The 1,153,433-nt window shown below is 42.6% G+C and overlaps 1 protein-coding gene and 1 non-coding gene across 2 annotated transcripts; both read left to right on the top strand.

The window, feature by feature from the left end:
* Positions 1 to 141,977: 141,977 nt before the first annotated feature.
* Positions 141,978 to 714,996, top strand: CHSY3 (chondroitin sulfate synthase 3). Its single transcript, XM_040345013.1, has 3 exons — positions 141,978 to 142,688; positions 267,816 to 268,099; positions 712,735 to 714,996. The coding sequence occupies exons 1-3, from the start codon at positions 142,097 to 142,099 to the stop codon at positions 714,295 to 714,297; spliced, it is 2,439 nt and encodes an 812-aa protein (XP_040200947.1). The 5' UTR covers positions 141,978 to 142,096; the 3' UTR covers positions 714,298 to 714,996.
* A 139,937-nt stretch (positions 714,997 to 854,933) lies between these two features.
* On the top strand, positions 854,934 to 855,014 carry LOC120925397. Its single transcript, XR_005746672.1, has one exon. It is a non-coding gene; the product is annotated as a small nucleolar RNA MBII-202 (small nucleolar RNA).
* The last annotated feature ends 298,419 nt before the right edge of the window (positions 855,015 to 1,153,433 follow it).

Here is a 1,153,433-nt window from a genome sequence, read left to right on the forward strand (position 1 = left end):
TGGTCAAACAATGCCCCTATGCACCAGACTTCTAGTTCCAGGTCGCATAGCATCCAGCAAATGCCTAGTCATTTCTCAGGGGTTGTCTCACAAAGGTGGGAGTGCTCTTGTGATGAAAACACATCTCTTTCAGCCTGGTAAGCTCTGGTAATAGCTCTCAACTGTAATGCACTAGACCAGAGCCCTTCAAACATTCTAAACAAAGGGCCAGTTTGGACTGTGGTCAATGAGAGTTGAAAATGGCCAGCATCAAAGTGAGTAAACAATGCCCCCTCATCGGTGTCAGTGGAGGGAATAGTGCCTCATTGTTGGTGTCAGTGGGAAGAATGGCGCCCCATCATTGGTATCAGTGGGAGGAAAAGTGTCCCATCATTGGTATCAGGGGAAAGAATAGTGCCCCATAATTGGTATCAGGGGAAAGAATAGTACCTCATCATTGGTAACAGCGGAATGAATAGTGCCCTGCCATTGATGTCAATGGGAGGAATAGTGCCCCATTGTTGGTGTCAGTGGGAGGAACAGTGCCCCAAGAGCCAGATAAAGGCAAGCAAAGGGCCACATCCGGCCACGGCCACAGTTTAAAGACGACTGCACTAGACTCAGGGAATTTGGCATATGTAGTTTTTCACAGGAATTGTCAGTTCTCATACTACAGAGGTGATGTATTAATTTATAATGCCTTTAATGTAATTCTTAGGCCCCATACTCACGACCAAACATGTCTGCTGAAACTGGTCCGCGGGCCAGTTTCAGCAGACATGTTTGGTCGTGTGTGGGCGCGAGCGGGCCGAATTCCAGCAAACATTTGCCCGCCGGGCCTTTTCCCAGCGGACAAATATTCCTGGACTTGTTTTAAAACAGTCCGCTGGAATCCTGCCCGCTCGGACATGTACGGTCGTCAGTACAGACCTACCGTACATGCCCGACGGACCGCTTTCACCGTACATGTTTGTCCGTGTGTACCCGGCCTTTGAGCACAGACACCACTCCTCTGTCCTGTAGTTCCAGTGCTAGCGTAGCATTGTGCTGAGATGCAGTGCCAGGTTGCAAAAAAGAAGTAGCACTTGCATTTGTATTTAAGTATAACAGAGGGAAATTAAGCCATCCTTGATGACTTTGGGTTTCTGGAAACATTGCTCGCTGGGCCTTCTGTTTCATTTTACTTGTGTAAACTAGTTAGCTACTATCAGTGAACTGTTGCTATGGATCAGGTGCAGAGTTTAAGACAGAGTATCAAGTAGTTGGAAGCTCAGGTTGCAATTTTTCTTTTACACCTAAGTGTGCAGGACAATGTCACAGCCAGAAGCAAGGAAAAGCCTTCTGAATGACACACTGAAGCCAAGGTGTTAAATAGATTGTATACCCACCAGTGAGAGCAGAACACTACACAAGCACTTAGTACAGCCCTAAGCAGAGGAAGGAAAGGAAATGTTATTTAAGAGAAGTCTCCTGAGGCAAAAACAGTATAATATGATTAAACTTAAAGTAACCTTAGGAAAATAATAGAATTAAATAGTGCAACTTTTCCCATGCAGACATCTGTATATTGATATGGAAGGACCTTTGTATGACTTTACTTGGAAATAAAATGAATGGGATAAGTAAAATGCTTTTCTTTTAAAAAGCACATGCATTTAATGAAAACATCAATATAAAGACAACCCATTACAACCCATAAATCAATTTGCTGTGGCACAAGGATCTTAGAACGGTAAGCCACCAGTGTAAAGTGAGGCAATTAAAATAAACATTTTTAATTGGGTTTAAAGCAGAATATGATAACCTTTAACCTTTATTATACCAGACCTTTAAAGTGATTGTAAAATCTTTTTTTTTCTCTAAAAATAACAAACTTGTTATACTTACTTGCCCTGTTGCAGTGGATTTGCACAGAGCAGCCAGGATCCTCCTCTTCTCGGGTCCCTCTTTTGCGCTCCTTGTCCCCTCCCTCCTGTTGAGTGCCCCCAAAGCAAGAAGCTAGCTATGGGGGCACCCAAGCCGAGCTGCAGCTTCATGTGTCCATTCAGACACAAAGTTGTGGTTTGGCCCCACCCACTATCTACCCTGATTGGCTAACTGACTTTTTATGACAGCAGTGGGAGCCAACGGCGCAGCTGCTGTGTCTCAGCCAATCAGGAGGGAGTGTTCTGGATGGTGGAGACACTCGCGGACATCGCTGGACAGAGATTGGGTTTAAGAAAGTATTAGCGGGGTGGAGGGGGGCTGCTGCACACAGAATGCTTTTTTGACTTAATGCATAGAATGCATTGAGATAAAAGCACCTTATGACTTTACAACACCTTTTAACATTACCGCTTAAGGACTGTTGCATGAACATTTACGCCAACAGAATGGCACGAACAGGCAAATGGGCGTACTGGTAGGTCCCCTTTAATTTGCCGCCATGTGGTGGCACGCTCACGACACTGCCGCAAGCTCATGACCGTGCCTGCGGGACCCGCAGACTCGACGTCCGCTGGTGTCCCGCGATCGTGTCATGGAGCTCAAGAACGGGGAGATGTCAGTGTAAACACAACATCTCCCCGTTCTTCCTAGTGACATGTCACTGATCGAATGCTCCCTCTCATCGGGAGCAGCGTTCAGTGACGTGTCACTCGTAACCAAGCCCACTAACAGTTAGAATCACTCCCTATGACACACTTAACCCCTTCAGCACCCCCTACAGGTTAACCTCTTATCTGCCAGTGTCCTTTTTACAGTAATTAGTGCATTTGTATAACACTAATCGCTGTAAAAATTACAATGGTCCCAAAATGGTGTCAAAAGTGTCTGATGTGTGCGTCATAATGTCGCAGTCACAATAAAAATCACTGATTGCCGCCATTACTAGTAAAAAAAAAATAATAATAAAAATGCCATAAAACTATCCCCTATTTTGTAGACGCTCTAACTTTTGCGCAAACCAATCAATAAACGCTTTCTGCAATTTTTTTTTTTACCTAAAATATGTAGAAGAATACGTATCGGCCTAAACTGAGGAAAAAAATTTTTTGTATATATTTGGGGGATATTTATTATAGCAAAAAGAAACAAATATTGTTTTTTTTCCAAATTTCGCTAGATTTTTGTTTATAGGGCAAAAAATAAAAACCGCAGAGGTGATCAAGTAATGCAAGGCTTTCTCCCTGGTGTGGAGTGTCGTGCTCGCCCCCTCACTTGGACAACAGGAGAGTCGAGACGCTCTCTACGTTGCAGATAGAGAAAGGAGCTGTGTGTTAGTGGGCATCCTGACACTCCTGTTGTCCAAGGGAGGGGGCGAGCACGACACTCCACACCAGGGAGAAAGCCTCACATTACTGTGTGGAGTTAAGCCTCGTAAACACGCCCCCTCACTTGGACAACAGGAGAGTCAGGACGCTCTCTACGTTGCAGATAGAGAAAGGAGCTGTGTGTTAGTGGGCATCCTGACACTCCTGTTGTCCAAGGGAGGGGGCGAGCACGACACTCCACACCAGGGAGAAAGCCTCACATTACTGTGTGGAGTTAAGCCTCGTACACACGACCGGGTTTCTCAGCAAAAACCAGCAAGACAACTGCTTCTTGCCGAGATTCCTGTTCGTGTGTATGAGGCATTCAGGTTTCTTGTCTGGAAATCTGGCCAGAATCTCGACGAGAAAAAAAGAGAACCTGCTCTCTTTTTTCTCGTTGAGATTCTTGTCGGCCTGTTTCCCGACGGGAAACCCGAGAGTGTGTATACTTACCCAGGGCCGTTTGAAGGAATTTGGGGGCCCCAAGCAAAATGGACATGGAGGCCCCCAAACCCCAGAACCCCCCCCCCGCACGCAAAGCCTACAGGTACCACAGCATAGCGATACAGTTTACGTTCACCCACACGTTATATAAATAAAAAATGTTTACAGTGCAAATACTGCTGTTGCATATAATGTGCCGCAGCAAACGCGTGTAGCTGAATTGCGAGTGTTCTGCATGGAATGCAGGGGTCAGATATGTCCTGGGGAGAGGGCTAGTGCTAGAGAGGGGAGAGATAGATATGTGCTGGGGGCAGAGGCGGTCGGTGCTCAAATTTGTTTGGGGGGGGGGGCGCAAACTGATTCTAAAAAAAAAGAAACATCAAATGCAGTCAGTGTGCCCCATCAAATGCAGCCACCGTGCCCCATAAAATGCAGCCACCGTGCCCCATAAAATGCAGCCACCGTGCCCTATAAAATGCAGCCACCGTGCCCCATAAAATGCAGCCACCGTGCCCCATCATATGCAGTCACCGTGCCCCATCATATGCAGTCACCGTGCCCCATCATATGCAGTCACCGTGCCCCATCATATGCAGTCACAGTGCCCCATCAAATGCAGCCACCGTGCCCCATCAAATGCAGCCACCGTGCCCCATCAAATGCAGCCACCGTGCCCCATCAAATGCAGCCACCGTGCCCCATCAAATGCAGCCACCGTGCCCCATCAAATGCAGCCACCGTGCCCCATCATATGCAGCCACCGTGCCCCATCATATGCAGCCACCGTGCCCCATCAAATGCAGCCACCGTGCCCCATCATATGCACCCACCGTGCCCCATCATATGCACCCACCGTGCCCCATCATATGCACCCACCGTGCCCCATCAAATGCAGCCACCGTGCCCCATCAAATGCAGCCACCTTGCCCCATCAAATGCAGCCACCGTGCCCCATCAAATGCAGCCACCGTGTCCATCATATGCAGCCACCGTGCCCCATCATATGCAGCCACCGTGCCCCATCATATGCAGCCACCGTGCCCCATCATATGCAGCCACTGTGCCCCATCATATGCAGCCACCGTGCCCATCAAATGCAGCCACCGTGCCCAATCATATGCAGCCACCGTGCCCCATCATATGCAGCCACCGTGCCCCATCATATGCAGCCATCGTGCCCCATCATATGCAGCCACCGTGCCCCATCATATGCAGCCACCGTGCCCCATCATATGCAGCCACCGTGCCCATCAAATGCAGCCACCGTGCCCCATCATATGCAGCCACCGTGCCCCATCATATGCAGCCACTGTGCCCCACCATATGCAGCCACTGTGCCCCATAATATGCAGCCACTGTGCCCCATAATATGCAGCCACTGTGTGCATCATATACAACCTCTGTACCCACATGTGCTTGGGGTGTCAGATATGTTCTGGGGGGGGGAGCCTTGTGAGAGAAAAGATACAGTACAAGGGGGATGGGTAGGATATGTGCTGGAGGGGTGTTTTGGGAAGGAAGAGAGGGGTTGACAAATTTAAAATCTAATCCACACTTCTAGCATTGCCTCCCCCCTCCCAGCACATGTCCTCCTAACCTAACCCCTCGATCACTCAAATGACATCTACCTTGTCCTCCTTTCCAGACAGACAGTCTCCCCCCTCCCTCCTCCATCTACAGTACAGAGCATAATAAAAACTTAGTGCAGACCTGATCAGAGCGTCCCATCTCCCCCTCCTCCTCCTCCTTCTCCTTGTGTGTGTGTTTACAGAACAGATGAGGGGAGGAGCATTGATACACTGACTGCTCTGCTCAACTAACCAGAGGGGGAGACTGGTCTCTGCCGAAAAAATAAAATAAAAAAAGAAATGTTAAAGTAACAGACATCGCTGCGGCCGTAAATCGCTGGGATTAAATATCCGGCCTGCAACACACAGCCCAGTCCGCCCCTGCTTCTCTCCCCTCAAACGAAAGCCCCCATTCCCGCAGTGGAACAAACAGGCACCTGCTTGGGGGCCCCTGGCCAGCTCGGGGCCCTAAGCAGTTGCCTGCTTTGCCTGTCTTGTTCCGACGGGCCTGTACTTACCTGTCGCCATGGAAGCCTGCGCATGCTCGAAATGGCTTCGATGCATGAGCGGTAGCTTCCGCGGCATAGGTAGGGTGAAGCAAGATGGCGGCGACGGCATCGAATGTGACGAGCGCATGCTCGTCGTACGCGATGATGTCACCGCGTTCTTTTCTTTCAAGAGAACCGCGGTTCTTTTGAAATGAAAGTCTGTACACTACGGCGGCAAGAGTTCTTGCCAAGAATCTCATCAGGGAAAACAACAGGTTTTTCCTGATGAGATTCTTGGTCGTGCGTACGAGGCTTTACAGACAGAAGAACAGGAAGTGAGGATTTCTCAGAAGAAATAAGGGCATTTAAAAGCAAAACCGAAGGATGAGGTAAGTGAAGGAGGACTGCACTAAGGTAAAGGAAGCTATTTAGGAAAAATGTTTTACCTTTACAACTCCTTTAAGCTCCGTACACACGATCAGAATATCGTACAAAAAAAACGCTTTCGAAGTGATCGTATGATAATCTGATCTTTACTACACAGCTTTCGTCCATAATTTTTGGAAGGGACAAACACAAAAATGTTTCTCATACGATACCAAATAATACGATTTTTGTTTAAAGGGGTTGTAAAGGTTTGTTTTTTATTTTCTAAATAGGTTCCTTTAAGCTAGTGCATTGTTGGTTCATTTACCTTTTCCTTTGATTTCCCTTCTAAATGTTTTTTTTCTTTGTCTTCTTTGTCTGAATTTCTCACTTCCTGTTCCTCTTCAGTAAGCTGTTCTGGCTGACTAACCACCGCTCGGATGATGGTAGCAAGTTTACAGAGGAGAAACAGGAAGTGAGAAATTCAGACAAAGAAAAAACATTTTTTAGAAGGGAAATCGAAGGAAAAGGACCAATGCACTAGCTTAACCACTTGCTTACTGCGCACATATACCCCCTTCCTGCCCAGATGAAATTTCAGGTTTCAGCACTGTCACGCTTTGAATGACAATTGCGCGGTCGTGCAACGTGGCACCCAAACAAAATTGACGTCCTTTTTTTCCCCACAAATAGAGCTTTCTTTTGGTGGCATTTGATCACCTCTGCGTTTTTTTTTTTTTGCGCTATAAACAAAATAGTGCGAAAATTTGCTATAATAAATATCCAATAAAAAAAATAAAAATATTTTTTTTTCTCAGTTTAGTCCGATACATATTCTTCTACATATTTTTGGTAAAAATAAAAATCGCAATAAGCGTATAGTGATTGGTTTGCGCAAACGTTATAGCTTCTACAAAATAGGGGATAGAATTATGACATTTTTTTTTTTATTATTTTTTTTTTTACTAGTAATGGTGGCGATCTGCGATTTTTGTCAGGACTGCGATATTGCGGCGGACACATCGGACACTTTTGACACATTTTTGGGACCATTCACATTTATACAGCGAACGATGATATAAATATGCACTGATTACTGTATAAATGTAACTGGCAGGGAAGGAGTTAACACTAGGGGGCGAGGAAGGGGTTAATGTATTCCACAATTAGTGATTCTTACTGTGGGGGGAGGGGGCTGACTGGGGGAGGTGACCAATGGTTGTCCCTATGTACAAGGGACACACCATCGGTCTCCTCTCCCTGACAGGACGTGGAGCTCTGTGTTTACACACAGAGCTCCACGTCCCTGTCTCCGTGACCGCCGATCGCGGGTGCCTGGTGGACATCGGGGCCGCGAGGCACACGCATCGGCAACTGACTGACGCGGCGGGCGCGCACCACCGGCGCCCCCCAGTGGCCTGGAGGCCGTATAAAGACGGCCTCCCGGCAATTGAGAGCCGCATTGCGGCCCGTAAAAACCCGCCGTGTGGTCGGGAAGTTGTTTAAAGGAACCTATTTAGAAAATAAAAAACAAACCTTTACAGCCCCTTTAATCAGTACAGTTTTTGTCCAAAAATACAATGAAAATACATTATATCACTTCAAATTTGTATTCTGTCGTATGAGAATGTTCGTATTTTAGTAAACTATTCATTTTCGATATGGAGACTAGCATGCAAAAAAAAACGGACAATCATTCGGGAGAGAGGGAACTTATAAAGGAAAACACTTCAACCCCATTGGTTGCCTAATTCACATTCAAATTTCTTTTTTAACTACCCAGGATAAAAGCAGTGAGGCTCTTCTGGTAATAGTTGTTCTCTATAACTTATCAGTGACCAGGATGTGAGGCGGGCGCAAGACACCACAGGACCTCAAAAGATAAACAGAGAAAGCCAGCAGAAAGATTCTATATCTTTTATTGCTTTAATTAAATTAAAGTTGTTAATCATGAATATAATACAGGGAGAAAAAGTTGGGGTTGGTGATAAGTCCCAGGAGGACATTTGGCTAGCCCCGTGTCCCCAGCATATTCTGAACAAGCAGTAAGAGAATTTTAAAGGACAACTTCACCCTTGTTTTAAAAATCAACACTGTAATAAGCCTAGCATACTTATTATTATTATAATTCTAAAGGATTTATATAGCACCAACAGTTTACACAGCACTTTACAACATAAGGGCAGACAGTACTATTACAATACAGTTTCGAACAGTAGGAATCAGTGGGCCCTGCTCATTAGAGCTAACAATCTAAAGCCCTGTACACACGGCCGGGATTCCCGGTGGTATAAAGTCTGCCGGGAATCCCGACGGGAAAACCGAGAACCTGCTCGGTAAGTTTCCCTGTGTACACACTGCTGGGTTTCCCGTCGGGAAAACTGCAGGGAGAGCTTTGGCCGGAAATCCCGGCTGTGTGTATGCTCCATCACAGTGTTTCTCCATAGGAAAACTGCCGGGTTTAAAGCCGCCGGGAATCCCGGCAGGAAAATAGAGAGCAGGTTCTCTATTTTCCCGCTGGGATTCCCGGCAGTTTTCCTGTCGGGAAAACTGCGAGGAAGCATACACACGTCCGGTTTTCCCAGCCAAAAGCTCTCCCCGCAGTTTTCCCGGGAGGAAAACCGGTCGTGTGTATGGGGCTTCAGAGAAATCATCAGTATACAGTTTATGTAATACCACTAAACTAATATTTTGCCATGGTCTGCAAAGCTTAATTCTGTTGCTAAAATCAACCAAAATGGTGTCCCCTTATACATCATCACTAACTGTCCATCCAGGCTACTGTGTAGGAGCGAGAACGCAGGACGAACTATCATGTGCTCTACACATCCAAGCATTCAGTGCAGTGCAGTACATATTGGCCTCAATTGATGAAGAAATGTAATATTTTTTTTAATGTTTTTGTTGTGTATGTTTTATAGCAGTTGTCAGTCTTTTTTGTTTATAACGCAAAAAATTAAAACCGCAGAGGTAATCAAATACCCTCAAAAGGAAGCTCTATTTGTGGGAAAGCGTTGCACGACCGCACAATTGTCAATTAAAATAACGCAGTGCCGTATCTCAAAAATACCTGGTCAGGGGTAAACCTTCCGAGGCTGAAGTGTTTCATTTAAATGAGAGCCACTCAGAGCCTGAGCCAGTCAATCCAGGTGGTGGGGGCCAGAGTCACCAGTCGCCAGATCTCTTCTCACGGTGCACTGAGAATTAAGTGATCAGCAGTGTTTGATCACTCAGTTCTCAGCCTTAGAGCTGATGGGGGGCAGATGCAGCATCAGACTCGGACCGATGTTGCTTCCACCTAGATAAGTATGATTTAGAAGAAAAAAAACATACTTCTATTTTAAATGTTTGTTCAGGCCAGGTTGTAAGACATAAGCTGTGAGCTATAGGTGAAGTAGGGCCAAAGTAGGGCCAAAAGTGCTTTGGCCCTACTTCTCTTTTTAAAAATATCCCATATACAAGTGTAACTTACATATATTTTGCAGGGGTGTTATATTTGATGAAGTTAAAGCTAAACAGGTTAGTCTATGCAGTATGGACATTCTGTATATTTGGTTTTTAAGCAAGCAAACTTTAAAACTGCTTTAGATGCATTTAAAAAAAAAAAATAAGCAGTATTTTCTAGCTGCAAAGAACAACAGCCTCCTCTCTGATATCGCTTGACTTTGTACACTTTCTGGCATTTCAGCATTCAAAAGTGTGCACACACACACACACAAATGGAATCAGTTGGGAATGCATGTTTAAAATCAAGCATTTTTTTTTTTTGAAGAGCACATTTTTACACTTTTGCCTTTTAGGGACTTGAAGCCTAGTCTTCCATCAAACTTTTTAGGAAACATACAAACTCTGATTTCTCAATACAATATGTGTATTATTGCAAATAGCCAGGCTGTCTGCTTTTGAAACGATAATGTTAAATTTCAGTATCAAGACCAACTTTATGTTCTTCCTGTGGATGCTTTTAGGAGGCCTTAAACTCAAATACTCTGAAAAATATTGCTTTGCTGCCATCCAGTGGCAACATATGATTTGGCATGCATTTTAAACTTTTGAAAATTACACTACTGCCATATTAACAATGGCCCAGATTCAGAGAGCAATTGCATCTGCGTAACCATAGTTACGCAGCGCAATTGCTTACCTGCTCAGGCGTAACGACTTCTCCTGATTCAGAGAGCTCGTTACGCCGACTGCAGCCTAAGATATGCGTGGCATAAGGCTCTTATGCCCTCTTACGCAGGCCGCTAGGTGGCGTTCCCATTGTGGTCAGCGTATAGTATGCAAATTGCATACTAACTCCGATTCACAACGTTACGCGAGCCCTGCGTACGCAGTTTACATCGTTTGCGTACGTCGGTTTTTGCGTAAGGCTGCCCCTTCTAATAGCAGGGGCAGCCAATGCTAAAGTATACCTGTCGTTCCCGCGTTGCGAAATTTGAAATTTACGTTGTTTGCGTAAGTGAATCGTGAATGGCGCTGCGACGTCATTTACCGCAATGCACGTCGGGAAAGTTTCCCGACGGAGCATGCGCCCTACGCTACGGGATCATTTAAATTGCGCGCGCTTACGCCGGGCATTTTGCCCACGCAATTTACGGAGCTACTGCTCCGTGAATCGCGGGTAGCGCAGAAAATTTGCGGGGGCGCAGGGCAAAAACGGTGCCCTGCGCCTACGTAAAAAAAGCGCAAGGCTACCTGAATCTGGGCCAATATGTGTCAGAACCGTGCAAGTGAATTTGCAATTTTCAAGGCAATATGCACCAGAAATTAGTGAATGGGGGTAACAAAAAAAAAACTCTGACTTCCCATCATCTAATTTTGTGCAAGCAAAAATAGTGATTTTTTTTTTTTTTTTTTTGCATGTGATTGAGTATATTTTGCAGAATGAAACTTCACCACATTCACTAAGCTATTGAGCAAATTCCCTTGCCAGCGAACAGCCTATTTGCTTTTAGTAAATGAACCCTATAGTATAGTATGTAGAGCATGACTTGAATAAATTAAAGCAATGTATAATAGATTACCAGCTGCAAAAGAGAAGTGAATCCTTAAGGCCCCGTACACACGGTTGGACAAAACCGATGAGAATGGTCCGACGGACCGTTTTCATCGGTTCACCGCTGAAGTGGCCTGATGGTCTGATGTGTGTACACACCATCAGTTCAAAATCCGATCGGGTCAAAACGTGGGGACGTAAAACACACGACGTGCTGAAAAAAACAAAGTTCAATGCTTCCAAGCATGCGTCGACTTGATTCTGAGCATGCGCGGGTTTTGAACCGATGCTTTTCTGTACTAACTATCGGTTTGGTCCGATGGGGCAGCGGTCCATCGATTCGGTTTTGAAGCATGTTTTAAAATTTTGGACCGAAGGAAAACAGACCGATAGCCTATACACACGGTCGGTTTGGTCCGATGAAAATGAACTTCGGTTCATTCTCATCGGACCAAACCGACCGTGTGTACGGGGCCTAAGCTTAGCATTAAATACCACTCAACACAGGGCAACTTTAAAGTGGAAGTCCACCTAAAAAAAAATATATATATATATATATATATATATAAAAGTCAGCAGCTACAAATACTGAAGCTGCTGACTTTTAATATGACACTTACCTGTCCAGAGTGCCCACGATGTCGGCATCCTCGGTGAGGGAATCACTGTGCATGCACGAGTCGCACTGCGCATCCTCACTGGTCCCTGCTGTCTTCTGGGACCTGTGTGTTTCCCAAAATACAGTGGGGGAGGACAGTGTAGGCGCAGGAAGTGGCGTAGGTCACTGCGCTCACCGCAGTGATCTATGCCAGAAAGTGGGAGCAAATACCTGTATTACATAAGTGTCTGCTCCCTCCTCCCCCCTGAAAGGTGCCAAATGTGACACCAGAGGGGGGGATTCCAAAAAGTGGAAGTTCCATTTTTGGGTGGAACTCCACTTTAACTACTAAGCTAAATCTATGCTATAGAGCATAAACGAGAAGTTTGAGAAAAACAAAAACAAAACATACTATACATACTCACCTCTTTGGCAGCAGCATTGCTGTGATGCTGCAGCTGTCCCCCTCGGGCTCTAGGACCGAGCACTGAGTGATCACATGACAGCTAATCATTGGTCTGCATTGAGCAGAGAGAGGTGACTGTCAGGCAATGCTCTCTGCCCTGCCCCTCCAGCACTCACTGGAGCTCCAAACTGAGAGGGGTTAAGAGCGGCTGAATCAGGCTCTCAACATTGCACTGAGAAGTTGAGTCAGCTGCCAGTCAGGATCCCAACATTGTTCTTGGGATCCTTCAGAGCCTGCTTTGATAGAAAATAGGGCATTTCATGAACAGAGGTAAACTAGGCAGCCTTTACACAACTAGGGGATGACTGGCAACTTTTGGCCCGGGGGGAGTACAACCCAGAGGAGCATGGTGGAGTGACTCGGCCACCCTCCCAATCTCTATCTTCCTTGCATCATCCCGAGTCTACGACTACATAGGCTGCTGGGAGGAAGTGATAGTGGAGGTGTCATTTCTGCCCTTGTCACTTACTCCCTGCCAGCACTACTGTGGAACCAGCCAGCCGGCCCCACTGGAAAAAAAAACTCTGCTCCTCCCACCACAGCCAGATCCTAGTGTATTCTTGTCCTCCATACTGCAGTCATGAGAACAGGTGAGTGGATGGTCTCATGGCTGCTGCGTGCATCATTTCAGTATCACTGACTGTAATTGCGCACTGTCCACGTAAAATTACATATACATGGTACTGCATGAATTGTGCAATACCCATAGTTGCCATCATTTTATTATTATTATTTTTATACAGGATTTATATAGCGCCAACAGTTTACACAGCGCTTTACAACATCAGGGAAGACAGTATAGTTACAATACAATTCAATACAGGAAGGATCATCAGAGGGCCCTGCTCATTAGAGCTTACAGTCTAGAAGGGAGGGTCAAGTGGAACAAAGGGTAGTAGCTGTGGGGGGATGATCAGATGGACACAATTAAAATACAGTTGTTAGGTGTGGGTAGGATAGGCTTCTCTGAAGAGGAGGGTTTTCAGGGATCCTCTAAAAGCTAATAGAGAAGGAGATAGATGGACAGATTGGGGTAAGGAGTTCCATAGGCTTAGAGAGGCTCTAGAAAAGTCCGGGAGACAAGCATGGGAGGAGGTGATGAGAGAGCTAGAGAGTAGGAGGTCTTGAGAAGAACGAAGAGAACGATTAGGTTGGTATTTAGAGACTAGGTTAGTGATGTAGCTGAGGGCAGAGTTGTGAATGGCTTTGTAGGTAGTTGTTAGTATTTTGAATTTAATTTGTTGGGCAAGCGGAAGCCAGTGGAAGGATTGACAGAGAGGAGCAGCAGAGACAGAGCGGTTGGTAAGGTGGATGAGTCTGGCAGCAGCATTCATGATGGACTGAAGGGGGGTTAGAGTATGCAGAGGTAAGCCAATGAGGAGGGAGTTGCAGTAATCGATGCGAGAGAGGGAGTAAATTAAGAGCTTTGTTGTGTTTTGGAGATGTTGAGGAGGTTGAGGCGGCAAGATTTGGACAGTGATTGGAAGTGAGGCTTGAAGGAGAGTTCAGAGTCCAGGACTACTCCTAGGACCTTGGCATGTGAGGATGGGCTTATGGTTGTGCCATCAATTTTGACAGGGGAAGAGGCACGTGGGGGAGGAAAAATTATAGGTTTCGTTTTGGATAGATTAAGTTTGAGGAAGTGGTGTGACATCCAAACTGATATATCTGATAGTAAATTACGCGAGGAGAATGAAGGGGCGAGTTGAGGGGCAGAGAAATAGATTTGAGTGTCGTCAGTGTACAGATGGTATTGGAAGCCGTGGGAGGCTATAAGCTGACCCAGGGAGGAGGTGTAGATTGAAAATAGGAAGGGTCGAAGAACAGAACCTTGGGGGACCCCAACAGAGAAAGAAAGAGGAGAGGAGGAAGTAGAATTGTAAGTAACACTAAAGGTGCAGTTGGATAAGTAGGTAGAGAACCAGCGAAGAGTACAGTCACTGAGACCAAAGGTGTGGAGTTTTTTGAGGAGGAGTGGGTGGTCAACCATATCAAAGGCAGCAGAGAGGTCCAGGAGTAGGAGTACAGAATAGTGTCCCTTAGGTTTGGCCGTTAGTATATCGTTTGTTAGTTTTAGGAGAGCAGTTTCTGTGGAATGTTGAGGACGAAATCCAGACTGAAGTGGATCAAGATATTATCGGCAAGGTGGATGCTCAGTCGGTTGTAGACTAGACGTTCAAGGAGTTTGGATAAAAAGGGGAGCAAAGAGATGGAGCGTAGTTTGTCAAGATTGGATTGCTCTAATGAGGGCTTTTTAAGTATGGGGCTGACAAGTGCATGTTTTAAAGAGTTAGGTAAGATGCCAGAAGAGAGGGAGAGAATGAAGATGTGGGTTAGAGAGTGTAGAATAGAGCCAGAGGGTGAACGTAGCATTTGCAAGGGAACAGGATCCAGAGGGCAGGTGGTAAGATGGACATTAGCAAGTAATTTAGCAACCTCGTCTATAGTGGTTGGGTTGAAAGAGGGAAGTAGTGATTGTACCTGTGGGCATGAGGTGTATAGCATGGAGGGTATCTGAACAGTAGAGATCTCCTCGCAAAGAGATCTTCTGTTTGAAGTTATTGGCAATCTCCTGGGCAGCGAGTAAGTTAGTGGGTGGAGGCAGTGTGGGACGAAGTAGAGAGTTGAAGGTAGAGAAGAGTTGACGGGGACAGGATGATACGTTTTTAATGAGGGTGATGAAATAGGTCTGCTTGGCAGTGAGGAGGCTGGAATTGTATTTTTGGAGGGCAGATTTATACTGGTCAAAATCTTTCTGGGACTTTATCTTACGCCACAGGAGCTGGAGAGCATGGCTGTTTTTTTTCAGACTTCTAGTATCATCTGTTTGCCAGGGTTGAAGGAGACGGGGCCTTATTCTGCGTGTAGTGAAGGGGACCAGTCTGTCCAGTGATGCTAGAAGTGAAATGTTGTAGACAGAAGTGGCTAGGTGCAGGGCTGTCTTTATGAGAGGGCACACCTGGGCACTGTCCAGGGGCCCTAGCTGCATGGGGGGCCCCTGCGCTTTCCCTAAAGCAGCTGGTCCTTGAGTCCAGGTTGCCGCAAAATAGGGGACCCCATGATGGCATTGAGAGTGATTGATACACAGGGGAGGCAGTCTACCTCCTATCTACTTGATGTGTGTTTACCTGAACTGTGATCATTGTAGGGGCCCCAGAGCATTACTTTGCCCAGGGGCCCATGATGCCATTAGGACGACCCAGGTTAGGTGGGTTCAGGACAGGGGTGCGATTTTGTCATAGAGGTGGTCAGTCGCAGAGTATAGAAGAGAAGGGTTGATATGGCGAAGGTTTCTACGAGTAACCATTAGGCGTTTGGGGGGAGAGGCGGCGGAGGAGAGGGAGAGAGTGAAGTTAATAAGGTAGTAATCAGAGAGAGGGTAAGGATAGATGGAGAGGTTGCATGGAGTGCATAGGTGGGAAAAGACAAGGTCAAGGGTATTGCCTTCGGAGTGAGTAGGAGCATGTATCCACTGCTTCAGGTCAAATGAGGAGGATAGACTGAGAAGTTTGGAAGTAGAGTGTTAGCATTAGTAGGGATGTTAAAGTCCCCAAGAATGATTGTGGGTATTTCAGAAGAGAGAAAGTAGGGTAGCCAGGCAGAGAAGTCATCAAGAAAGGATGATACTGGACCAGTGGGCTGATAGATCACGGCTATTCTTAGATAAACTGGGGAGAAGAGACGAATGCAGTGTGCCTCAAATGAGGAGAGTGCCAAAGAGGGAGGTGGGTGAAGTACTTGAAAGGTGCTATGTGGGGCTAAAATAATTCCAACACCCCCTCCTTTGCATCCACTGGGTCTGGGGGAGTGAGTCCAAAGAAGACCACCGTGGGATAGAGCAGCAGAAGACACAGTGTCGGATTCGTGAAGCCAGGTTTCGGTAACGGCGAGAAGATTAAATGAGTTAGCGATAAAGAGATCATGGAGGGAGGTGAGTTTGTTACAGACAGAGCGAGCGTTCCAAAGGGCGCACGAGAACGGGAGTCTGGTCTTGGGAAGAAGAGGAATGGGAACTAGATTGTGTGCATTGCGGCTGCAGCCAGAGGGTGTAGGGTAATGGGTGTGTTGAGCACAGTTCGATGAAGGAGGCCCAGGGTTTGGCGATACATCACCAGAGGATAGGAGAAGCAAAAGGGTGAGGGAGGTAATGTGGGAATGTGATTTATATGAAGGGACATTCCCCAGTGCTTTGGAGTATTGGGTGTGTAAATTTAGAGTTAGCGAGAGTTGGTGATGAGTGCAGTAATAAGGAGAGGACAGAAGTGAGGGTGATATATACAAGGTGTGGGGTGGAGAAGAGGGATGAAGGAAAGACAGTTTAAGGATTGAAGACGCAGCTGTCAGAAGGAGTAATAGACAGTGCATTTTAGAAGAGGAAGGAAGAGCAGAAAGTGTGAACAAGGTTACCTGTGTTGAAAGTTTCAAGTTTTTTTGTGTTCCTTTGTTTTGTGCATTCGCTGAAGTGCAGAGTCAGAAGTGCTTCCACTTATAGAAATACCCCCACTTTGAGAAAGAACCCCATCTGCAGACATTCCATTCGCTTCTCCAGCAGTTCTGTTCTGGGACACCCGCTCCATGACTGTGTATGGGTAAGGCTCCCTCCCAGCTCTCCCGGGCTCCTCTGCCGATCCCAGCTAGCCCAAACTGGCAAATCCTGCACCTGCAGGCCACATCGATTTGACACATACCCCACAGTTTCTCCTCTTGCCTTGCACCCAGCTCCCTTGTCATGCCTCCAGATATCCACTGTGGCTCACTCACCGACCTTCTCCTGCCCATGATAGAAAACTTAACCGGACATGTGTTCTATTTGTTTCTCCAGCAGTCATGTTCTGGGACACCACCTCCATGACTGTGTATGGGTAAGGCTCCCTCCCAGCTCTCCCGGGCTCCTCTGCCGAGGCGTGCACTCCCCACAAATGAGGGCGGTCCTCCTGCTTGCGATCTAGCACTCCATTCTCTACCTTTCCCAGGCGAAAAACTCCCTTCCAGTGGGCTAAACCTGAGCTTATATGGGAGGCCTGGCTCCTGTCAATACCAAGTGGGGATTGGTCAGGGCTCCTCACATGAGCTCCCTGCCATTCCAGACCCCAGCCCTTCCCTTCTTCCAGAACATTCTCCCTGGAAGGTAGTGACACCCACTGCTACACGAATCACTCCCTGCCCTCCAGATCAAAACAAACAGGCCTAGCATGCAGTACAGGCCTGCCTAAATGTACCTACCTGACAGCTATCACAAACATCCTACCTTTAGCACCTACCTAAAGGTAAAGGGTGCTACATAAATATATTATTATATCTTTTCATGTGACAACACTGAAGAAATTACACTTTGCTAAAATGTAAATTAGTGAGTGTACAGCTTGTATAACAGTGTAAATGTGCTGTCCCCTCAAAATAACTCAACCCACAGCCATTAATGTCTAAACCACTGGCAACAAAAGTGAGTACACCCTAAAGTGAAAATGTTCAAATTGGGCCCAATTAGCCATTTTTCCTCCCTGGTGTCATGTGACTCGTTAGTGTTTCAAGGTCGCAGGTGTGTTAAATTTGGTGTTATCACTCTCACTCTCTCATTTTGGTCACTGGAAGTTCAACATGGCACCTCGTGACAAAGAACTTCCTGAAGATCTGAAAAAAAATGTTGCTCTACATAAAGATGGCCTAGGCTATAAGAAGATTGATAAGACCCTGAAACTGAGCTGCAGCACAGTGGTCAAGACCATACAGCGGTTTAACAGGACAGGTTCCACTCAGAACACGCCTCGCCATGGTCGACCAAAGAATTTGAGTGCACGTGCTCAGTATCATATCCAGAGGTTGTCTTTGGGTTACTCTGGTTGAGTATAAACACCTCACTCTGTACCGGTATAGTCCTCCCCGCCCACTCATTGTCTGTCGGCTTTCAGGGTCTCTGGGTATTCCCTGAACCCGTCAATTTAATCTTCGATATTAGGACGATGGTACACCCCTAACCCCCTTGTATTCTTTCTCAACTTGAGAGGTTAAAATCTTATCTCAAACCTGTTCCAGAGTAATCCTTGTACCGGGGCCCAATCATACCATAAGATCAATGTTCCTGAGACCTTTTTGCCAAATAAGTGGACCTAGGGCATTCACTTATATTGCTACAGCTGTTATTATTAGGCAAGATCTTCTATATTAATAGTTTATTATTGTTGTCCATAACTTATGGGTGTATATATGTATATATTTAACAATTGGTGACAAAAGTACCATATTTATCGGCATATAACACGCACCTATTCCCCCTGAAAACAGAGTGAAAATATTGTGTGCGTGTTATACACCAATATTTTCTATTGGACTGCCTCGGAGGGGAAGGGGGGGGGATAGCGCCGCCAGATTACACAGAGCGAGGATCTCCTGCTTACTCGGCGGCCGCTGTTATAAGAAGTTCTGTCTCCTAGAGCGGCTCCTATGATAGATGGCACACTGGCCCAATGACGGGACATGTGTCATCTATCATAAGAGATGGCCTAGGAGGGGGGACTTTGTATAACAGCGGCAGCCTCGTAAGCGAAATGTTTCCACTCTGAAATCTGGCGGCTCTAATCTTCATGCACTTGTAAGGCTGCACTGATGGATACTGATTAGGCTGCATTGATGGGCAATGGTGTGGCTGCAGATGGGCACTGATCAAGTTGCATTGATGGACAATGGTGAGGCTGCAGATGGGCACTGATCAGGCTGCTTTAATGGACAATGATGAGGCTAAATTAATGGACACTGGTGAGGCTGCAGATGGGCACTGATCAGGCTGCATTGATGGGCAATAGTGAGGTTGCATTGATTGGCACGGTTCAGACTGCATTGATGGACAATGGTGAGGCTGCATTGATGGGCAATGGTGAGGCTGCATTGATGGGCACTGGTGATGCATTGTTGGGCACTGGTGAGGCTGCATTGATGAGCACTGACTTTTATTTTGCTTCAAAGTTCTTTATTTAAAATTCTATTTTTTTCCTGAAAATAAAGGTGCATGTTATATGCCTGTGCATGTTATACGCTGATAAATAAGGTATATCTGTTCTCTTGTTGTGTGTGTGTGTATTAGTCACCTTGCTGTATGTTAGTAGGCATACTTGTTTATTGTAATAGAGCATGCAGTTCACGTTAGTCTAGTTAACCCTGTCTCTTCTGGTCTGGGATTCTACAGCTAGTATTTTTAGATGTGGGCTTAATAACCAGCATTGGCTAGAGTCAGTTAAGGCATCCAAAAGAGAAGAGAATAAAAAAGGCGCACCAGCCTAGTGTGTTACCGTTGACAATTTAATAAAATAAAAATAGAATAAAAAAATACTCACAAGGAGAGCAACATAGTAAGCTTATCGACAACGCTGTGATGGATACCCCTCAAACCACACTCCAAATGGTGGGGATGAAGGTGTGTCACTGTGTTTTTCAGTTAAGGCATCTGATGTCCACTTCTGGTAGTTAGAGGTCTAGTTACATGACAGATTAGACACTACTAGGGACCAGCTAACTCTGGGTTGCAGTGCCATGCCACAGTTTCTGCTGTTCAAAAGTTGCGTTCCAGGCTGGTTTGACAAGGTCTGAAGGGTCTCCCCATCACCACAAATCTTGTCTTTAGCTCTCCGACACCAAGATAAACACTGCATTATGATCATCCTTAGCAGTCCCTACAACTACACTTTCCTGTATCTCTATTAATAACTATACACAGGGGCGGACTGACCATTGAGTCACTCGGGCACTGCCCGAGGGACCCATGCCACTAGGGGGCCCCATCAGGGTTGCCAGGCTCAGTAAAACCAGGGACAGTATGTAAAAATCTGTGTTTTTTTTAGATCTGTCCCTGATAGGTCCGAAACTGACATGCTTTTAATGTGAATACCCCAAGATTTTAGCTGCCCTGCCTCTGCACTGCCTCCTGGCGTGGTGGCCATCTGTAAGCCAGAGGGGCCCCATAATCTTCTATTGCCCGGGGGCCCCATGAGTTGTCAGTCCGCCCCTGACTATACAGTACATATCCAGGTATATACAATTCCCCCAAGACTGTTGTTGGGCTCTTTGCTGATATTACCTGTTTTTAAGCTTGTATTATTTGCATACTGGTGTGCATCTAAATACTTAAAATGGTTAATGTTATATGCTGGTTGCAGTCGTTCCTCTGCTCCCAATTACTTTGATTAGATTACTGGGTTATTTCCCAAGAAGGGAATCCCGTCTGTTCACAAAAGCCCTGTCCTGGATGTAGGCACTGCCAACGTTATTTTTTAAAACTACTCCGCCACTTAGCAAAGATTCTGGTTCTTTTAATTACCTACAGTACATGGTTTGCACAATATTCTGTTTGGAGAGGGGCAATTTTTCATAAACCCCCACCCCCAGAAAAGGGCTACAAATGTTTGTAAATAGCCAACAGCTTCTGCCAACCTAGGTGGCAATATCAAAGGCCTTTAGTAAAAGCTGCTCTTATTGTGTGTGGACCTGATCCTTCTACTATGCTACCTAGCTCAATTCGTGCTGCTGTCTGTGTCAGCCAAGGATCATTTCATCAAATAATTAAGGGATGAGCAGAAAATTCAATGCCTGTCATTCTTGGAGAAGGAACTGTCTTTCTATGATAAGTCAAATAATATATATTGACTAATATATAATCATGTTTGTATGTAAGTAGTTCTGGGTTGTTTTACAACCTATACTTTTGGTGCTGCATTCCATATTTTTTTTTAAACTCACGGAATTTGCTTAGAATACTGAGTGCTGAAAGTCTCTCATATAATTTGCAGGTGTCTAGAAAGGGGGTTAGATTTTCAGTTAATGTTTACTGGTAGAGCGATCGATGCTTAGCAGGAAATCTGTCATTGGTTTGATGGGAGGAGGATGGGATTTGAGCTGTCACTCTGACAAGCATAACCCTGACACAACCTTACTTTTTCTCAGTGTCACATTAGAAGTATCGTTGCTTTTGTTAGTATACCCTGCAATAATCTATTCCACCTAGATGGGTCAAATCACTGCAACTTGTCTCCCAATATTTCACCATGTGCATTTGTTTCTTGACCACAGGAATTTACATCCTAAAGCTGCATACATTTATTATGATGAGGATTTATTTCAGTGGTGGCTGGTGCTCCATTCCATTCCACGATCGTCAGCACCCTAGCCCTGTACTCACCCCATCTAGGTCGCGGGCAGCGATTCCTCCTTGGCGGCTTGACCCAGCCTCTCCTTCTCCTCGGCTTCACGGCGGCTTCCCCTGCATCTTCTCCTCCTCTCTGGACCCGCTCCCTGATTGGCCAGGAGGAGAATCAGGAAGACAATAGCAAATATTAATTTTCTATTGTCACACAACTGGGTGGGCTCAGGGTCCCGAGCCCACCCTTTTTGTAAGGCAATTAGGGCCTCTAATGCTTCTAAAAAAACAAACAAAAAAAAACATTGGAGTGAGTCCCGTGCCCTGCATGTAGTTTAGGAGCCAGACCTGCGCCCTGTATGGGCGGGCCGCCACTGGTTTATTTATAGCTCTGACCTTCATTGCACTATACTATAGGAGTGGTAAATTCTGTTCTTCATATAGGCGCCTTATCTCTATTGGAGACACTGACTAAGATCTTAACTGACTGAATGGATATGGTATGGTTTCTTTAGGTAGAGCCTCTCAGTCAGTGGCGGCCCGTCCATAGGGGGCGCCCGGGCGCCGCCCAGCCCCCCCTGTAGTCATAAAAAAAACACAAAAGTGGCCTTTTAAGACTTTAAAAATGTTGTTCTGCAGCGCCGCCCCCTCTGGCTCTCGCAAATAACATACATTCATTGCATTGCATGAATGTATGTTATTGTGGCCAGCTGCCACTGGTCTATTCAGATAGCCGGACCTTGGGCGATACCTGAATAACAGCAGCTGGTTGGCTGTGTGGAAGTGCCTATCAGAGCCAGCGGCTCTGATAGGATTTCCAAGTACAGCCCTCGCTCTCGGATGTCTTATCCTCGGAACGTACGGGGGGTGCGTTCCTTGGATAAGACTGGCGGCCGTCTCAGCCAATCAGGTTCACCGATTCTGGTTGGCTGAAGCGCCATCGAGGGCGGGAAAGGACATCGAGGGACGTGGAAACAGAAAGGTAAGTGCATTTTACAGGGCACAGCGGCGACAATGGGCACAGAGGCATCAATGGGTACAGTGGTGATAAAGGGCACAGTGGCATCAATTAAAGGGCACAGTGACATGCACAGTGGCAACAATGGGCACAGTGGCGACAATTAAAGGGCACAGTGGTGACAATTGGCACAGTGGCGACAATTGAGGGGCACAGTGGCTGCGTTTGATGGCATGGCACAGTGGTGACAATTGATGGCACAGTGGCTGTGTTTGATGGGATGGCACAGTGGCTGCGTTTGATGACATGGCACAGTGGCTGCATTTGATGGCATGGCACAGTGACTGTGTTTGATGGCATGGCACATTGGTGCGAATTGATGGCATAGTGACTGCATTTGATGGCATGGCACAGTGGTGATAATTGATGGCACAGTGGCTGCGTTTGATGGCATGGCACAGTGGTGACAATTGATGGCACAGTGGCTGCGTTTGATGGCATGGCACAGTGGTGACAATTGATGGCACAGTGGCTGCGTTTGATAGCATGGCACAGTGGTGACAATTGATGGCAGAGTGGCTGCGTTTGATGGCATGGCACAGTGGTGACAATTGATGCCACAGTGGCTGCATTTGTTGGCATGGAACAGTGGCTGCGTTTGATGGCATGGCACAGTGGTGACAATTGATGGCACAGTGGCTTTATTTGATGGCATGGCACAGTGGTGACAATTGATGACACAGTGGCTGCGTTTGATGGCATGGCACAATGGTGACAATTGATGCCACAGTGGCTGTGTTTGATGGCATGGCACAGTGGTGACAATTGATGGCACAGTGGCTGCATTTGATGAGTACATAAATGCTGGTAAACATAAGGACAAAGAATATGGATATTTTTCAAGCAGACTGCAACATGTGTGACCACCTTTAAAGGTGTTCAACAGAGATTCTACAATTTCATAGTAGCACGTGTGACCAGCTTTATACTGTATTTCGGCCATTGTGGAAAACACAGGAATTTAAACAATTACATGGAAATTGCAAATGCTGGGAAGTATGGAAACGCTCTGTTAATCTGTGCCTGTTCTCCCTAATCACCAGACTCTGCTAATCCATCTAATTATTCTTTCTGCCTGGTAGAAAATGTTAATCATAAGGGCATTGTTAATGATGTCCAAGAAAACTGAAAGTGTTCAAATAAAATAAATGTTGTTTTTTGTTCTGAATTTAGGTCTGCTTTAAAGAACAACCTACAATGAGATCATGTAACCTTCTACTGCCAATCTCTCCTTCTGAATAAACTAATTGTCTGGCTGTCATACTAATCTATTGATTTTAAAACTTTCTAAAACACTGACCTGTAACACGTTTGCATATCAAGAGTTCTACCTTTACTCTGAGTTTATAATCTATATGCTTATTCAAGCTAAACGAAAGGTGCTCTCTAGAGAGGGTCCTGTTTATTCACAAACTGAAGCATAGTAAACAGAGTTTATTATGCTTCACTTATTAAAGTACACAGGAAGGGGCCAGTAAATATGGCATATTTATCACCCCCTTCTCTCCATCCTGAAAAGATCTCCATGTGTGCCTGCAGCAGAAGTCAGGAGGAAGCAGAGGGGGAGTCGGCAGAGCTGTGGGGGGCACACAGGTGGGCCAAGGCAGCAAGGGGAATCAGATGTGGGCAGGGATGGATAGGGAGGGGGAATGAGGGTGTCATTGCGGGAACTGATCGCCCAGGAGCAGATCAAGGGAGAGCAGCAGGGCAATTGCCTCGAGTTGCGGGTGAGCGGAAGCCAGTCAGCGTGTGAGTGAGGAGACGGCTCGGCGGGCCGGTAAGTGAACGGGCGGGTGGCTCGGTCATGGTTTGTGAGCGGGGGTGGGTCAGTCAGAAGGTGAGCGGGCGGCTGGCCAATCAGCGGGCAGGGGGAGCAGAGAGATGCTATCTCACCGCCCGATGCCCGCCCTGCATCCCTGCAGTTCCGCCCTCACTGTGCAGGCAGCCGTGGGCAGCAGAGAGATTATATCATCTCTCGGCTGCCTGACTTCACTCTGGGACACAGGACGTGACAATCCCCACTTTAGCAGGAAAGTGACAATTGTAGCAGGCACGTGACAATATGCAACGTGTGGCAGATGGCGTGGCAAGTGACAATCCTTAACGTGTGGCAAGTAACAATTCGCAACGTGTGGCAGGTGACGTGGCAAGTGACAATCTGCAACCTGTGGCAGCTGACTTGGCAAGTGACTATCTGCAACTTGAGGCAGGTGACGTGACAATCCACAACTTGTGGCAGGTGATGTGGCAAGTGACAATCTGGATCTGGTGACAGGCGACGTGGCAAGTGACAATCCGCAACTTCTGGCAGGTGATGTGGCAAGTGACAATCTGCAACTTCTGGCAGCTGACGTGGCAAGTGACAATCCGCATCTGGTGGCAGGCAACGGTGGCAAGTTACACACTCAGGGCTCCCACTGATTCGGCATTATGGTGGGTTGAACTATTTCATTTTATAACAATGTAATAATATAAATAATGTGCTTCAATCATCCTAACACCATAACAACCATGGTGCCGGGATGATTAAAGCGCCAATACCAGCCATTTTCCCAAAAAATATTTTCTGGCAGTGCCCCTCCTGAGTGCCCCTCCTGAGAATAGACTCTGGATCCGCCCCTGCGATCGCCTGTGTGGCTCTTTCTGCAGCAGCTGAAAGCCATCGGAAGGGAGAGGGGGAGACTCTGGCTTTCACTCAGGAGAGCGGTTCCTGTAATCACATCCCCACCACACCAATCACCCTCTCTGACCACATCCGATACCCCCTGTTGCCTGGGTCCCCCTGTTGGTCCAGGCCCTGTACAGGAGAACCAGTGGTATCTCTTTATCGGTGGCCCTGCATTTCCCACTTTATTTGGTGCGTATTTGCAATTGGTTAGAGTAAAGAGAGAGAGAGAGAGAGAGACCCTGTCTTAAAGGGACAGAGAACCGATCTCTAGTACTGCTACTGCCACTTGCTTCAGGTCTACTTGAGCTGCCACCTGTTTTAGCTACCTGTCAGTCCACCACTCCCAGCAGATGCCCGCCAGAAAGATCAACTCAGTCTGTGCTGTGACCCACTGTTCTCGAGAATATACCAATGTACAACTGCAGTAGACTTACCTAGTTATATCACTCCGCCATTCCAAGGTGTCTTAAGGACTTTGTTCAGCTGTGACCCGAGTAGTGCCTGTATGGAGAGATTGCTTTGCTAGTCCCCGAGAGTTACTGAACCTGTTGCTAAATATTACTGAGCTTGTTACTGAGTGCTACTGAACCTGTTACTGCAAGAGATACTACACCTGGGTAAGACAATGTTGCTTGTGCTCACTTCTGTGCTTTGCAAGTGAAAGTGTTATTTATGAAACTGCCTTCAACTAAACACAATACTGTGAAACTGCCTTAAACTCCCAGTGTGCTGCTTCCCTTTGTTGGGTAATATACAACTGGCCACTATTAAAAGTCTGCATCAAAAAGCTTTGTGCATTACTGTTAATGTAGGGTGGTCCTGGCAGCCATATGGCTTTAGCGCTGTATCTAAGGGTACAGATCAGCACATAATTCAAAAAAGAAAGTCAGGAAGAAGAATACAACAATGTAAATAACTATAGGATGGTGGGTAATAGTCATTCAATCCCTTATACAAAAATAATTACAAACTGATTGCATAATCTATTATACAAACAAATGTAGCGCCTGTGTACTTTCAGTCCAGGTGCTATTCTAAATTTAGAGGGGGATGAGAGAGTTAGTTGACTCTCATCCAAGTGATTTGTCCAGATTGGGCTTCTGTTCAGCTGGGCTGTGCTGTTAGTTCATTCTGTGTTCCGGGTGTGCTTTACCACCCCGGGGCGGCAGGTGGCGGCAGTGGAGTTCAGGCTGGACTGCCTCCTGCCAGCAGCCAAACAGGAGGGTTTCTCCCTCGCGGGGCATGCTGGGGGAGGGTACTTCTGGAGCAGACGCCATTAGGCGGAGGTTCTTGTTCCGGGTGTGGCGCCCACCTTCAGGGTGACCACACATCACGGGCCCTGGGGATATGGCCTACGGGGTGTTCTTGGTCTCGGGACCATGTTGGCCCGGGACAACTGAAGCTATGGCAACGAAAAGTAAAGTATCGTTGGAAGCAGGATTGTTTCCGTTGCTGTTAGGCCTGAATCTGCAATTCTCCTCCTCACCCATCTTTACCTATCTACCTCAAGTTTACTGTTTGCCATGTTGGGCAGTGAATAAAAGCACAAAAAAGACACCTGCTGTTTGGACATTCCATCATTGCTGCTCTCATCATCATCTACCCCTAGACGCTCATAGAGGTAACACGCCATCCCAATCTATAACCAGCGGCTCCTGCGGGGGTAGCGCTACACAAACATATACAAACTGATTGTATAATCTAGTGTATGTAGCAGGAAATATAAGGAGATCTGTCCAAAGAGAGATACCCCCTATTAGACAGCTATGAAATACAAGAACAGGTTTTCCAATTAGAAAATTTCTCCTTACTTCCTGTTTTTTAATTGCAGGTCTAAAATATTGCTTTTATCGCTTTCCATAATGAAGACAATGGTCAGCAGGGCTAATAGTGGGGGTGACTTTCCCCACCAGAACCAGACATCGGTAAAAAAAACTGGCAGGGGTTCTGACTCTTCCACCCTTTATCCAAATCTAAAAAATAATGGTTTGGCTTTACATACGCTTTAAGGTCCCCTTATAGCTTTAGTGCAAGGAAGGTTGGATTCTCATCAGGAGAAGAAAGCCCCTCTTCTACTCAGTTCCTGCCAGGTATTTGATATTTAGATATCAAAACTAGGTAAGTCTTAATTTTTGTCCAGTAGCAGCACCAGCCCAAACTCCCTTTCTACCCCAGCAGCTGTGTGAGAGCAGTGGTCCATTGGTTCTCTTGATCAGCGCAGACGGCTATAGCGGGCAGTTCTGATGAGTGTATTCTGATGGCAGGGAAATCTCCTCGCTGTATAAATGCAAAGGCTCATTGTGAAGGAATTCCCCCTTTAACATTGAGCGTGTGGATGGGAGAATCAAGTAATTTTCTTTCATTTAACCAGTGGGTTGAATGAAAGAAAATGACTCATGTATGGCCAGCCTTACTCCCCAACATGGATGAAAACTTGCTCAGTGATATTATGCAACCTGCGTTTATGACAGGATAAAAAAAACACATATACTTAGATGGCATTTTAGCTGCATTCAAAATGTTAATTATTCAATTATCATATGATTCCTCATGCAATGAATGTATGTATGAATTCATGTTTATACTCAGTGAACTAATGATGTGCAGGATTATGGATGCAGCAACAGGCTCATCTGCAGCTCAGAGGGGGGCCATTTATAAGGCAATAGAGACCTTCAATAAAAATAACTAATGTTGATTACTTGGGATGCAGCCTCGTTCCTCACATAAATAACAGAGTACAAAAATATACAGAAAAGGAAACACTTGGGATAACCTCTTTACAAATAGCATATCTTTCAGAAACATACTGTTTACTAGCATGTGTCAATTAGCTTACTGGGAGCCCTATACAAACTTGAACATAACAGAGGATTTTTGGGAAAAAATGGGGGGAAAATTGGGGTTAATAAAGACTGAATCAGTTTTTGAAAAAATGAATATATTGCCATATCCCGGGTCACTGACAAGCCCATAGTAAATAAATCATTGGCAAGTAGCAAGTGCCAGAAGTCAGTCGAGAGCAGAATCAGAGCCCAGTAAACAGATTGAGATTAAACAACTGTGATATACAGAGACCAAAAAATTTAAAACATTACATTTTCAACCTAAAGGGTTTTGTGAGAAAGAAAAAAAAATGTGGGAAATGAAAGTAATATAGTGTATACACTTGCGACACAAGCCATATTGTAATTGAATGTTATTAATCTGCAGCCGCTGTAATTTTCTGTAAAATAAAAAAACAATATGGCTGCCTGGAGGTGTTCCCTGCACCACCGGTATACAAAACTTCCCCAGAGATGTAATTTCCTGCTTGTGTGATTGGCTCACTGATTTTCCCAGAAGTCTTCCCTAAGATTCAGATTGTAGGCATCCCCTGCCAACATTTTTAGTTTTGGTGAGATGTTCCAAAAGGGTCAATCACTTTTAAAGGTATGCAGACCCTGCCAATATCCTCAGAAGGAGATGAAGTGCATCAGCCGAAAAAAATTATGAAAAAGCCACTGCCATTCAGAATTAGTATCCAAAATAATTAAAAGAACAAAATGCTTTTTATTCAGAAATTATGGTAATTGGTAGTAGCCTGCAACAAAGTTTGTTAGAATTACTGCAATGTACGTTGATCACCCTGGGGATTTTTTTTTTTTGCAACAAAAGTGCCATTTTAAAGAGTAACTTTAAACAACTTTTGTTGATAAAAAAAAAAAAACATTCCCCTCTGGGTGATCTGTGTATATTGCATGGATTTAAAAAAAAACTTGTTGCCTGTGTCCATGTGCATCCTAAATGAATCTATATGGGAGTGATTTTATAATTATCAATCAGCTGCTGCACTTGCAGGGCTCTAATGAGGAAAGTGGCAAGGTCAGCATTTCCTTTAGACGCGATTTTCCTTTAGGAATATCTCACCAAAAAATGACATTTTTGCTTCAGGGGATGCCAAAAATGTGACTTGTATCCTAATGCAGACTTCTGGGGAAAACAGGAAATTATATTTTTAGCAGGCGTTCCCTATACATTCTGCATACAGAACACCTCCAGGTAGCCACATTGCACTGCATTTTTACAGAAAATTAGAGTGCTGCAGATTGAAAAGGTAAGGTCGTTTTTAAAAACATTCAATTACAAGATCATTTAAGTCGCAATTGTATACGCTATATATTTTTTTTATTATTTGTTTACAAAAGTGGAGTTACCCTTTAAGTTTAGTTATGGCAGTTTTTACATCTATTTCCAGCTTTGACCAATGTAAGTGTTTATGTGACATACCTGTGGGATCCCACCACTACTACAGTCATCTCCACTAGCTTCCGGGTCCAGTGCCAAGCAGCTGCCCTGCAACCTTAACTAAGTAAGGACCAGCTACCGCAATGTGCCTCGGTCCCATGAATCGCCGTCATTGTGCGTCGACTCGTACATGGCGATTTGTGGGCACGCGTTCCCACTGGCTAGCGGGGTGGAGCCAACTCGATGTCCACCGGCCACCTGCGATCGTTTCCCAACTCGATGTCCAACTCGATGTCTGCTCTGACAGGGGAGATCACACAGATCCTGTCTTTCTGGTATTCTTCCCCAGCGACACAGTCCCCCATACAGTTAGTAAACACAACTAGGGAACACATTTTACCCCTCTATTACCCCTAGTCATAACCCCTTCCCTGCCAGTGTCATTAGTACAATTACAGTGCATATTTTTATTACTGTAATAATGTCACTGGTTCCCAAAAAAGTGTCAAAAATGTCAGTTATGTGTCTGATCTGTCTGCTGCAATGTCGCAGTCCCACTAAAAATCACTGATCACCGCCATTACTAGTAAAAAAAAAGGCATACATCTATCCCCTATTTTGTAGATGCTATAACTTTTGCACTATAACTTTTGCGCTATATCTTTTGCACTGGTTCCCAAAAAAGTGTCAAATATGAACAGTTAGATGTCCGATCTGTCTGCTGCAATGTTGCAGTCCCACTAAAAATCACTGAATGTCACCATTACTAGTAAAAAAAAGCCATAAATCTATCCCCTATTTTGTAGACACTATTAGCCGGATTCAGTATTACTTACGACGGCGTATCAGTAGATACACCATCGTAAGTCCGAATCCGCGCCGTCGTATCTTTAAGCGTATTCTCAAACTGAGATACTTTTAAATGTTGCTAAGATACGACCAGCGTAAGTCTCTTACCCCGTCGTATCTTAGCTGCATATTTAGGCTGGCCGCTAGGGGCGTGTACGTTGATTTACGCCTAGAATATGTAAATGAGCAAGATACGCCTATTCACGAACGTACTTGCGCCCGATACGCTGTTTACGTAAGGCGTTTTTCAGGCGTAAAGATAAACCACTAAAAAGATGGCGCAGCCCATGCAAGGTTTGGACGTCGGAAGTGCCGTTGAATTTTACGTCGTTTGCGTAAGCGTACGTGAATGGGGCTGGGCGTAGGTTACGTTCACGTCGAAAGCAAGGATTATTTGCGACGTGATTCAGAGCATGCGCGCGCACAAACGGCCCTCATTTACATGGGGTCACAATTCATTAACATACAACACGCCCCCTACCTGCCTATTTTGAATTAGGCGGGGTTACGCCGGGCCATTTGCGCTACGCCAACGTAACTTAGGAGGCAAGTGCTTTATGAATACAGTACTTGCCTCACTAAGTTACGTTGGCGTAGTGCAAATGGGATGCGCTACGCCGGCATAAAGATATGCCGCCGTACGTGAATATAGCTATATAACTTTTGCGCAAACCAATCAATATATGCTTATTGCGATTTCTTTACCAAAAATATGTAGAAGAATACATATTGCCCTAAACTGACAAAGAAATTCTTTTTTTTTTATGTTTTTTTGGGATATTTACAGTATTATAGCAGAAAGTTAAAAATATATATATATATATATATTTTTTTTTTTTTTTTAATTGTTGCACTTTTTTGGTTTTGTTTATAAAAACCGCAGAGTAGATCAAATCCCACCAAAAGAAAGCTTTATTTCTGGGGGGAAAAAGGACGTAAATTTTGTTTGTGTACAGCGTCGCGCGACCACGCAATTGTCAGCAAAAGCAGTGCCATATTGCAAAAAATAGCCTGGTCATTAAGGGGGCAAATCTTCCAGTCCTTAAGTGGTTAAGCACTGTAAAACTTGAATGGCATAAAGATAAATAATTGTCCTCACAAATGTTCCATAATAGTAAAGCTTATCACAGCCACCAGAGGGTCCAACAGTATGAGTCTCCAGGCTTACAGAACTTCCAAACTGTATAAAACATAATTTTACTATTAGACACAATCTAATGCATAAAATGGACAATTTTTTTTTTAATAATATAAAAACAAGTATGCACACGAAAATAGGCTCCTGTAGATAGCAATACCTTTTATAAGCCTTCTGACTGATGCATGGCGTATTCCTATTTTTAGTGTACTGGGAACCATTGTCACTTATATGTTAGCAGGACTATACAAGCTGTGTAGCGCTATACACGTCACTCATTCATTCACTATACACGCGATTCCAACCTACATGAGAATGTGAGAACATTGTAATATTACAATAACAATAAGCCTAGGATCACACTAGTGCTGCTGCATAATCATGCATTTTTCAGTGGACTTGTACATGTTTTTTACGCAAATTTTTTGTGTATTTTCATGCTTCATGTATAACAAACAAATGCAAGACAAAGGCATAATGAGCTAGTATGCACAGCATACTAGCTCATTATGTATTACTTGCCTCCAATCGAAGCCCCCGCAGCGGTCCTCGTCTTCCCCTCCAGCCGCTGACATGTTGTCTTGGAGATACTCCTGGGTATCGCGGCTCTGACGCTGTGATTGGCCGAAGCCGCGAAGAAGTCACTCCCATGCACGAAGACTGTAGCAATGGCACATAGGTGCCATTGCTTCAGTTTGCCCCAGTGCGCATGTGCCGATGACATTGGCACATGCAGGGGACAGGGGATATCTCCTAAACCGTGCAGGTTTAGGAGATATCCTCGTTAGCTACATGTAAGCCTTAATATAGGCTTACCCTTAGCCAGGGCAGGACTTAGGGTGGTGGGGGCCCCTGGGCTTGAGTGTTGAAGGGGCCCCCTGGAGCCGAGAATTGGGGGGGATCAAAGATGTTGAGCGGGGGGGATCATAGTTGTTGAGCGGGGGGGGGTGCGCATTAAAGTTGTGGAGCGGGGGGGCGAATTGAAGTTGTTGAGCGGGGGGGTTTTGCAGTTGTTGAGCGGGGGGGAGTGCCTCTCACCTGTGCCGACCGACAGCCGGGGCCACAGACTGTCATTAGCCCGGCTGTCGGCTTTCTTCCCTTCAGCAGCCACAGTCCTCCACACACCGCTCCGGTTCCTCCTGCTTCCGTGCTGCCTCCTCTTGCAGTGCGGGAAAATTAACCCTTTCGCGGGACGAAGCTGTCTGTGCGGGAAAGTCCTGCAGAATCCGTGCGTGTTGGGAGGTATGCACAGGGCCGCCATCAGGAATTTTGGGGCCCCTTACACAGCTTAAGGCATGGGCCCCCTGGAGCAGAGAACCAGGGGGGGTGCTGCCGCCTGAATTTGAGAAGCGGGGGGGCTGCCGCAAATTGAGAAGGGGGGGGGCCTTTACAAGAAAAAGAAGAAATAAAGAAATATATATATAAAAAAGGGGGGTAGCCATCCGGGGCCCTGGGGACCTCTGGGCCCTTTAATAAAAAGAAACCTCTGGTTCCTTTAATAAAAAGAAACCTCTGGTTCCTTTAATAAAAAAATATAAAAAAAATAAACATTTATAAAAAAAATACATAAAAAAAGGGAGGTTGCCATCCGGGGCCCTGGGGACCTCTGGGCCTTTTAATAAAAAATAAGAAAATATAAACAAAAATAAAAAAATAAACATTTATTAAAAAAAATAAAAAAAGGGGGGGGGGTTGCCACATGGGGCCCTGGGGACCTCTGAGCCCTTTAATAAAAAACAAATCTATAAAAAAAATGTTTTTTTTTATAATAATAAATATATATATATAATTATTATAATAATAATAATAATAATAATAATAATATATATATATATATATATATATATATATATATATATATATATATATATATATATATAAATAAAAAAACGTTTTTTTATAAAAAAAATGAATGAAAAAGGGGGGTTGCCATCCGGGGCACTGGGGGCCTCCGGACCCCTAAAAAAAAAAAAAAAAAAAAAAAAATTTTTTTTTTTTTTTTTTTAACCAGTTCCCGACCCCCGCATGTACATATACGTCCACAATATGGCACGTACAGGCACATGGGCGTACACGTACGTCCTCGCCTATTAGCGGGTGGGGGGTCCGATCGGGACCCCCCCCGCTACATGCGGAGGTCGGGTCCGCTCGGGGAGCGATCCGGGACCACGGCGCGGCTATTTGTTTATAGCCGCTCCGTCGCGATCGCTCCCCGGAGCTGAAGAACGGGGAGAGCCGTGTGTAAACACGGCTTCCCCGTCCTTCACTATGGCGGCGCATCGATCGCGTCATTCCCTTTATAGGGAAGACACGATCAATGACGTCATTCCTACAGCCACACCCCCAAACAGTTGTAAACACATACTAGGTGCACCCTAACTCCTACAGCGCCACCTGTGGTTAACTCCCAAACTGCAACTGTCATTTTCACAATAAAGAATGCAATTTAAATGCATTTTTTGCTGTGAAAATGACAATGGTCCCAAAAATGTGTCAAAATTGTCCGAAGTGTCCGCCATAATGTCGCAGTCACGAAAAAAATTGCTGATCGCCGCCATTAGTAGTAAAAAAAAAAAATTAATAAAAATGCAATAAAACTATCCCCTATTTTGTAAACACTATAAATTTTGCGCAAACCAATCGATAAACGCTTATTGCGATTTTTTTTACTAAAAATAGGTAGAAGAATACGTATCGGCCTAAACTGAGGAAAAAAAATATTTTTATATATGTTTTTGGGGGATATTTATTATAGCAAAAAGTAAAAAATATTGCTTTTTTTTCAAAATTGTCGCTCTATTTTTGTTTATAGCGCAAAAACTAAAAACCGCAGATGTGATCAAATACCATCAAAAGAAAGCTCTATTTGTGGGGAAAAAAGGACGCCAATTTTGTTTGGGAGCCACGTCGCACGACCGCGCAATTGTCTGTTAAAGCGACGCAGTCCCGAACTGTAAAAACACCTTGGGTCTTTAGGCTGCATATTGGTCCGGGGCTTAAGTGGTTAAAGGGGGCCCCCTATTGAGTGGGGCCCATGGGCTTGAGCCCAGTCAAGCCCAATGGTAAGTCCGGCCCTGCCCTTAGCATAAGGTTGTACAAAAGGGTTTACAACCACTTTAAAGCTGGATTCCACCCAGGGTTTTTTTTTTTTTTCTAGTCAGCAGCTACTAACACTGTAGATGCTGACTTTTAATAAGGACACTTACCTGTCCTAGTCGCCTGCGATGCCGGTCCCCAGGCGGCAATCACTCGGTCCTGGCACCTCAATCCTTACTAAGGGATACAGGCAGTGAAGCCTTACGGCTTCACTGCCTGTTTCCTACTGCACATGCGCGACTCACGCTGCGCTTTGTGAATGGGCGGCTGCCTCCTGGGATACACACAGTTCCCAGAAGGCAGCGCGGCTCATTCACCAGAAGACACGGCGATGTAGGATGAGCCAGAAGATACACCGCGGTGGAAGAATAGGCAGAAAAGCTACTTCCGCATAGCAACTGCCCTTTCAGGTGAGTATAAAAAAAAATTACATTTATTTTAAGATTTTTAGGGATAAAAAAAAAAAAAAAAACGGGTGGAACTCCACTTTAAGAAACAAATGGGATGTGAGAATATCATGTGACCACTAGATGGAGTAAGAACACCTAAGAAGCATAAAAAAAAACATACAGTATATTATTAACTATTGCACAAGAGTGTAAGGATAGTGCTAAAGATGAAACAATATGGTTGTAGCAATAAATAGATACTACGAGGTTATAAAAAAGAAAAAGTCTGATACAGGTGGATGTATTAAAGGTAATTATCTAAAAAATACATGATTTACAGTGTAAATAAAAGAGAGTAGACATAAAGCACCTGTGCTAGTGACAGACTTAACATCAAATTACAAAATTCTCCTATCAGAGTAGATAATAGCACAATAACCTGGAAGCCAACTACAACTGCTACCTCTTTCATCATTCCCATCATCAGGGCTTTTTTTCTGGGGGAACTTGGGGGAACTCAGTTCCACCACCTCTGGCTCAGACCCTTTGGTGCCTGCTCATCACAATCACTTGTAAACACAGAAGTCTGGTTTCTGTGTTTACAAGTGTCAGATTTGCACTCTGTGTGTAACCCCCTGAACTCTACACACTGTTTGTAATGCAATCCTGGTATTTAATGGCCCTTTAAGACCCTTCTACTGTTTGTGAAATTTGAATGGGGTCGTGGTTGAGTTCCTGCACCTATTTTTTGAGAAAAAAAGCTCTGCCCATCATCAATACTTTTTGAGCCTTGGCAGTGAACAAATACTTGAGGGAGCAGTAAGGAGTTGGTAAGTAGCGCAAATCTTTCATAATCGCAGCTGCTGTTGAACCCTGCCCTGTCCTGGTTCTGCCTATAGTTCCACGTAAAAAAAAAAAAACAATATATCATCACTTAGATGGGACATTTTATATCTCCCTGTATTTTTGCTTGTGTCACCTCTGTTTTATTAGTTTGAATTTTTTCTATGTTGGATGCATTAACCATGCTCTGAGTTGTGAGTGGAGTTCCGCAAGAGGGATACTGTCTGCAATATTCCATCATCAGAATAGCTAGATGTGAGCAAACTGTAACAGTTTAGTGTTTTACAAATGAGGCATTTATCAACATGATGTTAATCTCGTGCTACTACACTATTAAAACCGCAAATATAGCTAAGCCCATAACACAAACCATAAAAATGTTTTTACAGTGTTTATTATACTTGTCTCCATAACAAGCTAAGAATCATTACATTACTTTCTAGTTAATAAAAAGTGAAAGCCCTTTTAGAACTGCACTATCACACAGTAACCAGCAGAGGACAAAAACGCATAAGAAAGAAATTATAGCTGAGGCTTGTTGGTGTATCGGATGTTAACTGAGGTTAATGACAATTTATTATCCCGTAAAACCTTACATATAATGGAACAAGACACTTGCCAATGGAAAAGCACAACTACTTGAAAAAAAAAAAAAGAGAGAAATGCTGGTTTAAAAAAAGAACTTTAAGACTAACCTAATTTTAGGTACTTTTATAACCACTTAAGCCCCGGACCAATATGCAGCTAAATGCCCAGAGGTGTTTTTACAATTTGGCACTGCGCTGCTTTAACTGGTAATTGCACAGTCATGCTATGTTGTACCGAAACAAAATTTGCGTCCTTTTCTTCCCACAAATAGAGCTTTCTTTTGGTGGTATTTGATCACCTCTGCGGTTTTTATTTTTTGTGCTATAAACAAAAATAGAGCGACAATTTTGATTTTTTTTTCATGACTGCGACATTATGGCGGACACTTCGGACAATTTTGACACATTTTTGGGACCATTGTCATTTTCACAGCAAAAAATGCATTTAAATTGGCTTGCTTATTGTGAAAATGACAGTTGCAGTTTGGGAGTTAACCACAGGGGGTGCTGAAGGAGTTATGTTTCACCTAGTGTGTGTTTACAACTGTAGGGGTGTGTGGCTGTAGGTCTGACGTCATCGATTGTGTCTCCCTATAAAAGGGATGACACGATCGATGCAGCCGCCATAGTGAAGCACAGGGAAGCCGTGTTTACATACGGCTCTCCCCGTTCTTCAGCTCCGGGGAGCGATCGCGAGGGGGTGGCTAGAAACAAATAGCCGCCCCCTCATCCCGGATCGCTCCCACACGATTAACGACCGCCATATGTACCGGGGGTTCCCGATCGGACCCCCGACCCACGTCTAGGCAGCGACGTGCGGGCACGTCGTTCTGCCTGTCCGTGCCATTTTGCCGACGTATATGTACATGTGGCGGTCGTTAAGCGGTTAATAGGTTGTGTGACTTTTAACCACTTCATTACTAGAGGTGAGTTTACATCCGACAGTAAACTGCTACGCTCTACTATGAACTCATTTTAGGGCCTATATCTGTGCAAAATTAACCATTCTCATCCCTACCAATAACCCTTAATGAATAATTTTTTTCTATTTTTATGTTGTTTTTTTTTTATTACAATTCTAAATGCAGTTTTTTGCCCAGGTGCATCAGCCATTTTCCCTTGTGAGAATTCAGCGCCACCTACTCAGGACCCTTTAAAGAACCTAATAGCAGATGAAATGTCTTATTTAGAGGGTAACTCCACTTTTATGGGAAAAAAATTGCAAATAGAAAGATAATATAGCGTATACAATTGTGACACAAGTCATATTGAATGTTATTAAAAAATTACATTTCCTTTTCAATCTGCAGCTCTGTCATTTTCTGTATAAACACAATGCAATATGGCTACCTGGAGTTGTTCTGTACACAGAGGGGCAGATCCACGTACCTTTGCGCCGGGCGCAGCGTATCTAAGATACACTACGCCGCCGTAACTTATCTTTTTTTTTTTATCCACAAAGAATTCGTGCCGTAAGTTACGGCAGGGTAGTGTATCTCTTGCGGCGTAAGGGAGCGGAATTCAAATGGATGTGATGGGGGCGTGTTTTATGTAAATACGTTGTGACCCGACGTAAACAACGTTTTTTTTTAACTGCGCATGCGCCGTCCGTGGGGGTATCCCAGTGCGCATGCTCGAAAATAAACCAGAACCAGCCAATGCCTATGACGGTGACGTCATTATACGCAAATTCCTATTCGTGAACGACTTACGCAAACAACGTAAAAAATTCTAAATTTGTACGCGGGAATGACGGCCATACTTAACATTGAGTACGCCTCAGAACAGCAGCTTTATCTATACACCGGAAAAAGCCGAACGCAAACGACGTAAAAAAATGCGCCGAACGTACGTTCGTGGATCGCCATAACTAGCTAATTTGCATACTCGACGCGGAATTCGACGGGAACACCACCTAGCGGCCGCCGAAAAATTGCAGCTTAGATCCGACGGCGTACTAAGACTGTCGGATCTAGCCGAGATGCCTTTGTATCTTGTTTTGTAAATACCAAAACAAAGATACGACGCGCAAAATTTGAAATTACGCGGCGTATCAAGAGATACGCCGGCGTAATTTCTTTGAGGATCTGCCCCAGAATGTGTAGATATCGCCCCCCAGAAATCTAATTTTCTGCTTTTGTGATTGGCTCACTGATTTTCCCAGAAGTCTGCCATTAGCTACAAATCAGATTTATAGCATCCCCTGCAACAAAAATAAACATTTTTGGTGAGATACTCATAATAGGAAATGTCTAAAGGGATACAGACCCTGCAATTTTCCTGATTAGAGCAGCCCTGCAAGTGCAGCATCTGATTGATAGTTATGAAACCACTCCCATTAGATTCACTTACCAGTTATATGAAGGAAGGACCTTAAAAACGTTTGCTGCTCTAAGAGAGGAATACGAAGTACCCAATCATATGTTCTATAGATATCTTCAAATTAGAAATGCGTTAAATGCCCAGTTTGACAGAGCGGGACCAATGTGGGTTAGGACCCCAGTCTCTCAAAAATTGGGTGAGGGGAGAGAGACGAAGGGGTATTTCTCTGAAATGTATACACATCTATGTGAGGGGAGTATTGGGGGGCCAGAACAGCTTAAAAGTAGAGAGAAATGGGAGGAAGATCTGGGAACCATAACTGATGGACAATGGAGAAAGATATTAGAGAGAGGACATATGGCCACAGTTTCGCCTGCACAGAAGGTTTCATTTTTGAAGATGATACATAGGACGTATTACACACCAAAAATATTATTTATCTTTGGGTGGAGAGCAGATGCGAGATGTCCAAGATGCCAGGACATGGGGGACTTGATACACATGCTATGGAGGTGCCCGAAATTGGTTTAGGTATTGGCTAGGGATCATCAATGTTATAAACACGACATATAATACCAAAACAAAGATACGACGCGCAAAATTTGAAATTACGCGGCGTATCAAGAGATACGCCGGCGTCATTTCTTTGAGGATCTGCCCCAGAATGTGTAGATATCGCCCACCAGAAATCTAATTTTCTGCTTTTGTGATTGGCTCACTGATTTTCCCAGAAGTCTGCCATTAGCTACAAATCAGATTTATAGCATCCCCTGCAACAAAAATAAACATTTTTGGTGAGATACTCATAATAGGAAATGTCTAAAGGGATACAGACCCTGCAATTTTCCTGATTAGAGCAGCCCTGCAAGTGCAGCATCTGATTGATAGTTATGAAACCACTCCCATTAGATTCACTTACCAGTTATATGAAGGAAGGACCTTAAAAACGTTTGCTGCTCTAAGAGAGGAATACGAAGTACCCAATCATATGTTCTATAGATATCTTCAAATTAGAAATGCGTTAAATGCCCAGTTTGACAGAGCGGGACCAATGTGGGTTAGGACCCCAGTCTCTCAAAAATTGGGTGAGGGGAGAGAGACGAAGGGGTATTTCTCTGAAATGTATACACATCTATGTGAGGGGAGTATTGGGGGGGCCAGAACAGCTTAAAAGTAGAGAGAAATGGGAGGAAGATCTGGGAACCATAACTGATGGACAATGGAGAAAGATATTAGAGAGAGGACATATGGCCACAGTTTCGCCTGCACAGAAGGTTTCATTTTTGAAGATGATACATAGGACGTATTACACACCAAAAATATTATTTATCTTTGGGTGGAGAGCAGATGCGAGATGTCCAAGATGCCAGGACATGGGGGACTTGATACACATGCTATGGAGGTGCCCGAAATTGGTTTAGGTATTGGCTAGGGATCATCAATGTTATAAACACGACATATAAAACAAAATTGGAGATGGACCCTAGAACATGTATAGTGGGCCTATGGGAAGAAACAAGTGGAGCAGCCAGTACAATAAAAGCAGTGTTAAGGTGCCTCTTTCAGGCAAGAAAATGAATTGCTCAAAGATGGCAAGCAGAGAATCCCCCGTCGGTAAGAGAGTGGACCAATGATGTTACAGAAACAATATGGAAGGAGAAGGTAGTATATACTAAGAGAAGAAATATTAGGGAATTTGATAAAATGTGGAAACCCTGGTTGGAAAAAATGGGATATCCCATGTGAAATGAACATTCATTAACACGGATGGGGAAGGGAGGGGGGAGGGTGGAAAGAAAATAGGAGCAATAGGGGAAAGTGAAAAGGTTATGATATATGTGAAATATAGACATTTTTATATGGATTAACATGAATGTAACCTGTTTTTTTATACAAAGAAGAAAACCAATAAAGAGAATTAATAAAAAAACAAAAAAGATTCATTTACCACATGGACACAGACAAACACACATATATTTCTTCAGAATAACAAAAGGTAGGAATCTGCAACAAACTGTTAAAATCCTTGTAATGTACTGTACATACAGTAGATCACCCAGAGGAGTTACTCTTTAAGTTCCTTTTGAGGTACCACTGGACTCTGCAGCTTATCTCTGAGGTGTTATTACCATTGGTATTACTATTATTACTATTCAATGTGATTTACCCCATCAGAGTTTATTGTATTTTTTATCCTCCCCTTAGCCATTTTGGTGAACTTTATGAGTCCACTTGGTCATTCGGTAAAATAGGGGGATATAATCTTTGCTTGATGAACTGCACTATAATATTGAGTTGTTCAGACTCAGGTATAATTTATTGAGTTTTATCACCCTCACTTTTTTACACTTTCTTCTCTTTACTTCAGACTCATCCTTGATACATTCCTGGGCTGACTTGTGTTTTTCTATTCAATGATCCCATTGTGAGATGTTCTGGGCCTTTATGGGCAGTGTGGTTTCATTGTTTGGCAATGGAGGATGATGATCAATCTATTTTAATTAAATATAGGCTCTTGGTGTTGTGTACCTGCTGGATGGTATGCAACCTATTAACGTTCTATAACCTCTGCATTCTTTGTTTATCATTGTACTTTTTTTTACAAATATAAATTATATTTATATAATATATCCTTCCTCTACTTTACCACTGATGAAAGAGAATAACTATTTCTGAAACACGTTGGGATTAAGAGAACATTTATTTACACCAAGTTTCTGTTAATTTACAGAGTACTCAGTGCTTTTCCATAGTTTTTTTTACAAGCATTAAATATGTTGTTGTCTGTATATTTTAATATGATGTAATAGAGAACCAATATCCTTTTATCCTAGTATTATGTTTTTCATTTGCCTTTAAAGTCCCATCCTTTGGGGGTTTCTCTCTTTGTACATAGATTCTTTGGGAAGTGGGCAAGGACCTGGTGGTCTTTATTGGTGGATTTACAAACAAATAATTTGTTTAAACATTAAACTTATTCTCTCTGGAAAAGAGGTTCTTAAGAGGGAATATGATCATAATATACCAATGTTTCAATACTGACTCTAGCAATGGGAGAAAACTATTTAACCACTAGCCGACCGCGCACCGTCATTATACGGCGGCAGGTCGGCTCTCCTGGGCGAGAGCCCGTAGCTATACGGCGGCTCTTTGAGCCGCCACTAGGGGGCGCGTGCGCGCCGCCGGAGGCGCGCGCGCGCGCCCCTGCTCGCCCCCGACTCCCGTGCGTGTGCCCGGCGGGCGCGATCGCCGCCGGGCACACGCGATCGCTCGTTACAGAGCGGGGAACGGGAGCTGTGTGTGTAAACACACAGCTCTCGTTCCTGTCAGCGGGGGAAATGCTGATTTTCTGTTCATACAATGTATGAACAGAAGATCAGTGTTTCCCCTAGTGAGGCCACCCCCCCCCCCCCCCACAGTAAGAACACACCCAGGCATACTTAACCCCTTCCCCGCCCCCTAGTGTTAACCCCTTCACTGCCAGTGGCATTTTTATAGTAATCCAATGCATTTTTATAGCACGGATCGCTATAAAAATGCCAATGGTCCCAAAAATGTGTCAAAAGTGTCCGAAGTGTCCGCCATAATGTCACAGTACCGAAAAAAAATCGCTGATCGCCGCCATTACTAGTAAAAAAAATATATTAATTAAAATATCATAAAAATACCCCCTATTTTGTAAACGCTATAACTTTTGCGCAAACCAATCAATAAACGCTTATTGCGATTTTTTTTACGAAAAATATGTAGACGAATACGTATCGGCCTAAACTGAGGAAAAAATATGTTTTTTTATATATTTTTGGGGGATATTTATTACAGCAAAAAGTAAAAAATATTAATTTTTTTTAAATTGTCGCTCTATTTTTGTTTATAGCACAAAAAATAAAAACCGCAGAGGTGATCAAATACCACCAAAAGAAAGCTCTATTTGTGGGAAAAAAAGGACGCCAATTTTGTTTGGGAGCCACGTCGCACGACCGCGCAATTGTCAGTTAAAGCGGCGCAGTCCCGAATCGCAAAAAGTCCTCTGGTCTTTGGGCAGCAATATGGTCCGGGGGTTAAGTAGTTAACCTAAGGTCGCTAAGCAAGACACACGACCACAGAATGAAGTTGGACGAGAAGTCCTTCAATCCTAAACTGCATAAGGGGTTCTTTATTGTTAGAGTGGTAAGGGTGTAAAAATCCCATCGACAGTTGGTGGTGTAAGCAGGGAGTGTAGATAAATTTTAAAAAAAAACCTCTAAGGTCTCGTACACACGATCGGTTAACCAGAGGACAACGGTCTGAAGGACAGTTTTCATCGGTCAAAACCGATCGTGTGTGGGCCCCATAGGTTATTTAACCATAGGTTAAAAAAAAGCCAACTTGCTTTAAAATTTAACCGATGGATTGGTAACCGATATGTCAAAACCGATCGTTAGTACGCACAACCATTGGTTAAAAATCCACGCATGCTCAGAATTAAGTCGACGCATGCTTGGAAGCATTGAACTTCGTTTTTTTCAGCACGCCGTGTTTTACGTTACCGCGTTCTGACACGATAGTTTTTTTAACCGATGGTGTGTAGGCGCGACAGACCATCAGTCAGCTTCATTGGTTAACCTATGACAACTGTCCTTCAGACCGTTCTCATCGGATAGACTGATCGTGTGTACGAGGCTTTAGATATATTTCTTAGCAAATACATTGTACCGGAATATTGCAAATGGCAGCAACCAGGGGCGGACTGACCATTGAGGCACTCGGGCACTGCCCGAGGGCCCCATGCCACTAGGGGGCCCCATCAGGGTTGCCAGGCTCAGTAAAACCAGGGGCAGTATGTAAAAATCTGTGTTTTTTTACATCCGTCCCTGATATGTTCGAAACCGACATGCTTTTGATGTGAAAATCCCGAGATTTTAGCTGCCCCGCCTCTGTACTGCCTCCTGGCATGGTGGCCATCTGTAAGCCCGGGGCCCCATAATCTTCTATTGCCCGGGGGCCCCATGAGTTGTTAGTCCGCCCCTGGCAGCAACATATACATGCTTGCACACACACAAGCATAATCAGGTTGACCAGGATGGACTGGTATCTTTTTTCAACATTTCAAACTATTTAACTGTGCAATAGATACATGGAAACAAAATGTTAGGTGACTTGTTGTTAGTTCACCTATACAAATTTTTGCCAAAGTAAAAGTTTTGCCAATGTAAAAGAATGCTTACTTTTTTTACTGCTTTTCCCTCTCTGGCCGGGTACACACGGACAAACATGTATGGTGAAAGCGGTCCGTCGGACCGTTTTCACCATACATGTCTGCCAGAGGGCTTCTGTACGATGGTTGTACACACCATCGTACAGAAGTCCGCGCGTAAACAATACGCGGGGCGTGTCCGCGGTGTCGCCGCGTCGATGACGCGGTGTCGCCGCGACAATGACGCGGCGACGTGGGCGGCCCGCCTTTAAAATGCTTCCACGCATGCGTCGAAGTCATTCGACGCATGCGAGGGACGGCGGGCGCCTGGACATGTACGGTAGGTCTGTACTGACGACCGTACATGTCCGAGCGGGCTGAATTCCAGCGGGCTGTTTTAAAACAAGTCCAGGAATATTTGTCTGCTGGGAAAAGGCCCGGCGGGCAAATGTTTGCTGGAATTCGGCCCGCTCGCGCCCACACACGACCAAACATGTCTGCTGAAACTGGCCTGCGGGCCAGTTTCAGCAGACATGTTTGCTCGTGAGTATGGGGCCTAAGTCTTGCAGATGGAAATGTTGGATGCACAACCCCATGCGCTCAGGAACTAGCACTAATCTTTGTTCACTACCCACACAGGTGCAGTCCACTCTTTTTCATTCTAGCATAATGCTGAGCTGCAAAACAGCGGACTTCACATGCATGGGTAGGGAACAAAGTGCTAGTTCCTGAGTTCCTGGGGCCGACTCTCAGTACGTCCTTCCATCTGCAGGTCAGAAAAGGAAGAGCAGGGCAGCCGCTTGGTACGGGACCAAGAAGCAAGTGGAGATCACTGAATTAGCATTGCCTGCTTAGTAATTTCCAGCTTCCAGGGGCATTGGCCAGGTATAGTATATACATTGTTACATTGGTCCAATCTGGATCAACGCAATTGCATATAACATCAATGCCTGGAATTTTTCTTTAAGACTGGGTTCACACTCTTGCGAATTGGATGCGTTTTTTTTGCATCTAATTCGCATGTCAGGAGACTCTCTATGGAGCCGGTTCACACATCTACGGAGCGGCTGTGGATCAAATTGCACAGGAGTCCTGTGTGTCTTCTGGTCCATTTCAGGTCCAAATTCAGCAAAAAAATCGGACTGAAATCAGGCCTGAAATGGTTAACAGACACACCGGACCCCTGCTGTGAGCCACTCCGTGACATTTCTTAGCCTCAGACAACAAATACATCTTATTGAATCAACCTCATCATGTCAGTAAAGTGTTGGCAAGAGGTCCGGAGATCTAACCAATGTGATTGTATCCCCTTTAACCTTTCCACTTTTATTTTCCAGTGAGAAACAAGTGTTCAGTACTTGAGGTAAGGTATTTGAATTTTTAATCCTTCTAATATATACCTTACATTCTGTATTCAGGCTGTTTGAGCTGGCAGTAGCTAATTAACTGTGTTTGAAACAGCTCCTCATCTCACTGCACTACTGATTACCATATATAAAGTTCACCAATAAAATGACTCAATATGCTTAATATGCATTTTGTCGATGTATAGTACAGATTGTCTCACCACATAAAAAATAAATTACTGATTCCTAATGTCTGAAGTTAAAGTTATTAAAGAAGTTTGCTTTATCCAATTAAGTCTGATGTATTGCATGCCCTTTCAACCTTATGCAATTTCCTGCCAGATTGTGTTTTCATGTTATCTCTCACCTTTTAATAAACAACTCTCAGCTTAAAATGTTGGTGATGGATGGGTAGCTTAAAGAATTCTAAACCTTTCTACATGCGCATTGCGTTTTTCACCTGCATAAGATATGCGATGATCATGCAGTTCATGGTGTCAGTTGTTGGCCTGTACACAGCCTATAGAACAATAATGCCTTGTACACACGATCAGGCTTTTGCCCGGCCAAATCACATCGGAATTCCGACGGAATTTCATCGGAGTAAAATAGAACATGTTCTATATCTAAACTCCGATGGAATTCATCGGTATATCCGACGAAAAAACTCAGATGGGGCTACACACGATCGTAATATCCGATGGAAAAAATCTGTTTGACTTTTTCCATCGGAAATTCCGATCGTGTGTACAAGGCATTAGTCTTCACATTTCAGTGTCTGATGTTTCTGTTTGTGTAGAAACATGAGACATGCATCATGGCACTGCACAGGTTAATGCTTGACTCTGTCTATAGTCTAAGAACTGACACTTCCTGTGAGAGCTATATAGTAATTTTATGTGACACAGACAGGCACGTGGCAGGGTTATCTGTGCCCATGTATGTGGGGCTACCTATCACAGGGAGCACACTCATCAATCCCCGAGACCAGGCAGAGACTGCACTCAGTTGAAGAATCTAACATTAAGGCAGTTCCCCGACTTAGTGATGAGCTTTCACTGTCTTCAGTAATAAAGTGCAGAGTTCCTCTGAAAAGCAACTTGTCCCATGTCACAACACACTGTAAGGCCCCGTACACACGGTCGGACCGAACCGATGAGAATGAACCGAAGTTCAGTTTCATCGGACCAAACCGACCGTGTGTACAAGGCCTAACTTGTATGTTTGCATTAGGAGGAACGTGCTGAGCCTGTGCCCCACTCCACCAGTCCAGCGTACATCTGTTATCCCACTCCCGGTAACAGAATAGAAGCACCTAGCACGGACTTAATGCGTGCTCTTGTGTCACCTTACCAGGTACCACGCTTAACGTTTATAGCTTGTTCCTTTACTTGCTGTAGTAGTGTTACTTTGTACCCCATAGTGCTTTACAGACCCACGTTCTTTGGCAGACGCCAGAACCAACATGCACCCCTTTGCGTAACGTCATACCTGGCTCATAACAATCAATATATCTTCAATATATCAATATATCTTTACTGAACATGATGCAGCATACAGTTTAATATGAACAATGTCCTGTGCCTAATCCTAGGCACACCTCCATGGCCCAGGCACACCTCCATGAGGTGTGAGACTCTATTATGACATTGTCAATGGCTTGGATGTCCTCTACAATTTTCAGTTTCTTCAGCAGCTCCACGAAAAGCCTGCAACACTTAGGCCCCGTACACACGACAGAGGAACTCGACGTGCTTGGCACGTCGAGTTCCTCGTCGAGTTTTGGGATGAAGCCGCCGAGGAGCTCGGCGGGCCGGCTTCTCCCATAGAAGAACGAGGACAACGAGAAAATAGAGAACATGTTCTCTATTTTCTCGTCGAGTTCCTCGGCGGCTCCATCGAGCCAAAACTGTACAGACGACAGAGATTCTCGGCAGAATCCGGGTTTTGACCGAGTTTCTCGGCGAATTCTGCCGAGAATCTCTGTCGTGTGTACGAGGCCTGACACACTGATACCCGCACTCTTGTTCCCTGCTCCAGCAGCCTCAAGGGGGCTTGCTAGGACCAACAGCCCAGGAACCATTTAACCCCTTCCCCAGTCTGAGCTGGCTGCTGGCTAATTAAACAGTACACACTTTTCAACTTGCCTACAGGCAGAGAAGGAGATCACCATTCGGAAAGAGATATGTTTTTTTTACATTAGTACTGCCAAATTTTTTATTCAACAAAGAGGATATGGCAAGGCCTGGAACAAGAAGTCCTGGGGCAAAGTAGGTGAATGAATAAATGGACATAGGGGGATCAATCAGGCATGACACTGCTAGGGATTGAGCTCAGAAGTGTTCAGATCCTAGTCCGAACCCACCTGAGCTATACCACCACAAAGCTGTCACTGTGCACTGCCAATCATAAGTGGTCGCGACATTCCTCACCCTACAGCCACATGTATATAGGGGGACATGCACACGTGCAGCTCCTGGCCGGGACAGTGACAGCTTAGTGATGGGATAGCTCAAGTAGGTTTGTCCTAGGATCTCAACAATCTTGAGTTCATCTCTGGACACTAAAAACTGCAGTCACAACATGTCTCAGGGGATATAGCTAAACTAATACCTTTCTGCTTACACATCTTTTTGTAATGTGACCTTGCCGTTGAACATGTTTGAATGCGGTATGTTGGACACTATCCTGTTAAATAAAGAATAAAAAAAAAGCAACAAAAACATTTGGCAGTGTACAATACCTGTAAAGTTGGTCATACACTGAACACATTTCAGCTGGTTTCTAATGGCTTAAAGCATATGTAAACCTGTTCTGACTCAACTAAAAGACGATAAACTTTATCTCCAGCTGCATATAGGGCTTATAGGACCTGGTGACCTTTTGTATCCCTTGTATCAATTCAGACAGCTTAAAGCAGAGTTCCACCCAAAAGTGGAACCCTCACTTTAAGCACTCCTCCTAATTTTTTTTGGGGGGGTGGGGGCTTCGTTAGGAGTGGGACTTCCTGTCCCAATTCCTCCTTTCACCCAGGGACCGCCTAGGCGACTCCTCCTCTTGCCTTTGGTGGCCCCTCCCTGTAGGCGATCGCCTGTCCACATGTGACAGGTCCCAGGCGATCGACTGTCCACTCCAGGAGCGCAGCGCGACTCGTGCATGCGCCGTGCATGAAGCTGAAAGCTGTCACGGCCGGGTGCCCAGTGACAATGGAGGCACCGGCGGAGAGGAGTGGCACTCCGTTCAGCCGCATCGCTGGACTGTGGAATAGGAAAGTGTCTGTTTATTAAAAGTCAGCAGCTGCACTTTTTGTAGCTGCTGACTTTTAATAAACATACAAAAGCCTGGAACTCAATGAATAAACTCACTGTTGAAGAGACAGACCATGAAGCCTTTTGAATGTTCAGTTTAATGAAGGATATTCATAGGTATGTAGCACTACCCCCGAAAGAGCTGCTGGTTAGTTTTGGGCAGCATGTTACCTCTATTCCTCTGCCGTCTAGGGTACACCATGAGAGCTGAGAAGAATTGCAATGTCCACACTTTAGATGTCTTTCTCTGTGCTTTATTACCCAACGGGGTAAAATAATAAAAGTAGTAGCAGCTGAAGAGGTAGAAAGGATAGTAGGTTGTGGGTTCAGGCGTATAACTTGGTTTGGAAACACTCCTGCTTCCAGCGATAAACTTTCATCGCCACTCTGGCCATGGTGGGTATTGTGCACCTGGATAGGCCTCTCTCACTAGCCTAGCAGCCAGAGTGTCGCATGGAACTTTAGCAAAGTCTCTGCCACAGACCTTCCCAAAGATGGAGATATTCTCGGTCCAGAATCCTTCTTAACACAGGATTAAGCACCCTGATCTCTCTTGAATAAACTTTAGTCAATTCAGAACTGACAGGCGATCATCATCCAGCCTCTCAGTAATGGTGCGTCCTTCGATGAAGACTAAGGCCTCTCCTGAGATACCAGCCTCGTGCTCGGTACTCCCCCAGAGAGGTTCTTCATCGGTCTACTTCCTCCCTCAGGACGGACAGTGCAGGACCACGCTGCAACTGAAGACCGAGTCTAACTACTGGGCCTACACGGTAGATTACTGCCCCTGACCAAAGTGGTCCCGGAGCCAGGAACACTTGAACACGCACCCCCGGCCATGAGGGCCACACACGGGGGTGGTGGGACGACAGACCAGCGATCGACGACCACAAACTAATGACATCTGTCCCTTAAGTACTCTCCCCCAGCATGCACAGAGAGGCGATCAACCCCCACTGATTGGCCGCTGAGAAAGAACACCCAACACATCTTGATCTGACTGCTGCCACCCTTGGCATGGGGTGGAACTGACACCCCAGATAACAATAGTGGTCACCTGCAGTACAGCCATGGCTGGAACAGAGGCCCAAATGTAAAAATGAATCAGTCAGAGATAACTAATTCTCTGACTACCCTCTAAATTTAGAGCAGGGCCAGCAGAGAAAAACAGCTGGCCGCTACAGGTAGAAAAACATTGATGTTGTTAGCCACATGGAAAGATGATTACAGCATAGTGGAACACTGAGCAATGAACCAGAGAGAAGAAAGGGTAGGGGATATAGACAGGGATGGACTGGCCATTGGGACTACAGGGAGTTTCCCGGTGGGCCGGCTTCAGTGACAGCGGACCGCCGCCTCCCTTCGCTCCTCTGTCTCTCCCTTCCCGCAGCGCTCACCTCCTCTTCCTCTCCGCAGCGCTCACCTGGGGACGACAGAGAAGCAGGGGGAGGACCAGAGGAGCAGGGGGACGACAGAGGAGCATGGGGGTGGGGACAGACAGCTGACTCAACAGCTATGGCCTGGAAGCTTCTCACTTCTGCCTAATCTTGAAATAATGTCTACCTTCCCCACTGGTACTGCTGATAAGAGTACCACTACCAGCCGTTCTACTCTAATAAATTAGAACGGCTGGTGGCTAGTGAAGGGGGAGAGGGGGCTTGGGTGGCCGGGGGGGGGGGGGGGTGATAGTTGTCCGGCCGCCATGGGAGAGACCTGTCAAAGTGGGCCAGTCTGGATGAAGTCCAGGGCCAAATTTTTGTCCCAGTCCAGCCCTGGATATAGAGAAGTACGGTGGGAGTTAGAGTTCATCTTAGACAAGAGAACACAGCTTAAAGACACAGCAATAATAAGCCAAATAGTGCAACACAGATGAAATGATAATAAAACACATGGTTTAACACAACACAAGAACAAAAATGTATAGTGTTGCAGGATACTGGTCTTTAGATGTGGCAGCTGCATTCGTTTTTAGGCATGTGCATTTCGTTTCGTTCCGAATCGAAATTCGGACGAATTTTTCATTATTCGGACATTCGGATGCATACGAATTCCCGAATTGCAATATTAATGAATTTACCGAATCCGAACGAACGTTTTCGATTCCGAATCGAAAACCCGCGGACGAAATTCGATCGGAATTCGAATTTTTTTTTTTTCGAATTCCGATCGAATTTCGTCCGCGGGTTTTCGATTTGGAATTCAAATTTTTTTTTTTTTTTTTTTTTGGAATTCCGATCGAATTTCGTCCGCGGGTTTTCGATTTGGAATTCGAATTTTTTTTTTTTTTTTTTTTTGAATTCCGATCGAATTTCGAAATTATATTCGAAGAGAGAATTTTCGAATTCGACCGGATTTTTAGAAATTCGGTCGAAAACGAACGAGTTCCGAAAACGAATTTAACACATGTAACGAACCTAACTTAACGAAATTAATTAAATAACGAATTAAAACGAAACGAAACGAAACGAAATTTTCCCTTTTGCACATGCCTATTCGTTTTATTTGTTCACCCTTCTCCTTGCTTTTTGTTAACCTTGTATTCCTGCCATTAACACACGTATTGTAATGTGGTGACAACTGGACAGGAAGTGTGCTATTACTGCATACCCCTGTGTTAGGACTATGTAGCACATCCCTCTCTTCTCCATAATGGGGGAGTTGTAGTCCACAGAGATAGTAGGGGACAATACTACCTGATAACAGTCTATAGGTAAAAAGTACAAGAAGTGATCAGCTCCTTCTAGATTTTTGGCTGGATGAACATACAGTATTATTTTTTGTGTGTGCACTCGTAGAACAGGAATAGGTAAATGTTTTCTTTAACAGACCATGACCATGTAAGTCAGAGTTTACATACACTTTAATTAAAGATACTGCATTTATTACAAGCATTCAGAAATCTGCCCCATGTGTTTGAATCCTTCTAGTCAGACTTACAACTGTGTGCTGTGGTAAACATGTGCTGTGCCGTAAAACACGTGTAAATCTTGGTTTTGCAGCACAATTTGCTATACTGCGTATAGTACTTTTAAGTATACTGCTATAAATACAGTATTCAAGGTCTGTTTGGAAATGCTTGAACTATGTGCTGTGTCTGCTTAGCTGGATGTAGCCATTGTTTGCTACGTTTTATTTTCTAAAACTGACAAATCGCTATGCAGCTGAGTGCTTTGCCTGAGCTAAAGAAGAGCATTTACTTCTGTGACATGTCTAGCAGCAGTTGGTGAATGTCAGCCTAAAAGAAGAACAGCGGGTGTGAGCACACTGTAGATAAATATATTACCTATGTGTATCTACCCCAAATACAAAGTCCAGAGTGGGACTTGTGCTTGTTCCACCTGCAGTGATGAGCATTTCTTCAGCAGCAACCCACAGCCACTGTGGCCACTCTTTCTGAAAAGTTCCATGGGGTTAATCTCTCCAAATAAATCTTCTCATACCATCAACTACTTTATACAAGAAGATCCAAGTTATTTTCTTTATGTATACTTAACCACTGGTGCAAGCTGACCCGTTGTACCATACTGGTGCTCTCCTGCTCCCCACCCACATTCCTGCCCGGGAGAGTGGTGAATTGGGTGACATTGTCAACCACAAAAGTAGTTGCACACTATGCACTATGTTGTCAGTGCCAACCTTCAATAAGTTAGCATTAATTAAAATTTTCAAGGTCCGGATAAGCCAGGGGTAGGCAACCTGGGGCCCTCCAGTTGTTTTGGAACTACATTGAGGCATTGCAAGGCTGGCAATTACAATTACCTCCAGAAGCATGATAGGACTGGTTCTGCAACAGCTGGAAGGCCTCAGCTTGCCTATCCATGGGATAAGCCATGACTTTCTTCCACCTGTTCTTGATGATGCCATCACCACTAGGGATGAGCTTCGAGTTCGAGTCGAACTCATGTTCGACTCGAACATTGCCTGTTCGCCTGTTCGGCGAATAGCAAACAATTTGGGATTTTTGCTGCAAATCCGAAAAGCCGCAGGAACACCCTGTAAAAGTCTATGGGAGAAATCTAAAGTGCTAATTTTAAAGGCTAATATGCAAGTTATTGTCATAAAAAGTGTTTGGGGACCCGGGTACTGTGACAGGGGAAAATTATCAATGCAAAAAAAGTTTTAAAAACAGCCGTTTTTTCGGGAGCAGTGATTTTAATAATGCTGAAAGTGAAACAATAAAAGTGAAATATTCCTTTAAATTTCGTACCTAGGGGGGGGGTGTAGTATGCCTGTAAAGCAGCGCTTGTTTCCCATGCTTAGAACTGTCCCTACACAAAGTGTAATTTCTGAAGGGAAAAAAGTAATTTAAAATCACTTGCGGCTATAATGAATTGTCGGCTCCTGGCAATACAGAGAAAAGTCATTCATAAAAAATAAAAAAAAATGCGTGGGGGTCCCCCCAAATTCAATTACCAGGCCCTTTAGGTCTAGTATGGATATTAAGGGGAATCCCGCGTCAAATAAAAAAAAAATTACGTGGGGTTCCCCCCAAATATCCATACCAGACTCTTCAGGTCTGGTATGGATTTTAAGGGGAACTCCGCCCCAAATTAAAAAAAAATGGTGTGGAGTTCCCCCCAAAAATCCACACCAGACCTTTTATGCGAGCACACAAACTGGCAGGCCGCAGGAAAAGAGGGGACGAGAGAGTGCCCCCTCCCCCCCTCCTGAACCGTACCAGGCCACATGACTTTCCCAATGGTATCTGTGCTTATTTTTTACAATTTGTTACACTTTCTTTGTGAAATGGTAGAGGTACAATGTACCCCATTACCAATTTACATAGGGGGGCCAGGATGTGGGGGTCCCCTTTGTTAAAGGGGTCTTCCAGATTCCGATAAGCCCCCCGCCCACAGACCCCCACAACCACCGGGCAAGGGTTGTGGGGATGAGACCCTTGTCCCCATCAACATGGGGACATAGTGCTTTGAGGGGTCACAGACCCCCAAAGCATCCTCCCAAGGTTGAGGGCTTGTGGCCTTGTATGGTTCAGGAGGGGGGCTCTCTCTCGTCCCTCCCTCTTTTACTGTGGCCTGCCAGGTTGCATGCTCGGATAAAGGGTCTGGTGTGGATTTTTGGGGGGAACTCCACGCCATTTTTTTTTTATTTGATTTAATGCGGGGTTCCCCTTAATATCCATATAAGACCTGAAAGGCCTGGTAATTGAATTTGGGGGGACCCCCCACCCATTTTTTTTTTATGAATGACTTTTCTCTGTATTGTCGGGAGCCAACAATTCATTATAGCCGCGAGTGATTTTAAATTACTTTTTTTCCTTCAGAAATTACACTTTGTGCAGGGACAGTTCTAATCACGGTAAACAAGCGCTACTTTTACACTATTTTTGAGTGGGGACACTAGTTCTGAGGGCCTGGGGGGGGGGGGGGCAATGAATTCCCTTAATTTACATAGATGTCCTGTCACTTCGTGTTTGCCTTTGGGGCAGGAAGTGAAGGTAAATATCTGCAATGGGACAGGGATGGTAAAAAATAAACTGACAGGGGCTATAACCCTCCCTTACTCTATCCAAAATGAAAAAAAAAAAGTATTGCCTATAGTTCTACTTTAAGCACATATTTCTGATAATTTTATGGAGAGGACTAAGAAGATATTACCATGCCAATGGTGCAGCAGAAAACATATAGCACAGTGAGAAAGGTTTGTGGTCCAGGATGATAGGACACTCAAAATTAGAAGCAGCTATTGATGGACTGTTAGTGAATAGGGTGATATTGCTGGTCTTCAAGGCCATAAACCTACATTCACATCTCTGCATATGGCTGCGGGTGTGGGAATTGCAGTGATTCCCGCACCCGTAACCACCAGCAGTTAAAATGCACTGCTTTGTAAAAATGCGCAGTGCTGCCATTCATTCTGAATGACACCCCCACGTATGTAAAATCACAGCTGTATTTTTGAAAAGGTGCGTGCACCTTTTTTTTTTTTTTTTGCAGAAACGCAGGCACGGCTGCCCATTCATTTCAATGGGCTGCCGTGCCTGTGCAAATGCAGCATGCACAAATCGCAGATATGTGAACCCTGGGTAATCTGAGAATGTGGCTGTAAAGGGAATTACAACAACATTTAAGATGCCGTTATTGGCCAATTTAAAACATATTGAAGGCTTCTTCACACTACTGCATTAACCTCCCTGGCGGTATGATTATTTCAGATTTTAGGTGCTGAAAGCGGTACCATTATTTTGCAAGGAAATTTGGCGTTTTACATTGTAGGCCTGTAGTTCTTAGGAATAACTCACTTAAATCTGTCTGAACAAGAGTCTAGTAGACATCTCGGGTATGAAAAAGTTTGAAAAACAAAATCATAAATTATAATATAATAAATAATTATAAATAATTATAACAAACAATAATATAATTATAATAAAAATTATTCAATAATGTAATCAACTCAAAATCACTGAAATTTGCTCAGTTGCAGAATTGTTTCTGTCATTAATTTTATTTTTTTTATGACGAATTTCCCCACAAATCGCTATCGCTCAATTCTGCAAGTGATTATAATTTATTATCGCTGTTTTCTAGCTGGTATAAAACCACTTTTGACATAAAGGGACACTTTTGGTTGCTATGGACAATCTACAGTTTGCAGGCAGAAAGAACAGTTTTTATTATATAAAAGTACATGCAGGACACTGGGCAGACCACTAGGGACAAAGGGGGGGGTGTATTTTTTACATACAGTACTGTAATTTGTAAGATTACAGTATACTGTATGTATTGTGTTTATTTACTTTTTTGAATTTGGCGCCGTTCTCGGCCCCTGTGCGTCGTAACGTCACAGGGAACGGAGCTCGGCGGCACACAGGGACACTGTGAATCGAGCGAGGAGACACCGCTCGATCACACAGCGCGGCGGCATCACAGGATCCAGGGACAAGGTAAGTAAACCATGCCTGTTGCTGCAGCGAGGTGATCCCGAGTCTGGCTCGGGGTTACCGCTTTTGGTAATGAAATACCACCCCAAGCCAGACTCGGGAATACCGCCAGGGGGGTTAATGCATATGTGTTAACATATCATATTACCATGCATTAAGGCACACTGTTTTAAAGCAGCACCTTCCTTTTAAATAGTCTGTGAGCATGCCTTAGGGCAGTGGTCTCCAAACTGTGGCCCGAGGGCTGGATGCGGCCCTTTGCTTGTCTTTATCCGGCCCTTGGGGCACTATCCCTCCCACTGATACGAGACACTATTTTGCCATCTGACACCGACAATGGAGCACCATTTCTCCCACTGACACAACTAATAGAGCACTATTCCTCCCTATTATAGCAATGCCTATTCCTCCCCCTAATACCAGATGTTTACTAGCAATGATGCCAGGAAAATCTCCACTCCCGCTGGCCAAAGTCCGGCCCTCCAAGAGTCTGAAGGACAATAAACCAGCCCTTTGTTTAGAATGTTTGGAGACCCGACCCCTGCCTTAGGGCACAAAACACACCTGACCCTTTTTTTTTAATGTGGGATAACACAACGCATGGCTTATGTGTTGCGGTGCGCAGCATTGCAGGCAATAGTGCATTAATTTTGCACCATTGTTACTTAAGCAACAGCATTGTGGTGATGCATGTTAAAATCTATAGTTTACTGCTCCTTACCACAGTGTTTAATTGTAAATAGGCTTTTAATATGTTTTCCTATAAATAAAATATACAACCTCACTAAATTATTTTTTACATCTGTCTGGACATCAGCTTTATGCTGCCTGATATGATGACACACACAGAATTGCAATTGTTCTCAGACAAACTGAACTGGAACAGACTTCATTTGATAGAAGGATCCCAATTAGGTACAGTGACAATAAATGTCTCTAAAATGACACAGTTTAAACAATTTGCATCTAGATGATAATTTTGTTGACTTCAGCTGACAGTCATTTGATGGGATATACATCTATCTTTGCAAATTAGTTTGACAGTTATTACATGCTTTTACATAACTGATCATAGAATCACACTACCAGTCTTATTCAGCAAGGCTGCGCAAAGTGAAGTTACCTACAGCAGGCAAGTCTAACTTCTGATACTTCATATCTTTCTAGATATCTAGTTACAAGATGTCTCATATACATCTCCCCTTCCAAGGCTGGACTTGTGCTTTCCTAGGGAGAAAAGCCCTGGGAGAATCTACTAAAGCCCTATACTCACTATTATATTTTCTGCAGATTTGTGTCTTCAGATTTACCAAGACCATATAATATGAGAAAGAGATGTAGCCTCGCTAACTAAAAACCTAGAATGAACAGTGAAAGTTTCTGGTGTATCCTCTTGTGTATCCTGTGACCTTGTGATTCTGTATCCCGATTCCAGTTGCTAACCTGGCTGGTCTTGACCACTCTCTGAACTCCGTCTGCACCAACTTCAACTTGTCCCCTGACCTTCTCTTCTGTCTACGCCATTGGCTTCTGCTTTACTGATCGGTTCCAGACCTGCTTGTTTCCTGACCACGCACCTGCCTGTGCCCTGAACCCGATCCATCCTGTCTGTGTATGACCTAGCCTGCCTGACTCTGCTACTCTGACTGCTGTCACCAGTATCAGCTACCCACCTGCTTGCCTGCTGACTGGAGCCATCTGACGTCTTCTCCTGCCCTGCATGGACATCTGCCCTGCTGCTAGCAAGACCTACAGGTACTCCTGTGCCTCCTATCTAAGAGAGACCTTCTTCATCATATCAGGCTCTGCTACCAGGTATATGATAATGTCTATGCCTACTGCTGAAACGATCTCCACCTATTGCCATAGCTATGCAAGCAATTATACATGTACTTTCAACCTTCCTCTGTGCATGCCTGCTGTGGCAAGTCCAAAATATTATGATTCTGAATTGCATTTTGTTTGATTCCCCTGTGGGTGGAAAAGAGTCCCGTGATGTAGCTTAACCCAGTCTTTCTGACTATTTGCACAATAGGGATGAGCCGAACACCCCCCGGTTCGGTTCGCACCAGAACCTGCGAACACACCAAAAGTTTGTGTGAACTTCAGAACCCCATTAAAGTCTATGGGACTCGAACGTTTGAAATCTAAAGTGCTAATTTTAAAGGCTAATATGCAAGTTATTGTCCTAATAAGTGTTTGGGGACCTGGGTCCTGCCCCAGGGGACATGTATCAATTCAAAAAAAAGTTTTAAAAATGGACGTTTTTTCGGGAGCAGTGAATTTAATAATGCTTAAAGTGAAACAATAAAAGTGAAATATTCCTCCAAATTTCGTACCTAGGGGGGGTGTACAGTATGCCTGTGAAATAGCGCATGTTTCCCGTGCTTAGAATTGTCTCTGCACAAAGTGTCATTTCTGAAGGGAAAAAAAGTCATTTAAAAATCACTCTCGGCTTTAATGAATTGCCGGCTCCCGGCAATTCAGCGAGAATTCATTCATAAAAAAAAATTAAAAAGCGTGGGGGTCCCCCCAAATTCAATTACCAGGCCCTTAAGGTCTGGTATGGATATTAAGGGGAACCCCGCCGTCAATTTAAAAAAAAATGACGTGGGGTTCCCCCCAAATATCCATTCCAGACCCTTTAGGTCTGGTGTGGATTTTAAGGGGAACTCCACCCCAAATTTAAAAAAAAATGGCGTGAAGTTCGCCCAAAAATCCACACCAGACCCCTTATCCGAGCACGCAACCTGGGGACAAGGGCCTCATCCCCACAAACCTTGCTCGGTGGTTGTGGGGGTCTGCGGGCAGGGGGCTTATCGGAATCTGGAAGACCCCTTTAACAAAGGGGACCCCCAGATCCCCGCCCCCCCCCTATGTGAATTGGTAATGGGGTACATTGTACCTCTACCAATTCACTAAGGAAGTGTAAATAATAGTAAAAACACACACACCGTGGAAAAAATCCTTTATTAAAAAAAATAATAATAATCCAGCGGTGGTAATCCACTCTCGATCCCTGCTGCAACGTTGTCGGTATCCAGCAACGGTTGATCTCCTCTCTGCCCGGGTCTAGAGCGCACGCATCGCCGGCCGCCTGTCTCCACCAGAGACAGCCCGGCGAATGGCGCGGCTTGAGCTAGTGACAGCTCTTATATAGGTGAGGCGGGGCCACCCGTCACGTGACCCGCCCCCTCTGATGCACCCTCTGACTATGTCACTGGGGAAGCCCAGGCTTTCCCTTGCGTCCGAGGGGGGCGGGGTCACGTGACGGGTGGTCCTGCCTCACCTCTATAAGAGCTGTCACTCGCTCAAGCCGTGTCATTCGCCGGGCTGTCTCCAGTGGAGACAGGTGGCCAGCGATACAAGGGTTGTGGGGATAAGGCCCCCACAACCGGGCAAGGGTTTTGGGGATGAGGCCCTTGTCCCCACAACAATTTTTTTTTAATTAACGGCGGGCTTCCCCTTAATATCCATACCAGACCTGAAGGGCCTGGTAATTGAATTTGGGGGGACCCCCACGCTTTTTTTTTTATGAATGAATTCTCTCTGAATTGCCGGGAACCGACTATTCATTATAGCCTCGAGTGATTTTTAAATGACTTTTTTTTTCTTCAGAAATTACACTTTAAGCATTATTAAATTCACTGCTCCCGAAAAAACTGACGTTTTTAAAACTTTTTTTGCATTGATACTAGGGTTGTCCCGATACCACTTTTTTAGGAACGAGAACAAGTACCGATACTTTTTTTCAAGTACTCGCCGATACCGAATACCGATACTTTTTTTTAAATGTGTCCCCAAATGCAGCCATGTCCCCCCACAAATGCAGCCATGTCCCCCCACAAATGCAGCCATGTCCCGCCACATATGCAGCCATGTCCCCCCACATATGCAGCCATGTCCCCCCACATATGCAGCCATGTCCCCCCTATATGCAGCCATGTCCCCCCTATATGCAGCCATGTCCCCCATAAATCCAGCCATGTCCCCCCTATATGTAGCCATGTCCCCCCTATATCCAGCCATGTCCCCCATAAATCCAGCCATGTCCCCCCTATATGCAGCCATGTACCATGTTTTTCAAGTATTCTATTTAGGGATCGGGTGTATTTGCGGGAGTACAAGTACTCCCGCAAATACTCGGTATCGGTCCCGATACCGATACTGGTATCGGTATCGGGACAACCCTAATTGGTACATGTCCCCTGGGGCAGGACCCAGGTCCCCAAACACTTTTTATGACAATAACTTGCATATTAGCCTATAAAATTAGCACTTTAGATTTCTCCCATAGACTTCAACAGGGTGTTCCGCAGCTTTTCAAATTTGCCACGAACACCCCAAATTGTTCGCTGTTCGCCGAACAGGCGAACGTGCAATGTTCGAGTCGTACATGAGTTTGACTTTGAACTCGAAGCTCATCCCTAGTGCACAACAGTAGTTAAACTCAGGAGGTAGGTGCCACCTCTTGTGTTGCCATTCTTCTCTTGCCTTATAGTAGAAATAACTCTTCTGGAAGAGTTACGATAGATATTAGAGGATAGGACTAGGAGTATTGTGTGTGTATTGTTTAGTACAGCTATAAATGACATAAGAATGAATATGTTATATCCAGGAGCTTATAAGGATGTAGAAAACAAGTATCTAAGAGAAGCACTCATCGTAGATTCCTGACATATGCCAAGTGCTCCTCAGTGCCTGGGGATTCCATTTTGTATTGACCTGCGTGGTTCGATACAAACAGGCACTTAAAAAAAGCCGTGTTACTTCAAAATTAACACAGAGCATCATACCTTTATTCTCGCAATGCAACCTGGCACTTGTTTGTATATAGCTCCAAGTGCAGACAACGCAATGTGATTACTACACAAATTTACCTCAATAAACTTCATTACAAACCTGTAATCACATTGGGAACTGAAAGTAATACCACAAAATTAACTCTCTGGCCTCTGTGTATTATTGCTATATACAGAGGCTGATTACTAAATAAGTTTAGATTGTTCACTCAAAAAAATTGTGAAGTTTCCCCTTAATTATCCAATCATGTGCAGATGAAATACATAAACAGAAACTAGCTTTTTCACGTGATTGGATAATTTAAATGAATTTTATGTGCAAACATTCTAAAGTCCTTAGTAATCTTTCTAATCAGATAACTACTTTGGAAAATGTTTATTAGTCTAAAATAATTTCTTATGCAGTTCCTATGCACTATTCTACATTTTGTGTTTAAAAGACATAAAAAGACATAACTCCAGCGATTATTTATTTTGCATACTTACAAAGGGCCAGATTGGCCCAATTTAAGTATGGATCTGTGATACCTGATCAGACTCCGCGTAAGCTGTAAATTACTGTAGTAGACCAAGCTAATACAGTGAAGGCTGTCATCACCAAGCGGCTGCCCTTCTACATAGTAACCACAGGGGATCGCCTGCTCATGCAGCGGGCCTGCATCAACAGAATGCCTTGCATTTTTTTCAATGAATGCAAAGTGTTTAATCAAAAAATACTTGAGGGAAAATGCAAGGCATTCTCTGCATATTGGTCATGTTGTGCTATGGTTACGCAACAGAAGAACAGCCGCTCAGCACCCAGAAAATTTCAGCCATCACTGCGTGCTCAGCGCAGCACCTGGAAGATCACGGTCATCCTTATGCTACTACAGTGATTTACAGCTTCCACAGAAGCGGATCATCAGGTGTCACATATACATGCTTACATTGGCCCAAGCTGGCTAAATGGAAGTATGCTAAAAATATATCACAGCTTTAAACATTCAGATTTCAAATATTGAAACTTCACTGAAAAAAACAGCCCTAAAAACAACAGGTCCGGGGGCGTGGCTTGGACATGGCCGAGTGAGGCAGCAGACTCCCTGAGCTCCTCACACACCGACGCTACAATAGCCTGATCCGGCAGATCCGCGGCCACAAATAGGACGCCAACGGCATGTCCCAGAACAGGAGAGCCTCCTCCAGGACCAGGACAGCTTTGCAGCCCGGAATCGGCACGATCAACGCCTATTTCGGCGGCGGAACGCAGTCGAGTGCTGGGCCATCCAAGATGGCGCCCGGGAAAAGCAGGGGCGCGGAGGCTGCAACGAAGCACGCGCTGAGGCCTACTACACCGCCGCAGCACGGGTCCCCCATACAGACGCCGGCACTGGTAAGGGATCCGACCCCCCCTGTCTCCCCAATCTCCACCGCATCGCTAGGTCAGGGCTCTGACATCGCAGATCTGATGGGGGATAGGGACCTGCGACAGCACCTCCTGTCCCTTCCCACCAAGGAGGACCTGGACTGCTTTGCCACCAGGGTTGAGAGGGCCTTTAAGCAGGACATTGAACAGCTGAAGTCAGACACCACTCAGCTAGGTACAAGGCTGGAGGCCCTGGAGCAGATAGTGGAAGAGGCCTTGCCTACCATCTCCCAGCTAAGGGATAGATGTGCTGCACAGGACAACCATATTGAGAGTCTCCTATCACAATTGGATGACTATGAGAACCCGCAGCAGGAGGTCCAATATACGCATAAGGGGACTGCCTGAAGCTACTGGGGCCAGGGATATTATCCCTACACTGCAGGGCATTTTCAAGGAACTTCTAGGCCTCTCCCCTGCCGAGACTGTGGAAATTGACAGAGCACACAGGGCCCTGCGACCCCCATCGCAAGATGCGGAGAACCCGCGTGATATAATCTGTAAACTACACAGGTACATGGTCAAAGACCAGCTCATGCAGCGAATGCGTAACCGCCCTTTCTTTGACTTTGATGGAGCATGCCTGTTCTTCTACCAGGATTTGTCACGCCGCACCCTGATGCAACGCAGGGCACTGGGCCCTCTCCTTGAATCCTTACGCTCGTCCAATGCCACCTATAGATGGGGGTTCCCCTTCATTTTGCAGGCCAGCAGGGAAGGCAAGTCGGCAACCCTACGTACCAAGGATGACCTCCCGCATTTTTTGTCACAGCTACAGCTGGCCCCTGTGGATTTCCCGGACTGGAGGATCAATTCTGGCATTCCGATGGTGGCGATGCCCCAACCATGGCAGCAGGTTCGCCGCTCCCGAGGCCGCAAACGGTCCTCTTCGGCTGCAGTGATGCCGGGGTCTTCAATGGGAGATTGAGGCACCACGGAGCCGTTAGATTTCCAATCTGGGTCTCCTGGGAACTGACCCTCTGATGTAAATGGCCAGTATGGAGGGGGGCCATTGCAACTTTATTCCTTGGGATATCCCGGGCTTCTTCAGTACCTACAGCTCACATATTGTGGATTGCCTACTCACCAACCAGAAGCCTGGTGCCCTGTATTAAGACCCCCTCCAGTTTTTCAATGTTTCATTTTTTTTTTACTACCTTTTTAGCATTTTTTTCTTTTTAAGATGGCCTTTTGATACGTGTTATGTGCCCTGCTGCCCGGGGGGTTTTTTCACCCGGAGATATTTTGAGACTTTGTGGAGTCGCAATGCTCCCGGATATATATAGTTTGCTTTTTGCTGTGTGAGGGGTGGGAAGCTCCTGACTTTCCATGTCCGATCACTTCTCCCACATAGGACTACCCGCTTTGGGTGCCAGCCCAGATTTGGGCGCTTCGCCCGGCCCAGGTGGCCCTCACAAGTTGGGGGGGCTCCCTGGGCTTGGTGAACAGTTTGGGGCTTCTCCTCTTATCGCCTTTGAGGCGTTCGAGTGGCCCTGTTTTATGTTTAATGTGCTTTATGTAATGTCTTTTTTATTAATGTGTTTTCTTCTCTCCCCTAACTTCCTCCTCTTCTTCCTCTCTTCTCTTCCTTCTGGACTCTTACCTCTAGCGCTTATTCAGCGTCAGACGGAGGGATCAGCACTCGCCGACTATAACAAGATGGGGACTAGCGCCTGGACAACCCTTAACGTCAACACATGGCTACGATCAAGGTAGTGTCATATAATGTGCGTGGGCTGTGCTCTCCCAATAAGCGGAATAGGCTCTGGCTAGAGCTTAAGAGATTAGGGGCCCAGGTAATATTTCTGCAGGAGACCCACTTCACCGCCTCCTCGCTTCCTAAACTGCCCAGCCACCTTTTTAGCAATGGTATCTTAGTAACTCCCCTACACCTAAGTCCAGGGGTACGGCAATAGCTGTCCATAGGAATTGCCCGTTCCAGCCCTCTGACCACAAGGTAGACCCCCAGGGGCGCTATGTGTTTTTGAAGGGCACAATAATGGGCCAGAAATACACCTTTGCAACCTTATATGCCCCAAATTCACAACAGATCACGTTTTTGGACCGGGTCCTGGACCAGCTGAGTGACTTCCGGGAGGGCAGACTGATACTGGGAGGGGACTTCAATGTCAGCCCTGATCCTCTCTTAGATACCTCTGCGAGCAAATCTGCCCACTCCCACGCCTTCCTGAAACACTTCAAAAAGACCCTTCAGGGACACACACTGGTGGACTGCTGGAGGGCCCTTCATGCTGAGGGGAGGGACTACAGCTACTTCTCCAGTGTACATAAAGTATACACCAGAATAGATTTGCTGCTGGTGGATCAGGGTTCTTTGGACCTCCTGCTAGAAGCAACTATAGACCACATTACTATCTCCGACCATGCCCCTGTGACCCTTACGATCTCTTTAGCGCAGGCGCTGGCCAGGGCCAGGACTTGGAAGTTAAACGAGAATTTACTTGACGACGTGGGGGTGGTGGCGGGGGTTCAGGAGACTCTAACAAACTACTTTGCTGAGAATGCCAATGGTGAGGTCAGTGACGGCATCCTGTGGGAAGGTCATAAGGCAGTGGTTCGCGGTACTTTCATCGCCCTGGGAGCCAAACTTAACAGGGAGAGGCAGGCGGACTTCCAGAGGGTGCTACAGGCACTGAGGCAGGCCGAACTTAGTCATAAGCGGACACTGGCCCCATCCGAGCTCTGCCGTCTGAACGAACTTAGACAGCTCTTTGCTAGGTTGCTAGATAGGAAAATCGCGCGTAAACTGCGCTACATGGCCCACGCGTACTATGAATACGGCAATAAATGCGGACGGATGCTGGCGCGTGCGCTTCGAAAGAAGAGGCTTGCGGCTCACGTGCATAAACTACACTCCCCTAAGGGAGAACCGGCTCAGCACTCCTCAAAGATTGCCTCGATGTTTCGCGAATACTAAGAGAATTTATATAACCTGGGAGCCACCGACTCCCCTGTGGAGGTGACCCACAAAAAAAATAAAATTGAGTCGTATCTTGCCTCGATTGGGCTCCCCACCCTGCCCCCTGAGCAGGCGACTGGCCTTGAACACCCTATTTCCACGGCGGAACTTTTGGCGACTATTAAATCTCTTCCCTCTGGCAAAAGTCCGGGCCTGGACGGGTTCACGAAGGCATATTACGTAAAAATTTTTGACAAAATACAGGGCCCCTTATGCACCCTTCTTAACTCACTGGCGTCGGGTGGCCAACTTTCAAGGGAGACTTCGTTGGCACACATTACGGTGCTTCCGAAGGACGGTAAGGACCCTGCCCAACCCCAGAGCTATCGCCCGATTTCCCTCTTAAATACGGACCTAAAAAATGTTTCAAAGATTTTGGCCAACCGATTGAAACCTCTTCTTCCTGACTTGGTGCACGCAGACCAAGCTGGCTTCATACCGGGGCGGGAAGCCAGAGATAACTCAAATAGGGCGATACAGCTGATCCACTGGGCGCGCGCACGCGATCGGATGCCTCCATACTTGATACTGTCCACCGACGCTGAAAAGGCATTCGATCGCGTGGACTGGCAGTTCCTCAGCGCGGTTCTGGAGAAGGCAGGGTTGGGCCCACATATGCTAAGCTGGATCTCTACGCTTTATGTTTCCCCCACAGCACAGGTTAAGGTGAACGGTGGCCTCTCGGCTGGGTTTGCGATCCGGAATGGCACGAGACAGGGGTGTCCTCTCTCGCCCCTCTTGTTTGCATTGGTCCTGGAACCGTTGCTGCAAAGGGTCAGATCTAACCCCAACATTAGAGGGGTAAATGTAGGCTCCCTGGAACACAAGCTCTCTGCTTATGCAGATGACATACTGTTTCATGTGGTGGAGCCCCTTGTCTCGCTGCCAGTCTTGATGGATGAATTCCGGGAATACGGGGAGGTGTCGAACTTCAAGATAAACTATTCGAAATCCGAGATACTGCCTGTCACTGTCCCCCCTGCCCTGGCGTCCTCCTTGAGGGACTCATTCCCCTTCAAGTGGTCCACGTCCTCCATGAAGTACCTAGGGATCCAGCTTACTAATGGTGTGGACTCACTTTATTCCCAGAACTATGTCCCTCTTTTGAAAAAGACTTCCCAGGACTTGCTGGCCTGGGATAGGACAATGTTCACATGGGTGGGACGGACGAACATCCTGAAGATGACTGTTCTGCCCCGTATCTTATTCCTCTTACAGATGATACCTATAAGATTACCGAAACGTTTCTTCACTGAACTACGGAGTATTTTTACTAAATTTGTATGGGGGGGGTAGAAGACCTAGACTGGCAATGACGATCTTGCAAAGGTCCAAGTTGCGGGGAGGCTTGGGAATACCAAATATTCTTAGGTACTATCAGGCGATCGCACTACAGCGCATCCTGAACTGGAAGTTCCATACGTCCCTTAAGTTATGGGTCCCTCTGGAAAAGACAATGGCGGGACGGGACTTGTCCTACGCACCCTGGGTCCCGACGGACAGTAGAGAGCTCTCTGACTGGGTGTCCCCGTTGACGACTCACTCCCTGTCTATTTGGGATAAACTGAATGGCGGCCTGGCACTAGCGCCGAGGACTTCCCCTCTGGCGCCTGTTGGAGGTTACCCGTGGTTCTCCCCAGGAGAGCTGAAAGCTTCCCTCGGAACGTTGGTGAGGGATGGGGTAGTTAGCCTCGCAAGATTTATGGACAGCGGAATTTTAACACCGCTGGCCACCTTACGCGCTCGATATGGTAGCTTTCCCTTTGACTTCTGGAGATACCGTCAGCTTGAGACCTTCACAGCAAAGTGTCAGAGGGTAGCACAGATCAGAACTAGCCTGACAGAGTATGAGCGCCTCTGGGCGTCGGAAGATCCAGAGCCCCATTTAATCTCGGTTCTATACCGACTGTTAGAGGACGCTTCCCCGAATCCCCGTCCTTACTTTATTAGAGAATGGGAGAGGGACCTACAGATTGACCTTACGGACAACCAACTTTACCACTTATACCGCCTAACCCACAAGAGTCCCTTCCCTCCCCTATCCCCTTCCCCCTCCCTTTGGCCCACTATCCCTTATCCCTCCCCTCCCTCACTGTCACCCCCTACTCTGGTTATTGTTATTATTTTGTATTGGCTTTCTGTCTGATTGATAATGCAGCATTGTACAATTGTCAATACCTCTTTTCTTTGAAAAAATTCAAATAAATATTTTACACAAAAACAACAGGTCCAAGCCTATTAGAAACATAATTTATTTGTGGTTTTTACTAGTTTACCTATGTGTAGCACCCTCAAACTTAGGGTGCCCACATGTCTGTCCTGAGTCCCGGGCACCTTCATTCTGGGACAATACAAAGTCCCGGAATGAAATAGAGCACACACCCACCCCCTACTTACTAATAACTACATTCCCGGAACTGGTTGCTAGGGTCAGTGCTGCCTGGCATCTTGCAACCAGTGACAATTTACTCTCAGACAGTGAGACCAGGAGCGAGGCCTGCGCCTAGTGCAGCACTGCTGTCCCCACCCACCTCGGCACCTCCTCCTTCTCCGGCACCCAGCGGCAAGCAGCAGGGACTGGTGTGATCTTTACTCTCCAGATAGTGACACCACTCCTTTCCTTCTACGCACGTGGCTCATGCAAAGGGAGTGACAGCAGCACTGCATCTGGTGACATGCTACAGGTGGCAAGCAGCACTGCATCTAGTGGCAGGCTATGGGCGGCAAGCGGCACTGCATCTGGTGGCAAGTGGCACATTCACCTGACAAAAACCGCTGCCAAATTCCCCATCAACCCCGAGACTACATTTCCCCTCCCCCTCTTCTTCTGTGTCCCTGAATGGCAGTTTGGAAATGTGGTCACCCTACTCAATCTTAGTGTGCTAGAGTTAGTTTTTGTACAGTGTAGGATAGGGTTGTCCCGATACCACTTTTTTAGGACCGAGTACGAGTACCGATACTTTTTTTCAAGTAGTCGCCGATACCGAATACCGATACTTTTTTTTAAATGTGTCCCCAAATGCAGCGATGTCCCCCCACATATGCAGCCATTGTCTCCCCCCATGCAGCCATTGTCACCCCCCATGCAGCCATTGTCACCCCCCATGCAGCAATGTATCCCCCCATCCAGCCATTGTCACCCCCCATCCAGCAATGTATTCCCCCATGCAGCCATTGTCACCCCCCATGCAGCCATTGTCACCCCCCATCCAGCCATTGTCTCCCCCCATCCAGCGTCTCCCCCCATGCAGCCATTGTCTCCCCCCATCCACAAATTGTCACCCCCCATCCAGCCATTGTCACCCCCCATGCAGCCATTGTCACCCCCCATGCAGCCATTGTCTCCCCCCATCCAGCGTCTCCCCCCATGCAGCCATTGTCACCCCCCCATCCAGCCATTGTCACCCCCCATCCAGCAATGTATTCCCCCATGCAGCCATTGTCACCCCCCATGCAGCCATTGTCACCCCCCATCCAGCCATTGTCTCCCCCCATCCAGCCATTGTCACCCCTCATCCAGCAATGTATTCCCCCATGCAGCCATTGTCACCCCCCATGCAGCCATTGTCACCCCCCATCCAGCCATTGTCTCCCCCCATCCAGCCATTGTCTCCCCCCATCCAGCGTCTCCCCCCATGCAGCCATTGTCTCCCCCCATCCAGCCATTGTCACCCCCCATGCAGCCATTGTCACCCCCCATGCAGCCATTGTCTCCCCCCATCCAGCGTCTCCCCCCATGCAGCCATTGTCACCCCCCCATCCAGCCATTGTCACCCCCCATCCAGCCATTGTCACCCCCCATCCAGCCATGTCTCCCCCCATGCAGCCATTGTCTCCCCCCATCCAGCGTCTCCCCCCATGCAGCCATTGTCTCCCCCCATGCAGCCATTGTCTCCCCCCATCCAGCGTCTCCCCCCATGTATCCAGCGTCTCCCCCCCATGTATCCAGCGTCTCCCCCCATCCAGCGTCTCCCCCCATGTATCCAGCGTCTCCCCCCCATGTATCCAGCGTCTCCCCCCCATGTATCCAGCGTCTCCCCCCCATGTATCCAGCGTCTCCCCCCATCCAGCGTCTCCCCCCATGTATCCAGCGTCTCCCCCCCATGTATCCAGCGTCTCCCCCCCATGTATCCAGCGTCTCCCCCCCCATGTATCCATGTCCCACTTACCTGCATCCTCGCTGCCGCCGACTGTGTCATACGCCGGGAACATTACAACTTTGAATCGCTGTAATGATTGGCGCTGCGTATAGACACTCCCCCTCGCTCGGGATTCTATTTGGGTATCGGGGGTATTTGCGGGAGTACGAGTACTCCCGCAAATACTCGGAATCGGTCCGGATACCGATACTAGTATCGGTATCGGGACAACCCTAGTGTAGGACTATAGGTAAATTGTTCAGGATTGGAAATATTGGTTTGTAAATGGATAGAAAACTGGCTAAAAGACAAAATTCAGAGAGTAGTGGTTAATGATTCTTACTCTGAATGGTGTAAGGTTATCAGTGGTGTACCCCAAGGTTTAGTGCTGGGACCAGTGGCGGCCCGTTCATAGGGGGCGCCCGGGCGCCGCCCCCCCCCCCCCTCCTGTAGTCATAAAAAAAAAACGGGCCCTTTAAGGCTTTTAAAATGTCGTTCTGCAGCGCCGCGCAAATAACATACATTCATGCATTGCATGAATGTATGTTATTGTGGCCAGCTGCCGCTGGTCTATTCAGGCGCCGGCTAACTGAATAACGGCAGCTGGTTGGCTGTGCGGAAGTGCCTATCAGAGCCAGCGGCTCTGATCGGCTTTCCGAGTACAGCCCTTCGGTTTCAGGATGTCTTATCCTCGGAACGTACGGGGGCTGCGTCCCTTGGATAAGACTGACGGCCGTCTCAGCCAATCAGGTTCACGATTCTGGTTATCGGTAACCTGATTGGCTGAAGCGTCATCGAGGGCGGCAGAAGACATCGAGGGACTGTGGAAGGAGGATGACTAACCCCAGAAAGGTAAGTCCCGGGCGGGGTGGGGGGGGGGGAATCTGACTGGCAGCATTTTACAGGGCACAGTGGCGACAATTGATGTGGAAACAGTGGCGACAATTGATGTGGGCACAGTGGGGACAATTGATGTGGGCACAGTGGCTACAATTGATGTGGGCACAGTGGGGAAAATTGATGTGGGCACAGTGGCTACAATTGATGTGGGCACAGTGGGCACAATTGATGTGGGTACAGTGGCGACAATTGATGTGGGCACAGTGGTGACAATTGATGTGGGCACAGTGGCGACAATTGATGTGGGCACAGTGGTAACACTTGATGGCATGGCACAGTGGCTGCGTTTGATGGCACAGTGACTGCGTTTGGCATGGCACAGTGGTGACAATTGATGGGCACAGTGGTGACAATTAATGGGCACAGTGGTGACAATTGATGGCACAGTGGCGACAGTTGATGGCACAGTGGCGACAGTTGATGGCACAGTGGCTGCGTTTGATGGCATGGCACAGTGGCTGCGTTTAATTGCACAGTGTCTGCGTTTGGTATGGCACAGTGGCGACAATTGATGGCACAGTGGCGACAATTGATGGCATGGCACAGTGGCTGCATTTGATGGGCACAGTGGCTGCCTTTGATGGGCACATGGGCACAGTGGCTGCTTTGATGGGCACAGTGAGGCTGCAATTGTCTTTTTTTTTCATTTGTTTGCGCCCCACCAAAAATTTTGAGCACCAGCCGCCACTGGCTGGGACCCTTACTTTTTAATATTTTTATAAATTATATTGGGTCTGGGATCAAAAGTAACATTTCTGTCTTTTCAGATGACACCAAGCTATGCAGTGGAATAACGTCCTTACAGGATGTCTCCAATTTACAAGCCGACCTCAATGCTCTGTCTAATTGGGCTACTATTTGGCAGATGAGGTTAAATGTTGATAAATGTAAAGTTATGCACTTGGGGGCTAAGAATATACATGCATCATGCATACTAGGGGGAGTACAACTGGGGGGATCCATAGTGGAGAAGGATCTGGGGGTTTTGGTAGATTATAAGCTTAATAATAGCATACCAAGCTGCGGTTTCCAAAGTGAGCAAAGTCCTTTCTTGTATTAAGAGAGGTATGGACTCCAGAGACAGAGATATAATTTTGCCCCTGTACAAATCATTAGTAAGACCTCATCTGGAATATGCAGTTCAGTGTTGGGCTCCAGTTCTCAAAAAGGATATCAAGGGAACTGGAGAAAGTGCAGAGAAGGGCAACCAAACTGATAAGAGGCATGGAGGAGATCAGCTATGAGGAAAGATTAGAGGAACTGAATTTATTCTCTCTTGAGAAGAGGAGAATAAGGGGGGATATGATCAACATGTACAAATATATAAGGGGTCCATATAGTGAACTTGGTGTTGAGTTATTCATTTTACGGTCAACACAGAGGACAAGGGGGCACTCTTTACGTCTAGAGGCAAAGAGATTTCATCTCCAAATACGGAAAGGTTTTTTCACAGTAAGAGCTGTGAAAATGTGGAATAGATTCCCTGCAGAGGTGGTTCTGGCTATCTCAGTAAAGTGCTTTAAGAAAGGTCTGGATACTTTCCTAGATGTACATAATATAACTGGGTACTGACATTTATAGGTAAAGTTGATCCGGGGAAAATCCAATTGCCTCTCGGGGGATCAGAAAGGATTTTTTTTTTCTCAATGTCAGCTATATACACTGCAAGGATTTAATTTCCTGTGTGCTAAGTGGAGGGTCTGTCTGATATTGTCACATGATCACAGTCTTAGCGTTGTAAGAGATAAATTGTTAGGAGACGCAGTGAACCAATTGCAGGAACAGGAAATTACTTATTTGGGAGAGTTCTCTACAAAGAGTTGCCATGATTACAAAAAAATGTAATTTCTTCCTCAGGTTTATCTTAAAAAATCTAAAATTACTAAATGGTTTGTATAACAATCATATTATTATAACAATTATATTAGTCATATGAATGTTTTTAGCAATGGTGGAGTTACTTTTCAAAGTTAAAGGTGTTGTAAACCTTCCTGTCTTTTCACCTTAATGCATCCTACTTTACCTTACACATTAGCCGTGTGTGCAGAACTGTATTTCTTATAATGTGCCTTGAGTCTCTATCCAGATCCCCTTGGGTACAAGCCATATACTGTACATGAATGTTTGTATTTTGATTCTAACAAAGTTTTCAGATGTAAGACCTGAAAAGCAATGCTTGAATTTAAAATTGGATTGTGTTATGTGCCATTAACCTGGGTTTATTGCTGTTTTTCTATGTTTCTCTTTGATCCCTCTATACATAACATGTATAAGTAAACGGAAATTACATTTTAATGTGTGGAAAATACATTCCAAATGTACATTAACCTAACACTAACAATCAAAATCTTTTATTCAGATAATAAAGTGTAAGCAAATCCTGGACTTATTTACATTATTGCATTGTAATAACACCATGCATTCTGAATAGCACGCCAACACACTTTGCCGATGTATGTGCATGGCAGAAATAGTACATGTACTAGATGAAATAGTATATGTACTAGATACATACTGGGGGTTATTTACGAAAGGCAAATCCACTTTGCACTACAAGTGCAAACTGCACTTGAAATTGCACTGAAAGTGCACTTGGAAGTGCAGTCGCTGTAAATCTGAGGGGTAGATCTGAAATGAGTGGAAGCTCTGCTGATTTTATAATCCAATCATGTGCAAGCTAAAATGCTGTTTTTTATTTTCCTTTCATGTCCCCCTGTGATTTACAAGTGTACTTTGAGTGCAATTTCAAGTGCACTTTGCAGTTGTAGTTTGCACTTGTAGTGCAAAGTGAATTTGCCTTTCGTAAATAACCCCCAATGTATAGTGCATTGTTAACCTATTCACTTTGAATGGGATGCCATAGCGCAACATGTGTAAAAACTTGCCTTAATACACATTTGTTAACCCAACACACCAGGATGTCAAAGTCTGAATGGGCTTGTCAGGGTATGATCTGGAACAGTAGATAATAATAATGGGTGTCAGAGGAGCATTTTATTTAGAAATTCTTATTATTCTTATTATTTACAGGTAGTTCTGGTTGCTGCCATTTTGAGAATTGCTCCTAAATGATAATTTGATATTGTAGCACAATATTTTCATGAATAGTGAAAGACAGAGCATATCATTATTAAATTAGAACCAGCGCTCTGCTTTTTGACATTCTATCAGTAGCACTTAGCTTTTTCTACACCTTGGGCAACTTAGATATTTACTTAAAGCTCTTAATTTATATATCTTTCTGTGACACATATACTTGAAGCTTAAAGGGGTGTTCCAGCCTTTTTTTAAGTTTTATTAAAAGTCAGCAAATACAAAAAGTGTAGCTGCTGGCTTTTAATAAACAGACACTTACCTGCTCCACTGTTCCAGCGACGTGCCGGCCGGGGCTCCGCTCCTCGCCCCCCCTCGCCGGCCGGCGTCTTCATTCCTAGTGTGGGCACCCGGCAGTGACAGCTTTCAGCTTTACGGTCAGGCACCCACTGCGCATGCGCGAGCGGCACTGCGCATGCGCGAGCGGCGCGGCACTGTCCGATTGGACAGGCGCTCGCCTACAGGAAGGGGCTTCAATAAGGCGATTAAGCGAATCGCCTTACCAGCCCCTCGGCGGAAGGAGGAAGTGGGACAGGAAGTCCCACTTCTCCTGAAACCCCCACTAGCCCCAAAAAAAATTACATGCCAAATGTGGCATGTAAGGGGGCAAGGAGTGGGTTAAGCGGAAGTAAATTTTTTAGGTGGAACTCCGCTTTAAGCGTATGTAATAATAACTGGAATAACACCACTTGGGGAATTTTCTTCACTTTAATAATAAAAAAAGTCTTTGGGATATACCGCAAACAACTCTAACCAGAACATTTCAATTCAGTCACTGTAGCAAACAATTCACAGAGCAACAACATTCACTGTCTAGTTCTTAAATATGAATTCCAGTAGCTACAAAAAAAGTCTAGTGAACCATCTTATTAACTTTCTTTAGCACAGACTTTTTCTATATGTGAGAGTATATATTGCGATATGCCCCGGAACATCAGCCAGCTGAGTTGGTAAAAGCAAACAGTCCTTTTATTGGTATCTCCAAAACAAGCACAAAGTGAGGGAAAACAGTATTTGACCTCCTGCTGATTTTGTATGTTTGCTCACTGACAAATAAATGATCAGTCTATAATTTTAATGGTAGGTTTATTTTAACAGTGAGGCCCCATACACACCATAGAATCTATCCGCAGATAAATCCGTGCAAACGGGTTTCAGCGGATAGATTCTATGGTGTGTACACTCCGTGGGATATTTATCCGCAGATAAATCTCCCCTGGGATGGATTTCCAGCAGATGGATATTTGCTGACATGCTCAACAAATCCATCTGCTGGAATCCATTCCAACGGATGGATCCGCTCGTCTGTACAGACTTACCGGATCCATCCGTCTAAAGGGATTCCCCGCACGCGTTGTAATGACTTGACGCATGCGTGGAATTCCTTATATGACAGCGTCGCGCCCGTCGCCGCGTCATAATAGCGGCGACGGCGCGACACGTCATCGGCAGAGGATTTCAGCGCGGATTTCAATGCGATGGTGTGTACACGCCATCGCATAGAAATCCTCTGAAATCTTTGAGAGGATTTATCCGCGGATACGGTCCGCTGGACCGTATCTGCGGATAAATCCTCTCGTGTGTATGGGGCCTGAGAGACAGAACAACAAAAATATCCAGAAAAATGCATTTAAAAAAGTTATAAATTGATTTGCAAGTCATTAACCACTTCCTTACTGGGCACTTAAACCCCCTTCCTGCCCAGAGGACTTTTTGCGATTCGGCACTGCGTCGCTTTAACTGACAATTGCGCGGTCGTGCGACGTGGCTCCCAAACTAAATTGACGTCCTTTTTTCCCCGCAAATAGAGCTTTCTTTTGGTGGTATTTGATCACCTCTGCGGTTTTTATTTTTTGCGCTATAAACAAAAATAGAGCGACAATTTTGATAAAATTATAATAAATTTTTACTTGTTGCTGTAATAAATAGCTAATTTTTTTTTAAAAAAAACATTTTTTATCCTCAGTCTAGGCCGATACGTATTCTACATATTTTTAGTAAAAAAAAAAAAAAAATCGCAATAAGCGACTGGTTTGCGCAAAAGTTATAGCGCCTACAAAATAAGGGACAGAATTATTATTTTTTATTATTATTTTTTTTACTAGAAATGGCGGCGATCTGCGATTTTTATTGTGACTGCGACATTACGGCGGACACATCGGACACTTTACACATTTTTGGCACCATTCACATTTATACCATTCACATTTATACTGCAATCAGTGCTATAAATATGCACTAATTACTGTATAAATGTGACTGGCATTGAAGGGGTTAACACTAGGGGGTGAGGAAGGGGTTAAATGTGTATCCTAATTAGTGTTCTAACTGTGGGGGAAGGGGGGGTGACTGGGGGGGGGGGTGACCGATCTGTGTCTCTATGTACAAGAGACACAGATCCGTCTCCTCTCTCCCCTGACAGCACCGCTGTCTGCGAGAGCTGGGAATGAGAGATGATCTCATATGTAAACATATGAGATCATCTCTCATTGGCCGCACAGATCGCCTATGAAACGGCCACTCCGATTGGCCATTCACGGCGATCTGTGATTGGCTGTGTCCAAGGGACACGGCCAGCACAGCAGTTCCCCGCTGCGCGCTCGGGAGCGCGCGCGAGGAAAGCGGAAAGGGGCGGACGTCAATTGACGGCGCCCCAGAGATGTAGAACCACCCCGCGGCCGTCAATAGTCGTACGGCCGTCGGGAAGTGGTTAAAGGGTGAGTTCACCGTTTCAGAAAATTGACCTCATTGACTAATTTTCTATGGTATTAAGGTCTGGAAACTGGCTAGGTCACTTAATGTGCTTCTTCTTAAGCCATTCCTTTGTTGCCTTGGCTGTGTGTTGTAAGTCATTGTCATGCTGGAATACCCACCCACGACCCATTTATAATTCCCTGGCTGAGGGGAGGAGGTTCTCACCCAAGATATGACGGTACATGGCCCCGTCCATCATCCCTTTGATGCAGTGAAGTTGTCCTGTCCCCTTAGTAGAAAAACACCTCAAAATCATAATGTTTCCACCTCCATATTTGATGTTGGGGATGGTTTTCTTGGGGTCATAGGCAGCATTCCTACTCCTCCAAACACGGTGAGCTGAGTTGATGCCAAAGAGCTTGATTTTGGTCTCATTTGACCACAACACTTTCACCAAGTTCTCCTCTGAATCTGTACATGTGCTTTCTTGAGTAGGGGGACCTGTAGGATTTCAGTCCTTCATGGGGTAGTGTGTTACCAATTGTTTTCTTGGTGACTATGGTCCCAGCTGCCTTGAGATAATTGACAAGATTCTCTTGTGTAGTTTTGGTCTGATTGCTCGCCGTTCTCATGAGCTTTGAAACTCCACCAGGTAAGATTGACAGTTATTTTGTGTTTCTTCCATTTGAGAATAATCGCACCAATGGTTGTCACCCTCTCACCAAGCTGCTTGGCGATGGTCTTGTAGCCCATTCCAGCCTTGTGTAGGTCTACAATCTTGTCCCTGACATCCTTGGTGTCACACACTACGGTGAACAGGAGTGAACCACAACTGCGGTTAAGGAAAGATCTCAATGCACCTCTCTATGTTATGTGAATTTTCAGTACTGGACCCCAGGCGTCACTCCAATCAGAGAACAGGAGTTTGGGGGTTCACTACATCATCTCTCTAACATATAGGAATGCGTTGAGCTACTAAGGGTGGAGGTATTACAACATGCCTCCAACCTCTAGCGTTGAAAAATTATAATGAACGTGAATAAGTACAACTGCATTAAAGATTCCAATGCACTTCTCTATGCAAGTGATTATCAGTACCGGACCCCAGGCGTCACTCCAATCTGAGAACAGAAGTTTGGGGGTTCTCTACATCAGTGTTTCCCAACTCCAGTCCTCAAGGCACACCAACAGGTCATGTTTTCAGGATTTCCCTCAGATGAAACGGCTGTGGTAATTACTAAGGCTGTGCAAAATAATGGACAGCCTGAAAACATGACCTGGTGGTGTGCCTTGAGGACTGGAGTTGGGAAACACTGCTCTACATCATATCACTTTACATAAAGGAATGCATTGGGCCACTAAGGGAGCAGGTATAAAATATCTTCAACCCTTAGCATGAAAAAACTAGGGCGAACATGTTCAGTAATTTAGGGCGCAAGCCCATATACATTTAACAACACATGTCAAGCATGTAGCATATGAAAATACTGTATGCAACTAGCATTTGCATGAGAGAGGCATATATAGCTCAGATGGTTTGGGAGTGTGTGTAATTTTAAGATATTACAGAGCTGTCAATTAAAGGCCCACTAAGGAGGTTCAAGCAACAGGATACTATTAATTATACGAGATCCAAATACAACAGCTTGTAAAGACTATATAAGAATTGAGTTATGCTAGAGCAATAGTAGTACTTATCCGTTTGCAGGGATGAGTCTTTTCCAGTAAGCCTTTAGCAGCCTTGGGATTCTGTAGTGCAAGGTCTTGTGAAAGGAAATTATCCTAGCATGTCCCAGCAATGACAGTGTATATGGCAGCATGGATCCAGCTAAGGGATTAGCTTGATGGTGGTAGGGATCCAGGGTGGCATGGTTTCCAGCATAGGAAATGATGGTAGCAGTAGTACTGTAGCGTGGCCGGCTACGGCTGCCAATAATAGAACAGCGTGTGTATTACACGCTGTTCTGTTTATAGCTGAGAGGCACGTGTGCCAAATGAGCATTGATTACGCTCAGGCACTTCCGCGATCCAAGCTTGAACGCACGCAGCGTCGGGCGATGACGTCATCGCGCGGTCGTCGTATGCACTCCAGCGTGAAACACAATACGGCGATAAGCGCCGATTACACTTGGACAGCTCTTTGGTCTTGGCCATGGTGGAGAGATTGGAATCTGATTGATTGCTTCTGTAGACAGGTGTATTTTATACAGGTAACAAGCTGAGATTAGCAAAAAAAAAAAGAGAGCAGCGTCATCTGAGTGCAGTATATAAAGTATTTTAATGGCAACAAAAGAATATACACACTCACAGTGTAAATAAACAGAGGTCAACATGGTGGAGGCACTTTATAGGGTTCACCCACTCTGGAGGGAGGATGTGCTGCGTGTGAGGGTCTCAGTCTGGTCCCAAATGGTCACGGCTATACTGGTGGAGCCCAGTACATCCTAGTCCATTGGTGTTTGCAGAGAAGTGTCACAGACTTCCAGGTGTAAGGTGTATGTCAGATGGAGCGGGGGTGGTGTACGCGTTTCGGAGCATGCGTGCTCCTTCCTCACTCCCTTTAGGAGAGTACTTCTAATCTTAGCTTGTTACCTTTATAGAAGACACCTGGAAGCCAGAAATCTTGCTGATTTATAGGGGATCAAATACTAATTTCACTCATTAAAATGCAAATCAATTTATAACTTTTTTGAAATTATTTTTTCTGGGTATTTTTGTTGTTATTCTGTCTCTCACTGTTAAAATAAGCCTACCATTAAAATTATAGACTGATCATTTCTTTGTCAGTGGGCAAACGTACAAAATCAGCAGGAGGACAAATACTGTTTTCCCTCACTGTAAACTCAAATAGCTTTAATTAGCCAAAAGTAAAGCAAAACAGTGCACAGTTCTAGTACAAAAAAAATTAGCTTACCACAGGCTCATTGCCAATCTCCTGGTCCCGTACTGGGTTAGGGTTACTCCGCATAACAGGGTGCCAGACCAGTAGTGTATTTAGGTTTCGTGCTGCCCTAGGCCTGACTAAACTCATGCACCCCCTAATTTAAATATGACCCACGGCTTCCTGTCAAGGCCACACTCCTTGCTGTTTAAGACCTGCCCTGAAATTTTAAAGTGGGGCCACTAGTTGTGAGGGCCTGGGGGGGCAATGGATTCCCTTATTTTGCATAGATTTCCTCTCACTTCCTGTTTGGCTATGGGGCAGAAAGTAAAGAAAAATCTCTCCAACGGGACAGGGATGGTAAAAAATTAATTGATAGGGGCTATAACCTTACCTTACTAAAAAAAGTGTTGCCTATAGTTCTATTTTAAGCACACATTTCTGATAATTTTATAGAGAGGACTAAGAAGATATAATCATTCCAATGGTGCAGCAGAAAACATATAGCACAGTGAGGTATGTTTGTGGTCCAGGATGATAGGACAGTCAAAATTAGAAGCAGCACCCCCCCCCCCCCAGTTGCGGAATGCCGGCCGCCCACTTACCAGATGCAGTGCGGCCATTAGACTAATTTGCCTCTCAGCCCAGTCCACCCCATAAGACTGGTGCTACACTAACAGGGTGGCGCCAGCCAGCGGGGACTCTTTCCGTGCTGCCCCCCTGCAAAGTGCTGCCCTAGGCCTGGGCCTTGTCAGCCTAGGCCAGAATACAGCATTGTGCCAGACAGGCCACAGGGGTTCAGTGTCCCAGTTGCCAGAGGGTTCACCTTGCTCACAACCTGTGAACCACTCCACTCTGCCTCATTGACAAGGGTGCTGATCCCTTTCCACTGCCTTTAAAGACTTTGTTTGGTGTGGCTTAACCCCTTCAGGAAAAGAGACCTTGTAGTCAGGGTTTGGGGGGCCTTCCCTACCAAAACTCCCTGAACCTCTGAAATTCTGTGTCCCTAATAAGAAATTACCAATTCTGAGAGTACTGACAATCGGTCCTCTCTTTTTAGCTGGATTACCCCAGAACCCCTCACCCTGCATGTCTCCAAACCCCCTTAAAGGAATCACAACTCAAACATTGGGGAAATATACCTGCTGTTCAGGACACATTCCTGGTGTCCTGCCCTCTCCCCCTCTCTCACTACTCCCCCACTTCCTACACCCACCTCCCCCTCTCTTATATATATATATATATATATATATAAGTCTGCCAGATAATCATCATTTTGTTGCCTTATCCAGATTGCTTCATCTATGTAAGAGACTCATTTTCACATAGTTACCAAATTAAGTTTAACTGCTTTGCTAAAAAAAAAAAAAAGACAGATAATTTAAAATTGAATTAACTTAAATTACACTCAGCTGAATGAGCCTGAAGCAGGCCATACACGGTCGAATTTCGAACTAATTTTCTTTTCAAAATCAGAAAGTTCGTTTTTTTTTGTGATCCGATGATGCCACCATTGATTTTCGAAATTCGGCCAACAAAATATTCATGTTGCCGGGAATATTCGTTTCTCTCCGGGAATATTCTTTTCTCTCTGGGAATATTCTTTTCTCCCCCCGGAATATTCTTTTCTCTCCGGGAATAATATATTTTCTTGCACATGCACGTTTTTTTTCTATTACATTTCTCGTACGATTCTCCCATCATTGATCAGAAATCGTTTGTTTTTCAAAAAAATTACAACATGTCGGATTTCTCAAATTTGTTTGCCGCACGAAAATCGGCTGTTGCTGCAGCCCACTAACGGTCCGAAATTCGTACGAAAATCCTTTGATACGATTTTCGAAATTCAAACCGTGTATGGCCGCCTTGAGACTTAGCATGCTCTATTGAAAACAAAAACTAAAGTTTTATCTTTATACAATGTATTCTTTAATGTTTTACACAGAATTATTAACTGTTGATGCTGACTCCTGGGGACCACAAGGATGGTGTTTCTCCAGAATAATCTGTCTTCTGTTTGGTTCTTTATATTACACATACTAATGTATAATACAAATGATATCAAACATTTTAAAATAAATTGTAAAATACATTAGGGCTTGTTCACACTAATATAGAACCAATAGGGCCAGTTCACGCTATTGTGTTACAGTATGCACATATTATACCAGGTGTTCCCACAATGGTAGAGGACCAAGCAAGGGTGCAAGTTGCTGTAGTGCCATTCATTTCAATAGCATCCCAACACATCTACACAACACATGTGCGTTGGAACTAATCCACAATTAATGGGCTGTGATAATAGCGCACAACAATGCATAATAAAGTGTTTTGTTGCACGTGCATTACTGTGAACACTAATAGCCAGATTCAGAGACAGTTACGCCGGCGTATCAGTAGATACGCTGTTGTAAGTCTGAATCTACGCCGTCGCAAATTTAAGCGCATTCTGGAAAGATACGAGCGGCGTAAGTCTCCTACGCTGTCGTATCTAAGGGTGCAATTTTTCTGTTGAGTTCGGCGTAGAATATGTAAATGACTAGATACGCGGATGCACGAACGTACGTGCGCCCGTCGCAGTAAAGATACGCCGTTTACGTAAGGCGTTTTCCGGCGTAAAGTTATTCCAACAAATAGCTGGCCTAGCCAATGTTAAGTATGGCCGTCGTTCCCGCGTCGAAATTTGGAAATTTTACGTCGTTTGCGTAAGTCGTCCGTGAATGGGGCTGGACGTAATTTACATTCACGTCTAAACCAATACGTCCTTGCGGCGTGTACTTTGGAGCAATGCACACTGGGATATGTACACGGACGGCGCATGCGCCGTTCGTAAAAAACGTCAATCACGTTGGGTCACCAATCATTTCCATAAAACACGCCCCCCCATCCTCATTTGAATTAGGCACGCTTACGCCGGCCCCATTTACGCTACGCCGCCGTAAGTTAGGAGGCAAGTGCTTTTTGAATACAGTACTTGCCTCTCTGACTTAAGGCGGCGTATCGTAAATACGATACGCTACGCCGCCTTAAAGATGCGGCGCCCTACCTGAATCTAGCTATAAATGTGAATTTTGTTTATTTTAAGAAATGTTTGTTATTTTCCTCCCTAATTTAACTTTCATTTAGCTTGTGACCGAAGGTCAGAGGTCACCTGAAATCTCACATTTGTCTCCTGACAACTGATTGACCTTATGGACTCTTTTTGGGCTTCCTAATGCACCGTGTGTGAGGTCAAGGTGGGGTAGCTACAGTCAGATTTAAAGTGACCTCTAGTCACTTATCCTCAAGCCAAGCATCAGATTCAGAAATTGTAAGTAAGACTAAAGCTTGCCACAAATGTAAAGGTTTCTTTCCTTTAGCCCAGCCGGCTGTACAAGAAAAGCCCATGGATTCTCCCATTCATGCTAAGCAATTTCTCACTCCCGGCTATTGCATTCTGATAGCTAGAACCTGCAGCTGTCTGTGACTGCAGCTGATTGGATGAAATCACTGTTTAGACAACTTTTTTTCCATCAAGCTCCTTCAACTTCTTAATCATAATCTGTCAAGCTCTGTGGTGTCAGTAGAACCACCTACTGCTCAATATTCTAGTCATGTAGGGACCCCTTAAATAAGAAAGCAAGTGAATATATATCAATTAAAACAGTACACTAATACAAATTTACACCAAATATTCAGATACTCGTTAAAGCCACACTGTAAATGGTTGTCTTTCACGGAAGTGTTCAACGATGAATGGTAAACGAGTCAAAAAGATCTTCAGCAACTGACAAAAAATTATTGGTAGCATTTTGTCTAGAAGAAACTCAACTCCTACCAGTAGCTGTCAAATTATACGCAACATACCTTATCTCTTTTTCTCATTGCACATGGAACTGACACTAAAGCCCCGTACACACGGTCGGATTTTCAGCCAACCAACTTCAAAATCCGGCACTTTTAAAATTTCTCCGACCGTGTGTACGTTCCATCGGACCAACTTTTTTGGCTTACATCGGACAAAAAGTTGGGTCTGTGAACGGACCAACTTTCTGTTCCGAAAAGTCCGATTGTGCAAAGTGCGACCGTGTGTACAGAAAACAATCGGACTTTACAAAAAAATCTAAATGCGCATGCCCCGAAATAAAGAGCACCCGGAAGCCATCTGTCTAGTAAAACTAGCGTTCGTATTCGAAAATGCTCATTCGTCACGCGGCAAGTTTCGAAATCTCAAAAAGCAGCGCATATTCTCTTTTTCTTTATAATGTCCTAATATGTACATCTGCTCAACTGGTGATACGGACGGATTAAAAACAAATGTATTTACTTTGGATTAGTGTATTTTCTTGATATGAATCCAGCCTTTTTTTTTATATTTCTTTTAAATTCCAAACCAAAAAATATCCCCAATTCTTTATGCTGGGCAAAGTAATAACTACTCTATTTGTGTCCCTTCAATTTTAGCAAAGGGCCTGCCTACTCACAAACTGACATTTGACTTTCCACACATAATCCACGAGTTTTTAGCATCATCCTTTTATTTTAAAAAAAATGGGAAAAAGAATGACAGATCCAAATACAAAACAACAGGAAGGCAGCAATTGAAGAACTGGTTGACTTGGCAAAGCCTCTGTACCCCAGGGCATACATAAATTATGTTAGAATCTGCAAACTTGGGGACCTGAGCATGAACTTAAATATAAGGAGCCCAAGAAGATTGTGGTCTCCAAAAGATGGGGAGCAGCAGCAGCAGACATATATGTGCCCAGGCTGTGGTACTTCAACAGGCTGATATTTCTGCATACCAAACTGAACCACGACCAACACTCTCCACACTTCACACCTCATCAGCTGAGGCCTTATATTTTTTCGCACTCCCACCACAATACAAAAAACAATAATAGATTAAAACTAAAGATTGTATGCCATTATTCTAGCATTTTTTGGTAAGCCAAACCTAAAATTAGATACTCAACTACAAATAATAGAAAAAATATGTTCCAAATCATAATATTTTAAGAAAAATTAGTATCCCCTAAAATCTGGGCTCTGGGTTGGCCACTGACCCCCATGCTGCTGTGGTGGGTTGGCTTGCTGTGGTGGGTTGGCTTGCTGGGGTGGGTGGGCTTGCTGGGGTGGGTGGGCTTGCTGGGGTGGGTAGGTTGGCTGGGGTGGGTAGGTTGGCTGGTGTGGGTAGGCTGGCTGGTGTGGGTAGGTTGGCTGGTGTGGGTAGGCTGGGTGTGCTTGGAAGCTTGTCTGGGGTTGGTAGGCTGTCTGTGGTTGGTAGGCCTGTTGTACATTGGCTGGAGGTGCGTGTTCTAAATCACAGACATGTGAAATAGGGGTTAGCTCCCGTTTCCTGGCCTTGCTAAGGAGCTGGACCATGATCCCCTCACATAGCTCCCTTTGATCGGCATCAATTTCCCGTAGTTTGTTTGCTATAAAACAGCCAAACCCTTCTGCACTATCGGGTGCTGTGGTGATGACCGATGTGGCTCTACTCAGAAATTCCGCCGTGGCATCATCCAGATGTTGCCTCTTCTTGGCCCTTTTCCTAGGAGGGTTCAGTGTAGGGATTCTACATTGTGTGGACTGTCTGCTGGGCCCAGCCTCTTCTTGGCTGCCAACGTCCTGTGTCTGAAAAAGGAGCATCATTTCTTTTTTCTTGCCATCATAACAACACATTAACATCATAGTATATCTGAATGCACATATTTTCAGGAATACTATACCTGTGTCAAGCTGAGCTCCTCCTCCTCCTCATCCTGAGTTGGTTCAGCCTCAGTATCTGTGGCCTCTGCTGATGCGGATGCAAGTGTGGACAGATGTTTTCGTGGCTCAGTTTGGTCCTTTAAAAACATCAGGCTGCTGAAGTACCATAGCTTGGGCACATACACATCATCTGCTGCAGCTCCCGATCTTTTTGAACCCTCAATCTTCTTGAGCTCCCTCAGAAAAGTGCTCCTCAGGCTCCCAATTTTGGCTTTTATTTGGGTCTCGTTGGCCCTGGGGTACACAGTCTTTGCTTCTGCCACCAGTTCATCAATTGCTGCCTGCCTTTTATTTTTATTTGAGTAGTCTTTATTGGTTACCTGCCACAGACATGCGTGAGATCTATAGAGATCAATAAAAGCTGTGATGAAGGCTTTTGAATTCAGCTTCCCACCCTTTGCTTTAGGCATGTTTTTTAGGAGATATCTGCAATAAAGGATACAATACAACCAATAAGTGCTTGCTGTAACTTCCTAACCTGCTTATACAATCTCTGTTTGCTCTAAGCTAAATCATGCAGTAACCACTAGTGTCCCAATGTATTCACCTACCTTCGTTCCGCGTATACCTTCGGCTGCACGTAGAATCGTTCCGTTCGTGCATGTGTCCGTGACATCGAGCGCTCGTTCTTGATTTATATAGCCTGCGCATGCGTGAAGCTTCGCTCTACGTGCGTCATGACGCTGGGGCGGGACCACAATCCTTTTTCTTTATGCGACATTCTGGGATGTGTGAGGGAGAATGTGATGGCGGAACCCACGAAAACGAATAGGCCCCGCAGTGGAGGCGTTTATAGAAAACACAAGGCCACCCCCATGAGCAAGGGAGAGATGGTGGAGATGGTTCGCATCTTTGAGAAGTACGATTACGATTGTAAACTCGAAAATTATGATAGGCCCAACAGCCATAAAGACTGGGTTCTGGAGAAGGTCCTTGCGGTATTGGAAGGAGATTATGGTATCCAACGAACGAAAGACCAAATCCGCAAACGATGGTCAGATTTGAAGCACAGAGAGCAAGAAAATTTTGAAGCCATTCACCGCACCATTATCAAAAGAAGTAAGTACATGTAATTAGAGAATTATTTGTCTGTACATTATAGATGGATGAAATTTAATGATCTTTTTTTCTGGTGGGGCCTACAGAAGAAGTTAATGGAAGTTTACAAGCAGTTCATTACAATTGTAAAGTTTTTATTATGTCTTGGCTACTTTTGTCAAATCCTTAATATACTGTATTCTAATTTTTTCAACAGGACAAAGGCACAGAGAAAGACACCACAGGGGACAAAGGGAGGCTTCCCTTGGCCAGGCTCCAACAGGGGAGAGAACAGGGGAGACAACAGGCCACAAATCTGCCCCAAAACGTAAGTTAATAAAAATGCTTATGTGCTTTTGACAGTGACAGGGGTGTTTATAGGTAGGACAAACGCCATGGGGTCAGGACAGAACTTAAGGGGTACATTACACTTTATGTTAGATGCATGGCTCATCACTGACCATTAATGACACATTTGCAGGGTAGACATGGGTAGAGGAGAGGCCCTGGGGATCAGAGTCACACAGAGTCATGCCTGCTAGATTTCACATCATATAAACCATATTGCCATAGCAAACAAGAGTGATGGGTGTCATCTGCCTGAGTTGTTTAATGTGGCCTATATATAGACATGTATTCACACATTTTAAATGACATCATACTCCTGTTCCCTAGCATTGCGTTTATTTTAAAAATGCATAGTGTAGTGCACTGGTGTGGAGCAAACTGGTTCACCAGGGCAAGGTTGGTGTACTTTAAAAGCAGCACATGTGATTATGTTAATATAATGTAATTTTGGCGAGGATTCATAGATGATTTATTCTTTCATTTTAGAGGATTGTGAGTGTGCTCAGCACCAACCTTTGCAGGATTTGGAGGATAGTGCCGGACCCAGCAAAGAGCCACCAGTCGACAGCACATCCCCAGACACCAGATATGCTGAGGGTGAAGGAGTGCAAGAAATGCAAGATGAGCCTTCAGAGGTTGTTGTTTGCCCCAGTAAGTTTTTGGAACATGTGCCTTGCAAAATCAACACCTGTTTCTTGTTTCTAGGTCCACACCACACACGCCTACACCACAATAGCAAATTATTTAGTGTATTCAACATTTGAGCATGTAGAAGGGAGAGGTGGCAGTGGTGTTTAGGTAGATGCATGTGAAGACACATGGATATGCACCTGGCCCAAGATTTACAGAGTATTATCTGTAGTGTGTACATTCACTAGTAGTGTAGGTGTATTATGAAGATGAAAAAGGTTGTTAGGACTAATTGAGTGTCTAGGTTTAGGTAAGTATTTCATGAAAATAGACCCGATTGTTTATTTTTTTATTTTTTTTGGATTGCCTCAGTCACTTGACCATCAAACACATTTAAAATGTTTGTCTTTTTCCAAGGCCACCAACTACCAGGATGCACTATTGGTCGGATCAGTGCTGATATGCTGCAGGCAATGACAGAGCTGGAAAATCTCAAGGAGGCTGCCACTGGTGTTCAGAGACGAATCCGGGATTATTACGACCTGTTAGCAAAATTTTAGTTGTTTTCTATCGTTCATTTCTAATTACAAATGTTCCCTCGTGTTCAAGGTTTTATCATGGAAATATTTGTAATTAGCCTTGTTTGCACATGCTCAGTTTGTGAGAATTCAAAGAATTTGCACTAATTCTATTTGCACTATGCACATTTTTGACCATGTGACTTTTTTCGCCAATACAATACTTTAATTGGTTGGTCATTACCACAAAATGACAATCTTTATGTGTGATTTCAGGGTCTCAGCTGAGTGTTTATCCACTCTTCTTCTCCTGGTGCCTACAAATGTCATTTTGTATTTTTTTAAGGGCTTGACCTTAAAATCAGACAAAAATGCACATACAGAAATGCCCAATGTATCGAGGACAAAAGTGGAACAACTTGTCATTCTGACCCTGGGATTGCACCAGGAGAAGGAGAGTTGATAAAGACTGTGCTAAGGGTCAGTTCACATCAGACGCAGTTCCATTCATTTTGGTGTGCATTTTTGTATGCGACAAAGATGCAGGCACAGTGTTTGACATGCACTCCATTATGGTTCCGGTCGGCTCTAGCTCACAACATGGTAGTCCGTTTCCGGTGATAAGGATGACTACATGTTGTGAGCTACAGCCAACCACAACCCACGGAGCGCATGGAGACCACTGTGCATGCATTTTTGCCACACCCAAAAATGGAACACAGAATGAACAAAAGTGCATCTGAACAGACATTTACATTAGTAAATTTGATTTTGTTGCGTGAAGAAAGCTGAAAATGGTTACATTTCTTCTCAAAACACTTGACAATGTCTAGGGCTGAGTTTTAAAAGATGCATGTTTAGCGTTTAACCAAAAAAATACACAATTGTGTTATTCCTGAACTACCAATGTTTTTGGATTTTGTAAACTGCCAAAAAGTGACATTGGATTGTGCAGGATTGAACAATTATATTTTTTCAAAGATTTTGTGGCTTATTATTTATCTGATCACTACTACCAGTATATTTGCATATGGAAAAGGGGTGTAGCAGAACCAAAAGGCATATTAATAATACACATAGCTGTTTGTAACTTTAGAAAGGCTAATTCAACATTTGCTTGGTTCAAAATATTTAATGCTAATCACAGCAACATTTCATTAATCAGTAAAATAATATTAATAAACACACATAACAGCATCTTGAAAATGAAATTTGGGTTTTCAAAAGGAACATCAGAAAGGTTCTCAAAAAACTACAGGAGATCTTGCTGCCAAGGCACTGCCCCTATACCCACAAAATAGTCCATATATTGCTCCCGCACCAGACGGGCATTCTGGGAGGAGACAGCAGGTCTAGTTAGTTGCAGGGCTGGCATCACTGCGTCTTCAGCTGGCCGTCCACCTGAGGGGTCATCAGTATGGCCGGAACCAATGTAGTTAGCAGCATTCCTCCGTAGAAAATTATGGAGGATGCAGCAGCACAACACCACATGATTAATTTTGTATTCCGCCAAGTGAATGGCAGTCAGAAAAAGCCGAAAACGACAGGACAAAATGCCAAAGGCGTTTTCAACCACCCTTCTGGCACGAGATAGTCTATAGTTATATATCCGTTGCTCAGGGGTGAGGTTCCTCATTGGAAAGGGCTTCAAAAGATGTTCCCCAAGAGCAAACGCCTCATCTGCCACAAAAACAAAGTTGAGGCCCTCCACGTTGTCCTGCACAGGTGGCAAATGTAAGGTGCCAGACGTAAGACGCTGATAGAATTCGGTATGAGCCATGACACCTCCATCAGAATGACGACCATTCATACCGACATCAACATATAAAAACTCATAATTTGCAGAAACAATAGCAAGCAGAACTATGCTGTTAAAGCCCTTATAATTATAAAAATAAGAGCCTGAGGCCGGTGGAGGAACAATTCGGACATGTTTGCCATCAATGGCACCCCCACAGTTGGGAAAATTCCACTGATTGGCAAACTGGGCCGCAACATCCTGCCATTCCTCAGGGTTTGAAGGAAACTGTGGAGTCAAGCAAAGAAAAATTAGTTAATACTTGAGCACAAAATAGTATCAGCATTTTTAAAACATACATTATAGGGGCAAGAGAACACTAAAATATATCCAAACATTTGTTGAATAAAAATTAACAAGCAGAGCGAATAATATGCTTCCTGACTCCCTCTGGTGGCATATTAAATACATTTTGGGTAGATAATGTTGAATGCTTAAAGCTTGGCAAGTGTTAAGAACTCTCTCCTTTTCCATGGGACCAATATGGTGAACCAATGAAGGATCAGGTTGCAACCGACTTGGGTTTTTGTGATTGTCACACCAGAGGGTAGACAATAACATAATAGATACAAATAAGACAAAGTACAAATAAAATATTTTGGAGAAATCATGAAGTGTATCAAATGTGAAAACAAAGAAAACAACTTACCTGAATATAGTCCTTCTGCAGGACTTGAATAATGGCACAGCAAGTGTCCGGAATTATGTGTCCCAGAGCCTGGGGAGAGATCCCAGTGGTGAACTTGATGTCCTGGAGACTTCTTCCTGTGGCCAAATAACGCAAAGTGGCTATGAGCCGTTGCTCTGCAGGAATGGCAGGCCTCATACAGGTGTCCTTCTTGCTAATATATGGGGACAGCAAGTTTAGAAGACGCTGGAAGCAGGCATCTGACATCCGAAGATAGTTCCGAAAATCATTCGGATTATTTTCTTGCAGCTCCCTCAGCAATGACATATGGGAAAATTGGTCCAGATGAAGCAACCAATTTTTGGTCCAAACAGTCCTCCTCTTCCTGGTCCTGGTCCGGGCTTGAGCAATAGCCAGAACTCCAAGACCATAAACAGCCCGTTCTCTCGCTGGATTCCGCAACGTATCGTTATCGAGCGAACGCACGCAAAGTAACGACCAAAAAGGCACGAAAATGGAAATCGGGAAAGCACTCACACGAAACGTCAACTAACTATATAGTAGCTGATGGAACGCAACGCGTGACGTACGAAAATTGAACTTCCTCTTTGAATCGCGTGGCCGTACGTTAAAACGTCACTACGTTCGTGTTGGTTGCCGAAAAAGTCCGAGTGTGTGTATGCTATGGGTGTGATCGGACAAATCAATTAAGTCAAAAATCCAAGGGAAATTTTGATGGATGTCTGTGATGTCAGTGTCTTTATGTGGATACATGCTTTTATTTCGCCAATAAAATTTACCCCTCATTATGATAAACTCCCTTGCAGGTCAACAGGAAGGTGTGGAAAATGAAAGTGTATGAACCTGTTACCAGCACTGCTAAGCAATCTTTTAATTTAAAGCATTCCTGCAGGGACCAGTTTAATTTAAAAAAAGAGGCAGCATTTAATATGTAACATTTCTTGGGAGTGTAAATAGCAGGTTTACTTTTAAAGTACAGCTAAAGGCAAAACCTCATTTTGGGTAGAGAAAAAAGATTGAGGCTTTTTTGCCATTTGTGTTACATTGGGGAAATTTCACTTAATTTCCTGTCTCATAGCCAAAACAGGAAATGGGAGGAAATTCCTACAAAATTAGGTGATTCCTGGTTGTCACCAGAATAATGAAAACTAGTGCCCCCTTTTGAAGTTTTCAGCTCTATTCCAGTTCTGATTAAAACTCTAAATTTGGGATTTTCTTTCAGTTTTTCTCTTGTGATAATTGTAAACAGGACAAATAGGGAGGGCTAATCTCCATAACGGGGGCACAGACAGCAATAACAACCAGAAAAGTGTTCTTTTTTTTTTTTTTTATTTAGTTTCTTTTTTCAAAAAAATAAAAGGCAAGAAAGCGATACAGGAAACATAAAAAGAGTACTAGGCACAGTCCTATACATCAACATATATATGGATAATACGTTCCTTCTCTCTCTTCATCTCTATTTACTATTCATAGATTACAACCAAAGGAGATTATAATAAAGAGAGATGTAGTAAACCGAATACTCGCTATTTTTAACTAAATTTCAAACTACCCCAAGTATTTCATCTCTGTCCTAGATATCCATATATTCTCTATATAATCGACTAATTCCCTTGTTATCCCCGTCGCACTTCCTTCCTCATTTTATCCCCTCATTCCCTCCCCCCTTATCCCTACCTTTAGACCTCCATCTCCTCCTCTTCTCCTCCTCCGGCCGTGTATACCCACGAATTGGAGAAAAAGAAAGAGAAAAAAAAAACAATACTCCCCCCCCCCCCCCGGTACACGGTATAATCTCTCTTCTATTTCCCTTCTTTCTTTCGCCTGTTAATCTTTATTCTTGTTCCCCTAGTAGCTTTTTACCTTCCTCTGATTGTACAAATAGTTCCCAAGGTGCCCATATCATTTTGATTTGCTCTTTCTTATCTATTGTTCTTGGCAGGAGTTTCTCCATTATCCCTATTTTCCTTACTTTTTTCAGCCACATAGATATTGGGGGTGCCACAGGGTCTTTCCATTTTGTTGCAATGCAACTTTTTGCCGCATTTATCAGATGACATATAATTGATCCCGTATATCTTACCAGAGAAATTTCTGTATGATGTAGTAGGAAGAACGAGGGGTCATCTGGAATCTGGTATTCCGTAAATGCTTGTGTAATTCTCCGTACCGTTTCCCAAAATTGTCGTATTGTTGGGCATCCCCAGAATGTATGTAACATTGTCCCTTTCTCCCCACAGCCTCTCCAGCATCTATCTGACATTTCAGGAAAAAATACATTTAGACGCGCTGGCGTAAAATACCATCTTGTTAATATTTTATAGTTTAATTCTTGTATTTTCGTACATCTTGAAGAATTTAGTGCTACATTTATGATATTTTGGCTTTGTATTGGGGAAAAGGTTTGACCTAAATCTCTCTCCCATTTGACTAGGCTCGACATTCTCAAGTCTTCCGGCGGTGCAATCAACAGTGTATACATTTTAGAAAACCATATGGGCTAATGGTTCCTTTCCTCCACAATACTCCTCAAACTTTGTAAGTGCCCGTTTATATTTTTCTGCACCACCTAGAGTCTCCAGAAAATGTCGTACCTGTCGCGCTTGCCATATCAGTATCCCACAATGCCCTCCCCTTGCGCTATTTCTCCTATTGTCATCCATCCCCTTTCTCCCAGAAAGTGGGAGGCTTGAAATCTACCATTTTCTTTTAATTTCTTAAATATCTGAGATTCCATGCCTGGCTGGAATTCTGGATTTCCTATTATCGGATAGAGGGGGGAGTTTTTAGTTGAAAAATTCGGGTTATGACATACTTTATTTCCAATCCATAAAGTTGGACCTAGCGTTGGGTGGGTTTTAACTGTAAGGGGTAATGCGGAATAGCACCATATTGCCCTATTAAACGGTACAGAGCACATTTGTTGCTCTATAGTAATCCACAATTTATAATCCCAGAAAAGTGTTCTAACCCTTCTCCACTCTATCCAAAACACAAAAAAAGTTTAGTTTTACCTTAAGAGCAGCCGACAAATTATAGCTATGACTAAGCACTGTTTGTTAGTGTGAAACGCGTCAACTCTTCTGTCCGTTCTGCTGTGGCATGTTATTCTGATAAAAAAATTTGAATAAAAGGCAAAAACTTTTTTAAAGTGCAGTGTTCCAGAACTTCTTCCTGTTTTATTTAGACAAATTATAGCAGTGGGAAGATCGGTCAATATGATCTTCTCTTACAACAGAGGTCCCATGAACAAATGCTTGGGCTTTTGGTCATATGACCAATACATTATATCTTATAGTATTTAAATAGTATTTCAGATCATTCATTTATCCACCCTAGCAAGAATGTTACCAAAGCTTGAAGCTGGGTTCACAACTATTTACCGCATCCAATTCGCATAGCAGTGGAATGTGACCGGCTCTCTATGGAGCCGGTTCACATATCTCCGGGGTGGCTGAGGTGCGCACTGCACAGAAATGATGTGCGACTTTGGCTCCATTTCAGGGTCGAATTTAGGCACAGATTTGGCCCTGATTTCTCCCTGAAACTGAGAATGGGGTCGCAAAGCGTAACTGTGGGATCCGCAGCCGGTTTAGGTGTGAACCAAGCCTGAATTTCACATTTAAAAATAGTCCCACTTTTTTTAGTTCTTTATTTGTATTTCATACTCTGTTGACAAACCATGGACAGATAAATACATCCAAAACTATGATGACCAGAATTGTTGTGGGGAGCAAAAACGGTGTGAGTCATGTCCCCCTAACTCCCTCAGTTAATAAAATGCATCAAAGTACATATGGCCTTGGCCAGGCATCTAGGATCAAACATTTTTGCTACATGCAAAAAACCTATACAGCATCAGTGCTAGACAAGATTGATAAAGGTGGGTAAGAGTTCCCAGCAGAACACAGAACTTTTTGTTTTAGGCTGCAAGTAGAGAGGAATTTCCTTTCTATGCCAGCTGATCCACAAAGGTCTCTGTGGGCCAGTTCTTGTCTGTCTGCAAACAAATTAAAAGATTGTCAGCTTTACAGATAAATAGTGCATGACCCCATTTTGAGGCACTTAAAATTGTAAGGCCTCGTACACACGGCCGAGGAACTCGACGTGCCAAACACGTCGAGTTCCTCGGCGAGTTCAGTCCTGAAGCCGCCGAGGAGCTCGGCGGGCCGAGTTCTCCCATAGAACAACGAGAAAATAGAGAACATGTTCTCTATTTTCTCGACGAGTTCCTCGGCGGCTCCATCGGGCCGAAAGTGTACACACGACAGAGTTTCTCGGCAGAATCTGGCTCTGACTGAGTTTCTCGCTGAATTCTGCCGAGAAACTCTGTGTGTACGAGGCCTTATGCATTTTTTACCTATAAAGCTGAAAATATTCAACTCTCGAAGCGTGAAAAATGTTTTTTTACAGAATATGTATTTTTGGCCTGCTGAAATTTTTTTAGGATTCAAAAGTAGATTATCTGCCTGAAGGATACCACTGTAAATTATTGAGTTCAGGTATTTTTAATGAAGGATACGGCAACATGGATCAGTAATATTAGATTTCAAAGTTAATCAACAATCTCTCTAAAATACAAAATTTGTTATATAAGAAAAACCTAGGCAGTGGATTAATTTAGTCCGCTGATCTGCACGTTTGGTCAATACATTTCTGTGCCCACCAGGGAGTACATGATTCAACAAACCCTGAACCTAGCATGTAGGCAGACACCCTGGCACCAGCCACTTGGCCTAGGAATTATGCATGAGCTCTTTATATAGTGTAACAGACCTGTGCTAGAGAAAGGAGTCAGAATACTCAGAGTCTGCTCCAGTAATAGACACAGAGGAACCCATGGCTATACGATCTAACAAGAAGCAAACATTTCACTGTAAAGGATAGACAGGAGTTTAAACTAAGGTATGGTCTTGCCTACAGATTTACTGAAATAGCTATGCTTAAGACAGCATCCTATGTTTGTGCTACCACTGGAATGCCCTAACAGCTCAAAGTCCCCTATTGAATTCTGGGTCTTACCTGCTGTAAGGTGCTATTGGATTGCTGGAACAGGTAGTTCTATTCCTGCAGTGTGCGGTTATTAGAATGTTATGATGTGTGGTTCTTCTGTGTATGCTGGTATTGAAACAATGGGACTTCTATATATATATATATATATATATATATATATATATATATATATATATATATATATATATATATATATATATATATATATATATATATATGGGGTGTTATGAGTGGATACCTGGATTGTACACCGGGCATTCAAGTCAAACCAGGACTTTTGAGTTTAAATAATAAAGGAAAACAAATTTCAAGGAGTGGAAACTTTTTTTTATTTTTCAACATATTCCCCTGCTACATTTATACACTTATCCCAGCGCTTAACTAATGCCTGGAAAGCTTTGGCATAGAAAGATTTGTCACTATGCCTAAACCATCCTAGTACAGCCTACTTCAATTTGCCTTATAAAGATTAGTCTCTTGTGCAGTTTCACGGCAGGCTATGCGTCGATTATCCAGGACTGCTATGGGCTGGGAACCACCATGGCCGGGATCGTCAATGATGGATGTATGGCCATCTTTGAAACATTTACACCATTCAAATGTCTTACTGATGCTGAGAGCCTCATCACCGTACTGTGAAGAAACTTCATCACCACACGCTGTTCCATGCACTCGCTAACAACGTTGTCTGCCATCTTGATTAACAGTCTCTGGACTGGCCTGTGACAGATCAGTAAAAGGACACATTTGACACTTACTACTACGTGTAGTACCACCTCACTAGCATCCCTGTTTATACCTGTAGCACACTCTAGTTAGGTATGTGCTAGAGTGAGGGTTTGCTTTGGCGGAGTAAATTTAGGCAGGTCTAGCTGGTTGCTAGGCCTGTTTGTTTTCATTCTGGGCTGGGAGTGGCTCAGGGTAGCAGCTTGTGACTCACAGGCCACATCACTTCACTGTCACCTTCCTCTTCCTTCTAGAAAGTGCTAGAAAGAGAAGAGGGGAAGAGAGGTGTGGCTGCTCGGGGTATCTTAAGGAGCCTTGACCAATCCCCAACTTGGATTGGCAGGGGGCAGGCCTCCTTAAATACCTGGGGTCAGCCCAGTTGAGGAGGAGTTGTCGGGTGGAGGAGCTGGAGTGAGAGACTGTGGAGGCTCTCAGGCCTCCATAGTCTGGGGAGGGGAGTGACCCTGGTCTGGGGTTCGGGTGCATCCATGAGGAGTGACAAAACCCTGGAAGCAGAAGCATATGAGAGAGCAAGTAAAGGATAGTGGGAGAGAACACTTCTAAAGCCCTGTACACACGATCAGTCCATCCGATGAGAACGGTCGGACCGTTCTCATCGGTTAACCGATGAAGCTGACTGATGGTCTGATGTGCCTACACACCATCAGTTAAAAAAACGATCGAGTCCAACGCGGTGACGTAAAACACAACGATGTGCAGAGAAAAATTAAGTTCAATGCTTCCAAGCATGCGTCGACTTGATTCTGAGCATGCGTGGGTTTTTAACCGATGCTTTTGCGTACTAACTATCAGTTTTGACCTATCGGTTAGGCGTCCATCGGTTGAATTTTAAAGCAAGTTCTACATTTTTGGACCGAAGGATAACTGACCGATGGGGCCCACACACGGTCGGTTTGGACCGATGAAGCGGACCTTCAGTCCGTTTCCATCGGTTTTGACCGACTGTGTTTACGCTGCCTAAGAGTCTCCAGGAAACTATTTCTACACCACTAGGGCCTGAGGTCCCTGGCCACAAAAGGCATTTCATTGAGGCCTGGCTGAAGCAGTGTCAGGCTTACCATGTGGAACTAGCTAGTCTGGAGGAGTAACAGTCTGATCAAGTTTCCATTCGCACATGTTCCTGGTAAAATGGCTCATACATGCCTAACGAAGGGGTCCTACGCGACTCCGAAATGTTGCACCTTTGTTATGTGATTTTTTTTGTAATAGAACTTTTATGGATGTAATTGGACGATCCTTGGTGTGCTGGCGAATATGTTCGATTGGAGAAATAACAGTCTGCAGCAAGGGAAGTGCTGGTGGAGTAACAGTCTGTAGCAAGTGAAGTGCTGTAGGAGGAACAGCAAATGTTTGAGAGAAGAGAGGTTGAAGTGTATATACTAAAGTGTATATAGGAGTCCCAAGCAAGTTTGCACTGAAAATTCTGGGGCATCCCATAATTTCCCATTTCCCATCCAAGTTTAATCCCCTCAAATAAAAAACACAAAAACAAAGCTTATGGACTGGAGAAAAATAATTGCTTATCATCTAGAATTATACAAGCACCACATCCCCTAATTAAGAACATTAATATGAAAGTGGAAATTGTGTGCGATTTTTAAGGTGCAAATTTACAACAAGATTTTTATGGGAAAAAAAAAATATTTATTGAAAATTTAAAAAGACATAATCCAAATATGGATGTCTAATCATACAGTACAGTTGAAAAGTGCAAACTGATTATTTCACTACATGTTTCACCACGAGTAGTAGCTTCCTCAGGAGAATTTATTTATTAGGCACTGTAAACACTCAAAATAGAAAAATATATTTTAGAAAACATAACAGACATAATAACAATACAACACAATTGTATGGACATACAAAATTATTACGTTCCCTGATTGGCTGAGAACACACTGGCAAGTTATATCCAAATGCATAGGAGTAACCTGTATATTCAATAGTAGCTAATAAAATGTTTTATCTTTGAGGCCGAAGAGTCATAGGGGTGCACTGGAATGGATCAACTGGTGCAACCATAGAGGGGGATGTATTTAAATACACACAGGACCCGCATAATGGTCCACTTAGGTTAGGGAGATAAGAACCAATCAGGATACAAATCAGCTGATTTCTAACATATGAATTTCAATACCCAAAATTTCTGATATACCTCCACTTGAACACAGGTCTAAACACACACAAACACCCCCTTTTTTCTACTTCCTTGTTTCTACTTCCTTTTTTTCTACCTTCTTTTATCATCAAAAAAATTCCTTTATGTTTTTACTTCCATTTTTTCACACACATATTTTATATTTGTACATATTTTTGTATATACTGTATATGTAATTTCTCATTTCTCATTGTATTCACCACGATACTCCTATTTTTTCTGGTTTACTGTTTTTATTTTTTTTTAAATTTAATTTTAGTTTTTTAAGATAAAGGTGATAACATAATTACCCTGGTACCAAATACAACTAAATATAGGCCGTTCACCCCGGGTAGTTATGACATTACATCAATTCAGTTGCACGGCTGTATATCATTTGCCCAGGTTGATATGGTCCCAATATGCATACCATTAAAACATTCCTGGATTTGGAAACAGTGGGAGCCAATCAGCGGGGAATGACAGAACGACGGTCTGCCTATGTAAGCAAGGCAGACTGTCGTTCTGTTACAGACCAAGAGAGAGATCTGTGATTCCTAGTAATCTGAAACACAGGTCTCTCTCTCTTTGTCCAGTGTCAGCATCCCCCACACAGTCAGTAAACACACCCAGGGAACACATTTCACCTTTTGATTTCCCCTGATGTTAACCTCTTTCCTGCCAGTGTCATTTATACAGTGATCAGTGCATTTTCTTTAGCACTGATCACTGTATTGGTGTCACTGGTCCCCAAAAAGTGTCACTTAGTGTTTAATTTGTCCGCCGCAATGTTGCAGTCCCACCAAAAATGGCTGATCGCTGCCAATACTAGTAAAAAAAAAAAATACCTAAATCTATCCCATAGTTTGTAGACGTGATAAATTTTGCGCAAACCAATTAATACACTCTAATTGGGATTTTTTTACCAAAAATATGTAGCAGAATACAATTTATATAACTAATAAAGAAATTTGATTATTAAAATATTGGGGTTTTTTTCAAAGTTGTTGCTATTTTTTGGTTTATAGCACAAAAAATAAAAACTGCAGAGGTGATCAAATACCACCAAAAGAAAGCTCTATTTGTGGGAAAAAAGGAAATCCATTTTGTTTGGGTACAACATTGCACGACCGCGCAATTGTCAGTTAAAGTAACACAGTGTTGTATTGCAAAAAATGGCCTGGATATTAAGGGGCTAAATCCTCCCGGGGCTGAAGTGGTTAAGGACGCATAACCATTGCCAATTTTTATTTATTTTTAATCACAAAAAGATCTGATAAATTATAGCACCAGTCACTTTATATGCTATTTGCATTAATTACCCGTACTCCTACTTTGAGTCACCGTTCACTTAGTCTACTACACCGTGTTTATTTGAATATGGAATTTATTTAAGCTACGAGTAAGCATCACAGGATGAGAAACATGTCAGCTCTTTTTTCCTAATCCACTTCTTGGTTGACTGCATGAATTTTGGCTGTTTTTTCCATTTGAATTTTTGTTGTTTTTTCATGTTTTCAATAAAGACATCGGGCCAAATCCTCAAAAGGGATACGCAGGCGGAACTGCTGTTCAGCCTGCGTATCCCTGTGCCTATCTTTGGAACTGATCCTCAGAAGCAGTTTTCCAAAGATAGGCAGAAGATCTGACATCTGTAATGCCGCATACAGACGGTCGTTTTTTGCGATGAAAAAAAACGACGTTTTGAAAAACGTCATTTCAAATGACCGTGTGTGGGGAAAACGTCGTTTTATGTCTTGAGAAAAACGACAAAAAAAAAATTCGAACATGCTCGAATTTTTTGTGTCGTTTTTCAAAACGTCGTTTTCTGTGTCAATTAAAATGATAGTGTGTGGGCAAAACGACGTTGAAAACGACGTTTTAAACCCGCGCCTGCTCAGAAGCAATTTCTGAGACGGGAGCGCTTGTTGTGGTAAATCTACTGTCCAGAATGGCTTCAGCACATTCGTTCGTTTTAATAGTAATGAAGAAAAGACTGCGCAGCATTTGACACAATGCATTTAAATGCTACACTAAAACCCTAGTTTGTTGTGGCTCATCTTGTTACATAGTTCTGACAACCTTTTTTGTTTTTGAATTATTTTTGTTAATTTTCTTTTTTTTTTGTTTATGCACATCTCCATGTCCCTTTTTTATTTTGGGTTGTTTAATGTATTTGAGCAAATGAATACCATGTTTAATGTTTGTTATTTTGGAGTGTGTGAAGTCACCACAACAACATAATATCTTATTATGCAAATTACCCACAAGGAGGTTGTTGTCCCTTGTTAATTTTTTTTTTTTTTTTTTTTTTGGTGAAATGTGTTTGCCTCCTCACTAATGATCTCTATATATGTTTAAAAAAAACACATGTGAACTTTTTTCAGAAACAAACAAATACATTTATTCATGTATAAAATAAATAAAATAAACTTAAACACATCTGTCAAACCAAAACATATAAAAAAAAAATAAAAAAAGCCCGGAATAAAGTAAAGGAGACCCTGCTTGGATTTTGCAAGGCAAGGGTCCAGCAAGCAAATAATCCAGGCTGGCAATGCCAATGTTTTGGGATTAGGGGCACCATCTCCTCACTTCTTCCTCTTTGGTTGAGGCTTCCCTGCAGGCTTCCCTGCAGCCTTCCCTGCAGCCTTCCCTGCAGCCTTCCCTGCAGCCTTCCCTGCAGCCTTCCCTGCAGTCTGCCTCCTCGGGGGCTGGGTTTCATGAGCCAAGTTTGTGGCAGGAACCAGAGCAGGCTCAGGAAGAGGAGGAGAAGGATCAGGAGCAGGAGAAGGAGCAGGAGTAGGAGAAGGAGCAGGAGTAGGAGAAGGAGCAGGAGTAGGAGAAGGATCAGGAGCAGGAGAAGGAGCAGGAAGAGCAGAAAGCACAGGAGTGGGAATCAGCCCAAGATCTATATTTTCATGTAGGTTGCCCAGTGAGGCCATGCTTATGGCCTTGAATATGATATATTCGCAGCGCACACGCTGGGCCCGCTCTAGATTTTGTAGCTTGGCTGCGATGAGCGCTGCGAATCCCTCTTCCTCAGATGGTTGTTCTCTGATGGCCGCAGCTGCTTGACGGAGAATGGCCTGGGTCTCCTCCTCCATTTGCATCAGTCTCCTTGTTCTTTTTCCTGGAGCGCGAAAAGGAGGGATCTGGGAGATGCAATCCCGCCTGCGTGACTCCTGTATCCCACTGGGGCCTGCCACCTCCTGGCTCCGAGTGGCCTCTGCCTCACCCTGTCTCCTTGTTGGGCCTGCCACCTCCTGGCTCCGAGTGGCCTCTGCCTCACCCTGGCTCCCTGTGGGGCCTGCCTCCTCCTGGCTTTGCTCTGTGTGTGTCTAAAAAAAAAAGGATCTTATTTAATTTTTTGGCTTCATTAATCACACACATTTTACAAATCATGACATATGCGAAGTGAATGCGGAAATAGATTTAAATGAGGCCCGCCATCCCTAATTATGTTGCCCCTTACCCAGCTTCAGATATTTGCCCCCTGGAGTTGTGTGGGGGGGGGGGGGGTTGATGCTGACTGAACCTGCTAAGTAGGGTGCGTTTCTCAAAGCTAGGAATGTCTGTTTAGTTAAAAAAAAGTAGAAAAAATGTTAATGAACACAAAGTTTGTTAGATATCTGTGACCCCTTCCAGGTGTCTAGCGTTTACCCCCCTAATGGCGTAACATAAAATTACCCACAATCATTATGACCTCTGCATTTATGTATCTTGTCCCCATTCTGTTTTGGCCGTATTGGCTATTGCTATTTTACCAATGTTTTGACAACTCAGCTAAATTTTACACCACTTGTAACCTACATTTCTAATCATTATTATACTTTGCATTTCATTAATTAGTATTAAAATGCAATACCTGGCTCGATGGGTCACAATCTGTGTCCTCCATGAAGTCTAGATCTTCATCAGATGTAGCCTGCTCTTGGCTGCCGGGAAGACTGGACTGATTCCTTGGGGGAAGGGTAGACACGGATGCCCGTGTTTCGAGCTGGTCATCAATGAACTGCATCTGACCATAGTACCACAGGTTGGGTTTGTAGATGCTGTCAGCTGCAGCTCCAGATCTCATAGAGGCCAGGACTTGTGACCGTTGGGTCCTGTAGGTGCCCCTAATCGAATTAATTTTGTTTTTGACCGTGTCAGTAGTTGCGTGTGGGAGCCTTGGGCTAACAAATGCAAGCAGGGTCTCCAGTGCTTGCTTCCTGGCATCTTTGTTTTTGTTTATTTTGCTTTTTGTTTGCCAGAGCACAGGAAGTTCTTTCCAGCGTTGTATAAACTCCGTGAAAAATTCTGGCTCCTTGAAGGGGTCCATTATTTCTGTATGTAAAAATTAAATAAAAAACAAAGTGTCAGTAAAGCCACTACTACTACAACAAGCTTTTACCCCAGGGATCTGCAATTAGTGGACCTACAGCTGTTGCAAAACTACAAGTCCCATCATGCCTCTGCCTCTGGGTGTCATGCTTGTGGCTGTCAGAGTTTCACTATGCATCATGGGACTTGTAGTTCCGCACCAGCTGGAGGTCCGAGAATTGCATTTCCCTGTTTTACACCATATCATCTAGCCCACAAACTGATCCACTCTTCAGTAATAGAAATGTCAAAAATAGAGTTACGTACCGTCGTATTTCACGATCGTTTACTTCCGCCTTTTTCCACAGACTGTATACGTCGCTTTCAATGACGTCGGATCCCTTTAAACACTGCGCACGTGTGACGCAACGCACGATACCCCGCCCCTGACGTTCCGTCTCGTCCTTTACACGCCCCTTTCTCGTTCTTTTTTTGTGGGTGTGATTTATGGTGTTGGAAGACAAGCAGCAAAAAATGTCAGGCTCAAGACATGAGGTAGGCCAGGCCCAGGCAACAGGAAGATCCAGGCGGAGGTACAAGGCCAAAAACATGGCATTCCAGGAGATGGTAGAGATGGTCACCATCTTCACTAATGAAGATTATGATGGGAAGCACGGGCCTTACCTGCACCCCAATAAGGTTAAGGCGGACATTACTGATAAAGTAATCAGAAGGCTCCGGCAGAAATTTGGTGAACGCAGGTCAAAAGAACAAATAAGAAAGAGGTGGTCAGACCTGAAAAAAAGAGAGCCAGAGCAACTTCGGGCAATAAAAAGATTGATTCGAGCAAAAAGTAAGTGAATTTTATGTTCCCTAATTTTAGGTGTTTGTTCTTTGTGCCATGTGCTTTTCCATTCAGGTTGAAATGTATTTGTGTGGGCACTAAAAATTGTCGTATGTGTTGTCGTTCATTCGTTAATTTAACTAATATAAAACGACGAGATTCCCGATAATTTGCAACATGCCTATTTCACATGGACAAATTGTAGTGCAATCACTGTATCAGCCACAAATAAAAACGTATTTGTCTGATTTATGTTATAACGAACGACGACTCATACGACCATTTCCTGTGTTCCCAAATATTCCAGTTTCAAAAAATTTATTGGGTTTAATGTGACATCAATTTGTAAACATTTATGTACATGTTTACCTAATTAGATCTTAATAATTTCGATATAAAATATGCACAAAAAGGACAGTATACTCAGCAGAGGATTTATACACATAGGGATTTATTTGTTTGAAAATTGTGAGCTAAAGTTTCATCTAAAATTTTTCCATTGTGTTTTCCCTTTCTTCAATCTCGTAGGGCGAAAGGAAGCATCAAGGCAGGACGCAAGTTCACAAGCCACACCCCCGAGGGATCTTGATGAATGTGAAGCTGCCACCACATCTGGTAAAGTATCATATTCAAAAGATACCCAGGTAATGTAGATGTAGGAGAAACATATTTGTAATACATGGTTTGCTTGCACATTTCAGGAGCAACTCGTGCTGGCTCCTCAATTGACAGGGACACTGCCCAGCTCCTCATTGCCGAAATTTGGTCCTGCCGGGAAAAGAATGAAGACCTACAGATAGCAGCCCGGAAAATAATAAAAAATGCGAAAAGTGTTGAGGTCCAGTTGAAAAATTTACTGGATGTTTTGGGTAGGGTGTGAAAAAAACCAAAAAAAAAATTAAAAAATGATTTCATCTCATTCTTGAATTTAAAAAAAAAAAAAAAAAAAAAAAAAAAAGATTTTATATGTTTACTGATCAAAAAAATACAAAAAAAAGAAAAAATAAGATTTTATATGTTTACTGATCAAAAAAATACAAAAAAATGAAAAAATAAGATTTTATATGTTGATTGATCAAAAAAATACAAAAAAATGAAAAAATAAGATTTTATATGTTTACTGATCAAAAAAATACAAAAAAAAGAAAATATAAGATTTTATATGTTTACTGATCAAAAAAATACAAAAAAATGAAAATATAAGATTTTATATGTTGATTGATCAAAAAAATACAAAAAAATGAAAAAATAAGATTTTATATGTTTACTGATCAAAAAAATACAAAAAAATGAAAATATAAGATTTTATATGTTGATTGATCAAAAAAATACAAAAAAAAGAAAAAATAAGATTTTATATGTTGATTGATCAAAAAAATACAAAAAAATGAAAAAATATGATTTTATATGTTTACTGATCAAAAAAATACAAAAAAATGAAAAAATATGATTTTATATGTTTACTGATCAAAAAAATACAAAAAAATGAAAAAATATGATTTTATATGTTGATTGTTAAATAAAAAAAAAAAAAAAAAAAAAAATATGTGATTTTACTTGTTCGACCAACCAAAAAACACATGTGAGACTGAAAAATTGGTTTCACAAAATATGTAAAATAAAAATTATGCAGATCAATATATTTGTGGCTTGTTATTTTAGATCAATGATGACATTAAACCTAAAAAAAAGTGAAATTTAGGCTGGGAACATAGAACGAGGAAGGATATTTAGTCCATCCAAAACACATGCAACTATGATAACCTAGGAGACAAAGAAAATACACAAACATTCAAAACAATAAGAACAAAAAATACAATGTTTCTTGCATAAAATATTTATTATGTTCATTCACCAAAGATCAGGCATTGGAATGGCCCCCCTACCCATAAAATAGTCAACATATGCCTGGCGCACTGCACGTGCGTTTCGGGGGGCCAAGCCTGGATGGCCTGCCTCATGGGCCGCCTCTGGGACATCAACTCCCTCATCAGGCAATAATGTCAAATAATTTGAAGAATGTCTTCGTAGAAAGTTATGTAATATACAACAACATAAAATAATATTGTTCCACTTATATTCTGCCATGTTTATGGCGGTTAAAAACAAGCGAAATCGACTGACCATAATGCCAAACGCATTTTCAACCACTCTTCTGGCTCTGGCCAGCCTATAATTAAAGACCCTCCTCTCATGGGTGAGGGCACGTTGGGGAAATGGCCTCATGAGGTGGGGACCCAAGGCAAATGCCTCATCACCAATAAAAACGAAGGGCAGCCCCTCTTCATTATCCTCCGCACGTGGCAATGCAAGGTCCTCCGCCTGAAGCCGTTGGGCAAACTCGGTCTCGGCAAAGACCCCGCCGTCTGACATCCGCCCATTTTTCCCCACATCAACATAGAGAAAGTCATAATTGGCAGACACCACCGCCATCAGTACGACACTGTGGAACCCTTTGTAGTTGAAATAATGGGATCCAGAATGGGGTGGTGGCACGATGCGGACGTGCTTGCCATCAATAGCTCCTCCACAGTTTGGAAAATTCCATCGCTGAGAGAAGTCCGCTGCCACAGTCTGCCATTCCTGTGGTGTTGTGGGGAACTGTAAATAAAGCAGAAATTTTTTTTTAAGATAGTACATTACTAACAGAATATCAGCAAAGATTATTGGATCCTAAAAATAAAAAATATTAGTTCAGGTATTATTGTAAAAACAACAATATTAAGGGATCACTAAGCAGATTAATCACACCCTCTCATGGTAAGAAAAATTAACATAAAAGTGTGATGGGGGCCCCCCCCCCAAGATCAGTTTGTGACCTCCAAAAAATGATGGTTTAACATCAAATTAATACAAATAGACAGTTACAAAAATAACATTGGGGGGGGGGGGGGGGGTTGGTCGTGCACTACAATGGAGGAAAAAAATCAAGGGGGATATAGGGACTAAGCTAGGTGGGTTTGCCACTAACAAAATAACCCAAAATGGACATGTGGGCTAGATAAAAAATGCATGTAGGACCAAAAAAAAATACAATAATACATGCATGGAGACAAAGGTAACATTACCAGCATATTATTAAAAAAAGGTTAATTAGGGACTGTTTAAAAAACAAAAGAAGAAACATAGTCTATGCATTTAAAGGACAGAACTTACCTTAATATAGTCCTCCTGCAAAACCTGGATTATGGCAGAACACGTCTCCGGGATTATGACGCCCAGAGACTGGGGGGAGATGCCCGTCGAGAACTTCAAGTCCTGCAGACTTCTCCCTGTTGCAAGGTATCGCAACGTAGCAACTAGCCGCTGCTCAGCAGTTATGGCTTCCCGCATATTGGTGTCCTGCCTGGTGATATATGGCGACACCGAAGCCAAAAGCTGCTGGAATACGGGGTCAGACATCCGAAGAAAATTCCTGAAATCATCAGGGTTATTTTCTTGGATCTCCCGCAGCAGAGGCATATGAGAGAACTGGTCCCTGCAAAGAAACCAGTTCTTGGCCCACAAAGTCCTTCTCCTCCTCCTCAAGGACCGGAGCCGGGATGCAGCACACATCATAACAACATGCACAGCACGATCTCGGCGACGAGAACGTACCCGCAACATGGCTAGAAAACGGTCGTCAAATCAGATCGGACTAAAAATTCTGCCCTGAAGTACAGAAAGGCCTCTGAAGAACGACCTGCAAAACAGCAACGTGCACACAAGAACGCACTTGCAAAACAAATACGTCCTAAATACAAGCACTGTATCACAGATCCGACTACAAATACACAAACTGTACGACAGAAAACGAAATTTTAAGCACAAACACTGAAAAGCACGAATCGTCTCTCACCAAACTTTTACTAACACGCAGCAACACGATATCAGCAAAAGAGGCCGTCTTCCGCATGCAAATTACCCTTTATAGTCCCGTCGTACGTGATGGACGTCAGCGCGCATTGCTAGAGATTTTTCAAAAAACGATGGTCTGTATGCTACGTCGTTTTTGAAAATGAAGTTTCAAAAACGTCGTTTTTTTCATCACATCAAACGTCGTTTTTTTTTTCATCGCAAAAAACGACCGTCTGTACGCGGCATAAGACACTTACACTGTCAGATCTTAGGATGCAGTACCGCATCCGCCGCTGGGGGCATTTTGCATTGAAATGCCGCTTTGCGTATGCAAATGTGGACTTACGGAGATCCACAAAGCTTTTCAGCTTTGTTTTTTCTGCGTAAGTTTACGTTTGCATATGTAAAATTAGGGCTGCTTTTACAAGGTGTAAACTGTTTACACCTTGTAAAAACAGACCTTTTTTTCGATCGCTGCGATTTTTTTTAAATTTTGAATTTTATTTTTCGGCGCGTAACTTTTTTTTTACCCGACGCAACTTTATTGTCCCGTCGCAATCCACAAAGCCCGGCGTAACGTAATTTCGCGCGCTGCCCGTCGGGAAAATGACATCACGAGCATGCGCAGTACGGCCGGCGTGGGAGCGCGCCTCATTTAAATTGTCATCGCCCCCTGCAGAAGAGGACCGCCTTGCGCCGGAGGCATTTAAGTTACACGGCCGAAAATTTCTAGGTAAGTGCTTTGTGGATCGGGCACTTAGGTAGAAATTTTCCGCCAGTGTAACTTAAATGGTAAAAGTTAAGTTACGCCGCCTGGCTGAGGATTTGGCCCATCGTTTTTTGAGGAGTGCGGCGATCCAGAATTTTTCTTTCATCTCATGGTAATTGAGCACAGCCAGCACCCTCTTGGTTTGTTGGGACGGAAGCAATGGGGATTGATTGTTTTTAGAGCGGTATACTTTTCTTCACTGGAATTTATTTAAATAATGAATCTTCAGTACAGTTTTTTTATAAAAGGTTTATATACATACGTTTTTTTTTTTTTTTTAATAAGGCACGTATTATTTAAAGCAGCGCCACACCTACTTTATAAACACCCTATTAATTTTTGACCCTACTTTGGTAGCCAGTCAGAGTGGAGGCAGCAGCTACGCACGCACCAATTAAAATCAGTTTATAGCACAGAATCACCTCACACACTATCAATGTCCACCATTGACAATTGATGAAGATGCAATGCAAACCCCCCAATAGGCCCAGACATATCACACTGGGATCACCCAATGTCCGACCACAGTGCGTCCCAGTGTTCTGGATCAAGAAATCTGAGGTAGGAGAATATAATGTACGTGTGTATATATATATATATATATATATATATATATATATATATGCAAATATATACTAAACGGGAGGACTATCTACAGTACAGTATATCTGATTCAACCCCAATATTGTATATTATATGTGTAAACTAGTGTTCAGTCATACATAATCCCAAAACAGGGGGACCTGCTGCAAGTTAGAAGCATAGAGATGTATAAATGTGGGGTCAATATGGTGGGCATTGCATTAACCTTGTCCCTACCAAACCTACAAAGTATAAACAATTGGTGTACAAATACTAGAAAAATAACTTGTATCACAGGCAGGAGGAAAGGGGGCTAAACTCCTCAAGAAATTTCTCACCTATGATTGGGTGCTGCAATAGATTCCTAGAGCTGGAGTACACTGGATTTCTCCCATGGGTGGCAGGTTTGCGAATGCACAGATGCCCCTTCCTATTAAATATGGGACAGACGACAGAGCGTCCTTTGTGTCCATTGTGCACTGGAGTCCATGCATGCTCAGTGGTCGCTGCCATGGGAGTGGTCCCCTGAACCTGCCATCCGCAGTGACGTCCCATCGAAGTGGTGGGCCGACGTCACGCACATGAGGCCTGCTGGTGCATTACCACATCTGTGGTCTGAAAACAGCAGATTGGCATGGTCAGGGGCACACCGGAGAGGCCAAGGTCCTGCAAAATCATCACAATCCCCTAGTCAGCTGCCAGACTCGCGCCAACCACAAACTGCTTTGCAAGCGGCCTGGGTGCTACTTGAAACTGAAGGTACAGTATGTAAACTGCTGCACAAATTGATATCACTTTATAAATCTCTGTAATAAATAAAATTGGATTGCCATTATGGCCTGGGATAAACAGCAGCTACGAATGGCAACAAAGGTGGTGAGCCTGAACCCTATCAGCAGATGGGTAGTTTTCTCAACACAGAGTGTTGCGTGCCATCATCTTTTGCTTTGTGGACATAAGCTATTCATGTAATCATTCAGTGAGATCCAAATTTACCTCTGCGCTTGAGATTAGCCTCTGTTCTGCCAGCAGACAATAAACAGAAGTCTAACACTGGTATGAAATCATTGAAAAGTAAAATAAAACAAGTTAGAAATACCATTTGATCTCTCGAAAGACCTGAACGTTGCTTACTCTTGCTATGATTGCAAATACTGACTCATATTATGATTCTCTGTCCATGAGCTGTTTTGCTGAACGGATTATAAAGAGATTTTCAAGCATGGAAAATCTCTGAGACTGACTGAGACTGAGGCTACCAATTTTCTGTTCTTCCAAATACTCATACTCGCTCTAAAACCTAATCACAGCAACAGGCTCTGAAAACAGTTGCATCATTTGAAAAAATCTAATATTTGTGGCCAGCATAAGGTCAGGGTTTAGAAAGACACTTTTTTACACTGCAGAATTTGAAACAGAACACTGTTGATGCTACCTTCAAAGGTTCATCTGTTTAGTACATGGGTCTATAGGGAAATTATTTACCCTGCCACTCCTTGTTATTTTCCGCAAAACTTAGAATCTACAGGCATACCCCACTTTTAAGTACACAATGGGACCAGAGCATGTATGTAAAACGAAAATGTACTTAAAGTGAAACAATACCTTTTTTCACTTATAGGGTGTAGTGGGGGGTCAGGGACTGTAGTGGGGGTGTTAGGAGCTGTAGTTAAGGTCTCAGGGGCTGTAGTGGGGGTCTCAGGGGCACACTGGAACAGGGCGGGCTATGCTCTCTGAGCTTCAGCTCCTTCTACTGCGGCTGCAAAATGTCTGTACAGTGCTTGTAAGGCACTTTACATACACTCACGGGTATGTCCTTACTCGCGAGTGTATGTAAAGTGAGTGGACTTAAAGCGGGGTATGCCTGTACTTATTTTTCGCCAGAACACTCATTAGTGTGACAAGAGTGTACAGGGATTCCCCATAGACCTCCATTTTATCTGATATATTTTCAGCATTGCAAAAGGAAAGAACACGGCTTTTAACTAAAAACTGCAACTGTCTGTGCCATAAAGAAAACAAAACATTTCTGAATTAATAAAACAAGTGTAAAGGCCCGTAAACACGAATGGAAAATCGTACCAAAAAATTCCACTTTCAAAGCAATCGTACGATAATGTGATCATTAGTCCACAGCTTTCGTCTGAAAATTTTCAAAAAACAGACTGTTTCGTCAGATTAGGCAGCCTGTCAGATTTTGTAATGGAAGTGACGCTCTGATGCCGCCATCTTGCTACACCCCACACTCGTCTACAGTAAGGATAGAGGGAGAAGGGGGCAAGTGGACATCTTGTTACACCCATCTTGTTTTTTACAGTAAAATAACCCTATATCAGTCAGTCAGTATTTTTTAATCGATAAGACTGTTTTGATGTTAAATGTCAAAAGCAGTGGTGTTCCGCCATGTTAGCAAACCTGTGAGATCAGCAGGCTCGCCACTGCTTTTAAAATTCAACATCTAAACAGTCAGATGGATTTTTAAAGACTGTATTTCACTATATAAACTGAGTTTACTGTTAAAAGGAGAGTGTAACAAGATATCCGCTTGCCGCCTTCTCACTGTGGATGAGTGCAGGGTGTAGCAAAATGGCCGTGACGGAACGTCACTTCCGTTACAAAATCTGACAGGTCGCCTAATCTGATGAAACAAGGACAAACAAAAAATATTCTCGTACAAAAACAGATTGTATGATTTTCGTTTAATCACCACAGTTTTCATCCAAAAATACAATACAAATACATGACATCACTTCTGAATTTATTGTCGTACAATAATTTTCGTACTTTAGTAACCTATTTGTTTTCAATCTGGAGACTAGCATGCAAAAAAAAAAAGTCTGATAATCCCATTGTGTGTACTAGGCTTTAAACTGACCGATATCTTTAATTATACTCTGATCCCACCACCTATTCACATATGGGGGGGGGGGGGGGGTAAATGCTGGAGGGAGGGTTTAGCCTATAGATTCAAGTCACTAATGTGTTTTTAAATCTGGGAGAATGGAAATAGGTGAGCCTTCCTCTGCATGTGCGCTCTACTGGGAGCCAACCTAGGCTGAGGGAACACAGCAGCACTCAATGTTGTGTAATTCAAGTAAGTGTGGGCCACTCTGTTTGTTCTGCTATGATTAATCTATGGCATGCTGTAACCTACATGGACAGTTCCTGGTTGATTTTCAGTCCAAAACTGTGTGCAATCAATTACTAAAAACTGTGTATTTTAAAGAAGTATTGCAAGAATTACCTGCCCCCCTCACTCGCACATACCGCTCTAATCATGTGTGCTTAAAAAAAACTCATTAAAATCAATGGGCCAGATTCACAGAAGAAATACGCCGGAGTATCTACTGATACTCGGGCGTATTTTCAAATTTGTTGCGTCGTATCTTTAGTTTGAATCCTCAAACCAAGATACGACGGCTTCTGGCTTTGATCCGACAGGCGTACGGCTTCGTACGCCTTCGGATCGTAGGTGCAATACTTCGGCGCCCGCTGGGTGGAGTTTGTGTCGTTTTCCGCGTCGGGTATGCTAATTAGCTTTTTCCGGCGATCCACGAAGGTACGCGCGACCGTCGCATTCTCTTTCGTCATCGCTAGTCGGCTTTTCCCGGGGGAAAAGTTAAAGCTGCTATTCTGTGGCGTATAGATAGACGTGCCATGTTAACGTATGGCCGTGGTTCCCGCGTCGAATTTCAAATTATTATTTTTTTTGCGTAAGTCGTCCGTGAATAGGAAAGGACGTAACGCACGTCGAAGTTCTAAAAATGACGTCGGTGCGACGTCATTTCGCACAAAGCATGGCGGGAAATTTCAAAACGGAGCATGCGCAGTACATTCGGCGCGGGAACGCGCCTAATTTAAATGATCCACGCCCCCTACCCGGATCATTTGAATTAGGCGGGCTTGCGCCGGAGGGATTTACTCTACCCTGCCGCAACTTTACAGGCAAGTGCTTTGTGAATCAAGCACTTGCCCGTAAAACTTGCGGCGGTTTAACGTAAATGCGATACGTTACGCCGCCGCAAATGTACCTGAATCTGGCCCAATGTGTCTGGTGCCCTGCATGTAGATTAGGGGCCAGGCGCATAGATTAGGGGAGTGGCGCCCCTGTGCCCCTAATGGAGTGGCCATTACTGCCAGAAAGCCTGGAGAGGATAAAGCATCAAGGATGCCTACTTCTTTTACAACCACATTTACTGTCAGGGTTCCAGGTTGCCTGGCAGACCATACTTTATTGTTCAATCCTGCATCACCATTGGTTGTACCCACTACCTTGAATGACATGGTGCACAGTTGTAGAATCCAATGGGAAACCGTGATTTATTTTAAGAGCAAAAATGATTGGGAAACTTCAACTTTATTGGTAGGGATAAACAAATATTTGAGTTTTTTGGTGAAAATTAGGTGATTTCAGTCCAATTTCGCCACTTGGTCAAAATGTATCAGTGTCAACGGGGAAGGGGCAGCTACAGTAAATCTGATAGTTTTGAAGGGTGCAATTGGCTTTGAACAGCTTCTATGGGTTACATAGTGATGTAGGACCTGTTTTTGTGTCAAAAACATAAACCCTCTCTAAATAACAAACAAAATCTGCTTTGGCAAAAATTTCATGATGAAATCAATTTTGGAAAAATCACTTCACTCATCGCATAAAGATCGCTAGAAAAGTAAATGGATGAACTCATCTAGTCAGGAGATCTTCAATGAGTTGCACACATTTGTTCATCAAGCGGTTCTTGTGACTACATTTTGCCCAGGCATAGCCTTTGTAATTTGAATTATAGTGAATACTCCTATGATTATAATAAACATATGAGCCTCCATATATACAGTATGATGGGCACCCGTAGACCGAATAATGAATGGCTTTAATTTTTGTCTTAGGCCTCGTACAGACGACCAGATCTATCCGCTGTATCTCCTGTAGTCCAAGGGAGGGGGAGGGAGGGGGAGCACGACACTCCACACCAGGGAGGAAGCCTTGCATTACTGTGTGGAGTTACAGACAGAAGAACCGGAAGTGAGGATTTCTCCGAAGAAATAAGGACATTTAAAAGCAAAATGGAAGGATGAGGTAAGTGAAGGAGGACTGCACTAAGGTAAAATAAGCTATTTAGGGGGAAAAAATTGTTCCTTTACAACCCCTCTAATGAATGACAATGTTGCTTATGCATTTACTGCTTGAAATGGTGGTGTTGTAACCCTTCAATGTGCGTTCCCACTGAGAAATACACTTCACCGTCAAGTCACTGCCCTGTCATATCCATAATCAGCTCCACTAGAGACTGACATTGAGCAGGCTCTGCACCACTGCCTTGAGTGACATTGGACCCCAGAGGGTAATTCATCAGCTGGCAGTGTTTTCTGTCTAAGGACATCACTTGCTGCAAAGGGCACTTGCAAGCACCAGGATCTCCTGTACTGTATATGGCATTGAAGATGAGAATTCATTTTTCAAAGGTATAGTAAGGTGGCATTTACAAAAACAAAAAGTGATGATATCATAAATTTCAATTTTCTGAGAATAAAAAAAGGAACACCCTTTAACACATCATATGTAGGTAAATGACACACCATGCAAAACGTCATAGGTTAAACCCACTAGTTTCTTTTTTTTTTCCCAAAACAACTTTTACTTTATATTGTCTTTTTTAAAATAACAGATACAATAATATAGAGCTTGTATAGAAGGTTGAATGTAGTTTATCACTTGTGGTAGGTATTACTTTTTTCTAGAGGTCTATATATCATACTAAAAAGAAGGACAACTAAGAAGGTAATGGGATAGACAGACAGATTCCAGAAGAGTAAAGGCCCGTAAACACATCTTGATTTTCAGATGTCGATTGCGTTACGATGACCGATCGTCCACAAATATTACCGTTAGTTCGATGCTTTCGACAGCTGATTTCATCTTTTCGTCAGACAAAAGCTGGATGTGAAGACTACAACATTTTTGGCGGATGTGAAATCAACGTCTAATTTTTGTTTCATAAGTACAAAGAAAAATTGCAAGTCTACGCATGCTCAGAAGAAAAATAATACATAGAAAAATAGTCAACACGTTGCATCACTTCTGACGTTGTATTCTGTCAAACTGAAATTCTTGTATTGTTAGTAACCTCTTCACTTTCGACATGAGACTAGCAGGCCACAAAAATCGGACTGTCATCTGAAATTCAAAGCGTGTGTCATGGATATGAAATAATGTCTGACAGACTGTCTCTCCATGTGTTCATTAGAGGCCAGACTCTCTTATCTGGCTGCCTTTATCATCTCTCCTCCCTGTATGGCTCCACCCAGGCCATCCCAGGAACTCTATATTAACCACTGCTTTGCTGATCAACGTTGTTTGTTAGTATTGTGTTCCTGCTTGCCGTGTGCTACGTTATCTCTGTGTATCGATTTTTGCTTGTCTCCGACTACTCCTGTTTGCCTGTGACCCTGACCCTTGGCCTGTCCCTTGGTTATCCTCGTCTGCCTGTTGCCCCGACCTCAAATTATCCCTCACTATTTCTTGTGTCCTGAGTGGCTGCTTCCCCTCTCTCCCTACGGAGCGTGACCCAGGGGACTCCGGGGGCTGCGACCTGGATCCAGTTGCAGCGAAGTCCATCCTCACCACTTGAGGCTCTGGTGAATACCAGCTGGGTCTTAGACTCGGTGCCCTGGGGAATCTTGGCCCCAAGCTTCCTGTAGGGTCCCTGTTTGTGCCCCAGTGAACCTCTCCTTCATATCCACTCTGTGGTCCATCCGCAGCAGTCTGCTATAGGGTTCACTACCTTGTGGTGCACCCCTGACTCCAACGGGGTGCACTTGTCATCTGGCCACAGGTGACCTGACAGCGTGTTTACAAGGCTTAAGCGCTTTCCGACCAGACACTGACGTTATACTGCGGCAGGTCAGCGCGATCCTGCAAACCGTCGTAGCTGTATGTCGGTCCCCTTAAGCGGGATAGCAGGCGTGCACAATCTGCACATCGGGGGTGCTGATGCTCGTTACCGGCGGTCGCGATGACCGCCGGCCATGAGCGATTGCTGGCACGAGAGGCAGAACAGGGATGTGTGAGTGTGTGTAAACACACACATCCCTGTTCTGAGAAAAAATGCAGACCGTGAGTTCCTATAATCTGGCAATGACGATCTGTCATCTCCTATAGTGAGTCCCCCCCCCCCACAGTTAGAACACACACTAGGGAACACAGTTAACCCCTTGATTGCCCCCTAGTCTTAACCCCTTCCCTGTCAGTGACATTTACACAGTAATGAGTGCATTTTTATAGCACTGATCATTGTATAAATGCCAATGGTCCCAAAAATTTGTCAAAAGTGTCCAATATGTCCGCCATAATGTTGCAGTTCCGAAAAAAATCGCAGATTGCCAACATTATTAGTAAAAAAAATGTCATATCCCCTATTTTGTAGATGCCATAACTTTTGCGCAAACCAATCAATATATGATTTTTGTAATTTTTATTACCAAAAATATGTAGAAGAATACATATTGGCCTAAGCTAAGGAAAAAATTAGCTTTTTTTCAAAAAAATTGGGATATTTATTATAGCAAAAAGTAAAAAATATTGTTTTCAAAAAAATTGGGATATTTATTATAGCAAAAAGTAAAAAATATTGTTTTTTTTTTTCAAAATGTACACTCTTTTTTTGTTTATAGCGCAAAAAAATAAAACCGCAGAGATGAGCAAATACCACCAAAAGAAAGCTCTATTTGTGGGGAAAAAGGACGTCACCGCGCTTTTCTAGAGCATTTTTTAAAAACGACCATGTGTGGGCAACGTCGTTTTAATGATGAAGTTGGAAAAACTTTGTTTTTTCTACATGTCGAAAAACTTTGTTTTTTTTATTTCATGCCGAAAAATGATCGTGTGTATGCGGCATGAAAGTTTACCTCATATTATATGGTTTTGGTAAATCTGAAGACAAAAATCTTCAGAAAATGTAATGGTACTGTATGTATGGGGTCTAAAGCCTTGTACACACGATCGGACTTCCATGGATTTTGGTCCGAAGGTCGTTGGCCGTGAACTTGTTCTGCATACACACGACACAACATTTTCAGCCAACAGTCACCAAACCATGTGGTTTTTCAGCTCTTTACCACCACCCTTTTGGCAACTTCTGCTATTGTTGTCTGATATTTAGCATTGGTTCCGAGAATGCGTGTTTGTACTTTGGATTTTAGTTGAATGGACTTGCGTACACACGATCGGATAAACTTTTGTTGTTGTTAATTCAGTCACTTTTTTGCAATTGGAGTTGTTCTTTACCAGATTTTTATTGCCATGTCCCAATTTGTCTAAAATGTTTTGCTGCCATCAATTTCAAAATGATCTTAAAGGATAAGCTCACCTTTGTAAAAAAATAATAATAAATGCACATCTTTTTGCAGGTAGAAATTTGAATTTTTTATTATTTTTTTCCCACTAGGAGCCTGCAAAGCATTGCACCCGTGATCAGCAGATCGTGGATGCAATGGGGCTCTTGCGGACAGTCTGTGTAAGCTGCCTGCTCATATGAGTAGACAGTTACACTCTGACAGCAAGCATCAATTGAAGTGACCTCAAAGCAAGCGTGAAAGAGAACCTGGTTGATGGAGAGTGTGATGAGGCTGAAGCATTATGGGTGGAACTGCATACAGATGTGCGTAGTTCAAAATTAATCATTGGAGTTTGTTATAAACCACCCAATGTTAATGAGGAGGTGGAGACTCAGCTCCTTGCACAGATGGAAAGGGCTGCAAGGTCTGGGACGGTGATAATAATGGGGGATTTTAACTACCCAGAAATTGACTGGATTAATGGCACTTCTGGGACAGTTAAAGGACAAAAATTTAAAAACCTATTGCAGGACAATTTTATGGTGCAGTTTATTGAGGCCCCAACTAGGAATGATGCCCTGTTGGACCTGATAATCTCAAACCATGCAGAGCTTATTACTAATGTTCAGATAAAGGAACACCTGGGTAGCAGTGATCATAACATGATTTCATTTAATGTTAACTATAAGCAAGAAATACATACAGGAAATATTAAAACACTAAATTTTAAGAGAGCAAATTTTCCAAGGATGAGGGCTGCTCTCCAGGACTTGGACTGGGAGGGACTATTGGCACAGCTGAACACAGAACAGAAATGGGAATTCTTCAAAAAGACTGTGTGGAACCTCACTGCAAAGTATGTTCCCATGGGCAATAAGTTTAAAAGGCTAAAAATAAAACCTATGTGGCTCATGGTCAAAGTTAAAAAAGCTATAAACAATAAGAAAGTAGCTTTTAAAAAATATAAAAATGAAGGAACACTAGTGTTGTTTAAATGTTACAAAGAATATAACAGGATATGCAAAAAGGAAATCAAGGATGCAAAAATTCAAAACGAACGACAGATTGCAAAAGATAGTAGAACAAACCCCCAAAAATTCTTTAAATATATTAATAGTAAAAAGGTGAAGTCTGAGCATGTAGGCCCCTTACAAAATAATCTAGAGTGGGTGACTGGGGACAAAGAGAAGGCAAATTTATTAAATGTTTTCTTCAGCTCTGTGTATACAATGGAGCATGGGGGAGCTCATGTCCAAAATGGGGGTGGGAGTGACACAGCCTCAAATCCACAATGGCTCAAAAGTGATATGGTCCAGAAATATTTAGACAGAATAAAGGTGGATAAAGCACCTGGACCTGATGGCATCCATCCACGGATCCTAGGTGAGTTGAGCTCTGTCATTTCAAAGCCACTGTATCTAATATTTAGGGACTCATTAATGACAGGAATAGTACCACTGGATTGGCGCAGGGCCAATGTGGTCCCCATATTTAAAAAGGGAACAAAGGGCCATATCCACAAAAGAGATACTCCGGCGTAAGCCGTCGTATCTCTGGTTCTAACTTTGGAACTGATCCTCAGAAGCAGTTTTCCTAAGTTAGGCAGAAGATCCGACATCTGTAAGGGACTTACACTGCCGGATCTTAGGATGCAGTACCGCATCCGCCACTGGGGGCATTTCGAGTCGAAATGCCTCTTCTAGTATGCAAATTAGCACTTAGGGCGATCCTCAAAGCTTTTGTGCCTAGTTTTTTCGCCGTAAGTGTTAGTTTGCCTGGTGTAAAACTAGGGCTGCTTTTACAAAGTGTAAAGTTAGTCACACCTTGTAAAGGCCCATTCAAGCGACGGCATTTGGTATGCATTCCCGAGGGAGAACTCCACGGCAATTTGTAAATTCCAAACCGGCATGGGTTCCCCCCCAGGAGCATACCAGGCCCTTAGGTCTGTTATGGGTTGTAAGGAGACCCCCCTCCGCCGAAAAATCGACGTAGGGGGTCCCCCTACAATCCATACCAGACCCGTATCCAAAGCACGCTACCCGGCCGGTCAGGAATGGGAGTGGGGACGAGTGAGCGTCCCCCCCTCCTGAGCCGTGCCAGGCCGCATGCCCTCAACATGGGGGGGTTGGGTGCTCTGGGGCAGGGGGGCGCACTGCGGGCCCCCCCACCCCAGAGCACCCTGTCCCCATGTTGATGAGGACAGGACCTCTTCCCGACAACCCTTGCCGTTGGTTGTCGGGGTATGCGGGCGGGGGCTTATCGGAATCTGGGAGTCCCCTTTAATAAGGGGGCCCCCAGATACCGGCCCCCCACCCTAAGTGAATGGATATGGGGTACATCGTACCCCTATCCATTCACCTGTAGGCAAAAAGTAAAAGTTAATAAACACACAACACAAGGGTTTTTAAAATAATTTATTATTCTGCTCCGGATGCCCCCCCTGTCTTCGTTATTAGCTCAATTACCAGGGGGGGCTTCTTCTTCCACTCTCCGGGGGTCTTCTCCGCTCTCCGGGGGGGGGTTTCTTCTTCCGCTCTCCGGGGGGGGGCTTCTCCGGACTCCGGGGGGCTCCTTCCATCTTCTCCCCTCTTCCGCTGTTGACTCGGCGAACCCCGGTTCTTCTGCAGATGTCCGGTGCCTTCTTCTTCAGCGCTGGCTGCCTGCTATGTTTGTGTGTTAGCTCGATTTCAAACAGGCAGCCGGCGCGGTCTTCTGTGACGTCAGGGTCTTCTCTTCTGTTCTTCTCCCCTCTTCCGATGTTGACTCGTCGCCTGTTGTCGCTGTAATGATGGAAGCGCGCCTTGCATCCCATTTATATAGGCATCACCGTCCCATCATGCTCCGGTAGGTACCCACGTGGTGGGTGCACGTGGGTAGGCACCCACCACGTGGGTACCTGCCGGAGCATGATGGGACGGTGATGCCTATATAAATGGGATGCAAGGCGCGCTTCCATCATTACGCTCGCTCGTCCCCACTCCCATTCCTGACCGGCCGGGTAGCGTGCTTTGGATACGGGTCTGGTATGGATTGTAGGGGGACCCCCTACGTCGATTTTTCGGCGGAGGGGGGTCTCCTTACAACCCATAACAGACCTAAGGGCCTGGTATGCTCCTGGGGGGGGGGGAACCCATGCCGGTTTTTTCGTTGAAAATTGGCATGGAGTTCTCCCTCTCAGGAATGCATGCTGAGCGACGCTGTCATTTTTTTTTTAAATTATTTGTTTTCCCGGCGCGTCTTTTTTTCACCCGTCGCAACTTTAGTGTCCCGTCGCAATCCACAAAGCCGCCCGGCGTCAATTACGTTCGCGCGATGCACGTCGGGAAAATGACGTCACACGCATGCGCAGTACGGCCGGCGCGGGAGCGCGCCTCATTTAAATTGTAAACGCCCCCCGGAGAGGAGGAACGCCTTACGACGGCGGCACTTAACTTACACGGCTTGAAATTTTTACGTAAGTGCTTTGTGGATCAGGCACTTAGGTAAAAACTTTAAGTCAGTGTAACTTAACTGCTGAAAGTTAAGTTACGCCGCCTGGCTGAGGATTTGGCCCAAAGTCTTTACCAAGTAACTATAGACCTGTTAGTTTAACTTCTATAGTTGGGAAGATACTGGAACGTTTAATAAAAGACCACATGGATGAGTTCTTGCTGGAAAAAAACTATTTAAGCAGCAGACAACATGGATTCATGAAAGACAGAAGTTGTCAGACAAACCTGATTTCCTTTTATGAAGAGGTAAGTAAAACCCTGGACAGAGGCGTGGCTGTGGACGTGATATATTTGGATTTTGCAAAAGCGTTCGATACAGTTCCGCACACACGGCTCATGTGTAAGGTAAGGTCTACAGGATTGGATATATCAGTTTGTAAATGGATAGAAAACTGGCTGAAAGACAGAATTCAGAGAGTCGTGGTTAATGATTCTTACTCTGAATGGTCCAAGGTTATCAGTGGTGTACCCCAAGGTTCAGTGCTGGGACCCTTACTTTTCAATATATTTATAAATGATATTGGGTCTGAGATCAAAAGTAACATTTCTGTCTTTGCAGATGACACCAAGCTATGCAGTGGAATAACGTCCTTGCAGGATGTCGTCAATTTACAAGCCGACCTCAATGATCTGTCTAATTGGGCGACTAAGTGGCAGATGAGGTTTAATGTTGATAAATGTAAAGTTATGCACTTAGGGAATAAGAATATGCATGCATCATACATGCTAGGGGGAGTGCAACTGGGGGGATCTGTAGTGGAGAAGGATCTGGGGGTTTTAGTTGATCATAAGCTCAATAATGGCATGCAATGCCAAGCTGCGGTTTCCAAAGCGAGCAAAGTCCTTTCTTGTATTAAGAGAGGTATGGACTCCAGAGACAGAGATATAATTTTGCCCCTGTACAAATCATTAGTAAGACCTCATCTGGAATATGCAGTTCAGTTTTGGGCCCCAGTTCTCAAAAAGGACATCGGAGAACTGGAGAAAGTGCAGAGAAGGGCAACCAAACTGATAAGAGGCATGGAGGAGCTCAGCTATGAGGAAAGATTAGAGGAACTGAATTTATTCACTCTTGAGAAGAGGAGAATTAGGGGGGATATGATCAACATGTACAAATATATAAGAGGTCCATACAGTGAACTTGGGGTTGAGTTATTCACTTTACGGTCAACACTGAGGACAAGGGGGCACTCTTTACGTCTAGAGGAAAAGAGATTTCACCTCCAAATACGGAAAGGTTTTTTCACAGTAAGAGCTGTGAAAATGTGGAACAGACTCCCTCCAGAGGTGGTTCTGGCCAGCTCAGTAGATTGCTTTAAGAAAGGCCTGGATTCTTTCCTAAATGTACAGAATATAACTGAGTACTAAGATTTGTAGGTAAAGTTGATCCAGGGTAAATCCGATTGCCTCTCCGGGGATCAGGAAGGAATTTTTTCCCCTGCTGTAGCAAATTGGATCATGCTCTGCTGGGGTTTTTTGCCTTCCTCTGGATCAACTGTGGGTATGGAGTTGGGTGTATAGGATTTTACTGTGTTTTTTATTTTGTTTTTTTGTTTTTTGTGGTTGAACTGGATGGACTTGTGTCTTTTTTCAACCTGACTAACTATGTAACTATGTAACTATCAATGAACTACCTAGAGTGCTCAACAGCACCCTGGAAGCTCATTGAGAACAACAAGCCGACAGCCGCAAAGGATGTCTGTACTTGTAGTTTTCACATTCACAGAACTCTGTGGTGAATGAATGACCTGACCGAGTGGGCGGACCCCCGCACAGCCGTGTTTATTTTTCTATTGTGACACAGAATGCAGGGAGAAGATCCCCTGCACGCTGTCACAACGGGGGATAGGGGTGCGGGGGCTGCTGCATCTGTAACATGTTACGAAAGGTGAGCTTATTCTTTGAAATGGTAAATTTTCTCAGTTTAAACATTTGATATGTTTTCTATTTTATACTGTAGAAAAAACATGAGTTTATGAGATTTGGGAATCTTTGCATTCTGTTTTTTTTGTAAACTATACACAGCGTCCCAAGGTTTCTTGGAATTGGGGTTGTATCAGTTGTAATCTGGGATACCTCTGGAATGACCGCCAGCCAGTTTGGTGAAAGCAAAATAGTTCATTTATTTCAATCGCGTGTAGCGCTCACCCCCTAAGGAGCCGCTGATTAGTTTGGGATCGGCTTACTGAGTTACCTTCTTGACTTGGTCTAGGGGTGATTTTTGTGAGTGTGAATAAAGAGCAAGTGTCCAGACATCAATTCAGTTTTCAATGCTTTATTCCAAGGCCCAACACGGCCAACATCAACATGGCACTCGACAGAAAAAGGTTGATGAGCGTAGGGAAACTTCAGTATCAGGCCTTGGGTATGAATAGAGAGCAAGCCTGCTCTCAGCAATGATATAGCTCAATTCGTCGCCACCTCAATCAGGGTGGGTAAAGTGCCCCCGGACAGGTGGTTATCTCAGGCCTGGCAGCCGGAGCGTCACTTGCGGATCTCTGGGAGGAAACAGACCTCTGCCACAGGCCGGACAACTTGGGATTTGTGAGATCAATTTGAGCAAATCCTCCCAGTTAGTTTAATCAGTGTCACCCACTGACAGCTTGAGCATACCTGTCATATGGTGTGGTGACCGGATCCCCGATAGTTCGTCTAGGCCTCCTGGACAACCTCTAGTTCTAGGTTCCCCCGAGCCGATTCCCCCATCGCACAGCCTCCAGCTTAGGATCCTCTCAACAGAAGGTTGGGACCCAGCAAGTCGCTGGGGCCCCTCTCAATGTCAGGATGAGGCTCTGCATGGTGCACAACCTCAGCAAAGCAGGCCACGGTGGCGGGGTCCATGGATGCGCGTACCCTGAAGGTGGGTACCGCACCTGGAACAATCCGCCAAAAGAGGCTGCCCCAGATATACCCCCCTCCCAGCATGCCCAACGAGGGAAGAACTCCTCTGATTGGCTGCTGGGAGAAGGTGGGTCTGTCAGAACCCCTCTAGCGCCAACTGCTGCCCAGCGGTGATAACATACCCCTGGAGCGCAGACTGACCTACAGGACCGATTCTGAAGTGGGCAGCAGCCTGAATTTCCATAAATCACAAATGGGAGTAAACTAACCCTTCCATTCCCCACTAACTTTAGTGTAGCGCCCGCACTGAAAGTAAGGGGGACGCTACACGCGGATAAAGAAAATGAAAGCTTACTTCAGCCAAACTCAATAAACAGTCCAAAGGCAGGCAGGCCACACAGGGGGGTTAGCAGCTCGTGTTAGCTTGTCTGAGAGTACAAAAATTCCACACAGTTTGTGAGTCTCTCTTCCACTCACTTCCCTGACACTGACAGGTGCTGAATTTCCTCTGCTGCTTTTCAAGCCTCCCTCACCTGGGACTTAACCCCTTTGGGACCAAAATTCTGATACTCAGGGTTTGGAGACTCTTTCCACCAAAGTCTCTTTGAACGTCTGAAATCCTGGATCCCTAATACAAATTTAGCAGACCAGAAAGTAATGGAAGTCAGTCCTCTCAAGCAAAATTTAACCTGGGACACCTCACTCTGCATTAATGAGAACCCCTAAGTACTGCAACATTTCTGCAACTGTCCCCTTAAATAAGGTGGCCAGATTTTTAAAATGAAATCCGGGGACATATTTTTTTTTTACTAGTAATGGCAGCAATCAGCGTCTCTCTGCCCGTCGCTGCCGCCACCCGCCCCACAGCCTGTCAAGTCTTACTCTGCAGGCCCCGGGTACTACTGGGTGGGGAATGGAGGAAGATCACTCCACCAGGGAAGGCAAGGATATAAGCAGGCAGGCGGTTGGCCGGGACTTGAGCCAAGGCAGAAGAACATGTGAGCAGAGCTAAATGGGCATGTACCCGAAACTGAAGAAATATTACCTTCACTCCCACCAGCACATTATCATCATAAAGGGGCACAGATAATGGAAAAAAATACACCCCCTAAGCTAGTAGGAGTGGCAAAGCGGGGGGGGGGTGTAATTCAGAATTTTTTTTTTTATTCTGAACTGACTGTCTTTGAAATTGCCCCAGCCCCTGTTCACATCCAATCCGAGGACAAAACCGGGGACAGACTTAGTCCGGGGACAGTGTCTTCTATCCAGGGATTGTCCCCAGAAACTGGGGATGTCTGGTCACCCTACCCTTAAAGGAACCACTACTCAAATATCAGGGAAAATGTGCCTGCCATCCAGGACACATTCCAAGTGTCCTGTACATAGTGGAACGCTCTGTGCCTTTAAAACTCCAACCAAAATGCTAACCCCTTGAGAACATGCGTTTGGAGGAAACACATCAGAGCGGAGCCTGTACTGGAACCAGAAACCATCAGGGCTGTATACTGTTTGACACGCTCATGTATGTGAAAAGATTGTGTAGATGCACAGTTATTTTAGTAATTAAGCAAGCAGTCTAGCGCCACCTGTCGCCCAGGGGTGGAATCAGCACCCCTGGAGCGCAGACTGACCTACAGGACAGTTCAAGAATGACAGCAGCCCAGAATTTAGCAAATTGTGAATGGGAGCAAAATAACTCTCCCATTCCCCACTAACTTTAGCGTAGTGCTCATACTGAAAGTAAGGGAGCGCTACAGGAGGAATAGTGACCCATCAATGAAGTCAGTGGGAGGAATGTTGCCCTATCATTCGTGTCAGAGAGACAAATAGTATTCCTTCAATGGTGTCAGTGCAAGGAATAGTTCACCACTTTCTTTAAAATCTGGCGGATGACAGGTTTATTTACAGGAGGTTTGCAAATATAAATAAACAAAACAGTAAGAGCCGGTTCACACTGGGGCGACCTGGGATCCGACTTGAAGTTTCCCCAAGTCGCGTGGTTAAGAAAATGAATAGAGTGAATGGGAGCCATCTTAATACACACTACTGAAGTCGCTCCGACTTCATAAAAGGTTCCTGTACTACTTCAATCCGACTTCTAGGCAACTTGTAGGCAACTTGTACCCATTGATTTCAATGGAAGTTGCCTCAGAAGTCTGATCACTGTCTTAACTGAAGCAACAATACAGGAAGATAACATACATTTCTCAGGCAAACCCCTTCCTCCCCTCACTCCCACAGAGCTGATTGTTGTTTGATTGTCCACTGGAAAGCCTCCTGTCCTGGAGGCGACTTAAAGTTGCCTTGTACTGTCCTGGAGGCAACTTGAAGTTGCCTTGTAAGTTGCCTGATGATTCATACTCGTCGTGTTCAAGTTGCCTCCAAAAGTCGTGCTGGAAGCCGTGTTGCCCCTGTGTGAACCGACTCTAAGGCCCCAGACACACGATAGAATCCATCCGCTGAAAAATCCCAGCGAATGGGTTTCAGTGGATAGATTCTATGGTGTGTACAATCCAGCGGATCTGTTTCCGCGGATTTTTCTCCCATGCGATGGATTTCCAGCAGATAAATATTTGAAGACATGTCTTCAAATCTATCCGCTGGAATCCATCCCAACGGATTGATCCGCTGGTCTGTACAGACTCACCGGATCAATCCGTCCAAAGGGATCCCCCGCATGCGTCGTAATGATTCGACGCATGCGTGGAATTCCTTATATGACTGCGTCGCGCACGTCGCCGCGTCATCATCGCGGCGACGGCGTGACACGTCATCGCCAGAGGATTTCGGGGCGGATTTCGATTCGATGGTGAGTACACTCCATCGCATCAAAATCCGCGCATCTGCTGGACCGTATCCGCGGATAAATCCTCCCGTGTGTACGGGGCCTAAGAGCCCATTCCCACAGGGGCAACATGACTTTCAGCGCGACTTTGGAAGGCAACTTTAACATGACTTGAGAATGAATTACAACGCGACTTGGTGCGACTTCAGCGCCACTTACAACACGACTTGGAGTCGCCTCCAGGAGGGGGAACTTCACGCCAAATTTTAAATAAAAAAACGGCATGGGTTCCCCCTCCTAGAGCATACCAGGCCCTTAGGTTTAGTATGGGTTTCGAGGGGAACCCCCTACACCGAAAAAACAGCATGGGGCCCCCCCCCAAATCCATACCATACCCTTATCCGAGCACGCAGCCTGGCCGGAAAGGAAAGGTGGTGGGGAAAGGTGGTGGGGATGAGCGAGCTACTCTAAGTGTTTTTATTCTTGACTTTTTACCCCCCAGGTGAATAGGTAGGGGTACGATGTACCCCATATTCATACACATAGGGTGGGGGGTCGGGATCTGGGGGCCCCCTTATTAAAGGGGGCTCCCAGATTCCGATTACCCCCCCTGCCCAAAGACCCCGACATCCAACGGCCAGGGTTGTCGGGAAGAGGTCCTTGACCCCATCAACATGAGGACAAGGTGCAGGGTTTTCCCCAAAGCACCCACCCCCCCATGTTGAGGGGATGCCGCCTGGTACGGTTCAGGAGGGGTGCGCTCGCTCGTCCCCACCTCCTTTCCTGACCGACCGGGCTGCGTGCTCGGATAAGGGTATGGTATGGATTTGGGGGGACCCCCACGCCGTTTTTCCGGCGTAGGGGGTTCCCCTTGAAATCCATACCAGACCTAAGGGCCTGGTATGCTCTTGGAGGGGGAACCCATGCCGTTTTTTTTGTTTTTTTTATTTGGCATGGAGTTCCCCTGTGGGAGGGAGGGGTTTGCCTTAGAACAGGTTCACAATGGGGCGACTTCCTGTAAAGTTGCCTCACTGAACAGGGATCCGACTTGGAGGCGACTTCCATTGAAATCAATGGATACAAGTCGCCTACAAGTCGGATTGAAGTAGTACAGGAACCTTTTTTCAAGTCGGGGCGACTGCAGTAGTGTGAATTAAGATGGCTCCATTCACTTACATTGATTTTCTCATGCAGCGCGACTTGAGGCGACTAGGGGCGACCTGAAGTCGGATCCCAAGTCGGACCTGTGTGAATGGGCTCTAAATTAAATCCTTGCCGTCCGGCGCGAAACTAAACAAATAGTCTCCTCTCTATACAGTGTGGGGCTAGTCCCCGTCGCCCACAAAACATGCAGTAAAGCAAACCTTTCAACCCAACACACATAGCTCCTGTCACTCAGGTTCCTTCCTGAGTCTCCAGCCAGAGCTCTGTTGTGCTCTCTTCCTGGATATTTAAAGTACACCTGATTGTGGACTCCAGTGGACCCGAACATCCGGACCGAAACCCAGCCTGCCACAGAAGCTGGAAAAAAACAGGCTGGATTCCGGTTCAGTCCCTTACAATGAAACGAATGCGAGGTGAGATGTAGCGATTATCATGTATCTCACCTTGCATACCGTCACAAAAAAAAAAAATGACACACAACGGACACTTTATTAGGTACAAATGTTTAGCCAATCACATGTCAGCAACGCAATGCATTTAGGCATCTAGACGTAGTGAAGACGACTTGCTGAAGTTCAAACCGAGTATCAGAATGGAGAAGAAAAGGGAATGTAAGTGACTCTGAACGTGACATGGTTGTTGGTTCCAGATGAGCTGGTCTGAGTATTTCGAAAACTGCAGATCTACTGTGATTTTCACACACAGCCATCTCTAGGGTTTACAGAGTATGGCCCAAAAAATAGAAAATATCCAGTGAGTGGAGGTTGTGTGGATGAAAATGCCTTGCTGATGTCAGAGGAGAATGGGCAGACTGGTTCAAGATGATAGAAAAGGCAACAGTAACTCAATTAACCAAGGTATGCAGAATACCATCTCTGAACGCACAACACATCAAATCTTCAAGCAGATAGGCTACAACAGCAGAAGACCACACCAGGTCGTGCCACTGCTTTCAACTAAGAACAGGAAACTGAGGCTGCAATTCGCACAGTCTCACCAAAATTGGACAATAAAAGATTGGGAAAAAAGTTGCCTGGTCTGATGAGTCTGAATTTCAACTGGGACTTTCCGATGGTAGGGTCAGAACTTTGTGTAAACAACATGAAAGCACGGATCCATTCTGCCTCGTATTAACGGTTCAGGCTGGTGGTGTAATTGTGTATTAGAACATCGTGAGCTGCTACGCAAAGCCAACAAATAAATAAATAAATTAAAAGCTGCCAGCACTCTCCACACTTCCTATTAATGTGATTATGCAAAAGCGAATACCAAATAAGTGCAGCATTAAGTGAACATAAATAATCGATAAATGTGATATGTGACCCTCCTATTGTGGATGGTCAGTAGTGTACAGTGCTCAATACAACCTCCCGATCCTCACTAAAGTGAAAGTGCTCACAGATACCACATGGATTACCAATGATGAAGTGATATAAATAAATATGAATAATCAATGCGATAATAAAACAGTGTTCTTATAAACAATTAATAAATGACGAATAGTCTAATCTTTAGTGAATATAAACAATATAATACTGTAGTCCAAGGTATGTGAATAAAGGTGAAATGCTATAGACCAAAGCTCTTCACTTTGATCCACCTCTGTGCATGCGACAAATCACTCCTTGTGCGATCCTTCACCGGATGTGCCCTTACCTTAAGGCAGTGCTTCTCAATTATTTTCTGTCATGCCCCCCCTAGGAAGAAGAAAACATTCCGGGCCCCCCCCCCCACGCGACTGTAAATAGTATCTTTTGTCTATAAAATTGTCTTACCATGACCCAGATGGATGTGTAGGCCTTCAGGCGAACGGACATTCCGTCGGCCGTGGGTGAGAGGACGCTGTCAGTCCCTGTGCACCATGGGCAATCGAGTCGCGCGCTCCACTCAGGCTGTGCAGGACGTCTCACTGACGCTGAGCGGAGGAGCGGTGTCAGGACTCGCAGAGTGCTGGTGCGGGATTGGATGGAAGGTTGGAGGCTTGGCCCATGTGGAACAAGATGGGCGGAGTGCCGAGTTGGTAGGCTGGAGCGATAACTCAGAGGATCAGAGCATCTGTGTAGTGAGCGGTGCGGAGGTGCTGCATGGGCTGGAAACGGGGGATAATTGCTGCTACGGGTCTGTTCTCCTCTAAAGGGTCACGTGGTCCTCCGCGTCGGGCTGCTACTGGGGCTGCGCTGGGACCAACTCATGTGATCGCGCCGCGCTGCTCCCTCTCTCTGCAGTATGCAGTATTTGCCAGGTCAAACGAGCCCCCCTTTACGGAGCCTCGCGGCCCCCCAGGGGGGCGCGCCCCACTATTTGAGAAGCACTGCCTTAAGGCAACGCTGTATCCTGGCCTAGGCAAACAAGGCCCAGACCTAGGGCAGCACTTTGCATGGAAAGAGTCCCTGTTGGCTTGCGCTACACTGTGGCCCAGATTCTCGTATCTGGGCGTAAAACTGCGGTGGCGTAACGTATGTCATTTACGTTACGCCGCCGCAAGTTTTACAGGCAAGTGCTTTATTCACAAAGAACTTGCCTGTAAAGTTGCGGCGGCGTAGCGTAAATCCCCCGGCGCAAGCCCGCCTAATTCAAATGAGCCAGGTAGGGGGCGTGGATCATTTAAATTAGGCGCGTTCCTGCGCCAAACGTACTGCGCATGCGCCGTCCCTAAAATTTCCCGACGTGCATTGCGCTAAATGACGTCGCAAGGACGTCATTGGTTTCGACGTGAACGTAAATGGCGTCCAGGCCCATTCACGGACGACTTGCGCAAACAACGTACATTTTTAAATTTCGACGCGGGAACGACGGCCATACTTAACATTGGTTGCCCCTCATATAGCAGGGGCAACTTTACGCGGTGTAAACGTTGTAACTTCATTGCGTCGACCGCGCGTACGTTCGGGAATTTGCGTATTTTGCAAATTTGCATACTCATCCGGGAAAACGACGGAGGCGACACCTAGCGGCGGAAAATAAAATTGCATTTAAGATCCGACAGCGTAAGAGCCTTACGCCTGTCGGATCTAATGGTTATCTATGCGTAACTGATTCTAAGAATCAGTCGCATAGATACGACGGCCCAGATTAGGACTTACGACGGCGCACATTGCGTTGCGCCGTCGTAAGCCCTTTGAGAATCTGGGCCTGTTAGTTTAGCGCCAGTCTTATGGGGTGGATTTGGCTAAGAGGCAAATTAGTCTATTGCCCCCATAAAGCGGCCACACTGTGTGCTGCTTGTAATTGTGACTGTCCTATCATCATGGACCACAAACCTTCCTCACTGTGCTATATGTTTTCTGCTACACCATTGGCATTGTTATATCTTCTTAGTCCTCTTCATAAAATTATCTGAGATTTGTGCTAAAAAATAAGTACAGTAGGTGAACCCGATATTGTGTCAATCTCGCTCTCTTTCTCGGCGAGATTGAGCACCTACGAGCCCCATCGCGGGAGCCAGCGCTGAGCTGGCTTGCCGCGATGGAGACAGAGCCGTCATAGAAGCGACGGGAGATCCGACTTGGATTCCCGCCAATCTACACGTGTGCGGCGTTTGTTATGAATCCTGAGGGGGAAGTTCCCGCCAGGATTTTAAATAAAAATCCGGCATGGGTTCCCCCCTCAGGAGCATACCGGGCCCTTAGGTCTGTTATGGGTTGTAAGGAGAGCCCCCCTACGCCGAAAAAAAACGGCGTAGGGGGTCCCCCCTACAATCCATACCAGACCCGTATCCAAAGCACGCTACCCGGCCGGCCAGGAAGGGAGTGGGGACGAGCGAGCGCCCCCCCCCCCTCCTGAGCCGTACCAGGCTGCATGCCCTCAACATGGGGGGGTTGGGTGCTCTGGGGCAGGGGGGCGCACTGCGGCCCCCCCACCTCAGAGAACCCTGTCCCCATGTTGATGAGGACAGGGCCCCTTCCCGACAACCCTGGCCGTTGGTTGTCGGGGTATGCGGGCGGGAGGCTTATCGGAATCTGGGAGCCCCCTTTAATAAGGGGGCCCCCAGATACCGGCCCCCCACCCTAAGTGAATGGATATGGGGTACATCGTACCCCTAACCATTCACCTGTAGGAAAAATGTCAAAGTTAATGTGGGTAGGTATCACATGGGTAGGTACAGAGCATGATGGGATTGTGAGGCCTATATAGGTCCGATGCACCCGCGCACCCGTCATTGCAGAGAGGAAAGGCGACGTGTCAACATCGGGAGAAGAAGAGAAGTGAAGAACATGACGTCACAGCACGGAAGAAGAACTCACACCACGGAAGGAGAAGAAGACGTACAGCACGGAAGAAGGCACCGGACAGCGAGACGAAGAACAGGGGTGCGCCGAGTCAACAGCGGAGAGCGGCGAACATAGAAGGAGACCCCCGGAGAGTTGAGAAGACCCCCCGGATAGCGGAGAAGACCCGTCGGGATAGCGGAAGAAGAAGCCCCCCCGCCAAAGACGCCGGAGGAAACCCGCCTGGGGGTGGGGGCTTTTTTAAAAGCGACCCCCCCGGCGGTGGAAGAGAACCAGACGGCGGCCCCAAACCCACCCAAAGACGTCAAAGAAGAAGCTCCCCCTGGTAAAAGAGCTAATAAAGAAGACAGGGGGAGCCTCCGGAGCAGAAAAATAAATTATTTTAAAAACCCTTGTGTGGTGTGTTTATTAACTTTGACATTTTTCCTACAGGTGAATGGTTAGGGGTACGATGTACCCCATATCCATTCACTTAGGGTGGGGGGCCGGTATCTGGGGGCCCCCTTATTAAAGGGGGCTCCCAGATTCCGATAAGCCTCCCGCCCGCATACCCCGACAACCAACGGCCAGGGTTGTCGGGAAGGGGCCCTGTCCTCATCAACATGGGGACAGGGTGCTCTGAGGTGGGGGGGCCGCAGTGCGCCCCCCTGCCCCAGAGCACCCAACCCCCCCATGTTGAGGGCATGCAGCCTGGTACGGCTCAGGAGGGGGGGGCGCTCGCTCGTCTCCACTCCCTTCCTGGCCGGCCGGGTAGCGTGCTTTGGATACGGGTCTGGTATGGATTGTAGGGGGGACCCCCTACGCCGTTTTTTTCGGCGTAGGGGGGCTCTCCTTACAACCCATAACAGACCTAAGGGCCCGGTATGCTCCTGAGGGGGGAACCCATGCCGGATTTTTATTTAAAATCCGGCGGGGACTTCCCCCTCAGGATTCATAACAAACGCCGCACACGTGTAGAATTGGCGGGAATCCAAGTCGGATCTCCCGTCGCTTCTATGACGCGCTTGCTGGGATGTGCTGTCACTATTCCAGTGAGTGCGAGATGTCGGCGAGATCTCGACACCATGTCGCCGAGAATCAGCGCGATGCTGTCGTGCTAAAAACACAATATCACAAACACCTACTGTAGTAAAACTATAGGAACACTTTTTTTTTAATTTTGGATAGAGTAAGGGAGGGTTATAGCCCCTGTCAGTTTACTTTTTACCAGCGTACAAAAAAATGAATGGTCTATAATTGTCTTATCGCTATAAGAAGGTGCTTCTAATGACAACTCATTATTCCACATAATCTCCTTCTTCCATTCAAACATCACGATCATGGACAAGACCATAGAGCTGTGAAAGGATGTCAGGAACAAGCCTGTAGACCTGCACAAGACTGGAACTACACAGGATGAGCTTGTGAATGATCTCAAGGCATTTGGGACCACAGTCACCAAACAAACCATTGGTAACAAAATACGCTACAATGGATTAAAATTATGCAGGACCGGCAAGGTCCCCCAACTCAAGAAGGTCAAAGGAACAGGCCCGTCTAAAGTTTACCAATGGACATCTAAATGATTCATAGAAGGATTGGGAGAAAGTGATGTGGTCTGATGAGACCAAAATTAGGCTCTTTGGCATCAACTTGAGGCCCCGTACACACGACAGAGTTTCTCGGCAGAATTCACCGAGAAACTCGGTCAAAACCCGGATTCTGCCGAGAAACTCTGTCGTCTGTACAGTTTTGGCTCGATGGAGCCGCCGAGGAGCTCGACGAGAAAATAGAGAACATGTTCTCTATTTTCTCGTTGTTCTATGGGAGAAGGCGGCCCGCCGAGCTCCTCGGCGGCTTCATCCCAAAACTCGACGAGGAACTCGACGTGCCAAGCACGTCGAGTTCCTCTGTCGTGTGTACGGGGCCTGACTCGCTGTGTTTGGAGGAAGAAAAATGCTGACTATGACCCTAAGAACACCATCCCTACAGTCCAGCGCAGAGGTGGAAACATTATGCTTTGGGGCTGTTTCTCTGCTAAAGGTACAGGCGGACTTTGCCGCATTGAGGGGCCAATGGACGGGGCCATGTATTGTAAAATCTTGGATGAGAAACTTCTTCCCTCAGCCAAAACACTGAAGATGGGTCATGGATGGATCTTACAGCATGACAATGACCCAAAGCATATCGTCAAGGCAACAAAGGAGTGGTTCAAAAAGAATCACATTAGGGTCATGGAGTGGCCTAGTCAGTCTCCAAACCTTAATCTTATAGAAGAGGGAGCTAAAACTTTGAGTTGCCAAGCAACAGCCAAGACAGCTTAATGCCACGTACACACGATCGGAATTTCTGACAAGAAAAGTTCGATCTGAGCTTTTGGTCGGAAATTCCGACCGTGTGTAGGCCCCATCGGACTTTTTCTGTCGGAGTTTCCGACAGCAAAAATTTGAGAGCTGGTTTTCAAATTTTCCAACGGGAAAAGTTCTTGTCGGAAATTCCTATCGTCTGTATGCAATTCCGACGCACAAAAAAAAACATGCATGCTCGAAATCAAGTCAACGCATGCTCGGAATCATTGAACTTAATTTTTCTCAGCTCGTTGTAGTGTTGTTGTACGTCACCGTGTTCTTGACGGTTGGAATTTTGTGTGACCGTGTGTATGCAACACAAGTTTGCGCCAAAATTCCGTCTGATAAAAAAACAACGGTTTTCTTGTCGGAATTTCCGATCGTGTGTACGTGGCATTAGGATTTAGAGAAGATCTGTAAAAAAGAGTGGACCAAAATCCCTCCAAAGATGTGTACAAATCTGGTAACCAACTTCAAGAATTGTCTTACCTCTGTACTTGCCAACAAGGATTTCTCCAACACGTACTAAGTCATGTTTTACTCACTGAACTGCAACTCAATTTTTAACATTTGTATCGTGTTGTGTTACCAATGGTAACAACTGCCTTTGGATCATTCACAAGCTCCTCCCGTGTAGTTCTGGGCTGATCCCTCACTTTTCGTATGATCATCCTTACCCCTTTAAGCAAAATCTTGCATGGAGCTCCAGACCGAGGGCGATTTATGGGTATTTTGTATTTCTTCCATTTGCGAAAAATCTCTCCAACAGTTGTCTCCTTCTCACCAAGCTTCTTGCTGATGGTCTTGTAGCCCATTCCAGCCTTGTGCAGGTCTACAATCTTGTCCCTGATGTCCTTTGACAGTTCTTTGGGCTTGCCCATGATCGTGAGGTTTGAATGGAAGAAAGAGATTCTGTGGACAGGTGTCTTTTATACACATATCGAGTTGTCGTTAGGAGTAAATCCTTAAATTGACAGGACTAATCTTTGTACCACATGAGGACATACTGTAGCCAGTCTGTGGGAGCCAGAATTATTGTTGGTTGGTAGGGGTTAAAATACTTATTTTACCTACTGAATTGCATCTCAATTTATAGCATTTGTATTGTGTGTTTTCTGGATTTTTGGTTGATGTTCTATCTCTATTATCTAAAATACACCTATGACAACAATTATAGACCCTGTGGGCCAGATTCACGTATAATCGCGGCGGCGTAACGTATCCTAGATACATTACACCGCCGCAATTTTTCATCGCAAGTGCCTGATTCACCAAGCACTTGCGATGAAAACCTACGCCGGCGGCCTCCGGCGCAAGGCGGGCCAATTCAAATGGGCGTGTGCCATTTAAATCCCGCGCCGGACCTACCACGCATGCTCCGTTTCCGAACTCCCGCCGTGCTTTGCGCGAAGTGACGTCATTTTTTTGAACGGCGACGCGCGTAGCGTAATTCCGTATCCCCGGACGGCTTACGCAAACGACGTTATTTTTTAAATTTCAACGCGGGAACGACGGCCATACTTTAACATGGGCTGTGTAAAGTTAAGGCACCCAAAACGACGACTAACTTTGCGACGGGAAACTAGACTAGCGGCGACGTAGCGAACGCGAAAAACCGTCGTGGATCGCCGTAACTGCTAATTTGCATTCCCGACGCAGGTTTACGACGCGAACTCCCCCCAGCGGCGGCCGCGGTACTGCATTCTAAGATTCGAGAGTGTAAAACAATTACACCTGTCGGATCTTAGGGATATCTATGCGTAACTGATTCTATGAATCAGTCGCATAGATAGAAACAGAGATACGACGGCGTATCAGGAGATACGCCGTCGTATCTCTTTTGTGAATCTGGCCCTTTATTTCTTTGTAAGTGGGCAAACTTACAAAATCTAAAGGGGATCAAAAAAAAAATTCCCCACTGTATATACACTGCAATACTGATAGTATTGAGATGCCTGCCTTTACATGCACAGGAACTTTAATGGCATCCCAGTCTTAGTCTGTAGGGTTCAATATTGAGTTGGCTCACCATTTGCAGTTGTAACAGCTTCATTCTTCTGGGAAGGCTGTCCACAAGGTTTAGGAGTGTGTCTATGGGAATGTTTGACCATTCTTCCAGAAGCGCATTTATGAGGTCAGGCACTAATATTGGACGAGAAGACCTGGTTAGCAGTCTCCGCTCTAATTAAACCCAAAGATTGTCTTTATGTACATTGCTTTGTGCACTGGTCCAAATCATTTGGTGGAGGGGGAATTTTGGTGTGGGGTTGATTTTCAAGGGTTGGGTTTGGACCCTTAGTTCCAGTGAAGGGAACTCTTAGGCCCCGTACACACGGTCGGACCGAACCGATGAGAATGAACCGAAGTTCAGTTTCATCGGACCAAACCGCCTGTGTGTATAGGCCATCGGTCTGTTTTCCTTTGGTCCAAAATTTTAAAATATGCTTCAAAACCGAACCGATGGACCGCTGCCCGATCGAACCAAACCGATGGTTAGTACAGAAAAGAATCGGTTCAAAACCCGCGCATGTTCAGAATCAAGTCGACACATGCTTGGAAGCATTGAACTTCGTTTTTTTCAGCACGTCGTGTGTTTTAAGTCACCGCGTTCTGACCCGATTGGATTTTGAACTGATGGCGTGTACACATATCAGACCATCAGGCCACTTCTGAGGTGAACCGATGAAAACGGTCTGTCGGACCATTCTCATCGGTTCGGTCCGACCGTGTGTACGGGGCCTTAAGGTGTCAGCATACCAAGACATTTTGGACAATGTTGTTCTCCCAACTTTGTGGGAACAGTTTGGGGATGGCCCATTCCTGTTCCAACTTGACTGCGCATCAGTGCACAAAGCAAGGTCCATAAAGACATGGATTGACGAGTGTGGGATGGAGGAACTTGATTGGCCTTCACAGGGTTCTGACCTCAACCCGATAGAACACCTTTGGGATGAATTAGAGTGGAGACTTCAAGCCAGGCCTTCTTGTCCACATCAGTGCCTGACCTCAAAAATGCGTCTCTGGAAGAATGGTCAAACATTCCCAAAGACACACTCCTAAACCTTGAGACAGCCTTCCCAGAAGTGTTGAAGCTGTTATTTACTTCAAACTCATTATTGAACCCTACGGACTATGACTGGGATTCCATTAAATTTCATGTGTGTGTGTGTAAAGGCAGGTGTCCCAATACTTTTGGTAATATATTGTATATATATATATTATATATTACATATTTATATAATACATATGCGAGAAGGCTGACTGGAGGCCAGCCTGTAGTTGTGGGAGGAGTCTGAGGGGTATATCCAAGAATGGATTTCATGGGAGGATACCACAGAGGAAGCCACTGCTGTCCAAAAAAACATTGCTGCACGTTTACAGTTTGCACAAGAGCACCTGGATGTTCCACAGCAGTAATGGCAATATATTCTGTGGACAGATGAAACCAAAGTTGAGTTGTTTGGAAGAAACACAACACTATGTGTGGAGAAAAAGAGGCACATCACACCAACATCAAAACCTCATTCCCAACTGTGAAGTATGGTGGTGGGGGCATCATGGTTTGGGGCTGCTTTGCTGAGTTAGGGCCTGGACATATTGCTATCATTGAAGGAAAGATGAATTCCCAAGTTTATCAAGACATTTTGCAGGAGAACTTAAGGCCATCTGTCCACCAGCTGAAGCTCAACAGAAGATGGGTGTTGCAACAGGACAACAGCCCAAAGTATAGAAGTAAATCAACAACAGAATGGCTTAAACAGAAGAAAATACCCCTTTTGGAGTGGCCCAGTCAGAGTTCTGACCTCAACCCAATTGAGATGCTGTGGCATGACCTCAAGAAAGTGATTCACACCAGACATCCCAAGAATATTGCTGAACTGAAACAGTTCTGTAAAGAGGAATGGTCAAGAATTACTCCCAACCGTTGTGCACGTCTGATCTGCAACTACAGGAAACGTTTGGTTGAAGTTATTGCTGCCAAAGGAGGTTCAACCAGTTATTAAATCCAAGGGTTCACATACTTTTTCCACATGCACTGTGAATGTTTACATGGTGTGTTCAATAAGAACATGGTAACATTTAATTCTTTGTGTGTTATTAGTTTAACCACTTAAGGCAGCTAAAGGACCTGGCCAGTTTTTGCGATTCGGCACTGCGTCGCTTTAACTGACAATTGCGCGGTCGTACGATGTGGCTCCCAAACAAAATTGGCGGTCTTTTTTTTTACACAAATAGAGCTTTCTTTTGGTGGTATTTGATCACCTCTGCGGTTTTTATTTTTTGCGCTATAAACAAAAATAGAGCGACAATTTTGAAAAAAATGCAATATTTTTTTACTTTTTGCTATAATAAATATCCCCCAAAAATATATCTAAAAAAAAATGTCCTCAGTTTAGGCCGATACGTATTCTTCTACTTATTTTTGGTAAAAAAAAATCGCAATAAGCGTTTATCGATTGGTTTGCGCAAAATTTATAGCGTTTACAAAATAGGAGATAGTTTTATTGCATTTTTATTAATTATTTTTTTTTTACTACTAATGACGGCGATCAGTGATTTTTTTTCGTGACTGCGACATTATGGCAGACACTTCGGACAATTTTGACACATTTTTGGGACCATTGTAATTTTCACAGCAAAAAATGCATTAAAAATGCATTGTTTATTGTGAAAATGACAATTGCAGTTTGGGAGTTAACCACAAGGGTGCGCTGAAGGGGTTAAGTGTGACCTCACCTGTGTTTCTAACTGTAGGGGGGTGTGGCTGTAGGTGTGACGTCATTAATTGTGTTTCCCTATATAAGGGAACACACAATCAATGACGGCGCTACAGTGAAGAACGGGGAAGCTGTGTTTACACACAGCTCTCCCCATTCTTCAGCTCCAGGGACCGATCGCGGGACTCCAGCGACGATCGGGTGCGTGGGTCCTGCTGCCGCGGTCACGGAGCTTCGGACCGGGTCGCGTGCATGCGCCGGCGGCACGCGCGACCCCATGGCTGGGCTTAAAGGGCAACGTACAGGTACGTGGATGTGCCCAGCCGTGCCATTCTGACTACGTATATCGGCGTAAAAGGGTCCTTAAGTGGTTAAGCAGACTGTGATTGTCTATTGTTGTGACTTAGGTGAAGATCAGATCACATTTTATGACCAATTTGTGCAGAAATCCATATAATTCCAAAAGGGTTTACATACTTTTTATTGCAACTGTATATATATTAGGGTGCTTGATTGGGATACGTCATTTCTGCCGTTTTTTTTAAGCGCAGCTGGAACGCACCACATGGATTTTTAAGCTGCAAGCATTTGCTGTTTTACCTTGTTTTTATCTGTTTTTGGAATGAAATTGTGATATACTTCACTAGTAAGCCCTTTCTTTTTGATTTTTCCCATTACCATTGAACAACTCTCCTGAAATCGTTTTTTGCCTGGGAACGTGCCCAAACGATCTAGATTTATTTTTGGTGTGAGTGTCCTGGAGGTCGGATTAAACTTTGGGATCATTATTGGGATCATTATTGGGATCATGTACAACTCTTGCTGGATTAACCCATATGTGTTTTATGACTACTTGTAATAGGGGTCATGGAAGTCTGGTGAGTAGGATGTGTGACAGGTGATGGTGGTGGAAGAAATTTCCGTCAAAAATAAATACTGTTCAGCAGGGATTTGAAGATTGTGTAAACTATTTGAAGAATTTGATACATTGTCTGAGGACTCTGATACATTGTTTGAACTTATTTTGCCTTTGGACTTTTTACACACACATTATCATATTATTATCATATTATCATGTTGGTGTTTAGTTGAAATCACTTTGCACATTTGCACTTTAAAAGGGAAGGAGCGCAGTTTTAACAGATACGTTTTTATTTATCAACAAAAAAAAGAATAAAAGTGAAGCGGTACACATGACATTATTCTACATATCAAGATTCACAGAGGTGCATGTTTACAGGGGTTCAATAGTCAAGCAAAGCAAGTGAGCAAAGATTCCAAGGCACTCATTATTAAGTATTTACAATAGGGTCGATCGGGTACGGGGCTGAGAGAGGGGGACTGAGAGGGCGGCTGAGAGAGGAAGGATGTGAGACAGGAGGGGTTGAGAGAGTGGGGGCTGAGAGAGGGAGGGCTGGCTAAGAATGGAGGGAAGGCTAAGATAGGAGGGAGTGCTAAGAGAGAGGGGCTGAGTGAGATGGGGGACTGAGAGAGGGGGCTGGGAGAGGGAGGTTGTAGGGAGGGCTCAGAGAGAGAGGTTTAGGAGGGAGGGCCCAGAAAGATAGAGGTGTAGGAGGGAGGGCTCAGAGAGAAAGAGAGAGAGAGAGGTAGGAGGGAGGGCTGAGAGAGAGAAAGGTAGGAGGGAGGGCTGAGAGAGAGAGAGAGAGAGGGGGGCCGAGAGAGGTAGGAGGGAGGGCTGAGAGAGGTAGGGAGGGCTGAGAGAGAGGGGGGGTAGGAGGGAGGGCTGGGAGAGAGAGGTAGGAGGGAGGGATGAGAGAGAGAGAGGTAGGAGGGAGGGCTGAGAGAGAGAGGTAGGAGGGAGGGCTGAGAAAGAGAGAGGGGTAGGAGGGAGGGTTGAGAGAGAAATGTAAGAGGGAGGGCTGAGAGAGAGAGAGAGAGAGAGAAATGAGGGAGGGCTGAGAGAGAGAGGGGTAGGAGGGAGGGCTGAGAGAGAGAGAGGGGTAGGAGGTAGGGCTGAGAGAGAGAGAGAGAGATGAAGGAGGGCTGAGAGAGAGAAAGAGAGAGGTAAGAGGGAGGGCTGAGAGAGAGAGAGAGAGAGAGAGAGAGAGAGAGAGAGGGGTAGAAGGGAGGGCTGAGAGAGAGAGAGAGAGAGAGAGAGAGAGGTATGAGGTAGGGCTGAGAGAGAGAAAGAGGGGTAGTGAGAGAGAGAGAGGTAGGAGGGAGGGCTGAGAGAGAGGGAGAGAAAGAGAGAGAGAGGTAGGAGGGAGGGCTGAGAGAGAGGGGTAGGAGGGAGGGCTGAGAAAGAGAGAGGGGTAGGAGGGAGGGCTGAGAGAGAAAGGTAAGAGGGAGGGCTGAGAAAGAGAGAGAGAGATGAGGGAGGGCTGAGAGAGAGGTATGAGGGAGGGCAGAGAGAGAGAGGGGGGTAGGAGGGAGGGCTGAGAGAGAGAGAGAGAGAGATGAGGGAGGGCTGAGAGAGAGAGGTAGGACGGAGGGCTGAGAGAGAGGTAGAAGGAGGGTTGAGAGAGAGAGAAGTAGGAGGTAGGGCTGAGAGAGAGGGGGTAGTGAGAGAGAGAGGGGGCTGAGAGAGAGGGGGGTGTTAGGAGAGTGGGGGCTGAGAGAGGGAGGGCTAAGATGGGGGATGAGAGACATGGAGTGTTAGGAGAGTGGGGGCTGAGAGAGGGAGGGCTAAGAATGGAGAGAGGGATAAGAGAGGGGGGCTGATAGAGATGGGTGGGTTGATAAACAGGTGGGCTGAGGGGGGCTGAGGGGGGCTGAGAGAATAGGAAGGGTTGAGAGAGAAGGGAGGGGGCTTAGCGAGAGGGGGACTGAGAAAATAGGGTGGGCTGATAGAGACGGGTGGGCTGAGAGAATAGGGAGGGCTAGGAGAGAAGGAAGGGGGCTTAGAGCTCTTCTCCCGAGTCCCGGGCTTATCTGCGCTCAGCCAAGGATGCTGCTGATTGCTGCCCACTGCCCACACATTTCTGGTGCTAGACAGCCGGGTAGAGGACGAGGCGTATTGACAAGCTCCAGGCTCCCTCTCCTCCCAGTAGAGAGTAGTTAAGCCAGCGGCTGCCCTAGGCGGCTGCCTAATTTGCCTAGTGGTAGCGCCGGCCCTGCTCCCAGCCTTCATCAGTAGGAGGCCGGAGCTCGGTTTAATCAATTTAGTATTGATTTCTCTTTATATATTTATACCCACACACATACAGTATGTGTTTGCGTTTTGGGGTGTGCACCTTAATGCAATAGGATGTGCACCCCTATGAATGGGAGGAATAGTACCCCGAATAAGTGGGAGAAACAATGCCCTAAGAATGACATAAAGGCAAGCCAAGGGTCGCAGTTTGGAGACCCCTGGCTTAGACAAAAGCTGGCAGTTAACCCTTGCAGTGCTTGGTCTGGGCACCACAAGGGAGGACTTTCAGTTTCCTGGAGAAGACTTGCAGATGCCAGCCGGTGGCAAATTTAAAGCGGTTGTTCACCCTGATTTTACACATTCTGTCTATGTCAATGCTAGGCATAGACAGTAACCAAACGATTTTTTTTTTTAAGTGCTCCTTACCCCTTTTTCGGAGCTGTTTCCGACCTGTCACTCAAAATCCCCCGCGGGGAATGGGCGTGTAAGGCCATTCTCCCCGTCCTGTCAATCATTTTCAGAGACTCCTCCGGAGACGTGCTGTGCTCAAATCGCGCGAGATCTCGCCGGTCACGTGAGTACACCGGCCGTTGTTATGGCAACCGTGTAGTGTTGACGGCGACGCTCGCCATCAACACTGCACATGCGCGGGATCGAGCGGTGAATGCTGGGAGGCCAGCATTCACTGTATCCCAGAAGAAGACCCTGTCGGCTTCACAGTGCCCACAGGAAAAATGGAAACGGCCATCGCCAGAAAATCTAACATATCCTTTTCGGTATTTCAGCGCTTACGCCGGCTAAAGAAGTGGGACACCCTCGTAGTGCGGGAGTACAGGTAAGCTCTGATGATTATTGCAAAAAAAAAAAAAAACGATATCCCGCGGAACCCCCGCTTTAAAGTGGTTGTAAACCCACTATTTGGACTTTTACCTACAGGTAAGCCTATAATAAGGCTTACCTGTAGGTAAGGAGAATATCTCCTAAACCTGCACGGTTTAGGAGATATTCCCCCCGCAATGTGGGCGGCGCATGCGCAGGGGGGAATCCACGGCTGAAGGACCGGCATCCGCCGGACCCTGCCGATTTTAAATCTCCCGCGCGCACGCGTGGGAGTGACGTCATCGCCGCTCCAGCCAATCACAGCGCTGGAGCGGCGATACCCGGAAGACACGCCGGAGCAAGATGACATCCTGCTCGGCGTGGACCAGGTAAGTGGTGCACACCTCGTTCCGAGGTAAGTATTTCATAATAGGCTAGTATGCGGTGCATACTAGCCTATTATGCCTTTTGCATTGCAGGTTTGGGGGAAAAAAAAAAAAGTTTATGCGGTTTACAACCGCTTTAAGAGAGATGATAGGGGCGAGGTTGCCAACGGCCAGTAAATTTACTGACAGTTTGTAAAAATCTGTGATTTTTTTTTTTACAACTGCCAATAAATAGCAGGGACTGATAATTTCATGCTGTGTTCACTTTTTAAGTGAAAATCAAGAAAATGACTTTGTTATAGGTATTGTCAGTGTTTCCATATCATCTTTATACTGTTCGTTTTCAATAGGAGTTCAGTCATTTCTCAGGTTGCCAGTAAAAAATGTGCCCCACCAGTAAATTGTCCACGTTTTGTCAGAAAAACATTGTGGGAGGTTGGCAACCCTGGATAGGGGTATTACAGATGGATGGTACTGTATCAGCTCTCCCATACAGCTTGATGAAGGAGTGAAGCTCCTGGAGCACATGGACAGCTCCCCTCCCATGCCAGTGCTGCCTGGCAGTGCCCTGACTGGTGACAGGTCAGGGGTGGCGGAGTCACCTGTAGAGGGGTATGGAGGGGCAGTGCGGCCGGGGTATGGAGGGGCAGTGCGGGGTGTGGAGGGGCTGCGATGCTGAGAAGGTGGAGCACGAGCAGGGGGAGGAGGAGAAGCAGCTGCAGCACAGCTATGGATAGGAGGAGGAGGAGGTGCGAGCGGCAGTGACAAGCTGGCAGCCCAGACATCGCCGCACGGGCTGCTCCAGGCGATCGGTAAGTTTTGGAGCGGTGTACCGGGCGGCTGAGGAGAGGAGATCCGGGAAGGATGGCGGTGAGGTCCCGTAGACCGTGGATGAGTGTGGGAGTGGGACTGATCCTGGGATTCACAGCCGCCTCCTGGCTCATCGCCCCCAAAGTAGCGGAGATGAGCGAGAAGAAGAGAAGATCCAACGTGTGCTCGTACTACAGCCCGGCCAGGGATGGGGACCCCCGCCATGGGAAAGGATGGCTCCCCGACACCGCTCCACCCGCCCCGCTACAAGAGGAGCGCAAGAACAGCAGCAGCAACGGGCACGGGGGCAACCACAACGGCAGCGGGGACTGGGGACCACCCGAGGACTCCCCCAGAAATTTCCTCTATGTCGGAGTCATGACAGCCAAGAAGTACCTGGACACCCGGGCAGTGGCCGCCTACCGGACCTGGGCTCCCTACATCCCCGGGAAAGTGGAGTTCTTCTCCAGCCAGGGCTCCGAGGATATCCCTCTGCCAGAAGCCTTGCCCGTCATCTCTCTGCCCGGGGTGGACGACTCCTACCCTCCCCAGAAGAAGTCCTTCATGATGATCAAACACATGCATGACCACTACCTGGACAAGTATGAGTGGTTCATGAGGGCGGATGATGATGTCTACATCAAAGGCAAGTACTCCTCCTACTACTACTGTGCCACCTGTGTGCCCACCACCATCGTCCTCTGCCATGGCAGTGCCCACCACCACCCTCTACTTCTGGTACCCGGGGAGGATGGAGCAAGGCAGCCAATAGGAGGGCAGGAATAGTTACAGAGTTGGATGCTTCAAGTAGTCTGATAGATGTTAGGAAATGTACATACCTACAACCCCTCTACATCTAAGTCTATGTGCACACCTACAACCCTTCTAGACCAAGTCAATGTACATACCTACAACACCTCTACATCTAAGTCTATGTGCACACCTACAACCCTTCTAGACCAAGTCAATGTACATACCTACAACACCTCTAGATCTAAGTCTATGTGCACACCTACAACCCTTCTAGACCAAGTCAATGTACATACCTACAACACCTCTACATCTAAGTCTATGTGCACACCTACAACCCTTCTAGACCAAGTCAATGTATATACCTACAACACCTCTACATCTAAGTCTATGTGCACACCTACAACCCTTCTAGACCAAGTCAATGTACATACCTACAACACCTCTACATCTAAGTCTATGTGCACACCTACAACCCTTCTAGACCAAGTCAATGTACATACCTACAACACCTCTACATCTAAGTCTATGTGCACACCTACAACCCTTCTAGACCAAGTCAATGTACATACCTACAACACCTCTACATCTAAGTCTATGTGCACACCTACAACCCTTCTAGACCAAGTCAATGTACATACCTACAACCCCTCTACATCTAAGTCTATGTGCACACCTACAACCCTTCTAGACCAAGTCAATGTACATACCTACAACACCTCTACATCTAAGTCTATGTGCACACCTACAACCCTTCTAGAACAAGTCAATGAACATACCTACAACACCTCTACATCTAAGTCTATGTGCATACCTACAACCCTTCTAGACCAAGTCAATGTACATACCTACAAGTCAATGTGTATACATTCATCACCTCTAGATCTAAGTAAATGTACATATCTGCAACCCTTCTAGTTCAAGTCCAATGTACATACCTACAAGTCAATGTACATACCTACAACTTTTCGAGACCAAGTCAGTGTACATACCTACAACCCTTCTAGACCAAATAAATCTACATAACTACCACCTCTCTAGGCCAAGTCAATGTACATACCCACAACCCCTCTAGAACAAATCAATGTACATACCTACAACCCTTCTTGACCACATCAATGTACATACCTACAACCCTTCTATGCCAAGTCAATGAGTCATGGTACATACATACAACCCTTCTAGACCAAGTCAATGTACATGCCTACAACTTCTGTAGAGCAAGTCAATGTACATACCTACAACCCCTCTAGATTAAGTCAATGTACATACCTACAACCCCTCTAGATTATGTCAATGTACATACCTACAGCCCCTCTAGACCAAGTCAATGTACATACCTACAACCCCTCTAGGCCAAGGCAATGCACATACCTACAACCCCTCTAGACCAAGTCAATGTACATTCCCTACAACCCTTCTAGACCAAGTAAATGTACATAGCTACAACCCTTCTAGACCATGTCAATGTACATACCTATAATCCCTCTAGACCATGTAAATGTACATACCTACAACTCTTCTAGACCAAGGAAATGTACATACCTACCACCTCTATACAACTAAGCAATGCACATACGTACAACCCCTCTTAAACTAAATGTACATACCTACACACTATTGGAACCACAACCATACTATACTAAGTAAATGTACATACCTATACATATGGAAACCACAACCCGTCTATACCAATTAATGGGCATACCTACACGCTATGGGATCCACAGACTTTCCCCTATACCAAGTAAATGTATATACCTTCACAGTTTAAGAACCACAGCTTACTCTATATAGTAAATAAATGTACATACCTACATGCTATGGGAACCACAGTTATCTTTCTATACCAGCTATCAAATATCTAAAGCAATTTCTCCTTAACCCCTTCCTTGCCAGGTATATGATAAAATATGCTCAGGGTTTGTACCAATCACTCTAGTTCTCCTTTTTCTGGTATTACTTTGTGGAATATGAATACATTCTTGATCCCCATGGAAAAAACTATGAAATGTCTGTATGTCCAAAGGAAATTCCAGACATTAACCTGCAAATATGCAGCATAACTATTAATGTCATGGGCCAAGTTATATTTTTTTATATGTCAGAGAGGAGAATTTCCTGCTGCAAGCACTTAGTATGTTTGTGATTCTGAAGTCACATGGCTACAGCTGCAGGAACAACATACTTGGCTCACAGCATCACTCCGTATGACCATTAGGCATTGTGATCTGCACTGGTGGGTAGTGTTTTTTTTTTTTTTTTTTAATGTGCGGCACAGTTCTAAATGTGCCCAGGGTGTCATTACAAGCTCTTGTAGTTTTTATAAAATAGATGAATATTATATATATTTTTGTGTGAATTGATGCGGTTTGGGGGCATGTGAGTAGCACACCCACTCCAACTGAAAACAGTTCTGTGTGTGCACAACTGATCAAAAATAATAATATCAAATACAAATATAAATATAACAAATATATAACAAAATAGTATACATTAAAAATAAATATATAATACAAATATAAATAAATACAAATATTAGTAGAAAAGCTGAACATATAAAAACAACAATTGAGTGCAGCTGTGTAGTCGATATTCTATTATTACATTTATTTGTATTTGCAATCAGTGTAAGTATTTGAATATGACCTGATGTCAGCCTCTTGCAGTCCCTTTACAGCAGGGTTGGAGTGTGAAAGGAAAGAGCAGCACAAGCCGATCAGTTCATGTACAGAAAGCAAAGTTGCATAGAGATGATCAATGTGCTGCATTTCATTATTAGCACTGGGGCAAGTCCAGGACAGCCTGTTCTTAGAGATAGTGAGAGGAATGATGCTGGCCATCAGACTAAGGACATCTAGTGGTAGACAAGAAGTACTGCAGGGGAAATCTCTGGATTGAAGATGATTATTGCATCATCATGGTTTTGGTATTTTATCTTTAAATGGGCTATATTTTTTTCTTTATTTTTTATTTGGCTGAAGGTCTGTTTTAATTAGGGTTGTCCAGATACCGATACCAGTATCGGTATCGGGACCGATACCGAGTATTTGCGGGAGTACTCGTACTCGTGCAAATACCCCCGATACCTAAATAGAATACTTCCCCCCCGCCGCTGCCGCCGCCGCCGCATCGAAAGCCGTCGCATCGCACCGCACCGCCGCATGGGTTAAACGCCGTGCAGAAACATCACAGCTATTCAAATGAATGCTGTGATCTTCTCCATGCGGCGGCGGCAAAGGTATGGGGGACATGGCTGGACTCGGGACATGGCTGGACTCGGGACATGGCTGCATATGTGAGGGACATGGCTGCATATGTGAGGGACATGGCTAGAGGGACATGGCTGCATATGTGAGGGACATGGCTGCATATGTGAGGGACATGGCTAGAGGGACATGGCTGCATATGTGAGGGACATGGCTGCATATGTGAGGGACATGGCTGCATATGTGAGGGACATGGCTGGGGGGGGACATGGCTGCATATGTGGGGGACATGGCTGCATTTGGGGACACATTTAAAAAAAGTATCGGTATTCGGTATCGGCGACTACTTGAAAAAAAGTATCGGTACTTGTACTCAGTCCTAAAAAAGTGGTATCGGGACAACCCTAGTTTTAATACAAAGATAAAGGCCCGGATTCACAAAGCACTTACGCCGACGTATCTCGATATACGCCTCGTAAGTGTAACTATGCGCCGTCACATCTGTGCGCCGTGCCCACAGAACTAGATACGCCTGAAAATAGGCTTCATCCAACCAACGTAACTTTCGTACGCCGGCGTATCGTGGGCGCATATTTACGCTGGCCGCCTCATTGCAAATATGCAAATGAGGGAGATACGTCGATTCACGAACGTAGTTGTGCCCGGCGCATAATATACGCGGTTTGCGTAAGGCTTACGTCCGGCGTATAGTTATTCCCCATCTATGAGGCGCAACTCAAGCAAAGGTATGGACCAGGGAACAGCCGTCGTATTTTACGCTGTTTACGTAGTAGTACATGAATAGGGCTGGGCGTAGGTTACATTCACGTCGTAGGCAGTGATTCAACGTATCTTAGGGAGAAGTTTTGATGTGATTCTGAGCATGCGCACTGGGTTGCGTCCACGGGACGGCGCATGCGCCGTTTATTTTAAGTACTTGTCTGTCACTCGGCCCATCATTAGCATGGGTTCACGCCTCATTAGCATGGCTCACGCCCACTTCCACCTACGCTGGCTTACGCCGAAGAAACCCAGCGTATATTTGACAGCGAGTGCTTTGTAAATACTGTGCTTGGCGCTCTGCGCTACGCCGGCGTAGCCTAAAAAAGATACGCTACGCCGGCATAAATATGCGCCAATGTATGTGAATCCGGGCCAAGATCTTTATTTTAACCAAAAATCTAAACCCGTGTACGCAGGTTCTGATTTTGTGTACTCTTCTCTGTTCAACAGAAGCAGGTCTAAGGAAGTTCTGTTGAACAGTCATATTGGAAAACCAGCATTCGGTCAGTGCTTGCAGCCAATGGCTGCAAGCTCTGGTCAGTGTTTTCTGGAGGAGGGTGGAGGGGTCTCCCCTATCAAAATACAAAGACACAGTGGGAGGGATGCCCACATCAACGTCTCTCTACTGGTTGAAAGAGAAAAATTGTGTATGTATACCCAGCTTAAAGTGGTTCTAAAACCTTAAAGTGATTGTAAAGGCTTTAAAGGCATCCTTTTCTGGGGTCCCTCAGGGGCCCCGCATCAGATATCTCCCTAGAAGAAGCGCTCTCGCGGGGAGGTTACCTTGCGGGCACACTCCCGAGTCCAGAATTTGACATGAATGCCGGGTTTGGCCCCGACCCCGGCACCTGCGTCATTGGATTTTATTGACAGCAGCGGGAGACAATGGCTGCTATCAATCTTTTCAATCAAGAGCCGGGACCCCCGCGGAGAGAGGGACAGCGTGTCCCCACCGAGGGAAATACGGGACTCAGGTAAGTAAAACGGGGGGTCTGGGGGTCATAGGATGCATAACTTGAGGGTTTACAACCCCTTTAAGGTTCTTCACCTTACTGGCGAAAAACCTTTTGTGCTGCAGCTCCCCCCACCCCTCCATTTTTCTTACCTGGGCCCGATTTCGATCCAGCAATGTGCAAAACAACAACGGCTTCTGTCACTGTCTCCCTCCTCATTGGTCAGCTTCATATTTATATGCCATGGACTCCCGCTGCTGTCAATCAAATACAGGGCCAAGTCCCGCTGCCTGTGTCAATGGATGCAGCAACAGGACTCGGGAGAAAACATGTATGGGGGCCCCCATGGAAAGCTTTTCATGGGGGCACCCGCTGAAGAGAAGGGGCCTGGAGCACTGGTGGGGACCCAAGAAGAGGTTGCTCTGTACAAAACTACTGCACAGAGCAGGTAAGTATAGACATGTTTGTAATTTTAATAATACTAAAAAAAACACTAAGGTTTACAACCACTTTAAGGAGCTTAAAGTGGTTGTAAAGTTTTTTTTTTTATTGTATTGCATTCTATGTTTTAAGATAAAAAGCCTTCTGTGTGCAGCAGCTCCCTCAGCCCCTTAACACTTACCTGTGGTCCCTCTCTGTCTAGTGATGTCCATTAGTCCCTCGGCCATCCGAGATTCTCCCTCCTGATTGGCTGAGACACAGCAGCGGCGACATTGGCTGTTGCTGCTGTCAATCAAAGTCTGCTAGCTAATCAGGAGAGAGAGAGGAGGCAGGGCCGTGGCTCCATGTCTGAATGGGCAAAGGGAGCTGTGACTTGGCTCGGGTGCCCCCATAGCAAGCTGCTTGCTGTGAGGGCACTGAACAGGAGGGAGGGTCCAGGAGCACAGAAGAGGGACCTGAGAAGAGGAGGATCCGGGCGGCTTCGTACAAATCCACTGCAACAGAGGAGGTAAGTATAACATGTTTGTTATTTTTTATGTGGGAAAACGAGACTTTACAATAACTTTAAGAATCCTTACCCCAATGTCAAATGGGCAAGTCCACTGCTGGCAAGTTGTTGAAATTGTCACAATGGCCTCATCCACACAGCAGTTGTTAAATCCCCATTTTACAGGCATATGACTTTTTTGCCCCTAAAATCCACTCTATGTTATCCTATGTGTCCATGCACACACTGGCTTTTAGTAAAGTTTAGAGGCAGGGGTGTTCAGGGGCTGAAATCTGAACGCATCAAAATCACGTTCAGGAGAGAAGCGCTTGGGCAGAAAAAAGGGCCCCTTTACACTGAATGCAGTTGGATGCATTTTGAACCGCACTCCAACTGCATAGACAGCCCAAAATAAAATGTAATCCTATGGGCATAGTAGACATTAATGCAGGGCAGTATAGCGCAGTTAAAAATAGTAGAGCATGCTGCATTTTTCCGCATCGCAAATCCAGGGAATGTGCTATAAATGCGCTTCAAACACACCGCACTGTACCCCTTTAAAGGGGTTGTAAACGTTTATTTTTTTTTATTTTTATAACAAACATGTTATACTCACCTTCTCTGTGCAAGGGTTTTGCACAGAGCAGCCCCGATCCTCTTCTTCTGGGGTCCCTCAGCGGCGCTCCTGGCTCCTCCTCTTCTTGAGTTCCCCCACAGAGAGCCACATTCCATGGGACTCCCAAGTCCTGCTGCTGCGTCCTTTGACACAGACAGCAGTACTCGGCTCCACCCCCGGCTCCTGTGTTATTGGGTTTGATTGACAGCAGCGGGAGTCCATGGCTCCTGCTGCTATCAATCTATCTAACAAGGAGCCGCTGTGCTCGTTCTCGTCGCTGGAAAGATCGGGTTCAGGTAAGTAAAAGGGGGGCTCTGGAGGGGGGTTTAATGCATTCTATAAAAACCTTGAGGGTTTACATCCCCTTTAAGCCAAGAAAGCCAAGCCCAAAAACATACATAGCCAGATTCAGGTCCGTTTACCAGTAGATACGCCGTCGTAACTCTGAATCTACACCGGCGTTAATTTAAGCGTATTCTGGAAACCAGATACGCTTAAATTAGGCTAAGATACGAGCGGCGTAAGTGTCCTACGCCGTCGTATCTTAGGGTGCAATTTTCCTGCTGGCCGCTAGGTGGCACTTCCGTTGAGTTCGGCGTAGAATATGTAAATGACTAGATACGCCGATTCACGAACATACGTGCGCCGGGCGCATTTTTTTTTTACGTCGTTTACGTATGGCTTTTTCCGGGGTAAAGTTATTCCAACAAATAGCTGGCCTAGCCAATGTTAAGTATGGCCGTCGTTCCCGCGTAAAAATTTGAAAATTTTACGTTGTTTGCGTAAGTCGTCCGTGAATGGGGCTGGACGTAATTTACGTTCACGTCGAAACCAATACGTCCTTGCGGCGTACTTTGGAGCAATGCACACTTGGATATGTACACGGACGGCGCCGTTCGTAAAAAACGTCAATCACGTCGGGTCACCAAACAATAACATAAAACACGCCCCCCATCCTCATTTGAATTAGGCGCGCTTACGACGGCCCCATTTACGCTACGCCGTCATAAGTTAGGAGGCAAGTGCTTTGTGAATACAGTACTTGCCTCTCTGACTTAAGGCGGCGTAAATACGATACGCTACGCCGCCTTAAAGATACGCGGTAGATGTATATGTGGTAGAATGGCCCATCTGACTTCAGACTTTGTGAAGCAGCTTACAGAATCCACAACATATGGAACTGTGCGGTGTGAATGTCTGCAGAGCTTCTCGCCGACAGAGGCTGAGTCATAAGAAAAGAAAAGTCCTGATTCATTGTTTCCCCAGACCTCCTCGCACCTCTGTGCTAAGCTCAGCACACCGACTTGTCATCACCGACTTGTCATCATCGCAGCAAAGTTGCATGTTGCCCACGTCTGCGCTGCTTTTTCCTTTTTTTTCTTTCATTGTTCTGTCTAATCAAACTGAAGTGGCCCTTTAGTGCTTACTGTTATCACTAATGTCATTGCCAACGCTGAACAAGTGGCCAGAGAGGAGCCTGTGCCGGGGTCGCAGACTAGATCTTATTAGCAGCCTTCTGGCTCTAAACTGACAGCTCAAGTAAACAGCTTTGTGTATATAGAGAATGGAATGTCACATTGTGTTTGCTTTGAATTACAGTACAGTGTGCTGTTAGAAAAGAAGTACCTGTAGACACATCACCATCATGGGATAAGACTGGGGGGATTGGCATTATCTATGAACCTCCCTAGCCATCTATTCTAGGGAGCCAGCAATTATCGGCAAGCTTGCATTTTTTTCTGCCAACCATTCATGTTTTTTTCACAAGACCAGGGCATTGGGCGTCATGCACAGGGCTGGTGCAAGGATTTTTGACACCCTAGGCGAAACCTCATTTTGCTGCCCCCCCCCATGGCTCCACCCCGGACCCCACCTCATTTTCCCTGCCCATCTAAACTCTACCTTTTTAATGAACCGCCCATCAAATGCAGCCTCACCAGCAACCATCAAATGCAGCCTCACCAGCACCCATCAAATGCAGCCTCACCAGCGCCCACCAAATACAGCCTCACCAGCGCCCATCAAATGCAGCCTTTACCAGCGCACATCAAATGCAGCCTCACCAGCACCCATCAAATACAGCCTCACCAGCGCCCATCAAATGCAGCCTTTACCAGCGCACATCAAATGCAGCCTCACCAGCACCCATCAAATACAGCCTCACCAGCGCCCACCAAATGCAGCCTTTACCAGCGCACATCAAATACAGCCTTTACCAGCGCACATCAAATACAGCCTCACCAGCACCCATCAAATGCAGCCTCACCAGCGCCCACCAAATGCAGCCTCACCAGCGCCCATCAAATGCAGCTTCACCAGCGCCCATCAAATGCAGCCTCACCAGCGCCCATCAAATGCAGCCTCACCAGCGCCCACTAAATGCAGCCTTTACCAGCGCCCATCAAATGCAGCCTCACCAGCACACATCAAATGCAGCCTCACCAGCACCCATCAAATGCAGCCTCACCAGCGCCCACCAAATACAGCCTCACCAGCGCCCACCAAATGCAGCCTTTACCAGCGCACATCAAATGCAGCCTCACCAGCACCCATCAAATACAGCCTCACCAGCGCCCACCAAATGCAGCCTTTACCAGCGCACATCAAATGCAGCCTCACCAGCACCCATCAAATACAGCCTCACCAGCGCCCACCAAATGCAGCCTTTACCAGCGCCCATCAAATGCAGCCTTTACCAGTGCACATCAAATACAGCCTCACCAGCACCCATTAAATGCAGCCTCACCAGCGCCCACTAAATGCAGCCTCACCAGCGCCCACTAAATGCAGCCTTTACCAGCGCCCATCAAATGCAGCCTCACCAGCGCCCACCAAATGCAGCCTCACCAGCGCCCATCAAATGCAGCTTCACCAGCGCCCATCAAATGCAGCCTCACCAGCGCCCATCAAATACAGCCTCACCAGCACCCATCAAGTGTAGCCTCACCAGCACCCATCAAATGCAGCCTCACCAGCACCCATCAAGTGTAGCCTCACCAGCACCCATCAAATGCAGCCTCACCAGCGCCCATCAATGCAGCCTCACCAGCGCCATTCAAATACAGCCTCACCAGCACCCATCAAATACAGCCTAACCAGCGCTTATCAAATACAGCTTCACCAGCACCCATCAATGCAGCCTCACCAGCACCCATCAATGCAGCCTCACCAGCGCCCATCAAATGCAGCCTCACCAGCACCCATCAAATGCAGCCTCATCAGCACCCATCAAATGTAGCCTCACCAGCACCCATCAAATGCAGCCTCACCAGCACCCATCAAATGCAGCCTCACCAGCACCCATCAAATGCAGCCTCACCAGCACCCATCAAATGCAGTCTCACCAGCGCCCATCAAATGCAGCCTCACCAGCACCCATCAAATGCAGCCTCACCAGCACCCATCAAATGCAGCCTCACCAGCACCCATCAAATGCAGTCTCACCAGCACCCATCAAATGCAGCCTCACCAGCACCCATCAAATGTAGCCTCACCAGTGCCCATCAATGAATGTTTGCTTGCTTCCATTTATTCGGATGTCGGGACACAGATACAGTCCTCCGCTGCCACTTCGCCTCTGACACTATGTGTGAACGGAGCGGCGGCTGCCTGCTGATGCTGAGACTTAGTTACTTGCTGCAGAGAGAAGAGATTAGGAACCTCAGTGGCTGGGCGCCCTAGGCGGCAGGGCACCCTAGGCAGCTGCCTAGATTGCCTAGTGGTAGCACCAGCTCTGGTCATGCATCAATATATAATATAACATGTACGCTCCGGGGTCACAGCATGTATGATGGAGCAAAAAGACCATGGGCTGGATTCAGATAGGAGATACAACAGCGTATCTCCTGATACACCGTCGTATCTCTGAGTGCGGGCCGTCGTATCTATGCGCCTGATTCAGAGAATCAGTTACGCATAGATTTCCCTAAGATCCGACTGGTGTAAGTGTCTTACACCGTCGTATCTTAGGCTGCATATTCACGCTGGCCGCTAGGTGGCGCTTCCGTATAATTACGCGAGGAATATGCAAATGAGCTAGATACGCCAATTCAGAAACGTACGTCCCGCCGGCGCATTTTTTTACGTTGTTTACGTTAGGCTTTTTTCGGCGTATACTTACCCCTGCTATATGAGGCGTAGCTAATGTTAAGTATGGCCGTCGTTCCCGCGCCGAGTTTTGAAATTTTTACGTTGTTTGCGTAAGTCATTCGCGAATACGGCTGTACGTCATTTACGTTCACGTCGAATCCAATACGTCCTTGCAGCGTAATTTGGAGCAATGCACACTGGGATATTTTACGGATGGCGCATGCGCCGTTCAAAAAAAACGTGAAAAACGTGGGGTCAAGTAAAATTTCAATAAAACACGCCCCCAACATCCCCATTTGAATTAGGCGGGCTTACGCCGCCACACATACGTTACGCCGCCGTAACTAAGGGCGTAAGTTCTTTCTGAATACAGAACTTGCGCCCAAAGTTACAGCGGCGTAACGTATCGGAGCCCCAAGTGTCTGCACATCTGATTACCACCTAAACTCTATTGCCACGTACACAAGACCAGTTTTCATAACGAGAAAAATGCAATTTTTTAAATTGATCGTTAAAATTGATCGTGTGTAGGCTCCAGAACATTTTTCTCGACGGGCATTAAAAATTTAGAACCTGCTCTAATTTTTTCACGTTGTCTTTCATGTCGTCCTTTTTATCGTCATGAAAAATGATCGTGTGTAGGCTTTAAAGACGGGGGGAAAAAAAGGCATGCTCAGAAGCAGGTTATGAGAAGGAAAATTTGCATAATCAGCCCAAAGGGTGGCGCCATTCTAATGGAACTTCCCCTTTATAGTGCTGTCGTACGTGTTGTACATCACCACGCTTTGCTCGAGCATTTTTTATCACGATCGTGTGTATGCAAGGCCGGCTTGAGAGGAATCACGTTGAGAAAAACTTGACATGACATGAAAAACGGTCATGTGTACGTGGCTTCTGTCTGGATGTACTTCTTGGCTTTACATGCCAAGTTCACACAGCCTGATCTGAACTGAGCTATCTATGTACAGTGAGGAAAATAAGTATTTGAACACCCTGCTATTTTGCAAGTTCTCCCACTTGGAAATCATGGAGGGGTCTGAAATTGTCATCATAGGTGCATGTCCACTGTGAGAGACATAATCAAAAAAAAAAATTCCAGAAATCACAATTTATGATTTTTTAACTATTTATTTGTATGATACAGCTGCAAATAAGTATTTGAACACCTGTCTATCAGCTAGAATTCTGACCCTCAAAGACCTGTTAGTCTGCCTTTAAAATGTCCACCTCCACTCCATTTATTATCCTAAATTAGATGCACCTGTTTGAGGTCATTAGCTGCATAAAGACACCTGTCCACCCCATACAATCAGTAAGAATCCAACTACTAACATGGCCAAGACCGAAGAGCTGTCCAAAGACACTAGAGACAAAATTGTACACCTCCACAAGGCTGGAAAGGGCTACGGGGAAATTGCCAAGCAGCTTGGTGAAAAAAGGTCCACTGTTGGAGCAATCATTAGAAAATGGAAGAAGCTAAACATGACTGTCAATCTCCCTCGAAATGGGGCTCCATGCAAAATCTCACCTCGTGGGGTCTCAATGATCCTAAGAAAGGTGAGAAATCAGCCCAGGACTACACGGGAGGAGCTGGTCAATGACCTGAAAAGAGCTGGGACCACCGTTTCCAAGGTTACTGTTGGTAATACACTAAGACGTCATGGTTTGAAATCATGCATGGCACGGAAGGTTCCCCTGCTTAAACCAGCACATGTCAAGGCCCGTCTTAAGTTTGCCAATGACCATTTGGATGATCCAGAGGAGTCATGGGAGAAAGTCATGTGGTCAGATGAGACCAAAATAGAACTTTTTGGTCATAATTACACTAACCGTGTTTGGAGGAAGAAAAATTATGAGTACCATCCCAAGAACACCATCCCTACTGTGAAGCATGGGGGTGGTAGCATCATGCTTTGGGGGTGTTTTTCTGCACATGGGACAGGGCGACTGCACTGTATTAAGGAGAGGATGACCGGGGCCATGTAGTGCGAGATTTTGGGCAACAACCTCCTTCCCTCAGTTAGAGCTTTGAAGATGGGTCGAAGCTGGGTCTTTCAACATGACAATGACCCGAAGCACACAGCCAGGATAACCAAGGAGTGGCTCTGTAACAAGCATATCAAGGTTCTGGCGTGGCCTAGCCAGTCTCCAGACCTAAACCCAATAGAGAATCTTTGGAGGGAGCTCAAACTCCGTGTTTCTCAGCGACAGCCCAGAAACCTGACTGATCTAGAGAAGATCTGTGTGGAGGAGTGGTCCAAAATCCCTCCTCCAGTGTGTGCAAACCTGGTGAAAAACTACAGGAAACGTTTGACCTCTGTAATTGCAAACAAAGGCTACTGTACCAAATATTAACATTGATTTTCTCAGGTGTTCAAATACTTATTTGCAGCTGTATCATACAAATAAATAGTTAAAAAATCATAAATTGTGATTTCTGGATTTTTTTTTTTTTGATTATGTCTCTCACAGTGGACATGCACCTACGATAACAATTTCAGACCCCTCCATGATTTCCAAGTGGGAGAACTTGCAAAATAGCAGGGTGTTCAAATACTTATTTTCATCACTGTATATCCAATTTAATGATGGCCATACACATACCAATTCATAATAGATTTAGATCTGAAAAATTGCAAACAATCGATTCATCATCAATTATTATAGTGAAAATGCAACATACACCGTATTGCTATGCACAACTGAAAATATCAATTGAAAATACGGCCTGCCAGTCGTATGTCTAAATGGTCTATTAAAAATGATAATTTAGTCAATCAAAAATCCGAAGAAAAATACCGCTTACGGCGCGATCGTACGATGATCAGATCTTTCATATACAACTGTTGAGAGCCCATCATGACAATTCATACTTCCGACTTTTTTTTTTCTGCCGTACAAGTTTAGTAACCTATTCAATTTCTACTCGCGACTATTAAGCAAAAAAAATCTACCGATTTTCAGGCCGTGTGTACGGGCCATGAGACTCATGCGCAGATATTTAATTGCTAATTCAGAAGTGATCATTTATATTCCACCATGGCTGATCGACCTGACAGTCACATTTGATCATGTGGAGAGTCTTTGGTTTGCAATTTTTATTTAACCCACATGCGCATCGGGCCGTATTGACATGCAGTTTGACGTGCGCATCGGGCCGTATTGACATGCAATTTGACGTGCGCATCGGGCCGTATTGACATGCGATTTAACGTGCGCATCGGGCCGTATTGACATGCGATTTGACGTGCGCATTGGGCCGTATTGACATGCGATTTGACGTGCGCATCGGGCCATATTGACATGCGATTTGACGTGCGCATCGGGCCGTATTGACATGCGATTTGACGTGCGCATCGGGCCGTATTGACATGCGATTTGACGTGCGCATCGGGCCGTATTGACATGCGATTTGACGTGCGCATCGGGCCGTATTGACATGCGATTTGACGTGCGCATCGGGTCGTATTGACATGCGATTTGACGTGCGCATCGGGCCGTATTGACATGCGATTTGACGTGCGCATCGGGCCGTATTGAAATGCGATTTGACGTGCGCATCGGGCCGTATTGACATGCGATTTAACGTGCGCATCGGGCCGTATTGACGTGCGAATCGGGCTGTATTGACATGCGATTTGACGTGCGCATCGGGCCGTATTGACATGCGATTTAACGTGCGCATCGGGCCGTATTGACATGCGATTTGACGTGCGCATCGGGCCGTATTGACATGCGATTTGACGTGCGCATCGGGCCGTATTGACATGCGATTTGACGTGCGCATCGGGCCGTATTGACATGCGATTTAACGTGCGCATCGGGCCGTATTGACATGCGATTTGACGTGCGCATCGGGCCGTATTGACATGCGATTTAACGTGCGCATCGGGCCGTATTGACATGCGATTTGACGTGCGCATCGGGCCGTATTGACATGCGATTTGACGTGCGCATCGGGCCGTATTGACATGCCAAATCGCCGGCTATTGAAGGTGTTCTATCGAATATTGCCTTCCGTCGAAAAGTGTCCATGCAGTACGGAAGGGCACTCGAGCTGATTTCCTGATCAGCTGGCGTGACGTCACCATAGCGCATGCGCACATCGTAGGAGGCATTTTTCCACAGGAGATAGCATTTGACAGGCGGAATGGAAAGCTATGCAGAGAGGGAGACCGTAATTGTCAGATTGTGCCTCTACTTTTGGCGACTTTGGGGACGATTTAAATAAACATCTATGCATGAACCTGCACAGATGTCTCTGAAATAGCTCCAGTAGTCGGACTGATATGTGGGTTTGAAATCGTGTGAGTTCAGCTGTACTCGCATGATTTCAACCCCGCCTGAACCTAGCACTGCATTTTTGATGTGTTTTTCATTGAAGTCTATGGAACCAGAAATGGAACCTGCTGTGGGCAAAAATAGTCCCTGACCCTTTCCAAAAGAGACACCGGCAGTGGCGGTTCGTCCATAGAGGGCGCTGGAGCGCCGCCCCCTCTGGCTCTCACCGCCACTGAGTCTAATAACACAGATTCATGCATTGCACGAATTTATGTTATTGTTGCGCTGCCGCCCACTATTCAGCTGGCCGGATGTTGAGCGCCAGCCAGCTGAATAATGGCAGCTGGTTGGCTGTACGGTAGTGCCTTATTAGAGCCAGCGGCTCTGATAGGCTTTCCGAGTGAAGCCCTTGGGTCCCCGGAAGCTTATCCTCGGAACGCACAGTATGAGAGTTCTTTGGATAAGACTGACAGGCGTCTCAGCCAATCAGGTTGGCCGGTTCTGGCTACCGGTAACCTGATTGGCTGAAGCGTCATCGAGGGCGGGAGAAGACATCAAGGCGAGGGTCGAGGATGTGGATGGCTGACTCCAGTAAAGGTAAGTGCCGGGCGGGGGAGGGTCACAGCGGCGACGAAGGACACAGTGACATCAATGGGGACAATTGGCACAGCGGCGATGACAATAGGCACAGTGGGGACAATAGGCACAGCGGCATGAATGGGCACAGTGGTGACAATTAAAGGGCACAGTGGTGACAATTGGCACAGTGACGACAATTGATGGCATGGCACAGTGGCTGTGTTTAATGGCATGGCACAGTGGTGACAATTGATGGCACAGTGGCTGCGTTTGATGTCATGGAACAGTGGTGCGAATTGACGGCACAGTGGCTGCGTTTGATGGCATGGAACAGTGGTGACAATTCATGGCACAGTGGCTGCCTTTGATGGTATGGCATAGTGACTGCATTTGATGGCATGGAACAGTGGTGACAATTCATGGCACAGTGGCTGCGTTTGATGGCATGGCATAGTGACTGCATTTGATGGCATGGCACAGTGGTGACAATTCATGGCACCGTGGCTGCGTTTGATGGCATGGCATAGTGACTGCATTTGATGGCATGGCACAGTGGTGCGAATTGATGGCACAGTGGCTGCGTTTGATGGCATGGAACAGTGGTGACAATTGATGGCACAGTGGCTGCGTTTGATGGCATGGCAGAGTGGTGACAATTGATGGCACAGTGGAGGAACCAGTTATGTATTTATTCAACATAATTAGAATGTAGGTATTATAAATGCAGCAAATGTAAGTACCGGATTTGTCCTAATATCATATCAGCCTTTGGTAATCCCCTGCACAGAAGCACACAGAATGGAGGAGAAAAGGGGCAGCCAATAGGGGTCTGCTGTGTACACATGTAATGACAATGGACATACTGACAGGAGAAGAGAGCAGAGTGATGATCATGGCCGTATGCCACTCCTTCACTATCCAATCAGCACGTTGGGGAAGTGTTTGACTATTGCTCCTGACCACGCTGGGCTGCTGTTGTGTGCAGACAAAGCTCTCTCTGTGCTGTCTGGCACAGGGGACTCCATTGCATGCAATAACAGATCTTTTTGCTGGTAAAACAGCTCCGGTATATGTGTATTTCTTTGTGTATTTATATGCTTACTTGGACATAAACAGATATTTTAGCTGCCCTATCTATTAACACAATACAGCTGTTTTAGGTGCAATCTGTCCAGATTTTAATATTTACTAAAACCGTGCTTATTAGGTAATTGCAGGCTTTTAATGGCCGTACACTCTCGTAATTTCACAACCACCAAAAGGAGTTGCTTCAAAGTGAATTCCAGGGAGATAAAAAATGAGACAAATAACTGCAACTTTGTATTCTCTTATCCATCATTAAATGTATCCTTTGCAATGAAACTAGTGTAAGTAGCTGGATTTTGACCTGGTATCAGTCAGTTTTAGAGCCGGTTCACACTAGGGCGACACGACTTCCAGCACGACTTTCAGAGGCGACTCCGACACGACTTGAACGTGAACCACAGGGCGATCTGGGGCGATTTACAACACGACTTGAGCATGAACCACAGGGCGATCTGGGGCGATTTACAACATGACTTGAAGTCGTCTCCAGGACAGGAGACATTCCAGTGGCCAATAAAACAACAATCGGCTCTGGGAGAGGGAGAGGGAGGGAGAGGTTTGTCTGAGAAATGTATGTTATCTTCCTGGAAAGTAGCTTCAGATAAGACAGTGATCCGACTTCTGAGGCGACTTCCATTGAAATCAATGGGTACAAATCGCCTACAAGTCGGATTGAAGTAGTACAGGAACCTTTTCTGAAGTCGGATCGCCTTGAGTCGTGTGTATTAACACAGCTCCTATTCACTTCCATTGTTTTTCTCTACAGCGCGACTTGGGATGACTTGAGGCGACATGAAGTCGGATCGCAAGTCGCCCCAGTGTGAACCGGCTCTTAGTCTACTATACAGCAGGAAAGTGGGAGATGGGGGAACAGGACCGAGAGCCAATCAGGGTGAAGATGGATAGGATGACCTCATCATTCTGCTACTGCTCCTTCACTGTCCAATCAGGCTGTGGGCGAAGAAAGGGAATCACTGTATTCCTGAGGCTCCATCTACACTAGTATTTTCTGCTCCTAAAAGTTTAATAGTGTTATCCTATGTGTCCATGCACACTAGGCTATTAGCATGTTTTGTGCACAAAGCCTTAAAGAGGAAGTAAACCCTCGGATATTTTTATTTCTTTTAAAATAAGCTGTAAGAGAAAGGCATAATGAGCTAGTATACTAGCTCATTATGTGTCACTTACCTGAGATCGAAGCCCCCGAAGTCCGCCTTGGTCCCGTCCACCGCCGCCGCCATGACCCCTCGCCGCTAGTTTCTGTTTTTGCCGCTCTGGCGCTGTGATTGGCCAGAGCGGCGATGATGTCACTCTCACGCATGCCATTAATGGCATTCACAAAAACGCCACCGCTCAGTGCGCCTGCGCCGTTGTCTACGGCAGTCATGCGACGTAGATAACGGTACCCGTTTCCGTGACAATATCTCCTTAACCGTGTAGGTTAAAGTGGAGGTTCACCCGAAAACTTAATTTTTAACATTAGATTGATGCTCATTTTGTCAAGGGGAATCGGGTGTTTTTTTTACAATCGAAGCTGTACTTACCGTTTTAGAGAGCGATCTTCTCCGCCGCTTCCGGGTATGGGCTGCGGGACTGGGCATTCCTATTTGATTGACAGTCTTCCGACAGGCTTCCGACGGTCGCATCCATCGCGTCACGATTTTCCGAAAGTAGCCGAACGTCGGTGCGCAGGCGCCGTATAGAGCCGCACCGACGTTCGGCTTCTTTCGGCTACTCGTGACGCGATGTATGCGACCGTCGGAAGCCTGTCAATCAAATAGGAACGCCCAGTCCCGAAGACCATACCTGGAAGCAGCGGAGAAGATCTATCTCTAAAACGGTAAGTACTGCTTCGATTTAAAAAAAACTACCCGATTCCCCTTGACAAAATGAGCCTCAATCTAATGTTAAAATTATTTTTTCGGGTGAACTCTCCCTTTAAGGAGATATTTCTTGCACGTACAGGTAAGCCTTAGTCTAGGCTTACCTGTAGGTGCAAGTGTTAACAGTGGGTTTGCAACCAATTTAAAGAGATTGTAAAGGTAATTAAAAAAAAATAACTCTTCTTTTTGGGTCCCCCGCCGGTGCTCCTGGCCCCTCCTCTCTGTCCAGTGCCCCCATGGTAAGCCCTTGTGTATGCTGTGTCAATTGACCCAGACAGTGGGACTCAACCCGGCTCCCTTGTCTCTGCCTTTGATTGACAGCACTGGGAGCCAATGGCTCCTGGTGCCCCTGCAAAGCCAGCGAGACACGGAAGTGAGGGGAGAGAAGAGTTGCAGAAGTGCACGGCACTGGATCAAATGAGAGCTCAGGTAAGTAAAAGGGGGCGAGGGGGGATGCTGATGCCTAAACATTTTTACCTAAATGCAAAGAATGAATTAGGGTAAAAACTGTTAAGGCTAAGCGTTTTGTTTTCAGGGAGAAAGTTGCACGTTTTTACAGCGATTTTGCACAGGTCAAAGGGTCACCAATGTAAAAAGCAGAAACAAGCCTGTAATCTGCCCAAAAAAGTACTTTTTTGAGCTTCAGGCGTTTTGCTTCAGGCTATAAAATGCTCAGATGTGAACAGGGGCCATTTAAATGAATGGAATTTTGCTTGTTGGTAATTTTACGAGCTGAAAAAGCTCAGGTGTGATGGCAGCCTTATGCCGCGTACACACGACCGTTTTTCGGGATGTAAAAAATGAAATTTTTAACGGTATAGAAAAAACAAATTTTTTTTCAACCCGATCATTAAACCGCCCTTGCCTACACGGGATCGTGAAAAAAAAATGCTCTAGCAAAGCGCGGTGACATACAGCATGTACGACGGCACTATAAAGGGGAAGTTCTATTCGGATGGCGCCACCCTTGGTGCTGCTTTTCCTGATTTTGTGTTTGTAAAAGACGATTTGCGCTTTTCAGTCTGTTACAGCGTGATGAATGTGCTTACTCCATTACGAACGATAGTTTTACCAGAACGAGCGCTCAACTTCATGTTTACTTTAACTTTAAATTGTCTGTTTCGGCCAAGGTGGTCCATACACACTCTTTCCATTACTTATTAATGTGTCGGCAGTCAGTGCTGTATAAACTATATGTAGCATAAGCTGCGCTGTGTTCTGGGGGTATTTTCAAGAACTGTTATAGTTAGGGTTAGCTAAAAAGGCAAAAAAAAAAAAAAAGATGTTTTATACTTACCAGAAATTGTTGTTACTAGGCAGATCGTCCTAATCCGCCTCTTCCTCTTCCGCAGTGAGGTTCTTCTCGCCGTTGCCTCCTGGGAAATTGAGGGTCCCATTTGGTCGGGCTGATCGTGTGAAAAGGGCCTAAGACTGCTTTCACACTGATGTGCTGCAGTTTACCCACACGTGAGTGCAGCTCTGTCTATCCTGCCGGTTAGCTGAACTTTGCCATAGACTCTGCCTCTGGCAAAAGCCAGAGCTATAGAGAAACCAGCCGCTTTCTACCTTTACCACCAGCTTCACATCACAACACTGATGCTGTGGTATGGCGAGTTGGCAACCTGTAGCTGCTGACTTTTATACAAAAAAATTGTCCCGCCGGACCTCCGCTTAATATCAATAAAACTTTTTTTATACAACTTAGGCCTTGTACACACGGTCGGACCAAACCGATGTGACTGGTCCGTCGGACCGTTTTCACCTCTGAAGTGGCCGTACGGCCTGATATGTGTACACACCGTCAGTCCAAAATCTGATCGGGTCAGAACGCGGTGACGTCAAACACACGACGTGCTGAATAAAACGAAGTTCAATGCTTCCAAGCATGCGTCGACTTGATTCTGAGCATGCGTGGGTTTTGAACCGATGCTTTTCTGTACTAACCATCGGTTTGGTCCGATCGGGCAGCGGTCCATCGGTTCGGTTTTGAAGCATGTTTTAAAATTTTGGACCGAAGGAAAACAGACCGATGGGCTATACACACGGTCGGTTTGGTCCGATGAAACTGAACTTCGGTTCATTCTTATCGGTTTGGTCCGACCGTGTGTACGGGGCCTTAGCAAACTTGTGACCATGAACGCTTCTTTAATAAACATGACGATGATGCTTCCATTTCTTCAGCAAGGAGAAAAGCGTTGTGGAATGATCTCGGCTGCCCCAAGGCCATGGATTCGTGTAGCCGTGTTTATCTTTTTTCCGCTGTAGTTACATCGCTGATGCCGCACACCAGAACCTGCCAGGGATTTAACCAGATAGATGATGCCAACCCCCACTTTGTATTCACTAGGAAATCCTTCTACACATAGCTGCATATTGCTCTGATGCAGAATATTGATCTCACAATGCGAGAAGCAGTGATAGAGGAAACTTTTACTGAGAGAGATATGGAGGCTGCCATGGCTGACCCCCTTCTAAAAAATGAAAGGTACCTGGCTGACCTTGGCTTTGTATCTCCTGCATCATTTAACTGGGGCAAGCATGCAAGCAGCACTAACCGGAGAAGCACTAACACTCCCAATCTGCATTAGAGCTGCACAATTCTGGCTAAAATGGCAATCACCATTAGAGATCACGATTCTCGCGGTGTAAGATCTTCTTTCAAATTTTACCAAAAAAATGTGTTTTCGTGTTTTTTAATACCTTAAAGTGTATTTTTTTTTTAATTGCATTTTAAAAACCGCTGCGCAAATACGGTGTGACATAAAATATTGTAACAACCTCCATTTTATTCTCTAAAGTGTCTGCAAAAAAAAAAAAATATATCATGTTTAGGTGTTCCAAGTAATTTCACAGCAGAAAATAATGATTTTTAATTGTAAGCAACAAATGTCAGAAAAGGTTTGGTCTTTATATAGTTAAACGTTCCTTCCATTTACAGGCAGAGTTCTTTCCTTTGATAAAAGAACGAAAAGATACTTTGGCCCGGATTCACAAAGATCGGCGTATCTCTGTGCGGGCGTAACGTATCTCATTTACTTTACGCCGCCGCAAGTTTTTCAGGCAAGTGCTTTATTCAGAAAGCACTTGCGTGTAAAGTTGCGGCGGCGTAATGTAAATCACCCGGCGGAATTCAAATTCGGCGGGTAGGGGGCGTGTATCATTTAAATGATGCGCGTCCCCGCACCGAAGGAACTGCGCATGCGCTGTCCCTAAAATATCCCAGCGTGCATTGCTCTAAATGACGTCGCAAGGACGTCATTGGTTTTGACGTGGACGTAAATTACGTCCAGCACCATTCACGACTTACGCAAACGACGTAATTTTATAAATTTTCGTCGCGGGAATGACGGCGATACTTAACATTGACTGCGCCTCATAGACCCAGGGGCAACTTTACGCCGGGAAAAGCCTAACGTAAACGTTGTAACTTTACTGCGTCGGCCGCGCGTACATTCGGGCAAAAAAAAAATTGCAGTTAAGATCCGACGGCGTAAGAGACTTACGCCTGTCGGATCTACTGAATATCTATGCGTAACTGATTCTATGAATCAGTCGCATAGATACGACGGCGCTAGGCAGAGATACGACGGCGTATCTGGAGATGCGCCGTCGTATCTGTTTTGTGAATCTGGGCCTTTGTTTCTACTTATTTAACCCCCTTAGTGGTAAACCCGAGCGTGACTCGGGGTGGGTTTCCAATGTTAGGATCGGTATCCCCGAGTCACGCTCGGGGTGGACGTGCAGAGTGTGCAGCGGCGCGGCTTACCTGCTCGCTGAATCCACAGGCAAGTTACTTACCTTGTCCCTGGATCCAGCGATGCATCCCCGCTGTGTGAGCGAGCGGGTCCTCCTCGCTCGATTCACAGTGTCCCCGTGTGCCGCCGATCTCCGTTCCCTGCGACGTTACGACGCACGGGGGCGGAGAACGGCGCCAAATTCAAAAAAGTAAACAAACACTATACATACAGTATACTGTAATGTTATAGATTACAGTACTGTATGTAAAAAATACACACCCCCCTTGTCCCTAGTGGTCTGCCCAGTGTCCTACATGTACTTTTATATAATAAAAACTGTTCTTTCTCCCTGCAAACTGTAGATTGTCCAAAAGTGTCCCTTTATGTAAAAAATGGTTTTAGAGCAGCTAGAAAACAGCGATAATAAATTATAATCACTTGCAGAATTGAGCGATAGCGATTTGTGGGGAAATACGTCATAAAAAAATAAAAGTAATGACAGCAACAATTCTGCAACTGAGCAAATTTCAGTGATTTTGAGTTGATTACATTATTGAATAATTGTTATTATAATTATATTATTATTTGTTATAATTATTTATAATTATTTATTATATTATAATTTATAATGTTGTTTTTAAAAAAAAATCATACCCGGATGCCTACTAGACTCATGTTTGGTCAGATTTAAGTGAGTTATTCCTAAAAATTACAGGCCTACAGTATAAAACACCAAAAAATAATTGTACCGCTTTTGGTAAGTAATTCCAGACAGAATCATACCGCCAGGGAGGTTAAGGTGTTGTGATAAAACATGGCAGGCTGTCTGGATTTTTTTTTCCAGCTGTGAGAACTTTCTGCACTTGTTAGAAAGAATCGTGACATGCTGTTTTGAAGATCGGGAAGTAAAAATAATTGCGATTTTGATTCTTAACGATTAATCGTGCAGCTCTAATCTGCATACATGTTCCAGGGCGCTGACTCAGAATATCGCTTAGCCATTGAATCCCAATGACAGTCAGGTAACTAGAAGTTTCAGAAGAAGTAATTAATAATGGATGTCAGCAGTCGCATCCTCTATATTACTAACCTATGGAAGTCAAAGCAGCAGCTTCACTTTAACCTCCTCAGCCCTGGACAGTTTTACCCCCTTCATGACCAGGCCACGTTTTGCTATTCAGCTTTTGTGCTATTTTAACTGGTAATTGCGCAGTCATGCAACACTGTAAGCAAATGAAATTTATATATATTTTTTTACAAAAATAGAGCTTCATTTTGGTGGTATTTGATCACCATTGGGTTTTTTATTTTTTATTATATAGACCAAAAAAAGACAGAAAAAAAAAGTTTACTTTCTGCTATAAAACATCAAATAAAAAATGTCTTCAAAAATGTATTCTGCTACATGTCTTTGGTTAAAAAAAAAAATCCCAATAAGTTTATATTGTTTGGTTTGCTTGAAAGTTATAGTACAAACTATGGTATATGTACTGGAATTTTTTATTTTTTTATGCTACCAATGGCGGTGATCAGCGATTTATAATGGGACTGTGACAGACAATCTGACACTAACTGACGCTGGGGGGAACTAACTAATTTCCACTGACATTACAAGTAACACTTGTGACGAGATCCTTGCTCGCCCAGGTCCTGCTCTCCCGACACTCCTCTGCTACCAGTGAGTCAGCTTGCAGATTGCAGCGTCTGATGGTCCAGTCATCCAAGGTTCCGGGGTCCGAACTACAGCTATGTGCCATTCAGACCCATTAAGAACAAACACCAGGCAGGCTGTATGTAAGTTCAAGCAGGACTCTCTATTTTCAAGTACACAGCACACTTTTATACAGAATTTTGGAACATCCCACTCCCAACAACCGCTTTCCTATTGGTCAATTGTAAAGTATATCCAGTCTTCACTCAAGTCCTCCTTGACCATGCAAATGAGGACTTGAAATTGTCAACAGGGATTGGTCCAATAGCTTGGATAGAAAGACTTGTGTATTGAGACAGAAGCCCCAGGGGGTAATCAATGTACACAATAACCCGGTCTACTTAATTACTACCTCTGAGAGGTTACATTGCTTTAGACAATAGAATGCTAATTCAATACAGCTGACAGGAGGCTTCTGACCTTTAGAACAATAAACACATACATCTTCACACATACATTCTAGATTCAATTAACCTTCAATCCATAGTTTTTAGCCAGACGGAGTGTCTCCGACACCCGCTCTTAGCCTGCAGAGCACAATAAAAGGTATTTCTCTAGCTGGTTCCACTTAGCCTTTCAATAGCCGGTGTCCTTGCATTGAATGTCCCTCTCCTGTGTAACAGATGTCAAGTAGAAACACTTTAATATCTTAAGATCCATGACAACACTTATGCCCCATACAGACGATCGTTTTTTGTGATGAAAAAAAATGACGTTTTTGAAAATGTCATTTAAAATGATAGTGTGTGGGGAAAATGTCGTTTTATGTCTTCAGAAAAACGACCAAAAAAAAATTCGAACATGCTCGAATTTTTTGTGTCGTTTTTCAAAATGTCATTTTTTGTGTCAATGAAAATGATAGTGTGTGGGCAAAACGACGTTTTTAAACCCGCACATGCCCAGAAGCAAGTTTTGAGACGGGAGGTAAAACTACCATTCATAATGGAGTAAGCACATTCATCACGCTTTAACAGACAAAAAAGCACGAATCATCTTTTACTAACAAGTAACCAGCTAAAAGCAGCCTCAAGGCGAATAGAACTTCCCCTTTAGAGTGCCGTCACTTTGTTCATCATTTTTCAAAATGATGGTGTGTATGCTACATCGTTTTTGAAAATGAAGTTTCAAAAATGTCGTTTTTTTTCATCACTTCAAACGTCATTTTTTTTTCATCACAAAAAACGACCGTCTGTATGGGGCATAATACCGTCATCAGTGCTAATACTATACACTGTCACTGTACTAATGACATTGGCTGGGAATGGGGTTAACATCTAGACCACAGGTGTCAAACACAAGGCCTGCGGGCCGAATCCGGCCCTCTAGGCCATTTCATGTGGCTGCTGCAGGAGAGCTCCAGCCCTCATCTGGTCCTCCTCCAGACCCCTACTTTCTGCTTTCAAGCAATGCATCCAGCTTCTTTCCAGCATCAGCATAAGGAAAGGGGGGTGCACTGTGATGTAAGAGAGAGTTGGGGACTCAACTTCTGATGGTGGGGTGGTTCTAAGCAGGATAACACACATGGCCAGTTCTATAGCCATGCTGGGAACTCAGTGTACTCTCCTCCAATGATCAGACTTGTCCCGATATGCCTCCCCCCCCCGCCTTCACAGCCATTCACTGGGAAGCTCAGTGTACCGTTGCTGCTCCTCCCCTTAGCTATTATGCAGCTGAGAACAGAGGGAATGTGATCACTTATAAAAAAAGGGGGAAAAAGGAATTGATAATGTTATTTTAATATCTCTACATAAACGTTTTGCCTTTCATTTCTATTTTAATCTGAATGGATTGTTTTACATGGTGATTGTTTACTAACACTTTAAGTACAGTAATACCTTGTATTACGAGCATAATTTGTTCCAGAAGAATACTTGTAATTCAAGGCACTCGTATATCAAAGCAAGTTTCCCCATAAGAAATAATGGAAACTCAGATAACCCGTTCCACTGCTTGTGTATGCAGTACCCCATGTGGCCTGAGGTGCAGGGGCACCGGAAACACTCAGGTACAACTCGTGGATGCTCGGAGACACTCGTAGATGTTCAGAGACACTCGGAAACTGAGGCTGCATTCACACTATAACGCGGCGTACGCAGCGTATTTTGCCGCGATTTGTAAACTTTTTTTTTCAAAACATTTACATTGATGTCTATGCCGAACGCCGAAAGCCGCCTGAAAAAAAGGGTCCGGGACTTGTTTTCAGGCGGCAGGCGTACAGCGTTTCGGCGTGAGATGTGAACCATCTCATAGACATCAATGTAAATTCGCCCCTCCAGCGGCACGAGCGTCGGGCGTCGGGCGTAAATACGCCTAGGTGTGAATGCAGCCTTAGTGTCTCCACTCGTTATTGGTGCCCCCCACCTCTGGCCAAATGTGGTACTGCCCACCACAGCCGTACGCCTGCCGCCTGAACCATGGAAATGAAGCCTAAATGTTCAGTTTGAATAAATAAACATGGAGGTGGACAAGGTTATCTCCATCAAAATATGTAATTCTTTTCAGCCAGTGTTCTAATCCTGAGACTACTACCAGACACCAAAGCCAGAATGTGAACATCATTTGCAACAGGTAAGTTGGTAGTTGGTGTGATCTTCTCCCTGATAGGGGCCTTGACACTTTGTCAGAAACTTACTTTCTAAAGTAGGCACCAAACAAACTGTCTCCTGGGTTCAAGGTATGGTAAGGTAAGGCAGGTATGGTAACAGGAAGTCAGGTATGGTAACAGGAAGTCCCAGTCTTTGCCATCCTCTTCCAGCACTTTTTTAGCACATCTTTCAGGGTTCTCTTGGACCGTTCTATCAGACCTCCGTATACATTTAGCTGCCTTTACCTCGGGATCTGCTGATTGCTTTAACATGTGGTTATTCATGAAGGTAACATCTTCTTATGCATTTTTCATGGTATCCCCAGTCTGAATTCCTCAGGTTTATCATGTGTACTTTAACAACACAGAGCTGGGAATTGCCTCAATCCCCAGAAAACATTAGCAGATTTCTAACGCTTCTATAGGCATCCCGGGAATGTGAAAAGAGTTGAATCATTACTATCCCAAACCCGAGCCTCATTAAAGTTTATAGCAGGCAGCATTTGGCATCATAACAATTGTGAATTCAATTTCATATGTTTAAAGCTGAACACTGTCCTGTACTGAAATTGCTTCCTCTGATTTCACCGCACACTCTGAGCCTTTGACAACAGGCAACTAGTCAGAGCTCAGCTCAGGTCTTTGCTGGAGGACGTCATCCAGCATCATTTAGCTCTTTTTTCCCTAGCCTGATGGAGGTTCAACATTACATGTGGGCATTACCTAGGGAGGTCAGCAGGCAAAGGCAGCCTACCAAACGGCACTCACTCCCCCTGACCGAAATACACCCAAAAAACATTTTGATATTTGCATAGCTCCTCCCATGAGCCTGCCAACTGCTTGCATCAGCAAGGGCTCTTGAAATGAGTACTGCAACACGGTGCTGTGATGTTTTCAGAAGCTATGTATAGCACCCCGTTGGCCCCTCCCACTAGCATGATCTGACTGCTTTTGCACAGACAAGCACAGAGAGCCAGTCATGACATCACTGGGTCTAAAATAAGATATTTAATGAAAACAGAATTGTTTTACTTAAAAACGAATTAGCATGTTGGTGAGGGATAAACAGGGAAGGCAAAATATAAACGCATCAAACTTAAAGGGGTTGTAAAGGATTTTTTTTTTTCCTAAATAGCTTCCCTTACCTTAGTGCAGTCCTCCTTCACTTACCTCATCCTTCCATTTTGCTTTTAAATGTCCTTATTTCTTCTAAGAAATCCTCACTTCCTGTTCTTCTGTCTGTAACTCCACACAGTAATGCGAGGCTTTCTCCCTGGTGTGGAGCGTCGTGCTCGCCCCCTCCCTTAGACTACAGGAAAGTCAGGACGCCCACTAACACACAGCTCCTTTCTCTATCTGCAACGTAGAGAGCGTCCTGACTCTCTTGTAGTCCAAGAGAGGGGGCGAGCATGACACTACACACCAGGGAGAAAGCCTTGCATTACTGTGTAGAGTTACAGACAGAAGAACAGGATGTGAGGATTTATCAGAAGAAAGGAGATTTAAAAGCAAAATCGGACGAGGACAAGGTAAGTGAAGGAGGACTGCACTAAGGTAAAGGAAGCTATTTAGGAAAAAAAAAAATCTTTACAACCCCTTTAAGCTTTAAAGTTTAAGTCCAGGCAAAAACTATCTAACTCTAAACCTGCTCCCTGCCACATTCTAAACCTATTCTATCTAACCCTATAAAAGCAAAAATTGCTGTACTTACCTATTCTGCAGCCAGTCCGGTCCGGTTTCTAGCAGCGCAAGCTCTGTGCAGGAGAGGACCGACAACTGCTGGGAAATGCCTGGAAAGTGACTTACTATTGGGCTTCCATTGCTGGCTACCTCTCCTGCACCTATCTCCACAACAGGATCGACCGGTCCATTAGGTGCCCCTAATAGCAGGGGCACCAGACTCAGAGCTATCTATGATGTTTTTTTTTTTTCAAGCACATGATCAAAGCCTGAGGCTCTAACTGGCTTAATAAAGGTTGGCTTGGGGCGCAGAGCACTGTGCCCCGAACCCTCCCACTTGTGACACTAGCGAATTAGTATTCACTATTGTCTTTCGGATTCTTCTCCTGGCCAATCAGGACAGAAGGCAGTTTGGGTTGGCCAGGAGAAGAAGCTGTGGAGGGCTGAGTGCGGGGGAACCGTCACTGTGGAGGGGCTGAGTGCGGGCAGACCTGGGGGGAGTTTGTTTGCCACCCCCACAAAAATGTTTTGCACCAGCTGCCACTGCTCCACACTGAAGCCACAGCTGACAGCTGATTCTGAGACTGGACCGGATTAGCTGCAAAATAGGTAAGTATAGCACTTTTTGCTTTACAGGGTTAAATAGATTAGGTTTAGAATGTGGCAGAGAGCAGGTTTAGCAATAGTTGGGTTTTAGCTGAACTTCCACTTTAAAGATGTGCAAAGATACCAGAACTGCTGAATATGTATTTTGTCTCATAGGCATTGTATGCACACCAACAATACATCTATATCAGTAAGTGTGTAGGATCCGTACATAATTAAAATAGAATCCCAGATTATACAGTGTTGAATGTCATTTTGGTAAACGTACCCCACAGTATCATTCAGCGCCGGAGGTATCATTTGCAGGAGGCCTCCAGTACACAATGAGTGGAACAGATGGATTAATTCACTGATGATCACTATCTCAAGACAGCGTGATCACAGCGAGATTTTACTTAACAGACGCTTCATCTTTCACGAGGCAGAGCCAGATACTCAGTTAAATAAGGACGGTGGCTTGCTCCAGTTTCCACATTTAGTTAATACAGTGTATCTTAAGATCCAACCAGACATCCACTGCTTCCATGGAAATTGTGAAAAGTGTGCTTTCAATTACCATTATACCACAGTTCTTCTAATGAGTGACAGAGCTGCTTTGAAGGGCATTTTGTTCTATTGTTATTGCTTTTCCAATGTGATTATTATAGTTGACTAAATACACATCATTGGCAGTATTTAATTAAACCTTTTATTCATAATTTTTAAATATACACAGTAGTCTGATTTGAAATATAAACCTTGGGATGCCTACAGGGAAAATAACCTACCTGCTCATTAGTTGGGCTTTTCAACCAAACATTGCTGTACAGCAGGGGTCTCCAAACTGCGGCCCGAGGGCCAGATGTGGCCCTTTGCTAGCTTCTATCTGGCCCTTGGGGCACTATTCCTTACACTGATATGAGGCACTATTACTCCCATTGAGACCAACAATGGGGCACTCTTTCTTCCACTGATACCAATGATGGTATACTATTCCTCCTACTAATAGGGGCACTACCCCTCCTATTGACCACCAATCCTGAGGCCATATTTATTCTCACTGATGCCAACATTTTGTGCCCCTGCTGGTCACAATCCGGCCCTCCTAAAGTCTAAAGGACAATAAACTGGCCCTTTGTTTAAAAAGTTTGGAGACCCCTGCTGTACAGTATCAGCTCAGTGTGTTTTGCTGTAATCTGGTCACCCTGGATCACATCGGCCAGTGATGCCAAAATACACATTGCAGGCTACCTCTAGGTGCCGCTTTCCCAGATTGCTGCCCATTTTCCTTCTTTTTTTAGACATTCAGGTCGGGTTTACACTGATACGACACAACTGTTGTACAACTGTCATCCTACTTTGCCCTGCAACATCTGTCCTACATCGGTCCTACTTTAGTCCTACTTCCATCCGATTTGAATGTACAAGATAAGATTTTGCTCAGACTTTGAGTATAACCTGTCTTCTAACCAATCTAAACAATCCCAGTGTGAGATAATTTCCTTTCCCTGCTGCTGTAATTACCATGTCGGATGTCACAAGTCGGATGGTTAGGACAAGTATCCGACTTTGATCCGACTTCAATTATATTCAATGAGCTGAAGCAGGACTAAAGTCGTACCAAAGTAGTTCAGGAAACTTTTTCAAAGTCGGACCGACTTGTGTCAGACCAGTTAAAGGGGTTGTAAAGGTAAAAAATGTTTTCCCTAAATAGCTTCCTTTACCTTAATGCAAGGCTTTCTCCATGTTGTGGAGTGTCGTGCTCGCCCCCTCCCTTGAGGGGGGAGGGGGTGAGCAGGAGAGTCAGGACGCCCACTAACACACAGCTCGTTTCTCTATCTGCATCGTAGAGAGCGTCCTGACTCTTCCGTAGTCCAAAGAAGGGGGCGAGCACAACACTCCACACCAGGGAGAAAGCCTTACATTACTGTGTGGAGTTACAGACAGAAGAACAGGAAGTGGGAATTTCTCAGAAGAAATAAGGACATTTAAAAGCAAAAGGATGAGGTAAGTGAAGGAGGACTGCACTAAGGTAAAGGAAGCTATTTAGGGACATTTTTTTTACCTTTACAACCCCTTTAAGAAGGCTCTCATAGGGAATCATTGATTTACACACGTCATGCGACATGAGCTCCCAATGTCGGAGCATATGTCGTACCAGTGTGAACCCGGCCTCACTCTACCTAATCAATGTGTTTAAGGGTATGAGTGGTATTTATTTTTGCAGGTATCATAAATATATTACATATATATTATTACAGTATATACAGGGGTTGGAGACGATTCTGAAAACATGTATGGTAAAAGAACAAGATCATTACCCATTATGGTGTTGGACCGCCATTGCATCCAAGGCGGCCTGAATTCTCCTGGGAATTGACGAATATGCAATAAGTCTTGGATTGTGGATAATGAAAGCTCATACCACTCTTCATGTAAAAATTTGGGTTACAATCCTGTGCAATGTCCTTTTGTTTACTTTCAGTCAGTTGACATGTAAACCGTACTTATGCTTATCAAACAGTGTTTTCCCGAAAACTGTATTTTCCTTTATAACCGTTGTAATTTTGCCCCCTGTAAAACCTGTAATACTGACTGATCCTGTCTGGCTATACCCTCCCCTCTGCAAACAGACCACGATAATCATGGCTGCTGAGCCCCTGATACCATGGCCTGTTTGCATGCCTCCGCAGCTTGCTTTTCTGTGTCTGTCTCCCCCCCCCCTTTGTGTGTCACCTAGTCACAGTGCCGCCCCATCCCCCTCCTGACGCATGAATAACCAATATTTTTTTACACTATTCGTTCTGTCTCCTCATACAGTGCCCCCTGTCTCTGTGCTTCATTAAAAAAAAAAACCTCCTTCACTGTATCTCATGGCTCCCGGCGATAATGTGACTGGCTGTGTCTTCTCTCTCCTCCTCGCCTCCAACTGACGTCAGCGGAGAAACCTTGGCCCCGCCCGCTGCTTCTGCAAGATGGGCAGAGAGGAGACACAGCTGGTTACATGAGTGCCGTGTGTGAGAAATAACTTGTTAATATAAAAAAAAATTCGGGACATTATTTTTTATTTAATTTCTTAATTTTCCAAAGAATTGTGGGAATAAATTACTTCAAAAAACTCGCCATGCTTCTTGCTAAATACCTTGGACAATATCTCTTCCAAAAGGGGTGATTTGGGGGATATTTGTACTGCCTTGCCATGTTAGGGCATCAAGTATGTCAGTATTACATTGCATACAGGGACATACAAGGTAATACTGACATATAATCACACACATAGGTTGGACTTGATGTCTTGTGTCTTTTTTTAACCTCACCTACTATGTAACTATGTAAGTAAATCAGGTGTGATCACATCAGACTCTATAACTTTCATACAGACAAAATAATATGCACTGATTTGGATTATTTTTACCATAGAAAAGTAGCAGTATACATCTTTTCAAAATTTAGGAAGAAAAATTACTAATTTGAAAAATTGTATAACAAAAACATGCTTTTTTTCCCAAATTTAGGGTTTTTAACTTATAGCGCAAAAAAAAAAAAAAAAACAGTGGTGGTTAAATACCACCAAAATAAAGCTGTATTTGTCTCAAAAAAGAGATCAAAATCTCATATGGGTGCATATAGTGTTACATGACTGAAGAATTATTATGCAAACGTGAAGGCGCTGAAAGCTGAAAATTGGCCTATGCAGGAAGGGTGTGAAAGTGCCCTGTATTGAGGTGGTTAAGGCCATGCCACAGCATCTCAATCGGAATTATTAAAAAATAAATAAAAAATTAGGAACGGGGGAATTTCATTTTCACAGCACTGTATACACAGTAAATATATAGTGATGATGTTGGTTAAAAGCATAACCTATACTGACAGTAAATTATGTACAGTAGTAGTAGTAATCAAACAGTTAATGGCTCTTGATATATTTAACTATTGTAAAAAATGTGTAATACCTGAGGAAGGACTGATGTAAGCCCAAAACTGCTGATCTGGCCATGCTACTGGATTTATTGAATTCTGCAATAAAGACATTGGAGTGTTGCAACCTTTTATCTGTAGGACCGGGCTGGTTTTAGTTACGCACACCTGCTTAACACATTGTGAAGTACTGTCCACCACCTTATATATATATATATATATATATATATATATATATATATATATATATATATACATATATATATATATATATATATACAAATATATATATATATATACAAATATATATATATATATATACAAATAAATATATATATATATATATATATATATATATATATATATACAAATATATATATATATTGTAAGGGGCATTATCAACTGGTATTAGCAGGGGTAAACTGGGGAATAGAAAGGAACAACAAAAAACACGCAAAATAGGGTTCAATGCAGGAGAGCTTTATATCATCCATTCAGAAAAGTGTTGCATTCTTTTCACAGACTGCAAGGTGTTCTGTGATTGGACCACATAGCTGGTGCATGTATACATAGTGCTGGTATTGCACACTTTAAAAGTGAGGGCCATTAGTTGTTTTTAGGGGGTTTCTTATTAGGTGTTTATACTATTATATGCTATTCCTTTCTATTGTTGTTGGCACTTGGATGGAGGAGCTAATTGAAAGTGAAGTTTATCAAGTTTCAGGAGTCCTGCCAATGGATTAATTGAAAGCCTGTATTACCTTTACTTAAACATGTAGAAAATTGGTGAGTGCAGTTGATTTAAACTGTATATACCATCAGAACTGCCTTCTATTGCAGTGTCCCTCTCTGTGTGTATGTTATAAAAAGAAATGCTGCAAATACCTAATTTCCTGCCGAGATTGAGATCACATGACTGGCCAGCTTTGTCCTTTCCTCCTCTGAGAGATGTAGCAGGCGGGGCTCAGATTCCTCTGCTGATGTCATTCTGGAGGGGAGGAGGAGTGGAGGAGAGAGCTGGCTGGTCATGTGATTGCTAACTGGGCTCTTAAATGAGGTATTTACAGCATTTATATTTATAAATCATTCACAGAGGGGGACACTGCAATAGGAGGCAGTGCTGATGGTGTATACAGGTTAGTGTTATGAGAGCAGCAGGAGGGAGAGGGGCGGCGCACACACAGACAGAGAGGGGAGGGGGAGGAGGACACAGGAGCAGAGAGTAGAGCAGATAGCAGGCTACTGATTACAAAGCCATGTCAATTGACCACAGTGTCAGGGCTCAGCAGCCATTATACACCGTGGTCAGTTTACAGAGGGGCGGGGAGAAACTGGCAGGATCAGACAGGTTTTTTAGGTGTTACAGGGGGCCAAATGACACAGGACAAGCACGGTGTCATATAACATGCTTTAAAGGAGCAGGATCCATTTTTTTGGGGGGTTAACAAATGCTTTAAGGTGGAAGGTGGTAAACTCTCACACTAGAATAGAGAAGCGCATGTTGAAGATTGATCTGAAAAGAGATACGTTTTCTTCTGGACCACATCTGTTTCTTGTGGAATTCACTTTTATTAGTGTTGTTAGATGGATATTTATTTGAATAGTTGGTTGTACTGGGGCTGGTGGTGCTAATTATTTTACAGCCCTACACTATAGTTCAGATATTTAAAAATGAATAAAAATGGAATGTGGTTGGGCAGTACTACATTATTATGTACAGTGTAGGACCAATGGTGACCTCTAATCCTGCATTGTAGATGATGAAATGTGCAAAACAGGGCATCTACAAAACTGGTCAGACTTCACCAGTGGGAGAAAGACCATTGGATCCTGGATTAAGGTGGTTAATATTGTGATTTTTCTAACCCTCCTAATGAGCATTAGATACTTTAACCAGCTGGGAGGCCATCATTTTTGTGATACCTGGAGACTTTAAAAAGATTGAGAACATCCTTTGATGATAAGAAGGGAAAATAACAAGGGAAGTGCTCCCCTAGAGTAAAACCTCCTTTTATTTTGTTTTGCGTGATTCCCTTGTTTTTTTCCCCTTATTTTCCTCTGTCACAGATTGCAGCCCAAACCTTGTTGGTAGTGATGGGCTCTGGTGTGTTCAGATCAAACTCGCCAGAAAGCCATCACTGCACACCGCCAATCATGGGCAGTGAAGCATTTCCTGACAGGCAGCTGCACATACACACACTGCTTATGATTGGCAGTGTGCAGTGCCTGATTCCTGGTGGGTATGATCCGAACATGTTGGAGCCCACTCTTACTTGTTGGTAATATTTTTGGCAGAGCAGCTGTACCTAGAAAACCTCACCCATTTAATGGATGATTAGGTTGAAGAGAGCAGGATTAGAATCCTTTCCTTCTGAGGACATCCTTAAAAGTACATTAATCTAAAGTCCAGGATCCAATTCCAGGCATACACATATCAATTGCAGTTTCTGATGAAAGAATTGTTTCTATTTTTTTGAATTAAGCAATTGTCTTTTTAGAATCTTGCAATATCGATAGTTTTTTTTTTTTTTACTGGTACAATGTTTTTATTGAAATATGAAAAAGGGGAAACAGATAACAAATTCCCTTGCACGGGATATGGACATGAAACATAGAGAAGTACACATAAAAGTACATGATAAAATATATATTATAAAGGTATAGATTATAAACTGACACCGACCCACCGGTCAGGGCCGGGGGTCAGTGCTTTATGCCTGAGCCATAAGACCCAGGGGCCAGGGCAGACAAGGCGGAGCAAAGTTGTCCGCAGAAGGGGGGGGGGGGATAAAATAATGAAAGAGCAAACAAAAAAACAAAAAACAACAAAAAGCAAAAAAAAAGGGAACCAGAAAAACACACTCAGTGGAGGGAAGGGGGGAGGTGTAGAACAGAGCAGCAAGCAAGAGGCCCAGAAACAAGGAACGAGTGGGAAAGAGAAAGGAAAGGGAAAGAGAAAGGAAAGTCCCCCAGGCTGGATATGGGGTCAAATTAAATTTAGAGTCCTAAACTAGTTGGGTGTAGATTAGGGAGTGAATAGGACCACCATGGGGCCCATACCTTAAGGGATTTTGCATGGGAGTCATGGAAGACACTGGACATTTTACAATATCGATAGTTTTAACCGCCATTTTGATTGCTTTCATTTGTTTTGTGGTCAGATTGAATGTGTTGAATTTATTTTTTTGTATAACTAGAGCTAAACTGTACAAAAAGGTACCCCCCCCCCCCATGTACACACAGGGACTTTTTAAGGCAACTAAATAAACAAATTAAAGATTTATAAAGTTTTATTAAACATTGTTAAAACAATTGGTGCATACAATTGACAAAGCTGATTGGGATATAAGTGTTCTCCTGATACTGATCCCTACGCATTTCAGGACCTGTGAAGAGTCCTTTCCTCAGGGGCATTCCATAATAGGTAGCAACACTCTAAAATAAAACATATTGCTACCTATTAATATTCTTATGGAATGCCCCTGAGGAAAGGACTCTTCACAGGTCCTGAAACATGTCGGAAACGGTATCAGGAGAACACTTATATCAGCTTTTTCATACCATTTTATGTTGTTACATGGTGATGTATGCACCAATTGCTTTAACAATGTTTAATAAAACCTTATAAATCTTTCATTTGTTTATTTAGTTGCCTTAAAAGTCCCCGTGTGTACATTGGGGGGTACCTTTTTTGTATGGTTCCAATATTTGGGATGTTGGCAACAACCTAGGTTTACCTGGGTGGGAATCTCAATTTCTCTAGAGCTAAACTCAGGCACGGAAATTTCATAAAAGCTTTAAGGTGTTAATGTGATTTCAAATTTTGCTTTACATTTTGACAATCCCCAACTTTCACTAAAATTATTCTTGGGGATTCCTCCATGAAGGTCCTTGTTCGGGCACTTCTTGTTACAGGTTGACAACAGTCTCCCAATTGTGTTTCTAAGTTATTACCTTGTCACATGCGTCCCTGGTGGACACTATAGGGCAGGGCCGATCCTAGAGTCACAGACGCCTGGGTGCAGAAATATTTCTGGTGCCCCCAGAAGGGGGAGGGGCATACGTGGCATCTTTGGTTACTTGGAGGGTGGCACTCGGAAAGTATTTCTGGGAGTGCACGGGACGATTGGCAGCAGCTCCAGCCAACCCAGAAGCCTCTCATCACACCGCCTATGGGAGAAGAGCCGACACACGCAGAGGGGGGTACAGGAGACTGCTCCATGCACACTGGACAGAATTAATTAGTGGAGCCTAGTGCCGGAACGTGGAACCCAGCCCGGATTACGGGGACAGCGGGAGGTATTCGCCCTTGTCAGTTGCCAGCGGAGGGAGCATGCGGGATGGGGAACCGCAGCACCTGCTACATGCACTCTGCCTCTGGACACAGACAAGGAGGAGGGAGGGGAGCACTTTGGAGCTTCGGCGCCCCCACCTCTGCGGCGCCTGGGTGCGGAGCACCCCGTGCACCCTGCCTAGGATCGGCCCTGCTATAGGGTTGATTCACTAAAGGTAAATAGACTGTGCACTTTTCAAAGTGCAGTTGCTCTAGAGCTTAGTAAATGAGGTAAGGCTTCATTTTGCAAAGCGTACCCAATCACATGCAAGGAAAGAACAAAAAATGTTTTGCTTGCACGTGATTGGTAATGGAAGTCAGCAGTGCTTCTGCTCATTTACTAAGCTCTGGGGCAACTGCACTTGAAGAGTGCAACTGCATTTTGCAAAGTGCACAGTCTTTTTGCCTTTAGTAAATCAACCCTTATAAGTGTCTGTGCACATAATATGCAGGCATTGGGGTTATTTGTGAAAGGCAAATCCACTTTGTACTGCAAGTGCACTTGGAAGTGCAGTCGCTGTAGATCTGAGGGGGACATGCAAGGAAAATAAAAAACAGCATTTTTGCTTGCACATGATTGGATGATAAAATCAGAAGAGCCTCCCCTCATTTCAGAGCTTCCCCTCAGATCTACAGCGACTGCACTTCCAAGTGCATTTGTAGTGCAAAGTGGATTTGCCGTTCGTAAATTACCCCCCATGGTCTTTTGAAGGTTCTGTTATAATGCTTGAAGTTTTATAAGGCAGTGAAGTTTCAACATAGGGCCTGTCTGAGAGGCAAGTCTTCAGATGCCTTTTTCCTGGGTACCTCTTTATGGATTTTTTTCGTAAGCGATAAAGTCCCTTTAATGTAAGAATAAAAGAGGACTACACATTATTGTAGGGTTAATAAACTGATAAAATATTAAAAAAGACGCGAGTAAGGGAGAAAATAGAAGCTGCTGTTTAATCTTGCTAAGAGAAAAATAATGCACCTGGGAAAAAGATTGAGTAGAGATTCATCCAATGATGAAAGGATCAGACAAAAGCACTTGGAGGAAGGAGCCTTTTCAGATAAAGCAATTAAGTAATTTGGTCAGCGCGGAATTTTCTTGGCTGCAGAGTCAATTGGGCTTTTCTGTAGATGGAAACATTTTTTTGTTTGCAAGTTAAAATCTGTGGTTGCATGTCACCTTGCACACTGTGAGGAGCAAAGTTGAAGAGGGGAATATTATTCAGAATTACTATAGTGCCAGGGATTTGCTACATTGTGAATTGTGAAAATGTTATGCAGACATAATATAAGCAAACAAAACACATTTTTTAAAAGTTGTATTCCTAAATCTGCAACTTATTTACAATTACCTATTTGTGGCTTCTCCCTTTTTCTCGCATTTTTGCATCTGTGTTTTTTGTTTCACGGAGGCGGCTCTTTAATTAGGCGGTCGCGGCCTCCTAACTTACCCAATGCATTACCCCAGTTTTAAGGAACAGGGGACCTTAACTCTGCTGTGCTCAGGCAGTGTTAAGAGCCCTGACTCAGGATCGGAGCCGCCAACATCCCTAACAACCAGCGAATATCGGTGACCCCACCCCTTGTGACGTCAATGACCCAGCATGCCCTCAGTCAATGATGTCGCAAGGGGGCAGGTTCACCAGGTGACATGACCGGGTGGCCCCCGCCCCTTAGTAATTAAAGAGCAGGATCTGGAGGCCACCTTGTTAAAGGGGGCTTTTAGATTCCAATAAGCCCCCTGGCCGCAGACCCCCACAACCACCGGCCAGGGTTGTGGGGAAAAGGGCTCTTGTCCTTGAATTATTTTTCCCATCATGGGCGTAAGTGGGGCCCCATGTCAAGTTTTGCCTAAGGCCTCACAAAGCCTAGAGCCGCCTCTGTTGTTTCATAGGATAAAAGTGATAATAAAACCCTTGGCCCAGGGCTTGACAAATTTGCTTTGAATCTAGGAGCCAGCTAAAAAAGTTAGGAGCCAGTTTTTTTTTTAACAAACAAACCTTCCAAGTGGAACATGTAACATGTTCCTGAAGGTAAACTTATCCTTTAACCCTTTCACAGACAACCTTCTTTGTGTTTTTTTTTGCACATGTTTTAGAAAAAAAAAATTAAGCCTGGTGGGCCCTTTCACATGTACAGATCCCGTGAGGATCCATACCTTTAACACCCGCTTGCTCAGCGGGGATTGCTCCGTTGATCACAGTTGAGCGGGAAGATGACAGGGGGTTCCCTGCAAATTGTGCAGGGACCGCCCTGTCAGATCTCCACTCTCCTCTATGGGGCGATCGGATGAACACGGACCGCCTGTCTGTGTTCATCCGATCCGATCCGCAGACGGATGGAAAATTTTTATTTTCCTCTGTCTGCAGAATGGGAGCATAGCGGGGACCAATGAGATTGGATGTCAGTGGATGTTCATCCGCTGACATCCGCAATCCCATAAGGAGACATGTATGGATGAAAAATGGACATATGGTCCGCATGTGTGAAAGGGGCCTTAAAGCGGGAGTTCACCCAATTCCTTTTTTTTTCTATTTTCCCCTTCGATGGATGCTCGTTGTGTCTAGGGGAATCGGCTATTTGTTTTAAAATATGATCCGTACTTACCCGTTTTCGAGATGCATCTTCTTCCGTCGCTTCCGGGTATGGGTCTTCGGGAGCGGTCGCATCCATCGCGTCACTCGTAGCCGAAAGAAGCCGAACGTCGGTGCGGCTCTATACTGCGCCTGCGCACCGACGTTCGGCTTCTTTCGGAAAATCGTGACGCGATGGATGCGACCGTCGGAAGCCTCTCGGAAGACTGTCAATCAAGAAGGAACGCCCAGTCCCGCAGCCCATACCCGGAAGCGGCGGAGAAGATGCATCTCGTAAACGGGTAAGTACGGATCATATTTTAAAACAAATAGCTGATTCCCCTAGACAAAACGAGTAGGAATCTAAGGGGAAAAAGTGTAAGCTATGGGTGAATCTCCGCTTTAAGATTACATAAAACCCCCAAACATTACATTTTTTCTGAAAGCAAACATCCTAGAGAATAAAAGAGTGGTAGTTCCAATTTTTTTTGTCACATGGCATTACCGCAAAGGTCTAGAAAACACTAAGGGGGTTATTTACCAAAGGCAAATCCACTTTGCACTACAAGTGCAAATTACAAGTGCAAAGTGCATTAGAAATTGCACTGAAAGTGCACTTGGAAGTGCAGTTGCTGTGGCTCCGAGGAGGACATTCAAGGAAAATAAAAAATAGCATTTTTCACTTGCACATGATTGGATAATAAAATCAGCAGAGCTTCCCCTCATTTCAGATCTACCCCTCAGATTTACAGATACTGCCCTTCCAAGTGCACTTTCAGTGCAATTTCAAGTGCACTTTGCTCTTGTAGTTTGCAATTGTACTGCCAAGTGAATTTACCTTTTGTTAAAAAAAAAATATGAAGTTTCAGTAAACACATTAAAAGTTAATGTTAGGGGGAACAAAAATGCCCCCCCCCCCCCGTGAGTTTACATTTGTGTGTACAGTATATGTGGGGGTGGGAAGGCCTCAATTTTTTGTGGGTATATGTTTATATGTGTGTGTGTGGGGGGGATGTATATTCCCTCCACTAAGTTGTCAGATAAGCTCTTTATTGTGGAGAGACTCCCCCCTCCCCACCCATTGACTCTTGAAAGCTATCATCGGGGGCACTTCAGTAAGGTTTTAATTACGTCTTTAATAGGTAGGTTAAAATATCTCATTTGTGCGCTAATTCTTTATTATACATAAGTCTGGGAACGTTGCTACAGCAAAGCTGTATGAACGAAATTACAGAATTCCTCAACTGTTTTGGTCCCATCTGCTTCTGCCTCTGTGCCTAATGTGAATCTGTACTACTTTTTAATTGTCTCTCCCTCACCACTGAGTGTCTTTTTTCACTGAAGGTCATTGCAGCAGGCACCCCTTCTGTCAGCCTCCCACAAGATCCACTGACTCTCTTTAACATGTCCACTGGGTTTCAGGGGGTTTTGATCAGAGCTGCTCTCTAGTGTGGTTCACACAACTTCTGCAGAGCTAGTTTAATTTTCCCCATAGAAGTCAATGGAAATGAAAATAATTTGTTCCGCATTGACTTCAATGGCATGCAATACCTCATGTGGTCAGAGGTGGGGGGGTGCCAGAGAGCCTCTGAAACACTCGGAAAGGCCCAAGGACAGCTCGGCTGAACTCAGAAAACCGTGGAAAGGCTCGGGAACTGAGTATTTCTGAGCATTTTAGAATGGCTCCGCTCGGCTCCTGCCCCTTTTATACTTACCTAGGTGGATGCAGCATCGGACCAATGCTGTATCTGTCCCCCACTGCCTCTGTATTTGTCCCCCATTGCCTCTACTGAGAACTGAGCTATTGAACACCACTGATGGCTCGGTTCTCACAGATCCCCAAGAGGAGAGCTGCTAAATGTCAATCAGCAGCTCTCCTATTTGCTCCTCGCGCTGATCTGTGGAGGGGCGGGTAGTGGCCGTCTCAGGCTCTCAGCGGCTTGCTGAGAGGCTGAGACTGCCATTAAGCCCACCACCTGGTGGATCCAAACTTGATTGTCTTGATGATGTAGTGCCTGGACTGATTCCAGTGACGTCAGCAGAGAGCGGACTTCAGACCGCTCTCTGCTGAGAACGGGTCACAGAAGTGCAAAACGAATCGCATTTCTGTGACCCATAGGAGAAATACAGCTAAACAAGCTCAGGCTGGGCTTCTCCTTTGAGGAACTGATAATATACTGTAAGTCGGGGGTCGACAACCTGTCAATCACGATTATACTCATTGACCCAGGCAGGCGGCGAGTAAATCTTGAACACTTGCCTGTTTTACTCTCTGCCTCCACCTGTCTCATCTTCACTGTAGAATGGAGAGCGGGAGGCAGCACAGTACTAGACAGAGGGAAAGAGCGGGAGCTGATTCAGGTAACCAGCTAGTGATTGGTGGGCGGTTCTATTAACTAATCACCAGCTTGTTATTCTTGCTGCTACCCTTTGTCCAGTACTATGCTGCCCCCTGCTCTCCATTCTGCTGTACAATGTCTGTGAGGTAGGAGAGTGCTACCTAGACACTGTGGTGTGTTTGTGGAGGGGGTAAAAAACACTGTTGTGGGGGACAAAGAAAACTGCTATGGGGGAAGGGAACCTTGCTTTGGGGGAAGCACAAGACACCCCTTTGGTGGGGTAGGGGCAGAAGACATTACAGGGGAGGGGTGATGTGAAGGGGGGCAGAGGACTCTATTGTGTAGTAGGGGCAGAGGACACTATTGTGTGTGTGGGGCAGAATACATTACTGTGGGGGGGAGATGGAGATGTTGTGACCGGGAGCAGGGGACACCACTGTAAAGGGAGGAGAGGACACTACTTAGGAGGGGATACTACTGTCAGGGGAGTGATGTGAAGGAGGCAGGGGACACATGATACTACACTGGGGTGATGTGAAGGGGGTCAAAGGACATTATTGTGTGGGGGTAGAATAAAATACTGTGGGGAGATGATGTGAAGGGGGGCAGAGGACACCACTGTAAGGGGGGCAGAGAATACTACAGGGGGGGTTGATGTGAAGAGGGACAGAGGACACTATTGTGTGAGGGGCAGAATACATTACTGTGGGGGGAATGATGTGAAGGGGGCAGAGGATACCACTGTGAGGGGGGGCAGAGGACACTACTCACTATTGTGATGTGAAGTGGTAGAGGATACTACTGTGGGAGGAGTGATGTGAAGGAGGCAGAGGACACTACTGTGTTTTCATGCCATCTTTTTATTGGGGTGGTTCATAGATTTGTTTTGTTTTGTTTTTAAAGGGTGCTGCCCCTGCCCAGGTCCTCTTTACAATGCTAAAGTTCCGGTGCTGTGGGGGTTAAATTCCTCAGCTCTAACTTTACAGAAAATAAATGTCCTTGCAGGTTATTTATGGCAAATCCACTTTGCACTACAAGTGCAAATTACAAGCGCAAAGTGCACATGAAATTGCACTGAAAGTGCACTTGGAAGTGCAGTCGCTGTAAATCTGAGGGGTAGATCTGAAATGAGGGGAAGCTCTATTGATTTTATCATCCAATCATGTGCAAGCTAATATGCTGTTTTTTATTTTCCCTGCATGTCCCCCTCAGATCTACAGCGACTGCACTTCCAAGTGCACTTTCAGTGTAATTTCAAGTGCACTTTGCACTTGTAGTTCGCACTCGTAGTGCAAAGTGGATTTTCCTTTAGTAAATAACCCCCCCCCCCCCTGTTTTATTCTCACTGAATCCAACATGTTGATGGATGAGGGGATCCTGTCATTCATCCGCCTTTCCCCCATTTACAGAACATGCTTCATGCTGTGATAACAATGTACTGCAGTGTTAGACCTAAGAAGGTTAACACTTGCAGAGCCAGAAGTTCAATGCTGTGAAGAGCAACTGACGTCGCTGCAGGGAACATTAACCTCCCTGGCGGTATGATTCTGTCTGGAATTACGTACCAAAAGCGGTACAATTATTTTGCAAGGAAATTTGGCGTTTTATACTGTAGGCCTGTAATTTTTAGAAATAACTCACTTAAATCTGACCAAGCAAGAGTCTTGTAGGCATCCCGGGTATGATTTTTTTTTAAAACAAAATTATAAATTATAATATAATAAATAATTATAAATAATTATAACAAATAATAATATAAATATAATAAAAATTATTCAATAATGTAATCAACTCAAAATCACTGAAATTTGCTCAGTTGCAGAATTGTCGCTGTCATTATTTTTTTTTTTTATGACGAATTTCCCCACAAATCGCTATCGCACATTTCTGCAAGTGATCATAATTTATTATCGCTGTTTTCTAGCTGCTCTAAAACCATTTTTGACATAAAGGGACACTTTTGGACAATCTACAGTTTTTAGGCAGAAATTACATTTTTTATTTTTATAAAAGTACATGCAGGGCACTGGGCAGACCACTAGGGACAAGGGGGGTGTGTATTTTTTACATACATTACTGTAATCTATAAGATTACAGTATACTGTATGTAAAGTGTTTGTTTACTTTTTTGAATTTGGCGCCGTTCTCCGCTCCCGTGCGTCGTAACGTTGCAGGGAACGGAGATCGGCGGCACACGGGGACTGTGAACCGAGCGAGGAGGTCCCGCTCGCTCACACAGCGGGGTGGCATCGCTGGATCCAGGGACAAGGTGAGTAATTTGCCTGTGGATCCAGCGAAAGGTAAGCCACGCCGCTGCACGTCCACCCCGAGCGTGACTCGGGGATACCGATTTTAGCATTGAAAACCAACCCCGAGTCATGCTCGGGTTTACCGCCAGGGAGGTTAAGGAGCAATTAGCAAGGCATGGGATGCACTTCATTAGAGGCAAGTAATGTTACTGAACCTATATCACAGATTATAATTTTTTTAATTAATTAAACTTCAGCTTCAAAGTGGTATTAAACTCAGAACTAAAAATATACAGTATTGCAGCTTACTATGCATTAGATGTTTACTTTTTAAGGATTTTTTTCCTCAGTTTTCACCTGGTGATCTGGCCAGTAAAGCCCCGTACACACGATCGGAATTTCCGATGGAAAAAGTCTGAGAAAAGTTATGCCCCATCTGAGTAATTCCATTGTAAATTCAGATGAATTCCATCAGCTTAGATAGAGAACATGTTCTCGCTCCTTTGGAATTCCGGGTCTGATCTGCGACTGATCTGCGTCTCAAATCGAGGCTGCACCATACGATTTTTGTACATAAGCGGTGGTTTAGAATGCCGCCTGTATCCCATGACCATGTTCCCTTGGAGACGAAACGTAGGGAGGCGATGTTCTGACATCACCGCGTTCAGTGATCAGACGCGGAAAATACGGGCTGCATGTTTGGGGAGCCGGCCGGCTTGCTTTTTATTGAAGATGCTTTATGTCTACTGACTTGATGTAAGTGCACATCTGTTTTTACTATTGAACAAACCAAAGGATTTTATACTATGCGAGTTCCTTCTTCCTTCCCATTTACATTCCTTGCTGGCATATGGATTGAGACCTTCTATTATATGATTGTCCCGGGTTGGAGATACGTTTAAAGGATACCATCTTGCACGCTGTTTTTGATCTCCTATAATTTAGAGATCATTCCCTTTCGGTAAGAGGCAGTGTTTGATCTTGGTGGAAGTGCCTCTCTCATCACTATTTCCTTGGATTGTTTTTTTTTTGGGACCCCTTTTCACCTGGGAGATTATCCTCTATGAACATTCTTCCTATACGTATTACTAATCATTGTGGACTCTATAACGAATATGTTCTATTCATAATTGTGCACCGATTTTTGCATTTTTTCACTTATTTGACTTATTGATGTTCACAGGTTTACTTATAGCCACTATATTTACTGTTTTCACTCAGTTACACTGGCCACAGTGTATCACATTTAACTGTTGCTATAGTGATCACTGCTAGCGACATCTAAAAAATATAGATTGTTGCAGTCTGGAGTTCTACTTTTTATACATTTATACAAACTATCTACTGAAAAGATACCTCATTATTGCTGACCTATTCGTTGCTATGCATACATCTACTCCAGTTTGATAGTCGTCTGTTTTCTCATATACAATTACTGTATCTCACAAGACTGAGCCCTCACATTTTTGTAAATATTTTATTATGTCTTTTCATGTGACAACACTGAAGAAATGACACTTTGCTACAATGTAAAGTAGTGAGTATACAGCTTGTATAACAGTGTAAATTTGCTGTCCCCTCAAAATAACTCAACACACAGCCATTAATGGTGTCAATATTTTGTATGGCCACCATTATTTTTCAGCACTGCCTTAACCCTCTTGGGCATGGAGTTCACCAGAGCTTCACAGGTTGCCACTGGAGTCCTCTTCCACTCCCCCATGATGACATCACAGAGCTGGTGGATGTTAGAGACCTTGCACCCTTCCACTTTCCATTTGAGGATGCCCCACAGATGCTCAATAGCATCTAGGTCTGGAGACATGCTTGGCCAGTTCATCACCTTTACCCTCAGTTTTTTTTAGCAAGGCAGTGGTCATTTTGGAGGTGTGTTTGGGATCGTTATCATGTTGGAATACTGCCCTGTGGCCCAGTCTCCAAAGGGAGGGGATCATGCTCAGTTTCAGTATGTCACAGTACATATTAGCATTCATGGTTCCCTCAATGAACTGTAGCTCCCCAGTGCCGGCAGCACTCATGCAGCCCCAGACAATGACACTCCCACCACCATACTTGACTGTAGGCAAGACACACTTGTCTTTGTACTCCTCACCTGGTTGCCGCCACACACGCTTGACACAATTTGAACCAAATAAGTTTACTGTATCTTAGTCTCATCAGCCCACAGGACATGGTTCCAGTAATCCATGTCCTTAGTCTTCTTGTCTTCAGCAAACTGTTTGCAGGCTTTCTTGTGCATCATCTTTAAAAGAGGCTTCCTTCTGGGACGACAGCCATGCAGACTAATTTGATGCAGTGTGTGGCGTATGGTCTGAGCACTGACAGGCTGACCCCCCCACACCCCTTTGACCTCTGCAGCAATGCTGTCAGCGCTCATACATTTCCCAAAGATAACCTCTGGATATAATGCTGAGCACTTGCACTCAACTTCTTTGGTTGACCATGGCAAGGCCTGTTTTGAGTGGAACCTGTCCTGTTAAACCGTTGTATGTTCTTGGCCACCGTGCTGCAGCTTAGTTTCAGGGTCTTGGCAATCTTCTTATAGCCTAGGCCATCTTTATGTAGAGCAACAATTCCTCAGAGTTGTTTGCCATGAGGTGCCATGTTGAACTTCCAGTGACCAGTATGAGAGAGTGAGAGCGAGAGAGTGAGAGTGAGAACGATAACTCGAAATTTAACACACCTGCTCCCCATTCACACGTAAGACCTTGTAACACCAACAGACAATGGGAGGGAAAATGGCTAATTGGGCCCAATTTGGACATTTTCAGTTAGGGGTGTACTCACTTTTGTTGCCAGCAGTTTAGACATTAATGGCTGTGTGTTGAATTATTTTGAGGGGACAGCAAATTAAAACTGTTATACAAGCTGTACACTCACTACTTTACATTGTAGCAAAGTGTAATTTCTTCAGTGTTTTCCCATGAAAATATATAATAAAATATTTACAGAAATGTGAGGGTGTACTCACTTTTGTGAGATACTCTATATAGGTACAGTATAGATACATTTTCAGGACTGCCAAATGGCATACAGTATTTCATAAATGGCACCATTGAAGGTTAAGTTAAATCATTTTTTTGTAGGATTCAGTCTTGTTGCGCAGATATATTTTGGTGATAAATTGCTAAGTGGTTGTAAGAAAGTAAATTGACCTGTCTATTGCTGAGCAGGGCATGGCATGTATTCATCCAACTTTGCCAAACTCCAGTGATAACATGATTGAAATTGATCATCTGTTCCAGTTACTAACAAAAGAATCATTGTATGAAGCCAAGGGAAAAAAAACTAAATGTGGCTAATGAAGGGGAAAAGAGCATTAGAGTATTTCTATGGAACAACGATTGTAAAGACGGAGATTAATAGACCACTAAGTTTAGCACATATTAGTGATCGACTATAAATTATAGTTGTAATATAATACATGCACATGTAAAAGGTGTAGCATTTTGCTAGCTGTTAAGTGACATTAAGTATTAGGTTACAGTACTCAATTCATTTTTTATTTAATTTAATTCAAATGTATAATAAAAAAACTATTCAGACATATCAGTCTATTAAAGATCAAGGGCCAAATCCTCAAAAGAGATACGACGGAGTAACTGCTGTTACTCCGTCGTATCCCTGGTCCTTACTATGGAACTGATCCACAGAATCAGTTTTCCATAGTTAGGACGAAGATCCGACATGTGTAATTCAATTACACTGTCGCATCTTAGGATGCAGTACCGCATCCGCCACTGGGGGCATTTTGCGTCGAAATGCCGCCTCGGGTATGCAAATTAGCACTTACGGAGATCAACGAAGCTTTTCAGCTTCGTTTTTTCTCCGTAAGTTTTATTTTGCAAACGCAAAATTAGGGCTGCTTTTACAAGGTGTAAACTGTTTACACCTTGTAAAAACAGACCTTTCTTGCTAGCGACGCGATTTTTTTTTATTTTAAATTTTTGTTTTTGCCGCTGTATCTTTTTTTTTACCCAACGCAACTTTATTGTCCCGTCGCAATCCACAAAGCCCGACATAACGTAATTTCGCGCTATGCACATCGGTAAAATGACATCACGAGCATGCGCAGTACGGCCGGTGCGGGAGCGCGCCTAATTTAAATGGGAATCGTCCCCTGGAGAAGAGGAACGCCTTGCGCCGGCCGGATTTAAGTTACACCGCTCAAAATTTCTAGGTAAGTGCTTTGTGGATCGGGCACTTAGTTAGAGATTTTGCGGCGGTGTAACTTAAATGGAAAAAGTTACGTTGCGCCGGGTTTTTGAGGATTAGGCCCCAGGTGCCTTACCGCACTACAGGACCATTTCCACCTTGGACGTTATTTTTCTATGCTGCTTTTTCATAACCTCATTATCACTGCACACAGTACAGCAGATAGGAGGCTGATATGTGGGCTGATGGTAATATAGTACTACGATAGAAATAGCACTTCACTCCTTCCTATAAATAATGCTGACATCAGCACTTAAAGAGTAACCCCACTTTTGTTTAGAATAAAACCTTCCTCTCTGGGTGATCTATGGACATTGTAAGGATTTTAACAAACTTTGTTGCAGATTCCTACCTTTTTTATTCTCTGTGTGTTTCTCTGTTTCCATGTGGAAAGTGGGTCTAATGGGAGTGGTTTCATCATTATCAATCCGCTGCTGCACTTGCAGGACTCTAATGAGGAAATCTGCAGTGTCTGCATCCCTTTAGATATGATTTCCTATTGGGAGTATCTCACCAAAAATTAAGTTTTTGTTGCAGAGGATGCCTGAAATCTGACTTGTATTCTAGTGCAGACTTCTGTGAAAATCAGTGGGCCAATCACACAAGCAGTAAATTATGTTTCTGGATGGCGTCTGTACAAAGTCTGTGTACAGAACACCTCCAGGTAGTCATATTGCATTTTACAGACAATTAAAGAGTTGCAAGTTGAAAAGTAAAGGTCATTTTTCATAACATTCAATTACAATATGATTTGAGTCGCAATTGTATATGCTATATTATGACCATTGGCATTGAGGGCACTGTGCATTACAGGCCATCCTTCAGACCCCCATCCAGCACTGTGTAGCATTACATGCCTCCTCTGACCACTGACAGTGGCAGCCAGGGCACTGTGCATTACAGGCCATCCCTCAGACCTGCGACCACCATCCAGCACTCTGCAGCATTATAGGACTCTTCGGACCACCATCCAGAGCACTCTGTAGTATTACAGGCTTCCTCAGACCACTATACAGAGCACTCTGTAGTATTACAAGCTTCCTCAGACCACTATACAGAGCACACTGCAGCATTACAGGCCTCCTCAGACCACCGTCCAGAGCACTGTGCAGTATTACTGATCTCCTCAGACCACTGTCCAGAGCACTGTGCCACATTACTGGTCTCCTCAGACCACTGTCCAGAGTACTGTGCATTAAGGCCTTGTACACACGATAGGTTAACCAGAGGACAACGGTCTGATGAACCATTTTCATTGGTCAAAACCAATCGTGTGTGGGCCCCATAGGTTATTTATCCATAGGTTAAAAAAAAGCCAACTTGCTTTAAATTTAACCTATGGATTCCTAACCGATAGGTCAAAACCGATCGTTAGTAGGCACAACCATCGGTGAAAAATCCACGCATGCTCAGAATCAAGTCGACGCATGCTTGGAAGCATTGAACTTTGTTTTTTTCAGCACGTCGTTGTGTTTTACGTCACTGCGTTCTGACACGATCGTTTTTTTAACCGATGGTGTGTAGGCACGACGGACCATCAGTCAGCTTCATCGGTTAACCTAGGACAACTGTCCTTCAGACCGTTCTCATCAGATGGACTGATCGTGTGTACGAGGCTTTAATGGCCTCCTCAGACCACTGTCCAGAGCACTGTGCAGCATTACAGCCTCCTCAGACCGTCCAGAGCAGCTAAATCTGTATCCGTGAGTTTGCTCAAACTTTAATACCATAAATAATTACATATTAGTTTTTTTTTTACTCCAGGAGTATATAATGAGTTTGTAATTCTAGAGAATCATTAAATAAAGCATTATAATTTAACTAAACACATTCGATTTTGGTTGACTAAACTTATCTTATTAGACTAACATGTACTGGAGATTTTAGTCAACTAAAATACAATGACTAAAATGGGACTCAAAATAAAATGGCATTTTAGTCAAAGGCTATGACTAAAACTAAAACAATTGCAGAAGACTAAAATGGGACTAAAACTAAAAAGCCATTTTAGTACTAAGACTAAAACGAAATCGAAATTTGTTGCCAAAATGAACACTGCTTCAAATGATTTCAGCTACACAGGTCAGTAAGGGCTTGTTTTATAGTGTATTTACTGCTTGTTAAAACTGCCCAGATTTTGCCCAATAAAGTATTCTGAGCAAACAGTAACAAGCCCTCGTTCATATCTGTATCTGCAAGCCTGTTCTCTAATGTAAACAGCTACCGTGTTTCCCCGAAAATAAGACACCGTCTTATACAGTGATGAAAATAAGTATTTGAACACCCTGCTATTTTGCAAGTTCTCCCACTTGGAAATCATGGAGGGGTCTGAAATTGTTATCGTAGGTGCATGTCCACTGTGAGGCCTCGTACACACGACAGAGTTTCTCGGCAGAATTCACAGAGAAACTCGGTCAAAACCCGGATTCTGCCGAGAATCTCTGTCGTGTGTACACTTTTGGCTCGATGGAGCCGCCGAGGAGCTCGTCGAGAAAATAGAGAACATGTTCTCTATTTTCTCGTTGTTCTATGGGAGAAGGCGGCCCGCCGAGCTCCTCGGCGGCTTCATCCCAGAACTCGACGAGGAACTCGACGTGCCAAGCACGTCGAGTTCCTCGGCCGTGTGTACGGGGCCTCAGAGACATAATCAAAAAAAAAAATCCAGAAATCACAATGTATGATTTTTTTTTAATATTTATTTATATGATACAGCTGCAAATAAGTATTTGAACACCTGAGAAAATCAATGTTAATATTTGGTACAGTAGCCTTTGTTTGCAATTACTGAGGTAAAACGTTTCTTGTAGTTTTTCACCAGGTTTGCACACACTGGAGGAGGGATTTTGGACCACTCCTCCACACAGATCTTCTCTACATCAGTCAGGTTTCTGGGCTGTCGCTGAGAAACACGGAGTTTGAGCTCCCTCCAAAGATTCTCTATTGGGTTTAGGTCTGGAGACTGGCTAGGCCACGCCAGAACCTTGATATGCTCCTTACAGAGCCACTCCTTGGTTATCCTGGCTGTGTGCTTCGGGTCATTGTCATGTTGGAAGACCCAGCCTCGACCAATCTTCAAAGCTCTAACTGAGGGAAGGAGGTTGTTGCCCAAAATCTCGCAATACATGGCCCCGGTCATCCTCTCCTTAATACAGTGCAGTCGCCCTGTCCCATGTGCAGAAAAACACCCCCAAAGCATGATGCTACAACCCCCATGCTTCACAGTAGGGATGGTGTTCTTGGGATGGTACTCATCATTCTTCTTCCTCCAAACACGGTTAGTGGAATTATGACCAAAAAGTTATATTTTGGTCTCATCTGACCACATGACTTTCTCCCATGACTCCTCTGGATCATCCAAATGGTCATTGGCAAACTTAAGACGGGCCTTGACATGTGCTGGTTTAAGCAGGGGAACCTTCCGTGCCATGCATGATTTCAAACCATGATGTCTTAGTGTATTACCAACAGTAACCTTGGAAACGGTGGTCCCAGCTCTTTTCAGGTCATTGACCAGCTCCTCCCGTGTAGTCCTGGGCTAATTTCTCACCTTTCTTAGGATCATTGAGACCCCACGAGGTGAGATTTTGCATGGAGCCCCAGTCCGAGGGAGATTGACAGTCATGTTTAGCTTCTTCCATTTTCTAATGATTGCTCCAACAGTGGACCTTTTTTCACCAAGCTGCTTGGCAATTTCCCCGTAGCCCTTTCCAGCCTTGTGGAGGTGTACAATTTTGTCATCGCTACGTCTTATTTTCGGGGATTCGACACGCCATTGCTACGTCTTATTTTCGGGGGATGTCTTATATTTCGATCTTGCGTCGAAATCCCGCTACGGCTTATTTTCGGAGTACGTCTTATTTTCGGGGAAACACGGTAGCAGGTATTTCTAAGCTGTTAGGTAACTATATGTAACTATATGTAATTATATGTAGGTCTTGTTCACATACTGTACTTAAAGCATTTGTTACAGCTTCACTGCCAGTTTCCCTTAGTGGAGATGGCGGCGGCAACACCTGACAGCCGATCCGAAAATCGGCTGGGGTGCCAATATCGCGAGCTGCCTGGACAAGTAAGTGTCCATATATTAAAAGTCAGCAGCTACAGCAGCTACAGTATTTCCCCAGGCGGAACTCCTCTTTAAGTATGCCCGTGTGAATGAGATCCCAGAATCTGACTAAATCAGATTGTGCTCTTTGAGGATCTTTGACAATGAATAACTTCACATTAAAAGCAGCTAAAGGGGTCAATGGTGGCTTGCATTAAATGCTTTTTACTGTTTGTTAAGAATACGTGAATAGTTTATTGTTCATACTTTGGGCACATGTAAACTTTAAGAATATGTAAATATTTCTAGGGTTCTCCTGGAAATAAAATTACTGTCAAAAGAGCAAATCGTTTTATTTATGGTCAATTGTGGCACACTGGACCAATGGATCATGAGGAAATAGGCGAGCTACCAACAGCTCATGCATTCTAGTTTAAAGTGGATGTAAACCCATCACAATGTAGAGTATAGGATTTCTTATCATCTGTGCCCAGTCTTGCCACACAGAGTTAATCCAGCTCTGAGCAATCCTCTTTTATTGTTCAGTGAAAATTAACAGACTTCCAGATAAAACCCTCTCTAAATACAAAGTCCATTCCTCTCTCCTTGCTTTGAGTGACAGGTTATTTACATATCTAGCTTGGACATGTTTATCATATGTTATGTTATGTTTATCATAATATGAGGTGATCCACAGGTCATTGTATATTACCAGGATGTGTTATGTGGGGGAGGGGTGGATTTCTCACTTGTTATACTGTGGATCACCTCATATTATGATAAACATAACATGACATATAATAAACATGTCCAAGCTAGATATGTAAATAACCTGTCACTCAAATCAAGGAGAGAGGAAAGGACTTTTTATTTAGACAGGGTTTTATCTGGAAGTCTGTTAATTTTCACTTAACAATAAAAGAGGATTGCTCAGAGATGGATTAACTCTGTGTGGCAAGACTGGGCACAGATGATAGGAAATCTTATTCTCTACATTCTCTACATCAAAAAGAAAAAAAAAATTGGGATTTACATCCACTTTAAGTATTTGTATTGTGTATGTACCATGGTAATTGGACCTCCATCTTAGATCTATGGCCAACTTTGGGAATGCATACATTGAGTTAATCTTGAATGATACCAAGGCTAAATAAATAAAAATTATAAAAATATATTTATAATAATAAATATTCTTATTGTATATAATTATAATATAATATACAGTATATAACAAATATATTATTGTGATAATAATTGAACGATAACAAGGGTAAAGCTAGCAGAAATGTTTCAGATAGGTCATAATGCATGTAGTATGGCTGGTGGGTGATATAAAGGTCTATGTCTAATCTGTTCATTACATTAGAGTTTGATGTGTTTGTTAAAAATAACAGCAGAAAGGCGGGTTTATAAGAGCTTACTCCTTTCGTTTGTATGAAACAGTTTCTTGTAGCTGGTTCCTGGAAATATACTTAATTTGATATGTTTGAGATTTGCCAAAGCATTTGCTTTTGTTGTATGAAACACACTGTTGTAGAAAATTCTTGGCATAGTAGAAAAAAATAAGTCAGTTAAAATCTGACTCAAAGTCCAAACAGATGATAATAATTGTTGATATTTTTATTATTTTCCTTATAATAGATTTGGACTGTATATGTTTTTAAACAGAGTACAACTGAATTCCTAGATCAATATCGACCTTTTCTACCTATGCTTCCACTTGTAGAAGTCCAATACAATGGTAATATATTAATGACTGTGATGCTGTAGCTGACAAAAAACTATCAGAAATCAACATTAAAGCTCATCTCATGCAACCATTTTATTTTCAAACATTACCTAGGGGGCTATTTTTTGCTCATCTAAGCCCACAGTCCATGTCCCTTGCTGACACTGCTTCCAGAAAATGTGACTACTGGTGAGCAAGCAGCACTACAGTCTTTGCCAGAGCCAAACAGTTGCCTCTTCAAGGCGTAATGAGAATCTGCAATGTTCTTGAGCCTGAAAAGACCCCACCACTGGAGAGCCAATAGGAAGTGTCCATGTCAACCTGGAAGTAAGGTAAAAACTTGAAGAAGGGCACTCCTCTTCTACATAGAAGATGCAAGACCCATCACCTGACTACTCAAGTGGTTGGTAAAGTTAAAGGAGAAGTATGGCCAAAGCATTTGTTAGCCATACTTCTCTTTTGGGTAACAGGAATGCCCTTACTTTTGCTTTCCTGTGACCCAAAAACATATGTCACAGAGCAGCTCCATTCTCTGGAAGGATACCAACCATATTGTTGGGAACTTTCCAGCTGTCTGGTCTATTCTGGCACTCCAGGAAAGGGCAAAACTGAGAGCATTGACTAACAGTCACTCTCGGCTCTAAAAAAACTGAGCGATCAGCTGTCATGTGAGTTGTTCCCGGACTTGGAGCCAGTGAGGGACAGCTGCAGCATCAGACCGATGCTGCAGCATAGAGATGAGCATTTATTTATTTATTTTTCTATTTCTATTTTTTTCTATTTCCATACCTCTCATTTAAAGTCAAGAATTTAGCTTTATTTATTTAGACCCCCTGACCATGTTTGGCAGTAAACATTAGTCCTGTATAAGACTTTGGCATAAATCTGTCTAGATGTGACCCAACTTGACAAAATTTATGTCAGCTTTCCTATGGGCAAATCATATTTTCATTGGAGTGGAATGTCCCCCAACCATTCCTACAAGTTCTTCATATAGAAATCATCAGTGGCGGCTGGTGCTCAAAATTTTTTGGGGGGGGCGCAAACGAAAAAAAAAAAAAAAAACAATTGCAGCCTCACTGTACCTATCAATTGTCACCACTGTGCCATGCCATCAAATGCAGTCACTGTGCCATCAAAACGCAACCACTGTGCCATCAAAAGGCAGCCACTGTGCCATGCCATCAAAACGCAGCCACCGTGCCATCAAAACGCAGCCACTGTGCCATGCCATCAAAACGCAACCACTGTGCCATGCCATCAAAACGCAGCCACTGTGCCATGCCATCAAAACGCAGCCACCGTGTCATCAAAACGCAGCCACTGTGCCATGCCATCAAAACGCAGCCACCGTGCCATGCCATCAAAACACAGCCACTGTGCCATACCATCAAACGCAGCTACTGTGCCATCAATTGTCACCACTAAGCCATCAAACACAGCCCCCAATTGTCGCCACTGTGCCCCCAATTGTTGCCACTGTGCCCCCAATTGTTGCCACTGTGCCCCCAATTGTCGCCACTGTGCCCCCAATTGTTGCCACTGTGCCCCCAATTGTCGCCACTGTGCCCCCAATTGTTGCCACTATGCCCCCACTTGTAGCCACTGTGCCCCCAATTGTCGCCACTGTGCCCCCAATTGTCACCACTGTGCCCCCAATTGTAGCCACTGTGCCCCCAATTGTTGCCACTGTTCCCCCACTTGTAGCCACTGTGCACAGTACCCCCCCCGGCACTTACCTTTATGGCTTCTACGTCCCTCGATGTCCCTCGTCCCGCCCTCGATGACGCTTCAGCCAATCAGGTTACCTGATTGGCTGAGACGCCTGTCAGTCTTATCCTCGGACGGGAAACCGCCCGGCTGTCAGAATACACAGATCCACGCTGTAGCCTTATGAAATTACTTTGATCTGACTCAGCGGTTGAACAGAAGTCAAGCGTTAGATCGTCTTCTGTTTAATTGCAATGGACACACATGGATCAAAAATGTGGCCAGTTCCTGCTAAACCAGCCAAATTTCAATGCATTAATGACCAGCTTAAGACAGAAAGCATGTTACTGGCTCACTTGGTAAAATAAAGGAAAATAAAAGCCTTAAAAAGAAAACCAATAAAAGCCTTACATCTGATGCCTTGTACACAAGACCGGTTTTCCCGTCGGGAAAACTGCTGTGTTTTCCTTTGGCCGGGAAAACTAGCCGTGTGTATGCTCCTTAGCAGTTTTCCCGACAGGAATAAAAAAAATGAGAACATGTTCTCTTTTTTCTCGCCACGAATCGCTGCGTTTTTTTCCCCGCAGTTTTCCTATGGGGAAACACTGCTGTGGAGCATACACACGGCCGGTTTTCCCGACCAAAGCTCCCAGGCAGTTTTCCTGGAGGGAAAACCGGCCGTGTGTATATGGGGAAAAGTGACCGAGACAGTTCTCGGTTTCCCCCTCGGGTTTCCCGACGGTCTTTTGACCGCCGAGAAACCTGATCGTGTGTACAAGGCATAAGAACTAGTAAACTGCAATGTATTACATTTTTATTTTTGAGTTTAGTACTGCTGTAACCTTGGTCTGGCATATTTTGGACTGCTTTCTCAACAGCATCTGTAGTGTCATGCAGCATGTGGATTGGAGGGCATTCTAGATGATAAAACGCTGAGTCGCACAGCAATCACACATCAACAGCTACATCACTAACCTAGTCTCAAAATACCAACCAAATCATTCTCTTCATTCCTCCCAAGACCACCTGGTCTCAAGCTCCCTTGTAATCTCCTCCCATTCTCGCCTCCAGGACATCTCCTGAGCCTCTCCCTTCCTATGTGGCTCCTTACTCGGGTCTGTCCAACTATCTCCTACTGTGTCCACTTTGAGGTGATCCCTTAAAACCCTTTTCTTCAGAAAAGCCCATCCTGACCCCACCTAACAACTGTACTTTTATGTTCTCCATCAGCTCATGCTCCACAGTTTTTACCTTTTGTATCACTTGACCCTCCATTTTAGATTGTAAGCTCTAAGAAGCAGGGTCCTCTGATTCCTCCTGTATTGATTTGTATTGTAAATGTACTGTCTGCTCGTGTTTTAAAGTGCTGCCCAAACTGTTGCCGCTATATAAATCCTATATAAAAATAATAATATGAGCTTTTAATAGAATTATATTTAAACCAGACATGAATATGCATGTAAAGAACAAAAGAGTTATGTGGTGTATTTTGCTGCAGTGCGATAACATTTGAAAGTGACTCTGTCGCTGGAGTAAAAAAAAAAAATAGAAGCTAGCATGTAAAAAGCATTAGCTTTATATTTAAAGTTGGCGTTCCTCTCTTCCCCTCTTAAAGCGGCCTTTCCTTCCCTCAGAAACTGTCATTTAAAAAAAAAAAAATTGGTCAGGGGCCAGCTTCTTCTTATGCCGCGTACACATGATCAGAATTTCCAACAACAAAACGGTGGATTTTTTTCCAACGGAATTTTGGCTCAAACTTGTGTTGCATACACACGGTCACACAAATGTCGGAAATTCCGAACGTCAAGAACGCGGTGGCGAACAACACTATGACAGTATTTTGTGCGTCGGAATTGCATGCAGACGATCAGAATTGTTGTCAAGAACGATCGGAAAATTTGAGAACCAGCTCTCAAATTTTTGCTGTTGGAAATTCCGACATAAAATGTCCGATGGGGCCTACACATGGTCGAAATTTCCGACCAAAAGCTCACATCGAACATTTCTTGTCGGAAATTCCGATCGTGTGTACGCGGGAAGAAGCCTCATACACACGATCGGATTTTCCAACAACAAATGTGTGATGGCATTGTTTTGTCGGAAAATCTGACCGTTTGTATGCTCCCCCGGACAATTGCTAACCATAACACAACATTAGCAGAAGTTGCCCAAAGGGTGGCGCTAAAGAGCCAAAAAAACATGTCGTTTTGTGTATGTTGGCTGAAAAAATTCTGCCGTCTGTATGCAGAACAAAGTTCACGGCCAACGCCCCTCGGACAAAATTCCACAGCTTTTGTCCGATGGAAATCCAATCATATGTAAGTGGCTTTATATAATCCTTGTGATGGCCCACCGATGACGACTGCGCCATATCTTATGCGCTGTGTGTGATTTGGTACAGTTTGTTTATGTTTTTACATTGTCATCGGGTTAGCAACGTGAGCATCATTAAGCCAGCCAGCAAATTGCAGAAACCCTGACAATGTATGAGTAATACAGCTGTGCAAGGTCACCATAGAGGCTTTCCCCCAAAATCTTGTGGGATCTTGTGGTTTGGGACCAAGATCTCCTTGGGCAGCACTGGTGATGTAGCCTTTTTAGTGAGTACCTGGGACCAGTGCCTTGGAGGAAACAAGGAAGTACGATAAAATGAAACCATTATACATCTCGAAAAAACATCGGACTTTGGGTTTTTTCTTATATCAGCAGGCAGAGCTGCAAACACCAGGGGATTTTATGTTTAGGGGGTAAAAGTCTGCTTTAGCATTGTTGAAGAGCTCCAGGCTCCTCTTCCATGATCCTTTGGTTGTCCCTTGCTTTGTATTGTAATTCCTCCTGTTGGCTGCTACGAGACTACTGTGTCTAGGGTGACCACGTGTCCCGGTCTGTCCTGGGCACATTCATTCCAGGACAATACAGTGTCCCGTAATGAAAATTATACAGCCCCCCCCCCCCCAGGCCAATCTAATGCCCCCAAAAAAGGCCACCACATCACCGCTTTACTCAATGACAGTACTTGTCCTGGAGGAGCACAATCCCGCAGACTTTGCCAGCCCTTGTTTTGTTTTATTTAGGGTCACTTTAAGAATGGGTTATGGGGATAACATAAACTACAGCGTAACTACTACGTAAACTACTACTGGTCAGTACATATACGAACTGGTGTTTCTATGTTTTATTGGTATTCCAGTTCATTTCTCTGCACCTCATATGTGGTGAAATAGCTTTTTGGAATCTTTGCAGCATATTGTGGAACAGGAATAGATTTCCAAGGAAAGGACATGGTTTTCTGGCCACAGTGAGAGCATGAAATTGTGCTGACTTCAGCAGACATTACTTGTGGGATAGTGAGCTCACTCCATTCCAGCAGTCCCTGGCACCTTGTGGAGCCTCTAATAAGAAAATGATAGGCCAAATACAGAAACCAAATAACAAGCATGTGCTATTAATTCACCAGAGTACCAGATGCAGAAGGCTACAACATTGCCTGGTCCACCAATACTGTATGTTCAGTTTTATAACTTTTATTGGTTAGTCTACAAAATACTAATATTTCAATTAGAGATGGTGCGCTCCTTTCCTATGCAATCCTGGAATTCTTATATTGTGTTGTAGACACTCATCAGAAATCGGTCTCCCATCCATGCAACAAATGATGCAACTTGTGACAGATGTACAATTTACTTCAACATGGAAAAGGTCTTATTTACCTCCTTTTCCCTGTCACCAATATGGCTGTATTTTCTAATGAATCTGTCACATTCTTAGCACCAGAATGTGCTAAGAACTGCCAGAATTTGTCACACACGTCAGAAATAGCAAGAAAACTGTCAAACAGTATTTGTGAACTCGGTGCAGGACTTACTAATACAACCCTAACATCAGAAAAGTGTTGCAAAAGCTTTATTGAATTGCCCCTATATCTTTAGTGGATTTAAAGGCATTGCGAATGTTCTTGTGCATTTAGTTTAGGTATTTGTTTAATTATATTGCCTGGTTTGTTTGTTTTATCTTGCAATGATGCACTCACATATTGTGGTTGCAGTTTGTAGTGTCATGGCTGATCGATTCCCCAATGTCCATGTAAAAATTCACCTATCTTGTCCCTATTCCTTAAAGGGGTTGTAAAGGTTTGTTTTTTATTTTCTAAATAGGTTTCTTTAAGCTAGTGCATTGTTGGTTCACTTACCTTTTCCTTTGATTTCCCTTTCTGGGAAATGTTTTCTTTGTCTGAATTTCTCACTTCCTGTTTCTCCTCAGTAAGCTTCCCCCCATCATCCATGGGGGTTAGTCAGCCAGAACAGCTTACTGAGGAGGAACAGGACGTGAGAAGTTCCGACAAAGAAAACAAAAATTTAGAAGGGAAATTGAAGGAAAAGGTAAGTGAACCAACAATGCACTAGCTTAACCACTTCAGAACCGCGCTATTGACAAAAGACGTCTGCAGCACGGACCTGAAGTGCCGGGTGGACGTCTTTGGACGTCATTTAAAGTGCATTACCCGCGCCCGCCTCTGGGGGGCGCGCAGCGGGTAAACACTGTCCCGGCGCATCGCCGGGAAGCCGATGCGTGTACCTGGCAGAGGTGATCAAATACCACCAAAATAAAGCTATATTTGTGGGGGGAAAAAAGGGCGTCAATTTTGTTTGGGAGCCACGTCGCACGACCGTGCAATTGTCAGTTAAAGCGGCGCAGTGCCGGAAGCTGAAATTTCGCCTGGGCACGAAGGGGGTTTATGTGCCCAGTAAGCAAGTGGTTAAAGGAACCTATTTAGAAAATAAAAAACAAACCTTTACAACCCCTTTAAAGGGGCTGGCACTGGAGATAGCAGACAGGCACAGGCTGGTAGCAGACTGGCCGTGAGAGGCACCAGTGGAAAATAAGCAGAGACTCGCAGCAGGCAGTTCAACAGTGATGAAGACAGAAGCAGAGTCAGACGAACCAGGCCATACACAGACAGATGAATCAGGGGCAGAAGCGTAGGCAGGAACAATGTCAGGATGCAGGCCAAGTCAGAAACAGATTAGAGGAGCAACAGCCAGGGGAACAGGCAGAAGCCTGGCCAAAGGCAACCCGGGGTCAATGTAGGCAGAGTTCAGGAGTAGTCAAGACAAACTGGGTCAGCAACAGTAGTCAGATGCAGAGTAACAGGTAGCAGGTATGCACAGGAATGCTGTAGGCAAAACAGCATTGAAGCATAGCACAAGCACAGTTTAAATAGCGCATTTGACTTCAATGTGAGCAACAAATGCACGCATGTGAGCAGCAGATGTCACCGGCCACTTTAACCTTTTGACATTTATGACCTATGGCATGTACGATGCAACAGTGCCATCTAGAGATTGAATTGGGAAATGTTCGTCCATACAAAATTAAGGCAGAAAAAGGAAAGCTATGCCCATGTGGGATTGTCTACTTAAGCTTTCCGAATAAAAGGGCAACAACATAAGGTGACAGAAGGACTCTACAATGACATAACACCAAGTTATGTCATTACATCACCAGCTGACATTATCACCCGATTTCCTGCAATGCCCTGTAAACTAGAGTAGAGCGCGGAGTCCTGGTTGCCTACGGATAATTTGTATGTACAGCATTTTTGTTTAGTAAAAGCACATTAATACACTACAGACATCTCTAAGCTTGTAGGCGGGTGCAGTCTCTTTTCTCCATTGAAGAGGGCGCTTAACCACAGTGGCAGTGCAAAGGAAGAGGAAGTCAAGAGGAAAGTGGTTCCTCTGTGTTTTTTCTGGGTCAGTGGGGCAGCGATCCAGTTGGAAGCTGGCAGCTCATGTGACTCTGGTGGCCATATTGGGTCAGGCAGAGTGTATTTAAGAGCCTGGCTCCTGATTTTGGCACACATTTAGTGTGTGGGTAGTGTGGGGACAGGTCACCCATGTTGCAGGAACAGTAATAGCGACAGGGAAAGGTTCCACAATAGTAGGAAAAGCATAGGGATCCTCCACTCTTACTAAAAGCCTCCATGCTTGGGCACGGACCGGCCAGGCTGCATTCTGCCCCTCAAGACAGACAGTGTCAGTTCGGCTGATATCTGTTCTGCTACAATCCGCTGTTCATCTGTGAGCATTTGTGGTTGGGCTGCCTTCCCGCAGGCTTGTTGTGACCTGTTATACTTTGACTACAATACAAGTTCTTTCTATTGCATCTGGACTGTGTGTGAGTTACTGCCGCCACACCATGCTCCACCCTATCACAAGCTACCTTGCTTATACAGCAAAGAACCTTAATGCCGCGTACACACGGTCGTTTTTTGTCTTGAAAAAAAACATAGTTTTTCAAACTTCATTTTAAAAACCGACGTTGCCTACACACCATCGTTTTTTCAAAATGCTCTAGCAAAGCGCGGTTACGTTCAGCACGTACGGCGCCACTCTGTTCCATTCAAGCTCACGTCATAAGTTGCTTCTGAGCATGCACGGGTTTAAAAACGTTGTTTTAAACGTCGTTTTAGCCCACACACGATCATTTTTTATGACACAAAAAACAACGTTTTGAAAAACGACATAAAAAATTGAAGCATGTTCGATTCTGTCACCAGACCAGAAGCTTTGAGTATGCCATTCAATAGTGACAAATGTTCTCGAAAACTAATCTAATATCCCTCAATTGCTGTCTCCGGGTCTGGAAGTGGAGGGAATTTTCCCAACTAGAATTCTTTGGAAAATTCCTCAAAAGTGTCTCAGCTCGTTCCTACTCCATCCAATACTAAAAATAAAAGTTTTGGATATACACACACTGTAAGAATTTGAGTGTGAACATCTCACCACCAGTATTCACAGGGGATGTTGGGGGATGATCCACCCACCTGCATCCATCCAGAATTGAAATACGAGTTTTGAGTGGACTGATCCTCTAAATAGAACAGCTGCATAAGTACAAAAACCTATGCATCAGGATTGGGAACATTGGTTGAATTACAGTACACGCATACATTTGGAAGAAAACAACATTTTCTGAAAATTAAACCATGTGTATCCTATCTAATAACATAAAATCAATTTATACAAAAGTAAATCAATGCGTTCTTTCATGAAACTGGAATGCTGCAGCATTGGCAGAATGCACACAATAAATTGAACAAATAACTATTTCCATTCATGTTACTTTGGCAGTGCTGTATAGACATGGCATGCTTTCAGAATATTCTGGTATATGAATGCAGTAAATAGAGAGCTACATGTTAGATGACATTAGATTTGTCAAGCCTATGCTTCACCATATGATTTTTCAGTAATTGAGTACACGGGGTCAGCTGTATTTGCTCATTACATGAGCTTTTTTCTTAGAAAAGTACAATGATTTACTACTGTTATCCCAGTGCAAGTGTGTGGACAACTCTGAGGCCTCGTACTCACGACCAAACATGTCTGCTGAAACTGGTCCGCGGACCAGTTTCAGCGGACATGTTCGTTCGTGTGTAGGCAGTAACGTACAGAATTCCAGCAAACAATCGTCGGCCAGACCGTTTTCCAACGAACAACTGTTTCCTGGTCTTGCTTTAAAACAGTCTGCTGGAATCGTGTCCGTCAGACATGTTCGGTCGTCTGTACACAAAAGCAGCGTACAAAAACCCCGCGCATGCTCAGTCCAAATGAGGAGACGGGAGCGCTCGTTCAGGTAAAACTCGCGTTTCTTTGGGATATGGCACATTCGTCATTAGAAACCTTTTATTCTAGCAAGAGAACAATGTCTTAAAAAGGCGCACTAAACCACATTTTAAAGCCTCGTTTTATTAATTCTTCTCTTGCTAGAATAACCCCGTTCTCTTGCTGATGCAATTTCAATAGAGTTGTCCCATACTGAAATGTCACATTTCTTGCTTGTGATGTAATCCTTTAATAATGTTTTCTATGCCAGACGTGTGTTTTGGTTGGTGGTCCTCCATAATTTAGAGTAGTCATTTTTGTAAAGGAATGTGCATTTTTTTAATTTCTTTTTTTGTTTCTAGTTATGTCACCATTTAAACTTTTTTTTTTTTACATGTTTTTTTAAATTTTTTTTTTTTTTGTTGGTGTTTCATTAGAGAATATTAAACCATGTTGGCACACCAAATGTCCCCCCCCCCCCCCAAGGAGTGTGTCCTTTGTAAATTACCCATTGTATATTTATTAAAGGTTTGCTGCCTAATAATCCCCACAGTATATCAAACAATAGACATGTTTTCAAATGAAAGCAAAAGGCCTTTTATTCAGGCAAATGTCATCACAAAAAATAAAAAGAACAGCAGCACTAGAATAGATAGCAAACTATATGCAAACTTGCATTTCCAACATGGTGAAGGATAAACTTCCAAGCCTCAGGAGCCAAACACAAAAATATGAAGCAGCAGCACACAAACAAAGGAACCCAAACTGTGGTAGTACAAACAAGATGTCCTTTATGTGGAAGGAAATGGAAGGCAGAAAATCAACGTTTCCTCCTCTTTCCAGCCTTCCCTCCAGGCAGCCTTCCAGCGGATCGAACACGGGGTCTTGCAGGTGGGGTTGATGTGGCAGCAGGAGGATGGTGTTCCGCAAGCCGGGCCGGGTCACATAGCCCAGTGTCTGGGGTCAGCAGGCCCCTCTGCATCCACCAAAGGACCTGGTTCATCAGGGCCTTTGCCAGTCTTCTCTGGTCCTCCTCCCCTTCATTTAAATCATGGGCCAATGAGGCACTGAAGGCCTCTGTGGGGTTGAGGGGGGCCCTCATGATGGCGCTTGCCTCCTGGATCATGCGGAGGCTTGCCTCCTCCACAGGCCTCAACTGCCTCCTTCGGCCTGATGGCCTCACCTGGGGGGGAGAAGACTGGCTGGTGGTGGTTCTCCTGGCCGGGTGGACCTGCTGCAGGCCACTGGGCCCAGCCTCCTCCTGGCTGCCACTGACCCCGGCCTCCTCCTGGCTGCCACTGACCCCGGCCTCCTCCTGGCTGCCACTGACCCCGGCCTCCTCCTGGCTGCCACTGACCCCGGCCTCCTCCTGGCTGACAGACACCTGAGGATCTGCCACCTCCTGGCTGATCTCTTCTTCCTGTGTGGAAAAAAAAAGAATTTTTTTACAATTTCGCTAAATAAAACCACACTCATTTTCATGTTTTTCGTTCAGTATTTTCTGTTCATTATTACTTGAATACACTCTACTTCTGACCCCTGCAGTTGTCATCCCTGACACCTATTTGTCTGTACACCTTTTTGTTTGCTTTTTTCCAGCTTGGTTTTTTTTTTACAATATCTAATCATTAATCCACCAAGAATTATTTACGCCATAAATATAGAGGAAACTACTATACCTCCTCATCGAAGGGTGGCAGATCTGCATCTCTGTCAGCCAGGCCCTCTTCCTCCGACTCTGCAGGGCTGTGGTCATCTGGGGAATGTCCGCTGGAAGGTAGCATGGAGGAAAGGTTGGAAGAAAGACTGGACATCGTTTTCCTGCCTTCCATTTCGTCCCGCAAAAAAGCCATCTGTTTATAATACCACAGTTTGGGTTCCTTTGCTTGTCTTGCTGCTGCTCCCGATTTTTTGATTTTATTAGCTTTGTATGCTCTCCTGTATGTGCTTCTGAGGTTGGCAAGTTTATCCTTCACCATGTTGGCAGTGCATCCTGGCACCCAAGTTTGCATATAATTTGCTAGCTCTTCTAGTGCTGCCGCTCGTACCTCTTTATTGCAATATAACGAGTGTTTTGAATTCCACAGGATGGGCGTGTCCTGGTATTTTTGAAGTAAGGCCTCTATAGATTCCTTGCTTTGTAGGAGGTCCATTGCAATTTTTGCAAAATTATATTTCTTTTTGAGTCTAGATTACAAAAACATAAACCACAGAAAAATAAATATTCCAAAGGATCAGCGTTGACCTTGATCTAATATGTGTCTTCAAATTTATTACCTATATCTAATTCCAAACACAGTCTCTCTTGTTTAAACAATGATTGGCAGCTCGGCCGCATTGCTTGTACCAAACATTGATTTGCTAGATGCAGAGCCATTGTTCACATTGCAGTAAATATTTTAAATATATTAAATTAAACAATGCTTACAAATGACAGTTTTCATCTAGGCACTCTTTCATGTGTAAATCTCATACCCCTGACAATGGATGACATAAAAGACACTTCCTAATGACCTCTGTACAACCAACACTTGAACAATACTTTGCCTGATCTGAATACACCATTCAAAAACTTGTCAATGAGGTACAGCATTGTTCACATCTCTATTTTGTGAGGTGTCCAAAAGCATTTGGATACCAAAATAACATTGTGGTACCCCATAGACAGAATAGCTTAAAAAGGGTGCAACCAACAGCCCAAACCCCCATCCCATGTGTCTACATTTTCAAGGCCTCTGCTGATCACATTTTTAATTTCCTTACCTTCCTGTCTCTCGCTCCTCGTTTCTCACGCTCGCCTAATTACCGCGTAAGATGCGTAATCACGGCGTAAACCTTTTAAACACTCCGCGTATTTATGAAACCCCGCCCTCGTCACCTTTGCGAGGCCCCTAATCAATGAGTTTAGGAAATATGGCGTTAACTGTGTATGTTCTGGATGCGCTCGAAGATTCTCCGCGTAACGGACGTAAACACGTTGTTTGCATTCTCTACACTCCGCGTATGTATTAAACGCCGCCCTCTTCTCCGCCCATGGCGTAAGAATTCATCTTTTCCACGCCCATAATCTCTGTGGGAAAGGAAAGATGGCGATGTCACACGAGCGGGCACGATGCTCTCATGCCACAAGTGAAGGGACAGAGGCAGGGACGTCCCGATCAAGGAAAAGAAGATATAAAGCCACTAATATGCGGTTCCAGGAAATGGTGGAGTTAGTTTACATCATGCGAAAAAAGGACTATGATGGTGAATTAGGGCCATACAAGACCCCTAACCGCCGAAAGGCACATATTATGGACAAGGTGGCGAGGAGAATGCAGAGGATGTTTGGGATCACCAGGTCCAAGGAACAGCTGAGGAAACGCTGGTCAGACTTAAAATTGAGGGAGCCACATCAGATGAAGAAAATACTTAAAATTCTGCGTAAAAGTAAGTAAATATATATTGGGGTTGGGGGGGGGGGGGTGGTGATTGTCTGCAATAATGTGTTGCCATGTATATTTCACCATCTGCCTCCTTGGCCTGCTTGTAATTTTAAAGACATGTTGTTATTTATTTTTTAGAACATAAATAACTACATATTTACAAACAGTGTTCTTAGTAAACAACGTAACATCACATAGTTTATCAGAAAGGCTCGGTTATTCCAGGAACAACACACCTGGACATGGCTCACTGGCCAAAAACTTTGTTTGTAAACATTGTGTAAAAGCTAGTTCTAGAAATAATATGGTAATAAAGCAGATGTTTTCACATCTGCAATGCAGAGCACCTGTGTCTCCCCAAATCAAAAATGGGTTTTGGTAGGGTCTCCCAGAAATACAGTTTAGGGGGGACATCCATGTGTGTCACTTTGCTAAAAAGGGGCAGGATCAGAGCTTGCCATATAGAAGTAATTGCAAAATGTAGGTTTGGTGAAAGATAAAAGTAACTAAATGAAAGCATCTTCTAAGCAATGTGTGCGATTTATGCTCTCCAATATCTGTGTGCTGATGAGTCTACATTTTTTTTGGTTTATTTCAGGGGAAAGAAGTCGCCAGCATTTGGAGGAGGCAGAGAGGGCCAGACAAGGCCAAAATCTGCCATCTCAACATGTGGAGGAGGAGGAGGATGTGGAAGGAGAAGAGGATGTGGAAGGAGAGGAGGATGTGGAAGGAGAGGAGGATGTGGAAGGAGAGGAGGATGTGGAAGGAGAGGAGAATGTGGAAGGAGAAGAGGATGTGGAAGGAGAGGAGGATGTGGAAGGAGAGGAGGATGTGGAAGGAGAGGAGGAAGGAAGAAAGGAGGAAGGAAGAGAGGAGGAAGAAGTAATTTTGGACTTAGAAGTCATAGCAGATGAAGGGCAAGTGGCGGAAGAACAATTTGGCGAATTGAAAGAAGGTGGATTGATGGATGAAGGAGGAGTCCAAGATGATGGGGAAGTGGTGGAAGAAGGAGGAGTGATTGAAGATGATGGGGAGGTGGTGGAAGAAGGAGGAGTGATAGAAGATGTCGAAGAGGTGGAAAGGAGAAGCCCATCAGGTCAGTGTCACCCTAGCTTGATTCAAAAAAACATATGTAGATAGGCCTCATTGAAAAATAATATTGTAAATGCCATTTTTTTTTTTTGTTTTAGGGGAGGAGGATGGTGTGCCAATATTTTCACGTGCAAGTGCTGCTATAATTATTCAGCAGGTAATGGAGTGCAGCACTGAAATGCACAATATGCGTGAAAGGATGTTTCTCATGGAACAGAATGTAACAAATGTCCTTTTGGAATGCAGCACGGAAATGGACAATATGCGGCAAAGAATGATGGTCATCGAATCTAATTTTAAGAACATTATTGACATGATGGGCCGTGTCAAAGACTGAAACACCCCCCGCCCATCCCCCGCCCCCACAAACATTTTTACAGTTTGAATAATGAATACGCCAAAATTTGAAGATACACACACAGTGTGCCAACATGTGCTATCTGCCATCACAGAATATCTAATGTCTGTGCTTTGTGGGTCCAACCCCCTCCTCCATCCTCAAGTAGTTGAGAGGAAGGGTTTGCTCCCACAAAACACAGACATTGATCACCCATGATGTCAGATAGCACATGTGGCCATTTGTCTGTTGAACCAATGACATTTGGCGAGTTTGCACTGAATGTGTGTATCTTCCAATTTTGGCGTGTTCCAGTGTGAAAGCACACCATGACTGACTGCTGTTGTGAGTTTTTATATTTTTGGAATTGGATTTTGTTACTTTTTGACCATGTTGAACATTTTGGGATACTATAAAGTTTAGACCATAAAGAATAAACAACGCCAAAATTTTTTAAAAATATATATATAGAATTATAAATCTCTCTAATCACTGAATTTAGTGAAGTAGAGATTTGACTCCAAATTCTCACCTAAAAATTTTCTTTTAGAAAAACACACCAAAAACAAAAAAAATGGTTAAAAAATTATTGTTTTTTGTGCCTAAAAAATATGGCCAAAAAAAAATTTAAGGCGGTAAACACCCCACCAAATATAATCTATATATATATATATATATAAACAATAAATCTAACTATATTTGAGTAAAAAAAAAGTGAACTTGTTAATAAATGTATAATCTGCATAATATTTTTGGTTGAATTACCTGAAAAAAAAAAAAAAGTTTAAAAAATTTTTGAAGACTCCTAAGTACAAAAGCAGGGAGTAATGAAAAAAATATAAAATTATTTTTGGGGTCATGAACAAGCAAAAATTAAAAAAACTTGACCTCAACATTTACAAATGGAGTTGCTTCTTATTTCTAGACTCAATACCCTGTTTGTAGATGAGTGAATACTGTGCAAAATGTGGTTAGTTACTAAAAGTGGAGAAATCAATTATGCATTACAATTGAAGAAGTTAGTTAGAGAACCAGGAAGACAGAAAAAGAGAAAAAGCATTAATGACAAACAACTGTATAAAGTCCAATGGTCTAATTATTTATTATTTTTTAGAATATTCCTTTCTTTGGGGGCCGAATTAGAAAGAAATATGATCTGGCATAGCAATGGCCCCCCGACCCATGAAGTACTCAACATATTTGTCGCGTACCTCACGAGCTGATTGGGGGGCCAAGCCAGCGCGACCAGTGTCCAGCCCGGGAAGGGGATCTGAGGGTAGTCTTGCCTCAGAACCGATGTCGGGTAGGTACGTCTGGGAGTGCCTGCGTAAAAAGTTGTGCAAAATGCAGCAGGCAAATACAACGGTGTCCAATTTATATTCCGCCAGATGTATCGATGTCCTGAACAGGCGGAACCGGTTGGTGAGTATCCCAAAGGCATTCTCGACTACCCTCCGAGCCCTGGCCAACCGAAAATTAAACACACTCCTCTCTGAGGTGAGGGTCCTCTGGGGAAAAGGCCGCATGAGGTGAGGACCAAGCCCGAAAGCCTCGTCCGCTAGGAACACAAACGGAAGTCCTTCCACATTATCTTCATCTGGTGGCAATGCCAGACCACCAGCTTGGAGACGATCATAGAAATCAGTCCGTGCGAACACTCCCCCATCAGACATCCGGCCGTTCTTCCCCACGTCCACATATAGAAACTCATACTGTGCCGACACCACCGCCATCAACACAATACTATGATAACCCTTGTAATTATAATAGTAGGACCCCGAGCGGGGTGGGGGCACAATGCGGACGTGTTTCCCATCTATTGCTCCACCGCAGTTTGGAAAATCACACCGCTGGGCAAATTGGGAAGCCACAGACTGCCATTCCTGTGGTGTGGAGGGTAGCTGTGGGGACAAACAAAATTAGAGATTTAGTACTTTGTAACAAATACATCCTACAAGCATCCTTGTGACAGTTCACAGTATTAAAATTGCATTAGAAAAATGTGCATGGAGAATTTGGGAAATGAAATATATAGGGCCACTTCATTAAGAGACTCCACAGCCCTCTGATGGGGACAATAAAAGTTTGAAGGGGGGGACACAAAAACCAAAAAGTCCTGTTTGAAAAAATGGCAAGGTGGGTTTGTCCCTAGGATAGCATGCTGGACAGGTTAATATTGGGTAAGGGACAAATATGCAGGTAGGCCAAGAATAAAACATGTAAAGCTGATATCAACATGCATAGGGAGAAAAGGTAACGTTAGTTAAACACACAGCATATCTGGGAAAATAAAAATAAAGTTAGTTGGCCACATTATTAGAGCCAGGAAACTTACCTTAATATACTCCTCATGCATAACTTTGATGATGGCAGCACACGTGTCCGGTATGATGACCCCAAGCGCCTGCGGAGAGATGCCTGTCGAGAACTTGAGGTCCTGCAGGCTCCTCCCAGTCGCCAGGTACCGCAACGTGGCAATAAGCCTCTGCTCGGCCGTGATGGCTTGGCGCATCACAGTGTCCTGCCTCGTGATATAGGGGGACAGAAGATCCAGCAGACGGTTGAATACGGGGTCCGTCATGCGGAGAAAATTCCTAAAGTCATTAGGATTATTCTCCTGGAGTTCCCTAAGCAGAGGCATATGTGAGAACTGGTCACGCTGGCGCAACCAATTCTTGGTCCAGAAACGCCTCCGCCCCCTGTTTCTGGCCAAAGTACTGGACAAATGAACATATCCAGCAGCCATCCCATAAACAGCACCAACTCGCGAAAATTGACGCTGCTGCTCCATCATGGCTTCAAACCGGCCGGCTGGTCAGTCAAGAACACACTGAAACAGAAAGCACTCGCAAATCCAGCACTACCTGCGACAAACGCGTGACAAACAGATACGAGCGCACAGGATGCAACTGCTAAAGCAGAAACAACCTGCTTGCCTATAGCCGAATGACAACTACGTTACCGCAAGCACACGCACTGAACCCGTGAATACACGCTGTCAAAGCCTGGAGACCGAGAAGCGCGAATCAGCTCTAACCAAACCTTCACTAACACGAGCAAACACGTAACTAGCAAAAGAGGAACAGAGGGCGGCGCCATTAACTTTGGTCTTCCCCTTTATAGTGACGTCGTACGTAGTTTACGTGCACGCGTTCCGGTACGACGGGAATTTGGTCCGCTGGTGTGTACACGCCAGCGGAACAAAACACAAATCAGCCTTGTACGCCGGAAACTGTCGGGCAGACAGTTTCCAGCGCACAGATCCGGTCGTGAGTACAAGGCCTGACCCTTATTGATGTAATGGTGTTTCATATTACACTTCTTAAAAATTATGAAAAATGTATGAAAACTTGTTACGTCCACTATGACTGATTGCCAATGTTTTGAATAAACAAGACGCATGCATGGCACATTTCAAACCTTGGCTGTGACAGATCACCCTATTTGAAATTCATGTGTGCAGCCTGGGTAAGGTGTTGGGTCTGTGGCCAGAGGAGAGAGGTAAGGCATGTTAGGTTTTCCCAGTATGTGGCAGCAGACTCTTAAATTGTTCAATGATTGTGACCTACTATCACTATCTCACTGCAGATTTATGGAAAACTTAAAGCAGGGGTTCACCCAAAAAACAAGTATATAACATTATATTCAGTATTGCTGGGTGTGGCATCACCTTCCTTTCAGGGGAATGATGAGTACCTCAAATCTCACAAGAAGGCACACTAGTCCATTGCAAAAGCATATGTTTGCATGATCTGGGCCTCTGTGTATTCCCCGGGATCCTGCCAGAAGGAACATGATGCTATCCTAAACACCACAGGCAGAAGTCAGGGTTATAAAGTATGAAATCTTTTTTCTTTGCATTTGAACATACTATCAGCCTGCAATTTTTACAGGTGGAGCGGTCCAAGACATTATAAGAGGACCTTATATTTTTGGCAAAGTCCACTTAAAGTAATTTTTTACTTCTGTTATGATGCCCAAACATCAAAGAGGCTGCCATTTCTTTTTGTAAAGGATGATATTGCTAACATAAAAGCTGTGTGTCAGGTGATGCCTGAATGATTAATTTAGTCAGCTAAATAGTGCCTCTATCACAGTGTCTCCAATATAAGGTATATTTATAAAAATGATTTAACTGACCAAATTAATTAATTAATTCATTTGAGTTAATTTGCCAAGCAGAGCTTTAAGATCAGTGTAGGTATAGACTAAGGCTATCAAAAAAAGTTAATATTTATTAGAATAAGTCATGTACAAACACTGCTAACAGTTTTATTAATAGGTTGACAGAGATACTGGCCCAGATTCACGTAGGGCGGCGTAACTATGTTGCGGGCGTAGCATATCTTATTTACGCTACGCCGCCGCAACTTAGAGAGGCAAGTGCTGTATTCACAAAGCACTTGCGTCCTAATTTACAGCGGCGTAGCGTAAATGGGCCGGTGTAAGCGCACGTATTTCAAAGTAGGCAGGTCGTGGGCGTGTTGTATTTAAATTAAGAGTGACCCCATGTAGATGCATGGCCGAACGAACGGGGCATGCGCGCGCATGCTCAGTATCACGTCGTATTTACGCCCTAAGATACGCCGGCTCAATGCCTGTGACGTGAACGTAACCTCCGCACAGCCCCATTCACGTACGACTTACGTAAACGACGTAAAAGGATACGCTTGTTCCAACGTCCATACCTTGCATGGGCTACGCCACCAAGAGAGCAGCTTTATCTTTACGCCGGCGTATGTCTTACGTAAACGGCGTAACTAATTGCGACGGGCGTACATACGTTCGTGAATCGGCGTATCTTGCTCATTTACATATTCAACGCGGAAATCAACGGAAGCACCACCTAGCGGCCAGCGTAAATATGCACCCAAGATACAACAGTGTAGGAGACTTACACCGCTCGTATCTTGGCAGAACTTATGCGTAACTGATTCTATGAATCAGGCGCATAGATACGACGGCGCCCATTCGCACTTATGATGGCGTATCTGGAGATACGCCGTTGTAAGTCTTTGAGAATCTGGGCCACTATGTTTAGCAATGAAGTTCAACAAGTATTTTGTTAAAGTAAATTATACCTATGAGATTGTATACAATAGTACTTTTCCCTTCTTTAGATATCCTAACTGATTGGATACAATTTGTCAGATAATAATCTGTGTTTGACCAACTTGACCTATGAAATGGCTGTAGTCAGATTTCTGAGTGAAGTCTGTCTAAAGTTATGCCAATAAGGCAACTTAAAATGACCAAAACCAAATTGTGGAGGTGTTAGGAGAACTAATAAGGTAGCAAATCAACTATCATTAAAATTAGTGGTTGTTGTTTGCCTTTCCAAAATGGCATCTAGCTATGTTGGAGCTATGTGTCAGATGATGGTTGTGTGTGGTCTGATCTTTCAGATGTTGTATATCCCTGGTGTGTTCGGATAATGTTTTTTCTTTTAAGTGTACCTGACTAGTGCTTTTATATTGTGAAAACAATATAGTTATAAAAAACTTCAGAGGATGGTCCAGAAGGTGTAACCTTATTTCTATTGGTGGATCTGTTTAATTATCAAACATGTGTTTACTTATGTATACTCTCCGTTGGCCACCAGGTGGCATCCTCAGATAATAAATGACTATCCTGAGTTTATTTGGAAACTCCCTGGTGATTAACCCTGCTATAATAAATTCATACACAGCTACAATGATATCAGTTTCTCTGAAATATGTGGAACGTCTTGGAGAGTCTGTTGCAGCAGCAATTAATAGTGACATTTTAAGATCAAATGTTATATATATGTAGCGGATGGTTGCTACTAGTTACTAACATACACCATATCACCCTGCTGCCAGACCTCCATATATCACTCTGAGGCCTTGTACAGACGAGCAGACATGTCCGATGAAAACGGTCCGTGGACATGTCTGCTGGGAGGTTTTGGTCTGTTGTGTGTACACACCATCAGACCAAAATCCCTGCGGATAGAGAACGCGATGACGTAGACGACACCGACGTTCTCTGACACGGAAGGTCAATTCGACGCATGCGTGGGATTTCGGGCCAGCGGACATGTCCGATGAGTCGTACTAACCATCGGACATGTCCGACAGACAGGCTTCCAGCGGACAAGTTTCTTAGCATGCTATGAAACTTTTGTCCGCTGGAAACCTGTCCACTAGGCCGGGAAACTGTCCGGTAGGCCCTACACACGGTCTGACATGTCCGCGGAAACTGGTCCGACGGACCAGTTTCAGCGGATATGTTCGGTCGTGTGTACAAGGCCTCAGAGACATTGACCAGTCATTTTGCTTTGTTTTTTTTGTTTTGTTTATTTGGGGGATAGAACTTGGTTGGGGAAAGGGGATATGGGAAGCCCATAGAACAAATAATTTGCCATCATACTTAAGGATTAATTGAATGAATTGAGTAGTGAAGAATTGATGGACTCCAACATTTACAGTCACTTCCCCTGCATAACACCCATGCAGACTGTTGCTCCTCCTCTGCATCAACTCCTGTAGACTGTTACTCCCAGGACTTCTCTCCTGCACAAAACTTCCACTGTAACATGTTAGTCTTTCCGCCCCATCATCTTCCTATTACACCAGGGATCACTCTGAATAATTCCAGGTGCTGACTGAATTGCTGAACTTGCTGAAACTTAATGCATTTGCTGGCTTATTAGTAAGCCAGAGGCCTGCAGTACACCTTCTTGCGACCTATTAGATTAGCAGCTTGCATTAGTTGGTGGACTACTCATCCCAGCTAGCCCGACTTGCAAATCCGCAGGCTGTATCGATTTGACACAAAACCCCACAGTCTCTCCTCTGGCCTTGCACCCAGCTCCCTTGGCATGCCTCCTCCAGATATCCACTGTGGCTCACTCACTGACCTTCTCCTGCCCTGTGTCCATGGTAAAGAACCTAACTGGACATGCCTTCCAAATGCTTCTCCATCCCCTCTGTTCCGGGAAACACCTACTCCATGACTGTGTATGGGTAAGGCTCCCTCCCAGCTCCCGGGCTCCTCCGCCGAGGAACGAACCCCGGATGGGGATGGCTGGGCCTCCTGCTTGTGATCTAGCACTCCATTCTTTACTTATCCCAGCCGACAACTCCCTCCCGTGGGCTGGACCTGAGCTTATATAGGAGGCCTACCCCCTGCCAATACCAATTGCAGATTGGTCAGGGCTCCCCCCATGAGTTCCCTGTCACCCCACAGACCCCAGCCCTGCCCCTCTTCCAGAACATTCTCCCTGGAAGCAGGGGAGGTGCCCAAGGACTGAAGCACAGGTGGTCACACCCACTGCTACACTAACCACTCCCTGTCCTCCAGATTAAAAACAAGCAGGCCTAGCATGCAGCATAAATGTACCCGTCTGACAGCTATCACAAAAATTCTACTTCTAGCACCTACCTAAAGGTAGAGGGTGCTACATATAATGATTAAAATATTAGTTATACACATAGAGGAAAGAAAGACAAACTATATACATATAATGATTAATAATTTGCATACTTAAACTACTTACAGTATTTGAGCATGGCTACTTTATCATACACATATAACATAAAATGATAAGGATTTCAACACACTTTCCCCTTATGAAAGGGCCTGGATTTGAACCTGGGACCTCACCCGAGTCTGGCAATGACTCTTCTTGCTGAGCTACCTGAGATGCTGGACATCACACTATCTGATCAACTGGACAACCCTGCCTTGTTCCTTGACTTCTGCTGAACCTTGAACTCTTTGCTCCTCCCATGAACTTCCTGATTTAAGCCATGTCTCAGCATTCCTGTTTGCCAAATTAACATGCTCTCTTAGCCAGTACCTCACTCTTGTCTTCCCTGTTGCCGACCATATTTTTCTACTACTTGTTATCCACCCTTAGCTTGTTCCTTGACTACACCTTTTCCATATCCCAACCTGCAACTACTCATTACTGATCTTTTCGCTTGTTTCCAGACTTTGCTTCTGTTTGATCCTTACCTGCTATGTCCACTATTGGCCCCCGGCTTGCTCACCTCCTGGTTAGGTTAGGTGAACATGCAGCAAAATCCATCTCCACTATCAGGAGCTCTGGTGAACACCGGTTAGTACTTGGACTCCGCACCTCAGATGAGCCCACGTCCTCTGCCAGGGTGACCTGCCTGTGTTCCTATCCTGCTGGTTTCTGTGAGCTTCCCACTGCTATAGCAACTAGTCTTTGGGCCTGACCTCTTGATCATTACACCTTATAAACAGGTAAATATAAGATAGTTCTTAATACCAATTTATGAGACCTGGAAATCCTTGTAAACATTGGTCAGTTTCTGTTTGGTTCCAGGTGTTGTGGGAATGCCAGAAACCCACTGTCCAAATTAACAAGGAAACTTTGGCTTTAATTAACTCATCCCCTACTTGTTTGTAGACTAAATTGTTCCAATTGAAAAAAACAGGATGTCCCTGATGGTAAAGTCAAACTTATCAAACAAGTCAAACAAATGAACATATTGGTCTCTGCTTATTTGGAACCTGATTTAGACAGTCCAAAATTTTAAACGATAAAATGTATATATTTTTTTTTCATAAAAAGTTTTGAAACTTTTTTTTTTATTATTTAATTCTCTTTATTGATTTTTTTTTTCATCAAATATAAAAAAACAGGTTACATTCTTAATATTCCTTTTACAAAATATTGCACATTCCCCGTATGTCATAACCTGATAGTTTTCCCTCATTAATTTGTTTTATCTACCCTCCACCTCCCTCCTCCCACCCTTATTCACCCATTTAATAAACATCCTTTTACACAGAATAACCTATCCTAACCAGCCAGGGTTTCCAGATTTTATCAAATTCCTTAATGTTTCCTCTCTTAACATACACTGCTTTCTCTTTCCATACTGTTGCTGTCACTACATTTGACCACTCTCTTATTGTCGAAGGATTTACTGCTTGCCATCTATGAGCAATTAGTTTTCTTGCCTGGAAAAGGCATCTTATCACTGCTTTTATGGTGCTCGCCTCCCCATCTCTTTCCTCCCATATTCCCAATATACACGTTCTGGGGTCCATCTCCAGCCTGGTCCCATATGTCATGTTAATAGTGTCGATGATCCCTAGCCAATACCTAAATAATTTTGGGCATCTCCACAACATATGCATTAAATCCCCTGTGTCCTGACATCTGGGGCATCCAGCGTCTGCTCTCCATCCGAATCTGAATAGTTTTTTTGGGGTATAGTACGTCCTATGTATCATCTTTAAGAATGATATCTTCTGAGCGGGCGAAACTGTGGCCATATGTCCCCTCTCCAACACCTTCCTCCATTGGTCGGCCGTTATGGTTCCCAGATCTTCCTCCCATTTCTTCCTACATTTAAGCTGTTCTGATCCTTTAATGTTCTCTTCACATACATATGGGTAGATTTCAGAAATAAATCCTTTCTTTTCTATCCCCCCACCTAGTTTTTGAGAGACTCGGTTCCTGATCCAGTTTGGGCCCACTCCATCAAACTGTGCGTTTAACGCGTGCCTAATTTGAAGATACTTGTAGAACATGCAATTAGGAATTTCATATTCCTCTCTTAGGGTAGCGAACATTTTTAAAGTACTTCCCTCATATAACTGACCCAGTCTAGCTATCCCCTTTTCTACCCACTCCTTGATTTCTCCCATTGTCTCCAGTTCCCGGAGGTTCCTATTGTTCCACAATGGTGCGTTTTCTGTAACTCCCACCTGTCCTCCAGCTGTCATTGCAGCTTTCCATACTTTGACTGCCATCTTAACTGTGGGGGTTAAATTAATGAATGAGTTCGCCTCCAGCACCTCTATAATTGTTTTATGGGGAGCCCCATGAATCATTAGGTTTCCATTTATATCTCCTTCTGGTTCTACCTTTACTCCGAGATGTTGTAATTGTGCTGCCAGAAAATAGCATCGTGGATGTGGTACTGCCATTCCCCCTTCCCTCGTTGGCAGCTGCAGCGTCTGCAGCCCTATTCTGGCTTGTCCTCCTTTCCAAATTAATTCTCTAAACAGAGTGTCTATATTCCTGAACCATTTTTTGTGTATCCATATTGGCGCATTGTGTAATACATATAATAATTGAGGCATCCACATCATTTTAATCAGGTTACACCTCCCTGCAATCGACAGTGGGAGGTGCCGCCAGATACCAATTTTTTTTTTAAATTTAAGCAACAGTGGAGCCAGATTATTCTCTATGTATTTGTTGAGATCCTGTGCGATGACTATTCCTAGGTACTTCATTTTCCCCACTATCTCCAGCTGTGGAATCTCGGCCAGACTCTGGTTCCTCATTTGGTCTATCGGCATTAAAGCCGATTTCTCCCTGTTTATTACCAGTCCAGATATACTACCGAACTCATCAAAAACACTCATTACCTGCCTGATGGAGTGATCCATATCCCCAAGGAAGAGAAGGACATCGTCCGAATACCGAGCAATTCTCTGAAACTTTAATATAAGATACTGTAGAATATTGCAATTTATGTCTAATATTCCTGTTTCAATAGTTTGTTCTAAGATTGTTACTTTCCAAAAGAAAATTAAAGTTTTCTAAAAAAGAAAGTTGGAGAATTTTGCTGTAACTGAAGATGTACACACTGTGAAAAAAAAAAAAAATCAATCCTGTAATTGATTCTCTTGGCGCGATCATTCAGCAAGATGCCGATTACACCATCTGATACAGATAGTTACTGAAAGGCCTTCAGACATATATGAAAGCAAATCTGTAAAAATGTAATGATAACAGCATGGAATATTTTTTTAAATAAATATATCAAAAGGAACACATGCCTAGTAGGGTGCTGATGAAGTGCAAAGTGCAGTAATCCATAGCAACCATTCCAAAATAATTTACCCTGGTCTCAGCACAGTAAACTAAAGTCTGAATTTATTGCTATGGGCTACTGCACTTTAGACATCAGTTCTGCTCTTTGCTCTGCCATATTGAATAAGCTGAAAGATAGATAGATGTTAGCTTTCTATTAAAGATGCTTTGACATCCATCCCGTTGTATCTGCACCTACTTTCAGAATGCCATTTGATGTGTTTTTTTACTTTTAATGAAAAAGTTCTGTGATAGTTTTTTTTTTTTTTTTGCCAAATAATTATTTTTTGTAAGTCTTGAGGTAGCAATTACAGCCACATCTAATACAAAATCCTAATCCTAAAATAAGTCTTACCTGTAGGTACAGTGAAAATTTCCTAAACATGATATTTACACTGCATGGAGCCTGTGACATCATCAGCAAATGCGCTCTGAAGGCACGGCATGCGTGGGAGTGACATCATTGCGGCTCTCCCAATCAGTGGGCCGGTGTGTTGTCATATTCTGCTCCCTATCGCAGAATGCTGCCGAAGTCACGTGGCGGGCAACTGCGCATGCGCAATGCGCTCCAACGGCAAATGTGATGCGTTCCACAGGGTTTACGACACTACCCTTCAGTGAACCCATCATAATTGGTCACGTGACGTATTACCATTCACGGAGCGGGGGGGAGAGGAGAGAGACACATTCAGAGCGACAGAGAAATAGAGATATAGAGATACTGAGATACATTCTGAGCGAGAGAGAGAGATCGTGTACATATATTTTATATAAGTGAAGTAATGCACATAGGGGAGGTAATCCCCTCCCTGAGCCCCGGTTCTCTCTCAGTATCTCTATATCTGTATCCCTCTCTTGCTCTGAATGTATGTACGTATCTCTATTTCTCTCTCGCTCTGAATGTGTCTCTCTCTCTCTCTCTCTCCCCGCTCCGTGTATGGTAATACGTCACTTCCGTGACAAATTGTGATGGGTTCACTGAAGGGTAGTGTCGTAAATCCTGTGGAACGCATCGCACTTGCGGTTGGAACAAATTGCGCATGCGCAGTTGTCCACCACGTGACTTCTGCAGCATTCTACGATAGACAGCAGAATGTGACAATACACCGGAGCACTCTAACTCAGAAGGAAGACCGGGTAAAGATAAGCCCTATCAGCAGTGACAGCGCGCCGCTGGAGGGCTTCATTCTAAGGTAAGTATTTCATAAAGTGCTAGCACATTATGCCATTGTCTTGCAGGGTGTTTTTTTTAAAACTTATCTGAGAAGCAGAAATTGCACAAGTAATGCCCTGTACACATGATCGGTTCATCCAATGAAAACGGTCTGATGGATTTTTTCATCAGATATCCGATGAAGCTGACTTTCATCAGTCTTGCCTACACACTATCAGTTAAAAAAAACTATTGTTTCAGAACGCGGTGACGTAAAACACAACGACGTGCTGAGAAAAATGAAGTTCAATGCTTCCGAGCATGCGTCGACTTGATTCTGAGCATGCATGGATTTTTATATATTTCCCCACAAACGATCGCTTTTTTCTATCGGTTTTTTAACCATCAGATATTTTTAAAACAGGTTCTAAGTTTTTTCACCGATGGGAAAAAAACTGATGGGGCCCACACACGATCGATTTGTCCGATGAAATGGTCCATCAGACCGGTTTCATCAGACGAACTGATCGTGTGTATGCGGCATAAATGCTAGAAAGCTCTGGAGGAACCCTGAGGTTCCATGGAACTATGGTTGAGAACCCTGGGCCAGATCCACAAAAGAGATACTCCGACTTAACTGCTGTTCAGTCTGTGTGTAACTTTGGAAACGATCCTCAAAAGGCTTTTTCCAAAGTTAGGCAGAAGATCCGGCATGTGTAATTGAATTACACTGCCGAATCTTAGGATGCAGTACCGCATCCGCCACTGGGGGCATTTCGAGTCGAAATGCCGTTTCTAGTATGCAAATTAGCACTTAAGGCGATCCACAAAGCTTTCCAGCTTCGTTTTTGCGCCGTAAGTGTTATTTTGCAAGTGTAAAACTAGGGCTGGTTCTACAAAGTGTAAACTAGTCACACCTTGTAAAAGCCCATTCCAGCGACGGCATTTGGTATGCTTTCCCGAGGGAGAACTCCACGGCAATTTGTAAAAACAAAACCGGCATGGGTTCCCCCCCAGGAGCATACCAGGCCCTTAGGTCTGGTATGGGTTGTAAGGGGACCCCCCCTACGCCGAAAAATCGACGTAGGGGGTCCCCCTACAATCCATACCAGACCCGTATCCAAAGCACGCTACCCGGCCGGTCAGGAATGGGAGTGGGGACGAGCGAGCGCCCCCCCCCTCCTGAGCCGTGCCAGGCCGCATGCCCTCAACATGGGGGGGTTGGGTGCTCTGGGGCAGGGGGGCGCACTACGGGCCCCCCCACCTCAGAGCACCCTGTCCCCATGTTGATGAGGACAGGACCTCTTCCCGACAACCCTTGTCATTGGTTGTCGGGGTCTGCGGGCGGAGGCTTATCGGAATCTGGGAGTCCCCTCAAATAAGGGGGCCCCCAGATACCGGCCCCCCACCCTAAGTGAATGGATATGGGGTACATCGTACCCCTATCCATTCACCTGTAGGCAAAAAGTAAAAGTTAATAAACACACAACACAAGGCTTTTTAAAATATTTTATTATTCTGCTCCGGATGCCCCCCCTGTCTTCGTTATTAGCTCAATTACCAGGGGGGGCTTCTTCTTCCGCTCTCCGGGGGTCTTCCACTCTCCGGGGGTCTTCTCCGCTCTCCGGGGGTCTTCTCCGCTCTCCGGGGGGGCTTCTCCAGACTCCGGGGGGCTTCTTCCATCTTCTCCCCTCTTCCGCTGTTGACTCGGCGAACCCCGGTTCTTCTGCAGATGTACGGTGCCTTCTTCTTCAGCGCTGGCTGCCTGCTATGTTTGTGTGTTAGCTCGATTTCAAACAGGCAGCCAGCGCGGTCTTCTGTGACGTCATCTTCTCTTCTGTTCTTCTCATGGGGACAGGGTGCTCTGAGGTGGGGGGGCCCGTAGTGCGCCCCCCTGCCCCAGAGCACCCAACCCCCCCATGTTGAGGGCATGCGGCCTGGCACGGCTCAGGAGGGGGGGCGCTCGCTCGTCCCCACTCCCATTCCTGACCGGCCGGGTAGCGTGCTTTGGATACGGGTCTGGTATGGATTGTAGGGGGACCCCCTACGTCGATTTTTCGGCGTAGGGGGGGTCCCCTTACAACCCATACCAGACCTAAGGGCCTGGTATGCTCCTGGGGGGTGAACCCATGCCGGTTTTTTCTTTGAAAATTGGCATGGAGTTCTCCCTCTCAGGAATGCATGCCGAGCGACGCTGTCATTTTTTTTTTTTTCCCCGACGCAACTTTTTTAAGCCGTCGCGATCCTCAAAACTCGGCGTAACGTAACTTCGCGCATGCGCAGTACGGCCGGCGCGGGAGCGCGCCTCATTTAAATGGGACTCGCCCCATTTGAATAGGAACGCCTTGCGCCGGCGGAATTTTAGTTACACAGCCTGAAATTTCTAGATAAGTGCTTTGTGGATCAGGCACTTAGGTAGAAACTTTAAGGCAGTGTAACTTAAATCGGATTTTTTAAGTTACGCCAGGTTTTTGTGGATCTGGCCCCCTGCTTTAAATACATCAAGGAGCTGAATAAGGTTCAGGGGGGCAGTATTTTCAAAATGCAGCCAAGATCAAGAACATGGGGACATGACTTCAAACTAGAAGGAGTTAAGTTAAAATCTAAAGGAGAAGTATAGCCAAAGCTTTTCTGGCTGTACTGTACTTCTATGGCTCACAGGAGTGCAATTTGTTCTGCACTCCCATGATCTGTTTTCAGCCTTCAGCAAGCTAAAGCACTCTTTTGACTGATGTCACAGAGCTGGTACAGGCCCTGAAAAAATCCCTACCATATGACCGGGATTCACCCAGCTATCAGGACTGGCAGCTGGCTCTGCCTTTCAGAGATACGCTAAGAGTCTGAGCCAGCCGTTCCCACCCCCTCCACAGCCCAGCGCTGGAGGGGCAAAGCAGAGAATCGGTGACTGATGGTCACTGGCTCTCTGCAGTCTGAAGACCGAGAGCTGAGTGATCAGCATTCCTGATCTTAGAGCCGGCGGGGGACAGATCCAGCATCCGTCCACCTAGGTGAATATAATATATATATTTTTTTACTTATACTTCTTTTTAATCATAGAAAATATTATTTTACTGAAAGTGTAGTTAATGCTTCCAGCATAGGTAGTGAGTTAGTCCAGTAAGTTGATTCAAACATGCTTTGGACAAACAAACAAAAAAAAAGGTTAACAAAAAATGTATAAGGGAGCAGACTGCATGGACCAATCAGTGCCCAATAGAGGTGCCAATTAGTGCCCATCGGTAATGCCTACCAATGCCTCCTCATCAGTTCTGCCTATCAGAGCCATCTCTAAGTGCTCATCAGTTTCCATTAGTGCCACCTATCAGTGCCACCTTTAAGTGCCCATTAGTGTGGCTTTTCTGTGCCCATCAGTGTCGCCTATCAGTGCCCATAAGTGCCGCCTATGAGTGCCCATCAGTGCCGCCTATCAATGCTCATCAGTGCTGCATATCAGTGCCACCTATCAGTGCCCATCAGTGCTGCATTTTAGTGCCTCATCATCAGTGCCACCTCATTAGTACCACCTCATCAGTGCCGCCTTATCAGTGCCCGTCAGTGCAGCCTCCTCAGTGCCCATCAGTGAAGGAGAAAACTTACTTATTTACAAACTTTTATAACAGAAACAAAGAAACGTTTTTTTTTTTTCAACATTTTCGGTCTTTTTCTTTTTTGTTTAGCAAAAAAAAAAAAATCCCAGAGGTGATCAAATACCACCAAAATAAAGCTCTCTTTGTAGGAACAAAATGCTAAAAATTTTGTTTGGGTACAGTGCTGCACGACCGAGCAATTGTCATTTAAAATGTGACAGCGCAGAGAGATGAATTGGCCAGGACAGGAAGGGAGAAAGTGCCCAGTATTAAAGTGGCTAATATTATTATTATTATTATTATTATTATTATGCCTTGCAGTATTAGGGTAGAATTTATTTAAAAAATGTATATTGAGCGAAAGGATATTGGGCACCAGTTGCTTTTGTCTTTTTAAAGTTTTATTGCAGAACGGTTAGAGCCCTTTCACACTGGAAACGCCTATAGCGGAGCGTTAAAAGAGCAGTAAAACACCGCTATTTTACAGCGTTTTTACCGCGTTTTCAATTCATTTCAAAGGAGGGGGCGTTTTTGGAGTGTTTTATGAGCGCTATTTTTACCGCAAAAACGCGGCAAAAACGCACCAGTGTGAAAGGGCTCTTAAGGAGGGGAGGTCTAGGGATCCCAGATACAGTAGCAGATCACTTAGGCCTCGTACACACGACCGAACATGTCTGCTGAAACTGGTCCGCGGACCAGTTTTAGCAGACATGTTCGGTCGTATGTACAGGCCGACCGGACAATTTTCCGGCGGATCGGACAGGTTTCCAGCTGATGAATGTTTCTTAGCATGCTAATAAACATGTCCGCTGGAAGCCTGTTCGTCGGACATGTTCGGTCGTCTGTACGACTTACCGGACATGTCCGTTTGGCCGAAAGCCCTCGCATGCGTCAAAGTGATTCGACGCATGCGTGGAAGCATTGACCTTCCAGGGTCGCGCACGTCGCCGCGTCATCGCTGCGATGGCGGCGCGGCCACGTCACCGCGTATCCTGTCAGCGCGGATTTCGGTTTGATGGTGTGTACAACCATCAGACCGAAATCTCCGAGCGGACATGTCCGATGAAAACGGTCCGCGGACCGTTTTTCATCGGACATGTCCCCTCGTGTGTACGAGGCCTTACAGACTCTCCAGATCCAGATCAATGTCCAGCTTCACAGTGTCAGAACCTTTAAGCCGACTAGGACAATGCAAGCATGTTTCCAAAATGTCAGTGCGTCCTCCAAGTGAGTCACCAGGCCCTAGCATTCTTCCTGGCTCTCTCCAGCAAGGGGCCTTCCCTGGGTCTCCTCCTTGGCACAGCTTCCTCCAGACAAGGTAGGACAGAATTAGCACCACTTTTGCAGACATTAGTCCCTAAAACAGGCTATTGGGCCTAACAGCAGAGATCAATCCAGCAGCACCTTTTCAAGCCTTAGCCTGAAGTAAGAGAGAGAACACATGACCTGTCCCAAATATTTATATCCTCCCCCAGAATGCACCAGTGGCATAAACCTACTGGATTGGCTGAAGAAAATATACAGTGCCTTGAAAAATTATTCATGCCCCTTGAAATTTTCTAAATTTTGTCATGTTACAACCAGAAATGTATTTGATTGGGATATTATGTGATAGACCAACACAGAGTACCACATAATTGTGAAGTAAAAGGAAAATGATAAATGGTTTTCGAAATTGTTTACAAATAAATGTGTGAAAAGTGTGGTGTGCATTTGTATTCAGCTCCTCTGAGTGAATACTTTGTAGAACCACCTTTCACTGCAATTACAGCTGCAAGTGTTTTTGGGAATGTCTCTACCAGCTTTGCACATCTACAGAGTGACATTTTTGCCCATTCTTCTTTGCAAAATAGCTCAAGCTCTGTCAGATTGGATGGAGAACGTCTGTGAACAGCAATTTTCAAGTCTTGCCACATATTCTCAATTAGATTTAGGTCTGGACTTTGACTGGGCCATTCTAACACATTAATATATGCTTTAATTTAAACAATTCCAACCATTGTAGCTCTGGCTGTATGTTTAGGGTCGTTGTCCTGCTGGAAGGTGAACCTCCACCCCAGTCTCGAGTGTTTTGGAGACTCTAAAAGGGTTTCTTCTAAGATTGCCCTGTTTTGTATTTGGCTCCATCCATCTTCCATCAACTCTAACCAACTTCCCTGCCTCTGATGAAGAAAAGCACCCCCACAACATGATGCTGCCACCACCATGTTTCACGGTAGGGATGGTGTGTTCAGGGAGATGTGCAGTGTTAGATTTCCGCCACACATAGCATTCTGCTTTTAGGCCAAAAAGTACATGTTTTGACTCATCTCACCAGAGCACCTTCTTCCACATTTGCTGTGGTGTCCCCCACATGGTTTCTTGCAAACAGGACTTATTATGGCTTTCTTTCAACAATGGATTTCTTCTTGCCACTCTTCTAAAAAAAACTGATTTGTGGAGAGCACGACTGAGGCTGCGTACACACCACCTGAGAAACTCGATGGGCGAAACACATCGTTTTCCCCGTCGAGTTCCTTGTTCGGCTGTCAAAAAACTCGTCGAGCCAAATTTTCCCATTGCCCGTAGAGGAAATAGAGAACATGCTCTGCCAAAAGGTGAGTGAGCTCCCCATCCATCCCTGTCTGTGACTGATGTCTCCCCCTTCTGCCTCTGAGTGAGTACACAAAGGCAAATCAGGGTTCCCAGAGCACCCCTTATATCACAGCTCCCCTTTACACCAGAGGCCTCAGTGTTTTCCCTTGTATGCAAGTCTTCTCTGTACATCAGAGTTCTCAGTGGTCCCCCTTTAATCAGGGTTCCCAGAGCATCCCTTATGTCAGAGTCCACAGAGTTCTCCCTTACATCAGAGTCTGCAGAGTCCCCCCTTACAGTAAGGTAGGTAGTTCAAAAGTAAAAGAGAAGCTCTGTGGGCTTTGATGTAAAGAGGAACTCTTGTTATTAACTTCATATGATTAGAAATGTTATTTAATAGCAAAATATATGTACAGTTTATACAAACAAAAAAAAATGCTGTGCCCTGCTAAAGTGTTTGGGTTTGACTTGAAGAAAAGGTGGCAACCGTACCGTACTGTCCGATACAAACACTGCTTAGTAGACACTTGGTGGACTTTTCTTGGTGTATAGAAAACAAAGCTAGTCACAGCCACACAAATAAGGACAATGTTTAACATGAAAAGTGCATCAATAGTGACATTTCATTGCTGTTTAATGCTGTGGCAGGTTTATTGATGTTCCTTCATAGTCTTGATATTTGTTATCCAGCTGTCATTTTCTTTAATTACACTGCGTGCGGTTTTTGTAAATCCATAGTGTTTGTTCACGTGGTGGTCTTGTTCCTTCAGCAGTGGAGGAAAAAAAAAAAGAATCCAGAAAAAGCAGTACATTCCCTCCAGTTCTCCCATGCATAAATCATTTCCATGATCACTTAATTGCCTAAATAGGCCAGTTAATTCTGTGTATTGCTGAAGAAGGAACTCAAGTCAGATGAGAACATTTCATACCCAATTTAAACATGCAAAAGATCAAAGCTTGCTTTTATCTTGGAGTTTAATCATGACGCTCTTTCATCCAGTAACATTCATTTTATAGTCAATTTACGCTTTCTATTACTTGCCAACAGGGCTAATCCGCCCTATAGGCTAACTATGCAAGCCGCTTAGGGCCCCCCAAATTACTAGAGGCCTTGCATGGTGAGAAGTCATTTTAGGCCCCTCACCCCGCTTCTCAACTCGCTGGCTGCATGGGAGAAGAGGTAAGAAGTCACTTTAATGTAAGATGTAATTTCCGACAGCAGAACACTGACTCCGCCCCCCCCACCCCGCTTCTCAAGGACCCAGGGAGGTCAGGATCGGCACTGTTTGCCAACATGTGTAGAAAACACACATGATAAAATCAGCTGACTTCCTAAAACTTTCTAAGCTAGTCTTATGCTGGGGTTCAAATGAAACAGAGAGTTGCAATGAATTATGTTAAGACTGAAGTTTATAGAAAGAATACAATAAAAAAACGCACTAATATATTAAATCATATACCAATTATCTGAGTAGTAACTCTCCTGTTCTGCTGATTAGGTGATTTAATTAAATACACCAAACCATAAGTGATATTAAAACAGAATATACAAGTAAAATGCACAAGGACCCAAAAACAACTTATATCTCGTCAGTATTAAATAATTAATGTACAAATTATGTACAGTTAGTAAGGGAAGAGTCCAAGCTCTGGGAATGTGTAGGAAAAAAGTACAGGGGCCGTGGGGGAATATAGTAAATAAAAAAGTCACATATACATTCTCAGGGCTGCCATCATGGGGGAAACAGAAACCGTGTTCCAATACTGTAGAGAAAGCAAGGGAAGAGGCGCCTCTGAGTATAGACGTTTTAAAACAATTTACTACAGAATTAATAGTACAGACAACTCACATTTAGCGAGGTAAAAGTAGGCATAGGTTTCAAATTCCAAAAGGGAAAGGGGATCATCAGGTCAGTCAATCCGATCCTGGTCCTGCTGGGGCGCTGTGCTGCTGGAGATCATCATACACCGCTGATGGAGGAGAGAAAGCTGGCCGCGGTGGAGTAACTTCAGAACGAGGCCTGGAGCGCTGTTTGTCTAGGCAGGCGAGTAGCAGTGACGTCACTGGCATTCAACGCGTTTCGTGAGCTGGCGTGCTGCATGTGACATGGCAGCCGCGCTCCTTTGTCAAACGGATATTAAAACAAAGTTTCAGGCAATAATTTTAATGCTTAGAAACTAAACCCCCTCCAAGCCCCCCGCCCCCGTCTTTGGATATATATTTTTTTTCTATTATTTTTTTTTTAATACCTTTTTCTTGTTTTTTCTATGGGACTTCCGTTCCAAAGGGCCGAACGTCAGTTCCGTGTTTTTTTTTGGCTGCTGAATTTTCTTCTTCTTTTTTTTTCACCCAGGCTGGAACTCTTTCAAAATGTGGGTATTCTTTGTCAATACACCAAAATCCGCCACCTGGAATGTGTGATTCCTTGAAGAACCGCCATCAATACAGACAGAGTAAATACTGTATTACAAGCATAATCCGTTCCAAGAGAATGCTCGTAATGCACCCACATATCAAAGCGAGTTTCCCCATAGAAGTCAATGGAAACAAAAATAATTCATTCCGCATTGACTTCTATGGCATGCAATACCGCATGTGGCCAGAGGTTGGGTGGCGCTGGAAAACCTCGGAAAGGCTCGGGGACAGCTTGGCTAAACTTAGAAAACCTCAGAAAGACTCGAGAACAGAGTATTTCAGAGTTTTTCTGAGTATTTCCGAATGGCTCCGATCGGCTCCGGCGCCCCGCACCTCTGGTCAAATGTGGTATTGCACACCGCCGTGGCTTGAATCCTGCTTGTTTTGCGAGACAACACTCGCAAACGAGTTAGGATTTAAAAAAAAAATGCTCGTATTGGGAAACGCTCGTTAACATGCATTACTTGCAATCCGAGGATTCACAGTATATGAACACTCAAATTTAACGCAACATCAGCACATCGCTCCTCCCTATGTGTTCTGTCATATGATGATGTCGTCCTAGGAAAGACTGAAGTTTAACCTGCTAATATTTCTTCCCTGGTTCCTCCTTCCCCACTAACAAGACACTAATGACATTTTTAAACACAATCTTCCTGTTTGTATTACACACCATCTTTAGATCTAGTGACATCATTACTATGGCCCGGATTCACATACATTGGCGCATATTTATGCCGGCGTAGCGTATCTAATATACGCTACGCCGACGTAGCGCAGAGAGGCAAGCACCGAATTCACAAAGCACTTGTCTCCCAAACTGCGCTGGGTTCCCTCGGCGTAAGCCGTCGTAGGTGGAAGTGGGCGTCAGTCATGCTAATGAGGCGTGACCCCATGCAAATGATGGGCCGAGTGCCATCCAAGTACTTAAAACGAACGGCGCATGCGCGGTCCTGTGGACATATCCCAGTGCGCATTCTCAGAATCACGTCGGAACTACTCCCTAAGATACGACGGATCACTGCCTACGATGTGAACGTAACCTACGCCCAGCCCTATTCACGTACTACGTAAACAACGTAAAATACGACGGCTGTGTTCCCTGGTCCATACCTTTGCATGGGTTGTGCCTCATATATGGGGAATAACTTTACGCCGGACGTACGACTTACGCAAACCGCGTATATTATGCGCCTGGCGCAAGTACGTTTGTGAATCGGTGTATCTCCCTCATTTGCATAGAAAATCAATGGGAGCGGCAAATGCGCCCAGCGTAAATATGCGCCCACGATACAACGGCGTAGGCAAGTTACGTCGGTCGTAGGAAGCCTATTTTTAGGCGTATCTCAGATTGTGGGCACGGTGCATGGATACGACGGCGCATATTTACACTTACGCGGCATATCTCGAGATACGTCGGCGTAAGTGCTTTGTGAATCCGGGCCTATGTCTTTGTGCTTCTTTATGCCATGTAGGCATATCACAGCTGGTTGGAGGGGAAAATAGGGTGCTGTACATATATTTCTTAAAAACAGAAAACTGGTTATGCCCACATGTGATGCTGAGCCTCCATGATTGTAAGAACTGAAATCCAATAATTGAAATGGGCATGCCAGGGATAGGCTAAATGGTGCTGGACGTCCTCCAGACAGAAAATGAAGCAGTCTCTGACTTGCTGCAGCCTCTAGTGCACACAGTGGGAAGCTTACAGCATGCAGTGAAATCCAAATAAGCAATATCAGTTCATGAGAGGAATCTGTACAACTGTGCAAATCAGAAGGAAAAGCTTGGTGTACACTAGTAGATCTTTTGAAAAACAATTTGTATGAAGATTTATACCAAAATTCTGAGTACATTTGATGGTTTGATGACTGTCATTCGAAATGCTGTTTGCTTTTAACAATCAATGTTAAAGTGAATGTAATTTCCTGAAAAAAAACAAAAAAAAACCCCATATATACTGTTAGGAAAAAGTATACACAGCTTAAAGTGGTATTAAAGTGTTACTAAACCCAGGACCCTGCATTCACTATATCTGGTCTCCCAAAGTACACAGAACATGGAAATGCAATTAATTATTTTAGTAAATATAAACGGCTAAATAACTTTTCCGATCAGCAGTGTATAGCAGTCTTGTGACTTCTATGAGTGTCTGGTTAAAGCTTATAGGAAGAGTTTTCATTCTCTCTGACTGTCTTATGAGGCTTCAGGACCTCTGACCCTCTGATTGGACAGTGCTGATTGGAACTGAGCTGATCACATATACTCTCCCAAGAAAAAAAAAACTCTCTAGCAATACACACCAAACTAAGCATGTGCCTCCAAGGGCTTTGTCTTATCCTGAGTTGGATTGGGGACAGTGGAAGAAGGGGAGGATCAGAGAAGAAGATATTAAGCCTTTTTACACAAAGGAGAATTAACCCCTTAGGTTCCACAGTGGGTATAACAAGCATGCTTTCCTGCATATACAGACTGATTTTACTGTTGTGGGTCTTGTATTACTTACACAAAATAAAATATGGATCTCATTCCAATAAAAAGTCACTATTGCGAGGGGGCGTGGCGACTGGACTCCGAGATGGCCGCTTAACTTGTGAGCTTCGTAGCCCGCCGGAGATACACAGCCTCCAGCAGCGTCCACCGGCGACTTACCTGCTCAGGATCCGAGCCTTCTGATCAGTGAACCCCCGCCGGACGGATCGGAGATGGGGAGAAGCCGCAAAAAGCCGCTGCAGCCGCGGAAGCTAGACAGCTTCTTCTCCCTCACAGCGCGCGGGGTCTCGCAAGATGGCGGCGGCTCAAATGCACAGCTCCTGACTGACAGGCCCGAGTCGAGACACGCCAGCGGCAGAGTGACACGCAGCAATCCCCTCACGACTGCACCGCTCAGCGGATCATCCTCCGGATCGGCCAGCCCTACAACCAGGAGCCCTGTGAAGTCCAAACCGAGGAGGGACTCCCCTCCTAGGCCACAGCTGGAACACATCATGGAAGTAAGTGGTCCTTCGCATGCTGCTGCAGGCACTCGGGAGCAGGGGGGGTCCCATCACTGACTTCCCCACGGCTGACAGACCAGTGTCGGACACCATGTTAAAAGGCATGTTGCTGTCCCTAAGATCCTCCCTACAGTCTGATATGTATAGGGGACTGAACAAGTGCCAGAGGGAGGTGCAGGCTCTAGGTAACAGAGTCAGTCAGATTGAACACAAGATGGAGAAGTATACCTCCTCATACAATACAATGGTGGAAGCACATGCGGATCAAAGGGAGGATATAACATGGCTCAAAGACAAAATGGCGGACCTCGAGGATAGATCCAGGAGGAACAACCTCAAGCTGAGGGGTGTTCCAGAATCCGTGCCTCCAAATCAGCTTCTACAATACGCACAGTCTCTGTTTTCTACCCTGCTACCGACAGCAACAGCACAGGACTTACTTATTGACCGTATTCACAGAGTCCCTAAGCCGTCGTTCCTCTCTGATGACACCCCCAGGGATGTGCTGCTCAGAGTGCATTTCTTCCACATCAAGGATCAAATACTGCAACTGACGCGCAGGCTAGGGAGCATGCCTCAGCAATACGACAACATCAGGCTTTTGCCTGACCTGTCTCGGCACACGTTGCAACGTCGCCGGAATCTGCTATCAGTCACCAAGGCGTTGAGAAATCACAATATTATCCACAAGTGGAAATACCCTGCTACGCTCACGATCACCCATAATGGGGGCACCACTTCGGTTTCCACGCTGGAAGGCGGTCTGGAAGCACTGCGCCGATGGGGGATCATTCCTGATCAATCTACCTTGCCCTCTATCCCAATGACTCCCCAGGGCCTGCAAGAAGACTGGCAGGTAGTATCCCGTAAACGGGCCCCCAAGAAAAAGGCCGGTGGTAACGCACCAATTTGAAGTTCGCCCACACCTTATCTCCGGGGCTGAGAAGTTACAAGCTAACTCTCCTTTTCCCTCCGTTTGTTCAACAGCAGCTACGACTGCGCTAGGATCAATTGATGGATCCACTTTTTACATTTGCCAAGTGGTTTGTTTTTGTTTTGTTTTTTTCTGTTTTCCCTTTCCCGTGACATGCACAGTCTCTTCCGACCCGCCATCTTAGTGGTTGCCGCTGCAACTGGGAAAACGCTGCACGTCTCCGTTCAACATGGCCGCACACTGCTTGCTTCCTGCAGGAATCGTGAGTAACACAGCTCCACTACAGCACATACCATCACCCTACTACCGCTATGACGATTAAAATCCATACAATTAACGCTAGGGGCCTAAACCACCAAAGCGGTTCTACATGTGGAGTGAGGCTGCAAGTCAGGAGCGGACACACTGTGCGTGCAAGAAACGCACTTCCTAAAGGACAAAACCCCGTACTGTGCACATAAGGATTTCCCTACTGTTTACTTGGCCTCCAACCCAGATACCAAGAGTGGGGGGGGTTCTACTGGCTTTTAAAAACTTGCTTGCTTTCCAACTCAAGGAAGTGGTTACTGATGACAGGGGCAGGTATGTGATAGTTTCGGGCGACATCAATGCCAGGCCGTACACCATTGTCGCACTGTACGCCCCAAACTCTCACCAGCTGCGCTTCATACGGAAAGTCCTCAAGAGAGCAAATTCCATGAAACATGGCAATCTATTAGTATACGGGGACTTCAACATCACATCAGACCCATTGTTGGACACTTCTTCAGGCCTGAAGAAAGGCGTGCAAACTCTGCAACCACTGCTCCACTCTGAGGAACTATTTGATGCTTGGAGATGCCTCCATTCAAATGAACGCGATTACACCTTTTTCTCTGGCAGGCACGGGTCTTATTCCCGTATAGACATGTTCCTAACGGACAAATGGCTACTGCAAAATGTAGAAAAGACCTCCATACATGACATAACGTGGTCTGACCACGCTGCCATATCCTTGGAAACAATCGCCCTCGGTAGCCCTGACCACTAGACTGCGATCCCTCAGAGAAAGGCTTAGGGAGCTCTTGACTCAACAATACGACAGGCACCTGAGGCGCCTGAGGCTTAATCATTATTCCAACGCGGATAGGGCGGGTAAATACTTGGCGAACAGGCTAAAAGCCGCACGCACGAAATCCAGAATAGCCTACCTCAAGCACCCAACCTCCTCAACCAAAATAACCAATCCCAAGGATATTGCTAACCACTTTGCGGAGTATTACAGTTCCCTATACAACCTGCGTGACGATGCCAACACCCCTCAACCTAGTGTAGACAAGATCCAAGCATTCCTACATAAAATTAATCTTCCCTCCCTGTCCACGCAACAGCTTGAGGGCCTTAATTCTCCAATCACTGCCATAGAGATAGAGAGGATCATACACACGATCCCTGCGGGTAAAGCACCGGGCCCTGACGGATTCTCTAATGTATACTTTAAATACTTCCAAAAGATTCTGGCACCCCAAATGGCGAAAGTATTTAATGAATTTGTAACTTCAGCATCGCTTCCCCAGGAAATGTTGAGAGCCCACATAGTGACACTCCGAAAACCAGGTAAGACCCCTGATACACCAGCCAATTTTAGGCCTATATCCCTCCTCAACACAGATGTCAAGATTTACGCAAAGCTACTGGCCACAAGACTGACACTTATTATTCCACTGCTTATCAAAAGAGACCAGATGGGCTTCGTGAGGGGGAGACAAACCTCTGACGCCACTAGGCGTATTATCAATGTGATACACCATGCTGAGACGACGCGGACGCCTTCTCTGTTGTTATCTATTGACGCTGAGAAGGCGTTCGTCCGGATTCATTAGACTTATATGGAAATGGTTCTGCATAAATTTGGTTTTCGGGGTCCGATCCTGAGGGCTATATTAGCCCTATACTCGTGTCCTTCCGCTCAAGTGTACTCCTCGGGATTCCTCTCTCGGCCATTTGCAATTACGAATGGCACGAGGCAGGGGTGCCTGCTATCCCCTTCAGTTTTCAACCTGATGATGGAACCACTGGCTGAAGCCATCAGGTCAAATCCAGGGATTACGGGATTTCGGTTTGGCTCTGGCGAGCACACCATCAATCTTTTCGCTGATGATGTTATACTTCTCCTCTCTAAACCGGCAACATCCTTGAAGGAAGCTCACAGGGTTTTGACATCTTTTGGGGAGATATCTTATTACAAGATTAACTTTACCAAATCCCTGGTCCTGGACATGGGCGTTCCTACCCGAATAAAAAGTCTTTTACAAACCCACCTGCCTTACTCCTGGAGTCAGGGTAGGATCACGTACCTGGGTATAACGCTCACTAATAAAATGTCGTCACTCGCCAGAGCCAACATGGCCCCACTGATAGCCAAGCTGGATTCGCAGCTTAAGCATATGTCCAAAAAAGAGGTATCTTGGATGGGTAGAATCTCTGCTTACAAAATGTTAATTTTACCACAATTACTATATATGTTCAGGACCCTGCCGATTCATATACCTCTTCACTATCTCAAAGGCCTAATGAGGCTCAGCTGGAGATATATATGGAATGGCAAAAAAGCTAGGTGCTCGCGGAACAACTTAATATCACATAGACGAGTGGGGGGAGCGGGTCTGACTGACATCCCTGACTACCTATGGGCGGTTCGTTTAGACCAACTCAAACATTGGTTCCTGGACTCTGACTATCCCCTTTGGGTAGAGATAGAATCAGCGGTATCACCGACTAAGGATCTGAAGCTCTTATTACTGAGCGACAGGTGGGACCCGTGGGACTTGACCGTTTTACCCCCCACCGTACAGATATCGTTAAGGGCCTGGAGGTATTTCCTGGAACATAAGCAACAAGATGTCCATGACATCGACTTCAAGCTACCCCTGCAGTTACTGGAAGCCAAAATCCCAATGCTACGGGTTGCTGACTTGTCTAGCCATAACGTAGCGAGTATAACGGACTTTTATGACGACGACATGATTAAGTCGGTCGACCATGTTATGTCACGATTGCACCTGCCTGACAACGCTCTGTTTAAGTGTCTGAAAATCGCACACTTTCTCCGACCGTTGCCTCCTCCACGCATATCCCTCCCAAGTGCAGCTTGGCGTTTTTACTCCACTGTGAAACCAGACACCAAGGGCATAGCGGTTTTTTATAACATGTTCCAGGACAAGCTAAGTTCTCCAAAACCGCTGCAATGCAAAAATGGGAGGTGGACCTGAACTCAACGTTCTCGGTGGAGCAATGGTCACACGCGTTTCAGGAAATACACAAAGCCTCTCACTGCATCAAGCACTGGGAGCTGACAATCAAACTGACAAACAGGTGGCACTATACACCTCTGAGACTTGCCATATTCTTCCCGGGAGCCTCGGCTGGCTGCTGGAGAGAATGTGGACACACGGGCAACCTCTTGCACATGTTGTGGCACTGCCCAAACATAAAAAGCCTATGGAATCAGATTTTCCAACTCATTTCATCCCTAACAGGGATCATCACGAAACCGGACCCAGCCCTGGCACTTCTCCACATAAATATTGATAAATTCCCTTACACCATGAGACCGGTCGTAACTCACATACTACTAGAAACAAAATCACTGGTCTTACGACACTGGAAGTCCAACAAGACTATAAATGTTTCTGACGTGACAACTGGGACTCATAGAAACTACACATTTGAAAGACTTATTGCCATCAATTCTATGAGAAGCAAACAATTTGATGACTGTTGGTCTATATGGCCCAAACAATTCTAAGGCTCTTCGGGTTTGTTGAATTGTTACATTGATTTTGAATGTTGATGCTTCTTAAGGTTTGGTACATTGATGGTGGATATTAATGTTTAATGTTTTCTGATATCGTTATTAAGTATGCGATGGACGGCGAGTATATCACCACACATTGTGTATGTCTTTTCCCCTTCCCTTTTTCTTTGTTATCCCCTGAAAATCTTCAATAAAATGTATTGTATAAAAAAAAAAGTCACTATTGCACTTTGTCCGGTTCGCCCAAGGGGACGTGATACCTCCGCAACTATGCGCTTTATATTGAAAATAGGGAGAATGTGGGGGTACCAAAAGTCACCCCACAGAGCAGGAGTTGCACATGGAGAAAAAACAATGGTGTAATATTTAATAGAATCAATTTTATTGTGTACAAAAATAAAAAAAATACATTGGCAGGCACAATGGCCCGTCCCTCCAAACACCAATTAAAAATGGGTTAAAGAAGAGTGGACAACGTTGTCACTCACCTTCGCAGGACACCACTCACACAAGCACATACAAGCATGCCAAATATAACCTCAAGACTTCTTTGTAACCAGCCTTTTAAAGAGGAAGTAAACCCTTAATTTTTTTTTTAAAATACCCTGCAAGATAAAGTCATAATGAGCTAGTATGCTCAGCATACTAGCTCATTATGATTGACTTACCTGAGAACGGAGCCCCCAAAGTTCTCCTCCGTGCCCTCTGCCGCCGCCGCCATGTCTCCAGCGATCTTCTTCCTGTAATCGCCTCTCCGGCGCTGTGATTGGCGATGACGTCACTCCCGTGTCTAGCATGGCTATTGTTAGTGCGCCTGCGCACTGTTGTCTACGGCGCATGCGCCGTAGACAGCGGTGCCTGTCATTGGCGAATATCTCCTAAACCGTGCAGGTTTAGGAGATATTGCTAACACCTACAGGTAAGCCTTAATGTAGGACCGCGGACCGGTTTCATCGGACATGTCCGCTGGGATCATTTGGTCTGATGGTTGTACACACCATCAGACCAAATTCCCCGCGGACAGACGACGCGGCGACGATGACGCGGCGACGTGCGCGAACCCGGAAGTTCAATGCTTCCACGCATGCGTTGAATCACTTCAACGCCATGCGCAGGGTTCTCGGGCCAGCGGACATGTCCGAAACATGCTAAGAAACCTGTCCGCTAGGCCGGAAAACTGTCCGGTCAGCCCTACACACGGTCGGACATGTCCGCGGAAACTGGTCTGACGGAACAGTTTCAGCGGACATGTTCGGTCGTGTGTACGAGGCCTAAGGCTTAATGGTACAGGAATAATTAATAGTGGATTGTGAAGCCTAGCAAGAATTGTAAGCATAGTAAGAAATATCTCCAAATAGTCCCAGATGTAGGAATATATCCGGTGATGTATGTCAAAGCAGCAAACAGGGAGGCTCGTGGACTCAAACACAGGTTCTTTAAAAAAAAAAAAATATATATATATATATAGTAACATTTTTTTTTTAAACAAATTAATTTGTTAAGTCACCAGTCAATGTCCCTGATCACCGCCACACCCATTATATGATGACACTGTATTGCACTGGTGACAGTATGTAAATAAATTGCATTTCTTAATTTTCCAAAAAACTTATGACAATAAAACCTGCCATGCCTCTTACTAAATACCTTGGTCTGTCTACTTTCCAAAAAGGGGTAATTTGGAGAGTATTTGTACTGTCCTGGCATTTACGGACCTCCATGTGGTCTCAGAATCTTCAGGCTCTGTTCACACTGGATGCCGATGCGACTCCCAACAGGGGTCCTGTGTCTTATGGCTCACCGTTTCAGGTCCAATTTTATCCTGAATTTTAGCCCGAACTTCGGACCTAAAACGGACCCAAAGACGCAAAGGGCTCCTGTGCAAATTCGCAGCGGAGCAGCATTGGAGATTTGTGAACCGGCTCTATACAGAGCCATTCAAATTCTCCTGCTATTGTAAATTGAATGCAGGGATCTCGCATCCAATTCGCAATAGTGTGAACTCGGCCTCAAGGTGCGTTTTAAGGTGGTCAGAGAGGAGAGTGAGATAGGGCGCCAGTACATCAGGATTGATCAATTTTCAGATATATACCATAGTTTGTGGACTTTCCTACAGACTAAATAATATACACTGATTATTTTCACCAAAGAAATGTAACAGACTTCATTACAGATTTTTAAATGCATTTAGCAAAAGATAAAAAAAACAGCAGTGATTAAATACCACCAAAAGAAAGCTCTGTTTGTGTAAACAAAATTATGCAAATTTAGTTTGGGTACAGTGTTGCATCGTCATTAAAAGTGTGAACGCACTGAAAGCTAAAAATTGGCCTAGGCAGGAAGGGGGTAATAGCACCCAGTACTGAAGTGGTTAGGCTGAAGTTGAGCTTTCATGTTTGAATGTAAATGCATTAGGTGTTGTAAGAAATTATACTAGACATGGTAAAAAAATGAAATAGACATTATTAACCAGGAATGGAGAGTTCAATGCGAGTTGCTTGATTTTCGCATTCAGCCTAAAGCTGAATTTGGAATTAATGTATACAACACCGGCTGTATTGGAATTTAAGATGAGTGGTTTTGTCACTGAAGCCCCAGATGTAAAAATGCAGCCAGCATATATTTAATATGAATGATGTTTTATATTTGGATGGAATATGCCCCTAATGTAGTCATTTTTTTTACAATGTTAGCAATGTGACTTCTACTGTTAAAGCTGAACTTCAGGCAGATATAAAAGGCACAAATGAATGCTGATCTTAACTCATTCATAATTCCTTCAAAAAACACAAAAGATATAAATCCACTTTGTACGCACCAAATGCCTTTACAAATAAAGATATTGGCCCGGATTCACAAAGCACTTACACCGACGTAAGTGCAAATATGCGCCGTCGTATCTATGCGCCGTTGTATCTATGCGCCGTGCTCACAAACCGAGATATGCCTAAAAATAGGCTTCATCCGACCGACGTAACTTGCCTACGCCGGCGTATCGTGGGCGCATATATACGCTGGACGCAAGTCGTGCTCCCATTGATTTCCTATTCAAATATGGAAATGAGGGAGATACTGCGATTCACGAACGTACGTGCGCCCATCGCATGCAATACGCGGTTTGCGTAAGTCGTACGTCCGGCGTAAAGCTATGCCCCATAAAGCAGGTGTAACTCAGCAGCAGACATGCAAAGGTCTGCACCAGGGAACACAAGCCGACGTATTTTACGTAGTTTACGTCGGACGTGAATATGACTAGGCGTAGGTTACGTTCACGTCGTAGGCAGTGATCCGTCGTATCTTAGGGAGTAGTTCCGACGTGATTCTGAGCATGCGCAGTGGGATGCATCCACGGACGGTGCATGCGCCGTTCGTTATTCGTATCTTTATGGCGCTCGGCCCATCATTTGCATGGGGTCACGCCTCATTTGCATGGCTCACGCCCACTTCCACTTACGACGACTTACGCATAGGAAACCCAGCGCAGATTTGGCAGCACTGGCTTTGTGAATCCAGTGCTTGCCTCTCTGCGCTACGTCGGCGTAGCGTATATAAGATACGCTAGGGCGGCATAAATATGCGCCAATGTATGTAAATCCGGGCCATTGTGCTATAAAAGCAGTAGTGACCAGGGGCGGCCCGTCTATTGTGGGCGCACAGCCACCCCCCATCCATGCCACCGCCCTCCCTATCCATGTGTCCGGCCAGAGGCTCTAATAGACTTCAGAATAGGGTTGGCTCAGGGCGCAGAACAATGCGTCCGGAGCCCACCTGGGTGTGTTGCAACAGCAAATGAATATTCGCTGTTGCAACACTGATCCTCCTCCCGGCCAATCGAGAAGTGGGTCTGATACCCGTCACCCGAATGGCTAAACGGTTAGGGGATCCTATTGGACGCCTAGGAAAAGAAGGGAGGAGCCGCACAGAAGACACAGGAGCCCGCCCGGCATCCATAAAAGCCCCGCTGCTGCCGGAGCCTGCCATCCGCCGAAGCCCCCCAATGCCTGCCGGAGCCCACAGCCCTCCGAAGCTCGCAACCTGCCACTGCCCGCCAAAGCCACCACTGCTACCAGAGCCCGCAATCTGCCACTGCTTGCAACCTGACCGGCGGGGCCTACTGGGGTAAGTGCGGGGGGAGGGTGCTTTGATGCCACCAATCGACGGGGGGGGGTTATTCCCCCCCCCCAAAAAAAAAACACTGTCCGCCACTGGTAGTGACATCATCACTGTGCCTGTGCAAAGAGCAGATCTGTGGGAGAGGCCCAGCTGGTCCACCCCCTATAGGCTCACTGCAGAAAGCGACAGGAGGGGGCCAGACCAGTCACCCTGCACATGGAAAGGAAAAAAAGACAGTGACCGGTCTTTATTATAGGAAGCTCCTGTACAGAGTAATGCCGCGTACACACGATCAGACATTCCGACATCAAAACCGTGGATATTTTTCTGACGGATGTTCGCTCAAACTTGTCTTGCATACACACGGTCACACAAATGTTGTCGGAAATTCCGATCGCCAAGAATGCAGTGACGTACAACACTACGACGAGCCAAGAAAACTGAAGTTCAATTATTCCGAGCATGCATCGAATTGATTCCGAGCATGCGTAAGATTTTTGTGCGTTGAATTGCCTACACACAATCGGAGTTTCCGTCAAGAACTTGTCAGAAAATTTGAGAACTAGCTCTCAAACATTTGTTGTCGGAAATTCCGACAGCAAATGTCCGATGGAGTATACACACGGTCGGATTTTCCGACAACAAGCTGACATAGAACATTTATTGAACACCAATGCAGGGGGGTCATTAGTAGTGAAAGTTACCCCTCACCTGCACTGGCGCTCATAGCAGTGAACGTTAAGCCCCTCCAACCCCCACTTCTGCATTGGTGGTAATGGCATTGAGAATTAAGCCTCTCCACAATACCAGCCCCCTCTCCTGCCCCACTGGTGATTACCAATATGCCATCCATATGTATACTACAGTATATATGTCATTCATAAGTAGTTACCAATGCCTTTCTCAATAGGTGGAACTACACTGCATCTGAGCACCATAAAACACCCCCTAGCATTTCTGCCTAAAGATATCTTGAGTAAGAGCAGATGATTTATGTAGCATTTACTTCCTGAAATCCATCTGCCCTTAGCTCAGACATGCAATAGGCTGGGCTTAGCTGAGAAAATCCATCCTTCCCTCCTGAAGTCTTCTGGGGTGGATAACATAACATAAACAGGAAGTAACTGAAGAAATAAAAAAAAAAAAATAATACGTTTAAAAAAAGTAAATATCGGGGCGTGGCTACCGCGCGAAGCTGCATGGACGTGTAATCCGACAGCTCCGCTCCAGGCACGGGAACCGCCGACGATAGAGGCACTACCACGGCTCGCATCCACTCGGACTCTCCGCGTATCAGACCCCGGACGGCAGCGGTATGACCCGCAAACGTAAGGAGTCAAGGGAGCCGCGGAAATTGGAGGACTTTTATCCTCCGAAGGGCCGCGGCCTACACCAAGATGGCGCCGCTCCGGAGACTGTCTCCCCGGCCTCCTCGCGTGGCTCACATTCGACCGCGTCCAGCCCAGGAGACCAAGCAGGCCTGCCACGGAGGTCTCCAGCGACAATCACCCCAGCATCTACTCCTCTCTCCAGAAGCCCTGCCAAATCTAAGCCCCGCTTGGAGGGAGATGCAGGGACACTGAGACCTGGACAGGACTCCATGGAGGACACGAGGGAGCTGATTGACCCATTCACTGCCTTTCCTACCTCAGGTAAGGCGGTTTCAGATACGACTTTAAAGGACATGTTAGTTTCCCTACGTAGCTCCATGCACGCTGATATGATGCAATGCATGCGTAACTTCAAGGCTGAGATGGGAGAAATGGGAGAGCGTGTCACACATGTGGAGGAAAAAATGGGTGAATTTGCCAGCTCTCATAATACCCTGATTGATGCCCATGCTGACCACTCAGAAGAACTAGCTTGGCTTAGGGCAAAGGTGGCCGACCTCGAGGACAGATCGAGGAGGAACAATGTAAAAATTAGGGGGGTCCCTGAGTCAGTCCTCCCAGCACAACTTCATCACTACGCTCGGGACTTGATTCACCAAATCCTCCCCTCTGTCCCGGAGTCCGAACTGCAAATAGATCGCATCCACAGATTGCCCAAGCCAGCCCACCTTCCTGATAATATCCCCCGGGATGTTTTAATGCGGGTGCATTTTTATCATGTGAAGGACCAGCTTATGATGACTTTCCGCAAAACGCAGCAACTTCCTGAGCAATTTGAACGCATCCAACTTTATGCGGACTTATCTCAATTTACGATGCAAAAGCGTAGATCTCTGATCCCTGTAACCAAAGCGTTACGGAACCATAATGTCCCCTACCGCTGGGGTTTCCCAGTAAAGCTCACTATTACTCATGACGGAAAAAACTCTGTAGTGACAAGTATAGACGAGGGCCTTGCTCTACTCAGAGCTATGGACATCCTTCCGGAACAATCACAACCTAGTGCCTCGTCCCCAGAGAAAATAGGAGTTCAATCTGAATGGCAAACAGTGGTGAGGAAGAAGAGTGGCAAAAACAAATCCAGCTCATAATATGCCTATATGGTTAGTTTTTTCTGAACCTCAAGGTTCCCACCTTGACCTGGCGTACGTGTACGCACGTTATGTTTACCCCCTCAGTTGTGGGTAGAAATCCTACCCTCTGGTTCTTGCATGGACAAGTCGCATTTTTACTACATTATTTGCTTTTTTCTTTTCCTTTTTTGACTTTCTTTCTGTTCCCCGTCCTCCCTCCCTCTTCCTGGAATGGTCTGCTCTCCGTTCATGCTGCTCTCCCTGCACCGCTCCGAACTGGATCGTCCATCTTCCCCCTGCCTGTCAGTGATGCCGAAAACCTGGAGCCTCTGATGTTTATGGAATTAAGGTACTGTTATCATTCGCACCCACACTGTGACCATGGCGCTTAAAATAGTGTCCCTCAATGTCAACGGCCTTAACCATCCGGCCAAGCGGGCCTCGGTCTGGAGGGAAGCGCTTAAACTCCAGGCCGACGTTCTTTGCATACAAGAGACGCACTTTCGGGCTTCTGAGCCTCCTCGCTTTCAACACAGAAACTTTCCACATATCCTCATGGCTTCAGCCCCCACTAAACAAAAAGGGGTTCTCATTGCTTTCAGAGACACGGTGGCCCTTACGTTGTTGGAAACCCACGCTGACCCAGAGGGGAGGTATCTTATTCTGCTTTTGGAACTCAACAACAAACCCTTCACTCTGGTCAGCTTGTACGCTCCAAACTCCCACCAAATCCGGTTTCTGAAGAGACTTTATAGTAAAATAGCTGCCCTCAAAAGGGGATCCCTGGTAATATGTGGGGACCACAATTTAACAGCAGACCACACTCTGGACTCATCGTCTGGTACGAAACGAACCCCACCCCAGCTTCAACCCCTGTTTCACGCTGAAGACATTTTTGATGTTTGGAGGTGCCAGCACGCTGATGAGTGTGATTATACTTTCCATTCTGCCAGACACAACTCTTACTCCAGGATTGACCTGATTCTGGTGGATAAAATGCTCCTGCAGGCGGTGTCCTCCTCCACCATCCACGACATCTCTTGGTCTGACCATGCACCTGTGTCGATTACGGTGGTGGAGGGGCACACCCCGAGCCCTGCATATGTATGGCGGGCTAACTCCCGAGTCTTTCAGTCATCATCCCATGTGTCTATGTTATCCAAGAGTTTGTCCCAATTTTTTGCTGAGAATGCAGGGTCGGTCTCGGATCCTGCAATGTTATGGTGTGCCCATAAGGCTTTTGTTAGAGGGATCATTTTGCAGATATGTGCGAGGGAGAAAAGGCTGAGGACACAGAAGGTGGACAGGCTCCTTGGGGACATCCAACTCTTAGAAGCCCAAAATAAGCTCAAAGCTACAGATCAACTTGCACAAAAACTATCACAGAGCCGCTCTGATCTCAGACTTCTATTAATCCACCAATATGACAAACATCTGCGAGCCCTAAAACTGACCCATTACTCCTCAGGTAACCGTGCTGGTAAATTCCTGGCCCAAAGACTTAAAGCCGCTAGGGTCAAATCTAAAATTCCATACCTCCTCCACTTGTCCAACAATTCTAAAATTGTGAACCCCAAGGACATAGCGAACTCCTTTGCGGAGTATTACTCCTCCTTATATAATCTAAATAGAGACCCCAAAACGCCCCAACCCTCAGAAGATGCCATCCAGGCCTTTTTTGCTAAGATCAATCTCCCCTCCCTTTCGGAGAGTCAACTCACGTCACTGAACGCACCCATAGGGGAATCTGAGATCAGAAGCGCCATTAAATCACTCCCACTGGGTAAATCCCCAGGACCGGACGGGCTGCCGGGTGATTATTATAAGCTCCTACAGGACAATCTGACACCCACACTACAAGCTGTGTTTACTAAAGCTGTGTCCTCTGCCTCGTTCCCCCCCGAGATGCTGAAGGCTTATGTAGTTACAATTCCTAAACCAGGCAAGGATCCTACCACCCCGGCTAACTTCAGACCCATATCCTTGCTCAACACTGACGTTAAGCTGTACGCAAAGATCCTGGCCCATAGACTTCTCCCTGTCCTCCCGACCCTCATCAGCCCTGATCAATCTGGTTTTACCCCGGGGAGACAGGCGTCGGATGCGACTAGGAGGGTGCTCCGGGTGGTGCAGTGTGCTAAGTCCTGTCGGACGCCTTCTCTGCTGTTGTCCTTGGACGCGGAGAAGGCGTTCGACAGGATACATTGGGGGTACATGAGATATACTCTACAGAGGTTTGGCTTCACGGGACCCATCCTTTCGGCCATACTTGCCTTGTATTCCTCCCCTTGTGCTCAGGTGTATACATCAAACCTGCTGTCGGATGCATTTACTATCTCTAATGGCACAAGACAGGGGTGCCCCCTCTCCCCCTCAATCTTTAATCTCTTGATAGAACCCCTAGCGGAGAGGATTAGATCCCATCCGGATATCAAGGGCTTCCCTGTTCAAGGTAGATCCCACACTATTAATCTCTTTGCCGACGATATAATCATCTTCCTCACCTCTCCCTCGACCTCATTGCCGCATGCCCATAGCGCACTAGCAGCATTCAGTGACATCTCTTACTACAAGGTGAACTTCTCAAAGTCAATCATTCTTGACCTGGGCATTCCACCTCCTACAAAAGCTCATCTCCAAAAATCCTTCCCCTACACTTGGAGCAAATCCTTTATCTCCTATCTAGGAATTAAAATAATGGCGGACCCATCCAAACTTGCGGATGCCAACTACTTACCTTTGATCGACAAACTGACTAAAGACACCAATAGATTCGCTAATACGGAGCTATCTTGGACTGGACGTTTAGCCACATTTAAAATGATGATCCTACCTCAGATGCTTTACATCTTTAGAACGCTTCCCATCCCCATTCCCAGGGTGCACCTTAAAGCCCTCAATGGCATCCTCTCCAAATTTATTTGGAAATCAAAAAGACCCCGTTGTGCCAGAACCTTATTGGTCAGACATAGATCGGTGGGAGGGATGGGGCTTGTGGACATTCAAGACTATTTTCGGGCGTCGATTCTGACACAACTTAGACCATGGCTGACCTCCCCGAACGACTCTAACTCTATCTGGACCGACATTGAGATGTCCCTTAGCCCGACTAAAAATCTCAAACTCCTGCTACTACTGGACACGTGGAAACCGTTTCCGCTAAGTACTTTACCGCTCACACTTCGGGCCTCTCTTGCGGCCTGGAGGGAGCTGCGTGATGCGCCTCCCCTGCCCTCTGGACGCGTAGAGCTTTCAGTTCCCATAGAGATCCTTTCTCTGGCTATCCCGAACCTTTCGATGTTGGACTGGCGGGACAAAGGTATCTTGTACATAGAGGACCTCTACCACAATAATGTCCTTCGCCCGTTCGCCTCCCTTCAGGGCCAATTTGCATTGTCCCATAGGGATCACTATGCTTATCTTAGGATTGCCCATTTTTTGAAATCCCTAACTTCTTATCAAATGTGCTTCCATAGGGAGGCCTGGGACTTTTACACTTCTGATCCAGCGCCACCCAAGGGTATCGCAATTTTCTACAACTTTTTCCAACACAAAATGTATTTTAAGAAATCCCGGCCGTTTGAGAAGTGGGAGGAGGATTTAGGAGTGACTTTTACAGAACAACAGTGGAAGCAAGCATTCCGCTCAATCTACAAATCGTCTAGCTGTATAAACCACTGGGAATTGGCCCAAAAAATTGCCCTCAGGTGGTATCTCACTCCCTACAGGCTCTCCAAGTTTGTCCATCTTGGCTCACCACTGTGTTGGAGGAACTGTGGGGAGTCAGGTAGCCTGCTCCACATGTTCTGGACGTGCAAACACCTGAGGAGTTTCTGGAACTCTATATTTACGTACATTTCCAGGATTACTGGATTTTTGACCCACCCAAACCCTGCCCTTGCGGTACTACATATAGGCATTGAGAGGTTTCCACCAGATCTTAGAGTGGTGATCTCTCACATCCTGTTGGCGGCTAGAACTCTCATTGCGAGACACTGGAAGGCAGACAGGGCCCCAATGCATCAGAGGTTCTGGTAATCACCAGGTCGCATTACGTCTATGAGTCCCTAATAGCTAATAGGAGAGGCAGTAGGCCGAGGTTTGATGTGGTTTGGCAGGTGTGGACCACACACTTTCCAAGTGATGTATAGGTGAATTTTTCGAGTGACTGATGTGATTTGTTTCTAAATGATTGCTGTACTGGGGGCGGGCAGACCCTTCCTTCCTCCCCTCCTTCCTTTCCCTTCCCTTCCCTTACCTTTACCCCCTCCTCCCCTCCTCCCCCCTCCTTTCTTTCCCTCCTCCATCTTAGTTTACTCCCATGACTGGCTAATGTTCTACTTATGGGCCTATGTTAAAGGACTAATGATGTTCCTGTTTTTCTTCGGTCTTTGATCTGTCTGTGGACTTATGCTCATGTAGACCCTATATGGAATGTCATCGTGAAATTGGCCTGTTATGTCTCTATATCCTTTTGTATTCTTTTGTTTATTATTTCTGATCCTTGGTTGTACACCATAACCTGTTTTGAAAAACTTTTCAATAAAAACGAATTGATAAAAAAAAAAAAAAGTAAATATCGTATACTTTCTTATATATTTATGAATGCTAGTAGCATAAAGATTTCAAATAGTTAATGTTGATTGAGAAAGTGAAGTTTCACTTTAACCACTTATTCTGTAGGGTGTCTGGAAAAAAACATAATGTTTGGTTGTTCTAAGTCATTTTCTAGGAAAAAAAAAAATGTTTACTTGTGAACACCGAGTCTGAAAAATAGTAGCATGACCGCGCAATTGTCATTCAAAGTGCAACAGCGCTGAAAGATAAAAATTGTCTTGGGCAAGAAGGGACGAAAGTGCCTAGTATGGAAGTGGTTAATAATTAAAAAGATGTATTGTGATATTGTACCTTTGACAAAACAGCCCAAAAAGGGTATTTGGTGTCAGGCATGCCATTCGAAATGGTATTTTGTATGTAAATGAGACATGCTTTGTATCAATCTGTCTTATTGTAGATTTTATATATTGATATTTATATATTATTTAAAAAAAAAATATATATATATAGATAGATATTTATATAGTTATACATATAGATATACCTATATACAGTATATATATATATATATATATATATATATATATATATATACATATATATATATATATGTGTGTGTGTGTGTGTGTATATATATATATATATATATATATATATATATATATATATATATATATATATATATATATATATATATAATATATATTTGAGATCCCTGTGAAGTCCGTGTTTTTTTTCTACTTGCCTTTTTTGCTACCTTTTGAAGGCCTGTGACATGTCAGAACCAGCACTTTGGAGAACACTGCTCATACCTGTAAACAGCTGTGTCTGAGGTTCCATTATGGAAAGTCTTTCAATAAGTTGGAAAATACTTCACGTAATGCACTCTATAACGTATGAGTCACTTTTACAGAAAGTGTTCTCCGCAGTGCTATACAGACTTCACCGTTATTGTTCCTTTCTCTGAACTGCTTGAGAGACATACTAATTTTAAGTCTAGTGTTGTAGTTGAGTTTGAAGAGCTGCCTTGGAAGCCTGTGTTTGCCATATGCTATTCTCAGCCCATGCAGCAAACTTTGACTTCACCATTCTTTCTTTAGCAATATGCACTTTCATGTTCAAAGCAAAATGGGTATTTATTTTTCTCCGCTGTTCCATTTTCTCTGCACTGCTAGCAGTGATGGTTCCCCTTTGCATTTCAATGACTTATTTGCCCAAAAGCTTTAAAAGGGGTTAAGCCAAAGATATACATTTATATATTTTTCATTATCCATGGGCAAGAGCCGAATGGCTCAACTTCCCAATCAAAAGTGTGAACTAGCCTTGGGCTGCTAAACCTGCGAAATATAATTCAAAGAGAAATATGCATTAAGCAATCAGACGTGATGTGCTGAACATCACAGAAGTTATGTTGAAATTTTTCTTGTAGAGCATTGTTCAAATCATTGAGGATGATAGGATTCTCATCTTTCAAGATTGCTTGTTGTCTCTCTGACGTAAGCAGTATGTGGAGATCTTTCTATAAATCTAAAAATGTGTGGAAATCATAGTTTATTTTCTGGTACCGTTTATTCTCAGTGTTTTGCAATTAAGCCCGCCATAGAGAGGTCAAAATTCTTCCAGTTCATCAGGAACCAGATGAATTTTCTATGGGTAGGCTGCTTGTACTGAAGTCAATCTATCAATGAACACCAATGCAGGGGGGTCATTAGTAGTGAAAGTTACCCCTCACCTGCACTGGCGCTCATAGCAGTGAAAGTTAAGCCCCTCCACCCCCACTTCTGCATTGGTGGTAATGGCATTGAGAATTAAGCCTCTCCACAATACCAGCCCCCTCTCCTGCCCCACTGGTGATTACCAATATGCCATCCATATGTATACTATATATGTCATTCATAAGTAGTTACCAACGCCTCTCTCAATCTCAGCTCCCACTTCTACCCCATTGATGATCACTGACTTAGGCCGGCCATACACGGTTTGAATCTCTTGCAATTATTGCTAGCAGCTGCTTTAGCCACTAGGGATAATCACTGTCTTCTCCTAGTGGGGACAGCTTACCTTGTGGTTGCAGGAAATAAATTTGCTCCGTGGATGGCCGACTTTACCACTCTCCCTCTCCAGGCCAGGAGGCCAATGCCACCTGTGCCTTCACCCACAGTACAGTCTTCCTTTCAGTGGCAAGTTACAATAAAGACAAGTTGAGTTTCCAGCGTTGGCTCCAAGGAAGATGATTGCCTGTCAGATTTACGGTCAAAAATTCTATTCATTTCCACTCTAAATATATTCTTACTTACTGCTTACACTGTGTTAAGGTTGTGTAGGGGTCTAGCCATAAGGGTGCGCATGCACGCTTCCACCCATTTTTGCCTGACACAGTTCTGTTAGACTTTCCGGGGCACTATTGGCCCAGTATCCCCCCAGGGGACAAATGCAGGAGCACCTGTCAGGACCTGGGCTTGAACCTGGGACCTCATCTGTTCCTGGCATTGACTATTCCCACAGAGCTATTTGGGATGCTGGACAGTTCCCTGCCTGATCTGCTGGATAAACTTATCTGATCCATTAGACTACTCTGCTTGGTGTCTTGATTGCTGTTGAACCTTGAACCCCTTGCTCCTCCCATGAACTTCCTATAAAAGCCTTGTCTCAGAACTTCCTCTTTTGCTCTTTGCCAGGTTATTGTGCCTTCCCTGCTGCCATCTGTACCTACAACCACTTATGATTAACCCTTGGCTTGTTCCTGGACTACTCTACTGCCTGATCCCAATCTGAAACCACCTGTGTTTGACCCTCGGCCTGTTCTTTGACTTCTCTACTGCTTGATCCCAACCTGCAGTCACTCGTGATTGATCCTTTGGCTTGTTTTCTGACCACACTGCTGTTTCATTCTTGTCTGTTTATCCGCTATTGGACCCTGGCTCGCTCACACGCTTGTGGGGCAAACTTGAGGACCGCGACCTGGTATTAGCTTGCAGCTAAATCCATCTCCACCATCAGGAGCTCTGGTGAACACCAGCTAGTACTTAGGCACCTCAGGGGAGCCTGTGTCATCTGCCAGAAGTGACTGCCTGTATACCTGTCCTGCCACTGCTATTGCAATTGGTCTTCAAGCCCGCCACCTGATCGTGACAGCACCCTTGGGAGGCCTATGGCCTAGCTCATGGGTCTTCAAACTACGGCCCTCCAGGTGTTAAGGAACTACAATTCCCATCATGCCTAGTCATGTCTGTGAATGTCAGTGTGTTACATGGCCTCATGGGATGTGTAGTTCTACAACAGCTGGAGGGCCGTAGTTTGAGGATCCCTGGCCTAGCTTAACCAAAACCATCAGCAATCCATTCCATACTTTCCTAAGGCTGTATTCACACCTGAGCAATGTATTCTGTGGTGCACTTCGTAGCTTGTTTTTGACACGTTTGTTGTTTGAGAGCCCATTGACTTGAATAGGCTGCCTATTGCTTGACGAATGCTCTAAAGAAGCTCATTAACCTTTTTTTTGGCACTGAGCCAGGTGTGTTTGTTGACATGCATTTTTTTTCACACAAACTGCAACAAAATGCACATCTGCTACCTGCGTTTGGGGTGCCATTAATGTGGTAGTAAACTCTTGTGTGCCATTTTTACCTACAGGTAAGCTTATAATAAAGCTTACCTGTAGGTTAAATGAATATCTGCACCGGCATCGGTATACCCATGCCATTCCTTCAGAGCTCTGCGCCGTGCCTGGGGCTCCCTCGGCCCAGCCAGTCAGACCCTGGAAGGAAGCTAGGGTGAAGATGGAAGCCCTATTCTCTTCTCAGAATTTGGGGTTCATCACACCTCACTAGTGTCACACTCCTGCCTTGGCAGTTCTGTGCTGTGTTGCAGATCTATGTGATTCTATAAACTGGATGGGCATTAATACAGCTCCCACATACTGTAGATAATTCATCTGTGCATTTAGCTGTTTGCCTGTACTTCAGCTTTAAGTGCCTAAAATAAGAATTTTGAGCATGCACAGCAGACATAAGTGAAAATGCTACTTGGCTGCCTGTTATGCTGTTGCCTTGGTTTCAATACATTGGGAGCCATTAACCCAAAGGATAGCACTAAAGAATTCAGAATTTTCTCTACTTTAATTAGCTACATGCGTTTTTTTTTTTTTTTGAGGTTCTCAGAAGCATTGAAGCCAAACACAACCAGGCAACTAGCATTTTAGAAGCAGTCTAACATTGGCAGCTGCCATATTTCATTCCTGACAGGTGTGATATATCTAATGTCAGATAAGCATTTCCTGATTTCTGTGTCTGGAAACATTTCCAATTTTGCTCAGTTCTGTTTTCTCCACTCGTGTTCTTCTACCATCTTTTCCCTTATCTTTGTGGAACTTATTTGTCAATCCGCACAATGACAAGCAAGGTTGAAGACTCTCATGTATGGATTTGTCCATTTACCTTACAAGGGAAGTCGGTTGCAGCTATAGAACTGACTGGCTATTGCAGGCAAAGTGAGGGATATTTTGTTCTCTGCTCTGTAAAACAAACCAGTCCTCTTGTGTGTTTGTAAAATCAAGGTTTTAAGATGGAACAGGCATCTGTCTATGAAAAAACATTCACTGTGCAGATGTCTTAATGTAGATTTACAGGCAATTTTTTATTTTTTTTTCCATTTTGGATAGTGTAATATTTTTTTGCCATCTGTGTCCCATTGGGGAGATATCCCTTTACTTCCTGTCCCATAGCCAAACAGGAAGTAGGATGAAATCCCCACAAATTAAGGAAATCCCTTGAGAGCTCCTAGGTCACCAGAACTAGTGTCCCCCATTGGAAGAGCTCTACCCTGTTACTTTTCTAGCGACAACCCAAAATTAGTGATTTTCTTTTACTTTCAATGATAATGGTGACTGGCAGTGGTGGCTGGTGCTCAGAATTTTGGGGAGCGGAACAAACTAACTACACCCCCCCCTGTGGGAGATGGATGACTGTTATTACCCTCCCCCCAGGAGTCAAATGGCAGCAAACACCCCCCCCCACGCGTGGGAAACGGGCGGCAGTGATTTCCTGTGCATGTGCCATGTGAATGATGCCTTACCTTTTGGAGGCAGGGGGAAGGAAGAGCCAGGGCCGCTCTGGCCGATTCTCCTGGTGAGCACACACAGATATTCTCCTCTCCGCTGCACAGAAACAGGAAGTGACTCCTAAGACTCTCTGGCCATAAGGGGCTTCCTGATTGGCCGGGAGGAGAATGAGGAAGACAATAGCAAATATTTATTCGCTATTGTCACACAAGTGGGTGTGCTCGGGGCGCAGTGCCAACCTATTTTTGAAGCCTATTAGAACATCTGGCTCTAATCACATGCTTAAAAAATAAATAAATAATTTAGCGCTACACACGAAGAAGATGCTGGTTTAGATTTGGGCCTGCACTCTGCCTGTCAACCCCCTTGAATTTGGCTCGATTCCCCCCTTGGCACAAAATGGACTATAATGTAATTGTGGACTCTGAATGGTTATAGGCATCCACAATTATACCACACAACAATCAATGCAATCAAATATTGTTACCTTGGTGGTGTTAACCTGCCACACAGCTGCTACAGACAGAGTTCCACACAAGATATGGCTTAACCAGTGTCAAGATGTTTACTTGGCAAAGAAATAGGACAGTGGTTTTGCAAAGAACATCAAATACATACAGCTCTCTACAATTGTCACTGAAATGCAGCTAGTTCAGTATATCCCTGCTATCAGACCCGAACGACCAGATCTGAGTGAGAGTATGGTGGAGGAATCTCTCAATGCAATGACGTCAGCCAGAGGTCAAGTCCTGGAAAAAAAAAACAAGATCCACTCCCCCACCAAAATAAAAAAATGATACGCTCATATGCATAATTACTAAACCGCATGTTTTTTTCGATCCACTGTACCTTAGTAATCCTTTATGTTACTAGCCGCTTCCTGTATATGGATTCATCGGGTAGTGTGCGGGTATTCCATCACTTCCTCGATGCCGCAATGTCTCCTGGGAGCTTTTGTCATTGTTCCCAGGAGACATTGCGGAGGTCTGCCACGAGTTATCGCGGGATTTAGAAAGAACTTTGAGGAAGTTATTTTCTAAATCCCGCGATAACTCGAGGAAGTGACGGAATACCTGCACACTACCCGATGAATCCATATACAGGAAGCGGCCAGTAACATAAAGGATTACTAAGGTTCGCCTGCCCTTGACAGTGACTCGAGCTGAGCATCGCTGCTTAGTGAAGGATTGGCTCGGGTGGCTCGGCTGCTCTAGTCCTGCAAAGGGAACTGCGTTCCTGCTGTGAAAAAAGTGCAGGGACTCCGTTCCCATGCGTTCCCGCAGCACTTGAGCCCTGACGTCAGCACTGGGACACCTCTCCACCAGTTCTCGCATAAAACAGCAAAAAAATCACAAGCCAATACAAATAGTTATGCAAAAGAAACACATACATTCCTAACTGTATGGCTCCCACTAGTGGACAGTTTAACTGATGTGTGTCCTGTAGTAATGACTTGTAGGAAAAGAGGAAACAGGTGGCTGTTCCGTTAAGAGTCAGTTAAAGTGGGGGGTTTACCCTAAAAAAAAATTCTAACATTACATCCAGCATATGAATGACATTTACAGTATGCAGGTCTTTTTTTTTTTTTGCCGTACATACCGATATAGTGTGATTTTCTTCCAGGTTCTGATTCCCACGGGACTGAGCGTTCCTATCCCTGGGTTAGATGATTGACGTGTTGTGAAAAAGTTCCCATGTCGCACAAGGCGCGTCACCAGTTTTCCGTAAATAGCCGAGCTGCGAGTCGGCGCTATACGGCGCCTGCACCTGCCGTGTAGAGCTGACTGCGCAGGCGCCGTATAGCGCCAACTCGCAGCTCGGCTATTTATGGAAAACTGGTGATGCGCCTTGTGCGACATGGGAACTTTTTCACAACATGTCAATCATCTAACCCAGGGATAGGAACGCCCAGTCCCGCAGGAATCAGAACCCGGAAGCCCGGGAGAAAATCACAATATAACGGTATGTACGGCGAAACAAAAAAAAAGACCTGCATACTGTAAATGTCGTTAGTATGCTGAATGTAATGTTAGATTTTTTTTTTTAGGGTGAATCCCCGCTTTAATCCTCTGCTAGCTTCATTGGTGCACTTATTTATTTGTATTCCAATAACAAGGTGGAAGGAAACAAATGTTTGAGGCCCACAATGTAATAGTAAAGCTGGGCGCCAATTTCTCCAAAGCGTTGTATCACTTTTAGGAGGTGTGTCCAAACAAACCAAACACACTTTAATAATCTTAGCATGTAACAAACACCAGAGGGAGCCAACTTCTATTAAACACAAATTGTAGTCCATTAATATGCTTGCAACGGTAATACCTTGCTACACAAAAAAAAAAACATTGGAATCCATGTGTCCGGCGCGCAACATGTAGCTTAGAGGGCCGGACTTATGGGTGAGGGGCGGCACTCATGCGCCCTGCATTATGGGCTGCCACTGGTAAGTAGGACAAATAGTGAGGGTGAATCTCCTTAACGGGGCACAGACAGCAATATAAACTGACGTGTTCTAATCCCTCTACACTCTGTCCAAAAGTAAAAATAAAAAGTTTTGCCTTTAGCTGTACTTGAACCAGTTCCTGCCCGGCCTGTAGTCAAATGACTTTGTCGTTCTGGGTGGATGTCATATGATGTCCTCCCGAAACGCGCCTCATGTGGGGCCGCACTGCAGGGCTGTCTGTCACTGGCTGTGTCTGCGGACTGATAGCTCCAGACTCAACCTGGGAGGCAGAAGGTTCCACCCTCTCGCGTAAACCGCTGTGCTGCCAGGTAGCAGCCGATGCAAGGACATATAAAGGAAGTGTGTCTGTCTGCACTGACCAGGCCAACGCCTGGAGATAAAGTTGCTGCAGGAGCAGCGTGTGAACACTGTCATGTTCTGTACTGAAAAATTATGTTCTATTACACAGAGAGCTCGTATAACCCAAGGTGGGCTGCTTTATTGTCAGGAGGCTGTGTTTTGCCCATGTTTGCAACTTAAAAGTGGTTAAAGAAAAGAAAACACTTAACTTATTTCAGTGGCTGGACCAAAGTTCATGTAAAGTGATATTGTTGAACTGAACCCCCACTATACACCGTATAATATAGACATATACTGTATATACATATGTTGGTGGATGACTTTGAGATGTCTTTTTTCTTCCATCTATCAAAGGGAATAGATTTTGCCTCTTGCAGGAAACGTATGGTATGTTTTATAAAATACTGTCTGGATGGACTTATGACTTTGCACAGAAAGCTTTTAATTATGCTGATGAAATAATCCAAGACACATAAAGTATCAGTAAACTTTTTATTACAGTAATAATTCTTAAATATAGAGACACCATCTCTCTTTTTTTTTTATTTTTTTATTTCTTTCTTTTTCAAGTTTTTTCATTTATACAAAGCAAAAAGGAATCTTAGCACAAAATCACAATAAACAGTTGATCATCTTTACATAGTCTAAACATAGCCTCATATTTTATATATCAACAAAAAAGAGAAAAAAAGAACGTTGAGACCATTCATTCACCCCAATCCCATTGGCAGGTAAATGGGCCGTTAAGCCCCAGTATTGAGCCAATGCGAGGGGGGGCATGGAAGAAGAAAACAATGGTCAGCCAGAAACTACTTCCCAGTCTCTCCCTCTCACTCCCTGTCCCGATGTCCGGTCATGGGATGACGCTGCCCCCTGACCTTACATATTGCTATTATCCTACCCCATTCCCCCTCACCCCCAATACTTGTGATCCCTTGTCCAATTCTATTCCTTTCCCTGTTCCCCCCCCCCCCCCCCCCCCAAAAAAATGTCTTCAACCTTTCTAACATACTCACAGTAGGGGATTGCACTTGCTTCCACTTAAGCGGTATGCATGCCTTGGCAGCATTCACTAAGTGACACAGGATGGGATTCTCATATGTTCCCCACGGTATATCTGACAGGTGCAGAAGGAAGAAAGCTGGATCCACCGGTATTACAACCTCACTAAACTTTTGAATAATCTCAAGGACTTCCTTCCAAAATCCCTTAATTCTGGGGCAAGCCCAGAAAATATGTACCATAGTGCCCTGCTCTGCTTGGCATCTGCAGCATTCACTCTTTATGTTTGGAAAGTACCTGTGTAACCTTTATGGAGTTCTATACCATTGTGAAATTATTTTATAGTTTGTTTCGTGCATTTTGGTGCATGTTGCTGTCTTAAATATAGCTTGTATCATTTAAATTTTTTGGGTTTCCCCAAAAGTCCTCCCCAAGTAATTTTCCCATTTCTGAAAAAAAGGGCAACTTATAGTTCTCTGATGGTTTACTCAATAACAAGTACATTTTAGATATTGTGGGCTAGATTCAGCAACGATTTACGCCGGTGTATCCATAGATATGCCGCGTAAATTCAAAGCTGCGCCGGCGTGTCTTCTTTTTGTATTCAGAAAGCAAGATACACCGACATTAGCCTAAGATACGACTGGCATAAGTCTCTTACACCGCGGCCAGCGTGCATTCTCACGCTGGCCGCTAGGTGGCGCTCCTGTCGTTTTCGGCGTAGAGTATGCAAATTACCTAGTTACGCCGATTCACAAACGTACGTGCGCCCGGCGGTAGTTTTTTATGTTGTTTGCGTAAGGCTTTTTCGACATAACGTTGCTCCTGTTATTAGGTGGCGCAACCAAAGTTAAGTATGGACGTCGTTCCCACTTCGAAATTTGAATTTTTTGTGTCGTTTGCGTAAGTCGTTCGCAAATAGGGCTGGACGTAATTTACGTTCACGTCGAAACCATGCGACGTCATTTGAAGCAATGCACACTGGGATATGTACACGGATGGCGCATGCGCCGTTCGTAAAACACGTCAGGTCATCACATATTAGCATAAAACACGCCCCCCTTCCACATTTGAATTACCCGGGATTACGCCGGCCCCATTTACGCTACGCCGCCGCAACTTACGGAGAAAGTGCTTTGTGAATCCTGCACTTGTTCCTGTAAGTTGCGGCGGCGTAGCGTAAATACGATACGCTGCGCCACTGTAAGAAGGGGCTCAGCTACCTGAATCTAGCCCTGTATGCGTACTTGGCTCTTTTTCCATGCACTGTTTCTCAAATGGTGTCAACTTACGTTCTGAATAGTATGGTGCTACTTTAATATTTAAAAAATGCATTAGTTGTGCTGCTTAACAGAACTCTAGTTGAAAGTGGCCATTTTTATCCATCAAATTCTGCATTGTCGGGCAAGTACCCCGAATTCTAAAATGCGAAGTCTGGTATATTCCTCTCTCAATTAGTGTCGCAAAGGGTCCTTTCTGTATACCTGGTATAAATCTCGGATTGCCCAGTATAGGCATCAAGGGTGAATCATAAGTAGATATATGTGCCCTTATAAAAAGGTTATAACATACCCGCAGTGTAGTACCTATTATTGGATGTTTTTTATTATCGGTTGTAACTTCTCTATAACACCAAGGGGCTCTACTTAATAATTCCTTGCACTGTGCTTGCTCTAAATTTGGCCAGATTTTCATATTCCTGTGCCGACACCAATCCAATAAGCGATCTAGGTGGACTGCCTGAAAATACTTAAATATATGTGGGACAGCCAGTCCTCCATATTGTTTTGGTAAGGATAGCAATGTCCTCTTTATTCTTGGTTGTTTACCTGCCCATATAAATTTGGTAAATAACGTTTGTATATTTTGAAAAAAAATCTTGGTACTGTAATCGGGACTGCCTGGAGGAGGTACCGAATCTTTGGTAATATATTCATTTTGATTATATTGCTCCTTCCAAACCAGGAGAACATTCCCCTATTGCATCTCTCTGGTAGCCCACATATTTTATTTAACGGCGGCAAGAAGTTTAACTCATACATTTTCGAGGAGCTTACTGCGATGTTTGTCCCTAAGTATTTCAAACTTTGATCTGCCTATTTAAATTTATAGCTTAAACGTATTGATTTCGACATTTCCTTCAGGATTGATACAATCAGGGCCTCTGATTTGCTACAGTTTATTTTAAAGTACGAAAGTCTACCGTACAACTCCAATTCTTTAATCAAATTTGGTAATGACACTATCGGGTATGTCATTGAAAAAGCATATTGTCTGCATATGCTGCGATTTTATGTTGTGTTTCCCATATTTCAATTCCCTTAATGTCTTTATTACTCTGTACTCTACATAGGAAAGGTTCCAGGGTCAATGCAAATATCAAGGGTGAACGTGGACAGCCTTGTCTTGTCCCATTTGCTATCCTGAAAGGGGGGGGGACTACTCCATTTGCTTTCACTTGGGCTGTGGGTCCTCTATACATACTAGCAATCCATCTAGTCATTTTCTACCTAATTTTATATGTCGCAGGACCGAGAACATAAACCCCCACCCCACCCGGTCAAAGGTCTTTTCCGCGTCAGTCCCAAGCAAAAGTTAGCTATATGCATCAAATTCACAGCTAATAGTGTCATCCCTTGCCTCTGTTGTTGGTATAAATCCCACTTGGTCTTGATGAATCAAAAAGGGAAGTTTCTGTTGTAATCTGTAATCTAAGGGCCAATATCTTACTGAATATTTTTAGATCCGCATTCAGCAATGATATTGGCCTATAGCTAACGCATTGCTTTGGGTCTTTACCCTCTTTCGGAATCACCGCAATTGTGGCCTTCACTGGGGGGGAAGGGCCGTCCCCTCCCACCACCTATAAGAACGATCAAGCAGCGGAACTGTCGCTTTGATCATTCTTATCGTGCACAGAATCAGCGGCTGAAAATGGTGATATCTGAATGATGCCTGTAGCTGCAGGCATCATTCAGATATCACTGCACAAAGTCGAGGACGTTAAATAACGGCCTTCGGTTGTCAAGTGGTTAATTTGTATGTGTTTTATAGCAAAAAGTAAAAAAAACAAAAAAAAACGCAGAGGTGATCAAATACCACCAAAAGAAAGCTCTATTTGTGGGAAAAATAAGAACAAACATTTTATTTGGGTACAGCATCGCACATCCGCACAATTGTCAGTTAAAATAACAAAGTGCCGTATTGTAAAAAATGGCTTGGGCATGAAGGGGGGTAAACCTTCTGAAGGTGAAGCCGTTAAATAACTATTTGAAGGAGAAGGGTGGGAAATAAAAAAATAAAAATAAACATACACACTCACCTATATGACAGCAGCATCAGTCCAATGCTGTCCTCCACCAGCTCTAAGCTCAAGAACTGAGCAATCGCATGATCCAAGAACTGAGCAATCAGTGGTCCACTATGAGCCGTCACCACTCTCTGCTCTGTTACCAAAGTCTCACTGGAGCGCCAGGCTGTGAAGGGGGCAGAAGCGTCTGGCTCAGGTTCTCAGGGGCACGCTGATAGGCTGAGCCAGCTGCCAGTCTGGCATCTGGGTAGCCCCTGAGATTATTGTCGGGATACAGGAGAGCAAAAGTACGTGCACTCCTGTGAATCACAAGAGACATATGACAAACAAGCTTTGGCCATAATTCTTATTTAATAATGAACAAAAGTGGTTGTAAACCCCATTCATGAAATCTGACCTGGGCACATATATCTGTAGTGTTTATTAACATCTCTCCAAAGCCATACGTTCCATGTATTTCTGCTGCTCCATTCCTCTGTTATCAGCATCATAACATCTGAGAAGTTCTCAGATACAGAAGATAAAAGCAGCTGAACATTTTTGTGAGGGAGCTTAGAGATAGATAAGCAGAGAGCTTGTCTATTCACAGTACAGCTCTGCAAGTTTCTTTATTCCTCTGCCTATGTGGAGTGGGGGTGTGTGCCTTTCCTCCAATCAGCTCTCACACACTGTATGCCAAGACTCCATGCCCACTGCTGAAACAGGAAAAAACATTTGTAACACCTGTAACACAATGTGCACTTTCTAAAGAGTCTAAACTGTAGACAGCAGATATACATGTAAAACGTATGTAGGGAGATTTGCCTCATCCCTGTGTATCATCTGAGGCTGTTCACTTATACTGAGTATATGTGAGGGTTTACATTTACTTTAATTTCCCTAATATTTTACTGTTTAGAGAGTACTTTATTGTATGAACGTTTATATGTTTTCTGCATGTATTTATTTTCTGATGATGTATAATGTAAAGAAAAGTTTATTAATAAGTATAGAAACCAGTGTTAGGTTGTTTCATGTAGTCTCGTAGTCGTGGGAATTTAAACTTCAGTTTAATGGAAATAAAGAAGAGAAACATTCAGGCTGAAGTTGGAACACTCCTCAAATATTATACATTTACCTGCTACTAGTGCAAGAATACACATTGGCTTGAAAACTAAAGCAGTTAAGCTTCCATGTACTATAGTCTGAGCAAGTAAAGCTAAATCCAAGGCAGATGGCTAATGCCACAGTTGAAATACATATCCGAGATAACCCTGCAGGCTGCACTGCAGTTAAAGAGGAACTGCAGTCTGCTCACATAATTTGTAATAAAAACATATTTGCCATTCTGAAGCTTCCCTCCAACCACTTTGCATATTGTTTTATATATATATACTGTGATTCTGTACTTTCCAAATATGCTGCAGAAATCTCCCTCCACTGAGTCTGGCTGCTGTCTGTTCACTTCCTGGATTTACACAGACACACAGAGGCACACCTCCAGCACTGCAGCCCTCATTGGCCCTCTTATGACTCACCCCCCCCTCCTTTCCTGGCAAACTCTCACAAGAGAGAGAGAGAGAGGTGCATGATGTCATAAGCCTAGGCTAATGACCAGACAAAAAACAGGAAGTGGGTTGTATGAGGTATTTACTGACAGAAAAAAAATGTTTTACTATCCAAAGTTAAAACAAGTGGGGAAGATTTAATAGATGGAAAGTTGAAAAAATGACTGACGTTCCGCTTTAAGCAAAACAGTTTAGCCCAGCAGCATCAGTTGGGCAGTGAAGGAGTAGCAGCACACGTAGGAGGTTGTCCTTCTGCCCTTCCTACCTAAGTAAATTCTGTGCGTTGACACTCTACATCCTAGTTCAAGTGCAGCTATGCAAAACATTACTGGAGACTAATATAGAAAGAAATGTAGATACAAATTCTAAATAAAAATCAATTTTTATTGAATACTTAACTGCATTTTGGAATGGTTACTGTTGCCTTTGTGTTAGATAGAATGAATGTCATTCTCTAAAAAAGGAGACAAAATGTGGCTCACATTGAAGAAAGCAGTCACTTCACTCAATAAGAATAATTTAACAAATTAAATTCTAGCCAGCTAGATAAATATCAACTTAGACAAATGCAGGCGTATCTTTCAGAACAAATATCTCTTTGTTTTCCTATTGCTCTTTTTTGGTGTTACAGTAAATGCCCTTTCCTGTATATTTTTGCTTTGATTGTTGACTTTTCATAATCATGTTCTTATATTTTTGCAATTTTTTTTATTTTTTATTATTCAAAGCTAATTTATTTATTTTTGGAGCATAAATAGGGTAATGGTAATGTCACTTTGACATTCCTGTAAACCAAACCTTTATTATACTGTATTCCCTGAAATAGTTCTTACTGTTACACAAAGCTAGACTTAATGGGCTAAGATTTGATGTAATTATGGATCATTATGGTTACAAGTATATTTATGACCTACAGACGCCAATAGGCTACATATGTATGTTCCTTACAGGGTTATCTACTCTGTCACAGAATGGCCAGTAATTAAACACTACATGTAAAACAATACATCGTGTGGGCTAAGCAAAGTGATGAGCATGATGGTGACGTGTTTGTTTATTCATGACCCTTTGCCATTAGGTGTAGGTTGGCACATAATATTCAGCCATTTGAGAAAACAAGGTTGTTTAGTAATAAGTTTAAAAGATTGCAGTGATGTACGTTGAATTCAATTTTAGTCATCAGGCCAGAGCTGTTACAATGAGAATTGATTGTTAATTGGTTGCAATGGGCCAAGTCTCTTTTTCCTATTAGGTCTTTGGTCTCCTTTTCCTAGTGGGTCTTTTTTCCTTCATGATAAAAAGGAACTCAGGACCACAAAACAGCTGCCTGTACTGCATCAATATGAAGATAAGCAAGATGCACTCAATCCACTTTGACATAATTTATAAGGGTATATAAGGCCACCACCTCACTCGCTTCCAACAAGGATAATGATAAAGCAGACCTACTTTGCTTCTAACAAATCTTGCCTTGGAGTTTTCCAAGCTATTGACAATAATCACATGTGTGTCCTACACATCCCGCTATAGTCTTCTTGCAGCCAGAGCTTTGTCCTGTCCAAATGATCTGCTGAAGCATATAAAAGCATTTACAAGTGGTTACAAGAAACCACACATAAAGAGTGTATTCTCATAACATTGTACCACCTACAATGGTGATATACCATGGGTTCCAGTTTGGAAAACACTGGGCCAGATTCACGTAGAATCGCGGCGGCGTAACGTATCGTAGAAACGTTACACTGCCGCAATTTTTCATTGCAAGTGCCTGCACTTGCTTGCAAAATTACGCCAGCGGCCTCCGGCATAAGCCCGCCTAATTCAAAGGGGCGTGTGCCATTTAAATTAGGCACGCTCCCGCGCCGGACCTACTGCACATGCTGCGTTTCGAAATTCCCGCCGTGCTTTGCGCGAAGTGACGTAATTTTTTTGAATGGCGACGTGCATAGCGTACTTCCGTATTCCCGGACGTCTTACACAAGAAGGAAACATTTTTAAATTTCGAAGCGGGAACGACGGCCATACATTATACAGCACTTACGTGTGCTGTATAAAGTTAGGGCACCTAAAACGACGACTAACTTTGCAACGGGAAACTAGACTAGCAGCGACGTAGCGAACGCGAAAAACCATTGTGGATCGCCGTAACTCCTAATTTGCATACTCAACGCTGGTTTACGACGCAAACTCCCCCCAGCGGCGGCCGCGGTATTGCATCCTAAGATCCGACAGTGTAAAACAATTACACCTGTCGGATCTTAGGGCTAACTATGCGTAACTGATTCTATGAATCAGTCGCATAGTTAGGAAGACCGTAAAACAGAGATACGATGGCGTATCAGGAGATACGCCGTCGTATCTCTTTAGTGAATCTGGGCCACTGTTTTTGTATTAGTAGGTTGTATGTTTCACCGTGATGTGAACAAATTATAGCAGCCTTGATTTTACTGTCTCTTGAGGTAGACAGACTCAGTTTTTTTTTGTATTGCTAGCACGTTTTCACACAACAATTCATGTTTTAGAGCTGACGCAGGCAGCTTTTGGCTTTAAGCACATGGCCTTAGAGGGGCTGTACATCTTGCGTAATTTAATTCATAGGACCCACAGGGAGAATGTATATGGGTGTGCATCGGAGGGGGTTGCCCAAGGCACCCGCATTGACACTGATGTACACTCTGACAGCAATGTGTTTCCATCATCAAATAAACATAGAAGCATTTCTAGCATCAAAGAGAATTAGGCAACATTTCCACATGATAAAAAGAAAGCATAAATAAATCCTAATCTGTCAGGCACTTTATTACACAGTTCAAGTCCCTCTTTAACAGTGAAAGAGGCTTTGTTTCCAGCTCCACAAAATAATAGTTGGTACTTACAAGGCTGCTATCACATGGTCACTTTCTGCAGACCAGTATAGTCTGATTTCAACAAAAATTATAAGAGAACGTGTGAACAGTAAAGCCCTGTACATACGATCGAATATCTGAAAAAATCTAATCCGATGGATTTTTTCGTCGGCTATCCAATGAAGCTGACTTTCATAAGTCTTGCCTACACACCATCAGTCAAAAATCCGACCATGCTTTTTTTCTCCGATGGAGTTCCCAACAGACTTTCGGATTTTTCTGTCTGTTTTTTTAGCCATAGGAAAGAAAATGATGGGGCCCACACACGATCGGTTTGTCCGATGAAAACAGTCCATCGGTCTGTTTTTATCGGACAGACCGATCTTGTGTACACAGCTTAAAGCAGGCAATAGTTGGTGTGATTTTTTTAATAAAGCAATGGGCCCTGATGGTATCCATCCCAGAGTTTTAAGATAACTTTGAGGTATAGTTGTTGGACCATTAGCGGATCTTTTTAATCAATCTCTTATAATTTTTTTTATCAAGGTGTACCAGATGTCTATAGTGTTTTTATAATTTATTTTCCTTGAAATTTCTGAACATTGTCAATTTAAGTGTGTTTCCCCCTTTTTTTTTTGCCATCTGTATTGGTGCATGAACAGTACTTGGTAATTCCTAACAGTGACCTAATGTACAGTAGTTGTCATAACTGGTAACATCTGTAACCATATTTTCATTGTTGCTAAACAGGTGAAAAACTGGAGGAATTTCTGCGCTCTCTAAACAGCAGCAAGCCCCTTTATTTGGGCCAGACAGGACTGGGGAATATTGAAGAACTTGGAAAACTTGGACTTGAACCTGGAGAAAACTTCTGCATGGGAGGTCCAGGGATGATCTTTAGCCGAGAGGTGTTGCGAAGAATGGTCCCACACATTGGTGAATGTCTTCGTGAGATGTATACTACACATGAAGATGTGGAAGTGGGAAGATGTGTGCGGCGCTTTGGTGGAACACAGTGTGTCTGGTCTTATGAGGTAAGATTGTGTATATTATTATTATTGCATATTTTATTTCCTTGTTACTTTGCTTTATATAAAAAAATACCTCCAATACTTGACATCTAATTTGGTCTTTTCTTTCAGTCTATATAGTAATTCTGTTATATAATATAAACTCACAATGACATGTCACTGTTCCCTTGGTTACTTTTTTGAACCACATTGTGATATTTAATATGATGATCTCCTTTGTTAAAGATTGGATACCCATCATACCACTTCCTCTAACGATCATCAGGTTTTTTTTTTTCTCCAAATACAGTACTAAGTTAATTCCAATTATGTAGCTTCATGCAGTTTCAAATAATGACATATGGTATACACAGTATATCTTTATAGAAGAACTACAGCTTTCCATTACAACATGTGCTACAACACATAATTATAAGTGCATTTGCACTTACAGTTTTCTCTTAGTCCCCCAGTAAAATTTCAGCCTTCATTACAGTGGCAATGTCAGCTTGCACTACGGTGGGATGAAAATGTGTTGTACATGGCATTGTCACTGTTGATTCACAAGTCATAGTTTGTTAATTAGAACCTGGCCACATCTAAGCCCGCCCACTGCTTTCTGGATTTGCATCACTGCTAAACCCCCCCCCCCCCCCGTGAGCTGCAGTGTCTGGGAGGGGGAGCATGTGAGACACAAATGAATGAGGATTTGGCTCAGTCAGGAAAGGTAAAGGAAGTTTTTGGTTTTCATTTTTGTGGCTTGTGCATAACATCGTAACTGGATTCAGTACTCGCTTAGACTGCCATAAAAGCCATATGGGAGTCTTTAACTGTGTTTTAATACTGTATGTGTTGGCTGGTGGTAGAATTTTTAAACAGAGCAGCAATCAGTGGAGTATTAAATAGTTTAATTTTGATTTGCATTATACTAAAAAGCTTAGTCTCACACATAGATATGTGCAGCCTATTGCATTAGGGTGTGCACACCAAATCTAAAGCTAATATACACATGTGTGTATATATATATATATATTGATATAGTTTTATATATATATATATATATATATATATATATATATATATATATATATATATATATATATATATATATATATATAAACACACACACTCTCTTATAAATAAATGCAAAAAACATTTTAAAATGTATTAAAACATGGACGGTGTTTGTAGGGTGGTAGATGGTGTCAGTAGAGCCATGGACATGTCAGTAGAACAGAGGTTGGTGTCAGTAGTTTTTTATTTTTTATTATTTCTTATAATTTTTTAGGAGCCCCATTGGGGGGCCTTGTTGAAATATCAACGGGGGGAATCTGTGCCACAAGGGGTTATTATGGTGTGCCCAGGGACAGGGGGCATACCCCCTACACACGTCTATGGTCCCGCCCCATCTTAAATGTAGGACCACCAGTCAGCTTAGATGTGTTACAGGCCTCTCTGGGCCTCTTTTAGATCCAGCTATTGTTTGGAAAATGGCGGATCCCCTACAAGACAAAATAGCAACTTCTAATATATATATATATATATATATATATATATATATATATACAGGATTACTAGCCCCTCTTTAGTATGCATACTTAATAGGGGTAGAAGGAGTCCAATAAAGTTGTGCTGTCAAGACTTTGAAGATGCAAAGACTCTGTTATATTGAGGAACTGTGATGTTTTGAATTTATGTTTTAGATCTAAAAAACTGCTTTGAATTGAAATGTTGTTAAACCCAAATATTTTTCTATGTGTTTCTTTGAAAGTCAATTTTATACCAGTGTGCAGAAGCTTTCCAGCATGACAATTTTTATCTATTAGCAAATACCTGGTTGATCCTGCTATTTCCATGCTATATTGTTGCCATGGTAGTGGCAGCAATATAGCAGGTGATCCTCTGGCTGCAGCATTGCCACTCTAAAGTTGCAACCTACATAGTTTAGATTTTTGTTCAGCCTGCGAGTTGAGTGAAATAATCGAGGTGAATGGGCGAATCCTCCCCACTGTGTCATTGTATTGACAGTGGTGGAGTCAGCTGGAGAAAAAGAGATGCCAGGATTTAAGCCGGCCATGAACTCTGCTGATTCAGCAGGAAACGGTTGGGAATTTAAACAAGTATAGGCAGGCTGAACTTAATGTACCCAAATCAATCATGATTCATCAACTTGGGTACAAGCAGCCTGGCTGATTTTACATGCAATTATTGCTAGCAATAATCACTGTGTTCTCCTGGCAGGAATAACAGGAGAACACAGTGGTTGGAGGGATTTCCCCATCAGAGGGAATCAAGCGATTTTCTTTCCTGCAACCTGTGGCCGACTTTAGAAAACCTTGTGACTGCGGACAGTTTTATCAATAGCAGAAGGAAATATAAATTATCAGAGCCTTTGGCGACCACAGAAACATTTTCAAAGGGCATAAAGAGCAAAAAACAAATGTGTTGATTTTTTTTTAGATTACAGGTCTTAAATTAGTACCATAGGTTAAAGGTTTTATATTTCGATATTTATGAATAAACTTCTTTAAAGTTCAAATTTCATATTGTTTACTATTGTTATATAGAATGTCAATAGATGGCAACAAAGCATTTTTAGCTATTGGTATTTACACTACTGCTACCAGGGCATTCTTGGACAGGTATCCCTTTTAATCCCATTTACAAAGCAATTTGAATCATCAGAAATGAAATTTGAAATGAATCTCATTTCAGCAAAGGTTGTTTCAGCGAAGTGTTCACTGAAATACTAATTTCAACTACTTTTTTTATCCATATTTTAAGCCTTGCTTACATTTTCTGCATGTTTCTAAGGGTTAATTACAGCTCCTTAATATCACATTCATTATACTTTCAAATGTAATTAAACACTTCAATGTTTGGGAGCAACACCTTGTTAAAAAGCTGGGCTTAACATCTGAGCGTGTGTGTTTCCTCTTTGATGTGCAATTATGTAGTTACAATACACTCATCGATACTTTGCTCCGCATCATCTTCAAGTATACAAAAAAAAAAATCCATAAAAGGCGAACAGCAGACAATCTAAGAAATGAAAGTTTCTACTTGCTAAAGCACAGAACCTAAAGTGTATCTAAACTCAATAACAAAAATGTAATATATTGCAGGTTACCGGTTCTTAGATGAAGTGTCTGCATTTGTTTTCTTTCATTCCAAGCATTTTTTCCTTTGTTTTCATCTGGCAATCCTGTGAATAGCACACTTCCTATACTTGAGGGCTATGCTCACTTACTGTAATGTATATATTGAAGAAGCCCAGGTTGGACATCAAACATGTCTGCCTCTGCTCACTTCCTTTACACGAAATGCGAAGATTTGTAGTTCACAGAAGAAAGACAAAATTGTTTTTAATATCAGTTCAGCTTGCAGGAAGTGATGAACACTGTATTTCTGGTAATATTAAAGTGGAGCTCCACCCAAAAGGAGAAGCTCCGCTTATCTGCCCCCCCCCCTCCCATGCCACATTTGGCACCTTTCAGGGGTGGGGGAGCAGGTACCTGGTTTTGACAGGTATCCGCTCCCACTTCCAGGTGATCTCCTTCCACCGCCCCTGGGCCATTCACATTGCAGTATGCTGCGCATATATATGCGCAGCAGGGAACCGGATGCGAAGCCACAAGGCTTTACTGACGGTTTCCCTTACAAGCAAAGTTAATAGCACCCGAGAACCGATGGAAATATCGGCCGGTGGTGAAGATTCACTGCATTCCTGGACAGGTAATTGTCCTAATGTTAAAAGTCAGCAGCTACAGTATTTGTAGCTGCTGAATTATTTTTTTTTCTGAAGGAGACTGGAGCACCACTTTAAGTAGTATTTTCTGTATGTGATAAAAATGTTCTAAGCCCGAAAAATGACACCTAATGCAGCCACCATAACTGGTTGGCTGCATTATACTACATTTTGTTCTTGGTTTAAACTGTCCTTTAAATGCTATGGGATCTGTGTGTTTAAACTGCTTTTAACCAATTTTTCTGTTGGTCATAATGTGCACACATTGACAGTGTTGTAATTATACTTGTACAGCAAAGCTGCCACTAAATTTAGCATGAGTGGAAAGGCTGGCCAGGGCTGAAGGATGTGGCTGAGGAAACTTAACTGGAAAACAGTTGTATGTTGGAGGGATGTCATAAAATGTTCACTATAGACCTGATCTTTAACCAAATGTTAGATCATCTTTTTGAACAGAAAGATAGAGCTCTAAAAATAGCAATTTATACTAAATAAATGCATTTGAGAATGACTAACTTTCGTCCTTAAAGTGAATTTGTGGCCAGGCTATGGTCATTTAAGTAATTGTATATTCTTAAAAAGCCATATGTGAGCTTTCAGAAAACCCTCGCTAACCTATAGATGTGGGCAACATAGAAAAATACATCTAGATTTTATAAATGAATCACTAATGTCAGATTCTAATCATTCTATGGGCAGCTCAGCTCCCCTACCCCTCCTCCAGCAGTGACACAGCAGCCTTCTGCCCTTTTTATCTCTAATGTATATACAGAGCAGGTGCAATGGGAAGGTAGTTGTCCGCTTAACAAATGGGGTAAAGTTGTGGTTACTTTAATTATCCTACCATGTGCAAGCCCCCCAGCCACACGCTACCCACTGGTGCCTCTCCAGGTCCTCCATCCCACTACAGAACCCAGAACAGAAGGTCCATAATCGGCTCTATGGTATAGGCAGGGCTCAAAATTTAAAGTCCTAAGCTACTAGCCACGCCTCAAGGGTTACTCGCCACCAGTTGCCCAACCCCTACCATGCCCCACCCCTAATCCTGCCCCTAAACACGCCCTCATAAATTATCTCATTAAATGTCTTATGCAGAATTAAGTTATAAAAAAAATATTAACAATGACTTTTTCTGTGCCCAAAAATGCAGCCTGTCCATGTCCACCAATGCAGCCGGTGTCCACCAGTGCAGCCTGTGTCCCCAATGCAGCTATGTGTCCCCAGTGCAGCTATGTGTCCCCATTGCAACCTGTGTCCCCAATGCAGCCATCTGTCCCCAATGCAGCCTACCTGTGTAAGGGAATAGAGAGGAGAGCCGCTGCCTGGTTGATCGGAGCACAGGGAACATAACAGCTTTCATTTCAATAGCTGGGTGTTCCCCACCATGCGCCGTCATATACACTCCCCCTTTCCCGGGCACTTTAATATACAGATCACCCGTCAAATCCTGGTGGCAGTGGCTGCGGCAGTGGCTCTCCCCTCTCTTCCCCTACGATTGCTGGGAGAATGGCTCCCATACAACCCAGGCGGTTCTCGTCAGTGTGAGAACAAAAATTCTAGCACCAGACCTCCTGTGTAACTCTCCATGGGTAATCTGTAAAGACTTTTAGGCGTCGCCTATGCAGATTTTTAAATACCGTAGTTCCATAGTGTGGTGCCATTTTGCAAGCGTGTACAATTTTAAAGCGTGACATGTAAGGTATCTATTTACTCAGCGTAGCACTATCTTTTATATTTTGCCAAAAATCAGGTATTATTTTGTGTTTGTGTGCTTTAAAAATTCATTAAAGAGTATTCTTTTCCAAAAAATTGCATTCGAAAAGCCTCAACACAAATACCGTGGGACATAAATAATTGCAAAACCAACCATTTTATTCTCTAGGGCCTTTGTGCAAATAACGTGTAACATAAAAAAATTACAAAATCCACCATTTTATTCTCAAGTGTCGCTACTAAAAAAATATATATAATGTTCGGAGTTTTTTTCTAGCAAAAAAAGCTGATTTTTACATGTAAAACAGAAAAGGAATGCACCATATAAATGGTATACAATTGTCCTTCCTAAAAAAAATTCTATGTTTTTCTAAGAAATTGTCTTAGGGCTCCCACTGGTGTTATACTGTCTCAGCTTTGCCGCGTCGTAGAGCTCTGTAGCTGACAGAAAAGAGACTATGTACAGCTTTGACTTTGTGAGAAGATTGTTTACCGGCAGTCAGTTGCAGGTCATTGTACTTTGCATTTCATGCGGCAATATGCTGTGCTATTACAGTAACGCATCATGCAAAGTCAAGAATGTCAGGGAAGCATGGAAGAAATAGAATTCTGTCACTCCATCACAACACATTCATGGTTTATTTATTGATCGCCATACAGAAGCAATTTGAGTTAAGAAATTCAGAGGTTGCCAGCAATGTAAAATAGGATTCTAAAACTTACAATAAGTTATTTTCTAAAGACAGCAAGGGGTTAAAGCATAACTCCAGAGTTATTAGGCACCCTAACAATGCCAATTATCCACCCAGAGTGCCAGTCTCTATTCTACATCAATGTCCCCGACTTCCTCTGCAGTCCAGTGCTGATATGTTGTCATTCTGTCTGGTTTCTGTGAGCCCAGCCTGATGTTTACACCCCCGGAGGGGCACACCATCATGCATGCTGGGTTGACAGTACTTTAAGACTGAGTGGAAATTAGCACTGAGCGCTACTCTGTCCTGAAAGCATGTCAACCCCTGCCAGAAGAAGAAGTTGGGGGATGACATCACTGGACCGTCAAAAAGAAGGGGTATGCATAGGCATTTAAGAAAATATACCAGGGAGCTTTGATGGGTGGAGGTAGATGGGTGACAGGAGGGGAAAGGAAATCCTGGAGTTTTGTTTTAAATTAAAAAATTGATGCTGTCTTTCTGTTGCAGTTATAGCTGTAGATAGAAGTCTTCATAATAACGATGCCCATTACATTACATATGTCAGTGGACTTTGCAGTATTCTTAGATGTCTCTGAACAGACCACATTGCACTTATGTCAAGGGGAATACTGAGCATATCTAGTCCTGTTTTCTTCCATCATTGTCCATTGGAGGACATTAAATCCTCCCCATGTGCATAGGAGATCAGTGTCGCATATTACCTAAAGGTTCCTTACATTGTTTTGTGGAATGCATAACAAACATCAAGTGCAGTATATGCAAAAGTATGTGGGTGAATATGAAGCATACAATTTGTTCAAAGTCTAAGGCTGCGTACACACGACCGTTTTTCTTGACGAGAAAAATGCATTTTTTTTAATTGGTCATTAAAAACGATCGTGTGTAGGCTCCAGAGCATTTTTCTAGACGTGAAAATGGCAATTCAAAATTTAGAAAATGCTCAAATTTTTCTCATTGTCTTTCATGGAAAAATGGTCGTGTGTAGGCTTTAAGGATGAGAAAAAAACGCGTATGCTCAGAAGCAAGTTATGAGACGGGAGCACTCGTTCTTGTAAAACTAGCACTTGTAATGGAGATAGCACATTCGTCACGATGTAACAGACTAAAAAACACGAAGACTGAAAAGCGCGAATCGTCTCTCACCAAACTTTTACTAACACAAAATCAGCAAAAGCAGCCCAAAGGGTGGCGCTATCTGAATGGAACTTCCCCTTTATAGTGCCGTTGTACGTGTTGTACGTCACCGCGCTTTGCTCAAGCATTTTTTTTTTCACGATTGTGTATATGCAGACTTGACAAGAATCACGTCGAGAAAAACGTTGTTTTTTCCATGACATTAAAAACGGTCGTGTGTGCGCGGCAAAATACTTCTGGTTCTAACTACAGTTAGTAAAAAGGTAAAAATATAAACCAGTTGACTTGTCTTGTTATCTATAACCACCCCCTTATTGAAATATCCATTGTGTGTCCTGGGAAAAATTCAAACTATCTTTATGTTTCTTAAATGCCGTCAAAACATGTACAAAACATCTCGCACATCTGTCCACGCCCAGCCACCCAGGTGCCCAAGATTACATAGAACCCCACCACCTTTGAAAACTGCGTTCCAATTTAAGAATAGCCCTTGGGAAGTTTATGCACGGAAATGAGAGCACAACACACATCAGACCAAGGCTGGTCTTGGATAAGAGATGAGTACAGGCCAGACAGCCCTGGTCAATCTCTATCCAGAGGTAGACTTCAGTTGGGCAGCTTGGAAAAACATGCCCAATCGTTATTTTTTTACCCTCTAATAAGCTGATATCAGAACTGTTTGCTTAAACCTTTAATCATGCCATGTTTAAACTTAGATCTTTCCACTGTATATTAAACGTATGCTCAGTCAGATGAAATATATTGTATGTGTTTATAATGGGCTGTTTTATGCCGCGTACACGCGATCGGTTCAACCGATGAGAATGGTCTGATGGACCGTTTTCATCGGTCAAAACCGATTGTGTGTGGGCGCCATCGGTTAAAAAAAAGGCAACTTGTTTTAAAATTAATCAATGGATTCCTAACCGATAGAACAAAACCAAAAAAATCCACACATGCTCAGAATCAAGTCGACACATGCTTGGAAGCATTGAACTTCGCTTTTTTCAGCACGTCGTGTGTTTTACGTCACCGCGTTATGACACAATTGTTTTTTTAACCGATGGTGTGTAGGCGTGACGGACCATCAGTCAGCTTCATCGGTTAACCGATGAAAAAGGTCCATCGGTCCATTCTCATCGGATGGACTGATCGCGTGTACGCGGCATTAGAGTCTGGCCAGAGTTTGGATTGGATCTGTATTTTCTCGAACCTCTAGGTCAGGGGTGCCCAACCTTTTGAAGGCCGAGGGCCACTTAAGCGACTTAGTAACCAGTCGCGGGCCACAGTGAGCGGAGTGGGCAGATGACAGGTCTGTGTCCAGTCTGCATATGAAAAGCAGACACAGCCCAATCTACTCTATGGGCCCTCCGATCCAATCAGATAGAAGAAGCAGATCCACTTCTGTATTTTTTTTAGCAGATCGAATTGGAGGTAGGCAGGTGTAAATGGACAAAAGTCTGTTTACATCTGCCACTCCATAGAGGTAAATAGAGGGTCCAATTGGGTTGGACCGATCATGTGAAAGGGACCTAAGGCTGCTTTTACACTGATTGTCTATGATCTATTGCGGCACAGTGTACCTGTGGTTTTCCCGCCGATTAGCTGCACTTTGCTATAGACATCTATTATATCCTGCAGGTGTGGTGCACTTTCTGAAAAGCCACTTGCTTCCTCTACCACCGGCTTCATTTACAACACCGATGCTCTCGGCTGGCAAGTCGGCAACCTGAAATCTGGGCTTGCCAACCAGCCATCCCAGAGCAGGAGGTCGCGGGCCACATCAGGGGGGTCCGCGGGCCACATGTGGCCCCCGGGCCACTGGTTGGGCACCCCTGCTCTAGGTGCACCATGAAAATAATAGGCACACTGTCTAAAGAAAAATAAATGTCAGATTTTCCATGCCAGCCTGCATGTAACCAGATTATTATCTAGTTGATCATTTGCAGATGTATTTCCAGTCTTAGGTGATTACCATCTATGTACTGTATTCTTTTTAGGATTAACTATTATTTGTTAGAGTTTGTATGGCTTCTATTTCATTCCCCTAATCTAAGAAACTGGCATTTTTCAAATCATTTACATGCCAAATATGTTGATTCAGTGGTACAATAAAAAAACTTTTATTTTCAAACTGAGCCCCAGCTACCAATAAATAAGACACAATGCCATAATAAACTCATTGTATATGGGCCTACAAGGCTACATTAGTAAACTTTTAATTTACTGGCATGAGAATATGCAGAACATGAAACTGTAATTGAAATACAAATGAAGTAAGGGGTTTACTGGATGCAAATGTTAAATGTGATCTATTTACTTATCTATTTGACCTATCTATTGATCTACATAGTGTACATATCGGACAGTATTTTCTGTATTTCTCTTCTTTTTTTAACTAATGTTATGTTTTGTAACAAATGTACTGGAGTTTTTATTTGACTACTGTTCCAATCTGTTGATTTCTATTCCAAATCTTAATTTCCTGCTTCATAGTATACAAACAATCCTATAATTTGACAGTGTTCTGATGCAGCTGGTTAAACTGATTTTACAGTGTTGTTGCTGTTTTCTCTACTTTTAGCCCCTTATGAATACAGTGAATTATACTCAACTGACTGTATGTCAGTTCTAGCATTAACAAAAATAATTGACATCCTTTAATGTTAATGTACTGAAGAGGTGTAAACTCTTATGCCGCGTACACACCATCACTTTATGTGATGAAAAAAAACGACACTTTCTGTGAAGTAAAAAACGACGTTTTTGAAACTTCAATTTTCAAAGACGAAGTTGCCTACACACCATCGTTTTCTCACAATGATCTTGCAAAGTGAGGTTACGTTCCACCACGTTTTACCATTGAAGCTTGCTTCTGGGCATGCATGGATGAAAAAACGTCTTAGAAAACAACGTTTTTTGCTACACACGGTCAATTTCTGTGAAGTAAAAAGTGCACTTTTGAAAAACGACACATAAAATTGAAGCATGCTTCAATTTTTTTTGGTCGTTTTTTACAAGACATAAAACAACGTTTTCCCCCACACACAGTCAATTAAAGTGACGTTTTTAAAAACGTCATTTTTTTTCATCACATAAAGTGATGGTGTGTACGGGGCATTATACTTTTTATGCTTAAGTGGCATCACAATGCGTGTACATGAAATCTGCTCAGATTAACTTCATTATTGACAGGACACATACATTAATGAGCTGATTAATGTTATACCTATTCACCAGTGGCATACTTTGTATAAATAGATTTACAATAAAAAAAAATTTTTTATTCCTTTATATAACCAAATATCTGTCTCCATACATCATATTGGCATGTATGATATTCTTTGAGGACTAGACTGCGTTGATTAATGAGAGCATCTCTGAGCTCCGAGTGTAGCTGAGGACAAATGCACCTCTGTAATAAAAGTTAATAAACCATCAGAGATTGAGATAAACTGCTTATTGAGCTTCTTAAAAGGAGTTACATATAATGTCAGAGAGTAGCGATTAGGATGTGATTCCTAGTGTGACATTTTGCAGTTGCATTTTTGTGGGTTTGCGCAACAAAAGTTACAGAAGAGGTAATAGATCTGTAGTAAGTTTATGAGTCTCTCCATACTAGTTTTAAACCCTTGGTAGCAGGGGTGGACTGACAACTCATGGGGCCCCCGGGCAATAGAAGATTATGGGACCCCTGGGCTTACAGATGGCCACCACGCCAGGAAGCACTGCAGAGGTGGGGCAGCTAAAATCTTGGGATTTTCACATCAAATGCATGTCGGTTTCGGACATATCAGGGACAGATGTAAAAAAACAAACAGATTTTTACATACTGTCCCTGGTTTTACTGAGCATGGCAACCCTGATGGGGCCCCCTAGTGGCATGGGGCCCTCGGGCAGTGCCTGAGTGACTCAATGGTCAGTCCGCCCCTGCTTGGTAGATAAAGGCACCAAATAGAAAATGGAGTAGCTGCTTATTTAACTACCATTGTTGTTGAGCAGTCATATCACAGAGCTTCCAGTTAGGCATTAAAGCTGGATAGGTTTGGGTAAGAAGGAAAGGGGAGGGGGATACAGACAAGCAAGAAGTTAAAGTGTTTGTAAAGGAAATATATATATATTTTTTAATAACAAACATGTCATACTTACATTGCGTTGCGTTGTGTAATGGTTTTGCACAGAGAAGCCCCAATCCTCCTCTTCTTGGGGCCCCCCCATCAGCGCCATTGGCTCCTCCCCCCTTCTAAGTGCCCCCATAGCAAGCCACTTGGTATGGGGGCAATCATTCGGACTTGATCCCGAGCCAAGCTCCGTGTGTCACACACATTGCCTGGCTCAGCATTGACACACAGAGCAGCTTGGCCCTGCTCCCTGCTCTCTCCTCACAGGCTGTGATTGACAGCAGCAGGGGCCAATGCCTCCCACGGCTGCCTCTATGTCCAGTGGGAAAAGACAGAGAGGAAAGAGCTGCTGCTCTCAGACACAGCGCTGGATTGAGATCAGGTTCAGGTATTTGCTGGGGGGCTGAACACAGAAGGTTTTTTACCTTAATGCAAAGAATGCATTAAGGTAAAAAAACTTTCTGCCTTTACACTTTACCACTTTAACCACTTAAGGACCAGGCCTATATTTTAAACTTGTTGTTTACAAGTTAAAATCATTTTTTTTTTTTGCTAGAAAATTAATTAGAATCCCCAAACATTATATATATTTTTTTCAAACACCCTAATAAATAAATAAAATGGCGTTTGCTGCAATACTTTCTATCACAGCGTATTTGCGCAGCGGTCTTACACTTGCACTTTTTTAGCGAAATAATACTTTTGAATTAAAATATAAGACAGCAATAAAGTTAGTCCAATTTTTTTTATATTGTGAAAGATGATGTTACGCCATGTAAATTGATACCCAACATGTCACCTTTGAAAATTGTGCCTGCTCGTAGAATGGCTGTCATGGATATGTAGTATGTCTGGCAGCTTATCTTTCTCTCCATGTGTTCATTAGAGGCCAGACTCTCTCATCTGGCTGCCTTTATCATCTCTACTCCCTGATTGGCTCCACCCCAGGCCATCCCAGGAACTCTATATTAACCAGTTCACTGCAGGTCTGCTTTGCTGATCAACGTTGTTTGTTAGCATTGTGTTCCTGCTTGCCGTGTGCTACATTATTTCTGTGTACCGATTTTGGCTTGTCTCCGACTACTACTGTTTGCCTGTGACCCTGACCCTTGGCCTGTCCCTTGGTTATCCTCATCTGCCTGTTGCCCCGACCTCGGCTTATCCCTCACTTTCTCTGTGTTCTGAGTGGCTGCTTCCCCTCTCTCCCTACGGAGCGTGACCTAGGGGACTCCGGGGGCAGCGACCTGGATCCAATTGCAGCGAAAGCCATCCTCACCACTAGAGGCTCTGGTGAATACCAGCTGGATCTTAGATTTTGCGCCCTGGGGAATCTTGTGCTCAAGCTTCCTGTAGGGTCCTTGTTTGTGCCCCAGTGAACCTCTCCTCCATATCCTCTCTGTGGTCCATCTGCAGCAGTCTGCTATAGGGTTCGCTACCTTGTGGTGCACCCCTGACTCCAATGGGGTGCACTTGTCATCTGGCCACAGGTGACCTAACAATGGCGACAAACTTTTACCCTTAAAAATCTCCATTGGCGACGTTTAAAAAATTCTACAGGTTGCATGTTTTGAGTTACAGGGCTATACTTCATATGTGTACTTTTTCATACATATGCGGGCGCTACTCAGGTATGTGTTCGCTTCTGCACGAGAGCTCGGCGGGACTGGGCGCGTTAAAAAAAAGGTATACATGCATAGTTGTTTTTCATTCAGCCAGCAGGCTGAACAACAAAAAAAAATAACAGATTCCCCCCATCCATACAAGCAAGGTAGATGGAGGAATCCTCCCTGTTGTGCTAAAGTATTCTGACAGTGGGGACTTCTCTGCTACCATATTTATACAAGTAAAAGGCGCAAGAATCTAATACAGTATTTATACTGCTAATGTTAGTTAATGTGCTGGGTACACATATTGTTATATGCATAGTAAGGCATTAAGTCCACAATCTCCTTGATTGTAATGGGTGGATATCCACAAGGATTTTTAGTCTTTTAAATGTTATTTTTTAAATGTTATTTTTTAAATGTTATCTTTTAAATGTTATTTTTAAAGGGGGAAGGGTAAAATGAAATGGGTATGACCCACACTCAGGGCTGCCATCATAGAGAAACAGAGACTATGTTTCCAAAGCGGAAAAGACAAAAGGGGGCTTGGAGCGCAGGGAGATTTCAGGCAGAGGGGGGTGACGTCACCGGAATGCGACGCGTTTCGCAAGCGTGCGGGCCGTGGATGGAGTGAACAGCCGCACTCCTTTTTCAAGCTAAAACTTCTCTGCTATGAGAATACACTGATCAGTGCTACAGCTGATTGGCTGCAGTGGCTGAGTGAATGAAAGTTTTCCAACTTAACAGAGCACATTCTACCGAACAGCTTCTGTCGAACAGGGAGAGCTACACACAGATTAAAATTTGCCCAGTCCTAATTTCAATCCATGTGTACCAAGCCTTTAGAAAGAAGTAGTAGCGTTGCTATAAAGAGAGACAATATAGTGCATGGGTCTTCAAACTATGGCCCTCCAGTTGTTCAGGAACTACAATTCCCATCATGCCTAGTCATGTCTGTGAATGTCAGTGTGTTCCAATGCCTCATGGGATGTGTAGTTCTGCAACAGCTGGAGGGTCGTAGTTTGAGGATCCCTGATATAGTGGATCAATATTGTGTATGCACTGTCATCAATGCTGCACTCCGCCAGGGGGTGTGGCCGAGTCCTGCATTCGGCGGCTATGGACGCCAAATGCTGAACTCGGGAGTGCGCCTGCAAGGTAACCTACTTGGGAGAGCGCTTCCCAGAGGGGGTTATCTGATGCCAGGAGGAGCCGAGAGAGCTGCCGAGGGACCCCAGAAAATGGCATTCGGGGGCACTCTGTGCAAAACGAGCTGCACATTATTAAAAAAAAAATGATTTGAAATCGAACAAGCTGAAGTTAGAGGCTGATTGGTTACTTTGTACAGCTGCATCATATTCTGTGTGCTCCAGTTTTAGTAAATCTCCTCTCGTGCACATAGTTTTTATAGACATTTTACCATTTTAATAAATGAGGTTGAGCTATGGGGGATGATTTACTAAAGGCAAATACTTTACAAGGGAAATAGAAATTTGCATGAAAATGTTTCCTAGAGCTTAAAAATGTGGTGCAATTCCACTTTGCAAAGGATACCCAATCACATGCAAGGAAAAAACAAACAAAAAAACAGCCTTTTGCTTCTATATACTTGGATGACAGAAATCAGCAGAGCTTATTCACTAATCTCTGTGGAAAATTCCTTTGAAAAGTGAACATCTGTCTTTAGTAACTCAACCCCATGGATGGGACCTCCAGATCACATTCACCTAATTGAGTATTTAGCCCAGTAACATAGTGTAAGTGCTCTAGACTAGGGGCAAAATACTATAACACATTGGGGGTTATTTACGAAAGGCAAATCCACTTTGCACTGCAAGTGCACTTGGAAGTGCAGTCGTTGTAGATCTGAGGGGAAGATCTGAAATGAGGGGAAGCTCTGCTGATTTTATCATCCAATCATGTGGAAGCTAAAATGCTGTTTTTTATTTTCCTTGCATGTCCCCCTCGGATCTACAGCGACTGCACTTCCAAGTGCACTTGTAGTGCAAAGTGGATTTTCCTTTAGTAAATAACCCCCTTTCTGTCCAAAGCAATGACATTTTCTGGGTATTGTGGAATGAATGTGGAAACCAAACTAACATAAAATTATGCTTTAAATAAAAATATTCATACTTTGCAGGTATATAATTTAGCTGTATACTATACATCACCCTATACAGACAGGTCCAGTAGGGAGCGAGTTAGCGCTACAGTCTTCATGTAATCAAAGTGTCCACTGGCTTTCTGTACATTTCCACCCATTCTGTACTTTGCAGCATTGTGCGTATGTGTTTACCCTCCTCGTATCGCTCAGCTTTACATGACAAGAACACATTTCAGTGCCTGCAGGGATGTAATTACTTGCAGAACAAGGTTGTAATAGTTTCTTTGTATGCTTATTTGTCATAAAGCAAGCAAAATACACTCCTAATGCCTTGTGTTTGAAATGATAAGCAAGATACATGCACAGTTTTATGGATCTTCTTCCAACACAGAACAGGCAGATAATGAAATGTTACAATATATAAAACCAGATAAATGAACTTGCATTATAACATTTAATTGAATGCAAATGCTATTGACGCATGTTTACCTTTAAAATACTGCAGAGCCATGCAAATGATTTCGTCTTGCATTAGTTTCAACAAATATTATTCTACTTTGCATTTGTAAGATTAGCCTAGTATTGAGAAATGGTCTTCCATTTCTCTGCATGTTATGAGTGTAATTTGTTATATACAGTATGGTTCCCAAGATACAGATACACCGGGAGGCTACATGGAACGCCACTGTCTAACATATTATTCTCACTAATCACTGCTTGGGTTCACTTATATTCGGTGCTCAGTAGGAAAATACCTAAGGTAATGTACCAATGTCATTAGCAGAGAATGCTTGTAAGTGGATTGATCTGAGCTATTTCTTATTAAATAAGTAAATTTGTGTTTGTAGTTTATTCATTGGTACATCTCCTTTGATCTGAGAGCACATTGGCTGTCATGAAGAACGACTAGTTAACTAAAAGTAAAGGTGTTGCACATAACAACCAGTTCAGGTGTGCTTTAATTTTTTTAATCTGTTGTACGAGCAGAGCTTTTTATTATATATTATTTTTCAAGTTCCACGTGGGACAAACAAAAAGATTTAATTTAATGTAGACTTCCTTAGATCTTCCTTTCTTTCTCCCGCCACTTTGTTGCACTGGCAGTAGTTTAAGGTAGATCTGGTGTTATCTATGAGTCACCAGACTTGTAGCTTTCACAGGACTTTGACTCCCTGTGCTATGTCACTGATTGGCCTAGCGCTGTCACGTGGTATAAGGCATATATTCATCCATATCTGAAAGTACTTCCTTCCACTTCCGGTTACTCAATACAATGGCAAGGAATTATATACTCATCCATATCTGGAAGTAATTCCTCCAACTTCTGGAGCTGGATACAATGGCAAGGAATCATATACTCATTAATATCTGGACGTACTTCCTTCAGCTTCCCGTGCTGGATACAATGGCAAGGAATCATATACTCATCCATATCTGGAAGTACTTCCTCAAGGGTTCCGGTGCTGGATACAATGGCAAGGAATCATATACTCATCCATATCTGGAAGTACTTCCTTCAGCTTCCGGTGCTGGATACAATGGCAAGGAACCATATACTCATCCATATCTGGAAGTACTTCCTTCAGCTTCCGGTGCTGGATACAATGGCAAGAAACCATATACTCATCCATATCTGGAAGTACTTCCTTCAACTTCCGGTGCTGGATACAATGGCAAGGAAGCAAACAAAGGACTGGATATGCTGCTGTGGATGGGGGAATTAAAGTAAACCTGTTTTGTCTTGAAAAGAGTTTTAACCATTTGCCTACTAAGGTACAATTATAAATGGTGTGGTAGACAAGTGGATAAATAAAGCTCACAGCTGCCGCTTTGAATTTGGTGCTGGCTTTAAGAGCCATCAAGGGTTTGCCTATCAAAGTGATTGGGAGCCACCCAAACACTTTTATGGGGCTATCAAAGGTGCCAAGGGAAACAGCATCCTCAGTAAAAGCAGGTGGAACTTGTGGAGGAATAGTTCCATGATGTCTCCTGTGACTAAATATGATCTGTGTTTGCATAGCTGCATTGAAGGACAGAGGAGACATTGGGAGACTAATAGACCCCCAATATCTTCATTAAAAGGATCTGTCACCTACCCATGCTATCACATAGGGGGCTTGTTAGTCCCTTTGTAATAGCAATAAAGCTAAGAAAGCGCAAGCTTGTGTATGTAAGCATAAATTGCGCCACACATTTTAGGTATTGACTTGAACGTTGGAGTGAAAGCAATAATTCTAGTTTCTTAGTTCTTGGTTAACTCTAAGCTGATAACCTGTAAAGGCTTTTAAATTATTGCCTGTGGAGAATATTGTGTACCATGTGCATGTGAAATTTTAGGGCTTGATATGTTTGGTATCTATGTACTCTTAACAACCCCTTATTTTGTATTTTACAAACAAATTGGGTATAATGTGTTTGTTTACACTAAAATTCCATTTGTGTATTTGTTCCTGAAAATTTACATTTGACAAAGAACTGTAAATAGTGTGCAACATAAAAAAAATGAAACATTTTATTATCTAGGGCAGGGGTGTCAAATTGAACTTTATTGCAGGCTGTATCATCATTATGGTTGCCCGCAAATAGCCGGTTATATCTGTAAGACTATATTAATTTATCCAGGGATTATTTTTCTCAGAGAGTAACTGCAGAAATTTAACACACCGAACCACATTGAACAGTGGGTGTGGCCAAATTGCACATTGAGAGGATCTTAAAGAAGCAATGAATAACAGGAGTGCATTATGTGTGGAGTTCAGAGATGTGCTGCATACCAATGCAGAGTTCAGGGGTATGCTATGTACAGAGTGCAGGGCTGAGGAGTGTGCTACATACAGAGTGCAGGGTTTGGGGGTTTGCTATTTACAGGGCTCATCTCTCTTTCACAGGCTGTCCACATCTCACTTCCACCCCTCCTGGGCCCTGACCTCTATGTCACTCCTCCCCTATCCCCCACCTCTGCATACATCTCCCTCCACAGTACTCATCTCACCCCCCCCCCCCCCAAAAAAAAAATCTTCCCGGCTCTAGTACCTTACAGCAGTCACCTCTCTCTCTCTCTCTCTCTCTCTCTCTCTCTCCCTTTCAGGGAGATCATTGGTTAGCATATGTGCACCTAGGCACAGATGGAGATCACAATGCAGCATACCATGTCAGCTTACCACTTAATGCCTCAACCCACACTGCACCTGCTTCTCCTTTGTCCCCACAATGAGTGTAGGGCAGGCAGGGATCTGTGAGAGCCGCCAATAGTAAAGCTGCCCTTGTAAACACAGAAGGCTTCTGTGCTTAAATGTGGGGGTGGTGAGCAAAAGACTAGAACCAGAGGTGCCAGAAAGAAGTTCTGCCATGGGTGTAAGGGCCACATAAAAATGGCCTGGAGGGCCGGATTTGGCCCTGGGCCTTGTGTTTGACACATGTGATCTAGGGTTTATTCTTTCAGGAAATATACACTTTTTGGAGGGTTTACAGTAATTTCTATGAGAAATGCACATTTTACCATGTGTGGTAATAATTAAAAAATGCCCTAGTAGGCAAGTAGTTAAGGGTTCCTCCAGCAGTTATAGCAAAAGTAAGCTAAACAAGCTTTGCTAGACTACCCTTTGCCTAGACATGGACACCAGCATTTTCTGAAGGATTTGGATAGCCAGTTGGGAGGTGCTTCCACCAGCATATTCTATATTTGCTTCAGAAAATCTCCATTCTTTGTGATACATATGTCGCATGAACTTTAATGGCATACTAGTCTTAGTTCATAGGGTTCAATTTTGAGTTGGCCCACCTTTTGCAGCTATAACAGCTTCAACTCTTCTGGGAAGACTGATCATTCTTCCAGAAGCAAATTTGTGAGATCAGGCACTAATGTTGGACAAGAAGGCCTGCCTCATAGTCTCCACTCTTAATTCATCCCAAAGGTGTTCTATCAGGTTGAGGTCAGGACTCTGTGCATGCCAGTTAAGTTCCTCCACCCCAAACTCGCTTATCCATGTCTTTATAGACCTTGCTTTGTGCACTGGTGCACAGTCATGTTGGAACAGAACGGGGCCATCCCCAAACAGTTTCCACAAAGTTGGGAGCATGAAATTGCCAAAAATATATTGTTATGCTGACGCCTTAAGAGTTCCCTTCACTGGAATTAAGGGGCCAAGTCTAACCCCTAAAAAACAACCCCACTCTATAATTCCCCCTCCACCAAATTTGGAGGGGTGGCCCAATACTTTTGGCAATATGGTGTGCTTCTAGAAGAATGGTCAAACATTCCCATAAGCACACTAAAAAAACTTGTGGATAGCCTTCCCAGAAGAGTTGAAATTGTTATAGCTGCAAAGGGTGGGCCAATTCAATATTAAACCCTATGGACTAAGGCTGGATTCACACCTATACAGTTTTAGTGTTTTTTGCATTTTGAAGATTTGCACTAAATAATGTGTTCCATAGGAAACCATGTTAAATGGACTGCAGTGCAAATCTGCAAAATGAAAAAAGCACTAAAATTGCATATAGGAAAAGAAAGGAGATGTTGCGCTAGTTAATTAAATGGATCTAAACAAAAAGATTGATGTATAATAAATATTGAAGCCAGTAAACCCAAATCAATGGGAAGCTGTAAAAAGAAGAAGAACTCAGTCCCAGTGTGTCCACAATAGATATAGTTCATATGAAGGTGAACAAATGTTGAGGAGCAAATGTGACAACCACCACCACGAACCAGTAAAAATTGGAGGCTTACCACATGGCAAGCAATGAATGCTTGCGGCTGCAAACCCCAGCCAGGGCCTTTAGGCGATCCTCACGGGGGGGGGGAGATGAATGTTGAAACCCCCAAACGAATCCACGATTTTTGGAATGTGTCACAAAAGAAAACACTCAATAGTGAAGTATGTCGTAGATCAGCACACACATGAGGTATATAGTGACTTAGGAACCACCACCACCAACACCCTATAAATAGGAGGCTTACCAGAGCATGTAAATAAACCAGCGAGTGGCTAAAACCCTAGCCTGGGCCTTTAAAAATCCTGGGCTGTGATTAAAATCCTTAGGGATCCTCCGTATTCAGTAGGTACATAAAAGGAATAATAGGGCCCACATAGTGAAAAACGTTTACCACTGTACGTTTAATGAATAAAAATTTGCACATACAAGGTCATATAAGAATAAAAGCAGAGAAAAGCCGGCCGGCTCGGAACAAACGCCCGTCCACTCTGAACAACACATCCTGCATCAGCACGCTACCTTCCCGACGCGCGTTTCGTCATAAAATGACGTCATCTGGGGCACTAAAATTGCATAGGTGTGAATCCAGCCTTGAGCCTCGTACACACGACAGGGAATCTCGTCGGGGAAAAAAACGTTGTTTTTCCCCGAAGAGCTTTTCTTGCAAAGCCGAGTGTACACACACACACCATTCAAAAGAACCGCCGTTCTTTTGAATGGCAAGAACGCGGTGACGTCATCGACATGACGAGCATGCGCTTGTCACATTCGATGCAGACGCCGCCATCTTGCTTCACCATACACTACCCTTGTAAGCTACTGTGCATGCATTAAAGTCTCATCAAGCATGTGCAGGCTTACAGGAGGACAGGTAAGCTTGTAGCTGCATACACACACACACAGTTTTCTCGTCGGGGAAACAGGCCGACGACAATCCCGACGAGAAAATAGAGAGCAGGTTCTCTATTTTTCTCGTCGAGATTCCTGGCAGTTTTCTCGACGAGAAAACATACACACGATCGGTTTTCTCAGCAAAAAGCTATGCCAGCAGTTTTCTGGCCGTGCCGTGTGTACGAGGCTTAAGACTGGGCTGCCATTAAAGTTAATGTGCATGTAAAGGCAGGTGTCCCAATACTTTTGGCAATATAGTTTATGTTGGGTATTAAAACCACCACACGTAGTTCTTTTGGATTTGAAGGAGCTGTTATGATAGGGCAGAGTAAGGGCCAGTTCGGAACCAGACGCAGTTCAGTACAGTTTTGTGTGCATTTTTTTCTGCACTTAAAATGCATGCACAGTGTTTTCCATGTATTCCAATGGCTTTAGTTGGCTCTAGTTCACACCATGTAGCCAGAAACTGACCCAAAACTGACTGCATGGTGTGAACTAAAGCCAACTAGAGCCATTGGAATACATGGAAAACACTGTGGGGCAGATCCACATACATCTGCGCTGGGCGCAGCGTATCTAAGATACGATACGCCGCTGTAACTTACTTTTAGTTGGTTTGAATCCTCAACGAATCCGCGCCATAAAGTATGGTGGCGTAGCGTATCTCTCACGGCGTAAGGGCGCGGAATTCAAACTCGGCGGGTAGGGGGCGTGTTTCATTTAAATGAAGCGCGCCCCCGCGCCGAACGAACGGCGCATGCGTCGTCCGTAAAAACTCCCAGGGTGCATTGCTCCAAATGACGTCGCAAGGACGTCATTGGTTTCGACGTGAACGTAAATGGTGTCCAGCCCCATTCACGGACGACTTGCGCAAACGACGTAACATTTTCAAAATTATACGCGGGAACGACGGCCATACTTAACATTGAGTACGCCACCATATAGCAGCGCCGGAAAAAGCCGAACGGAAACGACGTAAAAGAATTTGACGGCCGGTCGTACGTTCGTGGATCGTCGGAAATAGCTCATTTGCATACTCGACGCGGATTACGACGGGAACGCCACCTAGCGGACGGCGAAAAATTGCATCTTAGAACCGACGGCGTACGAAGACGTACGCCTGTCGGATCTAGCCGAGATGCCGTCATATCTTGTTTTGAGGATTCAAAACAAAGATACGACGCGGGAATTTTGAAATTACGTAATTTATTTGTGGATCTACCCCTGTGTATGCATTTTGTGCAGAAAAAAAAACACACAAAACTGAACGGAACTGCGTCTGGTGTGAACTGGTCCTAATACTATTCCTTACTGGCTTGGTGAACGAGCTGACGTCCTGCACTAGAAAATGACATTCAACTGCATTTTGGTCATCGAGGCAGCAACACCTCACTTATCTAGCCAGCAACATAGCGACCTGTGAAAAAAAAAAAGAAAGAAAGAAAAAAAGGTAAGTATTTTCACAGCACTTTTTAGCAGTTTTGTTGATTTTTACCTCAACCCAAAGCTTGTGAAAATCTGCTCTAGAAAATAACAGTTGGAAGATAATTAATTGCTAAGGGCGGTAGCTTAGCTCTACTGTCTTTTGCTCAGTCTTTTTTTTTTTAAAGTCCAAAGTTTTATTAGTAATCTATACAATGTGCTTGTACCCATAGGCTCCTATATTAATGAGAACCACCGTGTCAGGAAACAACTTTGTTGTTCTCCCTGATACTGATGTGTTCTTCTCTTGTAATTATTGGAAATATGAGCTCAAGGTGAACTATGTGTTGGCAAATAAATTAGCTACGGGTGAAAATTCTAGCTTGCTGACAGAGATTGTAAGTCTAGGATCATAATGAGAAAATGGCTGAAGACTGGTAGAAGGTTGTGTATCTTCAGCCATGTAAAAAGTGCCATTATTTAAAGCCTCCTGTCTGGTGCCTGGAGATAAGATCATTACACCTGCCGCCTGAGCTGACTCTTTACTGATGTGTTTAGTGCAGTATGTCACAGTGTAAAGTGGATCTGCCATGACCTAGACTACCATGAGAATACATTTAAAGTTTCCTAGGAATTACTGGTTTTCTTTTACTTGCTGCAGAATTGAAACATTAGCTAATTAAAATCTATGTATTCTATAACTTATTACATCATTATTTTTCTCTTGCTGACTATATTTATTGAAATTATTTCTCAGTGTTCCAAAGACAACAAGGGTTCATAAAAAATAAATACAAAAATAATCACTTTTGCCTAAACTTGGAATATATAAATACTTGCTAAGAGAGCCATATCAAATTTAAAGCTGGAATCATTTTAATCAGCTAAATGCACAAATGAAATACTGTACATATTTCAGAGCTCTTTTCTTTTTTTGTTGCCAAAAGATTTGTATATTCGTGCATCTATTCCTGAGATTTAGGCCGCGTACACACGATCAGTCCATCCGATGAGAACGGTCTGAAGGATCGTTGTCATCGGTTAACCGATGAAGCTGACTGATGGTCTGATATGCCTACACACAGGGCTCAAGTCCTGCGGGAACGCGTGGGAACGGAGTTCCTGCACTTTTTTCACAGCGGGAAGGCAGTTCCCTTTGCAGGACGAGAGCAGCCGAGCCGCCCGAGCCAATCCTTCACTAAGCGGCGATGCCCAGCTCGTGTCACTGTCAGGGGCAGGCGAACCTTAGTAATCATGCAGGTGCTGTAGCGTGAGAATAAGAAGAGACACCTCCACCAACGGTAGTAATGGCCGCTCACCTCACAGATATGACCCTCTGTTAGATAAGGTCATAAACAGCATTCCCATAAGGGTATCTCCAAAGGAAATCCAGCAATAGTATAGGCAATACAAGGCAATGATCTCCAGAGCAAGGTCAGCAATCGAGCATCAAATCCAGGCATATAAAAGAAAAACAGCACATAGTGTTTCTCCGTGCAAGTATAACAGAAAATTTTAATAAACTATAAAAAACGCACTTACAAAGCAAGGCACTAAGTCCAGTGCCAGGAAAACAAACGTGTGTGTGTAGGCATAAATCCAATCTGTGATCGCAGGTGATGTCACGCTCTCCCTACCGAATGTTACGTCCCAGGGGCGGGACTTCTTCAGCGGTTGTAGGGGAGATAGACAATCACCCTGTTATATGTGCATATGTTGCGATGGAAACCGCGACGCCGACTGCAACTACGGTGCGGCGGCGGGAACAAATAAAAAATCCAATTACCGTAGAGGGGGGGAGTCACGTGGAGCTCTAGGGTCACGTGGTAGTACTAGTTGCCATAGAGAAACAACGCTGCATCTGCTACAGTGCGGCGAAGGGGACAAAAACAGGCAGCATAAGTACAACACGGCGAGAGTGTAAACATAGCGATATGTACACGGAGGGACCCCGGTCTGCATAACAACCACCCAAAAACAACAGGATTTAAAAAGGGGGGGATATTATAAAAAACAAATAAAGTTTAAAAACCCCCATAAGGAAAAAATCTATACATAAACCACCTTATCAGATGGTAAAAGTATAAAAATATATAAAAACACGTGAGGTCAACCGCGATCATTATAATAGACACACAATTACATAATAATACAACAATATAATATACCACACCTAATATATAAATATCAATATAAAAAAATACATATTATAAAAATATAATATCGATATATATAAAAAAATATAATATATAATAAACTACCCATAAAATCAACGATCTGAAATGAAACAATTAATATCAAAATCTACGTTGAGGCCGTCCGGAATAAGAACATGTGTCTCATGGATCCAATACGATTCTTTCTTACTTAATTGCCGGATGAAATTACCCCCCCTCCAATGACAGTTAACTTTCTCTATCCCCCAAAAACGTAGACCCTTAGGGTTTTTTTGATGGAATTCTTTAAAGTGACGTGATACATTATGCGTAGTTTTCCCTTGCTTGATATTGTTAACATGCTCAGCTAGACGGACATGTAGGGGTCTGGATGTCCTCCCTATATACTGCAGGCCACAGTCACATTGAAGCATGTATACTACACCTATAGTATCACACGTAATGAGCTGCTTGATGTCATACTCTCTATTGGTGGCAGATGCCAGACATTTTTTCCTCTTTTTCAGATTAACTTTGGAATTCTTACATGGTACACATCGTCCACAAGCATAGAATCCCCCCAAGAATTTGAACAATCTGTTGTCAGAAATGACCGGGGGGTTAAGCACACTAGGTGCTAACCGATCTCTGAGAGAGGGAGTGTGCTTAACCCCCCGGTCATTTCTGACAACAGATTGTTCAAATTCTTGACATATGCACATATAACATATGCACATGTAACAGGGTGATTGTCTATCTCCCCTACAACCGCTGAAGAAGTCCCGCCCCTGGGACGTAACGTTCGGTAGGGAGAGCGTGACATCACCCGCGATCACAGATTGGATTTATGCCTACACACACACGTTTGTTTTCCTGGCACTGGACTTAGTGCCTTGCTTTGTAAGTGCGTTTTTTATAGTTTATTAAAATTTTCTGTTATACCTGCACGGAGAAACACTATGTGCTGTTTTTCTTTTATATGCCTGGATTTGATGCTCGATTGCTGACCTTGCTCTGGAGATCATTGCCTTGTATTGCCTATACTATTGCTGGATTTCCTTTGGAGATACCCTTATGGGAATGCTGTTTATGACCTTATCTAACAGAGGGTCATATCTGTGAGGTGAGCAGCCATTACTACCGTTGGTGGAGGTGTCTCTTCTTATTCTCACGCTACAGCACCTGCATGATTCCCATTCATCACCAGTCACTTTAGAAAAGATTCAAATTGGACTTTCTATTTTTTGGACTTTAAGCGCTGCACTATCTATTTACATTTACTTTCAGGAATTTTATTAATTGAATCCCAGTGTTCAGCTGCTTGTTATCATCTTTGTGTTTTATTGCGCTGATTATATTTTCTATTTATGAACCTTAGTAATCCTTTATGTTACTGGCCGCTTCCTGTATATGGATTCATCGGGTAGTGTGCGGGTATTCCGTCACTTCCTCGATGCCGCAATGTCTCCTGGGAGCAATTTCTTTCTAAATCCTGCGATAACTCGCGGCAGACCACCGCAATGTCTCCTGGGAACAATGACAAAAGCTCCCAGGAGACATTGCGGCGTTGAGGAAGTGACGGAATACCCGCACACTACCCGATGAATCCAAATAGAGGAAGCGGCCAATAACATAAAGGATTACTAAGGTACAGTGGATCGAAAAACAAAAAAAACATGCATATGAGCGTATCTTTTTTTTTTTTTGGTGGGGGAGTGGATCTTGGGTGGGAGTTCCCACACTTTTTTTCCCAGGACTTGACCCCTGCCTACACACCATAGGTTAAATAACTGTGTAAATATCGTGTCAGAACGCGGTGACGTAAAACACAACGACGTGCTGAAAAAAATGAAGTTCAATGCTTCCAAGCATGCGTCGACTTGATTCTGAGCATGCACGGGTTTTTAACCGATGGTTTTGCATACTAACGATCGGTTTTGACCTATCGGTTAGGCGTCCATCGGTTAAATTTTAAAGCAAGTTCTCATTTTTTTGACCGAAGGTTAACTGGCCGATGGCGCCCACACGATCGGTTTGGACCGATGAAAACGGTCCTTCAGTCCGTTTTCATCAGTCCAAACCGATCGTGTGTACGCGGCCTTACACATCTCTAACCAGAGAGCACAGCCCTGTCTGGCAGTCAAGGGACCTGATCTTTCTCTGCTACAGTTTCACAGGTCTTCTGCCCAACCTGAACCTGAGACTGGACAGTGAAAGGAGAAGCAGCATACTGCTAAGCGCCATTTATTTGTGCCTTTTTATATCTGTCAGATGTGCGGTGTTAAGGTTAATAAAAATTACTTAGCCTTAGAATGCATTGATTAACTTGATAACAACTGTATGACATTTTGTTAACTGTATAGGGTTAATATTCTGAACAGTTTTTAAATAAAAACTAAAAATCCTGCTCTGCCTTCTCATTAAAGGCTGACAAATGGTAAAGAATGTGATAGATAGATAGATAGATAGATAGATAGATAGATAGATAGATAGGTAAAGCCTTGGTTTGAGATCGTTTTGCAAGATTTTTAAATACATTTTGACTTGATGTACAAGCGATGTCTTGATATACAAGTAGCATCATGTCACAACTGAGTATAAAAGAGAAGAGAGGTGCCTCTAAGTGTAGCAATATGGTTACATTTAATTAAGATACTACATTTAGCAAACTCACATGGTTGATGATTAACCACTTAAGGACCGCCTCCTGCACATATACGTCGGCAGAATGGCACGGCTGGGCACAAGCACGTGTATATATACGTCCTGTACTTGTACCCAGCCGTGGGTCGCGGGCGCGCGCCCGCGGCTCGCTCCCGCGACCCGGTCCGAAGCTCCGGGACCCGCGGACCCGATCGCCGCTCGAGTGTGGCGATCGGTCCCCGGAGCTGAAGAACGGGGAGAGCCGTGTGTAAACACGGCTTCCCCGTGCTTCACTGTGGCGGCGTATCGATCGCGTCATTCCCTTTATAGGGAAGACACGATCGATGACGTCACACCTACAGCCACACCCCCCTACAGTTGTAAACACTCACACAGTGAACCCTAACTCCTACAGCGCCCCCTGTGGTTAACTCCCAAACTGCAACTGTCATTTTCACAATAAACAATGCAATTTAAATGCATTTTTTGCTGTGAAAATGACAATGGTCCCAAAAATGTGTCAAAATTGTCCGAAGTGTCCGCCATAATGTCGCAGTCACGAAAAGAAAGAAAGCTCTATTTGTGGGGAAATAGGACGCCAATTTTGTTTGGGAGCCACGTCGCATGACCGCGCAATTGTCTGTTAAAGCGACGCAGTCCCGAACTGTAAAAACACCTTTGGTCTTTAGCCAGCATATTGGTCCGGGGCTTAAGTGGTTAAAAGAGGCACATGTAAGTATGCAGGGATCCAGGGTAAAGTGGTCCACATAGACCATCTTCTGCACCGCTGGCTCTCATCGCTGTCAGTCTGCAATCATGACCAGATAGACTACCCTGCAGTAGAGTGATCTGAAAGCAAGGCTTGAACTGCTCGTGGAGTGCAGCATGGATGACATCAATGGCGGTGCAGAGGATGGTCTATGTGGGCAGCTTTTCCCCCAGATGTCTGCATACTTAGATGTGCCTCTTTTAATCATCAACCATGTGAGTTGCTAAATGTTGTACCTTCATTAAATGTAACTGCTTCTAATCCCCCTGTGGAGGCTTCCATTTGTGGATGGACATTTTATGGTTACACAACCTATCACATGGCTATGATCTTTTTATATGAACTATAAACTAAAGGACTTATGAATAAATGGTTGTGGAATGAACCATTTGAGTTTCCATTATTTCTTATGGGAAAATTTGCTTTGATATAAAATTGCCTTGGATTCCAAGCATGTTTCTGGAACAAATTATGCTCACAATACAAGGTTTTACTGTATATATATTTGCAAAAAATGTATACCAGCTTTGTACTATAACTCTGTGGTGCAATATATAACCTAACTACTAACAGATGAAAATCTTAAATAAACTAATCATAAACTCGTAGTGCAATAATGATTCAAATAAAAAAAATAGTGTGCAATAATAATTCCAATGAGTGAAAATAATAGATAAACAATAAGCAGTGATTAATTCCCTTTATAACAGAAGACAAAAAAAGTCTTTACTCAACTTCTCAAAAACCCTGCTGTACTTACAAAGTTGAGAACATGCTGTTTTTCCTTCTGTATTAGCCCTGGTTCATACCGGTGCGGCTTTGAAATCCAGCTACTTCAGCCCGATTTCAAAGCCGCACATTGGTGCAATTTTCACTGCCGATTTCATTGCGACTTGCGACTTCATTTAACAGAAGTCTATGCAAGTCGCAATGAAATCAGTTAAAAGTAGTGCAGAAACCTTTTTCATAATCGCTGCGACATGAACGTCTTCATTGCTGTCTGCTGCAATTAACACCGGTATTCAATGCCAAAGTACCGACGTTTAACGACAGCGGGCGGTGTGGAAATGATTAAGGTAAGTAGTTTTCTTCTTTACATCCCCTATAGGCTAAACAAGCAGCATATGCTGAATAAATAGGGAGTGGTAAAAATACTGAAATGTAGCGTTACCTGTTTCCTGATCCTTAGTGGGGATGGGAGCTATCAGCGACTACCAAGCCTCATAGCTACCAGCTACACACAGTGTTGCCTAATGGAGGTCAATGTTCCCTCACCACAGGGCATCAAGCAGAGGATGCCTAACTTATTGCGAAAGCCATTTTTAAGACGGATCGAATTCCATTTGCATGAAAGTGTCCTTATTCATCGCAAGTGAGACATTCTACATACTTTTTCCACATTATTGTTTATACATAATACATCTTTGTACGTTTAAAGTTTGCCCTGACACACACCTCAAGCCTGAAAATAGTAATTTAACTATTCCAAAATGAATGCTTAGGTTCTAAAAATATCTTCAGGTAACAAAGGTAAAAAAAAGAAGTTGCATTTTCACTGAATCAATCCCCTGCTGTGCTCTTTCCTATACATTTAATCAGCTATTTATGTTTTGTACATTTCAAAATACATGTGACCCCTTTTTGAAGTAATATTTTTGTCAACTAAAAGCAGGCTCCGGTAGAAGGTTACAAATGTTGGGAGATTATTTCTCTGTGACATACTGTTGCTTTGTAATAAAATATGTTGCCAGATAACATACGGTTGCTACACTGAAATCAGAACTCCTGATCTAGGTACTCCAGGTCAGTGACTTATAAAATATTGAAGCTAATGGATCAGTATGACTGCAACAAACACTTTCAGAAGAAGACGTTGGCAATGGCAGCCCCTTGTTTTCAGCACTGGTTTCCATGAAATGGGCTTAGTATGATCTTAAAGCGGGGGTTCCGGGCATCATTTTTTTTTTTTTTTGCAAGTTAAAATGAACTACATTGAACATTCCATTAAACATATTAATAGCTCCCCAATCGATTCGAATCCATTGTAATCACTTGCCTTATATGCTCCAGCTCATGTTGTGGACGTTTCCATCATATGTGTGGGCATCTGAAGCCCAGTTCCTGTTTCTTCCTTGTTTTTGTGGAGAGGTGCATGCTTGGTGATTTTTAGGCTCAGTAATGCCCAGAGACTCCTGGGAAATGAGTGTCATCATTTTCCAGGAGGCAATAGGATCTTAGGACAGGAAGTTGAACCACCGAGGACTAATGCCGCGTACACACGATCATTTTTCGGCATGTAAAAAACTAAGTTTTTCAACATGTAGAAAAAACTCAGTTTTTTCCAACTTCATCATTAAAGCGGGGGTTCACCCAAAAAACAAGTATATAACATTACATTCAGTATACCTCAAACATGTACAGTATGCCGTTTTTTTTTTGGGGGGGGGGTGAACATACGGTATTCCGGTATGTTCCAGATACTCACTCCCACTCTCACTTCTGCTATTTTCGTAAAGTCATGACGCGCCTTATCTGCCGGTGGGAGTTTTTCTCAGGCACGTCAATCATATGGGCGAAGTCCCAAATGACATTGCGGCACTGCATAGGAACGCCCAGTACCGCAAAAAGTTCTACAGTTAGTGGGTGCTGGAATTCACATCACATTCTTCTTGCACCTCCCCAGAAAGAAGTCATAACTTACAGCTGACAACAAATTATTGTTGGGATTGTCTGGAGAGCTTATTTGGACATTACGACTTAGGCAAAGTTCAACATGTTGAAAATATTTATGAAAATATACAGTTTGCTATATTTACAGCGTTACATGTGACGCATATGCATGTTGTATTATGAGGATTTGTTATCACTATTATTGTGGAGTTTCCTAATAGGAAATGTATTTTTAAAAAGTCACATTTGGAATTGCGAGTTGGTGTTACCATCCTCAAAAAAAAAAAAAAAAAAAGTGTTCTATTCCAACCCCTCTGAACAAAGACATTGAACAGTACTACACAGATATTATATTAAATGAGCCAAACAGTGGGGGTCTGGGAACACTGATTTCCAAATTCTACATATGAAGGTGAGGGACTTCTCAGGGTCTTGATTAAAAAAATACTGACTTTAGAATAAAGTTAATTTAAAAATATTATCAAACTTTTCTGTATTTGCCTATCTATCTATCTATCTATCTATCTATCTATCTATCTATCTATCTATCTATCTATCTATCTATCACTGAGATTTTAATAAATGTAAAAAGCTTTCTAGCTACATACAACTCAGAAATACTCAGTAGTATAATGTGCAGTATGCATACTTTTTGCTAATCAAGTATTAACATCTAATGCCCTGGGTCCTTACAAAATTTCTCTTAATATGTTTGCAGTACATAGCATTTTTCTTGCCTCTAACCAAGCAGTGGGGGTCTTAGATCTTAGGCAGAGCATGGATTCACTAATAAATCATATTTAAACGATAAATCAAAACAAATATTTAAATTGTAGGTAGAGTGTTATGGCTATAATGCCTTTTGGCGTCTTACATATCATTTTGACTCCACCACTTTTGCTCCAGGCTTTGTTTCTAGTCACCTGTTACAGGGATGCTGCCATGCCTCTTAGTCCATAAATTAAAATAAAATAAAATTCTCCCTAGTTCTTCATACGAATGCACAACAAAAAGTTACCAACCATAAATGCAATGGGTTCTCAATATTGTCTCTTTGGAGACCAGACCAGTCCAAAACAGTGAATAACAGATGAAAACATGTATGCCAACTCCACTTGGTGCCGTTTCCAATCCTCTATTAATTCACCACGTGTCAAAAAGAGTGATGTGCTGGTAACTAGTCAATCAGTGTACAGGTGTACTTCCCACAGCCAAGATGTGCACTTACCAGAAGCAAGTGTCAGAAAGACAGTCTAAACACTATGGCTCCTGCCACTGATTCTCTTCCAGCTCTTTGGTCATCATAGGGTTCTAACTCCAACATATATAGGTTAAAGAAATGCCAAAAGGTCTAATATTCCACTACTCCCCTATAGTGGGTGCCTTTGGGACACCAACACAATCAGCTCTACTGCAGCACTCTGCCGCCCGTGGCCACTAGATTGGCATGCATTCCAAGCTAGGAGTAGATCAGGTGAATGACTGGATCTAACATCACGGAAGAAGCCTCAATGCATTTTGCATGCTACGCGTCCTCGGGAAGCTGTGGAGTGGAAACCCTATGATGATCAAAGAGCTGGGCTACTAAAAGGTGGAGAAGAATTAGTGACAGAAATTACAGTGCATAGACTTGCACTTGCTTCAGATTCATATGGTGACCAAAGAGCTGGGCTACTGAGAAGTGGAGGAGACCTAGTGGCAGGATCCATAGTGTTTAAACTGCCCATTTGACCCTTGCTTCTGGTAAGTGCACACCTTGGCTGTGGGAAGAGCACCTGCCCACTGATTGACTAGTTACCAACACATCACCAATAATTAAGAAAATATTGGAAACGGCACTGAGTGGAACTGGCATACATGATGTTATGCACTGTTTTGGACTTGTCTGGTCTCCAAAGAGACAATATTGAGAACCAATTGCAATTATGGTATTTCATTATTTGTAATCTGTATTTGTAGCTGCCTCTCCAGTGACAAAACATAGCGCCTACTTCACTCTTTTTTTTATTAGTGATGAGTTTAGAGGTCTTTCCATCAGAGACCCTGGGAGAAAATATCGGTTTTGGTGGACGAATGCCTTTCTGCAATACACACTTGTAAGTGGCTGAATTTCTGCTTTTGTTTACTGAAACACGCAGTTATCTGGCAGAGTCATCATCATTAAGAAAAATATGCTGAAATAAGGAACACAAAACAGATGAGTACAGGGGAAAACCGAGCTGCAGATCTGAGCCAAATAAGCATAATTTCAAAAGAATTTGCTATTTACTGTAGTACTACAGGATGGGCTATTGTACTTTTAAGGCATACACATAAAGCTATAAAAAGACATTCGGCTACTATATAAAATAATTGCATGATATGACAATCTTGCTTTACCTAATTTCCAGCAATGATTTTATCTCAGAGAATTTGGACACCCCAAATGAATACTCCCAGGGATACCATCTGTTAAATTTGCTCGAAAGAAGACAAGGGACACTAAACTGCATTGCTGAGTAAGATGCCTTCTAAAAAATGGTGCTTATTGTTGTCTAGAGAGCGTTATAAAACAGGAAGTTAATTTTTAGTGTCAGGCTGACAGTAGGAAGAGTTTGGCCTTTGCCTGTCCCATCTGTGGGTTTAATTATAGCAAACTGAGACCTCAGCATGGAAATATTGGCGATCTTGTTTAAAATGAATTATCAGTTTGGAAATAAACTTGGTTCACAAGTGAAATATTGTCTGTTTTTGCTTGGTCACTGCTGTTTCCTAAACAACTTGGAAATGGAATATCCGAAAGCCAGACATTGCAGCAAAAGAAATCTATACTGAACGATTGATGTGAACACTTGATTATCAGTTAAATGATTCATGCATAAGCTCTCCTTACACAGGGTACATCTATATTAAAGAAGGCATAGTCACAACAGCTGGAGCAAGGAAAGTGCACTATTTGGATCAAAATGGTTACTAAAGCAACGCTAAGAAATAAAAAAAGTTGACTTATCTTGTGTGATAAGATGAAAGCTGTAGTCAATTAGAAATGAAAGTGTATATATAAACCCAATTTCTAAAATCGTAAATATATTTTAAGATGTTAAAGCTGAACTCTGGGTAAGATATTAATTGCATTGCTTCATTGGTTCAGCCTAGACCAATATAGGTATGCATATCTCACCTGAAAGACCACTGTGGTAGTTAACAATCATTGTGGTAGTCATTGGTACTACAGTGGTTGCCATGATCTAGGCCCTGTGCGGAGCAACTGCCACTGCATAGTGACTACGCTCAGTGCCGCCAACATTCACAGATCACTTTGTACTTTTTTAATGGATACAAGGTCTTCTCTGAATGGACGAAGTGAAGATCATGAAGGTGTTGCCCCTTATCTTCACCTTGTTCAATAAGAGAATGCCTTGTATTCTTTAAAAAAAAAAAAAAAACTCTGGGTAAGATATTAATTGCATTGCTTCATTGGTTCAGCCTAGACCAATATAGGTATGCATATCTCACCTGAAAGACCGCTGTGGTAGTTAATAATCATTGTGGTAGTCATCGGTACTACAGTGATTGCCATGATCTAGGTCCTGTGCGGAGCAACTGCCACTGCATAGTGACTACGCTCAGTGCCGCCAACATTCACAGATCACTTTGTACTTTTTTAATGGATACAAGGTCTTATCTGAATGGACGAAGTGAAGATCATGAAGGTGTTGCCCCTTATCTTCACCTTGTTCAATAAGAGAATGCCTTGTATTCTTTGAAAAAAAACCACAAGGCATTCTGTAAATTGTTTCCGTGCTGAGCAAACAACCCCCTATGGTCAGTTTTCAGTCGGACAGCTGCCCGGCACAGGACCATTGTCATTTATAGCATCCCCTTTGGGCATCATCCATGGTGTGCATGCTAATGCAGTCCACCTAGGAATGGCCAACCATCATAAATTACTCCTGGTGGCCCTTCTCACTGTGATGTCTTCAATGGGGTTGCAGCTTTGCTGTAAGGCCTCATTCACATAGACATACCGCTGCATACACTTGTTTGAGGGCCATGTTTTCCTTCACTGGGATGTTCCATGCATCCCCATGCAGGCAGTCTCATTCATGTCAATTGGGATGTGGTGACATGGACAAAGCTGTTGCTCCCAATTAGAATTTGTTGGTTGGTGGCAAAACCCTAAATAGAAACTTTAAGTGTCCCACATACATTGCACCGACATGTTCCATTGTTTTCACCATAGGGAAACCTGTCCTTAGAAATGACATGCAGTAGAAAGATGCAGCATTATTGAAATATAACAAAGGATAAAAAAAGGCTAACACAAAATTGTATTTAAAAAAATGGCAATTGTATGATATACGATGCCCTAGCAAACTCAAAGTATAATGGTCAAGGTTTATATGTACTTTAATTTAAAAAAAAATAAGCTATTTGTTGTCAATCCGATGTAAAACCAATGATCCTAATCCTTTTTTTTTACACTATTTATTTATAAAAAAAAATGTAAGGGTTGGGCAAGAAGAGTTATGCCGTGTACACACGATCGGTTCGTCTGATGAAAATGGACTGATGGACCGTTTTCATCAGACGAACCGATCGTATGTGGGCCCCGTAGTTTTTTTTCCCATCGGTGAAAAAACGTAGAACCTGTTTTAAAATTATCTGATGCTTGGAAGCATTGAACTTCATTTTTCTCAGCACGTCGTTGTGTTTTACGTCACCGCGTTCTGACACGATCATTTTTTTAACTGGTGGTGTGTAGGCAAGACTGATGAAAGTCAGCTTCTTCGGATATCTGATGAAAAAATCCATCAGACCGTTTTCATCGGATGAACCGATCGTGTGTACAGGGCATTAGGGGTCTTCACAGCAGTACAAACAGCAGACAATATAAGATAGCTGACATAGATCTCTAATAGGTCCTTTATTTCTTGGAGTCCTTGGTGTGAATGCCAATTAATTAGGTGCAAGAACATTAGCTCATTCAATCAAGATAAACACTAAAATTTCCCTTGAGGTGCGAAAACATCAAGTTTGAAATTGAATTTGTTTTTGGAAACATTCATATAATGTGCATATGTAAAACTTAAATACAATTTGTGTTGTTAATCGTGAGTTGTCAGTTGAAAAATGTAAACTCAATATCAATAATAAGAACTATACATTTTTTGTGATTTAATCCTTAAAAACAACTTAAAAAAGGTACCATTGAAATGGCTATTTCCTTTTTACTAATTTGCAATTTGCAAGGAAAAAACAAACAAATTAGTCTTGTAACTGATTCAATTAGTTGGTCCCCTTCTCTGCAAATTTCAATTAGCACATTTCATTTGCCATGTTAGTAAACCTATGAACACCTAACTAGTGAAAATGTAATTATTGAAAAAACTAATTATTGCATTTTAAAACATTTACCAGGTTAGTTAATTAGTTAAGGCATATCTGTCATTAAAATTCTAAAATGTAAAATCATATATTCATTTACACATTGTATTTCAATTATTTCTAGCCTATGCCAATTAATCTGAACAATCCTAAAGTTTGTAAACTCACTTTATGAAGTTCCCTACACACTTACATCCTTGAATTACCGTATTTTTCGCTTCATAAGACACACCTGACCATAAGACGCACCTAGGATTTAGAGGAGGAAAACAACCCAAAAAAATATTCTGAATCAAATGGTGTACTAAAATATACTACTATAGGAGGGTGGTGGACACATAGCAATACGAGCCCCCCTATCAAATCGGCTCAGCTACACTATACCTGGGAGGTGGTCGTGGACACAGCAACCTCCACCCCTTCCCAGATCAGCTCAGGGTGGCAGGGCAGACACAAACACCCCTTCAGCCTCTTCTATCACAAGAGCTCAGGTGACTGGGCAGTGGATACCATGCCAGCCCACACCTCCCACCCCCTTATCACCAGCTCACCTCAGGCAGTGTAGGACACTGCCAATACAATGCACAACCCCCTCTGGCTGTCTCTCAGCCTCAGATACACCCGGGAAGCAACTGGGAAGAAGGACTGGGCAGCGGGCACATAGTTTGTAGCAGCAGCGATCGGTGGAAAGAGTCAGGAAGTGAGACTGGACCAGACCGCGGTGCCGGGGGTGTTCCAGCTGAAAAAGAACAGCCAGGGTTCTTGCTGCTTTCGGGATGGTGTCACATCTGGTGGGTGTCATCTGACCTGGGTGTGGAGCGTACCACTATAGCAACGCCACTGACACCCCCATGTTTTGGCACCTGGGGCAGACCGCCTCCCCCCGCTCCCCCTTGGTAGGCCCCTACAAGGATCCACCTCATTTCCTGTCCTCACTCATCCACAGAGAAGCCAAACGCCGATATTCTGACACTGCAGCGGCGATGGGGGGTTGAGCTTTGTGGTGGAGCCTGCTCAGTATTCGCTCCATAAGACGCAGGAACATTTTCCCCCATTTTTTTTTGGGGGGGGGGGGTTAAGTGCATCTTATGGTGCGAAAAATACGGTATGTGACCTGTATTCACTTTGCCCTGTGAATAGGCACTGCTGTGTCACACATGTCACAGAGCCTGTGGCTGAGAGGAGGAATTTTACGAGGCGGAGTCAGTACAGGAATAACTGTTTGCATGAAGCAATGTACCATGGGGCGTGTAGTCCTTAGCATTGGAAAGTAAACAGCAGAGGAGAAGCTGCAGATCATGCAGAAAATCCAGGAAGTTTTGGAAAGAGATGGACAGCAGACATGCAAAACTCACAACATGAGTGGAGATTTTTGTATTGTATTTGTTTGTATTGTTATACAGTATTGATGTTATAAAATTAAAGTTTTTGCTGTGACCATAGAACTCCTTTAAACAAAAGGAAAATAGCAGTTATGCACAGCAAGTAGTTGTTGCTTCACAGCATGCTTGTGTATTGGGGCCGGGCTATCGCCACACCCAATTAAATTGTATACAACCAGCCTGTCCAGTTTTTCTCAAATGTTCAGTGCTGTCAGCTCGAGCTGGTATCACTGATCATTGTATTCTGATGACGAGGAAGGCTCTCCACTGTCAGAATACCTTAACACAGTGGGAGTGATTCTTCCATCCACCTCAAATTTGTGGATAGGGGATCAGCTCACTGGTTGAATGAAAAAAAAAATGAATTCTGTATGGCCAGGCTTAATGTTTGGTAAAGATTTTTAGCAAACTATATACTAGCTTACCACCACAAATAGTCTCTGCCCTGGACCCAGGTGGGTGCTATGCTGTAAGATCAAGGCAACATGCCCTCCACCTCCTCACCACCCACTTGTAAGTCTGCATAAGCCAGTAGAGTGGATCACATCAGTGTGATTTTATCAAGAAACTCCCACACAGCTGACACTTAATGCCACTTAATGACACCCCCTCTTCCGCTAGCCACAGGCATCTAATTGGATAATGCTAGGCAGAATACAGTCCCCAGGCCAGAAACATCATATTTAAAAAAAGAGTACGAAATTGGTGTACACTTTTTTTTTTATTTATCATGGGACAGCCTCCTAAAATTGGAGAAATCAGATGTCTGGTCATCCTACCTTAGACTTCTCTTTTACATAACTCCTATACATTTGAGTGATAATTATGTCTTTGGGTCAGCCATGTTTCTAAGTCGATTTCTTTTCAACATATGTATTAAAATATTAAAAGGCGAGGAGTAATATTATATAGTTAGTATTAAAGATGCCCAAATTATAAAAATTTTCATTATATTGCAGTAAACTGCAAAGTTTTATTTGATTCAATGCATCATAATTTGAATGTAGCACTTTTAATTAAGATCATCATGCTGAAGAGAATATTGCTGATCACTGCATTAGCTCGGCACACCTGGTATCTATAAGAGTTTAATAAAACTGAAGAGCTGTGCCATATTTTATTCACACTCTTTTCTTCTTCTGTCTTGTAACTCAGTGGTTCTGGCAGTTGGTCGGCTTGCCACTTTGATTAACTTTGTCAGACCTAACAACAGTAATAATTGTGAATCTGTCCTGGTGGGATCTCACAAATTCCTGAAGATTTGTAAATGTTGTGTATTTTAAGCAGGCATGCAATTGCTGTAGTAAAATAGCAGTACTATTTAATGCGTTGTAATGGATATGGAAGTGGTTGTTTACACCGTTTACTATTAACGGATAAGTTCACTAAACTAGCTCGCTCTCTCCCCTTTCTCAGATTCATAATTAACCTTGCAATTGTGTCCAAGGCCACCAATGTCTTTTTACATTCTGCCAGGAGATTTTTTCTGTGCTGGCCACGCCAATGCAGTAGCTTCATATGGGGTTCTATGGGTACACTTACCAAGTGTCTTCTATCTTAGGAGTCATTTGGAACCCTGTATGTGCAGCGTGCTATAATGATCAATCCATGATACACCTGTACATGCCAGCACTATGGAAGTCTATATTGGGGGCAGATGAACAAAAATTGTGGAAAAATTGGTTTGTTAAAACTTTTGTGTTTCCTGGATTACTTGTTCATCTCATTGGTATATAAAATGGGACTGTGAGTGTTTTTTTATGAGTATAGGACATTTTTCTTGCCATATCACATATTGTTGTTATAGATACTGTATATTATCTTGACACATTTGTTTTCTTTTGCATTATGGATTTCATACTTTGGTAGATATAGTAAGTAAGAACACATCAAAATTATACACATTCTGAGGAATTAATTGATGTGAGCTGCCAGTGAACAACTCACTTTTCTCTCTCTGCTTGTGTAGTGATTACACTACACAAGCAGAATCTGTATAGGATTAACAACCCACCTCCTTCCTACTGCTCTGAGCTGAGCAGAGAAAGGGGATGGCCAGAGAGATGGGAGCATGCAGCTACAGCTTTCCATTCTCTGTGCTGCCTGTCACAGACACAGTAGAACAGAAAACTGATCACTCCTAATTAACAAAGGGGCTTGGGTGCCTTTCATTAATTAGGAGCAGCATCTGCTCTATTTTTATGTTTAGAAGAGTTGTGCAAGCTTGAAAGTTTATGATACAATAATACTTTTCACAGCTTTCCTTTTAAGTCAAGTAATCATGAAATGTTGCCTTTTAATATTTTGTATTCTTCCTTTTAGTTAGCAGCACCTGCCTTAGGCCCTTTTTACATGGGGTGGATTTTATTCAACTAAGCAAGGGATCTGTGAGCTGATTACTTGCTGATTGGACCTCAGTGAGCAGATGACACATCCATGTCCGCTTAGTTTCTGCAGAGCGGACATAGACAGAGCCTACTCTGCTCTGTGGGCATCTACAGATATAGTCCTCTCTCGTTTTTTTTGCTGGCCTGATCGAACCTGGAGGTAGGCAGGTGTAAATGGATACAAGTCTGTTTACAACTGCCAGTTCATATAAATGGATGGACCTTCTGATCAGGTCCAACTGCAAAACTGACAGGCAGACCTGATCAAAATGCCTGTCTGAAAGGGGCATTATTCCAGGGCCCCTGTGTATAACAGACCCTATTTTGTATGGAGTTCATTAGCTCAAGCAGAAATTACTAGCCCTGCCCACACTTATTATTATAAGCACTATCTCTGCTGGTATAATAAAAACTGTTCTTTCTGCCTGCAAACTGTAGATTGTCCATAGCAACCAAAAGTGTCCCTTTATGTCAAAAGTGATTTTAGAGCAGCTAGAAAACAGCGATAATAAATTATAATCACTTGCAGAATTAAGCGATATCGATTTGTGGGGAAATTCGTCATAAAAAAATAAAAGTAATGACAGCGACAATTCTGTAACTGAGCAAATTTCAGTGTTTTTGATTTGATTACAATTTGATTATAATTTTTATTATATTTACATTATCATTTGTTATAATTATTTATAGTTATTTATTATATTATAATTTATGATTTTGTTTTTCAAACTTTATCATACCCAAGATGTCTACTAGACTCTTGTTTGGACAGATTTAAGTGAGTTATTCCTAAGAATTACAGGCCTACAATGTAAAACGCCAAATTTTCATGCAAAATAATTGTACCGCTTTAAGCACCTAAAACCAGGAAGAATCATACCGCCAGGGAGGTTAAAATGGAGTTCCAGGTTAACCCTAACTACTCTTAAAATGACTCCCCACTCCCCACTCACACCTATGCTTACTAACCTGTGTAAGAAAATGTATATACCAGTACTTACCCTTTTTCAAGTCTGGTCATGTGTTCTGGCTCTTCTGAGTCAGCCAGTGCCAGCTGCAGGGGAGAGAAGGGAGCGCAGACAACGGATTGGGCCAATGAAGCCTATAGGTGATATCATCACTCCAGGTATAACCAATCATTGTCAGAACGCTCTCTCCTGTCCCCTTCAACTGCTGCTGGCTGACACAGGGGGGATCACGTGGGCTGAAAATAGGTAAGTAAATACATATTTTTTTACACAGATAGGTAAGCATAGATATTAAGAGGGGGGAAGGGACAGTTTTAGGAGTAGTTTGGGCTAGCCTGGAATACCACCTTAAAGGAGAAGTAACTTTTTTAGCCCTACTTCTCTTATGGATCACAGGAGTGCAGTTCGTTCTGCACTCCTGTGAAACATTTTCAGGCGACATTGGGCTACAGTTCACTGTCGACTGATGTCACTCAGCCGGTCCAGGCTCTAAAATTACCCAGATGTTACAGTTGGGATCCACCCAGATGCCTGTACCAGCAGCTAGCTCAACCTCTCAGTGAGCTGCTGGGAGACTGAGACAGCTGCTCCTGCCCCCTGCACAGCCTGGCTCTCCAGTGAGAGCTGGAGGGGCGGAGCAGAGAACTGGTGACTGACAATCACGACTATCTGCTCAGAGTGGAGGGGAAAACTGAGCGATCAACAGTGTTTGATTGTTCAGTTCTGAGTGCAGACTTGGCGAAGAGCAGATGTAGCATTGGATTGATGTTTCATCCACCTAGGTGAGTATCATTTTAATTTTTTTTTTGAAAACTCCATAATTTTTTTCTTTTAAGATGCTCAATTTCCTTAATAAATCAGCCTCAATAACTTTTGACATACTTATCCTGTAGATGGACATTTTTACTACTAGCATTAGCCTTTATACTTTGTGTATGTATGATCATCCTCTGAGACATTTATAATTTAGCTAAAACTTAGTTCAATAAAGGCTCAGGCTAAAATGTTAATATTGTACAAAGAGCAATCCTTTAGAGAAAGACCATTCTCCCCAAAATAGCTATCTGCTGTAAAGGTTATGCTGACACAGATATTTATCTTTTAAGTGGAAACTGTTTTGGGAAAAAGATAAAAAAAATGTACATGTTGATGCTTTTTTGTAAAATGTCATACAGACAAAATCGCTAGACATTTTTCCCACTGTAATTTTCGCAAAATTGTTGAATCAAGAAAGGCACGCTAAGGGCAGCACGGCACAAATGTACATCTTTCAAAATCATGGAAGAAATACCCCATTTGAAATACAAATATTTCACATAGTATATTCCTTAGCCGGAACTGAATAGATGCCTAACCAAAACATGAACTACTTTCCAGAACCACAGTTCAAGAATCTGAGCCGTGTTCCGTGTTTATACAGACCTCTTATTTCATTGTGAAATATCTGACCTTCCTCGCTTATTCACCACTCGCCAGAGAAGTACAATGAAGATGTTCATGAACACATGCCAACAGGTATTTGGCCTTCGCACAAAAATCACTAACAACATTATCTTCTACCGTTTATTGACCAAATCGAAGACTATTAAGTTATTTATTTTCAATTGACTATTGTCTTATTAATGAAGTACACTATTGTCATACTCACTGCTATTTTTATGTGCTTTGATAAGAAGAAGACTTTTGAAAGCTGTTCTTCAATAGGCATTTTTTGAGGAAATTTCCAAAGGTGAAAAGTTGAAGCGGGATGGACCAAACGGCAGTTCTTACCTATGACATTTTCTTGTAGCATTTGTTTTTCTTTATTTACTTGGATTAGGACTAATACACAGAGCAAATTTCTTTCCTGCAACCACGGGTTGCAGGAAAGAAATTCACTTGATTTCCCCAGCAACACAGACAGTTTTGATGTGGGAATCCCTCCTGCCAGCCCATTGTCTTCATTGCCGACAGAGGGGCGGGGGAAGCCATCCCCGCCAGAAGACAGTGAATATTGCTAGCGGCTATAGCAGCCACTATCGATAATTGCAGGTTAAACCCGGCATGCTGGTTGTACCCAAGTTGATCAATCAATCAACTTGGTACACTCAGCATGCCCATACACGGTTCGAATCTCAGGCTGTTATTTAAACCGTGTATGGCCTGTCTAAATTGTACAATGTAATTTCACAAACATAACATTGAGACCATTGAGACATTGAGAAACATTGAGATCCAGGAAAACCCTCTACTGAATCGAACTATTGAGGCCACATATCATATTGAGTCACCATCAATAATGTGCAGTAACCAAGAGTGGGCTCTTATATAATTAAGGCCTACAGAATACCCCGGAGCTTTCTGAAATCAGAGCAAGGGATGACATTTAGTACAATGTGCAAAGGTAAATGACAGATACCCTGTCATGCCTCCAGTTAAAAAGAACATGAAGAATTATAACACAATTTTTTTATTTTACTGCTCCTTTTTTCTTTATATTGGCTTTTTAAGCAAAAAATGCACACACACATATATATATATATATAAAAAAGAAAAAGTTCAAGATTTGCTGCACTTAAAATCGTATTATTTTTCAAATCTTCTCGTAAAGGTTACATACCAACAAAGTATACAGAGGTGCGTTCCGGGCTTACATGCTACCGCCCTTCTTCAGATCAAGTCAGAACATATCTCAGATCAAGTCATATGATATGTTCTGACTTAATCTGAAGAAGGGCGGTAGCATGTAAGTCCGAAACGCACCTTTTTATACTTCGTTGGTATGTAACCTTTACGAGCAGATTTGAAAAATAAAACAATTTTAAGTGCAGCAAATCTTGAAATTTTTCTCTTATATATATGGTCGGTGGGAAGACCTGTTTGCTGGCACTCGTTATATACCGTGTGCAGTTCTCCTCCATTTCTTTGTGTGTATATATATATATATATATATATATAAAGGTTTATAAAGAGGTCTACACATCAGATAAAAAAGAGGGACAATTTATTTTTCCAAAAGGGAGACAGTTCATACAACTGAAGGATTGTTGAAAACTATGCTTTTGTTACTGCTTCAGAATAATGCATGATAATGCATGATATGCACATGAAGATGAAAAACTGCTATAAAAGTAATAATGTGGAACCTATTATCTAAAACCAATTATTTTCCCACATTTTTCTTCATTTTAATTTCCCTATTAGAAAAGATTCAAATAAAATCATATGCATAACTTGGCAAACAATGATAGCTCTCTTTTCACAGATAAATGCTTATTTAACACCTTGACATTTCTATACACTCTGTTGTGTTAAGTGAGCATGTCTAGGTTTTTGCTGTATTTTTTTTTTTAACCTTGACTTTTACATCTGGATTGATGGTGTATTTCTATTCTTTATTCTTACTTTTCTGATTACTGCAAAGCTTGGTAACATATTATATACAGTAGGGGCCAGATTCAGAAAGAGTTATGCCGGCGTATCAGTGATACGCCGGCATAACTCACACTTTGCGCCGGCTTATCTGTTTTCTGTATGCAGAAAACAAGATAAGCCGCTTTGCAGCAAAGATCTGACAGGCGTAATTGTATTACACCGTCGGATCATAACTGCAATTTTAAAATGGCCGCTGGGGGCGTTCTCGCTGATTTACACCGAGAATATGTAAATCACGAGATACGCCAATTCACGAACGTACGCGGGCCCGACGCAGTCACTTTACGCCGTTTTCGTAAGGGTTTTCCCGGCGTAAAGATAAAGTTGCCCAAAGCAGGCGCATCCTATGTTAAGCATGGACGTCGTGACCGCGGGAAATTTGAAAATGTTTACGTCGTTTGCGTAACTCGTCCGTGAATGGGGATTTACGTCAATTACGTTCACGTCGAAAACACCGTCATAATTCGGAGCAGGCGCACTGGGATTTTTCTAAGGCCAGCGCATGCGCAGTACGTTCAGCGCGTGGACGCGCCTAATTTAAATAGGAGACGCCCCCTACCCGCCTATTTTGAATTAGGCCGCCCAATTTACGCTACGCTGCCGCAACTTAACACGCAAGTGCTTTGTGAATACAGCACTTGCGTGTTAAGTTGCGGCGGCTTAACGTAAATAAGAAAAGTTACGCCGCTGCAACTTTGCGACACAGGCACACTTTTCATGCGTATGGCTCTGTATGCCACCAGAATAAAATTTGAAGTACAGACTTTCAGCTTTAATTCAAGGGATTGAACATAAATATCAAGTACAAATTTTAGGAACTGCAACCATTTTTATACACAGTCCCCCTATTTTCAGGGGCTCAAATGTAATTGGACCAATGACTATAATCATAAATAAAATGTTAATTTTCTAATACTTTGTTGAGAATCCTTTACTGGCAATGACTGCCTGAAGTCTGCAACCCATGGACATTACCAACGACTGGGTTTCCTCCTTTCTGATGCTTTGCCAGGCAGCTGTCTTCAATTGTTCTTTGTTTGTGAGTCTTTCTGCCTTTAGTTTTGCCTTCAGAAAGTGAAATGCATGGTTAATTGGGTTGAGATCAGGCAATTGACTCGGCCATTGCAGAATATTCCACGTCTTTTCCTTCAAAAGCTCCTGGGTTGCTTTTGCAGTGTGTTTTGGATCATTGTCCATCTGTATTGTGAAGCGCCATCCAATCAACTTTACTGCATTTGGCTGAATCTGGGCTGGCAATATATCTCTAAACACTACTGAATTCAGTCGGCTGCTTCGATCTTCTGTCACATCATCAATAAAAAACAATGACCCAGGCCCACTGGAAGCCATGCATGCCCATGCCATCACACTGCCTCCACCATGTTTTACAGATGATGTGGTGTGCTTTGGATCATGATCTGTTCCAAGCCTTCTCCACACTTTTTTCTTCCAATCATTCTGGTACAAACTAATCTTCATTTCATCCATCCAAAGAATGCTTTTCCAGAACTGGTCTGGCTTTTTTAGATGTTTTTTGGCAAAGTCTAATTGGACTTTTCTATTTTTTAATCTTATAAATGGTTTGCACCTTGTGGTGAACCCTCTATATGTGCTCTTGTGAAGTCTTCTCTTAATTGTATACTTTGGCAGTGATACGCCCACCTCCTGGAGAGTGTCCTTCACTTGTCTGGATGTTGTGAATGGGCTTTTCTTTACCATAGAGAGGATCCTGGGATCATATACCACTGTTGTCTTCCATAGTTGTCCAGGCCTTTTTATGTTGCTGAGCTCACCAGTGTGTTCTTCCTTTACCAAGATGTACCAAACTGTTGATTTGTCTACGCCTAATGTTGCTGCTATCTCTCTGAGAGATTTTCTGAAGCCTTACAATGGCCTGTTTCACTTGCATGGACAGCTCCTTTGAACACATGATGTAGGTTCACAGCAATCGATTCAAAATGAAAATATCACACTTAGAATCAATTCCAGACTTTATACCTGCTTAATTGATGAATAAATAACAAAGAAATAACTAAGGAGTAGCCCGCACCTGGCCATGAAACAGCAATTCAATTGTCCAACTACTTTTGGTCCATTGAAAAAGGAGGGATGGCTATTCTTAAGAGCTGTAATACCTAAACCCCTAACCTCAAAAAAAACCTGAGAGTGTGCACTTTTAACTCATCTGCATTATATAACTATAACTTGAATATCTTTTAGTAAATACCTGAAAAAAAATGTGCCTGTGTCCAAATATATATGGACCTAACTTTATGTTGCCATGCTGTTCATTTTGCCATTTCTGGCATATAGAGTTTTTGGCCAGGCCAGGTGACTATCTCAAATCTGACATATTATCAGAAAGCACCAGCCATCCTAATGCTATAGGGAATGTTGAACTGTTGATATTCTTGTTCGATTTCTATAAGTACCTTTGAGATAAGCTGGCACAGAATTTACTGTACTTCCACCTTCTGTATTTCCTTCTGCCTTTTCTTCCTGTCTCGATACCAAAAACACAAATGCTTGGCAAAGCTTTATGTTTATATACAGAGTAGGTTGGCAATATGTCTTGTTCAGGGCAGGTGGATTGTGCCGACACATTTGACTGGCTTTCTTTGTCTGTGGGTACCTTAAAGTGATTGTAAACGATCACCTTTTAAAACAACCCAAGTTCGTTTATAATAGAAATTAAATGCAAAACACTTTTGTATAGATTTAAAAAAAGAAAAAACATTATAAATACCCTTTTTTATAAGTGATCACATTCCCTCTTTTCTCAGCTGCATACAAGCTGGGAGTGGGGAGGGGTCGGGACAAGTCTGATCATTGGAGCAGGGCAGGCTGAGTTCCCAGCATAGCTAGAGAACTAACCATGGTGTGTTCTCCTGCTTAGTGTGGCCGGTTTTTAATAGGAAAGTAGAGGAACTGGCAGGAACACAGGGAATTTCCCATGAAGGCAGCAATGCAAAGAGAACAGGATACTTTCTCATACAAGTACATGGTACAGCAAGCACATATCAGGAATATGAAATGTTGGGATAACAAACGCTTTAAATGTGAGTATTCTGATAGCTAACAGTGCACATAATAGGGTTATGTTGATAAGAGTAAGTATGTTTTCACTAAGTTAACTGTGAACAAGAGGTACATAAGACTTTTGGGGTCTCTCAGCACTATATGTCCACCCCCAGGCCAGCTATATGTCATCCATTCTATAAACACAAATGTTCAGCTTAGTTAAGCATCCTTTTTTGTACTTTTAATAAAGTAGGTAGAAGGAGCAGACATACAGTACAATAATAATGCTGCTTTTCTTTGGGATGAACAATCGCAATTTGAACAAATGTTCTACCCTATCCAAGGGTGGTCATCTGACGTCTATCTTCTTCCCCCATAGAAATTTGATTGTCATCTCATTCATACCTGTGGGCAGCTTTGTTCAAGGCCTAAATTAGGACCTGGAAATATGTCAGACCGGAACACAGAATCAGTGGAAGTATGCTTATGTGCGTAGATTAGGCTGGCCACATACAAGTAGAACTTTGTTCGAAAATGTTGCCTTTAAAAAACATTTGTTCAATTTTCTAATTGTTAGCAAGGTCATACTGACATTATTTTTTGACTGAGCAGAACATTTTCAATGACTAGAAAATTCAAAGGAGCAGAATTCAAAAGATGATGTCTCTACTATAATTAAAGAGTACCTAACAGTGGATGTGCTTTTTCGTTCAGGAAAATTCATTTGTTCCAAAATTCTTTCAAATGAAATCCGCCATTTAATTGAATGTATCAATCAGAATTTTTGTACAGATCTTTAGTTCCAAAATCTACTAGTGTATGCCTAGCTTAAGAGTAAAAATTATAATAGTAAGGAAGTGTTTGTAGAATCCAAAGAAGGCACTGCGCCTAAACTCCACTTCTCTCAGTCAACAGTGTTCCAGGTGTCGGTGAAAGGAACCTGTCTCTGCTCTGTGCACTGTCACTAAATCAAACACACAGCTGCACTCTTCATAAATCAGATTTATTCAGCCAGGACACACATGTTGACAGTCCCCACCTAAGGACCACCTTACACTAAAGCATTTCACCTCAACAGGCCTAATTGTAGAGAAGCTAATAGTAGTGAAGTGTTGGTTTGCAAGAATTCTTTGGATACAAACAATTTCAAATTGAAAGAAATCTGTCAGAAATAAAAATTCACTGAACTAAATAAAATATACTACAGCTACCATGTATTTCAAATTTGACGGATTAAGTGCTTGCTATTTTCTGGGCATTGAGTCACCTAAAACTGATTGTCCATAAGAAGTGCACAGCTGGCTTTATCTACTTGCAGTCTGTCTGGTCATACAAGGTGCAAAGCAGTATTCGCACACAAAGCCACAGCACTTTTTTTCCACCGCTATTAATCACTTATTAAATGTAATTGAAACTTAAAAAGCAGGTTCTGCCAAGGCCCTTTGATTTTCAAGGAGGGCACCTGCTCCTTTTTTCCATCGTCTTTGTTTTGTAAAAGTTGCCTCACCAGTTTGCACTGACAAACCATGAAAACATAATATGCACTAAATAGTACCAGCTTCTGACTGGCAGCAAACAACAGCAGATTAGGAGCTGGCAACATTCAGTACACATAATTTTGCAAGTACTGCTTTGCATTGCAGAATGGGAGGAAGTTTTGTCCGCCCCACTGCTTAACGAGCTTTCAGAGTGATGAGGTGGCTTTTACAAAACAGAGAAGATGACAAAAAGAGAGAAGGAGCAATAGTCTAATGGGTACTGGCACAACAGTTCTTCTAGTCTGAATTGTGGCACCAATAAGGCAACATGGAGTTGCCAACAATGGCTTTATAGTAACATGCAAATGTATAATAAAGGCATGGAATGGCATGAAGGAGCATATCTACAACACACAGTACAGTACACACATGGATAACCCATTGGAAAATTCATACTAGTTATATTTAAGAGATGTGTTTTATTAAATTCATGTTTTTCAGTGCTTATTTGAAATAAATGTTATTTTTGGGCCTTTAGCAGATAATGAAGCCTGTCATCACACATAATGTAGTTCCGTCAAGCTATGATACCTTCTATTAATCAGCCACATGGTATGGGTGTTATGTAGATTCAGAGATACTTCTATATCCTGATCAGAGGTCCCTTTAGGGACCCGGGGCAAGAAACTACAGCAGGGACCTTTCCTCCAGGGCCGAGCCTTTCTCACTTATTCCAGGGCCATTTACCCCCATCACTGGCCCTTTATTATGACCCTGCAGTGGAACCCTTTCACATGTTCTGCAGTGGGTCTCCTTCTTGCCATCTTGGGGCCCCCCACAGTGAAGGAATGTGCAACCTTTGCGACCCTAGTAGTTCCACCAATCCTGTAGTTCTTTTTAAAATAGACATGTTTTACATGTGCTAGGCCAGTGGTTGCCCCCCCCCCCCATGCAGAGTGTAGGGGGGCAGAGAGCTGGAGAATTGTGTGTATAAGGCAGCGGTGTGGTCCACGGCAAGGGGGGCAGAGAGCTGGAGCATTGTATGATTGTATGTAAAAGCAATGTAAAATTCATGTTAGTGGTCTGCGGCATTCAAAATTGTGAGTTTAGCTGCAGCTGCAATAATTTCTAAAAAAAAATCTTGCATATGCGCTAATTTCACACCTTTAGGCAAATGAGCAGATTTGAAGATTCAATTGAACGGTCATTGAAGAAATACTACAGAAATATCAGGAGCTAATATGTGAATATTTCCAAACAAGATTAACACAGCCTTCATCCAAGATTCACACCTACCTGTGTATGTTTTTGTTTAGTAGTGTCTGACAAATATTTTATATAATATAGCTTACCAGTCCTTAAATGAGCTGGCTGCATTAGTTTTCTCAGGCTTTTTCTTTTATCTGCACTAAGTTATTCTGCCAGTAACACATTTTCTGTCCTAGGGAGGCAACACTCCCTCACTGCACTGTATCTATGAAGGATCAACATTTTTAGCCAAGGTTGCACTCCTGATTTGGAATCCTAACCACTTTTCCACTCCTTTTCCCCATTACATAGGGAGACCTTCTTTTGTTGTTCACAGAAATTAACTCTGAAAACTGATAAGATTGCTTGATATATCAGTTCAGTGAATAGGAATTTGCGGGAATTATGGTAAGATAAATTGTTATTTTTCTGTACATGCCAAAAATGTACTTGAAAAAGAAAACAAATGCACCTATCACATCTAAGAACTGGGAAACTGCAATATATTAAATTGTTGGTTTTAGGTGTAGATATCATTTAAATGTGAGGTCTTATTCATCACCAAAGATCAGTAGTAAACAATGGGGGGATTTACTAAAACTGGAGCCCACAGAATATGTGATCACTCACTGTGTAGCCCTTCCTTCTGTTGTATCTCCTCCGTGAAGAGGAGACACAATAGACTTCTCTGCTAATGACGAGGAAAGGATACATTGTATATTTTCCTCAATAAGAAGTCTATACAAAAAAAGATGTCTGTATTTTTAACCCTGGTGAGTTGAGCGAAAAAAAAATTCAGCCAGCTACGGTCTGAGTCGATGTGCTAACAATCCGATGTTAGTACAGCAATCTCCCCCGCTGAGCTGTTGTTTTCTGACAGGGAGATGGCCCACCTGCCAGAACACTATGGTCAGTGCTCTCAGCCATTGGCTGAGAGCGCTGATTGGGAGCCGGTCAGCTGCTGGTTTTCCAACATGCTTGTCCAACAGAAGCCGGCCATACAGCCGGCCAACATTCGGCCTGTATGTATGTCAGCCAGCCTGACAGAAGTGCATTCAGCCCGTGTATACTAGGCATTAGTGGCAGTGGCAGTTTGTGACAGGGTACATTTTTTTGTGGCAGTATAAATACCAGTTAATAGCAGTTAGTGGTATTGTAAATGTCAGTTAGTGTCAGTGTAATTGACAGTTATAGATTGATTTACTAAAACTGGAGAGTGCACAATCTGGTGCAGCGCTGCATAGAAACCGACCAACTTCCAGGTTTATTTGTAAAAGCTTGAGTGAAGCTGAAGTTACAAGGTAATTGGTTACCATGCACCAGATTTTGCGCTCTCCGGTTTTAGTAAATCAACCCCTTTCACACTGGGGCCATGTGGGCGTTAGTGGTTAAGCTATTTACCCCTTATTATAGCGCGCTTTCCGGCCGCTAGCGGGGTGCTTTTAACCCCCGCTTGCGACCGAAGAAAGGGTTAATAGCGCCCGTGCTGCAGCTTTGTCAGCGATGCCCATTCATTTCAATGGGTAGGATGGTGTGGGAGCGGTGTATATGCCCCAAAGATGTTGTTGCAGGACTTTTTTTCCCATTCCTGCAAGCGCACTGCCCCAGTGTGAAAGCACTCTGGCTTTCACACTGGGGTGGCTTGAGAAGTGCTTTACAGGCGCTATTTTTAGTGCTATGATGCCTGAAATGCGCCCCAGTGTGAAAACCAGAGTGCTTTCACACTGGGGCAGTGCGCTTGCAGGACGGGAAAAAAAAGTTCTGCAGCAGCATCTTTGGGGCGTCTTAGTGTCAATGTAAGTGTCAGTTAGTGGCAGTGCAAGTGTCAGTTAGTTAATAGGACAAAATAAAACAAAAAAACTTACTATTGTTTCTTGGCCCTATCTACAGGTACAAAGAATAAATCACACATACATGTGGTATCCCCATGATCATCAGGAGTAGAAAAATTTATTTTGCCATTTTTTTTGGTGGTGGTACAGTTTATGGCATACAAATATACAGCTAAATTATTTAATTTTTTTACTATTTTAGACCAGTTTTTCTTTGATAACACAAAAAAAAAAAGCAGGAGATATCCATTAACATTGCCCACCAAACGAAAGCTCAATTTGTCCTGAAAAATACAAAAAGATATAATCCACCCGGATACAATATGCGATGATATGTACAGTTAGGCCTTGTACACACAGTCAGTCAAAACCGATGGAAACGGACTGAAGGTCCCATCGGTCCGTTATCCTTCGGTCGAAAAATGTAGAACTTGCTTTAAAATTCAACCGATGGACACCTAACCGATCGGTCAAAACCAACGGTTAGTATGCAAAAGCATTGGTTAAAAGCCCGCGCATGCTCAGAATCAAGTCGACGCATGCTTGGAAGCATTGAACTTCATTTTTCTCAGCACGTTGTTGTGTTTTACTTCACCGCGTTGGACTCAATCGTTTTTTTAACTGATGGTGTGTAGGCACATCAGATCATCAGTCAGCTTCATCGGTTAACCGATGAAACGGTCCTTCAGTTCGTTCTCATCGGATGGACTGATCGTGTGTACAGGGCTTTATACTAACACGTGTCAAAGTTGCAGACTTGGGCTTGGGTGATAAGGTTTGTTTTGACCCTGGTCATGAAGGGTGTTAAGTTCCCCAATTTTGTTCCGAATTATAATGTTGACAATCACATAAATGTGTATATAATGCTACATCTACTGTATAACCCTCCTATAATCTCAAACAACGGAGCATTAGAAAGCTTCTAGAAGAAAACATACAGCACAAGACTTCCTCATTTTCCAATGAGTCTAATATTGCTTGCAGATGATGTGAATTATTTATAGACTGATATTTTATTAAACACATATCGTTAAAATTAATAACACAACGCGCAGCTCATCGTTTTGCAGACATTATTACACTGAAAACCGTCTACCTTCTTGAATACTGCTGTAAGTATAGGGCAAAGAGAATAAAACATTATTTTTTTGTCGTTGCTGAGGTATATCGATGTAATGGGAGCTCTGCAATTGTCACATATTGCAATCGCAAGAGCCCCACAATGACAATCATTTCATTGTGACAAAAATGATTGTTGCAGTGTGATAGGGGCTGTAATTCCGACTTCTTCTGTGGCTGCAGATTTCCAATATGCTATTCTAAAAATACCTTCCACTGAAGACTGGGATCACATCTGGTTGTCGATGCAAAGCGTTACTTGTGCAAACCCCAAAAGCAGAACTGAAGCTGTTCAGTTTAATTTGTAATTTAATACTACAGGGAACCCAAAAGCTGTTGGTGAAGTCAAGCCAAGTGCTTTCTAATATTATGCCAAAAGGATACTGAATTTACTAACTTGGAGGATGCTGTATTTAGAAATAGGCCTTCTTCATTTATTATGGAGCAATGTGATGTGTGCATTAAGTAGCAGTTACCTAGCTTATGTTGTCAACTGCTAATGAACTATTTTGGATCAGTCACTATGGCTTACTCTACATTGGTGGTGGCCAATGTTCTTGATATAGGGGGCCTCATGTGCAGCCCCTCATACTCTTAAAGAGCAATACATAATACTCAGTGAATGAACTTAACAGAGAACTGGAATAGACAGCAGATATGTAACAGTAGATGAGCAGAGACTATAAACATGCTATATGAGTTGTTGGAGACTGAAGACATGCTTCAGGAAACACTCATTTACGAAAGGCAAATCCACTTTGCACTACAAGTGCAAACTACAAGTGCAAAGTACACTTGAAATTGCACTGAAAGTGCACTTGGAAGTGCAGTCGCTGTAAATGGGGTAGATCTGAAATGAGGGGAAGCGCTGCTGATTTTATTATTCAATCATGTGCAAGCTAAAATGCTGTTGTTTTATTTTCCTTGCATGTCCCCCTCGGATCTACAGCGACTGCACTTCCAAGTGCACTTTCATTGCAATTTTAAGTGTACTTTGCACTTGTAGTGCAAAGTGGATTTGCCTTTTGTAAATAACCCCTATAGACTGGAGACACATTATATGAGACTGTGAGAGATGACTGTTATTACAACATATTCACTATACAAGTCAATGTTTCCACATGTGTGCTCCCTGCAGACCACTTAAAAATTACTTGTGTCACATCAAGATCCAGTATATAAGATTAGAGAAAAAAAAATTATAAAAAAAAAAAAAAAGCGATGGGCAGCACAGAAAAAAAGTAAGGTAGTGGGGTTGATTTACTAAAGGCAAAGAGGCTGTTCATTTAGAAAGGGAATTTTTAAGTGGAGGTTCACCCGGAACTAACATTTTTTAGCCTTAGATTCCTGCTCATTTTGTCTAGGGGAATCGGCTAGTTGTTTTAAAATCGAAGCTGTACTTACCGTTGTAGAGAGCGATCTTCTCCGCCGCTTACGGGTATGGGCTGCGGGACTGGGCGTTCCTATTTTGATTGACAGTCTTCCGACAGGCTTCTGACGGTCGCATCCATCGCGTCACGATTTTCCGAAAGTAGCCGAACGTCGGTGCGCAGGCGCAGTATAGAGCTGCACCGACGTTCGGCTTCTTTCGGCTACTCGTGATGCGATGGATGCGACCGTCGGAAGCCTGTCGGAAAATAGGAACGCCCACTCCCGAAGACCATACCCGGAAGCGGCGGAGAAGATCGCTCTCTACAACGGTAAGTACAGTTTCGATTTTAAAACAGCTAGCCGATTCCCCTAGACAAAATGAGCATCAATCTAAGGGTAAAACATTTTTTATGGGTGAACTCCCGCTTTAAAGATTCTCTTTGCAAAGAGTACCCAATCATGTGCAAGAAAAATAATAAAAAAAAAACCTGTATTTTTGATCGCACATAGTTGGAGGATGAAAATCAGTCTTATTCACTAAGCTAAAGTAAATTTCCTTGCATGGTGAACAGCCTATTTGCCTTTAGCAAATCAACCCAAGAGTCTTATAAATAAATAAAAACAATAGAGATTGCATGATGGAGCATGCATGCTCTGAACGAGCGCACCGCCCGCTCCACCCCTGACCCGGATGTGACGTCAGCGGCTGGCTCTGTGAGCATCCGAGTGTCCAGGAAGCGCTGAAAGCCACCAGCACTGCCAGTACCAATGGCGGCCCACACCCACACCTCAGCACATCCCCCCATCGAGCGGATTAACTTTTCCACATGTATTGATACACCTGCAGCACTGTGAGTTGCTTAATTTATATTTGTAAATAAATGGTTTTATATTGCTGCATTTAGTTGGCGCTGCTCTTTTCTTCTGTTCTTCTTTGCCTTTAGCAAATCAACCCAAGAGTCTTATAAATAAATAAAATCATGTAGCTTATATAACCCAGTCTTAACAATATTTTTCCTCTACCTTTACTTACTCTGATAAGAACCTGGATAAGTAAAACAGACTGCTGTGTGCAGGGTCTATGAAGGCTGCACAATAAGTGCCAAGGGACTACCTGTACCAGGTCACAGGTTAGGCATCTTTAAATTGTGCACTTTGAAAAATATTTCTTTAATGCCCCCACTAACACATATTGCTGTAAATATTTGATCAACATAATGCTTTAAATATATTTATTTTCTTCTCATTGATAAAGACACATAACTTATGAGGCACTGTTCATAGCTGTTGTTTATGACTGTAAGCTGGCTTCAGGACAGAGAAATATGAAGGCCTTACATCACTGCAATGTTGCATAGCATGCTTGTCTTGGACTACATTTCTTGATGTGCCATGGGATACTACCTGGTTATTTTGTGTAATGGCGGTGTCCTGCCCCAACTTTTCACATCTCTCACATTTCTTACTCATTGTGGATGAGTACTATGCACAGGGGAATAGGTAAAGTGGTGTTACTTGGTTGGTGTGGTAAGGGAGAGTACATCACTTCATTTGATGTCTTCTGATGATACAGCAACATCTTCTGCAATCTGTTATGCTTGGTGCCTAAAAGACCAATTACTATACCTGACCAATGTCACATGTGGGAGGTAATGGGGACCACCTAATCATGTGCAAATACAAACTCTATATGTATGGTAACTACAAAGTCTGCAAGTTTGAGCAGAAGACAGCAACATCAATTATAATGTGGCACCTGAGGGTGCAGCTGTAGGATCAATTTATTTTGTGTGGCCTTTTGTCTAAAACTTTAAACATTGTTGCTATGTAGATAGAGTCAGTGTTTGCCTATAGATAGGTGGTCCCCATTACCTGCCACATGTGACATTGGTTTAGCCTGGTAAATGGTCATTTAGGCACCAAGCATTACTTTATGGAAAGAGTTGGGGGTATGACTTTTTATCCCATACCTTTCAAACAAAGTGCACTTATCATCTTGTCATTAATGGAACACTGTATTATTTCAGTTTTTTTTCCCATTAATGCTTAATAATACTTCATTCATATTGTAGTAGAGAAAGGGCACATTAGGGCATTTCCATTCATTGCAAGGAATTAATATATCACGGTCATACCCAGTCAATACCTGTACCTTGTGAAGTACACTTATCATCATTAGGAATTCTACAGGAAATACATTTGCATTACAAATGAATGTTGTTATGCTAGCATCTTAAAATTGAAGTCTTAGTCTAGTACAGGACACTTTTATTATGTATGTATGGTATATGTGAAGCATGGGCTATATATATATATATATATATATATATATATATATATATATATATATATATATATATATATATATATATATATAAAAAATAAATTATATATATTTGCGTTGCCTTGCATTTATTTCTCCAAAAGACTTTAATGTACTATATTATTTGGCGTCATTTACAAAACAAATATATTAATATGAATTAAGGGGTTAAAATGTGTCAATGTTGCTCTGGTACTGTGCTAAAAACTATTAAATGGTATTAGTACAGATTGTGGCAATACTTCTTAGGTAGCAAGAACAGAAAGGCCTGCAATATTACTGTATAGCCAGCAACAGGTTCACACATGAGAATGTTGAGAGAATTGTTCTTTCTCATTAGGGGGATGCACACATTTGTCTTTGATCCTCTCAAGAGGGAGCATTAGGCTAGACTAAGTGCCATGTCATGCAAGCACTGAGGGAGCAGTGAGAACCTGCTCCTCTGGTGTAGTTACCTCAATAGCAGAACCAGTAAGACGTTATTTTGTTGCTGCTCCCCCTCTGGCGAGCGCAATTCTACAGTGTTTTGATCAACAAGGGAACCTTGCTCTAGAGATAGGTGAACAACTCTGTTGCTGTTAATTGACAACAGTAAAATTATCACTAGTATGACATGGGCCAAGGGAGACTGAATTAACCTCCCTGGCGGTATGATTCTGTCTGGAATTACGTACCAAAAGCGGTACAATTATTTGCAAGGAAATTTGGTGTTTTATACTGTAGGCCTGTAATTCTTAGGAATAACTCACTTAAATCTGACCAAACAAGAATCTAATAGGCATCCCGGGTATGACATTTTTTAAAAAACAAAATTATAAATTATAATATAATTAATAATTATAAATAATTATAACAAATAATAATATAATTCTAATAAAAATTATTCAATAATGTAATCAAATCAAAATCACTGAAATTTTCTCAGTTGCAGAATTGTTGCTGTCATTATTTTTTTTTCTTTTTATGACGAATTTCCCCACAAATCGCTATCGCACAATTCTGCAAGTGATTATAATTTATTATCGCTGTTTTTTAGCTGATCTAAAACCATTTTTGACATACAGGGACACTTTTGGTTGCTATGGGCAATCTACAGTTTTCAGGCAGAAAGAACAGTTTTTATTATATAAAATGACACGTAGGGCACTGGGCAGACCACTAGGGACAAGGGGGGTGTGTTTTTTTACATACAGTACTGTAATCTATAAGATTACAGTATACTGTATGTAATGTGTTTGTTTACTTTTTTGAATTTGGCGCCGTTCTCCGCTCCCGTGCGTCGTAACGTCGCAGGGAACGGAGATCGGCGGCACAGGAGGACGCTGTGTGAATCGAGCGAGGTCCCGCTCGCTCACACAGCGCGGTGACATCGCTGGATCCAGGACAAGGTAAGCCAGCGCACGCTGCAGGCTCTGCATAGCTTACCCCGAGCGTGACTCGGGGATACCGATCGCAGCAGAAAAAACCCACCCCGAGTCACGCTCGGGGATACCGCCAGGCAGGTTCAGGAAAGACAATTACAATTCAACATTTTTACCAAGGTACTAGTGCAGCATTAGTTGGCCAGTGCAAGCAGCTATAATGCTGCACCCTCATGGGCATGTCATAAATGAGCATTGCTGTCACTGAGGACAACTTGCCAGAAATAGAATAGCCAGGGGATCACTATCCTTCTCTTGTGTGGTTGTTGTACCTCAGTGAATGAGCAAAATCAATAGGGTGATATGAATCTTACTGTTTGCTTTAAAATATCTGGTAGACTTATAAGTTCAGTGGAATGTTCGGTAGCATGACATTTTGGTTTAAGAAGATGTCATAATATATTTGAATGTGTAATTTACTTTTATTTCTGTGTGCCTCTCTGGCAGCTGGCAAACAGTAATGTGTGGAGGCTCACAAATCTTTCTCAGTGAATGTAGTAGCGTGTGGAACATAAAACTCATAAGCCCCATACACACTATCAGTTTTCCTGCAGGTTTTTCTCTTCAGGTTTACCAAAACCATGTGGTACAAGGGCCTGCCTGATTGCATACAAATTGAAACTCTTGAGGTTTGACCTCATATTAGATGGTTTTGGTAAATCTGAAGAGAAAAACCTGCAGGAAAACTGATAGTGTGTATGGGGCTATAAACTTACAGACCTAAATGTGACAGGTTCCTTCAAGGCATTTTTAGTTAATAACCTGCCTATTAACATATTTATTAAAGTAATATGCCTGTATTTTTGCCGTGACTAGTACTAATTTATGATACAAAGGGCCTTCTCTGTAGGCAAAACCAACATATTAGGTTTATGTAGATGCATAAAAGTGAAAAGTGACCATTCTTCAGCTTGTACATAATTCTGAAGAGGCCGCAGAACATAGGAACTTGCTCCCCTGGACAGGGCAGATAAGGAATATGATGATTTTTTATCAGGATGGAGGTTCATCATTTTTATCAGGACAGGGCAGATAAGGAATAGGATGATTTTTATCAGGATGGAGGTTCATCATTTTTATCAGGACAGGCCAGATAAGGAATAGGATGATTTTTATCAGGATGGAGGTTCAGCATTGTATTTACAGCAACTGAGGGGGTTAGTGTTGATTTGTCAAATAAAAATTCACTTGTTTAACCCCTCTGTCGGTATTCCCGAGTCTGACTCGGGGTGAGATTTTTGGGCTACGATCGGTAACCCCGAGTCAGACTCGGGCTCGCCTCGCTGAATCCACAGGCTTGTTTACTTACCTTGTCCCTGGATCCAGCGATGCCACCGCGATGTGTGAGCGAGTGGGACCTCGCTCGATTCACACAGTGCCTCTGTGTGCCGCCGATCTCCGTTCCCTGCGACGTTACGACGCACGGGAGCGGAGAACGGCGCCAAATTCAAAAAGGTAAACAAACACATTACATACAGTATACTGTAATCTTATAGATTACAGTACTGTATGTAAAAAATACACACCCCCCTTGTCCCTAGTGGTCTGCCCAGTGCTCTATTTGTACTTTTATATAATAAAAACTGTTCTTTCTGCCTGCAAACTGTAGATTGTCCATAGCAACCAAAAGTGTCCCTTTATGTCAAAAATGGTTTTAGAGCAGCTAGAAAACAGCGATAATAAATTATAATCACTTGCAGAATTGTGCGATAGCGATTTGTGGGGAAATTCGCCATAAAAAAATAAAAGTAATGACAGCGACAATTCTGCAACTGAGCAAATTTCAGTGATTTTGAGTTGATTACATTATTGAATAATTTTTATTATAATTATATTATTATTTGTTATAATTATTTATTATATTATAATTTTATAATTTTGCTTTTAAAAAAAATTCATACCCGGGATGCCTACTAGACTCTTGTTTGGACAGATTTAAGTGAGTTATTCTTAAGAATTGCAGGCCTATAGTATAAAACGCCAAATTTCCTTGCAAATAATGGTACCGCTTTCAGCACTTTTTTCTGAAATAATCATACCGCCAGGGAGGTTAATATTGTGTAACAGTAATCCTAGCCTGTAGCTCCATTGATTGGGATTTGTTAAGGTACCCCCCACTGCAAGCGTTAAACACTTGACTAAAGGTAGAGTAAAAAGTTGTTATACTTACCTTATTTCCACGCCCTGGAAGGTCCTCTTTACCTGTACCTCCTTTCTAGAGCATTCTGGCCTGCGGTCACATGCATACATACAATGCTGGACTAAGTATATATATATATATATATATATATATATATATATATATATATATATATATATATATATATATATATACTGTATATATATATATATATATAATGTGTGTGTGTGTATATATATATATATATTAACCATAACATACTTACCTGTTCTGTGCAATAGTTTAGCACAGAGCAGACCCAGTCCTCCACCGGCATTCCTGGCATCTCCCCCCTGCCAAGTGCCCCATAGCAAGCCGCTTACTATAGGGTTACTCATGCAGGCTCGCCCCCGAGCTGTGCTGTGTTTGTGTCTATTGAGCTGCTGCTCTCAGGCATAGCCTGGATTGAGATAGATAAGGTAAGTATTTAGGGGGAGATCCTTTTCAGAGAAAATTATGTACTTTAATGCACAGAATGCATTAAGGTAAAAAAAAAATTCTAACTTTACAACCACTTTAAAGTTTGCTGTGAAATCTGGTGAGTTGTAGTATTGCATAGTGAAACCCAGTAGACATTGTACTGGTGGTAATAATCTGTTAACACTGACAATGCTTTATACATTTTTTTGAATACTTCGGTAGATTTTCCTAACTTATAAAAAAAGAAAATAACTTCACTCATGTTCATAATGGAATTTTAAAATTAAATGTTTTGAGATAAAAATATGATTTTATAAATGTTTTCTTCAACGACAATCTGGCACATTTTGAGAACAGTCACTTATCAAACTGATAGAGGACTTTGCCTTTCATGCCATGCTTTAAAATAATTTAGCTCATATTCATAATGGAATTATGAAACAAAATGTTTTGAGATGGAAACGTGATTTTATAAATCTGTTATTTAACTACAATCTGCTACATGGTGAGAACCTTCACTTATCAAACAGATAGGGGATGTTGTCTTTCATGCCAGGGAGTGAAAATTAAACAGTGTACACAGTGTTCTTTTATTTGTAATAGTTCCATGGATATGCTGATAGTAGATGTAACATAACATTTGAAAAAGGAGTTCAGAAATTAAATATAAAAGCACAGCAGTGCCTCCTTAAAACAGATATTTTCATTGCGTTCAGCACAAATCCACATTATATTCTTCACTTAAGGCCTCATGCACACTGGACATTTTTTTTTAAAGCTGCTCTAAGTGGCATCTGGCTTTTTTTTCTTCTGCCTCTAAACACCTAGCATGTTAGCCTATGAGTCTATGCACACAAGTGTTTAGAGGAGTTAAGTGTCAGGGGTATTTTGAGGGAGAAAAATACACACTTCCAATTTGTCCAGAAGCAGCAGCGTCTTGTAAACGCATCTAAACACACAAAAATGCTAGGTGCGTTTATTCTGGCTAATGAAATTAATTAATGTCCAAGCGTTTTGTTTGACTAAACACATTTTTATGCCAAAATTGTAGCTGCCAAGAGGAAAGGCGTATAGGAGAGCTGGGCGAACGCCCTGTGCGCATGAGGCCTTAAGTTTTTTTTTTCTAAGTTTATATACCTATTACCTATTGTCCTTCTGATTATTGTCGTTGTGACTTATGACTGAATCTGAAATGATGCAGTCACTGTTTGGATGAAAAATTTTCACCCAAGTCAGTTAATTTTTAAATCGACTCTTGTCGAGTGGAGTGGTGCCAACAGGTCCACCTATGGCTTGAATTTTGACCAATTCAGCAGCAATTGTCCAAAATTCGAGTTACGTATGGCTAGCTTAAAAGAGAAGTACAGTATCTCACAAAAGTGAGTACACCCCTCACATTTTTGTAAATATTTTATTACATCTTTTTATGTGACAACACTGAAGAAATTACACTTTGCTACAATGTAAATTAGTGAGTGTACAGCTTGTATAACAGTGTACATTTGCTGTCCCTTCAAAATAACTCAACACGCAGTTATTAATGTCTAAACCAGGGGTGTCCAAACTTTTTTCAAAGAGGACCAGATTTGATGAAGTGAACATGTGTGAGGGCTGACCATTTTGCCTGACATTCTTTGAACCATTAAAATTCGAAGTGTGTTCATCCAAGCACTAATACACTGCCCAGCAAAAATTCTCTTGCCTTTGGGGTCGTGTGTGGTGAAGAGATGAGCTTGGGCGTGTGATTTGGATATACCGTATAACACGCACCTTCACTTTAAGAGGGAAATTTCAGGAAAAAAAATAACACTTTAAATAAAGAACTGTGAAGCAAAATAGGGGTCAATGCCCATGAATGCAGCCTAATCAGTGCCCATCTGCAGCCTCACCATTGCCATGAATGCAGCCTCACCATTGCCATCAGTGCAGCCTGATCCTTGCCCATCTGCGGCCTCAGAGGGACAGGGAGCGGGCGGGAAGAGTGCCAACACATTATATACAGGAGAATCTGTTTTCTCTGCAGCCTCTTTAATACAAAGTCCTGCCTCTTATGATTGACAGAACAGTCAACCAATGGCAGCGCAGGAGATGGGACTATCTATTGCACGGCACTCGTCCTTCCCCCTCCCTGTGCCCTCCAAGGCAGCCAGCATATATATCTTTTGTGGCCCCCGGGATTTGTTGGGGGCCACAAACTATATACATGTACAAATTACCAGGCAGGCCGTTCAAAACCGGAGCGCGGGCCGGACTTTGGACATGCATGGTCTAAACTGTTGGCAACAAAAGTGAGTACACCCCAAGTGAAAATGTCCAAATTGGACCCAATTAGCAATTTTCACTCCCTGGTGTCATGTGACTTGTTAGTGTTACAAGGTCTCAGGTGTGAATGGGGAGCAGGTGTGTTACATTTTGTGTTATCGCTCTCATTCTCTCATACTGGTCACTGGAAGTTCAACATGAAACCTCATGGCAAAGAACTCTCTGAGGATCTGAAAAAAAGAATTGCTGCTCTACATCAAGATGACCTAGGCTATAAGAAGATTACCAAGACCCTGAAATGAAAACATATAATAAAATATTTACAAACATGTGAGGGGTGTACTCACTTTTGTGAGATACTGTATGTAGTTCTAAAAAAATATATACTCACCTAGGTGAATGCAGAATCGGTCTAATACTGCATCTGTCCCCCCCCCCCCGCTGCTACTAAGACTCAGAACTGAGTGATCAAAGATTGCTGATTGCTCAGTTATTAGTCTTTAGTAAGCAGACTGCCCCTTCAGCACTCACTGGAGCCCTGGGCTGTGGAGGGGGTTAAAGTGGCTGGCTCAGTCTCCCAGCGTTTCCTTGAGAGGCTGAGACAGCATCTGGGTGGATCCCAACTGTAAAGTTAGAATAGTTTTAGAGCCTGAACCATCTGTGTGACATCAGCCGGTTTAAGCCCACTGTTAGCTGATACATAGGAGAAGTAGGGCCAAAAAAGCGTTGGCATACTTCTCCTTTCAAGGATAAGTTTACTTTTAAAAAAAATATACAAATGCACATTTTTTTGCAGGTAAAAAAAGGTTTATTTATTTTTGTTGCAGAAGCCTGGAAAGCATTGCACCAGCGATCAGCAGATCACTGATGCCATGCAGGTCTTCTGCAGACCTGTCACTGTATTGGCTTACCCATACATCCCGTACAGGTAAGAGAATACTCCCAGACAGGAACACTCAATGGACTACCACGGCGGTTCACAATGTCCTGGTAGTTCATTGAGAACTACAAGCTGACAGCCGCTAAGGATGTTGGGGCTTGTAGTTCATTCAATGTGATGTTTCATATTCCCATCGCACATGTTCCTGGTATAAGCTCTCAAAATCAGGGTGCTGTAGCAACAACTAGCTGGATTCTGGTTCAAGTCACAGAGTAGATATTTGCCAGCACACCAAGGATCAGCACAAAGTGGCGTCAGGGCTGTCTTAATGAGAGGGAACACTTGGGCACTGCCCAGGGGCCCCAGCTTCACGGGGGCCCCTGTTTTTCCCCAAAGCAGCTGGTCCTTGAGCCCACGCTGCCCCGAAATTGGGGGCCCCATGATGTCACTGAGAGTGATAGATAAACAGGGGAGGCAGTTGGCCTCCTACCTACTTGATGTCTGTTTACCTGCACTGAAATCATTGTAGGGGCCCCAGATCATTACGTTGCCCAGGGGCCCATGATGCCATTAAGACGGCCCTGAGTGGCGTCCAACGTCCAAACGGGTAGTTTATTGCATGATCACAACACAAGAAAGGTGCAACATTTTGTAGTCATGGCAGGACCCCTTCGTCAGGCATGTGAGCACACATGCCTGAAGAATGAAGAATGTGCGCCTACTTGTGTTGTGATCATGCAATAAACTACCTGTTTGGACGCCACTTTGTGCTGATCCTTGGTGTGCTGGCAAATATCTACTCCTTCCTCCTTTTTGTAGTTTATTCAGACACAGGAAGCTGTGTGTCTGAATGACAAAGCTGTGTGGGCGGAGCCCCGCACGGCCACGCTGTTTTTCAGTCAGTGACAGCTAGTATGGTGAACTTCTCCCAGTACTTCTGCCACAGGGAGGGGGGTCAGCACTTGGAACATGTTACGTGTTCCACCCTGAAATCGGTTTGAACATGTAACATGCTCCCAAAGGTGAACTTATTCTTTAACCTCCCTGGCGGTATGATTATTTCAGAAAAAAGGTGCTGAAAGTGGTACCATTATTTGCAAGGAAATTTGGCGTTTTATACTGTAGGCCTGTAATTCTTAGGAATAACTCACTTAAATCTGACCAAAGAAGAGTCTAGTAGGCATCCCGGGTATGAATTTTTTTTAAAAACAAAATTATAATATAATAAATAATTATAAATAATTATAACAAATAATAATATAATTCTAATAAAAATTATTCAATCATGTAATCAACTCAAAATCACTGAAATTTGCTCAGTTGCAGAATTGTCGCTGTCATTACTTTTATTTTTTTATGACGAATTTCCCCACAAATCGCTATCGCACAATTCTGCAAGTGATTATAATTTATTATCGCTGTTTTCTAGCTGCTCTAAAACCATTTTTGACATAAAGGGACACTTTTGGTTGCTATGGACAATCTACAGTTTGCAGGCAGAAAGAACAGTTTTTATTATATAAAAGAACATGTAGGGCACTGGGCAGACCACTAGGGACAAGGGGGTGTGTATTTTTTACATACAGTACTGTAATCTATAAGATTACAGTATACTGTATGTATTGTGTTTGTTTTCCTTTTTGAATTTGGCGCCGTTCTCCGCTCCCGTGCGTCGTAACGTCGCAGGGAACGGAGATCGGCGGCACACAGAGGCACTGTGTGAATCGAGCAAGCACCTGATCGCTCACACAGCGCGGTGGCATCGCTGGATCCAGGGACATGGTAAGTAAACCAAGCCTGTGGATTCTGCGAGGCGAGCCCGAGTCTGACTCGGGGTTACCGATCGTAGCCAAAAAATCTCACCCCGAGTCAGACTCGGGAATACCGCCAGGGGGGTTAAAGAAGTTCTATGGTCACAGCATAGTTCATTTTATAACATCAGCATTGTAATAGCAATACAACTGTTAGTTTTTTTGACAATACAATATAAGCTTGGTAATTCTGTTTGTCTGCTGGTCACCTCTTTCCACAACTTCCTGGATTCCCAGCATGTTTTACAGCTTCTCCTCTGCTGTTTACGTTTAATTTCTCCTCCTCTCAGTACCTCTGTAGATCAGAAGGTAGGTTCTGTGAAATATGTGGCACGGCAGTGCCAACTCGCAAGGCACAGTGAATATGGGCTGCAGGATTCAAGTAATTGTGTGGGGAAGTTTACAAACTTGAGGCTGGGTTCACTCCTATGCGAATTGGATGTGGGTTTCCCAGGATCCAATTCACATAGCAGGAGACTGTGACCTGCTCTCTTTGGAGCCGCTTCACATATCCCCCACAGAAGCTCCGGTGCGATTTGCAAAGAAGTCCTGTGCATTTTTTGGTCTGTTTCAAATCCAAATTCAGCCAAAAATTTGGGCTGAAATCAGACCCGAAACTGTGAATGGAGATGCACCAGACTCATGCTGTGAGCCGCTGCCTGTTCTAGTGTAAACCCATCACCAAGAGCATTCAGATTATTAGGCGTAGCCTGGAAATAATTGAAATACAATAAGTGGACAAGAAAAAATGTACGGGACATCAAAGTTCCTCTTTAATCCTTCCCTGTTTTATTCAGGATGAATACTATTTTGACTTTAGATATACTTCAAAATGTATATGATATGCTTAATTCTGTATATACCTATAGGTACTAATATAAAGCTACCATAGCATTACCTTCTTTTAGTCCAAACTTTTATCAGTGCTTCCCCTGAAGCCTTGTCACTGCAAATGATCCTAGATACCATTGATGATATTTAATATCTTCATAATCTACATTACAGCACACATTTTCCTGCATATATTTGAGGCTCCTGGACTTGGTAATGGCTTTTTTTATTGCAACTAAACTATTGATGTTATTAAAGAACTGAATTGCCTTACATTTAAATGACTATTTTCAAGGCTCAATATATATATATAAATATGAATGTTTGGTAATTATCTTATAACAGCTTTGAACAAGTATCTCTCGGTTTATCTCATTGTATCATCCCCACATTTCTCTTAATCTTAACGCAGTTCCAACAACAACTATAATGTAACAGCATATGTTATTGGTAATATCCGTGTAATTATAGTTTACAGTTTTTTCTTCTTCCCTAATAGGAATTAATGTTTTAATTTGTCTTGTTTATCTGTGTTGTGGACTAAGAACTGAGAGAGACGGCAGCTCTGAAATTGTTGCATTCTTTTTAATCATCACAATTCTGCAGCTTACAAATGGTCTCATAGAGTTGACAAGGTCATGGAGGATGGCCTCAATTAGCAGAGGACCACGGATAACGTTGTTATCGGTTCACTGTTATAAAGTGACGCACTGTAACTCTTTCAAACCATCCCTTTTAACCTTCCTTGTTTTATGCCAGTCCATCTACCATGACAGTTTGTAAGCGCTAATAAAATAAGACTCTGGCGAGATGTACTGTAAGTGCAGCGAGGGCCAATTTCAGTTGATTTTGTTATTGTTTCAGCGGATACAACTTGGCAATAGCAAGTCTCTTAGAGGTGACTTTGTGAGGCTGTCACTTCTGAGTTCAGACGGGGTCACCTGGGAGAGACGTGTGTGATGTGCTGTTACTTACTGATTTCACTTCGTAGCACAGTGAGGCTATTCTGTGACTTTCGATATTTTTTCCAGCTATTCTTGGCACTTATAATATAAACTGGCACCATGCCAGTCTGGATGATGTGAGTCAGGGTTAAGCCAGGGGTAACTATAAAAACAAAAAGGGAGGATTTGTAAGCTAACGTAATGTGAGCACAATTCAAAGTTGGGTCAAGTTTTCGTGATTAAGGAAGATTTGCTTTGGAGTCTGAGCCATACTAAAAACAGTTTGCAGTGTGAGGACTATTTCCAGAACCCTATGTTCTCATCTATGACATACAGATAAATGAGCTTTCCCCAAATGTGGAACACTGTTCAGTTTTATGACTTACATCTATGAAAATCTTTTCCAAGGTTGGTGCCTGAACAAAATAAGGCTTTACTTGGATGCCTCGGCTTTACAGTATTTAATTAGGAATTGTGAGGATAACAATGTGTTACCAGGTACAGGACATTGCAGGAAACAGAAGAATTATCTTATTGACAGGTGTAAATAGAATCTAGGAGACTTGTCTTTTTTGGTAGTCATGTGAAAGATCTTAAAAACTTTATACAAAAAAAACTCAAAGTTGGTAGTAGAAGTTTTAAAAGCTCAACTCTAGTTTTCTTACCTCGACTCACTTCGATGTCCTCAAGCTCCTTGGCTGACGTTATCTTCTGCAGCTGAAACATCTAATTCCCCGTACACACAATCTGAATTTCCGATGGCCTAAAATCCGATGGAATTTTTCGTCTGAATTTTGTTCAAGCTGTTTTGCATACACACTGTCAGACCAAATTCCGACCGCCCAAAACGCAGTGACGTAAAACACTCGACGAGCTGAGAAAAATTAAGTTCAATGCTTCCGAGCATGTGTCGACTTGATTCTGAGCATGCATGGATTTTTTCTCCGTCGGAGTTGCACACAGACGATTGAAATTTCCTATCGTTTTTTTTTCCATCGGAAAAAAATAAAACATGTTCTATTTCTAAACACCGACAGACTTTTTCCATTGTAAATTCCGATTGTGTGTACGCAGCGTAACAGTAAAGATATGTATTATACCACTTATTTTTTCCTATCTTTGACCTTCCCCAAAAATGGAGTAATAGTTTTAAAGGAAAGGCTTCTTGTACTGAAGATGGATGTAAGTCTGTAAAAAATGGCATGCTGATTTTTATTACCAGTACGTAATTCTGTATTCGGCCTTACCACATACAGTGCTGGATGCATTGCCATCTTATTGTTCATAGAATGTATCTGCTCCGATTATCTCATTGTGGTGTACAAATGTAAATGTTAATAGTCCTGGTGTGACATTCAGTGCACAGTTAATCATTTCCCTTAGGATATTTTCTCATTTGGAATATATAGCATTGGAGGTTTAGAGATTTGGGAAAGGTCAAATGGAGCAGATTACTCTCAGTGCAGTAACTTAAAGATTATTTTATGGTAAGCAGTGAATACAGAGCTGTGTATTTTTAAATAAAAAAAATGTGAAATGCAATCTATTTAATGTTTCGGTTGTATAAAATATAACATAAACTGTGGAAACTGAATATGTATGTAAGAGAAATGGCAGCAATTGTTACTCCATTAAAACTTAAGAGGTCACTGGTATATGCTATTTGTTAGTATAATAGCCAAAATGTTATGTTTCCCATCTCTTGGTTTGCAGTAGCTATTAAATGCCTCATTGCTTGTCAATTGCTTGTATATAAAATGTTGGACTTTTGTAGTAATGTAAGTGCACTCAGTATTATCAGATTACAGATAAGCGGGAATGTATCAGAACTGAGCATTTTGGAATGGAATATTTTGTGTCACCATTACTGACATAGCAGCCATGGTGGCCGCTAAGATCCAATGCTCAGCAAAAATATTCCTGAATTTGTAATACCTATCCTCTTCATTTTTTTTTGCCAGAGGACACAAACAATTCTGAATGTATCCCATTCAGATGAAGCTATCTATTGCAGGGTTGATGCATGTACATTACAGACTCCTGGTAATCAGGACTTTCTGGACTAGGGGGAGACCTTTAGCTTCTCTATTTCCTTTTTTAGACACATTGGTCTTCAAGATCAAATTCTGGTCCTTCAGATTAGCAGTTGAACTAGGCCTGACAAGTCTATTACAAAAGGAAATCATCCAGTACCATCTCAAAGTAAAAGCTGTATAGAATAATAGTGCAGCTACTGGCTTTTAATAATAGGACACTTACCTATCCTGGAGTCCAGCGATGTCAGCACCCACAGCTGATGTTTCCATCAGCTATCAGTTGCTGCCGACGCCATTGCGGGTAAGGGAAGCTGGCAGTGTAGCCTTTCGGCTTCACGCCGGGAACCCTACTGTGCATGTGCGAAGCCCCGCTCCTCTCTCCTATAGGTCCGGAGGCCGCGGGAGGAGGAGGGAGCCCCACGGGGACATCACGGGCTGCAGCCCGGACTCCCAGAAGTGGGAAAGAATACCTGTCAAAGACAGTTATCCTTTCCCCCCCGAAAGGTGTCAATTGTGGCACCGGAGGGGGGGGGGGAGGAAGCAGATGAGCAGAAACTCTGCTTTAAGATGGATGCATAACCTAAGATGGTGATGGAGAAGAAAGGAGAGTGAAAATATTGAATAGAGGATTGGAAGCATATATGGAGTCACAGAGAGAGCAGTAAGAAGAGAACTAATGCTGGGTATACACTAGTGGATTTTTTCTGAAATTCTCAGTACATTTGACAGCTTGCTGAATGTCGTTCGCAATTTGGTTGCTTTTGATTATGGTTTGAATGTAATTTCCTGAATGAAAACCACATATACTGTTAGAAAAACACTAGTTTGTGAAAAAATTTCCATCATACTTTGAATTTTCTCATCACTGTGGTTGAAAACGAACATCGATTTTACCCCACTAATGATTAGAAAAATGAAAGAACGTTCAAATGAAAATCTACTAGGGTGTACCCAGCTTAAAAGAAACAGGAGGGAATAGAAGAATTCAAAAATCGCTGTGGGGCGTTTAAACACAAAAAAAGAAAATAAATTGAGAGAATCTAAACTGTGGGGTGACAGGATGGCCCTTGGGTGGCTGTCAGGAGTCAGAGGCTATTACCTTAAGAACTTTTTGGCCCCAGCCCATGCACACACAGACACTCTCGACTGTATATCAGTATACGGTCAATAGCGTAAATCATAATAGCTCACTTTCACAGAATGAACAGTTGCATTTTATTTGATTTTCTAACTGCTCAGTTTTGTTTCTGTGCTTCTTCATCTGCATGAAATGCAGCCAGTACAGTGATCATCTGTGCATGACCCTGTGGGAAATCCAAAAGGAATGCTATTAGTAAATTGGTCTTGACAAATTCAAGCAAAATTTCAAGATAATTATTTGACTTTGCTTGCTGGCATTCGTTTTGTTCTCTTGACTAATAGCTTCCTTTGTCCATCATTTTCATTTCCCAGAAAATGCAGAAGCAAGCTGCTTACTGCCTTGTTAGTCTGCATTTCCAAATGGTTACTGGCTGTTTGCACAGTTTGAGTGACTGTAAAACAATTTAGAATAAAAATCTCTCATGATTATCGATTATTGAGAAATATTCTAACACATGTTGCCTGCAAGATGAATACTAATCCACATGGATCAATGCAGTCAGTGTTTATTAGGCAAGGTTGGTGTAAAACCGTTTCTTGTAATACTAGTAATAGCTGTGTACTGTAAATTGTCTATATTTTCCTTTGGCAACTGTTTGTGCTTGAACTTGCTCCAGTAATAAACAGTCACAGCTGCACACAGCCATAGAAAGAAGGATCTTACAAAGTACATAGACCCAAATGTGATCACAGGCAAGTACATTTAATTGCAGCCTGTAGAAGATTTACTTTCTAATGTTTAATTAAATGCACCATCTCTCTTTGTGAGTGAGAACATATGGAAAAGGGCTGCTGTGTCCTTCAATAGTTTATTTTACAGTTCTTAACCCCCCAATTGCAATTTGCACAGATTCTTTTAGAGATAAGGCTTGAGTTCAATAGAAACTTTGTATTTACTTTATGAGGATTTTCTAATTAAAGGAAGTCTTTGCTGAGAGAAATACGTTGGCTGCCATTATTCGCTACATCCCTAAGGACAATGCTGATATTTTAGCTATTGTGCTAATCCCCAGGCGTTATTACTTTAAGAGTTACTGCACCGACATTAGTATGCAGAATACAGCTGGCCATAGACAGTTTGAATCTCAGCCCATTCAGCAGGAACTGGCTGAGATTTGAACCGTGTATGGGCAGGCTGATTGACCAACTTGGGTACAACCAGTCTATCTAATTTTTCATGTGATTATTGCCAGCAGCTATAGCCGCTAGCAATGAGCATTGTGTGTTCTCCCATCAGGGATGGCTTCCTCCGCCCCCCCCATTTCCCACGGGGAGAACAGAAAAGCTTAGCGGGAGTGAATCTCCCATCCACAGTGACTGTGTTGATAGGGAAATCTAGCAACCCGTGGTTTCAGGAAAGAAAATCAAAGCATCTAAAACTGACTTAAGGTGCCAAATTGGCAATTCTGCCATACCGTCTACATCTTGTTCCAGGTCAGTACAGCAGCAAGACAGCCAGGGGGCTAGGATCTTCAGAAGAAAGATTTTAAAGCAAACCTGTGGACGTTTTGAAGGAACCCTATGAAAAAATTATTATTGCAATAACCATACAGTTAACGCCTGTAATGATAGTATTTTGTTTATGACTACATTTTTTATTTCCCATGCCTTTTCTTAAAGTTTTCTCCACATTAGGCTAATCTTTTCAGCAAAAGTAAGGTGTCTAGAACAGTGTTTCATAATATGCTGAGTTTGACCTGCCCAGGGTTTAATATTGATCATTTTTTCTTTGTTCATAAAGATTTTATTGGAAATTTTAATGGACAATACAGAAAGTACCAATAAAAAAAGTACCAATGGGAACAGACATGGCTCCATTTACAATACAGAACACAATTACATACAAATGACGGAACCAACAGGTGCTTCCCTGCATAACTTGCAGATAATATACCCAACATGAAAAGACATAAGTTCTTCCAAGAGATATCAATGCATAGCCATTTCTATAAATGATAGCCCAGTTGGCTATAACCATGTCAGAGTAACTGAGAATTCAGGGCCTTCAATAATACACTTAATTTGGTTTCTGATTGCTCCGGTAAGTCATGAAAGGAATGGAAATAGGAGCCGACTACCCAGTTCAGCTCTCTACCCCATAATCTTTGTACGTTAGGGCTTGGTGAAAGAGGGCAACGGAAGAAAAGAGAAGGGGGGAGTATAGAGATAATAGGGATAAGGTAGAGAAAGGGAGTGGGATAACCACCAGCTACCCTCTCCATCCACTCCCGGATGCGACATACGATATCCACAGTACACTATTCCCTCAGGTTGTACCCTCAAGAGGTGTAAATAACCATAGGACACAAGTCAAATGTTATCTTGTATCTGTTCTTGATACCGCTGAGAGGTTCGATACTCAAACCAAGCTGCTCATGTAGCCGAAAAACTGGAAATTTTATCTTGGGTGGTGTATATCAGCTTCTCCATCGCTGCTATATGGTTGATTTGTGACACCCATTCTTTTATTGAAGGGTGTGATTTAGACTTCCAATGAACTTGTAAGCATAGCCTGGCAGCATTAATCATATGCATAGCTACCGACTTACAGTATCTTTTTGGGGGTATTTTGGAGAGATGGAGGTACTGTGCTGGTTACATCTCCAATTAGAGAGAAGAGATCGCAGTCGTCGCGTCGTGCAAAGTAATTCGAGTTGCAGAGGTAGTAGTTAAAAGCACACATGATTCATTTGGCACATAATACATTACACACAAAACTGAATTTGTATCATGGAGCAGTCTCCACTATCAGCTTCACTAGCTGGAGCTAAGGTTCTTGGCCAGAAGTAGGGAGAAATTAGAAGGAGGCCAGTAACTACAGATGGACTGGTGTTAATAAATCAAAGGACTACATCCAAGAGGTGCTGGGACTTTAATGCCCATTAATTCATAGTAAAGGTAAAATCATTCAATAAGCTCATTGGCGATTGTTTTGGTTAGTCAGCCCATACACAATTATGGCTGCACTATCAGGGGTACCCTGGTAGCACCAGACCAAATATATAAAGAGGAACAAAACAACTTGATGCTACAAACAACTAAATGGTACACAAATCAATCAACATGTTTAAAACATCTCCCCCTTCATCATGGTGCTAGCAAAGGTATCAGATCGAGCATAGTGATGTCATAAAATGTCTGCAACAAACCAAACGTGCTGCAGCTGTTTTACCAACATAATTCTTAGATACTTTTGTGCTTTGTGCTGAGGGTAAGATCTCTGTGATCTATGCATGCTAAATTTCCCTGAAGTGTGCATTTTCTAAAATAAATCCTGCATGATTGTTATTGTTGTAATCTTTTGCTATGACTCATAGTGAAGAGACACAGGATAGCTCAGATATTTCAAAACAGTAGAGTAATACAGGGTATTAGCCATTAACAGTAATGTATCATAGTTAAAGGATCACTAAAGAATTTATTTTTTTTTAACTAACAAACATGTTATACTTACCTCCACTGTGCAAATCGTTTTGCACAGAGTGGCCCCGAACCTGGTCTTCTGGGGTCCCTCGGCGGCTGTCTTGGCTCCCCCCGCAAGGACTCAACACCTTAATGCGAGCAAGCTCAGCTGGTGATGAGTTCTTGCGGGTGCTGTCCCGTGATACAGCCGGTGGCCATAGCCGTTCACTGTATCACTCGGCCCTGCCCCCCCCGCCACGTCATTGGACTGCCAATGGCTGTGCTGCTTTCAATCAACCAATGAATGAGCAGGGAAGACGGCCGAGAAGCCTGCTCGTTCATGGCGCAGGACTTTCGAGGGGTCAGGTAAGTAATCGGGGGGGGGGGTGAAAAAACATTTACCTTTACAACCCCTTTAATGGCAAATTGTATACAATATATGTAAGAACAATTTAATAAGTGAATGCGTGCGCTAATCTAATCATACTTTTTTACATATTATTTCAGCAGCATTTGAACATTATTCTCTGCTTTTTCAAAGGCAGTTCAAAAAAAGTAAAAAGAAATCAGAGCACCTTGAAGGATAATCCTTGAGTCTTTTACGATCAGTAGATCAGTAGGTAAAGCCACTGATCAGCCACCTAATCTTTTGAGGACTTCATTGCAATTTCCAAATGGCGTTCTTATATTTCTTCTAGGTGGGTGTCAAGTGCTGGATTACCACTCTTCATGGGGCACTTTTCCCATGTATGGGTAATGGATTTAGAAAGCAAAGTACTAAGCGCATGTATCAACCAAAGCACAAATGTTTTTTCTTTTCTTTTTTTTTTAAGTGGTATGGCTATAGTCAGCCTATGATACTTAAAAAAATAGGCTTCATAGATTTATAATGTTTTCCCTGTGTGTTTAAATGAAAAATAACTACCGTAAATGTCTTCTGAAAGTTTAAAACAAAAGTACCAGTTTTTGTAAAAAACAAACAAATGCACTGCATTCTTTAAGCCCTATTATAGGAAGCCAAAATCCACCAGCTATAATCCAGTTGTGTTGAACTGTCTGCAAGTGGATTGCATTCATGAACCTATTCCTGATTCTATACTGCCAGAGAAGATTCGACGGAAAAGCATATTACTTAGGGCCAGTGGCGGCTGGTGCTCAAAATTGTTGGGGGGGGGTGCAAACAAATTAAATAAAAAACAATTGCAGCTTCACTGTGCCAATCAAATGCAGCTACTGTGCCCATCAATTGTCACCACTGTGCCATCAATTGTCGTCACTGTGCCATCAATTGTCGCCACTGTGCCCAGCAATTGTCGCCACTGTGCCCAGCAATTGTCGCCACTGTGCCCAGCCATTGTCGCCACTGTGCCCATCAATTGTCGCCACTGTGCCCATCAATTGTAGCCACTGTGCCCAGCAATTTTCCCCACTGTGCCCAGCAATTGTCACCACTGTGCCCATCAATTTTTGTCACTGTGCCCAGCAATTGTCACCACTGTGCCCATCAATTTTTGCCACTGTGTCCAGCAATTGTCACCACTGTGCCCATCAATTTATGCCATTGTGCCCTGTAAAATGCCCCCCCTCCTGGAACTTACCTTTCTGCGATCGGCCATCCATCCTTCCACGGTCCCTCGATGTCTTCTCGGGCCCTCAATGACGCTTCATGAATCAGGTTACCGGTAACCAGAACTGGTGAACCTGATTGGCTGAGGCGCCTGTCATTCTTATGTAAGGAACGCACCCCCCCGTGCGTCCCTTGATAAGTGTTTGGAAGCCTATTACAGCCTGAGAGCTGTAATCGGAAAGCCTATCAGAGGCGCTGGGGGCCGGCCATCTGAATAGTCGGCGGCAGCGGCGGCAATACATAGATTCATGCAATGCATGAATCTATGTATTGTATCAGTGGCGTGTGCGGGAGCCAGAGAGGGCGGCACTCCGGCGCCCTCTATGGACGCACCGCCACTGCTTAGGGCTAACAGTTAAAGCGCAATAACAATTGTTATATGCCAATATATTTTGTAGCTGTTGCTAAGCATACATACATAGTTCTGTTACCTTGTTGGTTTGCATTTAAATTTAAAATAAGAGAAAAGCTCTTATTAAAAATTGTATATACTGTAGATATTTTTATAAGAGGGGTGAGGTCTTGTGCAGCCAAATTACTCTGTAGGTTATAGGTGCTCAACCTGTGGCCCCCCCAGCTGTTGCAGAACTGCAACATGCCTCTACCCATGGGAGTCATGCTTGTAATTGTCAGCGGCTTGCAATGCCTAATGGGACTTGAAGTTCCGCAACAGCTGGAGGGCCACAGGTTGAGCACCCATGCTGTAGGTCAGGGGTCACCAAACTTTCTAAACAAAGGGCCAGTTTGCTGTCCTTCAGACTTTAGTCGGGCTGGACTGTGGGCATTGGGAGTAGAAACTGTACTGGTATCAGTGGGAGTAAACAATGCATCTTTGGTGTTCGTGGGAGGAATACTGCCCCATCATTAGCGTTAGTGAGAGGAATAGTGCCCCATCATTGGTGTCAGTGAGATAAATAGTACCCCGTTGTTGTCAGTTTGAGGAATAGCGACCCAACATTGTTGTCAATGGGAATAATAGTGCCCCATCATTGGTGTCCGTGTGAGGAATAGCGCCCCATCATTTGTGTCAGTGGAAAAAATAGTAGCCCATAAATGGTATCAGTGGAAAGAATGGTGCCCCATCAATTTAGTCAGTGGGAGGAATAGTGCTCCATCATGTGTGTCAGTGGGTGAAATAGTGCTCCATCATTGGTGTCAGTGGGTTAGATAGTGTTTCATCATTGGTGTCAATGGGAGGAATAGTGCCCCATTGTTGTTGTCAGTTGGAAGAATAGTGATCCATCATTGGTATTAGTGGGAGAAATAGTGTCACATCATTGGTGTCAGTGGATGGTATAGTGCCCCATCATTGGCCTTAATGGGAGAAATGGTGGCCTGTTGTTGATGTCAGTAGCAAGACTTATGCCCTTTTGTTGATGTCAGTGTGAGGATTAGTGTCTTGTACCAACCTTGAAGAAAAGTGCTCCAAGGGCCAGATAAAGGGGAGCAGAGGGCTGCCTGCCCCTGGACCCACAGTTTGGAGACCACTACTGTAGGTCATAGGACAGTCAGGATACATCCTCTGAAAGTCCATTTTTGTGTTTTCTTACCATGACTTTTAAACTGTGTTTTAAGAAACTTTCTTTCCACTATTTATATGGTTGAAAAATATGTTTAGAGTCTTGGCTTTCCTTTGAAGATCTTTATTAACGCAAAGCAAAGGCAACATCTTCCCCTAATGCTCATTTCTAATCCCTGTGATTAGATTATTCCATTTGCCCGACGCAATCCTAGTTCCAGAGGGCCATCAAATCTGCAAGACAAGTGGAACTTCTTCTATATTACATCCTGCTGTGCCACACTCATAAAAGAATGTATTAATCATAATATGTTTATATCATTCTAGTTGCAGAGTGAAGTGTAAGGCCATTTTTGGGTTGTGGTGTTTGGGGAAATCACCGGGCTCTTTCCTTGCTTGTTTCAGCTTTGTGATTATTTCAGCTAGGAAAGCAAATATACAGTGGGGATCTATAGACTGTAAATTCATATCTGTGCAGAGAAAAGGATTATACCACTATGAGATCAGGCTGAAAAATTGTTGTCATCGTTGTGAAGTTTTCATTAAATGCCAATATGATATGTGAGGTATAGAGCAACTGAAAAAAAGAAAAACACATCCAAGCCACTGAGCCATGCCCTCTACAGACTTTGTAAAACTCATTTTTTAGGTCAACTTTTCTAAGTGTTAAACAACTTGCAGACTTAACTACCGTACTTGACCTCTGAAAGGTTTTATCCCTTTAATGACCAGAGCTTTTTTTACTATTCAGCACTGCGTTACTTTAACTGGCGATTGTGCGGTCATGCAACACTCTACCCAAATAAAATGTTATCATTTTTTCACACTAATAGAGCTTCATTTTGGTTGTATTTGATCACCATTGGATTTTTCAGATATGTTATGTATATATATATATATATATATATATATATATATATATATATATATATACCAAAAAGACAAAATTTTTAAAAAAATAAACAAACATAGGGCCTTATCCACAAAAGGGATACGCCGGCGTATCTACTGATACGCCGTCGTATCCCTGTTTCTATCTATGGAACTGATCCACAGAATCAGTTTCTCATAGATAGGCAGAAGATCCGACATGTGTAAGGGACTTACACTATCGGATCTTAGGATGCAGTACCGCAGCCGCCGCTGGGGGCATTTCTCGTCGAAATCCAGCGTCGGGTATGCAAATTAGCACTTACGGAGATCCACAAAGCTTTTACGCTTCGTTTTTTCTCCGTAAGTATTAGTTTGCCGTCGCAAAATTAGGGCTGCTTTTACAAAGTGTAAAGTTAGTACACCATGTAAAAGTAGACCCTTCTTTCCCGCGACGCTGTAAAAATTTTTTTTACATTTTTTTTTCCCGCCGCATCTCTTTTTTTTCCAGACGCAACTTTTTTTACCCAGCGCGATTCACAAAACTCGGCGTAACGTAATTTCGCGCAATGCACGTCGGGAAAATCGCGTCGGGAGCATGCGCAGTACGTCCGGCGCAGGAGCGCGCCTAATTTAAATGGGACTCGCCCCATTAGATTAGGAACGCCTTGCGCCGGACGGATTTAAGTTACACCGCTCAAAATTTCTAGGTAAGTGCTTTGTGGATCGGGCACTTAGGTAGAGATTTTGCGGCGGTGTAACTTAAACGGGAAAAATTAAGTTACGCCGGGTTTTTGTGGATCAGGCCCATATTTTCTACTTTCTGTTTTAAAACATAACCAATACAAAAAATGAATTTCTTTATAAATTTAGGCCAAAATTTATTCTGCAACAGGTATTTGGTAAACAAAAATCCTAATAGGTGTATATTAATTGGTTTGTGTGAAAGTTACAGAATCTACAAACTATGGCATATATAATGGAATTTATGCAGCTATAGATGCTATTCTGTAATGGCAGTGATCAATGACCTATAGTGTAACTGTGATAGGGTGGTGGCCAATCTGGCACTAACAATAAATTAATTGATTTAAAAAAAATATATATATATTTTGCACATTTGATGCACATTTAATATTTTTTATTATTTATTTTATTCATGGGAGTGGTCAGGTACAGAACTCCAGTTATGGGGCTGTTGGAAGTATCAATGGACTACAAGTGTGGTGACATCACGGAACTTGTGTGCCATTGAGAGCTACAGGTCCCTTGTGCCGCGGTGAACGATGGGACTTCACAGATCCTATTCATTCACAGATCCTATGTGGACAGAGATATGCCCATCTTTAAAGGATAAATCCACCTTCTAGGGAAAAAAAAAAGATAAATACATACATTTTGCAATTTACAATTTTTATTCACTGCCAGTGGAAGGAGTATCATCTTTGTGTTCCAGTGTATCGCACAACCCTTCACAGGATTGTTATTGAGTCCCTTGGAAAGTCACGGAGACGCTCCTACATTAATCCAGGTCTTTTGAGACCCCAAGCCTTTCTGACCCACTGTTATTTAACAGATGAGTCCATCAGTTGCGGTAAGGGTACCTTATGTGTTCATTACATGAATGATTTGAATATCTCAACAGTCAACTTGTAATCTTTATATCCTGTGCCAGTTTATGGGAAGGATCACTTCATGATTGGTTCACTATTATGGACTTTCACATTGTTCATTGAAGCCTTTTGGCTTCCTTAACTGCTTGCCGACCAGCCGCCGCAGTTATACGGCAGCAAGTCGGCTCTGCTGGGCGAGATCACGTAGCTATACGTCATCTCTCCCAGCAGCCAATAGAGGCGCGCGCCCCGCTCGCCCCAGATCCCGTCGCGCATGCCCGGCGGGCGCAATCGCTGCCGGGCACCCGCGATCGCTCGTTACAGAGCGAGAACCGGGAGCTGTGTGTGTAAACACACAGCTCCTGGTCCTGTCAGGGGAGAAATGCCTGATCTTCTGTTCATACAATGTATGAACAGCGATCAGTCATTTCCCTAGTCAGTCCACCCCCCCTTCAGTTAGAACACACCCAGGGAACATACTTAACCCCTTCCTTGCCCCCTAGTGTTAACCTCTTCCCTGGCAGTGGCATTTTTATAGTAATCAATGCATTTTTATAGCACTGATCGCTATAAAAATGCCAATGGTCCCAAACATATGTCAAAAGTGTCCAAAGTGTCCGCCATAATGTCGCAGTACCGAAAAAATCGCTGATTGCCGCCATTACTAGTAAAAAAATATATTAATAAAAATGCCATAAAACTATCCCCTACGCTATAACTTTTGCGAAAACCAATCAATAGACGCTTGTTGCGTTTTTTTTTTTTTACAAAAAATATGTAGAAGAATACGTATCGGCCTAAACTGAGGAAAAAAATTGTTTTTTTATATATATTTTTGGGGATATTTATTACAGCAAAAAGTAAAAAATATTCATTTTTTTTCAAAATTGTCGCTCTATTTTTGTTTATAGCGCAAAAAATAAAGACCGCAGAGGTGATCAAATACCACCAAAAGAAATCTCTATTTGTGGGAAAAAAAGAACGCCTATTTTGTTTGGGAGCCACTTCGCACGACTGCGCAATTGTCAGTTAAAGCGACGCAGTGCCGAATCGCAAAAAGTTCTCCGGTCATTGACCAGCAATATGGTCCGGGGCTGAAGTGGTTAATATGTCTTTTTTTTTCTTTTGCGCACTGTTTTGATTACCGTCATTCACATTGTGGTATCATTTTATATATTTTTTTTAAGCGCTGCACTATATATTTTCAATTTCTGTATACTTTGTTTGAGTGCTGGCAGCTTTTCTTTATCATTTTGGGTTTTAGCCAAGTTTTTTCACATTTTCCATTTAAAATTCTGTACCTAGTGGGGTTATAGACAATACAGTGAAAGGGGAAAAAAACTATATATAGTTACACCCTACATACAAATATAACATGTTCCATAAGGCGAACTTAGCCTTTTTGGTTAAGTTGTTGTTGGGGGATTAAGGAACAGTTTTAGGATTCAAAGTGGTTCTTCAGCCTTCCATTCACAAAAGCAGGAGGGCATGTATCATCGAGGGGCAGCTGTCAGAACCAGTAGAGACAGCAGCCTCTCATTGATGTCACAGTAGAAAATGGCAGCGTGGGACCTGAGTGGTGGCAGCAAAGAAGTGGAACTCATCAGGACTACGCTGGATCCAATGGGTGGGTGAGTATCTGAATTGAGGAGAACCCAGGATCTGGTAAGCAGGGATTAAAAAAAATAAGTGCATGGGAATCGAGGAGGGTGAAGTTCCTCTTTCAAATTGTATTGTAGGACCAAACATTCTGTGCCAAAAACTATCTCTGAATGAAAACATAACATACTTATTAGTTGTTTATTTTACCTCATTTTGTATGATTTTTCTGTAAAAGTATTCCCATATTTAAACTAATTTATATAAGATTGATGCAAAGAGCTTTAATGTAATTACGTATGGGTGAAAAGTAAAAATAAGTGTGTAAAAATAGACTAAAGCAAAAGAATTACACTACCTTGAGGTACATTCCTTGGCTGACTTTCCTCCATTGAAAATATGGTTTATTTCAGGTTTAGGATAATGTAAACTCTCAGCAATTCTTTTTGTGTCAAAGTATTGTTTGTGGATTTATCTAGGCTTTTTACATTGTTCCCGAAAACTGGAAAACGTTTTCCCGGGCAGCTTCATAAACGTGTAAATGCTGAAATCAATATTTCTCAGCGGAAAAAAAAAACTTGTATTTTTTTTTTTTTTAAGGCTTCTACCTTCTTGTTCCTTTACTAACAAAATGCAGAAAGGCTTCTACCTTCTTGTTCCCTTACTAACAAAATGCAGAGAGATCACAGACCTAGAGAACCCCCCGTTGTTAAAGAGCAACTCTCCTACAGATTCTTATTACTCCAGGGCTCACAGACTAATAAACTGCTACAGATGGTACTTCAGACTTGTCCAGTCATTTGTATCAACCACTGATTTTTACAGCAAATTACATTCAGTCTGCAGGCCATTAGGCTTGAAGAATCATGGGGTGTCAGAAGAACTCAAGCTGAGTTTATTTTGAAGTAGTTGTAAACTCTGAAAAAAAAAACCCTGCATGACAAAGGCATATGGCATTGACATGTCTCCCCGAGTTATTTCTGGGTTCGCGGGCACGGGAGCCGCTGGTCACAACGCGGCAACTGAAGAAACGGCCCGAGCGGGCTGTTTCCTCAGTGCGCATGTGCCGAAGACGTCGGCACATGCGGATACAGTGAATATCTCCTAAACTGTGTAAGTTTAGGAGATATTCACAGTACCTACAGGTAAGACTTATTATAGACAAAAAAGAGAGTCTAAAGCGCTAGCCAATTGTGAGACGTGAGGTGTACAAATAATAATAAAGTGAAAGTGTAAACAAACTGCTGCTCAAATCTAAACTGTTACTAACAACAAATCAAGTGGTATGAATACAAAGGTGATAAGCGCAATAATACACTGGGTGATGAGACTCAGTAACACTGAGAGGGGGTGCAAACAAATATAAACTATCAAATCATAGAGGCAATCAATATAAACCACTACTTAAACAATATATCCTAAGTGAATAAGTAACCAAAAAATAAAAAATGAAAAATGTGAAACTGCATCTAATTCAGCTGTGAGAAAATGTCCAAATAAGTGAATGAATCAAATCCATAAACTACTGGCAATGAGGTAAATCATAAAGTGATGATATCTCGATAAACGTCTTCACAAAACACTGGGCTCACAAAGCGCTTACCTCCCTGGTGTGGGGAAAACACTTTGAATAGATCCTCGGATCGAGTGTATGGAAGCTGCTGTGTCCTCTCGGCTGTGGTCTGCAATGCTGGTCTTCAAGAAAATGGAGGCTCACCAGGGGATGCAGATCAATGTCACAAGCAAGAGAATAAAAGAAAGGGGACTCCCATCGTGAAGTAGTCAAATAAAAGGGGGAGTTTATTAGGCTAAAAATATGCTTACAAGCATTGAAACATCAAACGCCAGATACAACCCTTCCGGGTAGATGAACGGGGTTCCGTGTCACTTCCGGTTTATGTCTAGCTACGGCCTAAACTCTGGAAAAAAAAAACCCTGCCAGACAAAGGCATATGGCATCGACATGTCTTCCCGAGTTATTTCTGGGTTCGCGGGCACGGGAGCTGCTGGTCACAACGCGGCTACTGAAGAAACGGCCCGAGCGGGCCGTTTCTTCAGTGCGCATGTGCCAAAGACATCGGCACATGCGGATACAGTCAATATCTCCTAAACTGTGTAAGTTTAGGAGATATTCACAGTACCTGCAGGTAAGACTTATTATAGGCTTACCTGTAGTTAAAGCGGGGGTTCACCCTATAAACAAGAACATTTTTTTTTTTTCTTCTAGCATAAAATCAGGCATTGTAGCGCGAGCTACAGTATGCCTGTCTCAAATTTTTTATCCCCGTACTCACTGTGTAATCGTACATAGACGATTCCGACTGCCCACGGGGAATGGGCGTTCCAATCCAGACGGAAGGTGATTGACGGCCGGCTCTGGCGCGTCATGCTTCTCCGAAAATAGCCGAAATAGGCTTGGCTCTTCACGGCGCCTGCGCATAGCCTGTGCGCAGGCGCCGTGAAGAGCCGAGACCTACTCCGGCTGTCTTCGGGGAGCGTGACGTGCCAGAGCCGGCCGTCAATCATCCTCCCTCTCCATAGGCACGCCCATTCCCCGCGGGAGTCGGAATCTATAATGTACCAGTACACTGTGAGTACGGGGATAAAAAATTCGAGACAGGCATACTGTAGCTCGCGCTACAATGCCTGATTTTATGGTACAATGTTGACACTGAGGGTGAACTACCGCTTTAAAAGCAGTGTATCAGGGATCACAACCACTTTAAGCGCTAATCGTTCAATCCATGGGATTTTCTTATAATTGTAAATATGCTTTTCTTTATAGTAATGTAGAAAAATCACAATGATTTCAGAATTAGCCTCACAATGCTCCCTCTTTCCCATCTTAGACCATACTATTTATTTATTAAAATAGCTAAGCATCTCTGTGGAAAAGGGTTTTGTTCACCTTAGACAGGTTTTGACTTTCCATACATGTCTATGAGAATGCAGCACTCACTTGAAGCAATTCAAATGCAGGTTAAAAGGTGGTCAACTGCAGGTCTGATGCACTTGTTAATGAATTTTGACTCATCTTAGACGTGTCTCAGACTGATGTCAATCTGATGCCATCAACACAAGCCATAAGCCTATAGACACAGGCCCTATTTAAACTGAAAAAGTGACTTTAAAGGGGTTGTAAAGGTTCGTCTTTTATTTTCTAAATAGGTTCCTTTAAGCTAGTGCATTGTTGGTTCACTTACCTTTTCCTTCCATTTCCCTTCTAAATGTTTTTTTTCTTTGTTTGAATTTTTCACTTCCTGTTTCTCCTCAGTAATCTTTCCACCATCATCATCCGAGCGGTGGAAAGTCATTTAGAAAGTCAGGAGGAACAGGAAGTGAGAAATTCAGGCAAAGAAAACAAAGAAAAAACACATTTAGAAGGGAAATTGAAGGAAAAGGTAAGTGAACCAACAATGCACTAGCTTAAAGGAACCTATTTAGAAAATAAAAAACAAACCTTTACAACCCCTTTAATTACCAAATGTCAGTATAGCAGCAGAAATCTTTGCTATACTTATGTGGAAAATACATCTCTTCTGATGAAGTTCTGTTTACTATCAAGGGCTGCATATGTTATTAGTCTTTGGGATTTGGGTCAGTAACGCACAGTCAACACACTATTGAGAAGTACACTATATTACCAAAAGTATTGGGACACCTGCTTTTACACGAACATGAACTTTAATGGTATCCTGGTCTTAATCTGTAGGGTTCAATATTGCATTGTCCCACCCTATAACTCTTCTGGCAAGGCTGTCCACAAGGTTTAGGAGTGTGTCTATGGGAATGTTTGACAATTCCTCCAGAAGCGCATTTGTGAGGTCAGGCACTGACATGGACGAGAAGACCTGGCTTGCAGTCTCCGCTCTTCTTCATCCCAAAGCAGTTCTGTCGGGTTGAGGTTAGGAGTTTGTGCAGGACAGTCAAGTTCCTCCACCCCAAACTAGCTCATCCATGTCTTTATGGACCTTAAAACAGAACGAAAGGAAGGCGTGCACATCTAGTGCATTACCAAACACGTTTAATAAGTATTTAAAGGTTAAAAGTGGCGACCCACAATTAGCCATACAACTGCAGTGTGTTACAGGGTGCTGACACAGCAAGGATATAGGCTGACACACTTCAGTTTGAGAGGAACTTGACTGGCCTGCACAGAGTCCTGCCCTCAACCCAATAGAACAATTTTGGGATGAATTAGAGTGGAGACTGTAAAACCAGGCCATCTCATACACATCAGTGCCTGACCTCACAAATGCGCTTCTGGAATAATGATCATACATTACCATAGACACATTTCTTTCTTTCTTTTTTTTTTTTTTCTTCTTTTTTTTCCTTTTATTATCAAACCCATTTCTAAACCTTGTGGACAACCTTCTCAGAAGAGTTCAAGCTGTTATAGCTGCAAAGGGTGGGCCAACTCAATATTGAACCCTACGGACTAAGACGCCTTTAAAGTTCATGCTTGTAAAGGCAGGAGTCCCAATACTTTTGGTAATGTAGTGTAAATGGAATACAATGCTCGTCAGTGTCTAATGCTCCATCGGAGGAAAAGAGAACATGTTCTCTTTGTAAACTCCGATGGAATTCATCGGAATTTCCGATGGGGCATACACATGGTCGAAATTTCCGATGGAAAAAGTCCATCTGGCTTTTTCCATCGGAAATTCCGATCATGTGTACGGGACATAAGACTGGGAACGGTAAGGGGAAACATGGCAGAGAGCACCTGAATAGGTACCCTCTATAGACTGACATAAGGACATCAGTGCTGAAAAACTAGAACTACCAATCCAGCCCATTCCCTGACTCCATTGTAACCTAGGTGACAATGATGTAACCCTGCTCCTACAGCCTTTATGACCACTCATCCATACTGAACAAAAAACAGCAAAATGGATCTGGGGACACCAGCAATAAGAGGAAATAAGACCTAGCACGGCAGATGAGGTGAGGAGGGATGTTTTTGGAGCTTGTAGAAATGATTGAATGGGTGGTACATTTCAAGAGATGACAGCGATTAAGATGAATTTTTGTTTTACCTATTCTATGTAGGTGTGGACAATATACTTGCCAGTTAAAGTGTTAAATGCAGCATTTTATGCTAGACCAGTTGAAACTTTAATTTAGTTCTTTTGTCTTGCAGGTGCTTATCTGAAGTGAAGAAAGCCATGTCATGTTTTTACTTTTTTTGCACTCTCCTGTTTCCCTGCATGCATTACATATTTAAAGTTACCCCACAAAAAGTAGTTTGAGGGGATGTTTATATTAGCATTTTCAAGGTCTCCTTTTTAACTACTTCAGCCCCGGACCATATTGCTGATCAAAGACCAGAGCACTTTTTGCGATTCGGCACTGCGTCGCTTTAACTGACAATTGCGGGGTCGTGCGACGTTGGCTCCCAAATAAAATTGGCGTCCTTTTTTCCCACAAATAGAGATTTCTTTTGGTGGTATTTGATCACCTCTGCGGTTTTTAGTTTTTGCGCTATAAACAAAAATAGAGCGACAATTTTGAAACAAATTAATATTTTTTACTATTTGCTATAATAAATATCCCCCAAAAATATATAAAACAACTATTTTTTTCCTCAGTTTAGGCCAATATGTATTCTTCTACATATTTTTCGTAAAAAAAATCGCAAGCGTTTATTGATTGGTTGGCGCAAAAGTTATAGCATTTACAAAATAGGGGGTCGTTTATGGCATTTTTATTAATATTTCTTTTTACTAGTAATGGCGGCGATCAGCGGATTTTTTTCGGTACTGCGACATTATGGCGGAAACTTCGGACACTTTTGACACATTTTTGGGACCATTGGCATTTTTATAGCGATCAGTGCTATAAAAATGCATTGGATTACTATAAAAATGCCACTGGCAGGGAAGGGGTTAACACTAGGGGGTGGGGAAGGGGTTAAGTATGTTCCCTGGGTGTGTTCCAACTGTAGGGGGGGTGGACTCACTAGGGGAAATGACTGATCGCTGTTCATACATTGTCTGAACAGACGGTCAGGCATTTCTCCCCTGACAGGACCGGGAGCTGTGTGTTTACACACACAGCTCCCGGTCCTCGCTCTGTAACGAGCGATCGTGGTTGTCCGGCGGCGATCGCGCCGGGAACGCGTGCGGGAGTCGGGGGCGAGCGGGGGGCGCGCGTGCTTGGCTACGGCGTGCGCGCTTGCCCCTATTGGCTGCTCAGCGAGATGACGTATAGCTACGTGATCTCGCTCAGCAGAGCTGACCTGCCGCAGTATAAGCTGTTGCAAAACTAAAGTCCCATGAGGCATTGCAAGGCTGACAGTTAAAAGCATGACTCCCACAGGCAGAGGCATGATGGGATTTTTAGTTTTGCAACAGCTGTAGGGCCGCCAGTTTGAGACCCCCTGGTCTAGCCTTTTCTGATTAAAAAAAGCTGATTGTGCCCCGCTTTAAATAGATCCTGTTTATTTTCTGTCTAGATTACCTCAAAGTAATTGGAGGGATCCAACAGGGAATCCAACTAAAATAAAAACCTGACAAAGGTTCCTTACTCTATTCAAAAGTAGAAAACTGTTTTGGCTGGTGTGGTAGCAGCAGCACGTGGTGCTACAGATCTAAAGTGACATCACTTGTTCCCAGGAGTACTTGAAGTAAACCAGGGATTTCTGGAAGACCTGAAGATTCCCTTCAGAAAAAAAGTGGTTTATAACTATAGTTTCCCTTCGAATGACAGTTTAATACTTTTTTAGGCATGCATCCAGAAGCAGAATTTTGCTCAAACTGCATTTGGTACGTCCAAAAATAAATAGATTTTTGATAGCAAAGCTGAGCATATGGATCTTTGCAAAATCCAGAGCTGATGTAGAGAGAACAATGCTAAGCATCTGTTTTACATTAAAACTGAAGTGATAGAAAAGACAGGATCATTAAAACTTCATTTATTTCAAGATAAGAAGCGAGGGTTTTGTAATTAAGGATGCAGTACGATATGAGATTTGTGGCATAGATCTGTAGTTAACGGTAATGTCATTTTTAACAAGGAACACAATAATTCATTATTAGCAGTAGAGACGGGTGAACAATGAAAATCTGTTCTGCTGACAGGTTCGCTCTTGAGATGTTGTTCAGATTGTTCTTCAGATCCAAATCTGTCAAATTCATCCATCTGATTTTCTTTTTTTTCAACTTTTAGGCTTCATGTCCATGGACGTTTTTGGACGTTTTTATAGCCACTTTTCTGAGCTTTTTTTGCAGCTTAAAAACGGCTCTTCATGTTAGTCTATGGCCTCATGCCCACCATGACGTTTTTGAGCTGTAGATGGCTGAGCCGTTTTTAAGCTGCAAAAAAAAAAAACAGGACCAGTGCGTTCTGAAGCTCCAGCCTTAGAGCTGTAAAAACGCCAGACGTTCAAAAACGTGCAAAAACGCTAAAAAACTTTACCGCAGCGTTTTTGAGCTCCAGCTCAAAAAAAAAAAAAGAACCATGGACAGGCGTTTTTAAGCTGTAAAAAAGGCTAAAAAAAGTGGCTGTAAAAACGTCCATGGAAATGAAGCCTTAGGGTTCATTTCCATGGACGTTTTTACAGTTTAAAAACGCCTGTCCATGTTTTTTTTTTTTTGAGCTGGAGTTTAAAAACGCAGCGGTAGCATTTTTGAGCGTTTTCGTGCGTTTTTTAACGTCTGGCGTTTTTACAGCTCTAACACTGGAGCTTCAGAACGCACTGGTCCTGGGTTTTTTTTGCAGCTTAAAAACGGCTCAGCCATCTACAGCTCAAAAACGTCATGGTGGGCATGAGGCCATAGACTAACAAGGAGAGCCATTTTTAAGCGGCAAAAAACGCTCAGAAAAGTGGCTGTAAAAACGTCCAAAAACATCCATGGAAATGAAGCCTTATTCATAAAAAACTAGCTTGCCATATGTAAGAATGGTATCTGATACAGTACAGAGATCTGCACCTTGATCCAGACATCTAGTATACTACAGGCTCAATTCACACAGCTTCAACACAAGGAAAAAAAAGGATTATTATTTTAGTTATGAGATTGTCATTTCTTTATCATTATCAAAATCTCTTTGGATTTTGCTAAAAATAACTTTACATTTGTGTAATGAAACATCCTTATCATGGTGTATTAGCTTTGTCAATTGAGTCTCATGTGTGAAAATCTATAGAAGCTCAGCAAGGTGTGTCCATACCCTTTAATGCAGTCCAAAAAAATAAAAAATATGAATCCTAAATGTACTTTGTGTGTGTACATTTCTTTGTGTGCCATCTCTTTTATAAGTCTTGAGTGCATTTACTCTAGCTTTGGATTAATAGGCAGGTATGACACCCAAAGAAAGGTCAGCTCTGCATGCAATTTGCTTTTTGTAATTGTGTAGCCATACACAGGAACAAGCATGTAAATATAGGCTCACCTTCACTGTTTGAAATGGAATAGACCTGGTTTGGTATTGAAGGGCACTCGGGTCTTCTTCAGCTTCAGTTACCCAGGAGGAGGTGCTAAAATGTGGGACAGGGACTAGGTCAGTGGGGATAGATAAGTTCTTAAATCTCGCCCCTGTAAACAAGTAAGGGACTTTTTATGTGTACACTGCGATGCTGTTAATATATATCTGTCCCAAATCTAGACAGTGTAAATAGAACATAATCTGAAAATGTGCTTCAGCAAAAGTTCCTCCTACTAAAAACAACATATCAGAATGATCAAAAAGTAGCTGCATTAGTTTGCAGAATTTGACTTGACTTTCTGTTAAAGTGCAAAGACTGCAGCATATGTGTGCAATGTATTCAGATACAGGCGGTCCCCTACTTACAAACAGCTGACTTACTAACGACTCCTACTTACAAACGGAGGGAAACAACAGGAAGTGAGAGTAAGGCCCCATACACACGATAGAATTTATCCGCAGATATGGTTCAGCGGACCGTATCCGCGGATAAATCCTCTCTAAGATTTCAGAGGATTTCAATGCGATGGCGTGTACACACCATCGCATTGAAATCCGCGCTGAAATCCTCTGCCGATGACGTGTCGCGCCGTCGCCGCTATTATGACGCGGCGACGGGCGCGACACTGTCATATAAGGAATTCCACGCATGCGTCTATTCATTACGGCGCGTGCGGGGAATCCCTTTGGACGGATGGATCCGGTAAGTCTGTACAGACGAGCGGATCCATCCGTTGGAATGGATTCCAGCAGATAGATATTCTGTGCATGTCGACAAATATTTATCTGCTGGAAATCCATTCCAGGGGAGATTTATCTGCGGATAGATATCCGACGGAGTGTACACACCATAGGATCTATCCGCAGAAACCCATTTGATGGGATTTATCTGCGGATAGATTCTATGGTGTGTATGGGGCCTGAATCTACCCCCCAGGAAGGGAAATTCTCTCCTGTTAAGCCCCGTACACACGACCAGTTTCCTCGGCAGAATTCAGCTTCCGACCGAGTTTCTGGCTGAATTCTGCCGAGGAAACTGGTCGTGTGTACACTTTTGGCCGAGGAAGCCGACGAGGAGCTCGACGAGGAAATAGAGAACATGTTCTCTATTTCCTTGTTGTTCTATGGGAGCTCTCGGCCCGCCGAGCTCCTCGGCGGCTTCAGGGCTGAACTGACCGAGGAACTCGATGTGTTTGGCACGTCGAGTTCCTCGGCCGTGTGTACGGGGCCTAAGAGTTATCATGGGAAAAAGATGTCTCTGCCGAACCTTTAGCACCAATTCTTGTTTCCACAACAACCCAACATTTTCTAAATCCAGTTGTCATTGGGACAGGAAGTGAGGTGAAATCTTCTGAACAGGGGCACAGACATAAAACAAAACAAACATTACAGGGATGATAACCCTTCCCTATGCTATCCAAAAAGCTTTACATTTTTTTTTGTCTGGAGCTACACAAAAAATGCACCTGTTCCGAGTTACAAACATATTCGACTTAAGAACAAACCTACAGGCCCTATCTTGTTTGTAACCCGGGGACCGCCTGTATCGGGTTTAGGTTTTATTTAACTATACCCATTTAATCCTTTCCTACTGGTAGCGCAATTTGCCATTACTACTAGCTCTACTACTGGACTGGTATATTTTTTGGAAGGGGAGAGTTGTATTTTAACTTTATTCAAAATAAATGTTTGAACAAACTCCCAAATGAGTTGGTAGATTGTCCAGCAAATTGGCTGAAACTGTGTATATCTTAAATCCACCACTGACTGATCTGGATTAGATCCGTGTGCCTACTTCAAACAAGATAAAATACTTTTTAAATACAAAAGGTAGCACACAGTAAAACACATTTTACTGCACATTACTGCAACACATCAGTGCGTGTGAACATCATTGTTTAAAATTCATGTCACATGTAAATTTTGCTAATTACATAACACTGTGACAACTTTGTTGCACTAGGTTCTAGTAAATAAATAAATAAATTAGTTAAATAATTTACCAACGTGTGTGGAAATGAGAATCTCCCAAAATCCCATGCTCCAGTTTTTATAAGGAATCCCAATAATTCCTTCACTAGATGGAATTATTGTAGACGAATGTAAATAGACAGTCAAATTTTCTAAGTTGTTTATTGTAATCTTTGAGAATGAATAACTTCAAATTAAAAGCATTGGAAGAGGTCAGGGATGACTTGTTTTAAGGCTCATGCGCTGATTGATAAGAATATGCAAACCGTTTAATGCACATAGCCTGGGCACAGCTGCACTTAATGTAAATTTAAACCCATTTACCAAAATGTCATTTGAACTTTTTGTTAAAGTTTCTTAACCATTCTCATTCTTTTAAACTTTGCAGCTTAAAATTATTCCTTAAAATTATACTAAGGTCTGCCCTTCAGTGGAGAGTTTCATGTAACATTCTTCCTCTTCCACCCCAAGCAAGGTCCATAAAGACATGGATGAGCGAGTTTGGGGTGGATAAACTTGACTGGCCTGCACAAATTTGCTTATGAAAGAATGGTCAACCATTCCCATAGACACACTCTTAAACCTTGTGGACAGCCTTTCCAGATGAGTTGAAGCTGTTATAGCTTTAAAGGGTGGGCCAACTCAATATTGAAACCTACGAACTAAGACTGGGATGCCATTAAAGTTCATGTGCTTGTAAAAGCAGGCGTCCCAATATTTTTGGTAATATAGTGTATGTTACAAGACTCTCTGTGTATGGTGTCATGTTTCTCTTATTACTGTACTCCCATATTTCTCAATAAAAACTGATTTGAATAAAAATTGTACTAAGGGACCCCTTGTAATTCCTGTTACAGGATAATAAGTGTCTCTCAATAGTTCTGCATAATAATACTGTCAAACATGTTGCTAATGGCGACTACCAGCAATTGTGAAATCACGTATTTTAAAAGCCTGTTCCACCATTGTTACTAATAGGAACATTACCCTTGGCTATAAGTGGGAGCCATTGCTGGGGTGGATGCACATAAGCAGGAAATGCCTGCAAAGTGGTTGGATATACTTTATTTTGCGGTCACTACATACTGTATATACTGTGTTGGTCCTCAAGCCTCATAGAAGAGCCTGATAGGTAAGAACCATTCTTTAGCAGCCAGGAAAATATGTTCTTGGGTTTTATCACAGTACAAAAACCCATTTTTTTCCTTAATAAGTTGTATTGTCCAGCACACATTTGACAACTTTATTTTTTACCTGTTCACCTACCCTTACGACCAATCTGTCTTTTTTGTAAATCCAACATGACATTCAAAGTTAGATACTTAACATCAATAGTGTGAGCCAGTACAGGTTTAAAATATTAAGAAGCCTGTATGTACTTTAAAGTAGTACTTGACTTTTACAGAATATTTCTTGAGAGTAGTGTATATGACCTTGAAGAGATGTTCTGTTGAACTTTTCTGACACCAGTAAAATTTTTATTTCTGCTACAACATAAGATAAGCTTTTTTGGAAGCACATCTGTAAATGTGTATAACAGAACCTCAAGGTCATTTACTGTTACCTCCTACAAAAAAAAAAGACAAATTTGATTTTCGTGTGACATTTAGTCATCATGACTATAAAAAAATCAATTATGTAATTTGCATTGGCATTACTGTAAATGGCAGCATAAATGAATAAAGTTCCTAGCAATTGTTGCTGAACTTGAAGCCTGGAGACATAATGTAACGTAGGCGCAAAGAACACAATATTGTGGAGGTGGAACTGCATCTTTCAACTTTAAATTATAACATTTAAAGTGCAATGGCATCACTTTTCTAGTTTTTAGAAGTTAGGCCTCGTACACACGACCGAGGAACTCGTCCTAAATGAAACATCGTTTTCCTCGACGAGTTCCTTGTTAGGCTTGTCGAGAAACTTGACAAGCTTTCTTTGCGTACACACTATCAAGACCAAATCTCGTCGTTCTCAAACGCGGTGACGTAGAACACATACGACGGCAGGGGAAGTTCGATTCCACTGGCACAACCCTTGGGGCTGCTTTTGATAATCTCATGTTACTGCGTGTTAAGTAAAAGTTTTGGTGAGAGACGATTTGCACTTTTCAGTCTGTTACAGCGTGACAAATGTGCTATCTCCATTACAAACGCTACTTTTACCGCCTCATACTTTATTCTGAGCATGCGCGGGTTTCTAAGCATACACACAAACGTGTTTCTCATCGAAAACCAGCCCGACGAGGAACACGACAAGGAAATTGAGACTCCCGAACTTGTTCTCTTTTTTTCTCGTTGAGTTCCTCGACAGTTTTCTCAATGAAGAACATACACACCGCCGTTTTCCTCTGCAAAAAAGCTCTGCCACCAAATTTCTTGATGAATTCTGTCGAGGAAAACAGTCATGTGTACGAGGCCTCAGGGTCAAAAGTCTTCGCAGGTTATTTATTTATTGCTATTTCTCTCCTACGGGGAGGATTTTCCTTCTGTCCCTAGCCAGGACACAACAGGAACAGAGGAGAAATTTCTCCTAACTGAAAGGAATTGCCGTGTTGGAGAGTTGCCGAAAGAACAGGTGCCTCCACTGAAAGAATTAACCTCACCTCTTGATCTGATGTCAAGGTCCAATTTTTTTTATCTCCCCTCACTTTCTGTTTCAGTTTGTAAATAGTCATCGTGGCATATAGAGAGGTGATCGCTCCAGTGGGGAAACGGCAAACAAAACTTGACAAAGGGTCTAACTTTTTATCAAAAACAGAAAAAATTGCCTTAACAGTTTTACCCTCCTAGGCAGGGCTTGAGACGAGGCAGAGGCACAAGGGGAACCCACCTCAGGCACCATGCTAAGAGAGCACATCTGGGACAGGGGCCTCTCCTATCCCTACATTACCTGGCCGCCTCCTACACTGTACAGATCTGAGCTGTTAAACTGATCGCTCAGTCCTGCACATTACACAGAAAGAATGCAACAGTTGCCAAGTAAAACCAAGTTACCACACGTTTACTATTTTTTTTTTAACAAAGATATTCAGCATACTTTTTATTCTTTTCCACAATATTTTATCTGGTAAAACATCATTTAATAAAAGGCAGCTCTGCATTCTGTGTAATATTCAGTGACTGAACTCCCTAAATCCCCATCAATATTGCCTGTAGGGGCTGATATTATGAGATAGCAGGTAGTTTTAGGAGCAATGATTATTTCTTAGATTTGTTTTAGTGCACAGATGAGGGATTAAGATATATTTTTCCCAATGCTGATAAAGTAATCTTGTTGTTCACATGTAAAAAAATAAGCAAAAGGTTTAAGAAACTACAGAAATGATTACATGCATGAATGTTGTACCTACTACATCTTTTTCCAGTTTTACAGCTTGTCCTAGTAGCATATCATATTTATAAGCTATATTTTATTCATCATTATAATTAGGTTATATCTAGACCTTGCCGTTTCTGAACATTTCTTAGATTGTTTTTTAAACTTTGAGGTTGACAAACATGATTATTGTAAATATATTTTTTTGTTCTTAATGTGCTCTCATGTGACTTATGTTAAAAACAAATGTTTACATCAAAAACAGTCAAAAATATAAATGATCATAGTGCATTCTAGTTTGAGAATGACCTCTATAAGAAACTCAAACAAAGTTACATAGTTAGGCTGGTTGAAAAAAAAAAAAACAAGTCCATCTAGTTTTTTCAAAGTTGATGCAGGGAAAATCCGGTTGCCTCTCGGGGGATCAGGAAGGTATTTTTTCCCCTGCTGTAGCAAATTGGATCATGCTCTTGCCTTCCTCTGGATCAACTGTGGGTAAAGAATTGGTTATATGGGATTGTACGATATTTTTTATCTTTTTTTTTTTTTTTATGGTTGAACTAGATGGACTTGTGTCTTTTTTCAACCTGGCTAACTATGCAACTATGTAATTCAACCAATAGAAAGAAAAATATATATATGCAATCCTATATATACAATCCTATATCCACAGTTGATTCAGAGGAAGTAAAACAAAATAAAAAAATAAAGGATGAACCAATTTGCTCCAGCAGGGGAAAACAATTCCTTCCTGATCCCCCAAGAGGCAATCAGATATTCCCTGAAACAACTATATCTATAAACATTAGTATCTACTTATATTATGTGTATCTAGGAAATAATCCAGACCTTTCTTAAAACAATCTACTGAGCTGGCCAGAACCACCTCTTGAGGAAGTCTATTCCACATTTTCACAGATCTTAGGCCCCTTTCACACGTGCAGACCGTATGTCCGCTTTTTTATACATCCGTTTGCGGATGAAAAAGGGACATGCATCGATCCGCCTTCGCAATAATCCGATTCTGGAGATGGAAGAAAACCCTATTTTTCCTTCGGTTTGCGGATCGGATGAACACGGACATACGGTCCGTGTTCATCCGATCCCCCCATAGGGAAGAGTGGAGAAAAGACAGGGCGGTACCTGCACAGTGTGCGGGGACCGCCCTGTCATCTGCCGGCTCAGCGGGGATCAAAGGAGTGATCCCCGCTGAGCATAGGGAGCATACGGAGGCAGATCATTACTGATCCGCCCCGTGTGAAAAGGGCCTAACTGTGAAGAAGCCTTTCCGTATTTGGATTTTAATACTTGTCCCCCTTGTCCTCTGTGAAGACCTTGAAGTGAATAACTCAACACCAAGTTCACTATATGGAACACTTATGTATTTGTACATCATATTCCCATTTCTCTCCACTTCTCAAGAGAGAATAAACTCAGTTCCTATATTTTTTTCCTCATAGCTGAGCTCCTCCATGCCTCTTATCAGTTTGGTTGCTCTTCTTTGCACTTTTTCCAGTTGCCCAATATCCCTTTTATGACCACAGCTTTCTCTATTTCTTACTTTTATGCACAGGCAAACTTTAACAGTTAAAGCCCATGTCCAAAAAACAATTCCACTTTACCAACCCTATGCCCCATGTAATTGCTAGGTTCAATAAAAAAAATATCAAGTCAGCTGCACTCATCTCTGCTGTCAGTGTGACATCCACCTGCTCTGTAGCCAGAGCTCTTTATGCTCCCAGCAAATAAAGTGCAAAGCCCGGCTGTCATGATGATCTGATAATTACAGCCATGCCGTGTTCTCCCAGTGTAATCTTTAGGACAGAGCTATCAGTTTGACAGCTCTGTAATCATTTGCGTGCATTAATATATGTGTAAATGGAAAAAATTTATAAAAAATGTAGCCCCTTTTTATTGTTATGTAGTGGTATCAGCCAAATGATCAAATAAACAGTAATGTGCAACGTGAAGTGTAACAAGCATAAAACGTATTGTAGTACATGGCTGCCTGGGGGTAGTTCTCTTAAAGGCCACTAGGCAGCAGCAATATACAGAGAACTAGTTTCACACAGTTTAGCCGCAGTGTGGGTGCAGTTATCCCGTGGTATCGCATAGACTTTTCATGATGCAGTATGCACCAAAAATCCTGCATGCTGCATCTTTGGTGCACTTTCAGAAACCGCACTAAAAACATGCAACCTAATAGAAAGTCTATGGGAAACTGCGAGTTAAGGAAGTAAACTCTTTTGAAAAAAGAAAAAAGAAAAACCTGCAAGACAAAGGCATAATGAGTCGAACACCCCCCGTTCGGTTCGCACCAGAACCTGTGAACAGACCAAAAGTTTGTGTGAACTTTAGAACCCTGTTAAAGTCTATGGGACTTGAACATTTGAAATCTAAAGTGCTAATTTTAGAGGCTAATATGCAAGTTATTGTTTGGGGACCTGGGTCCTGCACCAGGGGACATGCATCAATGCAAAAAAAAGTTTTAGGGTGTATAGTATGCCTGTGAAGTAGCGCTTGTTTCCCATGCTGAGAAAGGTCTTTGCACAAAGTGTAATTTCTGAAGGGAAAAAAGTAATTTAAAATCACTTGCGGCTATAATGAATTGTCGGCAATTCAGAGAAAAGTCATTCATAAAATAAATAAATAAAAAAAGCATGGGGGTCCCCCCAAATTCAATTACCAGGCCCTTCAGGTCTGGTATGGATATTAAGGGGGAACCCTGCATCAAATAAAAATGATGTGGGGTTCCCCCCAAATATTAATTCCAGACCCATAGACTTTTACATTGTGTTCCGCGGCTTTTCGAATTTGCCACGAACACCTCAAATTGTTCGCTGTTCGAACAGGCGAACAGGCAATGTTCGAGTCAAACATGAGTTCGACTCGAACTCGAAGCTCATCCCTAATAATGAGCTATTATGCATCACATACTAGCTCATTATGAAATACTTACCTTAGAACAAAGCCTTCCAGTTGCGCCCGCACACCACTGAAACAGCTCACATTTTCTTCTGAGTTTCTTCCGGGTTCGTGGGCTTCGGTGCTGTGATGCGGGCATGAGCCTGGAAGGAACGGCACCTGTGGCCGTTCCTTCAGAGCACATGTGTCAGTGATGTCACTGGCTGCATATAATGTAAATATCTCCTAAACGGTACATGGATATTTACACTACCTATAGGTAAGCCTTTTTATAGGCTTACCTATAGGTAAATGTCTGCAGAGGAAGTTTACTTCCTCTTTAACCACACAAAAAACTTGGGTGCACCCACGCTGTGGCCAAACCACAGCTCAGCAGAGAGAAACTGGCCTGAGAAGAAATCACCAGTAATAAACTGCACAGTACAGTTTAGTCTAGTGCAAACACAGTTACTTGCAGTTCACTGTGGAGGGGAACACCTCTCTCACAAGGAAGCTGGCTTTAGGTGATAGCCCAGGTGGTTGACCACAGGGATATCTGGACTGGCTCCACAGATGGAAGCAGAAGAAGTCTCTGATCTGAATATCCAGGTAGTAGTAAAGGTCCAAGGGATGGGTATACAAGGAGGCCGCTGTAGATTGAGTGTTATCCTACTGCAAAGACATTATTCTAAGAGCTAACACAGTGTTCACCACAAATGATTGAGGCATAAAATAAAGCTGCATGCTCTTGTGCTCTTGTCTGGTGGCCCACACGCCAGCAACAATGAAGGATAATCCTCAGCCTAGTGACAGCTAACGCGCCCAGTTACAGCTGTTCCATTAGGCAAGGTCTTAGTACCTTAGGGTTGGAAACAGTGGCATTTATATCCTTTGGCTAAGTCCAAGACTCCTTCGTTCCTTTCTTTCCTTTTTTTTTTATCTTTTGTTTGTAAACGTTTTAAATTTGCATGAGTCTAGGGAATATTTACAGAATAAAATTAGTAGTTAACTCTAATTATTATTTTTTTGCTTGAAACCTAACATTTGTAGTTAAAATTAGAATTTACCTCATAATTTGAACTTTAAATGCACATTGGAGATTCTGAGGCCACATGGAAAAAGGTGTTATGGTCAGATGAGACGGAAATTGAATTATTTGGCCTCAACACCAAAAGATATGTCAGGCAGAAATCCAATAAAGCTCACCATCAAAATAACACCATTCCTACAGTAAAGTATGAAGGTGGTAATATGCTGTTATAGGGGTGTTTCTCTGCAGTAGGGACTGGAGCACTTGTCAGGATAAAAGAAAAAGGCATGGGACAAAATACCATCAAAATTTGGAGGAAAATCTGCTGCCCTCTGCTTGAAAGTTGTCAATGGGAAGAAGGTTTACCTTCCAACATGACAATGATCCAAAGCATACAGCAAAAATGACCACACAGTGGTTGAAGGAGAAAAAGGTGAATGTCCTTGCATACAAACCTGCTTCGTGTTCAGATAGGCCTCTGACAACTGCAGACATTTGTCATCCTATGTGCAGACATGCCTTTTCATGCATTGCTTCTGTAAAATATGTCATGTCTTGCTCTGTTACACCTTCCACACCTGCAGAGTCTATAGTTTCATTGCCTATTCTACACGTTTTCGATGCATGCTTCATCTAGTTTTGTTTTTGCCAATGACTGACAATATCTGCTGTGATATCATTGTTTCTAGAAGAAAGAGACTGCATTTCATATAAAAAAAAAATACCACACCAAAATGCATGTGCATGCATTTTTTTAGTGCGTTCCCATTGAAGTCTATACGACATCATTGATACATTAGCTTATTCTCCTTCATTTTCACTAGAAAGACATTGCTAAAGTCTACAAAACAAATGTCAACTCTTAAATACTGGGTAATACAATGATTTCAGCTCTATACTATTGGTTATCATATTCATTATAATTAGTAACACTTGCTTGACCAATTACTGATCAACCTCATATCAACCTCATACTTAGCAAAGCTTGACCAATTAATGTGTATGCAATTTTCAAATCATCTGTTTCCTTGCTGTTATAAACATCTTGGGTGATGTTCACTGATCACAATAAAGTAGTTATCAGACAATCATTTGTCTGTATATGCAGTATTTGCAGAATTGTGTTATAAATATGATGCAAAGTATATTTTGTTTGTGGCCTAATCAATAACTCAAACAAGGGCTGCTTGCGGCCTAGTTGATTGACTATAGATCAAAGGGGGAGGGGGAGTTTGTTTGGGATTTTCGAGGCACTGATATGCAACAATATAAAAAGTAGTATAAATATTTATTTAACAAATTATACAAAAAAATACAAGGCATTTGGGACAAACCCCACTAATCAGATAGATCAGAAGACCGTTGGTCTGATCGGTGGAGTCGTAGTCTCGACCGGTTTCGCAGTATACAACTGCTTCTTCAGGAGAAATGTCTACAAGTATACAAATAAAATATAATAAAGCAACAAGCAATTGTGTACAATAATTTGATAAGAAAGAAAAATACATAAAGTCAAATATTGTGCTTTGTAGGAGAGTCACAAGACTACTCACCTTGGTTTGCCAGAGTGATCATGAAAAACGCTCGGGCAAGGAAACCCCCTAGGGCGCACGTGGGGGATAATAAAGACAGGCTCTGGTGGAAGAGGTTAATAAGTTATTCCTGATGGTTAATATGTTTAAGGACGGTTGTGCAGGGATAAGCCGGGATAAAGTGAAAAAGCCGTGAAGGGGAGAAAAAGTTAGGACAGGGGGGGAGGAGGGGAAGGGGGGAAAAAAGAAGGAGGGGGAAAGAAAGAGAAAAGGGTTGATTATGGGGGAGAATAAGAAAGGACATAGGGAGAAAGGGGAAAAAAAAGAGAGAATTGATTGAAGCAGAAGGAGGGAGCAAAAGGAAAAAAGGAAAGCAAGAGAAAGGAAAAACAGAGATGAAACTGAACAAAATAAAAGAAGAAACAGGGCTAGACAAGAGTATTTGAAGAAAGGTGAGAGTGGAGGAAAGGAAAAGAGCAGGGGAGAAAAAAAGACAAAAAAGAAAAAGAATGAAGAAGGGAGAAAAGAAAGTATGGGAGGGGAAAAGGGGAGAAAAGGAAGGGGTGAAAATAAAAGGAGAGAGAAAAGAATATCTGACATAAAGAAGGGAAGGGGGGGGGGGATATTTTATTGATGGAAAATGGGGAGTGAAAGTAAGTGAAAAAATAATAAAAAAGGGTGATGGGATAGGGAAGGGAAAAGTGGTTGATGACAGTTCCAAGGTAGCCAAACGGAAGTTGGTTAGAACAACCAGTGGTATTGCTGAGTAAGTAAATGGGACACCGGGGAGTGACATTTAGTGCTGGAGTGGGATGGGTTAATGTTAGACTAGCTTACCGTCCAGGATAGGACAATCAATATGAATGATACTGGGGCGGGTGACACAAGATTATAGGCAAGCTGACAGGAGCGCCAGTGTGGTTAAACACAGGCAGAAGCCAATCTGGAGAGAGACATGATACCAAGCAAGTAGTTGGGCATAAATGTCACTGGTGATAGAGAGGCATAGGAGTATACAATGCAGATTCAGCATGAACAGTGTGTACTTACAGAGTTCTCTAAAGTGTCAGCGCGTCCCCAGGGAGAGCTCCGTGCATCTCATTCAGCTAGCTCATAGAGCAGCTTAAATGGGATATCCCAAATCACGTCATAGGTCACGTGGACGCGACGTAGACGTGACTCACCAATCAGACGGCCGCGCATTCGATGATGCGCGGCCTTGCAGTCCTGAGACCCAATGACCATAGGCCGGGTTCAGGGCTGCAAACAGCGGGCTCCGATTGGAGCCCGTGGTCTGAAAGGTCCAGCGTGCGCCAATCAATGAAGGGGGGGGAGGTGCCAGAGCGGGCCCGATCACATGGCCAAGGTCCTAGGCTAACAAGGCACAATATAGAGACGTATATAAAACGAGGGGATTGTAAATATAGTCACAGGTATATAATTATTACAGACATTTTAATAAAAATGTAAACAGGGGGATATGCCTGAAATACATCACATTGTGAAGTCATTTAAGCAGAGATAATTACAGAATTCAGAAAAATGACTGTCAGAGCAAGATAATTTTAAAGGAAATATGGCAACATCTATAACATGCATTTGTAACATTTAAATGATAAAATACCGGGACTTTCAAAGGGTCATTTGACAGTGGTGATGTAGATGGATAGAGATGCAAGGAAGAAAAACAGGAGGGGTTTTTTGTTTTTATTAGGTGTGTTCTGATTATAAGAGTAGAATAGACAATATATATATATAGGGAATATTATATCTCGATCCCTATCAGAACTACAACAATTATAGTTGAATGACTAGTCAATCCACCGACAACCCAACTAAATGAAGGACCTATATGAATTGACTTCATTCAAACCTGGATACGTCATAGCATTCAAATGTTCTATCCATAAACATTCCTTTTGGAGAATGGATTTATCCCAATCACCACCACGGGGATGTGGTGGGATGACCTCCAATATAAGGAATCGTACCACTGTCAAATCATACCTGTGATAAAGTCCTATATGACGTCCAATAGTAGTCAATTTTCCCACACCAGTGTCATACAGGTGATCGCCAATGCGTTGGCGAAATTCTCTAATTGTTTTTCCAACATAGAAGGCATTGCAATTACATACCATTAAATAGACCACACCCTTAGTACCGCAGTCAGCATGAAAAGAAGGGAGAAAAACTTCACTATTTGGTAAGATAAACCGTTTGCCCTCCAGTACCCATGGGCAACGTGGGCAATTGCCACACCGGTAAGTTCCCCTAAGCACTGGGGGGGGTGGACGTTCTTGTGTGTAGTGACTCTGAGTGAGTCGGTCTCGCAGTGAAGATGCACGGCGGTAAACCATTTCGGGGTGTACTTTCACATGTTTAGACAGAGTGCTGTCATCAGAAAGAATATGCCAGTGTCTATTGAGGATGTCGCGTAGGACATTGTGATGAGCAGAATAGGTAGTAATAAAACGTACAGAATTGTTAGTTGAGGTGGTTATATTCGTCTGTTTCGGTGTATCATATAACAGGGAATTCCTAGAACGTAGGCAAGCCCTGTTATAAGCTTTTTTTAGGTTTGTTCTGGTATAGCCACGATCCAGTAATCGCAACCTTAAAGCATCTGCCTGTTTTTGGAAATCGCTGGATAGTGTGCAATTCCTGCGTAACCTTAAATATTGGGCAAAAGGAATACTTCTAATTAGGGGTTTGGGATGGGCACTGGTAGCAAAAAGTAAAGTGTTTCCAGCCGTAGGTTTACGGTAAAGGTCCGTATGCAGAGTACCGTCACTTTGTTTGATGACAGTCAGGTCCAAGAAGGGGACCTGGGTGTCATCAAATTGGACGGTAAACTTAAGGTTAAATTCATTTATATTGAGCAGACGTACAAATTCCAACAAGGACTCAGAGGTACCGGTCCAAATAATAAATAAATAATCTATAAATCTATACCAAAGTAAAACCTGATCCAAAAAACTACGAAAAATGTCATTAGCATGTAATGAGCGTTCCCAGCCGCCAAGATATAAATTGGCATAGGATGGGGCGCAGGTACCGATATTGTCATCAAGCAGTCGGACAAGGGCGGAAATATTGTACTTATGACACATGAAATGTACCAAAACATGTGCTATTCAATATTAAACAATACCGACTGGTACAGTCGGATTTCTTCCACCTTTATATCAGGTTTTATTTTAGAACTCAAGTCCCTTTGCACAGATGCTTATTTCCTAGGACTTATTGACAAAGATACTTTAGAATACCTAATTCCCAAATTCCCCCGGCTACCAACCTTCTATTCATTGCCCAAAACGCATAAAAATGTAAAAAACCCTCCCGGTCGACCTATTGTGTCTGGCATGGGATCCCTCACAGACAATGCGAGTAAATTCGTAGATGCGTTCCTTATGCCTCACGTTACGAGCCTTCCATCTTATATCCGAGACACCTCTGATCTCTTGAAACATATCGAGGGGACCCAAGTCCCTCCTGACGCCCTGCTCGTAGCCTTGGATGTTGAGGCCTTATATTCTAGCATCCCGCACGAGCAGGGTGTCAGAACGGCTGGGTCCTTCCTTTATGAACAGGAAAACACTTCCTGGTCACTGGCTAATTTTATTTTACAGTTATTATCATTTATTCTTAGTAAAAACTATTTTACGTTCAATGATGAATTATTTTTGCAAAACCAAGGCGTAGCGATGGGCACATCCTGCGCCCCATCCTATGCCAATTTATATCTTGGCGGCTGGGAACGCTCATTACATGCTAATGACATTTTTCGTAGTTTTTTGGATCAGGTTTTACTTTGGTATAGATTTATAGATGATTTATTTATTATTTGGACCGGTACCTCTGAGTCCTTGTTGGAATTTGTACGTCTGCTCAATATAAATGAATTTAACCTTAAGTTTACCGTCCAATTTGATGACACCCAGGTCCCCTTCTTGGACCTGACTGTCATCAAACAAAGTGACGGTACTCTGCATACGGACCTTTACCGTAAACCTACGGCTGGAAACACTTTACTTTTTGCTACCAGTGCCCATCCCAAACCCCTAATTAGAAGTATTCCTTTTGCCCAATATTTAAGGTTACGCAGGAATTGCACACTATCCAGCGATTTCCAAAAACAGGCAGATGCTTTAAGGTTGCGATTACTGGATCGTGGCTATACCAGAACAAACCTAAAAAAAGCTTATAACAGGGCTTGCCTACGTTCTAGGAATTCCCTGTTATATGATACACCGAAACAGACGAATATAACCACCTCAACTAACAATTCTGTACGTTTTATTACTACCTATTCTGCTCATCACAATGTCCTACGCGACATCCTCAATAGACACTGGCATTTGGCTTTTGGCTTTTGGCTTTTAGTAGCATCCTACAGCAAAAGCCATGGTCTGCAGAGAGCTTCCAAAGCATCAGAGGCATCTCAGTGTTAAAAGGATTGCCAAGCTACACTGATTGAAGAGCGTACGGATCATCACTATACACCAGAGGAGGAGAACCGATGAGTGATTACCACCAGTGGATGTATCCAATGCTTTTAAAGTACTACTTTTTGGTGAGTACAATACCTTAGGGGGAAATCACAGACAGCTCCAATCAGCATTTGAATGAACAAACAGCTATACTGTGAAATCACTCCACACAAAGAACAGCATATTAGAGGAAGTGCAAGGACTATCATTAATTGATTCACAAAGAGTGTGGACACATGTTACATAATACCTTTATGCATACATAACTTTATAAACTTTTTCCTCAACTAACCATTGCAGTATATGAGTATTGGACTCATAAGCCATTTGATAGGCTTTTTTTAGCGCTGTTAATGTTTTATTAATATTTCTTAATAACACATCGTTTTTTAAGACACTGGCATATTCTTTCTGATGACAGCACTCTGTCTAAACATGTGAAAGTACACCCCGAAATGGTTTACCGCCGTGCATCTTCACTGCGAGACCGACTCACTCAGAGTCACTACACACAAGAACGTCCACCCCCCCCAGTGCTTAGGGGAACTTACCGGTGTGGCAATTGCCCACGTTGCCCATGGGTACTGGAGGGCAAACGGTTTATCTTACCAAATAGTGAAGTTTTTCTCCCTTCTTTTCATGCTGACTGCGGTACTAAGGGTGTGGTCTATTTAATGGTATGTAATTGCAATGCCTTCTATGTTGGAAAAACAATTAGAGAATTTCGCCAACGCATTGGCGATCACCTGTATGACACTGGTGTGGGAAAATTGACTACTATTGGACGTCATATAGGACTTTATCACAGGTATGATTTGACAGTGGTACGATTCCTTATATTGGAGGTCATCCCACCACATCCCCGTGGTGGTGATTGGGATAAATCCATTCTCCAAAAGGAATGTTTATGGATAGAACATTTGAATGCTATGACGTATCCAGGTTTGAATGAAGTCAATTCATATAGGTCCTTCATTTAGTTGGGTTGTCGGTGGATTGACTAGTCATTCAACTATAATTGTTGTAGTTCTGATAGGGATCGAGATATAATATTCCCTATATATATATATTGTCTATTCTACTCTTATAATCAGAACACACCTAATAAAAACAAAAAACCCCTCCTGTTTTTCTTCCTTGCATCTCTATCCATCTACATCACCACTGTCAAATGACCCTTTGAAAGTCCCGGTATTTTATCATTTAAATGTTACAAATGCATGTTATAGATGTTGCCATATTTCCTTTAAAATTATCTTGCTCTGACAGTCATTTTTCTGAATTCTGTAATTATCTCTGCTTAAATGACTTCACAATGTGATGTATTTCAGGCATATCCCCCTGTTTACATTTTTATTAAAATGTCTGTAATAATTATATACCTGTGACTATATTTACAATCCCCTCGTTTTATATACGTCTCTATATTGTGCCTTGTTAGCCTAGGACCTTGGCCATGTGATCGGGCCCGCTCTGGCACCTCCCCCCTCTTCATTGATTGGCGCACGCTGGACCTTTCAGACCACGGGCTCCAATCGGAGCCCGCTGTTTGCAGCCCTGAACCCGGCCTATGGTCATTGGGTCTCAGGACTGCAAGGCCGCGCATCATCGAATGCGCGGCCGTCTGATTGGTGAGTCACGTCTACGTCGCGTCCACGTGACCTATGACGTGACTTGGGATATCCCATTTAAGCTGCTCTATGAGCTAGCTGAATGAGATGCACGGAGCTCTCCCTGGGGACGCGCTGACACTTCAGAGAACTCTGTAAGTACACACTGTTCATGCTGAATCTGCATTGTATACTCCTATGCCTCTCTATCACCAGTGACATTTATGCCCAACTACTTGCTTGGTATCATGTCTCTCTCCAGATTGGCTTCTGCCTGTGTTTAACCACACTGGCGCTCCTGTCAGCTTGCCTATAATCTTGTGTCACCCGCCCCAGTATCATTCATATTGATTGTCCTATCCTGGACGGTAAGCTAGTCTAACATTAACCCATCCCACTCCAGCACTAAATGTCACTCCCCGGTGTCCCATTTACTTACTCAGCAATACCACTGGTTGTTCTAACCAACTTCCGTTTGGCTACCTTGGAACTGTCATCAACCACTTTTCCCTTCCCTATCCCATCACCCTTTTTTATTATTTTTTCACTTACTTTCACTCCCCATTTTCCATCAATAAAATATCCCCCCCCCCCTTCCCTTCTTTATGTCAGATATTCTTTTCTCTCTCCTTTTATTTTCACCCCTTCCTTTTCTCCCCTTTTCCCCTCCCATACTTTCTTTTCTCCCTTCTTCATTCTTTTTCTTTTTTGTCTTTTTTTCTCCCCTGCTCTTTTCCTTTCCTCCACTCTCACCTTTCTTCAAATACTCTTGTCTAGCCCTGTTTCTTCTTTTATTTTGTTCAGTTTCATCTCTGTTTTTCCTTTCTCTTGCTTTCCTTTTTTCCTTTTGCTCCCTCCTTCTGCTTCAATCAATTCTCTCTTTTTTTTCCCCTTTCTCCCTATGTCCTTTCTTATTCTCCCCCATAATCAACCCTTTTCTCTTTCTTTCCCCCTCCTTCTTTTTTCCCCCCTTCCCCTCCTCCCCCCCTGTCCTAACTTTTTCTCCCCTTCACGGCTTTTTCACTTTATCCCGGCTTATCCCTGCACAACCGTCCTTAAACATATTAACCATCAGGAATAACTTATTAACCTCTTCCACCAGAGCCTGTCTTTATTATCCCCCACGTGCACCCTAGGGGGTTTCCTTGCCCGAGCGTTTTTCATGATCACTCTGGCAAACCAAGGTGAGTAGTCTTGTGACTCTCCTACAAAGCACAATATTTGACTTTATGTATTTTTCTTTCTTATCAAATTATTGTACACAATTGCTTGTTGCTTTATTATATTTTATTTGTATACTTGTAGACATTTCTCCTGAAGAAGCAGTTGTATACTGCGAAACCGGTCGAGACTACGACTCCACCGATCAGACCAACGGTCTTCTGATCTATCTGATTAGTGGGGTTTGTCCCAAATGCCTTGTATTTTTTTGTATAATTTGTTAAATAAATATTTATACTACTTTTTATATTGTTGCATATCAGTGCCTCGAAAATCCCAAACAAACTCCCCCTCCCCCTTTGATCTATAGTCAATCAACTAGGCCGCAAGCAGCCCTTGTTTGAGTTATTGATTAGGTCATACCAATCACAATCAATAGGGATGCTGGCACATTTTATTGATATTGTTACCTAAATCTAAAAGAGGCAATACTCGCACTTTCTACTATATTTTGTTTGTGTTAAAGGAGAAGTCCAGGCTAAGCTTGTTTGGCTGGGCTTCTCCTATGGGTCACAGGAGTGCGATAATTTTTGCACTACTGTGACCTGTTTTCAGCACAGAGTGGTCTGAAGTCCGCTCTCTGCTGTCGTCACAGGAATCAGTCCAGGCACCACATCATCCTGAGAAAATGTCTGGATCCAGCAGGTGCCTTTACTGATGCCCATCTCAGCCCCTCAGAGAGCCGCTGAGAGAGTGAGACGGCCGCTCCCCACCCCTCCACAGATCAGCGTTCACGTGAGTGTGAAGGAGCAGAGAGGAGAGCTGCTGATTGACAGTCAGCAGCTCTCTGCTCTGGGATCTGTGAGAACCGAGCCATCAACAATGTTTGACCGCTCGGTTCTCAGTGTAGAGGTGCCAGGGGACAGATACAGCTTTGGACCGATGCTGCATCCACCCAGGTAAGTATGATGCGGGAAAAACCTCCAAACCCATACTTCTCTTTTAAGTTGTGGCATCAGAAATAATAGCAATGGCCCGGATTCAGAGAGCAATTGCGCCTGCGTAACCATAGTTACGCAGCGCAATTGCTGACTTGCTCCGGCGTTACGAATGCTCCTGATTCAGGAACATCGTAACGCCGACTGCAGCCTAAAATCTGCGTGGCATAAGGCTCTTATGCCACGCAGATTTTAGGCTGCATTCTTGCGATGACCGCTAGGGGGCGCTCCCATTGTGCTCAGTGTATAGTATGCAGATTGCATACTAACACTGATTCACAATGTTGCTCGGGCCCTGCGTACGCAAGTTACGGAGTTTACGTACATCGTCTTTAGCGTAAGGCCGCCCCTTCTAATAGTAGGGGCAGCCAATGCTAAAGTATACCCGCCGTTCCCGCGTCGTGAAATTTGAATTTCACGTCGTTTGCGTAAGTGATTCGTGAATGGCGTTGGACGCCGTTCACTTTGAAGCAAATGACGTCCTTGCAACGTCATTTGCGCAATGCACGTCGGGAAAGTTTCCCGACGGAGCATGCGCTCTACGCTCGGTGCGGGAGTGCGCCTAAATGATTCCCGCCCCCTATGGGATCATTTACATTAGGCGCCCTTACGCAGGGCAAGTTTACACAGCGCCCCCGCAATTTACGGAGCTACTGCTCCGTGAATCGCGGGTAGCGCAGTAAATTTGCGGGGGCGCAGGGCAAAAACGCTGCCCTGTGCCTCCGTAAGAAAGGGGCAAATTCTACCTGAATCCGGGCCAATGTTATTAGATGTCATTTTGTTGCATTAAAAACATTGATGGGTTTGCCAGATGGACCCTTGGACCTAACTTTCCCTGGTGGGCCCCAGATTCTGCCCCTGCTAATTAACCCAGTATCACGTTAATATGGTCACAATTTTCATGTTGCTAGCAAAAAATGTCTCCTTTGACTTCCTATTGATTTGTTCCTGACACAGAATGCTCAGTTTCACATATTTCTCTTCAATACAAGAGGAGAGAGAAAAGGTAATTGACTGAGTCATATTAGGGTACAGAAAATAGTTTGAAATTGTTTTTGTCGCAACCTGCTGAGAGCTGAAGAACATCTGAGCATTTTTACAGGGAACAAAACATTTGGCTGTGTATTTAACCCTGTTTTTTTTTTCAGGTCTGAAAAGAGCTTACATTACAATGTAATGTACAGTACTGTGTAGAACAGTTAAGGATGCAGGAAGAGGTTAATAAATGCTTTTACAGTCATTTTATTTCTCAGTACGGTGCTCAATTATTTACAGTGTCAGTGGGTTTTTATAGCTTCACTTTTTTCCTTTTCCTGCTTGTGAATTGATGTGAAAATGTCAGTTGGCAATTATTTTAAGCGCATCCTAATAATGCATTTTGGTCATTTCTGTGCCCTGGTTTTGTTTGGTGCTCACTGACCATTGCCATTCAGCATCATCTGGTGTTCAAAGCAGCTGTTCTTTTTGTAAACGATTTGGATAAAGCATAGTTAAACTGTATCTTCGGCTCAAGGGCAAATAGAGAGGGTGAATCTGCTCAGTGGGGACACAGACAGCCATACAAACCTGGCAGGGGTTCTAAAAGATTTACTCTATACAAAACTAGGAACAAATGTTTTCACTAAAGTACACTGGGAGGAAATAATAATACTATGATAAACCTTGCTAAGCTTTATTTAAGCTGTATTGTTGCTCAGACCTTACCGCTCATTTATTAAATTATTATGAAAATGTTTTTTTAACAGAATGGTTATTCGGCCAAATGATCACACAGAGAGTGACTACAAGTTAGAAACAATCATGCAAAGCCGGTTAAGGATGGCAGACATACACTGCAGAATAATAAAAGCTGCACCAATATATGAAAGCTGCACAAACATGGACTCTTCACAGCAATGTCTCTGTGGCTCAGTCATGGTTACATGTTGCTGAAAACACTCTATAACGGTGATGGTAAACCTTGGCACCCCAAATGTTTTGAAACTACATTTCCCATGGTGCTTATGCACTCTGAAGTGTAGTTGAGCATCCTGGGAAGTGTAGTTCCAAAACATCTGGGGTGCCAAGGTCCGCCATCACTGCTCTATAACAACAGTGAGTCAAGCATAAAAGCACTACTACATTTAAACAGTTCATAACACAAACAGCCCATTGCAATCATCATAATAAACTGCATTCCTCATAGTGAAATTATTATTATTATTATTATTATTATTATTATTAAACAGGATTTATATAGCGCCAACAGTTTGCGCAGCACTTTACATCAGGGAAGACAGTACAGTCAATACAGGAGGGATCAGAGCGTCCTGCTTGTTAGAGCTTACAATCTAGAAGGGAGGGTCAAGTGGAACAAAGGGTAGTTAGCTGTGGGGGATGATCAGATATACTCAAATAAAAATACAGTTAGGTGTGGGAAGGGTAGGCTTCTCTGAAGAGGAGGGTTTTCAGGGATCCTCAAAAAGCCGATAGAGAAGGAGATAGATGGATAGATTGGGGTAAGGCGTTCCATAGGCTTGGAGAGGCTCTAGAAAAGTCCTGGAGACGAGCATGGGAGCAGGTGATGAGAGAGCTAGAGAGTAGGAGGTCTTGAGAAGAACGAAGATAACGTACAGGTTGGTATTTAGAAACTAGGTCATTTATGTAGCTGGGGGCAGAGTTGTGGATGGCTTTGTATGTAATTGTTAGTATTTTGAATTTAATTTGTGGGGCGAGCGGAAGCCAGTGGAGGGATTGACAGAGGGGAGTAGCAGAGACAGAGCGGTTGGTTAGGTGGATGAGTCTGGCAGCAGCATTCATGATGGACTGAAGGGGGGATAGAGTATGCAGAGGTAAGCCAATGAGGAGGGAGTTGCAGTAATCAAGGCGAGAGATGACCAGGGAGTGAATTAAGAGTTTTGTGGTGTCATTGGTAAGAAAGGGGCGTATTTTGGAGATGTTGCGAAGGTTGAAATCTAGAGTAACTTTGGTAACACAAGTGAACAGCTGGAGGGATCCCATACCGAAGGACAAAGGACCACCCTATTGGAACTGGAATACTCTGTAGCAGTCAGAGAGGGGCTCCTCACTCTAGCTGGGTCTTTTGAGGAAGCTATGTGCTATTAGACTTTGACCTGACTGCCTGCTTGCCAGTCCTGGCAGTGGAGGGTCGCTCACCTGGCTGCAGATCACTTGCTCAGCTACCTCTGCTTCATCATATCTTCCCTGGGCATGTCAAGAACCCTGGAAGTTGTATGAAAATGATTTAAAGTGAACTGCACCTGTGTATAATAACAAAATGGGCACTCTACTACAGTTCCAGGTTGTGGCTGATATCACTACTTTACAGTATTGTAGCATCTCTCCACTGAAGTCCTGGAGAGTTCAAAAAAGCTGATAAACCAGTCTAAATCAAGAGTTTTTCGTTTGGGTTCACTTAAAATGAGTACTATGAATCACAGAACACACTTTTATTTTATAACATATGCATTTTATAGTAATAGGTCAAGCTTACTTAAAAAATCTTGCTTCATGTTGTGAGTTCTGCCTGTCTGCTGATAAATCTCTAATCACAGCTTCCTGGATTCTCTGCATGCTTTGCAGCTTCTCCTCTGCAGTTCACTTTCTAAGGACTACATATCCCATGGTACCTTGCTGCCTGCAAGCAGTGATTCCCGTACTGACGCTGCCTCCTGAAACTCCTCCTCTCAGCACCTCTGTAGTGCAGAAGGCAGGATCTGTGAAATGTGTGACACAGCAGTGCCTACACACAGGGCATAGTAAATACATGTTACAGAATTAGAATTAATTAAATATTGAAGTTTGTAAATGTATGTTGTAAAGATACAGGAAGTAAATTTGTGGGTATGTTTACAACATACGTTTACAAACTTTTTTTTTTTTTATCCAGAAAAAAGTTTATTGAAGCACAAGTAAGAAAATATACATCGAGGCTACAAAAACATTCTGATACAAATTCAAGCAAAATAAACCAAATTACTGCACCAACTACACACATGTCATTAACCAATCCTGGCCCTGCCCAGCCTCCACCCCCCACCGTGAACGGCAGCCAGATCCCGCAGATGAGGCCCAATTGCCTTACAAACAACAAGTTCAAGTACCTAGGCCTAGCAATCTACCTGTGACCAGGTCCACCGGGGCCAAGCCCGGTACATTCAGCCACGGTCCCCAAAGCCTCTCAAACTTCTGGGTGCACCCCCTTTGTTGGTATATCACTTTCTCCTTCTGGAGCATATCCCCCATTACATCGATCCATTCCTTCAGACTAGGAGGCTCCTCCGATATCCAATGAGACATTATAAGCTTACGAGCCATAAATAGAGACCGAATTACAGCCACTCTAGTGCCCTCTTCCCACTCCAATTCTTCCAGTATAAGTAGTAAACATTGTTTTGGATCTGTAGGCAATGAGACCTGAAACACCCTGTTAATGGTGTCCACTACCCCCACGTTTACAAACTTTAATATTGTTCAGCTTAAGAGGAGTAGGCTAGAAATAATTGAAATGCAATGTGGAAATTAATATGTGATTTCAAATTATGATATAAATACACTTGACGTTTGGAAGATTTACCCCCAAAACTTTTCTCCACTCCTTTTTATTTATATTAGTGATGCCTCTCTTGAAGGAAAGATCTAAAGATAGGATCCTTTGAAACAATCATTTAGATGCACTTTGTATTTGAATTATTTGTGGTTAATAATTAGACCACACTAATGTTTATTTTTGACTATCTTGTATTTATGTGATTGTACTTTTTCCTTTCTATTTGATATATCAATGAAAACGATTACAACAGAAACTTAGGGCCGGTCGTGTTGTCTCCCCACCTTGACACAGTTTCGTCCCAGATGGGGTGTCTGGAGGTGTGAGACAATACCTACCACCTGCCAACTAGCACTTGGTACTGATTCCATTGTACATTTATGTTTGCCACTGACATATGTATTGCTCTGACATATGTATTCACTCAGATGTTCTTCTTACTATGTACTACTGTACGAGAGATCATTTTTAATTATTTATTTTTTGTCTTGTTCTTCTCGAAAAACTTAAATAAAAAACATTGAACATGAAAAATAAGTTCAAACTGGACTTCTAGACAAATGTAAAGTTAAAATATGTAACCGTTTTATTTTTAAAAAGATTTGTAATTTGGTTCATTTAGTCTTCAGATACAGGAATCCCTACTAAACAGCACAGCAAATCTTGAACCATCCTACAGACCTACCCAACTTGTGACTAGACAGTAAAGGAGCAACAAAAGTCATCAGTGTTCTCTTATCTCATAAGGTGGCCATACTCGAAAAAAATTCCATTCCAAAATTTTCGTTTAAAAACCATTTTGTTGCATCTTATAATCATTAGTGGGGTCAAATTAACATCTGTTTTCAACTGCAGTGATTGGATAATTCGATGAAGCAGGATAAAAAGTATTTGTTCAAACAACAATAAAAAAAAAAAAAAACATTTTTAAAATACTTTTAAATTACATTCACCATCCTTTAACCACTTGCCTACTGGGGATGCAGCTGAGTAGTAAAGGGCCGCTGTTATTGGCCCTTTACCCCAATCTGTGATCAGCTGAGTCAGAAGGGGCGTGGGCAGAGATCACGGGAGGCTGTCCCTGGACGCCCTGCTGGCAAAGTAAGCCCGAGCTGTAGCTATCTTTCGCCTATAGCGTGGGTGGGAAGGGGTTAAATGTACTGATGAAAAAGTTTTAAATCTACTAGTGTATGGCCAGCTATAGTCTGAATGCTACTATGCAGGGGATTCAAGAAAACTAATAGCAATACATATTATATTTTCTATACCATTTCAATAGAAAAATACATTTAAATATTTTTAATAAATGTATATAATTGGATTAGAAGTAGTGTTTTAAATCTGCCTTAGAATAAGCTTTAAAGGTTATGATTAGTTCTGTGGGTGACCGGGTAAAAGTTATGATGTTTAGTATTTTTGGTTGCTGCAATCTTGCTCTTTTGGCAAGTATGAAAATACGTTCTTATCCAGAAAACCTTTAGAGCCCTGTATGTGTACTTAAATGTATAGACATTTCTTTAAATGCTTCTACTTGTTGGAATTATATCAATGTAGGTTTTCATTCTGAAGCCACCCAACTACATTTTGATAATGGTGGCATTCTTAGATTCAGAGCTCTTAGGTAGTGTAGTAATCCTTAGGAATCTGTCCGCTCTGATCACTAAGCTTTTCCTGGAACTAACTACTCTACTGTTAGCCACATATGATGACAACACCAGTTTGTAAATTATACCTGCTGCTTGTGTGATGTGAAGGAGACTGTTCTTCCACATCTAAGCTGAATTGAATGGAGCAGAGCTACAAAATTCACTTTCGTTTAACAGGTCTAATGACCTGTACACACAAGCGAAATTTCTGCCAGCAAAAGTCTGATGTGAGCTTTTCATTGGAAATTCCAACCGTGTGTATGCTCCATCAGACTTTTGCTGTCGGAATTTCCGCCAGCAAAATTTTGAAAGCAGGTTCTCAATTTTTCCGACGGAAAAAATTCCTATCTGAAAATCTGTTCGTCTGTATGGAATTCCGCCGGGAAAAAAAACATGCATTCTCGAAAACAATTTGACACTTCTTTTTCTCACCTCGTAGTGTTGTACGTCACCACGTTCTTAACGCTTGAAAGTTCAGAGAACTTTTGTGTGATCGTGTGTAGGCAAGCCAAGCTTGAGTGGAACTCCGTCGGAAAAAACATCCAACTTTTTTTTCAACTGAAATTCTGCTTGTGTGTACAGGGACATAATGAACAACGCAAAGTATGTTCTCAGAAAAAAACTGCTTCTCTTCTATTCTGCCTAATCTGGTAATAAATAAATAAATAATAATAATAATAATAATAATAATAATAATAATAATAAAAAAAGCACTATATTACCAAACGCCTGCCTTTAGACACACATGAACTTTAATGGCACCCTAGTCTTAGTCCATAGGGTTCAATATTGAGGTTTAGGAGTGTGTCTATGGGAATGTTTGACCATTCTTTCAGAAGCGCATGTTTGGTCAAGCACTGATGTGGACGAGAAGACCATGGTTACAGTCCCTGCTGTAATTCATCCCAAAGGTGTTCTATCGGGTTGAGGTCAGGACCAGTCAAGTTTCTCCACCCCAAACTCACTCATCCGTGTCGTTATGGACCTTGCTTTGTTCATTAGTCCAAATCATTTGGTGGAGGAGGGATTATGGTGTGGGGTTATTTTTCAGTGGTTGGGCTCCTTCCCCTTTGTTCCTGTGAAGGGAACTCTTAAGGTGTCAGCATACCAAGACATTTTGGACAATTTTATGCTCCCAACTTTGTGGGAACAGTTTGGGGATGGCCCCTTCCTGTTCCAACATGACTGCGCACATGTGCACAAACAAGGTATATAAAGACATGGATGGGTGACACACTCCTAAACCTTGTGAACAGCCTTCCCTAGCTGCAAAGGGTGCAAAGGGTGGGCCAACTCAATATTGAACCCTATGGAGTAAAGGCAGGCGTTCCAATACTTTTGGTAATATGGGGCCAAATCCTCAGCCAGGCGGCGTAACTTAACTTTCAGCAGTTAAGTTACACTGACTTAAAGTTTCTACCTAAGTGCCTGATCCACAAAGCACTTACCTAGAAATTTCAGGCCGTGTAACTTAAGTGCCGCCGTCGTAAGGCGGTCCTCCTCTCCAGGGGGCGTTTATAATTTAAATGAGGCGCGCTCCCGCGCCGGCCGTACTGCGCATGCGTGTGACGTCATTTTCCCGACGTGCAGCGCGCGAACTTAATTGACGCCGGGCGGCTTTGTGGATTGCGACGGGACACTAAAGTTGCGACGGGTGAAAAAAAATATACGCGCCGGGAAAACAAATAATTATAAAAAAAATGATAACGTCGCTCAGCATGCATTCCTGAGGGAGAACTCCATGCCAATTTTCAAAGAAAAAACCGGCATGGGTTCCCCCCCCAGGAGCATACCAGGCCCTTAGGTCTGGTATGGGTTGTAAGGAGACCCCCCCACGCCGAAAAATCGACGTAGGGGGTCCCCCTACAATCCATACCAGACCCGTATCCAAAGCACGCTACCCGGCCGGTCAGGAAGGGAGTGGGGACGAGCGAGCGCCCCCCCCTCCTGAGCCGTGCCAGGCCGCATGCCCTCAACATGGGGGGGTTGGGTGCTCTGGGGCAGGGGGGCGCACTGCGGGCCCCCCCACCCCAGAGCACCCTGTCCCTATGTTGATGAGGACAGAACCTCTTCCCGACAACCCTTGCCGTTGGTTGTCGGGGTCTGCGGGCGGGGGGCTTATCGGAATCTGGGAGTCCCCTTTAATAAGGGGGTCCCCAGATACCGGCCCCCCACCCTAAGTGAATGGATATGGGGTACATCGTACCCCTATCCATTCACCTGGAGGCAAAAAGTAAAAGTTAGTAAACACACAACACAAGGGTTTTTAAAATAATTTATTATTCTGCTCCGGATGCCCCCCTGTCTTCTTTATTAGCTCTATTACCAGGGGGGGCTTCTTCTTCCACTCTCCGGGGGTCTTCTCCGCTCTCCGGGGGGGTTTCTTCTTCCGCTCTCTGGGGGGGGGGCTTCTCCGCTCTCCGGGGGTCTTCTTCTATCTTCTCCCCTCTTCCGCTGTTGACTCGGCGAACCCCGGTTCTTCTGCAGATGTCCGGTGCCTTCTTCTTCAGCGCTGGCTGCCTGCTATCTTTGTGTGTTAGCTCAATTTCTAGCAGGCAGCCATCGCGGTCTTCTGTGACGTCAGGTTCTTCTCTTCTGTTCTTCTCCCCTCTTCCGATGTTGCCTCGTCGCCTCTTGTCACTGCAATGATGGAAGCGCGCCTTGCATCCCATTTATATAGGCATCACCGTCCCATCATGCTCCGGTAGGTACCCACGTGGTGGGTGCACGTGGGTAGGCACCCACCACGTGGGTACCTGCCGGAGCATGAAGGGACGGTGATGCCTATATAAATGGGATGCAAGGCGCGCTTCCATCATTGCAGTGACAAGAGGCGACGAGGCAACATCGGAAGAGGGGAGAAGAACAGAAGAGAAGAACCTGACGTCACAGAAGACCGCGATGGCTGCCTGCTAGAAATTGAGCTAACATACAAAGATAGCAGGCAGCCAGCGCTGAAGAAGAAGGCACCGGACATCTGCAGAAGAACCGGGGTTCGCCGAGTCAACAGCGGAAGAGGGGAGAAGATAGAAGAAGACCCCCGGAGAGCGGAGAAGCCCCCCCCGGAGAGCGGAAGAAGAAACCCCCCCCGGAGAGCGGAGAAGACCCCCGGAGAGTGGAAGAAGAAGCCCCCCCTGGTAATAGAGCTAATAAAGAAGACAGGGGGGGCCTCCGGAGCAGAATAATAAATTATTTTAAAAACCCTTGTGTTGTGTGTTTACTAACTTTTACTTTTTGCCTCCAGGTGAATGGATAGGGGTACAACCCATAACAGACCTAAGGGCCTGGTATGCTCCTGGGGGGGAACCCATGCCGGTTTGGATTTTACAAATTGCCGTGGAGTTCTCCCTCGGGAATGCATACCAAATGCCGTCGCTTGAATGGGCCTTTACAAGGTGTGACTAACTTTACACTTTGTAAAAGCAGCCCTAGTTTTACACTTGGCAAACTAAAACTTACGTCGAAAAAACGAAGCACAAAAGCTTTGAGGATCGCCCTAAGTGCTAATTTGCATACCAGAAGAGGCATTTCGACTCGAAATGCCCCCAGTGGCGGATGCGGTACTGCATCCTAAGATCCGGCAGTGTAAGTCCCTTACAGATGTCGGATCTTCTGCCTAACTTAGGAAAACTGCTTCTGAGGATCAGTTCCAAAGTTAGAACCAGAGATACGACGGCTTACGCCGGAGTATCTCTTTTGTGGATTTGGCCCATAGTGTATATACTCATACTTCTTTATCCCTTGATAATGTTCTTTTGAACAAAACTAGTTGGGAGGAGCTACAGCGGCTTTATCACATCCGCTGTGGTGTCTGCATGTGATTGTTATATATTCTATTCAATTTTACTCCTGCCTTCTTATAAGTAGTTTTAACCTTCTTTAAAAAATCTGGATTTTTAATTACTACCCAATGAGTTCCTACTTTTGTTGAGCCCACTGTTAAACATTCTGGTCATATGGTAACCCATCCTAGAATCTTGGCTTCTGATATCCATCCATCCCTTGGGGATAAAGTGCAGCCAGACCCCCATCTTGGGGTCAAAGTAGCTGAGCCCACTGTTGAACATCCTGGTTGTATTGTGACCCATCCTGGAATCTTGCCTCCTGATACCCACCAATCCCATGGGTATACTGGGATAAAGTGCAGCCAGACCCCCATCCTGGGGTCAGAGTAGCTGGTAAGCGGCTTGAGAGTTGGGTGTGCACTTTTGGGTTTGAAGATTTTGCTATCACACTGAAATATGGATTTTTGTTGATACATATGTATAAATTAACATTTTGCACAAGAGCGCTTCTCTTTTTCTTTTTTCTGATAGACTTTACTTGATTATTTAAAAAGGTTTTTTAACACATTCTTGTTTACAGTTTTTGATATATATGAATTTCTTAATCCATTATATTTATGCCTTTATATTGATAGCACAACACGTTTTTTATTATTACTAATATGTGTAATGTTTATGTAGACATTTTGTGAGTGCAGCTGTCACTGAGAAATGATTATTTTTTACTATTTGGTGACAATTTCTGCGCAATGTATTTTTTGTTTATATATATATATATATATATATATATATATATATATATATATATATATATATATTGTAAATAGAGAGCGAGAGTTTCATGCTTGTGTGATTGGCTCATCAATTAACATCAAATTAAAGGCACCCCCTGCGACATGAGTTTCTTTCAGTTGACATACTTTCTAAAATTCTATATTGCTTAAGGGATGCAGATGGTGTTTCTTTTCTTATTACATCACTGAGATTATCAGGGTCTAATAATAAAGTAAAAGAAATCTAGGATTCTGCACTAAAGTTGCTAACTGATAATGTAAGGAAAAGTAGAGAAAAATTAAAGGCCCCTATAAATACCTCATATTTTGACCAATTAAAGCTGAAACCTTGCAAATTTCACCTGGCTTGACAAAGCTGATAACAAATACACCAGGCTGGGTGGAATATTATTGACCGAACAGTGACCGTATGCTGTCAGATGCTGTCAATGTTCGGGTACTGCAGCCTGACTACAATAGCTGGCAGTGGGTATTCCTCCACTGCTCGTTGTTGGCATGGATGAAGGATAGTCAAGCTGTGTATGGTAGCCTTAAGATTTGGATCAATTTTTTTTAGTCATTAGCCTTGTTCCATTGCAAAACCATGCAATCAAGTATCTGTTGTACCCAGGGAAAAATGGCAATGTTGCTAGAGGTGATTAATCAGTTACAGCTTCAATTGGTACAATCGGTCTACCTCCCCTGTTTGATTTTTGCATTTGATATCGTCGACAATAAAACAGGAGGGAAGACCCAAAACTCCACACTACGCAGAAAGAGGCAGCTGAGAAAAACATTATCTGCCCACCAAACTCCACCTACAGTGTATATCTGAAATTTTATTTTTGGGTGGGCTCGCCATTTAAAAAAAACTTTAAAGAAAGACCCAGGTCTTAATCTAGGAACCACTAATGTCTAAAATTGGTCCCGGCTTCAGATCATGATGGCTAAGCTGTTTGCACCTCTTGCCTTTCAGCTTCAAGGTTTGAATCTGTGTTAAATTGTGAAATATGTTTTCCGTATGTTTTCCGTGTGTTTGACTTGGATTTCCTTCTACAGCCCAAAAAAATTACTGCCCGTTTAATTGGCTTCCTAAAAAAAATTGGCTGCAGGGTGTGTATGAGTGCTGTAGGGACGTAGAGTATGAACTCTTTCAGGGAACAGGGTCTGATATGAATGGTTCTGTGTAACGTGTTGCGTTTCACCCACTGCCACTGCTTTGAAAACTAAAGTCCTCTTTCTTTTAATCATGCATTCACTCAGTCATTTTGCCTGGTGAAATAACATTTTTAAAACAAGAACTGGTTGTGAATTATATTTATTGCAGATTTCACTCACTGCTTAGCAAAATAACCCTTTTATGAGATGATTCTAATCTGGTTTGAAAAGTCCTGGTTGAGCAGATTTATTAAACTTCAAAGTACCTCACAGTGCAACTGACGGTTTTATTGTCCTCATTTATATTTCTGCTGAATAATTAAGCGCTACTATAGTGAAATAGGCAATGATATACAGAACCTAAGCTGATCTGATCTTAAAGGCTGAAGCTGTCAAAGAGAAAAAAGGAATTTTTATTTACATGGTCTTGTTTTTTTCTGAAGCATTGGTGTTATGTAGTCCCTGTAATTTGAATAATTTAAGAAGAAAGTTGTATATTGGAAAGTATTTTTGCTGGTTATGAAGAACTGAAACTTTTTCTTACGAAGCAGAACAAAGGTTGTGAAGATGACAAATGTATAGAATCGCCTAATGTTTTAATGCACAAAATATGAATGGCTGATAAGTTGTAAGAAACATTTGTTATTGTGGATAGTTGCTCCAGGGAGTATCCAGTTACCATATGGAATCAAAAAGAGTGTTTTTTCCTGTTAAAACAAATTGTTACACACTTTATAAGGGGTTATTGCCTGCATCTGTGTCAGCTAATGGTTTACTGTATGTTTACTTTACATTTTGTTACATATTTGCTTTTATCATTATCAGTTTCAGAGCTGGTTTAAAACAAATCTGTGATGGTTTTGAACTACTATACACTGTTAGACTGATGTTTTCTATATGCTTTTTACAGTATACAAAATAGAAATTGTGACTACGCCAAAGAGTCATTTTATTTGTATATATAAATTTCACCTTGAGCTAATGAACATTGTGAACAATCAATATTTCATAACGGGACGTAAGGAAAAAATGGAAAATACGTGAAAAGGAATCTATAGCTCCACCCACTGACTAAATGCAAAAAAAACTAAATATTTAATATTTACAAGGCTAAAAAAAATCTATCTTTTTTTGTTCCTACCCATGATAAAGATAATATATACAAAAACACTATACAGTACATTAAATCGTAACTTAAATAGGTTGGAGAAAATAAACAAATAATACAATTTTAAATCAATTCTGCAATTCAATTCATATTCACCCAACTACACTTTTCTGCAGGAGGATTTTTTATGATGATTTTAATTAATTTAAATTTTTTTATGCATGTCCCGAGTGCCCCACCCTATCCCCATCTAGTATAGGCAGAGGATTCTGTTATGCATTCACTTCCATGGATGTATTCACCCTCATGTTCATGGGCTAAAAACAAATTCTGGACTTTCCAATTTGTTTACATGTTGCCGTCAGTGGTGGCTGGTGCTAAAAAAAATTGGGGGGTGGCCTGTGGCATCCCCAGCTAGCAAGCCAACCCCCCCGCCAACCAAACACCAACCCCCATCGCTCGTTTGCCGCATCACTCGCCCATCGCCCACCAGCGTACACCCCCCCGCCAGCTCCTGCACCCATCCAGGTTGCAGGCAAGAGGGCATGCGGATCCTGGAAAATGCCCTCCTCTAGCTTCTCAGTAATCTCGCCAGATAAAAAATATAAGGGCCACAAACATTACTGGAATATAAGCAGATGATATTCCAGGAGTCTGTATGGCTAGAGGATGATGTAATTTTGGCCTAGGGAAAGAGGTTGTAAATTGGAAAATATTGAATAGGTACTAAACTGCAAATAATTAAACTCACAAGGAAGGTCTATAAAGACATGGATGAGCAAATTTGGAGTGGGGAAACTTGACTGGCCTGCACAGAGTTTTGACCTCAACCCGATAGAACACCTTTAATATGAATTAGAATTAGAGCAGAGATTGTGAGCCAGGCCTTCTTGTCCAACATCAGTGCCTGACCTCACAAATGCGCTTCTGGAAGAATGGTCACAAATTCCCATAGACACACTCCTAAACTTTGTGGACAGCCTTCCCAGAAGAGTTGAAGCTGTTATAGCTGCAAAGGGTGGGCCAACTCAATAGTGAACTCTACGGACTAAGACTGTTCATGTGCGTAAAAAGGCAGGTGTCCCAATATTTTTGATAATATAGTGTATTTGGACCAGCACTATCACATTGAACCAGGGTAAGAAGCTCATACCAGGGGTCTTCCAAAATGTGGCCCGGGGTACAAATGTGGCCCTTTGCTAGCCTTAGCCGGCCCCTGGGGCACCATTCCTCCCACTGATATGAGGCACTATTCCTAACACTGACACCAACAATGGGGTACTATTTCTTCCACCGATACCAATGATGGGATACTATTACTCCTACTAATAGGGACATTACTCCCACTACTCCTACTCCTATTGACCACCAACCCTGAGGCCATATTTATTCTCACTCATGCTGAGCCTGTGACATTTTATGCCCCTGCTGGCCACAATCCGGCCCTCCTAAAGTCTGAAGTACAATAAACTGGTCCTTTGTTTGAAAAGTAACTTTCTTCCTTGCTCCATACAGCTGAACAAATAGATGGGAAATGAAAGGAAGGTGACCGTGTGCCGATGAAATGGGCAGCATTAAAGTGAATCTGTTGTTTTTCCCTGCAAGGGCAAAGCACAGGTTCATTTTATAGCAATCTGAATTTTTTAGTAGTATCTTTATTTTATTTTGTAGCATACTTACCATACACATCATATTGACTTGCAAAATTTTAAATGACCTTTAATAAAATTGAATTGGCTTTGGACTTCATCCACCACCATCCTGTGCGGGCAATCGCTGGAAGACCTTCCTAAACCTAACAACCCGAATCCTAGGCCCCCCCCTGAGTGGATCCCTGCCCGGGGCGGCTCTCTAGGACGCAGGATCGCTGTGCTAAACAGGGTTAGGCCGACGCCATCCACTGCTGACCCGCCGCCATCTTGAGGCCTGTGGTGCCTGGAGCTCTCCGGGCTCCGGTGCTGCGATCGCGGCGCTGGGAAGAGCGGCGACCACCTCAGGACCCGCCCGCAGCTGTGCCCCAAGAGGAGGCATACTCTAGGACACTTTGCTGGAGCAGCGATCGGGACCCTCCGGACGTCCGGAAATTTAGCCCGCGGCTTGGGCCTACTCACGGCGGCCATCTTCCGACTCCGGACCATTAAGGGGGAGCTGTTTCTGCCCTCAATCCCGGACCCCTCGACAGGCAGTCCCCCTCTACCACATCGGAGACACCCAGCCTGCCATCCGGAACCCGCAGTTTGGCTTCCTCCGGCCCCCTGAAGGTGTCTACAGGCTTGGGTGAGTCCTGGCGGCCATCTTGGCACTCCCCAGAGGCTTCTCCCCTCTCTCCCCCTGACCAGCACTTCCATTCCTCCCCGGGGACATTCTGTCATGTAGACTTAATACCCCGAAAGGGGGGGAAAACCGGAATGGCCGCATTTGAGTAAAGCTCCGGCAATAACGGGGTTACAGCATCCACTTACAGCCTGACCAGCGGCGATCAAAACTCACCTTCCTGACGTTGCTGCCCCACTGTCCATCCAGTGATGACGAACAAACGCAAGGGTCCCCAGCGACCCCAGAAACTAACAGAATACTTTGCGTGGGAGCAAAGGCAGGACGGTGCCGATTCTCCCGGACCATCTGCTGCCAGCACTCCACAGACGATTCAACCTAAAAGCAAGACAGCAAAACGTAACTCCCCATCGGCTAGAAAGCAGTCCCCTGTCCCTTCCTCCGCATCAGGGAGCCCAGAGAAGACACGGCCTAAGCTAGATGGCACGGTCGCTACATCAGAGGTTAGTGCAGGTTTGGACTCTGGGGACGACACCAGGGAACTCCCTGATTCCATTGACCGATTTCCCACCACGAATCAGCCTGTGCTTGACACCACACTGAAGGACATGTTGGTGTCCCTTAGGACCTCGCTACATGGTGATATGATGTCCTGTATACGCGGGCTTGGTAAGGAACTGCATAATGTGTCTGCCAGGGTGGATCACGTGGAAACAAAAATGGGGGAGTACGCTAACACTATCAATAGCTTAGTAGATGCCCACGATGCCAGGGATGAGGAGATGGAAGCAGTGAGGGCCAAGATCGCAGACATTGAGGACCGCGCAAGGAGGAACAACCTTAAAATACGGGGGATCCCCGAAACAGTTCAACAATCAGACTTGCTGGATCATGTCACTGACATAATAACCTCCATTCTGCCCGGCGTATCGGCATTAGATGTCACAATGGACAGGATCCATAGGCTGCCTAAACCTACCCATCTACCTGACAATGTGCCCCGAGATGTCATCCTTCGCCTCCACTTCTACCATATTAAGGAGCGCTTGATGAGAGCAGCCCGCAACAAGGATCTTGTTCCTGAACAACATAGAGATCTGCAGTTTTTTGCGGACTTGTCACAGTACACACTGCAGAAGAGGCGCAACTTGAATACCATCTCAAAAGCCCTCCGCAACCACAACATTGCCTACAAGTGGGGCTTCCCTACTAAACTTATCATTACCAATAAGGGAAGGGACTTCGTCGTTGACTCTCTTTCCAAAGGTTTGGATCTACTTAAATCTTGGCTCATCATCCCCGAGGAGGACGCAAGAAACTCAAACAAGGGAGACCCGTCACGGGTAGGCAACGACTGGCAAATCGTTAACCCGAAAAACGCCCGTTCCCATCGCTAAAATGCCCGCTGGATAGTGCAAATACACTATTTAATCCGCAGCTGTACCCCTGTTTAAGGAGTAAATTATTGAGCTAGACTTTTTTTTTCCCCACTCTGAGTTAGCGTTTGTACACGCTACACCCAGGTCATTATGACCTACCTTACCCCCCTGCAGTTTTTTTCGTTTGTTTTGCTTCAACTTTTTCTTCTTTTTCTTTTCTCCACCTGGAGCCACTTCTTCGTAGCTGGAGCCGCCACGTCGCTTCAAATAGTCGGAGACCTGCCACCTTTGAGACCGTGCCAATTGTTAGAGGTTCCTCTTCACCACATGCAAGCCTCGCAAACTGTAAGTGATGTACCCACCTTTTATTCTACACCGCTTTTTGCTCACAAGTACCTATGCCTGTCACATTCTTGACGATCAACACTAAAGGTTTAAATCATCCGGTGAAGAGGAAATCTATGTGGAATGAGGCTATCCACCACAAGGGAGATGTACTATGTGCACAAGAGACCCACTTTCACAAACAGAAAATGCCCTCATGTACCCACCCTAAGTTTCCACATGTTTTCACAGCGAGCTCATCGGCTAAAAAGGGTGGTGTACTTACTGCAATAAGAGACACAGTGGCATTCTCTAAACACAGCGAACTAGCCGACCCCCTAGGTCGGTACCACATTTTAGTATGTGATATTGCCTCTACTACATATACCATAGTCAATGTCTATGCGCCCAATAACCATCAGATCCGATTCCTTCACCAAGTCCTTAAGAAAGCTAAAAAGGTTCAAAAGGGCTATCTCCTTCTCTGCGGAGATTTCAATCTTCCCCCTGACCCATTAATGGACTCAACGTCTTGTACAACCCGGCATCGCCACTCGCTACAACCACTCCTACATGCTCAGGAACTTTACGATGCTTGGAGGTGTCTCAATGGATCAGAAAGGGACTTTTCTTTTTTTTCATCAAGCCACCGAATTTATACAAGACTGGATCTTTTCGTCACGGACAAATGGTTATTGCCCAAAATCACTGCATCCAAAATCAACGACATCACTTGGTCAGACCATGCCTCGGTGACGCTATCGGTTGCTGACTCGCCAGGCGTGAACTCATGCTTCGTCTGGCGGTCCAACTCGAGGCTGATCCAGGGTGGCACCACCAAGGCTCAGCTGCAGGTGGAATTGTCCAATTTCTTCTCTAGCAATGTCAATTCTGTTGCCAATCCTATGACTCTTTGGAATGCCCATAAGGCATATATGAGGGGGGTTCTTATTAAAATGGGAGCTGGGGTCAGGAGAAGGAGGAGACAGCAAATACATGACCTGGTTACCAAAATCCACACCTTAGAAACCCAAAACAAAAATGACACCTCTCAATTATTATCGGCTCAACTATCGCAACTCAGATATGATTTGCGAATAGTACTACTCGACAATTTCGACTTAGCAACTAGGCGTCTTAAGATGTCATATTATGTCAGCGGTAACAAAGCTGGGAAGCTTTTAGCTAACCGCCTTCGGGGCATCAGATACAAAACTAAAATTCCCTACATTTTACATCCTACCACAAAAGAAAAATTATATCACCCACAAGCTATTGCGGACGCATTTAGTTGTTACTATAATTCTCTTTACAATTTAAAGGAGGATCAAACCACGATTCAGCCCACCGAGTCCATGATATCCACCTTCCTGGACAAGGTCAGTCTTCCCCGTGTTACACCAGCCAAGCTGGATGAACTTAATACACCCTTCTCGGTCCCGGAGATTATTAAAGCGATTGAATCCTTACCTATAAATAAATCTCCCGGCCCTGATGGGTTCACAGGGGAATACTTTAAATCTTTTAAACTTGATCTTGCCCCTTTTCTATCTGATGTTTATAACAATGCTGCCTCCTCCTCTTCCTTCCCCAATGAGATGCTACGCGCTCTTATTGTGGCACTTCCAAAACCTGGGAAAGATCCAACTACGCCACAGAACTTCAGACCGATCTCTTTGCTAAATAACGATCTGAAGCTCTATGCCAGACTCATCGCAAATAGGTTGGTCGATATACTACCGACTCTGATCCATATGGATCAATCAGGGTTCACAAAGGGTAGGCAGACGGCAGACGCGACGAGACGTTTAATTAATATCATTCATGCAGCAAATGTGACCAAAACGCCTTCTCTGCTCCTAGCTTTGGATGCAGAGAAGGCGTTTGATAGAATTCACTGGGTCTACTTAGAGAAGGTCCTTACCAAGTTTGGATTCACGGGCGAGATCCATTCTGCGATAATGGCGCTTTACACTAACCCCTCAGCTCAGGTGTATATATCCGGCATGCTATCTTCCCCCTTTAATATTACCAATGGGACACGCCAGGGGTGCCCCCTCTCCCCACTCATTTTTAACTTGCTCATGGAGCCTCTGGCCTCATACATTCGCTCGCATCCCAAGATCAGGGGGTTCAGGAGCAAGGGCTCGACACACACTATAAGCCTTTTCGCGGATGACATCATCCTCATGCTCACAGACGTAGAATCCTCCCTAGACTCAGTCCAAGAGACGCTAAATCTATTCTCCTCGGTGTCCTATTATAAGGTCAATGACGCTAAATCCTACGTTTTGGGAATGGGTATTCCGCCTGCGCTCAAACAATCCTTAACCGAAAGATTCCCGTATGTTTGGAAAGACACTGGGATTTCTTATCTCGGTATAACTCTTACCCCCAAGACGTCTGAACTAGCTAAAGAAAACTACTACCCCCTGCTACAGTCAATTCCATCTAAATTAAACAATCTAGCGAAATTTGAACTCTCCTGGTCGGGCCGCCTTGCGGCTTTCAAGATGCAGATCCTTCCCCAACTCATTTACATCTTCAGGACTCTGCCCATCCCGGTCCCTACCTCCTTTTTCTCCTCTTTACAATCCCTGATTAATAAGTTCCTATGGGGGGGCAAGCGGGCTCGATGCGCATTTAGCAGGTTAATAAAACATAGATCAGTAGGGGGGATAGGCCACACGCACATTAAAGATTACCATTTAGCTTCTATCCTTGCCCAGCTGAAAGGATGGTTCCCCTCCCCAAATCCTAGTCTTTGGGCAATACTGGAAAGCCACCAGGTCCCCGGGGAAGATCTCTACGACTACTTACTATCCAGCGTCTTCCTGCACCACCCGTCTTCCGCGATGAGCCCAACGATCCAAGGATCTATTGCGGCTTGGAAGTCCCTGACACTACACCCATCCCCTGAACAAAGATCTTTACCTTTAATGATCCCTCTATCAGCTTTATCACTGTTCATCCCTAATATCTCACTTACCAAATGGGATCCCGGGGGTAGACTGACGGTAGCGGACCTTCACGTAGGGCCCGCCCTCAAGACCTTCAGAGCCCTTCAACTAGAACTAGACCTACCTCCGACTGACCACTACACGTACCTGCAGATTAGTCATTTCCTGAAAGGTTTCAAAGAAACGTCTATCTCGCTTCCGTGGCAGGTCCGCCAATACTATCACTCTAAGTCACCAAAAGCAAGGGGCATCTCGCTATTCTACTCCATACTACAAGATAAATGTGTATTTCAGAAGTCTCTCCCTATGAGAGCATGGGAAAGGGATTTAGATAAGGTATACTTAGAAGAACAATGGGAAACGGCTCTCAGGGTCACATACTCATCCACTAGGAGTGCCAATCTGTGGGAGCTGTATCAAAAGTTCCTACTTCGTTGGTATCTCACTCCCTACCGTATATCGAAATTTGCCCCTGGGGCTTCCCCCCTTTGCTGGAGATTATGTGGGAACACAGGCACACTGCACCATCTGCTGTGGGCATGCCCCAAAATCACTCAGTATTGGAACCAGGTGTTTAAGTTGATCATTCGAGTGTTAGGCCTGCCTCTAGACCAGGAACCGGGGATGGCATTGCTCTCCCTGGGAATGGACTTGGTACCCTACAACTCACGAATCCTACTATCCCACATACTACTAGCAGCCAGGTTAGTTTTGGTCCGGCACTGGAAGGACCCGTTGCCTCCGAGCCTGACCGAAACGATACAAACGACCCACATCCACGGTACCTACGAACAAATGTTTGACTATGGATTAGGCGGCAGATCTGGCATCAGTAAATATTGGGAACTTTGGAACAGATGGTATCATTCCTAATGTCTGTGTTTTCAATGACGGCCTCCGAATGCATTGTAAGACGGGTTAGATTACCATATTAGAATTGCTGGTCCTGCTATGGCTCCATCTTCTTCTTCTTCTTCTTCTTTCTCCTCCTCTTCTTCTTCTATTTCACCTTACTTTTCCCCCTCAACCCTTCCCCACCCTTCTTTCTTTTCTCTCTACCTCCATCTATGTCCCTAGTTTCACTTAAACTCACATTTATAGGTTGTGTCGGTCGACTGTCGACCATTGTTACCAGACATTTATTAGAGACAAATCAGGTTTTCACCCTCGCAATGAGCACTGGGCACCAGGGGTTTGAATATTTGTAGTCCAATTTTCATTATTGCTACACCATGGATCCCTATTGATGGATTTTTTATTTTTATTTTCTTACCCCATTAGTCAGCACTGAGGTTACGTTTATTTTGTTGTGCTACTCGATGCCTATCTCGCTGTGATGTGAATTGCTCAAATGTCTGAAATGTGTTATGATCTCTGTTATGACCTAAATAAAAAACTATTGAAATTAAATTGAATTGGCTTTATCGGAGTCAGTTCAGGTAGTAATATGCTTTCCATATAACATGTCATCCATGGCGGTTGCACTTCTGCATAAGACTTGCTGCACAAATACAATTGTTCCCACAAGGCATAACTACATTTCAGGTAATTCTGACCCTGCAAAGTAAAAACTGTAATTGCAGAACTACGTACTGAGGGAACCAGAACGCTGTACCGAACATCACAAACAAACAGGCTTTATAGTTTTCTAGAAATCATTTTAAGGTGTTTTTCTTAACAGGTCTCATTTATCAAAAGTGTTTTATATTGCCCAAAGCAACTAGTCTCCCCCATGTTCATTCTTTCGCTATGTGAATTTGAAAAAAAAGTAGACTTTGGCAGATTGCTAAAGGCAACAAATGCTGCTAATGTTTCAAGAGAGAAGAGGAACATATACATAAAACTTTGCTAACAGTACCTTTATGAATTGGTGTTCTGTTAAATAAAATGTATTGGGCAATGATTTCCTGTATTCCTAATGTGTAGCCTTGGTAAATAATCTCCAACATTTAACGGTCTTTGCTTTTTACTGGCTGATAAAGTACCAGACTAACACTGAGAAATTCTGCCTTTTTTCTTAAACGGATTCTTTTACTCGGATGATAGCTGTCAATCTCTGACACAATGCATTCCCTATCTCTTAGTTCTTCTATCGCACGGTTACTGTTTGTAACTATTTTGCTGCAAGCTTTTTAACTTATGATTTCAGTTATAACTTTTCAATTTAAAAGATATATTGGCTATACCTTGCTGCTGGCACATTTCTTTTTGTTGTTGACAGCTGCAGGGACTTGCTATAAAAGAAGTTAAATATAAAGGTTCTCTTTTTCAAGTTACTCTGCTTTCTTCTTCAAGTGTAGATTGTTTTTTCCCCTTTTGTTTATAGCTTTCATTAAAAAGTAGCAGCGGGATGAATTAAAAATCTATTAAGGGTAAGTTCCTAGAGGCCTTTTTACACCTTTAATCTGATTTACAAAATCAAATTTTTGCTAACAAGTTTTTAATGATGAAGACTCTTGTTGTAAGTGTCCAAAATGTAGGAAATGCAAGTTGTATCCATAAACCTAGCAATAAAACACTAAACATTTAGCTTATTTTGAGACATTTAAAAACTGAAATACAAAACAACACATAAGGAAAAAAAAACTTATGAATGATAGTTTAACCCCTTCCTGTTGAGTGTACTTATATATGTGCCCCCCCAGAAGTGGGTATTTGTGGAGCCACATATATGCACTGCTGTGTTAGCTGAGAGTGTGCTGAACTGGATGCTGAGCAGCACAGACTGAGCTTTTTCCCAGAGCTTTGGGTCCCCTACTCATGATTGGGAAGCAAGAGGTCCATTTCCCGATCACCCAAATGCTGTGATTGGCTATCACAGTGATCAGTTAGGCCCCCATCACACTGAGGATTTTTTTAGGTGGTTTAGCGCCAAAAATAGCACCTAAATACCGCCTGAAAAACTCCTGTCCAGCATTCTCAATGTGAAAGCCCGAGGGCTTTCACACTGAGGCGATGCGCTGGCGAGAGAGAAAAAAATCTCCTGCAAGCAGCATCTTTGGAGCGGTGTGTATACCATTCCTTTACCGCTCCTTCCCATTTACAACAAGGGTAAACAGCGGTAATACGGCCCGCAATCCGCTAGCGGCCGAATCCCACGGCAATTCCGACAGTATAGCGCCGCTATTTTTAGTGGTGCTATACCGCCACCGCACCTCCTGCCCCAGTGTGAAAGGGGCCTTACTGTAAGCCTGTCTTTGTGTTGTTTTATCCTCTTGAATGGAGAACAATATATTGTATATTTTTCTCCTTGCTAGAGAAGAAATGTGTAAACAAAGAAGGGTGTGTAAAAAAATAAAGCAAATATGTCTAGATCAGGGTTTGATCTAGGTCAGTCTGTGCTCCATGCTCCCAGCGCAGACTGAGCTTTTTCCCAGAGCCTCAGATCCCCTACTCATGATTGGTAAGCGGTCCAGTTCCCAATCGCCTAATCAGTGTGTTGTTTTCTCCTCTTAAATGTAAAAAAAGATATTGTATAATTTCCCCCTTGTTAGAGAAGAAATGTGTAAACAAAGAAGGATGTGTAAAAAAATCCGATAACATAAAATTAAGGCAAATATGTCTAGATCAGGGTTTGATCTAGGTCAGTGTTGTGGATAGAGCTAGAGTCAAGGTTAGGGTTAAAGTTCATGGTCAAAGTCAAAGGTTGGTTTTATAAGTAGGATTAAAAGCAAAATGCACACTGTTGTTTATGGGTCCTACTACGGGTACAAACAACAAATAACATACAGTCATGGCCGAAATTGTTGGCACCCCAGATTTTTTTTCAGAAAATCGAGTATTTCTCACAGAAAAGTACAGGCATACCCAACTTTTAAGTACACAATGGGACCAGAGCATGTATGTAAAACGAAAATGTACTTAAAGTGAAACAATACCCTTTCTCACTTCTAGGGTGTAGTGGGGGATCAGGGGGGTGTAGTTGAGGTCTCAGGGGCTGTAGTGGGGGTGTCAGGGGCACACTGGAACAAGGCAGGCTATGCTCTCTGAGCTTCAGCTCCTTCTATTGTGGCTGCAAAATGTCTGTACAGTACTTGTGAGGCCCTTTACATACACTCACGGGTATGTCCTTACTCGCGAGTGTATGTAAAGTGAGTGTACTTAAAGCGGGGTATGCCTGTATTGCAGTAACACATGTTTTGCTATACACGTGTTTATTCCCTTTGTGTGTATTGGAACAAAACGAAAAAAGGGAGGAAAAAAAGCAAATTGGACATAATGTCACACAAAACTCCAAAAATGGGCTGGTCAAAATTCTTGGCACCCTTTCAAAATTGTGGATAAATAAAATTGTTTCAAGCATGTGATGCTCCTTTAAACTCACCTGGGGCAACTAACAGGCATGGGCAATATAAAAATCACACCTGACAGCAGATAAAAAGGAGAGAAGTTCACTTAGTCTTTGCATTGTGTGTCTGTGTGTGCCACACTAAGCGTGGACAACAGAAAGGGGAGAAGAGAACTGTTTGAGGACTTGAGAACCAAAATTGTGGAAAAATATCAACAATCTCAAGGTTACAAGTCCATCTCCAGAGATCTAGATTTGCCTTTGTCCACAATGCGCAACATTATCAAGAAGTTTGCAACCCATGGCACTGTAGCTAATCTCTCTGGGCGTGGACGGAAGAGAAAAGTTGATGAAAGGTTGCAATGCAGTATAGACGGGATGGTGGATAAGCAGCCCCAAACAAGTTTCAAAGAAATTCAAGCTGTCCTGCAGGCTCAGGGAGCATCAGTGTCAGCGCAAACTATCTGTCGACATTTAAATGAAATGAAATGCTATGGCAGGAGACCCAGGAGGACCCCACTGCTGACACAGAGACATAAAAAAGCAAGACTACAGTTGGCCAAAATGTATTTGAGTAAGCCAAAATCATTCTGGGAAAACGTCTTGTGGACAGATGAGACCAAGATAGAGGTTTTTGGTAAAGCACATCATTCTACTGTTTACCGAAAACGGAATGAGGCCTAAATAGAAAATAACACAGTACCTACAGTGAAATATGGTGGAGGTTCAATGAGGTTTTGGGGTTGTTTTGCTACCTCTGGCACTGAGTGCCTTAAATGTGTGCAAGGCATCATGAAATCTGAGGATTATCAAAGGATTTTGGGTCGCACTGTAGAGCCCAGTGTCAGAAATCTGGGTTTGCGTCCTGAGATCTTGGGTCTTCCAGCAGGACAATAACCCAAACATACATCAAAAAGTACCCAGAAATGGATGGCAACAAAGAGCTGGAGAGTTCTAAAGTGGCCAGCAATGAGTCCAGATCTAAATCCCATTGAACACCTGTGGAGAGATCTTAAAATTGCTCTTGGGAAAAGGCGCCTTTCCAATAAGAGGGACCTGGAGCAGTTTGCAAAGGAAGAGTGGTCCAAAATTCCGGGTGAGAGGTGTAAGAAGCTTATTGATGGTTATAGGAAGTGACTGATTTCAGTTATTTTTTCCAAAGGGTGTGCCACCAAATATTAAGTTAAGGGTGCCAAGAATTTTGACCAGCCCATTTTTGGAGTTTTGTTTGACATTATGTCCGATTTGCTTATTTTCCTCCCTTTTTTTTGTTTTGTTCCAATACACACAAATGCCCAGATTCTCAAAGGAGATACGACGGCATATCTCCAGATACGCCGTCGTATCTCTGAGTCTAAACCCGTCGTATCTATGCGCCTGATTCTTAGAATCAGTTACGCATAGATTAGTATTAGATCCGACCGGCGTAAGTCTCTTACACCGTCGGATCTTAACTGCATATTTAAGATGGCCGCTTGGGGCGTGTACGCTGATTTATGCATAGAAATATGTAAATCAGCTAGATACGCGAATTCACGAACGTACGCCTGGCCGACACAGTACAGATACGCCGTTTACATTAGGCCTTTCCCGGCGTAAATTTACCCCTGCTATATGAGGCGTAGATGCGGCGTACCAATGTTAAGTATGGACGTCGTTCCCGCGTTGAATTTTGAACATTTTACGTTGTTTGCGTAAGTCGTTTGCGAATAGGGCTGGGCGTCATTTACGTTCACGTCGAAAGCATTGGCTTCTTGCGGGTTAATTTGGAGCATGCACACTGGGATACTTTCACGGACGGCGCATGCGCCGTTTGTTAAAAGCGTAATTTACGTGGGGTCACATAAAATAAACATAACACACGCCCACATCTACCACATTTGAATTAGACGGGCTTACGCCGGCCTATTTACACTACGCCGCCGCAACTTTCGTTTGAGAATACGGCACTTGCCTGTAAAAGTTGCGGAGGCATAGCGTAAATAGAATACATTACGCCCGCACAAAGTTACGCCATTCTACTTGAATCCGTGCCAAAGGGAATAAACATGTGTATAGCAAAACATGTGTTACTGCAATACTTTTCTGTGAGAAATATATGATTTTCTGGAATAATTTCTGGGGTGTCAACAATTTCGGCCATGACTGTACACATAATTGCCATTGCTGTGATCGTCTGGAGCAGGAGAATTTATTCTTGGTTGTTCTTTTTTTATTTTATTTTTGTATCAATTTTCTTTTGAAAATAAAATAAAATCAGAAGATATCAATTACCATTTACTACCAAATGAAAGTCAAATTTGTCCTACAAAAAATCAAGGTATAATTTACCTAGATATACTGAAGACTTGCGATGATATGTACAGTTTTACTAACACATTCCAATGTTGCAAAACTGGGTTCAGGCATTAAGATTTGTTTTACCTTTATCATGAAGGGTTTAATGAATTCTCTTTCTGAGAGACATATGGTTGCTAATCTTCTTCTAGGAATACTCCACATTATACTGGAAGATTTTTTTTACTAGTAATGGCGGCAATCAGCCTGTCAAGTCTTACTCTCCGGGCCCCAGCTACTACTGGGTGCGGAGCAGAGGAAGATCACTCCACCAGGGAAGGAAAGGAGATAAACAGGCAGGGGGCTGGCTGGGACTTGAGTCAAGGCAGAAGAACAGGCGAACGGAGCGGAATGCACCCAAAACTGAAGAAATATTCACTCCGTTCTGACCAGAATATGATCATCAGAAAAGTGCACAGATAATGGGAAAAAATACACCCCATATGCTAGTAGGTGCGGGGGGGGGGAGGGTGTAATTCAGAATTTTGTTTTTTAATTCTGCACTGACCGTCTTTGAAATTGCCCCAGACCCTGTTTAAATCCAATCCGGGGACAAAATTGAGGACAGACTTGGTCTGGGGACAGTGTTCTTAATCCAGGGACTGTTCCTGGAAACCGGGGATGTCTGATCACCCTAACCTAAATACCATGGACTCGACCCCCATCCCTTTTTAAATGATCTCTTAACATGATATTGTCCCTGAACTGCCCCCTAACTTCCTAACATTTCAAAACTCATCTCCTATTGCCTTTATATTATTCTTTACCCCTAATAATGTCCTATGAGCTATTCCCCCTCCCAGTCACCCTCATAATAAGCTTCCTGTCAATAAAGCTTATTTAAATTTAATTACAATGGCTATACATGGATCAATATGTGACCAGTTCAGCAGGGATCGGCTGAATTTCGATCCATGTAGGGGCACAGAGGTTGTACGGAAGTCTATCAACCGATCGACTTTTGTCCAACTGCCCTGTCAGACTTTCCCTGCTCGATCAGCACCTCACCACTGTCAGAATTCAATAGCTCATAGGGGATGTATGGATGGAGAAATTGAGTCAGTTTTTTTCTCTTTCAACCCACTCTTTCAGCAATAAAAAAGACTCATCTATAGGCTGCCTTACTTACTGATCTCTTGGCTTTGTTTGACTTTAATATTTTAGGTCACTAGCTAAAAACAAGCAAGCGGGTTAAAAAGTCCTCATTTGCTTGCTCATTCCAGGTCATAAGCAGGACAGATGGAAACATTGAATTTTTTGAAGGATATGTCAGCAATGACAGCCTTAGTACAAACTTTATTGGACATCTCTCAAAGGTTAAGTGTTTGTAATTATAGATAACTACGGCTTTCTTTGAGGTGTTTTTGCCTTTAGATCAGAGCTGGTTAATATTAAAGGGGAAAAGTGCCTGAGCCACAAATATCAATGGGGCCCCCTTTAGCGGTGGCTTTCTCCCTCCACCAGGCTTCAGAAGATCCAGAAACCACTACAATGGCACTCAAACACTGTTTTCTTCTTTCAACATTTCTTCAGCCATCACTCTAGCAGGAACAAGCATTGAATTATAACAATGGTGCTTTTTACAGGCAAAGCTTTGTTGTTTCTCATCACGGTGACCCCTATCTACTCTTCTACTCTTCATGTCCACATCCAGTGCCTCCCACTTCCCTCATTTTCTACCATAAGTTCCTTTCAATGTACTGCTTTTGTCTGCCTCATACAACCCACACCTCATGTAAGACTGCTCTACTACTCCTCCTTTAGCGCTCCAAATTTTTCCCCTGTCCTCCAACATCATGTCCCCTCTTCCCCTCACATTGCACTTACCCTTACCTCCAAAATCCCCCCTGTAACTTTCTTCCTCTTCACTTGCAGCATCCCCAGTATAATTTCTGTCTTCAACTTCAACTAGGATGTTGCTAAGTGAGGCCATAGTCATTACTGATCACCTCCTCCATCATAGAAGTGAGCTCCCGAAAGCTGAGCACAGAGCTACTGCATCAGGAGAGAGAAAGCGAGTGTGAGGTGGTTTATATCAGAGAAAAAGCTCACTCCTGTGCAGGGGCGGACTGACAACTCATGGGGCCCCCGGACAAAAGAAGACTATGGGGCCCCTGGGCTTACAGATGGCCACCACGCCAGGAGGCAGTGCAGAGGCGGGGCAGTTAAACTCTCGGGATTTTCACATCAGAAGCATGTTGGTTTCAGACATATCAGGGACAGATGTAAAAAAACACAGATTTTTACATACTGTCCCTGGTTTTACTGAACCTGGCAACCCCAATGGGGCCCCCTAGTGACATGGGGCCCTCGGGCAGTGCCCTGGGAGTATTCCAGTCAGGCTTTGGGAGTTATGTAAATAGCCTATACCTATAGCAAGGGAATTATTCCACTTTAGTCAGATCTGCACAGTTTGTTTTTCTCTACAAAAACCCTGACCTGTAAAGGTGAACTAACCCTTTAAATATTTTGTCTCCCGCAATTTCTAATGTCTTGCACAATTTTGTGTAGTAAACAATGTGTATGATTTAAACATAGTGATTTTGCTGTGATCATGAACTCTGTGTCTATGGTATGGAAATGGTTGCTTCCCATCAATAGACATATGTCCAAGTCTTGTATCTCATTAATATATTAACATAGACACAGTTGTACCTAAAACTTCTTTTAAAGTGATATGCCCAGCCTACTAGCAATTTCCTATCTGTGCAACCCTTTAACCTTTTATTTCATCTGCTTTTACTATGGAGCTGATTGATAGGTTACCTGTCTTGTACAATTCTTAACAATGAGTTTATAGTTTGAAGGACTCTGGGGACACTAATTCTTTTGGGACCTTTCTCTTACAATATTAATAATGATGCATTCTTTCATGGAGCAGACAAGCTGCAATGAGCATTGCTCTGGAACAGCTATCTATTCTTCTTTTTCAGCATAGTAATTATCAGGAAGCAGTAGAAATCGACTCCTGTTCCCCACCTCATTAGCAGCTACTTAGAAGGATAGAAATGCACACTTTCTATATGTATGTTTCATTATCTGATTTGACACATAGCCAGGAATTTCTGTCAATTATATCTTTCCAAAACTGTAACCCCTCAGTGCGTAGTTGTTGTCTGTGCAGAAAGGTTGCCTGGCATTTCAGGAATACAGCATAATCATGCTTATGGGAAAAAGGTGGCATATGATTTAAAAAAATATAAAATGGCTATAAAGTAAATATGTTAGGTAATTAAATTGAGGCAAAGTGAAGTTAAAAATAATGTTTTTTGATACTACCAATTATGAAAGGCGACAAAAATTAAAAAAAATAACAGCTTTTTTTTTAATTCTTGAATGAAATTTTTACTGAGTGAAAAAAAGTAGGTTGCCATTGCTGGTTTTCAACACTGGTTTTCTAGCTTCAGCACTTGAATTGAAACAAACTTGCAGATCAGAAAAATCAAAGCAAAGGTCACAACTGCAGTATTGCTGATATTACAGCTGACCTTACAAATTTACCCTGGAATTAAACACTTCCTTATAAATCAAGACATGCCAATCTTAATTTGGATTTTTTATTAAATAACCATATATCACAAACTAGAACATTACATTCCATGTAACCAAAAATCAACACCGATAATGTACATAACTGACCCAGTAAGTGTTTTTGAAAGCATGTGTGATCTCCCATTTACTTCCCTACCCCCCTCCAGCCCCAGCCGCAATTACACCACCTCAGGAACAATTATTTGCCAAGTTACCACCCGATACACCCAATAACCTCTAGCACATTACTGACGTTACTTGGTAGGGAAGGTACACCCATACCTAAGATGGTCCCAACCCAACATAACCCCACTTCCCACTGCTATGGTGCAAACAGATCCCCCAGCATAGCAAACACATTGGAAACAATTTCCACAATACCACAATTTTCCAACCCCAAAATGACTGGACACAGGAGGAGAAAATGAAAAAAAGGAAGAAGGGAAGAAAATACAACCAACCAGACAGGAAAAACTGTGGGGGGGAGGGAGAGCAGGTGAGGGTTTTCTAACACTGACCTGGCTCTAACTGATTCTTAACTGGCTCTAACTGTTTTCTTATACCTATAATTTAACCCTGTATTAACTACAGCCTATACAGCAAACTCAGCCATGTAGGCCTTCCTCTTATGCTATGTGCTCCTGCTGTGCATTCTTGTAGGCCAGTACATTGGAATGTATGGTGACCAGGCAGATAGCATTTATTTAGAAGGAAAGTCCAGTAATGGTAGAGGTTTTTTTTCAGTACAAGTTTCCTTTAAAGGTCTAGAAAAGTTAAAATAAAAGCATCTTTGTGATAAAGATTGGTTATTATCCATCAATAATTCTGTATTTAAAATAACCGTACATTCAAATGGAGCTATTTGGCATTAAACTTACATTTGTTGGGCAGTCTAGTGGGGAGCGCTGATAGACATATTAAGTTAAAGTATGCTCACTATTTACAAGCTTGTAGTAATCTTTTGTGAGATCCCAGAACATCATCTGCACATAAGAAGATATTTTGTTCACTAAAATATGGTTCAGATATTTTCTGTCCCATACACTATATCAGTGGTCTCCAAACTGTGGCCCGAGGGCCGGATGCGGTCCTTTGCTTGCCTTTATCTGGCCCTTGGGGCACTATCCCTCCCACTGATACGAGACACTATTCTGCCATCTGACACTGACAATGGAGCACCATTTCTCCCAATGACACAACTAATGTGGCATTATTCCTCCCCCTAATACCAGATGTTTACTCCCACTGATGCCAGGAAAATTTCCACTCCTGCTGGCCAAAGTCCGGCCCTCCAAGAGTCTGAAGGACAATAAACCGGCCCTTTCTTTAGAATGTTTGGAGACCCCCTGCATTATATAGTCAAATATCTGTGGATACCTGTCCATCACACCTATATAAACTTGTTGAAAGTCTTATTTAAAAACGTTGGGTATTAATATGCAGTTGACTCCACTCTGCAGCCATAATTTCCTCTCACTTCCTGTTGGGCTATGTACAGAAAGTGAAATCTCTGCAATGGGACACAGATGGGGGAAAAAAAAATCTGACTGGGGTTATAACTACTTCTGCTTTAAATATAGACATGTCTAATTTATGGTCCCCAGACCAAAAAGACAAGGGGCATGGGCAATAGGACTATTGCGGTACAGGTAATGGTACTTCTACTTTAAGTGAACCTAAATACAACCGAAACCTGTCAAATAAAAACACAGTATTCAGCACTCCAGTTCCAGGTCATGTCCCAGCAAGCGGGGAAGGTTTGGATATATTTTCTTAGGCCTCTATTTTTTTGGGGGGATGGACCTAAATTTGGTGTATGTGTTTGCTTAAAAAGGAATTGTCATAAAACCTGTTTTTTTTTTTTTTTTTTTTTAAGTTTAATCTGGTCCCTTCCGTGTAGTAAAGGAAACCTATCTATGTAGCCCCTGGAATTGTTTTAGCATGAGGGTATTATAAAACAACTATAAGATGCAGAAATTATGTATGGGAATGTTATTTTATGACTTTGATTTGCCAAGCATTCAAACAACAATATGGCAGAGGTCCTACAATTGTTCATCTGTATGACCACTCTCATTACTGCATACCGTACTGTTTAAATACAGTATTACCACCATTCATGCAGATCCCATTTAAAAATCTGCTTTATTTATTTTTTCCAATAACAATTTTATTGATCAAATAAAGTTAGTACATATATAACTCACAGTCTTTCATGAAAGGAAGGATGCAGATAAAGACAACAGAACAAGAAATCAAGGAGGCACTGCAATATTAAAACAAGGTGCTTGATACCTTTGGTTACTATAGTTCACAGTAGTAGCGTGGGTGTTGTTTCCAATAGTGCCAATGTGGCGGGATTCAAAGTTGCCCCTGTCTATGAGGACTGCCTGTGTGTTGTAGCTAGAGTGATCAAGAAGCCTAATTGCTGCACATCTTGTCAAACTGAGTCACTAGGGGACTCTCACGTCATGTGCTTTATTTTAATTACCTTGGTACCTTGTAATTAATGGTTTTGTTGCCCATTCATCCTAGAGTGCATATGGGAGATTTTTCATTTTTGTATACTTGTGCAACTCTTTTGTTGATACCCCACCACCAACACCAATTTGTATACCTATGTCACTGCCTCCTGCATCTCAATTTTCTTCATAGGATACAACTAATTGTTAAATAAACATATGAGCAAAGTGAACACAAAACTATTTTAGGACAAAGTTAGATGGGTTATAACTTATATTTTCTCTGTCCAGAGCTGTTCTCTAATTAACAACATATTCAGCCACACTTTACAAATACATTTTACTGCAAATTAAAAAATAACTGTCAATTGTGTTTATTAGAATGTGTTAAAGTCCTCCAATAAAGACTATAGAAACCTTGGCAACTTATTAAGGATTCCAGAATGCTCTTTTGATTTATTTCTCATTATCTTGGGAGAAATAATTAGTTTGCTGTTGATTGTAGCCTTACAAGATAAGGAACAGTGATTAGTGCATCTCCTACCTTTTCCATCCATTCCCATTACACAGCAAGAGTGCGTATATTTGTATATGCTTTTTGTTTGTTACAGACTTCAAGGAGAATGGTTTCTAATTTTGCGTGTTCCATCTGCTGGATCCATATTCAGGACCACTTTAAATGTTTAAATGTTCACTTTCCATTTTAGGTATGCAGATAACATTTACACTTGAAAAGGGTTTGGATGCTAGGAGAGAACATCATGCAGAATCTATTTCCTACCTGGGTAGTGGAAATGATCCTGCCTGCTGTGTTTCATTGTCCGTAATTGTGCATTCCCCATGGGTTACAACATTCATGTAGTGTGGGACAATTACCTGTGTTTACTTCTGTTGTTCTTTGTATCTAAAGTTGCAAAATGTATTGTGGATCCAACATTAACATTGTTTTAAGAAACTAATGGAAGAATAGAAATGCTTGTAGACTTAATCACTTCAATACCCACCCATAGTCATATGACGTCCACAGATGGGATCTCCTATCCTGGGTGGACGTCATATGACATCCTGGGCTTTACGGGGAGGATATCTGAATGATGCCTGCAGCTAGAGGCATCATTCAGATATCATTCTTTAGTGCTGGCGATTCTGTGCACCATAAGAACAATCATAGCGGCGGTTCCGTCGCTTGATCGTTCTTATAGGCGGCGGGAGGGGACATCGCCCCTCCCGCCGCCATCCGGTGCTGCTCCGGGCTCCCCCGTGCCATCGGGGGCCCGGAGAAGGAATCGTCCGGCGCAGGCAGGAAGCATAGAGATGACTGGTGACCAGATGGTCACCAGTCATCTCTATGACCGTCGAAGGCCCAATGTGATGACGTCACGCCCGGGTACCCAAAAGTAAACAAAGCCGCAATTGCAGCTAGTAAGCAACAGTAATCATGAGATCGGTGACATTTTTTTCACCGATCCCATGCTTTCCTGCCTGGAGGAGAGATGCGGGATCTTATTGACCCCGCATCTCTCCATAAAGAGGACCTGTCACACACATTTCCTATTACAAGGGATGTTTACATTCCTTGTAATAGGAATAAAAGTAATAATAAAAAAAAAAAAGTGTAACAAAATAAATAAATAAGTAAAAATAAAAAATATAAATTAAAACTCCCGTCCCCGGTAGCTCGCGCGCAGAAGCGAACGCACACGTAAGTCCCGCCAACATATGTAAACGCTGTTTAAACCACATATGTGAGGTATCGCCGCATGCGTTAGAGTGCCAGCAACAATTCTAGCACTAGATCTCCTCTGTAAATCTAAACCGGTAACCTGTAAAAAATGTCAAAGCATTGCCTATGGAGATTTTTAAGTACTGAAGTTTGGCGCCATTCCATGAGTGTGCGCAATTTTAATGAGTGACATGTTAGGTATCTATTTAATCAGTGTAAAATAATCTTTCATATTTTACAAAAACATTGGGATAACTTTACTCTTTTTTTATTTTTTTAATTCATAAAACAATGTTTTTCCAAAAAAAATTAGTTTGAAAAATTATTGCGCAAATACCGTTCAAGATAAAACATTGCAATGACCGTCGTTTTATTACCTAGGGTGTCTGCTAAAAAACATATATAATGTTTGAGGGTTCTGCGTAATTTTCTAGCAAAAGAATGATGATTTGTACATGTAGGAGAGAAGTGCCAGAATAGGCCCGGTATTGAGGTGTGTATAAAAGCCCGGTATTGAAGTGGTTAAAGGGTAAAATCACTTCCATGGAAAAAATGTATCAAATAAAAGAAAAAAATATATAGCATATACAATTGCTACACAAGCCGTATTGTAATTTTATGTTTTTAAAAATAACCTTTCCTTTTCAAACTACAGCGATGTAATCGTCTGTAAAATTCAATGCAATATGGAAACCTGAAGGTGTTCCGTAAGCAGTTGGTATATGTAAAGCCTCCAGAAATGTCATAATCTACTCAGGTGAAGAACTCTGCATAAAATACAGTACAAGTCAGGCCTCGTACACACGACCGTTTTCCTCGCCAGAATCCATCAAGAAACTTGGTGGCAGAGCTTTTTTGCAGAGGAAAACGGTGTATGTTTTTTGTCGAGAAAACTGTCATGGAACTCGACGAGAAAAAAAGAGAAAAAGTTCTCTTTTTTCTCATCGGGAGTCTCAATTTCCTCGTCGTGTTTCTCGTCGGGCTGGTTTACGATGAGAAACACGTTTGTGTGTATGCTTAGAAACCCATGCATGCTCAGAATAAAGTATGAGATGGGAGCGTGCCTTCGGTAAAAGTAGGGTTTATAATGGAGATAGCACATTCGTCACGCTGTAACAGACTGAAAAGCGTGAATCGTCTCTCACCAAACTTTTACTTAACACGCAGTAATATGAGATTAGCAAAAGCAGCCCCAAGGGTGGTGCCAGTGGAATCAAACTTCCCCTTTATAGTGCCGTTGTACGTCACCGCGTTTGAGAACAACGAGATTTTGTCTTGACAGTGTGTACGCAAAGAAAGCTTGTCAAGATTCTCGACAAGCCCAACAAGGAACTCATCGAGGAAAACGATGTTTCTTTTACGACGAGTTCCTCGGTCGTGTGTACGAGGCCTTAGGCTTTAGGCATCCTCTGCAACAATTTTTTTTATTTGTGTGAGATATTCCCAAAGGGTTAAACACTACTGAAAGAATGCAGACACTGCAACTTTTGTCATGAGAACCATGAGAGTGCATCTGCTGCTTGCAATTGGTCAATCTTTTTCAGAATTACTTTGCACAAGACATGATCTAAAAAAAAAAGCTATTCATTCAGGACAGAAACAATTAAATAGGAAAATAGGAATCTGTGCAACAAAATGTACTTTCCCCAGAGTAGAGTAGGGAAGTAAAGTTACTATTTAAATTAACCCCCACTCCAATACACACACACTTTTTTTTAAGTGTCCTTACACTGATGCAGCATCAGTATATCCTAGCATTTTTACTTTTGCTGTCACTTGCTCTTCTTACAGAAACAATCCCTTCATTGAATTTCAGGTCAGGAATCACACACTGCAGAGGTCGCCTGATATAGCTTGTGCTACATCTCCCTGAGAATATGGTGCATGTGCACCCATGGCAGCTTTAGAGTGATTGTAAAGTCTCCAGTTTTTTATTTACAATAATAAACATGTTATACTTACCTGCACTGTACGATGGTATCGCACAGAACGGCCCCGAACCTCCTCTTCTGGTGTCCCCCGCTGGAGCTCCGGCTCTTCCTGGTGTGCCACTATAGAAAGTAGCTTCCTATGGGAGATACCTGTGGGCTTGCTCCCGAGCTGGGCGCCCATTGACACTGAATCAATCGATCGAACGAACGCCGAATGGCCCCATATTTGCGTCTATTTGTGAACAATTTACTTTCCCGAGAGCGTGTTTACTGCTTGCTCCCAGCACAGCAACTAACATGTAATGGAAAGCTCCCGTTGCTTACTCGGGAGCTTTCCAAACATGTGACCACTGTGACAACAAATCACAGCAGTCATATGATCAGAATGTCCTCCTCCACCTCTCGGCATTTCAATACAGTTAAAGGGTCGGGAGGAGGCTAGGGGTTAAGAAACACATTTTTTAGCTTTAGAGCAAATTTTAAGTGTAACTCCAGTTTAAAAATATTTTTTTTTTAGATTTATTAAGTAAAGTCATCAATCTAATTCTCTTTTTGCCCTTATAAAACCTGTGTCATCTTTTAATTTTCACAGTTGTTTAAGTTTAGTTGTAAAGGTTTGTTTCAGTGAGGAAATCTAGAGTACCTGGAAGTGGGCGGTCTTATGATGGTTCCCACCTGCAGTTACAGTGGGTGTGTTCACTTCTTCGCTCCTACAAGTATAATGATGCAACTGTTGTGACTTGTTGGTTGGGCAGAGTCAGTCCACACTCTGGACTGTATATTTAACCACTTCAGTACCAGGCAATTACTCCCCTTCCTGCCCAAGCCAATTTTCAGCTTTCAGCACTGTCACTGTTTAAATGACAATTGTGTGGTCATGCAATGCTGTACACAAACAAAATTGTTATCATTTTGTTCGCACAAATAGAGCTTTATTTTGGTGGTAATTGATCACCACTGGGGTTTTTATTTTTTGCTAAACAAATAAAAAAAGACCAAATATTTTTTAAAAAAATATTTGTTTTTCTTTGTTTCTGCTATAACATTTTGTAAATAAGTACATTTTCTCCTTCACTGATGGTCACCGGCGAGGCTTCACTGATGGGCATTGCTAAGGCGGCACTGATGGGCACTAATGAAGAGGCACCAATGAGGTGGCACTGATAAGGTGGCACTGATGATGGACACTAATATGCAGCACTGATAGGCGGCACTGATGGGCACTGATAGGTGGCACTGATATGCGGCACTGATGGGCATTGTTAGGTGGCACTGATCGGCACTCATTATGGCACTGGAAGGCGACACTAATGGGCACTGAAAGGTGGCACTGATGGACACTGATAGATGGCACTGATGGGCATTGTGGTAAAGGAGGCACTGGCAGGCATTACTGATGGACACTGGCATAATTTTTGGGCACAGATTGGCATCCCTGGTGGCCATGGGTGGCATACCTGGTGGTCATCAGTGGTGGACATTCCTGGTGGCCCTGGGTGGGCATCCTTGGGGGGAGGGGCTGTCCTGATAATCAATCAGCACAGACCCCCCTTGTCAGCCGATCGGCTCTCCTTTACTCATGTCTGTCAGATGCGAGTGAGGAAAAGCCGATACACAACTTTTCCTGTTTACACTGTGATTGGACACAGATGATCATGTGGTAAAGATTCTCCATCAGCAGCTCTTTACTTAGATCGGAGTTGCGGTGTGTCACACCGCACCACCAATCACCAGGCTGTGCGCCCATGCGCTGGCTCGTTATCCTGAACGTCGTCATCTGACATCCAGATAGGATAATGGAACCACCGCCCAGCCGTCATTTTGCTATAAGTTGGGCAGGGTGTGGTTAAGCAATCGCCAAAAAACAAAAGTCCATTACCACCTAAAGTAAACAGACAATGACAGGCATGAACAGCAGAGGACAAAGCTACAGACTACACAAACCCATTACTACCAGCGGGGGGCTGTGCTCCTGCACACACTCTTGGCATACAGAATGATGCTTTATTGTGCCGGAGGCCGCTCCCACACAGCACGTGATAGCAATGTTCAGTGGTGTCACTAGCGTGTCACCTGGTGCTAAAAAACATGGTGTCACACCCCCCTCTATCAACTATAGTCCTCCATTAAGTACAGTCCCCCCCACTAAGTACAGACTCCGCCCCACTAAGTACAGACTCCCCTCCCACAGTAAAGCTCCCCTCTCTCAGTATGGCGCTTCATTCCTCAGTTTGAACCTCCCCACTAAGTACAGACCCCTGTCCCTCAGTACAGACCCCCCTCCATCTGTATAGAACATCCTCAGTGCAATAGCAAAAAAACAAAAGAACAAAAGCTGGACAGCCGTACTCCAAAATTTTCTTTAAAAGAGATGTGCGGCTGTCCAGCTTTTGTTCTTTTGTTTTTTTGCTATTACCGCATTGCCAGCACCCTGGTGGTTCAACAACCCCTGATCATCACGAGGCTCACCTGGAGCGGTGAGAATTCTGTCTGTGTGTCCTCAGTGCAATACCCCCTCTATCAATATAGACCCCCCTCAGTGCAGCCCCCAACTATTAGTATAGACCCACCTCAGTGCAGACCCCCCCTCTATCAGTATTGACCCACCCCCCCTCTCGGTATAGACCCCCCTCAGTGCAGCCCCCATCTATCAGTATAGACCCCCCCTCAGTGTAGCCCTCTCTGTAAGTATAGACCCCACTCAGTGCAGACCCCCTCTATCAGTAAAGAACCCCCTCAGTGCAGCCCTCCTCTATCAGTATAGACCCCCTTCCTCCTCTATCAGTATAGACCCCCTGAGGACAGACCCCCCCTCCACTTGTGCCCATATGGCACGCCCATCACCTGTCATCTTAACCACCCATCGCTCTAATCGTTTTTTAATATGCCCCCCTTCTTGGTCACTGCCCCCCTCTTCCTATCAATGATCCATCTACATAGAGAGAGGAGGGGGAGGCAACTTCTGTCTGCTCCGTGAGACAGCCGGTGTTAGCGGTGTCACCTGGGTGCAGCCTGCACCACCCACCCCACCCCCTAGCGACACCATATGCCACTGGCAATGTGGGCAGCTCTACTCGGGTGTCTGGAACCAGCAGAGGGCGGTGCTCCTGGCATACAGGCAGATGACTGATAGTCCCAGAGGCTTCTCCCACACAGCACGTCATAGCTATGTGGGTGGCACTACTCGGGAGTCTGAAACAGAACTGGTGCTGGGCTGCACAGGGATACTGTACATAAGCCGCAGAGCATGGTGTACGGTATCTAAGGAAGAACAGTACAGAGTGTCACAGAGATGGCCATGCAGACTGCAAACACTACAGGTAGTGACATTTGCTACTAGACATGTGCACACTGAAATATTTTGTTTCGGAATTTCGTTTTCGTCCAAAAAATAAATGTATTTAGTTACTCCCGAAATTTGTTTTATTTACTTTGCTTTTCGTTAGAAATTGCATTAGTCCGAAAATCTGAATGAATTAGGTCAAATCTGTCATTGAAGGCTTATGATGTCTGTCGAATGTTCAGAAGATTCGACAGAGCAGCGAAACGGTACGAATGTTCCGCCTACAAGCTATAGTAGAATTCTAATGTTGTATGACTAGTAATAATTATATTTATTAATTATTATTACTAGTCAACCAACATTCAAATTTTTCTATAGCCTATGGGCGGTGCATTTGACCGGAAATGCACAATTGCAGTGTCGTACAGTTTAGCTGCTTGTCGAATCTTCTTAGAACTTTCGACAGACACCATAAGCCTTCAATGACAGATTTAAGGTTTGTATGTTTTTCGATGCTATGTCGAATCTTTGTCATTCATGACGAATTGTCAAGTTAGTTCTAGCTATTTTATTGCTCCTCCTCTTTGGTTACAATCAGCCAATAACATTAATTTCCATCATTATTTTTATTTTACTTCCCCCACCCAATTCCAGCATCAATCTATTCTCTCTATAATGTGGAATCCTTTCTCTCTATCTATATCGAACTGTTGTCGCAACGAAAATGAAAATAAAGCATTTGTTTATGTCTGATCTTTCGGTTTTCATATTCTGCACTTTCGTTTTCGTTTGTAAAACGATAACGAAAATACCTGAAATTCGGACGAAAATGCATTCGGACGAAAACTAATGCACATGTCTATTATCTACAGAGAAGCACTGCAATGCCTTTTAATCAAGGGGAATTTTTTTGTATGTTAAACTGGAACTACCCTTTAACATTTGCTTGATTCCCTAAGTATACATTGAACAGTAATGAAGGCAGTGCTTGCCAGCTCAACATGTAATGTTACATGACCACCCCCTTCCCCAGTGGAATAACATCAAGGCCAATGCTTGCCTGTCAGGTGGCATTTCTGGACCCTGCGAAGCACCAGAGCCACCCTTCAGATGAACCTGAAGCAGAGGGCAAACTCTAAAGCAGAACAGCAAACAAGTTGCAACATGCAGAGGGAAAGTAAGCATCAAACATGCAGTATGCTACTCTATTTCAGATTTCATTAACATGCAATAAGTCAGCCTTTTATGGTTCCATCAGGGAACAATCACACATTTATGACCTCTGTACACTCCTATTAGTTAAGTGATCTCAGGAAGAGAATCAATCAGTTAGACCACATAAGCCTAGTGCCGCTGTGGCAGTGCAGTTCATGAAAATACGTGTTTGGCTTATCACAATTGTACATATTTATACAGCATTATGATTATTCTAAAGAATTTACTGTTTTCCATGTCTTTAGGAGCCTTTAACCATTCTTCTTTGGTGCAGTAGCCCATATTTAAGTAGATAAACACTTTGTATTTTTAATGAAAACCTCAGTTGTCTTTATCTTTAGAATATCTTTCACAATTATAAAATAATCTTTTTATACTAAAATTAACCTGTACTCCATTTAATACATTTAAATGTAAATGTCATGTCTCACTGCAGACACCACAGGGTACTTGTGATTTCTCATGATTAACCGAAAACACGTCTTCTGTGCCTTTGTAGATTGCTTGCCCCAACAAAAAACATGTTGATACTGACCACTAGAACAGTCTTATTAGACAGAGAAATGGCAATTGGCATGGGTTAGCTACAGATTTTTTTGTGCTAGGTTTTCCAGATGTATCTAACATAGTATCTGAAATTAGAACAGACTGTAATGCCTGTACCAAGAAATAAAAATCCTCCTTTTATTATTCAAACCTTTACTGATAAGAATGACACTTGAAAATTGCTTCATTGATACAGACTGCAAAGACTCTACACTAAGCAATGAGGTCCACTAAGTTTAATTTACAGCAGCTGGGAAAAAAAGGAAAATTACTACATTGATCAGAGCAACCAGTCATTTTCCATCTGTCATATTTTCTGAGTAGGTTGTGATAATAATGCTGCCACTTTTTGTTCTTCCTTTGTTTATTATGGATCTGTCCCACTAAGTGGATAAAACTTTAGAGTTCTGTGTTCTTTTACTTGAAATAGGCTGAACATTTTAAAGCCATGATACTTATTTTCATCTCTTAAAGTGTTACTAAACCCACAACAGTAAAATCAGTCTTTATATGCTGCATAGCATGCTTGTTATACTCACTGTAAAACTGAGGTTGATCCTCTGCATTGTGTAAAAAAGCTGTTTTATCCTGTATGCACAGATGCTCCCCCTCCTGCACTGTCTATCTGGCGAAGGCCAGCTAACACAGGCAGTGTAGCCAACCTGCACATGCTCAGTTGTGGCAGAGTAGCCGACCTGCACATGTGTCTTTTATGCTGGAGAGAACATTTACTTGTTCTCAGAGCTAGCCAGGTCACATGATATTGACATCACACATGTGGGCTTGTAAACAGGCTGTAGTTGAAATCTCCTCCTTCCTGAACTCTCAGCACTGGAGAAACTGTGCAGTCTATTATGTAACCGTGGTATACAGATCATCCAAAAAGGTATATAGTGGCAGTATTTTAATGTAAAAAGAAGATTTATATAGACATATTTTTCATGGTGACTTTATTGATGTGGAATTATAGAAATGGAATTATAGAAAAAAAAGCTAGATAAATAGATAGATAGGTAGATCGATAAATATACCGTAGATATTTCATGTGTTCGTCGAACGGCCAAACAGGCAATTGTGCGGGCCAAACTCATGCTCGGGCTGAACCGTTCACCCCCCCACATCCCTACTAATCACTAAGTGTAAAAAAAAATACTGAAGTGTTTCAATAATTACCAATACAGTCTAGTTTCATAACTTCCTTGTAGAATAAAGGTGAAGGTCGGGGCATGACATTTTCCCACCTCCACCACCTGTGGGATCGTGGCAGACCAACGATTAGTTAATTAAAGTTAGTTAAAGTCAGTTATAAAAAATAAATAAAAAAAATAAATACTTACCAGGGATTGGTAGATAAGTTGACAGTTGCCCAAAAACGATCCTATGGCACAAGTCTCAACCTATAAAAGGAATAGAGGATGCGTCATTAGAGGGCAGAAGATGACGAGGATCAGAAAGGAGCACATCCTACTCTCCCTACCTGTCATGGCCCTTTTACTATGAGGTTTGTCTCTTCCTTAGAAAGGGGATATTATAGTTGATGTTAAAGTGATAGCTCGAGCTTCAATGGCTGAGCTATATAATATATATATATATATATATATATATATATATATATATATATATATATATATATATATATATATATATATATATATATATATATATATATATATAATTATATAAGAACATGTTAAATGTTAAATATATGCTATGTGTTTTGATTATTTACAAATTTATTGAAATTTTATATACCGTACATTTTATTTAATATTTATACCTATAAATAAAGGGCCACGGACAATTTAATCAGATTTTGACTAAAGAGTCTTTATTATTATCTAATGGAGTCATTTTCTTTAAAGCGGAGTTCCAGGCTTTTTATGTTTATTAAAAATCAGCAGCTACAAAAATTGTAGCTGCTGACTTTTAATAAACAAACACTTAACTGTTTTACGGTCCAGCGATGCGGCCGCCCGGAGCATCACTCCTCTCCCCCTCCTCTCCACCCGCACCTCCATTTCCACTCTGGGCATCTGGCCGTGACAGCTTTCGGCTTCATGGTCGGGCACCCACTGCGCATGCACGAGTGGACAGCCGATCTTCTGGGACCTATCACGTGTCCCAATAGATTGCCTTGAGGGAGGGGCCGCCTAGGGGGAGAGGAGGAGTCGCCTAGGCGGCCCCTAGGAATAAGGAGGAAGTGGTGCAGGAAGTCCCACTCCTAACTAAGCCCCCACCCCCCCCCCCCCAAAAAAAAAAAAATTGACATGCCAAATGTGTTATGTAAGGGGGTAAGGAATGCTTAAAGCGGAATTTTCACTTTTAGGTGGAACTCTGCTTTAAGTAGCATTTTTAAGAAGTTCTAACTACAATCCCATGTCTTACATTATTTTACTTTAATTCATGGTTTACTTTACAATGCTAAAATCCTCCTTCAGTGTTAAGGAAATAGCATTTGTTTTTCTTGCTTTGTTAAGCATAATAAATATAATTATGCAACCAACAATGCTATACTCAGCTCTCTCAATCCACAATAGACCAATAATAGAAGGGACATGTACCTACATACATACAGCTTCGTTTTGTCTGTCATGTGTTGAATACCATCGAGGAAATCAGCGTGCCAGTCAAATTATAAGCCTTTCGGAATGCAGAACAAGAGGCTAATTTTCTGAATTTCATTAAGATGTGCTTAAAAAAGCCCAGAGCCTTGTATGACCTCATAAAGTAGTAGCTAGTTTAAGGGGCGGCTATATGCAATGAAATACCATTTGCCAATTTACAGTAGTTACAGCTTAAGTCCTACCTAAGGCAATAAACTAGTTTTAATGAATTTTGTAGCAATAACTTAGGCCTAATTTGTGTTTTTTCACTGTTCAGCTCCAGTTTTACAGGCAGGCTATGTTTTAGTAAAATTACATAGAAAATAAATTTAGATTATTTATGATATTACAAAAAAAGATAAAACAAATATATTTGTCTATTGTGACTCCATTGCCATCATCACACCTACAAGTATATGCATATATTTCCTGGAGCTATTTTGCATGTGGATATGTCATTTTTGAGCTCCAGCTCAAAAAAAAAAAAAAACATGGACAGGTGTTTTTAAGCTGTAAAAAAGGCTAAAAAAAGTGGCTGTAAAAACGTCCATGGAAATGAAGCCTAAAGCTTTATTCTCAACACTGCCTCTACAAATGTTGTCATTTGGAGTTAGTCATGAGTTGGCATATGGAAACCTCTAATGCCCTGTACACACGATCGGTTCATCTGATGAAAACGGACCGATGGACCGTTTTCATCGGACGAACCAATCGTGTGTGGGCCCCATCGTTTTTTTTTCCCATCGGTGAAAAAAAATGCAACCTGTTTTAAATTGTTCTTATGGTTAAAAAAACAATAGAAAAAAATGATCGTCTGTGGGCAAATCCATCAGTCAAAAATACATGCATGCTCATAATCAAGTTAACGCATGCTCGGAAGCATTGAACTTAATTTTTCTCAGCATGTCGTAGTGTTTTTTGTGTCACCGCGTTGGACACGATCTGATTTTTAACCGATGGTCTGAAGGCAAGACTAATGAAGACTAATGAAAGTCAGCTTCATCGGATATCCAATGAAAAAATCCATCGGTTTAAATTCCATCCGATCCAAGTGTGTTCAGGGCATTACAGAGCATAACTCTGTAGTAGAGCAAACATTGACATTTAGTAACCCATACTTACCAACCACAAGTTACCCTTTATTAAGTACATTCCAAAAAAGTGATCAGTGACTGGTTCCAGGTTAGTAGACGTGGCCCTTTAGACTAAAAATTCTTGCACAGCCTCAATAAATAAAAAGTTAAAGGTTGATTATCAATCAGAACCAATATTGAATTCAAATACTTTAATTGTGATTGGTTGCTACAGTATGTGTTACTGTATTTTTCACATCATTCTTTGCTCTTTACACATAATCCTGAAAGGCAGTTGATTTTCCAAAACAGTGCTAAAATATCTTTTCTTGTTAAAACTTTATTGAAGTGTCACTAAAGTCCACTGCAAACAATCAGGTGTCCAAAGTTAGCCATTTAGTCTGGAGTTCTTCTCTTACAGTGCATGTAGTATGGGCATCTTATTTGTAATGCTTAAAGTGGATGTAAAAAATGAAACATCATGAAATTTGAGCTGGGCACATATATCTGCAATATTTTGTTATGTATTTTCAAAGAGCTATGTCCCATAGCTCCCACCCTCACCTGTTCCTTTGTTATCAGCCTGATAACACCTGACAAATTCTCTGACACTTTAGATAAAAGCAGCTTGACATTTCTGTCAGGGGAGGTTGCTAAAATAGATTAGTAGGGAGCTGGCCCTGTTACAAAACACCTCTTAGGCCTCATACACACGATAGGTTAACCAGAGGACAACGTTCTGATGGACTGTTTTCATCGGTCAAAACCGATCGTGTGTGGGCCCCATAGGTTATTTAACCATCGGTTTAAAAAAAGCCAACTTGCTTTAAATTTAACCGATGGATTCCTAACCGATGGGGAAAAAAACGATCGTTAGTAGGCACAACAATCAGTTAAAAATCCACGCATGCTCAGAATCAAGTTGACGCATGCTTGGAAGCATTGACTTTCATTTTTTTTTAGCACGTCAATGTGTTTTACGTCACCGCGTTCTGACACGATCGTTTTTTTAACCGATGATGTGTAGGCGCGACGGACCATCAGTCAGCTTCATCGGTTAACCGACGACAACGGTCCATCAGACCGCTCTCATCGGATGGACTGATCGTGTGTATGAGGCTTTAGAGTCTCTGCCTATGTGGAGAGGGGTTGTGTGCCTTTCCTCCAATCAGAAATGTTAGCTATCTTGGATGTATGCCCAGACATTACACTCTGTGTTAAACAGAAAGAGAAAGTCTCCTAACACGATCTGAACTTTCTAAACAGTATATAAATGTGAAGACTGCAGATATACGTGTACCTATGTAGGGAGATTTGGTTTATCCCTGTGTATTATGTGAGGCTGTTCACGTCACTGGGTGTATGGAGGGTTTACATCCACTTTAAGTCCTTATTTTCTTATGTTTTATTATTACATTTCTTTTTCTTACAATTGATGTATGTTTGCTTAAGTGTCAATAATGTTGATATTTCATTTAGTGGTAAGTGTGTTAAAAATACATCTTCAGCTCTGCTGTGTAATGTCAGACAGTGCCAGATTTAAGCACATTCTGTCTTTGAATTATCCTTTCTGTTCTTGGGCTGTATAATTAATAGCCACTCAACAAAATCATAATACAGCAAATGAAATGCAGGGAAACCTTTAAGGTCTCTGCTACAGTCACAATGAAGGACAGTTAATACATGGAAACGATCTTGCTTTTTTTCCTTGCTCAGCACACTGTGCAGCATAGCAATTCTTTCCAGCAGTAATTCTACTGGAAGATTAATATAGTACACTAGGCCGCTGGAGCTCAGTGAAATGTGTTAAGCTACACTTACCTTCAGTGCCCCTCAGGACCATCTTTCAGAATCGGTTCACTGGTTCCCTGGTTAGACAGTTCGTCACTTGTTTTTTTGATGTATTCTTTTATTTGTTTCTGAGGTCAAAGTAGAGGTAAATGCAGAATTTAAAGTGAACCTGGGCCCAGACTGCACACTAAAGCGTTTACATATTCTGAACAAGTACCAAAAGCATTTTCAAATAAACCCCTGCTCCTCTCTGTAGCTGTACACATCATGGAGAAATACATTTTCAAAATTCACAACGGAAGTTGTGATGTTGTTATTTTTGAGGATGTTTGTGAAGAAATTCCTTCTAAGCAGCTACAGAGGTCACCCAGGGCTTGTTTTAAACCATATTTTCTGTTTATTAACCACTTAAGGACTATCTAACGCCTATATACATTGGCAGAATGGCACGGCTGGGCACAGGCACGTACCTGTACGTCGCCTTTAAGGGCCCAGCTGTGGGTCGCGTGCGCGCGTGACCCAGTCCGAAGCTCCGTGAGCGCGCCCGCGGGACCCCGCGGACCCGATCACCGCCGGTGTCCCACGATCGGGTCACAGGAGCTGAAGAATGGGGAGAGGTGTGTAAACACACCTTCCCCGTTCTTCTGCGTGGCAGTGTCACTGATCGTCTGTTTCCTGTTATAGGGAACGACGATCAGTGACGTCACACCTACAGCCACGCCCCCTACAGTAATAATCACTCCCTTAGGGCACACTTAACCCCTTAGCGCCTAGTGGTTAACTCCTTCACTGCCATTGTCATTTTCACAGTAATCGCTGTGAAAATGACAATGGTCCCAAAAATTTCTCAAAAGTGTCCGCCATAATGTCGCAGTCGCGAAAAAAATCGCTGTTTGCCGGCATTAATAGTAAAAAAAAAATATTAATAAAAATGCCATAAAACTATCCCCTATTTTGTAAACGCTATAACTTTTGCGCAAACCAATCAATTAATGCTTTTTGTGATTTTTTTTTACCAAAAATAAGTAGAAAAATACGTATCGGCCTAAACTGAGGGGGAAAAAAATGTTATATATTTTTGGGGATATTTATTATAGCAAAAAGTAAAAAAGATTGCATTGCAAAAAAGGACGCCAATTTTGTTTGGGAGCCACATCGCACGACTGCGCAATTGTCAGTTAAAGCGACGCAGTGCGGAATCGCAAAAAAGGGCAAGGTCCTTAACCTGCATAATGATCCGGGTCTTAACTGGTTATGTGTATGAACATGTTGTTGTAGCGATTTTACTAGTATAAGAGCCGGTTCACACAGGGGCGACCTGGGATCCGACTTGAAGTCTCCCCAAGTCGTCCCTAGTCGCGCGGTTGAGAAAATGAATGGAAGTGAATGGGAGCCGTCTCAATGTACACTACTGAAGTCGCTCCGAATTCAGAAAAGTTTCCTGTACTACTTCAATCCGACTTGTAGGCAACTTGTACCCATTGATTTCAATGGAAGTTGCCTCAGAAGTCTGATCACTGTCTTAACTGAAGCAACTTTCCAGGAAGATAACATACATTTCTCAGGCAAACCCCTCCCTCCCCCTCCGTCCCACAGAGCTGATTGTTGTTTGATTGGCCACTGGAAAGCCTCCTGTCCTGGAGGCGATTGAAGTTGCCATGTACTGTCCAGGAGGCAACTTGAAGTTGCCTTGTAAGTTGCCTGATGATTCATACTCGTGTCCAAGTTGCCTCCCAAAGTCGTGCTGGAAGTCGTGTTGCCCCAGTGTGAAATGACTCTTATGCCGCGTACACACCATCACTTTATGTGATGAAAAAAAACAACGTTTTTAAAAACGTCAATTTAAATGACCGTGCGTAGGGGAAAACTTTGTTTTAAGTCTTGTGAAAAACGACAAAAAAAATTGAAGCATGCTTCAATTTTTTGTGTCGTTTTTCAAAACGTGTTTTTTTGTTTCACAAAAATTGACTGTGTGTAGCAAAAAACAATGTTTAAAACAACATTTTTAAACCCGCGCATGCCCAGAAGCGAGTTATGAAGCAAGCTTCAATGAAAAAAAGTGGTGAATGTAACCTCGCTTTGCTAGAGCATTGTGAAAAAACGATGGTGTGTAGGCAACGTCGTTTTTGAAAATTGAAGTTTCAAAAACGTTGTTTTTTACTTCAAAGAAAATTTCGTTTTTTTCCATCACATAAAGTGATGGTGTGTACGCGGCATTAGTCTGCTCCATCTTATTCCTTTGCAAGCAGTACATTTAAAATAGTATTAAACCCAAAAGCAAACTTTTATTATATTGCAGCTTACCATTTCTTATGCCGCGTACACACCATCACTTTATGTGATGAAAAAAAACGACACTTTCTGTGAAGTAAAAAATGACGTTTTTGAAACTTCAATTTTCAAAGACGAAGTTGCCTACACACCATCGTTTTCTCACAATGATCTTGCAAAGTGAGGTTACGTTCCACCACGTTTTACCATTGAAGCTCGCTTCATAAGTAGCTTCTGGGCATGCGTGGATGAAAAAACGTCTTAGAAAACGACGTTTTTTGCTACACACGGTCAATTTCTGTGAAGTAAAAAGTGCACTTTTGAAAAACGACACATAAAATTGAAGCATGCTTCAATTTTTTTTGGTCGTTTTTTACAAGACATAAAACGACGTTTTCCCCCACACGCGGTCAATTAAAGTGACGTTTTTAAAAACGTCATTTTTTTTCATCACATAAAGTGATGGTGTGTACGCAGCATTAGGCTTCATGTTGTTCAACCTCTCCTGAACAATTTAACTTGACAGCTAGAAACTGGCATCTAAAAATGTCCGTTTATCCGCGTTTACATGCCGTGTTTAGATTACGTGTTTGTGTCTAGAAGCTAAAAACATCTGTAAACTAAAGACTGCTAAACACTGCTAAACGTGAGTTACCAAGTTTTGCGGCGTTTACACGCTGTTACAGACATTTGGCGTTTTAAATGCCTTTGAACATCTGTCTGAAACTCAACTGCCTAGAAATGACTATAAACGGCCCTGTGTACATGTACTGATAAGATAACATAGAGGAGAGTTTAGGGGCAGCTGAAAAAAAATGCACAACTGCTCCTAAACCTCCGATTACCAGCAGCAGTGTACGTGAGGCCTTAGATGTGGAGGCTTTATTTATTTTATTTTTATCTGGTAATACAGCCAGCAAGTCTGTAGTTTTTTCAAAAGAACAAGCTCTCCAGCAGAATCAGTTGCTGAGATGAGACAAACCATTTAACAATGACAGGGGTGCTTAGAATGATCACTTTTATCTATTTATGTAAAACCTTTATCCCAAAAGAATATTTTTTTTTGCTGTAAATACTTCCAAGAGCTGCCACCAAGTTGATGTATTTAATCTACTTTTGCTCTGCAAGTTACTCCTTACTCAAACACATTTTAATAAACTCCTGTTCTGTTTGCTTACAATCCTGCTAACCCCCCTCCCTGGTTGTCCCTACATTAATTATCTTCAGGTATTCAATTTAAACTGTTTGCACTTCTCAGCAAGTACACAAACCAGTTATTAGTTGTGTTAACCTCCTGAGCGGTGTTCCCGAGTCTGACTCGGGGTGAGATTTTTGGGCTAAAATCGGTAACCCCGAGTCAGACTCGGGCTTGCCTCGCTGGATGTACAGGGAGTGTTTACTTACCTTGTCCCTGGATCCAGCGATTCCACCGCGCTGTGTGAGCGAGTGGGACCTCGCTCGATTCACACAGCGTCCTCCTGTGCCGCCGATCTCCGTTCCCTGCGACGTTACGACGCACGGGGACGGAGAACGGCGCCAAATTCAAAAAAGTAAACAAACATTTTACATACAGTATACTGTAATCTTATAGATTACAGTACTGTATGTAAAAAAAACACACACCCCTTGTCCCTAGTGGTCTGCCCAGTGTCCTGCATGTCATTTTATATAATAAAAACCTTTTTTTCTCCCTGCAAACTGTAGATTGTCCATAGCAACCAAAAGTGTCCCTTTATGTCAAAAATAGTTTTAGATCAGCTAGAAAACAGCGATAATAAATTATAATCACTTGCAGAATTGTGCGATAGCGATTTGTGGGGAAATTCGTCATAAAAAAAAAATAATAATGACAACGACAATTCTGCAACTGAGCAAATTTCAGTGATTTTGATTTGATTACATTATTGAATAATTTTTATTATAATTATATTATTATTTGTTATAATTATTTATAGTTATTTATTATATTATAATTTATAATTTTGTTTTTAAAAAGATGTCATACCCGGGATGCCTATTAGAATCTTGTTTGGTCAGATTTACGTGAGTTATTTCTAAAAATTACAGGCCTACAATATAAAACGCCAAATTTCCTTGCAAATAATGGTACCGCTTTCAGCATGTTTTTTCTGAAAGAATCATACCGCCAGGGAGGTTAAGTGACTAAAAAGTGATTTATTAAAAGGCGTCAGAGAAGATTTGTCGAGAAAAGTGTCTATGCCCAATTATCATCTGTCCAGCATTTTCCCCTAAAGGTAATAAGTTCACATAAAAGATAAAAGACCACATCGAGATAAAAAAAGAACAAGCTTCAGAACAATGGAAAAATAAATCAAAAATAGCATTCTGGTACATAAGATATAATTACAGTAAGGGTCAGGGCATTTAAGTTAGAATATCTACTGCAATGGCAACTCAGCCTGCTACCAAGGGTCCCCTAACTTTCCTAAGGGGCCCCAAAAAATTGAAAAAATTAAGACTGTCTATAGGGTACTATAGGGTACTACATATGGGGGAGATCTACTAAAACTGGTGCAAAAAGAATACAGAAGCAGTCAACAAATGACCAGTGCCGGAGGTGGCAGAACTCCGGCAAGCTCAATTGGCAGCTGCTTTGGGCCCCCCAAGAATGAATGGACCCTCGGCAGCTACCCCTTTTGCCCTGCGTTAAAGACAGCCCTGCACACTACCCATTTTTGGGGAGTTTCTATACTCGTAGCCTAATTGGTGCATTTTCAGCTGTTGGAGTTAATCTCCGATCCACAACACAAATGGGTTGGAAAATAGACTGTGCACTTTGCAAAGTGCAATTGCACTCTGCAAGAGCAGTTGCTCCAGAGCTTAGTAAATGAGCAGAAGCTGACATACATCATTCAGTCATGTGCAAGCAAAAAGGTATTTTTTTTATTTTCCTTGCATGTGGAAAGCCTCACACGATATGCAGTGCAGTGCAGGTTGTTTTTTCAGCATCAAAAACACATGTATAGTAGGTTATATGGGTTTCCCTTGCAGTTCCAGTGCGTTCCAGTTCAAGTAAAAAAAAGTAGAACATGCTGCATTTTACCTGCACTGGACTGTACTGGAATGCTGTAAAATGCATCAAAAATGCACTGGAATGCACCTAAACGCACCAAAACCACACTGGAACGCACCTAAATGCATCACAAATGCACTGGAACACACATTTCCTTTTTTAAGCTTAAGGCAATTTGAGTTGCTTCTAGTTTCCTACTGGCCTGCTTTAAAAATGATTTTGCATTTTCATGACTTTTATGAAAGACAAATGTATAGAAGACCGGAGGCACTCCCACTGCACCACCAGAAGCTAATAGTCCAAAATAGCAAGATTACAACCCAATATCACTGAATTGAAATCTTTTTGAGGAATCTGAATGCAGTGCTAATATGCAAATAGCCATAAAGGGAACGTCTGGAAAGCTGTATATGTAATGTGTAAGACAACCTTTGCCATAGCAAACATGTAGGTTGTAACATCAACATTCATTTCTGATTTGAATGTGTTGTCTGCAGAATCCAGAACCATATGTAAATCAGCAATAATGACCTTCCAGTCCTGATCGGTGGCTAGGGGGTACTGCTCAAATCTTTGGTCCTTGCACTCGTATAAGCTATTACTGAGCATCTTTGTCATTTAGTTCTATCCAAAAGCTGCCAAATGTCTCTAACTTAAGCCCCGTACGTACGTACGTACGTACGTACGTACGTACGGGATTCCTGGCGGTAAAAAGTCCACCGGGAATCCCGAGGGGAAAACCGAGAACCTGCGAGGTAACTTTTTTTCCCTTCACATGACCGGGTTTCCCGACAAGAAAACTGCCATGAGAGCTTTGGTCGGGAATCCCGGCTGAGTGTATGCTCCATCGCAGTGTTTCCCATAGGAAAACTGCCAGGTTAAAAACCGCCGGGAATCCCGGCGGGAATAATAGAGAGCTGGTTCTCTCTTTTTTTTAGCAGTTTTCCTGTCGGGAAAACTGCGATGGAGCATACACGCGACCGGTTTTCCCGGCCAAAAGCTCTCATGGCAGTTTTCCCGTCATGTGTACGAGGCTTTACAGACAAGGACTGACATTTTGACATAATAATACATGGCCTTACCTACATAAATAGGAGTGACTATACTAAAGTTTACAGATAACTAGTGCCATCACTATATAGCCACACTTTTTCAGCTTTGTACATTTTTCTTTAAATGCCAGCCTTTAGCTGATGAAAAACTCCTACGGGACCAGATCCAGAGTACGCTCTGTCTTTCTTCCTGTAAAAGGAAACACACATCTAGTGATTTTGACAAGTTCTAAACAAGCAGTGAAGTTTGATAAAATACGTGTTTTATAGAAGAAGACAGTCTGATGAATATATGGATGAGTCTTCCAATCAACAAAGACAAACAAATGATTGCATACAATGTAGTACCCACAAAATGGCAATACAGATGAAGGAATATTCTAGCATTCCAGCTTGAGCTGGTGGAGAAATAAAAATTTCTACTAGCCTGCTTTCTATACTTTTCATGTATGTCATCAACATGGAGAACATGCTACTAATGAATAAAATGGCACCATTCAGCTATTTTATGTCCCGTAACCTACCACAGTGATCTAAAAGTAAATGGACCTCATGGATGGATCTTATGCAGTGATGGCATTGTTATCAAAACAATTGTAAAATTACATTTTAGTGTATCTACCCTTTGATAGATGTGTTCTTCAGTAGACCTTCCCTTTTTGAATTCTCTCAAAGCCCAGGTTCACACTGGGTACGATTTGCTTCGGTTTGAGATGCGATCTCACATGTGAAATCGCATCTCAAATTGGCGGCATTTGCCGGCAATTGTCGGCAATGACACTGTCCTAATCGGTGCGACGCCACATCTGCGGCGCTGCACCGATTTCAAAAAGTAGTTCCTGTACTACTTTTTGTGATTTTGGGCCGCGATTTTACAGTGTCACACTTGAGAAAAGAGCATGCATGTCTGTTCCCCCGACCCGCGCATGCTCTGAAACGCATGGCCCCCCTCGGCTCCCGTCCAGCTGACGTCACACGCCAGCACACAAGACTCCAGCCCAGCAGCTTTCTATCACCACGGATACAGTTGGCTCCCCCCGGCTCCGATCGGCTGCAGAAATCTGGTTCAGATGTAAACATCTCTTGATCCTGGCTCCACTGACTGTCAGCAAGGTCTATACCAGCTTCCCAGGCTTCACCATTTTTATTATGATGTAAGTGCTGGATACTATTTAATTTTATATATTAAAAACAAAATACTCAGAGGTGCTTTTCTTCTTGTTTCTTTTGTTGGCATACTTTAGGAAAACCCTCACAGTATGCCTCCCTGTAACCACAATCATTATACTAGTCTTCATGTAACCCTAATGCCGCGTACACACGATAATTTTTCGGCATGAAAAAAAACAAAGTTTTTCCAACTTCATCATTAAAGCGACGTTGCCCACACACCATCGTTTTTAAAAAATGCTCTAGCAAAGCGCGGTGACGTACAACACGTACGACGGCACTATAAAGGGGAAGTTCCATGTGGATGACGCCACCCTTGGGGCTGATTTAGCCGATTCTGTGTTAGTAAAAGACGATTCACGATTTTCTGTCTGTTACAGCGTGATGAATGTGCTTACTCCATTACGAATGGTAGTTTTACCAGAACAAGCGCTCCCGTCTCATAACTTGTTTCTGAGCATGTGCAGGTTTTTAACGTTGTTTTAGCCCACTCACGATCATTTTTTACAACACGAAAAACGACATTGTTTAAAACTTCGTTAAAAAATGCAGCATGTTAAAAAATGCAGCATGTTCGAAAAAATATTGTGTCGTTTTTCACAACCTGAAAAATGATGTGAATCCCCCACACGATCATTTTAAATGACATTTTTTAAAAACAACGTTTTTTTCATTTCCCGAAAAATGATCGTGTGTACGCGGCATAACACTTAAGCTGGCTTTACATTGATCAAAGTTCAGCCAGTTCAGCAGGGACCAGATGAATTTTGATCATTGTGTGGCTGTCCATGCTCAACAGAAATCAATCATTTGATCTACTTTGATCTGTTGATGGCATTTGTTGAAAAATTACTAGTGTATTCTGACAGCAGGGAATGCTGCAATCAGTATACAATATCACGGTGACCCTCTCTCATGTAAATCATGTACCCCTTATTAGAATACTTAACTCTCCTGAACAAGGATCCTCTGCACCGAAGGAACTCCTGACATTGTAATCTAATGATCTGATAAAAAATATATATATTAATCTACCTGAAAGATTTTCCTCATTAAGTTTTTCTTAACCCAATTTTTTTTATTATTATTATTAAATATTTTATTATACAAATTGTATTTATTCTTATCTTTGTGAAATGTTTGTTGGACAGAAAGTTTGTAAAATAAATGTTAGACGTTTTGGAGCAGTTGTATGATACATCTATGTGACTGTCAAGGACTTTCTCAAGGTCAAGATTGACGTTTACAGATGTTCACATTAGCTTTGTTGTACAGAATGTGACAGACATCAAGTGCTTAGAACGTACGGTGCTAATTCATTTTGCCTAACACAACGGCTGATCAGATCGAACTAAAATATTTCATAGCCAACAGTACAATATAAAAAAGAAAAGAAAAGGAAACTTTGAAATAAGTTGCTAAGTCATTGTTAGTAGTAGAAAAGATGGGACAAATCTGTATTGATTTGAGTATTTAACACATTATTATATGTGACACTTATTACCTAATACAGAATATAATATCACAGTATTTTCTCACAGATTCTTGCCAACCATATTTCTAGTAGACAGTATTGCATGAGTCTAATGCCCCGTACACACCATCACTTTATGTGATGAAAAAAACGACATTTTCTGTGAAGTAAAAAATGACGTTTTTGAAACTTCAATTTTCAAAGACGAAGTTGCCTACACACCATCGTTTTTCTCACAATGTTCTAGCAAAGCGAGGTTACGTTCTCACCACTTTTTCCATTGAAGCTTGCTTCATAAGTAGCTTCTGGGCATGCGCGGGTGAAAAAACGTCGTTTTAAACGACGTTTTTTACTACACACGGTCAATTTCTGTGAAGTAAAAGTTGACGTTTTGAAAAACGACACATAAAATTGAAGCATGCTTCAATTTTTTTTGGTCGTTTTTTAGAAGACATAAAACAACGTTTTCCCCCACACACGGTCAATTAAAGTGACGTTTTTAAAAACGTCATTTTTTTTCATCACATAAAGTGATGGTGTGTACGGGGCATTAGGAAGGTTTCTTGCTTTACACAGGCCACATCCGAGTTATTATCTCATCGCTTTAACTATTGACCCAAATTGGTTGATGCAGGGAAGTGGAGAGCATTAACAAAACCTGTAATTGAATATAAGATATGTATATTGTAAATGGGATATGTCATTATTTAAAAGGTTACATTGACAGCCATGGTGCGAATGGTCACATTTGTTGGGTTTATGCATGTGCATTTGTTGCTTTGCTTGTAGGCTTGTAGCTTCACATTGCCCAAAGGTTATCTTAGGTATGTACCAGTGAGGTGTATGTGTATTTAATTGGTTACTACCCTGTGGGTGTTGTTTTGAATTTTCATTGCTCTTTTCTTGAGCTCTCAGCTTTACTGTCTGCTTAGGCCTAGTGGTCATAATATACCCTCAATATGAATGCTCATTTGGACTTGACACCACAGAGTCCTGTGCACAACTAGTGGCAGTTAAGTACCAGTTGACATAGGATTTTGGGATAAGGAGCCTTAAGGTAAAAGGGTTGTTTAGGGTGGCAACAGACAGGGCATCTATAATAGTTGAGTTATATTCCAGCAATGGTATAAAGAAAAATCACTGGGGATCTGTTCTTATATTAAAGCAATGTAGTGCAGTGTAGTAATGAATGGGCAGTGAAAAGTGCTTTGGAAGCGCTGCAACATGGACATTTTTCTCCCCTTCTTTGGAGTTAAAAGCGCCTCGATAGTGGCCGAAAAGCACCACTTAAACAGCGCTAAAGTGCAGCTAAAACGAGCAGTACTTTAGTGCTAACGCGCCCGCGACCCCAGTGTGAAAGGGGTCTTAGCGCAGAGTTCATTGCATATATTATGAATAAGAAGTTCATTTCTTCTGTATTCACTGCTACATTGAACAAATGCTAATTCAGCTTTGGGATAGACTCTAGTTTTAAATTATTAGAAGTGTCTTTTTACATCAAGTATCTTATTAGATGTCATTCATTGGAGGATGTGCTGTCAGTTAAACATAATTAGTCCTTGGCTTTCATGATTTATCCCAAAAAATGAATAAAGGGAATTATTCACCGACTTTCTTTCCTTGTAATATATCCATTATAAGTTTATTTTTTTGTCATTTGAAATGCCTTTGTTCCAGTACACCCCACCCTTATTCTTCTTCAGACTCCAGAATTCCATGTGATTCAGCCAGATGCTAAGCCCTGGTTCATTATTAAACTAGAGCTGCAAGTATTTTAGAGGAAAGGATTTTAAAAGTGGAAGTGGTTACTGAAATATTTGTACTTTACAAATAAATTGTAGAGAGAGATGGACAGCGGCTTCTTGTTTTGTCTACTTGGAAAAGCATAAATCTGTCTGTGCTAGCCCAGCCTTCTATGCAGCTGTTAATTGTTAAATCTGTTGACAGATTAGTCAAATTTATGCTCTAGAGAGCAGTTAGTCTGATATTTGTCAGTTATAATTGACAAAAAAACATGTTAATTCAGCAGACCTCCAGATGTAATATATCCTTATTTAAGATGAACATACCACCATTAATTGACAAGTTTTTTTTTTTTAACAGATCTATTGCTACGTCATGCTGAATGTTTGCATGTTTATTTTTAAAGGGATAGTAAACCAACATTAAATTCAACAGACCTTTAATTTTGTTTTGGTTTATACTAACTGTCAGGTCAAGCATCACTTGTGACTGTTCACAAAGCTAAAAGGTTTGACTCTTTTCTAGAGTTGGATAGAGTGGGAAGGACTGGAATCTCTCTCAGGTTTTTATTGCTTTCTGTGATCCACACTGGAGATATTTAACCCTATATTTGTCCTAATGATAATGTCAATAGAACAAAATGTTATCTTCCAAGGGCTACGTCTGTTCTGGTGACAGTTGTCTATGAGAGTTTTCCCCTCACTTTAGAAAGATTTCCGGATATCCCATCTTGTGTCTCCAGGACAGGAGCTGAAGACAAATGTCACCCCCAATTCTGTAAAAGAGGCATATGTCAATTGAGTTCTTGGGAGGTACAGGTAATTAGTTCACAATAGTTACATTATTAGAAAAAAAATAAACTAGTTCATCTAGTTCAACCAATAAAATAAAAAAGATCATCCTCACATACACACAAATAGAAAACCTCCATATACACTATCTTTTACCCCCAGTTGATTCAGAGGAAGGCTAAAATGCGAATAACTTTTAATAACTTTATATATTATATTGAAAAAAATAAAAATAACAAACATGTTTTACTTACCTCCACTGTGCAGCTCATTTTTCACAGAGTGGCCCCTGGTCCCTCGGCGGCTGTCTCGGCTGTTCCCCACAAGAACTATTCACCTTCATGCGAGCTCTCTCGCATGGTGGTTAGTTCTTGCAGGCACACTCCCGTGATACAGCCGGCGGCTATAGCGGCTCACTGTATCACTCGGCCCCTGCTCACCACATCATTGGATGTGATTGACAGCAGCGTGAGCCAATGGCTGCACTGCTTTCAATCAACCAATGAATGAGCCGAGAACCCTGGCTGAGAAGCCAGCGCGTTCACGGCGCGGGACTTTCGAGGGGTCAGCTAAGTAAACGGGAGGGCTGGGGGCCGCTAATCCTAGGATGTTTTTTCACTTTAATGCATAGAATGCATTAAGGTGAAAAAACTTTTACCCTTACAACCCCTTGAAGTTGCGCTAAACCTTCTTTTAAAGTGAATCTATGCGATGAACAAAAATACTGTTGTGCTTTCATATAAAGTGCAGTTGTAAAATTGATCGGATATCATATTATGTCACATTCTAAATAGTCCATTAGGTTAAGATGAATTTCAAATGTGAGACTGACAGATGATGCACCCAAGAATTGTGACAAGGAAAGATGTAGCTTCCATCTCTACACACGCTGTTGCTTACCGACTACAAATGATCTCCTATTACAGGAGATCACAAATACGTTTGGCTTAATACCCAGCCTGGGCTTTTAGGTTACCAAGCAGTGCTCCCAGCATCCTCCCAGGTATAATCTCTCAAAAGTATGTATTGCCAGTTGGTCCTCTACTATGTGGATACAACATACTGGATAGTTGCAGGACAGGAGCATGTAGTGAAAGACAACCTGTGAGGGATTATACCTGGGAGGATGCTGGGACCATTGCTTGGAATCCTAAAGGCCCAGGCTGGGTATTAATCCAAACGTGTGTGTGATCTCCCATAATAGGAGATCATTTGGAGTTGGTAAGCGACAGTGTGTGTAGAGGTGGAAGCTACATCTTTCCTTGTCACAATAATTCGGTGCATCGTGTGTCAGTCTCACATTTGAAATTCATCTTAACATAATGGACTATTTAGAATGTGACATAATGTGATAACCATAACACATGTGTTCTTTTATTAAACTCTCAAGTATCTTACCAACTATAGAAATTGAACTAAGCAGTCTGTAGTTACTTGGTAAAGATCTTGGTCCCTTTTTAAATATAACCACCACAATGAGTTTTTACCAAACCAGTGATACCATTAAGGAGTCTCTAGAAATGAGAAACAATTCCTTAGATATAACAGAGCTCAGTTCTTTGAAGACTCTTGAAAGTAATAGAGAAAAAATTAACTTGCGGGGAGGCAGTGACAGGGCGGACTTTAAAGGGAAGACGGGAACAAAGGATTTAGAAAAATATAATTTTAATTACAAAAAATATACAGTAAGATACATAAAAACCATACAAAATATACATTGGATTTGAAAATATCCTCTCGTCTACGTGTTTCGCCTATTGGCTTCCTCAGGACGAGGTAGGAGAATTTTGTCAGTAGGACATTAAATATTTCATTTATCGGGGTGGTCGTCAGCCATCCAGTGCATCACAGACGCTTAAAGTCGCAGATGTACCAAAACTAATTTATACGTAGCTTAAAAGAAAAAAGCTTGTACAGCCGGGCATAGAGGGATTCCTCAGGCTGACATCAGAACCACAACTGATCCGTGGTAGAAATTAGATCTAGAAAATAGCCTTAGTATGGAAGGAGCCGGGACCAAGAGAACGGGGGGCAAAGCCACAATGGGAAATATATCCAGGTTGGGCAGCCAGAGTGTACCGTCCGTTATGAAAAAACCTTTATAGGTTAAGACCTCGCGGATAGGAGGATATCATATGTCCCAGGGCATAGCCTGTGCTCTGCTTCCAAGCATGCATCGACTTGATTCTGAGCATGCACAGGTTTTTAACGCAAGTTCCTATTTTTTTGACCTAACCGATGGGGCCCACAAATGATCGGTTTGGACCGATGAAAACGGTCAATCAGACCATTCTCATCGGATGGACTGATCGTGTGTGCGTGGCCTTAGATCTTTGTAAACTGATAAGCTGTTGGGAATTGTTAGGCAAAATTTTATGTAGAATTGGATTACATGGCTTAATACTATTAGTAATATGAGCAACCTAAACTTATAAGTGCAAAAAATATTCAGCAGAAGCAACAGTAGTTACACAGATAATGTATTAACCTTTATCTGTGAATTCCAAAAATAACGGGAACCATGCAGTTAGATTTTGATTTGTATGCAAGCATACCTCTGATAGACAGGATTCTAATCAAAACTGAAATTATGAATACGATTTTCACATCTGGATTTCACAAGTGTGTGCACCTGTTCTTCCCTATCCACTTTTTAGACATATCTGTTCCCTTTCATTTACAAAACTGAGCTTGCATCTTGGAAGTGTTTAGATATTAAAAATCAACTAGTTCAGAGGTAATTCATTAAGCTGTTAAGCAGCTGTTCTAGCTGTATTCAGCAGATACATCCCATTGACTTCAATCATCCCCTTAGACCAGAAAAGGCCTGAATGGCCAATTAGTAGTTTAATGAAAAAAGACCCATTACCGCTTGCATTATTGGCTTATTTATGAGCACGAAATACACGGCTGCTAAACATCTTTTACAGATTACCAATGGCAACAACTCCTTGTGGGCTTGAGGCCAATATCCATGAGCAGAGTTCAATTAGCTTTTATATGTGTAACTTCTCAAGGGTTTGAATTAAGATCTACTACATTTCCAGGTCACTACTTACCTAATAGGCTCTCTTTTTTGTCTTTATCTTATGTTACCATTTTTTATTGGGCCTAAAATACCTATATCTTTTATTGTATTCTCAGTTTTATAACATTTAATACAAATATGTCAAAGAAATATCATGTTTCCCATAAATGTAAATTTAGGAAGCTGAACTCTATGAAAACTTTTAAATATGTAGTTGAAATACATATACATTTAGCTTGCTAAACGATTTGTAATACTGTTTGGGTACTCTTATAATCCAGGTACCCCTGATAGGCAGCAATGTTACATATGTGATCTTTTCCCTGCTGGCTTAAAGAGGAAGTAAACCCTGATGGGTTTTACTTCCTCTTTGTTTCCCAGCAAAGGTAAAGCATAATGGGCTACTATGTATCTCTTCCTTCCAGGTGACGCGGCAGGATCTGCCAGTCACGGCACAATCTCCTTTAGAAACAGAACAATCTCCTTTAGAAACGGCACAATCATCGTTTCTAAAGGTTTTTAAAGTGTGCCTGCACCGTTGTCTACGGCTCATGTGCCGGCGCATGAGCCGTAGACATTGGCGCCTGTCTCTTTTGCAAATATCTCCAAAACCGTGGAGCTTTAGGAGATATTTTGAACATGTACAAGTAAGCATTAATCTAGGCTTACCTGTAGGTAAAAGTGGTTGTATAGGGTTTACAACCACTTTAATTACTGTTAAACAATGCAGCTTAGTCGAGGACCAGCCAGGTGGTTGGACGATGATGGGGTAAGAGCGCCTTGATACAGTCTTCTGCTGGACTGTGTTAGACTGGCAGCACTGTATAAAGCAATAGGCTTGATAGTTCCTTAGTATATATAATACATACATACATACATTCATATATAATATATACTGTGTTGTATTATATATAGTATACACATACACTAAAGCAAAATACTATATTCTCTGTATTATAAAGTACTTTATATAGTTCTCCAATATACACTGTGCTGTATGTTTTATAGTATACTCAACCAATGAAATCTGGAGCAGCTGTGCATGGCAACCAATCAGGTTCATTTTTGAAAGCTTAACTGAACAAGATGAAGATAGAATTTGATTGGTTGCCATGCACAGTTGCTCCAGATTCTGGGGGGAACGCAATAAATCTACACGTTTTAAACAGGTATGTGAATTTGGTGCATATTGCACCACTTTTTGAATGCACAAGAGACACTTTCGCAAAATCTGTCTGTGCCAGTCTTGAAATCCAGGGTCTATCTATTTCAATTTTGACATTTGCCCCAATATGTGTTACCACACTCTTCTGATATTAAACACACATTTAAAAATGCACAAGAAACTCCAATTAAAGGGGTTGTAAAGGTATCATTTTTTCCCCTAAATAGCTTCCTTTACCTTAGTGCAGTCCTCCTTCACTTACTTCATCCTTCAATTTTGCTTTTAAATGTCCTTATTTCTTCTGAGAAATACTCACTCCCTGTTCTTCTGTCTGTAACTACACACCGTAATGCGAGGCTTTCTCCCTGGTGTGGAGAAAACCTCTTGAGGGGGAAGGGGGCGAGCAGGAGATCAGGACACTTTCTACTTTGCAGATAGAGAAAGGAGCTGTGTGTTAGTGAGTGTCCTGACACTCCTGCTCGCCCCCTACCCCCTCAAGAGGCTTTCCCCACACCAGGGAGAAAGCCTCTCATTACTGTGTGTAGTTACAGACAGAAGAACAGGAAGTGAGGATTTCTCAGAAGAAATAAGGACATTTAAAAGCAAAATCGAAGGATGAGGTAAGTGAAGGAGGACTGCACTAAGGTAAAGGAAGCTATTTAGGGAAACATTTGTTTACCTTTACAACCCCTTTAAGACATATACCCACATCATAACTTATTCTGTACTTGAACAGGCACTTGTTTTCTGCTACTATGAATGAATATTATAGTAGCTACTATTGAATATACAGTCATCTTATTGTAATTGTGACATAATGTCTATTGGAGTTGAATATAAGCCGGTATTATTTAGAAATGGCACATATAGCAATGGAATGTACAGTTTTGTGAATAAAACCAAGTTTAGCTGTATTGCTTAAAGATGAAATGCAAAGATGTAAATGCAGTATAGAGCTGAGACACATATGTGAGCAGTTTACCTGGTAAATGATTTGCAATTATCTGCAGTCTTGTGATCCAAGCACCCCTGCCAGACAGCATGACCTGAGAAGGAATGCCACCCCAAAATAATTGTGTCTTCACTTGAAACAGCAGAGGCAAGTTATTGCTTTTGTGGGCTCTCTTAACCAGGGCTCAATATGCGTGCTTTTATGCACGGGTGTTGGAATCAAAGTAGATAAGATACTTCTAAAGTAGCAATGATTCATTTTGTAAACTGGGCTCTTTCAGATGTTTTTTTGCAGCCAAAAGCAGATGCAAGAGTCTGCTTTATAAAAGAAAACATGGGTGATGTTTCCTCCCACCAGCTGCTACATCTCAACAGGACATGGTGATGATGTAGTGGAAAACAGGAGAAATCACAGTGTGCAGCGGGGAACCCATCTAACCTACCCAGAAGTGTTGGATACTAGAAGCATCTGCAGCTGGAACCCACTATCTGACCCACCCAGAAGTGTTGGATACCAAAAGCCTCTGTAGCTCTACTTTGGACCATCTGAAAAGGTCTACAACATTGATTAGATGAACATTTTCATACATTGAATGATCCTGGTGGCCTAGCTCAGAAGATCAGTAAGTTGCATATTAGCAGCTTTCAAATCTTTAGAAACTGAAACAAAACGTTAACTAGGTTATATTTAGAGATCTAACCCGCCTTGCCAATGGGAATTCTGGCATTTTGGAATAGGACCAACCTTCAATAATATTTTTATTGGTGACCCTTTGGAAGAAGAAAATGAAAACTTTCGTCGTTACTAGCTAGTTCATTTGTACCTGGAATTTTCCCTATGTATTGGTTTAGTCTTAAGCTCCAGAAATCTGTGTTTCATATGAATGCAAATTAGTTTCTGGAACCAGAGCTCAGATCTGCGGTTGATTAGTGTCTTGTTCAATTATTGTCTACATATTATTTTTTCATTAAAACAAGGAAAATCATTCAGCCAGCCTTTCCAAATTTATTTATTCAACATTTGAACAAAGAGAAGCATAATAGACAGCAATGAAAATGTCACAAAGGTTGTAAGCTCCCCATCTATAGATGAAAAAAAATATGGGAGTTATACTTCACTGCAAACACTCATACCCTATAAAAAGTGTAGCATGTTACCTGTTAAAGTAGATAAATGCCACTGCCTGCAATCCACAGAATATTTAAAGATGCCATTGCTCCAATAAATAAATCTATGGTGCAGACTTTATCTACCATAATTACAACTATTTTGACAGAGTAAGAAGTATTTTTATCAAACTGCAAGTGTCATCAATAAGCACATTTCCAAATGATTTACAGTACCTTGTGTAAAGTTATGGCAATTACAGTTTTTCTCATAAGTTTACATACCCTGGCAGAATTTATGATTTCTTGGCCATTTTTCAGAGAATATGAATATTAACATAAAAACATTTCTTACACTCATGGTTAGTGTTTGGCAGAAGCCATGTATTATCAATCAACTGTGTTTACTCTTTATAAATCATAATCACAACAGAAACGCCCCAAACGACCCTGATCAAAAGTTTACATTCCCTGGTGATTTTGGTCTGATAACATGCACACAAGTTGACACAAAGGGGTTTGAATGGCTATTAAAGGTAACCATCCTCATCTGTGATCTGTTTTCTTGTAATAAGTGTGTGTGTATAAAAGGTCAATGCGTTTCTGGACTCCTGACAGACCCTTGCATCTTTCATCCATTGCTGCACTGACGTTTCTGGATTTTGAGTCATCGGGAAAGCAAAAGAAATTGTCAAAGGATCTGCGGGAAAAGGTAGTTGAATTGTATAAAACAGAAAAGGGATATAAAAAGATATCCAAGGAATTGAGAACGACAAACAGCAGTATTCAAACTCTAATCGAGAAGTGGAAAATGAGGGGTTCTGTTGAAACCAAATCATGGTCAGGTAGACCAACTAAAATGTTGTCCACAACTGCCAGAAAAATTGTTAGGGATGCAAAGAAAAACCCACAAATAACTTCAGGTGAAATACAGGACTCTCTAAAAACATGTGGTGTGGCTGTTTCAAGATGCACAATACAGAAGCACTTGAAGAAAGATGAGCTGCATGGTCGAGTTGCCAGAAGAAAGCCATTACTATGAAAATGCCACAAAGTATCCCTCTTACAATACGTCAAACATTACAGAGCAAAGCCTCAAACCTTCTGGCACAAAGTCATTTGGAGTGATGAGTCCAAAATAGAGCTTTTTGGCCATAACGATAAATGTTACATTTGAAGAGGAGTCAACAATGCCTATGATGAAAGGTACACCATTCCTACTGTGAAACACAGAGGTGGATAGCTGATGCTTTGGGGATGTGTGATCTACAAAGGCACAGGGAATTTGGTCAAAATTGATGGCAAGATGAATGCAGTATGTTATCAAAAAATATTGGAGGAACATTTGCATTCATCAGCCAGGAATCTGCGCATGGGACATACTTGAACATTCCAACATGACAATGATCCAAAGCACAAGGCAAGTCGACCCGTTATTGGCTACAAAAGAATAAAGTGAAGGTTCTGGAGTGGCCATCTCAGTCTTCTGACCTCAATATCATTGAGCCACTCTGGGGAGATCTCAAACGTGCAGTTCATTCAAGACAGCCCAAGATTTTACAGGAACTGGAGGCTTTTTGCCAAGAGGAATGGGCAGCTTTACCATCTGAGAGGATAAAGAGCCTCATCCATAAATACCACAAAAGACTTCAAGCTGTCATTGATGTTTAAGGGGGCAATACATTAAGAACTGGGGTATGTAAACTTTTGATCAGGGTCATTTGGGTAGTTTCTATTGTGATTATGATTTAAAAAGAGTAAACACAGTTGACCAATAATAAATGGCTTCAGCCAAACAGTAACCATGAGTGGATAAAAAGTTTTTGTGTTATCATTCATATTTTTTTTTAAAAAATTACCAAGACATAATACATTCTGCCAGGGTATGTAAACTTATGAGCACAACTGTAGTTTCAATATGGATCATGTGGCTGCCAAGTCTAGATTTCTAATAACAAAATCATAGACTATACTGTATATTTTATGCTGTGTTGTATTTTTTCAGTAAAAGTAAGGATAGTATAGGTCCAATGCAAACGGAAAAACGTGGTGCTTATATTTGTTACAAATTAGTGTGTGTAGAATGCCCTAAAGCCACAATATGTAATTATCTGTGTTGGTCCAATTAAAGCAAATGTAAAATCCTTACTGGATGACATTTAGCTTGCTAAAGCACCCTGTATCACAAACAATTAGCAATTTTTAATAAGTTACTTGTTTTTACCTTTTTTTCATACTCTACTGCTGATGTCCTGCAGGCACTATCTGTTTTCTAGGTGCTTTCTTGAAAACTTGTTTAATGTATATCAACACGGCCACTTGTAGTCTTTATTAGGAGAGTCTGTATAAGGAGGACGGCCTCGGAGAGACATTTTGAGACAGGAACAGATTGCTGTCACCTCCTAACAGGCAGTACCTAAACAAAGACCGTTATGGCAGGATAATAATGTATTATTTCAATCAATTTCAATTGTACATTTAAAAATATAAAAAAATAGATTTGAATGTACTTTTACATCTCAAGTCCACTTTTTAGACCATGTTTTTTGTCTTTCACACATATTTAGGGTGTAATTTGAAGCATGATCACATTAACAATCCTTCTAGACCCAAACAGTCTGTCCTTACTTGAATCATGTTTTTTTTTTTTTTACTGTAGGTGGTTGTTATTGTCTAAATCCAATTTGGCAGTGTGTAATGAGTCCCAGAGATCATTCAATAAAAAACTATTCCTATAAGTCTCATGTGCCATTGTGGCAGCCAGTGCATTGAAACTGATTGCCTTTGCAATGCTCTGCAGGCCTCAATGCATAAATGTAGCAAATGCACTTTTTTACATATCAATGTGGGTGCATTTACTAATTTGGACCATGCCTTTAACTTTCGATTCTTTTTATTTTTTTTCTAAAATGTATTTGGTTGCTGTTGTAATACAGTAGAAATATATTTGTGCCCAACATATCATCTTATACATAATTTATTTGTAAAAGTCAGTCAAGGAAAAAAGTTAAATCAATGTTCCATGTGCAGTCTGATGATACATCATGATGTTTGGACTGAAGTACGGTTGGGCCAATGCTTACATGAGTATGGTTCTTGAAATTGTAGTCAATGTTCTTGAGCTGCCAAAGCCCATCAAATCCATTGCAGCTTTATTCAGGCTTCTCTGAGTTACGGTACATGACTTAAAGCTGCTACTTTTCAGGATCAGTGCAGCACTCATTCTAATGTAGCTAAGAGGATGACATTGTGCCAGCTAAGGCGAATGGATAATTGTAATAAGGAAGCGATCAGGTTACCCTTGTATAATCTCTGCAACACATTCAGCTTATTAATATTCTACTCACTGTGAATAAAGAAATACATTATCATATATAGAAATATGGTAGAGCACAGTAATGAAAAATAATGATCCTCAAGATAAAAATTCTTTGTACTCAACAGTAATACCAGTTTATTATAATTTCATATTTAATTTCAACTGAATCTGACTCTTGTGAGTTATAAATGAAATCAATATCAGATAGAGACCTTTATTTTAATGATATTACATTTTTTGTCTACATGGTAGATTAAAAACAGATAGCAGGTGGAGTTATACACCAGTATGGACAACACAGCTGCAATTAAGAATTATTTAGCAGCTAAAATATATGTAATGTGTTTTAGAAAATTAAAAATCATTAACCTTTCATTATGTAATGCAGTTTGTGGTTGATGGGAATGACATTTTCTGGTGCTGGGATAGTTAAAAATTCATCAGAAGAAATTGTAAATATGCCCTTGTCACTATTTGGCAAGATCAAATCATTTGCAAAGAACAGCAGTAGGAGTGGTATTAGCTAATTAAACAAACGCTTTGCTTTGGAAATTCAGCTTCCATCTGCTGCTGCTTGGGAAAGCATCTTTACACTTCGTCTCAGAAAGGATGTGATAGGTAAATCACACATTTGGTTAAAATACAGATTGCACAGGTTTGACAATTAACAGTCCTCTGATTATCCTGTCAGGGGTCAACATTACGTGCAAGCTAAGTTCCAGAACATCTAACTCAATTAGCCTGTGTAATCAGCTCTAATGTTAGCGTTATGTAAATTATTTCCACTTGTAGAAAGAGTTTGCAAATCATTTTAATAAGTGTAATTAATAAAGCATATTCAAACCTCAGAGAATGTTCAGATTTCTGCAGCCTCCATATGTAAATTGGTATATTAGAACATCACTTAGTCCTGGCCATACAGATTTTGTTAAATCTTAAAGCGGATGTGCCATGGGAAAAAAATATTAAAAGCCAGCAGCTACAAATACTGCAGCTGCTGACTTTTAATATTAGGACACTTACTTGTCCTGGAGTCCAGCGCCGATCACAGCAGAGGACGAGCGATCGCTCGTCTCTCTGCTGCTCCCCCCGCCATCCACGCTGAGGGAACCAGGAAGTGAAGCGCTGCGGCTTCACTGCCCGGTTCCCTACGGCGCATGTGCGAGTCGCGCCGCGCCTGCCGATTGGCTCCCGCTGTGTGCTGGGAGCCGAGTGTTCCCAGCACACAACGGGGGGGCGACGGGATGTGACGGAATGCCCGTCTTTTGCCCGTGAATGCCGGGCCGGAAGTGGGTGCAAATACCTGTCTTTAGACAGGTATCTGCACCCCCCTCCCCCTGAAAGGTGTCAAATGTGACACCGGAGGGGGGGAGGGTTCCGATCAGCGGGACTCCACTTTAGGGTGGAGAACCGCTTTAAAGACTGTAATTGTGCATTCTATTAATTATTGCCAACTAAAATTACTTTCTTTTTTTAAGTGAAAACAATATTGTATTTTTTTTTTGGCTAATATATGACAGAAAACATTTTTTTTTTTATTTCTCATTGTCTGCTTCATTTTCCCAGACAAATATCTACTTCTCTAAAAAATCGTAAAAACTAAATTCGAATTTTTGAATTTGTTTGTTTTGTTTGTTTTGTTACAGTGCTTATTATTCTTAATAAATGTCTCTACAATACTGACCTATTATAATGGATGCTTGGTTATATGGTGGAGAATTGTGACTGTATTTTTGTAGAGTGGGGATGGTGCTGATTTTTAGGTTTTGATTGCTAGCGGTATTTAATTTTTTCCCTTATGTCCCATCAAGGTGAAAGAGAGTCGGAGTAACAGGATGCAATATCTTTCCAATGGGAACAAAGAGCAAAAACACTTTTTTAGTAGATTGGGAAATTTGAGAAATACTATGAGGTTGTGTTGCTGTCAGTACATTGCTATCATGGCTCTATTCCATTCATTTCTTATTCTAATGACAGACATACAATGCTGTGAAAAGGTGTTTGCCCCCTTTCTGATTTTTTTTTCCAGATCATCAAATACATTTTACTATTACACAAAGACAACGAGCGTGTCAGGTCACCTGTGGCCAGGTGACAAGTGCACCCCGTTGGGGTCAGGGATGCACCACAGGGTAGTGAAACCTATAGCTGACTGCTGCAATCAGAGAGGAAGCATGAGCCCAAGATTCCCCATGGCGTGGAGTTTAAAGACCCAGCTTTGTGTTTACCAAAGCCTCTAGTGGTGAGGATGGCCTTCGCTGCAGCTGGAATCAGGTCACGACCCCTGGGATCCCCTAGGTCACGCTCCGCAGTAAGAGAGGGGAAGCAGCAACCAGGACAAGCGAAAGTGATGGGTAAGCCAAGGTCAGGGATGAGCCAAAAACGGTACACAGGAAGGTAAAGGTAGCACACTGCAGACAGGAACTAAGCTAACAACAAGGTTGAACAGCAAAGCAGACCTGCAGTGCAACAGTTAATATATACTTCCTGGGATGGCCTGGGGTGGGGCCATACAGGAAGGAGAGATGATAAAAAGGCAGCCAGAAGAGGGTCAGGCCTCTAATGGACACATGAGAGAAGGTAAGCTGCCAGACATCATTGCATGTCCATGACAGAGCGTAAATACAAAATGCAGTTTTTAAATTATGGTTTCATTTGTTAAGGCAAAAAAGCTGTCCAAACCTGCTTGACTATTTGAAAATGTAATCCCCCCCTAAACCTAATAACTTTTGGTCCAAATTTGACCCACTCTTCTTTGCAGAATTGTTTTAATTCAGCCACATTGGAGGGTTTTCCAGCATGAACGACCTGTGTAAGGTCATGATGCAAAATCCCAATTGGATTTAAGTCTGGGCTTTCGCTAGGCCACTCCAAAACCTAAATTTTGCTTAGTTTGAAGCATTTGAAGGTAGACTTGCTGTTGTGTTTTGGATCATTGTCCTGCTGCATAACCCAAGTACACTTGAGCTTGAGGTCACAAACTGCTGGCCGGACATTCTCCTTTAGGATTTTCTGGTAGAGCTCAGAATTCATGGTTCCATCGATTATGGTAATTTGTCCAGGTCCTGAAACTGCAAATCAGCCCCAGACCATCACGCTATCACCACCATGTCAGACTGTTGGTATGATGTTCTTGCTATGCAATGCTATATCAGTTTTATGCCAGATGTAACGGGACACACACCTTCCAAAAAGTTAAATGTTTGTCTCATCAGTTCACAGAATATTTACCTAAAAGGACACTGATCTTACCTGAGGCAAGTGAGGCCTGTAGTTCTTCAGATGTTGTTCTGGGTTCTTTTATGACCTTCTGGATGAGTCGTCTTTGTGCTCTTAGAGTCATTTTGGTTGGCCAGCCACTCCTGGTAAGGTTCACCAACAGTTTTCTCTGTTTGTGTATAATGGCTCTCACCGTGGTTCACTGGCATTCCAAATCAGGGTGGATATAAATCAATGATTTTTTTTAAAAGAATAAAAAAAAAATCAGATTTTTTTTTAATGTAAATTAGATCTTTTTGATTTTTATCAAATTTATTTCATAAAATGCTTTTGGAGTAAAAAAATCTATCTAAAGATAGTTTTATATTTAACAACTTGCCAACCACTGCACGCTGATATACGTCGGCACAATGGCAGTGGTGGACAAATGGGCGTACAGGTACGTCCCCTTTAATTAGCCATGCGGGATTGTGTCACAGAGAGGCAGAACAGGGAGATGTAAACAAGGCATTTCCCTGTTCTGCCTATTGACAGGACAGAGATCTACTGCTCCCTGTCATCGGGAACAGTGATCGCTGTCATGTCAGTGGTAACCCATGCCCCCCCACAGTTAGAATTACTCCCTAGGGCACACTTAACCCCTTCATTGCCCCCTAGTGTTTAACCCCTTCCCTGACAGTGTAATTTACACAGTAACCAGTGCATTTTTATAGCACTGATCGCTGTATAAATGACAATGGTCACAAAATACTGTCAAAAGTGTCCGATGTGTCCACCGCAGTACCACAGTCACGATAAAAATCGCAGATCACCGCCATTACTAGTAAAACAAAAAAATACTAATAAAAATGCCATAAATATATCCCCTATATTGTAGACTCAATAACTTTTGTACAAAGCAATCAATATACTGCAATTTTTTTTTTACCAATAATATGTAGAAGAATAAATATCGACCTAAATTGAGGGAATTTTTTATTTATTTTTTTATATATATATATTTTTTGTGGATATTTATTATAGCAAAAAGTCAAAAATATTGCTTTTCTTTCAAAATTGTCGCTCTTCCTTTGTTTATAGCGCAAAAAATAAAAACCGCAGAGGTGATCAAATACCACCAAAAGAAAGCTATATTGTTTGTTTACAGCGTCGCACGACCACGCAATTGTCAGTTAAAGCGACCCAGTGCTGTATCACAAAAGGTGCTCTGGTCAGGAAGGGGGTAAATTCTTCCAGGACTGAAGCGGTTAAGATACCTTAATAATTTTGTTTATTCAGCATTAAATGGAGCTTAGTTATTTTGCATGAGGCCGTATAGTCTACAATATTTATTTTTTTGGTAAACTCATTCAGGTCAGGAAGGGGGTAAATTCTTCCAGGACTGAAGCGGTTAAGATACCTTAATAATTTTGTTTATTCAGCATTAAATGGAGCTTAGTTATGTAGCATGAGGCCGTATAGTCTACAATATTTTTTTTTTGGTAAACTCATTCAATGAATCCAAGCTCACACAATTTCATATTAACCATTAGATAAACCTTAAGGAATATTCCTTTATCCTATTGTTTTGCAAATCTATGTACACTACAAACTGTGTGATTGAATTGGTTCTGATAACGCTGTTTTACTAACCTGCCAGCTTATTATTCTAAATAGGAAACCTTAATTTTGTTTGCAAATTTGTAAGGTTCTAACTACCAGCAAGAATGATTCCTTATATTTAAAGAGCACCTGTCATTTTAGATCCATCATGGCAGCGCCTGTTAGTGGGCATCCACTTACCTGCTGCCGCCACATCCCTTACCTTGTTGTGTCCCTGCCGAATCCCCAGCCGTCCCATTAAAGTGAATGGGACTGTCGGTGAGTCAACAGCGAGCCAGAGGAGCAGGACAGAAATGACAGTTGCTCTTTAAAAATTATGATTTAAATCAAGCATTTTTTCTAGTGATTTAACTCATGATTTAAATTGACTTGATTTAAATAAAAATTTACCCTGTCCCAAAGCCTTAGAAATGGCTTTGTAATCCTTTCCAGACTGATACATGTCAATGACTTTGTTTCTCATCTGTTCTTGAATTTCTTTAGTAGGCATGATGTGTTGCTTTTTGAGATCTTTTAGCGTACTTCCTTTTGTCAGACAGCTTCTATTTAAGTGATGATTTTTTGATTCAACAGGTCTGGCAGTAATCAAGCCTGTGTGTGGCAAGTGAAATTTAACTCAGCTTTCCAAAAATAAATGGTTAATCAGTTTGTTCATGATTCAGCATTTAGGGGGTTATCTTTGTGTAATATTAAAATGTGTTTGTTGATCTGAATCATTAAAGTGTGAGAAATATGCAAAAAAAAAAATATATATATATATATATATATATCAGGCAAATACTTTTTTAACACCACTGTATAACAATTTAGGGGAAATCTTTTTAGTAGCAGCACTCTCCTTTCCACAATCGGCTACTTGGAATTACATGTAATAGGGGAGTAGGCAGGGCAAAATTTCAAATTGTAAGTCCAGCTTATTTTATACACTATATATGGATAGAGCAAGGAAGGATTATAATTCATGTGGGGTTTTACTTCTATTTGAGGCTCCATTAGAGAAATTACCCTTCACCTACTGTCAGGGTGGCAAGGTTTCTTCAGGCAGTAAGTTAAGAATATCTGCAATGGGTCACAGCATTAAGAAATTGATAAGGGATCAAGTCTTTCCCCACTCTACTAAATGAAATCTACTAAGTTACATTACATATATATTAGTTACTAAACCCACATGAGTGAAATTATTCTGTATATGCAGTAAAGCATGCTTGTTATACTCACCGTGGAACCTAAGGAGTTAATCCTTTGCATTGTGTAAAAAAGGCTGTTTGATCCTATCTTCTCTGATCCTCCCCTTTTACTGTCCCCAATCCATCTGCGGATAGTACAGAGCCCTAGCAGGCACTGTGCACATGCTCAGTGTGGTGTGTATTGCTAGATTTTTTTTTTTTTTTTTGGGAGGGTGTATGTGATCAGTGCAGGGCCAATCAGCACTGTCCAGACAGAAAGTCAGGGGTCATGCAGCTTCATAGGACAGTCAGAGGAGAAGGAAAACTCTTCCTACAAGCGTTAACCAGTGCCGGACACTAATAGACGTCACAAGACTGTTATATACTGCTGATGAGAAATGATTTACAATAATATTTGCATTTCCATGTTCTGTGTACTGTGGGAGTCCAGATATAAGGAAGGCAGGGTCCTGGGTTTAGTAACACTTTAAATGGGGTGGCTGTTATTCATTTCATTTTTTATGCTTTTTTTAAGCGGTTATATGTGCCAGATTCCAGCAGCAAGAATCAGCGGATTATTACAGCTGGCACGAACAAGGCATGTGATTAGCAGCGGTCCCTAAGCCTATTTGAACTAATGACATGCTGATAGCGGTCACTGCTGTTTGCATGTAGCCACACACAGAGCAGAAAGCTGCAGTGAAAAGAGTCAGTCACAGCTCTCCTCTCTGCTCCCTTCTCACTCATTGAAGTGCAGGGCTGTGGAGGGGGCAGGGTGTCCGCCCAGGCACCTGGCGGATCCCAACTTCCATTGTGGGGATGACGCGTTGCCTGGACTGACTTATTTGACGTCAGCAGAAAGCAGACTTAAGCCCGCTCTCTGCTGAAAACGGGTCACAGGAGTGCAAAACAAATTGCACTCCTGTGATCCATAGGATCCATATGAGAAGTACAGGCAAATAAGCTTAGGCTATACTTCTCCTTTAAAGCGGAGGTTCAACCTAAAAAACAACTATGTACCATCCAAACCAGTATACTTAGCGTCAGCTACAGTATGCCTTTTTATTTTATTTTTTTGCGCTGTAATGTACTTACTGTTTAATCCGTCACTTTCGTTTCAGACTCCCGCGGGGAGTAGGCATTCCTATGAAGAGGGGAACATGATTGACGTCTGGCTATGGCGCGTCACGCGTTCCGAAAATAGCCGGAGTAGGACTCGGCTCTTCACGGCGCTATACGGCGCCTGCGCACAGACTAGGAGCTGACTGCGCAGGCACCGTATATATTCGAGTCCTATTTCGTCTATTTTCGGAACGCGTGTCGCGCCATAGCCGGACGTCAATCATGTTCCCCTCTTCATAGGAACGCCTATTTCCCCGCCGGAGGAGCTTTAAAACTAAAGTCCAATCACAACAACTTTTATTTAAATATATTTCTCAACAGCAACAAAGCACATACATTCAATTTGTGTGCACCAAATGCCTTTACAAACCAAGACATTGTAAAAGTAGCAGTGACATCATTACTGTGCTGTACAAAGCCTGTACAAAGAGAAAAGCTGTGGGAGGGACCCAGAAAGCACCAACCACTACAAGCTTCCTGCAGAAAACAAGACCAATTACTCTGCACAAGGAGAGGGAGTGGTCTTTATCAGCAAGCTCCTGCACAGAGGCCATTTGCCATGTTGAATTACTGCACAGATGGTAGAAATACCCAAAGCACATTAAGGTTCGAGTAAGGATACACATGCCTCAGTATTTGTTTATTCCTGTGTTCTTTTTTATTGTAATATATATTTTTATTAAGTGAGAGGAATGGCAGTTTTAGACTCTTGCATGGGCACTTTTATGTAGGACTTAGACCCCTTTCACACTTAGGGTGTTTTGCAGGCGCTATAACGTTAAAATAGCGTCTGCAATCCGCACTTAAACAGCTGCTCTATTCACTCCAGTGTGAAAGCCCAAGGGCTTTCACACTGGAGCAGTGCGCTGGCGGGACGTCAGGAAAAGTCCTGCCAGCAGCTTCTGGCTTCTTGGCCGTACCGCCGGCAATGCGCCTCTGTAGTGTAGTGGTGCATTGCTGGCGCTATTAACCCTTTCTGGGCCGCTAGTGGGGGTTAAAAGTGCCCCAATAGTGGGCAAAATGTGCCGCAAATCCGACGGTAAAATGGCAGTGTTTTACTGCTATTTTATCACTAGTGTGAAAGAGGTCTAATACATTCATAACATAGAGTAATGCAATAGTAGTTCTTACAGTATGCATATCTGCTAAGGAAGAGCAGTTACTAGCACTCAGTTGAAGATTAACATGTATTCATTTGCGAAACACCATATAGGTCAAATACAGCCTTTGCTTCAGGGATGCACAGGGTCTCAAGGTAACACAGTGGCATAGTTGGTCAATGTGTTGTCTTGAGAAAGAAACCCTACTAGGCCCTGTAAAAGGTTGGCTTTATTGCACCTATGTGATGTTTCTTGAATACATGTGTTAATCTTCAATCTTCAACTGAGTGCTGGTGACTTATTTTCCTTACTATGGTTCTGAACGGCGACATCTGTTGTTGTCACTACTAGTACCATTAAACAACATCGTTTGCAGCACTGTAAGGAAGTGCATTACAGAAATGTATTACTTCTTGCTACCTTTGCTAGATTTATGTCAAGTTTTTGATATGTGACTATATTTGCATCAGTCTATGTAAGTCATGGATGTCCAACCGGCAGCCCTCCAGCTGTTGTGGTATTGCAGGTCCCATTATGCCTCTGGCTTTGGGAGCCCAGTCCCATTATGACTCTACCTTTGGGAGTCAAGTTCCATTATGCCTCTGCCTTTGGGAGTCATGCTTGCAGCTGTCAGTCTTGCAATACCTCATGGAACTTTCCTTGCAATGCCTCATGGGTCCTGTAGTTCAGTAACAGCTGTAGGGCCGCAGGTTGGACACCCATGATGTAAGTGAACAACATATATATTTTAAAGTCATTTTGCCCATAAAACCTACAAAAAAGTAGCTTCTGAATTATTTGTGATTTAAAACTAGTCGCATAACTGTCTTTTTTAATTACCAACATATTCCAAAGCAATTAAAATTGCTTGGGAAAATCACAAAATAAATATACAAGGATTAACATAATGACACTGGAGGAACAAGTGCTTAATTTGTGCAAAGGACCAGCCATGTCTAATTATGAAGCACAATTTTTTTTATATTAATCCCTCATGAACCAGTCACCCAGATAGATGCAATGAAAAACAGAAATTAAATGCAGATGGCAATAAGTCTTATTGACAAGGAAAGCCAAAACTGCAACACTAATAACTGAGCATAACAAGCACTAACAAATAGTAATAAATAGTTGTCAGGTATGGGGTTGTCAATTACAATAAGACATTCCAGAATAACTAACTGATATAACTAAAGTGTTAGGTTGGTAAGGTATGTCTTTTTGCTGATGACACAAATTTGTGCAATAAGATTGATATCCCTGGAGGTGTCTGCAACATGGAACATGGTTTGGCTTTGCTGTAAAATTGGTCAAAGCAGTGAAAACTGCAGTTCAATGTGTTGGCCAGCACAAAAAAAAGAGAAAAGGACCACTACCTAAGTGTAGCATTTATTAAAAAAAAAATTATGAAATGTGAGAAAAAGATCAAAAGGGGGCTGCTAACTGCTCAATCAAGTGAAAATACATAAATGCTAAAAAATAAATAAATGAATAAATCAATAAACAATATTGAGTGATCAAAAAATATATATAAATGTATATAAATGTGATACTATATATATGTATGATAATATGTGCAGAATAGATAAAAAACAAATTGTGTGATTGCTCAAAAACAACCATGAAAAAATATAAAAGTTCATAATTTCTGTGATTCGGCAATCCAAAATGTGTTTGCTATTTTGACTCTTCAACACCGTGATTCTGTGAGTCAAAAGTGCTTCAGTATTCCATAAAAGACAGTTCTTCACCCAAAGTGAGATATAAATTGCGCTCACCAGAAGGTGATTGTCAGGCATGGATAATATAAATACAGATTCCTTCAATTCATGGGAAAATCTCCAACCTATTCAAAATCTATTTCTTCTCCTTCTTAAAGCAGAGTATCACCCAAAAATTGAACTTCCACTTTAAGGGAAGGTGACCCCCCTGACATGACACAGAGATTGACAATGTTGCTGTCCCCATGTGCTCATTCATCCATTCATGGGGGGGGGGGGGACTCTAAGGCCTCTTTCACACGGACGCCTATCAGTTTTTTCAGCTGACCTGAACAGGCGCTCGATGCAAGTCTATGGAGCGTCGGATGTCAGCTGTGACCATGTCCCCTGACATCTGATCCGATCCGCTAAAATCAGACGTATGGCGATACGCCGCCATCCGTCCTAGCGGATCGGATCTAGTGAGATCTGATGAAAAGGGACATGCTGTCCGTTTTCGTCCGATCTCTCCATAGCAAGCAGCAGCACTCGACAAGCCTCAGTGAGCAGAGAGGGACCTGTCATCCGCCGACTCAGCAAAGATCAATGGAGAGATCTCCCGCAGAGCTGGTGGACTCCGCTGAGCGGATCCACCTCATGTAAATGAGGCCTAATACAGGAAATGTGGTATTGGCCAGATCACGTGAAAACAGAGGGAATAAATGCAAAAAAAGGCAACTAATGCAGCCACCACATCTAATGTTTGGTAAGCTTAAATATATAAAATTTGGGGGTTTAGTACTGCTTTAACTGCTTCCCACCCATGTCTTTGTGAAATGATGGATAGACAGGAACCCTATTGTTCTGGGAGGACGTCATATGATGTATTCCCGAGAATGTGCCTTGCGCAGCCGTTTTGAGCCACGATCCAGTGTGACCCGTCACCCACTGTATCCTCCGGACACAGCAGATGACTAATCAGTGTACCGGCCCACTGCTGGTTGCATGTGATACTATGGTAACACTGTATTGCCCTGGTCATGGTATGTAAAAAAAAAAGTGAAAAAAATAAATACATTTTACATACTGTTACCAGTCAGTGCCAAACCAGTTTTATGATGATGTTGCACTGCACTGGTGACACTATTTTTTACTTTTTTTTTTTTTAAATGTGAAAGAAATATATTTTTCCTTAATTTTACAAAAAATTACAACTTCAAAAAACGTGCCATGCCTTTTCTTACCTCAGACCGTCTACTTTCCAAAAACGTCGTTTGGTGGGTATTTGTGCTGTCCGGGTGTTTTTGGGTCTCAAGAAATTAGATATTGTAGGATGTCAGTTGTACATCAGGATTGATCGATTTTCTATTAAAGTATATATATATATATATATATTAATAGTTAGTTTGTGGCCTCCATAACTTTCCTACAGACTAAATAATATAAACTGATTTGGGTTATTTTCACTAAATAAATGTAGTAGACATTTTTGGGGAAATTTGTCTATGAAGAAAGATTATTTATTTATTTGCAACATTTTATAAAGAAAACCGTGTTTTCTTTCATTTTTTTTGCCCTTTTTTCAATCATTTAAAAAAAAGAAAAAACCCAGTGATAATTACATACCACCAAAAGAAAGATTTATTACTGTGAAAATAATGGTAAAAATGTTATATGAGTACAGTGTTGCTTGACTGCGCATTTGTCATTCAAAGTGCAACAGCACTGAAAATTGTCCTAGGCAGGAAGTAAAAGTGCCCGGTAGTGAAGTGGTTAAAGATGCAGCATTGCAGAAAACCTGGTGACAAGAGTGGGAGGTAGTTAAAAATGAGGTTGGGAGTTATACAGTAGGTCTTAGCAGAAAAATGGGATATAAAATATGGTATCCCAAACTGGGCAGTCAGACATAGAAGATGGTTAACCCCAATCAGTGGCAAGATGGTTTTTGTCTTTGGAGATGTACTTTCACATCTATCCAAAATAAGGATTTCACATCTGTGAAAAAGCAATCTGTTTAGTAGTCATCTTAACCCCCCCCCCCCCCCCCCCCCATTTACTCTTTTTTTGCTGTTATGCACAAAAAGCATACTCACATGCCCAAGAATCCATCTTCCTTTCTGATGTTATTAGTGCATAATTACATTTGTATATGTGAAGTGAGTATCAAAGAAGGCAACTAAGTATTTCTTACCTAGGCTAGAATCTAAGAAGTATGGAGAGGGTTCATTGAAAAAGATAAAAAAATAAAAATACCTGATTGTTAAGCCTCGTACACAAGACCGAGGAACTCGACGGGCGAAACAAATCGTTTTCCTCGTCGAGTTCCTTGTTAGGCTATCGAGGAACTCGACAAGACAATTTTCTCCATTCCTGTCAAGGAAATAGAGAACATGCTCTCTTTTTGGCTCGTCGAGTTTCTCGAAAGTTTCCTCGAGAAAAATGTACACACGACCGGTTTCCTCTGCAAAAAATATCTCCCAGCAAGTTTCTTGCTGTTTTTTGCCGAGAAACTTGATCGTGTGTACGAGGCCTGAGAGAGGAGAGGGTTAGTAGTGGAATGACAGAAAAGTGGTAGGTGAAGAGGGTTCCACTTTAAGGCCACGGCTCAGCGGGAAATCTCTCCGCTAATCTCTGTTGAGCCAGCGCATTACAAGTCCCTTTCTGCTCACTGAGCGGGGAAGGGGCTTGTCCAGTGCCGCTGTCTCCTATGGGGAGATCTGATGAAAACAGACAGCATGTCTGTTTTCATCAGATCTCACCCGATCTGATCCGCCATGGACGGATGGGGACGTATCGCCATCCGTCCGATTTTGGCGGATTGGATCAGGTCGGATGTCAGCAGACATGTCTCCGCTGACATCCGACGCTCCATAGGACTGCATGGAGCGGCTGTTCAGGTCCGCCGTCAAAACTGACAGGCAAACCTAAACGGGGCCTTAATCTTTCAATTTATAATAGCTTTAAGATAAATGCTTAGACAGCAGCATTGTCAATCTCTGTGTTACACATATATATATATAAATAGATATATATATATATATATATATATATATAAAATATATATATACATTTAAATGTTCCTTGCCCTTTTTTTTTCACAAAGATTGCCTTTTAGGTTTTTGAAACTCCTACAAGATTTATATCTTCGGTAGTCAAGAACTATTCCAAAACAATCAGACTTTTAGCCAAGAACTACTCTTTAACATTTTGCCGACCGCGCTATAGACAAAAGACATCTACAGCGCGGTCGAGTTGTTCTGGGAGGACGTCCCTGGGAATCCTCTTCTAGAAGACCCGGCGCATCACGGATTGCGGTAAATTGCCGCTGATAGCGGCCGTTTACCACGTGATCGCTCCGTCAAATGACGGAGCGATCACTTGTAAACTAACCAGCGTCATGTGATGACGCCGGTTCCTCCCTCTCCTCTCTGTACCGATCGGTACAGTGTGAGAGGAGAGGGGGGAGAGCGGGTGGCAGCAGCACTGTGGGCTGGATCTGTGACAAATGCAGTCACAGATCCAGCCATCCATCCCTGCGCAATACTCTGCAGTACCCTGCAATTCCCTGGGCAATACTCTGAAATTCCCTGGACAATACTCTGCAATATCCTGCACAATACTCTGCAATTCCCTGGGCAATACTCTGCAATACTCTGCACAATACTCTGCAATACCCCGCACAATACTCTGTAATACCCCGCACAATACTCTGCAATACCCCACACAATACACCGCACAATACTCTGCAATACCCCGCACAATACACCGCACAATACTCTGCAATACCCCGCACAATACCCCGCACAATACTCTGCAATACCCCACACAATACTCTGCAATACCCTGCACAATACCCCGCACAGTACTCTGCAATACCCCGCACAATACTCTGCAATGCCCCGCACAATACTCTGCAATACTCCAATACTCTGCAATACCCCGCACAGTACTCTGCAATGCCCCTCACAATACTCTGTAAAACACCCCGCACAATACTCTGCAATACCCCGCACAATACCCCGCACAATACTCTGCAATACCCCGCACAATACTCTGCAATGCCCCGCACAATACTCTGCAATACTCCAATACTCTGCAATACCCCGCACAGTACTCTGCAATGCCCCGCACAATACTCTGTAAAACACCCCACACAATACTCTGCAATACCCCGCACAATACCCCGCACAATACTCTGCAATACCCTGCACAATACTCTGCAATGCCCCACACAATACTCTGCAATACTCCAATACTCTGCAATACCCGCACAATACTCTGCAATGCCCCGCACAATACTCTGCCATACCCCGCACAATACCCTGCACAATACTCTGCAATACCCCGCACAATACTCTGCAATACCCCGCACAATACTCTGCAATGCCCCGCACAATACTCTGCAATACTCCAATACTCTGCAATACCCGCACAATACTCTGCAATGCCCCGCACAATACTCTGCAATACCCAGCACAATACTCTGCAATACCCGCACAATACTCTGCAATGCCCCGCACAATACTCTGCCATACCCCGCACAATACCCTGCACAATACTCTGCAATACCCCGCACAATACTCTGCAATACCCCGCACAATACTCTGCAATGCCCCGCACAATACTCTGCAATACTCCAATACTCTGCAATACCCGCACAATACTCTGCAATGCCCCGCACAATACTCTGCAATACCCAGCACAATACCCCGCACAATACTCTGCAATACCCCGCACAATACTCTGCAATACCCAGCACAATACTCTGCAATACCCCGCACAATACTCTGCAATGCCCCGCACAATACTCTGCAATACTCCAATACTCTGCAATGCCCCGCACAATACTCTGCAATGCCCCACACAATACTCTGCAATGCCCCGCACAATACTCTGCAATGCCCCACAATACTCTGCAATACCCTGCAATACTCACTGTATCTCACTGTAAAGAGGACCTGTCATGCTATATTCCTATTACAAGGAATGTTTACATTCCTTATAATAGGAATACAAGTGATCAAAAAAAATATTTTTGGGGAAAAAGTGTCAAACTAAAATATATAAAGTAAAATGAACAATAAAATATATATATATTTTTTAAAGCGCCCCTGTCCTCGTGTGCTCGCACACAGAAGTGAACGCACACGTAGTCCCGCCCACATATGAAAACAGTGTTCAAGCTACACATTTTAGGTATCGCTGTGAATGTTAGAGCGAGAGCAATCATCTTGGCCCTAGACCTCCTCCGTAACTAAAAACATGTAACTAATAAAAATAATTAAAACGTCACCTATGGGGATTTTTAGTAGCAAGGTTTGGCGCCATTCCACAAGCGTGTGCAATTTTGAAGGGTAACATATTGGGTATCTATTTACTCGGCGTAACTTCATCTTTCACATTATGCAAAAAACATTGGGCTAACTTTACTGTTTTGTGTTTTTTTAAGCACAAAACTGTTTTTTTTTTAAAAACACGTGTTAAAAAAATTGCTGCGAAAATACCGTGCGAGATAAAAAGTTGTAGTGGCCGCTATTGTATTCTCTAGGGTCTTTGCTAAAGAAGCATATATAATGTTTTGGGGTTCTATGTAATTTTTTTGCAAATAAATGATAATTTTTACATGTAGGAGAGAAATGTCAGAATTGGCCTGGGTGCTCCAGAACGCCTGATGGTGCTCCCTGCATGTTGGGCCTCTGTATGTGGCCACGCTGTGTAAAAGTATCACACATGTGGTATTGCCATACTCGGGAGGAATAGCAGAATGTGTTTTGGGGTGTAATTTGTGGTATGCATATGCTCTGTGTGAGAAATAACCTGCTAATATGACAGAAACGAGAATCATTTTTTTATTTTTACAGAATTTTCAGTCTTTTTTCTTTTATAGCGCAAAAAATAAAAAACCCAGAGGTGATCAAATACCACCAAAAGAAAGCTCTATTTGTTTGAAAAAAGGACAGAAATTTCATATGAGTACAATGTTGTATGACTGAGTAATTGTCATTCAAATTGTGAGAGCACCGAAAGCTGAAAATTGGTCTGGTTAGGAAGGGGGTTTAAGTGCCCAGTGGTCAAGTGGTTAAATAATGTAGTTCACTCTTTATAACGATATTAAAAGCAAACAATCAAATGCGAATTGCTTGCTTACATATAATATTGCAAACAAGGCGACAATTGAATATACAGTGCTCTGTGTTCAGAGGTCCATCTTTAAATATTATATAAATGCTAGCTGCAAATAAAGATTACGCATCTTTGCTGTCGGAAGATAACATTCCTAAATTTTGTTTATGTTTTTATATCTTCAGTATGTAACCCAGTCTGTCCTCATGTGTAGCTAGGCTAGATATATTGCAGCCATTATATTTTATGTACACAGCTAAGCTGCGGTAGTATTGTAGAGATCCCGTAGAACAGTAAATAACAATCTGCACCATTTTACTGTACAAATGTGATCTTCCTTTATCAGACTCCTGTCAGCCTTTGATTCAGGTACATTACTTTGTGACAAGTGGCATTAATCTGTCACTGCTTTGCCCATGTTACCCATAATGTTTTGCCCTTGTTAACTGATTTCATATACATCTTATTATCGGCATTAATGTGCCTGAAATGTAGCAAATGAGGCATTACTAATAGCATGGAAAAGTGAAGCAAAGCTAATCGGGAACAATACATGTTCAGGGAATTCTACATACATTTACTAACATCATAATGACATGCTTCAATTTAGTTGCACTTGCAAACTATGGTAAGGGGCTGAGATACAAATAGATGTTAGCTGGCTGTTACAGGGTTGCATGAAGACCAAGGATTCTGTGTTCTACCAGGGATTTCACAGTGAAAGCTTGGCATGGAGTAGTGACTTTCACACAGGTGTCCAGGTGGAGTAAAAACAGGCAGCTGACCTAGGGTTTAACTGCCCCCGGCCATTCACCTAAGGCGGGGCACAGCAGGGGTGCGTTCCCTGTAAACCATTTCAGGTCTGAATTCAGCCAAAGATTCGGACCTAAAATCAGACGCACAGGACTCTTCGGCAGTGCACTCTGCGGCTGCCCCGGAGATGTGTAAACTGGCTCCCTTGAGAGCTGGTCACACTCTCCTGTTATGCGGTGAAACCGCATCCAATTCGCAATAGTTTGAACTCAGCCTAAGTCTAAAATAATGTACTAAGCTAGAAAAGCGATCCTGGTGCAGTGGAAACTCCCGGACCCCCCACAATATGACACTGGAGCTCCATGATCAATAGGATGTTGCCACTTTATAAGCTCACATATCTGGGCCGCAATTGTCCCAAGAAATTTAACAAAACCTGGGAAACATAGGTTAAGACTAGGGATTTAATACTGTAAATTTGGGTTTGTTTCTTATTTCCTATTCCCTTTATCTTAGTACTCCTTGCTACCTGTCTCCCCTTGATGCCACTGGCGCTCTCCTTAGCCCCCCCTTTTCTTTATTCCTTTTCCTTATTCTTTTCCTCCCACAATGCCCTCTCAGTTTCCTCCTGGCGGCATGTCAAGTTGACAGGCGTGACCGCCTTTCAAAGTTAAATTGGCATTTATTGGAAACCTTTAACCCCTTTAAATTTTGTTTATCATTGTTTCCTTTTTGCATCTCCCTCTTTCTCTCTTTTGCTTACTGATCGCAAGAATCACAGCAGCAGAACTGCAAGTAGCACCATGAATTATAGCAGTCAGACTGATGTCTTTTTTTTAGTACACATTAGATAATTAAATCTATCATCTGATTTCTTTTGCATCTGTTTGCCTTCGAGATCTGCATGTATGCTAGGTGTGGCATACACAAAAAGTTAAGAGATGGCATAGTTTTGGTGACAATGTTGCATGTTTAATAAAATCTCCATCATGTACTTTGTATTCCATTGCATAGTGAAACTCTCTAAGCTCAAGAAGTTCACATGACCATAAAATCCACCTGGCACTGATTTACCAGCCTTGGAGGGAAAATAAATAAATTCTGACTGGCTAAGACTGCATTAACACTTTGTAATGGTTTAGTGAATAAGCCTGCTTGTATGAAAAGATTAACCACTTCCATACAGGGCATTTTCACCCCCTTCCTGCCCAAACCAATTTTTAGTTTTCAGCGCTGTTGCACTTTGAATGACAATTGCGCGGTCATGCAACACTGTACCCAAATTAAATCTTTCCCCCACAAATAGAGCTTTCGTTTGGTGGTATTTGATCATCTCTGCGGGTTTTTATTTTTTGCGCTATAAACCAAAGAAGAGCGACAATTTTGAAAAAAACACTTTTTGATTTAATAAATATCACAATTTAAAAAAAATATACATATATTTTGCTTAGTTTAGACCGATACGTATTCTTCTACATATTTTTGAAAAATGCAATAAGCGTATATTGACTGGTTTGCGCAAAAGTTATAGCGTCTACAAAATAGGGGATAGATTTATGGCATTTTTTTGTTTTACTAGTAATGGCGCAGATCTGCAATTTTAATTGTGACAGTGACATTGCGGCGGACATATCGGACACTTTTGACATGTTTTTGGGACCATTTACATTTATACAGCGATTAGTGCTATAAAACTGCACTGTTTACTGTGTAAATGTGACTGACAGGGAAGGGGTTAACACTAGGGGGCGCTGAAGGGGTTAATATGTTCCCTGGGAGTGATTCTTACTGTATGGGGAGGGGGACTCACAAGGGAGGAGACCAATGTGTGTTCCTCTGTACTGGAAACACACATTGGTCTCCTCACCTCTGAAGGAAGTGGATCTGTGCGTTTACACACACAGATCCACACTCCTGCCGTGATCGCCGGCAATCAAGGTTCCCCTAGTGGACATTGCGGCTGCCGGGCACACGCACCGAGTGGTGTCCTAGATGGCCGGGAAGAAAATACGTCATATGACGGAGGGAGGGAGGGTTCCTGCCGGCGTCATATTATTATGGCCCGGTAAGGAAGGGGTTAATAATATTGGCATGGTGCCTCCATTGGTCATCAAATTGCCAGTCAATATTGGCATATATGTTTGCCATAAAGAAACTTTACCTTTCTATATACACAGTGTACACAAAACCAATAATATAGATTATTGCAGCTTACTAGTCCTTCTGACTGCATTAGTTTACTTATTTCAGAATAAGAAAGTTTTCAGCAACTAAACACAAACTGTTGATCTTGCCAAAAATGAAGGGTCCTTGGTGTTTCCTTTGAGCTGAGAAGACGGCAAAAATTATTTTATCGTTATTTTTTTAAACACTTATCCCATCAACTACCATGAAATGTAGATGAACAAAGGCAGATGTGTTTGAAGTCTAGCCTGTGTAACAACCATGCTCCTCCGTAGATACAGTATAGGAGCGAGTGTAGGCATGAAGTGACAGAAGGGGTGTTATTCACAACAATACCAGGGCAAAATACAGGGGAAAACAGCCGGAAAAAGGAAAACAAATATAGCCATCATATCTAGGAGCACGTAAGCTACAATATTTAGCATTTTTGTGCTTGGGTCTAGATGTGCTTTAAGTGAAGCAGTTCTCATATCGGGAAGGTACAATTAGAAGTACTTAAAAATATGACATATGATAGTAAATATCATAGCCGGATGCTGCCACGGTGCCTGTTGCATACACAGGGTTTATTGATGACCTTTTTATGAAATATGTGAAACTGGTCACCACAATTGCTGGGGCTTGACAGTCAGTTTGAAAAGCTGGCAGTGCTTAAAATTGTGTTACCATAAAGCAATAATGACTGTGCCTGGAGTTTAGCTATGCAACAACAAACTGCAGCAATTTCATGGTAAGTTGAATTAATAGATTTGGCAGCTATAAAAAAATTATATTAACCACTTGCTTGCTGGGCACTTAAACCCCCCTCCTGCCCAGACCAATTTTCATCTTTCAGCTCTGTTGCACTTTAAATGACAATTGTGCGGTCATACAACACTGTACCCAAATTGAATTTTTATCATTTTTTTTCCACAAATAGAGCTTTCTTTTGGGGGTGTTTGATCACCTCTGTGTTTTTTATTTTTTGTTTAATTTTTTTTAAAAGGCTGATAATATATATGATGGGCACTGATGGGCGGCTTTGGTGGGCACTGATAGGCAGCACTGAACGGTGGCACTGATGGGTGGCACTGAAGGGCATTGATAGGTGGCACTGGTGGGCACTGAGAAGTGGCACTAATAGGTGGCATTGATAGGTGGCAGTGATGGGCACTGATAGGTGGCAGTAATATTCACTGATGGGTGGCAGTGATGGGCACTGTTGGGTGGCAAAATTGGGCACTGATCGGCACTGGTAGGTTACACTGATAAGCAGCATTACTAGGTGGCAATGATGAGGCACTGATTGGCACCACTGGTGGGCATTGATAGGTGGCACTTGTGGGCATTGATAGGTGACACTCGTGGGCATTGATAGGTGGCACTGGCAGGTGGAACTGGCAGGCATTATTTTAGTGCACAGATGAGGCAGAATTGCCTCTTCCTCTTCTGGACCTTGTACACAGGCCAGGGATCGGCTGGTTTTTCAGTGACTCTGTGATCACAGCGCACTCCCTGCAGGGGGCGCACGTTGCGAGTGCAAAGGGGAGGATGTCTATTGATGGCCTCCCAGATTTTAAAGTCCCTGCTGTGGCCGTCATTCGGCTATAGCGCGGGCCCCTAGTGGTTAAAGCAGAACTATACTGCATCTGAGCACCACAAAAAAACACAGTTTCATTATTTTTTAAGAAAATTCGTTCATCTATTTCTACATGCTTTATTTTTCTTAGGAATCACTTTGAAACCCCCCCTAACATTTCAGGCCATGGCCATCTCCAGAAAGAGTAGGCGATTTCTGTAGAATTTGTTTCCTGGAATCTATTACATATTTACATAGGTTGGACTTGACGGACTTGTGTCTTTTTCAACCTCACCTACTATGTATGTAACTATCTGCCCTTAGCTCAGGCATGCAGGCAGGAGGGAGAGTGTGCTTAGCTGAGAAAACCCCTCTTCCCCTTCTCCTGAACAGTCCTGGGATGTAAGACTAATTTGTCTAGGCCTGGAAACCAGGAAGTAACTGCATAAATGTAAAATAAAAGTTTACAACAATAAACAAAATATACTTTAGAAATCTATAATGCTAGCAGCATAATGATTTAAATAGTCATTGGTGATTGAGAGAGCGACGTTCCATTTTAAGATCTATAATTCATGTATATAGACAAATACATTAGAAATAGCAATCACATACTAATGTAGAAACCATTGAAGCAAGGCCATGTCTATAATTAGGTACTAGGGAAGTAAAGGCAATGATGTTTCTTTTTTCCGCCTTGTCTAACAACCCCTTTGGACATATTTGGGTCCATCCAATAACAAAATAATGGCTGATGAGAGGTTTTACAGGATGTGTGAACCCTTACCATGTAAAACAATGCATTTGGTTTAAAATAGAAATGCAAGGCAAAACATTTAAAGTATAGGTATATTAAAAAATACCGTATTTTCCGGCGTATAAGACGACTGGGCGTATAAGACGACCCCCTAATTTTCCAGCCAAAATGTTGGTTTTGGGATATACTCGCCGTATAAGACTACCCCCTTCCTACTAGTCATGCCTCGCCTCACGGTGCTACCATTACATGCCAGACTGTGTCACTACATGCCAGACTGTGCCCCATTACATGCCAGACTGTGCCCCATTACATGCCAGACTGTGCCCCATTACATGCCAGACTGTGCCCCAGTACATGCCAGACTGTGCCCCAGTACATGCCAGACTGTGCCCCAGTACATGCCAGACTGTGCCCCAGTACATGCCAGACTGTGCCCCAGTACATGCCAGACTGTGCCCCATTACATGCCAGACTGTGCCCCATTACATGCCAGACTGTGCCCCAGTACATGCCAGACTGTGCCCCATTACATGCCAGACTGTGCCCTTACCTTATCCCAAGACATGCAGAATCACGGCCGTACGATTTTTCAAAAGCCTCACCTTCTACGTCTTCTGTTCCGTGATAGGCGGAAACACTCAGCTTCCCAGGAGGCACTGTGTTCAGTGTTCGCCTATCACGGAGGCCCTCTCATCCAAAGACGAGAGGGCCTCCGTGATAGGCGGACACTAAACACAGGACGAGAGGGCCTCCGTGATAGGCGGACTCTGAACACAGTGCCTCCTGGGAAGCTGAGTGTTTCCGCCTATCACGGAACAGAAGACGTCGGAGGCGCGGCTTTTGAAAAATCGTACGGCCGCGATTCTGGGATAAGGTAAGGTTAGGTTACCGGCGTATAAGACGACCCCCGACTTTTAAGAAGATTTTAAGGGGTTAGAAAGTCGTCTTATACGCCGGAAAATACGGTAAATAAAAAAGTACAATATGCAATTAGCAATGTGATTTAAGGTAGATATTAAGGAAACACAAATGATTTATTATTTTATTTTTGATATAGTAAGTACTGTAAGTAGCTTAGGGACAGCACTCAGGAGGGCAAGAAATGAGAATGGGCAGCACACACACACACATTAAATTGACTCTCACAGTGACACCGACAGCAGTGTGTAGCAGCACGGATCACCGACATGACACGTCCCCTCCAGTCTCTCTCCATGCCAGGTGGTCCCTACTCTTTAATGTGGAAACCCAGGCTAACCAAATCTTAAACCTACTCCCACCGCTTTCCTAAATCCTATTCTAACTACCCTGTTTAAGAAGATGCTTATACTGTACTTACCGATTCCCAGGCGCTACTCAGTGGCTGACTTCAGGGGAGAGGAGAGAGCAGCAACAAGGGCTAAAATGCCTGCTGGGAGCCGATCATGTGACTGGACTGGAGTGCTCTGAGAATAGGGAAGTATAAGTATCTCCCTACCTACAGCCTAGATAGAATAGGAGTTAGAAGAATGATGATAGCAGGTTTAACAACTTCCCACCCACTCCATTGCAGCTTGATGTCCTCAGTGTGGCTCTGTTATGCTGACTGGGCATCATGTGTACGCAGCGTGGAGATCGGTAATGCTGTGTGTCACTCTGACACACCGCATCTCCGATCATGGTAAAGAGCCTATGATGTAGGCTCTTTACCACATGATCAGCTGTGACCAATCACACCTGATCACAGCGTGTAATCAGGAAGTGCCGGTAAAGGGCTTTCCTCGGTTCGCAATGACAGGGAGAGCCGAACAGTGGCTCTCCTGTTAAGGGTGGTCTGCACTCATAATCAGCATAGCCCCCATCAGAGCTCCCCACCACAGCTACCAATCAGTGCCCATCATTGCCAGTCAGTGCCCACCAGAGTGCCAATCAGTGCGCATCAAAGTGCCCATCAGTAATGCCTATCAGTGCCCTGCACAGATGCCAATCAGTGCCCATCAGTAATGACTGTCAGTACCTCAATCAGTGCTGCCCACCATTTCTATACATCAGTGCCCAGTGCTGCCTAGCAGTGCCTATCAGTGCCCATCAGTGCTGCATATCAGTGTCCCCTATCAGTGCCCATCAATTCTACAAACTAGTGCCTCCTCATCAGTGCCACCTTATCAGTGCCAACTCATCAGTGCCCATCAGCGACACCTCATCAGTGCCCATCAGTGCAGGCTTATCAGTGCCCTTCAGAGCAGCCTCATCGATGAAGGAGAAAACTACATTTTATAACAGAAACAAATAAAAACTTTTTTTTTTTTTCAGAAATTTGGGCCTTTTTTAGTTTGTTTAGCAAAAAAAGGTGATAAAATACCACCAAAAGAAAGCTCTATTTGTGGGAGAAAAATGATGCCAATTTTGTTTTTATGGACTGAGATGCTGACTGGCTGAGGGATGTCATCGTTATATAAATCCTGCTGCCTGTACAGTTAGTGGCTATGGCCCAGATTCACAAAAGAGATACGCCGTCATATCTCTGTTTTAGGGTCTTCCTAACTATGCGACTCATTCATAGAATCAGTTACGCATAGTTAGCCCTAAGATCCGACAGGTGTAATTGAATTACACTGTCGGATCTTAGGATGCAATACCTCGGCCGCCGCTGGGGGGAGTTTGCGTCGTAAACCAGCGTCGGGTATGCAAATTAGTAGTTACGACGATCCACAATGGTTTTTCACATTCGCTACGTCGCTGCTAGTCTAGTTTCCCGTCGCAAAGTTAGTCGTCGTTTTAGCTGCCCTAACTTTACACAGCCTACGTATGTGCTGTATAAAGTATGGGCGTCGTTTCCGCGTCGAAATTTAATTTTTTTTTGTTCTTGCGTAAGACGTCCGGGAATACGAAAGTACGCTACGCACATCGCCGTTCGAAAAAATTACTTCACTCCGCGCAAAGCACGGCGGGAATTTCAAAACGGAGCATGCGCAGTAGGTCCGGCGCGGGAGCGCGCCTAATTAAAATGGCACACGCCCCTTTGAATTACGCGGGCTTACGCCGGAGGCTGCCGGCGTAAGTTTTCATGCAAGTGCTTTGTGAATCAGGAACTTGTGATGAAAACTTGCGGCGGTGTAACGTATCTACGATACGTTACGCGGTCGCGATTCTACATGAATCTGGCCCTATGTTCACAAATGTCTACCATGTTTGAGTCCCCATTGCAGCCTCTAGCCTTGGGACTTGCTGCAAAGTTGCAATGTTGCAGCCTGGTTTCTGGAGGATATTGAATGTTTTCTTACTCATGCCAGTGGCATATCGAGGACATCCATCCAGCCTAAGCAAAGTCACCAGACCAGAATTCAATGACTAATTTTTAATGATGTTACTGTTTTTTTTGGAACATTTATACTTTCTGTATAATGTGATATGTCAGGAATGTATTAATGCAGACTTGTAATGTTACTGAAAGGTCCACTTAAATGGACTGTGGGTCCAATAGTAGCTCTGCATTTAAATAGGTTGCTCACTGCTTGTATTGGTGTACTCTGGCTGTAGATTTTACTGTAAAAATAACATAACATGGTTGGTTTTATTCTTGAACGGATGTATGGCATATTCACTTGTGGCTTTAAGGGGTTGTAAAGGTAATTTTTTTTCCCCCCTAAATAGCTTCCTTTACCTTAGTGCAGTCCTTCATCACTTACCTCATCCTTCCATTTTGCTTTTAAATGTCCTTATTTCTTCTGAGAAATCCTCACTTCCTGTCCTGTCGTGCTCCCCCCTCCCTTGAAATACAGGAGAGTCAGGGCTCTCTATACGTTGCAGATAAAGAAAGGAGCTGTGTGTTAGTGGGTGTCCTGACTCTCCTGTAGTCCAAGGGAAGAAGCGAGCCTGACACCCCACACCAGGGAGAAAGCCTTGCATTACTGTGTGGAGTTACAGACAGAAGAACAGGAAGTGAGGATTTCTTAGAAGAAATAAGGACATTCAAAATGGAATGATGAGGTAAGTGAAGGAGATCTGCACTAAGGTAAAGGAAGCTATTTAGGGAAACATATTTTTACCTTTACAACCCCTTTAATGTGGCATGATCTTTGTGCACAGCACTGTTATTAAAGTATGTTATTTAGTTGTATTACTGCATCCGATAAAGTTCCCTTTAGCCATAAATTATTGAAATATACATGCAAAATCTTATGCTGAGTGTGTACACTACTCTGGGAACCTGGACGTAGAAATCCTTCAGAATGACTTAGATGTAAAGAACAGAAACTGGCAGAAGATCATTCAAGCTTGTTGCGACTTCTTCATATTTGCAAGTGCTTCACGAGGATCTGTCATATGAAATTGGTAGCTCATGCCAAGACTGTCTGGAAATATCCCTCTTAATACCAGACTCTGCAGTGTGGTAATCAGAAAATGCTTGGTTCAGAATGTAACTATTTTTTTCTTAATTCCCTTAAAGTAGGTCAGTTGAAGAGTTATGACGATAGATACTGTACATAGCAGAACTATTCAGGAACTTTGGGACCTACGCTATATTTATTCAAGTTTTAAAGGAAACCTGTTCTGAGAAATGTACAGAGGCTGTCATTGTTGGTCTCTCCTCTAAATACTAATTGCTTTGCATCAATGTTGATCCAATGCTTTCACTTTCTGAGCTAACACAAGACAAGTATAGATCAGGATGCCTAGGTTCACCTCGATTTTACTTGTTTCATGCTCCTCCTTGATCAGTAAGTCAGAAGGAAAATATATGTCAGTCAGGCAACTTACATTTTAGAAACAGAACTAACAGGGAAACAGCTAAATATGATGAAATATATGCTGTATATAAGAGCAGCTTTACTTTCCAAATGATTTGTATTTCTGTCCATCCATCCCTTAGATTTCCACAGCCCCCTCAGACTGGGTTCACACTGATATGACAGGACTGTTGTACGACTGTCATACTACTTTTCCCTGCAACATCTGTCCTACATCGGTCCTACTTCCGTCCTACTTCCATCCGACTTGAATTTTGATCCGACTTTGAGATAGTCTAAGGTCCCGTACACACGACCGAGTTTCTCGGCAGAATTCAGCCAGAAACTCGATCGGAGCCGTATTCTGCCGAGAAACCCGGTCGTGTGTACACTTTTGGCTGAGGAAACCGACGAGGAACTTGTGGAGCCAAATAGAGAACATGTTCTCTATTTCCTTGTTAGTCAATGAGGAAACTTGGCTCGCCGAGATCCTCGGCGGCTTCACAAGGAACTCGACGAGCAAAACGATGTGTTTTGCCCGTCGAGTTTCTCTAACGTGTGTACGGGGCCTGACTTGTCTTTTGACCAATCAAAGCAATCCCAGTGTGAGATAAATTCCTTGTACTGCTGTTGTAATCACCATGTCAGATGTCACAAGTCGGATGGTTAGAACGAGGATCCTACTTTGATCCGACTTCAATGGATATTCAATGGGCTGAAGTAGGATCAAAGTCAGACCAAAGTAGTACAGGGAGCATTTTCAAAGTCTGACCGACTTATGTCGGACCAGTTAAGACGGCTCTCATAGGGAAAACATTGATTTTCACACGTCATGCTACATGAGCTCCCAATGTCGGAGCGTTTGTCGTACCAGCATGGCCAGGTGGGTGCCATCAATTATGGTCAGGGCTTGATCGCAATAGCATGTGCAGGTTATGGTTGAACTTCATTTAACGTATACATAATTTAACTCTGTACAAAAGCACATGGTGATATGTTGATGCAAGTTGTAATGTGTTCTTGTGCATTTTAGGTGCCAAAAACAAGAGAATTTGGTTAAATTAAAACTTTATTAACCACTTACTTATACCCCCTTCCTGCCCAGGCAAATTTTCAGCGCTGTCACAGTTTGAATGACAATTGCTTGGTCATTGTACCCATATAAAAGTTTTATATTTTTTTCACACAAATAGAGCTTTCTTTTTGTGGTATTTAGTTACAACTGGGTTTTTTAATTTTTTCTAAACAATAATAAAAAAAAAACGTATTTCACGTTGGGCCCTTATGGGCACTGAGAGGCACTGGTAGGTAGCACTGATGATGAGGCACTGATTGGCAGCACCGATAGGTGGCACTGGTGGGCGCTGTTAGATAGCACTGATTAGCAGCACATGCGGGCGCAAAGGGGACCAATATCCTTCTAATCCCTCTGACAGAAGCCGCAGCTTTTTTTCCTTCACGCTGACAGCATGTATGTCGTAAGTCGTAAGGAAATCACAAAAAAAGTCCACGGCTAAGTCCAATATACTGTACACATTTATTTTTGATCTCTTTTAATAATTGATGTGGTGCCGTTGACCACCTTCAATACAAAATGTAATGTATTTATTAATGTTTTTGTGCATTACACTACATATTATTGCAGCATGCCTAAATTTTTTCTCAACACACACTAATGCCTCGTACACACAACCATTTTTTCCGACGGGTAAACTGCTATGAGACCTTTTCGTCGGGAATCCCGGCCATGTGTATGCTCCATCGCAGTTTTTCCAACAGGAAAACTGCTGGACAAAAAAAAGTGCAGGATCTCTGTCCGAAAAATCGTTCGTCTGAATGGTTTTCTGACGGGTAAAAAACGCACATGCTCGGAAACAAATCAACGCATGCTCAGAAGCATAGAACTTAATTTTCTCGGCTCGTCGTAGTCTTTTAAGTCACCTCGTTCTTGGCAGTCAAAAGTTCACCAGACTTTTGTGTGACTGTGTGTATGCAAGGCAGGCTTGACAGGAATTCCGTCTGGAAAACCGTCTTTTTTTTTATCCAATGGAAAAACCGGTCGTGTGTACTAGGCATTACACATTAGTTTGCTGTGAAATGCATGCTATGTAACACGTTAGTGTATGTTGCCTTAGGCCGCTCATTTGGACTGCCAATAAACCAAATCCTGATGAAAAGGGCAGATTGGGTGGTCCCATTAGAGTACAGGGAATTAAGTATAATCTTGCAATGTCTGTGATCAAGAGAACCTACAATTTTGCCTAGAACAAAAGATTATAGCACACCCATACAAAAATGTAATTTGAACCCTACAAGGCTATTTAAAGCACCTGAACATATTAAGCAAATTTGGGGATTTGGTCACACCATATGGCCATACAGTGCCCACTACTGTGTCAAAGTACCCCATTATCAGTGGGCCCTACACTATTCATAAAATGAAAGATCCCACTTCTCAACCATGGGAGAAATGCAATCCTCTTTATGGGAGAACTAAAATGGCTAGTCCTATAACTCAGGTGGACACTGATTAGAAGTACTGGTAGGTGATGATCCATCCCAAGGGATCTGGTCAGGACTACTACTACTACTACTACTACCTTGCCTGTCCCAGGCAAATGCAGGTGCACTTTAACATCCTTTAAATTATGTGAGTACATTTGTGGTTTTGAGTGCTCCTGTTCATTAATCATTTTAGTTTAATGTATTTTTTTATATTTATAACATTGTAGCATGTAGAGGATAAAATCTGCTTTCCTATATTGTGTGTATTTATAGTGTTCATTTACCAAAAAGTTGTAATTCATATCGGGAGGACAAGAATTCCATTTTCCCCTGCCGTGTTAGTAAAAAATTGATTTTTAGGAACTTTGTAGACAAAAAAATTCTAGTCAAAAATATAAATTTCAAGGCAGCCCCCTGCCCCCTGCCCCCTAAATATTAATATTGAATAAAACTAGAACGATCTACCATCCCTTTTTATGATATTATACGTAATGTGTTTGCTGGCCTTCACTTTACATGAAAGCTTGATATATGAATTTATCTTTAGTTTTGACAGGGAATAGATGCCATAAATCACAAAATATTTTCCAGCAGTTAGGGTTTCTTCATGCTGGAGGATTTACAACACAACAGTGTCTCACTGTTCTACATATTTCACATTGCTACCATCTGGGATGTGACAGATTATGATAGGAAACGACCAAAAATAACTGCCATGATTTGACACACAATAATATACAGTTTAATTTACATTGCCAGTAATAGCTTAATGAACTTATTTACTGATAGACAATCAACCCATCTGCGGGAACATCAAAAGAAAACAGTATGTGGGAGTACCAGGGGAGAACACAGCGTGTACTTTGTTTGAAAATGCAATGCAAACGCTTCCAGATGGAAAAGAAACACAAGATTATGTAAATGATAAAGGTTTGTAGATATGACTGTTTAAAGGAGACACCTGTAATTTTCTGTCACTGCTTATGAACCACTATACCTAGGGTGTCCTGTCTCTTTATAACACCACCATATATGCTTCACTCATTTAATTAAGGCTGGAATTAGACAACATTTCCCAACTATTACTTCCAGCATATACTCCCTAACTGTTCTCTACCCTCATAAAATTGGCAATATGTGAATTAGTAGATATTGTGAGCCCTTTACCACTTCCAGCCTTGGGTGGACATCCTGGGGCAGAAGTGGTTATACCAAGGATCATGGCAGCAGCTGGTATCATTCTTTAGTACTGGCAATGCTCTTTCCTGTAAAGGTGATCCGAGCGGCTTTACAAAATGCCTCATTACTTTTACAGGGTGCGAAACAGAGGCCGCCTTCAGCGGCCTCCCTTCCCATTTCACCAGGGATCCCGGATGCAACAAGGATTTCACTACTTCTGGTTTTGATTTGTTGTTTACTAGCTGTTACTGGCTAGGCAAGCATCTGATCAAACCGATTCCTGTTTCTGTCCATGCAATCACAAGGGATGTTGTTCGTCAAAAAGAAAAATGTGTAAAAAAATGTATTGAAATAAAATAAACAATAAAATTGTGAAAAAAATGTCAATTGCCCCGTCCCTCTGTGTTCATGTGCAAATGCAAACACGCACATAAGTCTCACACATATGCAAACGGTGATCACACCACATGTGAGGTATTTCCTTGAACGTCAGAGTGAAAGCAATAATTCTAGTATCAGACCTGCTGTTTAACTCTAAACATTGCGGGGCAGATCCTCATAGAAATTATGCGGCGTAACTGTTGATACGCCGCGTAATTTCAAATTTTGCGCATTGTATCTTTATTTTGGTATCCACAAAACAAGATACGACGACTGTGTTAGATCCGACAGGCGTACGTCTTCGTACGCCATCGGATCTTAGATGCAATTTTTCGGCTTCCGCTAGGTGGCGTTCCCGTCGTAATCCGCGTTGAGTATGCAAATTAGCTATTTCCGACGATCCACGAACGTACGACCGGCCGTCGCATTTTTTTACGTAGTTTCCGTTCGGCTTTTTCCGGCGTATAGTTAAAGCTGCTATATGGTGGCGTACTCAATGTTAAGTATGGCCATCGTTCCCGCGTCTAATTTTGAAAATTTTACATTGTTTGCATAAGTCGTCCGTGAATGGGCCTGGACGCCATTTACGTTCACGTTGAAAACAATGACGTCCTTGCGACGTCATTTGGAGCAATGCACCCTGGGAGTTTTTACGGACGGCGCATGCGCAGTTCATTCGGTGCGGGGACACGCTTCATTTAAACTAAACACGCCCCCTACCCGCCCAATTTGAATTCCGCCGCGAGAGATACACTTCGCCGCCGTAACTTACGGCGCAAATTCGTTGAGGATTCAAACCAACTCAAATTGAGTTACAGCGGTGTAGCGTATTTGACATCTGCGCCGAGTGCAGCGTATGTATGTGGATCTGCCCCTGCATGTGGATAATTAAATGTAACCAATGTTTCTCACCATTTAATAGACGTGCCTAGATGTAAATCATAACATGTTAGGTATCTATTTACCCAACATAAAACATCTTTTATTTTTGCAAAAAAATGGGTATCGTATTATGTTTGTGTACACTGAAATTCATTAAAGTATATTTTTTCCTAAAAAAAATGCATTTGATGTGTGTAAATATCATATGACATAAAAAGTTGCAACAACCACATGCTCCCTTTCCATTCCTGTTCTCTTTCTCCCCATCTCTCTTTCTCTTTCCCCCTTCTCTTTCTCTCAGGATAGTTGAAATGACTTTTTTTTTGTTTGTTATGATGTTAATTTGGCAACACTATAGGTCTGGTTTTATCTGTGATTACGAGTTAGTGGCACACTGGAGTCAACTTTGGACTCACTAATTTCCTTGCTAGTAATCTTATAGGAGGGGGGCGGGTTGGGGGGGGCCTGGCCGGGGCACAGGATGATCCCATTAAGGGTGCCCGGGACGGGTAGGACCCCCCCTGAATGACAGACCCCTTAGTTAACTTCCCTACCTCTCTCTCCCCTACTAGCCAAGGGTTAGCTCATAATCTTTCATTACTCAGCCCACAGTTGGACTTTGAAACACCAAATGAGGCCATGTTGCTGACATTATGCTTTGTTTGTCACATGCTTATGATGTAGTAGATCCAGCCTTTTGTCATGCTGTTATTGTATTCTGTATGCATCTGAATTGGAAAATAAAAATCTATTGAGCGGAAAAAAAATTGCAACAACTACCATTTTATTCTCCAGGGCCATTTCGTTCAGAATTGTATAATGTTGGGGGTTTCTTAATAATTTTCTAGCAAAAAAAATTCAGATGTTTACATGTATATGAGAAATGTCAGACTTGGCCTGGTAGGCAAGTGGTTAAAGGAGAAGTATGATGTAATGAAAAAAACATGTGCAATGGTACTTTAAGAATGAAAAAAATAAATATTTGTTTGTTTCACCATCCCTGAGCATATTAAATATCTGCTCCAAAAACCAGTGCTGATAAGCCGATGGACTGCACATTGTTTGAATCATCAGGGGGGTGGTAATGCCAATGTCCCAGGTCAGAGCATGCATACTGATCATGTGGCACAACTGCAAATTATCAACCAGCAATGCAAGGCTAATCTCTGGTACTGATGGATGAGTCACTGAGCAAAACAGAGAAAGATTGTGCCGTGTGTAGAGGAGGAAAGAGTGAAGCTGCTACACCTATGCTGGCTCTCATGACTATGTAGGCTACCCGGGACCTGACATAAGGGAGAAGAAACAAAGAAGACCTAAGCACCAGATGGACCTTAGCACTGCCCACAGGAAAGTTCTTTATTTTAAAACTTACTGGTTGTTTTTTGACAACAGGAGTATGTTGTTTAATGTACTCCTGCCTAATCAGCTGGCACATTCTGTTTATATCAAACATATGCCCTGGCACCATATCCTGTAGCTAGTCTTGTATCACAAAACTACAGACCTGATGCTGGTTGGAAATTCGCACACCCCAACATCTGAATTAAAATACAAATTATAGCCTTACAATCATTACATATAAATGTTTTATATAAGGTGTTTTCAGTCTACAATTGTAGGGAAATGCTCTATAACACTTATTGTAAAAAAAAAAACATTTTAAAAAGAAAGAAAGAAATTGCGCATAGAGAACAAAATAAGCAGTCAACACGTCACTAGACATACAGGGCAAAAATAGAAATAAAAAACAAAAGTGTGGTGCTAAGTGAGCAAGTGAATAACATATGAACCTGGAAGGGTAAACTAGACTATGCAAAATTGAATGTGAACAAAACCAAAACATAAAACTCCAAAGTGAATAATAAACATATATGGAAGGTCCATTAGAGTTCAGAAGAAAGTAAAAGTGAAAGGTCTTTCTTGGATAATCAGTGGTTGAATCTTGAAAATACAGTCAAAATGTTCACACTTATCAGATTTGATGGACACACGTACCATATAGCACGTTGGTCAAACAGGCGCTCTTAAGGGAATGACCTCAAACAGGAACTCCCGCCACTGGAAAAACAGTAAAAAGGGTTCCACCCAAAGTTTAATGATCATGGACTCCAAAACATGCAATGAATTACATCAAATGGTATGCATGAAAAACAAACGATCCGCACATAGTGTGATACTGTTTGACATTTAATGGTAAAAAAGGAGATTCACACTTACATGAATTGTTGCCTATACTCCATTTTAACTATAACACTTATTTACTGGGCCTGCCAACTGAATATCTAGATAAAACCAGGGCTTTTTTTAGCGGGAATGAGGGGGAACTCAGTTCCGGCACCTCCAGTACTGAATGTACTGTATGTAATGGCAAGGGGTGCTGGAGTGTGCTGGAGGTTCTATTGATGCTGGCTGCTTGGGGATCTATTGTTGCTGGGGGGAGTATATTTTTGCATGGTGATCTACTGTTGCTGAGGAGGTCTATTGTTGCTGGTTTGCTGGGGGGAGAGCTCATATTGCTGGGGGGCAATTGTTGCTGGAAGGTATCTGCTGTTGAGGGAGGAGTCTCCCAGCTGGCTGCTGAGAGATCTTTCAGGGGTCCATTGTTGATGGGGAAACATCTATGGTTGCTGGGGAGGGTCTATTGCTGCTGGCTGCAGGGGATCTATTTTACTGCTTTTCCTGTTATCATTAACAAATTTCATACAAATTACTTAGCACCACAAAATTATACTTGGCTATATATTCTCGAAAAGGGGTGATACTGAGAGGTGTGCGGGGGTGCAATCAAGAAATGGTGCTTAGGGATGGGTAGGGGGCAGATACAAGCTTTGACCCAGAAAGAGGAAGTTCCTGCACCTATTCTCAGAGAAAAAAACCCTGGATAGCACCATATACCCCAAAAAATTGGGGGGGGGGAGGGGTGTTTTTTTCTCTAAGGCCTCGCACACACGATAGGTTAACCAGAGGACAACAGTCTGAAGGACCGTTTTCATCGGTCCAAACCGATCGTGTGTAGGCCCCATAGGTTATTTAACCTTAGGTTAAAAAAATGGCAACTTGCTTTAAAATTGAACCGATGGATTGCTAACCGATAGGTCAAAACCGATCGTTAGAACGCACAACCATCGGTTAAAAATCCACGCATGCTCAGAATCAAGTCGACGCATGCTTGGAAGCATTGAACTTTGTTTTTTTCAGCACGTCGTTGTGTTTTACGTCACCGCGTTCTGACACGATCGGTTTTTTAACTGATGGTGTGTACGCACAACAGACCATCAGTCAGCTTCATAGGTTAACCTAGGACAACGGTCCTTCAGACCGTTGTCCTCTGGTTAACCTATTGTGTGTACAAGGCCTAAGTCATTTAGCCAACACGTTCAATGGCTCTGTATGCAAAAGAAATCCTGGTACAGTATTCAAGTTTATGTTTACAGCATAGCAGTAAACCAACTATGTAAAATCCAGAAATACTAAAATCACACTCCGAAGGGTAAAAAGGAAAATTGTATATTCAGTATTTCTGTTTTTCCCAATGCAATTTCCAAAACTTCAGTAACTGTAAGACTGCTGTTTACTTTGACATTCTGTGTTGTTCCTTCACCTCCATAAGTTTTTACCTTCTGACCTGTATACATAGAAATCTTTAAGGACCATTCGGTTTCAGTCTCCGCTATCTCTCAGAAAAGTTTTCGGTCCAAAGTCAATATCCACTGACACTTTGTTGTTGGCTGAATGCAGCAACACCATGAGCAAGGTAGATGTAAGAAATAAGGTCAATAATGACCACAAATAATTATCTTAAACTCACTACTATAAATGCTTTAGACACAATTTTGTCCTTCAACTTTTATAAATCAGGTCCTTTGTATGGAGTCATAACCTTATTTATACTCTGCAATGTTGTGACCTATCCATGGCCATAAGTCAACAAGATTTATTTCAGTATGCCTCTCGAAGATGCTAGCTGTAGATATACTGTGAATATGGAATTATTTATCATGCATGCAACTGTGTAGCTAGTCGATCAGTTTTTTAATATACATTATAATCAGAAACCCTGCTACAAAAACTACATGGGTTAATACAAAAATTCATGATTCATAGTCATAACGCTTATATAATGAGTGTATGTTTAACAATAAAAATTAAGCTACCATGTAGGTTGTGAGATGAATATAACTACTTTACATTTTTTTTGGTTCACCTTTTTTCAGGATTATAAATTCTATCACAGTGGTTTTTTTTATCAGTCTAGATGTTTCAGTAATCCAAGCAGGATATAATTCTGTCAAGAACAATTCTGCATTGTGCATTTTTGGCCAAAGATTTCTAAAATGAGTCATTGGAGAGCAACACGATATACTGCTACACATACGTTGGAAACAAAGACATTATTTTATTTACATACATCAGTCAACATCTACAGACAAAAAGTAGTAAGGGACAAGATTACTAGTGTGTGGTTTTTGCTCATAAAAGATAATTGCACTGTGGACCAGTTTCTAAGGCAGTAGTTCAAGAGGAAGGGGCATCAAAGTTAAATATATACATTTTGTGGTGTTTTTTAATTGTTGCTGTGGGGATGGCAATACTTTTTGTAGGTGAATTCAATTAGTAGTTCTGCATATGTAGAAGACTCAACAAGTTGGAGTAAATCTCATAAAGCAAGGTGAATTCCCCTCTTAGGCAGTTTTTTGGAACAGGTTACCTCACTGCAGATTTCCCCTAGCCTCTTAGTCTTGGAACAACTCTAAAATGTGGGGTTTATCACCACTTTTCTTTAAAACATATACTGTACCGTATTTTCCAGCCTATAAGACAACCTTTTGTACTTAAAAATATCCCCCAAAAATCAGGGGTTGTCTTATACGCCGGTTATGCAGAGTCAGGTACCGTAATACGCCCCTGTATGCAGAGTCATTGTTCAAAAGCCGCGCCTCTTCCTCCGAGGCTGAGAACGAGAGGACGTCCGTGATAGGCGGAATACTGAACACAGACTCTGCTGGGAAACTGAGTGTTCCGCCTATCAAGGAACAGGATGAGGAAGAGGCACGGCTTTTGAACAATGGATGCCCGCAGTCTGACTCTGAAAACAGGGATGGGGTATGGAGATCGACACAGTGAGGTATGCAATGGGCACAGTGAGGTGAAGTATGCAATGGGCACAGTGAGGTGAGGCATGCAATGGGCACAGTAAGGTGATGCATGAAATGGGCACAGTGAGGTGAGGTATGCAACGGTGCGGCTACCACTTAGCTTCTAGACAGATTAGTCGGAAGGGGGTCGTCTTATAAGGTGAGTATATCCCAAAACCAACCTTTTAGCTGGAAAATTAGGGGGTCGTCTTATACGCCCAGTCGCCTTATACGCCAACAAACATGGTATATTTTGTGTGTTTGAAGTGTTGTTGTTCTGCATATATAGTAGGCCGCTATAGTGGTTATTAAAAGTGTATACATAGACAATTTTTTATTTATTTTTTGGGTAAAGAAGGGAAGGCTTAAAACACCTGCTGGTTACATTTCTCTCATTAAGGAAAATTTGCTTCACTTTCTGTCCTACAGACTCAATGGAAGTTGAAGAAAATCTCAAAAAGTGAGGTGAATTCCACTTTTAAGCTGGCTGTACATAAAACATTTCTTATTCAATTTACTTTAAATTTACATTTAGATTTACCTTCAACTATGTAATGCAAGGGGAGCCTGAGTGCATACAAATTGAGTTTTGACCTCATGTTATATGATTTTGGTAAATCTCAAGAAAAATTGTACAAGAACATTGTATAATGTAATGCCAGCCTTAGGCAGTTTTTCCTGGAACAGGTGTTCCCATGAAAGATTTCCCCCCACATCTTGTTCCGATGATAACTCTATCAAATGTCACCAGTACAAAAAAGAGGGATGAATCTCCCCAGTAGGGTAAGTCATAGCAATAAAAAACTCACAGAGCGTCTGATCTTCCCCACTCTATTCAAAATGTAAAAAAGATCTTCACTAGAGATGCACTTTAATGTATAGGAGAGGAAGCTGCACAAATTTGCATTATTTTAATTTCTAATTAAGGCAAAATGATTTGCAGTACAGCTGTGTGGAGGAGAACACTCCGAGCAGCCTAAGCCCAGTTGTGTTATCACTTCAGTTTTTATACATAACCTTACGTTAAGAGCAGCACAGTGATTTCTGTGGAAGATATACATAAGATGTGCTGGGCATACACAACAATATGAGCATTCAATAAAATGACTTTTCAATAAAAAATTTAAATGTTTTAAAAATCAATTACAATAAACAGGCAGACTGATCACTAAACAATCGTTTTCCAAGTATAAAACTCAACTCACATTAACCAAATCTTTGCTGTGTCAAATCATCACTTTTGAAGTAAAGATCATTTGAAACAATCAAATTGATCGTTAATTGATAATGTATCATTGTGCATGACCTACACAAAGATCTACACTGCATAGGGCTGAAAAGCAGAAAGAAAAGATAAATGTGTATTTCGCAAATACGATTTCAAGCAATAAATACACATTAGTCACATTATTTGTCTGATCCCTTGAAGCCTCGTAGACACGACCGAGGAACTCGACGGGCGAAACACATCGTTTTCCTCGTCAAGTTCCTTGTTAGGCTGTCGAGGAACTCGACAAGGCAAGTTTATCCATTCCCGTCGAGGAAAAAGAAGACATGCTCTCTTTTTGGCTCGACGCGATCCTCGACAGTTTCCTCGTCTAAAAATGTACACGCGACCGGTTTCCTCAGCAAAAAAATAATCCCAGCAAGTTTTTTTGCTGGTTTTTGCCGAGAAACTCGGTCGTATGTATGAGGCCTGAGTCTTACCATACAGGCTACAAACTTATTGTGCAATCTTCCTTAGCTGTACCAACAATTATATAGTACAAGAACCTGCCTGATTGGATACCAGTTGAATAGGTTGTAATAGTTTGGATATATATATATAAATAACAATTATCTAGAAGACTATTCATTTCAGGCATTCCATTTAAACAAAAAACATTATAACAGTTACAGTTACAGTGGTTGTACCTGTATTGACTCCTCTTCTCATTCAAGCACTTAGCTGGCTCTAGAGTAGCCTCCACTAAAGTATACCTTAAAGCAAATTCATTAATTTTTTTAGTTTTGGATAATATTTTAATTGATGTATGTATGAAGACTTTTCCTTGTGTTGACACTTTCCAGTCTCACTCCTGAGCTGCCTGCTTCCACTCCCGTTTTTAGGTTCTTCCTGTGACACCACAGGCATTGATGTCATAGTAGCACATCTCTTACAGGGGTTGTGCCTATTCAAAGGACCCTTGTCTACAAGTCCGACTCCCAAGCAATGCATTTTCCTGTTTATGAGCTTATTTTCTGTGCTGCTGTCTTCACCTTGTTTCTTCTTTGGATTGGCTTCCTGTGCACCAACCTCAGCTACCTGTCTGGATATAATTGTCAGCTATATGCCCCAATCATTGGCCTGTATTCTGGTTATCCTTCATCTCTGCCTTGTTGCAGTCTTCTCCAAGAGGTCCAAATTCCTGCTGCCTGATCTGGTCTGTTGTACATCCAGTACACCCCTGTGTTGGGGTCCACAGTCCAGTTGTCTGGTCTGATCTGCTTATTTCTCCTGTTTGTTCCATGTATTAGCCTTCTCCATTTTGCTCTGTAGTCTTAAGTCTTTTGCCACAGAATGGTTTCTATCTACTGCCACTGGAATGCCCCTGTGCTCTTCTGCTTCTGCAAGTGCAGGTTTGTCTCCACATGCTAGAGCTGAGCGAACTTAGGGGTCACAACCTGCAAATTCCATGAGAGGGTCCTAAACTTTGGGCCTTGGGGGATCCCTTGTCAACTGCTCACATGTGGGTTGAAAACATTCACCTTCATTGTCACTGGAACTGAAAGTGAGGAAATATCTAAAATCTTGAGCTACCACCAGAACAAAAGTAGAGTGTAAATCCAAATACAGTTGCCACTAGAACTGGAAAATTTGCTGGAAGATTTGCTTCACTGTGGGAGACTTCCTCACTTTCTGTTGTGTCTACAAAACAGGAAGTTAAGCAAAATCTTTTAAATCAGACAAAGATGGCAAAAAAACTATTGTTGGGTTTTTAACCATTCCCTGCTACATCCAAAATGGAAAAATGTCTTGGCTTTAGATATACGTAAAGCTGATTTCCAGTCGGCCCAGTGGGAAATTATGCTGCTGGGCATTACTATCTGACTTAAGGGTTTTTTCACTTGTTTCTAACATGAAGTAAAAAAAAAGCCTATATATTGGAAGTGATACTTCTTTGGTTTGTTTGCTCAGAGTCACAAAGTTTCTCTGACTGCCAAGAAACTTTGATGAGTTCCAGTTTTGCTTCCTAAGAACAGACACTTTTAAACACTGCCAAATGGACTGCATGCTTTGAAAGTTATTACTCCTTTTGGAGGAGAGAATCATTCATCCCTTTCTTTTAAATGGAAATGGAAAATCATGATGTGTCTAAAATTATTGTCTATTTTCTGAAAAGGAGAGTTAATATTTTAAATGTCGTATTCATCCTCCCACCACATAGATAGCACGGAAAAGCATGTTAAATGACCAAGCAAGCTATGACGAGATTATGGAAAATGTGAATGATTGAAATGAGTTTTTAATGTAAGCAATACACTTTGATTTCCAAGCTTTGGTTAATAGCGCCTAAAATAAGAAGAGAAGGTATTGTCAAATATTAGTCCTGCTTTCCTTTCTAAATAAAAATGATTTGTAGGCAAATAAAAAAAATATATCCATTACTGTTCTATATATATATATATATATATATATATATATATATATATATATATATATATATATACTGTAATTTCTAAACTAAGAGTACCCATTACAGAACTGATTTCCTAGGTGTCTCTTTGTTATGCCCATCTTCTCCTGTGCCATCCACTATTCCATACAGAGGATATTTAATATGAGATTCTGATCATGATGGAAGAGAACATCACAATAATATCCTAAATGGCTGTTAAAGTGTATCTAATCCCAAGAACAGAACTGTAATTTAGTGCAGCTTGCCTATCTTTAGTGGTGGATGCATTAGTCTTCTTTTTTAAGCCATTTTTCCTCCAGGTAATTTTAGAAGTAGCGCACTTTGTGTCCTCGGCGGTTCTCCTAATTTGGAATACAAACATCTCTCCCACTCCTACATTTTTTATCTTTGGTTTTAATAAACTATAATGATAGAAATAGTTACTCTGCAGATAAAATAAGATACAGTGGTGGAAATGTTTCTAAAACTGGAGCAGATATATATTGCCTGTATCAAGAGGGCCAATAGCAAGCTTGAGAACAAGGTAGGTCGTAGGTCCCGAGGGACACCGCCCATATCCACAGAGAGTTCCCAAAGGGGTGGTACGGGTGGAGCCTCTCGGGGGGGGGGGGGCGGCGGTCACCCTCAGGTAGAGTTCTATATGGTACTCGGTCAGGTTTCCTGTTACAGCAATACAGGCATTGGGGCTAGTCCCTTTAGGAGAGATGGAAAGCCCCTGTAATCTCATCCAGTTCTAGGGTTCCCGGACAATCTTGACCTTACCACTTGAGTTATCCTATTACTATGTTATGTTCTGAAGTTACTCATATACCTTTCTTTTATGTCGGCTTTCCTTAAGATAAAATGGAACTTGTAGCTACCTGATGTAACATACATTGTTATGCACTACTACCGTTGTGATGTTTGTCAGCTTTGTTTCCAATAAAAATATTTTAAACAATAATTCCCTGAAGTCCCTGACCTGGTCTTCTGGCGCTTGAAGATGGATGGGCATTCCTCTAAGTAATCAGAAACAATATATCACTAGTCTCTCCATTTTTAAAGGGAATTATATTGTCTACATTTTGGAAGGTTGCAAAGTTGTTGTTACTTTATATTTTTAAAGCAAGCAGAAACAAGAGACTACCAGGAATTTCAGTGGTCTTTTGAATATTCTTCTGCTGTTGGATTTACATCAAAAATTACTGTAGCAGTTCATTTATGTAATGCAACTAAAGTTAGTACTGTCATAGTTACATAGTTAGTCAGGTTGAAAAAAGACACAAGTCCATCCAGTTCAACCACAAAAAAATAAACAAACAAAATAAAAAACACAGTACAATCCCATACACCCAACTCCATACCCACAGTTGATCCAGAGGAAGGCAAAAAAAAACAGCAGAGCATGATCCAATTTGCTACAGCAGGGGAAACAATTCCTTCCTGATCCCCCGAGAGGCAATCGGATTTACCCTGGATCAACTTCACCTACAAATCTTAGTACTCAGTTATATTATGCACATCTAGGAAAGTATCCAGGCCTTTCTTAAAGCAATCTACTGAGCTGGCCAGAACCACCTCTGGAGGGAGTCTGTTCCACATTTTCACAGCTCTTATTGTGAAGAAACCCTTACGTATTTGGAGATGAAATCTCTTTTCCTCTAGACGTAAAGAGTGCCCCCTTGTCCTCAGTGTTGAAAGTGAATAACTCAACACCAAGTTCACTATATTGACCCCTTATATATTTGTACATGTAGATCCCCCTTATTCTCCTTTTCTCAAGAGTGAATAAATTCAGTTCCTCTAATATTTACTCATAGATGAGCTCCTCCATGCCTCTTATCAGTTTGGTTGCCCTTCTCTGCACTTTCTTCAGTTCTCCGATATCCTTTTTGAGAACTGATGCCCAAAACTGAACTGCATATTCCAGATGAAGTCTTACTAATGATTTGTACAGGGGAAAAATGATATCTCTCTCTCTCTGGAGTCCATACCTCTCTTAATACAAGAAAGGACTTTGCTCGCTTTGGAAACCGCAGCTTGGCATTGCATGCCATTATTGAGCTTATGATCAACTAAAACCCCCAATCTGCATGGGTAAATATAAATTTCTAATGCCGTTTGAGGAACATACCTTTAATAGATAAGGTGAACAAAGTGGAAATTACTTCAAACTTTCAAGGCAGAAGGTTTAATTTGCCAGATTATAAAACATGGTTATGCCTTAAAATCCTGCAATAAATGAAGATATCTTTCAAAGATATTAGCATAAACATACTTTTTTTATATCATTATTATTTGGTTTATTCTATGGAAAGCAGTGTATCATCCACAATAAATAATATATTACTCTATAAACATAATCAATATGTTATGTATAAACTATATAATGGTTACATTATCCAAGTACCGGTAGTTTGCAATGCTGACATCTAGTTTTAAAACTGTATGGATTAGTACCCCACTATCAATTGGAATTTCTATGAACATTATATAAAGAGACAATAATGCATAAGTAGAGTACATGCTTAAAGACTTAAAGTGATACAAAAAAAAAATGGAGCAGATAGAATCTGGAACAGCTGTGTATAGTAATCAATCAACTTCAATCTTCAGCTTGCTCAGTTAAGCTTGGAAAATGAAAGCTAGAAGCAGATTGGTTGCCACTCCTAACTGTTCCAGATTCTGCCTGCTCTAGTCTTAGTAAATTCCCGTATATGGTCTTTAAATGTTGGAGCTTACTGGTAACTTTACTATACTGGTAACTTTTTTAATTAGGGTAAAGTAGGGTATTTGTACTTTTACATATCATTAAAGAAACTGTCATTAAAATAAAAATTTACAGTAATGAGATTGGGGGGGGGGGGGTGTATAAGTGGAACTTTCCTTTTTAGGTGAAGATCTGCTTTAATAATGTTCTGAAACAGCATTGTGTTAGTTTACACTTTATCCACTTGCTAACCACCCTATAGCACTTTTACTGCTACAGGGCGGCAGCTGTGTGCAGGATCATGTATATATGCATGATTGTGCACTTCCACTTGCAGGGAGTGTGCACACGCCACCGGCATGCCACTTCTGCAGTGATTATTCACAGCAGAAGCCAATCTGCGGGTGTCTGTCACTTGATTTCCACCGGAACACCCTGATTGTTAGGCAAAGACTCAGAATAGCACTCTGCCAATGTAAACAAGGCAGAGTTCCACTCTGACAGGCAGGAAGGGATAGATTCTGTGTTTCTGCAAAGTAGGGACTCAAATCCATCTCTTCCCCTAGTAAAAGCAGCATGCATAGTAAGCACAAATGAGGATTGGATGGAACACTACATGAGCAGATAGTGAGATGGGAAAACAGAACCAATAGTCCAGTATATGCTTTAGGCAATATCTATATGCTTCTAGAGCCAGACCTGCATTAAAGGTTCTGGTCAGTGTCAGTAGCAGCAGCCAGCTGAGTGCAGCATGTGGGTACAAAAACAGGTTCAATTAATATCAGGTCAAACTCACATTTGAGTAGTGACAAGCATTTGTTCAACACAATACTTAGTGATCCTTGGTGCTCCCTTGATGTCCAGTTGGGCAGCGGTGGTTGAACAATGCCCAGCAGCTCCTAGGCTGGAGTGTATAGACATGCCTGATGAAGGAGCAAACATCCTCCGAATGCGAGTAAACAGTAAACACAAACACTGGCTAGGCACACATTTAACCCTTTGACCACCCTAGATGTTTATCCCCTCCCCAGCCAGTGTCATTAGTACAGTGAGAGTGAATCTTTTTAGTGCTGATAACAGTATTCGTGTCACTGGTTCCTGCAAAGTGTCAAAAGTGTCAGTTAGTGTCCGATTGTCTGCCACAATATTGAGATCCTGCTATAAGTCGCTAATCACTGCCATTACCAGTATATAAAAATAAAATAAAAATTCCAGTCTATATCCCATAGTTTCTAGATGCTATAACGGTTGCATAAGCAAATCAATATACAGTAGGTGTCGCCAATTTTGTGTTTCCAGCGCAATGTGATCGCACTGGAAAACAGCGATACAAGGCTGTGCTTCTCGCGCTCGCCTCCCCCACGAGATGCCGCACATCCATAGGAATCCATTGGGGGCGGCGAGCGGGAGGAGCGGGTGTCAATCTCGCCACCAGCAGAGGCGAGATTGACACAATATCGGCGGCAGATACTGTACGCTTATTGGGATTTTTGTTTTTTTTTACCAAAAACATGTAGCAGAGTACATATTGGCCTAAATTTATGAAGACATTTTATTTTATTTTTTTTATTTTATTGGATATGTTTCATAGCAGAAAGTAAAAAAAATAAATAATAAATATATATATATATATATATATATATATATTTTTTTTTCTTTTCTTTTTAAATTGTTGGTCTTTTTTTATTTATAGCGCAAAAAATAAAAAACACACTGGTGATCAAATACCACCAAAAGAAAGCTCTATTTGTGGGGGAAAAAATGACATACATTTTATTTGTCTACAGCGTTACATGACAGCTCAATTGTTAGTTACAGTAACACAGTGCCGTATTGCAAAAAAGTGGACTGGTCATAAAGGGGAGTAAATCTTCCGGAGGTCAAGTGGTTAAGAACCAATATTTGAAACTGTGTGCCTGCAGTGATGTAGGAATAAATTGGATTGGCAAATCATATTGTCAATGAAAAGATTGCAGCGTGGGGGTTATAAACTGGAGCGTAGAGCAGACAGCTGGAATCTGATTGATTTCAGTGGGTCACAGCAGTACGTCCACCAACTCTAGGTTTTATAGGTCCATTGTGTACTGTTAAATTGTAGGGAAGTGTAGAGGCTCACAGGCTCACCTTTTAAACACCGTTTGTCTCATTTTAAATAGTGTTAGAGATGAAATGATAGTAGGACATGGTATAAAATCAGCACGGGGGTGAACTGGAGCGTCTGACAGAAGGACCTCTATCTCACACACATTCTGCACATCTGCTTCACATTCAGAATCTCTCATCTTAAAGCAAATATTTGGCTATCACCATGATAAAACTAGCATCAAGAAAAAGACTGCTTATGTTAAGCTGCTGTTGTGCGGCTACCATTCTAGTCTTCACGTATTATCGCCAAGTGGATTGTAACTGCTGCTCTAGGGGATTACAGAGAAAATCTACATTTATCCATTGGACATTTCATACAAATAATTATTCCTCGGGAGTCAGATTAATGTGGTACTTTGGATCTCTGTTTTTCCCCACGTAAGGCAGTTATATTTAACATATAAACAATGCACACCTTTTAAAAATCACATCCCCTGCCTATAGCAGGGTGCAACAAGTGTGTTAATTATTAGAAATATTTTCAGATACATTATGCTGCGGAGGACATTTTTCCTTTTGCCTTTAGAAGCTCATCTCATGAGAATTGGTAAGACTGCTTGAGAAGATAATCATGTTAATTCTATTTCCTCATTGTTTAAAAAAAATGACTAGGCCAATTCAAAGAAAACTTTTTCTCTCTGAGAAAGTTTTCCAGATGGTCAGACTTCCCAGAATAACACATGACCTCACTGAGGTAATTGCCTCATACTTTACAGTGCATGGATTTGTAATGTGTAATGCTAGGCATATTAAAGCGGGGTTCCGGGCATATATATATATATATATATATATTGGCAATATAAAATTAATTAATTTTTGAATACCCCCTAAAACATATTGATAAATCCCCAATCATTACAGAAATCAGTGCAAACACTTACCTGATATCCTCTCTGCGATCTTGTGGCCGTTTCCATCATAGCTTTGGGCATGTAAAGCCCAGTTCCTGTGTCTTCCTGTTTTTTCAGTGAGAGGTGCATGCTGGCTAACCAGCATGCACCTCTCAATCTCGTGCATGCGCAGTAAAGCGGCGCTCGTAGATTTTTCAGCAGCGTAAAGTGCACAGACTCCTGGGAAATTATAACACTCATTTTCCAGGAGGCCACGTGGGTTCGGAAGGGCAGGAGACCCACCGTGGTCCAGGAACTAGGCAGATTAGCCTAGTAACCTAGTGTTTACTAGTGGCCTAGTAACAGCAATTTACAGGCAAGTTTTTTTTTTTTTTACAAAATGTTTTATTTTAGATTACAGGGAAGCTATTAAAATAATTAAATTTATTTTTAGGGTGGACCTCCGCTTTAACAGGGTACAGTTATCGTTGCATATAACAGTATCTATAACCGTATAGCAGTAGTACTTTGGCTAATAAACTCCTCCATCCCTCATTTCTTATCATTTAGTTGTTTTTTATTACTACAGACTGCTTGCCCAGGGCCATGTTCACTTTTGACTTTCTGAAAAGTTATGTATAAACAGATCTAACAATAAGGAATAATGGCAATCATAACGTATTTGCTATCCTCTATAACAGGGGTTGTAACCTAAGGCCCACGGGCCGCACCCAGCCCACCACTGCTAAATGTCTAGTCTGTCAGTGCACATGATGAAATCACATGCACCCGGCCCATGGACATTTTAAAGTGGAGTTTACCACTTGGCGATCGCCGCACACACATATACGTCGGCAAAATGGGTCGTACAGGCAAATGGGCGTACCTGTGAATTTGCCGCCTATTGGGAGCGTGCCCGCGGGTCCTGCAAACTCGATGTTCACCAGTGGCCCACGATTGCGGCGAGGAGAGGCAGAACGAGGAGATTCCTATGTAAACAAGGCATTTCTCTGTTCTGCCTAGCAATATGGGAGCAGTGATCTCTGTCATGTTGTAGTGAGCCCATCCCCCCACAGTTATAATCACTCTCTAGGACACACTTAACCCCTTGATTGCACGCTAATGTTTAACCCCTTCCCTGGCAGTGTCATTTATACAGTAATCAGTGGCTATTTGTAGCTCCGATTGCTGTATAAATGACAATAGTCCCAAAATGGTGTCAAAAGTGTCCGATGTGTCCGCCATAATGTCGCAGTTCCAATAAAAATCACAGATCGTCACCATTACTAGTAAAAAAAAAAAATATGCGGGGAGACTGTGTTATATGCAGGGGGGCTGGGTGGGGGGTTGTGTGATGTGCAGGGGGGCTGAGTAATATGTAGGGGGCTGTGTAATGTAAAGGGAAGAACCAGAGTTGCAGGCTGTGTAATGTAAAGGGGTCCAGAGGTGCAGGGGGCTGTGTAATGCATTAGGGTCCAGAGGTGCAGGGGGGTGTGTAATGTAAAGGGGGATTATTATTATGTTCATTTATTAGTAGGTGAATGCGGTCCTCCATGCATTCACTTACATTGAATCCGGCCCTTAAGTGGAAAAAGGTTGCTGACCCCTGCTCTATGACTAAACAAATAAGCAGCACGCAAAGTCAGGAATTCTATTGTATATGCTTTCTTCAGGTCAGTGATTTACACTGGGATAATTAACAAAGAGTGGTGCAAGCACCATACTTGTACTAGTCTTCTAAACACAAAAAATTAGCATATGCAGCTCCTAATTAACAAAAGGGGTGGAAACTCCTTTCTTAATTAGAGGCAATCCGTTCTCTGTCCTGCCATGTCTGTGACAGGCAGCACAGAGAACATGAGAGCTGGAGCTGCATGCTATGATCTCTCTACCATCAGCTCAGCGGAATGAGGAGAGTTGTTAACTCTGCAGGTTCTGCTTGTGTAGTGTAATCACTGCATGAGCAGAAAGAGGAATGTGAGCGGTCTGCTGATAGCTGACAGATTATATGACAAGTCACAGCTGGCAAGAATCTGTGACAGTTTTATTTAGGCTTCATTCACACTTGTGCGATTTGCAAGTTGTTCCCCATGTTTTCCAATGAAACCAATTCATATATGCACGACTTAAAGTTGCAGCAACTTCAAAGTAGTTCATGCACTACTTTGGTCCAACTTTAATGCAAAAAAGTTGGACCAATGAGGGCCATAGACGTCAATGGGTCATAACCTTCAATGTTAACCCTCAGAAGTTACATGAAAGTCCTACCTGAATGTTATATGTAACAGCTCTGGTGAACGGAGTGAACCACAACTGCGGTTAGCAAGGATTTCAATGCTCTTCTTTATGTGAGAATTCAGTATTGGGCCCCAGGCGTCACGCCACACAAACAGGAGTTTGGGGGTTCTCTACATCATCTCTCTCTCACATAGAAAGGTGTTGAGCTACTAAGGACGGACGCATTACAACATGCGACCAGAGCTTAGCGTTTAAAATTATAGTATACACTTTAAAGATTCCAATGCACCTCTATATGCAAGTGATTATCAGTACGGGACCCCAGGCGTCACTCCTAGCAACCAGGAGTTTGGGGGTTCTCTACATCATATTACTTAAACATATAGAGTTGTATTAGGCCACTAAGGGAGTTGGTATGAAATACCAGCAACCCTTAGCATAGAAAGGTTAGAGTGAACATGTTCAATAAGTTAGGGCAAAGCCCATAAGAAATTTACACTTATGTCAAGCACATAGTAAATAGGAGTTGTTAAGACAACTAATAGTTGCATATGACAGGCAATATAGCTTGTAGTAAATAGGAGTTGTTAAGACAGCTAATAGTTGCATATGACAGGCAATATAGCTCGTACTAAATAGGAGTTGTAGAGACAACTAATAGTTGCATATGAGAGGCAATATAGTTCAGGTAATTTGTGAATAGATGTCCCTTTAAGATATTCCTTAGCAAACAGTCATAGGCACAACAGTCTATTCCAAGTAGTATTTTAATAGCCACAAGCTATAATAAATATCAGCAATTGTTTTAGATGGAAAGTATGCAGCAGATGTTTCTATAGAACTACAAGTGACACAATTGCTACTTATCCGTTAGCAGGGCTTCAGTGTAGCAAGTAGGGTGTCAGCAAGGAAGGTCTTGAAGATTGTCCCCGGCAATGGCAATCTGGATTAGCTTTAATCAGGCAGGCATCCAGGGTTAATTGCTGGTACCTGTAGTTCGTTGTAGCGTTAATAGTGGCATGCCTCCAGGTCCAGGGAAGGATGGTAGCCTAGCTGGCTACGGCCGACAATAATATAACAGACTTGACTGTTCCCTGAATGCCTGTATATGCCGGTAACAGCTGCAGTGCATCAGCACTGAATTCAAGAGAACTGCCGTGAGTAGCGGCGCACTTCCGCGTTCCAAGCTGGAACGCACCACGGCGCCGGGCGATGACGTCATCGCGCGAGCGCCGTATGCGTTCTAGCACAGAACGCATTATGGCACTGAAAGCGTTTGCTATTACAGGGAACAGGCTGCGCGACGGCGCCTGTTACATTATACAATGCAACTTCTGTGCAACAGTTGTTTATTATCAATGGTCAAAGCCAAAGTCGCATCCAAGTTGCACCCATACAAAGTTGCGTCAAAGATGCACCAAAATTTCACTCCAAAATCAGCGCAACTTTGGAGTCATACAAATGTGAATGGAGCCTTATGGAAAACTAAAATTTTCCCTCTGTTAATTAGGAGCAGACTTGTGCTAGTTTCTATTTCACTCTGAAATAGAAGTTGGCATGGGTGGTGCAGATAGACCTGACACAGATACTGTATATCTGCTTAGTTACAGTATTTTTTTCTTAGACTAAAAAATATGTTATACTTACCTGCTCTGTGCAACGATACTGCATAAAGTGGTCCCTTACCTCCTCTTTGGTAGTCCCCTGCTGCCTGCTCCTTCTTTCTCCAAGTGGCCCCTCAGCAAACCGGGTGCGAAGGAGGCACCCCTGTGTGCATGCTTCCGAGTCAGGCTCTGTGTGCCACAGGCGATCAGCAGGTTTCAGACAAAATAATTGGTTGAAATGTGCTGACAAATTTGTGCTATGTCCCTTCACAGCACAGGTCAGCGGGGATGCCTGCATGCATGACGTCAAACGTACACCGTGACATACAGAACACCTTTCGGATGAATTAGAGCAGAGACTGCGAACCAGGCCTTCTCGTCCGCAAACATAGGTATAGAGGAAGAGATGTGGGGGTAGGGAAGTGATCTGAGCAGAGATCGAAATTTAAGAGAAGGGGGTTACTTATAGCAACAATAAATGATCTGAAATATATTGATACAAATAATTTTATTGTGGTATCAAAGATAGAAAATATTTGTTTATACAGTTCCAGGTAGAAAGTATTAATGTAAAAATTCCTATAGCTGAAAAAAAGGCTATTTGAATACAAATGAATGACTGACAAAAGACTCACGAAAGACAACATATAACAACAAGTAACCCCCTTCTCTTAAATTTCGATCTCCGCTCAGATCACTTCCCTACCCTCACATCTCTTCCTCTATACTTATGTTTACATGATATTATGGTTACAGCAACAAACTATCAATCGATGAGTGATCAATTATAGATTATCGATGATCTATAGATATTCTAACATTAGTGGTCCAACTTGCAATTCCCCTCCACATTTCCCCGAATTTTTCATCGTCCGCATCAGTACCTGACCTCACAAATGCGCTTCTGGTAGAATGATCAAACTTTCCCATAGACACACTCCTAATACTTGTGGACAGCCTTCCCAGAAGAGTTGAAGCTGTTATTGCTGCAAAGGGTAAGCCAACTCAATATTGAACCCTAAGACTGGAATGGAGAGAGTACAAGGAGGACACCAATGAGAAGGTATTCAATTATATACAGCACACTAAAGGTGGGAAAGTGTCAAAGATAGATTCAGAACCAATGAAGCTACAGTAGCACCACTCCTGGCTATATAGTGTAGCAAGGGGATATTACAAGAGTATTTTTTAGATGTATAATTATCTCTCATTGGCTGATGTTACACTTTAAATAAAATAAATATAAAGGGATTTTAAAGAACATTTTACATGTATAACAATACTAATTGAACCAGCTTGAAAAAACTTTGCTAGCTTACCCATCTGGAAATACACGAGGCTTATGCCAGCTGGGACTGTATGTTTATTTAAAGGTGGAGATTGTAACCTGTTCATAGGAATGGTAAGCTATACATCTGGCTTAAGCCTGAACAGAGGAAGCTTTGTTCAGCTTCTAAATATTGGCCAGCAGGGCCTGCATGCTTTGCTGCTCGGTTACACACTGTGTGGTGTTGTATATAAATCCATTGGGACCTTAAAGCTAGACTTTCTGGAGCTGGTGTTAAAAAGAAGTTAAATACATGGAATTGTATGTTATTAATACTGCATTAATTATGTTACAATAACAAAGTAATTGATAACACCTTAAAGTGAATTCATTAATATAATGAAGGTCCACAGTTCATAATGGAACAGTGTAGAAACCGTATTAATTTTTAAATTGATATCCTTGCTTCCAATTAGTAAATGTCTTTCTGCTAGACTGTTTAAAAATCACCCTGTGAATAACGTACGCCCTGTTACTGGGTGACAACACAGTTACTGCATTGTATCTATTGGTGGAGCCATGGTTGTCACACAGGCTGGTCTTCAAGCATGTCTGCTTGTGTTTCTCTCCATTCCATGGGGGAAAGGGAGGTTTGTAGTTTACAGAATAAAGATAACATTGTTTATGCTTCCAGGTAAGCTCAAAAGATGTGATAAGGACACTGCATTTCTGGCAAGATTCACAAGTATTTTCTGTACTTGCTGAAAATGTTCTTAGCCTGAAAATTTTAAATGAAACCAGTCATCTAAGAGCTGTGTCACTGGATTCAGTTATCTTTTCACTGTGCCGTGGCTCGTTGCTATTAGAGCTGTCCCAATCACACTAGATTAAGCATTCTGATGTGGCAATCTTACTTAAAGTCCAATAGCCAAAAATGTTAAATGTTTTTATATGTAGGGAAGGGTTAGAACATCGGTTTTTATTGCCCCCCCTTCGCCAACAGATGCAGACAAAAAGTAGTGACAGGAAGGTAAAATCTCCTTAACCCCTTCCCGCCTCTGCCTCCCAGCCCTTTAAGAGCTTCTGAATGCCAGAGGCAGGCATTAAGGTCATGTGAACACTGTAATTGGCTGTTACAGCTGTCGTGTGATCGGAAAGCTCCCAAGCACAAGTATGCATCTGGAGCTTTCCGGTCCCCAACAGTAACTGTGTTGGTAATGCTCAAGACGCATGCTCTCAGCACAGTAAACTGTTTACATAAGGCGTTAAACCCTACTTGCCGAGAGGCCACATATATGCGTCACATTGACAGGAAGAGGTTAATGGGATTACCGACAGAAATAAAAGCCTGACAGAAATTTTGTCTCCTCAATCTATCCAAATTTAAGAAAATATCTGGATATAGGCTTTAATCAATACCTCAGTCCTCAGCGTAAATATTCCAAACTAGCAAAGTTCCAGGGCAAGTAGGGCTCAAGCTGCCAGTAAAAAAGAAGACGTTTTTGCATTGGCAACCTATGCAGAGGAGTTGACAAATGGTCAGGTTCATGTCGGCGTAGTACTGCCAGTTGCATGTGTGGACATTGGCAATATGGCAGTGGACATCGAAGTTGAGAGGAAAGCTCAGCATGCATGTCCACACAGCATATTTGTGGCTTTCAATCGCTAAAGGTGGCCAAGAGTCACAAGTCCCTCTGCCTTACTGTAACATCCTACAAACTGAGTATAGGTTTGGAGATAGCTTTTAACTTCCTGGTTTCTAGCTTTGTCATAAAGAGAAAATGAACTCTAGAAGCTGTGCCCAAAAAATTCTGACAGAGGACAAAGGACTGGTCAGCAGTATTTCCTTTGGTAACCCTTCAACTGTCTCCATTACTAACTTACCATGCCTAGTTATGTGCTATGTCTCCATATGGAGGCAGCCATCTTGGTATTGGCTGGGTTTTTCTTCCTCATGTTTGAGGTGATTGTAGCTGTATTAGTTCACCTGTGCTAGAAACAATTGAGTACTGTTTGTGATATTTTTTTGCACTAACATACACATTTTCAGGACAAGCTTTCTGAGTATGTCCCCTTCTTCTATGTCCTAGAGCCTCCAGCAGTGAGAATAATGAACAGCACAGTAATCACATCACCAAATATCTTCTGAGACTAGCAATCAGAGGCAGCAATGTCTTAGGCTTCATTTCCATGGACGTTTTTACAGCCACTTTTCTGAGCGTTTTTTGCAGCTTAAAAATGTCTCTCCATGTTAGTCTATGGCCTCATGCCCACCATGACGTTTTTGAGCTGTAGATGGCTGAGCCGTTTTTAATCTGCAAAAAAAACCCAGGACCAGTGCGTTCTGAAGCTCCAGCGTTAGAGTTGTAAAAACGCCAGACGTTAAAAAACGTTCAAATGCGCAAAAACGCTACCGTGGCGTTTTTGAGCTCCAGCTCAAAAAAAAAAAAAAAAACATGGACAGGCGTTTTTAAGCTGTAAAAAAAGGCTAAAAAAGTGTCTGTAAAAACGTCCATGGAAATGAAGCCTTAATCTCTCATTATAGATACTTAGCTAAGAGACTGTAGGCACTGGATTACCCAAGCACCCTCTACCATAACATTTAGTGAGGAAGTGCACTACTACCTTTTAGAAGAAATACAGGCAGAGGATATATTTTCAGGGTATTGCTTAGATATTAATTCTAAATCTTTTGAGTTTCGTTTCAATTGAATGTAGAATTTGGAGACCTTTGTGCTTTTGTAAGTTCAAAAAGTGGAAAGTAATTATTTCTTGGATTTCAAAGTTAATAAACCACTAGATCTTTTATTTCTAGCCACTACATTGGCTTGCTTATCAGAAAACATGTATACACTGTTGTATGCTTGTACATTACGAAGCCGAATGTGAGTATTTTACTTTTACGGTATCTAAGGAAATGTTCTTCACAGTGAAATGTGCATCATGCAATTTGTTCTGGTCATGGGGAGGTAAAATCGCTTTTGCTGTTAGGTAGATAAGGTGAGCAGAGTGTAATAGAGATCCCTGCATTTTTTTCCACCCTTATTATTTTCTCTGAGATATTTGAATGATTGAAAATAAAATGAGAAATGAAATACAGCATTTTGGAGTTTGGTGCTAATCATGTGTGATATTTTTCTAAAAAGGAATTCAAGCACCAAACTGTCCTATAGTTGCCAATTTTTTTCACCAAGTTATCGACAACTAAGCATCGATATAGACATACTCTAAATAAAGAACTTAGAAAATGTATTGCGACTCTTGATTCATTGATTTCAATATGTTGTAAACATGTTCTGATGTACTAGTTAGCAAAACTTGGATTCATGCTAAAATTTTCAATTACAGTAAATGCAGTACATTTATCATTTAGTAATACACACCATATCACTGGTGGTATGCCAACACTTTATTTTATCCTGATAAATTGTTGCTATTTTCATTGTACACTGTTTTTTATTTAAGAGATTCTTTCCCTAGGGAAAAAAACACTGCGCTAACACGTGAATAAATATGTATTAACCTAATTAAAGAAGCCGCCAGTACCTATTACTCAAGATACCCAAAGTAAAAAATACATAAAATACAAAAAAGGTACAGCACTAAAAATATTGAGTGATAATAACCAAATAAGTGAAAAATAGTGACAAATTTTTTTTTTTTTAATAAGATGATATAAAATAAACGTTTGAAACCAATATTATATCAATGTAAAAGTCCCAAGTAGTGAAGTGGTTAATAATTTAAAAAAAGAAGGGAGGTGCACTGAAAAAATCTTCTTCCACCAAAAAGGGACACCCAGGTAGTGAGATGTAGTCTCCTTACTGAATCCACTGACCGCTATATCAGCAGTCAGTAAGGCACAGGGATGATTATAGTCTTCCCAATCAGACTTTCTCCGGCAGGTGAATGGAAAGGGCAGATCCTCAGCAACAGTCCCCAACACATGGAATAATATGGCTCATATATATTGGAAAAATTAACAAAAACACTCCATAGTAAAGTAGAGCAAAGATCGCGGATTTAATAAAGGTTGGGTTGCACTTACAGTTAAGATGAATTAAAAAGGCATGGGATAGACAGAAAGTGGCGTTTTGATCCGATCCAGTCCTGTCAGCTGGTCTCCGTGTGTGTGTGTATCTCCTCGTGAGCGTGATGACGTTCCACGCAAAATCTGGCCGTTCCTACGTACGTTTCGTCGTAAATGACATCGTCGGGGATAGGCCAAATGTTTTTTATTGCATTTTTGGAATATAGCAGATAAAACAACATGTATTGCATATACATCAACAAAGGAATGTAGTACACCAGAGGGAGCAGAGCCCCTCGCGATTGGAAACAGAAAAGCGTAATTACAAGGTTGACAGGGAATCCCTTAGGGAGGTGCACAATGCAGTTTAATACAATAGCATAAGGTTTGCAGACCCATAATAAGTCCTTTGACAGCCAGATAATAGACATCACCCTGAAACGGGGAAGAGGAAGTTCACAATGTACTTAGTTGGTGAGGCTTCTTAAGTAGGTTGAGAAGAGGCATAATGGAAAAGAAAGGAGAAAAAAGCTAAGAAAGAGAAGACCAAAAGGGATGTAGGAAAGTCAGGAAGGGAGTGGGGAGGAAAGAAATGTCCCATGAGGTCCAACCAGTGGCATAATTTTTCTTGTTCATGGCCGGTGATCGCAAAGAAAGAAGAGAGTGGTCGTTAAAATGCTTACTGTAATCCAGCCTAGGGCCTAAGACCCTGAGATACTTTGTATGGGTGTAGGTAGGTAAGTATGGAGGTCCATTGTTCATGTATCATGGTCCCCATTGAACTGTTTGAACCTCAGTGAAATTTATCAATGGCCATCTCTAAGCTTTACCCAGAATCTGCCAGGTTGCTTCCTTTGGTGTTTATTCAGATGTAGGATGGGTTTGTGCAGAAGGGCCCCCCATGGGTCTTGGACAAGGTTAATGTCTAAGACCGAATGAAGCATGTTATAGACCTGTATCCAGAAGCTTGTGGCCACAGGACACGTCTACCAAATATGTAACAAGAACCCAGGTCGGTACAGCCCTGAAAGCAGCGTAGAGAGAGGCGTTAGGAATTAATTTGGACTGCTATTTTTAAAGCATTATTAACCCCAAAAGCAAAGATTTATTATTTTGCAGCTTACCGATTCTAAGATGCGATGGTTGCATTAATTTTCTTTTTTAGGCTTTCTTTTTTATATTTCCATTTAGTGATCCAGCCAGTAAGTCTGTTGCTTTTTTTTAAAAGCTCAAGCTTTCCAGCAGAATGTATCAGTTTGCATGTATGAGACAAAAACTGTCAGGGGTGCTTAAAACTATCAGATTTATGTAAAACCTTTAGCCCAAAAGAAAATAATCTGGTGTAACTGATTTTCTTGTGTAAGCTGGAGTTTGGCTTGATTTTGTTAGTGTATTTAAAGCGGAGGTCCGGCGGTAAAAAAAATAAAAAAAAATAAGTGTCAGCCGCTACAAACACTGTAGCTGCTGACTTATAATAAGCAAACTTGCCTGTCTGGGTTACCTGCGATCTCGGCCGCCCCTGGCCGATCCGTCCCTCGGACCGGGTCCCGGCCCGCCATCCTCACTAAGGGAAATAGGCAGTGAAGCCTCGCAGTTTCCTACTGCACATGCGCAAGTCGCACGCCGCATCCTGTGTGTCCCAGAAGGCAGCGGGCCTCCATTTCCCAGGAGGCAACGTGAGGAGGAGAACGCAGAACCTCACCGCGGACAAGGAAGAGGCAGATTAGGACGATCTGCCGAGTAACAGACAATTCTGGTATTTTTATGTTTTTAATTTTTTTTAGCCTTTTTGGCAATTTTTTGTTTTTTTAGGTTGGACCTCTGCTTTAAATCTGCTAATACATTTACCGTAACAGTTTCATGAATTAGAAAATAACAAAACAGCAAAGATAGCCCAATTTTTTTGTATAATGTGAAAGATGATCTTACGCCGAGTAAATAGATACCTAACATGTCACGCTTTAAAATTGGTCACACTCATGGAATGGCGCCAAACTTCGGTACTTAAAAATCTCCATAGGCTACGCTTTCATTTTTTTTTTTACAGGTTACTATTTTTGAGTTACAGAGGAGGTCTAGTGCTAGAATTGTTGCACACGCTCTAACGCACGCGACGATACCTCACATGTGGGGTTTGAACGGCGTTTACATATGTCGGCGGGACTTACATGCAAGTTTGCTTCTGAGCATGCGCTACCGGGGACAGGGGCGTTTTCATTTTTTTTTTTTTACTTCATTTTTTTTTTTTATTACTTGTATTCCTATTACAAGGAATGTAAACATCCCTTGTAATAGGAATCACTGTCCTCTTTATGGAGAGCTTTTTTTTGTTGTTTGGTCATTACACTGGAAAAAAAATATCATCCAATTCCCACATCTACACATTCCAGGTGGATGGGGGAATCCACAGACAGTGGACCAGTGGGCGAACAACCAGGGTTGCTGTCCTGGCACTGCTATTGACATCACTGATCTCTGTCTCCATGGCAGCAGCCAATGCTGGCTACTTGGTGCAGTCTCTTGACCATCTCATGTATTATGTCTGCAGTCTCTGATCATCTCCTGTATTATGTCTGCAGTCTCTGACCATCTCCTGTATCATGTCTGCAGTCTCTGGCCGTCTCCTGTATCATGTCTGCAGTCTCTGATCATCTCCTGTAACATGTCTGCAGTCTCTGACCATCTCTTGTATTATGTCTGCAGTCTCTGACCATCTCCTGTTTTATGTCTGCAGTCTCTGATCATCTCATGTATTACATCTGCAGTCTCTGATCATTTCCTTTATTACGTCTGCAGTCTCTGATCATTTCCTTTATTACGTCTGCAGTCTCTGATCATTTCCTTTATTACGTCTGCAGTCTCTGACCATCTCCTGTATCATGTCTGCAGTCTCTGACCATCTCCTCTAGTATTTTTTTTCTGGGGGGGAGGCTGCAACTCCTAAGTTGTTGTCTGCTGTGTTTGGACTTTGCTGCATGCAGGGAGTGTTGTTGTTTTTTTTTTTTTTTGTTTTTTTTTAAGAACAGATAAAATAAAAAAATGGAGTTCTCCTGACTGCTTGAATTTTTTTTATGAAAATCGCACGCAATAATCTTGATGCATCGCGGAATCGAATTGAATCGTTCACATGATAATCGCAATCAAATCGAAATGTGAGGCCAGTGAAGATGCGCACCTCTACTAACTACATGCCTGCCAAAAGTCTAGGTTAAAAAATGAAAATAAAACCTAATGGACTGTATCGCTTTTTAGCTTTTTCCAGTGTCCCTACTTTTATGCTGTATGAACAAAGACAGCAATGTTGAAGTGTGACATTTAGTATGGTATTTTTATTTTTATACTGTAAATATTCTTAAATAGAGATTACCACATTCTATATCATAACACACCTGCACCTATTTCCAGACAGTTCAGGCCTAATGTTCCTATGTCAAGCTCTGTGTTCCATTGTAGAAAAGAACACCTTGTTCATTGACCTTCACATCTTCAATGGCAAGGTTAATAGCTGGCTGAGAATTTCTTATACAGGGGATGCAAGATTGATTTCACCTGAAGTATATAGACATTGTTTTACTGCTAGAGTAGATTTACTAACAGCATTATATTTAGAGATTCATTCATCAAAGTGAAAGCAACCAGAGAAGAGCACACTTATTTCCTGTACCCGTGTGTATTTATATTGCATTAATTCTATCGCACTAATGAATATGCTATAGAATTATATACCATCTCAAAGATTTATTATTTACACCAACTACAGATAACTTAATCCACCAGAATACATGTCTTGCAATTTTTACTAAATATATTTTGTTTTATGTATACTGTGTTACATGAGAAATGTTTAAAATGTTGACAGGGCTGAGTATACAGTATGTGCATCCCATAGGAGAACATAGGATGCACTCCATGGCCACAAGTTTATGAACAGCTCATAAATACAAGCCACAATTTGGAGCAAACACTGCAGTTTCTAGTGGACAGCGGTATCTGCTCTCCTTTGTAAATTGGCTCCCTTAGCTGGCCATACACTAACAGATTTTCAAAATGAACATTTGTACAAAAATCATTTGAACATTTGATACAAAATGTTGTTTGCTCATAACCTTCGGTTTTGGTATGGTAGACTTTCCCGAATGACAACTACATTGACTAATAGAAATGTGGTAATTCGAGAAAAAATTCCACCATTCTCCTTAGAATTTTCTTATCCGTGTAGTCGAAAATGAACACCAATTTGACCCCACTAACCATTACAAAATCAAACAAATATTCCTAATACCATATTCTATAACGATAAAAATAGCGCCTGCAAAGCACCCTGAAACAGCGGCTCCATTCACTCCAGTGTGAAAGCCAGAGGGCTTTCGCACTGGAGTGGTGCGCTGGCAGGACGGTAAAAAAAGTCCTGCTAGCCGCATCTTTGAGGCGCTGTAGAAGCGGTAAATAAACTGCTCCTAAAGCGCCCCTGCCCATTGAAATCAATGGGCAGCGCCGCCAAACCGCCCTTTTTTGGCTGCTATTAGCGGGGGTTAAAAGCACCCCGCTAGCGACCAAATAGCTCCACAAAAACGACAGCAAAGCACCGCTAAAAATTGCAGCGCTTTACCATCGATGCCCCCACCGCCCCAGTGTGAAAGGGCTGTTAGGCCTCGTACACACGACCGTTTTCCTCAACAGAATCCATCAAGAAACTTGGTGGCAGAGCTTTTTTGCCAAGGAAAACGGTCATGTGTATGTTTTTCATCGAGGAACTCGACGAGAAAAAAAGAGAACAAGTTCTCTTTTTCCTCAACGGGAGTCTCAATTTCCTTGTTGTGTTCCTCGTCAGGCGGGTTTTTGACGAGAAACACGTTCGTGTGTATGCTAAGAAACCCGCGCATGCTCAGAATAAAGTATGAGACGGGAGCGCACCTTCGGTAAAAGTAGCGTTTGTAATAGAGATAGCACATTTGTGACGCTGTAACAGACTGAAAAGTGCAAATTGTCTCTTACCAAACTTTTACTTAACACACAGTAACATGAGATTAGCAAAAGCAGCCCCCAGGGTTGTGACAGTGGAATCGAACTTCCCCTGCCGTTGTATGTGTTGTACATCACCGCGTTTGAGAACGACGAGATTTGGTCTTGACAGTGTGTACGCAAAGAAAGCTTGTCAAGTTTCTCCACAAGCCTGACAAGGAACTCGTCGAAGAAAAAGGGTTTTTCATTTACGAGTTCCTCGGTCCTCGGTCGTGTGTACGAGGCCTGAGTGTATAGTGTATAGGCAGGTTTAAAGCAGCTGTAAACCTCAGACATGAAATATGAACAAAACATATCCTTCTATAGCAGTGTTTCTCAACTTCAGTCCTCAAGGCGCCCCAACAGGTCATGTTTTCAGGATTTCTCTCAGATGAAACAGCTGTGGTAATTACTAAGGCAGTGAAACTGATCGAATAACCTGTGCAAAATAATGGAGTCTGAAAACATGACCTGTTGGGGCACCTTGAGAACTGGAGTTGAGAAACACTGTTCTATAGTATGTACATATCTTAATCCAGAGAACTACGTGTCAGTTCTCTGTGCTGGCTTGTTCCTCTGCTATCTGCATGAGTCACTTCTGGTATTGGGCAGGGGGTTCCAGCACACAACCTGTGATTGACAGCCTCAGCTCTGTTCCTGTGTACGTGTGAAGAGGTTGTGTGTCCCTTCCCTCCGATCAGCTCTCCTCACTGAGCTCTGCAGAGTGTAACTTCAGCTCCCCAAATAATTGGTAAGATGCAATTTATTATGTTTGGTCTTGGGTTTAGTACAGGTTTTATTTTTTTATTCCCCACTGCTCCTTTTCATGTTTGGATCAGAAGGAAATATTCAGTACTTCTAGGTATGACAACCCAGGGATAAAAAGCTCTGGTAATAGGGAGTCGTAGTCCCAAGTAAACTACAACTCCGAAGACTCATAGCTTACATAGAATTTCATGCAAGCCCAACAACTGAACAGTGTTAAAGAAGCATAAGGAAGGTATAAGACTATTTTTTTTCCCTTTAACCATGGGTTAAAGGAAAGAAAATTGCTTGCTTGATTCCCCCATCAACACTTATGTGTATTCCTCCCGCGGAGCTATTGTGTTCTGGTTTCCCCACCATCAGAATACAATGATTATAGCTTGTGGCTAAAGGTGCTGGCCTGTGAATGCATGAAATAAATCCGACAGGTTGGTTGTACTGTAATCGATCGATGGATCAACTTCAGAACAACCTGCCGGCCCATACATGGATTACAATTTGACTGGTTCCTGCTGAACTGAACATGAGGATCATTTCTTATGTTCCTTAAAGTGGATGTAAACCCACTCTCATCCTTTTCTAAACTATTGCCATAGTGCTGATCTATAAGGATATACATGCCTCCTGCATGTATCCTTACCTGTCAAAGGTGTCCCCTCTGTCTGTTATGAGACCCGAAAAACTGCAGATTCTGTGGGTGGATCTGTTGCCTGGAGCTCGGTGGGTGGAGTTGTGATGTCAGTAGACTCCCCGCCCACCTCTACACTCCCCTTGTCAACATGCATTTTTTTCCTATGTTTTTCCTACACTGAATTGTGCTATGATCACTAACATCCAGTCAAAATCCAGAAAAGTAACCACACGACTTCAGAAAGGGAGTGGGGGTGGGAATTAAAAAATAATGCCTGTCTGAAGCTAGTGCAGCAAGGGGGCGGAACAGACTAAGGTTTTTCTCTGGAAGTCAATTTTATTTCACTGAACAATAAAGGAGGATTGCTCAGAGCTGGATTACCTCTGTGTGGCAAGACTGTGCACAGGTGATAGGAAATCTTATACTGTACATTGTGACGTCAAAAAAATAAATAGATTTTTTTGGGTTTACATTCACTTTAATGCGTTTAAGTGAATTTAGCTTAAAGATGTATTCATTGTAAAGCGCAGTCAATAAATGTTGACATCTTGATTGATTTTTACGCATGAGCATAATCAAATATTTATTTCATGTGTATTTCAAATAAAATATCATTTTGGAACTCACCTAATTATCGCAACAACCTGCATTTAAATATTTACACATCACATCCTGGCAAAGTTTGATAACGTGATTAATTCCCTTCAACGCTCCCCAAAGCTTTGGTTAAGGACAGCACTTGTTTCCGATGGTAAATACAGAAACCATTTCTGTCTATGCCATTAAGTGTATCTGGAAATATTCCACTATTTGAGTACTTTGAAGTCCCTGGAAGCAAACCAAGGAAACAAATTTCTGTAAGGAATTAAAAATCTAATTAAGATTCTGCAACAAATACAGCAGCAGACAAGAAAGTATTTGCAACTGTGTGAGAAAAGAAACATAACATCTTAGTTCAGTGAGTGAGTGAGCGTTTTTTTGTGTTCAGGGTTTTATTTATTGATCTGATCTTGGAGGCACTGTGAAATGACTATATTTATGATCTTGACTAAAATTATGTCTTATTTCAGTGTCCTTGCTTGAGATGGCATCATATCATGGATGAATTCATACAATTTTTGTATTTGTTTGTGATTACAGTACCATAAATGAAAAATGAATAACACAGAGTGTTGAATTAGGAATAAATCCACATGGGACCACACTAGTTTTTCCAAAGCATATGTAGCATTAAAGAGGAACTAAACTCTTTAAGCGGTGCCCAAAAAAGGCATGCAGAGGACAAATGGTAAGTCACCAGTATATGGCCTTCCTGCAATATGACATCTCCCATCACTGTCTTATAATGCTTTGCTCTGTCTTGAGGGGCCATATTGGTAGAGGCATAGCTTTGCTTTATGGTGTCCCACATTTGTCTATGAGCATTACATAGCGCGAAGTACCTTTGCTCAGTACTTTCCAGTGTTGCTAACTGTCTATTAAATTATGGACAGTTTGTTATGTCTGTAAACAGGAGTAGGTGTCTATTAAAATATTCAATTCCTCATATGTGTAGGCAGAGAATTTGTAGCCAAAAGGCTTAGCATTGGTTGTCAGTGGACTGGCATTGGTGGGACTCAGCCAACATCAGTCTCCAGAACCACATCTACTGTACTGCAAGAAGGGAGGTACAGTAATACTATGAAGCCGCTACTTTGCCTCCTGTTACCCATGCTGTCAATGCCACACACAGGCTGGTTTGTAATTCCACCCTTCTTCCTTGATGCCAAATTCAAATTTGTAGCTAGCCCAGAAGAATAAAGACTAGGCACTTAGCTCTAATGAATACCTGTGGGAAGTATAGAATGGGAGCTCTGTCGCGCTCCAGGAAGCAGCTCTCAGCAACTTGTTATTATAGTAATTTACAGGAAGACAGTCTGAGCCTACTTTGTGTTGCTTGGTATTTTATTCACAGTTGCCCTGGCCTTTCCAATTGTCCAGTGCTTTTATCCTTTTCAGTTGTCCAGTCTCGGTTCCAAAAAAAAATCTGGAATCAACTATGCAGACCTCAAGGGCAGCACAGTGGTGTAGTTGTTAGCACGTTCACCTAGCAGCAATAGGGTTGTTAGTTCAAATCCCAACCACAACACCATCTGCCTGGAGTTTGCATGTTCTCCCTGTGTCTGCATGGGTTTTCCCCAGGTACACCAATTTCCTCCAACACTCCAAAGACATGCTGGTCGGTTAATAAGATCCTGTCTATATATTGGCCCTAGTATGTGTATGTGTTTGTAAGCACGTCAGTATCCTTCGGGATAAGACCGCGCTATATCAAGATACCTCTCAACTCAACTCAATAGTAAAGCCAGCTATGAAGACTCACCATAAAACTAGGTTATGAAAAGTTTGCATATTATACTAAAACACTACATAATGATTTAAAGGGGTTGTAAAGGTTATTGTTTCTATTTTCTAAATAAGTTCCTTTAAGCTAGTGCATTGTTGGTTCACTTACCTTTTTCTTCGATTTCCCTTCTAAATGTTTTTTTTCTTTGTCTGAATTTCTCACTTCCTGTTTCTCCTCAGTAAGCTTGCCCCCATCATCCGATCCGTTCTAGCTGGGAGTTAGTCAGCGTGCTCACACCCTCCCTTGGCACTACATCCCTGCGGGGAGACTCTGTGTTCACACTGTGTTTGCGCAGTCGGTAAGTGGTTAATCTGCACAAATGTTGAAATGGCCAGGATTGTGCCAATTCCACTGGTACCAATGTCCAAAAACTGGCACTTAGCACTATTTTATTTCCCTAGGATATTCAGAGTTCTCCCATACTGCTTTTCCATCATCCCCATGGCTGCCTCTTAAATCTAAGGCCTCGTACACATGACCGAGGAACTCGTCGTAAATGAAACATCCTTTTCCTCGACAAGTTCCTTGTCAGGCTTGTGGAGAAACTCGACAAGCTTTCTTTGCGTACACACTGTCAAGACCAAATCTCCTCTTTCTCAATCGCGGTGACGTACAACACATACAACGGCAGGGGAAGTTCGATTCCACTGGCACAACCCTTTGGGCTGATTTTGCTAATCTCATGTTACTGCGTGTTAAGTAAAAGTTTGGTGAGAGACGATTTGCACTTTTCAGTCTGTTACAGCGTGACAAATGTGCTATCTCCATTACAAACGCTACTTTTACTGAAGGTGCGCTCCCGTCTCATACTTTATTCTGAGCATGCGTGGGTTTCGAAGCATACAGCCCGACGAGGAACACAACGAGGAAATTGAGACTCCCGTCGAGGAAAAAGAGAACTTGTTCCTTTTTTTTCTCGTCGAGTTTCTCGACAGTTTTCTCAATGAAAAACATACACACCACCGTTCTCCTCGGCAAAAAAGCTCTGCCACCAAGTTTCTTGATGGATTCTGTCAAGGAAAACGGTCGTGTGTATGAGGCCCTAAAGTCATTGAGGACGGCTTTTGTCATTGCACAAAGATATTGGGGCAGATTTGGAGCTTTTATAAATTAGCAGTGTTTTTGTGCATTTCATATGTGATTGAAATATGCATCAAACCTCTCTTTACTTTTGACAGTGCTGCGTAGATGAACGTTCAGATGTTTATTTAGTCCGTGTTTAACTGTATTTCTTGCATGCTGCATGTCCCATTCATATCAATGCTACTTTAATATCACAGAAACTTCACAAAAATTAGGCCATGTACTTCAGATAGGTTCAAAGCCAAGACTTCCTCACTCTTTTGTTTGGACTATTCTTAGTTTTGAACCCATCAAATGCTTGGTGTTTAGCTTTGTTTTCTCCATTGCTCAGAACTTATGTTTGCCTTTCTTCACCGCTAAATATACTAAAGAACATATTTGCAAAGTGAATATTCATTTAGCTTAGTAAATAAGTTGAAACTGTGCTCACTATGAATATCCAACCATCTGTAAGGTTAAATAATAAACATATTTATTTTCTTGCAAACGATTGGAATTTCTTGACTAAAAAGGAGCAGGGCATTCACTTTGCTGAGTGAACAGTCTCTAATCTTTTAGTAAATCAACCCCTGTCTTTATGAACTCCAGAACAAAATATTTCAAGGCTCATTAAAATGCTCAAATATAAGTAGGTTATCAAATAAGTTAATTGGCTCGGGTGAGGCAGATTTTAACAAACAGGCCAACCTCGGTGGGTACCCTTAAGTAACTCAAACGCAACTTCTTTTTAACCAACAAGTACTAACTGTGTTGTCTTTTTTTCCCCAAAAGCCTCGTACCAGGTGCCAATTCCATCCATTGAATTTGGAATTTAGACTTTAATAAAACCATTGTTGATAGTGCTATGAACCTCAATGCCGCTGACAAATGCACACCCAATCCTTCCCATAATCAGCAATATTAAAATCATTCCCACAGTAATTTTTTGAGGAGGAAGAGCTTATTTAAAACATTTTATCCTACAGCAAGAATTGTGGTAGTGACTGTCCATGCTAAGTAGCAACATTCCAAGAATACCCAACACAATAAAAATATAGGGTGGTAAGGAGGTCAGTATCAGTGACAGCCAGTGTATTAGCTAAAGCAGCAAGGAAGGGCAGATGATTCCCAACTTGTTGTGAAGTACTTGCACTTTAATGTATTCCTAGCAGATATTGACATTGTCCACTGGATATTGTGCTTGCCTTTGTAGCTGATTGATTTTTCATTCTTTTCATGCACTGTTTTGTTACTGTTTTATTAAAAGCATGTCATTAAAAAGGGATTTCAGTAAGTGTCCTAAAGACTTAATACAACATTTACAAACTTGTTAAAGACTTGTATTAATCTTACAAAATGCACAGTTTGATCGAAATCTTTAGTTCGAGGACACTATAAAAAAAAAAAAGAAGCTTTTGTTTGATTGTCTCCTTTGATCCTTCAGTATTTGTAGGAATAAGGCCTAGAATATTTTTATGTTCATAGGATGTCAGTTTTCAAAGCTGGAGGTTCAGGATGTGACATGTGAACAAAGCATAGGAGATGGTGCTTGTCACATGGCTTCTAAGACTCAGTTCTGTCAAATGCCAGAGATAAACCCACAGCTGTAACTTTGATGTCCTCAATATGTTCTTTCTAAAATTACTTTACTCTCAAAAAAATATATGTTTTACCTTCAACTATAAATACACTGCCAAAGTTGCCATGGTTCTTTAGCTTTGCCAGTATTTTTATGCATGCTATATACTGTATATATATTATCAATTAGGTGCTCATAAAATGTGTTACTGTTTTATATACCGTATATACTCTAGTATAAGTCGACCCGAATATAAGCCGAGGCATCTAATTTTACCCAAAAAAACCTGGGAAAACATATTGACTCGAGTATAAGCCTAGGATGAGAAAATGCAGCAGCTACTGGGTAAACAATACCCATCTGCAGTCTCACTGTGCCCATTTGCAGTCCAATTGTGCCCATTTGCAGGCTCACTGTGCCCAATTGCAGTCTCACTCTGCCCAGTTTCAGTCTCACTCTGCCCATTTGTAGTCGTACCTTTCATTACTAGAGCAGCGTGTCTCTCCTGTGTAATGCAGTCTGTTCTGACATCCATTGAAACAAAGCCCCGCCTCCTCCTTGTCTGTCCATGATAGAGAAACACCGCTACGATGCTGGGAAACTGTATCAGTGTTCTGCCTATCACAGAAGAGGAGGCTGGGGTTCCGCCTATCACAGACGAGGAGGCGGTGGCAGTGCCTTTTACAGACGAGGAGGAGGCGGGGCGCCTATCACAGACGAGGAGGAGGTAGGGGCGCCTTTCACAAACGAGGAGGGGGTGGGGGCTTTGTTACAATGGACGGGCGAACATAATTTCGGAAAAAAAACAAATTTTCGGAAATTCAGAATTTCGAAAATAAAAAAATTAAACAAATTGAAAATTAAAAAAATCAACATTTTCAAAATTCGAGATTCGAAAATTCGAAATTGCAAAATTTGAAAATCTAAAATTCGAAAATCTAAAATTCGAAATGGGAAATTTCCGAATTCCGAATTTTTAGAATTTCCGAAAATAATTTTTTTTTGTTTTCGTTTCATTCTTTGTTTTGCTTTTTTCGGAGATTCGGGAAATTCGAAAAAAAATTTTTTTCGTTTTTTGCTTTTTCGGAAATTCTAAAATTCGGAATGTCGAAATTCAGAATTTTCTAATTTCTGAACTTTCGAATTTTGAATTGTCGAATTTCCAGTTTCCTAAAAAAGCAATAAAACGAAAAAAAAAAACGAATTTATCGAATTTCCCGAATTTTCGATCTTCCAAGAAAAGCAAAAAAAACGAATGAAACTAAAATGAAAAAAAAATTATTTTTCGGCAGTGCACATGTCTGCTAAAAAATGGTGGTTATGGTGTCAGGATGTTGATTGAAGTGCCTTATTTATATAATTACATTGTAACCTCCTTACATCAGGTGTCCCCAGGCAGCGGAGTCCCTCCTTACATCAGATGTCCCCAGGCAGGAGTCCCTTGACTCTGTCTCTTGTCGGCAGCAGGCCACGGAGTGGGGGATTGGCGACAGCTCCATTTGCAGGTCTCTTTCCCCGTGTGTTCAGTGAAGAGGGGAGGTGCCTCTAATCCATGCAGCTAACCGGCTGCCGACAAGAAAATTGTCTACTTGTACACTGAAGAGAGAAGCCAATTGGCTGCACGGATCGGAGGCCCCTTCCCTCTACACTGAACACACAGGGAAAGAGATCTTGCAGCGGCGGACATATTTTCAGAACCAGAAGCTGCTTTCGGTGCCAAAAACAGTCCCTTTTCCCGGGACAAAAGCAAAATCCTGGGATTTTGATCGGTACGGCCTCAGATTGGGACGAGGGTCCAAAAATCGGGACTGTTGGCAAGTATATAATACATGTGTACTAATGCAACACATTAGTAAGTGAACCTTTGATCAACATTTTTATAGAAATCAAGACTCTTGGAGGGGTTGCAATTTAGTAAAAAAACACTGCATTTCTAATAAAAATTATATATGTTTTTTTTCTTACCTTTCTGTTGTAATCATTCCTTTAATACAGGAGCTATACGATGTGCATAGATCTTTTTTTACACAGGTTAGTCAACATAGATGTTAGGAAGGGAAGGGAATTTTTTTTAAAACAGAGGTCCGCCTAAAAAAAAATATTAAAAGCCAGCAGCTACAAATACTGCAGCTGCTGACTTTTAATAAATGGACACTTACCTGTCCTGGGCGCCCACGATGTCGGCAGCTGAAGCCGAGCAATTGCTCGGCTCTCGGCTGCCCCCGCCACCATCCTCGTTGAAGGAATCAGGAAGTGAAGCGTTGCAGCTACACTTCCCGGTTCCCTACTGCGCATGCGCGAGTCGCACTGTGCGTCCTCACTGGTTCCTGCTGTCTTCTGGCACCAGTGTGTTTCCCAGAAGACAGTGGGGGTAAAGGGAAGGGGCGTGACTCCCGCGGGAGTCTAAACCCAGAAGTAGGTGCAAATATCTGTGTTATACAGGTATCTACACCCCCTCCCCCCTGAAATGTGCCAAATGTGACACCGAAGGGGGAGTTGTTCAATTTTTGTGTGGACCTCTACTTTAAGCGAAGTGAACATTCACTTTTATATGTGAACAAGCTATAGTCCTTTAGTAAATCAACCCCACTTTGTATCAACATTTATCTGAAGCCAGGTGCCTGTCTTGGAAGCTTCCCCTTTACTACCCAGGAACAACTTTTAAATTCATACAAAGTGTGCAGACCAGGAATGGATTTGTGCGTTCTGAGGAGAATTCATTGGTGAAAAACGCATAGTAGTTACACAACTAGTGCACAGCGCTGAGGTACTTTCCCATGCATGCATCTGATCCCTCATGAGACAGCAGAGGGGACACATAAGAAAGTGTCCCAAGATCTTTGCAACAGATTGGTACAGGGGAATGGTCTGTATCAAACATTGTACACAAATCTCAAAATCAGTTTCTAAGTCACTGAGGGAAATGTAAGAGTAAGACCCTTATTCTGGTAAATGTTCATGTTTTACCTGTCTGGTCAGGTAGCGCAAATTTTACCTATGGCGCTGACTGAAGCTCTTATTCAGCAGCCAAAGAGGGAGAAGGCAGATTAGGAGAAAATATACCCTATACAGTGTATATATATATATTTTTTTTTGCAGATGAATTCCACAATTAGTAACAGGATATACATTTTTAACAATAGATGAGATCCCTATTGGTACCATGTTCTCTATAGAAAAATGTTAAGGACAAAAAGATAATTCATTTAGTTTAAAAAATGCTTTATATGAGCAATACATGTGTCACTGTTTTAGAGCACAGCTTGAGCATTTCCATTCTGTGGAAAATGTCATGTGCCAAGGAAACATAAGATTATGCCAAGTATTTACAAGGATGTGCTGTATACAACTTATTATGGAAATACTTAAAATAAAGATTGTTGTGTTTTAGAGAACAACTAGTAATGGTTAGTAGTACTGTAAAAACTATAACTTGTGTCTGAAATTCCTCCTAACAAATAGCAGTGCACTTTCTGGCATGCCTGTGTGCCTAGACACTATGGGCCAAATTCTCAAAAGAGATACGCAGACTTAACTCCATTTTTCTAATTTTACACGGCGCGTATATTTGCGCGCGATCGTCAAAGCAAAGATTTCCGTATTTTCAGCCGTACTTAAATTAGTTACACCTGCGCATTCCCGGGCGCAAATTACGCTAGGCTCGCCGCTGTTTTTGATAGGCAAAGATGCAAATGAGGGAGTTAGGGCGATTCTCAGAATTAAGTGTGCGTGCCGTATTTTCCGCCCTGTGCGCACCTGTTAGTTTTTCTGACTAAATTTCCACATTATAAAACCAGCCCTAATTTTACACATGCTGTGGAAGGGTTTGCAGAAGGAAGTGACTAGAGGTTACAGCTCTAGTTGTGAAGGTTGTTGTTGAAAAATGCCAGGACCAGCAATGATTTTGACGGCACTTGCTGCCTTACAGGCACAAAGGAGGAGGAGGGCACAGAGGAGGAGGATGAGGGCACAGGCGCGTGTTTATCGGCCACGCCGTGATATTTGGCAAATGCCAGTTTATGAGGTCATCGGCAACTACCGATTTGATAGGGAGGCCATCCTGGAGATCACCCAACTCCTTCATGAGGATCTAATCGCCCCAACCCTACGTTCCCATGCCCTGACACCTCTTGAAAAAGTTATGGCAACCCTCCATTTTTTAGCGAGTGGCTCATTCCAGCGAGCATCTGGAGGTGTGGCTGGGATGGTGCAGTCAACCATGAGTAAATGCCTACATCAGGTGGTCCCTGCCATACTGCGGCGCATGAGCCACCAGTTTGTCATGCCCACCCAGGAGGACCAGCGTGTGCAAGCAATGACAGACTTTTACAATATTGCTGGCTTTCCTAAGATCATCGGGGCGATTGACTGCACCCATGTGGCACTCCAGCCCCCCCATGATACTGAACACCTGTTCAGAAACAGGAAAGGCTGGCATTCGATCAATGTCCAGATGATCGTAGATGCACATGGCCTCATCTGGCACGTTTGTGCCAAGTTTCCCGGCTCGTGCCATGATAGTTTCATACTAAGGCAGACCAAGATCTACAGAGACTTTGAGATGAACGTGTATGGAGACAGCTGGCTGATTGGTGAGTGACATTGGTGTCAGGTATGCCCCCCCCATGATGGAGACATCACAAGGGGCACATGCATGACTAATATCCTCCTGTCTTTTCCCTTACAGGTGACTCAGGATATGCATTGGGACCCCACCTGATGACCCCCTTTAGGAACCCCCAAACACCCGGAGAACGAAAATACAATGAGGTACACAGCCAGACCCGGGCTATAGTAGAGCGGACTTTTGGCATGCTAAAGTCACGATTCAGATGCCTGGACAAGACTGGGGGTACACTATTGTATTCCCCAGACTTTGTATGCAAAATTATTGGTGCATGTTGCATACTGCACAATTTTGCATTAAGAAGGGGCATGCATGTGGAGATATCTCCTGACCTAACCCCCCACCCAGGCAACCCCCCCCCCCAAACCCCTCTACCCGGTCTGCTGAGGGCCAGGCAATCAGGAGACAACTGTCTGAAGGCATCTTTGCCCAGTAAATGCATCCTAATACTATTTTTGTTTTTGATTTGCCAAGACCAAATCACAGAGATTATGTGACCTTTAAATCTTTATTTTGGTAAATAAATGCACATTACTTATATGCCAAAGAGAATGTTTATTTTTATTTACAAAACGCACATTAATTATCTCACAATGAGAATGCATGAATGCACGTCACTGTGGTCCCTAGCACAGACACATCACATGCACATCGAATTGGATTAGATCCAAGTACCCCCCCCCCTTTGGTACTTGGGAGCAGTAACGCCCCGCCACGGCTCCAATTATGTCACTGTGCATTCATACACCATTCAGGAACCTAGGATGACTTCTCCCTGGTCCTGGGGATCCCTACTCCACCAAAACTGAGGGTGACACCCTTATGTTTTCAGGAATGCCATCCCCCCACATTCACACATCATTCACACACATATACCAAATCATAAGTACAGTGTAAAAAAAAAAAAAAAAGTACCCCTGCAAATTAGGGATGTTGCCGAGTGCTCCTTCTGGGCTGCCCACGGGGACGGGCACGGGGACGGCCACGGGGACGGCCACGGCCGACTGGGGGATCTTCACGGGGGGGGTCTGTGCAGGGGAGGGAGTATTTTCAGGGGGGGGGACTGTGCAGGGGAGGGAGTATTTTCAGGGGGGGGGACTGTGCAGGGGAGGGAGTATTTTCAGGGCGGGGGGACTGTACAGGGGAGGAAGCAGCCTCCCCTGGTGTCTGTCCTCCTGCTGGCCTTCCCTCCAAGGCAACGGCTATCCTTGTCAGACAGGAATTTATGTCAGCCGTATTGGCCTGCACAGCCCGGGTATTGGCCTGCACAGCCTGGGTGAGGGCAGTCACCTCCTGGGCCACACCTGTTGTGGCGTTCCTCAGGTCCCACAAACAGGTGATGACCCCCACGGAGTTGGTGGCCACGTCACCCAGTGACTCCCTCATTGCACCCAGGCTGCGCTCCACCTTGCTCATAGTTTTTTGTATTGCAGACAGACTGCGGGTCTGCCGGACATTGTCCCTCAACAGACTGACCGGCAGACGCACCAACCCCCCCCCTGTTTTCAGGGGTCGGCATCCTACTTGCCCCTGAGGCTTGTGGCCTTGGAGGAGGAGTTGGAGTGAGCCATGGGTGCTGCTGCATGTTGGAGGAGGGTTGGAAGGGGCGACCCATGATGGTGGCCTGACTTCTGGGCGCCTGTGGGGTTCCCTCAGGGGATGATTCAAAGGTCATATCTTGGCCCATCATTATTTCCTGCCCAATCAGAATATTGTCATCTTCCTCCCCCTCATCCTCCTCCCACTCAACATCCAAATTAGGGGAGTTGTGGGCACTCCCCTCCCATGGCGAATCCTGCCCTTCTTGGGACTCTGCATGAGCCTGTCTTGGGGGTGGTGCAGCAGCCTGCCCTGATGGGCCTGCAACCTCCTGACCTGATGGGCCAGCAACCTCCTGACCTGATGGGCCAGCAACCTCGTGACCTGATGGGCCAGCAACCTCGTGACCTGATGGGGCTGCCACCTCCTGGGCTGATGGGGCTGCCACCTCCTGGGCTGATGGGGCTGCCACCTCCTGGGCTGATGGGGCTGCCACCTCCTGGGCTGATGGGGCTGCCACCTCCTGGGCTGATGGGGCTGCAACCTCCTGGCCATCTGGGGAGGACACAAAACAATCACAGGTTGTTGGATCCATACACTTGGCACATCTTCCCTTCCCCCACCCACACATGCTAATCACCAGATAGAAATTCCTAAAAATTACCTGTCCTCATAAGAGGATCATTGTCAAAGCCAGGCAGGCCCACCACCTGCTGTGGGTGGAAACACTGGGCCACTGCCCATTCCTCCTCACTCATCCTGACTGGGCAGGGTCCCCCTCCTCCAGTGCCCCTGGTATGGGCATGCAGCGTTGCCAGCTTGTTCCGGGACACGCTCCTCAAGTCATTTATTTTTTTTTGAACTCCAGCGATGGTCCTGGTCTCCCCCCCCCCGCCGCATTGATCCGATCGGTGATCTTTTGAAGGATCTCCTTCCTCCTGGCCGGGGTGGTGGTGTGGCTCTCAGGGCCATGGAGAAATCGCCCAAATTTAATGACGCCCTGAGCAAGTATATGCTTCTCTGCCGGTGAAAAATTTAGCTTCCTGCGCTTGGGAGCCATGACAGACAACACCCAGCAACAGGGAACTCACCCAACAAACAAACAACAATACACACACACACCAAAGAAAATACAAACAAGCCAAAATAAAAAATAGACAGACAGCTACTATTAATTCGAAAACAAACAGGCAAAAAAGGAAAACAAAAAATATAAACAAAACCCAAAAAAAACTATTAGGAAAAACAAACAGGCAAACAATCAAAACAAAAAACAAATTAGCAAAAACAAACACCAACTATACCCTCCAACTCCACAAACACTTTTCTCACAAAACAATCTTACCAACAAACACTGACAAACGTTCAAAGCAGAAGCAACTTGCTTTAGGAAGGGAACACAGGGAAATACTTTTGCAATTGAAGTGTGTTTGACTGGGGCTATTTAGACACAGGGCGATCTTCAAACTAAGTACGCTTGGCCTTTTACCTATCTCACTGATTGCGCTGACCAAAGTTCTGCACATGCGCATTGAGGTCCAGATTCGTGCGCGCATGCGCAGTACGGCCGGCACTTCATTTGCATGGGGTCACGGCTCATTACAATGAAGCACGCCCACTTCATTCCCACTTGCCATAACCACGCCTTACGCATTGAAACTTAAGTTAAGGATGGCGCAGTTTTGTGCGCAAATGCACTGAGAATACGGTAGTTACGACACCAACTTAGGGCGCCGTAACTTAAATGACATAAGTTAGATAATCCTAAATTTACACATGGTTTTGAGAATTTGGCCCTATGTTGCTTACATCCTCATAGCTGTATATTTACAGTGGAAGTGGCAGGAGATTTGCAGTGAGATTTGGTGATATCACTTCTAATGCTGCTCGCTGTTCTCCTTGCTGGAGGCTCTGAAATTAGGAAGCAAAGCCCTCTATCTACTGGGATGTCTGCTTCCATATACAGAACAATCCATGGTAAGTCAGTAATGAGGAAAAATCAGCTGCAGGGAGACCACAGACAATGTTGGTGACTGGTCCCTTGCCCTATTCTTGCACTTTATTTAGACAAGCTTCCAGAGTTTTCTTCATCCTTAACCACTTGCCGCCCGCCAATGACATATTGACGTTGGCAAAGTGGTTGTAGAATCCTGACTGGACGTCATATGACATCCTCAGAATTCTGAGCCCCCGGGGGCGCGCATCGCGCCGATCGTTGTTGCAGGGTGTCAGTCTGACACCCTGCAACACCGATCAAGGTAAAGAGTCTCTCACGGAGGCTCTTTAACATGTGATCAGCCGTGTCCAACCACGGCTGATCACGATGTAAACAGGAAGAGCCGTTGATGGCTCTTCCTCACTCGCGTCTGACAGACGCGAGTAGAGGAGAGCCGATCGGCGGCTCTCCTGACAGGGGGGGTTCGCGCTGATTGTTTATCAGCGCAGCCCCCCCTCGGATCGCCACACTGGACCACCAGGGAAGGGCAAAAAAAAAGGGGGGCAAAAAAAAAAAAAGTCTGGAAAAAAAAAGCATTAAAAAATAAAAAAGATGCCAATCAGTGCCCACAAATGGGCACTGACTGGCAACATGGGTAAATCAGTGCCGCCCCACAGTGTCCATCAGTGCCACCCCACAGTGCCCATCCATGCCCAGTGCCCACCTATCAGTGCCCATCTGTGCCACCCATAAGTATCCATCAGTGCCACCCTCAAGTGCCGCCCATGAGTGCCCATCAGTGCCACCCATGAGTGCCGCCCATTAGTGCCCATCAGTGCCGCCCATGAGTGCCCATCAGTGCCGCCCATGAGTGCCCATCAGTGCCGCCTATGTGTGCCCATCAGTGCCGCCTATGCGTGCCCATCAGTGCCGCATACCAGCGCCGCCAATCAGTGCCACCTCATCTGTACCCATCAGTACTACCTCATCGATGTCCATCAGTGCCATCTCATCGGTGCTCATCAGTGCCGCCATATCAGTGCCCGTAATTGAAAGAGAAAACTTACTTATTTACAAAAAAATTTACAGAAATTTTTTTAAAACAAAAATCTAAATTTTCAGTCTTTTTTTAGTTGCGCAAAAAATAAAATCGCAGAGGTGATCAAATACCACCAAAAGAAAGCTCTATTTGTGGGGAAAAAAAGACGCCAATTGTGTTTGGGTACAGTGTAGCATGACCGCGCAATTGCCATTCAAAGTGCGACAGTGCTGAAAGCTGAAAATTTGCTTGGGCGGGAAGGTGCGTAAGTGCCTGGTATGGAAGTGGTTAAAGGAGTTGTAAAGGAAAAACATTTTTTTGCTCAAATGACTGTTTACAGACATAATAGTTAACTGATTCCTTTTAAAAACATTTAAAAATAGATACAAATCAATCATATAATGTACCTGTAGTTTCAGTTTCGACAGCTCAGCTCCAGTGATGGTTGCCCTTGCTACGATAAAAATACATTTAAAGCACATATTTAAGCTTCATACACGGGGCCACAGAGACCCATGCACAGGGTCGTACAGTGCACATTCAGGGGTAATTCTCTGCTGGGAGTCACAGCAGCTTTCTGCAGATCAATGCACATCCAATGGATACTTGCGTAATGGGACACATGTGCTTCCCTGAATGCAGACAGTCTGCATTTAGGGCAGTGCATATGGACCTGTAAATAAATACCATTTAGATGTGCCTATATCTGGTACAGCCCCTGCACATTCTAACCTGTCATTGATTTTGCTGGCAAAAGACTGTACCCAGTGACACCGAAACAGAGAATTAATTCTAATGTATGCAGTGCAGCCCTCTTGCAGAATTATTATTATTATTATTATACAGGATTCGTATAGCGCCAACAGTTTACGCAGCGCTTTACAATGTAGAGGGAGGACAGTACAAGTACAATACAGAAGGAATAGGAGGATCCTGCTCATGAAGCTTACAATCTAAATGGAGGGGGAGGTGGTACAAAATATATCAGCTGGAGGAGATCATCTGATGGGGGTATCCCGGTACAGGTCTTGGGTGAAGGTTGGGTAGGCTTCCCTGAATAATAGGTGAGTTTTCAGGGATCGCCTAAAGGCAAACAGGGTAGGGGCTGACTGGATATACTGGGGCAGGGAGTTCCAGAGGATGGGAGAGGCTGAAGGTGAGCATGGGAGGAAGTAACAAGGAAAATAGAGACTAGAAGGTCTTGGGAGGAGTAGAGGGGACGATATCTGCTGATGAGGTTGATGATGTAGCTGGGGGCGATTTTGTGGATGGCCTTGTATGTTGTGGTTAATATTTTGAATTTTATACGGCGGTGTATGGAAAGCCAGTAAAGATATTGGCAGAGAAGGGCAGCAGTCACAGATTGGTTAGTAAGGTGTATTAGCCTAGCAGCAGCATTCATAATAGACTGAAGGGGGGATAGCCTGTGTAAAGGTAGGCAGTGTAAAGGTAGGCAGTAGTCAAGACAGGAAATAACCAAGGAAAGAATAAGTTGTTTTGTGGTGTCCTTAGTCAGGAAAGGGCAAATTCTGGAAATGTTGTGGAGGTTAAGGCAGCAAGTGGTAGAATTATGCATCCAACATGCATCATGACTTTGTTAGAACTTTATTTGTACTAGGATTCTTTTTAGGAGTTAGTGTATTCCCAGCCAGAAGCCAAGGGCCAGATTCACATAGAAATGCCCAGGCGCAGCGTATCAGAGATACGCTACGCTGCCGTATCTTACCTGGCTCTAAGTCGAATCCAGGAAGATTTTGCGCCATAAGTTACGGCGGCGTACTGTATCTCTTGGCGGTAATTCAAATCGGCGGGTAGGGGGCGTGATTGAACTGCGCATGCTCCGTTTCGAAATTTCCCACCGTGCTTTGCACGAAATGACGTCGCAACGACGTCATTTTTAGAACTTCGACGTGACTTATGTCCATCCCTATTCACGGACGACTTACGCAAAAAAAAAAATCAAATTTCGACGCGGGAACGATGGCCATACTTTAACATGGCAAGTCTATCTATACGCTGCAAAATAGCAGCTTTAACTATACACCGGAAAAAGCCGACTAGAGACGACGTAAGAGAATGCGACGACCGCGCGTACGTTCGTGGATCGTCGGAAAAAGCTCATTTGCATACCCGATGCTGAAAACTACGTGAACTCCACCCAGCGGGCGCCAAAGTATTGCATCTAAGATCCGAAGGCGTACGAAGCCGTATGCCTGTCGGATCTTACCCAAATGCCGTCGTATCTTGGTTTGAGGATTCAAACTAAAGATACAACGCGGGAAATTTGAAAGTACGCCGGCGTATCAGTAGATACACTGGCATACTTGCTCTGTGAATCTGGCCCCCCTATATACAGTAGGTGCACGCGATATTGTGTCAATCTCGCTCCCTTTCTCGGCGAGATTGAGCACCTACGAGCCCCATCGCGGGAGCCAGCGTCGAGCTGGCTTGCCGCGATAGAGACAAAGCCGTCATAGAAGCGACGGGAGATCCGACTTGGATTCCCGCCAATTCTACACGTGTGCGGCGTTTGTTATGAATCCTGAGGGGGAAGTCCCCGCCGGATTTTAAATAAAAATCCGGCATGGGTTCCCCCCTCAGGAGCATACCGGGCCCTTAGGTCTGTTATGGGTTGTAAGGAGAGCCCCCCTAAGCCGAAAAAACGGCGTAGGGGGTCCCCCTACAATCCATACCAGACCCGTATCCAAAGCACGCTACCCGGCCGGCCAGGAAAGGAGTGGGGACGAGCGAGCGCCCCCCCTCCTGAGCCGTACCAGGCTGCATGCCCTCAACATGGGGGGGTTGGGTGCTCTGGGGCAGGGGAGCGCACTGCGGGGCCCCCCCACCCCAGAGCACCCTGTCCCCATGTTGAAGAGGACAGGGCCCCTTCCCGACAACCCTGGCCGTTGGTTGTCGGGGTATGCGGGCGGGAGGCTTATCGGAATCTGGGAGCCCCCTTTAATAAGGGGGCCCCCAGATACCGGCCCCCCACCCTAAGTGAATGGATATGGGGTACATCATACCCCTACCCATTCACCTGGAGGAAAAATGTTAAAGTCAATAAACACAACACAAGAGTTTTTAAAATAATTTATTAGTCTGCTCCGGAGGCCGCCCCCTGTCTTCTTTAGCTCTGTTTACCAGGGGGGGCTTCTTCTTTGACGTCTTAGGGTGGGGGCCGCTCTTCGCCGCCGTCCGGTTCTCTTCCACCGCCGGGAGGGGTCGCTTTTATAAAAGCGCCCACTCCTCGGCGGGTTTCCTCCGACGTCTTCGGCGGGGGGTGGTGTGCTTCTTCTTCTTCCGCTATCCGGGGGGGTCTTCTTCGGCTATCCGGGGGGTCTTCTTCACTCTCCGGGGGTCTTCTGCTATGTTCGCCGCTCTCCGCTGTTGACTCGGCGCACCCCAGTTCTTCCTCCAGCTGTCCGGTGCCTTCTCCTTCAGCGCTGAACGTCTATCTTCTTCTTCCGTGCTGTGACGTATTCTTCTTCTTCCGGGCTGTGACGTCATCTTCTTCTCTTCTCCCGATGTTGACACGCCGGCTCTTCTCGCTGAAATGACGGGTGCGCGGCTTGCATCTGACTTATATAGGCCTCACAGTCCCATCATGCTCTGTACCTACCCACGTGGGTAGGTATCACATGGGTAGGTACAGAGCATGATATATAAATAAATTGAGAAAGGTTTAGAACTTATCTTGGATTTTACTGCTATCCAAAACTCTATTAGAGAGCTTTTTCCTCACTTTCTGTTTTACTGACAACCGTTTTGCCAGGCTGGAATGGACAGTATAATTCCAATACCAAACAAAACCATAAATAATTTTTTTGGAAGGTAGGAGAAGATTAGAACCCATGTAATTTTTTCTTTTTTTGTCTGTGCCCCTGCTGCGCTCTCCTTTCTGCCTAGTGAAACTGCTGTCTGCAGAATAGGAAGTGGGTGGAAATCTCTCTAATAGCGTCATGGATAGCAAAAAAAACTGTTTGTGGCCATCCCCACTCTATCCAAAATAAAATAAAAAGATATGATATACGTTTTAAGTCAGCATACTAGTACAGTTTTGCTAGAAACTAAAGTAGATGAAAGTGATGGTAGATTATAAATACCCAAATTACAATATAGGGCTCATTTGTGAAGAAAATTAACACGATTGTGTATAAATTGCTAAAGTACCTTTAAACAGTGGATTACTTGGTAGATTATTATTATTTTATTTTTTTTATAAATTTAATTTTAATGCATGTACTGGTGCTTCTCTGTTCAACTATGGCTTTTGCCTGTGCCTTGCCTTCCACTTTAAATTGTTCATATTTTCAGACGTTAGGGACAATGGCCCGGATTCTCAGTGGAGATACGACGGTCTATCTCCAGATACGCCGTCGTATCTCTGCGTTGCGCCGTCGTATCTATGCGCCTGATTCTTAGAATCAGTTACGCATAGATATCTGTTAGATCCGACAGGCGTAAGTCTCTTACGCCGTCGGATCGTAACTGCATTTTTACGCTGGCCGCTAGGTGGCGCTTCCGTCGAATTACGCGTTGAGTATGCAAATTAGCTAGACACGCGAATTCCCGAACGTACGCCCGGCCGACGCAGTAAAGTTACGCCGTTTACGTTAGGCTTTTCCCGGCGTATAGTTGCCCCTGCTATATGGTGGCATAAGTGCGGGGTAACAATGTTAAGTATGGCCGTCGTTCCCGCATCGAAATTTGAAAAAGTTACGTCGTTTGCGTAAGTCGTCCGTGAATGGGGCTGGAAGTCATTTACGTTCACGTCGAAACCAATGACGTCTTTGCGGCGTACTTTGGAGCAATGCACACTGGGAAATTCCACGGATGGCGCATGCGCCGTTCGGGAAAAACGTCAATCACGTCGGGTCACAGTACATTTACATAAAACACGCCCCCCTGATCCAAATTTCAATTAGGCGGGCTTACACCGGCCGATTTACGCTATGCCGCCGCAACTTACGGAGCAAGTGCTTTGAGAATACAGCATTTGCCCGTCTAAGTTGCGGAGGCGTAACCTAAAACTGGACGAGAATCTGGCCCAATTTGTATATTATACTCTACAGTACCCTACCTTACCTTGTTAATTTTTCTTCACATGTTAATATTACAATATTTATAAATCATAAATCAAGTCTGTTGATGAACTATGAACAGTGACCAAGTCTATACTAAGACGAAACGTTGGGAGGTTGGCGTGCTGACGTCACCGTGTACAGAGGACGTGCCTCGTTTGTTTGTTTGCCGGCCGGCTACAATTTATCCCTGCTGCTTTTATTCATTTTAACTGTAAGTGCTCTACTTTTTTTACCGATTAAACCTTGATGGTATTTCACTATGAGAGTTTGCATATTTTTCATGGTTCCTGGTTACCTGACCTCTGGATCAAAAGGACTTGCCTGACAAGCGTCTCCTTGCTGTAGATCGTTACACACTGACATGCAACATTGATCCTTTGAGGGTCGCCTAGCTTTGGTAAGGGTCAGTGTGTTTGTCTGGTGGTGGGACCCCAGCCTTACTGCACAGTGTCTGTCAACATTAGCCACTGGGAGTTAGTCTGTGTTTGCCTATCATTCGTTTTTGCACTATTTTGTCTTCTTTTTCTCTTTTTTTACTGGGCTGAGTCTACGGAAGTAGGAACTCCTGCACCGCTCCATATAGGATCTATTTGTGGCTACAGTATGGATGGCTCTTCTTGATCCTTGGGGATCTATACTTCTGGTAAGGGTCAAGCCTGAATTCTTTCACTTGGATATTGTCCCAACGTTAACCACAGAATTGGATTCACTTTTTAGTTTTTTGGACTATTTTTGGGAATTTTTTCAATCAAGTTTCTCTACTGATTCGTCTATGTACACATATTGAGACTTAATTTTTTGACCTTTTTGTCACTTCCACGAGCTGTCTTTGGCACAGCTCTCTTTTATTTTTATTTCATATGTTCACTCATTTATAATTTTTAGCGCAACTCCCATCTTCTAACAGTAGTATTTTATTACTGATTGTAATATCTTACCATTACCACTATCTCATGTGATGAAAATGTACGGGGGCTGCATTTGTGTAGAAAACCATTATTTCAACAAAGCTACTTTCAGTAAATCTTTAGCTATGTGTAAAAATAATTCAGCTAGACCTCTGTAATTCTCATGGCTGCAGTCCTGGAACTCGACCAGGCCAAATGTAGAAGTTAATGGTACTATTCTTCCTTTAATTACTCTCTGGGTTCCTGACACAAATTACTATACTTAAATACTGCTTCCTGGCCATCTTGATAATTCACTCAGGGCAGTGCTTTCCATTTATAGATTCACCATTCTTTTTGATAACAGCTCAAAATACTTGCTTTGACTCAATATATCACCAGATCTATCGTCATCGCAAATTCATTGAAGACATACGTGACAGCTGTGCTCACTGGACAAAACCTTTCAAATCTAATAATGTATTCTCTTTTCAAATCAGTTTTTTTTTTTCATGTTTCTGTATCCATGGTGGAAATCTGTGTCAGTTCTTGTCTTTTACCTTCCGTATTGACATGAAAGATAAGTTAAACTATTCCTGAGAAGAGGCTTTAACCTGCCTGGCGGTCTTCCCGAGTCTGACACGGGGTTAGATTTTCCTGCTGCGAGCGGAAACCCCGTGTCAGACTCGGGCTTGCCTCGCTAGATCCACAGGCACAAGTTACTTACCTTGTCCCTGGATCCAGCGATGCCACCCCGCTGTGTGAGCGAGTGGGTCCTCGCTCGATTCACACAGTGCCTCCGTGTGACGCCGATCTCCGTTCCCTGCGACGTTACGACGCACGGGGACGGAGAACGGCGCCAAATTCAAAAAAGTAAACAAACACCTTACATACAGTATACTGTAATCTTATAGATTACAGTACTGTATGTAAAAAAAAACACACCCCCCCTGTCCCTAGTGGTCTGTCCTGTGTCATGCATGTCATTTTATATAATAAAAACGTTTCTTTCTCCCTGCAAACTGTAGATTGTCCATAGCAACCAAAAGTGTCCCTTTATGTCAAAAATAGTTTTAGATCAGCTAAAAAACAGCGATAATAAATTATAATCACTTGCAGAATTGTGCGATAGCGATTTGTGGGGAAATTCGTCATAAAAAAAAAAAAATAATGACAGCAACAATTCTGCAACTGAGCAAATTTCAGTGATTTTGATTTGATTACATTATTGAATAATTTTTATTATAATTATATTATTATTTGTTATAATTATTTATAATTATTTATTATATTATAATTTATAATTTTGTTTTTAAAAAAATGTCATACCCGGGATGCCTATTAGAAGCTTGTTTGGTCAGATTTAAGTGAGTTATTTCTAAAAATTACAGACCTACAATATAAAACGCCAAATTTCCTTGCAAATAATGGTACCGCTTTTAGCATGTTTTTTCTGACAGAATCATACCGCCAGGGAGGTTAAAGAAATCTATTGTTTGAAATGCATTTCTTTTGGAATAATATAGAATGGATTTCTGCATGTGAAATATAAACTGGTTCCACTGCATTATTTATTGCAGAAAGTTAAACAAAGTTCTCAGTTTATAACCATACACTGCTGATAAAACTATATAATGAATGTGTCACATTTTTTTTTTTGTTTCACCTTCTATTCATAAAAGCATGTTTTTTGTTTTTCCATTTGTTCCCATTGTTTTTCCATTCCTTAATCTTTTTTTTTTCACCTTCTATTCATAAAATGTTTATTGTTTTTCCATCTCTTAATCTTTTTTTTCACCTTTTATTCATAAAATGTTTATTGTTTTTCCATTTCTTAATCTTTATATTTTTTTCATTTTTTTTTCTATTGTTCTTTCTATTTTGTATTGACGTATACTACAATTATGACACACATCAACTTCAAGGGCAAAATGGGTGCTAATGATGTGTTTTTCAAAGGTCATGTGACTCAAAAAGCACATCAAAAATGTGTCATGGGTGCGTTATTGATGTGTTTTTGCTGCAATTTCAATGGGGAGGTGCGTCTTTGGTGCCGTTTTTTTTAACTCACCAAATATTCAGTAAACAGGATTTTTAACACCACAATGGAAGCGCCATGGACCAGTGTAAAGACATGCATAGACTTTAAAGGGGTACATTTTTCTTGAGCTTTTCTTGCGCTAAAGATGCCAATAATGGCCGACAGTAAATTCAAATGCATTTAAATTTATGATAATGATATTTGTATAATAAAGATATATATAAAAACATATATATATTTTAAAAACTGTAATTTTCAGTTTTTGTTTTTGGCCAACTGCATCCTGCATTTTCGGTTTTCAGTTTCGGGACAAAAATTTGTTGCACCTCTACTTAAAATGGACCTTGCAGTAAAATGTATGTAAACTTTTTAAATCAGGGTCTCTCCCACTAAATAAATCCCTATACATTAGAAAGTAAAAATTAAAAGGGACAAATGTCATAATATATATTCATTGTACCCTTGCTTTTCTTCTGCAAAGCCTAGACCAATATGATTAGTATCTGTACATAGCAACTTTGTACATTTTCCTCTTGTAGAGTTAGGAGTCCAAAGACATTTGTGGATGATTCAACATCTAGTTCAACCAATAGTTCAAATGTTTGTCCATTTATCATTGGACTAGGGCAGTGTATGTGTGAGAGGGTCACATATAGGAAGAGATCATGGGTGGTGTTTACATGGACAGCTTGTATCCACAAGCAATCATCTGTTCCTTAACCACAGGTAATTGCTCCATGTGTGATTACATCTGAACACTGGTGGATAGCAAAGGCTGTTAACCTGTCAATGCTTTGTACAGGGTCAGTGACCACAACTGCTCTTATCTAACTGTTAGCTCAGCTAGAGGAATCTGCTGTATTCTTGCTGCAGCGTGAACAATTTTGACTTGTGAATGAGGCCTTATCCTTTTCAATTATTATGGGGTTCCAGACCATAATTTTTATTTTATTTTTGACAATTGTTATCTATGTTTTCTGCGTTTTGGTGTTTATTTACTAAGGTAAAATAGGCTTTCCAGAAGATTTACCCCCCTTCATGACTAGGCCATTTTTTTGCAATACAGCACTGCGTTATTTTAACTGACAGTTGCACGGTCATGTGACGCTGTACCCAAATAAAGTTTGTGTTTTTTTTTTTCACAAATAGTGTTTTCTTTTGGTGGTATTTAATCACCTCTGCATTTTTTATTTTTAGTGCTATAAACAAAAAAGACCAACAGTTTTGAAAACAATAAATATATTTTTATCTTTCTGCTATAAAACATATCCCCAAAAAATCTGAAAAATCGAATTACTTCATAAATTTAGGCCAATGTGTATTCTGCTACCTATTTTTGGTAAAAAATAAATAAATAAGCGTATACTGATTGGTTTGCACAAAAGTAATAGCATCTACAAACAATAGGATATTGTTATTATTTATTTTTACTAGAAATGGCAGCGATCAGTGACTTATAGCGAGACTGCGATATTGCAGTGGACATTCTGAAACTAACTAACACTTTTTGGGGACCAGTGTCACTGATACATTGATCAATGCTAAAAAATATACACTGTCACTATACTAATGACACTGACTGGGAAGGGGTTAACATTAGGGGTGATCAAAGGGTTAGCTATGTGCCTAGCCTGTTTTTTAGTACAGTTTGGAAGGTGTTTTTATTAGGGGAAGACATGGATCCTAGTCCTTGCTTTGCAAAAATGCAGAATCCATACCTTACCTCCTGTCAGAATGGCAATCTGCCTTGTTTACATATGCAGACCGCTGTTCTGCCTCTATCATCGGCAGGTCCCGGCAGACATTAAATCCGTGGTACCCGCCGCTGGGCTCCCACTGTGTGTGATCACAGTGGGAGCCAGCTGGTGGCGGCGGTCATGTGCCTGGAAGAGACTGATCACGTAAAACTGCTATAGGGCCGACTTGGAGAGTTTAACTTACTAAAGTGAATGTTTATTTTCCTAAGTATATGTTCGTTGTGCTAAATGAATGTTTACCCTTGCATCACTAGTTAGCTGGAGGAACAATAACTGCCCAGCAAATGTTTATTTGTTACCCCCTCTTGCAGTCCTCTAATTTAAATAACTAAGAATTTCTTGACATTCTTGTAGCAATTTGTTTGTTTTCAGTTTTTTTTTTATTTATTTTTTTATGATTTTTCTTTTGGCAATACAGCACAGCTCATGCCCCTCTGCACATTGCCAGTTAAATGCTCTGGTTCATACACTTTTTGTTGTATTTTAGCATCATAGGAAAACCTGAAACAGTGTCTGTTTTTGAAGAAGATAAATATGGAAATAAATTGGTGTTGCCCTCGGACAAAATCTGTTCCATACATCTTCGTCCCTTTTTAAAATATTAGACAAAATGACGTTTAATTTCCACAGAATGAAATGTGTTGAATGATGGCCCTAACAGACCTTCCATTTAATTATGGGTTTTGGTTTGTAGATTTTTTTTTTCTACAGGAGTGATAGATTTAAGCAATTCTTTATGCAGAGCCTTCTGGTACACTAGAAGATGATTGCCGTTCCAGCTGGCAAATTTTGATACTGAGAAAATCACTTCTCTAGGCCTGGAGCCAGGCAAGACAGTAGATGTCTGAATACTCCTCTCATCCTAATAGTGGGTATGATTCAACAACACTACTATCCCCTGTCAGCTGGTTACAAGACACAATATTGCAATACATTTCTGCTTATCAGTACTCCAAAAGCAGAAATAAGAAATCAAATATACCGGTAGATACCTGCTGAACAGAGATAACAACCCTTATATCTGGAATATGCACAATGTTAATATACAATGACAGCCCAGTATATGCAAATTTCCATTCTTTGATAAATGATATTATGAATTTTTGTTCCCTTCTTCCAGTTGACTTTTTGTATACCGTGTTTCCCCGAAAATAAGCCCTAGTTACAGTTCTTGTAAAATCCTGTAAAAAGATTATACCGGATTTTATCACAATGCTGACTTCTGAAGTAAATAAACAAGACATCCCCTGAAAATAAGCCCTAGTGTGTTTTTAGTAGCCAAAATTAATATAAGACTTAATTTTTGAGGAAACACAGCATTATGGTGGAAGGGTTTGGATTGCTGCAGAATTTATTGTTCTAAATATTTGGTGATTTTGATTCACAACTCCACATACATAGGATTTGCTTTACTTTAATTCAGTATGCCCCGTTGATAGTACCTATTCACAGAGCATGCTTTCTGAACTACAAGGAGTTTCCGGAGGCGGAGTCAGTACAGGAACCACTGCTTGTAGGCAGCAAGGTACCATGGGATATGTAATCCTTAGAAATGTAAAAAAAACAGCAGAGGAGAAGCTGAAAAGTATGCAGGGAATCCAGAAAGTTGTGGAAAGAGATGACCAGCAGACTGACAGAACTTACAACATTGTAGGTAGGTGCAGTTAGCTAGTCTGCCATTAGGTGACTCTGTGCCATAATAGTGTCTGGTTAAAGCAAGGATGTCATAGATGAGTCAGTGTTCAGTTATAAGTCAAGTTGGGAGGGGCCCTAACATACTTGGATCATGGAAGCCACGTAGCCCTCACCGAGGGCCTCCCTTCAGGAGAGTTGGCTGTAGACTTTCTGACCTTTATGGAGGTTGGGCTGGGGTGGATTGCAAAAGGCCTTTTAAGCTAGGCCAAGAATATCCTGAGTGAGGCTATTCCTCTGGAGGGTCCTGAGAGAGGTTTACCTATGGAGGAGGTGTGTACAGAGGTCCCAGTCCTGTGAGTACTGATGATCTCAGGTGGAAGGAGAGACTATTAGAGGGAGATGGCTGCTTAAAGTGCAGCATATTCTTTCACGTGTGACTACTGCAGACCTTACAGGAAATGCGATTGACTGTGTGTTGTCAAGTGACTCCAGAATGTATGTCGATGTGATGTGATTGTTATGCCATTTCCTGAATACCATCAGTAAAATGCAGAAACCCTAATTATGTGTGGACATCCTTGGGATAAAAAAAGTCAGTGACCGGGAGTGTTGTGTAGAGGCCTCTGGCATGGAGGGGGCAAAATATGGTGGAGGGTTTGACCTCAGCAAAACGGACAGTGTTCTAGCAAAGACATGAGTGGGGCAGGGACTTGTGCTCACAGTGTTAATTCTAGACAATCAGAAAGCCCCTCTTACAACATGAAAGTAGATTTTTCATGTTATCTTAAAGGTGTTATAAACCATCATTTTTTGTTTTTAAATAAAAAAACAAACATGCCTATACTTACCTGTTGTGTGCAATAATTTTTCACAGAGCAGCCCTGATCCTCTTTGTTTCTTCTTTTCTTTTCTTTTGGGGTGCCCCCCGCTGGTGCTCCAGGCCCCTCCTCCTCATTGTGTGCCCCCACGGAGAGCCACATTTCATGGGGGCACCCACGTGGGCTGGCTCCCGAGTCCTGTTGCTGCATCGAATAAAACAAGACTCTGCCCCTGCCCCCAGCTCCCGTGTCACTGGATTCGATTGACAGCAGCGGGAACCAATGGATTCCACTGCTATCTATACAATCAGGAGGGAGACAGTGGCTGGTGCTTGTGCACATCACTGGATCGAAACAGGCTCAGGTAAGAAAAAAGGTGGGGTGGGGGCTGCAGCACAGAAGTTTCTTCACCTTAATGGCTATGCATTAAACCTTCAGGCTTTATAACAACTTAAATTTGATTTTCAAAACATCTATTGTATGTATTGTTATTACAATGCTAATGTTATAAAATGAAAGCGTATGATGTGACCATAGAACTCCAGTTCCCATCCGTCCTATAGCAGATTGACGGCTGGGCAGGGGTTTCACTGTTCTGAGTGGACATATGACATCCTATAGAATGGCCCCTGGAGGCACGCAGCCTGCCGATCTGTGCTGTGTCACTTGGGCACACTGCATCACCGATCACGGCAAAGAGCCTATGACGCAGGCTTTTTGTGATCAGCTGTGTCCAATCACAGCTGATCACAGTATAATTTGGAAGTTCTGGTTATCTGCATTCCTCTCCTGACATTTACAGCATGTGAGGAGAGGAGACCTGATGAGCGGCCTTTCTCAGTGGGGACATCTGCACTGATAATTAGTGCAATGATTGTCAGTGCAGCCCCATCAGTGATGCCCACCAGTGATACCAATCAGTGCCCATCAGTGATGCCTGTCAGTGCTCATCAGTGCCTCTTCATTAGTGCCCTCTATCAGAGCACATTAGTGTTGCATATTAGTGCAGCCTATCAGTGCCCATCAGTGTTGCTTCATCAGCGCACATCAGTGAATGAGAAACATTTCTTATTTATAAAATGCTATAACAGAAACTAAGAAAAACTATTTATTTCAATTTTTGTTGGTCTTTTTTAGTTTGTTTAGCAAAAAATATATATAAAAAACAGTGGTGATTAATAGTGTTGCTCACGAATATTCGCATTGCGAATATTCGACTCGAATATAGCATATTCGAGAAATCGCGCTATATTTCGAATTTCGCGGTGAATATTCGCAATTCCGAATATTCGCATTTTTTCAATTTGATTTTTAAAACAGATCACATCCTATCGACGTCTAAAAGCATTGCTGGTATGATTAGAGACCCTGGGCCGAGTAGCTAAGCTGAGGCGATCCTTTTATGTTGCCAAATTGAAAAAAAAAAAATTGCGATTTTTTGCTATTGCGAATGCGAAAATGATTGCGAATTTTCGATAACTGTGGTAGGAGAACTCTGATTGTCTCTGATGCAAAAGGGGGGGGCTTTGTGTATGTGTATGTTATGAATATTTGTATGTTTGATATTATTATTTTTTGTAAGAAGGAAAAAATTGCGCATACCTTAAAAAAGGGGAGAATACAGCAGCAACTCAAAAATGTTATACAACATAAATTAATACAAGACAGAAAATGGAGTCGCTCTACAAGAATAAAAAATATGTCTAGTGACAAGACATGTGGGCAAATTATAAAATAAGCAAGCGCAAATAACTTGTGAAATACACAGTGAAACAAATATATAAAGAAATATAGTCCCAATAATAGAAAAATAATCTTTCATAAAAATGTCTTTGATATGTGAAGTGAAAAAAAGTCCAAAGCATGCAGCATTAACGTGTTCAATCTTCAAGGTGTTTGATTGACAAATGGCTGTGACAGATGGATAGAGTAAAGAATCACCACCAATGCAAAACACTTTTTATTTTCTATTGTAAAATATCAAGAATATTCTGAGCCAATCAGAGTGCTCCTTCCGCATTTCCCGAATATTCGCAATTATTTTGTATTGTAAAATATCAAGAATATTCTGAGCCAATCAGAGTGCTCCTTCCGCATTTGCCGAATATTCGCAATTATTTTGTATTGTAAAATATCAAGAATATTCTGAGCCAATCAGAGTGCTCCTTCTGCATTTGCCGAATATTCGCAATTATTTTGTATTGTAAAATATCAAGAATATTCTGAGCCAATCAGAGTGCTCCTTCCGCATTTGCCGAATATTCGCAATTATTTTGTATTGTAAAATATCACGAATATTCTGAGCCAATCAGAGTGCTCCTACAGCATTTGTCGAAATTGCGCAATAAATATCGCATTCGCATGTTGCGATATTTCGATAAAATATCACGAATATTCTGAGCCAATCAGAGTGCTCCTACCGCAGTTATCAAAAAATCGCAATTATTTTCGCATTCGCAATAGCGAAAAATCGCAATCATTTAATTTCGATAAAATATCACGAATATTCGAATTTAGCGAATATATCTCGAATATTCGAATATATATTCGAGATATATCGCGAAATCGAATATGGCATATTCTGCTCAACACTAGTGATTAAATACCACTAAAAGAAATCTCTATCTGTCTCAAAAAAATGATAAAAATGTGTTTGGGTATAGAGTTGCATGACCACACAATTGTCATTCAAAGTGCCACAGTACTGAAAGTTGAAAATGTACCTGGGTAGGAATGGGGTGAAAGTGCCCAGTATTGAAGTGGTTAAAGAATGCAGCGGTGTCATTTATACACCTCTAGACTACTGATTGGACAGTGTATGAGCACAGTATTGACTAGTCCTGCCCCTGCCTCTTGCAATCTGAATGCTGTTATACAGCAGATCATAAAAGGTTGTTACCAAGTTACGAAATTCAGGTACTTACAGTAGGTGCATCAAAAATACATTTAGGCTTCATGCACACTAGCATTTTTTTAAGCTCCTGGAAAATGGGTCTCCAAACTTTCTAAACAAAGGGCCAGTTTACTCTCCTTCAGACTTCAGGAAGGCCACACTGTGGCAAGTGGGAGTAGAAAAGGTCCCAACGTCAGTGGGGAAAAATAATTCCCCATTATCCCCTATTGTTGGTGTCATTGGGAGGAGGAAAAATGATTCCCCATTATTTGTTTCAGAGAGTAATTGCACCCCATTATTGGTGTAAGTGGGAGGAATTGTGTCTCATCATTGATATCATTGTGCCCCCTTCATTGGTGTCATTGGGAGGAAATGTGACTCTTCATTGGCATCAGCAGGGGAAATGATGCCCCATTGCTGGTATCAGTGAATGAAATAGTGTCCCGAGGGCTGGATAAAACCAAGTAAAGGGCCGCATCCGCCCCCCGGGTCGCAATTTGGAGACCACTGAATTAGAAACTGTTATTAGCATATGTTCTGCTTCTAGAAGCTAATTAATGTTATCCTATGTGTCCAAGCACACTACTTTAGGCTATAGGCATTTTTGGAGCTTCAGTGTCTAGGAGCAGAATTTTTTTTTTTTTTGTAGAGTTTCTTGGAGCGTTTTTCCAGCAGAACTCTCCTAAATGATCCTAAACGCTGGTAAACGCCCCTAAAGGCTACTAATAGCATTTTTTTATCTTTTTTTCCTTTCACTGTAAAAACGCTAATAAAACGCTAATGCTCCTAAATGCTCCTAAACACTTTTCAGCGCTCCTAAAACTCTGCTAAAACACTACTACAAAAAGCTATGACCGTACCAGCGTTTTTTATCCAGCATTTTTTCCAGCCTTTTTTAGTTTAAAAAAACGCTAGTGTGTAAGGAGCCTTAATGGTTTACTAATAAATATACAGCTGAAATAATGTGTGTATTTTGTATCTGTCTAGAGTAAGCTGTGAATATATTACAAATGAATAGGCTTTTTACATAGAAGAGTAACACACCTCCGAGATTTTTTTCTGAATCCCTCTAAAAGCCTGTTATGAGAAGAAGTGTTTAAGCAGTCGCTTTCCAATCTGAATGAAAGAGGTTAGAATTGCAACAGTCGCGTCTTATTTTTAGAAGAAGCACAAGCTTAGATAATATGGTTGAACTCAAATGTATTGAACAACTCGGTTCTGTGTTTTATCCCTGATATAATTCCCTCTACATGAAGAGCTCACAGTCTGTGTATACAGTGCAGGCTTTCAGCAAACTCAAAGCACCTTATTGTGATTTCTCTTCTGCACATCTGACGTCTCAGAGGTAGGAGCAATCCAGTGACCCAGAAAGTATTTGATGGCAGTTATTGGGCACTGAAGGGAAGCTGTCTGGCTCCACATGTTAAACTATGTCCCACTAGAGAGGAGGAAAAGGCAGGCGGTGACAGTGTGGTGAGCTGCAAAACTGGGCATCTTTGCGTTATTATTTCTGGACGTTTTAATATCACAAAATCATTCCAAACGCCTAAAGTTTAAATTACACTCGTCAACAGACACTCTTTTTTTAATTTCATAGATCATGCTTACAAAACTATAGGATTTTGGGGTCAGTGGATGCTGACGTATCACTCTGCAAAATAAGAACGGTGACATTATGAAATGAAATACAACACTATGAGGGTGTTGTAGTGTAAAGAACACTTAACCTCCTAGTGACCAGTGGAAGAGGTTTTTTTCCTGCATCTAATGAATTTTATATAGATTTTTTTTTATAGTACACAACAAAATGTGCACAAAGGTGAACTGAGCAGAGCTGATAAAACTGCTTGAAATATCAGTGCAGCAGAGGCAGAGTGCACGTTAAATTAGAAGCTTAAAGGGTAACTCCACGTTCATGGGAAAAAAGAAATAGCAAATAAAAAAAAAATATATAGCATGTACAATTGGGACAAAAGTCATATTGTAATTGAATGTTATTACAAATTACCAACACAAAATGCAATGCAATGCAATATGGGATACTTGGATGGTGTACAGAATGTCCCCCCCCCCCCCAATTTCCCGCTTGTGTGATTGGCTCACTGATTTTCCCAGAAGTCTGCACTAAGATACAAGTGTGATTTTTGGCATCCCCTGCAACACAAATGTCACTTTTGGTAGGATACTCCCAATAGGAAATCTGGTCATTAGAGCCCTACAGCTGCAGTAGATGGTTGATAATTATGAAACCACTCCCAGATAGAGAGAGGAGAGAGAAGAGAGAGAAAGAAGAGAAAGTGAGAAGAAAGAGAAAAAAGAGAGAGAAGAGATAGAGAGAGAGAAAGATGAGAAGCAACTGGGTTGTCTGTCTTCACTGTCTTCAGAGCCATTGGCTGCACTGGCTGATTGAATTATGTTCTTTCAGTAGGACTATTCAACAAAAGCAGGTCTAGCAATCAGTTTCTGTTGGTCAAATTTGGCCAGTTTCTGCTGAACCAGACAAATGTTTATCCATGTGTACCAAGCTTAAGTATGCATATTTTATACCTGATGGACCACAGTGGAAGCTAACAATCAATGTAGTAGTCTGCACTACTACATTATTACCACTATCTTCCAGGTTGTGTACTCAAGAGCTTCTCTTCTGCATCGCTATTTAAAGAACAGCTATGTTTTCAATGCACATTCAATTAATAAGCTAGACCAGGGATATGCAATTAGCAGACCTCCAGCTGTTGCAAAGTCCCATCATGTCTCTGCCTCTGGGTGTCATGCTTGTGGCTGTCAGAGTCTTGCTATGCATCATGGGACTTGTAGTTCTGCAACACCTGGAGGTCCGCTAATCGCATATCCCTGAGCTAGACCAATGAAACTATGCAAATGAGGTCATACTTGCCTTAAGAAATATGATGGGTGTAGGGCAGGTAAGATTGTGTGTCTATAGACACAAAACATAAAGCCAGCCGGTACTTTTGTTCAAATAAATTCTAATATGAAAAAAATGCTTTTGTCCTCTGGTGATATACATGGGGGAAACCTTAGTAAACTATCTGGTTACAAATATTTTTTGATAGTACACTCTTGTAAACTTGTACACTCCGATTTAGGTTATTTGCTTTAAATAAGAAGATATAGTTTTAGGAATGACTCGCTGCTGTCCCGCAGGCAGGAAATGACTAGATCAGTTATGGTCTATGTATGTTTCTCAAGTCCTTGTGGATTGTAGTTCCACAGATGCTTATCAAGATAATTGTATCTGTTAGCCCCAGCTTCCATCCTTCAGGCATTGGTATTTGTAAGCTGTAACAAGCGTGACAGTATGTTCCCACGACTCGTATGACAGGTCACCCCATTTAACCAGTCACCTGTTAGAAAGTGTAATTCTGACATCTTCAGCAATTTAACACAGTACTTAACCAGGAGACAAAACGCATTTGGAAGGAGTTCAGTGTAAATGCTCTTGGGTGATCCCGGATTTTATACAAATAATTCAGCTGTATTAAAATGTAATAAATGTTGCATATGGTGATCTTCATTATGATTACATTCTGGTGATAAAAAGAATGACTTGGTAGTGTGGTGACAAACGGGAGTTCCCTCTATGACATCATTAGCAATTTAAATACATTCTGTTTTTGTTGAAGATTATCGCAACAGATGTAACAAGCATGTATACAGCAATACATTATAGTCTTACTCCATTGTTTAATATTACGGGAATCACTGGGCCATTGGGACCTCACATCACTGTAGTTTCATGTCTATGTGTCTCTGCTGGGGTTATTCCATTAAGAGTTCTGCCAAAGCCAAATGTTTTGCTCACTAATGGAGTCTTCGCACTATCTACAGCAGTTTCCTGCTTGCTGATTGCTGTGTGGGATGGCCTTTTAGATATAATCATGTGATTACTTCCTTTGCTGTTAAAATGAGATAACTGCTAGAAACAGTGTGAAGCCACTGTACAGAATACCGAAGCGCAAAAAAAAAAACATATTTGAATGTTTTGCCAGCTTTAGATAATTATAACTAGCTGCAAAAGGGGGAAATACATTTTTGTTAGAACCTAATTGCAAAAAAAAAACCTGTTTAGTAAATATACAGTATGTAATATATGTATATTTTACAAAAGTGGAAGTACCCTTTAAGATTAAAAAAAAAGTTAATGCTAAACGGCAAATTGTTTGGTGTTTACATAGTTGGGGACCTGCCCAGTCATGACCCTAATGACCTGGTTGTATCAAATTGTGTGCCAAGTGTTCTGGACTGGAAATAAGGTGGTAGGGTTAATACTATTTCCATTTTCTCTAAAACATTTAAAAAAGAGACAAGGAAAAAATGGAGGCATGGCCATGGATTGATTATTTCATCTTTACTGAACACCCTTGTATGTATAAGATTATTACATAACATGTTTTCCTGTTTGATTTGCAGACACTTCCAGATAAGAGATACCAAGTCTTTACACCGTGTTAGACTGCACGGTAATGTGTATAGTGCTGGCGGTGTCCTCTCAAGCCTGATTTTTCTACAGACTGGATACATTTAATTTTTATTACCCTATAAGACCTTAGCTGCAGGCTAGACCTAGTTAGTATTCAAGTTAACACACTCAGAGTAATGCAGACTTCTAATCTTTATGAGTACAATTCTAGTACAGTGGCGTCAGATTGGATTCCACTTACACTGAAATCATAACATCTACTATAATCAAATATATCCTTATAGAAATTTTCTTTGATCTGAAATGCAGAAAGTAGTGTAGTAGAGTTATCATTTCATGACAGCAAATGTAAAATTACATTTTCATGCTTCCCTCTAGTACTATATGTAGACAAGAGCAATTTTATCTTTAAAGCATATGCTTTGAACATATAATACTTATAAATTATTGTGTACTATATATCTGGCCAACTGGTTTCATGACAAATAATTCTGTTCTTCAGACTGTATTTAAAGCGGAAGTTCAACCGCAAAAAAAATTTTAAGATTAGATTCATGCTCATTTTGTCTAGGGGAATCGGCTAGTTTTTTAAAAAACGAAGCAGTACTTACCGTTTTAGAGAGCGATCTTCTCCGCCGCTTCCGGGTATGGTCTTCGGGTCTGGGCGTTCCTTCTTGATTGACAGGCTTCCGACAGGCTTCCGACGGTCGCATCTATCGCGTCACGAGTAGCCGAAAGAAGCCGAACGTCGGTGCGGCTCTATACGGCGCCTGTGCACCGACGTTCGGCTACTTTCGGAAAATCGTGACGCGATAGATGTGATCGTCGGAAGCCTGTCAATCAAGAAGGTTCTTTCTTGATTGACAGGCTTCCGACAGGCCCAGACCCGAAGACCATACCCGGAAGCGGCAGAGAAGATCGCTCTAAAACGGTAAGTACTGCTTTGTTTTTAAAAAAACTACCCGATTCCCCTAGACTAAATGAGCATGAATCTAATCTTAAAAAAAAAATTTGCGGGTGAACCTCCACTTTAAAGAGTCATTTCTTGTCTTTGTGTGAACTAGACAATAAGAAAATAAGTGCTTACTTCTTAACTATATCCAGTTTAAGGCAGTTAATGTTGCTGCTTATTAAATGGATTAATGGTCCAGTATTAGAGTAAAGCCTAGTGCACACGGCCTGAATGTCGGACAACATCAGCCAGTTTAATATAAATCGGCAGACATTTGGCAAGTGTTGATGGCAGCCGGTCCAACAGAAGCTGGCAGTTTGAGTGGCTTTGGTCGAAGGTTCATGACCGAAAATGTGCTGACAACCGGCTCCCGATCAGCCAGCCATTGGCTGCGAGCGCTGACCGGAGCATTCTTGTGGGCAAAGCAAAATCTTATAGTCCCTTATAATCCCCTCCAACAGTTTACATACCTTATGATGTTAGGCTGACCGGCCTGTAGTTTCCAAGTATATATTTTGGCCCTTTTTTTTATATTGGTACCATGCTGGCTCTTCGCCAATCAGCTGGCACCATTTCAATAATTAAGCTGCTCTTAAAAGCTAGGAGTAACAGTTTGACTATAACCTGCCTAATCTCTTTGAGGACTCTAGGGTGTAAGCCATTTGGTCCTGAAAATTTTGTGTTTAAAGTCTTTGTGGACACTGGGGTTTGTTAGCCACAAGGCTACATTCTGTGTTGTGTTACTAACAATACAGTCTTAATTATTATACAACCATTTTTCCTTTGTATAAACCGAATTCATTTAGCACAGTTGTCTTCTCCTTGCCTCGTCATTTGTAAACAACTTCCCCTGATCATCCTTTATAGGCCTAGATCTTGCTTTCTTACTATTTTTTTTTTTTTTTTACTGCCTTTTTCTTATATTTTAACCTCTTCAATACCGGGAAGGAAATATTTTTAGTGTGTAGACATTGGGGTTGATTTACTAAAGGCAAATAGATTGTGCACTTTTGAAAGTGCAGTTGCACTCTGCAAGTGCAGTTGCTCCAGAGCTTAGTAAATGAGGTAAAGGTTCACTTTGCAAAGAACAACCAATCACATGCAAGGAAAATAAAAAAACAGCATTTTTGCTTGCACATGATTGGATGATGGAAGTCAGCAGAGTTCTCCCTCATTTACCAAGTTCTGGAGCGACTGCGCTTGTAGAGTGCAACTGCACGTTCAAAAGTGCACAGTCTGTTTGCCTTTAGTAAATCAACCCAATTGTGTATTTTTGTGATTAGTTGTGATTGGCCACAGCTAATCACATGGTACAAATGGGCTGTGATTGGCACTGTCTGTACCATGTGATCACTTTGACCAATTACAGCTAGCAACAAAATTGTATGCAACGAATGGCATGAACGGAAGCCATTCATTGTTTACAACTGGCATGTGATCTACTGTGATTGGTCACTGCGATCACGTTATAACGACATCGGGCAGGTAGACTGATCAGTCATCTGCTGAAGTTTTACCTTACCTCTTTTATGTTTATTGCCCATTGGAATGCACCGGCTAATGGCATTATTTGATGTGTTCTTAACCACTTCAATACTGGGCACTTTCACCCCCTTCCTGCCCAGGCCAATTTTAAGCTTTCAGAGCTGTCACAATTTGGATGACAATTGCACGGTCATGCAATGCTTTACTCAGATGAAACTGTTTTTGATTTTTTTTTTTAAAACAGATGGAGCATTCTTTTGGTGGTATTTAATTATCAATTAGTTATTTTTTTGCTAAACAAATTAAAAAAGTCCAAACATGTGTAAAAAAAATTGTTTTGTTTCTATTACAAAATGTTGTAACTATGTAATATTTCTCCTTCACTGATGTGTGCTGATGAGGCTGCGCTGATAAGAACTGATAGGCTGCACTGATGAGGTGGCACTGATGAGGAGGTACTAATATGCAGCACTGATTTGCAGCACTGATGGGCACTGATAGGGGGCACCGATGTGAACTTATAGGCGGCACTGATGCACAGCCTTTATGGGCATTGATGGGCGCTGATAGGTGGCAATGATGGGCACTGATAAGCGGTACTGATAGGCGGCACTGATGAGGAGGCACTGACAGACATAACTGATGTCCACTGAAATGCAGCACTGATGGGCACAGATTCGCATCATTGGTGGACATCATTAGTGGGCACTGGCAGGCATTGCTGGTGGGGTTGCACTGATAATCATTGAACTGATTATCAGTGCATATCCCCCTTTTGATGAAAGACACTTGTCGCAGTGGTCATCCACCCTGTCTTTAGGGCCCACTAACAGGCCAGGTTTGCAAGATAACTGAAATACATCACAGGTGATATCATTTGCTGCTCAGTGATTGCAGTATTCTAGTCTGCATCTCCCCAAGGTAATACATAAAACCTGGCCTGTTAGCGGGCCTTGAGGACAGGGTTGATGACCACTGACTTATCCGCTCTCCTCTACTCCGTGTTCTTGCACTCCCCTTTTGCCTCCTTTTTTTATGATTTACGCTGAATAGAACTACTCTGGGATCGCTGTTTCCTAAATTATCCTTTATTACCACTTCTGCAGTCAGATCTGTGTTTGTATTCTATAGAATTTTTTTTCTAGTTGGGGCATACACCAATTTACACATTAAGTTGTCCAGCAAGACATTTAGGAAATTATGAGCCATAAATGATTGGGCAGTTCTGTCTGCCCAGTAAATATCTGGATAAATGAAGTCGCCCAAGCTGTGATCTCTGTGAAAGGTAATAAATACGCATGCGCGTTACTTATCATGCACATAAAAAATACAGTATATGTGATACTAGGTGCTCTATTAGTTTTTTTGTAAAAAGAAAAATGGAAAATATGTAGCCATATCCTCAATAACATAAAAGTGCTGACCATTGGATGAACCACAGCTTTTTGTTTGAGATTCCATTCTTAGAAACTGTCAACTTAGGTAACCTCGCTTATCTCTAATATCATCCATTTCACAGGAGACAATATAATGACAACGATGCACAGATAATAATAAAAAAAAACACACAGTTCGATCATTCTTTTAATTCATCTTAAGGGGGTGTTCATGCTTTGTCAAACAAACTCGCTCAGGTTTATCTGAAGGCAAATGAAAATAATGGTAAAACAGCTCAATTATCTTTTATACCCTTAGCATGCTGCTCTCCTATTCTCTGCGGATACTGTTCATTTTGCATGGCTTCTCATGGCCTCTCTTGCATAGTCTCATGGGGGATCTCTTGTTCTTTAACCTAATAAATCGCAGTGAGAGTTTGCAGTAAGTGAGTCAGAATGCACAACGACTATTCTCCTAGGTGACATATTACAGCACTTAGACCGCTAAGTGCACTAGCTTTGTTTTAATGAAAGCACGTCAAAAGGCATTTTTTTCACATTATACTGAAATGGAATGATTTATAAAAGGTGCTGCAGAAAGAAGGCAGGGAACTGTCGGTCTTTTTTATTCTTTCAGATGCATCCGTTTATTCACCATTAACTGGCATAGTCTTGTGCGGGTGCTATGGGAGACACCAGTGGGAAACTCTAATACAAAGAAAGTTAAGGCAAAATTAATGCCAGGCCTCCCAGATAAGCAGATCCTTGTGGGAATATAATCAAAGTTTTACAAGCCTTTAAGTTGCTGGTGTTTTTCATTATTCACCTGCTTGCTGTAAGTCAACTGTAAATCTAATGTTTCCTTACTTAACAGCTGCTGTCACGTGAATTACACCCACTAGTTTCTCACACTTCCGAACAGACTATAGAAATGTTTTGTGATCACACGCACAACATGTCATAGCCCTGTTTGCTATAGACCGTAAAAATAACCATTAACATAATTGCTTTTTAAAAGGTAGATATATAGCACCCTGAATATTTTTTTTATTTTTTTTTTTAAGGGGGAACTATATAATAAATAAAATAATTCAATTGTGCGTCTGTCTATCACACATTTGTACATTAATGTCAAAAGGGGTTGTTTTTAAAGGTCATGCTGCCTAAGAGCATGCAAATCACGTAAGGGCTCCACTTGTCCTGTGGCCCACAATTTTATTGCTAGGAAAACTAAAAGCAGAATGCGCTTGAAAGCAACAGATTACCTGCTTTATATGCGGTTCTCAACCTGAATTTCACCCTCTATGGGTTTGATTTACAAAAATTTGGTGTTTGCTCAAGTGCAGTGAAAAAATGTAATTCTGGGTCAGATTTGTTATATTTAAAGTGATCTGATATTGACCTGCTTTCACTTCATGCCTCCAGTCATATAATTTGAGGTGCTTAGTGACATTATTAGATGTCTTGAAGTTCATGGAGGTTCTCTTCAGCTTATTTTACAGTTTAGTGAATCTAGCCCTGCTTTACTTAAAGTGGTTCTAGAGGATTAAGCATTTTTTTTTTACCTTGATGCATTCTCTGTTTAAGTTAAAAAAAAAAAAACTTCTGATTGCTGCTCTTCCCCAACCACCCTTATACTTACCAGAGCCCTATCTCGATCCAGCGCTGTGCATGAGAGCACCGGCTCTCTCAAAAGCTCAGAGACAGCAATGGGGGCCATTGGCTCCCATTGCTGTCAATCGCAGTCAGTGAGTAGGGAGTGGGGGGTGAGGCCGAGCTGTACTCTTTGTCTTAATGGACACACAGAGCACAGCTCAGGAGTGAGCCCACACAAGTGACTCCATATGGTGTGTACTTGGCACAGGGGAAGAGCCAGGAGCCCAGCGGGGGACCCAAAAAGTGGAACCCTACTCTATTTTTCATAAAATTGTTTATTAATGTGGTTTTCTGCCTCCTTGTAATGTGAACTCTGTAAGTTCTACTTTTCCACCTCACTTGCATTTATTTGGATTAGCTTCTGTAGGGTTTGAGATTGCGCTGGACTGACTTAGTATGTTGTGAGTCGATGATTAAGCGATGGTAGTGGGAGGATGGAAGAGTTTTCTTCCAATGCTTTCTGCCTAACTGGAATTGGGTGGTGAGCCCTTATTAGGGTCAGGCTGCTGCCTTTGGGTATGGCCTTGAGGTCATTTACACATCACATCTAATGTAAAGGGGAGGGGAGGAGGGAGCACCCAATATCCAAAGAAATGCAAAAAATAATAATAATGGTTTATATTTTGTTGTTGTTTATTGGAAGAAGCAAAAACTGATCAAGCCAATGCGTTTCAGGGGAAAGGACTCCTCCTTCCTCCAGGCTGCTGCTGTTTGTAGGTTGGTGAACAGGGAAAATCCCACACGGGTGTGTCTGAAATACCAGAATCAGAATTGATCTAGGATCTGTTTTATTAGATAGTTTTAAACTGGAGTTTAGTCTTACTTTAAATTCACTGCACTTGACTGTTTATTAGGTGAGCCACATACTGCTGATATCTCCCAGTAATAGATGGTGATAGAGAGGCAATACACTTATAAAATAAAAGAAAGTAAAAACAGAACATGTATTTTGATACCCTCCTCTTTTACATTACTACGTTATGGTAATACAGCCCATCTCATTTACATTGACCCACAGCTCCCAGATGGCAGGGGGAAGGGATCTGATGTCACTTACTGCACAACAGAGAGCAGGGAGCTGTGTGTAATCTGACACTTGAGTGTAAGAAATTGGCAAATACCCCTCTACATAGGGAAACACGTGCATCTGAGGCTGTCAATCACCTGCTGTGTGTTGAGGGGTGCAGGCTATCATCATGGATTGCCTGTGTTCGGGGGAAAACTGTCAGAAGTGACACATGCAGATTGTAGAGTAAGTCCCCTTGTGTACGTTTACACCTGCCTACTTCCGGTCTTATTCAGTTCTCTAAAAGAAAAACGGAATGGGATCCGTCCTCCTCTGTCTAGGCGAATAGGATCTAAAGATGAACTGGGTGTAAACAGACAGAGGAGTCCGTTTACTCCTGGCCACCTGTAGAGCAGAGCGGATTTAGTCTATGTCCGCTCTGCAGAAACTAAACAGACACAGATGGCTCATGTTATGCTCTGATTAGCAGGGGATCAGCAGACAGATCCCCTGCTGATCTCAACCAAGTTTGCCCCATGTAAAAAGGGGCCTAAGGCGAGAACGTGCAGGATCCACACTAGGTGCTATTGATTGAGGCAAGTAAACTATATATGAGGATATACTTTGTTCATTTTCCATTTCAGAGGTTTACAAACACTTTAAGAAAACCTGTACTAAGCGAAATATGTAGACTTGACCAATACTTCTGACATTGCCGCTTACCTGGCTGATATCTTGATACAGTGGTATTACTATTTTTGGAGCTACTGACCCAAAACAAGGTTTTCAGTGTTAACACTAGAGAACTAGACATTTCCCAAAGGATGTCAACAATGGCAGCCAACATACACCTCTCAGTAAACAATTTATATTAAAAAAAGAGCTCCAGGGAAAACACAAAATAATGGAAAAGATAAAGAAATAATTGCAATTCTTTTAGGTATGATAATATCATATGAGGATATTCACATTGTTGCGACAATGCGTTATTGCATTTTTTTTTCTCTTTATAGTTTGCCGCAGTAGAGAAGCCCATTATTTGAATTTCCCTGTTTGTTAACTGTGAATTCAGCCTTTCGTTTAGTTATACATCTTGTGTAGTAAGAAGCAGACGTAAAGTGTAGATAAGAAAGCGTTTTATTTAAATGTAATTTGATCAGAGATCAGTTACCACCCTTATTCTAATTCAGGTTATAAAATAATTCAAGTGTCTACATATATAGGGGTATCCAGTGCACAGCTTCCCCCTATATGCAGTTATCTAGTAGCTGTCAGCATAAAGAGATGAGTTAGCATAGCGTGACTGTGATGGATTGATATGAAGTGAACAGGTTGCAAATTTTGGCATCAATCACAAAATGTCTTAACACAGCTGGCACATATCATTCCATTCTCCCTGTAATGAAGGTACAATTTGAATATATAGTTGTTTTCTTACCTCGAAAACTTTGTGACATTATTTAAATAAGCGTGTCTATAATTTTTTAAATTTTCAAAATAAAAGGTTAATTTGAATAAGGAATTATCTTACTCTAACTAGTAAACTAGTGCTTTGCTATGCTCCTTGCCAGCTGCAAATACTCCATTTCCCCATCCTAAAGTGAACTTTGGGCCAAATCCACAAAGAAATTGCGGATCTTAGTTTTAGGCAGAAAAGTTACACTGGCGCAATTTTAGTATTTTAGGTAGCGATCCACAGAGCACTTACCTCTAAAATTGCGCCAGTGTAGCTGATCTCCTTGCATCTTAAGCGATCCCTAATTAAAATGGGCGATTCCCATTTAAATTAGGGCGCGCTCTCGCGCCGGACGGATTGCGCATGCGTGTGACGTCATTTTTCCCGACGTGCATCGCGCATACGTAGTTTACGTCGGGCTTTGTGGATAGCGACGGGTTCGTAAAGTTGCGACGGGAAAAAAAAAAAGTTACGCGACGGGAAAAAAAAATCAAATTTAAAAAAAAAACGCGGCGATCGAAAAAAAGGTACGGTTTTGCATGGTCTACTAAAGTTAGTCCATATAAAACCAACCTTAGTTTTGCGCAAGCAAATTCGTAACTTACGCAAATCACACAATGCCTAAAGCTTTGTGGATCTCCGTAACTACTAATTTGCATACGCAAGGAGGGATTTCGACTCGAAATGCCCCCAGCGGTGGATGCGGTACTGCATCCGAAGATTCAACAGCGTAACTAAATTACGGATGTCGGATCTTCTGCCTAACTTGGGAAATATCCTTTTGAGGATCGCTCCCAAAGTTAGGCACAGAGATACGCAGGCGGAACAGCAGTTCCGCCTGCGTATCTCTTTTGTGGATTTGGCCCTTTGTACCTAAGATTCAAGGTCCACTTTTCAAATGCACCCCCTTAAGCCCCATACACACTATCAGTTTTCCTGCAGGTTTTCTCTTCAGGTTTACCAAAACCATCTAATATGAGGTCAAACCTCAAGAGTTTCAATTTGTATGCAATCAGGCAGGCCCTTGCACTACATGGTTTTGGTAAACCCGAAGAGAAAACCTGCAGGAAAACTGATAGTGTGTATGGGGCTTTACTGAGTACCCATAAAAAAAAAAAAAAAAACACCTGTAGGGGAAAATACACTTACCTTTCCTCATACACACGATCGGACTTCCATCGGATTCAGATTTTTGTCCGAAGGGGTATACAGACGGCATACAGACGGCAGACAATTTTCAGCCAACATTCACAAAACAATGTGTTTTTTTCTGCTTTTTAGCGCCACCCTTCGGGCAACTTCTGCTAATGTTGTCTTATGGTTTACATTGTTTCAGAGCATGCGTGTTTGCACTTTGGATTTTAGTCCGACGGATTTGTGTACACACGATCGGATGATCCGACAGAACATATTTGTTGTTGGACAATTTGAGAGCATGCCTCTGATGATATCCACATAGGATGAAACATGTCAGGCTGGCCGATGCAAGCACGCTGAGAGCCGCAGAGTTTTTTATGTCATGATGTTCTTCTTTTACCTGTAAGTAGACTACAATAAATACTGTTGCCCGGATTCACAGACAGCGGCGCAAATTAATGCCGCTGTAGCGTATCTCCTGTACGCTACGCCGACGCAGCGCAGAGAGGCAAGCACTGAATTCACAAAGCCAGTGCTCCCAAAACTGTGCTGGGTTTCCTAGGCGTAAGCCAGCGTAGGTGGAAGTGGGTGTGAGCCAAGCAAATGAGGCGTGACCCCATGCAAATGATGGGCCGAGCGCCAGACAGATACGTATAACGAACGGCGCATGCGCCGTCCCGTGGATGCATCCCAGTGCGCATTGCTCAGAATCACGTCGGAACTACTCCCTAAGATACGTCGGATCACTAAAATACGCCGGCTTGTGTTCCCTGGTGCAGCCCTTTGCATGGATGCTGCTGAGTAACACCTCCTCTATGGGGCATAACTTTACGATGTACGTACAACTTACGCGCACTTGCGTCGGGCGCACGTACGTCCGTGAATCGCCGTATCTCCCTCATTTGCATATTTGAATGGAAAATCAATGGGAGCGCCAAATGCGTCCAGCGTAAATATGTGCCCACTCTACGCTGGCGTAGGCAAGTTACGTCGGTGGGATGAAGCCAGTTTTTAGGCGTATCTTAGTATGTGGGTCCGGCGCACAGATACAACGGCGCATATTTGCACTTACGCGGCGTATCTGGAGATACGTCGGCGCAAGTGCTTTGTGAATCCGGGCCTGTATGTTTTACCTTTAAGGGCTTCACTATTGTTGCTTCTTTCTTCATACTGGGTGATTTCCCGCTGATGATCTCACAATATACCTACCTGTTCTTTGTGAGTCCTGGAGGTCTTTTCTGGTGTTGATGACTCCGAAAATTCCTATGATCCATCTATCAAGTCTGGAATGTTGCATTTACCATTGACCCTCTGCATCATATGATAAAATTGCCTTTTGTCATATCTTTCTGGTAAGCAGATTGATAGCACGTTGGTGTGGTGTGCTTTCTTCTTGCACATTGAAGTTTGGTGGAGGTTTTATATGTTTCATCTCATATTGACTTTTCACATGGACTATCACATATTTATAATTTGTCTTCACTGAAGCGCTGCATTTTGGACTACTATATTTGAGTTTGCTAAATCAACAGACTGTGCTGGCTGCTTTTTTTTCTTATTTTCCTAAGTTAGCGCAGATATTGGTACACCCTTATTTTATAATTTGAGAGTATGCACAGCCAACATTTGTTGTCGGAAATCCCGACAACAATTAGTCAATGGAGCATACAGACGGTTGGATTATACGACAAAACATGTCAATCGGACAATTGTCAGAATATCCGATCGTGTGTACGAGGCCTAACAGAGTGTAGTGTTATCTCCCTTCCAGAAAGATATGGGGAATGTAAAGCGCTCCAAATCATGCTGAGAAGATGCTCACAGCAAGGGAGACAGGGTCATATTTAAAAATGTAATCTTGTATGAGATGCAAGGTCCTATTTAACTCCTTCAAAGACACATTTAGCCACTGGCAGCCAAACAAGACAGTCATGGGTCAGCCAGAGTTATTATAAGTCTGAGGACTCTTCACACCCTCACGAGACAGCCTATGGAAGCCAGGGTTCCTCTAGAGTTGCTAGGGGTTCCTTGAGCAATGAGCAACTTCTGCCTCTCAATGAGTAACCACTGACAACAATGATATATTTATCTATAAGGGGATTCTTCCCAATGACATCAAATGTGAGGAACATTCTTCCCACTGACCGCCAGACTAATATACTGTATAATGTAGGTATAATAATTATTAACAAGGGCTACCTGAGCCCAGAAAGTTATTTCAAGGGTTTCTCCATGTTAAAAATGTTGAGAAAGGCTTACCTAGGACAAGCACCTGAGCTACAATGTCACATGGAGTCCCCATACTTTGCCTTACTAAGCATACCATGTGTTTTACTGCCTCCCAGGAGCTAAGCAGAGTAATGAGGAAGTGATATAAAGATAAATAATACAATTTTGCTGGGTAAGGTGGGCATTGAAGCAAATCTGTTGCTTTGCCTTGCATAGGTAAAGCAGAGTTTTTTTGTTTTGTTTTTTAAGTAAAATGTTATTGCGTACTTTAGCAAGGCAGTAAATCTTACAGAAGAGACAAAAAAATAACATAAACATAGAGGTACATCCACTATCCCAGCAGTTGTAGAACAGGATGGATCACAGCATATTTCAAGTTCCAAACAATAAAATGAAGATGAGGCATACCCAGCACGCAATAAAAGGTGGCATTTCGAGTAATAGCATTTACCTAGTGGGGAGAATCCCCTTAATAAATCAACTCAGCAAAAAGGTATGCTCAGAGATAATGAAATGATGCTACCTTTTGAGCAAGGACTCGCCTGCAAACTTTTACGTCTTTCCTAAGACAGAGCTAAAAATAAAATAAAAAAACTAGAAAGGAAACATCAAAAGAGTAAATTGAGAGCGCTTCCATGGTCTCTCTCTATATATCGCCCCCTGACACGTGCCAAGTAGCATGGCCTATGGTATAGGCATAAAAATGGATAAGTAGAGAAAAGACTAAAGCCTCAGGCCTCGTACACACGACCAAGTTTCTCGGCAAAAACCAGCAAGAAACTTGCTGGGAGATATTTTCTTGCCGAGGAAACCAGTCGTGTGTACATTTTCGTCGAGGAAACTGTCGAGAAGCTCGACGAGCCAAAAAGAGAGCATGTTCTCTATTTCCTTGACGGGAATGGAGAAAATTGGCTTGGCGAGTTTCTTGACAGCCTAAGGCCGAGTACTCACGAGCAAACATGTCCGTTCGAAATGTCCGACGGGCTGTTTCCGGCGTACAAGGCTGTTTTTTCATTTGGCCCGCTGGCTTGTACACACCAGCGGACGATATTTCCCTGCGGACCTGAACGCGTGCACGTAATCCACGTTTGACGTCACTATAAAGGGAAAGGCCAAAGTCAATGGCGACGCCCTCTGTTCCGCTTTTGCTAGTTACGGCTTTGCTCGTGTTAGTGAAGGTTTGGTTAGAGCTGATTCGCGCTTCTCGGTCTCCAGGCTTTAGCAGGTAGTATTTTCTCGTTCAGTGCGTGTGCTTGTGGGTACGTAGTTGGCATTCGGGTACAGGCGTGCAGTTCGTTCTGCTTAGCAGATTCGTACTGTGCGTTCGTATCTGTGTGTCGTGCGTTCTTTGCAGGTACCGCTGGATTTGATTGTGCTTTCTGTTGGAGTGTGTTCTTGACTGACCAGCCGGCCGGTTTGAAGCCATGATGGAGCAGCAGCGTCAATTTTCGCGAGTTGGTGCTGTTTATGGGATGGCTGCTGGATATGTTCATTATTCCAGTACTTTGGCCAGAAACAGGGGGCGGAGGCGTTTCTGGACCAAGAATTGGTTGCGCCAGCGTGACCAGTTCTCACATATGCCTCTGCTTAGGGAAATCCAGGAGAATAATCCTAATGACTATAGGAATTTTCTCCGCATGACGGACCCCGTATTCAACAGTCTGCTGGATCTTCTGTCCCCCTATATCACGAGGCAGGACACTGTGATGCGCCAAGCCATCACGGCCGAGCAGAGGCTTATTGCCACGTTGCGGTACCTGGCGACTGGGAGGAGCCTGCAGGACCTCAAGTTCTCGACAGGCATCTCTCCGCAGGCGCTTGGGGTCATCATACCGGACACGTGTGCTGCCATCATTAAAGTTATGCACGAGGAGTATATGAAGGTAAGTTTCCTCATTTTAACCTCACAATGTGTCTTTAATAATGTGGCAAACTAACTTTTTATTTTATTTCCCAGATATGCTGTGTGTTTAACTAACGTTCCCTTTTCTCACTATGCATGTTGATATCAGCTTTTACATGTTCTTTTTATTTTGGCCTACCTGCATATTTTGATCTTACCCAATATTAACCTGTCCAGCATGCTATCTTCGGGCCAACCCCCACCATGCCACTTTTTTTTTTTTTTTTCTAAAAACAGTTTTAACACCCCCCACCCCCCCTTCAAAGTGTTTTTGTCCCCATCAGAGGGCTGTGGAGTCTCTTATTAATTAAGTGGGCCTATATATTTGTGCCCCGAAATTCTCCCTTCATAATTTGCAAATGCTATTTTAAAAATGTAAAGTTGCACAAGGATGCTTGTAGGATTATGTTTGCAATGTTTATGTGCCAAAGTACTAAATCTCTTTTTTTGTTTGTCCCCACAGCTACCCTCCACACCACAGGAATGGCAGTCTGTGGCTTCCCAATTTGCCGAGCGGTGGGATTTTCCTAACTGCGGTGGAGCAATAGATGGGAAACACGTCCGCATTGTGCCCCCACCCCACTCGGGGTCCTACTATTATAATTACAAGGGTTATCATAGTATCGTGTTGATGGCGGTGGTGTCGGCACAGTATGAGTTTCTATATGTGGACGTGGGGAAGAACGGCCGGATGTCAGATGGGGGAGTGTTCGCACGGACTGATTTCTATGATCGTCTCCAAACTGGTGGTCTGGCATTGCCACCAGATGAAGATAATGTGGAAGGACTTCCGTTTGTGTTCCTAGCGGACGAGGCTTTCGGCCTTGGACCTCACCTAATGCGGCCTTTTCCCCAGAGGACCCTCACCTTAGAGAGGAGTGTGTTCAATTTTCGGTTGTCCAGGGCTCGGAGGGTAGTCGAGAATGCCTTTGGGATCCTCAGCAACCGGTTCCGCCTGTTCCTGACATCGATACATTTGGCGGAATATAAATTGAACACCATTATATTTGCCTGCTGCATTTTGCACAATTTTCTACGCAGGCACTCCCAGACGTACCTAGCCTCCATGGGCTCTGAGGCAGGACTACCCTCAGAGAACATTCCTGGCCTGGACACTGGTCGCGCTGGCTTGGCCCCCCAATCTGCTCGTGAGGTACGCGACAAATATGTTGAGTACTTCATGGGTCGGGGGGCCATTGCTATGCCAGATCATATTTCTTTCTAATTCGGCCCCCAAAGAAAGGAATATTCTCACAACTAATAAATAATTAGACCATTGGACTTTATACAGTTGTTTGTCATTACTGCTTTTTCTCTATTTTTCTGTCTTCCAGGTTATCTCCAAAAATAGTGCACTTCTAGTGCCAGATTTACTTACTCAGATGTATTAACTAACCACATTTGCACATTATTCACTCATCTACTAACTGGGTATTCAGTCTAGAAATAAGAAGCCACTCATTTTTCTGCTTTTGATGTCTCATATTTTTTTTTTTATTTTATTCATTTTTTAACAAGAAATGTGTATTTTTAGGCAGAAAACATTTCCTGCAAATTCTTGAGACAAAATATTGGCTTTTAATTATTTATTTTTTTGTCTTTATTGACAGTGATTATCAATAATAATGATCGAAACACAATGTAAGAATAATTTCACTGAAACTATACGCAAGAATTTTTGGGCTTGTCATTTGTTTGTGTCTAATTTTTTCAACAAGATTTTAACACAACACAAAAAATTTTTAATTTTTTAACAAAATTAGTTAACTTCTTTCTTTAGGTGAGATTTATTGTTCGTTTTGTGATCTGAAACTGGAAACATTTACAAACCAAAAAAGATCAACACCAAACAAAAATTTAAAAAAAGAACAGCAGTCAGTCATATGGATGGTGTGCTTTCACACTGGAACACGCCAAAATTTCTAAATGCACACATTCAGTGCAAACTCGCCAAATGTCATTGGTTAAACAGACAAATGGCCACATGTGCTATCTGACATCATGGGTGATCAATGTCTGTGTTTTGTGGGAGCAAACCCTTCCTCTCAACTACTTGAGGATCGAGGAGGGGTTTGTACCCACAAAGCACAGACAATAGATAGTCTGTGATGGCAGATAGCACATATTGGCACACTGTGTGTGCATTTAGAAATTTTGGCGTATTATAAAGTACAAAAATTAAAAAGGGTTTTGTGGGCGGGGGATGGGCGGGGGATGGGCTTCTGTGGTTCAGTCTTTGACACGGCCCATCATGTCAATGATATTTTTGTAATTTTGGTCGATGACTAGCATCCTTTGTCGCATGTTCTCCATTTCCGTGCTACACTCTGAAATGACATTTCGCACATTCTGCTCCATGACTAGCATCCTTTCCCGCATAATGTCCATTTCCGTGCTGCACTCCATTAGTTGCTGTATAATGATAGAAGCACTTGCACGTGAAAAATGTGCTACTCCATCTTCATCCCCTAAAAATAAACAAATTGGCATTCAAAATATGTAAATAATTTCCAGCCTATCTGCATATGTTTGGCCCTATTAATATAGGGGTGACACTGACCTGATGGCCTGATAATTTCCACATCCCCAATTTCTTCATCTTCTATCACTCCTCCTTCTTCCACCACCTCCCCATCATCTTCTATCACTCCTCCTTCTTCCACCACCTCCCCATCATCTTTGACTCCTCCTTCATCCATCAATCCACCTTCTTGCAATTCGCCAAATTGTTCTTCCGCCACTTGCCCTTCATCTGATATAAATTCTAAGTCCAAAATAACTTCTTCCTCCTCTCTTCCTTCCTCCTTTCTTCCTTCCTCTTCTCCTTCCACATCCTCTTCTCCTTCCACATCCTCTTCTCCTTCCACATCCTCTTCTCCTTCCACATCCTCTTCTCCTTCCACATCCTCTTCTCCTTCCACATCCTCTTCTCCTTCCACATCCTCTTCTCCTTCCACATCCTCCTCTCTTCCTTCCCCAGCCTCCTCCTGCTCAACATGTGGAGGTGTTTGATTTTCCGGGTGTCTGGCCCTCTCTGCCTCCTCCAATTGCTGGCGTCTTCTTTCCCCTATAAGAAATAATAAAAAACAAAAGGTATACTCATCAGCACACAGATATTGGATATCATAAATCGCACACATTGCATAGACGATACATTTATGATGATTTTTGGTTGTTTATTCTTTCAGCAATCCTCCATTTTTGGCGTAGTTCTAGGCCAAGCTCTGATCCTGCCCCTTTTTTGCAAAGAAGTGACACAAATGGATGTCACCCCAAAACATTAATTCTCGTCGACCCTCCAAATAAATATACATAGATTTTTGAGACACAGGTGCTTTGCATTTCAAGATGTTAAAACATCAGCTTTATTTGCATTTTGGAGAATGAATCTTGTTTGCCTGTCACATTCACTCAATTTAATTTCTGTGATTTTGCTATTCAACAATGTTGGAAAACCAAGTTTGGGGCCAGTCAGCCATGTCCAGGTGTGTTGTTCCTGGAGTAACGTCACATTTTTGCTAAACAATGTCATATTACGCGTGTTTACTATTTCTCAAAATTTGTTTAAGGTTGTTATTTGACATAAACACAATACAGTATCTACACGTGTTCAAAAGTACAAGCAGGCCAAGGAGGCAGATGTGAAAAAATACATGTCAACACATTATTGCAGACATTTCCCCCCCCCCTTAAATAATATGGACTTACTTTTACGCAGAATTTTGAGTATCTTCTTCATGTGATGTGGCTCCCTCAATTTTAAATCGGACCAACGCTTCCGTAGTTGCTCCTTTGACCTGGTGACACCAAACATTCTCCTCATTCTCCTTGCCACCTTGTCCATTATGTGTGACTTCCTACGGTTCGGTGTTTTGTAGGGCCCACATTCACCATCATAATCCTTCCTCCTCATGATGTAAACCAACTCCACCATTTCTTCGAACGCCATATTAGTGGCTTTATATCTTTTAGGCCTGGATCGGGACGGTCCAGCCTCTGTCCCTTCACTTGCGCCATGAGAGCTCCGTGCCCGCTCGTGTGACATCGCCATCTTTCCTTCCCACAGAGATTAGGGGCGTGGAAACGAGGAAATGTCCCGTCAGGGGCGGAGATGAGGGCGGGGATTATTGCATATGCGGAGTGTCGCGAATGCCAACAACGTATTGACGTAGGTTACGCGGAGAATATTCGCGCGATTCCAGAACCTACACAGTTAACGCCATATTTACTTTTTCAATTGATTAGGGGCATGGCAAAGGTGACGAGGGCGGCGTTTCATACATACGCGGAGTGTATAAAAGGCGCTTGACGTGATTACGTAGGTTACGTGTTAATTCAGCGAGCGGAAGAAACGAGGATTGTGAGAGAGGCAGGTAAGAAATTTAAACATGGGATCAGCAGCGGGCTCTAAAATGTAGAGCAATGGGATGGGGGTTTGGTCTGTTGGTTGCACAGTTTTATTAAGCTATTATGTCTCTTGGATACCAGAATGTGATTTTCATACCCAAATGCTTTTGTAGACATCACAAAATAGAGAGATCAAAAATGCTGTGACTCATTATCAATTATGTAGGGTGTATTCAGATCAGGCCAAGTATTGTTCTGTGTTGGTTGGACAGAGGTCATTAGGAAGTTTCTTTCATGTAATCAATGCTGAGGGGCAGGATATCTACACATGCAATAGTGCCTTGATGAATGCTGTCATTTGTAATAATTGTGTATGGTTGTAGATTTATATTATTTCCTGCAATGTAACCAAAGGGGCGGCATGTATAAAAAAAATGTTAGCTAAAACCAACCAATGGGGCAGAGCTGGCCAGCATTTTCTAAACAAGAGACACTGTGTTTGTATTTCTATATAGGTACTACTTTTTAAACAACATATTCTATCAATGTAAATGCTGAGGCTTTTTTTAATAGTGTTTTTGGTTTCTTTTTTTTTTTTCAATCTAGAAAAAAAAAGAGTAAATCCTAATTTCCCAATGGATCTCCTGCAGAGCCAAGAGATTATCCAGCACTTGCTGGATAAATTTAGGGAAATGCCCATCCTGTGGGATTCAAAGCAGGACCATTACCACAATAAGGACGTACGAGCGGCAGCACTTGAACAGCTAGCAGCATACATGAGGACATGGGTGCCAGAATGCAGTGCCAACATGGTGAAGGATAAACTTGCCAACCTCAGGGGCACATATAGGAGAGCGTACAAAGCTCACCAAAAGCAGCTAAGATCTGGAGCAGCAGCAAGACCACCAAAGGAACCCAAGCTGTGGTATTACAACCAGATGTCATTTTTGCGGGATCAACTGGAAGGCAGGGCATCAATGTCAAGTCTGAATCCCAACCTTTCCTCCACGCTACCTCCCAGCGGGACTTCCCCAGATCACCACAGCCCTGCAGAGTCGGATGAAGAGGGCCTGGCTGACAGAGAGGCAGATCTGCGCCTCTACGATGATGAGGTATAGTAGTTTCATAACTATTTATGTAATAATCTTAATTATTGTTTGATTCTTGACTTGATATTGGTTAATAAAATACAAGCTGGGAAGTAAAAATCTAAAATCGTGGGCAAACAAATAGGTGTCAGGGATGACAACTGCAGGGGTCAGAGGGTGAGTCTGTTTTCAAGTTTAAATTCAAGGCAAAAAATAAGATTCAAGCATGAAAATGTGAGTGAGTATATTCCTAAATATATTACAACATGTCCCTTTTTTTTACACAGGAAGAAGAGACCAGCCAGGAGGTGGCAGATCCTCTCCTCACTGTCAGCCAGGACGAAGGGGTCAGTGGCAGCCAGGAGGAGGCCGGGCCCAGTGGCGTTCAGCAGCTCCCCAGGACAAGCACCACCAGCCAGGCTCCTCCCCTTTATATTAGGCCACCAGGCCGTAAGAAGAAATTGGGGGCAGTGGAGGAAGCCAGCCTGAAAATGATTCAGGAGTCGAGTGCCATCATGAGGGCCCCCCTCAACCCCACTGAGGCCTACAGTGCCTCCGTGGCACATGACCTCAATAAAGGCACGGAGGAGCAGAGGCAATTGGCCAAGGGCATCATCAACCAGGCCCTTTGGTGGATGCAGAGGGAGCTGCTGACCCCAGACACTGGGCTATGTGACCCGGCCCGGCTTGCTGAACATCATACTCCTGCTGCCACATCATCCCCACCTGCAAGGGCCCAGGGAAGACCCGCTGGAAGGCAGCCTGGAAGGAAGGTTGCAAGGAAGAGGAGACGTTGATGCCCTGCCTTCCATTTGATCCCCCACAAATGGCATCTTGTTTGGACTACCACAGCTTGGGTTCCTTTGGTTATGTGCTGCTGCTTCAGATTTTATTTTGTGTGCTTCCTGAGGTTGGCTAGTTTATCCTTCACCATGTTTCAAATGCAAGTTTGCATGTATGTTGCTAGCTGTTCAAGTGCTGCCATTCTGTTTTTGATCCTTTTTATAATTTGCTCAAATAAAAGCCTTTTTGTTGATTTGAAAAACGTGCCTATTGTTTGTAATACTGTGGGTATTATTTTAGGCATCAAACATTACAAACAAATAAAATGTTTAATCTAAAATATTCACTAACTCATGTGGGGGGGGGGGGGGGGTCATTTGGTGTGCCAACATGGTAGACAATTTAAACAACCTTCAAAAAAATCATGTTAAATATACAAACAAAAGCTAAATCAAAACTATTTCCTATTAAAATATTCTAAATGGTGACATAACTATAAACACCTAAAGAAAGTGGGAAAGATAACCATTAAACATTAAAAGCAAAAAATTTGAAATGTGGAGGACCACTAAAAATATGATACGTCGGGCCAATAAAAGTTTGCAAAAATCTTACTACATCACAGCTAACAAATGTCACTTTTCAGTATGGAACAACTCAGTTGAAATAACATGAGCTAAATAACTGATTAGTTATAGCAAGAGAAGAATGAATAAAACGACGGCATCAAGCATTGGTTATTGTGTGTTTTGCTTCAGTGTTCTATTGCTAGAATTAATCTTTCTATTGACGAATGTGCCATATCCCAAAGAAACGTGAGTTTTACCTGAACGAGCGCTCCCGTGGCCTCATTTAGTCTGAGCATGCGCGGGGTTTTTGTACGTTGGTTTTGTGTACTCACCACCAAACATGTACGTTCGGACAGGATTTGAGCGGACGGTTTTAAAACAAGTTTGGAAATAAATGTCTGCTGAAAAACGGCCCGGCGGGCAAATGTACGGTGAAATTCTGTACGCTCGTAACTACACACGACCAAACATGTATGCTGAAACTGGTCCGCGGGCCAGTTTCAGCAAACATGTTTGGTCGTGAGTATGGGGCCTAACAAGGAACTTGACGAGCAAAACAATGTGTTTCGCCCGTCGAGTTCCTCGGTCGTGTGTACGAGGCTTCATACACACTTTCAGTCCATCCGATGAAAACGGTCTGAAGGACAGTTGTCTTAGGTTAACCGATAAAGCTGACTGATGGTCCGTCACGCGTACACACCATAGGTTAAATAACCGATCGTTTCAGAACGCGGTGACGTAAAACACAACGACATGCTGAAAAAAACGAAGTTCAATGCTTCCAAGCATGCGTCGACTTGATTCTGAGCATGCGCGGGTTTTTAACCAATGGTTTTGCATACTAAAAATCGGTTTTGACCTATCGGTTAGCAATCCATCAGTTACATTTTAAAGCAAGTTTGCTTTTTTTTAACCAAAGGTTAAATAACCTATGGCGCCCACACACGATCGGTTTGAACCGATGAAAACGGTCCATCAGACTGTTTTCATCGGTTTAACCTTACGTGTGTACGAGCCTTAATAGAGCAGCAGAAAGAATAGAGAGAAGTGAAAAAAAATGGGGGGAAAGAAGGGGGAGGGGGAAATGGGGGGTAGTGGGAGGAAAGGAAAGGAACAATAATGATACATAATACAACAGGCCCCCGAGGTCAAGCCACCACTCCACAGCCCACTTTAGCTCCCCAGTAAGAACCCATTCAATCTAAGAAAGCGAAGAGATAAATAGGTGTTGTATTTACTAAAATATTAGAAATCGTGCCAATAAAGCAGAGTTTTATTTTGAAAGGTTTTCTACTTCCAATAGCAAGTGGCACTAGTGGTCTAGTGTGGACCTGCAGAAATTTAGAACCCTGTCAATGTTTTCATAGTTTATAAAGCAGCCTTGAAGTATAAAGCTGTTTTAGAATTGAGTGCTACATGAAAATTTTCACAAACCCCTAAAAAAGGACAAGCTTCCAAGCAGGTCCAAGGGCTAGATCGACCTATAGACAATGGTTGTGCTGAAAAGGTTATCAATTGCGGATTGTGGGCTCTTCAACAAAAGAGATTGTTCTTCTTTTTCAAATTAGAAAATCCATTTTAAGCCCACATCCAGACAATATTTTTTAAGCCCATCATGAATACACAATGGACTGTAAACTAATTTAATATTTTGAAGTAAATTAGACACATATGTTTATACCCTAAAGCAGTGGTCATCAACCCTGACCTCAGGGCCCACTAACAGGCCAGGTTTGCAAGATAACTGAAATACATCACATTTGATATCATTTGCTGCTCAGCCTGTTAGTGGGCCCTGAGAACAGGGTTGATGACCACTGCCCTAATGTATACATTAGACGTTTATACCTAAAGTAGATGTAAATCAGATATGTCAAACACAAGGCACACAGGCCAAATCTGGGCCACTAGGCCATTTCATATGGCCCTCACACCTCTCCTGCAACTGCGGCACTCCCCTCATCTACACCTCTACCATGTTTTAAGCAGTCAGCAGCATTTAGGAGGACAAAACTGCGAGAATCTGCTCTTCTCCATGCAGCTGCAGAGAGGCTCCTCTCTGCCACCCCTCCTGTCTCAGCAACGGCGGACAGAACTGAAGATCCTGTGCAGCCGCAGCAATCCCTCATCTCCATCTTTCCTTTGGCTCAGCGTTCAGTAGTCTCCGGCAGCAGACTCCAGCCCTTCTCTGGTCCTCCTTCACTTTTTGCTTCCCATCTCCACTCCCAGCTTTTCCCCACCAGTAGCACAAGGAAATGGGAGTGCACTGTGATGTAAGGGAGGGTGGGGGACCCTTGACTTTTGATGGTGAGGGGCTCTTGACAGCTAAGCTGTTAATGGGGGGGAGGGGGTGAGGCGCTCCCAAAATCTAGATACAACTGGCCCCATGAGGGCAAACATAATGCTGTTGCGACCCGCGGTTAAATTGAGTTTGACACCCCTGCTCTACATGAATGACATTTCATTTCTAAAGTCCCATGTATCCTAACATTAAATAAGACAATTTTTTTTTCTATTTTTGTGTTACTTTGTTGTATTTCACTGCTGTTGATCTACGCAAGCCTTATTTAGTCACTTCCTACCTAAATGCACTCACTCCATCGTTGACTACATGTCATAGTTCAGCTATGCTTCCTGATGGTGGGAACAGTGTTTTCACTTTTGAAATTACATTAACATGTTACAACATGTTACAACAGGGGTGCCCAACCTTTTGAAGAGCGGGGGCCACAATGAGCGGATCGGACGGATGACAAGTCATGGCTACTCTATAGGCCCTCCGATCCATCCAGATGGAAGGGGACAAATGTTTTTCGGATTGGAGGTATGCAGGCGTAAACAGGCATCTGCCGCTCTGTAGAGGTGAATTGGTCCCATTTGGTCGGGCTGATCATGTGAAAAGGTCCTAAGACTGCTTTCATACTGATGTGTTGCGGTTTACCCATACCGCAAGTGTAGCTATGTCTATCCTGTGAGTTAGCTGAACTTTGCTATAGACTCCGCCTGTGGCAAAAGCCGGCGCTGTAGAGGAAGCATCGGCTTATGGGGCTCTGCTCCGCAGCCGCTTTATTCCTCTACCACCAGCTTCATTCACAATGCTGATGCTGTGATATGGCGGGTCGGCAACCTTCGATCTTTGCTTGTCAACCCGCCATTCCAGAGCAGGAGGTCGCGGGCCACATCAGAGGGCTCCTCGGGCCACATGTGGTCCCCGGGCCACTGGTTGGCCATACCTGTGTTACAACATATATAAAACTTTATTGCTATGGGTTTTGATCTACTTTGACAAAATAAGCCTAAGCCCTAGTCTAATGTGGCATTTTAGAGATTTCTGATGGCGAAGAGTCTTAGCAATTATAAAAAAGATCCCCTTTGGGAATATTTTGTTGCCCACAAGAGATTCCGTTGGTTAATTTAATGGCCAGTTCAAGTCTATAGTGCACTGTATGTCAGATTGTATACTACTTGAAATATTATGGAATAAGCTCTTCTAGACGATGACTTCATTTATTTTATTTATTCTGTCTATCCCGAGTCATGTGCGTGGTTGCTGTGATAGATTGTACTCCACAGTCAGTGCTGCATGAGACATCTGTCATGTTCCAGGCAGCCTCCAGCAAACTGACCCTCATGTTTGTGTATGTGTTTTCATTTGAATTTCAAAAGACGTTCCTCTGCAGATTGCTTCATATTTAGTGTAGTGATTACTGAAGCACTGAACACACTTCTCTTACAATGCACCGCTGCTCATGTTTAGCAGTATGTAAAATTTGAGGAGCTGTTTTATTCTAATACTTATAACTAATGACATAAATGCAGTCAGAAGGTTTGCATTTAAATTGATATTTTGGAATATTATATAAAGGTATTAGTGTTTTATTTCTATTTGTCTCTATTACCTTTCATGGAACCGTGTAAAGTAGTTCTTACAAATAAGAGTAAGCCGTGGTTCACACTGATGCGATGCGGGAAACGCACACGATTTGTTGCATCTCCACACATCACACTGGAAAGCAATCGCATGGTGTCCATGCGATCGGCTGCTGGTGATGTTAGATTAACGACACCCCAAAACAGATTGCAAAACGCAGTGCAATTACCAGAATCCCCATGAACACCCATGAAATGCAATTCAAGTACAGGGGAAAAAAGGGCCTTGCACCATTTTGGTGCAGATGCAATGAGATTTCAGCCATGCAAAATGGCTGAAATCACACCGCACAGACATCACATTTGATGTGGTGTTCAGCACACACCAGTGTGAACCTAGGCTAAATAAGGTTATAAAAAAATCTAAACCCAAAAAATAAAAATGTAATACACTATAGTACCAATTAAATAATTAATTTATTTATCTGCAGCACTCTAATTTTATGTAAAAGCCAATGCAATATGGCAACCTGAAGGCATTCTGTACACAGCTGATGTACAGAATGCCTCCAAAAGCATACACTATATTACCAAAAGTATTGGGACACATGCCTTTACATGCACATTAAATTTAAAGGCATCCCAGTCTTCATCCTTAGGGTTCAATATTGAGTTGGCCCATCTTTGCAGCTACAGGTATAACAGCTTCAACTCTTCTGGGAAGGCTGTCCACAAGGTTTAGGAGTGTATCCATGGGAATGTTGGACCATTCTTCCAGAAGCGCATTTGTGAGGTCAGGTACTGATGTGGACGAGAAGGCATGGCTTGCGGTCTCTGCTCTAATTCATCCCAAATGTGTTCTCTCGGGGTTGAGGTCAGGACTCTGTGCGGGCCAATCAAGTTCCTCCGCCCCAAACTCGCTCATCCATGTCTTTATGGACCTTGCTTTGTGCACTGGGGTGCAGTAATGTTGGATCAGGAAGGGGCCATCCCCAAAGTGTTTTCACAAAGTTGGGGGCATGAAATTGTCCAAAATGTCTTGGTATGTTGACCCCTTAAGGCCCCGTACACACGGTCGGTTTGGTCCGATGAGAATGAACCGAAGTTCATTTTCATCGGACCAAACCGACCGTGTGTATAGGCTATCGGTCTGTTTTCCTTCGGTCTAAAATTTTAAAACATTTTTTTGGATTGACGGTGTGTACACATATCAGGCCGTACGGCCACTTCAGAGGTGAACCGATGAAAACGGTCCGACGGGCCAGTCTCATCGGTTTTGTCCGATCGTGTGTACGGGGCCTAAGAGTTACCTTCACTGGAACTAAGGGACCAAGCCCAATCCCTGAAAAACAACCCCACACCATAATTTCCCCTCCACCAAATGATTTGGTTCAGTGCACAAAGCAAGGTCTATAAAGACATGGATGAGTGAATTTGGGGTGTAGGAACTTGACTGGCCTGCACAGAGTCCCAACCTCACCCTGATAGAACACCTTTGGCATGAATTAGTGCGGAGACTGCGAGACAGGTCTTTTCGTCCACATCACGTCTGACATCACAAATGCACTTCTGGAAGAATGGTCAAACATTCCCATAGACACACTTCCCAGAAGAGTTGAAGCTGTTATAGCTGCAAAGGGTGGGCCAACTCAATATTGAACCCAAAGGACTAGGACTGGAATGCCATTAAAGTTCATGTGCGTGTAAAGGCAGGTGTCCCAATACTTTTGGTAATATAGTGTATTTTGCAGATTACCAATGCTTACATTTGGTGGCTGCATTAGTGTTAACTTTTCAGGCTAAGAATGTTTTCAGTATCGAAAATATCTATTGATCTTGCCAGTAATGCAGTGCCCTTGTTATTTCTTGGAGCTTAAAAGAAAAAAAAAAAAAACAATCATATATTTCTTGTGTAAACTACTAAGTCTATCAAGACACCATGTAATGGAAATGAACAAATCAGATATGTTTGAAGTCCATCCTGGTTGACAATCATAGCCAAAGGAGAAATGAGTGTAGTCAGGAAAGGAATTAGGAAATGTGTTATTTGCAGGATCACTAGGTGAAAATAAAAGAGGAAAGCCTGAAAAAAATAATAAAAGGAATCTAATGTGGTCACTACAATTAAGGAACTGGTAAGTTGCAGTATAATACCTGTAGTCCCTCACTATTTAGTCTTGCATGTCTGCAATGTATGACAGCATTCTGTAACATTCACTGCAATCAATAATATCTGTTGTCCTTTGGTGATGTCAGTGGTCGTACCCAAGGCTCCCTGTATCAAGAAAGTTCACCACTGATCTAACTGGTTATTAGTGTTGCTCACGAATATTCGTATTGCGAATATTCGGCTCGAATATGGCATATTCGAGTATTCGCGATATATTTCGAATTTCGCAATGAATATTCGCAATTCCGAATATTCACATTTTTTCAATTTTATTTTTAAAACAGATCACATCCTATCGACGTCTAAAAGCATTGCTGGTATGATTAGAGACCCTGGGCCGAGTAGCTAAGCTGAGGCGATCCTTTTATGTTGCCGAATATAAAAAAAAAAAATTGCGAATTTTCGCTAATGCGAATGCGAAAATGATTGCGAATTTTCGATAACTGTGGTAGGAGAACTCTGATTGTCTCTGATGCAAAAGGGGGGGGGGGGCTTTGTGTATGTTTCTGTTATGAATATTTGTATGTTTGATATTATTTTTTTTTGTAAGAAGGAAAAAATTGCGCATACCATAAAAAAAGGGGAGAATACAGCAGCAACTCAAAAATGTTATACAACATAAATTAATACAAGACAGAAAATGGAGTCGCTCTACAAGAATAAAAAATATGTCTAGTGACAAGACATGTGGGCAAATTATAAAATAAGCAAGCGCAAATAACTTGTGAAATACACAGTGAAACAAATATATAAAGAAATATAGTCCCAATAATAGAAAAATAATCTTTCATAAAAATTTCTTTGATATGTGAAGTGAAAAAAAGTCCAAAGCATGCAGCATGAACGTGTTCAATCTTCAAGGTGTTTGATTGACAAACGGCTGTGACAGATGGATAGAGTAAAGAATCACCACCAATGCAAAACACTTTTTATTTTCTATTGTAAAATATCAAGAATATTCTGAGCCAATCAGAGTGCTCCTTCCGCATTTGCCGAATATTCGCAATTATTTTGTATTGTAAAATATCAAGAATATTCTGAGCCAATCAGAGTGCTCCTTCCGCATTTGCCAAATATTCTCAATTATTTTGTATTGTAAAATATCAAGAATATTCTGAGCCAATCAGAGTGCTCCTTCCGCATTTGCCGAATATTCGCAATTATTTTGTATTGTAAAATATCACGAATATTCTGAGCCAATCAGAGTGCTCCTACCGCAGTTATCGAAAATTCGCAATTATTTTCGCATTCGCAATAGCGAAAATTCGCAATCATTTCATTTCGATAAAATATCACGAATATTCGAATTTAGCGAATATATCTAGAATATTCGACTATATATTCGAGATATATCGCGAAATCGAATATGGCGTATTCTGCTCAACACTACTGGTTATATAATGGTACATTTTTCTCCATGACAGTGCAATGCACAGATAATTACCCAAGCTTAGTAGGCAGACAGCTTGCCTTTTCATCTGCTCAGTATGACCGCATCTTCAGAGCGTTGGCCTAGCTCACATAATAGCTGCTGTTGTTTTTATCTACTGTATGTAGTATTATGCTGAGAAAAAATCATTCCCCTCTGGGTGATCTATGTACATTGCAGGGACTTTAACAAACCTTGTTGCAGATTCCTCTTTTGTTATTCTGAAGAAATACTGTGCATTATAAAAGTATTCATACTCCTTGAAATGTTCCACATTTTGTCATGTTACAACCAAAAACCTAATTGTATGTAATAGAACAACAGAAAGTGGTACATAATTGTGAAGTAGAGGGAACATGATAAATGGTTTTCAATTTTGTTTTATAAATAAATATGTGAAGTGTGGCGCACATTTGTATTCAGCCCCCTTTCCTCTGATACCCCTAACTAAAATCTTGTGGAACCAATTGCCTTCAGAAGTCACCTAATTAGTAAATAGAGTCCACCTGTGTGGACAAACAGCATCATGAAGGCCAAGGAACACACAAGACAGGTGAGGGATAAAGTTGTGGCGTCTTTTAAAATGGGGTTAGGTTATAAAAAATATCCCAAGCTTTTAACATTTCACAGAGCACTGTTCAATCCATCATTCGAAAATGGAAAGAGTATGGCACAACTGCAAACCTACCAAGACATGGCCGTCCACCTAAACTGACATGCCGAGCAAGGAGAGCATTAATCAGAGAAGCAGCCAAGAGGCCCATGGTAACTCTGGAGGAGCTACAGAGATCCACAGTTTAGTTGGGAGAATCTGTCCACAGGACAACTATTATGCCGGTACACACAACCGGGTTTTCCAATGGGAAAATTGCGAGGAGAGCTTTTGGCTGGGAATCCCGGCCGTGTGTATGCTCCCCTCACAGTTTTTCCGACGTGAAAACTGACAAACCCGCCCGCAAAAAAAAGAGAACCAGCTCTGTTTTTTCCCGTCGGGATTCCCGACTGACTTTTTCCCGCTGGAAATCCTGAGCGTGTGTACGGGCCATTAGTCTCCAGAAATCTGGCCTTCATGGAAGAGTGGCAAGAAGAAAGCCATTGTTGAAAGGAAGCCATATGAAACCCCATTTGTAGTTTGCGAGAAGCCATGTGTGGGACACAGCAAACATGTGGAAGAAGGTGCTCTGATCAGATGAGAACAACATTTAACTTTTTGGCCTAAAAGCAAAACGCAATGTGTGGCAGAAAACAGACACTGCACATCACCCTAAACACACCATCCCCATGGTGGTGGCAGCATCATGTTGTGGGGATGCTTTTCTTCAGCAGGGCCAGGGAATCTGCTCAGAGTTGATGGGAAGATGGATGGAGCCAAATACGGGGCAATCTTCGAAGAAAACCCGTTAGAGTCTGCAAAAGACTTGAGACTGGGGCGGAGGTTCACCTTCCAGCAGGACAATGACCCCAAACCTACAGTCAGAGCTACAATGGAATGGTTTAGATCAAAGCATATTCATGTTAGAATGGCCCAGTCAAAGTCCAGACCTAAATTCAATTGAGAATATGTGGCAAGCTTTGAAAATTACGGTTCACAGACGCTCTCCATCCAATCTGACAGAGCTTAAACTATTTTGCAAAGAAGAATTGGCAAAAATGTCACTCTCTATATATGCAAAGCTGATAGACATCCCCAAAAAGACTTTCAGCTGTAATTGCAGCGAAAGGTGGTTCTACACAGTATTGACACACTTTTTAGATATTTATTTGTAAAATATTTTGAAAACCGTTCATCATTTTCCTTCCACTTGCCACTTTGTGTTGGTCTATCACATAAAATCCCAATAAAATACATTTATGTTTTTGGTTGTAACATGACAACATGTGGAAAAGTTCAAGGGGGGAATGCCTTTTCAAGGCACTGTATCTGTTGGTTCATGTGCAAAGTGGATGGGAATGGGTGTGATTTTATAATTATCAATAATGCTCAAAATCTGATTTGTATCTTAGTACAGACTTCTAGGGAAATTAAGTAATTCAATAACACAAGCAGGAAATGACATATCTGTGGGGCGTTCTGTACATCATCTGAATACAGAACGCCTCCAGGTTGCCATATTGCATTGCAATTTACAGAAAATGACAGCGCTGCAGATTAAGAAGGAAGGTCATTTAAAGTAACATTGAATTACAATATGACTTGTGTAGCACTTGTATATGCAATACAATTTATTTATTTATCTTTCCCATGAAAGTGGAGTTACCCTTTAAATCTTGCACTCAGTGGTGGCACTTTTATTCTGAGCTGCCTATGGCCTATGTATTTGCCTATGCAAATTATTTTCATGCTGGGATTCTGCTAAAGATATGATAAAGTACTGCAATAGTGTAGCAATGAATGTTGCAGTCTGAATTTAGTAATGTATACTAACATGTTAGGCAGAATTAAACTGCATACAGAAGAAATAAATATTTCTGGAGGACCGAAGGAGTGGCAGGCTGATGCCAGGTTTTTGGATCTGTGTGCTGTATCATACAATATACGTCATTGTAAGGTTTCGACTTAAAGGATCACTAAAGGATTTTCTTTTTAGCTAAATAGCTTCCTGTACCTTACTGCAGTCCTGGTTTCATGTCCTCATTGCTCGTTTTTGCTTTGAAGTGGCTGTAAAACTGCTGTGATCTCCACACTTCCTGGTTGCCTGTTTCCTTATAACCATCGTACTGGGAGCTTTTCACGGTGGTCTAAGCTGTCATTACTGTGTGTCTAAAACTTAACAGAACCAATCAGATTCATTTTAAAAACAAAACACTGCCCTGGATTTGTTTGTTTTTGTTCTGTGGGTCTCTTTACTTCACATAAACATGAAACCAGTTTAAAAACTAAAGTGAAACTGTAGGCACATTATATGATTGAATTTAATCTATTTTTAATCATTTTTATAAGAAATCAGTTAACTTTTATGTCTCTATACCCTGTAAACAGTCATTTCAGCAAAAATGTTTTTTTTCCTTTAGTGACCCTTTAAAGTTCTAGTAAGGGATCTACAGTATGTTTTCAGGTTAAGAGCTTATATGGTTAACAATGTGCAAATGTAACACTTCCAGGTATTTACCACCTTTCTAATAGATCTCAATACTCTTCTTTGCGATGCCTTCATTTGCTTTTTTCCCCAAAGGGACAACTCTATATTTACTCATTATTACGCATATTTAGGCATTATTACAGGTCATTATCTACTTCCTGTCCCAGAGATTCAGTCATCTAAATCAGGGTGCCTGTGAATTCCCGCCCATTTTTTCAGATATTTGATGTAGATCAGTCTCCAATGAAGTCTCTTGCCTCATGGCTTGCTGCAAGGTTATGGTGTTGCAGTCTGATTGAATGGGGAGGGGACTGAAGAAATGCTTCCTTTGGCCTGCAGCAGATTGATAGCACTATCTCAAATACAAAAAAGGTCACTTCCCCACCTGTAACTGGTCTTCACAGCAAGAAGCACTGGAAGGGCAAACGCTTGTCAAATAAAACCAAGGAATTTTTAAGCTCAACTTACCAACCAGCCTGCGACCAATCAAATTGACCTGTCTAACAGTATGCGTTAAAAACAGGGGTTTAGTTGCACACATTTGCAAATACATGCGTAAGCTGCAGGCCCCAGCAAGTCCCACAGTGGGAGCACATCTATTCTAGGCAGTAGTGTATTTAGGTTTTGTGCTGCCATAGGCCTGACTAAACTCATGCACACCCACATTTTAAATATGACCCACCCTTCCTGTCAAGGCCACACCCCTTTATGTTTAAGATGCGCCCTGAAATTTCTGAGAAGGGACGCTAGTTCTTAGGGCCTGGGGGGGGGGGGGTGGCATTGGATTCTCTTCATTTGCATATATTTCCTCTCACTTCCTGTTTGGGTTTGGGGAAGGAAGTGAAGGGAAATCTCTGCAATGGGACAGGGATGGTAAAACATAAACTGACAGGGGTTATAACCCTCCGTTACTCTATCCAAAATGGGAAAAAAAAAGTGTTGTCTATAGTTCTACTTTAAGCACACATTTCTGATACTTTAATGGAGAGGACTAAGAAGACATAACCATGCTAATGATGCAGCAGAAAACATATAGCACAGTGAGGAAGGTTTGTGGTAAAGGATGATAGGACAGTCAAAATTAGAAGCAGCTTGCGTTACACTAACAATGTAGCGCAAGCCAGCGGGGACTCTTTCCATGCTGCCCCCCTGCAAAGTGCTGCCCTAGGCCTGGGCCTTGTTGGCCTAGGCCAGGATACAGCAGTGATTCTAGGTAGAGTAAACATTAATGGTGGTGTGTTGAGTTATTTTGAGGGGGACAGCAAATTTACACTGTTATACAAGCTGTACACTCACTACTTTACATTGTAGCAAAGTGTCATTTTTTCAGTGTTTTCACATGAAAAGATATAATAAAATATTTACAAAAATGCAAAGGGTGTACTCACTTTTGTGAGATACTGGATGTATATCCAGCACTAAAGCAATGAAAACTACATACATAATTAATATAAAATAACAAGCCAATACGCAATTTTTGTTATACTTCTCTTGATGGACAAGAAAGATACATGAGACGATCTGCATGTATCATTTATATGGCTTATCTGCTGTACTGCACCATATTTCCTTTTATTCTAAATAAAACTCTTATTGAATTAAAAAAATAAAAAGGTCAACATAGATAAACTTACATGCAATCAATATCCACAATATTTCACTATATTTTATTATTAGCCGTTTCTTTCCTGCAAATGATATGAACAAAACTTAAATTCTGTAACTCATTTGCCTGGCTGGAGTCCGTTGTTTTATTGCCATCAAGGGAACAGATGTTAGCGGCACTGAACAAATGTCCATATTTGTAAATCTGTCTCTCGACTTTAATATGTGTTTAAATTTTAATTATTTCCAATAACAATTCAATTAAAAAATATCTGAAAAATTCAGCACAGAACATGAGTGATACAGATCAGAATGATTTAAATAAATGTACTATTTCCGTATGCATAGAAGCATATGTGTTTGTTGTTACTTTACTGTTTAATGTGACAAGTGTCAACAGTAACATTCAATAATTTTCGGTGTAAAATGAGAATCTGACTTTTGATTTATACTATTAAAGCCTTTGCTGGCACTGAAGTATGCATGATTTGCTACATACATTATATTAATACATATGCTTAGATAATCCTGCGATATATTTTGAAGGAATACAAATTAATTATAAAGTTGATATATAATATTATAAAAAAAAGAAGAACATTCTGGCTCTTTAACCACTTCAATACCGGGCTTTTATACCCACCTCGATACCAGGCCTATTCTGGCACTTCTCTCCTACATGTACACATCATCATTCTTTTGCTAGAAAATTACGCACAACCCCCAAACATTGGCCCAGATTCAGAAGCACTTGCGCCCGCGCAACCATAGTTGCGCGGCGCAAGTGCTTACTTGCTCCGGTGTAACGAGTGCTCCTGATTCAGGAACCTCGTTACACCGAATGCAGCCTAGGATGTGACAAACATAAGCCTCCTTATGCCTTCACATCCCAGGCTGCATTCTTGCATTGGCCGCTAGGGGGCGTGGCCTTTGTGATCGGCGTGTAGTATGCAAATTGCATACTACCACCGATTCACAAGAGTTGCGCGGGCCCTGCGTACGCAAGGTACGGAGTTTCCGTACGGCGCCTTTAGCATAAGGTTGCTCCTGCTAAAAGCAGGCGCAGCCAATGCTAAAGTATAGCTGCGCCTCCCGCTCGCGACGTTTAAATTTTAAATTTTACGTCGTTTACGTAAGTGAACCGTGAATGGCGCTTACAAGCAAATGACGTCCTTGCGACGTCATTTGCCGCAATGCACGTCGGGAAAGTTTCCCGACGGAGCATGCGCTGTTCGCTCGGCGCGGGAGCGCGCCTAATTTAAATGATTCCCGCCCCCGGCGGGATCATTTACATTAGGCAGCCTTGCGCCCGGCTGCTTAGCATATTGCCCGCGCAATTTACGGAGCAACTGCTCCGTGAATCGCGGGCAAAGCGCAATATTTGCGTGGGCGCAGAGAAAAAAATTTGCTCTTTGCCCACGCAAATATTGCGCGATTCTACTTGAATCTGGGCCACTATATATGTTTTTTTTAGCAGACACCCTAGGGAATAAAACGACGGTCATTGTAACATTTTATCTTGCACGGTATTTGCGCAATCATTATTCAAACGCCTTTTTTTTGGAAAAAAATGGTTTCATGAATTAAAAAATAACAAAACAGTAAAGTTAGCCCAATTTTTTTGTAAAATAAGAAAGATTATGTTACACAGAGTAAATAGATACCTAACATGTCACGCTTTAAAATTGCGCACACTTATGGAATAGCGCCAAACTTCGGTACTTAAAAATCTTCATAGTCGACGCTTTGAAATTTTTTACAGGTTACCAGTTTGGATTTACAGAGGAGGTCTAGTGCGAGAATTGTTGCTGGCACTCTAACACACGCGGCGATACCTCACATATGTGGTTTGAATGGCGTTTACATATGTGGGTGGGACTTACATGTGCGTTCTCTTCTGCGCGCGAGCTACCGGGGACAGGGACGTTTTAATTTTTTTTTTTATTATAATTTTTTTATTTTACTTATTTATTATTTTTTTACACTTGTTTTTTTATTTTTTATCACTGTATTCCTAGGAAATGTGTGTGGCAGGTCCTTTTTATGGAGAGATGTGGGGCCGGCATCTCTCCTCCAGGCTGGAAAGCATGAGAATGTGAAAAAAAATTCACGATCTCATGCTTAGTATGGCTTACTAGCCACAATCGTGGCTTTGTTTACTTCCGGATACCCGGGCATGACGTCATCACATCGCACCCGGGCCTCCGACGGTCATAGAAATGACTGGTGACCATCTGGTCACCAATCATTAATATGCTTCCTAGCCTGCGCCGGACGATTCTTTCTCCGGGCCCCCGATGGCACTGGAGAGCCCGGAGAAGCACCAGATGGCGGCGGGAGAACTGCCGCTATGATCATTCTTATGGTGCACAGAATCGCCGGCACTAAAGAATGATATCTGAATGATGCCTCTAGCTGCAGGCATCATTCAGATATCACTGGACAAAGCCCAGGACGTCATATGACATCCACCCAGGATGGGAGGGCCAGTAGTGAAGTGGTTAATGTAGAAAAGACATATAATTATTTTTTCTGCAATAAATCAAATGTACCTGTCTGTCTGCAGTCCTCTGCAGAATGTACTCTGAGCTGTGCTTGCATAGCTTAGGTTACATTTTCAGCAGGATGCAAGTGGGCCGGCATACATGACTCCCTTGCCAGCCAATCAATATTACCGAAGATCTATATGTAACAAAAAATTGTGAAGAATATGCTGGAGCAGAGCTTTACTGGCATAAGGCCATTCCCAGAGACCATTGCAAGAGGAGCAGAGGTATATTTTTCTACTTTTAACTCCACTTTAAGGCCTATGCACAATGGATGTTTTTTCTGCTGCTCCTAGGTTCGTCTTGCATTTTTTATTTTTTTTATTTAAATGCCTTGCATGTTAGCCTATGTGTCCATGCACAGATAGGCATTTGGACAAGTTCTGGAGCAGAAAAAAAAATCCACAGTCAATATGTCCAGTTTGGCAAAAAAAAAAAACGCTTGATGTGCCTAAGCGCTAGACGTGTTTAGCACTTGAGCAGTAAAAGTTTGGTGAGAGACGATTCACGCTTTTCAGTCTGTTACAGCGTGACAAATGTGCTATCTCCATTACGAACGCTTCTTTTACCGAAGGTGCGCTCCCGTCTCATACTTTATTCTGAGCATACGTGGGTTTCTAAGCATACACATGAACGTGTTTCTCATCGTAAACCAGCCCGACGAGAAACACGACGAGGAAATTGAGACTCCCGACGAGGAAAAAGATAACTTTTTTTCTCGTCGAGATCCACGACAGTTTTCTCGCCGAAAAACACACACGACCATTTTCCTCTGCAAAAAAGCTCTGCCACCGAGTTTCTTGATGGATTTTGTCAAGGAAAACGGTCGTGTGTACGAGGCCTGAGGGATGAACTGATGAGGCAAGTAGAAGATTTGGTTGTTAGCTGAAGGCAGGATAGTCCTTCCTAAAGAGATGAGTTTTCAGGTGCACAGAGTAGGAGATAACCAGACAGATAGGGTAGTGAGTTTCAGAGTATGGGAGAAGCCCCGGAAAAGCCCTGGAGAAGTCCTGGAGACAAGCATGGGAGGAGGAGAAAAGAGAGCTGGAGAGCAGGTGGTTTTGGGAGGAGCAAAAAAGTCAGTTTGGGTGATATTTGTGGAGCTAAGATTGGTGATGTAACTCAGGACAGATTTGTAAGTAGCTTTGTATGTTATTGTTAGTGTTTTAAATTTTATTTTTGGGCAATGGGAAGCCAGTATAGGGATTGGCAGAGGGGGTGGTGGAGATTGAACATTTCGTAAAGTGGATGAGTCTGGCAGTGCCATTCATGATAGACAGAAGAGGAGATAGCTTGCAGAGAGGTAGGCCAATGAGGAGGGAGTTACAATAGTCAAGGTGAGAGATAACAAGGGAGGGAATAAGTTGCTTAGTGGTTTCAATGGTTATACTGCATACACACAACCGTTTTTAATGTCATGGAAAAAACGATGTTTTTCTCGACGTGATTCTTGTCAAGCCTGCCTTGCATACACACGGTCGTGGAAAAAAAATGCTCGAGCAACATGTACAACAGCACTATAAAGGGGATGTTCCATTCGAATGGCGCCACCCTTTGGGATTGATTATGCAAATTTCCCTTCTCATAATTTGCTTCTGAGCATGCGTGTTTTTTCCCCGTCGTTAAAGCCTACACACGACCATTTTTCACGACGTCAAAAACGACGACGTGAAAAACGTTGAGAAAAAATAGAGCATGTTCTAAACTTTTAATGGACATTTTTCATGTCGTGAAAAATGCTCTGGAGCCTATACACGATCGTTTTAATGACCAATTTAAAACATTGTGCGTGAAAATTAGAAAGGGGCGTATTTTGGAGATGTTACAGAGGTGAAGTCTGCAACATTTGGACAGCGATTGGATCTGGGGCTGAAAGGACAGGTCAGAGTCCAGGATTACACCTAGCACCCTAGCATGAGGGAGGGATTGATGGTTGTAATATTGATCTTGATGTAGAAGTCAGGGGAGGAGGCACGGGCCAGAGGAAAAATGATGAGCTCAGTTTTAGAAAGATTATGTTTGAGGAAGTGGTGTGACATCCATGCTGATATGTCAGTTAGTAAGTTAGTAATGTGGGAGGAGACGGAAGGAGTGAGGTGAGGAGTAGAGAGATAGATTTATATGTCATCAGCATAGAGATGGTACTTGGAACCATGGGAGTTCATTAACTGACCAAGGGAGGAGATATAAATGGAGAGGAGGAATGGTCAGAGGACAGAACCTTGAGGTACTTCTACAGAAAGAGGAAGTGGAGAGGAGGAAAAAGAGTTAAAGGTAACACTGAAGGTGCGCTGTGATAGGTAGGAGGAGAACCAAGAGAGAGCAGAGTATTAAATACCAAGGGAATGGAGTTTTTTTTTCTGATGCGGGGATGGTCAACAGTATCAAAGGCTGCAGAGAGGTCTAGTAGTATTGCTATGGAGTAGTGGCCATTGGTTTTAGCAGTTAGTATATTGTGAGTAGATAGTGAGTTTCAGTGGAGAGTAGTAAGCAAAAGCTAGACTGCAAGAGGTCAAGAATGTTGTTCTCAGTGAGGTAGGAGCTCAGACTGTTGTAGACTAGGCGTTCTAAAAGTTCTGACGCAAACGGGAGCAAAAGAATGGGTCTTAAATTGTTCAGGCTGGTGGAGTCCAGTGAGGAATTTTAAGTATGGGGGTGATTAGGGCATGTTTTAGAGGGGAGAGAAAGATGTCAGTAGAGAGGGAGAGATTGAAGTGAGGGAGCATAGGATAAAAGAAGAGGGTTAGTTAGTTAGCAAAAGGTCCAGTGTGCATGAGGTCTAAAGAGGACCTGAACTCCAAAAACTGTACAACCATAAAAAGTGAAAAATATGGCCACTAGAGGTAAGGGCAAAAGACTAGTCACCGGTATTACATGTGGGCTCCCTGTTGCTGATTGTTTCCACATTACTGACTCATTTTGCAAAATGTTTCTGTGTAGAGTCAGCTATCTCAGTAGAGCAATGTGACTGCTTCTTCATGACAGAATGCAGGAGACCTACCCCTGTTAGGGTCACCGGAGGGGGCGGGTGGATGGAGGTGCCCTTTGATTCAGACGTATAGTTTAGATAAGACTTAAGGTTATTGCCCTTGGCCCTAGGAGACCTAGGCACACCTACATACCAGGTATTGCACTTTTATATACCAAGAGGAAGACAGACAAAGGGTGCATTTCCAGGGAACTGTTTGGGCACAATTGGCACATTTTTAAATGTTCCCTATAACTTTGCAAATTTCAAATTTTTAGTTAAGATCTACTGTAAGGCCCCTTTCACATTGAGGAGTTTTTCAGGCGGTACAGCGCTAAAAATAGCGCTGCTATCGCGCCTGAAAAACTCCTTCACTGCAGACTCAATGTGAAAGCCCGAGGGCTTTCACACTGAGGCGATGCGCTGGCGGGAGACAAAAAAATCTCCTGTCAGCAGCATCTTTGGAGCGGTGAGAGGAGCGGCATGTATACCGCTCCTTCACCGCTCCTTCCCATTGAAAACAATGGGAAACCGCGGCAATACCGCCCGCAATGCGCCTCTATAGAGGCGGATTGCGGGCGGTATTAACTCTTTATCGGCCGCTAGCGGGGGTTAATACCGCACCGCTATCGGCTGATACCCGCGGCAATTCCGGCGGTATAGCGCCGCTATTTTTAGCAGCGTTATACCGCCACCGCAGCTCCCGCCCCAGTCTGAAAGGGGCCTAATAGTTTTTGGTCAGTTTTGTTGTATAGCACAATTCCAGGCAACAGTTGAAAATAATACCCATACTATCAAGTCAAGACAGCAACTATGTTTAAACTATGACATTCACTTTGCCCAATTCAGAGCTCTCTGTAATCCACTGTATAGCTTCACAGACCATCTAACGGGGTTAATAGGAGGACAGTAGGAGTATATTGCCTAGAGACTATGCTGTGCAACTTTTTCTGCATCAACAATCACATTCATACTTTTTGTCTTTCATTTTATTTTGCGATTGACTTGAGGTCAGTGGTCAATTTTCTGTCATTCATAGCAAATGTTTTAATTGCAAGGCTTCCCTTAAAAAATTAAAAAAATTAATAAAAAAGTTTTGTTTCAGAGGTTGGCATCTTGGGGTTTTCAATTATTTGAATTACTTAAAGGGTCACTAAAGGATTTTTTTTTTTTAGCTAAATAGCTTCCTTTACCTTACTGCAGTCCTGGTTTCATGTCCTCATTGTTCGTTTTTGCTCTGATGTTGCTGTAATCCTTCTCTGTTCTGGACACTTACTGGTTGTCTGTTTCCTGATGACCACAGTACTGGGAGATTCTAGTTTCATTTTCCAAACCATCACTGCTCTATGGCTCTGTCTAGCACAGAGGCAGGATAACATGCAAAAACGAAACTAGATGCAAAAACGAAACTAGAGGTACATTATATGATTGATTTTTATCTATTTTTAATCAATTTTAAAAGGAATCAGTTAACTACAGTATTATGTCTCCATACCCTGTAAACAGTCATTTCAGCAAAAACAAAAAATTCCTTTACAACTCCTGCCCCGGACTATTTGGCTGGCCAAATATCAGGCCATTTTTTGCGATTTGGCACTGCGTCGCTTTAACTGACAATTGCACGGTCATGTGACGTGGCTCACAAACAAAATTGACGTCCTTTTTTTCCGACAAATAGAGCTTTCTTTTGGTGGTATTTGATCACCTCTACAGTTTTTATTTTTTGCGCTATAAACAAAAATAGAGTGACAATTTTTATTTTTTTTATATATTTTTTACTTTTGCTATAATAAATATCCCCAAAATATATATATATATAAAAAAAATAGTTTCCCTCAGTTTAAGCCGATACGTATTCTTCTACATATTTTTGGTAAAAAAAATACACAATAAGTGTTTATTAATTGGTTTGCGCAAAAGTTATAGTGTCTACAAAATAGGGGATAGTTTTATGGCATTTTTATTAATATTTTTTGACCATTGCCAATTTTACAGCAATCAGTGCTATAGAAATGCACTGATTACTGTAAAAATGACACTGGCTGTGAAGGTGTTAACCTGTAGGGGGCGCTGAAGGGGTAAAGTGTGACCTAGGGAGTGATTCTAACTGTTAGGGGGTGTGGCTTGCCGTGACACATCACTGATCGCTGTTCCCGATGACAGGGAACAGATGATCAGTGACATCGGCAAGTGGTTAAGGTTTTCATTTGTTTTGGGGTTATATTGTTTATTGTATGTTGCCAGCAGGGCTGTTTTTAATGTTGATTGGATTGGATTAGGCTTAGATGGGACTTTCAATCATGCTCCTTTACCTCCCCAGTGGGCAGCATTCAGCATGATATACATATTAATGCAGCCTCTATTTACATATCAATGCCGTCGGTTTGCAGCTATTTACATATCAATGCAGGTTAATTACATGTAAACACAAGGTATGCAGGGGAGTCATCTGTGCACAGCAATAGGGCAGAGCTGGGCAGCATTAGCAACACAACTTCACACAGATATTGGGACACAGCACAGGACTAAAACTTCAAGGGACAAGGGAATTTAAACTGGGATAGCTATCAAGTATGAGGCAGCTGCTTTGGGCCCCTCAACAATGATGGGGCCCAGGGCAGCTACCCCTTATGCCCTGCCTTAAAGATTGCCAGGGCCTTTACTTTATTCATTCAAAAGTTTTGTTTATTGAAGACAATAGAAAACAAGAGAAATACAAAGGATGACTCAACACAGACGCAGCTGTGTGCATATCACGTCTGATACAAGTACCGATAAGCAACTCCACAGTGTGAGGCAGAAAGTGAGAAACAGGTGATAATACAAGAGAATACCTGGAGTCATTAACATTGCATAAGTAGTAGTTATACTAAAGGAATTAATCATTCATACTCATGTCAAAAACGTATCAGGACGTAGGGGTTACACTTAAGTTTAGAGAGCCAAAAGTAATGAGAGATATCAAAGGTGATATCGTAGGCGAGATGAGGTGTGAAAGAGCAAGAGAGGAAAAGGGAGGGGAAGGATAATGGGGAAGGGTAGGGGAGGGGTTGGTGGGGTGTGGCGGTGACACTACCTGTAACCGTGTCATCGACTCAATCATCAGTGTGGGGGCAAATATCATCACTGCGGGCCTACCAAGGCTCGATAAAATCTCCAATGTGGATTCATTGCATTATAGATTCAAATTCTTTCGAAAACCTAAAAGCCGACCACGGCCGCCAGGTGTCCAGAAACTTCTCGGCCGTCCCCCTATCTTGAGCCAACGTATCCTCCATCTCGCGAACCTCCGCCACTTTGCGGAGCCACTCCCTGACCGTAGGCACCCTGGTGGATAGCCAGTAAAGGGGGATGAGAGATTTAGCCGCGTTTAACAAGTGTTTAGTCAGTGAAGTCTTGTAGCGGGCAAGCGAGAAGGAGGACAGGTGTAGCAGGCAGCACGCGGCCGACAGTTCCATGGACGTCTCAGTAATCTGTTTGATAACATCGCATACCTCCTGCCAAAAGGCAGAAATCATGGGGCATGACCACCAAATGTGGAGCAGTGATCCCACTGCATCTTTACATCTCCAACATGTATCTGGTTTTGAAGGGTCCCACTTATGAAGCCTTACCGGAGTATTGTACCATCTGGTAAGCAACTTGTAACTTGTCTCCTGCAGTTTTGTGCTGATAGAGCACTTGTGTGCCAATGTGCACACTGTTTGCCACTGTGTGTCTGTAATATCTAGGTTTAGATCTTCCGACCATTCTTGCTTTTGTTTGTCTAAATTTTCTTTATTTGTGCTTTTCAGCCACGCATAGGCCACCGACGTGGCTTTAGCCACTGGTTCCTGTTTATGACATGTTGATTCTAGAGTAGTTTGTGGTCTAGACAGATTAGCCGAACTCCCAAATCCATTTAAGTAGCTTCGTAGTTGGAAATATGCCCATTGTTTCATGTTAGGGAGGTCATTGTCTAACTTGAGTGAGGGCCAAGTTTTGAGTGTATTCCCTACAAAACAGTCTCCAGCTAGTAGAGGACCATTGGTGCGAGGCAATTTAAAAGTTGGGGTGTCGACCCCTGGTGTGAATTCAGGGTTGTCAGATAAAGGGGTAAGTGGGCTAGGAAAGGTAGAGAGTTTTCCCTTTCTGGCGAGTGAGTGAAAAATCCCCAAAGTGGTTCCTGTGAGTGGGTTTTTACGAAGGTGAGGTGGGCACTTGGGCCACGACAACCACGGTGAGTACAACAGGGTCACGGGACTAAGTTCATTCTCTAGAGCTATCCAGTCTTTTGAGTGGCCATGGCAGTGCCAGTCTATGATCCTTGCTAAGTGGGAGGCTTGGTAGTACTGTTTGAAATCAGGGAAGCCAATCCCTCCCAGATCTTTAGATTGTGTCAAACTAAGTAGCTTGATTCTGGGTTTCTTCCCGGCCCACAGGAATCTCAGCAGTACTGAGTTCAGGGTAGCGAAAAAACGACGCGGGATCGCGATCGGAAGCGTGCGTGTCAAATACAAGAATCTGGGCAGTATAACCATTTTGACTATGGCCGCGCGACCGAACCAGGAAAAATGTTTCAGGTCCCATCCACTGAGAGCCTTCTCACATTCCTTAAGTAGCGGCGAAAAATTCCGCTCGAACGTGTCTTTGAGATGCTGGGTTAGCCAGACCCCTAAGTATCTGAGAGCGTTTCCTTCCCAACGGAACTGCGAGTTTGCCTTAGTCTGGGATAATAATCTGTCTGGTAGCGAAACGTTGAGAGCTTCCGATTTCGTGTAGTTTATTTTTAGGTTTGACATGTAGCCATATTGGGCGAATTCTTTCATTAGATTAGGGAGCGAGATGTGGGGGGATGACAAGAAAAAGAGGAGGTCATCGGCGTATGCTGCAACCTTGAACTCACTGTCCCCTACACGAAACCCAACCACATCTGGGTTTAGTTTGACTAGTCTGATAAAGGGTTCGAGCGTAAGGATGAAAAGCAGGGGTGACAACGGGCATCCCTGCCTTGTCCCGTTGGCAATCTCCACTTTTTCGGAGAGACTACCATTGATTTTTAGACGCGCCGAAGGTTGTTGATATAGCGACGCCACCCATGCCATCATACAGGGGCCAAATCCTATCCTGCTGCACACCGCCGTCATGAAGTCCCACGCCACCCGATCGAAGGCCTTCTCCGCATCGGTAGAAAGGAGAAGGCCCTCGATCTTCCGCACCCTCGCCGCATGAATCAGCAGCAGGGTTTTAGTGACATTGTCTTTAGCTTCACGGTTCGGCATGAACCCTGCCTGTTCAAGACCGATCAACCCGGGGAGCAGTGGGCCAAGTCTAGTGGCAAGTATTTTGGCGAATAACTTCACGTCCAGGTTGAGGAGTGAAATGGGACGATAACTCGAGCATAACGTGGGATCCTTACCCGGTTTTGGGATGACAGCCACATGGGCCGAGAGAAAATCTGGGGTTACCTTTCTGGGTGTAGACAGTGAGTTCAAGGCATTTTTAAGGGGGACCACAAGGCTTTCGGTAAAAGTCTTGTAGTAGATAGCTGAATATCCGTCCGGTCCCGGACTTTTATTGTTTTTCAGCTGTCCTATCGCTACTCCTATCTCTTCCGCTGTGATAGGTTTTTCTAGGCTTGCAACGTCATTGTCTGTGAGTGATGGGATGCCACTCCTGGCCAAGTATTCCCTTATGAGCTGAGGTCTATCGCCTATCATGTGAGGTTGTCTATGCTGGGGTGGGAGGTTATAGAGCCTCATGTAGAAGTTGTGGAAATGGCGCGCGATTTTTTCAGTCGTCACGTCCAATCCCCCATCCTCTCTTTGTATGGCAGCAATATTGTTGGCGGAGGAGCACTCGCGGAGCGCTCTCGCCAGGAATTTACCAGACTTGTCACCCGCTTCGTAATAGAGTCGTTTTTTGAAGAACAACATACGCTTGGCTGAAAAGTCCAGGATCTGTTGTAATTCGCATCTCAATTCAAGTAGCTGTTTGGCTGAATCAATGGAGAGTGACTGTTTGTGGAGAGCCTCCAGGTTGTTAATTTGAGTGGACAATTTATGCAGTAAGGCCTCTCTCTCTCTTTTACGTTTTGCCCCAATACTAATCAAAATTCCTCTAGCCGTGCATTTGTGCGCTTCCCATACTGTAAGTGGATCTGATCCCGGGGTGGCATTAAGTACGAAAAATTCTTTCAGGGATTTGGTCAATAAGGCAAGTGTAGTCTGGTCAGTCAGCAAGGATGCGTTAAGCCTCCATGTGGGTGAGCGTCCAGTGGGGTGTGTCGCATCCAGAGAGAGCGACACCGGGGCATGGTCAGAAAATGTTTGAATGCCTATGTGCGCACCCGTCAGTCTCGTGAGGTCACGTTGAGTGATGAAGAGATAGTCTAATCTGGCGTATCTCGCATGAGGGACCGAGAAATGGGTAAAATCACGTCCTCCCGGATGCGAGAAACGCCAAGTGTCAACCAGATTTAGAGACTGTAGCATCACCTTGAGTCGTTTCAGGAGTCGATAGGTGATGCACGATTTCCCATTAGAGGTGTCCTCCAGGGGATTCAGGGGCACGTTAAAGTCCCCTCCTAGGATGATACAGCCATTGGCAAACCCGGCGAGTTCCCGGACAAGTTTCTGGCAGAAGGTGCCATGCGCTCTGTTCGGGAAATAGACGTTTGCAAGGGTCATTGGTGAGCCTCTATATGTGCCCTTAACAAAGATGAACCTACCCCCTGGGTCGCTCAACTGGTTTGTGAGTTGAAAGGGTGCATTCTTGCTAATCAGTATCGTCACGCCTTTTGATTTTGACTCACTGTTGGTTGAGTGGAACACATTTGGGAAGTGGGCATCAAAGAGTCTGGGAATTTGGTTGGTTCTAAAATGGGTCTCCTGAAGGAACACAAAGTGAGGCCTACCTTTTTTTAGCTCCTTTAGTAAGGTTGAGCGACGTTCCGGTATATTCAGCCCCCTGACGTTATGCGATATCACCAGTGGACTGGTCCCCAATGAGGAGTAGGCCATATCGCACTTCTCCGGTAGCGTGATCTGTCAGCAAGGCAACCTGGTAGGATAGAACTGCAGGAGACAAGTCAGCAACAACACCCCAGAGATTATCAGTTTCACTATGCAACAGGTAGATTAGTATACTTTAGGGTTGTGGGTGGGATGGGGAGAGTGGGATGGGAGGTGGGGTGTGAGATAGGATAGGGAGTAGTGCAGAGGTAAGAGAGGAAGGTAGTAAGAAATGAAATAGCAATAGAGTCAGAGGAAGAAGGTCACCTGACAGAGGCTCTCCCCTACGGACCCGAAATCGGTTCCGCTGGGGCGAGTCCGTTTGCAGTGAATGTTGTGTCCCGCAACTCCAAAAGGACGGCAGGACACTTTGTGGGGTAATAGGGAGGCAACGACAACGGTATGTCAGTACCTCAGGCAAGTGGCTGTCTGAACCCACAGTCTCAACAAAGTAAAAAAAAAGAAAAGTAGAACCAGAGTGTAAATTTTCAGACAGACATTGCCAGGCAACGGGCGGCACACACAGCCCTGTAACATATGATCGGTCAAGATCAAACTTGCAGGTTATTCAACAAATACCCAACTTGAGTGTGGACAGATCTGCCAGAACGTTAACAAAGAGTTCTTGAGAGAAACCTCATCATAACCCCTAGAGCAGCACAATCGATATTAGAACTTGAAAACAGTCTCTTTCCCATCCACTAGCACAACAATGGTAGCTTGTCTTAAGTTAAAGAGGGAGAAATAATAAAAAACAAAACAAAGTTAAACCTTAAACGAACCCAGGCCTTAAACATTTTTGATGATTCCATGGATCAGCTAACAAAAAGGATATAGGATATCCAGGCTCCCTGATCTCCCAACCCCGCCTGTAGAGCATCGTGTTGTGCACACGGGATCCCTCTCATGTAGTCCAGTGTCGCATAGAACCCAACATGGAGGTGTGATTTCGTACCTATAAGAGAGCCACGTCCAGGGCAGGGTACTAGGCCGAGCAGCCGCATGAGCGGTAATGGTGACCTTGTCAGTTCTCAGGCAATCAGCAGGCCGCTCAAAATTGCTGTAAAGATACAGGCACACAGGGTTGTAGTCAGGGGGGGGATGTTCGCTCAGGCAGCAAAAGATTAATGGCTGGGAGTGATCGCTGTGATCGGTGGTGAGCAGTGGGGTGAGGTATAGAGGCACATCGATTGCGTGGAGTAGTCCTCTGGGGGGTTATGGTTCCGGCATATGAGGCAAAAAGCAACGTATCGAAAAAAAATAAAAAAAGGCAAAAATAATTGCAACAGGAACAGTGTAGGAACACAGGTAGCGATCAGACAAAACTCACGGTTAGTCCTCGGGTCGTCTCCCCGGAGCATCAGCAGAGCGATTCGGAGTATCATTTCTTGGGCCTCCATTGCGCGCCTGTTTGGACCGCTTCATCGGTCTCTTGTCTGGGGTGGAGAACGGCGAGTCCGGTGGGCTGCGTGTTGCTGGCGGAAGCAAGAAATCCGCGTACCAGTCGGGTAGGTTAATCTGACCAAGGTCGAGGGCCTCGCAGAACTCGGGAAGCTCGTCTGGGGTGCGTAGCGTGTACTGTCTTCCATTGTGGGAGATATTCAAGGCAAAAGGGAAGCGCCATGTGTATCTAAGATCTCTCTCCCTCAACTTCTCCAGCAGGGGGCGTAGGGCTCTCCTGTTGCGCAGTGTTATTTGTGAAAGATCTTGGAACAACATGATGGCAGCGCCATTAAAGATAATGTTGTCGTTTCTTCTGGCTTTGCGCATAATGTCCTCTTTAAGGGCATAGTTCTCCAGGCAGCAAATTATATCTCTCGGCGGTGCTGTATCAGGGCCTTTAGGCCGCAGCGCTCTGTGTGCCCTTACGAAGCCTATCTCAGCGTCTTCTTGCCTTTCTAGTAGACTATTGAAAACACTCCTCAAAGTGACAATAATTTGGTCTGGGTCTACTGATTCTGGGATGCCCCGTACACGTACATTACATCTTCGTCCTCTATTATCGAGGTCCTCGATGTGACGGTTCATGTCTATCAGGTGTTGGGCATGAATCATAGTGACCCTCTCTATTTTTTGTATCGCCCTATCTCTGCGTTTCCCTGCTGATTCTGTGGCCACCATTTTCTCATTGAGCACTATCATGCTCGTTTTTAGATCGGTAAGGGCCGCAGAGAAAGTGGCTTTAATGTCTGCAGCAATCACTGACATGTCAGCCAGGGTTAGCGGGTGGTCAGGTGAGGACTTACTGTGTACGGAGCCCTCAGTAGCAGACTGCGAGTCGTCACTGTAGTCTTCTTCATGGCGTGTCGGCGCCATCTTGGAGCTGGCGGCGATACCACGGCCTGTTGTTTTCGGCTTGAAGAGCTCTGCAATGTTTTTGGCCGATGAAGGCGCCGGATTCCGCTTCGGGCGGGATGAGGGCGTAGAATGGAGCTTTTTACCGGGCATTTGGGAGCCTGTGGTCGGGTATAGTTTGCTAACGGGCCGTGTGTGCCTGGGAGCCGTCTCAACAAGCTGCCATCCTCGTCGCGCGCCAAGCCACGCCCGGGCCTTTACTTTATATGATGCTATTTTTTTTTCCTTTGGTGCAAGGCTTCCCATTTCTTTAACCTGCTGATGAATGTAAAGCTCCTTTCACACTGTCACTTTTCGCCAGCAGATCAGCCTGATGAGCAGGGTTTTCTCCGCTGATCCCCGCTGAGCTGGTGGGTGACAAGACTTTGCTTATGCAGAATGGGCATGGACACAGCCCGCTTTCCTGTATGGGTGGTCAGATGAGACTGCCTGTCCATTTACATCCAACTGTCATCTGATCCAATCCGCCAGACGGAGGCAAAACAGATCCCCCATGTCTGTTGAAACTTCTGATGTGTTACTCTATGGTACTCTTGAAACATGGGGCCAGATTCACATAGAAGAGCGGCGGCGTAACGTATTGTAGATACGTTACACCGCCAAAATTTTTCATCGCAAGTGCCTGATTCACCAAGCACTTGCGATGAAAACCTACGCCGGCGGCCTCCAGTGCAAGGCGGGCCAATTTAAATGGGCGTGTGCCATTTAAATTAGGCGCGCTCCCGCGCCGGACCTACCGCTCATGCTCCGTTTCCGAACTCCTGCCGTGCTTTGCGCGAAGTGACGTCATTTTTTCGAACGGCGACGTGCGTAGCGTAATTCCGTATTCCTGGACGGCTTACGCAAACGACGTTATTTTTTTAATTTCGACGCGGGAACGACGGCCATACTTTATACAGCAATACGATTGCTGTGTAAAGTTAAGGCACCAAAAAAAACGACTAACTTTGCGACGGGAAACTAGACTAGCGGCGACGTAGCGAACGCGAAAAACTGTCGGGAATCGCCGTAATTCCTAATTTGCATACCCGACGCTGGTTTACGACGCGAACTCCCCCCAGCGGCGGCCGCGGTACTGTATCCTAAGATCCGACAGTGTAAAACAATTACACCTGTCGGATCTTATGGCTATCTATGCGTAACTGGTTCTATGAATCAGTCGCATAGATAGAACAACAGATACGACGGCGTATCAGGAGATACGCCGTCGTATCTGCTCTGTGAATCTGGCCCATAGTTCTGGAACATGCTAAACCAAAAACTAATTTTAACTGTTGCGTTAAACTAGACAGACTCTCAGCACAGCATGCTAGGTAGATCACAAGAGTAAGAGCATTTCTGTATATGCGTTTCAGTGTTTAGTTGCTTGGTTGGAGTTGCCCTTTATTGTATCAGTTTCAGGGACATATACATTTGAATAGGAGGATACAAACACAGACAAGCACAAATGTGGAAATGTAATGGGTTAGTAGGAACTTTTTTTGTGGTACCTACAATATCACAATAACAAAAAAGTAAACTTACTAAGATAGTTTAAAAGGAACATACTGTAATGTAAAAGACAGAAAATAAAGTAATGAAATAGAGATATGCTTGATAATACATGATCCAGCCTCATGAAAATAAATACTGGAAGCATAAAAAATTCGGAGAGCACATAACAGCAAACACAAATCCAAGGTCACTGATCTGGTTCAGCCAGTGTGACATCTGAGTTGTTACAGCTGGATTTGTGCATATCTAGGGCTTGCTATTCTGTCAGCTACTTGTCTAGAGTAGACACACTGTAAGTGCTGCTGACGTGAGTTCTGTGTTCAGTGGATGACATGTGCAGCTGTCTGGGAATCAATCCTTCAAGGGAGTCCCTTAAGCTTTGCCTCTAAATCCATGACCAATGCCATTGTGTGCAGTAATTCTGTATAATCCTAATGTTTTATGCAGTTTTGTAATCCATTCTTTTCTCAGATTATATGAACATACTTTTATTTAAAAAAAAAGAGAAACAAAAAAGAGGAAAAAAAAAAAACATGTTTAGCAGTTAAAGGAGAGTTCCAGTTTATGTAGAGTTGTTTCCCATCAACATAAAAGACAGAAAAATGCCTCTTTGCAAATTACATGTTGATAAATGAATGAAGCTGTAAGGAAATACGCTATATGGCCAAACGTTTGTGGATACCTGTAATAGTAATAAAGGTGCAGCACCTTAATATAGCAACAATAAATGAAATAACCAAGTAAATAATAAATTGAAACTTAAATTATGTGCATAAAAACATGAACGTGAAAAATCACACCCAAAAAATGCATAAATGAACTAAGAAGTCTATTTTCTCAGAAATGTCCATGTATTTTTTCCATCATCCAAAAGAGGGGACACCAAGTTCAACTGAGGGTAATACCACACTCACCAGCTCACTAACTAACTGAGCGCATCGAGGCCTTTTGGGTAATGACTGCGCTCCCAATAAGCATTTTTATAAATAAATAAATAAATATAAACTGCCAATGCAGCAAGTCACACTTTGGGAATTACAAACTCAGCTCCATCCTTCCACTTGAGGTACTCTAACTGTAGCAGTAGCAGCAATAGCCCACCACTGGGGGGAGATTTGGAAAAACCCACAATGTTACTAAATGGAAGCACTTGGGGAAGTATCCAAATATCAAGATGGGCAAGATATAGTGCAGTAATTTATTACTGATGTATCAGAATAACATAACAAATAATCCAGATGCCAAGTAGCAAAACCATATACACTAGTGCACTTACTTAAATGGCCGCCAGTTCCAAAACTGGAAGTGGCGGTGTGATGTCAGCATATAGCGCCGCCCCAATGCATTTTGTGCCAACTCTCATCTTTAAGGGACACTAGTAAACCAATGTCACAAATTACCCCCTTTAAATAGCCTGAAAGATCAAATAACAGTCACTGGAGGGCCAACAGGAAGTGACCACCGCCATTTTGTTAAAGTCCTGTGGTTGCTGCTATTTTTTCTGGTGCTGATTGTTGGGGCAAGGTCAGATGAGTCTGTGCATTTAAAACCTTTGAGATTGACATCACCTGGTCCTCCCAGCTGATGATTGAAAACAATCCATGACACTGGCAGGTCTCAGCTTTGCAAAGGGGGCAGTGCATGCTATAAATTCTGCAGGGTGCCCAAACTTTTGCAGGTGCCATTTTTTTGTTTTCTGTAATTTTGAAAGTGTAAATGATGGAAATAAAATCTAACTTTTTTTGACATATTATAAGAATGTCTAATCTGTAATTTGATGCCTTTTGGAGATTTTTCCATCTTTCCTTGGCTTCGTTATGCACATTAATACAATTTTTTACCTGGGGTGCCCAAATTTTCAATCCCCACTGTAATGTACACAATGCAGGGGTCAGTTGTTTCTAATGTACATACAGTAGTACGGGGGTCAAGTGTATTTAATGTACAGAGTGCAGGTGCATGTAATGTATATAGTGGAAGGATCAGGTGTATGTAATGTACATAGTAAAGGGGTCAAGTGTATGTAATATACACAGTGCAGGAGTGAAATGCATGTAATGTACAGAGTGCATGGGTCAGATGTATCTAATTTACATATTGCAGGTTTCAAGTGTATGTAATCTACATAGTGGATTGGGAGGGGGGGGGGGTCAAGTGTATGTAATGAACATAGTTCACAATTTAGAAGTAGGTAATGCACATAGGGTGGCCTAGCTATGAGCGATCAGCATATGCATGATGTTTACCAAGTGTGGAGATCCTTTTTATCCCTCTCTGGTGGTATGCCAGTTTCATTCTCCTATTGCCTGTCCATATCCAACTTTCAGGGAGCTCCATTCTCCCTATTAGGGATTGTGCGGGCTGACTGCAAAATAGGGGTGAGTGCTTGATTCTTCCTATATGTGCTGGTGTGCATGCTCTAAGTGAGTTGGCCCTATTAGTTCCACCCTCTTCCTCATATCTATGCTCCAGCTGCTGATGGGTTTTATTGCCAGCAAGTTAAAACTGCATGATCCTGACATGTCCTGCAACAGCACCTCATATACATCGGGTGATTGTTTCTTTATCTGACTACACTGCACATTGGGTTATTCATAGTTTTTTTTCTCTTTAGAAGATAATTCCCATTATCTGTGATTTTCACCTTAGCTAGTGTTCTGCAGTCATAAGGAAATAACTAAAATTCTAATTGGGGTTTAAAGTAGATTCTTTTATTTTCGACCTACTGTAATTGGCTGTGTTACAATGAATCCCAATGGCGATCGATATCCATCTGACAAAAACCCTGGCCGTGCAGTGGTTCGGCTGGTTGTTGCTGTTGAAATTCACACTAGCACAAGTACTTTTTTACAGGTTTGACAGGTTTATACATAGACAGTCAGTAAATATTAGTGATAAGAAACCAGCCAAGCTGAAAACAAAAGTCAGCTTAAGTGAAATGAGGCGATTACAGTAAGCATTTTCCACATTCTGACTATGAATCCATCTAAGTACAAATTAGCTGTTCACACATACTCCAGACTAATAACACGCTCTAAAGATATTATGGGGGCAATTCATTAAAACCAGAGAAAGGAAAATTAGCTCAAAATTGGAGTTGTTACACATAGCGACCAATCAGCATTCTTGTTTAATATTTTACGAAATGAAAGGTGAAACCTGATAAATTGGTACTTGTAACAGCTCCAATTTTGTGCTCATTTTCTTCTCTTCGCTTCAATCTATCAGCTCCTATGTGGCAGCATATCTGGAACTGCAGAGTGCACATATGGGCAAGTAGAGAGGTGTTATGTTTCTCACTTCCTGTTTAGAATCATTACTGTTCTTTTTTGTGTTTGTTAAATATAGATCCAGAATTATTCTATCTTGTCTCGTCTGTTCTATACCCATACAGAAGATAGTTCCCTAAAAAAAATAGTTTCACAAGGATTTATGCTTCAAGGTAAAGCTGTTCAGACAACCTGTTAAAATATAATATAAAGGAGATTGTCATTACAAAACAACTCGAGACTAATTTAAAGTGGTTGTAAAGGCACAAGGTTTTTTACCTTTATGCATTCTATAAATTAAGATAAACCTTCTGTCTGCAGCAGCCCCCCAGCCCTTACCTTACTTACCTGAGCCCCCTCTCAATCCAGCAATGTCAATGAGAGCCGTGTCTCTCCAGGGACTTGCACTTCTGATTGGCTTTTGGCAGCAGCAGAAGCCATTGGTGAGGCAGTTAGAGGGGAACGTTTTCATGCTACTTGAATTATGACCACAATCAGCCTCCATCCAGTTGGTACTGCTATCGCTGTGCAGATTGGGGAAGATTTTGAAATGAATAGCGTAGCACAATCTACATGTTTAATGCAACATTTGACACTATGGGCCGGATTCACGAACGACTTATGCCGACTTATCTTTATATATGCCGCGTAAGTCCACGGATGCTCCGTCGTATCTATGCGCCTTATTCTCAATGCAAGATACGCCTGAATTTCGGCTTGATCCGACCGACATAAGTCTCCTATGCCGTCGTATCTTGGGTGCATATTTACGCTGGCCACTAGGGGCGCTTCCGTTGATTTACGTGTCGAATATCTAAATGACCTAGATACACCGATTCACGAATGTACTTGCGCCCGTCGCAGTAAGCTACGCCGTTTACGTGAGGCGTATGTCCGGCGTATAGTTATCCCTCATAAAGCAGGGGTAAGTCATGTTAGGGTATGGACGTCGGAACAACCGTCGGATTTTACGTCGTTTGCGTAAGTCATACGTGAATGGGGCTGGGCGTAGGTTACGTTCAGGTCAAAAGCATTGAACCGACGTATCATAGGGAGTATATGCAACGTGATTGTAAGCATGCACGCGCATGCGCCGTTCGTTCAGGAGTTTATTTACATGGGGTCACGGCTAATTTAAATACAACACGCCCACTACCTTCCTAATTTGAATTAGGGGGGCTTACGCCGGCCCATTTACGCTACGCCAACGTAACTTAGGGAGCAAGTGCTCTGTGAATACTGCTCTTGCCTCTCTATGTTACGTCGGCGTAGCCAATATGAGATGCGCTACGCCCGCTCAACGATACGCCGAGCTACCTGAATCTGGCCCTATGTTGGGTAAAGGTGGCTCAATATACCCTTCCAGATCCAACTGTTGGGTGATGCCTGTCATGACCTTAGACTCAGTTGTTATTTACCTCTTACAGCAAAATCGTCACACTTTGAAATTTCTACTAAAACAACTCCCTTCCCCTGTTGGTAGCAGGTGCCACAACATACCCTTAAGCCGCTTACACACGATTGGATTTTCTGTCGGAAAACCCTGAAATTTCTACCGTCAAGAACGCGGTGATGTAGACCACTACGACGAGCCAATAAAATGAAGTTCAATGCTTCTAAGCATGCGTCAAATTGTTTCCGAGCATGCGTCGGAATTTTGCGCGTCGGAATTGCTACAGATGATCGGAATTTCCCATTGGAATTTTTTCCGTCTGAAAATGTGAGAACCAGCTCTCAAATTTTTGTTGGCAGAAATTCCGACTGGAAAAGTCAGATGGAGCCTACACGCGGTCGGAATTTCCAACCAAAAGCTCACATCGAACTTTTCTTGTCGGAAATTCCGACCGTGTGTACGGGGCATTAGCCTCTCAGACTAGCACATCAATCAGCCGAAAAGAGGTTTCACTTCAGGGTACTGTCTGAAGCTTGAGCAACCACCTACTACCTGTGTAGGTAAGGTGGATGTGCCTAGCCAAATTGCAATACCATAGTCAGAATGTCAGTATGTGTATACAATCTTTGCTAAGCTGCTGTAGTAGATGGGAAGAACTGCTTAAGGTGACTGTTGGTGAGAATTATTTAGGTTGGAGTGTTAAATCCCATCTTTTGGCAAAGCAGTTTTATTAAAGGTGGAAGAATTACAATCAGCAACTTGCCATAATTAACTCACAGAAACTTCGACCCATACTTGTGGATTGAAGCCCAAATCTGAGAACAGAGATTTTGCGTGTTCTGGTGTTTAAACAAATGTTACCTGTCCTCAACTGAAATAAATGCCAAGAGTCCTTTACAGCTCTTTAGAATGAAAAATGTTCTTTCTGCCGCAAAGTGCAGCATTCTCGTACTTCCTGCCCACTCTGGATATGGGTGCTGTGAATCTCATAGAATGTGGTGCTGGTGTCATTTTTCTGCCCCCCTTCCCTTCCTTCTCTTCCCTTGGCCATTTACAGAGTGCCATAAAGTACTGAGCCTAAATATGGGTTTTAAGTTACAAGTCTTGTTTAAAAGCTTGTTTTTAGAGTACATTATGATAAGTTGTTATTTTTCAGCTGACATATTTTATGTAACTATTTACTTTTTTTTTTAACATTGCTTTTATGTTTAAACTTATTCACTAACATTTTAAGAATTAGCATCAGTCAGAATTTAATAAAGAACTGAAATAAGTAGTCTTCATATGACTGTTTACTTCTCTAATGCATTAATAGTTAATGTGGAGATGTTGGTTAATTAGAAACTGCAAATGCTGTTTGTCATTTGTGCATATTAAAAATGTTAAAGTGTGTGCAGTGCAGTTATATAGTTTAACTTTCAAAAACCATTATTAAAGTTTGTAGTTAACTTATGTCTCCTTATAGGAAGAGTATTTTTTTTAATATACATGTAATTTATTAAAATTTTAAAGTGGTTCTTAAACTAAGACATTTTTACATTAATTCATTCCCTGCATTAAGGCAGATTGCATTAAACGGGTGATAGAGCATTTTTTTTTTCCTGATTCCTAGTTATGTACATTTAAAGTACATTTACATTTACAGTTTTAAATGGAGAGAGACAGGCTGAAAGTAAACGGCATCTGGCATACTATGTCTGCAATCCCTTTATTGCAAGTTTTTTTTTCTCCTACTTTAAATAAATTCTGCAATGACACGTGGGGCAGAGAATGTTACACACACAGGAACAAGATTTTTGCCTTTTTTTTTCAATCCAAATTTTTTTTGTTGAGTAAAAGCTTGATTTTGCAATGCAAGCATGCTTAAAACAAAGGCCAAACAGAGAAACTAAGTAACAATAGTTGCAATAGCAACAAGAGTGTGGAGCTGGGTAATATCATCAGAGTCAACTTGTGCCTTTACAATTGGCAATTAGAGGGTCACCATCAATAAAGAGCCTCAGACATTAGAGATATATTTATAAAGCAATACATATGATATCCAACAAACATTTACTATAGTTGCATCCTGATGCATGTGTTTTAAATGATAGTGAAAATTCACCACTGAATGTTTTAATGTACCCCATCTGCCCTCCCAGCTGTGTGCCTGCAGACTTTGTTACAAAAGTCAGTGCACTTCCAGCCTGATGCCTAGCATTAAACCAGACCATTGGTAGTTGGTTTTCAGCACAAAAATTTCCTTTTTCTTGGTGATGTTGTTGTTGTTACGTCACAAACACAGAGAGTAAGGGGAGTTGGTGGGAGGACGCGTGGGCAGGGGAATGGGAGCTTGAGAGAGCAAGGATTAGAGCTTTCAGATAATTTTTTTTTACTTCCTTTTTTTTTTTTAATTTTTGTTTGTTTAGCAGGGAAGACTATCTGTAATTTTTGAATTTGGATTTGGGGCCTCCCACCTTTTGCATTACCCCTTGCCTCCTCCATGGGGAAGAAACTCAATGCTTATTGCTATTTTGACAAGATCCTAAGAGATAGGCCTCGTACACATGCTGGTTTTTCTCGGCAAGAAAGCTCTGCCAGCTATTTTTTTGCTGATTCTTGCCGAGAAAAACGAGCATGTGTACGAGGCCTATCTCTTAGGATCTTGTCAAAATAGCAATAAGCATCGTGTTTCTTCCCGTTCGAGTAAACCGAGCGTGTGCACGAGGCTTTCAGGTTTCTCGTCTGGAAATCTGCCCAGAATCACGACGAGAAAAATAGAGAACATGTTCTCTATTTTTCTCGTCATGAGATTCTCAGGAATTTTCTTGTCGAGAAACCCGAGAGTGTGTATACTTACCTGTCGCCGTGGAAACCAGTGCATGCTCAAAATGACTTTGACGCATGTGCGGTAGCTTCCTAGGCATAGGTAGGGTGCAGGAGGATGGCAGCGACGGCATCGAATGTGACGAGCGCATGCTCGTCGTATGCAATGACGTCACTGCATTCTTTCCTTTCAAGAGAACCGCGGTTCTTTTGAAACAAGAGTCTGTACACTCGGGTGGCAAGAGATTCTTGCCAAGATTCTCGTCAGGGAAAACAACGTTTTTTTCCTGACGAGATTCTTGCCCGTGTGTACAGGGCTATACACCTTTTACAAAAGGTTTGTTTGAGTATTTATGTTGTGTCATGTTTGAGATCTTAGTCCATTGGAAGAATATTGTATGGGCTTTTTTTTAAAGCAATGTTTTATGTTTTGTAATTGTTTTTTCTTAAATTGAATAAAAAAGGAATTTGAACAAGACCGTTGGTAGTAGACCAGCTGTCATAGACACTTTTTGGAACTTTGGAGTACAGAGGTGCATAACAGAAATAGGAAATTAGGGCATGAATTTAGAGTGTTTGTGTTTAACATGCATACAATCTTTGGCCACAACAGGCCTCTATAAATAATTTCCTACATTTCTGGTTGTGAATACATGTTGTATTGTATCCATACTATTACTGCCTTTTTTTGTCCCCATGGCTTATGAGTTTTGCTCGGTGTATGAGCCATACATACCTTTGGTGAGCAGCAGTAGTGCAGAAACTGCAATATTTCAAAGTTCAATGCACACCGTAAAAGGATACTACAAAATACACATAGAAAATTACTGTACACTTTACCAGATTGGTTAAATGGTCATGTCGGTTGTGTGCTTGTCGGTTGTGTGCTGAAACATTCATGTAAACCCAAAGAGAATTGTGTCAATCTTCATAGCGTTTTCTCCTTCATCCTGTGCATTTCCTTTTAGTAAATCAGGGCTATGGCGATCGCTGTTTGGCATGATCTATTACTTTTTGTCAGTTAAAGCAGAAATAAACTCTGCTGCCGGTCCCCACATTTTGAAATAATGTGAAAGTATGCACAGCATACAAAAGTTACCTTACTACCAAAATGCCCATTATGGGATGCAATGTCCACAATGTTCCTTGCCACTTTATCCCTATTGTTGACAAGGTTGGGCATTTTTGGCCATCTAGATTGGCCAGCCTGGGGGGAATGGAGGAGGGGATAACTACAGCACCCTGCAAATACCAGGGTTGTACTCTCATCTGGACATGCACAGAAGAATTTCTGACATGCAGGTAACTTTTGTGCATTAAGTTTTTTTCTGTCAGCAAAGTTTTGTAAACTTGTGTTTAGCTCCACTATAGCTTCTCATGCTGTATAATTTCCTGCCACAATGAGTAAGGTGCTGCCATCTTGTCACTGTGTGGTAGTTCCTAAGAAGACATCTATATTGCAACCCATGTAAATATTTGTTTTGATAATGTTTACAGCCTATACATACTCTCATTAAGATCAAAGGGTTTCTTGATCTTACAGAGCAAAGAATCATGACTTTAGAACCATTCACAGCACTAAATGAACTACTTTCATTTCTGGAAATGTACAAATGAATTTTCAGATAAGCAATCTCGTAGGGAGTGTATAACAGATATCCCTTGCGAAACTCATCATCGAGCACTCTAGCAAACAATCTATATAACTCCTCTTGTTGTTGGAATAAATTAAAGTGCACAAAGACCCGTAACTATCCAACATGTACTCCGTACATACAGGGCATATTGATCAGAAGAGGAGAGTGAAGACAAATAAACTTCTCAAGGTAAAAGCTTACACAACAAACAGCCCTTTGTATACCTTTAATAGACATACTTTTTTTCCAGATTTGATGTTGGTGGCATTGACATCTCAGCATTCCGAATTTTATTACAGGGTTTACTAGTTATGGTTGAGAAAATAAATAACTTTGCACGTTGTGGTTTGTTTATGCACAGTAAACACAGACCTCTTGTTTTTGTTGTGTGGTCTTTCATGTTTCTTGGCTCCTGCACATAATTCGTTCAGTCAGAATCACAGGGTACCTGCTTTTAATGTGATTCCTGCTTCCATGAAAATGTTTGGTCTCAGCAGGCTGTATGTAACTTTAAAACAGTGTGATAATTACATATTTTTGACATCATGTGTATATGATGTTTGCTTTAACCCCTTCATGACAGAGGGTAAGCAGAGCATAGTTTTGCAACTTTCTAACATGTGTTAGAAAAATTGTACATATTATTGTTATTATTATACAGGATTTATATAGCGCCAACAGTTTGCGCAGCGCTTTACAACATGAGGGCAGACAGTACAGTTACAATACATCACAATGAAGTAGTGTAGTGTAGTGAATTATACCTTTTCTTTTCAGGACTAATTGTTGGAAGGAAAATAGAATGTAATGTTTGACTGTGAACTATATACTGTATGCATTATACTTATCTAGGCAGCAGATGGCGCTGTAGTATATAGTATGTATTCTATGATATGACAGAATGTACCCTCTATCTAGGTTCAGTGCACTTGTTTGTGGTTCGTTCATATTTCATGTTTCTCATGCTGTAAGACAGGGATCTGCAATTAGCGGACCTCCAGCTGTTGCAAAACTACAAGTCCCATCATGCGTCTGACTTGTCATACTTGTGACTGTCAGAGTCTTGCTATGCCTTATGGGAATTGTAGTTCTGCTGGAGGTCCGCTAATTGCATATCCCCGCTGTTAGAGATGCATTGCAATCCTCTATAAAAGCAAAGCTATTGCTGTAAACAAGAAGCCTCCAGTGCATGATTTCAATACTCAGCTAACAGGTTATGGACCCAGTCCAGCACATGATTTCAATACTCAGCTAAACATGGGTTTTCATTTGGTGGTAAATGGAAATGGATATCTTTTTTTATTATTATTATCAAAAGAAAATTGGTACAAAGGGGTTAATTGTGTTCCCTCAGTGTGTTTCTAACTGAAGGAGGATGGGACTGACCTAGAGGAAATAACAGATAGTGGTTCCTTCCTAGCTACACACACACGTCCCTGTTCTGCCTCTCATGCCCGCGACCGCTCGCAGCTGGTGATCATTCGACCGCCGGTCACGAGCATCGGCAACCTCGCAATGCAGCGGGCGCGTGCACACCTGCTATCCCATTTAAAGGGGCCGACATACAGCTACGACGGTTCGCGGGATCGTGCCGACCTGCCGCCGTATAATGACGGCGGCTGGTTGGCATGTGGTTAAGATCGCAGCCATACCAAATATGTTTATGTTATTTGTTATTTATTCCAATAGCACTGATCTGTTTACTTTTCCTGTGATTGGACACAGATGATCAGGTTGTAAAGATCCACTGATTAGCTGTTTATTTCAATCTGTAATCAGCAGTGTCCTCTGGACACAGTGAGCACAGAGCATACCCTCTGTGCCCCACAGCGAGCGCAATTACAGAAGGCCGTCATATGACAGCCTCCCAGAACTAGCCATCTGTGCTGTAGCTGTCATCCAGCTATAGCGAGGTCGGCAAATTGTTAAACAAAAGCGTTTTAATGCTATTGACACTTATTTTCACTTACAACATTCCAGTTCCAGTTACAACATTGTCACCTGAAAAGAAGACAGTCATCTAAATGGGGTCCCAGACAGCCATAAACAAGTAGAAAAAATGTTTAGGTGGAAGTTCCTGGAAAATAAGTCACTGCTTGATACCAGAACTTCGGGTGAAGTTAGAAAGAAAACTGACACTTTGAAGGAAAACTGACACTTCCCTACAAATCACTACTGTATATTGTTATGAGAAGATGACTGAGGTCAGAGGGCAGAACCACTAAACTGTGTGGGGGATCCAGGACATCAACACTTCAAGTGTCTGTTTTCCTTCAGACTTCAGCCATGGATTTCTTGCAAATGCAGTTCAGGTGGCATGGCATTGGTCAGCAAGTACTAACTTGATTTTTCCATAGTAACTTCCACCAACAAGGTGATTATTGCAGGTATGGATGTATTCAATTGAAATACCTAATAACATAATTAGTAGAATTTGTTGATATGTTAAAAGAACACTAACGGTTCCCGTTTAAAAACAAATAAAAAATAACAAACATGTTATACTTACCTCCAATGTGCAGTTAGTTTTGCACACAGTGGCTCTGATCCTGTTCTTCTGGGGTCCCTCGGCAGCTGTCTTGGCTCCTCCATGCAAAAACTAACCCCCTTCATGGGAGCTCTCTCCCATGGGGGTTAGTTCTTGTGGATGGGTGCGCTCCCTTGATACAGCCGACGGCTGAAGCTGCCGACTGTATCACTCGGCCCCGCCCCTGGCACGCTGCATCATTGGATGTGATTGACAGAAGCGCGAGCCAATGGCTGCGCTGCTATCGATCGAGCCAATCAACGGCCAGACTTAGTGGCAAAGAGAATGTCGCCGGCGAGCGCAGCAGGTGAATGGGCTCAGGTAAGTAAAACTGGGTGGCTGGGGGGGCCATCATTGCCAGTTTTTTTTTCAACTTAATGCATAGGATGCATTAAGGTGAAAAAAAAACGAACCTTTACAGCCCCTTTAATATGTTGATATTTGAGTCCATAGCCTGGGCACAGTTCTACTTTGTAATCTACTGTGGAATTAACTGTGCAAAAATAATCACTTTTTTTTTGTCAAAAGTTAGGAATTAAAAAAAATATGTTTGTTCTCTCTGTAATGGAACTCATTTGGAACACTAAGCTACTTTCTGGGACAATCCCTGTGATTACACAACTGAAAATTTGCCAGTGAAGCTCTCACATTTTAATGCAGGCAATTGATCACTATAATTTTAATGCAATCAAAATCCTTTGTAGCTCTGACCTAAAACATGGAGGTGAGAGTTAAATATAAAATCAGCCTTCCGTCATTATCCTCTACTTGCATGGACTTCCCTTAAGAAATTGGGCTTATGTTATTCATACTGCTGGTCTCTGGACTTTTCTATTGTTGACCTTTTCACTTGTTTGGACAGAACAGCTTGGAATCCCCAGAGCCCATTCACACAGGGGCAACACGACTTCCAGCGCGACTTTGGGAGGCAACTTGGTCATGACTTGAGTATGAATCACAGCGTGACTTCAGCACGACTTGAGGCGACTTACAATGCAACTTAAAAGTCGCTTCCAGGAGGGGGAACGTCATGCCAAACTTTAAATAAAAAACCAGCATGGGTTCCCCCTCCAAGAGCATATCAGGCCCTATGATCTGGTATGGATTTCAAGGGGAAGTCCCCCCAAGATCCATACCAGACCCTTATCTGAGCACGCAGCCCGGCCGGTCAGGAAAGGGGGTAAGGACGAGCGAGCGTTTTTTCGGTGTTGGGGTTTCCCCTTGAAATCCATACGAGACCTAAGGACCTGGTATGCTCCTGGATGGGAATACATGCCGTTTTTTTATTTAAAATTTAGCGTGGAGTTCCCCTGTGGGAGGGAGGGGTTTGCCTTAGAACAGGTTCACACCGGGGCGACTTCCTGTAAAGTTGCCTCACTATGAATGGGGATCCGACTTGGAGGCGACTTCCATTAAAATCAATGGGTACAAGTCGCCTACAAGTCGAATTGAAGTAGTACAGGAACCTTTTTTCAAGTCGGAGCGACTGCAGTAGTGTGCATTAAGACGGCTTCATTCACTTACATTGATTTCTTCATGCAGCGCGACTTGAGGTGACTAGGGGCTACTTGGGGTGACTTGAAGTCGGACCTGTGTGAATCGGCTCTCATAGTATCAGCAGAGTACAGCAATTGCTACAAATAAATAAATAAAACACCACTAAACAGTAAAAGCTATGTCTTCGATTTCCTCAGCTATAACATTTCTGCCATTACTTTGCCAAAGAAAATACTTTAGGTAAGTGTTTTGTAAAGAAAGCTTTGTTTCTTTCTTATACAAACATGTTTTATGCTCAAAAATGTCAAACATCGTGATTATTTTTTTCCCTTTTTTTAAAGAACTGCAAGCAGAGTGAAACACTAGTTATTTTTGTTTCTCTTGACATTACAGAGTCAGGTGTTTAGATCCTGGTTTGCAGCCGCTATTCTATTCCTGGGGGATTTGCAGAATATTGCTGTGTGTGAAACATTCGCGATTCAAATATTGAATGCACTGTAACAGAAGGACTTAAAGGATTGGATAGATTTTACATAGCTAATTTAACCCCTTCAGTTTTGGCATGGATAACCAGAAAACAATGCAGTAAACATAATCCTCCAAAGGATTTTTTAAATGTTGACATCAGAATATGTTGCATTTTATATTACAGTAATTATATAAAGTATCCTTTACAACAGTGAAACGCTTAAAGTGATTGTAAACGATCACCTTGTAAAACAACCCATTCAGCTTAAAATAGAAATGAAAGGTAAAACATTTTTGTATAGACCTAAAAATACATTGGGCCAGATCCACAAAGAACTTACGGCGGCATATCTATTGATACGCCGTGTAATTTCTATGATGCGCCGTCGTATCTTTGTTTTGTATCCACAAAACAAGATACGCCTGAATGTGGGCTAGATCCAACTGACGTACGTCTTAGTACGCCGTCGGATCTTAGGTGCATATTTACGCTGGCCGCTAGGTGGCGCTTTGGTTGATTTCCGCGTAGAGTATGCAAATTAGCTAGATACGCCGATTCTCAAACGTACGTCCATCCGGCGCATTTTTTTACGTCGTTTATGTAAGGCTTTTTTCGGCGGAACGTTACCCCTGCCTTTATGAGGTGTACGCAATGTTAGGTATGGACGTCGGGACAGCGTCAAATTTTCCGTCGTTTACGCCGTTTGCGTAAATCGTTCGCGAATAGGGCTTGACTTGATAGCATTGACTATTTGCGACGTGATTTCGCGTATGCGCACTGAGATACGTCCACGGACGGCGCATGCACCGTTCGTAAAAAGCGTCAATTACGTGGGGTCATTCCAGATTACCATACAACACGCCCACTCCAAGCCTACTTTGAATTACGCTGGCTTACGCCGGCAGATTTATGTTACGCCGGCCCGCATATGGGAGCAAGTTCTTTGTGGATATCCTAGGAGCCACTCTGATTTACGGCGGCGTAGCACATATGAAATGCGCTACGCCCGCCTAAATATAAGCCCATTTTTGTGGATCTGGCCCAATATAAATAACTTTTTTTCCCTTTTTTTATAAGTGATCACATTCACTATGTTCTCAGCTGTATAAGAGCTGGGGGAGGAAAAGCAGCAGCACACTGAGCTTCCCGGTAAATGATGGTGCACAGGGGGCATATCAGGACAAGTCTGATCATTGGAGGAGAGCACACTGAGTTCCCAGCATAGCTAGAGTGTGTTTTTCTGCCTAGTGTGGTACATTTTTAGTAGGAAAGCAGAGGGACTGGCAGGAACACTAGGGATTTAACATAAAGGAAGCTTACAAAGAGAACAGGATACTCTCATACAAGTATCAGGAATATGACATTTTGGGGTAACAAATGCTTTAAGAAAATGGATATTATTCAATCTTAACAGGCTGTCATCAAATCAGGAGAGAAACAGAGAAACTACTAGACATATATTAACTACTTGGTGACTGTGTAATAGCTGAATAACGGCTAGAACGCAGTCGTTCAGGTTTGGGTCTTATGATGTCCTCCCATGAATACTCCTGCTGCGGGGTGCGGGCAGCATGCTCTGTGATTGCTGTATCCTCCAGACACTACTAATCCAGATTGTGATAGAGCCAATCATCAGCTCTTTACCACATGATCAGCTGTGTCCAATCACAGCTGATCATGATGTAAACAGAAGGTGGTTATCGGCATTCCGTTCCTAATGCTGACAGTGTGAGGAGAGCCAATAAACAGTTTGTGTAAAAGGCACATGTACACTGATAATCAGACCCAGTGTCCTGATTATCAGTGCAGTCCCACAAGTGCCCATCAGTGTTGCCAATTAGTGCCCACCAGTGCTGCAAATCAGTGCCTCCTCATCAGTGTCACCTACCAGTACCCATCAGTGCCACTTATCAGTGCTGTCTATCAGTTCCGCCTATCAGTGCAACCTATCAGTGGCAACTATCAGTACCACCTATCAGTGCAGCCTCATTAGTGCCTCCTTATCACTGCCCACCAGTACCGTCTCATCAGTGCGGCCTATCAGTGCCCATCAATGCCCATCGGTGCCACCTCATCAGTGCCCATTAGTGCAGCCTGTCAGTGGCCATCAGTGCAGCATTTCAGTTTCAGTTTGCATCAGTGCAGCCTCGTCAACACACATCAGTGAAGAAGAAACATTACCTGTTTGCAAAATTATGAACTATGAAAAAGTATTTTTTTTCCTTTTTTGATTTTTTTACAATTTTTGTTCTTTTTTGTTTATTTAGCAAAAAAAAAAACTGTGGTGATTAAATAATACCAAAAGAAAACTGTATTTGAAAAAAATTATAACAATTTCATATAGGTACAGTGTTGCATGATCACATAATTGTCATTCAAAATGTGACAGCACTGAAAGCTGAATATTTGCCTGGGCAGGAAGTAGAGCTACACGATTCTGGCTAAAATGATAATCACGATTTTTTTGCTTAGAAGATAGATCACGATTCTCTAACGATTCTCACGGCGTAACATCTTTCACATTAAAACAAAAAAAATTGGACTAACTTTACTGTTTTTTTTTTTTTTTTTTAATTCATTGAAGTGTGACATAAAATATTGCAGCAATTGTAATTTTATTCCCTAGTAATTTTAACTTAAGAAACAAGTGTCAGAAAAAGATTTGGACTTTAAGTGGTTAAACGTCCTGCATTCATTCACAGAAGTTTGATCTAAGAAGGAAGTTAGTTACAATGTTGCATGTTAAAAACTTGGCAGACTGCCCGGATTTTTTTTTTTACACACTCAGAAGTTTATCCCTTTGATCTAAACTTGGCAGGCAGACTGCCCGGATATTTTGTTTTGAGCAGATAAAGTCTCTCCACTTGTTATATGAAAGAATCGGCAAACTCTGCATTGGAGATCGTCAGGGGGTTGAATCGAGATCACGATTGTTTAACGAATTGTGCAGCTCTAGCAGGAAGGGGGTAAAAGTGTCAAGTAGGAAAGTAGTTAATAGTGTTGCTGGAATTGACAATTATTGGGTAGTTGAATGGCTGAGATTTTTTTAATTTGTGTCAGGTATTCTAAAAGGTTGATTGAATTCAGAGGCATCACTACAAACCACAGGACCCTACAGATATAGTCTTGATTGGGCCCCCGGGTTGTTGGCCCATTGCCAGCCTATTTTTGTGATATGTAAATTGACGGGTGGTTTAATGTAGAAAAACTAGTCCTCCCTTTTTAAAGCTCAACAGGTGTGTTTTATTTATTTTTTAACCCCTTGCATACTCCATTAATCTGCCTGCCTTCAGCCCCCAAGGTTGTTTTATTGTCTAGTATGGTAGAGTTTCATCCTTAAATTGGTTGTAAACCCTGTTACATCACTTGTACCTACAGGTAAGCCTATAATAAGGCTTACCTGTAGGTACTGTAAATATCTCCTAAACCTGCACAGTTTAGGAGATATTTACCATATGCGTTTGCGCCAACGCCATCGGCGCATGTGCACTGAAGAAACGGCTCACTCGTGCTGTGACCGGCAGCTCCCACAAGCATGCGCGGCAGTGACGTCATCGCGGCGCCGGCCAATCACAGCACTGGAGCCTATGTACCCGGAAATAACTCCATGAGACATGTAGCCGGTCACAGCGGTGTGTAGGGGCGCTGCAACAGCTTCGATTTAAGGTAAGTATTTCATACTGAGCTAGTATGCGATGCATACTAACTCATTATGCCTTTGTCTTACAGGGTTTTTTTGTTTTGTTTTTTGGGTTCACAACCACTTTAATGAGATTGTATTAAATATTGTAGCAGTATTTGACTTCATATCTCACCTATAGCTGCAAAAAAAATATATATATATATTTACTTGGCAACATAAAATCTGTGTACAGTGAGAAGGTTATTGTAGGTTTTGATTAGATGGTTCTCATTTCTTAAAGTCAGCAAGGTAAATGCATAATGTATATGGATTCAGCATAATCACTGAATATTATAGTTGTACTACTCTAAAAATAGCTGGAATGAATCCTCTTTTATGAAATTGAAGTTGTGTATCATCTTGACCTTGACGAAGGCATTCCACTTTAAATTTGAAATGAGATTTTACAATAAGTATTATTGCACTTTCATACTAATTGAACTGGCTTGGATATAGACCATAGCATTAAATCACCAGCAAAACATAATGATGGTGACATTTACCAAATAGAAATGATTGCTTTAAAAAGCAAAATGGATTTCAATTCATGTCAAACAACGTCAAAGCTCATCTCCAGCCTAAACCTTTTTTGGATAGAGTGGAGAAGGGTTAGAACATCTGTCAATGTTGCTTTGCTGTCTGGGTCCTCATTTGGGAGCATTGTCCTCACTGTCTACAGTATTTGAAAAAAAGAAGCAAGAGGGAAATCTCTCTACTTCCTGGCAATTTTTTGGTACTCAGACTGAACAGGAAATAAATGGAAATCTTTCTACTTTACGGCAGTCAGACAGAATAAAAAGTAAGCAGAAATTTCTCTAGTTTTTGTTTATTTTATGGCAGCCAGACAGAACAGGAAGTGAGGTCTTTCCCTTCAAGTCAGAATAAGAAATGATGGAAAATCTCTTCACTTTCTGTCTATTCTATGGATGGCGGGAGAGGAAGTGAAGGGAAATCTATCGACTTTCTGTTTATTTGACAGAGGCAGAGTAGGCAATGAGGAGGAATCTTCCCAGTGTCATTCACCTATAAAAAAAAACACATTTTCTAATAGAGGGAGGAAGGCTTGTTATCCTATATCAGGATTTAATTGACATCTTTATATTTATTGGGCGGTCTTCTAACAGAACTTGTCCAGGTGAGGCGTGTCGGAGAGAAAAGGAAGAGAAGAGAAATCCCCTTAATGATGACATATATATCTATGTGTGTCATCTGACATTTAAAATAAAAGAAACAAAGTTGTAGGATGTTTCAATGGTTAATACATGAAGCACAAAAAATAAACATTTATCAATACCTATTTGTTAACATTTTTACACACGCACTTGTAGTTTACAGTTTTCAATGTGGCTAGCTCCTGCTGTTTCCTTGAACTTCCTGTTTTTAAAGAAACAAGTTAAAGGGGTTGTAAAGGTACCATTTTTTTTTCCTAAATAGCTTCCTTTACCTTAGTGCAGTCCTCCTTCACTTACCTCATCCTTCGATTTTGCTTTTAAATGTCCTTATTTCTTCTGAGAGATCCTCACTTCCTGTTCTTCTGTCTGTAACTCCACACAGTAATGCAAGGCTTTCTCCCTGGTGTGGAGTGTTGTGCTCTGTGCAAATCCACTGAAACAGAACAGGTACTGTATATACTCGAGTATAAGCCGACCCGAGTATAAGCCGAGGTACCTACTTTTACCACAAAAAAATGGGAAAACGTATTGACTCGAGTATAAGCCTAGAGTGAGAATGCAGCAGCTACTGTAAGTGGAAAAGAGGGTCAACAATGTCTATTTGCAGCCTCACGGTGTCCATCTGAATGCCTTCAGCCACCCTTATTGTGTCCATCTGCATGCCTCAGCTTCCCTTACTGTGTCCATCTGTATGCCTCAGCTTCCCTTACTGTGTCCATCTGCATGCCTCAGCCTCCCTTACTTTGTCCATCTGCAAGCCTCAGCCTCCCTCACTGCCCTCACTGTGTCCATCTGCATGCCTCAGCCTCCCTCACTGCCCTCACTGTGTCCATCTGCATGCCTCAGCCTCCCTCTCAAGTACCTGATCGGCGTCTGCTGTTGTGCCTGTGTTGTCCCCATCTGTGGCCTTATTATCTCCCGGCGTTGTCCCCATCTATGGCCGTATTATCTCCAGCGCGGTGATATACTTGGCGGCCATGCAGAGTACCAAAGCTCCGCCTCCTTCTCGTCCGTGACAAAACACTGACTCAGTTTCCAGCGGTGAGTCAGTGTTCAGCCTATCACGGACGAGGATGAGGCGGGGCTTTGATACACTGCACGGCTGCCAAGTAGACTGAATATATCGCATCGCTGGAGATAAGAAGGCCGCAGATGGGGAAAGCGCAGTGATGACTCAAGTACAAGCCGAGGTGGGTATTTTCAGCACAAAAAAATGTGCTGAAAATGTCGGCTTATACGCGAGTATAAAGTGTTTGTTATTTTTATAGAAAAAATAACAGAGACTTTAAAATCACTTTAACACTGGAAAAAAAAGCAGCCTTGTGTCAGTCTGTTAGCTTGAAGAAGGGAAGGGGAGGAAGAGGGAAGAACAGGGGAGTGCCTTGCCATTGTAGGCTATGGGGCAGTGTGTTTCTATCGATGCACAGTGTGATATCACTTAAATGTACCTTAAAGTGAATGTAAACCCCCAAAAAAAAAATTTTATGTCACAATGTAGAGAATACGATTTCCTATCATCTGTGCCCAGTCTTGCCACACAGAGTTAATCCAGCTTTGAGCAATCCTCTTTTATTGTTCAGTGAAAATGAACAGACTTCCAGATAAAAACCTGTCTAAATAAAAAGTCCTTTCCGTCCACTTGCTTCGAGTGACAGGGTTTTTACATATCTCGTGCACTAGCTTGGACACATGCACATTCCTGGATGTTTATCATAATATGGGGGGTGATCCACAGTTCATTGTGAGAGGTAATGTATGTCACTCGAAGCAAGGGGACGGAAAGGACTTTTTATTTAGACAGGTTTTTATCTGGAAGTCTGTTAATTTTCACTGAACAATAAAAGAGGATTGCTCAGCGCTGGATTAACTCTGTGTAGTAAGACTGGGCACAGATGATAGGAAATCTTATTCTCTACATTGTGACATAAAAAAAAAAAAATCGGGTTTACATCCACTTTAATCAATATGTTATGTGTATTTCTCATAAACGACTGTCACAGTGATTTTGTCACACATATGAAGTTTGAATAATCAAAACTGTCCCTAAAGAATGATAATTTGCTGTTACTGTAATACCTGATATCACTTACCATATATAATGCTTGTTTGTGAAATCCATAGGATCTCTAGAATATTTTTTATCAACTGAGCAAATGTAAACACTATTCTACAATATCTTTATGATTGCTGCAATAACCATGTAAACACTATACTGTATATAGGGAAAATGTCAGGTGGTTGCACATAGGAGCTTCTTTACCAAAGGAGTACAGACTGTTCACTTTGCATACCCAAGCATTCGCAAAATAGATAAAAAAGAACAAAATGGGATTTTGGCTTCCACATGATTTGATGATTGAAGTGGTTCAAAAGGAGCACCACATTTTATTTGCTACTATTCAAACTGACTATGTGTGACAAAATCACTGTGACAGTTTTCTACGAGAACTACACGTAATATATTGATTAAGGGTAAAACAAATCTTAATGCCTAAGCCCAATTTTGCAACTTTGACATTTATTAGTAAAACCGCACATATCATCCCAAATACTTACGTCCAGGTGGATTATACGTTGTTTTTTTTTATTATCAAATGAAAATTGTCCCAAAATAGTAAAAAAAAAACATATATATATTTTTTATTTAGCTGGATATTTCTTGCTACTACCATAACCTACTACCAAAGAACAACCCAAAACACATTTTCCTGCTCCTGATGATTGCAGAGATACCACATATGTGTATGTTAGTTGTTGTATGTACCCATAGTACAACCCAGAAACAATAGTGCCCATTTTGTTTTGTTTTTATCCTACCTAAAACACAATGACACTGATACTAATTAAAAAAAAAATCCTGTCCAAAAAAAATATTGATTCGGACATTTGACGATGACAATTATCGTTAAGCCTGACACTGACCTTTGACCCAAGCACTATCCCTGGCATTGACCTAGATTAAACTTTGTTTTTTTCTACACAATTTTTTCCCCCTATGCCTGCAAGAACAGAGAAAGATGCAACAGGGGTTATTTACTAAAGGCAAATCCACTTTGCACTACAAGTGCAAACTACAAGTGCACTTGAAATTGCAATGAAAGTGCACTTGGCAGTGCAGTCGCTGTAAATCTGAGGGGAAGATCTGAAATGAGGGGAAGCTCTGCTAATTTTATCATCGAAACATGTGCAAGCTAAAATGTTGTTTTTATTTCCCTTGCATGTCCCCCTCAGGGCTACAGTGACTGCACTTTCAAGTTCCAAGTGCACTTTCAGTGCATTTTCAAATGCACTTTGAGTGAGTGAGTGAGTGAAAAAATAGGATTTTTTGTACTCACCGTAAAATCCTTTTCTCTGAAGTCCATGGACGGACACAGCTCCTTAAATTTTGACAAGTGGGTTATGTTCCCTGTTTACAGGAGAGGACTAGGCAGAAACATGTTAAATAGTTAAATACATGTTACATTAACAGAGTTGAACAGCCCCGCCCAGGGGGCGGTCCCTCCAGACATAACCCTCCTCACTGCAGCTTGCAGCCTCAGTTCGTAACAAGCAGTACAAACCTAAAAAGGAGGGGTGGGAGCTGTGTCCGTCCATGGACTTCAGAGAAAAGGATTTTACGGTGAGTACAAAAAATCCTATTTTCTCTTATCGTCCATGGACGGACACAGCTCCTTAAATTTTGACAAGTGGGACGTCCCCAAGCAGTGTCAAAAAACGAGGGGTGGGAAATATATCAGTAAAAACAATTTTAACTTCACCCCAAAACAAGCAGAGCTCCTCAACGGAGGAGGTGCAACTTTAAACAGCCGCCGGCAAAAACTAGCGGCTGAAAAAAAAACATCATAAGATGCACTCACAGCAACCATGTAAATTCTGGAAAAAGCGTGAACGGACGAGCAAATCGCCGCCTCGCACACCTGTGAGACCGACGCATGATGTCGGGAAAAAAAAAAAAACCCAGGAAGCACCAATTGCCCTGGTCGAAAGTGCCATGACCGGAAAGGGGGGCCCGCCCTTAGGAGCATAGGCCTGTATGACGGCCTGCCCGATCCACCGAGAAATGGTGGTCGACGAGACCGCCAGGCCCTTTTGTGGACCATACACCGACACAAAAGAGAGTCAGAAGCTCCGAAATGGAGCCGTAGTAGGCTGGTATACCCGCAAAGCGCGTACCACGCCTAAAGTATGAAAGGCCGAAACCTCCTTCGGAAGAAGGGAAGGTCGCGGGCGCACCATCACCTAATCCTTATGGGGGATCAAGCATGGCGGCTTGCAAGACAAGACCGCCAACTCAGAAACCCCTCTAACAGAGGTAAAGGCCACTAAAGGGGCCACCTTCTGAGATAGTGTCAAGAGAAAATCTCTCTGATGTTTCCAAAAGGAAGGTTCCTGAAGAACCGAGAGCACCAGAGTCAAAACTCATGGGGGAAGAGATGGGCCAAGAGGGGAAAGTATATGACAAACCCCTTGCACACAAAAAAAGGGGACCCACCAGGGAACGGGCCGCAAAAAGGCCACTAAAAGAACACAGCCAAGGCTGAAATCTGCCCCCAAACGGTGCTTTAAGCAATTTTTAGATCCAATCCAAGCTTTAAAAACAGCAGGACCCTGGACATTGAAAGTACGCCCGTGGACGTCACTCCATCCCTTCGCACCAAGAGAGGTGCGACGGTAGATCCTCCGGAAGAAGACTACGGTGCCCTGTTGAGATGACCGAGTCAGACAGACCCTGGTCACCTAAAGTCTGGCTTCCAATAACCATGTTAAGCAAGTCAGTGACTGTACAACAGGAGGAAGTATGGGACCTTGAGACAGGAACCTCCTGCCCTGGCAATCGCCAGGGTGCCTCCGCTACCAGGCGCCCGATATCAGCGTACCAAGGACGCCGAGATTAATCTGGAGCGATTAGAATCATCGGGATCTCCTCAGCATCCACTCTGTGGAGCGGCCGAGGAAGCAACTACCATGGAGGAATGGCAAAAAATCACCGATACAGACAACACAGGGCCACCAGCGCGACTGACGCGTCTGTACAAGATCACTAGACCTGGCCACTAACTGACACCCTTGCGGCGGAGACAAGCTGCCAGGAGATCCATGCCATGTGAGGCTCACCTCCTGCAAGGGAGCCGAAACACCCCAAGCACAAAGACCAGTCGCCCTGGTCCAGCATCTGGCGACTCCAGTAGTCTGCCTGCCGGCATACCTGATGGTAGACTGAAGCCACGGCCGTGGCGTTGTCCGGCTGAAACCAGATTGGTCGACCACAAGGAGAAGCATAGCCTGATCGCCTAAAATAGTAGGACAATGAACAGTAGACAGCACCTGGTATTCCCAGGCGGTCTTCCACCAGGCACTAGCCAGGCCCGACCCTGGGTAGCTACCGAGACCAGACACATTCAAGGAGGTGTGGTCATAGGTCCACGCAAGTCCAGCGACTCAGGGCCGACTGGACCCCCCAGTTTTGTGAACCTCCAGGTTCACAACCTGTGAGCTGGCATTCGTCGTAAACACCGACCACTGGAAGGAAGGAACAACTTCCCGGACCGAAGAGTCGGGAATCTCTGTCACCAACTCAGAGAGACTCTGACTAGGTGGCGCACAGGAATCTAATGATTTCAGAGACAAGAGATTTTTACCACCTGGACAGTAGTTCCACTGGAAAACCAGGGTGTGGAACTGGGCATACAGTACCACCTTGAAGGAGGCTACCCACAGACCCTGAACCAGCAGGCGCCCGGAGAGAAGACCGATTGCGTGATGCCAATACCTTCTCCGCAGACTGAAGAGTCTGCAATTTCTCCAGGGGAAGAAGGACCTTTGCCACTGAGGAGTCTGGATCAACACTAGATACTCCAACGCTGAGTCGGAACCTAGCATGCCCATAATTTGAACCCTGGGTCGCACACATGTAGGGCAGGCTTGCTGCCACTGAGCTACACTTTCTGGCCTAAACGTTTAACATCCACCCGAATCTTCGGAGGGTCTGAATGGGAATAACCCATCCACTAGGTCGGAGACAGAAGCTGCTCTCAGAAGAAAGTCGTCAAAGTAGCCAATGAGGCAAAGCCTCGCTGTCCCAACAAAATTCAAATAAGTGCGAGCTCCTAGCTGAAAACCCATGGTGCTGACGCCAGATCAAAAGGGAGGGCCACAGGCTGACAGAGACCCTTCTCTCATCACGAAGCACAGAAAAAAACACTGTGACATGTGCAAAACGGGACATGCATGTATGCGTCCCTGATGTCCGAGGACGTCAGGACATCCCCCGGATGAAGCGCAGCTACCACCGAACAAATGGATTCCATGCGGAACTACCCGACGTTCACAAAGGTATTTAGGGCCTGAGGCCCATAGAAAACCCCAAAACTCTCGTCCTGCAGGAAAGGTAAAATTACCTTGCAGCTTAGCAAATCCCACACTGCCCAAGGCAGACCGACGTGCCGGGAGGGGAAGACACAAGGACAGAACTTTGTTCTGTGGATAGGAGGAAACCCTATCTAGTACTCCGAAGAGACCACCTCGCAGACCCACTAGTCGGAGAGCAGGGAGGTTTCACTGAATTGTGAACCTGCAAGCCGCCCCTCCCACCTAGAGACAGGGAGGGAAGGCTATATACATTGGCAGGATTTGGGTGCCGGCGTGATCGGCTTATGCACCCAGGGACAGATTAGTCCCCCAGCTGGGCCTTTGACGGCCTGGGAGGGTTGCCCCTAAATAATACACACACATAGTGTGTATGTATATTATGTAGGTGTATGCACACATGTCTTTGGAGGAAACCGGAGTACCCGGAGGAAACCCACACAGACACAGGGAGCGACAATGCAAGCTCCAGGCAGATTGGCGTCAGTGTGCAGATTGGCGTCAGTGTGCAGATTCGAACCAATGACTCTTTTGCTGCCAAGTAATGGAGTTAAGCACTACACCACCGTGTGCATAAAACCATTCTGAAACAGACGCCCTGGATAACAAGGGCGCAGCATTCAATGAAGCATCACAGACCTATATGAGGCCCTGGACCAGCTGGTCCGCTAGGCTAATAACCTCAGGAGAGAGTCGGTGCTCCTCCACTGTCTGGTGCCAAATGCTCACTCTGTGAGTTGTATACAGCACTAGGGGTCAGGACTACTCCAAGATGGCCGCCGAGCGTTCAGAACGCGGCCACAGGAAAAAGGCCAGCACAATGTAAGCTGCGCCATAGCGTGGCTACGACAAAATGGGCGCCAATGGGAGTTTTCAATGTAATTGAAAAATCTCCCAAAAAATAGCGCCAGCGACCACTGAGACCCCAGTGTAGTGGCCACAATAGGCCGCAAGCCAGACCCCAGCATGGTAAACATGGAACGGGTCAGTACTTCGGATCTTCTATCAGTCAGATCCATACAAGTAGGGGTTCCCGCCCGGCGGTGAGGGACTACAAAAGCCCTCAGTGGCTTTTCTCATTCTGCATCTCAGAAATTATCAAAGAAGGGCACAGAAGGAAAAAACCTACACAGCGGTCTGATTTGTGTGATCCAAAAAAGACCGAGCCCTCAGCGGAAACCCAGCTGCACTATGCAGCTTAGGAGAGTCCCTTGCAGCAGTAAAAAGCGCACCCATAAATGCCTTATTCTGCCTTTTTTTTTTTTTTTTTTAACTAGGTACCTAGTCCATGGCTCCATAACAGAGCATTCCCCAGGGGATAACGGGGGAAGGGGGCACTCTTTTACCGCCCGCCCGCAGTCCACCCCCACCCTGGCACAAACTGTGTCCAGGACTAACAATAAAAACTCTGTGGGAATCACAGGTGCTAACACCTGCTGCCACCACCAGCATGTGGGGAAGGACCCAGATACTGACTCCAATATTTACATATAGTGTGTATTATAATATGCACACCTGTCCATACAAATAGACAAAAGCTCCTAGAGCCCTATTCAGGGCCTCTCACCCACTTGCTGCGCTGACCAGGGGTAACCAGGGGACTCCCTCAGGAGGAGACTGCACAGCGCTGCCTGTGAGGAAAAGAACCGTGAGGTAACTTTTGCAGGGACCTGTGTTTAAACAGGAAAAGCCTCATAGGGCTGTTTTATTTAAGGATAAGACACAGATACAGCATAAAAAGCAAAACCATTACAGGTGTCACCAATCAGTCAGCGTCTGCTGAAGTATAATCATAAACATCTGTGCTCATCACAGGGCTTTTTACCTCACAGGAAAGCCCAATACAAAAAAAAAAAAAAAACACAGGCCAGATAACAGTCCCCTCAGGAAGGCCCCCTCCCCCCTGACAGCGGCAATGTTAGCAATGCAGCAAGGGAAAGGAGCAGGGAAGTAAGGGGAAGGGACCCCCGAACCCCAGGAATGCCCAGCTGTACCAACCCACCGAAGCAGGAGGGACTGTACTTACCCGTCCGAGCGAGGACTCGCTGACGCATTCCTGACAGACCTACAACCGCAATGGAGGTAGCTGTCGGCCCGGTCCACTGTGATTGAGGCAACACCACAGCTCAGTCATATGTGGACCTCGGAGCAAAGCTCACCGGCCACCTCAGGAGTCATGAGGTATGGCGTGGCAGACCAAGCCTCTTTGCAAAGGTGTGCCCACGCTTGCTGGTCGGACTGAGTAGACTACAAGGATCTATAATATCCAGCCTGTCTCTCAGCCAACAGTTGAAAGAAGATTCTTCAAGAAAAAGTAAAGTAAAATAAAATAAAATTTCTCCTCAGGGCGCTGGGCCCAAAGGGAGCCATACGTCCTTCTCCTTTGCTAGGCAGAACGAAACTGAGGCTGCAAGCTGCAGTGAGGAGGGTTATGTCTGGAGGGACCGCCCCCTGGGCGGGGCTGTTCAACTCTGTTAATGTAACATGTATTTAACTATTTAACATGTTTCTGCCTAGTCCTCTCCTGTAAACAGGGAACATAACCCACTTGTCAAAATTTAAGGAGCTGTGTCCGTCCATGGACGATAAGAGAAATGTATATAGCGCTACACATGCGAACTGAATCGCCTCTGGGCGCTTGTTTGACCACTTCTCCCTTGAGCTCAGAAGAGGTGGGTTTTGATCTTTCTCCTAAAGGCCAAGTGGTTCTCCTCCAACCGAATGGAGGTTGGTAAAGTGTTCCAAAGTCGAGGGCCTTGGACAGCAAATCTTCTTTCTCCTTTGGACTTGTATCTGGTTTTGGGGATTTGGAGTAAATTTTGGTTGGAGGATCGCAGAGCGCGATTGGGGTTGTAGTTTTTTTTTTTGTCGCATAGGTATTGGGGGGCATTACCCCAAATACGTTTATGCGTTAGACAGAGTGCTTTGAAAGTGATTTGCACTTGTAGTTTGCACTTGTAGTGCAAAGTGGATTTGCCTTTAGTAAATAACCCATAATGGATCTTTCTCGTCCATTCACAGAGACAGAAAACACGACAGTGGGCTTCACAGTGACTGATCACTGTGATAGCCAATTAATGGCTATCACAGTGATCAGGTGACCCAGAATTGGATGTTCTGAGTCCCAATCGTTAGAACGGGGCCTGGGCTCTCACTGAGACCCTGGTCACTGTACTGGAGATACACAAATATGCGGCAAAGGGGTTAAAAAAAAAGAGAGAACTATGTTACCAGAATGGATTGCTATACTAGAAATAGATCTTCATAAAATAGAAATGTGATCACATCAAGGAGGCAAAAATAGAGTAACATGTAATTTTAATTTACTTGGGGGAAACTGAAAGGTATTACCTAGTAATATAGGAAAGTGTTATTCAATTCACATGAAGTCTGCTAAATTGGCTCTGATTATTATCCTGACATCCATCTTGTACAGCAAACAGTTTAAATCCTTATAGAGAAAGGTATACTTATCTTGTGCAAGACTGTGGACATAGAATGCAAATGAGTTTGTTCCCTGGTTCATAGCACCATTCTGTTCTGTTCTCGGAGAAGGTGATTACACAGCAAGTTAAGCTTTAATCTCCTTGTGTCCAAGCTGTGGCTCTCGTACTCTAGCAGCTAGTAGTCTGTTTTTCCTTGCCTAGATTTTGACTTTGGGCCAGTGAAGGAAAATCATTCATTAGACTAACTTTTGCTAGTTGAATGGCTTTGATTATTCCTTCAAAACTTTCTTAATTTTTTCATTCTATTTTATTTTTTATATACATAATGTGGTGCCAGTACATTTTAAGGGAGCTGTAGTAAGCACAAATAAGAGAGCACTGATTTTTAAAAGGAATGTAATTCTGTTTACTTCTAAAGCCTCATACACACGACTGGTTTTCCTGCCAGGAAAACTGGCAGGAAAGCTTTTGGCCAGGAAAACCAGCCATGTGTATGCTTCCTCGCAGTTTTCCGATAGAGAACCTGATCTCTATTTTCCCGCCAAGATTCCCGGCGGTTTCAAACTCGGCAGTTTTCCTATGGGGAAACACTGCGAGGGAGCATACACATGGCCGGGATTCCTGGCCAAAGCTCTGTCTGCAGTTTTCCCGACGGGAAACCCGGGCCGCGTGTACACGGGGAAACTTACCGAGCAGGTTCTCGGTTTTCCCGTTGGGATTCTCGGCGCACTTTATACCGCCAGGAATCCCAGTCGTGTGTACAGGGCTTAACAGTCTCTCCCCAGTCTCTAAGTGTCTCCTGCAGCATGTCCTCAGTATGCAACCTCTCATGTAGCATGTCTGCAGTCTCTAACCATGTCCTGTATCATACCAACAGTCTCCATCTCTTGTATATTGGCCACGGTCTTTAACCATCTCCTGTACCATGGCCACAGTCTTTGATTATCTTCTATTAATGTCTCTAACAGTTTTCTGTACCTTAACATATACTATTATGGTCTGCACTTTGATGATGTCAAAGGCTAGAAATATAGAAGAGTGACAGCAGAAAAAATACCACGTGGTCCATCAAGTCTGCCACATATTTTCAATACTGTATGTTTGGTCCTCGCTACATGTTTCCTTGTGTGTGACTCAACATGCAGCTGAACTCTCCTATTCGGCAATGAGCCAGACTAAATTTAATCTTGAAGCTTTATTAACAAAACAGGGCAGGGCTGAAACTATTGAGAAAAAACAAATACAGATACATATAATCAGCTAGGCTGTAGATGACGATAAGTAATTCTCAACAGCGATGGTGCATTTAGGGGATGCAAGCGGATGCAAGTTTTAGTCCAACATGTGATTTGATAACCGGTTCCTTCTTTCAGTCTCTAAGATGGAGTTTGAGTTCCCAGGATGCACCTGTTTCTCTTCCTTATGCTGAAGAATGGTGGAAACAGTAAATTCACCACTGGCTCCATCTGGTGGTCAAATCTGATATTGCAGTCCAAACAACTTAACTAATATCCTGCTGGAGGCAGAACACTCTGTGTATATATGTTTTTGTTTTGCTTGTTTTTTTTCTTTTTTTTTTACAAAACTCACTATCTATGCTAGAAGTCTGTTCCAAGCATTAACTGCCCTTTCAGTAAAATAATACTTTCTAATATCAGTTTTTAACTTCCCTCCTGCTAGCTTGAAGTCATATGCCCTTGTTCTAGATCTTGTCTTCATATCGAAGATCCTGCCCTCCTGAACCTTATTCACCCCTTTGATGTGTATAAAGGTTTCAGTTGTGTCTCCCTTTTTTCCCTTCTTTTCTCCAGACTGTACACATTAACTTCCCAAAGTCTCTCCTGAAATGACTTGTTCCCCAGACAGTACTTGTAGCACCCAGTATCAAATACACTGACCACTACTTCTCTGATGCCCTCCCTCCTGTCTAGAGCCCCCACAGCAATCAACTTGCTATGGGTGCACCCGAGCCGAGTCACATCTCCCTGTGTCCATTCAGACACTGAGCTATGGTTCAGCCCTGCCCCTCTCTCTCCTGATTGGCTAACTCACTTTGACAGCAGTGGGAGACAATTGCACTGCTGCTATGTCTCAGCCAATCAGGAGGGAGAGTCCTGGATGGACGGGTCACTCATGGACATCGCAGGACAGAGATGGGCTCAGGTAAGTATTAGGTGTTGCTGGGGCGGCTGCTACACACAGAAGCCTTTTTATTCGTATGAATATAATGCATTGAGAATAAAAAAACAACTTCTGACTTTACAATCACTTTAAAAGCTTGCTGAACCTGCCTGCAGTATAATGTGTGAAGCTAGGATTACAATGACATTGAATGGACTTTCTTCTTCAGCACAGTTGCTGTGCCCTCTGGTTAGTAATAGCAGGTTGCTAGTGTATTGTGCATATCTCCTTATTTTAGATACATTTAATAGTGTTAAAATCTTTGAATGCACAGAAAAAGGTCAGAAAGGTGCCAAAATCTCTCCAAAATGTCATACATTTTTGTAAAACAAATAATTTCTAAGAACTGATTATAAACACATATTTGCTCCCATATTTTTTGCAGCATGGATAGACAAGAATGTTCATCTCTTTTTGCACAAAGTAACAGTTTAAGCGGCATATAAACAGTGAGTAAACCATGATGATAATAAAACACATTAATCAGTAAACATATTTTGCTTCATTCCATGCAGCAAATGATTCTAAGAGCTCTACAGATATAAGTGGATGACATTTTCTGAGCCAGGGTGCACACACAGACAGGGGTTTAATAATGTTTGACACTCCAGTATTTCATAGTGGTCTAATTAGCTCTCCTTTGTCAAGATCAGTATATAAAGAGGGGACTGACAACTCCTAAACTGCAAGTTTGAACTCATTCAGAAGACTTATCTCTAAATGTCATGGCAACAACTTTTAAATGATTGCACATTAGCAAATCAGGTTATTGTGCATCAGATGTGGGTACATTTCTAGAGTGCTTATCAGTCCTTCATAACTTATTGAAAATGTAGCAACAGAAGTGTACATTACTGTTGTTCTCACCTCTGGGTGGAGGGTCGTCACTTCTATTCCATGCGCCTGGCCCCTAATCTACATGCAGGGCCACCTAATCAATATGCCCTCTTGCGTTGGGTCCTTACCTCAGAAAGTGGTTGCAAACCTCACTTATGAAATATTAACAAAGCATATCACTCTACTTCCTGTGTGAAAGGAGTGTGTGCCTTCCCTTCAGTCAGCTGTTAGAGGTCTTCTCACTGAGCTCTGAAGAGTGTAACTACCCACCCCCTTTTTTCTGACAGCTTAGACAAGCTTTAGAAATTCTGGACTTTGAATTTGAGCTTCTTGTGTTTAAAACACGTTTTTGTTCATGTGCTCTTGCGCATGTATAAACATGCTTCTTACTTGGTGTATTTTGAGTACCATAATAATGCCACAATGCATGATTTTTCAGTACATGCACAAAATCCCAGAATTTCACTTGCTAGTGAAATTGTGGGCTTATACATTCTTAAAAAGCAGTAAATAAGCTTTAAAACAACATCTCACTAATATCTGTAGCTGCTGACAATATGGCGTAATTCATCCTTAAATCCTCATTCTCAACATTCTCAAATATAACAGCAGAAAGCACTTTCATTTCTGTTTTCACCCATTCCAACCCACTCTGCTATTCCTTTCCCAGTAGTGATTTGGCATCAGTCTTCTAATTTCCAATGTCAGCACAGAGCAAATGTGCATGGAATCTGACTCAAATGGTTTCACAGGTTCTCTTGTGATCTTTTAATTGTTTTAGAGTGGTTGTAAATACAGATGTCAATGGGGGTTTAATTTAACTACTTTCCGTCCACCCATAGTAGTTGCACTGTGGGCAGGTGGCAGCTGCAGTCCAGGCAACATACCTGTACGCCACAACCTTTCCTCCGGGTTTGAGGCGTGCATGTGCGTGTCCCCTACCAACCATGCTGCGATTAGAATGACTCACACACAGAGTTCTATTTACAAAAAACAGTAAAGTATTATAGTGTCAGTGTACAGTCTTATCACTGATCATTGTATTAGTGTCACTATTGATGTCAGCGTCAGTAAGTCAGTTAGCCAGTTAGTGTACCTCCAAGCAAGGGTCTGTTTGTTCTAGATTGCCTTACACCCTATCCCAGTCACTGACCACCACCATTACAGTATAGCGTCTATAGCTGCATACATTCCAGTGTATATAGTTTGTAGATGCTAAAGCTTTCACACAAACCAATTAATATAAGGTTATTGGGATTTTATTTTTTTATTTTTTGTGCCAAAGATATGTAGCAGAATATATGAATAAATTAGATGTTTTGATTTGTTATTGTATATTTTTTATAGTTTTAAACATAAAGTAGGAAATATCCGTTTATATTGCAAACAATGAAAAACCCAGTGGTCATCAAATACCACCAAAACAAAGCTCTATTTGTGTAAAAAAGGATAAAAATGTATTTGCATACAGTGTTGCATGACCAAGCGATTGCCAGTTAAAGTAATGGAGTGCTAAATAGCAAAAAACGTTACAGTTATGAAGGGGGTAAAAACCTTCCCAGAGGTCAAGTGGTTACAGATAAATTATCATTATTGTTTACAATATTTAGCACCTAATAGGATAAAGGAGCCAATGGAGCTAGTTCACACAGCTCCGTGGTTACTGTAAACTGAGCCTTAGGGCCCTTTCACATGAACGTGTACAGGCTCCACTTTGCTCAGCGGGGATCGCTCCGTCGATCACTGCTAAGCAGGCAGGTGACAGGTCTGTCTCTGCACACTGTGCAGGGACCGACCTTTCAGATCGCCGCTCTCCCCTATGGGGGATCGGATGAAGACGGATCGTACAGTCCATTTTCATCCGATCTGCCAGACGGATGGAAAATAGGGTTTCCATCCGTCAGACTTTAGCGGATCGGAGCAACTGAAAACAGTATCATTATCCAGGAAAAAAAAGGTATTTTAAAAGGAAATCTATGGTCACAGCATGCACTTTCCTGTTATATCGTCAGTATTGTAATAGTAATACAAACAATAGTTGTTATCGCCAATCAAAAATAAGCTTATGTGAAAAATCACCTTTCATGTTTTAAGGAATGCCTATCTACTGGCTATCTCTTTGATCAACGTCCTGGATTCCCTGTCTGCTTTCACTTGCCTTCTCAGCTGCTTCATGTGGTTCACTTTTTAATTTCTAAGGACTACATTTTCCATGTTACACTCCTGCCAGTGTAAATGTGGAGTGTTTCCTGTAGTGACTGTACTTCCTGAAATCCATCCTCTTCACCATGAACTGATGAAGAGAAAGGAAGCGTATGAAAAATATAATGGTAGTCCTAAAGGTTCAGTTTTCTGTAATGCCTCCATTGCACATCTAGATATAGAAAACATCCTGTGATGTCTCCATTGCACATCTAGATACATAAAACATCTGGATGTAGAAATGTAGTTTAAGAGGCAGGCTCTGGGAAGTGGGTGACACAGGAGTGCATACTCACAGGGCATAGTGAATTTGTATCACTGCATTGAAGAAAGTCAATCCTGTGGGATTCTTCAGAAAGTATGTTAACATCCAGGAGCCAATGTGCTAGCAGAATTCTGTCCTGTGAAAAAAACATTTGGTATCTAAATAACTTGATTTGATGAGTCTACTGCAGAAAATCGAAGTCAAATAATATGTTTGATCTACTATGTAATTAGTGCATAAAATAATTGGATAATTTTTACATTTATCCAGGTCCAGTCTTTATTTTCTCAATTTATTTCTTTTCAGAAACACTTTTAAATTTTTAAATGGAGGTATTGATTTATTTGTACACGCTTACCAAAATCCATATATACAAATGAATGATTTAGGTGAATAGCAAGTGCAGTCCCTTGATTATAAATAAATCCATGCAATGTACATAACAGCGATGAGATCATGTTTGCTTCTGAAGTGCTCGCTTTTATGCACATTGACCTTTCCTAAGGATGCAAAGTAAAAATAACAGAGCAAGCAAGTCTTTTATTTCGATATTGAATGTTTTTATGTGTTGTTGGACTACATTTGCATTTCATTTTATGATTTTACTGTAGAGTGATAAAACATTTCTTGAATAAAGACATAATCTTTCATTAAAACAAATGCAAAGCTATATGCAAAGTTAAAGAAGATTTCTATTCCAATGGAAATGCTGTACCAATGAATGAACTCAACTAATTAACAACGTTTGCCTTATTTCATTGGAAGATAAAAGCATCAAACATACATTCCATTGCTTGCATGATAGATTGTTCCAAGAATATATATTTTTTTTCAGTTTAGTGGGCAAAGGTTAAACCCACTGTCACATTCAACTGCTGCTCCTGTTCCGGTTTTGGCAATTTTCCCCTATTTGTTTACATTTTGAGTTATGTAGTGCTTAACAGAGTCTGTTTTGAAAGACCAACTGAACTTTAACCACTTCAGCCCCAGAAGGATTTACCCCTTTAACCACTTGCCACCCGTCCACCATCAAATGACGGCTGGGCGGTGAGGCTCTCATTCTGGGTGTACGTCATATGACAGCTTCCCAGAACGACCACTCTCCTACTATGACACGACTCCGATCTCTGTAAAGAGCCGTGGCTCTTTAACCATGTGATCGGCTGTGTCCAATCACAGTCGGTCACATGTAAACACGGAGATGCCTGTAATCCTAACTCCTCACCTCACACTGACACTGACTGACAGAGTGTGAGGAGAGGAGATCCGATCTCCTCACAGGGGGACATCTAGGTATGTAATCACTGCACTGATCATTAGTGCCCTGATTACAATTAAGTGCCACCAGAGCCAGAAATGAGTGCCCACCACTTCCAGCAATCAGTGCCATTCAGTGCCCGCAATTGCCAGCAATCAGTGCCCACAATTGCCAGCAATCAGTAGCCATTAGTGATGGCAGCCATCAGTGATCACTGCTGCCCATCAATGCCCATCACTGCTGTCCATCAATGCCACCCATCAATGCCCATTAGTGGCCTTCAGTGCCGCCTATCCGTGCCCCCTATCTGTGCCCACAAGTGCCGCCTATCAGTACCCATCAGTGCTGCCTATCAGTGCTCATTAGTGACACCTATCAGTGCCAATAAGTGCGGAATATTCGTGCCTCCTCATCAGTGCCACCTAATCAGTGCCCATAAGTGCCACCTCATCAGTTTCCATCAGTGCATCCTATCAGTGCCCATCAGTAGTGCCTTATCAGTGCCCATTAGTAAAGAAGAAAAATTACTTATTAACAAAATTTACTGACAGAAAAACTTATTTTTTTCAAAGTATTCTGTCTTTTTTTTAAAGAAAAAACAACCCAGAAGTAATTAAATACCACCAAAAGAAAGCTCTATTTGCGTGAACAAAATGATAAATATTTCACATGTTTAAAGTGTAGCATGACCGCGCAATTGTCGTTCAACGTGTAACAGCGCTGAACTCTGAAAAATGGCCTGGGTAGGAAGGGGTGTAAGTGCCATGTATTGAGGTGGTTAGTTCCCAGGCCATTTTTTGCTATCGAGCACTACATTACTTTAACTGACAATTGCGTAGTCGTTCGATGCTGTACCCAAATAAAATTGATGCCCTTTTTGTGCTATGGTGGTATTTGATCACTTCTGCAGTTTCAATTATTTACGCTCTATAAACAAAAAAATTGTGACAATTCTGAAAACAAAAAATAAATATATTTTTTACTTTTTGCTATAATACATATCCAATAAAAATGTAAAAAAAAACTAATGCATTCATCAGTTTAGGCCAATATGTATTCTGCTACGTATTTTTTGTAAATAAAAATTCCATAAGCGTATATTGATTGGTTTGCACAAAATGTATAGCATGTACAAAATAGGGGATATATTTATGGCATTTTTATTATTATTAGTATTTTTACTAGTAATGGCAGTGATCAGCCATTTTTAGCATGACTGTGACATTATAGCTGACAGATCGGACACTTTTGACACTTTTTTTTAGGACTAGTGACTTTATTACAGTGATGAGAGCTAAAAATATCCACTGATCACTGTACAAATGACAGCAGGGAAGTGGTTAACTCTAGGGGGCGATCAAGGGGCTAAGTGTGTCCTAGGGGGGTGTTTATAACTGTGGGAGGGGGGTGGAATGACTGGGAATACAGAGAGATCGCTGTTCCTGATCACTAGGAACAGACAATCTCACTGTACTCTCCTGTTAGAATGGTGCTCTGCTTTGTGTACTTTGGCAGATCCCCATTCTGCCTCTGAGGAGCGATCGTGGGTGGCCGCCGGACCTGCAAATCAGCTCCCCCACTGTGCAGCAGCCACAGTGTCACGTGCACCAAGCGACGCACAGTTTCGCGTAATAGGGCTGCCCTGCCGCAGTATATTTGCAATGGGCAGTCCTTAAGTGGCTAAACAAGCTAAATGCATTCTAGTTGTAAAGATCTGCTGCCCTCTACTGTCTGTATTTGCTATTTACCACAGTAAATTTGGGTATAGATGGAGGACTGCGATATACAGAAAGGTGAGTTTCTAGGAAGTAGACACAGAACTAAGCAACATGACCTTATATACACAGGAGTTCCTGCTGTTTTTCACCAGAAGCAAAGGCTATTGGGCAAGTATTCATATGTTCTTATAGTTTAATTACAGGTGCCAATAGCTTCTTGAGTGTCTACCTGAATCATTGTGACAAATGTATATCTGTGCTATAGTTATCTCACATGCACAGTGCCATATAGCTGGGTCTGTGCTACTACATTTTAGTAGGTAAACAGGTTTATTGCAATAGAGTTTAGCTCCTGTTATTTTAGTTAACCCTGTCCCTTCTGATCTGGGTTTTTATAGCTAAGTTGAGCTCAGGGTTCAATAACCAGCATAGGCTAGAGCCCGGTTAGGCATCTGATGGTCACTTGGTAGTTGGAGGTCTGTTTGCATGACATATTAGATGCTCTTAGGGACTAAGATGCAGAGTAGATAGGCTGACACTGGGTTCCAGTATCACAACACAGTTTCTGCTGATGAGAAGCTGTCTTCCAGGCTGGTTGGACAATAGATGGAGGATCTCCCTTTAACTACTGATATTGCCTTTAGGTCTCCGACACCATGATAGATGCTGCATTGTGATCTTTCTCAGGGGTCCCAGCAGCTGAACTTTGAGGCAACATTCATCTGAAGGTGTCTTTATTAAAGCGGAAGTTGCATTCCCAGCATGCCTGGATTGCTAACTGTGGCATTTGCTTGTACTGTCAAACAAACTGTCAAACCATTCAATGGCTGGTGTTATAACTGATCACATGTGCAGCACCATGGCAGTTGAAGGAAAACAGGGGCCAAAATGGCTGAAAATTATAGGATATATACTTATAGGTAATGTTATTTGCTGGTTGTAATAGTTCCTCTGCTCTCAAATACTTTCATTAGATTATGGGGTAATTTCCCAGTAAAGGAATCCACTCTATTCACATTCTCTATAAACAAAATTTTTTAAATGCTAAATTTAAGTTCATTTTAAGGCACAAAAATGCTAAATATTACCAATTTTTTTAGCTAAAATATAAAAGATGAGGCTGTGCCGAGTAAATAAAAACCCAACAAGTCAACCTTGAATTTGTGGGGTGCCCGCAAAATGACAACAAATGTCATTATTCTATATTTTCTATCGATGGTCCTACTCTCACAAAAAAAGGAGAAGGTAAGTAAACAAACATACACACACGTATAACTCATGATGTAAATCCACTATCAATCATGTCACCCAGTGATGCAGATGCATGTCAGTTACAAGAAATTATGCCTGCCAAACCATCTTAAGATAAAACCCACTGAACACTGTCACGTCCAGTCCTGTCAGTTCACTCTCACCAAATGACATCTACAGGTTCACTGCCGCTGAAGTAAACAAAAGGGGCAGGGTCTCCTATGTAATTTAATTGACCAAATATAGGAGAAATATGACTTTATCAGTCTGCTGCTGCTCTTTCACTGTCTAGTTAGGCCTCGTGCACACGATAGGTTAACCAGACGACAACGGTCTGAAGGACCGTTGTCCTAGGTTAACCTATGAAGCTGACTGATGGTCCGTTGTGCGTACACACCATCAGTTAAAAAACCGATCCTTTTAGAACGTGGTGACGTAAAACACAATGACGTGGTGAAAAAAAACGAAGTTCAATGCTTCCAAGCATGCGTCGACTTGATTCTGAGCATGCGTGGATTTTTAACCCATGATTGTGCGTACTAACGATCGGTTTTGACCTATCGGTTAGCAATCCATCGGTTAAATTTTAAAGCAAGTTGACATTTTTTTAACCGAAGGTTAAATAACCTATGGGGTCTACACACGATTGGTTTGGACCGATGAAAACGGTCCTTCTGACCCTTGTCCTCTGGTTAACCTATCGTGTGTACGAGGCTTTACAGGCTGGGGACAGGAAGATGTCCAAGCTATACTGCTTAACCACATTAGTAAAAATGTAGGTCGTAAAGCTGGCTGTGCCATTTGTAAAGCTCAGGACTGGATGGATAAAATCACAAATCCTTTGACAGGTTAAAATATATCCCATCTATGTATTTAGGCAGTGCCTTTAGATGTTTTCTTGAAATTTAGCTTTATATTATTAGACCATGTCATTTTGTGCAGTTCATAGTCTATAGTGAACCATCGTATATTTTCAACTTGCTGCAATGCACAAGCAATTGCAGTGTATCTATTGAGTGTTATCCTGGAAACTGTACTGAGATGTATTGAATTGTGCTCATTTAATGGTAAAAAATAAATAAAAAAAATCAGAGAGTGTGAATGTCTCTGTTTATACCAGATCAATAAGCTTTTTTAAAGGTCATTGGTGTGATTGCATCAAGCATAGCAGACAACTTGTAAAGATGTTCCAGGTCAAACCATGAAAGGAGCTCTTAAATCCCACTCAAATGGTTTCTCCGTAAAACATGTATGCAGTTAGAATAGGATCCAATAGCGATGCATGCGGGAAACAAGCACTCATGTGTTCTGTGTTATAAATGGTAATGTCTTCCATAGACATGAGTAGCTCTTTGCACCTGCATCCCAGATGTGTAAGTGGCCTGATTTGGCTCAGTGAGCTGTCCTAACTAGATACATATGAAGAAAGCAGGTGCTCTGGCAAATGCCATGTACTAGAAACAGCATTATTCAAATGTTTTATTTCTTCCAGATGTTATGGAAGAAGAATATAGGGAATTACTATTTATAGGACCAAGCAGTAAGCAGTACCTGCTTAATAGCTAATAAAATAATGTAATAATGGTGTATCCTTTGGACTGCTTAAAGCATCTGGCAGTTTTCTATAGTTGTTATAATTACATGCTCTGGATATGTTATACATGGAAACAGAAGTATGCATCGCTTTTCTGGAATACAAGACCACCAGCAGGTGCCCACGTGGCTGCATACTTAATGTCCAGGGGTAGGTAGTCAAGCTTTATGTGCCCATACTATGTATCTCTTTTTTTAAAAAGACTGGTGCATCTAGTAAAAAAGCTAGATGTGTTTTTTATCTCCATTTTCCATTGTTTGTTTTTAAGTTATTCAGACCAATTATATTTTACCAAGAAATTCCAAAGAGCTTTGCAGATCTTTCACATTAGTTCCTGCCCCTGAAGCAAATTACAGTCAAACATCCCTACAACAATTATTCATGTATAAAAATGCTAGAGACAGCCTGGGAGGGAGGGGAGGGGGGGGGGGGGTTAACAACCAGTAAGTTTTTGGTTTGTGGAAGGAAAAGGGAAAATATACTTTAAAGTGGATCACTCATGTGCCACATCCGTAAAATTCATTAGAAAAGAAAAAAAGAAACCCTCTAGGTCAGACTTAAAAGGGGAAAGGGCAAACTCGTGGTTCAGACTCCAGGATGATATGAGTTTGGGGAGAGAATTAAATCCAAGGTCTTAGCTGTGAATGGTTGCTGAAATCATGGTCCCAAATTGTCCTTTTAGCCACAATGCTGCCAGTTACGTATTTTGTATTGGACAGTTGTTCATGGAATGGATGGTGTCACGATATCCAAACCGACAGTGTAAGAACCAACTTTACCGTCAAATGTCAGGTTTTCATTCTTAGTTTTCCATGCTGCAATCTAGAGATTACTAGAGGGCTGTAAGAGAGGCAGCCATGGAGACCTTACAAAAGACACCATGCACAGGTAATGTTGGACGGGATAGAAAAAGAACCATGGTTTACTTTAGTGACTTGCTCAGACCCATGTATTTAAAGAGGAAGTAAACCCCAGCTGATTTTTTCTCTTTTTGAATTATTATGTTACACAAGGGCATCGCAATGCATATACCCTTTTTCTCCCGTTGTTGTTCTCGCTATTTCCGTGTATTGAAAGCACCATTCTTTGTCCTGTTTAGTAATTCCTTATCTGACGTCACTTCCACCCTAACTGATTCCCTGTTCGAAATCTCGCTCATGCGCCATAGCGCCGTAAACCAAGCCTCGATGTCGATTGCCATTACCGCGGCAACCAAGATACATGGCAATGAATGCACTGTTATTTCACTCCCCTTTGTGACGTCTTGTTTAGTCACACAGGGGAGTATCAGGAACAGGAGAAGGAGTATAAGAACAGAGGGGAAGTTCGGACAGAGGGGAAGTTTGCTTAGAGTCAGTTCCGGGAAACCATAAAAATGAAAACCCGGCAAATTTTAGATGCCGGTTTTGAGGGGCAAAAGTGCGCAAGCGCGGTGACGTCATCAAAATGAAAAATACGATTTTACAGCTAAATACAGCGGTGAGTACACTTTCACAGGGAGCGATCAGCTGCCTGCGTTATGGGCACATTTTTTAAATAATGTTGTCTCCGAGGGTTTACAACCACTTTAAGTGAAATCTGTACAGCTTAGGAGAGCGCCTTCAAATTTGTGTCTATTTTTTAAGTACTGAGCTGTTCGCATTTCATTTTTGCTGCTTATTTAAGGTAGTGTAAATAGTAGTGATTATGTGTAACTGATACCGTGTTTCCCCGAAAGTAAGACTGGGTCTTATATTAATTTTGTCCACAAAAAACACACTAGGGCTTACTTTCGGGGTAGGGCTTATTTATTTACGGAATGTACAAATTTTACAAAGATTCTGTGTCCCCCTGTCACCCCCCCCCCCCCAACTGTCATGTCAGGAGTCATTACGGTATTTTGAGAAAGACATCTTGGCACTGTATAAGGTGCACTACCATAGAAAATACCTTTTGCCGTAGGGTATACAGCTCCATGGTGTACCGGTTTTCACCTGCTCTTCTTTCGTCATCCGGGAGGGGAGAGTGAGAGAGAAGAGATCCCGCTGACGTCAGCGCGCTCCGTGCGCTGAGGAGGAATGGGCTGAAAACGTCAGGCAGGAGGAGAAAAGGAGAGAGAAGAGCCAAGGTCACCTGTCATTGGCTCGCTCCATGCAGTAAGAAGGGACGGGCTGAAGATTTCAGGGGGGAGGAGAGGAGGGGGAGAAAAGCTGGCCCGCTGCTTACAGTAAAGAGGGACGGGATGCAGACGAGACAAGAAGAGGACGGATCAGCAGTGGCTTTAAACATAACCGTACCATATTTTTTAACACAGTAATAAACGGAAACACTGCAGCAATGTATAGGTTTGAAAAAAATAGATTTTTAATGAACTTTGACTAGGGCTTACTTTCGGGGTAGGGCTTATATTGCAGCCCTCCCCGATAATCACGCTAGGGTTTACTTTCGGGGTAGGGCTTACTTTCGGGGAAACACGGTAGCAGGCCAATCAGCTTAAACCTTTTTGAACACATTTCAAGAAAGAAAACATGGACCTAAAATTGCAGTGGGTGCACATAGAACAGCATTGTTAGACTTTTCACTGTGGCTCCATTCACACTACTGCGTTTTTGATGCATTCTGCATGGTTTCCTATGGAAAATGTTCACATCAATGCTTTTTTGTGCCTCTGCGTTTTTGGAAAGGGTCGGGGACTTTTTTTCCTGCAAAAAGCAGCGTTTTGCATGTAATAGAATTCAATGGACCCGTATCCAAAACGCAATTACCGCGTTTTTACGGGGATTTGCGGTATGAGGTTTTTTTTTAACCTGTTTTTAGCTGGTTACTAAAGGAAATGTAAAAAAATAAATAAAAATTGCCGGCAAAAAATAAAAAAGAATATATAAAACAAAAAAACAACGCAAATCGCTGTAAAAAGCATTTAAAAAAACGCAGCAAGCACCACAAAAAGCACTGAAAAAACGCTCAAAAGCAACATGCATAGGTGTGAATCGAGCCTTACAAAATAAGACTGTTATTTTCACTCACCTGCAAACCTGTTACCTGCCTAATTATCACTACTTACTGTAATGTATATTTTAAACTTATTACCGTATACAGTGTTCTCAATGACATTAATACTAATTCAATTCCCAAAGAAATATGCAGGAATTGCAATCTTTTGGGCTGCTTTGGATATAGCTAAAATTGGAGATTTTCCTACCCTCGGGGACGGAAAATATAGATTTTATTAAAAACAGGAGGCGAGTATTATGCTATAATCTTTCTTTACTGTCATCCAGCAGCAAGAGAGTTAATGAAAAGAAAAAACGTTACACAGATAGGTATGCAAATGAACATAGGTAGACTGTCCAATCAGGTAACAGGAGTATGTTATAAAGGTGAGGTACAGGTGATATTCTTCCTCTTTCTTGATGATAAAACTAGACTGGAAATAACTTGAACTGGAAACTAATTGGAACAACTTGAACTGGAACTCATTCTTCAATATGTCATGAAGTCCACAGTAGAATAGGCGCATTAAGCTGAAAAAGAATGCATTATGTAAGAGCAAAATAAATCTTGAAGGGTAGGGTATTAGGGTGGGATAATACTCGCCTCCTGTTTTTAATAAAATCTATATTTTCCGTCCCCGAGGGTAGGAAAATCTCCAATTTTATGGCAAACAGGAGGCTCATATTATGCTAGTTCAAAGCTGTATACTCTAGAGCATTAAATAAACGTACAACCTATAGTTATAATACATTCATAGACACATGAGATTCAGGTCTAAAGTAGAAATTCTTAAAAGTGGATTCTAAAGACCAGTTTTCGGTTCGCATTAAATCTGATAGAGAACCACCTGATTGAAATACCTTAGTGGCCATTGCACCTCTGGTGGAGTGGGCGCCAAATATGGAAATGTCAATGCCTGCCAAATCCATGGTTTGTCTCACCCATCTAGCCAAGGTGGGTGAGGAAACTGGATGGAAGGGTTTGCAGTAGGAAATTAGTAATTGAGATGAGTCAGGGTCTCTAAAAGGTTGAGATTTGGTTTCATAGGTTTTTAGACATTGGACTACACAAAGGTTTGGATTGAAGGGAAAGGCCGGATAGAAGACCGAATGTAAGTTGGTCTATGTGCGTCTGAAAATGGAAAATTGAACACCCTGGGGAGAGAATTGTCTACGGGATATATCTAGGGCTTTTACATCCGCTACTCTTTTAAGGGAGATGAGACAAAGTAGTACTGTTAGTTTGAAAGGTAGAAGTTTTAAAGACAGATTCTCATTATCACCCCAGGAGTTAAGAAAATTTAAGAGGATGAGGATTCTGAAATAGGTCTAGTAGAATAGAAGGGAATACTGGGAGTAATCGTGGGTAGTCTATGCTCATCTCCAGAGCCTGAGGGAACCATGTTCAGTAAGGGGTTATCAGAACTATGTTCGATTCTAGGTAACGTGTCAGAAGGAGAGCCCTTGATATTAGAGCAAAGGGGGGGAAAGCGTAAGATGTTCCTTTCGGTCAAATTTGTAGAAGGGCATCTGTCCCCAATGCTTCTGGGTCTGGACGCCAATTGAAATATGTTGGAATCTGTCTGTTCAGGCGTGATGCAAACAGATCTATCTGGAAAGGACCCCACAGGGAGTTTTAGATGTTGAAAAATTGTCTGGTTCAACATCCAATCGCTGGAATCTGTTAAATAACAGGGAATTCCAGTCTGCAATGGAATTGGATAGGCCTGGGATGTATTCCGCCTTCAAAATAATGTTCTTGTCCAGGCAAAAATGCCAAAAATCCTTTGCAATGTTCGCCAAAGGTTTGGATTTTGTACCTCCTAAGCGATTGATGTATTGTACTGCGGATATGTTGTCCATGCGCAGTAGAATACAACAATCGGATCTGTCTCTCGCAAAACTCTTGAGAGCAAATGATCCCGCTAAGAGTTCAAGACAATTTATATGTAACAGAGCTTCGTCTGGAGACCATTTCCCTCCTGTTGTAAGAGGGCCGCAGCGAGCACCCCAACCTGAGTTGCTTGCGTCTGATTCTATTATTAAATCCGGATGTGGATGGAAAAAAGTCTTCCCATTCCACATCTGGATGTGAGTCAGCCACCAAAGTAATTCTTCTTTGGTGTCCGGAGTTAGTGTTATCTCGTCGGAATATGCCAAGCCGTCTCTTAGATGTTGGGCTTTTAGTCTCTGTAGTGCTCTGTAGTGTGGGGGTGCCCGAAATATCGCTTGAATGGAAGCTGATAATAGACCGACAATCCTCGCAATTGTCCGCAGAGATATTTGACTTTTGTTCAGGACTGAGCGAATCTCTCTTCTGATCGTCTTCAATTTCCTGTTTGGAAGACTCAGAAGGGATAGTTGGGTATTGACAAGAAAACCCATAAATTCTACCTCCTTTGAAGGGGTTAGGATGGATTTCTTGTAATTGATTATGAATCCCAGCATGTTCAGAAGGGATATCGTCCATTGAATGTGTAAATGAATAGTCTGAAGTGATTGTGCCATGATCAAAATGTCGTCTAAATATATTATTAGACGAACACCCCTGCTCCTTAGAGCTGCTACTACTGGTTTCAGTCGTTTCGTAAAGCACCAGGAGGCAGATGACAGACCGAATGGTAGACTGGTGAATTGCCATTTCTTGTTTTGCCACAGGAATTGAAGAAATGGTTGGGAATTCTCGTGCATGTGCACTGAAAGATAGGCATCATTCAGATCTATTTTTGCCAACCAGTCTCCTTGTAATAAAAGGTCTTTTAACAGGTGAATACCTTCCATTTTGAAATGGCGGTAATGGACGAAATTGTTTAGATATTTCAGATTTATTACTGGTCTGAAACCTCCATCCTTATTTTTGACCAGGAACAGGTTGCTCACAAAACCTGGAGTTTGCAAGGGAACTTGAACTATGGCCCCTTTGGAGTAAAGCTCCTTTATCTCCAGTGAGATGAGCTTTTTGTCCTCTTCTGAGAACCTTATTGGAATAGGATCCTGACTTTGAGTCGGTAAAGAGGTGAAATCTATCTGGTAACCTAACACGGTGTTCAGAGGGCCTCTGGGGAAATGACCTTCGGTAGAAGATCTGTTGGGAAATCGGCCCTTGCGTTTCCCAGCTTTGGGAAAAACTTTGGTTGGAAAACCTTTTTGAGTGATGATTGGGCCTTGTCTAAAGAAGTAAAGAGAGCTACGTATTTGTTGATCTCTTTAATAAAAGAGTCACCAAAAAGTAGACCCTTGGTGATGGAAGATGGTTGAGATGAAGCGAGATGCATTAGCTGTGGATCCAGCTTCGTCAGAATCGATCTTCTTCTTTCGCTAGAGATGGCCGCATTGGCGTTGCCAAATAGTACAATGGCTCGCTGAGCCCAACCTTTCAGGACATTTAAATCTATTGGGGTGTTAGATTAAACTGCTTCTTCTATTAAATCTAGAATCTTAGCTAAGGGGCCTAACATGTCTAATAATTTATCTTGACAGAAACGATATTATCTGTCCACCCCCTTTTTTGGGTGTTTTCCTGATTTTAGAAGGAATTTAACTAATGCGGGGTCTAATTAGGGTGTATTGGCTAATTTCTTTGGGAGGGACGGTCTCGGGCACTCTGCTCTTAACTTACTAGCCTCGTTCTTATCTAATGGTTTCTGGATCCAGAGGCTTAAACATTTCGTAACTAGGGAATGGGTAACCCATTCCCCTGAACGGGGATGTTTAATTTGACCTGGGTCGAAATACGGATCACCAGAGCCGTGTATAATAGCATCCTCGGATTCCTCCTTTTCAAGGGTATTCCTTCTTCTGCATCAGAGACATTCTCATATTCAGAGTCTCTTCCTTCTTCTGATAAAGATTCCTTATCAGAAGAATAATTGCTGGAAGAGGTACGGTAAGAGTCTGGTTTTTGCCTCTTTGAGGCCATTTTTACCCGTTGTAAGATCAACTCCTCCCGGGCAGAGGGTATAACGTGTGACCTCTTGTCACTGACAGTAGCATTTCCTTTACTAGGAGGCTTAGAAGATTCACCCTGGTTCTCCATCAGGACCATTCTTTTAGAATGGGAGGGACCGGTATGAGATATATGATGTCGTTTTTGAGACACTTTACCCGCTTTTTTCAATCCCTGAATCATGTGGGATGTAGAGTCCTCCGCTGACCAATAAATGTCAGATGGGGTAATAGGTAAAGGTTCAGGGGTAACCTGAGGTTTACTTTGAGACAGGGCCATGACTACCGATTGTGCAATGGAATCATGCATGGCCGTCTGCATAGCAGATTGGATGGATTTATCTATTATGGATTGGATTTTCTGGTTTTCCTCAGGGATATCTGAGGGGGTAACAGTAGTGGAATCTTTATTAGACATAGTGAGGTGTGAGTAAATGTGATTGACTTAAGACAAATTATTCTGAAAGAGAAAAAATAATAGAACTAATTAATATATATGCAGCAGAACTATATATATTTTTTGTATCAGCAGACAACATATATGTCAGCAAGAGGGCACATATATTATGAGCGTACACCCAAACATATACATATATATATTTATTACTAATATTCTGACTGCAGTTCAAAGTGTGTAAGTATATATGTATATATATATACATACATCCATATATATACATATATATATATAAAAGTATATATACATATATCTATATGCACATATCCATATGAACAAACATATGTTTATTTAAATTTGTTTGTGTAAATATGTTACTATTTGTTTGTGTGTGCCAAACATACACCACTGAACCTAAACCGGGTTCAGGGTTGGTATGTGGCAGGCACACACCCACACAGGAGAACGGACTTTCTGTCAGGGAACGGCGGTATAGCAGCGCTGCAGCGCAGTGAGGAGACACACTGCCTGTCGGGCCGCGAATCTGCGCGGGACCGCGCCACAGCTGAGCACCAGCTGTGAGGAAACGATATCCCGGACTGCCGGGATACCGCCGAACGGCCGCGGTGAGGAGATTCGGGCCGTCTGAGAACAAGTGAGTGTGCTGTAAGCGGGGGTATTGGAATGGTGAGGAGACCACCTGGGAAGTTAATGAATAGAAGGGGGGTGGGCAATGCTGGGACTGCCATTAAGGATAAAAAGTATGGCCCTGCAAACTGTGACAAGCGCAGGGTTGCAGGGAAAACTCTACATATATATATTTATATTCATTTTCTGCAATGAGTTATATATTGTGACAGGGTACATGATTCCATGTATGTCAGTGAGAGGTTGTAAAGATCAGCTTTCCCTGTCTTAGAAAGGGTTAAGCCTGGCCAACAGGAAAACCTCCTCTCTCTCCCTATTAATTACGCACACCTGATAGAGATTGGAGGAGGGAGAGCTCAGCCTGAGGCATGCTGAGCTGAACAGGACAGGTTGGAGACTGTCTTCTTTGGAGAAACAAGGTCTGTTGTCACAGACAAACACTTATTTGGACTATTATTTGTTTTATACTGGAGGCTGGAATAGCCCCTCCAGTACACAGTAGTCAGGGACTGTACTGTTAGCTTCCTAAGCTGAAGTAGGCCGTTTTGTTTTTGTATTATTTCTTTTGAGTGCAATAAAGCCATATTTATTGCTTAAATTCAGCGACTTTGCTGCATTACATTACCGCTATTCCGTGGGACCTTGTCACAATATCTATATATAATATATGTAGAAGCATCTGAGGAAAAAATTTCAATGTACTTATCTGGCTGGAGCAGCAAGAAAGAGGGAGAATATCACCTGTACCTCACCTTTATAACATACTCCTGTTACCTGATTGGACAGTCTACCTATGTTCATTTGCATACCTATCTGTGTAGCGTTTTTTCTTTTCATTAACTCTCTTGCTGCTGGATGACAGTAAAGAAAGATTATAGCATAATATGAGCCTCCTGTTTGCCATACAATTATGTTTAATTTCAGATGCATTGATTATGATTTCATAATGTTCCAAAAATGGAACTCCAGTAATAGACTGTAGCTGAAGGACATCTCACAGTATTCTATTGCCGTAGTGAGGAATGATTCATTATCTGTGCATTCATAATGTTCTATTCCTTAAGCTGTTCTTAGCCTTTTTAAGATACAGTATTAACATCCCATAGGAAATTTCCAGAACATTTTAAATTTTCTTTTATTCATTATGTTGAGCATTAATTGTTAAATATGTTTTTAATATACCAGAGAAAATACTTGGTCTTCTTTCCTTGCTCAATGGGCAGGCACTGCTGATATAACTCCCTAGCATACAAGTTGGTGGTACATTATCTCAGCACCCATGATGCTGGGACTGTACATTGTACTGCACCTGTGTCAATGTATGTTTTTTAGGGTCACTAAAACCTCACAAAAGCTTTACATATTAATGCAATTTCCAAGTTTGCATTCTATTTTATTTAACCACTTCCCCTCCTGCACCTGTACAAACCCTATGGACCAGTGTTAATTTTGGCAGCACATTTTGATTTAGTTTTAGTTTTAGGACTAAAATGGCAATTTAGCTTTAGTCCCATTTTAGTTTTCTGCAATTGTTTTAGTTTTAGTCATATTTAGTCGACTAAATCTCCAGTACATTTTAGTACTGAAGAAAAAACCCATGCATGCTCAGAATCAAGTCAACGCATGCTCGGAAGCATTGAATGTCATTTTTCTCGTCGTAGTGTTTTACGTCACCACGTTTTGGACCGTCGGAATTTAGTCTGACAGTGTGTATGCAAGACTGATGGAAGTTTCCATTGGAAATTCCGATCGTGTACGTGGCATAAGTCTTTTGACTAAAATGCTATTTTAGTTTTAGTCCCATTTTAGTCTCAATTGTTTTTGTTTTAGTTGTATTTTAGTCTACTAAAATAGTATTCATTTTGTCGACTAAAATGTTTTAGTCGTTTTAGTCGACTAAATTAACGCTGCTATGGACCAGAGCAATTTTGACCAATTCTGCTATGGACCTGTTTATTCGGCAAGAACTTTGTCAGTATTTAAGATAACAAGGTAATACATATATTTTTTTTAAGGACAAACTCGCCTTTCTTTTTTTCCTGATATTGTGTTGCAAAAATGTATTTTTTTTTTTTGCAATTCTTAGACAATAAAATAATAAACTGTAACACGCTTTTTTATTTTTTTAAAGCGGGGGTTCACCCCAATTTTTTTTTTTTTAACATGACATTCAGCTGTCAGCGCGTCACGAGTTGCCGAAAGAAGCCGAACGTCTGTGCGCAGGTGCCGTATAGAGCCGACTTGCAGTCCAGCTTCTTTCGGCAACTTGTGACGCGCTGTATGCGCCGGTCGAAAGGATGTCAATCAATTTGGAATGCCCAGTCCCGCACATTACATACCCGGAAGCGGCGGTGAAAATACGGTATGTACGGCACTGAAAAAAAAACACAGCGGCAGAATGAGGAAGTTTTTATTATTTTTCTGTTCATTTTTTTTGTAAATAAGTAAGTTTTCTTCTTCAATTATGGGCATTAAGATGGCGGCACTGATGGGCACCGATGAGGTGGCACTGATGGGCAACGATGAGGTGGCACTGATGGGCACTGATAGGCGGCACTGATGGGCACTGATAGGCGGCGCAGGTATGTGGCACTGATGGGCACTCATAGGCGGCACTGATGGGCACTCATAGGTGGCACTGATGGGCACTCATGGGCGGCACTGATGGGTGGCACTGATGGGGACTTATGGGTGGCACAGATGGGCACTGATAGGTGGGCACTGGGCATAGATGGGCACTAGAGGTGGCACTGATGGACACTGGGTGGCACTGATGGAGACTGGGTGACACTGAGGGGTGGCACTGATGGCATTGCTGGGCATCATTAGTCAGTGCCCATTTTGCCAGTCAGTGCCCATTTGTAGGGCACTGATTGGCATTGATTGTATTCAATTTTGTTTTCTTTATTGTTTTTTTTCTTTATCAATCTGTGCTCTATTGAGCACCGTGGGGGCACTCCCTGGTGGTCCAGTGTGGCGATCCGAGGGGGGGCTGCGCTGATAAACAATCAGCGCGAACCCCCCCTGTCAGGAGAGCCGCCGATCGGCTCTCCTCTACTCGCGTCTGTCAGACGCGAGTGAGGAAGAGCCGATCAACGGCTCTTCCTGTTTACATCGTGAACAGCCGTAATTGGACACGGCTGATCATGTGGTAAAGAGCCTCCGCCGGAAGGCTCTTTACCGAGATCGGAGATGCAGGGTGTCAGACTGACACCCTGTATCACCGATCGCCAAACTGCGCGCCCCCTAGGCATGAAATTCTGCAGGACGTCAATAGACGTCCAGTCAGGATTTCACAACCACTTCCCGGATGTCAATTGACCATTGACCGGGCGGGAAGTGGTTAACCACTTGCCGACCAGCCGCTGTCGTTATACGGTGGTAGGTCGGCTCTCCTGTAGCTGTACGATAGCGAGTGTGCCCGTGGGTCGGGCAGACTCGATGTCCACCGGCGACCCCGACATCGACTATTACAGAGGCAGAATGGGGGAACTGCCTTTGAAAAACAAGGCGATTCCCCATTCTGACAGGTGACATGACAGGGATCTACTGTTCCCAGTGATCCCAGTGACACTAATGCAGTGATCAGTAAAAATACTGTACACTGACACTGTACTAATAACACTGACTGGGAAGTAGTTAACATCTAGAGCCAATCAAGTTGTTACCTGTGTGCCTAACAATGTGTAATGTGTGCTTTTTTTACATTCTGATCTGGCGTTGTAATTCCTGCTTTTCAAGGAAAAGAAACAGCCAGATTGCTGCTCTTCCAATGCACACAGAGTTCTGTGTGTTTATAAGCACTGAACTCTGTATGTGATTGGACACAACCGATCAGATAATTTCAGACAAAATTGTTGGCCTAAATCTCCTGCCAAACTGGTGCTATGTCCAATCACAGCATGGGTCAGCAGGGGGCATGTGCATCCTAAACCTGCCGAAAGACATGCTGCGAAGTACAGGTACGTTGCCTAGCCTTCCTGTGCCACCCATCCACAGTGAATCTACTGTTGTCAGTAGTTAACTGACATCTGCAGATGGAAGCTCTTCCCTTTGCTCTGCAGATGAATGAAACAGAATGGATACAAATGTAACAAGGCTACATTGTTTTTTTCTGTTTTTGGTCTGAATAGTATTGTTGTCAGACTGCTTTTTGTGACCACAGCAGCTACACATGATGATATTTTTTGGGTGTGTGTAGCACAGCCAATGTTTTGAACTAGTTAATCTATATTTTTCATTAAAATAACACCTGCTGATCTCTCGCCTTTGTTCCAGTACCTGTTGTGAGGTGATGAATATCTTTCAGCTGCGTTACTGCTGAAAATGGACTTTAATACTCAATGTAGACTAAAAAGTTCAGTGCCTCTTTTCCTACAGTGAACTGGGGAAGAGGATCCCTGTGTCATTTTGGAGAGTTCTGATCACCAGTATAATAAAGATTCAATGGGGATCCTATAGCTTTTCATGTGTTGAGGGTGCAGATGCTTATGGGGATAAGCCTAACCCTTTGTGATGCAATAGTCCTATTTTCATATAGCCAGATTCAGAAAGAGTCAAGCCGGCGTATCAGTAGATACGCCGTCGTAACTCTGAATCTAAGCCGTCGTAAATTTAAGTGTATTCTCAAATTGAGATACACTTAAATCTAGCTAAGATACGACAGCCTGCGCCGTCGTATCTAAGCTGTCTAGTTCCGCCGGCCGCTAGGGGCGTGAACGCTGATTTACGCCTAGAATGCATAAATCAGCGAGATACGCCTATTCACGAACGTACGCTTGCCCGTCGCAGTAAAGATACGCCATTTACGTAAGGCGTTTTCAGGCGTAAAGTTATTCCACCAAAAAGCTGGCCTAGCTAATACAATCAATGCCAATCAGTCCCCTACAAATGGGCACTGTTAAGTATGGACGTCGGTCCCGCATCGAATTTTGAACATTTTACGTTGTTTGCGTAAGTCGTCCGTGAATGGGGCTGGACGTAATTTACGTTCACGTCGAAACCAATAAGTCCTTGCGGCGTACTTTGGAGCATGCGCACTGGGATATGTCCACGGACGGCGCATGCGCCGTTCGTTAAAAACGTCAATCACGGGGGGCGTGGCCTGCAGTGGAGCCGGATGGCAGCATAGAGAGAGAGCTCCGCAATCCACGAGCGAAAAACGGCACTAAACAACCCACAAAAGGACTAATTTCGGCTCTACAGCTGTGCGACCTGATCTGGGCACACTCGGGGACCATGACTAACAAACGGAAGGGATCCGTGAAACCCCAGCGCTTGATGGACATGTTTACAGTCCCGAGGGACGGAGGCAGGCAAGATGGCGCCGGCGCGGCCTCAACACCAGTACCCAACAACCAGGCCAGAAGTAGTGGGGGAGCCCGCTTGGAATACAGACCACAGATGTCCCCTCAGGGAGACCAACAATCCACTCCTTCTCCCTCCGCCAGCCCTGCAAAAGCTCGGATGAGAATGGATGGCGCTGGATGCGGCCCTGCAGTGAGTCCTATGACAGACTCTGGGGATGACACACGTGAGTTACCAGACTCCATTGCCACTTTCCCTACTAGTAATCAGCCTGTGATGGACACTGTACTTAGGGACATGTTGGTGACACTACGTAGTTCACTTCAAGCAGACATGATGAACTGTATGCATAGAGTGAGTGGGGAGCTGAGAGAGGTGGAAGACAGGGTGGAACACATCGAAACAAAGATGGGGGAGTATGCCTCCACCATCAACAGCCTAGTGGATGCTAGTGAAGTTCAGGAAGAGAGCAGTGAATGGATCAAAAATAAGTTAGCGGACATTGAAGACAGATCCAGGAGGAACAATATGAAAATAAGGGGAGTCCCTGAGTCAATACAACCACTGGATCTGCGATCGTATGCGATCGACTTATTCTCGTCTCTCCTCCCTAACCTAACCGAAGTAGACATCACAATAGATAGGATCCACAGGCTGCCAAAACCTGCCTTCCTACCTGCTGATATACCCAGAGATGTGATTCTACGTATGACCTTTTTCCATGTGAAAGAGCAGCTAATGCAGGCAATGCGCAGAAATGATAATATACCCTCCAGATTTCAAAACCTGCAATTCTACCCTGATCTATCCCAACACACCATGCAAAAAAGGCGGAATCTTGGTACCATCACCAAGGCTCTGAGGAATCACAGCATCCCCTACAAATGGGGCTTTCCCACTAAGCTTGTCATCACATACAAAGATAGATCATTTAATGTAGACACGGTGGACAAAGGAATCAAGCTACTGAAAGATTGGGAGATCCTGCCGAGTTCCAGCGAAAACGACAAACCAACCACTCAAAGAGAGACTGTCACCCCTGGTTGGAAACAGGTTACACAACGTAACGCCAGATCACATAAGTAATCTCCACTTAGTCCTTGAATAGGACCTTTAAGGTCTCTCGTGGTCACCGCGATGGGTTTTGGGCATGAACTTACCCCCTCTTGAACCTGAGCAGCATTCAGCTGCACCCGGGCATGACCTTTATGTGGTATCTTCTGTTGCCATGGAAATGGCTGGATGTCCGTTGATATCCCAACTATGTTTTTGTATTACTTTTTTGTTTCCTTCTCTTTTCTTTTATTTTCGGATACATACAGATGATAATGAACCCTCAAGCTGGAAATCTACTGGTTACTACGCTCAATCTTCGCACCATGGATCTACAGTCCGGATGGACGTCTCCAGAGTTAGTTGCCAATTCGGGGACGCAGTGAGTAGTCTTGTTCACGAACCAAAACAGTCACTGACACAGGGCCCGACAGGAGGGACCACGACCCTTCGGAGTTTGATCCTGCTACAACATACACACCTTCCCTGGTACGCAAATGCCAATTACAATTTTGTCTATTAATGCTAGGGGTCTAAACCACCCTGTCAAGAGACGGTCCATGTGGAAGGAAGCCATGCTTCACAAGAGTGACATCATCTGCGTCCAGGAAACACACTTCAGTAGAGAATCCCCACCCCAGTGCTCCCACAGAAACTTCCCCCATATATTCGCTGCTAACGCTAACACCAAAACGAAAGGGGTATTAACAGCTATACGGGACACGGTAGCATTCACGTTACACATGGAGTTGGCTGACCCTGGGGGGAGATTCCTGGTCCTGGTGTGTGATATCAACTCAGTGACATACACAATTGTTAACGTCTACGCTCCGAATGCCCGCCAAACACACTTTTTCACCAAATTAATGAGGAAACTTCAATCTATTAAGAGAGGCCTTCTAGTGATGGGTGGGGACTTCAATGCTGTACCAGACCTAGCCATGGACTCCACGACTAGAGCACATAGGTTGGGGACTTCACTCCAGGGATCTATCCACAAGGCAGAGGTGTTCGATGTATGGAGGTGTCTCCATGCTGGAGAAAGAGACTTTACCTTTTTTTCGGCTCCGCATCGCACTTATACGAGGATAGACTTGTTTTTGACTGACTACAACACTTTGACTAGGGCTGTCTCCGCATCTATCAACGACATAACATGGTCGGACCATGCTTCAATTTCTATATCTCTTAAAGATGCTTCGCCTATCAATCCTCCCCCTGTGTGGAGGGCTAATACGTTTCTATTACAACAACCTGATGTGCGACAAACTGTAGAAAAGCACCTAAAAGAATTTTTTGAGATAAATGACACACCTGCCCAGGATCAATTCACCTTGTGGTCCGCCCATAAGGCGTATATTCGGGGGATACTTATTCAATTGGGGGCCAGGGCGAGGAGGCAGCGGCATAAAAAACTTAGGGACCTCACGGAGGAAATTACAAGGGGAGAGTGTGAAAATAAAAAACATCCCTCACAGACATTGTCGGCCAGGCTCACGCAACTGAGAAGTGACCTCAGGCTCCTCCTATTAGAGGATTTTGAGAAACACTCCAAAAGGCTAAAGATGTCCTACTATGCACAGGGTAATAGGGCTGGTAAAATGCTAGCAAACAAAATTAAGGGGCGAAGAATTAAAACCAGAATCCCATACATTTTACATCCCTTACACAAGACAAAATTGTTTCATCCACAAGATGTGGCAGATGCCTTTAGCCATTACTATGGCACTCTCTATAACTTAAAAGATGACAAAGACACATATCAACCCAATACCCAAATGATAAATGACTTTCTGAGCAAAGTGTCCCTGCCACAACTTTCCCCGACACAAATTGAGTCCCTAAATTCCCCCTTCACTATTATGGAGATCCAAAAAATTATTGATTCCCTCCCTTCCAACAGGTCCCCAGGACCTGATGGATTTGTAGGGGAATACTATCAAATGTTTAAGACCATCCTGACACCCTACCTTGAAAAAGTTTTTAGCAAGGCTGCCGCCTCCTCGTCCTTCCCTTCAGAAATGTTAGAAGCACTTATCGTGACCTTGCCCAAGCCAGGGAAGGATCCAGATACACCGGCCAACTTTAGACCCATTTCATTATTGAATAGCGACATTAAATTATACGCCAAACTTATTGCAAACCGACTAGTGGATGTATTGCCTGTACTGATTCACCCCGACCAAGTCGGATTCACCAAGGGGAGACAGGCCTCAGACGCCACAAGGCGGCTGATCAATGTTGTCCACCTGGCGCAATTGCAGCGAAGGCCTTCTCTGCTCCTCGCTTTGGACGCAGAGAAGGCCTTTGATAGGGTCCACTGGGGGTATATGGAGATGGTCTTGGAGAGATTTGGGTTCACTGGACCCATCCTCTCTGCAATATTGGCTCTATACTCATCACCATCGGCCAGGGTGTTTACCTCTGGGACGCTCTCTAGACCCTTTACAATCACCAATGGTACCCGTCAGGGGTGCCCTTTATCACCCTTGATTTTCAACTTAATTTTGGAACCCCTTGCCTCACATATTAGAACGCACAGCGACATCAGTGGATTCCCCACGTCTAAAAAAAGAACATGTTGTCAGCCTCTTTGCTGACGACATCATCTTGATGCTTACAAACCCCAATACTTCCCTGGCTGCGGTACATGAAACACTTCGAATGTTTGGGAAACTTTCCTATTACAAAGTCAATGAAAATAAGTCTTTTGTCTTGGGTATGGGGATTAGCAATGGAGTAAGATGTTCACTCAGTTCACGGTTTCCATACACCTGGAGCAACAAAGGAATTAAATATTTGGGTATCACACTGACAGCTACATCAAAGGAACTATATACGTACAACTATACAACATTTCTGGCATCCTTCCCGGCTAAACTACAGGAGTTGGCTAAAAGCGAACTGCTGTGGTCGGGCCGCCTGGCGGCCTTTAAAATGATGGTCCTCCCACAAATAATATACTTGTTCAGGACGCTCCCCATCCCAGCCCCTAACTCCTTTTTTGTTAAAATCCAAGCTCTGATCAACCGTTTTTTATGGAAAGGCAAGAAAGCAAGGTGGGCATTTGGGAATTCCATAGCCTCTAGAGGGGCAGGGGGGGTAGGAAATGTAGTGGTCAGAGACTATCATACAGCTGCTATTCTAACACAACTTAAGACGTGGTTCCCCAGTTCACCAGCCAAGAGATGGAAAGAACTGGAGGAAATCCAATATACCCTTGGGAGTCTTTATGATCTTCTAATGGCATCTGTCCTTCCATCTAAGCCTCCAGACGGATTGTCTCCCACTATGTTGGCCTCTTTGAAAGCGTGGGATATGCTTATACGGATACCCCGGCTACATCATCCGGGGAAGACTATTTCTTTACCAATAACATGCCTCACAGCTGTTATCCCAGACTTAAATCTTACTCAATGGGCTAAGAGGGGAATAGCTTACATTTCCGATCTAATGATAGGCCCCGAGGGAAAGACATTTAGATCACTCCAGGTGGAGTTTGGCCTGGGAGAGGCTGACTACTTTACTTACCTGCGAATATACCATTTCCTAAAGAGTGGTCCGCCTGTCTCAGTCCAGCTCCACTGGAGGATAACACTATACCTCACCAATCAGCATACTAACATAAAAGGGATTTCCCTGTTTTATAGTGCTATAAATAATAAACTACTATTTACGAAATCCACCAATATAGAAGCATGGGAGAGGGACCTAGCTACTTCTTACTCATCGGAACAATGGCAACGTGCTCTACAAGCGACTTACACCTCCACTAGATGCATAAATCTTTGGGAACAATACCAGAAAGTGCTGCTGAGATGGTATTTGACCCCTTTTAGGATCTCAAAATTCAGCCCACAAGCATCTCCACTATGCTGGAGGGGATGTGGCCATGTGGGTACTTTAGTCCACATACTGTGGGAATGCCCAAACTTGCGCCCAATGTGGAACGCAGTTTTTGACCTGGTGTCCCAAGTAGTACAGGAGAGGGTGCCTACAACACCGGGGTTTGCTGTGCTCTCGTTGGAGATAGACACTATCCCAAAACTCAGTAGAGGGATTGTTTCCCACATACTACTGGGTACCAGATTAGCTATCACACACCACTGGAAAGACAAAAGGGTTCCCGTATTGCAGGAAATAATTACAACAGTCAATACACACATAGGATATGAACTAATGTTCGCAGCATCTCAAGGCAGGTATATAATGGCTTGCAAAAGGTGGAGTCCGTGGACTGAGTGGTACAAGATGAAATTTAGATGTTAGCAGGATTTATATCTCTAACTATTGGGAATACATAGAGCACTCATAGTAGATGCAGAATTCGGATGTGCAAATAACCACTTGATACCTGTATGTGTCCTGCTCTTTCTTGCCTTTGTTTGTTTTCGTGTCCTTTTCCTTTTATTTTTTTTTTTTTTTATCTCTCCTCTTCTCTCTCGTCCTCTCTACCCTTTCTATTACTCATTGAGATTTACTTACCCTCTACTGTACTATTTTGACAATCTCGAATATGACCTCTATTGCTTCACTCATGTGGGTCTTGTTGTTGTTATTATGTGGGGATGGGGGGGGGGGGGTGGGGGCTGGTCCCTCTTAGGAAGCACACAGCTAGATCCCATAGGGGTGTGGAGGGGGACCGGCCCTTACTCCTTCCTCTCTTTATACCCTCTGGTCTCCCGTTCTTTTCCGAGACCGCAATAGTTCGAGAGTTCTGTTGACCTAGAGTGAAGACATGTCTAGAGGTATATCCCTTCAATACAGTATACGGGAATATTGATATATAACTTTTACCTTGCAACAAAGTATCGAGATTTTCTGATGATATGTACAAAACGTTTTGCTCATTGTGTTTATCTCTGAAAAAATATAATAAAAATGTATTGAATTAAAAAAAAACGTCAATCACGTCGGGTCACGATTCATTAACATAAAACATGCCCCCCTGTTCCTCATTTGAATTAGGCGCGCTTAGGCCGGCACATTTACGCTACGCTGCCGTAACTTAGGACGCAAGTGCTTTGTGAATACAGCACTTGACTCTCTAACTTACGGCGGCGTAGCATATATGCAATACGCTACTCCTGCCTAACGTTAGGCTCTCCTACCTGAATCTAGCTAATAGTCTGTTGTGTGTGTGTGTGGGCTGTAGTTGTTGAAAGGAAGTTTGAAGCCTAGTTCAATAGTTCTACCAGTGAAACGAATCAGCATTCTGCAGAGAACATCAGGTCACGGAGGAATAATTGACTTCAAACCCAGGTTCGCAAGAGTCAGTCTGATCATTTTTTTTTAAGAAGACAGGTGTATTAGTTGTCATTTTCATCCTATTCTTCACCCGCCTTACTTTTTTTTTTACTATTTAAATGTCTACAGTTACTGCTATCCTAACAACTCTGAATCCAAGCCTGTGAATATGCTAGGTCTTTACTATAGTACCACCCTCTACAGTATGTTTGCACTGCATCCCATACATTGGCACATGAGATGGGTTTTGTACAGTAAGATGTGACAAGAGGCTGCATATAAAGGATGGATGCAAATCTGACTGCATGGGAATGAGTACAGAATAAGGGAAAACAAAGGAGACTATTCAATTTTAGCATACAGATATTTTTTTCCACAATGCCATTAGTGGTTCAGTGATTGATTTTACTTGGAACTGCTCAATAACAGAAAATGGTCTGCTATGTTCTAGAATGCCAATGGAATATTTAGGTAGAAAACAATTCAATGGCATTTTAATAATAGTACTAGAAACTTATAATGCCTCTAAAGGTTTTATCTTGCTTGTTAGCATTCATTGCTTAAGCTTGACAGGCCTCTTAATGATACCGAAGACCATATCAATGCAGTGAGTAGTGAAGGATTTTAATGACTTTTTTTTATCATGGATGATGATGTGAAATGTAAAATATTCCATACAAACAAAACAAAAACAAATTATCTTTTACCAATCTGACTGCAGTAAATTGAAAACGGAATAATTTGGAATATTTGTATTTTAGGACCCAGTACACTTGGGCACTTTTTAATCCAAGCTTATAAATGGTCTGAACAGCATTGGATTCAGCAAGCATTAAACAAACTTCAGCAAACATATCCAAAATGTATAGAAAGAGGCAAATACAGCTTTTTCAAGCCTTCTAAGCTCCCTCTGAGAGTACTGAATCCATTTTTTAATAGAACTGTTGGCTGTTAGCAGACATTAAACAGGATTTTGAAGACATTTAGCTTGGATTACAAATTGTCCATGTGTAATAGCTGTGAAAATCCATCTCTAAAAAAGAATAATTTCAGTAGCTGTGAATTTACTTACATTTATTTACTTTAAATTTTAGGGGCATTGGGTTTGCCAAATACACATTCTCGAGCATGAGCAAAGACTTTATTGTTCTATGTCTATATTTGTTGCTGATTCTAACAAATGTACAGTCAGGTCCATAAATATTGGGACATTAACACAATTCTAATCTTTTTGTCTCTATACACCACCACCACAATGGATTTGAAATAAAACGAACAAGATGTGCTTTAACTGCAGACTTTCAGCTTTAATTTGAGGGTATTTACATCCAAATTAGGTGAATGGTGTAGGAATTACAACAGTTTGTATATGTGCCTCCCACTTTTTAGGGACCAAAAGTAATGGGACAATTGGCTGCTCAGCTGTTCCATGACCAGGTGTGTGTTATTCCAATTAAAAGGAGCAGATAAAAGGTCCAGAGTTAATTTCAAGTGTGTTATTTGCATTTGGAATCTTTTTCTGTCAACTCTCAATGTGAGATCCAAAGAGCTGTCACCATCAGTGAAGCAAGCCATCATTAGGCTGAAAAAACAAAACAAACCCATTAGAGAAATAGCAAAAACATTAGGTGTGGTCAAATCAACTGTTTGGAACATCCTTAAAAAGAAAGAACACACCGGTAAACTCAGCAACACCAAAAGACCCGGAAGACCGAAGAATTCTTTCCCTGGTGAAGAAAACACCCTTCACAACAGTTGGCCAGATCAAGAACACTCTCCAGGAGGTAGGTGTATGTGTGTCAAAGTCAACAATCAAGAGAAGACTTCACCAGAGTGAATACAGAGGGTTCACCACAAGATGTAAACCATCGGTGAGCCTCAAAAACAGGAAGGCCAGATTAGAGTTTGCCAAACATCTAAAAAAGCCTTCACAGTTCTGGAACAACATCCAATGGACAGATGAGACGAAGATCAACTTGTACCATAGTGATGGGAAGAGAAGAGTATGGAGAAGGAAAGGAACTGCTCATGATTCAAAGCATACCACCTCATCAGTAAAGCATGGTGGTGGTAGTGTAACGGCGTGGGCATGTATGGCTGCCAATGGAACTGGTTCTCTTGTATTTATTGATGATGTGACTGCTGACAAAAGCAGCAGGATGAATTCTGAAGTGTTTCGGGAAATATTATTATCTGCTCATATTCAGCCAAATGCTTCACAACTCATTGGACGGGGCTTCACAGTGCAGATGGACAATGACCCGAAGCATACTGCGAAAGCAACCAAAGAGTTTTTTAAGGGAAAGAAGTGGAATGTTATGCAATGGCCAAGTCAATCACCTGACCTGAATCTGATTGAGCATGCATTTCACTTGCTGAAGACAAAGCTGAAGAGAAAATGCCCCAAGAACAAGCAGGAACTGAAGACAGTTGCAGTAGAGGCTTGGCAGAGCATCACCAGGGATGAAATCCACCGTCTGGTGATAAGAAAACCGGGGGTTAATCGAGCGCACTCCGGATGAGGTTGAAAAACACTAATACAATAAAGGGGGAATTAATGGGATGTAGGGGGAGAGAAAGGACTGCATATATTAGTCCATTAAAAAGTGTCCATATAAAAAGCAAACTATACTAGCACAGAGAAGGCTGCCAGCTTGCAGATAGAAGATGCATCTGAAACAGTAACAAAAGGGAAAAAGCCTTCTAAACATAGTGGTTAGAATCTTTATTCAAAAGAAATTCATATAAAGGTAACACTCGAGCCACGCACACATATTTCTAATCCATAAAGCCCCTAAGGACCCCACTTCCTGCGCCTCTTATAGGCCTATCGCCCTGCTTAACGCGGACTTCAAAATTCTCACCAAACTGCTGACTACGAGACTACAGCCCCTGTTGCCGTCTATAATTGAGACTGACCAGACTGGTTTTATGGCTAATAGAGCCACTGATGTCAACCTACGACGCATGTTTACCAACATACACGCACAACATCTCAATGAAGGTTCCCGTGTGGTGGCCTCCTTGGACATAGAGAAGGCCTTCGACACTGTAGAATGGCCTTTTCTGTGGGAGGTCCTCCGTAGAATGGGGTTCCCCATGATAATTATCGCATGGTTACAGACACTATATAAGCATCCTACGTCAGCTGTCAAGCTTGGGGGGGTCTGTCGCGGCCCTTCCCTCTGTCCAGGGGCACACGGCAGGGTTGCCCTCTCTCTCCGGCCCTCTTCGCCATCGCGATGGAGCTGCTGGCGGAGGCCCTACGCACCTCCCTGCACATCAGGGGCCTGCGCGTCGGCTGGCTGGAGGAGAGGGTCGCCCTGTATGCAGACGACCTCCTTCTCTTTCTAAATGATGCAGACTCTTCGCTCACGGGGGCACTACAGATCCTGAACTCCTTCGCCGCTGTCACGGGCCTCAGGGTTAACTGGTCTAAATCTCTTTTGTTCCCTATAGACCCCGCAGCCCGCACCACCGCCCCCTCCGATATACCCCTACAATGGGTTGAGAGCTTCAAATACCTTGGAGTGGTAATCTCGAGGCAGGCTTCAGATTTTTTGCCCCTAAATCTATCCCCTGTGGTTCAGGAGACACGGCTGAGACTGAAGGCATGGGAGTCTCTTCCCTTATCATTGCTCGGTCGGATAAATCTCATAAAAATGAAAATCCTGCCCAAATTTATTTACCTACTCCGCCAGTCTCCGCAGTGGATTCCTAAATCCTTTTTCACCCGGCTGCATAGCCTCTTCGCCTCCTTTATCTGGGGAACCCAGTCCCCCAGGTATGGATGGTCTACGTTAACACGCCCGTCCTCCCAGGGAGGGCTGGCGTGCCCTGACCTACATAAATACTTCCTGGCCGCCCAACTAGTTACAGCAGCCTGGTGGCTTACTCCCGATACGACAAACCCTGCCACCATGGTTGAGGCGGCGGTGGTAAAATCGTTAGAAGCGCTGAAATTTTTGCTTTTTCGCGGCCCCAAGGCCCCGTACTCATTGACCCCCTCCATGCGCACCACGCTTCGTGCTTGGGGGGCGGGACTTAGAATTGAAAGATACCCTAAAAATGCACTCTCTCCAGCTGCCCCCTTGTGGTTGAACCCCACCATTGAGCACATTTACAAATTGCCTGAACCCCACGCTTGGACCAAATTTGGTGTTAAAACAGTGGCCCAGGTGGTCTCCAACCAATCTCTGGCCCCACTCCCCAAACTGATTTCGGACTTTAACATCCCGCAGAGTTATTTTTTTAGATATTTACAACTCTCCCATGCCTTTGGTCGCCAATTCTCCAGTTCTCCCCTTCAGTTCGTTCAGTCCTCATTAGAGACCCTCCTCAGGTCGGGGTGTACAGACAAACCCACCTTGCGACTGTACTCCCACTTAATAATTACCTCCCTCCCTACTCTGGAAAACCTCAGAAACAAATGGCTACACGACATTCCTGACTTTGACAATGACGATTGGGATGACATGTGGGACTTCCCTTTCAGATCCCTGGTCTCCCTGAGAGACCAACTAATACAGTTCAAGATGGCTCACCGCGCATACTTTACCCCACACAGGTTGCACAAAATGAACCCCGCCTCCCCCCCGGGGTGCTGGCGTTGTGGTACAGTCCCAGGTGATTTTACCCACATTTTTTGGACCTGCCCAGCCATCGTTGATTACTGGAAGGAGATACTACGGGTCATTACGCAGATCACCACTATATCGCTTCAACCCTCCATAGCAGTGTGTATATTAGGTCTGATAGAACAACTGATTCCCACTGTGGCAGGTCGCACCCTGGTCGGGTTGCTTCTCTTTTATGCCCGCAAGGCCATAGCCCTTAGCTGGCGTAAACCTACTCCTCCTCCTCTCTCCCTGTGGAAGCAATTGGTCAACAACAGCCTGCCTCTTTACAAGGATTGCTATGCTAATAGGGGTTGCCCTCAAAAATATGATAAGGTTTGGTCCAAATGGCTGGCGGATTCTTCCACAGCCGCAGACCCAAGCTTAATTCTTTGTTCCCTGCTGTTGTATAGGACTCTTCGACTGTAATATCTCATGTGTCTTTGAGCTGCAGGGTTCCCCTTTTTATTATTTTATTTATATCTATATTTATTTTTATTTTTATTTTCTTCCACTCGTGAATGACGGCCCGCTGAGACCTTTGTGATGACTTGAGCTTCCCACCCTCTTTTATGTATTCAGATTGCCTCGTATCATATTTATGTATGTACCCTAGCCAATTTTTGTCATGACCAATGTTTGTTTTCTTTTTTTTTGTTGAATGTTTTAAAATTCAATAAACAGATAAAAAAAAAAAAAAAAAAGGTAACACTCACAAAAGAGCTGTAATATAGGGCTTAGCTGTAAAAGGTCTCGTCCGCTATGTGCCCGGATGTGATGGATGCTTTGTCTGCCCAGAGTGTTGTAGGGCGGAATCCCCGTTGCTTCGTTCACAGCTGCCAATAGAGGCAAGTAGCAACAGGGATTCTGCCCTACAACACTCTGGGCAGACAAAGCAGATCCATCACATCCGGGCACATAGCAGACAAAAAAGTTTTTACAGATAAGCCCTATAGTACAGCTCTTTTGTGAGTGTTACCTTTATATGAATTTCTTTTGAATAAAGATTCTATCTACTACTCTTAGAAGGCGCTGATTTTTTCCCTTTTTTTCCAACGTTTAGTGATCTCTATGCGTTCCAGACTTCAGGATGTAATTAACTGCAAAGGATTTGCAACCAAGTATTAAAAAGTGAAAGTTTGATTTATGATTGTTAATTTGTCCCATTACTTTTGCATACCTCCCAACAAGCACGGATTCTGCAGGATTATCCTGCACTGACTGCATATTCCCACAGTCCCGCAAAAGGGTTAAATTTCCCGCACTGAGAGGATCCGAGCCCCCCCCCCTGCTCAGTACTGTAGGAGGAGGCGGGCGGAGTTGAATGGGCAGTACTGTAGGAGGAGGCAGGTGGAGCTGAATGGCAGCCTATAGGAGGAGGCGGGCGGAGCTGAATGGCAGCTGTACTATAGGAGGAGGCAGGCGGAGCTGAACGGCAGCCGTACTATTGGAGGAGGCGGGCGTAGCTGAATTTACTGCGGCGGGTCGATGAGATGACTGCAGAGGGAGGAGACATTCTGTGCAAAGGTGAGAGGCATTCACTTCGCCCCCTCCGCTCAACAACTTCGATTCCCCCCGCACTCAACAACTTCGATCCCCCCCCCGCTCAACAACTTCGATCCCCACCCCCCGCTCAACAACTGTCCCGCAGTGGACTTTTTAAATGTTGGGAGGTATGCTTTTGGTCCCTTAAAAAGTGGAAGGCACATATACAAACTGTTGTAATTCCTACACCGTTCACCTGGATGTAAATATCCTCACATTTCCTCACATTTCAGACTGCAGTTAAAGCACATCTTGTTTGTTTCATTTCAAATCCATTGTGGTGGTGTATAGAGCCAAAAAGATTAGACTTGTGTCGATGTCCCAATATTTATGGACCTGACTGTATATAATATTAAAAGTCTTCACAAAATGTTATAGTTACCTGCATTTTCTGATATCACTACAATTGTAAAAGATGCTGTAAACCTCACAAATCTGATCAAATGTGTTTTTTTTTTTTGCATACTTAGGTTTTCTATATCAGGCTCCAGAAAGACAAGTGACTTATAGGCAATGGATCTAAAAATCACAGCTACCTACTTTCAGTCTTTTGTATTGTTAGTAATGGAATCGTACAGTATATCCGCCGACTGGATGTCATATTAGACAGACTCCTGAATGTTATAGGATTGTTATATATTGAGTTAAAAAATGATCACAGCTTGAAAATGCATTATTATGATACCTTAAGATAATAGAGTGGGAAGTGGGACTTGTTGCATTTGAGGGGACTGTGAGAGGAAGCCTCTCTGTTACATCAGGAAGGGGTTCTAAAGCAAACATCTATTTCTAATCAAAAACAAAGAGGATGTACTCCACTGTCAATCATGATCATTGATCTGCCCTACATGAAATGTAGGAATTTTGTCTAAGAGTTTTTTGAAAAAATATTTTTTTTTAATGACTATACTTAAATTAAAGCAAGCACTGCTTTCATGGGTTAATTTTCACAGGATGTTAATTTTTGATCTTTTTTTATCCTTTTTGGATTCTAAGCGGCCAGTGCAAAAGGACAAGGCACCTTGCAGTAACTCTCCTTCATATTTCTCATGGATTACTAAAAAGTTTGATAATGAGCCCCTAATATGCCCCTTAATGATACCATAAACTAGTGCATTAGAACATGCATATATGGGTTTACATACACCAGGCCGTTATTGAAGCTGTTGGGGGTAGAAATACTAAGAAGGGCACAGAGGTGAGAAAGAAATTATGATCTTGGGACTTAACCTGGTCATTTGTAGCAGTGTGGCTAATTCCTTCCATCGTGTTAATCCACTTAGCTATAGCAGTGGTTTCATATGTAATTGAGTGTATGAACCTAGTAAGACAGCTGAATTCAGGGAACTGGAAACATCTTAATATTTTTCATTGGATTTTGGATCATAGGTTTCTGAATCCTAAAATTTAACAAGTACATAATTGCACCATGAGCATAAGGACTAGATGGATGTTTAGCCGCTTTAAAATAGTATTATAGGTCTAAAGAGTTAATTTAGTTTAAAAAAAAGTAGATACGCTTCACAGCTTGCCCTAAAGATTCACTTTGCAACATTAAATACAACTAAATACATCTACTACATTGGTAACTCTAGGCCTAAATGTCAGATTTGTCTTACCACTGTAACTGAAGATGAATGAGCTATGAATCAATATCAAATACCTGGCAAAGATGATTCAAGCTGGTACTATAGAACAAGTTTGGGAGATCTAAGAACTCCACTGATGTTGCTGGCAGTACCAACCCTAAAAAAGGTTATTGTGGGTAAATGACGACAATATTAGATCATGCTATTCTGTCAAATTTTTAAGGATAATAATGACATCTTACTTGTAATTTGGATAGCTGTTTCAGAAACAACATCAATGTGGCTTATTTATGTATTTACTTGATACTGAACATGAATACAATTATTTATTTAGTTAATATGCTGAAGCTCTCTGCTTGACCAACAGTACAAAAGATATTATTTTCCTTACCATGAACAGCATGTGGAAACAGTGTAATGCCCTGTACACACGATCGGTCCATCCGTTGAAAACGGACTGATGGATTTTTTTCATCAGTTATCCGATGAAGCTGACTGATGATCAGTCGTGCCTACACACCATTGGTTAAAAAAACGATCGTGTCAGAACGCGCTCACGTAATGATGAATTGTGCTATCTCCATAACGAACGCTAGTTTTACCAGAACAAGCGCTCCCGTCCCCTAATTTAGTCTGAGCATGCGTGGATTTTTAATCTATGGACGTGCCTACAGACGATTGTTTTTTTCCTATCGTTAGCTAACCATCAGATAATTTTAAAACAAGTTCCTAGTTTTTTAACCAATGGATAAAAAACCGATGGGGCCCACACACGATTGGTTAGTCTGATGAAAATGGTCCATCAGACCGTTTTCATCAGACAAACCGATCGTGTGTACGCGGCATTAGGCTACTTTCACACTCAGGCGCTTTGCATGCACTATATTACCAAAAATAACGTCTGCAAAGTGCCCTGGAAGAGCCTCTTCTCTCACTCAAGTGTAAAAGCCCGAGTGGTGCGCTGGCAGGATGCTCAAAAATATCCTGCAAGCTGCATCTTTGAGGCTCTGTAGGAGCGGTGTATATACCATTCCTAAAGCGTCCCTGCCCATTGAAATAAATGGGCAGCGCCACCAAACCGCTGGCAAAGCGCAGCTGCAGCGGTTTTAACCCTTTTTCGGCCGCTAGCAGGGGTTAAAAGCAACCAGCTAGTGGCCGAATAGCACCGCAAAAACTACGGTAACGCTCTGCTAAAAATAGTGGCGCTTTACCGCCGACAGCGCAATGCCCCAGTGTGAAAGTAGCGTTAATGAAATTGTGTGGGAATAGAGTGGTCATTTACATTTTACTTTATTTATCATTATATCGTGCAGTGCTGTAGAAAAGGTAACAATTATACATTTTAAACAACGGAAACATGCAGAAAAGAAAAAAGAGACCTGTTTGAATAACTTACATAGAAGAACCCGATGCACTGGTGATAGCTTTGAGTATCACTCATAGGACATATCCAGTATTTGGCCCCCAAAAAATGTCAAACAAGTACTTCTAATATATATATATATATATATATATATATATATATATATATATATATATATATATATATATATTATGTTATATAACAACAGCAGTGCTTGAAATCAAAACATATAGTTATTTTCACATTTCAGTGCTGATATTTTTTTTTTTTTGTGTGTGTATTAATTAACAAGATGCTTCTGCAATGCTTTCATTTGGGAGTTAAGTCTTATACCTAACGGGATCGGAGATTCCAGATGAACCATGGTATTGCCTATTTCATAACACAAACACCTCAAAAAAACAATATCACATACAAATACCAAAGAAATTGCCAGATTCAGAAAAACCCACAATAAAAGAATGGTCTAAAAGGATCGAATACATGTAAACAATTCAGTACTTGAGTAGTAGGGAAGAAGACCAGGCAAAAAGATTTGGCTGCATATGGGACAGGTAGATAGAATTTAAGAAAATTAGGAAATATGCAGAGAGCTGGGCAGAGTAGGAGAAAGAGGAGGAGAGATTGAGCGGGGGTTGGGGAGGAGGATTGCACCTGGGCTAAGGAGGGAAAAGAGTAAGCGGCACAACTAGGGGAGTAGAGAGGAGAGGGTAGGGGAGGGAAACTAGGAAAATTAGAAGATTGCATGTTCATTTATGTGATTTTTTTTATTGCTTGGAAATCCTTTTTATATGGAAAATCAAATAAAGTCAAATCAAATAAAGTTTAAAAAAAAAGTCTTATACTTGAGCCCTGCCTAACTAACCCTAAAAATTGTCAGCCAGGTATGATGCAAATCAGAGAGATCTGGGTCACATCTTTATTAGCGTTAAGCACTTTAGTCATATTTAAGAGTATGAAGTCCTTACTGTGTCACTAATCACTGATCAAATAATAACTTCAACTGTATTTTATTTGCACTAGTTACAGTAGATTAGAAATTGGAATGTAATTAAAGACCTATATGTGACTTAACTTTAGACCCCTGGTTGCTTTTTAAGTGTGTTAAAAGCTCATATGCCTTAGTTAAGTAATTCATTTGAAGTGAATTCCACAGAGTAAAATAAAAGCAGGACCTACTTTTTCAAGCTCTCTGCTTCGTGGGGGTTTTGTGTCTTCTTAATAATGCAAAACCCCGAAGAGTGAATTGGCTTCCATACACTTTCATTTGTCTGAGGTCCTCAGCGTAGGAAGTTTGTTAGATCTTTGTGATAGAATATTTGTAAAATGCACAAAGGTTTGTTAAACATGCACCAAGTACATCTTTGTACAAGTATTCAGCTTGTTCTATAAAAAATGCTGCCAGTAATACAGCTAGAAAAAAATACTTCTCAGTTCTTTGAGGCTAATCTTTGAGCTAGATCTGCAGCAATATAGGAAATAATGCTTTTGAAAATTCAGGCCTTATTATGATTTCCTAACATTCTGTACAGAGGGATTTGGCAGTGAATAAAGGGTACATAAGAACACAGTGCACAGTGCTCCCACCATTTCTATGTAAAACAGTATTAAACCGAAAAACGTTTGTCTCCCATGACAGGGGTTGCTGGGTGGTAGGTTATCACCTCTGTTTTGCTCCTGTGGTGGAGGTGGCGGGCTATAGCCACTGTTTGTCTCCCCCAGGGATTGGGGGATTTGCTGGCTGGGTGATCGCTGCAGTCCGTCTCTTGTGGGGGGTCGATGTTAGTTTTTGCCCCCCAATTTTGAGCACAAGCCGCCACTGGTAAATGGTTTGTATCAACCCTCTGCCAATTTTGCTGGACAAATTAATCTGTTTAAGAAATTTAAAAAAACATAGACTTACTAGCAAGATCAGCAGGAAAAAGTAAAGGAAAAAACATTAAAAAAAACATGCCACCACTACATCTAAGAACTGGTAAGATGCAATTTTACATTTCTGTTTTCAGTTTTTTTACTGCTTTAGGTTAACCTATAACCAGGTCATGTACATCCAGATATTTACATTTATAACAAGCAGTACATTTGCATTAAAACAAGGAACAGCAAAAATTATGGTTTGAAACAAAAGGCAGGGGGAGCTAAGCTGCTGAGAAAGTTACTTAAATAAATTAAATGCTTCTGCTTTGACTTGCTATGTAAATTGCTCCACAGTCCTGTACAGTCCTGTACTGTCAAAGTTGAATGTGAATACCCTGTGCACTGTATTGCTTATTACTTAAAGGAACACTAAAGGTTCGTTTTTTATTAGATCAATTGATTGCTGTAAGCTAGAGCATTTAAATATCACTTACCTCGTTTTTCCTTTTGACCTCCAAAATACAGTAATCCAGGTTTGAAAATGCCATTTCCTGTCACTCCTCTTCTTGCTTTCCACCAGCATCTGAGCCGTTTTGCATGGTGGAAAGCAGAATGTGCTCACCCCCTCCCTATGACTACAGCCCTGCGTGAAGATGCTCTCTTATCCCTCACTGGCATGGAGGCTAAGCCTATTGGGAACTGTAGTTCCCATTAGGTCGTGATGTAGCAAGAATGAATGCGCACCGCAAACCAGGAAGTCGGTGAGAATACTGATTCAGGAGTGACGGAGGTGAATAAAACAGCTCGATTTCAACAGGTATCAAACTAGTTATAATGCAAAACATTACTTTTTACTTTATCAGCTACCGTCAGACTTTAATTTAAGAGGAAAATATTTTTGTCTTTACAACCCCTTAAAGGTTGATACCTTAGCTCAGGTGCAATCCAGCTTAAAGGGTCCTTAGGAGCCTGCCTAGTGTGAATGAGTCCAAAAGAATGTTCTGGGTTGGCCCTTGCAGGGCTTGGCACTGCTCATATTTTTACTACTACACTTCTACCCCAGCTCTAGAAACTTGTGACTTCCCTGCCATGCATTAGAAAAACAGAGAGAGCGCATTTAGGCACAAGGAGATTCTTAACTGTAATTATGTACTGTATTAGTATTTAGGCAAGTTAGCTAATATTATCATTATAGTTTTTATGATTTTTCTTTTACAACTACAACTTCCATTTCCAAAACAATATGCTTATAATTTGTTTTGAATAATTGCTAGTTTGATAGCGATCGTTCCCCCCGCACTTACCCACCTTCATCTCACAGGGTGCAGTCAGCCATTGTTGAAATTTGACGTGATAGTTGATGTAAATTCTGTGCTGGCTATATAAAAGTTGGGCAGATGAAATATACCAGTAACAAGATAAAGGGGCAGATCCACGTAGCGCGGCGCATATTCCCGCCGGGCGTAGCACTACGCCGCCGTAACTTTTTTTTCAAATCCTCAAAGAATAAGTTACGGCGGCGTAGTGTATCTTAGGCGGCGTAAGGGCGCACAATTCAAATGGATGTGATGGGGGCGTGTTTTATGTAAATACGTCGTGACCCGATGTAAACAACATTTTTTTTTAACGGCGCATGCGCCGTCCGTGGGGGTATCCCAGTGCGCATGCTCGGAACAAACCAATGCTTACGACGGTGACGTAATTCTACGCAAATCCCTTTTCGCGAATGACTTGCGCAAATGACGTAAAAAATTCAAAATTTGACGCGGGAACGACTGCCATACTTAACATTGAGTACGCCTCATAATAGCAGCTTTAACTATATGTGGAAAAAGCCGAACGCAAACGGCGTAAAAAATGCGCCGGCCGGACGTACGTTCGCGAAACGCCGTAACTAGCTAATTTGCATACTCGACGCGGAACTTGACGGAAACGCCACCTAGCAGAAAAAATGCATTTACGATCCGACGGCGTACTAAGACGTACGCCTGTCGGATCGATCCCAGATGCAGTCGTATCTTGTTTTGTAGATACAAAACAAAGATACGACGCGGGAACTTTAAAATTATGTGGCGTATCAATAGATACGCCGGCGTAATACTTTTGTGGATCTACCCCAAAGTTTTTATATTTATAGACTTTTTTTCAGTAACCATACACTTATCCTGTCTTTCATCCTAAACAAGCTCTAAAGGATGACATTGCTGCATAAGTACATTAGTGAAAGAGAATGAAAACTCAGACTTGATTTACCAGGACCATAAGCTCATTTTCCAGGCTGTCAAACTGAAGCAGGCAGGAAGCCTTACTCTGAGGCCTCGTACACACGGCCGAGGAACTCGACGTGCCAAACACATCGAGTTCCTCGGCCAGTTCAGCACTGAAGCCGCCGAGGAGCTCGGCGGGGCGAGAGCTCCCATAGAACAACGAGGAAATAGAGAACATGTTCTCTATTTCCTCGCCGAGCTCCTCGTCGGCTTCCTCGGCCGAAAGTGTACACACGGCCGGGTTTCTCGGCAGAATTCAGCCAGAAACTCGGTCGGAAGCTGAATTCTGCCGAGGAAACTGGTCGTGTGTACGGGGCCTGAGTTACCTGGACTGAGTGGTGTATGACATATGACATATGGTGTATGCAAGAACACTTAATAAACACTTAATAAAATTACTTAGAACCTCAAACATTATATATTTTTTTTTAAAGTAAAGGCCCTAGAGAATAAATTAGTGGATTTTGCAATTTATTACATCACAGGGTATTTGCGCAGCAGTTTTTCAAACACAATTTTTTTCTTAAAATGCACACGTTTTAGAATTTTATTGCAAAAACATAATACATAACACCATTTTTTGATAAATATAAAATATGATATTACGCCGAGTAAAAAGATACCAAACATGTCACGGTTTGAAATGCATGCTCGTGCAACCACGACAAATGGTGTAAATTTTACTATTCATAGGCAATGGTTTTAAAACCTTTACAAGTTACCACTCTAAATTTACACAGGAGGTCTGGTGCTAGAATTACTGTCCATGATCACGGTGATGCCTTACGTGTGTAAAAAATAGCTGTCTGCATGTGTGCTGGACCAACACGTATGTGCTCCTTTGCACACAAGCACGAAAAGATGGGGACACTTAAAACATTTTTATCATCATTTTATTATTATTTGTACACTATCAGTTTTCCAGAGTGTGGCTCGGGGTTAAATTTCAGTACCATTAGCGGTAACCCCGAGCCACACTCGAGATTGCATTGCAGAATCCTGGTGCAGTATACTTACCTTGATCCTGCGATGTCCCCTTCTGCGATGTCCCCCCCTGCGGGGGCTGTGTCCTCCGCCCAATGCCTCTGTGTGCCAGGCTCCGTTCTCTGCGAGCGTTTCGATGCACGGGGCGGCAAATTCAAAAAGTACACATAACATAACACATACAGTACACTGTAATCTTACAGATTACATTACTGTATGAAATAATTTCACATCCCTTTTTGTTTGATTGCTTTTGTTTTTTGAAAATGGCGCTGTTGACATCCGGGCAAACCAGAAGTTATAGTCAGGTCATTGCTTCTGGGTAAACATAGCTGAGCGCCAAACAAAACTGATATTGGCCTTGTTTGGCTCTCCAATCAGCTGTCGAACGTGCTGGCTGGTCGACTTGGTTGACCTGATTTTCAGCTATAAACATTTTTAATCGTTGTTAAAAGGACTTTTACAGTCTGCTGAAATCCAACTATCCTTTCTTTTTTGTTGTTGAATTGAGAGACTACTGTTCCCATGACTGGAGGGCTCAAAGCTTGTAGACTCTAATTCTCAAAACTAGTCTAACTTGAGGAGTCCCTAAAAAGTCCTACAATTCAATTAGTGCATATGCATTTCCAAGATTGGTCCCACATTTCTTTGATGAAACTGTGGAAGAGATTACTTCTGCCAAAAATGTTGGTGAGAAGGCGCACAGCTGCATGCACAGAATAAATTGCTGTACTCCAGAATAATTAGCAAAGCAGGTAGTGAACATTAAAGTCAAGTACGATAAGGACTTTACATTTCAATTAACACTATAATTTAGCCAATTATTTAAACCGTATACAGCATTTATTGAACAGTAAATTAAAATGGAATATATAAAAGTATTTATTGTAAAATGTATTCTGGATTTATTTACACCTTTACTATTTTACAATTATATCTATTGTGCAGAACTTCAGATTTAACTATTTTTCACTCTGGACATTTCAGAGATTGTCTACTATCTACAGCCTTGTTGACCCTTGGAAACTATTTGAGTATCTTTGGAGAATCACCATTGATTGTTTATGCTTTAATATCTGTCATGGAAAATATATGGATAAAATAAAAAATTATAAAAAAAAGTGGTAGCTACATATAAAGCACAAACCATACAGGATGTTATGAAGGCTTACTTGTTCTTGTTTTTAAATGGCGTTAAAAAGACTCATTAGTGAAAACAAACAAAAAACATTTTGCTAAATATTTGCAGACATTTTCACAAGTGCCAATAGATATACCTATCTAGTTATGTTTAGAAGATTGGCATATATTTTGTTATTACTTATAGAAATATAATAACCACAGTACAAACGAAGGACAACATAATACATGATAACATTAAAGAATCTAAGCTGTGTGTTATCTTATTTCCTTCATGGAAAAGGATAACATACATATGAAAATAAGCCTATAGCTGAATGAGATGTATGTGGTACACTTAAGATTTTTTGGGTTGCAGAGTAAAACTTACAATCTCGTGTACAGTTAAACTGCACATACATTGGATTTTTAGGTCTCAATTAAATGAAAAAAAAAAAAGCATTGAGGCTCTCATTCCATATAATTTGTATGGCTTATTGTAGTACAACTGTCAGAATTACCTTTCTAAAGAGCTGAATTTAAAGCTGAAGCAGTAGGGCTGCTACAAGGATACACTTTTTTTGTATGGAGCCAAAATGTGCACCTTATGTGATTTTCAAATCTCTTCAAACCACAGGCTTTCATCTCCATTTTAACAACTTAGTAAATTGGGACATTATATAAAGACCTAAGAGTATTCATGAATCAGAACTCTAGGACTTGGTAGATGACATAATATGTGGCTTGGCACTTAGAAATGACTGTCATCAGCAAGGTTGGTGTTTAAAGCCAAAAATGATGAATCATGTTGGCAAGAGACAGATAGCACAGAGGAAACGGATAACAGTTGCTTGATGCCAAGGAGACATTGACAAAAACCTGCAAATGTGCATATAATCCTTTGTAGCACAGTAAACAGAGATATAACACTTTAATGTGTGATCAGAAACTTACAGAGATCCTTAGATAAAAAGATGTGTGCCATGCAAATATCTCCGTCTTTTAAATCCCAGCCAAACCAAGTGTTGCAGCAGGGATAGCATATAATTGGATGAATACATTTAATGTGTTCTTGTGCACAAAATATACTAGTAATATACAACAGCAGCATTTTCCAGATTTAAGAAGTTGCAGACGCATAGAACCCTCTATTATTTATGTGCACTATTTAATGATGCTTTAAGCTGAACTCCGGGCAGATATACAAGAGATAAATTATTGAAGCTCTTTATTCATCATTACATCATTAACTGTTTTTAGATGTAAGCAGTGTTTATACCAGAATTAGACTTGCTATCGGCCTCTTGTAATACACTGTACAATAAAGCTCAGACTGGGGGAGGTAGTAAAAGTTTGTAACTGTGGGGAATGAGCTGATGGAAGTGATGCAAGATTAGTCGGAGGTGTGACAGGCTTTCCTGAAGAGATGTGTTTTTAGGGATCACCTGAAGGCAGCCAGAGTAGAAGATAGCGAGATTGAGGTAGAGAGTTCCAGAGGATGGGAAAGGCTCTGGAGAAGTCCTGGAGACAAGTATGGGAGGAGGAGACAAGAGAACTTGAGAGTAAGGGGTCTTGAGAGGAGCAGAGAGGGCGGTTTGAGTGATATTTAGAGATAAAATTGGTGAACTGGGTTGTTAGTAGTAGTAGTAGTTAGTATTTTGAATTTAATTTGTGGGCAATCGGAAACCAGTGTAGGGATTGGCAGAGAGGGGTGCCAGACACTGGGCAGTTGGTAAGGTAGATGAGTCTGGCAGCAGCATTCATGATAGACCGAAGAGGGGTAGCCTATGAAGTTAGGCCTACAAGGAGGGAATTGCAATAGTCAAGGCGAGAGATAACAAGGCAGTGAATGAATAGCTTAGTGGTTTAATTAATTAAAATGGGGCAAATTTTGGAGATGTTTCAGAGGTGAAGTCTACAAGCTTTTGACAACGATTGGATTTGGGGCTGAAAGGACAGGAGTGAGGGGAGGGATTGATGGTTGCATTATTGATTTTGATGGAAAAGTCATGAAGGGGGTCACGGGCATGGGGTATTATTATCAGCTCGGTTTTATAGAGATTTAGTTTAAAGAAGTGGTGCCACATCCATGCTAATATGTCAGTTAGTAAGTTAGTAATTCGAGAAGAGGGAGTGAGGTGAGGAGTAGACAGATAGATTTGGGTGTCATCGATGTAGAGATGGTATTGGAAGCCGTGGGAAGTTATCAAGTGTAAATCTTAGAAATGGATCCAAAGACATGCAAGTCAACAAATATGTCAACAAATATGTGCACCTCCACAGCTTTCCTACCAAAGCTTGGGACTGGGAAATAACTAGTGACATGTATTTTACCTCCGGTCTGCAAACTTATTCTGACTAGGTGTTGTGAGTCTTTGATAATTCTCATATAAAGTGTAAAGCAGGGAAGACTCAGGCAGTAGGCTGACTATATACAAGCCATACACTATACTTTGTAATTATACAATCTCCTTTAGATATATTATCAACTTTGTAGTGCAAAGGCTTACCCGATTTTATACAAATAGAATGAATTGTCTAGGTAGGTCCTCATATTACATAGCTTTTGTAAAGCTAAAGGATAGATTGCACAATCATATTGTAGAGTGTATGACCAGCTTTAGGATGGATAATGTAGATTGTTGTCCCAAAGTTGAGAAGTGATTATGTTTTTGTTCCACGGCAATCCAATGAATATAGTTCAATTTAGTCAGTGTTATATATTTTTTTTTTTTTCACATTTCAAAAATGTTTATTTAAGTGAAGCCAAATCTAATGCCAGCCTGAGCCATGGTAGTTATTTTGGAAAGTTGGTGGCACCTGTGGTCTATGAATAGGTATCTGTCCAGGCACTGTAGAGGCCTGCTGTGGTCCTTGCAGTCAGTGTTATATTTAACAGTTATTAACTGCTTGTTGCAGTGAAAGGGGATTGATGACAGCAAGCCTGGAGTTGTGTTTGAGCAAAGCTTCCATTTTGCTTAAACCTGACGGTTATAAACTGTCAGCAAAGTACTAATTCTATTTCTTGTCAAGCTCAAGTTTGATAATGACCGTATATTTTTTCAGTGAGAAGGGAATGGTTTCTCTGTGTGCCATTACAATGCAGGGCTTGCTTAAAGCCGCGAATGTACGTAATTAATTATCTGTCTTTTCTGCAGCTATGATATACGCTCCAGGCTCCCAATTGAACTACTTTTTGTTTATAATAACTTCTTCTTCATGTTGGTTTCATTTTTCTGTACAGCAGAGCTAAATGCAAATTAAAAAGACAGGCAAGTATGTAATTAACTTTGCAGGAATTGGAAAAGAGAGAGGAGAAATCGAGAAATCCTTAGTTGATTTGCAAATTAAGAGCTCAAAGAAAAAAATTGAAAGGATCAGTTTTTTTTCAGCAGCTAATATAATCACTTCAACATCAGTTAAAGTCTGTGCTCTCTTGAAAATATCTTATACTATAAAGTTGAACATTACTAAATCAGTACAAAGGGGAAAACGTGAAAAAAGCCTCAAAAGAGATGGAAATGCTTATCACTCTCTTAATTTGTTATAAAACAAAACAAAAAAAAAACTATAAAAGATTAACTAGTGTGTTGGAATGCCTAAAGCCTAAGTTTAGTCAAACATTTATTTGTATTTTTTGATCAGCACAAGTGACAGTACTTATTATAAATACAGTGTGTCCCTTGTGCTCATGGCTGCTGCTTTAGGTAATTCATCCATTATGTAGTGTATAGAGACAGGGCTAAAGACACTGCTTGACATTTCAAGACAGCAGAGGCAGAATCCAAGAAAGTTAGGAGCTTAATGGCCTTTTGAAAGAATTACAGACATTTTTTTAGCTCTTGTCAAACAGATATTAACAAAATGTTTCCAATGGTATATTTAAAGAAGAATTCTAGGTATGGCATTTTTACATCCAGCTTGGCAAAAATGTAGTTATACATATAATATACCTATGAGTTCCTCTAGAAACTGGGAATTACTGTAGTAGTGATTCCCACTAGCTTCTGGGTTCCATGCCAAGTGGGACACAGGAGGTTGGGACATGGGCGCCATTCAAAAAGCATTTTTTAATGAGCAAGGTAGAGCAATGAGACAGTGATGTCACGGTCTCCCCATTTATTCAGTCATAGAATGCTTTGCATTTTCATTATAAAGCTTTGTTACAGGAGGGATTCAACAACAGAAACACTGCCATGTTGATGCTAGTGGCAGACTGCAGACGTTTTTTTTTTCAGATAGTTACACAATTTTAGATTTTTGCAATGATCCCATCTTGTTTTGTCTTATGTGGGGGTATTTGGATGAGTGTATATTTGGTTCAAAAAGGGGTTGCTACTAATATTGAGTTTTTTGTCAATACAAAATAGATTTTAATTAAATAAAAAAATTACTAGGTGGCTTAGTTTTCCCCTCCCACTGATAACTCAGCTTTCCTTTTCTCTCCCGTCTCTCCATTCAGCCACGGACATCAGTGAAATACAAAGCATTTTTGGGTGTTGGTGAGCATATGACTAGCAGGCCCCTTCCTCTTATAACAATACTATAAGCCTTATGATTGGCACAGAGCTGTAACATGTAACAGAAGAAAGTGCTCATAACCCCACCCCCCTAAATGCTCTAGCGAAGGAATCGGTCACTTTAAAATATTAAAGGTGTTGCCTTTAACACTATAAGGTTTGTTCAAGAGTTAAGAATTTATTCTCATATGTCACATCCCTTTTCAACCAATCAGAATTCATTATGCACTAGTTTGTCTTCAGTAAAAGCAACTTTATTGGTCCAAACTAGCAGTTAAGGAGCAAATACAACATCTATTGCCTCCACAGCAGCATGAGGTGATTGACTCATGCAGGACATACATGGGTCGAATTCTGAACACATTTTATTTTGAAAATCAGAAATTTCATGCATTCAATGATGCTACCATTAATTTTGAGAATCGACCAACCAAGCCTTCAATTTCACCTCACTGCTACAGAAAATAATTTTAGTGGCTGGGAATCTTAATTTCTTTGTGGGAATTGTATTTTCTTTGCTGGAATTTTATTTTCGTGGGCTCATGCACATTTCTTTTTCAATTATAATTCTCACATGATGCTCCCATGATTGATTAGGTAATACTTTTTTTTTTCAACATGCCCAATCACTCAAATTTAATGGCCGCACGAAAATTGCCCATTTCTGCAGTACACTAATGGTGTGAAATTCGAACAAAAATTCTTATATAAGATTTTCAAAAGAGAATCATTTCGGAAATCAACCCGTGTATGGCCGTCCTAAGATTAAGGCCAGAGTTGGTTGAAATGCATTACCAGGGGATACATTTCTTTTCCTTGATATGCACCAATTTTCTGAAGTGGATACATTTTTAAAAGTGGATGGTGAGCTGGCTTTGTAGATATTTCAGTCTTTGTAAATGCATTTGCTACTAAGATTTTCTGGAATAGCCTGGAAATATACTATTTATTTGCAGAAAATGTCATTGTTACATATTGAATAAATATATATATTTTTAATTTGCAAAGATCTGTACTTTAAGGAAAGGCATAATTCCACCACTGAGCTGTTTAAGTCCCTGCATGGTTATAATGTAACGGGAGAGAAATAAAAACTTTAGTGTACATTAATAAGGCAAGGCATTTTGCACTGTTGTGCTCTGTGAATTAAAGTAAGAAACTATTTAGTCAAGTCATGATTTCTGGTTAATTTTCCTTTCCATTGTCCATTGTCTCTGTTTAGAAATACAAGTTCCTAAAGTGTAATAACATCCATTTTTTTAGGTAGAGAATGGGACAATTTTTTAATGTTGTTTTTCCATTGTGTAGATCACCTGTCTCTTTATGTCCTGGTCAAAACCTTGACCTCAGCCCCATGGAAATATTGTGGGGTAATCTGTGACAGGCCATTGATGCAAGACAACCCAAATAGCTTTGTACACAGGAACAGTACACCATGCCTCATAGGTTCTATGCAGCTTTGATCAACATCTACAGAAAGCTTTTGGTTGCAGTTCACTTGCTACTAGAGTCAAATTCAAGTGAATTGTAGAGTTTGTATTCCTTTTGGATTAACAGCATAGGTCTTATAACGCAAAACAATGTAAATGTTGTTTGTAATTGTATTATTATTATTATTATTATTATTATTATTATTATTATATCTTAGACAATGCCATTTTACAGCTAGGAGTGTCGTCTGTTGTTCAGTGTTACAATACTAAAGGAGGCCTTCTAAAAGCAGAAACTGTGCTCAGAAAATTGTATGTTCTATAAATACAGCTAATAGCTGAATACACAGATAAAGGGAATATATGGGAGCTATTTTACCTGCCAAAGGAATTGTATTTCTTTCTATACAGTTCTAATCTTGCTGTCCAGTCCTTTCCATAGCCTGTGACTGGACAGTGAAAAAAGTAGCAATGCACTGATAAGGTGATCTCTTGATCACTCTCCTCTCACATGTTTCAGCATGACCTTTGCTAGTACATGAATACTGTGAAAAAACTTCTTCTCTCCACCAACCTAAGTTATGCTATAAAAATGGATACAAAGCTGATACCAAATCAAATTTATGTAATTACACTGCTGCCATTTAATGTATCAAACAGTACAGTGCTTATTTTAACATCTGCCTTACGTTTCATCTTTCAGGGCTAGAATAGGTTGATCAGGCATGAATAATGTATTACAAGAGAGACCTTCACATAAGAGCACCTAGGATGCATGAAAACTTCAATTCACTGTCATATTCTCTGGGTGATTAGGTTAAAATAGCCTAAGTGGCCTAATATTATTGCATGGATGGGCAGTCTAATGGTCACCTGCTCTCAGACACTTCTGCAAAAGCTCTTTATAATTGCAGTTAAAACAGCCCTTTATATACAAAATTTCTGCAGTGTATTCATGCATATCTGTTTGGGAACCTTTTTGTCGTTTGCACTTTTGGCATCGTTTTGAACAAACAAAATAACCAAAAACAATTGGTTCCATTCAAAATTGATATTTAATATCTGCAGATAGTTTACATTTACTATAGCCTTTTATATCTCCTGAGGATTCCAGCTGTGAGATACCTCAGTCCAATCTAATGGCTTCTCCTCTACAATAAAAAAAATGGACAGTTTGTTTGTGCAAGACTGAATCTTTTGTTATGAAATTTCAAGGTGGACAGGGACTTAAGGGTTGGGGTTGTAAAAAAAAAAACAAATATACATACTTACCTTCATGCTGCAGCTTCCCTCTGCCAGCTCTAAGCCAAAAAACTAAGCAATCACATGATTGCTGATCACTTAGTTCTTGAGCTCTGAGCAGAGAGCGGTGACCTGTCAGTACAATGCACATGGACACTTTCTGAATTTAGATGGATCTATTTATTCCATTAAACAATTCATTACATGCTCTAGTGAATACATTATATATGGTCTTGCTTGCTTTTGTAATCTTTTATATATTGGACGAACAAAAAGAACCTTACTTAAAAGGATTGGGGACCACCACAGGTTGATGGAAAGTTGGTCCCTTGAACATAGTGTCCCACGCCACTTTAGCAGAAAGCATAAGAATACCACAGATCTGAAGGTATTTGCAGTTAAAACCATTCCAGCCTGTTTGCCTGAAAGCAAGAGATTCCTTAGGCTATATAGACAAGAAACCTACTGGATGTATAAACTCAACACCATAGCACCCAATGGCCTCAATGAAGACCTAGAGATACACGTGATTTTATGATGGTTATTGACTCTTAAGAATAGTCACAGCAGTACAATGTCACTACAGTGACACTGCACTGCTCTGGTGACAGTATGTATATATATATATATATATATATATATATATATATATATATATATATATATACAGTACAGACCAAAAGTTTGGACACACCTTCTCATTCAAAGAGTTTTCTTTATTTTTATGACTATGAAAATTGTAGATTCACACTGAAGGCATCAAAACTATGAATTAACACATGTGGAATTATACACAACAAAAAAGTGTGAAAATATATTTCATATTCTAGGTTCTTCAAAGCCACCTTTTGCTTTGATTACTGCTTGGCACACTCTTGGCATTCTCTTGATGAGCTTCAAGAGGTAGTCACCTGGTGCAGCACCCCATCACTCTCCTTCTTGGTCAAATAGCCTTTACACAGCCTGGAGGTGTGTTTGGGGTCATTGTCCTGTTGAAAAATAAATGATGGTCCAACTAAACGCAAACCGGATGGAATAGCATGCCGCTGCAAGATGCTCTGGTAGCCATGCTGGTTCAGTATGCCTTCAATTTTGATTAAATCCCCAACAGTGTCACCAGCAAAGCACCCACACGCCATCACACCTCCTCCTCCTCCATGCTTCACGGTGGGAACCAGGCATGTAGAGTCCATCCGTTCACCTTTTCTGCGTCGCACAAAGACACAGGGGTTGGAAACAAAGATCTCAAGTTTGGACTCATCAGACCAAAGCACAGATTTCCCCTGGTCTAATGTCCATTCCTAGTGTTCTTTAGCCCAAACAAGTCTCTTCTGCTTGTTGCCTTTCTTTAGCAGTGGTTTCCTAGCAGATATTCTACCATGAAGGCCTGATTCACACAGTCTCCTCTTAACAGTTCTAGATATGTGTCTGCTGCAAAAGGTGGCTACTTTGAAGAACCTAGAATATGAAATATATTTTCAGTTGTTTCACACTTTTTTGTTATGTATAATTCCACATGTGTTAATTCATAGTTTTGATGCCTTCAGTTTGAATCTACAATTTTCATAGTCATGAAAATAAAGAACACTCTTTGAATGAGAAGGTGTGTCCAAACTTTTGGTCTGTACTGTATATATAGTACTGTTTCGCACATGTACAGTGCGGTCTAAAGTGTAATCCATGTTTGGACCGCTCTTCAGAATGCATTTGACAGATAGTGAGGAGGCATTGTATGACTTCCCCCCGCTTCCTTTAACCCCTTAAACCTGCACAAGCAATCCTCTTCACTTGAATGGGTTGCGATAGTTGGGCTCTATGCCTGCTAAAAGTGACAGGGGTACAATTCCTGCCATGGCTGTGAAGCATAGCAGTCACAACATGTGTATACCCCTGGTCTCTGCTTCTGCAGCTAAAGGCTCAGCTGCAAGGTTTTACTACTCCCCAACTTCACTTGTGAAGAAGCCCTAAAGATGCAACCAGTCACAGTGTCCATAAACGTGATAAATAGTCAGAAAATGAGATGCATAATGCCTGATGGTGCCTCTTGGATTTTTAGCCTCTCTATGTGGCTAGGCTGTAAAATAGTCTGACACATGTGGTATCACTATACAAGAGAGGAATAGCAGAATGTGTTTTGGGGTGTCATTCTAAGTAGGCCTATGCTGTTAGAAATATCTTATTAAAGAGGAAGTAAACCTTCTCTTAAAAAAAACCTGCAAGACAAGGCATAATGAGCTAGTATGCATAGCATACTAGCTCATTATGAATTACTTACCTGAGAACGAAGCCCCCGCAGCGGTCCTCGGACACCACCTCCGTAGCCTGCCATGGTACCCGGAGCTGTCTTTCTTGGAAATATCTCCTTAACCGTGTAGGTTAAGGAGATATTTCTTGAACCTACAAGTAAGCCTTAATCTAGGCTTACCTGTAGGTCAAAGTGGTCTGTAAGGGTTTACAATGACTTTAATTGACAATGTTGTATAAAAAATACATTTACACTTTCATTTTACATTTTCCAAACACTTGTTGCAAAAAAGTATTCAAAAGACTCACGATGCCTCTTGGGGTGTTTTCAAAATGTGGTCATTTTGTGGGTGTTTCTGATGTCTTAGTGCTCCACGGCCTCCAAAAATGTCTAAGGTTGTCAGGAAACTAGAGACATAATTTATGCGCGCCTTGCATTTTTGGCCTCTCTATGTGGCTAGGCTGCGAAAAAGTCTCACACATGTGATATCACCATACTCCGATAAAGTAGCAGAATGTGTTTTGGGATGTAATTGTTAGGATGCCTATGCTGTGTGCAAGAAAAAAAAATAGTGACAAAAAATTATAGCTTCAAAAAAACTCACCATGCCTCTTATTAAATGGACTGTCTGTTTTACAAAAAGGGGTCATTTGGGGTATTTGCACTGTCCTGGAATTTTAGAGCCTCAAGAAATGAGATAGACAGTCAGTACATCAGAACTGATCAATTTTCATAGTTTGTAGACTTATGCCGCGTGCACACGACCGTTTTTCATGACGTGAAAAATTTAATTTTTTTAAATTGGTGATTAAAAACGATCGTGTGTAGGCTCCAGAGCATTTTTCTCGACGTGAAAAATGGGCATTTTAAAATTTAGAACATGCTCTAAATTCTCTCGTCGTGAAAAACGGTTGTGTGTAGGCTTTAACGACGTGAAAAAAATGTGCATGCTCAGAAGCAAGTTATGAGATGTTAAATCCGATTTGGGGGTCTTAATTAAGACGATCAGATAAGATGGTAGATAAAGATAATAAGGTGCTTTAATTAAGACATTGCAATGGAGAAAGACAACACAGATCTCGGCTACTATAAGCGAGTAAAAGTGAAAGTGTTTCTGAGCTTAAAACTGCGGGGGAAAACAATTTATACGTATGAATATTCATAAGATATGGGTATGTATCAACTGTATTCTAGGCGTGATAAAGGTGTGATCGTATAGTTTTAGTCCAATCAAAGTCCATATCTTCTTTATAGCATGGGAACAGTTAAATGGGGGGTTACATCACGTGACTGGCAGAAAAACCTTCTCCAAGAGTCTCTGGTCAGTTCAAACTGGTTTAGTAGAAAAGTCTATTTTCAACTGGTCTTATCAGTCTTCTGTCTGATTCCCAAGGACAAAATGAAGAAGCTGTGAACATCTGTGAAAAAGCAAACAAAAGTGCATTATCAATCCTTAAAGTGAACTTCTATATTATATATCTATATCTATATTATCAGACCCCTATATTTTACTCATTTCCCTCCTCTTGACCCCCATGGCGGGGTCACTACCATATCTTCTCTACCTAGTATGACACCAAAGGGTCCACAGTACTACTTCACATCTATGTGGAGTAAAGTTCTTCTTAGGGTGTATGTGGATACATATCTTTACTCATTCGTATCACCCATCTTGGTATCATACGAAATTGCTAATCTGACAATCTGATAACACTCTATGTCTTCCTTGCGGGTCATCTCCCTCAGATCTAACTGTCATTGTATTTCACATTTAGCGCACCTGAAAAAAAACAAATAAACAAGCAATCCTATAACGATAATTACTATAAGGACAAAAACATATCTGTTGAATCCATGAAAATTTACCATATCTAAACAAAGTGTCATCTGAGTTTTTCATATTTCCTATCATAATGTCACATTGTATACCTCTTTTCCTTACTAAACAAGGAGGTATTCCAAAAGGCCTCAAGTTATATTTAGCATAAAATGTATTTTCACAATAATACAACATTTGTGATATTTTTGACATACTAGTTTGGGCAGCCTTGTATTGCTTAAACTCAAAATTAAAGTAAACGAGTACTAGGTGTGTGCCTTTTTTTTTTCTTTCTTTTCTTCAACTGTCTGGCCTATGTGAACATATCTAGCAATTACTCAAATGGCTCCTTATGCCTGTTATAATGTGTAATTTGTACTGGTGATTTTCCTCTATAGCCTTGACTAAGATCAAGCAAAGGCATAACAGTAGTTTACTCATCTTTTGAAATTAGCTGTACTTTCTTGCAATGGCTGGCATGTATGCACATCACTCTACAGCTGTAGCAGTTGTCAGGAACACTTGGTAGGGTCCTTCAAACTTTGGTCTCAAAGGTACTTTCACATGTTCTTGTACTAGGACCCAATCATCTGGCTGTAAATCATGTGTTCCAATTTCTTGATCTAGAATTGAATCAAACACAACTTGTGCATTGCAGTTAGTTGCTTGTATTGGACAATTACATAACAAAACAAAATCATTATACATTACAGCAGTCTGATGTGGAAAATACAACCCTGTCTTAGGTGGGCCCCCAAATAAAATCTCATAAGGGCTCAAATTTTCTGACCTATAAGTAGGGGTAATCCTGATGTTGTAAAGAACCAGAGGCAACAGTTCTGGTCATTGTTTCCTTACTGACCTGTCTTTCCTTTCCCTGCATGAATTTGACTAACCTGTCTTTAATGATTCCTATATTTTTCTATCTTTCCTGAACTCTGAGGATTATAGAGGCATGAAAGGCCTGCTCAATTGCCAAGTTCTTGCATGTAATTTGCATGATCTGTCCAGTGAAATGTGTTCCTCTGTCATTCTCTAGGATTTCAGGGACTTCAAGCGGCATATTACTTCGGAAAGGAGTTTCCTTGCTGTTGTCTTGGCATTTGCTTTAGCCACCAGTCAGGCTTCTATTCAGCTTGAAAACATATCTACCCACAACAAAACATATTGATATTGGCCTGATTTGGGCAATTAGATTTAATCAATCTGAAGTCTTTGGAAAAGGAATAGTGACTTGGCCAAATGTCTTTGTGTTGCTCTGGTTGGTTTTCCTGGGTTATTTTTAGCACAGATAATGCATCCCTCAACAAAGTCTTGATATACATTTCTGGAGTATCGAATAAACCATCCAGCCTTGCTTATGTCTCTCTCCATTGCCTTAGGGCACACATGACTCAGTCCATGAGCTAGTGGCATAATCATCTTCTCCGTTTGAGATGGGACACATATTCCCTTTTCCTTGCACAAGTCCATCTTGATCCTTCTTTGTTCCGTCCTTTTACATGATTTAATTCCAATCGTCGGGTGCAGATTCTTGCAATTTCTTAATCAGTTCCTTTACTTTCAGTATTTGTTCTTTTCTTTTCCTTCAATCTGTTACAGGCTTCTTCTTATTCCTTTGCAAAATCATTGATTAGGGTCACGATTACTTCCATGGGTGTTTCAGCAGTCTTCCTGGCAGTATGATCAGACAACTGTTTCCTTTGTCTTCCTTCAGTATGTGCGTTGACCTTCGGGGGTGGCTACTTTCTTTGGGAGGGTGACTGGTTCAAAAAGTTCTTGAACATATTTTCAGTTTTGAATTGGTTCTCTTGCAGCAGTTGTGAGTCTTCTGTTCTTCCTTATGGGTCCATAATCATGGATTACTTTGACAGCATGCTTGCTATCAGTGTAGATGTTGGCTGTTTGATCCTTTGCAGTCTCACTGGCTCTTGTGAGTGCTACCACTTTGGCAACCTGCGCTGAAAGTGATGAAGGGAGTAGTTGGATCTCAATCACTTCCTCCAATGTTGTCACCGCATATTCCATTCTTGGGACTCCATCTTTTGTACAGGCATGTACCGTCCACAAACAGGATCAGATAGATGAGGATTTTCAAGAGTAGTGTCCTTTACTGGGGAAATTTGCTGCATTTCTTCTTCCATAAGTTTTAAGCAGATCTGGTCACCCTCCTCTTTGAGGTCTTCTTCTCTCTCTAGGAAAAAGCTGGCAAGCTTGATTGTAGTACATCTTTTCACTTCCATTTCTCCTAATTCAAGCAGTATTGCTTCATAACATCCATTTCAAAGCATGTCTTCTCTATTGTACAGCACCACTGTCACAGGTTGCAGCTGCAGTTTTCTTTTTGTGTTCTTCCCACAGCATGGCTCTTGGTGCATCCACCAGCCAAATCTATTTTATACATGGCTTGAAAGGGGTTGCAGTCAACAGGGCAGGATGAAGAGATTTCACACCATTTAAGAATGCAGGATACAGAAAACGTGACAACAATCTTCTGGAAAGCCAACCTTCAGGGAAAGACTGTTCAGACAAATTGGACACCTCTCAGTTGAACTTAATGTTAAAGTACTGGCACCAGTCCCATCTTTGCCTTCGTCACCATCTTTTTCTTCATGTTGCTGGTCTTTCAGATGAGCATAAATGCTTGCTCCTCATCCTTCCCACTAAACCTAATAATGTCATTTATCTCAGCAGGATCAGAAATGAATGCAACCATAAAATCACCATCCAAACAAAGGATTTTGTAGCTTTGATTCCTCAACTGCAATTCTGTTATTCCATCATAACGTTAGTTGAAGTGGAAAGCGTAATGTTACAAAACATTCTTTACCATCCGTCTCAGACATGCACAAATTAACTTCTGTGTGCTCAGAAAGTTCATACTGCTTTACTATTCATTCATCATCTCTCTTTTTCTTCTACTTGCGTCTGTCAGGCAATCTGCATTTTCTAGCCAATCCTGCCACAATTCTAGCATTTCCTGGTTTCTTTTTGAAAAACAGCGCCTTGACCATCATATTGGGCTACAAAAGCATTCAGCCTTTTCTCTTTTCTCACATGCAGCAATCCTCATTAATAATTCTACAACATTCTGTCCACTTTCTTCATAATGCAATTCACTTTAATGTTCCTTTAAACCATTTCCTCTTATAGATAAACTTGCCTTTCTCCACTTTCATGTTTACTAGCCTAGAATGGAGAGCTAAACATTTAAATAATTATAATCTTGGCTACCTTTTCTTTCTTTGTTTAAAATGAATCCAAGAGTTACATAACAAAAACGAACTATTTTAACTAGGATTTCACGTCGCCACATAATTAAACATTTCTTAGATATTCAGAACTATCTGCCTCCTCTACACCAGGTATTTGAAGGGAGGGGCATCTTACTCTTTTCTTCACACACTAACCCAAGCACAAAGGATGGGGGAGGAAACTGCAAAAAGCAGCAGGCTTGTCTCATCATTATCTTACAATCATCCAAAAGTAGCATTGATTTTCTGTTTCTCAAACATTTCTTAAATATTTATATAACAACAATGGCATTGCCTGGTCTAATTCTCTAACTTTGACAGGCTCATAATTAGTTAGTTTCATCACATTGCATACTTTCAAAAACACATTGTACATTTTTAATTACCTTATTCAACTCTGTCATAAAAATGAACATACACAGATACCCAATTTGATCATAACTCCTGCAGGTACTAGATCAGCTCTGTTTTGGTCCAGCCTATAATAGTCTTGGTGTCATCTTAACCACTGTCCACATCTGTCTGTCATGTCAGTCATAGGACTTACTTGTGCCACTTCTACCTTTCCCGGTTTGAAAGGTCCATGGGAGCACCGTACTCCCAATCTAGAGAACTCACTCTCGAGTCTCTACTTAAAAATGTATGGGTCGTCACCCAAAATTTCTCCTGGGCTACACACAGTAGCCATCAAATGGCACTTCTTTTACACTTGGCCACACAGGCCTTACTCGCCACACAGGCTCACTACTACAGTCCTCTGGTCAGACCTTTTCACGAGTCTCATAAAACTATTGACACCCCAAGCATATAAACAAAACATTAGCAATCCACCAACAATGATTACTATAGACTCTATTATTTCTGCAACAAGTGAAGTAGAGGAGTTATTTGGGTCAAACAGTGTAGCATTAACATTACTCTGGTTTCCATTCATTTTATCTCACCATCTCATCAAAGAAAACAAACACATCAGATGTCAGCCAATAGACTTCAGACACCAACTGGTACTTGCCGTGGTGGGCAGAAAGAGTAAGAATAAAGGTTTTCTTACCGTGGCCACTGGTTCTGCCCACCATGGGTTTCCCGTCTCTTTGGTCGGAAGTCCAACGGAACTGAATCCGAGTCACAGGCACCAGCTGTTAAATCCGATTTGGGGGGTCTTAATTAAGACGATCAGATAAGATGGTAGATAAAGATAATAAGGTGCTTTAATTAAGACATTGCAATGGAGAAAGACAACACAGATCTCGGCTACTATAAGCGAGTAAAAGTGAAAGTGTTTCTGAGCTTAAAACTGCGGGGGAAAACAATTTATACGTATGAATATTCATAAGATATGGGTATGTATCAACTGTATTCTAGGCGTGATAAAGGTGTGATCGTATAGTTTTAGTCCAATCAAAGTCAATATCTTCTTTATAGCATGGGAACAGTTAAATGGGGGGTTACATCACGTGACTGGCAGAAAAACCTTCTCCAAGAGTCTCTGGTCAGTTCAAACTGGTTTAGTAGAAAAGTCTATTTTCAACTGGTCTTATCAGTCTTCTGTCTGATTCCCAAGGACAAAATGAAGAAGCTGTGAACATCTGTGAAAAAGCAAACAAAAGTGCATTATCAATCCTTAAAGTGAACTTCTATATTATATATCTATATCTATATTATCAGACCCCTATATTTTACTCAGAGACGGGAGCACTCGTTCTGGTAAAACTAGCGTGTGTAATGGAGGTAGCACATTCGTCACGCTGTAACAGACTGAAAATCGCGAATCGTCTCTTACCAAACTTTTACTAACACGAAATCAGAAAAAGCAGCCCAAAGGGTGGCGCCATCTGAATGGAACTTCCCCTTTATAGTGCCGTTGTACGTCACCGCGCTTTGCTCGAGAATTTTTTTTCACGATCGTGTGTATGCAAGGCAGGCTTGACAAGAATCACGTCGAATAAAACGTTGTTTTTTCTAGGACATTAAAAATGGTTGTGTGTATGTGGCTTTATAGTTTGTATAACTTTCACACAGACTAAATAATATACACTGATTAGTTTCTTCATCCAAAAATTTTTGCAGAATCCATTTTGGCCTAAACGTATGACAAAAGATTTTTATAACAGAGATATTTTCATTTTTTTCCTTTATATAGGGAAGTTTAAAAAACCCAGTAGTGCTTAACTACCACCAAAAGAAACTTCTATCTGTCATAAAAATGATGTAGATTCATTTGATACAGGGTTAGCGTAATTGCCTTTCAAATTGTGACAGAGCTGGAATTAGAAAATGTATCTTATATGTCTGCAAAGAGATCTGACATTAAACCAATATCAGGCCAATATTTTCTTATACAGTGACTTGCTTATAGCCCTTTCACCCTTGAATATATTGTTTACAGGATTTTGAGTTTAATTCATTACTCAATTAAATTAAGAACACCCTGGTGTTATGCACTTTAATTATAGCTACTGTATTGCAAACAGTTAATAAATGAAACTGTTTTGCATAACATTGTGACATTTCCTGGATATCTGCCCAGCGCAAATTATTTAGTGACAGTTGCCAAAATCGTTCTCTTGCAATGAATTTTCAGAAGTACTTTACGTTTACAGGCAAACTCCATATTTTAAAGAGATTCAAAAATATTTTTACTTGACAGAATATAGTTTTACATCCCGTTAATTACCTGAATATGACAAAGGCTTTGGTGTGATTTATGTAATGTTCCCACTGAACTGAGTGCATTGTACCAATATTTTATTATTATTCTCTAATAAACAGTGCTGGTACATTTTTTATTTAATTTTTCACAATTTAATGCAAAGCTATCGATGTTTTCTGTATGTGTTCATCAGTGCTACTAAAAACTTTCAAGTAGGAGCTTGTATTTGTAGGAAGCAAAATAAACTCGTCTATAACATGGAATGTAGAACATTTATTAATATGCTACAGAATGTTATTGTTGTTTTTTATATGTACATATTTGTTGTATGTTAATACAATTTCAATAAAAAGTTTGTATAAAAAAGTAGGTAAGTCAAAACATGCATCAGAAACTTGGCAGCAGGAGTAAATCTGTAACATTTTGCTTTCACAAAAAAATGTATTTAAAAAAAAAAAAAAATATTCATCACAGCTAGAGTTCAAAACTAGGAAGATTTATTCAAAACATCAGCATACAAGCACAGAGGACATGAGAAGCCTTGACGTGTTTTGCACAATATGATTACTCATGAGGCAATACAAATGCACCTAGAGGACACATTTTATAGGTTCCAAAATCATATTGCAGGTGCTCATACACCAGACAATACTGCTTTGTTAAAAAAATATTTGATGGTTATAAAAGGCCTGAGGACAGAGAGGAGGTGGGCAGCTTCTCCCCCAGGCACAGCAGTTCATTTACTTGCAGTGCCAGTTAACCAGTAGATTGGCAACTCTGTATCGTCAATCTGCACTGGCTAAAGTTAGAGGGGTTGGGGTAATTTCCATAAAGATTTTTTTTAATGCGCTCACTAGGTACTATCACATAGGGCACTCATCAATACCCTTGTTATTGAAATGAACTTAGAAGTATAAAAAATAATTATAAAGTAACATATGAAAAAACTGTAAATACCTTGCCGACATACATGCATTTACAATGCACATACAATCCACTTGGAGAATATAATTCTATATAAGCTATATTTCTGCTTTGAACATAACACAATTGAGATTCTTGATGAATTACCAGGAGGTAATTATGACTCAGGCGCTAAATCAGTTTATTACAGTAGATACTTTATTTGAATATAAACAGTGGTCTGGCTGGCATCCTACACCTGTGATTTATCTATTTTTTACAGGTTCCTTTATTACTTTTTTAGATCACTGGTATTCTAAATGTGATCTAGGCCTTGGAAAATAAGCATTTGAATTTGCACCTTAGAAACTATTTGTAAAACTGAAATTGGTATGTACTAATAAAGTAGTATAGTTAGTTGAAGTGTAGTTTTGTAAAAAAAAAAAAAAAAAAACTGCCCAGCAAAAGTAAAAATAAAAAAACAAAGTTCCATATGAGTTTGACTAAATAAGGGTGGAACATGGGATTTATTGTTTAACCACTTGCTTACTGGGCACATATACCCCCTTCCTACCTAGGCAAAATTTCAGCTTTCAGCACTGTCATGCTTTGAATGACAATTGCGCGGTTGTGCGACGTGGCTCCCAATCAAAATTGATGTCCTTTTTTTCCCACAAATAGAGCTTTCTTTTGGTGGTATTTGATCATCTCTGCATTTTTTTTTTGCGCTATAAACAAAAATAGAGCGTCAATTTTTTAAAAAAACACAATTTTTTACTATAATAAATATCCAATTTTTAAAAAAATAAATAAAAATTTTCTCAGTTTAGGCCGATATGTATTCTTCTACATATTTTTGGTAAAAAAATCGCAATAAGCGTATAGTGATTGGTTTGCGCAAACGTTATAGCACCTACAAAATAAGGGATTGAATTATGACTTATTTTTATTTTTTTACTAGTAATGGCGGCGATCTGCAATTCTTGTCAGGACTGCAATATTACGGCAGACACATCGGACACATTTGACCCATTTTTGGGACCATTCACATTTATACAGCGAACAGTGCTATAAATATGCACTGATTACTGTATAAATCTGACTGGCAGGGAAGGGGTTAACACTAGGCGGCGAGGAAGAGGTTAAATGTGTACCCTGGGAATGATTCTTACTGTGGGTGGAGGGGACTGACTGGTGGAGGTGACCAATGGTTGTCCCTATATACAAGGGACACACCATCGGTCTCCTCTCCCTGACAGGACGTGGATCTCTATGTTTACACTCAGAGATCCACGTCCCTGTCTCTGTGACTGACGATTGCGAGTGCCTGGCGGACATCGCGGCCGACAGGCACGTGCATCGGCACCTGAGTGACGCGGCACGCCCCCCAGCGTCTGGCTAGATTAGAGTAACTTCAGTTACTCTTTAATACTATAAAAAAAGTGTTTTCATTGACCAGATATGTTCCCTTAGGCCTCGTACACACGATAGGATCGCCAGAGGAGAACAGTCTAAAGGACCGTTTTCATCAGTCCAAACTGATCGTGTGTAGGCCCCATAGGTCATGAACCTTCGGTCAAAAAAATTAGAACTTTAAAATTGAACCGATGGACGCCAAACCGATCGTTAGTATGCAAAAGCATTGGTTAAAACCCTTGCATGCTCAGAATCAAGTCGACGCATGCTTGGAAGCATTGAACTTCATTTTTTTCAGCACGTCGTTGTGTTTTACATTACCGCACTCTGACACGATCGTTTTTTTAACTGATGGTGTGTACGCACGATGGACCATCAGTCAGCTTCATAGGTTAACTTAAGACAACTGTCCTTCAGACTGTTTTCATCGGATGGACTGATTGTGTGTACGAGGCTTTAGGCTCATAGTTGTTTATTCTTTTGCTTTGTCTGAAACAGGAGAAAGGGGTTTTGTTTTTGTCAATACATGGTATTACAGACAAAAGGAAATATGGAAGAAAATCCACTTAACATAAGATTTTGAAAACAGGTGGCTCGACTGCCAGATGTTATGACCGAACTTGGTTTATACTAAACAGATTCTTAGCTTGTAAAAACAGCAGACTTTGTTCCACTTGAACATCAAATATTGAATTTTCTCAAAAGAAAACTTTAAAAAACAAGATAAATGATACTAGTGTTGTTTCCAAAGTGATTCTCGGCTTAATGTATTTCTTGAGAAAGTCTATATGTGCATATTAGTATCCAGATTCTGGAGTTCATCTAGGAGCTTCAGAAGGTGACATATGGTACTTCCCAAACAAAGTGATGAATACAGAGAAACTTTAAAGAAAAGCTAAACAATCTGTGTGCTATGAACTGCCCCAGCCTCATCAGTTGTGCCAGTCTGTGCGTGGGATAACACTTAACTGATTATAATATACTGTATATATTGTTTTGTCAATACTCTCTTTCCCACCCAAATCTGTTCTAGGGTGTACTCCCAGACAGTACCAACACTATTAGGACTTATATATGTGAACACTGAAAGCTTGGTGTGCATTGTTGTCACCCACCATGTAGCACCCCTAAGTATCAAGATCATGTCCGTTTTTGTGCTGTTATGCAACATTGGTTCATTTAAATATTGCAGCCCTTGAGTGCACTTCATGCTAAACTGTGTACAAAAGGCAGGTATTTTTGGTACAGCTGGCATTGTCCTAGGTCAAGAAAGACTAAAATATTGTGTATCATTGTGGTTGGGAAAATGTATGAAATTGACAAAAAGAATTCCAGTAAAGTTCAATACAGGTATGAGGGTGCAGATCCAAACAGTTCCTGTACTCTGAAGAGCCCAAATTGTGTGCTCCTATTACAATTTTGTGAGATTTATTGGGGCTTAAGACTGTTTATTGAGAAACATATACTTTACAAAGTGTGCAAGGGTTATTACAAAAACAAGATTTTACAAATGATTGGATGCTTATCCACTTACAGACCAGAAGATTTCCCCCCTTAATGACCATGCCTTTTTTTGCGATACAGCACTGTGTCGCTTTAACTGACAAGTGCACGTGCAACACTGTCCCCAAACAAAATTGATGTCCTTTTTTCCCACAAATAGAGATTTCTTTTGGTGGTATTTGATCATCTCTGTGTTTTAGAAAAGAGGCAAGAAAAGGGCAAAGGACTGGTCGCCTCTTTTGCCTATAGGCCTCATAGAGTAGCTTTTTTACCTCCCTGATGTCAGAGCTGCCCAAAATATTAAAAACATTTTTGGACAGCTTAAGGTTAATCCCCCAAGGGGTTCTACAGTAGTCTGTATACTTAGTGAGAAGGTTTTCCCTCACTGCCATTTCTTTACAACCAGGGCATTACTGTTACCTTAACTTCTTAATTACTTTGTAGCACATTCTTTATGTGTTTCTTTAAAAAAAATCATCTAGGAGCTGCTGAGAGGGGCCTGGTTGGTAGAGCTGATTAGAAAGTATTGTATATTTTCATGGGATGGCTATATCTAGCTATTTTATGCTTAGCCCATGTAACATTCCAGTGTAATTATAACGTTTATGCTTTACAGAGGTAGATCTGTGTTATGACATAAATCTTAGCTTCCAGGGAACTAAATGAATTTGGATGAAGTGCTGCTTTTGGACTACAAGAGCTGAATTTCCACTGGAAGTAGCCAAGCCAGATGTAATAGTTACTGGACCAGTGAGAGACATCTGAATTATGCTTAAAGCAAAGCCTCACTTGCATAATTTGTAACATTATGTAACTAATTAAGCACAGGAGGTATTAGCATCTACTGATTACTACAATATGCCATTGCTGAAGGGGTATGCAGATTGCCCCAATTATCGCCATTATTATAGGAACAATTTAGATCTAATCTCCCCAGGATTTGTGTATCACACAGCTCTTTTTCTCAGAAATCTGTATTATGCAATACCAAATAGCAGAGAAAATGGTGAAAAGCCAAAGACATATGTTATTTATTCTTTTTAGAGAGCTGTGAATCAGTCCATCTTTAGTTTGACAACACTGTGAAAATTAAGCCTATATGTTATGTCTGTATTTCAGATTTTTTGTCATTGGGCACATTTATTAAAAATGTCTACTTTCCCATATACAAAACTAATTAATGGGAGCCAAGTTAATTTTGTTTTATTGTTTATTTTTGCTATTATAATAAATATAATTTTGTAGCCAATATCAGCCCCTATTTAAACTGAGAGCATAACTTCAGCATAATGTCCATACAAAGATCGTGGTAGTATTTTCAAGCATTTATGTGCCATATTTCCTACTTGCACCTGTTAAAAATATGGTGATGGTTCTTACTCCTCTGATAGGTAGCAATAGGAAAAATCGCTGCTGAAGCTTTGCTTTTTAAATCACCTCTCCTTCCTCAGCCTGTGATTGGTCGATGAAGGAAATGCAAAACATTGTTGAGGTGATCCTTGTGTAAACCTTTTAAGGATCAGGGCAAACAGCACAAACCAACAGAACCATGATTGGTTGCGAGTGCTGGCCTTGTGAAAAGAGCAAGACTTGCTTGCTTTAATAAATACATAATCAGATTAAATGATTTTAAACAACTTTCCTGAAGTTAAAGTACACAGATTAGTCTATAATATATAAAGCACACCAGTTTCAAGAAATACAGATTGTTGAAGAGAAGACAGAAAGAAAGTCATTCTATTTTCGATTACTTCTATAATGCCAGATTGCAATTCCATTAAAACTGTAACTATGTTTTCAGGAATGCTCTGGATGTGAACGATGAAGTCATTATGGTCTGTAGGTTTGCAAACCCAGGAAATGCTTAAACTGGGTTTCTGACTGTTAGTAAAATTAGAGAAGCAAGTCAAACTGTTGGAGACTGTTAGAGGTGCCAGGATTATTTTCTTCTTTAATTTGATTGTATTGTGCAATGCCATATGCCTAAATGTATCAAACGCTGAGATTTTGCCTAGAAAATTAGCCATATGCAATGGACAATTTGTATGTGCCTGTGGTAAGTACTCAGAGTTTAGCAGTTTATTGTACAACGTAATTACTATTTTTTATGTTTCAAATTATTTGCTGTGGAATACACAGTGACTGCTCTGCAACTTTGGTTTTCCAGAAGTAAAAGGCCATAACTGTTTGTCTAATAATATCCTTACACACAATTAGAAGGACAATAGCTCATGTATTAATGTTTGGCACTGTAAAGTCTACAGCTCTAAAATTAAGAAATGGTAGTTATTAGATAGCTAATTATCATATCGTGTTCTTGAAAAACAGAATGCTTAGTCCTGAAACAACACTGCAAGAAGGGCCTTGAAATTATCCCAACCATCACTGCCATGAACCGGTAATGGAGAACTGAACGTACTGAAGTCAGATGTGAGAATAATAGCTAGAAAGCAGAATGGATCAGCAACTTCAACTCAGCTCTAAACCTTGGGACTTAGTGCTGGAACCTTGAATAAAATGCAGGTGCAAGGTGTGCCTGGATTTTTACTTCAGGGTTCAGTTAATATGTTCTGGATGATTTTCACTATTTGACAAACCCACCCTTATAACTTGGATTGCTATCTATGTTAAAATAAAGATATTATATATAATTTATTCCGCACACCAGGTAACATAATAAATAAAATAAAGCTGCAAGCAAAATAGTGATTAGTGATGACCCGAATGATGCATGTGTGCATAATGCGCTAAAAAAAACTATTCTATTCAAAATACAAGCACAGTGTATTAAGTAGCTGAAAACTCAAACATCAAGTGCAATCACATGGATATAATGAGGTTGATTTTAATAAAACTGAAGAGTGCAAAATCTGAGGCAGCTCTGCATAAAAACCAATTGGCTTGCAGATTTCAATTTTTTTGTCAAAGCTTAATTGAACAAGCTGAAGTTTGAAGCTAGCATGCACAGCTACACCAGATTTTGCACTCTCCAGTTTTAGTTAATCAACAATATACTGTTGTGAGCAGGCTTAAGATTTAAGCAACTGACTGTATCACTGTACCCATACATTTCTTCTCACTTTTATATTTTTCACCAATAATATCTATGTTGTTATGATTTTTGTCACATTGTATCCATGTGATTGCACTTGACCTTTGAGTTTTCACCCATTTCTGTACTTGTATTTGGAATATCATAGTTTTGTGGTTTTAGCGCAGCATTCACACATTCAAAATGAAGATATTCCATGCCCTTATACTGTTGGTACTAATATCACCTGATTTCTGTGTGATGTGAATCCTGAGATCATGGCTTTCAGTTTACTGAGAGCTGCAAGAGAATTTTAACTTCAAGTCATCTGGAATATAGATTGTTAAATAGTGGAATTACCTCCCTTAAATCAAATCTGTGTTTTGCCCTTGTACTTTGGTGCAAACCTCCCCAGAACCACTTACTCCTTTTCACTTCTACAACATTCTATTTAACTGCTGAGACTGAGAACAAAGCCATTATCAATTTTAGTTACAACAAAGCTATGGACTCCCCTGAGACTGCACTGATTGGCCCAGTGATGGTCCTCCGCTTTTAGAAGTACGTGGAATATCGGTTGTCTCCTGGTGCTGAATAGACCCACAAGGAGGTGAATGTGAGCAAAGTATGTACTACTAGGGATGAAGAAGTTAAAATCAAATCTGTTTTTTTTTTTTTTAACAAAGGGGGGGGGGGTCATTTGGCTTTGCTGCAAAGTATTGAAAGCATATCAAGTGTCCTAGAACAAGAAAGTATAAAGTTATCTTTGACTGATGTTGCATTTATCAAATGCCTTGTTCACAGTTATGCCACTCTAGTTATACCTGAATACTGTCCCTCTAGCCCAGGGGTCTCCAAACTATGGCACTCCAGTTGTTCAGGAACTACAATTTCCATCATTCCTAGTCATGTCTGTGAATGTCAGAGTTTTACAATGCCTCATTGAAGTTGTAGTTCAGCAACAGCTGAAGGGATGTAGTTTGGAGATCCCTGCTCTAGCCACTGCACCATTCAACTTAGATTATATGTGGCCTGAATTTTTGTTTTCTTCAAAATTTGTTTCTCACTTGTGGTCATATACAGTAGATGCATAGTTGCAAAAGAGCAAAGTGTTATGCAAATATTGTAAATCTGTAAAGAAATCTCTATAACATAGTGTAGAGACAAACTGTGAAAATGTCATTTGAAGTGTTCTTGCTTTGCTGCCTGCCTGTTTGATCTAAGCAGTGATATGGAGAGGTCATTAGATTTCATAATATTTTCAGCTGGATCTGGGTCATTTCAAATTACAGCTTTTAATAAGTGATGAAAGATGCTGCGAAGAGAAGGATTTATTTCCATGAATCTCCATGCCAAGTGCCAGACTAAATTACAGTAAAACTGAGAAAACTGAGTCATCAATAAGATCACTGTATTCGGTAAAGATTTTATCATTGGTCACTATTAACCATAGTGTTTGACGTAACTGTAATTAAAATGATGGCTGAAAAAGAAACTATATTTTTATTACTTTCACAATATACTGTAGTTTACATGCAAGACATCAAGGGAAGATTGCCATACTGCTGGGAGTGTGATTGACACAAGAACCTTGGACTAATTAGAAAGGGAATAGAATATGAGTGACTGATTATTTTGTAGTATTATGTATAAAGCTACTTCCTTTTAAATGTAACCCTGACTTTAACTTCGTCCTTCTGTGTTGTACCTACAGTATGTCATGGCATTGAATGTATGCTACAGTCAGAAGTTTGGTCAGAACGATTCTGTAGCTTTTTAGTAACTTGGAAAAGTCAGAAATCCTCTAAAACAACTACTGCCATTCAAGAAGGTCGATGTTAAAGGGCGATGTTAGTCAGCCCTCACTCTTGCGACTAAGCACACTCCACCTCCTGAAGATGGGACAGAGGGTGTATGGCACCCAGAGGCAAAAGCTACCAGTAGGCTGAGTATGTCTAGCTGGAGCGATAATAAAGAAAGTCCAGAACAGGCTGGACTTCAAACACCCAAGAGGAGAGAAGTCCAAGACAAGCAAAAGATCAAGTCCTGGAGACTGAAGACAATCCGGGTCACAGGCAAGAAGGTCATGTGCAGAGATGGTTAGCAGCAAAGTTCGGGTCACAAGCAAGAGGGTCAAACACAGGAGATGGCAGCAGAGTCCAATAAGCAGAGCCAAGTGTCAGGTCAGGAGAGATCAGGGTAGTCAAAAGGCAATCCGGGTCACAGCAGAACATCAGGCAGGCAGGAAACAGGATCTAGAATCACAGGAAGCTGAAGAAAAAACAGCAATTTGCTTGGGGATTTGTTTAGTTTTTATAGGCAGCCAAAGTGTCATGTGACACGTGCGCTATTGCCCGTGTGCGGGCGCCGCGAACGTGGATGCGCGTGAGTGCCGTCCCACCACGCATTCGCGCAAGGAACTGGCACCGCTAAACGGCTTGAAACTGTCTGTTTCCCTGACAATAGCAACACCTTCATATCAGGAGTTTTTTTTTTTTTTTTTTTTTTTTTTTTAGGGAACATGTAAGGACAGCATGTATTCAATATAGCTGAGACTCCAGTGCTGGACTAGAGGCTGCCATCCAAGCTTTGCCCAAAAAAATTGTAGTTCAAACTGTTTTTTGCATAATTGGGTAAAAAGATGTGTCTACACTGAAATTAAAACCAGTTCTGTGTGTCAGACAGTGGTAGGCTGGTAACCTCCAGTGCCAACTCCTACAACTAATGGTTCGCGTCAACAGGCATTATTTTCTTCTATTTGCCATATGTTTAGAACAGACATCAAACACAGGTCAGCAAAATCTCATTGACTTTAATTTGCCGGAATATATGATAGGTCAAAGGCTGCATTTGAGCTACTTTGCATTGCGCTGTGTTTCTTTGGATAAAGCATGTCCTGTTAAGGTGCATTTAAAAATAGTTTTCTTGTGAAATGATGCGTTTTCTTTTTATACACAATTGCATGTGTTCAGATTGAAAACAAAGCATTTGACTATAATGCCGGCCATCAATAACGTTAATAACCGTCCTATCCCTTTTATTTTGATTCTACTTTGTCTTAATGTAAGATGTATTTAGCATTAGTGCTTTGTTAGCTTCTACTGGACATATTATTTTCTCCTTACCACTTATTAAAAATGTTACCATTATGTGATTTTTAAATTCTTTGAAAGTAAAGTACATTTCTACTCAGACTGTTTATCCTTAACATTCCAGCTACTCGTTGTTTTGCCAGAATATGAAGAACTTGCCTAATTTATTAGAGGGAGAATGTCTTAGTGGGATTTAGCTTGTCATCCAGCTTTATAGCTATTATGAAATATTTTTCTGTGCAATTTTGTGGTTTTTGAATAGTGGTTTCCTTTTTTAATGCAGTTAACTATGCAAATGTGTTAGTATAAGACATTCAATATTTCTAAAGCATTTGTTTCTTGAATATTACCTAAAATGTCTGTTAGATCCCTTTTAGATATCTCTGTCTTGCCTGGTCAGTTCATAAATACTTATGACTTGACAAAGCTTTCCTAGCTAAATATTTCTTTAATTACAGTTTTGGAAATTAATTTCTAAACCGCTGGCAACAAAAGTGAGTACACCCCTAAGTGAAAATGTCCAAATTGGGCCCAACGTGTCAATATTTTGTGTAGCCACCATTATTTTCCAGCACTGCCTTAACCCTCTTGGGCATTGAGTTCATAATAGCTTCACAGTTTGCCACGGGACTCCTTTTCCACTACTCCATGATGACATCACGGAGCTGGTGGATGTTAGAGACCTTGTGCTCCTCCACCTTCCGTTTGAGGATGCCCTACAGATGCTCAAATGGGTTTAGGTCTGGAGACATGCTTAGCCAGTCCATCACCCCTCAGCTTCTTTAGCAATGCAGTGGTCATCTTGGAGGTGTGTTTGGGGTCTTTATCATGTTCAATGACAAACTTGAATGACATGAAGTTTGCCAGTACCGTATGCTGAAAAACAGCCCCACACCATGATGTTACCACCTCCAAACTTTATTGTTGGTATGGTGTTTTTGGGGTGATGTGCAGTGCCATTTGACCTCCAAACATGGTGTGTATTATGGCATCCAAAGAGTTACATTTTGGTCTCATCTAACCAGACTGTATTATCCCAGTATTTCACAGTATTTCACAGGCTTGCCTAAATGTTGTGCAGTAAACTTTAACCACTTCCATACCGGGCCTATTCTGGCACTCATCTCCTACGTGTAAAAATCATAATTATTTTTGCTGGAAAATTACTCATAAATATCTCCATAGGCGACGTTTTAATTTTTTTTATAGGTTACCCGTTTAGAGTTATAGAGGCAGTCTAGTGCTAGAATTGTTTCTCGCACTCTAATGCACGCAGCGATACCTCATAACATCACCCCTGGGCCTCCGACTGTCATAGAGATGACTGGAGACCGGAAATCCCTATGATCGTCATCCGGCAGCAGCTGATTCTTTCTCTAGGTCCCCGATGGCACGGGAGAGTCCAGAGAAGCAGCGGAACTGCCGCTATGATCTTTCTTATGGTACACAGAATCGCCGGCTAAAAACGGGGATAGCTGAATGATGCCTGTAGCTGCAGGCATCATTCAGATATTCCCACTGAAAGTCAAGGACGTCATATGACGGCCTTGGGCTGGAAGTGGTTAAACAAGCTTAAAATATGCTTTTTCTTCAGCAATGGAGCATGGTGAGCGTGCATACAGGCCATGGCGGTTGAGTGTCATACTTATTATTTTCCCCGCTAATTCCAGGTCTTTCTGAAGTTTGTTTTGGTTTCGTTGTATGTATGGATTGAATGGGCTATTACTGACATGTGGTGACAATTTCATGTCAGTAGCACCTTTAGAAATATATTTACCTAGAAAAAGGGTGACGTGTTCACTACTTATTTTACCCACTGTATATATGCTGAAAGTAGAGTGAGTCAATCCTGCTGTGTTATAAACTTCTCACTAAATCAAGAACACATCAACAGTGGCCTCTCAATTGATCCACTGATGATTAACAGCACAAGACGAGGATGAGATCTTTGTATAATGCAATTAATGCAATTAATCTTTACTTCAAAAATCCATTTTCATGTACAAACAATTAATCCAACAAGCAACTGCACAGTTTCAAGCAACACTTTGCTCTTTCTCAAGCCAAACTGGCACTGGCGATGATTTACAAAAGGAATAGAGGCTGTTTAGTTTTAAAAATAAATTGGGTGAAGCATGCGCTCATTATTATTTTCAAGGGAACACCTACACTGCCTGAATATTACAAGGTGTGACTGATTTGATTGTATTGCTGTATTTCAGTTGTGTATGGGTTGGTCTTAAAGTCCAAGGCTCCCTACCCAATATCTTTTTCTCCTCCCTAATAACATGTCATGCAGGTCTGGTATGCATTTTTTAATACTTACCTTTCCCAAAGTCTTTGGGCCAGTAACATAAGACTGCAGGCTCTCTTCCTCTTCACCTCTTTTTCAGGCTGGGCTGTCCTAAGTGAAATTAACAGCGGCACTGATGTGATAACATGATGCGTGATTATACAGTGAATGATGCCCTGCACTCAGTTAGGTCCTCAGTTTTGTGAGTTGAATGCTGCTTGACTAAGGATATCTTATGATCACAATGGATTTATATCCTGCAGCTATTCTATGCTGCTTAATATGTTTCTCCCCAATGGTACCAGTGGGGTGATATCCAAATGGGAGCGGGATGTTGGGACTTTTGTGGAGGAACAATGGGAGGAGGCTTTAGCTGCAGTTCCCCAGTGCTCTCTAAATGTGGCTCAACAGCTGTCTCAGTTATATTTGCTTTTACATGTCCACTATACACCGGTTAGACTGGTGAGAATGAGTGTACATGATGATTTCTCCTGCACTGGTTGCATAAGGGACCATGGCGATTTGATTCACCTTTTGTGGAGATGCCCAAAGCTACATGTTTACTGGAAGGCGGTGATAGAGATTATTGACCGCATTTTTAGGTTCAGCTTAAAGAGGAAGTAAACCCTTGTCCAAAAAAAACCCTGCAAGACAAAGCATAATGAGCTAGTATGCATAGCATACTAGCTCATTATGTATTACTTACCTCAGATCGAAGCCCCCGCAGCGGTCCACGTCTTCCCCTCCGGCCGCCGACATGTCGTCCCGGAGTTACTTTGGGGTATCGCGGCTCCGGCTATTGGCTGGAGCCACAGGTAACGGCACGAAGACGGAAGCAACAGCACATAGGTGCCATTGCTTCAGTTTGCCCCAGTGCGCATGTGCCGATAACTTCGGCACATGCAGACACAGGGGGATATCTCCTAAACCGTGCAGGTTTAGGAGATATCCTGTGTAGCTAAAGGTAAGCCTTAATATAGGCTTACCTGTAGCATAACGTTGTTAAAAAGGGTTTACAACCACTTTAAAGAGGATCCTAAACTATGCCTGCTGGGAATTATAGATGGTGTTCCTGTAAAAGAGGCCCCCAGACAAGCTATAACTAGAGCTCTTTTTCAGGCCAGAATTTTTGGGGCATTGGAAGTCTACAGAGCCCCCCACAGTGAAGGAGTGGCTAACTCAGATGGCTAACACTATAAGGTTGTAAAAATGTATCTACCAACACAGGGGCAGCGTTAGGAAATGTAATAAACTTTGCGCTCCCTGGCTGGATGTTCCTGTTTTAGCTCAGGTAGATCTGATTATGAAATGCCTATTATAAAAGTGGTATGGTGGCATTGACATCTGTAGTGTGATTTTTACTTATTGTATGTATTTGTTTACTTGAAAGTATATATTTTAAAGCTTGTTGTAGGATCCGGGATCTGTGTAAATGATGAGTGAATATGCAGTGGCAATGTTCCTGTTTATAAAACTTTATGGTATGAGAGTCCTTAAAGCGGGGGTTCAGCGGGAATTATTATTTTTTTTTTTTATATGCATCTGCCGCTCTTACAATACTTAATAGTGTACTCACGTGTCCTATTTAAACAGCCATCCGCATTGTCATTCTGCGGTAAAAGATAATTTATAAAAATATTTCCTGAACGCTTCCATCTTGCTTGTGGGCACTCTGAAGCCCACAAGCAAATCCTTCCGGGATACGGTGAATGCTGATGTCCCAGCATTCACCACTCTATCCCGCGCATGTGCAGTGTTGACGGCAAAGGCGAGCGGCGCCGCCAACACTACACGGTTGCCAACACAATGGCCTGCGTACTGAAAAGGTCACGCCCCGTTGTGACGTCATCCATGTGTCAAATCACGCGAGAGTGTTTCTGGTGGGCTAGAGAATCGTCTCCTAGGCAGCGTCAGGCTGTGCTCCCAGGAGACACTGGGGCAATCGCAGCCAAAGCGACACACCCACTCCCGCGGGAGCTAAACCAGGAAGTGCCTGGTTCTTAACACAGAAACAAGGTATGGAATTGATTTTAATTTTTTAAACAGTGAAGTTTCGATATAGACACTCAGCCCGTGTGTTTAACGTTGAGTTTAAAATTAGGGCGAACCTCCGCTTTAAGGAACTCAGTCAAGTGATTGCCAGACCATTGTTCTTAATTTTTACAAGACAGTCAACTGACTGGAATAGTACCAGCTGCTGATTGGAGAAAAGCCAATGCAGCACCAATATTTAAAAAAGGGCCAAGATATATTCCTGGAAACTACAGACTAGTTAACTTAACATCAAAAGTTTGCAAGCTCTTCAAGGGATAAGGGACTATATACAAGATTTTAGTAATTAAAACTGTATCATTAGCAGTAAACAGCATGGATTCGTGAAGAATTGTTCTTGCCAAACCAATCTATTAACCTATGAGGAGATGAGCTGCTATCTAGATAAACGAAGGCATGTAGGCCTGGTGTATCTGGAATTTGCAAAAGGCATTCGATACAGTTCCCCATAAACGATTACTGTACAAACTAAGGTCTGTCAGCATGGACCAAAGGGTAAGTACATGGATTTAAAACTGGCTAGGGGGGTGAGTCCAGAGGGTGGTGATAAATAGGGAGTACTCGGAATGGTCTGGTGTGGAATGTGGGGTCCCCCAGGGTTCTGTCCTTGGACCTATTTAATTTATTCATAAATGATCTGGTGGATGGGATAAACAGCTCAATCTCAGTATTTACAGGCGATACTAAGCTAAGCAGAGCAATAACTTCTATGCAGGATGTGAAAACCTTGCAAGAAGATCTAAACAATTTAATGGGGTGGGAAAATACATGGCAAATTAAGTTTAATGTTGAAAATGTAAAATAATGCATTTGGGTGCCAAAAATATGAATGCCATTTTCTCGCTATGGGGAGAACCTCTGGGGGAATCTAGGCTCAGCAATGGCATGCGATGCCAAGCTACTACAAGCAAAGCCAACAGAATATTGGCATGCATTAAAAAGGGGATTAACTCAAGGGGTAAATTGATCATTTTCCCACTCCTACAAGACTCTGGTCTGGCCGTACCTGGAATATGCTGTCCAGTTCTGGGCACCAGTCCTCAGGAGGGATGTGCTGGAACTGGAGAGGGTCCAAAGCTAATAAAGGGACTGGAGGATCTCAGCTATAAGGAAAGACTGCAAGCACTGAACCTATTCTCTCTGGAGAAGAGACGCTTGAGAAGGGATATGATTTTAATGAACAAATACCGTATTGGTGACCCCACAATAGGGATAAAACTTTTCTGCGCAAGGGAATTTAAAAAGACACGCGACTATTCACTAAAGTTAGGAGAGAGGCGTTTAACCTTAAACTGTGTAGAGGGTTATTTCCTGTAATGCCGCGTACACACGCTCAGAATTTCGGACATCAAATGTTTGATGGGAGCTTGTTGTCTGAAATTCCGTCAGTGTGTAGGCTCCATCGGACATTTGCTGTCAGAATTTCCGACAACAAAAATTCGGGAACTGGATTTCAAATTTTCCGACAACAAAATCCGTTCTCATAAATTCCGCGCGTTGTAGACAATTCTGACTCACAAAATTCCATGCATGCTCTAAATTAAGTACGAGACAGAAGCGCTCGGTCTGGTAAAACTAGCATTCGTAATGGAGATAGCACATTTGTCATGCTGCAAATTTTTTAATCTTTTAATGCAGCGCATTCTCTTCTAACAGAGCAGTAACGGACTGAAAAGCATGAGGCTGAAAAGCGCAAATTTGTTGTCAGAATGTCCGATTGTGTGTACGCAGCATAAGAGTGGTAAGGATGTGGAATTCTCTTCCACAAGCAGTGGTTTCAGCAGGATACATTGATAATTTCAAAAAACTATTAGAGCTCGAGAATGACCACAACATACAGGGATATACAATGTAATACTGACATATAATCACACACATAGGTTGGACGTGTGTCTTTTTTCAACCTCACCTACTATGTAACTATGTAATTATGTAACATGTCATGCTTTGAAATTGCGCACACTTGTGGAATGGCGACAAACTATGGTACCTAAAAATCTCAATAGGCAACGGTTTAAAAAAAAATCAACAGTTACTAGGTTACAGAGGAGATCTTTTGCTAGAATTATTGCTCTCACTCTGACGATCACAAGTGTGATTTAAACACTGTTTACATTTGCGGGCGTGACTTATGTATGCTTTGTTGTTGCTGTGTGAGCACGGGGGACAGGAGCGCTTTAATTTTTTTTTATTATTATTTATTTTATTTGTTATTTTTTATTTTTTACAATCAATTCTGATCACTTTTATTGCTGTCACAAGGAATGGCTCGGGTCTTCCGGTGAGACGGAAAGAGCGGCGGAAGGCAGTGGGAGGGAGGATGTCCCACCCGTGCTCATTTAGGATAACAGCTAAATGGCTTTTAGATGCATAAGTTGTTTTCACTAAAAAGCCAACCACTGGCTCTAAAACATGGTACCAGGGTGATGCCTGCAGCTGCAGGCATCACCCCAGTATATAACCCCTTAAACCCATGAGCGCAAATTTGCGTACGGTCGGCACAAAGGGGTTAAGCTTCAAAGAAAGAATCGGCACCTAAACTGTACATATGGGAAAATGCAATATCATTTCTTTATTTACAAGCTGCAAAAATAACCCCAGCTGTTAGAAAGAAAAAAAAAGTGTGAAATCAACAGAATTTGAATTTGTTCTTTGAACATCTGTTCGGCATTGGATTTAGATTTCATTAATTTCTCATAGACATTCAACAAAGATTTTGAGATGCAGACTTGTGTAAGCAAATCTATTTTGGTGTGCAGTATGTGCCATTATGTAAAGTAGATGGCAGTGTCATGGTTCATCTTCTATATGATTTTCAAAACTAAAACTTTGGCATTATCTCAACAGTCCATGTGTCTATCAAATGCAGTCAAGCTGTAAAACTGTCTTTGTTAACCCTTTCACTGCCAGAGCCGTTGTTGCATTTTTTTGCACACATGTTTAAAAAATTTATTTTAGGTTTGAAGATTGCATAATCCCACAAAACATTATATATTTTCTGGAAGCTGACTCCCAAAATAATAAAATAACGGTAGTCTAAATTTTTTACGTCACACAATATTACCGCAAAGGTGTAGGAAACTCAAAAATGTCAGTAAAATATACACTAAAGTTTTTTTTAGGGCACACAAATGCAATAAATTACGCAATATTTTTATCAAATAAAAAAGATGAGGTTACAACAAGTAATTAGAAACCCAACGTGTCAAACCTTAAATTTAGATGCGCTCCTGAAATGGTGACAAACCTCAGTATAGTATATATATATAAAGAGAGACAAAGAGAGGGACAGAGATAAAACAGAGTAGGTTTTTTAAACACCAAATAAACAACTTATATGGCCAAAGAGTTATTGTCAAGTTAACCACTTACGGACTGCCCACCGTCGTTATACGTTGCTACTTTGAAGAGGAATACCGTTGCTATTGTAGCAGATAGCTACCATAACCCCAGTACACTCTTCAAGAAAGAGCAGGCGGTCATCCTTCAGATAAAAGGCAGCGGGAGAGGGGCTACTCCTGCCGCTCTCCTGTGCCCTCCGCCGCTTACTGGAGCCGTCGACAGTGGTGGAGGTGACCGCGTTATACTGCTGGCTGGGTATGGAGATGAGTGAGGGGAAGATGGCTCCCACCCGTCTCCATACCACTGCAGGGCGGAAGTGACATTAAAACGTCACTTCTGCCCAATGCTCTTAAAGGGCCATTTTTTTTTTTAGAATGACATACATTTTTTTTATTGCATTTTAGTCTAAATATGAGATCTCATGTCTTTTTGACCCCAGATCTCACATTTAAGAGGACCTGTCATGCCTTTTTTCTATTACAAGGGATGTTTAAATTCCTTGTAATAGGAATAAAAATGTTTTTTTTTTTTAAAAAACAGTGTCAAAATAAAAAAATAAAGTAAAATAAATAACAAAAAATGTATTTATTTTTTAAAGTGCCCTGTCCCGACGAGCTTGCAGAAGCGAATGCAAACGTGAGCAGCACACGCATATGAACCATCAAAGCACACATGTGAGGTATCGCCGCGATCGTTAGAGTAAGAGCAATAATTCTAGACCTCCTCTGTAACTCAAAACATGCAACCCGTAAAACATTTTTTTTTGGAGATTTTTAAGAGTAAAAGTTTGTCGCCATTCCACAAGCAGGCACAACTTTGAAGCGTGACATGTTGGGTATCAATTTACTTGGCGTAACATTATCTTTCACAATATAAAAACATTGGGCTGCCTTTACTCTTGTCTTATTTTTTGGGGAAAAAAAAGTGTGCTTGTAAGACCGCGGCGCAAATACGGTCTGACAAAAAGTATTGCAACGACCGCCATTTTATTCTCTAGAGTGTTACAAAAAGTAATTTTCTATCAAAACAAAACAGTTTTTAATTTGTAAACACCATGGGCCAGATCCACATACATCTGTAACTTACTTTTGTTTGGTTTGAATCCTCAACGAATTTGCGCTGTAAGTTACGGCGGCGTAGTGTATCTGTTGCGGAGTAAGGGCGCGGAATTCAAATGGAAGTGATGGGGGCGTGTTTTATGATAATACGTCGTGACCCGATGTAAACAACGTTTTTTTGGAACTGTGCATGCGCCGTACCTGGGGGTATCCCAGTGCGCATGCTCGAAATTAAACCGAAACCAGCCAATGCTTACGACAGTGACGTCATTCTACGCAAATTCCTATTCAAGAACGACTAACACAAACGACGCAAAAATGTAATTTAACTTAACATTGAGTATGCCTCAGAACAGCAGCTTTAACTATACGCTGGAAAAAGCCGAACGCAAGCAACGGAAAAAAATGTGCCGGGCCAACGTACGTTCGTGGATCGCCGTAAATAGCTTATTTGCATACTCGACGCGGATTTCTACGGAAACGCCACCTAACGGCCGCCGAAAAATTGCATCTAAGATCCGAAGGCGTACGAAGACGTACGCCTGTCGGATCAAGCCGAGATGCCGTCGTTTCTTGTTTTGAGGATTCAAAACAAAGATACGACGCGGGAATTTTGAAATTACGCCAGCGTATCAATAGATACGCCGGCGTAATTTCTTTGTGGATCTGCCCCCAAATCTCAGAAAGGTCCTTAAGTGGTTAACAGGCACTTTGCTCAGAGTAGAATGTACACACCTAACTAAAAAGTCAAATAAGCAACTGGCTCTCCCCACATACATGATTCCACCTTAGGTTTCAATCAGAGACAGATTGGCCCAAAATAATTCTGATTTTCTTTAAAGGGTTTTTCAGGTAAATTTTATTTGTACTATATACTGTATCTTCTCCTCCTTCTGCAACCCCATTATCTGAGTCCAGGTTCACACTGTCGCTGCATGCGGCGCTCAGCAGGGGTCCGGTGTGTGTTGGTTCATTGGTACAGGTCCCATTTTAGCCCGAATTTTGGGCTAAAAATCGAACCTGAACCGCACCAAAAAAGGCACACGTTTTTCCGACACCGCACTGGACCCACTACGGCTATATGTGAACCGGCTTCATAGAGAGCCAGTCACATTCTCCTGCTATGCAAATTGAATGCGGGGGAAACCTGCATTCAATTCGCATAGGTGTGAACCCGGCCTAAAGGAGTCTCATTCTGCAGTTGTCTACATCTTCCGCAATACTGAAATGAAAAGAAACATACATTTTGCTGGAGAAGCCACAGTACTAGCATTCATTCTGCAGCCCTAAATGTAATCTGCCCCATAAAAAAAAATCAGGGGAATCAGAAGCAAAGATGGAGACACTAATATGAAAAAAAAAAAAAAAAATACTTTAGTACTAATTCAGCTTCATGTTATTTCAACTTCTACCTCAACTTGCTTTACATATGTTTTATATATTCTTTATAAGCATCTCCAATTAATTTTACAGCAATGCACAGCATCTGATTATTGATGAGGCATAAACTATTCATTTAGCCATCTGTTTGGCATGTGACCTCTAAGCCAAAGCTTGGTGGGACTAAAGTGCTGTTTTCCAGTATCTGTTCAGTGCCAAACTGATCTTGTGTTGTGTGTTATCAAGTTTGTGGTAAAAATTATTATTTTTGGAAGCAGGGCAAGCATTAGACACACATTATATGATGTGGACTTAAATGACATTCTCTTATTTAGTTAAAACTTTAATCCATGCCTTTAGGGTTGAGATTAGTTTTATTCCCTTGTTATTTATTATTAAAGGAACACTAGGATATTAGGAAACCCTGGTTTATTTAATAAGGCAGTGCTAGAAGGTAAAGGTTAAGTGCCAAGTGCAGTAACCAATAGCAATCATTAAAGGGGTTGTAAACCTCATCCTTCCATTTTGCTTTTAAATGTCCTTATTTCTTCTGAGAAATCCTCACTTCCGGTTCTTCTGTCTGTAACTCCCCACAGTAATGCAAGGCTTTCTCCCTGGTGTGGAGTGTCGTGCTCGCCCCTCCACAGCAGAGTCAGGACGCTCTCTATGTTGCAGATCGAGAAAGTGGGCATCCTGACTCTCCAAGGTAGGGAGCGAGCAAGACACTCCACACCAGGGAGAAAGCCTTGCATTACTGTGTGGAGTTACAGACAGAAGAACAGGAAGTAAGGATTTCTTTCATCAGTCTTGCCTACACACCATCAGTTAAAGAACCGATCGTGTCAGAACATGGTGACGTAAAACACAACGACGTGCTGAGAAAAATGAAGTTCAATGCTTCCGAGCATGCGTCGACTTGATTCTGAGCATGCATTGATTTTTAACCAATGGATTTCCCCACAGACGATCGTTTTTTTCTATCGGTTAGTTAACCATCAGATATTTTTAAAACAAGTTCCTAGTTTTTTAACCGATGGATAAAAAACCGATGGGGCCCACACACGATCGGTTAGTCTGATGAAAACGGTCTGATCGTGTGTATGCGGCATAAATCTTCACGAGTTACGTATGGCATTATTTTATGCTGATACAAGAGATGCCGCAAGGGAGAAGAGTAGAGAAGTGTGGAAGAGTCCTGCACTTTGCTTAATCCATCGCAATTATAATCAATAGAGTTTCTGCTTTCACAGTTGTAATCCCGATCTAGCAAGGACACCAACTGTTTGGCTAGTTTCCATGGCAATAAATATTATTATGTTCCCATTTATATGCTGTGCAAAATAAAATCACATTTTAATATTCGCTTTTCTTTTTTTACCCACATTGATTTCCAAAATGTTTTATATTGTATATCATTGATAACATTTTAGTGGTTAAAGCTTGTGTTACCTGAGTTCTGTTACAGTGCTTAATACAAGATAATTAATAGATAAAGAATTAAACATGAATTAATTCAATTGCAGAAAAATAAGCAGTTCTTCCTTCCTAGTTAACAGTGGTTGTAAACACTTACATAGTAAAGTGACTGGCCTCAGGTGATGCACAGAGATTAAACAAATCATCCTACATAAGTTGCACCCATTTTTCTGCCGCCCTCTTTTCTTTACTGCCTTCTAAAACACAGGGGGCAGGGATATGGCCTCACACGTTGCACAGCATCTGTGATATAAAGTAAACTAAGTAGAGACTCTTCATTTAGCAAAGTTAATATGTTGAAGTTGTTTTCCTTTGAATACCCATGTGGCAGACCCAACCAGGACAGGGGCTTTTGGAGAGGACTGCAGTGTAGCCTCTTGCCACCTGACGATGGATCCTGGCTTTTAAGGGGGCTCTATTCTTGGGAGGTGCCTGGGGGGCCCTTGAAGTGGTCTTGCTTTGGATTCAAGATTGTCTCTCTTTAACACACATACTCTAGGAATTTAGGCTCAGGATACAAATTTGGGTCCTTTATGCCCAAACCAACAATGACTGCTTTAGACTGTGAGACTCGCTGCTGTTATACGTCGGCTCCTTGAATTGGAATATCGTTGTTATGGCAGCAGCTAGCTGCTATAACCCTGGTATCCACTTCTTCAGTGGGCGGTCCGCTTTAAAGGAACACTAAAGGTTCATTTTTTATTAGATCAATTGATTGCTGTAAGCTAAAGCATTTAAATATCAATTACCTCGTTTTTCCTTTTGACCTCCAAAATACAGTAATCCAGGTTTGAAAATGCCATTTCCTGTCACTCCTCTTCTTGCTTTCCACCAGCATCTGAGCCGTTTTGCATGGTGGAAAGCAGAATGTGCTCACCCCCTCCCTATGACTACAGCCCTGCGTGAAGATGCTCTCTTATCCCTCACAGGCATTGAGGCTAAGCCTAATGGGAACTGTAGTTCCCATTAGGCCGTGATGCAGCAAGAAGGAATGCGCACCGCAAACCAGGAAGTCAGTGAGAATAATGATTCAGGAGTGACGGAGGTGAATAAAAGCTCGATTTTAACAGGTATCAAACTAGTTATAATGCAAAACATTACTTTTTACTTTATCAGCTACTGTCAGACTTTAATTTAAGAGGAAAATATTTTTGTCTTTACAACCCCTTTAAGATAAAAGTGGTCTCAGCGGTGGATTCGCAGTGATGAGATCACTCCCTCTGTGCTCCGGTGCCCTCTGCCGCTTACCGGAGCTGCCGGCAGTGGCGGAGGTGATCGGATTCTGTCCCCTGCTTGGCATGGAGCTGAGTGAGGGGAAGATGGCCCTCACCCGGCTCCATACCATTGCAGGCCAGAAGCGACATCGTAACGTCACTTCCATCCATCCATCCCCCCTAAAAGGACTTTTTTTTTCCAAACACCTTTTTTTTTATTGTTGCATTTTTGTGTAAATATGAGATCTGAGGTCTTTTAGACATTTAAAGGGTCATGTCATGTTTTTTTCCTATTACAGGGGATGTTTACATTACACAGTAATAGGAATAAAAGTGACAATTTTTTTTTAAAGGAACAGTGTACAAATAAAAAGTAAGCCCGCGTGCAGAAGCGAACGCATACGTGAGTAGCGCCTGCATATGAAAATGGTGTTCAAACCACACATGTGAGGTATCACCACAATCATTAGAGCCCTAGACCTCCTCTGTAACTCAAAACATGCAACCTGTAGACTTTTTTAATTGTCGCCTATGGAGATTTTTAAGGGTCAAAATTAGTCGTCATTCCAGGAGCGGACGCAATTTTGAACGTGAGATGTTTGGTATCAATTTATTTGCCATAACATAATTTTTCACAAAATAAAAAAAAATTAGAATAACTTTACTATTGTCTTATTTTTTAATTAAAAAAAGTATATGTTTTTCCAAAATAGTGCACTTATAAGATCGCTGCGCAAATACAGTGTGACAGAATGTATTGCAACGACCACTATTTTATTCTCTAAGGCAGTGATTCTCAACCTGGGGAACGGGACCCCCTTGGGGGTCAAATGACAATTTGCCAGGGGTCACCAAATCCTGGGCTGTTCCTGAAGCCCGCAGAACTCTCAGCCTTTTCACAGCCATCCAGCAGGGCAGTCCCTGGAGCCTGTGGCCACCCAGCTGGGCTGCTCCTGGAGCCCTTGCCTGCCCATTCAGTTCACAGCATGGCTGTGGGGCAGAGACTAGAGGTCAGCTGACTGGTGAGAAATGTGAAGTGGGAGGGGCTGGAAGAGACCCTATCTCCTGATTTCGGCATAGGTGTCACTGCTGCGGGACACCACAGAGCTGGAGACACAGTGAGTAACACTACCTGTGATTAGAGTTGCCATTTAATGTCCCCACTACAGTTCTCAGATCAGCAGATGATCTTGATCAAGAGCATCTAAAAGTAGAGAATACATGGAAGGGAGAGGAAAAGAGGGGGAGGAACAAAGAAAAAAGGGAGAGAAAGAATAAGAAAACAGGAAAGATGACTAGAGAGAGGGATGGGGGGGACAAGAAATTAAGATAGAGAGATACAAGTGAAAGAAAGGAGAACATGGAGAGAGTGGTACATCCTAAAATGTACCAGAAGGGTTTTTAATACTGTACAAGTGTAAGTGACTTAGGGATCCCTAAATGTCCGTGGGCTAGGGGCACAAATTACTTGTCTGCCCTTAGGTGCTAAAAAACCCACGCTACAAAATTCTACTGTAAGGGGTCCCCCCAACTTGGGAAATTTTATCAAGGGGTCACGGCACTAGAAAGGTTGAGAACCACTGCTCTAAGGTGTTAGAACCCCCAAACATTATATATTTTTTTCTAAGTAATTTTCTAGCAAAAAAAAGGATTTTAACTTGTAAACAACAAGTTTGAAAAAAAGGGCTGGTCCTTAAGTGGTTAAAATAATCAGCTCAAACCAACCTGATACTAGGGTCTCCTGTTATAGTATGTTTATTAAGGTGTTATGTGTGTGTTGTTAAATATGTCTCTCCCATTGTGTGCCTCCTAGGTGTGCATTTCCATTGTTAATTGAGTCACCTATTGTTTCTGTCTGTTTGCTCATCTTTTGGAGATGTGATTAATATCATGACCACTTTACCTTGTTGTTAAACCATTGTGGGATGTTATGTGTTTCTGCTTATGATAATGTGTAATGTACTTTGTGAATCCAGGATTGTTGGCTGGGCGCCGACCAGTTTGGGCACCTAGGCTTGTTTAAGTGACTAGTTGTTTAATTGGCTTAATATTTATGTAGCACTACCCCCTCAGGAGCCGCTGGTTGTTGTTGAGATCGGCATATTAAGTTACCTCTCAGTGTTGTCTAGGTGTGTAATTGATGAGTAGAGTAGTGAGCGAATGTCCGGTCAATCAAAGAAGGTTTTCAAATGCTTTCTTTTCGGCCCAACATAGCCAACATTAACATGAGATAGGAAGGAAAGGTTGATGAAGTGATAGAGAACTTTGCGGTATCAGGCCTGGATATGAAAGGAGCAATCATGCTCTCAACAGCACAGTAGTAGTAGTTACAGTTCGTCGCCACTCTAGCCAGAGTGGGTAAAGTGCCCCCCGGACAGCCGAAGTGTCACTTTAGATTGCTGGGAGGAATAGGCCTCTGCCACAGACCTGGCTCTAGGGCCTCTGCCACAGGCCTAGTACTTTAAGTGAACCGAACGGATTGAGCGAATCCTCCCAGTAGATTAAGTAAGGGTCACCGGGTGACAGTTGAAGTGTACCTGTCAATGTCCCAGTCACCAGACCCCCGGTTCGTTCAAGTCCTGTTGGACAACCTGCCTCCGGGTTCTCTTCAAGCCGACCCCCCATCGAACAGCACACAGCCTGGGACCTTCTCAATAGAGCTGGGGACCCAGCAAGCCACTGGGGCCCCTTTTAGCAACATGGAACCTGGTAGGCCATCGCCGGGATCCGTTGGATGCACACACCCTGAAGGTGGGTGCCACACCTGGAACCTGGAACCCGCGAAGAACCACACAAAATGGCGTCTGCCACAAATATACTCTCCCCCAGCATGCCCCGCGAGGGAAAACCCCTCTAATTGACTGCTGGGGAAAAGTGGCTCTGCCAGAAGCCCTCTAGCACCACCTTTCGCTTGGGGGTGGAATCCGCACCCCTGGAGCACAGACTGACCTACAGGACAGTTCAGGAATGACAGCAGCCCAGAATTTAGCAAATTGTGAATGGGAACAAAATAACTCTCCCATTCCCCACTAACTTTAGCGTAGTGCCCATACTGAACGTAAGGGGGCGCTACATTTATGTTTATGTTGGCTGTTCCTTAACCACTTGAGACCCGCGCTGTAGACGAAAGACGTAAAAAAAACCCCACTTTTTATATATATATATATATATATATATATATATATATAATTATTATTATTATTATTATTATTATTATTATTAAAGGGCCCAGGGGTCTCCAGGGCCCCCGGATGGCAACCCCCCTTTTTTTTTTTTTTTTTTTTACATTTTTTTATATATTTGGTTTTTTTTAAAGGGCTCAGAGGTCCCCAGGGCCCCATGTGGCAACCCCCCCTTTTTAATTTTTTTTTATAATGTTTATTTTTTTATTTTTTTACCCTGCATCTCCGATCTCGGTAAAGAGCCTCTGGCGGAGACTCTTTACCACATGATCAGCCGTGTCCAATCACGGCTGATCACGATGTAAACAGGAAGAGCCGTTGAAAAAAAACAAAAAAAAAAAGTCTTAAAAAAAAAAAAAGCTTTTTAAAAAAAAAAAAAAAAAGATGCCAATCAGTGCCCACAAATGGGCACTGACTGGCAACATGGGTAGATCAGTGCTGCCCCACAATGTCCATCAGTGCCACCCCAAGTGTCCATCAGTGCCACCCCACAGTGTCCATCAGTGCCACTCCACAATTCCCATCCATGCCCAGTGCCCACCTATCAGTGCCAATCTGTGCCACCCATAAGTATCCATCAGTGCCACCCATAAGTGCCGCCCATGAGTGCCCATCTGTGCCGCCTATGAGTGCTCAGTGCCGCCCATGAGTGCCCATCAGTGCCGCCTATGTGTGCCCATCAGTGCCGCCTATGTGTGCCCATCAGTGTCGCCTATGTGTGCCCATCAGTGCCGCCTATGTGTGCCCATCAGTGCCGCCTATGTGTGCCCATCAGTGCCGCATACCAGCGCCGCCAATCAGTGCCACCTCATCTGTGCCCGTCAGTACTACCTCATCGATGTCCATCAGTGCCATCTCATCGGTGCCCATCAGTGCCGCCATATCAGTGCCCGTAATTGAAAGAGAACACTTACTTATTTACAAAAAAATTAACAGAAAAAAATAAAAACATATTTTTTTTTCAAAATTTTCAGTCTTTTTTTAGTTGTTGCGCAAAAAAAAAATCACAAAGGTGATCAAATACCACCAAAAGAAAGCTCTATTTGTGGGGAAAAAAGGACGCCAGTTTTGTTTGGGAGCCACGTCGCACGACCGCGCAATTGCCATTCAAAGTGCGACAGTGCTGAAAGCTGAAAATTGGCTTGGGCGGGAAGGTGCGTAAGTGCCTGGTATGGAAGTGGTTAAAAAAACAAATCAGTAAAGTTAGCCCAATGTTTTTGCATAATGTGACAGATGAAGTTACGCCGAGTAAATAGATACCTAACATGTCACCCTTCAAAATTGCACACGCTCGTGGAATGGCGCCAAACTTCGCTACTTAAAAATTCTCATAGGCGACGCTTTAAATATTTTTACTGGTTATATGTTTTTAGTTACAGAGAAGGTCTAGGGCCAAAATTATTGCTCTCGCTCTAACTTTCGCAGAGATATCTCACGTGTGTGGTTTGAACACCGTTTTCATATGTGGGCAGAACTTGCGTATGCGTTCGCTTCTGCGTGTTGTAAACTCTTTAGACCTTCTCTCTCTCTTTCTCTCTCTCTCTCTCTAATGTTACATCTCCCTAGCAAACCGTATTAAGCAACTGTAAAACCCTATATAAACAAATAGTGAAAATATAGGCCTAAATATAGGCCTAATTCCACTATCTCGGCGCTATGGGCCAGAGGTAATTGTAAAAAGACAATAAAGATTAAATGTTACCATTTATCATTTAAATACAACTTGTCAGCAGCCTCTTAAAAAATAAAAAGACATCAACATTTATAGTAAATTCTAATAAGCAAATAAATAAATAAATACTTATTAATTACTAAAGCAGCGCTAGTTGTCACTAAAAACTGTGACCTCTCTTTTCTATGACCATGCATAGAAGAAAATGTTCTCAAGATGTTCAAGTAAAAGCAAGAGTCCAGTGAAAGAAGTGTTATTAAAAGAATGGTGAGCTGTCTGCTGCAGGTGACATCAAACGTGCACACTCCACCCTTCAGTCGTTTCCCATGTCAATCTCCCCTCAAGGGAATGTACTCACCAGATGGTAGAGTTCAACAGGCTCTGAATCTCTGCTCCGTTCGAATTCCTCCAACTCCAAGAACCAGCAGTTGATCAGTGTGCTATGCTCCTAGTATCCACCCAATGGGAGGGCAAAGAAAAGACTAGATATGGTGTAATACTGTTTATAGTCTTTATTCCACAAGCTGTATCAATCAGTGCATTGATATGGTTAACAGCAACTGTAAAACCCTGTCTAAAAAGCCACCAAGAGTTTTGTGAGCCGTAACAATGAACTTCTCCTCTTTGACCTCTTTTGGTCTGCTAAATATATAATTTAAAGCTTTTTGCTATATCTGTTCAAAAAGTGCAAAAATACTTATTGATCCTGGGAGAAATCCAGTGAACATGTAGCTTCCTTCCACTCAGACTGCTGATTCTTATTAGCTAGCACTGTTCCCAGTTCTTTCTGTGACCCTACTATGTCATGAAGATGATGAGGGTGGGGCCTGTAGTCTTAACAAACTTCCTGTTCTAGGGTGACAACAGTTCTCCTGTAGAGATACAGTACAGTGGGCGGGTGTTGTCTACCTAGAACATGAAGTGTGTTACTGGCAGAATCATTTAAAAATAAAGGAGAAACACCCACAAAATAAAAAACAAATGCATCCAAGGATTAATAAGATGCAATGTATCAAATGTATGTACACTTTAAAGTTTACTTGTTCCGATAAAATATATCAGCGTTTTGCTTTCTACTATACTACAGCGAGTTTATAAGCGATACAGCTGCGCGAAAAAAAGTAATTATGTAACATTTACTTTATTTATCTGCTCAATGTGCAAAGTTTGTATTAAGGATATGAAAGAATTGCCGGCCATGTGCTTGTGTACAGTATTTTGTAACAGTGGTGTTTTTTCAGGCTTACTATATTAATCTTTTGTAAACAATGCAGTGCCTCTAGTGTGGATCTTTTCCTGGTTAAGGAATAAACTGTATCAGACTTTTATAGCTAGGGGATAAAAGCAAAAATATGAAAGAGTTTTAAAGAAACTAATAATTCTGTCTTCTTAAAAATAAAGTTGAACTACTCAGTTACCAAATTACATATAAACTTTTAAAATTAAACAGAAATTAAGTTTCTGGCCTCCTTTCACTATCCCAGCGCTCAGGAATTCCCAGGATTCAAATAACTTAATTTAAAATAAATATATATATATATAAAATAGTGTTAACACTAAGATAATCATAAGAATATATATATATATATATATATATATATATATATATATATATATATATATATATATATATATATATATATATATATAAATATAAATATAAACAATTCAGCAGCCGCTTTAAAATATATATATATATGTAAAGCAAAAATAGTAAAATAACAAGTCTATTCAAGTCCTGTGGTTTACTAAAGCAGTGCTAATTATCACTCCACTAAGTTTGACCAATCTTTTCTTATAATATAGTTCATAAGAAGTGTAAAATTGAAGGAAAATCTCCAAGTGTCCCCAGAAGTGCTTCTAAACTATATGGTGCTCTTCAATCCAAACAGCTTCCACCGTGTATCACACACCCTTTCGGGTTTGTACTCACCATAAGGCTGAGTTTAGTAGGCACTGTCAAGCAGTATATTCACTCCTCTCCCATATAAGCACTGCACTCGATCTCCCAGACTGGCTCTTTGGAGCTCCTCGGATGTTCCAGGTGTATAGAAGAAAGTAAAACTCACAATAGTGTAATTCTGTTTCTCTTGTTTATTTCTACAAACTTTCACGGCATCCACAGAACCGACACAGTGCCGCTTGTTATACAATAGGTGTTAAACAGACGCGCCGTCCATAGCATCCATACAGGTATGTAAGGTATGTAAATGCTGGTCGCGTCCACCGCAAACCAACACACCGCTACTTCCTTGTGACTGGAACGCACCTGGAATGCACAGTGTCGCTCAATTACTTCCTGATACTGCGAGGTCACCCTGACGTTTCGTCCTTACGACTTTTTCTGAGGGCTTGACCTCACGGCACGGTATCAGAGATTTTATAGGAGGAGAGTAGAGCCAGAGTATTAACCCCTCTAGTAAACTATATGGATTGAAGAGCACCATATAGTTTAGAAGCACTTCTGGGGACACTTGGAGATATTCCTTCAATTTTACACTTCTTATGAACTATATTATAAGAAAAGATTGGTCACACTGAGTGGAGTGATAATTAGCGCTGCTTTAGTAAACCACAGGACTCGAATAGACTTGTTATTTTACTATTTTTGCTTTACAAACTTTTAAAATTACCTTAGCCTTTACTGTGACACAAAACCAGCTAAGTTTTTCATGGTTATTTAAAGCTGGTCTTTAATTTGTTCATATTTTGACTTCCTTATTCAATCTTTTCCCCTCATCAATCTGCTCATTATTTATTTCAATTGTTATTACGTACCTTATTTTAGACAAAAACATTCTTTAAAAATAAATAGCTGTCAGCGGGTTCTTGATATTTCTTTGAAATTTAGATTCCGTGAAATCTAAGTAAAACAAATGTTCCACAACCTGGTGAAATTGAAGAGATTAATTCCCTACAGATTTCAGTGTATATAGGAAACAAAGGAGTAGAATAATGAGACCAAAAGCTCTGTTGCCATAGGGAGGTTGATCTATCCACATCAACTATTACCTTCAGGATGTGTTGTATAAAAAATATTTTGGCGCTGTTGCACAAAGCTTGCCTAAAAGATAATTGGAAAAACATGCATGGCATGCTCAATGTTTACATTTCAGGTGAATGAGAAATCTCTTGAGTCTAGGAACATTCAGACACTAACATCACACTTCATCCCTTATGGCTACTTTAAAGATTAATTACTATTTTTGACCTTAGGCATTTTAATTCTTAGTATTTGAGTCTTGTGATTAAAAGTTGACTTAAATGTGTTATTGTGACATCATGGGTTGCATTAGGAAGCTATTTAAGTTAGAAACCTTTATTCTGTGATAACACAAACTTGTAGAGGATTTAATGGATGTTCTGGCTCAGAGCTCACAGTAAATGGATATATGGCTGCCACAAAATAAACAGTGCAAATGGGAATAGAACAGTCAACTGGCTGCAGAACATGCACCAAGGAGTGTGCTATAATATTATTCATGTATGGACAACTGTTTATTATGTTTCAGAAGCTTTAAAAAATGATATGATGTGTGTAATGCCCACATTAAATTAGTAACTAGGGTTTACAGAATTTCTTAAATTATCTTAGATGGAAAAAGTTTTAAAAATGGAAAACAGTTCTTTTGGAATATTTATACAGTGTATATATATATATATATATATATATATATATATATATATATATATATATATATACATATATATATATATATATAAAAAGGCTGAGCTACGTTATACTGAAAAATGCACCTTGCAGTGGGGCTGTGCAACAGAGCAATGGCTAGTTGTTTTTTCTAGGGGGTAAGGAATAAGGAAAATACCTATCCTAGTCCGCCCTCTGCTCTCAACTGGTGCTCTGTTCCAATCTCGAGTGCTCCCAGGATGTGGACAAGCCCTCAAAATCCTGGTATCGGAGAGCTGCATCCAGTTGACCAGTGAAGAGGAGCAGCTTCTAAGGGCCAGTATTACAACTGCAGATGGGAGAAATAAAGTATTTCACCTTTTTATATCTTAAGGCCTGGTTCACACCTATGCATTTGTTTTGCGCGTTTTCAGTTTTGCAGAAACACACTACAGTCCATTTAACATGGTTTCCTATGGATGTAGTTCACATCTGTTCATTTTATGGAAAGGGCCAGGGACTTTTTTCTGGCTTTTGGTTGCATAGACTTCAATAGATTAAAAAAGTATATTGAAAAATCCAAAATGCATCTGGACTATGCAAACTGCAACCTACATAGGTGTGAACCAGGCCTTAGACTAAACGATCAATTAACTCTTGTATTGTGGGGGAATAAAAGTGTTCAAAGCATATGTTTTTTCATTTGCAAAACACTCAATTAGGCTAGCTGCTGCCATACCAATGGTATTCCCCTTTAACCACTTAACATCCGCCCGCCGTCAAATGACGGCGGGTGGAATGCTCTATTGTTCCGACAGGACGTTATATGACATCCTGTCATTTAAAGCCTCTAGGGCACGCGCCGCCGTCGGCTCGCGCGCACACCCGTCGCGTCACTGGGACCAGGCACCCGCGATTGCCCAGTAACTGAGCAGGGACGTGGAGCTCTGTGTGTAAACACAGAGCTCCACATCCTGTCAGGGAGAGAGGAGACCGATCTGTGTCCCGTGTACATAGGGACACAGATCGGTCACCTCCCCCAGTCACCCCCCTCCCCCCACAGTTAGAACACACCCAGGATACACATTTAACCCCTTCCCCGCCCCCTAGTGGTTAACCCCTTCCCTGCCAGTCACATTTATACAGTAATCAATGCATATTTATAGCACTTTTCACTGTATAAATGTGAATGGTCCCAAAAATGTGCCAAAAGTGTCCGCTATAATGTCGCAGTCCCAAAAAAAAAACGCAGATCGCCACCATTCCTAGTAAAAAATAAATAAAAAAATCATTATGTCCCCTATTTTGTAGGCAATATAACTTTTGCGCAAACCAGGTTATTGCGATTTTTTTTTTACCAAAAATATGTAGAAGAATACGGCTTAAACTGAGAAAAAAAATATATATTTTTAGAAAAATTGGATATTTATTATAGCAAAAAGTAAAAAATATTGTGTTTTTTTTCCAAAATTGACGCTCTTTTTTTGTTTATAGCCCAAAAAATAAAAACCGCACAGGCGATCAAATACCACCAAAAGAAAGCTCTATTTGTGGGGAAAAAAGGACGCCAATTTTGTTTGGGAGCCACGTCACATGACTGTGCAATTGTCAGTTAAAACGACGCAGTGCCGGAAGCTAAAATCTCATCTGGGCAGGAAGGGGGTGTATGTGAACAGTAGGCAAGTGGTTAAACAGCCACCGTATAATGACGGCGGGTGGTTGTCAAGTGGTTAAAGCCATAGTTACTATATGGTCACCATCATTTTAATTTAAAATAGTACTTGATACTGCTATGGGATCATTGCATATGAACTAATGGGCAGGGGGGATTCTTTATGGAAACTGGAGCCCATGACAACCAATCAAATTTTCCAGGCATGTTTTGTTTTGTGATTGATTGATTGATTTTTTGTTTTGGTTGATCGGTGAAGGTCTTTCAACCCCAATGCATGTGTTTAGGCAGCATTGAATAGTCAACCCCTTCTTGTGTCTAATTCTTTTCTTGCATTAAAAATCTTGCAAGGTATGAATGCACTGTGGATTATGGCAGTGAGGTTAGTTAGAATATAAGTTGTCAGTTCTAAAGACAGCACCACACAGCATAGATGACCCTGAAATACAAAAGAGATTAATTAAAAAATTAATATGCCTTAATAATACCTTTGTGTGCTTGGTTTAAGTAATAACGTAAATCCTTATCTAAATCTGATGATAGGGTCACCTTAAATAAGGTAGTTTGTCTTAATTCTTAATTTAAAGTTCTGAATCTGGGATTCTAATTATATTCAATAACCCTTTTCCTGTTGTAAAAAGTTAAAGTTTGTAGGCGTATAGGTTTTTTATTTATTTGCTGCTCCTTTTTGTTTGTTTTGAACAGTATATGACATGCTAATTTACTTCCGTATATCAACCTAACAGATTCTGTTTTTTTTTTTTTAGATGCAGCAACTGTTCCATGAAAATTATGAACACAACAGAAAAGGATATATTCAAGATTTGCACAACAGCAAAATTCATACAGCTATAACATTGCACCCTAATAAAAGACCAGCATACCAGTACCGACTGCATAATTATATACTGAGCCGAAAGATTTCTGAACTGCGCTTTCACACCATCCAGCTACACAGGGAAAGTGTTGTGATGAGCAAGCTCAGTAACACAGAGATAAGCAAACTAGACCAGCAGCTTGGTATGATGCCATCTTTCAATAGATTTCAGCCACGAGAAAGGAGCGAAGTAATTGAATGGGAGTTTCTCACAGGAAAACATATTTATTCAATGTCTGCAAATGCTCCACCATGCCAGAGTCTAAATAACCTTCTCAAGGTGTCTTTGGATGACACAGTGATGCAAGTGATGGAAATGATCAATGAGAACTCCAAATCAAGAGGAAGGTTAATCGATTTCAAAGAAATCCAGTATGGGTACCGGAGGATCCATCCTATGTATGGAGTAGAATATATATTAGATTTGTTGCTGTTATATAAAAGACATAAAGGAAGAAAGCTAACCGTTCCAGTAAGAAGGCACGCATACCTACAACAATCATTTAGCAAGCCATTTTTTAAAGAGGAAGAAGAGTTGGATGTGCAGAGTTTTCTCCAGAGCATCAATAGTGATACTCAGTCCTTTTCATTTTTTTCTAATTCTTTGAAAATGTTTTCTGCCCTTCACGTAACTAAGGAAATGAAAGAAAATATCAACAAAAAAATTCACTTCCTTGTCCCGCTCACCGGTAGATACGATATCTTTACAAGGTTTATGGAAAACTATGAAAAAGTCTGTCTGGTTCCAAAGCAGAATGTGAAGCTTCTGATTATTTTATTTAACTCTGAAAAAGACTCAGACTCCAATAAGCACATGGAACTCATGGCTGAATACCAAACCAAATACCCACAAGCAGAAATGTCCATCATGAAAATGTCAGGATCCTTTTCCAGGGGGTTGAGTCTTGAAAGGGGCTCTGCTCAGTTTGACAATGACACACTGCTACTGTTTTGTGATGTAGATTTAATCTTTACATCAGACTTTCTACAGAGATGTCGGGACAACACTGTGCAAGGACAGCAAGTATATTACCCAATTGTATTCAGTCAATATGATCCAAAAGTAGTTTACGGAGGAAATCCTCCAACAGAAAACAACTTTGTTTTTACAAAGAAAACTGGCTTTTGGAGGGACTATGGTTTTGGAATTACTTGCATTTATAAAAGTGATCTGCTAAAAATTGGTGGGTTTGATACCTCTATTCAAGGTTGGGGATTAGAAGATGTGGATCTCTTTACTAAAGTTCTCTCTTCAGGACTGAAGGCCTTTCGTAGTCAAGAAACAGGGGTAGTTCATGTGTTTCATCCTGTCCAATGTGACCCTAATTTAAACCCTAAACAATATAAAATGTGCTTGGGTTCTAAAGCAAGTACATTTGCATCTGCTGCTCAGTTAGCAGAAATATGGTTAGAGAAACATTTAGGTTTTGGCTATAACAGAACTCACTCCTGACATGCCAACTCTAATGCTGGGGGGAGTTTACCTCAAAATAGGACAAGATGGTTTCAAAACTCCTCTGTGTCTTCCAAAGGATATCCGCTGTTATCACAGGCAAATAAACTCTACTGATGACCAGTCTTTTAAATCCCTACTGAAGATGTGTTCACTGTTTCCCATGTGTGTGTTTTGGATAAGAGCTATGATTAATATGGTCTTAAGGAGCACATTGATCAAGACCATAAAGGTTTCTTTTTTTTATTACAAAAGATAGTTCTTAATGGGGAGTTAAATGCAATATAACTTATTGTATTTGTTAATGTGACCCAAATATTTGCTGGCAAAGGTACCACAAAAGTGCATTATGCTTCCCTTTGGGAAGAAACATGAGTTTTATAATTTATAAAAAGAAAAGACTTAAATATATAAACACTACTTTTGTTCATCTTTAGAATTTTTAAAATTAAAAGATAATTATGATTGTATCTTTATTTTTTAAAATTACATTGACAAGGGACTTCATGAACTTATGGTACTGGCTACCAAAGTCCAAAATGTCTTACTATGCGTCTAGTTCCGAATGTGTTGCTCCTAATGTAAACTATTCGCCAGAGGAAATGGTTGTATCAACATTGAAGAACTGAAAATTATAAAATGTGTTTTTTTATTAGCTGGCAAGAGGATGATTTAAATGAACACTTTTATTTATAAGAACAGATTGTGTATTTTTTTTCTTAAATATGCAAAATGTGTTTTTTTAAAGTAACTCAGACCACCTATGTATTATGAATAATTTGCCCTTGTGATGTCAGAGTTATTATGGTAAATTAATGGGTGCTTAAAGGTGCAGTGCTACTTACATTGTCTTAAAATTATCTATATCATCCACAGGTAACAGTGAAATATACTATCAAGTATTAATTACTTTTGTGAAGGATAATAGTGGTTAAAATATTTATCTCCCCATGTGCCAATTACTGTAGCAGCCTGTAGACCCTAGAACTAAGGATTTTTTTTATAGAGAATCATTGGAGCTGTTTAAAGCTTGAAAGTGTAATTTACCATTAGTGACTAAATGTACCAAAAACCTTCCACTCTTTGGATTTTTACAACACTTCCCTCAGTAGAAAATACAAATCATGTTAGCAACACACTAATGTACTGTTGCATTAAAGGAGTTCTCCAAGCTAAAACTTTTAACCCGGGCTGTAAAACTATACAAAATAAACTTTCACTTACCTGCCTACGATCCCCCGTTGTTCCGATATCGCCGTCCCGGTCTCTTCCACTTCCTGCGGGTCGGTGACTCACAGTGCGCTCAGCCTATCAGCGGCTGCAGCGGGACATTGCTGCGGCCGCTGATAGGCTGAGCGCACTGTGAGTCACCGACCCGCAGGAAGTGGAAGAGACCGGGACCGGAGAACGGGACGGCGATATCGGAACAACGGGGGATCGTAGGCAGGTAAGTGAAAGTTTATTTTGTATAGTTTTACAGCCCGGGCACAGCGGGGGTTAAAAGTTTTAGCTTGGAGAACTCCTTTAAGCCTGCTGCTGGCACCATGTTCCTACTGTACCTATATAGAACATAACACATGTTATAGCAGACAATCAATATACCACATAGTAATTGGTCCTAGGGCAAGAATCTCTCCCAAATATGACCAAAAAGCAACACCACCAGATGTGTGCAGTGTTTAAGGTTGGTGCTTCCATTGTAAAAACTATTTTTTTTTTACTTATGTAAAGAAAAAGTCAAATATATATCAAATATTTGTCATATATATCACAAGTCACTTGTGGAGCAGGTCCATTGTCAGGCATTTATCTGAGCAGCTCTGGATTTATCAATGTTCCCATCACCTTCTTTTAATGCATATTCTTGATTGGTAAACAGTAACATTCAAATAGCTGAACATATAAAGCAAATATTATGCTACATCCTATAGTACATTCTCTTTGTGTAGCCTGTACAAAAGGACCTCACCATTTGTATGTACCCTGGGGAATCATACCTAAATAAAGGCCCAGTTTATTGTAGTGGTAGATGAGGTCCTGCCCCTCACTATGAGAAAGTATTAGACCAATTCATAGAGCTGCATATGTGTTCCTACTCAAATCTGTAAAAGCACCAACAGTGGGCCATATATGAAAATAAGGAAATGAAGAGCATTATTTATCATAAGATGTCCTTAGCCCTCCAGAAAGGGACTGTCTTCTATATGAGGAAGAGTGGGTGATTGGAGAACTTAGGAAGATACCAAGTCACAGAGAGCCAGGTAAAGTCCCATATACTAGCAAGTTTGCTTGCTTGTGGGTAGTGCTTCCAAAAATATCATCATTATCTGACTTTAAAAAAAAATTGGAGAGCAATTGATTTTTGGAGAGGCACAGTTAACCATTATTGAACTGTTGAAATAAAAAGACTGCTACTTTAAAGGGAATCTATAGTGTTAATAATGTTTTTATGTACAATTGTGAATGTGATTAGGTTAATGTAAATAATGTTATCAAGGTAAGTTAAAGATTTAAAAACTTGTTTGTAATTATATACAGTACATGGGAGCTTACTTTTCTTCTTCCCCCCACAAGTGATATCATTGTGTTCATACTGACTAAAAACTATGTAGCTTATCCTTTAACTGGCAAGGATTTATTAAAAAGAAATGCTGACTCCATTGTGTGATATTATAGATGCAGAGAAATCTTCCTGGAAAATTTCCAATGATGAAGAGAAAACTCGATAATTTGGGGACTTTAATTGTACCACAAAATAGGGGTATTTAACAACAAGTCAATAAAAAAACAAAATTTAAGCTTATTAAGTAAATGTACAATAATCATTTTGTAGAAGCATGGTGAATCAACGTGTTTCGCATTGTTTGCTTCTTCAGCATCCAAGCTCACACGTAAGTAGTCGACTCACAAAAAATATAAAAAAAGGAAAAACATGCCAAAAGAGGGCCATCAACAGAATCCACATATCATGCACATAAATACCTGTCAAGGCAGATCAGTAATAAATGTAAACAGCAAAGTCTGTTGACGTAATTTGAGACAGTGGAGACACATTGAGACAGTGGAGTAATTTTTGAGGAAGTACTGTATTTATTGGCATAGAACACTCACTTTTTTACCCTGTAAATGGAGGGTAAACTGTGCATGCGTGCTATACACAGGGGGCTGTGGAAAGTGTTTTCCCTGAAACTTCACTCTTAAAGTTAGGGTGCGTGTTATACGCCTGTGCGTGTTATACTCCGATAAATACAGGTATGTCTTTTTTTGAGATTCTACTGCATGACATGGACTATGCTGTTTACATTTATTACTGATGAGTCTGGACAGGTATTTACATACATGATATGTGGAGAATTCTGTTATTGCCCTCCTTTTATATGCTGAACATGTCGACTACTTATGTGTGAGTGAAGATCCTGAAGAAGCAAGCTATGCAAAACATGTTGATCCACCATCTATGAAAAAATCTGCTTCTACAAAACAATGATTGTATGTTTATTTAATAATATTAAAAATGTCTATGATGTAATTGGTTGCACACATTTTACAAAAATATTTGTAATAAAGATTTTGTATTTTTATTAACTTCTACCTCTATTTTGTGGCACATTTAAAGTGCCATAATTATCACGTTTTTTCTTCATCATTGGAAGTTTTCCTGGAAAATAGAGGAACTCTACTTTCTTTGTAGTGTTAATGGAGATGGTGCCTTTAGGCCGCGGTTTAGTTTCATCGGTCCGTCCGTGTGTATAGCCCAGTGTTTCTCAATTCCAGTCCTCAGGCCCCCCCAACAGGTCAGGTTTTCAGGATTTCCATTATTTTGCACAGGTGATTTGATCAGTTTCACTGCCTTAGTAATCACCACAGCCTTTTCATCTGAGGGAAATCCTGAAAACCTGACCTGTTGGGGGGGCCTGAGGACTGGAATTGATAAACACTGGTATAGCCCATCGGTCTGTTGTCCTTCGGTCCAAAATTTTAAAACATGCTTTAAAATCGAACCGATGGCCTGCTGCCCGATCGGTCCAAACCGATGGTTAGAACAGAAAGCATCGGTTCAAAACCCGCGCATGCTCAGAATCAAGTCGACGCATGCTTGGAAGCATTGAACTTTGTTTTATTCAGCACGTCGTGTGTTTGACGTCACCGCATTCTGACCCGATCGTTTTTTGGAACGATGGTGTGTACGCACATCAGACCATCAGGCCACTTCAGTGGTGTACCGATGGAAATGGCCCGTCGGACCATTATCATCGATTTGGAACGACCGTGTGTACGCGGCCTAATAGGTGTTTTATTTTAGCTCCATCCACATTATATACTGATATTATAGATGCATACTAAAAAGGGAGCCTACAAATATATATGAAATAACATCACAGAATAGGGAACATCAAGTTTTTAAGTACGAATGTCACAATAAAATTTGAATACAGATAAAACCTAACAACTGAACATGTATATTCACTGCAACTATACTATAGTTTCCCTTTAAGGTTCTGTGAATGTATATGATCTGCTTCTGAGAACAGGCAGAGATCAAAATAATTTTAAAGAACTAAGAGGGATTAACATTTTCATGAATTCTATAGGAAGATTATTTCCCTTTTTGTCACTGTATCTGAAATGAAGCCAACATTGACACTGTGGGAAATTAGGAGAGACAATCTAGGCAACGATAGCTGTAAAAGTAGACAAGTAAGAAAATACATATTTTTATCACCATGGGAAAAAAACAGTACATACAAATTCTAAAACGGCTGCAAAGATTTGGTTTTATGTCTGCTAATAGATATTTTTAGCAAATTATATTTCTGAAAGGGATCCCAATAAACAGTAGAACTGGGCTCTGCATATGGTATCCAGCTGTACGGACATTTATTGTAAACTTTGCATAACTATTACCCAATGCAACATAATAATTTGCATTGCTAATCTCTGAAATTAATTAATAAATAAGCATACCATATATCTAAAATAGCCCAACAACATGACCCTAGTTACATTTAAAAAAAGCAATAACATATACATAAATGTAAACATATTTGTATAGCACGGCCACATTTTTAGCATATTAGAACTGAACAGATATGAGTCAAGTTAAAGCAACCCTGTTACATCTAAAAATAAAGCCCAGCCTGAAAAAGGACAAAAGTATTTACCGTACTTACTTGTCCCACTACCTACACTGTAATCTATGGTGCTTGTTCATTAAATAGTTTGCTTAAACAGAGTAAAGATAGTCACTTTTTGGCTGCATGATAAGTAAGTTTTAACTGAATATTAAAAAAGCTAGGTTTTTATCATTTTTGGAAGGGAGAGGTTCATTGTTATGGCCCGACCAACAGGAAATAAGGGAAATCATTCCAATGGAGTAACAGGCCATAGAAAAATCATCACAGGAGGGTTTTTATCCCAATCACACTCTGTAAAGAAAAAAAAAAAAGTTTTGAGTTGAGTTGCTCTTTAAAGTGGTTGTAAACCCTCACAAATACCCAGTGAAGTTACTGGCCTCAGGTGATACACAGAGGTTAAACAAATCCTCCTACATAAGTTGTACCTGTTCATCTGCAGTCTTCTTTTCTCTATATCTATTAAACGTCCAGAATGCATCAAGCTTGTCCGAGCTGTAAGAAAACACTGGGTGGAGAGCTGATATTACACACTTCAGAGCTCAGTGAGGAGAGCTCCAAGAGCTCATTGTAAGGAAGGGATATATTCCACCCCCACATACACACATACAGCACACAGGAACAGAGCTGAGGCTGTCAGTTACAGGCTGTGTGCTGGACCTCCCTCCTCCATCACTTTTTTTACCTTTTGGGATTAGCAACACTTGTCAGAAGGAACAAGGCACAAAAATTAAACTCAGTGATCTGGATTGAGATACGTTTCACACTATAGAAGGATATGCTTTGTTCATATTTCATGCCTGAGGTTTACAACTACTTTAAACAATAAAGGCACAACAACTTCCACTGTTTTTGGAAGTGCTTGTCCCATGCTAAATCTGCAGTTTTTTTTTAACATGTTGTATTATAGCATGTAGGTGAGGGTTCATCTGCATAACTGGAGCAAAGGATAATGCAGCAAAACTAAATCGGATCACTGTAGCAAACAGACTTTTTCCTTATTTGAAATGTAAAGTGTATTTAATAATTAGGACCACAACTCCACTTTTTCCCCATTTTCTTTGCTCCAGCTTTTGCAATTCAGCTACAACTACAAATTGTGGAAGTACCTGATACCAGTTATTGGCTGCTTTTTTGTTTCAGGGAAAGTTGGCCAATGTGTTAAATGGAAATATTCAGTGATCTCAACAGTAAATTAAGTAAAATTCAACCTTTTAGAGTAAACATTTATTTTACAAAGATACACTTTTAAAGGGGTGGCTGAGTAAAAAAACATCATTAAAACAACCAGGTATATTACCTTTGTCTAGAAATCTTGCCAGCGATTCTCTATAAAACAAAGAGTGTTCTTTGAAAAGGTACTAGACTGTACATTTTATATAGATTTTTAATATGTGCTGACATGTTATTGATTGCATTGTCCATTGAGACTCCTTACGCTTGTCTCTGTAGAGCCATTCTTGATTTTTGATATGTAATATTTAAGATATTATTGGTTACTTGCTGGTCTGGTAACTTATGCAAAATATTCAATTTTTCCTGTTAATTTTATAAAATATTGCATTTCTTTAAGATCATTGCACTTTTTGTGTCTGTAGAATATTTATTTAACACAATAAAACTTCTATATAATCCCACAATCAAAATACACAATGGGTATTTTCTGCTAAAGAATAGAAGGTCCATAAGAATGAGGGAAAAACAGAATGTTGCAAACCTAATACATACTTGTACTGTTTGAAGTAAGAAAAAAAATTTAACATAGGGACTAATACCTCTATCAAATCAGATCTCCCAGGTCCATGTAGACCAGCTTAATGATCGCTTTTGTAATACTCATAATTTAAAAATAAAGTGATAAGTCCTGGCGCCAGAGAATTGTGAGAAAATTATAAAAAATGAGTGGAGCTGCCCCTTTAAATGTGAATAAACCACTCCAAAACCGTGGATAAATATAAATGAAAAGGTATGACGCTATCTTATATTAACTGCTTGCCGACCAGCCGTCGGCTCTGCTTGGCGAGATCACGTAGCTATATGTCATCTCTCCGAGCAGCCAATAGGGGCACGCGCACGCACCCGCTCGCCCCTGATGCCGACACACGTGCCCGGCGGTCGCGATCACCGCCGGGGCACCGGCAATCGCTCGTTACAGAGCGAGAACTGGGAGCTGTGTGTGTAAACGGGGGGGGGGGGGGGGAAATGACCTACCGTCTGTTCTTCAGTTAGAACACACCCAGGGAACATGATTAACCCCTTCCCCGCCCCCTAGTGTTTTTTATAGTAATCTGATCGCTATAAAAATGCCAATGGTCCCAAAAATGTGTCAAAAGTGTCTGCCATAATGTCGCAGTACTGATAAAAATCGCTGATCGCCGCCATTTCTAGTAAAAAAAAAAATATTAAGAAAAATGCCATAAAACTATCCCCTATATTGTAAACGCTATAACTTTTGCGCAAACCAAACAACAAACGCTTATTACGATTTTTTTTAACGAAAAATATGTAGACGAATACGTATCGGCCTAAACTGAGGAAAAAAACATTTTTTTATATATTTTTGGGGGATATTTATTATAGCAAAAAGTAAAAAAAATATAATTTTTTTCAAAATTGTCGCTTTATTTTTGTTTATCGCGCAAAAACTAAAAACTGAAGAGGTGATCAAATACCACCAAAAGAAAGCTCTATTTGTGGGAAAAAAGGACGCCAATTTTGTTTGGGAGATACGCCGCACGACCGCGCAATTGTCAGTTAAAGCAATGCAGTATCGAATCGCAAAAAGTGGCCTGGTCTTTGACCAGCAATATGGTCCGGGGGTTAAGTGGTTAAACCTTCATCTTTCCAAATTTGTAGCAAAATCATAAACAACAAACAAGAAATAAAAAAATAAAAATTATTATATGAAAATAATCCAATTAAAATTCCTTCATATATTTTCACAAAAAGGAAAAAATAAAAAAGTCCAGTCACCATTAAAAAACATATAAAGTAAAAAACCTTATAAAAATCTTATCAATAGATTGGATTTCTCTCAGTCGGTAGCATGGTTGGAATACTCATGATCACAACTAATAAATGCATGAATTACATTTAATATGCTACTACATAAATAAGGTGATTGAATCCAGCCAATTATGAAAGAGAAGTGTGCAGCAAGCATATAGCATATGCATTGTGCCCAGGATGACCTAACTGATGCGATCACAGAGTAGAAAGTCAAATTTTATTTAGAAGATTCAATTTAGTGAATAAAAATACAACTCTGGGTCAGTCAATCATTCCTCCTGCTGATTATCCAAACAGTGGGCCCAGGGCATTTGTAGCATTGACTATTAAAAACCTCCAAAAATGTAACATAGTCCCATTATTCATTGTAAGTGTCGCAATAAGTAGTACTTACTAATTCATAAAATGTTATTAAACCCACATCATAAAAAAACTCTCGATAAATGCTGGATTACATGCTGGTCATACTCACTCATTCACTATGAGATATGTTTCTGTATTCTGCAAAACACCTGGTTGATCCTGCTGTTCCCTATTTCCCCCATTTGATCATGTCCCCAATGCAATAGCTCTGCACAAACTCATTTTTTGGTGAGTTTCTATGTTGAGCATTTCCTCCCTACCACATCTGAGCAGCCTGTGTAATTATAGAGCCACATACAGTATGTGGGTGTATACACAGTGGTATATAACAACCCACTCCCTCCATGTCCACTAACGAGCTAAACACAATGAGGGTGGGATACTACATTTTGATTTATTGAGGCTTCTCCTCCCTGTTATTCTAAGCTGGAGGGGTGTGACACAGCCTATGACTGGCAGAAATCTGACTACACCATGTTATTGCTAAAAAATAATAAAGATTTGATTTCAAATATATACTTGACAGTTTATAACAGGTTATTGATCATAAGTATTTATTTTTACTCTGTATTCCAAAGGCTGTTTGTTTTAATTATTATTTGTAACATATGACGAGCAGCAGAGTACTATGAGCTCCTCCTACTTATATTTCAGTGCAGATAGGTTGGGAACGATCTGGGTCATGTGACAGCTGTATATCGATTAGGAAAAAGGTACTAACATTTTTTTATTATTATTAAAATAACTACAGCAGCATCATCCACATACAGAAGAAGAAGGGATAAATGTAAATTAACAGTGTGTGTTTAGTATCACTTTAATTGAATATCACTATCAATGTTATAATATATTGTGATTAATAAAGAAACCTTCTAACGCAATAATACAGTGAGTAAAGGAAAAAACACCCCCCTTTAAAATAGTTTTTGTTTTATCCAGCTGTATTTACTCATAACATCTAAGTGAAAATGGAAAATTGTTATCCTTACCTTCGGTAATTTTCCTTTCCTGGCCTGTCCTCACGTCAGCACATCATGGGTTAATCCCTCCTTCGGTCCACCAGTACCACCTTCTTTTAGCTAATAAGTAGGGGGCCCCTCCTCCCAGTCCTTGTTCCACTAATTTGGCAGACGACAGACTATAGGGAGGGAAAGGCTGTGCTGACGTGAGGACAGGCCAGGAAAGGAAAATTACCGAAGGTAAGGATAACAATTTTCCATTTTCCTGGCCAGTCCTCCCGTCAGCACATCATGGGATTTGATTTAGCACCTTAGGGCGGGAATATATATAAGACTCGACAACTATAAATGCTGCTTAAAGCGGAGTTCCACCCTCTTTTTTAACTTTAAAGCTTTGTATAGCATACTGCCCCCTTAAACATATTTGGCATGTGTTTTTCTTTTATTTAAAAAACTCACTTTGTTATCGCCGTGAGTTTCTTTCTCCCGCTGCGGCGCAGCGTTGCTATACCTCCTGGGACATGTTTGTGATCAATCCCAGGAGGCAGGGCTAAAGGATCGCCGATGTTTCAGCTCGAGCGTGCGGGCTGGAGGGGGCGGGCTGGAGGGGGGCGGAGGCGGAGAGATGTTTAACAGCCCCGCCCACCGCCAAGGGAAGCATTGCGGTTTTCTTTGAAACATGCGGTCCCACCCCCTGTCACTCTCAGGATCCCAGCAATAATCTGGCCGCTGGACGAATGTGGGCGGGGTATCAGGAGGGGGGGGGGACCGTGCGGCAGTGTGGGCTCCTCAATGCCGGCTGGCTGGGATGAAGATGACAGCAGCCGGGGGTGTGTGTCCAGCCTGTCATCAGTGTTAGCAGAGATCAAACAATGTGTGTGCTGCCTGCTAGAGCTACGCCAATATACAGCCCCACCCCTGTCATCTCCATCCTCCCTGTCACCCACCCCTGTCATCTCCATCTGTCATCTCCATCCTCCCCGTCACCCACCCCTGTCATCTCCATCCTCCCCGTCACCCACCCCTGTCATCTCCATCTGTCATCTCCATCCTCCCCGTCACCCACCCCTGTCATCTCCATCCTCCCCGTCACCCACCCCTGTCATCTCCATCCTCCCCGTCACCCACCCCTGTCATCTCCATCCTCCCTGTCACCCACCCCTGTCATCTCCATCTGTCATCTCCATCCTCCCCGTCACCCACCCCTGTCATCTCCATCTGTCATCTCCATCCTCCCCGTCACCCACCCCTGTCATCTCCATCCTCCCCGTCACCCACCCCTGTCATCTCCATCTGTCATCTCCATCCTCCCCGTCACCCACCCCTGTCATCTCCATCCTCCCCGTCACCCACCCCTGTCATCTCCATCCTCCCCGTCACCCACCCCTGTCATCTCCATCTGTCATCTCCATCCTCCCCCTCACCCACCCCTGTCATCTCCATCCTCCCCGTCACCCACCCCTGTCATCTCCATCCTCCCCGTCACCCACCCCTGTCATCTCCATCCTCCCTGTCACCCACCCCTGTCATCTCCATCTGTCATCTCCATCCTCCCCGTCACCCACCCCTGTCATCTCCATCTGTCATCTCCATCTGTCATCTCCATCCTCCCCGTCACCCACCCCTGTCATCTCCATCCTCCCCGTCACCCACCCCTGTCATCTCCATCTGTCATCTCCATCCTCCCCGTCACCCACCCCTGTCATCTCCATCCTCCCCGTCACCCACCCCTGTCATCTCCATCCTCCCCGTCACCCACCCCTGTCATCTCCATCCTCCCCGTCACCCACCCCTGTCATCTCCATCCTCCCTGTCATCTCCATCTGTCATCTCCATCCTCCCCGTCACCCACCCCTGTCATCTCCATCCTCCCCGTCACCCACCCCTGTCATCTCCATCCTCCCCGTCACCCACCCCTGTCATCTCCATCCTCCCCGTCACCCAACCCTGTCATCTCCATCCTCCCCGTCATCTCCATCTGTCATCTCCATCCTCCCCGTCACCCACCCCTGTCATCTCCATCCTCCCCGTCACCCACCCCTGTCATCTCCATCCTCCCCGTCACCCACCCCTGTCATCTCCATCCTCCCCGTCACCCACCCCTGTCATCTCCATCCTCCCCGTCACCCACCCCTGTCATCTCCATCCTCCCCGTCACCCACCCCTGTCATCTCCATCCTCCCTGTCATCTCCATCTGTCATCTCCATCCTCCCCGTCACCCACCCCTGTCATCTCCATCCTCCCCGTCACCCACCCCTGTCATCTCCATCCTCCCCGTCACCCACCCCTGTCATCTCCATCCTCCCCGTCACCCACCCCTGTCACTTCCTCTGACACTCCCGTTGCTATTGAAACCTGATCTGAAACCATTACATTGCTTGTACAGCACTGAGCATGTGCGAGGCTGAAATCCAGGAAGTCATACAGTCTGGCTTCATGATGCCCACACTTAAGATGGCCCCAGTCAATTTCTGTTTTATAAAGTGTCTAAATGCTGTAACAACCTAACAAAATGGACCTTAATTTACAGACTAACTGTAGTAGAATACATTAAGCTTGTGTATTACAGGGGTATTTATATTTAAAAAGTTTTTATAGTTAAAATTGTGGCTGGAACTCCGCTTTAAGTAAATATATTTATTGTCTTTTTTTTTTTTTTCATTTTGTCTGAAAAGGTGCCGATACCACGGCATTTCCGAAACTAGACGCCCTAGATGACGTCACGTCTAGACTGTAATGCCTAGCGAAGGTCCTGCAGGAACTCCAACTAGCCATCTTGCATATTTCTTCAACCGGAATCTTGGCAAATGCTGCCCAAGAGGCTGCCACCCCTCTGGTAGAATGAGCTCTAGTTGCCTGCGGAGGCGTCAGCCCTTGTTTCTCGTATGTGAGCTTTATTACTTTGGTGATCCAGGTTGAGATTATTCTTGTTGAAGCTGCTTGTCCTCTTTTAGGTCCCGATGGTAGGACAAAAAGGGAATCCGTTTTGCGTACTTGTTGAGAACGGTGCAGGTAAATTGAGAAAAGGTTGACCATGTCCAGAGGTCTGAGGTCAAGTTCTTCTTCCTGCCTAGGAGGTAATGTAAAGCTGGGTAGCACTGCCTCCCAGTTAAGGTGGAATTTTGAAACTACCTTGGGTGTTGCTATTGGTGAAGGCCTCAGAATTACTTTGTTCGGAAGAATGATGCAGTACGGTTCTTTACTGGACAGGGCCGCTAGCTCCGAAACCCTCCTTGCCGATGTTACGGCGGTGAGAAAAACCAGCTTGAGTGTTAGAAACCAGAATGGACAAGATTCTGCCGGTACAAAAGGATGTAGAAGCAGTGCTTTTAGCACTGTGCCTAAGTCCCATGCCGGGAATAGACACTTTCTTGGAGGATTTATTTTCAAGGTTGCCTTTAAAAATTGTTTTACTAGTGGTTCTTCTGCCCATCTATGCCCTGTAAAACACGACAAGGCTGATATTTGTACTTTCAACGTACTATACGCCAAGCCTTTGTTTAAAGCTGATTGCAAAAAGTCCAGTACTTGTGCCACACTCGGATCCAGTGAGGAGAAATTTTCTTGCAATGCAAAGGTTGTAAACCTTGCCCAGACCCTGTTGTAGGTGACGTTGGTCGAGGCCTTTCTAGACTTTAACAGTGTTGAAATTACTTCCTTTGAGATGCCTTGTGCTTGGAGTCTGGTTGATTCAGCAGCCATGCCGTCAGTTGCAACCTGTTCGGGTTGGGGTGTACCCATTGGCGCTGCCATAGGAGGTCCCTCTTTAGCGGTAGCCGTATCGGGGGAGCTGACACCATGTGTAGGAGTAGAGGGAACTACGGCCTCTGAGGCCAAAAGGGAAGAATTATTATTGTCTGGACCTTCTCCTTTGCATTTTTTAACAAAGTTCTCATTGCTAGTGGCACCGGCGGAAAAACGTAAACTAGGGGAAAATCCCATGGAATGGAGAATGCATCCTGGGTCAAGGACCTGTTGCAACGGAATCTGGAGACAAATTGAGGTGCCTTTGCATTGACTCGAGTCGCCATCAGATCTACTGAGGGTGTCCCCCACTCGGAAAAGATTGGTTCTAGGAACTTCCAGTTCAAGGCCCATTCGTTCTTGTCGGGGGAAGTCCCGACTCAGATGATCTGCGATGCAATTCTGGCTGCCCGGAATATAAGCTGCTGTTAGGGCTTCCAGGTGTGTTTCGGCCCAAACAAATATCTTGGTTGCCACCTGCAGAAGTGGCAAGCTCTTGGTTCCGCCCTGTCTGGCTATATATGCCACTGCTGTTTTGTTGTCCAACATTAGTTTGACTCGAGCACCCTGTATCAGCTTCTCGAACGCCCGTAGGGCCATGTATGCTGCTTGCAGCTCCAAGAGGTTGGAGTGTCGGGATTCCGTTTTGCTCCAAAGTCCCTGCACCTGCCTGCCGAGGCAGTGAGCACCCCAGCCCCGGAGATTGGCATCCGAAGTTATCAGAACCCAGTCCCCGGGGCTGAGGGGCATGCCCCGCGACAGGTTCTCTGATGACTTCCACCAGGTTAAGTTCTGTCGAATCCGACTCGGAATGAGGATCCTCTCTGTCAGATAATGTGAGAAAAGAAAAACATCCTCTTAGAAAGAACAGCCCAGCGCTGCAATGCTGACACAATCTCTCTCACCTCCTCCCTAGCAGGAGGCTTACCTCACGCTTCCTCTCCCAGAGCAGTGGCAGACCGCACTGAGCTTTCTGCCATTGCCAGTTTATATAGTACTCCGGGGCCCGCCTCCGGCACCGCCCCCCCTGTGACATCATCGCCGCCTGACAGAAGGTGGAGGAAGGGGGGGCGGCGCACTCCTACAGAGCCCAGATTCAGAGCAGGAAGAGAGCATACATGCTACAGCATACGGAGGAGATACACCACAGCCCCAATAACAAAGTAAGCTATTCCTAAGCTATAAAGCCTGCAGCTCATGCACCTGAGCATCCAGTGTCATAAAGGGTCATACCTTTATTACTTCTGGACCTTCCAACCCGAGGAGAGGCTCAGCCTGGGTGGGATTGGTTCGGCAGGGGGGTAATATCCTCTTCATTTTGTAGTTTCTGGAAGAGTCTTCTAGTGGTCTGGTCGTCCGACCTAAAAAAAGGAACAAGGACTGGGAGGAGGGGCCCCCTACTTATTAGCTAAAAGAAGGTGGTACTGGTGGACCGAAGGAGGGATTAACCCATGATGTGCTGACGGGAGGACTGGCCAGGAAAGATGTAATACCAACATGACAGAACAAAAAGTAAGCAATTCAAAAACAGAATCACTGAGTTGGAAAAGGGATCACCCCCTTGTGTCAGTATTTTGTTGAACCACTGTTTTCTTTAATTACAGCTTTTAGTCTGTTGGGGTATGTCTCTACTAAGTTTGCACATCTACCATGCATTATTTTCCCATTCTTCTTTGCAGAACTGCTCAAGTTCAGTAAAATTTGATGGTGACTGTTTGTGGACTGCAGTCTTTAAGTCATTCCACAGATTTTCAAGGGGGTTTAGGTCTGGACTCTGACTAGGCCATGCAAGGACATTTACCTTTTTCTCCTTCAACCACTGTATGGTGATTTTTGCAGTGTGCTTCGGGTCATTGTCATGTTGGAAGGTAAACCTTCTTCCTATTGACAACTTTCTGGCAGAGGCCAGCAGATTTTTCTCAAGAATTTGATGGTATTTTGCCCCATCCATTTTCCTTCTATACTGAAAAGTGATCCAGTTCCTGTTGCAGAGAAACATCCCCATAACAGGATATTACCACCTCTATGCTTTACTGTAGGAATGGTGTTATATGGATGGTGAGCTGCATTGCATTTCCACCAGACATATTGTTTGGTGTTGAGGCCAAATAATTCAATTTTAGACTGATCTGACCATAACACCTTTTTCCATGTGGCCTCAGAATTTTCAAGGTGCATTTTGGCAAAGCTCAGTCATGACTGCATGTGGCCTTTTTTGAGGAGTGGCTTTTTCTTGCACCCCCTATACAAGCCACATTTGCCATCTTTGTCATAAATTTCTGCAACTGCTTCAGAGTTGCTGTAGGCCTCATGGTAGCCTGGCACTTTCATTCAGTTTGGAGTGAGGTCCTGATCCAGGGAGGGTCTGTGTTTTACCAAATACATTTCACTTCCTAATAATAGACTTCACTGTGCTTCTAGGCATTTATAAAGACTTTGAAATTTGTTTGCATCTTGTGCCTGTCCACAGCTTTATCCCAGAGATTTTTTTTTTTCAATTTAAATGTTCTATTAATGGGAATTGGGAAGGGATCTGCATATGTAATAACATAATGTGATGTGCAGATTGCAACAAGAAAGTAATAGAACCATCAATATTGCTCAGAATGCATCCCAGGGGTTAATTGACAGTGCCTTGCTACTCATAGTTGACTGAAATGCTGTAGGAAAGCCCTTTTAATGCTGAGCTAATCAAAATGACCAAAGTTGATTACGGTTGAAAGTCAAATGGCTTTGTGTGCCATTGAGAAGATGATTATCTACACCTGATTGAGTCATGTTTAGAAGGTGGGTGATCCTTTTTCCAACTCAGTGATTCTGTTTTTGAATTTTATTTTGGTGTTATATCTTTTAATGGATGTTATAAGCTGGACTGAGTAAATACAGCTGGTTAAAACAAAAAATGTGTCTGTCTTCATTTCAGGCTGCAAAGCAACAAAATGTGATTATTTTAAAAGGGTAATGATTCTTTTCTATACCCACTATATGAGATTAAAATATGAAAACTCTCTTTGATGCAATTTTTTGCACTATAGAGTGCAATGATAAGTATGTATAAGAATGTAGGCAGCCTGGTGTAAATAACTTTATTATTGTGCGTCTAGTATACTTTACATACATGTATAGGAGCAAACATATTTGCTTACTGCATTCTATAAGGAAAGTAGCATGGTGTCTTTCTGATACTTGATTGATACATTGTGAAAAGCCAATTCCATTTGTTTGCAGAAAATGATTGAAATGTATGTGGCTTATCTGAATGCAGGAATGCTGACTTATTTGTCTGACATACAAATATTTACTGATAGGAAAGCCACAAAGTCTGTACAATTTTTTTTCAACAGCTAGCACATTTACTTTCAGGTAAATTTTACAATAACAACTCAGCGTAGTTGATTTACTAAAACTGGAGAGTGCCTTATGCCGTGTACACACGATCGGTCAAACCGATGAAAACGGTCTGATGGACAGTTTTCATCGGACCAAACCGATCGTGTGTGGGCCCCATCGGTTATTTATCCATAGGTTAAAAAAAAGAAATCTTGTTTTAAATTTAACCGATTGATACCTAACCAATAGAAAAAAACAATTGTTAGTAGGCACAACCATTGGTTAAAAATCCATGCATGCTCAGAATCAAGCCGACACATGCTTGGAAACATTGAACTTCGTTTTTTTCAGCACGTCGTTGTGTTTTACGTGACCGCGTTCTGACACAATCGTTTTTTTTAACCGATGGTGTGTAGGCACGACTGACCATCAGTCAGCTTCATCAGTTAACCGATGAAAACGGTCCATCCGACCGTTCTTATCGGATGGACCGATCGTGTGTATGCGGCATTAGTTGACGTGCCATTCTAAAGTGCCCTTGGTACTTGTTCAAGATGGTTGGAAAACAAGATAGAATCTCCCAATGCCATGCCCAGCTCATAATTGCTCTATAAAGAGATTTACATTTATAATCGGTGGGGAAAGTACTTTCCAACTTTTCAATCAGAAGCAAATAAAAGAAACATAGAGTGGGGAAAACAAATATTTGATCCCCTGCAGATTTTGTAAGTTTGCCCTCTTACAAAGAAATAAAGGGTCTATAATTTTTTATCATAGGTGTATTTTAAATGATAGAGACACAATATGAACCAAAAATCCTGATAAAAACACATGACACAAATGTTATAAATTAAGTTGCCGTTCAGTGAGTAAAATACGTATTTGATTCCCAAGAAAAACATGACTTGGTGGAGAAACCCGTGCTGGCAAGCACAGAGGTAAGACGTTTCTTATAGTTGGTTACCAGGTTTGCACACATTTCAGAAGTATTTTGGTCCACTTTTCTTTACAGATTTCCTCGAAACCCTCATGTTTTTTCACCTTAATGCATCCTATGCAGCCATTGGCTCGTGCTGCTGTCAATGAAATCCAATGACGCGGGGGGCGGGGCCGAGTCCTGCACTCGGCGACTATGGACACCGAATGCAGGACTCGGGAGCGCTCCCACAAGCTAACCCCTATGAGACAGCGCTTCTCCTAGGGGGTTATCTGGGAGGAGCCGAGAGAGCCACAGAGGGACCCCAGAAGACGGCGTTCAGGGCCACACTGTGCAAAAAAAATTGCACAGTGGAGGTAAGTATGATATGTTTGTTATTTAAAAAAAAAAAAAATTAACCTTTAACCCCTTCCCGACCGCCGCATGTACATATACGTCGGCAGAATGGAACGTACAGGCACATTGGCGTACCTGTACGTCCCTGCCTAGACGTGGGTCCGATCAGGACCCCCCCCGCGACTTGCGGCGGTCGGGTCCCCTCGGGGAGCGATCCGGGACGACGGCGCGGCTATTTGTTTATAGCCGCTCCGTCGCGATCGCTCCCCGGAGCTGAAGAACGGGGAGAGCCGTGTGTAAATACGGCTTCCCCGTGCTTCACTGTGTCGGCGCATCGATCGCGTCATCCCCTTTATAGGGAAGACACGATCAATGACGTCATTCCTACAGCCACACCCCCCTACTGTTGTAAACACACACACAGTGTACACCAAATCCTACAGCGCCACCTGTGGTTAACTCCCAAACTGCAACTGTCATTTTCACAATAAAGAATGCAATTTAAATGCATTTTTTGCTGTGAAAATGACAAAAATCCCAAAAATGTGTCAAAATTGTCCGAAGTGTCTGCCATAATGTCGCAGTCACGAAAAAAATCGCTGATCGCCGCCATTAGTAGTAAAAAAAAAAAAAAATAATAAAAATGCAATAAAACTATCCCCTATTTTGTAAACGCTATAGATTTTGCGCAAACCAATCGATAAACGCTTATTGCGATTTTTTTTACCAAAAATAGGTACAAGAATACGTATCGGCCTAAACTGAGGAAAAAAAAAATTGTTATATATGTTTTTGGGGGATATTTATTATAGCAAAAAGTAAAAAATATTGCATTTTTTTCAAAATTGTCGCTCTATTTTTGTTTATAGCGCAAAAAATAAAAACCGCCGAGGTGATCAAATACCACCAAAAGAAAGCTCTATTTGTGGGGGGAAAAAGGACGCCAATTTTGTTTGGGAGCCACGTCGCACGACCACGCAATTGTCTGTTAAAGCGACGCAGTCCCAAACTGTAAAAACACCTTGGGTCTTTGGGCAGCAATATGGTCCGGGGCTTAAGTGGTTAATATCACTTTAAGGGTTCTTAGCTATCGCTTGGCAACCTAAAGTTTCAGCTCTCTTCATAAATGTTCTATAGGATTAACCACTTCAGCCCCAGAAGAACTGACCCCCTTCCTGACCAGGCCATTTTTTTGCAATAAGGCACTGAGTCGCTTTAACTGACAATTGCGCGGTCGTGCGACGCTGTACCCAAACAAAGTTGACTTCCTTTTTTCACATAAATAGAGCTTTCTTTTGGTGGTATTTGATCACCTTTGCAGTTTTTATTTTTTGCGCTATAAACAAAAGAAGAGCGACAATTTTGGAAAAAAAACACAATGGGCTAGATTCAGATAGGTTAGCGGATCATTAGATCCGCGTAACCTATCTGATTTACGTTACGCCGCCGCAATTTTGTGAGGCAAGTGCTGTATTCAGAAAGCACTTACATCAAAACTTCCGGCTGCGTATCGTAAATCCCCCGGCGGAATTCAAATTCCGCGGCTAGGGGGAGTGTAGTATTTAAATCAGGCGCGTCCCCGCGCCCATTTAAATGCGCATGCGCCGTCCGCAAATTTTCCCGGCGTGCATTGCTCCCAATGATGTCGCTAGGACGTCATTGGTTTCGGCGTGAGCGTAAATTACTTCCATCCGTATCCGCGAACGACTTACGCAAACGACGTAAAAATTCAAAACTCGGCGCGGGAACGACGGCCATACTTAACATAGGATACGCCTCACATAGCAGGGGTAAGTATACGCCGGAAAAAGCCGAACGCAAACGACGTAAAAAAAAAAGCGACGGGCGGGCGTTCGTTTCTGAATCAGCGTAAATGCTCATCAGCATATTCGACGCGTAAAAGACACGGAAGCGCCACCTAGCGGCCGGCCTGGAATTGCAGCCTAAGATCCGACGGTGTAACACAGTTACACCTGGCGGATCTTAGGCATATCTATGCGTAACTGATTGTATGAATCAGTCGCATAGATACGACCGGCCGGCCTTAGAGATACGACGGCGTATCAGGAGATACGCCGTCGTATCTCCTATCTGAGTCCGGGCCAGAATCTTTTACTTTTTGCTATAATAAATATCCCAAAAGTAAAAAAAAATATCCTCAGTTTAGGCCGATATGTATTCTTCTACATATTTTTGGTAAAAAATCGCAATAAGCGTATATTCATTGGTTTGTGCAAGTTATAGCGCAATCACCAGATGAAGTATTCGCATACGAAACGTCTCCACTGCCGCCTCACCTGTGTATACACGTGTGATTTTACAGCCTAATGTGAGTGTAATTGCTGTTTTTATTAAACCCTTTTTATCATACAAGATTACGCTATGTGGCCACTTTTCTCTTTTATCTCTTTTTACCACTGATACTATTGGAGAGATATTGTTCAGGAATATTCCTTCCACTGTAAGCCTTCCTTCCTTTGAAGCCGTTTACATCAGAGAACAGGATGTGCACACCAACTGAGTCTCTATGATCCAGGACCTTCATTTATAAGCCTAAATTGACTTCTGGTGACATACGTCCCCACAAGTCCATTATCTCCGGTAAGCATTCATTTCTACTGGTGGTGGTTATTATTATCACTTCAAGGATATCAGCATCTCCTGCGTTGATCTATCTTCACTTGGTGGAATACATTTATATGGACTACATTCTTTTATATTCACGTTTTTGATCATATTTTTGATCAACTCCCTATTCACTTGGTGGAATCCAATTACTGTATATGGACTTTATATACAATTCTTATTGTGTTGCACTATATATGTGTATTTATATATATTTATAGGCAGCTATTTATCATTCAATATATTTTCAATGTGTATTGTCATGATTCACATTGCATAAGCGCTACACTTTTTCCCATATTTTGATTTTGCTTCTTTATTCATTACTAGTTGTGTTAGCAGCTGCAAATTTCAGGCAGCGCAGTGTATACCATATTTTCCTATTGCGCAAGTTATAGCGTCTACAAAATAGGGGATAGATTTATGCCATTTTTATTATTTATTTATTTTTATACTAGTAATTGCGGCGATCAGGACTGCGATATTGCGACATATTTGACACATTTTTGGGACCAGTGACATTATGCTATAAAAATGCACTGATTATTGTATAAATGTCACTGGCAGGGAAGGGGTTAACATTAGGTGCCACAACAATCTCTCTCCTCTCCCCTGAGAGAACCAGTCCTCTTCTTCTCTGGTCCTCTGCTGGTGCTCCTGGCTTCTCCTTCTTGACTAGTGCTCCCAATAGCAAGCCTCTTGTTATTGGGGCACTGGAGTGTGATAGCTCCCAAGCCCTGCTTTATACATTCATATGACATATAGAGCCATTGCTCAGCCCTCCCTCCCACTGTGATTGACAGCAGTGGGAGCCAATTGCTCCCACTGGTGTGTCTCAGCCAATGAAGATAGAGAGTCCAGGGACAGCCGAGGCTCCTGTGCACATCACTGGATCAAGAGGGGGTTTAGCTGAGTATTAGGGGGGCTGTGGGGAAGCAGCACACAGAAGGTTTTTTCCCATCATGCATAAAATGCATGGAGGTAAAACAACCTTAAATGGGTTGTAAAGGTTTGTGTTTTTTCACCTTAATGCATCCTATGCATTAAGGTGAAAAAACACCTGGCTGTCACAGGCCCCCCAAGCCCCCCAGCCCCCTCGTTTTACTTACCTGAGCCCGTTCACCTGCTCTGCGCAACCACGGCGTCCTCTTCTTCAGGGAGTCTTGGTGTTGATTGGATAGATTTATAACAGCGCAGCCATTGGCTCCCGCTGCTGTCAATAAAATCCAATGACGGGGCAGTCGGGGGCGGGCCTGAGTCATACACTCTGCGGCTATGGACGTTGACTGTATGACACGGAAGCGCGCCCACTAATTTATAGTGCAAAACGCATCAGCTGTTTTACTCCCGTGTTGTGTGCTGTGACTTGTAGTGCATTTTTCCTTTTTAAAATAAAGACAACCATCAAGGTTTTTTGGAGTGCGGCTGTTCATATTTTATGTTTCCATTTGTTCACGAGCTAACCCCCTTGGGAGAGAGCTTCCCAGAGAGGGTTAGCTATTGCAGGGAGGAGCCATGAGAGCTGGCGAGGGACTCCAGAACAGCAGGATCGGGGCCACTCTGTGCAAAACGAACTGCACAGTGGAGGTAAGTATTTAAAAAAAAAATAACCTTTACAACCCCTTTAAGCCTTTGGAACCACTTTAAAGGTAGATGTTAAAGAGCAGCAATAAAGCAAAATTGATAGCCAGCCAGTTTCAATTAAAGATGTGAGTTAAGTGCTGCAATGATTATCTGTGAAACGACTGAGAAGAGATAAGATTATGCTGTACTAAAGTGCCCATGGTGCTTGTTCAAGATGGTACTTAAACAAGAAGCTGACTCAGCCTGTGCCACCCCAGCCTGTGCCAACCCAGCCTGTTATATGTCATGTCATGGTCACATGCTCTGCCAGATGGTGTGGAGGGAGTATTTGTCAATTATTCAATTAGGAGATAATAAAAGACATGTGGCTAGCAAAGCAAACATTGGCCCAGATTCAAGTAGAATTGCACGATATTTGCGGGGGAGCGGGAATCATTTAAATTAGGCGCGCTCCCGCGCCGAGCGTACAGCGCATGCTCCGTTGGGAAACTTTCCCGACGTGCATTGCGGCAAATGACGTCGCAAGGACGTCATTTGCTTCTAAGTGAACGTGAATGGCGTCCAGCGCCATTCACGTTTCACTTACGCAAACGCCGTGAAATTCAAATTTCACGGCGCGGGAAGGCCGGCTATACTTTAGCATTGGCTGCCCCTACTATTAGAAGGGGCAGCCTTGCGCTAAAAGTAGCCGTACGGAAACTCCGTACCTGGCTTGCGCGGGGCCCGCGCAAGCTTGTGAATCAGTGGCCCAGATTCAAGTAGAATTGCGCGATATTTGCGGGGGAGCAAGGCAACGATTTTGCCCTGCGCCCCCGCAAATATTTTGCGCTGCCCTCGATTCACGGAGTAGTAGCTCTGTGAATTGCGAGGGCGCCCCGGCAAATTTGCCCGGCGTAAGCGCGCGCAAGTTAAATGATCCCGCCGGGGGTGGGAATCATTTAAATTAGGCGCGCTCCCGCGCCGAGCGTACAGCGCATGCTCCATCGGGAAACTTTCCCGACGTGCATTGCGGGAAATGACGTCGCAAGGACGTCATTTGCTTCTAAGTGAACGTGAATGGCGTCCAGCGCCATTCACGTTTCACTTACGCAAACGCCGTGAAATTCAAATTTCACGGCGCGGGAAGGCCGGCTATACTTTAGCATTGGCTGCCCCTACTATTAGAAGGGGCAGCCTTGCTCTAAAAGTAGCCGTACGGAAACTCCGTACCTGGCTTGCGCGGGGCCCGCGCAAGCTTGTGAATCAGTGGTAGTATGCAATTTGCATACTACACGCTGATACACAATGGGAGCGCCCCCTAGCGGCCCCCGCAAGAATGCAGCCTAAAATCTGCGAGGCATAAGAGCCTTATGCCACGCAGATTTTAGCCTGCAGTCGGTGTAACGAGGTTCCTGAATCAGGAGCACTCGTTACACCGGAGCAAGTAAGCACTTGCGCTGCGTAACCTATGGTTATGGTGGAAGTGCTTCTTGAATCTGGGCCATTGACACCAAAGACAGACTACAGGAGAAGCCAGAGTTGTAAAGAATAAGATTTGTCTAACAAATGTTTAAGAGCAGCAATGGTTACCATAAACATAAACAGGGGGAATCTGAACCACACAGGGTGATTAGGGTGTGCCCAGGCACACCTGGCACACCCTATGCACACGCCTATGATCGAATGGTTCACAAGTGTGATATGTCACTATAAAAAGTGTTTGCATAATATTTAATTATCTGATCTAGCAGGATAGGTAGCGCTTCATATTTCTTTGATTTTTGAACACTCTGAACTTCCTCACGTTGGTAATAAGAAGTAGAGTGGTGGTAAATGTTGTGCTCACATTACACTCATCTGTATGCTCTCAATGGCCCAAACCATGAAGACATGAAAAGCTAGAATTAAGAGATGTCTCCATAAACTGCTATGAGGCTTACATGTTGAAAGACAGATAGAGAAACAGATCAAGAGACATGAAAGGTATTTAGACCTGGATTTTCAAGAGGTGGATCAGAGGTATATGGGCATGAATATTGTGATCTATTAATGATTTTCGGCACTATCACAAGATGTCTGTGCCGCAGTGCACATTTTTCTGTTTCCCTTTAATATTTGATCCCTTTAAAACCTTTATAGATAATCTTTAAAGCCACTTTGTATTTTATTGAGTTTTGACACTCTTTGCTTTAGGGAAAATAAAAGAAATTGGTAGTAAGAGACTGAAATGTCGCGCACTTCCATTACTCCTTCAGATAATATTGGTTATGGTAACATAATTTTTAAAGCCATATTTCTCGACCAGGTTTATATATAAACCCTTTAAAGATTATGTCTACATGCTGCTTGATATAATGGCATTGCTGAAACTGAAATGTCATTGACAGATGAGGGTTAATGTCAAATTTAAGCTTGGAAACCTGGTGTGGATAAGTACAGCTAACAAATGTGCAGATTAGAAAGTGCATTTGTGTCATATGATTTCAGGTAAAATATACAGCAAAGAGATCTGAAGCATCTAAAGCCAAAACTAGCTTTGTTTGAAGAATGGTTAGAATGCCTGTATTGTTTGTATGCTCACTGGGGAGACTCACCCTCTGAGCTCATCGGGGGACCAATGTCAGACTTAAAGTAAAGGAAATTCAAAAAGTTTGAGTTGTCACTTGAAAAGTAATATAGGGGACATTTTACAATGGTTATGGTGACAGCTGTCTAAGAGGGGATTTCCCTCTCTTTGAAGAGATTTCCTTTCAATTCCTGTTGTGTCTCCTCAATAGGACACAGAAAAAAACCCTGATAGTTTTTAGTTTAGATATACTTTATAGTAAAAAAAAATCAAGTCTTGATTGATTACTTCATGCTGACAGTTTAAACATTTACAGTACTCCTGCTGAGAGGGGAGGAAACAAAAGGGAATGACACAGACTGTTCCAAGGAAGGACAGATTGGGGGGAGAGAAACGTAAAGCAGAAGAAGTGACAGGACAAACTCTGCTGCCAGGAAGATGCAAAAGATTTAAAGTTCCAAGGATAGTGTCTTATCCTATCTCCTTGATATTCTCTCTTTTTTCCCTAAGCAGTAGCCTGTGAACTTCAACACTGTAAAGCTTCTGTCAGCCTTCCTCTCGAACTGAGCCAAAACATACAATCAAGGCTGAAAATGCATTCATTTGAATTATACAAAGTGAGGTATTGTTTTTGAAACCAAGGACGGGTGCAAGTGCAGTGTGGTCCGTAGAGTGGGATTCATTTCTACTAGTATTGGCACCCGCACCCATGTCCTATGTTTTTCTGTGTCGGTGCAGGTTGTTTCGGCTGCGGGAACAGGTGCTGTCCCACAGCGGCAAGCACTTGCACAAATGGGAACCTAGCCTTAGACCCCTTTTTACACTGGGTGACTTTGCAGGCACTATAACGCTAAAAATAGCGCCTGTAAACCGACCTGAAACAGCCGCTGCTGTCTCTAAAGTGTGAAACCCCCGAGGGCTTTCACACTGGAGCGGTGCGATAGCAGGACGGTAAAACAAGTCCTGCTAGCAGCACCTTTGGAGCGGTGAAGGAGCGGTGTGTATTCCCATTGGAATCAATGGGGCACCGCGGCTATACCGCCGGCAAAGCGCCTCTGCCGAAACTGATGGTAAAGCGCTGCTAAAAATAACAACGCTTTACCGCTGACACCGCCCCCGCCCCAGTGTGAAAGGGGCCTTAATGTGGAATGTATGTACTTTTGTTAAAGAACATTAATTGTTATCAAATATAGCTCAGTTTTAAGTGTTATCCAGCAGCACTTTAAGAACTATCATAAACATTTAGCACAGTGTTCTCAACTGTACATTGCAACAATTAACTACGTATAGCACTCACCATGAATGCCATTTAAAATATAAAAGTAATTTTCATTGTAGGGTTCCATAAAAACACCAAAACGTACTGCTGTTTTATTTGCTTCTGGTCTCTTCCAAGTATAAAGTTTAGATAATAATTATGAATGTTTTTCTCCAGAGCCACACATTAGCTGCTCTTGTTTTCATGGATCTATGAAAGTTAATTTACTTTGAATCGATAGATCAACCCTGAACACATAGCATAGAAATAGTGTTTTTTTTTTTTTTTTTTTAATAACAGATAGAACAAGTGTAATAGCGAACAACAGTGTGAAGCATTATAAATCTTTTTTTGACTTTAGCAAAATCATGAACTCCTACAAATATGAACAAGAGGGTGGAGCAGCCTGTGTATCCCCCATTCAAACAATGCACTAACCCCTTGCAGACGAGCATACGCACATACAGTATGCATCCTCGGCTATCGGGGGTTATACCGGGATGATGCCTGCAGCTGCAGGGCTCCCGTTCCATCGGGAGACCCAAACCACGATGCGCCACTTCTGGCGCCTAGCCACAGACTGGAACGAAGCTGTAAACGGCTTTGTTCCAATCTTGTGACTGTAAACACGGAAGCAATGTCACAACGTCACTTCCTGTTTACTTGGCTGCCAATGGCACTGGATTTTAAGAAATATGCATGAATGAATGAATGACTTGTATAGCGCTACACATGTGAACTGAATCGCCTCTAGGCGCTTTTTCCAGCCAGTGTCTGCTTGGCTGGTGCAGTCATTTTACCCCGTAGGATCTCGACACACTTGGGACACACAGTCATACATATATATACTGGGCCAATTTGGACAAGATCCAATTTACTTACCAGCATGTCTTTGTGGGAGGAAACCGGAGTACCCGGAGGAAACACACGCAGGCACAGGGAGAACATGCAAACTCCAGGTAGATGGTGTCGTGGTCAGGATTGGAACCAGTGACCCTTTTGCTGCTAGGCGAAAGTGCTACTCACTACCACCACTGTGCTGCTGTTTTCGGCGATCTGAATACTTTGAAGTGTGAAGGAGAGATCAATGGTCTTTTAGACCCCAGATCCCTCCATAAAGAGTACCTGTCACCACCTATTACTGTTACAAGGGATGTTTACATCCCTTGTGACCGCAATAAAAGTGATCAATTTTTTTTTTAAAACACAATTTAATAATGTAAAAAGAAATAAAATAAATAAGAAAAAAATAACTTTTTTAAATCGCCCCCCATCCCCGCATTCTCGTGCAGCAAAGAAAACGCATAACGGAAGTCGCACCCACATATGTAAAGGTGTTCAAATCACACATGTGAGGTATCGCCACGATCATCAGGGCGAGAGCAATAATTCTAGCCATATACCTCCTCTTTAACTCTAATCTGGTAACCGTAAAAAAAAAAATTAAAGTGTCGCCTATGGAGATTTTTAGGTACCGTAGTTTGTCGCCATTCCACGATTGCATGCAATTATAAAGCATGACGTGTTTGGTATCGATTTACTCGGCGTAACATCATCCTTCACATTATACAAAAAAAATGGGCTAACTTTACTTTTTCATTTTTTTTTAATCCATGAAATAAAACTTTTCCCAAAAAATTGCATTTAAAACACCGCTGCACAAATACCGTGTGACATAAAATATTGCAACAATCACCATTTTATTCTCTAGATTCTCTGCTAAAAATATATATATAATGTTTGGGGGTTCTAAGTAATTGTCTAGCAAAAAATACGGATTTTAACTTGTACACACCAAATGTCAGAAATAGGCTTAAGCCTCATACACACGGTAGGACTTCAAACAAACTTTTCCATGGATTTTTGTCCAAAGGGAGTTGGCCGGGCACACCCATAGCATACACACAGCAGGACTTTTCTGCAAACTTTCCTAAAACTTTCCCAACGTCACATGGTTTTTCTGCTCTTTACCGCCACCCTTTGGTCAACTTATGCTATTGTTGGTTGATTTTAACATTTAGCAAACTTTTGTCTGATGAAAACCGAAAAAGTTTGTCCGATGGAGCGTACACGCGGTAGGATTTTTTTGAAAACGTGCTCATTTTGAAGTTTGTTGTCAAAAAGTCCTACCGTGTGTATGGGGCTTTAAGGACTTTTTGTTAACAAACTTCAAAATGAGCATGTTTTCAAAAAAATCTTACCGTGTGTACGCTCCATCCTTTGGTCAACAGAAGTTGACCAAAGGGTGGCGGTAAAGAGCAGAAAAGAGCAGAAAAAACATGTGATGTTGGGAAAGTTTTAGGAAAGTTTGCTGAAAAGTCCTGCTGTGTGTATGCTATGGGTGTGCCCGGCCAACTCCCTTTCGGACAAAAATCCTATCTACATGTATGCACTCCAGTGATGGCTGCATGGCATCTCCCAGGTCAGCTTTCCAGATGGTGACATAGGGTGGGGCAAACCTGTTTAATATTTATTGAAACCACTGAGTGTCTTATAACAGGAAGTGCTTGAATAAAGAACTTCAAACCAGGCATTATTTTAAAGTCATAACATATTAACATTTGTATGCGATTTTAGAGATTGGGGTTTACAAATACATTAACTGCTTCCCAACTAGCCACTGCATATACATGACCAGGTGGGACAAGCATCGATCTTGAAGGACATGCACATACGTCTTCCCAGATCTACGCTTCTCCAGTCATATTGTCCCTAATCACATCACATCAGTTACAGTGTCCTTGATCACCACCACACCAGTCATATTCTACCTAATCACTGCCACACCAGTAGGTGTAGGCGTAGACAATCCTGATCAGGAGGGTAAGCCAGAGTAATAGACAGGAGAGCAGAAAACGCCAGTCCATTAAGCAAGCCAGCTTCAAACCCAGAGGCAGGCAGAAAACAGGTCCAAGATCAAGCATAGTCTGTAATGGGGAATCCACAGATACAAGGTTCACAGGAACAAGCACACTGGAGAGCCAAAGATAAACCTGCAATCTCTGGAGACAGCTAACTCCCTGACAAAGGCTGTTTGGCATCAATTTGGAATGCACCTCTGTGCACATCCTCACGCATTCACTATGCGCCTGCGCACATTCCTACAGCCATTTAGAATACTGGCAGGAATGCCAGGTTTTTGTGAGCCTTTATTGTGGACAGCTATTAACCACTTCAGCCCCAGAAGAATTTACCCCCTTCTTGACCAGAGCACTTTTTGCGATTCGGCACTGCGTCGCTTTAACTGACAATTGCACGGTTTTGCGACGTTGCACCCAAACAAAATTTAGGTCCTTTTTTCCCACAAATAGAGCAATCTTTTGGTGATATTTGATCACCTCTGCGTTTTTTATTGTTTGCGCTATAAACAAAAAAAGAGCGAAAATTTTGAAAAAAAAAAACAATATTTTTTACTTTTTGCTATAATAAATATCCCTAAAAATATATATAAAAAATATAATTTCTTTCTCAGTTTAGGCCAATATGTATTCTTTTACATATTTTTGGTAAAAAAAAAACACAATAAGGGTATATTGATTGGTTTGTGCAAAAGCTATATCATCTACAAAATAGGGGATTGTTTTGTGGCATTTTTATTATTAATTGTATATATATTTATTATATTATATTATATATTTATATATTTTATATATATATATATATATATATATATATATATATATATATATATATAGAGAGAGAGAGAGAGAGAGAGAGAGAGAGAGAGAGAGAGAGAGAGAGAGTATATATGAGGCAACTAAAAATAGTTATGCACTACATTTGGTTAGCAAGGAAAGCATACAGGGAAAACTTTTAGTATTTTAGACTAAGATATGGTAAAGCATATTGACCTGGCATTTAAAAACAAGTTTGTTGCTACATACGTACAGTATTAAATAAAACAGTGGTAAGAGCGTTATGTGTGTAATACAGAGGCATGGCAAAAAAATTATGAAGCCATTCCCTAGCCACTACTGACATACAATTCCATGACATTGATATATGCAGTTATTATATTACGAAAAACACAAATAGACTGTTCACTTTGCAAGGGAATTTGCACATTACAAGAGAATGTTTCCTTTGTGAATGAGGCGAAGCTCTAATGACTTCCATCAAGCAAAAAAATATATATTTTTTTTCATTTTCCTTGCATGCGTTTTGGAGTCACTACATTCACTAAACTAAGAAAAAATTTCCCTGCAATGTGAACAGCCTATTTGGCCACTTCCCTTGGGGATGTCCACTGTGACGAAACACGTCAGTCGTGACGCAAAAACACTGGAGCAAAATAATTCAGTGAATGGCACAAAATCATGGCAGCCACAAAGTGTCCCCAGGGATAGTGGAGAAGAGATACAGTATGTAAGAACAAAATACCAACAGTCGCTCCTAAAAATGTGCACATGAATCCCATCTGTCAATAAAAAGTGTATGCAGGGTTGATAGCAAATAAAGTTCCAGAGCCCAGTAACAATAGAGGCTATGGAACGCTCTACCAACCACCATCCGATTGGAGGTAAACCACCTGGCCTTCAGGAGAAAGATCAAGACCCATCTCTTCTGAGGGCCCAGGGAATGGATACCAAGCGCCCAGAGGCGATCCAGTTCGCATGTGTTGCGCTATATAAGTTTCTCACTCACTCACTCAATCACTCAACTACCCAATTAAAGAAAAAGTTTATTCCAAACAGGTTAAATTGCATAAAACAAAGACTGGATGAGAGACAACATTACCAGCGGTTGACCAGATCCAGACCTGCAGCAGAAGGGGTGTGCTGGGGGACCCTGATTGCAGAGGGATCCTTCATATGCCAGGAGAGCCAGATAGAGAGTAGATCCTGGTAAGGAAACCGCCCACTGCGTCAGAACAGCAGGGGGACACATGTCACCAGAAGTGATGTAACTGGGACACAGGTCAGCTGATCGAGCGTTGTTACAAACAACACAGACCTGATCGCGGATGTGGAAATATCGGGGAACATAGGAAACAGTGTACACAAGGTAATTACAACTAGTATTAATCACATGAAAAGGAAACACAAGGGAAACACAAGTACACTGAATTTCAAAAGAGCCAACTTCCCTAAACTGCGCTTGTGATACATGATATTAAATGGAATAAAATCCTAGGAACATCGAACACTGAGGAAAAATGGAAATGCTTTATGAACATATTAAACAAAGGTATTGGCCAGTGCATTACAACGGGTAATAAATAAAAAGAGCTAGAATTAAACCTGGTTTGCAAAGCTATCATTAAAAATGTACATAAAAGGGGAAAAAAAGGGCTTAAAAAATTTAAGCCTGAGGGGTCATTGTTGTCGTTCTAACACTATAAGGAAAGCAATAAGAATGTAAGAGCACAATCAGGGCTACAAATATAGCTTTCTTTTGGTGGTATTTGATCACCTCTGCGGTTTTTATTTTTTACGCTATAAACAAAAAAAGAGTGACAATTTTGAAAAAAAGACACAAGGGGCCAGATCCACATAGATCGTCACCGGCGCAGCGTATCTAAGATACGCTACGCCGCCGTAACTTACTTGGCTTTGTTTCAAATCCACAACGAATTTGCACCGTAAGTTACGGTGGCGTAGTGTATCTCTGGCGGCGGAATTCAAATCGGCGATTAGGGGGCGTGATTCATTTAAATGAAGCGCGTCCCCGCGCCGAATGAACTGCGCATGCTCCGTTTCTAAATTTCCCGCTGTGCATTGCGCGAAATGACGTCGCAAGGACGTCATTTTTTAAACTTAGACGTGACTTACTTCCATCCCGATTCACGGACGACTTACACAAAAAAAAAAAATTCTAATTTCGACGCGGGAACGACGGCCATACTTAACATGGCAAGTCTAACTATACGGCGCAAAATACCAGCTTTAACTATACGACGGAAAAAGCCGACTAGAGACGACGTAAGAGAATGCGACGGCCGCGCGTACGTTCGTGGATCGTCGGAAATAGCTAATTTGCATACCCGACGCGGAAAACGACGCAAACTCCACCCAGCGGACGCCAAAGTATTGCATCTACGATCCGAAGGCGTGCGAAGCCGTACGCCTGTCGGATCAAACCCAGATGTCGTCGTATCTTGGTTTGAGGATTCAAACTAAAGATACGACGTGGGAAATTTGAAAGTACGCCAGCGTATCAGTAGATACGCCGGCGTACTCTCACTGTGGATCTGGCCCAATATTTTTTACTTTTTGCTATAACCAGTTCCCGACCCCCGCATGTACATATACGTCCACAATATGGCACGTACAGGCACATGGGCGTACATGTACGTCCTCGCCTATTAGCGGGTGGGGGGTCCGATCGGGACCCCCCCCGCTACATGCGGAGGTCGGGTCCGCTCGGGGAGCGATCCGGGACCACGGCGCGGCTATTTGTTTATAGCCGCTCCGTCGCGATCGCTCCCCGGAGCTGAAGAACGGGGAGAGCCGTGTGTAAACACGGCTTCCCCGTGCTTCACTGTGTCGGCGCATCGATCGCGTCATTCCCTTTATAGGGAAGACACGATCGATGACGTCATTCCTACAGCCACACCCCCCTACAGTTGTAAACACATACTAGGTGCACCCTAACTCCTACAGCGCCACCTGTGGTTAACTACCAAACTGCAACTGTCATTTTCACAATAAAGAATGCAATTTAAATGCATTTTTTGCTGTGAAAATGACAATGGTCCCAAAAATGTGTCAAAATTGTCCGAAGTGTCCGCCATAATGTCGCAGTCACGAAAAAAATTGCTGATCGCCGCCATTAGTAGTAAAAAAAAAAAATTAATAAAAATGCAATAAAACTATCCCCTATTTTGTAAACGCTATAAATTTTGCGCAAACCAATCGATAAACGCTTATTGTGATTTTTTTTACTAAAAATATGTAGAAGAATACGTATCGGCCTAAACTGAGGGAAAAAAATGTTTTTATATATGTTTTTGGGGGATATTTATTATAGCACAAAGTAAAAAATATTGCATTTTTTTCAAAATTGTCGCTCTATTTTTGTTTATAGCGCAAAAACTAAAAACCGCAGATGTGATCAAATACCACCAAAAGAAAGCTCTATTTGTGGGGAAAAAAGGACGCCAATTTTGTTTGGGAGCCACGTCGCACGACCGCGCAATTGTCTGTTAAAGCGACGCAGTCCCGAACTGTAAAAACACCTTGGGTCTTTAGGCTGCATATTGGTCCGGGGCTTAAGTGGATAATAAATATCCAATTTTTTTTCAAAAAACTATTTTTTTTCTCAGTTTAGGCCGATATGTATTCTACATATTTTTGGTAAAAAAAAAAAAAAAAAAACGCAATAAGCGTATAGTGATTGGTTTGCGCAAAAGTTATAGTGGCTACAAAATAGGGGATAGAATTCTGACATTTTCTTTATTTTAATATTTTTACTAGTAATACGGCGATCTGTGAATTTTGTCAGGACTGCGATATTATGGCGGACACATTGGACACTTTTGACACATTTTTGGGACCATTCACATTAATACAGCGAACAGTGCTATAAAAATGCACTGTTACTGTATAAATGTGACTGGCAGGGAAGGGGTTAACACTAGGGGGCGAGGAAGGGGTTAAATGTGTATCCTGGGAGTGATTCTTACTGTGGGAGGAGGGGACTGACTGGGGGAGGTGACCGATGCTGTGTCCCTATGTACAAGTATCAGTATCAGTCTCCTCTCCCTGAGAGGAGACTGATACACACACTGATACAAACACTGATACACACAGAGCTCCACATCCCTGCTCTGTCACTGCCAATCGCGGGTTACCTGGAGGACATCGTGGCCGCCAGGCACGCGCATCGGCATCTCGGAGAACGCCGCCGGCGCCGCTCGCGCACCCCCCAGTGGCTGGAGGCCGTATATAGACAGCCTCCCGGCAATTAAGAGCCACATTGTGGGCGTAAAAAACCCGCCGGGCGGGCGGGAAGTGGTTAACATTCTATGAGGAAGTGAGCTGCCATCTAGCTAAAGGTAGGCCTGTGGATGTGGTATGCCTAGATTTTACAAAGGCATTTAATACAGTTCCCCATAAACATTTACCTTAAAAACTGAGGTCTGTCAGCATGGACAATAGGGTATGTTCATGGATAGAAAACTGGTTACAAAGCCTTGTCCAAAGGGTGGTGATATATAATGAGCATTCAGAATGGGCAGGGGTTGTAAGTGGGATCCCCCAAGAATCTGTCCTGGGACCAATTTTGTTTATTTTATTTATAAATGAAATAGAGGATGATATACAGTAAATAGCTCAATCTCAGTGTTTGCTGACGATACAAAGCTAACACAAATAACATCACAACAGAAGTTGAAGACTTTACATTTAATTTGCTATCAGTAAGCCCAGTAAGCTGCACTAATGGAACACTTGTCTTAAAAGTGAAACCTGGTGCCTAAAACTTTAACACACTGAAATGTAGAAAAGACTCCAAATAGCATTTTGGAGTGTAGAGAGTTTGGTCACTTCATAATCCGTATGTGTTGTCTACATCTGTTTAGAAAGAGCACCAGCAAAATAACTATGGGCCAGATTCACATAGAACTGCGGCGGCGTAACGTATCGTAGATACGCTACACCGCCGCAAGTTTTCATCGCAAGTGCCTGATTCACAAAGCACTTGCGATGAAAACTATGCCGGCGGCCTCCGGCGCAAGGCGGGCCAATTCAAATGAGCGTGTGCCATTTAAATTAGGCGCACTCCCGCGCCGGACCTACTGCGCATGCTCCGTTTCCTAACTCCCGCCGTGCTTTGCGCGCCGTGACGTCATTTTTTCGAACGGCGACGTGCGTAGCGTACTTCCGTATTCCCAGACGTGTTACGCAAACGATGTTAAATTTTAAATTTCGACGCGGGAACGACGGCCATACTTTAGACAGCAATACGATTGCTGACTAAAGTTAAAGCACCCAAAACGACGACTAAATTTGCGACGGGAAACTAGACTAGCGGCAACGTAGCGAACGCGAAAATCCGTCGGGGATCCGCCGTAACTGCTAATTTGCATACCTGACGCTGGTTTACGACGCAAACTCCACCCAGCGGCGGCCGCGGTATTGCATCCTAAGATCCGACAGTGTAAAACAATTACACCTGTCGGATCTTATGGATATCTATGCGTAACTGATTCTATGAATCAGTCGCATAGATAGAAACAGAGATATGACGGCGTATTCAGGAGAAACGCCGTTGTATCTCTTTGGTGAATCTGGCCCTATATGAATAAAAGACTTGACAGGGTTCATTGTGCTTAGGATCAATGCACCAAAAATAACATTACCAGAGTGTAATGCCATGTACACACGACTTTTCAGCGTGTAAAAAACTATGTTTTTAAAAATGTCATTTAAAATGATCGTGTGTGGGCTTCACATAATTCTTCGGGTTCTGAAAAACGACAAAATAAAAATTCGAACATGCTGCATTTTTTAACAACGTTTTAAACAATGTCTTTTTTCGGGTTGTAAAAAATGATCGTGTGTGGGCTAAAACGACGTTAAAAACCAGCGCATGCTTAGAAGCAAGTTATGAGACGGGAGCGCTTGTTCTGGTAAAACTACCGTTTCGTAAGGGAGTAAGCACATTCATCACGCTGTAACAGACAGAAAATCGCAAATCGTCTTTTACTAACACGAAATCAGCTAAAGCAGCCCCAAGGGTGGCGCCATCCGAATGGAACTTCCCCTTTATAGTGCCGTCGTACGTGTTGTGCGTCACCGTGCTTTGCTAGAGCATTTTTTTTTTAAACGATGGTGTTTGGGCAACGTCGTTTTAATGATGAAGTTGGAAACAACAACGTTTTTTCTAGATGCCGAAAAATGATCGTGTGTACGCGGCATACTAGTCTAACTTCATTGCTACAAGAGCAATGAATGCTTTCTACAATGCCTGAGCAATACATTCTGCTATAAATACCAGAGGCAGGGAATCATGTAAAATGTATGGAAATCTCTACACTGGCCCAACATGGAAATGTAACCATGTCGCAACTTTACTTTAAGAATGCAGAAACCCGCACAAATGGGAGTTTTATCATAACGTGTGCTGTGTTTAATGGTGTTTTCAGATGGCGAAGATACTTTGAAATTCCAGAAGAAACCGTGATTTTCCAGATGGTTAATATTTTCTGAGCAATTTCTACATCCTTCAAGATAAATTCTTCACATATAAAATGTTTCAGGCTGCATTTCTAGGACAGGAAAAAATCACTGAACAAGCAAAATCGGTCCTTCTATGAAATAAAACAACATGGTAGACTGTGCTTTCATATTTGTTCTAAGCAATGAATTGGAAGTGTGCCATTTTTACCTTTTTCATTCTTTCAGTGCTCGAAAAGGTAATCTTGAATACTAAAAAGCACTTTTATGGCTAAAATGTTAATTCATACTATAAAAATTAAATTTCAGTATGTAAAACCCGAACACACTCACCCCTTAGCTACAAAAATATACAAAATTCTAGGCTTTTTGTGGAAACACTAAGGGCCAGATCCACAGTGAGAGTACGCCGGCGTATCTACTGATACGCCGGTGTACTTTTAAATTTCCCGCGTCGTATCTTTAGTTTGAATCCTCAAACCAAGATACGACAGCATCTGGGTTTGATCCGACAGGCGTACGGCTTCGTACGCCTTCGGATCGTAGATGCAATACTTCGGCATCCGCTGGGTGGAGTTTGCGTCGTTTTCCGCGTGGGGTATGCAAATTCGCTATTTCCGACGATCCACGAAAGTACGTGCGGCCGTCGCATTCTCTTACGTCGTCTCTAGCCGGCTTTTTCCGGCGTATAGTTAAAGCTGGTATTTTGCGGCGTATAGTTAGACTTGCCATGTTAAGTATGGCCGTCGTTTCCGCGTCTAAATTTGAATTTTTTTTTGCGTAAGTCGTCCGTGAATCGGTTTAAAAAATGATGTCCTTGCGACGTCATTTCGCGCAATGCACGGAGGGAAATTTTGAAACGGAGCATGCGCAGTTCATTCGGTGCGGGGACGCGCTTCATTTAAATGAATCACGCCCCCTAATCGCCAATTTGAATTCCGCCGCCAGAGATACACTACGCCGCCATAACTTACGGCGCAAATTCGTTGTGGATTTGAAACAAAGCCAAGTAAGTTACGGCGGCGCAGCGTATCTTAGATACGCTGCGCCGGTGCCGATCTATGTGGATCTGGCCCTAAATGTTTTTCCAACAACTATGGTGCTTAAACTGCATATTTATTATCCTACCTTTAGGATAATACCCATTATCGGGGTAATTGTACATTACCAAGAGGTACAGAACATATGGAGTCATGCTTGAAGAGTTGTAGCCAACATGTACTGTAAAGTAATAGCTTATCTTAAATTGGCACCTTTCTTACCCTTGCAGCTTAAATCTTTAAAGTAATTTAGCCGGATTCAGGTAGAGTGGCGTATATTTGAGCGGGCGTAGCGCAGCTCATATGCGCTATGCCGACGTAACATAGAGAGGCAAGACCAGTATTCACAAAGCACTTGCTCCCTAAGTTACGGCGGCGTAGCGTAATTCACAGTAAGCAGGTAGTGGGCGTGATGTATTACAATGAAGCGTGACCCCATGTAAATGAAGGACCGAATGAACGGCGCATGCTCAGAGTCACGTTGCATATACTCCCTAAGATACGACGGCTCAGTGCCTTCGACGTGAACGTAACCTACGCCCAGCCCCATTCACGTACGACTTACGCAAACGACGTAAAATCCGACGGCTGTTCCGACGTTCATACCCTACATGACTTAGACCTGCTATTTGGTGGTTTATCTTTACGCCGGACGTACGCCTTACGTAAACGGCGTAGCTTACTGCGACGGGCGCAAGTACGTTCGTGAATCGGCGTATCTAGGTCATTTACATATTCAATGCGTAAATCAATTGAAGCGCCCCTAGCGGCCAGCGTAAATATGCGCCCAAGATACGACAGCGTAGGAGACTTACGTCGGTCGGATGGAGCCGAAATTTAGGCGTATCTCCTTTGCAGAATCAAGCGCAGAGATACGATGGCGCATCCGTGGACTTACGCGGCGTATCATTAGATACGTCGGCGTAAGTCTTTGTGAATCCCGGCCATTATGTTTACAACGAGGGACATTCATAAGTGCTGTTCTTTTCTATTTATAAATATAGGGGCAGATCCACAGAGAGAGTACGCCGGCGTATCTACTAATACGCCGGCGTACTTTCAAATTTCCCACGTCGTATCATTGTTTTGAATCCTCAAAACAAGATACGACGGCATCTGTCGTTTTCTGCGGCGAGTATGCAAATTAGCTATTTCCGACGATCCACGAACGTACGAGCGGACGTCGCATTCTTTTTACGTAGTCTCTAGTCGGCTTTTTCAGGGGTATAGTTAAAGCTGCTGTTTCGTGGCGTATAGTTAGACCTGCTATGTTAAGTATGAACGTCGTTCCCGCGTTTAATTTGAATTTTTTTTTCGTTTGCGTAAGTCATCCGTGAATCGCGGGATGGACGTAATTTACGTCCAAGTCAAAACAATGACGTCCTTGCGACATCATTTCGCGCAATGCACGGCGGGAAATTTAGGGACGGCACATGCGCAGTTCGTTCGGCGTGGGGACGCGCTTCATTTAAATGAAACACACCCCCCTACTCGCCGATTTGAATTAGGCGCCATTGTGGATTCAAAGCTGCCAAAAGTAAGTTACAGCGACGTAGCGTATCTCACATACGCTGCGCCCATCTAATTGTATGTGGATCTGCCCCATAGTCTTTTGCAGTACCTATTATACCTTTTGCTACTAAACATTTGCAAGTGTAACCCAACTTACTAATTTGCATATTTCTGCAGCCAATCTGCGGCTGGCTGCCTGTTTTTGCAAAATTGTCACAACTGTTACGAACTAGAGTACAGCAAAATTGACACAGCAATCTATTTTTTTGATTAACAACTTGAGCTCTCGTGGCTGTATACCCATTATTAACAAAAGCAATTTTTAAATTTCCTTTATAAGCCTATTTATTTGGTTATAGTGATCTCATTACCTAAGATAAAGGGGGGGGGGGGGGCTAGGTTCTCTTTTGGCAATGTTGTCTTGCAAAATATTTTTTTTTTATGTATTCTACAGTAAGATATAAAATATGAAAATATGTGTTTTTTCTATTTAGAGCAGTTAGTTTAAAAAAAAATGTTTTTTTTTTTTAAATAACAAATATACCTTTTATTCATGAATTTGGCCCATTAAAATTACAGTAAAATAGGGGCATGGCTGGGATATGAGCCACGACAGAGGTGCAGGCTTAGAGCTCTGAGACAATCCAAGCTAATCCTTCTGAACGGCGAGCTTTCTGTCCATACAAACAACAGCTTCTGATCCCCTTGACTGACAGGATCTCACAGAGCTGTCTGCCATGTCTTCCAGAGGCTGGGTGAGGCAGATGAAGGATTCAATGTCACAGAAACAAGTGAGGGGGTGGGTCTCTGGCTTGGCTGTCACCATCTTGCCTTCCTTCCCCCACATGCCTAATCAGGTTCCCTGCTCATGGAGAGGGCTTTTTCCTCTCCCTCAGTGGGAGTGGGATTGTCCCCCCTCACTCCTCACCTTCTCATGTGGGCAAAGATTCAGAGGCGATTACCAAGCCCACTCTGGATGCCATCGAGGGGTGCAAGGCAGCGCTCATGCTGCAAGTTTAACATTTTGCCTTAGATTGCACACTGATTCATCATGACCTGGACAAGATCCGGGGAAGGCTCACAGAGGCCTTCCTCACATTCTGTTCAAATGGCTGATCTCCAGTCACAGGTCTACTCCTTGGTAAGCAATGTAGAGGATGCTGAGAATCGACAAAGTAATGTGCCTTATCATGTGAAAGTCTATGTTTCTTATATCAGCAATGTTGGTTACCAATTTACAACTGGTTTCATGAAATATCAGAATCTTGAATGACAAATTTAAATGAGCCCTGGTATTCCAGTACCTAAAGCCCAAAAGACCATAAGGCCACATGTGGTGTTTTTACAGGAGATACACCTAGATGGTAGCAGGGCCCTGGCCTCACACCACTCATGGGTACAGAGGGATCTCCCCGCTATCTATTCCACTTTTGCCTGGGGTGTTTCTATCTCAATTAGTAAATCTGTCCCATGTACTATTCTTCAGGTGATATCAGATCCTATAGCCGATATCTTATAGTGGTTGAAGATTTACTCACCTGTAAGTTAGTATTGTGAATGTTTATGTGCCCCTTTTTGGATACAAGTGTTATATGATCTTATGGGTAAATTTACCCCTTTATACACCTCTCTCTTATCCTTGCTGGGGATTTTAATAGAATTTTAGATGTCACACTTGACACTTTTAATCCTTTGAGATCCCCCTCCCTAGAGCTTTCAGCTTGGGCAACTACGGTGTCGCTTACTGAATTGTGGCATTGGAAAAACTCTAATGTAACTAGTTATTCCTATCTTTCTAAAACTCCCAAATTCTCTTCGAGGATTGATTTGGCTTTTGATAATGCCCCAATGTTACAGGTGGTCAGGTCAGTGGATTATCTTCCTGGAGGTCTTTCTGACCATATCCCTTTATCTGTAGTTTTTGGATTCCTCTTATACAGGGAGGTGCATGAAGATTCCAGGTTGGCTGGACATGTAGACAGGGTCCTCCCAGGTGGTTCCTGTTTTTCGTCACATACAGGGTGAACAATCTCTCCTTGGCGACTCTTTCGGTGGTATGGGATCCCTTTAAGGCTGAGGGGTAAGTATATTTTTGCCATCATGACAAACCAATAGGATTGTAATGCTCCTCTGCGGTGGCTACAGGAGGAGGAGCAGAGCTATGAGCTTGCTCATGCTTCGGCACCATCCCCTGATACTTATGCTAAGCTATTGGAGCTCTTAAAAGTTAGAAAGCAACTTGCAATTCATTTACCTTGAGTTGACACAAACATCCTGGGTCAGGACAGCGGAAAGCATTTTTGAGCAGGTGCACAAAAACGGCAAGCTTTTAGCCATGTTAGTTACAGATTAACAGGTTCAAGCCAATATTCCTTGTATTCGAACCACTGGCAGTGAGCTCACTTCAGACCCTGTGGAGATTTTTTCCACCTTTCTAAACTATTTTAGTGCATTATATGCTCCTGTTCCTGTGTATATCACAGAGGCATTGGAGGAGTTACTCACTGGCCTTCCTATTCCCACCTTGCTTATCACTGATGTGCAATACGTTTTTATTGAAAAATTTGAAGGAATATAGCGTACAACTGTGGTCAGACATAAGGATGAAATATGTATAGTTAGTGCTTAACAAGTCAGTAGCAATTGTACAATTAAATAGAGAAATTATGGCGAATAACAAACATTTCACGAAACAAAGAGCATATTAATCATGCCATAACAGAAGAACAATATGGATAACAGGAAATGGAATCTGTGCGCCTTTACCAGAAAACTAGGTGCTGGCAAATGAGAAACTTATATCTTAGGTTCACCATACAAGAAAAAAACAAAGGACTACAGGAATGTAGATCATCCCTTCTTAAGAACCTGAGTAAATAGAAGAGAGAAAACACAAGAAGGGGGAGTGGAAAAGGAAAGTGAAAAAGAACACTTGGATCACCCCAGCCAGGGCCATGTTAGATCCACAGAGTCCATATTTCAAGAAATTTCTTAAATGCACAGCTAAAATAATACTAGAGAGCTTCTCATTAGTGGATAAGAGGTCCAAGTAGCAGTGGACTTCTGTAAAAGATATAAACTGTTGTTTCCAAGCGCTTGCTATTGTTTGTTTTGGACACTGATGTGGAATATCTTGATAAAGATATTTCCTTGGAGGAAATTTAATTAGCTATACACTCTTTTCCTCCTCATAAGTCCCCTGGTCCAGGCGGTTTTCTGGCCAAGCGGTACATGACCCATATTTCAGCCTTTAGGGTCTAGGCTCCAATCCCTATACAAATATTATTTAGATAAGCACGCCCTACCTGGATTCTTTGTCTGAAGCTCATGTCATTTGCTGCCTAAACCGGGTAAGGACCCTTTGGACTGCTTCTATTACAGACCGATTGCCCTGGTCAGTCAAGATCTGAAAATTCTTACTAGAATTCTGGATACAAGATTATCACAGGTTATAGCTGCTTTTGTAGATATTGATAAAACCAAGTTTATCCCCAACAAATCCACTGATACTGATTTGCTGAGAATATTTGCTTGTTTGCAGATTGAACAAGCCAATCCAGGAGCACAGGTAGTGGTGTCTCTAAAAATGGGGAAGGCACTTGACTCTGTGGATTGACACTATATGGCCTTGGTGCTTTGTCATATGGGTTTTGGTCCCTGAATCATGACCTGGCTATCGTTATTATGTAACTGTCCCAAAGCGCCTCTTAGGTTAGGAAATGGGGTCTCTCCTTTTTTTGCAGTGGGACGCAGAAACTAACAGCGGTGTCCATTCTCACCCTCCCTATTTGCGCTTATGATGGAGCCTATGGCTATAGCCCTTTAGATGTCCTGTTGGTTGGGGGTATTTGTGAGTGTGCAGCCCTTTATGCAGATGATCTTCCTCTTTTTCTGCAAGACCAAGGCCCTTCCCTGCAAGCTACCAAGCTAACGCTGTTAGCTGGTGAAAGATGATGGGGATGCAGCCATGGTCCTGGAGGCGGTGCTAGTGGGTTGCTATGAGGGTTTACATCACCTGCTTTTCAGGGGCTCTCAGGGATATGCTCCCCTTGACGGGGCTCCATCAGAGTCACTATCCAGGCATGGGATAAGGTTCAGAGAATCATGCAGCCCGAGGGGGTGGGGTGCTTTCTTTCTACTCCACTTTGGTATAATCCCTGTCTGCCTCATTTTAGTGCAATCCCGATCCTATAGTGTGGGCTGATAAGGGGATCAAGCAAATTGAGGATATTCTGGAGACCGGCATTTTGCTCACTTTCGATTAATTGAAATCTAATTTCAAACCCCATCTTCTAAATCTGGAGTGGTTACTGGGATCAGAATACTTTTTATTTATTTCATTTTTGTGTGCATTGTAATCACCACTAGTTCTTGCTGCAATTTCATTATTGTTACTTTTTGATATATATTACTCGCAGTAGCGTGAAGGGCACCATTTATTCACTTTTTATTTACTGGGATCAGAGCTGCTTAAAAAACACTGTTTGAGGTTTACAATGCGTTGTTTACAGTCAGGCCTAAGCAAATTGAAAAGTCCCAGGAGCAGTGGATGTCAGTGATACCGAATTTTCAGGGTGATGACTAGGATGATATGTGGCATTACCCCTTTTGCTATCTGGTGTTGAATAGGGACTGCCTCATTTAATGTAAAATCTTATACAAAATGTATTACACCCCTGCCAGGCTGACCAAAATCTACAATTCTGATTTGGCAGACTGCTGGAGTTGTAAGTATTCCCTAGCAGGTTTTCTGACACTACCCACTAATACAGAACTTCAGGGATGGTCTGATTCCTTGAAAACCTTACCTTACCTCTCTTTAGATACCAATGACCATCACCCTGTGTCTACATGGATTGGTAGAGAAGCTGGCAACTCTTAGGGCACAGATAACCCTACTTACTGTAAACCTGTTTGATGCTCACAAAGGAATTGTTTTGCATTGGAGAGGCAGAGACCCCCGCTCTTACTTTTTGGAAAGCTCAAATTCATAAGGTGTTGCCTCTGTATAAAGCTACTTACTCGAATAGAGGGTGCCCTAAGGTATGGCGTAATTGAATCTCTGATATTTCTTCTTTCAGAAGAGGCTGTCCCGGTTTACACTTAATTCAGGCAGAAACTCTCCCTGTTGTGGCCTAGATCATTGCTCCTATGAGTGCTGCTATCTCATGCAAAGTTTTCTATTGCTCCCCTTTTTGAGGATACAATATTTTGCCTGGTTGATATTACTGTAAAGAGGGTAGAGGAAAGGTTTTCTTTGTATAGTTCTGTCTATCTGGCTTTTCCAGTGACTAACTTTTACTTTTGTACTTTTGTTGTGTTGAACCTTGTTCTTAAATGTGCAAAATCAATGAAAATAATTTTCTCCATTTACTTATTTTTACTTGTAAAGTTTCAAGGAACTTTTAAATACAATTAAAAAAAAACATTTGTTATGCTGTATTTACTCAGTGACACTTGCAGACTATCTTTAAGTGTCATTTTTCACACAAGCGGCTATATTTTGACAATCACCTCTGCTGTGTAATACAATTACCGTCTTTCATTTAGACAACCAGTAATAGCGATGGGGGGAGCAGTGGCAGAGGGAGAGGAGCAGGACATAAGAGCTGCGTGCTGGAAACATTGTTGTCTCCTACAGTCAAAATTATTCATTTTAGTTAGTTGGTTGACATTTAGTTAAACAGTGAGGTAGACCACCTTTTAAACTGAATTATTTCTTAAATGTACTTTTGAGAACTATTTTTAGGCACATTACAAGTTTAAATATCTGTGGGAAATCAGCCACACTTTTTATAATGCAACAGTGTTGCATTATAAAAATAATTATAAAAAAAAATTGCAAAAAAAAAACAGGTGCAAGCTATAAAAAAAATGTATTACATGAAACCTTACATTATGACAACTTGTATACAATGTATACTAGATTATACTAGTTTATTAAACTATATCACATTAACAGACGTTAGGGTTGCAACTCTTAATGACTGTCCCTTGTGATTTTTTACAAAATGAAAAAGCTTGCTGTGTGATATTTATGTACTGGAGGAATCTATCCCACTGTATACATATTATACCCTATTGTATTGTTTTCTGTGGTTTCTTTCTGAAGACATGCCATGTTTACTACATAAAACTAAGATATCTGCGGTCACACTCTTATCCTACAAGTGCCAACATAACATACAAATGCACAATGACCTCAATACCACTGCAGCTGTGTTAAAATCAGACAAATGACCTTAATCTGAGCTCAATGTAATCCTCTGCAGTAAGAGAGCAATGAGATATGTGACATCCCTAATAATTCTTTTATGTGTTCTTTCATTATAGATTTATACGCTTATTAAACTATAAATATATTAATGATATAATAATAATAATAATAATGATAATGAATGTATATTATAATTTAGCCGACTAAAAACAGTTATATTGTTTATATAGAGAAGCTATTATTGATTTCCCTGTTTTGGTCTCTTTGTTATTAACCACTTAAGCCCTGAACCATTATGCAGCCAAATGACTGGACCGCTTTTTGTGATTCGGCACTGCGTTGCTTTAACTGACAATTGCGTGGTCGTGCGACGTGGCTCCAAAAACAAAATTTACGTTCTTTTTTTCCCACAAATAGAGCTTTCTTTTGGTGGTGATTGATCACCACTGCGTTTTTTTATTTTTTGCGCTATAAACAAAAGTAGAGCGTAAATTTTGAAAAAAAAATAATATTTTTTACTTTTTGCTATAATAAATATCCCCCCCCAAAAAAAAAAAATATATATATATATATATATATATATATATATATATATATATATATATATATATATATATATATAAACTTTTTTTCCCCTCCGTTTTGGCAGATATGTATTCTTCTACATTTTTTTATACTAGTAATGGCGGCGATCAGCGATTTTTATCATGACTGCGACATTATGGCGGACACATCGGACACTTTTGACACATTTTTGGGACCATTGTCATTTTTACAGCCATCAGTGCTACAAAAATGCATTGATTACTGTGAAAATGACACTGGCAGGGAAGGGGTTAACCACTGGGTGGCGCTGTAGGGGTTAAGTGTGCCCTAGTGAGTGATTCTTACTGTAGGTTAATGGGCTACAGGTGACAAGCCAGTGATCACCGCTTCCGATTACAGGTGATCACTGTCATTGTCACTAGGCAGAGCAGGGAGATGCTTGTTTATATCAGCATCTCCCTGTTCTTCCTTACCGTGAGTTACACCACCAACCATTTATCTGATATCTGTTACGTCACACCTTGGAAGTGACTGCGTTTTTTCTAACTAAATATTTGTTTTCATTTTGGATTTAGCAGGAAAGAGTTAACATTACTACCAGTTTTTACTTTTGTCTCTGACCCTATTTGGAGAATTTTGCTCACTTCATATGCCTGTGATGCATGTACAAGAAATGGGAGGTTCAAGAATTACTGGAACAGGTGATAAGAACTACAGATAAAATTGAGTTGCAATATATTGTCGGAGGTTCTAACCATTACCCACTTATTGAAGATATGTTTCTTTACTGTCCCCAGTGGGGAGATAATTTACTATCCTGACACCTGATTAAGGGATTTCTTTCCTATAGGGGCACAGAATAAAAACCTAACATATCTAAACCTTTCCTGCTCCAGCAGTTCACACTTCTTCCCACAAGAGACAGATTCTTTACTGGAACAACAAAAAAAGGAAGACATAAGAAAGGGCTTTTATTGTAGAAGAGACATACAATGCCAAACTCAGAAGAAGACAAGGCGAAGCTGTCAGAGCTGACAGGAATGTATGACATCACATTAATGAAAATTAGTGCGTATAGGTGGACTTTTATTTGAATTCAAAGTACAACTTTAATGTTTATGTTTTTCATTTTCGTACTCCCCTCCACCTGTATTAAATAAAAACATTCTCATTGTGTACTTACTGTACCTTCTCCATGGCCTGGAACTGTCCCCAGCTTCCTCCTATATCTAGTGCCAACAGTCTCTTTCAGGTAAAATGACACTTTACCAATTACCTGTGATCCTTGTCTGTTGTTGACACACCCCGCCAGGCATGCATTGTCACACAGATTGGGCTCACAGTACCCCAGCTAAGTACAAGTAGGCATGTGCATTTCGTTTCGTTTCGTTCCGAATCGAAATTCGGACGAATTTTTCATTATTCGGACATTCGGATGCATACGAATTCACGAATTGCAATATTAATGAATTTACCGAATCCGAACGAACGTTTTCGATTCCAAATCGAAAACCCGCGGACGAAATTCGATCGGAATTCGAATTTTTTATTTTTTTTTCGAATTCCGATCGAATTTCGTCCGCGGGTTTTCGATTTGGAATTCGAATTTTTTTTTTTTTTTTTTTAACTCCGATCGAATTTCGTCCGCGGGTTTTCGATTTGGAATTCAAAATTTTTTTTTTTTTTTTTTTGAATTCTGATCGAATTTCGTCCGTGGGTTTTTGTTTTGGAATTCGATTTTTTTTTTTTTTTCGAATTCCGATCGAATTTCGAAATTATATTCGAAAAGAGACTTTGTTGTCGAATCCAGTCGAAATACTTTCGAATTCGACCGGATTTTTCGAAATTCGGTCGAAAACGAACAAATTCAGAAAACGGTCGAAATATTTTCGAATTCGACCGGATTTTTCGAAATTCGGTCGAAAACGAACGAGTTCCGAAAACGAATTTAACACATGTAACGAACCTAACTTAACTAAATTAATTAAATAACGAATTAAAAGGAAACAAAACGAAATGTTCCCTTTTGCACATGCCTAAGTACAAGAGATATCCCTGCCCCCTGTCACTGCCAAGAAAGAAGAGGAAGTGCTCGAGGTGTAATTGGACTAGAAGACTGTAGGAAATAGGTATTATGGGCCAGATTCTCGCACAATTGCGGCCGTGTAACGTAACCCGTTTACGTTACACCGCTGCAAGTTTTCAGTGTAAGTGCCTGATCCACAAAGCACTTACCTGTAAACTTGTGGCGGTGTATCGTAAACACGTCCAGCGCAAGCCCGCCCAATTCAAATGGGGCGTGTACCATTTAAATTAGGCGAGCTCCCGAGCCGGACGTACTGCGCATGCTCAGTTTAGAAATTCCCACCGTGCTTTGCGCGATGTGACGTCATTTTTTAGAATGACGACGTGCGTAGCGTCCATTCGTATTCCCGGACGTCTTACGCCAAAACCCCAAAAAATTTTAATTCGACCCGGGAACGGCGGCCATACTTTAACATGGCTCGACTAAAGTTAAGGCATGTTAAAGCAGGTGTAAATTTGCGACGGGAAAAAATTACTAGCGACGACGTAACGAACGCGAAAACCGTCGTGGATCGCCGTAAATGCTCATTAACATACCCGACGGAGGGAAAATGACGCAAACTCCACCCAGCGGCGGCCGAAGTATTGCATCCTAAGATCCAACAGTGTATGTCAATTACACCTGTCGGATCTTAGGGCTATCTATGCGGAAATGATTCTATGAATCAGCCGCATAGATAGGACAAGAGATACGACGGAGTATCAGGAGATACGCCGTCGTATCTGTTCTGTGAATCTGGCCCCATGTTTTTTTCTATTTATAATAAAGGCGGGGGGGGGAGGGGGAGTCAACATTTCTGAAGTTCCACTTTAAGCTAAGGGAACTGAGTATGGGATTAACATTTTTATATGTTGTACTAGGAAAAATCTATAAAATATAGATCCATAAAAACTAGGGCTGTGCAAATTAACTTTTAATTAATCGATTAATCTTTAAATTTTTTGATCGATCAAAATCTTTTTGATCGATTAATTTTTTTTTGATTGGTACTCACCTCTCCGCTGGCTTCTGGGCCTTCAGGGAGTTCCGTCGGAGATCCAGTAATGCCACGGACACCGGCGGGGCTTGCCGTGTCCATCTGAAGGGCTCCTTTGCTGTGCCTTCATATCTGCATGTCGGCAGGACCTGCCACACGCAAGGGCTGTTACACTTCCCTCTATCACTTCCCTCTATCAACCTGGGATTCTACAACCATCCACTGGGAGTTGTGCTAGTTCCTTCATGGGACATCTACATGCCGACGGACTGATGTTAACCCCTCCTCATCTGGATTCAGCAGTGGTATCGTTGTACACATTTTTATACCAGTATCATACTTGGCTACATGTTTTTATGACTGCTTTTGGTACCGTTTGGTATTACTCGCACAATTTTTACAGTTTATGTAGCTACATCGATTTTATCTCCAGTGCAATATTTATTTGGTTACCTACTTGAAGACTATAAACGTTTTAATGCTATTCCCATCGAGCGCTGCCTTTGTGTGTTTTTTGTATCCTGCTATCCATTTTTCCAGTGGTTGGTAGCTGCACTGGGAATCAGCCTGCAAGGAGGAGATCAGCTAAAAGTAGTTGGATCTGTATGTGCGTTATAATTAATCGAAATTAGTCGATTAATCGATAAAAAAAACAAAACAATTAATCGAACAGAAAATTTTTGATCAGTAACAGCCCTAATAAAAACCTGTAAAACACATCTACCATAGGTTGATGTAGATGAAGCAAAGATGCTATTTCACACTCCTGTACCCTAGCTGCATCTCCACAAAGTTTTTTTTTTTTTTTTTATCTTTCTAGGGAATTTCTAAAATGTAGAGGCAGCATGAGTTAGGGTTACAATATGAGTTTTTGACATCAAGATTTACAAAATGAGCTAGACAAATCCAAGAATGATAAATGCCCCAACGTCTCTCTTAGCAAAACTTTACTTTTTAATTTTCTTTTCTTTGTTATATAAAGTTTTTCATATTTTAGGTGGAACGTGTAACATGTTCCAGCATCTGCAGCCCCCCCCCCATGTCATTAATTTACAGTTTTCTGTAAATTAATGCCTACAAGTACCATCAGCTATTGTGGCTGATGGCTAGTAGTATTCAGTGAGCTGTGAGGGCGCGCTGGTGAGCACTCCCATAGTCCATTGATCTTCCTACTCTCAGATAACTGCCTGTACATTAGGGCTGCGCATCTTCACTCGTCTCACGATTCGATGCGATTACGATTATCAAGTCCACGATTCGATTCGATTCGATTCCGCGATGCATCACTATGCATCAAGATTATTACCCAAGTGCCCATGGTTTTCAAATGTACATCAAAAAATTAATTCAATCAGTCAGAAATTGCACAAAAATATTTATTTGCATCTGCTATTTAAACAAATCATACCAAGTTCCCTGCATATCATATAGCAAATAGTGTTGCTCACGAATATTCGCATTGCGAATATTCGGCTCGAATATAGCATATTCGAGAAATCGCGCTATATTTCGAATTTCGCGGTGAATATTCGCAATTCCGAATATTCGCATTTTTTCAATTTGATTTTTAAAACAGATCACATCCTATCGACGTCTAAAAGCATTGCTGGTATGATTAGAGACCCTGGGCAGAGTAGCTAAGCTGAGGCGATCCTTTTATGTTGCCAAATTGAAAAAAAAAATATTGCGATTTTTCGCTATTGCGAATGCGAAAATAATTGCGAATTTTCGATAACTGTGGTAGGAGAACTCTGATTGTCTCTGATGCAAAAGGGGGGGGCTTTGTGTATGTGTATGTTATGAATATTTGTATGTTTGATATTATTATTTTTTGTAAGAAGGAAAAAATTGCGCATACCTTAAAAAAGGGGAGAATACAGCAGCAACTCAAAAATGTTATACAACATAAATTAATACAAGACAGAAAATGGAGTCGCTCTACAAGAATAAAAAATATGTCTAGTGACAAGACATGTGGGCAAATTATAAAATAAGCAAGCGCAAATAACTTGTGAAATACACAGTGAAACAAATATATAAAGAAATATAGTCCCAATAATAGAAAAATAATCTTTCATAAAAATGTCTTTGATATGTGAAGTGAAAAAAAGTCCAAAGCATGCAGCATGAACGTGTTCAATCTTTAAGGTGTTTGATTGACAAACGGCTGTGACAGATGGATAGAGTAAAGAATCACCACCAATGCAAAACACTTTTTATTTTCTATTGTAAAATATCAAGAATATTCTGAGCCAATCAGAGTGCTCCTTCTGCATTTGCCGAATATTCGCAATTATTTTGTATTGTAAAATATCAAGAATATTCTGAGCCAATCAGAGTGCTCCTTCTGCATTTGCCGAATATTCGCAATTATTTTGTATTGTAAAATATCAAGAATATTCTGAGCCAATCAGAGTGCTCCTTCTGCATTTGCCGAATATTCGCAATTATTTTGTATTGTAAAATATCAAGAATATTCTGAGCCAATCAGAGTGCTCCTTCCGCATTTGCCGAATATTCGCAATTATTTTGTATTGTAAAATATCACGAATATTCTGAGCCAATCAGAGTGCTCCTACAGCATTTGTCGAAATTGCGCAATAAATATCGCATTCGCATGTTGCGATATTTCGATAAAATATCACGAATATTCTGAGCCAATCAGAGCGCTCCTCCAGCATTTCTCGAAATTGCGCAATAAATATCGCATTCGCATGTTGCGATATTTCGATAAAATATCACGAATATTCTGAGCCAATCAGAGTGCTCCTACCGCAGTTATCAAAAAATCGCAATTATTTTCGCATTCGCAATAGCGAAAAATCGCAATAATTTCATTTCGATAAAATATCACGAATATTCGAATTTAGCGAATATATCTCGAATATTCGAATATATATTCGAGATATATCGCGAAATCGAATATGGCATATTCTGCTCAACACTAATAGCAAAGTCTGAATGAACAAAACAGTGCAGCAGACAACAGTATTTATTTAAAACAGTACTGTCTGTAACATTAAACTGTTGTGCTGGCCTGGCTGGTGCAGTTAGTTTATAAGTTTTACAATAGTTTTACTATATAATATATATTTTATATATAATATTAAAAAATAAACAAACAGTACCTACAAAAAAAGGAGCACTTCCAGTTCCTGACTGTAAAACATCACAGTGAGTCAGTGAACCTATAACACAGTCAGTGACTGTGTTATAGGTTCACTCACTGTGATGTTTGCCAGTCAGGAACTGTCTGTCACACAGTGGGCCTGATTTACCAAGCCTTTACTCCATGACTCATGGAGTAAAAGCAGGAGTAGCAGCCGTTTGGCCATTTACTAAAGAAATACGCTGCTAGTGCAGTGTATTTCCCTAGTTACTAATGTGCTCCGTGCGCCCAGGAGAGGGTGCATTGTGCACCAGTACAGACCTGGCGCACGGCACATTAAACTATAAATTGCGGGGGTTTGGGCGGGAGTTTATTAAGGGGGGAGGTGGGGGGATGCAGGGGAAGTGAAGTGACATGTGTTTTGAAGTGTTTGGCGGGCCGAATTGAAAGGGAAAGTTTTTTTTGAAAACAGATCCCCGTACGCTTGCACAGTGCGCCTGAACCTCGGGAGGTTCATTTGCATACTGGGCATGCGCAGAGAGAAAAATCAGGGATTCCCGTGCGCCTTGTCAGTACGCCGTGAAAATCTTGGTAAATACCAAGCGGCGTACCCGTGATTGCGCTGCGTGACGCGGCGCACGGGAATCTCCGAGCTGTTTTCAGCCCTGAAGGGGAACTCGGCGCCAAATTTCAAACTTGAAATCGGCGCGGGTCCCCCTTCAGGGCTACATTAGGCTCTTAGGCTTGGTCCGGAACGTGAGGGGTTAAACCTGCGCCGATTTGGCGCGGGGGTCCCCCCCAGATCCAAACCAAGCCCTCATCCCAAGCATGCAGTCTGGCCCGGACAGGAATGGGGGAGGGGACGAGCGAGCGCCCCCCCCCCCCTCCTGAGCCGTACCAGACCGCATGCCCTCAACATGGGGGAGTGTGTGCTGTGGGGGAGGGGGGCACTGCCCCCCCACCCCACAGCACTCTTGCCCCCATGTCGATAGGGACAAGAGCCTCTTCCCGACAACCCTTGCCATTGGTTGTCGGGGTATGCGGGCGGGGCTAATCGGAATCTGCGAGCTCCCTTTAATAAGGGGGCCCCCAGATGCCGGCCCCCCACCCTATGTGAATGAGTATGGGGTACATCGTACCTCTACCCATTCACATGGGGGAAATGTAAAGTAAAATAAAACACACCACACAGAATAAAATATTTTATTAATCTGCTCCGGAGCCCCCCCTTTCTTCTTTAGCTCTCTTAGAAGGGGGGGTTTCTTCTCTCCCGATCTTCCGCCGGGACCCTGGGCTTCGGTGATTTCTGCCGGGGGAGGGCGCCATCCCTCGGTCCTCTCCGGAGCCTTCCGCCGGATGCCCCCACCCCATTTAAGCTCTTTTTCATTAGGGAGGGGCATCCGGACTTCGGGGTCTTCTGCCGGGGGATGGCGCCTATCCCCCGGTCTTTCCGGTGCCTTCCGCCAGGGTTCCGGTCTTCCTGGTCTTCTGCCGGGGGTGCGCCAACTCCCCGGTCTTTTCTCTTCTGTCTTCTCTGCTCCCTCTTCTGCCTGGCTCCCCCGCGGAGCCAGGGCTTTCTTCCGTCTTCTTTATTCTCTCTTCCTTCTTCTGCCTGTCTCCTCCGGGAGCACAGGGCTTGTCTCCGCTGTCTTCTTCCTTCTCTTCCATTCGATGTTGACACGACGAGGTCCGGCGCTGGAATGCCGTCTGAGCAGTGGGCATGGACTTATATAGGGCAATGCCACCATGTGACCTCAACCCATGTGACATCACATTCCCATCATGCCCAGGGAATGTGATGTCACATGGGGTTGAGGTCACATGGTGGCATTACCCTATATAAGTCCATGCCCGCCGCTGACACGGCATGTCAGCGCGGAACCACGTCGTGTCAACATCGAATGGAAGAGAAGGAAGAAGACAGCGGAGACAAGCCCTGTGCTCCCGGAGGAGACAGGCAGAAGAAGGAAGAGAGAAGAAAGAAGACGGAAGAAAGCCCTGGCTCCGCGGGGGAGCCAGGCAGAAGAGGGAGCAGAGAAGACAGAAGAGAAAAGACCGGGGAGTTGGCGCACCCCCGGCAGAAGACCAGGAAGACCGGAACCCTGGCGGAAGGCACCGGAAAGACCGGGGGATAGGCGCCATCCCCCGGCAGAAGACCCCGAAGTCCGGATGCCCCTCCCTAATGAAAAAGAGCTTAAATGGGGTGGGGGCATCCGGCGGAAGGCTCCGGAGAGGACCGAGGGATGGCGCCCTCCCCCGGCAGAAATCACCGAAGCCCAGGGTCCCGGCGGAAGATCGGGAGAGAAGAAACCCCCCCTTCTAAGAGAGCTAAAGAAGAAAGGGGGGGCTCCGGAGCAGATTAATAAAATATTTTATTCTGTGTGGTGTTTTTTTTTTACTTTACATTTCCCCCATGTGAATGGGTAGAGGTACGATGTACCCCATACTCATTCACATAGGGTGGGGGGCCGGAATCTGGGGACCCCTTTATTAAAGGGGTCTCAGATTCTGATAAGCTCTCCGCCCGCATACCCCGACAACCAACGGCCAGGGTTGTCGGGAAGAGGCTCTTGTCCCTATCGACATGGGGGCAAGAGTGCTTTGGGGTGGGGGGGCAGTGCCCCCCTCCCCCACAGCACACACTCCCCCATGTTGAGGGCATGTGGTCTGGTATGGCTCAGGAGGGAGGGGGGCGCTCGCTCGTCCCCACCCCCATTCCTGTCTGACCAGACTGCGTGCCTGGGATAAGGGCTTGGTTTGGATCTTGGGGGGGGCCCACGCTATTTTTTTTGGCCCCGGTTTAACCCCTTATGTTCCAGACCAAGCCTAAGAGCCTGGTATGCACCTGGAGGGAACCCACCTTATTTTTTTTGGGGGGGTCTGGAGTTCCCCTTCATGAACAGCGATCTGTCATTTACACATGTCAGTCCCACCCCCCCCCTACAGTTAGAACACACCCAGGGAACATATTTAACCCCTCCCTCGCACCTAGTGTTAACCCCTTCCCTGCCAGTGGCATTTTTAGAGTAAGCAATGCATTTTTTACAGCACTGATCGCTAGAAAAATGCCAATGGTTCCAAAAAACTGTTCGATGTGTCCGCCATAATGTCGCAGTACCGATAAAAATCGCTGATCGCCCCAATAACTAGTTAAAACAACAAAAAAAAAAAATTGTAGACGCTATAACTTTTGCAAAAACCAAACACTAAACGCTATTTGCGATTTTTTGGAACCAAAAAAGATGTAGAATACGTATCGGCCTAAACTGAGCGTTATTTTAGTTTTTTGAATATATATTTTTGGGGATATTTATTTTAGCAAAAAGTTAAAATAATTTTTACATATGTGGGCGGGACTTACGCAAGTCCCGCCCACATATATAAACATCGTTCAAACCACACATGTGAGGTATTGACGCGTGCGTTAGAGCGAGAGCAATACTTTTACCACTAGACCTTCTTTGTAACTATAAACTGGTAACCTGGAAAAAAAAATAAAAGGTCGCCTATGGGGATATTCACGGAATTCATTTTGGCCCCATTGCAGGAGTGTTTCCAATAGTAAAGCGTGACATGTAAGGTATCTATTTACTCAGTGTAACATCATCTTTCACATTATCCCCAAAAATTGGGCTCACTTTTGTGTTTTGTTAATTTTTAACCACTTGAGCCCGGACCATATTTCTGGTCAATGACCGGGCAAGTTTTTGTGATTCGGCGCGGCGTCGCTTTAACTGACAATTGCGCAGTCGTGCGACGTGGCTCCCAAACAAAATTGGCAACCTTTTTTTTCACACAAATAGATTATTAAATGTGCGTGTTTACTTCTGTCTTTAACACCTCCCCTTCAGGCTGGAAAGCATCAGATCAGGGGAAACAAAAAAAAAAAGCTCTCATTCCATTGCAGCTTGGTTCCTACATGTGTGATGAACTGAGCATGCTCAAACACTTAGAAAAAAAATATCCTTTCTTTTTAAAAGGTGAAAAACACTCATTGGATGCTCATAGAGCGTGGTTTGGATTAATTGCAGGTGTGCCCAATTACAAGCTCACCCAAACTAGAGACTGCAATTTGTTCATGTGATTTCAATTGATTCATTACTAGCACTGTTATAAAAAGCTTGGATCGATCAGTCCTCAGCTGCCCTCAGAAGGGGCAGGCTGGCAGAAATGCTGTTGCTAAACACAAATGTGGTTTGTTTTATTTTGCCAATGGTTTTGGTTTATTTTTAAATGATGTTCACTTTGATGTATTTGTCTATGTGGCCTTATTTTATGAAAAATGTGTAAAGCTATGGTTAATTAGAATTTTGAAATGTATTTTTGTTTGTTTGTCTTTTTTTGCTTTCCTTGTTTTGTTGACCAATAAAAATTACTTTAAAATTGTTAAGTTTGTCTTTTGTTACTTTTTCATGCTACATATGTTGACAGCTGCAGCTGAACTAGGTTTGGGCCTAACAAATTATGTGTGATTTTTGTCTAAGCTTCTTTCCTGGTGTGTAATCATGAAATGTTTGCCATGTTTATTCCCCATGACTTTAAAGACAAAAACTGGTAAGTATTTTATTTATTCTGCAGTGGTCCTCAGCCCTCAAGTACCCCCGACAGGACATGTTTTGGGGATTTCCCTTATCAAGAATTGCTGTCCAGACTGTATTTTAAAGCACATGTGCAAGATGAAGGAAAACCTGCAAACATGGCCTGTTGGGGGGGGTTTGCTATTGGTGGACAGGCTTGACGTGCTGATTTACAGCACTGTGCTTAAATCTAGCGCAAGGCAATCCTATTCAAATTGTGGGTGTTTGAGGGAAGCCAAGTGAGTGTTAGAACCCCTGCTTTGTGTTTTTTTATTTTTGTGTTCAGCTTTGTGTCCCTTTTCTTAAAATTGGCTTCACTTCCTGTCACAGCTGAACAGGAAGTGAGGTTAAAACCCTACCAGTGTCATTTCTTGGGGACACCGGTCAATCTAACTAGTGTCCCCATTAAGCAAATTGCACTCCAGCACTGCTGTGTACACCCCAAATCATGGGTCTTCAAACTACGGCCCTCCAGTTGTTCAGGAACTACAATTCCCATCATGCCTAGTCATGTCTGTGAATGTCAGTGCATTACAAGGCCTCATGGGATGTGTAGTTCTACAACAGCTGGAGGGCCGTAGTTTGAGGATCCCTGCCCCAAATGATTATTTAGTTTGGGGTTTAGTAAAGGCAAAGCCACTCTGCAGTACAAGCATAGTCGCTGAAAATCAGAGAGGAAGCACTGATGGTTTTAACATCCAATCCTGTAGAAGCAAAGTTGTTTTGTTTTCTTCCTTGCTTTGCACTTGTAGGAGTGGATTTGCCTTTAGTAAATGGACCCCAAAGTCCAAGATCCCTAATAATTTGGGGTGTACACAGCAAAATGCTAGAGTGCAATTTACATAATGGGAAACTATTTAGATTGATCTCTGTGTCCCCAAGAAAATATATTAGTAAGGTTTTACCCTCACTTCCTGTTTGGCTATGTGACAGGAAGTGAATGAATTCGAAAGGGTGAAGACACCTCACAAATGTTGTCACTATCAGGGGTGCAGACATCCCCAAAAAAATGAGCAGATAATACTTATTTGCAAATTAATAATTTTTTAGTTAACATTGGGTGGGGTGCTCTAACACACACATTCCTACATATTAGCAACGCTGTATCCTGGCCTATTGGCATGGTTATATTTTCTTAGGCCTCTCAATAAAACTCTATGAAATTTGTGCTTAAACTAGAACCAGGGGCGGACTGACAACTCATGGGGCCCCTGGGCAATAGAAGATTATGGGGCCCCTCTGGCTTACAGATGACCACCACGCCAGGAGGTAGTGCAGAGGCGGGCAGCTAAAATCTTGGGATATTCACATTAAAAGCATGTCATTTTTGGACATATCGGGGACAGATCTTAAAAAAACACAGATTTTTACATACTGTCCCTGGTTTTACTGAGCCTGGCAACCCGGATGGGGCCCTCTAGTGGCATGGGGCCCTCGGGCAGTGCCCGAGTGACTCAATGGTCAGTCCGCCCCTGACAAGAACTATAATCAACAAGCGCAGCCCCCCCTCGGATCACCACACTGGACCACCAGGGATGCCCACCCTGGACCACCAGGGTGTGCAAAAACAAAAAAAATATAGAACAAAAAAACAAAAAGCATTAAAAAATAAGAAAAAAGATGCCAATCAGTGCCCACAAATGGGCACTGACTGGGAAAATCAGTGCCACCCCACAGTGCCCATCCATGCACAGTGCCCACCTATCAGTGCCCACCTGTGCCACCCATAAGTATCCATCAGTGCCACCCATAAGTGCCGCCCATAAGTATCCATCAGTGCCACCCATAAGTGCCGCCCATCTGTGCCGCCCATGAGTGCCCATCAGTGCCGCCATATCAGTGCCCGTAATTGAAAGAGAAAAACTTATTTACAAAAAAATTAACCTAAAAAAAGAAAAACGTTTTTTTTGTTTCAAAATTTGCAGTCTTTTTTTAGTTGTTGCGCATAAAAAAAAACGCAGAGGTGATCAAATAACAACAAAAGAAAGCTCTATTTGTGGGGAAAAAAGGACGCCAATTTTGTTTGGGTACAGTGTTGTATGACCGTGCAATTGCCATTCAAAGTGCGACAGTGTTGAAAGCTGAAAATTGGCTTGGGCGGGAAGGTGCGTAAGTGCCTGGTATGGAAGTGGTTAAGGGAATCCAGTGCCCCCCCAGAACTAGTGTGTGGGTCCCCTGAAAATTACTGGGCGGGGTTATACAAAAACAGGGTGTGACCTTGACAGGAAGGGGTGGGTCATTTTTCTATTAGGAGGTGCAGATATGTAGTCAGGCCTAGGGCAGAACCAAACCTAAATATACTACTGCATATTAGGGCTTATTTAGACCGGAACCGATTTACAGCGTGTTTTTATATTGTGGGAGGAAACCCACGCAGGCACAGGGAGAACATGCAAACTCCATGCAGATGCTGTCACGGGCGGGATTCGAACCAACGACTCTTTTGCTGCTAGGTCAAAGTGCTATACACTACACCACTGTGGTGAACGAACATGATTGCAGCTGAAAGCATGAGAACTTTTTTTTTTTTTTTTCAATACCATGCTTTCCAGCCTTATTGACCCCGCCTCTCTCCATAAAGAGGACCTGTCACACACTAGTCCTATTACAAGGGATGTTTACATTCCTTGTAATAGGAAGAAAACTGATCATTTTTTTTTTATTTTTTTATTTCAGTGTAAAACATTATAAAACTAAATAAAAATAAATAAGAAAACCCCAAAAAATTTTTTTAAAGCGCCCCGTCCCGACGAGCTCGCGCACAGAAGCAAACGCATACGCGAGTAGCGCCCGCATATGAAAACAGTATTCAAACCACACAAGTGAGGTATCGCCGCGATCGTTAGAGTGAGAGCAATAATTCTAGCCCTAGACCTACTCTGCAACTCAAAAAATGCAACCTGTAGAATTTTTTAAACGTCGCCTATCGAGATTTTTAAAGGGTAAAAGTTTGACGCCATGCCACGAGCGGGCGCAATTTTTAAGCGTGACATGTTGGTTATCATTTTACTCGGCGTAACATTATCTTTCACAATATAGAAAAAAATTGGGCAAAATGTATTGTTGTCTTATTTTTTAATTCAAAAAAGTGATTTTTATCCAAAAAAAGTGCGCTTGTAAGACCGCTGCGCAAATACGGTGTGACAAAAAGTATTGCAATGACTGCCATTTTATTCCCTAGGATGTCTGCTAAAAAAAAATATATAATGTTTGGGGGTTCTGATTAATTTTCTAGCCAAAAAATTGTGATTTTCACATGAAGGAGAGAAGTGCCAGAATTAACCCGGTGGGCAAGTGGTTAAAGTACTCATGGCTATAAAGAATAGAGTCATTGCTCATTAAAAAAAAAAAAAAAAAAAGGGGGTCCCTCCAAATTAAATTACCAGGCCCTTCAGGTCTGGAATGGATATTAAGGGGAACCCCGCCGTAAAAACCAAAAAAAAAAAAGACGTGCGGTTCCCGGCAAATATCCATTCCAGACCCTTCAGGTCTGGTGTGGATTTTAAGGGGAACTCCACCCCAAATAGAAAAAAAAATGGCGTGGAGTCCCTCTAAAAATCCACACCAGACCCTTATCCGAGCACGTTGACCTGGCCGGCCGCAGAAAAGAGGGGGGGACAGAGTGCGGCCCCCCCCCTCTCCTGAACCGCACCAGGCCACATGCCCTCAACATGGGGAGGATGTCCCCATGTTGATGGGGACAAGGGTCTCATCCCCACAACCCTTGCCCGGTGGTTGTGGGGGTATGCGGGCGGGAGGTTTATCAGAATCTGGAAGACCCCTTTAACAAAGGGGACCCCCAGATCCTGACCCCCCCCCTGTGTGAAATGGTAATGGGGTACATTGTACCTCTACCATTTCACCCCAAAAAAAATGTCAAAGTGTTAAAAATGACAGTAGCCGGTTTTTGACAAATCTTTTAATAAAATCTTCTTTTCTTCTTTCCTTCGTGTTTCTTCCGCTACTTCTTTCTTCTCGTTCACATCTTGCCCGACGTCTTCTTCTATCTTCTCCGTCCGTCCTTCCGCCTTCTGGTCCCGCATCTTGCCCGTTGTCTTCTCCGTCCGCCTCCTCGTCCGCATCTTGGGTCTTCTGCGGTCTTCTTCTCGGTCCGCCACCTTCTCGTCCCCGGACACAGCGTTTGAATTTGATTTGGCCGCCGTTTTCCCGCTCCTGGGACCCGCCCCCCTCTGACGCCACAAGTAAACTCCTTAGAAGGTCATGTGCGTCAGAGGGGGGCGGGGTCGCAGAGCGTCACACAGCGGGGGAATTCAATTTCAATCGCGCCGCCCGGAGAAGAAGTTCCCGCCGTGTCACACTCATGTGACCCCGCCCCCCTCTGACGCACATGACCTTCTAAGGAGTTTACTTGTGGCGTCAGAGGGGGGCGGGTCCCAGGAGCGGGAAAACGGCGGCCAAATCAAATTCAAACGCTGTGTCCGGGGACGAGAAGGCGGCGGACCGAGAAGAAGACCGCAGAAGACCCAAGATGCGGACGAGGAGGCGGACGGAGAAGACAACGGGCAAGATGCGGGACCAGAAGGCGGAAGGACGGACGGAGAAGATAGAAGAAGACGTCGGGCAAGATGTGAACGAGAAGAAAGAAGTAGCGGAAGAAACACGAAGGAAAGAAGAAAAGAAGATTTTATTAAAAGATTTGTCAAAAACCGGCTACTGTCATTTTTAACACTTTGACATTTTTTTTGGGGTGAAATGGTAGAGGTACAATGTACCCCATTACCATTTCACACAGGGGGGGGGTCAGGATCTGGGGGTCCCCTTTGTTAAAGGGGTCTTCCAGATTCTGATAAACCTCCCGCCCGCATACCCCCACAACCACCGGGCAAGGGTTGTGGGGATGAGACCCTTGTCCCCATCAACATGGGGACATCCTCCCCATGTTGAGGGCATGTGGCCTGGTGCGGTTCAGGAGAGGGGGGGGGCCGCACTCTGTCCCCCCCTCTTTTCTGCGGCCGGCCAGGTCAACGTGCTCGGATAAGGGTCTGGTGTGGATTTTTAGGGGGACTCCACGCCATTTTTTTTTCTATTTGGGGTGGAGTTCCCCTTAAAATCCACACCAGACCTGAAGGGTCTGGAATGGATATTTGCCGGGAACCGCACGTCTTTTTTTTTTTTGGTTTTTACGGCGGGGTTCCCCTTAATATCCATTCCAGACCTGAAGGGCCTGGTAATTTAATTTGGGGGAACCCCTACACATTTTTTGGTTTGTTTTATGAATGAATCCCTTTAGAATTGTCAGAGCCGACAATTCATTATAGCCGCGTGTGAAATTTTAAATGACTTTTTTCCTTCTGAATGTCACTTTGTGCAGGGGGAGTTCTAAGTGCGGGAAAAATGCGCTATTTCACATGCTGACATTACACCCCCCCTAGGTACGAAATTTAAAGGAATATTTCACTTTTATTGTTTCACTTTAAGAATTATTAATTTCACTGCTCCCGAAAAAACGGCCGTTTTAAAAAATAAAAAAAGCATTGATACATGTTCCCTGGGGCAGGACTGAGGTCCCCAAACACTTTTTTGGACAAAACTTGCAGATTAGCCTTTAAAATGAACACTTTTGATTTCTCCCATAGACTTCTATAGGGAGTTCAGCGCGGCTTTTCATATTAGTTTCAATGCGCCGGCTGCTGCGCTGGTTCATGCGCCCAATTAAGCCTCCACCCGGAGTACTAATTAACGCATGAACCAGCGCAGCGCACAGAGCATAGTAAATCAGGCCCAGTGTGTTCAAGTTGTCTGTGTTGCAGAACTTCCTGGTTCATCGTGATTGTTTTGGCACCACCACCAGCACCACCACCAGCACCACCACCAGCACCACCACCACCACCAGCACCAGCACCACCACCAGCAGCACCACCAGCACCACCACCACCAGCACCACCACCACCAGCACCACCATCAACACCACCAGATGGTGGTGCTGGTGGTGGTGGTGAAATATTGAGTGACTAACCCTAAAGCCTGCCACAAGATCAACAGAAAAAGTAACAAGTTTGTATGATATGTTAAAATCCTCATTGATTATTCTACCCCCACACGCAGTTGCTATTCGCACTCGCAGAGTCGCTCGCTAGTCAACTATCACCATCCATCATGTGTTAAAAATGCACCCTCATTATCTGTGCTACTGGTGCTGCCGCCGTGGTAGTCAGTCACTACTAAGTCAGTAACTCAACTGTTGTAGTTCTACTGGTCAATGGCTGCATTGGTCAGTGGTCACAGTCTCAGAGAGAGCGTGATAACGTGACCGGCTGTCGCTGACTATCTCCTTCTCCAATCTGGCACACTGGCATTATTTGAGATCACAAACAGCTACAACACATCAAACTTAACCATAATTAATTAAATGGCAAGGCAATGGTATGGTCAGGTCACTGGTGAATGAATGATTGTTGTGAATATTATTGACTTAAAACCTTTCAGGACTATTGTTCTGAAATTTTCTTTACAAGTTATGAAGTTAAAATCCATATTTTTTGCTAGAACATTACTTAGAAAACCCACAAACAAAACAATTATACACTAAATAAATGTTTTAGCAGTCAGAGAATAAAATGGCGATTGTTGCAATATTTTATATCACACGATATTATTGTGCAGACAGAGGTCTTTTAAATGCAACGTTCATGAATTAAAGACAGTTAAAGACAGTTAGCCCAGTTTTTTAGTATATGTGAAAGAATTTAGAATTACCAAACATCTCACGCTTTAAAATTGCACACATTCGTGGAATGGCAACGGTAGCGAGATCACAGGGTACTTAAATAAACATTTTTTTTCAGAGACTTAGTGTACTTCTTCACTTCTTACTACTGTAAGTGTACTACTGTCTGTGTGTGATGTGTGTGCCTGTCTCAGTGACACTGAGTTACCTACCTGATTGATGATGCGATGACGACGACGGTGGTGGTGGTACTAGTGGGGGTGGTGCTGGCTGCTGGTGCTGGGGTAGGTGGTACTACAGTGGCACTGGCGCTGCTGGAGCGGTTCTACCTCCTCTCCTGCTGTATGTGTGTCGATGAGGAGTCTGTGAGGAGGACAGGGCAGATGACAAGTTTATTAGTACAGTAGTTAGTTACAGTACAACTACTACAGTCTGTGTACTTTTACTACTAGTGTGTGACGTGTTGTCATGTAATAATGTGTGACAGTGACAGACAGTCAGTTACCTACCTGATTAATTAATATGATGATGACGACGACACAAGTTTAAGTCTGTGGCATGAACGATTGAGCTGAGCAACTGGGCGCTGGTCCGGCGGGTCTCTCCTCCTGCCTGTGGTGGACTACTGAACTCACTGAGCCTGAGGAGTGAGGGAAAAAGGACAGGTGACATTAGTTTTTTTTAGGTACAGTAAGTAACAGCAGTGAGCGCAGTCAGTCAGGCAGTGTCACAGTGAGTGCCATGGTGTGTCTGTGTGACAGTCAGTCACCTACCTGATCATTCACAAGGTGGCACACACAGTGAGTGACACTGTCTGTTGTCTGGTGGCACTGGCAGTCTGGCTGGCACCTTGCGGGTCTCTTCTCCTCTCCTGCTGCCTGTGGTGGACTGTGAACTGAGCCTGAGGAGGAGTGAGGGAAAAAGGACAGGTGACATTATTTTTTTTAGGTACAGTAAGTAACAGCAGTGAGCGCAGTCAGTCAGTCAGTCAGGCAGTGTCACAGTGAGTGCCATGGTGTGTCTGTGTGACAGTCAGTCACCTACCTGATCATTCACAAGGTGGCACACACAGTGAGTGACACTGTCTGTTGTCTGGTGGCACTGGCAGTCTGGCTGGCACCTTGCGGGTCTCTTCTCCTCTCCTGCTGCCTGTGGTGGACTGTGAACTGAGCCTGAGGAGGAGTGAGGGAAAAAGGACAGGTGACATTATTTTTTTTAGGTACAGTAAGTAACAGCAGTGAGCGCAGTCAGTCAGTCAGTCAGGCAGTGTCACAGGGAGTGCCATGGTGTGTCTGTGTGACAGTCAGTCACCTACCTGATCATTCACAAGGTGGCACACACAGTGAGTGACACTGTATGTCGTCTGGTGGCACTGGCAGTCTGGCTGGCACCTTGTGGGTCTTCTCCTCTCCTGCTGCTGCCTAGCTTCGCTCCGTCTGTCTCCCAGTCCTGCGAGCCGGTTACTGGTCTGCTCTCCCTCTCCTCTCCCCCCGGCCTGCAACAGCCTGTTTGTCTGACTGTCACTGTGGTCACGGTGAGGTCGGTGATGTGCAATTGTGCACTGCGGTGCGGTGTGCGGCACTGGAGTGGTGGTGGCTGGCCGGCTGCGGCCTAGCTCCGCTCGGGTCTCCTCTCGTCCATTGAACTCGTGTGAGCCGGGTATCGGTCCCGTCGGACGGTCTATCTCCTTCTCTCCCCTTGCAAGGTAGCCTGTGTGACAGTGTCTGAGGCTGGTGGGGGCTCCGCTCCGCACTGCTGCTGCACGTGTCTGTCTGATCTCACGACTCCGAGTCCGAGTGCGACACAAGGGGAGGGGGTTGACGTCAGCGGGAGGCGGGAGGCGGGAAAAAAAAGCGCTAAAACGCTTCGGACGATTTCGGCTCCACTCGGCTCCACGTGGCGGGCGGCAGGACGTGGCGATGACGTCATCACCATGCATCGATTATTTAAAGCTACAGCATCGATGCAGAATCGCCGGCGGTCGAATCGCGATGCATCGATCTTTCGATTATATTCAACAGCCCTACTGTACATATGTGGTATGAGCAGACAGCTATATTGAGAGTCTGCAGGAGCTGGACAGACACTGGACAGCATAGTCATGATCTGCTGATCATGGGTGCAATGCTCTGCTGGCTCCTAAGAAAAAAATATATAAATAAAATAATTTTTATTTAAGGTGAACTTATCCCTTATGACTTGTCTTAGCCTTCTAACTGACAGTTTTTCTGAACAGTTTGGCCTGTTGAAGAAAGTAACAAAAATAACAGACTTACTTGCTGGATCACCAGCTGAAATTAAAGAAAAAAACTGCAGCCACCACATTTAAGAATGTGTAAGCTACAATATATTAAAATGTTTGTATTTGGGTTCAAATATACTTTAACCACTTAATCACCGCCCTATAGACAATATACGTCTACAGGGCGGTTGCTTAACTCTGGAAGGGCGTACATTTACGTCCTCCCAGAGTCACTCTCCCGCGCGCCCCTTGGGGCGCGCACACGGGAATGTCCGTGACCGCCGGGTCCAGAGGACCCGGCCGATCACGAATCGCGGTAAATCGCCACTGATTGCGGCCGTTTACCACGTGATCGCTCCATCCAATGACGGAGCGAACACATGTAAACAACCTGGCGTCATTTGATGACGCCGGTTCCTCCCTCCTCTCTCTGTACCGATCGGTACAGTGTGAGAGGGGGGAGCGCGGGTGTCAGCAGCGCTCTGGATGGATCTGTGACTATTGCAGTCACAGATCCATCCATCCCTGCTCAGCCATCCCTGCAACCCCCTGCAATACTCTGCATACCCCCCCTGTAAAAATACTCTGCATACCCCCCTGCGCAATACTCTGCATACCCCCCCTGTGCAATACTCTGCATACCCCCCTGTGCAATACTCTGCATACCCCCCCTGTGCAATACTCTGCATACCCCCGGCAATACTCTGCATACCCCCCTGCGCAATACTCTGCATACCCCCTGCGCAATACTCTGCATGCCCCCGGCAATACTCTGCATACCCCCCCTGTGCAATACTCTGCATACCCCCCCTGTGCAATACTCTGCATACCCCCCTGTGCAATACTCTGCATACCCCCGGCAATACTCTGCATACCCCCCTGCGCAATACTCTGCATACCCCCGGCAATACTCTGCATACCCCCTGCGAAATACTCTGCATACCCCCCTGCGCAATACTCTGCATACCCCCGGCAATACTCTGCATACCCCCCTGCGTAATACTCCGCATACCCCCCTGCGCAATACTCTGCATACCCCCCTGCGCAATACTCTGCATACCCCCCTGCGCAATACTCTGCATACCCCCAGCAATACTCTGCATTATTCCCCAACAATACTCTGAATACCCCCGGCAATTACTCTGCAATACCCCTGCGCAATTACTCTGCAATACCCCCCGCGCAATTACTCTGCAATACCCCCCGCACCAATACTCGGCAAAACCCCCCGCACCAATACTCTGCAATACCCCCGCACCAATACTCTGCAATACCCCCGCGCCAATACTCTGCAATACCCCCCGCACCAATACTCTGCAATACCCCCGCACCAATACTCTGCAATACCCCCGCACCATACTCTGCAATACCCTTGCACAATACTCTGCAATACCCCCGCACCAATACTCTGCAATACCCCCGCACCATACTCTGCAATACCCCCGCACCATACTCTGCAATACCCCCCGCACCAATACTCTGCAATACCCCGGCACCAATACTCTGCAATACCCCCGCACCAATACTCTGCAATACCCCCGCACCAATACTCTGCAATACCCCGGCTAATACTCTGCAGTACCCAGAAAATACTCTGGGAAAAAAATGCGTTTTAACCACTTCCCGCCCACCGGCCGTCATGACATCCTTGACTTTGTGCAGGGATATCTGAATGATGCCTGCAGCTACAGGCATCATTCAGATATCATTTTTTTCAGCCGGCGATTCCCTACACCATAAGAACAATCATGTCGGCTGTTCCACCTCTTGATTGTTCTTACGGGAGGCGAAATGGGACGTCCCCCTCCCTTCTCCCTCCGGTGCTTCTTCCGACTCACCGCTACGATTGAAACCAGGATCGTTTTTTTTTGTTTTTTTTTCAGGCATTCCAGCCTAGAGGTGAGATGTGGGGTCTTATTGACCCCATATCTCACTGTAAAGAGGACCTGTCATGCTATATTCCTATTACAAGGGATGTTTACATTCCTTGTAATAGGAATAAAAGTGATCAAAACATTTATTTTTGGGGAAAAACGTGTCAAACTAAAATAAATAAAGTGAAATGAACAATATTTTTTTTTTTTTTAAAGCGCCCCCTGTTCCTGCGTGCTCGTATACAGAAGCGACCGCACACGTAAGTCCCGCCCACATATGGAAACGGTGTTCAAACCACACATGTGAGGTATCGCTGCGAACGTTAGAGCGAGAGCAATAATTTTGGCCCTAGAGCTCTTCTCCAACTAAAAAGATGTAACCAGTAAAAATATTTAAAGCGTCGCCTATGCGGATTTTTAAGTAGCGAAGTTTGGCGCCATTTCACGAATGTGTGCAATTTTGAAGGGTGACATGTTGGGTATCTATTGACTCGGCGTAACTTCATCTTTCATATTATGGAAAAACATTGGGCTAACTTTAATGGTTTTTTTTTTTAAAAGCACAAAACCGTTTTATTTCCAAAAAAACGCATTCGAACTATTGCTGCGAAAATAACATGCACGATAAAAAGCAACGACCGCCATTGTATTCTCTAGGGTTTTTGCTAAAAAAAGCATATATAATGTTTTGGGGTTCTATGTAATTTTCTAGCAAATAAATGATGATTTTTCCATGTAGGAGAGAAATGTCAGAATTGGTCTGGGTGTTCCAGAACGCCTGATGGTGCTCCCTGCATGTTGGGCCTCTGTATGTGGCCACACTATGTAAAAGTCTCACACATTTGGTATCGGCATACTCAGGAGGAATAGCAGAATGTGTTTTGGGGTGTAATTAGTGGTATGCATATGCTGTGTGTGAGAAATAACCTGCGAATATGAACATTTTGTGAAAAAAAAAATCTTGATTTTGCAAAGAATTGTGGGAAAAAATGACAACTTCAAAAAACTCACCATGCCTCTTTCTAAATACCTTGGAATGTCTTCTTTCCAAAAATGGGTAATTTGGGGGGTATTTGTACTTTTCTGGCATGTTAGGGTCTCAAGAAACGATAGAGGTCGTCAGTACTTCAGGTATGATCAAATTGATAAATTTTCAGTAATTGGTACCATAGCTTGTAGACCCTATAACTTTCACCCAGACTAAATAATAACCAATTTTTTTTTTTTTTTACCAAAGATATGTATCAGTATACATTTTAGGCCAAATTTATGAAAAAAATTACTTTTTTGCAAAATTTTATAATAGAAATGAAGAAAAATTCATTTTTTTATAAAATTTTCTTTCTTTTTTCATTTATAGCGAAAAAAATAAAAACCGCAAAGGTGATCAAATACCACCAAAAGAAATCTCTATTTGTGGGAAAAAAAGGACAAAAATTTCATTTGGTTACAGTGTTGTATGACTGAGTTATTGTCATTCAAAATGTGAGAGCACCGAAAGCTGAAAATTGGTCTGGTGATTAAGGGGGCTTTCGTGCCTGGTGGTCAAGTGGTTAAGAGAAATACTGGCAATAAATGCTATCCTCTAAACTGTGAAACACTTGCATGGCAAAATTTACATATAACCATCTAAATGACCACTAAGTTTAGTATTTGTTGTACAGATTTCAACATTGAAAATGAATGAAGTCTTTCTGTCATATAAGATAAATGGAAAACGAACTAAATTATAGTAGAATAACTTTTTCTTCTTTAAAATTGCAACACACATAGAATTATTTACAGCATGCATAGTTCTGCTCTGAATCATTCATTACAAAGTTGAGGAAATGTTCCCTGAATAGGCTTTTTTTGGGAGCAGAATAACAGTAAGTGCAATTATGGTAGATTATTTTAGCAGTCATTCTCTAGTCTTCATTTTCCAGCAGAATTTACAGCATTAGGCATAATTTGATGATTGTTTTATAATGACACAGTTAAGCGAGGACAGCTATACACAGTATCATATGAAAAATATGACACAATTAAAAATAGCTTAAAAATATAAATTAATTTAAAATGAATAAAGAATGGATATACAGTATGTATCAGCTGAGCATAATTATTATTTCCATAGTTGCCAGTTTGGCAATTGTTCATCTTGTGCATTATTAGTACAACATCTGATCCTTGAAAATGTTTATTGCTGGAAAAGTTTCTGATTTTTAGCTCGGGGGTAGCTACATGCGCTACCCCCGAAGGAGCCGCTGGTTGAATTTGGGGATCGGCCTATTAAGTTACCCTGGCGTTGTCTAGGGGTGTAATTGTACAGACAAACAGTGAGCGAAGGTCCAGACAGTGAATAAAGGTTGTTTTCAATGCTTTATTTTCCAGGCCAACACGGGCAACATCAACATCAATTGGGAAGGACAAAGTTGATGAATAGAAAGAGAGGAAGAACCTTGCAGTATCAGGCCTGGATATTAGATAGAGCAGTCAGTACTGCTCTGCATAGTACCAATTTGTAACTCGTCGCCACTCCAACTGAGTGGGTAAAGTGCCCCCGGACAGACCATTTTTTACAGGCCTGGCAGCCGAGACATCACTTAGGATTCCTGGGAGGAACAGGCCTCTCTCACAAACCGGGCTCGGGCCTCTGCCACAGGCCAATTACAATAACTGAGCTGAACTGCATCGGTCACCAGATGACAGCAAACATACCTGTCAGTACTCTGGTCACCGGATCCCCAATTGGTTTGTTCAGGCTCTGTTGGACAACCTGCCTCCAGGTCCTCCTCAAACCGACTCCCCAATCGAACGGCACCCAGCCTGGGATCCTTTCAATAGCATCGGGAACCCAGCCAGTCGCTGGGGTCCCCTTGTACCTCCAGATGAGGTTCCAAGCAGTCTGCGATTATGGCCAGGTGGGCATCACCGGCAGGGTACATGGATGCGCGCACCCTGAAGGTGGATGCCGCACCTGGAACGGGGACCCCGCGAAGATTTTAGAACACATGACACCTGTCACAGATAAACTCCTCTCCAGCACGCACCACGAGGGAAAAGCTCCTCTGATTGGCTGCTGGAGAAACTTACTCTGCCAGAACCCCTCTGGCGCCAACTGCCGGCCAGGGATGACATTGCATCCCTGGACCACAGACTGACCCAGTGGACATTTCTGGAATGACAGAAGTCCCAAAAAGTTAAACAAAGAGTGAATGGGAGCAAGGTAACTCTCCCATTCCCCACTAACTTTAGTATAGTGCCCATACTGAAAGTAAGGGGGCGCTACAGTTCTAACCAACTATATTGCACTTCTGAAACCCCCTTTTCCTCCAAATTGAATTCAGTTGTTTGACATTATTGTGTTTCAATTCTCTTTATTGACAAGGAATTTTTTTTTGCTAAATGATTGGTATTTATATGTATTAAATATTTTGCAATTGCATATCTGTTGTTTTGTAGGCCACAGAGTTAGTGTACTTCAAGACAAGTTTCCTTAGTACACCAAAGTAGAAATATCACAGACAACTATAACAAACATGTTTTTGCAGGGTTAAATTTAAATGTGAGCAGTTATTAGCACCATGCCGTCATATGGCCACAGAACATTGTAGTATAGCAGTTCAGTGCACCTCATATTAAATAATTTGTAATCTTAGTGTACTAAAATCGTAATTCTAGCTCTTGCAGTATAAAATATTAAAGAAATATATAGCACAAGAGGCAGGTGCAATTGTACTTAACAGTTGACATCCTGAGATCAAAACCATGCAGCCTATGCTTTCCACATACCTAGAATTACATATACAGTAATGTGCAAAAGTTTTAGGCAGGTGTGAAGAAATACTTTTAAGTAAGAATCTTTTTATATATATATATATATATATATATATATATATATATATATATATATATATATATATATATATATATATATATATATATATATATTAATCTATATTTCAATGTTAAATTTTTATCAATTTACAAAATACATTCCCTTCTAAATGTTTTTTGTCTGAATTTCTCAACTTCCTGTTTCTCCTCAGTAAGCTTGCCACCATCATCCGAGCGGTGGTTAGTCAGCCAGAACAGCTTACTGAACAGCTTACTGAGGAGGAACAGGAAGTGAGAAATTCAGACAAAGAAAACAAAGAAAACAAACATTTAGAAGGGAAATCGAAGGAAAAGGTAAGTGAACCAACAATGCACTAGCTTAAAGGAAGCTATTTAGAAAATAAAAAACAAATCTTTACAACCCCTTTAACCTGAATGGTGTGTAGCATTTTATATAATAAATCCAGGGGGTTTCCATACGTGAGAGCTCTCTCTTAGCAAGAGTATTAATACATTCATTACTTGCATGTCCCAAAACGTGGTTTACATGTTAACCTGTTCATGCGGACAACAATATGGAGACGCACGATTAGGGCTATGAACGTTAGAATAAAAGAACATGTGGAAGATGGAACAACAGCTTGACAGAAGTGCTACCACCAATGGTAGAAAAGGGGGCTTACCAAATTTAAATGACTAGGGAAGGTATATACCGCCCAAGTCACCAAAGGCTTGTATTGATCACCCTGATCTAAACAGCTGGTCCTACATCCAAATGGCTAATCGACTTGATGATCCCAAATCACAGTGTTAAAGATAACTTCAAAGGCATTGTACACACGATAGGATAGCCAGAGGACAACGGTCTGAAGGACCGTTGTCTTAGGTTAACCTATGAAGCTGACTGATGGTCCGTTGTGCGTACACACCATCAGTTAAAAAACCGATTGTGTCAGAACGCGGTGACGTAAAACACAAGGACGTGCTGAAAAAAACGAAGTTCAATGCTTCCAAGCATGCGTCGATTCGTTTCTGAGCATGCACAGGTTTTTAACCGATGCATTTGCATACTAACGATCGGTTTTGACCTGTCAATCGGTTAAATTTTAAAGCAAGTTCTCATTTTTTTAACCTAAGGTTAACTAACCTATGGGGCCTACACACAATAGGATAGCCAGAGGACAACGGTCTGAAGGACCGTTGTCTTAGGTTAACCTATGAAGCTGACTGATGGTCCGTTGTGCGTACACACCATCAGTTAAAAAAAACTATCGTGTCAAAACGCGGTGACGTAAAACACAACGACGTGCTGAAAAAAACTAAGTTCAATGCTTCCAAGCATGCGTCAACCTGATTCTGAGCATGCACAGGTTTTTAACCGATGCATTTGCATACTAACGATCGGTTTTGACCTGTCAATCGGTTACATTTTAAAGCAAGTTCTCATTTTTTTAACCTAAGGTTAACTAACCTATGGGGCCTCCACACGATCGGTTTGGACTGATGAAAACGGTCCTTCAGGCTATCCTATCGTGTGTACAAGGCCATAGAGGTAAAATAACTCACATCGCATGATACCGTATGAATGGTGTTGTTTATTAAAAGTAGGATAAAACTCACATGTTAAACGCTCATCATAGGCTCTTTCAATGTAACGTTAGATTTAAACCTGCAAATCTTTCTATCTTTGTTTCTATTAAGTGTAGAAAAAAGGGGTGGAGATAAGGGCCGTCTAATGTGAGCCACCCTCACTGCGCGTAGCTGGAGAATAAATGTGAACACTAGTGATATTTATAAAATAAATTAATAAATTAATAAATATGCAAGAGCTGCTGCTTTAAAAATTATAGAATCCAAAATAGTTAATATGCAAATACAGTGATACCTATTATAAATAAGGTGCCAAATGTGATATTAAACAGCGCTCAAAAAAATAGGTGAAAATGTAAATCAACAAATATAATATTGGTACAGTGACATAGTGAAAAATAAATAAATAATCCACCCTCTAAGTGAGTCAATATATAAGTGTCCAAAAATCCGTGCAAAAATCGCATCAAAAAATACCAGGTTGGCAAATAAAGTCCATGAACTGTCTAAGTGAACAAAAAAATATATATAAATAGTTCATAAATGGAGAGCAAAGGAAAAGAAAAAATCCTTCCCGATCTTCAATAAGTGCTTTCACCACACCACAGTGACTGCGTGCTTCCACCACCCATCAGAAATGCAAACTCACCGCAACAAATGGCCTGACACTTTTGTGTTTAGGCACACAGGCTTGTTAACTGACCCCCTCAGTTTAGTTGATAGAACTCCTTCTTTTCATATAGAGTGGAGCATTCAGTTAAACAGATGGAGATCCGAAGCAAAAAGAAAACTCCAAGATAACAGCCATATGCAAATAAGAAAAAGAGAGCACAATAGTGTGATACTGTAACACAACTTTTAATAACACACTACAAATCTCCCAAAGAATGCACTCACAAAGGTAACTCTTGTTACAAGCAGTGTATAAATCCAAAAACTGACACGGTGTAAAACAAAAAATAAAGATATCCTCCAGGTGAACTAGTGGTCACAGCGGACCAACGAATAGCCCAAGTGTTACTCACAGCCCTTGTGCAGGTGTACTGGAGCCGCTGCTTAGGTAATTGAGCTGGTGGCAGATTAGACCATTCCACGTTCAAGCTTAGAAAGTTAAGGTGTGCGGTTGTGACTTCAGTAATCACTCCCCGACATGTTTCATCGAAATGATTTCTTCATGGGGTTACTTACCAGCTGTCTAGTGCCGCTTTATATAGTTGCCAGGGTCCTCCCTCCCCCCTTGTGTTGATGCGTGCCTACTGATGTTAACAAACTGCAGCTGAGTGGACTTACGTTCCTCCCAGCCATGCTAACATGCAGCTGATCCGCTCATCCAATCAGAGCAGCATCATCGTCATGACGCTGCAGCTGGCATTCTTACAACGTGGTGGAGGCCCTCAGTGGCGACATCGGTGTATTACACCACATCCCACTGCCTAGTATCGAATGTAATGTCTAACCCCGATGGTTAAACTGGGGTATGACACTCAACCTGCCTGCAGTGTATTCCATAATGGAGGGATGAAAACCAAATATTGCTGACTGTCAGCTTTTCGGATGTCCCTATGACCACAAGTTACCTCTAGGTCTATGCATACAGAGTATAGCAGTATAAATTCAGAAACACAGAGTACATTGGCTCTCATTATTTAAGCACAAGAGCCAGCCAATTAATGGTGTGTATAGTTATGAATGACATGTATACATATATAAAATATATATTATATAGCACTCTAAAATCTACAAACACATCTCTAGACAATAAGTGTATATACAAAATATAAATGATATTTTAAAAATTGTATATAAAAGAGTTGCAGATATTGTTATCCATATTAAAAATGCATAAAAATATTAGTTAAAAGATATTAATAGGAATAAACAATATATATAAAATACATATATTTTTAAAAATGTTAAAATTATTTAAAAACATTATATTAAAATGAATACTGGAAAAAGATAATAAACTGGGCCATGAGCTGTAAATGACATGTGTATAAATATACGTTAGTAAAACAAATAAATGCTCTGGTTTAGACGTAAGTGGGTGTACTACATCATCCCCATATGCATGCACTCATCAAAACTCTGATCATGACGGGTAGCCCAGTTGTTTGGCCCCCTTATATAAACATAGCTCATGATCATCCTATATATGTAAAAACGCATGTCTCAAATCTATTGCTCATAATTTAGGCATTGCTAATGAAGCAATTCACATCCAGTTCTATGTTTAGTCCCCTCGGAAAATGGCTTTTTAACAGGAAGATCCATTGAGTTTCGCGCTGCGACAGGTCTCTCACCCTATTTGAGCCTCTCCACGAAGGGTACACACAGTCAATACCGCAGAACTGAGCTAACGAGGGGTCTTGGTTATGTTTTTCTTTAAAGTGGACTGACACACTATGATACTCGAAGCCTTTCTTAATATTCGCAAGGTGTTCAGCCACTCGAATCCGCAATAACCGCTTGGTTCTCCCTACATAAAGTAGCCCACAGGGGCACCAGATCAGGTATACTACGTAAGAAGAGTTACACGTAATAAATTCTTTAATAGAAAAACTCTTCCCATCACTACTCATGACCTGTTGTTTACCCCTGTTACTTGTTCGTACAGTTCTACAGCAGATGCATTTCCTACAGGAGAAAAATCCTTTAAGATCTATTCTAAGGGCCTGTTGGTCTGGGGGATCTAAAATCTTACGAACCACCTTATCACCGAAATTAGGAGCCCTCCTGTAGATGAATCGTGGTTGACTCGGAAGAATTTCGGCAAGGTGTCTGTCCTTACCCAAGATGTGCCAGTGATTTTTAAAAATGGCCTCTACCTCCCTATATTGGGCATGAAACCCAGACAGGAATCCGCATTGGTGTTGATTATTGTTTGGCTCTTCTGCCTTCTTCTCCAAGCATTTATCTCTAGGGATAACAGCAATGTCTTCAATCATAGTATTCAAAGCTGGCTCATCATATCCCTTTTGAACAAATTTATTCTTGAGTATTTGTGCTTGTGAGAGATAGTCAGTGACATCTGAGCAGTTGCGTTGAACTCTTAAAAATTGCCCCTTAGGGATATTTTTAATCCACGCTGGATGGTGTCCACTATTAATGGACAGGTAACTGTTCCGATCAGTGGTTTTAAAATACACTTTAGTCTTTAATTTATTTCCTTCTCTTTGAATAGTCACATCCAAGAAATTGACAGTATTTCCACTGATCGTGTATTCCAGTTTAATATTATTGGAATTATTATTGAGTTCTCCCAGGAACTGGAGTGCTTCTTGTTGTGATCCTTCCCATATAAATAAAATATCGTCTATAAACCTCCGATAAAATAATAATTGGGGTCTCCGGTTATGAAAAACATGCCTGTCCTCCCACTCAGCCATAAACAGGTTGGCGAGGCTGGGGGCAAACTTAGCCCCCATAGCCACGCCAACCTGCTGGGAAAAGAAAGAGCCATCGAACCAGAAGTAGTTATGGGACATGCAGAATTCTAATACATGTCCCATAAATCTCTTCTGAATGTGCGATAAATCATCCCTCCTGCTAAGAGCCCAGTTCAATGCCAGTGCGGCATCATCATGCTGAATGATAGTATAAAGTGACGCCACGTCGGCTGTCACCAAAAAAATGTCTATATCAGGCTTGATGCTCACTTTGTCCAGGGACTGTAGCAGGTCAGTGGTATCTTTCAGATATGCCTTGGTGGTCCGCACACTCAATTGAAGAAACCTATCGAGATATTCTCCCAGTCTGGCTGTAACTGATCCAATCCCGTTGACTATTGGACGAGCAGGTGGAATGGTTTCATTCTTATGGATCTTCGGCAAAGTATAGATCACCGGTATCCTGCACGCTGAAGGAGCTAAGTATTTTTTCTCTTTAAGACTTAAAGCTCCAATGTGATATCCCCAATCTACCAACGCATCAAGTTGTACCTTAAAAGGTTCAGTAGGATCTGATGGTAGTTTTTTATATGTGGAGGTATCGCTCAACATATGGGATAATTGGGTACAGTAGAACTCCTTGTCCAGGACTACCACCCCTCCCCCTTTGTCCGCTGGTCGGATCACAATATCCTTCTTATCCTCCAAAGATTCAATACCCTCTTTGATGTAACGGGGGTTAACCCCTTTTTTCAGAGGTAATTCCTCAATATCTTTGAGTACCAACTGTTTGAAGACCTCAATAAAATGATTATTGGAAATCTGGGGATTGAATAATGATTTATTCTTAAGTCCACTATCTACTTTCGTTGTCACAATGGTACTATTCATAGAAGACGTTACAGGGTGGCTCAAGAAATATTTCTTTAAATTAAGAGTCCTGATGAATTTCTGTGTGTCCATGTACACATCGAATTTGTTCATCGTTTTTCTAGGGGCACATTTTAAACCCGTATTGAGGACATTGAGCTCTTTCGGGCTCAACGCTACCCTACTCAGGTTAAATATTCCTATGCTTCCACTTCCCTCATTCGTTTTCTGGGATTGTTTCCTTCGCCCTGCCCTGCATCCCCGTCTTCTCTTTGATAGATTTCTGGTCCTCTTTGCGGAAATTTCGGAGTAGCATGCTTGTCTCCTCCCTTGTTGTTCCTGGTCTGTGGGTACCTCTTCGGCGTCCCGCCTCTCCCTCCCCTCCCCCGATGCCCTAAAAAAGGCTGTTGAGAGTAATAACCATTATGGTAATCCTCTGCCAAGGGTTGGAATCTGTTACCCATATGTCCATATTCAGGTCCTGGATAATATCCCAAAGGGGGCGGGTGATGGGGCCACTGTTGGTAATTCTGATGTGGGGGATAGTCCCACTGATCCTTCCTCCCATAAAATTGTGGAGTCCGAGGGGACTGATATTGGTGACCATATTGTTGGCCATTTCTCTCCTGCCTTGAAGGTCCAGGTGATGCCTGTTGAGAGGCATAATGATCTTTTTTACCAATATTCGTACCAATACCTCGAGCTTGATTGGATGAGCTCTGATCAAGCTTTGGTTTTTTACTATTGGTACTTTGTTTAATAGTATCCTTCTTTGCTATGACTTCCAAGGTTCTTGATGATTGTTGTGAATCCACAATGGCTTCCTCATCCATATTATTATTGGTGATTCCTGTGCTCTGCCAAGCATACATTTTATTATTTTTAAAATCCTCAGAATCCCTGTTAAATTTTTTAACTTTCCTTTTCTGTGTTTCTCTATCAACTTTTTCCAGTTTCTTTTTCATATTAACATTAAAATCCTTCATTAAACTGGTTTCCTTAATTGGTTCCAATTTATTCTGTAAAACCTGAATTTTTTCATTCAGTAAAGATAATTTAATTTCTTTCCTTTCTTTCCTTCGGATCTCCATCTGTTTAACTGAATGCTCCACTCTATATGAAAAGAAGGAGTTCTATCAACTAAACTGAGGGGGTCAGTTAACAAGCCTGTGTGCCTAAACACAAAAGTGTCAGGCCATTTGTTGCGGTGAGTTTGCATTTCTGATGGGTGGTGGAAGCACGCAGTCACTGTGGTGTGGTGAAAGCACTTATTGAAGATCGGGAAGGATTTTTTCTTTTCCTTTGCTCTCCATTTATGAACTATTTATATATATTTTTTTGTTCACTTAGACAGTTCATGGACTTTATTTGCCAACCTGGTATTTTTTGATGCGATTTTTGCACGGATTTTTGGACACTTATATATTGACTCACTTAGAGGGTGGATTATTTATTTATTTTTCACTATGTCACTGTACCAATATTATATTTGTTGATTTACATTTTCACCTATTTTTTTGAGCGCTGTTTAATATCACATTTGGCACCTTATTTATAATAGGTATCACTGTATTTGCATATTAACTATTTTGGATTCTATAATTTTTAAAGCAGCAGCTCTTGCATATTTATTAATTTATTAATTTATTTTATAAATATCACTAGTGTTCACATTTATTCTCCAGCTACGCGCAGTGAGGGTGGCTCACATTAGACGGCCCTTATCTCCACCCCTTTTTTCTACATTTATAACTTTATTCATTGCTGCTATGGAAGCCATTAATTTTCTGTCGAATAGACAGATTAATGCAGAATCAGTTTTCTCCACCAACCAGGAAATGGCTGAGTGTGAGGAAGATTATCCAGGAACTCTGAAAATCTTAGAGAACCTGTTAGAAAAACAGGTCAAAGCCTGGTGGGACGTGTTCACCTTTGAGCACTATAACAAGGAGGGACTTATTTTCAGAAGCTTGAGGTGGGAGGTGACACCTCAAGATGGTTTAACCGACACTAAGTACATGACCGAATGGTTAAATTTTTTCAATAGGGTAGGTAAAGAGTTGCAGAATTTAGTACTTAAAAGGAAAGAAATTAAATTATCTTTACTGAATGAAAAAATTCAGGTTTTACAGAATAAATTGGAACCAATTAAGGAAACCAGTTTAATGAAGGATTTTAATGTTAATATGAAAAAGAAACTGGAAAAAGTTGATAGAGAAACACAGAAAAGGAAAGTTAAAAAATTTAACAGGGATTCTGAGGATTTTAAAAATAATAAAATGTATGCTTGGCAGAGCACAGGAATCACCAATAATAATATGGATGAGGAAGCCATTGTGGATTCACAACAATCATCAAGAACCTTGGAAGTCATAGCAAAGAAGGATACTATTAAACAAAGTACCAATAGTAAAAAACCAAAGCTTGATCAGAGCTCATCCAATCAAGCTCGAGGTATTGGTACGAATATTGGTAAAAAAGATCATTATGCCTCTCAACAGGCATCACCTGGACCTTCAAGGCAGGAGAGAAATGGCCAACAATATGGTCACCAATATCAGTCCCCTCGGACTCCACAATTTTATGGGAGGAAGGATCAGTGGGACTATCCCCCACATCAGAATTACCAACAGTGGCCCCATCACCCGCCCCCTTTGGGATATTATCCAGGACCTGAATATGGACATATGGGTAACAGATTCCAACCCTTGGCAGAGGATTACCATAATGGTTATTACTCTCAACAGCCTTTTTTAGGGCATCGGGGGAGGGGAGGGAGAGGCGGGACGCCGAAGAGGTACCCACAGACCAGGAACAACAAGGGAGGAGACAAGCATGCTACTCCGAAATTTCCGCAAAGAGGACCAGAAATCTATCAAAGAGAAGACGGGGATGCAGGGCAGGGCGAAGGAAACAATCCCAGAAAACGAATGAGGGAAGTGGAAGCATAGGAATATTTAACCTGAGTAGGGTAGCGTTGAGCCCGAAAGAGCTCAATGTCCTCAATACGGGTTTAAAATGTGCCCCTAGAAAAACGATGAACAAATTCGATGTGTACATGGACACACAGAAATTCATCAGGACTCTTAATTTAAAGAAATATTTCTTGAGCCACCCTGTAACGTCTTCTATGAATAGTACCATTGTGACAACGAAAGTAGATAGTGGACTTAAGAATAAATCATTATTCAATCCCCAGATTTCCAATAATCATTTTATTGAGGTCTTCAAACAGTTGGTACTCAAAGATATTGAGGAATTACCTCTGAAAAAAGGGGTTAACCCCCGTTACATCAAAGAGGGTATTGAATCTTTGGAGGATAAGAAGGATATTGTGATCCGACCAGCGGACAAAGGGGGAGGGGTGGTAGTCCTGGACAAGGAGTTCTACTGTACCCAATTATCCCATATGTTGAGCGATACCTCCACATATAAAAAACTACCATCAGATCCTACTGAACCTTTTAAGGTACAACTTGATGCGTTGGTAGATTGGGGATATCACATTGGAGCTTTAAGTCTTAAAGAGAAAAAATACTTAGCTCCTTCAGCGTGCAGGATACCGGTGATCTATACTTTGCCGAAGATCCATAAGAATGAAACCATTCCACCTGCTCGTCCAATAGTCAACGGGATTGGATCAGTTACAGCCAGACTGGGAGAATATCTCGATAGGTTTCTTCAATTGAGTGTGCGGACCACCAAGGCATATCTGAAAGATACCACTGACCTGCTACAGTCCCTGGACAAAGTGAGCATCAAGCCTGATATAGACATTTTTTTGGTGACAGCCGACGTGGCGTCACTTTATACTATCATTCAGCATGATGATGCCGCACTGGCATTGAACTGGGCTCTTAGCAGGAGGGATGATTTATCGCACATTCAGAAGAGATTTATGGGACATGTATTAGAATTCTGCATGTCCCATAACTACTTCTGGTTCGATGGCTCTTTCTTTTCCCAGCAGGTTGGCGTGGCTATGGGGGCTAAGTTTGCCCCCAGCCTCGCCAACCTGTTTATGGCTGAGTGGGAGGACAGGCATGTTTTTCATAACCGGAGACCCCAATTATTATTTTATCGGAGGTTTATAGACGATATTTTATTTATATGGGAAGGATCACAACAAGAAGCACTCCAGTTCCTGGGAGAACTCAATAATAATTCCAATAATATTAAACTGGAATACACGATCAGTGGAAATACTGTCAATTTCTTGGATGTGACTATTCAAAGAGAAGGAAATAAATTAAAGACTAAAGTGTATTTTAAAACCACTGATCGGAACAGTTACCTGTCCATTAATAGTGGACACCATCCAGCGTGGATTAAAAATATCCCTAAGGGGCAATTTTTAAGAGTTCGACGCAACTGCTCAGATGTCACTGACTATCTCTCACAAGCACAAATACTCAAGAATAAATTTGTTCAAAAGGGATATGATGAGCCAGCTTTGAATACTATGATTGAAGACATTGCTGTTATCCCTAGAGATAAATGCTTGGAGAAGAAGGCAGAAGAGCCAAACAATAATCAACACCAATGCGGATTCCTGTCTGGGTTTCATGCCCAATATAGGGAGGTAGAGGCCATTTTTAAAAATCACTGGCACATCTTGGGTAAGGACAGACACCTTGCCGAAATTCTTCCGAGTCAACCACGATTCATCTACAGGAGGGCTCCTAATTTCGGTGATAAGGTGGTTCGTAAGATTTTAGATCCCCCAGACCAACAGGCCCTTAGAATAGATCTTAAAGGATTTTTCTCCTGTAGGAAATGCATCTGCTGTAGAACTGTACGAACAAGTAACAGGGGTAAACAACAGGTCATGAGTAGTGATGGGAAGAGTTTTTCTATTAAAGAATTTATTACGTGTAACTCTTCTTACGTAGTATACCTGATCTGGTGCCCCTGTGGGCTACTTTATGTAGGGAGAACCAAGCGGTTATTGCGGATTCGAGTGGCTGAACACCTTGCGAATATTAAGAAAGGCTTCGAGTATCATAGTGTGTCAGTCCACTTTAAAGAAAAACATAACCAAGACCCCTCGTTAGCTCAGTTCTGCGGTATTGACTGTGTGTACCCTTCGTGGAGAGGCTCAAATAGGGTGAGAGACCTGTCGCAGCGCGAAACTCAATGGATCTTCCTGTTAAAAAGCCATTTTCCGAGGGGACTAAACATAGAACTGGATGTGAATTGCTTCATTAGCAATGCCTAAATTATGAGCAATAGATTTGAGACATGCGTTTTTACATATATAGGATGATCATGAGCTATGTTTATATAAGGGGGCCAAACAACTGGGCTACCCGTCATGATCAGAGTTTTGATGAGTGCATGCATATGGGGATGATGTAGTACACCCACTTACATCTAAACCAGAGCATTTATTTGTTTTACTAACGTATATTTATACACATGTCATTTACAGCTCATGGCCCAGTTTATTATCTTTTTCCAGTATTCATTTTAATATAATGTTTTTAAATAATTTTAACATTTTTAAAAATATATGTATTTTATATATATTGTTTATTCCTATTAATATCTTTTAACTAATATTTTTATGCATTTTTAATATGGATAACAATATCTGCAACTCTTTTATATACAATTTTTAAAATATCATTTATATTTTGTATATACACTTATTGTCTAGAGATGTGTTTGTAGATTTTAGAGTGCTATATAATATATATTTTATATATGTATACATGTCATTCATAACTATACACACCATTAATTGGCTGGCTCTTGTGCTTAAATAATGAGAGCCAATGTACTCTGTGTTTCTGAATTTATACTGCTATACTCTGTATGCATAGACCTAGAGGTAACTTGTGGTCATAGGGACATCCGAAAAGCTGACAGTCAGCAATATTTGGTTTTCATCCCTCCATTATGGAATACACTGCAGGCAGGTTGAGTGTCATACCCCAGTTTAACCATCGGGGTTAGACATTACATTCGATACTAGGCAGTGGGATGTGGTGTAATACACCGATGTCGCCACTGAGGGCCTCCACCACGTTGTAAGAATGCCAGCTGCAGCGTCATGACGATGATGCTGCTCTGATTGGATGAGCGGATCAGCTGCATGTTAGCATGGCTGGGAGGAACGTAAGTCCACTCAGCTGCAGTTTGTTAACATCAGTAGGCACGCATCAACACAAGGGGGGAGGGAGGACCCTGGCAACTATATAAAGCGGCACTAGACAGCTGGTAAGTAACCCCATGAAGAAATCATTTCGATGAAACATGTCGGGGAGTGATTACTGAAGTCACAACCGCACACCTTAACTTTCTAAGCTTGAACGTGGAATGGTCTAATCTGCCACCAGCTCAATTACCTAAGCAGCGGCTCCAGTACACCTGCACAAGGGCTGTGAGTAACACTTGGGCTATTCGTTGGTCCGCTGTGACCACTAGTTCACCTGGAGGATATCTTTATTTTTTGTTTTACACCGTGTCAGTTTTTGGATTTATACACTGCTTGTAACAAGAGTTACCTTTGTGAGTGCATTCTTTGGGAGATTTGTAGTGTGTTATTAAAAGTTGTGTTACAGTATCACACTATTGTGCTCTCTTTTTCTTATTTGCATATGGCTGTTATCTTGGAGTTTTCTTTTTGCTTCGGATCTCCATCTGTTTAACTGAATGCTCCACTCTATATGAAAAGAAGGAGTTCTATCAACTAAACTGAGGGGGTCAGTTAACAAGCCTGTGTGCCTAAACACAAAAGTGTCAGGCCATTTGTTGCGGTGAGTTTGCATTTCTGATGGGTGGTGGAAGCACGCAGTCACTGTGGTGTGGTGAAAGCACTTATTGAAGATCGGGAAGGATTTTTTCTTTTCCTTTGCTCTCCATTTATGAACTATTTATATATATTTTTTTGTTCACTTAGACAGTTCATGGACTTTATTTGCCAACCTGGTATTTTTTGATGCGATTTTTGCACGGATTTTTGGACACTTATATATTGACTCACTTAGAGGGTGGATTATTTATTTATTTTTCACTATGTCACTGTACCAATATTATATTTGTTGATTTACATTTTCACCTATTTTTTTGAGCGCTGTTTAATATCACATTTGGCACCTTATTTATAATAGGTATCACTGTATTTGCATATTAACTATTTTGTTTCTATTAAGATGGCAGACAGCACATTTGCGACATGGATAGAAACCTTTTGTTTTCTGAAAAAAATAAACTCTATTGAGAGTGTCTAGAATGTTAGGTACTGATCTAAGTTTAAGAGGAGGAACTCCTCTAAATACTACTTGTGGATGGTCTGTGAAGACAGGGCCCAACACTATAATTTTTTTAAACTGCCCAATGTTTTTTTTTTTAAATGAACGTCATAATATTGGTGAGAATATGTGGTGACTATAAAACAATTATGATCATTCTCACATACTTTATCTCTGCCTTTAAGCATCACAACTCTATCCATGTTAGCCACCTCACCAATAACTCTATCCAAATCACCAGGAAGGTAGCCCTTATCAATGAATTTATTTATTAAGGAAGATGCTTGTTATAAAAACACATTTTTTCATAGTACAATTTCGCCTCAAGCGAATGAAAAGACTCTTAGGGCCAGATCCAGAGAGAATTACATTCGCGCAGCGTATCAGAGATACGCTACGCCGCCGTGCCTTACCTGGCGGAATTTCGAATCCTCAACGATTTTGCTCCGTAAGTTACGGCGGCGTAGTGTATTTCTGGCGGCGGAATTCAAATCGGCGATTAGGGGCCGTGATTCATTTAAATGAAGCGCGTCCCCGTGCCGAATGAACTGCGCATGCGTCGTCCCGAAATTTCCCGCTGTGCAATGCGCTAAATGACGTCGCTAGGGCGTCATTTTTTTAACTTAGACGTGAGTTACGTCCATCCCTATTCACGGACGACTTACGAAAAAAAAAAGCCGACTACAGACGACGTTAGAAAATGCGACGGCCTCGCGTATGTTCGTGGATCGTCGTAAATCGCTAATTTGCATACCCGACACGGAAAATGACGCAAACTCCACCCAACGGGTGCCAAAGTATTGCATCTATGATGCGAAGGCATACGAAGCCGTACGCCTGTCGGATCTTACCCAGATGCCGTCGTATCTTGGTTTGAGGATTCAAACTAAAAATACGACACAGGAAATTTGAAAGTAGATACGCCGGCGTACTTGCTCTGTGGATCTTCCCCTTAGGTACTGATTTTAGCCATGTGGGGTGATGGTATCTACTCTACCCTATATACCCATTTCTATCAGTACTTTTGAAGTAGGTAGAAATGTTAAAAGTATTCTCTCTAATCTCAATGTTTAAATCTAGAAAATGGATATTAATCTGGCTGGCCTCATACTGCAGAGAAATGCCCAACATATTATTGTTAAGCTGTTCCATGAATACAGCCAATGACGTCATATTGCCATCCCATAGGAGGTGGGCGTTGTCTATATATCTACCCCAGAAACCAATTCTGGTCTCCTAAGAGCATAGACGGCATCCTCCTCTCATTCACAGCTTTTGATTGGTTTACCCCACATTGGCATGGGAGTGTTGCTAAGAGAGAGCTCTCACGTATGGAAACCAGCTGGATTTATTATTTAAAATTCTACACACCATTCGGGTTAAAGGGGTTGTAAAGATTTGTTTTTTATTTTCTAAATAGGTTCCTTTAAGCTAGTGCATTGTTGGTTCTCTTACCTTTTCCTTCCATTTCCCTTCTAAATGTTTGTTTTCTTTGTCTGAAATTCTCACTTCCTGTTTCTCCTCAGTAAGCTGTTCAAAGTGCCAAAGCCCTCCCATAATGTTGACTTTTCTTTCAAAATGGTGTCTCATCATTTTGAGGGATGTCAGGAGTCTTGGAGCTAAGGTTGGCATATTTACTCTGATCAGGTGGTTATCCAGAGACCCGGAAAGGATGATCGGGTCTATTCAATTACTACCCTTGATGACCAGGGAAAAACCCTTACTGTGCCAGACCCCCGGTTCTATCTGTGAAAGAGAACTGGCAGCACTTGCTCTCAAAGTTTTTTTTCCTTTCAAGAAGTTCCAGAGGGACTATACTTTCTTCCTTGCTGCTGCTGAAAATGTGTTTGACTTTGGGGGGGAAAGAACCTAGTCAGTTAGGACAGGGCCTCTGAGGACGTTGTGGTCAAGAAATGTCTTTGTTAAAGAATTTGTGCAGCACTGAGGATTATGGACTCTGCCACAGTAGGGCAGTGTTCTGCTATGCTTGGGAGAGACTTTGATTTTTTTCCTCTCCCTTGTTGATATTTTTCATCTATCACTTAAGTTCAATGCTCTTTAGGAGGAAAAGGCAATCTCCACCTTTACAAAAGGTGCAGTTTCACTCTGACTCAGATGTGTACATAATTTAGGCACAGAATTGTGTGTGTTTTCTTTTCTGCTTGGTTTTCAGGACCAGTTGATCTTCTATCAAGACTGTTGGAGAATGGGGCAGACTAGATAGATAAGGAATAATAATGTAAATTTTGTACAATATTTTGGTGTGACAATATTTGTTATATTTCTATTTTTTTCTCTTTCTCACCCTCTGGCTGTGCTGTGAGTGACCACTATTGTTCGCCTGGGGTGTAGTTGTTACTCCAGGCCAAGGGTGGCAGCAGCTAGGTCAGGGTGATTTGAGTATTCTCCCTCGGCAGCCAATCAGTGGGGTTGATCGTCCCGCTGTGCATGCTGGGAATGGGGTACTTAAGGGACAGACATCACTGGACTGGGGTCGTCGATCTTGAGTCTGTCGTCCCACCACCCCCCGTGTGTGTCCCTCCTGGCCGGGGGTGTGCGTGTTTCTGTAATTCTGGCTCTGGGACCACGTTGGTCTGGGGTTGTGATCTTCTGAGTAGGCCCAGTAGGCAGATTGGGTCTACGCATTGGAAGGTGATCCTGTGCTGTCCATCCTGAGGGAGGAAGCCGCTTGATGAAGGACATATCTTGGAGAGGACCGAGCACGAGGCTGGTGTCTCAAGAGAGGCCTTGGACTTCATTGAAGGATGCACCGTTTACTGAAAAGCTTGATGGTGATCGCCTGTCAAGTTCTACAAGAAGTTACTCTAGAGAGATCCGGGTGCTGAATCCTATACTGTGAGGATTCTGCACCGAAAAGTGTCTCAATCTGTGGGAAGGTCTGTGGCAGAGAGGGTACCATTTTTTCTGTGTGTCACCCTGGCTGCTAGGCTAGTAAGAGGGGCCTATCCAGGTGCGCAAAACCCACTCTGGCTGGAGTGGTGACGAAAGCTGTGTCACTGGTAGCAGGAGTGTTTCCAGATTGAAACTACGCACCTGAACCTATTTACCTGTTACCCTTCCACCTCTTTATTCACTTCTTTTATCTTCCTATCAAGTTCAGCAAATAAATCTTTTTCAGCTCTCATCTAATACCCTGGACAGTGAGGAAATAGAGGTAACATGCCGCCCGAAAATATCCAGCAGCTCCTACGGGGGTAGTGCTACTGTACATATTGGTGGAAGGTTTGGCAAAAAATAAAGCTATTTTTCAAGGTAAATGGGTATAGATTTGTGGGTTTGTCTGGAGAAAGCGACTAATCTGAAGATATCTGGACTGCCCTATACCCAGTGCGTTATGTAGAGATCAGGGATGATCCTAGGGAGGCTAGAGATAGAAAGAGGAATTGATATTGTAGTGGAGTCAACACCCTGCATGTCTAGTAGTATTTTCCAGCCGCCATCGTTTTACGGTGGCAAGTCGGCTCCCCTGCGCGAGAGCCCGTAGCTATACGTCGGCTCTCGCGCAGGCCACTAGGGGCGCGCGCGCCCCCTGATCGCCCCTGGCTCCCGTGCGTGTGCCCGGCTGGCGGGATCGCCGCCGGGCACACGCGATCGCTCGTTACAGAGCGAGGACCGGGAGCTGATCGCCGCCATTACTAGTAAAAAAAAATATTAATAAAAATGCCATAAAAATACCCCCTATTTTGTAAACGCTATAACTTTTGCGCAAACCAATCAATAAACGCTTATTGCGATTTTTTAAGAAAAATATGTAGAAGAATACGTATTGGCCTAAACTGAGGAAAAAAAATGTTTTTTTATATATTTTTAGGGGATATTTATTATAGCAAAATATTAATTTCTTTCAAAATTGTCGCTCTATTTTTGTTTATAGCGCAAAACATAAAAACCGCAGAGGTGATCAAATACCACCAAAAGAAAGCTCTATTTGTGGGGAAAAAAGGATATTGTGATATTGCTGTTTTACTAACCTGAGAGCTTATTGTTCTAAATAGGAAACCTTCATTTTGTTTGAAAATATTAAAGATTCTAACTAACAGCAAGAATGAGTCATTACATTTAACCACTTAACCCTCGGACCATATTGCTGGTCAAAGACCAGAGCACTTTTTGCGATTCGGCACTGCGTCGCTTTAACAGACAATTGCGTGCAACGTGGCTCCCAAACAAAATTGGCGTCCTTTTTTTCCTTCAAATAGAGCTTTCTTTTGGTGGTATTTGATCACCTCTGCGTTTTTTTTTTTGCGCTATAAATAAAAATAGAGCGACAATTTTGAAAAAAATGCTATATTTTTTACTTTTTGCTATAATAAATATCCCCCAAAAATATATAAAAAAACATTTTTTTCCCTCAGTTTAGGCCGATACGTATTCTTCTACCTATTTTTGGTAAAAAAAAATCGCAATAAGCGTTTATCGATTGGTTTGCACAAAATGTATAGTGTTTACAAAATAGGGGATAGTTTTATTGCATTTTTATAAAAAAAATTGTTTTTACTACTAATGGCGGTGATCAGCGATTTTGTTCGTGACTGCGACATTATGGCGGACACTTCAGACAATTTTGACACATTTTTGGGACCATTGTCATTTTCACAGCAAAAAATGCATTTAAAATGCATTGTTTACTGTGAAAATGACAGTTGCAGTTTGAGAGTTAACCACAAGGGGGCGCTGAAGGGGTTATGTGTGACCTCATGTGTGTTTCCAACTGTAGGGGGGTGTGACTGGAGGTGTGACATCTTCGATTGTGAATCCCTATAAAAGGGATCACACGATTGATGCCGCCGCCACAGTGAAGAACGGGGAAGCTGTGTTTACATACAGCTCTCCCCGTTCTTCAGCCTGGGGGTCGATCGCAGGACTCCAGCGGCGATCGGGTCCGCGGGTCCCGGTCATGGAGCTTCGGATTGGGTCGCAGGCGCGCGCCCGCGACCCACGGCTGGACAATAGCACAGCACGTACCTGTACGTGCATGTGCCCAGCCGTGCCATTCTGCCGACGTATATGTGCAGGAGGCAGTCCTTAAGTGAATAAATTGTTTTTCTTTTGATTCAAATAAAAAAAAATCTTTTTTTTTTTTTTAAATCATTGAATTATATCCACCTTGGTCCTGGACCGGATCTCACCCTCTCCCCTGCCAAGACATTTCAGCCAACACAAGCATTAGGATGTACACTGAGCCAGACACAGGAGCGGTCACAGAGCCTCCTGCCTCCCCTGCATTATCTAACCATGGAGAGGATACAGCACATACTAAAATAGCACAGGCAGTGGTGGATTTATTTACACCCCAGATCATAGAGACTGTTAACAAAGCAGTGTCCCATGGCTCAGAGCAATTCCACAGGCTGAGGAATGAATATCTGAATTGGAGGATGAGCTGTAGCAGGCTTCTCTCACTATCTCACAACACAATAAACTTCATAAACTATTGCTGGTTAAGGCAGAAGACCAAGAAAATCACTCTAGATGCAATATCTTAGAGTATTAGGTCTAGAATTCTATAGAGCTAATTTTCTTATTGATATCTGCTCCAGACGAATAGCTGAGCCGCAGGGCAGTATTCCAACATGATAACGACCCCAAACACACCTCCAAGGTGACCACTAGAGAAGCTGAGGGTAAAGATGGTGGACTGGCCAAGCATGTCTCAAGACCTAAACCCCATTTAGCCTCTGTGGGGCGTCTTGAAATGGAAGGTGGGTGAGCGCAAGGTCTCTAATATCCACCAGCTCTGTGATGGTGTTGTCATGGAGGAGTGGAAGAGGACTCCAGTGGTAACCTGTAAAGCTATAGTGAACTCCATGCCTCAAAGGGTTAAGGCAGAAAATAATGGTGGCACACAAAATATTGACACATTTGGCCCAATTTGGACATCTTCACTTAGGGGTGTACTCACTTTTGTTGTCAGCGGTTTAGACATAAATGGCTGTGTGTTGAGTTATTTTGAGAGGACAGCAAATGTGCACTGTTATACAAGCTGTACACTCACTACTTTACATTATAGCAAAGTGTAATTTCTTCAGTGTTGTCACAATAAAAGATATAATAAAATATTTACATAAATGTGAGGGGTGTACTAACTTTTGTGAGATACGGTGGGTGTATATATATAGATATCAGTAATGAGGGAGGCTAGTGATGCAAGGAATTCTTCCAATACTGACCTCCTTTGTGACTTTAAGTTGTAATGTGACTATTAGCTGCAGATGAAGCTGGTGCTGAAAGAGGTAAGTCTGTCACTCATTGTCACTGTCAAAAAAGGATAGTTCATTGTATCCCCAACCCCAGGCCAAAGGTTTCCTCCTATGGATAGAGACCAGGTTTCCCATAAATGATGCAAACAGAGGCTGAGTTCAAAGGAACCTTTGACTAGTCTACAAAACTGATTTATTTGCTTATCTCAGAAGATTACTTTAGCAACCAAGAAACCTTACTAAAGTTGCATATGGCAGTCAAATAGACATACAGTAAATTAATTAAAAATGCATAAAAGGTTAAAATATATTTTGATTTATGAATTGAAAGATAAGCTTAATAGAAGCAACAAGTAAAACACATCCACAGTAAACTTACTAATGCCATTTACTAACAAAATATTCAACAAAAAATATTAAACATGGAATCAGATTGGTGTATCTTGGCAATATCTCTTTTTTCTTTACTCCAGTTTAAACGATCTGTCCCATACATTTTGCGTTACCAAATCTATTCTCTTTGGGTATACTGCAATAGGAAAGACAGACAGATATAGAATGATATAGTAGTATTTTAAGAATCTGTCAAATCCATTTCTTTTGTCTACTTATTGGAACACTATACATTAAAAGTGTTAAAGAATATAGAGGAAAAATGTGCTGTGGATAGACAGAACTATACCAACCATGTCTAAAATATAATTGGCTTTCTTCATACAATGTCATCAGAATGTATTGTTGTGGAAAATCTGAAATAGCTTCATGACAGCCATTGCATGGAACATCATGTACTGCCACAGTCTGCTTATTAGCTTCAGAGACTATACACAATTATTTAACTGTTCATAAGCCTAGTTCTGCAATATTGATGATTTTTAGTAATATTGCAGAAAAACATACATAGTTTTTTTTTTGTTTTTTTGTTATCAGATTTCAACATACATGAAGCCTTACCAGAAAATAATGCTTTAGGTATAGTACAAGTTGTTAAAGTATGGGCTATTACATTCAGCACGACCATGACTGTTTAATTTTTCAGTTGAGTGACAAGATTATTTGACAGCATTAACATAATAAAATCAATGAGTGGTGAGTGGGAATTATGCAGTTTCAGTGAGATTCAGAAATAGAAATTCATAAAAATGGAAAAATACATAGTTTCTTTAGGCATGGATGTAAATGTATTAAATTAAAACATCACTGGATGAGAGGGGGGTGTGACCGGAAGATGGTGGAGTAGGAACAGACAGGCTCCGCTCCACACACCACGCCACGCTCCTCCACCCGACCGTGAGTGAATGAATTTTCTCATGTAAAATCCCCGGATAGGACCGGCAGTGAAGCGGTACTTTTGGCCTGCCTGGCTGGGAAGAGTAGCAGTAACAGTATAGTACTGCGGGAGAGATCGCAACAGACATTTAGATTGCGGTGGAAGGATCCGGGGTATGAGGAAGGAAAAAGTAGACGAAAAGAAAGTTATTAACCCACCTGTAAAGGAGCCGCGGAAGGAGTCATTGCAGGCATGGCTGTCCGGGCCGTCGGGACCACCTAGGACGTCCAAAAAGGCCAAACAGACTTACCCATTTTAGCCGGAGATTCAGCGGTACTTTCCTTTGACGAGATCGGCTGCAAGTAAACACCGCGAGACCGGGTCACATGGTAGTGTGACGTGCGGGGAGACGCCGGCAATCGCTCTCTCTCCCTTCCCGACTGTGTCAGCAGGGATGGACACGCTGAGTACAGGAGGAAGGTAAGTTGGAGAGAGGGGAGGACAGGAAAGTCAGATGGAGCAGAAGGGAATAGAAATGTCTCAGACACAGCTCCCACAGCTCCCGCAGGAGACCGAATTGAGTGTATTAAAAGCCATGGTACAAGCTCTCCCTACCAAAGCAGATATGGAGGCATTGGTGAATCGCATGGAGGAATCCCACCGCAAGGACGTGGAGGCTGTACGAGGAGAAGTCCAACAGATAGCAGATAAGTTGGAAAGAGATGAACTATTGTTGACAAATTTGGATGCACGGGTCACTGCAATAGAGCAGACATATAGTGTTAAAATATCTCAAGTAGACTATATCCAGCTTAGGCTGGAAGAAATGGAGGACTGTAGCAGACGCAGGAACTTAAGGTTCAGGGGGGTCCCCGAAACGGTGGAAAAAGAGAACCTGCAGGCAACTATAAATGAGATATGTAGTCAATTGGTGGGCTCACCACCCCCCCAGGGGTTTGAATTTGAAAGGTTACATAGAGCATTGGGCCCCCCGTTCAACAAACCTGGACAGACCGAGGGATATAATTGGGTGCTTCCATAGGTATGCCCATAAAGAGATGGTCAGTAGAGCTGCATGGGAGGCGGGGGGGGGGTGGTGCTTGAAGGGGCACAAATAAAAATCCTCCCGGACTTATCGAGGTCTACGCTACAAAGAAGGGCAATGTTGCGCCCACTGCTGGACAAAGTAAAGGGGGCGGGGGGGAATTTTAGATGGGGGTATCCAATATCTGTGACAGTAAGAAGGGGAGCGGAGTCTTTTCTCCTGCAGCAGTATGAGGACCTTCCCGGTTTGTTTGAAATGATGGGAATAGAGCCAATAGAAGTCCCAGATTGGCTACAGCAGCTATCGAAGTTAAGAAGATAAGGCCAAGTAGAAGCAGAAGAGAGGCTGAAGAGGGAAGGACCCTGAAGAGGACTAGGGGGTTTAGGGGGGGTTCCCTGCGCTTTGCCCTGCTGTGATTTGGCTCCCTCCCCCTCTCCCTCCTGCCCCCCTACTTTTGGGAGGAGTGGAAGGTTTTTGTTTTTCCTCTCTCCCGACTTTCCGCCGACCTCTTCACTGAATTATAATTGCACATATTCACAAAAGGATATAGAAGAGAAACTTAAGAAACCTAAGGAAACTGAGACACGAGACACAAATCACACAAATTACACAGGATTAGGAGGAGGATGGAGGATTATTTTTCATTTTTTTTTGGGGGGGGGGGGAATTTGGGGGTGAGTGGAGGGGGATTTATCCCCCCTTGTTTGAATATATATACATTTAATTTTTTATATGGAGCTCCAGAAATATGGAGTTTTTTGTTGTGTGTATTATGTCACAGATTCACAGCCTCACAGATTCACAGAATTCACAGATAACACCGGACTGTATCTGCTAAAGTTAAAAAGTAGATAAAATAGTCAGGGAAAAAGAGAAATAATGAGAGAGGATGTTTGGAAATAATGTAGGCTCATTTATGCAAATATGCAGATACCTTAAAAAAAATTTTTTTTTTAGTCACAGACTCACAGACTCACAGATTTATAGAATTCACAGATATTACTGGACTGTATCTGGACTGTACCTGCTAAAGTTAAGAGATAATGTAGATAAGATAGACAAGATAGTTATAAAAAAAAAAAAATAATGAGATGTGATGTGTAGAAATGTGAAGTAGGTTCATTTATGCAGATACGTATACACTTTTTTTTTTATTTTTTTTATTTAGCACAATAAGGGGTATGGGGGGTAAGGGGTATGTGGAGGGTTGGGGGGGAGGGGGGATGGAGGAAGGGGAGGGGGAACCCCATGGAAGAATTAGGGGTCTTATCTCCTTTTCAGGCCTCCTGTGTTATATAAGGCTCGGAAAGGGGGAGGTCAAAATAAACGGTTTAGCCCCCCTATTATTATTTTTTTTCTTCTTCTTTTTTCTCCCCCCTTTTTTTTTTTTTTTCTCCCTTTGTTAGAGATGAGGTTATTTCTACAAAGATAGAGGTTTTTTGAGTGTGAGCTCAACCTGTTTTCCGGCTCTCTCCCCCCGTATATTGAGTTTTATCTAGTTCACCTATTAAATTAAAGAAGGCGGGGAACCTAAATACAATAAATGAATAGATAGGGGAGCTAGAGGGGAGGGGGGTTGAGATAAGGAGGAGGAATGAGGGAAGGAGTAGAAAAGGAAGGGAAGAAATAATAAGGAAGGGAAACATAAAGTAATAAAAAAGGGGAATAGGAGAGGGAAGGGGGAAAAGGGGGGGGGAGACGCAAGAGAGTAAGAGACAGGGGGGGTTGAAAGGAGGGGAAAAAGGGAAATGGGAAGGGGATGGAAGAGAATAAAGAAAGAAGGTTGGGGGAGGAATGGAGTGGAGCTGGATGGAGCTACTCGACCGCTCCGTTACTCCCCCCAGAGTAGGTATACACCCACGGTGATTACTGGAGAAGGATCCAGTCGTGGGTGTTTTTTTTCCTTAGGGCTAGAGAAGAGGGATTAGGGTTGATTTAAGGGAGGGCGGGGGGTAGGTTAGGGGTCTTTTTTTTTTTTTCTTTTTTCTATCTCTCTCCTCTCTCTGATTTTCGAGATGGGGACAATAAAAGTAACTTCACTGAATGCTAGAGGACTGAATATTCCAGAAAAACGAAAAATGCTTTTGAAAGATTTAAGGAACTGGGGGACGGATGTGGCCTTTGTTCAGGAGACTCATTTCAGGGGAGGGAGCCTGCCATTTCTCCAGAATAGATTTTTTCCATGCGTGTATCACGCAATGAACCAGGAGGCGAAAACAAAGGGAGTATCAATCTTGATTTCAAATCGAGTGGCTTGGACCTTACAAGATAAACGCCTGGACTCTAGTGGCAGGTTCCTTTTCCTGAAAGGTAGTATAGGAGGGGTTAAGGTGACCCTGGCTTCGCTGTATGCAGCAAATACTAAAGACATATTTATAAAAAAAAGCTCTTACAAAATTGGATGAATTTTCAGAGGGTAAATTAATTTTGGAAGGGGATTTCAACATTACGCTGGACCCAGGAATAGATGCATCTTCAGGGACCTCGTCGATATCAGGGAGTATCAGAAGGGGGATAATAAAGAAACTACACGAGGTACAACTAGTGGATGTGTGGAGGATTTTACATGTAGATGAAAAGGACTACACTTTTTTTTCTAATCCACATCAAGTATATACTCGTGTAGATATGTTTCTTATCCCTCATTATCTGATTACCTCGGTAACGGAGACAACAATCGGGAATATAACATGGTCAGATCATGCGCCGATTAGCTTAGGCCTCTCCGACGATGTATTTGCCCAAGATAGAACCTGGCGATTAAACGAGAGTCTGTTGCAAAATTCAGAATTGTGGCATACTTTCAGGTCAATGATACGCCAGGGAGCAATCCTAGTATGGTGTGGGAAGCCCATAAAACAGTAATCAGGGGAATTCTGATAAAACACGGATCGTACTTAAAAAAAAAACGGGAAAAACAGATTAGGGAGATATTAGAGGAAATTCAGGAATTAGAACTCCAACACAAAAAAAAAACAATCACCCGAGGTGGGGAGAGAGCTAGGACAACTAAGGAGGCAGATTTCAGAGATTATGCGGTTTAAAGCCAAAGCGATCATACAGAGAGGAAGGAAGGTTAACTATGAGTTGGGTGATAAATGCAGTAAACTATTGGCAGGGAAACTCAAGGAAAAGAGCAGATCGATATATGTTCCGCAGATTAAAGGGAAAGAGGGACAGCTTATAAAAAAACCTAGAGAGATAGCCCAAACATTTGGGGAATATTACTCGGTGTTATATAATTTACCATCAGAAGTAGATACAAAGTTGGAGATGGAGGAGTATCTATCCGCTGCAGGACTATCTAGATTGCCATCACCTGTTCGGAAGAAATTAGAGAGTCCTATAACTATTGAAGAGGTAGGGGAAACCCTAAAGGAAGTGAAGTTAGGGAAATCTCCAGGTCCTGATGGATTTTCGGTAAGTTACTACAGGGAATTCTCCAGAATATTAAATGAGCAGATGACAAAAATGTTTAATGCAGTGGGGGGTACGGCGGCTTTTCCCCCGGAGGCACTGTTGGCCCATATTACTGTTATCCCTAAAGAGGGGAAGGATCCGACGGAGTGTGGTAGCTATAGGCCTATATCACTGTTAAACTCAGATCTTAAACTCTTCTCTAAAATAATAGCGTCTAGACTGCAACCATTGATAGCACAGCTAGTGGACATGGACCAGGTGGGATTTGTGCCAGGGAGGGAAGCAAAAGACAATACGATTAAAATCCTTAACCTGGTGCATTATGTTGGAGAGAAAAAAATTCCCTGTGTATTTTTGAACACTGACGCAGAAAAAGCGTTTGACAGGGTGAGTTGGCGTTTTTTGGAGGAAGTGCTGAGACAAGTGGGCTTAGGTGAACGGATGGTCAGTTGGATTATGAGCATGTACACAAGCCCACGTGCCTCAGTAAGGGTTAATGGAGTAATATCACCCCCTTTTAAAATTACGAACGGAACAAGACAGGGATGCCCTCTATCGCCCCTGTTGTTTGCTCTTACATTAGAGCCCCTGTTAAATAGAATTAGACAAAATGTGGATATCCAGGGAATTCAGATGGGAGATCAGGTACATAAAGTAGCTGCATATGCGGACGACCTGCTCTTTTCAGTGACTAACGCTCATGTATCACTCCCTAACCTGGTAAGAGAAATAGAGAAATATGGGAGAATATCTAACCTGAAAATAAATAATACAAAATCTGAGGCAATGAAGGTGGCGATCCCAGAACCTATGGGCGACATAATAAAACAGAATTTTAAGTTTAAATGGGGGAGGGTATTAAAATACTTAGGCACATATATATCATCAGAGATCAAAAATATACCGTATTTATCGCGGTATAACGCGCTCTGGCGTATACCGCGCACCCCCAAAGTGGCCCCCAATCCTGTGGGAAAAAAAGATTTTTTGTTTTTTTGTACTTACAGTTTTGGTGTCTTGCGCGGCGTCCATCTGCGGCCTCGTCGGGTCAGGCGTCCTTCTGTGGCTTCGGGTGTCCTCTTCGGCGGGTCCGGCGTCCGTCTTCGGCGGGTCGGGCGTCCATCTTCAGCGGGTCCGGCGTCCATCTTCGGCGGGTCCGGTGTCCATCTTCGGCGGGTCCGGCGTCCATCTTCGGCGGGTCCGGCGTCCTTCTGCGGCGTCCTCCCGCTCGTTTCCCGCCACGACTTTGAATACTGCGCCCGCATATAGCGAGTGTCAGCGTATATTGCGCACCCACGATTTTGCCCTGATTTTCAGGGCAAAATAGTGCGCGGTATACGCCGATAAATACGGTATATGCATTGAATTTTCCCCCACTGTACAATGCAATACGAATTTTGCTAGATAAATGGAGAAACGGAATGCATTCTTGGTTTGGGAGAGGAAGTATAGTTAAAATGTGCATTTTGCCAAAGGTTCTGTATTTATTTCAGGCACTGCCAATCTCTATACCAATAACCTTTCTTCGACAGGTGAATACCTTGTTTATGAAATTTATTTGGGCAGGGAAAAAAGCCAGAATTAAAAGAGATTTGTTGAGAATGCCTAAAAGTGCAGGAGGGATGGCAGTCCCAAATATAATAAAATACTACAGAGCAACACACTTGACCAGGTTGGTAGATTGATGCAGACATGGGGAGTTTAAACGTTGGGTAAATATAGAGCAGTACATAAGTCAGATACCTTTAGGTAGAGCACCTTGGTGCTATGCGGCTCTCCCTAGACATCTTAAGAGACACCCTATAATAGGTCCCACACTGTTAATCTCAGCAAACGTATGTGGCGATAAGAAATATACACCAAGTAAATCACCACTGTTACCCATAATTGGGAATCCTAATTTTATCCCAGGGATGGAGAAGGACATAGTTGAAAAGTTTAAAGGAAAGAACCTCCGACAGGTCTCGGATTTTTTAAAGCCAAATGCTTGGCCATCAATCGGAGACCTGACGGAGGTAGGAGGTTTATTTGAACTCTCAATGTGGCAGGCGCTTCAGGTAAGCCATTTTTTAAGATCTCTGGGCTCGGTAACAGAATTTCAAAGGCAGCTGACAACAATGGAGAAATGTTGTAATGGGGTGGAACCAGTATCAAGAGTATTATCTAAAATGTATGGGTTTTTGAACATGCCAGCTGAAGAATTTGTGATGCCGGGTATGCGAAAATGGGAGAAGGACTTGGGGAGAATTTTCACCCCAAGTCAGCATAAACAAATAATATACCTGGCATTCAACTCTTCGGTATGTTCAAAGACACAAGAAGCTAATTACAAACTCCTTATACAATGGTATTACACCCCAGAAAGATTACATCAATTTGATAAAGAAGCAGATGAAAGGTGCTGGAGGTGTGGCAGAGAGCAAGGAACTTTGATCCATATCTTTTGGTCCTGCCAAAAAATTAGACACTATTGGGAGGAGGTGAGAAGAATTTCACAAAAATTTGAGGAAGAGTTGATCCCGGATGACCCTGCCTTTTTTCTGTTACATAGCTCACAGATACCGGTGCAGAAGTATAGGAGGTCGGTAGTGTCCCATATGGTTAATGCAGCAAGGGCAGGAATAACGTTGAGGTGGAGGGACTTGTGCCCCCCCTCTATTGCAGGTTGGCTTAAAAGGATTCAGGAGGTTGGTGCAATGGAAGATTTGGTGCATTCAGCGCAGAATAGGAGGATACAGTATGAAGAAACATGGTCAGGATGGAATGTATTTATTAGATCGGAGGAAGGGAAGAAGTTATTAGAGGAGAATTAAGAATTCTAGGGAGATGGAGTAAAGGCATAGGTGAAGAGAAGGAATTTAAGAGTATTAGTCCTACGTCTCGTAAGAGGAGAAAGGGGGGGAGGGGGGGTTTCTATATGATTTTTTTTTTTTTTTTTTTTGGGGGGGGGGAGGTTGGTTGTTTGGGGATATTAAATAAACATGGTAATAGGAATGATGATTGTTAAGGGAAAAAGTACTGATGGAGAATGTATTGAACTTGTATTTACATTTTGTCGGAAAAAACATAAATAAAAGATAAGCAAAAAAAATAAAACATCACTGGATTTTCTCCTCCTGCTAGCAGTCATATTGAGGAATAGGGAGTGTAATACAAAGCTGATTCCAAAATGTTTTCCAAAACTAGATGATCATGATTTTTACACTGATCATTTTAGTGACCCAGTTTAGGGCTAATATGAGCTGTACAGCCCCTCACATACAGAATAAAGGAATGGTGAATATACTGTAGATATATTAGGCAAATATTTCCATACTGGAGAGAATTGTCCAAGTCAGATCAGACAGCAAAAGGTATTTCTTTAGCATGTCTGTACAGCAGGAAAAAAATGACATGTATGCTATTCTGTTGGAATAAACATGGCATTAAATGTATGAGTATTTATCATCTAAAGCTCCACTACAAGCATAAGTATATAAAACAAAAAGTGCTTATCTGTGCATTCGCACTGCAATAACCCTAGCACTGCTTGCAGTCAGGGCCGTCTTAATAGCATCATGGGCCCCTGGGCAAAGTCATGCTCTGGGGCCCCTACAATGATGACAGTGCAGGTAAACAGACATCAAGTAGGTAGGAGGCAGACTGCCTCCCCAGTGTATCTATCACTCTCAGTGCCATCATGGGGCCCCCAATTACGGGGCAGCATGGGCTTAAGGAACATCTGCTTTGGGGAAAGTGCAAGGCCCCCCATGCAGCTAGGGCCCCTGGGCAGTGCCCAGGTGTGCCCTCTCATTAAGACAGCCCTGCTTGCAGTATGGTGTTTTAACTTTTTAGTATTTTTTACAAACCTCCATAATTATATTAGTGTGCACTTTATGATATTTTGTGAAATTGCTAAGGGCAACAAGCATCCATGTGCAAATGTGGCTTGCATTTTAAGTCAATTTAAGATGCTTGTAGGGTCATTCAGAATTCATTAAAAGGTGCATTTTACCAGCAGCTGATCTGCCTTTGTTTTGCCTCAAGCTGCATTTGCATTCCCATTTCAGGTGCTGGAGAAAAAAACACTTCTTAAAATGGAGTTCCACCCACATTTGGCACTGGATGGGGGAGGGGAGAGTGGTTACCTGTTTTTTTACTGTTGAGAGGGCGCATTGTTCTTCACACATGCGCTAAACTGCGGGGTTCCCTTACCAGCAATGGCGCGGCAGCCCCTGACCAGCTGATGTAAACATTGGCTGCTGTGCCAACATCACTGGACTCCAGGACAGGTAAGTGTCCTAATGTTGAAAGTCAGCAGCTACAGTATAAGTAGCTGCTGACTTTTAATTTTTCAAGGGGCAGGCAGAACTCATCTTTAACAAATTCACCATATATTGTCAGAACCATTGACGTATCTCGGCATGGAGCCTACATATACCGTCAGAATGTTTATTCTGAACTATAAAATATTATTGTATTTATGGAAATATGTAAATCTGTGCTTCGGGAGATATACAATTTTCCTACAATACAAGATATCAAAATTATTTTATCCGTGCTATTTTGAGGACAAGCAACACAAATAAATAATTCAAATATATATATATTTATTAACTAAAGATATAGTGCAAAAACTAAAATCAGGTACAATTCGTGTTAAAACAAATAATTGATATGCTTCTACAATAGAGATAAATGACGCTTGAATATTCAGATAATATTTACATTATATGACACAGTATATTCATAGCTCTTATTTAAATCATTCTGGCATATTTGAAACCTTTTAGCTTTTAGTGACATAACCTTGACCTTGTATTATCTTTTCTCAATGACAAACAGATCTCTTGCTACTGCTTCTTAAAACACAAAGACACGATGTCCTGTGGACAGTTCTTGGTAATTTGGCCAAGAATGTCTTTTTAACACACAAGGTTATCTCTAATACATCACCTGTTTAACATATCCCAACATTAGGCCATTCACTAGGATTCACAATTATATTGTGATCGATATATGTAACAAGTGTCTATATACAGTACGTCTATGCGTTACTTCTTTAATTGCCTCTGAAGGATCTTATGCTGCAGTTAAAGATCTTCCAGATCCAATTAACACTTGCTAAGATAATAGAGTGGCCCCAGTTGGTATCGGTTTAAACTACCTATTGCATAGAGGATGTAAGATTATACTTTACCAGTATGTAAGAGCTCTTCCTGTATTGAGAAGTGAGAATCCTGATGAAGGATTCTCTTTGAACTCCTTCCATGTTTGCGGTCACTCTCTGCCTTCCGGCTTCCTTCAGAGATCAGAGATCAGCCCTCCAGAGCTCAGCTCCCATCAGCCTTGCCATCTCTCTCCCACCAAGCTTTTTCAGACATCCCTTCCTGTCTTGTGTAATCACTTTTATGTCCCCAAAGAAGTGGGTGTGTATTTCACTATCACATGACTGGCGATGTCACATGACAATATGTTTTTGTGGGTGACCATCTTGAACCATGCCGATATTAACCTGTAGGGGGCAGTGGTGTCTAAGGAATAATTCCTAATTTTAGGGTCAAGCAGAGTTAATCATGACTTACGACCAGAGCTTTTTTTCTCAAAAAATAAGTGCAGGAACTCAACCACGACCCTATTCAAATTTCACAAACAGTAGAAGGGTCTTAAAGGGGCATTAAATACCAAGGGCCAGATTCACGTAGATCTGCGGCGGCGTAACGTATCGCATTTACGTTACGCCGCTGCAAGTTTTACGGGCAAGTGCTTGATTCACAAAGCACTTGCCTGTAAAGTTGCGGCGGCGTAGCGTAAATCCCCCCGGCGCAAGCCCGCCTAATTCAAATGATCCGGGTAGGGGGCGTGGATCATTTAAATTAGGCGCGTTCCCGCGGCGAACGTACTGCGCATGCGCCGTCCCTAAATTTTCCTGACGTGCATTGCGCTAAATGAGGTCTCAAGGACATCATTGGTTTCGACGTGAACGTAAATGGCATCCAGCCCCATTCACGGACGTGTTACGCAAACAACGTAAAATTTTCCGCGCAGGCCGTCGTATCTTAGGCATGTTTGGGCCAGATTCACATAGAGATACGACGGTGTATCTCCTGATACACCATTGTATCTCAGAGTTGCGTCGGTCGTATCTATGCGACTGATTCATAGAATCAGGTTACACATAGATATGCCTAAGATCCGACAGGTGTAACTGTGTTACACCGTCGGATCTTAACTGCAATTTTAAAATGGCCGCTGGGGGCGTTCTTGCTGATTTACGGCGAGAATATGTAAATCAGCGAGATACGCCAATTCACGAACGTACGCGGGCCCGACGCAGTCACTTTATGCTGTTTACGTAAGGGTTTTCCCGGCGTATAGTTACCCCTGCTTCTATGAGGCGCAGCCAATGTTAAGTATGGCCATCGTTCCCGCGACGAAATTTGAATTTTTTACGTCGTTTTCCTAAGTTGTTCGCGAATAGGGATTTGCGGAAATGATGCGCACTGGGCTATTTTTTCGGCCGGCGCATGCGCAGTTCGATCGGCACGGGGGCGCGCTTAATTTAAATACAAGCCGCCCCCTTTGAATTACGCGGCCCTACGCCGGGCCATTTACACTACGCCGCCGCAAATTACGGAGCAAGTGCTTTGAGAATACGGCACTTGCTCCAGTAAGTTGCGGCGGCGTAGTGTAAATGGCTTACGCTACGCCGCCGCGGATTCTATGTGAATCTGGCCCTTTAAGTGTATCTCAGTTTGAGAATACACTTAAACATACGACGGCTTAGATTCGGAGTTACGTCAGTGTATCTGCTGATACGCCGGCGTAACTCTTTGAGAATCTGGCCCCAGGATTGCATTACGTGCAGAGCTGTCACTTGTAAACACAGAAACCAGACTTCTGTGTTTACAAGTGATTGTGGTGAGCAGGCACCAAAGGGTCTGAGCCAAAGGTGGTGGAACTGAGTTCCCCCAAGTTCCCCCTGAAAAAAAGCCCTGCTTACGACCCCCTGTGACTTGGGCCTATAAAAACCGCCATAAGTTGTCCTGTATGTCATACAATTGTCAGACATCCTGGCACTTCTAGTGAATTGTGGACTGGGAATGTTTACATATCATTAGCTCATACATCTGTTTAATTCTTAAGACAAGTGAAAACCTTTGAAGTACCTTTACAGGAAAACCCTCGCTCCTCAAATATAGATTCTTAGTGTCACTCGTGATCTCACATTTGTAAGGATAATAATATATGTATATGTGCTTAACAAGTTATACTATATGAACTACTAATACACATATATTGTTAAGGCATTATAAAGACACAATACTATTTAAGATATATATAATTCCACTGGGATTGTAAATAAGCCCCTCTGGTCTCATTGTACAAAGATCACACTGTGTTTTGTGTCTCGCTGTGCAGGGCCTTTCATCCCACATGAAACCAGAATTCCTCATCATTCTCTTATCTTATAAGTGTCAAACCCAAAGAGATATGACCTGGGAGATGGCACAGGCAAGGTTTATACACCCCCCTGTGAGACATAAAGTCCTTCTGGTAACACAGCCTTATTCACAGGTTTAGAACTGTGACTCAACTTAAGACACAAAATGGTGTCTCCTCTACTAAACATTTATATGAATGTGGAACACTATGAAACATATAAAATGTGCTATCTTATATGTATTCTTTTAACCCCAAATGTTCTGACAAATCCCCCCCACGCTTCTTATATTCTGGAGAAATAGCCATAGACATATTAAGAAACGGTGTCCGAAGAAATATCAGTGGTTAAAAAAAAAGAATATGTCCATATTATTATTTTTCTTTATACTTGAAAAAAAAATGTTCCTCTCTTCGTCCATATGATAAAGAATGTTATTGTATGACTTGGATCTCCCTTGATGAGTTCAAGTCTTTATAAAAAACAAAATGAACTGTTGCAGTGGTGGTGTCACCCCCCCATTTCAAATGTAATAAAACAAAGCTGGTAAGCCAGCAATTGAAGAAACTCTTCAGTGAATCCGCTCTTGTAATGTTGCAAGCTGTAAATGGGATTCAATATCCCTTCTTTCAACGGATATTCTTGGATTCAAATGAACACGGGACTTCTGCAAAAAATCTTTCTTTCCGACAACACGAATCCTGGAGTATCTTGTTTCATGACTCCTGATGAAGGACTCGATGCGGTGGCAGATTCCATCCGGAATTGGGCATCACGGATTAACATCATCCAGACGATCGCTGTGTCTTTTGGTGGTTAACTTTGCCTTTACCAATCAACGATCGGGTCTGGAGTGTGGTTTGGTGACGGTTCCCCCTGGAACGGGATGCCAAGGATTAACATCATCCATACGATCGTTGGGTCTTTGGTAGATCACTTCACCTTTACCAATCAACGATCTGGTCTGGATTGTCAATCATTTTCTATTTAAATAAATAGACAGTATGAATACATATTCTTATTAATTAAGATTTACATTTTCTAACTATGCTATACATATATGATATAGCGGTTGGTTAACTATATTTTAATTAACTAAAAATCATCAACGATATAATGATGATATTATTCTGCCATGAATGGCAGGATCAACACTAATGCTGAAGTATAAGATTTGGAGATCTGTAAGTCAAGAGAGAAATATCACAATGTCATATTATTACATTACATTCTCTTGCTCCTTTTAAGTCTCTTCTTATTCATTACCTTCCAGCATTCTTGGTTGTAAACTAGGATGACAAGTATACAATTTCATATTTCATACCATACCCAAACATGTCCTCAATTCACTGATATTGGCAGATACTCTAGACCTCATCACAGTCTCCATTTTCTTCTGGTGCGAGACTTAGGCTGCAAACCGTAGGCCTCAGGAGATGAACCTTGGAGCGACACCATTGGTCTTCCTGAAATGAAATTTTAAACACCCGCCTCCCTCAACTGGTTAAGAACATATCTGAACTCTGGGATACGCTTTTCAAACATTTTGCTATTCTACAAAAATATCATCCACCTATGTTAAACTTTCCCTTGAAGGTACATCAGGCCTTGGCCTTATGTAAAATAACAAACAGAAACAAAATCACATTCAAAACATGAATTTATCTGACCAAGTTACATTCTGTTTCAGCTGCACTATTTCTTACCACCGTTAACTGCCAGCTTGTATTGGTCTTCAGGACTTACCTGAATGTTCCACCATCATTGGGCATCACTTAGTGTGGTGAAGTACTTAGCGCTTTGTATTTTTATATCAAGCATTGGTCAAGGTATGGCACAGCTTAGCTGCACATATATACTCGTTTATGTAGCTGTCTTAGATCAGAATACAAACATAATGACCATTTGGTTTAAGAATATCAAGTATAGGATTATCATAAGATCCGGTGCACTGATCCTACAAAGCTCCATTCCTTTAATCTCTTAATGGTCTCCACTAGCGAAATATAGCCAGCTAGGGAGAGACAACAATGTTTGAATAAAAACACAAGGTACGTTTCCACTTGGATCAGATTGGATCCTGGCTATGCGTATGTCTATTATACTGCATCACGGGAATCTTTTCATAAACATATTTTCTTGAACTCCATGAAAACTTTTCTTTCATGAGTGTGATTTACTGAAATCTTTACGGTAAGAGTACCGACCCTTACTTTATGGTGGCGGGATCACTACCTTCGTATCTGATGTTTTCACCCATGTGATACCATGATGGATGTCCTTTTTCTTCGCGTGCGCCATTGCACTTTGGAAATCACCTACTAGTGATTTAGAAACATTTCCATTCTTATATAGGACTTATTTATTTATGTGTGATTGTCACTTTATATACTTGCACCTTATCTATCACTCCTCTTTGATTAAGGGGAGTGTGTTTTGAAGGTTTTGAAGTCTCCTGACTTCCCTGATGCAATTATCCTTGTGACTTAGACATACATGTTTCAGGGTAATTGATTAAAACCACTTTATTTGTTTATTATTATGTTGTTTGACACTATTGTTTGATACCTTCGATCACATTGTTTATTATTAGCGCTGCACATTTTTTCACCATGCCTTTACACAATTTCTATTTGTCTGTGCTGGCTGCTTTACCTATCAGATAGCGTGGTAATATCCTTCCATACACCATGCACAATAACCTGGCCAAGAAGAAGGGCTGAGACAAGGCCTTTATAGGAAGTTCATGGGAGGACCAAGGGGTTCAAGGTTCAACAGCAATCAAGACACCAAGCAGAGTAGTCTAATGGATCAAATCAGCAGATTATCCAGCAGCTCAGGGAGGGAACTGTCCAGCATCCCAGATAGCTCAGTGGGAAGAGTCAATGCCAGACACAGAAGAGGTCCCAGGTTCAAGCCCAGGTCCTGACAGATGGGCTACCATTCTTCCCATCGACATCAACAATAGGGTGGTATTATTTTAACTAGGGTTGTCCCAATACCGATACTAGTATCGGTATCAGGACCGATACAGAGCATTTGCGCGAGTACTTGTACTCGCGCAAATGCTCCCGATGCTTCACCGATACTTTTTTTTTGTAGAGTGGTCGGAGAGGGCAGGAGGAGTCAGTGGCTGGGAAAGGCAGGAGAGGGCGGGGGGAGTGCGGGCAGAGTTTGGCTGGAGAGGGGGCGGGCAGCACACGCTGGGGGGTGTCAGGCCGGCACCCCCTTCCTCGACTGAAGAGGACTTAGCACAGAGCGGGCGGCATGGTGGTGACAGGAAGGTAACAGCCTAACAGTGACAGACAGGCTGAAGCCTCGATTTGCGGGGGGTTCGTCGGCACACTGCAGCTCTGATAAGTCTTGGCTGTGTGACTGTCTCACAGTCACACAGTCGTGCAGACCGAAGCCGCCTCACCCTCCTCTGTGTAGTCAACAAGTGCTGTGTACGGCACGCTGATCATCACCAGCCGAGGTGCACAGCATTACGGGTCTGAAGGGGGGAGGGGGGTTGTCTCTGCATTGTAGATGGGGGATGGGTCTGTATTATAGAGGGGGGATGTGTCTGTATTGTAGAGGGGTGGATGTGTCTGTATTGTAGAGGGGTGGATGTGTCTGTATTGTAGAGGGGGGGATGGGTCTGTATTGTAGAGGGGGGGATGTGTCTGTATTGTAGAGGGGGGATGTGTCTGTATTGTAGAGGGGGGATGTGTCTGTATTGTAGAGGGGGTGTGTGTCTGTATTGTAGAGGGGAGGGGGTGTCTGTATTGTAGAGGGGAGGGCGGTGTCTGTATTGTAGATGGGGGTGTTTATTGTAGGGGGGGTCTGCACTGTAGGGGGGGTCTCTGTAACATGCAGGGGGTCCAGAACTGTTGGGGGGTGTCTGTGTAACATACAGGCATCTAGAGCTGTGGGGGGCTGTGTAATGTAAAGGGGTGCAGTGTAATGTAAAGGGGTCTAGAGGTGCAGGGTGCTGTGTAATGTAAAGGGGTCCAGTGATGCAGGGTGATGTGTAATGTAAAGGGGTTCAGTGTAATGTAAAGGGGTCCAGTGGTGCAGGGTGCTGTGTAATGTAAAGGGACCCAGTGATGCAGGGTGCTGTGTAATGTAAAGGGGTCCAGTAGTGCAGGGTGCTGTGTAATGTAAAGGGGTCCAGTTGTGCAGGGTGCTGTGTAATGTAAAGGGGTCCAGTGATGCAGGGTGCTGTGTAATGTAAAGGGGTTCAGTGTAATGTAAAGGGGTCCAGTGGTGCAGGGTGCTGTGTAATGTAAAGGGGTCCAGTGATGCAGGGTGCTGTGTAATGTAAAGGGGTCCAGTAGTGCATGGTGCTGTGTAATGTAAAGGGGTCCAGTGGTGCAGGGTGCTGTGTAATGTAAAGGGGTCCAATGATGCAGGGTGCTGTGTAATGTAAAGGGGTCCAGTGATGCAGAGTGCTGTGTAATGTAAAGGGGTTCAGTGTAATGTAAAGTGGTCCAGTGATGCAGGGTGCTGTGTAATGAAAAGGGGTCCAGTGGTGCAGGGTGCTGTGTAATGTAAAGGGGTCCAGTGTAATGTAAAGGGGTCCAGTGGTGCAGGGTGCTGTGTAATGTAAATGGGTCCAGAGGTGCCGGGTGCTGTGTAATGTAAAGGGGTCCAGTGATGTAGGGTGCTGTGTAATGTAAAGGGGTCCAGAGATTTCAGTGCCAGCCACCTGTCAGTGCTATCAGTGCCCACACGTGCCACCTATCAGTGCAATCAGTGCCAGACACCTATCAGTGCCACCTATTAGTGCCCATCAGCGTCACTCACCAGTCAGTGCCCATAAGTGCCGCCTATCAGTGCCACCTATCAGTCCCCATCTATCAAACTGCCACATGACATTGGAAAAAAGTATCGTATTCAGTATTGGCGAGTACTTGGAACAAAGTATCGGTACTTGTACTCGGTCCTAAAAAAGTGGTATCGGGACAACCCTAATTTTAACTAATATCAGCGATGGGGTACTATTCCTCCACAAGTGGTATGTAATTAACTTACTCCCAAGGCCGGGGGTCCACTGAAGCTGGGGCATTTTCCACTACCACTGGCCATAGTCTGGCCCCCCTAAAGTCCGAAGGACAAAAAAAAAGAGACCCTTGCTTTAGTATATCATGCTTACTGAATCATCAGATCTGTGACTCTTCTCGGTTTTCAGTGAAACAAACTGAGCCTCAAAGCAAACTGCTAAGGTGTGTAGTTTCTTTATCTAACCTAAAAAAATATCATATATTGTATTTTGCCTTGGAAAAACGAACTATGTGCTAGAAATGCTAAATGGTTCTACACCGTTTTTTAGTCTAGTCTTTTGATTTATAGCTCATTATTACATAAGTTTCTGAACTACAGTACAATTATTACTCACATTTTCACAAATATATCCCCAAGAAATGTGGAGCGTGGCCAAAAAAACTGAGAAAATTCTAATGATATACTTGTGGTCTAAATCAAAATGAACTAATGAGCCATACAGAGGATTTCAAAGAGATCTGCTTTGCAGAAGATAAATGTTATTATGGAGGTGCCAAATTAATTTGACATTAGAAAATGGTTTCAGAATCTCAATTCCTTTGTTATTTTATTTCAAGAACATTCAGCTTGATTTGTTTCTCTTTTTTTAATACAGTGGTGTTACATATTACTTTGAGTCAACCCCATTTGTTCTCATTTTCATAGCTTTGCGCCTTAAAGAAAGTGTTCATTCCCAAATCCATGAATAAATTAAAAATGTTGCTTCACTATATTGTGATATTTCATAGAATAATAATTACATTAGGTTTGTTCATAGATATATGGACATAATGGGATAGATTCAGAAAGAATTTACGTTGGCGTATCTATTGATACACCGCGTAAATTCTAAGCTGCGCCGGCGTATCTTCTTTCTGTATTCAGAAAGCAAGATACGCCGAAATTTGGCTAAGATCCGACTGGCGTAAGTCTCTTACGCTGTCGTATCTTAGTTGCATATTTACGCTGGCCGCTAGGTGGCGCTTCCGTCGATTTACGAGAGGAATATGCAAATTAGGTAGATACGCCGATTCAGAAACGTACGTCAGCCCGGCGCATTTTTTTACGTCGTTTGCGTAAGGCTTTTTCCAGCATAACGTTACCCCTCATAAAGCAGGGGTAAGTCATGTTAAGTATGGACGTACGTCGGAAACGACCGAACAGCGTTGTATTTTACGTCGTTTACATAAGTCGTTCGCAAATAGGGCTGTACGTAAGTTACGTTCATGTCAAAAGCATTGACAGTTTGCGGCATAATTTGAAACATGCGCACTTAGAAACGTTCACGGACGGCGCATGCGCCGTTCGTAAAAAACGTCAAATACGTGGGGTCACAATTAATCTACATAAAACACGCCCACATCATCCACATTTGAATTAGGCGGGCTTACGCCGGACAACATACGCTACGCCGCCGTAACTTAGGGTGCAAGTTCTTTATGAATACGGAACTTGCACCCTAAGTTACGGCGGCGTAACGTATCTGAGATACGTTACGCCCGCACAAAGTTACGGCGGGCTATCTGAATCTAGCCCAATGTGTTCTCTGATCAACATACGCAATAGTGAATTGGCATGGTAATATTACTCCCCAAGTTGCTATTTAAAGCGGGGGTTCACCCTATCGACCAAAAAAAAAAATATTTTTTTTTCTTTTACCTTAAAATCAGGCATTGTAGCGCGAGCTACAGTATGCCTGTCCCGAATTTTTTACCCCCGTACTCACCTTGTAGTCGTCGATCGAAGATACAGGGGAATGGGCGTGCCTATGGAGACGGAGGATGATTGACGGCCGGCTCTGGCGCGTCACGCTTCTCCGGAAATAGCCGAAATAGGCTTGGTCTTCACGACGCGTGCGCATAGCCTGTGCGCAGGCGCCGTGAAGAGCCGAGACCTACTCCGGCTGTCTTCGGGGAGAGTGACGTGCCAGGGCCGGCCGTCAATCATCCTCCCTCTCCATAGGCACGCCCATTCCCCGCGGGAGCCGAAATCTACGATGTCGGATTACAAGGTGAGTCCGGGGTTAAAAAAATCGGGACAGGCATACTGTAGCTCGCGCTACAATGCCTGTCTCGATGGTAAAATGTGTCGGGGGGGGGGTGAACTACCGCTTTAAGGCTGGATGTATGCATGCAAAAAAGTAATGACTGACTTTACCAAAAAGGTTACTTATGAAGAATATGTAAACTTTCAAAACGTCTCTAACTTTTCCAGTAAAAAGACAACCATGTTATAACCAGCCAAAAAAAAAAGTGTGAATAAATTCTTTTAATTCTGCAGTCACATGCAGACTGCCTCCATCAGTTATTTGGGCATTGCATCTATGTTTATTTCTTATGCTGATTCATTAAGTTAATTGTTAACAATTATGCTGCCACCATATGGTCATTGTTTTAACTACATTAAATTTTCTTTGTATCCTCCTTCCTCTAAGGTCCCTTTCACGCTGAGGCGCTTTACATGCGCTATAGCGCTAAAAATAGTGCCTGAAAAGTGCCTCTAAAGCCCCTGTCATATTTTTACTATAATAAACATCCCAAAAAAATAAATAATTTAAAAACACATTTCTTTTTCAGTTTAGGCCAATATGTATTCTTCTACATATTTTTGGTAAAAAAAATCACAATAAGCTAAATTTATAACGTTTACAAAATAGGGAATAGATTTATGTAATTTTTTTTTTTTTTTTGCTAGTAATGGCGTTGATCAGCGATTTTTAGCGGGACTGCGACATTGCGGCAGACAGATCGGACACTTTTTACACTTTTTGGGACCAGTGACATTTATACATATACACATATATACTATTGCACAAACCGGCATACAGCTACGGTGATTGAACCTGCCACAGTATATTGATGGCGGCTGGTCGACAAGTGGTTACTCACAGAAGGCTGCCCACTGTACAACAGAATAGGGCCAACATATCAATACGTAATTAAGCAGTCTTTATTATCAACATTTTTATTGATTTTTCAACAATTCCATTTAACAATATATTACATATCAAAAACCTTATAATAATGACATCATTATCTTTATCCTATACACCCCCCTCCCAGAAAAAAAAAATAATAATAAAAAAAAAAATAAAAAAAAAAAAATAGGGATTGTCCCCCTCCCCCCACTTGGTCCCCGCGGCTCTCTCCCACCCCCCCTAGAGAAAAAAGAAAAAAAGGGACGGGGGGTAGGGGGAAAAAGAAAAACCTTGTATAAGAGGCTTCTAAAAAGCTATTTCACCCCTTTATAACTTATCACTCTTATCAGTCCTATTACCCCACCACCCTTTCCTAAAAAAAAAAAGAAAAGGAACCATTTATATCATAATAAGCTAAATTTATAGCGTTTACAAAATAGGGAATAGATTTATGTAATTTTTATTATTATTCCTTTTGTTTGCTAGTAATGGTGGTGATCAGCGATTTTTAGCGGGACTGCGACATTGCGGCAGAAAGATCGGACACTTTTTACACTTTTTTGGGACCAGTGACATTTATACATATATACTATTTCACAAACCGGCATACAGCTACGGTGATTGAACCTGCCACAGTATATTGATGGCGGCTGGTCGACAAGTGGTTACTCACAGAAGGCTGCCCACTGTACAACAGAATAGGGCCAACATATCAATACGTAATTAAGCAGTCATGGGTAATCACTATATCAAAGAAGTAGTCTGTCCAGGAAAAAATCCACTGGGGAAGGCTCAGGGGTGTCTAGCAACGGGGACCATAATTTATTAAACTTTCCAGGGTACCCTCTGTATTGGTAAATATACTTCTCCAACTGTAGGGTATTTCCCATTCGGGTAGTCCATTCTTTCAATGTAGGAGGGAGGATCGACCACCTTCAAATGTCAGAGGATAAGCTTATGAATCTGGAAGAGTGCTCTGGCAATAGCCTGTTTAGGATTATCCTCAATTGGAAGGTCATCCAGAATACCTAATATACATGGTTTAGGGGACATTGACCTGAAATACCCTATTAATGGTATGAAGGACACCTGTCCAGTAGAGATGTAACTTAGGACCGCACCATAAAAGGTGGATAAGGTCTCCATTGTCCCAAGAACATCTAGTGCACTCAGAGCCCTCCTTTATTCCCAGTTTATACAATCTTACGGGCGTAAGATGCATCTGCAGGACAATAAACAATTGAGACAATCCTTATACTGCATTTAGAGGAAACATCTGTACTACCTGTAGGACCTCCTCCCACTGTTACTCCTCAAATGCGCCCACGTCACTCTCCCACCTGCTCACAACCCTGGATGGAAACCCTTTTAGAAAATTAGATAACAGCATTGAATTACACCTGGATATAAATCCCTTGTATTGGGATACCTCTGCCATATAGTGGAGGATGGGGATTGTGGATTGCAACCATAAAGCTCCACTTGATTGTGCCCTAACTGTGTGGTGTAACTGCAGGTAGTAAAAATACATAGGTTGTGGAATCCTAAACTTATTTTGCACATCTGTAAAGGTTTGCCTAACCTTGTTCCATACCTCCTGCATGGGGACCCATAGTCACATCAGACCCAGACCCATAGCCACATCATTCACCCTTGTTACATAGTCCAGTAGGTGATTCTGAGTCCATATTCCCTCCTTTTTTCACAGGTTTCAAGGGCATAGCTTGGACAATATTCTGCAGCTGAGCTGCCAGGTAGAAAAGCCACAGGTTAGGTAGAGACAGACCACCTGTATCTTTAGATTCCTGCAGTTGTTCCAACTTAGCCCTCGTAGGTCTGGTAAGCCATATAAAGGACCAGAATATGGAATTGATGATACCAAATATTTTAAGCAGAGTAACCATTGGGGTATTATGTAAAATGTGGCATAAAAAAAATATTTTATAAGATTCACTCTACCTACCAGGGACATTCTAAGTTTAGACCACACTTTGGCTTTATTGTGGATACAGCCCAGTAAGGGTGTCAATTTAAGAGATATGTAGTCTCATGGCCTAGTGGGTGAAAAAAATCCCTAAATATTTAAATGAAGGGGCTACAGGGTTATTATGGAGCGGAGGCCCTCGACTGTCAAAGGCGGCATTCAGCAGCATAATCGATGATTTGGTCCAACTGATCAGTAGACTGGAGTTTACCCCAAATTTAATGAACTGACATTGCCTCCTTCAAAGAATCAGAGGTGTTATCCAGAAGTAGCATATCAGGTTTAATGGAAAAAAATGCTTTCAGATGAAAAAATGCTAAAATCAGAAGTGCAAACCTTTAGTGAATCGGGTGGAATATGTAATCAACATTACATTGCTTATCTTGTAGAACCGCTGTTGATGAATTACGGATATGTGAACGCGTAGGTTACATTTGTACTGCTAGAGCTCGGTCATTAATCCTTATAGCTTTGCTCATTGATGAATCAATGAAGTAAGTCACTAAACCAGCATGGGAACATAAACAGGAAAGTGATAAATCAAGGTCATTAATACAATGAAAATAAATAAGCTAGGATTATTGATGCGCTTAATACCCAAGGGTGATCTATAGGAAGCACATGCCCCTGTGAAAGTAGACTTAGGGCTTAGTATTAAAAACATGTTTTTTTATACAAGAACAACGCTTTATTATTTGCTATTAGTGTAGGGCTAACAGTTCGACCCGAGCATCGGCTGTTCACCCTTTCAGCAAACACCCGAATTGGCAGGGTGTCCGATTGAATTTTCAGCCAAAACTCCCCCACAATGCAATGGCTGAAGCAATGAAGCCTTTGCCCAATCAGGGCACAGAGCACTGTCAGAACCCTGATTGGAGAAAGTCATTAAAACTTAGTCCAGTCATGGCTCATTGCATATAGACCCACCCCACACTATAAAAAGTTCATCCCCAAAGGAGCCATTTGCAGTGTGATGTTGGAGTGGAGATAGATAGAACTGGACTCTGTTCGTTGCTACCAGCGAGTTAGAGTGCTATAATGTGCTATTGTGATCCTATTGTGAGTGTAGATTGTCAATGTAGTGTGAATATGGTTATAGTGCAGCGTCAGTGTAGTGCTTCTGTGCTGTTTTACTGTAGTGTCAGTGTAGTGCATCTATGCAGTTTTAATGTAGTGTCAGGGTAGTGCATCTGTGCAGTTTTGCTGCAGTATATTGAAGTGTGTCAGTGTAGTGTCAGGGCAGTTTTACTGCAGTATATTAAAGTGTGTCAGGGCAGTTTTACGGCAGTATATTGTAGTGTGTGCAGTTTTACTGCAATATATTGTAGTGCGTCAGTGTAGTTTTATTGCAGTATATTGTAGTGCGTCGGTGCAGTTTTACTGCAGTATATTTAATTGCGTCAGTGCAGTTTTACTGCAGTATATTGAACTATGTCAGTGCAGTTTTTTCCTGCATTATATTGTAGTGTGTGAGTGCAGTGTGTCTGTGCAGTGCAGTGCAGTGTTTTACACCCTATTACAAAACATTTAGTGCTGTATACAGTGCCGTATACCCCCCTTTTTTTGGTTGCTGCATGTTTTGTTTTTTTGTATTGTGGCAGCCCCCTTTTTTTTTTAATTTGAGCTGCATCTCTTTCTGACTGCTGCCCTGTAGTTCCCCCTTTTTATTTTTTATAGTGTTATAGTGTTGACATTGCTGTCAGCGGCTGTGCTCAAGTTAAATGGCGCCAAACACCACTTTCCATTGAATAAAGTGCATACAGTTACATATTTCCCCATCTCTATTACATTTCTGTAATACCCCCCCCCCCCATCATGTCTGGGAGGTGAACAAGGAGAGGCAGATGTTCCAATGCCTTGTGAGAGCAGTGTATGTGTCCACAGGCAAAGGTGGACATTGTCCGTCCTCAGACAGGGCACCATTTTCTCTGTTTGGTGATGTTGCCCATGCTATCCAGCCACAGCATGCAGAAGAGGTGGTGGGCTGGATTACTAAACTATCCTCATCTTCCTCATCCTCTAGAGCCAGAGCGGCTTATTATGCCTTCTTGTCCACAGCTACTCCTGCCATAGCCCCAGCATCATGCATGGAGGAGACAGCTAAGTTATTTGAACACAGCATCATCCACTTGCTCCTTGACAATGCACAGGCATTACTTGATTTCGATGTTGGTTTTGAGGTTGAGGAAGGTAGGAACATGAGCCTACAGAGAGGGGAGACCGCTGATAAACAACAAATTGTGAACAATGTTCCCCAAGCCACATCGTATTGCCAAGTTAGCGCTAGTAAGGGATGAGCTTCGTGTTCGAATCGAACCCATGTTCGACTGGAACATCATATGTTCAACCGTTCGTCGAATTACGAACGTTACGGGCCGTTGGCGCCAAATTCGAGTGGCGTGTCACGGCCCATAATTCACTGTGGCATCGCAGTGCATTGCTGGCTGATGATTGGCCAAGCATGCACTATGACCCGCATGCTTGGCCAATCACAGCGTGCAAAAAACGGAGAGCCATAATTGACAAAAGCCAGGGGGTTTAGTACACGCCACATACTATAAAAGGCCGCCTGCAGGTCAGCATGGTTAGAGACAGAGAGACAGAGAGTGTCATTTTTTCTAGTTAGATAGAGCAGGCAGGCTAGTCAGTTAAAGTTACATGGGTAGATTCACACACAATGGCTTAAAATTAGGATGGCCTAGCCTACTTTTTTTAGGCTACACCGCCGAAAATTATTTAGGTTAGAAGTGATTCTCAAACCACTTACCTTCAAATTTTCGGTGGCGTAGCCTAAAACGAGCGGGCGTAAGCGTGCCTAATTCAAATGACTGGGAGGGGGCGTGTATTATTGAAATGAGGCTTGACCTCAAGTTTTTTTATGTTTTTTTACACTGCGCATGCGCCGGGCGACTACATTTCCCAGTGTGCATTGCGGCTAAGTAGGCCGTACGGGCCTATTTATTTCGACGCGTACGTAAACGACGTAAATCCCGATTCGCGGACGACTTGCGCAAACGACGTAAAAAATTCGAACCTCGCGGCGGGAACGGCGGCCATACTTAACATTGTTATTCCACATCATAGGTGGAATAACTTTAGGCGGCCTATCGCGTACGGAAACGACGTAACTCGACGGTGTAGGCCCGGCGTACGCTCGTAAATCGGCGGGAATCGGCGTATCCCCTCATTTACATAATCGAGGCCGGCCGCAATGGCAGGTGTTGTATATATATGTATACACTGTATAGTTTAGCTAGATCAGCTCTTCCTAATTTACTGGCAGGCAGGTGATTGTGCTAGCTGCAGTATTCTCACGTGGTGTACTGCCTGTGTCCTCTGCAGTGTGCACCTAAAGATATGTGGTGTGTGTACTGCCTTTGTCCTCTGCAGTTTGCACCTAAAGCTACGTGGTGTGTACTGCCCGTGACCTCTGCAGTTTGCACCTAAAGCTACGTAGTGTGTACTGCCTGTGTCCTCTGCAGTGTGCACCTAAAGCTACGTGGTGTGTGTACTGCCTTTGTCCTCTGCAGTTTGCACCTAAAGCTACTTGGTGTGTACTGCCCATGTCCTCTGCAGATTGCACCTAAAACTACGTAGTGTGTACTGCCTGTGTCCTCTGCAGTGTGCACCTAAAGCTACGTGGTGTGTACTGCCCGTGTCCTCTACAGTTTGCACCTAAAGCTACTTGGTGTGTACTGCCCGTGTCCTCTGCAGTTTGCACCTAAAGCTACTTGGTGTGTACTGCCCGTGTCCTCTGCAGTTTGCACCTAAAGCTACGTAGTGTGTACTGCCTGTGTCCTCTGCAGTGTGCACCTAAAGCTACGTGGTGTGTGTGTACTGCCTTTGTCCTCTGCAGTTTGCACCTAAAGCTATTTGGTGTGTACTGCCCGTGTCCTCTACAGTTTGCACCTAAAGCTACTTGGTGTGTACTGCCCGTGTCCTCTGCAGTTTGCACCTAAAGCTACTTGGTGTGTACTGCCCGTGTCCTCTGCAGTTTGCACCTAAAGCTACGTAGTGTGTACTGCCTGTGTCCTCTGCAGTGTGCACCTAAAGCTACGTGGTGTGTGTGTACTGCCTTTGTCCTCTGCAGTTTGCACCTAAAGCTATTTGGTGTGTACTGCCCGTGTCCTCTGTAGATTGCACCTAAAGCTACGTGGTGTGTGTACTGCCTTTGTCCTCTGCAGTTTGCACCTAAAGCTACTTGGTGTGTACTGCCCGTGTCCTCTGCAGATTGCACCTAAAGATACATAGTGTGTACTGCCTGTGTCCTCTGCAGTGTGCACCTAAAGCTACGTGGTGTGTACTGCCCGTGTCCTCTACAGTTTGCACCTAAAGCTACTTGGTGTGTACTGCCCGTGTCCTCTGCAGTTTGCACCTAAAGCTACTTGGTGTGTACCCATGGTCCAGCAGGCATGGACAGGGATGTTACCTATCTTTCACGGCGCATTGGGTGACTCTGCTGGCAGCTGGGAAGGACGCAGGACAAGGTACAGTAGTGTTGGAGGTTGTCCTGTCACCACGCCTCCAAAATGCTACTACTGGTTGTGACACACCTCACTCCTCCACCCCCTCCTCTTCTTCCTCCGTGGCCTCTTCCTGTGCTGATGTGTCCTCAGAACCAGCGGTGCTCCGTAGGCGTTCAAGTGGCTACACAGGTACGCAGGCAAAGATATGTCATGCGGTGGTTGAGCTGGTGTGCTTGGTAGACAGGAGCCACACTGGGGCAGAGGTTCTGTCAGCTCTGCAGAGGCAGGCTCAGAGGTGGTTGACGCCACGCCAGCTTAAGCCAGGAATGGTGGTTTGCGACAATGGCACCAACCTCCTCTCTGCCCTGCGACAGGGACAACTGACCCATGTGCCCTGTTTTGCTCATGTCCTTAATTTGGTGGTGCAGCGGTTCTTGGGCAGGTACCCGGGCTTACAGGATGTCCTGAAGCAGGCCAGGAAAGTCTGTGTGCATTTCCGAAAGTCATATAATGCCAGTGCTCGGCTGGCAGACCTCCAAAGGGAATACAACCTGCCCAAGAACCGCCTAATCTGTGACATGCCCACCAGGTGGAACTCTACGTTGGCCATGCTGCAGTGGCTGCACACGCAGCAGAGGGCCATCAATGAGTTTCTGTGCCAATATGGCAGCAGAACTGGGTCAGGGGAGCTTGGTTTTTTTCCCCACACCAGTGGGCCTTGATCAGGGATGCATGCACTGTCCTGTCACCATTTGAGGAGGCCACGAGGATGGTAAGCAGTGACAGTGCATGCATCAGTGAAACTGTCCCTCTTATTCACATGTTGGAGCACACGCTGCGTGGAATAATGGACAGGGCCCTTGAGGCAGAACAGAGGGAGGAAGAGGAGGACTTCCTTACCCCTCAAGGCCCCCTTTATCCACACAGTGTTCCTACTTGCCCGCCTATCACACAGGACGAGGACGAGGAGGAGGAGAATTGTTTCAGCATGAAGGTGGAGCCTAGCACTCAGCATCAGCAGCAGTCTTCAAGGGATCAATTACAGTCCCAAGGAACCCATGGACTTGTATGTGGCTGGGATGAGGTGGCTGCGGATCATGTCGTCCTCAGTGACCCAGAGGACTCCACACCGAATGCCTCAGCAAACCTACACTGCATGGCCTCCCTGATCCTGCAAAGCCTGCGGAAGGATCCTCATATTCGTGCTATCAAGGAGAGGGATCATTACTGGCTGGCAACTCTCCTTGATTCACGTTACAAGAATAAGGTTGCGGACCTTATCTTGCCGGCACAGAGGGAGCAGAAGATGAAACATCTTCGGGAGGCCTTGCAGAAAGGTCTGTGCAACGCGTTCCCAGAGACTGGGGGGGTTACAAAATTCTGGTCCTGGACAACGTGTTGCTGAGGCTTCAACGTTCAGACAATGTTTTAGTCCGCAGCCTCAAGGTATGACCGGTTCCAGCAACCATCGCCAGCATCTGTTTTACATGGTGCAGGAATACCTAGGGGCAAAATCAGACTTGGACACCTTTCCCAATGAAAATCCTCTGGCTTACTGGGTCTTGAGGATAGATAACTGGCCAGAGCTTGCACAGTACGCAATTGAGCTACTGGCTTGTCCTGCATCCAGCATTCTTTCAGAACGCACATTCAGTGCTGCTGGAGGCTTTGTAACCGATCACAGGGTGCGCCTCTCCACCGACTCAGTCAATCGACTGACCTTCATAAAAATGAATCAGGCTTGGATCACCACCAGCTACCAAGCACCTGATGCTGATGTAACTGAGTAATTTCTTTTGAAATGTCAGATGCCTTCAAGACTGCCTATGCTGATGCTAAGTGACTATCCTGTTATGCTAAGTGAATATCCTTTTCCTCCTCAATGATCTTGCTTATAGCTTGTAAGAACATTGTTGGTTCTGGGCACCGCCACCAGTGCCTAAGGCCCAATTTTTCTGCCCCTGTTTAACAGGGGCCTGTAATTACAATTTTGGATGCAATACTTTGCAGCGGGCTCATTGCTGCGCTCAAACTAGAGTATCTGTGAGGGGTTGCAGTGTTGTGGCACCAGCACCAGTGTCTAAGGCCCAATTTTTCTGCCCCTGTTTAACAGGGGCGTGTAATTACAATTTTTGATGCAATACTTTGCAGCGGGCTCATTGCTGCGCTCCAACTAGAGTATCTGTGAGGGGTTACAGTGTTGTGGCACCAGCACCAGTGCCTAAGGCCCAATTTTTCTGCTCCTGTTTAACAGGGGAGTGTAATTACAATTTTTAATGAAATACTTTGCAGCGGGCTTATTCCTGTGCTCCAACTAGAGTATATGTGAGGGGTTGCAGTGTTGTGGCACCAGCACCGGTGCCTAAGGCCCAATTTTTCTGCCCCTGTTCAACAGGGGCATGTAATTACAATTCTTGATCTAATATTTCACAGCAGGGCGTTCCAGCGCCCACCAAGACTAACTGTGAGGGCTTACAGTGTTGTGGCAACACCAACACCAACACCTAGGGCCCAAATTTATCCAGAGTATATACGGCAGGCCCCTACTTTCAAACATCCAACTTACAAACGACTCCTACTTGCAAACAGAAGGAGACAACGGGAAGTGAGAGGAAATCTACCCCTAGGAAGGGAAATTCTCTTCTGTAAAAGGTGTCTCCTGTCCACTGATGCTTTATCACAATCCAACAAAAAAAAAACAGATGCACACAGACAGCAAAACAAATGTTACAGGGTGATAACCCTTCTCTATGTTTTCAGAAAAGCTTAAAAAAAGATTTTATGGCTGAAGCTACACTTTAAAGAAGTACCAGTTGAAAATTACAAACAAATTCTACTTAACAACAAACAAAGATTAAAAAAAGATTTTATGGCTGAAGCTACACTTTAAAGAAGTACCAGTTGAACATTACAAACAGATTCTACTTAACAACAACAAAGTCCCTGCCTTGTTTGCACCACCTGTATACTGCTGTTTAAAGTATATAGGGCCAAAGGGGCTTGTAATGACCTGGGGGGAGGGGGAGGGGAAACCCATGCTATTTTTCTCAGTGATTTTCATCCATATTGCAGGGACCAAACATTACATTAAAGCAGCAAGCAGTCTTAAATTACTTTTTTCTTATAGTAATCTAATTTTGTGCAGGGACAGTTCTAAACACGTGCCACTACTTATAGACACCCAGCATCTACGATATTTAAAGGAATTTTCATTTTTTTTTCACTTTAAGCATCATTAAAATCGCTGCTCCAGAAAAAACGACCGTTTTAAAAACTTTCTTTTCCATTGATACATTTTCCCTGGGGCAAGACCCTGGTCCCCAAACCCGTTTTCCGACAATAACTTGCATATTAGGCTTTAAAATGTGCACTTTTGAATTCGAACGCTCGAGTCCCATTGACGTCAATGGGGTTCTAAATGTTTGCGCGAACGTTCGGCTCGTTCGAAGGTTCTGGTGCGAACCGAACGGGGGGGTGTTCGGCTCATCCCTAGTGATTTGGTACATCCCATGCACATATGCTGTCATGCTGTGTCAGGTAAGAGGAAATTTTTATACTTACCTGATGGCAATTTTCCTTTCCTGATGCAAATCACAGCATATACAGTAGGTCCCTCCCAAAAGGGCTTTGCAGTGATACTAAGTTACGATACTTATATAGTATAACCAGTCCTGGAATAGGGCAGGGGGAGGAGCCTACCCATACGTATATGTTGTCATGCTTTGCATTAGGAAAGGAAAATTACCGTCAGGTAAGTATAACATTTTCCTCTTTACAGACTCCTGTGAGAAAGAAACAATAACTGTACATTTGTATGCAAAAATTATGTGCATTTAATATTTTTCTCAAAAGGTGAACTTAGCCTTTAAGCATTCCTTCAAATCTATGTGCTTACATTTATTATTAAATGAGGCAAAACAGCTGTAGCTCTACAATTCTCCTTTGCAATAGTATTACAAAACAACGATGGGTTTCAAGTACACTCCTTCTGTGCCAATTAATAAGCCAACAATATATGCCGCTTTTCTCATAGGTTACTCATTTAAAGGAACACTAAAGGTTCGTTTTTTATTAGATCAATTGATTGCTGTAAGCTAGAGCATTTAAATATCACTTACCTCGTTTTTCCTTTTGACCTCCAAAATACAGTAATCCAGGTTTGAATATGCCATTTCCTGTCTCTCCTCTTCTTGCTTTCCACCAGCATCTGAGCTGTTTTGCATGGTGGAAAGCAGAATGTGCTCACCCCCTCCCTATGACTACAGCCCTGCGTGAAGATGCTCTCTTATCCCTCACAGGCATGGAGGCTAAGCCTAATGGGAACTGTAGTTCCCATTAGGCCGTAATGTAGCAAGAATGAATGCGCACCGCAAACCAGGAAGTCAGTGAGAATAATGATTCAGGAGTGATGGAGGTGAATAAAACAGCTCGATTTCAACAGGTATCAAACTAGTTATAATGTAAAACATTACTTTTTACTTTATCAGCTACTGTCAGACTTTAATTTAAGAGGAAAATATTTTTGTCTTTACAACCCCTTTAATTTTACTTTTATGCTTTTCAGTTGAAACCAAATATTTCTATTTACTCATTATCAATGGATGTCTTTTCTCATCACTGTGTACAGTAGATGACACATATGTGCTTCTGCAGGCCAGATGTCCTCATTTAATGCACGTCATTGTGCATTTTCTACTAATGAGAATTTCAGATAAGGTGATAGGACAACTAGGACTTGTCAGTAGCTGTATGCAGTTGTCTAATAAGTATCACTGCTGAAGTACTTTAAAAATAACTTCCTTCCTTATCCCACTTTGCTCTCCTAACCCATTGAGAATCCATTCTAATTTGTGAGCATATGTCGAAAGATGCATTCCTTCCCACTCCACATCAAATATTTACTGGATCCACTTAAAACTTAATTTTGCCTGTATATTTTCACAAGCTGAACATCAAATAATTATATTTATGAACAGAATATATTATAATACCTTTCTATTCCTAAGATCATATTTGTCAAATATGTTGAAGTTAGACTTTATCAACAAATTGTGCCCCCTCTCATGACCCAGCACTTACCCGAATCAATATGAAATAAATTTGATATGACAGAAAAAACATCTGTTTCCATCTGCTTTATCCAGTTCTGGTAAACTCCAGTTCTAGACCATGTAGGAATACAAGTAAATATTCTTTGATAAAGATCATTCTGCTGTATCATTTGAGATTACATGAAGAAAACTTTTGTTTTAACCACTTAAGTCCTGGACCAATATGCAAGTTAAGGACCTGGCCCCTTTTTGCGATTCGGCACTGCGTCGCTTTAACTGACAATTGCGCGGTCGTGCGACGTGGCTCCCAAACAAAATTGGCGTCCTTTTTTTCCCACAAATAGAGCTTTCTTTTGGTGGTATTTGATCACCTCTACGTATTCTTCTATAAGCATTTATCGATTGGTTTGTGCAAAATTTATAGCGTTTACAAAATAGGGGATAGTTTTATGGCATTTTTATTAATATTTTTTTTACTACTAATGGTGGCGATCAGCTTCGTGACTGCAACATTATGGTGGACACACCGGACACTTTTTTCCCCACAAATAGAGCTTTCTTTTGGTGGTATTTGATCACCTCTGTGGTTTTTATTTTTTGCGCTATAAACAAAAATAGAGCGACAATTTTGAAAAAAATTCAATATTTTATGCTATAATAAATATCCCCAAAAAAACGATAACATTTTTTTTTTCCTTATTTTAGGCCAATACGCATTATGGCAGACATATCGGACACTTTTGACACATTTTTGGGACTATTGTCATTTTCACAGCGAAAAGTGCTCTAAATATGCACTGATTACTGTGAAAATGACAATGGCAGTGAAGGGGTTAACCACTAGGGGGCGCTAAGGGGTTAGGTGTGCCCTAAGGGAGTGATTCTTACTGTAGGGGGGCGTGACTGGACGTGTGACGTCACTGATCGTCGTTCCCCATAACAGGGAACAGGCGATCAGTGACACTGCCACAGAGAAGAATGGGGAAGGTGTGTTTACACTCACCTCTCCCCGTTCTTCAGCTCCTGTGACCGATCGCGGGACACCGGTGGCAATCGGGTCCGCAGGTCCCGCGGGCGCGGTCATGGAGCTTCGGACATCTGACAATTGTACCCCACTTCCAAGCAATGTTTACTTTTTCTGCCCTCCAATATCTGTGTGCTGAGTATACCTTTTGTTTCATTTTATTAGGGGAAAGAAGAGGACACCATTTGGAGGAGACAAGGAGGCATAGACAGGAAAAACCCCACCAACCTCAGCATGTGGAGGAGGTGGATGTGAAAGAAGGAGGTGTGGAAGAAAGAGAGGTGGAAGAAAGAGAGATGGAAGAAAGAGAGGTGGAAAAAAGAGAGGTGGAAGAAAGAGAGGTGGAGGAAAAAGAGGTGGAAGAAGGAGGTGTGGAAGAAATAGAGGTGGAAGAAGGAGGTGTGGAAGATGGGGAGGTGGAGATTATCAGCACAACAGGTCAGTGTCTGTCACCACAGATTCACAGGGAAGAAGAGATGTAGGTAGGCCTGCACATTTCTAATAAACCCTTTTGTATTTTTTTAGGGGATGAACATGGTGGTATCACAGCATCTGCTAGGACACCTTTCTCTAGTACTAGTGCCCAAATTGTGATACAAGAAATAATGGAATGCAGTTCGGAAATGGACATTATGAGGAATAGGATGAATGTCATTGAGCAAAAATTTAAGAACATCCTTGACATGAGGGCCGTATAGTAGATTAACCCCCCCCCCCCCCCCCAAACAATTTTAGATGTTATATTTTACACACCAATTTGCATTGGATAATCCACAAGCCAAATTTTGAAGATGCACATCACAGGATATCGATTGTCTGTGCTTTGTGGGTGAAACCCCTTCCTCGCTACTCAAGTGGATGAGAGGAAGGGTTTGCACCCCCAAAACACATCCATTAATCACCCATGAAGGCAGATAGCACATGTTGACATTTGGCATGGGATCAGGATAGAAATCCCCATTTTGCCGCTCAAAATGTGTGCATTTTCAAATTTTGGATTGTTCCGGGGTGACATCACCCCATCACATGTGTTTCTACTAAGGTTGAAAAAATCCTGGTTTTCGTACAAAAAAAAATTTACCTGAAAAATTTAAAAACGCACAAGTTGTGCACAGAAAAAAAAAAAAAATATATGGGATACCTGAAAATTACAAAAACGCACAAGTTGTGCACAGGATAAAACCCCAACCAAAAAAAACATTTATGTGGCTTCTTCTTTCTATGCTCAATACCAGTTGGACATTTAAAAAAGTGAGTGATTACTGTGACAATTGTGGTTATTTACTAAAACAGAAAAATACATTTGGAACTACAAGTTCACTAGTTGGAAGAACCAGGGAGACAGATAAAAGAAACGCAAGCAAGAATGACAAACAACTGTATAATTCCAATGGCCAAATTATTTATTATTTATTTATTTCTTTTTTGGGCCGAATTAGAAAGAAATATGGTCTGGTATAGCAATGGCCCCCCTACCCACGGAGTACTCAACATATTTGTCGTGTGCCTCACGAGCAGATTGGTGGGCCAAGCCAGTTCGACCAGTGTCCAGGCCAACAAAGGTATCTAAGGGTAGTCCTGCCTCAGGCCCAATGTTGGTTAGGTATGTCTGTGAGTGCCTGCGTAAAAAATTGTGCAAAATGCAACAGGCAAAAGCAATAGTGTTCAGTTTATATTCCGCCATGTGTATGGCTGTCTGGAACAGGCAGAACCAGCTGGCCAGTATCCCGAAGGCATTCTCGACTACCCTCTGGGCTCTGGCCAGCTGAAAATTGAAAACCCTCCTCTCCTGGGTTAGGGCTCTCTGGGGAAACGGCCGCATGAGGTGAGGTCCAAGCCTGAAAGCTTCATCCGCGAGAAAAACAAACGGGAGTCCATCCAAATTGTCTTCATCCCGTGACAGTGCAAGACCACCAGTCTGTAGACACTTGGCAAACTCCGTCTGCGCGAGCACTCCCCCATCAGACAGCCGGCCGTTCTTCCCCACGTCCACATACAAAAAATCGTACTGTGCCGACACCACCGCCATCAACACGATACTATTAAAACCTTTAGGCTTCATTTCCACTGGCGTTTTTACAGCCACTTTTCTGAGCGTTTTTTACAGCTTAAAAACGCCTGTCCATGTTATTCTATGGCATCATGCCCACATAGGCGTTTTTTGAGCTGCAAATGGCATAGGCGTTTTTGAGCTGTAAAAAAAACGCAGGGCCAGGGCGTTCTGAAGCTCCAGAGTAGAGCTGTAAAAACGCCAGACGTTAAAAAACGCTCAAAAACGCGCGAAAACGCCCCAAAACGCGCAAAAACGCTCAAAAACGCTACCGCGGCACTTTTAAAGCTGCAGCTCACAAATTTTTTTTTTTTTTTTTTACAAAATAAACATGGACAGGCATTTTTAAGCTGTAAAAAAGGCTAACAACAGTGGCTGTAAAAACGCCAGTGGAAATGAAGCCTTATAGTTGAAATAGTACGACCCCAAAAGGGGTGGCGGCACTATGCGGACGTGTTTCCCGTCTATTGCCCCTCCGCATTTCAGGAAGTCCCACCGCTGGGCAAATTGGGAAGCCACAGTCTGCCATTTCTGTGGCATGGAGGGAAACTGTGGAGTCAAACAAAAAAAAAATTGTACTTTGGCACATGAAACATTGCAATCACAATACAAAAGACATCCTTGTCCAACATCAGTATAACATTTATTATTGGAGTGAGTATTTAATGGCAAAAATAAAAGGCCCACTTATCAGACTCCTTACCCCTCTGATGGGCCAGTAAACCGTTTTAGGGGGTGGGGGGGGGGGTTCTAGCTGAGTTTAGGCCCAGAAAAAAAACTGTAGCACTCTGCCTAAATAGAATGAGAAAAATACATTGGAACACATTTTAGGGGGGGGGGGGACAGAACTACAACGGAGCAGACAAAAATCAGGTTGAAAACAGACTAGGCTAGGTGTGTTTGGGCCTAGGATAGCATGCTGGACAGGTTAGTGAAGGGAAAGATGCATGTAGGCCAAAAAAGGACCATTCAAAGCTTACAACATGCATGGGGACAAAGGGGACATTCACAGCATATTACAATCATGGTAATTAGGGAATAATGCAAGAAATAAAAGACATTAGCATACATTAAAGACATAGATTGTGATGTTAAGGAGGAAACTTACCTTAATATACTCCTCCTGCATCACTTGTATGATGGCAGAACACGTCTCCGGTATGATGATCCCAAGCGCCTGGCGCAACCAATTCTTGGCCCATGAACTCCTCCTCGCCCTGTTCATGGCCACAGATCTAGCAACAATATGAACTGCAGAAGACAGCCCATACGCAGCACGAACTCAAGCATGAGAACGCGCCTCCAACACGGCTTCAAACCGGTCGGCTGGTCAGAACGCACTTGAAACAGAAAGCACCCCAAAGACAGAAAGGCATGTAAAGAAAGCACTTGAAAAAACAGATACGAGCGGACAGGAAGGCTCTGCAAAACAGAAACGACCTGACTACAAGCACTGAATGCCAAATACAAACCCACAAGAACAAACTGAACCCGAGAATACGATCTGCAAAGCACAGAGACTGAAAAGCACGAATCGGCTCTAACCAAACTTTCACTAACACGCGGTAACACAGAATCAGCAAAAGCAGTGCCAAGGGTGGCGCCAAAGGCTTTGGCCTTCCCCTTTATAGTGCTGTCATACGTGGTTTACGTGTCCGCGTTCTGACACGATCGGTTATTTAACCGATGGTGTGTGGGCGCGACGGACCATCAGTCAACTTCATCTGTTAACCTATGACAACTGTCCTTCAGACCGTTCTCATCGGATGGACTGATCGCGTGTATGAGTCTTTAGGCAAAACTTAGACATGAGGCCCCCCCACTCATGCCCATAATGGAAAAAATAATTCAAGCAAGAAAAATGGCTGCAGAAAATGCACGGATCTAGCACACAGGTGATCAGCACCACTTCCAGGGCACCCTCTTCACCCATCAGACATAGTCAGGCAATGCAAGAGGGGGGAGAGAGGGGGAGGTGAGAAAGAGAGATCCGATGACGCCGACATTAGTATTGATCACAGGCAAATTAGACGGCTACGAGGCCCCTGTGAGTGCGAGGCCTTAGGCGACCACCTAATTTGCCTAATTAGAGAGCCGTCTCTGCAGGTCAACTAGGCCTTGTGTTTTGGATCATAATCATGTTGGAATGTCCAAGTACGTCCCATACGCAGCTTCCTGGCTGATGAATGCAAATGTTCCTCCAGTATTTTTTGATAACATACTGCATTCATCTTGCCATCAATTTTGACCAAATTTCCTGTGCCATTTTAGCTCACACATCCCCAAAACATTAGCGATCCACGTCCGTGTTTCACAGTAGGAATAGTGTACCTTTCATCATAGGCCTTGTTGACTCCTTTCCAAATGTAGCTTTTATGGTTGTGGCCAAAAAGCAAAATTTTGGTCTCATCACTCCAAATGACTTTGTGCCAGAACATTTGAGGATTGTCTCTGCGCTGTTTGGCGTATTGTAAGCGGGATACTTTTGTGTAGTAATGGTTTTTCTTCTGGCGACTCGGCCAATTGCCTCCTTATTGTGCATCATGAAACAGCCACACCACATGTTTTGCTGACTTGATAAATGAGCAATGTCTTGATATATGAGTAGTGTCACGTCACGACGGAGAATAAAAGAGAAGAGAGGTGCCTCTAAGTGTAGCAATATGCTTACATTTAACAAAGGTACAACATTTAGCAACTCACATGGTTGAGGATTAAAACAGGCACATCTAAGTATGCAGAGGTAAAGCTGTCCACATTGGATTACAAGCATGTTTCCCGAACAAATTATGCTTGCAATCCATGATTTTACTGTATAGGCTTAGAATTTCATATAGAGGAAATGCATAATTGTGGACCAATTGGGAGGTTTATAACAATATTGTAAGTTGTTATTGGTATTATATGTGGGGGAGAGGAACGATGATATTTGTGGCTGTGTGGGTTTTTTTTCACTACCTCCAGACATGCACTGCTATATTCAGATAAAATAAAAACTGTTCAAAAACATGTGACAAATGTGACTTATGACACGCATAGCAAAACTGTTTTGCCAACAGTCAAATGTGTCACAAATTTTAAAATATCAATAGCAATGTAAAGATGTTTTGATATCTTCAAAGATGTGCTGGAAATGCAGGCAGTATCCAATTCTGATTCATGTCACTTGTTAAAACTTATCTTTGCAAATTCTGTTAAAAAACTTCACAGGTAAACATGAACATATATACATTTAAATGCTATTCTATTGGAAAGATTTCAGAGCCACTCATTTCTATCATAAACTTTATGGGTACAGTGAAAAGGTATTGCATGTACAATGTCCTTTGGTACTGTCTGTAAAGGATTTTTGAAAGCATAGGCATTACATTTGAAAAGTTATGAATTTCTTGATGAGTACAAGGATGTTTTAAATCTACTAGCATAGTTATCGTAGGCATGCGCATAGGGTATGCCAGGTTTGCCTAGGCACACCGTAATCACCCTGTGTGGGGCAAATTTCTCCTGTGTAAAGCAAAGCCCCCTAAAAGTGCTCCTATTTAAAAAAAAAAAAACATAAATAAAAAAATAAAATTGTAAAAAATAATAATAAAAAAAAACGATTGACTCCATCCACTGCCCTACTGACACCAATCTCTGCTCTACTGACATCGTCCACTGCTCTACTGACACTGTCACTACTCTACTGACCTTAATCTCTGCCCTACTGACACTGTCCCTGCTCTACTGACCTCAATCTCTGCCCTACTGACACCGTCCCTGCTCTACTGAACCCAATCTCTGCCCTACTGACACCGTCCACTGCTCTACTGACACCAATCTCTGCCCTACTGACACCGTCCACTGCTCTACTGACACCGTCCACTGCTCTACTGACACTGTCAGTATATATATAAACATGCATGTTTGACTGTTGAGGTTCACAACCTAATGCAATAGGCTGTGCATACCTATGATAGTTATTTAAATAATAGTAATCCAGGTAAATGAAGCAGTTGGGCAAGCATTACAAGCTACTCACAGAGTTCCAAAATAACTGAAACAAGAACTTTCAAGTGAGCTTGACAGGATGGAAAACTGTCTGTGATTATCAAAAGTGATGTGCCCAAAGAATTGCGAAATTCAATGCTTGCAGTTTAAATATTATACACAGAAAATCTGTGGATTTGTCTAGAAGTGCACAACGAAAAATGGTAAAGTACAATGGTTCATGTAATGGTTTCTTTCAAAGGTTTCTGTAATTGGCTGTTACAACATACTTTGTGTTAATATAAGCCGTGCTGTGCTTGATTTAACCTATTCTAAATATTTTATGTGTGAATCAGCATTTACTGAAAGTTTAGTGAGAATATTGTATTAAACCGTGGCAACACAAGACTGTTTGACTGATACACACAATTACATTTTAAAAATAGATGAGTTTGTCATGTGACACGCCTTGGCTGTTTATTGTGGACAGGAGTCACAATTGGGGCATGGGCAAAACTTGGACTGACTGGCTCCTTCTACATCTTCAAAGAAATGGAAGAGTAAAAAATTAAAATGGGAATGCGTGGAAGGCTGTCTAAACAAAGGAAGTTTGAGAGTGCATTCATATGGCTAATGGTATTTACATTTTACTGTTCCTCCAGCTGAGCTAAGATGCATTTTATTGTCATTTACTGTGTTAACTTAATATTGACCCATGGTTTCCACTTGTTATCCTTTCTGGAAAATATGACCATTACTGTATGTAATGTTTTTAACCAATCAGATGAACATAATTATTCCCTATACAAGCCACTACGAGTAACTGGATGAAATAATTTATTTGTCAATCAATAAATCAATCAATCAATCAATCAATCACCCAGATATTCAATGCCAGATCTACTTTTTCAGAAAAAGATGTAAGATGAATTTGCTCAAGACAAACAGTAGTTTTCTACAAAAGTTTTATATAAAGTTTGGGGGTTGAATTTTTAAATCTGTGAGAAACACAAAGTAGATGCATTTATTGTAGCAACCAATCAGGTTTTCTATCCTGGGAACTATAAGATGTGAGATATAATTTGTTGCTTTATGACATACTTCCTCCTTTAAGTTTAAATAAACCAGAGCTTCTTAATTCTGGTTTATTGTATTCTCCTTATTTTTCTTTTTATTTGATGATAATTTATATGATTTTTCTAGTTGTTTTTATTGCCACCCCATCCTATAGTTTACAGGATGGTTGTAATAAAATATTTATTGAAATGCATCAACAAGAGTGCTCCCTTTCCTAAGACACACATTCCCCTTTTCATGTGTTCAGATTTATGTGGATGTGCAGCAGCTGTGGAATTGAAAGGCAATAAGGAAATAAATATCTACAGACAAGTTAATATACTGTGCAGAGTATAAGTATAGCTTCCTAATCAATAGCCATCAAATACACCATGCCTGATATACTGTATAAACACTATTGTGTTATAAGGTTTATTAAAACAGTGTTAATGAAAAGGGAAAATTCTAGGGTAAAACACATTGATATACGCCGCTGTTATGTTTTCCTGGAAATAGTATTCTGAAATATCTGCACTGAAAAATTCATTCCCATTTACCAGTTTCACAAAAAAAACTTTACTGATGGCGGCAAAATCCAAGAAATTGTCCATCTAAGTAAGAAATAAAATTTTCTTACAATGTTTTAAAATGGTGATAAAAGTTACACATTTAATATTTGTTCTGCAGATTTAATAAGTCAGTAGGCCAAGGGAGGAACATCATTCTCCTAGTCAAATACAGGAGGGGGCAGGGCCAGGCGATTTCCTTAAAAAGAAGAGCAAATTAAGAAAAACATAACTATTATCCACGCTCAGGACTGGAAGGGGGGGGGGGGGTCATGCTACAAAGAGTAAAGATCTGTTTTAAAGGAGTTGTAAAGGATTTTTTTTTTTTTTTGCTGAAATGACTGTTTACATGAACTCATTCCTTTTAAAAACGATTAAAAATAGATAAGAATCAATCATATAATGTACCTGTAGTTTTTTAGTTTCGTTTTTGCATCTAGTTTTGTTTTTGCATGTTATCCTGCCTCTGTGCTAGACAGAGACATAGAGCAGTGATGGTTTGGAACATGAAACTAGAAACTCCCAGTAATGTGGTCATCAGAAAACAGACAACCAGGAAGTGTCCAGAACAGAGAAGAATTACAGCAACATCAGAGCAAAAACGAACAATGAGGACATGAAACCAGGACTGCAGTAAGGTAAAGGAAGCTATTTAGCTAAAAAAAATGTTTCCTTTAGAGACCCTTTAAGGATAGTGGACAGGAAATACTGAAGAAAAAACAAATAGTTTAGTAGCGGGGACAATAAAATGTGAAAACATAAGAAAGTGGCTTTGTAATTAAAGATATTGGTTGCACAGAAATTGAAGAATGTGAAGTGCAGAACCACTTTAAAAAAAAAAAAAATTAAAAGAGGGAATGGAATTAGGGATGGTTAATATTGGACCTCATATATGAGAACAAAGCCATTTTTTGTGGTCTGTGGTTGTTTTGGAAGACCTGTGTATGATGTCAGTGTATAACATTAGAATTGTTACATTTATGTTTAACTGTGTTCTTTTACCACAGAATTATGAATAAAAAGTACACACGCATTGGAATATACTGTAGATGTTTTCAGAAAGTAGAAATACAGTTTTAGGCAGACATGTACAACAGCAATTAAGAAATACCCTCCCAGAATTCCAAAGCGAAAACAATGAACATTACATATAGGATGACAAGAGAACTGTCATTGCCCTAAACACAATTGTACTGTTATAATTTCAGAACAGGTTTTCCTCAGCACTCCATTGTGACTTTGTTTCTTATACTCTTTCTAAAAATGTTATATAAGTGTAGCACCCACCCCAAATTTAGGGGGCGCTATTTCAAATTTAAGGGATGTTTGGGCCAATACTTGGGCCCAGACCTGTTTGAATAATACAAATTTGCCTTTGTTCTGGCTGTGGTACTACTTGGTAGTTTTCCCTTGGTGCCTGCAGGTGGCATTATCTCTGGGAAGTCCATGCCAGGAACCGGTAAGGACGCTGGGGACAACTTAACTAGCTACCCACACTTATCTACCTGCTGAGGAGTGGGATTCCTCGGACGTAGACTCTTCGTCTGATATTGGGGATGACGATATATTTGAGACAATGTCTCAAGAACTTAGATGGAGCAATCGAAAATGTGTCACCCCGATACGCAGCCTTCCCCGGATATTTCCCATGGACACTGGGGACACCACACCTCAGGTGGAAACCCCGGGTACAACTAGGAAAACTGTACCTGATGGAGGGATCTCACCCTCATCTGCTCAGCCTTTGGTTCGGAAGTCACCGGACTCCTGTGTAATGCCCGGGATGAGAAGTTCCCGGTCTTTGCCTAAACTCGCCCGTCTACTGTGAGTACTGATGAGGAGGGTGGCCACTGAGTACGGCTTGGGGTTCCACTATGTACTAGGGATGAGCCGAACACCCCCCTGTTCGGTTCGCACCAGAACTTGCGAACACACCAAATGTTCGTGTGAACTTTAGAACCCCGTTAAAGTGGGAATGGAACATTTGAAATCTAAAGTGCTAATTTTAAAGGCTAATATGCAAGTTATTGTCCTAAAAAGTGTTTGGGGACCTGGGTCCTGTCCCAGGGGACATGTATCAATGCAAGAAAAAGTTTTAAAAACTGGCGTTTTTTCGGGAGCAGTGAATTTAATAATGCTAAAAGTGAAACAATAAAAGTGAAATAATACTTTAAATTTCGTACCTAGGGGGCTGTAAAGTTAGCATGTGAAAGAGCGCATGTTTCCAGTACATAGAACTGTCCCTGAACAAAGTGTCATTTCTGAAAGGAAAAAAAGTCTTTTAAAACCGGACTTGCGGCTATAATGAATTGTCGGCTCTGGCAATTCAGAGAGAATTTATTCATAAAAAAAAAAAAAATAGCGTGGGGGTCCCCCCAAATTCCATTACCAGGCCCTTCAGGTCTGGAATGGATATTAAGGGGAACCCCGCCGTCAATTTAAAAAAAAAAATGATGTGGGGTTTCCCCCAAATATCCATTCCAGACCCCTCAGGTCTGGTGTGGATTTTAAGGGGAACTCCACCCCAAATAAAAAAAAATGGCGTGGAGTTCCCCCAAAAATTCACACCAGACCCCTTATCCGAGCACGTTAACCTGGCCGGCTGCAGAAAAGAGGGGGAACAGAGTGCGCCCCCCCCTCTCCTGAACCGTACCAGGCCACATTCCCTCAACATGGGGAGGATGTCCCCATGTTGATGGGGACAAGGGCCTCATCCCCACAACCCTTGCCCGGTGGTTGTGGGGGTCTGCGGGCGGGGGGCTTATCAGAATCTGGAAGACCCCTTTAACAAAGGGGACCCCCAGATCCTGCCCCCCCCATGTGAATTGGTAATGGGGTACATTGTACCCCTACCATTTCACGAAGGAAGTGTAAATAGTTGGAAAAAACACACACACACCATAGAAAAAAGTCCTTTATTAATAAAAAAAAATAAAAAAATCCAGCGGTGATAATCCACTCTCGGTCCTGGCTTCCTGCTCCAACGTTGTCTGTATCCAGCGACGGGTGCGGGTGATCTCCGGTCCAGCGATGAGAAGATCCATCCATCCAGAGCGCAGCATCGCCGACCTCCTCTCACCGCTGGACACAGCCCAGCGAATGATGTGGCTGAAGCTGTGACATTTCTTATATAGGGGAGGCGGGGCCACCCGTCACATGACCACACACCCTCTGACGCACCCTCTGCTACGTCACTGGGGAAGCCCAGGAAGGGGGAAGACTTGTTGAGGGCATGTGGCCTAGTACGGTTCAGGAGAGGGGGGGCAGCACTCTGTCCCCCTCTTTTCTGCTGCCGGCCAGGTTAACGTGCTCGGATAAGGGGTCTGGTGTGAATTTTTGAGGGAACTCCACGCCATTTTTTTTTAAATTTGGGGTGGAGTTCCCCTTAAAATCCACACCAGACCTGAAGGGTCTGGAATGGATATTTGGGAGGAACCCCACGTCATTTTTTTTAATTGACGGCGGGGTTCCCCTTAATATCCATTCCAGACCTGAAGGGCCTGGTAATGGAATTTGGGGGGACCCCACGCTATTTTTTTTTTATGAATGAATTCACTCTAAATTGCCAGAGCCGACAATTCATTATAGCCGCAAGTCCGGTTTTATAAGACTTTTTTTCCTTTCAGAAATGACACTTAACCTCCCTGGCGGTCTTCCCGAGACTGACACGGGGTTAGATTTTCTTGCTACTATCGGTAACCCCGTGTCAGTCACGGGCTTGCCTCGCTAGATCCACAGGCACTTTTTACTTACCTTGTCCCTGGATCCAGCGATGCCACCGCGCTGTGTGAGCGAGCGGGACCTCGCTCGATTCACATAGTGCTTCCGTGTGACGCCGATCTCCGTTCCCTGCGACGTTACGACGCACGGGGACGGAGAACGGCGCCAAATTCAAAAACGTAAACAAACACTTTACATACAGTATACTGTAATCTTATAGATTACAGTACTGTATGTAAAAAAAACACACCCCCCTTGTCCCTAGTGGTCTGTCCTGTGTCATGCATGTCATTTTATATAATAAAAACGTTTCTTTCTCCCTGCAAACTGTAGATTGTCCATAGCAACCAAAAGTGTCCCTTTATGTCAAAAATAGTTTTAGATCAGCTAAAAAACAGCGATAATAAATTATAATCACTTGCAGAATTGTGCGATAGCGATTTGTGGGGAAATTCGTCATAAAAAAAAAAAAATAATGACAGCAACAATTCTGCAACTGAGCAAATTTCAGTGATTTTAATTTGATTACATTATTGAATAATTTTTATTATAATTATATTATTATTTGTTATAATTATTTATAATTATTTATTATATTATAATTTATAATTTTGTTTTTAAAAAAATGTCATACCTGGGATGCCTATTAGACTCTTGCTTGGTCAGATTTAAGTGAGTTATTTCTAAAAATGACAGACCTACAATATAAAACGCCAAATTTCCTTGCAAATAATGGTACCGCTTTCAGCACCTTTTTTCTGACAGAATCATACCGCCAGGGAGGTTAATGCAGGGACAGTTCTATGTATGGGAAACATGCGCTATTTCACATGCTAACTTTACACCCCCCCTAGGTACGAAATTTAAAGTAATATTTCACTTTTATTGTTTCAGCATTATTAAATTCACTGCTCCCGTTTTTTGCATTGATACATGTCCCCTGGGACAGGACCCAGGTCCCCAAACACTTTTTAGGACAATACATTGCATATTAGCCTTTAAAATTAGCACTTTAGATTTCTCCTATAGACTTTAACAGGGTGTTCCGCGGCTTTTCGAATTTGCTGCGAACACCCCTAATTGTTCGTTGTTCGTCGACTCGAACTCGAAGCTCATCCCTACTATGTACCTAAGGAACTCATGATGGAAATTGAAGCTCACTGTGAGCAATGGTACGGGAAGGCTATTTGGGATTATTTGGGATTATTTCAAAGTGCCCAAGCCGTTTAGGAACCTGGATCACTCTTTTATAATGGCTGATCGATTCCAGGGGTGCAGACTTGACTGGAGTTACGGCCGGCATATCCATGCTGACCGGGTTGTTCTCCGCAGGCCGGGTAAAGATGATGTTATATATTTTGTCACCACATTGGGCAAGGACGGAAACTCTCTGACCCTTCCAGATCCTAGGTTCTATCTGTAACTTTTAAATCAGTCGTACTGACTTTGCTTGCTTTTGTACTCTGATTCTTCTACCAGTGGAGAGTGCTCTTGATTAATGACTTTGTTTTCCACTATCAAGATTTGTTTGCCTTAGAGAAAAACAAAAGGAAAGGAGGACAGAGAACGTTTTTTTTTTCATCTCGGAGGGAAAGTTTCTTTTTTTTTTGCTGCTGAACTCTGGGGGTTAGTCAGACAGAGTAGGGTTACTGAGAACGCCGTGCTCAACAATGTTCTTTTTGTGTTTGTTCACCCCCTGCTCAAAGAACATTATGTGATTCCTCTGACACTAGGTGGCAGTGGTTTACTGAACTAGGGAAAGACTCTCATGATAACATTGGATTTCAAACTGATTTAAACTTAAAAGAAGGAAAACTCCATCCTCTCGGGGATGCAGTTCTACTTCTATGTACATATGTTTGATACTTTAACGTAACGCGTTTGCTATGCATATCTTTGTGTGTTTTCTTTTAGGTACCAGATCTGCTATCAAGACCATTGGAGAATGGGGTGGGATTAGATAGTCAAGTGATGGGCGGTAATGTGAATATTTGTTGTATGATGTGCCAATTTTTGATGTGCCAATCAAATTTAAGGGATGTTTGGGCCAATACTTGGGCCCAGACCTGTTTGATTAATACAAACTAGCCTCTGTTCTAGCTGTGGTACTACTTGGTAGTTTTCCCTTGTTGCCTGCAAGTGGCGTTACCATCTCGGCCTTATGTTGGAACGCAAGTGTACCATGGTGTGTTGGGTGTCCCTTCTCGGCAGCGGTGCAGTGGGTGTGGTGTCCCGCTATGCATGATGGGGAGGGGTACTTAAGGGGCAGACGCCATTGATGGGGGTCCTTCACCTCGTGGCCCTCCTGGCGTGAGGTGCGTGTGTGTGAATCTGACTTCGGGGCCACGTTGGGCCAGGGTCACTTCGCTGTCGAGTAGGCCCAGCTATGCTGGCTGGGGCCTGCAATCCTAAAATGGGATCCCAAGCCGTCTGTCCACAAGGGAGGAAGCTGTCTTAATGAAAGAAAATCGGGGGAAGACCTGCCCTGGAGGAGACCAGCAAAGTGCTAGTGTCTCGGGTGAGGCCTGCTGACCTGATTAAGGAGGGGTCAGCAGGCCTCACCCGAGAGGGTGAGGCCTGTAGTGGAAAGCAGGGCTTTCCACTACATTGAAAGCCCTGCAGTTTGCCGTTCGGCTTAAAGGTTCTTCTGCTGCATGGCTGGAGGTTCAGGACTTTTAAAATCCTGTGGCAGGGGATTCCTGGACGCATCAAAGTTCATCCAAAAGGTCTGTGGCAGAGACCATGTTCATCCAAAAGGTCTGTCGCAGAGACCAAGTTCATCCTAAAGGTCTGTGGCAGAGACCAAGTTCATTTCATGACAATCTGTGGCAGAGACTGTCTGGACATTAGTTTGTGCATCATCCCAGCTGCTAGGCCATGTGAGAGGGGACTATCCGGGTGAGCAATACCCACTCAATAGTTGAGAGTGGAGACTGATTGACTATTTTTGAGCATTCTGTACCGTGTGCCTGAACCTTCCCCTACTCTTCTCCTCCCTTCTACCTTCTCTTCTTCAAATTACCCTGCAGTGAAAATAAAACCAAACTGTTGAAGGTTTTACATCTGTTTGGACATTGCATTTACTATGGACTTTCCTACCCTGACAACGAAGCTTAAGAGGTAATGTACAAACCCAAAATTTAACCAGCAGCTCCTCTGGGGGTAGTGCTACATAAGCTTTGCAGTTTCTGCATAACCAAACTCTTTATGATAATGCATGATTTTTGCAGCAAATACATGTGTACAGGAATATTGTTGTTGCCCCACCCCATTGGTAACCTAATGCAAACCTATACTCTTTCTAAAGTTTTTATTTCATATACTGTATATGCAATGTTCAGCCTGCAAACCATCACCTGCTGTTGAATACTTACCACATAATCATAGCAATGGTCTAGTTGTGGATCTGTCCACAACTAGGGGTGCTTAAATTTGGACATTCAGCTGGTGCAAGGCCACCTGTTTTTTTTCTGCCTTCTAAATGCTATCTGCCTTAACCTTCTGCCTAATTTGGATCTTGGTTTTCTACTGTGCTCCATTAACTCCAACCTGTCTCAGTCTGATTTTGTCTTTCTTTACCACACCCTTTGGTGACAGAGATCGTTAACCATACTATGTAACATGATGTGCATGGATATACATATGGGGGAGTATAATACTGTTCTTCCAATCTGAAGAGTAATTTTGTTTTACTGCTTTTCTTATCTCACTCAAAGATGCATGATTTATACATTCTAGGGAGGAGTACTACTGTCAGTGATGAAGAACTATCTGGGTGTTCTAGTATTAGCTACTACAACACCCAGATAACATTATACAAAATTAAAAGCATCAAATTCAAATCTGCGGATTCTAGATTGATAACGATACTTTGGTGTATAAAAAGAGGCATAGGGGTTGATTTCTGAAAGACAAATAGGCTGCTAACTTTGCACAGGAATTTCCCTTAGCTTAATGAATGTGTTTAAAAAATAATTTTGCAAAGAATACCCAATCATGTGCAAGAACAATTAAAAAACAGCATTTTGCTTGCACATGATGGAAGTCAGTTCACTTCATTTACTAAGCTAAGGTAACATTTCCTTATAAAGTGAATTGCCTATTTGCCTTCAGTAAAAAAAAAAAAACATAGACTCAAGAGACAAACATGACTTATAGTCAATAAAGATGGAAGAGAGAAAGGGCATAAGTAAAAGGGGTGGGAGTTTACATATGCCTTTGAGAATACATCACACAATGCATGTAGATTAAAAAGGCTCTTTATTAAGTTTATACAGATAAAAGATGCCTAATAACATACAACAATGCAGTTGATACAATACAGTATATAGTACATATTGTGAGAGCACAGAGTTATATATTCAATGATAGCCTGATCTGGTTGATGCGTTTCGTGGAACTCCTGCTTCTTTAGGACCATTCAAGCATATATAATATGTAACTCTTAACTAGAGTGAAGCAAATATATATAAGATTTTTACACACACAAAGGAATAAATAATAGACATAATATCCCTATGACACCATATAATAAATACAACAAACGATCTCCAGATAGTGATAGCGCCCATGGGAAAAGCCTACCACTGTAAAATGGATGAGAAAAGAGGGGGGAACATTATAACCATATCATTAAGGATCACAATGTTGGCAGCACAATATATATATGAATATAAAAAATCTCACCATCCAGATCTGCGGTAACAGGTATAATATATATTTTATTCATTCTAGTTAAGAGTTACATATTATACATGCTTGAATGGTTCTAAAGAAGCAGGAGTTCTGCGAAACATGTCGACCAGACCATGCTCTCATTAAATATATACCTCTGTGCTCTCACAATATCTATATTGTATGGTATTAACTGCATTGTTGTATGCTATTGGGCATCTTTTATCTGTATAAACTGTATAAACTTAATAAAGAACCTTTTTAATCCATATGCATTGAGTGATGTGTTCTCAAAGACATATGTAAAGTCCCACCCTTTCTCTCTTCCATTCAATTTGGGATGATACCAATGAGAACACATCTAATTCTCAGTCCACACTGTACCTTTTTTACAATAGTCAATAAAGATGTATACAAATCATTTTACTGATGTGATGCTCACAAGTTCTTTGGATGCAAGCTTTGTAGGGTTTTGTTTGTCTTCCTCTAGATCAGTGGTTCTCAACCTGGGGGTCGGGACCCCCTTGGGGGTCGAATGATGATTTGCCAGGGGTCACAAAATCCTGGGCTGTTCCTGAAGCCTGCACCGCTCTCCCAGCCTTTTTATGGCCACCCAGCAGGACTGTCCCTGGAGCCTGTGGCTGCCCACTCAGGCTTTTTGCAGTTAATGGCATGGCATGGCTGGGGGCAGAGACTAGAGGTCAGCTGACTGGTGAGGAATGTGAAGTGGGAGGGGCTGGAGGGGACCCTTTCTTCTGACTTAAACATAAGTGTCACTGCTGGGAGACACCACAGAGCTGGAGACACAGTGAGTAACACTACCTGGGATTATATTTGCCATTAAAAGTCCCCAGTACAGTTCTCAGATCAGCACATGACCTTGATCAAGAGCACCTAAGTTGGCTGATCAGAACTCCCCCCAGCACTGCCACTGATCCCAACTCCCCTCCATCACTGCCACTCATCCCTGCCCCCCCCCCACCAAGGTGTAAGAGAAGGAATAAAAATAGAGAATACGTCAGATGATGACACTTTCTCCGGAATCTCTGTATTCCTGTAAAGACTTTTGAACCCTTTTCCAGCTGATGACTGTAAACCCCCATTCTCCTCCCACCCCCAAATCTTGTATGTGCAGTCACAGCATCTGATCTTAAAAAAAAAAGAGAATACATGGAAGTGAGAGGAAAAGAAGGAGAGGAACAAAGAAAAAGGGAGAGAAAGAATAAGAGAAAGAACAAGAAAGATGGCTAGAGAGAGAGGGATGGGGAAAAAAACAAGATATTAGGATAGAGAGAGATAAAATGGAAAGAAAGGAGAACAAAGAGAAAGAGTAATACATCCTAAAATGTACCATAAGGGGTTTTAATACTGTGCGAGTGGAAGGGACTCAGGGAGCTCTAAATGGCTGTAAGTTAGGGGCGCAAATAACTTGCCTTGCCTTGGGTGCTGACAACCCACGCTCAGGCCCCAAGGCCGGGTCCTTCAATGCCGCCCCCCCATCATCACATGGGGGGGGGCGATGCGAGGGGGGTGAGCAATTTTTCGCAGACAATGACTGCTGTTAGTGCTTCAATCATTCCGGCACCATGGTTGTTATGGTGTCAGGATGATTGAAATGCATTATTTCTATCATTACATAGTAATATAAAATGAAATAGCTCAACTCACCATAAAGCAGAATGAGTGGGAGCCCTGAGCGTGTCACTTGCCACCGTCACTTGTCACCAGATGGGAATTTCACTTGCCACACTGCCTGCCACCAGATGGGGATGTCACTTGCCACACTGCCTGCCACCAGATGGGGATGTCACTTGCCACAGTGCCTGCCACCAGATGGGAATGTCACTTGCCACGCTGCCTGCCACCAGATGGGAATGTCACTTGCCACGCTGCCTGCCACCAGATGGGGATGTCACTTGCCACACTGCCTGCCACCAGATGGGGATGTCACTTGCCACACTGCCTGCCACGAGATGGGGATGTCACTTGCCACGCTGCCTGCCACTAGATGGGGATGTCACTTGCCACGCTACCTGCCACTAGATGGGAATGTCACTTGCCACACTGCCTGCCACCAGATGGGGATGTCACTTGCCACGCTGCCTTCCACCAGATGGGAATGTCACTTGCCACACTGCCTGCCACCAGATGGGGATGTCACTTGCCACACTGCCTGCCACCAGATGGGGATGTCACTTGCCACACTGCCTGCCATCAGATGGGGATGTCACTTGCCATGCTGCCTGCCACCAGATGGGAATGTCACTTGCCACGCTGCCTGCCACCAGATGGGAATGTCACTTGCCACGCTGCCTGCCACCAGATGGGGATGTCACTTGCCACGCTGCCTGCCACCAGATGGGAATGTCACTTGCCACTCTGCCTGCCACCAGATGGGGATGTCACTTGCCACACTGCCTGCTAGAAGAATGGGGATTGCCACAGTTACCTGACTGCCACCCAAAAAGTACCAGTTTGTCACTAATTGCATGTAAAATCAAGCCCCCCCCCCCAGCATTGCAGAGTACTTGCAGCCAGGTACAATTCTGTCAGCCTCTCCTCTCCCGTGCAAGGAAACTAGCTGCAGGTGAATTGTAAAACAGAGGCACATGAGAGGAGAGTGAGAGATGAGAGTGAGGGCGGGCAGGCGGTGAGAGATGACGTCATTCTCTCTCTTCTGTGTCGTGCAGCCTGTAAGTAAGGGCGGAAGTTGTAAGAGCAGTGCGGGCAATGAGAGAATCTCTCTCCGCCGCAAAGCCCGCACCGCTGAAAATTTACTTGTCTTCTCCGCCGCGCCTGCACACAGTGCCCCCCTGAGGCCTGGCCTTGTTGGCCTTGTGGGAAATCCGGCCCTGCCCACGCTACGAAAATTATTTTACTGTTAGGGGTCTCCACAACTTGGAAAATGTTATCAAGGGGTCACGGCACTAGAGAGGTTGAGAACCACTGCTCTAGATCAACTGTGAGTTTATTATTCTGAGGCTGAACATATGTATTTATTTATGTAATTAAATGTTGTCTTTTTGGTCAGTGATGGCAATGTTCTGTTTACAACCCAATTTTGTAATTATGTCATACTTCACAAACATCATTTTTTGCTGTTTAAATGCATACTGACATTAAAACTGAAGCTTTGTGACTTTCAATGACATGTTTAACATACTTTCTCTTTTTTATCTTTCACCACATATTAAATTTGCAGCATATATACACACTATTATGTATTCATGAAACATTAACCATTTCATTGCTAAATAAAATATGATCTCTAGGTGACTTATCCTATATGAAATGCTGATTGACATAGGTGTAGAATATGCACTGTTACCATTAAAAACATAGCACATCATGCAAATATAAATTAAAAAGTTATTAAAAAAAACTTCAATTATGATGGTTAGATTTCACCTTTCCAAGAAAAGAAAATTTAATAATATGCAATATTTTCTCTTTTAAAAGTTACCCCTTTTACAATAAACAGGCTCACGTTTACTCTGGATGTTATGACCCATATTTTCATAACTACTACATAACAGTTCCAGAATCCCATTTGTATTAAACCCCAGGCTTTCCCAACAAGTCCCACCCATCGTCTTAGCAAATATTGTGGCTGGCACTGATAACTCCACTTGCAATAGGTGTATGGAAAGAACAACACTTAATGCAGGACTGAATTTTTATAGATGCTTTTTGGGTGAGAAGATGTGGAGAATAACATTTTAATAGCACAAATGTTAGCACAACAGCTTTGCCAGTGACTATGGTCTTATGTGTGGCATGTAAATCTTTCCCCATGTGGGATTTTATAGCGTTCCTTACTTTGTTACTATACATATCACCTGAGCATCTATAAATATACCCTGATACAAATATTTTAATTTTACCGATTACATTGAAGTAAATCTAAATGTTTCCTTTTTCTTTTTCCATCATCATCATCATCTTGGACTGGGAAGGCTGATGACCATAATGAAGCATAAATGTGTTCACAGATGGAAGAGAATCTTGCACAATGTGGCACTCTGTAGCCTCTCTTGGCCACTTTCTCTAAGAAAGAATCTTTCTACAGGGCTGATTTTTCTATCAATTACTCATTTTATCTTTTGGATAAGCCTGTTTTTGGGATGTCCTCCTACTCTCTCCCTTTCCTTCCTACAAAGACATTACAATGAATTTATACCTTTTTTTTTTTTTTTTTTTTTTACTGGGCCACAGCAAAATAGCTTCAGCAATGTCATCATGAGCAGGCAAAATGATTTAGTGGATTTGTAATTCAGGTACATCACTACTATAATAAAGAATAATGTACTTGCATCCTCTGCAGCATAATAATTATCATCAACAGTGAAGGCTTAAGGTTTTATATAGAAATAGAAATATCATCTGAACTTGGCAGAAGATTAATATTACATTTTTTTTAATACAATTTTTGGAAGGGACAATTGTTGTTGAACAATGTATTATCAGGAACACTGCTGAGTACTGGAACAAGTTTCCCTACCTATGGATGCTTTAGGGCCCTTTCACACTAGCGGACCGTATGTCCGCATTTTCATCCGTCCGTTTGCGGATGAAAACGGGACATACATGGGTCCCTATGTGATTACGGGTGTCAGCGGATGAACATCTGCTGACACCCGTAATTTGTCCGCCTCCGCAAAGATCCGCATTTGCAGACGGAAGAAATCCTATTTTTCTTCCGTCTGCCGGATCGGATCGGATGAACACGGACATACGGTCCGTGTTCGTCCGATCCCCCCATAGGGGAGAGCGGAGGAAACACAGGGCGGTCCCTGCACAGTGTGCGGGGACCGCCCTGTCAGCTGCCAGCTCAGCTGGGATTTTACGGAGGATCCCCACTGAGCAAAGCGGACACACGGAGCGGATCATTACTGATCCGCTCCGTGTGAAAGGGCCCTTAATTGACAATGTTGTAGATATATAACTGGCCACAAAACACAAAATGTTACAGACCTTTGGAACCTCAGGCAATTACCAGATAGTTAAAGGTTATTGAAGAGTTAACTTTATTACAGCATTCTAAATTGTTAACTTTGAAGAAGTAGAGAGGCTGAAGATAAAAAAATAATAGATTTTTACAAGACATAGCAAAGAACCATGGACTTTCAGCACAAACCTGAGAGGAAAGCTACCAATGATAGTATTTTTGTGCAGTGTAAGAGTACCACCGCACAGAAGAATCAGCCTGGAATGAGCAGAGATCACATTAAATAAAAAAAGATCCTTTATAGACTCACTTGCAAGATGTAGACTGCAATAAACGTCTAACCTTGGACTGGACAGAGAGGGTGAACGTGTGAAATAGGATATACTACTATATCCTGTATATTACCAGCTATAAAATAGATTTCAGGCACAGGAGCCAATGATGGAGAAACATTCCCTGACAGATTTAAATTTAACTGAAAAAAAAACAAGGATAATAGTGGACCTTTTTAAAAAGAAATATAACATCTTAATAAGAATTAAAAAGCATTACAAGCAAGTTAAATGGACAAAACATAATATTTTCATGCTAATTTTCAAGAGTAATTCCCTGAAATTTCTGGGTTAACCAATTTTTGATGGAAGTCGATTGCTGTACATCTGTAATTTTATCAGAAAATGAAGAGTGGATACTGGTGCTCTATAGGTAGGTGGGTGCACCAGTGGACCAACTATTGTATACTATATGTCCTAAATGATCTAGAAAAACACAGCTATCTATATCATATGCACAAAAGAACACATTTTTATAAACCGTATTGATTTATAAAGCATCAAAGTGGCAGCCAGTGAATCTGAGGTAATCTGTGTAGTGTCTGAAAGGCGGTTAGAGTTCCCCCATATGTATTGATAGGCTATAGTTTTCCTATACTAATAAATGCATTATAAAGCTTGTTAGAGTTCCCCCTTAGAGATTAATGCTTGTATTCTAAAATGTATTTAAGATGTATCCTTGAGCTTCTAGGGAGCCATGGACCTTGGCTATGTTATTACATTATTATGCCAAAAAAACATCAACAATAGATAACAATGAGATAAGCAGGGCACACAGATGGGATTGCTGTATTCTATGCACGTAGTATAATTGTGACAAATATTACTTGTATAACCTAATTACTTTTATATGATTGGCTGGGACTAGAGCATCCCTTTCTTGTATGATTTTCATGTACAAGTACGCAGGAGAAATAAAGCTAGTCTTGGACATACCATGAGTGCGTGTGGATGTATTCCTGACTCACCAATGCATTGGGGACTTTCCATACATTCAAATTGTCCTTAAGACCTGGGTCTAGTTGAACCAGCAACCTTACAGATGGTGGCAGCGGTGGGACGGTCATCTTACAGGTAGGTGAAGATCTTTGTAAAGATTTTATTTGCGAAGAATATTCACTTACTCTGCCAGTAATTGATCACACTCATATTTTAATTTAAATTTAATACTGAAACCGCTTTTGGGAAGGATTTTTCAAGAGGAGAAGAATTCTCTGTATATCATACATCAAACAACTGTGTATTTCCCAAAGCAATCTAAAAGTCTCCTTTTCACATATGAATCATAGCTAGGCCGAAAAAAAAATTCTCTGTTGTTTATTTATTAATGGGACAGATATGTTATTTTAACAATGTAAATGGTCCCTGAGCTTAGCAAAAAGGATGAGACTATGTTCACTTTAATTATCCAATTGTGCTAACATGAATCTTGTTATGTTATCATTTACATCACACATAATTGGGTTTACAGGTGAACACAGATATACCCTATTTACAATTCTTCATGCTTTAAAGTGAACACTTTTCAAAGTAAACCTTAATTTGGCTCAGTGGACAGTCTCTACTTCAGCAGTAAATCAACCCCAATGAGTCATTGCACAGTGATTCAACTCAGAGTGATTCACCTCTTATAAGACTAGTGTAGTCCAAGGTTTCGAGACTCTTGGAATCTTTGTCATGCACTAAATATTTATTTGGAAATACACACACACATACAGTACATGCTGTATATAAATAGATACAACATCAGATTAAAAACCATTATAGTTTACCTTTTAGAGTTTATTTTTATCCAACTGTGTTGGTTGCTGGGTCACTTTAAATTTTCTATCCTCATTTGAACTCTGCAAGCATTGTATTAAATATTGTCCTACTTTCATTGGCAAAGTCAACTTGGCAAAAATCACTAGGGAGTTTCCTGATTTTTCTTCATATTACTCAGAACTTGGACTGGCAATAAAAGATCTTGCCACCTTCAATTCATCTGCGTGGACAATTTGGAAAATATATTTCTTATAGCTTGGAGAAGGTGCTTTGACAAAAATCTGACTATTCTAAGAAAGTAACTGTAATTGTAACTATTGATAATATATTTCAATATTATTTCATAGGCAAAATGATAATAATAAGAACTTTGTGGGAAAAAGTACATTAGTCAGTACCACAAGAGGAAGTTTTTTTAATATTATTTAAATTTGTTTACTGCCTCACAGTTTATTCATTGTTAGATTAAAAAAACATACTCAAAACCTATAGCACAACATTTTATGATTAAGCTGCTGTAACAATTTTCAGCTATCCAAGCTTGAGTTTTTTCCTTATAACAGCAATACTTCTTTATTGGTATTATTTTAGTATTTTTGTTACAGTGTCATGTTGTCCCGTTGCATGATATGCAGATACATTTCTGCCAAATCCTTATTCAGTCATGAATAACAGTGACACGGAAGACCTCTGGTTCGCTGGCTGACATTCAAGTGCTCTAAAATCAATACTATTTATGAATATTTATTTATTTTTGTACATATGTTATGGACAACTTAACATAACCTATATTTTTATCGATCATCTAGGAAATTTAGACCAGACCACTAGTCTGCATAAAAAGTAATACCTCAATTACTATAGTTCCCACTGTATGTTCCCCCACCATTACTAGTAAAAAAATAATAATAATAAAAATAGCATAAATCTATCCCCTATTTTGTAGATGCTGTAACTTTTGTGCAAACCAATCAATATTCGCTTATTGCAATTTTTTTTCTTTGCCAAAAGTTTTTTTATATATCTTTTGGGAATATTTATTATAGCAAAAAGTAAAAAATATTGCTTTTCTTTTTCAAAAATGTCGCTCTTTTTTTGTTTATACCGCAAAAAATTGAAACTGCAGAGGTGATCAAATACCACCAAAAGAAAGCTCTATTTTTGAGACATCAATTTTGTTTGGGTATGTTGCATGATCGCGCAATTGTCAGCTAAATCAACGCAGTTCCGAATCGCAAAAAATGCTCTGGTCGCGAAGGGGGTAAATTCTTCTGGGGCTGAAGTGGTTAAGCAACAGTTTTGTTTTTAAAATTAAAATTTGAATAAAAACTGATCAGTAAAAGCACCTCTGACAATATATATATATTTTTAACAATCCTTTTAACTGTTACTTTTTCTGTAGCTAACACATTTGGTCTAGAGATCTGATCATAAAAGATTTAAAGTAAACTTGTAATGACAGAAATATGGGAACTTGCTTGTGAACAGAAAGGCAGGTTTATATAATTTAAAAAGTAAAGCTTCAATGGATACCATCCCTTTAAATACCTAGAAGCAACGCTTGACCCAAAAGTGGGGTTAGTATACAGAATGGGACTTTAAATTTACCACAAAGAGGAAATACAAACAAAAATTATTACACGTTTTAAAAGTAGTAGGTTGATTAAAAACAACTGCATTTAGAGTTCCAGATTGATGCAATCATCAAGTAGTGCTTAAGATCGACGAGTTTCACTATGAAATAACTTCCTCAGGATATGCACTGATTTAGATATTAACACAACGTGGTTGATTTACTAAAACTGGAGAGTGCACAATCTGGTGCAGCTGTGCATGGTAGCCAATCAGCTTCTAACTTCAGCTTGTCCAATTTAGCTTTGAAAAAATAAACTGAAAGCTGATTGTTTTCTACGGTATGTAGAGCTGCACTAGATTTTGGACTCTCCAGTTTAAAAAAAAACAACCCCTATATATCCAATCTGAAAGAACAGTATTATCAGAAAGCCAAACCCACAAAAATCTTCTTAATGTCCCTAAGATCAAATGGCGGTGTAACTTATATGTTTATATAGATTGAAACCAATAATCCAAAGGAGTAAAGTCCCAAAAAATATATCACAACTGATATCCAGAATGGTGATAGCATACAGAAAAATATGCACCCAGTACTTTTAGACCACAAAAAAGTCCAGAAACAGCCCATATACATGTGCCCAAATCTAGCATTTGAATGTTAATGCATTTGAATGGCCAGAGAAAATCTAAATTCTGGCCAATGGAATCCATTCACGCTCAAATGCTTGATGTGCCTAAATGCACTAAATACCTGTGCAATAGAAGCTTTTCTCCTGCCAGGAGTTCTGGTGTTCAGAGGGACTAAACAGATACCATGTGTGTGTGATGTCTAAAGGCTGAAGTGGCAAATCCTCTGTGCTTATCAGTCATGGTGGCCCAAGGCCCTTTCTAGTATTTTGTTGATACATTGGTGGTCCAGTGTTTAAGGATGTGTAATATCTCCCCAGTTACCAGATCTCATATTTTGGACTCAATCTGCACATTTAAGCATCCCAGCAGCACCTTTCAGAATAAGGAGATACTTTGTTTCTTTACTCTGTATACTGAGTCTGTATACTGCGTAGCTAAGATGTGAGGTCTGCTACAGTGGGGTATTTTTATATATATATGTATATATATATATATATATATATATATATATATATATATACATACATATATATATATATATATATATATATATATATATATATATATATATATATATATATATATATATATATATATAAATAAATAAATAAAAAGAATTACAAATATATTAAATGGTAATTTCCTAACCTCGTTTCGAGCAAATGACATGGTAGAGAAAAAGATAAACCTATAGGGCACTTTATCAGGGTGGATAATTTGACTGAAATAACTAAACAGATTCCTAAACAGGCGGAAAGTTAGAAACAACAATGCAAATGTTGCAGATTGCAGTATAATGTAGGCTGCACAAACATATGAAAGCTGGACATAGACTCTTCACAGCAAAGTTTCTGTTACTCAATCAGGGCAAAATGTGTCTGCATAGTATAGTAGGATACAGTGCCCTGAAAAAGTATTCATACCCCTTGAAATTTTTTAAATTTTGTCATGTTACAACCAAAAGCATAATTGTATTTTATTGGCATTTTATGTGGTAGACCAACACAAAGTGGCACATAATTGTGAAGTGGAAGGAAAATGATAAATGGTTTTCTTTTTTTTTTTTTTTTTTTTTTTTTTTTTTTTTTTTTTTCCGCCTCAGAGAACTATCAGGATATTCAATCAATTTGCGTTCATTTCGCAGTCTCCTTAGTTCGCATCATGGTTGGAAAATGTATTTATCTATTCATTTCATTTTCTTCCCCTTTTTCTTTTTTTTTTTTTTTTTTTTTTTTTTATATATATATCACTTAATATACAAAAGGAGAGAAAGGAAAAAATACTTAAATACATAGATAGATACATTAGTTTCCCCTAACCGAACAAACCCTCATCCCACCCTCAAGTCACCCCCAACCCTTCTCCCCGCCTTCCCACCCTCCCCTACCTCCGGAAATCAGTCTCTTATTGAATCACTCTTTGCCCAATAATCTTCCTACTCTATGTCAAATCATCTTATCATCCTGTCAATATACCTTGGTGTAAGTTTAAAGTTGGCCCAGTCCTGCCATTTTCGTTTAAATCCGCCTTCTCCTTCCTCTCCCATATACCTGAGCTGTTCAGCATAATATATGTCGTTGATTCTGCAAAACCAACTCTTCTCTGTCGGGCTCATAGGGTCCTTCCATTGTTTGGGAATCAGACTCTTTGCTGCATCTAGTACGTGAGGAAGTAAAGTTCTCATGTACTGTTTAGTTGACATTTCTGTCCCATGGAACAAGCAGACCCATGGATCAGGAGGTATTTTAATTCCGGTTATCTCCTCAATTACCAATAATATATTATTCCAGTATGTTTTAATTTTTGGGCAGGTCCACCATATATGTGACATAGTTCCCACTTCAAGACAGCCCCTCCAGCAATTTTTGGAGGTGTCGTCTTGATAACGGTGTGCTATGGCCGGGGTTATATACCATCGTGCTAAACACTTGAAATTCATTTCGATCAGTGCACAATTAAATGAGGTCGTATGGGTCCTTTCTAATATTTTCCTGACCTCTATCTCGGTTTTACCCGTTCCCAATTCCTCTTCCCATTTATTAATATAAGGAGGGAGGCCGGGGTCTTTCAATCCCATCAATATTTTATAAATTGTGGAAATCGCGCCCCTTCCCCCTGGGGCGAAACACAGGCGCTCCAAAGGAAGCAAGTGTCTATCTGATCTCAGGGGGGAGGGGAGGGAATCCACAAAATGCGTCAACTGCAGGTATCGCCACCTGTTCAACTCAAACATATCTTTTTTTTTACTTAGTTCCTGGTAGGTAAGAATTTTGCCATCTTTTAATATGTCTTTTAATTGTGCATCTGGTTTTTTAATCCAATTACCAAACAGGTCCATTTTCCCTGGTATAAAAAAATGTGTGTCATATAGAGGGATTAGTGGGGAGTTATAGCCCCATCTATGTTTTTTATGTGCCCTATCCCATATAAACGTGGATGCCAATGTGATTTTGTGCATGTGCGGATTTATTTGTCTAAAATGTGGCGGTATCCAAATCTCTTTTCCTAACCGTGACTTATTTGAGCAACTTTCTATTCTCACCCACCTTTTCTCTTTGTTATCTCTGACCCAATCGATCACCCGTGCCATGTGTATAGCCCTATAATATGTGTAAATATCCGGTACCCCCAGACCGCCATGTTCCTTATCTCTAGTTAACACCTCCATACTTATGCGCACCTTTTTGTTTCGCCATATGAACCTATTTAGTAACTGTTTTAGTATTTTAAAATAGACACCCGGTAATGCAATTGGTAACATTTGCATTATATATAGTATCTTAGGGAGTGTGAACATTTTAAAACAGTTTATTCTCCCTAGTAGGGATCTTTGTCTCAATGCAATTCTCTTTAGGTCTTTTTTAATATCATTTAATAATGGTATATAATTCTGCAGGTAGATTAAGTCAGGGGATGAAGTAATATTGACTCCCAAATATTTTATCTCGGTATCTTTCCAGATAAATGGGAACTCTTGCTTATATCTCCGTATATCCTGTGCGTTCACGCTAATATTAAGGATTTCTGATTTTAGAGGATTGATTTTAAAATTGGATACGTCTCCATACAATTTGAGGGTTTTTAATAGATTCGGGAGTGTTATAGTTGGATTCGTTATAAATAATAAGATATCGTCGGCGAACGCTGCGAGTTTATGTTCCCCATCATTTGTTTGAATCCCCCTGATGTCGGGGTTATTTCTAATCCCGGCCAACAATGGTTCCAAAGATAAAATGAATAAAAGAGGGGACAGGGGGCACCCCTGTCTAGTCCCATTGAACATTTCGAATGACCCTGACAATGTCCCGTTCACCTTAACTCTTGCCGTTGGGTGTTTATACAGAGCGCTTATCCACCCCATCATTTTTGGACCGATCCCGATAAATTCCAATGTGTTCAATAGAAATCCCCAGTCTACCCTGTCAAAAGCCTTTTCGGCATCTATAGACAGGAGTAGACCTGGGGATTTACTATCTTTTATTATCTGTGTCAACAGAAGTGTTCTGATGCTGTTGTCCCTACCTTCCCTCCCGGGGACAAAACCTACTTGGTCAGTATGTACTAAATCTTTCATGATTATTTTCATTCTCCCTGCTAGGATTTTGGCGAACAATTTTACATCTGCATTTAATAGCGAGATGGGTCTAAAACTAGAACATAAGGAGGGATCTTTACCTATCTTAGGGATTACTGTAATTGCAGCCTCCAAAGCCTCTTGACGGATATCCCAATTTAAACCAATACCATTTATATAGGAACACATCCTGGGGATAAGAATGTCACTGAACTTTTGATAGTATGCAGTTGTTAGCCCATCGGGGCCTGGGCTTTTCCCCTTTGGTAACTCCTTTAGATTATTACGGATTTCCATTTCCGTTATAGGTTCTTCTAGAAAACTAATTTTGTCCTCTGGTATTTTATTTAAACATGTGTTACTTAAGAATTTTTTTATATTAACACTTCTCCTTTTTGTTTTTTCTGAGGTATCCCCTTGCGATATCGAGTACAACTTCCCATAGTATTCTTGAAATTCTCTTGCTATTTCTGATGTTGTATATACCTTTCTCCCTTTGCCTGTTTGAATATTTTCTATATAATTACTCTTAAATTTGTTTTGAAACCTTTTTGCTAGGTATTTACCGGACAAGTCCCCCAATTGATATTTCTCTTTCTTACGTCTGAAGGATGCCGCTCTATTATCATATTCAATGAGATCTCTTAATTCCTCTCTTTTTAAGATAATGGTACGATCCGCTTCCTGCTCTCCTGTTAGTTTATGGATCTGTTCAAGATCCAAGATAGTTTTATATAGCTCATCATATTTTTTTTTAGTTTCTTTTTTTTTCGCTGCTCCTATTGCGATCAGTATGCCCCTGATATAGGCCTTGTGAGCCTCCCAAACTAATGGTTCCGACATATGTTCGGAACAGTTTGTCTTAAAATACCATTCCAATTCCTGTTTTATCCTTACTACAACCTCTTCGTCCTGTATTAAATCCTCATTAAGTCTCCATTTGGTGTTACTTTTAGGGATTCCCTCGTTTTTTAAGTTGATTGAAACTGGCGCATGATCCGACAGGGTCGTTATCCCAATTCCCGAACTTGTCACTACATCCAGTGAGCTATGATCCACTAAAAAAAAATCGATCCTAGAGTACGTCCCGTGCACAGCGGAGTAGAATGAATAATCTCGTATTTTCGGATGCTGAATTCTCCAAACGTCTATCAATTGGAGTTGATGTAGTTTTTTTTTAAGTAATTTTCTTTGTACATCTCCAGTCCGCTGTGCACGGGAGGTAGAATCGAGGTCCGGATCCAAGCAGAGATTCATATCACCCGCCACAACTACCTTGCCTATCCTAAAGTCCATAAACATCTCAATGACCCCCCTAAGAAATCTCATGGAGTTCTTATTTGGGCAGTAAATGTTTGCAATAGAATAGTCCACTTCGTTTATTTTTCCTCTAAGTAGGAGATACCGCCCCTCGGGATCCACTTTTCTCTCTGCCAGGACAAATCTAACTTCCTTAGCAAACCCTATGGCAACCCCCTTTGCTAATTTAGTCGGTGAGTCTCCATAAAACCATAGTGGATATTCCGGAGAACTTATTTTAAGGTTTGACTCCTGCGAGATATGTGTCTCTTGTATGAGTACTATGTCTGCTTTAAGATGTTTGATTTCTCTTAAAATATTACCCCTTTTTAACGTGGAATTTAATCCCCTTACATTATATGAGAGTATTTTTAAGGTTCCCATAGTTCTACCAGATAATCCCTCGCCCCCGGACCACTCCCGTTACATTGTTATTATTATATTCAGTTGTGATGAATTGAGTCATGTCACTCGTCATCTTACATGGATAGGATTTCCAATAGGCATCAGAGCAAAGCCACAACAGGCAGCTTGTTTCTAATACTGCAGACCGGAGGTACTCCCCCCCCAACCCTCTCCCGCACCCCCCCACCTCCCCCCATATACTCTGTGCTAAGACCCCTATATTCACCCTAACCCTCCCCCCCTCCCTCCCTTCCCCCACCAATAGGGGCATTACGGCCTAAAATAGGCACCTGGATCCGTGGCCAACCTGCACCACCCGGCCCACGGTTCTCGCCCCGGAGGTTGAGCTCTGTAAGTGTGACTACATCCGGAACTGCCCCCCCCCCCCCCCCCCCCAACCGGGGGTTGGGGGTGGGTGAGTAGCCCCAGGACCCCCGAACCCCCCAGGCCCACACCAGCCAGTCCCCCCCCATCCCCCCTAACCCCCCCCCCATCTCCCCCCCTATTCATCCTATATGGATTTTTTCCTGATTATTTTCCTCTTTTATTTCCTGGGATGAGGTTCCATGTCTGATGACCTGGTATAGGTGATGTCTTCTCTTGTGGTTCATTCCATCCAGGTATCTCTATCAATGGAATGTCTAGTCTCTTACAAAACTTAGTCATCTCTTCAGGGAACCTTAAGGTCGCGGACCTGCCCTCCTTCTTCCCAATTAAACACGCTGGGTAACCCCAGGAATATTGGATACCATGTGCTTTTAAATGTTCGAGTAATGGTTTTAATAATCTCCTTCTAGAGAGGGTCTCGGTGGCGAGGTCCGGAAAAATCTGTAATTCAGTCTCATTGAATGTAACCGGCCTGATAGTTTTAAGACGCTGCCATATCTGTTCTTTATCTTGGAAATTGTGAAATCTTGCGATCACGTCTCTGGGAATTCCGGCTGCCAATTCAGTCGGTTTTCTAATCCGATGAAATCTTTCAAATTTGATTTTTTCCGTTTCCGTTTTACACAAAATGGGGCCAAATAGTTTATCGAGTTTTACTTGGAGGTCTTCTCCTTCCAGGTCTGGTAGACCCCGGATCCGCAAATTTTTCCTCCGGTTCTGGTTTTCTTGATCTTCCAAACGATACCTCAGATTCCTTTGTTCTATTTGTAGTTCCTTCATTTGCATTTTTAACTCTGACACCTCAGCTGCTTGGCTATCCAGTTTTTCTTCGGTTTCTTCCACTCTTCTCAGTAAGTGACTCATGTCTTCGTGTACAATCGTTATTTCATTTTTTAGCGAGAGCTCCATTCGTGAGATTGATAATTCTAGTCGCGAAAACATTTCTAATAGCTCTGTTTTTGATGGGGGAAGGTCTTTATGGGTGGCACCGAGTGGTCCTGCAACATCTTCCTCAGACTCTCTGATTGTCACTGATTCTGAGTACCTTCTCTGTCCGTTTTTTTGTTGGCCCAGTGATGATCTGCTTTTGGCCCCAGATGTTTCGCTAGGGCAATCTTTGGACGTGTCTTGTGTCATGTATTTTTTTATGGTGCCAGGGCTGGCACTTATTTTGGGGTCCTTAGCCACCGCACCTCTTACTGGGCGGCCTCTCATTTCCTATATTCAGTTGATAAACCTCTGAAGATAGAAAGGTGTCCTTTGTTTTCCTCAAATTTTTCTCTTTCTCCCTTATCTCACTTCTCCTGCTCAGTCGTCTCCCATCCTCTGGTATTTAAAGTGTAGTGAGAGCCTGCGGACTGTAGGAGCAATGTGGGCTGGTATGCGAGCTGGTAGGTGGTAGGTGAGCTTGAGCTTAAGCTGGAGGGTGGTAAGAGGCAGGGAAAAAAAGCTACGTCTCCCCGCACACTGTTCTAGCACACTATTCCCCACACACCCCACGCCCCTTGTGATCCCTTAAAGTGGCAGTCCACTATCGCTATCCACTTCGGTTTCTGCTTCAGCTTCAGCCTCGCTCACTAAAGTGCCCTTTAGTGCGCTGTCTCCTGATACGCTGATCACCACTCCATCGCTTATAATTGTAATCCTTACAGATGACTTATAGTTACTTATGGTTACTTATATTTGCATACAGTTGCTGTATAATTAGTATGGTTAGCTTATGGTTGGCTGATAGTTAGTATCTATATTAGCATTTAGTTAGTGACAGTCTTCAAACGGCCTTAAAACGGCCAACCATTTCAGCTCTTATCATCGCTTGCTGGAGTACAATTTTACAGTTGACAAATGGTTGGTGTATGAGATAGCACCAGATAGCATCAGATAGCACTAGACAGCACCAAATAGCATAAGACAACACTGGGCCAACTGGGCCGACATCAGTCTTCCGTCTATCCTCCTCCACCAGCAATCCGCTGCCGCTGTAACCACATTCACTGTGATGCCTTTGTATATGCCTTTGTATATGCCCTGTATGCCTTTGTATGCCTTTGTATAGTTAGCAGAAGGCAATTGACATACAGGTAGCATATAGGTTTTGTCAATGAATGCAATACTGAGAATGGAAACCAGCAATAAAAAATGACAAAAAAAAAAAAATGACACTCGCTGTCCCTCTGTAGTCCAGCACTCAGCAGTCTATCAGCAGTCTATCAAAAATCTAACAATAATCAGTGGTCAGCTGCTGCTTCTCTCACTGAGGTATTCTGCATGCTGAACCGTGCTGAACCGCGCCGACACACCGACACACTAGGGGGCTCTCACCGCCTAATACAGCCTGATGCAGACGGAACAGATTGCAGTTTCTCACTGCTCCTCAGCTCCTCAGCTCCCCAGACCGTACAGCGCGCCCAGCACTCGCCCAGCACACAGAGCCCGAGCCCCTCGGCTCCTCCAGCACCTGTGAGCGTCGGGGCTCACTAACTCACGTCTCCAGGGGGTCTTCACAGATCTTCACGACCGCTCTCCACAGCGCAGCACAAGGCAGCACAACAGCGCATCCGGACGACAGAACGAGAGGTAGGGGGAGCGGGGGGGGGAGAGGCACGGCGGGGGGGAAAGGAAGGGATGCAGCCTAGTGCGCGCCCGAGCGATCCATGGAGCCCTCGGAGCTCCTCAAAGCCAGCAGCGTGCTAGCAGCGTGTCCCGACGAGCGCCCTCATCAGGCCCCTCCCTCACGATAAATGGTTTTCAACATGTTTTACAAATAAATATATAAAAAAAAATTCAAGGCACTGTACTTCAGTAAAACAGTTCAGAACACAAATACCTACTTGTGATTACCCTCATGTAAGAATCCCTCACAGTGAAGTCCAGGAAAATTCTGTTAACACAGATCCAATGCCTGAGGTCACAGAGAGTTCTCCCCACTGAAACTGCAGTACTTTGGTAGCAATTGTAGGGTGCTCCCCATAGTTGATGATAGTTGCATGCTTTTAGGCTTTGGACCAGCTGCTCACATGTCTTTTCTGACAGTGGAGGGCCTTCTATGTGACTACATGTGACTGCAGACCAGTTGTCCAGCTAAATGGGCCTATGCTTGTATCTGAGCACTGTAAGTAAATGGGCACTCTACTGTCACCATGGAAGCCCAAATATGCATGCTGGGACTAGTAGTTCCACAAAGTTGCTAGCCTACTCCCTTTTTATCACTGTATTTAGTATTTTAATGCTTTTTTTGCAAATATTTTTTGGGGGATGGGAGCCTCTCATGCAATATTTGCTCAGGGCCCATCTGTGTCCTAAATCAGCTCTGACTGCACAACTAGTATGTAGTGATCCTTTGTGCTTTGTATTCACACAGCACTTGCCCTCCTCTCTCTTGGCTACCACCTAAGTTTTTAGCCTTAACAAGTTAGTATTAGTTACACATGTTTGGATTTTAAATAAAAAAAGTAAAGAAGGGCCTTAACAACATAACACATCTAAAAACTCTTAACATTAAGTATACATTTATGCATAAACCACATAGCATCAGGCACAAACAGTCATAATTGTCCTGAATCTTGTGGATTTATGTTGTCCTGTTATTACCAAAATGCTAAAACTGTAGGGTGGTTATCGTATAAAATTAGTACTGTAGTTCTTAGTTTTAACCAGTCATTAACTAGATTTACTAGGAACTGAATATGATGATTGCCTACTGCCAGTTTTATTTATATTTGTGTAGCTTGTTAATGTTTAAATAAGGTATGCCATAATTATATTTATTGATGCAGCTTTCAGATAATAAATGACCAAATTTATGAAAATGATTTAGACATAGAACTATTAATGTCTTCCAATATAAATCAATAGTTACACCCACAAGAAATGCTATTCGTGAAAAACATTGAGATTTAAATAAATTTGATGCCTTTTTTATTTTTGCAACATGCATATGGCTTTTCAGACTTAAAGCGGAGTTCCGGCCACAATTTCACTTTTTATATATAAATACCCCTGTAATACACAAGCTTAATGTATTCTAGTAAAGTTAGTCTGTAAACTAAGGTCCGTTTTGTTAGGTTGTTACAGCATTTAGACACTTTATAAAATAGAAATTGACTGGGGCCATCTTAAGTGTGGGCATCATGAAGCCAGACTGTATGACTTCCTGGATTTCAGCCTTGCAGATCTCGCACATGCTCAGTGCTGCACAAACAGTGTAATAGGTTTCAGATCAGGTTTCAGCACCTGTACTGTCCAAGTCACATGATTCTTCGAGACTGGGGAGTGCACAGACTCCTGGAAAGTTACACCCACTACATTCCCAGGAGTCTGTGCGGTGTAGGTTAGGAAGCTTAACCACTTACCCCCGGACCATATTGCTGCTCAAAGACCAGAGTACTTTTTGCGATTCGGGACTGCGTCGCTTTAACAGACAATTGCGCGGTCGTGCGACGTGGCTTCCAAACAAAATTGGCGTCCTTTTTTCCCCACAAATAGAGCTTTCTTTTGGTGGTATTTGATCACCTCTGCGTTTTTTATTTTTTCCGCTATAAACAAAAATAGAATGACAATTTTGAAAAAATGAATATTTTTTACTTTTTGCTGTAATAAATATCCCCCAAAAATATATAAAAAAACATTTTTTTTCCTCAGTTTAGGCCGATACGTATTCTTCTACATATTTTTCGTAAAAAAAAATCGCAATAAGCGTTTATTGATTGGTTTGCGCAAAAGTTATAGCGTTTACAAAATAGGGGGTATTTTTATGGCATTTTTATTAATATTTTTTTTTACTAGTAATGGCGGCGATCAGCGATTTTTTTTTCGGTATTGCGACATTATGGCGGACACTTCGGACATTTTTGACACATTTTTGGGACCATTGGCATTTTTATAGCGATCAGTGCTATAAAAATGCATTAGATTACTATAAAAATGCCACTGGCAGTGAAGGGGTTAACACTAGGGGGCGGGGAAGGGGTTAAGTATGCCTGGGTGTGTTCTTACTGTGGGGGGGGGGTGGCCTCACTAGGGGAAACACTGATCTTCTGTTCATACATTGTATGAACAGAAAATCAGCATTTCCCCTGCTGACAGGAACGAGAGCTGTGTGTTTACACACACAGCTCCCGTTCCCCGCTCTGTACCGAGCGATCGCGTGTGCCCGGCGGCGATCGCGCCCGCCGGGCACACGCACGGGAGTCGGGGGCGAGCGGGGGGCGCCTAGTGGCGGCTAATAGGCAGGACGTCATATTACGTGCTCTCGCCTAGGAGAGCCACCTTGTGGACGTATTTCGACGGTGCGGCGACGCCAAGTGGTTAAGCACCTAGGTGCAGGAAGTGGGAAGATTAACTATTCTGCCTAGCAACAACACTTTGAAGGCATCTAAAAAAAAAAAAAAAATTCTTAAAGGACTAATGACGTTTTTTTAAAACTACTGATGTAATGTTATATTTATGGGTGGAATTCCACTTTAATAGTCTTACTCAGTTCAAGTAAATGTGAATACTATTAATTCTATAAAGTAAGGAACAATGAACTATTCAGGTTATTCAGTAAAGTTTTTTGGGCCTGATCCACAAACAGCGGCACAAATTAAGTTAGTCAAAACTTATGTCATTTAAGTTACGGCGCCCTAATTTGGTGTCGTAAGTGCCGTATCCACAGCACATTTGCGCATAAAATTGCGCAAGCGTAACTTAAATCCCGAGGCGTAAGGCAGGGTTATTGCAAGTGGGAAGGAAGTGGGCGTGCTTCATTGTAATGAGCCGTGACCCCATGCAAATGAAGGGCCAGCCGTACTGCGCATGCGCGCACGAATCTGCTGCTCACTGGGCATGTGCAGAACTTGGCTTGGCGCAATCAGTGAGATAGGTAAAAGGCCAAGCGTACTTAGTTTGAGGATCGCCCTGTGTATAAAAAGCCCCACACAAACACACTTCCCTTGCAAAAGTATTTCCCTGTGTTCCCCTTCCTAGAGCAAGTTGCTTCTGCTCTGAATGTTTGTTGGTGTTTGTTGGTGAGTTGTGTGTGATAGAAAAGTTTGGGAGGAGTATTAGATTGTAGTTGGTGTTTGTTTCTGCTAAGTGTATTTTGTGTTTGTTTTTTTCTCAGTGTATTTTGTGTTTGTTTTTTTCTGATTGTATTTTGTGTTTGTTTTTTGCGTGTTTGTTTTTGAATTTGTAGTAGCTGTCTGCTTGTGTGTTTTGCTTTGTGTGTGTTTCTTCTGTGAGTTTTTTTGTTTGTTTGTTGTGTGTGTATTTTTGTTTGTTTGTCCTGTGAGTTTATTCTTGTTGCTGAGTGGTGTCTGTGATGGCACCCAAGCGCAGGAAGCTCAATTTTTCCTCAGGTAGAGAAGCAAATTCTTGCTCGGGCCATCGTCCTATATGGGCGATATTTGCATGGCCCTGATAGCCGGAACACCTCCCCTGCCCAAAGGAAGGCGATAATAAAAAAGATTACGGATCAGATCAATGCGGCGGGGGGGGGGGGACGAGGACCCCCGCTGGCATCCAAAAGAAGATTAACGATCTAAAGAGCCTGGTCCGTAACAAGGTGGCCCAAATAAATGCCCATACCACGGGCACTGGAGGAGGCCCAGCCTGCCCCATCAGGCTCAGTGAGGAGGAATGGGCAGTGGCCCGGTGTTTCCAGCCAGAGCAGGTGGTGGGCCTGCGTGGATATCAATCTGATGTTCCTGTGAGGACAGGTAAGTTTTTGGTTTTTCTATCTGGTGATTAGCATGTGTGGGTGGGGGAAGGGAAGATGTGCCAAGTGTGTGGATCCTCAAACCTGTGATTGTTTTGTGTCCTCCACAGATGACCAGGAGATTGCAGGCCCATCAGGCCAGGAGGTTGCTGGGTCATCAGGCCAGGCTGCTGCACCACCCCAAGGACAAGAGGCTGCTGATGAGTCCCAAGAAAGGCAGGATTCCCCAGGGGAGGGGAGTGGCCAAACCTCCCCTCATGAGGAGGTTGAGGGGGAGGAGGATGAGGGGGTGGAGGAAGAAGATCTGCAGATTGGCCGGGAAGTCCTTTTGGCCTCGGATATGTTGACCCTTGAGGCTACCCTTGAGGCTACCCCTGAGGCTACCCTTGAGGCTACCCCTGAGGCTGGCAGCAGTCAGGCCACCATCAGGGGTAGCCCCTCCCACTCCTCCCTCAACAGGCCTCCCCCCACAAGGGTCACTCTCTCCCCTCCTCCAGGGCCACAAGCATCAGCGGCAGGCAGGATGGCGACTCAGGAGACCAGGGGGGTGGCCGAGCGTCTGCCGGGCAGTCTGCAGAAGGACAATGCCCGGCAGACCCGCCATCTGGGTCAAATAAAAGAGACTCTGACCCAGATGAAGCACAGCCTGGGTGCAATGAAGGAGTCAATCAGTGATGGGGCCACAAACTCATTGGCGGTCATCACATGCTTGTGGGACCTGAAGACCGCCACAACTAGCATGGCCCAGGAGGTGACTGCCCTGACCCAGGCTGTGCAGGACTATACCAGGGCTGGCCAGGCCAATACGGCTGCCCTCACAATGTGTCTCACAAGGATAGCAGTGGCCTTGGAGGGAAGGCCAGCAGGAGGACAGTCACCAGGGAGGCTCCTCCTTCCCGTGCTCACCCACCCCCCCATGAAGATACTCCCTCCCCTGCTCACACACCCCCATGATGATACTCCCTCCCCTGCTCACACCCCCCCCATGAAGATCCTCCGGTTGGCCGTGACCGTGCCCGTGGGCGGCCCAGGCGTAGCAAACGCCGCCGATATTAATTTTGCAGGGGTACTTTTGTTTTTTATTTTTATGATTTTGTTTGGTATACTGTACTTATGATTTGGTTTATGTGTGTCAATGATGTGTGAATGTGGGGGGGTGGCATTCCTGATTAAATAAGGGTGTCACCCTCAGTTTTGGTGGAGTAGGGATCCCCAGGACCAGGGAGAAGTGATCCCAGGTCCCTGAATTGTGTATGAATGCACAGTGACATAATTGGAGCCGTGGCGGGGCGTTACTGCTCCCAAGTACCATTGGGGGGGGTACTTGGATCTAATCCAATTCGATGTGCATGTGATGTGTCTGTGCTAGGGACCACAGTGGTGTGCATTCATGCATTCTCATTGTGACATGTTTAATGTGTGTTTACTGTGCAAAGATGCCTTCTGCGAGGCGTCTCCTGGCTGCTGTGCCCTCAGCAGACCGGGTAGAGTTGGTTGGGGGGGTCTTGTCTGGTTCAGGGGTCAGGTCATCACATATGTCAATTTCCAGGCCCCTTCTCACTGCGAAGTTGTGCAGAATACAACATGCCCCGATGATCTGGCACACAAAGTCTGGGGAATACAACAGGGTACCCCCAGACTTATCCAGGCATCGGAAACGTGACTTCAGGAGGCCAAATGTGCGTTCCACCACTCCACGGGTACTTATGTGTGCAGCATTGTATCTTTCCTCTCCTTGGGTTTGGGGGTTCCGGTATGGAGTCATAAGATGGGGTCCCAGTGCATATGCAGAGTCACCTGGAAGGGAAAAGACAGGAGGATGTTAGTCATGCATGTACCCCTCGTGATGTCTGCATCATGGGGGGGGTCAGTCATACCTGACACCCATGTCACTCACCAACCAGCCAGCTGTCCCCATACACGTTCTGTTCCAATTCTCTGGAGATGTTGCTGTGACGGAATATATAGCTGTCATGGCTGGACCCTGGGAATTTGGCACAGACGTGCCATATGAGGCATTTGGCATCCACTATCACCTGAACATTGATTGAATGCCAGTGCTTCCTATTTCGGTACATGTGCTCTGTCTCATGGGGGGGTTGTAGTGCCACATGGGTGCAATCAATGGCCCCGATGGTGCGTGGGAATCCAGCAATTTGAAAAAAATCAGTCATTGTGTCCATTCGCTGGACCTCCTGGGAGGGTTTGATGAATTGATTGGCCATGCGTCTCAGGATTGCAGGGACAACCTGGTGCACACATCTGCTAATGGAGGATTGTGCCATCCCAGCCACACCTCCACTTGTGCGCTGAAAAGAGCCAGTGGCAAGGAAATGCAGTGTTGCCATTACCTTGATCAGTGGCTGCACTGCATGTGAGCGTTGTGTTGTGCTGGTGAGATCATCCTGCAGGATTGTGGTTAATTCCAGGATGGCTTCACGGTTGAATCTGAAGGTGCCATACACCTCAGAAGCAGTCATGCCAAACACATCTCGGCGTGTGCGGTATACCCTCTCACTCCGTTCCCTCCTCCTTCTTAGCGCGTCTAAAGTCACTAGTGCAGTTATGATCATGGATGGCCCTGGCATGTTGGCAGACAGATTGTAGTCCAGCAAGTGTGTGTGCTCAGCTCTTCCTTAATGGTGTTGCTGTAGCAGACCTTTACACGGCAGGTGTAAAATTAGGGCTGCTTTTATAAAGTGTAAAATTGCTCCGGGAAACTAACAGAAGCGCACAGGGCGTAATCTACGGCGCACACACTTAATTTTGTGGATCGCCCTATCTCCCTCATTTGCATCTTTGCCTATCAAAACAGCGGCGTGTCTAGCGTAATTTGCGCACAAAGAAGCGCCGGTGTAATTATTTTAGGAAAAACCTGGATTTCAGGCGTAACTCATTATGAGGATCAGGCGCAAAGATACGCGCAGTGTAAATTTCAATTACGCCGCGTATCTCGAGTTAAGTCGGCGCATCTGCTTTGTGGATCAGGCCCTTTATTCTTAAAGGGGTTGTAAAGGTTTGTTTTTTATTTTCTAAATAGGTTACTTTAAGCTAGTGCATTGTTGGTTCACTTACCTTTTCCTTCAATTTCCCTTCTAAATGTTTTTTTCTTTGTTTTCTTTGTCTGAATTTCTCACTTCCTGTTCCTCCGTAGTAAGGTGTTCAGTAAGCTGTTCTAAATGACTTTCCACAGCTCGGATGATGGTGGAAAGCTTTCTGAGGAGAAACAGGAAGTGAGAATTTAAAAAAAAGAAAATGGAAGAAACAAAGAAAATAAACATTTATAGGTAGATTCAGTAAGAGTTAGGCCGACTTATCAGTAGATAAGCTGGCCTAACTCAGAATCTACGCCGACGTATGTTTAAGTGTATGCTCAAACAGAGATACGCTTAAACATATCTAAGATAGGACGGCAATTTTTCGGATGGCCGCTAGGTGGCGCTTCCATTGCGGTCGGCGTAGATTATGTAAATGAGTTTGTACGCCGATTCACGAACGTACGCCCGGCCGCCGCAGTCGATTTACGCCGTTTCCGTAAGGCCTTAGGAGGCCTAAAGTTATTCCACCTATTAGGTGGAATAACAATGTTAAAGTATGGCCGCCGTTCCCGCCGCGAGATTCGAAATTTTAATGTCGTTTGCGTAAGTCGTCTGCGAATCGGGATTTACGTTGTTTACGTCCACGTCGAAATCAATAGGCCTGTGCGGCGTACGTAACCGCAATGCACACTGGGAAATGTAGTCGCACGGTGCATGCGCAGTGACAAAAAACATCAAAAACGTGAGGTCAAGCCTCATTGCCATTAAACACGCCCCCCCAACCCATTTGAATTAGGCGCCCTTACGCCCGCCGCATTTACACTACGCCGCCCTAAGTAAGGAGGCAAGTACTTTGTGAATCATGTACTTGCCTCTCTTACTTAAGGCGGCATAGTGTAAACACGCTAGGCTACGCCGACCTATATTTGCGCGCCCCTACCTGAATCTACCTATGAGAAGGGAAATGGAAGGAAAAGGTAGTGAACCAACAATGCATTAGCTTAAAGGAACCTATTTAGAAAATAAAAGACAAATCTTTACAACCCCTTTAAGTAGTGATGGACGAACATCTGACGGGCGGTTTGCGAACGCTAACCGCAAACTTTCTTTAATGTTCACGAACCACAAGTTCGCTGCGGGCCCCATTGATTTAAATGGCAGACAAACATTTAAAACCTGCAGGTCATATTTGCAGCCACAAAATACTTAATAGCTGTGCACAAATAGTCCCACAACATGGACACTGACCTACCAGAAGTATTAAGCGAAAAACCGGAAACAGAAGTAAGTGTCGACCATTACAGGCCCCAAAAATTTGCCGGCACGCATTCACCTGACAGCAAACAACTTTGTATTCTGTGGCTGGAGGTACATTAAGCTATTCACCGGATACAGAAGTAAGTGTCGGCCAGTACAGGCCCCAAAAATTAGCCCACAGCCGTTCACCTGACAGCAAACAACTTTGTATTCTGTGGCTGGAGGTACATTTGGCATTCACAGGATAAATAAGTGAAGGCCCCAAAAATTAGGCATTCAACGGACATAAAAGGCCTTTTATGCCGCTATATTTACCAGGGACCATGAATTGTTATGGGTGGTGACGGATATTTGTGGCCTGTCATGAGGAATTTGAATCAAACATGGTCTACTGGTCACATGTGTTGAATTCCTCCCAGATCCATGCCTCATTCATTTTTAGAAATGTGAGGTAGTCAACACTGTCGTGAGCTAGGCAAGTGCACTTATCGGTCACGACCCCCTCCTGCTGCGCTGAATGACCTTTCGGACAGGACACTGGACGAGGGGCAAGCCAACAGTTCCATTGCAAATTGTGCAAGCTCCTGCCAGAGGTCAAGCCTGCCCACCCAGTAGTCCAGGGGTTCATCACTTCTCAGTGTCTTCTCGGGCCGTTAACCCGATGTAGTCGGACACCTGTCGGTCTAGGCGTTCCCTGATGCTGGATCCAGAGGACAGCTGTCGATGGGTCGGCTGAAAGAATGATCTCATATCATTAGTGACCAACACATCTTCAAACCGCCCTCTTCTTGCAGGCGCTGTTGGATTGGTACCCGCAACTGTTTCTCTGTGAAATTCCTCTGCCAGCGCACGCAAAAGCAGAATGTAGCATTTCTCGAAGCAAGGTCTGGAAGTGCTGCATTCTGATAGCCCTCTGTGATGGTGGTAACATTTCCGCCATTTTTTGTTTGTACCGGGGGTCTAAGTACGTTTCCACCCAGTACTGGTCCTTGCCCTTTGCTTTTTATACGGGGGTCCCTCTTAAAACACTGGAGCATGAAGGCCCCCATTTGCACTAAACTGGAAGCGTGTAGTAGCCTGGCTCCTGCTCATCATCCAGGATAATTTCATCCTCGTTCAATCTGTTGTTTTTGGGGGGCCACTGGTTAATCGCACCAGTTATAAAACGTTTTTTTCAGTAAATTTTGTCACTGTATGTAGCAGAGGTAACGCAGCAAAACAGAAAATAACGTTCTGTAGTACCCAAATACACCACCAGTCACAAAGCTGCACAATACAAATCCACTTTAATATGCTTTCTATATTAGAAAGTATATTATAAGTGTATTACACCCTTATATACTTCACACCAAACAATAGTACACCTATACCAGTCCTTAAAAGGACTTTTGTGGACCTGTTAGCTAACGATTTGGTCACTACAGTCTGTCCCTGCTCATCACAGCAACCTCTCCCTACACTGACAAAAAGCAGAATGTATCATACCAGTTATAAAACCTTTTTTCCAGTATCGTTTGTCACTGTGTGTAGCAAGAGGTAAAGCAGCAAAACAGAAAAAAAAAATTTGCAGTACCCAAATACACCAGTCACAATGCTGCACAGTGCACAATACAAATCCACTATAATATGCTTTTTATGTTAGAAAGTATATTATAAGTGTATTATACCCCTATATACTGCACACCAAACAATAGTACACCTATACCAGTCCTTAAACGGACTTTTGTGGACCTTTTAGCTAGCGATTTGTTTCAATACAGCCTGTCCCTGCTTCACATAGCAACCTCACCCTACACTGACAAAAAGCAGAATGTATAATGGCCACCAGATCAGGTCTATTTATAAGGTAGGGGGTATGTCCATGTGCTGAAATGTCTCAATTGGCTGTCCTGTATCACCTGATGGATGTGTCATGGGTCAAAGTTCTTCTCAATGTAAAATTGCGGACAGGCGCGAATATTGCCAGAAGTTCGCCTGTTCAGCGAACCGCGAATGAGCAAAGTTCACCGCGAAACGACCGCCAGACAAACCGCCAGGCCATCTCTATTCTCAAGTGCAGTAACAGCAAGCCTATCACAATCTACTCTGCTACAAAACTATTTATAACATAAGAATTGTAATCGCATTACAAACAATGGTTATTTTTAAAAATCCAACATAAGCTTAGATGAAAAATCTCCTTCCATATTATGAGTTCTGCCTGTCTACTGGCCATCTCTTTTCACAACTTCCTGGATTCCATGCATGCTTTGCAGTTTCACCTGTGCTGTTTACTTTCAATTTCTAAGGACTAATATCCCATGGTACTTTTTTACCTGCAAACAGTGATTCCTGTACTGACTCCACCCTCCTGAAACTCCTTCTCTCGGCACCTCTGTAATTCAGAAGGCAGGATCTGTGAAATGTGTGACACAGTAGTGCCTATTCACAGGGAATGTTTAATATGCGTCACAGAATTCAAGGTAGTAAATGCATGGGGATCTGTACGCAGTAAGTTTATGCTTCATAGATTTTTATTTCGTTTTTAACATATAGATAATACAAGGTACATAACTTAAACGTAAATGACAGCAGGTGCAGTACCGAAACTGTAAGGTACTGTGTAAGCAAATAAAACAAATAAGACTATAGGTGTTGTGTGCCACGCAAGGCTCAAAAGAAATGTAGCTTACAAAGTGGATCAGAAAGGAATATTAGGAAAGGAATATTAGACATATTAGAAATGTAGATGGACATGCGCTGAAGAAAACACCTATCCTATATACAAAGTTACTGCATATACCAATCTCTCCAACAGTTCCAATATTTTTTAATGGATGAACGAGAGGATTACCTCATAGCTATGAGTTTTTTCTCCTGGTAGTTGAGATTAACCTGTACCAGGACATTTGAGGGATTAGGAGTATAGGTGTTTATCCAATGCCTGGCAATAACCAGTTTGGCTGTAATCAGTATATGAATAACTACTATGGAAAACGTTGGTGGATGTTTGTCTATTCCTAAGTGTAGGATTGTTATCTCTAGCTCAGGGGGTAACAGAATTCCAGTGATGTCTGCTATAATACTGAATATTTTTCTCCAAAGGCTACTGTAGATAGGTTCTTACAATGCCAAAAAAATTTGTAAAATTGTGCCAGAGTTGCCACAGTATCTCCAGCAGAGGGAGGATTGGGCAGGGAAAATTTGTATAATGTTCTATCTATACCACCAAGCCAATATCTTCTGAGTAAGTTCCCAGTGGTTAATGCAGTGAGAAGCTGTGTAATTGTACTGGAACGCTATAGCCCATTGTTCTGCATCAACACAAAGTGGGTTTACAAATTTTTAGATTGTTCAGATTAATAATTAATTCATTGATATGCAATGTGGAAATTAATATATGATTTAGCATTTTGGTCATAGATACAATTTAAAGTGGTTCATTTATTCGGTGACTATGCAATAAAAAATTAAAGAGAATCTTCATATAGCTTAATAAATAGTAATGTTCACTTCAATCATCCAATCATGTGCATGTGATTGTACAAGCAAAGTAAACACAGCTTGCCAATTTTTTACTAAGACTCCATCAATTGTTGTGACTTTGGTTCAGTGATCCCTAAACTATGGCCACAGGCCAGTTAATGTTTGCTGGTTGCCATAAACTGGACCATTCAATAGGAAGAACCTGCATGCAGCTCTTTCTCATTCGAAGCCAGACTGAGGGAGCCAATGTATACAGAGTGGTAGCTGGTGGAACACAGAACATGCCAGCACCCAACAATCTTTTACAGTCACTATATCTGTCACCACAAAGTGCAGCAACGTACATAGAACCTACATAGAACTAAATGGCACCAGAGAGGGCAACACGACACCAATGATGGGGCATTACAATCCTCCCACAAACCTCTGACACCAATAATGGAGCACTATATTCTGAATACTGACACCAATGATTAGGCACTATATTCTGACCACTGACACATTAGGATTTATTACTCCCCCTGACCACCAATGCTATGACAACTATTACTCCCAATGACTACTGGTGCAGGGGTATTTATCACTTCCAGTGACCTCTTCGGCAAGGTAATGTATTACTTCCACTGACCATCAAATTTAAGGCATTTATTAATTTCACTGACAGAGGAGCACCTACTACACTGACCACCAACATTGGGGCTAGCCCTGAGAGCAAATGATGTGTGTACTGCCTACAATTCACATAATGAACATTTTTTACTTTCAAACTGTTTAAAAAAAAAAAACAGCAATCCTCCAACCTTGTTTTTTTTTTTTTTTTTTTTTATGGTTAATTATATGGAGAGACTTAGAAGCCTTTTATAACTGGTGAGGTGGGACAAATGTGATCAAAAAGGTCTCCATTAAATAGTAAAAAGGCCTTCATTGTCTTTTTAATGACAGTACGTAAAACAAACAAATAGGTCACACAACACATGTATATGCTACAGTACATGCTAGAGCTTTGTCCCACTAGGCAGCTTGGAGGGAAATTCAGTACCTTGAGTCGTAATTATAAGCCAGCACCGAAGGTTTCTTCTCAACGATAAAAAATCCAAATACCTTATTTCTTCATAAATAATAAAAACAACAGGATACATAGCTGCACAAGTACCTTCATTAGAAAAGCTTAGTTGAGATGTTTCACAAAATAACCATTTTCAAGCCAGGAACATCTCACAAATGCATCTAAACTATTTACTTATTTAAAGGAAACAACAAATAGTAACCAATCCATAAAAAGCAACATAATACATTATAATCAATTAGAAAAGAACGTGAATAGTAAACCCGATAGCATCATTGCACACAGGTGCATTCTTAAGTGGTTGAAATCCAATACCAAGAACCTACTCCTGAAAGTCGAAAACATGCATTACATTCTTTATTTTCAGATGCAACAGAATGCAAGAACAATAGTGATTGTCTTAAAAAGGACCTATTCAAGGCAGTGTGTCGTGTTGCCATGCATTAGGAAATATTCCTGGATATAGTATACAGACCAAAAATACATACTCCCCATTTCCACTCTCCTATACCCCTGTCCTTTGCTATACACCAGGGATTAGCGGACTTCCAGCTGTTGCAAAACTACAAGTCCAATCATGCCTCTGTCTCTGGGTTTCATGTTTGTGGCTGTCAGTGTCTTGCTATGCCTCATGCGGCTTGTAGTTCTGCAACAGCTGGAGTTCCGCTAAATGCATATTCCTGCTATACACAATACAGGGCAAAGAGGAAAGGGGGAGCAGATCACTGGGGGCTTCATTGGGGGGACCCCTGTATGCGTTTGTGGCAGAGCCTGCAGCGGAGGAGGTGAGTGGCGTTTTAACTGACCAACTTCACTGAGCGTGTCCTGGATGGCTCGTAAGAATACACCAGGTATGCACTTACTCCCTCCAGTGGTGAAAACCAGGAAAGACATCCTACTCACAGAAGATAATATTAAAATAAATGATCCTCTCTTACCTTATCCATACCGCAGGAAAGCTACTAAGTAGTAGTTCCAGCTTTCACCCATCATGGTGGGCGAGTTGTGCCAACCTTCAGGTTTACCAAGGGTTCTATTAAAGAAACCACATACTTGGACCTGTTGAAGACTCTGCCAGTAACTTTTCGTGCCACAGTTGCATTAGTACACCAAAGCCTGGATCCCAGAGCCCAGTCCTCCGCAGAGAGACATTACAGGCAAACCTCATTTCTTCTTTACACGAGGCTCGGGTACCACCCATCTTAGGATTTTGATATTGGCCCGAGGTATGGATCCGGTTATAGCTCCTAGAAAGACAATCAAAAGAGCTTTTTCTTCTTAGCACATGTTCAACGTGACCAACCACCTTAGACACTGGTGAAAAAACTTAAAGCAGGATTTTAACCACTTAAGGACCTTGCCTGTTTTCCAGACTCAGCGTTTACAAGATTAAAACAGTTTTTTTTTTGCTAGAAAATTACTTAGAACCCCCAAACATTATATAGATTTTATTAAAACACCCTAGGAAATAAAATGGCGGTCATTGCAATACTTTTTTTGCACCGTATTTGCGCAGCGGTCTTACAAGCGCACTTTTTCGGGAAAAAATCACTTTTTTTAATTAAAACATAAGACAGCAGTAAAGTTAGCCCAAATTTTTTTTATACTGTGAAAGATAATGTTACGCTGAGTAAAATGATACCCAACATGTCACGCTTCAAAATTGCGCCCGCTCGTGGAATGGCTTCAAACTTTTACCCTTAAAATCTCCATAGGCGACGTTTAAAAAATTCTATAGGTTGCATCTTTTGAGTTACAGAGGAGGTCTAGGGCTAGAATTATTGCTCTTGCTCTAACGATCATGGCGATAACTCACTTCTGCGGTTTGAACACCATTTTCATATGCGGGGCGCTACTCAAGTATGCATTCGCTTCTGCGTGTGAGCTCGTCGGGATGGGGCACTTTAAAAAAAATATTTTGTTTTCTTATTTATTTTAATTTATTTTATTAATTTTTACACTGTTTTAAAAAAAAATGGGTCACTTTTATTCCTATTACAAGGAATGTAAACATCCCTTGTAATAGAAAAAAGCACGACAGGTCCTCTTAAATATGAGATATGGTGTCAAAAAGACCTCAGATCTCATATTTAGACTAAAATGCAATAATAAAAAAAAATTGTCATTTGAAAAAAATGACAACAGGAAAATGTGCCTTTAAGAAGCATGGGCGGAAGTGACATTTTTGATGTCGCTTCCGCCCTGCTATGCTATAGAGAAGGGTGGGGGCCATCTTGCCCTCAATCGTATCTCAGCCAGGCAGGAGGAAGGACTCGATCGCCTCCGCCACTGCCGATGGCTCCTGTAAGCGACATAGGGCGCGGGAGAGCGGTGGGAGGGGGGCCCCTCTCCCGCTGCCGATAACGGTGATCTCGCAGCGATTACGCTGCGCAGACCACCATTATCGTTTAAAGGACCGGCGCCTGAAAGGATGGATATCTCGGTTGTGGCAGCAGCTGCTGCCGTTACCAAGATATCCCTCTTCAAAAAGAGGACGTATATAGTCGTGCGCGGGTCCTTAAGTGGTTAAGTAAATCAGCCACATAGTTTGAAATGTTGTACAGATGAGGACTATAGTTAGTCAGGAACAGTTAAAGCTGAATAAATGCACTAAGGTTAAAAACCTCCTGAGCTGCAGGATCCCCCCAGGTTCCCCTCTTATACTTACCTAAGCCCAATCCCAATTCAATAATGTGCACAAGAGTAGTGGCTCTTGTTTCTGCCTCCCTCCTCACTGGGCAGATTGATAGCAGTGGGACCACCATTGACTGAAATATCAAATTCCCCATTGCGGGCTGATACATCCATTCCTTTCCAGTTTTTATCAGAGGAATTTAGATATTTAAGGGAGTTTTCTGTTACGGGATATTTTGCACCTTGTGTATGTTATTTGTCGGCCCTTGTGGGTATTTTTTAATGAATCTTCTTCAAATAAATTTGTATTTAAAAAAAAAAAAAAGCTGTTTCAGCATTGTAAGTTTATGCCGTACCACAAAAGTCCAAGGTTGCCTCAATTCTCTATTGCATTTTTATGACAAAGTTACTTCATTCTTTTTCTCCACTTCAGTAGCACAATATTTTCTGTGACTTACAATACATGTTATAGTCTGATCACTGTGGAGAGGAGACTGAGGCAATGCTTCATCCTGTCTGCAGCAAACTGAATGAATTATCTTAGCCTAAGGACATTTACTGGACTCAAGTTGAAGGACTGCTTTCTGACCATAAAAGGTAGATCATTTCTGAATAACAGCCTGCTATTGATGTACAGTATATTGTGTCACATCAGTAATTACAATTTGTTTTAAACATTCATACAGGGATCAGATTAACACATTTTTTAACTGAAAGGAAAAATAATCTATGAAATTTCTTATCTCAAGTACAGATGATATGTATGCCATTAATATAATGATTTTTCACTTGTTGAAAGTGCTGTCTTCAGTTAATCAATATTTATGCGGCAACAGAAATATATAACTGTAATATTGGTGATGTTTCCCTATAAAGGAGACAGGCAGGTGGTTTCACTTACCGGAATATTTTAATGACATGCTGTTTGGCTTGCAAGAGGAATCAGTTATAGTATCAGGAATCAGGATAGTATTTTATATGCTATGTAACTTTACAACGTTGGGAACAGCCTTGGCCTAATTTAAATATGTTTGATTCTTCTGCACAGCTTTCTGCTAAGAGAATTTTTTTGTGAACTAAAAGTGTTCCTAGCAAGTGATACATTAAATATGGAACATATATGACTTTGACACTACATTCTAATACTGGGCTCAATTCCCTGAAGCATATCACATGCGTTATTTGGGTCAACTCACTATCCCTTTATGCGGAAAAACAAAAAAGAGGGCTTCCAGATTTCAATTAGTCACCCCCCCCCCACACACCCGCACAACCACTGGGCCAGGGTTATTGGGAATAGGCCCTTGTCCTCCCCCAAAGTCCCCCCAAAGCACCCTCCCATGTTGAGGGCATGTGGCTTCATGTGGTTCAGAAAGGGGGGGGGGGGTGGCAAGCTCGCTGCTGGGCTGCATGCTCAGAAAAGGGTCTGTTATAGATTTTGGGGATATCTCACTCCAAAGTGTTCTAAAATACCACATCACTTCAAGAAATAGCACATATGACATTTGGGTAGCTTGTTTTGTGAATTGCAATTGCTGTGCTGCATCCCCTACATACAGAATAAGAATAGATATTGAGAAATACCCTAAGCATGGTACTGTGCAATGTTAATTTATACAGAATAGGGACATATGCTGAGAATTACACTGAAAATACAGAATATATAGAAGGGGGCTGTGTAGCTTTCTTGTATACAGAATAGTAACAGATACTAAGAATTACACCCAGTGAATAGAAGACATTATAACATAACAGTTACAGTACAATTCAAAGCTAGGGGCTTGGGAGAGTCCTGCTTGTGAGAAGCAGGCATGTTTTCTGTCCCCCGAAACATTCTAAAACTAGTACGATTACCGTTAGCTAGGAAAAGTCTCTGAAAATAACTCTGCAGTTTGAGAATTTTGTGCTTGACTGGACCGTGGTAAAATTCACCATGAATCTCTGCAGTATAACAACAAATTGCATATGAAGTGGTAATGAAAACAACACGCTGCTAAAAAAAAAAAAAAAAAGACATGCAGAAAGTATGCACGAGAGACTTTGCCACATGTACACACATTGAAATAACTTTTTTCCAAGTATACAGTGAGAAGTGATGAATATAAGCATATTGGCAGTCTAGCTGTTTGATTTATGTTACCTGCTTCTATCAACATTCTAAATGATTGAGAGCTCTGTCATGCTACTGTGTCTGATGACTATAGCCTTAGAATGAGTGTGCAGCCAAGGCAAATTAATAGCGTTGTAGAGTTGAGAGTATGTTCATAAGGTCCTTGCAATACTTGTCTGTCATCATTTTTTCTGGTATAGAACTGCCGTTGCCAAAACCACACAATTGTAACCTTGTGCTCACTAAGCAGCAGTAAAAATAAATAAAAAGGAGTAAAACACATTGCAGTCGCACCCGAATGCCACATTGCCAACTAATAAAGCAGCAATCCTGTGCATTAAAAAAAATATGATTTGTGACAGGCAATGCTTACAAAATCCTAACCTATAATACTTATTCCTAAAGACAAGAAGTAACATAGTCTCAGCCTCATGTTGAGATTGTATGTTCAAAATATTAATACAGAATGTACAGTGGTATGGGGGGGGGGGGCAGAGTGATAAATAGTGGTGTTGTGTTTCAAATAAAATGCTTAACCCCATCCCACCTGCCCCAGCATCCCTTCAAAAGGTTCTGAATACACAGAGGGTGGAAGGATTGGCGATCATGTGATAACTGGGATAGGCTGTCACAATGGTCACATGACCAGAAGTCAGTCCTGCTGGCTACCGATCGTTAGTGGGGATCGAGAGCTGTCTTTGACAGCTCACTTATTGTGCTGAAAGCGCACTGCAACATTGAAAGAGTTCCGTCTCAGTTCTTGACTTCCCATTTCCTCTCACCCAAGAAGTGTACCTCCCCCTACGACATACGACATACAAAAATTGTGCACAGAGCCCCTAGAGACTGACCCTACAGTCTGCACTGGGGAAGGGGTAATGTTGCTAAAGGGAGGAAGTAATCAGAGAGTCCAGGGACTCTGGGCTTAGCCTTTCCTCATCTCTGCATGTCCCTGAAAAGGAGGAGTAGTGGCAGAGTTAAAGTGGAGTTCCTGTCATTTTTGTAGGGCTCTCGCGCAGGAGAGCCGACCTGCCGCCGTAGAACTGCGGCGGCTGGTCGGCAACTAGTTAAAGCGGAACTTCCCTTTTGGGTGGAGCTTTGCTTTCAGCAAAGAGGGAGCAACCTTGGCTTATGCATGCAGTAGCAGAGTTGCTTGGTGGCCAGAGCTGTTCTATCTGACAGAATGGCACAGAGACCTCAGTGTTGGGGTTCCAAGTCAGATATGTACCAGTAGGGGTGCTGGCTGGCAGAAAGGTGCTGTCAGGGCCTGGACTTGAACCTGAGACCTCTGCTGTGTCTGGCAATGGCTCTTCATGCTGAGATACCTGAGATGCTGGACGTCACCCTGTCTGATGCATTGGACAACCCTGCCTTGTGCCTTAACTTCTGCTGAGCCTTAAACTCTTTGCTCCTACCAAGAATTTTGTGATTTAAACCATGTACTTTCTGTTTGCCAGATTATTGTACTCTCTTCAGCCATTATTTCGCTCTTGGCTTCTATGCTGCCATTCATATTGTGTAACGCTTAAAACGACTATCAATAATTAAGCGCTACACATTTAATTTATTTTGTTCTCTCTGCTCTTCTCAAACTAGTCGTGTTAGCAGCTACCTTTTACCTAATATCGGCAGCGCAGGGAATTCACTTTTTTTCCATTCTGCCATTCATATTGTGTTAGTACTCGTTATCGATGCTTGGCTTGTTCCTGGACTATGCTTTTGCCTGTTCCCAACCTGCAACTACTCGTTACTGACCTTTGTTTTTTTTTTTTACACTTCTATTTGATCCTTTATTGCTTATCCACTTGTGGACCCTTGCTTCCTAACTTCCTGGTGGGGCAATCCTGAGGATCATGACCTGGTAACACCGGTTAGTACTTAGACTCCGCACCTCAGGTGAGCCCATGTCCTCCACCAGGGTGACTGCCTTTGTACCTTTCCTACTAGTCCATGGTAGTCATGCTACTGTATAGCAACAGTGACAAGTGCAATGTCAGGAGTGCTAGTAAATAGAGAGGCTCAGACTCACTGATGCAGGGGGTGCTGGGTGACAGGGAGATGTAATGTTAGGGTGCATAGTGCTAGGGAAACTAAGCTCTTCATTTATTGTATTATAGGTACTTTTATGGAACAGTTAATTTACGCAGCGCTTTACACATATATACTATAGTGTACATTTACTTCAGTCCCTGCCCTTAAGAAACATACAATCTATGGTCCCTAACTCACATTCACACATACTAGGGGCAATTTAGACAGGAGCTATATAACCTACCAGCATGTCTTTAATGTATGGGAGGAAACCCATGCAGGCACAGTAGTGTGCATTTTCCTGCAATAATAACACATGGCACTCTGTGCAGGGCGTTGTGTTGCCATTCATTTAGAATACCTCCCAATGTACAAGTACAGTGGGTGTCAACAGATTCACACTGCAGTGCACCCTACATGTGCAAGATGGGTGAACTAGAGATACTGTTGTAGGAGGTGATCTTGGATGGAGGAATGCATCTGTTCAGCAGCCTGATGAGGATACAGGAGATGGAGCAGTCGGCTCATCTCTCCAGCCACAGATTACATAATGTATGAACTTAATGGATGGTTCGTCAGAGGATGTTATAGATTATGCATCACCTGCTCAAGTGCTGGCACTGAGCCCAATGCCCTGTACACATGATCGGTTCATCCGATGAAAACGGTCTGATGGATTCGTTCATCAGGTATCCGATGAAGCTGACTTTCATCAGTCTCGCCTACACACCTTCAGTTAAAAAAACGATCGTGTCAAAGTGACGTAAAACACAACGACGTGCTGAGAAAAATTAAGTTCAAAGCTTCCAAGCATGCGTCGACTTGATTCTGAGCATGCATGGATTTTTAACCGATGGACGTGCCCACAGACAATCGTTTTTTTAACCATCAGATCATTTTAAAACAAGTTCCTAGTTTTCTCACGGATGGATAAAAAAACGATGGGGCCCACACACGATTGGTTCGTCTGATGAAAATGGTCCATCAGACTGTTTTCATCAGACGAACCGATCGTGTGTACGTGGCACAAGTGTCACCAGCCCATGCCCTGGATTTTCAGCAAAAATATGATTGCAACCTATACACTAAGCGGAGAACCTCTGGGGGAATCTAGAATGGAAAATAACCTGGGTGTCCTAGTAGATGATAGGCTCAGCAATGGCATACAATGCCAAGCTGCTAATTACAAAGCAAACAGCATATTGGTATGCATTAAAAAGGGATTAACTCTAGGGATAAAGCGATAATTCTCCCACTCTACAAGACTCTGGTCTGGGCTGCACCTAGAGTATACTGTCAAGTTCCGGGCACCAGTCCTCAGGGAGGATGTACTGGAAATGGAGTGAGTACAAAGAAGAGCAACAAAGCTAATAAAGGGTCTGGAGGATATTAGTTATAACGAAAGGTTGCGAGCACTGAACTTATTCTCTCTGGAGAAGAGACGTTTGAGAGCAGATATGATTTCAATTTACAAATACCGTACTGATGACTCCACAATAGGGATAAAACTTTTTTTGCGAAAGTGAGTTTAACTAGACATGTGACCACTCATTAAAATTAGAAGAAAACAGGTTTAACCATAAACTATGTAAAGGGTTCTTTACTGTAAGAGCGGCCAGGATGTGGAATTCCCTTCCACAGGCGGTGGTCTCAGCGGGGGGCATCAATAGTTTTAAAAAGCTATTAGATAAGCACATGAATGACCACAACATACATGGATATACAAGGTAATACTGACTTATAATCACCTACTATGTACTATGTAACTATGTAAGTAGGAGATAATTGGACAGATTGGGGTAAGGAGTTCCATTGGATTGAAGAGGCTCTGGAAAAGTCCTGGAGGTGAGCATGGGAGTTAGAGAGCAGAAGGTCTTGAGAAGAACAGTTAGGTTGGTATTTTGAGACTAGATCAGTGATGTAGTTGGGGGCAGAGATGTGGATGGCTTTGTAAGTAGTTGTTAGTATTTTGGAGTGACAATGGAGTGACATTGTGTAAAGGGGCCTTTAATATTTTGATCTGCACTGCTGGCCATGTGATATGTGGACTATGAGGAGGCATCCCAAAATGGCAGGCAGTATGTACTTTCTGTTTGTTTTAGGAAACTTCCAACTTGTAAATCTAAGCTGCTACATTATTAGCTCTTATCAAATATTTTTAAAAGTAGTGCAGGGTTAGATGGGGTGGACAATGTTATTGCTGAAAGAATCAATATGCAATATCCTAAAAAGGATAAGGAAACTAGGAAACTCTGAAACAGGATTTTCTGAACACTTTCTCACCTTTTTTCCCTGCCCATTGTGCTTATCTAGCCCACGCTTTGCATCCCCCACTGTACACTCACATAGTTCTGGCACCAAGTTCACAGCATTCAGCTGTAATGTTTACCTGTGGCCAGTGCATCTTATACTTCCCGCTGTCTGCGCCAGTGCAGTAGGAACCCTTAGACTGGGGTCAGGAGACTAATTTGTCCCCCAGTTACACAGATAGGACCCAAATCCTGCATTTAGTTATAGTGCTGCTGATCCCAACCTAAGCTTTAGCAGCGGTCACCACGCATACCAAGGAACATCTCTAGAAACAAGAAGTCTAATAACTATCACTCTTTTCAGACCACCACCACCACTAGGAGCAACTCCAGTGGAATAGAAATCACCAAATGTGTACATGTATTATATATTACGATATACTGTATATCCCGTTCAATATTCCCTTACTCTGGAATTCCTACATTGAAACACCCAGAGAACATATGAGGCAAAGAAGGGGGAAATCATAGTACAAAAGTATCCTTTCTTAATCAAAACCATAAAAGGAAGGTGAACACTTACAAAACATAAGTGCTTTCCCAACCCTAAGGGCTAAATTGCACAAACAACTATAGTTGGAGTGCACCAACTGCTCCTGTCATGTGCCTACAACTCCCCTTGAATGTTATGTCACTTTACGTAGGCTCTACCCAATGCACTTTGTCACCCGGACTTCATATGGAGTTGTCAAAATCTATATACTTTCAAGGCTTCTCTATAAATTGAAAACCATCTGAACACAACAAACGGGGGGCAAGGGAGAGGAAAGATTCACTTCTCTAACGCTTCTCTAACTCTTCCAGTGTAGCCTAAACTATTGTACCCTGTAAACAACAGTTTTTTTTTCCAGTGCAATATATATAGCCTGAGAACTGTGAAAAGGGGCCTAGAACTATCAATGTTCAATTAGTTAGATTTTCCTGATAAAAGAAACATTTTATTTCCATTTTATTTTACTGTGTTTATTTTACTGATCATCGTAAAAATATGTGCAAAACCACTATATATTCCATTTGACAGAAAGCATTATTTTCAACAAAAACCTTGTGACTATGTCAGGTTGCCACGCCTGCACACCTGCTGACCAGCTGTTCCAGGGCAGTTTGAAGGCAGCTTCAATGTTGCTAGAGGGCTCAGAGCTGATTTGTTTTCTTTGGCAGGACACAGCCCTGGCCTCAGAAACTCTTTTATTTCTCGATCTAGCATTATACTGTATTGAGAAAGGCCAAATTGCTCTAAGCCCTCTGGTAGCCTAAAATCTGCTTTAACCCTTCTGCTGCCAGAGTTTTTTTTCCATTTTTTTGGGCAGTTGCAATATATCATGCCACACAATAATTTTAAGTAATTAATACACTCAAATTAATTATAGTGCACACAAACACAATTAAATACCCAATGTTTTGTTAAAATACTAAAGATCTGGAGGCGCATGCGCGCAGCTTTCAAGATGGCCACTGGCGTCTGAAGCTCCGCTCCACCACGGCCTAACGCTGCTCACCGGAGCTGACTGAACGCCCCCACAGCTCTCACACCGGGACCATCGGGTAGGGGAGGCACCCCCGAACCCGCGGATGTCTTTACCGCCAGTCCGGAGGCCTGTTGGCCAGATGGCGGCGTCTCCCGGCCCCCTCAGCTATGCCAAGATGGCGGCTCCACGAGGCCTGCTGGAAACGGAGCAGAAGGAGGACTCCATAGCCGACCAGGACCATTCCCCCCCGCAATCCCCAGGTACTGGATTCCCCCCCTTAGCTGCAGCAGCTTCTCCTTCATCCACGGAATCACTGCTGGGCAGGATGGGATCTGCATTCCCCACTACCCCCATGCTAGACCCACATACAGGCCTGCTGCTTACTGTTAGTGAGGTGCAGGAGGAGGCCCCCATCCCCACTGACTTTCCCTCTATGATGGCTGCTTTCTCCCAAATGCTGTCCAGGAGCCTGGCACTGAATGCAGCACAAATTACATCATCCATCCATGCAGACTTGCTGCAGTTGGGGATGAGGATGGACACTATAGAGCAAAAGGCGGACCAGGCAGTGGCGCGTATCAATCAGAATTCCTCTAGGTTACAAGAGGTACAGGATCAACTGGAGACGGCATTTGCTAAGATCGACGACCTCGAGAACCGATCGAGACGCTATAATTTTAGGGTGCGGGGGCTCCCGGAATCGGACAAGGAGGTACAAGCTGCGGTGAAAACCCTGATTAAAAGCCTCATCCCGGATATCGCTGAGCACCGTCTTGAGCTTGACAGAGCACACAGAGCCTTACAATCCCCCCGATCGGATGGCCTGCCCAGGGATATCATTGTGAAACCGCACTACTATGCTGTCAAAGAGGAGGTGATGAGGAGAGCTAGGAGATAGGACAATCTCACTTTAAACGGCCACAATATCCAAATTTTTGCGGATCTGTCACCTTACACAGTGCAGAAGAGGCGCTCACTCAAACCGCTCCTGCAGGTCCTTATGGGAAAATAAATCACTTATAGATGGTCCTTCCCGCTACGAGTGAATTTTTCCTACAGAAACAAAAATTTTGGCTTTTCATCATTCCCAGAGGGGGAACGCCTACTAACCCAACTAGGACTGATAGTCCTGGAACCGCCATCTTCACAGTCTGGCAGGGGGACACCTGGATCCACGAAGAGACCGCCGCCTGCAAGCCCGCTGCAGAAGAATTGGCTGACACAGAACCACAAGCGTTCCAAGGAGAACTCTTTCACATGAGAATCATCATCTGAAGTACTACCAGTCCTGACTGGTCTGGACCACTGAAGAACTATCCATCCCATATTGGTTTGGAGGGTCCCTGTCCCCCCCCCGGTCCCAACGTTGGCCCTTATGGGAACTGTCTTCCTATACCACGATCTGGTTGCCTTGTTGAGGCCTATCGGAACTCTGATAAGCAGTTTTTTTTTTTTATTGGTTTGTGTTGCTCTTTTGTCATGGTATAGGGACTGGGACTTTTGTCTGGGACTCTGGGGGGGAGGGTACGATTTCGGGAGCTCTGGGGCTCCTGGGGGGACTATTTTCTTCAGCGTGGTCGCTAGGGATTGTTTATCTTTGCACAACTAAACCTTGCATAGGAGGCTAGGGGAAAATCAAGGTCACAGTTTGGTCGAGCGGGGGGGGGGATGGGTCTCAGTTCTTTTAATGCTAATGTACTAGGATAAAAGGGGTGGGTTTTACATGGCCCACGGGCTCCACAGGCTGGCACCTTTTAATACCGGTTAAGTCACTGGATACTGGCCCTTTTCCTTTTCTCCCTCCTCAGGTTAGTTTTTTGTTGGGGGCTCGGTTACAGCTTGTGGGCCTTGGCCTACACGGAAGGGGCGTTCAGTTTTTGGGTATCATAGGCTCCCGGTTAGCCCTAAGTGATAGAATAGGGGTGACGAGGCCGTGGTGGACTCAGTGCACCTCCATTGGATCAGGATCACCTTTGGTGAAGCCAGATCCGTTACCGGTAACCCGGTTTTAGGGTCATACCGGTGCCCTAAACTTTTTGGGGTGAGGGCAGTTTTGTCCACTTCACCCCGGGGTGGGGGGGGGTCAGGGGACCCCCGGAATACGGTCAAGAAATGTTCACTAAGTTTGAGATTTTATTTGCTCTGCGGCAGCTATGTATTAATGTTGTCTTCTCTTCTCCCTTCTTTCTCTGTTTCACCTCTTTTACTCCTGACTTCTCCACAATTCTCTAGGGATGCTCCACGGTTCCGGGGTGGATTCCAGTCCCTCAGCCCAGACCCAGGGCTCGCGACGCTACGAGTGCCCGAACAACGGAGGGAATACTCTCGACAGGACACAGGTAGGCTGCATTGGTATAGTGGGGCTCCCAAACCTCTGATCCATGGCTGACACATGCCCCCCCCCACCAACACTCAAGATCATCTCCCATAACACTCAGGGCCTAAATTCCCCCGTTAAACGCAGTAAGCTCCTCCAGTCATACCACTCTATGCACGCAGAAGTCCTTCTGCTGCAGGAGACGCATTTCCCGTCCACCTACAGACCCACGTTCCTCCACCACCGTTATCCCCAATTTTACCTGGCCTCGGCTGACACTAAAACGAAGGGGGTGGCCATATGTTTCGCCAGACACATCAACCTCTCCTTGATGGAATCTATAGTGGACCCGCTGGGCCGCTATATCCTGGTCTCAGGCCATATCGACGGGGAACTATACACCTTCGTCTCCTATTACACCCCGAATAAGGGCCAAAGACCCTTTTTTGACTCACTATTACGCAAACTACAACCACACTTGAGGGGCACTGTCTTCCTGGGGGGAGACTCGAATACGGCGTTTGACTTCTCACTGGATAAGACGGCTAACGGCACATCTAAACCTAAACGCCCCTCCAAACAGAGCTCCAACATAGCCAAGCTCCTCCACTCGGTAGGGTTAATAGATGTTTGGCAAGAAGTAAACCCACGCACAAAAGATTACACCCACTTTTCTGCCCCCCACAACTCCTATGCCAGGATTGACCACATTTTCACCCACGCCACGACACTTCCGTTACTATGTAACGCCAGGATTGTAGACACCCCCCTGTCAGACCACTCAATGGTTACTCTGCTCACTAGGAGGCCAACGGGCTCTAGAAACCCGCCTCGCTGGCGCCTGAATGAGTCGCTTCTAAGCGATCCGGTCCAATGCTCCTTACTAGAAGAGGACATTAAGGAATATTTCCTTATCAATACAACGTCTGAAGTCTCCCCTTCCACGGTCTGGGCTGCGCACAAAACGGTCATCAGGGGAAAACTGATACAGGTAGCTGCTAAACTTAAAAAGGAACATAGGGCTGACAATATCAGGCTTACAGAGACCTTTCACAAGCTGAAAAAAGCACACAAACGCCAACCCACGGCTGATTCACTTGCCCGACTGGACGAAGCGAGAGCTCTTCTTAACTTATCCCTGACGACTGCGGCCGAGAAGCACCTCAGGTGGTCCGGGGCTAGGTTTTACTCCCAAACTGACAGGATAGGCTCACGCCTGGCCACCAAACTGAGCCCCAAACAGCGGGCGCTTGCTTTCCCTAAAATATGGGTCCCCACAGGGGAGCTGACACAGAACCCAACTAAAATAATGGATTCATTCCTTCAATTTTATTTGGGGCTATACAAGCCTGCTCAAACGCCCCCTTCCCCGGCAGGGAAGGACTTTTTGGACGATCTCCCATTGCCATCCCTGACGGGGGAACATAGGGACATCATGGAATCCCCTTTCACTCAAGAGGAAGTACTGTCCACAATTAAGGCCCTCAAGCTGGGTTCATCACCGGGTCCGGATGGCCTCTCCACCGGTTACTATAGGAAATTTGGTCCATGCCTGGCCCCTCACCTGACGCGACTGTTCAACTCTCTCAGGGATGGAGCCCAACTGGGGACAGACCTAAACTCTGCTTACATCTCGGTCATTCCGAAACCAGATAAGGACCCTAGCGAGGTGTGTAATTAACGCCCCATTTCACTGATTAACAACGATATTAAAATCATGACAAAAATACTAGCGAACAGGCTGTCCGGCTTCATAGCCTCATATGTACACAAAGACCAGGTGGGCTTCATCCCTGGGAGACAGGGAACAGACCAGATCAGACGGGCTATAGACATCGTCTCCCTTCTGCAATCACAGTGGGACGGAGGACCGCGGCAGGAGGGTTTCTTATTATCTATAGACCTCCATAAGGCCGTTGACACTATAGACTGGGCGTACTTGAGGGAGGTTCTGAAAAGGTGGGGGTTTGGACCCAGCTTCCTGAGCCTCATTGGGTCACTTTACTCCAGCCCCTCCGCCCAGGTGCGACTTATGGGCAGATACTCTGAATCCTTCCCAATTGGCAGAGGGACCAGGCAGGGGTGCCCCCTTTCCCCGCTCCTGTTTGCAGTGGCTATCGAAACGCTGGCGGTAGCACTGAGGTCGAATCCTGACATCATGGGGGTATTCTGTGGACCAAAGGAACACAAATGTGCCCTGTATGCAGACGACCTCCTACTCTTTGTCACTTCACCCCTTACTTCCACGACAAAAATACTCCAGACTCTACGGGTTTTCAGTGAGGTGTCTGGCCTGCGGGTAAATGTGGGCAAATCTCTGGCTATTAATATCTCAGTTCCCCCGGACCTACTTAAACAGCTTACAGATACCTTCGACTTCCAATGGGCTCCCTCACATATTACGTACCTAGGCATCAAGCTCACACCCCATATCGAAGGCCTCTTTAAAGCGAACTACCCCCCGATGATCAGCAAGTGTAGAGGCTGTCCTGGCTGGGCCGGGTGAACGCGGTAAAAATGACCCTCTTGCCACGTCTGCTATACCTATTCCGCTCGCTCCCAATCGCGGTACCGAAACATTTCCTTAATAAATTCCAAGCAGAGATTACCCGGTTTGTGTGGGGGAAAAAGGGGTATAGGTGTCCATCAGGCGTTCTCTATCGTTTAAAAACACAAGGAGGTATGGGGCTTCCTAGTTTATGGGGATATTTTCAAGCGGCCCAACTAACACAAATTTCGACGGCCTTCTTCCAGGGATCGAAACCGGACTGGCTTGCAATGGAGAGGCAGGCCATCCCATCACATACCATTGATTATGTCTTGGGGTGTGACTCCAAACGCAGACCAGCCATTTTAGCGCCCATGCTATCTCACTCCGTAGCCCTATGTTCTAAACTATTCTCACGTCCCGGTCTGATTTCCCCTCTGAAACCCCTCTCGCACATATTCCATAACCCAGACTTTCCCCCAGGGATGGACATCAAGGCGTTCCGGTGGTGGACGGATAAAGGAATGTACAGGATAGGTCACTTCCTAGCTAGAGAGGGCCCACTGTCACTAAATCATTGCAAAAAACAACTGGATATGCCCACCGAGGAATTTTTTAGGTTCTCCCAAATCTCCCACTATCTCCACACTATTTGGAAGGACAAGTCGGCTCCCCCCAGGATAACGCCATATGAAAACTGGTGCGCAAACTCTAGGGATCAGAGGGGTGGGATCTCGTTAATTTATAAGACCCTGATGTCTAAGACTGATAAGCCCTCGTATGCCTGGGTCTGGGAGGAGGAACTGAACACATCTTGGAGCACTGCAGTCTGGCACCGAGCAACGGAGCGAGCATATAAAGGTATTCTCAATACATGTCTCATAGAAGCTAGTCTTAAAGTGATATTTAGGTGGTATTACGTCCCCTCTAGACTGGCAAGAATGTTCCCTGGGTCCTCCCCATTATGTTTTAGGGGTTGCGAATTGGAAGGTAACATGTTACACACTTGGTGGTCCTGCCCCCGCATTAGATCCTTCTGGAAAAGAGTTTTCCGCACTATGGGCTCCTTGCTAGAGAAAAGGATACCTCCACAGCCTAACACGGCGCTCCTAAATCAGTGCATCCCAGGCCTACCTAAACACTCCAGGATCTTATCAGTTTTCATTTTATTGGGGGCCAGGATGACCATAGCTAAAGCTTGGAAGAAACCCGCAGTTTCTTTCCAGATGTTTAGGAGGAAAGTCTCCTGGATAATGTCACAGGAACAAATAGTAGCAAAGCGGGCGGACCAGACTGACAAATTCAGATCCATATGGGAACCCTGGGCTACCTTCTGCAACGTTTCTCTCCTGCCTGGAGTACCACCTGGAGGCGGGAACACCCCATCCTGATCCTCACTAGGCTTCTCTGTCATTTTCCTTTTTACCACGTTTCTCTATCTCTTTCCCTCTCTCCCTCTGTAAGCACCTCCCTTGGTGCTAGATGCTGCTGTCGGGTAGGATGTTAAATTTCAGGATATGCCCCACTTTGAGGGGTTGCCTCGAGAGCAGGCAGACTTCATCCCCCGAGGGGGCAGAGTGCGGCTGATTTATACTGGCCCGGGCCCCTGACCCTGGTACTCGGGATGCAGCATGATCCCTTATAGGGGCGTCCGGTGTGCCATGGGTTATGGGACCTGAGCGGTACTAAAGTATTAGTAGGAACCTTGAAATGGCGCTCACACTACTGGTTTTAACATTGTGATCTGCTTGCTCTTGAGGAGTTCACTGACTATGTTTTGTAGGAATAGGGGAGTTTTTCTCCCGACATGAATATGTTAGATGGAACGGACACGTCTTATACATGTACCAATGTTAAATGACATGTTGTTCTTTGGAAAAACTTTCAATAAAAACCTTTAAACGTAAAAAAAAAAAAAAAAAAAAATACTAAAGATCTATTTGCGCTGAGTAAATAGGTACCAAATGTGTCAAACCTCAAAATGGTGCACACCTGTGAAACTGCAAAAAATGACAGTACCCATGATTGGTCATAGGTGATACTTTCAAAGTCTTTACAGTTTATTATTTTGGAGTTAACAGTGAATGATGGCCCTAGTACTGGTGTCAGGTTTATGGAGGCATCAAGTGTCTATCAGACCCCTAATGTCACCTCTGCACTGATGCTAGTCAAGCACAGACTGTACATGATCAGCTTCTTACTCTTTTTACCTAAGGTTTTTCAGCTCTGAACCTAGACAAGCTATGTGCTGGACACTTGCCACACAAATTTTCTATAAATTGGAAAAGTGTCAACTAGAACTTGTGCGTCGTGTGCTCTGCAAGTGTACAACTTGCCAGTGAAAATGTGCATCAAGTTAACAGACTTACAATTCAACACTGTCACAAATCTGTAAAAAGTCATCCTTGCTATCTGGATTAAAGCGTGTAGGAGAAGTTTTCATACTGCACTGGCTTCCCTATCAGGATGCAGAACCCCTGACCCTCTGTCTGGAAAGTGCTGATAACATCCACCCTTCCAATAAAATAAAAAAAGACTCTCTAGCAATACACACAAAACTGAGCATGTGCAGCCTGATTCCACTAACTGTCTTATCCAGACCTGTTTTGGAGTCAGTGAAAGAGGAGGAGGCTCTGTGCATACAGGATCAAACAGCCTTTTTACACAATCCAGAGTATTAACCCCTTAGGTTCCACCGTGAGTATAACAAGCATGCTTTACTGCATATACAGACTGATTTTACTGTTGTGGGTTTATTAACCCTTTAAGCGTACCCTAATGGTTAAATCTCTTTTTCTTTTATTTAGTAAATTAGCCCCAGTGAGTGTTGCTTAAGCTATCCATACACTATTGGCTGAATGAGAAAACAGTGTGAATGGAGGGATGTCAACTACTGTATTGAATTGAATTGGATTGGATTTACCTGTGACTGCCCAGATGCAATGGCAGTTACTGCATCTTAAAAATTTCTATCTGGTTCAGTGAATTTTTAGGTCAATTTTTGTTAAACCCAGTGGTGCTTGCAGGCCATCCATGGCTCAAATTTTAACCAATTCACGCTGCCTATGGCACGCTAAACTGCTTCTTTCTCTCCATTTAAGTTCTAATCAGGTCTTAATGAAAACAACAGAGTAAATTAGTTTATCACATCAGATACAGATCATTTTGTGATACAGTAAGTGAAAATATTGAAGTTGTTTTTAAAAATTACTGTAAGGTAACTATTACAATAATAACAACGCAAAGCTGATAATACAATGTAGTTCTCTTTTAATGGAGTTTTATCTTTTAACAAGCCATTTAAGCTCACTTCATTTGCAGCTGATAAAATAAAGTATAATTCAGTATAGTATAACAAATAAAGTATAAACTGTAACTAAGTGCTTCGTACAGAAGTTGAAGCATATGTAAACCTACCGTATTTATCGGCATATACCGCACACTTTTTTCCCCTTAAAATAAGGGGAAAATCGTGGGTGCGCGATATACGCAGATCCCCGCTTCCCGCGCTGTGTTTGAATGCCGCCGCCGACATATACCGAGCGCAGTATATAGCATTTAAATTAAGCGTGTTCCCGTGCCGAACGTACTGCGCATGCGCCGTCCATAAAATATCCCAGGTTGCATTGCTCCAAATGACGTCGCAAGGACGTCATTGGTTTCGACGTGAACGTAAATGGCGTCCAGCCCCATTCACGGACGACTTACGCAAACTACGTAAATGTATAAATTTCGACGCGGGAACGACGGCCATACTTAACATTGATTGCACTCATATACCCAGGGGCAACTTAACGCCGGGACAAGCCTAACGTAAACGTTGTAACTTTACTGCGTCGGTCGCGCGTACGTTCGGGAATTGGCTAATTTGCATACTTAACGGGGAAAACGAAAGAGGCGACACCTAGCGGACAAAAAAAAATTGCATTTAAGATCCGACGGCGTAAGAGCCTTACGCCTGTCGGATCTAATGGTTATCTATGCGTAACTGATTCTAAGAATCAGTCGCATAGATACGACAGCCCAGATTAGGACTTACGACGGCGTACATGGCGTCGCGCCGTCGTAAGCCCTTTGAGAATCTGGGCCTGTGTGTTTGGATCCAAGCACCTGATCCAGTCCGTATGTCAAATTTTTACATTGCATCCACTTCTATGGGCTACCTGCATGTACGGTAGCTCCAAGGTGGATAGAGATGCCAAAATCAGTAGACATGTGCATTCGTTTTCGTCCGAATGCATTTTCCTCCGAATTTCAGGTATTTTCGTTATCGTTTTAACAAACGAAAACGAACTCACAAAATAGGAAAACCGAAAGATCCGACATAAACAAATACTTTATTTTCGTTTTCGTTGGTCGAATGTGCCTAACCTTAACTCTATTAGTCCAAGATTATTCTACATTATTCATACATTATTCTACATTCTACATAGAGAGAAAAGATTTGACATTATAGAGAGAAAAGATTTGACATTATAGAGAGAAAAGATTTGACATTATAGAGAAAAGATCGCTGCTGGAATTGGGTGGGGGAAGTAAAATAAAAATAATGATGATGATGAATGTTATTGGCTGATTGTAACCAAAGAGAAGGAGCAGTAAAATAGCTAGAACTAACTTGACAATTTAACATGAACGATGAAGATTCGACAAAGCATCGAAAAACATACAAATGTTGAATCTATCATTGAAGGCTTATGGTGTCTGTTGATAGTTCTAAGAAGATTCGACGGAGCAGCTAAAATGCTCGGCCCATAGGCTATAGAAAAATTCTAATGTTGGTTGACTAGTAATAATAATTAATAAATATAATTATTACTAGTCATACAACATTAGAATTCTACTATAGCTTGTAGGCGGAACATTCGACCGGAAAAGTATGATTGCAGCGTCGTACAGTTTCGCTGCTCCGTCGAATCTTCTTTGAACATTCGACAGACACAATAAGCCTTCAATGACAGATTAAACCTTAATTTGTTCGGATTTTTGGACGAATGCAATTTCCAACGAAAAACAAAATAAATAAAAACGAATTTCGGGAGTAACTAAATAAATGTATTTTTCGGACGAAATATTTCATATTGTGCACATGTCTAAAAATCAGTACTGTGCAGAGGATGGGACTCAGCACTCATCTGATTGTGCCCTAAGGAACTCCAGCCAAAAATAGCAACAAAATTAAATAGCCCATTAAAGGATAAAATAACTCAATATTCACCTTCAATCTAGAGATGTCATCCACAGTACATGTTTGTCTGCCATCTTTTAATCCACTTCTTCTGAAGTGTCATGTTAGGCCTGCGTGGCAGCACCCTTCCACCTCACTTCAGGGAGCATGCCAGGCTTCCCTAGTGTTACGTCTGTGTGTCTGCCCCCTTTTAAGCTTGGATGCATGCCAGCACAGGCTCCCCAAAACACAGGAGGGCAGCCAATTAAAGGGGAGAACTGGAATATGATGTTACTTACATCATATCGTCATATCCTTGCCACTCCTAAATCTGCTCCACTGCCGTCAGGCACCAGCAGGTAAGGGCACACTAAATGCCTGCCCCCTTTGGAAAAATAATAATATTATTAATGATTAATAAATAGTCATAATAATTATGATTATAGCACAACCAGATTCCCAGCTAAGAAAAAATTATTATAGTAAAACTTGTTTTTGTTAAAGAGAGGGTCATCACGAAAAAAAAAAATATGACAATAGGAGATTTATTGTAATATTGTATACCTCTCTTTGCCATATATCAATTACTACACCTCAAAGTGTCAACTGATATAGCCTCTGTGGGTGTAGGGATATAAGACAAAAAAAGGTTATTTTTCTTACAATAGTATATTATACATCACATATTGGTATATGTGGTTTTAGTGATGAGTGTTAAAAAAAACCAAATACAAGTTAGGTTTTATTAAACAATTTTTCACTGTTGGAACTATTTACTACCATAATTTTTTTTCTAGTTAATATATTTTGAATGGGTAATAAAATCCTCAGCATCAGGCCCATGATAATCTGGCCCTGCCTATGCCTACTCTTTATAGGTGTAGATTATAAGCAACAATGTAAAAACGCTTTACAAACAATACATTTTACATGCTTAACTAATATAATTCCATTATTGTTACACTTATTATGTCAAATATTGTTATAGTATATCAATAACATCTTTGTATTTCAAAAATCCCAACACTATACCAAATACATCATTTTCAGAAATGTGATTTACATATATAGTAGTTATTTCTTCAGGGATTTGTCTCTCTGTATCATTCCTCAGTTAAATAATCAAAAAGCAATCTAAACACGCTGTAACAAATTCTTCTTTTCATTTTGTTTGCTATGTTTTCATTCAGTTGGTTTGTGCCACCAAATACGGTTGTATATTGTCAAATCCAGTTTGCAAAAATGAAGCCAAAATGTAATGACCTGCTTTCAATAATACTATTTGTAAAGATATCCTGCAACTATTACTTCACTTTGAGACTGCATATTTTAAATTATTCTTTGCATAATTTTAAATTGTATGAGTACAAAAAAAATAAACATACTAATTTTGCAAAAATTATTACTACAAACACCAATAGTACTAGCTAATAAAGTGTATATCGAATGCAGAACAAAAAGAGAATATATTGCAGCTTACCAGCCCTTAACCACTTGCTGACCAGCTGCCGTAGTTTAAAGGGTCACTAAATTTTTTTTTTTTTTAGCTAAATAGCTTCCTTTACCTTACTGCAGTCCTGGTTTCATGTCCTCATTGTTCGTTTTTGCTTTGATGTTGCTGTAATTCCTCTCTATTCTGGACACTTCCTGGTTGTCTGTTTCCTGATCACCAAAGTACTGGGAGATTTCTCACTGTGGTGACTAATCAAGGAGGTGTGATTACTGTTTGTCTATAACCCCTCAGCACCAATCCAGTTTCGTTTTGCAAAACCTTCACTGCCCTCTATTGGCTCTTTGTCTCTGTACATCAGAGAACCAGGAAACAACAGCAAAAACGAAACTAAACTGTAGGTACATTATATGATTGTTTTTTTATCTATTTTTAATCATTTTTAAAAGGAATCAGTTAACTATTATGTCTCTATACCCTGTAAACAGTCATTTCAGCCAAACATTTTTTTTCCCTTAAGTGACCCTTTAACTGCGGCAGAATGGACCTGCTTGGCGAAACAATGTTTCTCAAACAAAGGTTTTTTATTGAGCATATGTAACAAACAGCATACAAACTCCAGAGCATAATCACATTTAAAATCACATGGGAGCGTACACTTATAGCAGAACATTTCACTACAATCAAATCCCTGCATCATTGTAAGTTTCCCTGCAACCATCCCCCACCCTCCCCCCTCCGGAACATGTACAAGTGTTCCTAATCCGGTTGGAAGAAAACCTAGAATAACCTGTCGTACACAAGATATATCGGGGCAAGCCCCGAAACATCAAGCCACCGGGCCCACAGCTTCTCATATTTGAGACCCAATCTCATTCGTGCCAGCCTGGCTGGCGTATAATGGACCCGTAAGAGGATGTAGAGTTGCGAAAGTCTGTGTGCCACATTCAGGGAGCATGCGGGGACCGCCTGCAAGGCCTCCTCCCACTGCTCATCCTCGAATGCTCCTACATCCTGTTCACACTGTGCCACCGCCTTGAGAGGGGCACCCGATAGGAAGAGGTTTAACAGCATAGCGTAACAACTAGATATGAACCCCTTGTAGGTGGACACCTCGGACAGGTAGTTGAATACCGGTGCCGAGTCCATGGACCATATATCAGCCTCCCTCTGAGCATCAAATGCGTGTTTGAGTTGTAGGTAGTAAAAGTGCATGGATGCAGGAAGTTGGAAGTCTGCCCTGAGCTCAGCGAAGGACCTCAACTGGCCTGCTCTAACTATCTGCAATAATAGGGATACCCCATACTGTTTCCACTTCAGACCGTACGGTAGTTTAGCTATTTCCCGGTAGTATAAGTTGTCCCATATGGGGCTGTGTTTAGTGAACCCTGTCACCCCCTGCAACATCCTAACCTTGTTCCAGACCTTCTGCATGAGTACATATGTGGGGAACCGTTTGTTAGATTTCGCATACCGCAAGGCCTCTAATCCCTCCATCACCTCCCCCCCGGTCGTGAATCTGAGCAACTGAGCCGAGGAATCCCTCAGATTCAGCTGGAGATCCTGTTGAGGGCCTACCACCCTCGCAATGTGCTGCGCCTGAGAGGCCAAATAGTAGAGCCAGGGATTGGGCAATGCCAATCCGCCGGCCTCTTTTGGACACTGCAGTTGCTCAAGTTTAACCCTAGGTGGCTTTGTTAGCCAAATTAAAGAGTGGAAAATAGAATTAATGATTCTAAACTTTTTCAGAGGGATGACCATCGGGGAGTTATTCAGTATGTATAGTAATTGTGGCATAAGGATCATCTTTATCAGGTTCACCCTCCCAACCGGTGACAGTTTGAGCTTACTCCATACCTTGACCCGGTCCCTACAGCGATTAATCAAGGGGGTGAGATTGAGGCTGACATAGTCCAGCGGGCGTGCGGTAACCTGGATTCCAAGGTACCGAAAAGATTCAGAGACTGGGATGTCCTGCATAGCGCTTACGGGTGGAAGAGACCGTCGATCAAGCAGAAGTAGAGAGGACTTAGTCCAATTAATGGTCAGGCCCGAGTATACGCCAAACCGTCGGACCACAGTCATGGCCTCCGTCAACGTCGCAGCCGTGTCTCCGAGAAGCAACATGGTATCGTCCGCTTACAACATAATTTTCTCGTGCAGGTCTCCAAAGTGGAATCCCTGAACCAGAGGATCCGTCCGAAATCATGGCCGCCAGAGGCTCAATGGCCAGGGCAAAGAGGAGGGGAGACAGTGGGCATCCCTGCCGCGTACCCCTGTGCAGATTGAAAGTGCGAGACACCCTCCCACCCTCCCTTATTGCTGCTACCGGGGATGAGTATAGGAGCTGGACCCACATAATGAATCCATCGATTTCTGCGGCATAAACCCTGATTGGTCAGAGTGTATGATAGTGGAAATGGCCCCATTCAGTCCAACCGCCAGGACCTTGGTGAGAATTTTTACATCATTTTGTAAGAGGGAAATTGGTCTGTAGGAACCCGGGTCGAGTGGGTCTTTGTCGGGTTTCAAAATCAGGACAATGTTCACCATGGTCATTGATATGGGAAGAGTGCCCTCCTCCCTTGCGGCATTAAACACCTTCAGGAGGTGTGGAAGTATCAGTTCCCCGTACTGTTTGTATACTGTGGTAACTGAACGGGGTCGAGATATTCTCCCAGGGAGTCCAGTGAGTATGTACTCCTGGAGTCGTACAGGGAGGAGTAAAACTCGACTAGTTCGGCCAGGACTTGGTCAGGGGAGTTCGTCACCCCTCCACCAGTAGTGCGCAGCGCCCTTATAGAGGGAGACATCTGCTGGGCGTGGGCAATAGTGGCTAGCATGCGACCAGTGTGTTCACCCTCCTCATAAAATGCCGCTCTTTGGAAAAAACGTTTCCTCTCCGCCCCCGAGGTCGTGATCCGGTACAGAGCGTCCTGCGCCGATAGCCACGCCTCCCTATTTGTGTCAGACGGGTCTGCAATGAATGTGGCCTCCAGATTCTCCGCCATCCGTTCCACCCCCTCTCTTGTGCATTTGTCCTACCCTTGATGGTCTGAATCTCCGTAATAAACATGCCCCTCAGTACGGCCTTAAAGGCCTCCCAAGTGACCGCTATGTTGTCGGCATCAGTGTGTATACGCCAGTATTCCTCAATACGGGCCTCTAAATGTTCGTGGGACGGTAAAAGGCTCAACCAGAAGGCGTTCATCTTCCACGGGGCCTTGGCCACTGCGGAAGAGGGACGCACCTCCAAGGATACAATCAGCGGAGAATGATTCGAAACGCTTCTCAGACCATGCACCACCTCCAAAACATATCTTTCAGCAGCATGTGAACATAAGCATAGGTCTATCCTAGACAGGGATGAGTAACTTTTAGAAAAACATGAAAATTGTTTGTCCCCAGGGTGCCTAGCCCTCCAAGGGTCCCTCTACCCCACCTCCTCCGCCAGTTTTCTCAGGGCCGTCCGGCGTGTCCCCCTCCCTGCCTCACCCAGTGAATGTTTATCCATGAGAGGGTCCATGTAGCAGTTGAAGTCCCCGAAGGCAAACAATGGCACCTCCGCAAACCGCACCTGGAACTGAACCAAGGCCCTCAATACCTGATTATTGTACGGGGGGGGGGGGGCACATATACAAAAGCAAGGATACATTTAAAGCGAAACAATGTTACCTTACATTGCTTTGCCTTTTGGCCACTAGGGGCGCGTACCCAGAGCCAATGTTAGTGCCTGCGGGGCGCAATGACCGCTGGGCACCCGCAAACGCTCATGACAGAGTGAGAACGGGATCTGTGTGTGACTGGTCCCAAAAATTTGTCAAAAGTGTCCAATCTGTCTGACGCAATATCGCAGTCCTGATAAAAATCGCAGATTGCTGCCATTACTAGTAAAATTATAGTAATAATAAAAATGCCATAAATCTATCCCCTATTTTGTAGACTCTATAACTTTTTCGCAAACCAATCAATAATGTGGGGTATTTATTATAGCAAAAAGTAAAAGATATTGTGTTTTTTAAAAAATTGTCGCTCTTCCTTTGATTATAGCGCAAAAAAAATGCTGAGGTGATCAAATACCACCAAAAGAAAGCTCTATTTGTGGGAAAAAAAGGACGTAAATTTTATTTGATTACAGCGTCGCACAACCACACAATTGTCAGTTAAAGTGATGCAGTGCCGTATCGCAAAAAATGGCCTGGTCATTGAGCAGCCAAATCTTCCAGGGTGTGAAGTGGTTAATACAGTATGTTGGTTGCATTAAAATATATATATTATTTTCATTTCAAACTTTTCTTATCCCATTATTTTCACCTGCTAGTGACACACTTTCCTGTCAGAGGCTTCCTACACTGTATACTGTACATATAAGAATAGTGCTGCCTCCATTGAACGGGACTACAGGACACTCTCCCATCTTATCTTATAATATAGGAAGGGGCAGTGCCGGGACAAGGTCATCCGGTGCCCAGGGCAAAACTGCGCCCCCCTCCCCCATGTAAAGAAGGAGTCCATGTCATTTCAAATAAGAAAAAACTAAGAACAATACCAATTAAATTATGTTTAATATAGGGCTGCGGAAATTAACGATTAACTGGTCGATTAATCGTTAATTTCTTTGATCGACTAAAAATATTTTGATCGATCACGACCTGCGGAGTGAGCTCCGCGGTCTCGCCCATAGGAAAGACCGCGGCTTCGGCCTAGCTCCAGAGCCGCGGCCATCTTGGTCCACCCGGCGTCAGCCGAGTAGCGGCGCGATGACGTCATCGTCACCCGCCCGCCTGCTCGTATCATCTTCCCTTTCGCACGTGTCAGCTACTCTGCGGATGGGTCTGCCGCCTGATGTAGGTAAGAAAGGACAACCATCCATATTAAAGCATGGGGGCAGATGTGTCTATAAAAGCATGGGGGCAGGTGTGTCTATAAAAGCATGGGGGCAGGTGTGTCTATAAAAGCATGGGGGCAGATGTGTCTATAAAAGCATGGGGCAGATGTGTCTATAAAAGCATGGGGGCAGATGTGTATATTACAGCATGGGGGCAGATGTGTATATAAAAGCATGGGGGCAGATGCTGTAATATACAAATCTTCCCCCATGCTGTAATATACACATCTGCCCCTGTGCTGTAATATACACATCTGCCCCAGTGCTGTAATATACACATCTGCCCCCATGCTGTAATATACACATCTGTCTCCATGCTGTAATATACACATCTGTCCCTGTGCTGTAATATACACATCTGTCCCCGTGCTGTAATATACACATCTGCCCCCGTGCTGTAATATACACATCTGCCCCCGTGCTGTAATATACACATCTGCCCCCGTGCTGTAATATACACATCTGCCCCCTTGCTGTAATATACACATCTGCCCCCTTGCTGTAATATACACATTTGCCTTCATACTGCAAGAATATACACATCTGCCCCCATGCTGTAATATACACATCTGCCCCCATGCTGTAATGTACACATGGGGGCAAATGTGTATATTCTTGCAGCATGGGGGCAGATGTGTATATTCTTGCAGCATGGGGGCAGATGTGTATATTAAAGCATGGGGGCAAATGTGTATATTACAGCATGGGGGCAGATGTGTATATTACAGCATGGGGCGGATGTGTATATTACAGCATGGGGGCAGATGTGTATATTACAGCATGGGGGCAGATGCTGTAATATACACATCTGCCCCCATGCTGTAAGAATATACACATCTGCCCCCATGCTGCCCCCACCACATTTACCACTGGCCAATGCAGAGTTACAATGCAAGGAGATCAGCTAAAAGTAGTTGTATCTGTATGTGCGTTAATCAAAATTAGTCGATTAATCGATTAAAAAACGATTAATCAAACACAAACATTTTAATCAGTCACAGCCCTAGTTTAATATGATATTAATAATTTAATATACAATAATAACCCACAGCATTTGCGTCAGTTTCTGCAACAATAATTCTCAATGTTGCTAGCTTATGTAATAACCCCCAGCATTGATGGGGTTGTCTGTGATCCCCATTATGAACTGGCTGGAGTGGTTAATTCTCTGGAGGGAGGTTAATTAAGCACTTGAGCTCTGAAAGATGTTATCCCCTTCATGGTCAGTCCTTTTTTTTCTATGTGGAAATTTGCTACTGGTAATTGCACGGTCATGCAACGCTGTATTTATATCATTTTTTGCACACCACTGTTTTTCTTTCGCTTTTATTTTTTGAGCGAAAAAAGACCAAACATTTTGAAACAAAATTTATTTTTTACTTTCTGCTAAAACATCTAATAATAATAATAATAATAATAATAATAATAATAATAATAATAATAATAATAATAATAATAAAAAAAAATATTCATATATTTAGGCAAAAATGTAATCTACTACATGTCTTTGGTAAAAACGGGATATACACTGGGATTTTTTTACACTAGTATTGGCGGCGATCAGTAATATATAGTGGGACTGTGATAGTGACATTAACTGACACTTTTTGGGAACTAAATAACTGCCACTGACATCACCAGTGACACAAATTCAGTGACCAGTGCTAATACTATACACTGTCATTGTACTAATGAAACTGACTGGAAGGGATTAACATCTAGGGGCATTCAAGGGGGTTAATTGTGTGCCTAACAATATGTAATGTTGATAATGTGTGCTGCTTTTTACTACTAATCGATTTGTTTCTTATCTCTGCTTTGCATGGAAAAGAAAAAAAAGCTTCCATCCGTTCCATCTGTACAAAGCCCTGTGTTGATTGTTAATACAGGGCTCTGGGCAGCCAATGCAGCAGCATTAAGGGGTTAATAAACACTGACACCGGTGCCACTAATACAGAACAAAGGGGTTAATTAACGATCACTGGTCACTAATGCATCAGTGACAGTTCATAAACCCCCTTCATGCTGCATATTACAGAAATGCCATTTATAATTAATTAACCTCCACTCAGCCCCACCCCATTCAAAGCATTAATTAACTCATCTGCAGATTACATTTGCTTACTTGTGTGATGTACTGTTTGGCTCCTCCTCCTCTAGTTTGCACTCACAGGTTGCAGCCCCGGTGTTTGAACAGGCAGCAGTATTCTATGCTCCTCCCCCATCCCGCCTCCCAGCCAGCTTCTCTGTGATGTCGCCTAGGCCAGGACTAGGAAGCGCCTGTAGGCAGAGATTACAACACCTGACAGGGAGGTGAAGGGCGGGGCTGGTCTTAGACTTGTGTTGGGTGCAGGAACGCACTCGGCACATGTTGCAGCTATTAGCTATGTAGTGTCGCCGGAGTGTGCAGACAGTCAGTGTACTTGCCAGCCAGGTTTTAGCAGCACACTGCCTGCCTTTCTCTTGTGCCCTCCTTCCTCCAGTAAATGTTGCCGCCCAGGGCATCCAGCCCTTCCGCCCCCCCCCCCCCCCCCCCCATGTACCATCCCTGGGAACGGGTTCTGAAGTCCACAGAAAGAGCAATGTGATTGATTAGAGTGCAGCATAGGCAGAAGACACAGACATAATCACAGCTTACATGATTTCTGGCATGATTAACAGATATTTTTTGCACTTCTCAAACAGCTATAACAAAATGCTTTAAAATGTATATTTAACAGATCAAAAAGGACCAAAAAGGAGTCATTGTTAGGGTTTACTTACACTTTTGCGCGGTCGCGTGACGCTGTACCTAAATAAAATTGAGGTCCTTTTTTCCCACAAATAGATCTTTCTTTTTGTAGTATTTGATCACCTCTGCGGTTTTTATTTTTTGCACTATAAATAACTATATTTTTTACTTTTTGCTATAAGAAATATCCCCCCCAAAAATAAACACATTTCTTCATCAGTTTAGGCCAGTATGTATTTGTCTACATATTTTTGGTAAAAAAATCGCAATAAGCGTATATTGATTTTTTTGCACAAAAGTTATAGCGTCTACAAAATAGGGGATAGATTTATGGCATTTTTATTATAATTTTTCTTTACTAGTAATGGTGGTGATCAGTGGGACTATGACATTGCGACATAGATCGGACACTTTTGACACTTTTTAGAGCTAAAAATAACCGCTCATTACTGTATATATGACATTGGCAGGGAAGGGGTTAACACTAGGGGGCGATCAAAAGATTGAGTGTTCCCTAGGGAGGTTTTTTTTAACTGTGGGGAGAGAGGACTGACAGGGAATACAGAGAGAACGAAATATGTTTGTTCACATTGACAGATCCCGTTCTGGCTCTCTGTGGAGCGATTGTGGGTGGATATAATGGACATAGCGGCTGGTGGCCACGCGCATCAGCTCCAGTGATGCACCACAGGCACACACGCGCCTGTGATAACCTTTAAAGGGACCGGTACAGTGATTCGCGCAGCCGAGCCAACCTGTCACTGTATACCTACGGTATGGTATGGTATGGTTGGCAACTGGTTAATGTTCAAAAAAAATTAATCTGCAATGTCTTTTGGATACTGATTCTCTATGGGAGTGGCCTTTTTATTATTGATCAGATGATGCACTTGCAGGGCTCCATAACAAATAAAAAATGTATTACAGAGGATCCCAAAAGTCTGACTTGTATCTTGCATACTTGTATAGTGCATACTTTTGGGAAAATCAGTGAGCCAATCACATATGCAGAAAACGACATTTCTGGGGGGGCGTTTCACACACCAGATGTGCACAGAAAAATTCCGTTGCCATTATGCATTGAATTTTTCATAAAATTGCACTGCTGCAGATTCAAAAGGAACGTTTTAAAAAAAAAATAACATTCAGTTACAATATGGATTGTGATGATATTTTTTTTTAATTGCTACATTTTTTTCCCCATGAAAGTGGACAATTCTAAACTGGTAGACCTTTCAAAGATCAATTGGGCTTTTTTTATTTTAAGGTAGAAAAATAAAGGGGCAAGTAGTGTTTACATTGGGATATGCATACTAAAAAAAGTTCAATTAGGTTCTGTGCAAAAAATAAAAATGAATCTCATACTAGTCTTTATCAATTTTTCTTACATTTTTTTAGCCTTGCCAAAGCATGTGTTCTTTTTCATTGTAAGATTTCATTTGACTAATATACTGGTACAGGGCCACCTGTAGAGCTTTTCCAGGCTCATGAGATGGCTTAATACAGTTCCATGAGGCCGTGTACACACGGTCGAACATGTTCGCTGAAACTGATCCGCGGACCAGTTTCCGCGGACATGTCCGACCATGTGTACGGCCTAGCGGACAGGTTTCCAGCGGAAAAAAGTTTCTTAGCAAGCTAAGAAACTTGTCCGCTGGAAACATGTCCGTCGGACATATCCGATGGTTAGTACACCTAATCGGACATGTCCGCTGGTTATGACGTGTAACCAGCGTCCCGAAATCCCGCGCATGCGTCAAATTGATTCGACGCATGCGTGGAAGCATTGCACTTCCGTGTTTGAGAACGTCGGTGTCTTCTACGTCACCACGTTCTCTGTCCGCTGGGATATTGGCCTGATGGTGTGTACACACATCAGACCAAAAGCTCCCAGGAGACATGTCCGATGAAAACGGTCCGCAGGCTATTTAGGTCAGCAAGAATAGATAGGGTGGTCAAATGTTATTTGTATTAAAACTTCCATGTTAGATATAATCTTAGACACTAGGGATTTATATAAGATTTATCTGCTGAGAAGGAAAGTCTTTCAATAAAATCCTGTTGTAAAACTGTCTTATATATATATTACAGTATTTGACAAGTGAGTACACCCCTCACATTTTTGTATATATTTTATTATATCTTTTCACGTGACAACATTGAAGAAATTACACTTTTTTTTACAATGTACAACTTGTATAACAGTGTAAATTTGCTGTCCCCTCAAAATAACTCAACACACAGACATTAATGTCTAAACCGCTGGCAACAGAAGTGAGTACACCCCTAAGTGAAAATGTCCAAATTGGGCCCAAAGTGTCAATATTTTGTGTGCCCACCATTATTTTCCAGCACTGCCTTAACCCTCTTGGGCATGGAGTTCACCAGAGCTTCACAGGTTGCCACTGGAGTCCTTTTCCATCTCCTCCATGACGACATCACAGAGATGGTGGATGTTAGAGATCTTCGCTCCTCCACCTTCTGTTTGAGGATGCCCCACAGATGCTCATAGGGTTTAGGTCTGGAGACATGCTTGGCCAGTCCATCACCTTTACCCTCAGCTTCTTTAGCAAAGCAGTGGTCGTCTTAGAGGTATGTTTGGGGTCATTATCATATTGCAATACAGCCCTCCGAAGGGAGGATATCATGCTCTGCTTCAGTATGTCATAGTACATGTTGGCATTCATGGTTCCCTCAATGAACTGCAGCTCACCAGTGCCAGCAGCACTCATGCAGACCCAGACCCTGACACTCCCATTACCATGCTTGACTGTAGGCAAGACACACACTTGTAATTCTAAAGCTCCTTCTAGAGACGGACCCGCATCTCTCAGGAACAACAGCATATCATCGGCATACAGGGCTACCCTCTCCTCCAGCCCTCCCACTCAGAGTCGTTGAATATTTGGCAAAGTCCAAAAAGCCTCTGCCACTGGCTCTATTGCTATTGCAAAGAGTGCTGGAGAAAGGGGACAGCCCTGCCTTGTACCCAGGGCCAGTACAAGGGGTGCGTGGAAGGGGCGGGTGCCCTGGGCGGAGTGTGGGAGAGGGCGGGTTGTTAGCAGGCAGAAGAGTATCCCTATGCTCCATGTTGCCGCTCCAACCTGCATTAAAAGAGAGTGGAGGACGCGCCCTTCCTGATTGCTGAAATCCTCTTTGAGGCAGCAGTCAGGCCGCTTTTTGAGCTCCTGTTAGTGTGGCTTGCTGAGTCACAGTAAGAGCTCCACTACAGGTGGGCGGAGCAGGAAGAGATGAGTACACTGCAGTCCCGATTACTGCTTCCTGCTCACCATATACAGCAGCTCTCATTGGGGAAGTAAGAAGATCTTAGATAAGAGATGTCAGACTGCATGTGAGTCCCGACTTTCTCTGCCTTCCACCTCGTACTATACTCTACTATGCTGTGCTTTAAACAGTAAGTGTAAGCTGTGCTGTAACTTTCTTGATTAGGTTAGGAATATACTGGGACTTCTGAGGTGTACATAGATGTATTCCTCATACACATCGTTTTTAATAAGATATATATATATATATATATATATATATATATATATATATATATATAGGGGTAGATTCATAAAGAAGTTACGCTGGCGTATCTATTGATACGCCGCGTAACTTCTAGGATGCTTCAGCGTATCTTTTTTCTGTATTCAGAAAACAAGATACGCCGGAATTTGGCTAAGATCCGATTGGCTAAGATCTCTTACGCCGTCGTATCTTAGTTGCATATTTACGCTGGCCGCTAGGTGGCGCTTCTGTCGATTTACGTAAGGAATATGCAAATTGGGTAGATACGCCGATTCAGAAACGTACGTCCGCCTGGCGCATTTTTTTAAGTCGTTTACGTTAGGCTGTTTATTTCGGGCGTAAAGTTACCCCTGCTATATGAGGCGTATCCTATGTTAAGTATGGACGTCGGGCCAGTGTCGAATTTTCTGTCGATTACGTCGTTTGCGTAAGTCGTTCGCGAATAGGGCTGTGCGTAATTTACGCTCACGTCGAAAGCATTGGCTTTTTGCGGGTTAATTTGGAGCATGCACACTGGGTTACGTTCACGGACGGCGCATGCGCCGTTAGTCAAAAACTTCATTTACGTGGGGTCATGTTTTATTTACATAAAACACGCCCACCTCTTCACAATTTGAATTAGGCGCGCTTACGCCGGCAGATTTACGCTATGCCGCCGTAACTTAGGGCGCAGGTTCTTGATGAATACAGAACCTGCCTCACTAAGTTATGGCGGCGTAGCGTATCTGAGATACGTTACGCCCACAGAAATTTACGCCATTCTACCTGAATCTACCCCACAATGTGTGTGTATGTGTACATCTATGTATCAAACAAAAGTCTATCCTTTTAGTGTATGTATTTGGGGGAGGGGGAGAAACAGAGGTATGGGCACAGAGCTTTAGGCTGGATTCACACCTATGCATGTTTTGAGCTTTTTGCATTTTGCAGATTTGCACTACAGAACGTGTTCCATAGAAAACCAGGTTAAATGGACTGTAGTGCAAATCTGCAAAATGCAAAAAGCACAAAAAATGCCATAGGTGTGAATCCAGCCATAGGCAGTGTGTCCAGAAACCTTATACTGCACACATGATCTACTGATCACAGGTGAAACACTTTGCAGGTTCCCGTTTAAAAAAATAATAAATGCAATTTTTTTACTAGCAAAAATATGTGCATTTTTTACAATTATTATTAAGGTGAACCTAGCCTTCAAGTATGTATACCTTAATACTCTGCCTCTGGAATAAATGAGCATTTAACCCATGCAGTATGGGGGCCCTACTACAAGGGTGGATATTTTTTTATTTTCCTGGGACTTAAACCTTTATTATGAACCAGAATGTTACTTGGGTCAGGCAGGAACAAATTGGTGGCTATATATGTGAGTGTTTGTGTCTGTACAGTATATTATACATTGGGCTAGATTCAGATACAATTGTGTATCTATGTGCCGGCGTAACGTATCTCAGATACGTTACACCGCCGTAAATTAGGGCGCAAGTTCCGTATTCAGAAAGAACTTTTGCCCTTAGTTACGGCGGCGTAACGTATTTGGTCCGGCGTAAGCCCGTCTAATTCAAATGGGGATGATGTGGGCGTGTTTTATGTATATTAACTGTGACCCCGCGTATTTGACCTTTTTTACGAACGGGCATGCACCGTTTGTGAAAAAATCCCTGTTCGCATGCTCGAAATTACGCCGCAAATCGTCAATGCTTTAGACGTGAATGTAACTAACGTACAGCCCTATTCGCGAACGACTTACGCAAATGGCGTAAATTTTTCAAATCTCGACGCGAGAACGACGTCCATACTTAACATTAGCTATGCCTCATATAGCAGGGGTAACTTTACGCCAGAAAAAGCCTAACGTAAACGACGTAAAGAAATGCGCCGGCCGGACGTATGTTTCTGAATCGGCGTAAATACCTAATTAGCATATTCCTTGCGTAAATATACGGAAGCGCCACCTAGTGGCCAGCGTAAATATGCAGCCTAAGATACGACGGTGTAAGACACTTACGCTGGTCGGATCTTAGGGAAATCTATGCGTAACTGATTCTATGAATCAGTCGCATAGATACGACAGCCCGCACTCAGAGATACGACGGCATATCCGGAGATACGCTGTTGTATCTCCTTTCTGAATCTGGCCCATTGTATATTACATACACCTTCCCTCTGCACTCCGTACTTTATCCGCTCCTGACTGCTGCACTCTGTACATTATTTTTGCTCCTGACCCTTGCACTTTGTAATTTATCTACACCTGACCTCTGCACGCTATACATAGGTATAACAATCAGGTGTGGGAAAGATGATTGGTCATGCATAAAAAGAGGGGGGGGGGCGCACCTTTGAATGTTCGCTCTGGGCGCCGTATGACCTTGTCCCAGCACTGCTTGTACCTCTGTATAACGGAAAAAAATATGACAGCTTTCCTCCCAATTTAACTGCTGATATGGGTCTCCCATATATTATATGAATCAACTTAATGAATACTAATGGGAATCCCATCCTTCTGAGTATTTCACCCTAGAAAATGCCATTTGATTGTATCGAAGGCCTTCTCTATGTCTAGGGAGGCAACGTCCTGGATCCCTCCTGAATATGGTGAGTATGTATATTTGTATATAGCCTGCGTTATAGATGTCATTTTTTCCTCTATTTCCGGATATAAGACCCACTGCGGGGTTAATCTCCATAGTGATGCATTTCTCGGAACAGGAATGCGTATTAACAAAAATAGAGGGGAATGATCTGAGAGGCCACTCTGTAGATATGCGGCTTCCGCAATGTCTGCTAACATTGCGGGATCTGCAAATGCTAGATCTATTCTAGATGACATTTTATAGGAGGTAGAGAAGCAGGAGTAGGTTCTTTTTCTGGGGTTCTTCCATCTCCAAATCTCTGTTACTCTCATCACCTGCACCCATTTATACAAATCTGCTGAATATTGTTTAGAAGATTTTGATCTATCCAGCTCTGGCGATAAGACCAAATTAAAATCTCTGATAAACAGTAGCTTCGCTGGAAGATATTGAATGATTTTTTCCATTATCTCATTCAGAAATCCCACAGAAAACGGAGGTGCAATATACACTGCCACTGTAATATACTTCTGTTGTCCGATCGTATATAGCAAAATAACATATTTTCCATTATATCTATATAGGCCTTCTCTATTTCTCCAGGAAAGGATTTATTTACCAGAACCGATACCCCCCTAGCATAAGAAGAATAGGTGGAATGATATGTTTTTTTGCATCCACGCTTTTAACGTTATCATTTTTTTTCCCATTAAGTGTGGTATTCATGGTTCCCTCAATGAACTGTAGCTCCCTAGTGCCAGCAGCACTCATGCAGCCCCAGACCCTGACACTCCCATCACCCTGCTTGACTGTAGGCAATACACACTTGTCTTTGTACTCCTCACCTGGTTACCGACACACGCTTGACACCACCTGAACCAAATAAGTTTATCTTGGTCTCATCAGACCACAGGAAATGATTCCAGTAATCCATGTCCTTAGTCTGCTTGTCTTCGGCAAACTGTTTGTGGGCTTTCATCGTTAGGGGCTTCCTTCTGGGATGACAGCCATGCAGACCAATTTGATGCAGTGTGCAGCGTGTGGTCTGAGCAATGACAGGCTAACACCTCACCCCTTCAACCTCTGCAGCAATGCTGGCAGCACATTTATTTACCAAAGACAACCTCTAGATTTGACACTGAGCATGTGCACTCAACTTCTTTGCTTGACTATGGTGAGGCCTGTTATGAGTAAAACCTGTCCTATTAAACCGCTACAATACAATTTATGGTTGCGCTCTAAATACAAGTGCAAGTGAAACCTTAACCCTAATTAAACATATACCCAATGATGTGTATCAAAGAGCATTCCCAACTGTGAAGTTATTGACTCTGTGTATAATTCTATGATGATTAATCAAAATTCAAAAAAGATTCCTTTGCAGTAGGTAAATCAATATGTGGACAGTTCAGTGAAAATCTTGTGACTTTTGCTTGACAGACACTGTGAATCCACCACCATATAAGATGAGCGCTTACCAGTTACACAGGCTACAAGTGCCTGTGGCTAACACCCAGCCAGGGCCTTTTCCTCAGTGATGTTCCAACAGCAATCTGGTCACCGCACTAACGAGAGCCACCTGATCAGGAACGTGGTTGGATGGGTGCTCCACTGTAAGCCCATATGCAGCTCGGCAGGTGAAAACCTGCTGGGTTTTTATGAAAGTATGAAATATAAAACAAAGATGCCTGCAAGGCATTTAAATAAAGGAAATGTTAAAAATGTTGCGGCCGCCGGCAGCAGTACACACGTCCGTCCAAGCAAACGGGACGTATCACGCATTGACGTCAGCATGTCGCTCCTTCCAGCGCGTTTCGTCACTAATCTGACATTGTCCTGGGGCACAGGCGGCGTACTAACACAATGCTTATTATAGGAAATACAAACAACCAAACCTCGCTCTGAATCACAAGTAGCTGGCTTTAAAGCGCCATTTTGGATGTTGGAAAGCAGGCTAATGGTGCCAGGAGTACTTCACACCTTGAACTCCAAAAGATAAAAATAATGCCAATATGCCTGTATACCCTCAGCTAGCACACCACACTATATCCACACAGTGTAGCCGCTATGTCACAGCAGCCCTCCTGGAAAGCACAGCATGATGATAATGGCTCCTAAACGTGGATATAGCTGTAACATTGTCCATACCCTCACTAATCGCTAACCAGCATAGACGTCAGACAACCACCCCAAAATGTCAAACAAAATAAATAAGTTAAAAAAGATATATAAAAATATACCTAAAATTGATTACAAGCAAAGACAACTATTACATCCCGGGCGAACACCATAACTACATCCTGGTATATGTCCTACACCCATGTGTATAATAGAAAACCCTAAGAACAATAATAAATAAATGGTCATATCGGCCGATGATACATTAAGTCAATCGGTCGCATAAACTGACACAGATAGGGGAACAGGACAAGCAAATCAGCTAACAGAATGAACCTAATCCTTCAGTTATATAACTCTCTCTGGAGCAAATTAATCTATCCTCCCCACCTAAAGCATCAACGGGAACAATTAAATTTTGACCACACTAAAAAATGACAACTGATTTTCTATCATATGTGCCAATAAACATTGTTTTTTGAGAAAAAAATAAAATTACAAATGGTCAAACACCCGTAAGAAACAGTACATGCTACACAGAGACCAATGACCCCCTATAGATCGTTAGTCACGATATAACCATGGTATTCATCTAAACCATCAATTTGTACACACAGATCGGCCGATATCATCTAAAAACATGGCACGAGACTGAATTATAACAGATACCGCATACACACCCATCGATCGGCGCAGAATGCCCAAATGTATGTCTTATAGACACTAAACAGGAGTGCAAATTGGCCGATGACCAGTCGACATGCCCCCTACACATCTATATAAAATTGTAGGGTGCCTACATTTTAGAAAAAGCTCCCTAACATTCAGATCGAATTTACATTGTAGATAGTCACATCATCCTCTGATCATAAACCTGCTTAAATTGGATAGAATGAGAAAATAAAGCATTATCTATGAATGCATTGACATCTACATCGACGTTAAGACCATAGGGGGCATAAGCCTTTAACCTATGTACCCACACCATCTCAAGTCTGAAAATGCTCCTTAGAAGGCAGCTATCCCTCCAATGAGGGTTACATTTATCTATCCCAAGAAAGATGGTGTTGGAGGGATCCCTATTGTGAACAGTCAGATAGTGTTTAGATACTAAGGGCCAGATTGTTTTTTTTATTTACTTTAGGCTTCTTAATCTTATTGACCCCATATCTCACTGTAAAGAGGTCCTGTCATGTCATATTCCTATTACAACCCTACAAGGAATGTTTACATTCCTTGTAGGGTTCCCCCGATACCACTTTTTAAAGACCGAGTACAAGTACCAATACTTTTTTTCAAGTACTCGCCGATACCGAATACCGATACTTTTGTTTATCTCATGTCACAGCGGCACATGTGTCAGTAGTTTTTTTTTTATATATCTTTTAACAATTTGTTTTTAATTTTTTACAATTGTTTATGTTTTTAAATGTTTTTTTATTTTATTTATTATGCTTTCTTTTTTTTAAGGGGGGGGGTGGACCATGTCAGTGTGTTTTTTATTTTATTTTTTTATTTTCTACAATCATTTTTTTTATTCTTTATTTTTTTTATTTTTTTGTTCAGCCCTGTTGGGGGGCTTTGGTGAGATATCAGGGGTCTTAACAGACCTCTGACATCTCCCCTTTGAGACAGGGAAACGGACTAGGACACATGTTCCCCAGTCCCTTTCTCAGCAGCATCAGCTGCGCTGGAAATGAATGGAGTGACGACAGCATCTTCTCTTCATTCATAAACTGAAACATTGTAATCACAGTTTACGATGTTTCAGTTATGTGAACAGACAGAGTCAGTGATCACTGACTCTGTCCATTTGGATTTACCGACTTCTACCCCACTCTCCATCCTGACATTTCCAGGGGGTGGAGGAGGAGCACGGAAGGGGAGAGATACACGGCGGGATACACGGCGGGATACACAGAGGGAGAGAGAAACACGGGGGATACGGAGGGATACACAGAGGGAGAGAGAAACACGGGGGGACATGGAGGGAGGGAGAGAGACTGCAGCAAAACGGAGGGGGGCTGGATAAGGACATGGGACAGTCAGCGGTGATCGTGTGTGGGGGAGTTACAAGCACTGATCACCGCTAATTTTAAAGCAGCTAAACGCCTCGCGAGGGGGGGGGGGAGAGAAGCGGAGAAACTACTTTTAAATCTATACAACGGTGATCGGTGCTTGTAACTTCCCCACGCACTGATCACCACCGACAGAACAAGTAGCGGGTGAAGCATCGGGAGCATTCGGGCAAATGCTTAGTATCGGTCCCGATACTAGTATTGGTATCGGGACAACCCTAATTCCTTGTAATAGGAATAAAAGTGATTAAATGTTTTCTTTTTTTTTTAAAGTGTCAAAATATTTTTTTAAGTAAAATTAACAATACGTGTCTTTTTTTTTTTTAAAAAGCCCCAGTCCCCCTCGCACGCAGAAGCGAACACATGCTTAAATCCCACCCACATATGAAAACGGTGTTCAAACCACACATGTGAGGTGTCGTCACGAACGTTAGAGCGAGAGAAATAATTCTAGCCCAAGACCGTTTCTGTTACTCAAAACATGTAACCAATACAAAATTTGAAAGCGTCAAGTTTTTAAGTACCGAAGTTTGGCGCCATTCCACGAGTGTGTGCAATTTTGAAGCATGACATGTTAGGTATCTATTTACTCAGTGTAACTTCATCTTTCACATTATAAAAAAAAATTGGGCTAACTTCACTGTTTTTTTTGTTTTTTTTTAAAGCATGAAACAGTTTTTTTCCCAAAAAAACGCATTTGGAAAATTGCTGCGCAAATACCGAGATAAAAAGTTGCAATGACCGCCATTGTATTCTCCAGGGTCTCTGCTAAGAAAAACATATATATAATGTTTGGGGTTCTGTGTAATTTTGAGCAAAAAAATTATGATATTTATATGCAGGAGCGAAGTGTCAGAATTGGCCTGGATGCAAAGTGGTTAAACCTCATTTGCCATGTTGTTGCCCACTCCATTACTTTGTTCAGATCTTTTTGCAAGGTTTCCACATCCTGCGGAGAAGTTATTTCCCTGCTTAGCTTAGTGTCATCCGCAAATACAGAGATTAAGCTGTTTACCCCATCCTCCAGGTCGTTTATGGATAAATTAAACAGGATTGGTCCCAGCACAGCACATAAGTGTTCATTCAGGCAGTCACATAAAACTCTGAGTAATAAGCATATGAAAATCCTGGTCTTTCTTCTTAGTAATTTAAGAATAAATTAATGCCATGAGTGAATCCTAACCCATATGCAACATAAATTGATCAGGTCTTTAATTGATGCCTGGTGGTTGACTAATGAGAGCAATCTTACATCTGTGTATAGTTTCATAAAATGTTTTAATCAAAAGAACCAGAGCTTTTTTTCTCAGAAAATAGGTGCAGGAACTCAACCACGACCCCGTTCAGAATTCACAAACAGTAGAAGGGTCTTAAAGGGGCATTAAATACCAGAATTGCATTACATACATTACATACAGAGTGTAGAGTTCAGAAGGGTTACACACAGAGTGCAGAACTGTCACTTGTAAACACAGAAACCAGACTTCTTTGTTTACAAGTGATTGTGGTGAGCGGGAACCAAAGAGTCTGAGCCAAAGGTGGTGGAACTGAGTTCCACCTAGTTCCCCCTGAAAAAAAGCCCTGAAAAGAACAATAGGGGTTAAATGCTTTGGTGGGGAATAGACGTGACCTGGTGGTATTGTCAGAGACATTGGATACACTTTATGTATAATAGGATGGGTATTTTGACAGAGATACACAGTTTTTGCAATGGAAGTAGAGTTATATACAGCAGCCTAAAGATGTCTGTGAGTTTTAGGAAAATTAATGTGTATGATAATATTGTCTGTCTCACCATAGATTAGGGTTATATGATGTATTACTTTGTACCGTAGTAGAATTATGTAATTCAACATTTTTCTATGCATGCACAGTATGTTTCTGGGTACAATTTTTTTTTTAAATATTAAGTTGTTGTATATTCACATTTTGATGATGACCAAAAATCTATGGAGGCCTTTTATTTTTGAATTAATGTCCACATACATTTTAATGTGTGTTTTATTAGTAATATTATCTTACATAATTATATTCAGGTAAGATTGTTGGTCTTCTCAAAATAATTTTAGAGAAAACATTGCTAAATTATTCCTCTATTTATGCAAATTCATAAGGTCCCCTTTTACAGTATTGAGTGGCAGTGATGAGTGTGTGGCTTCCTATAATTATTGATCTTTATGTGGCGTTCCATGCAGGAAAGCTCTTCACCTCAAGGGGATGCTAGTGGGTTTATCTGCTTGGTGTTAGAGGACTTTCTTATATGAACTTACTTTAGGTTCCTAATGTACAAGCACAAATACTTAGAATAACTTTTATAAATGCTGCAATATAACACTAGATATGACATAACGCCATTTGTACGTTGTAGTAATTTTTTTTTTTTCATTATGAAATTCACTAGCTAAAAGCGGAGTTCCACCCAAAAAGGGGAAGTTCCGCTTTAAGGACTCCTCACCCCCTTGCCATCCACATTTGGCATGTCATTTTCTGGGGGGGAGTGGGTACCTAGTTTTGACAGGTACCCAGCTCCCACTTGCGCTCGCGCTGTCTAGGCGACTAGTTCTCTCCCTTCCCTCCCTGCAATCTTCCGGGACACGTCACAGGTCCCAGAGGATTGCCCAGCCACTGAAGCGGCGCAGAGCGGCTCACACAAGCGCAGTGCGCACCCAACTGTTAAGCCGCAAGATGTGATGCCGGTGCTCGGGAGAGGCAAGCGAGAGAACCGAGGGTTCGGGTGGCCGCATCGCTGGATGTGGGACAGGTGAGTGTGTGTTTATTAAAAGTCATCAGATATGTTTTTTGTAGCTGCTGACTCTTAATAAACACAAAAACTACTGGAACTCTGCTTTAACATTTATTAAAAGAAATGAGAACTCATTGGAATTTGAAAGTTCCCAATCAAACTTGATATATGAAATAATATTATACAACTGATTAGCAATTAAGGCTTAATACAACTAATTATCTCTTTATTATATATTTGAAAACAGCTGAGATTACTATGAACGCATCTAATTTAAGTTCATAAAAGATGTTTAAAGTAGCAATCTATTTATCTGTCTAATATAAACAAGATTTGTGTCAAATAGTTTATCTAAGTTTTAGTAGTTGATACATTTTCTTATGCTAACAAAGAGAAATAGTACAAAGAAAATGGCCATTTTTAGAAATATTAAAATCACCGGTACTTGGACACAATCGCTGAATTTACAAGGCTTTAAAATTAACCACTTAAGGACCCAGCCTTTTTCTGAAATTTGTTGTTTACAAGTAAAAATTTGTATTTTTTTATAGAATTCTTTTAGAATCCCCTAATATTATACATATTTTTTAGCAGGGACCCTAGAAAATAAAATGGGGGTCATTGCAATTTTTTATGTGACATGGTTTTTCAAATGCAATTTTTGGGGAAAAATACATTTTAATGAATTGAAAAAAAAAAACAATACATAATATATACCCAAATTATTTTTTTTTGTATAATATGAAAGATACACAGAGTAAATAAATACCTAACACGTCATGCTTTAAAATTTTAGGCTCTTGTGGAATGGAGCCAAACTACGATACCAAAAATTCTCCACAGGCGACACTTTAAAAATGTCTACAGGTTACCAGTTTAAATTAAAAAACAAGTATAGCATGGCACTAGTAAAAAGCTGCTATAGTAAAAAAGTCTGTCATGGTAGTCCTTTACATATTGATTCTATTAGTCATAGAATCACAAGAGCAAGATGAAAGTCCACAAATTCAGGGCCAGCCTTGTGTGGGTGAGTGTAAGTGATCTCCAAACATGCAAAAGAGAAATAGAGTACAGGCACCTCTAAGTGTAATCTGTACACACATTTATTCTAGACACAATTATTATACAATAAAAAAAAAAAAACAGGCGCGTAAGTAGGGCTTCAGGCGTCCGGTGGCATTGGAACTTCACAAGTCCATGTTGGAACGCAAAGCTGACTGAGATTATGTCACCAAGTGTGCTCGTGGCGCGTTTCAGAGCATATGCATTCAGAGAATTGAGAAGATGCACACTCTTTTCTCAAGCTACCAAAGGAAAGGCCAGAAGTGCCTTATATGCACTGCCATCGTTTCCTCTGATTTTGCTAAATAGTTTTGGTGGTCTAGTATACATTACCCATTCCATTATATAGTGATTACTTACTAGTATGAGATGAGACTGGCAAACCATAGATGCATTTTCATGGTGGAACCAACAATTTATCTCCTGATTCATTATCTCACACTGACATACAAAATACAAGGAGAGGCCATGTTTTATTATCTATTTTTTATTTCCCTCTTAGCTTATCGTGGTTATATGGTCAGACATGACCACTCCTTTTTACCTTTTGCATAAGAATTCTTATATCTTATTATATCTTTATACCATCTCATTCTGTAAAAAATGTACAATGATTTGGAATAAAGTAATATGACAGATCGGCTAACATTAAGGTTTTTTTTCCATTAAAATTAAAATAAAATTGAGCTTTAGATAAAATAGAGACTGATATGGGCAATATATAAAAATGTCTTTTACAAGTGATTCATAATTTTCGGTACATAAAATAGTTAATGAGCATATTCCCCATCTTTTATCAATTACTCTTCTAATAATAATAATAATCATAGTAATATATATATATATATATACAGTATATATATATTTGGGTGTATAATATAGAATCTATTTAATAAAATCAATATTATGAGTGATAACTGGATTTCTCACTATCAGCTATGTGCTTATTCATTTTAATTATGCATTTATTTATATGTTTTATTTGGATGAACATAATTATTATAATTAATTATATATGAAATTTACCAATACTCTCTTAGTATATTTATGCCATGTGCATTGTTAGTTATAAAATGCAATAATTGTGTGTTATGAATTAAGGCTCAAAAAGTAAATCTCAATGCGTTGTCTGATAATAAAGTGCCCACTAGATGGCAGCACATATAAGGCACTTCTGGCCTATCCTTCGGTAGCTTGAGAAAGGAGCGTGCATCTTCTCGATCCTCTGAAAGAGCATGCTCGGAAATGCGTCACGAGCATGCTGGCGATGTCATCTTGGTCAGCGCTGCATTACAGCGTGAGATCTAGCCCTCGCTTCTGGCTCTTCCCCATCACACCATCATCCATCTGGCAGACACAGCCCCACAAGTGGCAGACACAGCTCTAGCGTGAACGTGTGAAGTTCCAATGCCACCGGACTCCTGAAGCGTTACTGATGTACCTGTTTTTAACTCCCCATATGTGAGCTGTATTTTTGTACAGTCTACACTCAGAGGCGCCTGTACTCTTTTTCTCTTTTATCAGTTTCAACTCACGCATCATACCAAAAAATAATAAAATAACTGAACTCTATAGGCAGCCTCTACTGTTCAGAATAACTTTAGAGACAGATTTATTTACTGTAGAAGTGTGTTAACACAGAATTTACCACCAAAGCTTTGAAATTTTAGGCCACGAGTGCTCAACCTGTGTCCCTCCAGCTGTTGCAGAACTATGTGTCCCATCATCCCTCTGCCTTTAGGAACCATGGGCCAGATTCACAAAAGAGATACGACAGCGTATCTCCTGATACGCCGTCGTTTCTCTGTGTTAGGGCCGTCCTAACTATGCGACTGATTCATAGAATTACACTGTCGGATTTTAAGGATGCAATTCTAGGCCGGCCGCTAGGTGGCGAGGCCATTGCGGCCGGCGTAGAATATGCAAATGAATACTTACGGCGATCCCCGAACGTCCGAACGGCCCGTCGATCTAACTGTACGTCGTTTCCGTCGAGTTACGCCGCGTAAAATTAGGGCTGAGCCCTAGTTGTCCTAAGCCATGTTAAGTATGGCCGTCGTTTCCGCGTCGAAATTTAAAAATCAACGTCGTTTGCGTAAGACGTCCGTGAATGGCGCTGGATGCCATTTACGTTAACGTCTAAGCAAATGACGTTGGTGCGACGTCATTTAGTGCAATGCACGTCGGGTAATTTACCCGACGGAGCATGCGCAGTACGCTCGGCACGGGAACGCGCCTAATTTAAATGGTGCCCGCCCCATTTGAATTGGGCGGGCTTGCGCCGAGCGCATTTACGATACACCGCCACAAGTTTACAGGTAAGTGTTCTGAGAATCAGGCTGTAAACCTGCGGCGGTGTAACGTAAATCACATACGTTACGCTGCCCAGGAGCAACGTAATTATATGTGAATCTGGCCCCATGTTTGTAACTGTCAGTCTTGCAATGCCTCATGGGACTTGTAGTTCTGCAACAGTTGGAGGGCCACAGGTTGAGTAATTATGCTTTAGGCCTTTGTTAGGATAGACTGTGGAAGACTTAATTATGGTAAACATAATTACCCAACCACCTCTTTAACATTAAAACTTCAGCTTTGGAGTTTTTAGAAATTAAAAAGTAAAATGTTAAGCAACATTTTGTTTTTTGTTTTTTATGCGTTATATTATTTTATTGGAAATATGTAACACATACAGGGGTAGATTCACATAGAATGGCGTTTCTTTGTGCGGGCATAACGTATCCTATTTACGTTACGCCTCCGCAACTTTTACAGGCAAGTGCCGTATTCTTAAAAGAAAGTTGCGGCGGCGTAGCGTAAATAGGCCGGCGTAAGCCCGCTTAATTCAAATTGTGAAGAGGTGGGCGTGTGTTATGTAAATCAACCCTGACCTGACGTGATTGACGTTTTTCACGAACGGTGCATGCGCTGTCTGTGGAATTTCCCAGTGTGCATTGCTCCAAAATACGCCGCAAGGACGTTTTGGTTTCGACGTGAATGTAAATGACATCCAGCCCCATTCACGGACGACTTACGCAAACGACGTACATTTTTCAAATTTTGTCGCGGGAACGACGGCCATACTTAATATTGGTGCGCCGCATATACGCCTCATATAGCAGGGGTAAATTTACGCCGGGAAAAGCCTAACGTAAACGGCGTAACTGTACTGCCTCGGCCAGGCGTACATTCGTGAATTTGCATATCTAGCTGATTTACATATTCTAGGCATAAATCAGCGTACACGCCCCTAGCGGCCAGCGTAAATATGCAGTTAAGATCCGACGGCATAAGAGACTTACGCCAGTCGGATCTAATAGAAATCTATGTGTAACTGATTCTATGAATCAGGCGCATAGATACGACCGGCCAGACTCCGAAATATGTATCTCCTTTCTGAATCTGGCCCACAGTGTATAAGGTAGATGGTATCCCAATTTGTCATAAAAGATTAAAATGGAAAAGTTTAATAATTGAATTAAAAAGTTAAATTAAATAGTTATAAAATTAAACACAATGAAGTTTAGACAAGCTGAATTCAATTAATGAGAATAGATGTGTCTGATGCTTATTTTCAATTAGATGAAAACAAAAATGAAATGCTTCAGAGAAGCTATATTGTATTTATGGCAAATTAACTTTAAATAAAGTTGCATGTGTTTAAGTAACAGAAATACTTTAAGAACTGCACATAACATTTGCAAGTACGCACTGTAAAGAAGACCAGTAAACATTTGGCTAATGCAAGAATCTAAATAAGCAGCCTTATTATTAATAATTTTGAAGGCTATATATACTGTAGATGCTTTCCGAAATCAGAAAGAGTACCAGCAAACAGTTCAACTATCTGAATTCCATATTAGCATGTAATATCTAAGGCTTAAGATGTGGTAGATGTCCAAATATTGAACCATATATGTATGAATAAAATACACCTGATGGATCTTTTACTTTTTTTTCTGACATTTTTCTTCGGATTCTATTATAACCTCCATAAATCGTTTGTGGGCTGTAAATATTTGATTATATAACATGATATGGTGACTACTGAATAGTAAAAGTATGGTCAAGAGAGCCAAAAGTGTGAAATAGCAGTATATACCTATAAGTTAGAAATATAAAATGCCCTTACAATTACTTGAAAACAATGGGCCAGATTCAGGAAGCTATTGCGCCCACGCAACCATAGGTTGCGCGGCGCAATAGCTGTTTTGCTCCCGCGTAGCGAATGCCCCTGATTCAGGAACATCGCTACGCGGACTGCAGCCTAGGATATGACAGACATAAGCCTCCTTATGCCTTCATATCTCAGGCTGCATTCTTGCGTTGGCCGCTAGGGGGCGTGGCCATTGTGATCGGCGTATAGTATGCAAATTGCATACTACCACCGATTCACAAAAGTTGCGCGGGCACTGCGCACGCAAGGTACGGAGTTTCCGTACGGCGACTTTAGCGCAAGGTTGCTCCTGCTATAGCAGGGGCAGCCAATGCTAAAGTATAGCCGCCCTTCCCGCTCGTGAAATTTAAATTTCACGTCGTTTACGTAAGTGATTCGTGAATGGCGCTGGACGCCATTCACGTTCACTTAGAAGCAAATGACGTCCTTGCGACGTCATTTGCTGCAATGCTCGTCGGGAAAGTTTCCCGACGGAGCATGCGCTGTTTGCTCGGCGCGGGAGCGCGCCTAATTTAAATGATTCCCGCCCCCGGCGGGATCATTTACATTAGGCGCCCTTACGCCGGGCTATTTAGCATATCGCCCGCGCAATTTACGGAGCTACTGCTCCGTGAATCGCGGGCATATCAAAATATTTGCTTGGGCGCAGAGCAAAAATCGTTGCCCTTTGCCCACGCAAATATTGCGCGGATCTAGCTGAATCTGGCCCAATGGGGTAAGCTAAATGATAGTGTGAACTTCTAGTTCTTCATTTAATCCTCCTGTGGTAAGGCTGTCAAGCTGGTGTATTCAAAGGGTCTCCTGTGTGCGAAGTTTCTTGAAGCACTCATCTTCTTTTTTTTTCTTTTTTTTTTTAACGTGTATTTTGTGCGTGTACTCGAGAGAGGAGCCAGACTGCAGGAGTTGGGAGTAGGCAGGCCTCCCCCAGAGGCAATCTGCCACCTTTCTCCATGCCCCGGGTGGCAGGGGTGGGTGTGTGAGGGCCCAACGGGGCAGAGAGACTCCCTATAAGAGAGTGAGAGGATCTAGCCCGCTCAACCAGCCCCGTTAGTCCTTCACCTCTCTTTTTAGAGACCGCGTGGTCAAAGTGCTTGCATGTTAACCCAATTTCGAGTGCGTGTAAGTGTGGTAGTTTTTGTGGGAGGAGGGTGGGCGTACTAAGCGCAGGCTTACCTCGCATAGCACACCCACCGGGAGCCGGGTTGAGACCACCAAACTCAATTCACATGTAGCTGAGACCGGGATCCGAACCCCTAGCTGCAGAGGTGAATGGCTTGTCAGCGCAGTGCCAATCGCATTGAGCCACCACAGCTCCCACAAGCACTCATCTTCTGACAAAGAGGAGGACTAAATTGCTCAAACCGGTATGAGCTTAGGATCTTTATGGTGCATGTTGAAATTCCGAGCAACACTATATTTGAGGGATCCTTGTTGGATGGTTTTCTTGTCCCCACACATACTCAGAGTGGCCTTATTGCTCTGCCTATATATTGAATACCATATGAGGAGGAGCATGTGATGAATTTGCTGATGGCGTAGATGCAGAACTAAGGCCTCGTACACTCGACCGAGAAACTCGTCGTAAAAGAAACATTGTTTTCCTCGACGAGTTCCTTGTCGGGCTTGTCGAGAATCTTGTCAAGCTTTCTTTGCGTACACACTGTCAAGACAAAATCTCGTCGTTCTCAAACGCGGTGACGTACAACACGTACGACGGCACTATAAAGGGGAAGTTTGATTCCACTGGCACAACCCTTGGGGCTGCTTTTGCTAATCTCATGTTACTGCGTGTTAAGTAAAAGTTTGGTAAGAGACGATTCGTGCTTTTCAGTCTGTTACAGCGTGACGAATGTGCTATCTCCATTACGAATGCTACTTTTACCGAAGGTGCGCTCCCGTCTCATAGTTTATTCTGAGCATGCGCGGGTTTCTAAGCATACACACGAACGTGTTCCTCGTCGTAAACCAGCACGACAAGAAACACGACGAGGAAATTGAGACTCACAGACGAGGAAAAAACTTGTTCTCTTTTTTGCTCGTCGAGATCCACGACAGTTTTCTCGACGAAAAACATACACACGACCGTTTTCCTAGGCAAAAAAGCTCTGCCACCAAGTTTCTTAATGGATTCTGTCGAGGAAAACGGTCGTGTGTACGAGGCCTTAGGTGTTCAGAATGTTCTCAAACCATGACCGATGTGCTGGCAAGTTGGACATCTGAGTGTTTTGCACTGTTACATTCCAGACGTGGATAGCAAAGATTTAAATTTTTGGGTGACAGATGCTTTCAATGGAGACATTAAGGGTATGTCAGACCCTTGTGTCCCCCACCTTCTGCGACAACTGATCAAGCACAGACTGTGCTATGCACCTGCCTTTTCAGCTAGGAGTTTGACAGCTCTGAATCTGGAATTGCTCGAAGCTGAGTATTTTTAGTTCGCACACAGTAGAGGAGATTGGAGGAATTTGAGGAACAGATATTCCCTGATCTTCTCCCACTAACCATGCTGAAACTGTTTGTTGTGGTTCTGGGTAAAGCAAGAGAACCAGGAACCACAGAGTGGGGTTGTCCAGTGGGGGTCAGGTGCATGTACCATAAAAGTGACCAGACGGCTCTAGAGCTGCCCAGATTACTTTTACACAAAAAGTGGGAACCGACTGAACAACACAGAAACTATTTTAAGGCTTTTATTGCTTGTTGAAACCTCTTCACAACTAGACACATACAAATGTCTTTAATCTCTTCACTACTAGGCTTGTCAAAAAGAGCTAAGGAGGTTCAGGTACTGGGAATGTTTTATCTGACCTAATGTATGGAGGAATCCTGGAGGAATGGAGGAATCCTTTCTTTTTAAAATAATGATGTGTCCAGTTCTCTATGACCATTTGTCAATGCCGCTATAGCACACTGCAAACACTGCTTAAATGCAGGTTAAAAATAATGTATGCATGCATTCTTGCAGGTAACATTTACATTTTTCAATATTTCATAATATTCACTTTTATTAGTTCTGCCCCTACCAAATCCTTTCTATCTCCTGCTCTATCATCGTCCACTTGTTACCTGTTTCAAAAATGCAGCTGTCAACAAATGAGAAGGCAGAACACAGGGCTGGACTGAGAGGGGCACATTATTCTGTACAGTGAAGGTCTCTTCTCCTTTTGTAAATGTAAATGCATAATGACTGATTAAGAAACAGGTGTGGAAAACCTATGACCTCTGAGCATGGGCGTCCGCTGAAATATTTTCAGGGAGGGGCGCTTCGGCAGCAGCGATGCACAGTTGCATTTAACCCTTTCTTCAAACGCTAGCAGGGGTTAAAAGTGCCCCGCCAGCGACCAAATAGCGCAGCTAAAACGATCGTAAAGCGCCGCTGTACCGATAATACGGCCAGCTGGCAGTGTGAAATAGCTCTTGAGATAATTCAGCTTCACTCCATGCCCATCTAAATATTGCCTAGAGGGATCTTGTGAAAAAAAAATATTGCCTAGAGAATGTACAGACCCCCCTTCAGCACAGATTGACCCCCTTCAGCACAGACCCCTCCATTCAGTACAGATGGACCCACCTTCAGCACAGACCCCCCATTCTACACAAACCCCTCCATTTAGCACACATGGACATCCCCTTCAGCACAGACCCCCCCATTCCGCACAGACCCCTCCATTCAGCACAGACCCCCCTTTAGCACAGATGGACCCCCTTTAAGCAAAGACCCCCCACTTCAGCACCGATGGACCCCCCTCCCCCATCCCATTCAGTACCTCAGATCAGCCATCAGCGCTGCACAGGCACAACAGGTTCCCTCCCCCTGTGTACACAAACACTGGAGGGGGAGGCGGCTTCACTTTGCTCGCTGTGCCTGTGTGACATCCGGCCCAGAACCACTCAGACAGCCCCCGGCCGCAAAACTCTTCAACACCTTCTCGATTTTCCAGGGGGGGTCAATTGCCCCCCCTTGCCCTATGGAGCGGACGCCCATGCCTCTGAGCTATGCAGCCAGAGAAGCTGAAGTCCACAGGAGACATAAAATCCCATTCCTGCACAGCAAGTGGGATGTCTTTGGAAAAGCCACAAGACCCATAAAACAGAATTTACTAAAAGATTTCAGTTATCCAAGAATGTGCAGATGAAATAAGCAAATAGGGGTTTTCATTTCACATGGTTAGAATCTTCATACAATTTATTATCTGAACATTCTCAAATATTTCTGCTTTAAATTTAGCAGTTGCAACATTGAAACTTGTTGCTGATGAAAATGTGCCTGATCTTTTACTTTGAGTAGTAACAATTAAAAAAAAACTCTAGTACATCACCTGGGAAGACAACCAGAAGTCACATTCTGTTTTTGTTCTGTTTTGAATGTAAGCTATTCAGTAAATAGAACATGTCATCTCCCACACAGTATTGTGTATAAATGTGTATTTTATTTGGCGGAAGACATACAGATATTTCATCTCTGTTATTTTTATGTCTAGTCCCTGATGTGGATGATTGCACTTTGTTTCCCTGAGTCAAAGGGTAGAGTGAATTAAAAAAACTTGCGCAAATACAGTAATTAATTCCTAGGCAACCTGTGTGGCCAATGGCTTAATTTACTTTGCAGAATTTCCAACCGCAGTGACATTGTGTTTAAGAAAGCAATTAGTTCTAAATAGAAATAAAAGAATTAAGTTATTTAATAGAAAAACATCTAAGTACAAATGTATAGAAATAAGAAGCAATACATTATTTAAAATTCACTTCTCATCTTTTTCAACCAAAAACTAAAGCAAATAGCTAAACAAGCTAAAATCAGCAAAAAAAAATATTTTGGTGTATACAGTGGTTATTGTGGAGAAAGGGAACTTGCTGTCTAAAACTTTCTTTGGGTTTCACAATAATCCACACCTTTTCAGTACTTGGAAATGTACACAAAGGAAAGTGATAACATTAGGGTGCAAAGTGGTATTGGGGTTTAGTAGCAGGAGGGCACTGGTGGTGGTTTGCAAACAGAGCAGCAAGGTAGTAGAAATGCTGGTGTGGCCATTACAGATGATGGAGTAATCTATGTCAGTTACAGATGATGGAGTATTCTATGTCAGTTACAGAAGATGGAGTAATCTATGTCAGTTATGGATGATGGCGTAATCTATGTCAGTTGCAGATGATGGAGTAATCTGACAGTTACAGATGATAAAGTAACCTATGACAGGTACAGATGATGGAATAATCTATGACAGTTACAGATGATGGAGTAAATTATGGCAGTTACAGATGATGGGGTCATGGTAAAAGAAATCTACTTGTTTACATTTTATAAACAAATACCAGGTTTGACTATTATGCATAGATTGTACAAAAAAGCTCTAGTCGATAAAATTTCAGAAAATGTAAAATGTAACAAAGTCACAATTGACTGCAGCAGTTTTTGTCAGTGTCAGAATTTGGTACCTAATATAGGTAAGTTAAATATTTTAAAGAAGGGTATACATTGTTAGAGTAAAATAGTGTTTCAGTTAAATTGTGTGGGAGCAAGTTAGGACAGGTTAATTATAATGCCGCGTACACACAATCGTAATTTCCAATGGAAAAAGTCAGACAGAATTTTTTCATCGGATATTCCGACCGTGTGTATGCCCCATCGTACTTTTTCCATTTGAAATTCTGACAGACTTAGAAAGAAAACATGTTCTCTTTTTTTCAGACGGAAAACATTTTAAAAGAAATTCTGTTTGTTTGTATTGAATTCCGACTGAGAAAAAAACATGCATGCTCAGAAACAATTTGACGCATGCTCGGAAGCATTGAACTTAATTTTTCTAGGCTGGTCGTAGTGTTGTACGTTACCGCGTTTTTGACGGTCGGAATTTGGTGTGTTCGTGTGGATGCAAGATAGCTTGTGCAGAATTCCATAGGAAAAACCCATCGGAGTTTATCCCAACGGAAAAAACGATTGTGTGTGCGAGGCATTAGAGGGAGCAAAGGAGGGATGAAGGCTATGGTACACCAGCAGCTTTGTAGCAGCTACAAATCTCCCTGCATTTTTTCTCCAACTATATGTACAGTAGCTAACAACAGAGTTGCCATTGTAGCTGGTTACAGTAAATATCTAGGAAACTAAAGATCATTGGTGTGCCATGGTCATCAGCAGTTGGATAGAATAACAGAGTAGCTACTGAAGATGATGATTTTGTCACTAGCGCCACATGCTGCCAAAAATCTGTTCCTCAGCAATCCAGTCCAAATTCGTTTACAATTTTAATTACACTAACCTTTCATTGACTGCATTTATTTTTTTTCCCGGCAATTTAAATTCCTTCTATAACTGCTAGGCCTTGTACACACGACCGAACATGTCCGCGGACCAGTTTCAGCAGACATGTTTGGTCGTGTGTAGGGCCGACCGGACAATTTTCCGGCCGAGCGGACAGGTTTCCAGCGGACAAATGTTTCTCAGGCCTCGTACAGACGACCCAACATGTCCGATGAAAATGGTCTGTGGACCGTTTTCATCGGACATGTCCGCTGGGATCATTTGGTCTGATGGCTGTACACACCATCAGACCAAATTCTGCGCGGACAGAATACGCGGTGACGACGTGGCGACGTGACGATGACGCGGCGACGTGCGCGAACCCGGAAGTTCAATGCTTCCACGCATGCGTCGAATTACTTTGACGCGATGCGCGGGTTCTCGGGCCAGCGGACATGTCCGATGAGTCGTACTGACCATCGGACATGTCCGGCCGACAGGCTTCCAGCGGACATGTTTCTTAGCATGCTAAGAAACAGTTGTCCACTGGAAACCTGTGCGGTTGGCCGGAAAATTGTCCAGTCGGCCCTACACACGACCGAACATGTCTGCTGAAACTGGTCCGACGGACCAGTTTCAGCGGACATGTTCGGTCGTGTGTACGAGGCCTTAGCATGCTAAGAAACATGTCCGCTGGAAGCCTGTCCGTCGGACATGTCGGATGGTCAGTACGACTCATCGGACATGTCCGCTGGCCCGAGAACCCGCGCATGGCGTCGAAGTGATTCGACGCATGCGTGGAAGCATTGAACTTCCGGGTTTCTGCACGTCGCCGCCATGTCACCGCGTCGTCACCTCGTCGTCACCGCATCGTCTGTCTGCGGGGAATTTGGTCTGATGGTGTGTACAGCCATCAGACCAAATGATCCCAGCGGACATGTCCGATGAAAACGGTCCGGGAACCGTTTTCATCGGACATGTCCGTTTGTCTGTATGAGGCCCTACAGATCACTGGTACAAAATCAATATTGTGATATGGGCCTAAATGTTACTTGGGGCTTTGGTGTTAGGGACACTTTGCATTGTCCTGACAACTAGTTCTTATGCGGTTCTTGATTTAAATGTGAAGTATATAGGTTTTGGCAACACTTTGTTGAACTCCAACATATATAGCCTTCCATAGAAAATGTGCCCTATTCCTTTAATGAATGGTTTATGTACTTTTTCTGAACATTTATAGTTTTAAATTTGCAAAATGAGTAAAGTGGTGTTAAAGACAAAATAAAATAAAAATTACTTATATGATGCAGTCTGTCTGCAGCATTAACAAAGTAGTCATCTGTTTTCTCTGTTGTTATTATTCACTTTCCTTTAACATACAGTACTAAGCTGTACAACAAAAGTGGAACTTAGAGGGTTGAGACAAATCATTGAAAACTGACAGGGGTGCTTACAATGATCACATTTTATTTCTGTAAAACCTTTATCTCTAAAGGATGAAATAAAACAGTTTTTATAACTGCTCAGAAAGTGTTAGCTGGAGTTCACATAATTATTCACATACTGAAGTCCATCTAATTTTACTTTTCCATTTAGCACTACTCTTTCTAGAGATTGCTACTGTTCAAGATTGACTCTGTTGCTCTTCCATAGATAGAAGTGCCACCTTTATGCCTCGTACACACGACCGTTTTTTCCGATGGGAAAACTGCTATTAGAGATTTTCGTCGGGAATTCTGGCCGTGTGTATGCTCCATCACAGTTTTTCCGACGGGAAAACTGCTGGACAAAAAAAGAGAGCAGGATCTCATTTTTTGTCCTTATTTCTTCTGAGAAATCCTCACTTCCTGTTCTTCTGTCTGTAACTACACACAGTAATGCAAGGCTTTCTCTATGGTGTGGAGTGTCGTGCTCGCCCCCTCTCTTGGACTACAGGAGAGTCAGGACGCTCGCTACGTTGCAGATAGAGAAAGGAGCTGTGTGTTAGTGGGCATCCTGACTCTACCGTAGTCCAAGGGAGGGGGCGAGCAGGACATTCCACACCAGGGAGAAAGCCTTGCATTACTGTGAGTAGTTACAGACAGAAGAACAGGAAGTGAGGATTTCTCAGAAGAAATAAGGACATTTAAAAGCAAAATCGAAGGATGAGGTAAGTGAAGGAGGACTGCACTAAGGTATAGGAAGCTATTTAGGAAACAAAAATTGTACCTTTTTAACCCCTTTAAGGATTGGTAAGCATCAATATTATTATAAAAAAGCAAAGCATATCTATTGCCCAGACCAAGAACTGGACCAGCACCTGATCATCAAGGATAGAATCATTATCACCTGGAGCGGTGTTACCTGTCTGTTTGTTGCAATGTATTATATATACTGTATATACATTTTTGTTTTTGGAATAAATACTGCTTTAAGGTTAAGGCTCGGTTCACACTGTTGTGACTTGCCATGCAACTTGAAAGTTCAAAGTCGCATTAAAGTCACATTCTATTAACCACTTGCCGACCGCGCACCGCAGTTATACGTCCACAAGGTGGCTCTGCTGGGCGAGAGCACGTAATATGACGTCCTCTCTTCCAGCCGCCCGACTCCGCCCGACTCCCGTGCGTGTGCCCGGCGGGCGCGATCGCCGCCGGGCACACGTGATCGCTCGGTACAGAGCGGGGACCAGGAGCTGTGTGTGTAAACACACAGCTCTCGGTCCTGTCAGCAGGGGAAATGCTGATCTTCGGTTCATACAATGTATGAACCGAGGATCAGTGTTTCCCCTAGTGAGGCCACCCCCCCCCCCCACAGTAAGAACACACCCAGGCATACTTAACCCCTTCCCCGCCCCCTAGTGTTAACCCCTTCACTGCCAGTGGCATTTTTATAGTAATCCAATGCATTTTTATAGCACTGATCGCTATAAAAATGCCAATGGTACCAAAAATGTGTCAAAAGTGTCCGAAGTGTCCGCCATAATGTCGCAGTACCGAAAAAAAAATCGCTGATCGCTGCCATTACTAGTAAAAAAAATATAATAAAAATGACATAAAAATACCCCCTATTTTGTAAACGCTATAACTTTTGCGCAAACTAGGGTTGTCCCGATACCACTTTTTTAGGACCGAGTACAAGTACCGATACTTTTTTTCAAGTAGTCGCCGATACCGAATACCGATACTTTTTTTAAATGTGTCCCCAAATGCAGCCATGTCCCCCCCATATGCAGCCATGTCCCCCACATATGCAGCCATGTCCCTCTAGCCATGTCCCTCTAGCCATGTCCCTCACATATGCAGCCATGTCCCTCTAGCCATGTCCCTCACATATGCAGCCATGTCCCTCTAGCCATGTCCCTCACATATGCAGCCATGTCCCTCTAGCCATGTCCCTCACATATGCAGCCATGTCCCTCACATATGCAGCAATGTCCCTCACATATGCAGCAATGTCCCTCTAGCCATGTCCCTTACATATGCAGCAATGTCCCTCTAGCCATGTCCCTCGATGCGGCGGCACGATGCGGCAGGAGCGGCGGGGGGGGAAAGGGGGGGGGGGAAGTATTCTATTTAGGTATCGGGGGTATTTGCACGAGTACGAGTACTCCCGCAAATACTCGGTATCGGTCCAGATACCGATACTGGTATCGGTATCTGGACAACCCTAGCGCAAACCAATCAATAAACGCTTATTGCGATTTTTTTTTATGAAAAATATGTAGAAGAATACGTATCGGCCTAAACTGAGGAAAAAAAATGTTTTTTTATATATTTTTGGGGGATATTTATTATAGCAAAATGTAAAAAATATTATTTTTTTTCAAAATTGTTGCTCTATTTTTGTATATAGCGCAAAAAATAAAAACTGCAGAGGTGATCAAATACCACCAAAAGAAAGCTCTATTTGTGGGAAAAAAAGGACGCCAATTTTGTTTGGGAGCCACGTCGCACGTCCACGCAATTGTCTGTTAAAGCGACGCAGTCCCGAATCGCAAAAAGTACTCTGGTCTTTGGGCAGCAATATGGTCCGGGGGGTAAGTGGTTAATGGCAATGGAACCGTTCTAATCGGTGAGACTCAAGTCTCAGCGATTTAGAAAATGGTTCCTGTACTATTTTTTGGTGATTTCATTGCGACTTGCATTGACTTGCAATGAAGTCACAAGCAAGCCGCGATGAAGTCACGCAGGATAGTTGACTGTGAGATTCTGCACGTTGAGATTAGTCAGGCACAATCCAGTGTATGAAAACAATAAGAAGCAAATTGAGGTGGTTATGGGGCTAAATATGTTCAGCCCCAAGGAAAAAGGGCAAGGGGCATTGTTGAAACCTTAAAGTGTAGTTTCAGTAATTTGAATGTTTATTAAAAGTCAGCAGCTACAAAAAGTGTAGCTGCTGACTTTTAATAAACACAAACTTATCTGTCCCACGATCCAGCAGTGCACTCACCCCAGCAGTTTTCTTCCTCTCTCCTCCGTCGGTGGCACCGGTATCTCTACTATGGGCACCCAGCTGTGACAGCTTGCGGCTTCACAGCCGGGTGCCCACTGCACATGCACAAGCAGCGATGCACTCTGGGATTGGTCCCAAAGTCTTCTAGGACCTGTCCTGTGTCCCAGAAGACTTCGGTAGAGAGGGGGAAGGAGAACTTCCACTTCTGATCGCCTAAGGCGACCGTAACAGAAGTGGCTGTGGGTACATGTCAAAATTGGATACCCGCTCCCCCCCCCCCCTCCTCCCCAAAAGCTCAGTTTCACCATCAGGATCTGGGGAGGAGGCCTTAAAGTGGAAGTTCCACTTTAAAATACATTAAGGTTATGTATAAGGTTTAGGAACCCAGTATTTTCCATATGAAGGGACATAACCTCAAACTAGCAGGAGGAAAGTTCAGAACGAAACTAAGAGAGTATGAATGTACTGAAAGATGAGTTGATGTTTTGAACAGATTTTGAGCAGAGGTAGTGAGTCAGTCAACAATAAGTGAATTTCTACTTGCTTGGACAGAATCAGATTATATTGAGACAAAAAAGGTTAAAAAAATAAAAGTAAAAAAAAAAAATAGACAGACTGGTTGGGTGCATTGATCTGTTTTTGGTCCTACTGAGGAAGCCTTTGGAGGTGTAACCCATATAGGGTTGGAGTCAAGTCAGCACATTTGATGCCAACACGGGGTGATGTTACTGGGAGCCAGAAGCCAGTTGGAGTATAGCTCTATAAGGCGAAAAGTGCTTTTGACTTTGACTATTGACTAAGGTCCAGCCCAGGAGGTGAGTGCATACAGTTCACTGGGTGTTCTGCATGTGAAACGTGGGTGATATGCTGAAGAGAAGGGTGTGGAATCTGGAATTTACTGTTGGTTGACCACACATACATGTTTTTTGTTTCATCATTTGTGACAGCATTTTTTTTAGAGACACTGTTTTAGTTGCACTGCATCATTGTTTGTATATTTTAAGGGTATTGTTCTGTTACCCAGGGCCAATCCTAGGCAGGGTGCGTGGGGTTCTCTGCACCCAGGCGCCTCAGAGGTGGGTGCGCCGAAGCTCCAAAGTGCTCCGCTCCCTCCTCCTTGTCTGTGTCCAGAGGTGGAGCGCATGTAGCAGGTGCTGCGGTTTCCCATCCCGCTTGCTCTCTCCACTGGCAACTGACAAGAGCACATTCCTCCCGCTGTCCCCGGAATCCGTGTTGGGTACTGCAGCGAAGCCTAGTACCGGAACACTTTCCGGTACTAGGCTCCACTAATTAATTCTGTCCGGTGCACATGGAGAAGTCTCCTGTCTGCCCTGCCCCCTCTGCGTGTGTCGACTCTTCTCCCATAGACTGTGTGATGAGAGGCTTCCGGGTTGGCCTGAGCTGCTGCCAATCATCCCGTGCACTTCCAGAAATGCTCTCCGAGTGCCTCCCTCCTAGTAACCAAAGATGCCATGTATGCCCCGCCCCCTGTAATGTGCTTCTGCTCCCGAGCTACAGGGATCTATTGGACAGGTACTGATCTATGGGGGGGCTCTCATGGGGGACACCTGCTGGGGGGGGGCTCTGATGGGGGCCACCTGCTGGGGGGGCTTTGATGGGGGCCACCTGCTGGGGGGGGCTTTGATGGGGGCCACCTGCTGGGGGGGCTCTAATGGGGGCCACCTGCTGGGGGGCTCTGATGGGGGCCACCTGCTGGGGGGGCTCTGATGGGGGCCACCTGCTGGGGGGCTCTGGTGGGGGACACCTGCTGGGGGGACTCTGATGGGGGACACCTGCTGGGGGGGACTCTGATGGGGGACACTAATGAAGACTTCTTAAGGGAGCATCTCTGTGTTTGAGTCGTAGCCATAGAATCATGTGTAAAGGGGAGGAGTTAGTAAGATGACCATGCCCATGTTGGGGCGCCAGCAATATTTCTGCACCCAGGTGCCTGTGACCCTGGAATCGGCCCTGCTATTACCAGTCTTCTATGTTAGAAATGTATGCTTATGTTGTGATTACAAGGACTATGGCATGTGTGTTATGTATAAAATTTACAATGGGGTCCATTACAATTGTTCCAATTCTACTCAGTCAAGCATGCTCATTTTTGTATAGGCTTACAGCTTCTAGAATATTATAATGCAAAAGCAAAACAACAAATTTAACAAGATCATTTTATACAGAGTGTTTTCTCGGAAATCACACAAAGGCTAAAAAAATAATGAGAATGTTTTCATGTTTTGCTTGTGTACTGGCTTTATAAAGAGTGATTTGGCAGCTGTCATTACCTGTTTGCAGCAGAATCTCATAAGCCCGTTCATGTCATTTATTCTATGATCAGGAAATTAAACCATTTACTTGGTAATATGCAGCTAATACACAATTAGGTATGCAAATTAGTGACTTAATGGCTGTCCAATTAAGTTGTTGGTACAGTATCATTTGGACTGAATAAAAACTGAAGAGTATTTAATAAATCTTAATAACATAATGAATATAAAATAGTTTTTATTAAATGCATTAATTTGACACCTTTTTACTATTTCATTATTTATTTTTCTTGGATTCATCTAGGGGCACATATAAAAAGCAGTGAATGTGAAATTCTTCATATTTACTGTTGGGCAGATTCATTTATAGATTTTCTGGATCAGCATTCACCAACATCTGTTCTTCAATGGAAAATGGAACTTACTGTAAACTTCACCGTTTATAACTTGGTGAATGCCAAAAAACAGTTACGTGTTTTGAACAAGCAGATAATGGGGTAGATTCAGAGAGCAATTACGCCGTTGTATCCATAGATACGCCGCGTAATTGCTCAGTTGCTCCGGCGTATCTACTTTCTGTATTTAGAAAGCTAGATACGCCGACTTTAGCCTAAGATACGACTGGCATAAGTCTCTTACGCCGTCGTATCTAAGGGTGCATTCTGACGCTGGCCGCTAGGTGGCGCTCCAGTAGTTGTCAGCGTAGAGTATGCAAATTGCATACTTACACCGATTCACAAATGTACGTGCGCCCGGCGGTAGTTTTTTACGTTGTTTGCGTAGATCGGTTTCGTCGTAACGTTGCTCCTGCTATTAGGAGGCGCAGCCAATGTTAAGTATGGCCATCGTTCCCGCGTCGCGATTTGAAAATTTTACGTCGTTTGCGTAAGTCGTCCGTGAATGGTGCTGGACGCCATTTACGTTCACGTCGAAACCAATGACGTCATTGCGACATCATTTACCGCAATGCACGTCGCAAAATTTTAGAGACGGCGCATGCGCAGTATGTTCGGCGCGGGAACGCGCCTAATTTAAATGATCCACGCCCCCTACGGGATCATTTGAATTACGCGCTCTTACGCCGGCCCCTTTTACGCTACGCCGCCGCAACTTTACAGGCAAGTGCTTTGTAAATCAAGCACTTGCCCGTAAAACTTGCGGCGGCGTAACGTAAATGTCATACGTTACGCCGTCGCAGTTTTGCGCGCCCCTACCTGAATCCACTTCAAAGTGTTTGCAAGCATTGTGGTACATTGCCCATTTTACATTATATGGTGATGTCAATTTGACATCCCAGAAATATTGCTTGGATGATGTTTCTATTCTCATTTGTGTGTAATGCTTTTTGGCAGTTTGTGGGATGATTTGCTGCTGTTTCTCATAACTAGTAACAATGCCAGGAGTCATGATGACCAGCTACTTGAGGGGTGTTGTTTCTCTTCAAAGACTATCTGTAGATGCAAATGTCACTGTTGTAAATGGTGCTTTTGGTTTTGCACAATGTGGGGCAAAGCATGTCACAGTCCTTACTGAATGGTTTACTAACATGTGTTAGCCCAGCTCTTTCAATACAGGTGCTGAAAAAAACATCGAAATACTCATATATAGCCTTCTGATATCTGGTGAAATGGCAAAAGTTGAATCTTTTACTCACTGTGGAGAATGCTTAATTGCTTGCATAAAAAGCACTCATTTAGAACATTGTAGAAAAACTTTGGTGGACATTTTGTGCTGTTCTCCTTATAGTTATTTGTACATTGCATTCTTAATTTTTATTTCTCCATGTTTGTTTTCATGCATTTCTTTCACTGCTGCCATCTGCTGGCCAGAATTTGCATGCCACACACGTCTCTGTTTGTTTTGGTTAGTAAAGTTTTTTGTATTCGGAGGCGTGGACTCTTGCTGGGCAGGTCTCTTCACTGGGGCAGCCATTTCAGTATCTCCTCATGGCTGTGTGACTAGACACTCCACATTTTTGGGCTCGAGAAGGCATCAGTTTTTGACCACGCAGAAGTCAGCAGTAGTTAGCAGCAGCTCAGCAGCAGCTCAGCAGCCACAGCAGCTAGCCTCAGGACATATTCTAACAAGTCAGCATTGATACCACTACTACAGAACAGTATTGTATCACCGTTTGTTGTCTTATCTGGATTGAATAAACCCACGCTGATTTCATCTTCATGTCTGAGTCTGGATCCATCTAACCTGAACATCTGCCGGTCCTGTCTGCCCCACTGCTTGGATAGGAAGGTAAGAAGTCACACAGCTATTATCAGTTATACCTTCATTCGCCTTCATGTGGGAACAGAACACATTTATGATTTGTGGCACAATTAGATTCAGTAAAAGCTCAGCATTCGGTCTGAAAGTAATGCCGCGTACACACGATCATTTTTCGGCATGAAAAAAAAACAACGTTTTTTAGCATGTAGAAAAAACGTAGTTTTTCCAACTTCATCATTAAAACAACGTTGCCCACACACCATCGTTTTAAAAAAATGCTCTAGCAAAGCGCGGTGAAGTACAACACGTACGACGGCACTATAAAGGGGAAGTTCCATTCGCCTTTGGGCTGCTTTAGCTGATTCCGTGTTAGTAAAAGACGATTCCCGCTTTTCTGTCTGTTACAGCGTGATGAATGTGCTTATTCCATTATGAATGGTAGTTTTACCAAAACGAGCGCTCCCATCTCATAACTTGCTTCTGAGCATGCGCTGGTTTTTAACGTCGTTTTAGCCCACACACGATTATTTTTTACAACCTGAAAAACTACATAGTTTAAAACGATGTAAAAAAATGCAGCATGTTCGAAAAAAAAAATTGGCGTTTTTCAGAACCTGAAAAATGATGTGAAGCCCACACACGATCATTTTAGATTACATTTTTTAAAAACAACGTTTTTTCATGCTGAAAAATTATTGTATGTACGCGGCATAAGTTCACTGGCTATTCGGACATTTGCCCAAATGAGAAACATTTAGTCCCCTTTCACACTTATACGACATGTAGCACGATTTTGGACGGCAAAATCGTATGACGAGAAGTCATTCTTCATGATTTTCAATGACTACCATTCATACTGGCACGACTTTAAGTCGTGCCGACTTCAAAGTAGTTCCTGCATTACTTTTTTTCTAAAGTCAGATCAAAGTCGGATTCCGTATTATCAGATCCGACTTTGGCATGCGAGTTGTACACGACTTGTGCATCTAGGGGAACGCCACGCCAATTTTTTGAAGAAAAAAAAAACGGCATGGGTTCCCCCTTCATGAGCATACCGGGCCCATTCGGTCTGGTATGGATTTTAATGGGAACCCCCACGCTGGAAAAACGGCTGGTCAGGAAAGGGGGTGGGGGCGAACATGCACCCCTCCTGAGCCGTACCAGACTGCAAGCCCTCAACATGGGGGGGGTGGGTGCCCTGCACCCCCCACCCCAAAGCACCTTGGCCCCCTGTTGATGAGGACAAGGGCCCCTTCCCGTCAACCTTGGTTGTCGGGGTCTGCAGGCGGGGGTAATCGGAATCTGGGAGCCCCCTTTAATAGGGGGGCCCCCAGATCCTGGCCCCCCACCCTATGCGAATGAGTATAGGGTACATCGTACCCCTACCCATTCACCTGGAGGAAAAGTGTCAAAAAAATGAACACACTACACAAGTTTTTAAAATCATTTATAAGTCAGCTCCGGGGGTCTTCTTCTGACTTCTCCGCTCTCCGGGGGTCTTCTTCTGACTTCGGGGGTCTTCTCCTCTCTCTTCTTCTGCTCTCCGCACTCCCCGATTCTTTCTTCCGCTCTCCGGTGCCTTCTTCTGGGCTGGCTGCCGCTATCTTCTTTGAAGCTCTTTTACTAGCGGCGGCCAGCCCGGTCTTCCTTTTCACCTTCTTCCCTCTTTTCTTCCGATGTTGACTCGACGCTCCCTCCCGCTGTAATGCTGGTTGTGCGGTGTGCAACGATTTATATAGACCTCTTATGACAACACAGTCCCAGCATGCTCCGGGTGGTGATGACATAAGGGGGTGGGGTAATTATGTTGTCACCACCCGGAGCATGCTGGGACTGTGAGGTCATAAGAGGTTTATATAAATCGTTGCGCACCACACACCCGACATTACAGCGGGAGGGAGCGGTGAGTCAACATCGGAAGAAAAAAAAGAAGGGGGAAGAAGGCAGAAGGCAACGAGGAAGACTGGGCTGGCCACCGCTAGTAAAAGAGCTTCAAAGAAGATAGCGGCGGCCAGCCCCGAAGAAGGCACCGGAGAGGGGGAGAAGAACCGGGGAGCACGGTGAGCAGAAGAAAAGAACGGAGAAGTTGGAAGAAGACCCCCGAAGTCGTAAGAAGACCCCCTGGAGAGCGAGAGAAGAGGCCGGAGAGAGCGGAGAAGTCGGAAGAAGACCCCCGAAGTTGGAAGAAGACCCCCCGAGGTCTTCTTCCAACCCCTTTAAGAAGGGTTAGACATTCTAACAATGGTGTCATCACTGTCTACGTATTCTTGACCTAGGGTAGAAACAACTGAACCCATATCAAATCCCTATTCGCGAACGACTTACGCAAACGACGTAAAAAATTCAAAATGTGAGGCTGGAACGACGGCCATACATTGAGTACGCCTCATAATAGCAGGTTTAACTATATGCCGGAAAAACCCAAACGATGTAAAAAAATGCGCCGGCCGGACGTACGTTCGTGGATCGCCGTAACAAGCTAATTTGCATACTCGATGCAGAAATCGACGGAAACGCCACCTAGCGACCGCCGAAAAATTGCACCTAAGATCCGATGGCGTACTAAGACGTACACCTGTCGGATCGATCCGAGATGCCGTCGTATCTTGTTTTGTAGATACAAAACAAAGATACGACTTGCAAAAATTGGAAATTACGCGGCGTATCAAGAGATACGCCGGCGTAATTCTTCTGTGGATCTGGCCAATAGTGGCCCAGATTCAGGTAGATTTGCCCTTTAGTTGCACATGTGAAGAGCAACTGATTTGCTCTGCGCTGGGGCAAATTGGAAAGATTGCCACCTGATTCAGGATTCCTTTTGTCTGCTAACTTGCTCCTTTGTAAGGCAAAAATCAGGGCCTAAGGCAGCGCAAGTGAAAGTGGGTGTGCCCTATGCAAATGATCTTTTTTCCACTCAGCAGTGGTTTGCTCCTATTTTCAGGGCAAATTTTGCCCACCTGCTTGCACTGAGCAAATAAATAGGGGCAGACCTGCGCAGGTCCTGTGCAAAATTACATCCTGCTTGTTCCACCCCCCCTGAGCAAGGTAATTTTGGTAATTTCTGAGATGGCACCTCCTGATAAGGAAAAAAAAAAGAAAAGCAAATTTTGTCTCCGCTGAGATGGATATACTGCTTGCGGCACTGACGCGCCATACTGCCGTTCTTTTTGGTTCAGAGCGGAAGAATACCACCGTAGCCCAAAGGAGGGCAATATATGAGGCTATTACATTGGACATAAATGCCCTGGGCTTTGAGGACCGGACTTGGATGGACATCCAAAAATTTTTTACTGACATGCGTCGTCGAGTCAGGGACAAAATTGTCCTAATCAGAAAGCATAGCAGGGGCACGGGAGGAGGACCAGCCTGTTCTGTGCGACTCAATCCGGAGGAGGAGGTCATCTCTCAGAGTCTAGCGCTGGAGCAGGTGGAGGGACTGCCAGGCTATGACTCCACTGTTGGGGACTTGGGGACTGGTAAGTTTTTTTGTGTCTCATATCTGCTGTGTATCATGGGAGGGGGTAGAAGTGAACATATGAGGGGGTAGAAGGGAACATGTAACAAGTTTTTGTTTCTCATATCTGCTGTGTATCATGGGAGGGGGTAGAAGGGAACATATGAGGGGGTAGAAGGGAACATGTAACAAGTTTTTGTTTCTCATATTTGCTGTGTATCATGGGAGGGGGTAGAAGTGAACATATGAGGGGGTAGAAGGGAACATGTAACAAGTTTTTGTTTCTCATATTTGCTGTGTATCATGGGAGGGGGTAGAAGGGAACATATGAGGGGGTAGAAGGGAAGATGTAAAAAGTTTTTGTTTCTCATATCTGCTGTGTATCATGGGAGGGGGTAGAAGGGAACATGTGATAAGTGTGTTGCTCCAGCAACATATTTTTTTTGTGTCATCCACAGATGTTGATGATGAGGCTGGGCCATCGTCGGCTGTAGGGCGACCCACGCCATCCCCAGAACATCATGGGGTCCAGTCAGGCCCCCTGCAGATCCTGGGCATGTTGGTGGAGGAGGATATCGCCCATAGTCCATCTAGGGAGGAGGAAGTGGTGGAGGAGTCCATTATCCTCAACCTGGATGAATCTGTGTACCTCCAGGAGGATCCCACCATCCCTGACCTCCCCACCACCCCCCAACCATCACGTCATCCCCCTCCAGGGCAAGCCCCTCCAGTGTCCCCCCCTCCAGTGTCCCTCCCTCCAGTGTGGCCCACTCCCCTTCTTCTCCCTCAGTTCGTGCCCCAGCCTCTCCTCCAAGAAAGGCTCTATGTAAAACTAGGGGTGTACCCTCCAGCCTCCGTGAAGGTCTGCAGGAGGAGCAGGCCCGGCAGACCCGCCATATAGGGGACATGGTGGGAGACTTGAGGCGGGTGGCGGACAGCCTGGCATCCTCCTCCTCCTCCTCTCTGCAGCAGGCCCTCACCCTGCATGCTGACCGGGGAATACGAGATACTGAGAGCTTGGAGGAAGTCAGTGCCAACTGTGGAGCCATGGTCACCTGCATGGTTGAGCAGCAGGGCGCCATCGCTTTGCTAACAGCGGAGGTGAGCAGGTTGGCAGGTGCGGTGGAGGCCAACACTGCTGCTGTGCGGGAGGAGGGGAGATTAACCCAGCAGCAGCAGAGGACCAATACCACCCGGCAGCTGCGGATGTTGGCCCAAACCAACAGCGTGCTCACCCGCCTGGCCAACGCCATGGAGGGCTTGCAGGCACCACCTGCCAGGAGTGAGGAAGTAGGGGTTGATGCTCCTCCCCCCCCCCTCCATCCCCACCCCATGCTCGATCCCCACCACAGGCTCCATCCTCAGCCCAGGGTCCATCCCCACCACAGGCTTAACCACGCAGACTGAGGAGCCAGAGCCGGGGCACCCTTGGCACAAGGATGTCCAAAAAAAAAAAAAAATGATTTTCCTTTTATTTTTGTATTTTTTACCTATCCCTTGCTGCTCATATAATGAGCCTTTTCTATTTATTTTGATTATGCTTATTTTTTTTTTTTTTGGGGATATTTTTTTTTTGCTCAGATTAGGAGCTTTTCTATATTTAGTTTATGCTCAAAGTTTTTTTGTTTTTGTTTTTGTTTGTAGTCCCTACACACGGTGAGGAGTGCTGTAGTTTCTCTCCAGCTGACCTGTGGCCATCTGTTGCTAACTTGCCCCTGCTTTTATAAAGTGCAAATTTGCCCCGGCTAAACAGCTTGCACGCTTTGGGAGCAAAATGCTCCTCACACGCGCAAGTTTATGAATCAGTGGCAGTTCCTCATTTGCATATTTGCTGAGGGAAAACCATGAGAGCGCAAGTTGCTCCCTGAGCAAAAATGCCCCTTAATTGCGCCGGGGGCAGAGAAACTGCCTCCGTGCAAAAATGGCACATTTCAGGCTTAGCTTGCTTTCTGGGTCACCCGCAAATTTGCCTGGGAGCAAATCCGTACTTGCGCGGTGCAAATCACACTTGCTCCCGCGCAAGTCGTACCTGAATCTGGGCCAGTGTTTACAAAATAGGGGATAGTTTTATGGCATTTTTATTAATACATGTTTTTTACTAGTAATGGCGGCGATCAGCGATTTTTTTCGTGACTGCGACATTATGGCAGACACATCGGACACTTTTGACACATTTTTGGGACCATTGTCATTTTCACAGTGAAAAGTGCAATAAAAATGCACTGATAACTGTGAAAATGACAATGGCAGTGAAGGGGTTAACAACTAGGGGGCGCTAAGGGGTTAAGTGTGCCCTAAGGGAGTGATTCTTACTGTAGGGGGCGTGGCTAGACGTGTGACATCCCTGATCGTCGTTCCCTATAACAGGGAACAGACTATAAGTGACGAGCCACAGAGAAGAACGGGGAAGGTGTGTTTACACTCTCCCCGTTCTTCAGCTCCTGTGACCCCATTGCAGGACACCAGCGGTGATCGGGTCCCATGGGCGTGGTCACGGAGCTTTGGACCGTGTCGCGAGCACAGCCGGCGACGCGCGTGCGACCCACAGCTGGGCAATTAAAGGGAAACGTACCTGTATGTGCCTGTGCCCAGCCGTGCCATTCTGCTGAAGTATATCGGTGTTAGGTGGTCTTTAAGTGGTTAATAATGTCAGTTTTTTTTTTCAGATTCATCCAAAAACAATATCTGGATAGAAGGACATTCCTACGTTTTCTGGGATGAGAAACATGATGGATCCAGGACTAACTCCTTGAATAACACTGTGGCCATTGTTTAAATTTGCCAAAACAAATAAATATTTGGAAATTAATTGATGGTGTATGGTCTCTTTATTGGTTAATATCCCTTTGTGCTAGCCCATGCGTAGATCCTCTGGGATGTAGAAGCCGCCTGCCCAGGAACCAGGTCATTTACATCAACAGTAATACCTTAAGTTAACAAAGCCAGTAAAATAAACCTATGGGTCCAGTGCAATCTTTCCACTTTCCTTTAGGACTAGCAGTGTCCTACTTTGTGGGCATGAGGCTCACCTGTTTCTTTAGATTATACTGAAATTATGTCAGAGCTTCTACCATTCTTAATAAAACAAAAAAAATATAGCTTATTAATAGTTTGAATCGGATAACAAATTACCTGCATGCTTTATTATTCTACATGACTATGAACAAGACAAGACTAAAGAAACTGGATACAGATTACTGTACGCTTATTGATCAATGAAAGTTTGTAATAATGTTATGATCCGATTTTCATATCTGATCTTTTTAAAGATAAATATGGCAAAAAAGTGAGAAAAGTTTCACATTTAAGCTTGTTTAAGCTGTAAAACAAGGTTATCCTTATGTGCTGTGAAAGGCAGGCGGATGGTGTTTCACTCCTTTGCTTTTTATAAATGAACCCCATGTTGTCTTTTTTACAGTATTTAATGGATCAATGTTTAAAAGAGTATCATAAAAACAAATGCCTTAACAAAGGCTTTAGGAACAGCTCATTAATCCCCATAAACTCTATGGTATATGATGATAGAACCTTCAACTCAGTGAGCCGTGATATCACAGCGTGATAATAACTTGAGGGTAATATTTAGTTAGCATAACAGAAAAATAGTGTTAGTGACAAACAGACATAATGCAGGTTAGAAAATGAGAGCTGAAGGAGAGCAAAAGACTCTCATACAAGGTTGCTCCTCCTGGACCCATAAAAGGCATAAAGATTAAAAAAAAACTTGGAAAATTGTAGTTATCAAAACAACTCAAGAAATATATTTAACCCAGTAACAACAGTAAAACCCCATCATCACCTTTATTACTCTGCATAATGGCTTCCAGAACTGAAAGGCATAACATATTTCAATTAAAAGCCATTAAGGCCAGGGTTTGAGAGAAGGGATCCTAAAGCCTGGTACACATGGGTCGAATATCGGGTGATATTTTCTGATTCAAAGCCATGCCAACATTCGGCCTGCCCAAACGTCCAAATTCTGTCCAATGTGCATGCCAGAATATCAGCATCTGATCAGCATCCAAAAACCTGTGTGTTCTGGCAGAGTGGCAGTTCCCCTGTCAGAGCTAACATTGTACAGCAAGCTCCTCCTGATCTGCTCCGTTTTTTTTCGCTATCTTCAAAGTTACATTCCAAATTAATTAATTGGGTTTTTAGGCAAATTATACTTAGCTAAGAAGATTGTGTTGTACTATTTTCTTCTTCTAATGGAAAATACAACACCTTTTGCATTGGTGGGTAACGTGTTGCTTGATCCACGTTTACAAACTGAGGATAACAGTAAGTAGTAATCTCATTTTTGATGACTTGAATGAAGCATAGATTTGATCTAGCTCTAAAACATCAAAGCCAAATCTATTTAACATTCAAACTGCAGTAATGATATTCATTACTTTACATACATGCAATAAAGATATACACATGAAACTCGAAAAATTTGAATATTGTGCAAAAGTTCATTTATTTCACTAATGCAACTTAAAAGGTGAAACTATTATATGAGATAGACTAATTACATGCAAAGCAACATAGTTCAAGTCGTGATTTGTCATAATTGTGATGATTATGGCTTACAGCACATGAAAACACCAAATCAACAATCTCAGAAAATTATAATATTGTAAAATGATACAATATTCTAGGCATAAAGTGTCCCACTCTAATCAGATAATTAAGCCATAACACCTTCAAAGGGTTCCTGAGCCTTTAACCACTTAAGACCTGGACCTTTAGGCAGCTAAAGGACCCGGCCAGTTTTTGAGATTCGGCACTGCGTCGCTTTAACTGACAAATGCGCGGTCGTGCAACGTGGCTTCCAAACAAAATTGGCGTCCTTTTTTTCCCACAAATAGAGCTTTCTTTTGGTAGTATTTGATCACCTCTGCGGTTTTTATTTGTTGCGCTATAAACAAAAATAGAGCGACAATTTTGAAAAAAATTCAATATTTTTTACTTTTTACATAGTTACATAGTTAGTCAGGTTGAAAAAAGACACAAGTCCATCCAGTTCAACCACAAAAAAATAAACAAACAAAATAAAAAACACAATACAATCCCATACACCAAACTCCATACCCACAGTTGATCCAGAGGAAGGCAAAAAACCCCAGCAGAGCATGATCCAATTTGCTACAGCAGGGGAAAAAATTCCCTCCTGATCCCCCGAGAGGCAATCGGATTTACCCTGGATCAACTTTACCTACAAATCTTAGTACTCAGTTATTTTATGTACATTTAGGAAAGAATCCAGGCCCTTCTTAAAGCAATCTACTGAGCTGGCCAGAACCACCTCTGGAGGGAGTCTGTTCCACATTTTCACAGCTCTTACTGTGAAAAAACCTTTCCGTATTTGGAGGTGAAATCTCTTTTCCTCTAGACGTAAAGAGTGCCCCCTTGTCCTCAGTGTTGACCGTAAAGTGAATAACTCAACACCAAGTGCACTATATGGACCTCTTATATATTTGTACATGTTGATCATATCCCCCCTAATTCTCCTCTTCTCAAGAGTGAATAGATTTAGTTCTTCTAATCTTTCCTCATAGCTGAGCTCCTCCATGCCTCTTATCAGTTTGGTTGCTCTTCTCTGCACTTTCTCCAGTTCTCCGATATCCTTTTTGAGAACTGGTGCCCAAAACTGAACTGCATATTCCAGATGAGGTCTTACTAATAATTTGTACAGGGGCAAAATTATATCTCTGTCTCTGGAGTCCATACCTCTCTTAATACAAGAAAGGACTTTGCTCGCTTTGGAAACCGCAGCTTGGCATTGCATGCCATTATTGAGCTTATGATCAACTAAAACCCCCAGATCCTTCTCCACTACAGATCCCCCCAGTTGTACTCCCCCTAGTATGTATGATGCATGCATATTCTTAGTCCCTAAGTGCATAACTTTACATTTATCAACATTAAACCTCATCTGCCGTCGCCCAATTTTGCTATAATAAATATCCCCCAAAAATATATATACATTTTTTTCCCTCAGTTTAGGCCGATACGTATTCTTCTACCTATTTTTGGTTAAAAAAATACGCAATAAGCGTTTATCGGTTGGTTTGCGCAAAATTTATAGCGTTTACAAAATAGGGGATAGTTTTATTGCATTTTTATTATTATTTTTTTTACTATAATGGCGGTGATCAGCAATTTTTTTCATGACTGCGACATTATGGATGACACTTCGGACAATTTTGACACATTTTTGGGACCATTGTCATTTTCATAGCAAAAAAATCATTTAAAATGCATTGTTTACTGTGAAAATGACAATTGCAGTTTGGGAGTTAACCACAAGGGGGCGCTTAAGGGGTTATGTGTGACCTCATTTGTGTTTCTAACTGTAGGGGGGTGTGGCTGTAGGTGTGACGTTGTCTATTGTGTTTCCCTATAAAAGGGAACACACGATCGATGACAGCGCCACAGTGAAGAATGGGGAAGCTGTGTTTACACACAGCTCTCCCCGTTCTTCAGCTCCAGGGACCAATCGTGGGACACCAGCGGCGATCGGGTCCCGCGGTCACAGAGATCCTGGTCGCGGGAGCACGCCGCGGGCGCGTGCCCGCGACCCAAGGCTGGGCACTTAAAGAGGACGTACATGTTCCTGCTTGTGCCCAGCCGTGCCATTCTGCCGACGTAAATGTGCAGGAGGCGGTCCTTAAGTGGTTAAATGGTCTCTCAGTCTGGTTCAGTAGGTATCACAATCATGGGAAAGACTGCTGACCTGACAGTTGTGCAGAAAACCATCATTGACACCCTCCATAAGGAGGGAAAGCCTCAAAAGGTAATTGCAAAAGAAGTTGGATGTTCCCAAAGTGCTGTATTAAAGCACAATAATAGAAAGTTATGTGGAAGGGATTGTCAGGAAAAGACCACTCAAAAATGTTGGGGACTTTCACAAGGAGTGGACTGAGGCTGGAGTCAGTGCATCAAGAGCCACCACACACAGACAGATCCTGGACATGTGCTTAAAATGTCGTATTCCACTTTTCAAATCACTCCTGAACAACATACAATGTCAGAAGCATCTTACCTGGACTAAAGAAAAACAGCCTGGTCTGTTGCTTAGTGGTCCAAAGTTCTCTTTTCTGATGAGAGCAAATTTTGCATCTCATTTGGAAACCAAGGGCCAGATCCACAAAAGGGATACGCAGGCGTATCTGCTGATACACCGTCGTATCCCTGTTTCTATCTATGCGGCTGATTCATAGAATCAGTTACGCATAGATATCCCTAAGATCCGACATGTGTAATTGTTTTACACTGTCGGATCTTAGGATGCAGTACCGCGGCTGCCGCTGGGGGGAGTTCGCGTCGTAAACCAGCGTCGGGTATGCAAATTAGGAGTTGCGGCGATCCACAACGGTTTTTCGCGTTCGCTACGTCGCCGCTAGTCTAGTTTCCCGTAGCAAATTTACACTTTTTTTTTGGTGCCCTAACTTTAGTCAGCAAGTGTATTGCTGTCTAAAGTATGGCCGTTGTTCCCGCGTCGAAATTGCATCGTTTGCGTAAGCCTTCCGGGAATATGGAATTCCGCTACGCGCGTCGCCGTTCGAAAAAATGACGTCACGGCGCGCAAAGCATGGCGAGAGTTCGGAAACGGAGCATGCGCAGTACGTCCGGCGCGGGAGCGCGCCTAATTTAAATGGGACTCGCCCCATTTGAATTGGCCCACCTTGCGCCGGCCGGATTTAGGATACACCGCCGCAAATTTCCAGGTAAGTGCTTTGTGGATCGGGCACTAACTTGGAAAAATTGCGGCGGTGTAACTTAAATCCGAAAAGTTAAGTTGCGCCCGGGCTTCGTGGATCTGGCCCCAAGGATCCAGAGTATGGAGGAAGAATTTTTCACAGTATTGGTTGATTTGGGGAGCCATGTCATCTGCTGGTGTTGGTCCAGTGTGCTTCATTAAAGCGGTGGTTCACCCTTATTAACATGTTTTTAGCATAAAATTCGGCATAGTAGCGCGAGCTACAGTATGCCTGTCTTAATTTTTTTAGTCCCGTACTCACAGTGTAATCGTAGACACAAGATTTCGACTCCCCGCGGGGAATGGGCGTTCCTATGGAGAGGGAAGGTGATTGACGGCCGGCTCTGGCACGTCACGCTCCCCGAAGACAGCCGGAACAGGTCTCGCGTCAAGTCCTATTTCGGGTATTTCCGGAGAAGCGTGACGTGCCAGAGCCGGCAATCATGCTGCCTCTCCATAGGAACGCCCATTCCCCGAGGGGGGTCGGAATCTTGTCGCTACGATTACACTGTGAGTACCGGACTAAAAAAATAAAGACAGGCATACTGTAGCTCGCGCTACTATGCCTCATGTTATGCTAGAAGAAAAAAAAAAAAAAATATTAATAGGGTGAACCCCCGCTTTAAGTCCAGGGTCCAAGCAACCATCTGCCAGGAGATTTTGGAGCACTTCATGCTTCCTTCCACTCCATGGGGATGCTAACTTCATTTTCCAGCAGGACTTGGCACCTGCCCACACTGCCAAAAGCACCAAAACATGGTTCAATGACCGTGGGATTACTGTGCTTGATTGGCCAGCAAACTCGCCTGACCTGAACCCCATAGAGAATCTGTGGGGCATTGCCAAGAAAAAGATGAGAGGCATGAGACCGAACAATGCAGAAGAGCTGAAGGCCGCTATTGAAGCATCCTGGTCTTCCATAACACCTCAGCAGCGCCACAGTCTGATTGCTTCCATGCCACGCCACATTGAGGCAGTAATTGCTGCAAAAGGGGCCCAAACCAAGTACTGAGTACATATGCATGCTTCTACTTTTCAGAGATCCGATATTGTTCTATGTACAATCCTTGTTTTATTGATTGCATGTAATATTCTAATTTTCAGAGATTGTGTATTTGCTTTGCATGTAATGAGTCTTCATCTTCATCTTTTAAGTTGCATTAGTGAAATAAATGAACTTTTGCACCAAATTCAAATGTTTTGAGTTTTACGTGTTTTACCTGTATTATATTGCCAAAGGTCTGTGGGCACCTGGTTATCCCACCTATTTTATGGCCAGAAGTAAGTGGATAATCCTAGAGATTATTAAGTTTGGGCATTTCTGGTAAAGAGTAATGTTAATATTACTGCATTTAAAACAATTATTTGCATCCCCAGTTAGGGGAAGGCTGTTTTCTATTTAAATATGACTGTACCCCTGGGAGCATTGGCTGTGTTTGTGAAGCTGCTGCGTCTCATTTGACATTATTGTGACTGCCTGCATGGGCATGCACAGAACACCTGTGCATCCTCATGTAGGTAATCATGGCCTCACATGAACATACTCATTGATTTGCCCCATGTGAATGAGGCCTTAGGAAGAATTAGAAGGCTGATTGGAAGAGTGATCCTGTCATTCATCATAAATACTGGACCCCACACATTTTCATAGACACATTCCAAAATCTTGCACAGAACTTTCCAAAATGAATGGAGGCTGTTATACTAATAAACGCCATGTTAAAGTCTGTAAATTTGAAATGGGATGTTTAACAAGCTTCTTTGTGATGGTCAGCTGTTTACCAACATTTTGCCATAAAAATGTAGACTTATATGCCCGGATTCACATAGACTTACGCTGACTTATCTAATGATACGCCGCGTAAGTCCACGGATGCGCCGTCATATCTATGTGCTTGATTCTGCAAAGGAGATACGCCTGAATTTCGGCTCCATCCTACCGACGTAAGTCTCCTACGCCATCGTATCTTGGGCGCATATGTACGCTGGCCGCTAGGGGCGCTTCCATTGATTTACGTGTCGAATATGTAAATGACCTAGATACGCTGATTCACGAACGTACTTGCGCCCGTCACAGTAAGCTACGCCGTTTACATAAGGCGTACGTTCGGCATAAAGATAAACCACCAAATAGCAGGTCTAAGTCATGTAGGGTATGGACGTCGGAACAGCCGTCGGATTTTACGTCGTTTGCATAAGTCGTACGTGAATGGGGCTGGGCGTAGGTTACGTTCACGTCAAAGGCATTGAGCCGTCGTATCTTAGGGAGTATATGCAACGTGACTCTGAGCATGCGCGCGCATGCGCCGTTCGTTCGGCTCTTCATTTACATGGGGTCACGCTTCATTGTAATACATCACGCCCACTACCTGCCTACTTTGAATTAGGCGGGCTTACGCCAGCCCATTTACGCTACGCCGCCGTAACTTAGGGAGCAAATGCTTTGTGAATACTGGTCTTGCCTCTCTATGTTACGTCGGCGTAGCGCATATGAGGCCCCATACACACGATAGAATTTATCCGCAGATACGGTTCAGCGGACCGTATCCGCGGATAAATCCTCTCTAAGATTTCAGAGGATTTCAATGCGATGGCGTGTACACACCATCGCATTGAAATCCGCGCTGAAATCCTCTGCCGATGACGTGTCGCGCCGTCGCCGCTATTATGACGCGGCGACGGGCGCGACGCTGTCATATAAGGAATTCCGCGCATGCGTCTATTCATTACGGCGCGTGCGGGGAATCCCTTTGGACGGATGGATCCGGTAAGTCTGTACAGACGAGCGGATCCATCCGTTGGAATGGATTCCAGCAGATAGATATTCTGTGCATGTCGACAAATATTTATCTGCTGGAAATCCATTCCAGGGGAGATTTATCTGCGGATAAATATCCATTGGCGTGTACACACCATAGGATCTATCCGCAGAAACCCATTTGATGGGATTTATCTGCGGATAGATTCTATGGTGTGTATGGGGCCTGAGCTGCGCTACGCCCGCTCAAATATACGCCACTCTACCTGAATCCGGCTAATAATATATAACAAAGACTTTTTACTACACATTTAAATTAAAATGAATCAATGTCTGACAACTATCTAGTTACTGTATGCTAGGGATAAGGATCAGATTAGGGTCGAGCATGGGTCAAGGAAAACACAACCCATTCACAGTTTGTGGATATGGCAAACTTATGTGCCTGTGTGCTGCCTTAGTAAACAGCTACCAATAACACACTGCATGTTCTAGGAACGATGGTCAAATGACTTAGATGGGCTAATAAGGGGTTACATAATCCCTGAGGCAGTCACATAGACAGTGACGCAACGCGTCAGATGGAGCCTTGTGACGTCAGTTCCGGTGGAGTTTTGCGGTGAGGAGGCGTTACTACTCCCATTGTTTTTTACTGCGGTTTTTACCTTTACTTGATGTATGCAGTTTCTTTTACTAAATAAATTTACTTTTAATTTGGCAATATTGCACTATGGCTGTTCTTTGTTTCCTTTGAGCGCCATTTATACAAGAAGTGCCAATCCTTGGAGCGAGCTGTTTTCTCTACATATGGAATTACCCAAGATGTTTTGATGCCAAGTTTTGGACATAGTTCTTCTCCTTCACCTGGGACCTGGATACATTCACAGATTCATCAGCAGGATTCCTTATCTCACTATCTGATGAGCCTTGTTTGACCCTTGGGTCATTGTTGGAGATGAGCGGCCAATTCATAAATTTAACAGTCAATGTTTGGATTGATGTTTTGTCTGCTTTGTATGAACTGACTCCTACCATTGGGCTTTAGTTGGACTTTTATTCACATTTATTTATTTGTACATTTGGATACTCATCATATTCATTATTTGAGTATATTACATTATGGCACATTATTGAATAAGCGCACCATTCTCATCTTTTTCTTTTACATTGATAAGCCCCTGTACTTTAAAATCCTGGATCCCCATGAGCTAATTTCATTCTGTACTTAGCTGTAATAAGAAAAGCATAGGAAGTTCTGGTGATAAAAATGCATAGGGACTGTAAACATAATGAGGTCTGAGGAACCCCAAACTGAATGGGGGAAGGGGGGGGGAGTTAGGATGCACACAGTGTCATCAACATTACCTCAGAATTTGGAAGTCTGTGACAACTTCTGTTCAGCAGAACTGGCTAATGACAATCATAAAAGATGTGTTAAAACATTCCTTGGTATGTTTTTTTTTTTATAACTGGCTGTAACTGCTCATCATAAACCCATTTAGGGACATTCATATTTCTGGCTGGGTATTTCTCACTGCCAGGACCAAACCTCAGTTATATTTAAAAAAATCCTGGCATGATAAAGTTATATTAATAATAAGTATCTACAAAAATGTTGAGGAAAATGACTGACTGATGACCCTATTAGAAATTATAATTGGATTTATAAATCTGTCTGGGAGGCAAGGTCTGCTGGAAATTTGGTTTGCTTTGTCATTTCTGTAAATATCCTCATAAGAGACCTGCTACTGGTGTGTGTGTCCAGCAGCTTTTCATACAATTGATTTTTTAACAAGCTGTTTCCACATCCATTTCAGCCATAGCAGGTTGCATGTGTTTTTTCACAGGGCATATTTCCTATTTTTTTGCTGTCTGTAATAGATTTTTTTTTCAGAACTCATGCCTGTCTTCAACCAATGCAGTCATAGCAGACTGCATGTGTGTTTTCACAGAGCATGTTTTCTAATTTATCCTGGTTGCAATAGATTTTTTTACAGCTTGTCCCTGTCCGCATGCATTCCACTGCTAATCAGGTGTGTTTTTTTAAAGGGTATATTTCCTAATTGTTTCTGGCTTGATTTAAAAAGCTTCTTAAAAAAAAGAAAACAGTGTAATATTCCTGGGAAATGGGCATGAGCATAGAAGCTTGAAAGCTTGTACTTTTTATTTTTAGGAAGAGTGTGACTTACAGGCAAGAGATTGTGAAAGAAAGGGGCAGAACATTGTCACCCCTTAACACAAAGTGCCCAAACAAGGACCCTTATATTACAGGCATACCCCACTTTTAAGTACACATTGGGGTTTATTTATTAAAGCTGGAAAGCGCAAAATCAGACTCCCTTCTGCATAGAAACCAATGAGCTTCTAACCCCAGCTTGCTCAATTAAGCCTGGTAATAAAACCTGGAAGCTCATTGGGTTTTATGCAAAAGTGAGCCTGGTTTTGTGTTTTCCAGCTTTAGTAAATAAACCCTAACGTGTACTTAAAAGTGGGGTATGCCTGTATTAGTAGAAACTGTTAAAGATGATATGGTATTTTTGTGTTTGGATTTGCATTTACTTAAAACAATTATGCATATTCACTCAGACTTTTAACATTGTTCTCTGATAACCCTATAGTTGTGTTGGTTACTTTTAATATTCTTGTTTTTAGGGAGTGTAGGGTGGGTAGTATCTCTTACAATGCAAAAGGACAATTGAAGAGCATACACTAAATAGGTTTGATTATAAAACTACACACTGGGAAAAGTATCCCACGTATAACTCCAAAACAATGTGGTACATTTCAGATGTCTAGTTAAAAAGAATGATGAATGATGTACTAACTCATATAACAAAGTGTGGTTCATATAGTGTATTGCAAACTAGTCTATTTTAAGGAGAAACTGTCCTCAGATGTTAAAAAAAGCAACATGTTGCAGTGTGTTTTATGTAGGTTTTTCCACTTGTTTTACAGTTAGCCTCCCACAGTTTCTCACTTGCTGCACATAATGTATCTCTTCACTGCTGGTCATCTCCATCTTGCTTTTAACAGCAGTGGACCCAATGGCGCTAGAGCCCTTTCTCGCCTCCTTTAGAGGGATTTACCTTCACTTCCTGTTCTGGGGACAATATTTTACCAGGCAGGGAGTGAAGAAAACTATTCAACAGAAACACAGATAGAAATAGAGGCTACTTGCTTTATTAGAGTAGGGAAAGGTTAGAACCCCTTGTTCTTGCTGCAAATTTTCCATCACTATCAGTCTGGTGACCTGCATTTCCTGTCTGGTAAAGAAAAGTCTAACTTTACTCTAGGTTTTAGGCTTAACATCCATAGAATGTTAAAGATTACATAAGAAGATTACATCTTCATGCTCTTTTTAGTTAAAGGGTCACTAAAGAAAAAAAAAATGTTGCCTAAAATTAATGTCTGCAAGGTAGACAGACAGAATCGTGTAATGATTCTGTTAAAAAACTAGTAAATACCTATTAAATTCCTTCATCTATATCACCTCTGGCATTCTAGTTTCTGTTCTCTCATTCACTTCCTGGTTTGCATTGTTTGTTCATGTAAGAATTACATTTCCCAATATGCATTGCAGCACGACCAGTAATTCACACCTCCTTGAAGTCTCTAACACGCAGAGAGCGTCCTGCCACACAGATGTAGTTCTCAGGAGGGGGTGAGCATGTTACTGACCACCGCAGTAAAGCCTCCCATCATGGTGGTCAGTAAAATCAGACAAGCAGGAAGTGAACAGAACAGAGAAGAAATAGAGCAACTTCTGAGCAAAAACGAACAATGATGAAGTGAAAACATGAATGTCTGCAGGTAAAGGATGATTATCATGAAAAAAAAATGTTTTCCTTTACAACCCCTTTAAGGCTACATGCAGACAAACTCTCGGTAGGAGTCTATGATGCAACCTACAATATGTAGTGGCTCCAGGAACTGATGAATGGTACATGTGCATACAAATGAATCTTTTTAGACCCTGACAAAACTATAAAAAAAATATATGAACTCATATGATCACACATGGATACATTCTAGAATTTTTCTGCATTGAAGGGATTTTAGTAAATGGTGGTAAACAGCAGAATGGTAATTATAGTGGTACAATTATTTATTTATTTTAAGCAAACGCAATTGGTGCTATTACCCTAGCAAAAGATCTTGCTTTCCATTATATATACACCGTGCCTTGAAAAAGTCTTCATACCCCCACATTATATCATGGTACGAACAAAAACGTAAATGTAATTTATTGGGATTTATGTGACAGACCAACACAAAGTGACAGAGAGTTGTCAAGTAGAAGGAAAATGATAAATGATTTCCCAAATTTTTTCCCCCAAAAAAATTTGAAAAGTGTGGCGTGCATTTGTATTAAACCACCCTTTGCTGCAATTACAGCTGCAAAACTTTTTGGGTATTGCCTTGTACACATGACAATTTTCCTTGGCAAAAATCATCAAGAAAACTTCTGGCAGAGCTTTTTTGCCGAGAAAAACGGTCGTGTGTATGTTTTTCGTCGAGAAAACTGTTGTGGATCTCGACGAGAAAAAAAGAGAATATGCTCTCTTTTTTCTTGTCGGGAATCTTAATTTTCTCGTCGTGGTTCTCGTCTGGCTGGTTTATGACGAGAAACACGTTCGTGTGTATGCTTAGAAACCCACGCATGCTCAGAATCAAGTATGAGACGGGAGCGCACCTTTGGTAAAACTAGCGTTCGTAATGGAGATAGCACATTCGTCACGCTGTAACAGACTGAAAGCGCGAATCGTCTCTCACCAAACTTTTACTAACACACAGTAACACGAGATTAGCAAAAGCAGCCCCAAGGGTGGCGCCAGTGGAATCAAACTTCCCCTTTATAGTGCCGTTGTACGTGTTGTACGTCACCGCGTTTAAGAACGACAAGATTTTTGGCTCAACGGTGTGTATGCAAGGAAAGCTTGACAAGAATCTCGTCAAGCTTGACAAGAACCTCGTCGAGAAAAACAAAGTTTCTTTTACGACGAGATTCTCGATTGTGTGTACGAGGCATATGTCTCTGCCAGCTTTGCACATATATAGAGTGAAATTTTTGCCCATTCTTCTTTGCAAAATCTGTCAGATTGGGTAGAGAGCATCTGTGAAAAGCAATTTTCAAGTCTTGCCACCAATTTCCAATTGGATTTAGGTCTGGACTTTGACTGGGCCATTCTAACACATGAATATGCTGATTTAAACCTTTCCATTGTACTAAACCATTCCATTGTAGCGCTGGCTGTTTAGGGTCGTTGTCCTGCTGCAAGGTGAACCTCCGCCCCAGTCTTTTGTTGACTTGGTTTTCTTCTAAGGTTCTCTACTAAGATTGCCCTGTGTCTGAATCCATCAATCTTCCCATCACCTCTGACCATCTTCCCTGTCCTGCTGAGGAAAAGCATTCCCACAACATGATACTGCCACCACCATGTTTCACAATGGGGATGGTGTGTTCAGGGTCATGTTCAGTGTTAGTACAATGTGCACCAAACATAGCATTTTGCTTTTAGGCAAAAACAAATAATTTTGTTTGCTGTGTCTTCCACATGGCTTCTCAAAAACTGAAAACAGGACTTCTTATGGCCTTCTTTTCTCTCTAATGCCTCGTACAGGCTGTACAAGTCAGACTGAATTTTTCCATCTGAAATTCCGACCGTGTGTATGCCCCATCGGAGTAATTCCATCGGAAATTCCGATGAATTCCATCGGAGTTTACATAGAGAACATGTTCTCTTTTCCTCCGATGGAATTTCGTGTGTACAGGGCATAATAGTTGTGCTGTGAAAAGATTCTCCCACCTGAGCTGTGGATCTCTGCAGCTCCTCCAGAGTTACCATGGGCCTCTTGGATGCTTCTCTGATTAATGCTCTCTATGCCTGGCCTGGCAGTTTAGGTGAACGACCATGTCTTGATAGGTTTTCAGTTGTGCCATACTCTGTCCATTTTCAGATGATGGATTGAACAGTGCTCTGTGAGATGTTCAAAGCTTGGGATTTTTTTTTATAACCTAACCCTGCTTTAAACTTCTCCACAACTTTATACCTGATCTGTCTGGTGTGTTCCTTGGCCTTCATAATGCTGTTTGTTCACTTATGTTCTCTAACATACCTCTGAGGGCTTCATAGAATAGCTGTATTTATACTGAGAGTAAATTACACACAGGTGGACTCTAATTAGGTGACTTCTGAAGGCAGTTGGTTCCACTAGATTATAGTTAGGGGTATCAGAGTAAAGGGGGCTGAATACAAATGCACGCCACACTTTTCAGATATTTACAATTATGTGCCACCTTTTGTTGGTGTATAACATACAAGCCCAATAGAATACATTTACGCTTGTGGTTGTAACATGACAAAATGGGGAAAATTTCAAGGGGTATGAACACTTTTTCAAGGCCCTATATAATATATTAAAACATATAAAACATCTGAAGTCAATGTTATATATATATATATATATATATATATATATATATATACATATATATATATATATATATATATATATATATACATATATATATATATATATATATATATATATATATATATATATATATATATATATACATATATATATATATATATATATATATATATATATATATATATATATATATATATATATATATATATATATATATATATATATATATATATATATATATATATATATATATATGTATACTGTATATATGACATTGGCTTCAGATGTTTTAAATTAATTGTTCTGGAACAAGACTCAATAACCTTGGAAGAAAAAGGGCATAGAAGTATTTATAGCACATAGGGACTCATAAAATCACTAAGTAAATTAAACAAATGTCCAATGTAGTCCCAAGCTCATCATAATCCTTGTAGTAAGCAGATGTAATTTGGGTATGCAGGGGGTGAGTGTAATGTGGGAATCAAAGTTTGGTAAATTTCTCAGACTGGCAGATTTAGTTATTCATTGTATAAAATGTACACAACCTTGACATAGACCAATTCTGTTTACAATAATTAAAACGGATGTATACACTGTAACAAGCCAACAAATGTTACTGTTATATCATATATTACCGAAAATAAAAACTGTAATCGTTTTCTACTAAAACTGTGGCTGTTTTCTAAGGAAAATTAAGTCTAAGACTTTGCACACCTTTTAATTAACTGTAATTGAAATGTATTGGGCCAAAAAAATCAAACAAATCTATTGATATTTATTGTTATGTCACCCAACATCTAATTATTTGGCTTTGAATTGACTATGGTAGATTCAGTCAATTCATGAAAGTGTAACCTAAATCAGGTATCTGATGTATAAATCAGTTCACCAGCTGTTCACCTAGCCCTTACATGTTTTCTCTGTTAACGCACAGCTGGACATAGAGAGCAGTGATGCCAAGCTCCGTGCACTTCTGGGTGACGTCTTAAACAGCAAACATAACAGCATAGGGAGAGAGGCTCGGCACTGTCAGCCTTCAGCTTTATACAGCCATAATAGAAGTGCATTGAACAACCTTGTGAGAAGTTGAAAATGAAAAGGCAATAATCTGTTTATAATTTATGAAATACAGACAAAAGCCGAGACACTGACTTAGCAGACGCCAACTGCCATCAGGATAGGAAAACTGGGCTGCTGTTGTTTCTACCATACCAACCATTAAACCACACAGATCATTTATAAATGTATGAAATAACTGCCCATTACCCACAGCAACCATGGTCTCATTTTTTGTTTCTCCTAACATAGCTTAAAAACTGAAATGGAAAAAATGAGTGGCTGCTATTTTTTTATTTTTTGACAGTAAATATAGTGTATGTCTGATATTCCCAACTTTAAGCTTCAGACTGAACAAAATTCATGACTAAAGCTGTTGCTCTACACAAGTATCCCAATTTAATTTTGTTTCTTGTTTCCATATAGTACTATTTCTTCAAATGTTGATTAGCACACCAGTGCTCTACTTTTTGATTGTGCAAGAAAATATAGGTACATGGAATAAACACAAGCACACATTTTTCACATCTGTTATTCATTAGGAGAAGCACTAGTAATCCAGTGTCTCATAATAGCTCTCTGAGTTGTCAATATACATACAGTGGGGAGAACAAGTATTTGATACACTTCCGATTTTGAAGGTTTTCCTACTTACAAAGCATGTAGAGGTCTGTAAATTTATCATAGGTACTCTTCAATTGTGAGAGACGAAATCTAAAACAAAATTCCATAAAATCACATTGTATGATTTTTAAGTACTGTATTTATCGGCGTATAACACGCACCGGCATATAACACGCACCTTAATTTTAAGAGGGAAAAAAACTAAATTTTAAATAAAGAACTTTGAAGCAACCTAATGCCGCGTACACACCGTGGGCCAGATTCATCAATAGATACGCCGGCGGATCTCCTGATCCGCCGTCGTATCTGTGAGACCCGACGGTCGGAGCTATGTGACTGATTCATAAGAATCAGTTCCGCATAGATCTCCCTTAGATCCGACTGGTGTAAGTGACTTACACCAGTCGAATCTTAGGCTGTAATCTCCCGCCGGCCGCTAGGTGTCGTCGTTTTTTTTTACCCGTCGCATCTGCAAATGAGGAAAACCGCCGATTCACGTCCGTACGCCCGCCCGTCGCTCGTTTTCTACGTCGTTTGCGTTCGGCTTTTTCCGGCGGATAGCTACCCCTGCTTCTATGAGGGGTAGCTAATGTTAAGTATGGTCGACGTTCCCGCGCCGAGCGACGTACCCGCCGCAAACAATGACGTCCTAGCGACGTCATTTGGAGCATGCTCACTGGGCTTTTTCGCGGCGGCGCATGCGCAGTTAAATCGGCGCGGGAACGCGCCTGATTTAAATTGTACACTCCCCCTAGCCGCGGAATTTGCATTCTGCCGGGGGGAGTTACGATCCAACGGTGCAGTTTGCGAGGTAAGTGCTTTATGAATCATGCACTTGCCTCGCTAAATTGCACCGGCAGATTGTAAACCAGGTAGATCTAGCGGATCTAAAGATCCGCAGAGCTACATGAATCCGGCCCCATCACTTTATGTGATGAAAAAAAACACAACATTTTTAAAAACGTCAATTTAAATGACCGTGTGTGGGGGAAAACTTTGTTTTATGTCTTGTGAAAAACGACAAAAAAAAAATTGAAGCATGCTTCAATTTTATGTGTTGTTTTTCAAAATGTCGTTTTTTGTTTCACAGAAATTGACCGTGTGTAGCAAAAAACGACGGTTAAAACTACGTTTTTCAACCCGCGCATGCCCAGAAGCTAGTTATGAAGCGAACTTCAATGGAAAAAAGTGGTGAACGTAACCTCGCTTTGCTAGAGCATTGTGAAAAAACGATGGTGTGTAGGCAACTTCGTCTTTGAAAATTGAAGTTTTTTTCATCACATAAAGTGATGGTGTGTATGCGGCATCAGGGTAGCTCAAAACTTTTTTTGTAATTAATATTTAAGCACTTATAAGTTAAATAACTGCAGTGCAAATCGCATGCAATATCGCAGAGCTCACAAATGTGAACTGCACTGAGATAGTTTTTAAAAAAAAAATTACATTCTCTCATTGATCACAAGTTTCATATTCTCCCCCATTATTGTGAACTAACAATTCCTTTTTTCATGATTTAGGTGGCATTTTAATTTATTGAAATTACAGGAGTTATTTAGTTCTTGGACAAGGGGTGTCAGACAGTGTGTATCTTTTTTTTTTTTTTTAACAATAGAAGACAGTGGGCTAGATTCAGCAAGAATTTACGCCGGCGTATCTATAGATACACCGCGTAAATTCAAAGCTGCGCCGGCGTATCTTCTTTCTGTATTCAGAAAGCAAGATACGCCGAAATTAGGCTAAGATCCGACTGGCGTAAGTCTCTTACGCCGTCGTATCTTAGAGTGCATATTTACGCTGGCCGCTAGGTGGCGCTTCCGTCATAGAATATGCAAATTACCTAGATACGCCGATTCACAAACGTACGTGCGCCCGGCGGAATTTTTTATGTCGTTTGCGTAAGGCTTTTCCGGCGTAACGTTGCTCCTGCTTCTATGAGACATACGCAATGTTAAGTATGGACGTCGTTCCCCCAAGATTTGTGGCGGAATTTCGAGCATGTGCACTGGGATTCTTTCACGAACGGCGCATGGGGGTCACGTGACGGGTGGCCCTACCTCCTCTATATAAGTAATGTCACAGCTGCAGCGCGTCATTCGCCGTAAGGCTTTTCCGGCGTAACGTTGCTCCTGCTTCTATGAGACATACGCAATGTTAAGTATGGACGTCGTTCCCCCAAGATTTGTGGCGGAATTTCGAGCATGTGCACTGGGATTCTTTCACGAATGGCGCATGGGGGTCACGTGACGGGTGGCCCTACCTCCTCTATATAAGTAATGTCACAGCTGCAGCGCGTCATTCGCTGGGCTGTGTCCAGCGGTGAGAAGAGGTCGGGGATGCTGCTGCACTGGATGGATGGATCTTCTCATCGCTGGAGCGGAGATCACCCGATGCAGGATCTTCTCATTGCTGGAGATCACCCGCAGCCGTCGCAGGATCAGGACAATGCAGGAAGCCGGGAACGAGTGGATTATCACCGCTGGAGTTTTTTTCTTCTTTTTTTTTTTATTAATAAAGGACTTTATTCTACGGTGTCAGTGTGTTTTTTTTTACCAGACTTTACACTTCCTTCGTGAAATGGTAGGGGTACAGTGTACCCCATTACCATTTCACACAGGGGGGGTCAGGATCTGGGGGTCCCCTTTGTTAAAGGGGTCTTCCAGATTCTGATAAACCTCCCGCCCGCATACCCCCACAACCACCGGGCAAGGGTTGTGGGGATGAGACCCTTGTGCCCATCAACATGGGGTCATACTCCCCATGTTGAGGGCATGTGGCCTGGTGCGGTTCAGGAGAGGGGGGGCCGCACTCTGTCCCCCCTCTTTTCTGCGGCCGGCCAGGTCAAAGTGCTCGGATAACGGGTCTGGTTATGGATATTTAGGGGGAACCGTACGTCATTTTTGTTTTAAATTGACGGCGGGGTTCCCCTTAATATCCATACCAGACCTGAAGGGTCTGGTTATGGATATTTAGGGGGAACCGCACGTCATTTTTTTTTTAAATTGATGGCGGGGTTTCCCTTAATATCCATACCAGACCTAAAGGGTCTGGTTATTGAATTTGCGGGGACCTCCGCGCATTTTTTTTCCCGAACTCCGATCCCGGACCCAAACTTTTTTCAATTATTCGGGTTCGGGTCCGGGTTCAGGAAAAAACCCAAAGTCCGTACCGAACCCGAACTTTACAGTTCGGGTTCGCTCAACCCTAATTATAAACTAAATGTATGTGCATAATATTAAATTGAGTTTCTCACAAGCTCTCATTTATATTGATTCTCCAAACCTTATTGTATCCCTTCACTGTTCTTTCCACCAGATTTTCAAGAGAGAAATCAGCATGCCAATTTTTTAAGCTTGTATTTTCCTTTGATTTAGAAGAAATATTATTCAAAAGATGATATGTATCAGATATAGCATAGATACCATTTCTTATTTACCTACCCATGTTGACTCGAATGTTGACCTCCACAGGACCATAGATAACTAGATATTTGTAAGTAGAGGAGAAAGTGCTGTCTCAGAATAATAAATTATATAGAAAACCTTTTAAATGACTTTAGTGAGTAAGAATTAGTATGGTACAGTTGGTGTGCTATAATCACCCTATTCTGCTTCAAGGTTTGAAGGGCTCCATAATCTCTTTTCTGTGGAAATTATGGATTATTTTGAATTGGAAGGAACTTTGACATATAGGGAGACATTCCTTGTAATTTTCCCTCAACTCTCTCCAGGCCAGTATTGTATCCCCATAAAGTAAGTTTGTCTTCAGATTTGGAGTCAGATTTCTATCTTAAACCTGGTACACACAATAAGATTAACCTTTTTTTTGTTTTTTTTTGCATGCTAACCTCCATATCGAAAATTAAGAGGTTACTAAAGTTACGAAAATTCTTTGTATGACAGTATAAAAATTCAGGAGTGATGTAACATATTATATTGTTTTTGTATTGTATTTTTGTATTAAAACTGTACTGATTGAACATAAATCATGGTATCGTATGAGAAACATTTTTGTTCTTGTCCCATCAAAAAAATTACGAATGACCTGCCCTGGTCAGCTCTCGAAATCTGTGCACTAATGATTCGATTATCAAATAATCGCTTCAAAAGCCGTATTTTTTATCCGATTTTCTGATTGTGTGTTCTAGGCTTTAGTGTATAATAAAACAGAAAGATTCCAGTGAGAGGCCTGTTTATCTCTATATCGACTAAGACAGAATACCTTAGCCAGTCCAAGGCATGTCTCAGTAGACAAGCTAACTTGTAAATCCTAATATTCAGAAGGCCAAGACCACCTTTATTTGTAGGCAAGAAAAAGGTAGATATTGATAATTGTAGTTTTTTTTCCAATCCTAGTCATAGCCTACATTTACATACTTATGTTTGAGAAGAATTGGTAATGTTTGCAAAGAATAGAAAAGACGTCCGAAACTCACCTTGTTAATAAGATGGATTCTTCCAAATAGCGGGGGTGAAAGATCAGCCCACAACTCCAACTTCTTAACATTCTTATATCTCATTGGTGGATAAATCATAACATACAGTGAAGAGGCCATATTTTCAGTCTTTATTCCCAGATATGTAATATATTCGTTCACTTCCACAAACAGGGTATGTTGTTCTATGGCATATAGTTGTAAATGGTAGTATCTCACTGTCCTGAAAATTGACTATATTGTTCAAATATTTTTTCAATCTCTGAGATGCTATTTTCTAGTCGTGATGAAAAAATTATTACATAATCTGAAAATAGTGTAGTTTTGATCTCTATTTTTCTGATTGTTTTTCAATGATGACCCAAAATGAGAGCATCTAGATAAATGTTCAATAGCAATATTAGCCACTTGCAGACCAGCCACCGCAGTTTTACTGAGGCAGGTTGGCTCTGCTGGGCAAATCGACATTACCTTACTTCTCTTCCCATTGTGGACACTAGGGGCGCATGCGCGCCGCTGGAGGCACGCGCGCGCGCCCGCGGCTGGAGGCACGCGCGCGCGCCCGCGGCTTGCAGGCGAAGCAGATGCGAGTGCCCGGCAGGGAGCGATGACCACCGGGCACCCGCGATCGCTTGTGTCAGAGCGAGAATGGGGATCTATGTGTGTAAACATACAGATACCGGTTCTTTCGGTGGAGAAATGACAGATTGTATGTTCATAAATATGTAGAAGAATACATATGGGCCTAAGCTGAGGAAAATGTTATTTTATTTTTTTAAATGTGGCATATTTATTATAGCAAAAAGTAAAAAAATACCTTTTTAAAAAAAATTGCACTCTTTTTTTGTGATCAAATACCACCCAAATAAATCTCTATTTGTGAGAAAAAAGGACGTCAATTTTTTTGGGTACATCGTTGCATGACTGCTCAATTGTCAGTTAAAGCGACCCAGTGCTAAATCGCAATAAGTGCTCTGGTCAGGAAAGGGGTAAATCCTTCCGGGACTGAAGTGGTTAAAGGATAAGTTCACCTTTCTTTTTTTATTTTTCTAAATTCCAACTCCCCTATGTACCAATATACCACTAGCATACTTCTTTTGCAGAAAGAGGGGGTGGCAACAGCGGTAGTTGAGGGGGGGTGGCAGCAATGGTACTTGAGGGGGGTGGAAGTGGTGATGTTTAAGGGGGTGGCAGTGGTGTTACTTGATGGGGAGGTGGCAGTGGTGGTGTTGAGGGGGGTGACTGCAGTGGTGGTGTTGAGGGGGGTAGCTGCAGTGGTACTTGAGGGGGTGGCTGCGGTGGTACTTGAGGGGGGGTGACTGCGGTGGCAGTACCATCCTATCCTGCCACCACCTGTGCCTCTTACTGATCCCATCCTCCTACCACTGATCTCATCCCTATCCCCCCATCACCTCTGTTGTAGAAGTAATGGGGGGGATAGGGATGAGATCAGTGGTGAGGGGATGGGATCAGTAAGAGGCACAGGTGGTGGAGGTTGGCATCGATTGCTCAGCTCTGCAAAATGTCACTTATCATCAATCAATTGATTCCCTGGGAATTCCATTTGATCGGCCACCAACACCGTGCCTTCTAATCTCCTGTCAGGATGCCTTCTTGCCTCATGGGTAGATGGTACAGGTACTCCACGCAGAGAGGAAAGCTCCTCCCCGCCTTCTGTCATTGGTGTCAGCAGGTCTGCTGACTTAATTTTTCAGTGTCCGCCCCCAGTCTCAGCGCTGCCTCTGCCCAGGCCAGGATTTACTCCCTTTGCCGCCCCAAGGCCAGGTTCCTCAATGCCACCCACACACACACCATCACATAGGGGGACTCCCCAGAGAGCCCCCCTTACATCAGGGTCCACAGAGAGCCTCCCTAATTATATCAGGGTCTCCAGAGAGCCCCCCCCTTACATTAGTGTCCCCAGAGAGCCTCCCTACTTACATCAGGGTCCCCAGAGAGCACCTCCTTACATCAGGGTCCCCAGAGAGCCAATCCTTACATCAGGGTCCCCAGAGAGCCCCTCCTTACATCAGGGTCCCCAGAGAGCCCCTCCTTACATCAGGGTCCTCAGAGATCATCCCTACTTACACCAGGGTCCCCAGAGAGCCCCTCCTTAAATCAGGGTCCCCAGAGAGCCTCCCCTTACACCAGGGTCCCCAGAGAGCCCCCCTTACACCAGTATCCCCAGAGAGCCCCCCTAACACCAGTGTTCCCAGAGAGCCTCCATTACACCAGGGTCCCCAGAGAGCCCCCCCTTACACCAGGGTCCCCAGAGAGCCCCCCCTTACACCAGGGTCCCCAGAGAACACCCTTACACCATGGTCCCCAGAGGGTCCCCCTTACACCAGGATCCCCAGAGAGCTCCCCTTACACCAGGATCCCCAGAGAGCCCCCCCTAACTTTAGTGTCCCCAGAGAGCCCCCCTCTTTCATTAGTGTCTCCAGAGGCCCCCTTCCTTACATTAGTGTCCCCAGAAAGCCCCCCTCTTACATCAGGGTCCCCAAACAGCTGACTCCCCCCTTGCAGAGGTTCCCTTGTACCTGGCTGGTGGAGGTAGGAGGCGGCGATCGGCAGCTCTATGGTGTCCCCAGGCAGGGGATCTTGCTGGGGCTAGTAGTTCTATATCGGAATCATGTATACAGCAGAGGGGGGAGGGGCCTCTGACCCGGGCATCAGCAACAGTGTACAAGCAGTGAAAGTGAAACTGATACCTGCCCGGGTCATAGACCCCTCCCCTTTCCTCTCCACTGTATACACTAACACTCGAGACAGTACTAAAAGCCTCAGGGAGATCCCACTGCCCACACAGGCAACATAGAGCTACCGATCGCCACCTTCCACCTCCTACCACCCCTCCCCACTGCACTCTAAACGGCCAGCCAGAGGAGCAGGGGGAGATGCCGGGTCTTGGGGGGGTTTGCCGTGGTGCCGCTCCTGCATCCACTGCCTTGCCCTGCCTCTGCCTTCTCTGTCCCTCAGTGGGTGAAAGCACCCGATTCCCACAGCGGAACGGCTCCTCGCACTGGCGGGCGGTGGGCGGGCCCCTCACACGGACCCCACCTTAGCCAATATAAACACAACAAGTCCATAGTTGCATCCCTTTCCTCCACTTGACGAGGTAACAATCACCAGCAGGCTTTTGCGCTATAGCACCATATGAGCAACATACTGCCAGAGGGACTCAACTGAGGCAACCATCAAATTAATCTCAGGTCAAGCTGGTAACCCATATAAGGCACATGAGGAGTTTTCAGACCCATTAGCAGGTGGACAATCAGAGACAGGCAGGTTCTTGAGTACAGGATGTCTAAAGGCAGGCTGGGCATCAGGGACCGGATTATCAGGCCGAGTATCAGGGACCAGATTATCAGGCTGGGCATCAGGAAATAGATCATCAGGCTGGCCATCAGGAACTAGATAATCAGGCTGGGAATCGAGCAGAGTCACATACAACTGGGCGGCAGCTCAAGAATCAGCATAGTCCAGCTGGATGACAGCCTGGGAATCACTATAGTCCAGCGGGGCGGCAGCTCTGAAATCAGCATAGTCCAGCTGGGCAGTGGTATGGGTATCAGCCATTGCAGGCTTGGCAAAAGATGGCAGGTCACCCACAGAAGGTTTGGCAGCAGGAGGCAACATGGAGGAGGCATGGACCTCATCATCAGGTGGCAACATGGAGGAGGACTGGACACCATTGGCAGGTGGCAACATGGAGGAGAACTGGACACAATCGGCAGCAGTCATCAGCACATCAGGCTGGGTAGCCAGCACCTGATCATCAGACTGGCTAAGTGGGCACAGGATCAGTAGGCAACATGGATAGTGGCAGAGTTGTAAGAGCAAGAGAAAAGTTTTGTTTCTTTTTATTTTGCTTAGATACTGGAGTCCTGCACATAGTTGCATGGTTCTGACCAGAGTGTACTGTCGATAGAGAGGTAGTAACAGTAATGGGGAGAATATAGGGAAGAGTAGCAAAAGTACAGAAAGAGGTCTGAGATTTTGCTATGAGTAACGGCACTGCATGTGGAGCTTTCAATGGATTGCATACAGAGGAAATGTGGTTACTGGTAGCTGGATACTGATCTACAGAAGGTAAAGATCACTCAGTAGCAGCTGTGGTTTCTACGGGTAACAGGAAGAGATTCTTGATTTTTAGCAGCAAATCTGACCTTATGTGACTTATCTTGCACTGGGGATATGATCTCTGACGAAGCTTGTAGCAGAGGTTGAACTAAAGTCAGTTTGTTTCTCCCTTGCTCACATTGCTCAATTAACAAGTGCACAGCAGTAATGAAATCCAACACCACCTGTTGTGAATAGGCTGAATACTGCTTAGCAAAAGAACCTGCACAATGTTCCAGCAACCTTCCCAAAAATCCAACCTGGTGCATAGTAAACGGGGGAGTGAAAACATCATGGTCCTGAGAGATAACCGGAAATAATAGCTCAGAACAGACCTGAATCAAAGGTTGTACTTTGCTAAGTGAAAATCTGCCCTCAATGGCTAAAGCATGTGCTGTCAGAATGCTCAAACCAAACTAGGGACAAGGGTACATGGGTTGCAAGGAAGGGGGATTGCGACAGGGTACTCGAACAGAAGCAAGGCAGAGGGAGGCAGGAACAAGGCAGATGGGTATGGCTGGATCAGACTAGGCAGCAAGGAAGGGACCAGAATCGTGATGCACCGGGGAGCAGCCTTAAGTAGCCCTCCGGCAGCTGAACTCTAATGTGACTGATAACTAAAGTCTGTTGGCTTCTAGGAGACACCCACTGGTGGAAACTGGAACTGCATTCAATGGATCCAGGAGCCACAGTGCCACCAGCAGGTGAGTCTTTTCCTAACAGGAAGTTTGTTACTTCTGAATTTTTTAAGGAGACTGATCGGAATGCCTTTATTGACATGAGGAATTGTCATCACCCCTCATGGTTGAGGTTGGTTACAAAAAGCCAGTTTTGAAACCCACCAGAATGAGTTTCTAAGGGAGGCTGATTGTCTTAGATAATGGTTCCTCGATAAAGGGTTAAAACCTGAACAGTTGGATAATGCACTCCAGGATGCAAACTCCAGGGATAGGGCTGATCTGTTGGTGCAGAAGGTGAAAAAAGAGAACTCTGATTTCAGTCTCTCATTATTTATATCTTTTGCCGTGTACACACGACCATTTTCCTTGTTCTAGAAAAAACAAAGTTTTTCTCTACGTGATTCTTGTTGAGCCTGCCCTGCACACACACGATCAAGAAAAAAAATGCTGGAGCAAAGCGTGGTGACGTACAACACATACAACGGCACTATAAAGGGCAAGTTCCATTCAGATGGCGCCACCCTTTGGGCTGCTTTTGCTGATTTTGTGTTAGTAAAAGTTTGGTGAGAGACGATTCATGCTTTTCAGTCTTCGTGCTTGTCAGTCTGTTACAGCGTGATGAATGTGCTATCTCCATTACAAACGCTCGTTTTACCAGAACGAGTGCTCCCGTCTCATAACTTGCTTCTGAGTGTAGCGCTACCCCCTCAGGAGCCGCTGGTTGTTGTTGGGATCGGCATATTAAGTTACCCTTTCAGTGTTGTCTAGGGGTGCGGTTGATAAGTAGAGTAGCTTAGAGTAGTGAGTGATTGTCCAGTCATTGAATAAAGGTTTTCAAGTGCTTTATTTCCAGGCCCAACATGGCCAACATCAACATCAAATGAGGAGAAAAGGTTGATGAAGCAAGAGAGAGAACTTTGCAGTATCAGGCCTGGATATAAACCGAGCAACCCTGCTCTCAGTAGTATCAATTGCATTCCGTCGCCACTCTAGCCAGAGTGGGTGAAGTTCCCCCGGACTGTCACAAGCCTGGCACCCGAAGTGTCACTTTAGGTTTTCTGGGAGGAACAGGCCTCTGCCACAGACCTGGCTCTAGGGCCTCTGCCATAGGCAAATTACTTGAATGAGTTAAATGAACAGATTGAGATTGAGCGAATCCTCCCAGTAGATTAAGCATAGGTCACCGGATGACAGCAATAGTGTACCTGTCAACATTCCAGTCACCAGATCCCCGATGGTTTGTTCAAGCCCTGTTGGACAACCTGCCTCCTGGTTCTCCTCAAGCTGACCCCCCATCGAACGGCATACAGCCTGGGATCTTCTCAGCAAAGTTGGGGACACAGTAAGTCACTAGGGCCCCCTCCAGAACATGGAGCTCAGCGTAGAATGTGACCCCGGCCTGGAAGGTCATCACCACGCCCTAAAGGTGGGTGCCGCACCTGGAAACCGGATCCCGCGAAGCACCACACAAAATGGCGTCTGTCACAGATATACTCTCCCCCAGCATGCCCCGCAAGGGAAAACTCCTCCAATTGGCTGCTGGGGAAAAGCGGCTCCGCCAGAACCCCACTAGCGCCAACTGTCGCCCAGGGATTAAAACAACACCCCTGGAGCGCAGACTGACCTACAGGACAGTTCAGGAATCACAGCAGCCTAATTTAGAAAATTGTGAATGGGAGCAAAATAACTCTCCCATTCCCCACTAACTTTTCACTTTATACTGAAAGTAAGGGGGCACTACATGAGCAAGCATGTTAAAGCCTACACGACGTGAAAAATGACAACGTGAAAAACGTGAGCATGTTCTAAATTTTTAATGCCCATTTTTCACGTCGCAAAAAATGCTCTGGAGCCCACACATTAAAAAAAATGTCATTTTTTACATCAAGAAAAACAGTCGTGTGTACGTGGCATTATTCCACTCAACACTTTTCTATTAACAAAATGATGCGCAAGCATTGGGGCATGTTGGAAGGATGACTGTGTTTTGGGCCCTTTACTTTCTGAGAACCCCACAGTGATATTTATGCCCCCCCCCCCCCACACACACACTTAGGCTATATGTAGCTCCTAATGTTTCTAACTGCTCACTGCTCCTGAAAAATTTCACTTTTTAAAACTTTTTTTTTGCATTGATACATTTCCCCAAACACTTTTTATGAGAATACCATGCATATAAGGCTTCAAAATTTCCACTTTTAATTTCTCCCATAGACTTTTAATGGGTGTCCCGTGGCTTTCGAATTTGTCACAAACACCCCAAATTGTTCACTATTCGGCGAACACACGATGTTCGAGTCAAACTTACGTTCGATTCGAACATCGGGCTCATCCCTAGTCAGTAATATACTCTGTTTCTCTCTCTTCTGCTGGCCTGCTCACTGGGGCCCAGTTGTTATTTTGGAGTGCTCAGAATAATATCCACAGATAATGGCACTGGCTCTGGTCTCTTTAAGTACAGATAATGAATCTGGCTCTGTAATACTTGCAGGCAACACTGTCCCTCTTTTGTCAAAATGTATTGGGGTTTCGGTAAGCAGTCTATCACAAACTCCTGTGTTAGCAGGCGATCTCCCTCTGTTTACTGTGTGCAGCATAGTAGGTCAGTGTCCAAGGCATCATTTAACCTCAATCAGGGAGCAGGCTCCACCAGCATCCAAGGCTATTTTCAGTGTCCCAGAAAGTCTGTCACTGCTATTTTCTCCCTCTGAGGTGCAATGGAAGATGGTCTGCTACCAGCCTGATGTTTATTCAATCAATCTGAACAACATCCACACTTCTCCTCCTCGTCCTAGAAAAAGCAACAAGAAAAAAAAACTCTTCTCTCAGCCCAAGTGACTCATATAGCCTGGATTCGCGCGCCGTCGTATCTGTGAGGCGCATTCTGTGAGGCACATTCTTAAAATGAGATACGCCTCACTGTTGCTAAGATATGACCGACGTAAGTCTCCTACGCTGTCGTATCTTATGTGCATATTTATGCTGGCTGCTAGGGGCATGTACGTGGATTTACGCATCGAATATGTAAATGAGCAAGATACGCCGATTCACGAACGTACGTACGCCCATTGCAGTAAGCTACGTCGTTTACGTAAGACATACGCCGGCGTAAAGATAAACCACCAAAGGGATGGCGCAGCCCATGCAAGGTATGGACGACGGAACAGCCGTCTTATTTTACGTCGTTTGCGTAAGGGTACGTGAATGGGGCTGGGCGTAGGTTACGTTCACGTCGAAAGCATTGAGCCGACGTCGTTTCGTAGGGAGTGTTTGCGACGTGATTCTGAGCATGCGCGCGCATGTGCCGTACGAACGGCCCTCATTTACATGGGGTCACAGTTAATTTAAATGTAGCCCGCCCACTACATGCCTACTTTGAATTAGGCAGGGTTACACCAGCCCATTTGCGCTACGCCGATGTAACTTACGGAGCAAGTGCTTTGTGAATACTGTACTTGCCTCACTATGTTACGTCGGCGTAGTGCAAATGGGATGCGCTACGCCGGCCAAAAGATACGCCATTGTATCTGAATCTGGCCCATAGGATCTACAATTTTCTCTTTCCAGCCCACCAAGCCAGCTCAGTCTGTAGAGTAATACATCTCCCTTAATCCTCTCCTGCTAATTCTTATTGAGTAGAGGGTGGGCTCAACACTGACTGTACATAGCTTCACAATAACAGTCTTATCTGCAGCGCAGACACAAAATCTGTTTCCTCCACTGCTGTAGACTAGGCTACACTGGTAAAGCTCAATGTCAGCCTTAGCTCCCATTCCATGACTAACAGAACACAACTTAAACTTGTATTTTGTTCCATTTTATCCTCTTTTGTTTTTAACTTGGTAATTGAAAAAATAGATTTCTGTTTAAGTGTAATGTAAGACTCTCAAAGGTGTTTTCATGACCTATTCATCAGAAAAGAAGCTCTCAAATTAAGTACTTCTTATCTACTTTATATTACAGCGGTGCAAGCACAGTGAAGTGACCATCATCCTAATGAAGTAGCTAATGAGAGATGCCATTAAATTTTAATTACACTGTATGCTATTAGTGGTAAATGATTACACCATATCATAGAAGGGACAAAATATATATAAGTTCCATTAATCAAGCATAATCAAGCTGCCCATTCATTTGCCTGTTAATCAGAGAAGATGAAAGACAGACATATATAAATTGGAATGATGTATCAGTTCCTGGCGGTTTTATACTGTGCATCTCAAATTAAAAATGTGCGTGTGAGTGCGCAAACGTTGTGTGGTAATAAACATCAGAATTTCTATGATGTATTGTTTATAAAGATGTCCAATAATAATTGCTCAACACAGTTTGAAAGCATAGCTTGGGATCTTGTATGAATTATAATTCAAAAACACCACTTCCTGTGACAAAGAATTGTGTCATCATAAATATTTATTAGTGCCTTGATATTGTGAGATAGGTAAATGTATTGTCACCTGATTCGAAGTTAGCCCTGCAACTCTTATTGCTATTCTGGTAACTAGAAAGGGCAAACAAAATACTGAAAGTTAATCAGGGAAATTCATAAAAAGTGTCTACCACACGCTTTGAAATTCCATCATGCTTCCCCAGACACATGTTGTTGCAGGGACACATTCATATATTTGGTGTAAACAGGTATATGAAGTTGGAAAAACTGAAAAAGGAGGGGGGAAGATTAATGGAAGAAAAAAAGGGAAGGAGTAAGGGAGGGAAGTTAGTTCACTGATAAGGCATTTTGGGATCCTGGGGCCAAATTCTCAAAAACGCCGCCTAACTTAACTTTCAGCAGTTAAGTTACACAGGCGTTAAATTTCTACCTAAGTGCCCGATCCACAAAGCACTTACCTAGAAATTTCAGGCCGTGTAACTTAAGTGCCTCCGTCGCAAGGCGGTCCTCCTCTCCGGGGGGCGATTACAATTTAAATGAGGCGCGCTCCCGCGCCGGCCGTACTGCGCATGCGTGTGAAGTAATTTTCCCGACGTGCAGCGCGCGAACGTAATTTACGCCGGGCTTTGTGGATTGCGACGGGACAATAAAGTTGCGACGGGTGGAAAAAAAATACGCGCCGGGAAAAAAAATTCAAATTTAAAAAAAAATCGCGGCGATCGGAAAAAAGGTCTGGTTTTACATGGTGTACTAACTTTACACATTGTAAAACCAGCCCTAATTTAACGCGTGCAAATCGTAACTTATGCAGAAAACACAAAGCTTTAATGCTTTGTGGATCTGCTTAAGTACTCATTTGCATACGCTAGCCGGCATTTCGACTCGAAATGCCCCCAGCGGCGGATGCGGTACTGCATCCTAAGATCTGACAGTGTAAGTGTCTTACAGATGTCAGATCTTCTGCCTAACTTTGGAAAAATCCTTTTGAGAATCGTTTCCAAAGTTAGGCACAGAGATACGCAGGCTGAACAGCAGTTCCGCCTGCGTATCTCTTTTGAGAATTTGGCCCCTGGTGTCCAGTTTGAAAATCCTGTCTTGCAGAGAAGAGAAAAATGGTCGCCTTTCACAGGGCGATCCACCCTCTTAATAAGGTTTGACCAATGCATTGTATGTTGCATGATATACAGGTTATCACATATTGCAAATCTCCTTGTGTGACTGGAAAAGAGTTGCCATTGGAACAGGGGATAATCGTATAGGAATCCAATGGCAACCTCTTTCACTTTCAATAGATTTTTATAAAAAAATGTAAAGTACAAAACATAGCATAAAAATACTTTTGTAATTGCAAAGAAGATGTTAGACAGCTGAAGCGTAGCTGCAGAGGGTGTGTTAAGATTCAACAGTATAAACAGTAAATTAACCTGTTGGAGCCAGGCACACGCTAATATGCAGCCATCAAGTGGCCACATATTTGTGTGCAATAGCACCAACAGTGTTATGAGGAGAGCACCCGCCCTGCATGCTCCGGGCACAGTGACTGGCGGCTCACAGAAAACTCCTGATCGCTGCTTGCTATTGGGAGTTTTCTGATCATGTGACTGTCATGACAGCCAATCATGAGTGACAGTCACATGACCATAAGCCATGCCCTACCTCCTGACATAGCAAACCCCTTAAAGGGCTGACCGCAGCTGGCTCCAAGAGGTTAAAAAGCAAAACTTGTAGCCTTCAAGTTAGAGTAGGTATCAGTGAGCCCGGTAACTTTGTCACAGGCCGTGAAACAATAAGTAAATGAAAACATTAAGTCTGAATAAACAGCATGATCTGCAACAATAAAATAAGAAATAAAGGATGTTCACAGTAGGAAGGTGGGAAAGAGAGGTGGGGTGAAGGGGAGGAGAAAGGGCATCGGTAATGACCGAGACTAGCATCCCAAAGCTGGACTATTATATTAGTGACTGATGGGCATATTCTATCCATGGTGTCCAAAGCTGGGAGAATTAATTGTGCGTGTCCAGCAGGATACTGGTCAGTTTCTCATTAACAAAGAACCTGTCGATCCGCTTACAAACTTCCTCAAAGAAATAAATTGTTTCTTCTAGTTTTTGGCTATAGTCTATTTTGCTGCTAAAAAATGTAAGTCATCAATTTGAGTTGGTGTTGGTAAAATCGGGGAGTTTAAGGTGTAATAAGTCATACCAAGGTTCTTTCGGGAAAGGGCAATCGGACAAAGAATGTATGAGCTTCAAAGCCTTGGTCCAAAATCGTGTGAGCATGTCCACCAGGTATGTAAAACATTGTCACGCAGCCACGAAAGCAGAGACCAGTAAGGGAAGGCTGAAGGTGGGCTACATGTGATGGGACAAGATACCATCTGGTAACTGTCTTAAAAGCAGACTCAATAGTATTCACATTAATAGAGCAGGATTCTACTGTGACCCTAACTTGCAACCAGTCTGCTCTATCCCTTGTACACCAGAAGTCTGTCTCCCACTTGGAAAGGAATGTGTGATTTGTATGGTGGTTGGAGTTAGTCAATTGAGACTAGAGAATTAGAGATCTGAAAAAATAAATAAAGTGAGCACTAAACAGAAAAATAAAATGAAATAACAGCTGTTAGCAAAAATTTCAATATAGCCAATCATCCAAAGCAATAAACATAAAATATGCAGCGCTGTGATAATTATAAACACAAGTTACATAATCATAAAAGCATAAAATGTCCTTTTGTGTTAAAGCGTAACTCCACTTTTGTTGAGAAAAAAACATTCCTCTTTGGGTGATCTATGTACATTGCAAGAATTATAACAACCTTTGTTGCAGGTTCCTACCTTTTGTTATTCTGAAGAAATCCCTGTGTGTTTCTTTGTGCCTCTGTTCTGAGTGAGTCTAATGGGAGTGGTTTCATAATTAACTGTCACCTGTGGCAGCTGCAGAGCACTAATGCGGAAAGCTGCTGGGCATGAATCCCTTTAGACACGTTCCTATTGAAAGTATCTTGCCAAAAATTACATTTTTGTTGCAGGGGATGCCTGAAATCTGACTTGTATCTTAGGCAGACTTCTGGTAAAATTGGTGAGTCAATCACACAAGCAGGAAATTATGTTTCTGGGGAGTGGCCAGTACCAGTGGCGTAACCAGAGTTATGGGCGCCCGGGGGAAGAAATGATTTTTCCGCCCCCCCCCCCCTAGGCTGATCATTGTGCGCGTTCACGAGAGGCCGGCTATAGTGCGGAGAGCGGCGGGTAAAAGGTGTAAATAGCCGGGTTGTGTGGAGGGCTATGATGTAAGGGGGACCTCTGATGTTAAAATAAAGAAAAAACTGCGCTAATATAAAAATAAGTGCCAAGCTGCTACATACAAACAAACAAAGCCAGCAAGATAATAAACAAAAATGTAGCGCTAACAAACTCAAAATTATATAGTACCAAGTGAGGTAACAACTCTCATAATATAAGAGCATAAATATAAACAATTGGCATGAATGAAAGTGACTAAAACAATGCTCAATGTAAAACAAAAAATATAAACGTATCAAAGTCTATATTATAAAGATGAGTGAACATCAGATGGAGTGATTGAAGCAGGAAAACAGGTGAGCTGCAATCCAGTGATTAAGATGCAACAGGTGTGCAAGTTGTCTGTAGAACCCCGTGAAGATCACAATCACATCAATGTATGAAATGGGTAAAACACGCTTACCAGATGGTGTTGGACTCTACTACCTTACAGCAAAGAGTCAGCCAGACATTGTGGTCTTTGGAAGCCGGGACCACTAGAAACCGGACTTGGATCATATGCAGGGCTGGAACTCCAATGGAATGGACAACAGGAACCAGCAGTGCTTGAATGATGTATTTGCGTCAATGCCACAGGCTCTGAATACGATCTTTGGACCATCGATCAGGAAATGCAGGCAGAGGACGTAGTTAGAGCTCCAAATGAAGCCATGGGGTGGATGATAGAAAAGGAAAAAAGAACTCCAATGGTGCAGGTCAATTAAAACCAATAGGTTTATTTATAAAAGTCATAAAAATGACAAAAATAAAAGTGATCACGTACAGGGGTAGCAATGTGGGGTGCTCAAAGGCAATACCCGACGCGTTTCGGCTCAGTAAGCCTTCAACAGGGGCATAAAGATGCACCCCCACATTGCTTGCTTAAATACACATAGTGGTTACAAGGCCCTCCCCCAACAGGGTGGTGCCAAGAGACAGGATATGATGTAACAAGCATGCATTGTAACAAACATATAAATAAATAAAAAACACAATAAATCTCCAATCTAATATGCATAAAATACCGATATCACATGCAGCACATACAGTAAATCTCAACATAATGCATATATCATATTAGTCGGAGCTAATATTCTGCAACACTTTATAGTTCAGCAAGAGACAGCATGACTTATACTGTGACACCAAACAGGAAATTCTCTAATTAGTGTCTATGGGGACACTGCACCATCGCGGTATATTGTGAATGATTCACAATCGATGAAGCACCACGATAGAGCTTTACAGACTGCCACCTATATATGGTAATCCTCATACTGGAAACTATAAAGTTCCCCATAGGTGAATTCACAAATGAAGACAATGCATACTATGACATGATGTAACTTTGAATGATATGCAACATTTTAAAAATCAGCCGAACCAAACATAGCTCATAGTTGTGTCACCAGACAGGAAAACTTCCTGAATGTTATGTATGGGGACACTGCACTACCATGTTGCGTTATGGCCTTTATATAATCGATATAGTGTAAAAACGGGCCGTCAGCAACCTGTCATCAGTGGGTGACAGTGCTGATATATGGAATTAAAGTCCCCCATGGATGGATGAATAAATGGGGAACAACCCCGCAATAACTCAGATCGGTGCAGCGCTGGTACATACAAACCGCGCAAGCACCAATCAGACGAGGCGGGGGCGTGGCCAGGAGCCGCGCCGGCCAATCAGCAGATGCCTCCCGATAGCCTATCAGACGTGGGAACATACACGTACCAATAGGGCATCAGGGGGCGTGCCTTGTAGTCATAGTGTCCGACAGAGAGCTAGGGACCTAGCCATGCCGACCGGAGGGTGGGTGTACATCACGCAGCCGCGGCCTCCAAACGGCGTAAGCAGTGGGGCCGACAGCATGTGGCGTGACGAATCACCGCCAACCAATCAGAGGGGCCATGATAGATCACACAAACTCACAAGATGTAGCAGCCCAGGGCTGTCACACACACCCAGTGAGCAGACTCACAACAAGACTCCAAAACGGAGTCATATATGCCAAGTGCTGAAAAAATCAGACACTTAGATATATGTCTCTAAATTAGGGTGGGATATCAACCAATAGGGCATGTAGAAAAATACTATGAGTAAATTCCCATATAGAACGGGAAGTGTCAGAAAGATTTTTTACATACAATACAAAGGTGGCCTCGAATGTCCCGCCCAGACTGGGACAGCGCAGGCCACCAAATGACTCAGTGTTAAATCAGAAGACTAATGAGAGTAATCTTTACGGCGGAGAAGCAACATGGATAAAAAGTTATCAACCACATTGAGTCTGCACTAGTAAATGTTGAAAATGAATAGACCTGAACCTAACAAAAATCTAAAAATAAAAATATAAAAATATATATGAAATTCTCTCCATGAATCCATAGCAGATGGAAATACACATGGAAAAGAGTTTGAAATATAACACATATGGGGTAATATAAAGAATATATAAGGAATATCAAAACATATTCAAAAAATATTATTATATAAAGTGGATACAAGAACTCAAAGTGCTCACCCCTGGTTGATGTAACAATTGACGTCCCATTCGACGTTCATACCATATGGGGTATAGCACCTGAGCTCGTGTATCCAAAAAGTCTCAAGTCTTGAGACACCCCTGATTCTGGAATCACCTCTCCAATGGGGAACGAATCTATCAATCACCTGAATCAATGATCCCTTGGGATCAGAGTGATGGTGTTCGAGATAGTGCCGTGACACCGTATGTTTGGGACAACCCTTTTTAATCTTTGCTATATGCTCATTAACCCTGATAGAAAAATTCCTTATAGTCCGTCCCACATATTGGGATTTGCAAGGACATGTTATGAGATAAACAATATAGCTTGTAAAGCAAGTTGTAAACTGCTTCATTGTATATATACGACCTGTCACTGTTGAAGAGAATGAATCCATTTTACGTCTGACTATAGTATTAGTGACACAAACGTTGCAGGAACGGCATGGATAAAATCAATTGTTACATCAACCAGGGGTGAGCACTTTGAGTTCTTGTATCCACTTTATATAATAATATTTTTTGAATATGTTTTGATATTCCTTATATATTCTTTATATTACCCCATATGTGTTATATTTCATACTCTTTTCCATGTGTATTTCCATCTGCTATGGATTCATGGAGAGAATTTCATATATATTTTTATATTTTTATTTTTAGATTTTTGTTAGGTTCAGGTCTATTCATTTTCAACATTTACTAGTGCAGACTCAATGTGGTTGATAACTTTTTATCCATGTTGCTTCTCCGCCGTAAAGATTACTCTCATTAGTCTTCTGATTTAACACTGAGTCATTTGGTGGCCTGCGCTGTCCCAGTCTGGGCGGGACATTCGAGGCCACCTTTGTATTGTATGTAAAAAATCTTTCTGACACTTCCCGTTCTATATGGGAATTTACTCATAGTATTTTTCTACATGCCCTATTGGTTGATATCCCACCCTAATTTAGAGACATATATCTAAGTGTCTGATTTTTTCAGCACTTGGCATATATGACTCCGTTTTGGAGTCTTGTTGTGAGTCTGCTCACTGGGTGTGTGTGACAGCCCTGGGCTGCTACAGCTTGTGAGTTTGTGTGATCTATCATGGCCCCTCTGATTGGTTGGCGGTGATTCGTCACGCCACATGCTGTCGGCCCCACTGCTTACGCCGTTTGGAGGCCGCGGCTGCATGATGTACACCCACCCTCCGGTCGGCATGGCTAGGTCCCTAGCTCTCTGTCGGACACTATGACTACAAGGCACGCCCCCTGATGCCCTATTGGTACGTGTATTTTCCCACGTCTGATAGGCTATCGGGAGGCATCTGCTGATTGGCCGGCGCGGCTCCTGGCCACGCCCCCGCCTCGTCTGATTGGTGCTTGCGCGGTTTGTATGTACCAGCGCTGCACCGATCTGAGTTATTGCGGGGTTGTTCCCCATTTATTCATCCATCCATGGGGGACTTTAATTCCATATATCAGCACTGTCACCCACTGATGACAGGTTGCTGACGGCCCGTTTTTACACTATATCGATTATATAAAGGCCATAACGCAACATGGTAGTGCAGTGTCCTCTTACATAACATTCAGGAAGTTTCCCTGTCTGGTGACACAACTATGAGCTATGTTTGGTTCGGCTGATTTTTAAAATGTTGCATATCATTCAAAGTTACATCATGTCATAGTATGCATTGTCTTCATTTGTGAATTCACCTATGGGGAACTTTATAGTTTCCAGTATGAGGATTACCATATATAGGTGGCAGTCTGTAAAGCTCTATCGTGGTGCTTCATCGATTGTGAATCATTCACAATATACCGCGATGGTGCAGTGTCCCCATAGACACTAATTAGAGAATTTCCTGTTTGGTGTCACAGTATAAGTCATGCTGTCTCTTGCTGAACTATAAAGTGTTGCAGAATATTAGCTCCGACTAATATGATATATGCATTATGTTGAGATTTACTGTATGTGCTGCATGTGATATCGGTATTTTATGCATATTAGATTGGAGATTTATTGTGTTTTTTATTTATTTATATGTTTGTTACAATGCATACTTGTTACATCATATCCTGTCTCTTGGCACCACCCTGTTGGGGGAGGGCCTTGTAACCACTATGTGTATTTAAGCAAGCAATGTGGGGGTGCATCTTTATGCCCCTGTTGAAGGCTCACTGAGCCGAAACGCGTCGGGTATTGCCTTTGAGCACCCCACATTGCTACCCCTGTACGTGATCACTTTTATTTTTGTCATTTTTATGACTTTTATAAATAAACCTATTGGTTTTAATTGACCTGCACCATTGGAGTTCTTTTTTCCTTTTCTATCATCCACCCCATGGCTTCATTTGGAGCTCTAACTACGTCCTCTGCCTGCATTTCCTGATCGATGGTCCAAAGATCATATTCAGAGCCTGTGGCATTGACGCAAATACATCATTCAAGCACTGTTGGTTCCTGTTGTCCATTCCATTGGAGTTCCAGCCCTGCATATGATCCAAGTCCGGTTTCTAGTGGTCCCGGCTTCCAAAGACCACAATGTCTGGCTGACTCTTTGCTGTAAGATAGTAGAGTCCAACACCATCTGGTAAGCGTGTTTTACCCATTTCATACTTTGATGTGATTGTGATCTTCACGGGGTTCTACAGACAACTTGCACACCTGTTGCATCTTAATCACTGTATTGCAGCTCACCTGTTTTCCTGCTTCAATCACTCCATCTGATGTTCACTCATCTTTATAATATAGACTTTGATACGTTTATATTTTTTGTTTTACATTGAGCATTGTTTTAGTCACTTTCATTCATGCCAATTGTTTATATTTATGCTCTTATATTATGAGAGTTGTTACCTCACTTGGTACTATATAATTTTGAGTTTGTTAGCGCTACATTTTTGTTTATTATCTTGCGGACCTCTGATGTTATAGTGGGACCTCTGATGTAAGGGGGACCTCTGATGTGATAGTGGGACCTCTGATGTGACAGGGACGGGACTTTGATGCGTTGTATGCATGTTCCCGGGGCCCCGCCTCCTCTGTGTGTCACATATTCCCCCGGGGTTCCCCCATAACATGTACACATGAAGGGTTGGGTGTCAGAAGATATTATTGCAGGAAATCCATGTGAAGCCTCATTGCACCCACATAACCGCCACCAATCTTTTTCAGGATGTCCTGTGATCTCAGGGCACCGGGGCCCCTCACCCTGCCACTTCCTGCCCTCCAGATCAGTACATAGTGCTGTGTTATCAGTGCTGAGTCACCTGCCTGAGTGTGCAGCTCACCTTGAGCCCAGCCCTCAGCTGCCTGATACTGATGGGGTGTGATCAGTGCAGGGATTGGAGGGAGGGGGGTCCTGTCGGGGCCCCTGGGGGCCAGCTGCTTGCTAAGGCTCAGGATCTTCTCCCACTGACACTCTGTCCTGCAGCGCTCTATCTCTGCCTCCAGCTTCAGGTGGGACTGGGACAGCCTGGAAGCCATGACCTGTCACATGGACGGAGGGGCCCCTGGATTGCACACAGAAGGGACCCCGGACTCTATAGCTGCCACTCTGCCTGCACTTCATCTGCGGATCGCTCAACTCTCAGCCTGCAGCTGCTTTCTCTGCCCCCATTTCCGGGGGCCGCACGCTGATTGGCCGCCGACGGCAGACAGTTTGTATTTGCGCGCTGTTTTGCTCTTGCCTGACGTCACTCCAACATCGCCCAATGGGCGTCGGCCGCTGGTCAGGACAATGGAGGCGAGCTGGCCAATGGCGCGGGGGGACTAGTTGGCAGCGGCCAATGGGCAGCGCTGTAAGCTGAGAGATTGGGAGAAGTGAAGAGGCTGCGTATCGATCCCGCCCGCTCTCACAGCCATTGCAGGGCCGACGGCCATTGGGCGATGTTTACGGCTATGGATAGGCGGCTGGAACGAGCCGGGTAACGCCGGCGACCCCCTCAGCTCAGCTCCCGGGGCAGACGCACCTGCTGCCCCCCTGGTTGTTACGCCAGTGGTCAGTACACATTCTGGCTCCAGGTAGCCATATTGCAATATATTCTCAGAAAAGTGCAGCGGCTGCAGATTAAATAGGAAAGGTAATTTGTAATAGCATTCAAATACAATATGACTTGTGTCGCAATTATATGGGCTATATTATTTATTTCTTTATTTGCAAAGTTTTTTCTCCACGAAAGGATTTACCCTTTAAACAAAAAAGTCCAAAGAAGGTGTCTGGCAACCATAAGGATTGAATTCTTACCAGACTTTCTGGCTAGACAATGAAATGCAGCAAACACGCTTTGATAATGCCACTCGTGTGGAGTATGATGAATCATCTCCTTTGATCCTTATCTCTGGAACTCCAGATAGGCCAGAAAAAGAAAAAAAAACTGTATGGTGTAATATTGTTACCACTCTGAAAAATTACACCCAGGTGAGTACCACTCCATGCATAAATATAAGTGCAACTGGCGATCACCAGCCCCCACCAGCCTCCACCAGCCCCCACCAGCCTCCACCAGCTTTCACCCCAATGCAGTGCGCACTCACAGAACAAAAGATCATAAGAAGCATTAAAGGTGAAAACAGGGATGTCCACAGGTTTCAGTATAAGAATTACCTCTCATATTATCTCTATTCACAGGGTAAAGCTCCATTCATATGTCCCAAGTAGGGATGAGCTTAATGTTCGGGTCTAACAGAAGTTCGACTTGAACATCGGGTGTTCGCCCTTTCGTCGAAAAACAAACATTATGGGGCATTCGCCACGAAATGCCCCATAATGCACTATGAAATTGCAGTGCATTGCTGTATGATGATTGGCCAAAGCATGCACCTGACCTGCATGCTTTGTCCAATCCCAGTGCCCTCTGCTAAGAAAGCCATAATTGGCCAAAAGCAGCGTGCCTTTGGCCAAATATGGCTCAGGAGGACTAAGTTCATGCCCCACACTATATAAGGTTGCCTACATGGCGGCAGAGATAGTGTGATTTAGATTAAGCAGGAAGGTTATTCAGTTAGCTGCAGTATATTTCATATATATACAGTGAGGAAAATAAGTATTTGAACACCCTGCTATTTTGCAAGTTCTCCCACTTGGAAATCATGGAGGGGTCTGAAATTGTCATCGTATGTGCATGTCCACTGTGAGAGACATAATCAAAAAAAAAAATCCAGAAATCACAATTTATGATTTTTTAACTATTTATTTGTATGATACAGCTGCAAATAAGTATTTGAACACCTGTCTATCAGCTAGAATTCTGACCCTCAAAGACCTGTTAGTCTGCCTTTAAAATGTCCACCTCCACTCCATTTATTATCCTAAATTAGATGCACCTGTTTGAGGTCATTAGCTGCATAAAGACACCTGTCCACCCCATACAATCAGTAAGAATCCAACTACTAACATGGCCAAGACCAAAGAGCTGTCCAAAGACACTAGAGACAAAATTGTACACCTCCACAAGGCTGGAAAGGGCTACGGGGAAATTGCCAAGCAGCTTGGTGAAAAAAGGTCCACTGTTGGAGCAATCATTAGAAAATGGAAGAAGCTAAACATGACTGTCAATCTCCCTCGGACTGGGGCTCCATGCAAAATCTCACCTCGTGGGGTCTCAATGATCCTAAGAAAGGTGAGAAATCAGCCCAGGACTACACAGGAGGAGCTGGTCAATGACCTGAAAAGAGCTGGGACCACCGTTTCCAAGGTTACTGTTGGTAATACACTAAGACGTCATGGTTTGAAATCATGCATGGCACGGAAGGTTCCCCTGCTGAAACCAGCACATGTCAAGGCCCGTCTTAAGTTTGCCAATGACCATTTGGATGATCCAGAGGAGTCATGGGAGAAAGTCATGTGGTCAGATGAGACCAAAATAGAACTTTTTGGTCATAATTCCACTAACCGTGTTTGGAGGAAGAAGAATGATGAGTACCATCCCAAGAACACCATCCCTACTGTGAAGCATGGGGGTGGTAGCATCATGCTTTGGGGGTGTTTTTCTGCACATGGGACAGGGCGACTGCACTGTATTAAGGAGAGGATGACCGGGGCCATGTATTGCGAGATTTTGGGCAACAACCTCCTTCCCTCAGTTAGAGCTTTGAAGATGGGTCGAGGCTGGGTCTTCCAACATGACAATGACCCAAAGCACACAGCCAGGATAACCAAGGAGTGGCTCTGTAAGAAGCATATCAAGGTTCTGGCGTGGCCTAGCCAGTCTCCAGACCTAAACCCAATAGAGAATCTTTGGAGGGAGCTCAAACTCCGTGTTTCTCAGCGACAGCCCAGAAACCTGACTGATCTAGAGAAGATCTGTGTGGAGGAGTGGGCCAAAATCCCTCCTCCAGTGTGTGCAAACCTGGTGAAAAACTACAAGAAACGTTTGACCTCTGTAATTGCAAACAAAGGCTACTGTACCAAATATTAACATTGATTTTCTCAGATGTTCAAATACTTATTTGCAGCTGTATCATACAAATAAATAGTTAAAAAAATCATACATTGTGATTTCTGGATTTTTTTTTTTTGATTATGTCTCTCACAGTGGACATGCACCTACGATAACAATTTCAGACCCCTCCATGATTTCCAAGTGGGAGAACTTGCAAAATAGCAGGGTGTTCAAATAATTATTTTCATCACTATATATATATATATATACATACTCTGCATCCAATGTAGCCTATATCTGCAGTGCATTCCTGGTGTACTTTTTCTAATATACTTCAGGCAGGGTATTAATATATATATATATATATATATATATATATATATATATATATATATATATATATATAGACCTAGAGCCAGTGGAGGACAACATTGAATCAGTGCTGCAGCAAAATAGATGAGTATGAATGTTTGTTTTGTATTTTTTATTTCCTTTAATTCTTCATTAAATATATATTCATATGTGCAATAACTTTTAGGAAAGCTACATCAGTGCCTGTAACCGGATGATTGTCAACCATTTTTTTAAATTCAAAGGATATCTGATTTTAAAAGATTCACTATTTAATAATTCAAGAGACATCAAAGTGACATTATGTGTCTTTGCAAGATGTCATCACTGGCTCATGTAGTATTTCGATATTTCCTGTTTAGCCTGTCTGTCAATGGGAGATAAGGATTATAAACAAGGAAGGCATCTGCTTCACATACCTGGTTGATCCAATGCCTTTACTGCCAGAAGCCATAAATGATGATTTATATTCTGCTCGATCTCACATAATCACTGGATATCACAACCTCAAGAAATGGGCAGCTATTATATTAGCTTTTGGACTGGAGATGTGTAAGACAGGTGTATATCATGCAGATGTTTTAGGTCTGGTGTCCCTCTCTGCAATTACAGTGCAGACTGCAGATATGCAGAATTAAGGCTCCATTTACACCAATGCGGGTTTTTTTTTCATGCTTTTTGCAGAAACACAGGACATTATTTTTAACATTGGTTTGTGTCTGTGTTTTTGGAAAGGGTCAGGGACTTTTTTAAATGCAAAATGTTGCTTTTTTGGTTCAATAGACTTCAATGAAGAAGCTGCAGAACAGCATGTAGTGCGTTTTTACTGCGATTGTGCCTAATTTTTGCTGTGACTTGCCTTTTTTAATCTGCCCAACAACAAATTTCCCACACAAAAAGCCTTAAAAATGCCAATTGTGGTAAAATTGCAGTAAGACCGTGGCAAAAAAAAACAAACAAACGCAAAAAGTACTGCAGAAAAGCTCAAAAGCAAACTGCATAGGTGTAAATGGAGCCTTAGGCAATGCAATGTTTACACTAAACAGAATATGTGATAAAAAAGGAAAACAATGGCAGAGGTAATATTTTATATTTGCTAAGTTTCATGGTATCCCTGGATATATTTAAATAGCTAATTGATTTAGAGGCACACTTAATCTTTAAAGATGAGCTCCATACAGATGTAAAAGGCACACAATGAGGCTGATCTCCTAAATAAATTGTTTGAATATTCACTTTAATCATCCAACCATGTGCAGTTGACATAAGTAAAGAGGAATTTGCATTTCACATGGCCGGATAATTAAAGTAAACCCTCAATTTAATGTGTGAAGATTCTCAACTCCTTAAGTATATTAAACATTAATAATGCAGTCAGGTATTCATTATTAATTCATACAATTTATTTATTAAGTTGAACTCCAGGATAAGCAACTTTAGTCGAAATTTCATGCGGGAAGTTCTTTGTTTATCTAAGAAGAATGCCGTGAGTGGTTAGAAGCAAAGGGAAAATAGAAAGTCCCTGCCACCTTACTGTCTGCTTTGTGGGTGTTATGGCAACTACTCTCAGGGTAACCAGGAGGAGCTCTAAAGTGAAACAGATGAAGGGAAGGGGATGTTTCAGGGCTGTGTGCTTCTGTGTGTAGAGAGGAAGGTGGGGGTGGCCTGAGTGAGGTGATGACTGGTTAAACTCTACTGATTCTACCACCCTTTCTTTTGATGAGTCCTATATAATATATCTCCTCTTTACAAAAAAGCCAGTTGCACCTTGGATAGTTGATCACTTCCATGATGTTCAGGTAGACCTCTGCCTCTCAAGAGTAACCTACCCCTGATGTGAATATAAGAGGCATGTGTATTCCTACTTGAATTTAGGTGTGCTTTGTTTATTTCCTTCAGAATTGTGCAGTAATCAAGAGTGAAACTTTGCTTCTGTGCAAACCTTTGCTGTAATAAAGATCAGTCACTGTTACTCTGTCTCTTTGTGCAGGGTGACTGGTCTTGTATCTGCCCCCTCCTGTAGTTTTGTGCAGACAGCCTGTAGTGGCTGGATCTTCTGAGTCTCCTACATCTCTGATTTCTGTACAGGCGATGTACAGCACAAGGATGATATCACTGTTACGTGGGTTACTTGGTTTTGCAAAGGCATTTGGTGCACAAAAAACAGATTTATACCTTTGCGGCTGTTAACGTAGTGGTAAACCTCAGACATGAAAAATTAACAAAGCATATCTCTCTATAGTGTGTACTTGTCTCAATTAAGAGCACTACAAGTGTCATTTATATCTGCTGCTTCATTCCTCTGCTATAATAGGAAACTGGATCTGGTGACAACCAGGGATTCCCTCACTTTGAAGGGATAGCCTCCCACTTCCTGTTTTAGTTATTGAATAGGAAGAGAAGGGATATCTTCCCATTGGGACTTCCCAATGGGACAAAGATGTAGGGCATACTGCAAAAGAGGTCTTGGCCAAGTAAATCAGACAAACCTCTTCACTTTAAAGGGGTAATCCCACTCATGCCAGTGGGGGGGGGGAGGATACAGGCTTTTTTGGAAGCCTGACAAGAGATAATTTTGAATAATTGGGTGCGTTCTACAATTTTATGGATACAGGTTTGAGTTTCAGACCTTTCCTTGTTTGGTTGGACGATTCAGCTGTGTGGCCTTCCAGTCAGAGTCAGTTTTGGATAATTGGGTACTTTCTACAATTTCATGGATACAGGTTGGAGTCTCAGACCTTTCCTACTCCATAGTTCAGGAAGTCATATGTTCCTGCAAATCGTCAGAAGAGGGCTTTTTTGTTTCGGCACTTGATCGTTTGCTGGCTCAAGGCTTCCTGTGGCCAAACGGTTTCTTGGATTTTACTCCAATCTCTTCACAATCCCAAAGCCCCATGAGGATATACATCTAATTTTGAACCTCAAGTGTCTAAACAAATTTCCCAAAGTTCAGACCTTTCATATGAAGTCGATAATTTCTTGCATCAATAGATATAAAGGATGCATATCTCCATGTGCTGATTCTTCCAGCAAATCAGAAGTTCTTGCAATTTTTGGCAGAGGATCAGAACTTCAGTTTCTTGCTCTACCCTTTGGCTGGGCCACAGCTCCTCAGATTTTGACAAAAGTGTTAGCCCCAGTGCTGGGCTTATTAAGGGTCCAGTGACTGTGCATCTTGGGGTATAAAGAAGACCTGTTGCTCAGAGAACAGTTGGCGCATCAGTTAGGGTTAAACATTTTTCATAATTATTTCTAAAGATTTATACACAGGAAGAGCTGGGCTGGTTCTTAATATGGAGAAATCGGCATTTAAACCAGCACAGAGTCTGGAGTATATAAGCCTGGACACTGTTGAAGCAAAAGGTGTTGTTTGCCTTTGTGGAATAGCCTTTCTCTGAGAAATTAGGTGTCAGTGTTGAAAAATTGCATAACTCCTTCCATCTGTCTTTGTATGAGGCTGCTGGGTAGGATTGTTGCCATGTTCAAAGCAGTTCAATATGCACAGTTCCATTCCAGGTCATTACAGATAAAGATCCTGTTGCAATAGAACAAGAGGAATCAGTTGTTGGATTGCCAAATGTCCCTAGGTCTCAGGATGCATCGGGCAATAAACTGGTGAATGGACCCTTGGAATATGAAAGTGGGGAAGACATTTCTTCCAGTTATCTGAAAGGCGCTGACCTCCGATGCCAGTTTGAAAGGGTGGGGAGGTCCCTTTCAGTGCAGGGAACTTGGTCTCCTCAGGAAAGGCTTTTACCTATCAACATTCTGAAGCTTTCTGTGGCTTGTCTTGTGCTAAACCACTGAACAGGTAAACTGCCAGGCCTTCCAGATGCAGTCCAGTTAGACAATGCCACAACTGTGGCATATATGAACCATCAGGGTGGGCTGCTCAGATGAAAGCGGATCATATTTTGGACTGGGCATGGCATCATGTTGTGGCCCTATTGGCAGTACATATCCCAGGGGTAAGGGATTGGCAGGCAGATTTTCTCTGTTACCAGAAATTGATCCCCGTGGAGTGGTCTCTTCATCTTGATGTATTTAATGCAATTTTTCAGGGCTGGGGCAAACCAGATGTGGATCTTCTAGGTTCTAGGTTCAACATGAAGCTGGACAGGTTACATTTCAGGATGAACAATCCACAGGAAAATTGGGTGGATGCTCTAGTAACAGCACAACCAGACCTCCTGTCTCAGGGTCCAAAATTGCATCCTGTTTTACAGCCTGTTTTACAGCCGCTTTTGAAGCTCAGGTGCTGAAGGGTCGAAGGGTCTCTGATGCAGTTATACCTGCATTGTTGAAGGCCTGGAAACGCTCCTCCAGAAATATTTATCATAGAACCTGGAGGTTCTATGTGTACTGGTGTGAGACCAAGAAGTATCATCCTTGTAAGTATATAATTGGTTGCATTTTGGTGTTCCTCCAATCAGGGGTAGAGATTCAGTTTTGGCCCTGGCATTTTTTTTCCAGAGACCAATTATTTTACACTCATTAGTACTCACTTTTGTTCAGGGGGTAACCCATATGCTTCCCCCTTGTTAAATCTCCATGGGACTTGAATTTGGTCTTGTCTGTTTTTCAAAAACTTCCTTTTAAACCTAATGGTAAGATTCCGATTCCAGAGAGTGAGTTCTTTGGTAGAGATCATGGCACTAGCGTGACAAGGTGGAACTGCGTCCTCATCCATTGTTCTTGCTGAAGGTTGTTTTGAGTTTTTATATGACTCAAAATATTAGCAAGGTGAGTTTTTTGGTAGAAGTCGTGGGAAGGAGGCATTTTTAGTTCTTCAATGTGACAAGGTGGTACTGCGTCCTCATCCTCTGTTCTTGCCAAAAGTTGTTTTGAGTTTTCATATGAATCAAAAAAATATCCTACTTTTTTTTTCCTAATCCTTGATCACCAGAAGAAAAAACCCTACACATGTTAGATGTGGTTCGAGCTGTCAAAATATATTTGAAAATGTCCATGGCAATTATGCAGTCAGATTCATTGTTTGTCCTTCTGGTAGGCTCTAGGAAGGGCCAAGTGGCTACTAAGTCAACTATTTATTGGTGCATCCTACAGCTTATTGCCCAAACCTAAGGCTTGTACGACTCCATCTTTTCAGGCAAAGGCCCACTCTACCAGGTGTGTGAGAGGCTCTTGAGTTATCCATCATCAGGCATAAATGTCACCTGCAAGGTTTACAACCCAGTCTTCATACAAGGTTTTATCAGGTTGATGTAAGAGCTACTGAGGATACTGGTTTTGGCTGCAGTATTTTGTGGGCTGCAGAGTAGTTTTCTTAGGAGGTGATGGTGGCTGCTGTGTCTCCCTCTCTTATGTGCATTGGTTTGAGACACCCTAGGTAGTCATGATTGATAGCCTTCTCCAAGTCCCATGATGCATGAATTTTCTTTATTTCTTTTTTTACTTTCCTGTAAAATCTATTTATTGGAGTACATCCTGGGACACAGAGGTCCCACCCCTCTTTCTGGAGTATCATTGTCAGCCATAAAACAGGTACTTCCTATATGAGAGGGGTTATATAGGGAAGGACTGTATGTTTGTTTCTACTAGTGTCCTGAATCTGCTCTGTGTTCAGTGATGTACTCCAAGAAATAGATTTTACATGTAACTACAAAAGTCCAACTATTTCGATTTTACATGTAAGTACAAAAGTCCAACTATTTCTGGGAAAAACTTCACAAACATCACAATATGTTTTTTTTATAATAAACATATTTGAAGGTCAAATAAAAAATATGTTTAACCTTGAAATACAATTGTAAATAAAGTCAGGTTTTGTGGCATACTTAAATCATTTGATTAAAAGCAGTTGTGTATATGAGCTGAGAACTAGGGAATGACAACATTTATATCTTTTGCCTTTGACATTTACCAGCATCCACAAATGGTCTATCTGAAAAAGGCAGCTGCAGCCGCATTTTGTGTAATTGATAACAGCCTACCGGCTATGTGGAATATGTGCTACAACCTCAATGCTAGACTAAATGACATATTAAAAAGAAAAACATTACTCATGGTTTCAACACTACACCTCTAAATCAGTTGAAAACATTATAAATTACTCTACTTGCTGCATGAAGAAGTATAGAAATGCTGTAATATTAAACAAGCATTTTGTATGAGATTCTTTTTATTTTGGATTGTACTGCCACACTTATTCAACTCTTCCCCTATACTGTCTCATGGTAATTGGTATTTCTGGCTTTCTCAACCTCTAGGAAAAATATTCTGAATGCTTTTAAGGGCTCACTTATGTACCATAATGTATCTACGTCTATCTGTGACATCACCGGAAGATTAAGGGAGACTACAGCAGAACCCTCACAGCACCATCCAACAATCCGCTGAGGTCCAACTCGCGGACACACATGCTTCAATCTACAGATGATAAGGAGATATTGGTGATACGGATGTTTAGAAAATTGGAGCACCTTATGACCAGAGAGGTCAGGTCTTACTGGGACATTCATTTCTTAACTGAATATTTAAAGTTATCACAAATCCCGAGGGGCCTGAAGATTAAAAAATTCCCTACCTCAGAATTGTTCAGTGAAGATTTGAAGCAAGAATGGACTGACACACTAAATACTTGTTCATTCAAACTTATAGACATCCTTATAAAATCCAACAAAAAGGTAGTGGAAAAATTACCGGCCCAAAAGGGTGGTGATACAGACGGACTTAACTTTGCGGAATTAGATGGCTGGTTAAATAGAAAACTGGATAAGATGGAGAAATTTGTGATTGATACAAAAAGGGGGAAAATGAATCGGTTTCACATAGACTATGAAAACAATAACGTTTACTTGTGGAAAAAAAAAACATTTGCTTCAAGACAATCACGTAAGCACTCAGGAAAACATGTCAGTTTCTCGGATCAGGAAAGCGATTTAGCCAATGATACAATAGCTACCTTGGCATCAGAATCATCTCTGGACAGACTGTCCACTTCTTTAAGCTGCGTGGATGGGGGTTGCACCTTTGGAAACCCTTGTGGGTCCAATATAAAGGCAAAAAAGAAATCCGCCACAAGAAGACACAGAGAGGAGGAAAGAGAAACAAAAACTCAAAGAAACACGCCATATACGCTGCGGGGAAAGAAACAATAATGTAATGAACATTTCTGATAGGGGTCTTAGTGTGGAAGAGGAGAAATTACTCTCCAAAGGATTCAATTTTTGTTCCACTAGACATTTTTATGCATTCATGACATTACTTGACGTTAATACGTTTTCCCGCAGCCTCACTTTGAAAAAGCACTATTTTGATTCTTCAGCAGCAACAGGTGGGACTCCCCCTGGCGACTTAAACAGGTGAGTCACCTCCCTCTCCCATTTTTTTCAAAGAAATCTGTGCTTTACAGGATTTAACAGAACTGGCTAGTCTGATCCGTCTCATTCAAACTCAGATCTGATTTCTATCCAGTGGGATCGAGGGGCAGGGATCTAGACTTATTCCAGAAAATGGTGGCGAGAGATCTCACTCACCTTGCTCGTAGTAGTCGCCAGGTACCCTTTAATCATAACAATCGTCAGTTATGGAGAGATAAGCTCTCAAAAATCAAGAGTCTGATAACAATATAGTGATTAGGAATGCTGACAAAGGTGGGACTGTGGTTATTCTAAATTCTGATATGAATAAAAATGAGGCATTGCGTCAATTGTCTGATACTGATACTTATTTAAAACTTAGAGCAGATCCCACCACCCCTTTAAAAAGGTTTTGCTTTCCCTTTTGGACAGAGCCACACATGTTGGCATCTTTTCTGAAAAAGAAAAGGAAATGTTTATTCCTGAGTGTCCCATCATGCCTGTATTCCACCACCTGCCCAAGGTTCACAAGGGGTTAAATCCCCTTGTTGGGAGACCCATAGTTGTGGGGATTGGTTCCCTCAATGAACGCCTTGGATGGCCAATTGCAGCCCTTGGTCATTGATCTCCCGGGCTACTTAAAAGACACCAAACAGCTTCTTATTAAATTAAATAATTTTCAATGGAAAGAAAACTATAGATGGATCAGCTGTGATGTCTCTAGCTTGTATTCCAGTATTCCACATCATTTAGTCATACAAGTGGTAGCCATGTTCCTTCGAGAATTAGGGAGATTCTCATTGATTCTTCAGGATTTCATTTTACAGTCCTTGGAATATCTGTTAATGCACAATTTTTTCATGTTTGACGTGGGCTATTATCTCCAGAGATGCAGGGCCTCCATGGGAGCGAAATTTTCGCCCTCCCTGGCCAACCTATTCATGAGTTGGTGGGAGAGGTCCATCATCTTTGGACATGATAGCCATCGCCATCTTGATACGGTATTTTACTGTCGTTACATAGACGACCTCCTGTTCGTCACCTCTGACAAGGGGGCCAACCTTGACAGCTGGCTAGCATACCTTAATGACAACGCCCTTAACCTAAGGTTTGCTGGTGACTTCTGTGTGACTACCATTGATTTTCTGGATGTCAAACTTGCTGGTGTTTGAAAATACGGTGGTCACCAGCTTGCACAGAAAATCTACGGCAGGCAATGCACTCCTGAGAGCTGACTCAGCCCATCCAGGGCATACCATCAAGGGAGTCCCATATGGACAATTTCTCAGACTAAAACATATCTGCAGTACACCAGGCAACTACAAAAAAGAATCCCAGGAGATGGCATTATGGATCAAAGTCAGGGGTTATTCCAGCAAAACTATTGATAGAGCCCTCTTAGCTACCAGCATTATTTCTAGAGACAGTCTGTTGGAGAATACTAACAAGAAAATTAACGCCAATGCCATTTGCAGGACTTTTGGAAATATACCTGTCTTTTCCACCCCGTACAGTTCTGATTTTACAAAATTAAAAAATACTGTTAATAAGTACCTTCCCATCTTGCTTAACCACTTCAGCCCCGGACCATATTGCTGGTCAATGACCGGGCCACTTTTTGCGATTCGACACTGTGTCGCTTTAACTGACAATTGCATGGTCGTGCGACGTGGCTCCCAAACAAAATTGGCCTCCTTTTTCCCCACAAATAGAGCTTTCTTTTGATGGTATTTGATCACCTCTGCGGTTTTTAGTTTTTGCGTTATGAACAAAAATAGAGCGACCATTTTGAAAAAAAAATGAATATTTTTTACTTTTTGCTGTAATAAATATCCCCAAAAATATATAAAGAAACTATTTTTTTCCTCAGTTTAGGCCGATACATATTCTTCTACATATTTTTCGTAAAAAAAATCGCAATAAGTGTTTATTGATTTGTTTGGGCAAAAGTTATAGCGTCTACAAAATAGGGTATAGTTTTATGGCATTTTTATTAATATTTTTTTTTACTAGTAATGGCGGCGATCAGCGATTTTTATCGGTACTGCGACCTTATGGCGGACACTTCGGACACTTTTGACACATTTTTGGGACCATTGGCATTTTTATAGCGATCAGTGCTATAAAAATGCATTGATTACTATAAAAATGCCACTGGCAGGGAAGGGGTTAACACTAGGGGGTAAGGAAGGGGTTAAATATGTTCCCTGTGTGTTCTAACTGAAGGGGGGGTGGGACTGACTTGGGGAAATGACTGATCGCTGTTCATACATTGTATGAACAGACGATCAGGCATTTCTCCCCCTGACTATTGGCTGATTCGCGAGATGACGTATAGCTACGTGATCTCGCGCAGCCGAGCCGACCTGCCGCCGCATAACTGCGGTGGCTGGTCGGCAAGCAGTTAATGACCCAATTTATAGTGAGATGCTATCTAAAGGCATCAAGTCGGTATCTTGCAGGTCACCCACACTGGGGAGCTCGCTTTCACCTAGCCTCCTCTTGAGCACTCCGGTTATCAAGAACTGGTTAAAGTTCAAGGGTACTTTTAAGTGCGGTGTCAAGAGATGTGACTATTGCCATTTTATTAAAAAGGGTCAATGTGTCAAGTCCTGCTCCAATAATAAAAGCTTTGAAACCTCACAGTTTATCAATTGTAACACCAAACATCCCCATTGAAAACATCAGACTTATGACGAAACGCGTCTGGGACAGTGTGCAGTGACGTCACTGCGTTCAACGCAAGAAGAAAGGGCTCCGGCCGGCATTTCTTTGTACATGCCTACATTTCATGGATGTCTGTGAGTAGGTTTTTATTTTTATTAAACATGATTTTTAAACGTTATCACGCTATGATCCGATTTCCTTTTATTATGATATGACCCACGGATTGGTCGTCTAACACGCATCTGAGTCTCCATACTCTGAGGATAATCCCACTGTGGTTCCGTTCACCCTGGTTTCATCTTGCTGTTGGATCATTATACACTGCTGTTGTTTATCTGCAATCTGGTAAGCTGCTCTCCATGTGGTGGTGGTTTCCACGGATGTCAAGTGCACCTGGGTGTTGTTCATCCTAATCTCCAATATCTGAGGTGTTGGTCCATTATTTAACCTTTATTTGGACTTTTGTTCATTTTTGTTATATTTATACCTGCCTTGTTTGCTGAGTATATATATTAGTTGGCACAGTTTTTATTTTTTCCATTTATATTTGTGTTTGTATCACGTGATTGCAGCCTTCTGGTTTTAACACCTGACTATTCATTTTTCTGGTTAGCGCAGTTTTTTCTTTATCTCTAACACCAAATATGTGGTTTATGTCATCACATGTGAAGAATGCCACGTACAATACGTAGGTCGAACCATCCGCAGACTTAGGGACCGTTTACATGATCATTTGTATGACATGTCGCTAAACACTGGAATTCTGTACATCACAAAAATACCTCTAGTCTTTTGATCCAAGGCATAGAAAATATGAAGGTCCCCATTAGAGGAGGTAATAGGTTTAGGATGTGGTGTCTAAACGTGAGTTTTTTTAGATTTTTTTCTTTACATACCAGAATACCGTTGGGACTCAATTGCGAATGGGACGTATCTCATTACTATGATTAATGCGAGGATACAATCTGATCGCTTAAAATTTGATCCTGATCAGTTTCCTGCCTCTATTTTATGATATTCATCTAATCGCATGATTCGAATCTGGTCATTCTATTTCACTACATTTCATTCTTCCCTTTTTTTATTATAAATGAATTTTTTATTATATATTTTTTATAGTAAATTTTTTATAATCATTTTTTTTTCTTATAATTAACTTTTGTATTCCTTCTGTGGTCATTGGTATCCACCTGAATCCCCACCCACTCGGTTTTATTCATTAATGGGGTTGGCTGGGGTACAGTCATCGATCGGTCTCCATTGTAGTTTCGTCCGGTCCCAGGGATGTTTGTGTCCTCTGGGTTTGCTCTTGGTTGAGAGCGATTACAATTCACACAATAAATGAAATGGCTGTGCATCCAATTTCTCTAATAATCTGTCTATAATCTTTGCATAACTCATCTGCATAGAAACGCATGTCCTTACGATTCAATATGCATGGTCCATAGTTAATACTTACCATGCAAATGGTCTGTCAGATGGATCTCCACGCCTGCTGAAGTGCATTGCTCCATTGCCCTGGCTAGAATCAGAAATTTTGGATTTTACCAAGAGTGCTTCGGTAATGACAAATGCACCTCATATTTGCAGGCGTGTGACATGGTGTGGCATCATGTATGGAGGTTCTGCTTTTTTCGGGTTGCTCACCCTGTCTCTGCATTTATTTTTGCCCCAGTCTCCAGTGGTTATTAGAACAAAGTTTACTTTTTGTCTTTTTAATAAGAGAGGGACCATGAGGCCGCGTACACACGGTCGATCCATCCGATGAGAATGGTCCGACGGACCGTTTTCATCAGTTCACTGTTGAAGCAGACCGATGGTCTGATGTGCGTACACACCATCAGTTCAAAACCCGATCGGGTCAGAACGCGGTGACGTAAAACACACAATGTGCTGAAAAAAACAAAGTTCAATGCTTCCAAGCATGCGTCGACTTGATTCTGAGCATGCATGGGTTTTGAACCGATGCTTTTGTGTACTAACCATTGGTTTTGACCGATGGTCAGCCGTCCATCGGTTTGATTTTAAAGCAAGTTCTCTAATTTTTGTCCGAAGGACAACAGACCGATGGGCCGTACACACGGTCGGTTTGGACCGATGAAACTGGACTTCAGGCCGTTTTTATTGGTTTGGACCGACCGTGTGTACGCAGCCTGAGACATGAGGTGCACATCTGAAGCATGCCTATCACAGTGTGTGTATTTATTTTAGTGTTCAACATTTAGTGTAGTATGTGATGCATTTAAGTTGTGTTTAGACATTAAACATGATGGGCCAGATCCACAAAAACCTGACGTAACTTAAAAAATCCAATTTAAGTTACACTGGCTTAAAGTTTCTACCTAAGTGCCTGATCCACAAAGCACTTATCTAGAAATTTCAGGCTGTGTAACTAAAATTCCGCCGGCGCAAGGCGTTCCTATTCAAATGGGGCGAGTCCCATTTAAATGAGGCGCGCTCCCGCGCCGGCCGTACTGCGCATGCGCGTCGGCCGTACTGCGCATGCGCGAAGTTACGTTACGCCGAGTTTTGAGGATCGCGACGGCTTAAAGTTGCGTCGGGGAAAAAAAAAATTACAGCGGCATGCATTCCTGAGGGAGAACTCCATGCCAATTTTCAAAGAAAAAACCGGCATGGGTTCCCCCCCCAGGAGCATACCAGGTCCTTAGGTCTGGCATGGGTTGTAAGGAGACCCCCCCACGCCGAAAAATTGACGTAGGGGGTCCCCCTACAATCCATACCAGACCCGTATCCAAAGCACGGTACCCGGCCGGCCAGGAAGGGAGTGGGGACGAGCGAGCGCCCCCCCCCCTCCTGAGCCGTGCCAGGCCGCGTGCCCTCAACATGGGGGGGTTGGGTGCTCTGGGGCAGGGGGGCGCACTGCGGGCCCCCCCACCCCAGAGCACCCTGTCCCCATGTTGATGAGGACAGGACCTCTTCCCGACAACCCTTGCCATTGGTTGTCGGGGTCTGCGGGCGGAGGCTTATCGGAATCTGGGAGTCCCCTTTAATAAGGGGGCCCCCAGATACCGGCCCCCCACCCTAAGTGAATGGATATGGGGTACATCGTACCCCTATCCATTCACCTGGAGGCAAAAAGTAAAAGTTAATAAACACACAACACAAGGCTTTGTAAAATATTTTATTATTCTGCTCCGGACGCCCCCCCTGTCTTCGTTATTAGCTCAATTACCAGGGGGGGCTTCTTCTTCCGCTCTCCGGGGGTCTTCTTCCACTCTCCGGGGGTCTTCCGCTCTCCGGGGGGGCTTCTCCGGACTCCGGGGGGGCTTCTCCGGACTCCGGGGGGCTTCTTCCATCTTCTCCCCTCTTCCGCTCTTGACTCGGCGAACCCCGGTTCTTCTGCAGCTCTCCGGTGCCTTCTTCTTCAGCGCTGGCTGCCTGCTATGTTTGTGTGTTAGCTCGATTTCAAACAGGCAGCCGGCGCGGTCTTCTGTGGCGTCAGGGTCTTCTGGTCTTCTCCCCTCTTCCGATGTTGCCTCGTCGCCTGTTGTCGCTGTAATGATGGAAGCGCGCCTTGCATCCCATTTATATAGGCATCACCGTCCCATCATGCTCCGGTAGGTACCCACGTGGTGGGTGCCTACCCACGTGCACCCACCACGTGGGTACCTGCCGGAGCATGATGGGACGGTGATGCCTATATAAATGGGATGCAAGGCGCGCTTCCATCATTACAGCGACAACAGGCGATGAGACAACATCGGAAGAACAGAAGACCAGAAGACCCTGACGCCACAGAAGACCGCGCCGGCTGCCTGTTTGAAATCGAGCTAACACACAAACATAGCAGGCAGCCAGCGCTGAAGAAGAAGGCACCGGAGAGCTGCAGAAGAACCGGGGTTCGCCGAGTCAAGAGCGGAAGAGGGGAGAAGATGGAAGAAGCCCCCCGGAGTCCGGAGAAGCCCCCCCGGAGTCCGGAGAAGCCCCCCCGGAGAGCGGAAGACCCCCGGAGAGTGGAAGAAGACCCCCGGAGAGCGGAAGAAGAAGCCCCCCCTGGTAATTGAGCTAATAACGAAGACAGGGGGGGCGTCCGGAGCAGAATAATAAAATATTTTAAAAAGCCTTGTGTTGTGTGTTTATTAACTTTTACTTTTTGCCTCCAGGTGAATGGATAGGGGTACGATGTACCCCATATCCATTCACTTAGGGTGGGGGGCCGGTATCTGGGGGCCCCCTTATTAAAGGGGACTCCCAGATTCCGATAAGCCTCCGCCCGCAGACCCCGACAACCAATGGCAAGGGTTGTCGGGAAGAGGTCCTGTCCTCATCAACATGGGGACAGGGTGCTCTGGGGTGGGGGGCCCGCAGTGCGCCCCCCTGCCCCAGAGCACCCAACCCCCCCATGTTGAGGGCATGCGGCCTGGCACGGCTCAGGGGGGGGGGCGCTCGCTCGTCCCCACTCCCTTCCTGGCCGGCCGGGTAGCGTGCTTTGGATACGGGTCTGGTATGGATTGTAGGGGGACCCCCTACGTCAATTTTTCGGCGTGGGGGGGGTCCCCTTACAACCCATACCAGACCTAAGGGCCTGGTATGCTCCTGGGGGGGAACCCATGCCGGTTTTGTTTTTTACAAATTGCCGTGGAGTTCTCCCTCGGGAAAGCATACCAAATGCCGTCGCTGCAATGGGCCTTTACAAGGTGTGACTAACTTTACACTTTGTAAAACGAGCCCTAATTTTACACTTGCAAAATAACACTTACGGCGCAAAAAAGAAGCTAGAAAGCTTTGTGGATCGCCTTAAGTGCTAATTTGCATACTAGCAACGGCATTTCGACTCGAAATGCCCCCAGCGGCGGATGCGGTACTGCATCCTAAAATTAGGCAGTGTAAATCAATTACACATGCCGGATCTTCTGTGTAACTTTGGAAAAAGCCTTTTGAGGATCGTTTCCAAAGTTACACACAGACTGAACAGCACTTAAGTCGGAGTATCTCTTTTGAGGATCTGGCCCGATATGTCTAAATTTTAATTTACTTTTTATTTACATAACGATTTTCATGTGTGGTGTCTTTAATGTATGGGCTCTTTTATATGTAGTATATATTGGTATAAAAGTTTTTTGGATGAATTTTTTTCTTCCATATATTTGGTTATCTATGCATATGATTTAATTATGGACATGAATGATTTGTATCTAGCAATGTATAAGTGCATATCTAACATAATGGTTTACTTTAATAATCATTAGTTGGAGACCGGTCCATACATATGGTTGGGAGTTCATTTGGTACATGGAAGCATGAGTTTTGTGCATAAACTTTGTTGCACTCAACATTGTGCGTTCTTTTCTTGTTGGTTTTTAATTGCATTCCATTGTGCCCATTGTGTGCATTTGTAGCAGGCATGTGAGGGTTTATATAAATTTTTCTTGACTCTTGATACATTTGTGCTCTTTTCGTGACTGAATGGAGCACGATCGAGCGCAGTATCATGCAGTGTAATACAGTGGAGTGAAATTGACATCCAATACAGGTGCATATACACATTTAAAAACCTTTCACATAACATGCCGCATCTATCCCGTCATATGATTTTCCATGTAGAGGAAGAAATCATTTTAATAGCTAATATCAAAATATATTTTTGTCTATAATGGATACATAAAATACAGCACATAGAATATAAGATTGATCTTTCACTTTTATACATGAATCAGGTACTATTGTTATCACCTTTTATTGCTGTATTGGTCCAATTGCTATATATAATTTGCACCACCATTTTTTACACATCCATGGCTATTTCATGTTTTTTTACGAACTCTCTTGTTTTGATCGTTTTTTCAATCCATGATTGGGAGCTGATTTTCGCTACATTTAAATTGTCAGCTTCACTTGATTCTATTAGTTTACAGTCTCAAGAGTTCATTATATAACACATCATACATCATATCACACTTCTCCTTTTGTTCTAGCCCATCTCCTAATTTCACTTTATAAATCGAATTCACTTAATTTTTACATTTTTTTTTACATTTTTATATCATTATATTTTCACTTCTTAGGCCTCGTACACACGACTGAACATGTCTGCTGAAACTGGTCCGCGGACCAGTTTCAGCAGACATGTTCGGTCGTGTGTACGGCCGACCGGACAATTTTCCGGCGGATCGGACAGGTTTCCAGCGGACGAATGTTTCTTAGCATGCTAAGAAACATGTCCGCTGGAAGCTTGTCCGTCGGACATGTTCGGTCATCTGTATGACTTACCGGACATGTCCGCTCGGCCGAGTGATTCGACGCATGCGTGGAAGCATTGACCTTCCAGGGTCGCGCACGTCGCCGCGTCATCGTCGCGGCGACGGCGCGGCCACGTCACAGCGTATCCTGTCCGCGCGGATTTCGGTTTGATGGTGTGTACAACCATCAGACCGAAATCTCAGAGCGGACATGTCCGATGAAAACGGTCCACGGACCGTTTTCATCGGACATGTCCCCTCGTGTGTATGAGGCCTTAGTTGTACTCACACTTTTCTATAGATATATTTCTATAGACTCATCCACCTTCACTCACATACCACATTATCCATATATTATTCACAACAACTAATAGGATATATATCCTTTTGTCATATTCACCCATATATATTATTTTTGTTTATATACACATCACCTTCACTATATATTAGTTCAACACATATGTGAATCCGGGCCATAGACTTTAGCACTATCATTATCTTTCTTGTTTGAATTTTTTTTTCAAATGAGAAGGATTAAATGTGCTTTGTGGTTTATTTCAGTATACTTTTGTATAGGTGTGCCTGTTTTCCTAACCATATGATTTGGATCTGTCTGGGTTCACATGGGATACCAATTAGCAATTTGTCAATTGGACTTCCAATTACCATCCTTCTGGCCATGTGACCTGTAAGAAAGACTATATATTTGAAATCCATGTGTGTTAGCTATGATTAAGCACTAAAGTTTAGTGTAAAATGCGTCAGCTTGCACCCCGTTTGCTGTGGCATGTATCCTGTGTTTTTCATTTTACAATAAAAGCAACAAGTTTTGGAGTGCGGCTGTCCAGAAATCCTTCCTTCATTTTGAGGGAGGACTAGACAGATGACAGGCTACATGCTCTGAGCCTCTAGCTCCTTCTACAGGCCTCTGGAAACATTGCTGTATACAACAATTTATAGTGATAGGCTGGGTTCACACATTCTGCAGCCGTGGCTCACAGCAGGGGGTCAGGTGTGTCCCTGTTCACCGATTCAGGTGAAAATCAGGTCCGAATTTTTGCCTAATTTCACACCGGAATCTGAACCAAAGACACACAGGATTCTTTCCAAATGCGGACCAGAGCTATGTGAACCGACCCCATTGAGAGCCAGGCACTTTCCTGTCATGCAAATTGGATGTGGGAAAACCATCATCAACCATGTGTGAACCCAGCCTAAAGCAAACCACGGCCATGGTCCTCTCCTCTCTTGTCGTTTCTTTACACAGAGCTGGCCAAACTCTTAGGACAGCAGCTGCCAGTGCACAGTTTTACCCTTATGATGTATATGGACTTTATGAACTTGTTTGGCCACTTGCTTACCCCAAGTGCTGTTTATAAGCATTTGCATGCTTGCTGGGCATTGACCCTCTGTGTGCCAGAATACTTCAAATTATTTTGTTGTTTTGACATATTGCCATGACTGAAGATTTACAAAAAACTTTAGGCATGGCATTTCTTCATATATCCAAAGAGCCCATGTTTGCTGTAGTGGATGCACATTTTTAACAATGCTTATGTTGTAGATCCTTAAAGCGATTGTAACACTTTTTTTTTTTTTTGCTTTTTTTTAAATAACAAACATGTTATACTTACCTCATCTGTGCAAGGGTTTTGCACAGAGTGGCCCTGATCCTCCTTTTCTGGGGTCCCCCAGAGGTGCTCTTGCATTCATTTGAAAAGACAGTAGGACTCAGCCCTGCCCTCCAACTCCCGTGTCAGTGGATTTGATTGACAGCAACGTGAGCCAATGCCTCCTGCTGCTATCAATCTATCCAATGAGGACCCGAGACAGGGACCTGAGCTGCTGTGCTTGTCCCCGTCGCTGGAACAATCGTTCTCAGGTAAGAAAAGGGGGGGGGGGTCTGTGGTGGGGGTGTTGCACCACAAAAGGTTTTGCACCTTAATGCAAAGAATGCATTAAGGTGAAAAAATTTGAGGGTTTACAATCCCTTTAAGATATTACTATTTTATTAAAAGTATTCTCTTTCACAGAGGTGTCAAGGTGGTTCATGAAATGTGTGCCAAAGTGACTTTGTCAGGGACCAGTGTGACCAGAAATGTGTCAACTGTGATAGAGTGAACCAAACGCATGTAAAGTAAAAATGATTTATTAAAAGGATAAGTAATAAACAAAAGTAAAGATACCTCTAATAAAGCAAGCAATAAAATAAACCAGCATCTAACCACAGTGACACACAAATAAAAACTACCCAAACTAAACGTATTTACAGGTGTAAGATACAATCATGATCATAAACAAGCCAGGGTCATACATGGGAGATCAATCAGATAGGGTTGGGAACAAGACAGGACAGGAGACAGAGAGAGCAGGCAGAAAGTATCAGGCTGCAGGGCAGGGGTCCAGAAACTGATACAGGGTTTGGGATCACAATATACAGGATTCCAGATACAAGGTTCAGGCTACAGGAACACAGGCTAGCAAACACAGGTCAGGGCACGAGAAACAATACCAAGACAATGTGTGCAAGCATCTACCGGGTATTTATATATATATATATATATATATATATATATATATATATATATATATATATATACACTTCCTGCAATCAGTCTCAGGTGATGCCTGATTGCAGGAGATGATGTCAGCTACAAACTGCAGGGAGACACCCGCTGGCGGACACCGGAACTGCAGCCCATAGATCTGGGAGCGACAGTGCCACATGCAGGTGAAACCTTTCCTGACAGACATGTACCTGGAACAAATATGAAAAGGGGCACTAAAGAACCTAAATATCAAATTATACATATTCCTAATTTATAACTTAATTAGCAACTGAAAGAACAAAGTAATAGAGAAGGCGATATAAGCTCACTTAGCGTCAACTTGCACCAGCAGAGCACCACTGGAGCTATGCAAATACCAGTTTTTCACTTTGGAATGTCCACACTTTCCACCTTACAAGACTTAGGCCTGGCAAATGGTTTATCAGGTGCCCAAAACTGCGTAGTGTAGGGCAAACAAGAGAGTGAATATTTTACCCAAAAGGTTAACGGTGAGAAGTGTTATTGTAGTTGAGGAACCTTATGATGCCTCCTATGTAACTTTATCATTTGTTTATATTTTGTTTAGCCAGTACAATTTTCTTCACCCCTTAAAATACACGTTACAAATACATTAAACATACAATTGTTAGGGCTACTTTGTAACATTATTCTGATCCCTGACTGCCTCCAACCTTTAATATTGGTAATTTGTCCAATGCTTGCATAACATCTACATCATTCTATCTGTCCCAATACCCTAATTTAATAACTTATATAGTCCAGTATAAAATCATATGTCTTGTTCATTTACCACTATGTTTTTAAGCTTTACTCTGATTAAATTTTCTATGGAAATGTATTTTAGTTTCTCCTAATAGCTGGGGACTGGGTAGTTGTGAATATTGTTAACTGAATGCAGCTCTGCCTTTTTTTAAAGTGTTTTATATAAATGGTTTTAATAAGCTTTGTTAAAAGCAGCCTTGTTAAAAATATTCAGTATTTTAACTAAAATTATAGATATTTTTATATTTTCAAACAGTACTTCATTCGTCACAGATGGAGGACTTGTTCACATTGGTAACTTAAAACATATTTTATTTTCAGCTGTCATGCAGAGATTCAGTACTTTGGATCATTGGACTATTTTCTGTACTGCCGACGTAGATTAATCTGGAACAATTTGTTTGTTTTGCGCTTTTTTTTAAACTTCATGTAGGTCTGAAACCTTTGAGCTTTGATTCCTCAAAACTATGAAACCTTTTCTAAATCTAGATGCACTTTCCTCTTTATGCCGAAGGATAGGAACTGTACATTTTATTGTTTTACTTCTAGGAACTTGCTTCTGGATATTGTTCATCTTTATTTTCCTTAGCAAATCTGTCACATATGTAGTCATATTACAGTGTTGTATAGCAGGAGGGGGACAACACAGACATCCTTTGAATTTGTACTACCATTTCTGCAATTAACAATTTAGACCCAGCCATTTTAACATAAGTTATCTAAACCAAAATGTTATTTTTCTATTCTCCCAACCACCAAGGATGGCACCATCTTAGCTTTTTATGTAGATCTGCAGTTGCCATGGTGCTGCACGCATGACCAGCTGTGACAGTGTTATATGTGAGTCTAGCGGCATTATATATTGTTTTTATACAATTTACCTGTTAATTGTATGTCCTTTTAATAAATACTACACTATGAGGCATACATTTTGTTTATGGCCTTATGGACATGAATGGAGCTTTACCCTGTGAAGTGAGATAATATGAGAGGAAATACTTGTACTGAAACCTGTGGACATTCCTGTTTTCACCTTTGATGCTTTTTATGATTTATTGTTCGGTGAGTGTGCACTGCATTGGGGTGAAAGCTGTTAGAGGCTGGTGATTGGCAGTTGCACTTATATTTATGCATGGAGTGTGTTGGAAAAGTTTTTTTATGTGTACTGTGTGACTATTTATAGGAATGTAAAATGCCAATAGTATTCTTCCTGTTGACTCTATAAAAAGGTCACACACCTCATGTCTGTATGTGACTTCTGATTTTTTTTCTCAGCATGAGGGTCTCACCCATCTGTACCGGTATATTTGAAATACATTACCTTACTTTTAGACAGGGCTTTTTTTCAGCGGGAACGCGGGGGAACGCAGTTCCGGCACCTCCTGGACTGATTGTATGTAATGGCAAGGGGTGCTGGGGTGTGCTGCAGGGTGTTGTTGCTCACTGCTGGGGATCTATTTTTTCAGGGGGGTCTATTGTTGCTGGTGGGGGACCTATTGTTGCTGGGAGGGTCTGATGTTGTTGCTGGGGGTGTGTTGCTGCTGAAAGAAATCTACAGTTTGGGGAGGGGTCTATTGTTGATGGCAGCCAGAGAGTCTATTAATGCTGGCTGTGCGGAGATCTATTGATGATGCCGGGAGTCTATTGTTGCTGGGGGGGGGGATTTTGTTGTGGTTGGTCCATTGTTGTTAGGGGGATCTATTGTTGCTTCTTGAGATGGGTAGGGGCGGAGAAAAGGGGTGACGTGGAAAGGGGGAGTTCCTGCACCTATTGTCTGAGAAAAAAAGCCCTGCTTTTAGAACACTTGAAGTTTGACTGATCACAGGGGAAGTATTATCCTAACATTTTGGTCCTTCCAGCCGCAACCAATGCGTGAAGCCTGGGTCCAATGGTTTTGATCGATCAGAAATCGGTGAGTATCGGATTTCAAAACTCACTGAGAAAATAAGTCCCCCCACTTAACATTAATGGTCAAATAGGGGCCGATTGCTACCGGGACCCGGGTCCAACCATCTGGTTCCGAACCTGCCGTGATCCAGTCCTTCTAGTGTGTTTGGGAGGTAAGATACTTTAAATTACTTTTAATTTTATTTATTTTTTTCTAAGTCTATTTTTTTCCTTTCTGCTTGATTCTGGTTATGAGTTATAGATGAGTTGTAATAACAGACATTGGGATTGATTGTATAAGATCTTAATAGTCCGATGTCACAAGCATTTAGGGCGTTGCCTGCGGTAAAATGGACGTTGCCTGCTGTCCAGGACAGATAAAAAAACGATTTGAAGGGTATACCGAATGTCGAAGGTTGAGGACCCGACATCTTAAGCGCTAAAAGTAGCTGAGTGATCTAAACAGATTGTGAGGCCTACTTTCTTCTTGGTGATCACTTCTTTTTCTATAATAGGTGGTGTAGTACCATCTCCTTTTCTCTTTTTCTAATGGTTAACTTTACTGCACAACTTTTTTGAACAAAAGTACTGCAGAGATGGGTTTTAACTATTTTTTGATTCTCCCCATAGTGTGGGGTGTTTTGATATTTTTGATTTTTCTGTATTCTTATTGTTATCGTGACCCAAGGGTTGCTACCCCAGTGTTTTACACATTAAAAGAAAGCCTGATTAATGCCAACGATGGGGAACGTGTCTGTTAAGGCAATTATATGTTTTGTGTGTCTGCAATCTTATGGTTAGACACTGGACTCAATCCCCCCAACCACCCCCCCCCCTTCAGACATTTGTATTGTTAAGGAATTGTCCAGCCCACAAGCTAAGTGCACTTCCTCTTTTGTGTGTGTGCGCTCGTGAATTCTGATCAGGTCAGTATATATATTTTTTTTGTTTGTTTTTTGTTTGTTTGTGTTTGTTTTAAACCAACTCTACTTCTAAAAAAAAAAAAAAAATGGGGGGTATGAAGGTATAGAGTATGTATGTATGTATGTATGTATATATATATATATATATATATATATATATATATATATATATGCATAGGTTTCCTGTTTGGGGAATTTAGACTTTGTTGTTTTATATAGATTTTGGTGGGGTTTGAGAGTAGAATTACCAGTCTTGTATTCTAAACTCAACACTGAAGCAAAAGAACAGAGCACCATGGGGAATAATTTCTGTAAAGCAATGTATTGTGTGTGCTGCTGTTGTGTTCCTAATGCACCATTAGAAGGATATAAGAAATGTATGCATAGCAAAGACCCTAAATTTGTGAAATATTGTGCTAAATGGGAAAGAAATTTTGGATTTAAGAATAAATTAACTATAAAAGGTTGCCAGAATTTGGTGGATATGCTAGAAGAACAAAAGAAAAATGCCAAGCCCAACTTCCCCTAGTGGACAAAGAGGATGATTTCATTTGTAGCACCCAGAGACCACCTCCTTATAATGGTCCTCCCCCTCAGGTGCAAGCCACTGCCCAGAGTTCCACCCTCCCTGTGACATCCACCCCTGTCATAGGAACCGCCTCTGAACAAGACCCTAACCCTACTTCCCCAATCCCTCCAGATAGCAGCATAATCTCGGAGATGAACAGATCAATCCTTGAAACTTTAACTGACGCCATAACCTATGCACTAGGTGCCCCAGCAGGAGCCAAGAGATCAAGTAAACCTCCTTTTAGGTATGGTGTAGATGATGGTGAAGAATACCCCTTGATAGAAGTCCCAAACCCCAGGGGAGGACAGGCGGATGGGGTGGGAGGACAGCATCCCCTGACAATGACTGTTTTCAGGCCATGGACTGAGAAGGACATACAAAAGGCTACAGAACACATAAAACATCCAAAATTAGGTCCAGCGGAATTTATTGAAAACATAGAGGGATTACGGAACAGTTATAAGTTGAACGGGGTGGAGGTAGAGAGAGAGCCCTGAGGAGAGTACAGGGATCAGATTGGGCTTTCGTAAAGGGGGATTGGGACCCTTGTGCAGCCTAGCCGGCGGACAGGGGGGAAGAGATCCATTACCTTCAGATAGCCCAGACTTAGGAAATAGGTTGACTGCCTTACTGAATAGATGCCAGCTTAGATGGGTGCAATGGACTGATTGGCAGAAAATAAATATGACAGTACAGAACTACAAGGAGAGTGTCAGTGACCTAAATGAACTATGAGAGGTTTATAAAGTGTTCTCCAGGCTCCCCGAAGCTGAGGATGTGAATAGTGCATATCAGCAACAGCTAAAAAAAGCTTTTGTAAATGGATTAAAACAGGATCATAAAGATTACATTGTTAAAAACATGGTTACTTACCGAACTGCATCAGTTTTAGATGATTTACAACATGCTAAACATTCAGATAGGTATTTGAAAACGATGGGAAAAAAATGTGAAAGTAAAGGTTTTTGTGCAAAGTGTTGAAGGAGATGAGGATGTAGAGGAGTACACCGCCGAGGCGGAAACAGAGGAGCCTCATAGAAGGAAGCAGAGTAGGGTATAGCCTCTGTAATAGATACATTTTTACAACAGGGGTGATTATTCTGTGTCCTGACAGCCAGCTGTAACGCCCCTCTTTGGTATACCTCCACCAGGTTGCCCCAGGGCTATTGTGAGTCCCCCACCATCTTTTCATAGGCAATGTCCTCAAACTTGGCTCAATTTATGCCCCCAGGGGGAGGCCAGCTCCTCCTCTATGTAGACGACATTCTAGTGTCGTCTCCCTCAGAGGAGGTTTGTAGGACTAATACAATGGCTCTGTTGTATTTTCTCCATGATCAAGGGCATAAGGTAAATAAAACTCTAGTTGTGGCAACAGCAGGTGAAATTGGGGTATAATATCTCAAAAGAAGGTCGGCACCTGGATGAAGCGAGAATTCGATTCCTCCTACAGGTGCCGAGACCAAAGACCAAAAAACAAATGATGTATTTTTTGGACATGAGGAATTTTTGTAGGTTTTGGATCCCTGGGTATTCAATATTGACCGCCCAGTTGGTCCATGCCTTACATGGTAACCCCATGGCCCCACAGGATGCTATAAAATGGAGTGAGGAAACAGAGATAGCCTCTACTGACCTAAAACAAGTCCTTTCTAGCTCATCAGTGCTAGCCTTACCAGACTATGACAAACCATTCGAACAAACAGTAGACTTAAGGGAAGGTCACATGACATCAGTATTTACACAGTCACATGGCGGGCACCAGAGGCCAATTGCTTACTATTCTACAGACCCTATCTCGGAGGGAAATAAAAGGGCAGATGAAGCGGTTAAAATAGCGACACAAGAAACACATGAAATAATGACAGAACTGAAAATCATAGAGATAGATCATACAGTCCTTGCTGATTTGCAGCAGAATGCACCCCCCGGGGAGAAACAATATTGGAAAACAAAAGGTTGAACAATAATAGATAACATTTACACATCACCTGAAGGAAAACCGGTATTGCCAAAATCTCTATTTAGGTATGCAGCAGTGTTGACACATGGAGTAACTCATGTGTCAAACAGGGGATGACTGAGATGTTAAATAAGGTATGTACAGCCTATAGCTTCACAAACTACTCAAAAACTTTTTGTTCACAATGCATTATATGTACAAAACACAATGCTCAGGGTGGCATAAGGCCACAGAAAGGGAAGTTCCCCACACCGCAATATCCATTCCAACACATTTGCATGGATTTTATTGCATCGGACAAATGTGAAAGAAAAAAAAATTGTCTGGTAATAATAGATGCTTTGACCAAATAGGTGGAGAGACACAATGGAATCCTAAAAATTAAACTGAGAAAAGCTATGGAAGAAACAGGTAAAAATTGGATGTACTGCCTACCCTTAGTGGTGACTAGTATGCATATCACACCAACAAAAAAAGGTTTAAGCCCATTTGAAATGGTACATGGGAGGCCGTATAAGATACCTTTATTACCAAATGAAACATCAGTTGAAGAATCTGAGTGTACTCTAGCAGAATATATGTCTAATCTGTTGAAACAAAAACAAATTAATGAAGTTTGTTCTGTTCCAAAAGGTTTAATACAAGGGGAAAAAAACACATCGGAGACTGGATCCTGATAAAAGTAATAAAAAGGAAACATTGCCACTCACTAAAGTGGGAGGGGCCATATCAGGTTCTTCTCACCACTCCCGCGGCAATAAGGATTAAAGAGAGGTCTACCTGGACTCACCAGTCCCATTGCAAAAAGGTTTTACAGGCAGAGCAGGGTCAGTTGGCGGCAGAGCTCTGGTAAGTCCGGGTACAAAGGGAGGTCCCGCACAAGGTGGGGCTTATCTCAATCCGGCGAAGACTCCATTACCTTACCTCCCAGGGCTCTGTAGCTGGTTAGAATGAAAGGAACAATATATATCTTGGGTCTACTGGTGACTCTAGGTGAGACGTCTATATGTGGAGGCAGAAACTGGAAAGAGAAGGAACCTCTAGAATGGGCACCTACGGGGAAGGCCTTGAACTTAATCTTCATAGAAGGGGTAACTAGTACCATTTTAGTTGATTTTGTCAAATGGTGGACTGTGGGGACATAACTGAAGCAAGAAGGCTCCAATGGGCAGATAAATATGTTTGTTATATTCCAAGTGGAACTGACTGTTCAGTATGGAACCAGGCCCTGTGGACCACAGCACACCAAAATTCGGGGTACAACATTCTAGGCATAAATGGTTTAAAAGAAAGACTCACCATAACAAAGGCGGACAATTCTCCCTTTACACATGGCAGAGATTTAAATAAATGGTGATTCTGCGCAACATATCACACTAATGGAATAGTGATATCACATAAACAAGATAAATGTAAGAGCTGACAAATAATCAGCATATAGTATTAAATGCAAAGAGAATAGTGAGTCCAAATATAAATATATATATACTCAAATAGTGAATAGTGAGTCCAAAATATATAATACTCATAAGGCGAATGTGCAAAAATATATAAAGAATATTGTGCAAAAAAAACGGAATGGAAGTTCAATCCCAATAGTAAACACAAATCAGCTGTCAGGGCAGATATTCTGAATGCACTGGATGAAGGTGAGCACCAGCTCTATGGTGTGAGTGCACGGCCGTGCGATAGAAGATAAACCAGATCCCTGGCTGAGCTCCCGGGACTCTTACCTCTCAGCCCTCCTAAATGGGCATTGATGTACAGGTCACTCGCAGCCTTCTATGGGTGGTCCCTGATGTTTCCTCTCTTGATCTGATGGATCCTTCCTTAATTGGGACAGATGCTCCTCGAAACCAGATGGATGATGTGGGTTATAAGAGAGAGAGAGAGGGGACTCCCATAGTGAGGTAACGTTTGGTGCAGGTAAAATATGTTTATTGAGGAAAAACCTGCACTTACATTAAAAGAAAAATAAAAGTGCAACGAGGAAACAAACAGGCGGCGTTTGAATCGCCAGCTTACGTCACTCCGGGTGTACGTCCTCCAATTCCTACGCGTTACGACACCACGTGTCTTCGTCTGGGGAATCTGATTGGTAATGTGGCTGTTGTTTATATAACCGAAAAACAGGAAGTCTCATCGCGGCCATTTTCTTGTAGACCGTGATCTAATGGACATCAGACATACTAGAGGGGGCATAAACCACTCTAGAGCTCGGCAATAGAAAACGTGTGTAGAGGATACCGAGCACTATATTTAAAACGGGCAAACGTACGGTTCCTGGTATAAAGGCCAGCTAAATTATACATAGTAAAAACTATTAATGGAGACGTTTATAGAATAATAATAGTGAACCGTAAAGTCATATGACCAGCATAATGTAATAGCACCAGAGCATGGACATCATCAATGACAATCCACTAGGTGTCGCTCATGAGCTAAAGTCTATGGCTTGTATTGTAACCTTTACATGGTAGTAACTGGGTTTTACAATAATAAAATTAATATATGTAAAATTATATATATTAAAAATTCTTTAAAGCATAATAAAACTTAACATGTGTAAAAAACCTAGTAGTATCTATATCTATAGCCACAGGGGGCTCCCATATAAATTATTAATATGGAATAAATATAATACTGATATTTAAATATGTTAAAAAATTTAAAATTGAAAGTAGAGGGTGTATATAAATAATACATATATATGGTGGTCGTACACTCGGTTTGTCGCATTACAACCACAGAATATATATACATACACACAGATAATAGGCAATTTAATAAAAAATATGGTCAATGGGTGTTGATGGACCTATATATAACTAGTCTAAAAATGTGGAGAACTAAAAATTGCTGAGGAAGCAGTTGAGGTCAAACTCAACGTTCATTCCTCCTGGTGTCAGGGTGCGCATCTTATGAATCCACTGGGATTCTTTTTGACTTATCGTGCGCACCTTGTGGCTTCCTCTCCAAGAGGGGTTAAATTTGTCAATGCCCCAGAATTGCAATTGTGAGGGATCCCGATTGTGTATCTGATCAAAGTGTCTAGAGACACTATGTTTCGGGAAGCCATTTATTATGTTCTCCACATGCTCACTAATTCGAACCTTCAAGGCCCTTTTTGTTCTCCCAACATATTGTAAATTACAGCTACATTGTAGCACATATACCACTGCTTCGGTGTGACATCCAATAAAGTCTCTAATCACATGGGTTTCTCCTGTGTTTGTTGCCACAAACTCGGTACGTTTCTTTTGAAACTTTTGCGATTTTCGACATGCATTGCACTTTTTGCATGGATAGAAGCCTTTTCCCGAAAAGAATGAGTATCCCGGCTTTGATGGTGGTTCTACTACTGATTTTACAATCAAGTTCCTTAGAGTAGGTGCTCGTTTATATACTATCCTTGGTTTTTCAGGAAGTAATTTCCCTAAATCTTTATCTCCTTTTAAAATGTGCCAGTGTCTTCCAATTAATTTGGCCACATCTTTATATTGGGAGTTGTAATCAAGGATAAGTACTGGTGCTGTTTGTTGTTGGCACTTTTTTGGTTTGTCCTGTAGCATCTCTTTTCTATCCAGTTTTTTGACCGTGTCTATTTGGCCTTTAATCCATGACTCTTCATATCCTTTTTCTTTGAACCTCAAACCAATCATGTCTGCTTGTAATGAGTAGTCACTCTCATATGTACAATTTCTTCTTAATCTAACTAGTTGCCCCTTAGGGATGTTAAAAAGCCAAGGTTTAAAATGACAACTGTCAGTTGAGAGATAACTATTCATATCTACGTTTTTAAAATGTGTTTTAGTAACAATCTTGTCTTTCTCAATACTAATGTTCAGGTCTAGGAAGTCTACAGATTTATCATCGATTTTCCACACCAGGGAAATATTTTTATCATTTCTATTGAGTGTTTCAAGGAAGTTGTCCAAGCTCTCTCTATTCCCACTCCACAAGATAATGATGTCATCTATATATCTTTTGTAGAGGGATAACTCAGTAGGAGTATTCTCGTATATAGCTGACTCTTCCCATAATGCCATGAAGGCATTTGCCACACTAGGTGCGAATTTCGCTCCCATGGCAATACCAATTGCCTGATGGTAAAAGTTCTGGTCATACCAGAAGTAATTACACTTAAGGCACAAATCAAGGCATTTAATGAGAAACTTCCTTTGTGGACATATGAGGTTACTAAATTTACGTAAAAGCCATTTAACGGCGAAGCGGGCGTCATGGTGTTGTACAATAGTGTACAGTGATGTAACATCTGCCGTGGCGATCAACGTTCTTCCTTCGCTCACGGGTACTGTATCTAATAACTGTAGTATATGTTTCGTGTCCTTGAGGTGAGCTGGTGTAGCTTGGACTGCAGGCTGGATAAAATAATCTATATACTGTCCCATCCTCGCAGTCAGGGAATCTATCCCGTTTACAATAGGCCTTCCTGGTGGGTTTTCTCTGGATTTATGGATCTTGGGGACAGTATATATAACAGGTGTTCTACAGGTTTCTGGCATTAAATATTTAGATTCTTTTTTATTCAGGATATCTTTTTTCTTTCCTAAATCGATAAGTAATGCCAGTTCTTTCTTATACTTTCTGATCGGATTTCCCAGAAGTTTAGTATAAGTGGTGCCATCTTGTAATTGTCTACTCAGTTCGTTTTGGTACTGTTCTTTCGATTGTATCACAACTGCTCCTCCCTTATCTGCAGGGCGGATAACGATGTCAGTTCTTTCTTTAAGTAGTTTAATACCTTTCTTTATATGGATGGGGTCGCTCCTATTTTTTAGTTTCAGAGACTCCAGGTCTTGTAAAACCATTTTGCTAAAAACGTCAATATGTTGGTTCTTAGAGATTTGGGGGTTGTAAACCGAGTTATTTCTCAGGGTACTGTGTACTGGTATATTCCCATTACTTGCTGTAATTGGGCGCGATGTGAAAGGGTTATTTAAGATGGCCTTTTTAATAGTGAGTTTCCTCACATATTTCCGTATTCCAATGTATGTGTCGAATTTATTGAGATTCTTGGTGGGTGCGTGTTTCAATCCTTTATCTAAGACCGCCAGTTCTTCTGCCGTCACAGATTTCCCACTCAAATTTACCACGTTTCCACCGATCTTTCTCTTTTTCGCTTGGAATCCCTTTCCCGCTCGATGGCCTCTCTTTGTTCGGGATTTAGCCTGTCTTCCTGAGTTTTCCTTAGTGGCGAACGGTAGTGTTCTGATTGCCGTCGTGGGGAGGGGTCTCTCCTCTCCCTGTCTAAAAAAGCCCTTTGTGTACTATGATCGTAATAACTCAAAGGATGGCAGAGATTGCAATCAATTGCTGATAACATTAAAAAGAACCTCAAAAATAGGATTAACGGTTATATTCTATGGGAGCATGGGTGTCGGGAACAGATCCTGTACATTTTTCCTTCGAGGTATTACCACCCAATAAAACGAAACAGGAAAAGGTAGACACAGAAGGGAAAGAAGAAGGCCATAGTAAGATAGAAGTTCTGAGTAACACTTAGGATTTACTAACCTAACAGTAGAAGGTGTCATAGCTTTAGAGACGGGTTACCAAGAAAAAAAAAATAGTGGTTAGAAGTGGTTAGAATGGTTGAGGTACACGGTTAAAACTCTAAAAAAGGAAAACTGTTTAGTTTGTGCTGGAGCTAGACCACATTTAGCAACGGTCCCTTTTCCTCTAGATTACAATACAGATCCAGAAGGTTTAAAATGTATGCTGTGGTTGTATAATAAGAGTTATAAACCAGAAACAAATTCTACCTGTCACACATTGAGTTTGTTGTTTCCCCCAGTGCAGAGACCTCAGATACCCCCAGGAGTTGCTACGTATCCAGGCAATTTTGCTTGTGTTGCACTCCCAGGGAACAGTAGCGGGGTGGATCTTGGGTCACTACCAGATGATTGCTGTGTGGAGAGGATTAGCAAGGAAAATGGTGACTGGGTTGAACATGACATTCAGAGAGCTGATGTCTGGTGGATGTGTGGGGATAAGAAACTGCGAGGCTAGGATCCCGGCCAATGCCCGAGGGGATTGTGCTATGGTCCAGCTGGTTATGTCCCTGAGAATCCTGTCAGAACACCCGTGGACTAAGAGTCACAAACGGTATCGAAGGGACACCTCTCCCAAATGGTCATTTGACTCCCAGATCTACATAGATGAGATTGGAGTTCCTTGAGGGGTGCCAAATGAGTTTAAGGCCAGGAGTCAGGTAACGGCTGGGTTTGAGTCTCTTCTCTGGTGGGTGACTATAGATAAAAATGTTGACTGGATTAACTATATATACTACAACCAACAAGGATTTGTAAACTATACCAGGGACGCTGTAAAAGGTCTAGCAGAACAGCTGGGCCCCACCTCTCTAATGGCATGGCAGAACCGAATGGCCTTAGATATGATCCTGGCAGAAAGAGGAGGGGTATGCAAAATGTTTGGTAGCATGTGTTGTACCTTTATCCCTAACAATACAGCTCCTGGAGGGACTGTGACCAGAGTCCTGGAAGGACTAACTGCTCTATCGAATGAATTAGCAGAGAATTCAGGTATTAATGATCCATTCACAAACTGGCTTGATGGATGGTTTGGTAAATGGACTGGACTTATCACATCATGTTTGATCTCAATTGCTGTGGCTTTGGCTCTTCTGGTCACTTGCGGATACTGCTGCATTTCCTATGTTAGTGGAATTTCACAAAAAGTTATCAAAACTGCAATCTCAAGAACAATGTATCAAGCCCTTCCTACCTCTGAGGAGATCTGTGTGGACATTGAAGCTCAACTTAATGACATACAGTCCGAGAGTGCATAAAACACATGGACTATCATCGAAATGTGTTGAAATAAAATAGCCACACAAGAGGAGGGGATGTTGGAAACGTTTTTTTATGTGTATTGTGTGACTATTTACAGGAATGTAACATGGTTTCCTATATCTGAAATGGTTTCTAAAGACACGTTGCTTCTAACTTGTATTTTTTCTATTGTTTTAAGCAGGGCTTTTTTTCTCAGAGAATAGGTGCAGGAACTCTCCCTTTTGGACTTGCCCCGTCTTACCTCGTCTTCACCACTACCTACAAAAACTGACATGTCACAGCAGAAATGTGAAACGTGTCAGCTTATTTTTCCTAATTTCTGCTGTGACATGTCATGTTTGTGACCAATTTTTATTAAAAAGGAACGTTATTTGGAGTGCGGCTGTCCTAGTCTTCCTCTTCAGTTTTTGCATGTCATTGCATTGCCAGCACCCTGGGTTTTGGATCTGGTGAAAGAGTTCTTCGGTCTATCTGGGCGGTCACCCTTTTTCTCATTTCACCACTACCTACCTCCAAGCACCGTTCCTTGGTCCCACCTCCTACCCACCTCCCAGTACTGCCCCTTTAATTTGTTAATAATAACAAGAAAAGCAGTAAACTAGATCCCCTGCAGCCAATAACAATAGACCCCCAGCAACAATAGATCCACCGGCAACAATAGACCACCCTCAACAAAATAACCCCCCCAGCAACAACAGACCCCCAGCAGCTACAAAAGATCTCCCTGCAGACAGTATCGATAGACTATCCAGCAGCCAGCTACAATAGAATTCTCCCTCAACAGTAGATCCCTCCAGGCAACAAATGACTCTCCCATCAACATAAGACCCACCCCAGCAACAATCCTTAGGGACGGACTGACCATTTCTCAGGCACTGCCCGAGGGCCCCATGCCACTAGGGGGCCCCATCAGGTTTGCCAGCCTCAGCAAAACCAGGGACAATATGTAAAAATCTTTTTTTTTTTTTTTTTTACATCTGTCCCTGAAATGTCCCTTACCGACATCCTTTTGGTAGAAAAATCCCAAGATTATAGAAGCCCCGCCTCTCCAGTACCATTTTAGTGTGTGTGTGTATGTATACTGTGTTTGCGTACTGTATGTGTGTGTGTGTACTGTGTGGCCCCATAATCTCTTATTGCCCAGGGGCCCCATAATCTCCTATTGCCCGGGGGCCCCATAATCTCCTATTGGCCAGGGGCCCCACAATCTCCTATTGCCCAGGGGCCCCATAATCTCCTATTGTTCGGGGGGCCCCATGAGTTGTCAGTCCGCCCCTGTACCTCCTCCGCAAAAATAGATCCCTTCCAGCAAAACGATATCCCCCAGCAGCAATAGACACTGTAGCACAACCCAGCACCCCTTGACATCACATACATTCAGTGCTAGAGGTGCCGGAACTGCGTTCCCCCGCGTTCCCGCTGAAAAAAAGCCCTGGTTTTAAGTTACTTCCTTGAAATCAAGCTTTGCTACGAATTGTAAAAAGACACTGTGATTGTCAATAAAGCTGTTTTGCGTCATGAGCCACCAGTGATCTTTTAGCCAATAGCATTCTTCCTGTTGACTCTATAAAAAGGTCACACACCTCGTGTCTGTATGTGACTTCTGCTTTCTTCTCAGCATGAGGGTCTCATCCATCTGTAGCGGTACATTTGAAATAAATTACCTAACTTCTAGAACACTTGGAGTTTGATTGATCACAGGGGAAGTATTATCCTAACACGTGTTACTCACCAGGGTGTAATTTATCAGAGTGGTAACAATGCTACACCATATTTGTTTTATTTATTTTCTGGAATATCTGGAGTTTCAGAGATAAGGATCAAAGGAGATGTTTCATCATTCTCCACACGAGTGGCATTATCAAAGCGTGTTTGCTGCACTTAATTGTGTAGCCACAAATTCTGGTAAGCCTTCAATCCTTATGGTGGTCGGACGCCTTCTTTTGCACTTACTGAGTGGGAACATTGGACTTTTTTGTTTTAACACAGAAGGACTTTTTATGCATTTTTTTTGTTTATGTAATTAGCATTTATAATCATCACAGAGCTGCATATTTTATGTTTAGTGCTTTAAAGCGGAGTTCCACCCAGGAAAACAACATTTGGCCAAAAGTATTAAAAAAATAAAATAAAATAAAAGTGAAAAAAAAAAAAAAATTATACTCACCCGAAATACCTGTTGCTATGCGGAAGTCCGTAATCTGCCTCTTCGGCACCGCGGAATGTTTTCTTTTTCCTCTTCTCCTAGTGAATGGGGCGCGCTGCTTTCTGGGAACTGTGTGTGTTCTCAGAGAGCAGCCGCCCATTCACAAGCCGGCACGAGACTCACACAGGCGTAGTAGGAAATGGGCAGTGAAGCCGTAAGGCTTCACTGCCTGTTTCCCCTAGTGTGAATGGCGGCGCGGGACCTGCATCGATCGTGGGATCGGCATCGGGGGGGGCCATCAGCGCGGGCACGTAGGACAAGGTAAGTGTCCTTAGTAAATGTCAGCAGCTACACTGTTAGTAGCTGCTGACTTTAAAAAAAATAATAATTGCGGGTGGAATCCCGCTTTAAGAGAGCATCCTATCAGCTGCAAAGAAGCAGAATGGAGTCACGGAGGTTGATTACTAAAAGAGTAGATACAATTTTCAAAATGAATGTTCACATAGTTTAATGAATAAAGTGAAGCTGTGTCCACCTTATTCGTTCAATCACAAGCAAGCAAAAATATTTTTTGTAATTTGACCTGAATGAGTGCTCAATGTGAATATAGCCTCATTATATTCACTATGCTAGTGTGGGTGAGCATCAGAATTATTAACCCCAAGGATCCAGACCTGTGAACACCACTCTGAGCTCGGGTGCAGCAAATAATTAAACATGACTGGTCAAGTGAATTCTGCTTTTTTTTTTTTAGAGTTTTTTAATGCACTGACTTTTCCAACATATCCAACTTTTCTTATTAGTGAATTGCTGCATGTTCACATGATCATTATGAATTTACAGATTCTTTGAATTAGGCTGAGATTCCAGAAATACAGGTCAATCAGTCTTCTAAAACAGTTTAGTCTCTTTATCAAAGAATAGCTAAAAAAATAAAGCTGACAGAACAGCATGCTTTCCTGGGCACTGACGAGCTGCACTGATATGTGGCACTGATAGGCTGCATTGATGGTCAACGACAGGCTGTATTAATGGGTACTGATGAGGATGTACTGATGAGTACTGTTTAAGCTGTTGTTTTTTTTTAAACCACTTCAGACTCCACCAAAAACAAGAGACTTTCTCATGGAATAATTGCTTCTATAGTCTCTGCTATGGTTTCGCATCATTTGTGGTTTTCTTTTGTAATAAATTATTCTTTATTAGAAAATTATTTATGTATAAACAGGTCCACATTGGTCAAAAAACCTGTTTCATCAACGGAGAGCAACAACAGTACATCTTGCCTTATTTTCCCCCCTATTCCCTTAACCCCCCCACCCATCCCTCAGCCCTCCCCACCTGATCTGTCACTTCAAGCTTTACTTTTTTCATCTGTCTGTTTCGGTCATTCCCTGCACAAATTTTTCTGATGTTTTGAATTCTCTCCATTTATCCCATATTGCTCTATATCTTTCGTCCCTTCCTAGCTGCCAGCAACAAAGGTACTTCATTTCTGCTATGTGGTCTACTTGATAAATCCACTCTTTTATAGATGGTCTCGTTGGGTGTAACCACTTTTTTGGAATTAATCCCTTTGCCACATTAAGCAGGACCGGGACCAACGTTTTTTCATATTGTTTTTTTGTTTTATTTGTACCATGAAATAGACATGTCAGAGGATTTTGTGGGATCTTTTCCCCAGTTATTTCTTCTATGTACCCTAATATGTCCTCCCAATACTCTTGTTTTCTCGGGCAATCCCACCAGATATGCATGGTCGTTCTTTTTTGTTTACAGTTCCTCCAGCATAACAGAGAGTTGTTTGAGTGGATTTTACTCATTCTTTCTGGAGTCAGGAGCCAGCGTACCATGCACTTGTAGTTTGCCTCAATTGTCACAATGTCAGATGCATAATTGAATACTGCCCCTATCATATCTGCTTCTTCCAGTTTTTTACCCATATCCTGTCCCCATTTTTCTATACACGTCAGTGTTCCCTGTTTTTCTAGGTTACAAAAGACGGAGAGATGGCAAAGATTTTGAATATATTCTTCTCCTGGGGGGATACAGTAACCAAGACAGTATTGTTAATTGTTACTGCATGTCAGAGGAAGCACCCTAATGGCTAACAGAGGATTGAGTTAGAAATAGACTTGAAAAACAACATAAATAAGTTATCGGGACCAGATGGCTTGCACCCGGGGGTCCTTAACCACTTAAGGACCGCCTCCTGCACATATACGTCGGCAGAATGGCACGGCTGGGCACATGTACATACAGGTACGTCCTGTACTAGTACCCAGCCGTGGGTCGCGGGCGCGCGCCCGCGGCACGCTCCCGCGACCCGGTCCAAAGCTCCGGGACCGCGGGTCCCGCGGACCCGATCGCCGCTGGAGTGCGGCGATCGGTCCCTGGAGCTGAAGAACGGGGAGAGCCGTGTGTAAACACGGCTTCCCCGTGCTTCACTGTGGCGGCTGCATCGATCGTGTCAACCCTTTTATAGGGAGACACGATCGATGACGTCACACCTACAGCCACACCCCCCTACAGTTGTAAACACACACTAGGTGTAACGAAACTCCTTCAGTGCCCCCTGTGGTTAACTCCCAAACTGCAACTGTCATTTTCACAATAAACAATGCAATTTAAATGCATTTTTTGCTGTAAAAATGACAATGGTCCCAAAAATGTGTCAAAATTGTCCGAAGTGTCCGCCATAATGTCGCAGTCATGAAAAAAATCGCTGATCGCCGCCATAAGTAGTAAAAAAAAAAATTATAAAAATGCAATTGAACTATCCCCTATTTTGTAAACGCTATAAATTTTGCGCAAACCAACCGATAAACGCTTATTGCGATTTTTTTTACCAAAAATAGGTAGAAGAAAACGTATCGGCCTAGACTGAGGAAATTTTTTTTTTTATATATATATTTTTGGAGGATATTTATTATAGCAAAAAGTAAAAAATATTGCATTTTTTTCAAAATTGTCGCTCTATTTTTGTTTATAGCGCAAAAAATTAAAACCGCAGAGGTGATCAAATACCACCAAAAGAATGCTCTATTTGTGGGGAAAAAAAGGACGCCAATTTTGTTTGGGAGCCACGTCGCACGACCGCGCAATTGTCTGTTAAAGCGACGCAGTGCCGAATTGTAAAAACCCCTTGGGTTATTTAGCAGCATATTGGTCCGGTCCTTAAGTGGTTAAGGAACTCAGTCAAGTTATAGTCAGACCATTGTTCCTAATTTTTGTGGACAGTTTACTGACTGGAATGGTACCAGCTGATTGGAGAAAATCCAATGTAGCACCAATATTTAAAAAGAGGGCAGAGATATATCAATACAGGCCAGTTGGACTAACATCAATAGTCTGCAAGCTATTGGAGGGGATAATAAGGGACTATATACAAGATTTAATTAATGAAAACGGTATCATTAGCAGTAATTAGCATAGATTCATGGGGAATCATTCTTGCCAGACCAATCTATTAACCTTCTATGAAGAAGTGAGATGTCATCTAAAGAAAGGCCTGTGGATGTGGTGTATCTGGATTTTGCAAAGGCATTTGATACACCAAAAGTGTTCACTGTACAAACTAAGGTCTGTCGGCATGGACCATAGGGTGAGTACCTGGATTGAAACGGGGCGAGTCCGGAGGGTGGTGGTAAATAGGGAATACTCTGAATGATCTGGTGTGAAAAGTGGGTGGTCCCCCAAGGATCTGAACTCTGTTCAGAACAAACATTCAACCAAATGAGTCAATAAAATTACACAAGTCAGATTGACTGTAATTAATACAGGTCTGTAAAGTGTATCATTTACAAATTTGCAAACATTAAAAAAAATGCAGAAAATTGCAACGTTCCACTTTTTATGCAAAATATTGCAATGTTGCTCCTTCCAAGTGTCCCGTGTACAATAAAACCTTGTATTATTTTTAGTTAATGTTTAGTTATATTTTACGTTAAAAAATATATATTTCAGTGGACTTTGAATAAGAACTTGATCAGAAAGGTTTTTTTTTCTGTGCAATGTGGAGGAGACATAAAAAGACTCTATTTTACCATTTTTGTATTATGCAAGGACTGGACCTACAAGATTCCTTTTTGCACATAGTATTGGAGAATATTGCAGAAGCAGCAACTGTAAAGTGTATAATCGTTTTATCAATGCACAGTAAAATTTGGAGGAACAGCAGTACAACTGGGAGACTATGCAGAAAACATGATATATTAATACTCAATATTTGAGGTTAGAAGTATGGGTGTTTGTTGTCAAGTGGGCAAAGTTGTCATGTTTAGGGTGTGTCCACCCACTCCTATACCTCCCCCCTTCTATATTGCCAATAGGAGGTCACAAATCACAGTTTGTAGGTAAAAAGGCGAGGGTGGTTGAAACATGACTGTCATGTGGGTGCGGTCTCCTAAAATGGAAATACGTTGTAAGTGAGTTTGTGGTATTTTCCTTGTCAACTGGCTAAGCTGATGGGCCATTCTATAAACCAAAACTGTTAATTTAAAGAGAAGAAGGCATAGAGCGTAGTCACTGTAATTTGAGTCCCTTTACCTTAGCACATTTTGCTCAGACAATAATGAAGAAAGAAAATCTTATTGCACAAACTTAGTGAGTTTTTCTGGACTGTGGTCTTTCTGATCACTTGGATTGTGGTCGTTTTTGTTCTAAAACATTGGCAATCTAGTGCCAGATGTCTACTGTCATTGCCAATTTTGCCTTTAAACAACCAGTGACAATAGTCCTGATTTATGACAGTGACAGGAATGTGTCGGTTGTAGAGTCAGCTGCAGTATATACACCATAAATCTGCAATGTAGCAGTTGTACATTATAATGTAACAAAAAATATATATTTTTGGAAGTAAGAATTTACACTCAATACCCTTCTAATCCTTGCTTTTTGAATGGTACTGGTAATACATGCGCACACCTGGCACACACTGTGCGCACGCCTATGTATACATCTAGCTTTTGTGTCCAAGATCATGATGTGTTTTATAAAGTATACATCTGTGATTGTTTACTTTCAGGTTTTTCTTTCTTTTGAAGTCTGTAAAATGTTGTATGGGGGAGCGGGCATGAGTCATTTAGCAATGTGTGTAATTTGGCCTTCAACTATTCAGCTTTTTAAACAACAGACTTTTCCCACAAAACAGTGTAGATTGGCCTGGTAAACAGGTAAAACGACTTTAAGTATTTCCTGCCGACTGTAAATAGTTATTTGAGATTTTCATATGCATCGTTTTATTTTTACTTGACTAAATAAATAATTTATTTATTTCATTTTTCAGTCATGAACATGACAAAAACAGAAATGATGTAAGCGGTATACATTCATTTTTATTATACAGTAGATATACCTATAAACTAGTCTTACTTTTGGCACTCAATACAAAAAAAAGATGAGGGACTTCTGAAGGCTTTCATTCTGCATTGAAATGTTACAGAGACATGTTGTATAATTAAAATGAACTCCAAGCATATTGACTAATCACCACATACAGTATAACTAAACAAGCATAAGAAAATGTGTACAAATAAAATACTTTTCCAATGAATATAATAAAAATATAATAAAAGTGTACGACTGTATATAGACTTGAATTATTTATACTTCAACAACTCTTCATAAAAATCTCTTCTAACCATGAATTAAATGCTGTGTATCTCCTGTGTATCAGTGTATCAAAAAAGGTCTTCCAACATCTTCATAAAACTACACTTCAAGGCATGCTTTGCCCCAAATATTTGTTTAACAAATAAACTCCCAGAGGCGAATGACCTTAATAGACATTGAGGTCAAAGTAAGCTTTTTTGATACATCTTTCCATCCTTCTGTTAATTTACCATCCAATCCACTTTCCCCTTTAATGTAAACATGAATAAAACTCCACATATCCTTGAATGACAAGGGCCTCAACAGACCCTTTAAACATTCACTTCTCTGCAAAGAAGCTATTTCCCAGAAGGCAGATATTCTCTGCGTTGAAGAGGCGCACTTCTCGGAACATAAATCCCCCCAATGCTCCCACAAATTATTTCCCCATTGTTTCTAATCATGGGCTGACAAAAAAGAGTGGGTAGTCATGATCGCGGTCCTCAGTATCTTTCAATCTCATCCATCTTGATCAGGACCTCTTGGGCAGTTACCTGATCATGTCAGCCACCTTCAATAATCTCTCCTTCATAATTGTGAACATCTACACCCTTATCACCCACCAGAAATCTTCATAAAGGACCATCTTGCAAAAAATCCAACATTATCCTAAAGACCAAATTGTAATCTGTGATAACTTTAAGTAAGTTGTAGACCCCCAGATATATTCATCTAATATAAAACATAGGAAATCCACAGCGCTATCCTCATTGCTTTCCCATGAGGACCTTTATGACCCCTGGAGGTGTCATCACGGTGCTGAGGAGGACTACTCTTTTTATTCAAATACTCAAAGATCATATTCTAGGATTGATATGTTCCTGACCTCCAAAGCCCTGTTACAAAAAATCACCCTGTCCACAATTGGACTTATTAAATGGTCGAACCATGCCCCAGTATCTATCACCATATCCATGTCCCCTTCTGCTCCCATCATACCATCTGGTACATGAATACCTCAGTATTAGGAGCCACAGAGACCAGAGAACAGATTAGATCCGAGATATCCTCTTTCTTTGACTCTAACTCAGGAACTGTTTGTAACCCTTCTATACTCTGGAATGCTCACAAGTCTGTTCTACGTGACATCTTTCTGAAGTTTGGTGCTCAGGAAAGGAAAAAGAAAACCCATACTACTAACACCCTCCTTAGATCACATTAGAACAATGGAATCCATAAACAAAGCCCTTCCCAATCGAACTCTGAGAAACTGAGTTAAGGACGACCTCAGCTCTTACCTACAAAAGAGTCATGATTTTTACCTTAAATGCCTATACCTCATTTGGTACTTCCAGGGAAATAAAGCTGGGAAATTTCTGGTCCATCAGTATAAATGTAGAACCGCACAATCTAGAATACTGTATCTCTTAGACGAAGGAGGACATGAACTCATAAATCCAAAAGAGATCACTGATGGATTTAGCGCCTTTTACTCTAAACTTTATAATCTGTGCCTCTCTGCTTCAGATCCCCACCCCACTCAACAGTTAATACAAGAATTCCTTGAACCTCTACAACTCCCTTAAATATCCCCCACCCAGCTTGCTTCCCTATCACAACCATTTAACACCCAAGAAATTCTCAAAGCAATTACAGATCTTCCTTCCCACAAAGCCCCGGGCCTGACAGTTTCATCAATGAACACTACAAACTATACGCTGATCACTTAGCACCCCACTTATGTAATACCTTTAATAGATTTTTATCCACTGGAGAGATACACAAGTCAGGCAAACCCTTCTAGGATTCCGCTAACTATCACCCCATATCCCTGCTCAACACCAATCTCAAGCACTACACAAAGTTACTAGCTACCCGTCTAAGGACCTTTATGTCCAGTCTCAAACACACACAGATCAAGTGGGCTTCATCCCTTCCCAGAAGGCCTCAGATGGCACCCGCAGGTTCATAGATCTTATTTACTGGGCACAGCAACACCGAACGCCTTCTCTACTGATCTCTTTAGATGCAGAGGAGGCGTTTGGTAGGGTCAACTGGTTGTACCTAGAATCAGTCCTCCAAAAGTTTGCCATTCACGGCTCCTTCCTTCAAGTTATACTCCTTACCTAGCGAGAGAATTCTCATCAGGTATGATATCCACTCCATTCCCTATCACAAATGGGACCTGAAAAGGCTGTCCCCTGTCCCCTCTAATATTTGCATTCATAATTGAACCCCTAGCACAAGCTATAAGACCACACCCAGACATCACCGGCTTATCAGTTGATCGTGCCTCCCACAAGATCGGCATTTATGCCGATGACATAATCATCTGGCTTACAGATCCTCTTAAATCCCTTCCCCCTCTTTGTGATCTCCTACACCTGTTCAGTCAAGTATCTATGTAGAAGCTGAACCACTCTAAATCAGCTATGCTGGGTGTATCCTTATCCCCCCAACTTAAGAACGCTATTACAGACTCTTCCCCTTTTTGTTGGGCCCCCAACTCCTCCATGAACTACTTGGGCATTCAGTTAACCTCGCCCTTCACTTTGCTCCTTCGTACTAGTATCACTCTTCTGGGTAAAAAAATTCAGGATATAGCCAAATCACTTCTCACTGTGAGCACCTCTTAGGCAGGTCGCATAGCCCTCAACAAGATGTTCCTACAGGATGTATATCTCTTTAGGACGTATATCAATTTTACAATCATATATAACCACACTCCAGAGGACACTATATCACTTTGAGCTGCATGCAAACCTTGCATTAAGTCCTCTCTACTCTATAAACCCAGGGCTTATGCAGGTCCTGGAGTTCCGGACCCCAGGACATATTAGGCAATCATACCTAATCAAACCAAAAAGTTGTGGGATATGGCCTCATTACAAACTTGGACCCTGATTGAATCTGCGGCCTTTGCCCAAAACCCTCCAGTGATGTTGGCTGTTGTATGGATGGGACACCACCCTTCTCACTCCTTTCTCCCAACAATTAATGCTACAATATCCACATGTAAATCTATTCTCCAAACATTCGCCCAAGCAGTTTATCAATTACCACTATTGACTTTGTTGCTCCTATCCCAAGACCTACCCCTGCAGAATTGGACCATGAGAGGTATCCAAAAGATTGGGTATCTTTTTAAGCAAAGTCAGCTTCTCTCCTTCCTTCAACCCAAGGATCGCTTTGATATACCCAACAAAGAATTTTATGTATACCTGAGACTCCACCATATCTTCTTAACCATCCCAGCCTCAAACAGCACCCCCACTAGAGACATTTTACATTTCTACACCCAGACCAATAACAAAGTTCATGGCATATAATACCTATATAGCTTACTACTGAAGCTGAAGCAAAAAAAACAGTCACCAATTTTAGTTCAATGGGAATCCACACTCAAATTTGGATCTCCCCCATCTGGTTCCGAGCGATACGTACAACTACCATCTACTCCAGGAACATTTCCCACTGGGAAACACTAACACAAATACTATATCACTGGTACTATACCCCTGTAAAACTGGCAGGATGTTCCCATCTCATTCCAGCAAATGCTGGAGGAACTACACCATGGATGGATATATGTTTCATATCTGGTGGGAATGCCCGTCTAATGTCATTTTATGGACAGACATCTCCACCCTTTTTCAAGATGTTACTGACGCACCTATTACCCTAACCCCGCAAATGGCTCTATGGATCTAGATCTCTCACAATGGCCCCCAAAGTTCCATCCTATCATCACTCATATATTATTGATTGCTGCCCCGACTATCTATTGCCCGCCTCTGGAAACAGGCTCAAGCACCTACACTAAGTAGAGGCATTGATATCCTTAATGATCACTTATCAATGGAATTCGTATTTGTCAAAGCAAAGTTGTGGCTGAACACATTTTACAACCACTGGCAATCCTGGCTGTCAGACTTCAAGGGCTTAATTTAGTCCCTGTGGGCTGGATTCAGATAGAATGCTCTATCTTTCTTCCGGCGTAACGTATATCAGATACGTTACGCCGCCGTAACTTTGGGCGCAAGTTCCGTATGCAGAAAGAAATTGCGCCCTTAGTTACAGCGGCGTAACGTATGTGTTGCGGCGTAAGCCCGCCTAATTCAAATGGGGATATTGGGGGCGTGTTTTATTTAAATTTCACTTGACCCCGCATTTTTGGCGTTTTTTTTAACGATGTATGCACCGTCCGTAAAATATCCCAGTGTGCATTGCGCCAAAGTACGCCGCAAGGACGTATTGGATTCGACGTGAACGTAAATGACGTCCAGCCCTATTCGCGAACGACTTACGAAAACGACGTAAAATTTTCAAAACTCGGCGCGGGAACGACGGCCATACAGTCGCCGTTCCCAACAGTAGCTACGCCTCATATAGCAGGGATAACTATATGCCAAAAAAAGCCTAACGTAAACAATGTAAAAAAATGCGCCGGCCGTACGTACGTTTCTGAATCGGCGTATCTAGCTCATTTGCATATTCCTTGTGTAAATATACGGAAGCACCACCTAGCGGCCAGTGTAAATATGCAGCCTAAGATACGCCAGTGTAAGACACTTACGCCGGTCGGATCTTAGGGAAATCTATGCGTAACTGATTATATGAATCAGGCGCATAGATACGACCCGCACACTCAGAGATACGACGGCGTATCTGGAGATACGCCGTCGTATCTTCTCTCTGAATCTACCCCTAAATCTCTACATTACCTACCCTCCACCCTGGAATCAATAGAGCCTCTGGGATTGACTTCTTGATAAAATATTCTCTTTCTGGTATAACTTTATTTGGCTAAGTACTACCCTATGTTTCTACAGGTATATCTTTCTCCTATAAATGCTCCCCCTTATCCCCCCTTCCTTCCTCTCCATTACTTGTGCGATTAAAAATGTTTTTGCACTACATATACAGTGGAACCTTGGATTACGAGCATAATTGGTTGCAGGAGAATGCTTGTAATCCAAAGCACTCACATATCAAAGCGAGTTCCCCATAGAAGTCAATGGAAACAAAGATAATTTGTTCCACATTGAATTCTATGGCATGCAATACCGTATGTGGCCAGAGGTGGGGGGCGCCGGAGAGACTTGCAAATACTCTGAGATTGTTTGGCTGCCCTCAGAAACCTCGGAAAGGCTCGGAAACTGAGTTTTGTTCGAGTATTTATGAGTGTTTCCAAGTATTTACGAATGGCTACTAGTGTCGCCGGCGCCCCCCCCACCTCTGGCCAAATGCGGTACTGCACATCGCAGATGCTTGAATCCTCCTCATTTTGCAAGACAACACTCGCAAACCAAGTCAGGATTTAAAAAAAATGCTGGTATTGCGAAACACTTGTTAACTGCAATACTCACAATCCAAGGTTCCACTGTACCAGGCTATACCAGGTACTGTATACCTTTCCATTAATGTTGCTGTTTTTTGGCAAATGTCATGGTTAACCAAGTTATTGTACAGAAATTAATTTCTTTTTTCAATAAAGACATTTTGAAACGTAAAAAAAAAAAACTCCACATAGTGTTATCCTGCTAAAAACACTCAATTTATTTTAAAATCCAAAAACACTAACTCACATATAATTGTGCTGTGACTTGTACCAGTTCGTCAGTGCATATTAGAGTCTACTGCTGCTGAAAAGTATGATCACTGTCATGCGAAACTCGCCATATCCTACACATTTCTATCAGTAACAGGCATTTTGCTCAGCCAACAGTGACTACTGGGAGTGCATACTCAGGAACCTCTTTTGGTGCATTCCATCAACCGAGAACTTTCTCAGTGGACACTATTGGTTTGATTTACTAAAACTAGAGAGTGCAAAATCTGGTGCAGCTCTGCATAGAAACCAATCAGCTTCCAGGTTTTATTGTCAAAGCATAATTGAAAAAACTGAACTTAGAAACTGATTGGCTACCATGCACAGCTGCACCATATTTTGCATAGGACTGTACAACCCCACAAACAACCATCCTGGTTCTGCCACACCATAATGGTCTGATAAGTCATGATAGTAAAGAAAAACATGAAACTGAAGTGTGGAAAATTATTGCTGTGGTCCCTTTATTTGAGCTTTGAGCTTTTTAACATTAAACGAACAGGCCAATACCACCATTTAAAATTTAACCAAACTACCTTCTCAGTCTTTTGGGACTCGAGCACAAAGTAACTGTATAAACCACCAGGTACCACCATAAACACTGTCCACCCACACTTGTGGGGTGACAGCACCCTGCTCAGTCTTTAAGGACTTGAGCACCAAGTAACCGTACCAACGATCAGGTACCACCATAAACAGGGTCCGCCCACACCTGTGGGGAGACATTACCCCAATATAGTTAGAGCTTTGACAAAGGAAGGGTAGGGAGGGGAGATGTCAGTTTGATTGAAGATTCGGACTGTTGTACCAGACCATAGATGTTTGCACCTATAAAGGAAAGCACATCATCCCCATTGCTTGATTAACTTTCAAATTGTGTTTCTAAGCATTTTTTTTTTAATTGCCCAGGATCAAAGCAGTGATTATCTTCTGACAATATCTGTCTTCTGTGCCTTCTTATCAGTGATCAGGATGTGAGTTTGGGTGGGGAAGGGTGAGATATCCCAGGACCTGAAAAAAAAAACCCAGAGAGAGCCAGCAGAAATATTATGTACATTTTATTGTGCTAATTCAAATAAAACTGTGACCACGGAAAACCATACAGGACTTGGTTAGCCCTGCTTCCATAGAATGGGACTGTACAACCCCACAAACAACCACCCTGTTTCCACCCCACCATAAAAGTCTTATCAATCATGATAGTAAAGAAAACCATGAAACGGAAGCGTGGAAAATTATGGCTGTGGCTCCGTTATTTGGGTTTTAAAACAAATATGATAACCTATAACCTTTGCTGTACCATACCTTTAACATTAAACACACAGACCAATACCACCAATAAAACTTTAACCAAACTACCTGCTCAGTCTTCCAAGACTCAAGTACCAAGTAACTGTACCAACCACCAGGTACCACCATAAACACCCTTCACCCACACCTGTTGGGTGCCATTACCCCACCAGCCAGTTTAAGATCTGGCACCCCCCACCACCAAGCATGGACTGGAGTCCAGCATTAAAAACATCACAACCAATGTCAGACAAATGAATACAATCATTGAAAAATAATCTAGAAATAAACCCTTCCAGCTCAGAATGACTGTAAGAAAATCCCCCAATGGAGGACATGAATTCACACATCAGTCTGTTAACCCTTTTTTTAATCGTATCCATGTGCTGAATTCCACAACTGGAAGCCCAAATTATGGAAGGGACAATTTCGGAAAAAACAACTTAAAGAGGAGTTCCACCCATTTAAAAGTCAGCAGCTATAAAAGTGTAGCTGCTGACTCTTAATAATCGGAGACTCACCTGTCCCACGGTCCAGCAATGCAGGAGAATGAAGAACCGCTCCTCTCTCCCTCCTCTCTGCAGCGCTGGCATTGTAAATGTGGGTGGCCGGCTGTGGCTTCACAGCCGGGCATGCACTGCGCATGCGCGAGCCGCATTGCTTACTGTGACGGCGGTTAATCTTCTGAGACCTGTGACGTGTCCCAGAAAATTGCAGGGAGGGAGTGGGAAAAGGTGAACTTCCTTCTGCCACCGCAGATTCTTGATAAAGCCCTTCTATGGGCCCAAATGATAGATGAGTCGTCCTTTAACTCAAGCCACCTTTGGGGAATCTAAAAGGAAGTAAGATACTTAATAAATATTTAAAGCAGACTCACACCTGCCAATCATCTTGATACAGTTTTGGCTAAGGCCTAGCTTAGCTGCTTCTATAGCTGCTCCAGTTGTAGTATGTGAATGTATGAATGTGACTTAGAGACCTATGTTTGTATCCTCTTTGAGGGCAGGGACTGTTGTGAATGTACAATATACATTTAAAGCACTGTGTAGGTTGCCGGCACTATATAAATACTTGTAATAAAACCAAAAAATATAGGTTGTTATGGGTTACCTCATTTTGCACATTATAATTACAATTTTATAAATGGTTGCAATAATTGTAATGTACTGTATAATCCATGCCTACTAACAATTAACAGGATTTGTTGTTTTGCAGAATATTACTAAATGACTAAATGCAAGCTGTAGATAGAGAAAAACATTATTCTTAAATAAATGTACAATAATGAGTATAATTCTAATTGCCAAATGTGCATAACTTCTCCACATTTTCATATTACATTGACAATGTACATATTATGTTCAATTTAACATATTCACAACCATACATGAATATTCTTCCTGGTAGTAATATTAACAGATGTAAATAACCAAACCAAAATCAATAGGCCTTTGTTCTGTTGAGCTGCTGACTCCACTGCTATTAATGGCAATTGTTAAAATTAAAAGCTCAGGAACTTTTCTTGCTTTCAGCAGCACCTTTGTCAAACAAATTAGCATTGTTTCTAACAGGACATTCATTGTATTCAGTGATCGACTTGAAGGTCAGGCAACATGCATTAGTATCTGTACGTCTCCTTATAGGCACTATGTCCCCTGCCTCTCCTTTGTTTCCAAGAACAGTGTGCTGATACTAAAATATGACACAATATTCTGTTGAAAACTTGCATTCATTTATGATGTGTTGTCGAAAGCTTTTTTTTCTTCTATTTTTTATTTTCTTTTATCAGTGCCATTCTGGTCTGCTCTGATTAAATATCCAATATCATTTGTATGTGTTCTATACAAACCTGAGAAGATTGATTGAACAAGTCAAGGGGAAGTTTTCAATCACAGTAATGTATAAGGCAAAAAACACAGGAAGGAACACAACAGGGTAGTTCAAAAATTCAATCATGCAGATTAAATTAAAGGGAAAACTATCACAAAATGATGGATAGACTCTGGTTTCTATAGTATGGTTAAAAGAATGATGGGTACTAAAATACAGCTTTTCATAACCTCACTGATTTGACGAATAGATGACAAAGACCAGGACAGAAAGCTTTGAGGAAACATATCATAAGGGAAATGTTGATGCTGCTATTGCTGAGCTCTTTCAAAAATTATAGTTTGTCTTTTACAAGCATGAAAAAAATATGTGATTGACCTGCTTTGTCTTCAATGCACATCTGGGGAAGAGGACATCTTCTCCAATGAAACCCTGAGCAGGTAACTGGACATCACGCTCTGCTGGTTTAAGTACATAGATGATATCTTGGTGGTTTGGAACTGTACAGTTGATCTGTTAGAAGAATTATTAAACCTAAAAAAAAGCTTAAAGCTAAATTTAGAGTAGATATAATCTTAAATTCACCATGAACTGGCACATGGGGTCCATATCAGTTATGGATCTTCAAATTTATAAGGACATTTGCCTTGCTACTAAAGTCTATCATAAAGAAACATTGGGCGATAAGATCTTACATGCCCAGATCGCACATCCAGTATCTCTTGTCTGAAGCATACCTTATGCTCAAAACATCCATCTACAATGGAACTGTACAGACGAAGAGGACTTCAAGATGCAAGCAGCACAGCTGCATCAGCGCTTCCTTCAATTAGGCTATAGTAAAATCCTCTTATGTAAGGTTTACAACAAAGCTCTTAAAAGCACTAGGACTTCCCTTTTGTATCAAACTCGTGCCCCAAAGCTGAATATTTCACTGTTCAATTCATTACCACATTTCAGCTCAGTACCAAGAGCTATGGAACTATCTGCAGAGACATTGACATCTTGTATGTGAAGATGCCACCCTTGGGAAATACATCAGGGAAGTTCCAGAGATAGTGTTTCAGAAACCTACCTCTCTGGGAGATAGAATTACCGCTAGCTGTTATGTACCCACCCATACAACAAGGACCTTACCCAGAGGTATTAATGTGGGAAATGCACATACAGCCCATGAGTCAATATAGGCACACATTTTTGTCTGCCTAGTGGTGAAAACTTTGTTCAGTGATTCCATGCAGATCATAGGACATATTGTAAGGGATAGGATACTGAATGTTTTTCAAGTGTGGAGCATACTATATTGGCAAAACTATACGCCAATTTAGACAGAGACTGTATTAGCAAATATACTATTCCCAAAATACTAAAGAGATCCAAGACAGGGGAGCACGTCTTTCTTCTCCTATAAATTGACGAGTTGGTGGTCGTAAAAAAGGATGGAGGACATGCCATGGTATTGTCATGGCAACATAGGAATAAACCCTAAAGGGGCATGAGTACCCCCCGGTACAATGGGACTTTAAGGGCGAACAATAAGAACAAAATAATTATATAAAACAATATTTAGAATAAGATGTCACTATTTATCACATTCACTTATTATCTTATATACACCTTACAATGGGCCAATAAATGTCATTGTTTTGGGCATATGTTATGTCACATGACAATGTCCAAATTAACTTTAATCTTCTTTTTCTTTTTTATATATGCATTAAGTGAATCTGAGCGACTTCAGGGGTGATAAAGAAATTCTTTCTTTACCTTGATTTTTTCCATATTAGGATATTTTCCCGCAATTTGAGATCTGTGGGTGTTTGGACGTTTGGGATGTTATGCTGGGACCCTTGTGTGGGCCGATCCGGGCAAGGATGGGGATCATCATCCCTTGATGAACGGCAACAGCAGCTTTGTTTTCATGTTTTAGGACTTGCGTCCTCTTTTTTAATCAATTACAAAATTTCGATATATTCAACTAGAAATTCAATGCTTGGTATGTATAGTTGATGTGACGATTGCTACTATGATGTTGATCCTTGGAACTATGTTTGAAATTTTTGTCTTTTTGCTTTATTTTAGAAGATATTTGTACTATGTTCTACCAAGAGCCTACGAAGAAAGGATTGGTATTCCTGAAACATGTTAGGCTAGAGGAGGAAATTCTTCTTTATGAAATTCTGTACAAGTGTTTCAAATTCATGATTATATCAATCTATGTACATTGTGCGAATTTCTAATGTGTTGTACACATACAGTGGGGGGAAAAGTATTTAGTCAGCCACCAACTGTGCAAGTTCTCCCACTTAAAAAGATGAGCGAGACCTGCAATTGTCATCATAGGTATACCTCAACTATGAGAGACAAAATGTGGAAAAAATTTGGAAAGAATTTATTTGCAAATTATGGTGGAAAATAAGTATTTGGTCACAAACAAGCAAAATTTGTGTCTCTCACAGACCTGTATCTTTTTTCTTTAAGAGGCTCCTCTGTCCTCCACTCATTACCTGTATTAATGGCACCTGTTTGAACTTGTTATCAGTATAAAAGACATCTGTCCACAACCTCAACCCAGTCACACTCCAAACACCACTATGGTGAAGACCAAAGAGCTGTCGAAGGACTCCAGAAACAAAATTGTAGACCTGCACCAGGCTGGGAAGACTGAATCTGCAATAGGCAAGCAGCTTGGTGTGAAGAAATCAACTGTGGGAGCAATAATTAGAAAATGGAAGACATACAAGACCACTGATAATCTCCCTCGATCTGGGGCTCCACGCAAGATCTCACCCTGTTGGGTCAAAATGATCACAAGAACTGTGAGCAAAAATCCCAGGACCACACAGGGGGACCTAGTAAATGACCTGCAGAGAGCTTGGACCAACATAACAAAGGCTACCATCAGTAACACACTACGCCGCCAGGGAATCAGATCCTGCAGTGCCAGACATGTCCCCCTGCTTAAGCCAGTACATGTCCGGGCCCTTCTGAGGTTTGCTAGAGAGCATTTGGATGATCCAGAAGAGGATTGGGAGAATGTCATATGGTCAGAGGAAACCAAATTAGAACTGTTTGGTAGAAACACAACTCGTCGTGTTTGGAGGAGAGAGAAAGCTGTGTTGCAACCAAAGAACACCATACCTACTGTGAAGCATGGGGGTGGCAACATCATGCTTTGAGACTGTTTCTCTGCAAAGGGAACATGATGACTGATCTGTGTACATGAAAGAATGAATGGGGCCATGTATCGTGAGATTTTGAGTGCAAACCTCCTCCCATTAGCAAGGGCATTGAAGATGAAACGTGGCTGGGTCTTTCAGCATGATCCCAAACACACCGCCCGGGCAACGAAGGAGTGGCTTCGTAAGAAGCATTTCAAGGTCTAGCCAGTCTGCAGATCTCAACCCCATAGAAAACCTTTGGAGGGAGTTGAAAGCCCATTTTGCCCAGCGACAGCCCCAAAACATCACTGCGCTAGAGGAGATCTGCATGGAGGAATGGGCCAACATACCAGCAACAGTGTGTGACAACCTTGTGAAGACTTACAGAAAACGTTTGACCTCTGTCATTGCCAACAAAGGATATATAACAAAGTATTAAGATGAACTTTTGATATTGACCAAATACTTATTTTCCACCATAATTTGCAAATAAATTCTTTCCAAAATCAGACAATGTGATTGTCTGGATTTGTTTCCACATTTTGTCTCTCATAGTTTCTCATAGTTGAGGTATAACTATGATGACAATTACAGGCCTCTCTCATCTTTTTAAGTGGGAGAACTTGCACAATTGGTGGCTGATTAAATACTTTTTTTGCCCCACTGTATTTTGATTGCATATAATCAGTTTCTTCTAAGAAAATCAAGATTTTCTAATAAATTATTTTTTTATATAATTATTTTGTTCTTATTGTTCGCTAGGGATGAGCCGAACGCCCCCCTCTTTGGTTCGCACCAGAACTTGCGAATACACCAAATGTTCGTGTGAACTTTAGAACCCTATTAAAGTCTCTGGGACTCGAACGTTTGAAATCTAAAGTGCTAATTTTAAAGGCTAATATGCAAGTTATTGTCCTAAAAAGTGTTTGGGGACCTGGGTCCTGTCCCAGGGGACATGTATCAATGCCAAAAAAGTTTTAAAAACGGCTGTTTTTTCGGGAGCAGTGATTTTAATAATGCTAAAAGTGAAACAATAAAAGTGAAATATTCCTTTAAATTTCGTACCTAGGGTGTGTGTAAAGTTAGCATGTGAAATAGCGCATGTTTCCCGTACTTAGAACTGTCTCTGCACAAAGTGTCATTTCTGAAAGAAAAAAATACATTTAAAACTGACTTGCGGCTATAATGAATTGTCGTCTCTGGCAATTCAGAGCAAATTCATTCATAAAAAATAAATAAAAAATAGCGTGGGGGTCCCCCAAATTCAATTACCAGGCCCTTCAGGTCTGGAATGGATTTTAAGGGGAACCCCGCCGTCAATTAAAAAAAAATGACGTGGGGTTCCCCCCAAATATCCATTCCAGACCCTTCAGATCTGGTGCGGATCTTAAGGGGAACTCCAACCCAAATTAAAAAAAAAATGGCGTGGAGTTCCCCCAAAAAAACACACCAGACCCCTTATCCGAGCACGTTAACCTGGCCGGCTGCAGAAAAGAGGAGGGACAGAGTGCGCCCCCTCTCTCCTGAACCGTACCAGGCCACATGCCCTCAACATGGGGAGGATGTCCCCATGTTGATGGGGACAAGGGCCTCATCCCCACAACCCTTGCCCGGTGGTTTTGGGGGTCTGTGGGCGGGGGGCTTATCAGAATCTGGAAGACCCCTTTAACAAAGGGGACCCCCAGATCCTGCCCCCCATGTGAATTGGTAATGGGGTACATTGTACCCCTACCATTTCACGAAGGAAGTGTAAATATTTAAAAAAACACACACACAAAAAGTCCAGCGGTGGTAATCCACTCGGTCCCGCCTTCCTGCTCCAATGTTGTCTGTATCCAGCGACGAGTGATCTCTTCTGTGGTCCAGCAATGAGAAGATCTTCCGGGATCCACAGCGCAGCATCGCCGCATCATCGCCGGCCTCCTCTCTCCGCCGGACACAGCCCAGCGGAATGATGCGGCTGGAGCTTTGACATTTCTTATATAGGGGAGGCGGGGCCACCTGTCACGTGACCATGCACCCTCTGACGCACCCTCTGCTATGTCACTGGAGAAGCCCAGTCTTCCCCCCTGCATCAGAGGGGGCAGGGTCACGTGACGGGTGGCCCCACCGCCCCTATATAAGAAATGTCAAAGTTCCAGCCATGTCATTCCGCTGGGTTGTGTCCGGCGGAGAGAGGCGGCCTTCGATGCTGTGCTCTGGAGCTCTGGATGCCGGAAGATCTTCTCATCGCTGGACCGGAGAGGAGATCACCCATCGCTGGATACAGACAACGTTGGAGCAGGAAGCCGGACCGAGAGTGAAATACCACCGCTGGATTTTTTTTCTTTTTTTTATTAATAAAGGACTTTTTTCTATGGTGTATGTGTTTTTTCCAACTATTTACACTTCCTTCGTGAAATGATACCCCATTACCAATTCACATGGGGGGGCAGGATCTGGGGGTCCCCTTTGTTAAAGGGGTCTTCCAGATTCACACCAGGCAAGGGTTGTGGGGATGAGGCCCTTGTCCCCATCAACATGGGGACATCCTCCTCATGTTGAGGGCATGTGGCCTGGTACGGTTCAGGAGAGGGGGGGCGCACTCTGTCACCCCCTCTTTTCTGAGGCCGGCCAGGTTAACGTGCTCGGATAAGGGGTCTGGTGTGGATTTTTGGGGGAACTCCACGCCATTTTTTTTAATTTGGGGTGGAGTTCCCCTTAAAATCCACACCAGATCAGAAGGATCTGGAATGGATATTTGGGGGGAACCCCATATCATTTTTTTTAATTGATGGTGAGGTTCCCCTTAATATCCATTCCAGACCTGAAGGGCCTGGTAATTGAATTTGGGGGGACCCCCACGCTATTTTTTTTTTTTTATGAATGAATTCGCTCTGAATTGCCGGGAGCTGACAATTCATTATAGCCGCAAGTCAGTTTTAAATGTATTTTTTTCTTTCAGAAATGACACTTTGTGCAGAGACAGTTCTAAGTACGGGAAACATGCGCTATTTCACATGCTAACTTTACACACCCCCTAGGTACAAAATATAAAGGAATATTTCACTTTTATTGTTTCACGTTTAGCATTATTAAAATCACTGCTCCCGAAAAAACAGCCATTTTTAAAACTTTTTCTTGCATTGATACATGTCACCTGGGACAGGACCCAGGTCCCCAAACACCTTTTAGGACAATAACTTGCATAATAGCCTTTAAAATTAGCACTTTAGATTTCTCCCATAGACTTTAACAGGGTGTTCCGCGGCTTTTAGAATTTGCCGCGAACACCCCAAATTGTTCGTTGTTCGCTGAACAGGCGAACAGGCAATGTTCAAGTCGAACATGAGTTCGACTCAAACTCGAAGCTCATCCCTATTGTTCGCCCTTAAAGTCCCGTTGTACTGGGGGGTACTCATGCCCTTTTTGGGTTTATTCCTATGTCTCTGGAGCGGTGGCAACACCCAAAAGGAAAATATTTGTTTATGTTTCTTCTGTGGTTCATTATTTAAATTTATTGTCATGGCAACTCACTCTCTTCCCCTGTATCCTGCTTGTGTGGGTTTGTGTGTCCCTTGAGAGCAGCGTCGGCTGGACCGCGCGCATGTGCATTAGGATTTGCGCGTCGAGCAGTGGTGGTGGATAGCCTCGGATGTGCTTCCAGGATCCAGGCAGGTAGGTTGAACGTACATGGCTTCCCCTGTTGGGATCTTGGTGTGGTTTCAGGAGTGCGGCCACAGTGGAATCCTTATGCTATATCTATCTTCACACAATGTTTGAGTTACACTAGGACATACTGCCACTGAAAAATAGTTTATTGCTAGTAGTGGTCTCATTAACCACTTAGACCGCCCGCCATCATTTGAAGGTGGCAGAATGGCTCGCCTGCGCAAATTGTCGTAGGTGTACGGCGGCCACTTTAAGGGGGAAAAGGAGGGCGCACACGCCCGACGCATCACTGAGAAGCCGATGCTTGTGCCTGGCGGCTGCACTGTCCTCTAGGCACCCGCAATCGCTACTGACAGAAAAGGAACGTGTATCTGTGTGTAAACACAGAAATCCATGTTCTGTCAGGGCAAAGGAGACAGATCATGTGTTCCTAGTATATAGGAACACTGATCGGTCTCCTCCCATAGTCAGTCCCACCCCCCACAGTTAGAACACACAGTGAGGGATCACATTTAATCCCTTGATTGCCCCCTAGTGTTAACCCCTTCCCTGCCAGTGACATTTATACAGTAATCAGTGGCTATTTATAGCACTGATTACTGTATATTTTAAATATCAATGGTTTCAAAAAAGTGTCCGATCTGTCTGCCGCAATGTTGCAGTCCCGATAAAAATCGCAGATCGCTGCCATTACTGGTAAAAAAAAAAAATGCCATAAATCAATAACCTATTTTGTAGGTGCTATAACTTTTGTGCAAACCAATCAATATACATTTATTGCAATTTTTTTTTACCAAAAACATGTAGACGAATACATATCAGTCTAAGCTGAGGGAAAAAAATTTTTATGTTTTTTTTAAAATTGGGACATTTATTATAACAAAAAGTATTGTATTTTTTTCAAAATTGTTGCTCTTTTTTTGTTTATAGCGCAAAAAATTAAAACTGCAGAGGTGATCAAATACCACCAAAAGAAAACTCTACTTATGGGAAAAAAGAACATACATTTTGTCAGTTAAAGCGACGCAGTGCCGTATCGCAAAATATGGCCCGGTCAGGAAGATGGTAAATTCTTCCGGGGCTTAAGTGGTAAAACTGGACTTGAAACATTTCATAGCTTCTCCATTATCTGTAAAGTTGGAAAAACCTTCACCATTGCCTAACAAAATCCAGTTAAATGTAACCAACTATTATTAGATATTCCATGACCTGGATAAAAGAGAACATTCAAAGGCAGTTGATTGCTAGCTTGCAATGTTATAAATTAGTAAAATGAATACAGGAAAAACAGCAAGTCAGTTCATTATCCTGTGATATTTTTTCCCTTTAATCTGCATGTTTGAAGAATTTTAAAAAAGTAGATTAAAAGGAAAATATTTATCAGGCAGTGATAAATTGATTCACTATCCTTTTGGTACAGAAAAACAGGTAAGTAAAAATTGCTTTTCATATACTGTCTGATCTAATAGATGCAAAAACAAGACACCAGGACGTTTGTCGCATTACCTGATATACTGTACATTCATTGTTAATATGAAAATTATCAGACAACTTTTGGAATCAGTTTTCAGCACAGGTAAATCTTAGTGCTGATGGACCATGGATCATAGACCTGGACATGAGGTCTGTACGCAACATCTTGCATTGTAACAATATTTCACACTGGTTTAGTGGCTGTCTTTTTTTATTCCTTTATAGTGAATATGTGCTACATTTTAAAGTTTTGAAGTAAAAGTGCTGCTTAAGGTATCACAAGTTACCTTTATTACCCAGAGAGACCTCATTTGTGCATCTCTCTTAAATATTTTCTTTATTAATGGTTCATGGCTTCCACTAACCTGGTGGCCTAGCCTTGAAACTGCAATTCCAATGTCTGGTGGGACTCAATTTTTAATCCTGTTCTACTTCAACTGGAATAATACATTTCAGTTTAAATGACATTACATTCCCAGACTAACACTGGACATCGGAAACCTTTTTTATTGTGCATCCAGTGAGCTTATGTTCATTGAAAACTGGAGTAAATAAAGACCAGAGCTTTTTTTTTCCATATTCCATGGATCTTTCATCCACTGTGAGCAGGAAAAAAAATAAAATAGCTAACTGTGTAGGCCTCATGCACGCATTGTTACAGCACCTCCTAGGGGTGCCTGCTATTTTTTTTCTGCCTATAAACTCCCCTAAATGTTAGCCTACGTGGCCGTGCACTAATAAGCTTTTAGAAGCGTTTAGTGACACAAGATTTTAGAGGCAGGAAAACAAAAACTGCCAGTGTGTCCAGAAGCAACCTAATTTGGCCAGTAACAGTGAACAATTGAGAAAAATAATATTTAATAATAAAGATTAAAGTATTACACTGATTTCTTAGTTTAATGTGCTGCAATTAAGCTCTTATTACTTTAAATGTAATTTGCTTTAACTGCCAGCCACATAATAATTTTGCACATTAAAGCTCATTAGTGACCTTGATTAAAACTATACTGTAAACATTATTTGATAAAAAATCCTGAAATGTTTTACATCCACATTGTAAAATATCCAATGACAAATTATTTTAAAGGAAAACAAACAGACTTGTATTGTGCAGTATTTTATTGATGCAGTGACTAATATATTCTTGCAACACCTAATAAATTGAATTATTAATATTCATTAGACATGTGCACACTGAAATATTTTGTTTCGTAATTTCGTTTTTGTTATTTAGTTACTCCCAAAATTCGTTTTTATTCATTTTGTTTTTCGGGAAAAAAATGCATTCGTCCGAAAATCTAAATTAAGGTCGAATCTGTCATTGAAGGCTTATGGTGTCTGTCGAATGTTCTAAGAAAAAAAAAAAAAAAGAAGATTCAACAGAATCTTTAAAAAAAATAAAAGAAAATTTGACTCTTCATTTCGCTCTATGTCAAATCTTCATGTCTCTCTATGTCATAAAGCATTTGTTTATGTCGGATCTTTTGTTTTTCGTTTTCTGTGCTTTCGTTATTGCTTCTTAAAACGATAACGAAAATACCTGAAATTTGGACGAAAATGCATTCGGACGAAATTGAATGCACATGTCTAATATTCATAGTTGTCTTGGCCCATAGATTTAAAAATCATAATAAGCAGTACTGTAAAGTGTATAAAACTTTGATTCATATACAGGAATGAGCTTTGGGTTTGGGTTAAACATGAGTTTGACCGAAACCAAATTCATTCTCCATTGGAGAGAATGGTGAACGAATGTGGTCATTAGCATTTTGTAACCAATTGTAGTAGATTGCCAATAATGCACTTATTGGCCTCTAAACTGTGGTCAGGCGGATTAGAAGGGCAAATGATGGGTAGGGGTCTCTAATATTTCAGGCCCCTCCCTATAAAAGCCAGGGTTCCCAGAACCCTTTAGGTCAGTGTCTGTTGAAGCAGAATGTAGCCGTGTAAAAATGATATAAAAAATGTGTTGCGCTGTCACATGAAAACACAACTAAATGTTAATTAAACATTAGATTAAATGAACACCAAAAACACCAAAGTCCATATAGTGATGAAATGTGCAAAGTCCTTCAAATTCAGTGCAACACCCGGTACTCAGTCAAATGAGGCAAAAATATCTTCTTACCAGATCCAAAGACCTTTCAAGGTCTATATTAGCATCTGTGAGCTTTATTATCCCTCACATTAGGTAAAGGTTATCTCAGCTAATCCATCCTTCTCATGGAAACTGTTGGTGAAAACAAGCCAGGGAGAAAGCTCTCAGGGTATCCGCAGAAGCCTATCAAACCATCAATCAAATGAGAAAAAGAAAATTCATTGCGCAGCATCTAGATTAAAAACAGGAAATTTTTTAAAAATCTACTAACAACAGATCAGTGAATACAGACATCGGAAAAATAACATCCTTCCTACACCCTCACGAGCGTCTTAACGTCAGCGCTATGGGAAATGTAGGTCCACATCAGCTGGAGGGCTCCAGGTTGCCTACCCCTACATTAGGGGATCGCGGTGTGCACAATCTATCCTTAAATAGGATTCAATTTATCTACCACTGGACGACAGCAGTGCTCCACTAATTAACATATAAACCACATAGCCATGTTGCCTTGGTCTATTGTCTCTTAAAGCGGCGGCCATTTTATTGAAGCCTTATTATTCTCCAGTGGATAGAATTAACAATACCAACAGTATCTTCTGTTTTAACCTATCAAGTCAAAAACATTTTTAACAAAAACACATATAATGAAATAAAATGTATACAATACTACAAGGATTTACCAACTCTGTCTAGGTATAAAATATTTAAACAATCCCTGGTAATCAAAACCAACTGACCTCAAAACATCTAATCACTATCAAAATCAACATATTACCCATGTAGCATTTTTCATTATCACAAATATCCATATGAAAACAAACTTAAAATATATACCTACTCTCGTATATTAAATGAGTATAAGCAATTAAAATCAAATCTAAAATTATTGGACATATAGGGGGTAATCCACAAAAGGGATACGCCGGCGTATCTACTGATACGCCGTCGTATCCCTGTTTCTATCTATGGAACTGATCCACAGAATCAGTTTCACATAGATAGACAGAAGATCCGACATGTGTAAGGCACTTACACTGTCGGATCTTAGGATGCAGTACCTCGGCCGCCGCTGGGGGCATTTCGAGTCGAAATGCCGCATCGCAAATTAGCACTTACGGAGATCCACAAAGCTTTTCAGCTTCGTTTTTTCTCCGTAAGTATTAGTTTGCTATCGCAAAATTAGGGCTGCTTTTACAAGGTGTAAAGTTAGTACACCATGTAAAAGTAGACCCTTCTTTCCCGCGACGGTGTCTTTTTTTTTTTTAATTTTTTTTTTCCCCGCCGCAACTCGTATTTTTTTTTTTACGCCCGTCGCGATTCTCAAAACCCGGCGCAACGTAAAACCGCGCAAAGCACGTCGGGGAAAATGATGTCGGGAGCATGCGCAGTACGTCCGGCGCGGGAGCGCGCCTAATTTAAATGGGACCCATTAAATTAGGAACGCCTTGCGCCGGACGATTTTAAGTTACACCGCTGCAAATTTCCAGGTAAGTGTGTGTGGAACGGGCACTACCTTGTGTAATTTGCGGCGGTGTAACTTAAATGACAAAAGTTACGTTGCGCCGGGTGTTTGTGGATCTGGCCCATAGTTCCCTTTACACTCCAAAAAATAAAATAAAATGTTCTAATTCAGCTATTGTTTATAAAACTATTTATATACCTTTCTACTTTAACCCCTTTGGTTGTTAGGATTTTAATTCATATAAATATCCAGCGAGTTTCACGTTTATTTTGATACAATAGGACCATAAATAACAAGGTAAAAACAATAATTGATCCCCCCTCTTCTTGTCTCTTCTCTCCATCTCCCCCTCTTGTGTGATAACTACCCCCTCTACTCGTTGTCAGTCTCTTTCATTTCCCTAACTCTTACCTCTGGTAGTGAGGTTTCTTAAAGCGGGAGTTCACCCATTTAAAAAAAATAAAAAAATCTCCCCTTAGCTTCCTGCTCGTTCGGTCTAGGGGAATCGGCTATTTATATTAAAATATGTGCAGTACTTACCCGTTTTCGAGCTGCATCTTCTTCCGTCGCTTCCGGGTATGGGTCTTCGGGAGCGGGCGTTCCTTCTCGATTGACATTCTTCCGAGAGGCTTCCGACGGTCGCATCCATCGCGTCACTCGTAGCCGAAAGAAGCCGAACGTCGGTGCGGGTCTATACTGCGCCTGCGCACCGACGTTCGGCTTCTTTCGGAAAATCGTGACGCGATGGATGCGACCGTCGGAAGCCTCTCGGAAACCTGTCAATCAAGAAGGAACGCCCATTCCCGAAGCCCATACCCGGAAGCGACGGAGAGGATGCGTCTCGTAAACGGGTAAGTACTGCACATATTTTAAAATAAATAGCCGATTCCCCTAGTAATAACGAGCAGGAATCTAAGGGGGAAAAGTGCCCTCTAAGGGTGAACCCCCGCTTTAAGGAAAATTGGAAAATAAGGGGAGGGGTCCTGTGTCCATAGATGCCCACTCCATGAGGGAAACTCTGGGTAGCGGATTTGCACACCCACTGAGATGTTTTTTTTTTTTTTTTTTTATTTATCATCAAAAAAGGAAAGCCGATCCGTGCGGACCAAAAACAAACATACATGACATTTGGGGGTTACAGCATCCCAATCGGGTAGGAAACAATACGTCTGTACAGTAAGATATAGAAGCACAGGATAATAAAGGGCAATAACACAAACATGTCCTACAGTCTACTATCCTGGTACCATATTTTCCCGGTGTGTCTCTGCGTCCCGTGGAGTAGCCCCACACGGGTCGACTCCCCAATCCATTTTCCATTTTCTAGGGAAGACAAGGTTGAAGAAGAAAGGAGATCAAAAGAAATAGCGGGTAGAGTGTAGGTAAGAGTGGGAGGGGAGGGGAGGGGAGGGGAGGGGAGGGGTGGTGAGGGGGGGCTGCACGAGCCTGTCTAGCTCCAAGGGCGCTCTCAAGGGCGCGTCACGGGATACAGTGTCCGTAGTGTTCCTAGGGGAGTCAAGTCTCCCCAGTCACCAGGGGAGTCTCCACGACCGTCTGAGATCCCAGGTGATCGTCTGTTTCTCTTAGCCTTTGTCCCTCCTCTGAGAATCTGAATATATTGTATAGTTTCCAAGTGTCTGAGTACGTTTCCCTCCTCTGTTGGCCAGAGAGAACCAGGTCCTCCATACGGCTGATCTCATCTACTTTGTGTGGCCACATAGCCACAGTCGGCGGGTGAGGAGACTTCCAGAGTAGGGGCACGCAGGCCGTGGCTGCGTCCAAAAGGTGACGCACCACCGATTTTTTGTATACTCTAGGCGGCAACTCGTTAGCGTGGAGTAGGAAGTACGCCGGGTCATTTGGGACAGCGCTTACCGGGAATTGCTGGGTGACCCGCCGCACCTCACTCCAGAAGTCTCCCAATCGCGGACATGACCAAAATATATGCAACATGGTGCCCCTATCTTGTTGGCATCTCCAAAATGTGGCCGTGGTGTCAGGAAATAGTTTATTAAGCAGGGCTGGGGTTCTGTACCATCGCGTAAGAATTTTATAGTTCGTTTCTTGCGTTTTGGCGCATATTGATGACTTATGTGTGAAGCGAACTATATTCTGTTTTTTGGTAGCTGAGAAATGTGTCCCCAATTCCTCTTCCCATTTGATCAGGGCCGGTATTTGGTATTCCCCTGGGGGGGTGTTTAGTAAAGCGTACATCTGGGATAGGGTGTGGGGGAGCACCCCCGAGTCATTACATATGGTTTCTAAAGTTGTCAATGGTACCAGATCCGTCTGAGGGGCCGGTATACTGTTCAAGAAATGTTGTATTTGCTGTGCTCTCAGAAAGTCGAGTCGGAACACGCCTTCAGGGTCTATCAGTTCTGCTGTCGATTTCCACCTCCCCCCCGCGCTAAAGTGACTTGCCTGAAATAAGTCAGCCTTTGCCAGGTCTAGGAATTTCCCGTCGTGGAATCCAGGTTCAAAAAGGGGATGGCCAATAATAGGTCTCAGTGGGGAATTCCGTGCCGAGAGGGAGAACTTTTCAAAAAGGCCTGCGCACATTCTGATCATCTGTCCTATTAAGGGATGTCAGGAAGTGTGTGTGGGAAGTGATGTATGGCACCAAGGGGCACGCCGGAGAGGGGTCGCGCACTGACTTTGCTCTATTTGTGTCCAAAGTTTGATGTGGCCATGTCTGCACCAGTCAATGAGCCTGACCAGATGTGCTGCCTGGTAGTAGGCTCGCACATCTGGTAGAGCAAGGCCGCCATTCAGTTTAGGGAGAGAGAGCACCTCCCTTCGGAGTCTGGATTTTTTCCCGGCCCAAAGGAAGCGTGAAAATATGGAATGTAACTGACGGAAGTAATCTCCCGGTATGTGGATCGGGATTGCCTGTAGAAGGTATAAAAATTTCGGTAGTATGGACATTTTTAGAATATTACACCTACCCAGCCAGGAGTGAAGACCCCCTGTCCACTGTGACAGCAACCTGCGGACCTCTGTCAAGAGGGGAGGGAAGTTCAGCTTATACAGGTGTGACAGCGAGGGGGGGATGTACGTACCCAGATATTTCAGCGCGACCTCCGTCCACTTAAACCTAAAAGTCGCCTTAAGCCGCGTGAGTTGGTGTTGTGGGAGCCCTACCCCCATCGCCTCTGACTTCGTCATGTTGATCTTCAGGTTTGAGAGCTTACCATAAGTTTCAAACTCCTGAATGAGAGCTGGGAGCGATGCATCTGGATTTGTAAGAGTAAAGAGTAGATCATCTGCGTATGCGGATACTTTATATTGTGCTTCCGCGACTTGTATTCCCGTGATCGAGAGGTTCTGGCATACATGGCACAGGAAGGGTTCAAGTGAAAGTGCAAAGAGCAGGGGTGAGAGGGGGCACCCCTGCCTCGTCCCATTAGTGATGGGGAAGGTTTCCGATAGTACCCCGTTAACACGCACCCTCGCCGTCGGACCCCTGTAAATTGCCGCCACCCAGTTCTTAATTTTCTCCCCTATCCCTACGTGGTCTATAGTGGACATCATGAATCGCCAGTTTACTCGGTCGAATGCCTTTTCGGCATCAGTTCCTATAAACAGGCTGGGTATCTTACCGGAGGAGGCCATGTGCAGTAGATTAAGTACTTTCACTGTGTTGTCGCGGGCCTCCCTGGTGGGAAATAAACCCACCTGGTCCAAGTGAATCAAATGGGGAAGGTGGCTCTGTAGTCTGGAGGCTAAGATTTTAGTGTATAGTTTGAGGTCCGTGTTGAGGAGTGAGATGGGGCGGTAGCTTCCGCAGTTAGTAGGGTCTTTACCCTCTTTTGGGATTACAGATATTTGAGCCTGTAGTGTAGTAACGTGAAAGGATTTCCCCGAACCCAAGTCATTAAACAGTCTCACTAGGTGTTGGCCCACCGACGGAAGCAGTGACCTGTAGTATGCCACTGTGAGGCCATCTGGGCCCGGGGCTTTACCCGGTTTAGCTGCCTTCAGTGCCCCTTGTATCTCAGGAAGAGTGATGGGTTCTTCCAGGCTTTCTCGCGTTTCAGCTGATAGGGTGGGCATTAGGGATTCGGAGATATAAGTATTTATCTCCTCCTGTGTAGGGGGGGGTTTAGCTAGATTATAGAGAGTGCTGTAGTACTTGCGGAATTCTCGCGTAATTTGTTGGGGAGTAGATTGTTTCTGACCTCCAGGGGATAGCACATGTGGTACGTACGAGGCCAGGCGACGCATGCGCAGGGTGTTGGCTAACAGCCTGCCACATTTATTACCCGACTCGTAAGTAAACCTCCGGCAAGTTTGCAGCGCCGCTTTGGCTTTGAATTGCAATAGGTCTGTTATTTGGGTGCGGATAGTGTCGAGTTCCGCTCCTGTCTGCCTGTTCGGCGTTATTTTGTGCGTCGTTTCTAATGTCTGTAATTTGCTTAGTAACAGGGCCAGTTGTGCTGTCCGTTCCCTTTTGAGGCGCGCGCCGTGTTTAATCAAGATTCCCCGCACTACGGCTTTGTGGGCTTCCCATACTACCCCCACGTCGCTGTCGGGTGTGGTATTGGTGGTGAAATAGTGACCTAACTCCCTTACCACTTCTGTCATAACTTCGGTGTTCTGTAGGAGACTCTCATTCAATCTCCAAACCGGTCTCTGGTCTCTCGTCTTATCAAAAATAGAGTACTTCAAGGCGATCGGGGCGTGGTCTGACCACGTAATCGATCCAATAGTGACCTCTCGAATCGCGTCTAATTGTCCGTGGGGCAGGAGAAAGTAGTCGAGTCTCGAATACGTCTGGTGGGGTTTAGAGAAGAAGGTGTAGTCCCTCTCTCCAGGATGCAGGAGCCGCCAAGCATCAATCAGTTGTATATTGTGTAGGGAGGAGTCAATACGCTTAAGAGCGTCGCGCGTCAGGGCTGAAGCTCCAGTGGATGTGTCCTCCACTGGAACCAAAGCGACGTTCAGGTCTCCTCCTGTTATCAATTGGCCTTCTGTGAAGTGACTAAGTTGTCTCAGAGTTTTCTTAAGGAAGACATCCTGTTGGGTATTAGGGGCATACAAATTAGCCAGTGTCACAATCTTATCTCCCACCTTGCCCTTCAGGAAGAGAAAGCGGACTGAGATGTTTTTATTATGTTCCTTCTAAGGCCCCATACACACAGGAGGATTTATCCGCGGATACGGTCCAGCGGACCGTTTTCACGGATAAATCCTCTCGAGGATTTCCGCGGATTTCTATGCGATGGCGTGTACACACCATCGCATTGAAATCCACTCCGAAATCCTCTGGCGATGACGTGTCGCGCCGTCGCCGCGATTATGACGCGGCGACGTGCGCGACGCTGTCATATAAGGAAATCCAAGCATGCGTCAAATCATTAAGGCGCATTCGGGGGATCCCTTCGGACGGATGGATCCGGTGAGTCTATACAGACCAGCGGATCCATCCGTTGGGATGGACTCCAGCAGATGGATATGTTCTGCATGTCAGCAAATATTCGATCTGCTGGAATCCATCCCAGGGGAGATATATCCGCGGAAACAGATCCGCTGGCGTGTACACACCATAGGATCTATCCGCTGAAACCCATTTGCTGGGATTTATCTGCGGATGGATTCTATCGTGTGTACGGGGCCTTAGATGTATAGTGCAGACCTGGTTTTGGAGATGTAATTCGTGGAGTGTCTGTAACCTGAGTACTGATGTCATGTTGAATGTAATGACGGGACTCCTTCCCTTGGTGTTTGTTTAATAAAATGTATATTTGAAAAAGAAAAAAAAACAATAATTGATAGTGGTAACATAACCCATAAAATCCAGCTATATACACTTACATGTTGATTATTAACATATCAAAGCAAAAATTACAATAATTAAAATGACCTCCAAACTCTCTGATCTGCATAGGTGTATTAGGGAAGAAACGCAATATTAGTGGTATTTCAATCCTATACCCCAAGGTTTGTATAGATCATGACATGATCATTATAGATAATATGCAAGTAAAAACACGGCTTCAAACTAGCTTGACGCATGTCGTGGTTTGGTGTTACCACTCATCAGAAGATGGCACGTTATAATGTTCTAAAACAAGATGCATAATTGTCCATGAATAGTTAGAATAAGTAGTCTGAAAGAACCATTCATATCCCAACATTCCTCCTGCTTTTTCTTTCGGAGCTAACATCATCTCCCTTGTAAAAATGCCAAATACTGTGCATTGATTCAGTAAAAATATGTAGCTGTTTTCTCTGTGAAACAATACAATCTAATACAATTTGTTTGGGTTGTTTGAGTTTGGGACAAGTAAAATGTTCCCCTTAGCAAACCTTTCAAAAACATACCTCCTCGCCATCAGCACCACATTCAGGTAGATGGCAAGGATGTACAAAATGTGTGCCAAAGATGGTAAGGATGGACTTATGTGCAAAATGTTTGCATAGAGACAGCTTGCTATCTTCTTTTGTTGCGAGAGTATCCAGATTGTATTGCTGCCCCTCCATGTTTGCTTCATCCAGGACAGAGATGGACTTACAAGAAAAACAATAAAATGAATATAATTATACAAAATTTAACACTTTGCCGCCGAGCGTACGCACATATGCGTACTCTGCTTTCGGTGGCTATACCGGGATGATGCCCACAGCTGCAGGCATCATCCCGGTATCTTTTTTTAGAGCGGGCGATCGGCTTTCCAGGGATAACAACCGATGTGGCTAAAAGCTGTTCGGGTTGTTATCCCGGAGGAGCAGAAGGGGACATCCCCCCTCATGCCGCCTCTGCCACTCTCACCGTGCCTCCCCTCCCACCGGGAGACCCGATCCATGATCCGCTGCCTCCAGTGACCAGCGAGAGACTGAAACAAAGCCGGGAATGGCTTCCATTCAGTCTCTTCAGTGTAAACACGGAAGTGACGTCATGACGTCCCTCCTGGGTTACTCGGCTGCCAATGGCGCTGGTTTTAAAAAAATACACAGTATTCAGAATTGCCGTTTTCCGCGATCTGAATACTTTGAAGTGCAAAGGAGAGATTTTAAAACACAATTGTATATAATACAATTGCAGCAAAGAAAACGCATACGGAAGTTGCACTCGCATATGTAAACGGTGTTCAAATCACACATGTGAGGTATCGCGGCAATCGTTAGAGCAAGATAAATAAATCTAGCCATAGACCTCCTCTGTAGAGTTGAGCGGACACCTGGATGTCCGGGTTCGGACCCGAACCCGGACTTTGAAAAAAAAGTTTGTGTTCGGGACCGAACCCGAACCCGGACTTTGACCCGAACCCGAACCCCATTGAAGTCAATGGGGACCCGGACTTTTGACTACAAAAATTTCTCTAAAAAACTAAGGGAAAGGGCTGGAGGGCTGCAAATGGCAGCAAAATGTCGGGAAGAGCATGGCAAGTACTCTGAAAATAAATGTGGATAGGGAAATATCTCAAAATGGCATAAAAAAAAATTGCAAAATGCCGGGAAGAGCATGTCAAGTACTCTGAAAATAAATGTGGATAGGGAAATATCTCAAAATAACATAAAAAAAAAATCATTTTGCAAAATGTCGGGAACAGCATGGCAAGTACTCTTAAAATAAATGTGGATAGGGAAATAACTCAAAATAACATAAAATAACATAAAAAAAATAAAAAATAAAATAAAATAATTTTGACCTAGGAGAACGAGGTCCATATGTATTAGGAGGTTGAGGTGGATGTGGCGGTGTAGGTGCAAGCGGCGGTGGAAGAGGAGGAGGAGGAGGTAGCCAACACAGCAGGTTTTGGTTTTTAATATATGTATTTTTTAAATTAGGGTAAACCCCAAAAGAGTGAGAAAGATCTAGGGTTGCTACCTCATCCCTTTAAACCAGAACACAGAGTAATTACACAGGTTCTGGGGCTAATTTACTGTCGATAAGGCACAAAGTGAGTTTAATTAGCAGCAACTTAATCAGCCAGAGAACCTGTGTAATTAATATGTTTTTGCTTTTAAAGGGATGAGATGGCAACCCTAGAAAGATCAGAAAAAAAACAATGGCTGGGTAAGGCCGGCCCGGTGTCTATTCTGCACAAGGTACGGACAAGTCCTGTGGGATCCATGCCTGGTTCATTTTAATGAACGTGAGCTTGTCCACATTTGCTCTGGACAGGCGGCTGCGCTTGTCTGTGATAACGCCCCCTGCCGTGCTAAATACACGTTCAGACAATACACTGGCCGCAGGGCAGGCCAGCACCTCCAAGGCGTAAAGGGCAAGCTCAGGCCATGTCCCCAATTTGGAGACCCAGAAGTTTAAGGGGACATAGCCGTCATTCAGTACGTGTAGGCGTGTGCACACATACTGCTCCACCATGTTGCTGAAATGCTGCCTCCTGCTAAAACGTTCCATATCAGCTGGTGGTGCTGTTTGTTGTGGCGTGCTGACAAAGCTTTTCCACATTTTGGCCATGCTAACCCTGCCTTCTGAGGTGCTGGCGGTGCCCCTGCTGCGTTGGCGACCTCTTTCTCCTCCTCTGCCTTCGCCTTCTGCTTCCACTGTGCCCCCGCTGCCAGGTGGGAATTGCACCAGCAGCGCGTCTACCAGCGTGCGCTTGTACTCGCGCATTTTGCGTTCATGCTCCAGTGAGGGGATTAAGGACGGTACATTGTCCTTGTAACGGGGATCCAGCAGCGTGGCCACCCAGTAATCAGCACCTGTTATAATGTGCGAAACATGCCGGTCGTTGCGGAGACACTGCAGCATGTAATTGCTCATGTGTGCCAGGCTGCCCAGAGGCAACGAACAGCTGTCCTCTGTGGGAGGTGTATCATCTGTGTCCTCTGTATCCCCCCAGCCACGCACCAGTAATGGCCATGAGCTGGTCTGGATGCCATCCTGCTGTGAACATGGTCCCTCCTCTTCCTCCATGTCTTCTTCCTCCTCATCCTCCACCGCGTCATCCTCCAGAACTGTGCCCTTGTTGGACAATTGTGTACCTGGCCTTTGTTTGTGCATGAACCCACCCTCGGAGCCACTTGTGAATGACTGCCCTGAAAGCCTTGGAAATGATCCCAGTTCCTCCTCCTCCTCCTCCTCCTGTGCCACATCCTCTTCCATCATCGCCCGTAGCGTTTTTTCAAGGAGGCATAGAACTGGGATAGTCACGCTGAGAGCGGCGTTATCGGCACTGGCCATGTTGGTGGAGTACTCAAAACAGCGCAACAAGGCACACAGGTCTCGCATGGAGGCCCAGTTATTGGTGGTAAAGTGGTTCTGTTCCGCAAAGCGACTCACGTGTGCGTGCTGCAGCTGGAACTCCACTATTGCCTGCTGCTGCTTGCACAGTCTGGCCAGCATGTGCAAGGTGGAGTTCCACCTTGTGGGCACATCACATATGAGGCGGTGAGCGGGAAGTCCGAAGTTACGCTGCAGCGCTGCCAGGCGAGCAGCAGCAGGGTGAGAACGCCGAAAGTACGCACAGATGGCCCGCACTTTCTGCAGCAGCTGTGGCATATCGGGGTAAGTTTTCAGGAAACTCTGCACCACCAAATTCAGCACATGCGTCAGGCAAGGGATGTGCGTCAAACTGGCTAGGCCCAGAGCTGCTACGAGATTTCGCCCATTATCGCACACCACCAGGCCCGGCTTGAGGCTCACTGATGCCAACCACTCATCGGTCTGTTGTTCCATGTCCCTCCACAACTCCTGCGCGGTGTGTGGTTTTTCCCCCAAACAGGAACGTTTTAAAACTGCCTGCTGGCGTTTACCCATGGCTGTGCTGAAGTTGGTGGTGAATTTGTTACAATGACTGGATGAGGAGGCGGTAGAGGATGAGGAAGCGGAGTAGAAGGAGTTAGGAACAGGAGGCAAACTGAAGCGCCCTGCAATCCTCGGTGGTGGAAGGACATGCGCCAAACTGCTATCCGCCTCAGGCCCAGCCGCCACTACAGTTACCCAGTGCGCTGTTAGGGAGATATAACATCCCTGACAGCGCTTACTGGTCCACGTATCCGTAGTTAGGTGGACCTTGGCACAGATGGCGTTGCGCAGTGCACACCTGATTTTGTCCCCCACTTGGTTGTGCAGGGAAGGGACGGCTCGCCTGGAAAAGTAGTGGCGGCTGGGCACGACGTACTGTGGGACAGCCAATGCCATCAGGCTTTTAAAACTCTGCATCTCCACCAGACGGAATGACAGCATTTCAAAGGCCAGTAATTTTGAAATGCTGGCATTCAGGGCCAGGGATCGCGGGTGGGTAGAGGGGTACTTCCTCTTATGCTCCAGTGTTTGGGAGATGGAGAGCTGAATGCTTCCATGGGACATTGTGGAGATGTTTGGTGACCCAGGTGGTAGTGTTGCTTGCCGGTCCTCTAATTGAGGGGTGGCAGGTGGCACTGTCACTACGGAGGTGGATGAAGAGGCAGAGAGGCCCGAGACTGATGCAGAAGAGGAAGCAGGAGGAGCAAGAGACCTTTCTTGGTTTTTAAGGTGTCTACTCCACTGCAGCTCGTGCTTTGCACTTAGATGCCTGGTCATGCAGGTTGTGCTCAGGTTGAGAACGTTTATGCCTTGCTTCAGGCTCTGATTGCACAACGTGCAAACCACGCGTGTCTTGTCATCAGCACATTGTGTGAAGAACTGCCACGCTAGGGAACTCTTTGGACCTGGCTTTGGTGTGCTCGGTGCCTTGCTGCGTTGGGCAGTAGCAGGCGTACTGTCTAGGGGACGGACGCTCTGCTTTGGCACCCTGCTCCCTCTTCTGCTGTGCTGGTGGCTCTGTGCGACCACCGCCTCTTCCTTCTAACTACACAGGTCACCTGCATGAGGTTGATTCCATGTCGGGTTGAGGACCTCATCGTCCTCCACATCATCTTCCACCCAGTCTTCACCACTGCCCTCCTTGTCGGTCTGCACAATTGCAAAAGCACCAGCAGTTGGCAACTGTGTTTCATCATCATCCAAGACGTGCTGTGATGGTCCCCCCATGTACTCATCTTGAAATATAAGTGGTTGGGCATCGGTGCACTCAATCTCTTCCCCTTCTGGGGCTGGGCTAGGTGGATGGCCCTGGGAACACATGCTAACAGACTCATCAAAAAGAAGAAGAGACTGCTGCATGCTTTGGGGCTCAGACTGCTTGGCTGATTTGCAAGGGGGTGAGGTGAAAGACTGATGGTGGACATCGGCTGCAGGCGCCAACTCTGAACTTTCAGCACAAGACTGGTTGGAAAACAATGTGAAGGAACTAATTGGTTGTGAGTGTCACCGGCGCAAAAGGAAATAAATAAATAAATGTGAACCGTGATCTGCTGCAGTACTGTGTGCCCTTAGTGGGGGTCAATAGTGCTCTAAGAAGAAAAATGTTACTGCGCTGATCTAATTATCCAGAGGTATTTAATCTCTGGGAATATGGACATAAGTGAAATATCAGGGCCACAGTGTACCCAATTAAGTGTGAATAACCTGAATACAAACAATAAAAAATATAAGAAATATATGAGTCATACAAATGTGACACAGTGATTTCAAACTTAAATCATATATCTAGATCAGTGTATCAGCATACAATCCATATGCCACAGTGCTTCTATGAGAAAAATGGCTGTTGTTGCTGCTACTGACCAACCAAATAGTGAAAACAATACGAAAGATATTACCAAAAAAAATATATATATTATGGCCTCAACATTCGTAGAGCTGGATTAGGTGTGACCAAATACCGCTGCAGGCTCTGTCGGCTACTCGCACCTGAGAAAGGTGTTTCACTTGTGCGTGTAGCTGGCACAGATCGACCATGTCCTCTCCCTGTAACAGGAGCTCCACCAGCAGCACCACGACTGCGGCCACGTCCCTTATTTGACGTTTTCCTCATATTTCATAAATTTAGGGTCTTGCCCTAATTTTGAGAAATTTAAATACAAAAATAGTGTAATATGGTGAAATAGGCAGAGATTCACCTATATATTTCTCTACCTATAGCAAGAATCAGGAACCTACCCCTAAAAAATGTACTGCACAGACAGTATATCACAGGGGACAGGTAGAGTGCTGGTGAACTAGGCAGAGATTCACCTATATATTTCTCTACCTATACCAAGAAGCAGGAACCCAGCCCTAAACAATGTACTGCACAGACAGTATATCACAGGGGACAGGTAGAGTTCTGGTGAAATAGGCAGAGATTCACCTATATATGTTTCTCTACCTATAGCAAGAAGCAGGAACCCAGCCCTAAATAATGTACTGCACAGACAGTATATCACAGGGGACAGGTAGAGTGCTGGTGAACTAGGCAGTGATTCACCGATATATTTCTCTACGTATAGCAAGAAGCAGGAACCTACCTCTAAACAATGTACTGCACAGACAGTATATCACAGGGGACAGGTGCAGTGCTGTTGAAATATACAGAGTCACCTATAGATTGCTGTCCGTATAGGAAATAGCTGTAACCTGTCCCTGAACTATGTACTGGACACACACACAGTATATCACAGGTGCACAGGTGGTGGCAGGTGCAGTGCTGTTGAAATATACAGAGTCACCTATAGATTGCTGACCCTATAGGAAATATCTGGAACCTGTCCCTGAACTATGTACTGGACACACACACAGTATATCACAGGTGCTGGCAGGTGCAGTGCTGTTGAAATATACAGAGTCACCTATAGATTGCTGACCCTATAGGAAATATCTGGAACCTGTCCCTGAACTATGTACTGGACACACACACAGTATATCACAGGTGCACATGTGGTGGCAGGTGCAGTGCTGTTGAAATATACAGAGTCACCTATAGATTGCTGACCCTATAGGAAATATCTGGAACCTGTCCCTGAACTATGTACTGGACACACACACAGTATATCACAGGTGCACAGGTGGTGGCAGGTGCATTTGAAATATACAGAGTCACCTATAGATTGCTGTCCCTATAGGAAAATTTCTGGAACCTGTCCCTGAACTATGTACTGGACACACACACAGTATATCACAGGTGCACAGGTGGTGGTGGCAGGTGCAGTTGAAATATACAGAGTCACCTATAGATTGCTGACCCTATAGAAAATATCTGGAACCTGTCCCTGAACTATGTACTGGACACACACAGTATATCACAGGTGCACATGTGGTGGCAGGTCCAGTGCTGTTGAAATATACAGTCACCTATAGATTGCTGACCCTATAGGAAATATCTGGAACCTGTCCCTGAACTATGTACTGGACACACACACAATATATCACAGGTGCACAGGTGGTGGCAGGTGCAGTGCAGTTGAAATATACAGAGTCACCTATAGATTGCTGACCCTGAAGGAAATTCTGGAACCTGTCCCTGAACTATGTACTGGACACACACACAGTATATCACAGGTGCACAGGTGGTGGCAGGTGCAGTCCTGTTGAAATATACATAGTCACCTATAGATTGCTGACCCTATAGGAAATATCTGGAACCTGTCCCTGAACTATGTACTGGACACACACACAGTATATCACAGGTGCACAGATGGTGGCAGGTGCAGTTGAAATATACAGAGTCACCTATAGATTGCTGTCCCTATAGCTGAACAAAATTCCTAAACTATATGAAGCACAGCAGATGTCACCGGAATAAAGAGTGCTTGTTTAGATTTCTGAAGCAGGATACACCTCTCTGACACTAAACAGCAGCAGCAGCCTCTCCCTATAATAACTAAAGCACAGTGACGAGCCAGAAATCATAAGATGATGCAGATATCAAAGAAATAAAGTGTGCTTGTTGAGATTTCTGAAGCAGGATACACCTCTCTGACACTGTCCCTAAGCATTAGCAGCAGCCTCTCCCTATCATAACTAAAGCACAGTGACGAGCCAGAAACCATAAGATCATGCAGATATCAAAGAAATAAAGTGTGCTTGTTGAGATTTCTGAAGCAGGATACGCCTCTCTGACACTGTCCCTAAGCATTAGCAGCAGCCCCTCCCTATCATAACTAAAGCACAGTGACGAGCCAGAAAACATAAGATCATGCAGATATCAAAGAAATAAAGTGTGCTTGTTGAGATTTCTGAAGCAGGATACAACTCTCTGACACTGTCCCTAAGCAGCAGCAGCAGCAGCCTCTCCCAATCATAACTAAAGCAGAGTGACGATCTGTGCTGTGTGCCTCGATCTAATATAGAGGCTGGTCACATGCTGGGTCACATGCTGCACTGGTCAATCACAGCCATGCCATAAGTAGGCATGGCTGTGATCAGTTCCCAGTCACAGTTGTAAAACAAATGGCGATTGGCTGCCGTGCAGCGCGCCAAAACATACCCGAACTCCGAACCCGGAGTTGCTTGTTTCAGCATCAAATTAAATAAAAGAAAAGTATGTAATCCAATATTAGAGAGAGAAACAACCTCCCCACTAAAAATAGAACGCGCACATAGGATAAGGAGTTCGAGAGAGAGAGTACAAGATTATCCAAGGGACATTATTGTACGATTTGAAAGTTGGGAAGAGAAAAACCAACTATGGAGAAAACTGAGAGGGAAGTCGCCATTGGAATATGATCAACATAATATCCAAATATACCAAGACCTGTCACAAGAGACGTTAAAAAGGAGAAGAAGCTTAAAACCCCTGTTGGGAATCTTGCAGGAACATGATATACAATACAATTGGGGATTCCCAGCCTGCCTAATTGGCAGGAAAAATGGTATCTCTGCAAGATTGAGGTTCCTAGAGGAAGTTCCAGAATTTTGTCAGCGTTTAGATATCCCAATACCAAAGAGAGATTAATAATGCTGAAGCGATGGAGGAGGGGGGGGGGGGGGGGGGGGGGGGGGGGGGGGATAGGGAGATTTAAAGATAGTAAACAACGGGAGCGGGGCGGGTGAGGGGGGGCCCTGGAGAGTATTCCTTCCCCAGAGTTCCCATCTTTGGGGGATAGGAGACCGGGCCAAATAGAATTCCACCTTAGCTGGAGGAGCAAAAGAGCGCCCAGAGCGCCAAACAGGAAAAGCTCCAAATGACCGAAGGGTCAAGGATTGATCAGAAGGAAGGGGGGGAGAGGGAGGGGATGAGAAAGCCCCATACAAAGATCACAGGGGCAAGGCAGGAGTGGCGGGGAGAGGAGGAAGGGAGGAGGGGAGGGAGGGGAGGGAGGGGAGGGAGAGGGGGTTCGGGTGGGAGAAGGGAGGGGAGGACTAGGAAAGGGGATGTAGATCTGTGTGTCATGCAACAGGAAAAAACAAAAGCATTGGAGAAAGATAGAAGGAAAAAAAAAAAAGAAAGAAATGACAAACATAAATTTCTTAACATATAATGTAAGAGGCCTCAATTGCCCGGAAAAAAGGCATATGATATTAAGAGAGGTTGAAAGGTATTCAGCTGAAATAGTTTTTTTACAAGAGACCCATATAACATTGGATTCTAGTGTTAGACTGTATTCTCGGGCAGTTCCCACCTGGTACTATGGGGACTCCCCAAAGAAGATAGCTAGGGGGGTCGCCATAGGAATAGGGAAGAACATCGCTTTCACGGTAGAAGATAGGAAGGTAGACCCGGAAGGCCGTTATTTGTTTTTAAAAGGAGTACTCCAAGGAAAAAGATACACGTTAGCAAACATATACTGCCCAAACAGCCAACCACACAAATACCTGAGGGGGATTTTGAATGCTTTAATGGATTTTAAATGTGGACATGTAATATTAGCAGGAGACCTCAACCTTTCAATGGACTACCAACTGGATAGTACGTCCGGGGCACAGAGGCGTAATATTAAACAGCTAAGAATACTAGGAAAAAAAATGCACAGCTGCTGTTTAATAGATCCTTGGAGAATTGCATATCCAAATAAAAGGGACTATACTTATTACTCCTCTGTGCATGGAACATATTCAAGACTGGACTATCTATTGGTAGACCACGAGCTACTAGAAGAGGTAGTTAAAATATCAATAGGAGTAACTACAATCTCAGACCATGCCCCGGTAATACTGACAATTAGATTTAAAGAGATAGAGCAAAGAAAAGGATCATGGAATTTAAATGAAGAACTTATAGAGGACAGCGAGGTAGATAACATAGTGAGAACTGACTTGGATCAATATTTTACTCTCAATAACACACCTGAAGTAAGCGTAGCCACGGTTTGGGAGGCCCACAAGGCATACATCAGAGGGAAACTAATTTCGATAGGAGCAGGGAAAAAAAAGATAAGAAAATTAAATATGGAAAATTTAACAAATGAGCTATTTAAACTGGAGCAAACGCATAAAGAGCGAGGAGAAAGTGAAATATATCAAGAAATTGTTATAAAGAGGGCCCAGCTCAGAGACTTGATGAAGGTTGAAACAAGGGATATATTCAAAAACGTTAGAAAAGAGAGGTATAAATGGGGGAATAAACCAGGGAAATATTTAGCTAAAATAAAAGGGAAAAAAAAAAAAAACTACATAGAAAAAATAAAAAATCAAGACGGCCTAGTGAAATATAAGACGTCTGAAATTGCGGAATCTTTTCGGACTTATTACAGCTCATTATATTCAATAAGGCTCAACGAATCACAAGAGCAGGAAAAAACTAGAAAAACGAAAATTAGGGAATACCTAAAAGAAGTGAAATTACCTAAAATTCCTCAAAAGGATATTGAATCACTAGAGGCTCCAATAACTCAAGATGAGATATACAGAGCTTTCCAGGAAACACCGAGTGGTAAGAGTCCAGGCCCTGATGGCCTGCCGATTAAATATTACAAAAAATTTAAAGAACTCCTGGTCCCAGAGATGTGTAACTATTTTAATAAAATAGGAGAGGAAGAGGAGATGAGAAAAGAATCCCTATTGGCAAATATTTCTATTATCCCCAAAACAGGAAAAGATGGAACTCTGTGCTCCAACTATCGGCCAATAGCATTGCTAAATGCAGACCTGAAGGTATATGCGAAAATATTAGCAACTAGGATAAAGGGTTTAATGCCGCAATTAATAAACGCAGATCAGGCAGGCTTTGTAATAGGCAGAGAAGGGAGAGATAATAGCATAAGGACCCTGTTGGTGTTACAACACGATCCAAAAAAGAAACCCCCAGTCGTACTCATGTCGTTAGATGCTGAAAAAGCATTCGACAGAGTCGACTGGGGGTTTATGATGGAAACTCTACAGAACATAGGCCTGGGACCAAGGTTTATGAAATGGGTAAAGAATTTATATAGTCACCCGACGGCAAGGGTGAAGGTCAATGGGAGTATGTCGTCTGTATTCGAAATGAAAAATGGAACCAGACAGGGGTGCCCGCTCTCACCTCTCCTATATGTAATAGCGCTGGAACCTTTGTTAGCAAAAATCCGGGAAAACCCGGATATAGGGGGGGTGAGAGTGGGAGATGAAGAACATAAGGTGGCGGCGTACGCAGACGACATACTCCTATATCTGACCAAACCTAGGGTTTCCCTCCCTAATATCATAAAGGAAATAAAAAGATACGGTGAACTCTCAAATTTTAAAATAAACCCGATTAAAACAGTAATTTTAAATTTGGGGATAGATAAAAAAGAAGCAGAAGAACTACAGAAAGATTTTCCATTTACATGGGAAAAAGAAGCTATAACGTATTTAGGAATAAAAATTACATCAACACTTGAAAAACTTTACTCGGTTAATTTTGTCCCCTTAATTAACGACATTAATCAAGATCTGAAAAATCTAGCAAAAAAACGTATTTCTTGGATAGGTAAGATCAATGCGTTTAAAATGATGATATTACCGAAGATTACATACAAACTTCAAATGCTCCCAATTAAAATACCACAAAGTTTCTTTAAAGTAATCAAAACAGTAATTTTGAAATACATATGGGCAGGTAAAAAGGCTAGACTAAGCTATTCATTGTTGAGCATGAAAAAAAAAGGAGGGGGGTTGGGGCTCCCTGACATAAAAAGATATTATTTCGCCGTTAATTTAGCTAGGTTGATAGAATGGTCAAATATACACACAAAAAAAAATGGGTACAAATGGAAGAAAAATTAAGTAGCACACAATTAAATAGAAATGTATGGATACCACCAAGAATGAGGGAATTGGGCACAAATACACATAGTATAACAAGGAACGTATTTAGAGTGTGGGATATACTATTTAGACGGGAAAAATGGGAGTATAATTCCCCATTAATCCCATTAGTAGGCACAAATTTTTTTTCCACCAGGTAATGGAACACGATTTGGAAAGTTATTGGGGGAGAAAAAATTAAAAGACATTGTCACACGGGGAAAAATTAAATTAAGACAAGATATAAAGATAGGAGAAGGGGAACAAAGGATGAGTGAATGGGAGTATTTGCAGCTAAAACACTTTGTGAGCACACTAGCACAACCGATTAGGGAAGACAAGACATTACACCCAATAGAAAAAATATGCAATATGGACAAGCCCCTGAAACATGGTATATCAAAAGCATACGGGATACTAACGGAGCTCGAGACCCAGGATACACTTCCCTTCTTAGAAAAGTGGGAAAACGACTTGGGCAAAAAGATTGATAAAATACAAACGATAGGAGCAGTATACAACTATGCTTCGGATATCACCACCATAGAAGCAAACTACAAATGCATGGTTCGATGGCACTTGACTCCATCAAGAATGAGTAAGATTCACCCGCATAACTCAGAGTTATGTTGGAGAGACTGTAAACAAAAAGGAACAACTATGCATATATGGTGGGACTGCCCGAGAATACAGGAATACTGGAAAGAAATCGTGGAATATACGGTAGAAATAACAGGGGAGAGGATTCCCTGTAGCCCGCTGACCTGTCTGTTTCACGGAACTGAAAAAAAAAAAAACAATATGGAACAACTCTGGTCCCAGTGTTGCTAAATGCAGCAAAGGCTCTGATCCCAAAAAATTGGTTACTTCCAAAGAGGCCATCAATTAAAGAGTGGATAGAAAGGATGGAATATATAGAAGAGATGGAGTATCTTGCCTGTAGAGAGACAGGAGAAGAGGACAAATACAGGGCGGTTTGGGAAAAATGGAAAGTGTTTAAATCTACAGAAAAGTTTGTCCGGGGAATGACAGAAGTAGATAGGTGAGAAACCAAATAGAAGATTGCATGACACACAGATCCAGGGAGGGGGGGGGAAGGGGAAAAAAAAAAAAAAAAAAAAGGGGTTAGTTATGTTATAATAGTAAGTAACGTAGTCAGACCTATGAATCGGTAAAAGAATAATGAATGGCTCAAAAACATCAAATCTGTAACCGTATAATAGAAAAGGAATCTAAACATATAATTAACATAAAGGGAAAAAAAAAAAAAAAAAAAAATTAAACTCCACGGATGATGCGAAGCCACAAGAGAGACGCTAAGGGCGGTCGAACCGTGAGCTTGTCCCACGGTCATACGTGAGCAGAGTCTGACGTGAAAAAAAAAAAAAAAAAAAAAGAAAAAAAAAAAAAAAATTAAATAAAAGCCAACTTGTGATAGGGCAGACATCCTTTTTTTCCATTTCCAACTTCACTTATACCTATAGAACGGTGAATATAGCCGCCATCAGAAAATGCAACAAAGAGCTTCTTTGTCATACATCCTCAAAGAGTACTTTGGGCTCCCTCTTGGATAGTGACAGAAGATCCCCACAAGATTTTCCACGTGTATCAAGGAGAGGTGGAATGCTCCCCTTGGAGCCTCCACAGATTTCCACTTGCTTTCTAGACCAGCACCCTAACCCTCCTCCTCCTTATTACTGCCAGCATGCCAACCCTCCTCTTATATTCCTCTGCCTCCTGTTGCATCTGCCTCACAGGATGGGGACAGTAGGCAAATGATTCTGCAGGTCCTGAGGAATGCTCTCCTTAAGCTGCAGACCCCAACGTTTCTGTTGGCAGCAGATGTGGAAAAAAAGGTTGAGGGCTTTTGCTTTAATTTTCTCTTATCAAGCAATGCTCATTAAACCACTAAAACATGGCTGAATTATATGTATGTAGGTGCAAAACATATAAGACCAAAGTGTTAGTTATACAATAGAATCAATATTACACAGTAATTGGCAAAGTAATATAATTGTTTTAAAAAAGCATGTTTCCATTTCCTTTTATTAGCTACCTATTTTATCATGAAAAAAGTGCACAGATTTTAAGTACTTCGGGCCAGATTCACGTAGAGCGGCGCATATTTAGATCGGCGTAGCGCATCTCTGTTACGTTACGCCGGCTCAATTTCGTGACGCAAGTACCGTATCCACAAAGTATTTGCGCCCAAATTTGCGCCAGCGTAACGTAAATTCCGAGGCGTAAGGCGGGGTAATTCAAAGTGGGAAGGAAGTGGGTGTGCTCCATTGAAATGAGCCGTGACCCCATGCAAATAAAGGGGCGGCCGGACTGCGCATGCGCGCATGATTCTGCACCTCACTGTGCATGCTCAGAACTCGGCCCGGCGCAATCAGTGAGATAGGAACTAGGTCCGGTGTACTTAGTGAGATACGCCCTGTGTATAAATAGGCCCAGACAAACGCCCTTCCATTGCAAAAGTACATCCATGTGTTTCCCTTCCTGAAGCAAGGTGCTTTTGTTCTGTTGTCTGTGGCTGTGTGTTGGTTAGTGTAGGAGTGTTATAGTAAAGATTTATTGGAGTAGGAGATTGTATTAGCTGTCTGTTTTTTCTGAGTGTTTTTTGTGTCTGTTTTTTCTGTGTGTTTTTTGGTGTCTGTATTAGCTGTCTGTTTGTGCTGTTTGATTTTGGTGTCTGGTTTTTGCTGTCTCTTTTTGTGTCTGTTTGTTCTGTCTGATTTTTGTGTCTGTTTGGTGCTGAGTGTTTGGTGGTGATATGGCACCAAAGAGAAAAAAGCTAAACTTCTCTGTTCGGGAGAAGCAGATCCTTGCCAGGCCATCACCCGACATGGGCGTTTTTTGCATGGCCCTGAGAGCCGGGACACCACCCCGGCCAGGAAGAAGGAGATTCTCCAGGAGATAGTTGATAATATCAATACCTTGGGGGGGGAGACGAGGGCCGTCAGTGGTATCGCAAAAAAGATTAATGATCTGAGGAGCGTGGTCCGTGATAAGCTGGCCAAGCTTACAGCACATGCCAGGGGCCCTGGAGGGGGACCACCTTGCACCATCAGGTGGACTGATGAGCGTGCAGTGGCCCAGTGCTTCCACAGCCAGCAAGTGGTGGGCCTGCCTGGCTTTGACTCCTATGAGGCCGTGAGGACAGGTAAGGTTTTTTTTTCTATCTGGTGTGTAGCATGTGTGGGGGGTGGGAATATGTGACAAGTGTGTGGATCCTCCAACCTGTGTATGTTTTGTGTCATCCACAGATGGCCAGGAGGGTGCTGGGCCACCTGGCCAGTCTGCTCCATCCCCCGCACATCAGGCTGCTGAAGACCCCCAGGAAAGGCAAGAGGCCTCAGGGGAGGGGAGTGGCCACAACTCACCTCATGAGGAGGATGAGGGGGAGGAGGTTGAGGAGGAGGAGGTAACCATTGCCAGTGAAATACTTCGCCTTTTGGATGAGGCTCCCCCTGTGGCTGGCAGCAGTCAGGCCTCCATCAGGGGTAGCCCCTCCCACTGCTCCCCCAACAGGCCTCCCCCCAGGGGACTCCCCTTCTCCCATGCCACAAGCCTCATCTGCAGGCAGGAAGGCCACACACAAGACCAGGGGGTGGCAGACTTTCTGCCTGCAAATCTTAGGAGGAACCAGGCCCGTCAGACCCACCATCTGGGTCAGGTCACCCGGACTTTGGCCCAGATGGAGGACAGCCTGGCCTTCATAAAGGACTCAGTGAATGATGTGAGCTGCAACTCTTTGGAATTCATAAACTGCTTTAACGACCTGCAGACTGCCACAGCAGGCGTGGGTCAGGAGGTGAATGCCCTGACCCAGGCTGTCCAGGCCAATAAGGCAGCCCTGAATGTTGTCCCCAACAGGGCAGGCCAGCAGGTGGGCAGACACCAGCGGAGGCTCCTCCTTCCCCTGATTCCCCCCCCATGAGTCTCCCCTGAGGGGCCGTGGCCGTGGCCGGCCCAGGCGTGGGTCACGCCGACGTTAATTTGTGATGTACTTTTGATTTCAGTTTTTTCTTAATTTTTTTTGTTTTTACTGTGATTATGATTTGTTTTATGTTTGTGAATGATGTATGAATGTGGGGGTGAAATTCCTGCCAGAAAAGGGGTGTCACCCTCATTTGTGGTGGAGTAGGGATCCCCAGGACCAGGGAGAAGTGATCCCATGTCCGTGTGAAAGGTGTATGAATGTACAGTGACATAATTGGAGCCTTGACGGGGCGTTGCTGCTCCCTAGTACCGTGCGGTGTACTTTGGTCTAATTCAATTCGATGAGGATGTGGGGTGTGTGTGCTAGGGACCACAGTGGTGTGCATGCATGCATTCTACTTGTGCCATGATTAATGTGTGTGTTTAACGTGCAAGGATGCCTTCTGCGGGGCATCTCCTGACTGTTGCTCCCTCAGAAGATGGGGTATCCTCGGTCAGGGGGGGATTGTCTGGTTCGGGGGTCAGGTCATCACGTAGCTCAATCTCCAGGCCCCTTCTCACGGCGAAGTTGTGCAGCATGCAACATGCCCCGATGATCTGGCACACAAAGTTTGGGGAATACAACAGGGTACCCCCAGACTTATCCAGGCATCAGAAACGGGACTTCAGGAGGCCAAAGGTGCGTTCCACCACTGCACGGGTACGTATGTGTGCTTCATTGTATCTTTCCTCTCCTGGGGTTTGGGGGTTCCGGAATGGAGTCATGAGATGGGGTCCAAGTGCATATGCAGAGTCACCTGGAAGGGAAAAGACAGGAGGATGTTAGTCATGCATGTGCCCCTTGTGATGTCTGCATCATGGGGGGGGGTAGACATGCCTGACACCCATGTCACTTACCAACCAGCCAGCTGTCCACATACACGTTCTGTTCAATTTCTCTTGGGATGTTGCTTTGACGGTATATGTAGCTGTCATGGCTGGATCCTGGGTGTTTGGCACGGACGTGACATATGAGATATTGGGCATCGGCTATCACCTGTACGTTGATGGAATGCCAGTGCTTCCGATTGCGGTACATGTGCTCTGTCTCACGGGGGGGCTGTAGTGCCACATGTGTGCAATCAATGGCCCCCACGGTGCCTGGGAATTGTGCAATTCTGTAGAATTCACGCATTGTCTTCATCCGCAGGTCCTCCTGGGTGGGTTTGATGATTTGAATGGCCATGCGTCTGAGGATTGTGGGGACAACATGGTGCACACATCTGCTAATGGAGGATTGTGACATCCCAGCCACCACTCCACTTGTACGCTGAAAAGAGCCAGTGGCAAGGAAATGCAGTGTTGCCATTACCTTGACCAGTGGCTCCACTGCATGTGAGCGGTGTGTTGGGCTGGTGATGCCATCTTTCAGGGTTGTGGTTAATTCCACGATGGCTTCAGGGCTGAATCTGAAGGTGCGATACACCTCAGAAGCAGGCATGCCAAAGACGTCTATGCGTGTGCGGTATATCCTCTCCTGTGCCCTCCTTCTCCTCCTCCTTCTGCATGCCTCTAAAGTCACTAGTATAGCTATGAGCATGGATGCCCCAGGCATGTTGGCATACAGATTGTTGTCCTGCAAGTGTGTGTGTTCAGCTCGTCCCTAACGGTGTTGCTTTAGCTGACCTGCACACGTCTGGTGCAAAGTTAAGCCTGCTTTTATAAGATGTAACTTTCCCCCGGGAAAACAGCTGATTCACACAGGGCGTAGCCTGCGCTGCACAAGCGTACTTTTGTAGATCGCCGTATCTCCCTCATTTGCATATTTGACTAGCAAAACAATGGTGCGTCTAGCGTATTTTGCACCCCAAGATGCGCCGGTGTAATCGTTTTACGTCGGAAGGAAAAAGCTGGTTTTCAGGCGTATCTCGTTTTGAGGATACAGCGCATAGATACGCACGGCGCATTTTTCAATTACGCCGCGCATCTCTAGATACGCCGGCGTAAGTGCTTTGTGAATCTGGCCCTTCTTTCCCAAGGCTTCTCCTGTGAACAGAAATTACTTACTGTATTAATACAATACAATATATTGATCTACTACACGGAACAAAACAAAACTCATTTATTTTGTCATTGCCAGGATCCAGTTTTTCTCTAATGTTATAGCAGGAGAAAAAAATATATTTTTATATTTGTTGCCTCTGAAAAACATGATGCAAACATGCCATAAAGAAGTACTCAATTTGCAGAATCCAATAATCAATGGGTAAAAAGGGTTTTTGTTATACTTGTTATCAAGTATTAGCATAATCTTTTATATATTGGAAACAGGCTAAAGATTTATGTGACTATAAAATATTTCAACTTGGCTTCCGGGATTATATGATATTACTCGCTGATTTCTGTGTCTAGAATACATAATAACTAGAATGTATTCCTAAGATGATAAACTATAAAAATATCAATATAAATAAATACTTGACCTTTTTTTTTTTATCCTTAGAGACACAACATTTCTCACTACAGTATACTGCACTGCCTTGTGAAGAAAATAAGTAATTTTTATTAAAAAAAAATACTTAATATATTTTTATAACATTTTCCATTTACAGGGAAAGAAACACATTGTTGTAGAACAAATAACATGTGTACATGAGTACATATAGCAATAAACAGTAGGGTACAGTCCGTTAGTCCAAGCTGGACAAAACAGGTTACAAATTAAGAAATATCATAAAAAAGTATAACCCTTAGGCCGAGTACTCACGAGCAAACATGTCCGTTCGAAATGTCCGACGGGCTGTTTCCGGCGTACAAGGCTGTTTTTTCATTTGGCCCGCTGGCTTGTACACACCAGCGGACGATATTTCCCTGCGGACCTGAACGCGTGCACGTAATCCACGTTTGACGTCACTATAAAGGGAAAGGCCAAAGTCAATGGCGACGCCCTCTGTTCCGCTTTTGCTAGTTACGGCTTTGCTCGTGTTAGTGAAGGTTTGGTTAGAGCTGATTCGCGCTTCTCGGTCTCCAGGCTTTAGCAGGTAGTATTTTCTCGTTCAGTGCGTGTGCTTGTGGGTACGTAGTTGGCATTCGGGTACAGGCGTGCAGTTCGTTCTGCTTAGCAGATTCGTACTGTGCGTTCGTATCTGTGTGTCGTGCGTTCTTTGCAGGTACCGCTGGATTTGATTGTGCTTTCTGTTGGAGTGTGTTCTTGACTGACCAGCCGGCCGGTTTGAAGCCATGATGGAGCAGCAGCGTCAATTTTCGCGAGTTGGTGCTGTTTATGGGATGGCTGCTGGATATGTTCATTATTCCAGTACTTTGGCCAGAAACAGGGGGCGGAGGCGTTTCTGGACCAAGAATTGGTTGCGCCAGCGTGACCAGTTCTCACATATGCCTCTGCTTAGGGAAATCCAGGAGAATAATCCTAATGATTATAGGAATTTTCTCCGCATGACGGACCCCGTATTCAACAGTCTGCTGGATCTTCTGTCCCCCTATATCATGAGGCAGGACACTGTGATGCGCCAAGCCATCACGGCCGAGCAGAGGCTTATTGCCACGTTGCGGTACCTGGCGACTGGGAGGAGCCTGCAGGACCTCAAGTTCTCGACAGGCATCTCTCCGCAGGCGCTTGGGGTCATCATACCGGACACGTGTGCTGCCATCATTAAAGTTATGCACGAGGAGTATATGAAGGTAAGTTTCCTCATTTTAACCTCACAATGTGTCTTTAATAATGTGGCAAACTAACTTTTTATTTTATTTCCCAGATATGCTGTGTGTTTAACTAACGTTCCCTTTTCTCACTATGCATGTTGATATCAGCTTTTACATGTTCTTTTTATTTTGGCCTACCTGCATATTTTGATCTTACCCAATATTAACCTGTCCAGCATGCTATCTTCGGGCCAACCCCCACCATGCCACTTTTTTTTTTTTTTTTCTAAAAACAGTTTTAACACCCCCCACCCCCCCTTCAAAGTGTTTTTGTCCCCATCAGAGGGCTGTGGAGTCTCTTCTTAATTAAGTGGGCCTATATATTTGTGCCCCGAAATTCTCCCTTCATAATTTGCAAATGCTATTTTAAAAATGTAAAGTTGCACAAGGATGCTTGTAGGATTCTGTTTGCAATGTTTATGTGCCAAAGTACTAAATCTCTTTTTTTGTTTGTCCCCACAGCTACCCTCCACACCACAGGAATGGCAGTCTGTGGCTTCCCAATTTGCCGAGCGGTGGGATTTTCCTAACTGCGGTGGAGCAATAGATGGGAAACACGTCCGCATTGTGCCCCCACCCCACTCGGGGTCCTACTATTATAACTACAAGGGTTATCATAGTATTGTGTTGATGGCGGTGGTATCGGCACAGTATGAGTTTCTATATGTGGACGTGGGGAAGAACGGCCGGATGTCAGATGGGGGAGTGTTCGCACGGACTGATTTCTATGATCGTCTCCAAACTGGTGGTCTGGCATTGCCACCAGATGAAGATAATGTGGAAGGACTTCCGTTTGTGTTCCTAGCGGACGAGGCTTTCGGCCTTGGACCTCACCTAATGCGGCCTTTTCCCCAGAGGACCCTCACCTTAGAGAGGAGTGTGTTCAATTTTCGGTTGTCCAGGGCTCGGAGGGTAGTCGAGAATGCCTTTGGGATCCTCAGCAACCGGTTCCGCCTGTTCCTGACATCGATACATTTGGCGGAATATAAATTGAACACCGTTATATTTGCCTGCTGCATTTTGCACAATTTTCTACGCAGGCACTCCCAGACGTACCTAGCCTCCATGGGCTCTGAGGCAGGACTACCCTCAGAGAACATTCCTGGCCTGGACACTGGTCGCGCTGGCTTGGCCCCCCAATCTGCTCGTGAGGTACGCGACAAATATGTTGAGTACTTCATGGGTCGGGGGGCCATTGCTATGCCAGATCATATTTCTTTCTAATTCGGCCCCCAAAGAAAGGAATATTCTCACAACTAATAAATAATTAGACCATTGGACTTTATACAGTTGTTTGTCATTACTGCTTTTTCTCTATTTTTCTGTCTTCCAGGTTATCTACAAAAATAGTGCACTTCTAGTGCCAGATTTACTTACTCAGATGTATAAACTAACCACATTTGCACATTATTCACTCATCTACTAACTGGGTATTCAGTCTAGAAATAAGAAGCCACTCATTTTTCTGCTTTTGATGTCTCATATTTATTTTTTTAGTTTATTCATTTTTTAACAAGAAATGTGTATTTTTAGGCAGAAAACATTTCCTGCAAATTCTTGAGACAAAATATTGGCTTTTAATTATTTATTTTTTTGTCTTTATTGACAGTGATTATCAATAATAATGATCGAAACACAATGTAAGAATAATTTCACTAAAACTATACGCAAGAATTTTTGGGCTTGTCATTTGTTTGTGTCTAATTTTTTCAACAAGATTTTAACACAACACAAAAATTTTAGGATTTTTTACCAAAATTAGTTAACTTCTTTCTTTAGGTGAGATTTATTGTTCGTTTTGTGATCTGAAACTGGAAACATTTACAAACCAAAAAAGATCAACACCAAACAAAAATTAAAAACAATAACAGCAGTCAGTCATATGGATGGTGTGCTTTCACACTGGAACACGCCAAAATTTCTAAATGCACACATTCAGTGCAAACTCGCCAAATGTCATTGGTTAAACAGACAAATGGCCACATGTGCTATCTGACATCATGGGTGATCAATGTCTGTGTTTTGTGGGAGCAAACCCTTCCTCTCAACTACTTGAGGATCGAGGAGGGGTTTGTACCCACAAAGCACAGACAATAGATAGTCTGTGATGGCAGCTAGCACATATTGGCACACTGTGTGTGCATTTAGAAATTTTGGCGTATTCTAAAGTACAAAAATTAAAAAGGGTTTTGTGGGCGGGGGATGGGCGGGGGATGGGCTTCTGTGGTTCAGTCTTTGACACGGCCCATCATGTCCATGATATTTTTGTAATTTTGGTTGATGACTAGCATCCTTTGTCGCATGTTCTCCATTTCCGTGCTACACTCTGAAATGACATTTCGCACATTCTGCTCCATGACTAGCATCCTTTCCTGCATAATGTCCATTTCCGTGCTGCACTCCATTAGTTGCTGTATAATGATAGAAGCACTTGCGCGTGAAAAATGTGCTACTCCATCTTGATCCCCTAAAAAGAAACAAATTGGCATTCAAAATATGTAAATAATTTCCAGCCTATCTGCATATGTTTGGCACTATTAATATAGGGGTGACACTGACCTGATGGCCTGATAATTTCCACATCCCCAATTTCTTCATCTTCTATCACTCCTCCTTCTTCCACCACCTCCCCATCATCTTCTATCACTCCTCCTTCTTCCACCACCTCCCCATCATCTTCGACTCCTCCTTCATCCATCAATCCACCTTCTTGCAATTCGCCAAATTGTTCTTCCGCCACTTGCCCTTCATCTGATATAAATTCTAAGTCCAAAATAACTTCTTCCTCCTCTCTTCCTTCCTCCTTTCTTCCTTCCTCTTCTCCTTCCACATCCTCTTCTCCTTCCACATCCTCTTCTCCTTCCACATCCTCTTCTCCTTCCACATCCTCTTCTCCTTCCACATCCTCCTCTCTTCCTTCCCCAGCCTCCTCCTGCTCAACATGTGGAGGTGTTTGATTTTCCGGGTGTCTGGCCCTCTCTGCCTCCTCCAATTGCTGGCGTCTTCTTTCCCCTATAAGAAATAATAAAAAACAAAAGGTATACTCATCAGCACACAGATATTGGATATCATAAATCGCACACATTGCATAGACGATACATTTATGATGATTTTTGGTTGTTTATTCTTTCAGCAATCCTCCATTTTTGGCGTAGTTCTAGGCCAAGCTCTGATCCTGCCCCTTTTTTGCAAAGAAGTGACACAAATGGATGTCACCCCAAAACATTAATTCTCGTCGACCCTCCAAATAAATATACTTAGATTTTTGAGACACAGGTGCTTTGCATTTCAAGATGTTAAAACATCAGCTTTATTAGCATTTTGGAGAATGAATCTTGTTTGCCTGTCACATTCACTCAATTTAATTTCTGTGATTTTGCTAGTCAACAATGTTGGAAAACCAAGTTTGGGGCCAGTCAGCCATGTCCAGGTGTGTTGTTCCTGGAGTAACGTCACATTTTTGCTAAACAATGTCATATTACGCGTGTTTACTATTTCACCAAATTTGTTTAAGGTTGTTATTTTACATAAACACAATACAGTATCTACACGTGTTCAAAAGTACAAGCAGGCCAAGGAGGCAGATGTGAAAAAATACATGTCAACACATTATTGCAGACATTTCCCCCCCCCCCCCTTAAATAATATGGACTTACTTTTACGCAGAATTTTTAGTATCTTCTTCATGTGATGTGGCTCCCTCAATTTTAAATCGGACCAACGCTTCCGTAGTTGCTCCTTTGACCTGGTGACACCAAACATTCTCCTCATTCTCCTTGCCACCTTGTCCATTATGTGTGACTTCCTACGGTTCGGTGTTTTGTAGGGCCCACATTCACCATCATAATCCTTCCTCCTCATGATGTAAACCAACTCCACCATTTCTTCGAACGCCATATTAGTGGCTTTATATCTTTTAGGCCTGGATCGGGACGGTCCAGCCTCTGTCCCTTCACTTGCGCCATGAGAGCTCCGTGCCCGCTCGTGTGACATCGCCATCTTTCCTTCCCACAGAGATTAGGGGCGTGGAAACGAGGAAATGTCCCGTCAGGGGCGGAGATGAGGGCGGGGATTATTGCATATGCGGAGTGTCGCGAATGCCAACAACGTATTGACGTACGTTACGCGGAGAATATTCGCGCGATTCCAGAACCTACACAGTTAACGCCATATTTACTTTTTCAATTGATTAGGGGCATGGCAAAGGTGACGAGGGCGGCGTTTCATACATACGCGGAGTGTATAAAAGGCGCTTGACGTGATTACGTAGGTTACGTGTTAATTCAGCGAGCGGAAGAAACGAGGATTGTGAGAGAGGCAGGTAAGAAATTTAAACATGGGATCAGCAGCGGGCTCTAAAATGTAGAGCAATGGGATGGGGGTTTGGTCTGTTGGTTGCACAGTTTTATTAAGCTATTATGTCTCTTGGATACCAGAATGTGATTTTCATACCCAAATGCTTTTGTAGACATCACAAAATAGAGAGATCAAAAATGCTGTGACTCATTATCAATTATGTAGGGTGTATTCAGATCAGGCCAAGTATTGTTCTGTGTTGGTTGGACAGAGGTCATTAGGAAGTTTCTTTCATGTAATCAATGCTGAGGGGCAGGATATCTACACATGCAATAGTGGCTTGATGAATGCTGTCATTTGTAATAATTGTGTATGGTTGTAGATTTATATTATTTCCTGCAATGTAACCAAAGGGGCGGCATGTATAAAAAAAATGTTATCTAAAACCAACCAATGGGGCAGAGCTGGCCAGCATTTTCTAAACAAGAGACACTGTGTTTGTATTTCTATATAGGTACTACTTTTTAAACAACATATTCTATCAATGTAAATGCTGAGGCTTTTTTTAATTGTGTTTTTGGTTTCTTTTTATTTTTTCAATCTAGAAAAAAAAAGAGTAAATCCTAATTTCACAATGGATCTCCTGCAGAGCCAAGACATTATCCAGCATTTGCTGGATAAATTCAGGGAAATGCCCATCCTGTGGGATTCAAAGCAGGACCATTATCATAACAAGGACGTACGAGCGGCAGCACTTGAACAGCTAGCAGCATACATGAGGACATGGGTGCCAGAATGCAGTGCCAACATGGTGAAGGATAAACTTGCCAACCTCAGGGGCACATATAGGAGAGCGTACAAAGCTCACCAAAAGCAGCTAAGATCTGGAGCAGCAGCAAGACCACCAAAGGAACCCAAGCTGTGGTATTACAACCAGATGTCATTTTTGCGGGATCAACTGGAAGGCAGGGCATCAATGTCAAGTCTGAATCCCAACCTTTCCTCCACGCTACCTCCCAGCGGGACTTCCCCAGATCACCACAGCCCTGCAGAGTCGGATGAAGAGGGCCTGGCTGACAGAGAGGCAGATCTGCGCCTCTACGATGATGAGGTATAGTAGTTTCATAACTAGTTATGTAATAATCTTAATTATTGTTTGATTCTTGACTTGATATTGGTTAATAAAATACAAGCTGGGAAGTAAAAATCTAAAATCGTGGGCAAACAAATAGGTGTCAGGGATGACAACTGCAGGGGTCAGAGGGTGAGTCTGTTTTCAAGTTTAAATTCAAGGCAAAAAATAAGATTCAAGCATGAAAATGTGAGTGAGTATATTCCTAAATATATTACAACATGTCCCTTTTTTTTACACAGGAAGAAGAGACCAGCCAGGAGGTGGCAGATCCTCTCCTCACTGTCAGCCAGGACGAAGGGGTCAGTGGCAGCCAGGAGGAGGCCGGGCCCAGTGGCGTTCAGCAGCTCCCCAGGACAAGCACCACCAGCCAGGCTCCTCCCCTTTATATTAGGCCACCAGGCCGTAAGAAGAAATTGGGGGCAGTGGAGGAAGCCAGCCTGAAAATGATTCAGGAGGCGAGTGCCATCATGAGGGCCCCCCTCAACCCCACTGAGGCCTACAGTGCCTCCGTGGCACATGACCTCAATAAAGGCACGGAGGAGCAGAGGCAATTGGCCAAGGGCATCATCAACCAGGCCCTTTGGTGGATGCAGAGGGAGCTGCTGACCCCAGACACTGGGCTATGTGACCCGGCCCGGCTTGCTGAACACCATTCTCCTGCTGCCACATCATCCCCACCTGCAAGGGCCCAGGGAAGACCCGCTGGAAGGCAGCCTGGAAGGAAGGTTGCAAGGAAGAGGAGACGTTGATGCCCTGCCTTCCATTTGATCCCCCACAAATGGCATCTTGTTTGGACTACCACAGCTTGGGTTCCTTTGGTTATGTGCTGCTGCTTCAGATTTTATTTTGTGTGCTTCCTGAGGTTGGCTAGTTTATCCTTCACCATGTTTGAAATGCAAGTTTGCATGTATGTTGCTAGCTGTTCAAGTGCTGCCATTCTGTTTTTGATCCTTTTTATAATTTGCTCAAATAAAAGCCTTTTTGTTGATTTGAAAAACGTGCCTATTGTTTGTAATACTGTGGGTATTATTTTAGGCATCAAACATTACAAACAAATAAAATGTTTAATCTAAACTATTCACTAACTCATGTGGGGGGGGGGTCATTTGGTGTGCCAACATGGTAGACAATTTAAACAACCTTCAAAAAAATCATGTTAAATATACAAACAAAAGCTAAATCAAAACTATTTCCTATTAAAATATTCTAAATGGTGACATAACTATAAACACCTAAAGAAAGTGGGAAAGATAACCATTAAACATTAAAAGCAAAAAATTTGAAATGTGGAGGACCACTAAAAATATGATACGTCGGGCCAATAAAAGTTTGCAAAAATCTTACTACATCACAGCTAACAAATGTCACTTTTCAGTATGGAACAACTCAGTTGAAATAACATGAGCTAAATAACTGATTAGTTATAGCAAGAGAAGAATGAATAAAACGACGGCATCAAGCATTGGTTATTGTGTGTTTTGCTTCAGTGTTCTATTGCTAGAATTAATCTTTCTATTGACGAATGTGCCATATCCCAAACAAACGTGAGTTTTACCTGAACGAGCGCTCCCGTGGCCTCATTTAGTCTGAGCATGCGCGGGGTTTTTGTACGTTGGTTTTGTGTACTCACCACCAAACATGTACGTTCGGACAGGATTTGAGCGGACGGTTTTAAAACAAGTTTGGAAATAAATGTCTGCTGAAAAACGGCCCGGCGGGCAAATGTACGGTGAAATTCTGTACGCTCGTAACTACACACGACCAAACATGTATGTTGAAACTGGTCCGCGGGCCAGTTTCAGCAAACATGTTTGGTCGTGAGTATGGGGCCTTAGGCCCCGTACTCACGACCAAACATGTCTGCTGAAACTGGTCCGCAGGCCAGTTTCAGCAGACATGTTTGGTCGTGTGTGGGCGCGAGCGGGCCGAATTCCAGCAAACATTTGCCCGCCGGGCCTTTTCCCAGCGGACAAATATTCCTGGACTTGTTTTAAAACAGTCCGCTGGAATCCTGCCCGCTCGGACATGTACGGTCGTCAGTACAGACCTACCGTACATGTCCAGGCGCCCGCCGTCCCTCGCATGCGTCGAATGACTTCGACGCATGCGTGGAAGCATTTTAAAGGCGGCCCGCCCACGTCGCTGCGTCATTGTCGCGGCGACACCGCGTCATCGACGCGGCGACACCGCGGACACGCCCCGCGTATTGTTTACGCGCGGTCTTCTGTACGATGGTGTGTACAACCATCGTACAGAAGCCCTCTGGCAGACATGTATGGTGAAAACGGTCCGACGGACCGCTTTCACCATACATGTTTGGTCGTGAGTACCCGGCCTTAGACCCCTTTCACACTGGGTCACTTTGCAGGTGCAATAACGCCTATGTCTCTCCAGTGTAAAAGCCCAGATGGCTTTCACACTGGAGCGGTGCGCTAGCAGGACGGTAAGAAAAGTCCTGCTAGCGGCATCTTTGGAGCGGTGTGTATACCGCTCCTCCACTGCTCCTGCCCATTGAAATCAATGGGGCACCGTGGCTATACCACCGGCAAAGCGCCTCAGCAAAGGCACTTTGCAGTGGTTTTTAACCCTTTCTCAGCCGCTAGCAGGAGGTAAAACCGAATAGTGCTGCAAAATTGATGGTAAAGCGCCGCTAAAAATAGCTTTACTGCCGACGCCGCCCCCGCCCCAGTGTGAAATGGGCCTTAATCACATTTGGATACTAAGCCAATATTTCCAGGCGTTAGTAAATTTTGCAAGAGTACTGTTTTTTAAGGCAGAGGTGAATTCATACTCTTTGATTAAATTCAGTTGATGCTTAACATCAGAAATGTTTGGAATCAAGGAGCTTCTCCATTTGCGCATTATGAATAATCTGGTGCAAATAGAGTATGCATTATTAGGGTTCTGAATTTGCGTGGGAAGGATTCTATTCCTATACTGAGAATGGCTAGGGATGGAGTGTGTTTAGAGATAATAAGAGTGATGTCTGAGATTAAAGAGAATACTTTTCTCCAGAAGGGGTGAATGTGTGGGCATTCCCATAGAATGTGAATTAGGGAGCCCTTGTAGGAGCAACCTCTCCAACAGGAGTCATCATCAAGATTTGTGAATTTGTGCATTTGCACAGGAGTAAGATACCATCTATGATGGATTTTTTTGTGACAGTTCCCAATAATTAATACATTTGGAAACGTTGTGGATGTATTGTATGGCTTTGCACCATTGGGAATCTACTTTGGGGAGGTGGAAGTCCAGAAGGACCATGCTTTGGTGGGAATTATAACTGTTGGGGTAGGGTTGTTTTGCACGTATGAGGATATACGCCTATATGTGTATGCACCTTGCAATGGTATAATGTGACTAGATTGTATGGTTTGGAATGGAAGAAGTTGGTTGTTATGTATTATTTCTTTCAGTGGGAGACTTTTTATTTTTGAACAGTGTTTGAGAAACAGATCGGGAAGTAAGAATTTGAATACCTCCACTGATAGAGATGTGTTTTGGAATATGAAGTGCCATGCCAAGGACATTGGATTTGGAGATGTTTACTTTGTAAAAGGAGCATGTGTTAAAGTGGTTCTAAACCCTTTTTTATAACTTTATGCTACATGTAAGCCTATATTAAGGCTTACCTGTAGCTATCCAGGATATACCCTAAACCTGCACGGTTTAGGAGATATCCCTCTGTGTCTGCATGTGCCAAAGTCATCGGCACATGCGCACCTATGTGCCGTTGCTTCAGTCTTCATGCGGTTATCGGCGGCTCCCGCACGCATGCATGGGAGTGATGTCATTGCGGCTCCGGCCAATCACAGCGCCGGAGACGGGATACCCGGAAGTAACTCCGGAACAACATGTCGGCAGCTAGAGGGGGAGACGTGGACCGCTACGTGGCTTCAATCGGAGGTAAGTAATACATAATGAGCTAGTATTCTAGCTCATTATGCCTTTGTCTTGCAGGGCATTTTTTTTTCTTTGAGGAGGGTTTACTTCCTCTTTAAAGATTTTTAAGATTTCCCATACTTTTACCAGGGAAGAAGCCAGGTCAGTCAAATAGAGTGAGTTTAAATTCTTGACCTTTAATTTTGATTCCTGATATGGAATTCGAGGAGCATATTTTTTGAGCTAGGGGTTTCATCAGTAATGTAAAAATCAATGGGGACATGGGACATCCTTGCCTCGTTCTGTTAGTTATAGTAAATGGGTCTGAAAAGACCCCATCTGAGTGGACTCAGGCAGTGGGATTGGAGTATACGGCTAGAATGGCTGATAATATGTTGCCTTGAAATCCAAATTTAGTGAGAGTATGTTTCAAATAACCCCAGTGAGTCATATCAAATGCCTTTTCAGCATCTAAGGTAATGAATAGAGTCAATATATTGTGCATTGGTATAATGTAAGAGGTTTATTATTTTTCGTGTGCAATCTGGGGCTTGTCTGCCTAAGGTGAACCTGACCTGGTTGGGGTGTATGAGGTGGGGCATAATGGTGGCTAGTCTCTGGGCTACTAGTCTAGCATATAATTAAAGGTCAGTGTTTAATAAAGAGATAGGGTGGAAATTAGAAGGGGTAACTGGCTCCTTCCCTGGTTTGGACAAGGTTACAATATTGGCAGAAAGCATTTCATCTGGGAATTGACCAGAGGACACAGCAGCGCTGAACATTTCACATATATGAAGAGCTAAGGCGTAGTTGAATAATTTGTAATGTTCGACAGAGAAGCCATCTGGACCAGGGGCTTTACCCTTGGGGAGTGAAGATATAGCTTGGGAAACTTCTTTGATAGAGAATGGAGCGTTAAGGAATGTTAGTTGTTCAGAAGAAAGTTTGGAAAGAGTCACTGGTTTTAGAAAGCCCAACATGCCAGATTCAATGGGTTGTGTTGTATGGGGGACATCTCTCAAGTTGTAAAGCACGTGGTAGTATGCCACAAACGCATCAGCTATACCTTTGAGGTGGTACACTTTGTCTCCTGTAGTGGGTACAAGATATGGGGGATTTTATTTTTAGTTATTTTTTGTTTGATTTGGTTTGCGAAAAAATTTACCAGCTTTGTTACAGTATAAAAATGATTTTATTAGAGTAATGCCCTGTATACATGATAGGAATTTCCTATGGGCTAAAATCTGAAAGAATTTTCTGTCAGAATTCCGTTCAAGCTGTCTTCCATCAGTCTTGCATACACACTGTCAGACTAAATTCCGACCGTCCAAAACGGGGTGACGTATAAGACTACAATGAGCCGAGAAAAATTAAGTTCAATGCTTCCGAGCATGTGTCAACTTGATTCTGAGCATGTGTGTTTTTTTCTTCGTCAGAGTTCCACACAGACGATCAGAATTTCCCATAGGATTTTTTTCCATCAGAAAAAAATAAAACATGTTCTATTTCCAAACTCTGGCGGAAAAAAATCCTATGGGGCCAACACACGATAGGAATTTCTGATGAAAAAATTCCATCAGACTTGTTTCATCAGAAATTCCTATCGTGTGTACAAGGCAATAGGATTTGATTATTTTATTTATTTTTTCTAAATAAAACAAAAACATTTACTTAAATCAACACATTGCACCAGGCATACAGGTTGGTATATATTATATTAATATCAAGCCTCGTACACAAACTTGGTGGGAGAGCTTTTTTGCTGAGGAAACTGGTCGTGTGTACGTTTTTCATCAAGGAAATTGTCGAGGAACTCGACGAGCCAAAAAGAGAGCAAGTTCTCTTTTTCCTCGACGGGAGTCTCAAATTGGCTCGTCGAGTTACTCGTCGGGCTGGTTTCCGATGAGAAACTCGAGCGTGTGTATGCTAAGAAACCCGCGCTTGCTCAGATTAAAGTATGAGACGGGAGTAAAAGTAGCATTTGTAATGAAGATAACACATTTTTAAAGCTGTAACAGACTGAAAGGTGCAAATCGTCTCTTACCAAACTTTTATTTAACACGCAAACATATAAGATTAGCAAAAGCAGCCCCAAGAGTTGTGCAAGTGGAATCGAACTTCCCCTGCCGTTGTATGTGTTGTACATCACTGCGTTTGAGAACAAGGAGATTTTGTCTGTTAAGTGTGTACGCAAAGCAAGCTTGTCAAGTTCCTCGACAAGCCTAACAAGGAACTCGACGAGGAAAATTATGTGTTTCGCCCAACGAGTTACTCGGTCGTGTGTACGAGGCCTCAGACTGCATTCTTTTTTAGCACTTAGGTATTTCAAGAGAGGACTACAAATGATAGACTACACCTCCCAAAATATACTGGACTCAAATTATGTTGTGGTAATTTCGGAGAGGCAGGCACCTTGATATAAAATAAATGTATTTAAAAGTAGAAGTACAGCCAAAGCTTGTTTTACTCCTATGAATCATAAGAGTGCAGTTCAGTCTGCACTCCTGAAGTCCGCTGTCAGCTGACAACACAGAGCTGATCCAGGCTCGGGAAAGATCGCAACCATATGGTCGGAATCCACCCACATGTCTGGAACGGTACCTGGCACAGCCTCTCAGCGAGCCCCTGAGAGCCTGAGCCGGTCGCTCCCCACCCCCTTCCACAGCCCAGCGCTCCAGTGAGCACGGCAGGACAGAGCAGGGCAGAGCACAGAGCTGTTGACAGACAGTTAACGTTGTTAACATGTTAAAGCTTTTAAGAAAATTTTACTAATTGGGTTTAAATATACTTTGTGTAGTGCTCTTAACAAATGAGTAATAGAAAGAATTACATGGTTATTAAAGTGTATTCAAGCCCAATAAAAAAATATTAATATATTATAGCTTTCCAGTCCATTTGCATTTGTTTTCTTTTTTTCTCTTTTTTTTTAGCCTAACTACATTTTCTAGAAGTACAGAATACACCTGGTGATCCTAATATAAATTCATTATCCTTGTACTTTTTATGTACTGAACTGAAGTCTCAAACAATGGTATCTTACTTTTCAATCTAACTTCTGTAAACTTAACAATGTTCCCCCCTGCCTAATTCAGATGAGGAAAGGGGGGTGTTTCAATCCAATTTAGGTGGTTTATGCTCCTCCACAGCTACATTGAGTGAGTGTTGTCACTCTCTGACAGGAAGTGTGGTACTGGCAAGATCACCAGGTGAACATAGAGGGAAAGAGTATTTAAGAGTATTTAATGAAACAAATGCACCCATCTCAGCTGAGCTAAAATATATTAAAGTGGTTGTAACCCTCACATATACCCAGTGAAGTGGACAGCCTCAGATGACACACAGAGATTAAACAAATCTCCCTACATAAGTTTTACTTGTCTATCTGCTGTCTTTCCCTTTCTAAACTCTTTGGAATGTGCAGATCATGTTAGAAATCCTTCTTTTTTCAGCCATGGGAGGGGAGTCTGGGATTACACTGTGTGAGAGCTGATTAGAGGAAAGGCACACACCCCCTTAGGGCAGAGGAATGAGGGAGCATGCAGAGCTGTATTCTGAATAGACAAGCTCTCTGCTTATCTACCTCTAAGCACCTTCCCTGACACAAACTTGTCAGAAGTGACTCTGCTGATAACAGAGAAATGGAACAGCATAAAAACACTGCACTTGGAGCTTTTGAGAGAGAAAATGAAACACTATATATATATATATATATATATATATATATATATATATATATATATATATATATATGCCTAGGTCAAGTTTTATGAATGGAATTTACAACCACTTTGGGGTTTAGACATATTTAAAAGAAGAACTCCAGGAATTATGCCCATCTTTAAACTTACTATGGGTCAGCTTGGATTAAACATGTTCTTCATATCGCATATCAGTATGGCTGCTGGGGATGCCACAATACGTTCGCTACACACAGTAAGTGGTGTGCTTCTCTATGGTACTAGGACTGACTTATTTTCCTCCAACGAAAACATGACAGAGTCACTTGAATGGCACCTTGGCCAAGCACTGTGTATTTTTACTAATGAATACAAGACATTCTCTAAATGGCCGAGGTAGAGAGAAGGGGGCAGATGATGTCACAATCCCCACCGTAGCCAATCATAGAATGCCTTATATTCATTTATAAAAATACAAGGCACTTCCTAAATGGCCAAACTACAGTACAAGTGACTCTCTTAAGTTTGCAGTGGTGTGAAATCAGTCCTAACACTGCAGAAGGTACATAGATTACTGAATGTAGCGAATACAGTTACGTCAGTGTATTGTATTTATATATGCACAAACTGGTTAATCCAAGCTGGCCCACAGTAAATTTTAACACTGTTATAATTCCTAGAAATCTTTAGGATGTTGGTATTTTATTGTACTATTTGGTTTTTCTAACTATAATTCATAAATAGAAAGGAATACTAATTTTGGTTGTTAGATATATCTTTTGTTAGTTATGACAACTCGGTTCAATCATTTAAAACCACTTGTTGCTAATTCTTTGACGTTTAATTTTCTTTTGTATTTTCCATTTGTTCACACAGATAGCTACACATTTATTTAGAAAGCATAATATCATTATTGCAATGCCATAGATATGCAAAAAATTAAATTGGCTTGTTGATCAATCAATCCAATCTGTTGCATAAAAGCATCACAGCAATGATAAATGGGAGGAATGTGTGCTGTAGCAGGTATTAGTGGCAGTAAATATTAAAGACTGGGGAATCTAATGAAAAAGTAAACCCTAATGGCAAAGAAGCTTGAAATTTGAAATCTTTCATCCTGAACATACAGAGAGGCTTCCATGAGTATAACGATTTATAAATATTTACCAGGGATAGGAAAAGGAGAGAGATTATTTTCACCGGGAGCTTCTAGGTAATGCATTTTGCACAATGTGACTCAAGACACGTTTTGACTCAAAGCTGCAGTAAGTTATTCTGAGAATACATAAAATATATTTTGTGGATGTACTGGGTTGGTGTCAAATAATATATAGTCAGTAGTAAATATGTAATGTATTTTATGTTTGTTGTCGCCAAGTATAATGGCTTGGTTCAAGGGAGGACTTCAAATGTCTTGATAAAATACCTGCACCTATTCCTAGGAATACAGAGATGATAATATTAGGAAAGATTTGTTTTATATTGTACTATTTATATGTATTATTAAAACTTTAAAGCTAATAGAAGTACTGTATGAATGGATATGCATATTTCTTGTTGTGTGTTCTAATTATAGTACATTGTTAGGTACAGTATCTCCATGTCCATGAAATGAACACCTCCAGGCTCCTATTTGCCATCTGCAGAACTCTATTATCAATAGTACACTTTCTTCGTTGAAGACTGACCTGTCAATCACAGTCACAGTTTCTCCTGTCAAATGCAGTAATTGGCCTCAGTGGCCAATAGAATTGTGTGAAGTGGAAGGAAGGAGCAGTTTCTGATTAGGAAGCTACTGTAGGTAGCTGAATTTTTCAGAAATAAAGCAGATCAAGTTCCTTGAAATGCCTATTTTATGGAGTTGGGAGCAGTTGACAAAGTAATTAAATGATGCTGTTGGACATCACCACCCCCTTGGGTAAAGAACTCCATAATTTCACCAGCTTTTCAATGAGGACCCCCTGTGATGTGTTTGACTTTTCATTCAAATGGTTTATCTTTAGTTCTGTGTAGATGTACTCCTGTCTTTTCCCAGTCCTTGGGATAACCAGAATAAACTAAATTATTTAAATTAAACTTTCTTTAAATTACCTGGACTCTATGTTTATTACGCCTCTTCATTGCAGAGTAGTATATTGAGTTTATGTAAACCTGCTTTGCATACGTGTCTATGTACTATACACTATTTAAAGGTGGGCTGTGGTGGCCTAAATTTCCTACCTGTTTTTTTACATATGTCATGTACTCTCTACCAGAGCCCTCACTGACCACACCATCTAAAAGGTAAGGTTTCTTCATACCCCTACTGCAATTTTTAATTTCTAATCAATGTAAAATACATTGAAAGTCTCATAATGACCTTGGTCTAAAATGGAAACTAACGTGCAGAGATCTCATTATTTGAGTAGGAGTTATAAGAAACTGGTAAGTAATTAGGCCCTTTAGTATTCTGCATTTAAAACACTTTATTTAGTTATATTCTTTAATAACTGCTGTAATTTAAAGATAATTGGACTTAAAATCATTATAATTATGTTATTTTATACAGAGCTGTCCTTAGCTATAGGAACCATATGCAGGAAGCCATTCCAAACCTAGATGAAAGGCATAGCTTTCATTATAGCCAGAATTCAGTCTTCTACCATTTTAAGCCCAACTTTAACTTAACAAAAAGTGTAGTTGAGCTTTAAGTGAATATAGGCAAACATAATTTTCCTTTAAACCTGGTTGGTTATTTTAAAGCAGAACTAAAGTCTACACATTACTTGCCTTGACATCTCCCTAGCTTCTTCCACGCACTAGCCTTTGGACAGTGTGCGCATGTGCAGCTCAGTGTACATGTTAAAAAAAGACTGCAAGCAGGCAGGTAGGTTTATTTTATTGCAAGAAACATTGGATGCCTCTTCTGTAATAAAAAAAAGCCTATCTGATCACATTTGTTTAATTTTTAGATTTTAGTTCTGCTTTAGGTGAACATAGACCAGAATGGAAATTGCTACTTTTTGTACATCAGCTCCATTGGTTCTTGTGAAATCTGCTTCACATTGGAGGTGGAGGTGAAACATTCTTGTTACCTGCTATACATCTGATGACACACGTGCAATAAAAAGAGACAACAGTGGTCCAAGAGGTGCTTTGGTCTGTCTAACATATCACCAGTTTCTTAAGTGTAAATAAACCCTAACAATTAAGTTCTTGCTATTGCTCCCTTTTGGTCTGTTAAATACATTATTGAACCTACTTTGGTATATCTATAAAGTACTGTAGCGCCGGGTTACTTCCAAGGTAACCGGTGCTGTTGAAATTTAGAGTATAATCAGAGTTCAAATGACTCTGATTCCAATTGTGATCATTTAATTGGGGTCTCTGCGCTGTGGGCTCATTCTGTTGTGCTGGGGTGTTTTCCCACCCCAGTGCGGTAGGTGGCAGCAGTGGAGTTGAGGTTTGGGTGTTCTCTCCCAGCGGCCAATCAGGAGGCTTGGGACTCGCTGGGCATGCTGGGAGAGGGTACTTATGGAACAGACACCATTTTGGCCGGGTCTTCCGGTGTGGCACCCACCTTCAGAGTGGCCATGTCACAGCGCTCCGGCGTTATGGCCTACTTGGCCAGAGCGGGCGTGCTACGTGGTGTTCCTAGTTTTGGGCCTAAGTTGGTCCGGAGCATTCGAGCAGGAAGGGGACTCAGTGGTCGACTGGGTTCCTACTTTTGAAGATCCCAAGCAAGTGTAGCTGTTCGGTGGGGAGTCCATCTGAGGAGCGCCAATGAGAGACTGGCGGTCCAATAGGATTCTGATGAACCACCGGGGATCAAGGTGACCGGACACTGAAGGATTGACTCCTCTTTCAGTCGGTACCTGGGCAACGTTAAAAAGAGGATCCAGGCGTAACTTTACCTAGAAACAAATAAAATCAAGCGCTCACCAAAATGAAATGAAGGAGATAGGAATACACGCTTAAGGAGGGGAATGGTGGAATGGTGAAACTCATGTAATGGCTGAAAGTTTAAAAAATGAAAAAAGGAGAGGATTTTAGGAGTGGGGCAGTGATCAAATTCAGCTGTCCATGAGAAAGTTGTTAAAAATATAATCAAAATTAAAAAATTAAAATTATTTGTGATAAAAGTTCAGTCCATAGAAAAGTTCATGGAGCAGTAACACAAGTTATATTATATCAGATATACACTCTTGCTTGGAGGGCTGCCAGCTGTCAAGAAGAAGCAATTCTGAAACAACAACAAGAAAAACAAAAAGCGGCGCCCTCTAAGCGTAGTATGGAGTTTAATAAGAGGGACAAACAACAACAAATCTTATGAGAGGTTACTCACAAGGATACAGGGGATACAAGTATTGAAATACTGGTGTCATCTGTGGCTGGCGTCTGGAGTGCATAGACTCTGCTGGAAAGATCTTCTCACAGGCTTCAGGCAGTGTGATGGTTAATCCACAAAATAAGGGCCGAGTGCGGTGTCTCTGGAGGTCCCTAGATGGTAACACAGCGCTGGTACGGGGGAGGCAGGAAAGCCACATTCGGCGCGGTGGAACGCAGCCGTGGAGCGCAAACAGCAGAGCGTCACTTCCGGATACAGTCTCAGGGCGGTGCACGCGTTCGAGACATGCGTGTCTCTTCGTCAGGCTCTATGGGGGCCATCTTGGATGAGGGACAGAAGAACAGCTCAAACGGAGCTGATTGGTTCATGCTACAACACCCGGAAATCAACTTAACATAGCGGGGAATCTAAAAGCAATGAGGAAATACATTCTAGCGAATCTCACAAGGGACTAATACAAAAAGGCTTAAAGCTACAAATATTGATCAAAGAATTATACATATTACACGATTGTTGTACAACCAGTAAAGTGCATATATATGGGATTTATAATGTTATAACAAATAAAGGGAAAATTTAATGTGTGACTAACAGAGTCTTTTTTGTTGATGATAAAATCGAGAGAGGATTGTAATAGAATTAAAAGATTTTTTGATTGGACAAAAGTGATGTTCTTAATCAACAGTAGTTTCAACACTAGTTTTAGGAGGATAGGTATATGGGGTAGACTACCAATACTAGTGTTGAAACTACTGTTGATTAAGAACATCACTTTTGTCCAATCAAAAAATCTTTTAATCCTATTACAATCCTCTCTCGATTTTATCATCAACAAAAAAGACTCTGTTAGTCACACATTAAATTTTCCCTTTATTTGTTATAACATTATAAATCCCATATATATGCACTTTACTGGTTGTACAATAATCGTGTAATATGTATAATTCTTTGATCAATATTTGTAGCTTTAAGCCTTTTTGTATTAGTCCCTTGTGAGATTCGCTAGAATGTATCTCCTCATTGCTTTTCGTTTCCCCGCTATGTTAAGTTGATTTCCGGGTGTTGTAGCATGAACCAATCAGCTCCGTTTGAGCTGTTCTTCTGTCCCTCATCCAAGATGGCCCCCATAGAGCCTGACGAAGAGACACGCATGTCTCGAACGCGTGCACCGCCCTGAGACTGTATCCGGAAGTGACGCTCTGCTGTTTGCGCTCCACGGCTGCGTTCCACCGCGCCGAATGTGGCTTTCCTGCCTCCCCCCGTACCAGCGCTGTGTTACCATCTAGGGACCTCCAGAGACACCGCACTCGGCCCTTACTTTGTGGATTAACCATCACGCTGCCTGAAGCCTGTGAGAAGATCTTTCCAGCAGAGTCTATGCACTCCAGACGCCAGCCACAGATGACACCAGTATTTCAATACTTGTATCCCCTGTATCCTTGTGAGTAACCTCTCATAAGATTTGTTGTTGTTTGTCCCTCTTATTAAACTCCATACTACGCTTAGAGGGCGCCGCTTTTTGTTTTTCTTGTAACTTTACCTAGGAGGGTTATCTCCTTATCTGCAATCAGAGAGGGCCTGGGGCAGAGGTTCCTCTCTGACTTTCATTCAAGAGGGTCTGTGGCAGAGACTTTGTTCTAAAGAGATTCGAGCGGTGTTCCGGCTGCTAGGTCAGTGAGAGAGGCCTATCCGGGCACGCTAAACCCACTCAAGCAGGAGTGGTGTACGAGTGTTACGCATGGGAACAGGACTGTTCCAGATACTACGCCTGAATCTGCGGTTCTCCTTTCCATCTCTATCCCTTTTATTACCTGTTCACTGTTTTTTACCCGGCTGGGTAATAAAGAGCACATAAAAAGACATTTCTTCGTGGACATTCCTTTACTACTGCTGTATGCATCATTCATCCCTAGACATTCGGAAAGAGCCATAAGGTAAATCTGCCATCCCATAAATAACCAGCGGCTCCTTCGGGGGTGAGCGCTACAGTACCTATTGATTTACCCAGAAATCTTGTCATCTGACAACTTCTGGTGATTATTGCCTGAGTTGACTGCTATTTAGTTAGTGTTCCTAGCTATCTCTATGGACTACAGAAAACTTCCAGTTTAGATTATGAAGAAGAGTAGGAAGGAGGTGTTTGTAGTCCTGTCCTAGAGTGACAACATTGTTTCTCCATACTAATTGTGAACAACCATTGTCATCCTGTAGAGGAAGTGTGTTGAAAAAATAGAAAAGGTTTGAAAATAAAATAATCATTGACTTGATAGACTGCTCATGCTGTAACCGTGTAGCTGCTCCTGCCAAGTTGCACTGTGATGCCGCGTACACACGACATTTTTCTCGACGTGATTCTTGTCAAGCCTGCCTTACATACACACGATCCTGAAAAAAAATGGTCGAGCAAAGCTCTGTGACGTACAACACGTACAACGGCACTATAAGTGGGAAGTTCCATTCAGATGGCGCAACCCTTGAGGTACTGCTTTCGCTAATTTTGTGTTAGTAAAAGTTTGGTGAGAGACAATTCGCGCTTTTCAGTCTTCTTGGTTTTCAGTCTGTTACAGCGTGATGAATGTGCTATCTCCATTACAAACGCTAGTTTTACCAGAACGAGTGCTCCCGTCTCATAACTTGCTTCTGAGCATGCTCGTTTTTTTCCCGTCGTTAAAGCCTACACATGACCGTTTTTCACAACATGAAAAAGACGACAATTAGAGCATGTTCTTAATTTTTAATGGCCATTTTTCACTTAGAGAAAAATGCTCTGGAGCCTACACATGATCGTTTTTAATGACTAATTTAAAAAATTGAATTTTTCACGTCATGAAAAACGGTTGTGTGTACGCGGCATTAGGCTTTGGAGATGCCTGTATTAAAACTTTTGAACAACTTTGTGGGCTAAGGATGGCCTAAATCCTATATTCCAACATTATAGTTTTATTTTTTTAAATGAAGTAGATGTACAGTATATGTGGAAGAAGCAGTAGTAATAAAATGACACCTAATAAGCAGTGGTCGCTGGTGCTCAATCGGTAGGGGGGTGGGGTGGCGGTAGTAAACAACGCTGAACTGAATAAGTCCATGATTAAGTAAAGAGTTCGGAAGTAATCAAAGTGGTTTTCTATGCTGTATGGAAACCGTGACCAACACTCGATCGCACTGACTCTTACCCTCAGGCAAAGACATATAGGCATTAAGTATTATCCGATGGCAAACTCAGCAATCCTTCACTTTATAGATATAACCTCCATCAGAACAAGATTACACTAGCACGGATCAGCAGGTAACGGATGCCAATTCAGGAGTGTAATACACCAACAGCCTGCACGAAAGTCAGTAAGACCCCTTTCACACTGACACGTTTTTCAGGCGGTTCAGCGCTAAAAATAGCGCTGCTATACCGCCTGAAAAAATCGTGCCCTGCAGGCTTCACACTGAAGCGGTGCGCAAGCAGGACCGCTCCAAAAGTCCTGCTAGCTGCATCTTTGGAGCGGTATAGGAGCGGGGTGTTTACCGCTTCTATACCGCTCCTCCACATTGAAATCAATTGGAAACCAAGGCGCATTGCGGGCGGTATTAACCCTTTTTTGGACACTAGCGGGGGTTAAAACCACACCGTTAAGGGAGCTGCGGTGGCTCAACGCAATTGGCACTGCGCTGACAAGCCATTCACCTCTGCAGCTAGGGGTCCGGATCCCGGTCTCGGCTACATGTGAATTGAGTTTGGTGGTCTCAGCCCGGTTTCCGGTGGGTGTGCTATGCGAGGTAAGCCTGCACTTAGTACGCCCACCCCCCTCCCACAAAAACCACCACACTTACACGCACTCGAAATTGGGTTAACATGCACGCACTTCTGCATGCATGTTAACATGCACGCGGTCTCTAAAAAAGAGAGGCGAAGGACTAATGGGGCTGGTTGAGCGGGCAAATCCTCTCACTCCCTTTTAGGGAGTCCCTCTGCCCTGTTGGGCTTCAAAGCGGAGCAGGTAGGGCGGGCTGTGTGGGAGGACCCCCTCACACACCCGCCATTGCCACCCGGGGCATGGAGAAAGGTGGCAGATTGCCTCTGGGGGAGGCCTGTCTACTCCCAACTCCTGCAGTCCGGCTCCTCTCTCGAGTACACGCACAAAATACACTTAGAAAAAAAAACACACCGTTAGCGACCGAATATCGCGGTAAATACGACGGTATATCGGCGCTAAAAATCACGCTGCTATACCGTCAACGCACCTCCACTGCCCCATGTGAAAGGGGCCTTAATGCTTCCACCACGACAATGGTTCTCTCAATATAAAAAATAAAACACTCCTCATTGCGCATACATCCCAGTTAAAGGTTTATTGTAGAAAAAGAGGAATGTAACTCCTGACAATCATTACCACATAATACTGTTTTATTGTTTTCAACAATACTGTGCTAGCTGCTGTATGTAGGATCTTTGAACTAGACCTAGCACAATAGATTTGTGTTCTATGGGGGCAGCAAATTAACCTGAGACATCTATCCCCCCCGCACCCAGGTTGCTTTAGCCTGCCACTCCACACCAACCCTCCCCCTGGTCCGGTAGCCGGCTCACTCGCTGATCGATTGGCTTGCACCCCATCCAGGTCACAGCTGCGGCTTCCCCCCTCTGTCTCCTCCATATCCCATTGGTTGCTGCTTCTCTTCTCTTTCCAGCCAAATGGGTCTTCATACTCCCGGCCAATGGGGTCTTAGGACCCCCGGCCAATCAAGACCTGCTTCCCGAGAGGACAAACAGGAAGACATTAGCGAATATTAATTCGCTAATGTCACACAACCATGTGGGCTCAGAGTGCACCCTTTTCAAAGCCGATTAGAGCCTTGGGCTCTAATCATGTGCTTAAAAAAAAACATTGAAATCCATGTGTCCGGCACATGCATGTAGATTAGGGGCCAGACGCATAAATTGGGGGGGGGGGGCTGCTCCCCTTAAGGAGTGGCCACCATTGCTAATAAGTGAACAAAGATAAAACAGAACTTATCAACTCGTACTCTAAAATGGAAACCCAGATTGCTTTTTTTATGGCATAAACATAATGTTCAGAATTAGGACATTATGGTACCATTTGTTGGTAACATTATCAATAAATGATTGCTATTTTTGAGAAGTGTTATTAGACCTTTCTGCAGACAAATAAATTATATACACAACTGAGACAAACATTTGAATCAACATATTTGTCACTTGTGAAATGTCCTACTCTTGCAGCAATTGATTGACCCTAGTATAGTGACTTTTGGCTGGCTTGTAATATATCAATGTAGAAAATGATATTAGATGACATTACCGACTAACAATATTATGTAATTATGTATTTAACATGTTTTAGCTGAATCAGCAGCTTGTAACAGTATTTCTGACACTGTGAAAAATGTAATGTGTAAGATAAAATTAAAATCATTGCCAGTCTGCTGAAGCAGGATCGCTGGTGTGTTTTTAAAATTCATAGCGGTGTTTATATTAAATGCAATGCTATGTGAATGACATTTAGTTAGCTAAAACACTTTTTACTATAAACTGGCATTTAAAAAAAAAAAGAATATTTTGACCTTTGATGTGTCTCAGTGCTGCTGATCTACTGCATCCTTGTTCAACAGCAACCTCCTGTCTATGTGCATTTCTCAGTGCCAATTTTCTGATGGTGACAACAGGGGTCTATATCATTTGTGTTAAAGACGCAACTTTTTGTCTCTATCAGAAGCCCTTTGACACAGGGTGACACGATCATAAAGTAAGAATAAAATTAGGAGATAGCCACTGTCACCCTATAACAGTGCCTGAACAAGAACCCTAATACTACCAGGTATTAATTTAATGAAAACAGATTTACATATACTGAAAATAACATTTGAAATTACATTAAAGTGGTTGTAAAGGCTGAAGTTTTTTTAAAAAACCTTCAGGGGCAGATCCACAAAAGCATTACGCCGGCGTATCTCTTGATACGCCGGCGTAATTTTAAATTTCCCACGTCGTATCTTTGTTTTGTATCCACAAAACAAGATACGGCGGCATCTGTGATCGATCCGACAGGCGTACGTCTTAGTACGCCGTCTGATCTTAGATGCAATTTTTCGGCGGCCGCTACTTGGCGTTTCCGTCGAAATCTGCGTTGAGTATGCAAATTAGCTTTTTACGGCGATCCACGAACGTACGTCCGGCCGGCGCATTTTTTTACGTCGTTTGCGTTCGGCTTTTTCCGGCGTATAGTTAAAGCTGCTGTTATGAGGCGTACTCAATGTTAAGTATGGCCGTCGTTCCTGCGTATAATTTAGAAATTTTTACGTTGTGTGCGTAAGTCGTTCGCGAATAGGGATTTGCGTAGAATGACGTCACCGTCGGAAGCATTGGCTTGTTCCGGGTTAATTTCGAGCATGCGCACTGGGATACCCCCACGGACGGCGCATGTGCAGTTAAAAAAAAACGGAGTTTACGTCGGGTCACAACGTATTTACATAAAACACGCCCCCATTACATCCATTTGAATTAGGCGCTATTACGCCGGCAAAGATACACTACGCCGATGTAACTTACGACGTGGATTCTTTCTGGATTTGAAAAAAAAAAGTAAGTTACGGCGGCGTAGTGTATCTTAGATACGCTATGCCCGGTGCATAAATGCGCCACTGTACGAGGATCTGCCCCTTAGTGTGCAACTTCCTCCTCAGCTCCCCTAATACTTTAGCTAAGCCCGATCTCGATCCAGCAATATGCACAAGACCCCTCGGCCTCTTCTGGGTCTGTTCCTAGTGATTGGCTGAGACGCAGCAGCAGGAGCCATTGGCTCCCACAGCCGGAAAAGCAGGAATGGGGGCAGGGCTGAGACATGTATCTTATGAGCGCAGAGAGCGGGTTCGGAAATGAGCAGGCACAAGGCACAAGTGCCCCCACAGAAAGCGGCTTGCTATGGGGGCACATGGCAAGGAGGAGGGGACCAGAGCAACAGCGGAGGAATCGAGAAGAGGAGGATTGGGGCTGCTCTGTGCAAAACCACTACGTAGTGCAGGCAAGTAGGACATGTTTGTTATTTTTTTTTATAAAAATATTTTCTTTGCAATCACTTTAACATGTTAAAGCTTATAAGGAGAATTAAAGTTTGATTGCAGGAATGGTATATCTTTCCACAGTAAGGCCCCTTTCACATGTGCGAACCGTATATCCGCTTTTTCATCCATCCGTTTGCGGATGAAAAGGGGACATACATTGGTCCCTATGAGATTGCGGGTGTCCGCAATGATCCGATTTTGCAGACGGAAGAAAACCCTATTTTTTCATTTCGTCTGCGGATCGGATCGGATGAACACGGACATACAGTCCGTGTTCATCCGATCCCCCCATAGGGTGAGAGGAGAAAAGACAGGGCGGTCCCTGCACAGTGTGCGGGGACCGTCCTGTCATCCGCCGGCTCAGCAGGGATCAACAAAGCAATCCCCACTGAGCATACGGAGCATACGGAGGTGGATCATTACTGATCCGCCCCGTGTGAAAGGGGCCTTACACTGGTCCAGCCTGCACCAATGTAAATATATAGTGTATATACTATTCTTTGCCGATGCCCCTGGAAGCTGAAAATCTTTTGAAAGAGATACTGCTACTCCAGTGTTCTCCTCTTTTTCCTGGTCCTGTGATGAACAGCCGGCATGATGCAACATGAATGCAGGAGGTCGGCTGCTCAGCATGACCGCCATTCAGAGAATGCGTTTGCTTATACTGAATGAATGTAAAGTGTTCTCTTATGAAGGAGATGGAGAGTGTGATGTCACCTCCCACCCTCTCAACCACATCTAATCTTAGAACTTTTTGCATTCAGTCAGTAAAATTTTACCTCTTGCCGACCATCTGCCGCTGTTTGACAGCTGCAGAATGGCTCCCCTGTGTGAATCGCAGTAGCTGTATGGTGTCTGCTTTAAGGGCTATAGGGGCGGCGATGTCCACGATTACTCCTGTAAACACACAAATCCACATTCTGGCAGGGGAGAGGAGACAGATCGTGTGCTCCTAGTATATAGGAACAACAATCGTTCTCCTCTCCTAGGCAGTTCCATCTCCCCTACAGTTAGAACACACTGAGGAAACACTTTCAGCCCCTTAATCGCCCCTAATGTTAACCCCTTCCCTGCCAATGACATGTATACAGTAATCGGTGGCTATTTTTAGCTCTGATCGCTTTATAAATGTCAGTAGTCCCAAAAAAGTGTCAAAAGTGTTTGACCTGTCCGCCGCAATGTCGCAGTCCCAATTAAATCGCAGATCGCCACCATTACTAATAAAAAAATAATAATAATAAAAATGCCAAAAATCTATCCCCTATTTTGTAGACGCAATGTTTTTACCAAAAATATGTAGAAGAATATAAATCGGCCTAAACTGAGGAAGAAATATCTTTTTTTTTAAATTTGGGATAATTATTATAGCAAAAAGTAAAAAAATATTGTGTTTTTTTCAAAATTGTCAGTCTTTTTTTGTTTATAGAGCAAATAATAAAAACCGCAGAAGTGAAAGCTCTATTTGTGGGAAAAAAGGACATAAATTTTGTTTGGGTACAGCGTCGCACGACTACGCAACTGTCAGTTAAAGGTACGCAATGTCATATCGCAAAAAATGGCCCGGTCAGGAAGGGGGTAAATTCTTCCGGGCCTGAGGTGGTTAAAAAATCTACTTCTTTAACCACATCCCACCCGGACATACCGCATCTCCAATTACGGTAAATAGCCTATAATGTAGCTCTTTACCATTTGATCAGCTGTGTCCAATCACATCTAATCACAGTGTAAATAGGAAGTGCCAGTTATCGGCATTCCTCTACTCTCACTGACAGTGTAAATAGGAAGTGCCGATTATCGGCATTCTTCTACTTGTGCTGACAGTGTGAGTAGAGGAGAGCAGATAAGGGGCTTTTCTGACAGGGGGGTCTGTCCTGATAATGAGTGCAATAATTATCAATGCAGCCCCATCAGCAATGCCTGTTAGTGCCCACCAGTGATGCCCACCAGTGTCCATCAGTGATGCCCACCAATCTCCTTATCAGAGCCGACTCTCAGTGCCATCTATCAGTGCCGCCCATCAGTGCTGTCCATCAGTGCCACCTCTCAGTGCAAATCAGTGCCGCCTATACGTGCCCATCATTGCCCCCTATCAGTGCCCACCAGTGTCACCCATGAGTGCCCATTAATGCTGCATATCAGTGTCCATCAGTGCTGCATATTAGTGCCACCTATCAGTGCCCATGAGTGCTGCATCAGTTCCCATCAGTGCCACATCATCAGTGCCTGTCAGTGCAGCATCATCAATGCACATCAGTGGAGGAGAAAAATAATTATTTACAAAAAAGAAAAAAAAAATGGTTTTCTTTCATTTGTTTAGCACAAAAGAGAAAACTCAGTGGTGATTAAATACAGCCAAAAGAAAGATATATCTGTCTAAAAAAAAATATAAAAAATGTGTTTGGGTACAGCATTGTATGTGCAATTGTCAAAATGAAACAGTGCTGAATGCTACAAATTGGCCTAAGCAAGAAGTAGGTAAAAGTGCCCGATATTGAAGTGGTTAAAGAAGTCTCACTGCACATTTTAAATCCTTATGGAATCCCCCAGGAGACCTAGGGTAAGCATTTAAACCTGTTATCATTCATGACAGCATTTTATTAGTAAAGGCGATCTTTTGCTATGTTTATGCTGTCTGTAACTCCACCCCAGGTAGAAGCCCAATTTATAGGCATTCACATTGGAGCACATACAGCCAGCACACACACACTTTAACTCTCTCTATTCATGCTGAATGCACTGGCTGCAAGAGCCAGAACATGATGCAGAGTTTTTCAGACATAGTGCTGGTAGTGCTATGGCTTATCTTTTATAGGCAGAGTAATAGCCTGATGTTTGTGTTGTTATGATTGGTCATATACAACAACAAAATGGCAAGACAAGCTATTACTTTGCTAGTAAAACATTTGTGGGGAGTCAGTGCAGACACACTGGCCCAGATTCAGGTAGATTTGCCCATTACTTACACATGAGCTGCTCAGCTGAATTTCTCTGCACTGGGGCAATTTAGCCAAATTGCCACCTGATTCAGGAATCGTTTGTTCAGTTAATTTGCTCCTGTTTAAGGCAAAGCTGAGGGCGCAAGGCCGCGCAAGTGAAAGTGGGTGTGCCCCTATGTAAATGAGCATTTTTCTGCTCAGCAGAGGTTTGCGCCGGGCGCGCGCATGCGCAGTTATGGCGCTTCCGTCTGCGCATGCGTCAAACTGCGCCTAGCATACTTTCAGGGCAAATCCTGCTCAGCTGCTTGCACTGAGAAAATAAATAGGAGCAGACTTGCGCCGGTTCTTTGCTGAATTTCATCCTGCTTTTTCCAACCCCCCCTGAGCAAGGAAATTCAGCCCATTTTGAAGAGATGGCACCTCCCAAAGGAACTAAAAAAAGAAAGGCCAACTTCGTGGCTGCGGAGATGGACATCCTAATTGCTGCACTCCAGCAACATAAAGAAGTCCTATATGGTGCCCAGCGGCCAAACACCACCGTTGCCCAAAGGAGGGCTATCTATGAAGCCATAACCCAGCCATCAATGCCCTGGGTAATCAAGAGCGTTCCTGGGATGACATCCAGAAAAAACTAAATGATATGAGGCGCAGGGTCCGGGAGAAACTGGCTCTTATCCGCAAACATACCGGTGGCACGGGAGGTGGACCACGATGTAAGATCCGACTAAATCATGAGGAGGAGCTTATTGCCCAAAGTTTAGTGCAGGAGCAGGTGGAGGGACTTGCAGGGTACGACTCCACTGTTGGGAACTTGGGGACTGGTAAGTTATTTTTGTTTCATATCTGCTGTGCATCATGGGAGGGGGTAGAAGTGAACATATTTGTGGGTAGAAGTGAAGATGGAACTATTATTTTTGTTTCATATCTGCTGTGCATCATGGGAGGGGGTAGAAGTGAACATGTGAGCAGTGTGTTGCACCAGCAAAATTTTTCGTTTTGGTGTCATCCACAGGTGGTGATGAGGATGATGAAGCTTGGCCGTCTTCGGCTGCGGGGCGACCCACGCCATCCATACCTGAGCCAGGGGTCCAGTCAGGCCCCATGGACATTATGGCAATGCTTGTACAGGAGGAGATCCTACCGGGGACAAGTATGGTGGAGGAAGTGGTTTTGGAGGAGGATTCCTTTTTCCTCATCCAGGAGGACTCTGGCTCCCTCCAGGAGGATACCACCATCCCTGATCAACCCACCACCCCCCGGCCAGCACGTCATCCCCCTCCAGGGCAAGCCCCTCCATTGTGGACCCCTCCCCTTCTCCCTCTGTCCGTGCCCGAGCCTCTCCTCCCAGGAAGGCTCTGTCCAAAACCAGGCATATACCCTCCAGCCTCCGTCACGGTCTGCTGGAGGAGCAGGCCCTGCAGAGCCGCCATATAGGGGCCATGGTGGGAGATGTAAGACGTCTGGTGGACAGCATGGCATCCACCTCCACCTCTGTGCAGCATGCCCTCACCCTGCATGCAGACCGGGACAAACATGTCTCACAGAGCCTGGATGAAATAAGTGGCAACTCCAAGGCCATAGTCACCTGCTTGGTGGCTCAGCAGAATGCCCCCGCTTTATTAACCGCTGAGGTCAGCAGGATGGCAGCTGCGGTGGAGGCCAACACCGCTGCTGTGCAGGCCAACACCGCTGCAGTGCGGGAGGAGGGGAGAGTTACCCGCCGTCATCAGCGGAACACCACCACCTGCCAAATGCAGATGTTGGCCCAGACCAACACCATCCTCGCCCGCCTGGCCAACGCCATGGAGGGCATGCAGTCACCACCTGCGAGGAGTCTGGAAGTAGGGGTTGATGCTCCTCCCCCCCTCCATCCCCACCCCATGCCTCCTCCGCACCACGGAGATTGAGGAGCCGGAGCCGGGGCACCCTTGGCCCAAAGAAGAAATAAAAAAAATAATATAATTTGAACAATTATTATATGCTCAGAATATGAGCTATTTTTTTATTATATATGCTCAGAATATGAGCTTTTATATTTATTTGTAGTCCCTACACACGGTGAGGAGTGTATACTACAGTGTGACTGGTGTGTGAATGGGGGGGGTGGCACTTCTGCTGGAAAAGGGGTGTCACCCTCTGCCATGTGAAAGGTGTATGAATGGACAGCAACATAATTGGAGCCTTGACGCGGCGTTGCTGCTCCCTAATACCATGGGGTATTGTTGGGTCTAATCCAATTTGGGGTGCATGTGTCGTGTGTGTGCTAGGGACCACAGTGGTGTGCATACATGCATTATACTTGTGACAAGATCAGGGTGTGTTTAATGTGCATAGAGACATTCCACAAGACCATTCCGGATTGCTCTTCCCTCAGAAGATCCGGTAGTGTTTATTGGGGGGGGGGTTGCGTGGTTCGGGGGTAAGGTCATTGCGTAGCTCAATGTGCATGCCCCTTCTCTCAGCAAAATTGTGGAGAATACAACATGCCCCGATGATTTGGCACACAAAGTTGGGTGAATACAACAGGGTCCCCCCTGATTTATCCAGACATCTGAATCGAGATTTAAGGATGCCAAATGTGCGCTCCACCACTGCACGGGTACGTGCATGGGCTTCGTTAAATCTTTCCTCTCCTGGTGTTTGAAGGTTACGAAATGGGGTCATCATGTGAGGTCCCAGGGCATATGCTGCGTCACCTGGAAGGGAAAAGACAGGAGGATGTTAGTCGTGCATGTGCCCCTTGTGATGTCTGCATCATGGGGGGGGGCAGTCATACCTGACACCCATGTCACTCACCAATCAGCCAGCTGTCTCCATACATGTTCTGGTCAAACTCGGTTGGGATGGGGCTGTGTCGGTAAATAAAACTGTCATGGCTTGACCCTGGGTGTTTGGCACGGACATGCCATATGAGGCCATGTGCATCCACAATCACCTGCACATTTATCGAATGCCAATGCTTCCTGTTGCAGTAGATATGCTCGAGGTGCCGGGGGGGCGTAGTGCCACATGGGTACAATCTATTGCACCCACAGTGCGTGGGAATCTGGCTATTTCATAAAAATCACTGATTGCCTTCTGCCGCAGGTCAGCCGTGGTTGGTTTGATAAATTGTGTGCCCATGCGTCTGAGTATTGCAGGGATCACTTGGTGCACACACCTGCTCATGCTGGATTGGGACATCCCCGCCACCATTCCACCTGTGCGCTGAAATGAGCCACTTGCCAAAAAATGAAGGGTTGCCACTACCTTCACCAGTGGCTGCACTGCCTGTCCCCGATGGGTCGGGCTGCTGATGTCATCCTGCAGGATTGTTACCAACTCAAGGATGACTTCAGGGCTGAAGCGAAACATGCGATACACCTCATTATCACTCATATCAAAAAGGTTGTAGCGCCCTCTGTAAATCCTCTCCCGTGCCCTCCTACGAGTCGGCTCAGTCAATAGAATATCAAGAACCATAGCTGCCCCTGGCATGTTGGTGCACAGATGTGAGGTCCCGAAAATGTGGGTGCTCTGCTTGTTCAGCTCGTCTGTCTAGGTGCTGCTGAAGTTGCGCGCTCCTGCAGCTGACATGTGGCCATCTTTTGCTAACTTGCCCCTGCTTTTAGAAGGAGCAAGTTTGCGCGGGGAAAAAAGCTTGCGCGCTTCCAGCGCAAGATGCGCATCACACGCGCATGTTTCTGAATCATCGGCAGTACCTAATTTGCATATTCGCTGAGGGAATAACATGAATGCGCAAGTTACACCCCGCGCAAAATTGCGCAATAATTGCGCCGGAGCAGCGAGGCTGCGTGCGCGGGAAAAAGGCAGAATTTCATGCTTAGCTGGTTTACAGAATCAGCCGCAAATTTGCCTGGGAGCAAATCAGTACTTGCGCGGCGCAAATCACACTTGCTCCCGCGCAAGTGCTTCTTGAATCTGGGCCACTGTAGACACAGGTGGGTAGATTCAGATACAATGGAGTATCTTTGTGCGGGGCGTAACGTATCTCAGATACGTTACACCGCCGTAAATTAGGGCGCAAGTTCCGTATTCAGAAAGAACTTGCGCCCTATGTTACGGCGGCGTAACGTATGTGGTAAGCCTGCCTAATTCAAATGTGGATGATGTGGGCGTGTTTTATCCAAATGTAGTGTGACCCCACGTATTTGACGTTTTTTACGAACGGCGCATGCGCTGTTCGTGAAAGAATCCCAGTGCGCATGCTGGAAATTACGCCGCATATTGTCATTGCTTTCGACGTGAACGTAAATTACGTCCAGCCCTATTCGTGAATGACTTACGCAAACGACGTAAAATTTTTAAAATTCGACGCGGGAATGACGTCCATACTTAACATAGGATACGCCTCATATAGCAGGAGTAACTATACGCCGGAAAAAGCCTAACGTAAACTACGTGAAAAAATGCGCCGGGCAAACGTATGTTTCTGAATAGATATATAGAAAAAGACCGTGAAGTCTGAGACTAAGAGAAAGTGGACTTTGTAGGCACCAGATTTAAAAAATATAAATATTTTAATTTGGACAGTACAAAAACACAGAATTACTGGACAATTGCTCACAAAATGATGAGAGAAAAAGGAAACAGAAATAAACAATGAAATACACAAAAGAACTCAATTCCTATCCCTTTCCAGAGACACCGCTGATAGCCACAGGGCTGGATGTATGAAATACACTATAAGCACTGGGTGGCGTTGTAGCTTCGAAAGATGGTACAGGATGAGTTCTGATTAAAATGGGGTTCAGCTCGACATGTTTCGCGACGTTGTCGCTTCTTCGGGAGCTTCTAGGTGTTAAAAGACAATATAATGTTGTCATTAGAGGTATATATATATGTAAAGGTACAATACAGTATTGTTATACATGAGGCATTTTGTAAGCATACATAGAGGCCTCTGAGCAATTAGAAAAGCATATAACCATGACTATAATACTCACCGATAACCGGTGTTTAATGAGTTTGGAGAATGCTCAGCAGCGTCCAAGATACAAATATGCGATCAGACCATTTACCTTTAGAAGATGGAATCAGATACCATAGGTCATGCCCACATTCGCCATACACCATCGGGCAAATTAGAACCAGTTGGGGTATCTAGAAATGAGTAATAGACATAGGTAATGGGTCCAAGACTGAATGGGACCATAGGATATAAAGTAAAAAGGACAAAGGGGAAAGGAAAGCAAACAAAAGAAAAAATATTGTGCTGGTATTACATACCTTAAAAAAGGTATAATGGCCTGGGCATAAGTAGGACAGTTCCAAGGACCGAAAGAACACACAATTGTAGAGACACTGTTAGGACAACAGAAGACAAAGTGTCCACAGAAATCCCCTCCTAGCTGCAAAAAAGCCGAAAGATAAACACTGTACTAACGGTCCAAAAAAAGGGTTAATGAAAAGAAATAAATATGTGCTATATAGCATTTGCCATATAAGAGGCTTTATAGTAATGAGCACTTTGATTTTTTAATAATAAAGCTTTCCATCAGACATGTATTAATACATTAGCAGTCTGTTACCTTGTTGGAAGATAAGTTTGGAGGCTGGAATATAGGTCTATTCAAAAACTGCCACTAGATGGCGCTGCGGCAGTGATGAGCATTAGACTGATGCAGGGAGAAAAATCCCCAAGAGAGGAAAGCAGTCAGCTGTTGGTGAGGCAGAAAAAACGCTCTTAATAAGAGCATAATAGCAAAAAATAACTCACAGAATAGTGTGAGAAAGGATGTACATACCTGAAGCTGTGCTCACATATGGGAGAGTCTTGGGCAGTGTGATGGCGTGCGGCCCCGCTGGACGTCCGTCCTGGCTAGCATTCAACAAGAGCACCTGATAGCACAGGCTCTTGTTGGGTTTAAATACCCCGCGCGGATGACGTCATGTTGATTGACAGTCATCCGGCTGGCCAGGAAGACATACACCGCGCATGCGCGTACTTCGCGCATGCGCAGAGAGAGCCGCGATCGGGTTCTCTGGGGAAGATGGAAAAAAGGTGTATGATATGGTGTTTCCCAGGTGGAAAAGAAAAAGGGGGAAATAGACACCATATTAGGTTGCCATCACATAGTCTAAGGTCTGGATGATGAACATCTGACCAGACAATGTGATGGCTTACCTGGCCACTAGTTCAATTGCTCAACGGCGCATGGTGCTGTGGTGACTTTTGGTATGGCAGGTACTGGTCTGATCATATCCTGACGCTTGGTGAGCACACAATATAAAAAAAAAAAAAAAAAAAAAATGACAAACATTTATGTATGAAGGCATGCAAGTGCATGCATAACAATTTTAAATCCATCACATGATGGGCAGATAAGGAATATTAGTCAATGATATTAAATGATGCTATTTCTACTTGTTTACACAGAAAATAAATAAGGAAACTGCACATGTTTTGTCACAGAAAAAGCTTTTTAACCTGGAAAAGGAAAAAGGGAAATGGGAACGGCCCTTATTGGGGCCAGTTACGCCGCTGAGCGGACTGGCTAGGTCCTACAGTTTGGACAGCTTCCTAAATTTATCCCAGTTCCCCCCACGGGGGTCACGCGGGACAACCTCCAGTACAAGGAACTGGATCGATGTAGTATCAAATTTGTGAAAAAGCCCAAGATGGCGACTTATGGGTGTGAGCATTTTAGCGTTTTGCGAATAATAAATGTGATCATAGATTCTTTTCTTCAATTTGCGTAACGTCTTACCTACATAAAAGGCCCCACATTTACAGGTCATTAGGTATATGACCCCTTCGGTGTCACAGCTGGCCTGAAAGCGGGGTCTAAAGGTTTCCCCATTAGGTAAACTAAATTTTTTGCCAGCTTGCACCCATGGGCAATAGGTGCAATGGCCACATTTGGAAATACCTGGGATCTGATTGTGGGTTGATGTATTAGTTTTGACTTGGTAGTGACTTGTTGTTAGTTTGTTTCCAATGGAGTAGTTTTTCCTAAAAACTATTTCAGGCCTTCGTTTAACGTATTTGCCTATGGTCACATCTTCGCTCAAGAGGTGCCAGTGTTTTTCTAAGCAGCCGCGTAGTTGGTGGTGTTGAGACGTGTACTTTGTTATAAATCTGGTGATTTGTTGATCCTTGTTTTCTTTTTTTTAGGGGGTGTATAAGGGAGGGTCTATCTCGATTGAGAGCTTTGTTAAAAGCTTTTCTCAAAAGGGATTTGCTGTACCCTCGCAATAACAGACGGGAGCGTAGCTCGTTAGCCTGAGATCTAAAATCCGTATCGTGTGTACAATTCCTCCTAAGACGGATGTACTGAGCATACGGTATACTGTGGATGAGGTGTGATGGGTGACTGCTTTGGGCGTGTAACACAGTGTTCCCTGCTGTTTGCTTACGATATAGCCTAGTTGCAATATTGTTAGAGGCATCTCGATATATTGACAAGTCCAGGAACGATAAAGTGTCTCTATCGAATTCAAAAGTAAATTTTAAATTAAATGTGTTTTTATTCAGCTGGCCTATAAATTCCTGTAAACATTGTATAGTACCTGTCCAAATAAGGAAAATGTCGTCGATATATCTATACCAACACAGTACTTGGGCCATGAAGTCATCATAAGCCTCATTGGAGGCTATTTCCCTCTCCCACCCCCCCAGGTACAGGTTCGCGTATGCCGGTGCGCAACAAGTGCCCATGGCTACGCCCTGTACCTGGAGGTAGTGGGAGTCTAGGAAAGAAAAACTGTTATGATGGAGAATAAATGATAACAATTTTAAAATAAAAGATTGAAATTTCCAAGTACGATGATCCTCCTTCATTAGGAAGGATCTGATGACTTCAAGGCCCAAATCGTGCGGTATACTCGAATATAAAGCCTCGACGTCAATGCTAACAAATGTAGCATCCGATGGTATTGCCACGCCATCAAGGTGTCGCAATAGATCTGATGTGTCCTTAACATATGATGGAAGGCTAAGTACGTAAGGCATCAAGAAAAAATCTACCAGTCTGCTGGCATTTTCAGTAATTGATCCTATCCCCGAAATGATAGGTCTACCCGGTGGTTTGGATTTGTTTTTATGAATTTTGGGGATGGCATAGAATATAGCCTCTCTAGGGAAGGCCGTGTTTAGATAGTCATAAGTTTGTTGGTCAATTAGGGCTTCGGAGAAGGCAGAATAAAGTAATAACTTAAATTCCAAATGGAATTGGGCGATAATGTCCCTTGAAATTGGTCTGTACCATTCTGTGTTTTTTAAAACTTCGAAACACATCTGTTCGTATTGGTCACAGGTAAGTAAGACTATATTGCCACCCTTATCCAAAGCCTTAATGACTGTGTCCTGCCGAGCCTGTAGGGATTTTAGTGCTTTTTGGTGGTCTATACTGAGATTAGAATATGTAGATGATGTTGACATATTTTTGACCTCGTGGACCATGGCAATTAGGAATGCTGAGACTTGCTCATTAGTGTGTAAGTCCGGGAATTGGTTTGATTTTCGCTTAAAAGCACTGATGTCTTATTTGCGTGGTAAGGAGTTCTCATTGATTTCATTGGATATAGGGGTGGTGGTGCCTTCATTTTCCTCAAGCAATAATATAAGGTCCTTCAAGGCTCGAAATTCTTTTATTGTATATTTTTTTATTTGTTCAGAAAGTTCTCTCTCTGCCTTTATTCGCTGTTTGTCTGGATCAAAGATGTATTTATAAGTGAGCTTCCTAGCGAACAGATATAGGTCCTTAATCACCTCGTATTTGTCCATGTTGTTACTCGGGCAGAAGCTCAGACCTAGTTTGAGGACTGCCAACTCATCATCAGAAAGGGGGTATGGTGTGAGATTAATCACGCTCAGTTCCTCATAGGTGATGCCCCCAGGAGGGTCTCCCCTAAAGGGATCTCTAATTGCGTTGAACGTATATGGGTTGTGCGATGTGAATCGTTGCCTAGTGTGGATATTGAGCGTGATTGGTGGATGGGAGTACCTGACGGACCAGGTATTCCCGTCTCCATCAATCCTCCTTCCGAATGCAAGCTTGCATTGAGTCTGGGGGTTTGGGATGTGCTTGGCGGTTGGAGTTGTTTAACCGCTTTAGCTGCTAGGGGTCCCGTATATGAAAAGTGAGATAGTCCTAGATTGTGTGATGACCCTTCACCCCTATTGGGAACACCTTGTGAGTGGCCCTGCATGGGATTAAAACCTGCCACATTGGTGGGTTTCTTTTTAGTATTGGGTGTGATTGGATGCCCACCACCTTGGTATTCCCTCTTACGTGTCCGAGAGTTCGCTCGTGCTGCCGTCGGTCTTTGTTGTATCTGCGAAAAAGAAGAAGAGGATAGAGATGAGTCAGATTCAAGATCTTCTTCAGACAGTCCTGAGTTTCCAAAGCCAGATGGTGGTTATTTGCGAATGCCTCTACCTCGACCTTTGGCTGGAAAGTCCCATCTGTAGGCATAGCCCTCAACAAAGGCCATGCGGTCTTTGGCCATTTTAGATTGCTTTTTTGAAATTATACTCTTGTTGAGTTTGTCAAGAAAAACCTTTAGTTCTTGGTGTTTATCAGCATAGAGGGGGTGAGTCTTAACATGCTCATATTGAGTAATAAGAAGTGCTAAATCACGATCTAATATATTAGTATCCGATTGGTATTGAATCAATAACAGTTGCATACATTCCTTACTACATTTGTTCAAGACTCCCTCCCAGGAGTTTTTTAGGTCTTGTGAAGCATTTTTGATGGTGGGAAACATGTGTATCCTTAAACCCATTGGGCTGATATTTTCCTTAATGTATTCCTTAAAGAACTCCATATGCCAATAGAGGTTTGATTTCTTTTTCAGTAAATATTTTAGCTTACCAAAAAATAGCCTTAGATCATCAATATCTTTGTTGGTTCCATTATATGACGTTTGGAACTCAGTCATTAATCCTGACCATGCTGTGCCTACAAAGTCCATACTTTCTCGAGCCTGGTTAGACCAAATATTGAACAAGAAGGGGGGAACAGGTTACAAACAGGGATTTGTGCCAATGCAGAACATCATTGATCATGTATATGAGTGTTAATTTGGGTTATTAATAGTGGCGTAATGGGGATTTCCAGGTTTGGAAGAAAGTTCTGTATAGCATAAATGTTTTTTAATCAAAAATTAGTAAGAGTAAAGAATATATGTGGATATATACATATACACATATGAAAAATAAATAGGGCCTATTCACCTGAAGGGTGAGTAGAAGGTGCTTCCACCAATGTATATAGTTATATTTAGAATTACGATTGCCCTGGGGTGGTAATCAAACACCCCTTAGTATAAAGGTGCCACATCCTTGATAATGTAGATATATAGAAAAAGACCGTGAAGTCTGAGACTAAGAGAAAGTGGACTTTGTAGGCACCAGATTTAAAAAATATAAATATTTTAATTTGGACAGTACAAAAACACAGAATTACTGGACAATTGCTCACAAAATGATGAGAGAAAAAGGAAACAGAAATAAACAATGAAATACACAAAAGAACTCAATTCCTATCCCTTTCTAGAGACACCGCTGATAGCCACAGGGCTGGATGTATGAAATACACTATAAGCACTGGGTGGCGTTGTAGCTTCGAAAGATGGTACAGGATGAGTTCTGATTAAAATGGGGTTCAGCTCGACATGTTTCGCGACGTCGTCGCTTCTTCGGGAGCTTCTAGGTGTTAAAAGACAATATAATGTTGTCATTAGAGGTATATATATATGTAAAGGTACAATACAGTATTGTTATACATGAGGCATTTTGTAAGCATACATAGAGGCCTCTGAGCAATTAGAAAAGCATATAACCATGACTATAATACTCACCGATAACCGGTGTTTAATGAGTTTGGAGAATGCTCAGCAGCGTCCAAGATACAAATATGCGATCAGACCATTTACCTTTAGAAGATGGAATCAGATACCATAGGTCATGCCCACATTCGCCATACACCATCGGGCAAATTAGAACCAGTTGGGGTATCTAGAAATGAGTAATAGACATAGGTAATGGGTCCAAGACTGAATGGGACCATAGGATATAAAGTAAAAAGGACAAAAGGGAAAGGAAAGCAAACAAAAGAAAAAATATTGTGCTGGTATTACATACCTTAAAAAAGGTATAATGGCCTGGGCATAAGTGGGACAGTTCCAAGGACCGAAAGAACACACAATTGTAGAGACACTGTTAGGACAACAGAAGACAAAGTGTCCACAGAAATCCCCTCCTAGCTGCAAAAAAGCCGAAAGATAAACACTGTACTAACGGTCCAAAAAAAGGGTTAATGAAAAGAAATAAATATGTGCTATATAGCATTTGCCATATAAGAGGCTTTATAGTAATGAGCACTTTGATTTTGTAATAATAAAGCTTTCCATCAGACATGTGTTAATACATTAGCAGTCTGTTACCTTGTTGGAAGATAAGTTTGGAGGCTGGAATATAGGTCTGTTCAAAAACTGCCACTAGATGGCGCTGCGGCAGTGATGAGCATTAGACTGATGCAGGGAGAAAAATCCCCAAGAGAGGAAAGCAGTCAGCTGTTGGTGAGGCAGAAAAAACGCTCTTAATAAGAGCATAATAGCAAAAAATAACTCACAGAATAGTGTGAGAAAGGATGTACATACCTGAAGCTGTGCTCACATATGGGAGAGTCTTGGGCAGTGTGATGGCGTGCGGCCCCGCTGGACGTCCGTCCTGGCTAGCATTCAACAAGAGCACCTGATAGCACAGGCTCTTGTTGGGTTTAAATACCCCGCGCGGATGACGTCATGTTGATTGACAGTCATCCGGCTGGCCAGGAAGACATACACCGCACATGCGCGTACTTCGCGCATGCGCAGAGAGAGCCGCGATCGGGTTCTCTGGGGAAGATGGAAAAAAGGTGTATGATATGGTGTTTCCCAGGTGGAAAAGAAAAAGGGGGAAATAGACACCATATTAGGTTGCCATCACATAGTCTAAGGTCTGGATGATGAACATCTGACCAGACAATGTGATGGCTTACCTGGCCACTAGTTCAATTGCTCAACGGCGCATGGTGCTGTGGTGACTTTTGGTATGGCAGGTACTGGTCTGATCATATCTTGACGCTTGGTGAGCACACAATATAAAAAAAAAAAAAAAAAAAAAAAAGAAAAATGACAAACATTTATGTATGAAGGCATGCAAGTGCATGCATAACAATTTTAAATCCATCACATGATGGGCAGATAAGGAATATTAGTCAATGATATTAAATGATGCTATTTCTACTTGTTTACACAGAAAATAAATAAGGAAACTGCACATGTTTTGTCACAGGAAAAGCTTTTTAACCTGGAAAAGGAAAAAGGGAAATGGGAACGGCCCTTATTGGGGCCACTTACGCCGCTGAGCGGACTGGCTAGGTCCTACAGTTTGGACAGCTTGCTGGATCTTAAGATGTTATTTGATCAGAGTTGTCCGTAATGGATTTTTTATCAGGAATGATGTCAAAGCACAGTCGGATCTATGATAGTCAGACCAACAGTGGCTCAAGCATAAAAAACAAGCACATGAAAAAATAACCACATGAAAAAATAATAAAAATAGAAATAAGTAATGAATAGATCTCTGGATATGGGGGCTGTCATACAGGTCCCTCATAGGAAGGGCCTGTATGACAGCACCTCGTTTATCCCAGGTAATTTTGTGGCACCGAGACGCTCTATCCACAGAGTCTCCCTCTGGAGAATAAATTTATCCCAGTTCCCCCCACGGGGGTCACGCGGGACAACCTCCAGTACAAGGAACTGGATTGATGTAGTATCAAATTTGTGAAAAAGCCCAAGATGGCGACTTATGGGTGTGAGCATTTTAGCGTTTTGCGAATAATAAATGTGATCATAGATTCTTTTCTTCAATTTGTGTAACGTCTTACCTACATAAAAGGCCCCACATTTACAGGTCATTAGGTATATGACCCCTTCGGTGTCACAGCTGGCCTGAAAGCGGGGTCTAAAGGTTTCCCCATTAGGTAAACTAAATTTTTTGCCAGCTTGCACCCATGGGCAATAGGTGCAATGGCCACATTTGGAAATACCTGGGATCTGATTGTGGGTTGATGTATTAGTTTTGACTTGGTAGTGACTTGTTGTTAGTTTGTTTCCAATGGAGGAGTTTTTCCTAAAAACTATTTCAGGCCTTCGTTTAACGTATTTGCCTATGGTCACATCTTCGCTCAAGAGGTGCCAGTGTTTTTCTAAGCAGCCGCGTAGTTGGTGGTGTTGAGACGTGTACTTTGTTATAAATCTGGTGATTTGTTGATCCTTGTTTTCTTTTTTTAGGGGGTGTATAAGGGAGGGTCTATCTCGATTGAGAGCTTTGTTAAAAGCTTTTCTCAAAAGGGATTTGCTGTACCCTCGCAATAACAGACGGGAGCGTAGCTTGTTAGCCTGAGATCTAAAATCCGTATTGTGTGTACAATTCCTCCTAAGACGGATGTACTGAGCATACGGTATACTGTGGATGAGGTGTGATGGGTGACTGCTTTGGGCGTGTAACACAGTAGGGAGCACTGTGTTACACGCCCAAAGCAGTCACCCATCACACCTCATCCACAGTATACCGTATGCTCAGTACATCCGTCTTAGGAGGAATTGTACACACGATACGGATTTTAGATCTCAGGCTAACGAGCTACGCTCCCGTCTGTTATTGCGAGGGTACAGCAAATCCCTTTTGAGAAAAGCTTTTAACAAAGCTCTCAATCGAGATAGACCCTCCCTTATACACCCCCTAAAAAAAGAAAACAAGGATCAACAAATCACCAGATTTATAACAAAGTACACGTCTCAACACCACCAACTACGCGGCTGCTTAGAAAAACACTGGCACCTCTTGAGCGAAGATGTGACCATAGGCAAATACGTTAAACGAAGGCCTGAAATAGTTTTTAGGAAAAACTCCTCCATTGGAAACAAACTAACAACAAGTCACTACCAAGTCAAAACTAATACATCAACCCACAATCAGATCCCAGGTATTTCCAAATGTGGCCATTGCACCTATTGCCCATGGGTGCAAGCTGGCAAAAAATTTAGTTTACCTAATGGGGAAACCTTTAGACCCCGCTTTCAGGCCAGCTGTGACACCGAAGGGGTCATATACCTAATGACCTGTAAATGTGGGGCCTTTTATGTAGGTAAGACGTTATGCAAATTGAAGAAAAGAATCTATGATCACATTTATTATTCGCAAAACGCTAAAATGCTCACACCCATAAGTCGCCATCTTGGGCTTTTTCACAAATTTGATACTACATCAATCCAGTTCCTTGTACTGGAGGTTGTCCCGCGTGACCCCCGTGGGGGGAACTGGGATAAATTTATTCTCCAGAGGGAGACTCTGTGGATAGAGCGTCTCGGTGCCACAAAATTACCTGGGATAAACGAGGTGCTGTCATACAGGCCCTTCCTATGAGGGACCTGTATGACAGCCCCCATATCCAGAGATCTATTCATTACTTATTTCATTTTTATTATTTTTTCATGTGGTTATTTTTTCATGTGCTTGTTTTTTATGCTTGAGCCACTGTTGGTCTGACTATCATAGATCCGACTGTGCTTTGACATCATTCCTGATAAAAAATCCATTACGGACAACTCTGATCAAATAACATCTTAAGATCCAGCAAGCTGTCCAAACTGTAGGACCTAGCCAGTCCGCTCAGCGGCGTAACTGGCCCCAATAAGGGCCGTTCCCATTTCCCTTTTTCCTTTTCCAGGTTAAAAAGCTTTTTCTGTGACAAAACATGTGCAGTTTCCTTATTTATTTTCTGTGTAAACAAGTAGAAATAGCATCATTTAATATCATTGACTAATATTCCTTATCTGCCCATCATGTGATGGATTTAAAATTGTTATGCATGCACTTGCATGCCTTCATACATAAATGTTTGTCATTTTTCTTCTTTTTTTTTTTTTTTTATATTGTGTGCTCACCAAGCGTCAAGATATGATCAGACCAGTACCTGCCATACCAAAAGTCACCACAGCACCATGCGCCGTTGAGCAATTGAACTAGTGGCCAGGTAAGCCATCACATTGTCTGGTCAGATGTTCATCATCCAGACCTTAGACTATGTGATGGCAACCTAATATGGTGTCTATTTCCCCCTTTTTCTTTTCCACCTGGGAAACACCATATCATACACCTTTTTTCCATCTTCCCCAGAGAACCCAATCGCGGCTCTCTCTGCGCATGCGCGAAGTACGCGCATGCGCGGTGTATGTCTTCCTGGCCAGCCGGATGACTGTCAATCAACATGACGTCATCCGCGCGGGGTATTTAAACCCAACAAGAGCCTGTGCTATCAGGTGCTCTTGTTGAATGCTAGCCAGGATGGACGTCCAGCGGGGCCGCACGCCATCACACTGCCCAAGACTCTCCCATATGTGAGCACAGCTTCAGGTATGTACATCCTTTCTCACACTATTCTGTGAGTTATTTTTTGCTATTATGCTCTTATTAAGAGCGTTTTTTCTGCCTCACCAACAGCTGACTGCTTTCCTCTCTTGGGGATTTTTCTCCCTGCATCAGTCTAATGCTCATCACTGCCGCAGCGCCATCTAGTGGCAGTTTTTGAATAGACCTATATTCCAGCCTCCAAACTTATCTTCCAACAAGGTAACAGACTGCTAATGTATTAACACATGTCTGATGGAAAGCTTTATTATTACAAAATCAAAGTGCTCATTACTATAAAGCCTCTTATATGGCAAATGCTATATAGCACATATTTATTTCTTTTCATTAACCCTTTTTTTGGACCGTTAGTACAGTGTTTATCTTTCGGCTTTTTTGCAGCTAGGAGGGGATTTCTGTGGACACTTTGTCTTCTGTTGTCCTAACAGTGTCTCTACAATTGTGTGTTCTTTCGGTCCTTGGAACTGTCCCACTTATGCCCAGGCCATTATACCTTTTTTAAGGTATGTAATACCAGCACAATATTTTTTCTTTTGTTTGCTTTCCTTTCCCTTTTGTCCTTTTTACTTTATATCCTATGGTCCCATTCAGTCTTGGACCCATTACCTATGTCTATTACTCATTTCTAGATACCCCAACTGGTTCTAATTTGCCCGATGGTGTATGGCGAATGTGGGCATGACCTATGGTATCTGATTCCATCTTCTAAAGGTAAATGGTCTGATCGCATATTTGTATCTTGGACGCTGCTGAGCATTCTCCAAACTCATTAAACACCGGTTATCGGTGAGTATTATAGTCATGGTTATATGCTTTTCTAATTGCTCAGAGGCCTCTATGTATGCTTACAAAATGCCTCATGTATAACAATACTGTATTGTACCTTTACATATATATATACCTCTAATGACAACATTATATTGTCTTTTAACACCTAGAAGCTCCCGAAGAAGCGACGACGTCGCGAAACATGTCGAGCTGAACCCCATTTTAATCAGAACTCATCCTGTACCATCTTTCGAAGCTACAACGCCACCCAGTGCTTATAGTGTATTTCATACATCCAGCCCTGTGGCTATCAGCGGTGTCTCTAGAAAGGGATAGGAATTGAGTTTTTTTGTGTATTTCATTGTTTATTTCTGTTTCCTTTTTCTCTCATCATTTTGTGAGCAATTGTCCAGTAATTCTGTGTTTTTGTACTGTCCAAATTAAAATATTTATATTTTTTAAATCTGGTGCCTACAAAGTCCACTTTCTCTTAGTCTCAGACTTCACGGTCTTTTTCTATATATCTACATTATCAAGGATGTGGCACCTTTATACTAAGGGGTGTTTGATTACCACCCCAGGGCAATCGTAATTCTAAATATAACTATGTTTCTGAATAGGCGTATCTACCTAATTTGCATATTTAACACGTAAATATACGGAAGCGCCACCTAGCGGCCAGCCTAAAATTGCAAATAAGATACGACGGCGTAAGAGACTTACGCCGGTCGGATCTTAGTCAAATCTATGCGTAACTGATTCTATGAATCAGGCGCATAGATACGAGGCCGCACACTCAGAGATATGACGGCGTATCTGGAGATACTCCGTCATATCTCCTACATGAATCTACCCCAGGGTCTGCATCCAAGAACTAATTCTGTCGGTCCTCTGCTCAGTGCTATTTTACAATTATAGTAATAGCTAGTGCTGTCTTTATTCTGTTGTTGTAAATGATGAATGACATTCACCATGACTGTAAGGATTAATCACCACCCTGTCTGCATTAGGGTGACCACATTTCCAAACTGCCATTCAGGGACACACCCCCTCTCTCACCTTCCACAAAAAAGATGAGGGGGGGGGAATGTAGTCTCGGGGTTGATGGGGAATTTAGTGGTGGGTTATTTGTCAGGTGAATGTGCCATTTGCCACCAGATGCAGTGCTGCTGTCACTCCCTCTGCATGAGCCACGGTCATAGAAGGAAAGGAGTGGCGTCACTATCTGGAGAGTGAAGATCACACCAGTCCCTGTTGCTTGCCGCTGGGTGCCGGAGAAGGAGGAGGTGCCGAGGTGGGTGGGGACAGCAGTGCTGCACTAGGCGTAGGCCTCGCTCCCAGTCTCACTGTCTGAGGCCTCGTACACACGACCGTTTTCCTCGACAGAATCCATCAAGAAACATGTTGGCAGAGCTTTTTTGCTGAGGAAAACGGTCTTGTGTATGTTTTTCATAGAGAAAACTGTTGAGGAACTCGACGAGAAAAAAAGAGAACAAGTTCTCTTTTTCCTCGTCGGGAGTCTCGATTTCCTCGTCGTGTTCCTTGTCAGGTGGGTTTTCGACGAGAAACACGTTCCTGTGTATGCTTAGAAACCCGCGCATGCTCAGAATAAAGTATGAGACGGGAGCGCAACTTCGGTAAAAGTAGCATTTGTAATGGAGATAGCACATTTGTCACGCTGTAACAGACTGAAAAGTGCACCAAACTTTTACTTAACACGCAGTAACATGAGATTAGCAAAAGCAGCCCCAAGGGTTGTGCCAGTGGAATCGAACTTCCCCTGCCGTCAAATGTGTTGAACGTCACCACGTTTGAGAACAACGAGATTTGGTCTTCATAGTGTGTACGCAAAGAAAGCGGGTCAAGTTTCTCGACAAGCCTAACAAGGAACTCGTTGAGGAAAACGATGTTTCATTTACGACGAGTTCCTCTGTCGTGTGTACGAGGCCTGAGAGTAAATTGTCACTGGTTGCAAGATGCCAGGCAGCGCTGGCCCTAGCAACCAGTTTCGAAAATGTAGTTACCAGTTAGTAAGGGGTGGCTGTGTCCTCTATTTCATTCCGGGACATTGTATTGTCCCGGAATGAAGGTGCCCGGGACCCGGGACAGACATGTAAATTGCGGGACAGTCCCGGACACGTGGGCACCCTAGTCTGCATGGAGTAGGAGTCAGCAGAGTGGATGCAACCAAGTCTGTACTGAGCCTTGTAGAAGAAAGGAGGCTTCTTAGCCTAGTATCCGGGTTCCACTCACATACAGCCAGCCAGCCACATTCAGCCCCAATCCATTGTTACTGTTGCTGGGAGACTAAATACTGATTTTTTTTCTATTTTAAGTCTTGGGGTTTACATATACTTTTACCTGGTGGTATGATTATGTCAGATTTTTGATGCTGAAAGCGGTACATTGTTTTGCATGGAAATTTGGCGTTTTATATTGTAGGCCTGTAATTCTTAGAAATAACTCACTTAAATCTGTCCAAACAAGAGTCTAGTAGACATCCCGGGTATGATAAAGTTTGAAACATGAAATCATAAATTATAATATAATAAATAACTATAAATGATTATAACAAATAATAATATAATAATAATAATAAAATGTATTCAATATTCAATAATGTAATCAAAAACACTGAAATTTGCTCAGTTGCAGAATTGTCGCTGTCATTACTTTCAGTGTTTGATGACGAATTTCCCCACAAATCACTATCGCTCAATTCTGCAAGTGCTTCAAATTTATTATCGCGCTTTTCTAGCTGCTCTAAAACCACTTTTGACGTAAAGGGACACTTTTGGGTTTTTATAGACAATCTCCAGTTTCCAGGCAGAAAGAAAAGTATTTATAATATAAAACTGGATGCAGGGCACCAAACAAACCACTAGGAACAAACGGGATGTGAAATTATTTGATACAGTAATCTGTACCATTACAGTGTAATGTGTGTTTTTCACTTTTTGAATTTGGCGCCAGGCTTTGTCTCCGTGCGTTGCAACTCTCGCAGTGAACTGAGCTCAGGACTGTGATACATCGAGGGGAGACACGGCTCGCACACACAGTGGGGAGACATCGCAGGATCCTGGGGACAAGGTAAGTAAGCTGTACATGGATCCTGCAATGCAATCCGCTTTTGGTACTGAAAATTCACCCCGAGCAACACACGCGAATACTGCTATGAAGGTTAAAAGATAACTAAACCCAATAACAATATATTGTTAGGGGATTTCTGATCCTGTCCTCACACCATGCAGCTCTGAAGCAAAATATCTGTATTCTACACAAGCACAATAGATTTGATTTACTAAAGGCAAATAAAAAATGTAAAACATTTTTTCTTTAATTGTACTTAATGGAATATTCTTTAAAGAGTGAATTTTCACCACATTCACCAAATTCCCTAGCAAAGTTAAAATTCCCTTGCAAAGTAAACTGCCTCTTTGCCTTTAGTAAGTCAACCTCATTTCCATTTGCTTAGACTCTACAGTGCTCTTCTACAGAGTGATCCATGAGTACACAGTAATGCAAGGCTTTCTCCCTGGTGTGGAGAAAGCCTCTTGAGGGGGCGAGCAGGAGTGTCAGGACGCCCACTAACACACAGCTCCTTTCTATATCTGTAAAGTAGGGGGTGTCCTGACCCTCCTGCTAACCCCCTCACCCCTCAAGAGGCTTTCTCCACACCAGGGAGAAAGCCTTGCATTACTGTGTGTAGTTACAGACAGAAGAACAGGAAGTGAGGATTTCTCAGAAGAAATAAGGACATTTAAAAGCAAAATGGAAGGATGCGGTAAGTGAAGGAGATCTGCACTAAGGTAAAGGAAGCTATTTAGGGAAAAAAATGTTTTCCTTTACAACCCCTTTAATGCTGAAAAAAGCACAATGCAATAATAATAGAGTTTATGGTAGAAGAGACAATACAAAAAAAAACTTTACCTGCATTAAACCTAAACTCAGTATTGCAATTTATTTATTTGTTTATTTATTTATTTGCAAAATGTGTGCATTTGTAGGATTGTGGGGTACCACTGTGATGCGTTACCACATGCATGTAAATGTGTGAGATTTTGCAATACAGGTCCATCAGCACCTACATGTGCATTGGGTTGTCATTCTAAGTGAATGCCTAACAGAATGTTACGTACAACCCTGTGTGAAACCAAACTTACAATGTAACCACAGGCAAACAGGTAAATACTCAGTTGAATTTCATGTTTATTATTTTATCTGCCAAGAGATTTGTAATTCTGCACAGTCAACCTTCCCACATAGTTTGCACACTGCAAAGACGCATAGGTAACATCTAAAGTATCTGATTAAGTAATTCATCTTTCTGGTTCAGTAATTCAGCTTCCTATATAACCACTCCACCTTCATCCTCCATTGGACAGTAAATCCCCATTACATTATTACCTCTGACCACTAATCAGAAACGTGAATCAGAAAGCAGTAACAATGAATTTGGGTGGAGCAGAGTTTTTTTCCCCCACAAATCTTTATTGTATTTTTCATATACAACAGAAAGGGGTAATATAGATGAAGCAAATAGGCACCAGAGGTGAACAAGTACAGTGGAACCTCGGATTGCGAGTAACGCGGTTAGCGAGTGTTTAGCAATACAAGCACTATATTTAAAAAAATCTTGACTCGGTTTGCGAGTTTTGTCTCGCAAGACGAGCACGATTCAGGCCAAAGCGGTGTGCAGTACCACTTTTGGCCTCATGTGGGGGGGGGGGCGCCGGAGTAGAGCCGAACATCGCCGATCGCAGGAGATTGGCGCAGTTAGGAAATGCACGAAAAGGCCCGAGGACAGCATGGCTGACCTCGGCAAATCTTGGGTCGGAAGTCTTTCCGAGGTTTGCCAAGGTTAGCCGAAGTGTCCTCGAGGCTTTTTGCCAATTTCCGAGGCTCTACGGCGCTGTGAGTAATGATCAGATTATCATACGAATGCTTTGAAAGCAGTGTTTTTTTCATCCGATTTTCTGATTGGCTTAAAGTGGATATAAACCCAAATAACATTTTTTGATTAAGACTTGTACCTTGTAGAGTATAGCATGTCATGTCATCTGTGCCCAGTCTTGCCACAAAGATTTAATCCAGCTCTGAGCAATCCTCTTATCGTTTTTCAGTAAGATAAAAACAGACGCAGATAAATAGGTGTCCATTTCTTCCCCCTTGCTGTGAGTGACAGGTGATTCCTTATCTCATGCACAAGTGTGAGAGAGGCATTTTTTGTAATTCACATCCCCCCTCCTTTCTTCTCCAGCTCTCCCAGGATTGGCAGCTCCACACCTCAGAATGATTGGGCATGCTGAAGTCACGTGGTGACTTTCCTGGGTTTTGACTGGATGTTTGTGATCATGGGGCATAATTCACAAGACCAGCAGAAGTTCAGTGTAAGAAATATCGATGCCTGGCTAAGGGGAGTGTAGAAGTGGGTAGGGAGTCTACTGACATCACGACTCCACCCACCAAACCCTGGACAACAGACCTGCCCACAGAATCCAGAGAACTGCAGGGCTCAAAACAGCTAAAGGGGAGATATTTGAGAGTTTAGGATACATGCAGGAGGCATGTATTTCCTTATGCCGCGTACACACTGTTGGAATTTCCGACAACAAATGTTCGATGGGAGCTTGTTGTCAAAAAATCCGACCGTGTGTATAATCCATCAGACATTTGCTGTCGGAATTTCTGACAACAAATGTTTGAGAGCTGGCTCTCAAATTTTCCAACAACAAAACTTGTTGACGGAAATTCCGAGCGTGTGTACACAATACCGACGCACAAAATTCCATGCATGCTTGTAATCAAGCAGAAGAGGCGCACTGGCTATTGAACTTCATTTTTTGTACTTGTACGTCACCGCGTTCTTGACGTTCACATTTTCCGACAACATTTGTGTGACCGTGTGTATGCAAGACAAGTTTGAGCCAACATCCGTTGGAAAAAAATCTATCAATTTTGTTGTCGGAATGTCCGATCGTCTGTACGCGGCATAATAGATTAGCACTATGGAAGTAATTTTAGAAATGTTGAGAGTGGGTTTACTTCCACTTTAACAGTGTTTCACATTGACCTTTCTTTTTTGAGGGCCCCTGAGTAGATTTTTTAACACTAGCCTTAGGCCCCGTACACACGAGAGGATCCATCCGCTGGAATTGATCCACGGACCGGCTCCAGCGGATAGATCCCCTGGTGTGTACAATCCAGCGGATCTGTTTCCACGGATTTTTATCCCCTAAGATGGATTTCAAGCGGATAAAAATTTGAAGACATGCTTTAAAATCTATCCGCTTGAATCCATCCCAACGGATTGATCCGCTGGTCTGCACAGACTCACCGGATCAATCCGTCCGCATGCGTCGTAATGATTCGACGCATGCGTGGAATTCCTTATATGACAGTGTCGCGCACGTCGCCGCGTCATCATCGCGGCGACGGCGCGACACGTCATCGCGATGGGATTTCGGCGCGGATTTAGATCCGATGGTGAGTACACTCCATCGGATCCAAATCCGCGGAAATCCTCGAGAGGATTTATCCGCGGAAACGGTCCGTTGGACCGTATCCGCGGATAAATCCTCTCGTGTGTACTAGGCCTCAGTGTTTCCACTTGTGTATTTAGTGGCTGAATTGATAGAAATTCTGACCATCATCAACTAATAGGATCCTCTACAGAGAGGAGATGGTATTACTCTTCTCTATCATTTTAGCTTGGCTAGAATATCAGTGCAATATCAGTACAATCAGTGATTGTGTCATCCTCTTGGAGCCCATTTGGTAAAGAAGACAATAGGGCCATATGCAGAAAAATATATTTAAAAAAATAATATGTCTATAAGAGCCGGTTCACACTGGGGCGACCTGGCATCCGACTTAAAGTCACCCCAAGTTGCCCCAAGTCGCGCAGTCGAGAAAATTAATGGAAGTGAATGGGAGCGGTCTTAATGTACACTACTGAAGTCGCTCCGACTTCAGAAAAGGTTCCTGTACTACTTCAATCCGACTAGGCAACTTGTAGGCAACTTGAACCCATTGATTTTAATTGAAGTCGCTCAGAAGTCGGATCACTGTCTTAACTGAAGCAACAATACAGGAGGATAACATACATTTCTCAGGCAAACCCCTCCCTCCCCCCTCCCTCCCACAGAGCTGATTGTTGTTTGATTGGCCACTGGAAAGCCTCCTGTCCTGGAGGCGACTTGAAGTTGCCTGGTACTGTCCTGGAGGCAACTTGAAGTTGCCTTGTAAGTTAGGGTGACCAGACATCCCCAGTTTCAGAGGACAGTCCCCTGATTGAGGACACTGTCCCCGGACCAAGTCTGTCCCTGGTTTTGTCCCCAGATTGGATTTAATAGGGGGCAGGGGCAATTTCAAAGACAGTCAGTGCAGAATTAAAATAAAAAAAATTGAATTACACCCCCCGCTCCGCCGTGCCTACTAGCATGGGGGAGTTGTATTTTTCCCATTATCTGTGCCCCTTTCTGATGATCATGTGCTGGTCGGAGCGGAGGGAATATTTCATCAGTTTTGGGCGCATGCCCATTCAGCTTCGTTTGCATGTTCTTCTGCCTTGGCTCAAATCCTGGCCAGCCACCTGCCTATCTCATTGCCTTCCCTGGCGGAGTGATCTTCCTCCGCTCCCCATCCAGTAGTAGCCGGGGCCCGGAGAGTGAGACTTGAGAGGCTGTGAGGCGGGCAGCGACAGGCAGAAAGTGCTGATTCTTACCATTACTAGTAAAGAAAAAATATGTCCCCGGATTTCATTTAAAAAATCTGGTCACCTTATTGTAAGTTGCCTGATGATTCATACTCGTGTGGTGTCCAAGTTGCCTCCCAAAGTCGTGCTAGAAGTCGCGTTGCCCTTGTGTGAATGGGCTCTAAGAATTGTGTCTTGATTTTTTTCATATATATTTATTCTTTAGATGTAACTTTAGTTTCATTTTTGTTTCTTTTGTTCCAACCACAGCTCTTGTTCAAAAATGCTGGGGTTTATAAGTGTTGCATACTCTTGTGATAAAATTTCTGGTAACATGTGTTGTTTTGATGGTTGTATTAGAGCGTTTGTGAGTACAATGAAACCTGCGAGTAACACGGTATACGAGTGCTTCGCAATAAAAGCAATTTTAAAAACAAAATCCTGACTTGGTTTGTAAGTGTTCTCAAGCCGCTGGGGTGTGCAGTACCACATTTGGCCAGAGGTGCGGGGGCACCAGTAAGGTTTGGAGACACTCGGGGGACACTCAGAGGTGCTCTGAGACACTCAGAGACACTCTGTTCCTGAGTGTCTCTGAGCGTCTCTGAGTGTCTCTGGTGCCCCAACACCTCTGGCCACATGCAGTACTGCATACACCAGTGCCCCTGCACCTCTGGCCATGTACAGTAATGCATATACCAGCAGTGACTATGGAACCAATTATATGAGTTTCCATGCTGATGCTTATGGGGAAACTCGCTTTGATATACGAGTGCTTTGGATTACAAGCATGCTTCTGGAACGGATTATGCGCATAATCCAAGGTACTACTGTACAAGTAGGTTAATAAGCCACTGTCCATGTGGATTTGAATAATTTGTTTCTTTTGGGAGTAGGGAGTCAAGATAATATTTTTTAGAATGTTTTAAAGTTTTAAAAATGAAGACAGACCTTAGTTATGTGTCATCACTGTGATAAAAGATTAACCTATAGAAAGTGCCCAGGGTCACATATCTAAATAGACCATCTGGCCCCTGGTCAGGTGTTGTTATTTTTGTCTCCTCAGCATTGCAGGCTTTTTAAATTTTCACATTTACGCTAAACATTGATTTGAATGCCACAAATTATGCGCAACATCCTTCCCAGTGTTGGGGTGAACGGTTCAGCCCGCGCATGAGTTATTGCCGATCATAGGCTGGTTGGTCCGTTCGTCCAACACCTGAAAATTGCAGGGTGTTCAACGGGTGTTCGCCCCGCCGAATGCCCTGCAATGCACTGCAGTCTGCACAGTGAACCATACCAGCTCAAAGCACTTTTTCCCCATGTTGATGGGGACAAGGGTCTCATCCCCACAACCTTGGCTGGTGGTTGTAGGGGTTTGTAGGCGAGGGGCTTATTGGAACAAGGGGGCCCCTAGATCCTGGCCCCCTTCTTTGTGAATGAGTATTGGGTACATAGTACACCAGCCTGTGATGTCAGAATAGGGCGGTGCCACCAGGTCACGTAGCCAGGTGGCCTTAACCCTTACTTATATAAGAACTGTCAAGCGGTCAGCCTTCATGTCAGTGGGAGTGTTTTTAATTTTTTTATTTTTAGGTGCGGCGGGCGGCGTGATTAGCATTCAGGGAACACTATTTTTTGTATTTTCTTTTAATATGAATTGTCAAAAACTGTGTGTGTTTTTATTACTTTTTGACACTTTTTTGAACTGTGTACCCGATATTCATTCACATGGGGGGACCGGACCTTGTTAAAGGGGGGCTTCCAAATTCCGATAAGCCCCCCCGCCTGCAGACCCCCAAAACCACTGGCCACGGTGAGGATGTGGCCCTTGTCACCATCAACATGGGGATGAGGTGCTTTGGGGTGGGGTGGCTGATCCCCCCCACCCCAAAGCACCCACCCCCCCATGTTGAGGGCATGTGGCCTGGTTGGGTTCAGAAGCAGGGGCCACCCTTCTTCCCCGTTTCTGACCTGCCAGGCTGCAGGCCCAGATAAGGGTCTGGTATAAACTTTGGGGGGACCCCATGCCATTTTTTTTTTTCATTTTTGTTATAGCCGGGTACTAGCAATTGCAACTGAGAGACATTTTTAACATTTGACATTTTTTTTTTTTTTATTTAGAAATTTAATTTTTGCTGCAGCATTTTCTATACATGATACATAAGCACTAAGAGGACCCCCCAGACACTATATTTAAAGGAATTTCTCATTTTTATTGTTTAAACATCATAAAATTAACTGTTCTGAAAAAAATATTGTTTTAATAAAGTTTTTTGCATTGACACATGTCCCCCAGGGCACCTCCATACCCCTTTTATGGCCAATTACTTGCATATAAGCCTTTAAAATAGTCACTAGATTTTTCCTGTTCGGCTCCCATAGACTTCACCATTCGGGTTAGAACTTTTCCTCTCATCAGATGTCCTGCTGTGAACCAAACAGGGGGTGTTTGGCCCATCTTTAATCCTTACTACATAAAATCTCTACAAGAGTCCAGGGTATAAAGAACTATTCCTAAAGAGAATTGTAGAATTTAAAGCGGAGCTCCACAGTTAAAAAAGTATTAAAAGCCAGCAGCTACAAATACTGCAGCTGCTGACTTTTAATATATGGACACTTACCTGTCCAGGAGTCCAGCAACATCTGCAGCAGAAGACGAGCAATTGCTTTCACCAACGATTGTCATCTAATATCATAGATTCCACGAATATTGAGAAAAGGGATTTATATGAGCCACAGACCAATTGTATATCCCTATTTTTATTGATATCTGGACTTGTTTGTGGAGGGACGAGGGTGCACGGGAAGGAGATCCTGTGTTGCGCCCTCGCTTTAGTACAGGCCTGGGGTGTTCTTTATTACAGCAATTGTTGTTAAGTATGCTATGTCAGCCCGCTGCAGAGGTACTTGAATGTAAACAGTCACTGCGGCTGGCCCGGGTTGTTTCCTTTTTAACATTTAATGTCATTGATGTATGCCATGTCAGTCCGTTGTATAGGTGCCCGAATGTAAACCGGCACTGGGGCTGCTTTTCTTATTGGCCAACTAGTCCTAATCAACAAACCACTCCCCTAACAACATACTACATATATCGTGATGTCTAGTGACCATGCACGCCCCCTAAAGACGTAAACCATACAAAATGTATGTTGGCGGTGGTACCTGGTCACTTCCGGTTCATCTGGTTAGTGTCAACGGCCGGTGGAACGCACGCCGCCACGGAGGTGGGAGAGTCAGCGATTCCTAGCAAAGCCTGCAGCCTTAGTGCCAGGTTAAGGGCACATTTTATGTGAGTAGCCATTTGGCTGATGTTTTTATACCATATTTTAAATAAAATAGAGTTGCACTATGGAAGTCTTTTGTTTGTATTACATGTCCTATCCATAAAACTCCAAGGGTAAGGTATCGTACATGCTCCTGTCTATACATATGTCAGCAGGCATTATCCTGCTCAAGCGCATCTGACTATCTTTTTAAATAAAGAGGTCAACTAGCTCTGGTAAGCACAATTTAAATCCTGTGCACTTTGGGTGTCGTAATAAATATCCAGCTTCTATTGGACGATTGGAGAAGTCACTGTCTCTGGAGCACAGCAAGATTCTCTTTACTATCAAATTTCCAGCACTATATTTCAAATATATTTTGCACAGTTGGGACTTAAACCGTTGTTGTTCATCACAGCACGGACTAACACTTATTTATTTCCATTATCAATGTTTGTTGGTTTGTATTATATATTCAAGGTATTGTGCTCTAGCCTTTTGCACTACTAGCACCCCCTATCAATCTTATACCAATCGCTCATCTATCTGCTGCCCCCACCGCCATCCTCGGTGAGGGAATCAGGAAGTGAAGCGTTCCGGCTTCACTGCCCGATTCCCTACGGCGCATGCGTGAGTCGCGCTGCGCCGTGCTCACTGGTCCCTGTTGTGTTCTGGGAGCCGAGTGTTTCCCAGAACACAACGGGCGGGTGCGGGAATTGACGAACTACCCGCAGAATACCCGCAGGGGGACTCCCGGAAGTGGGTGCAAATACCTGACCCCTCCCCCCTGAAAGGTGTCAAATCTGACACCGGTGGGGGGGGAGGGGGTTCAGATGAGCGGAAGTTCCACTTTAGGGTGGAGCTCCACTTTAAACACTTTTAATGGTTCATAGGACACCAACAAGCTTTACATCAAGTCTGTTATAGTGTAAAAAACACCTAGGAATTTGAAATAAAATGAAATTGCTTATATATCACTTTGAAATGCTTGTATGCATATATTATTATTATTATTATTATTATTATTATTATTATTATTATTATTATTATTATTATACAGGATTTATAGCGCTGACAGTTTGCACAGCATTTTACAACATTAGGGCAGACAGTACAATTACAGTACAATTCAATACAGGAGGGCCCTACTCGTTAGAGCTTACAATCTAGAAGGGAGGGTCAAGTGATACAAAAGGGTAATAGCTGTGGGGGATGAGCTGATAAAGAAAATACAAGTGCAATTGTTAGGTGGAGGGAGGATAGGCTTCTCTGAAGAGAAAAGTTTTCAGGGATCACCTGTGTATAATGTAAATTTACTGTATCTAGTATCTAGTTTCATTTCCTTAGGTATAATAGAGGACATCTATTGAAAGCACTACAAAAAAAAAAGGAAAAAAGGCATTTATGTTGATATAGAGGCAGGTATTTTTATTTGAGGCCAGCACCCAGCATAGCATTTTAAAATCCAACATCAAGAAAAAGAAATGTAGCTTGAAACATGTTACTAAGGTTTAGCAAACTGATAATTTTAGTAACAACCCAAGACAGAGAGGATTTAGAAAACAAAACAAGACCTGATTTATTTCCATCTTCTTAAGGAAAACATACATTATTTATAACTTTATAGAAAGGGAACATTAATGTAACCCAAACAGTTTAAAACTGGAATTAATCCAGCTGATAATACGACATAAAAAGATTGTCTCTTCCATACACAGTAAAGGCTGTTGCTATCTGCTGCTACTGCCTGTAAAACAAAGATTGGAAATAGAAAAATGCTACAGGATATTGTGAGCTATTGAAGAAGACATTTTGGACAAAGATTTAAATGCAAAGCAGATTCTGTGCTAGAGTCATTGACAAATAATGCCTCCATTTGTGAAGCTTAATTTTACTTTATTATCATTTTCAATGATTAGAAAACGTTTTAGAAACAGTCTTAATAGCACACACGGTCTTATTTATTAAAGGAAAGCTGGTTCCTCTTTGTTTTTCCCAGGTTGAGGCCCCATACACACGATAGAATTTATCCGCAGATACGGTTCAGCGGACCGTATCCGCGGATAAATCCTCTCTAAGATTTCAGAGGATTTCTATGCGATGGCGTGTACACACCATCGCATTGAAATCCGCGCTGAAATCCTCTGCCGATGACGTGTCGCGCCGTCGCCGCTATTATGACGCGGCGACGGGCGCGACGCTGTCATATAAGGAATTCCACGCATGCGTCTATTCATTACGGCGCGTGCGGGGAATCCCTTTGGACGGATGGATCCGGTAAGTCTGTACAGACGAGCGGATCCATCCGTTGGAATGGATTCCAGCAGATAGATATTCTGTGCATGTCGACAAATATTTATCTGCTGGAAATCCATTCCAGGGGAGATTTATTTGCGGATAAATATCCGTTGGCGTGTACACACCATAGGATCTATCCGCAGAAACCCATTTGATGGGATTTATCTGCGGATAGATTCTATGGTGTGTATGGGGCCTGAGGATAAGAAGCTGCTGACAATCTGCTCACCAGTGCACCTGAGAGGCACAGTGAATGTCATCTTGGGACATTGGAGAGTGCGATGGATGTTGGTGGAGTCCACTGCCTGACCAGGATGAAGAATGGTACTAACACTACCCGGTTGCATTTAACACAGTGAACAGACAGTGATCAACTGCTGACACAGGAATTGGTAAGAGATCACTAGCCAAAAGCAGAGTATACTTTGACCATAGATGGACAGTGTGGTCTGCGAGTAACAGAGCCGGTGCCTATATCATTGACCTTGACCTGAGTGCTCCGATGTAAGAGTTTGACCCCAACAAGCTGGCCAGCAAAATACAATGGAATTATAATATAGACTGCTGGACTGTCGTGGTGGTGTAGTACTCCCTAGGTAGAATTGCCACCAGTATAGGGTTTAATAGAAGTTGCACTCTGCACCAATTGGGGGTTTCCTTTACAGTTTTCCCGTATATTTGTGCATAGGACAATACAACACCTTAACAAATCCTCAAAGTTTAATTTAACAAAAACATGTTTTATAATATTTTTAAATACGTTTTCTCAAATGTACATATTTCCTGAAGTACTAAGATGTGAAGAATATTACAACCCTTTCTATTTTTTTTAACTTTGACCAAAGATTCAAACTTTTACATATAAAAAAATCATCCATATATACAGTATATATATATAAGAATTAAGAATAAAGTAAGCCATTTTTTACAGAAACAATTGGTGTGGAAAGCTTAACGACTTAAATAAAAATAACAGAGAACAAATGAAATGTTAAGTTAACTAGTAAAAGAAGAAATAAAAAGAAATAGGTTAGAAACAAATATACATATGGTGGTTAATCTGATAGGAAATCTCTGTAGAGGAACAATAATGAAAGCAATATTAAAATCTGCTATTCAGAGCTTGACCAGACATATGTAGGAGTTTTCTGAAATTTGTTTCCTTAAGGAGAACCACATTTTAACAGTATTTTCCATAACTGTCCTCCTAAAACTTTCAAAGGGATTTTAGAAAACATCCACACCATAGCACTCCTGGAAAGCTTTCAATCCCCAAGACTCAAATCATTGATGCTTTCACCCTAGTCAAGGGGGGTGCACTCATAGCCTCTTTATAAAACTCTGACTCTGATGTCTAGACTAACAGCTGTCAGTAAACATTAGCAGCATTGCATTCAGTGAGTATAATCCATTAATGCATTGCCAGTGTGTATACAATATGGATAAAGTTATTCTAGTTAGGAGACTTTGTCTTACTGGCAGATAAACCAGACAGGCCCTGCATATGATAGAGGGACACAGGTAGCCCACGGGTAGACAACATACAACACTACTGGTAGAGAACTGAGATTTAACTAGAGTTAACTAAGATTTATCCCCCCTTCATGACCAGGCCATTTTTTCCGATGTGGCACTGTGTTACTTTAACTGACAATTGTGCAGTCATGCGACACTGTACCCAAATATAATTTATGTATTTTTTTCCCACAAATAGAGCTTTCTTTTAGTGGTATTTGATCACAACTGTGTTTATTTTTTGCGCTATGAACAAAAAAAAAAAAAGAATTTTGAAAAAAATTATAGATAATTTGTTTACATTCTGCTATAAAACATATGCAATGAAAAATGTAAAAAAAAAATTTGATAAATTTTGGCCAATATGTATTCTGCTACATGTTTTTGGTAAAAAAATCCCAATAAGTTTATATTGATTGGTTTACATGAAGGTTACAGAGTACAAATTATGGTATATACAGTATTTATGGAATTTTGATTTATTTATACTAGTAATGGTGTAGATCAGCAACTTATAGCGGGACTGCGGACAATTGGACACTAATTGACACTTTTGACACTTTGCAGAGACACAAAATGCATTCCTTCCCCCCTGTCAGTACTGAGATATGCCATGTTTTCTGTGTTTTAGTGATGATCTCTGGGTGCTGGAGGATATTAAGTCACCGGCACCCGCAGATCGGCTTCTGTTGTGAAACATCAAAGCAGAAGCGGCCTGTCAGCCATGGTTGACCAAAGAAATTGAATGCACGTGCTCAGCATCATATCCAGGAGGTTGTCTTTGGGAAATACACATATGAGTGCTGCCAGCATTGCTGCAGAGGTTGAAGGGGTGGGGGGTCTGTCAGTGCTGAGACCATTCACTGCACACTTCATCAAATTGGTCTGCATTTCTGTCGTCCCAGAAGGAAGCCTCTTCTAAAGATGATGCACAAGAAAGCCTTTAAACAGTTTGCTGAAGACAAGCAGACTAAGGACATGGATTACTGAAACCATATCCTGTGATCTGATGAGACCAAGATAAACGTATTTGGTTCAGATGGTTTCAAGAGTGTATGGTGTCAACCAGGTAAAGGAGTACAAAGACAATTGTGTCTTGCCTACATGGTGGTGGGAGTGTCATGGTCTGGGGCTGCATGAGTACTGCCATCACTGGGGAGCTACAGTTTATTAAGGGAACTATGAATGCCAATATGTACTGTGACATACTAAAGCAAAGCATGATCCCCTCCCTTCGCAGACTGGGCTGTAGGGCAGTATGTCAAAATGATAACAACCCCAAACACACCTCCAAGACAACCACTGCCTTGCTAAAGAAGCTGAGCATAAGGGTGATGGACTGGCCAAGCATGTCTCCACTCTCCAGACCTAAACCCTATTGAGCATCTGTGGGGCATCATCAAATGGAAGGTAGAGGAGCGCAAGGTCTCTTATATTCACCAGCTCTGTGATGTCGTCATGGAGGAGTGGAAGAGGAGTCCAGTGGCAACCTGTGGAGCTCTGGTGAACGCCATGCCCAAAAGGGTTAAAGCAGTGCAGGAAAATAATGGTGGCCATACAAAATACTGACAACTTGTTGCCAGCGGTTTAGACATTAATGGCTGTATGTTGAGTTGTTTTGAGGGGACAGCAAATTTACACTGTTATACAAGCAGTACACTCATTACTTTACATTGTAGCAAAGTGTAATTTCTTCAGTGTTGTTACCAGTAGCGGCCCATATATAGAGGCCCCCCCCCTCCTACTATCCATGCGTCTGGTCCCCTAATCTACATATTAGGTCGCCGGACTATGGATTCCAATGGGGGGATAGTTTTTTTGAAGCACCTGATTAGAGCCAAAGGCTCTAATAGGCTTCCAAAAAGAGTACACCCCGATCCCACCCAGTTGTGTGACAATAGCAAATACATTTTCGCTATTTTTGAATTCTGCGCACAGCTGCCGCCCTGTAGCAGTAAAAGTGCTATAGGGTGGTCAGGAAGTGGTTAATACAATCTAATAATAGTAACAATCACACAGCAAGATTTGGTTAGTGTTCAAAAAGGAGAATGCAAACCAGCCGTGTTCCATGAAGCATTGCCGATTGCATGGGACTAACTGTTTAGCAATGACTTGCGGCACTTACTGAAAGTTTAAACTTGGGTGGGCAGAAAGACTGAATTGTATGGCAGCATACTGACCTTTGCTAAACTTGAATAGGCAGGCCCCACTTTTCACATATTCTTATAAATTTTGCAGTACTTAACTTTGCAGTTCTATCATTAAAAATCCTAATCCCACTCTGGGAAGCACTCTTTCGCTAACATAAACCTTGGTCATGCTTGATTGAAGAGTCCTTTGTGTTATACATATCTTATGTAGCCTTCCAATGTTGCTTACTGCGATGGCCAGCTAAAGTTGGGGGAATTGGCGTCTTTTTTGTATCACTGTCGTGTATATTGGTCAGGCGACGCACTGACACCTTTGCAGCCATTGAGCTACATGCTGGGTGCTCAGTTTGCTCCTGTACTTTTACGAAGTGGTGGGCTCCCCTTCAGTCCACCTGCCCTCACCTATCCATCAGAATGCATGTGCCTCCACTGTGGGGACGCTCATAAGTTAGTGTTAGGTACCACAGATACCAGGGTGCCGTGGCGAGGCTCTGTGACTTACGCATGCATTTGCAAATGTGTGCAGGCTAAACTCCTGCTTTTATTGCATACTGTTAGACCGGTTTAATTGGTTGTCTGCAAGCTGGTCGGTAAGTAAGTTTGTTTTTTTCCCTTGGATTTAGGACAGGACAGAGTTCTGCCAATGTAGCTTTGTCCTGTCAGCGGCGATGTGCTGATTTTTGGCACATCCCTTAGTGAAAGCACCTCACAGTACTCACAGTACACACATAAACACTGGTTAGGCACGCATTAAACCATTTTATTGCCCTAGATGTTTAATCCCTTCTCAGCCAGTGTCATGGGTATATTTTAACACTGGTTCCCACAAAGTGTTAAAAGTGTCAGTTAATGTCAGATTACCCGCCATACTATTGCAGTCTCACTATAAGTCGCTGATAACCACCATTACTAGTATAAAAATAAATAAACATTCCAGTATATATTCAATAGTTTGTAGACACTATAACATTTGCGCAAACCAATCAATATACGCTTATTGGCATTTTTTTTACCAAAATAATGTAACCGAATACATATTGGCCTAAATTTATAAAGAAATGTTGATGGCCCTGATGAGGGACACAGATTGACTTAGGTGAGTATATCTTGATTCACAAGAAAAAAAAATGCATGATGGGTTGAAGGGCAGTGGGAGGGGGTTCATATTTTGCCTGAAAATCAATTAAACTAAAATTAAAATCAATATTAAAAAAATATGTCCCTAATTATATGTTCCTTAGATTATGTATGAGGGCACAAGGGAAACAAAGAAGTGCCATAAACAGCCCAAAAAACACCCCTGCCTTAAAATGTGTGCTTTTATCAGAACAGTAGACAAAAGCGGAGTAACATATTTATTAAGGGGCTTGAAATGGTCTGGAGAAAGGGAATAACTTTAGGATAATTCTACAGAGCCTTGTTGGTCCACCTGTGAATGGCTGAAAATATTGTAATGATCAGATCAAGAGAACTTGTTCAAATATCTAATGGTTCTTTTAATTATATGTAAAAAAAATATATTTCTCAGAAACCCAGAACAATGAAAACCTGACAATTTCAGTATCAGAAAAAGTAGCACTAATACTTGGTCCATCATATAAAAAGATAAGCACTCAAGCTTTAAAAAAGTAAAAATATACACATATCTAACTTCACAACACTGGAACCATAAACAGAGAAAATGACAACAGACTTTTCTGGACACGCTACTGAAGGCTTGATGACCTGGCTAAAGCCCAATAATGGTAAAAAATTGCAAAGGCTTCTTGGTAATGAAGAGTGAGAACAACCATTCATAAAAAGGTACGCTGTATACTGTATATACAATAAGAGTTTAGCTGTGAGATGTAAATTTCCAGTAGAAATTGTAGCTAAATCTTTCATATTCTTGTCACGTACTCACCCTTCTTTCAAGCTGCAGAATGGCGTGTTCTATTCCTCCTAACCTTAACTCGTATGTACAAAGCAAATAGAAATATTGATAGACAACGATGCTGACCTTTAGAACTCATCATTTTGGTTGAGTACCTACTGTGGCATCCTGGAAGTGTTTGTAAGTTTTATGTCACATAAAAATGCACTAAACTAAGCTGCCTTCATCTTTCAAATGTCTTTAAGTGGTCTGGACTATTGAAATAAAGTATAATGCTGCATTAGTGGTGTGACCTCTAAAAAAAATTAGGCTGCATGCAGTGATTACCAGGATTATGCTCCAAGTAAATCTCTAAAGCTCTACAGTACATGAATACATTAATGAAGAACGAGGGACGGGTTGGCTTCAGGTGAGGACATTGTGGGCTCCCTGGACAGGTAAGTCTCGCAAGAACACAAATTGTCTCTGGACAGCCGCACTCTGAACAAATTGTAGCCTTTATTAAAAGAAGGATAGCACTACAAGTCACAGCAAAATAAAATAAAACCCGACTGCTGACGCGTTTCGCACTGAAACTAGTGCTTCGTCATAGCATTGCCTGTACCTGAGTTGTCTGCAGTGGAGGATATTCATCTGGGTTCCCACCTGGAGCGGCTACTCCCTTTTCCTTCAACAGGTAAGTCTCCTTATTTTAAAAGTCAGCAGCTGCAGTATTTGTAGCTGCTGACTTAAAAAAACAAAAAAGTCTGGCGGAACTCCGCTTTAATGTTCTACTAATGTTATCTAGTCAAAAATGTACTAAATCGACATGCATTTCCGTCTGAATTTCAGGGATTCTCGCGTTTGTTTTAACAAACGATAACGAACGTGCAGAATCTGAAATCCAAAAGAGCCGACATAAAAAATGCTTTATTTTCGTTTCGTTGAGACAACAGTTCGATATAGATAGAAGATTCGACATGACGATGACGATCTGTGTATATTGAACCTGCGGTTGAGTGTGTCTAACTTAAATTTATTAGTCCAAGATTTTTTCGACATTAGACATATTTGACATTATAGAGACATGAAGATTCGACGAAGCAGCTAAAAACATACGATTGCCGCAAGCAGACATTTATGATCAAATGCTCCACCCATGGGCTATAGAGGAATTCTAATGTTGGTTGACTAGTAATAACATTTAATAAATATGATTATTACTAGTCATACAACATTAGAATTCTACTATAGCTTGTGGGTGGAGCATTCTACCGGAAATGTATAATTGCGGCATCGTACAGTTTAGCTGCTTCGTCGAATCTTCTTAGAACATTCGACAGACACCATAAGCCTTCAATTGACAGATTTGACCTTAATTAATTGGAATTTTCGGACTAATGCATTTTTTAACTAAACAAAATAAATAAAGACGAATTTCGGGAGTGCATATGTCTAGTTTCTTCACCAAAAACCAATGTAATAAAATTGTGATGATCATGCCCTAACATTAAATCTTTTCTTCTTAACTCTTAATATATGTGATCAAACACCATTACCCCAAGAGGATTTTGAATTAAGCAGTTAATGTGACATTAACCAAATGTTAAATAGTGGTGAATCATTCACTGCCTAGTAAAACACATTCGCCAGGAAGATTCACCTGCAGTGAATGTTTTATGAACGTAACATTCACTGTTTTTAGAAATATGCCCCACAAAGTCATTTTCTGGCCAAACTTTTTTCACTGCCAGCTCCCCTTCTTCAATAAATACCAATGTGCTTTTTTTTATTCTTTCTTTGGTGCTTACCTATGAGTGAAGGAATTTTCTTGTTTTCTTGTTTATTACAGTGTCCATTGAGGTCTTCACTCTGTCAAAGTTGGACACGGGATCTAAGTGGGTGCCCGGCAACACAGGCAGACAAATAACACTCTATTGAATGCCCGTCCTACACTCATTGGCAGAGAGACAGGGACTTATCAGTGGCATCACTGATAACTCCCATCTTCAACTTACACAGAATATGCAGCTGCATGGGGTGGCAATGCTAGCAAAACGGTTGAGAAACATTTTCCAGGTTTCCATCCCTTCCTGTCTCTGTGGGATAGGAAGTCAATAGTAGCAGTGGTAGTGCAATAAAATCTGACAAATAGGTTCCAACGATTTCCTATTCTAAAAAGTTTTGTCAGGAACGGAGCTTTAAACTTGCACGCTGGGCTTTAAAATGCGCCATTTCCCTTTGGCAGAAAAAAAAACACTCATATAGAGCATTTTTGTACACATGTTTAGGAGTGTTTAGCATTTTTTTCTGTGAGAAAGCTCCAATCGAAAAATTTAACCAGAAGGTTTTTTTTTCCTGCCTCCAAATGCTGAGCTTAAAATATGCCTCTAATAATTCAAATGTGCATGGACCCATAGGATAACATTGAGCTGCTTCTACAGGGAAAACACAAAACTCCTGTGGACACAGCAATTTGTAAGTCAGTGTGCATGGACTCTTAAATCTACATTTAAAACCTTAACTTACTCCGCCATGTAACCTTAACATTTACAACAACGCTAACTTACCCTAAAACCGCACACTCCCCTGGTAGGTGTCAAAAATATAGCCTTGCGCCAAGTTCTCAGCAGCTGTGATACAAAAATATTCAAAGAAAGAAATCCATGAATGAGGATTATCTTTAATAGCCCCCATGAGCATCTGATTTATGGACATAGTAAGAAAGAGATGCAATGGTAGTTTTAGAGCATGCTGAGCTATGATAATTGCACTGTATTAAATCTGTGTGTATGCTATTACATTTTTTAAATATATGCAAATGCTCAGCTTTTTGGCCTTTTAAAATATGTATTTGTCCTGAATTTATATCTTGCAAGATTTTTTTGGTTTATCTGTATAGAATATATATGAGATGTACAAAAAATGTTAACTTTTAACAACCAATAACATTGGTTACTGTTTCTTTTTTGTTTTTTAAGTAAAGCTACATAACATAAATGGAGTCTAATGGAGTATACACATTTTAGAGGAGCTTCTACAAGGACAAAAGTATGTGTCATTACAAATACATCTGATTTCCCAAAGCACCCTGATGTGTGGATACACATTACTGAGTACATACAACCTCTATTAACCTCTATGGTAAACGCAGGGACACTCATTGTAGTACAACGCATCAGGCACAGTAATATACTTGCATACTGTGGGTAACTGCAGGCTGTATGCACACACTAACTGCATGTATCACATAAAGCCTACTGTGCAGATGCTTAAGGATAATTTGTCATTAGGAAAATAAGTAGGCTATCCTTGCTTCTCATCTTCTACTTGGTTTTCATGCTAATCCTGCAACAAATATTATTTCTAATTCACTCATGGAAACAAGTATGCAGAATAATTCTGACTTTAGCCCAATTTCACTAACGTTTAACCACTTAAGCCCCGGACCAATATGCAGCCTAAAGACCCAAGGGGTTTTTACAGTTCGGGACTGCGTCGCTTTAACAGACAATTGCGCGGTCGTGCGACGTGGCTCCCAAACAAAATTGGCGTCCTTTTTTCCCCACAAATAGAGCTTTCTTTTGGTGGTATTTGATCACATCTGCGGTTTTTAGTTTTTGCGCTATAAACAAAAATAGAGCGACAATTTTGAAAAAAAAGCAATATTTTTTACTTTTTGCTGTAATAAATATCCCCCAAAAACATATATAAAAACATTTTTTTTCCTCAGTTTAGGCCGATACGTATTCTTCTACCTATTTTTAGTAAAAAAAATCGCAATAAGCGTTTATCGATTGGTTTGCGCAAAATTTATAGTGTTTACAAAATAGGGGATAGTTTTATTGCATTTTTATTTTTTTTTATTTTTTTACTACTAATGGCGGCGATCAGCAATTTTTTTCGTGACTGCGACATTATGGCGGACACTTCGGACAATTTTGACACATTTTTGGGACCATTGTCATTTTCACAGCAAAAAATGCATTTAAATTGCATTCTTTATTGTGAAAATGACAGTTGCAGTTTGGGAGTTAACCACAGGGGGCGCTGTAGGAGTTAGGGTGCACCTAGTATGTGTTTACAACTGTTTGGGGGTGTGGCTGTAGGAATGACGTCATCGATCGTGTCTTCCCTATAAAGGGAATGACGCGATCGATGCGCCGCCATAGTGAAGGACGGGGAAGCCGTGTTTACACACGGCTCTCCTCGTTCTTCAGCTCCGGGGAGCGATCGCGACGGAGCGGCTATAAACAAATAGCCGCGCCGTGGTCCCGGATCGCTCCCCGAGCGGACCCGACCTCCGCATGTAGCGGGGGGGGTCCCGATCGGACCCCCCACCCGCTAATAGGCGAGGACGTACCCATACGCCCATGTGCCTGTACGTGCCATATTGTGGACGTATATGTACATGGGCTGGTCCTTAAGTGGTTAATAGATTTGTGTAAAAGTATATATTACAGAGGGTCAACATTAAAGTGTTTGTTATCCCAACATTTAATATTCCTTATATGTGTCTGCTGTACCTTGTACTTGTATAAGAAAGCATCATGTTCTCTTTGTATTGCTTCCTTTGTGTGAAATCCCTGGTGTTCCTGCCAGTCTCTCTGCTTTCCTATTAAAAACTGGCCACACTAAGCAAGAAAACACACAGTGGTCAGTTCTTTAGCTATGCTGGGAACTCAGCCCGTGCTCCTCCAATGATCAGAGCTGTCCTGACAGGCCTCCCCTGCAAAGCCTTTTTACTGGGAAGATCAGTGTGCTTCTGTGTCTCCTGCCCCCAGCTCTTATGCAGATGAGAACAAAGAGACAAAAAGGGAGAGCGGCACTGAGACCGGGGAAATATCAGGACTGACAGGCACAACGGTGGCCACATGTCCACGGCGGGGGGAGAGAGCGAGCAACTCAGATAGGCTGGTGTGATGAGAGCGGATCGCCCAAGCCCAACCGCCTGAGTCTCCAGGAACGTTGGCTTATCGGTCACCGGAGGTGCTGGGAAGACCAAAGGCCCTGGCTGGGTATTAGCCACAAGCTTAGGCACCAAGCTTGTACTCTATGTGGTGGTGGATTCATGTTGTCTTATAATAAGTCACGGAAAATTGTATCACATGGTGTTTCAACAAATATTTACTTTAATAATTAATTGCTCACTTATTATTTGTCCTTCAATTTTAGATTGTTTTACAGGGTGATCGTTTACAATCACTTTAAAACCGGGCATCTAGCTTTTTCAGGAGAAGGCTAGTAATGGTAGCCTAGATAGATTTATACCTTCATCCTTATGCTAAGATAAATAGTTTTTCAGCCTCCTACAGTGTATTATGGAGTTAAAGTTTGTTTATTTTGTGTATAGTTGCTCTTCAGCTCCAGTGAACATTAAAAGTTTACCTCCCTGGCTGTATGATTCTGTCTGGAATTACGTACCAAAAGCGGTACAATTATTTTGCAAGGAAATTTGGCGTTTTATACTGTAGGCCTGCAATTCTTAGGAATAACTCATTTAAATCTGACCAAACAAGAGTCTAGTAGGCATCCCGGGTATGAATTTTTTTTAAAAACAAAATTATAAATTATAATATAATAAATAATTATAAATAATTATAACAAATAATAATATAATTATAATAACAATTATTCAATAATGTAATCAACTCAAAATCACTGAAATTTGCTCAGTTGCAGAATTGTCGCTGTCATTACTTTTATTTATCTATGACGAATTTCCCCACAAATCGCTATCGCACAATTCTGCAAGTGATTATAATTTATTATCGCTGTTTTCTAGCTGCTCTAAAACCATTTTTTACATAAAGGGACACTTTTGGGCAATCTACAGTTTTCAGGCAGAAAGAACAGTTTTTATTATACAAAAGAACATGTAGGGCACTAGGCAGACCACTAGGGACAAGATGGGGGTGTATTTTTTACATACAGTGCAGTAATCTATAAGATTACAGTATACTGTATGTAATGTGTTTGTTTACTTTTTTGAATTTGGCGCCGTTCTCCGCCCCCGTGCGTCGTAACGTCGCAGGGAACGGAGATCGGCGGCACACGGGGACACTGTGAATCTCGCTCACACAGCGGGGATGCATTGTTGGATCCAGGGACAAGGTAAGTATCTTGTCTGTGGATGCTGCGAGCAGGTAAGCCGCGCCGCTGCACACTCTGCACAGCTATCCCGAGCGTTACTCGGGGATACCGATCCTAGCATCGAAAATCCACCCCGAGTCGCGCTCGGGGATACCGCCAGGGAGGTTAATAGTATAATCAATTGTCAGACAATTGTCCTATCAATATACTTATTAGTTTTAATATGAAGAATCTGTACAATCTTTTTGCAGTTTTTATAGCACCACGGAGATGTATTCTTAGTAAGCATGAACAATTCACAGAGTAATTTGGGCATCACCTGCCTGAAACAGCTTTACACATTGTCTGTTCGTTCCCTATCAATGACCCACTATGTTCTGAAACAAGGATTAGGATGACAGCCCTAGACCACTTGATTATAACTGGCTTGGTGTAGTTTTGGTAGAGGAGCTTGTTCTCAAGGGACGGTCTTCCTTAGGCATGAGTGAAATTAAGAGTGCTCATTTCCCTGCATGTCTGGTAATAATCAGGAGATTTCGAAAAAATGGGGAAAGTTAATTTAAAACTGAAGTCCAAATATGAGTACATGTGTCCACGTTTACCTGTGTCCTTTGAATGAATGAATGAATGAATGAAAAACTTATAAAGCGCGGCGCATGCGAACTGAATCGCTTCTGGGCGCTAGTTGTTCGTGTCTCATGACATCAAAAGAGCAGAGTTTTGATCTGTCTTCTGAAAGTCAGGTGGTTTTCCTCCAAGCGAATGCTGGTTGGTAAAGCGTTCCATAGTCTAGGACCCTGAAAAGCAAACCTTCTTTCTCCTTTGGACTTGTATTTTGTTTTTGGTACCCTGACCAGATTTTGGTCGGTGGATCGCAGAACGCGATTCGAATTGTGAGGTTCTATCTTGTCGCAAAGATATTGCGGAGCCTTCCCATGGATGCACTTATGTGTCAGGCAGAGTGCTTTAAATGCAATTCTGTCTTTTACTGGCAGCCAGTGAAGGGTTCTCAACGAAGGTGAGATTGATTCCCATTTTTTTTTCCCAGTCACCAGTCTGGCGGCCGTATTCTGAACGACTTGCAGACGGGAGATTTGGTACTTTGGGAGTCCGAGGTACAGGGCGTTAGCATAGTCCAGTCTGGAATTCACGATTGTTCCCACCACGACTGCTACGTCTTCTTTGGGGATAAATGGAATAAGTCTGCGTAGTAGGCGCAACAGATGGTGCGCTCCGCTGACTACTGACCATATTTGTGCGTCCATTGTCATGAAGGTGTCGAAGATGACCCCGAGACTTTTGACTTTGGAGCTAGGGGTGATGATTTGGCCCAGAATGGGCGGGGGTGTCCAGGTTGTTGCCAGTTGCCTCTTTCGGCTGGCGTGAAACATAAGGAGTTCTGTTTTTGAACTGTTGAGTTTAAGATAACTCTTTGTCATCCAGTTTTCTATCAAAGAGAGACATTTCTCTTAACTGGGATGATGATCCTTTTTGTTGCAGATGCGAAAATACAGTTGCGTATCGTCTGCATAAGAGTGATAGAGTAGTTCTTGGCTACTGATAATATCAAAGAGAGGGCGAAGATAGATGTTGAAAAGCACCGGTGACAGGGGGGATCCTTGGGGGACTCCACATGACACCGTGCGCTTTTCCGACGTGAAAGAACCCAATTTAACTGTTTGTGATCGGTTTTCAAGAAAGGAGGAAAACCATGGTAGATAACCTTCTGCGACTCTGGCTACCTCGGCTAGTCGCATCAGTAACAGTTTGTGGTCTACCGTGTCAAAGGCTGCGCTTAGGTCCAGCAGAACCAGGAGACAAGATTCTCCTTCGTCTGCGGCCTCGAGGGCATCGTCCCATATTTTGAGTAAGGCCGTTTCTGTCCCGTGTCCGGGACGGAAGCCTGATTGTAATGGATCCAGTAGATTGTGGGTATCTAGATGCTGTTGCAGCTGTTGTACCACTACTTTCTCCATTATCTTGGAGAGAACATTTAGGCCTGTTATGGGACGGCGGTGAGTTGGGTCCTTGGGATCCAGGTTAGGTTTTTTCAAGATGGGCTGGATTGTGCCCTCTTTCAACAGGGATGGCACTGTGCCTTCCTTAAATGACTGGTTTATAAGCTGTGCGATGGGTGGTGCCAGGATGTCGGCACATTCCTTCAGCAGTTTGGTGGGGATGATATCATTGGGCGATGTGCTGTTCCGCAAAGCACCAATGATATTTTTTGTGGTATCGATGGAGATCGGTTCCAGAGTGAACTTTGTTGATTGTAGAGTGTTTCTGTGGGTGTTTTGTGGTTGATTGACGGTGGGGTTGAGGGGGGTATTGTTTTGCAAGATGCTTTCCCGGATTCTTTCAATTTTGTTGATGAAGAAATCCGATAGTTCATTACAGAACTCTTGGGTGTCTGAGTTGGGGACTTCAAGACATCCTGGATTCATGGTCTGGGTGACCATCTTGAAGAGTTCGCGGGGGCGGTTTAGGGCGCTGTTAATCGCCATAGAAAAATGATGTTTCTTGGCTTTGAAGATTTCTTTATGATATTGTGTCGTTATTGCCTTGTAGATGATGAGGTTATCCTCTGCAGGGCTTCTTTTCCAGGCGGCTTCCGCCCTTCTGCGCTCTTGCTTCAGAAGCGACAGCTGGTTGTTGAACCAGCCAGACTTTCTTTTTCGGATGCAGGCTTTGCGTTTCGGTGCTACTAAATCGGCTGACTGTAGCAGGGCTGCGTTTATGGCATCCAGTGTATCTGCGGCTGTTTGATGTGGATGGATTGTTTTGATTCTGTTTCCCAAGGTAGATTTAAAGAGTTCCGAATGGAGCTTCTTCTGAGATCTAGCCCAGTGTATTGTCACCGGCTTGGGTGCTTTTATCACTGGGGGAATTTTGGAGATTATGAAATTGATTGCATGGTGGTCTGTCCATGGCAATGGTTCATTTTCTAAAATGCTTATTTTCAGATTTTGTCTGAAAATTAGGTCGAGTGTGTGACCTGAAGCATGTGTTGGCCCGCATATAAGTTGCTGTAGCCCTAATCCCTCCAGGTGATCGATGCAGGCGTCCGCAATGGGATCCTGTGCGGAGTTGGCCCACAGATTAAAGTCCCCGAGCAGCAAAAGGTGTTTGCTGTTAAGGGTATAAGTGGATATAAACTCCGTTAAAGATGGCAAAAACTGCGATTTTGGCCCAGGTGGCCTATAGCAGAGGAGAATGTGAACAGTCTCCTGGGGGGAAGTTTGAAGTTGAAGAGTAAGGGTTTCCATGAATGGAAGAGGATTTTGAAGGGCTGGCTTAGTGATTGCAATGTGATTCTTGTGGATCACCGCCAGGCCTCCTCCTCTTTGCCCTATTCTGTTTTCCGTTATAATGCAATAGTTTTCTGGCACCAATTCTCCGAGAATGGTGTTGCAGTCGTCTGAGAGCCAGCTTTCTGTAATAAAGAGGCAGTCTAGATCGTTTTGTAGTAAGAAATCGTGGATTTCTAATCAGTGTTTTACTGCCGATCTTGTGTTGATCAAAGCACATGATATGTGCTTGAGCTGGGTTAAATAGTTTACATTTTTGATGGTCGATCGTCGATCGAATCTCAAAAGTTGCTCTATTTTTAAGGCCTTTTTGGTGACGGCTGGTAATGCTGTTGCGAATTGTCTCAGACCCCGAATAGAGTCCGCAGAGTATCGCAGATTAGCCATTGTCGCCAGTCACATTGTCGTCAGTCTTTCCTAATTGCGGCGGCCGTGAATGAGGCCTGGTCTGGCGCGGATGCGGGAAGAGCCGCGAGACGCCGGACG

Source organism: Rana temporaria, chromosome 1 (assembly GCF_905171775.1).
Source record: "Rana temporaria chromosome 1, aRanTem1.1, whole genome shotgun sequence".
Classification (NCBI taxonomy): domain Eukaryota; kingdom Metazoa; phylum Chordata; class Amphibia; order Anura; family Ranidae; genus Rana; species Rana temporaria.

Coding starts and splice junctions, on each gene's coding strand:
- CHSY3 (XM_040345013.1), top strand. CDS start 142,097: ATGGCGGTGAGGTCCCGTAGACCGTGGATGAGTGTGGGAGTGGGACTG. Junction 142,689..267,815: donor TGATGATGTCTACATCAAAG/GCAAGTACTCCT, acceptor GTTGCTAAACAG/GTGAAAAACTGGAGGAATTT. Junction 268,100..712,734: donor AGTGTGTCTGGTCTTATGAG/GTAAGATTGTGT, acceptor TTTTTTTTTTAG/ATGCAGCAACTGTTCCATGA.